A 1,052,655-nucleotide genomic window follows, 5' to 3' on the forward strand; every position below is an offset into this window, starting at 1 on the left:
TGTCGCAAGATATATAAAACCTCTATCGCCCGACACAAGGAATTCCTTAGGGAAGAGGCATGGAGAGAGATTCTTGATCCCTCTATTCTGCAGTGTAGCACTAGATTCTGGGCAGTGATGAGGAAACCTTTCTTGGTCCAGGAGCCGGGTGACCGCTTAGAATGCCATATTCCTAAGGAGGACTGGGAAGCACACTATAAGAAATTGTACTGTTGCTCAACGGATGAGTCCCTTAGTTCTGCCTTCTCTGTCAGTGGTGAACCAATTAGCTTCAATAGAGGTGAAGTTATTGAGGGTATTGTGGGTCTAACAGCTGGTAAAGCACCAGGGCCTGATGGGATCCCTCCGGACTTGTACAAGCCAGAGCCTAACTTCTGGGCACCCATATTAGAGTCTGTTTTTAATGCTGCTGTGAAAGATGGGTGCCCGCAATCATGGGGTGTTTCTACAATTGTCCCGGTTTTTAAGAAGGGGGACAAAGGTAGTCCACATTGTTATAGACCCATCTCACTAATAGACTCTATGGTTAAAATTGTAGGAAGAATTCTATTGCAGCGACTCTCTGACTGGGCAGAGGGAAATAACATCATGTCCATTTCTCAGTATGGATTTTGTAGAGGTCGCTCTACAATAACTCAATGCCTTAACCTCTTTTTAATATTAAGTAAGTACACTGTTGCTCAAAGGGGCACCATCCATCTCGCCTTCATGGATTTGTCCTCAGCTTTCGACTGTGTAAACAGGGGAAAGCTGTGGCAGTCCATGAGGGAGAAGGGGGTAGACAGTGGTGTGGTTGATTTTCTGGCTGATCTACATAACAACACCAGAGCTAACGTGAGACACTCCCAAGATCTGAGTGTAACGAATAACTTAAGTATTAGAAAGGGCGTTCGTCAGGGATGTATCCTGGCCCCCTTCCTTTTTAATTTGCATATTAATGAGCTAGATAGCGTACTACAGAATGTCCCGGCTGACTGTCCTAGAGTCGGTAGGTGGGGAATTCCTATACTTCTGTACGCAGATGATGCAGTTTTAATTTCGAGAACTGAGAAGGGACTTCAATCTCTCCTTGATGCTTTTAAACTGTTCATGACAGATAAAGATCTTTTGGTTAACAATTCCAAATCATTTGTCATGCAAGTAGGTCAGCAACCAAGGAGGACTTTCACATTTAAAATCGATGAAGCTATAATCCCCTTAACAAAAACATTCTCTTACCTTGGGGTCCTCTTTGATACCAAACTTAACTGGGCCCCTCACCTTGCAAAAAAGAAAGGAGAATTTGTGAGGGTTAATGCTTCTATTTTTAATTTTGCTGCCAAATTGGGGAAAAAACCCATTTGTGCCATGTTAAAACTGTATAAAGCAAAGTCAGTGGCAACTGCAATCTATGGTAGTGAAATTTGGGGGTATGTTGGTGGTGAGCAACTGCAGATTGCTGATAATTCTTTTTTGAAGCGTCTTCTATGTGTCCCTGCAAGCACGTCTAACCTTGTCGTACATGAAGAGCTAGGGACGCAGTATTTAAGTGATATGTTCTCTTTACGTCCCTTGACATGTTTGCTTAAATTATGGTTGAATCAGGATATACCCCTAACGCATTTGATCGTGAGGGATTTTCTGGGTCAGGACAAGGTAACGCGTACCCCTTGGACAAAATATCTGAAATCCTTTGCCAGCCTTGGCCGTCCAGAACTGTTTGAATACCCGAGTAAAATTGTAAAAGGGGATCTGGAGCTCATCAAACGGGCCTTCCTTTTGGATAGGAGGACCCGGAGGGAAGGTGTGGAGCTCCAGAAACAAAGTGTGAGGAAATTTGTTATGCTGAAAACCTGTGAAACTATAGAACCGTACCTGACCGGCTCACTGACCCCCCATGAAAAATTCCTGCTGACGAGGTTCAGGTTAAATTTATTCCATCATCTGTTGATCAGACCACAAACAGATATTTTTAATAAAGCGGCAGCACCCTGCGGCTGCGACGGAAAGTCTCCACAGGACATGCTGCATTTTATATTTTTATGTAAGTTTTATGAATTCCCACGCAAGCGTTATTTGGTAACTCTTTTAAAAAAACTTGATTTTACACAAATCAGACCGGCACTAATGTACTTACAACTTCTGCATAGTGACAGTATCCTACAAATGAAGGAATTTTTAAAATTAACTGTTAAATTGAGAAATTGTCTGGACCAGTAATGTTTCACTGTGTATTTTGCACTATCTATGTCCTTATTTTTAGTTTTGACTCTATTTTGTGGAAGAAAGTATAGTTATTCACTTTTGGCACTTTACCTGAAATGTGTTTTTCGTTTTCTTGTGACATGTATTTTGAATTGTATATGCACTTTTATGGTTTGTAAAAGAACCGAAATAAAGTTTCTTATATATATATATGAGAAAGGAACTGCCGGTAGCAAATTGCAGCTACAGCCCTCCTAAAAAGCTAAAAAATCGAAATTAAAAACACTGGGTGGGATGTGCAGGGTAGCAAAGGAGGAGCGAGGATGGTGCTTTAGAAAAAATGAAAGCTACAGAATGGCGGAGAGCAACACAGTGCTGAGGAGCACAAAAACGCAAAAATACAACTTGAGTGGAACAGGACAAGGGCAGCAATGGCAAGCATTGAAACAGAAGGGGTAAATGGGTGAGCAACAGAGGGAGCACTGGGCCGGAGATGTGGAAGGGGAAGCAGCATACAAAAGAGAAAGAGAACACATCTACTCCCATGGAGTGCTGAAAGAAAAGTAGTTCCCTGAATGTCAGCCTCTGAAGGATACACGTCACCCAATCAAAAGGATGGGAAAGAAGCTACACTCAAAGAAACATACAAACACATGCAGAGGAAGGCAGGCCATTGAATAAGAAGCAGAGAAATTAGATCGACAAGAAAGTCTACCAATGATAAGCAACAGTCTAACCTGAAGTCCACTCTAAGTACTGATACTGTACACAATAGGTCTTGGTAGGAAGCTGGCTCTGTATATACTATACCAAAGTAAGGTATAGTGTGCACAGAATGCAGTGGATCCACATACACTTTACAAAGGCTAAAGTAGATAATACTAATGCTCTCTTTTGTGGTAGTGTGGGCGAGCAGTTAGGCTTATCAGTGGGCTGTGTTAAGCATTGTAGACACACAGGCAAGAAATGATTACACGCACTCAAAGACTAAATCCAAGACCAATTGTTTGTAAAAATATTAGTTTTTGTATGTTTATTACTTAGAACCAAAGATGCTTTGTTGTAGTAAACTACGTTTTGCAATATCACAGTTTTTCAGTTTAAAAAGTGGACAGTGAATTTTTGAAACAGTTTAATGTTGACCTATGTAAGGAAAACACTAATGCAATTTCACAAGTACACAACTTACAATCTCAGTCTTTGGATTTTAGGATCAACACTGCACAAAGCTTGGGGGCGTGGCCTAGCTTTGAAGCAAGATGGCCAAGTAAGTCTTCGGCACCGTCAGAACCTCCTCCCCGGCATGTATCCTATAAACTATCCTGACCTTTGACTCTCGATTCTGACTGCTGAGAGTGTGCGGAGTCTGTCCGTGTTTCTCCGAGCTCCGACGCTGGCTGCAAAGTGCTGAAACAGGTCCCGTCATTTTGGGCCCTGGGTGCGTCTCTTAAGCTAGGGCTGTATTGATCCTGCAGGCCGGCACTGTGCGTGGTTGGAGCGGCCGCCTCGGACCGGAAGTCGCCGGTCGGTGGAAGACACTGATGTCGGTGGGCACTGCTGCATCCGGGCGCGGCAGCTCCCGACTGCAGGGAAACGCAGCGCTATGCCTCTTCTTGAACCCCCGCCTGGGCACTTGATTATCGGTGGGTCTGGTGCGGACTCCATCGGGACCCGCCCGTGAGCTGCACTTCCTGCTCGGCTGTGCGTGCCCCGCCGAACCTCCCGGCAATGTCAGCCATCGAGCTGCAGGGCTCCACCGGGGGACTGTGATTGTTTGCGGCGGCTCCCTCTCGTGACGGGCATTGGCGTAAGCCCACTGTTTTGCAGCTGCAGAGGGGGAGCGCATACCTGTTACCATCGGGGCACCCTGTGTCCTCTACTATTGCGGAGCAGTGCTTTAATGATTGTGGACCCAGATGCAGGGGCCCCGTTGACTATATGGGGTGTGAGCAGCGTGTAGCTGATATTGGACGTCTTGTTGGGCCCTGTCTCGGCCGCACTGCTGGTTGTGCGGGTGTATCCTGATCACAAGGGTTTGCACAGCACAGACAACACGCAGCTCAACGCGCTGAGGACCATCCGGGCCTTCAGGCTTGCGGCCAAAGAGGTGACGCAGTAAGGACTTGTTGACCCATCGCCACCCGGGAGTGCGTGCCACACGAGCCCGGTGCATCGAAGGGGCCGATCCTGACCTACTAGGGCTGTGTTCCCACCTGGGAGGGCCGTTGGCAGCGCGGGCGGTCCGTGTGGCCGGGCTGCTGAGCAGTGGAGATTGGACCTCTACTTGACGACGCACTCCTAAAGGGGTCCGATCCGTTAACTCCAGGGGCCACCGCCGATGGTGGGGGGTGCCCTGCTGGTCGGTGAAGTGACCACTCAACATTCACGGTAGGAGGCCTCGGGGGGCCGCGGCTGGTCCCCGGCTGGATTGCGACCCTCGAGACAGCCCTCGGATGCCTAGTGCCCAGAGTGTAGAGCGCTGGAGGACATGCGCCCGGTTGCAACCCAGTCGACTGATAGACTAGGGTGCAGTGAGGGATCCACACACACGCCTCCTGGGCCCGAGTTGCCCCGTGATGGTTTTTCTGGACCTGCTCGCACTGGAAATGGGGAAAGATAGACCCCTTAGAGGAGCACAAGCGAACAAAATTATTCAATATACAGTACCGGGCCCAACGTCAGCGGAGCGCACCAGACCGAACCCTGAGCAGGGACCGCCGCATGGATCGGCGGCACAAGATAAGGCAGATATCCTGGAGGCCATTAGAGACTCGCGGGCGGCGTTGGAGTCCAAGATGGATGGTATGGCCATGGACATTAATCACCTGCGCCTGGACCTATGGAAGGTGGCGGATCGGGTCACTAAAATGGAGGGAGACTTGACCTCATTGCAAGCGGAGGTCTAACACTTGCAAGCGACGGTGTCTGCGTTGAAGGAGCACACCTCTCATCTTGAAGACAGGGCGGAAGACGCGGAGGGGCGCTCGAGGAGAAACAACCTCCGTTTTTTGGGCTTTCCGGAAAAGGTGGAGGGGCCGGCAGCGGACCTATTTCTGGAGGAGTGGATCGGATCCGCCCTCCTGGGTCTTCGACTATCTAAGATGTTTGCGGTGGAAAGAGCCCACCGCTCCCTGGGCCCCTCCCTGAAACCGGGGTCCCCGCCTAGAACTCTGATCGCTCGTTTGTTAAATTTTAGAGAACGGGATGCGATACTACAGTTCATCCACAAGAATGGTCCCCCCTCGGTTTGAGAACCAAGAGATCCATATCTACCCGGACTACACGAAAAAGGTGCAAAACTTGCGAAACGACTATCTGAGGGTCAAGAGGAGGTTGAGAGATCTCAATATAAAATACAGCCTAATGTTTCCAGCCAACTCAGACTACAGTATGCAGACAGGGTCCATTTTTTTAACGATCCACAGGAGGCCACAGACTGGATGGATTCGATGGGCCTGGAGGGGCAGGATCAACATCAAGGATGGCAGGAACGGAAGAGACGGAGCGGTCATGTCTACTGACAAATGGAGGGCGGGAGGGTGTCTTATGCTGTCAGACCTCTACCCTGACTAACGGTTCATAACATACCAAGATGCCGTGGACTCTTTTGAGCTGGGTCCGGGGCAATTCTTGCAATACGCCAAAATAGCGGCAACAGCATGACATCTATGGCCTAAATTCCAGGAAGCCCCGGAACACAGGCATACTCTGATCAAGATGATAGCCATGGCGGGAGGGCAGAAACTTGTCACTCACCTGTACAGGGCGTTACGGGAAGACAGAAAATGTGCACCTCTCAAAATAGAAGGTAGATGGCAGGAAGTGAGCCCACAGGAGTTCACACCATGGGAGTGGGAAAAAATTCACGAGGGTGTATGTAAGGTGGCGGTGTCCAATAGATTTAAGCAGATACAGTACAATATGGTCCACATGACATACCTCCCACCCAAGCGCCTACACACTATTGATAGCTTGAGGGATCCAAGGTGCCCCAGATGCCACTATGCACAGGCAGATTTCCCACACATGGTTTGGTCGTGTCCGTTGATCCAGATATACTGGACAGCTATCCTAGAGGACCTGCACAGAATAACAGGATGGAGAGTTGCCCTGGAGCTACGTACTTGTCTCCTTGGCCTGATTCCCCGGGACCCTAAACGTAAGACCAGCAGGAAGTTCCTGGTGTTGGGACTTGTGATAGCTAGGCGGCGAATAGCAATCCACTGGCTGCAACAGAGTGGGCCGCTGGTTGCGAACTGGAAGACGGCCCTGAAGGAATGGGCATTAGCGGAGGAGGGGCATATGCACAGCACTAGGAGGGATGCCAAACTCCCGGAAGTATTGCAGGCGTGGGGGCTAATAGTCCAGGAGATAGGGAGGAGCTCCCCGATTTCTACACAGACAGTGTTGACAGATGTTAGTCATATGGGGATTGAATCCCCCAGGCAGGGGGAGAGACGGGAGGATACCCCTGAGTGAGATGTTGTTAGATGAACCTCTAGGTGGGTGGGCCCGGCGAGGGGGCATGGGGTGAGGGTGGGAGGGGGGGATGTTCAGTTACAAGTTCATATGATTGTTAATGACAGTGTTCATGTTTATTGCTGGTTCGGTACACACTTCAAAGGCAACCCTAATTGGACTAACTGTTGCTGGATAGAAAATGTGAGGCTTCTAATTCGGAATTTTCTGTAAAATAGTACTGTTTTACTATGTGCTGTGAACCTTATAACCGCAATAAAGAAATTAATAATCAAAAAAAATAATAAATAAATAACACTTCACAAAGCTCAGGTAAGTATAGAGGCTGCACTACCAGAGGCATTAGGGCGTCCGGGTGCAGAGGTCAAATTAGGTCACGGGGGCCCAATGTTAATCAATAGAGACTGTTGGCACTCAAGGGGGTGCCGGTTGAAGGTAGGTAAAATTTCAGTTATTGGTCAATCTACGGGGGTTTAGACCAGCACTGGAAGGGCCACGAGGCAGCACCAAACACACGCCCACAGCGGCAGGGAGGAGGATGGGTGCAGAGTGCCAACACAGTGTCAGGCGCCCGATACAATTCAATGGAGAACGGCAATTTCAAACAAAGGCTGCAGGCTCGGAGCAGGAAGCTGGACGAAGGGAACCGGTGGCTCTGGGGGTAAGTTGGGATGCTGAAGTACTCAGGGACACCATTAATGGATCTTCCCAAGGCCTGGGGGCTGCGGGTGCAGGGGTGTCTTTGGACATCGGGAAAGTCTTACCGGAGGCAGTCACGGTAGGGGGACCCTTTGTGTTGAGGCTGCAGGCGTTGTTGTGGAGACCAGGAGAGGTCATTCTGGGGTGGATTTGATCTCAGGACCGCTGGGGAACCTTCTTGGGACCAATGGGCCACTTTGACTCGGGCCAGAGGCATTGGGTGCAGAAGTGGGTCCGGAAGTCTGGTTGCACAGTTTAGCAGGACACTGGAGTTCTTGTTGTTGGTTTAATGTGGACGGGGCAGCTGTACTCAGGTATTCTTGGTCTTTGTGGAAGTCAAGCAGTTCTCCCAAGGTTTTGGATGTTACTGGATCTGCAGGATGAGTCGCGTTTTGGAGCAGGTTTCTTCGAGGGCTGCAGACAGGCCGGTAGGGGCTGGGGCCATGCCAGTTGTGATCTGGAGTCTTCACTGCTGGTATGGCTCCTCGGTCCTTCTTCATCTTTAGGTCACCAGGAATCCGAGGATTAAGATTCAGGGGTGCCCCTAAATAATCAATTTAGGGGCATTACAGGGGCTGGAAGGCAGTAGCCAATGGGCTACTTACCTTTAGGGTGACTCTGTCAAAGGTGCCAGGCGATCATACCTAGAACTTGCACAGGAACAGAAGACGAAATTTCCCGAATCCCTCCCAGAGATTCTCTGGAGACCGATAACTAATCCAGTCTCCAAATGAACCCCAAGGGGAAAGGGGGAGTGGATAAAATAACAAACAGAAGAGGTTGTCAGGACTTCTGGCTTCCAGATTCTCCCTTCTTTTTCCTGGTCTGTTCAATAGTTTTCAGTTGGAGATAACCTTGGATGCTAAACACGTGACAATTATTACAACCCCTATTCTGCCTCAATTCTATAAATATCTCTCTTAGCTATTTATACAACCTACCCAATTCTTCACAAGTACTAGACTTCTCTTCTGATATTTTCTTAGATGAATTCTTTTTATATTTTGAATGACGCTCTCTCTCTCAAGTATTTGTTATTTAAGAATATCAATTTGAAGTACCTGAGAAAACTAAGCACAAGCCATTACTTCACTTTCTATTCTATCTCTATTCTATACTACTATTAATATTTCTTCTATTAGATATAACCTACCTGTCTTTCTTTCCTTAATTTTTTAATTTGGAGCCTTTTCCTTTTCTTATTATTTGCATAAGCTTCCGCTTAAACTATATATATGTACGTATATGTGTGGACATGGAAAATAACAGTTCAAGAATTAACATATATCTTCTCTTTTCTTCTAGAGCAAGAAAACAAGATTATCATTCAGGTAAGTTCCATAACAATTTTTACAGATTTTCAGTCTTCAGTTCTCTCATTCCTTTTGACTGTTATTATTTGTCACTTAGCTCTGGTATGACTCTTCCTTTCTATAACTTTGGGCTGCCGGGTCAAGACTTCCTTTCTTCTTTCTGTGTAAGCTGACAGGAACGAGCGCATAACTGAATACGCCCACAGACTCATATTTCAGCCAGAGTGCACAGACTCAGTGTTGGAACGCTTGAGGCTGCTCAGCTCCGACGCACGCTCCAAACTCCAACACTAGGGGGAATACCTATACCCGACGGGCAATGGTAAGTAAGGGGAAACCGGACGCAACTACGTGACGCAAGGGGATAGAATCCTAATTTCACGGAGCGACATTACTTGGATGTGCATTCGGAAATTTCTTCAGAGAAGTGCGCCCTACCCAGGTGGCGCGCACATCATCAAGACTCCAAACGGCTCGTGGTGAGTAAACTAGACCGCGAACCGGGTTGAGAGGTCGGCGGCCATCTTAGAGTTCTTTCTTTGCCGTAGCTTGTTCCAGGAGAGGTTTTCATCTCGCCCATCTTTCGTCTTATTAAACCTTTTAAACAGCAAGGTGCAGATTGTCTTCATTGATCGTTCTGGAGGTCTGACAGACTACACCCTTTGTATGTCTACTCCCTCTGGAAGGGAGTATACCCCTATCTCTATTGGCTAAAATCCTCCAAACCAATATGGATGATTTTCAAAGGAGAGGCTCACCTCAGCTCAGAACACCTTAGGGGTGGGTCCTGGCTGAGAGGGGACACACCGCTCCTGTTTACTAATTTTCCCGCCGACCTTGCAGCCAAAAAAGGGACTTGGACAGGAGGGCTGGAATCTCCAATAGCTGGAGCGGCCCTGGCTAGCATAACAAAGGGCAGTGAGCCTTTGAGGCTCACTGCCCTTTAATGCTGTTCCTGTTTGGGGGTAGATGTGAAGTACCTCCACCCAGAGTAGGCTTTGTTTCTGTCTCACGAGAGCAAAAGGCTCTCACCTCAGGGCTTAGAAACATGTCTAGAGGTGGCAGGCTGGTGCAGACCAGTCAGGTTCAAACTGGCAAATTGGTAGGTTTTCAGGGGGTATCTCTGAGGTGCCCTCCGAGTGCATTTATTAATCAATCGAACACTGGCATCAGTGTGGACTCATTAATTTGAGATGTTTATTGCCAAACAGCTTGGGATTCGGTGAAGCCATCATGGAGCTTTGGAACGTGTATTGGCAAGTTCCAGGCCCATGTCCTCAGTATGGCTTTACTATGCACTTATAATGTCGAAGAATGGAGTTAGACACGCTAGGGGCATATCTGCTCATGTAGTTATGCCCTCACAAGAGGTATAGTTCACTCTGCCATACAACTCTAAGGCCTGCTGTAGGGGGTGACTTAGCTATGCCTCTTGCAGGGCTGGCAGGTCTGACACACAGGGATGTGTGCCAGGTTGACTCTTCACTTTTAGACACACCAAAACATATAGGCTGCAGTGGCAGTGTGCATGTGTTTGGTGAGTGGTCTTCTAGGGTGGCATAATACATGTTGCAGCCCTTAGAGACCCTCTCTAGTAACAGTGCCCTTGGTACCACTAGTACCTTTGTGGGCCAGAGGTGTGCCAATTGAGGAAACAAAGGTACAGTTTTGGGAAAGAACACAGGCACTGGGTATCCCATTAGAAGGAATCCAGTGCACATTCAGTCAAAATTGCATTCAGAGTCAGGCAAAAAGTGGGGGAGGCAGCCCTGTCAAAAGGGGTACTCTCCTACAGTCTTTCTACAACAGACAGCTAAATGCTGTCTATAGACTAGACCAATTATGTTTCTACAAGTAGGTCCCATGCAATTCATCTGATGTACTTTCTTGTATTCCCTATCCTGATGCCAATGGCAATGCTATTTATAATTCCGTTGTCCACTGGGTATGCTAAGGTTCTAGTTTGTGCGACTCACCATATCAAACAAGAATACCACTTGCAAGGCTATGACCTCCTTGAATGCCGTGACTCTCTAGGTGCACATTCACAGCATCGTAGCTTGGTGATCCCAGAAGCACCCTCCTTAACTTGGGCTATAGCATGTCTGAGTCCTCATCGGATGAGTACATTGCTCTGGGGCCTTCTTGGAGGAGCACTCGCACACTGGTATTATACAGACAGTGACAGGCTAGGACATCAAACTTCACAAACAAGAACCAGCTAGCCAATTTTTTTTTGCCAAGAATAAATCTTCAATGATTTCTTTTTTTAAATTATTTTTTTATTGGCAATTGGAGTATTGTACAAGTTGACAATCATTACAGTTTCACTTATTGACAAGTTGCAATTGTAGCAGGTTACATGTGAATATTGATCACAAACAATGAGGAAGAAAAAACTTTAGTGGCGCATATTGTACACATATCCACGCAGCACATGATATCATGTGAAAGACACCTAATAAATAATCTTTTGTTTGGTATACTGGATTTGTTTCCTATTCCCTGCAGGGCCATCTAATTCTGCAACCTACTCTTCACCAGGTTGTGGTATGTTCTGCTCCTCGGCCCTCAGCCAGGTTAAAAATGAGCCCCAAATGTCTTTCGGGCGAGAGGCCACAGGCATCAACTCCCACAAAGCAGTGATTTGTTACTAACAGAACGCAACATCAACAATCCAGTCTTCGAGCTTGGGAGGGTGTGGCCTACCTCATTTCATAGCAATCCTACGTTTTGCTAATAATAGCAACATAGCCAAAAGTCTGCGAACCCCCACAGGTATACTCTTTACGTAACCCAATAGGCCCATCGTTGCCCCAGGTGCTATTTGTATCATGAGTATCTCGCTAAAAGTTTGGAAGATCTCCTTCCAATACGCTGCTATTGGGCGAGCAGCTCCAGGCAAAGTGTAAGAAAGTGGCTTGGACTGTACGACATCTCCAGCATTCGGCCTAATGCCCATTCGATACAATTGTATGGGTGTTCGATAATATTGATTTAAAAATTTAAAATGAATTAGCCTGAGCTTATAATTGGGGGACAGTTGTTCTAGCTGCACGCAGCAGAACTTCCATTCCTCCTCTGTCACTTGTGGATGTAGCTCAATGTTCCATTGGTCTCTATGATTTGGCCTGGCCACTGGATAATGTATCTGCATGGAGGAGTAGGGCCTAGTGATAAGTTTTTTTGCTGAGGGATTGGTAACTATGTTTTCCAGAGCATGTTGAATAGGTGGTGTATTTGGAAATGTGTCTTGGGTTTGCCGACAAACTGCTCATATGCGATGGTACAGCAGTATGTCTGAAAATGAAGGGGGAGGTGTATCAGTCGGAGCCAGAGGTTCAAGAAAGCCCCCCTCTCTATACAAGTCAGCGTAGTTTTGAATACCCATCCTCTGAGCTTGCTATAGCTCCCTTGTTCTCCAATGGTGGCATTTGTGGATTTTTAGCCAGTGGTATTGAGGGGGTGTAAAGTATCTGCATGTTGACACGTCGTCTCAAGCCATCCCAGGCCCATCGTAGTGTTTCTATAGTGTCAATTACCTGTCGAGGGCATTTATATGGACTGTATAGTGCAACTGCCAAGGGGGTTGGTGCAGCTATATCACCCTCCACCGCTACGTGGGGCTGAAATAGGATTGGATGTATCCAAAATTGCATATATTGCGACTGAGCGCAGAAACCTGCAGTTGGAAATCTGGTGCGCCCAACCCACCCTGACATTGTGGGAGTGTTAGTGTTTCTCAGGCGACCGTAGCTTGCCCTCCCGCCCACACCAGTGATATCAAAAGTGAGCGTACCCTAGTGAAGAAGGTTTGGGTGAGTATAAGAGGAACATTAAGAAATATGTACTGGAATTTGGGAAGAACAATCGTCTTTGCTATCGCTATTCGTCCTGCCAGGGTCAACGGCAGTGCAGCCCAGAATTTGATTTTCCCCTTCTTTAATTATTCATAAATAATTCATATTAATGGCATAAAAGATTCCCTTAATTGTGTACAACCACTTTTCAAAATTGCATTAAAAATACAATATTTCATCATCTCAATTTAATCAATTTCAGTCAGCCAAACAAAACAAAATTTAACAACAAACCTTAAACCATTCTCACATTCCCCCCAGTATCTGCTTAATGGCACAGAGCGGAGACCACTCTTCAATGTTCCCTTGCTGGGTCTTTAGCCACGGGGTTCAAAAACCAGTCTACACACGTTTCAGTGGACCCCTCCTTCAATATACTTTTTCATATAAGGACATATATGGGGTTTGCTCTAAATATCAAAACGAGATATATATATATATACTTTTTATTATAATCGTGGGTTAATCAATAATACAATAAATTATTTATTTTAAAGGAAAACCAAATATCTTAAAAGATTCGGCATCGTGTGCTGACCTCCTTAGAGTGGAACCTTGTAGTTAAAACATACCATCACCAAGGAGCTCTATGTGTTAAGTATCCAACCATAATACACCCAAATGTACTCTGTGTTTTTCCATCCTTTTGTGGAAAGCCTTTTATAAGAATTAAAACTCACAGGTTATCAAGCACTGTGAATCCTGTATCGGGCATTCGTCATCAGCTACGCGTTGTTTCCAGCTTTCTACACAGAAATAGACAACCCTCCCCGCCATAGAGCGTAATGTGACCTTGTATATACAAATGACATGCAAACAGCAACACCCATCCCTGGAGGCTCTAGTTAGATTATCTATAAGGAGAAATTAAAAAACAGCCACAACATGCTCTTTACAAAAAATATTTACCATATCAAAGCTTAATAACACACACACATCATTGTCCATCCACATCCTTTCCAGCTGCCACCATCAAAGATACGCTGTGTCGATAATGATATGTGGGGTGCTTCAAAATTTAGTACCTAGAAAACAAATTAGGAAAATATATGTCTGTATTACCATCCCAGGCAAATGCAATCCAATACACTATGAAACCTATTTCCCTCTACTGCTCAAATTATCCAACTGAGAGAGATCTAATTTGAACGATGAATTAGACCTTGGTGACGCCGTCCAAACCTACAAGGAAATGCACAGTATTGAAAAACTACCATACCTTCAACCATTTTCTGTATTCGTAATTTAGGGGCCTATGCATCAACAATGCCATTTGCGATTCCTTATTAGCGAAAAATAAGGAATCGCTAATAAGGAATAGCAAAAGGCTATGCATGTAGGAATCGCTATTCAAATAGCGATTCCTTAATATTCCTTATTACCGAATCGGTAATACCGATTCGGTAATAAGGAATACCTACCCATTCATTCCTATGGGCTTGGAGGCCCATAGGAATGAATGTAAAGCCAGTCTGTATTAGCGATTCGGTATTACCGAATCGCTAATAGCGGGAGCACTTTCAAGGGTGCCAGGGTGTCAAAAGGACACCCTGTTGCACCCCTGAAAATGATATGTGCACATATGTTGCACACACACATGCTCTAAGGGCATGTGTGTGCGCAACATGAAACTTTGAAAAATGCACAAAAGTGCATTTTTCAAAGTTTTTGCAAATTACCATGCAGTTCATCTTCATGGTAATTTGCTCCCCCTATTAGCGAAATCGCTAATTTTTTAACTTTGATGCATTGCATTTAAGGAATCTCACTTTGGGATTCCTTAAATGCAATCGCTATTTAAGGAATCGGTATTTAAGGAATCCCTATTTAAAGAATCGCTATTTAAGGATTCCTTAAATAGCGATTTCTGCTTTTGGGTTGATGCATTGGGATTGGGTATTTTTTCCTTAATACCGGGAGCTATTACCGAATCGGTATTTTACCGACTGGATTTTGGGTTGATGCATGAGGCTGTCAATTGGCAGGATATAAACTCCTCGTTCCTTTCTTTCACCTACTACATCGTACAAGCTCAAACCTATTATGAATAGTATTTGGAATCGCTACTAGGAAAACACTCTATCCTGCCACACTGCAAAATACATGTTGTTACATAAACCCCTCTCCTCCAAATATCTTCAAAACGCCAGCCGCGTTTGTAACGATAACCCCCATCCATAGTCACATTGCTCTCATAGGGTGGGAAATCTTAGTGTCCGTATAAAAAGCTCTCCCCGTCCTCCTGAATGAAAGGCAGGTGTATATACATATGACATAATTTCGTTTCCGTATCATGTGGTAACCAGGCCCAACAGGCTCCGCCATTTTGACCTCAGGTTTCCATGCTACATACAAAGAAAGCATCACCGCAGTGAAACCTACCAAATCAAAAACCTTCCTCCCCGTTAGTATAAAACAAACATGTCCGATGTATATGTCTGTGCAATATCAACCATAAAGAGGGCCATGAAAATATGAATATGTACTTGACATTGGTTAATTTATGAATAACATGAACCGAAAAGATCTGCCCTCTTAAACTAGTTCCTTACACCATACTTGTATCATTGTCGGACAAACTCTATTCTATAGCCAGGGAACTTTATCCCAACCAGTGGTAAAGTAAACACACATAACAATGTGTGATAATCCTCACGTATCATAAAGACGTTATTATACACCTTTTCTTACATCACCTCTGTAGTAGCAAAGATACTATAATCAATTTGCTACTCATATGTTTACAAAAATAGTGCAATGTGTAAAGTACAAGGCCTCTAAAACTGAATCTTTATACAACAAAGCTGTACCACCCTTACCAAAAAAAGAAAAAGAGTGCTCACAAATAATAATTAATAAGGATTATCAATAGTTATGAATGATGCATTGTAATTACATAAGCTAAATTCATTGAGGCCCAATCCGTTTGTCCTTAGGGTAAAGAACCAAAACATTTCCCTTTCCTTCCTTTTAATTGTCTCTGACTGGTTGCCATAGGATCTCTCACCTTCTCGAGGATCAACCATTTCAACCGTGATATCCTTTTTCCAGACAGTGTTCTACTAAAGGTGCCTGCTTCTTCTTTGTATGCACAGCCGATTTATGTTCTCCAAATCTGATCTTAAATCCTCTACCTGTCTCCCCCACATATTCCAAGCCACTTGGACATACAGTGAGGGACGCAACATTTTGACTCCAGCAAATAGTCATCTCTTTCAAAACAATCCTATACCCATAGTACTACTATTTGCCTGTGATAATGGCTGCCACACAGGCATGGCAAGTACCACATTGATGATTGCCCTTCACTGGTGTACCTCCTCCAGTGGATCTTCGTGTCATCTCAGTTTTTGCTTCATACAAGTGCGGACTAGCTTATCCTTTAAGTTAGCATTTCTCCGGAATGCACAAAGACTTTTCTCAATGGGATTTTCGCCTTCGTTGGTGTTGCAAATCTTCACATTACAGTCAAATATTTTCCTTATCTTGTTCCAAACATTTGAATGGCTAGTGACACATACCAATCTATTGTCCTTTGCCTTATCCTTAATTTGAAAGAGGGCATCCAGATCCATATTTAGCTCCCTTGAAAGAGTTTCTGACTAACCGTTTGGGGTATCCTCTGATATCATCTTCTTTTCAATTCGTCCCCTTTCCCCAGACTCTGCGGGTTGTGGGTGTGTAGGGGACTGCATTGTGGTAATCGCTATTGTCTTGCCACTAGCACTAACATCCAGTTCGAAGCAGGCTTTGGACCCTCAATAAACTATGAGACAGAAGTCTGGGAGGAAAAAGACAGGGGATACTCAAGAATTTTCCTGCAACCTGTTTTCTTCCTTTCAAGTGCATCAAAGAGGTACATTTCAAACAAAAGGACTAGCCAGACAGGGTTTGACATTGTGGTATCAAAAGAATGCTCACAGCCCCCACCCTGAAGATTCTGTAGAGCTCAGAGGAGTCATCCCTGGCCATTCAGGTCAATCTTTGTGTAGTTCCTGGGAGGAATTTCACAGCTATATCAAACCTCATTCAATTCAATTCAAAAATTCTTTATTTCGGCCAATTTGGCCATAAAAGAGTACAAAGTAAAAGACAAAAGGGAAGAAGGAGGGAAGGGAAGGGAAATAACATTTAAAATTCATTTATATACACATGGCAATATTTTCGTACAGGCAGAAATACCCTCTCATCTGTAAAATATTTAAAAATAAATCAGGTTCCAAACGCTCATTACGTAAACATTAAAGCTAGCAATCAATATCAATTAATTTACGCCGCTTGCGCCACATAGCTAGCAAGAATTTAGAAAGTGCAAAAACAATAGGGCTCGATGTATTGGTTTTCAAAATTCTAAAAGCATTCAAGCAATGTTCAAAACCCAGATTTCTGCACAATGGTATCAACCAGTGTTTTCTTGGTTTGGTATATGCTGGACAGAAGAAGAGAACATGAAGCTCATCCTCTAAGTCACAGCTACCGCCCGGACAAGACTTATTAGAGGAGGCAGTCCACTTACTTGGGACGGCCTTGAGGGGTAAAGTGCCATGGCGCCATTGGATAAAAAGTTTACGCGCTAAAATCGGGAAGACAACATCTATGAAGTCCTCAAAATAGTAAGAATTTTTGAATTCTAAAAAAGAGTTAGTAAGGGAACCTGCATTGGGGGCCGTGATTAAAACTTCCAACTTTTGCCCTTTGTAAATTTTGGTGAGCATCTTTTGTGATATCCGGCTGCATGCCCTATCTGGGTCTTCCCACATGGATTGTAGGCCTAGACTTATAAGTTCACGCTTAATGAACGCAAGCCACGGGATTTTACTTACACAATTAAAACTAAAGATCTGTTTAAGTTCATCCCTGTAGTTTAGAAGATCTGGTGTAGTCCATAGTCTGGGCCAGAACCTTAGGGGTTTTACTGCTAGCTCGTTTGCAATAGGCGTCAATGCCAGGGCTAACCTCAGCGGTGTTAGTGGAGTACTCTGAGGAAGCGATAGTAATCGCCTTACAAATTTGGACTCAACTTTAGTGATTTCAGGGGCAGCACTGTGACCCCAAAGCTCACCCCCATAGAGAGCAGCTGCCCTTGCTTGAGTCTTGTAGACCTCCAGGGCAGGACTCACTGGTCTAAAGCTAGATGAATTGGAAACCTTTGAGATAGCACCCGACAGCTGTGACAGTCTCATGTGGGATTTGGCCTTTTGCGGACCCCATGACAAATTTTCATGAATTGTAACACCCAGACACTGGAAAGTCGTAACCCTTTCCAGACATACATCGCCCAGTGATGAATTTGTGCGAGTATACACTGGCGGGTTGAAAATCATGAATTTGGTCTTGTCGGCGTTGATCTCAAGGCCTCTGCTCCCGCAGAATTCCCCAAAGCCGTTCAATATCCTCTCGATCCCCATGGGAGATTTGGAAAGTAAGAGGGTGTCGTCCGCGAACATGATCGCCGGCACCCTCCTACCAGCCAGCCTTGGTGCGGCGTCATTGTCAGGGACACTGTCCAGATGTGAGATTACCCCATTGACATAAAGACAGAACAGGGTCGGTGCTGAGACACAACCCTGTCTCACCCCTCTGGCAACGGGGAACCTTGGTGACAGCGTCCCATTCTTACCACAACGAACCTGGGCGAAGTTCCCCTCATGCAGTCTCATGAGTAGCACTAAAATCTGATGCGGGAGGCCCAGATCCTGAAGGACAGCCCACAGTTTACCCCTAGGAACTAGGTCAAACGCGGACCGGAGGTCCACGAAGACCATATAGAGGCTGCCACCCTCTACCTTTACCGTCTTCCAGTACAATAGGATCAGTTGGAAAATTTGGTCCATAGTGGACATATTCCTTCTGAATCCCGCCTGGAAGGGGCTCAGTACGTCGTGATCCTCCATCCACGTCAACAAATGGTCCAAGACCAGTCTTGCAAATATTTTTTGTTGAACGTCAATTAAACTGATTGGCCTATAGTTGACTGGGACCAGAGGTGACCCCTTCTTAAATATCGGGACTATCTCTGCCCCCAGCCAAGTACTGGTAATTTCCATGCCTCTCGAGATAGCGTTAAATACGACGTGGAGATAGGGGCACCAGATTTCAGGTTGATTTCTAAAGAGATCCCCCGGTAGTTTATCAAGTCCCGAGGCCTTTCCCACTGAAAGTTTGCCTATTACGCTTATCAACTCCAGGGGCTCCTGCTGATCTTCTTGGACTTGTGAGTCGGGCAAACTACACAACGCGGCTTCCCCCCCATATAAACCTTTAAAATGGGCCTCCCATGCTGATGCCGCAATATTCGGTTCTATGGCAGATTTTGGGTCACCCGAACCATAGTTAACAAGTGACCAAAATCTGTGCGCATCTTTTATGTCCAGGGCTAGCTTTAAATTCAACCACCTTTCCATATCCCATTCTTTTCTTGCATGCCCCATGACCTCTTTGTACTGGAATCTGCAATCTCGAATCGCCATTTTACTGTGCCCTGCCTTAATTGCTATAACAAGATTTCTCTTTGCTCTCCTGCATGCTGAATTATACCAGGATGAGACAGGTTGTCTGGGCCTTCTCGTGGGTGCCTGGGGGTAGAAGACTTCAGCCAAATTATTGGCCAAATCTGAATGGATTACACTAAGTACTCCATTGAAGTCACTGGGAGCATCTTGGGAGATTAAAGTTTCGACCTCCAGGAGTCGTGATAGAACTGTGTTATAGACTTTAGCTAAGTTCTCTTCCGAACCCACTATTCTCCCCCACTTTACCCTACGCCTGTTACTTGTTAAGATCAGACCAGTACCCTCGCCATCTCCTCCTGCATTAAGTAAGTCTGTATCTTGTTGCCCTGGATTCACCAACTCCAGGCATAACGCGTTGTGGTCACTATCAGCCCTCTCAACTACCCTGAAATCAATGAGCATCGACCACATCCGGGTTTCCACCATGATGTAATCGATTCGGGACTCTTGCCCCTTCTTGTTATAGGTGCATACTGACGGGCTATCGGACGCTGAACGGCCATTACAAGCCCTAAGGGAATTATTTAATGCAAGGGCTGTAATCTGAGTAGCCAATGAGGACCACACCTTAGGACGTGGGGACTGACATTGGGGGATCGCCCAGTAATCGTCCTCTCCCATAAGCGCACCTTCGCTACTTCCTAAAAAAGGCTCATATTGGCAATTCACATCCCCTGCCACCAAAAGCCTAGAATCCCCTGGCAATGTATTCAAGAATTGGAATAAATCATCAATTGTGGATGACTCTGACCCTGTCCGAACTGGCCGCGAGTAAACATTCACAACCGCCAGTCCATACCCATTGGGCCATTTTAGCACTAGACACTGCATGTCCTCTGAATGAGTGTGCATATTTTCCAACATGCAACCCAAGTGGAGAGCAATCCATATAGCCAATCCCCCAGAAGGTCTTCCTTTCCCTCCCCACCTTCCAGGTACATGATAAGTTGCAAATCCCACTCTTGAGTGTTCCTTCCTGGCCCAAGTCTCCTGGAACAAACATAAATCCATCTGATCAACCAGGGCACCCCACTCTGTGCAATGTAGCTTATTTGTTAAACCCGCCACGTTCCAAGACAGTATTTTAATTGATGACAGTACCGTGGCTGCTTTGGTTGCTACAGCACTTCCTAGTGTCTCACCTATACTCTGTGCCCCACAATCAGGTTGAGCTTGGTGCTGTAGCACCACATTTTCTTGGGTCACAAGCCCCTCTGCCGTTTTAGGTGCCCGGGTCTGGATAATTGAAAGCGCACTTTCTGGACCACCCTCAAATTCCTCTGCGCTTTCAATAGACTTTTTAGGATCCATAATCTGGGAGTTACCCACCCTCAGCTCCCTATCCGCATGGAGTCAATCCACCATTTCGAGGGAACTAAACCTATTATAGGTCACAGGGTAATTTTGGGTGATTAGGTCTCTGTGACCGCCCCTGTTCACCCTTTGACCCCGCCTTTGCATCACCAGTGACCAATCCGATGCGCAAACTGGCGTTACAGGTCGGGGGTAAAAGAAGGACAGGGGATAGGGTTTGATCCTTGAGGCTGCACTGTCGTGAGTCCAATTGCAAATGTGTTCTACTATGCGCGGGTCCCTAAAGTTAACCAGAACACAATCACCTGGGATGGTTTTTCTACTGCGTCTCACCCAAGATATCCTATGTAGCATCAGTACTTCACTTTTGACATTGTGGGGTAGGGGCCTATTATGATTGAGCCAGTGGGTCACTTTATTTTTTAGGGACATAAATGATTCCTGACATGGATTGCTAATTTCAGGAATACCTGTCAATACCACTACATACGGGCAGGTTTCAGGCGGTAAATCAATTCTTTTCACAACCTGGGATGTAAAATTAGATAGAGACTCTCCCTCCTCTGGTGCTATCGCATCTAAAGTGGACGCACTCAAATTAACTGCCGGTACTACCCCAGCACCGACTCCTGCGGCCGCAGCTGTCATGTTTGCAGCTGTGATAGAAGGCCCGGCAGTAGGAGAATGAACTCGCGACCCCAATGGGCACAGAACTGGTTTGGGCTGTTTCCGCCGACTGCATTCTTTTCTTTCTTTTTACCCCATTCCCAGCCATAGCCTGTTGTAGCTGGGAGAGCTGAGATTCCATGCGAGCTAGTCTCTGATCTAGCGGATCAAGCGCTATCTTTAATAAGGACCCCAGTCTCTCTACGAGGATATCGTCCTCCCCCTTAGCCTCCCCCATGGGCTGAACCTGCTCCAGAGTCGTGGGCCCTTTTGATGCTGGGGGTGACAGGGATAAGTCAGTGTCCGAGCCAATCGAGTCAATCAAGGTAGGACCTCCCTTGGGTTTTAAAGATGTAACACTGCCAGTCCGGCCCTTCACTGTTCTAGTTCTAGTCTTCCTGTGACAAATCACTTTAGTGGCAGCCCGCTTCCTCTTGCATTTTGCCGCTCTTTGATCCCCCCTCGATGGATTTGCTGATGATTTCACGGGCGAGGTAGGCAAAGATGAGACCTCTTGTACCACAGTTGCCACAGTTGCCTCTGGAATTGGGGAACCTATAATTGAAGAGGTGTGGCCATCATCCTGGGGAGCATGTACCAGGGCTGGAACGCAGGTGGTATTAGTATGATTGTTGTGCACAGGTGTCCTAGCATTGGCAAGGTGGCCCAAGGAAGATCGTTTAGCCATTGCTAGGTCCTGAGATACTCTGTGCTCCATCAGAATAATACCCTGGTCAATCACTGAGTTTGCTCTAATGATAAAATTGTCTAAAGTGCCAGTAACCAACCCTCTACTGGCCATTGTATTGCTCCTTGTTCCCCGAGCAGTCATATTAGTGATACCCCCAGCAGTACTTACTGTGGCCGATGTAGTACAGTTCTAGAGCCACAGGCGAAAAGGGGAGTGGCTGCCCTCTCCCCGGGCTGCTCTCACACGCAGCGGAAGTGGTGGTGGAATAAATAGCGTCAGTAGGGGGGGCGTTGCTCTATCCCAGGGGCAGGTATGTACAGCAAAAAAGATTCCTGGGACTTCGAGTCCTTAATTAATTAATTATTTAATTAAATAATGCGCCTCTTTTGTCTCTCGTGCAGCGGGCCCCCAGTGCTCTCCACTCGGCCTCCGTGTTAGGCAGTCGCCTCGACCCCCCCGCAAACGTAATGGGCATATGCACAGGACGCAGCGACACACCACTCGCAGGTCGTAGAGACACAAGCCTCCCAAGCCTCCCACGATCACCTCCACCTCCTTCACCGTGTACACTGGGTGTCGCTACGCAATCCCCGGGGGTTCCGGTTGCCCACCCAATGTAGCGTCAGAGGCCCTCACTAGGATGGCATTTTCGAGCTGGCGGTGTGAGGCGCTGAGCGGGCTCTCGTGGGCGATGCCAGATGCCTTGCACACCTGTCGGGCTGCTTCTACAAGCACCCTCTGCCTCCAGTGGACTACAACAAAGTCTTTCCCATACCAAGCAGACGGCTGTGGTCGGTTATGGGGTCAGGCAGAGCTCAGGGCTCAGGCGAGGTTTTTTTTGGCGGAGTAGTGCAGAGTCAGGGGGGGGGGGGGGCGGTAAGCTCTGCAAGTTTTCCTCGCTTGCCCAGACGGGCACTTCAACTTCTCTCCACCTCTCATCATTCGTATCCATTCTGTCCCGTTCACCCCACTCTGCTCTGCTCGCTCTGTAGTTTTCTGCGGCTCCGCAGCTCCGTAGCCCGCCACCAGCCTGGCTGCTCTCTCGTTCTGCAGCTCCGCAGTTCCGTAGCCCGCCACCAGCCTGGCTGCTCTCTCGCTCCTCTCTCTCGCTCCCGGAACCAGAACCACGTGACCGCTACAGCGAATCACTTCCGCTGTCTGAGTACAAGCAGCACCCTGTTAGTGCCTCTGAAGAAAAGGGCAGGAAGCCTGTGTGATATCGCCTTCGCCAATTGGGACCCTTTCTTTCCTCCTGATAAAAGGAGGCTTCAGGTAGGACCAGGCTAAGGATGGCTGCCGGTGACGCCTTCATTCAAGGCTGAGAACCAGCTGGGAATTGGCAAAGGCTAATTCTAACTATCCTTGTGAAAAGCTCAGACAGGTTAGCAGTAACTTTCTAATATTTAGAAATAATTAAAATGAGACTTCACCATTGAATTATTTTTCTAGCTGGTCCCTTTCCTGGGTTAGCAGTATTAGTATTTTGATCTGCACTCTGGTTTTCTTCATAGGACAACTATGCCTGCCACATTGAAAATAGGTTTTTTGGGCCTTGTCACTGTAGGAACATAGTAATATAAATGTTCTGTCTCACTTTTAAATTCCATGTATTGTGCCTGGTGTACTACAAGGCCTACATAGGGGTGACTTACTAATAACAGACTTTACCCTGCAGCAGTCAGGCTACACAGGGTGGACCTTAAGCCTTGTTTGCACTGATCCAGGGGTAAATGGTATCCTAACCATGTTTAAAGGGGGAGCACAGGCACTTTAATCCTGTTTAGTTGGAGTAAAGTGCACAGAGTTTAACGCCTGCAAAATTATGGTACATAAAAAGGTAAAAACTCCAGGTAAGCATGCAGATAAGGTGGATTTCATACACACTGTATATGAAAACCTATATTTGTACTTGACTGTGCGACTCACACATGATTACTGGTTAGTATTTTTAAAAGGGTGCTGTAGTAAAAACATAAGACAAAAAAGTCTTATTTTCTCTATACAATGCATGTACGAATTAAATAATTAATAGTGTGATGATTCAATGTACCTTTGAGACGTAAAATAGTACTTTTTGTATTGCATTGCAAGCACAGCAATGGAAGCAGAATGGTGCATCAGCCAGCCAGTAGCATTAAGTGAGACTGGATTACTCCTCTCGGTTGAGTAATAGCCCTTCTATGTATACTTCAAGAATTGCTAACAATAAGTCTTTCATATAGCTCACATGTGAAGCCAGACCTAAAAAGTGAGCCAGTGAGTTCAAGTTGTCCGTACCGTAAAAAGAACTCCCCTTCAATAAATCCTTCCTGTGTTTTTCCACATCAACTACATCAATCAACTAAAATGGCAGATGGCAGAGATAGTGCAAAATACCCTTTAAAACATCCCCATACAAAATGTTGCTCTGCCAAGAGCACAATATGGGTGATTTGCGTCATGAGCACAAAGTGGGGGCAATAACTTAGTTCTCTCTGTCTAAAGTAATGCTCACATTCGGCGATAATATTGGATGTAACATGTTATTTCTGCTGCGTCAATTTGTAGCTCTCAAGGTCTCAGAAAACGACACCACCGTTATTATTAACCTTTCTCAAAATAAGTAACCCTGAGAATGTGTGGAGGAGAGGCGGTGTTCCATCTTGATCGATACACTGAAGATTGCGAGAACAATCCAGAGATTTGAGACAATTTGAAGCAATTTGATGTACGTGAACTGTAATGGCTTAAGGACGTTTTCTCCTCATGTGTTTATGCATTATGTTCACGAAGAGAAATGTGTTTGCTTTCATTACAAAACAGCAGGAACTCAGCCAAGGTTTTCCGTTACATTTTGTTATCAAGGCTAGCATCAGATAGGTAAAATCGTAGCTTGTGTTTTCTGAGCATTCTATGCATATTTGATAGAGAGTAAACATCACATGGGCAAGTTAGCACTGGTTTCCCTCTAGTTCACTATATTCTTTTTGACCAATGACATTCTTTTTACCTTTGTGGGTTTTTGTGGCCTCTAAGCCTCACATCGAAGCCTCCTTGTTCGTGTGTTGGATTATTTAGATACACACCATGCATACTATAAACATTCTAGGTGTCTTCATTCTAGTTATGAGCTTAGAAATCCCTCGATCATGAATCTTTCGAATTGGAAATACACATGCTAAGCCGCCTGGGTGCCATACTCTCGAGGTTTATTAACAAAAACCTGATGCAAAGGGCAAAATACATAGTGAACAACTACAGCCCTCAAGAAAGGCAGGTACAGATTCTTATTTGTGGTATGTGTAAACACTCAGGGCCCAATTCACAGAAGTAACCTGAGACAAAATCCTAAACTTACTACTTTTGGTATTCACAGAAGGCATTTAGTAGTAGTAAAGTTAGGATTTTGTCTTAAGACTGTCTTAAGTCTGTCCTAAGTTTGTCTTAAGTTTGTCTTAAGTCTGCCTTAAGTCTGTCTTAAGTCTGTCTTAAGTCTGTCTTCAGACAAAGTCCAAACTTTACTACTACTAAATGCCTTCTGTGAATACCAAAAGTAGTAGGACAGACTTAAGACAGACTTAAGACAGACTTAGGACAGACTTAGGACAGACTTAAGACAGACTTAAGACAGACTTAAGACAGACTTAGGACAGACTTAAGACACACTTAGGACAGACTTAAGACAGACTTAAGACAGACTTAAGACAAACTTAGGACAGACTTAAGACACACTTAGGACAGACTTAAGACAGACTTAAGACAGACTTAAGACAAAATCCTAACTTTACTACTACTAAATGCCTTCTGTGAATACCAAAAGTAGTAAGTTTAGGATTTTGTCTTAAGTTAGTTCTGTGAATCGGGCCCAGGGTGTTTAATTGAAAAGAGTGACTCAGACAAAGTCTATTGAAATATGTGATGATTCAAAGGCAAGAAAGAGTGAATACATTGAGTTCTCAGATGCTACAATAGAGTGCCGTCTTGCTGAATTGATGGATGGATCAGACAAGATGTCTCTCTGTCCAAGTGGAGATCTGGTCAGTGGAGGTGTAAAGCATTAAGATACAGTGAAAAGTTTAGGATTTTTTCTCAGATTAGTTCTGTGAATCGGCCCCTCAGTATGTTCCTCATTCTCTTGGTGCAAGCGGATCACACACTCTAGTGTGGGAACATGTCTGTGTATCAACCCTTTAAGGGTATGGGGAGCTCACCCCACACTAGCGGTCTAGCTCCCAAACGTCACCTATCCCTCTCATGTCCGTCTTTGATCCATCACAGTACTAGCCACTGCCTGTAATACATGCCCAAGAACTGCAAGGCATGGGACAGCGGCTGTGGACCAGATATCTGCTTAAGCAGACAACATTCTGACAACATACATTTTCCTTGTGGGCCCTGGAACTCTTCTAATGGGATGTTCACCATTAGTGGTGCCTTGTAGTTTGAAGAGCGGGGGCAACACTGGCTGGATGGCAGGGTCCAGACCTGTGCTTGTGTGGCCACATATGAGTCCGACTTACACATAGTAAATGAAAGTCTGGTCAGATGTACTACTGCATGTGAATAACACTCCATCAAAAGATTGTTCTTAGGATCTCATCTTGAGTAAACGCAGGAAAAGAAATAGAGTCAGTGCTTTTAAGGAATGGGCGCCTGGCACTCATCCTATCCCATAAAGGTGCTCCCATTTTCACTTTGGAGACCAGTCGATGGGCGGCAGAGGAACAGCAGCGGGCAGGATCTGTTGATCAGGCAGAGGTGTGGTTTGCACAACAAGAGTAAGAAGGGTGGTTAGAGGAAAAAACGAACGGTCCAGAGATCCTGGTTCTGGGTGTGAATCCCTAAAATGCTAGAGGAACTTCGCTCAAGGCTCTGGACCTTTTCAGCCTCGTATTAACAAGTAAGAGTCTATTCTGGTCAGTAGGGTAATCCCTTATTTAGACACAACACAGTAATCCAGGTTGGTTTGAGTGAAGATAGTTCTTTTTTATTTTCATTCACCACTTGGTTAAATCCATTTCACTAATTTTTAACTTTTCACAAAATTATTTGAGAAAGAGAACAGCCTACACGTGTTTCGCCCTATATGGCAAATTGAGCCAGGGCTTTCTCAAGGCTAGTCATTTTGTTCCAGCATCATAGTGTCAGACGGATATTCAGTACATTTCCAATATTTTTAAGGTAACATATTTAAAACATCCAATTAGAAACAAGGGGGGCACACACTCATCGCAGTTTTCTGTGTAAGTGCAGACAGGTTGTTATTGGGTCATTCATCACCAGGTCTTCCTCCTAGTGGATCATTTCCTGGGAGTGGGCAAAAACTTTGCAGACTTGCTCAGCAGAAGACACCAATAAGAAATCAACACACATGCTCTAGCAATACTTCCACTGCTGGGGGACCCCAGATGTCCACTTCAAGAGAATGGCACGAAAAAGTATTTGACCGTGGTCTTCATCATGCTTCTTCAGGGGGGAGGCAGTGTTTTCGACGGCGCTTTTCCAGTAGTATTGTTTAGTTTAGTCTTCTGTCTTCCTTTTGCTTCTGTCAGCGCTGTATTTTCAACCATTTCTTCAACTTTCGGCTCCAGTCAGCTTTGGCATAATAGTTTTTTGTCAGGCCTTGGCATGGCATATGCGGAGGCTTGTCGAGTCTGAAGTACTGCGCACTTCCAGCCTGCCTTGCCCCAGTTCAGCCAAAAGCCCGCCCTCAGCAGTTCCCCAACGGAAATGAAGCCATGTTCCTTGAGTAAGAAGGGCGGCACTGTCACATTCAGGAATAATGTGCCCATGCATGTGTAGGTCTTGGCATTAATCTTCCTACTCATGTTAAACTGGGATTTAATTCTTGGAAGTAAAGTATTTTGAATGATTGGAAACTGGGGACGTTGGCATGTCTCTATTGGAAACAGTAAGCACATGACAGCATAGCCAGCATGAGGAGAGGCTTAGACCTGGTTTAGATTGATCGAGAACTTGCAGAAAAGTATTGAGGTTTAGGGTAGGTAGGAGACACAGGGTCACAGACACTAGCCATGGGCAACAGGAAGGACTGTACCCTCATGACACCCTTGAGGTTGACTGGTAGAGAAAAAAGCTCTTCTGACCGCCAGCAAGATGCCTTTTGACTCTGAGATTCACTTGCAGTGTGAAGTGGTAATCCAGGTGAGCAGTCTTCTGCATTGGATGGCAGTGTTTGTGGTGAACATGATCTGAAATGGACTTTGCCTGCAAAGTTGGAGAGACAGCTTTCATTGATGAATTTTCACATGTATTCAGTCACTGTTTTGTAGATTGCGACAAGCTGTGGCCAGGCTGGAGAATGGAAACTGCTGAGGCAGCGAATACGTTGTTTGAATTGTTCTACAGTCACATCAACAGAGAAATACAAATTCAGTAAAGCTGGAGACACTGGAGGGGTTGAAGGATGAATCATGGGTGCCTCAATTACAATCGCATAAGGATCAAGCTAGTCTTTTGGCTTGCAGTGGTCCTAATTGTCAGGAGTGCCAACGGTAAGGCATCTGGCCACTTCAGTCCAGTTTTCTCACATTATGTGTTCAACTTTACCTGGGGACGCGGGTGGTACGTAGAGTTAAAATGTTGAGTCTCTAGAGCTTTGCACAGTCCCTGAGCTACTGTGGACACTCATGGAGCACACCCTGCTCCTCGAGCTGGAATAAGACAGTTCAAGGTATGTCATGTGTCCTCCTCCGCTACTTCAGAAAGATAATTAATCATTTGGGTAAATAAGTATGAATGAGGCAGTGCTGTAGGGGTATAGGTTGGCACTCTAGCCCTCATATTGATAGTTTGGAATCTCAGTTTTTCTTAGGTGTTAACACTCTTGAGACTCCTGTCAGGGTTTGTAGGCTTCTCAAAACAATTTAGGAGATCTAACCTTGCTTTGGAGTGGGCACTTTCTTAGCCTCCATTAGTCGTTTCTAAAGGTTATTTAAGCATTCATAATAAAAGGAATGTACTTCCAGAAATGGCTTCTTACATGACCATTAATTCATTCATAGAATTCCCTGTTTACCTGCATGTGCTTTTACTACTGATGGTACACAACATGGATGGGAGTTACTTTAGGTGGGCCTTACCTCATTTCGATTCTTGAGATCTCATTTTTCTTTATAACATCCAAATTCACACCCAAGCAAGAAACGTAGGTAGTCTTCCACCTTGTGTCACAATTGATCCCATGGAGGAGGTGGGAAAAGAAGAGAAAAGGGGGACGGGGGGGGGGAGCAGGCTGCCCTTGTCAGCTACCATGGGGGGAGATTGGAAATTACATTCACACTTCTGCGCTGTCCCCTTTGCAATCAAAACCCCTCTGGCCCATCCTATTGAGGACTGCAGAAGGTCCAGGGCAGTTGAGCCAGTATACCCCTTCCACCAAATAGGATCTATAGTGGGACCTAGGCAACCGTTACTATCCAGTCTGAGCTTCCTGCTCTAATACTGTGGATATCAGTCACACTTCTTTCTTCTAGTTCCTGGGACTCCCCCTCGGTTCCTACATATTCATTTAATCCTACTGTCACCTGGCACAGATGAAAAATGGGACATTTTTAGTAATGAAAAATTACCTAATAAGTATTTTGAAATCCTAAAGACTCATATTTCAAGTGTAACTGTTCTAGACTATATTGCCTGATCGACAAGCAAAACACCAGGCCATTCTCCCCGCAGCTTCCCATGGAGGAATCTGTCTTACCTTTGATTCATAGGTTTATCGAGTGGAGGTCCAGTTCAGCTCCAGTTACCCCTCCTTAGCTATTTTCGAGAATGTTGGGTTTAGGTTAAGTCTAAAAGTGTTCTTGACAAAAACCAAAATTATTAGTCAGTGAATTACAAAGTCAATCAACTGGGGTTCCCCTAGAAATATTGGTGAGGTCAAGCCTGCCAGGCTCAGGCAAATACAAATGTATACACTATGATTCAGTTCCCAAAATGAATGCTGGCATCAGCCTAGCTGAGCTCAAAGGAACAAGGAAATGCAACTTCAAAGTTACAAAAATGTAAACAGTTTTTGCATGACCAAGCTTTTCACAGTTTCTTGTCTTGCGTGCCCAAAATGAAGTTTCCCTCATTGTCAGAGTTGAACATATCTTGACGGCAATATTAGCATGAGCAGAAAAGCATGGCTGAAGCAGGTTACAGTTACACTGAAACAATGAAAAACATTATTTTTTTTCCATAGGAGAATGATAAGAAACCGAGACAGGTACAAGTGAGTGGAGTCAGTCAAAGGTGAACCCATCCCAAGGATAGCTTCAACGTTTCAAGAGAGGATGTGCCAAAACAGGAGAAATCAGGAGAGAGGTACAAAATGCAGAGGAACAAGAATCCTGGGAACTCTTCTAATGGAGGAAGGCGGGCAATATAGGAACTGGACACGGAATGTTGGAAGTCAAATACCTAAGCAGTCAAGATGGGAAAGGAGGAACAGGTCGCGTCAACAAGTCACATTATAGACTTAGGAAATTGCAGAGGCACCACCCTTCTGTGGCTGTACTCCTGCCCTTCTTTTTTAGAAGCCTTTCCCTAATTACCAATTGGTGTCAGGTGAGCGGACTAGCTTGGTGAGTGAAAGAGAGGGTGGAGCCCAAACAGAGTGGCCTGCACTACAAAGGCAGAGCTTACTTGCCATTGTGTCAGTGCTTCCTGGGGCCCACTGCTGTGTCGACTGCCACCTGACATGGTGTCCACACCCTCCATGGTGCCCTTCCCCATTGCTGCAGTCTCTTGAAGTCAACTCTTCCGCAGTGACCAGCCTATACATGTGAGTATATATAGGTACTGCCTGCAACTGTGAAAGGGCGTGGTGATAGGAGTGTAAATGTGCTTAGTCCTAAAAATATGTCACAGAGTCTTGCCATTAAATGTTTCTTTCAAGTGCAATGATTTTAGATTTGTGAGATATTTGTCTGTTTTCGGGCTGTAAAGAATACTGCCTTTGACAAGGTTGAAGCCCCCACTCCATGTCATACACCATCAACAAATGCCATCAAGGTCGAAATAGAGGTTCAGATTCACTAATTTTACCACAGTTAGGAGCATATATTGATTCAAGAGTCAACAAGACCCACTGTTATGTCCATACAGAAATAAACATCTCCCACCTGCCCAAGTCATAAAATCTGCTAATAAAAGGGAGTGCTTTAAATTGATCAGGATTACTGTTGTTTGTAGTTTGTAGAATACTTTACCATGCATTATACCTATCAACAGGTGGTACTCCAGTACATTGGCTATGTCAGTGCTTTTGAGGAGCCACTAAATGTCATGCAGTGCTCAACAAAAATACTTCTTAGGCCAACTTAAGCCAACCATGAAAAAGGTCTATAACCAGGCTGCGACCAAAGGGGAAGTGCCGCAATCCATGACAGAAGCAAACATAATAGTCATCCCAAAGGAAGGGAAAGACCACCTATTACCAAAAAACTACAGACCCATATCCCTCATCAATGTGGACTGTAAAATCTACGCCAAGATCTTGGCGGTCAGACCAAATACGGTCCTCCCAAAACTAATAAGTAACTCCCAGGTCGGATTCCTGTGCAACCGTATGTCTAGCGACAATACCCGGCTTCTCTGCCATATAGTGGAACAAGTGTCCGCTAAATAGGAACCGGCGGTAGCTATAGCATTAGATGCCGAGAAGGCCTTTGATAAAGTTTCCTGGGTCTTCCTAGAGCGATGTATGCGGACCTTCAACCTGGGGGAGGCTTTCATACGGATGACTATGGCCCTATATCAGGCACCGTCAGCCCGTATCACAGTAAATGGCTCACTCTCTGACCCCTTCACACTCCAACAAGGAACCAGACAGGATTGCCCACTGTCACCGGCGCTTTTCTTACTGGCCCTTGAACCCCTCATCCAGGACATAAAGCTAAACACCTGCATAAAGGGGGTCGATATCAATGGAGCAGAAGTAAAACTAGCCGCCTACGCAGACGATATACTGATCGTAACAGAACAACCGAAGTCCTCAATAAGGGCACTGATGTCCACAATAGCAGATTATTCCAGACTATCAGGGTATAAACTAAACAAGGATAAATCGGAATGTAAACCTTTAAACATTCAGACGCTCCCATTGTCCTCCAGGCCTAAGCATATTTGGGGTCCTCTCCAGGGATACCTCTTAACACAAAACGCAGAGGGACCAAATGCCTCCCCTCCGAAGCAGGTTGGCTGAACATACAATACCTGAAAGGTTCTGTAAATGTTTAATATTTTGATGCCCCTTGCTTGCCCTTCCGTACTTGAGCCTCCGAGACATGTGCACTATATGCTATTCGAAACAAAATGTTATGAACTGGATGTCAGATGCATCCTTTTAGCTGCCCTATGTATGAATGTGTCATATTATACCTACTTATTTTTTCTCTGCAGTGGCGCCACAAGATCAGGACACTCTTTCCCACTGTACTCGCTGTGCTATGTTCCTTTGTTACCCCTATTGGAATCTGACAGCTCGCTGTTATAACCTTATGGATACCTGTGCTTTGATCTTTCCTTTTTTTCTGAAGCTGTAATATATGGTACATATGATGGAAAATGTTAAATAAAAGTAAAAAAAAAAAAAACCTTTAAACATTCACTGCACGAGAGACATTCTGTGAACCTCGGGTCTGTTCTGGTAGACAGGGTATATCAAATACCTAGGCATACATTTTGGTAGCGACCTAATCAACACTCTACACTACAACGAGAAGACGCTAATAGAAAATTTAAGAAACCTTTGGACTCCTGGTTCCCAAAAATCAAAACCTGGTGGGGAAGAATCGAAACTATCAAAATGATGATCACACCAATAATTAACTACCTGATAAGCATGCTCCCACTCCTACTCACAGACGATTTCCACCGGAAAATCAATATCATGCTCACCAAATTCCTCTGGCGCGGGAAGAAGGCAAGGATATGCATTAGGAAACTGCGATTAGAAAAAACCCAAGGAGGGGTAAACCTTGCAGACTTTAGGCTGTTCCAATTAGCCTTTCTAGCAAAACAGGGAGCATATTGGGTTTCCCCGGCGACCGACTACATACCAGTATGGCTGCAGGTAGAGAAAGCCATCCCGAACAACCTGAGCCCACTGGCCCTCCTAACAGCAAATACATATCCCCACTCATCAAAACCTATCTTTAAAAACACAAAAATCGCGCTTCTAAAAGTAGACAAGAAGATGGATGTTAGCATCAAAGGGTCTAAGACAGAATCACTGTGGGCGAATAGCAAGTTTACGTACAAAGGGAAAAGCCTAACCTTCGATACATGGATAGAGAAAGGTATTTGCTACCCGCACCAACTCGATAATGGGGAATACCCCATCACCTTCTCTGACCTCAAATAAAGACACCACCTAAAAGACATCGAACTCTATAGGTTCCTGAAATTAAGAGCAGCCTTATCAAAGAAGAAACTAACTAGCGCACAGCCCTCAATCTTCCAATATGTATCAAACATAAACAAACTAGGACACCAAGGGCCCCATTAGTATGGCGGGTGGACTCTGTCCGCCCGCCATACCCTCGGGAAATGGGACCGCCCGCTGAGGGTGCGGCGGTCCCGCACTCCCGATTAGTATGCGCCCGCCACACTGGTGGGCGCATGGCGCATCTGCAACATTGCGGCGGGCGGTGCAGAGAGCACCGCCCGCCTCAATGCCACAAAGGCAGGTTGTGCGTTTCAATGCACAATGTGACAGGCACCGCGCGGTACCCCCCATGTGCACCCCCCACCCCCCACCCCCCAGAGTCCCTGGGGGCCCACTATGGGCCCCCAATTGCAAAAACCACCTGCCTTTCTGTGGTGGCAGAAAGGCAACACCCCGCCTGCATAGTAATATGGATGGCGGTGTCTACCAGACACCGCCACCATATCAACTGCTTTTCCGCACAGTAGGCAAGCGGGCGGATTGCCTACTGGTGAAAAACCGGTGGACGGTCTTCCCGCCCGCGGAGATTTTTGGCGGGCGGATCGCCACCGCCATACGGGCGGTGGTGATCTGCCCGTTATCCTAATGAGCCTCCAAGTCTTACAGCTCTACAAACTATTACACCCCAAAGCCAATAAAATTTATGGAAAAACAATAGCCTATTGGGATAAACAGTCCAACACACCACTCAATGAACAGGAATGGGCAAATCTGTGGGCCGCGACCTCGCGTAATAAAATCACCCCAGTTCTAGCACAAACTACATTTTGGCTGCTCCACAAGGCATTTTGGACCCCAGCTCGACTACACTCACTAGGTCCAGGGAAGACTCACTCTGCTGGAACTGTAACAAAGAGAAGGGGGACCTAGCACACCTTATCTTCCAATGCCCAACGCTCAAGGTATTCTGGGGGAAAGTCTTTGAGTTCATCAATAATGTGTTTGAGCGCAAACTAGCGATGGAATTCCCCACCCTCACCTCGGCATTTATGCGCACGAACTTGAGAACTGAGCAGGACAAAGATCTAATGGACCTTTTGCTGACAGCAGCTGGGAAAATGGTACTAACCAACTGGAAAGACACAAGCAAAACTAGCTACAAAGGATGGATCAACTGGGTCACACATCTCAGAGGAGCGGACAACATTGCCCTACAGTGCTCACCCTAGAAAGCATCCTCGAGGGGGATGTGGGAAACTCTGGACTCCTATCTAGACTATTATGAACCTCCATAAACAGATGGTTTGCACAATCATTGTACCAGCCCCAATCTCAAAGAGTGGTTCACCAACATAGCCCGGACGGGCTCGCATGCTGACTAAAGCACCCTGAGAGACTGTCAGATGTAATGCAGTATGTACAGCTGATGCCAATGTAATACCAATGTAATACCAAGCGACTGTATCTCTCTACATGCCTGTCCTATCCCTCTTTTGTTTCACCGCTAACTTTTCTGTCCTTTCCTCCTTACCTATCTTTCACTCTCAAAGCGCAAGCAGTATGGGCTAGTTATATATGTACCAATATAAGAACGACTAATACCATCCTTGGCTAACCCTGCAACAGTGGCTGTGAATGTTTTCTGTATATAAAAATAATAATAATAATAAAAAAAATTAGTTAAATCCAAACTTTTGCTATCTAAAAAAAAAATACATCGAAAAGTTTCACCTAATTTTAATACAATTTTATGAAAACATATAAAGCTAACTTACCATAGAAGAGGAATTCGATCAGTTACTGTATAAGTGAGGCACCACAGATAAAAAAAAGCTTTCTGAAAAAAAGTCATATTCTACTTTTTCATTGAAAGCGTGAATATTTTCACTTGAGTATTTTTGAAGTACGGTCCTCGACTTTGGATGACAAAACTTTAACCTTTAACCTTATTTGTAAGCTGTAAAGTATTCCAAGACCCAATGCAAATACACCATAAAACATAGTATTCAAAGGGCATCAGACTGCAATAGCTGCAGTACATGGATCTGGATCTGTGTGTAAATACCAAGTACTGTATCTGAAACTGCTCATGAATCCAGAAAATTAATACAAATATATTAACTGCGAGTTCCACTTTGTAACACTTGCACACATATCAAGATAAATCTTTAAAAAAAAATATTGAGTCAAAACTTTATTGCTCTAATTCTTTTTAGAAATCTACCTACCCAAAATGTTTTCTACATCCTTCTTTCGACCCAACCCCCGTCTTTGTCCCACCTAGTTCTTTTTCTCCGATAAGCTGGCCTTCTCCATTATTCCTGGTGAGTACTTCCAGTCTCTACTTCACCTTCTGAGGATCTGTTTTCCTGATTTGCAGTGTTTAACATACGAGAAAATAAGCTTATGCAGACTTAAAGCATCCTTTCTCTTTTCTTCCATTTTTGATGTGACATCCTAACATGTCATGTGATCAGTGTTGTGGTTTTCCACTGTGATAAAGAATTGTGGGTTTTACACTGAGAAATCAAGATCTTGCCAGTCACACTGAATACGATATACCTAATAAAGGACAACTTAACTGTTTCAGAGTAAGTAACATACTATGTAACAAGTCATGTTACATGAATAACTAACTTTCTGGGAATGCCTGAGTCTAATGCAGTAGAATTATGAGAGAATCCTAAAATGTATTCTGTAATAAAAGGTTTCTACTTGCTTGATTCCCATTGGTATATATCCAGCGAGCCGTGTACTTGTGTAGTAAATGCATGAAATCCTTTGTCTATAATCCTATAAAAGGACCTGCTTTTTCACCTTTTCACCTTTTTAGGAGGCAAATTTATGCTGGATTTTCTTTGGAACTTTACTGAGTTCTCCATGTATTGCTGATTATATGCTTTCCCTAATTGATTGATGGTCCAACCTATGCATTTCTGTACTTATATTCTTTCAGTAAAGTTTGAACTTTATTCCTTGCCTGTCATTCAGCTTTATTTAAATGTACCTATTAAATTGACATGATGGGTCCATCGGGAAGCACCAAACTCCGTATATGGACTCCATAGTGTCCGGTCCAAGCCGTTGGAGTGCATTAGGCAAATTATTGAGAAACAGATTAGTGCTCTGGTAGATTGTAGTGAAGATCGTTATCTATATATGTACATTGCTAAGTTAGCACAACCGCGTTAGATGTTAGAAAGCTATCTTGCCGCTTTTGCTGCTTTTGCACACGACACTGTAGTCACATGTTATTAAATTGAGAAATGCTTGCTCGACTTTGCTTCACATGAGAACTGTCTGTTGTTCACATCCCAAACAGTGAGCAGCGACCTTGGTCTGTACATAGTGTAAAGAAACAGTCTGGGTCGCTAGACGGTGCATGTTGTTGATCGGCCCACTATTTAGCCATAACACGCACGCAGCTGCAAATACCTGAAAGTCGGGTGCTTTTAATATTGCAGTGTTACATGTTTTCATTACATTCGGAAGAAGAGCTTTCCCAGGAGCAGAGCCTAGCTGATCCTGTGATGTGATCTCACTGAGCTGATCTTTACGGTATGGGGTTCCCCATTCAAGCCTAGAGACCTTTTACTAGTCTAATAATAATAATATTAGTTTGCTAGCGAAAGGAAGGTGGCTGAAAACCACTGTCATTTTAGTATGATTACTCCTTTCATTTTCTATGGTATTGTAACTATGCTGATGGTTTTGATCTTAATCATTTGTCTGCTTATGTTAGCCAAAGTACTGCATCTTAGGACACGAGGTTTATAAAATAAACTCTTTAAACTTTACCATGTCTCTGTTTATTCTGTTGTGGACTGATATGAGAATAATTACGAACAGGTATTTCTGATTCCCACCATTCCTGAGAAATATACTAAGTCGCTTGTTCTGGGTTGTCTATACATTGGGACCGCCGAGCTAAACCTCGGATAACGAATGGGACACTGATGCTGGTCGGATAAGGGGTTCTGGGTTCTGAGGTGAGTTTTTGGTACACCACAATTCACTGAGGTCCTGGTTTCCTATGCATAGTTCTGTGCATAAGCAGAATCCCTGCAACATGGCGCACCTAACGTTTGGTCTATTGATTTGAAACGCCTTAGTAGTGCTTATAGTAGCCCTCAACACCCTCACTCTAGTTTCCGGTTGACGGGAGTGACGGTTTAACCTACCTGTGTTTCGACTAATAGGTTCCTTCAAGCTTGATCATTAAAAAGGTTATTTTTACTGAACCCCAGTGCTACTATTGATTTCGTTGATACTCTTTAGTGTGTCCTAATAGCGGTTGACATAGCCGCGCATAGTCGTGCACCTCTACGCCGTCATTTGACAAAGTATGGGGTGCCAGATGATGGGATGGCTGTAATTTTTGTGGTGAGCGCTGATGCGTCATACCCGTATGAGTTGTTTTACTCATGGGTGACTTTTCCGGAGGTGGATGACGATGATACGTTTCATACCTATACTGCCACACAGCTGCCTGCGGTCTATACCCCGTATAGGACACAAGAAATTCCAATCTCTGCCTGGCAGCATACTATTTGGTTTAATGGCGCCCTTCCCCATGCGGTTGCACCGGTGAGAATGGGCCCGTTGTCTATTGCAGGGGCCACATGGCCGGTGCTGGCCGGCTTTACGCGGTATCCCCGCTATCTCACGGTGGCGGTGGCTGAGTTGCGGGAACTACACACAGCCCTGATTACAGTTCATAGGGCTTTAGTGCAGTACGTGTCACGCAACGTACAGGTGGGGCACCTGCTTTTGCGGGACAACCAACAGACCACCACGCGGTGGTTATTAGTCCTGTTATGGTTAATTCGGTGGTCGGCAAGCGCCCCCTAAATAAGAATGAATTTCCTTATTGGCTTGCTGAGAAATTTGACCAACTGGAGGCGGTTTTTCCGCATACCACTCCTGTGAAGAAACACAGGATCCTCACCATTACTTTGCCGAAAGACCTGGTCCCTGATATGGCCGATTGTGACAACTGGGGCAAGATCTGTGCCGTGACCTATTCGAAGTACTATGGCACTCCGTCTATGTCTGTGCTTCCGTCCGTCATCAAAAAGGTTCAAGAAAATCACGGGGCGGAGGCTGCTTTTGAATTGGGAATGAGGCTTGTCGACAGCTTCGATGTGGTATGCTCCATGGTAATGGGCAACCTCAAAGGAGATGCCATGCAGTTCCAAGTTGGAAATATGATGGACCGCGTGGATGACGCCGACAAGCCCAAGGAGTTCGCTAAAATAATTGCGAAGGCATACAGGACCGTGGGTCGTAGTGCCTTGGGTGTAAAACCGACAGTGATCATTCCTGATATAGTACAGCAAACTAAGGTGAGCTCGTCTACTAAAGACGAACGCCCCAACTTTCCTAAGCAAAGTTGGAGAGCAAAGAAACAGGGGAAGCAGCAACAGAAACAGGGGTCTCATCCTACCTCACCCGTACCGTCGTCTAACGAACGCACATATGATCTGCGCGATCGATCTCGTATTAAGTCACCTGATAAATTTCAGGTTTCTGAACAACGCTCTCCTCGTTCTTCACAGGAAACATCGGCTTCGCAATCCGGTGGCGGAGACCGTGGGAAAGGAAGGGGTGCCCAAGGTCATGAGCAACCCCGCCAGACTGACGGCAAAGGCAAGCAGGACGAGTCTGCGCGTCAACGACCCCCGTTTCAGAAGAAGAAAGTTGCTGCACTAACAGCGAGGTATGCCACAGATGGTATGGAAGCAGCTTCAGAACCTGACATGGGCACTAACGCTGCTCGGCAGCGCGGCGGAAGTTACAGTAGTGCGACGAGCACTGCGTCCATATCTGGTGGCAACAGCAACTGATACATTCGTAAATATTGAAACTGCTGACACTCGAGTGGCTCCCCCTGACAGACTGTATAATATAGCCCTTTTAATTGAAGGTGACATACAACGTACAATTCAAGGGGTTTTTTGGGATAATCTGACCACTTCCTATGATATTCTATTGGCGGAGGCAGAGTGGCCCCCGGCTTTCGTTTTAGATGCTCCTAGAGGGGAGGACATGATCCTCCCGTCCTTTGCGCACACAGTGCCGAAGGTCCAAGCTAAAAAGTAAGCCGAGGAATGGGCTCAGGTGCTCGCACCTGCATTATATCGAAGTCAGGTTGGCTGGGATAAATTGTCTCCCAGCCATGAGATTCCGTTGCGGACTACGCCCCAGCCACAACCCCAATACCCCATGAGTCGCGAAGCAAGACCTCACGTCGCGTCAATCCTTGAACAATTGGAATATCAAGGAGTAATCGAAACATGTGTGTCACCAATGAATAATCCTTTATTCACTGTGACGAAGCCTGACGGGTCGTACCAGCTAGTTTTGGATTACCGGCATCTAAACTCTCATTGCCGGACATGTGCAGTACAAAACACCCACAGTTCGGCTCTCGTCGATAGTCTCGTGAGAAAAAGGTTTAAAACCACACTTGACATTTCCAATGGCTTTTACAGCCATAACCTGTCCTCTCTTAGTAGTGAGTGAACGGCATTCACCTCGGGTGGCAAACAAAAACAATTCAAAAGATTACCGATGGGCTATAAGAAAAGCCCTGGTGTCTTTGCCGCTCGCGTAGTCTCTCTGTTAGAGAGCATAGACCCTGATGCGTACTTGTATGTGGATGATATTTATCTCACAGATGACGAGTTGGAACCGCATCTCCGTCGCGTTGATCGCATTATTGTTTTGTTTGCAGACTTCGGTTACAAATTCAACTTTGCAAAGTCTCACATTGCGGAATATACAGTGTTGTTCTTGGGGTACGAACTCAACAATGAAGGTCGAGGATTGGCTCCGCACTTCCTAGAGAAATGCGCATGCCTACGTGCTCCCACGACACTGAAGAAATTACAATCTCTGCTGGGTTTCCTGAATTTCGGTCGAACCTAAATTCCGGATTATGCCCAGCGTATCAAGCCGCTTTATGCCTTGGTACAACCTACTTTTTCCAAATCTTGTTGGCTGCCAGAGCATTCAGCTATATTGCAGTCATTGCAAGCTGATCTTCTTGCTTCAAAATACTTACTGACGCGTGATAACCACACTAACCTGGTCATAAGAATTGTGCCAGGCGCAGTGGGTTTCACATACTTAACGTTCAATGAGGGCGACACCGTCCCCATTGCCTACAAATCTCACTTGTACACTTCGGCTGAACTGCGATTTTCCGCTGTCGAGAAAGTTCTGACGGCAGTGCAGATGGCGATTCTGAAAGAACGAGCGCTATCTCAAGGTAAACGCATGTTGGTGGTAACACCATATCCTGCCCTTGAGGCGGTGACGAAGGCTAGTGTACCAAATTCTAAGGCTTTGCATCCAAGGTGGATACAATGGGCCACTTCCTTGACATCGCCTGATGTCACATATATCTTTGACGCAGCACTTCAGACTCAGGAGTTTTTGCAGTATGAATTTGTTCATCCTGCTCCTCTGTCTTTGCGCCCGCTCGAGGATTACCATTGTGTCATTTACACTGACGGTTCTGCGCAACCGGCAACTGGATCAAAGCACGCCTATTCAGCGGCCTGCGCAATTGTGGTCGGTACTTTCGTAAATGGTGATTTCCAATCCGATGTCGTGCATACGCAGTCATTGGGTGATTGTACCGCGCAGTTGGCGGAGCTTCGTGCTCTGGTGCTAGCGCTAGAGTTTGCTGATCCCCGAGTCACTACTCTTATAGTGAGTGACTCCTTTTATTGTGTCCAATCATACAACGACAATCTACATTTTTGGTCTCAGAATGACTACCATGATTCCAAAGGTAGCACGATTAAGCATAAAACGCTTTGGGTTCGAGTGGCAGAACTTAAAGAACATCTGCCTCTCGTGAATGTTATTCACACTCTTGGTCACCATCGAGTTGGTGTCCATGCTGTCGGCAACAGCCTGGCTGACGAGGCAGCAAAAACAGCAGTGGCTACATACTAAGTAGCAGCAGTTACAAGATCCAAAAGTAAGATCGATGATGACATCTTGGCAGGTATTGCTGCTACAGAGAAGGGAACTAAATATTCAAGAGGTTTCCCTTCTCGTTACCATTATCGCTTAAGTCCTGATAACGTCCCATTAGTGAGGATTAATGACGTTGGTGACAGATTGATTCCCAACTGCAGACCATCTTTGATATTAGCGGATCACGAGGGCATGACGTCCGCGCATGCCGGCGTTGCAGCTACTGTATCTATGTTACAACAACGTTACTGGTGGTGCGGTTTGTATAAACAAGCCCAAACTTATGTTCTTAATTGTGACATTTGCCAGCAGATAAAACCTTCTACTGCGGCGCGCCCACCACAAACTCACTTGTACATATCTAATAAACCACTAGGTTGTGTTTATTTAGATCATTGCGGTCCATTTACCTCTGATACTGTGTACAAATACATCTTGGTTGCAGTAGATTCGTGCACACGTTTTCTGTGGGTGTGGCCACAAAGGAGTGCTGATTCCCATACTGTCATAAAGGATTTGCGTGTCTTTGTTGGAAGTTTTGCATGTGGTACCTTTCATTCTGATCAGGGCCCTGCATTTGCCTCTAAGGCGTACAAAGAAGCCTTGAGAAATTTGGGGGTCCAAGTCAAATTTTCGTCTCCATACCGACCTGAGGGTAATAGTGTAGTGGAGCGAATGAACCGTGACTTAAAGCAATCTTTGACAGCCAGGGTTTTGGGTACTGGCTGGAACTGGCTAGCCCACTTATATGACGTGCAACGTGCACTTAATAATCTCCCTAGAAGGTCTCTGGGTGGGCGGACCCCATACATGATGCTCTTAGGCATACGAATGTTTGTCCCGGACCTTGATGGTCTAGACATGGCGGCGTCAGCCGCACCCTTTGACGTAGATGATCACTGTGCTGTATTGCAGAATCTTCAAGAAGCCAGAGACAGTCTAGCGAAGGAACACGTACCCTCCTCATCTGATGCTGCGCTTCAGGTTCCGGTAGTCGGCTGGCTACCTCGAGTTGGTGATCTGGTCCGTGAGAAGGTGGAGAACAAGAAGGAATTCGGCCCCTCTTATCGTGCACCAGTTACAGTGCTTCGAGTACAGGGTACACGAACAGTCATTTTACCTCCACTTCCTGGTCGCAAGGATAACAGGTACATTTCTATTGACAATGTCAAGCTACAGCGAGTGGCCGATTCTTCTTAGTATGACTCCGGCAGTTTCTTGCCCTTCGATGCTGAGAAATTCTGTTGTGGCCCAAGCTTCTAACACCATGCCTGATGTTGCCATCGAGATGCATTCAGTTGCTGGTCCTTTATTGCCACTGACACCTGGTGGTCTGCCTGAAGATGTTGAGTATGCTTATCCTGCGGATGTTACATTGCCTGTTTTACAATCCACCACAATTGCTCACTCACAAGACTCTTTTGACTCTAATTCAATGACGTCCAAAGTTTCTATTTTTGTGGCCTGGTTCAAAAGACATTTTTTAATTCCCCCTTGGACTTACATTTGGCTGGTGCTCATATGTATTTTTTTGTTTATGTCCATTGGCTTTGTGGTAGTGTTTTTTAGACTTATCAATGGACACTACGTGAAAGAAAGATCTACAATTCGGCTAATTGATGGAACTTTGGCCCCCCACTCCTCATCACATATTATGAAAAGGGACCAGACTTTTGTGAACATTACTGCCTGGCCTGTACGTGATGGGATCGCTTGGGATGCTGTAAAATTTCAAATTCATGGCCCCACTGAAGTAATTAATGTGCCAAATGTATTTCGTGTTTCTATGGGTGATGTCGTTAAGCAGAACATCCACTCGGATGATTGGGATGTACAAGCAATAGAAGCACTGTTTTCTGATTTTAAATATTATGCTGCATTTGATGCTGAGGATTTGTATTTAGATACTGCTAATTATGATGAGCAATTCTGCTATCAACATTATGGCACGCATTTCCTACACAAAGCAAATACATTTAGAAATTTTGTAAATTATACACAATGGGAACACTGTCCCGCCCCTAGGATGGGCAGCTCTGCCACGTTAGTGGACAAATTCACCTATTTTTCTGATTTTGGTGTGTCAAATCCGGCCTCTTTTTATTTTAAGGTTGCGCCTGAGTCGGCTTCTAAAGTTAGACTGACACACACCAAATTGTTGTATTCCAAGTCCTTTATGGACGAGTTGGCAATTGGAGGATATGATCTGTGGAAAGCTACTGTCGATCTTAAATCGGTTTGGGGTTCTAAACCGTGGCGGTTACAGGGAACAGAAGCTTTGCATCATGCCTGTCTTATCCCGAATCACATGTTATTTTTAAATTCGTCAATTTTTCAGACCACCTGTTTTGGATTGGCTACTTCTAAAAAATGTAATTCACCCTCCATTCCGGGTCTGGGTGCTTATCCTAATTGGGGTAATCATACAGATCTGTCCCTTGCTACGTTGCAGACATACGTTTCCAATACATCCTTCAATATTTCTGAATTGAATCCAGAAGGGTGGTTGGTGTGGCAGACGAGTTCGGATTCCTGTCAACATCGGTTTATGGATTTGGCGCCGGGGTATACACAAGTTCGTGTGGACCCCCGTTTTGAATCTTCTCACACTGTAACTACCTACTCATTAGGGAAGTTATGCCAATCTTGGCTGCAACATTCCACCTTGGCATCTGTTAAACTTCATTTATTACGGTTAAACGACAAAATAGATTTGAATGATTTTGTTAAGGGTCCTGCGGTTGGCAGGTCCAAGAGATGGGTGTATGCTATTTACAACGAAGTTTGGAAGTTAACACAAATTGAGGCTGCGTCTAGATTACGTGCTATTGATCAAGCCAATATGGAAAAGGTATTGGCTGTAATAGATAATAGCATTAACACCCTGTCTTCCAGAATTTATACCTTAGACAATATTGTTTCATCTGTGGTAGACATTGTGCAGGATGATTTGTCTGTAGTGTATCATGGTCAAAATCAATTGCATTCTATTATGCAGTTTGCATGGACGTTGCAAACGTTAAAGGCTGGGAAAGTCCCTTGGGATTACATGAATACCTCATCTTTATTCCTTCCTTTTAATTTAACTGCTAAACAACAGTTCATGTCCATGAAAGATGCTACATACTCCTTGCTGCACATTGAAAAGTTAGAACCTTTACCTTTCTCTGTTGCTGAATTGAATTCCGCTGTGTGGCTTATACATGAGTTGATCACATTACCGTTCCCTCTGTTTAAGTTCAGTTCGTGCATGAAACATTATGCCCTAGGCAGATATGAACAACTTGGTACTGCCTTCCTGCACGAAGTTTGGTCACTCCCATTCACGTATAGATGTGTGAGAGACGGCAAAGAGGTATACTTGAAAGGTGAAGAGTGCACTTCCACTCCGGATCACTCTGTGGTGTGTAGGCACATTCAATTGCATGGTGCATGTAATGTGCACGCTCCTAATTTAGCTTGCGTCCTGAAAGGGATCCCTGTGCCAGTTATAACACCGTCTTTTACGCTGCTTGCTAACGGTAGTTATTTGCTCTTGAATAATGAAGCTTGCTGTGGTATGTTAGTGGGAATTCCCTACATAGTGACTGTATCACAGAGAGTGGTTTGCTGTAATAACGTCCTTTTCCCACTCCCGCATGGACGGCTCGATGTATCCATCTGGCCTTCCATTCCAACCTTGAAAGCAGAGTTCAATAAGATGAGCAGAATAAGGGCTCTATTGTCTCAAAAAGAAGTTGCGTTGACTTCATCCCGGGAAACATTTGTCCTCCACGTAGCAAACACGCGCACTGAGGTGCAAGCGCTCTTGAATACTGATCTCCCACTTCATTTTGGGGCCCTGATTCAGACTATCTTTAATGCCTCGTCAACAAGTGGCCTGGCTCATTTTTTAAAAATTGTGGGCTCCGGCCTCGTGACCTCCTTTCAAACTATTTTTGGTGTGATCCCGGCATTTTTTCATTCTATTTTTTCCAGCGTCTTCGGAGGTCTCCCTTTACTTCTCGCCCTCATAGCTGGAATACTTTTGTTGATCTGCGCACTGGATGCACAACTTGCGTCACACGACAGCATGTCACGGCTGCTCCATCTTCGTAACCGGATGCTTGAATACTATGGCACTTTACCACTGGCGACCTTAAGCATAGCCTATGGATTGTCCTTCCGGTTTCCCTACTTTACTTGTGTGCAGCCCGTCTTTCATTGCCTAGATTGTCCGTTCCAATGGGCTCTGGATTTGTGTCTGTCGAACTCGGTGTCTCCTGCCCCGGATTACGATCGGCTGATGAGCCCCTTAGTGGCTCATGAGTTGGACTGTTCTGGCGTCGGGATTATGGCCTGTGGAGCAGCACATGGAGTCCTTGGGATTTGGGACATCGGAACGGCTGCGACTGACTTCTTAGCGAGAAGTTATCTTGAAGAGCACGCCAGTTGTCCTTGACTCGTGCTGGAGGCTCCGGTGGTCGAAGAGCATGTATGTTCCTTCCCCATGCTGAACTGGATGGCAGATAATTTTGCAGAACGTTCCAATGATTTCCTCTTGGAAGCTGTTGCAACTTATTGTGCTTATACATTGATGGATTGACTTTATTGCACTTTCATTTCGTCATACGTCCTTCAATGATGTTTTTTTTATCCTTTAAATGTTTTTTTTTCAATCCTTTTTAATTTTTTTCTTTGTTTTTTTTCTTCGAACATTTTCACTTACCTTATATGGACTTACAGTTCATGCCCTTGGTTCCGTTCTATCAAACTTGAACTCTGCGTTCTTGCAAGTGCGCCCCTACTGGTTAGTGGTCCGATCAAGGGGGGGTGTAGTGAAGATCGTTATCTATATATGTACATTGCTAAGTTAGCACAACCGCGTTAGATGTTAGAAAGCTATCTTGCCGCTTCTGCTGCTTTTGCACACGACACTGTAGTCACATGTTATTAAATTGAGAAATGCTTGCTCGACTTTGCTTCACATGAGAACTGTCTGTTGTTCACATCCCAAACAGTGAGCAGCGACCTTGGTCTGTACATAGTGTAAAGAAACAGTCTGGGTCGCTAGACGGTGCATGTTGTTGAGTTCAGGTTGATCGGCCCACTATTTAGCCATAACACGCACGCAGCTGCAAATACCTGAAAGTCGGGTGATTTTAATATTGCAGTGTTACATGTTTTCATTACATTCGGAAGAAGAGCTTTCCCAGGAGCAGAGCCTAGCTGATCCTGTGATGTGATCTCACTGAGCTAATCTTTACGGTATGGGGTTCCCCATTCAAGCCTAGAGACCTTTTACTAGTCTAATAATAATAATATTAGTTTGCTAGCGAAAGGAAGGTGGCTGAGATCCACTGTCATTTTAGTATGATTACTCCTTTCATCTTCTATGGTATTGTAACTATGCTGATGGTTTTGATCTTAACCATTTGTCTGCTTATGTTAGCCAAAGTACTGCATCTTGGGACACGAGGTTTATAAAATAAACTCTTTAAACTTTACTGTGTCTCTGTTTATTCTGATGTGGACTGATATGAGAATAATTACGAACAGGTATTTCTGATTCCCACCATTCCTGAGAAATACACTAAGTCGCTTGTTCTGGGTTGTCTATACATTGGGACCGCCGAGCTAAACCTCGGATAACGAATGGGACACTGATGCTGGTCGGATAAGGGGTTCTGGGTTCTCAGGTGAGTTTTTGGTACACCACAATTCACTGAGGTCCTGGTTTCCTATGCATAGTTCTGTGCATAAGCAAAATCCCTGCAACAAGATATAGTAGCAGAGCCGATGGTTCAGACTGGATCCGTCCGGTACTGATTGGACCTACTCGGATGAGGTGAATTGGCCATGGAACCGATTACTACACCTTCATGGTCCAGGCGGTTTTGCCTCGAGATCCAAATTGACCCAGCCAAAACATGATTCTGATTCCCGAGGACAAGGTGGCTGTTGTGGTGACCTGGAAAGAACACTGTGAGTATCAATAGGGATTGATGTGCGAGCGAAGGATAAATGAGAAGTGAGGAGCAAAGCGGTGCATGTTGGGACTCATAGTTGCGATGTTGTGGTGAAATGCAGTGGACGGATTTTAAATTCAACTTTTAACGTGGCATTAGTTCTTGGACTCGTGGTGAAGGCAGTTATTGTGTTCTTGGCTTTGTTTTTCGAACTTTGAAGATGATAGTATATGAATTGTTTCAGCTGGAAGATGCATACGGTATAAAGCTGGAGAGAAGTACTTCAGTTAGGTTCTGTCAAGTAGTTAAAATTGTCTGCTAAGGTGATGTGTACTGTGAGGCGCTATAAGTCAAAACAGGATAGGGACATAACATTCGGTTGCATGAATGTACGAAACGAGCCCATTGGTTGTTCATTCCTCGTGAGTGAGCACGCTGAGTAAGTTAGACTCCCGCAGGTCAAGAGTTTACTACTGTGTAATAGTAGACTGTATTCTTTGTAGCTTAGAGATTTCGATTGATAAAAAGCACACAAACGTAACCGTGAGAAATGTAGGAAGATTTCGGGGGAAAATGGCAGAATACGGGTGCTTACGCCACAATGTGCCGTACAGGGATTATTTGGCAGGTGCTGAAGCCACGTTCTGATTGGCTGATCTTTGACTGAGATGCGCTGGTATTGGCAGATTAATTTTGAACTCTGTAGAGTGGAGAATTTGTGAGATCGGAAAAAAGAGTGATTGAGAATATTGTCAGAATTGGAAATCCCTTTTCAAAAAAAGCATCCAACTAACAGCCACCTAACCCACTAAGAGAGAACTATTTTGGCTGCAAATAATGTTTCCGTAAGAAGGTGTAAAACCCTAAATCCAGTTTCTTTGTTGCCCACCCCAGACAAAGGTAAAGAAAGTGAGTTCAACCATGACTGCCTAAGTGTCACCGAGTTATGCACAAAGTCAAGACCGAACATACTGGCTGTTCCCCTTCTTAAATCTGAGCACACCATGTTTGTCGACAGCTCCTGTTTAAGGGACCGATGCAGCATTTTGAGAGCAGTATATGCAGCCTGTACCCTGAGTGGGGTTGCGAAAGTGTCCTACCTGTGCCATGTAACCTCTGCACAAGTAGCTGAATTAATTGACCTATACCAAGCTTGTTGCAAGTCAGAAGACTCGCGAGTTACCATTTACACTGATAGCCAGTATGGATTCGGCATTGTGCACGACTTTGGCCAATCGTGATCACAGAGAGGATTTATGACCTCTGTCAGATCCTCCAATAGAAATGGATTGAAGGTCTTGAATTTGTTGGACGCCCTTCAATTACCAAAATAAATTGCCATAGTGAAGTGTGCTGCACACAAGACTTGCACAAGGGCAGCTCCTCCTTCGGAGCAGAGGAGTGTCGTCCAACTTAAGTTCTCCCCCAAAGAGGAAAAATAAAATGGTAATACATTGCCATTTTATTTGTCATCCTCCCATTCTGAACCGAGCTTCAGGACAGGCGTGGCGCCACTGCTGAACCAGCAGGGACGAGGGTTGGCTATGTCTACGCTTTTCAAAGTGTGCATGTGCCTTTGGCCGGCTGTGTTCCGATGGCCAGCCAGACATGCACAATTTGAAACCTCTAACTCAGCATTATTAAGACAGTTGAGTCAGAGTAAGTGCAGGGCAGTGCCCTTGGGAGATGTGAGTGAGGCCGTTCCCTCCAATCAGCATGAGAGCAGGACCAGCATCGGTTGCAGCTGATTGAGAAGAGGTCTGGTTGAGAAGAGGTCCAGAGGAGAAAACGTCGGTTCAGGTAAGTTTTATGTTTTGAGAAAATATTCGCACCCATGCGTCCACCCCCCTTCCCGTAGATGCCAGCCGCCACTGGACTTGCAATGATTTTGTCACGAGAGGCTACCGCTATGCACATGAGAGTACTGGATACTGTGCTCTTAAGTCCAGCACCTTTCACATGGATAAGCCGGCAGTGATGAGGGTGAGACAGTATCAAATATGTTACTGAACACTGTACACATTTTCAATAAGTTAGGCGAATTCTAGCGTACCGCTCCAAAGATTGAAAAAGCAAAATGGGAAAGAATGGATGGATGAAGGATGCTGGTGACATCTAAGGTATCCAGAGAAGGAAAGTCTGTGCTTCCAGATTCCATGTTACCGGCTATGGTGAACACATGCATGGCCAACACATGTGGGACGAGATGGGATGGTGATGACACTTGGGCAGTATTGACATAATCCACATTTTCGTGCAATGGCAGAGAAGCTGTGTCAGTACTGTGCGATTTTACAAAAGCAAAATGTGAGTAAAAAGGTTGCAATGACCACAAATCATATAGGGAAGTCTGATGCTCCCTTCAACCATCTCTAGATTGATTTTGTGGTGATGCCCTGGTGAAAGTAGCTGAGGTATATCTTAGGCTTAGTATGCTTATTCTCTCGTTGGGTCGAGGCCTAACCCACCAGGAGATGTGACAGCCTAACAGTTGCCAAACTCCTATTGCAGGAGCAATTTGGGATGCCAGTTCATCTGAATCAGATCAAATAAGTAACTTCAAGAACTAAGTGATACAGTTGCTATGTACCACATTAGGAACAGACCAAAGATTTCTTGTACAGACCAGAAGCTTCAGGCATAGTCATAAGACTAAATTGAAGGATTAAAGCAAAATTGGACAACACTTAGGCGTCAACATCTCTCAAATGGCCCGATGCACTTCCTCTGGTACCGATGAGCATTCAAAGCATGCTGTGCAAGCAAACAGTATTATCTCTTCATGAGGTATTGATGGGGAGAGCTATGAGAATTCCCTCTGTTGCAGCTGCTGCCCTGTGAATACTGCAAGGACTGGCTGATGTGGAACATTCTTTCTCTCTTCAGGTCGGTCCTGCTACTCCATCTGGGTGAGAAACTCCATGTCATGACATTAGCCCTAGCAATTGGGTTCACATGAAGAATCACATTTGCAAGTCATGCTTAGAGGAATATTGGGGAGGCCAATACCAGGTGATCTTGGTCCTCAACATTGCTGTGATGTGTGTTAGGCATGCCTCCCATACCAAGAGGGTGAGACACGAAGAGAAAGAACTGGAGGCAATATCCACTAACTCATGAGTATAAGATGAAATTCTTTACCCCTGTGACTAACACACAGGTTGCTAATCAAAGCATAAATGACCCAAGTTGCAAAATTAGCAAAAGATGAGAGAATTTTCAATGATGGATTGAATGAAAGAATAAGGGAAGATGAAGAAAAGGAGAACAAGAGACTTAAAGTGGAATCAACTAGTGGGAAGGATAAGGAAAATCTAGAGGATCCATCCCCGAGGCTGAGCGTTGATATTACCAAGAAAGAAACCTTATGAATGATAAGAAGATAGGAAGAAAATTAGACTGTCTAAGTAGTTGGTTGGAGCAAATGTGAGCATAGTTATTTAGTTAAAGGAAGAATTTTTTTCGGAATTAGAGATAAGTATTGACAGTATATATTGTGTGTGTGGTACATCAGCTTACTTCCATTTGCCACACAATTGGGCAGGTAGTTGCTATGCAGCTTTAGTTTTCCCAAGAATATATTACAATAATGACGTTGATCGGCAACTTGATCATTATGTAAAAGTGAGCAGGCGGGAAGAGACTTAGCGATATTTTTGGGGTGCCAATACCCTCGGTAGGGGTGGCACTGAATGATGTTAAGATTAGGAAATTGTCAACATTAGTGGAAAGTCTTGCTACTAACATGGCAGGTGCTCTCACAGTTATTACTAAAGAACTGCTTTCAATGAGAGCTATGATAATCCAAAATCGGCTCGGGTTAGACATGCATCTCGCTAGAGAAGGTGGAGTCTATAAGGTCATTCACACTAGAGAATGTTGCGCTTATATTTCCTAAAATAGATAACTAGCTTAACAGTTATGTTGCCAATATCACTAATATAACCATGAACTAAATGAATAGGAAGAAACAGGTGCCTGGGAAGAAATAGGTTCCATATTTGGGTCTATTTGAAAGGGATTTGCCATGGTAGGGGAATGATTAGAGAGCGTGGGTGAAGGAATACTAACATTTCGTTTGACTCCTCTTTTGGTCATACTAATCGCCATTGCATGTGTGCTTTTCTCCCTAAAACCTTGCAAAGGAATTTAATCAAATGGTGGGTTAAAATTTGGAATAAAGAAGTTGTCAGCAATGAGAGGAAGAAAGAGAAAGAGAGTTGATGTAAAGATCAAAGTAATGTAGAACAAACTGAATGATACCATGAAGGAATTGGAAAGATCCAAGCTGAAGAATCCTAAAATGATGGTGACTGTATTGTAATAAATAACTAGATGTGAGTTTTTAGAAATCATCAGTGGGGGTGTGTGGGATCTGTTTTTCTGATTTGTAGTGTTTAACATAAGAGAAATGGATGGGTGGAAGAGCAGTCCTTGTCTGTATTTAGGCTTGGTTTCCTAGATGTTGTTGCACTTCAAATGTGGTTAACCTTATCCTTAATTCAGCGTGTGGCCCGTCCACAGGGTCCTACAATTGACCTTTAACAAATGTAGAAGGCAGAATAGCCAATGTATCCCGTGATTCAACAAATGTTGTGGAGGCGGAACATGACCAAGATAAACTGCAGGAAATGTGGAGGATGAAATTGGAGTGAGGAAAGGGGACCCACACATTGATTTAGAGGGAGGAGACAAAGTTCTGCACTAGCTAGTTGATTGTGAGGCCAAGATTACTATGATGAACTACACATTGTTTTTGGAGAAGTGGAGTGATAGGGAAGTGAAACCATCAGACCACGTCCCAGGGACCTACGAAGGGCATACAATTGAGTTGATGCAGTTCTTTGAGGACATTTTAAAGTTTAAAGGAGGATGCATTCAAGACAAAGTTTATGTGGCGGTCAAGGGACTCAATATTTTTGGACGGTTTCACCAGGGGGTTTTTGACATGGTTTTGAAGCCAGGTGCAAGGAATGTCATTAGAGGTTACAATATGATTGAAGAAGTGATGAATAAGTACCACAAGGTGTTTTCCGAATGGCTTAGGCAAAAACAAATGTTTCAGAGACAAGATCAAAATTAAGGTGCGAGCGATCCCAGTTAAACCTAAATTGAGGGGGAGTCCAATTCAGTATAGAGATGATTTTGAAAGGAAACTAACAACTTAATGTTGGAAGGGCATTATTGAACTAGTAGAGCCATCCTTGTGGCTGTCATAGCTGATAATGGCATGCAAACTCAATGATGAATCGAAGGCTCATGTTGATCTTTATAACCTTGAACAATAGATGTGGATTGAGTCCCACTCCCTGCCAAAGATAACAGTCATTTTGGCAATGTTGGTGCGTGCTACGTAGCTCCCCAAACCCAAACTCAGCCAGGTGGAACTTGACCTTGAATTCAAACACTATGCACCGTTAATATCCACAAGCGATATGTTACAGTATTGTTGGATATCATCCAGGCTAGCTTTTGTGACATCTCTCTTTGAACATATAATGTTCCGCATGCTCAAGAGGGTTAGAGGGGTGGCTGTGTTCCAGGATGATATGCTGATCATTGCAGCTGATCAAGATGAACATGGTCACATCTTGGCTCAAGTTTTATCAATCCAGCATGATCATGGAGTTGTCCTAAAACAAGTAAAATTTCTGAAAGACAAAGTCACATACTTGGACCATGTTATATTTAGAAACGCAATCAACCTCATATGAGGAGTTACACAAGGATCCTTACTCAACCCGACTCTGTACAACCCCTCATTACCCCCCACCAGCATCATCAGTGTCCATGTAATCAACATTATATCTTATGCTGACAACACCCAGTACATATTCTCCCTCACCAACAAGAAGCCAAACACCTGAATCAATTTCTCTTCCTCCATGACTGGGGTCGCCAGATGGATGAAAAACAACTGCCTCAAGCTAAACAAAGACAAGTAGTAATCTTCAGCAAAGACACATCGCTTGTGGACTCCACCTGGTGGCCTGCCGATCTCAGTCCCACACCCCTCCAAGCAAACCACACAAAGAACCTCAGAATAATAATTGGCAACCAACTCACCATGGCTAGCCAAGAGAATGTAGTCTCCGTCTCCTGATTCTGTACATTGAAGATGCTCGAGATCTTCAAATGACTCCCCGCCAACACTCATAGAATCATCATCCAGGCCGTAATCACCAGCAAGCTGGACTACGGCAATGCACTCTGTGCTGGAATCAACCTCATCTAATCACAAGACTTCAGACCATACAAAACTGTGCAGCCAGGCACACCCTCAACCTTCCACTCTGCACTCTCATCACCCCACTCCTCAAAGAGTTCTACTGGCTCCCGAACCACAAATAAGCACTCTTCAAACTCCTCACGTACACATACAAAGCCTCACGCAACACTTGCCCCAAGTTTCTCAACAACTGCATAAACGTTCACAAACCTGCCAGACGCACACACTCCCCATATATGCAGAACCAGATCTAGTGGTCATGACTTCTCCTACCTTGCTCCTAAAGCCTGGAACAGCCTGCTCCTTCACATCAGAGCCTCCTCCTCAGTTTTAAATTCCACAAGAAACTGAAGACCTGGCTCTTCACCTAGCCCCAACCCTGGATCAGACTATACAGCTCCTGCTACAGTGACAGGATACCCTCCCAGATGAGTTGTACGCTATACAAATACACGCAACATAATATACCATAACATAGTTAAGGCTATTGCATCTCAACCTTGTTTGGTCAATGTTTTAGTTGACATACCTATGGGGTTTGAGCACATTTTATTCCTGCTTATTTGAGGATTATGCATCAAAAGTGAAGCCTTTGTCCAACATTTTGAAAAAGAGATACAAGTTTTCAGTGGAACCATGAGTGTCAGGAGGCATTTGGTTATGTCAAAACCCAACTGATTGCCACTAAACCATTGACACCTTTGAACCCATATTGCTGTGCTGCTTCATGGTAGATGCCAGCACTTTTGGGATGGTGACAGTGCTTACCCAGAGAAAGCATGATGATGATTTTACTGTATGTTATGCGTCAAGGGTTTAAAGAATGTCGAACTCCATGACTCGGTAATAGAAAAGTAACTGTTGGCATGTGGTGAGCCATCCAGAAATGTCACTGTTATGTGTGGGGACAGAGATTCTTGATTCAAACTGATCAGAAACCTCTTAGTTATGTAATCACTGGTATGAATGTGAAAGCTTGCACACCAAGAATTGTAGGATTGTCTACAAATTTCTGACAGTACCAGTTTGACATTGTCCATACTGTAGTTGGGAAGACTACCAGAGTAGGTAATCTGTTGCGATTTTTCATTGATGGTGAACTGGTTGGCAATGACGGAGGTTGTGTGCTAGAACACAGCCTCATTGGTGTGGTGGACATTGAGCAGGTTTGTGTATTTTCTAGCCATGTTTGACAAAAGGCATTGTGTGACGATGAAGTGTTGAAGCCTGAGTCATATTTTGTCTCAAATAAGTTACCAATTGCCAATAGAGAGGAATGTTTAGTTAGCATTAGCGTTTTATGAAAGTGCTACTGAACTGTCAACATCTAGGGGAATAGATCAATTTGTTCCACCGGCGAACTTCTGCAGTGCACACGAAGGGCGTTGTTCAATGCCAAATGTAGGATCAGAGCCGCATTTTGGTGGCCTTATGTGGACAAACATATTGACAAAATGGCATAAAGTGTGCAATATGTGCAAGTAGTGAGAAGAAGCTTAAAGCTTCTCCCCTCCGTCCACCCCTCCACCCCCACACCAAGAGAATTACCTTCAGGAGGACCATGGAAGAAGGTGGGAACTGATTTGGTTGATCCCTTCATCTTGGTTACAGTCACTCCAATTTTGCTTTGATTCTTATGGACTATTATAGTAAGTGGCTTGAAATCAGGTTCATACCAGAATCTAATGTCAAGGTGGTGGTGGAATTCCAGAAGGGTGTGTCAAGTTTGTGTGCTCTGATGTGATGGAATTTCTGAAATCCAGTAATGTGAAACATCTCAGGAGCTCGCTGCATCATCCACAGACCAAATGCCAAGTTGAGTTATGAAATGGGTGTTGGATGAATACATAAAATGGGCAATGGCCAATAACTGTGCTGTGTCTAATGCTGTTAGGACTATGGCGTGCTTGTTTCATACCATGCCACATTCAATCATACAAGTGTCTCCTTTTGAGTTGCTTATGGGCAGGAAGCCTCCTACCAAGTTGTGCCAAATCTGCATGTCGAAATTGCTTAATCAATGTCTCGAAATCCAGGAGCTTGATCCTTTAGTCAGCATATGGTCAAGATGCCCATGCTAAACAGAATCAGCTTTTTTATGTATTGAAAAAAGTAAAAGTCATACCATTTAATGTTGGTGATCGTGTGCATACAAATAAACCTGGCCACATTTGGAAGGGTGAAAACAAGTTTGGGGTCCCGGTGCAAGTGGATAAAGTTTGTGAGAATGCAATCAAAGAGTGGCTGTTGTGGTACGTTCTATCTCTCATCAGGTCAATGTCGCTACTCAAGCTGGGCGAGAAACTCCACGTCCTGACCTGAACCCTGGCGATTGTGTTCACTTGAAGAACACGTCTGAGTATTTTATTTTCACACTATGCTCCGCTTTCACCAGAAAGAATGGTTAAAGTGGAACATAGTGTAGATCACTTTACACATTTACATAGTGAGGACGATGCAAATGGTGGAGAGAACTCTGCTCACAGCTCATTCAGATGCAGGTAAATTTACCTCTGTTATGTTCTTACTGCCTGCTTGCCTAAGTCTGTTTTTTACTTTCACTGTTTTCTTTTTCATTTTTTATCCAGTACTGTACTACCTCTTCTGGTTTCAGAACCTTGCACTGTGTGGTTCCAAAGCATGTTGGTTGGTGTTTCATTTCAAATGTTGTGTCGGAAGTTTCAGCTGACTGTCCTCCTGCTTGCATGTGGGTGGTCGCCTCTTCTATTCCCACAAATAAATGTAGCCTAGCAGGTCTCCACTACTGTCTCTGGCTGGATTTTTACGCGTTGTCTTCTTTTTGCTGAGATGGACCCTGATGTTTCCTATCATCACTCTTATATATTAGAATTAGCATAAAATCAATCTGGGTTAGAGGAAAACAGAAACCAGGTAGTAATCTGGACTAGACCTGGGCGGAGTTCGCGAAGTTCCGCGTACAAAAATCACTGCTGCACTATGCGGAGTTCCGCAAGCGGCAGAGTGCATTAGGTTGCACCACTTGTGCTGATTTTTAGCGGCAGGTGTTTGTCCGGCGCTGGATAATCAGCATGAACTACACAATGCGCAGCGCAAGAGGGATCTGCTTTTTTCTGCTGCTGAAGTAGATGTTCTACCCGAACTGCAGCATCCTCAACGCAAATGGGAGGTTTCGCAACGTGAGCGCTCGCGACCATTCTCGCCAACTTAATATTGACGAGCGTGAGCGAGTAAAAATTCCGCTTTGTGGAGTGGAGTTTTTTCAGAACTCTGTGTGCTCCACAGAGTGTGGAAAACTCTGCAAACTCCACGAACGGAGCAGACTTCTCTGCCCAGGCCTAAACTGAATTATTCAGAGGAAAATGCAGAAAAACTGTGCAGGTGACAAAATGTCACATTCGTAGTGGTGCGTATAAGTGTGAAAGCAAGGATGCCTTATGGAAGCACCAAACCCAAGGCTTCCACAGCAAACAACTAACTGATGAAACAGTTGCGACACTCTGAACACTATGATTGAACCCCTTGTATAGCTTTTGTGGAAAATGGCATGAAATGGGATCTAGGATTAACCTGGGATAAAGGATTGCCCACCATATAAAATGCAGGACTGCAATTCCTATTAAAAATGTATGAAGGAGCTTGTGAAAAATGAGTACCTGCTATCCTGCAGCTTGAAACAGTGTTACACTGGGGCAAATGAAGATCGTCAAGGTAAAAACTGGCTGGATCACCTCCCCTTTTGATGGTGAGAGTAAGAAGGAAACAAGCATTTGCAATGCAATAGGTCTGGCAATTGCGAGATTTTGAGCAATTGGCATTGTAAATGACAATGCCTTTTATTTTTCTGTTTAAAGAACCTACAATAATAAAAGGCATTGTCATTTACAATACCGATAGGTCAAAGTTTATATAAAATGCGAGACCTGTTGTATTGCAAATGCTTGTTTTCAAGCGCCCCATAAAGCATTTTCAGCTAATGGAGGCCACGCCCCTTTGTTTGGATGAGGGGTGTCTAAAGAAAGGTCCGCTGCCGCTATTAAAGGAAGGGTCACTGTGATCAAAATAGTTTTCATTTGTGCAAGTTAACTTGTCCTTTGGGGTGCAGGTGTTGGGAAAGTCATAAAGGATTGAGGCCTAGCATAAAAAGAAACAAACAACCAGGCCCTCACACATGATGGAGTTGGAGTCAATAATAGAAGAAGGAAAAAATCTGAAATTGAGAAACAAATAGGTTTTGTGCAGGATGGACACGGAAGATGTCATTTGTGGCACAGTGGATTTCGTGCATGACGTTTATGATTCAGTGTTGGTGACGCTCCTGCCTATCCTAAGTGCAACACTTATTTGAGTTTGACCTTGAGGATTTTGATAAAAGGAGCTTTCCTAATGATTAAGGCTGAGCGAGTTAGAAAATTTAGCGAGAGCACCAAGTCAGAGCCGAGCCACGGATCGAACTTGGATCTAAAAAGGCAAACCATGAGCCAAGCCACCAAAAGATTTGGCATGTACATGACAGGGTATACTTCGTGTCAAAATATGGTAACTGTCAACTTTTACGTTTTTAGCTGAACACGTGTTGTCCATTGGTGCATTAGATGAAAGCACCAATTTGACTTCTATTAAAATGAACTTTATTTAAAAGTGAACTCTACTGCACCCTCAATGCTCTGACGAGTCCACACTGCCTTCGGGTGCCTCGAGGTGCCCGTTTATCATGGGCACTGTTCAGAAGGCCAATATTGTAAGTGTGCGAGGACCTACACGGTCCATTTAACTTTATGTAGGTGAAGCTTTATATACAGACCACATCTAGACCGGACTGAGGGTGCGCTCAGATTAGACACTCAAAGTGAAGCACTGTAAAATAAAGGGCTTTCCATAGGATCACACAATTTGGAGAAAGGGTTGCAGCTTTTGAGTCCAGGTTCATTGGTTACACAGTGCAATTCAGCCACTGGATGAATGCCTCCAGCTCTCTTCCTTTCAGTACCAAATGAAAATTGCTGTGCTCAATTACTGCATTACTAAATAAAGTAGCACGATATTTTCAGTACATATCACTTTTATTCAATCCGACATTTTAGACATATATTAAATGTCTTCGTGAAAAAGTTACAAAATTAAGCGCAAGGGAAGGTAGGAGATCTTACCCCACACGCCCAGCCTCCCCACGAAGAAAACCGATAAAGAGACAGAAGGTTAGCATCCCAATGACAGCAATTACACCAATTAGCAAAACAAAGGAAACAATGACATCCCGCGGAGATTGCTGTCCTATTACAGGGCTGCAGTGATGTGAAGTGCAGCTTAGCTGGGCTGCAGACAGCACAGAGGCATTTAACATGTCATGCGCTCAGCTGTTTATAATTTAGCAGGCTTTTTTGTTTTTTAAAAACCTACATTTGGAAGGTTACAATGGCTATGTCAGTGACATTAGGTCTGCTCTGTTTTGATTTGCATTGCTCCTGGGGAGCGCTCAACCCTGAGCCAGAGCCAGGCTCGAGCCTTGGGTGGCTTGGCCACCCCTGACCCAGAGCGCCAGTGAGTCTGAGGCAGCCCCCGAGAGAGCTCACTGCAGGATCCTTTGTATCAGAGGATTCGGGGTCTCCAGGCGCTGTCCCCTCTTGATTCCGGATATAGGATCCGCATGGAGGTCTTGAATCTACCTATTTGGGTGGGTTTAGATGAGCTGAATTGTTTGCTGCATCTGTTTTCCAGTGGGAGGCACTAGAGGTAGTTTAGCACCACAAGACGAGAGAAGCTACTGAAAGTGAAAATGGTGATTCTTTGAGATTCTTTATTAGGACACGGGGGTCCGAAGCAAGGCCGAGTTATTGGCAAGGCCACTGGAATTATTTATGCAGCAGGGAAGGTTCAAATTATGTAATAGGGTTTACTAAAGTATGCGGTACGAAAAGCCAAATTATTCAGCATAACGTTGCCTATTTTGTGACTCTGCAATCAAGTCAGGCCTATATGACACCAGCGATCAACACTCAACTGTGCACACGTCGTTTTTTGAAACTCTGAAACAATGTACGCCACGTCACCATCAACGATTCAGACCTGTAATAAGGACCCAAGCAAAAAAAAGAAAAATGCAATACAGGAAACCATCCACTTAAAGAAATTTCAGTGAACAATAAAATACAAACACCCCAGGGGCCGGCACAAATCCAGAACGTTTCCACTCCAAGGCAGCTAGAAATTCCAGCCAGCACCATTTTATCAGCCCTGGGGGGGAGCACCCCTGAAGCATGTTTGTGTCAGCAGCAAAACCTCAATAAAGTCCTAATGGGAGCGGATGTCTGGACATCAAAACAAAAGCTTTGCGACCTGTGGCATTTGGGCAGAAAAAAAACCCTCCAAAAGATACCCAGCCGCAGTATTCAACGGCACGCGCACGCACGGCATCTTAAATACTCGGTTAAATGCTGACTGAGTCTTCAATGCCACGAGCTGTCGGAAACATGATCCGCCATTACACGCCCCCTATAGATAAGAAATTCCTTCATGACAGCCGTTAAGCAAACCCTCCAGTCCGGATGGGCCGTCCGAAAAGGAGACAAGGCGGCAACAATCAAGCCTTATTTCCAATCGGAGGCCACCGTTTTTCATAAATGATGACGCCAGCCAATGAAAGTAATGGGCAGGGTTCAAGCCCCCTTCTGAAACCTTCTCTAACACAATATGTCTCGCATAGTGAGCAACGCAAGCGCGCTGCAACGCTAGGTGAGACCTAAAAACAGGACAGCACTGACGAGTGAAGCTGCTACAGAGACAGAGCAGCAAGAGATCCATGCATTTCTCGACATCATCCCTGCACCTGCTAAAGAAGCTGCCCAAGCTCTAGTGCAGTGCCAGAGACAGAGTGAAACATAGGTCTTCAAAGGAGGGCACAGCACAGAAAACATGACTCCTTCCTACAAGGTCCCAGGGAGTTTGACTCCCTATAGCACTCTAGAAAGTGGCTTATATTGCAACACCCCAGGCAGCGAAATGGAAGAGGCACAGATGGAAAGAAGAGACTGCCGCTTTCCAAATATGCGAGTCGCAGAAGCATTCCTGCTCAAGAATTGCAGCAGTCCCTGAGGAGGAATCGGTCTCACTGAATCTCATGACATTCAGTGGGAGGGAGCGCCCACGGGCACAGGCCAACTGTACCAAAGTCCGAGTCACAAACTGCCCTTCTCTTCTGGTAAGTTAGTTATAAAGAGAAAGAGAAAAGGCAGTACAACACTTTACTTTAAGTAAGTTAGTTCTAAAGAGGAAGAGAAAAGGCAGTACAACACTTGAAATCACTCTCCTGTGGGAGAGAAAAGGGGGGCCTCGTCGTACCACTCTCAATGCTGCTTTCCCACCACAGCTCTTCCCTGTATACCCTTTCTCCCAGCAATCATGGGTCTCTTCTTCCTTGTAAGGTTTAATGATGCAATTGGGTATACTTTGCCAAATCCATCCTCACCCCTCCCTTTCGGTGCTTTGCATTGGTGAGGGACAACCCACTGAATTCCATATAGGACAATGCTCACCCCTTCTCACTCCTCACTTATCATAGCAGTATGCTACATTTTCATAATGGTGGACTCGGGGGATGTCTGCTCCTGGCCATCATTTATCTGCCAAACCAGGACACAGATCTCCAGCCTCAAGTATCCCTGCTTTGAATCAGGGAAAATCAATCAATCAAACAGGGGTTTTAAAGCGCACTACTCACCCGTGAGGGTCTCAAGGCGCTACGGGGGTGGGGGGCAGCTCCAGGTCAGTTGAAGAGCCAGGTATTGAGGTCCTTCCTGAACGTGTGCAGGGTTGGGGAGCGTCTGATGTTCATGGGGAGCTCGTTCCACGTCTTGGCTGTGAGATGTAGGAGAAGGCTCTCCCGCCTGTTCCGTTTATTCGGATGCGGGGGACCTCTGCCAGGGCGAGATCGGTGGAGCGGAGGTTCCTCTTGGGTATGTGGAAGGATTATCTCTCATTGAGGTATTTGGGTCCATTGTTGTTGAGGGATTTGTAGGCATGGGTGAGGAGTTTTAAGGTGACCCTCTTCTCGACGGGGAGCCAGTGGAGGTCTCGTAGGTGTTGAATCATGTGTTCGTGGAGCCGAGTCACGAGGACGAGCTTGGCAGCGGCATTCTGGATGATCTGGAGCCTGTGTAGGAGAGTTCTGTTGATTCTGGCGTACAGGGCGTTGCCGTAATCCAGTCTGCTGGCTATGAGCGCGTGGGTGACGGTCTTTCTGCAGTCGGGGGGGGATCCATTTGAAGGGCTTGCAGAGGATGCGCAGGCAGTTGAAGCTGGTGGGTGCGACTGCGTTGATCTGGCGGTTCATGGAGAGGGAGGAGTCAAGGATGATGCAGAGGGTTCGTGCGTGGTCAGTGGGAGTGGGTGGATTCCCGAGGGCAGAGATGTGAGAAGTTGGCCTGATATATGCAGTCCACTAGTTATAGTGGGCACCCTGTATCAGTCCAAACAACCCCTTATGGTGAATAGGTTAAAGACAACCTTTATTGAAAGCTATCCTAGTGGTAGCAATGGAGAGCAGCCTTCAGGCTAAGTCTTGAAGGAATGTAAAGCAGCTTGTTTTACCAGTCTATAATCTCTTGAATGATCAAATGAAAGGACAACCACACCAGGTATATATTTAAAATATATGTATTTAAGATAAAACACACCACTCTAGTCTCTTTATGAGACTGGAGTTCGAAGTACTTAAGTTACAAGTTAGCAATCAACAGTAATAGCACAAATACACGTTTGGGCCCTAGGGGCGTACCAAACCATATACCAATAAAGTGGTATAAGAATCACGACTGAACTATACACAAGGCCTAGAGCCTGTAGAATTGCTGGGACCCCAAGGAACCACCCAAGGTAGTGACACAGGGGACCCACGGGCCGTGTGCAGTGTGTGAACACAGCCGCGGGTTCCCGTTAGCTTCTATGGGTAATGTTGCGGTTGGAAATTTAAAGATTAGGGATACTTAGAAATGAGTCAGGACCAAACCCTTTTGGACTTAGGAAGTTCTAGGGCTAGCACCCATGGGAGCACCGGAGTACTCATGTTACCTCGCCCAGGGAAGCCGGGTGCATAGGTGTCTTCTGGTGTGGGGTCGCGTCGTCGATTTCAGTGGAAGTTGGCGAAAAGGTGCTGCTGCAGTGAAGAGGAGAAGTGTCCGAAGTGATCCAAGCCTGGATCTAGGATGGAAGGAACCTGAAAGCAAAGGGGACAGAGTCTGGGTCACTTACCAGTAGGGCTACCGGTTTTATGGTGTTTATTTTTTTGCCATTTCCGTCTGTATTTATCCATATTTATTTTTTGGGCATTTTTTCTGTATTTATCCACATTTATTTTTGCCAAAAGCAGAAGGCAACGCTGCAGCTAGTATTTTTCCACATTTATTTAAATTGACAATGCACATATGCATTTGGTTGTTCTTGGTCAACACAATACATTAATCTGAAAACTTTGCCATTCGCAGAATGTCCCAAATACGCTTAAAAGTGCTATCACAAGCCATTTGTCTCAGAGCCTTGCAGTTTCTGTCATCTGCAGTGAGTGCTGTATCCTCTCCCCACTGAACACCATACTGTCCCACTGAGATAAACCCATACTCCCTTCAGCTACAACCAAATTGTGCCCTGCTATAAACACCTAGAAGCAACTCTATTCAAACTATGCACTAGACCAGAGTAATTTGCTGCCTGAAAAAAGTAACAACATTCTGGAAAAATCAAACACTCATAGGGAATACAACTTAAAGCTTTTACACTCATTATTCAGAAAGCTAAGGACATGAAAAGAAAAGTAGCGCTAGACTGGCAAACTCTGTAAGGTGGCGCTAATGTGTTTGGGTGTGAATAAAACCAAACTGGCCACTTTGCGACGACTCTGTCTTGTTTTATTTAGTTATGTGTTTATTGTTCGTATTTTAAAACCTTTTTTCTCCTCCTGAGGCCGCGTTTTGGAATAGAAACATGTCAGAAAAAGACTTTTGTAAGACGTGTCCTCTTTTTTTGGATCCATTTCACTGGGGAACGAATGACGGAAAGGAGAGGAAAGAACAGTCATGGTTTTCTACAAGTGAGGAGGAGCATGACAAAGAGAGGGAGGAAGAGGAAAAAAGAGGGGGGGCAGCAGAATTGGACACTGTCCTTGTCTTGTCCAGGCAAGAAGGAAGAGACAGCAATGGCTTTGGGCAATGCAGTCAGGTCACAAACTCTGCAAAGACTCTCTTTCTGAGTCTCACTTACACCCTCTTCCCTGTATGTGTGTCTGACTGAGCCCTGCCTTCCAGCGCAGCCCGGGCTGAAAATACAAGGATCCGGTTTCTTCTCTCCGCTGCCCACTACCCCCTGTCCACCCTAGGTGTGTCTGCGAGAGTGAGAGCTCAGCCCGAGCCAAGGGAGGGGGGCTGAATGCACTGTGTGTGAGAGTGATTCACTTCGCACAGGTGGGGCGCTGAGAACAATGCAGGCCTACTGGCGCTAGCAGCCACAGGTCATCCAGGAGCTCAAGGCACTGATCCTCCTGCCACGACCCCCCATTGTGCAGGCACTTACTGAGTGTGAAAACAATGTAGCAGACATTGTGAGGGTGAGACGCAGGGAGGGGGGCTGCACACAACACAATATGACGAGCTGAACGGGACAAACAGCAGCGCCAGAGTGAAATACTAGTATTTTCCCGTTTTTACATATAAATACAGACAAAAGCAAACTTGTTTTCTGTCTGTATTTATATGTAAAAATCCGTTTAAACGGAAAACCGGGAGCCCTACTTACCAGTGACCAAGGGCACGATTGACCAATGCCCACAGATGTCGGTGCTTCAGGTGAGTTGATGGGTGTCTTGACTCTTCAGCCACGAGGTCCAGGAGGCGCTGATGACAACCAGGACCTGGATTCGAGCTGTCCCACAAATTCTGTCGAGTGCTGCGGTGTCGGCGACCAGATTGGATCCATTGGCAACGGCAAGTCACTTGGAATCAGAGAAAGGACTGCGGTTCAGACCAGCAAGGTCTGGGGGACTCACCCAGCGAGGGTAAGTTGGGGCACATCTGGAGCAACCAGGAAAGCCCAATCAGAAGAGGAGTTGCCTTCATGGGGACCCACTAGCCAACGGGCTAGCTATCACGAAGGAGCCTCAAGCGGTCGCACTGGAAACTGGCCCACGGGTCACTCATGGAGTGGAGTGGAGGCCAGAAATCTTCAGTGCAGGAGGTGCTCAAGGCGGGGGCTACACAGAGCCCAAAGCACAACTTCAAGGAAGACCAGGAAGATGATGGTGCTGCAAAAGTTCACGGTGTCCAGGGGTCACAGTTCCACATCACCCACGATAGCCATGGGCCTCAGCTTTGCTGTGGACTCAGGGTAGCCTTGGGGAAGTCTGAAAATCCAACTCTGGGGATGCAGAGACTTCGGCTTCTGGCGGGAGCTTGAGAATTGCAGACCAGACAGTTGCTTCTTTGGTGCCTGCCAAGCAGGGGAGTCACTCCTTGACTCCAAGGGAGATTTCTTCAGTCTTCTAAGCAAAGTAGAACGTCGAAGGGCCAGGATATATATTGCAGAGTTTCGTCCAGGGTAATCTAAAGTCGCAAGGACTGGGTTCCCATACTTATATGAAGTTTGGGGGTTGGACATACTCTAGGGACCCACCTATGGGAGCGTTTGGAAAGAGGGGTGGTTACACCCATTTCCTTTGTCCAGTTTCGGGCCAGAGCAGGGGCAGGTAGCCCCTGCAACCGGTTTGAACTGGACTATACACAGGGACACCAAGTGTGCCCCCAGTGCAGGACTTCAAAGCACCAGAGAGTGCTCCCGCCCAGCCCCAATACACATCTGCCTGTCTGGGGAGGTGGTTACATCTCCCTGGGACAGGAAACCTATTGTCCTGGCCTCCCCTGCCAGAGTTTCGGTCAGCAGCAGGAGTCCAGACCCGTGTCTGTGGCAGAGGCATCCATTTTGTGATGCCAGGGCTGTAGAAAGTCCTACCGGGTTAGACCAGGGTGAACATGTCTCTCCCTCTAGAAGGGTGGAATGCTACCCCCGCCACCAGAAATGGCGGGGGTAGTATTCCAAAGCGTTTGACACCAACATTTCCGTGCAGCCATCCCAAAGTTAGCATTTGCCGCGAGGTTATAATGCACTTAAGAGTATATGGTCAGGCTGCACCACAAACAGCATCAGAGGAGGTACTCCGAACGCTGTAGAGGGGCTCTGCTCATGCAGGGACACCCTCTCACATAAAAATCAAGCACTCTGCCTTCAGGATTGTTAAGGCCTGCCATAGGAGTGACTTATAGGTTTTATATGTGTGTGCAATGGTAGTGATATAGGTGGCCTATACCACAGTAAGGGGTGCAAGCACCACCTTACCCAGGCTGCAGTAGCAGACCTGTGGTGTCATTTTGGAGTGCTTCCCAGGAGTGGCATAATACATGCTTCAGCCCCTGGTAGGCCTCTGAGGTACCTATTCCCTAGGTACATAGTATACCATATACTAGGGGCTTATAAGGCACTCCAGAATCCTATTAGATATGTACCTAATGTACATGGAAACCATTTTAGAGAGGAAGCAGCTAGGCTGGGGTCCTGATTAGCAGGGCCCTAGCCAGACTAAGGTCGAAAAACAGTGAAACACTAGCAACAAGTGGGGGTACGCATGTGAAGCAGATCCTACTCTCCTACAAGAGGGCCACCAGGTTTTGTCCCAGGCGGAGGTGCAGGGTCTGAGGATGAGGAACTCGGTCTTCTCTGAGGTAAGCTTCAAACAATTGTCTTTCATCCAGGCTGCCACGTTCTTCATTCCTTTCTGGAAGCTGAATCTGGTGTCTTCAGGATTCTTCGTGAGTGAGAGGATGAGCTGGGTGTTGTCGGCGTAGGATACAATGCTGAGCCCATGTTGTTTTACGATGGCAGCGAGGGAGGCCATTTAAATGTTGAAGAGCGTGGGGCTGAGCGATTATCCTTGGGGTACTCCGCAGTTGATATCAGTGGGTTCGGAGAGAAAGGGAGGGAGTCTGATCCTCTGGGTTCTGCCGGAGAGAACGGATCGGATCCACTCAAGTGTGGCTCCTTGTATCCCCGCGTCGTGAAGGCTGGCTGCGAGAGTTGCAATGAGAAACGGTGTTGAATGCTGCGGAGACGTCTAGAAGGATGAGGTGGTTCCGGTTCCGCTCCTACATTTAATATTGACTCAAGGCACACAGGAGGGTGGGCGTGGGAGGCCTTCCAGTTCTGACTAACAATTCTGACCTGAAGTTGGCCATCGCTGATGTTCCGCTTTGGGTCCACACTTCTCATCCTTATGGTTAGCGAAAACCGAGCAGGCGGTCACACCCATGCTCTCCTCTTGTCAGCTCCTTCACCATTGTTATTGCCATTGCAACATTTTTTCAGATAAAAACTGTGTCCTGCTCTTTTCTTGTATGAGAAGCCTATCAGTGCATCTTTGACTCCACTGTGCATTGGAGGCAGTGTGTAAGTGCTAGATTGGAGAACATTTGCCACTGACAGCGAACGTCTGTGTCTATACTGAATATTGACCCCCAGAATATCGTGGTACAAGAATATAGAGGACAGAAAACCAAGGGACAAAATCAGTGGCGAAAGATGACCATCAACAGTGCAGGATCATCGGGCCGAGTACCAAACCCAGTGGCAGGCACTGAAATAAATCAACAATGCCTTTAGGCTTAAATTCCAAAGCTCTCAATCATGGCTCATTTATAGATTTTATAACAGGTCAGGACTGAGAGCTCTGGAATTAAGGCTGAAGGCAATCAGAATTTCTCACAGTGCCTGTCAGTGGGTGAAAAAGGTCACAATATAATGAAAAATGAACTTACCTTTATCGTCTTGATTGCAGTCAGCGTAAGTACTCCTGGAGCCTCAGCAAGCTCCCCTCTCCAAATCCTGATGCTGCTTTCATACTGAAGAATATCAGCATGAAAGCTGTGACATGACTGGCTGAGGCGGGCTGCCTCGACGCTCCAGCAGGCACTGGGGGCCTGTGTCTGCTCTCCACCTCGCTGTCTTAGACAGCTGGGTGAAGAGGTTGCGCAAAACAGCCAGCCAAAGTGACATGCGCAGTGTAAACTGGTGGAGTGAGCACCACTCCCCTGCTGCCAGTCAGCAGCAATGCCCCGCCCCCGAACACTGCTCGGGCTGGGAGCAGTGAATAATAAAACTGTAATTAATTTTATTACCATTTTATTTTTCACTTTTGCTGCACTGGCAGCAGGGGTGGTGAAGCTCCTCCGCCCTAATGGGGGGTATTGGAAGGTAAGTGCATACAGGGAAGTATAGATTTACTATTACTAATTCCACATCTACGTTCCTTGCAGTTGAATGTATCAACAAGGTACATACGTGTGCAGCTAGATGTAGAAGATCCAAATGTACCTGTTGCTATTTTATTTTCGATAGTTTGTCCTCATTATTGTGTGCTGTCATTATTGTGGTGTCTATATTCTGGTTGCACACTGTGTTTGAGGTTTGCGGGGTATTATAGATATATTTGTCATGCACTACATTCACATCACGCCTCTCTGGGGCTCTTTTAGTTTAAAAAAATGTGTAGGCTGTGAGGGTACCATATATCCTCGTTGAGGTTAAATTGTTATTGGAAATGGGAGGGAAAATAAGGTGGTGCATCTTCAGCTGGCACTGGACTACTCCAACCCACAGAGGATTCTCAAATGCAGATTGAGCCTTGAGGCTTCAGATTGAGAAGTGAGGATAGCGGTTCCAAAAAATTAAACAAACTACAATTTGTAAGTGAGTAGTTAAATATCTTGAGCAAATAAATGCTCTATTTGTACAATATAAAATACTGCCAATTTTTGTTGGGGAACGCAGAGAAACTCTATAAGACCACACAAATAAAAAATAAACAGCTGGAAGTAATGAAAGATTATGTACAATTTACAAACAGTCCAAATTCAGAACAAGGCTGAAGATGTATTACAGAAAAAGCAGTGTGAGAGCAGGAGGCCTTGACAGGCAAAGAAGGGAATGCTGTGTTTAAAGAGCTACAAATTGCATTTTTTGTTCTGCGGTTTTTGTATAACCACAGACATACTGCTCAAAGGGGACACCCGTTCTCTGGTTAGAAGACACATTTCCAACTGGTGATGTACATAGGATTCAACAAATTCTTTCCTAGGGGGTGGGGATGGGATTGAATAGAAACCCTCATCTCATACAGATGCTGATCTCTTATTTGTAAACAGTGGCAGAAGGGGAAATGTAAGTTATGTTTCTTGTGGACAAAATGTCTACTAAGAATAACAATCTATCACATGATCCAAAGACATCTTAATTAAAACAAACCATGATGAGTTTGCAGAGGCAGGGGATAAATTGTAGCTGTATAGGGCTTGCGCTAATATATACAACTGATGTAAAATATGCATCATTTCATATCCAAAAAATGGGGAGGAATGAGGACCTATCCAAGGCACGAACCGCTCAGGGATACCAAGGAACCCCTTCACTCACGGTTGCTCCTGGCTTCGGTTCCTCATAGTCGCTCGCTTTCTCGGTTTTTCCCCAGGCCTGGAACATGCTATGCTTCTCTGCCTGGATAGTCTCTCCTCCTGCAGAGACAGGCACACTGCTTCCCTCTGTCAGCTGTCCTCTAAACGTACCCTTTGCTCCTCCAGGAGAAAGTGCAGATTTCTGGCAGACACCAGACCAGGTCACACAGCAGTCCTTAAAGTGCTCTGCTGAGCACTCTCCTTCTTGGTCAAGAAGAACTTGGAAATGGAATAAAGTAGGATTGTTTGAATCCCACTTGATTACCCACTGGGAATCTTTATTAGTCCTAGTCCAAGTGTTTGCCTTCATTGTCCACACATCCTTTAGGTGTGTTCCGCCCTCAAGAAAGGAAGTTACAGTGATTAACACAATATCTAATGTCCCTTCAGCATTACATCACCCTCCCCTCCTCTACTCATAATACATTCCACTTCCTCAGAGGTGGTCTGAAAATGCTAAGCTCTGAAGAGCCTTCAGGGTGGAAGAGGAGGGTAGTAGAAATATAACAGGGAAGACTTGGATTAAGAGTAATGAAGATTACCGGTAAGTAATAAAAAAAATACTCCTTTATGCATCTTCTTCGTCTTATTCCTCACAACTTGAATACTTTAATTTTTACAATGCTAATAGATAAACTAGAAATTAGACAACATTTCTACTCATCAATTAATTTAATGAATTATCTATCATTCATTTAAGCACAAGAACGTAAACCTTCTGATAAGCTACATGAAGAATCAGATAGAACATTCAATCTGTAAAGTATTGTAATCAAACAGTTTCTGTTAGTGAAACTCCTCAGGCCTCTGCCTATGGTGTTGCTACTCATCAATTCGGTTTACCCTGAATATCAAACGGTACAGCTTTACCCAGAAATTCATAGTCAGAAACAATAGCAAATTTAACCTACCTGCTAATCGTACTTGTAGAAGATCTTTCATCCTTCCCAGCAGCCCCAAAAGACACTAACAGTGAATGAGAAAACCTGAAGGGTTCTGTTTTTTTACAGTAGATCCATGAGGCTCTCTTGACCTCTTAACATGCGCAAAGATTCTTCTTTCTCAATGTGAGAACATTGAACAAATTCTAGAAAAACACTTTTTTTCATTCTGAATGAGAACATGAATTAACCTTACGAATAAACTCTGCTCAGGTTCCCAACGTCAGTTTATCAGGGCTCATCCATAACTAAAACTCCTATTTCGCCCTATCTCCCTACCAATATTATTGCCAACGAAAAATAAACTTTGTAAGATAGGAAGGTTAAAAGATGATCTAAGGGCTCAAATGGGGGGTTTGTAGAGCTACAGTTCTAATGGTAAACACAATGATGACAATAGGGTTTGGAATTATAGGACACCTCGATATGAAGATCCTCAAAAGATGGGAAAATAGCTCTTCAATTGACGTCAAAGGATTAGAGTGCTGCATAAAAGATGTTATGCCTGCCCACTGAGCCTTTAACATTGCTACAGTGAGTTTCTTTGAAAAAAACATCAACATCTGACAGGATCACAAGTTTAAGGTTGTAAACCTTTTGAAGAGAAATTCTTCCAGTGTTAAGAATCGGATGCTCTAGTTGCAGGACTGCTACTCTCTTGAATGTCTGCAGACACCCCTCCTAAACCTACCAGATTAACTAATACTAAACACTCAATTTCTGTGTCATTAGAATAAACTGCATTAGCGCCTGATCAGGCAGGAATTGGCACTTCAGAATGTTGTGGCTCACAAGCAGAAGATTATGTGGCTCTGTTAAAAGATGTGGAAACCAATGTCTCATTTGCCAGAAGGGAGCAATTAGAAGACCCTGAGCCTTCTCCTTCTGAGCCTTCTTGAGCACACTGGGGAGAAGGGAACTGAACAGAGCACATAAAACAGGCCTTTCTGTAACTGGATCAGCAATGCATCCAGTGCCCAAGCTTGTACATATGAGGAGCTCCATGGACAAAAAACTGGAACCAACACATTGTCTTCTGATACAAAGAGGTCTATCCAAAACATACCCAATGCCCTTGTTATGCTTCTGGAAAGATGGGGATGGGCTTGCAGATCCACTGGTGAAGGAAACTGATGACTCAGATGATCTACCACTACATTCTCCTCCCTTCGGAGTTTAGACACAGCCGGGGACAACAGTTTATTTTATGCCCACTTGCCAATCTCCTTTGTTTTGTAAGCTAGGTTTATAACGCTTGTCCTGCCTTGCCGATTAATATAAGCGTGTCTACCTGATTGTCTACATATACTAGCACCACCTTGGTTTGAATAATGAAGACACATTTCTTTAATGCTAGAAATGTGGCTGACATTTCCCTTCAGTTCAAAGGCTGCCTCCGTTTCTCTGGAGACCACTTGCCTTGAACTGTCTGTGTTCTCAAAGCCACACCCAGTCACACTGGCATCTCTAGTTATTGCTATAGGATTTGGAGAACCTGAAGGTGTGCCCCTGCTAAAATGATTCTTGATGAACCACCAAGCCATCTTTCTCCTTTGGCCCTATGACAGAGGGATTATAGATGTCATGTGTTGGATGGCTGGATTACAGAAAGCTAACAGATGCTGAACCAATGACTTTAGATGCAGTCGGTCCAGACGTTTATTGATGTTGTTGCTGACATGTATCCCTGAACTCATAGGAGCTGTTCTGCTGTAGAAATTTCCTTGTTTGACAATGTTTGGAGATGACCTTGAAGGGTCATCACCCTTTCCTCTGGAATAAAGACTCAGTAGAGCTGTTCGAAAACAGGCTGCTATGAACAGCGGATCCTGAGCTGACTGTAACTGCAGATTCTTTTGTTTGAGTAAGAATTCAAACTCCCAAAAACATTTGCACATTCTGTTTTTTTGATCAACATCTAAATGTGGGTATATTTGTATATCCTGGATCTCCAAAAAAGCTACAACTGGTGCAATACAGTTAGCACTGCTGACTAGACCAATGATCGATCTGTAAACTGAAAGTGTCCTTCCCTGGTGGTGACCAAAGATATTTCTTGTATGAAGGATGAATAGGTATATAGAAGCAAGAGTCTTGTAAGATGCGAGTTGTTAAGTGTCCTAGAGACACCATCTTAACGGTTCTTGATACCACATAACCATTTACTCACTTAAGGTTTGGAATTAGTCTTGCTTCCCTTGAAGGCACTTCACGTCTTCCTCTTTATATTGTTTGAGCATCTGCATGCTCTTGGGTTCATCCTTTGGCAGAGACGTAGAATGAAACCACAAACCTGGAGGTGTCTGCATTAACTTCATTATTTACCCCTCAAAGCCTACACGTGTTGCCCATTGGTCCTCAAGTTCCTCCTTCCAATATTCTGAGAACCAGAATACATGACCTCCTACTGGAAGAGAAGAGTCTCAGGCATAGTCATGCGTTGGGTGGTTGAGGAGACAAGGTCTTGGTAGAGGATCGGATTTCTTTTCCAGGGAGCCACACACTTGATTACGGGCCCATCAATGAAAGTGAGGCCTCTGGAACTGCTGACTATTTGGAAATGGTAAGGATCTTCTGTTTTTGCACCTGTACCTGTTACATAAAGGGTCGTAACAGCTTCTTTGCCTCTACTGATGGTTTGACTAACTCTGCCAGTTCTGTGCCAAAACGATTTTTCGCATTGAAAGACAGATGGGGAACGAGGTCCTTTTGTACTGCTTCTAATTTGCATGGTCTTAGCCAAATGTTTCTTCTACCAAAAGTATTGGCATCAGATGCGGAACCTGCTCAATTCAACTGTCCGAGGCTATTTCCAACAGAAATCATGTTGCCCATTCCATGGAAGCAAGAAGGTCTGTACAATATCCTCATTTATTTTAGCCCTTTATAGAGGACTGGAAGAGACTGGGAAGTCTTTTGTTTAATTGTTATTTATTTGCTCTTCAATATATCATTACAGACACATAGTATTGCATCCCTCGTATCATGCCGAACAACATTTGTAGGTATAAAGCGAATCATTACATACGCATAGAAAAATGTCTTAGCGTATAGCCATTAACAATAACAAAAGAGTAACAACTTAATTTCCGCCCCCCTAACAACGCGTTATTATAATTTCTGTTAGTGCACAAAATAAACAAAAACATTCCACTACTTTGTGCCAGTGTCACCTGCTTCACATCATATTCGATGCAGCACAGCATTTAGATCACGGTGTTCCATGGATACAGAAAACATAGTCTCACTTGAGCCCAAAAAAGTAAAAGTAAAAAAAGTAAACTTCACCTTATATTCATTTATTATAAAGAATACACTAGAGAATACAAGTGATACTATCCTCTTTGTTGTGTCGTTCAAGCTGGTTTATTATCAGACTTTGCCTCCACTGCCTGTAAAATCATGTCCCATGTTTCTGTGGGTACCGATCTGCCATCCCTTCTGCAAAAATGAGTACGCGTGAACAGCTCAGCTCGAGCCCATTTCGTGATATCATGCAATCATTTCACCATAGCTTCTTTTTGGCAATTATCAATGCCATATCAATAAATCTGCATTATTGTTTGGAATTTTCTCTCTTTGTATTTCGCCCAATAGACATTGTAAGGGATCCAAGGCTATTGATCTGCTTGATATATCTTTTATTGTGTAAAGAACTGAGGTCCAATAATTTTGTCACCATAACATATGATAGAAATATGCGCATCTGTAGGCACCTCAGATAGGAATCTGTTGCCCAGGGTACATCTTGGTTATCTTGTGTGGGGCTAGACATGATGTCAATAGTTAAGCTGTGTAAATTTAAATCTGGGGTTCTGTGTTATCTTTTTGGTGTATTCCAAATTCTCCCCCCAATCTCTATCAAGGCTCACCTTGCTTAGCTTTAGGTCCCATTTATCTTGTGTTTACTATATATTAGTGTAGAAAGAATTGTGCTAATTATGCGCATACTACAGCAATTACTGATGGTTTGACTAACTCTGCCAGTTCTGTGCCAAAACGATTTTTCACATTGAAAGACAGATGGGGAATGAGGTCCTTTTGTGCTGCTTCTAATTTGCATGGTCTTAGCCAAATGTTTCTTCTACCAAAAGTATTGGCATCAGATGCGGAACCTGCTCAATTCAACTGTCCGAGGCTATTTCCAACAGAAATCATGTTGCCCATTCCATGGAAGCAAGAAGGTCTGTACAATATCCTCATTTATTTTAGCCCTTTATAGAGGACTGGAAGAGACTGGGAAGTCTTTTGTTTAATTGTTATTTATTTGCTCTTCAATATATCATTACAGACACATAGTATTGCATCCCTCGTACCATGCCGAACAACATTTGTAGGTATAAAGCGAATCATTACATAGGCATAGAAAACTGTCTTAGCGTATAGCCGTTAACAATAACAAAAGAGTAACAACTTAATTTCCGCCCCCCTAACAACGCGTTATTATAATTTCTGTTAGTGCACAAAATAAACAAAAACATTCCACTACTTTGTGCCAGTGTCACCTGCTTCACATCATATTCGATGCAGCACAGCATTTAGATCACGGTGTTCCATGGATACAGAAAACATAGTCTCACTTGAGCCAAAAAAAGTAAAAGTAAAAAAAGTAAACTTCACCTTATATTCATTTATTATAAAGAATACACTAGAGAAAACAAGTGATACTATCCTCTTTGTTGTGTCGTTCAAGCTGGTTTATTATCAGACTTTGCCTCCACTGCCTGTAAAATCATGTCCCATGTTTCTGTGGGTACCGATCTGCCATCCCTTCTGCAAAAATGAGTACGCGTGAACAGCTCAGCTCGAGCCCATTTCGTGATATCATGCAATCATTTCACCATAGCTTCTTTTTGGCAATTATCAATGCCATATCAATAAATCTGCATTATTGTTTGGAATTTTCTCTCTTTGTATTTCGCCCAATAGACATTGTAAGGGATCCAAGGCTATTGATCTGCTTGATATATCTTTTATTGTGTAAAGAACTGAGGTCCAATAATTTTGTCACCATAATATATGATAGAAATATGCGCATCTGTAGGCACCTCAGATAGGAATCTGTTGCCCAGGGTACATCTTGGTTATCTTGTGTGGGGCTAGACATGATGTCAATAGTTAAGCTGTGTAAATTTAAATCTGGGGTTCTGTGTTATCTTTTTGGTGTATTCCAAATTCTCCCCCAATCTCTATCAAGGCTCACCTTGCTTAGCTTTAGGTCCCATTTATCTTGTGTTTACTATATATTAGTGTAGAAAGAATTGTGCTAATTATGCGCATACTACAGCGATTGCATGTCTGAAGTTCCCTAAAAGTGAGAATGTTTCAGAGTTTGTCCGATTTCCTGGCTTCATTGTCCTCTTCAGTCCCAGTCATTCTAGCTGCTCTGTCCAGTGAGCTTTGTACAATACATTGTCTGGCTACTATCTCAATATCATCACTCATGGATTCAAAAGTGGGGCATACCCCTCCCAAATATAGGTCACTTACCATCAGGAATCCGGCATTCATCCAGAATTTTTTCTCCTAAATGTTCACCAGTTCCCCAAATTGCGGGGGGCACCACAAACGTATTTCTGGGGTGTTTGCAGCATTATTACCCAAGTTTTTAGTGTATCTTTGGCAGCATTTACCAGCAATATCTTGCAGCGTGAAGCGCCCTACGGTATACTTTTGTTAGTTTCTGATTTACTAGGAATCCTTCAATAATAAAGTTGCTACCAATAAGGCTTTTATTTCCTAACACTCCTGATCACTTGGGATTCCCATCCAGCACATTATCCACAAATAGCAGCCAAGTAATGCATTTCTAGATTCTGTGATCCCCAGTCCTCCTACTGTTACAGGTAGCATAGTTTTCTTTATCATCAATCTTTTCCTTTTCCCTGCCCACAATAGGTCTGATAATAAACTTTAAAAAAATAAGTATTTGAGTGCTGGGGGATCGCTATAAAATAATACAACATTCTCATGAGTATTTGCATTTTTACTATCGCTACTTGCCCTGATGGAGAAAGTGAACATTTACAGGCGTGCGTCTTACGCATATAATGAGATAACGTGTGGATACTGTGCTAGGGCTGTCCCTCAATCATACGATCTACTGTGAAAAATACAGACCAATGCCTCCAACGGTGCCCGCAACAATAATGGTGAGAGGAGAAATCCTTGATATGTACCCTATAAATGTGCCCTTCCTCAGAAAATACCTGTCCTGTCCGGACCCTGGATACTGGTTTCATGTACAGTAGTTTAAAGCACTTTAAGTACACGTCTCCCCCACTCTTTACCAAACCATGAACAAGAACTTCCACAGCAGTGTACGGAAAGTGTTTTTGATATCCAAGGAAGCCACTGGAGGTACATTGAGTAGCACTGGTGCCCTGTCCAGCACACAAAAGAGGCATCTAAGATTTATGTGCATGTTGTGTCCAAGGATAAACCCATTCTGATCCGGATAGACAAGATCCTGAATGATGGTAGCCATCTTTTTGCAAGTAATGCCCCAAAATTCTTATATTCAGTACGCAATAGGGATAGTAGTCCATCTGACTTCACATCTAATGGGTCACATCCCATTTTCGGCAATACCATATTTGTGGCTTCACTGGTCATACTCGGGAGCGCTCCTTTTGTTAAAGCGTCATTATACATAAATAACAGTACAGTGTTTCATAGTATGATGGAGAGGCCAAAATCATTTCTTGTTGCCTGTGTACAAGTTCACCGAATGAGTCCTGACGGTACATGTTGTTTTCATATCTCTGTTTATGCCTGTCAGTCAGCTAGAAGGCAACCCACCCGATCTCCTTTGCTAGGTTATCTGGCAACATATTCTCTATAGTGCACCCCCTTAATCTGTCTAGCAGAGTTGCATGCTCTTTTATCATTTCTAGTTTTTTCTTAAGGCAATCTGACTAAATTAAAGATTTTACTTCCAGGTTGTCTAATTCCTTCTCTTTTGCGTGTATCTGGTCGGTGATGGTCAATTTAATGCCATTATTGGTCTTCATGCACAGTCCCCTTAGTGCCACCTCAAATGCATCCAATTCTATTGCTATATCAATTACCATTCCCTTATCCTCTCTGAAATAATGATTACTGTGGTCCCCCACGGTGGAGCGAAATGCAACATCTAATGTTTTCTGTCTGTAATCACCACATGGGTATTGCAGGACGGAATCCTCCCCAAAATAACCATATCATTAGTAGGTTATGATTGAATCCCATGCAGATTAAATGTGGACTGTATTTCCAGCTCGCTATCCAACTGCACAAGAACATGTCAAGCCTCAGTTTAAAAAAATTATATTTTGATTGAGTTTAAAACATCTCACTGTAATTGCAGTGGTTACAAATGAGAAGGAAAAAGAAAACAATGGCCCAGCTAGAGGAAGCAGATGGTATACTGACATGGCAAATACATTACTTCTTGGTGGCATATGGCACAGCTGAGCACAGCCACAACATGCACTGTGTTACAAGCAAAACCCTCCATGATTTCAATCAGCTTTGTTAGACTAATGGGGTTTGGTTGAGCCCTGGTATGGCTAATGGTGTGAGGTGTCATTTGTAGGCCAACTTGGGGGCAAGTTCTAGGAATATGGCAGCCCAGTTGACAATGTCCCTTCCATTCATGTTCTATATTTCAAGCGTCGCCTCACATCACCCTCTTTCTATGCCCACTTGTGTAGTTCTGCCTTCCATGGCACTGTGTATGGAGCCTGGGGGGATTCCATTTAAGTGGCATTGCCCTTTTATCTAACAATAAGACCAGATCTACAAATTTAAAATTAGATTTCCCTGACTTGGACTTGGCCATAAGGCTTAACAGGCACGTTGTAGGGTTGAGCAAGTTACTTTTCTGGGTCCATTTGCTAATCTACTAAGTAATCGACACCCATTATATATGTAGCACTGAACAATGTCATATGGTTGAAGGTGCCACTGGGGCACGTGTATTGTGTTTGGATGAACATACTGTTTAAATGTGCCGGGATCAGGTATGTGTGATGTGCAAAGCTGAATAGGGTCCCTAGCGGCCCTTGCGGGGCAGCACCTGCAGCATGTGCTGCACTTATTCAAGCAGGGCGTTTCACAGTCTGTTGTATGTGTGCCACCTAAATTACGCCACGTTGTATGCCAATGATGTGTTTGGGAATAGTGACGAGAGGACATGATTTTTCCTTTCTAGGTGTACCTAGACACGTCTAACTGTTGTTGCTCGCTTTGTTCTGGTAAATTTGACCTTTTGCAGGTTTTCTGCTGAGATGCTCGCAATTGCGATCTCAGCTTGTCCTCTCACCCACTGGGTTATTTAACACGATTGTCTGCAATTACAAATAAGATAGCTGGGAATTAAATTTTAGCTTGCATTTCACAACTCTACGCTATGGCACTATGACATAGGAAACCATTGTAAATTTTAGATTTTTTTAACCAGTGACATTTTGCATTATGGAACTTGCAGTTTTGCTTTTACTTGTTTCATTATGTGCTCAAGATCCTAGCAAACAAAAGTGCTGTTGGCAAAAATGCCAGAATTGGCCACCAATCGGGTATAGTTTTTAATTTTACAACATCATCTTTCCAGCTGCTTTAAAATTTTACAAAGTCGTCTTGTCAGCGGTCTTAAAATTTGGAAAGTCTACTACTCCTTTTAAAAAAATTCTTGTTTAGCGCGTAAATCCAAAAGTAAAAGATTTATACCGAGCTTCACAACAGATTAAAGGTACCACCGTTATCAGCAGCACAACCTTTTCTAACACAAATAAGTTAAGGACAGGTGGTTGTAGCAGAAGCAACATGCAGTGGCGGCTGGCATGTACAGAGAGTGGTTGGTGAGTGGGACAAAAATAAATAATCAAAATAAATTAAATAGACTTACCTTCCTGGCACGACGCCCTCCTCGCTCGGCGTCTTCTCTAGGTAGACTCCATCGCAGGACCCAGAAAACTGCACTAACAAATCCCGGAGCGTCTCTCATGCTGCATGTAAGACGCATCAAAATTGGAGGAAGCGGCCTCTCTCAGCACTCTTACGAGCACTGGACACCTGCGTTTTCTCTAACCCAGCTGTCTTAGACAGCTAGGTTGGAGAGGTTTAAAATGCACATGCCTGGCTGGTTATCGCCAGACTGCCGGCCAAAGCCACATGTGCATTTTCAACTTAAGCTCACATCTCCTTGCTGCCACTCAGCAGCAATGTCCCCGCCCTGACACTCAGTTCAGGATGGGTTGGTGAAAAATAAAATGGTAATAAATACATTTTATTACCATTTTATTTTTTAGCTCTGGATTTTTTTTGTGGGGCGACCCTTCTTGCTCAAATGGAGGAGCCGCCTTTGATAACATGATCTCTGCACATACAAGACAGGTACAGCACAAGTAGCTAACACACTAAAGAATGAGAGAAAGATGTTAAGCAACTGTTGTACGGTTTCCATAAAAATACAAGAAGGACAAAACTCCTGGAAGAAACAACCAAACAATTAACATACATTCATGTACTCATAGGATGATGAATAGTCATCTACCCAATGTGGTGGTATGTTTCATCAGGGAGGTCCATAGCTTGCACTGGGAACCATTCAAGAACAGTACTGTTCAATGGCTGTAGAGTATCTTAATTATGGGTTTCCTAGTTTGGATGCTGTTATGTCACCTACTTCGACTTTTATGTTCTCCCTTACTTAAACTTTCAGACCTATATTAAAATTGTATGTGGGTAAGCTAAAAATTGTATTTACCGGTGTCTCCCTAACACAAGATAAACAAGCATTGGCATAGCCAATAGGTCTCGCCTTTGGGACCTTATAAGTGTTTAGCCATGCAACAGTTGCATAACTAAATACTTATAAGGTCCCAAAAGTGAGACCTATTGGCTATGTAAAGCGGCCGTGCGGCCGCGAAAGTGAAAGTAATCGAGGTAAAGCGCGGCGCGCGCGCCCGCGCACATGCACTGTAGCTCTAGGCTGGCCTGGTAGCACTTTTTGAAGCCCTTTTTATAAGTCTCGCCAGACCAGCGCATGCGCTGGGTCAGGCGAGACCTAAAAACGGTGGGCTGAGCAACAGACCCTATTTCTCTTTTCCATCAGGCGTCTTCCCCTGGAACATTCGTATCGCACATCAAATATTTAGAAATAGTCCCTTCTTCCTAGTGCATGTTCAGCAGCTTCAGGAGGGAGGTTGGGTAAGGGGGGGAAGTGATGGGCATATTTCCTCAGCCTTCACTGCTTGAAGAGGCCTGCTATTGGCTTGGCGAGCCACATGTGCAGCATGTTTCACAGGGCAAGTCACTCTAATCGTAGCCTGTTCTATGCCCATGCTGCCAAGCTGCACTCACAGCTGACTGGGCATGGGAAGTGGGAGTGAGTAGGTCTTGAGATTGAGAACTACGCTGCCAACACCAAAGCATCTCCTGCTTCTCTACCAGTGGATATATGGCCGTGGTAATAAGGCAGTGAGGGCCGAGTCCCACAATTCTTCGCAGACTTGTCTGTGTTTCATCCTGCCTGGAAAAGCAGCACTTTGGAGGCTGAGGAGAGGAGCTATTTGGTCATCTTGGCCCTCATACCATGCTGAAAGCATCGCTGACTGCCACTTTATTTATAGCTGAGCTTCAAACTTTTGCATACTAAATTTAATTTTTTTGATTGTTTCACCTTAGCACCTTTGACTGCACTCTATTAAAATTAGTGACCCCTACCCTTTTCACTATTACAGTTTTTACTCAAGAGGCAAGTCCGTTGTCTTGCTTCTCCTATATAAGCCTTTATTTTTATAGCTAGAGCAACACCATTGTCTATTAAACCATGCACAAAAGGGATTGTTGTACAATGTGCAATTTGAACTAAAATTATTTGAAGGTGCTCTTAAATACGATGATCATAGAAAAGGAGGCAAATGGAAAGAAGTAATTGCCTAGTGCCACGTTGTTTGGTCACATTTGGAAGCAAGGATTGAAACCAGGTTTCCTGTCTAGACATTACCCAAATTCAAACCTGGATAGGTATCACATAGGTTCGCCCTTCTATCCTGATGACAATTTTATTAGTGACCCGAGATGCAAATCAGTTATCTTGTGCCACTTAATCAAGGCTGTTGTTACAGATGAAGCAGTATTATGGTCTATTAAACCATATAAATACAGTGCGCATTCTGAACTAAATTATGTCATGTGCCCTCAATTGTGATGATCAAATAAAAACAAGCAGAGGGAAACAAGGTAATTGCCCAGAGTCAGAGCTGAGAAGCTCTAACTGACTTATACATACAAAGGGGTATACTGGAAAGATTTATGGGACCAACACATGCATCATACCCCAAATACTATACAAAACACAAAGAGATGCACAGGGTCCATTTGATTAATGAGAGTTATTGGGTATGTGAGTAGCTATTCTCTTTAACTAACATAAAAAAAATATCCTTTTTAGGACGAAGACCCTGACCCACCCTTAGGTGGCATGCTTCATCATTGTGTCCCTCCTCAAACCATGAATGTAAGTACTATAATGTAGGCTACAACTTCCTTTTCACACTATAAAAGAACAAGGGAGGAGCTCTTAGGGGTGTTTTTGGCAGAGGTGGTGTCCCTTTAAGGGCTATGTATGGGTAAGGTGTGCAAAGTGCAGATAGAATGTGCGAAGGAGACAAAACTTCCTCCTGGTGGACTAATAAAAAAACTCTATTAACGGCTCCCTAATGAGCAGATTAAAACTCAGAGGGCAGTGAATACCTTCAACCCAATCAACAATGACCTCGCCCTGCTGTTTTGCAATATTGAGGATCCTGGGAAAATATGGGCATTCCAGTGCCACTGTGAAAGCCATGCAAAAGTATTCATTACTACAGCACTGTGAAAACTAGGACAACAAGAATTATTTGTGTAGTCTTGTGCAAACGAGGCAAAATGGACATTACTGTTTACTTCTGCAAACAAGGCAAATATATGCATTCCTTCAACAATGCAGAAAATGTCTTCAATTGTGCATAGCTGAAGCAGTGGGGACACTGGACGAAACAGCTGCATTACTGTGGCCAATAAGAAACTGGGTAAATAGGCCCCTTAAGTCAGCATTATGGGTTCCAGGAAAATGTCTCCATTACCAGAGCAGTTTTGAGAATTAGGCAAATATGTATTTTTCTGCAGCATTACTGGAATAGGGAAAATGTATTTACTGCTGCAGAGCAATGGAAAGAAGGCCAACAACTGCATTACTGGGGGGTAGCATTGCGGAAACTGTGCAAATTGGTGCATTACGTGTCACTGAGCCAAAGGGTTGTGCATGTTTGCTGGTGCATTGTGGAAACATTGCAAATATGTGCAGGATCGCTACAGCTTCATGATGTTCTTGTGTAGGCTAAGTAATATATGGGCGGGTACAGGGACATTATATTTTGGCAATTGGTCTAGTGTGTTACAGTTTTTTGCAGACTGGGGTGTTATGGCAAAATAGCATTGCGGATATGGCACTAATCATAAAGGTACATGTGGCCATAAACATGATGCACCATGCTCTGGTACACTGTAGTGCACCAAACCACCACAGGACCTGTGTTAGTTAGGCAGGAGCAATGTGCAGGGGGTGGCACTACAGCACAGTGCCTCCGTCTTGGCGCAGAGCAAACCCTGCTTCTTGTGGCCAAAAAGGAAGTGCACCTATGCATGAAAATATGCTATGCTCCAAGTCCTTGCTGGCTCAGAGGATAGATCTGTTGTGTGTTAACTCTTGACTGACATATGTCGCACTTTGCCTCTTCTCACTCACTTCTCAGCCTGAGTGCCAAAGACAAGCGCTTATGCAGAGACTGCCTGAGAGTCTGTGAACTGGTGCACGGCAGGGGGTGGGGAATATTCAGATGACCCCGAAAACAGGGGCCCATTAGCAGTTGTTCTGATATAAACATTACATCATTATAATTTAATTTGAAAACACATTAGTACAATTCATATTAGTAAACAGTTACTAAATAAAATGTAATTATAAAACCTCAAACCTGGTTCCCTATTTCCAAAGTTGGCAGCTCTGGCTGTGACACCACATCCCTCCTCTCCCCCTACCCCCACCCAATGCCATGACTGGGGGAGAAAATTGGGGTTGTCCACTCTAGTCCCACCCGCTCTCCCACACCCTCATAAAAATGTTCACTTGCAGATTTCTCCCCATGAGTGTGGAGAATTCTTTTTTTTGTTCGAATCAGTTTTTGGGGTTTTTATAGGTGAACAAAGCAGACTTTCATAGTACAATTTTCCAACTGTTTCGGTAACACCCATTTTTATTACATATGAATTCAGGTCCTACATGAATTCAAATTGTACATACTGTTTACTTGTTCATATCGAACACTATGCCAGTGCGGTTCAGCCTGTGTGGTTCTTTGAATCCCCATCCTTGTCAGGTGGGAATCAGCTGTGGGTGTGCCTCATCAGTAGTTTGTTCGTGCGTGTGCTACGGGGTGGTCTGTTAACTCGGGAGGTGGATAGTAATGTTGGGGACAAATTACTAGGGCAGTGTTACATTTTCTAAATCGAACTGGAGCGGCTTCTCCCTTTCCCTATTTCAATGGGTGCATATTCGCCTCCCTATTGTAGTCTGCAAGCGCACAGTGCCAGGTCCATGCCTGGTGTTATCTGGCTGCGGGTCTCAACCTTCTACCTCAGGCATGAGTTTGTGGCTCTGCTTCTTGTTGTGTGTTGGTTGTGAGTGCCAGCGTGTCAGCAACTTGTCTTTGTATGTCACTTTAAATCGCGTACCAATGTGTTGCAGTCACCTAGCCTTAAAGGAAGGGTCACAGGCTGAAATATAAAGGTAATACTAGGTGACTGCACCGGAAGTACGACTGTTGATTTCAGAGAGTCGTCTTTTTATGATTAGTAAGTCTATTCCTACCATCTATCTCGTGGGAAATGTCAGTATGTATGGGATGCTAGATCTAGATGCTGTTATGCTATCTCTTTTAGCATCTACACGGTTATCGTGACGGGCAGGTTCCATTTACCGCTGTCTACATGGTATCAAGTGTGCCAATTGAACCCATAATCACCCGTATTTGAGGATTTACGGACTGACCAGGTAGAACTCCCCTATAATTCTTCACATTCTAGGTCCAAGAGGTAATAGTAGGGCCCATCACTAATGAAGGTATATATTTTTCGTTTTTCTTAGAACAGCTGATACTATCATAGTTGGCTCTCTCCAACCTTTACATATCCACTTCATGGCTGGAATTTCGAGCATTACAAACACTGTGCCTTTAACTGTTTCTGAGACCTAGTGGCATATACTATGAATCGTGAGACAGTATGTATATTCGGTACTATGGTCTATTTTGCCCCTTTGTTTCACGCTTTTTTTGTTTTTTTCTTTATTCTCTTTTACAACATCTTTTTTCTTCTTTTATTCAGTCTCTGTTATCTTTCTCTTTATTGGTTTTCTCATACTTTATATCACGAAGCTCATTAGGCCTGGCACATGAAAGGTGATGGCTTTAGATAGATTTGCACTATCTAAGGTCTGGGTTTTTCTTGGATTTCATTAGCTTGCTCCATTATTCAGTTGTTTTGGAATTTAGATATATTGCATTAAATGTATTATTTGTTCCCACAGACTTGTTTTTTTATTATTAGATTGAGCCCTAGTGTATTATGATATATGGACGCAACATATGAATTACAGGTGGCCTTCTGACCACTACATAAAGCATAAATTCAGCGCCCTGATGAAGTGTCTCAGTACATGGTACCTACGAAACACACGTCGGCGCGCTTTCTCTGTGGTGTTTACATATTGTATTTAATGTCTGTATGTTTAGTGTAATTTATTGTAGTATTGTTTCATTAGATGTTTTTGTCGATTCGGTCACGGTGGAGACATGTATGATTTTTTCTGTGTATATTTTGGGGCTCTGTTCTGATTTATGTACGATTTTGCGAATTGTTTTATGTCAGAATATGTAATTTTATAAGGATATATATGTAAAAAATATCTCAACAAAAAATGATGCTATATATATTTTTGATAATAAATGATCTAAACTACTTGCTCTGTGCGACATATTATTCTGGATACTCTACCGATCACAAAAGAAATTTAGAGGGGGATTGTCTGTGTTTATTCTTACTGTAGGCCTTGTCCCATAACTTACAGTTAATAAGTGCAGAGAAATCATTACTAGTAAATCCTGCTCAAGGGCTGGGAAGTGGAATTTCCGAGGTAACATTTGCCTTGGATGTTTTTGACAAATGTCAATAAGGAAAAGAAGAAAAGTAATGGCCTGCAGGTGTCTCTACTGTCTGTAGAGACTCCCGCAGGCCATTACTTTTCTTCTTCTTTCCCGATAGGACCGAGACTAATATAATTTACGATATATGTCTCGAGAAAGCCCTTGGAGGGATAGCCACATTGGCGAAACACGGGTCGACTGTTCACTTCCTGCGACATCCCAATCACTTGTTTTAAAAAAAAAAAAAAAAAATTGTGAAAGTTTGTGTATTATCTCGAGAATCTGGAGAATTTATTCCAGGAACTGAGCTGTCTAATTTTTTACATTTGTCTTCCAATTTTGGTGGACCTCGGGGCGTGACCACCGGACAGAATATCTTGCATTCACATAATGTTTTAGGATCTCGTCTAGTTACACGTGAACCCCATCAGCTGTACACCAGGGCAAAACATTATTTGGATGTTTTTAAGCATCAACAAAAATGTACATTTGTGGGTATTCCCACAATGGTACAGTACACTCAGGTGGAGGCATACATCTCTGCCCATTCTTTTCTGTTTCTTTTCATAAATAAGGCTGTAAGTGCTTATATTTGCATCTGCTATATGCTGATGACATAAGGCAATACCGCAAAGCACTGGGCCTATTATGTACGGATTAGTACAATGTGAACATGTTTGACTTACATGTCTGTCGTTGAGGGAAACTGGCACTGATATTATAGCGATTACTGGATGACTGATGCTGATTGCCTGTCATGAGGTGCTGGTAATTAAATAACCAAGTTCTTGTGATCACTGGCTCTGATTCATAGGCTCAATGTATGGAACATCCTTGTGTGTACCAGCTACAAACATTATGTGTGTAGGAAGCTCAAGGTCCCATATGGGTGCGACTTGAATCTCACCCAATTGTTAATTATGCTTTGGGCCAGAAGCTCTTCAAATGTCACATATGCTATTACTTGAGGGAGGCTCCCTACACAGAGGACAGAGCGGGTGGCAGTGTGTGTTGCCAATGATATTACCTGAATGTGGGCACTAATATCTACAATATTTACACGTTAAATTGTCTTTAAACCCCACCCAGATTTGAATATTACTGGGCCCGTATTTTTTTTAAATACACCTGGTGTTGCAAGTGTTCCTAAAACACACTTAAGAAGAATATGTATTGTCCCGAGCTATTCTGGAAAATTCTTTTGAAATCGTATGCAGTTTTAACCATTGTAAGTGCTTCAATGTTCTCTCTTTATTTCAACATTTTCGTCCAAATTCTTTTGGTACGCGCGCGCGTACAGCCTCGTCTGTGTCCCTTTTTCACAAACAAATATGTTTATAGGCTGACACGTTTTGCTCAGTTACTTATAATTGTGTTTTTATATATGCCATCTCCCGTAAATGTTCTTAAAATGCCTTGGGAAAGTATCGTTTGTGGCCTAATGTGCTTTCAAATAACATTTTGCAGCAAAAGTACTCAAAATGCGTCAATGGGGTTCCGCCGAAAAAGGCATGGCGTGAAAAACTCGCAAAACGTATACATGCCAATAGATCCGATTCAGACGAGAGACTTCCGATTTTTGAAGACAAAAATAGCTCTATTTTGGCTGCCTCCCGCTTGAAATTGCTTCTCCTTCAGTAGAATTCAATTGGAGAAATACATTTCCCCGATTACTTTTCTTAAACCTCCCACTTTCCTATTATAAAATGTTGACATGGGCATCTTTTTTAGTTGCAATATCGTATTTTTATACTCAGCAAATGACTTAGGCAAACAAGCCTCTCACAATGTACTTAACACAACGCAGTGGCTTGTGATGATCAGTGTGTTTGAAGACAAATAAAGTTACAAAATACAACAAGCATTAAAAATGCAATAGGCCTCGCCTTTTATTAAGTTAAAGCCATTTGCTTTGGTATATAATACCATTAGCAAAGCAAATGGCTTTAACTTAATAAAAGGCGAGGCCTATTGCATTTCCAATGCTTGTTGTTCATGTCCCTAAAGTCTCTTGCTTTGTGCTGTGCTCTACCTTTTCATGTAATTAGCGCTTCGGATAAAAGTGCTTAATAAATTCCGTAAAATAATTAAATAGGCAGAGTGCAGTGTCTAAATAAATTCAAATAAAACAATTAAACACACAAGAATAAAAAAGTAAAGAATAAAAATAAAAGAGAAAGGAATAAAATACAAGCCATTGTAAGGAGGCCTGGCCATGCCGGGGAGGAGACTGTCCAATGGCAGCACGACTAGCGTGGCTGTGGGACACACTCCATCATCACCAGCATCCAGGGCTCGTCTCCCTGAACACGCCCACTGTAAAGGCAGGCTGGTCTCACAACAACATACCAATTGAGCACGCCCTCACCGAACAAGTTTTTCCATGTCCTGCATGATGACCACACAACTAATTCTGTCTAAACTCAAGATATTGGCTTTTCTAAAAGTTTTTACTCGCATTGCTAAAAAAAAAAAAAACTTTGATGCTTTAGTATCCCGCATCAAATTTGTTAACTATGCAGTTGCGTTGGGAATGGGACGCATACATCAATGATCTCACCAGCAATAGCACCGCAAATACAAGCCTCAGGGGCGTATGGACGTTGGACGTGCCTAGCAAAACAATCTCACTGCGGGATATTCAGGCAATGCAAATAACGATACTCCTAGCTCATGCACAGCGCCGTCACTCCTGCAACTCACCCAAAATCCCTGGCCTGCACCTTCAGAGCTGCCCGCCTGAGGTGAGTCAGTGCGGTGCCTGAGATCATTAAACCAGACCGCACCATCGAACCAGCCGCCATCTTAGAACAGGAGTCATGTCCGTTACACCAACGCAAAATGTCAAAGCACATAATGCAGGGCAATAAACAAAATATCAGTAAAAACATCGTTTTTAACACATGTATTTTCGTGGAATACTTTACAAAAATGCTACCAATCAGTAGTATGGCTCTGTACTTTCACAATTATACTGCAATAGGTTTCACACTGAACAAAACAAATATACTCAAAATACTGTTTGAAGTTTCGCAGAAATAAATGCGGCTGATATTAAATCGCTTATATGAACTCATTTAAAGATGTCCGCCTTCTTGTGAGTAAAACGGAGCAATGTCTGTGTATCCGGATGTGTGTCATCTTGCAGAGTCCCTCTCCGATGTGCGGCTTAGCCGAGTCTGAATGGGGAGCGTGCGCTGGGCTTTCGGTTGCGGGGCATGGACCCCCGGGCGCGCACAGTGGCTTCTGGCTGCTCGCTGTGTGCAACCAGAAGAGAAGCTACGGATAGGACAATTTGTGTTCACTCGGGATGCAAAAGCCGCCATGGTACACACACTGCCTAGTTCAGTACTTGCTTATAAGTAGCATTGTGCAGTAATGTCATACAAGACGCTGTTCAGTTATGGTGCACAATACACTTTTCGCTTACTGGCGCATAATGAAAATTAAAGCGCACATTAAAGCAAAGGGTGCTCTCAGCTTTTAAGAGAGCGTCTTAGCCACCATACATGCCAACGTTTGGAAACCAAGCACTCGCAATTACGTTGTTTTTCCTCTTTCCTCTTTTAGAGCCGTCCCAGTTGGACTGTCTCGCATGGCTGGTTTCTTATCTTTATGGGGCCATGTGTTTGGCCCCATAAAGATAAAAAAAACTTTTACGCCAGCAGTAAGTCGGGGCAGCCAGTCCAACTGGGACGGCTCTAAAAACGAAAAGTGTACGTCACAAGACGCTCCTTTCCAATGGCTGGCCACCGTTTAGCATAAATGGTGACACCAGCCAATGGAAAGGAGGGGCGGGGCTTAAAGCCCACTAGAGAAATCTAACCTAAAATATTAAATCTCGCCAGCGAGACTGCGCATGTCTGCGCAGTCTTACACTAGGCAAGACCTAAAAATGGCCGGGCCGCTTTCCTGACATACTATACTTTTAAAGTATTTAGACGTTTCTATGTAGTAGCAAAAGCCGCTGTTTTGGGGATCTAATAATAGATTAGAGAATCAATTGCTATGTATGCTAAACGAAGGACACCCCTCAACCATTGCATTTTTTTAAGTGTCACATCGTGCCCTGCGATTCCTAATCTTTCAAATTTTCCATTCACTTTATGGTTTTTCCAAACTCAACGGGTACTGTTTCTTTTGTATGTCTTGTTGCATTCCCCCCCCAAAAAAACAGTGAAAATGTCTCTTCCTTAGCCTATTTAATAAACCTATGGTCCAACTTGGTTGGTGATTTTTTCAGCTGCTGAAAATACCGTTTGAGAGATTGACTTGAGTCACAGCCCACAGCTGCCTTTCACAGTATAAAATGAGTGTGTCCCAGAGCCTCCCCTTGAAATAGAGATATATTATAGGCACCTGTGCTGAGTTTGCACTCTTTCCTCGGGGCTCTGATATCACCCCTTGTGTAATTAATTTCTAGCTTCTTTTGTTGCGCTCATTCTCGAGTACTTTGTTAAAAAGTCTGTAGTTTGTCATGCACATCTTAACAAAATGTTTTTTGCCTCCACATTGATGACAGTTGGGACGGGAATGCCCCGTATATGGTGTACAGGCGTGTTCCCCTGACCCGAGTGCCCAAATTTAATCTGGTGTGTGTGAAGGTCTAGTCCTGTCCCTTGTCATGAGTGAAGTCCTGGACCTGAAGGGGCACACAAAGCAAGCCCTCATTTATTTGATGATGAACTACCATTCATGTAATTCATTTAGCATGTAGAGTGGTAGTGGCAGCGTGCCATGCTTTGTGAATCAGTAGTCGTGACTAGACTGTCAATGGAGTGGAGGTTTACTGGCCCACTCATGTAAAGTTCTGCTGCATACATGCCAACATTTTAGATGAGGAAAGTGGGAGATTTTAAAAGAGTAATCGGGAGAATGTATTTGTCCCATTGATTTCTATCGAAGCCTGAATCGGCTCTGTTGGCCTGTATGGGACTTGCAAGTGTGCTGCTGCAGGATCGGATATGAGAAATTCAAATATACATTTCTTCCTTACCTGTCAGGGGCACGGAGAAAGCGCTATGGCACAGATAGTGTGACAAACATGCCTGCAGGAGCAGGTTACTGGCAGTGCATACTCAGAGTCTCAAAAAAACAGTTCATGTTGGCTGAAGCCCGCAGAGGAATCTGGATTTTGCATGCAGGAATTGGGAGGCGGGAGACTAGCCGTGAAATCTCTAGTCCATGTATGCCGCTAGCAGGCGCTAACTCAGGTCCTAGCGCTAACACACCAGGGCAAGTTTGCCTGTATGTATGTGTGTGGCCTGCACGGTGCATACATTGTGCGTATGAGTGAGCAAGAGTAATGGAGGCCTATGGGTTTCCATTTTGGAAGCCCAGGGCCCATTCATGTGCACAAGATGGGGGGGAGATTGTTTTCCCAGTGTATAGTGTATTATATTGCTGACATTCCTGAAGCTGGAGGAACGATACTCTGGCAATCAAGTGAGGAAAAGGGCATAGGATTCCCGTTATCAATTTGATTAGGTCCTTTTGCTGCAAGGAGCTGCTGATATTTCTTCCTGGCCACTGCCATTTAGTAGATGGTGGGGATGAAGGGTGGGACTGCAGCGTTGGTTGTTTAATGCATTAAGGTTGCTTTGTATCTCTGTTGTGGGAGCTCCAAACTGGAGACACCCTTCTGTGAGGAGCATCTCTCTACTCAAAGGCTTTGTCTGGGATACAACCCAGAAAGGACACATGAAAGAAGAACCAACATTACCTGTACTGAGAGTGCTGACAGACAATCCATGTCCGCTGTCTGCTCTATCTGTATAATAATGAGAGCTGCTCATCAACTTGTTCCAGTTCCAAATTCTCTTAGAACAAGAAGGTGATCATCCACAGAGTACCCAGAGGAATGCTGTGCAACCGTAGCTGATTTCTTACTGACAGCTAGCTTCCCAGAGGTGAAAGGACATAACCTGGACTCTGACCTCCTGGAGGCTGACCTTTCTGAGAAGAAGAGGGAAGGAGAGTGCAAACCCTGTGAGCAGATGCAGATGGCCCCAGTACTAATGCGCCTTCCACCGACAGACACTCGATAGAGAGCGACAGGCATGCTTCAAGACCAGAAAGTCAACTTGCCTGAAGTGGCTGCACCCTGGCACTGTTGAAGTGTGCCCGAGCGACTGTGCATCTGTGACGCTGAAAGCAGCCTGCACTATGGCACAGTACTGTGTAGCCAAAGCGAACTACACCCGAGACCCTGAAAGTGGTCTGTACTAGGGCTCTGTCCTGAAGTGTGCCTGAACAGACTATGCTGCTGTGACCATGAATATTTGTACACCAAAGCAGACCGTGCTGCTGCAAGTTAGGAAGTGTGGCCAAGCAACCTGCCCCTTCATGACAGCTGACCGGAGGCAGGCAGACCCAGCCACAGTCCTATTACTGTTAGTGGTGTCAGAGGTTCACTGCCAGCTTGAGAAGTGCCTTCAGTGGCCTTGTGACCTCTGACCCTTCCTGACTCTTCCTGCACCCCAAGGAGGGCCTGCAGACTACCTGATGCTGATCGTGCCTGCCAGCCAGACTCTGGGTAGCAGCCTCTGCAGCTTCAGCATCCATGGATGGAGCTGGAGTGCTGACACGCTCGCAGATGGTGCGCCTTTCTCCAGGATGGAGGAGGGACCAGTATATGCTGCAAGACACAACAGCGGCCAGCGGGAGAAAAGGACTCACATTGGTGAGATTCACATATTACGACTGAGACGATAACACAGAGTGCACAAACTCTAAACGAGAGGAGTAGAGCTACATCTGACCTGAGACCTGCAGTAGCATCTCTTATTTTGAGGTAGGGGAAGGTGGGGGGAAGTGGACCATAAATCCTGGGTACAGTGGCCGTGCATCATTGGATGTTTGTACCTGCACACTGTAGTGTGTTGTATTTCATTTTTGAGTGCATTAAAAATCTTTTTTTTAATAAAAGAGAAGCACTGGGTTGGGCAATAAAGTATTGTACTGCTGCGTGATTGCTGAGTTCTGAGATTGATGCATCCCAGTACTACCTCCATGAGAAGCCTGTGATTGCTCACCGTCACTACCACTGAGAGTCACATGCTGAAGGGGCTGCACTTGACCCAGTTTGTATATGCACAGTAACCAGACAACAGGACACCAGAGCAAAACAATCCCCTTCTCTGAGTATGAGGCCCAGCAACCCATTTGTTCTGTGGTCCGATGAGCGAGGTATGATAAAAACAAATATAGGTATGATGGGAAAACACAAAAGTGATGGGTGGAGTGCTTGCAAAAGTCTCAGCCGGTGGCGATCACTCTGGGCCACATTCCACTCCATCTTGTTTTGCCTACTTTGCTGCTTCAGACAGAGACCAGCCATGTGAAAATTAACCTTGCCCTGCAGTAATCGGAACAGTCCAGACTGAATCCCCACTGAATGGAAATACATGCAACACCAGACAGATTTCAGTCTAGTTAGGGCTCAGCTTTAAAAAACTGCTTGAGTCCTGTGGCTCTGAGAGCACAGCACCTACATCTGAGCTTACCAGTCAAAGTCAGGATGTTGAACTGAGGAACACACAGAGGCGATGGTTGTGGAATGCTCGCAAAAGGCTCAGCCTCTGGTGATCACTTGCACCGCATTCCAAGCCCTTATGTTTTTTTACCCACTATGCCATTCTAGACAGAAACCTGGCATATGCACAATCAAGCCTGATCCTGCTCCTGTGATTGTGGTCCAACCTGTACTGCTAAATTAGGTCAACTCTGAAAATGTAACCAAAAGAAACTGGATACTAGTTTCAATCTAGGCCCTGTCAATGAGATAGTGTTTTGAGTCCCGTGGCACAGCAATCGTGGCCATCAAATTTTGCCATACCAGTCACATGAAGGGCGTTAGACAGAGGGATACCCAAAGATGATGGATGTAAAGCTTGCAAAAGTCTCAGGGACATATTATCAAGCCCAATATCGATTTGTGTCCCATGCTCACTGTGCCAGATGAATCAAGTGCCACCCACAGATGAGGCCCAAATATGCTCAATGTAGTATAATAGCACTTGCACATTTGATTAAGGAAGCGATCCTTGGGATATCATGCAAGGAAGGCCCTTATGGCGGTGCGGAAAAGTGGACAGGTAACCTCTGCTCCATGTGCAGGATCCTGAAGTTAAGAACATTATCATTCTGTGCCTTTTATTGACACCTAATGAATCACTGTTGTATTTTGGCATATAGAGTGATAATACATGTTGATGTGACTCAGGGCACTGTGTCACACGTATTAAAAATCTGAAGAGTTTTCCTACCTTTTGAAGTGTATGCTTACTAACGCTATATTGTTCAGTGATTTTTACATATATTTTGCAATAGTCAACTTAGAATAAGAGGCACAAATGGAAATGTTACAATATAAGAGAATAAAATAAGATTACAGCTATGTCTTGTATGGTGCATGTATGCAACACTTAACATGCAAGCACCCATGCTCATTCACAGCATATTTCTATGTTAACATTGAAGATGCACAGTAAAACATCTTTAGACATCCACAAATGCAAATAAATCAATATACAAGCAGGCAAAAATACACACAGAACAACAGATATTCAGGAACTCAGGCACGCACAAAGCACACCTTTAGCTCTCCTTCGCACATTCAGGGCCTGACAAAATATGAACACATTACTTCCATTCTGATGGATCTCCACAGGGTCACCTTGCTGGCCTGCACCATCTTCAAATCCAGCAGCATTATTTACGGAGCCATCATAACCAGTCTGCCTTTCTTCCTGACAAGCTCTCCATCTTCTGCAATTCTCAGCATACCCTTAGGGAGGACACCATCATGCATAAGAATTGAAGAGCAAACAAAAGGCAACAGGCCGTCTCCCTCTATGTACCCAGGAACTAGAATAACATCCACCAGGACCACCCCAAACATGCTCCAATATGGGAAAGATCTGAAGATTCATCTCTTGAAAGAACACTATGTCATGATGCAGCAACAGTTGACTTCTGCTCCATGAATTCACCTACCTCTCTAAGCATTTGTTGGCTCTATCGTTGTCATTGACCCAGTACACCACTCAGCTTCCTTTTAATTACAGTTTCGGTCATGTGCTTGACCTCCAAAGACTTGTATCAAGTAAAAATGTATAGAAACTTCACATTTACATGCATGTTCGCATTGCATTCTCCAACAGATGTTTTGGGCGAGAGCTCCGGTTTGTTGAAATTACAATTGTCTCTTGATAATTTGCTGTGCTGCTGACTATTTTTGCATTAAAAGCATGTTAGACTTTTGGCTTCCAGACGTGTTGTATTTTATTTGAACACATGGACATCAGCTCCACTAGCAGTAGACAGGTGAGCACTAGACCAGACTCCAAATGATGACCCCTGGTGCCAGAGGTAAGTAAGATTTCTCTAAGGGAACTAGGGTGGAGGACAGCCCAGGACTGGAGCTGGAAAATTGGCTAAAAGCGGTAGCACCATTGAGCCAAAAACTTTAGGGAAAGTCTAACTGCGCTTATAGTATATTTCTTCGCTTGCTTGCTTTGCATGGCCTCTATTAGTTTATGATTGTGGATGTGTTCTTAAAAAAGGGGTGCACACAATTGTCGCCCAGGGAAAAGATGACAGGGAAAACAAATTGGTTGGGCAGGTGTAATTAGGAGGAGTCAATTGAATAGAAACTGCGTATGAGTATGAATCCATGGCTTAGAGTGATGAGGCTCTAAAATAGTGTGTTAACTAAGAAGATAGGCTGGAACTCCAGAACCCAAAGCACAACCCTTGAAGGATGAATATGTGTGAGAAAGAGGCCTTCTGATCGAGCCCCCCTCAGGTGTTGACTGAAGGTTCATCGAATGAAAGGGGATCTTTAGGTGTGAAGGCATTATACCTCGCCTCTCCACAAGATCCCCATCTTGTTTTCCATCTTATTCCCTACCTACCCCCACAGGATGAGCTGCGGGCATATGCTTGGCAGACCCCTTCCTTGCTACCCAGGTTTGAGTGAGCACTAAGGAGCAGCGATGGGACCAGAGAAATCTAAACATTGCGAGCCCCCATCAAAAGGGATTCCCGCCCATGCTATCTAGCAACAATACGGTAAAGGCACATGAAAGTATTAACAAGAGTGGGTGGGATTCACTAAAATAATGTAAAGAAGTCCTTTTCTGATCAAGGGCTCTTTGATATAGAAAGATTAGAAAAGTTGCAGAGAGAAATGGAAGGATCCAAAAAAAAAATAGATTCCGAGCAATGGCCTTTCTTCCTATAATAGCATAAGGAGGCACACATGCGAAAGCGTGACTCCCAAGACTGAGGTATGAGAAATAACTAGGAGATACTAGCATACCATATCAGTCACCTTAGGGACAGAGTTTGGGCATATGCTCCAAGTGCTCGGCCGCCTTCAGACGTATTTCTCCAGAACCGCAGGAGAAAGAGAGCGATAACTCAAGAGAGGAGGATTTGATGAATGTATTACCCATGCCAGCCAAAGAGGCTGGGGTGCAGACCCTGGTGCACCCACAAATGGAGAAGCACCTGCAGGGCCACCGGCAACTGGAGCACAGGGAGGCAGCACAAGCGAGCCAAGTGATACAACTTACTGATGGTAATGTGCCCAGTAGAGGGGTGTGAGCAGACAGGCATTAGGCAGATTGCACTTCTGTGGATCAGCCCAGGCCCCTTTTGTGGTCCAACCTGGAGAGTAGAGAATAAAGCCATACTATTACCTTCAAAGGTTTGAAGCAGACTGCAGAACGACTGTCTAAGTAGCATTTCCCTTCTCCCTTCTCAAGTGATGCTGATAACGAAGCCCCTTCCTCTGCCACCCTTTTTCCCTTGAGGGACTTCCCAATGGCCAAAGGTAGAATTATGGTCCAGGTGTCTTGTACCCCTTTACATTTAATGAGTATTAAAAAAACAATTCCATAACATCAAAGAACATCCTACTCAGTTCGGAGAGAAACAGCACAGTGTGTTTGAATTATACAGACTTAACAGGGTGGCTGTGAATCAGTTACTGCGATTGGTGGTGCCGAGCAAAGTTTGAGAAAGATTGGTGGAGACGATGAATTGACTAAATATTGCACTTGGTAACAGAGGAGAATACAATTGTTAGTGTGATTGCGGATGTGTGTCTGGTGAAAACGACTGAACTAAGATCTCAAACTCTAAGCAAAATTAGGGTGAAGAACTGGTTGATTAGTTGGATAGACTTAATGATATGTTTGAAAGATAACCCACCCTTCGGTGATGGCTCAGGAATCTGCAGGTGCTGCTTTTGTGCAGGGATTATTACTGAATGTTAGGAGTCAGTTAATGAGCATTTCCATCTGTTGTCGACTAAGAAGTTGGCCGAGTTAGTGGCGGGTGTCAAACATTGAGTAAAATCTGAGGAGAAAATGCAAGAGAATGTAGAATTTGAACTAATGTCACTGAAATTGCAAAATATGCAGAGGACAGTCAAGGGTGTGGAACAGGGAGCCATTCAAAAGGAGGGACAATGGGGTAAGGGAAGTGGAGGAGGGAGAGGTGGGCGAAGTAATGAAAGAGGGAGAGGCTGTGGGAGCGGAGAACCATGTTTTTTTTGTGAACTGTTGAGGCATTGGAAACAGAACTGTCCCAACATTATGACTAATGCACCAGTCCTCTTGGATAAGTCACAGTTTCATTAGATTACTTAAAACTCTTATCCTAAATTTTAGGACAGCAAGAGAAGTTCCGACTGTGCTATGGACACCTTAATGCCAATAGATCAAAAGGGCCCCTATGTAGATTGTGTCAAAAATGAGTAAGCATACTGCTTGTCTCATTAACACGGGCACTAATCGCACACCCCAAAAAATCTCAGAATTACCCAATTTCCCTCTCTCATACATGTCCACAGACCCAGTCAGTATTTCTAATCATTATATTGCTGGCACCGTGTCAATTTCCATGGGAACCATTAGCGATAAGCATTCCTTTTTACAAAGGCCAACTTCGCCACCTAACCTGCTAGGCAGAGACATTCTCTTCAAGCTAAACTGCACTTTACTTTGCACTCTGGAAGGTGTGTTCTTAAATATACCCCCTCAACAAGAAAACAAAGTACTCTCACTATTGTGTGAGCACACAAGTTGCCCAAGTAATGCAAATGAAACCGTCAGGTCTCCCATTTTGACTGAATCATTTTCGCAGGTACCGCTCCAAATTGTGGTCCACTGGGATCAACCATGCTGTGTTCATATAGTCAATGGAGCCAGTGAAGTTGAAGGTCAACCTTCAGAAGAAGCTACCTAGAATACCCCATTACTTATTAAATCCTGAGGCAGAGGAAGGGATCTATCCTCAATTAGGGAGATTTGATAAGAAAAGGGTTTTAGTGACTATTGTTAGTAGATGTAATACCCCAATTCTCCTGATAAGCAAGGTGGGGAAAGCCAACATGTAGAGGTTTGTGCAGGATCTTAGTTCTTTTAATGATGGAGCAGCATAATTTAGGCTTCACCATTTTTACATCACGAATATATATCTATATACTCATATATGACATTTATATTCAACGTGTGATTCCCTTTTCCGTGTTATAGTTAAACAAATTAATAGAGCCTATCCATTGCAACACTAATATATATATCCATGAATGCATTAACCTATTGCTGTAACCATGTTATGCATATTCACATTTAACATTGATTATTGATTTCACTTTGTGTTTGTACTTCAAGTTGTAATTCACATCCACTTTATCTCTGAAAGGCTTAACTTGAGATAAGGCCTTGACTGAAAGTACTTTTTTTAATTTGCCAGTGTGTTAACTCTTTCTTCTGTAGGTGTGTTATCATGATTCTCGTTAGCTGGAGAACGACTTATTGTTTGTTTTAGACAACTTATAGAGAGGCTTGTGGGGAAGATGTTGCAAAGAACTAAGAGAAATAATGATTAGAAAAGGCCGTCTGTTTACCGCGTACCATGAGGATGAGGTGCTCATGGTTGCCAGCTGCGAATGTGGTTTTTTTTTTAAGTTTAAAGATGATTTTATTGAAGAATGAAAAAAGTTGCAGTACAATAATAATATACATATATGATAAAAAATACATTATAAATCAGATCAGAGCAATGGAAGAGGTAGAGATAGAAAGAGAAAGAAGAAAAGAGGGAAAGAAAAGGGGATATCATCAAAAACATATTACAGCAATATATTAAATAAGTGGTAGTATAAGGAACAAATATGATTTCATAATACAGGCAATATTATGTAACAAGAAATAGAGCAAATTGGTAAAGTTACCTATAATAGTACTATCAAAATTATTAACAAGAACAAAAGCATCAAGGAGGTTTAGATACTTCTTCTCTGCAGGGGTTGTGTAAGGGAATGGATTGGGCAGACACATTTAGAAAAGAGGTAACGGGTAGCCATAATAGGTCTCTTTTAATCGCAAGGGAGATAGGGTAGACATATGCTCTATCTAGCCTATGGTTATAACAAACCCCATACCACCATGCTTGATAGGAAATAAGGGAAGTATCTTTCCAAGCTTTCGTGATTTGTTGAAATGCCACAGCAAGAAGGAGGTCAACAATGGAGGTATCAGTGTTGGAGGGGGACCATATTTGTGAGAGACTCCCAAGAAAAATATGAGAAAAAGAAAGGGGGAAATTGGTAGAAAGAATGGAATTAACTTGTCGCCAAACTTTACCCCAAAAAAGGTGAACAGCAGGGCAAGTAAACAACATGTGGTTAAGATCAGCCACTAAAGCCGAACAAGACCAACAGCTGGACGGGATAGAGGGGTCAATGTGGTGTAGTTTGGATGGGGTAATTAAAAGTCGATTGTATATAAAAAATAGCGTTTGGGTTGTGTTCGCCGCTCTAGATGATTTCCTTATTTTGATCCAAATGTTATCCCAAGTAGTAAGAGGAAAACAATCCCCTAAATCTGATTCCCAGGCACATTCCACAGAAGATTTCATTCGATTAGCAGACGTATCTCGTAATTTTTTATAGATTTGAGAAGCCGACGGAGAAGAGTGCAAAGATGGTAAGGAAATGAGAGAGGAATTGTGTTGAATGGAAGTATCCGTAAGGGTATCCAAAGTAGCCTGAGCCGCTGATTTTAATAGAATATATTTAGGGTGAGAAGAAAGAGGGAGAGAGAAACGATCCTGAAGAACAGAAAAGGGGATAAAAGAACCATCATGAAAGAGTTGATGAGTCCATTTGAGACCTAGGGAGAGCCAATCGTTCCAAAAGATAGATCTATTTTTAATCTTGATAAGAGAGTTATACCAAATAGGGGACTGTAAAAAACGAGCACGGTCGTCTAGGTTATGTAAAATAATGGGTTGAAAGGTCTTACAAACATGTTGGAGAATAGGAAGAGAAAATTTCTTTGGAGCTTGTGACAATGAAACAAATTCTTCAAACGTAAAAGGTTGAAAAAAGGAAGACTCAACCTCTACCCATAGAGGACAAGAAGAGGGGTCGGAAGTATGATCAGAAATGAAAAAGGCAGAATGAGCAAGGAAAAAGGAAGTATGATACGACGAAAAATCAGGAAAGTTAACACCACCTAAGTGTTTAGGAGATTTGAGTCTAGAGAAAGACATTCTGGCCGTTTTGTTTTGCCATAAAAATTTAGATAAAATGGAGTAGATATTCTTGTAATAGAACTTAGGAATGTGAACCGGAAGATTTGACAAAAGAAATAGAACTAAAGGAACCAGCATCATCTTAATAGAATCTAGTCTACCCCACCAAGATAGGAACAAAGGATGCCATTGACTCGTAGAGGTAGAGAGAGCAGTAAGTAAATTTTTAAAGTTCAAAGCCACTGTGTCCTTAATAGAAGGTGTAAACCAAAGACCAAGATATTTGATTTTGTTCGGGCTCCAATTAAAGGAAGAAGTTAAAAAATCGGCATGAAAACAAAACTTATTAAGAGGAAGAATTTCGCACTTGTCTACATTAAGCTTATATCCAGACACTGATGCATAGTTCGAGACTTCTGATAAAAATGCTGGAAGAGATGTATGGGGATTCGAGAGAAATAATAAAATATCATCTGCGTATGCGGAAATCTTTAACTGTGTAGAACCATAAGGGAAACCAGAAATATCAGCGTTCATACGAATTTTAGTTAAGAAGGGTTCTAATGCTAATATAAATAAGAGTGGGGACAGCGGGCATCCCTGTCGAACTCCACGGAGAAGCGGAAAGGAAGAGGAAACAAGGCCATTAGCTAGAATGAAGGATGTAGGAGAAGAATAAAGCATTGAGACATAAGAAAGAAATTTAGGACCGAAACCAAACCAGGAAAGGGAGGAAAAAATAAATTGCCAATTGACTCTATCAAAAGCTTTCTCAGCGTCCAATGCAATAGCTGCCAAGGACGACTTATGAGAGTGCGATTTACTTAAAACATTAAAGAAGAGACGGGTATTATCAGATAAGTGACGTCCTTTGATAAAACCACATTGTTCTTTGGCAATTAATTTTGGGAGAATTTTTTCTAAACGAAGGGCAAGGATCTTGGCAAAAATTTTGTAATCTAAATTAATTAAGGAAATGGACCTATAGTTCTTACAAAAGGAGTGATCTTTACCATCCTTGGGGAGAAGACAAATAAGGGCCTCCTGAAAGGTACCTTCTGATCTTTGGGAAGTTATAAAGGATGAGAAAAGTTGGTGAATCCTAGGAAGAAGTAAGGAGGAGAAATGGGAATAGAATTCTATAGTAAACCCATCAGGGCCAGGGGCTTTACCCCTCTTCAGAGTTTGGATAGCCTCCAAAATGTCATTACGAGTAATGTCAGCCTCTAAAGGGGAAAAATCAACTTCTGAGGAGGAAGGTGGGGTAATGGACGATAAATAACGAGTAATTTCGGATGCAGTTGGAGAGGCTTCCGGAGTATATAGACGCTGATAGAAATCCGTAAATTCGGCCAAAATATCTTCATCCTTATGGACCTTAACATTAGCGGAGGTAACAATAGATTCAATTTTAGTGCGTTCCTTCCTGACTTTGAGGTATCTAGCAAGAAGATTACCGGCTTTATTTTGGGCAGTATAATACTTAGCACTAGACTTAAGTAAAAATAGATTGGCAGAATCAGTGGAAATTTTGTTAAAGGAGAGCTTAGCCTTAATAAGGTTATCTAAGTCGGATTGCTTCTTAGAAAGGTAAAAGGAGTGTTCTAATTGTTTAATTTGTGTGTTAAGTGATTGGGCTGATTGAGAGGCTTTACGACGCTTGCGGGCAACAAATGTAATAATGAAGTCTCTAGAGGCGGCTTTAAAAGTGTCCCAAATAAGGGAGGGAGTTAACTGAGGTGAGTCATTTTCTACAAAAAATGAAGAGGCAAAATCCATAAAAGCTGGTGGAAATTGTGGGTCCAGTAAAAGAGAATTATTAAACCTCCATCTCCTAGTGCCTTTCACGGGGGGGAGTAAGTCCAGGCTTAAGGAGACTGGAGCATGATCAGAAATTAGGATAGAACCTATGTCTGAATGAGTAATTAGCTGAGTGAGGGCTTTGGAAATGAAAATATAATCTAACCGGGACTGGGAAGAGTGAGGGGGTGAGTAAAAGGTATACTCTCTAAGAGTAGGATGGCAGAGCCTCCACGAATCAACAAGGGCTCTTTGGAAAATAGTGGATGTAAACAGAGAATGCATGTGGGAAGGGGAGAATCTAGAGTCAGATCTTCTATCCAAAAAGGGATCTACAACCATATTACAGTCCCCACCCAAAATTAGATAATCATCGGTGACTTGCATAAGTAAGGAGAGAATATGGGGCCAAAAGGTTTTGTCAGGAACAGTGGGAGCATAAATATTAATAATAGTCAAAGGAATTTTATTAATCAGCAAAGAAACTGCTACCCACCTACCATCTGTATCGTTATCTTGATTGACAAGCTGAACATCTAACTTCTTATGGCATAGAATGGCAACACCATTGCGCTTCCCAGAACCAGGAGAGGCAAACACATGACCAACCCAATTGCGACGTAGTTTAGGAATTTCAGTATCTTTAACATGAATTTCTTGTAGTAAAACAATATCCCCTTTTAAATTTGCTACATGAGATAAAACTCTTTGGCGTTTAATAGGTGACCCAAGACCTTTAACATTCCAGGATAAAATATTCAAAGTCATTCACCTAGAAGGAGAAAAATGTAAATAAAAGGATAACGGAAAAGTATAAATAGGGAAAAATTGGATAGTAACCTTACATTAGTAAAGGAAGGAAAAACAAAGCATTGCAGAGAGAAGAGATAGTATCAAACACAAGAGAGAAAGGTAGATACATAATATAATGAATACGACCAAGGAACTACCATAAAACACATTATATTGAAAAGGGAAGAAAATCAAAGAATATAGAGATAAAATGAGAATGAAAGAGGTATGAACAAATAAGGAAAAAAGATAAAAGATAGATTGAAGAAATTGAACCCCGAGAAAGAGGGAAGAAGAAAGAGAAAAGCAAGAGGTAAGAGTAAAAGAAAGAAGAATGAAACAATGATACTGAGAAAAGAAAGAAGAAGTAAGAGAGGAAAATAGAAAAAGCAGAAGAAAGCGAGAAAGCATACAAAACCAATTCCATAAACATAAGAACACAATGGCAAAAGACATACCACAGGAGAACAAGAAAGGATGAGGGTGTTGGAACCACATCAGGGAAATGAAACGCCGAACGGGAAACCACAGGGCAACGACGGCAGGGAGGGCGGCATCCAGGAAAATTGAAGAGGATAACAGACAGGGGCCCACGTATCCAAAACTAAGGGGAAAAAAGACCAAATACAAATGTTAACGAAGTGGAACAATAAACCATATACAGTAAAACAACTAACATTCTACACGAGAGAAGAAAAATAATCATAATCTGGAGACATCCATAGACTCATGACGACAGTTATTCAAAAATTGTTGGAGAACAACCGGATCTTCATAAGAGACAGTCTTGTTATTATATGTCACTTTAAAAAGGCATGGATGGAAAAGGCCATATCTCGCATTCAGACTTCGAAGAGCAGGTCTCATTTCCAGGAATTTTTTCCGACGATCTGCAGTCACTTTGGCATAATCTTGAGTAAAAAATAGATTGGAGCCTTGCCAAGAGATCTTTCCTTTTTGTTTGGCAGCTTGAAGTACTTTGAGGAGGTCCGTATATTCCAAAAAATATAGAATAGTACCTCGAGGTCTCGCTGAGGAGGAGGAAGAAGCAGACAACCGGCCCAAACGATGAGCGCGTTGAATGTTCAAAGGAGGAGATTCAGGAAGACCAAGGAGAGACGGTAAAAATGACTGAAAAAATGAAATTGGATTGGAACCTTCAAGGCCTTCAGCTAAACCATAAATACGTAAGTTGTTGCGCCTGTTGCGGTTTTCCAATTGTTCGACTTGTTGTTTGAGTCGATCAACTTCTGTATGTAAGAGGGGTACTTGCTGTAGGGTATCTTCGGACGCGTCAACTCTTTGTTCAAGGACCACAACTCTCTGGACGGTGTGAGACCAGTTGTCTTCAAGGCTTTGTAGGCGCGAATTAGTTTCTTCCATATACGGCTTCAAAGCACGAATTTCCTCAAGGAGAAGATCCATAGAGACTGAAGAGGATGGATTAGTAGGAGAAGGAGGGTTAATTTTTGCCCGTTTGCCAGAGGGCGGAGCTGTGGGTAATTTGGAGAGTTGTTTGGGGCGAGTATCCGCCAAAGAGGAGGATTTATGATCGGAGGACTCTGGAGAAGCTTCATCCATAGTGTCCCGTAGGACATTAAAAGGATTGTTGTCAGCCAGTGGCGAGGAGATAACTTGGTGAGCCCCAGCGCGGGCGCCACTGCGAGCACCGCGCGGCATTGCCATGTAGAAACAGAAGACAAAGTCTCTTTTGATGACGGAAGAGACGGTCCCAAGTAGAGATGATTCGGACAACAATATCTGTCAAAAATTGGAAAAAGTTCGCCACAGAGCGTTGATGAAAGGAGAACAAAAAACTGAAGAAAAAAGATTTTGCGGGAAGTACTCCAATAATTGTCACAAAGAAAACCCGGAAGCTACACCATACACGAAGAAAAAACCTTTGTGCATATATTATAATGTCAGTCTCGTAGTGAATGGTACTGATAAAAGGGTGACGAACGCATCAGTAAACTATCGTCACAAAAAACAAAATGGCGGCCGTTGTTCTGACTGACTGCATTTCTGGAAATAAAATCACCTTAACGGCATGGAAACTCTTCGTTATTCCTCACACCGATAGCTGAGGTATTCCGATGAAGGACATGTCGATTTTGAGACCCAGAACAGAAGAAAAGAAGCCTGGAAGCCCTCTACTGTCTACGTCGCCGCGGAGCTCCCGAAATCAGCGGCCATCACCAACGGCTCCAAAGCCACGCCCCCCTGCGAATGTGGTTTTGAGGAGATGGGAATTGGAAGGAGTATGTCGACTCCTCTCACATTCAGCAATTTAGTTGGTTGTTGGTGCAGAGATGTTTTAAGGCATGGGCAAAGTGGGCTCTCACCCAGGGCCCCAGCCTTTAAGGGGGACACTGATAGAGCCAGCCCTGTTCAGCATTGAGTCTTGCTCTGATGACCTTGACTGACTAATTTTTAAACAGATTTTTTTATCATTTATGTTTAAGGTGTGGAAGTCTCTTAAAGACATTTTTCAGACAAAATGTGTTAATGATTCATGCAACATCTATATAAAAAGTTTCTTTTAGATCTATAAAGAGTCTTGCCGGTGGCAGTGGCAGGCTCTATCCGCTCGCGCTGTGTCTTTTTGGAGCTGTGAGTTCAAAGGCTAACGCTGCTTCACAGCGTGATATTTTAAAATTGTACAAGTCGCTACATTTTAAAATCATTGTGTGTTTTATTTGCAATACCTGTTTCCTGATACTCACCTCACTGTTAACTCCCGCCCCGGTCCGCCGCGTCCATTATGGGCGATTGATGCGGAGGGTGAGGAGGAGCCAGCACTTCCGGCTCGAGCGGCCAGGTTAGCGCTCTAGTAGCATTCTAGGGAAGTGTATATAACTCTCTGTCTCACGCAGTCGCGCTGTGGAGAAGAGTCTTGCCGGTGGCAGTGGCAGGCTCTATCCGCTCGCGCTGTGTCTTTTTGGAGCTGTGAGTTCAAAGGCTAACGCTGCTTCACAGCGTGATATTTAAAAATTGTACAAGTCGCTACATTTTAAAATCATTGTGTGTTTTATTTGCAATACCTGTTTCCTGATACTCACCTCACTGTTAACTCCCGCCCCGGTCCGCCGCGTCCATTATGGGCGATTGATGCGGAGGGTGAGGAGGAGCCAGCACTTCCGGCTCGAGCGGCCAGGTTAGCGCTCTAGTAGCATTCTAGGGAAGTGTATATAACTCTCTGTCTCACGCAGTCGCGCTGTGGAGAAGAGTCTTGCCGGTGGCAGTGGCAGGCTCTATCCGCTCGCGCTGTGTCTTTTTGGAGCTGTGAGTTCAAAGGCTAACGCTGCTTCACAGCGTGATATTTTAAAATTGTACAAGTCGCTACATTTTAAAATCATTGTGTGTTTTATTTGCAATACCTGTTTCCTGATACTCACCTCACTGTTAACTCCCGCCCCGGTCCGCCGCGTCCATTATGGGCGATTGATGCGGAGGGTGAGGAGGAGCCAGCACTTCCGGCTCGAGCGGCCAGGTTAGCGCTCTAGTAGCATTCTAGGGAAGTGTATATAACTCTCTGTCTCACGCAGTCGCGCTGTGGAGAAGAGTCTTGCCGGTGGCAGTGGCAGGCTCTATCCGCTCGCGCTGTGTCTTTTTGGAGCTGTGAGTTCAAAGGCTAACGCTGCTTCACAGCGTGATATTTTAAAATTGTACAAGTCGCTACATTTTAAAATCATTGTGTGTTTTATTTGCAATACCTGTTTCCTGATACTCACCTCACTGTTAACTCCCGCCCCGGTCCGCCGCGTCCATTATGGGCGATTGATGCGGAGGGTGAGGAGGAGCCAGCACTTCCGGCTCGAGCGGCCAGGTTAGCGCTCTAGTAGCATTCTAGGGAAGTGTATATAACTCTCTGTCTCACGCAGTCGCGCTGTGGAGAAGAGTCTTGCCGGTGGCAGTGGCAGGCTCTATCCGCTCGCGCTGTGTCTTTTTGGAGCTGTGAGTTCAAAGGCTAACGCTGCTTCACAGCGTGATATTTTAAAATTGTACAAGTCGCTACATTTTAAAATCATTGTGTGTTTTATTTGCAATACCTGTTTCCTGATACTCACCTCACTGTTAACTCCCGCCCCGGTCCGCCGCGTCCATTATGGGCGATTGATGCGGAGGGTGAGGAGGAGCCAGCACTTCCGGCTCGAGCGGCCAGGTTAGCGCTCTAGTTGCCCCTACTGCCTATAAATGTGTGTGGGTCAGCGACCGCGCAGCGGACGCGTGCAGCGGGCGCGCCGGAAGCGCGCCGAAGTCGAGCCAAAGTCAAGCCCGTCTGCGCCCGTCCGCGGCCGGACGGGGCGCGGGGCCAGATACCCTGGCCTCCACATACAGTATGATCAACAAACTCTGTTGAATCTCCGCCCTACTACACCTTTACCTTGCTTACACTCTATGCAGGCTTTATCACTACATAGCTGCTCCATGTGCCCTTTTACTCCTGAAATGGGCTCCACAATAGTCCCCACAAAAAAATTGATAAAAGCCGCACTGCTTAACTGTAGATCTCTCAGTAAGCACTGCAATCAGATTTACAACCTACTTGAGGATGAGGCATTGGATATACTGCTGCTAACTGAGACCTGGCTTGGCGAATTTTCTGACCCAGACATCATAGAGGCGTTGCCTCCAGGATACTCTCTCGCCAGGCTCGACAGGCAGGAAGGTAGGGGTGGTGGAATAGCTATTGCTGTTAAGGCCCCACTGGAGTGCTCCCTACTCCCCCTAACTATTGACCACTGCGAAGCTGCTTCATTTAGTATTTCACTGGGACCTCAAAATTCCCTTTCTGGTATTCTTATATATCGACCCCCAGGTAGACTATTTGATTTTACAGCTAGTCTAGTAGAGGCGACAGCACATCTCGCCCTGAGGAAATCCAAACTCCTGGTACTGGGCGACATGAACATTCATTTTGATGATGTCCAAGATAAGGACGCCTCCTATATAAAAGATGAACTACTCTCCCTGCAGCTCACTCTTAAGAACCAAGAGCCTACTCACAAACAAGGTCATCTGATCGACCCCATATTTGGTAATTGGAATGGAGTAGAAACGCTTCCTCCAATACCCGTGCCTTGGTCGGACCATCTTGTCATTCCCTTACGAATTTGGCTGTCCGAGCCTGAAACTAGGAGCAATAGCACGCAGCTTTATCAATGTCGTAAGTGGAAAAATTTCAACATAGATACTTTCATCGACATTCTCGCTGCGGCTGAACCTCCTGGAGGGTCAGATTGTGAGGCTGCCTATTCATGCCTGAAGAACCATGTCATAACTGCCCTAGATAAGACGGCTCCTATCCGCAGTTCACTAATCAACGAGCGAACTAGAAAACCTTCCCCGTGGTTTACTTCGGAACTTCAGGTGGCAAAATCCGCCTGCAAAAAACTGGAACGAGAATGGCGCATTAACTTCTGCCCCAAAGCCAAATCTCAATATAAAATAGCGCAAGCAGGATATTACAAACTCATTCGTTCATCTAAAGCACGATATTATAAGACCCGCATTGGAGAGGCTGAGAACTCCTCAAAGGAGCTCTTTAAAATCTTTAGGGAGATCTCGGTAGTATCTGGTGAGAGTAATACCCAGAATGACTCTGTTGAAGCATGTAACGATATTGCGAGATACTTTGCTAGCAAAATTACTAACATCTATGCTAATTTTTCAAAGGATCTGCCCTCGGGCTCTGCGTTCACTGAGAATCTGGAGATCACGCAGGGTATGGCATGCCTCGATCGCTTTACTGTTCCTTGCACTAAAACCTTAATTAACATCTGTACAAGCATTAAGTCAGGGTCCCCTCGTGATCCTGCGCCTCCTAAGATCTTAGCAGCTAGCCTAAAAGTCCTGGAACAACATTTTAGATATATTCTCCAACTCTCCTTTTCTACGGCTTTCCTCCCAATGGAGTGGAAGCAAGCCATTGTGCTTCCTATAAAGAAGAAACCCAACTTAAGGCAGGATACCCTTGAAAACTTACGGCCTATCTCGCTGCTACCGTATCTGGCGAAGGTGGCCGAAAAAATAGCTAACAGCCAACTCATGGCCCATCTAGAGTCGAATAAGGCCTTCCACAGCTCTCAATCTGGGTTCAGGGCAGGTTTTTCCACAGAAACCGCCCTTCTGAGAGCGACCGAAACTTTACGTGCAGGTGCGGACGCGGGCCAGACTATGGCCTTGATTATGCTTGACCTTAGCGCCGCGTTCGACACTGTGGCACATTCCATCTTGCTGCAGTGTCTGAACAAAGCCGGGGTCACCCAGGAAGCGCTGGGCTGGCTTAAAGCCTTTCTCACCAACCGATGCTTCCAGGTTCAGAGAGGCATACATCGCTCCAATAGTATAACACTAGAACAGGGGGTACCTCAGGGCTCTGCCCTGAGCCCCACCCTGTTCAATCTCTATATGGCCCCGCTGGCGGAAGTGGTTGAATCGTACGGCATTGAACTAGTTTCATATGCCGACGATACCCAACTCCTGCTCTCCCTGTCTCAAGCACCCTCCACTGATGCTAACAATTTTAAAACCTGCATGCAGGCTCTGGCAGGCTGGATGACCCAGCACTGCCTAAAGCTTAATGGTTCAAAAACGGAGGTGCTGGTAATTGGGGGAAGGGAGGCGAGCTGGTCCAAGGAGTGGTGGCCATCATGCCTGGGACCGCTGCCTACTCCCTGCAAAGCAGCTAAGAATCTGGGTATCTGGGTTGATCCCAGACTTTCTTATGACAACCACGTACATAAAGTGGTTGGGAAATGCTTTGGGATAATGAAGACCCTGAACCGCACCCTAGATCTTCTCCCCCTTGAAGCCAGGCGCATTATGACCCATGCTTTGGTGACCTCGAGGATAGACTACGGCAATGTGCTCCTGCTTGGAACCTCACAAAAAAATTTTAGGAGACTTCAAGTACTCCAAAATACAGCAGCACGCCTAGTCCTTAGACTTCCGAAAAGGTCAGCCTCTATTCCAGCCCTAGCCACTCTGCACTGGCTACCAATAAAAAAGAGAGTCCTATTTAAAGCGCTTCTAACCTGCTATAGGATTATCTCTCACAAAGCTCCCTCTTATATGACAGATCTGGCTATTCCATACGAGCCTACTAGAATTCTCCGCTCGGGGGGAACTGGTCTGCTTAAAATTCCCCGCGTCAAGAAAGCCAGAATGGGCGGATGTTCCTTTCGCGTTATGGCTGCCAAAGAGTGGAACTCTCTTCCCATGAATATCAGGCAAGCGGATTCAGAGCCCTTATTTAGGAAACTTTTAAAAACCTATCTGTTTTCTTCCTAAACTACTCTTCTTGGCTCTGACCTTTCTCCACAGCGCGGGGACACGCCGAGATGGCGTCACCATGCGCTTTACAAGCTTCTTTAATAATAATAATAATAATAATAATAATAATAATAATATGGGAAATGGGAAGGTGCGACAGAAATTATTTGCATTAATACTGGTGAGCTGCTGATGTTACAATACTGAAAACACACATCAATAGCCCTGAATATTAGATGTAAGCACACTTAGAATATGACCAAAGAGGGAATAAAAGAGCTGAAACTGCGGCATAAAATCAAAGCTGTTCCGAACAGGGGCCCCCAAAATACATCTGGCCCAGGGCCCCCAAAATCCTTAAAATGTCTCTGTGTTGGTGGTGAAAAGAGAGATATGGTTGTTTTTGAAGCTACTGTTATAATTATTGAGGGTTTCCATAGCTAGTTAGGAAGACTCCCCCATCCCCCCCAACAATTTGCTTTATTCTCATTAGAGCTGTTACCATTCCCGTACCTCATATTATTACGGCCCAACTTACTGGCACATTCAGCATGCAAACTATATTGCTGTGTCGTGTGAACGTTTTTTTACTCTGCATACATATATACTGGATGGATTAATATTCTAAAATAAACCCATTTAATCAATGTATTTATTCTTGGTCCTTATTGTGGGGTCACATTGGCTTCACAAATTGGAAATGTATGTCTGATGTTTACTTCCTTACAGCGCTTTAGGTCAACTAATAAAGCTCCATGCGACCAATGAGGAAATATATTTGATGATTTTATGAAAAGATTAAGGTGTAAATACCAGCGGATCATCAACCATGTGGTTATGGTGAGCTTCCCTGTGGTCCTTAACCTTGTCACCATCCTTTCTTGCATCTCTGCAAACACCCAATGGTTTATTAAGGTTGATATTTGTTCAGCTTTCTTTTCCATCCCCATATATTAGGAGAGGCAGTATTTCTTCTTGTTCATATTTGAGCATCTTATCTTTTCTGACCCCGACTTCCTCAAAGATTAATAGAGTCCCCTCCAATCTTTTAACAACCCTGAACAAGGATATAGACTCATTGGTTCCCCCCCTGTGGTCCTACTTTATTTCAATATGTTGTGGACTTGCTGTTGACATCTTTTTCTCTAGATCATTGCATGGAGGATTCCATCTATCTCGTCTCTGAATTGGCTAAGGGCATAAAGCTTCAAAATGAAGAAATTGCGAAAGCGATACCTTAGTAATGAAATCTGTGCTGGCAAGCGCCACCTGTCTTCTGAATGAGATGAAGTTATTCATAAACTGCCCTGCCTTGTAACTGTCTCCCAGGCACATATCTTTTTAGGGATGACTGGATATTGCAGACAGTGGATCCTAGGCTATGCTGAAATAGTGAAGCGTTTGGAAGATTATGTCAGAAAAGACATAGCTTGCAGTGGTCTAGTGCAGTCGAAAATGCATTTGTGAAAATGGCATTGACTTCTGCATTTGCTTTAGGACTCCCTGAATATGGGAAATGTTTTACTTTGTACTGTAATGAACTTAAATGGATTTGTACTTGGAGTGTTGGCGCAGAGTCATGTGTATTCAGAAGCCCATGGTTTATTACTCTTAAATCCTGGACCTTGTTGCTGCTGGGCTCCAACCATGTTTACAGTCTTCTCACACTACCCTGTCCCAGTGTCCAGCCCTGAACCCTTCCTCTTTAATGGCTACCAATGAGGAAATGGGTACCCCATGACTGTATACTGGTCACTTCCCCTTTAACCAAACTCCATGTGAACTTAACTTGTGTGGCTATTTCTTTACTGTGCTAACGTATATTATTGACAGATCTTGTCTCAGAAACAATGATGGTGTCCTGGTTGCTTGCTATGCTATCTGTTCTATGTACCAGATTGTGTAAAATTGCCACTTGCTAAATGTGAGATCTGTTCAGATTGCAGAGCTTAAAGCTCTGACCAAAGCTTGCATTTTGGCTAAGGAAAAGAATATGACCGTATACACGGACTTAAATTAAACATTTGGAGTAATATATGACTTTGGGCTCCTATGGATGCAAAGGCATTTCTCAACATCAGCTGAGCCCCAATAAAAGGGGGACGCTATGTTCAAAACCTTTAAATTAATTACAGTTGCGTAGGTGGTGGTGGTACATTATGCCACACTCCAGCATCCTCACTGTGATGTCTTAAGGGAATAAACCCTAGCTGATTCAGCAGCTCAGAATGCTGCTTTGTCTGAAACCACTGATGTTGCTACGCATGGTTTAACAATTTACTTATTTACAGAAATGTAGAAGAGACAATGAGGAGGTGTGGAGAGATAGCAATGAGTGTGGGGGTCGCACCGAAATTTCTACTCTCCAACTTCACCAGGTTACATCATGGAGAAGCCCATTTTGGTATGGAAGGCATGACATGCGCAACAGCAACCCACTGGTATTGGGCCTTCTTTTCTTCCATAGCCCAAAGTTACTGCCAGTTTTGTGGCATTTGCTTGTCACACAATGCAGGGAAGGGTATTAAGACAACCCTACCTTTCTACCTACAACTTGGGATCCCTTTGTGCACCTTCAGATGGACTTTATCCAGACGCCAAGATGTGCTAACTACTCCTATGTCTTGATTACTGTGTGTGTATTTTCAGGATGGGTGGAGGAGTACCCTTGTGCCCTGTAGGTGCCATTACACTAGCTAGGTGGTTACACAGAGATTTTATCCCTCCGTTCTGAGTACCGGACAGATCAAAAGTGACCACAGAACACACTTTGTGTCAGCAGTATCATAGGCAGTTTGCATGGCATTGGAAATAGACCAGCATCTCCACTGTGCATAACATCCAGAGTCAGCAGGCAAGGTAGAGAGGAGCAATGGTTCTCTTAAGAACAAGATAGCTAATATATGCCCAGAGACTCAACTAAAATGGCCCAAAGTCATGCCGCTAGTATTATGGTCCCTCAGAGCAGTTCTCAAAACGAACCCATATGACATAGTGATGAGCCAATCCACAATTTTGCCTCCAAATCCCCCAGTCTCAGCTGCTAAATTAGACTTACAGTTAAACGATAATGCAGTCTGCAGTATTGCCGAAAACTTAAACAAGGTCCCTGCAGTTTAGTTTCCAATCTGAGGTTCAAGCAACTTTACCTGAGTAAAGTGTACATATGTGTACACCAGAGGCATTTCTGGGTGTACATATGTGTACATCAGAGGCATATCGCACTGAAAACTCGCTGGTGTGAACCCTATCAGGTCCTGCTCATCACCAACACAGCTGTAACTGTTGTGGTCTGGTGACGTTGATCCACTCATGACAGTGATGACAGTATATCCTGCTTCTGGACCTCTACCTGGCCCAGAATCAAAATCCCCTACCAGAACTGTCTTTGCTGCTATTTTTCCACCTGTTTTTTAGACAAGTCCTCTATGTCCACCATCTCTGCCTCCTCCATTACCACACAATTATGTCTCTTCAACCTCTGTCCGAGGTAAGTGGCCCCCTCCGCCTACTCCCAGATACTGGATTCTTCTGTGGGTCTGGCCTCCTATCTCTGCCACTACCTTGTGCGTCCGGTTTGTGGTGGGATAGATACTCGATCCAGAATTAGGAATCATTTTAAAGCCTAATTCTAATGAACCTGTTCTTGCACAGAGTTGCCGCTTGCCTATGGGAACACCTCCTATATGCTGTTGCTGCAAAAGTACAGACAAACAATTAATGTTTCTACTTACTGGGTTTGCACACATTTGCATGTGAATGTAGGGAGTAATATCCCTTTGATTGATGTGACCATGAGTTAAAATGACATTTTCCTTGATCTCTTCTACCACTTCTACCATGGGCACGACTGCCAGTCTGACTGTGTATTCACCACTTCTTGTTAGGACCCTGAAAGTTTAACAGTCCTTTCAACCTGAACATGCCAGACTTGCACTGACTGAGCCAGAATTTATCTATGATCACCATAACACAAAGGTCTGCAGTATTTTTGTTGAAAACAGAAATATGACTTTGTTGTAGAGGACATGCCTTTCAAACTGCCCAATTATGAATTTCGTTTTCTTCATGGACTTTTGTTTCACAAACACCATCAGCAGGGGGGCTTTGCATACTTCATTTGCGGATCCCCAACCTATCCATACCTGACCCTATATTGGACTGGCACTTGTGATCCGGGATATATTATTATTGCTGCTATAAGACACCTTGGTGATCACCCTTTGCAGTGGAGGTGGGGAAGGCAGGTTGTGTCCACTACTTCTAGATTTGATTCTGCCTTAATCCCAACGCACGAAATAACAGTCGCCTTAGATGATGCGAGAAGAAATGAAGAGATTATGGAAGAGATTGCTAACTGCACTGCATTGGACACCAATGCCAATAAGATGGTTCAGAATAGGAAGGTACTGGATACATATTAGCAGAAAAGGGGAGGGTTTGTGCTGCTGTAGGTTCTGATTGTGGCGCCAATCTTCCCAACACCATACGCTAATCTTCCCAACACCATATGCCAATCTTCCCAACACCATACTCAGTAAACATGAGCAAATAGACCACACCAAGATAGTGCTAGGAAGTTTCACAGGTTCCATAATGGGCTAGATTTTAATCTCAGTGGCATCAGGATATGGTTAGGGTGGAATATTTAGACATTGGAGAATTAAAAGATTTAAAACAATCATTGCAATTGTTTTAACTGTGATCAATACAATTAATAATGTGCATCATCTATGCACTTTTACAAATAAAGGCACTGGCAACACCTCTCTACTTGCTACAGTTGGGGATGATGATAACAGTGGTAATGAAGTTGTGAAAGCAGAAGTCTTGAGCCTACCTTCAAATGAAATCTTGTGAAGAAATGTTGCTTCCTGGCAAGAAAGGGGGAGGGTGTGCGAAAACCTACTCTTGTATACCTATTGCGTGAACACCAATGTCCCTTGCATCTGTATATTAAATTATGCACTGATACAAGTGTGGACGTCATTTTTAATTTGATGTACCCTTTACCCTCAATATACTTGTTAGATTTCATGGCTCTAGGAGACTTAGAAGCCATTTTATTTGAGGTAGTAAATTGACACATTTCTTGCAACTCGTAGTAAAGTGTAGCCTCACTTCTGAAAAAACTAATGAAGTCAGCAGTGTGTTCATTAATTGTGTCTCAGTTTCAAGGACGTCTTGCATTTTTTCTGTGAGAAGATCCTGCAATCTGCTCAATAAATATGTTCAGCTGAAAGCAACAATCTTCTGTCACGTTTGTCTTTCATAGTCTTGTATTGCGAAAAAATATATATAAACCGTTGAAACGTAAAAGCATTTTAGCATTATGTGATGCAACTGGTCGTTTTGGGCGGGAGCTCTGCTCAGATCAAATGAAAAGTGTCTCTTGATTATTTGCAGCGCTGCTTGCTATTTTTGCATCAAACACGTTAGACTTTTGGCTTTCCAACCCCCAAAAAAGTTGCATGGTACAACAACTCAGCAAGCAGTTATCTATCTGTGTGTCAGTGGCCCATATCACATCACACATGAGACTTTTGTAGTGATATGTGCGCTTAAGAAATATCCCTTGATTTGATGATGATTTGATTTTGCCGCAAGATACTAGATCACCCTAAAGAGCTTTCCATGTTTGTTTATGCCAGGGGTACTCACAAACATTTCAGTCTAGGGTATCACCGGTGGCTGCACCGATGACCATGGGGGTGTGTGGGTGGGGGCCGGGTGATTTGGGGGTGGGGCTAAAATAAGTGGAATGTAGCATGGTGGGGAGATTGGTGGACAAATTCTACCTGCCCCCACTATTCCAGCCTTCCAAGGAAACTCTAGATGCCCGGTACAGCCAGTTTGGCCTTGTAAGTATGACATAAGTCACAACTCATCCCATACAGGCAGGGGCACGTGACGGATTCCAATCATGAGGCTTGAGAGGAGTTTACATTGAGATGGTTGTAAAATACCAAAGATGCAGGTAAAAGGTCAATGTCCCTCACTGCAGTTGCATCAGTGTCTGTGTGGTGGTGATGGGGAAGGAGACAGCCTTTGCATGGGTTCAGGAACAGGAGTCATATGTTGTGCTCTGCTTGTAGAAAACATGGAGCTCCCTCAGGGGACTATATGATTGTTAATATACTGAGGGAAGATATTGGCTCGTAAAAGGCAAAAGGCAGCATGTGGGATTTTAAGGGAACAAGAAAACGACAGAACCATTTTTAGCGCCAGCTACAAATTGTGACAAAATGTTGGAAAATCTACATCACAGGGCAGTTTTACGAAAAGCAGAAACTCTACTATTAGACCACAATGAACTACGTGCAACTTTGCTTATGCAATAACGACATTGCACATTCCTTAATTTGACACAAATACCTGATGATTAGGAGCAAGGCTATCAATAGTGCAGCAGGGGCAGTGACATCGAGCCTGGGCCGCTAGGTATCCACTTCAACCAGGTTATGGCTTATTATATTATCTAATACCTTGAACAGGGGCTCATCTTCATTGCTTGACGCAGGGCCAATGTCCCCTTGCTACTCCACCCCAGCTGCTGTGGGAAGATATGTTTCCCTGTCCTCTCGCGCCAGTTCATTCAGAGATAATGCATGCTGCGTGTGATGAGCCTAGCTCATGTTTACTTTTGAATGAAATGCCTACAATCTCGCCAGAATCATTTTTCAACCTTTTCTAGGATTGTGACAAACAGTATCATCTCTTCACATCAATGGATGCAGCATAGCTGTGCTGGAAACGAGACTCTCCTGAGGAAGTATGCTGAAAATGTTGATGGAAAAATGTTTTGCGGAGAATGGTGTAGAGTCTACCTTCCAGAGCAGCTGGTGCCATACAGGCCTGTCTAGCAACCAGAGATGGTTTATTCTCCCTTTGAGAAGTGACTTTTATCTTTAACCATGTAAACGGTTCAGCAAATGCACATAGTTTCATGTGCACAATTAATACATATGGACATGCGAAGGGCGCGAGGACTGAAAGATATGCGCTGACCGTACAGCACCACACCTCTAGGCGCCTCCCATCTCCTGGCAAGCGAGTGACGTCACTGAGAAGAAGAGGGAGGGGGCACAGGTGAGCAGACGAGACACTAATTTATTGAGCATGCTCCTTTGATGCTGGATTTTCGTTTTTAGGTCTCGCCTGAGCCAGTGCTTTAGCGCTGCTCTCGCGAGAGCTTTTGTAAATGGGGGATTTGAAAGTGCAAACTAGTGCTTTCAGGCCGCCAACAACAGTGCATGTGCCCCGGGTGCGCGCACCATTTGGCAGCCTGCGTGATCATTTTGCGGCCGCTTTGATGTTCTCAGTGAGCCGCGCGGGCACTGAGAACATCAAAGCAGCCGCAAAAGTGCACACCATTTGCCACCCCCTCCCTTATCCCACGTCCTGCTTGTTTAACTTTAATGAGCGCGGCGCCCGCTTCACGGACACCGCGCTCTGTACAAAGCTTGCTCTGCCGCAGCGGCACATTATTGTGCACGAGAAGTGAATACCTCAAAAGGCAGAGGGTTGCGTATCAGTTCACAGGCATCATTCACACGGTCACTCTTTCACAAATATGGTTTTCATGAGTCAATATGGACTAGAAATGATGAAAGAAGTGCACAGTTGATTGAGGGTAATACACCATCAAAGAAACATTTTGAGTCAACATCTGCTCATTTCCAATTGCTAGTGTTCACTGCAGAGCGCTAGAAAGTAGTCTTCCTTGGCGCTAGTCTGGAGATGTGTAGTAAAGATGCTTTATCTCTGCCTGTCAAGCTGGCTCTGAATATGGTCGGCTTTTGGCTTCCTTGGTGAGTACAACCCACTTCGCCAGGACGGTTTATAGAGCGTGCCATATGGCCACTTTTTATGGACCCTCATGTGAGCATTGATCTTGCTTTCAGTCCTCCTGGGGAAAATACGTAGCCCGGCTTTGTCTTCCCCACACCCCAGCAGACATTCTACCTTTTGCACTTTGAACTCCGCACGTCCCAATACGCCAGTATCAGACGCAGGAGCTCACCCACCCTATAGACTCTAACCTGGGCCTCGCCCTCCCTCCGTCATGAAACTGGACTTATTTAACACCCCTCCCTACAGATCTGAAGTATTCCTGAGTAACAAGTATGAGGTTTTAAATCATAAATAGATACACAAATGCTATATGTCACTCAGCGCTGCTCCTTCGGTCGCTCTTTTCTTCTCTACCTCGCTTTCTCTTCTCCTCTCCTCTTTCCTGATGCGCCCTTTCTCCTCTCATCCTTCTCCCTGTAGTTCCTTCCTCCCACCCCTTGTCTGTCACACAAACCCTGGGAAATTAGTGCTTCACTTGAGCCAGCTCTGCATGAGATGCCCGCCTCTCCAATCGGCTATATTTAAGTGAATTAAAATAATGTGGGGCGCCTGATTCCCGAAGTGTACTTAAGACCGCATTTATTCCATAAGAGCAGTTTCATTTTTATTCTGCCTCAACGGAACATACCAGAGAGCGTGTGCATGTTATCATTTCTTTTCGGAATTCCGACCCACATGAATTATAACTGTTCATAAAATGGTTTTAAAAATCGTAATGAACTCTTAAAAACAGTAAGGAATGGCGTGGTCGGGGGAGCCGCAGTGTCTACGCACTTACCAACAATTTTTAGGTTTTTGCGAGAGTTTACGTTATTGGCATTGTAAATAACAATACCTTTTATTTATCTGTTTTTAAAAACAATACATAAATAAAAGGCATTGTCATGTACAATGCCAATAGCTCACACTCTAATAAATGCGAGACCTATTGCATTGCAAATGCTTGTTTTACTGTGAAAGTGGAACCCGGGTAATGAACAACACAGGCAGAATAATATCTCGCTGACTGTGTTTGCTGTTGTTTTCCACACGGGCCGCATGGAAAGGTGGCCCGCTGGCTGTACTTTGAGTACCTACGCCTACGGTCTATGCTACCAGCAAGCTGACAGCAAGTGAAGGGAGAGATTGTGATTATAGAGAAGTCGCAAAGTGGTCTAGGAAATACTGTCAGACTTGGCCTAAGGAAAGTCTTGCTCCAGATCTCTGGAAGAGTGATGTCTAGATATTTGGAGGTCCTGAGCCCAGTTGGATTTCTATATAAAACTCTCCAGTAGACTGGGTTTGTTTTCCCAGTACTTATCATCTTTGTCTGGAAATGAAAATTAAGGACTAGCAAATACTATTGCAATGTGAAGGAAGAAGAGGGCTTCTGCCTGCAGTGGCCATCATTGGTATGTTGAAAAGTAATCGTTGTAGAACTGATGGCCTAGCACATCGCAGGAAAAAGCAAAGAAGGCAAGAATGTGGAAGAGGGTCAGAAGTGAGTACTCATCAACGTCGGATTGGTAATGCGGGCACTCGGGCAATGCCCGAGGGGCCCGCCTGAGTGCCCGGTTTCCACTTCCAGCTGTGGGCTGCTTTTTTGAGCAGTCGGGGGGGGGGGGCGATTTGGGCGGTTTCTGCGTTGTTCGACGCCGCCAGGGGCCCAGTGGGTACCTGAGGTGGCCTTTCTGGAGGCAGATGAGCGTCCATTACCTCTCATTTATCAACGGGCAGAGGTGTCCCTCTGTTCCTCTCGCTGGGCCGCCCATTAATATATGCATATTGAGCGGGGGCAGGGGGCCTGAGCAAAAGTGGCCTCACTTGTTTTCAGGTGTTTTTCACCAGTGTAAACTAATCCGTGGATTTTTTTTAACCCCACCGCCCCCACTCCTTTTTTAAATAAAAATCGCGGAATCAGTGTTTTGCAGAAAAGCAATATGCAAATGTGGGCCACTTTTTTTTGCGTGCCCGGGTCGATTTGTAATCCCAATCCAACTCTGGTGCTCATGTATCTGCAGTTTCAGTTAACTGCCAAACAAGTCCATCTCCAAAACAACAAACAAGCACTGAACTTAAGTCAAAAAAGTGGACTTAACTTGTAGGTATAACGTCATTCTGAACATAAATGAACATAGAATAAATCATTATATAGAAGTACAACCATATCGCTAGTTGTAGGCACTGAAGGAGAACCATTACAAACCCATGAAGATGCCTGTGCTCCAGATTAATGAGGTAAGATACCTGCTTTTGGTACATAGCAATCTTTAGTGAAGAATAAGGGGTATTTGCAGGGACAGGTCGCCTTCTCACACAAGGTTGAGTTTCTAAAATACAGTTTCAGTGGTTTGCCTGTGCCTGGGTAAATGCAACATACAGGTCTATTTAAAAATGACAGTTTGCAGATCATTGCAACTGTGAGTTGAAACCTTTCCGTTCAAGGGACATGGACTCATCTGTGTGGGTATAACCACCTAACAGTGTGAAACCAACTTCTGTGAACTGCAAACGTTGGCTTGCAATGGTAAATGATATATTTGTGTATGTAAGACAAGCGTATCTCAGCGAATACATTTGTGAAAGAGACCCTGATTGTTAGTTAGAGCCTATAAAAAGAGAACTTTAGAAGCCATTTCCTACAGTTATTCATCTGAACACAATGGGTGAGACAACGATTAGCTAGGAGTCACAGAGAACTTCCGCTTTATATTTCTATTTTCTATATTCGGGTAAATTCTCACACCATCAAATGTCAGCTGCATGTTACACTGTGCTGAGCCATTCCTGGTAGGCAAGGAATTGTTGAGTCCATTCCTGGCTTACACATTCCTGCTCCTGTTTAGCGAAACGGCTTCTGCTCGCAGACTTCACACTTCTTCAACACACGTCCAGTAATGTCCATTTCGATTAAAACACGTTGTCATTTCTCCGATGCCAGTATGCCGAAGTCTTTACCAATTATTACGTCTCAAAAACTATTTTCATGGTGCTGGGTTATTTGGAGAGCTACTTTAACACCTGCTTGGGTTCAATTTTGATGGTAAAGCGCAATGGCCAGTGCTGAATTGGTGCAGGTGGAGAGCACTGGCCCTTATTTTATGCACCAAATATTCCTTTTCATCATTAAACTTCGACCGAGAACAAAACAGAAAGGGCAGTAGAGGGAAAAGGAAGGAAGGGGGGGGGGGGAGAAATATAGCTAAACGGTCGCAAAGGAAGAGAGCAGGAATGAAAAAGTACCTGCATGACAGAGATAAAGAGACAGGAAGAGCAGGATGCTGGCGGAGACACACATGAGACCGAATCAAGTCCTGTCTAGCCAATCTTTTTATTGTGCAACCTCGACGGTTATGAGCAACATTGGTGGGTTCCTAAAAAACTACTCATATTTATTTTGTTCAAATTGAGCACTCTTGAAAATGTATTCAAAAAAAAAAAATCACAAAAGTTCACTCATCCAGGCTTCTCCAACGAGTAGATCGTGAGTTACTGGTAGCTCTCCAGCTACTTGGAAGTAGGTCTCATTCGTGTTCCCCAGCCTACTAAACTGAAACCTTTTGTTCATTTGAATATATATATATATTATTAAGCACTACTCCAATCAGCAGGAAAGACTCCGACACTCCAGCATGCTTGAGTATAAGTTTAATGACAAAAAACGATGCGTTCCGGCTTTACGCCTTGCTCATGGTCATAAACGTACAGTCTCACATTTCCATATTTAAATTCATTTTACAGAAAGTAAAAGAGGACTTCACCCATACACTTGTGATTTCGATAGTGAAATTATATGTATATGCCATAATTGTGTATTAAAAACAAAAAAGTGTGCATTTTAAGAAATCTTAAGCTGAAGTTTAGAGAAAAAGAATGTCTGAATTGCCCAAATATATTTAAAGCTGATTCTTATGTGAAATCGTAGTAGCTCGTGGTGCTTTTAATTGAACATAAGTAGCTCCTATCAAACGAAAGAATGGAGACCGCCGCCAAACTAAACAAGCATTGGCAATGCAATAGGTCTCGCATTTGCGAGATTTTGAGCTATTGCACTTTGTAAATGACAATGCCTTTTATTTATGTTTAAAAAACCTGTAATAATAAAAGATATTGTCATTTGCAATACCAATATGTCAAAGTTTTGAAAATGCGAGACCTATTGCATTGTAAATGCTTGTTTTTCAAAGCGCCAAGGTTTGGCCAAGAATGCTACACTAGAGTGCTTTTCCTTTCCTTGTGGCGTAGTCAGTCTGTGTGAGCCCGAAAATAAAGGGCAGATGAGGTCAAAGGTGGTGCCGAAAATGCATCCTGATGTGACCATTGTATTGGTCACAGTGGCAGCAGGCAGGGGGCCTCCTCACTAAATGAGGTGTAATTCCCACTCTAGCAGCAGGAACACCAAATGTAGCCATTTTCGTGTGCAGATTGATTGCTCCTAGGGTGTTTCTTTGCAGGCCCCGCCCCAGACACAGCGTAATGGGCCTGCAAAGAAACTGCAATTGCAGACGCCTTCCGTAATGTGCAACACACAGGGCTGGACGATCATGCAACATTTTTTAAATTCTGACTATTCCTGCCGTCCTGGGACGCATATCTAAAATAAAGAAGTTGGGGAACGGACTGTGTTAAATTAAAAAAGCAGGGGCACGCCGTGCCATTCCGATCCCGCCCACTTCTACCGCTGCATAGAACGTTATATATTTATATAGAAAATAATAAAGAGATTTGAAGTTGTATTATATAATGTCCCATATGTACATATATGGATAAACAAACTCAGACTTTCAAGAGTTGCTGTACATAAAGCTAATTTCTTAAGGGCTTTTATTTTTTTATTGTATGGTTTTTTAATATATTTATTTGATCTTTTCCCAATATTTCATTAGTAAAGCACTTATAAATACAATTGTTATGATAATATTTACACATTGTGATGGATAAAATAAAAATAAAACGGAGACGCATAAGCATGTAATCAAATAATGTATGATTTATCACATACTGTGATAGATAAAATAAATTAGAGACTCATAAGCATATAATCCTATAATTTATATGTAAGCTATACAGTGACCTAAATGCATGTTAGGCATAAAATAATGTATATATGTTTACAATAAGTAATGTATAAATTTGTTAAGCAGATCTATAAGAATATCTATATATTCTACTTAACTGAATATCCAATGGACATAGAAAAACAAGTAAACCATATATTACAAATTGTGCTATAGTTACCTGGTCAACATCATTAAGATAATTGGGTAAACCTCCAATAAACAGATTGTGCTGTCTGGCACCAAAATAGATACCATACCTGGTACATATACTTTGCATCCTATTTCAGTCATGTTTTTGTTTTGCTAGTTTTTGGCATGGCGTTATTTACAGCATTTGAAATATCTGTGCTCGTTTTTCTCCTGAGCAGGGTATATTTATAGATAAAGTACCAGGTCAATAAGACACGCGCACCCACACTTGGATATAAACATTCATAAATAATCATGCATGGATGGGGAAAGCTGCTTCGTGCACATGGGCAAGATTGGTTGCAGCGCGAACACTGGAAACGAAAGGATGTCACACACAGTGGCCCTAGAATTAGGGTTATGTGGTGGATGCGCAGGTCCCTGAAGGCCTATACTATTGCTTGCAAACACGGACAACTTAAAAGTACGTGTTTGTCGTACCGATTTTATAAATTGCATCGAATATATGGAAACAAAGTTTTATTTATCAGATACAAACAATACATTTAATCCTAAAATGCTTGTCAACATGAGGGGAACACGTCTATATATTGTTAAGATTAAAACGCCATGCTATAAAAAAAAATGGACGGAATGCAGAAAGATACCACAGCTATGGATGGCTATGGGGAGGCCAGCAGAGCCACTGAGGACACGGGCGCGCTGCAAGTTTGACGTCTGTTGCTAGGGAAACCATGCAGCAATGGCGCTGGTAGCCAAAGCTGATAAAATACAGTTCAGCGCTGCTTATCCCGTGACCCACTCACCGCAAGCAAACACGAATGTAGCACCCGCAACCCAGGAGCACCCGTCGTGTAAACTCCTTTGCCTGCCCCTTCCACATAGAATGCGGAAACTGAAAGGTAGGAGGCAATATCCCGTCACTCGGAATACCGGGTCAAACAAACACCAAACAGCTGTCTTGTGGGAAGAGCTCAAATGTGAATGATGTTGCCAACAAACCAATGAAAGGTGCTGCCCAACTGCCCCACTGAATGTATACTGTGCGGAGGCTGGAACAGAATATTGTTTATACTTAAGCGAAGCAATAGCTGATGATCCTGGCTGGCCTAAAGCCCCTCTAGATCATATATGTATTAAACATGTTTTTTTATTATTACAAGACACTGGCTGACAGTTAAAGTAGTCACACCGGACATAAAAAATCCGCCCCAGCTTTCCCACCCGGAAACGTTACAGAAAATGTACAGTTTATGAAGGTCTTCCAGGGGATATGAGAGGCCGATTGTGCATGTATTGCCTGTAAACTGACGTTTAATGAACATTTACAATTGCACTTCAGAGCAAGTAATTCCGGTCACGTCACGGTGCTCCGGCCCGGTCGTCCAAATCTGTTCCCGAGACGGGTTTACAGCTGCTCTGCTAGCACAGCGAGACTGTATGCATATCGTGCCCATAGCTGCCAAGGTTTCAAATTACTTATGTGTGACATTTTCATAATTTCACTGTAATTATGACTGACATTCAACAACTATGAGTGACACTTTCTCACAATCAAAAATCAAGCTATGAAGAACCAGTGGTGCGCGCGCACCATAGAGGAGCGGGGGGAGCGAGCGCGGCAGCGAGGTGAACGCGCGCTGCTGCACGTGCTAGACACGGTCGGGAATGGGCGTTGCCCAATCACGTGCCTTATTAAAAAAAAAAAAACACGCACATGCCAATGCCTGCCGGCGAAAGCCTGATCACACGCACAAGCGTGTGGTCAGCTTTCAAAACCCCATACAAAAGGGCTCTCGCTGCGCGAGCAGTGCTACGCACTGCAACGCAGGTGCAAGTCCTAAAAAGTAGGAAGAAGTTACCCACTGTCGAAAAAGCTTTGTTAGGGCGTTGAAGGTGGAGTGAGTTGAGCTCTGGGAAAGGGGCATCCCACAGAGCTTGGGCACTGGGTTCCTGCTGCTAGATGGAGTTAGTCCATGAAAGAAGACTTTTTATGCAAGGTAAATGTTGATGAGAGGGGTGCACACCTGCACCGTACAGAGTTGTCTTGGGAGGAGGTACCTTCTCAGCAAATGGGAAGAATGGGGCAGACGTACCGATGCTAATACCAGATGGGGACTCACCTTTTGATCTTGAACCAACGCGGAACTGCACCAGGACTCTCCTTGCCCCACCGACGTGAGCCGACGTGAGCACCTCGCCGGACCCGCTGCGCGGGTCCCGCAGCGTCCATCAGGATTTGCGGAACCGGTTTGGAGCAGGACTGAATAGAGCCGGGTGTGCGTCAGCTGACAGGGCTGCGAGCAGCAGGGGACTCCATTGCCCAGGAGCCCCTGCGCGCCCAATTGCTTACACCTGGGCAGCTCTCCCTGGAAGACACGCCCCCAGCTGATCTGCAAGCTAAATCTGCCCTTCCACTTGGAGCCTTTGGGACTCACCTTTTGATCTTGAACCAACGCGGAACTGCACCAGGACTCTCCTTGCCCCACCGACGTGAGCACCTCGCCGGACCCGCTGCGCGGGTCCCGCAGCGTCCATCAGGATTTGCGGAACCGGTTTGGAGCAGGACTGAATAGAGCCGGGTGTGCGTCAGCTGACAGGGCTGCGAGCAGCAGGGGACTCCATTGCCCAGGAGCCCCTGCGCGCCCAATTGCTTACACCTGGGCAGCTCTCCCTGGAAGACACGCCCCCAGCTGATCTGCAAGCTAAATCTGCCCTTCCACTTGAAGCCTTTGGGACTCACCTTTTGATCTTGAACCAACGCGGAACTGCACCAGGACTCTCCTTGCCCCACCGACGTGAGCACCTCGCCGGACCCGCTGCGCGGGTCCCGCAGCGTCCATCAGGATTTGCGGAACCGGTTTGGAGCAGGACTGAATAGAGCCGGGTGTGCGTCAGCTGACAGGGCTGCGAGCAGCAGGGGACTCCATTGCCCAGGAGCCCCTGCGCGCCCAATTACTTACACCTGGGCAGCTCTCCCTGGAAGACACGCCCCCCACGCATCCTATTTTAGTTCTTGTTATCCCGCAGCGCGGCAGTGCGCGGGAGTGCCCGGGGCTAAGCCCGGGCAAAGGGCGGGCCGTCTGAGGCCGTCAGAGTCAGGAGGAGGCTGGGCTGGGCCCACTCTCTAAGATCTGTTTGCCATTTCTCCATTCCCTGAGGTACTACCTGTTTACAAGCGCATGTTAAAGGGGCACACACATATCATCTAACGTAGTTGTTGTTTGCATGCCACCTGATATAAAAGTCACGTATGTCATTTATATTGGTGGTATAATTTTGCCGTGTGTAATCACTGGTTTGGGCCATTTGTGCGTCTCCCACTATGGCTACCTGTACCCCATCACGTAAATTACCCATGTTGGGAGGCTCAGTCAGAGGCACGCTAGACAATTTTATTACAAGAGCTACCTCTGTCCTGGAAAAGGAGATAGCTATGGCAGAGCGACGTCTATCGGCCGAAATCTTACAATCTAAAAGATCTTCTCTTGGCCCTATCCAGCTGGATGTTTCACCGTCGCCGGCCCCACCTATCTCTTGTTTATCGGTCAGCCCCCTTGCTTCTACATCTTCTCTGACCATTCATGTTGACAATCCAACGTCACCTTCCCACTCACACCCAACTTTGTCTGATCCTACCCTCCCTACTAGTCATCCTAGGGGCTTTACACCTCCGACCACATCTGTTCCTGGAGCCATATCCAATTCTAATGCTGTCAGCCCGCAAAAGTTGAGAGGGAGAAGCAACATCATAGCCCCCCCCCTTCCAAAAAAAGAAAAAAAGGAGGGAAAAATCTCAACAAAACGAACCATTTGGGTATTGCTAAACACACTGCGTTGGGAAACATCGCAAAAACTTCTATCCCAGTAGCTAAGCAGCCAGCAGTGCAAGCTACGGAGTCAGATCACTGTAAATTTGATCTTCTATCAAACAATATGATGTCCCAAATCGAGAAAGTTCTTAAATCACTCCTTCTTCCACTAACAGAAAGGATAAAGAACGTGTCCAACCAACTAGGGCTATTAGAGCAAATGATTCAGAAAAACACTGACAAATTAAATGAGCAATTCCCAAAGGCCTTGGTACCATCAAATAACACTCCTGCTGTTAACCTATCTCCAACGCCAGATGATAGGCTAAGCAGATCAGAAATAACTAATATCAAAATTGTCCCACCCCCACCAAATGTACTTAACCTATCATCCTCTCGTAAGACAACTGTTATTTCCCCTTCCTCTAGAGGCATCCTCCCTTCCACAATCAATGCCCTTCCCTCCACTGTTTCAAATAAAAAACACGACGGTAGTCCTGACCATATAGACCTCCCACCAGAGGCAACCCCCTACGTTGTACTTATGACAGGAGTTCCTGCACTAGAGGCAGGCAAGAAGGAAGGTTATTATGACCTAAAAAACAAAGTTTTACACTGGTTGGGAAAGAACAGGCCGTTACCTCTTAATATAAATGGCGAACTTTTGAATGTCCGTAGGCTTGGTTGGGTGGGCCCACGGCCCAAGGACATTGAGGGCGACGTAATCGTTGTCAACTTTAGAGATGTTAGAGCTACTAGACACATTCTGAACTGGTCCCAAGCTCCATACCAGAGCCCCATTAGAACCTTCGATCTAACCTATTTTTATCCGCAGTCACTAATTAGGAATCCTACTTACCCCATCATCCCAACTCGGCCACAGGCAGGACCATCTCTTTTTAATGTACCTACTTTTAATCGTTTCTCCCCACTTACAGGATTAGAGGATATCGATTGACGCCCCCTAGTACATTATACACAGCATCCCCCATATGGCTCAACGAAGGGACACTTACCTAAAAATTATTCCCCCGTACCCCTGACTAATGCTATACCAGATAGTGGGAAGGCCAATTCGGGAACAATCCAAATACTTTCGTGGAATATTGCAGGCCTTAAGAAACACCTGGCCAACCCGGATTGGCTTGACTTTGTCAACCAATACGATATTTGCATGTTCCAGGAGACCTGGAGTTTAGACCCTCTTTATAAGCCTGGTTATTCTACCTTTCATATCCCGGCAGTCCACCAGGGTGTGGGCAGACCTTCGGGAGGCCTACATATTTGGATTAAGGTCGCTCTGAATTTGGACATTAAAATCCATAATGCCAAGTCAGTAGATCTTATTCATATATCCTTCAAACGGCCCCAAAATGGCTCTAGAGTTGACCTCCTCAATGTATACGCTAGAGGAGGCCCTTCCACTCAAAACTCTGCCACCATCTCCATTCTGGAAAACATTTTGTCAGGTATCCCACCACTCTCTAATATCATTATAGGTGGTGATCTGAATTGTACGTACGAACCACTAAGAGATGCTGACCTTTTAGGGCTCACTGAGGAAGACAGTAAAACTTGTATCCCCCCTTTAAATTTGAGTTCTACTATGAGATGGTCAGCAAGGGCACTTCAGATGACCGGTCTCACTCTGGAATTTAACCTCCGTGCCCTAAATGGGAGAACTCTCTCTGATCCACATGGGGCTATGACCTTTAATAGATTACATGGGCCATCGCGTATCGATTACATTATCATAGATGCAAATTCTTGGGACCAGGTGGTTGATATGAAGGTAGAACAGATGCCAGATAGTGACCATAATCCCCTCTGTGCAGTTTTTAAATGGAATTCAAGGCCAAGCTCCTTAAATTTGAATTTGGCCTCCAAAGCAGTAACTCCTACAAACTGCAATAGAAGGTTGAAATGGCACAAGGTATCAGGTCACGAGGACACCCTAACCTCCATAAACCTCCTAGTGGCCTCTAAGGCTGCTGAATTTGCTCACCTCAATGCAGGGTCGCTTGTGACAAACCATGCTAACTTTATTAACACTTATAAAACCCTCATTGAGGACACAGGCTCTCATTTTATAATAAAAGGTCCAAAAGCTGGCATAAATCATCAACCCAAGAGAGGCAACCCATGGTTTACCAACGAATGTAGAACCCTGAGACAGGAGATCATTCTTGCACTTCGGAATAAAGATCCGATAGCTGTCAGGTTGGCTAGGCAAGCTTATAAAAAATCCATAGCAGCTGCTAAACGGGCTTGGGAGGAGGAACATTGGCAAGCACTTAAGTATGCAGCCTTTTCAAAAGATTCTAAAATCTTCTGGACCTTAATAACTCAATTATCCAGAAGAGACTCTGAACCAATCCCCAACAATATAACCAAACAGCAGTGGTCTGTGCATTTTTCAAAATTATATTGTAACGAGGTAGAGCCCGACCACCTCACGTCTGAAAGTCCAGACCTTAACCCAACCTTTTTACAGCCTGATCCAATGGACCTTTTTACTTCTGGGGAGGTCCAGATCGCCATCAAAAGCATAGCTTCCGGGAAGGCGGCAGGCCCTGATGGCCTTCCAGGCGATTTGATTCTCCATGACCCCCTAATATGGGCAGAACTTATCACTAATGTGATGAACTTACTGCTAAGAGGCCATGCTATCCCTGATTCATGGAAGGGTGCCGAGGTAGTCACAATCTATAAGAAGGGGGCGAGAGAGGACCCTGCCAACTACAGGCCAATAAGTTTAATCGATGTCATCCAAAAGGTGGTTGGCAGGGTTCTCAACTCGCGAATGTGGACCTGGCTTGAAGAGGGAAACCTCTTATCACACTTACAAGCAGGGTTTAGGAAGAAAGTGGGCACTATGGACCAGGTGTTCAGATTCCTCGCCACATATTGGAAGACTGTCCTGATTGGCGGGGGTTCTTTATACCTGGCCTTTATTGATCTTAAAACTGCATTTGATCTCGTTCCCCGGGCCAAACTCTGGCAGGTTCTACATGGAATGGGGTTGCCACGATACCTTTTGGAGTTTATCAAAAGACTGCACGAGGACCCATATGCAAGAATTAGATGGGGGAGTGAAGGCCAACTGACTGACCGTATCCCTGTTCAGAGGGGGGTTCGCCAGGGATGTGTGATGGCTCCGACACTGTTCTCCCTCTTTATTAATGGGGTGGTAGACCATTTGAGGGAGGACCCAGCGGATGCCCCCACCCTGGCGGGGGAAAAAACACCCACCCTCCTCTTTGCAGACGATACACTCCTCATGTCTAAGACCCCTATGGGTCTTCAGAAACTGCTTGACAAGTTCTGTATCTTTTGCGACAATCGTGGACTTACCATCAATACTACTAAGACCAAATTGATGGTATTATCTAGAAACAAAAAACTTTAAAAAACCACCGTCTCATTAAATGGCACCCCCTTAGAAGAAGTGGATGCCTTTGATTATTTGGGGGTCAGGATAAACTCTAGAATGAAATGGGATTCGCACATTGCCAAAATGACTTTAAATCTAAAGAGAGTGACAGGAGCAATCCTTAGAGACCACCGTTTATCATCAACTAAGCCTATTAGCCCTGCCTTATTAGTATACGAGGGCAAGGCATTGTCTGCTGCTACTTACGGATCTGAACTGTGGGGATTCGAAACAGTTGCTGATTTAGTCTCTGCAGAACATAAATTTATGAGAGAATTAGTGGGTCTCCCAGTTTCCACTCCTATTAAGCCGTTACTTTATGATTTGGGACGCTGTTCCATTAAAGACATTGTTGGCCTTCGGCCCGTTTTATTTTGGGCCCGGCTCAGGAGAACCCCGGAACTGAGCAATTATGCAGCCGCCCTTGACGAACTTATTGCTTTAAATGGTTTCAGATTAATCCCATGGTTGAAAAATCTGAGGCACTTGGTAATTAAGCTAGGGCTAAAAGAAGAATGGCTCTTGCAGCAGCCCCCGCAAAAAGATATTATTAAGAAACTATATTGGTCAAGCGTCGAGGGAATGGCTTTGACAGACGCAAAGTTGGGTGCTCTAACTGATGCATTCATGACCTGCAAGCCAGCTCCGAAGCTGGAACCTTTTTTAGATTTCATCTCCTCACCAAGGGACAGAGCTTTGTTCCTCAAAATGAGGTTTGGCACACTACCTCTTAATGATTTTACAAATAATTGGAAAAATTCTAAATCCAATCACACAGCTTGCCCGGGATGTTCTAATCCTACTGAGTCACTGGGGCACTTCCTGTTTGCCTGCAAGGCGTACAGGGCACCTAGAAAGCGCTGGTTAACTCCAGTTTGTAGTAATCTGGGTACTAGGCAGTCATCAGTGGCCCTCCGTATTTTAACGACGGACACAACATCCTTGCTGGTAGTTTGTGGGGTAGCCAAATACCTTGGAAAAGCTTGGATATTACGATCTAAGCTGGTTGAAGCAAGCTCTGCTTAGATTGCCATCTTGTCTCTCTTTACCATCTACATCAAACAATTTTTATAGCTGGATATGTATCTCTTGCCTTCATTCTCTTACTCCTCTGTTTTACTTAATCTGCCTTTTTTCTTTTTTTTGTTTTTCTGGATGAAATTTTTAAATGTATATTTTTATATGTTATCATTCCTGTGGTCGTACCTATGTTGATTCGAAATGTAATTACTTTTATGATACCTTGTTATCGAATAAAGTATATAAACAAGCATAATACCAGATGGGCTAAACCAACAAATAGTTGTGCGTACAACACCAAATTGTAAAATCACATGCAGGACAGCAGGGCCTGGCCTTTATGTCGCCCATCAGTAGTTGTTTTGCTATAAAAGCAAATCACATTTCAAGAATCTCAGTCATGAATTTTCACACCTGCAAGTGCTGATGAAATCACACAGATGTACAATCACATTTGCATCATCGAAGGCTGAGGCACACTAGTGAACATGGAAATATAGAAGCCAACAGAGCACAGTAGGGCCAGCAACAATAATTTTGAAGACGAGGTGAGTCAAAGGATGAAAAAGAAGTTCTCTGATGCGAAAAGCAAGTTGGTAGAGGAACGTGTGGCTGAGCATGATAAATTGTTTGGAAAAGGCATCATTACAAGTACCGCAAGTTAAGAAGTGTTTCAAGGACAAGGGGGCCCAAAAGTATATAAGGGACTGTGGGTATGAATGTTTGTGAAGGAACAAGTGGTCCCTTAGTATGAATTTGCACAGAACAATGAACATAGAAGATAAGTTCTATGTCAGAAAATAGTCATTTATTCAATCACTTAACACATTAAAAAACATAATAAAAGTGGAAAGACAAAAAAAACTGAAAAGTTATTTTACAACTCAGACATTTTTACAGTGACTGTAACAATATTGAGCAGATTCTGTCACAATTTTTTCAAGTACCAATGCTATCAACTCATAGACCAACGTTTCGATCCCACTTATTAGTATGGGGATCATCATCAGGACTTTAAATGTATATGCCTGAGACTTAAAAGATGCCTAACATCAATCCCAGTTGGGATGATGATGATAATCAGAGACGGGTGGTGTTTAAGCCAATCAATGAAACCTGTAACTGCCGGGAAAACGACTATCAAAAAAGAGCTGTTGAATACAACCCAGTAGCGTGTTGATGGCACTCCTGCTGTGGGGGAGAGCAGCAATACCTAAATACACAGTGAACAAAGGGCGATCAACACCAACTCATTGCCGTGACCCAAAGGAACGCCATTCATGCTAAGGGACCACTTGTTCCTTTACAAGCAAGTTAAAAAGTGGCAAACAGGGAAGAGGATTTAAACCAGTGGCAATGCATCAGTGAGTACACACGGTCCTGTGAAGTGCTCCTGTAAATTGGATTAATGTGTAAACTTGTGCCAGAATGAAACAAGTGACAAAGGCATGTACATGATCAGGAAAAATACCTACACAGGACCCCCCAACACCACCGGGGTAGATTGTGGAAAGTACCCTGGCATCAGTGGGTGTCCAGGGAGCATATCAGCCTTATTTACTGTTAAGCACCTCTCTGCCCCTTTCCGGGTGCATTGCACCAGTTTGACAAAATAATACATAACAGAGGGAAGCCATGATAAACAACTGTACTTTGCACCTGTAGATAGAGACATATCATAATCATTTGTCAATGGTTATGCCACGACTGGGATGTTTACTGAACAGGTATTCACATACCAGCGCACCAGGGTAAGCATGTCACGGACGCAGTCACTTTTTCGGGCATAAACTGCATATAAACGTTATATTGAAATCAAGGCAAATGGAATTATGCAATTTTGCACCTGTGGCGTTTTCTGCATAATTATGGATTTGCTGCGTTCCACACATAATCCATCCTTTGCTGTACAACCTGCAGATTTTAACAAATTGTACCTCAAACGGATAAAAAGTTACTACAAATGCAGCAAAAGGCTCTTTGCAGAAGTTGACTGGCCATCTTTCTGAAATCATATTGCTATGTTTGGGTTTCAGACTGGTACAAATGAGGTGAAACCTTTACCCAGATAGTGTTAATTTGTGTAAATGTGACAAAATAATGAGGTAATACTATCACAAAATGTGCAGTGTTATGCTTCATAATTTGCCTTTTCTCTCCGCATAATATAGTAAACCATACCACATAATTTTGTTTATAGACACCAATCCAAGCTACACAAACCCGAAATTTGGTCTTTTTGCCCAAAAGAGTTTCACCAGGTTTTTGACAAGACTTGTAATCCCATTTGAGCCCGAAATAGGCTTACCACCTTAGTTCACATTAAGGCTGTAGACTGTAAGTTGATGTTTGTGAAGAAAATTATTGCATTTCAAAACCTGTATGGTAAAGTAGGTATATGAGTGATGCTAAAACCATACTTTGTAATATAGGCATAACCAATCAGACAACTGTCTGAAATTTTAAGTTTGCCATAGCCTGGGCAAAAGCACTTCTGTAAAAAGCTATCAACTCAATCAATTTCCTGTGTACTGCCTGAGTTAGCAAGATTTGGGTACCTTTTATTTTTCCACTATGCCCCATCCTTGAAGATTCATAATCATAACACAAAGCTGAGAATCTATTTTGGAGGGATTGGAGGGAAAAATGAAAAGAATTGAAATGTACAACACTGAAATGAGTCTATGGTAACATGTAGGCCAGGTGACATTCTATTTTCTTAACCACTTTTAACACCCATCTGTTTGCAGATTTTGCATTGCAAGTAGGCAGAAAAAATGAACAAGTTTGCCTTATTTTCCCAAATTATCTTAGGCCAAACTTGCAACAGAGTCAGCCAGACTTAGGGCCTGATTTAGATCTTGGCTGATCAGGTCCTGCCGTCGCATTTCTGGCAGTCATCCAGCCTGTTAACTTGGTGGTCCATCCGCCATATTTAGATATTGGCTGGCTCACAGATGAAAGACCGCCAGAGTTCCGCTGACCCTGACAGGAATTCTCAACTGCATCGATGGCAGTATAGGCAGAAGCGGCTGTCTTTAGGACTCAAGCGCAGATTCCCGCCGTCCTAACTATGATGTACCTTTCCGCTGTGGCAACTGTGGTGGGAATCCCTCCTACTTTGAGTTGGCGGAATCGGAGGAAAATGCTTCCCGTTTCTGTCTTGTCCCCCATTGTCCATGTCCCTCCTTTGCTGCACCGACTCCACCACAATGCCAAACGACTCTGCTGTCACCGAGATCTACGGTAAACTACTTTTACAATTGTTCTATGTATCGTCTATTGACAGTTGCTGTAGCCTTCTGTACTTCTGCATTGCTCTTACATGCAACATTTTTCTTAGGTGTAATTAAGTAGTGTACATTTTCCTACTCATTAAGGTAAAATGAGCACACCTGTATTGACACTTAAAAAATATATTTTTGTTGTGGTACTTGTGAGAGGTGTGCTTGTGGGTGTGCATTCAATAGTGTGTGTATGTTGTTTGTGTGGTATGCAATATGTACCAAAAAGGGGTATAACACATTATCTACATATACATTATGACACCTTCACAACATATATATGAAGTAAGATAATGATGAGTACACTCACTTGTCACCACACCACTATGGCCTCACTTCATCAGAACACCAGCAGAATGGGAACACCTAAATCTACTCGGCGCAAACCCGCTGCCATGATGGCAATGGAGTACTGTTAGCCAGCAGAGATGACTGCGTCAGCAACTGTCTCCTGTCTATTGTCGCAACATCTAAATAAGGGGGGGCGGTCTGCCGACACCTTGATGGAGTATTTGGGGTCGCCGCCACGGCGGGACATCGGTAGTCCGCCAAGATCTTAATCAGCCCCTTTTGGCACACCATGAAAGTATTGGAATATTTTATGAATGCCATTTCCGCGCCTTTGGCTTTCTAACATGTCTATTAAAAAAAAATACTTTACTATGCCATTGGGCGAATTGTTTCAAACTTTTCACAGTGGAGATTTCTCTTATGACAATTGGGCTTACTCACTCACTGTAGTTCAAATGTTTTGAAACCTGCACTTATTTATTTACAAATGAATCACTAACCTGATTAGAGCACTGTGGATGCATGAGTAGTGCAAGTTCCTGGACATCACATCTAAAGGGTATTGTTGAGAAAAATAAATAGGGAGGTTCAGAGGAGAACAGTAGGCACAACATGAGCAGTTGGCCTTCATGCCCTCAAATTTTGAACTTTAGAGCACAGGAGAATGCCTTCTGTGCAACTTGTTTTAGGACAGCAGTAATAATTATGGATGGGGGTTGAGACTACAAAGAGATCAGTAGTAAGTGCAATTTTCACTTGTTTTTATTTTATCGCTCCCATGCTGCAATCCCCCTGCTTCATTTAGAAGGTGATATATGTGAGAGTACATGGCATTGTAGTTTAAAAAGAGGAATAAAATCTGATGCAAGGTACAGTTGTGGAAATGCCCAGTACTAGATTCACTATTTGCATATCTAATTTCGATTCCCTTATGCAAGCAGCTTCTGTTATGAGTGCAAAAAGACTTTTGTAATTCACAAAAGCTTACTTTATTTTCTTATACAGAACACAGGTTTCCATGTGAGTAAATCTCATTTTGTGGGTGGCAATTTGGCAATGTAAGGTAGGAGTCCTTGGAAGTTTGTTTACACCCACAACACACACAGACTCTTCTCCGAGCCCTTAGTGGACCTAGATTGTCACGTGGTCGCTAGGGGCATTGCTGAAATCTTTAAGTTAGCATGAGCCCGGTAGCCATGATGCTGCCTTTGCACGTCTTTATTTTTACAAAGCTCTGTTTATGCCTTTCACATGAGAACTCTCTGATGTGCTTGTTCTCTGCCTATTCCTGGAGATTAGTCTGAACATTGTGAGCAAGGTCGATAAACACTGGCTCTTGTTATTCTGTTCCGGTCAGGCCCAACACATAGACAAAACATACCAATGCAGCTGTTTTTGCTGGAGACTTGTACTTCGATATTATGGGGATGCATGTTTAGGTAACACACACTTGGAGAGGGACATTTTCAAGGAGAAGAGCAACCCGCACCTGTGATGTAGAAATACGATCCATGGCAGAGGTATGGGGTCTGCTGACAAAGCCCAGAGATCTTCTATTATATAATAATACTTCTGCTTACCAAGGGGAGGGTGGTTAGGCCTTATAGTCCTTTATCCACTGTCTTTATAAAATGACATCTCCCTTTATAATATATGGCCTTGCTGCAATGCTAAGTGTATTGATATTATGCATTTTGCTGCTGGTTATGGCATGTATACTGCATTTTAGATCACTCTAGTTAAAATAAATATTTTAAACTATCTTCGTGTCTCTGTCAGATCATATTGTGGACAAGTACGAGTGAGCGAAAAGGTGTATCTTGTTACCGCAATTCCTGAGAGATCCGGAATGTTGTGTTCTGGGATGACTAATCATTGGTTTTTCCGTTTGTGAGTAGGAGAACGAGTGAGACACTATAGCTAGTCGGTCATGGGCTCGTGGGCACTAAGGTGGTAGGAAGGCTTAGCCCTTATACACCGAGGTCCCATAATCCTGCACATAGTTCTGTGTATGTGCAGAATCCCTGCAACATGGCGCTACCAATGTTTGGTCTGGTACTTATTCGCGAGACCCATGAGTAACGCTTGTGCTTGTCCACAAAACCCTTTCACCAATTACTGGAGACGGTCGTTGTGCAAGGGATTTACCTCCTATATTAGAGATTATAGGTTTTTCAAGCTTGGATTTTAAAAGGTTTTGTTTTTCTTCTTTAATACCCAGTGTTGCACTACCCGTTTTACTTCTTTTCCGCTCTATTTTGATAATGGCTATTAATAATAATAATAATAATAATAATAAAGCCACTTTTAGAGCACTTGGTTACACTCAAGACGGTGTGTCCCCGCGCTAAGAAATGCTAATAGCTCCCTGAAAAAGGCCGAGGTCCGGAGCGGAAGATCCTAGGCTACAAGGAACAAAAATTACTTTGGGAAAAGGTAAGTATTTAATTTAAGTCTGAATCTAATTTCGGAAGGCTCCATGCGCAAGTCAAGAGGGAGATTGTTCCAGTGCTTGCTCACTAGAAAGCGAAAGGAGCTACCTCCCATCCTGGCCCTGCGAACACGAGGAAGCTGAAATAGCATCGCTCCAGCAGATCGGAGGTTATGGGTGGGGCGATGGATCGTGAGAAGGTTTCGCAGGTAACCAGGACCTTTACCCTGGGCAATGCGATGGGCAAAACAAAGTGCTTTGAACTTGATGCGTTCCTCAATAGGGAGCCAGTGGAGTTTATGTAATGCCATTATTCCGGATGCCCTGCGTGGAAGGTTAAGTACCAGGCGGGCGGCGGCATTTTGGACGCACTGCAATTGGTGTATGCCTTTCTACTTAGTCCTAGGAGTAGGGCATTGCCGTAGTCCAAATGTGGAGTGACTAGGGCATGAATCAATGTTTTCCTGGCACTGATGGGGAGCAGGTTGAGGACTTTACGAAGTGTTTTTAATATTCCAAAACATTTTCCTGTAATTTTGCTGACCTGCTGCCTAAAAGAAAGCTCCGCATCCAACCATATACCTAGATTTCTAACGGAGTCCGCCGGGAGGGGGATCGCACCTAATTCTGTAGTCCACCAGGCCGGCGACCAGGCAGAGGGGGATTTTCCGACCACTAACAGTTCTGTTTTATCGCCATTAAGGCGTAGGCAGTTGTGGTTCATCCATCCTGCCACAGACCGCATGCAGTTTGCTATTGCTGCTCATAATTGTGCAGCTCTAACTGCTCATTTGACTCAACATGGAGTCCCGGCTACGGGAGCAGACATTATCTTTGTGGTTGAAGTGACCGCTGCTTTTTGCTCCAAGGTTTTTTACTCTTGGGTTCAGTTTCCGGCGGTGGATGGGAATGATCATTTCTTTCATAAATATGAAGATGCCACTGTTCCCCAGGATTATAGACCTTACTGGTTACTTGAAGTTCCGTTGTCAGCTTGGGAGCACACCATCTGGTTTAATAGCGCCCTACCTCACCCTGTTACAGTGGTTCGTTTAGGCCCTTTATCAGTCGACGGAGCCACATAGCCCGTTTTAGTGGGATTTACACCACACCCAAATTATTGTGGTGTCTCACATACAGAGCTGCGTCAGTTGCATGAATCTTCCATTCATATACACAGTAGTGTGATACAATATATGTCTCGTACTGTCCGGGTAGCTCAGGCTGGAGCCCCTCCTCAGCAACCAGGACATGGATAATATGGTAATATGCCCAATCATAATTAATTAATTATTTGATGGGAAAGCATCCTCAAAATAGGGATGATTTACTGTTCTGGTTAGCCGAGCGATTTGAACAACTCAAAGCTGTATTTCCCAATACTACTCCTTTGGATAAACGCAGGATACAATGAGTTTACCAAAAGGTCTTATTCCCAATTTAGCCAACTGCACCACTTGGGGGAAGGTGTTTGCGGTACTGTATTGCTTCTAACAGTTCTTGAGAAAGTTCAGGAGAAACACGGAGCGGAGGCCGCCCTGGAGTTGGGGATGAGACTAGTCGGGGTATTCCCTATAGTCTCTGATATGATACTGGCCAATATGAAGGTAGAAGCAGTTAGTTTGCAAGTGTGTCAGCGACTTGAGGCAGTAGCTGACATTGATAAACAACGCAAATTGCCTAAGATTATAGCTAAAGTGTATAAATCATTAGGGTGTAATAATTTGGGGATTAATACTTTTACTCAACCGCAGAATAAACCCCCTCCTGAAAAAGAGGGGCGTCTATTCTTTCCTAAAAAGAATTGGAACAAAAATAAGCAACAACAACAACAGACACAGCAGAAGCAGGGTTTGCGTGCTAGTTCACCGACATCCGATGTTTTAGAGCGTAGGTATGATTTGCGTGACCGCTCTAAGATTCAGACTCCAGAGAGGTTTCAGGATCCTGATCTTTGCTCTCCTCGTTCATTACAGGACTCGTCGGATCAACAATCTGGTGGAGGTGAGTCCCAAGATCGTAGACAAGGCGAGACCACGCAACAACGTCGTGACTCACCATGCCAGTTTGACGTAAAAGCCAAACCGGAGGGACAACTGCCATACCGTACTCCATTTTAAAAGAAAAAAGTTGCTGCATTAGCAGCAAAGTATGCCTCAGACGGTGAGAACCCTGCTCCTGCATTGGAGATGGGCTGTGACACTCCTGGACAGCACGGCGGAAGTTACCATAGTACGGGAGGTCCTCTGTCCTTGTCTGGAGGCGAGAGCAACTGCCACATTTATTACAGTGGAAACAGCTGATACAAGAGTTGCACCCCCTGATAGACTTTATGAAATAGTTCTCCAAATTGAAGGTGATATACAACGTACAATTAAGGGTATCTTTTGGAATAACCTTACCTCGTCGTACGACATTTTGTTGGCGGGGGCGGATTGGCCTCCTCCATTTGTCTTGGCTTCTTTCCGAGGTGGGGACGTGATACTTCTGAGTTTTTTGCGTTACGTCTCTGAAGAGGTTTAACAAGATTCTGCATCGGAATGGGCTTCAGCCCTAGCGCCGGGAGTGTATCGCAATCAGGTGGGCTGGGATAGAGATTCACCGTCACATGAGATCCCTTTGCGATCAATGCAATTGTCCGAAAAAATTACAAAACTGCTTTAGACATTTCAAATGAATTTTACAGTCACAATTTGGCTCCTGAGAGCCGTTAGTGGACCGCATTTACTGCGGTCGGCAATCAAAAAGGATTTACAAGATTATCCATGGGCGATAAGAATAGCCGTGGTGCGTTTGCTGCGCTGGTTGTGTCGATTTTATACGACATTGATCCGGATGCTTTCTCTTACGTCAATGACATTTATTTGATGGAAGACTAATTAATACCGAATCTGGTGCATGTTGACTGCATCATACTGTCGTTTGCAGATTTTGGGTACAAATTCAATTTTGCTAAGTCTCACATCACCTACTTGGCAGTTCTGTTTTTGGGTTACAAACTCTACAATGAAGGGAGGGGGTTAGCCCCCCCCCCCCCATTTCTGGAGGAATATGCTCAATTGCAGCCTCCTTCTACTCTTAAGAAGTTACAATCTTTGATGGGTCTTTTGAATTTCGGGAGGACATACATTCCTGATTATGCTCAGCATATCATACCACTTTATGCGATGATGGAACCCTCTTTTTCGTCTTCCAGCTGTCTTCCGGAACATACAGAAATTCTTCGGTCTTTGCAGTCTAAATCTGATTGCAACCAACTTGTTAACTCGTGACAACACAACTAATTTGGTCATATGGATTGTACCTGGTTCAGTGGGTTACACTTACCTAACATTCAATGAGGGTGATACAGTCCCCATTGCCTACAAATCGCATTTGTACACATCAGCAGAGATGCGTTTTTTCCCCATTGGGAAAATTCTTATGGCAGTACAGATGGCGATCCTGAAGGGACGCTCTTTGGCTCAGGGGAAACGCATTCTTATGGTATCGCCTGTGCCTACTCTAGAGGCGGTCACAAAGGCAAGGAACCGAATTCTAAAGCCTTACACCCGCGTTGGATTCAATGGGCGAGTTCTTTGTCATCAGCTGATGTCACCTTTATCTTTGACCCATCCTTGCAGACATAGGAGTTTTTACAGTATGAACAGGTACATCCTGCACCATAGTTTTTGCCTACTCTTGACCAATACATATATACCGACGGATCTGCGCAGCCGGCCGTTGGTTCCAAACATGCTTACTCTGCAGCCTGTGCTATTGTAGCGGGCTCTATGGTTGACGGTAAATTTAAGTCTTATTTGGTCCACACACTGTCTCTTGGTGACTGCACAGCTCAATTGGCTGAGCTGTGGGCTTTGGTATTGGCTCTCGAATTAGCTGATCCCAATGTACCTACACTTATAGTGTGCGATTTTTTCTATTGTGTACAGTCCGTTAATGACAATCTGTTCTTTAGGTCTCAGAACGATTATCGTGACTCTAAAGGTAGCGCGATCAAGCATAAGATGCTTTGGGTTCGAGAGGCAGCTCTTAAAGAAAGCTTGCCGCTCACACATGTGATACATACTCTTGGCCATCAGCATGTGGGAGCACATGCTGTTGGTAATTCTTTGTCTGATGAGGCAGTCAAATCTGCAGTTACCACGTGTTCAGTAGCAGCAGTTACAAAGGCCATGGCTAAAATTGATAATGTCATTCTGGCAGCTATAGCTGCTACAAGGGATGGGACAGCGTTCCCACAAGTTTTCCCTTCTAAGTATTCTTATCCTTTATCCCCAGAACAAGTTCCCTTTGCTTCCATTCCATCCGTTGGGGATTGGCAGATTCCCAACGAGGACCGTAGGCTTCCTTAAATAGTAGCCACGCACGAAGGCATTACATCTGCACATGCTGGAGTTTCAGCGACGGTGTCTCTTTTGCAGCAGCGTTATTGGTGGCATGGTCTATACAGACAGACTCGTAATTATGTACTTTCTTGTGACATTTATCATCAGATTAAATCGTCCATGGCTGCACGTCCACCTCACACGCAGCTATACATCTCAAATCAACCATTTGCATGTATTTATCTTGATCACTGCAGTCCTTTAATATCAGACACAGCCCATAAACATATTCTGGTTGCAGTGCATTCGTGCACTAGATTCCTTTGGGTTTAGCCGCAACATAGTGCTTACGCTCGAAACGTCATTAGAGATTTGCGTGTCTTTATCTGAACATTTGCTTGAGGTACCTTCCATTCTGACCAATGTCCTGCATTCGCCTCTAAGGCTTACAAGTATGCGATGAGGTCGCTGGGGGTGCTATTTCTTTTTATGTCTCCATACAGGCCTGAGGGCACTTCTATAGTGGATCGAATGAACCGTGACTTAAAGCAATCTTTGACAGCTAGAGTCTTAGGTACTGGCAAGGGTTGGCTGACTCATTTATATGGAGTTCAACGTGCACTAAACAATCTCCCGAGAAGATCTCTGGGTGGGCGGACCCCATACGAAATGCTCTTTCGCATCAAAATGTTTGTGCGAGACCTTGATGGTCTAGATGTTGTGGCGGCTGCCGCAACATTTGACTTAGACAACCATTGAGCTATGTTACAGGATCTACAAAAGACTTGAGACACTCTTGCTAAAGCGGAGTTGCACTCGTCCGTCCGAAGACACAGCAGTGGGGATCCCAGTCACAGGGTGGCTTCCTAAAGTTGGAGATCTAGTCCTGGAGAAGATAGAGAACAAAAAAGAATTTGGCCCCTCCTACTGTGCACCAGTCCCTGTTCTTGGATTAAAGGGCACCCGAACTGTGATTTTGCCTCCACTATCTGGACGCAAGGAAAATCGCTACATTTCCATTTAACATGTCAAGTTGCACCATTTGGCCGATACTGAATCGCATGCCTAAACCGGTCCCGGGGAGGGATGTTCCACTTCCTGTGAGGTCCTTGCCGGTGACTACCGTACACCGGGAGCGTTAAGTGGAAACCTCAATTGATGTGCTGCCAGTTTTGTCATCAGCGTCAACGACTACACCTCGGAATCATGACTTGCCGTCTATGGAGCTTATTGTGGACATTCCTACAGGTGCTCCAATCATCTTTTAATGCTGACTGACCACCTTTGTATCGACTAGGAACTGTTGGTTATTACATTGACAGAGACAACTTTTCTTTAACTTCGTCGTCTTCTTTATTGAATTCTACTGCGGAGGCACCCCCTAGCTGATTTTTCATTTTCTTTTCCTGGTTTCACAGAACTTATCTGGTTCTTCATTGGTACTTACAATGGTATTTCTCTTTATGTGGATTGGATTTGTGACTGTCTTTTTCCTTTAGATTAATGGTCATTATTTGCCTGAACGCTCTGATGTACATTGGTTGATGGTGTTTTAGCCCCACACACCTAATCTCATGTAATGAAAAGGGATCAATCACATGTTTGGGATAAAGTTCGATACGAAATTTACGGCCAGACAGAGACGATTCGAATGCCTTACGTCTTTCGTGTCTCATTAGGTGACGTCATCACACCTGTGATGCATCCTGACGACTGGGATGTTAATGCCGTACATTCGTTATTTTCAGATTTAAAATATTAGACTGCTTTTGAAACTGAGGATTTGTATTTGAATTCTGCCCATTATGCTGATTTATTCTGTTTTTTACATAAGTCAAACACAGTCTGTAAGAAGGTTAATTATACGCAATGGGAACATTGTCCTGCCCTATTTCAAGGTAGTTCGCGAACACAGAAAAATAAGTTTGTCTGCCTTTCTGGCTATAATCTATCTGACCCGAGATCCTATTATTATAAATTGAGTGCACAACACACACGTAATTCATGCTGACCCATACTAAATTGGTATCTTCTGCGACTTTCATAGCCAATTTATCATTAAAAGGTTATGATTATTGGAAAGACATGATTGATCTGAAATCAATATGGGGTACCACAAATTGGCGGGTACAGGGAACTGAATCATTGCATCGTGCGTATTTGATACCATCACAGCTGTTATTCCAGAATCAGATTGTGCAATAAACTACATGTTTTGGTTTGGCCACTGCTAAAAATTTTAATTCTCCTTCGTTCCCGTAATTAGCAGCTTATAATGACTGGCAGCAGTATACAAATTATTCTTTACAGGATTTATACATTATGGTCCACAATGGTACCTTTAATTCATCCACTATTACTCCCTTTGGATGGTTAATATGGCCGCTCAGTACTAATGCTTGCCAGTTGCATTTTTAAATCCAAATGGGGGTTTATGCTAAGTAAATCTGACCTTGCCTTTCCATAAACACATACAGTTACTACATAATCTGTGGGTAAATTGTGTCAACAGTGGTTGGGACAGTCCTCGTTATCTGTGAAACAACATCTCTCCCATTTAAATGGAGACATTGATATGGCAGATTTCCTTTAGGTCCCAGGTCTCCTAGTAAGAAACGTTTTGCTTATGCAGCACATAATGAAATCTGGAAACAATCCCAAATGGAAGCAGCTTTCAGGATGTGTCAAGTAGATCAAGACAATTTGCGCAAAGTTTTGGTAGATAACGGCATTAATACATTGTCTTCTCGTATTTACACTTTGGGCAATATTGTTTCATCTGTTATTGACATTGTGCAGAATGATGTGTCTGTTTCATGTCATGGTCAAAATCAGTTGCGTTCTGTACTGCAATTTGGCTGGACTTTACAAACATTGAAAAATGGGAAAGTGCCTTGGGATTATTTGAACACAACTGCCCTGTTTTTACCTTTTAATTTAACCAATAAACAAAAGCTTATGACAATGAAAGATTCAACATACACCTTGTTACATATTGAGAAGTTAAAACAACTGCAATTCTCAATAGCAGAGACTGCTTCCTCTGTATGGTTAATCCATGGGGTTATTTCTTTACCTATTCCCCTCTTTCAATTTATTGCATGTATTAAACATTATCGGATAGGGAGATTTGAACCCCTGGGTAGTACTTTCCTCCACAAAATGTGGTCTTTGCCATTTGCTTTTCACTGTCTACCTGATGATAAGGAGGTTTTCCTGACCGGGGAGGACTGTGATCCTACAATAGGACGCGCGTTAGTCTGTACACAAGTTCAGCCTCATGGCGCTTGCAACGTCTCAGCGCCCAATTTGGCCTGTTTTCTAAAAGGAACACTAGTTCCCTCAATAATTCCCACGCTCATAATGCTTTCTAACGGTAGTGATCTTATCCTAAATAATCACAACTGCTGCAGGTTACGGGCAGGCATTCAGTATATAGTAACGGTCTCCAAAAGAGTTGCTTGTTGCAGCAATGTTCTTTTTCCTCCCCGCATGGGATTATAGATAGCTCTCTGTGGCCTTCCATTCCCACTTTGAAAACAGATTTCAATGAACTAAGCAGACTCAAAGCGCTATTGTTTCGAAAAAAAGTCACTCTCACTTCTGCTCGAGAGACCTTCAAATTGCAGGTGGTTAGAATGTCTAGTGAGATTCAGTCACTGCTGAATACGAATCTCCCACTACATTTTGGGAACTGATTCATCAAATCTTTAATGCGTCTGATACTGAAGGCTTTGCACATTTTTTTAAACTTGTAGGTTCAGGCCTTGTTTCATCTTTTCAGACCAATTTTGGAGTAATACTGGCCTTTATACATTCTATTTTTTCCAGCGCCTTCTGTGGTTTTCCACTTAACCTATTATTGTTGTGTGTAGTGCTGGTACTTCTACTCCTGTTACGCAATGGATGCCCATCCTGTAGTTCTGCACAGACCAGACCTATGGTGACTATACCGTGAATGAACGCCGCAACTTTTTGGATGCTTGTCTTTGGCAACACTGAGTGTTAGCTATGGGCTTACCTTTCGCTTCGCTTACTTCATTTGCATGCTACCTGTGTTCCACTGCTGATGGTGCTCTTTCTATTGGGCCGTGGATATCTGCCTCTCCACAACATCATGACCGGATTATGATCTGCTGGTGGGTCCCTTGCTGGCCCTTGACCAGGACTGTTCTGGTGACGCCCGTATGATGCGTGCGGCTGCACTTGGAGTGTTGGCATGTTGGAATATCTATAAGGCTGCACAATGCCTCTTGCAGGAAAGTTTAATTATCACGCAAGTTGCCCTGTTCTGCTGCTGGATGCTCTGGATTACGAGGAACATGAATGTTCATTTGCTCTGCTGAATTGGATGGCATCCCTCTTTTTTGTTAACGACAATGATGCCCTATTGAAACACATTGCATTCCACGGTGCACGCAATCTTTTGGATTTCTCTAAATAAACTATACACACACACACACACATATATATATATATAATTTTTTTTAATTTGTCCTTTTTGATTGACTCTATTTGGGTAGAACAAAATGCGATTTGACTCTGCTTATCACTGACTCCTGTTTGTCTATGCGCTACAATCTGGCCAAGGGGGTGGTGTCACGTGGTCGCTAGGGACATTGTCAACATCTTTGAGTTAGCATGAGCCTGGTAGCCATGATGCTGCTTTTGCGCACGACACTACATGTCTTTATTTTTACAAAGCTCTGTTTATGCCTTTCACATAAGAACTCTCTGCTGTGCTCGTTATCTGCCTGTTCCTGGAGTTTAGTCTGAACATTGTGAGCAAGGTCAATAAACGCTGGCTCTTGTTATTCTGTTCCGGTCAAGCCCTAGCACTTAGACAAAACATACCAATGCAGCTGTTTTTACTGGAGACTCGTACTTTGATATTATGGGGATGCACTTGGAGAGGGACCTTTCCAGGGAGAAGAGCAACCCGCACCTGTGCTGTAGAAATACGATCTATGGCCTGAGGTATGTAGTCTGCTGACATAGCCCAGAGATCGTCTATTAAATAGTAATACTTCTGCTTACCAAGGGGAGGGTGGTTAGGCTTTATAGTACTTTATCCACTGTCTCTATAAAATGACATCTCCATTTATGATATATGGCCTTGTTGTAATGCTAACTGTATTGATATTATGCCTTTTTCTGCTGGTTGTGGCACGTATACTGCATTTTTAGAGCACACAAGTTAACCCCTTCAGCGCGGCGCGGATTTCCGCGCCACGCTGAAGGTTCCGCGCGCGGGCGGGGCCATGACGGAACGGTTCCGTCATGCGCACAGCGCAACCGACGTGCATGACGGAACCGTTCCGTCATGCGCGTCGAAGGGGTTAAAATAAATATTTTAAACTATCTTTGTGTCTCTGTACGAGAAAGTGAGCGAAAAGGTGTGTCTTGTTGCTGTGATTCCTGAGAGATCCAGGAGGGTTGTGTTCTGGAGTGTCTAATCATTGGTTTCTTCGTTTGTGAGTAGGAGAGCGAGTGAGACACTATAGCTAGTCAGTCCTGGGCTCCTGGGCACTACGGTGGTGGGAAGGCTTAGCCTCTTTACACCGAGGTCCCATAATCCTGTGCGCATTCTGTGCATGTGCAGAATCCCTACAACAAGATGTGGTCTGAGATTTATGCTTGACAATAGCAGGAGTAAATACCTTTCCAGGGCAGGAAGGCAGGGAACAGCACCACCACCACCAAAACTGATGTGGGTTAAGGGGTTTATACATGACAAAAACTATTAAAGGGGCACACAATGAAGGAACATAAATTATGACAACTCACATTTATGGTTGACCTATGTCATGATTGTTGTTTGCACCAGTGGGTATCTTTTTAAATTCACACCCATTCGTGTAACGGCATAAGGAGGGAAACAGTACCATGTATGCTTTTGGAGAGCTAGTGCCCCTGACCCTATATTGCCCATTGCACGTTCTATAGGTTTATTTTTAGCCTCTTCAACTCAGTACATATGACAAGCAGGTGTGTACTCTGCAGGTTTAATGTGAAATGGAATGCGATCCCGAGCTGGGGTCTGGAGGCACGCACCATATACACCTCCTTCTTCTAAGGGTGAATACCGTCAGCTCGCCGGTCGTAAAAGAATGACAGGGGTGCTAGTGACGAATAATAGCGGTTAGGCCAGTGGAGTAACGAAACTTGAGGGGTGCCCCTACAAAGTACATGGAGGGGGGCCCCCCACTCTTTGGACCCAGTCAGGAGCTCTTAGGCCAGGCACAGTGCTTGCGGGGACCCCTGGAGCTTGGGCCCCTCCTGCACCGCAGAGGGTGCAGGTGCTAATGTTACGCCACCGGGCTAGGTAGGCCTGTCATCTGTCTAGCAGAGCTGCATACCAGCCTCTTATATGGTTTAAATTGGTCTGCCTACCCCTTAAACTGGGTCCTTCACTCCATCAGTGTGGAACAAGGGTGACAAGTGTATGCGTAACCCACAGGATACAGAAGGCTGTGCATGCAGTGCTACATGAGGCTGTGGCCAGATGGGAATCAATTTGGATTTCCTGCACTGGAGTGGAACTAAGATGGAGGGCTGGAGATGCCACAGAAATCAATGTGAATAACACTGATTCTCCCCAGTAGGGTCTCTCTGTGGAGTAAGAAAACTCCTTGCCTCCTTGCCTCCTTCCGGTCTTTTTTTTTCTCCATATGTATTACCCACCTCATGTTAAATGGTGGTTAAGTGGGAAGGTCTCTCCCATTATTTTGAGCCAGAAGGAATACTCATAACTTAGAAACTGCCTGAACCAGTCGGAGGGGTGTACTTATGGATTACACAAACTTTGCCAGCAAACCTAGTATAAGTATAAGGCAGCCATGGAATCAACCAGTGTGCCAAAATATCTCTACAGAAACCGGGATCACCAGCAGTGGTGACCGAGAAACTTCTGTGCTCAAGGGTTATGGTATTTACTGCCAGCTCTCTTATGTTAGTTTCGGGACCAGAAACTTTGAGTTTTCACAGCACGACTAGAGAAAGCTGCATTGCATCGTGGGCACCGCACTGTGTCCGTATCAAAGTATGTGTTAATCTTAGCTGGAGTGAGGTACGCCCTATGCAGTATTAAAAAATGCACTAATTGGAAACAAGCATTTCTAGAACTTGTTCACGCCCTCTCAACCAATTCAGACCACATCTTCTCTGGAATCTCTTTGCCTAGGTCCTCTTCCCATTTCTGCTGCAGTTCCCATAGCGAAGCCAACATCTCACACGTCATACACCTATACAAACAAGTAATTGCTTTAATAGTCCCCGCCGCCATTACAACATATGGACAAGCCATGGAGGTCCTTGGTTCTGATAATCCCTCCCGCCAGTGTTTTTGAATGGCCCATATCAGAGCCGAATGAATTAGAAAATCCCCACGGGAAATATCATACCTGTCCCACAGTGTATCAAAGGGGAGGAGGGTACTATCCTCATACAAGTCACCTATCATATGAAGACCCTTCTCACCCCAGTCAGCGCTGTCCAATTGCCCCCATATGGAAGAGCAGTACACATGGTCAAAGGGATCTCCGGGGCATAGGGTTGCTCAATCGGTGCCCTTTGTTGACTCCGGTTCCAGCATAGCCGAAACACCCATAGCTCAGTAGGAAGCGTTCGGAGTCGCAATGGCAGTTGCAGTATTATAGACGATAGCACCTGTCCCGGTACCCTCTCCCCATCTCGCTCCGCCGGACCCCGAAATTCCAGCGCCACTGCTTGAGTAAGCCACTGTAGTTGGGCTGTCAAATAGTTATGTCTCAAAGTCAGGGACCGCCAACCCACCATTCTCCTTTGGAGTTTTCAGTGCCACCCGTCTGCTCCAGCTGTTCAAATAAAACCAGTAATCATTAATTGAAGTTGTTTAAAAATCAAGGCGGGTATCCAGACTGGTAAGGTTAGAAAATAATACAACAATCGGGGAAGAGCCACCATTTTAAGAAGGGCCACTTGACCTGCTACTGAGAGGTAAGGTCCCCCAGAACTCCAGGTTACCCCAAAGACTCCTAATAGCTCTACTCACATTGCCGTCTAGGAGGTCAGACGGTGTATGATAAATGCGGGTCCCGTGGTATGACAAGCAGCTATATTCCCATTGCACGCCATCATGTAGGCAAAGGCCCCCCATTCAGTGGGACAACAGGGAACAGGCAAGACTTCGCCCAATTTACCTTGAGACCCGAGACCGCCTCAAGACCCCGAAGGAGATCTTTTGCCCCGGTAAGAGCATCGGTCTTATTTGCCAAAAGCATGAGCAGATCATCAGCATAAAACGCAATGTACTGCATAAAGCCATGCACATTAAGGCCCGGGTAGCGCCGTTCCCTCCGGGCAGTGCCGCTAAGGGCTCTATGGCCAAGGCAAACAGCAGAGGGGAGAGCGGGCATCCCTGCCATGTCCCGCGGCCCACACTGCAAGCATCCGAGATCAGGCCGCCCGTCTTAACCCGGGCAGTGGAAGAGTTATACAGTAACGCCGTCCTAGACACAAAGGCATCACCCAAGCCAAAACTGCGCATGACTTGGAACAAGTACGGCCACTCTAGGCTGTCAAATGCTTTCTCTAGGTCAACCGATAAAACCGCAGCAGAGTCCTTTGAATAGGACTCAGCTTCCAATATGCGTAGTATGCGCCTTACATTGATGGCAGTGTTCCTAGTTGGTATAAATCCTGCCTGATCTCTATGCACCAATTGCACCATGTGAAGGAGCAGGCGAGTCGATAATATCCGACTCAGTATTTAATAATTAGTTGTAAGCATAAACAATGAGCGATAAGCAGTCCTATCGGAAGGAGACTTTCCTGGTTTCAGTAACGGAATGATGATGGCCTCGCGGGTAGAGCCAGGTAGCACACCCGCAACCTTCACCTCATTGTAAAGGTCCATTAATTTAGGAGCCATAAGATCAATATAGGTCAGATAAAATTCGATCGGTAATCCGTCAGCCCCAAGCGTCTTTTTTCGTGCCATATGTTTTATCGCTCCTGAACTTCTCCCAGTGTTATATCCTGCCCCAGGAGATTGGCCTGCGGTTTATCAAGGTGCGGAAGTTCAGCCATGTCTAAAAACTCCCCAAGGGTACCAACATTCAGGGATACCGTACCATGATAAAGATCTGTATAATAGGCAAGAAACTGTTAATTAATCCCCTGCTGGGTATAGATAAGTTCTCCCATCGGATTGCACAATTCTAAAATAACCGTCCCCCGTCAGGCAGGGTTGGCCAACTAAGCCAGCAACGTGCCGGCTTTGTCCCTTTCTGTATGTGCGCGCGTTATATACCTTTTATAATCAAAACAGCGCAACCTTTCAGTTTGCAAAGCGACCGCCTTTCTGGCTGCCAGTAAGTCCTGCTGCCCGCTAGGTTGTTCAGGACGGGCCCGTTCCGCCGCCGCAAGCGCTGATCTGCAGCCTCTATATCCTGCAGTAGTGTCTTACGCACCTCCACCATATTAGCAATACAGAGACCCCTCAGCACAACCTTGAAGGCATCCCATTCCACTGCCGTCGAGGACGCCGTACCCGCATTCTCGAGAAAATACCGTGTAATACCAGCCCCCACCACCTCTCGAAAGGCTTGGTCATCTAACAGCTCCGGCTTTAAACAAGAAAGTTGGGATTGCAGGGTGCTCTTGGAACCAATGCAATCGGAGGAGTAGTGGATTATGATCTGACAATGTTCTGGTGAGGTACTCACTATGTCTAACTACAGCATGTATGTTAGGAGAACATAGTATTGCATCTAATCTAACATGAAGCTTGTGTAGCGCTGAGAAGAAGGAACAATCGCACTCGCCCGTGTGTAGTGCTCGCCAGGTGTCAACCAATCCCCACCGAAGGTGCCAATCCCTTCTGGCCTTAGAGACTTTATGAATAGGTGCATCAGTGAGAAGCGGATGTGATCTATCTAAGGAAGTATCAGGGACAGAATTAAAGTCCCCGCCCATAATCACTGAGCCGGTCAGATAAGACGCCAGCTTTCCAGACAATTGATTAAAGAAGGCCGGTTGTTCTGTATTGGGCGCGTAAATGCTACTCAGCACCACATCTCTACCATTAAGACGGCCCGCAACCTCTACATACCTCCCCTCTGAATCTACCAGTTGGTGGACCGGGTGGAACGGCAACCCCGCCCTGATCCAAATCAGCACTCCCTGCGCAAAAGCAAAGTGCGTTGTGTAGAAAAGGTGTGCCCTCCATCTAGGCTGCAGGGCGAGACCTTCTCTGCGTGTGATGTGTGTTTCTTGGAGGAAAGCGATTTGAAATCCTCTGCGCACTAAGTCGCACCATTGTATGTATGCCCCTGACATTCCACGATAAACATTTTAGCTCAATTAATGACCCCATGATGGAAGCTAGTACAGCCCCCGAATAGGGCTCTCAGAAGGGACACGCCGAGGCCCCTGAACACCCCAAGACAAATAGTAGAAAAACCCCAACTCCCCCACCCCAGAATAGGCACTAAAACACTAGTCCCCATCCAAACTAGCTAAACACACAATACCCTTTAGTAACTACAGAGGATCAAAAAGGGAGGCAGCTGTGAACCGGCGTTATCTTGCTAAGCTATTATCAACAGATCAGCGCCATGCCCCAAATAGAATCCAATGCCCCGCATCCGGGGGCAAACCACATCAGAGACAAAACCAGCCCCACCCCAACAACAGCCGATTAATGCAATACTTGGCAATGCAGCATCAGGGAATCAAAGTAGCAGACAGTCAAAAGAGAAAGGGGGAGCAAAAGTGCGAAACAGAATTAGAACAAGGCAGGAGGACAGTCAGGCAATCTCATCTGCTGTTCCCGGGGTAACATGCGGTAGTGTAATACTGTCAGCATTGGACTCCTCTGAAGCGAAACCATCCGACCCCTTCTCTGACCCAGTGCCCGCTGCCGACGACCTTGAAGGAGGTCCGACACTGCCTGCAATGCTGCCGACCTCTCCTTCTCCGTCTGGGATGCACTAGGCGCCTGCAGGACTGTGCGTCGTCGCCGTGTGCGCTTCGACATTCACAGGCGCCTTACTTCCATGACAGGTTCATTGTGTCGTTCCTCTGGTCCACAGTCAGTTTTGTAGGATTCAATACAGTCCCACGCCTCCTTAGGGTCCTCACAGAAGTGAGTCTTGCCATCCAAATCTATTCGTAGTCGTGCCGGAAACATCAGAGTATTACAGTCCTTCATCACGAAGAGCTCTCTTGATCGCCAGGAAAGACGTGCGGCGGCGCTGGACATCCAATTTGTAATCAGAGAACAACGATACTTTACAATTATCCACCACATAAGGCCCAGAGGTACATACTTTTTGTAATCAGAAGTCCCTGTCCTTATAATGAAGCAGGCGGGCGACCACTGGTCAAGAAGGCCTCCCCGGTGCCGGTGGGCGGGCTGGGACCCTGTGGGCCCTCTCCAGAGTGTAGAACTGAGTCAATCCAGCAGGTGCCACTACAACACGAAGCCAGCCCTCCAGGTAGTCAATCATACTAGTCCCTTCGACTCCCTCTGGCAGGCCTATCACGCGTACGTTATTCCTGCGATTGCGGCCTTCTGCATCCTCAGCGCTTTTCTCCAGTGCCTGAACCCTGTGGGAGATATCCCCTATCTGAGCAGTTAGGGACTGTTGTGCTGGCTCCATACTCTCCAGAGACGCCTCCGTTTGCTTCACCCGGTCAGCCAGCTTAGTATGTTCTGCACGGGGGAGCCCCAGCCCCACCACCACATTCGCAATATCCTGTTGAAGAGTGTCCTTCGTGTCCGCGATCGCCTGTAAGATCTGGGCCAGCTGTTGTTGAACCAGATTCTCCGCCGGGGGCTCAGGAGAATCCTGCCTCATGGGATCCGAGGCCGAATCATCAGGGTCTTGGGGAGCCCCGGCCTGTTTTCCCCTCGGCTTCCCCATAACTCCAGGAACGCAGCATCGCTGGCCCAACCCCGAAGGGCACCAGTGGTTATGTCTGCAGCTCGTGGCACAGAACGAGTGGCTGTGGTGGACTTCGACACATGAGCCACGCTCCACTTTTACCCCTTTTGACTGTCCACGTAGGGTCGGGGGTCCTGGTCCATTCGTTTCACCACCCCCTATAAAACCAATAGCAGATTCACCAGTTCCTGGCAGGACGCGTGATCCAACACGCCCCCCAACAAGTAGTGTGGCATCCCTGCACGTAGAATATTGGAGCCCAGACGTCCCCTCGTTCACTGGCTCTCTCTCCCAACCGGTGCAGCAACACTTCAGGGGCACCCAGGAGCCAGTCGCTTCTCGCTACCGACTATGAGGTCGCAGTGCGGAAACTCCCACCACTGCCGCCCTTAACCTCAGGACATGGCGTAGGGTCCCCAATGGACGCGGGCCCAGGCGTGGGTCACTCACCCCCAGCAGTCACGGAGGTACTTTCTCAGGCCAGTGCCGCACCACTCCTCAATGTTGCGCCCGCCAACAGATGGTCCCCACACCGCTCTCAGGGCCGGGAACAATAGTCCAACAACGCTCCACCAGTCGAACTCCTCGGCGGACGTAAAATGGTGGCGAAACCACCTCCAAATAGTCGCCGGTCTTCTGCGGCCTGAACGCAGGAGTTCAATCAGCATCAGATCCACCGTGGACTACGAATTTAAGATATTCCCAAGTCCACACATCTCTGGAGCCAGTACGGACTTCTGACATAGTCCACCCCTCAGAGGTCCTGGGCGGCAGCAGTGCACCCCGCTGCAGGACCCGACTCCCCCCACCGGTAGAAGTCCAAGTAAGCAGTGCCCTCCCCAGGTGGGTCTCCGTGGCAGTGTCGGTCCAGACGTAGTTCCCTCAGCCTATCCAGGGACCAGACGCAGCTGAGCGCATCCCACGATCACCGCGGCAATCAGTCCGGCATAACGATCGGTGCCATCTTTGGAACCTCGGGCTGGCGCCTCCTCGTCTGTTACACACGGTCCAGACGGCTCCCCAATCGTTCAAACCGGTCCGAAACCAAGAACAGTCACGTCCAGCTCCGGTGGGGCCATGCACATGCCCCTGGATCTACGGCAGTAGTTATTAAATTCAGGATAAAGAGCTGGGCCGGCGCAGAGCTCTAAGCTCACACGTCCGTCGCCATCGGCTCGTTGGCCACGCCTCCCACAGCACCGATCCTAATGACAGAAAAGTATTCTACAAGAGTGAGATACCAGGGGGGGTTGAGGGGATCACTTTTTGGGGACAAAACAACCACATCTTTTGGGAGGCCTGCTGGTGTTCCCCTCCAAACATTAACACAAGATTCCCCAGTAGGGCTAATGCCCGACGTGTACTGAACTACCACTTGACTCCTGTCCTAGAAAAGCCAGCAAAGCTGTGTCCAATTCACAGTATTTGCTACATGAGATATTGGAGTACCAATTGAGGTGGCCTCTGATGATTATGTTCGGTACTGTGTTGTGTCTTAGAAGTAAAATACTTTTTCTTTTAAAAAAAAAAGCACTTGTTGAGCATCGATGTGTTTATTGGTGCTGGTTGTTCCATTCAGTTCTTAGTCTCTAAACCCACACCATTTCCCTGAGTTAAATTTTTAAACTTTTGGCTCGATCAGTCTTAGGCTTAATAATAGGGTAAAGAGCCAGAATACTAGTGGTAAAAAAAAATCTAGGTTACAATGTAAGTCCAGTAACTCCTGTCTGCCCTGGGACTCTCGAAAACAAGTACATGTAGTGTATCCCTAACAAAATTCTTTTGAGGAGTTATATTCCACAAGTGTAGGTTTTACATTACAACAGCTATAGATGAATGTGAAACTGGGCAAATGTTCCCTCATTCTCCCTTATGTGATCTAAGTGTCAACCCAGTTGAGGAACTAAATGTGCCTGTCTTAGTTTAGAGGTTTACTGTAGCCTTTAACACCACTGAGCACACGAGTATTCTGGAGGGACATATCTGTTTTTTCGTTTAAGAGATAATTCATTGGATTGAATAGCATCCTTTCTGTTGTGAGATTATGCTATGTTCAGTTTACTCTTCCAGTTATTAGTTGAAATATGCCATAGGAGTAATTGGCTCTTTTATTATGATGACAACTTCTTAGCCACCAAATGTATCCAGGCCAAATGTGTGCCCTTTCCCCCCACATTTGGGGGAGGCTAAAGTTACCTAGATTTTGTACATTCCCTTGGAAGAAAATGAGAAAATAACCAAAATGTAGCAACATTTTGGAATATTTTTGGAAAATGTGAAAAAAGTGCTCTACAAAAAAGCAAAATGTTATCATTAAAGTTTGTTGTGCTAAAATCATCTTCCCAACTTTCAAGAACAAGCAGAGGTGTAAACAAAATACATTTTTGAACCTCAGTATTTGTATTTCTCCAACTGGTGGCTGATTTTTGTATTTTTTGTGGTGTCTACTTACTTTCAGTATGTGGAGAAATTCGGAAAGCTATACATTTTTGAAAGATAGACCAAATTCCAAATTCAGCTAGGGGTCATTCGTATAGATCACCAATGGTTTTCCCAAAGAAACTAATTGTTGAAATAAAAAATAATGAGGAAAATGAGTCCGAAAAACAGAAATTAGTGACATTTTCATCCTGTCATTTTCTGACCAAATAGCCAATTTACAAACGTGATATACTGTTACATCCGTCAAACCCTTCTGGTCACAGGCATATATTTTGTTTGTTCATGTCCAAAAATACACAATATCTAGAAGAAACAACTGAGCTACAGCTTATAAGGACATATTATGGTGTACCAACCATGCAACAATTTATATGGTAAAGCTCAGAAAATGAAAAATTGTTTGAAGGAAACCTATGCATTTTATTATTATGCCCAATATACTGAATTAGGAATAGTAGGTATTTGTACATTTCTGAATTTTGGGTTGCCCATACTATCATATGATTCAGAGGGCATTTTGCAAAATGTGACCTTGCCTGCAAACTGTCAGGAATTTGAGATGTAGATTTGTCAAAAAGACAAGGGTAAGTAAAGGGCAGAAGACAGCAGAGAAACAAATTCTAGAATGTTTTTTTAGCCGAAGATGGAGACTGGACGTGGCAAGGCTGGAGAAGCAGAACCGGAGGAGAAGTTAGGTCAGAAGGAGGTGACTATTAATAGACTAGCAGAAGCAGGGTCAGCCCATTTGGGTTAGGTTAAGTAGAGACAGTTGGATGGAAGATGTTGCATTGCAATTTCTTTCGTTTAGGGCTACCAGTAGCCAGAAAGTTTGATCATTGTTTGCGTCCCCTTTCGTTGTGCTTCCCTCCCTTTTAGCCTTTCCCTTGTCTTTTTGCTGTGTTTTCAAGTGTCTTTTCCTTATCCTGTAACTGTTTATTCCTCCACATCTGGTTACGTTTGGTACGTATGTCAATTACTGGTGCACACAAGTCTTGGGAGGGTTCCTGGAACTCTCTGGGGTCGTCAACTGACCCGTTATTGGAGTATCATGTAAGCACACATTGTTGCAGAGTAATTTACCAACAAGATCAAATATTAATGGAATTACATGTAGAAGCCAAAAATGGAGAGAAATGCAATTCCATTGGTAACAATAAAGACACTACTATTTTGTATTTCAACACTTCTCCAGATAAAAACTGTAACCCAGTTGTGTGGCTGGATCAATTGCCAGCGATAGGAAAGGACCCAAAATGCAGGTGGAGGCATCAAAATGCTTGCATTGCATATTGACTTACTTTGGCGATGTGTACTGCTGCTATATTTGTGCCTGAGCCCAGCCGACACTAAAGGAAACCTACTAAACAAAGACATTTCTGAATACTGGACAGCCAAGGGAGTCTATTATGCATCCTCCAATGTGTTCTTATCCAGGAAATGCAAATTTCAAACTCTGGCTAAAATCATGATTGTTCCTCATATTTCGGTGAGAGAAAGTTCCAGAATCAATGGAGATTCACAAATACCTACCATCCAGTGCTCAAACACCTCTCTCAATAAAAACAGTGTGGCTGGGACTTTCAAATGTGACACAGTAAGCCCCTAACCAGGGTTCTCCAATGTTGGTTCTGGAGGGTCGGATCCATGCTAGATTTTAAAGATAACTACAGTTATCTACATGTGGATATGATAAAAATCTGGCATGGATCAGACCCTCCAGGACAGATATGGAGAACCCTGCCCTAAACAGAACACAGACATCACATTGTTGCAATGAATACTGGTCATTTTTGTGAAGTGGGTAGTTGTGGTATTTCAGCCAGGGCTCAGCTGCCATCCAGCAAAACCTATTAAATCTAGACATGACTGAAAACTAGACACCCAGGAGAGTTCAAGGTGGTGTATCTTGCATAGATCCCATTAATTATGTTACCCAGAATGCCCTACAAAGCTCGGCTAAGGTCATGCATTTTCCATACATCCTTGTGAGGGAAAATTCTGGAAGGTGCAGTTATTGAGGAAATTCCTACCACCCATTGTTTCCACACTTCAGTTGATCATTTGGTAAAGGCTTCTTCCAGAGTTAGTATGCATGGGCAGTCACCGGAAGAAAGATTTGCATTACAATCCCCGGAAGGCAGGCATTGTTTGCTGAAGAAACATGGAAAAAATTAAATTATGGGTTGATCACCCAATGCGGTTCACTGATGTGCTTGGGTGAAGTAAGCACAAAATGTATATCTGATGTTATGAAGTTTCCCTGAAAACAGAGGATTTAGATACTTGTGGAAAAAGCTGGTTGTGAGTCACAATGCGCTAGGTCAGAAGACTGGGTGGATCCGGCAAACTGCCTCCAACAGGGGAGGAACTACAATCATCTATGAAAAATGGAGGCCAACATATTGCTCTTTAATGATACAAAGGGAGGTGACGGGGAGCAGAAGCAGCTTAGTTAGCAAAGCCTCACAGATCATGAAATTGAAATAATAAAACTGAACAATGAACTATCCAAAGGTGATGACAGAACTCCCAGTGAAACATACAGAGAGGACATGGAGTAAATGCTACAAAGGTTATAAAGGGCAGGAAATAACCTACATTTGCACAGGATAATCCTGATTTGGACGAAAATTTACATTTCCAAAAAGATTTGACAATTTTAGAAATGATGCAAAAAAGATAATGTATCAATGTCAGCAAGAACTGCTAATAAAATATAATATTCCAGATGGGACAAAATCTGAAAAAGATCTAGCTGTCCAATAGGAGGAATTAGAAAGAAACGGGGCAACCCTGTAACCCAGGGACCTGGGCCCGATATTTATTATCGAAAAGGTGGTCCCCATGGGGGAAGTGTAGCCTTGGACTTCCACAGCAACAGTGACGTAAAAAAGATTGAACAGATTTTATTTGAACAGTGCGATAAGTGCATCAGTTTATTAATATTATAGGCCAACATGGCACAACATTCATATTTTTCTTTTTTGCATTTTTTAAAGAATAAATAATAAGGTGCTCCTGTAGATTGTCGACACAGTGAAAGTGAGTAAAGTAACTCAATAGTGCGCTTGTGTTCCATACAAAATATATACCTGTGAGTGATTGTGACAATATGTTGTTTTAAGGGGCACTCGTAGTATGAGTGTCACTCAACACAATCAAAATTCAAAACCACATAGAATATTTGATGATGTTTCGGCTCCTTAGTACAATTATTTAAAATGGGGTCATCATCAGGACAGAATAAGAAGGAGAGAAACCTGAAAGTAAAAAGAACCTTGTATCAGGTTATGAAATTGTGTAAATAGTCCACATCCTCATGTAAGCCTCCAATGACCTTGATGTTATCAAAACAAACAAATAGTACATACTAGCTAGTTAGGGCAAAGAGACCCATGAACATGGATGTAGCACAGGTAATCCATAGGAAATTCTCAGCTAACTGTATTAGATTAACTGCAAGAAAAGGAACTATATTTAGAGACAGCTGTGACCTAATCCTATCTACGAACAAACTTGGGACCAGATGTAGGTAAATTCAATTTTTCGATTTTTACCGAAACGCTATTAAGGACTCGCTAAATTGAATGTAGGTAGGAATCGGTAAAATATTAGCGATTCCTTAAACTTCCTTAATAACGCATCGCAAATTGAGATTCGTTAATAAGGAATACCTACCCATTCAATATTATGGGCTAGGAGGCCCATAGGTATAAATGGGAAGATATTCACTATTTGCGATTCGGTATTAAGGAATCGCAAATAGCGGGAGCTATTTCAAGGGTGCCAGGGTGTCAAAAGGACACCCTGTTGCACCCCTGAAATGTGCATGTGTGCACATGTGGCGCACATACATGCCCTAAGGGCATGAATGTGTGCCACATGGCACTTTAAAAAAAGTGCTTTTTTACAGGAAATCGCTAATTACCACCAACTTGAAGTTGGTGGTAATTAGCGATTCCTTAAGCCAAAAGTTCACTTACTTTTGTGCTACCTACATTGCATTTAAGGAATCGCAATTTGCGATTCCTGAAATGCAAGAGCAAAATAAGGAATCGCAAATTTAGCCATTCCTTATTTTGCTAGTAGGTTTCAACTCACCTACATTGCTCTCAGCCAAATACCGATCGCAAACGCTGAAATTCTGCGAATTTCAACGTTAGCGATCGGTATTTGGGCACCTACATCTGGTCCTAAATGTTTAAGATAAAAGCCTACCAATAGACTGTGCTGATTATCCTTTCCTCACGATTCCCTCTAGTGTACAGTAGGAGGAATAGGTAGGTGTCAGACACTATCTTCAACTGAAAACGGTAATGTAAATCAAGCAGAGAAACCACCAACCTTAAAAAATGGTTCGTAGGGTACTCGAATTCCCCTGGGGTAATGGGAATTGAACTCTCATTGTGCCTGCAAAAGAGAATGAGAGTATGCGACTGAGTTTGATGTAAGCAAACTAGGGGCGTTCTAATCAACCAGATTCTCAGACTTTTGTAGCCAGTGGACAAGTGGGGAGAGGACCCCAGAGGGGCCAGAGTATCAGAGGCCATGTGAGTGGCCGAGTCAACTTCTATTAGGAGCCACACAAGGAACGGCAGACAAGACGTCAACAGTACTCTTGATGGAAGGCGGTACAGATAACCCCCTTACGTTTACCAGTAATAACCCAATGGCAAAAGATATGGCTCTCATTTTTAATCAATCTAAATATAGGCTCTAACCTGATGAATTATCGGTCTTGAGCAGTGGACTCTCTTTTGTCCCCACTGCTCATCCAAATTTCTTTCAGACTAAAGTTGAAATGAAAAGATTTTTTAGAAAAATTAGCATGAACTCCTTCTTTGCTGGAGGCACTGTATGTACTATACAGGATGTGACGTACCTCCGTACACCCTCAACACTTTTACACCCTCCAATACCATGACAAGCGAGATTCTAACGTTTGAAAAAATAGTATTAAAATACATTGATGTACTCAGTAAGGAGAGGAGATTTGTGAAATACAATCTCACTTACAACAAGAGTATAGCCATCAGAGTTCTAAAGAACAACGCAGATGTGGTAATTAAATCCGAGGATAAAGGGGGAGGCATAGTTATCCAGGGCACAGTTGATTATTGGGAGGAGATATCGCCTCAATTAAGTGACATTAGATGTTATAGAAAGATCAGCAGTGACCCTATGGGGGAACTGAGGAACAAGATATCTGAAATAACCAAGAAGGGTTTAGAACAAGGATTCGTGAGTAAAAATGGACGTGCGTTTCTTAATAGGTAACATCCTTGCATACCAGTAGTGTATACGTTACCTAAGATTCACAAACAATTGGACAGGCCCCCGGAAGACCCATTATGTCGGGGTATTGGTCTATCCAGAGCCACTATGCCAATACTTAGATGTATTTCTGAAACATTTTGTATCTCTAACCAATTCCTAGTTTAGGGATAGCATGCATTTTATCAGCATGTATGAAAGGATCACATTCGATACCTCTGAGGACATATTAGTAACTATAGGCATAAAATCCTATTACTTACATACTTCAGACAGATGCAGCAAGGGTAATAACTGACATACTAAATTCACGAGAAAAACCCCTTCAAGTTCCTACCGGTTTTTTATATCCTTGTTGGAAATACCCATGAATAGGAACAACTTTGAGTTTGACAACTGTTTAATTACCAAATCAAGGGAGTTGCCACGGGTGTAAGCTAATTTATTAAAACAATGTATTTTAAAAAAAAGTACACAGTTAAAAACATTTATATCCGAAAATCACAATGAAAAAATTGCATTACATTCAATATAAAAACCAATTCATCCTAATTGAAAATAATTCCAAAACCATAACAAAAGAGTTAAAAAACAGACAGTAAACTTTGTCATAAATCGCCACAATCAAAAATAGAATGTATGCAGCCCTGTAATGAATACAAGACTGCATTAAATTAGGTGTATAAACTATAATTATAATTGAAGACTCCTAAGCAAGGACTCACCCTGGTTGACATGACCACTTGACGGAAAGTCACTAAAGCGAAACACAGAGGGAAACAGTTCATCGTTATGCATAGTGTGCGGCAGCATTCTCCAGTCACTGTCGGCACCTCAAACGAAACTTACTCTAAACGGGGATGCGCTGGCAGCAACAGTCTCCCGTGTAGCGTGCCGCAGGGAAATATGGAATCTCTTTGTAGTCAATGTACAAGTCATAACGTGCAAGTGACCGCATACATCCAGTGATTGCAAGAGCCGGCATATTGAAAAACCGAACGCTTGGCTCAAATGTAGCCTGAAATGTAAACAAGTGAAATGTTTTATTCATAGGAAATTCTCATTAGGAAGATATTGATAAAGCCAGAAAGGGCATGTAAGAAATACTGTGGTCAATAATTGTAATAAGCCCTTTCTTTATGTAAGAGTTAGTGTGTTGTGCGTTCCATTATTTCATGGATGTATGCGGTCCCAAACATGTAACAGGGAGATTTAGAAAAGGAAAAAGCATAAATTATATATTACAACTCTCGCCCTCCAGGATCAGACGAATACTCGCTGGAAAACTGCAGACCAGGTACTTGTGCAAAGGGTGATAGTAAAATCAAGACAATAATTGCATTTAACTCACTGGAAAACTGCAGACCAGGTACTCATGCAAAGTCTGATAGGAAAATCAAGACAATAATTGCATTTAAAGAAGACAGACTTTATCTCCTTTATGATCACATCCTGGTGTTCATATGAAGTTTGATTGTCTCCAATCATCTAGGGTATTGAGACCCAAGATAATAGTTTTGCATTTGTCCATACAAAAAAGTTCTCTTCTGTTCATAACAATTAGCTGTTACGGTGCACATTTCCCCAGAGTGAACCTCCGTCAAGCGATGTCTTTAATTGGGGTGAGTCCATTCTCTAGTCTTTAATAACACTGCTTTCTTGATACCTATTTTAATGCAGTCTTGTCTGCATCACAGGGCACGGGTTTGATACGAAAAGCAAGAATAACTGTTCTCTAACCTTCAATCTTGGAAATAATGGGTATTTATATCTTTTGGCTAATGTTGTAGTTGTAATCATGGGCACCCAAACGCAGTGTCTGCATTCATTTACCACTTTGCCTTCTTTGATGATTTTAACTTTATCCAGTTTGTCTCCTATGCAAGCGAAGAGCGAATCAAGATTTGTAGTCTGCTGCCAGTGATTTATGCCCTAAGAGAGAGCAGACCTTTTCAGTTTTTTGAGTGAGCAAACCACAATTTGGCTAATTTATTATGTGTTGCCCTTCATTCACACAGCACCTGAATAGTTCCATCTCTGTTTCTTCTCATACAGCTATGGTTTCAAAATTTAGCAGTGGCATTTATTTGCCCTGAGAGAGAACAGATCTCTTTCTAATGTGTAAGTAAACCGCATTTGTCCAAACGAGGGGTTTGCTTACATCAAAATCGGTCGCATACTCTCATTCTCTTTTGCAGGCACAATGAGAGTTCGATTCCCATTACCCAAAAGGGTTTTGAGTATCCTACAAACTGTTTTTTGAGTTGGTGGTTTCTCTGCTTGATATACATTACCGTATTCAGCTGAAGATACCTATTCCTCTTTAGCCCTCCTACTGAACACTAGAGGGAACCGTGCTGAAGGGATAATCCGCACAGTCTATTGGTAGGCTCTTATCTGAAACATTTCGTTTGTTCGTAGATACGATTAGGTCACAGCTGTCTCTAAATATAGTTCCTTTTCTTGCAGTACATCTAATAGTCAGCTGAGAATTTCCTTCGGATTACCTGTGATACATCCATATTTACGGGTCTCCTAGCTCTAACTACCCAGTATGTACTATCAATGTGTTTTGATAACATCACGGTCATTGGAGGCTTACATGGGGATGTGGACTATGTACACAATTTCATATTCTGATACAAGGTTCTTTTTACTTTTACTTTCAGGTGTCTCCCAGTCTTACTCTTTGCTGATGATGACCCCGTTTTAAACAATTGTACTAAGGGGTTGAAACGTCAACAAAAATTATATGTGGACTGGTTTTAAATTTTGATTGTGACGTGTGACACTCGTACTACAAGCGCACTATTAGTCACTTAAATCACTTTCACTGCACCGACAAGCTACAGGAGCACCTTATTATTTATTCTTTGAAAAATGCAAAAAAGAGAAATAGGAATGTTGTGCCATTTTGGCCAATAATTTAAATAAACTGATGCACTTATCTTATTGTTGAAATAAAATCTGTTAAAACGTTTTTACATCACTATTGATGTGGAAGTCCAAGGCTACACTTCCCCCGTAGGGACCACCTGTCTAAGAGGAGGAGGCACAGACAGAGGCACCGTCCAACAAGGAGAGGAGGATAGTGCCGTAAAGAGCATTTCTCTGGGCCATCATGAAGTAAAACATGGTTCATACATGATAACAGTTAAGCCAGGAAGCCAGTCCCCTAGCAAACTTTTGATAATTCTGTTTTGCTATTTTCGCATGAGCAGACACACATTCTTATATCTGTTCATGTGAATATGTTCGCTGCGACTGCCAATTCAGTTTCCCCCACACCCCAACCTAATTTACTATCTTGCAAAATGTTTTAGCCCTCCCCTTAACACAAGAAAATGTCCAAACTTTCAAGTTTGGGTACAAATTGGAGAGGAATTTGTGAATACTGTTAAACATTTAAGTTTGTGGGTGAGCACATATTCACATAGCGTTTCAACCCGGGAATTACTTTTTTCGGCATTCTTCTAGCCACTGTATGTATACTTGTAGAAAGATGGCAAAATCAGAGCCTTGCTAAAATCCAAACTCTGATATATGAGTCCTGGCATTATCTTAGAGGCTTTTATCCGAGTTGTGACATAATGAAAACTCTTCCAGAATTTGACACTAAATGCACGTTACCAGAAGTTACAAGTGGATATTTTACAAGACAAGTACATTTTAGAAGAATCCAATTCCTTGGACAGATAGATATTTCATAAAAATCCAATCAAATTCTACACCTGTTATGAACAAGTTGGAAGATCCCATTGATATACTTGTTTATAGATTAATCAAGCACATAATTGTGAATTGTGCTGCTTAACTGGAGACGCTTGCTTGACAGTGTGCACTCATATTTGTAGTGCTTTGTGTGGGAACACTTATAATCACCAATGCGTCTTAACGTAGCTATGTTAGCTTACTATAAATTTGATTTATTTATGCAGACACATCTATCATGTCATGGTTTGTGAAAATTGCTTTTAAATATACAGGTATTTGGAAGAAAATGTTGGTCTGCCATAATACATGATCACTGCTTTAAATCAGCCATAATCTGCAGATGGAGTTGGCATTGGACAAACACTGCTGCAGGTCACGACTGCATGCAAAATGAAAGTTTGTGTGCATGTACAGTGTTTTACACACAATTAACCTTGAATGATAATCTCTCTCAAAATTCTCAGTTTCAGGCACCCAAGTTCTGTTACTTCTTATTGATTGCATCTGCATTCACTTTGTATTGATTCATTCATACACCATCCTTCTGTGCACAATATAAACGTCACTTCTCTTCAGTATCCAAATGCCCAAAGTCTATAGGTGAATATGAATGTGCCTAGGTAACTTCTCTACACTTCTGCCACCACGTCATACTGGTGAAATGTTGCGCTGTCATACCACTGGCAGAAACGTATTGTTTACAAATTCCACTGCGCTCTTAACAGATATCTCAGGTACATTTGTTTTGAATAAACTTGCTTTATAAGGAACAAAGGAATGCCAATTTTCTCTGTATTATTCCAATATAAACACACCACTTAAGGTCATTAATAAATACACTCAGTCAGTATACATATAATGAATTTAACGCACAGAACTCCATAGTGAAGTATTTTAATATCCTGATAGTGATATTTTATTCTTTTTAAATTTGGATATTGAGCTCATGAAACTGGAAGAAAATTTGGATGTGGTTTATCCATAACTTAGACATACTGAAATGGACGTTCGTCACAATACCTAGGAGAAACATTGCAAAGCCATGAAATTTGTTTAGACAAATTTCCCAAATCCTTTAGGCCAGTGTTACCAAACTATGGGTCTCGAGTCAATTACTTGTGGCTCGAGAAAGTCCAACTAATAAAGATGTCTCTGAATTCTGTATTTATCTTGTCATATTTGCTGCACTTCAAGGGCAGAGGTCAAATGCCAGGCTATGTCTTCCCACGAATTAATACATTTTTAACATGTGGATTAGTGTTTACAAACACCTCTCACTTAGTAGTCAGAGTTAGAAAAGTAAAGTGAATTATGTGACAATCTTGATGGGGTACAGGTGTGTAAAATGAAGGGCTGTAGGATGTCATTATTTGTAACGCACAACAAAATGGAAATACCTGCAAAACTGTACAGATAAGGCAGTTAGGACAGCAAAAATTAAGCAACGATTTTAATAGGATCAAAACAAATCAAGGCACTTTACTTGGTGGTGCACAAATGATAAATAAGTACTTAACCCCGTTTTTCGCACATTATCATTTGTGTGCAATATAGTTTTATTAGAAAAACTGTATGTCTGTGCAAATTTCATGGCAAAATGCCCCACCTCATGTCCATTAAAGCTAGGTGGGTCACGAAAATGTGTTGTTCTAAAAATTGGGTGGTAGTTCTAAAAGGTTTTGGAACCACAGTTATAGGCACGCAACCCCAAAAAATTGCATTTAAAGTGAACGCAAAGTTTTTTCCTTTTGGTCATATGAAGCAACATTTTATATATAGGATTATTTAATGGCTTTAATACTTTTCACGTGATACTATTTAGTGATTTTTACAGGCCACTCAACTGAAAATGGCAGTAATCAACATGGATAGGAGTTTCCATGTTTAGATAGAGATCCTCACAATTTAGTGATTCCAAGTGCAGGATACGGTTGCGGATGTCAGCACAAGCAAAAGCCCCACTACGTCAAAATGGCGGCAGTCATGCTGAAATAGGCTTCTACTGTTCTCAGTGGTCATTAGCAGTCCCCTGTTGTACACCAGCTGCACTCAGCTGGTCACTGCCCAGCCTTCACTGCGGCCTCTGTAAAGGAGTGCATTTATTCAGTGACAGCATTCCTTAACCCGTGCAAACAGCGATACTGAATATGGATAAGCCACACAGCTGTAGAAGCACATACCTAAGCCTAGTGCTTGAAATAGAAATATAGAAGTGCACATACTCACTAACCTCAGAGTTCCAGTTTATGACTGAGACTTACTGGTACTCATTCATTAAATGTATTGCACAATTCCTGAGAAGTACAGGTACTCTCTCGTTCAAATAAAAGAAGTGCAGGTACTCAGTATCTAACAGTACCTGCCCATTTAAACCATTGCCTTTGGCTATTGTATGCCATCCACGAAACCCCATTTTATGTGGAACACTTTAAATACAACTTCTCTGAAAGAATGCATCGGTTCTTAACCTGGTGGACAAGGGTCCCTGTAAGACCTCAGTGCCTACAAAGGGGGTCCCCCACAGCTTAGAAAATAATATATTAATAAAGCATGTATAAATAAAGCAGCAAAATGAAAAATGTTCTGTAAATGTATTGGAATTTGAATTGGAGGCTAAAAATTAAGTTGGCATCGTCAGATTCGTGGGAGAAGTACAAATGCATCAAACAGAATATATTATGCGCAATGAGTGGGCTCAACTGCATTTAAAAAAGCTCCAATCTTCCATTAAAATGTTGGCTTTTTCTATTTGTTTATGAATAAAATATTGAATCGTTTGTGAAATTGTTTGAAGAATATTTGTTTCCGTAATTGTGTGTATTGTTTTGTAGTTCAAATCTTCGAAATTAAATAAGCAGGGGACCCTGGATTATAAGAAAGACTCAGTGGGGGTCCTAGCATTCCAATAAGCAGGGGACCCTGCATTATAAGAAAGACTCAGTGGGGGTCCTAGCATTCCAATAATGATCCATAGGAGGTCCTAGACTTCAGTAATGATTAAGTGGGGGTCCACAGAAATCAAAAGGTTAAGAACCACTGACTGAGAAGATGCGTTACCTAACCCTCACAAGTACACAGGAGAAATTAGTATACAGTGCTCATTTGTACTTTACTCAATGCCCCGGCATGGTATATACTCACAATGCCAACTCAAGATGTCCTAATTCATTTAATCATATTGTGACTGATACTACTGAAAAGGAAAGAGGTGTATTTATTGAGGTGCCCATTACTTAGCTGTTGTATGTACCAATTGTGACTATATAAAAAAACACAACGGAATATAACCATTGTCCTAGCCATGGGTGCGCCCGATTACTTCAATAAAACCGTCACTGTTGTACACAGGATGGGTGTGTCACTTGCAGGATGGCTTTTCAAACAGCAAAAAATGCTGGTCAATTTTGAATCTTTATTGTTGTACAGAGAAATCTCGCTCCACTCAAAATTGCCCAAAAGTACACTATTACAGATGGAAACAAAATCATATCATGTAACCCATCATTTTAACTATACGGATTTTCTTTGTCACTGAAAAGTAGCTGTAACCCCTACCACCCAGTCAACGTTTCCGCAGATCTCTGCAGTTCTTCAGGATGGTTCAAATAAATTAATGGACTGAGTTGACAAAGAAGAAAAAACAAGCATTGGCAATTGCAATCGTTATAGCTTTTTGGCTTTGCTGATGCTGTTCACGATATCACGTCTTTTCATACATATATTTTTACACTGTTCAAAGGGTGAGTCTGGTTTAAGCACTTGTTCCGACAATATGTTCCATGCTTTAATTAGTTGCTTTAATTTCAGTCCCTGATATCAGAGTGGTTGACTCAAAGCAGGTTAAAGGCTGTAATTATAATTTTTGGTTCTATGCATAGTGAACAGATGTACGATGCGAGACATATTGTGTGAAAGGGTGCTCAATTTAATCTGCTTAAGGGCAAAAGTGGATCTACAGTCAGAAAAATGAACTTACTTTTTTAACTTTAAATTGATGGTCTTTATTGACCCTGCTATTGAATGATGCTATTGGCATCATCAAACTTCATGGGAAACCATTTTGTTTTTAATTGTGTCAGATGCAACCTCTATTGGTGCTATTGAGTGTTCACTTAAGCTCCCGGTTGATTTTTAGGCCTAACCTGAGAAACAGTTCATGCTCTGTCACTTGCGATGATGTACAGTTTCTATTAAAAAATATATATATTCTAAGAAAGGGCTTTTAGTCCATGCACTATTTACCATTGATTGGTTTCATTTTCGACCTTATTTTCTTCCTTTTCAATTGTGAGCTCATGTCGGCTTCACATGGTCTCTATGCACTTATTTTCTTCTTTGGAGCATGGACCAAGTACTGACTGATTTCTTGATTGATTTACTCCCACACTGCTTGCATTGTGGCACTTAAGTTTTTTGAGGTTTTGCTTGCATGACAACGTGAAGCCATCTGAAATTAAACTTGTGCTTCTCGGTATTTCCAGAAGCTGAAAGCAAACAGCTAACAATAACCTGGACACAAAACAAAACAAAAAACCTGAACACTGAATCATACATTTTGTCTGCCTAACAATTTTGTTGATGAAGCTGCAAACATACGTCATTAATTTAAGAGTGTTGCCAATTGTTTTTGTTTTATCTGTTTATTGCGATTTTTTAGATACATTCACTTTACAGTGTCAGGTCATAATACAATCACAAGGTTGTTGACTGCGTGATTAGCAAAAAAATAAGACATGCTTAGGATCACATCATAAAATGTTAGGAGCATACACCCCATAAAGATATAGATTTAGCTAGTCACGACAGCATTGCACAGTCATCGTACATTTAAATTACAAAAGGAAAGTGGAGAGGGGGAAAACACCCCCAATATGTTCATTTAATGTGTTGCTGCAGTAACCATGGCACTGTATGGTAAGGACATCAAACACATACATAACTAGTCAACAGTGAGCAACCAATCAGCTCAACAGAATTAGGAGAGAGAATTGAGGGGAGGGATCAGAGGAAAAAAGGAATAAGAGGGAAGGGGAAACAGAGGGGGGTCACAGCTTCTCCAAATCAGTCAGCACATAGCACACATCTCAATATATACAGCGAAATAGCACTGGTTGCAATATTATGGGTTGTGTGGGAACGCCTTATTGGCTGTGCTCAGTGGGTCAGCGGAGTCACCTGACTCGGCCTCAAGTCACAATGCAATTTGGAGGTCGGTCAGAATAGTATTCCAATTAGATGAGATGGGGTATTCACAAAGGCCCAAGGTGTCTTCCCTGCAGAGAGGAACTTTCTCCGCCCTAGCCCAAGTGAGGATTAAGTGCAACCAGGCCTCCACTGACAGCAGCTCGCAGGATTTCCAATGCCTCGTGATCAGGCGTTTGGCTACCATGAGACCGAGGTCTAAAAAGTGCGTGTTGGCCCTATGTTTCTTATCTCTTGGCAATAAGCTTGGCAGACAGACCTCCCATGTGCCTGTGAGTTGCCTGCCAGTGCAGGTGAACAGATGGCGTGTAACGTCATCCCAGTAATGCTGCAGTGAGGGGCGTGAACATAATATGTGTAGTATATCAGCGTTTAGCTGGTCACAGCGGGGACAAGCTGTGCCTGCTATGTGTAAATAACGATTAATTTACTTGGGAGTGAGATCTGCCCTTTTCATAATATAGAACTGTATTAATCAGAACCTGGCATTGCAGAGGATGTGAGTGGGACTGTGGTGCACGGGTGAGCCAAATCAACCTCCCAGTACTGTCGTACTGATGTCAATGCCATGGCAACCTGCAGCCGAAGCGCGTCCGCAAACCATCAGGTGAGATGCAGCCTGCACTCCTAACATGAAGATACTGGATTGTGAAGTGAATTTGTGGTTCTTGTGAGATGTCACCTCAGTGACATCGCAGTGTGTCTACCCATGAGGTATGGCTAATAAAGTGTCCCGGGACAGTCCTTCCTGTTGTGTCCGCAATCTCTGTATACGTAAGGCCTACCGCTTGCCACGCTGCAAGCTCCGCCATCACGGTCACCCTGAGACCCCTGAGCATGCCCAGCAGTGGAATTGAAGGGGCATACAGTATAGTATGTTTAGCGAGATACAGCCTGCGGCTGAAGCAACTGTATGCCACCTGTAGAAGCATAGGACTAGGTCAAGGCGTTCTAGGGAAGGGATTAAACAATGGAGAGTTTCCGTCCACAACCTTATCCATGAGGTGTAGCCCTGCCAGCCAGCGAGCAACCCATTGTAGTTGGGATGCCAAATAGTAATGTTCAAGATTAGACACCGCTAGTCTCCCTGGTCAGATGGTAAGTACAATTTTGAAAGTGCCACTCTGCAACGTGATCTGTTCCATATAAGATCACGGAGCATAACCTGAAGGCAGTGGAAAAAGGATGGGGGATCTAAAGCGGCAAATTAGTGAAATAATAAAGGAGACATGGGAGCACCACCATTTTCGAGAGAGCCACTCTCCCCGCGACCAACAGAGCAACCGTCTTCTAAAAAGATATCTGGGACGTCAAGGAAGTGACTTCTCATGTACGGTTACCATCAATTAGGTCTTGATCTGCATGAGAGTGTTGCCATACAGTATGTGTTTTTCTGAATTAACGTTTGCCGCTGTGGACATTTAATTCATCAAGCACGCAGTGATTTCAAAAGGTTTTTGTTTAATCTTTACCTCTACCCACCCCTAAACACTAAAATCACCCTTGCCTCCCTTTACCTCTGCCCACCCCTAAACACTAAGATCACCCTTACCTTCTTTTAACTCTAACCATCGCTGAAACCTAAAACCACCCTTACCTTCCTTGAACTCTACCACCACTAAATCCAAAAACCACTCATACTTACCTCTACCTTTACCCACCCTTACCCACCCTGAAGCTTAAATTCAGCCTTACATCCCTTTACCTCTACCCTCCCCAAACCCTAAAACCCCCCTTACCTCCCTTTACCCCATCCCCTGAATCCCCAAAGTCAATCTTTCCTACATTTACCTGTACACACACCTGAACCCTCAAGTCACTCTTGCCTCACCTCTCTTCACCTCTACCCACTCCTTAACACTCAAGTCCCTTTACCTCTACACACTCCTGAACTCTCAATCACCCTCACCTTCCTTTATCTCTACCCATCCCTGAACCCTAAAATCCCCCTGCCTCACGTTACCTATACCCATCCTGAACACTCAAGTGACCCTCACCTCCCTTTACCTCTATCTACCCTGAACCCTCAAGTCCCCCTCACTTCCCTTTACCTCTACCCACCCCTGAACCCTCAAGTCCCCCTCACCTCCCTTTATTTCTACCCATTCCTGAACCCTGACATTACCCTCACCAGTCACCATCATCTTTCTTTACCATTACCCACACCTGAACCTTCAAGTCACCCTCACCTCCCTTTACCTCTACCAATCTCTGAATCCTAAATTTACCATCTTCATCCTTTACCTGTACCCACCCAAACCCTTGTCGCCGTTGCCTACCATCTCTACTTACCCCTGAACCCTTGTCATCCTCACCTCCCTTTACCTCCAACCTTCCATAACCTTAACGTCATGCTCACCCACCGCGTAACCCTCAAGTCACCGTCACCTCTTTTTCCTCTACTCACCGAGCCTTCAAGTCACCTTCACCTCGCTGTACCTCAACCCATCATCCTCACTCTCTCCCAAACCCTGAACCTTCAAGTCATCCTCACCTCCCTTTATCTCTACGCACCCCCGAACACTTGTCACCCTCACCGCCCTTTACCCACCCGAGCCCGCATGTCACCCTACCCTCCCATTACTTCTCCCTATCAGAGCCCTTAAGTCACCCTCACCTTTCTTTATCTGTACAAATCCCTAAAACCTATAATCCCTTTTTCAAATAATAAAAAAAGTATGTTATTTAAAAAAAATACAAGCATGGTACTTAACTGCATGGTAACGGCTCCTTCCTCTCAGGGTAGGATATATCCTACCCCCTTCCTTAAACACTCTCCTGTCTTCACTCTAGCACCCCTAAATGCTTTGGTTTTTATTTTTTAGCAACTGACTGTGGTTCGCTTGGGAAAGCGATGACCTAATGGAGTCCCGCTATATTGTAAAATTATAACTTATATGCATCAAAAATAAAATAGAAAACATTCTTGAAGCCTAACACAGGGGAAATATGCATCAAGCAACAATCATAAAGCTTCATATGACTTACTGGTCTTATTAATTTGTCCCAACCAATTCTATATTTTGGCCACTCAATTTTTTTCAAACACAAACTCAAGAGTAAACCTTACATATGTGATTTTAAGCAAAACAGACTCCCCTCCTGCATGGTTGCCCTGTATTCCCACCCTCTACCTGCATTGTTTCTTTTCTTATCCACCCTACCCATTGTTGCTTGTCCAGTCCACCCACCATGACCCACTTTCCCCTTCGTTGCCTGCCTCCTGTGCCGCTAGAAAAAAAATGCACTCAAAAGTCACGTCAACAAGTTTCAAGATGCTACAAAGATGCAGACTGAGCTGTGCTCCCTAATCCGCATGGCCTTTTTTCATTATCTTCATGTGGGGCCAACACGGTGAACTTCAGTTTGGTCGTAAGATAAGTAAACAGGGGGCATATGTATGAAGCCCATTTCCCGTTCGCAAAAGGGCCGATTCTCAGAATCGGCCCGTTTGCTAACAGGAAAAAGCCTTTTGGGATGTATCATCCCAAAAGGCCCTCGCAAAATAGGGAATCGCGATTCCTTATTTTGCGAAAGCATTTAAGGAATCGCAAAATGCGATGTAAAAAGCACCCAAGTTGTGCGATTTCGCCTTAAGAAATCGCAAATTACCACCAACTTCAAGTTTTGCATTTTTCAAAGTGCCATGTGGCGCACATACATGCCCTTAGGGCATGTATGTGTGCCACATGTGTACACATGAACATTTCAGGGGTGCAACAGTGTGTCTTTTTGACACCCTGGCACCCTTGAAATTGGTATCTCAATTTGCGATTCTCTAATTGAGAATTGCAAATTGAGAATGTCCTCCCATTCATTCCTATGGGCCTCCTAGCCCATAGGAATGAATGGGAAGGTATTCCTTATTTGCGAATCTCAATTTGCGAATCGCAAATAAGGAATATGTGGGATTCGCAAAATTATTTGCAAATCCCACATACATTGCATTTTGCGATTCTCAAATTGCGATTCCCTAAAAATCGCAATTTGAGAATCGCAAAACGCGTTTTTCATACATATGGCCCCAGATCTTTTTTGTCATGGTGACCGTTAGCCGCAACATTGTGCTTTATTTCATGACTGGAAGACATTGACTTTGCCAATGCTTGGTAAAAGGGCTGTACTCTCATTCCTAAATTAAGGATCGTCATTATAAATGCACGATATAATTTGAAGTATCTTTCCTTTTTAACAACAATGAATGGCTCAAAATGATACCTTTCTTCGATGGTTTCCACCTTCTGTTTTTCAGAACTTGTGACTCACAGTTGCAGATTAAGAAAGCAGAGGCTGCGTTTTCACGAGCAGCAAGTGATGTTCTATAGGTTGCCTGGCAACATAATGGGCTCGATATAAAAATCTATCCGACTGAAGTTATTGGCAGAACTAAAGGCAGACATGGTGTTAGATCATACACCCACAGGCAATATTATGTCTTTAATTTTTCTCTGCTTAATTATTATCTGACCGTGTGAAGGTGATTGGTACTTTAAAAGATGCATGGGTATTTGTATTGAAGAAGTACATGAATATGGTGCAGAATGTACTTTATTTCCTCGAGTGCACAAGCAGGAGTAACACAATCCTCCAGTGCAGCTCCTGTCAGCAACTGCTTATAGAGAACTCCCTGACATTCAGGACCACAGAACACATACAAATAATAACACACCCATAGCCCATATCGCTAGCTTGTGAAAGAACACAAATCAACACGAGCCCTCAACACATCCCCTTCTCTTAAAAACAAAACAGACAAAAGTAAATACAATGCTAATAATACATTAGCACACCACCCTCCCTTTACACAGAAATAAAAACTAAGACATGAAAATTCCTATTTACAACCTCCAAAATCCTTCAACAACGAGGGTGGTTTCTTAACTCTCTTACTAGTTCTACCCTCATCCACATTAGAATGAGACACTTCCATATGCTGAAGTTCGTCAACACACTCTTGTGAGTCATCCATGGCTTCAGCATTGCATAAAAATTCATGGAACTGGAGAGCGCTAGGTGGCGCACCGCAAGATGGCCGCACTTACGTGAGGCTCCCGATGCTCGACCCCTCGCATCCGGACTGATCCGTGCTCCGCTGGCCTGGCGGCGCCCCAGAGGTCCCTATCTGCTGCGGGACTGGGGCACTACACTCGGTGTCATTTTGGGCCGTTTCTTTGCTCCCTGGCCCGAGTTCTGCCGACGGTCGCTGAGCGGCCGCAGGGGACGCAGCTGGCTGTGTCTGCGGCCGGCGCTGGGGACTACGCGAGGCCGCGGCGCCCAAGGGAGGCACGGGCCGTGTGGCTGGCGGCGACCGATCCTACAGTGCGGGACCCGCGGAGGAAGGTCCCGGTCCCACCTGGAGCTGCCGAATCCTGATCCCGGGCTGGAGGGGTGCATGCGGTGCCCGCGGGACACCTGAGACCTGCGGGGACCCAGAGACACTGCTGATCTGCGAAGAAAGGCGCGCACTGGCGCGAGCGGCCTCGTGGGGCCAGGCCTGGATTCCTTCCTTGTGGCGGCCGTGAACTGGCACAGACTGCGCCCAGGCGGAGACCTTGAGGAGGGCCCACGACAGGTACCGGCATAGGTGGTTGGCGGCGGGGCCCATCGCCACACGAGGATCCCTGCGCTCCCTTCCCCCGTCGCCACCTGTGGGAGTCGGCCTCTGCGGGGCGGAGAGGGCCCCTATTTCCTTCCCCCTCCTTGGGGGGGTTTGGCTGAATCTCGTGAGGGGGAGCGCCGCCGGAGTGAGCCTGGGGGCCCGCTGTGGGGGCTTGATTGGACACGGGCCCTGCATCTGAGACACCACCCCTGCCCCTCGAATCCGCACCGGCCGACTGTTGGGACATTGAGACGGTGAACCACGCAGCGCCTGGGTGCCGACTCGCGCGCCCCGAGGGCAGTCATGGGCAAGGACAGGGGTGCCAAGTCGGCAGCCGCGCCCCACCAGACCAGGATTGATCGCTTCACGACCTCTGAGCCCCCGGGGGCTGGAGGGGAGGCGGCGCCGACTCCCGGCACGGACCTTGCCGCCATTTTGCAGGCCATCACCGCCTCCCGCACGTCCTTGGAGGGGATGGTCGGGGAGGTGAAGGTGGACGTGGCGCTCCTCCGACAGGATCTTCGCAATGCCACGGCCCGCATCACCGAGACGGAGTCCCGCATTTCGACCGCGGAGGACGACATCCGGCAGCTCCAGGATCAGGTCCGGGAGCTCACGACCCACTCCAAGGAACTGCATCGGCGGGCAGAGGATGCCGAAAACCGGGCCCGCCGCAACAACCTCCGCCTGGTGGGCTTTCCGGAGGGAGTGGAATCTGGCCGCACCGATGACTTTCTTGAGAAATGGTTTAAGTCCTGGATGCCAGCGGCCAGCCTGTCCACCTGGTTCGTGGTGGAAAGAGCGCACCGGTCGCTGGCCGCCAAGCCTCCGGTGGGGGCCCCACCGCGCCCCTTCATCCTGCGGATCCTCAACTTCAGGGACAGGGATGCTATCCTGAAGGAGGCGCGGGCACAGTCTCCTTTGTCCTTTAATAACCATACCATCATGGTTTTCCCCGACTACACCCGGGAGGTTCAAGAGCAACGCCGATCATACCTGGAGGTGAAACGTAAGATGCGCTCCTTGGGTCTTCGATACCAACTTCAATTCCCGGCCCGCCTCCGTGTGGTCTTCCAGGATAAAACCTTGTTTTTCGATACTCCTCGAGCGGCCTTGACTTGGCTCACTGAGGAGCGACCCCTGCGCCAATCCGGGCGAGCGTCCCCGGCCCGGAGGCCTACGGACCTGGACACAACCAGGCCTCCTCGCCCACGCCGTGGAAGACGCACACAGTCCCGGCGGCCCAGGGGGGGGTTGTCGGCGGGGCATCGGTCCATGAGCGGGTCGGGCAGGATGCCGAGGGACTCGTCTGCCTCATCCGGGACATCTTCTCAGGCGGCTGGGGGCCTCCGGAGCCGGTCGCCGCGCCCGCCGGACCCGTCCCCGACCCCCCTCATCGCGCCTGTGGACCTTTCTGATCTCTCCCGCAGCCCGGTCATTTGACTTGGGGTGGTCTTCTATCTTGGCAGCAGCTCTGGTGGCCCGGTCCCGCGGCTGGGGCCGCCGCCATGGCCCTGGACTCAGCGGACTTCCGCTCATGAATAGTAGTCTGGGCCGGAACACTTGCATCCGTACTTCTGGAGGGGTCCACCACGCTCTTGACACCCGAGCGTTCGCTTGGGGCTTTTGTAATAGTTGTTGAAGTTAGGGCGACAGATGCTTCAGTTCTCGAAGTGTAGGGTGGGGGGTTGGGGGTTATGGGGTGGGTTTTGTTGGCTGTTTTGTTGGATATTCCTCCGAGGGGGGGTGGTCCTTTTCGTTCATGTCTGGTCTTCCCTGGGTGGGCCGCATCGCAGCTTCCCGCAAGCGTTACTGCAAAGCCCCGCGCTTGCCCACACACACGGCCTGTTGCTGCCCGCTCCCGTCCTGGCGCCCCTTGGCTTCCTCCCACGGGCGTCATTGCAGCGCTCCGCGCTGGCTCCTGCCCACGGTCTACTGCCGCTCGCTCCCGGCCGGGCACCCCTGGTTCCCTGTTGCCTGCCCCCAGCCTTCCCCGCGGGTCCTGGGCGATCCTCCTTTCCTCCCTGCGCGTCAATGCGACATGATGTCCTCCCGAGGCCCCTGGGGTGGCTCCGTCCCTGCAGTGTCCCGATGCACCCGTTGTATCCATGGCTGACGTAACCCCTAGGGCACAGCTGCACGTCCTGTCCTGGAATGTGAACGGCCTGCTGGATAGGCTTAAGCGCACGGCGGTCCTTAAGTATGCTCAGCGCGTTGGGGCCGACGTCCTCCTCCTTCAAGAGACCCATCTCCTCGGGGAAAAATGTCCTTTCTTGGCGCGCTATGGCTACGACCGGGTGTGGCACTCGGGGTTCTCCCGTGGTTCCCGCGGGGTGGCGGTCCTGCTGCGCCGTTCCTTCCCCTTTGTCCTTCAGAGGGTGGCCCGCGCGCCCCTGGGTATCGGGATTGCCATTTGTGGTACGCTGGAGGGTCGCCCGGTCAGCTTCCTTTCACTCTATGTGCCTCCCTCGGGACTGTCGCAGGCCTTATCCCACGCCGCCTCGTTGTTAGAATCTCTCCCCGTGGGCGCTGTCGTGCTTGGGGGCGACTTCAATGCGGTCTTGGCCCCACAGCTGGATTCGTCGGGACCGATTTCGGACTCCCGCGCTGCGCGAGCGAGACAGCTGGCGGGTTGGGCGGAGGCCCAGGGCCTTTGCGACGCCTGGAGGCTTTGGCATCCTCACGACCGTCAATACACCCACACTTCAGCCGCTCACCACTCTCACGCTCGTATTGATATGATTTTTGTCCCCCCCACCGAGTGCGGAAGCGTCCAGGATGTCCGCATCCTTCCCAGGGGCATCTCGGACCACTCACCAGTCCTCCTGGGTCTGGGCCCCCCGCCTCACATGGCCAGGCCGGTGTGGAGGTTCCACGCCTGGTTCCTCCAGGACAAGACAGTGCGCGAGGCGGTTGGCACTGAACTCGCTCATTACTATGGTGCCAATGAGGGTTCTGTCTCGTCGGCAGGCACCCTTTGGGAGGCCTGCAAGGCAACCATCAGGGGGGCGGCCAAGGCACAGGTGGTGCGGCACCGCCAGACACAGCTGCAGCAGCTCACTGCTTGCGAGGCCCGGGCGTTGCGGCTGGAGCGGTCGCTCTCCGAGCATGACGACCCGGCGGTGGACCGACAGTTGCGGCTCCTTCGTCAGGAGATTTGTCAGCGGTCCCTTGAGGCGGCCAAGCTTCTTTGGCAGTCCTCGGTGGCGAGGGTGTACGGCTGGGGTGACAAGAGCGGCGCACTGTTGCACCGCCTGGCCACTTACCCCAGGGCATCGCGCATCATTCCGGCGATTGCCGACTCTTCGGGGGTGCTCCAGTCCTCCGCCGTGGCGATGTCAGAGGCATTTGCCCAATTCTATTCCCAGCTCTACCGAGCGCGTGCGCCGGACCTTTCTCTGGACGCCCTGCTCGCGGCCGGGAGCACCTGCCTGGCCAGGCTTCGGCCGGACGAAATGGAGGGCCTGGAGGCGCCCATCTCCGTCGAGGAGATCGGGGAGGCTATCGGGCGTACGTCAACGGGGAAGACGCCGGGACCGGACGGTTTTCCCCAGGAATTCTTTGCGGCCTACAGGGACACCCTGGTCCCGCGGCTGAGAGCTCACTATGCGGAGGCGCTGGAGAAGGGTTCTTTCCCCTTGGAATCCGACCTGGCCACGATTGTGGTTTTGCCCAAATCCACGCCGCCGCCCACTGATAGAGCGGCCTACCGCCCAATTTCACTCATCAACACTGATGTGAAACTCTACGCGGCGGTCCTGGCCCAACGACTTAAGCCCATGTTGTCCACCTTGGTCCACCCGGATCAATGTGGCTTCATGCCCGCTCGGGGCACGCGCCACTGTCTGCGCCGTCTCCATGTGGCTCTGGCCCATCACTATCGACTGACCCCGTACCTCGCTCTACTCCTCGTTGACTTCGAAAAGGCTTTCGATTCGGTGGGGTGGACCTATCTCTTCGACGTCCTGTCCCACATGGGCTTTGGCCCCCGGTTCATGGGGATGGTGCGAGTCCTCTATGCCCGGCCCCGTGCCAGGGTGCTGGTCAATGGTGCGTTGTCAAGGCCCTTCCGGATTGGCCGGGGGACGAGGCAGGGTTGCCCATTGTCGCCCCTTCTCTTCGCTCTGGCGATGGAACCTCTGGCTGCCTTGATTAGATCTGATCCCCTCCTTCGGGGGTGGGAATGGCCCGGCCTGGCAGCCGACAAAATCGCCCTCTATGCGGACGATGTCCTACTCTACCTGGGGGACCCGGCGCGCTCCGGACCACGCGCACTATCCATTCTGCGCCGCTTCGGCCAGGCGTCGGGTCTCTCCCTCAACCCGCGGAAGTCGGTTCTGGTGCCGTTGCACCCCTCCAGGGAATGCTTTGACTGGCAGGAGACCATCCCTCTGCGTCGCTTATCATTTCAGTACCTGGGCATCTGGGTCTCCCTCCTCCCGGAGCTAAGTTGGGCGCTCAACGTCTCCCCCCTGGTCAAGAGAGCCAAGGTCGATCTGGCGCGGTGGCAGCGGCTGCCCCTCAACCCGCTGGGAAGGGTCGCTCTCTACAAAATGATGATCCTTCCCCGGTTTCTGTATGTTTTGCAAAACACCCCCCTCTCCTTTCCGCGCCCGTGGTTCCGCGAGCTCGACGGGATGGTGACGAGATTTCTCTGGGGCGAGGGGAGGCGACGGCTGGCTCTGTCGACGTGCCGCATTCCCACCTTTGACGGGGGCCTGGGCATGTCTGATCTCTACCTCTACTACATGGCCACCCGCCTCCTGGTCATTCACGACTGGTTTGGAGGGGGTTGGTCCGATCCGGCCTACAGGGTGGAACTTAACGGCTTGGGCTTCTCCGACATCCAAGACCGCCTGTACGGCGCCCCCATCCCTGCTTCTTGCCCGGACATCACCAGGGCTGTGTTCCTGTCCTGGAGAGCGGCGCTCCGCCTCACCCGATGGACGGGACGGTTGACACGGGTCACTCCCCTGTGGCACGGGACGTGGCTGCGGGAGGTCACAAAGCTGGAAGGCTTCAAATCATGGGATCTTATCGGCATTTCCCAGCTGGGGGACGTCTGGCGGGGAGGGCGGATGTGTTCCTTTTCGGAGCTGCAAGCGCGTTTTTCCCTTCACTCCTCCCAATTTTACCGGTACCTCCAGCTGCGCCACCCCATACGCACCTACACACCATTGGACGTCCGGCTGCCGGATCACAGCCCTCCGGAGGCTCAGGTCCTGCTGGGCAACCTGGGGAGGGGGGGCATTTCCAGGATCTACCGCTCCCTCATTAACTGCACCCCTACATCCCTCGCGGGTCTTAAGGAGCGCTGGGAGGGATGGGTGGGTCCCCTGGACGAGGCCGACTGGCGGGACGCCCTTATGGCCCCCCGCTTGGTGACGGCCTCCGCTAAGCTACGACTCATCCAAATTTACTATCTCCACGCGGCATACCTCACACCGGCTCGCCTTCACCGTGCGGGCCTCTCCGGGGATGCGGCCTGCTCCCGCTGTGGTTCCGACCCGGCAGACTTCCTGCATATGGTGTGGTCCTGCCCGGCCCTGGAGGGGTTCTGGAGAGGTATTGAGACCGAACTTACGGAGGTCCTGGGGTGGGAGGTGCCACATGATCCGAGACACTCGCTGCTGGGCATCACAGATGGCTTAGATGGCACGCGCTCAGAGCAGCTGTTTCTCATGACGGCCTTGATGGTGGCCAAGCGCGACATTGCTGCGGCGTGGAAGCAGCCGCTGCCGCCAAGTGTGGACAAGTGGGGCGCTGGGGTGGACTGGTGCGCGGCGCAGGAACGGACTCTCTATCGGGCACGAGGATGCCCCAAGAAATACCGAAAGGTTTGGGGGAAATGGCTAGGCAACATACCTTAATGGGGCGGTTCAGGGGCTGGGGGGAGGACTCTGGGGGCGGGGGGGAGCGGGGGGTGCTTCCTAATGTAGTGCTGTGTAGTACTGATTCGGAATACCAGACTGTTTTTGTTATTGTGCTGTTTAAAACAATAAAACTTGTTTATCAAAAAAAAAAATTCATGGAACTGTTTTCAACTCCAAAAGAGGAACTGAAACTGTTGATACCAGCACTCCTAGTCACCCGATGCAGGAGGAATAGTTTTGATCCCAACGGTGCATCCTCTTGAATTTCAACTTCTTCCAAAATGTCATCCATATCATCATCCAAATTTCTAAGGTTAGCCATTCCATCACAACTTGCATCCTTGCTGTACAATGCCACACGCTTGAGATTCCATACCTTGCCATTGCTTGAGCAAACAGCATTGTGCAACCCTTCAACAACCTCTTCAGGTTCATAAAATTTACTTTCTCCTTTTGCTATGAACTCGGGTTCCAGTATGCATACCCAATCACCAATCTTGACATTAACTTGTTTAGTAATGTTCTTGATGTCGTAATAGTTCTTTCTTTTTTGGTGCATATTGGTCATGGTATTTCTAACTAATTCCAAAGACCACGGTTCTACACAAGAGTTAAATAATCAACGAGGTTTGTACTTTGTTCTTGGGTTTCTGCCCCTCATAATCATTAATGGAGATAAACCAGCAGCTTCATTCCTGGTAACTCTGTAGGCCCATATAGCCTTAAGCAATTTACCTTCCTAATCCTTATTACTGGCATAATCAGATTGGATTACCACCTTAATGACAAGGTTGAATCTCACAACCATGCCATTGCCACTTGGGTTATAAAGAGACGTGATTTTTAATGCAACTCCAATCCTGCTTCAATATTGCTTAAATGCACAGGGTTGAAACTCCGATGTCACTCAAAATGGAGGCGGGAATCCCTTCCAGACTAAATACCTTGTCCAAAAACAACAAAACAACCTTGGTGTCTGCTTTCTGCACCACTTTGACTACTGGCTATCTTGAAACATGATCAATTAACACAATGATGTGATGGGCCAATTGGTCCCATAATGTCAATAGCAATGGACTATAATGGATTCTTTAGGAAAGTGCCCTCACTCAATGAAGGTCTTAAAGTCTGTAGGGACTTGTCTGCTTTGGAACAATCTAAACACTCTTTCACCATGCACTCAACTGCAGAATCAAATCCCAGCAACCAAAACAACTTCTTGACCATAGATTTGGTACGCCCAATACCAAAATGACCCTCATGACATAATTACGAAATGTTATTGCGTAACCCCAAAGGAGGAATAATTCTTTCTCCTCTTAACATCCTGATACCATCAACTGAAAGCTCTGACCTAATTTCCCAGAATGGTCTGATACTAACAGATAAGTTCCTTTTATTGGGCCATTGGCTATCAACAAATGAGGCAACCTCTTGAAAAGGGGCATCCTCTTCACACTCTTTTGAGTCCTCCTTCTTCACTGCGAGATAACCCATATCATGAACCAAATCGATCTGGCAATCATTCCACTTCTCATCTTCATATTCCTCTAGTTGCGTAGGCATATGGGATAGACAGTCAGCTACTATATTGACTTTTCCAGGCCTATACATGTTCTTATACCTGATATCCTGCATCTCCATGGAAATACAAGCTATTCTGGCTGATGCATTTACGGTCCCTTTTGTGGTTAGCAATTTGATCAACGGTTTATGATCACAAATAAATGCCAGAAAATGTTCTAGTGCCCATGTGCACGCTATAGTCTCTTTTTCATTTGGGTGATACTTTTCATTGGTGGGAGACAAGGATCAAGAAGCAAAAGCTATTAAGTGTTCCACACCTTGTCTATCCATTTGAGACAGCATTGCACCCAAACCCTTACTGCTTGCATCAGTAGCAATAATACAATCAAGCATAGGGTCAAACGTCTGTAACCTGGTAGCATTAGAAATGGCAACTTAATGTTTTTAAAGTTGTCACACTGTTGTGACCATACAAATTTACACCCTTGTTTCAACAACTGTCAGCTATATTAACATTTCTCTGAAAATTTGGGTATGAATTTGGAACAGTATTCAGCTAACCCAAGAAAAGATCGTACATCATCCTTGGAATAAGGAGTAGCAGCATTCTTAATGGCTTGAACCAAAGAAGGTTTGGGTTTAATTACTGAGTCATCAATTATGTGACCTAAATACGTAACACTTTTTTTTTGCAAATTTCCATTTGCCAAACTCTACAGTAAGCCCGTAATGGCAAGACTAGATCGAGCTTTCATTAACTTGGCATCATGTTCTTCCTTACTCCTTCCGAAGACCAAATTGTAGTCTTGGAAAAACATCATGTTTTTTTTCCTTGCAGAGCAGATTAAACATCAAATGCTGGAACAAAGCTGCAACAGAAGCGAGCCCATAAGGCATCTGCTCATATTGAAATCATCCATCTGGAGTAATGAAAGCAATTTATTTCCAAGAATCAGGAGTCAAAGAAACCTGAGGCAACCGGAGGATAACTTGATGGTAGCCATAGAGCATCCTTGAGTAAAGTTGCCACCTCGTTTTGAAAGTGGAAACTTATCAACAATAATATTTTTCAAATAGCGTATGTCCACACATAATCTAATCTTTCCATTGTTACGTCTAGCAATAACAACTTGAGAAATCCACTCTGTTACTTCTATGAATTCAATCATTCCAGTTTACACCAATCTTTCTAACTCTCTTTAAAGCTTCTCTTGTACTGCAATGGGTACGCTTCTAATTTTGTGACCTTTTGGACAGGCTAATTTCCCCAAGGTTTTGCTAAATACCATTGGGAATTTCTTCCATACTTCATCACACACAGACGTGCCATCATCAACATTAGGACTTGCTCTCTGCTATAAACAATCTGGGGGTGGGGGCACTAGAGAGCCCACGGCAAGATGGCCAAACTTTCTTGAGGCTCTGTCGGTCGGGTGAATTAATCCGTCTTTAATCCTCCCACATGCAACCATAAAGATACTAAAAAGGCAATGGAGTCTTGGTGAAAACAAGATACGGTGACTCGGACACGTATTTTCCAGAGTGGAATGCGACATCTCTGCTGAAATGGTCAGAGTCCTATAAGCGTGAAGACTGGGTTGGGAAGGCTGACTGGCCCGTGAAAAGAACAAACAGTATGCAGCGGTGGAGAGACCAAAGCGGGGGATTGAGCCAGCGGGAAGCGGTGAGAGCTATATAGCAGACCTGAGGGCAGAAGCTGCAGCTCAGCAGCGCCGGTCCTGAGGGCACGAATAGCACTGAGAGCGGGGGGTAAGACCCCACGGCGCTGGCAAAGGACACGGGCCTGCCGAAGGGCGCTGTGGATCTGTGGCACACATTGGGGTCCGGACGGCCGATGTGGAGGGGCTGACCCAGGACCAGGCCGGACCTTGGAGGTGAGACAGCTTCATGGATCGGTGCAGCGGTGAGCAGGGCCAGAAGCTGCAAGTAAATGCGTGCATTATCTCCTTGTGTTTGCTTTGTTCGCCCTAAGTTGGCAGGGTAAGCCCAGACATGGGTTCCTTGCTAACTTTGCCACTGGATTCAAGCTAGCCTGACTGATGAAGGGTGTTACCCAGAAACCAGTCCCAGGATGCTTGTTTCCGGTTCAGGGAAGACCTGGCTTGGCAGTTCGGGCTGGACTGTTCCCATGAGGCACAGGGTCAAGACTGATTTGCATATAGCTGGATCTGAACTGAGGTGGCGAAGTGAGCTAAAGAATAATGATGGATTCAAACCAGATCTGAGACTAGGGGTGAGTGTCTGAAAAGTTTCAGCGCTCCGTCCATCATCTTCTTGTGTTTGCTTTGTTCGCCCTAAGTTGGCAGGGTATGCCCAGACGTGGGTCCCTTGTTCACTTTGCCACTGGATTCAAGCTAGCCTGCCTGATGAAGGGTGCTACCCAGAAACTGGTCCCAGGATGCTTTTCCGGTTCAGGGCAGACCTGGCTTGGCAGTTCGGGCTGGACTGTTCCCATGAGGCACAGGGACAAGACTCATTTTCATATAGCTGGGTCTGAACTGAGGTGGCAAAGTAAGCTAAAGAATAATGATGGATTCATCCCAGATCTGTGACTGAATGTGAGTGTCTGAAAAGTTTAAGCGCTTTGTCCATCTTCTCCTTGGGCTTGGGAACGACTGTGGCAGACCCCGAGTGGAGAATGGCAGATAAATAGTAAATCAGCCCTTCCAAATTAAGATAATGAGAGGGGCGCGGACGAACAAGGAGAATACACACACGGCCTGCCACAGTGATAGAGAGGCCAGTAAGGAGTGGCCATAGTATGCTGAGTCCACAAAGTGCAAATTGGGAGCCGGTCAGACACCGAAGGATGGCTGCCCTGGGATTAGACTGGCCCGTGGAGGGTGGAGGACTGCAAAGATCGGCATACTGACACACGGGGCAGGAGGCTGCAGGTTGTCGCAGGACCAGGCCTGACCGGATTGTCATATCCACAGCAGAACTCGTGAGGAGGACGGCAGGAAGAGAGTAAACCTGCCCACCTAATCAAAGGAATTCAGGTGAACAGTTCCGACCTCAAAGCAGAAGCGGGGGATGGAAGGGGGTATAAAAGTAAAATATCTCTGGTGCTGCTGGTGAAACCCACCATCAGCACTGGAAATAGCGCAAGGGAACACCCATCGCTGAGCTACAAACGAGAGGGAGAGGCCAACATACTTGCCTCTACTGGAAAGGCATACGGTGAACTAACGGTGAATAACTGGGGAAAAGCAAGATAGGCACAAAGCAAGGATTACGGTGCATTACAACACACTGAGGCAAGATCAGGTACACCGAGTAGCACTACAGCAGCGCGGGTTATCATACAGCTGCTATGATAAGCATGCCAAGCTGCGAGAGGCCTGCAGCGGGAGACCTATAACGGCAGAAAGGGATCGAAGGTGGAAAAGACTACAAAGGATAATGGGGAAGGCAGAGAAAAACCAGCTGCGCCTTACATTTGAAACCATAAAAGCAGCCAGGGCACAACAAGAAATGCAAAAGGACCCCGACCACGATGCTGAACCAAGCGGAGAGCAACGGCCCTCGAGAATATGTTGCCAGCAATGCAGCATAGTCTGCAATCTATTGATGGCAAGATCGGTTCTCTGAACCTGAAAATTCACTATAGGGCAGCTTAAATAAATAAACAAACAAACATGTTGAACGAGTTACTTACCTTCGGTAACGATGTATCTGGTAGAGACACAGTCTAGCCACAGATTCCTTAACTTAGAATATAACCCAGGCGTCAGACTGGATCCGTGAAACTTTTTCCTCAGCAGTACCTCTGCACGCCGGGAGATGGCGTCGCCCGGCTCCGTCCTGACGTCGTCCACGGAAGTGACGTCAATGGAGCTATAAAAGGCCCTCCCGGCGTGCTGACGTCAGTTTTCTATAGTGAAACATTTCCGCGCCACAATGCGGAACCATGACAAAAACTGCGATAGTATAGGAACAGTGTGTTAAAAAGAGCAAAAACGTTGAAACAACCATGATAAGAAACATGAGAATGATAAACAAATCATTAGAATGAGAAACAACACCATGTTGAAAGAGTACCCAGCACAAGAAGGATCTGAAGGGAGCGAACAGAGCACCCGCCCCAGCGAAGTTCCATCAAAGCGAAGAGCCGTACCCCTCCCCGAAGAGGCAATGGCAGCGGAAACTAATGGCATGACAAACGAAGGACAATTTGCAACTACAGGATGAAACTGTAAAAACCCACAAGACTGGAACAACATGAGTTACGACAAGTGACCAGAAGTGAACAACCACATAGAACGTTTACCACACCCCTTCCCCAGTGACCTATGAATTGTAGCATAGTCAAAGAGAATCTCAACCAAATCGACTGCAGTATAGACAAGGAGAAACAGACGAGGGCTGAGGAAGGGCAGGAAAACGTAATAAACACCACGCTGGAGGAACCCAGGTGGAGCAGCATTGAGAAGCAGTGAACCGAGCCACCCAAAAACGAGAATGGGTGGAGGGCCAGAGAGCCCAAACCAGAATGACACACCCTGTCCCAGAGGTAGGTCACGCGAGCACCCCTCAGGAAGAAAAAGGCCACCTGTAAGGAGGCGAGGTGGTAGAACCCCACCTGAAAAGGCCTTCGCAGAGCGGGGAGGATGCGCAGGCATTAAGGAATCTGCGGCTAGACTGTGTCTAAACCAGATACATCTTTACCGAAGGTAAGTAACTCGTTCATCTGATAGAGACATCTAGATTTCTTAACTTAGAATAGATACCAAAGCCATACACGGTGGAGGAGGGTCTGCGATTGAAACCCACCAAGTCCCATAAGAACTTCTACGTCAACAACACTGACGAATCACGGTGGGAACAGTAGCGCCAGCGCAGCTGACACCAGACCCATGAAGCCCCGGAAGGGAGCAGAAGCAAGGGAGGCAAAGTCACCACAATCCGTTAGAGGATGGAACGAAATCTCCCTCGTCCAGAAAGGGATGAAAGAAGACACAGAGCCAGAAAGGGCAGTGCAGAACAGAACAAAGTTTAGAAATGTCTGCAAAAAGACGGTACACTGAACACCGGAGTCCATGAACCTGCCAGAAACAGAGGTCCCAGAAAAAGGGACAACAGAGCATGCCAGAGCATACCCACTGAACATACACTACAGAGGATGCCGAAACGTGAAATGTGAGGGGACAGATGTCACCATGCAGAGATACACAGAGTCATGACTACCAGGTGATACAGGCATGTGGATGACCGGATACACACAAGGAGACAAGGTGGACCTTGAGAACTACACCACCGCCCAACAAAACCCAAGGAATGGAATTACCAACAGCCCACATGCGGCGGCCAAGAGAGGTAGGCGCATCACCATGTAGTCAACCAGCCAACCGTACCCAGAGGTACAGACGGCGAAGGAAAACCGGCAAGCCGGGGACACACATAGTGCGCCTTTCCATGAGAGAAAGAGAGCCCGGGGCAAAAAAAAAAACGATACTAGGGCAAGGAAAAACCGAGTAGGCATACTCGCTCACTGTCTGTATAAATCATGACACACATGCCTAAGACAAGAACGTAGATACAGTTATATATAACAAAAATGAAGGAAAAATTAAAAACAAGGGGGAAACTTGCCCTAGAGAAAAGGAAAGTCGCACAATAGGTACCGACGGCACCGGTGTGAAGCATAGCAGGACACAACAGTGTCAAAAACACCGAAAGGCGACAACCTCCCCTCTGAAGGGGAAGGAACCATGGCTCCCCGCGCGACAAGCGGGAACACTGATCACCACACACAAGAGGAAGGAGTCGGAAAAACACAGACAGAGGTCTTTCAGAAAAAGGGGGGTCAGATACAGGCCCATACAGGCACGGTATAAGGACAACGAGTGACTTGAAGAAGAATACCGGCACCGCATCATACACACAAGCAACAGTGCCTTCAGTTATGAATGGCAACTCACAACCAGTGAAACACCTGGAGTAGAACACAGAAGCGTGGAATAAGAGCGACAGCCCTGAACCACTAGAGTGAATCCGAAAACCTCCACAGAGGGCAGGAACGAAAGGACCTCAACCCCTGCGTGTATTAAGCAAAGGGACCAAAGTTCCTGCCAGGAAAGTGCATAAAGAAATTGGTTACCAGGTAACACTCAGCAGAAACGTAGCTGGGTGAAACACCACAGCCCACGGGCAAAAAGCCCCTCAGGACCTGAGCCATGAGAAAAGATGTAAGCACTTCCCCACACCAAGAGCTGAGAATAGAACGCAGCCAAGACACGGGCAGAAGGACACGTCCGGCGCCCTGTGACAGCGACCATAGCTGGTGTGTACACACATAGAGTGTCTCCACAGAGACCGGAAAGAGCTACGGAACAACTGTAGCCCACAACACAAAACCGCCAGGAGAGAACTGCAACAATCCCGCGGGTCTCACTAGAGGGGATGTCCTACAACCGTAGGAAGAGCGTAGACAAAAGAGAAGTAGCCAAAGAAGACTCCGCAGGAGCTGTTGAAACTTCCTGTGCCAGGAAGAGTAGCTTCGCAATAGCCAACAAGTACCCCACACACAGGAGGGAGGAGCCTAGCGCGCAACCAAGATGGCCGCGTAGGCTTACGGCTCTCGAGGGCCCCCGCAACCTCCCACGTCTATCCTGACTTAATCCTGGTTTATTCGATGGGCGTTTGCAGATGAACTTGCGCTGAGGTGCCACCAGTTTTCCGAATCCGGATCGGATGCTGGGAACCGGAATGGTTGCACTCCGAAGTTTGCGGCCTGCTCTTGCCTTGGTCCCGATCTCGAGCTGGTGAAGTGCCCGGGTACGAAGTGAACAACAGCGGCTGGTTGGGCTCGACCTGTCACGGACCCCGCACTTTCACTTTCGTTTTCAAGCTCGTTTTCTGATATCGGCTGAGAGACTTTGGTGTTTCAGAGGGGCGCGGACGGCGGAGTGTCTGGCCCGACTCTCGGACTATACATGGGCTTACTGTCGGCGACGGCTGTGTTCAATTGAATTAGCTACCTGGCCTCTTTCTCCTGGTGCGGGCAGGTGCCAACCTTGGTGGCCTCCGGACGATGGCGGCGAGACTAGACAGAGACAAGTCGAAACCCAAGTCAACTCGGAGGGGTGCCTATACCCAGGTCAATAATATGGATCGATATGCGCAGGCAAAGGGATCCCCTGGTAGCTCGCATAAATCGCCTGAGAGGTCTAAAGAGGTCTCAGACCCATCGTCAGAATTGACTTTGCTGGACGTCATAGGCGCCATTGAGGAGATGAAGACCGCTGTGGGTCAGCAGTTTGATACCTTGGCTCATAAATTGGACGCGGTCCTGATCGATGTGAATTTGGTCAGTGCAGACCTGTCCAAAACTAACGAGCGGGTCGGCTCCTTGAGTATGCTCAGACGTGAGTCCCTTGCTCACTTTGCCACTGGATTCAAGCAAGCCTGGCTGAAGACGGCTGAAATGCCAGAAACCGGTCCTAGGAAGCTTGTTTCCGGTCCAGGGAAGACATGGCTTGGCAGTTCGGGCTGGACTGTTCCCATGAGGCACAGGGTCAGACTGATTTGCATATGGCCATGTCTGAACTGGGGTGGCAGAGTGGGCTAAAGAACGGTGATGGATCAAACCCAGATCTGTGGACTGGGTGTGAGTGTTTGATTGGTTCTGATGCTCCGTCCATCACCACCCCCTTTTGTACCGCTTTGTTCGCCATAAGTTGGCAGGGTATGCTCAGACGTGAGTCCCTTGCTCACTTTGCCACTGGATTCAAGCAAGCCTGGCTGAAGACGGCTGAAATGCCAGAAACCGGTCCTAGGAAGCTTGTTTCCGGTCCAGGGAAGACATGGCTTGGCAGTTCGGGCTGGACTGTTCCCATGAGGCACAGGGTCAGACTGATTTGCATATGGCCATGTCTGAACTGGGGTGGCAGAGTGGGCTAAAGAACGGTGATGGATCAAACCCAGATCTGTGGACTGGGTGTGAGTGTTTGATTGGTTCTGATGCTCCGTCCATCACCACCCCCTTTTGTACCGCTTTGTTCGCCATAAGTTGGCAGGGTATGCTCAGACGTGAGTCCCTTGCTCACTTTGCCACTGGATTCAAGCAAGCCTGGCTGAAGACGGCTGAAATGCCAGAAACCGGTCCTAGGAAGCTTGTTTCCGGTCCAGGGAAGACATGGCTTGGCAGTTCGGGCTGGACTGTTCCCATGAGGCACAGGGTCAGACTGATTTGCATATGGCCATGTCTGAACTGGGGTGGCAGAGTGGGCTAAAGAACGGTGATGGATCAAACCCAGATCTGTGGACTGGGTGTGAGTGTTTGATTGGTTCTGATGCTCCGTCCATCACCACCCCCTTTTGTACCGCTTTGTTCGCCATAAGTTGGCAGGGTATGCTCAGACGTGAGTCCCTTGCTCACTTTGCCACTGGATTCAAGCAAGCCTGGCTGAAGACGGCTGAAATGCCAGAAACCGGTCCTAGGAAGCTTGTTTCCGGTCCAGGGAAGACATGGCTTGGCAGTTCGGGCTGGACTGTTCCCATGAGGCACAGGGTCAGACTGATTTGCATATGGCCATGTCTGAACTGGGGTGGCAGAGTGGGCTAAAGAACGGTGATGGATCAAACCCAGATCTGTGGACTGGGTGTGAGTGTTTGATTGGTTCTGATGCTCCGTCCATCACCACCCCCTTTTGTACCGCTTTGTTCGCCATAAGTTGGCAGGGTATGCTCAGACGTGAGTCCCTTGCTCACTTTGCCACTGGATTCAAGCAAGCCTGGCTGAAGACGGCTGAAATGCCAGAAACCGGTCCTAGGAAGCTTGTTTCCGGTCCAGGGAAGACATGGCTTGGCAGTTCGGGCTGGACTGTTCCCATGAGGCACAGGGTCAGACTGATTTGCATATGGCCATGTCTGAACTGGGGTGGCAGAGTGGGCTAAAGAACGGTGATGGATCAAACCCAGATCTGTGGACTGGGTGTGAGTGTTTGATTGGTTCTGATGCTCCGTCCATCACCACCCCCTTTTGTACCGCTTTGTTCGCCATAAGTTGGCAGGGTATGCTCAGACGTGAGTCCCTTGCTCACTTTGCCACTGGATTCAAGCAAGCCTGGCTGAAGACGGCTGAAATGCCAGAAACCGGTCCTAGGAAGCTTGTTTCCGGTCCAGGGAAGACATGGCTTGGCAGTTCGGGCTGGACTGTTCCCATGAGGCACAGGGTCAGACTGATTTGCATATGGCCATGTCTGAACTGGGGTGGCAGAGTGGGCTAAAGAACGGTGATGGATCAAACCCAGATCTGTGGACTGGGTGTGAGTGTTTGATTGGTTCTGATGCTCCGTCCATCACCACCCCCTTTTGTACGGCTCCTTGAGTCAAGCGGCATCGAGTCTAACTGTTGACGTGGCCGCCCTGCAGACGGAGGTCCGTAGGTTGCGGCTAGCCAGTGATCTGACGGACCGTCGACTTGAGGACTCCGAGAGCAGGGCTAGACGGAACAATGTTCGTATCATTGGAGTGCCGGAAAGGTCGGAGGAATCTGCTGCGGATCTTTTTGTGGAGGATCTGGTGATCAATCGTCTAGCGCCCAAGGGACTGAGCAAGTTCTTTGCGGTGGAGCGGGCCCACAGGATTCCGGGTGGTGTGCCCAAAGTGAGTGCTCCCCCGCGGCCTATAATCGCCCGACTCTTTAAATTTCGGGATAGGGATGCTATTCTTCAGGCGTCGAGGGTGACCGGGCAGCTGAAGTTTGAGAACTCTAATGTTAGCTTTTACCCGGACTTCACGCAAGCGGTCCAAAAACAACGGCTGGGATTTTTGGGCGTCAAACGGCGCCTGAGGGACATGGAGCTGAAGTATGCGATGTTATTCCCGGCTAGGCTGTGGGTTGAGTTCCGGGGTCGCTCACACTTTTTCGACCGTCCGGAGGCGGTTGGAGACTGGTTGGATGCCCTGCCTCGGGGACAGGATCGAGACAGTCGGACGGCGGACAGGATTTGATGGAGCAGGCCTAGAACTTGGTTCCTGGTGATGGACTGGACTGGTGACGTTTTGTACCTTGGCTCAACTGGACCCTAGTTTTGTATAAGCCCTCCAAATGCCTGGGGGTTGTGGGGAGCTTATTGGGGTCCTTTCCTCCTTCTGGGGTTCTTTTTGTGGTATATGTTAGGGCGACAGGCACACTGCGAGTTGGGGGGGCTGTTTGGGCTTAAGCAGGGGTGCAGGGAGGGGGGAGTTGTGGTTTGGGGATTGTGGGGGAGGGGGGTTGTTGGGGATTGTTTGTTTGTTTCGCAAGGCAATGTGAAGTTCTCTGTTGACTTATCCGGTTTGTGCTTTCCGGGATGTGGGTATCATGCACGGGAGTGGGATGGGGGGTAGGGGATTGAGAATCCTTTCGTGGAATGTAAATGGACTGGGGGACAGGATCAAGCGTGGGGTGGTGTTGCAGTTTTTGAAACGGACTTCGCCCGACATTGTTTTCCTGTAGGAGACACATTTGATTGGGAACTCCTTCCATGCCCTAAATAGGAGGGGCTATCGCCTTGCCGCTCACTCTGGTTTCACTTCTGGCTCTAGGGGAGTGGGCATATTGGTTAGGGCCTCTCTCCCATTGGAGGTGGACGAGGTGCTTCACGATGATAGGGGGCGCTATGTGGCACTGGTGGGGAGATGGGAGGGTAGGACTGTTTCGCTCGTTGCTGTGTATGTGCCTCCGGGGTTACAGACGGCTACATTTGCTGATTTGGGGCGTCTGGTCCTGGGACTCCCTGGGGGGGTTCTGGTGTTGGGGGGTGACTTTAATGCTGTTGTCTCCGGGCTGGAGGACCGTCACCCCCCCAGGGATCTCCTTGGGACTTGTAGATTGCTGGAGATTGATGCACCCGGGACAGGCGCAATATACCTTTCACTCGGGGGCCCATGGGAGTCTCTCGAGACTTGATTATATGCTTATGCCGGCGATCCAAGCTGGTATGATTGGGGAGGTGCGTCATTTAGCCCATGGTATTTCTGACCATTCCCCTATATGGTTGCAATTGAAGGCTGCCCCTGGGGCAGAGGGGAGAGTAGCACCCGTTAGCCCTTGGTATATACGTAACCCGAAGATCCGCGTGGAACTGGTCAAGTCCACTGATCACTACTTCAATGATAATGTGGGGTCTGTGTCGTCGGCCGTCTCCCTATGGGAGGCTTATAAAGTGGTGATCAGGGGGCAGGCCTTGTCCCTTTTCTCCCATGCTAAGAGGTGCGAGAGAGCAGAGGTGGTTCGCCTGGAAACTGAAATAGCTGAAATGGAGGAGGACTTGGAACGGGGAGTTACTGATGAGAAATTGCACGTTTACAGCCTCAAACAATCAGATTATAGAGCGCTAGTCACGGAAGCCGCTAAAGGGATGAGTAGAGAGCAGCAAGGACGACTGTATGATGTGGGAGATAAGGCCGGAAAGTTGATTGCTTGGTTGGATAAGAAGGAGAGAGCGAGCAGGGTGGTGCCCGTCGTGGAGAGAATGGATGGAGTGCGTGTGACTGACCCGGTGGAGATCGTTGACTGCTTCGCGGATTATTTCCGTGGGGTATACTCTCCGGTTTCTGTGCGTTCGGAGGAGGATTCTCATCTGTTGCTTAGAGATATTGCATTGCCAACCCTATCGGAGGCTGATGCAGTATTGATGGAGGCGAAGTTGTCGTCAGATGAGATCGCTCTGGCCACTCGCTCGATCGCATCGGGTAAGGCTGTGGGTCCTAATGGTCTTCCCATCGAACTATATAAGTTGCGTCCCGATAAGATAGCGCCGTATCTTCGGGACATGTTTTTCGCGGCACGTGTGGCGGGCTCCCTCCCCCCTGACCAACGCCTCGCCAACATAGTTGTGATCCACAAAGAGGGGAAGCCGCGAGATCGCTGCGCCTCCTATCGGCCCATTTCGCTGTTGAACGCAGAACCCAAAATTCTGGCTAAGGTATTGGCTAATCGACTGGTTCGGGTCGTGGGTGACTTGATTCATCAGGATCAGTCCGGTTTCATACCCCATCAGAATACCGCTCTGAATTTGAGGCGGTTGCACGGCGTGCTTGCTAGAGCGGAGTTTAAACGTGAGCCGGCCATCTTGGCATCTTTAGATGCCACTATGGCGTTTGACACTTTGGAGTGGCCGTATATTTGGGCCGTGTTGGCGAAATTTGGGTTCGGCCCTGTGTTTATTGGTTGGGTAAAATTATTATATGCTGACCCACTGGCTCAGGTGGTGGTGAATGGTAGGGTGTCGGCTCCCTTCGCACTGGGGAGAGGTACACGGCAGGGATGTCCGTTGTCACCCCTTCTCTTTGCACTTTCTTTGGAGCCTCTCGCCGCCTGGTTGCGTTGGGAGCCGTCGCTGCGAGGAATTAGATGGACGCCGGAGTTTGAAGACCGTGTCTCCCTTTACGCGGATGACATCCTTCTGTATCTCACCTCTCCCCGACAGTCGCTAATTGTATTGGTGGACGTACTGAATTCCTTTGGTCGCAACTCTGGCCTGGTCATCAACTGGGCCAAGTCATGTGTTTACGTCCTCTCGGGTGAGGCCCCCCTCCTGCCACGGGATTGCCCCATCCAGATTGCTACACTGGGGTTCAAATATTTGGGAATCTTCATCTCTCTGGATCCCGCGGTCCGCTATGAGCGAAACCTTCTCCCTCCCCTCCAGCGATTAAAGGCCGACGTCGCGAGGTGGCGACAACTTCCGCTCTCGCCGCTCGGACGGGCGGCATTGTTTAAAATGATGTCGCTACCTCGCTTCTTGTATGCTTTGCAAAATACTCTAGATGTCGTGCCGGCCCGTTATTTCCGGGAGGTGGAGGGTCTTCAGCGCCAACTGTTTTGGGACGGGCGGCCGCGGATTGCTCTCGCCAAGTTGACGCTCCCTTGGTACGATGGGGGGGTCGCCCTCCCCGATATTAAACGATACTATTGGGCGTCTCAGTTGGCGGCGGTGAACCACGGGATATACGGTCCTGCCTTGAATCCGGCCTTCGAGATGGATACATTTCTACTCCCGGGTGGGGATTATAATAGGGCGCTGTACTCGTGACCCCGAACACGCGGTTGACAGGACCCACGCAGGTTGCGGTACGTGTGTGGCACGCGGCGAATGCTGCAATGGGGTGGAGGGATCGCTTGACTCGGGCGACGCCGTTGTATGCCTCCGGGCGGCTGGGCTGTTTGTGGAGATCGAAAGGCTTTGAGAAATGGGATATGATTGGTATATGTAAGGTGGGTGATCTTTGGGAGAAGGGGTCTTTCAAAACGTTTGAAATGCTTAAAACTGAATATAAATTAAATGATAGAGAGTACTTCCGGTATGCGCAAGTTTACCATGCGCTGTGTTCGGTTTTTCCGGACGTTGCTGCTATCCCCGAGTATTCCCCACTGGAGGATAGAGTGTTGGATGGCTACATGCCCGACAGCACTATTTCTCTGATTTATAAGAAACTCATTAATGATCGCGTGGACTTGCTGCTCCGTCTGCGGAAGGCATGGACGGGCGATGGCTTGGAACTGGACGATGAGGACTGGGTATCGGCGGTGGCCTCCCCGAAAGAGGTGGCGATCCCGGCCCGCTTACGATTCGTACAGCTGAAGATCCTTCATAGAGTGTATGTCACGGGGCCCGGTTTGCTGCGTATGGGTTACTCGATGGATGGACTGTGTAAGCGTGGATGTGGCCTGCCGGGTACCTTTCTTCATGTCTTATGGGAGTGTTCGGAGGTTGTGCGATTCTGGAATGGTATCCACACCGTAATGGAGGAGGTCACGCACGTCGCTCTGTTGCCAGAGGCTAGGAGGTGTTTGTTGAATGTCTGGGAACCGAATGATTATAATGCGGCACAGGCGCAGTGGGTGACTCTGGGGTACATGGTGGCTAAGCGTAACATTGCACAGCTATGGGGCTCCCCGAGGCCGCCCACGATCGAGGTATGGAAGGAGAATATGGACTGGTGTATGTTTAGGGAAAAGACGGTGTATGTGGCGAGAGGCAAGCCAGGGAAATGGACTAAGGTATGGGGTCCATGGAATTTATATCGTGGACGTATCTGCACCCCGCCTCTGCCATTAGAGGTCGATATTGCTTTGTCCCCCTAGCCACGCATTCTGCGGGATGGTGTGAGGTGTGTTCCATGCTTTGTCTTCCCGTTGCCCCCCATTACCGCTTCCAGACAAGAACTGCTTTGGACACTGTACGTTGCTCCCCGTCCTGGGAAGGGCACGCTGCTATTTCGGACTCTCATTGCCTTGAGTGTGTTTTATATTTAATAGAAAATGAAACTGTCTTTTCCGATTACTCCTGGCCTATGGCCACGGCCTGTTACATGTGCTCACGAACTGCCGGGAGCTTTGCTTCTGGTTCATTTGAATGTGTGGCGTTGCACTGCGAGCCCTCGGGCTCTATAGAGGCCGGCCCTGGTGGTTGTAGGCCCTTGTCTGTATTTTATCGTGTACCAACGGTTTCTAATTAAAAAAAAAAAACAAAAAAAAACAAGTACCCCACATAGGGCACGGCACATCCCATAAAAGCAAGGGACACCTCTTGGAGCCGGGCTCTCAGACAGAGGACTAAAAAGAAACACAGAAACAGCTGGCCAGCTGAAACAAAAGAAGGACAAGGCAGCGAAAAGCCGCACAGTCCGTTCAGGTAACAACGTCTGGAACCCAGAGACGGAGCACCAGAAAAAGCAGTGACAATACTGCAACTAAAAGCCAAAGTCCACAACCAGGACTACAAACCATGGAAATCATGGAAACCCAGACATGAGGCGTTGCACCGCCGAGTCAGCATGTCTGTCGAACAGGGTGACCCCATCAAAGGGCAAATCTCTAAGACGCTCCTGGACGTTGGTAGGGAAATAGCCATCACGCAGCCAGGCATGGCGGCGCAGAGCAAAGGACCGGGCCATAGCTCGACCGACATAATCAGTGGTGTCCATGGCTGACCGAATGGAGAATTGCGCCATTTCTCTGCCATCATGAACCAACCATGCCAGGTCAGTTGGAGGGCCCTCCGGAAGAGAGGGAAGGAGGAGCTCAACCAATTCCCAAAAGGGCAGAAGTAGCCCGGGTAAACACGCAAGACCTGTTCAGGGATCGAAGGCCTGCACTGGTGGACGCAAAAACATGGCGGCCACATGACTCCAACCACTGAGATTCCCAAGTGGGAGGGAGTAACGGAGGAGGGGCAGAAGGCAGTGAGCCTGAAGCCGCCTGAATAACCAGCCCCTGAGCCCTGGGGTGGAAGGACAAACAGACAGGGTCGTCTGGAGCCGGCCGATGTCGATGTGCAATAGCACAATCCACCGGGTCCCTCGAAGAGGGCCTCGCCCTAGTCCCCAGAAGTACGTCGTACGACACGCCACAAGGCAACAAGGGCTCCACTTCCAGAGTGCCCTGGAGGAGTAAATCCAGCAAGGGATCAGAGGGCAGAGAGACTAAGGGAGGCTGCAGGTGTAACATGTCCGTAGTCCTGCAAACTGCCCTCGCAAAAGCCACACTAGCCACTGTGGCCATTCGAGGTGGCAACAACAGGTCATCTGTAGGGGACGGAAAGAGGCTTAGCCTGCCACCAAATGTGGTGGCTCTACAGCCCAAGGACATCCAAGGCCCAGCCAGAGGGACAGCGGAATGACCCCGGGGGTGGCGAACCCACAGGGGCCTCCTCACTCTTGGAGTCCACGTTCTCCACCAACCGATGAACGGCCGGGGATGGCACCGGCATCGAACGGTGCCGAGACAGCGTCGACGCGACCTCGACCGAGTTGGAAACCTACGGAGGGGAAAGGAGTCGACTTGGAGTCAAGGGCGCCACCGCAGCCACAGCCGATGCAGGGAGCCGCACGCGGCTGTGTAAAGACGACATGGAAGGCTTGGACGTGCGAGAAGGATGCCCCTCTGGGCCATGCCCCGACGTCGCAGCGACAGGGTGCTCGACCGGTGCCGAGGGCGAACCTGCTGGCAAAACCCCGAGCAGAGCTCCTACCCCCTCTCTGGGACCCAAAGGTCCACCAGGGAGAGGGGGTGACCCAAAGATGAATAAAAGGGCCCGAGAATAGGCCTCCATCTGGGCCCTAGTTGCCCCAGCACCAGGAAACGGCGGGTAAGTGGGGGTCGACTCTTGAGGAGCCGTGTCCGGTGAAGACCGGGCGCAGCGGGCCCCACCGTCGCATGAGGTCCGCGACCTCCACCACTTCTTTTTCTTGTGATTACCTGTGGCAGGAGTGCAACGTCCGCGGGAATGACTCCGCGACCTGTCCCGACCCGACCCCCCAGCACGAGAAGGAGACTGGCGGCGTGAGGGCTCCAAACGGGACATTCAGGCTTTCAGCAGCTTCATGCAACGTTCCATCCAAGCACCACATACAGATCGAGTGCGGATCCGCCGCCAACATCTGCCGCGTACAGGATTCACACGTCTTGAAGCCCGAAGGCATCACACACTGTTCCCAGATGTCAAAGGCGTCGAGAAGGCTTGAAAAACAAAAAATTGGCCAGAGGTAACCGCTTCTCCGGATCCGCGTTGGGACGCGGAAAAGAAGAAAACTGACGTCAGCACGCCAGGAGGGCCTTTTATGGCTCCATTGACGTCACTTCCATGGACGACGTCAGGATGAAGCCGGGCGACGCCGCCTTCCGGCATGCAGAGGTACTGCTGGGGAAAACGTTTTACGGATCCAGTCTGACGCCTGCGGAATATTCTAAGTTAAGGAATCTGCGGCTAGATGTCTCGATCAGATACAGAGGCTTAGGAAAGAATTTCTACAAGGGAAGACTCACTGCACGCTATAAACGAGAAATGCTCGGGCATGAAGGAAGTTTTACAGGTAATACAAGCAAAGATTGATGACTTGGAGGCACGCTCGATGTGCAACAACCTGCGCATCACTGGTGACCCAGAATCGGCCAAAACAGGGCTTATGGAGCTATACGTGGAACAAATGAAAACTACCCTCTTTGGCCCAGAGAACATGTCTAACTTGCTGGTGGTGGAAAGAGCACACAGGTCTCTGATGGTGAGACTTCCACTGCGAGTAGTTCATGCCTTATAATTGCCAAATTACTCAACTACCGAGATAGGGATATGGTGCTACAATTAGCACGCGAGAAGAAGGAGCTCAAATATCAGGTGAACAAAGTATCTTTTTTTCCAGATTTCACTGCCACGGTGATAGCAGCAAGAAGGGAGTTTCTACCTATAAAGTACCAACTTCAAAAGGCTGGTATACCGTATGACATGCTTAACCTGGCAAGGTTACGCATCGACCATGAAGGGCAACAAAGTATCTGCACAATTCTGAAAGCAGCTAAGGATTACCTGAAAGCAATTACAAAAGAATGACAAACTTCCCAGACTGCGAACTACATAGATGAGAACATGGAATAACGTGCAGGGACTATACTTAGATCTACAAAAGAATTTTACACACTGAAGAGCTCAACCATGTCGGAAGGCTGAGAGCCGGTGCTGACTGGACTCACATGTGAAAACTATCATCAGTTGCAAATGAACTATATTGCTGGCCTGACCACCTCGGTACCATTGGAGGGACACTAGGCCTCTGATAAGTATGCTAAAAATATCAATAATGTTGTCTGTTCTTGATTACTATTGGTTGATAAAGTTCAAGGGACACTATGTCTTTGGCATGATTGGGATGCTCAAGTGGGAAGGAGGTGGGAGGCATCTGTTTTATGTTGTTACGGCCGCAGCATGTCCCTTGGGAACACGGAAAATGCACACAGCAGTAACATTCGGGCAGTTAGCGTTTCCATACCGCGCCGCGATAATTAGGTCAGGGTCCCAGATGGCCAATAAATTTCTCTGGTGACATGGAATGTTAGAGGACTTCATTATCCCTACAAAACACGACTGGTTATGCCTTACTTGGACAGACATCATGTTCAGATCACACTCCCTTCAGGAGACACTGGTGGTACTGATTTTTTTTTTAGGTCTCGCTGGCGTTGCAGCGCGAAGTGCTGCCGCCAACGAGAACTATTGTTGCTGTGATGCCTCTCAAGGGAGACAGACCGGGGCACGTGCAGCGATCGGGGTCTGTGGACGCGCTTCTGAGACGCGCTTGCACAGACGCACACACACAGACACAGACACACGTGTGCGCAAACACCCCGCCCCTGCCGACCCCCCTCACCGCATCCACGGCTGCCTCTTACCTTACAGCTGCCCCTTCCTTCTCTCACACACACATACACACAGCACCAGCCTTCAATCGCAACCCCCAAAGGTCCCCTTAGCTTCTCAACCACACATCCTTACTAAACCAGACTTCAATCCCACTTCAGTAACCCCCAAGCACACCCCAAACCGCTCACCATCGATACCTACGAGCTTCTAACAAACCCATAGAACACTCCTACCTCACTACGCACCCAACTACCCAGCAGCCTGTAACTTCTCCCAGCACACCGTTTAATTGCACAAAATACAAGCACACCTCGCAGCCCTTCACTTCCTCGCACTAACACCACAAAAGACCTTCACTTTTCCTATCATCTCTTACAACACATCCTCTACACAATTACAAAACCTACACTCTCTGACTAAGCCCGGTATCGCGCAGTGTCCCTTGGATCCCACGCTGGTAGTTCACCACCCAGATGTAGAGCCCATGAACAGAGGCAAGCACACAACAGAACCCACAAACCAGGCCTCAAGACATCGCTCTCCTCACAGCCCTGGGGGCCTCACTCTTTCCCACGCGTTAGGGAATCCTGAGGGGGTGTGAATATCCAGTCTCCATCCCAGGGTGCCCCAGGCAGACAAGCCCCTTCAGGCCTCCGCCCACAGACACTTCGCATACAGCAGCACCGCTCTAATAACCCGTAAACATTCCAGTGTTCCCCTCCTTTACCTTCCGGCTTGTTTTCGGCAGCCATTTCCCCTCCGCGCGCCACATCCTCCTCCTCGCGACCGGTACCCCCAAGGCGCGTGCAGGAGCCGCTACACAGCCGCGCGCAGGGCTAGCGTGGGCGTGGTTTCGGAAGAGAAGGCGTCTACACCTTATCGTCCCCACCAACCCGTGTTACAGTTGGCCAGACTGTCTCTGAGATGGACGTCAGGAAAGACCAATCATAATACAGGTTCTTTCGGCTTTAGTGACGTTAAAGTGTTGTTAGAGGGTGAGTATTGCCTGCTCAAGCAAGTCTATTGGGTGGTGGAATTTATTCCTCTCTCTCCTCCCGCCTCCTTTGAAGAGGGTGGGCAAATGTTTGGTTCGCGCCCACTGACTCGTGGATTCCCCGCCCTGCTAACCCCAAACAAATATTCTGAGTGGATGAGGTCTGGGAAGTAACTGTCAAACTGTAGTCCAATCAGAGAAAGAATCATAAGCAGGAGGTAGAAATCTGAGGCACGCATTGGACAACACGGAAATTACTTCCCACGAACCTTCAGCCAATGATTGAAGGCGGTTGGTTTTTACTACGCTTGAGGTGGGTGGTTGGTAGCTATTAATGGCGTCCCGTGTGATGGAAGGGTGCGTTGGTCTTCTTTTCAGCCAGGGCTCCTCTTTCACCGAGCGCTGCTCACCTCTTAAGGGAGAGGATGTGGTGCTGGAAACCAGGGTTCGAGCCTCGGGGTCGCGTCCTACATCTAGTGATTCTGGGCAAATCACTTAATCTCCCCGTGCCTGAATGTGTAATGTTAATACGGTGCTCATGTAAAGCGCTCCAATACCTTCTGGTCGAGTTCGCTCTATATAAACATGCAACAAAAAAAACAAGCATTTGCAATGCAATAGGTTTCGCATTTACACGAGTTTAAGCAATTGGCAATGTAAATGACAATGCCTTTTATTTATGTTAAAAAAACAAAAGTAAAAGGCATTGTCATTTGCAATGTCAATAGCTCAAACTCGCGTAAATGCGAGACCTATTGCATTGCAAATGCTTGTTTTTAAAGTGTCCCATTTACCACTGCACACTCAGTTACAGACAAACAGGGAAGATATGCCATCCTACAAGGTACTCTGTGTTGCACTTTAGTAATTATTGTGAGCATTTATGGGACAAACACAGACAACCCTGAATTTTACACATTTATCTGGAACTTACTGCGCAACTTACCGGCCTCTGAGATAATATGGGTTGGCAAGCTGAACACACATCTAGATCCGCTAAAAGACAGAATGGCTCAAACCGGGGTCAATGCAGGCAATCAGCTTGTGTAATACGGGATGGGATGGAAGAGTTCAATATGGTAGACCTATGGAGAGTAAGAAAGCCAGATAGATATGAAAGCACATACACAACGGTACATACCTCCTGGTCTTGGTTAGACTATTGGCTGACTACCAATGGGGTGCACGTGTGGACGTTTGGGGTGAAACATATGGCGAGAACAAGATCAGATCACAAGCAGGTTACATTGGATATAATGGAGCCCACACATATGCCAAGACAGTTCACATGGTGCTTTAGAGCAGAGGGCCTATTGGATCCAGTATATAAGACTACCATACGACAGGCTATACTGGATTACTTTGAGTTGAATGCAGGATCGGTCAGTGAGGCAGGCACCCTAAGGGATGCCTTCAAGGCTACGATACGAGGTATATGTATGTATAAGCACAAGTGCAGGAATACTGAAAGACATACGTTCGCAATTAGATACATAGAACGCACATTGTAAAACAAGAGAGGGACTATGAGTACAGGCAATGCGCATCCACACTAGCTGAGGTACGGGCACAGGCCATGGAATACAATGATATGGCACAGAGGGAAGTACATTACCTATCGAGTAGACACAATACCAGAGCGTATGGAGAGGGAGGGAGACCGGGTCATACAATAGCCTCTAAGCTGTCCCCACACTGAGAGCAAACCTTAGTGCTACAGATCATGGAGGAAGACGGGACGGATCACTATAGAAACTAAAGTCCATCGCACGTTTTTATACAGTGTTATATGAATTGCACGACCTAGCAACAGAACAGGAGATAGAAACATATCTTTCCAATATAGCGCTACAATGGTTATCGGAGGGGCAGAGAGAATACCTTACACAACAACCCATAAAGAAGGAAGAGGTGAAGGAGGCTATAATACAATCCCTGCATAATGGGAAGGTGCCTGGACAGAATGAACTAACAGGGGACTGTTACAATGAATATGTAGACATACTGACGCCCCATCTTCTAGAGATCTATACAGAGGCATACACCAAGAGGAACCTACCTGACACGCTATGTAAAGCCCTTATTATTGCCTTACTGAAACCTGATAAACAACCGCAATACAGTGGGCCCTACCACCCCCGTTACCTATTAACACGGACACTAAGATATTAGCGAGGATCTTTGCCACACAGCTGCAGCCCCTGCTGCCAAACATGATACTACCAGATCAGTCGGGATTCATACCGACTAGATCCACTATGCATAATCTATGCACATTATTTGCGTTATTGCACCAATTGAGCCACGATCTAAAGGATACAGCAGTCCTTCTGGATGCTGCCAAAGCATTTGATTCAATAGAGTGGCAGTACATGTTCAGCATATAGCGCCAGATGGGGTTTCCTGCCCACTTTCTGAAGTGGATAAGCCTATATACACAGAACCGAGGGCGAGAATACGCAAAAATGAGAACACATCAGAGCCATTCTCCATACATAAAGGAAAAAGGCAGGGGTGCCCCCTCTCATTAATCATATTTACTCTGACACTAGAACCTCTGGCCTGCATTGTTAGGCAGAGACATAGGGAATCGGCGCTGCGGTGCTGGCAAAGGCCCATAAGCATCTCGCTATACACAGACGATATGGTCCTGTATATACATGCTCCGATGAAAAACCTCCCATCAATACTCTGGGAATATGTTCGATTCGAACACCACTCAGGACTCAGTATAAACTGGTCGAAATCGGTGATAATCCCATTGAAAGAATGCCCCCTGGAATGGACCACGGAACCTGTGAAACATCTGGGGGTATGGATACACAGAGACCCAGATTTAGTGATCCGGGGAAACTACGGCAGAGAGAGAGAGAAATTGGAGGTACATGCGACAAGGTGGATAACGATGCCACTTTCCCTGTCGGACAGGATAGTTATCATGAAAATGATAATACTGCCGCAGTTTCTCTACTTATTCACAAGCATACCTATATTGTTACCAAAAACCCTGTTTCGTACTCTTTGTACATTTCCAATTAAACTAACGTGGGCCGGGAAACAGTCCAGCATTAGTCCGGATGTGATGATTATGGCCTACAAACAGGGAGGTTACGGAGCACCTGCCTTGTATTTATACTATTTATGCACACTACTGGTACAGGGCACACATGAACAAGCCCCATCTGGTGTTTGAGGAAGGGGATGCCCATCCCATCCCTCCCCGGTATAAGTTACCAAATAGGTGCATGAATATACCACGTTCCGAGATAAGTACTGTTCATTGCACGACCTCAGCATGGCAAACCTTAGGTGCGAGCGCGAACAAACTGCTTTATGTTCCAGCCATGGGCGTAGGAAGTGTGGGGGACGCGGGGGATATATCCCCCCCAGATTTTGGAGTGGGGGACACACGGGGGACAAGGGTGGGGGGGACGAGGGGACAAAGGAATTTCCCCTCTCACTTCTGTTATCGCAGGGCCATTAGCAGCGAAAGCGCTACCTAATGGCCCTGCACTTGACCTGCCTGGAGTCAGAGGCCCAACGCCCTCTGCCTTTTGTTATGCTGCAGGAAGGTTCAGCCGTTCTGGGAAGGGCAGAGAACGGAGAAAAAATAAACGCTGTCTCTTTTCCTTCATGGCAAGGACCGTGTCCACTACTCTTGATCTGCCTCTGGCGGCTGCCCTCCTCTCTTTATTCCTCCATCTCTTTCTGTCTCTGTCTCGCTCCTGCTTACGTGCTGATTTTAAGAGGCAGCTCTTAAGGTACTCTCTCTTGCCTCTCCTTTTCTTTATTTGTTCCCCTGTGAAATTGATCCAAAAAAGGCTGAACACTTTGGCTGTAAATGTCCTCATTTTCTGACCGTTTTCTATTGAAGAAAAACCTCGGAATGGAGAGAAAAAATAGTTAAATACCTAAATAAAGCAATACAGAGTGGACAACAGACAGGCCAGACTGTTATTTACACCCACACACATTAGAGCCACTTTACAGAGTTTGCCAGTGAAAGCGCTACTTTCTTTTTATCCTCTTTCTTTGAACAACATTGTTTTCCCAGGGTGGGTAAGTGCGCCATTCCTAAAGGGACTGCAATACCTGGTTGATGGGTAGAGTGGAAACGTTTAATATGATCGTTTTCAACTTTTTAATTATTTTAGCTTATAAAATGCGGCTCTGTGTTTGGGGATGTGGTCTTTTTTAAACCAAACTGCATACATTTTGAAAGGATATAAGCAATGGACATTGAAAGGGGTCCCTTCCTGGTCCTGTAGCCATGTCTTGAACTTTTCAGGCAAAATCACTTACTGATTTCTGAATAATGAGTTTAAAACCGTTAAGGTAACCATGTTTTTTTCTGATTACAGTTCACATGCTTTGCTTATTCTTGCATTCCCTATGAGTGTTTGCTTTTTCCAGGGTGTTATTCATTTTTTTCAGGCAGCATTTTACTGTTGTCTAGTGCATAATTTGAATTTAGTCGCAGCACAATTGAGTTGTGCTGAAGGCAGTGTGAGTTTCTCACAGTGGGGCAGTATGGTGTTCAGTGTGGGAGAGAATGTGGCACTCTGGCCAGAGCTGCTGAATTTGGAACTGGAGAACCATGTTCAGACCTTCATGACCAGTTCACCATACCACACTCCTGACAGAGCTTATTCCGATGCTACACCTTAGAAGGCCCGATAGACCTTAGAAGCCCAGGTGTCTTAGCACCCGCAGGTGGACCTGTCCACCACAATCCATACTGCATTTCACTTCCAGTCTTACGGGCAGGCATATGAAGAAGCACATCCTAGATCAACAGTGAATCTGTCACTGAGGTCACAAGACCCTTGAGGCCAGTCCACCTCACCCATTGGTACCTCCATTGGCCTTTTTCCAGCACTAGCAGTGCAACTTGCCAGGGGTTGGCAATGTAGGATTTGCATGCACACCAAACTTAGGGGGTGATTATAATGGCAGTGGGACCGCCACGTCACCCAGTCGGTGGCGGTCCCACCGCCATTGGTGACTGCATCACAGCCCGCCATATTACAATGGCGGGTGGTTACCTGGCGGTCGGAAAGACCAACCACCACGCACCCGACGGGCTTCTTGAGCCCGCCGGTGTGGTGGAGGGGGTCGTGGTTCCTACAATGCTGGTGGTGCCTACCATGCACCGCAGCAGGGATTACGATGTCCCTTACCCGCCAGCTTATCAATGGCGGTTCACCTGCCATGGAAATGCTGGCGAAAGGGACATTGGGGGCCCGTAGCAGGCCCCTTTACCCCTGGCCCCCAGACATGGGTCCTGGGGGGGCTAACATATCACTGCACCATGTGGCAGGCACCGATATATTTAACATGTTCCTTTTTTTTTTACTTTGCGGCGGATGATGCAGCCAGCAGCACCTGCTGCAATGTAAAAGATAGGCACTGGGAACACCGTAGTGGCAGTCGCATTGTAATGCCTATCGTGGGGCCTCCACCTTGAAGGCCAGCGGTCCCATTCCCCGATTCGATGGCGGTGGTACTGAAGTCCGCCTGCCATCGTAGTCAGCCCCTAAGTTTGCATTTTATGAATATGATTCAGCGGGAAATAAATTGATGTTTGCAATTTAATTGACTTTGGTTGGACTCTTATCTATGAGGTTTCCCTGTTGAATGTGCCTTTACATTATACATTTTCGGTTGTATGAATTGATTGCATACTACACTCTCCTACAGGTATTAATTTGAGTGTCATTAGGAGTGTCTGGGACCATTTGTTTTCTTAGGAATTGTTTTCTTTACTAACCTTTGCAAAGGGCCCAAAACTTCACAGCAACACAAGTCACATTTCTTTTAGTAATTTGGGATCCGTTTGAGCTACAAAATTGTTTTGGAGGAAATCGTTAGATTATGCAGCAGATGATGTATTATGTGGCATATATGATACAGCCATAGTTAAGTGGAAAACATTTTTCCACTTAATTTTGCCCCAACATTGTAGTTGATCAATTTGTAAGTTCCCCAGACCCAAAAGTCGAGTTTGGGCACAATTTGCATTTTAAAAGCAGCCTTATAACACAGGGCTACTTTTAAACTGACCTCAGGCTTCAGCAGTGCACACATGCAAGCGCAGAAAGGCCTGCTGGCCTCTAAACTGCCATGCCTTATTATATTCTAGGGACTTAAAAGTAGTTCTAATCCCCCTGCCCTATTATGTACTAGGGCCTTATAGGAGAGGTCATGCCAATCATAGGGGTACCCTAACCCATAGTGCACCCTAGTGTATGTAGGTGTTTTCACTGTATTTTTAAGTGCCTCTTTCAGAATAGCACTGGCTGTTTAGGCAGAGGCCAGGGTCAGTCAGGTACCACCGGTACCAGTCAGCAAAAAGTTGGGAAGTGCCCAGGGCGGCTTTGCAACACTAGCGAAACACAAACTCAGAATGTAAAACATTACACCATGGTTGGGGGGTTCTCTTCAATAATCCGAATTGATTTCTATCCTAATGAACCCATTTTCCAACATTAGGATAGGGAAAGACTGGGGGAAAATCATAACGTTCTAATCTATACATTGAAGTTTTTATGCAGCTCTTTGATGACGGTTAATAGCTCACTGTTCAATGTTAGGATTTTAACTTATAAACTTCAAATACCAAAAGAATATCTCAGACAAAAGCAGTAACTCACTGACCTTTTGAATTAAAACTTTCACTAGACAAGCCTTCGATCTCTCTCAAAAAAAGAACATTAATCACCAAAGTTATCTTCACATTTTTATTGTTACCTGAAAATTGCTGGGGACCAGGAATGCAGCAGCAGGTACTTTTCAAACCATAATGCACTTGCAAACACCACGCCCCCACCCTAAGTCAGCGGCCTTTGTTTGCTTTGTGCATTACGATGCAAGATTCATATATATGTTTTTTTTAAACATTTGGTCTCATTACTATATGAATGTAAATAACAATAAAGCATACATGCAAACTGTGACTACATGCCTGCTTTTCTCAATATTTCACTTCGAAAGTATGCAATTGTATTTGTTTAACGGGCGGTGATTTGTATAGGGTCACTGGAAAGTGCACAAGGTTGTCCCTGTCCCCCCCAGAATTTTAGTGTCTCCTACGCCCCTGGTTCCAGCACTCCCCATGGGTCATCATCCGGCGCTGTCCGTCACGCAGGAACCTGGAGGGCTAGCGGTGCTGCACCTGGCAGGACTAGAGAAGATGGGTGATATATACCTAGAGGAAATTTTCTTGACATTAGATGACCTGCAATATATACAAAACAAAACACCACTCTTTACATTTATATATTATCGACTCAAGGCGGCAATACAAGAACTATATCTAAAGTTCCTAAGCGAACTCCCTACATTAAACGCCCTACAGACGCTGCTTAGCAGCCCTACGCGAAGTCATCTGGATACAAAGCTACACAACACAGCCCTTGAGGAAAGAGACCAGACACCTAAATAAAGCACTGGAAAGATGGAATGTTTCTCTAGACCCTCAACTAACACTGGAGGATTGGGGATACAGCTGCACTTTAACGGTGCTACTCATATCTAACTGTTACCTACGTATAATACACTTCAAATATATACAGCAAATGTACTATTCACTTGCAAGACTGTATTAATACAGACTAAGATATAATGACAATTGTTTCAGAAGTGAGGAAAGGGAAGCGGACTGCGTGCATCTGGCATGGGCATGTCGGCAAGTTCAGGACTTTTGGGCAGCACTGGTGATGGCTCTGCGAACTATGACATCAGAAATTGTGCTTTGCACTCCACATATGTGCCTGTTAGGCTTGCTTCAGAAATTTAAACAGGGGGTGTGCAATTTTGTGGCCATAACGTTACTACTAGCTAAGCCCCGAGTCGCAATGCATTGGGGAAAAGAACGGCACCTAAATATGAGCAATGGCTGAGGGACATGGTGTATTGCAGAACCAATTTGGAACTGTATGCTGAAGATCTTCCACAGGCATCTCATCCTAGAAATATTTGGGGATCACTGGAGGACTATTTGAGGGAGAAGGACAATATGGATCAGGTTTCTGGGAGGGGGAGGAATGATGCCCTGTAAAAGTGAACTCTGTACACTAGGCATGAAGCAGAGGAATGTAGACGATATACAATATGGGTTCTGTAAATGGAGACTGCTGATGTCGAGTTGTTTTATGTAATGAATACAATGGAAAACAATTTTTTTTAAAGATCTGGAAGTATGGTTCGACTTCAAATTGTCTTTTGAGAATCAGATCAGCAGTGTGTCTGGGAAATGTTTGGAACCTTCAAAACTTTGATAAAGACCCTGGACCTACTTCTGACAACATCATGGAATACTATAGTACCTGCCCTGGTAACCTCACAATTAGATTACTGCAATATCCTATACCTTGGAGTAGCCTAAGAGAGTTTAAAAAAACTCCAAAAAGTTCAAAACGCCGCAGCTCGCTTGGTTCTTAATCTTCCCAGAAGGGCATTGGCATCTCCGACCCTCGGTACCCTCCACTGGCTCTCACTGAAGAAAAAAATAACTTTTAAAGCCATGTCTTTTTGCCAGAATTCTCATCAAGAAGGGCCTCAAATATTCATGCACAATGATACAACCATATCTTCCTTCTCGCACTCTGAGATCCACGGTGGCCAACCTAGTGTCGATACCCCGGGTTTGAAGCAGAATCTTCCGAAATGATGTTCCGAAACAGACTCAAAACGTGGCTGTTTAGTTCACCTTAGCTTGCGGAGGTGAACATATCATTTAGATTCGTTTTTCTTTTACAGCAGCTTAGGTAGGGCAGGCCCCAGCGCGGGGGCACACCATATGGTGTAATCTGGCGCTTAAGAAATCTCGTTTGTGATTATTATTATTATTTGGGTCTAAATTAATATGAAGGTCTCTCTGGTTTCGCCAGGCTAATACTGCTGGCCCCCCTTTCCCACGTGAAGTTTAAATTTTAAAATAAATCATAGGAATCCCCAAACTTTTATTTTCTCGCACCCAAAACCTTCTGGGTTGAAGTGAGGTTCTATTAGGTACTCTCCAACCTTATCCAAGAATTTCTATTTACAAAGGTATTACTTATTAAGGTATACGGAGAACCTGAATTCGCATAGATGGTCAAACCCACACCACAAATAGACATCCAACATTCAGGTTTTCCTTTGCAAGACACCTCATTCACATTTAGAATTAACTTCTGCTTGACATTCATTACTATCTCTAATGTGCCCTCATCCAGTTCTTGCTCCACATAGTCACTTTCGTCATGCATGCAGTTTACACACTTCCTCTTTCTGCAAACTTTTGCATAATGGCCCCTAATGCTGCAATTGCTACATTTAAAATTAATAGTGACCTACCCCAGTAATATTCATGAGTTAGGTCATTTGCGAACCACTGGGAATTGCAGAAAGTGTTCAATACACTTTCATACATGCCGTTTTGCGGTTTTTGCGAATCGCAATTAGGGAATCGCAAAACGCGGTCTTCATACATTTAGGCAACAGGATTCTTCCAGTGCCGCGCCAGTCAGCAGCTGCTTACAGAGAATTCCCCAGACATTCAGGAACAAAGAACACATACAAATAATAACACTCCCCAATCCCACAACGCTAGCACACGTTAAAGAACACAAACCAACACGAGCCCACAACAAGGATTATAGGTGTTTGCATTTGGCAAACTTCTGATCAGTCCCTAAGCACTAATTCACTCTGCAAGTAGCATATAAAACAAAACATCTTTGAAAAGTGTCTTACAGTCTACCTGTAAATGTTGTTTTATGAATACCATTCAGATAAAATGTGACTGGTTGTTTGAAGAGGTGAGGACATTATTTACAAAGTTTAAAGGGAATTCGTTTCTTACAAGGCTTGAAAGTTGGCAGAAGAAACCACTGACTGATTGTAGCTTTCTCTTTGAGCTAGTTGAGATTCAGCTAAGACCATATTACATTTCTTGTAAGCAAGAGTTTGTGCATAAGCAACAGCTCACTTTCATGTAAACATAAATACTTTATACCCTCATGAAGTAAAAGTTTTACTTCATACCTTCTAGTATGTTGGGGACACCAAATGAAATTTCACATCTGTTGATAGCAGCTATGCTAAGTGTTAAAAAAGGGAGGTACTTGTTACCATAAGCTGATGTAGTGGACACAGCCCATGTACCTGGATGCACCAAATTAAAGAAGGTGAATGGAAGCTCGCATTGTCTAAATTTAGTTTGTCGAGTCAATAGTTCAATTGTGTTGAGTACGGCCTTTTCCTGAACACGTCTGACCAGGTAAGTTGTTAAAATAACTGCAATGATTTACTTCCAGATATATTTTTCAAAGATATACTTGACCAAGGGATGCTACAAATGTTTTGGCGAATTGCCACTATTATCAGCTGGGGGTTTCCCACCAAAGTGCTATCTACACAGTGTATGTGAACTTTTTCCTACAGGCTGAGGCATTCACCAATTAAAAGCCTGCGGATCTCATTAAAGCATAGGCGAGGGGTGCACTCTTCTCTAGTAATTTTAGATTTAATTTGAAAGAAAATCCTTGGATATGTCTTATGCAGCTACAATAGGTTGTCCCCGAGCCTGCCGGTCCTAACGGCACATGTTTCACAGCACCCTCTAGAGCCAACTCCTTACAAGTCTTGCCATGACTAAAATTAGAATTCTGGCAGCGCTTTATGTGCAGGTAGATAAAAGTTATGCTTTTGTCGCTATGAGCTATTATATGTTCTACAGATTGTACTAAGTGATTGTTGATGCATGAATTAAGTGCTTAGCAGATATGATTTGTATATCATGTTTATACAAGATAATGCATGTTAAGGGACTTCAGCTGATAACCTCTTTAGGTCGCGCCTACGCAGCGCGCATGCGCTCCTTAGGAAAAAGACCTTTAGTAATTGGCACAGCTTTGCGGGCAAAAACGTGCACGCGTTGCATTGCTTTGAATGGCAACGCGTGCACGTTTGGCGATTCCCTTGTGGGAGCGAGCAGCAGCGCCATATGTTAGAAATTATCGCGCCTTGCTGGTCGCTACCGCAAGGGAATCGCGAAGGCCCCCTCCTCTCTTCCCTCCCCCTGCTGCCTCGCACGCTTGTGCTTGTTTCCATTGCACTCATGCAGAATCGGGGGAAGGTGTCACTTTTTGGATGTCATTTCGCTATAATATTGCAGTTTCTTTATATTTCATTATTGCTTTTCTGTGGTTTTTAGTAATTATAAGATTCCTTGTTGACCCGTTTGGGAGGACCCCGGGCGGTAGCGCGCTTTAGGTACATTGAGTATTTCTTCCATTGCACTTACGTAGAGATCACATGATTGGTTAGCGTCAGAAGGAGGCTATCTTTAAACATAGGATACCGCGGGTCCCGCGAAGGTGTTTGCCCGTAGCAACATATCGGTGCCCGTGGAGGAGTGCATTTGGGGTAAGTGATTTTACTCTGCAGAAGGGTACTTAGAATATCCCGGAGGTGTAGTTGGCACTGGTAGACTGAGCAGGCAGATATATGTTTATGTCGCCACAGTGTGATGTAAAGACTTGCTGGTTCACAAATGATTACGACTCATTCAGGAACACTCGTATGCATGCTTTAATAGGATCGAGTGCTCTCTTTCAAGTTGTAAGGTACGTCGGATAGAGTATTTATCCACATATTTGCCGTTCAGTTGAGAATGGTTTTCGATTGAGATTGACGGTTTGTTGCTCTGTCTCCCCTTTAGCGTATGGGTCCAAGTAATATTGAGGACCGCTTTCTTTGTACTACACAGTGAATGTTGAGACCGTGATACAGGCACACACGAGCCCTCTGGGTGAGGCTTCACAAGCGAGTTCTGTAAAAATAAAAATAAAATTATGCATGAGACAGGCGGTGCCCACGAAGTTTGAGGCCCGCAGGGTCACACTCACTAAGGTGGGTGACAGCACTTAATTAATTGTATTCACTTTTGTATCACTGTAACATGATGATGGCATGGAAACAGGGTTTATTGTGATTTTTCTTGGATGATTAGTCTGATCAGTAGGTGTTTTGCAGTTATGCTGCATTCTGGTCGTTTTAGAATCAAGGACTTTGTTTAATAGCAATTTTACTTCACAATATGTTTTGACAATTTCTTTTGAGTTTAGGCTATATGGGCACTTTTGCATGTCCGGGTGATCAGCACATCTTAGAGTATGAACGTAGGTAACTGGAATTGAATTGGAGGCACCTGTGGTTTTGATTTTCTTTATTATGCTTTATGTTGTTCCTTATAACCTTGTCCACATGAGGCCTGAATGAAGTGGCTGAAACGTGTCGACAGTATAAAACAAGCATTGGCATAGCCAATAGGTCTCGCCTTTGGGACCTTATAAGTGTTTAACCGTGCAACAGTTAATGTTGTTGCACCAAGGATATTGTGCTGCATAACTAAATACTTATAAGTTCCGAAAGCGAGACCTATTGGCTATGCCAATGCTTGTTTTTAACAGAGATTGCTATTCGTTTTTCATAAAAGCAGAGCAGCACTATAACAAGCACTTTGCAAAGTTCAGATTTGTCTTCCATGTCCATTAATCAGCCTTTTGCCAGTAACAACAGATCCCCATAACAAACATTTTTCTGCAATGCTAAACATTTGTCTAAACAGAAATCAAACAGTGCTCTTAGGGAGGCTTGGCATTTCACTGATATTCTAATCAAGCTAAAAATGATCCTACATTAAGTATATTTAATAACTATTTATGTGAAGCATTCAACGTTTATCAAAAGAAACCTACGTTCACAATGTAATACCATTTGATTATAGAGCATACAGAACCGCTATACAATTCTAGTCTCTTTACTTTAAGATTAATATTTATTTTTTCTGTAAGACTAAAACAATATCCAGATGTTCCACATTCAACAAGACTAATTTTCCATAAGATGAAACTGATCCGAATGTCCAGCAACATATCAGTGTCCATTCATTTTATCAAAATCATATAATCCGCTTTTCTTCAAATCACAAGTCCTAATCCACTTTTCCACCAGCCAACATGTTTTGTTAAAAATCGCTTTTTCGTGGCTCTATTTCTTGTTTACAATGCCCCAAACACTTTGTATGTCAACAAATAGATTTCCCGACTTCCATAAACCTTTGTGCAGCAATTTCTTTCACTGTATCAACATAATACAGCTCTAAGTGTCTGGTTTAGCTTGCCTTCACATATTTAATAACTACCTTTAGAGTGTACTTGTGTGAAGAACAATCTACTAATTATTTCAGCCAGTAGTATTGTTGCCCTGCGTATTATACGCACTAGCTCTTTGACATGGATTTCAATAGCTACTGCAAAATATCTTGGATGGGCGTGGTCGATCAGACAGAGACTGCTAGTCTCTTGACTATTCTCTGTTATGACATTTTGCCTAAACCTCTAACCTGTATTTTCCTATTTTAACCAATAATTTTTAATCAAGTTGATTTTAAACTTTTTACAATTTTTAACTGTCTAATTGATATAGTTTGTTAGTCTTAAATTAGAACTGTTAATCAAGTTAGAAATTCTAAAAAGTATGTCTTGTATTCTGACATCACATAGTTGTAAAATGTAATTCAATTTTTAAACTGTTGTATGAATTTTAGCGATTATTTTGTTATGTGTATTCTGCTTTTATGATGAAATTTCGAATAAAGCATACTTTGACTTGACTTGACTTGACTTGAATTATTTCAGCAATATTCTAGGGAAGAACGCCAAGACATAATATTTTTCCTTTGGGATTAATTCCATTGAAAACATGCAATATTGTGACTACTTAAGAACAAGACTGTAACAAAATTTGAAGTGACATTCTTGATTTGAAAATATTAACATCTCGTTTGCAGGTACTTATGAGAGTCTTCATATTTAAGCAACAGTTGGAAACGAGGGATTGAGAGCTTTGGCAAAAGCACTGTGAAGTACGCTGGCAGTACACACTTGTAGGCATGGCCTCAGAACGTACTCACTACTTATGTGACAGTAATGAGTAGTATTATAGGCAACCTTTACCATTGCTGCGTCAAACAAATGTGATGTTAACTTAGACACTAAAGGTCTGTTTCTAAATGGGCATATTGGAGCACATACTAAGAAGAGTCACCCCTGGACATCCTGTGCTTGGCTATAATGGATTGGTTGCTTGCCCATTAGTAAATTCCATTGTTGCTGCTGACCAACGTAAGTGAAGCTATATTTTGCTGATCCCCCACCATCAATGGTGCCCTCATCTCGAGTAACAATGATAATCATGTTAGATGAGCTGATCTTTCCAGCTTTACTACATGCTTAAGAACAGAAATCCAAGTGAGAGCGAGAATGTGGTTCAAAAAGCGAAATCTTTACGAACGCCCATCTAACATCCCCGAAGGAGAGTAGGGGAGAAGCAGAACGTTTTGGGAGCACATGGCTCTGATTGCATGAGGCTTCAAACTCCAGAGCACCTGCATTCAAATGTATTTTTAGGTCTGGCTAGAGAAACCTTTTGCTATCAGCCAGATCTTTTGCTACGAACCAAAACAAATACAGAAGAGCAGCTTAGGATCAGAAGTGTGAGTGGCACTAAATTTCTTGGCAGGGGTGTGCGGGGGGAAAAGGGAGTTAGGAGGTTAGTACTTACTCAACCAAAATTCCTATTGGTGTTAGTATTTCAACCAGCAAATCCCTTCAAACATCAAAAATGCATAATCATTATTTAAAATTGTTGAAAATGGGAAACACAATACCAAAATCGTGGTAGCTGGCAAGGCACTGGTGGGGAAATCCCTTACTACATGGATCATAACATCTGTGAATGCATGGGTGAACAAAGCTTAGATTACCTGGATGCTAAGAGCAGTGGAACAATGTTTCTGGTAAGCTCAGATCCCACAACACTAAGAAGACATCGTTAAATGCAGATCACACTTCAGAGTTCTTACAACACTAGGAAACAACTGCTCTGGATCAATGGTAGGTCCTAGGTCCTAAAACAAAGAAACAATATTGGTAAAAGAAAGTGACAGTGCTCGCCCTCTACTTCTGGACACAGCACACACTTCTGAAGCTAATCAGCCACTAGGAATGTACTGACTGAGGATGCTGACATACAGCAGAGAGGAGTCACTGGTGATACACACACCAGAACACCACCAGAGCTATCACTTAGAAGACATTGCCTCATGAAGATAGCTATATATGGGAGCACTGCTGTGGAAATTCATACTGCTGGATCCCTTTAGCACTGAGAAAGTACTGTTGGAGCCCTCCAACACTGAGAACATTGAGAAGATACTGTTGTGGCAAGCTGAAATTAGCCAGGGCCCAAGCATTGCGAGGGGACTGAAAGATGAACTTTCGTCTGCTGGAGTCTTCCAACACTTTGAAGGGACTGCTGGAAGAAGACGGTCTTGACGGGTTTCTTTAGTATTAGAAACGCCTTGCCAGACTCCGCTCTCCCAAATAAGGCACTAGTAAAGCTTTCTAACACAGAGAAATTACTATTCAGGCAAATTGACATTCGCTGAAATCCTGCAGCACAAAGAATTATTAAAGTAAGCTGAAACTGCTGAACGCTATAATATCAAGGGTACTGCTGGAGGAGAGCCACACTAGAGCCCTTTAGAACTAGAAGGCACTGCACTGCTAGAGCCCTCTACCACTGAGAAGCTCCTGTTGAGACATGTTAGCACCCGCTAGAATATCAAAGCACTGAAAATAGATGGAGAAGACCACACTTCTGGGATCTTCTAGTGCAGGGAAGATACTGCGAGACATTCACAGTACTTGTGTCCTCTATCAATGAAACATTCTTGTTTTCAATCTTTAAGCAGCCTTCCATGGCTGAGAACTTTGTTGGTTTACAAGTGTGCTTGTGTTACACCGGTTCAGGCTGGTGATGCTTCTGCTACCTCCCATCCTCAAACTGTTGCATTAATAGTGTGCCTTGCAAACAGGGGACCTGAGGCTGATAAATGTTCTCAGTTGTACTCCTGGGCAAGAGTTCTTTAGTGCAAGCTGAGACCTTTGGAGCAGTTACCCATGCCTAGACTATCCACCAGCACTGCTGACAAACGGCAGGCTTTCGTGAGTTGTCTCTTGATTATTATGCCAAGTAATACCACTTGCCTGCCACATAACATCTATGAAACCTTTCCATGTGTTTCAGGTAGTGGGTTCTGCCATGGCTCAAATAGCTCCTTTCATAAGAGGCGCCTTCATTAGGTGACAAAAAGACAACCATTTTGAAATGTACTTTTCACTTAAGTCCTTTCACACGTCCATCTGGTAGTGGAAGGCTGTTTCCTTGCCCTCTCTCCTGTTAATACTCGGAGACAAGGATACTACACAGTCAATGTAGGTTCTACATTGCCAAAGTATCACTCTTGGCCACAGGGCCATGACTCAACAGTATGTCCTTCTGTTTACTGAAAATCCATTAGGGGGGCGGGAGGTGGTGTGTTTTCGGTTTAGCAACAATTCCCTGGTTGCAGGAATATCAAAGGCCCCACCAACATATTGTGAGGGTGTTCCAGTCATTTTTAGGTATTCACTAGAGACAGCTTTAGCCATCTGGCAAAACCTTGTATAACCATACACCACACCTCACACACATACAAACAAATTCATTAGGGGGCTTTGGTCAGGCCTCTTCAGCCATTGGCTACTATGGTTCAGCTGGCTTTAAGCATTGGATTTAGCGGTTTCCATAAGCATTGTTATCAGTCCACTGCATTTCATGGATGTGAACCACTTAACCCATGCTCGCTCTATGACCCTAATCCCATTCTCTCATGCGTGTCCACCCACACATTCAATAATGCTGCCAGCAGGCTGCCCTTGTATGCCGAGTCGACCAGAAAGCACATTCCTGTCCCCATACGCACACTCTTTCTGATGTTGCTGACTCAGAGGGACACAACAAGCACGTTTTTTGACACCCCCTACACCTGCCCCAGTGTCAACGTTGAGCTGCTCCTATACCCTCAGGCACCTAGCAGGAAACATTCAGCCCCAACACCGGATGCTACCGCTGGGTTGCTCCTATACTATCAAAATGCCCAGCAAGAAATGTTCAGCCCCCAGAGAACCCACCTTGATGCTGCCACTGGACCTTGCCCACTGCTCGTCCTCTCATGCATCCTCCAATGCTGCCACTACGCTGCTCCTGTACACTTAAAGGACCTGCTGATCATATTTCTCCCCCCCCTGCACCCACTCTTATCCTGGTGCCTGGTCGCTCTAATACTCCCAGGGCGCACACAAGCAATTGTCATCCCCTCTCTAGATTCCCTAATGCTGCTGTCTGGCCACCATTGCGCTCTCAGAATGGCCTGTGAGCAATTTTCAGCCCCCTTGCACATCCCTGATGATGTCGACAGACAATGAGGGAAAATTAAATAAAGAATTAATTTACCCTCTTTGTTGTCTATCGAGTCCCCCCGCTCCCCAGCCACACCGTTCTTACCTGCACAGGCTGCTCCTGCCAATGGGTAGCAAATTGTGACCTACCTCATTAAAATTGATAAGGTAGGTAATTTGTGACCCTATTGGGAATCGATTAATGTGTCCGAGACACATTTGTACATCACATTTTGCAAGTTGCTAATTGCGAGTCACAAAAACTGCAATTAGAAATCTGCAAAATGAAATGGTCATACATCTGGCCCTATGTGAATTTAGAAATGCACATCCTTAAATGTGCCCTTCTTGCATCTAGTCAAGTGCATTTCCATGAAAGGCTCTGCCCGCAGAAGCCTTTTCACATGGGAAAAAGAGGAGGGAGAGACAGGGAGCCATCCTTATATTTAGGAGGAGTTTGAAGTTCAGAGCTATCAAATTGTCCATTGGCAGGCATTAGTAGCTCATCCAGTCCATTTGTTTGCATTCTAGTACCTGCAGGCCTACATTTATAATGGAGAAAAATAAAACTACTACCACCAGAAATTTAAAAACAACAGGACAGGGTTAAATTGTTATACCTGGAATGAGGAGAAGGGAGATTAGCATTGCCTCCCTGTAAATTAGTACATTTTCTTGTGCAGTGCACGCTGCAAACTGATTTCCTTCTAGACACTTACATGTGTGGAACATAAAGTAATGGAGGACAGCCAAAAAGTAATTTTCCCAAGAGCACAATATTTGCTAAATTGGAAAAGTCAGACAGCAGTATTGGGGGCCTACTTTCTAAGTTTGCAACTGAGCTGGTAGATTTTATGTCCTCCCAAATGTCCCTGTCAAGGAATTGTTAACATCAACAAATAGCTAGGGGTGTACGTAATTTGATTTCATATTATTATGCAAATTTAAATATAAATTACACAAAATTACATGAAATGCACTTCCAGCGCTTCATGTCACAAAAATGTTGCTGGTGACACATTTCGCCCAAAAATAGCACAAACGGCAGTTCACGTTGTGCAAGGGCAAGGCCAATTTGTGGTATTTCTAGTATTTTGTCCTGAGCTGCGCCCTCAGGGCAGCCTTTTCTCCCAATCAAAATTACTACTTTTTCAACCCTTCCTAAAAATATTTAGGGGAATTTATAACTTTCCCCAAATATTTCTTGATTGTAGTTAGAATAGTAAATAAACCCCCCCTGGAATATTTGGGGGAAAGTTGCTGTTTCCCCAAATATTCTAGGACTGGAGCTAGAATAGTAAACTTGACTTTCTAATGTCCACCACACCCACTCCTTCCCTGAGGGCCCATTTTTTTTTTAAAGAAAAAGATTTTATTGGCATACATTCAGATGCTGACATATTTATTATGTGACATCATTATTTTGGAAATGTATACATGTATAAACAAATCATATACTTAATACAAACATAACTTTACAACAAAATTGTTCCAATGCAATCGTATAAATCAGTTATATATGTGGTAGAGAGATATATGTCGGAATAACACTTGTTCTTCCTTCAGGGTGTATGCAATATACCTGTGCTTCATTGGACCTAATTTCGCAGTCAATAACATCAGTCATCATTGCCGGTCTCGCAGGGTCAGCCCGCGGTAATCCGCCCATCTTTGCCAAATTTTAGGATGTTTTTGTGGTCATCCACGGGCTTGGAAGACTGGAATCTCCAGACCCATGCAAAAATCTATACCATTTTTCCATGCCCTAATAGTAGGGGTGTATCTTGTTTCCATGCTCTGGCGATATCACGTTTGGCGATGGTAAGGACAAGCCAGAGGAGATGCCGCTTGTATTTATTGCCATCTATTGTATCTGTTATGCTTAATAGTGTAAATCAAGGGGATCTAGGTAATTCCCATCCAAGGACTTCGGTCAGGCACGCCAGCACACCGGTCCATAATCTATCCAATGCCGTACATGCCCAAACTGTATGTATAAAAGGTCCCTCATCATTTTGACAACGTAGACATATATAGGATTCAATTAGGCCCGCCCGCGACAATCTGTAACGTGTCTAGTAAGCCCAGTGTAGGTACTCAAACTGAGTAAGTCAAGAAGATATGGCTTCTCCTCGGGGAGACTCTAGAGCTTCATTCCAGTCATCAGTGTCTAACGGACCAACGTCTATTTGCCAGGCCTCTTTAAGTTTCTCAAAAGTAGTGGCACTGTGGGTAATTAACAAATGATTTATCTTGGATATCCTATGTTCTCCCAGATCCCCATGAGAAGTTTGCCCTCCAATGGGTTAAATTCTGGATATGATTTGACTTCATCAATATGAGGTGTAATGGCATGACAAAACTGCAAATATTTATATAATTGGGAGTTATGTAGAGAGAATTCGTCCTTAAGGGCCTGGAAGGATTTGAGGACAGTATCCTGAATGACATCACCGATGGCTGATATGCCTATCTGGTCCCATTCACAGAACCCCTGGAGCCCAGTCAGGTGAGACAACCATTGGTTACGCCAGAGCGGCGTCTCACGGGTAATGCAACCCACCACCACATTCATCGGAGGGCTTGCCGCCAGGACAGAATAACCACTCTACTGGTAGGTAATAATGAGCGGTGATTTGATTTACTATATAAACGGGATGAAAGCGTTGAGTCATTTAATATCCACCGCTCGATTGTGTATGCTGGGTCACAGCTTGATCCATAGCGCCAGTCATTAATCACTTGAAGATGTGAGACTGTGTAGTAGGCCTGCATATCCGCGGCTGCGATACCACCACAATACATGGATTGAAAGCATGTACAGAGCATAACCCGGGATGCACCGCCCCGCCACAAAAATTGCCCCAACATGGAATTAATGAGTTAAAACCAGGAAGATTTAAATCTGATATGGGTGGTTATGGGTGGTGATAGAGTAGTTGCGGTAGAGAAACCATTTTGAAGATGGCAGATCTCCCATATAAAGATAGGGGTAGTCCTGTCCAGAGCTTGATATTGGATTGCACTTTTTCGGTAGTAATGCCCAAGTTTTTATCCCATGAGATCTGAGGAGACGCAGACAGAAAAACACCTAGATATAATATACACTCGTCTGCCAGTTGAAGACTATCAGCCCATTTGTTAGGTCCCAAGGTACCCTTGCAGTGACCACATGGTAGACTGCCGGTATTCAAATATAAGCCTGATGTCTCGCCGAAGATCCTCATAATCTGCAATATTCTGGGGCCGGTTTTATTAGGATAATGGCCAATGCAAAGCGAAGGGGAAATAGAGGGCATCCCTGTCGTGTTCCCCGTCCCACTGAAAAGGGGGCTGAGACACAATTAGCAACGCGAATTCTAGCGGTCAGGTCAGTATATAAGAGTTTGATGTATTTTATAAACAGTGGGCCGAAATTGTAGTGTGGTAGAAGTGTAAATAGGTACATCCAACTAATGGAGTCAAAGGCTTTCCCATACCTGCTATCAATAATGCTGCTGGACTGTTTAACTAATCTATGGCTGCAATCGCATTATGTGCTCTCCGAATGTTATGGCGGGTGGAACGATGGGGCATAAAGCCGGCTTGATCTAGATGAACAATATCTGATATATATGGTAATAATCTATTCGCTAAAATATTTGCAAGGATTTTTGCTTTGGTGTTTAAGAGGGATATTGGGCGATATGAGGAGTGTTGTTCGGGTGGCCTGCCTGGTTTGGGAAAGACTACAATTTCTGCATGCCGCCATTCAGATGGGAGCTGTGTCTTCTTTATCGATTCCTGAATTGTATTTAGGAGATGAGGGCCTAAGTGGGATATGAATGCTTTGTAACACTCGCTCGGGTAACCATTAGGACCAGGGGCTTTGCTCGTCTGCAGCTCGGACACGGCAGTGGTGACTTCCTCAAGTGTAATTAATGGGTGTATCGAGGAAATCTTGGACATCTTCTAGGATGGTACGTGGTGGGATATCGTCAAAAACATTTTCAATCAGTGAAATATGTATCACCTCCTTAGGTTGATACAGGTCACTGTAGAAATGTGCAAAGATGTTAGCGATGTCGGTTGGGTCTGTAAGGGTCGGGCCCTGAGCGTCTTGTTTGGGAGGGAGAGGTATAGATATTGTCATCTGTTTCCATAGCCGATATAGTAATTTGCTAGATATGTCGCCCTACTGATATATTCGGCTTTGGGATGCGAACCAGGCTTGTTTGGCTTCTTCCATTATTATGCTCTGGTATTGTTGTTGGGCAAGTCGTAGGTTCCCCTGTGCAGTAGAGGCATCGCGCCCGTGGCAACGTCTTTCTAGTGTTGTGATTGGAGCCTCTAGTTCACAGGTACTCATAGTACGGCCCGCGGGACCTTGCAGACATCGTACCTGTGCTTCTCTGCAAACACCGCCGGTTGCAGCAGCGCGGAGCTATGGGGGCTGGGCGATTCTTTTAAAGACCATTCACTTGTTAATGAGGCTTTGTTGTATTTCACCTCTTCTTAGCGCCCCTGCATCTCCCCTCTGATTGAGTGGAGATGCGGGGGCGCTAAGAAGAGGTGAAATACAACAAAGCCTCATTAACAAGTGAACGGTCTTTTAAAGACCTGTGAAGTACTCGGGTGCGGCTGTGTGTGTGCCCAGGAAGCAGTCTCAGCCCAGGGTGACACAAGCGGGGTGAGGTGACAGAGGGGGAGGAGGACAGAGGGAGACAGATGGGGACAGACAGAGGGAGACGGAGGGAGGGAGACAGAGGGAGGGAGGGAGACTGAGATAGACGGAGGGAGACAGAGAGAGGGAGGGAGACCGACCGAGGGAGACAGAGTGAGGGAGACAGAGGGCGGGAGACAGAGGAAGGGAGGGAGGGAGAGATGGAGAGAAGGAGGGAGACAGAGCGAGAGATAAATAGAGAGAGAGATGTGTGTATGCCGGGTCTGGTGACTCAGTGGACGAAGGCGTCCACTGCAGGGCCCTGTGTTCAACCTCATGGGCATAGAGTTTTTTTTTGCTCTAGCCCCGCCCCCTCACGCTACTGCCCCCGCCCCAACCGGTGCGGTCCTCGGCCATAAACCACACTGTAAATGTAGCCCCCAAGAGAAAGTTTTGAGAAATCATGCTCTAGTTGAACAAGCTCGCGCGCCCGGTGTTTCCGCTCCGCCGCAGCGTAGCTTATGTCCACACCGCGTATAGTGGGCTTCATGGCTTCCCAGAGTTTCCCTACTGATGGGGCGGTATCTACATTATGCATAAAGTATTCTACCACCACTTTATTAATGTGGTCCCTGTATTTCCGAATTTGTAGATGCCATGGGGATAGTCTCCATCTAAACAGGCATCTATTTGAGCCGAGTGCGAGCATTAGCGTAATTGGGGAATAGCCAGATAAGCCATGGGGTAGGATTATTGCCTTGGTAATTCTCTGGACGTGGTTCCCTGGTACGGGTAGTCTAATCGAGAAGAAGTGTTGTGCATGGCTGAGTGGTATGTAAAACCCTTATCATAGGGATGTAACATCCTCCATGCGTCCACCCGGCCCAACCTATTCACGAGGGAGAGTAGTTTGGAATCCCTAGAATTCTCCCTAACCCTGGGTGGTCACCCCCTATCGGTGAGAGCATACACTACATTGTTCCAATCCCCACCAATAATTGCGAGACATTCGGGAAGAAGAGCCCATACAATGATAAAACAATCTATAAAAGTTTGAGATAGTGGGGGGGAGGGGAGGGGGAATATATGCTGCCCATGACTATGTTTTCGCCGTTGATAGTCCTATGGACAATAATATATCTCCTGTGTATGTCAGCCCATTGGGTGGTACGTATGAATGGCACTCTACGATGTATTCGTAGGGCCACGCCCCTAGAGTCCCAAGTAAATTCTGTGTGATATACTTGATCAAAGCCGTAACGGACTAGGCATGGTGTCTTTGTGCCCATGAGATTTGTCTCATGTAGCATCACTATGTCAGCTCTAAATCGCTTTGCGTGTCGAAGTATTGCACCCCGTTTAACTTTATCAAGTATGCCCCTAACATTACAGCTCATGATACGTAGCTGTCCCTGTGTGGTCTCAACTGCTGTCAACGACAATGACATGCATTAGTTGGTATGTAATATTAAATTGCACAGATGAATATCTATCTCTGGGGGCCCATTCTGCTTTACTTTCAGACTGAGCCTGCCTAGCTTACCGTCGTGTCTCTAGCTCCCTAGGCACCATCTATTACCATGCACTCCATTGTGGGTCACCAGTCCCCTTTGTTCCACTTTTTTCACAGATTTTGTATATTTGTCACTGTTTTCGTAGTTTTCCCTATTGCCCATTCCAGCTTTAGCAGAGGCAGGCACCGCTGCCGTCTGCTAATCCCAAAATCTGTGTAGGAGGCGGTGGCGCGAGAGGACAACAGGTCACAACATTTTCAGCAAGGCAGAGGTGACAGCAGTTTTTTGTGCAGTGTCACCTCCCCCTGATGCTGGCAGCAATCCTGGAAAAGGGTACAGACTAGCGGAGCGCAAGCTACAGTGGGGAAGAGTGGGGTGCACCATGCATCTCCACACAAGGGTCTCCTGCACCCTGCAGAAGGTAATGCAACACTGGGGTCTAACTTGATAGACAGGTAGAAAGACGGACCTGCTTGGCGTAGAAGTGGCATGGCTAGGTTGGTGATGCTCTTTAAAAATTATTTCCAATTTGATATTTATAAATTGTCAGGTGGCAATACATTACTGGTAAGTTTATGTTATAGGCGGCCATCCCCCTACATGCAGCCAACTTCAAACTTCCGACAGCCTCTGGTTGCGCACATGTGGCGTTGACCATGAGGTCTATCCTGTGGCCACAGCCAACCCCATGTTGCACAGGGCCTCCGGTTGTGCGCGGCGGGGGTTGGCCACAGGGCCTGGCTGTAGTCAACCCCCCAAAGGTAGCCAATTTCATGCTGTGCAGGGCCTTTGGCTGTGAGCTGTAGGTGGTTGACTACAGGGCCTAATTAGGCCCCGGGACCCTCCCCCGAGTAATTAATAAAGGGAGGGTGCATGAGGCACCCCCTCCTTGAGACTAATTGGCCCTGGAGACCCCATTCCCGGGGGCCAAAATATAAATAAATGGGGATGGAGCCACAAAGCCTCCCTCCCTGACCCTCTATAAACCCCTGTACCGTGTACTCTAGGGCTGTATCTTTAATAAAACGTGAGGGGGCCATGTGCCGAACATCCCTGAGTCTATTTTGGCCATGGGGACCCCTACCCCCAGGAATGTCTTTGTTTAAAGGGGATGGGGATGGGCCCCCCTCCCCAAGCCTTCTATGCCATGGAGACCCTATGCCTCAGGGCTGGGTTTTTTTTATAAAGGGAAGGGTGATGTGTGGCCCCACTCCCAGAGCCTTATTAGGCCCTGGGAATCCCATCCTGCACGCCGTTTGTTAAAATTAAAGATATGTGGGCCACAGGGCCTCTCTGCTTGAGCCTTTTTCTGGCCACGGGGACTCATTGCATTGCTGAAAGGTGGGTGCCTTGGGCAGGCACCAACCTTTATGTAATGCAATGGGTCACCAGGACCAGAAATGGCTTGTTGGGGGCTGTGGGGGAGCCCCAAGGCCCTGGTTGTTCCTGTCGGCTCCCTGCATGCAGCAGGAACCAGCATTACTCCTGGCCCCAGGGAGCAGCTACTTATGCTGCTCCCTCCGGGTAGGAGCAATATTTTGATCAGTGTGGGCAGGGAAACATATCAAAAGTCTACCCCCAGCATGCAGGAACATTTTTAAAGCTGCCGCTAGTTGGGAGCAAACTTTGTGTTTGCTACCACTTGGCGGGAGATTCAGAAATGCTCCCGCAAAGTGGCAGTAAACACAAGTTCCCCTGCCCGCGCTGGTGTGGGCATGGGAACCGCTATGTCCAGTGGCTGGGCTCCCCAGGACAAAGCAAGTGAGCCGCTCCAGGGCGCTAGGAGCAATTAATGGCTCAGGGAGGGGGGCCCCCTCCATTTTTTTTGTTTCTTTACAGTGTTATAACCCCGGGGGATATATATATATTGTAGGATGAAGTGTAGGACTCAGTATAGACTCCAGGCGGGAAACAGGAGTAGGATAACAGCATTTATTGAAAGAATTTGACATACCATTAGTTGGCCCAAAGAAACACATGCTGCCCTGCTAGCCTACCTCCATTAATGCTGTGCAATGTATATATATATATATATATATATATATATATATATATCCTCCACATGCGGCAAATTACGGTGTGCAGCCCAAGCATCAAGGGTGCGGTCAATCCAGTGCGCCCGCCTCTACGCTAACTATGCCAAATTACCCGTTTTCACTTCACAACAAGACCTCGGCACTCTCAACAGTTAAAGACGAGAATTAATCTTTCATTTGGGGTGTGAGGAAAATCAACGCGTTTCGGTTGTGCTGCAAACTTTTTCACGATTGGGAACAAAGTTGGTGGACACTGCTCGAAGGAGATACCATGTCCGTTGCTGCTGCCCTGCAATAAAAGGAGAAAACTATCGTTGTGTGGGTATCTTCATTTGCGGAGCACATTCGATTGGAGTATTAGGTGGCCGGCTCGGGTCACGAAGATTACCCCACCGCTGCGAGGCGGGTCCGTGTGTTTCAACCGAGACACATCCAAAGGAACAACGTGCCTTGCAGGACCAGCACAAGTAAAGCAGCAGGCCTGGGCTCACCCAGAGAGCAACCCGATGGGGAATACGACATGAGGGGATTTGAAAGTGGCACCCACTATGGATTTGACACTATCTGGAACTACATCAACCAACATGCTTTGCAGCCGACACGCCCAATGGGGCGGTACTGACAATCACCTTAAAACACCTGTGAATATTGAAGCTGCTTTCCAACCCGTCAGAAAACGCCAAGCCATGATTAAGGAAATCTCTTTCTGAAACGCGTAGGCAACTGGTGGACACTGCTCGAAGGAGATACCATGTCCGTTGCTGCTGCCCTGCAATAAAAGGAGAAAACTATCGTTGTGTGGGTATCTTCATTTGCGGAGCACATTCGATTGGAGTATTAGGTGGCCGGCTCGGGTCACGAAGATTACCCCACCGCTGCGAGGCGGGTCCGTGTGTTTCAACCGAGACACATCCAAAGGAACAACGTGCCTTGCAGGACCAGCACAAGTAAAGCAGCAGGCCTGGGCTCACCCAGAGAGCAACCCGATGGGGAATACGACATGAGGGGATTTGAAAGTGGCACCCACTAGGGATTTGACACTATCTGGAACTACATCAACCAACATGCTTTGCAGCCGACACGCCCAATGGGGCGGTACTGACAATCACCTTAAAACACCTGTGAATATTGAAGCTGCTTTCCAACCCGTCACAAAACGCCAAGCCATGATTAAGGAAATCTCTTTCTGAAACGCGTAGGCAACTGGTGGACACTGCTCGAAGGAGATACCATGTCCGTTGCTGCTGCCCTGCAATAAAAGGAGAAAACTATCGTTGTGTGGGTATCTTCATTTGCGGAGCACATTCGATTGGAGTATTAGGTGGCCGGCTCGGGTCACGAAGATTACCCCACCGCTGCGAGGCGGGTCCGTGTGTTTCAACCGAGACACATCCAAAGGAACAACGTGCCTTGCAGGACCAGCACAAGTAAAGCAGCAGGCCTGGGCTCACCCAGAGAGCAACCCGATGGGGAATACGACATGAGGGGATTTGAAAGTGGCACCCACTATGGATTTGACACTATCTGGAACTACATCAACCAACATGCTTTGCAGCCGACACACCCAATGGGGCGGTACTGACAATCACCTTAAAAAACCTGTGAATATTGAAGCTGCTTTCCAACCCGTCACAAAACGCCAAGCCATGATTAAGGAAATCTCTTTCTGAAACGCGTAGGCAACTGGTGGACACTGCTCGAAGGAGATACCATGTCTGTTGCTGCTGCCCTGCAATAAAAGGAGAAAACTATCGTTGTGTGGGTATCTTCATTTGCGGAGCACATTCGATTGGAGTATTAGGTGGCCGGCTCGGGTCACGAAGATTACCCCACCGCTGCGAGGCGGGTCCGTGTGTTTCAACCGAGACACATCCAAAGAAACAACGTGCCTTGCAGGACCAGCACAAGTAAAGCAGCAGGCCTGGGCTCACCCAGAGAGCAACCCGATGGGGAATACGACAAGAGGGGATTTGAAAGTGGCACCCACTATGGATTTGACACTATCTGGATCTACATCAACCAACATGCTTTGCAGCCGACACGCCCAATGGGGCGGTACTGACAATCACCTTAAAACACCTGTGAATATTGAAGCTGCTTTCCAACCCGTCACAAAACGCCAAGCCATGATTAAGGAAATCTCTTTCTGAAACGCGTAGGCAACTGGTGGACACTGCTCGAAGGAGATACCATGTCCGTTGCTGCTGCCCTGCAATAAAAGGAGAAAACTATCGTTGTGTGGGTATCTTCATTTGCGGAGCACATTCGATTGGAATATATATATATATATATATATATATATCCTCCACATGCGGCAAATTACGGTGTGCAGCCCAAGCATCAAGGGTGCGGTCAATCCAGTGCGCCCGCCTCTACGCTAACTATGCCAAATTACCCGTTTTCACTTCACAACAAGACCTCGGCACTCTCAACAGTTAAAGACGAGAATTAATCTTTCATTTGGGGTGTGAGGAAAATCAACGCGTTTCGGTTGTGCTGCAAACTTTTTCACGATTGGGAACAAAGTTGCAGCGCAACCGGAACACGTTGATTTCCTCGCATGCAAAATAAAGATGAATTCTTGTGTTTAACTGCCGAGAGTAATGAGTTCTCGTTGTGAAGTGAAAACAGGACATATATATATATATATATCCTACTGGCGGTTGCCAGTAGGTAGTTATAGTTAGGACCTAGTTTCCATAGGAGACTCATTTTTTGTTTTCGCAATAACTTTGGTGCCGGTTGACGAATCTTCACGAAATGTTCAAAACTTATGGCCCGTTACGGTCAGCTCCTATCGTGAAAGTTTCGGGGTGATTCGGCAAGCGGGGGCTGAAAAAAAAGGGGGGGTCCCAAAACGTGTTTTCTCCATGTTATTTCCCATAGGAAACTTTAGACACGACTACAGCCTGAACTGCTGAACGGAAATATACCAAATTTGGCAAAAAGGTAGCCCTTGGTTCAGAAAGAGACCTTTTTTTAAATGGTGTAAATCCGTTTAGTAGTTCCTGAGAAATTAAAAAAATAGAGGTGAAAAATTCAATCTTCCATAGGAAACTTTAGACACGGTTACAGCCGAAACTGCTGAACGGAATTACACCAAATTTGGCAAAAAGGTAGCCATTGGTTCAGAAAAAAAACCTTTTTTTTATATGGTGTAAATCCGTTCAGCAGTTGCTGAGAGAATCCAAAAATAAAAGTTTTATATTTATGGTCGCGGTGGATCCGCGGACCCTCCCGACCACGACCACAAGCTTTAATCTAATTGGCTGTCAATACTCCAAACCAGGAAGTGTTGGCAGCTATTTTGTGACTGGGTAGAACCGAGTCAGAAGAAATCAGGGAAACAAAGGTGACAAAGAAGAAAAGGGGGCAGGGTAGAAATACCCTGACCCCCTAGGCCTGCTTTGATGCTCTCAAAGAGGAAACCACATAAAATCTTGGATTACAGTTCTTTGTGACATACATAACTTAAAGCAATATTAACTGCGGTCACAATTGATATATCATTGATTTGGTGATTTCTCTCTGTGAATAGGACTTATTGTCCTTTTTAGACTGTCCCTAATTGTATATCTTATGGTGTTGATAAATTGTTAGTGTGGGTATTTTCTACTCAGGTACGATATTGTAATTGCCTCATAATTAGCTTTATAACAATACTGAGTACCCATCCATAGAATTTGTTGTTTTAACTGTGTATCGATTTTTAATGAATTTGTGAATAAATGTTTATGTCATATTTTTTTCTCTCAATTGTTTTGATTATATCTATGCTGTTCATTTCAAACCCGTTAGTGTGAAAGGTGTGTTGATTGTTGTGCATTCTTGACAAGGAGGCTGCTTTCTACTGCTCAGGGGGTCCCACAAGGACCCCTAGGGCCAAAAAAAGCATTAAAAAAAAAATAACACAGTAGAATGCGTGCTGGGTGGCCGGATCCGGACGAAAGATTTTTAAAAAATGAAGCGAGGGCTTCCTCGCTTCGTTACTTTTAACCCCCCGGGTGGGCCAGGTCCCGGGGAGATTTGTACAATGTAAAGCGGGGGACCGCCACCTCCCCGGGGCTCTATTTTTTAAATTAAAAAAAAAAAAATTGTGTGAAGGGCTGCAGCCCCCCCACATCCCCCGGGGATTACCACCTCCCCGGGGCTTTGGAATTGTTGGGAGGGGGGCTGCGCGGCCCTACTCCTGGAGCCAGTGATGGCCCTGGGGACCGCCACCCCACAGGGCCGGCTCCTACAGTGTCCCGGGGTGCCCACCCCGGGATACTGTTGTTTGCTACGGTAGGGTGGGAGCATGGTCTCCCGCCCTATTGTAGCAAACTCTGGTTTGGATTTTAGAAGAGAGAGCAGGGAAACCTGCTTTCTCTTCTAAAATCCAAAGCAGAATTGCTTTTTCACACGGGGAGCTGCATGTCAGCAGCTCCCCAAGTGGGAAAGCAATGCCGGCTCCTGAAGGACGTGGGGAGCCGGCAGGACCGTGGGGGCATTGGGGCTCCCCCCACGGTCTCCAACAAAGTGAATAGGCCCCGGGGGATGGGGTCTCTGGGGCGAATATAAATTACTGGTAGGAGTTGGGGTTTTTTTCGAAAAATTTGGAGTCGTGACCCTAGCGCGACGCTCAGCGCGGCCCCTGGTTTGAACGCGAGGGGTGCGCCACTCCCAGCGCGGCCCCCCGGTGTAAACGCCAGGGGTGCGCGACTCCCAGGAAAAATAGTACGATTTTTTTATGATACATCTAGGTTGTATGTTTGGATCTTGGGTGGCTCTACAAAGATCTCTTGTGTTTATTGTGAGAAGATGGTAGCTACATGTAAGTGCCGATGTAGAGTCTGAAGTTGTTGAGAAGTTGGTCTCTGAGATTGGCTGTTTAAGAACACACTACTTTCAAATATAGGGTGCATTTTACTTTGTTTAGAAAGCATGTTTCTTATTGGTTATTAAGAAAAGTTTGAAAGGTACAGCAGAAAGGATAAGGGCATGCTTTGCAAAGCCAACCGCACCTGCTGTTGGCATTTGCAACATTGTGTGGTGAACTTGTGACCTGGCAGCTAAGTTGAATGTTGCATGACCTATTGCTATGGAAACTGATATTAAGGACAAGGGGTGAAGATGTCAGTTGAAAAGTATTATTCTCTATGACCAATGGAAATTCGTTTTTCAATTTGAAAAACACTGGGAAGCAATGTCATTTGTGGGTTATGTGTATATGTATGGAAAATTAGAGGGAAAGTTTGCCATTACTGGTTATTCATTGGAGAGTGTGCTCATCTACATTCTCTGTGTGAAAAAGAAAACCTGACCGCGTGTGTGAGATTTTTCATTCAACAGATTTATTTAAAAGGTGAGTTATATTTTTAAGAGATTTATGTAATATAGATTTGACATTATTTTTAAACTCTGCTGGTTAAATTAATTTATTAAATGTACAGATATATATTGGGATAATTTCTATTGTATTTGAACTTTGTTTAAAAAATAGTATGTGCACTAATATATATAATTATTAAGTGTCTTGAAAGGTATAGTTGAATGATGCTTCTTATTTATTATTAATTGGTTAAATATGCATGAAGAATGAGTATTTTCAAAAATGTTTATTTAAGGTGCAGTTTATTAGGCATGCATATTTCTTCTCAGTAAAAAGGTATAGTTTAATAAAATGGCATTATTATAGATAGTTTGGTAAAATGAGGTACAACTGTGCTGTTTGCAAGATGATCATATAAGGTGTTAATGATTACAATTCTGTTATTAGTTTGTACAGTTTGTGTGGTTTTAGAAATCCTCATAAAAATGGTGTTGTTGATTACTCTTCTTAATTTAGTCTGTTGAGAGGTACAGTTTGATGATGCATATTTCTAGATTTAATTGGCAATATGTGGTTCAAAAGAAAACGACTACATTTTACACTTTCTGGTATGTAGTAGTTGTCTCCTTAAGTAGATAGTATGTCATGAGTCATGTATTTGTTTAGATTGTATTTATAAGTTGTATCTATATTTACTGAATTAATGAGAGGTACCTGATAGATTACAGGAGTGCAAAGGTAGTGAATATGTGATTTTTTATAAGTGCATGAGAAGTGATTTTGTGGTTCTATAATGTCTAATTTCGTAGTTAGTATGTAGGTAAATGTGCACAATCTATACGGTCCCATAACCCCCTGCAGTCTACTGATTCACTCCTGCAAAAATCCAAGTAGTAGCAATACAGTTCAGTAATCACAGTGTCAGTCTCTGCCTACTGCTATCATCCTGACAGAAGCATATCCTTGTGTAATCTCTGTGCCAAAACAGAAGCACTTAGAAACCCACCCTGCTGTCAACTACCAGCACACTACCCACCCACATGCACTTGTACAATGACTCAGTCATGAAGAGACACTGTGCCACAGTCACATGTGCACAATCTATGCGGTCCCCTAACCCCCTGTAGATTAATGATTCACTCCTGCAATAATCCAGATAGTACTCATGCAGTGCCCCAATCACACTGTCACTCTCTATCCACTCTTGCAATCATCCTCACAGAACCATGTCCTTATCTAATCTCTGTGCCGAAACACAAGCACTTATAAACTCACCCTGCTGTCAACTACCAGCACTCTACCTACCCAGACACTGTCCATGCACTGGTACAATGACTCAGCCATTAAAAGACACAGTGCTACAGTCAAAGATGCACAATCTATGCAGGCCCCTAACCCCGTGTAGACTACTGATTCACTCCTGTAATAATCTAGGTAGTACTCATGCAGTGCCCCAATCACACTGTCACTCTCTGTCCACTCTTGCAATCATCCTGACAGAACCATGGGCCATATGTAGGTAAAAAGGAATTTGCGATTCTGAAATTGCGATTTTCCGTGAATCGCATTTTGAGAATCACAAATTTCGATGTAGGTAAATTATCGCAAAATAATAACAATTCCCAAAAATCTCAGAATTATTTTGCGATTACCAAAATTGCAATTCCTTAATTGCGAGAACGCAATTAAGGAATCGCAAATCCGGGAATCTACAATTCAGGTGCAGAATGATGACATCACAACCAGGAAGTGTGACTGCCCATGCTGCACCTGATTGCCAGAAGCTGAGTGAGAGCCAGAAGCTGAGTGAGAGCCTGTGAGGAGAGTTGGAGATTTGTGCTCAGCTACTGAAAGCAGGATAAATGGAGCCCCAGGGGACAGAGAGGCAGCAGGAAGAACCACCCAGAAAGAGGAAACAAAAATTTAGCGAAAGGGAGCTGGAGGTCCTCACACAGGAAATAGTCAGCAGCCATGACCTCCTGTTTGGCAAAATTCCCTATGTGTGCCAGAGGCACGAATAATGAAAAATATGGAGTGACATCCAGGAAAAAGTAAATGCCACTGGCGTGACACACCGCTCAGTCGAAGACCTCAGAAAAAGGTGGTACGACATGCGTCAAAGGTCAAAGGAGGGGGTGGCTACAAGATTGGCCGAGGCCAAAAAGACCGGTGGTGGGCCGTCCACAGCAATAGACCCAACGCCCCTGGAGGAGCTGGTGGAGGGCACCCTTCAGCCTGAGAGTGTGAGTGGCGTGGCTGACCTGGACAGCTCCGAACACCCAGACACCATACAAGGTAAGATGCATGCCAAAACTCCCTGATACATACCCAACCCACTCACACCCCCCGAAAGGCAACCTGAGTGCAACTCCAGTACATGTCCACCAGCACACCCAGAAAAGCATTATGGGAGATGTAGTCACATGCAAAGATACCTGGGCCAGTGAGACACAGCTAGGTGGAATAGGAATGAGTCCTTCAGGAAATGAGGGAAACAGACAGATAGTACTCATGTGAATTTTAATTTGTAAACTGTAATGCATTACAAATGCGAGACAGGACACAGAATTAATGTGTGCATTTAAATTCACAGCACCACCACCAACACAGGAAATCATGCCAGAAGGGGAGGAAACACCAGAAATGGAGGACGAGGCAGGGCAGGAGGAGCAGGGCAAAGCAAGACCAGCAAACCCTGCACCATGCAGGCGGCGCAACATAGTGTCACCACTGCCACTGTTGGAGGAACAGGCACCAGACAAAGCAGGAGAGGCACACCCGGTGCACAGGCAGCGTGCAGGACAGCAGACAACACAGTCCCCTGAACAATCCAGAGAAGGGAGAGAGTTGAGACGCAGGACACAGCCGTCCACCAGCACTGCTCCTGTCGAAGAAGACACAGTGTTCTCGGGCCTTGAGGGCAGCATGCTGAAACAACAGCGCCTGCAAGTCAAGGGGATAAGATCAATACAGCTCCAACTGGCTGCACACAATCATAACATGACTGAGTTGCGGGCTGGTGTAATGGCCATGACTGGTTCTTTGGAAGGACTTTGCAGGGAGATAAGGAGAGACAGGGCAGCCCAGCGCAGGGAGAGACATCGCCATCACACCCGGCTGGACTTGTGCACAAGAGCAGTCAACCACCACATACCTGTTGGCCCGAAGATGTGTCAGTATGCAGCATGAGATAGCCCACTGCTGCCAGGACGTGGGCAGGGTCCTGGTGCAGGTAACACATGCGGTGGACCAGATGTGCGCAGCTGCCACAGGTGGCATAGGCTCACTTAGTAGAATACATACGGACGAACAGTCCAGCTGGAGCAGCATCACTCTCCCAATTCCACCGGACAGACGCCGGAGTGCGCGCCAGGGGGGAGTGGATGATGACTCCATGGAGGGCAGTGGGCAGACAGAGCAAGGGGCAACAGGACATGCACGTTGGAGGTGAAGGTACACCAGGGACTATTGACCATGTGTGAAGCAACACATTCCATATTCACTTATTAGCTGATGGAAATACTTGCACTGAGGCACAAACATGTGCAAGCATTAACAATAAAGTCACGGTATGTGACAGATGTATTCCTGCACCAAAGGAAATAAACGTCACAGTTAAACACCATTCAGTGGCATTGTGTCCTCATTACTCACTTAGAAGTAGTTCTGTGTGATCTCATCCCGTCTCATGCGCCCGGAAGCCGCCCCGGCCCCTCCTGCTGGTCCGAGATGTGGAGCTGGTCCCTCCTCATCTGATGTGTCGGAGTCTGTCAGATCCACTGGGGTGCCTTTCTTGGTAGCGATGTTGTGTAGCATTGCACAGGCAACCACAATTTTGCAACATGTCTCAGGGCTGTACTGTAGCGCACGTCCACTCTTATGGAGGCATCAGAAACGGCTTTTTAGGATTCCAAAGGTCCTCTCAGTGGCACAGCGTGTGGCTCTGTGTGCGCTGTTGTACCTTCTCTCACCTGCAGTGGCTGGATTCAGGTACGGTGTGAGGATGTAGTCACATACAGCATATGCACTGTCACCTGCAGGGTATAAGTAGATTTATGTTCAATACTGTCCAGCCACTACATAACTTTACTGGTTGTGTGTTTGTAAGCCATGCATTTACCTAGCAGGTAGCCCTCTCCGAATTCGCCATTTGTGAGTCTGCGATGTAATGCACAGTGGCGAAACATGAATGAGTCGTGTGTGCTTCCTGCATATTTGGCCACAATATCAGTGATTATATGTTGGGCGTTGCACACTACCTGGATGTTCAGGGAATGATATGACTTTCTGTTCCTAAAAACATACTTATTCTGTGATGGGGATGAGATTGCGACATGGGTCCCATCTACACAGCCAATGACGTGGGGGAATTGGGCAATTTGGTAGAATTCCTGCTTTAACTGCTCAAGTGCCTGTTGTGTGCTTGGAAATTGTATGTGGTGATGTAGCCTCTGTACCATTGCATCAAGGAAAGCGTGGATGAAGCGCGAACGTGCACTTTGAGAGGCCCCTCCTGGTGTGGTGATCCCCCCTGAAAACCCCCTCATGCCAGGAGGTGCAGTGAGCACAGGACCTGAACATGGGTGGGAATGGTGTGTGCCCTGCGTGTGGGGTGTTCAAGTATGGGTGTCAGCTCCTCTGTTAAATCCAGGATGCTGTCTGGGTGCAGCCTGTAGTTCACATGGATCTCCTCCTCAGTCAGCTGGAAGAGGGTGATGCGTGCTCTGTAGATCCTTTCCTAGCGTCTCCTTCTCTGTGTGACATCTCTGATTCGCAGCCTCCTGGCTATCACATACAGGCCAGCCATGGTGGGAAGTCCCAGTGGCATTGTGGGCCTGTTTAAATAGGTTGCACCTGGTTACCACCTGCTCAGAGTTGGTGGTAATTGAGAAGTGCAAAATTGCGATTATCGTAAAATCGCTAATTGTGATTTTTTCCTACATCTAAATTTGCGAATTCGCATTTACCGAGATCGGTAGTAGCGAATTTCACAGTTGATGTGACGCAGACTGCGATTTCGCAGAATCTGTGTTACGCTAAAATGGTAATCGCTAAATTAGCGATTCCCTTTTTTTGGGCAGCAGAAACCTTTCCCACATAGGAACGGTCTGTTTTCCGATCGCATACACCCTGATTTTTGAGATTCACAGCGTTTGAGATCGCAAAACAGCTTCCTACATATGGCCCCATGTCCTTATCTAATCTCTGTGCCAAAACACAAGAACTTATAAACTCACCCTGCTGTGAACTACCAGCACTCTATCTACCCAGTCACTGTCTATGCACTTGTAGAATGACTCAGGCATGAAGAGACACCGTGCTACAGTCAAATGTGCACAATCTATGCAGGCCCCTAACCCCATGTAGACTACTGATTCAGGGGTGCCGCTCGTAGGCGAGGACTTTGCACAATTTAATATTCCCCTTCTGCCACTCGCTTTGGAGGAGACATCGTGCCACAACTGAAAAGGGTGACTCTGTGACGGGGTGTAATCGCCGACGGGACTGCGAGGACCAGGGTGCTTTGCAGGACTGCTGGATTCCTGGCCGCCGCACCTGGGTCCTCTTCCCGCCTCCACCTACTAGCGTACTTACAGCCTCGCGGCCCCCGCTTCGCGGGCGCCGCTCGTAGGCGAGGACTTTGCACAATTTAATATTCCCCTTCTGCCACTCGCTTTGGAGGAGACATCGTGCCACAACTGAAAAGGGTGACTCTGTGACGGGGTGTAATCGCCGATGGGACTGCGAGGACCAGGGTGCTTTGCAGGACTGCTGGATTCCTGGCCGCCGCACCTGGATCCTCTTCCCGCCTCCACCTTCATTACACGCCCATTTAAGGCACGCCTAGCCACGCGCAGCGGGACGCGTGCGGGACGTAGTCCGGGGCGAAGCCCGGGCAAAGGGCGGGCCCGTTTAAGCCCGTTGAAGCACGGTCAAGACCGGACCGGGCAACCCCTTTGTCAACTATCATCTGGCACATAGTCACCAATATACTTGTGGAGTTCCGTAAGTACTTCCCGCAACCAAGACTGTGCATAATAAAATGGCTGTTTCCCATACTAGAACCAGGGCTGCTCCCAAAAGTGGAAGTCTAACAGGAACTATTGATAGCTTCATTACTAGAGCAAATTCTGTAATTGACCAGGGGATAACGCTAATGGAGCGAAGAGTTTCACAAGATCTAGCCTTTGCTACAAGGTCCTCTATGGGTCATATTGCCATCGCGCGCACACCGGATCCCATTAGGCGGGAAACTATAGTCAATGTCCTTCCAACTGTTGACAATGTACACACTAGACAGGATCTGGCTCAGTCTTCCCAACCTGAACAAGCCCTAGATTCCACCATAGCGTCAACCATGGCAAGCTCCCCTGAGAGACTAAACTTGCGCAAGCTGCGAGGCAAACGTGAGGGGGCGATGCCAAAAAGGAAGAGGAATGTGGATTCCGGGGCAGGGGGCAGAAAAGCTAAACTCGCTAAAGGTCATAATGGCAGTGACATAATAACCAAACAAATAGGAAAAGAACCTTCCAAGGTGGTTTCAGTCCATGCTCCACTAATACCAATTGAAACCCCGATAGGAGCACTTCCACAAGCCCTTGCCCTTAGGAGTAGTGATACTGTATCGGAGACACATGCTACTGTGAGTGCCCTATTAAGCACCATTATCAAGCCCCTGGAAATGAGATTGACCCGTATCGAGCAGCAGCTCCTGCGGATTGAACATGTGACACTGGATATACAGAGCAAATTGAAGCCAGATATGACAAACCCAGGTTCTGCTGATTCTGATACTAGACAGGGGGAGACTGATATAGTTACATCTAATAACCCTTTACTCCCCCCACCAACAGCACCAATTGCAAAGCAGCCTATAACCGGAGTTGCATGCCCTATTTCCCCGAGGGAGGATACTCCCCCATATATTAGCTCGGGTAGCCAGATCCAGACCCCGGGGGACTCCTTAAAAGAACGCAGAATTAATTTGCCACCAGAATGCAGTCCTTATCTGGCAATTTTGGTGGGAGTCCCTGAGCTACCAAGCTACTACAAAGAGTAAGAAAATCTGGCAGGAATTAGTAGATGTCAGCAAAGTGCAAAAGGCAACATTATATCTTAGAAAAAACAATAATTACTACAAAAATGTGTATGTGGAAGAAGAAGAAATACTTTTAGAAGATGATAGTGAAACGTCAAGTGGTCAAATTGAAAAAGTTGACATGCCCAAAAGTGAAGAAATTTATGAACATTATAGTGTACATCCACTTCATTCAAAAGAAGCGATGGGGAATACTATTGAATTATTCCAAATGAAGAAAGCGAAGGGGACTCCCATGAGTGTATAGGAAAAAAGTTTGGAAGCTCGTTGTTTTCCGCAGCTGTTCCCAACTGGAAAAGGTGGTCGATATGACGAACGATCAGTGCAGATTCCTGCATCAGAATATCGGACAACAAGATTGTATGCAGAAGATCCAAGATTTCGACAATGTATCCCATATATATTTCATCTTTTGTTTGAGAGTGACTTGTCTGGACTTTCATATGCAGTCAACCACATATTAAAAACAGGAGTACATCTTCAAAATGTTTCTGCAAAGGAATTTATTGATAAAGTACATCAGAGAGACAATCATTTAGAATCTCAACTGATTCATTTGATGGCATGTCAGCGCGGTACTAATGAGTATTGGTATCGTCGTCATGGAGAAGTTAAATGTCTGCTAAGCAACTTAGGAACTCCTACGTGGTTTGTTACCCTAAGCTGTGCTGAATACGCTTGAGATGATTTACTTGAATTTCTTCAGGAAGCAAATTCAAATATTAAAAATATTGAATACAAGAAACCTGGAGAATTGTGTTCTTTAGATCCTGTAAATGTATGCAGATATTTCAACCATAGGTTTGAAGCTATGATGTCTTTTATCTGCAATAAAAAGAATCCTCCTCTGGGAGAAGTTATTGATTTCTTTTGGAGAAAGGAGTATCAAGCTAGAGGTGCTCCTCATATACATATGCTGTTATGGATCAAGGATGCACCCAAATTTGGAACTGATTCGGATAACACTGTTTTATCTTTTATTGAAGATTATGTTACATGTGCTATACCAAAAAGAACAGAAGAAAACACCTTAAGGCAACAAGTGTTATGATTCCAAAGTCATCGATGTGGCAAATTCTGTTGAAGGAAATACAAGTAGAAGGAAAAGTTTTATACCAAATGTCGTTTTGGATTTCCACGTCCAGTAATATCCAAAGGAAGAGTAAACAGTTTCATGTCAGCAGTGAGACCTACCATCACTAGAAAATCTCCCAAAAATACATACAATTTGAGAAGAAGTGAAGAATGAAAGTATATCAATGATTATAATCCAGTTATTCTCTCAATGTGGAATGCTAATATGGATATCCAGTATGTTGCGGACAATTCCATTGCTGTTGCTCGGTATGTAACATCATACATAACAAAATCAGAAAAGTCGGAGTTGAAAGACATGTGGGAAGAAATTTCCCACGAGAAGAGTCTTAGTAAGAAATTGTACAGTTTTAGTTTGAAGATGTTATCCCATCCAGAAATTGGAGCATACGAATGCTCAGATTGGTTGTCATCGCCGATATCAACGCCCTCCTGAAAAAGCCCAAGGCGGACCCCAAGGACCTCAGGAACTTCCGACCCATCTCCCTGCTCCCGTTCCCGGCGAAGGTCATCGAGAAAATCGTCAACATTCAACTGAGCCGCCACCTCGAAGACAACAACATCCTGGACCTGTCCCAATCCGGATTCAGACGAAACCACAGCACCGAGACAGCCCTCATCGCCGCCACAGACGACATCAGACGCCAACTGGACAACGGCGAAACATCAGCCCTCATCCTCCTGGACCTGTCAGCAGCATTCGACACGGTCTGCCACCGCACCCTAAAGACACGCCTCCAAGAAGCCGGAATCCAAGAGAAGGCCCTTGACTGGACCACGTCCTTCCTCTCCGGCAGAACCCAGAGCATCCGCCTCCCACCCTTCCGGTCAGAAGCCACCAACATCATCTGCGGCGTCCCCCAGGGCTCATCCCTCAGCCCGACGCTGTTCAACATCTACATGGGCCCCTCGCACAAGTGGCCCGCCACCACAACCTCAACATCATCTCCTACGCCGACGACACCCAGCTCATCCTCTCCCTCACCAAGGACCCTCACACCGCCAAAACCAACATCCACGAGGGTATGAAGGCCATCGTCGACTGGATGAGGAGCAGCCATCTGAAACTAAACTCGGACAAGACGGAGGTCCTCATCCTCGGACCCACCCCCTCAGCCTGGGACGACTCTTGGTGGCCGACCGCTCTGAGGACAGCACCGACACCGACCGACCAAGCACGCAACCTAGGATTCATCCTAGACTCCTCCCTCTCCATGTCCAAGCAGGTCAACGCCGTCTCCTCCTCCTGCTACAACGCCCTACGCACGCTCTGCCGGATCCACAAGTGGATCCCGACCGAAACAAGAAGAACAGTGACACAGGCCCTCGTCAGCAGCAGACTGGACTACGGCAACGCACTCTATGCAGGAATCCCAGCCAAACACCAACGACGGCTACAACGCATCCATACGCCTCCGCCCGACTGATCGTCAACGCCCCCCGCCGCAGCCACATCACCCCCCTCCTGAGAGTCCTGCACTGGCTCCCCATCGACAAGAGGATCACCTTCAAGCTCCTCACCCACGCACACAAAACACTCCACAACGCCGGACCAGCCTACCTGAACAGCAGACTCAGCTTCTATGCCCCCACCCGCCAGCTCCGCTCCGGCAGCCTCGCCCTCGCAGCTGTCCCACGCATCCAACGCACGACCGCCGGCAGCAGATCCTTCTCCTACCTCGCCGCCAAGACCTGGAACACGCTCCCAACCCACCTACGACAGACCCAAGACCTACTTGTCTTCAGAAGACTCCTCAAGACCTGGCTCTTCGAGCAGCAGTGCCCCCCCCCCTCAATGCCTCACGGGTAAGTAGCGCGCTTTACAAATACCCTGATTGATTGATTGATTGATCTGCAAGTTTATATTCAAAGTCAAGAGGGATCATTTGAGTGAGTCTAGGTCTTGCTGCAACGCGAAATCGAGTACTTAAACATATACAAGAAATCGAATATTTAGCAGTAAATGAACCGGGAAGTACAGATATTGTCAAAACAAACATGTTGGATACATACTATCCAAATAGAAGTCGTCATCTTGAGAACATATGTCTCTATGAAGTGCTGCAATTTTACAGTTTTAAGAAAAATACTACAGAAAACATAAATGAAGGAAAATATGCAGTGATCGGTTCAGAAGGATGTTTGGTGAAACAAAATAAAGGAAATCTGATTAATCATAGGAAACTGAGTTGTGTATTCCTGATAGAAGAGAATTTTACTATTTAGCACTTTTGCAACTGTTCAAGCCTTGGCGTACGGAATTAGAATGCCTTGGAGATTTTCAGTGCTATGAAGATTCTTTCAATGCATGTAAAGATAGCATTGAATGCCCAGTTTTTGCAAATTATCTCAAAATGTTGAATGAAGAAATTGATCAAGAAGCTACTATTGCCGCTGAGATTGCTAAAGACAGTTCTCAAGATAGTCAAAGTTCTGCTCCCCTGAGTCAAGATCCACTAGGACAACAAATTCTTGAAAATGAAGCAGCAATCGCCATGAATGAATTGGAAACAGCAATGCATCAAGCTCAAGAAGATATAATAGACTTGGAAAACTTGGAAGAACAACTAAATATTGAACAGAAAGAAATATATCAGCAAGTTAGACAACAGATCGACCATGGTTTTATTCATGAAAAGAAGGAATGCACATGCACATCATTTCAACCTATCCAAATGTATATCAGTGGTCAAGCTGGTACAGGAAAAAGTTTCTTGATTAAAGTTTTGACCACTTATCTACAGAAAATTACTGACTCACATTTGTCTTGTGTTGTAACTGCTCCAACTGGATTGGCAGCACACAACATTAAAGGAATAACATTACATCGTTTACTAATGCTACCTGTGGAACATAAAAATAAATTGGAATATCACAAGCTATCTGGAGAAGCTTGTTATGAAGTTTCAAGAGTGCTAAAGAAAATGAAACTTCTGATTATTGATATGGTGAGCATGATCTCAAACTTAATGTTTGCCTTTGTGCATTTAAGAATGCAGCAAATTTTAAAAACAGAATACGATGTCTTATTTGGAGGAAAACAAGTGATAGTTTTTGGTGATCTACTGCAACTTACTCCTGAAAAAGAGCAACCAGTATTTAAAACGCTTATGCACGAAGACACCAGAAAGTCTTTGGAAAGTGTTGGAAAGGTTAACATTTGGTCATATTTTGAGAAAAAAGAACTAATTAAAACTATGCGACAAGCAAGTGATGAAGATTATGGAACCATTCTTCAAGATATACGAATTGGAGTATTGACAGAACATGGCAAATAAGCTTTGCAAAGTCGGCTACTTACCAACTTGTTTCCAAATGAAAATATAGTTCCTGCAAAAATATACAAAAGAATTGCAGAAAACAAATCTATAATCTGCCTCATGCCAACACTGCGAGAGTGTTCTACATTCAATCAAGAACTTTTAAAGCTGGAAAATGAACAAATAATAACAAGCATTGGCATAGCCAATAGGTCTCGCCTTTGGGACCTTATAAGTGTTGAGCCATGCAACTAAATACTTATAAGGTCCCAAAAGCGAGACCTATTGGTTATGCCAAGCGAATGTGAAAGTGATCACAATCGCGATCAAACATCAAAGCAGCCGTGCGGCCGCGAAAGTAATCACGGTAAAAGCGGCGCGCGCGCCCCCACACATGCACTGTAGCTCTAGGCTGGCCTGGTAGCACTTTTTGGAGCCCTCTCAATAAGTCTCGCCAGACCAGCACATGCGCTGGGTCAGGCGAGACCTAAAAATGGAAGCCGTTGATAAAATAGAGCATGAAGGAATTACTATTATTGTGACAGAGAAATTGAAAACAAAATTGGATTCTTTAGAAAAATCTATATCTAAAACTGCTGGTTTAGCAAATAATTTAAATGTATGCGTAAACTGTCGAGTTATTTTACAGCGCAATTTGGGTGTGGAGGTTTAGTAAATGGAGCAATGGGAAAAGTTGTTGATTTTGTTAATTATCAAAAAAAGATGGAATTGAATGTTTGAAAATCAAATTTGATCGGATTCAAGAATTAAAACAAATTGCTCGTTGTTCTGCTCGTTTTTTGCTTGTTAAAGATTTGTATGTTCGTAGAAAACAGTTTCCTCTTTCTTTGGCATATGCGTTGACTATTCATAAATCTCAAGGTTTAAGTGTAGACAGTGCTTTGGTAAATATTGGAAGCACCGTATTTAAAGAGGGTATGGCATATGTTGCTTTGTCCCGAGTCAGAACTTTATCTGGATTGCATTTGATTGATTTTGATGAGAGAAAGATTAGTGCAGATGTAAATTGTGTAAGAGAGTATAATCGGTTAAGGAGACTGTATGCTCCCAATTTAGGTGAATATCCTGTATATGAAAAGCGTGTAGTAGGTCGAAAAACAAGGTATAAGAATATCTGTAGTGAAGTTAAAGAGAAGAAAAAAAATCAAGATAATGTTGAAATTCCAAGCAAAAAGAAAAAGGACACTATTGAAGAGATTGTCAGATATCCGTTAGAAAATAGTTCAGGTATCAACTGCTATGCTAATGTAGAGGTAAATGTTTTTTTTTCTAGGAAATCTGCTACAGCAAATTATGGAGAATCGAGAAAAAAGGTTTTGTTCCTTGTTGCATTCTATTTTTGAAAAATTGAGAACTGATAAAAGTAAAATACAAAGTGTTTCTGATATTCGGAACCTTTTGGATATAAGTTCTGGTTCTATGCAATTTACACAGAATGTCCAACAAGATGCTCAGGAATTTCTAATGTATATACTTTTAGTATTAGAAGAGGAAGGAATATAAATTGAAAATCTGTTTGGACTATAAATGGGAACATGAATGTGAAAATTGTAGGTTTACTCTACCACTAACATAGACACTGAAAGATTTATATATTTAACAATACCAAACTGTAAAACAGTGTATTTCAACAAATTAGTGAAAACAGCAAATTTAAACATGAAGTGTAGCCAATGCAAATCAGAAATGTTTATCAACACTATTTATAGAAAGATTTGGACAGTATATAATTCTAATGATACAACGTTGTACAGCTGATGGAAGAAAATTGGAAACTTTAATTAAAACTTTTGTAGCAAGTCAACTATCAATATCAGGAAGAACCTTTGTACCAGTAGCAATTATTTTCCACGATGGTCCTTCTACAACATCTGGACATTACACTGTCTATTTAAAATGAAAAAACAAATTACAATATTTTGATATCTACTACTGTAAAGGTAAGGTTAAGTAATCCAAAGACTATCCATCCACTATTACATTCATCCAAGCACTATTCATATACACCTTTAAACTTAAACACCTACTCACTGCTTATTAATGTTTGAAATACCTCAGGTACTAACTAAGGGTGGGCGTAGTGGGCGTAGTGGGGCTACGTGAAGCAGCACGTAGTGTGCCCAAATCTACGCACACTACGCGCTTCGCGTAGCCCCACTACGTGCCACCCACCTCCCGCCCGCCCTTCTTTTAAATAATATAAGCAATGAAAAATAAATTAAAGTAAGTCGACTTACCCGTAAGCGCGGCGTCTCCGGGGCTCCCTCTTTCTGTTTCTGATTTCTTCTGGCAAATGCGCATGCGCGGACGCCAGCGCATGCGCATTTCTCGCGAGAAATGCGCATGCGCGGGTGTCCGCGCATGCGCATTTGCCAGAAGAAATCAGAAACAGAAAGAGGGAGCCCCGGAGACGCCGCGCTTACGGGTAAGTCGACTTACTTTAATTTATTTTTCAATGCTTATATTATTAAAAGGAGGGCAGGCGGGAGGTGGGTGGCGGGTGGCAAGCAGCTACGCTTCGCCCTCGGCGTGTGCGTAGCGCTGCCCTGCTTCGCCTACTTCGGAAAGTGCGAAGCAGGCAGCGCTACGTACACTTCGTGGGCGAAGCGTAGTGCTACGCCCGGGGTCAGTACTAACCATACAGTCCACCAATCACTATGTTACTGGTAATGCAGTTTTTCATTCATTTACTACTAGCATGTACTAATTCAATACCTTTGTCAATACCCAAGCAGTTGTGCATTTCCTCAGATGATCTCCTTGCAATACTCTAATCATTCAGTAGAACTATGTCCTTATCTAATCACTGTACCAAAACACAAGCACTTATAAACTCACCCTGCTGTCAACTACCAGCACTCTAACTATGCAGTCTAGTATCCTCCTGTCTATCCCATACACTTCTCCAATCACTTCTCCACCACTATCCACTTATCCTATTACTCTGCCAATACCAGCACTATCTTCTTATCCTATCACTCCGCCAATACCTAAGCACTCATAAATTGACCATGTACTCTATTTGCAGCACTGTAATCATTCCAATTACTAGTAATGTACTTATGGAGTGGCCTAGCCACTAACACACGTACACCTCCAATATTCTGTACAGTATGCACGCAGACCTCCAACCAGGTATATACTATTCATACACTCATGCAAATTCCCACTTACCACCCATGTAGCCTAGCAATCCTCCTGTTACTCCCATGCACTTCCTCAATCACCCATCCAGCACTATCTTCTTATCCTATCAATCCGCCAATAGCTAAGCACTTATAAATTGACCAGGCACTCTCTTTGCAGCACTGTAATCATTCCAATTACTAGTCATGGACTTATGGAGTGGCCTAGTCACTAACACAAGTACACCTACAATATTCTCTGCACAATGCATGCAGACCTCTAACTAGATACATACTATTGGTACACTCCTCTAAATATCCAAGCAGTGCCCATGCAGCCTAGGAATCCTCCTGTCAGTCCTATGCACTTCTCCAATCACCCATCCGGTATTATCTACTTATCCTATCACTCCGCCAATACCTAGCCTATTATAAATTCACCAGGCACTCTGTTTACAGCACTGTCATCATAGTAGTTACTAGTCATGTATTTATAGAATGGCCTAGCCACTAACACAAGTACACCTACAATATTCTGTGCACTATGCATGCAGGCCTCCAACCACATACATACTATTGGAACACTCTTGAAAATACTAAGGTTCTACCCATGCAGCCTAGGATTCCTCCTGTCACTCCCATGCACTTCCTCAACCACCCATCCAACACCATGTACTTATCCTATCACTCTGCCAATATCTAAGCACTTATAAATTGACCATGCACTCTATTTGCAGCACTGTGATAATTCCAATTACTAGTGATGTTCTTATGGAATGGCCTAGGCACTAACACAACTACACCTACAATATTCTGTGCACAATCCCTACAAACATCTAAGCACATACATACTATTGGTACACTCCACTAAATACTAAAGTAGTACTCATACAGCCTAGGATTCCTCCTGTCAGTCTCATGCACTTCCTCAATCACCCATCCAGCACTATGTTCTTATCGTATCACTCCGTCAATACCTAAGCACTTATGGGGCAGATTTACTAGCCCCCTGCGCCACCAGTACATCACTTTTTGTGATGTAGTGGTGGCACTGTGGGCACCTTCATATTTACAAGGAGAGGAAAAGCCACCGTGCATGGCTTTTCCTCTCCTTGTAAATACGGCCCCTTCACACGCAGCACTTTGTGTTGAAGGTGCGTTCCATGGGTGTTGCTGCGTATGTTCCCACACAACACCCATGGAACAAGACACCTCTCAAGATTTACGAGAAATCATAAATCTGGAGATGTGTTGTGAATGCTGCACCACCCTAGAGGTGGCGTAGCAAGGCGCAACGAGGAGAAATGTTTTCATTTCTCCTCATTTTTTCCTCTATCAATATGTGCTGCATTCTACAGCACGCATTGAAGGAGGAAAATGTCTTTAGTGATTGTTTCTGTACAGGAAGGTGTCCCTTCCTGCACAAAATCTCACCATGACGCAGGCATCCTTGCACCATGGTGCAAGGGTGCCTGCGCCAGCGCATGGCTACAGTTTGTGCGCCAGTGCAGAGGGAAGCACAGAGATGCGACATATTCATGTAAATATGTCACATTCCTGTGCTTTGGAAGTACTGCAGCGCGGTGCAGCAAAAGGGCTTGCAGTACCACGCTACAGCACTTCCTCATACATCTGCCCCTATAAATTCACCATACATTACTAATGCATTCTTTCAGTCAATCATACTCTACACATATATTGAACCAAACTTTCAGACATTACCATGCAATTATTTTTCTTTTTTTTTAACCAGATACGGTAGTTCTGACAAGAACTTTTTTCCTTCTTTTTTCTTTTGTATTTTTTTTTGTATTTTTTAAACAATTTTGTATTTTTTTGGTGTTTTTTTTCAAAAACTGAACAAAAAAAGGAACAAAGTAAACAGGTAACTTCTGGAATTAGTTATTCCATAAACAAACAAAAAAGAAATTACCACTGGTGGTTGCGTTGGGCAGCACAAACCGCATCCAGCGACTGCGCGCCATAGCAGATCATTTTTTTGCACTTCACACAGTGCAGCTACAAAAATGCAAATTCTGCCCTTATGTCCATAGGAGGTGTAGGTTGTGACGCTCCTGATGTGCTAGCAACTGCTGGTGCTGGATTTTCCGCAGCTCGCCTCATTTCCTCCCGAGCAAGATTCCGAGGATGTATGGTACGCAAATGGTTGTACATGCTGGCAGTGCCGCATGAATACTTTTTGTTAGTTCCTCTTGAGAGGACCCTCCCGCAAATCTTGCATGTCACTTTAGTTGCATGAACTTTTTTTTCACCTTCATGAAAATGTTAAGAACTTCCAGAACACAGATTCTGGTCTCTTTTTGGGTGGGTCTTCCTCCAACAGTTCTTCTTCTGAAGATAGTTGCACCAGCTGCTGTTCTCCAGATGCCATTTTTGTTCAGAGTTCTCAAAAACACCCAAAAAAAACAAACAGGTTCAAGTTAGAGAAGAGATGTTTCTCTGAAGATGCTCCAAGAATAATGATTAAAATGGGTGGAGTCCTTTAATAGTTACAGTGGGAAATGTTATGAACCAATCAAAGTTTAAGGTCACATGGGAGTCGCGCACCCTGCGCTCACGAAGAACGCACCCGACGCGACTCTGCGAAAATATATTTAAAAATAATATTAGTTTATTACAAGTAGAAATATATTATTTTTACGAATACCTTAGATAATCTCTTGCCCTAATATGTACATTAAACACACATACATATCATTTTAATATATAAAAACTTTTGCGGGAAGCGTGCATTCAGCGCGCCCCACATATGACGTCACGCGGGGCCCGCTACCGCGCAAACGTGGCGTACCGTAATGCGCATCTGTCGCGAATACGCGGGAGCAGGAGTCGCGCAGTGGTCACATACCAATCGCGCACACCACGTAATATACGTATATCACGTAACTGAAAAACACGCACCCGTCGCACACCGTACGCGGGTCCGTCACGACTTTTCCAAAATGGCGGCTTCAATATGTGCACCCGCCGTGTTAGGTACGCTTTGGGTGCGCGACTCCAGAAATAAAAAAAAAAAGAAAGAAAATAATATAAATATATTAAAAGATAAAAAGAAAACAAAATAATTATAGTATATTTCAGTTTTAATTGTTTGTAAAAAATTTTTTTTACAATTTTCAGAAAAGTATATAATATTGTTTAATAAATAATATATTTACAAATAAACAGTTAAAAAAAGTCTAAAAATTCAGTACAACAAACATAGGTATAACTACTATTATACTTAAAAATTAGTATTTAAAAAACCTTTGAAGGGAGCCAAGATGGCGATCGGGACGGCAGCGTAGGCTCCCGGCTCCGTGAACCTCCACATCCCGCACAGATATCCTGCATGAGATCCTTAGCCTGCGCTATATGCCCGTGTTGGTGGCTGAGAGCGGCAACCGATCGTGTGATTCTGAAGTTTCTGGCGGCGGTACCGCCGGAGAAATGTCCATTTGAAGTTTGCGGCCTGTGCAACCCTGGAACCGGGACCTCGGGTGGACAACATGGCCGGGCGGCAGTTCAACAACAGCGGCCATTGGTGACTGGGTGGAGTCGGAGTACCGGAGCGGTGCGAATATTGGCCTGAATTTCGCTGTGGTCATTCCTACCACTGAGCGTAGCGGAACGAGTGCATGCCCGGGGTGGCAATTCCAGGATTCTCCGGTAATTGCCTGAGCCTTCGCCGGTGAGCTGCCCGGACGCTGCCCGTAACGCGTCCCGATTTCCGCGGGCTGCTCCCGGATTTTCGCGGGCGCTGGTCCGTGGTGGGGATGACTGTTACCTGTGGCCACACACTGGATATATATTTTTGTCTGCCCCCGGAACCCTGTTTCCAGTGACATGGAACTTGATGCGCCTGTGCCTGAGTCCCGGTCCCAATCTGGGATGAACCTACCCGGCGGCCATCTTGCTAGGATGGAGCCTATCATCCTGTACACTGGGTCTCAGCAAGATTGGGAGTGTGTGCCTAAGAGGAGCGTAGCGGAGAGGGCGCCGGGAGCTGGGCTGGGGTACGGTGACCTTCTCGAAGCTCTCGGTGCCCTTCATTCCACCCTGGTTCACGGCGCCTCGGTATTGGGGAGGAAGCTTGATAGTGTTGCTTCAGCGTCGGAACAGTTGCGATCTGCCTGTCCCCAGGCACACAGGGACTTGTCACACTTCACACAGGAGGACAGTGTCGTGGCCGCCCCTGTGAATAGGGGAAAGCTGGAAACTTCGGACAATGTGCCAACGTGTGATCGGCTGGCTGTGGGTCCGGTCTGTTCCGGAGGTTTTGGATTTGAGCGGGGGGTGGTGGCTTTGTCCCACGCGCAGCCTCCGGCGACCCAGGCAATATTCCAGCAACAGTCGCCTGCTCTGGCTGATTCCGCCTCCCTGGACCTTGTGTGCAGTACAGATCCTGGGGCAGTACTGGGAAAGATGGTCCTCCATAATGTTGACTGTGTTGGTGTTCAGAGACGTCCACCCTACATGTGTGTGTCACTTCCTGGTCTTTTTTGGAAGCTCCTCTTCCTTGTAACATTGGACATGGCACTGGGTCGATGGGTATGCATGGGTGGATTCGCAAAGAGTGGCCAAGGATAAGGCTGATCCTTCAGAGGTTGTCGTCTAATAGGCGGGCGGGCACAGGGGTTGCGTGCTCTCACGACATAACTAATAGTGTAATAGGTACATAATGCTCCCCATTTTTTCTTTGACATGGTCGATTTTGTGTTTGTTTCCTGTTTGCTTTGGGGAGGAACATATTGTGCGGGAGGGAGAAGCCGGGGGCATGTTTTGAAGGCCCTCCTCCAGTTTATTAATACTCTCTTTACTCCCCCGTCTGGTGGGGTTTCCTTTCTTACTCCATTTTCTCTGTTTCTTCTATATTTCGGGTCTGGTTCCGGGGCGACAGGCACGCTGCTGGGGGGGGGGGGCCGTACTCATCTGCAGAGGTGCAGGGTGGGGGGTTGGGGGAGGGGATTCTTTAGTTTTTTTTTTTTTCTTTGTTTCTATGGCCTCCTTTTTCTTCTCTTATTCTTCTTTGTCTTCTTTTCTGGGGTCAGCACGGTAGGTCTCCTTTGCTGCCAATCACTGCTTTTTTATGTGTGCCTCAATTTCCGTGGTGATTTCTGGGTCTTAGGGCAGGGGACTGCAGGCGCAAATGGCCGTGATATTCCTCCACATCCTGAACCTCCTGTTTTAGCGCCATTGCCTGGATAGATTGCTGTTTATTGTTGGCGTTTACTATTCTGCCTGCCATTTTTTGCTGCTGGGAAATTGTTTGGCACCTGATCCTTCTATCCCTTATTATAAAATGAAAACCTTTTGTATCCTGGTCCCTATTTGGGCTGTTCCGGGGCCAAGAGTATGCTAGCATGGAGAATCTGCTCCCCGAGGTGCTGCCTGTGATTAAACTTTGCTTCTGTTACTCTGATTGCTTAGCGGCCGGCCCCGGGGGTTGTAGGCCCATACTTGTCTTTTGTTGAAATGTCAATAAAGGTTTTTACAAAAAAAAAAAAAAAAAAACCTTTGACGTTCACTGAAAAAACCATAGGTTTCAGGGACGTTATAGTTAGAAACTAGCATTTAAAAAACCTTTGAAATTCACTGAAAAAACCATAGGTTTCAGGGACGTTATAGTTAGAAATTAACATTAAAAAACCTTTGAAATTCACTGAAAAAACCATAGGTTTCAGGCACGTTATAGTTAGAAATTAGCATTTAAAATACCTTAGAAATTCACTAAAAAAAAATAGGTTTTAGGGAAAGTTATAGTTAGTTGGACATTTCACTCATACAAAACCAGAGAAATTGCCCTGTTATAGTTAGTTCAGCTAACTATAACTCGCGCCCCCGTAATGCACTGCTGATGACATCACATATTACATCACTCATGACATGGCCAGTGACATCACTGATGACATCTCAAATGACATCACTGATGACATCATCCATGTGATAATTTGATGCATCTTCTCACACCCTAATATAACCTTTGATACACCCACTCTAAATTACAGACTGCCATTCTCAAAACCATAGACACTCCGACACCAATAACTACATGCCCAGTCACTGATTCTTAGGTTTACACACACATCCACTCACTCACCTGTACAGTCACTCATACTTATGGTCACTCAGTACAGGACTATCATTTGCACTCAAACACCTATATAGACACTCGCACACCGCAACTCATCCATGGAATTACTCACACACCTAGTCAGTCATCAAAGAACCAATCACAGTCCCATTTCCTCACCTTACAGTTATACACACACCAGCTCACTTACTCATACAAATACTAGCACATTCTTACGCTCTTATACAATCACTGATACAAGCACACGCTCATCCATACAGCCACTCTCACAATCACACACTCTCACTTATAGCCATTTATATACTCCAACACACATGTATACTGCCTTTCACATATGTAGTTACTCACACATGTACCACTGAGATATACATTCACTCACTAAAACACCCATACACACACTCACCCACCCAGTCCATCACAGATACACTCTTGAAACCATGCACCCACTCACACATCTATGCACAGAGTCACACACACCCCACCCACACAAACACTCAGGCACCCATACAGATACTCAGACAACCAATCAATAACCCATATAGACACTCATGTAGCTATTCATAAACTCATGCAGCCGCTTACACACCAACAGACAGACGGATACAGACATTCACACCAACAGACATTCACAAAGTTTAGTCACTAACCCATGCATTCAGTAAGATACGTTTAATCACTCACTTATAGAGTCAGTCATGCACCTACTAAATCATCCATTCAGACACTTATACACCCACTCATTCTTCAACACGCCTTTCCCTATATATATTAAACATATTTAAAATTTACAGAAACACACAGTCACTGGATGATGTCATCAGTGATGTCATTTGAGATGTCATCAGTGATGTCACTGACCATGTCATGAGTGATGTAATATATGACGTCATCAGCAGTGCATTGCGGGGGCGCGAGTTATAGTTAGCTGAACTAACAATGACGGGTTAATTTCTCTGGTTTTGTACGAGTCAAATGTCCAACGAACTATAACTTTCCCTAAAACCTATGGTTTTTTCGGTGAATTTCTAAGGTTTTTTAAATGCTAATTTCTAACTATAACGTGCCTATATATATATATTTTAGACAGCATGAATTGAATGTGCCATATTTTTCAATGGCAATAATAAATCCATAATTTGCAGCTATTTTTAATAACATGCCAAGGCAGTGCTGCAAGATGCATTTTTACAATTCAGTGGGATTACAACCTGCCCACAGTATACAATTATATGCTTTTGCTGTCACTCTCATTTGCAATGTTTCGATTGGTTAGCTGCTGTAGGATTCCCTTCATTTCCTGCACTAGCTTCTCCCTAACCTCATCGCCCAATCATCATAGACTCCGAACACTACATCTTCCAAGGAGATCTTAACTTCCACCTCAACGATCCCAGCGACACCAATACAACTGACCACCTGGAAAGCATGAGCAACATCGGCCTCAAGCAACTTACCATTGACCACACTCACATCGCAGGACATGCACTCGATCCATTTTCACATCCAGTGACAGAGTCAAGTACAACCACGTCTCGCAACCCACCTGGACCAACCATTATAGCATCCACTTCACCATCACAACACCAAACCCAGAACAGGTGGCGAAGAATTTCTCCCAGTGGATCACTAAATGCACCAGCACAATTGCCCCCGCCAAGCCAGCCAAATGCAAAGGACCTGCCAGAATAGCCAGCTGGTTCACTGCGGAGCTGAAATCCACCAAGCACAACTGCTGTCAACAAGAGAAGAAGTGGCGCAAAGCAAAGAGACAGGAGACCACACCACTCTCAAAGAAGCACTCAACCAGTATCACCACCTCCTGAGAGAAACAAAGAAGAGCGCCCTAGCAGACTGCATAGAAGCCAGCACAAACACCAGCAAGGAGCTCTTCGCCATTGTGAAGGAGTTCTACAACTCCGTAGCAGCCGGGAACAGCATCACCCCACCCAATTACTGTGTGACACCCTGACGGACTTCTTCCACAAGATCTCCGTCATCTACGAAAACTTCCAACCCCAACCCGCCAACAGCATCGGCCTGCTCACACCCACTAACCATGAACACCTGATCACCTACTGGAAGTCTCACAACTCAAGCAAAAATCCATTATGAGCTCTGTGCACTCTGATGCACCCAAGGACCCTTGTCCCTACCACATCTTCAACCTCGGGAGCAAGACGATCGGCAAAGAGCTCAAGAAAGTCCTGAATATCTTTATCACCACCTTCCCTGAGGACTGGAAACACGTTGAAGTCATGCCTCTCCTGAAGAAACTTTCCGCCGAGCCAGCAAAACCAATATATATATAGGGTGACCTGTATTTCATTCAGCCCATGTATTCTGGTTCCTGGATTTAATTTGTATGGCCCTTTCTGTCCCCTCTCCTGGTTTGCTTCCTCTTCTAGCGACAGATTGTTTTGCCAGGTAAGTTTGTTGCATCTTGATATTGGCAGAGAGAGTGGGTGAGGAGCTCACCTTGCACTGTACTCCGAGGCTGCAAATAAAGACTGCAAGGGGGTACACTGTCTGTTACCAATTATATTAAGTTTGCAAGTACTGCTAGCCTAGGGGAGACCCTAGTGCAAATAATGGGTTTACAGCTAGCTAACAGCCGGCCATGCATGAATTGTGCTGGGATGGCAAACTGCAAAGTCTGGTATAATTCTACAATTATTGCAGCACATCGAAATAGGGCAGGTGGGGGAAGAGCAGGTAGATGACACAGGGTCGCAGGCAATCTCAAAGAATTTAAAATGAGGAAGAGAGAAACCATGATAGTTAATCACCTGCATTTTTCCCTTTCCCTCTTTGATCACAGAGAGTAGCTGACCCTCCCTTGATTCACCACAGCATCCTTCCTTTCAGGTTGAAAATACAGGAACACACACACTCAAAGCATACAGTGTAGTGTTGTGTGCCATTTCAATGTATAATTTCAAGGAAAATGTAGGTGAAATATGGAAAGGGATCGCTGAGAACACAGTTATACAAATCTCTCTTTTCTAGAGAGCAGTGGTGAAAGCAGCATAACCTTCACCACTTCTGTGTTGCTGTGACTGGCTGCTGGCCTACTATAACTGACTTTTTATATAAAGCACACCATGAAATGAAATGTCTCTTGGTTTTAAAATAATGGGTTTTTTCACTATCAAGTGAATTAGTACCCAATGTCTTGAAAGGATGAAAGGCTGAGTTGGCCCAGTCAGAGTCCAGTCACCCGACCTCTAGTTTGCACATAAGCACTTACATGGCTTAGTGATTTTGCAGACTATTTCAATACTTATTCAGACTGCATTGGGCCACCAGTTTTACCCATGGTGAAAGTCTTGCAGTTTGAAGTAAAGTATACCTGTTTGCATGTATTGTTTATTATGCAGCATTCTGAATACTCCATGTGCCCTTCGAATTGCTTCATATTGTGTAATAGATCTAAAGATTTGGGTGGGAAGTTGGCCTTCAAAGTCATAGTCAGTCTCACTTTTCCACTGACTTGGGTCTTTGTTTTTAAATCCTACTCTAGGCAGCCATGCAGAAGGGAGCTAGCTAATCTTTTAGCCCCCGTGAGAGGACAGAAAGGGTGAGATCTTGTAGAATTACTACATTTGTGGATGATCAGAAATTATCCTCATTCAATGAGGTCATGTGTGAGTCGAGACCCTAAAGTTGAGAAAAGGTGAACCTGGAGACCATGTAGAAAAAAAAAGCACAAGGAGATGAAGGACGGAGTGCTGAAACTTTTCAGACACTCACCCCCAGTCACAGATCTGGGTTGAATCCATCATTATTCTTTAGCTTACTTCGCCACCTCAGTTCAGACTCAGCTATATGCAAATCAGTCTTGACCCTGTGCCTCATGGGAACAGTCCAGCCCGAGCTGCCAAGCCAGGTCTTCCCTGAACCAGAAACAAGCATCCTGGGACAGGCTTCTGGGTAACACCCTTCATCAGCCAGATTAGCTTGAATCCAGTGGCAAAGTGATCAAGGGACCCACGTCTGGGCATACCCTGCCAACTTAGGGCAAACAAAGCAAACACAAGGAGATGATGGACGGAGTGCTGAAACTTTTCAGACACTCACCCCCAGTCACAGATCTGGGTTGAATCCATGATCATTCTTTAGCTCACTTCGCCATGTCAGTTTATACCCAGCTATATGCAAATCAGTCTTGACCCTGTGCTTCATTGGAACAGTCCAGCCCGAACTGCCAAGCCAGGTCTTCCCTGAACTGGAAACAAGCATCCTGGGACCGGTTTCTGGGTAACACCCTTCATCAGCCCGGCTAGCTTGAATCCAGTGGCAAAGTGAGCAAGGGTCACACGTCTGGGCAAACCCTGCCAGCATGTTTCCGGTCCAGGGAAGACATGGCTTGGCAGTTCGGGCTGGACTGTTCCCATGAGTCACAGGGTCAAGAATGATTTACATATAGCTGTGTCTGAACTGGGGTGGCGCAGTGAGCTAAAGAACGATGATGGATTCAACCCAGATCTGTGACTGGGGGTGAGTGTCTGAAAAGTTTAAGCGCTCCATCATCTCCTTGTGTTTGCTTTGTTACGTCCTAAGTTGTCAGGGTATGCCCAGACGTGGGTCCCTTACTCACTTTGCCACGGGATTCAAGCTAGCCTGGCTGATGAGGGCTGTTAGCCTGAAACCAGTCCCAGGATGCTTGTTTCCGGTCCAAGGAAGCTATGCTTTGGCAGTTCAGGATGGACTGTTCCAATCAGTGTAAACCGTGTCAAATGACTATCCAGACCAAGAGATTTGTCCACAAACAGAATACCATCGATCTGCTGTCATTCACTAACTGCAACACCAGCAATGTAATCTACTGTATAAGGTGCCCATGCGGACTCATTTATGTGGGTCAAACTCAACAAAAAATCAAAGCACGAATACTGCAACATTGTAGTAGAATAAGATGTGCGGTGCAAGGGGCACCCCTAGTGGACCATTACAGGATGAAAAACCATGGACCTGAGGAATTGGAGTGGGTCGTGCTTGAAAAAGTGACTTTGGGGCCCAGATGGGGCGATATGGGTTTGATTCTAAACATAAGAGAAGGGAAGTGGATGACCCGTCTAGACTCTATTGCTAATGGACTCAACGAACAAGATTCTAGTTTTGCCCAGCTAACCTGCATCACATGAGAGTAGTGTAGTACTGACTTCTAGGTTTTTCCGTAATGTTTTAGAGTCAGCTTTCATTGCATGAGAGCAGTGCGACATTATCTCCCAGTTTTATTCAGATTAAGTCAGGGATAGGTTCATATGACATATTACGTTTCTGAAACATACCTAAATTGCTTCCAATGCCTTGTAACCATGTGATATTCCAAAATCTATCTATGATGATATGTTACCTCTTGTCTGCGTTTCTCAAATATTTCAGGAGATAGGTGTACAAGTATTAGGCTTAAAGCAACGTAGCATTTATATGTTTCACAATTACTATTTATTGTATCTCCATGCCTTAATATGTGTAATGATGAACATTAATATGTGCAATGTTCTGGACATGGCTCTAAATATCCTTTTGTTGCGTATGATACATCCATTTAATGAGGCCATTTAAGACACCACACTTAAGAGTAGGAGGGTTTCTGGTCTGACACTCCATACTCCACAATCCATATCCATTTACTCGTAACCAATGCGGGGCCACTTTTTATATACAATCATACTACAGTGCCCCTTGTATTTAACACACTAAGGGCCATATGTAGGTGGCATACACTTTACCGATTCTTAAATACCGAATTGTACCGATTCGGTATTTAAGAATCGGTAAAGTGTATGTAGGTAATAATTCGGTAAATGTTACCGAATCGGAGTAAGTCGGTAATTACCGAATCGGTATTTACCGATTCGGTAATGAGGCATACCTTCCCATTGATTGAATCAATGGGAAGGTATGCCTCATTACCGAATCGGTAAATACCGATTCGGTAATGGGGGGAGCACATTCAAGGGTGGCAGGGTGTCACATTGACACCCTGTTGCACCCCTGATTCGTCCATGTGTGCACATGTGGCGCACATACATGCCCTAGGGGCATGTATGTCTGCCACATTGCACACTTCACAGTGCACAAAAATGCATTTTCACACATATTCGTCATTTACCACCAACTATTAGTTGATTGTAAATAACAAATCCCCACACCCACCACACAGTCCCCCTACATCTCATTTCTGTATTCGGTATTTACCGAATCGGTAAAATTACCGATTCGGTAATTTTACCGATTCGGTAAATTACCGAATACAGAAATGATCCCCCTACATCTCAAAAGCCTAAATACCGGTCGGTAACGGTATATTTACCGAAAATCGGCAGTTACCGACCGGTATTGGGCTACCTTCATGAGGCCCCTTGTCCATCGTTTATTTTTGTGCCCTTAGTAGCAACGTCACGATGACGCTTTTAACTTGCATCTCTCTTCACTGTGACGCCCATGTGGTGACGTATCTTCCGCACCACTTCATTTACGCACACCGGATCAGTGACCGGTCTCCCGACTGATTCAGAGAAGAGTCAGCTGATTTCCGGTAAGGACTGTAAGAGATAGTTTCTCATTGCGGCAGGTTTTGTAGCAGACCCCAGACAGTTTTACGATTCTAAGACACCGGCTGTTATATGTATCTTTTTCAGGTCCGGTGAATACTAAAGTATTGATTCCCAGATCTACTTCTGACCACCGAGGAGCGGTGAGTTTGTGATTATTTCCTTTTGGCAGCGTGTTACGCTGCAGCTTTTTACATATGGCTACCTTTCTCCCCAGATTGAGCGCCCTCGTGGGACACGCTTGTATTCTCAGGAAGAAATTGGTGTATTGAGATACTTTTGTTGCCTATAAATGAGGTAATTTATTGCCGTTTGTGCAGTTCCTTTTGGTTTGCTCTCGGGCCTCGTGCAATTCTGGTGGCTGTATTTTGACTTTCGTTTATTGGTAGTGTAATATATAAACACTGGCCGCAGCTGATGGTTACGGCTGTTTTTGAATTCTTATAGGCTTGATAGGTGATCTTCACATTTTTTCTGACTAAGTGTAAGTGTACTTTTGCCACTAATCTACCATATTTCTATACGATTTTAAGTGTATTGTTTTTTCAATATGCACAGTAGTTTGTCTTTCACGTTCGTTTATGTATCCAATGTCACTACGCAGTTTGTTTTTAATGTATGTGTATGTATTCACTGTCATTACTCCAGAAAATACCTGGCTATTTTTAGGTATGTCACTGACTACTAATCTCAGACCGAGACTTATGCAATCACTACATCTTTCTCTTGCAGATGCAGTTATTACGCTCTCCCTCTAATGAGCCACAGTGCCTATTTCCGCTTTGATTTGGCCTCCTAGGGTAAATGAAAGGATTTAGTTTTTTGACATTATTTTTAGATTTCTCTGTCTCTCCTGAGACAATTATCCCTAACACTTTTCTAATTATACCTTAGGTGCCCTAATCCCCCCACACAGTCCTGAGGAAGACCCCCCCTGTAAGGTGGACATTTACCTACATATCCTTGGGGTCGCAACGTCGACACTTTATCTTACGACAGCTTCAAACAACGGGCATTCTTGTACTGTGTTTTATCAAACAGTATGGCTATGTGTTAATTATTTGACTCTCCATGTTACAGTGGCTTGGTAAATCAGCCCGTTCTGTATATTGTATTTAAATCTTTGGATTGCACCAATTCTTTTGTCCCCCCTTAACACTCAATTTCCACACAATTCACCTTTATTGCCCTTATCCTTGTATCTCTCCTTTTGGGCACATTGCTAATAATAATTAATGTACTTTTCGATAACATTTGTTGGAAATGAGGATGTGATTAAATAACACTTATCAGTTCATTTTTTGCTTGTACTGTTCTTTGATGTGTTGTTAGTTTTTCTTTGTAGTAATTGTATGTTGAATAGTGCTTACTGGGGCAATTTCCTATTGTACTGTACTTTACCCAGGTCCCAGTACCATTGGGTCCACCCTTTATGTAACGTCTTCAGAGCAAGTGCATACCTGCGAGGTATATTGGTGACTTATTGCACCTTGCAAAAATGGTAGAGAGCAAAACCCTATCCTATACGGAAGAATACATCAACCAGCTATTGCATGACCCTTCAAATCAATTTTTATCTGCCACTGCCCCTAACATTGTTTTCACTCAGATCGATAAAATTGCACGTTTAGAACATCTTGAAAAGAAATTGATAAGTACCCGCCTTCACGGGCACCTCCTCACGAAATACCTGCAAGCAAACATTATTCCACTGGGTTTACAGGTTAAGAATGAACCATCTATATTTATAGATATCCCAAAGTTTAAGAAGGGTTTAGTTTTGTGGCTAACAACTGCTCCCGGCACTGGATAGTGCTGGGAGTAGAAACAGCAGCAGAACAGGTCCAAGTCCTCCTAAGAGAAATTGCGGCATTGAAGTCTGAAATTGCTGGTGACACCTCATTGACTAATGCTAAAGAGGCACTTGAACGCCTTAGTAAAACACTGAAGAATTTTGAGACCACTAGACAGAGTAAAAAACTTGAGAAATTGTCTAAAGAAATTCGGTTCTACGAAAAAAAGAACACCTATCCCTATCTCAACGAGGACTATTATAAACAGGATAACCAGGGTCACTACACGGGACGAGGTAGAGGGGTTACCGAGGCCGGAGAAATTACACGACTTTCTCAGAGTCATCCTATATTTCAGATAGTGAGAACGAACAAGGAGGTCAGAGCACCGATTACGGTTATCCAGTGAACTGGCACCAACCCCAAGGCCCTTTTCTTTTTTTACGGGAAGACCCATGGAGACCGCAGAGGGGCAGAGGCAACTGGCCCAGAGGACCACCACGGGGCCAGCACCAACCCAATGTGAACTGGGAGAGGGGTCGTGGTACAACTCAGAAGCAAGTTCGCTTCCAACCAAAGAGTCACGGAGAAATAGCAACCAGACGCAAGACCTACAGGTGGTGAACGTCCGACAAAGTCCAGTTGTGAATATCTCCTCCTATGTCCTCACAGATGAGGAAGAGAGCATTGTCAATAAAGGTTTGTCATTTATTCCGACAGCCCAGCCCAATCACTTTGCATTAAAGGTTGAGCTATTGAGATTTTTCCGTAAGATTCGTTTACGATATTTTTTCATACAATCCCTGGCACCATTGAGAACATCACAGACAGGCTTACGAATACCCTCTACGTTTGTCCCGATAGCATATTGTATGTCAAACCAGATTTTGGCATATGAACATATGGTGCTCAAAGATGTGTCCAAGACATTGGAGACCCACAAACACACAAACGTCAACGTTACCAGACGTGAAAGTGAGGCTCTTCTGGCCCTGAAGAATAATAAGGACATCGTAATTAAGTCTGCGGATAAGGGTGGCGCTATTGTGGTGCAGCACACCAACAAATACAAACTAGAGATTCTGAGTCAACTGCAGGATGGAGTAAGCTACCTGAAATTGAGAAAGGATCCTTCCAAAGATCTAGCAGTGGAGATTTTGACTCTGACAACAGAAGGCAAAGAACTTGGGTTTCTGAGCGAGCATGAATTTTTGTATTTAAAATCAGAAAGACCCCCGGCTCCCAACTATATATACTTTGCCTAAGATTCATAAAAATGTGACCAACCCTCCAGGGAGGCCCATTGTGTCCGGCTGTGGCTCCATGCTAGAACCCCTCTGTAGATACATTTGATTTTTTCTTGAAACCCATAGTAGAAAATACAGAGACGTACCTGAGGGATACCCTCCAGACGATTAATTTGATTGACCAAATTCCCTTTAACTCGGATCTACAATTGTTGGTAACTTGTGACATTGTATCACTTTACACCAGCATTCCCCAGATGACAGCCCTTGCAGTGATTCGGCAGGCACTTGACCGACGACCAGCACCTATGGTAGTACCTACTGATTTTCTAGGGGTTCTACTCTCCATCGCCATGATGAAGAATGTTTTCTTCTTCCAAGGGAGTTTTTATTTACAGACTAAAGGAGTCGCAATGGGGGCAGCATTCGCCCCAGATTTGGCCATCATCTTTATGGATGAGTTTGAAAGAAGATACGTCCTCAATACCATCAATCCACATTACAACATGATTACATTATGGAAGAGATACATCAACGATGTTCTGATGCTGTGGACAGGCACCAAGGTTGAGCTTGACGCATTCTATACCGGGCTCAATTTACAAAATCTAGACATTCAGTTTACAATGCAGTCTGATTCCAAAAAAAATTGACTTTCTCGACATCACCATCTTTCAGGAAGAGGATAGACTACATACCACCCTTTTCAGGAAACCAGCAGAGCGGAATTCGCTCTTACGCTGCAATAGTCACCACCCTCGTGGCTTAAGGGACAATTTACCGGTAGGACAATTCCTATGGATTCGTAGGAATTGCTCGAGGAAAGATGACTACATGATGGAATCGGAGGACTTGAGCAAACGCCTACTTGAACGAGGCTATCCAAACCGTCTTATAAAAAAAGCCAGAAAGCGGGCATAGTTCAGCCCACGTGAAGATCTACTGACTGTAAAGGATAGAAGTGACACTAGCACACAGAGGATGATCTGTGTAACAACCTATTGCACTCAGAGCAATGCCATTCGGAAAATAATCAACAAACATTGGAATCTGATATCTGATGACATTGAACAAAAGGCTCTTCCTATGCACTCTTTTAAGAAGGCGAAGAGTGTAAAAGATCATGTGGTCCGCTCCTTCCTAGAGAGTCCAGCACCACCCTCTTTATAGACCCTCTGGAACCTACCAATAACATGTGGTCATTTCAAGTGTGGTCAGTGTAAAGCGTGTCAAATGACCATCCAGACCAAGAGATTTGTCCACAAACAGAATACCATTGATCTGCCATCATTCACTAACTGCAACACCAGCAATGTAATCTACTGTATAAGGTGCCCATGCGGACGCATTTATGTGGGTCAAACTCAACAAAAAATCAAAGCACGAATACTGCAACATTGTAGTAGAATAAGATGTGCGGTGCAAGAGGCACCCCTAGTGGACCATTACAGGATGAAAAACCATGAACCTAAGGAATTGATGTGGGTCGTGCTTGAAAAAATTACTTTGGGGTCCAGAGAGCGCAATATGGGTTTGATTCTAAACATAAGAGAAGGGAAAGGATGATCCGTCTAGACTCTATTGCTAATGGACTCAAAGAACAAGATTCTAGTTTTGCCCAGCTAACCTGCATCACATGAGAGTAGTGTAGTACCGACTTCTAGGTTTTTCCGTAATGTATTAGAGTCAGCTTTCATTGCAAGAGAGCAGTGCGACATTATCTCCCAGTTTTATTCAGAATAAGTCAGGGATAGGTTCATGACATATTACGTTTCTGAAACATACCTAAATTGCTTCCAATGCCTTGTATCCATGTGATATTCCAAAATCTATCTATGATGATATGTTACCTCTTGTCTGCGTTTCTCAAATATTTCAGGAGATAGGTGTACAAGTATTAGGCTTAAAGCAACGTAGCATTTATATGTTTCACAATTACTATTTATTGTATCTCCATGCCTTAATATGTGTAATGATGAACACTAATATGTGCAATGTTCTGGACATGGCTCTAAATATCCTTTTGTTCCGTATGTTATATCCATTCAATGAGGCCATTTAAGACACCACACTTAAGAGTGGGAGGGTTTCTGGTCTGACACTCCATACTCTACAATCCATATCCATTTACTCGTAACCAATGCGGGGCCACTTTTTATATACAATCATACTACAGTGCCCCTTGTATTTACCACACTAAGTCCATCGTTTATTTTTGTGCCCTTAGTAGCAACGTCACGATGATGCTTTTAACTTGTATTTCTCTTGACTGTGACACCCACGTGGTGACGTATCTTCCGCACCACTTCATTTATGCACACCGGATCAGTGACCGGTCTCCCTACTGATTCAGAGAAGAGTCAGCTGATTTCCGGTAAGGACTGTTAGAGATAGTCTCTCATTGCGGCAGGTTTTGTAGCGGACCCCAGACAGTTTTACGATTCTAAGACACCGGCTGTTATGTGTATCTTTTCAAGTCCGGTGAATACTAAAGTATTGATTCCCAGATTTACATCTGACCACCGAGGAGCGGTGTTTGTGATTATTTCCTTTTGGCAGTGTGTTACGCTGCAGCTTTTTAGGTCTCGGCTGCGCTTGCGCAGTCTCGCTCCGAGATTTAATGACTTGGAGAAGAGGGGCTTGAACCCGCCCCTCTTCTCCCCTGTTCTCCATTGGCTGGCCTCGTAAATGCTGGCCAGCCACTGGAGAAGAGGTCAGTCACTCCTATTAGGCCCCGTCCTTTTCAGATCGGGGGGCGTGTTTTTTGCGAAAAGTCTCAGGGAGGAGACAACAGCAAAACACGCCCCCGAATCCGAAAAGGACGCTGCCTTTCTCCGAGGCATTTCTGCTCTGCCTCGGAGAAAGGCGGTGGTGTCTTCCGGTGCCCTCGTTTTTTTTAGGACTCGCACTGGTCTTGGCTCTGGTGCGCGGCTTGTTTCGGATCCTCACTTCCTTGGGTAGGGAGGCTGGTGTTTGAAAGTGCAGAACCCGGGCTGCAGCCGCTACGGGATTGTCCAAAGCTGCACTTCCTGTCCGAGACTCCCTCCGCTTCCTCCCTCCCTTTGCCTTCCACACCGTGATCCTTATGAACGGCAACATTTAACATTGCAGTGAAATACAGCCTGTGGCCCAAAAGCGGAAACACCCGAAATATGTGCTCCTTGTACTTCATTAACAGATATAGTAACTTGAATTGTACTGAAACTTTCAGGACTACCTCGGCATGCGCCGCTGATCTCGTGTGTGCAGTGACGACGGTTTGTATCAAACCAGCAGGTTTTAGAACACCCTGTCAGTGACTGAAAAGCTGGGCTCCCGAGAGTGAAAGCGAAAGTAAGAAATAGAGCACTCGGGTGGCATAACACAGGCCCACGCAGCCCTCGCGGTGTGCGGAGGGGGGGGGGCGGGGCAAGCTCTAGCCCTCCCCCCTCAGCACAATACTCTGGTAGGTGAGCTCCTGAATGAGTCCAGAGGGGCCCCTCCAAGTACCTTGCAGGGGGGCCCCCTTAAGTTTCCTTACGCCCTACACTAGGTTACATGGCTAGATACTGTTGAAAAACGTAAGTGACGGTGCACGTGCTGCAGATCGGCGCATACAAATTCTCCCTGCTTCCACGGACAGAGTAAACCTACAGTCACACACACATCATACGCTAGGGCCCATCACACTAAAAATCATTCTGTTACTCTATCCACACTGAATACAGGAGAACCAATCTGCATCTACAATGAGGTCAATGCAACCTGAATGATATTGCCCTGAGTCATGATTTTAAAACATAAGAAATACATTTGGAAATGACTTCAATAAATGACAAGAAATAAACACCCAACAACTTAATTCAATCAATGCTTATTTATCTAAATTAATTCAAAATAGAAATCAATCATTAGATCATTAGCGAAATCATTATTCTCATAGTTACCTATTCTAGCTAAAAGGGTCAGGACAGGTCTCTCAGTAAAGTCTCTCGAGATGCCGTCCTCAGCATAGGTTCAGGAAGAAGTCCAAAACGCGATGAACCACAATGGAACGCAATGGAAGTAATGAGCGCAATGGAACGAACGAACACGGACCCTCTCTAGTCTAACATATTTATAGAGAATGTTACAAACAAAAGTAACAAACAAATATTAGATATCCGTTGAGCCACTGAGCAGAGCCAGCAGGAAAGGAAGTCCCTCGGTTACATTTAGAAAAACCTCCGCTCAGGAAAAATCACAAAAATAAAAAAAACGGAAGAAGGAACTCGAGTTTGCAAATGTATCTTTCGTAAATGTTCTTCCTTGATATCTTAGCAGAGTCACCACAGAGTGGACAATGTTCATTGTACTTTATCCTTGTCCAAGGCCAGCTGGAATCACGCCCGGAGCTGCCATCCTCACGGAAGATTTTCTAACCAGGCAAAAGCTGCGGTCAGGTGACTCTCGACCAAATTCAGCAAGGCCTCCCATCAAAATTCACTCACTCGAGCGCAGGCTGTAAAAGGCAGCCATCTTGGTTTAGGCCAAAACGGACCATCTTAATTAAAAGAAACACAAAACAACGTTACCACAGCATAATGATTAAACAGTGTTAATCCCCACTAATACCTATATGTGTATGTAATTTATCTAGCCTTCTGCAACACAATGAAGCATTAGTACACGTTATTTTAAAAGCGTTTCATGCTTTAAACAAACAGCACTTTGCAACATTCATTTAATTAAAACCGCACATTATTAATAAGCAACATATATGCATTCCCACGTATAGTTTTCTCTCATTAGTAGTGTTGGTAAGTCCGACTTTGACAAAACAAACTATGGATTAATGATTTAAAATTAATAATTTTAGTTAAACCATATAAACGAAACTGGAGCTTAAAACACGATAAATTTTCAACAGAAAACTCTGCTCCAGCAATCCCCCCTTTGGTGATATCTTCTCACCACAAAAAACCAAAAAACCAACCCAAAAAAATAATTTAAGTCCCAATTTTTAGGAGAAATCGAAAATGTCTTTTTCCCAACACAACATTAAACAACATTAAACACCAGACTCCCTCACATCATCCCTCTTTGTCTCCAAGTAAACACTCTCCCTCAACTCCTCTAATTCTATTTCTTGTGGATCTCTCCTTGATCTCTTTTGTTTCTTTTCTGTCTTTTCTCTAATTAATCTCTTTTTCCCTCCCCTGTTTTTACAACACAAACACCCCAATCTTAGTATCAGTAAAGCAACAATTACACATGTCAAAGGAAACAATATTTTACCAATAAAGGTACTACCTATCTTAGCAATAAAATTCTTAACAGCAATTATCTTATTAGCTATTTTAGTCCAGACACTTTCAGCTTCCAGTGGTACTAATTCTTCATGCAAATCAGTAATATTTTTTATATAGACCTTTAGGTCTTTACTTTCGTCAGGAATGTAAGTGCAACAATGTTGAACTTTCAGCATTCCACAAACTCCACACTCTTTGGCCGATAAAATATCAAGGGCAAGTTGATTTTGCATAGACATGGCACGTACGGCAATCATCTCCGTATTCACCAAAAGAAACCCTCCAGCGGTACTTGTCGATAAGCGATCCACCACTGTTGACAGTTTCCGAATCCCATATGCATTTAAAGCAATTCCCACTGCTGGAATTAAAGCACCAAATATATCACCAACTATTTCTGACCAAGTTTCTCTCTTAAAACGTGTTAGTAAATTAATGTGTTCTACTTCTTCTAACCTATCTATATGAAAAATCTTTGGAAAAACCAGGCCCACATAACATGTGCCATACCAATGGTCAGGCAACTTGTAATAAGCCTTGTTCCCACAAACATAATACACTCCTGGGAAAATTGGATCTTCTCCACCTTTAAAACCCCATCCGGTTGCAATGAAGTATGTATCATGACACTCACTAGTCCCAACAAAATATGTATCATATTGAGACTTCTTTCTAGTAATGCATAGTTTACCCTTCTGTGGTGCATCTAAAGCTAAAGTTGGACTAGCTCCATTCTCCAACTCTTTTCCCATTTCAATGTCCCAAATTGTCTCACTCACTTTATATTTCCTTGCCTTTTCATGCATGCTCATTCTCCTTTCCTCTACCATGTTTAGGAAAGCTTTCTCCTCTTCTTTCAAACTACAAGTTAAATTGTTCTTAAAAATGTAATCTAATGTTAATTCTTCTTTCTCAATAAAAATCTCGCCAAAAATGTTAGCTTCTTTAGCTGGATTCAGCTTTTGGTTCATGGGCAATTGCCCAAAAATACTATCTTTGTTAGACATCTCATAATCTATTTTCCCTAACAAATAAAAAACACTACTCAACACACTACATGAAATTCCATACGTAGCTGATAAATGGTGATAAGTAACACCCTCTGAAACGGATGCAGGTAATTGCATACAGACGTAGCAATCCCTAACTTCCATTGTCTTTACGTATTCGTACAATAACTTTGAAAAAACGTTGCTAGAAAAATCATTAATTGACCTATCTTTATGTATGTAAATGTTACTAATTCTAGTTGGAACTACTTTTTGTGAACTTTTCTCTACATTAGTCACATTCTCAGTATGTATTCCAAAATGATCTATTGTAACTCTAAAAGTAACTAGTAAAGCTAGTACACCCCATAATAGCATTAATAATCCAGTACAGCAGCAGCACATTCTACACCATCTTTTTAAGAAGGCACATCTACTTTGATTATTCTCTGTGTTAGCCATTTCACTACTTTGGCAGTGTCTTTTGACTTAGCCTCTTCTACTCCACTACTGAGACTTAGAACACTAGATTATTTCAAACAGCTAATTTTTAAATTTTCTCTTTTCACTTCTTCAAGTGACTCCCTTAGTTCACTCAGTTCGGATTCTCATCACTTTTCACTTCTTCTTCAGCAACATCGAATTGTATCAGATCATCAACAACATCCTGTGCATCTGACTCTTCTCCAATATCAGTCAAGATTACTTTCAGGATTCCAACAGTTTTCTCCTCAACCACTTCTCGTACAGTCCCCTTTGGATTTCTTTGACTTTCTGCCTCTTCACCTTCAGACAGTGCCACATACGTCCATTCCGGTGACCTATACTTCTGGTTGGGTTTTCTGATTCTCTTGATTTCCTCTGGTTCTTTTGTGATCTTTTATTTTTCACCCTTTGCTTGATTCTGACTCGACACTTCGTTCACCTGTTCAGCTTTCGATGAATTTACTCGTGTCAGTCTGTATCTCAGCCTCTTTATCCTGTTATTAGGCCAAAGATCTCCTCTTACAACTCTCTTCGGTCTCACTTCTTTATTATTCCTTTCTCCAATCCAAGTTCTCTTTCTCAGAACTCGACCCTCTGATTTCTCATTTTCACTCTCATCTGATTCTGTTTCATTTGCCTCTTGTTCATCAACAGATTTCTTTTGCTCCACAGTCTTTACCACCACTGATTGAGACTTCCCTAATTCTTTCCATCCTCGGGTCTCCGACACGCAATCTTCTTGCTGTCTACTTGTCCCTTCACCTAGTTCAACAGGAATATTCCCTACACCTCCTCGGGGGTCTTCCGCAATCTGTCCCTCTCTATCTTCTTCTGACCCTGCTTCTTCAGGTATAATCTCAAGTGGAATTTCAACCTCTTCATCTGATTCAGGAGTAGTTTCAGTGGAATTTCTCTTTTCTCTTCTGTTTTCTCCACTGTTTGTTAGAACTTCAGGCACTCTTACAGCGCGAGCACTGTCCTGATTCACTACCCAATCAGAGCGCGGTCTGTATGACGTCAGCAGTCGCTGCAGTCGTTTCTGCTCTGTCTCCTGTCACTCGTCTACCCCTCCTTTACAAAGCCTTTTCAGTAGACTTCGTTTCAAATTCCACAAAATCTATTAGTTACAACATATAAACATCTCCATTGTCTGTCTCGCTAACCACAGAATAGTAAGGAAAATCTTTTTCACAAGAATCCCGCTTCTCTTTAGAACAGCGCTTACCTCTGCTCCATTACGGAATTAATACTCTCGTTGACACAGTAGCACATCCCTCTACTCTGCCCTTCTAACATGCATCCATTAACTGTTTCCTCTAGGACTGCTCCAAAGAGTCTTACAATCAATTAAATGCTCATACATTCACGCACTTTTACACCAGAAAATGTAGCACATGCACACAAAATCCTGCCTTTCTCAAGAACAGAGAACAGTCTGTCCCACTACAGAATTATAACACACGTTAACCAAGCAGCGCTTACCTCTGCCCAGTCCTTCAGACAAGCTCAGAGAATACCTATTACTCCTCCCGCGATAAGCTTTAACGGCAAACCTTACGGATCCCTGGGACTTATGACCAGAGTTTCACAGATAACCTTCGCTACCATACACACTCCTTTTATACCGAAAATATATCTAATAGTAACACACGACGATGTCACTGATTCCGAACCCAGACAATGTGACGCGCAACTTCAATTGTCACACGTTTTTCCTGCATACGTACAGGTAATTCCAACAATCCCGTTTTTCCCGAGAGCAGCACACTCTTCCCACTGCCCTACTACGGAACTGTCACCAGCTCCCAAGTTCCAGAAGCACTACATAAAACTCAATACGACGACTTCAACACATAGTATTAGTACATATACCAACATTAATCAATAATCAATAAATCAAAAGCCAATGTACAAGCAATCTAATCTGATCAAGACAATAATCAAACCATCAAACTGCTACCAGGAAACTGCTGCAGATCGGCGCATACAAATTCTCCCTGCTTCCACGGACAGAGTAAACCTACAGTCACACACACATACACACATCATACGCTAGGGCCCATCACACTAAAATTCATTCTGTTACTCTATCCACACTGAATACAGGAGAACCAATCTGCATCTACAATGAGGTCAATGCAACCTGAATGATATTGCCCTGAGTCATGATGTTAAAACATAAGAAATACATTTGGAAATGACTTCAATAAATGACAAGAAATAAACACCCAACAACTTAATTCAATCAATGCTTATTTATCTAAATTAATTCAAAATAGAAATCAATCATTAGCGAAATCATTATTCTCATAGTTACCTATTCTAGCTAAAAGGGTCAGGACAGGTCTCTCAGTAAAGTCTCTCGAGATGCCGTCCTCAGCATAGGTTCAGGAAGAAGTCCAAAACGCGATGAACCACAATGGAACGCAATGGAAGTAATGAGCGCAATGGAACGAACGAACACGGACCCTCTCTAGTCTAACATATTTATAGAGAATGTTACAAACAAAAGTAACAAACAAATATTAGATATCCGTTGAGCCACTGAGCAGAGCGAGCAGGAAAGGAAGTCCCTCGGTTACATTTAGAAAAACCTCCGCTCAGGAAAAATCACAAAAATAAAAAAAACGGAAGAAGGAACTCGAGTTTGCAAATGTATCTTTCGTAAATGTTCTTCCTTGATATCTTAGCAGAGTCACCACAGACTGGACAATGTTCATTGTACTTTATCCTTGTCCAAGGCCAGCTGGAATCACGCCCGGAGCTGCCATCCTCACGGAAGATTTTCTAACCAGGCAAAAGCTGCGGTCAGGTGACTCTCGACCAAATTCAGCAAGGCCTCCCATCAAAATTCACACACTCGAGCGCAGGCTGTAAAAGGGAGCCATCTTGGTTTAGGCCAAAACGGACCATCTTAGTTAAAAGAAACACAAAACAACGTTACCACAGCATAATGATTAAACAGTGTTAATCCCCACTAATACCCATATGTGTATGTAATTTATCTAGCCTTCTGCAACACAATGAAGCATTAGTACACGTTATTTTAAAAGCGTTTCATGCTTTAAACAAACAGCACTTTGCAACATTCATTTAATTAAAACCGCACATTATTAATAAGCAACATATATGCATTCCCACGTATAGTTTTCTCTCATTAGTAGTGTTGGTAAGTCCGACTTTGACAAAACAAACTATGGATTAATGATTTAAAATTAATAATTTTAGTTAAACCATATAAACGAAACTGGAGCTTAAAACACAATACATTTTCAACAGAAAACTCTGCTCCAGCACACGCACCTGCGTTTTACTTTCATTTTCGTTCTGATTGGACATGTAGTTATTTATATTTATTTGCAATATTTATATAGTGCTGGCTAGACCCGGAGGCATCCGAGCGCTTTACATGAGGATCAGTGATGTGCCCAGGGTGTAGGCCTTGGCCGAGGCTTTTCCACTGAATGTCCACTACATTTCACGCTCCATTTGAGGAATTCAGTGAGACGGAGGCGCTGCACACCACGGCTTTCACACACTTCATTTAAAGATAGTTCGCGCCTGTGTGTCTTCTGTTCCCTTGGAGCGCACGTCGGAGTGAAAGGACTGTGAGTTGCGTGAGACCCGCGGCACGTGAGTTGCGTGTGTTGATGTTTGCATGTTTGACTCGCTCTTCGATACTTTGTACCCCACATGTGATGTTTAGTGTCCACTGGAGACGGGACCACCAACGTAGGTGGGGGAGAGGGGGGAGGGGGTGGGGTGAGTGCCCGGCTCACTCTGCCCTCAAACTGAACTGCTCTCTAACGAGGTCTCCAAATGTTGCGTTTCCGCCATCGACACCCGGCTTCGCAGCTTTCCTGCCGCTGGCAGCCATGACCGCGTGTGACACCGCTTCCCACAGTAGGAACAATTGGTCTTCCAGTGGTTAGAATAACAGCTCGGCCAGAAGAGCACTGCAGCAAAAATACTCTGCGCTTCTGGCTCGTGAGAAGCGTCAAAGCTGACGTGCAGCTATCCCTGGCACATGCCCTGACCACAGGCGGACCAGGGTGACCTGGAAGTGACAGAAAACACAACCATGACTTCAGCCGTAGCTCAGGGCTTTGCTGCACAGCCTGCCCCTCCCCTTTTCGTGCCCCTGGCGCCCATTGTGCTGCGGTGATGCGAGCAGAGCTCCCCACTAAGGGCCGCCACAAAAATACAAATATTCCTCGTTTACTCAGGGGGTCAACAATTGTGTGCCACTAAATGCACGGAATCATTCCAGCCTCAAAGTATGGAAAAATAACCGAGTTGATGGATTGCTGAAGTGTTTTCAAACGAGTTTTACTTGACTACGGCAGAGTGGTGTTTGCGTGTGTTCATACATTTCTTCAGGGCTGCCTTTACATCAGGCCTTTAGATTTTACTAAAATTATATGCATTATAGACCTATGTAGGCTTTTAGCCAGCATTTTTATCCATTGTTCTGGTGATGTTGTTCACATTTTTCTTCATACACTGTCGTCCACTGTTCTGCCCACATAAGTCATTGGTTAATTTCACTGTGAGAGCATTATACTCTAACACCAGGGGCACGTGTGCACAATAATTATTATTTCGGTGGTTGTGGACTACTATGCCATTGTATGCATTTAGAGACCCAAAAATGTTTGCTTGAACCATTTATTATATTGATAGCACAACAGCGTCCCTAACAAAAAGGTTTTAAAAACCATGATAAAACAAAAAATTGATTTAGGAACGCTGCCAATACTAGTTTCAGAGCCAACCTTTGGTACGATAGTGCCCAGGGCGTGAGAGGAGAGAAATGTGGCGTACTTGTGTGGTGAATTAAATGAGTTAGCAGGGGGTCCCTTTTTTGTTTACAGGTCATTACCCTGAGGAGCAAGGACTAGCCCCTGAACACAAACATCCCGGGACCTCCCCCAGCTCGCTTAAATCACCCGAAAGCTTGGGTGTCCCACGCAGATGTTTGGTTTTGTTTACGTGTCAGCAGGGGTCAGAGGGTGAAGGGAGGGCAAGGAAGGGAGCTAAAAGTGGTGTTAATAACATCGCCCGATATATAATAATGAAGGATAAAGCCACTTTAAACTGACAGAAACTAACAGGCAGGGACATGGTTGAAACAAGATGAGAAGGGCGCTGTTGGCATCACTTTAATGCACACAGCTTCTGCGCCCCTCAGAAGATTGGCGACCTGGGCTTGGGCCCAGCTGGCTCATGTTAAAGGCCGGCCCTGGTCTAGTTTTCCCGTGTGGTGGTTAATAGCTCTCCTTCTGCCAGCCGGCGTGCCCTTTTAAGTCCTCCCACTGCTGAGAGATTTCCCCTTGATGCAACGGTCTCGGCATTGTTAAAGTTAGAGCTATTGGAATTGCTCATGACATTATTTTTGTTTATGTTTTTAAAACATGTAAAGAAACGGCATTGTTATTTACAATGTCAATAGCTTAATCTGTGTGTGGGTGCAAATGCAATAGGTCTCGCATTGGAGAGTGATTAAGCTATTGACATTGTAAATAACAATGCCGTTTCTTAAAATGTTTTAAAAACAAAAACATAAACAAAAATAATGTCATGAGCAATGCCAATAGCTCTAACTTTACCAATGCCGAGACCATTGCATTGTAAATGCTTGTTACATATGGCTACCTTTCTCCCCAGATTGAGCGCCCTCGTGGGACACGCTTGTATTCTCAGGAAGGAATTGGTCTACTGAGATACTTTTGTTGCCTATAAATGAGGTAATTTATTGCCGTTTGTGCAGTTCCTTTTGGTTTGCTCTCAGGCCTCGTGCAATTCTGGTGGCTGTATTTTGACTTTAGTTTATTAGTAGTGTAATATATAAACACTGGCCGCAGCTGATGGTTACGGCGGTTTTTGAATTCTTATAGGCTGGATAGGTGATCTTCACATTTTTTCTGACTAAGTGTAAGTGTACTTTTGCCACTAATCTACCATATTGCTATACGATTTTTAGTGTATTGTTTTTTCAATATGCACGGTAGTTTGTCTTTCACGTTCGTTTATGTATTCAATGTCACTACGGCAGTTTGTTTTTACTGTATGTGTATGTATTCACTGTCATTACTCCAGATAATACCTGGCTATTTTTAGGTATGTCACTGACTACTAATCTCAGACCGAGACTTATGCAATCACTACATCTTACTCTTGCAGATGCAGTTATTACGCTCTCTCTCTAATGAGCCACAGTGCCTATTTTCGCTTTGATTTGGCCTCCTAGGGTAAATGAAAGGATTTTGTTATTTGACATTATTTTTAGATTTCTCTGTCTCTCCTTAGACAATTATCCCTAACACTTTACTAATTATACCTTAGGTGCCCTAATCCCCCCACACAGTCCTGAGGAAGACCCCCCTGTAAGGGGGACATTTACCTACATATCCTTGGGGTCGAAACGTCAACACTTTATCTCACGCCAGCTTCAAACAACTGGAATTCTTGTACTGTGTTTTATCAAACAGTATGGCTATGTGTTAATAATGTGGCTCTCCATGTTACAGTGGCTTAGTAAATCAGCCCATTCTGTATATTGTATTTAAATCTTTGGATTGCACCAATTCTTTTGTCCCCCCTTAACACTCAATTTCCACACAATTCACCTTTATCCCCCTTGTCCCTGTATCTCTCCTTCTGGGCACATTGCTAATAATAATTAATGTACTTTTCGATAACATTTGTTGAAAATGAGGATGTGATTAAATAACACTTGTCAGTTCATTTTTTGCTTGTACTGTTCTTTGAAATGTTGTTAGTTTTCTTTGTAGTAATTGTATGTTGAATAGTGCTTACTGGGACCATTTCCTATTGTACTGGACTGTTCCAATGAGGCACACGGTCAAGACTTATTTGCATATAGCTGTGTCTGAACTAGGGTGGCGAATTGAGCTATAGAACGATGATGGGATTCAACCCAGATCTGTGACTGAGGGTGAATGTCTGAGAAGTTTCGGCGCTCCGTCCATCATCTCCTTGTGTTTGCTTAGTGTAGAATAAACAGCTAAGAATGGATTTTGGGACCGGCAGAGTTAGCAATGGTTTTGGGGAACTGAGCGTGAGGCCACAGCCATCTAGACTTGAGAATATGCTGGGATCTTGGAGTATTAAATTGAACGTGCCAGTGCTGGGAACCTAGGAGTGAGAAGGAGCTGATGGGGCTTAAGGACAAGCAGGAGCTTTTGCAATCTGTTGATGAGTAGGAATTTCAGGACCCTAGTGTGTGCTGAGCATCAGGGGAGCTGACATTAAAAAGAAGCCTTAGGGAATCTCATAGTGAAGATGGACTTCACTTTTCCGAGTGTGCGCATGTCTGTGAGCACGGGGAATACTATAGCAGAGGGTGAGCAGGGCTCCAATTTCACCTGGGAGCCTCTGGAGATCTGAGTGTGAGCCGGAGACTCCAAAATTGGAGTCCCTGTAGGAGCCTCTGGGGACCTGAGAGTGGAAATTAGCTTAAGTGTTCTGAGGGATAATGGGTAGACTGGGACCCACTGATGATTAGCAAGAGCCCTGCTGTCTTAGGATAAGCAGGGCACACTGTTCCTTGAGCGTAAATAAAAGCCAGACCTTCAGGTAAGCAAGATCCTCTAAGGACCTGTTGGCAAATGGACAGTGAGAATCCCCATGAATGAGCAGAAGCTTTAGGACCTACTACTGGCAGGGAGTGGACTCCGGGATCCGTGGGTGAGCAAGGCTGAAGGAGATTCATAGACCTAAACATGAACAGGAGACCTATGAACGAGCTGTAGTAGAATAATGTTTCCATACTTGACTAACGTTACTGACCCCGCAAGCTGAAAATTGGTTCGTGTATCACAAACTTTCCCCAAAATTAGCTCACGTACTACCAAATAATACTTTACGAAATGCTGTAAAACGCAAATGCGGCCCACTTTTTAGGTCGAGCCTGTAGCAGCGCGCATGCGCTGCCCTGGCGAGACTTTTTGTAAAGGGCTTTGAAAAGCTCACCACACGCTTGTGCGTGTGGTTTTGTTTTCGTCACAGGCCATTGGCTTTTGCGTGCGTCTTTCTAAGAAAGACAGCACGAAATTGGGCAAAGGTGGGCGCATGTCCCGCCTTTGCTCCGCCCACGGCCTATTGCTTGCGGTTACCCGCACCGGCCACATCTGTTTTCAATTATCGTGCACAGATGCGTGAGCGATAATGTAAAACAGATGTCTCGCTGAGGCGCGCGTACGCACCACTTGTGTCCTTGTTCAGATTTTGTTTCTCCTGTTTTCAGTTTTTTCCTATAAATGCTTCAGTAGCTTTAATTGCTGTTTGTGACTTCATACTGCGGCAAATAAATCCCTTCAATAAGGAGGTATGTCAATATGGGGAGGTGGCAGCATAGACTTTTCTGTGTAATTTATTTTTCTGCTTCATTTTATACTTTTTTTGTGCACTGTTTTGTTTACTCACCAGAGATAACTGAGGATGTGTGGTACGTCCTATGTCAAATGTAACACAGCGATTAACACCAAAAAGTGCAAACAAAATTAGCGCCAGGATACCAACCTTTCTGTTATAGTCAGTCTTCATCGAAAGATTTCTTAAATTGTGATTCTTGAGACTATAAGTTAAATATTAAGGGATGATCATTAGCACTCGCATGTCTTAGTATTTTGTTTATTTCTGATAAAGGACGGACGATTCTGTGAGGATTTTCAAGGGGAATATATATTTTGTGGTGCAGAATACGATTAATGTTGTAATTTAACATTTTTAACTGACCTCGAGGTGGTTTCCATTAATTATTAGGATCGCTATCACCCCTGTTTTTTTTAGAGGACTGCATTGAAGAATACAGGACATTTTTGCTGAGTTGCAAGGCCCCTCCCCTCCAAAGCCAGGCATGTGTATCTCCGGCCGGATGAGATGCTAATAGGGAGCTGGCAACAAACGAGCTCGGAGCCACTGAAAGCTTTATCTGTGATGAAGTGTCCTCGGGGCAGGGTGGTGGCCGCAGCCCGGGAAGGATGGCGGGCAGCCTCCACCAGCGACATGTCACCGCAGTGCGCACTTTAATGGCTGCGCATGTGGTGGTTGGCAGACGGTTTCTGCTTATCTGGCACTTCTTAGGAGTGGTGACAGGAAAGGGGGAGGGGGCTACGCGCTGTGGAGAGGTCTGTCCTGAGAGAACAAGTGCTGCAGGCTTCTAAGCGCTTGAGAGAAACATGATTTGAGTGCTTGTTTTAAATGATTGCAACAGGTAAAGTGCGGCAAAGCAAGTAACCAGGCACGGGGTTCAGCGCTGAATAATTGAAAGAAACACAGGTGAGCAACGCAGTTCAGCCACCAGATCCTTATCTATTTACAGCCTTTTGCATCCATGCACCTTGAAAGTTTTATTGGAAGTTTCAGTTTCTATAGTATTGACTGATCCAAACAATGATTGTATTTCGCTGCAGCTATTGCATATTTCCGAACATGCTACCGAAGTTGTGGTTTTTTAAAATCTGACCTAGGATTAATTTAACTGTAATTTGTTTTTAACATTTTCCACAGCCCTCGCTTCTTGTTAAAAACTGCTTCAAGTTTGACCGTTGGTGGGAGCCCATTACTTTGTGCAGCTCGTTGCACGCCACTTGAGAGGTGCTCTTGACAGACGCGAGTTCTGTTTGCAGCATGTGGGTTAGTGTGGCGAGTTGGGTTCATGCACCAGAAGTATGCCCCTAGGGCAGGGGAGTTAAAGAAAGGGTAAACCCAAAATCACTGGGACCTGGGTATAGAACAGTATAGAGAAACTGGTCCCAGCACAAAAACAAATCATACAAAATAAACATCAGAAAACATTTAGACCAAACAACTGAAAGAAGTTCAAGTGTCATTTAATCACATTGAACTAGGGTAAACATTTACTTAATTGAGCGATTCAGGCACCATCTTTTCAACAAATAATGAAAGTGCCCAGAGAGAAGGAAGGGGGGGGGGAGGGTTGGTGATTGAGTGTGGAATTTGGAGGGAAGTGAAAACAATGATAAATCCACTAGAACACAATCAAATTGGTCGGCATTCATAAATCACTGCCGCATATTATATACAGATCCAATCGTAAAATACAGTATAAACAATTCTGAAGAATGCCATATATACAGAAGATCACAGTGCATGTGATCTTCTGTATATATGGCATTCTTCAGAATTGTTTATACTGTAATTTACGATTGGATCTGTATATAATATGCGGCAGTGATTTATGAATGCCGACCAATTTGATTGTGTTCTAGTGGATTTATCATTGTTTTCACTTCCCTCCAAATTCCACACTCAATCACCAACCCCCCCCCCCTCCTTCTCTCTGGGCACTTTCATAATTTGTTGAAAAGATGTTGCCTGAATCGCTCAATTAAGTAAATGTTTACCCTAGTTCAATGTGATTAAATGGCACTTGAACTTCTTTCAGTTGTTTGGTCTAAATGTTTTCTGATGTTTATTTTGTATGATTTGTTTTTGTGCTGGGACCAGTTTCCCTAGGGCAGGGGAGGCACAGAGCTTACACTTCGGCAGCATGTTAGTCATGTGTGTGTCTGATGGCTGTGCGGGATGAGCTCAAAAACTGGTACTGGTGTGCTAGGTCTGCAATCCCGCGGCTTTAATCATTGCCTTGGAAGTGGCGCTGAAACGAAGTGATTGAAGAGGGCCAGCTGAGGCTGCAAGGTAAATACACCACAAGGCTAATGACGTTTTCACATTCTTTCCGAGCTCCGCTCTGTGCAGGTTGGCTTGGCTATGCTGCTGCTTGCTTTCATTTCTGCACTTATGAATTTGTAATTGTACACTGATTCATGCTGCTTGTATGCACTTAGTTACATTGGGTGCACTAGTGCAATTTAGGTGTCTAGCCACATAAACGCGTTCGATAACAAGAAAAGTATAGTTGTGCATGTAATGTAAATATGAGAGCAACAGCAGCCGCGATAAGAAAGTCCTTTACATTATGGACGTTAATACTGGTCTGCTGTCAGAGTAGCAGCATACGTCGTTCTTTTGCTTTTATGATAAACAACACTGTGATTTTTAGAAAAGTTTCTTGTAGTACCATATCTGAGTAAATAATTCCATGCTAATACTTTAATTTCTTTAACAAGAATGGGCACTTTAGAGATTCACGGGCCCGGCGTGCGAGGATAGCTCTGAACCGTGTACGTTTAAAGTAGTTTTGTATGACGCGTTTTCCGCATACTAAGTGGGCACGAAACCTTATGTTTGGAAAAATTGAGTTTTTGAAATGACCTAATGATGTCAACATTTTTCAAGACTTCTTTTAATCCATGCAAGTGAATCATCGACTTCGTCATGGGGTAGACTAGGTTTGGACCCCACCACAATTTCAGAGGCCCTGCAGGCTCCGTAAAATGCAAGCGAAAACAAGCACTGGCATACCAATAGGTCTCGCCTTTGGGACCTTATAAGTGTTTAGCCATGCAACAGTTGATGTTGTTGCACCAAGGATATTGTACTGCATAACTAAATACTTATAAGGTTCCAAAGGCAAGACCTGTTGGCTATGCCAATGCTTGTTTACGTTGCCTGTACCTATTTTTGGTCCCAATTCAACCCCAAAATGGGTGTGTGTTGAATAATCACGAGGAGATCCACGCAGGGACATATGAAAACACAACAGTGTGACAATATTTTTATTATATGCTCAGTTAATAAAAACTATTGCATAAAAGAGAAAGAAATGACATAATAAAATGATACAGGCAATGTGTGCTTAGCTAAATAAAACAAACAGTGTTATCACATCAATATTTCATTCCTGTAAGATGCTATGGCCGTCTTGCAGTATGCAGAGGTCTTTACACTTTAAAACCATCAGATTGAAATATTAAAACAATAGTTAGCCCTTTCCAGTTAAAACTACTTTTTAAAATATGTATAAAAATAGGCAGGAGGTTATGAATTGCTGTCATTTGGTTCAATGTTATGTTCCTTCTCTGTTGTGAAGTGAGAATCCAAGGAATAACATGCACCAAGTAAGTAAAATGTCTGCACAGGTAATCCTTGTTAGTGATGAAGTTTATTCTTCAAATCTTCATGAATAAAGGAAGTCACTGGAGCACGTCTGTTGTGGCAGCAAACCAACCGAAGAATAGCATTCTTCAGTTTGGAATGCTCTGCCACAACAGAGGCCAGACACGAGCTCCACTTGAAAGAAAACCTTCTTTCAAGAAGCGCGTGTAACAGAACTCAGAATGTACATCAATAAAAGGAATACAAAGTAAATTACAATTGCACAATAACAACTTACGTACTCTACATCATCTCCCTTTCTTTATAAAAAAACAAAGTATTCTAAACAAAACTAAGACAAATAAAAATCCTTAAATTTTGCAGGAAATGAACAGTTCCTCATGGGTCTGACTGATGTAGATGTTGTGGGTGTGGGAGAATCATGAACATCAATATTGGTCTGTAAATCTGAATCTTGAGAAGTAAATTGAGAAGTACAATAATGATCCACTTGTGACGTTTGTACACCTAAATTATCTGATGGAGAACCAATGGGGAAATGTGAACAAAAAGATGAACCAGCAGAATGTTTAGACATCCTAATTATATCTGCTTGTTCAGTGGAAAGTTTAACTATAGCTCTTTTATTCCACCACCCCTTTTTATCCAAAAACACAGAACCCTTAGCAACTTTAAGAACTTGAGTTGGTAAAGAGAATTTTGAAATACCTTTAGTGACTTTACATGGACTTTTAACCATGACCCAATCACCAACCTGGAATGTATGTACAATATGCTTAACAGCACAATCAAAATTTCTCCTTTGTACTTCCTGTTGCCTTGAGACATTACTTCTAAGAATGTGCTTATCCTCACAAGCTAAGCAATTACTGTCTTTACTTGAAAGACTTTTTATCCAAGATGGGCAAATGTTCCCATTTGGATTTCTCCTTTTCAGTAATCTAAAAGGAGAAATGCCAGTAGTTGAATGAGGGGTAACAATATACGACCAAATCTTCTTCCTTAGGAATTCTTCAACATCCACATTGGAGGAAATTGCAGATTGAATCCCCTCTTTAAAAAATCTATTCATTCTTTCAATGAGACCATTGGAAGAAGGAGAGTACAGAGCAACTCTTAGATGCTTGATATCATGTACTTTGAAATACTCTTGCATTAAGGAGGAACAAAAATGTGACCCATTATCCGTCACCATTTCTCTTGGTGATCCTTCAGCTCTAAAAACTCGATTTAAAAATTTAATGACAGCTTGTGAATTTGGAGTTTCACAAAATTCAAAATCAACCCATTTTGAATGATAGTCAATGACAGAGATAATATATTGTTTATGTTGAGGCAAAACAATGAAAGGACCTGCAAAATCCATCGCAAGTTTAGACCAAGGTTCCTCAGGTAAAGGAACACAATGTAAAGGAAGTTGCGAAGTCTTCCAATGTTTATCCGAAACTAAACATGTATTACACTTATTAATCCAATTTGATATGTCCCCATCTAAACCTGGCCACCAAAAGTGTTCCTTTAGCTTCCTAGCAGTGGCACCTATCCCTAAATGTCCTTCGTGAGCTGCTTGAAAGAGTTTTTCTCTAAAAATAGATGGAGGAACACATTGGTCTCCACGAAAAATCACCTCATTGACAATAGATAAATCATTCGAGACTTGTGCGAATGATTTTAAAGAACCAGGAAGGGAACGTTCTTTTGGCCATCCTGATATAATCATATTCTTTACAGCAGAAAGTATTTCATCATCACAATAAGCTTTTATCCAATCTGATTGTTTTATACTGAAAGGAGACAAGACTAAATCCTCAATCGACGAAACAACACATTCTACATCATCACATTTAGAATCACATGAATTTTCTTTTAGAGATAATCTAGAAAGACAATCTGCCCTCAAATTATGTCCTCCTGAAATGTGTTTTATGGTAAAATTGAATTCATGTAACCTTGACAAAATTCTCACTAACCTGGCTGATGCCTTACCAGTGCCATTACCATTAAGAAGGTTCAACAACGGTTTGTGATCACTTAAGAGAATGAAGTGTGAACCCCATATGTAAGTTTTAAATTTCTCTACTGCCCAGGAACAGGCTAACGCTTCTCTCTCAATAGTGCTATAATTTCTTTCAGCACTACTAAGAGATCTTGACGCAAACCCAACAGTATGTTCTCTTGCACCTACCCATTGACAAAGTACTGCGCCCAAACCATGTTGGCTCGCATCAACAGATATGGTACATTTTGATCCTGGGGTAAAAGATGACAAGGCAGGAGCTTCAATTATAACCTTCTTCACTAGATTAAACGCATCTTCAACCTCACTTGACCAAATAAATTTCTCATTTTTCTTGAGAAGGGCACGCAAAGGCTGAACAATTTGGGAGTAACCTTGGATGAATCGCGAATAATACTCCGTTAATCCTAAAAAAGATTTTAGGGAATCTTTATCAGATGGAATAGGCACATTTGATATTGCCTGAGTGAGAGAGAATTTTGGTTTTATACCACTTTCTGACAGTGAGTGTCCTAAATAATCTACTTCTTTTGCAAAAAATTTGCACTTATCCTTCCCTAACGTCACACCAACTTCCTTGAAGCGAGATAGAACTGCCCTCAAAGTGTGTATATGATCCTCTTTGTTTTTTGAAAAAATAAGGACATCATCCTGATATGCTTGTACAAATGGTATATCTCTAAGAAGATCATCCATGAACTTCTGGAAAACACTGGCTGCAGAAGCCAATCCAAAAGGGAGTCTTAAATATTTATATGCTCCAAAAGGAGTGATAAAAGTAGTAAGTTCAGATGAGACTGGTGACAAGGGGATCTGATGATAAGCACTACGCAAATCAAGCAAAGTAAAGAATTTTGACCCTGATATACCAGTGAGTAAATCTTGGATTTTAGGAAGAGGATGGCAATCAATACTTATATTCTGATTTAGTGAGCGAAGGTCAGCACATAAACGAATACTAGAATCCTTTTTCTTAACAATAACTATAGGACTGACCCATTGTGAAGAGGAGGTTGACTCAATTATACCTTCAGAGACCATTCTATCCAATAATTTTCTAAGGTCATCTTTAACATTCAATGGAATTGTCCTTAATTTGTGCATAACGGGTACTGCACCAGGTTTAAGTCTGATCAAATGCTCGTAGTTCTTAATTTTCCCAACAACCTCTTTGAAGACATCTGGAAATTCTGAAATAATGCTACCTGTTAGATCATTTAAATCCTCTGACACTAAAGAAACAGAAATATCATTGATCTGTACAGGTGAATCTGAACCTGGAACTAGCTTTAGTCCCATTTTTGCAAGATCTTGCCAACCCACAATACATTTTCCCTCAATTGCAACATATATTTTCGTAAAAGTGCACCTTCCTAAACATTTCACATCACCCATAAAATAACCCAACATGTCAATGTCTTTACCACCATAACCCTTTGGAACAATGTCCATAGGATGTAATTTCATAGAATGAGATGGCCAATGGAGATGAAATAAAATATCAGAAATTATGGTTACAGGGGCACCAGAGTCTGCCATCATGGTAAAACAAATGTTATTAATCATCACTTCACACGTAGGTTCTTTTGCATGACTATTTTGTGATAACTCCACATCAGTATCAATTGCCAGAATTATCTTTTTCTCCAAAGGTTGTGATGAAATAGTTACGGTGTTGACATTCAAGTTTTGTAGATCCACCTCTACAGAAGCAATATTTGCATCTGGAAATTCTTCCATGGAAGAAACAGCACTGACTTGAACAAATCTCTTTCCCTTACAAACCGTGTAAAAATGTCCAATCTTTTGACAATTTGAACATTTTTTTCCAAGTGCCTGACAAATTGGACTGTTTCCAAGATGCGTTCTTGAACCACATCTATAGCATGAAGACATCATTCTTCTTTGAAATGGTTTTGCAAAGGGTCTTACAAATTTGCTTTTTGCAGCAATGGCATTGACTTGCGACTCATTCTGCAAACTTGTATTGAAGTTCATCTCTTGTGAAATACACTGTGATGACACTATAGAACGTTCAATGCTTTTGGCCATATCTATCACTTCTGATAACGTTGGATCACGACAACTTAGAATTCTTTCTTGAATTTTTTTATGATAACATTTGTAAACAAACTGATCCCTGATAACTATATCAAGATATGCTCCGAAATTGCATTCTGCTGCTAAATTCCTGAGAGCCGATATGAACTCTTCAACCGTCTCATTTGGCTCTTGTTTCCTTCTCATAAAATTGTACCGTTCAAGCATTACGTTTGGCTGCTCCAAAAACTTTTTATTTAATCTCTGGACTGCGTCAGAAAAAACATTCCACCCTTCTCCAGTGCCAGGAGGAGGAATACCAGGGGGAAGGTTGTCAAAGATTTCTCTCCCCGCTTTTCCCAAATGACTGTATAAAATTGCCAACTTTCTTTTAGCTGAATAGTCATCTGCATCAATTGCAACCAAATAGCTTTGGAAACTGCGAAACCAGGTTTTCCATACTTCTTTTGGTTTACCAGGTAACGGAAGGAACTGATCAAGTAATACAATTTGATGATTTGCAGCCATTTTCTATATATTGTATCCCCCTTTTTTTTTAAACTATGTTTTCAATAGACTTGAATTACTAGATAGCGTTATTCATCACATGTATTGTAAATCTATGTAATTTATATATATTCATATACCTTTTCACAAGAAAAATGAATAAATAAATTAATTTCAAAGTACCTCTTTTTTTAAAAAAATAGAATGACACCTTTCTGTCATCAAATGTATCTTTTTCCTCTCATTTCGCTGTTTCTTGCGTGTATATCGGTGAATATGTGCCCTCTTTAAATACTTGTTCAACTTTTTACAAGCAATCTCCTTTCCGTAAGCTCCGTTGTCATGGAGACTGGTTTTTTGTAATCCTAAAATGGCCGCCGGACCGGAGCGTGCGTTACGAAGCGTTGTTTTGTTTTGGATCGTTGCTAAGTAACCACGTTGAAGCGTGTGCCGTCAAGAGAAAGCGTCCAGGAAATCAGTGAATTTGTTAAAATTTCGCCGATTGCTCTCCCGAGCAGCCACTCGTTCGCCGGAAAGCACCACCAATACCACGCGTTGAAGCCAATAAATTTGACTTTTCCTTTAAGCTGAGAAGAGCGTGCAAATATGGTGAAATCTTCCTTTATGAAAAATCGTCGCCAAAATGTGAAGTGAGGATCCAAGGAATAACATGCACCAAGTAAGTAAAATGTCTGCACAGGTAATCCTTGTTAGTGATGAAGTTTATTCTTCAAATCTTCATGAATAAAGGAAGTCACTGGAGCACGTCTGTTGTGGCAGCAAACCAACCGAAGAATAGCATTCTTCAGTTTGGAATGCTCTGCCACAACAGAGGCCAGACACGAGCTCCACTTGAAAGAAAACCTTCTTTCAAGAAGCGCGTGTAACAGAACTCAGAATGTACATCAATAAAAGGAATACAAAGTAAATTACAATTGCACAATAACAACTTACGTACTCTACATCTGTCCCCTTTAGTTTCTTTCCCGCCTGGTCGAAGAAGCATGTACTAGACGGCAGACCAGCCGAATATCCTCTCCTTCGAAGCAGGCCTTGACTGCCTGTTTACAAGTTCTGATACGTAATCTGTTAAAAGCGGGTTTTAATGTGGATCTTCTTTCCCTGGGTGTGCAACATAACGATGTGCGGGATGCGCCCGAGTGCTTGCTTACCAGTGGATGGGAGTAATTCAAGCATCCCTCCATCGCTTTTAGTACACTTTTCTAAAGAGTCAAGCATTGTAAATGGAGAGAATTGCTGTACATTTTACCCATAACAAAAGCGCTCTGGTTGGAATAGCCTTCACGTTGTTCATCACTCTGACCTGTTGCAAGGGGTAGGCTGCTGTCAGAAGAAGCCTCATCAGTTACAGACAAAACAGCCGACCCGGGTTATATTTTGTCCCGTCACTACTATTGCCCGTGTTGTGCCATGGAGCTGTAATAAAACTGCACAAACTGACAGTCTATGATTCGCTGAAAACTCAAACCTGCGACAGGTCCTTCAGAAGTCACTTTTGTAAATGTAGGAAAAGTGCGCCGACTCCCGGATCAGTCAGTAGCACCCAGCCCCTCCTGCGCAACAAGTGCCGCCGAGAACACCTCGAAAAAACTCAACAAAATGGCGATCACGTCAGCGCAGGCGCAGTGACGTGACGCTGCCCCCGGACGCCGACGCGCTCCCAACTCCAGTGCCTGGCCGGGGAGCGGCGCAACCTCGGGAAGCGTCTGTCTGCCACCTCGGGCGGACGTAAGAGTTGCGGTAGGGCCGCGAGGGACTGCCGGACTCTGCCTGAAAAGTTGTGTTTAGGGATGCTGAAGGCCGAGGTGAAGGGGGAGCGCACCCTGCGGAGCGCCTCCCCGCACCGGAGCGCTTATAAGTCGGACTTTCATGCTATCAAATGTTCCTTCGACGGGATGAAAGCGGACAAAGTGCCCCGGCCAACGGGGCCGCCTCCCCGGCTAAGCGCAAACGGGAGTTCGGGCGAGCTCCCCCGGGGCCGGGCGAGCTATGGCAACCGGGTGCACAAGATCAAGAACCTCTTCATGCAGCTGAGCTCTTTGCCAGCTGAGGGTGCCGAGACGAAGTTAGCACGGGCTGAGGTCCCCCCGTCGCCCACCACCCCTGAGCCCCCTGCCGGCCCAGAGGAGCCCGAGCTGGACAAGGCGGCGCTGGCTGAGAAGTTTTCGGAGACGCGTCGGCTGTTTGAGCGGACCAGTAGCCGGCATCAAAGCATTTCGGAGAGCAAGTCCCCCTCCCCGGGTCGGGAGCCCGACTTGAGCCCGGGCACTGCCTTCCCCCGGCTAGCGGGCTCTGAGCCAGCCGCCCCCGAGGAGCCCCGGGCGCGGACAGCTCCCAATGCAGGCCCCATTTCCCGCAGGCTGGAGAGCTTCATGGGGGACAGCGATGGCGAGGAGGGTCGGACCCCGGCCACCGTGACGGGCTCCGCCGTTCGGACCAGCTCTAGTCAACCATCCGAAGGCACTGCTCCGGCCCGCAGCCTTCCCGACAAGAAGCCGAGCACGGAGCAAGAACCCGTTACTGCCCAGCGGAGCCCCCCTCCGCCCCCGGTCGGCCTCCCGCAGCCACAGGTGGCTGTGGTCCGGGCCGAGATGGTGGTGCTGCTCAATGAGACTTCGGAAAGCGATGAGGAGCTGGAAAACGAAGTGTTTGAGCAGCATGAGCGGGCCCTATTAACCGAGAAGCCGTCAGTCAAGGGGGCGGGTGATACCCCCACAACTCCCACGGAGGGGCCCGCGGAGAAGGCGCCCCCCATGGCCGAGGCGGAGGAGAGCGACGAGGACAGCGATGCCGATGAGCCGCGGAGTTACTCCCCGTACTCCGCTGCCGTCGCCTGCGGGATTGAGAATGCAGCTTTCGAAGACTCCGAAAACCAAGGAGTTTACAGGAAAGGGGCCCCCGAGGGCGAGGATGACAGATACGGCAGAGATTATTACGAGGAAGTGCCGGGATTGTCAGAGGAGGAGGATGAACTGGACCCCAAAAGGAAAGTCAAGTTCTCCACCGGTCCCATCAAGGTGAGTTTTTGTTGTTATTGTTGTTGACTTTTGTTACAAGTATTTTTTTTTATGTTGTCCTATTTGTTACAGGTTATCCTAGACCGGTTGTATGTACTACGTGCAATGATGCCTTGATCGTGTTCTTGTAGTGCATTACTTTAACAACATGTAACCAACGGGACGATTTGCATAAAACATGATCTAAACAGCTACAAACACACTGACCTGACTTTCTGCATTCCACACTAACGAGTAGACACGCTGCACCCAGGTTGAATCCGCGGTTATGGGTATTTTGGAGTTTTGCATGCCAGTCAGTCAGTAAAGTGCGTTTAACGTTAATTCGTAAAAGAGTTTGAATCGTCAGCGTATTTCTCAGGTGCCAACGTAAGTTTTACTTTAAGGTACCCTCCTGTACTTTGACGGACGCATTAAATTGGCATCCAATTAATTGAATCTCTCGGATCTGCTGATATGTTTTAATTTTTTTAAATCCAGTTTTGAAGCCTGTTACTGATCCTGCAGCCTATAACATATGCAAATAACGAATGTTTCGTTTAGGTTAATGGAAACCATCTTAGCATAATGCTTCAGACTGCATGTTATTTCTGTATAATATATGGCACTCTTTTTGTGAAGTTAGATGTTTTAGTGTTTTTTTAATTTATTTGGTGTTTTTGGAACACGAGTGGCTTTTTTAAATGGGTAGTGTAATGTGGTTCTTACTAAACGCATTAGCTTTATTACAAAACAGATTTGTCTGCGTTTTGAGCAGCTTGTCCCTCATGCACTTGTTACATATTAATACGTTCTGTCGGTTTATTTTTACCCAAATGCCCTCAGTCCTTTTACAGTTAAGTCCACAGTTCTGTGGGCAGCCTCTTGGAGGCCACCCTTTCGCCTCTTACTCCACCCCAAACCCTGTGCAAAACGCGGAATAATCCAGCACATTCACTTGCCAATATCTGTGGAAAACACCACGTCACCTTAGCACTTTATGTAAAAAAGATCGGTGCGAGTACTTGTATGCATGCGGTATTCCCCCTAGATGCTAGGTTATAACCAGGTCAGGAAAGGCAAGCCATCCAATCACAGGAAGAAGAAACATGGAGATAAAACCACCAAGGTGCATTGAACTCAGACTATGGATCTGCACACCCTGTGGCCTTCATGGTGCCTGGAAACCTTCAAAAGGTTTATTGTGTTCTCCACAGGCCCCACACCCAAGTAAGTACTGGACTGTTAGACTCTCCCTTACCGAGGTCGAGATACGTTCTGGAAATGATCATGTGATCCCAGTGGCATCAGCTCGTGTAAAGTGACTGTATATTACTGAATGTGTATATTACTCATTCTTTATTATTTTTAACTCTTAAAAGACTCCGTAGCGAGGTGACTGCAGAAAAAGATGTCCATGCTAATCTTAGTCTCTCTCCTTATGTTATATGGCTTGAAAACCCTAGTTTGTCTCTAGACTTCTTTAATATTCACTATCATACATCTTTCATTGACATTACCCGCAATTTAACATCTTAAGTATCTCCTATTCCAAAGTCTGAGGACAGAGTTTTTGGCAGGTGTCCTTCTGACCTATCAACACAGCTTACAAATACGAACAAGTTCTCTCGGAAACAAGTATTGGTCTGGAAAAACGCTAACTTGGTTCCTCTCTGACCAACCCAGCATACTTGTCTCCCCTTCAGGTCATCAGTGTGTAAAATGAACACTAGAAAAAGCGGAATCCAAGACATCTCGCACAGAAGTTGCTGACTTGTAATTGTGAGTAAGATTCTCAGCTGCAGTCTCTGGTGGTAATGCATTATAGGGCATGAAGCCCATCTAGTCGTCATTATTCAATTGAAGAAATCCGTCCTTGCAACATGACCTACGTGGATATGTTGGCTTTTTTCATTTAGTTGTGTCCTCTCTAGAAAACAAGATCGCCCCAACTTCACAGCTTTACAATAGCATGGCACGGGAGCATATATCAGTACCTGTTGGATGGGGCAGACTGATTGCAAAATACCATTAACAGTTGGTCATAGCATGGAATTCCTGGCGTAGGGGCTCACAACTCATAGTAGACTTGTTGCCACTCAAGAATAATGGGGTTTGATCGCTTGCTTAAAAAGGTGCAGTTGTAGTCCCATGGATGAATCAGGGATTTGATGCATACTAAATAACAAACTGGAAGGAGGCAGTGAGCTATGCTCTTTGAGATATTGGTGTTGTAATGGTATTGATTCATTTTGGAGGGTGGTACTTGGTGTGTTACTGCTTAGCGGTGTAATGGGTGCGAGAGCAGTAATAAACTGGATTCAGTACGAGACTGAAAGCGTTGCACAGCCCCCACTTTCTCAATGCTTTTTTCTCAGTTGGAATGTGTACTCCTTGCAACAAGCAATGTTTTATGCATTCATGCTAACTGCGTCAGAAGTCTAGAATGCAGTGTTTGGTAAATGTCATCAGCTTGTCCATACCTTTCTTTTTATTGGTGTAAACACACAAGGCAGCACAATCCAACCAGGTGTTGGAACTGTGTGTGTGAATCATTTCGAGGTCCATTGTCCTCCTAGCCGATCATTTGAGCATGCGTGCGTCTCAATTGCTCAAAAGAATTGACTTTAACATAAGGAATTCACGTTGGCATTTAACCATTGTGAGGAATGCAAAAGCTCATATGTTGCAGTTGGACTGTTACCGTTTCAAAGTGACTGGTGTGTTTGAATGGTCATAAGTAAGCCATAGCTAGGCGGTGGCTGTGCCATTTTTCTTGAAGTCCAAGGTATATCTTAGCATTTCAGACATTACTTGGGGTGTTCAGTGGAGTTTGATTACTTTTAGAGATTACTCTTTCCCTCTCCTAAGGTGGCACTTAAAATAAATGCTTCAGTTTTAGGGCTGGTTGGCCAGTCCTTTAGTTTGCAATTTTCTCCACTTATTGTTTTGCTTTAATTTCTATCCCTTATCCTTAAGAGGATACAGCAGCTCTCAAGGCACTTCTAACTGGTCACTTGCCTTTTAGTTCTTGTGCATCCCACATGGCCATGTCTCTAACCCAGGAGACTATTATGGAATGTTGTTGTCCAAAGTGTATCTCTATTTTACCATTCCATTTTAGCCAACATGTTGGTTCTCAATTGGGCGGTCATGATGAACTGTGCACCATACTTCTGCAAGATGGACACTTGCTGCTGTATTTAGTTTCATTATAACCACAATATATCCACCATGTTTGTATGGCAGCATGGTTTTCTACTTCTATTCTTTTCATATGTTTCTGAGTCTGTTATATTGCAGTGTGTCAGAGGGCGAATGCAAGAATGAGTCAGTGGTTGGGTAAATAAACGCATGAGTGCACGTTAGATGACTTATTGAGCACCTAAACCCATCAACGACACAACACTTTCATCCATGAGCCAGGCCTGTTGGAATCGCCAGTGCTTATTTGATACTTTTCCAGCTTAGGCAAAAGCAGCCGCGCTGGCTTTAAAGTGATAAAAACCATTTGGGTAAGCAGCACATTTAAACAGCATTTAATGCCTGTGTGTTTTTTTTTTTTTTTTTTTACAAATTTTGGTACGAAAAAGCCACACCTATTGGCTTGTTAGTATATCCAGTTTAGAATGTACTTAGTTTCTGTGTCCCATGGTCATTATGTGGCTCGATTTAGGTTATGCATTCTATTTAATGTGGTGTAACATATTCTATTTCCGCGGTGAGAATGACTGTTGGTCAATTGTATTTAATTAAATGCAGATTAATTTTTTTATAAATGGAAATTTGTCATTCAAAGTAAAAAAAAATGCTGCATCTTAATAATTGAAAGTTGAAATAATATCAATCTCCATTCCAGGTGTTATATTTGTATGTTTTTTTGCTTCTTTATAATCGTTTGCTAATATATTTACTAAACTAGTAATAGAAAAAGTGACTTCCAAGTTTAAGAAAACGAGTGCATCGAGCTTTTAAATTTAGCAAGGCTGATTTGTGTGGGGAGGGGACTTGTGCGTTTTTATGTGCTTGCTCGATTCGGGGTTTTGAATGGGCACTTCTTCTCTTTCCTTGCATGTGAGCTTGTCTCAATTCCATCTCGCCAGCAACATGCTACAGACATTCCTGGCATTCCCAACGAAGGTATTTAACTCCTGCTAACTGTCAAAAAACAAGCACTCAAGATCTTTTCAGTGCATCCACTCTAACTTAAAAAATTTTCTCGTGCATGTCTATTCTTTTTAGCATAAAAAGTAAAGCGCATACTTTAGGAATGCCTTTTATTTCTAGGCGTGGAAGGTAAGCTCTGCTCTGTCGGCAGTTCGCAGAGTTTACCCGCTCCACCTGCGGCGCAGAGTTCCGGGAAAAACTCCACCAAACACAGGATAGCGGAGTTTTTCTCAAGCATTGCCTGCCAGCGTAAAGTTGGAGAGCGAGAGAATTGAGCATGAGGGCGATTCCCGGTGCAATTTCTCAATGCAGGTGGGCGCTACCGCTAGCATTGAGAAAGCTTCTGCCCAAGTAGAAAATCTACTCCAGCGACGGGAAGAAGCAGCGTTCTCTTTTTAGACCCTCTTAGAAGAGCTTGCATGTTCTGTTTCCAAATTAAACTGTGGAGATATCTGCAATTTTATGATTTGTGACAAGCCAATGATGAGGATATAGATTTGATTGTTAACTTGTGAAATATTATCTGTAGGTAAGGGCTATGGTGTTGGTCACACCCTCTGACACATCCTGGGATAGAGGATTTTCACTTTGATAATCATTGCTACCAGTTTAGGAGGGGGTGTATATTGTTTTACCCAGCACAGTTTTTCAATTTTTCTAATATTGTGACTCTTTAATTGATGGGAGCATTGTGAGTAATGTTATGCTCAATATATCAGATCCAATTCGGTTATTATTAAAGGCTATGGGCCTGATTGGTTAATTTGGGAAAAGTTGTGCAAGATGGTTCAGGTTTTCTCTTTTTATTAAAACCTACCGCAAAGACAGATTTTTTTTTTTAAATTTTTTTTTTTTTATTAATCATAAATTAAAACCAATAGACCTTTTAAGGTTGGATTGTGAATTTACTGTGTTAATGCCTGTAGACGGGTATTGTGTTGCATTGGAGCTCTCGGGTAACTTTAGTAGCCAGGGGTTTGGTTATTCAATTTGACAAACCTTATGATAGAAAATGTTCACAGTGGTAATGTTAGGAAGGACTGACCGGTTTAGTTGTCTGTCAGGCTCTTAAAAGCAAAATACATGAAAAATACATACACATACCAAGAAGACCCTCAGGGCAGCCCTATTCTGCTGTTCGTCTATTAAAATGTGGTTCACTTTCTGCTTCTGCCTGTGGGAGCAAATTGCATGGGGCAATGGGTCAGAATATTTCAGCTGTTGGCTCTGTTGCCCTGTGGAGGTTGCCATTTTGCCTGACCACATGCATATCCATCTGAAAATGAGTGTGCTCAGTACTAAGTTTGGCAGGCCAATCCTTTAATTTTCAGTTTTTTTTTTCTTTAATGGATCCCTTTTCATTTCTTTCTCTCTTCCGTATTCAGTTTTTTTGGGGGAATTTTTTATATTCGACTGCCCCACAGCTCCCAAGATGGTGCTGCCAGGCTGCTTGCTGTTCATTTAATCCGCATTCTGCTATATCAAGTGGCCACCGTTTCTCATCTGGACGCCCAGCTTGGAATGGCATTGTCCATAGTGAATCATTGTTTTATGGCTCTAGGATGTCCATCAAGAAGCGTTTTGTTGGCCCTCTTATATTGATAAGACGACGATGCATCGTGCACAGTACCATTCCAAGATGGTTCGCTGTTTACTGAGGTCCATCTTGGAATGGTATTCAGCATAGTGAATCATTGTTTTACCAATCCAAGATGAGTAACATGATGCTTCTGTACATCGCAGTTATATTGGAACTTTATAACGGTGATACACAATGTACAGTGCCATTGGAAGATGGTGGTCCGCTGCTATGTATAATTTTTTTTTATTGCAAGCCTATGCCTACCTCTCTTAGGCAGTGGCATCTTTTCTTTTTTGCTCTTTTTTATTTATTCAGTTAATGTTGTGTATGCTTTTTGACTTGTCTTTTTTGTGGCTGGGTAAGTGGGTTAATGCAAGAATGAATTAGTGGATGGCTGAATACATAGATGGTTGACAGTGCACTTGTGATTACTTATTGGGTGCTTAACTTCACCTGTGAATAAAGAGACACTCATGTATAAGTTAGACTATTTTGTGGGGCCAGGTCTTGTTTGCAGAAGTCTTCTGCACTATTAGTGGGTTTTAACTTCATGAAGTTGCCATACCCTGCAAACTTTAAAAAATACAATTTTGCAAAGATGCATTGCAAAATTCTTTGCCTGCCCTCACTATATGTTAAGATGAATAGTTCTGCACTCTGCATTGCTAGATGTTTTGACTATTATTACATTTGTTGTATGGCTCTGCAGTGGGACTCCTTGTCCAGGTATCCGGTTCAACCATCTTCATTTTCCTGTGATTGTATTTAGTATATTGTGATTTATGGTTTGAGTTAATCAACAGAATGAGTAGTTTTCTAAATCAATTTGACGCTCTTGCAGCACGTGCAATGTAATGATCAAGGTAGGCCATCCCCTTGGGGACTAGGTCAAATTCGGAAAGCAAACATATCTCAATCGGGGTGCTCTCACATGATATGCCAAACGCACGCTCTGATTTAATTATCTATATAAGCACACAGTCATTAAAAAATATGCTACATTTTGTGCCTAAAGCCAAAATGTACTCCGTATTAGATGTTTTTCTATCACAGATGGTGATAGTGTGCTTGGAGAAAAAGCTATCTGTTACTAAGTCACTATGCAGAGTCGGTGACAAAACTGAAATAAAAAAACACACTGCATTCTCCCACCAACCATGTGATAACAAATAATATTGTCAGCGTGGTGGTATTTACAGTGTATACAATATTTCACATGTTTTATGCAGAATGTGGGCATCAGTTGACGGTGATTTCAAGAGGAGTTCATTGGGATGAAAAAATATGTTAGTCACCATAAGTTGGTCACCACGTAGTCCTTGAGATCTTTGTTAGGTACTGAAAACAACATCGCGTAAAATGATTGCTTCCTTTGTCTAGCCATCCATAGGGGAGGAAGATCTTCATGTTCACCGCAAGCCTGTGTGGTCTGTGCATTGACCCTGAAGTTTTCCAGAAACTTCATCTTGAGGTAAAATGAGTTGGATGTGTTGAATGCACAGAAGAAACAAAGAAGCAAAACCACCCACCTTCAAATATCTGTTTAAGGCAAAGTGTTGGCCACGGAGAACAATGACTAACTTAGCCGCCTTCATAGGAAGGGACAGAGGTAACCATTCCATTAGGCCAGCCGTTACAAATGGCCTTTTAATACCATTTGGTGAGGCCAGTAACTGCAGTTACTAGACCTTTTGGGATTACAAGTCCTACAGGAACACCATGGATTGAGTGTGTTTGATAGCAGGTAAGCAATCTTTGTGAAAATCCTAATTGAAAATCTGGAGTAACATGCAGAAATCAATGCAAACTTGGATTTCTGTGTCGTGTGATTTGAGGTAATATAGTTTTACTCCCTTACCTAACCCTCCCGCCTCCTGACAATTACAAGTCTACTCAGTACTGTAATTCCAGGAGTGAGGAGGATTCATGCAGATTGCTGACCCACTTGTAAGGGGCTTTTAAGTTGGCTAATGGTGATGTGTAGGAAGAAGATGCAGTTGCTTGAGTGCTGTTCTGTTGCAACTACCCAAGTCAAAATTTGGACACTGGAGGAGAGACCTATGCTCTAAAATAACTTTTTGGAAACCTCCTGAAAACTAGTCTATCATATTGCAAGACTTTCAAAATTCATTGTTCACCTTCATAAAATGTATCTGGTAAATCTGTGATTCATAGGAAAAGTCTTAAGTCGACGCTCTGTCTGGAGATTGAAGTTATTCAAGTAACTGTATTTAAGTTGCCTTCCTTTGCCGGTAAGAACGTACCCATCGTGCATGGGTATTATTAGCTGCAAGTCCTTCTTTGGCTTTGTAAATTTTTATGACATTTTGAGAGAGTTTGAGACTCTGAATCATGGAATCAGGACTCTTTATCAAAAAAACCTTGTCACCAAGCCTTCTGCCCCACAGGCCTCAGGAAGAAGGTTCTCTGTTTTTAATTGCAATTTTCCATTGCGATTCAATTTCAATCTTTTGTAGTGCTCCACATTACTGTGTAGCCCTATTGTTTCATCTCCCTAGTCCCCCTGACTTTAAAGTACAACACGACTTCCATTATCAGGTGTATGGTAATGACCATAACAAACAGTACTTATTTGTTACTAGATAGTATTTGATGGATTTATTTTTCATTGATACTTTGTTAACCTCAGCAAAAACAATTTTGCAAAGGTTAAGATTTTAATAACCATTGTTGGTAGAAAAATTGAAGCTGTAAGTTCAGTGTAACTGAGCGGGGTCGCAAAATGAATGAGTGTCTTGTAAAGTTTTTCATTTTTGCGTGTAATTGCGAAAAGTAAGGACTGACTGCTAATGTGTTTTCAGATCATTTGTTCATCACTGTCTCTACATATTTTACCTTCCATTTTAGAGTGTGCGTGCCATTTTTTTTAAAAGAGATATGTGAGGAAAATATGCATGCATTTAGCAAGTCAACAGTGTTGGCTTTGTTGTCAATATTGGTCCTGAAGAGAGTCCCCGGTGAAGGGATTCGAAACGCGTAGACCTATTTAGACCTATCTTCGCCCTTGGCCAATCATCTGTCAAAACAACTAAAAATAAATGTTTAGAAGTACTGCAAGTGTTAGTTGTTGATGGCCTTATGTATCTTGTACATACAATTGTAAATTGTTTGTTTTACAGTGTTCAGTGAGCATTCTTTTGTTCATATTTGTGGATTTTTGAGTGTTGTTGTTGTCTGAGTGATTGAGGTACGCTAGTGGTGTTGTCATTTATATGTGTTAATGTAATGTACACATTTGTAATCTGTTTTTTTGATTATTTAATGCTTTAATCACTTCTATATAACCGTGCAAAATAATAAGAAAATTTGCAAAAATATTTTTGATTAAAATCAACCAAAAAAATGGGCAGTAATGGACGTGTTTAATTCAGTTCATGTTTAAAAACTTTTTTGAAATTTCAGTGCAGCATTGGCACTCTCTTTGTTTTGTTGTCAAGACAGCACGGAAAGGGGCATTTACCAGACTATGATTAAGTTGAAGTGTGCTCTATTGAAGCTAATATTGCTGCAGGATTAATCTAATATGGACACTGTCAATGGTGAGGAATTGTCTCCCTCAGTGGTTCAAATGAGATGGGTTTTTCTCAGAAATGGCAAGCTCATCAAACCTGTGTGTTGGAGATAGTTGACCAAAATGGAACACACTGCTTCTTAGTGATGTGTACACCCGATGTACAGATGTATGCTCCTCATTAGAAGTCCTTATCTGTGATATGCACCTTGTCTGCAATAGCATATGCTAGACAAACAACATTTTACAGTAATTGTCATTATTGTATTTTATTTATTTTTATTTATAAAGTTTTATATAGCGCGAACAAGATCCCAAAGGATAGCCGAGCGATTTACAATCGAACTAGAAGGACAATAATGTAAACCACAACAAGTTAAAAACACGAATGATCATAAGGTACATGAAAATTCCAAATGGAAGTTATGTTAAACAATTGAACAGGGTAACGAAAGAGGGACACAGTATGTCAAAAAAGTGTAGTAGTAAATGTTGGAACAGTGGAAGTAGGAACAATGTCAGCGGGCCAGAGAGCCTAGCCCAATTACTAAAGGAGTTTATTCATCAGGAATCTTTTGACTTCCAATTTGAACACCGTTGTTCTGGAGATTCTGCGTATTTCTGGTGGGAGAGAGTTCCATATCTTTGGAGCCGCGCCAGAGAAGGCTCTGTGACAAGTTCTCTTTTTGTTAAGGATAAGTGGTTTCAAGAGTAAGGTAGTGGCGCTTCTAGAGGCTCTTACACCGCAGGATAGTTCAAGTTTTTGTGGCAGGTACCTGGGCGTATTGAAGTGGATGGCTTTGTGCGTCATAGTGGCAATTTTTAGGTGGATTCGTGCTTCGTAGGGGAGCCAATTTAGAGTTTTTACGACTGGCGATATGCGCTCATTGCGTTTGGTGCCTGTAACCAGTCTAGCAGCAGCATTCAGTGAAGCCCTTAGCGGAGCCAGGGTGTATTTGGGCAGGCCACAGAGGGTAGCACTACCATAATCTAGCCTCGGTAGGACAAGCGCTTGAACCACCTGCTTGAAATCCTTAAGTGGAAGGAAAGGTTTGATATTTCTGAGTGTCCTCATCAAGTGGTTTGCTCCTTTACATGTATTGCTGATATGATCTTTCAGTTTCAGGTTCTTGTCCATGGTGACTCCTAGAGATTTGGCTGAGTCTACGATGAACGTAGTGCAGTTGAAAGCAGTGAGGTGGCTCAGCCAGAGGTCAAGATTGGGGGTGTGATTCTGAAGGGAGACGAGCAGGATTTCTGTTTTTGAGGTGTTGAGCAGGAAATGGTTCTCAGTTAACCAGTTTTGAGTATACGTTGGGGTGGTGAGTGAGATGATGTTTTCCGGGAATGAGATTTTCAAATAGTTGTGTGTCGTCGGCATACATGTGGAAAAGAATATCCATGGAGTTAAGTGAGTTAGCTAATGGTTCCAAGAAAAGGTTGAAGAGGATAGGAGATGAGGCAGATCCTTGGGGGACCCCCATGAGAACAGGAGAGGGCTGGGAGTTAGTGATTTGTCTTGACTCTTTGCGATCTGTGGTGGAGGAAGGACGAGAACCACTGTAGCACCTGATCACCAAAACCCATCCTGTTTTGCAGAATGGATAAGAGGTTGTCATGATTGACCGTGTCAAAAGCAGAGGAAAGGTCAAGGAGGATCAGGAGGCAGGATTCGTTTTGATCGAGAATCTTTAGAATGTCATCCATAACATGAATGAGGGCCGATTCGGTGCTGTACCCCGTCCAAAAGCCGGATTGATGCTGCTCTAAGAGATGGTAATTCTCAATGTGAGCAGAGTTGGGATTGAACGCATTTTTCAAGGAGTTTCGCAAGGGTGGGGTTGTTGGAGATAGGTCGGAAATTATTGAGATCGGTCCTATCAGCGTTAGGTTTTTTTAGTATAGGGGATACTTGAGCTGCTTTTAGGCAATCGGGGATTGTGCCTTGTGATAGAGACGCATTTACAATCCTTGTCCAGGTAGGGATAAGTGCGCTCTTGATTTCCTTGAAAATGGATGGGGGTAACAGGTCACTGAAGTGGTTGGAAAGGTTGATATTCAGGAGAATCTTTTTGATGTCTTGTTCACTGAATGGGGTAATGGTGTCCCAAGCCGCATTGTTCTTAGCGTTCAGGGGGATAGAGTTGAGCTTTTCAAAGAGGTCAGGTGGAGAGGGTGCCCTGGAAGAGAGGAGTACAGCCTTCTTAGCAGCGAGGTCAGAGGATATGAGTTTTGATTTCTCCATGAAGAAAGCAGCAAGTTCGTCACAAGAGGGTGGACTGCCTCCAGGTTCAGATAGGTTTGGACCTACAATTGATTGTTGTTTGCCCAATTCGAAAAGTTTCTTGGGACGGTTTGCTGCTTGATCTAATTGGCGTCTGAAATAGTTAGACTTGGCGTTCCTGATTTGTTTGTAGTAGAGGCTCCTAGCGTCTCTTAGGAGTTTAAGTTGGTGCGCGGAGGGATTTGATCTCCAGGAGCGTTCAACTGCCCTAAGGTTGCGGCGTTCCGTGTTTAGGTTATCATTATACCACGGTTTGGATATTTTTGTTGAAGCATTTTTAAGTTTGATTGGCGCAATGTCACTCATGATGTTGGAGATGGTCCAATTGTAGGAGTCAGTGAGTATCTGCACCTCAGTCAGGTCCGCTTGAGAGGAGAGGGCAGATGTACAGTGGGCGGCTAGCTCAACAGAGTTTATTAGTCTGAGGTCCCTTTTCCATATCTTTGATTTCTTTGGTTGAGCCTTCCACAACTGTACCTCCTTGTTGATATAAAAAAAGGATGCAGTGGTGGTCTGACCAGTCACATGGGGTAATAGAATCCAAGGTGACGGTCTGCCCTATGGAAATAATGAGGTCTCGAATTTTTCCTTTATTATGAGTTGGTTGGTCACAGTGCTGGGTCAGATCCTGATCAATTAGAAAGGCTTTAAGGCTTGAAACTGCAGGGTCTTTGGGGTTAGCCCAGTGAAGATTAAAGTCACCAAGGAAGATTTGGGACACAGCTGAGTCAAACATTGCTAGAAATGATTTCAAATAATTGCCCAATGAAGGAGAGATTGTCTCCCGGGGGGTGGTAGGTGTGAAGTTTGCAGACCGGCAGGTTCTTACTTGAGATGTTGAGACAGAAATATTCACAAGAGGAGGGCGCAGAGGACTCAACAGGAGAGATCGAAAGTATGTTTCTATGAATACAAGCTAAGCCCCCGCCCAGTTTCCCGGCTCTGTCTAACCTAATTATATCATGAGTGGGAGGTACTAGGATGTCTAAAATCGGAGTGGAAGCGGGATTTAACAAAGTTTCAGTGAGGATGATAATGTCTAAGTCCATGTGTTGTATGAGGTCGAAGATATCAGTGGTGTGTTTTCTTGCTGATCTTCAGTTTAGGAGTACACATTTAATTCGTAGTCTTTGTGGTGGGAGGAGTCTGGGTGATATTCACATGAGTGAGGTTGATCTTATTGCTGCCTCTGGGATTGCTAGGCGGTACTCTATTTGGGTTGGAAAGGATGGTTTGTATTTGTCTCGGCGGGCTCATGTTGGGGTTGGACCAATTAAGGTAAGAGTTGAGCAGGTCCTGTAGATCTGTGGACGCAAGGTAGGTCCCATATCTTCTAGGGCGAGAGGTGTCGTTAGGTAGGGGAATGGCTTTCAAGATGGAGGAAGGTAAAGGCTTGACCATTGGATATCTATCGCTAGAGGGAGCATTGGAAAGCTTTGCAACGGTGAGGAAAGATCTGAGCATGGGGAAAAGGTCATTCGAGAGGGCTTTCAAGCCATGTAGCTCAGACGTTAGAAGGTGCAACTGAAGAGAGATCTCATCTAGGCGAACAGCCAAGTCTGGGTGTTGAGCGAGAGGAGGAGGGTGTGAAAGGGAATCGCTCAGTGAGGGGAGGTCTCGGTGTCTACCTACAGGGTCCGAGGTGGTGAGAGGGAGATCCTGTTTAGGAAGATGGTCATTAGAGTCTAGCTGAGATCCAAGTGCTTTTGAAAGTGAGGTAGGTGTCTTAGGGCCTCATGTAGGTAAATAAATTTTACCGGTTCTTAAATACCGAGCCGTACCGAATCGGTAAATTAGAATCGGTAAGTTATATGTAGGTAAAAATTCGGTAACAGTTACCGATTCGGTAACATTCGGTAATCACGAATCGGAATTCACCGATTCGGAAAATACAGAGGTGGTATTTACCGATTCGGAAAATACAGAGGTGGTATTTACCGATTCGGAAAATACCGAGGTGGTATTTACCGAATCGGAAAATACCGAATCGGTATGTACGGATTCGGTAAATAAAATCACATGACTTGACGGAACAGCTAATCCTGTGCAACGACAGCCCACCCAACCAGGAAGTGGCCACACCCAGGCAGGTGTACATAATTAGCCGACCCTGGAGAGGCTTTGAGTGCAGGGAGCCGTTGCCTGTGCGAGCGGGAAAACGAACAGCATGTCCAGCCAGAGAACACAGAGAGACGGAGGGGAAAGGAGGAGGAAGCTGAAATTTAGCCCCAAGGAACTCCAGGTGCTGGTGGAGGAGGTGGTGAAGCAGCACCAGAAGCTGTTTGGAAGGCAGTCCCTGCAAGTGCCTGAGGCTGAAAAGCGCAACATATGGCTGGCCATCCAGGCGCAGGTCAATGCTGTGGGAGTGACCCACAGGGACACTGAGGTCCTCAAAAAGCGCTGGTATGACCTGAGGATTGTAACCAAGAGGAAGATGGGCGACATCCAGAAGGAGGCCAGCCAGACCGGAGGTGGAACCAACAGGGCACCTGCCCTCACCGAACTGGAGGAGCTGGTGGCGGCCACAATCGAGCAAGAGAGCGTCGTGGGCCTCGGGGACGCCGACAGCTCTGCCAGAGCCGCAACACACCAAGGTAAGACGAAAGCACAGCAATGTAGCCCCCCCACCCCTATCCCACATCCCCCATTGTGAAACGAGAATCACACTGCAGTCCACACGTGTCAGTGCAGACAGGCAATGCATTCCGGGAGATGTAGTCAGGGTAACACTAACCATGACGTAAATGTTACAGGGCAACAAGGCATGTCACGCACTCGAGGCACAAGGAGACAGAGGACATTTTGGAATGTGAAATGATTTATTGTGACGCTTGCAATGCAGCCCTTCGGGGACACTGAGCCAATGTTGTATTTCTGTCCACAGATGTGACATCATGCAGGACAGGGCATGCTGCAGGAGAGACGGCACACCGGCCACAAATATCACCTCTAGCCAGCACAAGTTCAGACCAGGGAGCAGGCCCACTGGCAGCCGCACCACCAACACAGCCAGCCTCGCCGCACCCAGAGCCAGCATCACCTCACCGAGAGCCAGCATCACCTCAACCAGAGCCAGCATCGCCACTCATGTTCGAATCACCGGCCACATCTCCGCTTGCAGGTGTGAGAATGAGGAGGCGTCCAGCAGCCAGGCTACGAGCCTTAGACACCTCGTCAGACGACAGCATGGGCCCAGAAGACCGCACCAGGCCCCAGGAAGGGAGCCATGCCACTGTGCCCCACACCTCACAGGCAGCACAGACGGGAGCAAGAGGGCGCCGCAGGTCACGTGTCCAGAGTCCACCAGCACCCATTGACGGCCATGGTGTCTTCTTGGGTCTCGAGGGCCAAATGTTGAAGCAACAGCGCCTGCAATCAAAGGCAGTCATGTCAGTCCAGAGGCACATGCGGGTGATGAAGACAACATTAGTCAACATGGACAATAACATTAGCGGCATGGCTGCGGGCATTCGGGACATGTCCCAGTCAATCCAGCAGTTGTGCAGCAAATTAGATGCTGACATCGAAGCACGGCGCCGGGAACGCCAGAGAAGGGACACTACCAGCAGGGCACTCAACCGTCTGGCAACTGCGACTTCTCTACTGTGCCGGCGCTCTGTGACGATGCAGGAGGGCCTAACACAGTGCTGCAGCGACCTGTCTCGGGGGATGGTGCAGGTGACAAGTGCACTAGGGGTGCTATTGACTAGTCAGGCGTCGACAACTGCTGCAGGGGATGCTGCGGAGAGCATCGACACCAGCAGCAGGAGCAGCATCACACCCCCCCGTCCCAGAAGCACGCAGGAGCAGCAGGCGGCTTGGGGTTGGCTCTAGTGAGGATGCACAGGCCGTGCAATCCACCACTGCAGCGCGTATGCGCAAACATTGATGTAGCCCTGCTTAGCCACTTCCCATTGGGTGACGTAACCCTGGACTTACTCCTTGTATAGATGTGATATTGCCAGATTGGCTTGTTCATGTGTTCATGGCGTGGTGCCACATTAAAACTACGTCATGACTTCTCACAACTCGCTGTGTCCCCTCACTTACTCAGAAATAGTTGCATGTGATCTCTGCCCGTCTCTCTCTCCCATCGATTGCAGTTGGCACTCTAGCTGCGTTGCCCTCTGGCTGGCCTGACTCATCCTCGTTGTCCTCAAAATATGTTAGTTCCACATCTGTACCTTTTTTCGTGGCAAGGTTGTGCAGCATTGCACAAGTGGCAATAATCTTGCAGCAGGTGATGGGTTTGTACTGGCGTGCGCCTCCGCTCTTGTGCAGGCAGCGGAACCTGCTCTTCAGTAGTCCAAACGTGCGCTCCACCACATTGCGTGTTGTTTTGTGTGCCACGTTGTATCGTCTCTCACTCTGGGTTGCTGGGTGTAGGTAGGGAGTGAGGATGAATGACCGGCATGCATATGCACTGTCGCCTAGATGAGTGAAAGGGAACCATCAGTAACATGCCTCTATACACTATGATTTGCAGGTTTCAAGGGGCGTCACTGTTACTCACCTAGCAGGTATCCCTCTCCAAATTCTCCGGCACTCAGTCGTGTGTAGATCCCACTATTCTGGAAGATGTAAGAGTCGTGGGTGCTCCCAGGAAACTTTGCAACAATATCTGTGATGATGTTCCCTGCATCACAGATCACCTGCACATTGATGGAGTGGGTGGACTTCCTGTTCCTGTAGATGTGCTCTGTGTCAGCTGGTGGACAGATTGGGATGTGTGTACCATCAATACAGCCGATGACATGGGGGAACTGTGCCATGTGATAAAAGTCTGTTTTTGTTTTCTGCAGTGCAGCCTGTGTGTTTGGGAAGCTTATGTAGTGGTGCATTCTCTGCATCATGGCATCCAGGAACTTCATGAAGAAACGTGACAGGCAACTCTGGGATACCCCACCCACCGCAGCTGTCACCACCTGATAACTGCCGGATGCCAGCAGATGTAGGCTGCAGAGCACCTGCACATGTGGGGGTATGGCGTGCGCCCTTCTTATTGGCTGGTCCAGGAGTGGGTGAAGGTCCCTGATTAAGTCCATGATGGTTTCGGGGTGTAGCCTGTACCTCTCATGTATCTCTGCATCAGTCAGCTGGAATAGTGTGATGCGCTGTCTGTAGATGCGTTCCTCCCGTCGCCAAACCCTCAGTCCTGCTGCCTGTAGACGTAGGCGCCTTGCAATGACGTACATAGCGGCCATGTTGTCCACGCTGTTGCATTTTGGGATTGCTTATCTGCACTGTTGATGGTTACCACCTGCTTTCAATCCGTGTTAATTACCGACTCTTATTTACCGATTTTCTTGGATTTCTTAATTACCGAGTGCTCCTACATGTCATTTTAATTTTTACCACTTCATATTTACCACTTCATATTTACCGATTCGTTAATTGTGTATTCGGTAACTCTGATTCGGTATTTTGGAATTCGGTAAATATGAATCGGTATTTACCGCCTCATATTTACCGAAAAGTGGTTTTTGGACTCCTACATCTCACTTGTCTGAATACCGGTCGGTAACGGCATATTTACCGAAAATCGGCCGTTACCGACCGGTATTTGGCTACCTACATGAGTCCCCTAGTGAGGGGGGAGTGATCATTAGGCTGAGGGTTAGGACCAGGACTCATCAGATTGAATGACGTTGACCGATCAAGATCGGTGGTGGGCATTTGCTTGGATTCCAGCCTCATATGAGACACCTGGAGAGGGCTGGGGGAAGATGACTCCATCATTGGGGACAAAGTAAGTTGGACATCATGGGTACTCTCTAGTCGGGGAACAGATAGGCTCGGACTGGCTAGATGCACGTCGGGTGTGACTGAGAAGTCTCTCAATATCAGATTCGGGGGTCTAGATAGTTGGGGCGCAGCAACCTGGGATGGGTCCCCTCTGTGATGATCAGGTGGTGAGGAGTGATTTAGAAGGAGATGGGGAAATGGCCTTCCTAACGTAGCGGGGAATGGACTCGACGGGTCCTGAGAGATGTGAGGGTGAGTCTGGGTGACATTGGGTTTCGAGAAAGCTGCGTTTTTGAGTAACGGGAAGATGTTGGTTATCTTGAATAGATTGACATTGGACGCTTGGATTAGGATGATACCATTGTTATATAGGGTGATGGTGGTATTGGCGTTGAGTGAGGACGAAGGAGCTGTTGTGAGCTTGATACATGAGGTGTTTTCCTAGAACTTGTTATTCGGAGCGTAGAGTAGAAGATTTTTCGGCAGCAAGCTCTTTTCCTGGTGTAGAAAATAAGGTCATTAACTCTGGTACCGTTGATAGTGGAAAAGTAGACATCAGAGATTAAGGTTTCGGGCCAGGCTCTGAGAAAGTGATGCTTGTATTTCTTGGCCGCATTGTATGCACTTTGAAAGCACTGAATTATTAGTGTTGTGGTTGTTAATACTGATATGTATCTTATTCAACTGGGCCAAGAAAAGTATATGAGACTATTTAATTTCATTCAAGGCTTCCTTATTTGTTTTGTTGAATATATTCTCAAATCTCGGTTTTATAATTGTCCATGTAGAAATGAACATTCTAAGAGTGCATATTATTGCACACATTGGTAAAAAAAAGTGCTATTTAAAATGGCAACCGCTGTGTACCTCAGAGTCAGGTTTATGTTAATTATTCCAGTGTGACACCTACTATAGGAGTTTGCCTAGATTAGGAATGTGGAAGTATTTACATCACCAGTATCCTCACTAATAGGAACTCCAGTAATACACTCAAAATGATTGAGAGTTAGTGTTTGCTTAGTGTAGTGGCATTCGGTGGAGCAAAGCTCAGTAGTGAATGGAAGAAATCACTGTTGATTGCAGCTCAGGAATGCAAAAGCTAATGGAACCCAACTACTGTCAAAGTCCTTTATTTGAATAAATCATTGCAGCTTTTCAGTAAATCATTATGTATTTGAGACGGAAAGGTTGGTTGAAGAATTTGAGGCTGCCTCATGGCACCGTTTCGTAGGTCGGCATAAATTGACTTCTGTGTAACCAGTCTGTTAAGGAGAAGATCCATAATGGCAGTTTCAAGTTGGTATTTTTATTTAGCGCGATCTGTAATTAGAGCATTTTGCGTTTGTTTATGCAGACATTTCTAAAGCTAATTATTCATTATAGTGGGCCATTATATTTATGTAAGAGCTTGCCGAGCTACAGTTGAAGACCTGTACTATGTTCAAATTACTACTCGATTAAATTTTAAATTGGCTGTGAAAATTGAACAATGTTTATTTTGAATCATTGCAGAAGAAAATGTATATATTCTGTATTGTGGTATTTGCAAGGTGATAACATTCTGAAGTGGTGAAGGATCGTAAGGTGTTTTATAAAATTTGGATTGAAAAGGCTAGTCATGCATGGTTGGTCATTCTCCTAGGTGTAGAACCAAGTATGTAGGTTGTGTAGTTGCAACAATGAAAAATGCAGTCTTAAATTTGGCACTGTCCTTGATATGGATGGAGCCTGTAAGGATGTTAAAAATAGGTTTCAAGAACTGGGATTAACTAGTCTTTTTGAAAACCCGAGTAGTAATATACACTGTAAGGCCCAGGTCACGGAAAAGTTCTTAATAAATTAAGAGGATGCTAGAATCATGAATGCACTAGATATGGTAACCATTCAATCATACGCCCCACTTTCAATCACCCTAGACATGGAGCCATACTTAACATGGATAAAGGCATCAGAATTTAGATTTTATTTTGCACGGTTAAGAGTGAATACAACTCATTACCTTGTGGCCTTCCCTGTTGCTGGCACCTGGTGTGCGTCACTACCATGTTGCCCATGTGATTGGGGGGGGAGGGGTCATTTCAGTCAGCTCAGCCCCTAATGCAATTTTGCTCCTTGTATACCTCTTTTAGAAAACGGTTCCTTCGCCCTATACTCAGCGGAGGATCTTTTAATACTCGTCCTAAGGGTTTGCACTATCTACAGTCTTGTGTCTCCTGTGATAGGCTTTGCAGTTCTGAATTTTATCACACAAGCATTGAGATTAAGGAAGAAATATGCATTGTGATCTCTTTTTTTTACTTAGATGCAGGTTCCTCTTGATTGCTTAATGTACATTTGACTGGCATTAAAGGGTTCCTATAGGCACTGTGAAATCTGGGTATAATTACCTCTGTAGGGCCATGTGTTGTAATTGAATTTATTATTTTAAGGAGGACACATATTTTAGCTAAAATTTGATATTTTATTACGATTTTTTTGAAGTGTGGCATCTGTGTGATTATACTGCGCTTTCATGGTCAATATTGACCGAGGATATTTGATGATGAACAATGTGTTTATTTTGAATTGCTGCAGAAGAAAACGTATATGTTCAGTATTGTAGTGATTTTTGCAAGGTGATAAAATGCTGAAGTGGTGAAGGATCGTAAGGCTTTTTCTGAAATGTAGATTTTTTTTTTTGTCATGGTTCTTTTTATTGTATTTTTTCGCCCAACATATAAAAAGTACATCTGAAACATGAGGACCATCATTACATCATGCTAGTTCTAGAAACCGTTTCATACATGGTTGCAACGGTCCCATTTTGCATATTGATTAATGTTGTATCCTTTTAAAAACCCTCCCTTCCTTGTTCAACATACCCCCCCCCAAACAAGAAAGTAAAAATAATCAAACAGGTCAAGGTACTCAATCGGGACGTCTGAGGCTTGATAGTGCTAACAGGAGTTGTGCGTATGCGGGGGGGGGAAGGGGAAGCATTGAATTCAGGGGCAACTTCGGGGTGTTTCAGATGTCGTCCGAGAGGGCATTTACAATTGAAAGAGGTGTAGCCCTCATGTTCTTGATGAGCTCTTCAAGAGGTAACTAGTTAGGGACCCCCAAGTGTATTTGAAGTTTTTGAAACTGTCCCTAAAAATGTCGCTCATCCGTTCCATAGTAATTGCATGCCAGGGGCGTGCATGCCATTGGGTGACGGATGGAGCCTCTGATTTCTTCCGGGCTGCACCCACAGCCATTTTCGAAGCCCCAGACATAGCCACATTATACCTTTATCTGCCTTTGTTTGGTGTTTCATGGATGTTATGAGCCCCAACAGAGTGAAGGAAAAGGTGTCTGGTATAGGGTATCCTAGGACTACCTTTATTTGGGCCAGTATTTCTGACCAGAACGAGCGAATGTTTGGGCAGTCCAACCAGATGTGGCGAAAGTCACCTAGCAACCTGCAGCCCCTCCAGCATAAGTTTGATGTATTTGGATAACATTTTTTGAGTTTCGTGGGGTATAAATACCAATCGTACAGTATTTTGTAGTGTGCATCATTCATGGAGACTTAGTGAGTGGTTGGGTTTGTATATATCCCTCCAGAGTGATTGCCAGTCCCTTCTTTGAGATATCATAGCCCAGGACTCGTTCCCAAAAAGCCATATGACAAGGTGGTTGTGCAGGTGTTGTGCGTAATAAAGCATATAAGAAGGAGATAATGCCCTTAGTGCCTTGAGTCTTCTTCACAAAACCTTCTAGTAGGGTGAGTTCCAGCGTGATTGCTTTTCTACTCTCTGGTTGTAGTGCCCAGTGACGAAATTGTTGGTAGTGAAAGGCTTCCTCTTTTGCCAAGTTGAAATCTGGTCGGCAGTGTTCGAAGGTAAGTATGTCTGTGTTATGGAATAGGTGTTGTAAAGTCAAACAGCCTCCCTCTCTCCAGGTGTCAAATGGTCCTGGTTGCATTCCTGGGGGAACGCTGGGTTGTAGTGAATTGGAGTAAAAGGTTGCCATTTTGACTTCTTAAGAACCTCGTCCCAAACCTTCACAACCGTTCTAGTTGGAGTACTAAGATAAGCATTGGTAGGGCGATCTATTTTGGGTTTCCATAGCAAGTCCCCTGTGACCCTGCCTGCTATTGCCCTGTCCATATGTAGCCGGTGATTGTCTGACTCCCTTTGTGATCACTCTACTGTGACCCTAAGCTTTACCGCCTTGTAGTATAGGGTAAAGTTTGGGAGACCCAATCCTCCCTAAGTCGTCAGAGAAGCTTGAAGGGGAGTCGAGCCCGCTTATTTTGCCAGATAAATTTGTTGGGGATGTTCTTAAGTTTTTCCAGATAATCTGATTCAAGTTCAATGGGCAGGTTTTAAAAAAGATGGAGGAATCGATCTGACTTCAGAGTTTGTAATAATGGTGGGTAGTTAGCCTGGAATAGGTGTGAGAGCTTTGGTGTCAACTTAATACCTAAGTAGGTTAGGTTTTTCGTGGCCCATTGGAAGGGTATGGTGTGAGTGAGAGTCTCCATATCACCTTCGGGAAGGATTGGATTTAAAAGGAAGGATTTGGAGAGATTAATAGGGAAGCCTGCCACTCTTTCAAAAAGTCTGTTAGTTTTGGAGGGCCGTCAAATTGTGTGGGTCTGTCAGGGGAGCAATATATTGTCTGCAAATGGGGAAATTTAATGTTCTTCCACCCCAAATGTAATCCCTTTGACTGCTCATTCGGCCCTTATCGTTGCTGCTAGGGGTTTGATGCTCAAGGCAAAGAGAAGGGATGAAAGTAGGCACCCCTGTCTCGTTCCTCTTTCTCAGCAGAATGGGTTCGTGCTCATGCCATTTACTAGGACTTTTGAGCTTGGCGAAGCATAGTGATTAAAGGCTTCGCTAAAACCAAAGCGTCTGAGGGTCGCAAATAGCATTTCTATCTGGTCAAACGCTTTCTCAGTGTCCAGACCAAGCAGAACCGCAGGGATTCCCTTTTTAGTTGCTTTTTCAATGAGGTGGAGAACGCGTCTGACATAATGTTTGTCGCTCCTTAATGAACCCTGATTGGTCTGGATGGATTAGCTCTGGCATTAGGTCTTCCAGTCTTGTTGCTAATATTTTTGAGTAAAGCTTGGCATCTAGGTTGAGGAGGGCAATGGGGTGGTAGGAGCTGCATAGCTTTGCGTCTTTTCTGACTTTGGGGATTACTGTCGTCGGTGCTTCGCTCATTGATGGTGTGACTTTCCCAACTTTAGGGATATAGTTAAACAATATCAGGTGGGGTGTTAGTTCAGCGCTATATGCTTTATAAAAGCGTGCCGTCAGCCCGTCTGGTCCTGGGGATTTAAAGAGTTTTTGGGAGCTGATTCCTAGCCATACCTCTTCCTCGCGCATGGGTTCTATTAACCTCTTGTTTTGTTCGAATGTTAATTTGGGCAGGTCTACTTTGTCAAGATATTTTGCCTGTGTGTTTGGGTCTACATGTTCTGCCATGTATAGGGATTTGTAGAATTTTCCAAAAATGTCTGCTTTACGTTTCTCTGTTGTTTCTAGAGTACCTGTTGCACTAAATACAATGTATTCTTTGTCCCTCCTTACTCTGAGCTGGCGTGCCAAGTTCGTCTCACTTTGTTACCCTGTGTATATGATATTTGTTTCAATCTCGGTGTCAGTTCCGCCCTGTTTGCTTAGATTGCATTTTAATTGTCCTTAGCTGCGGTGACTTAGCGTTGGAGGCTTAGATTGGGAGCTGTCTTGTGCGCCTGTTTGAGAGCGTGGAGCTCTGTCTCTAGGGTTCGACGTTTCAGGGCCCGTTGCCTATTTAGGTCTGCCTTTGCTGCAATACAGTGGCCCCTCGGGGCTGCTTTAAAGGCATCCCAATTATTAGAGGGCGTCATGTCTTGGGGATTGTTTATTTGAAAGTATTCATTTATGGTTTTGCGAAGGTCATCCCTCGCAAGTATGTCGCGTAGTAACGCCTGGGGAAAGAACCAGCATGCAAACTTGGGTGTAAGGTCTCTCCACTCGAGGGACCTAATTACCGGTGCATGGTCTGAGATGATAATCGATTGAATGTCGGCAGAGCGTACTTCGTTCTCTAGTGTTTGACTCCTAAAAATGTAGTCGAGCCTCGAGTATGTACGGTGAATGTGTGAAAATAATGTGTAGTCTCTATCTGTCGGGTGGAGCTCTCTTCATATGGCAATGAGTCCCAGCTCTTTTATTGCATTTTTGACCGCTTTCGAGAAACTACATGTCAGGGCTCTGTGCTGTCAGTCACCGAGTGCCAAGTGAGTTTGAGGTCCCCCATGGGAAGTATCTCCCCCCTTCTGCAAAACCTCCCATTATTGTCAGTGTCTTCATAATGAAAGGCAGTTGATAAGTATTTGGGGCATAAATCAATGCCACTGTGCACATTTTCCCTCTTATGTGCCCCTTCACCAACACTTCTCTGCCCTCTTTGTCAGTCTTGTAACCTTCCAGTTGGAATTTCAATGTCGAGTGGAACAGTAGTGCAACCCCATTGTGCTTGGTGAGACTGGATGGTTGATATATTAGGGTATAACTTTTATATCATAGCCTATGATCCTCTGACCTTTTGAGGTGCGTTTCTTCTAGGGTGACTATATCGTAGTGGTCATCTAATAGATACTTTCCAAATTCTGTGGTGTTTAGCCGGAGCATTGAACCCCCTCACATTCCACGTTAAAGCTTGGACTACCATTTCCCTGATGGGCTGAGCCTCCTCTATTCTATACCAATGGTTAATTGTCATTGCATCTGTCTGGTGATAGCGGAGTCTTTCTGCCCGTTGAGTACCGAAAGGATAAAAAAAAATGAAAAATGACCAGTTTATCAGGAACTGGTTCAAACTGTTGTCAGCGTGCTAATGTAGCTGGTGAGATGTTTTGGAATAGGGTACAGGAAGATCCTTGGAACGTCACTTTGTCGATTTTTCCTTGCTGCTTGTAAGATGGCCTCTTTCACTTTAAAGGAGTGCAGCTTGGCTAATATGTCTCGCAGCCTCTGATTAGCCCCCGAAAGGTGGCTTCCCTTCTCTGTGCACTCGGTCTATCTTGACTTTCATTGCATTGGGGCCCAAGACTATGTTGAATAGGCCTATCAAGAATGTATCTAGGTCTGCACCTTCTTACAAATTCCGGATATGAATGTTGTCACTTCCGGACCTATTTTCCACATCTTCAATTTTGTTTATGGCCGATTGAAACTGTTTTTAGAGTTTGAGTGTGCTCTCCGGCTGTTCCGAGTCTTGCTCTAACTCCTGCACTTTATTTTCCAAGTCTATAAGCCTGCTCCCTACGGAGTTTACATCTTGCCTAAGAGTAATCAGTTTTTCGTTAAGGTCTGTTGTGAGAGTTTCCAAGGATGTAGACAGATCTGTTTTTAATTCTCCACGCAGAGCTGCTGCGTTTTGAAGCAATTGAAGTTTATTCAAAAGCCCTTCCCGCATATTTAAATACAGGCTATTACAATAGTCCAGTTTTGAAAGCGCAAGTGCTGATACCATTGTTCTTAAACTCTCTTTGGGAAGAAGGGGCAACATTTTTTGCAGGATTTTAAAGTAAATGAGGTGGCCGAGACAACCGCATTGACTTGATCTTTGTGGGATAGCTGATTATCTATCATTATCCCTAGATTTTTAACTTTCCTGCTAGGTGTCAGAAGTGGCCCCATTGAGTCTGGCCACCATTCTGGAGTCCAAAAATTTAAGTCATTCCCAAAGAGGACCACCTCAGTTTTACTAGAGTTCAAACTTGAGGCAGTTTTGAGCCATCCATTTGCCAATCTCTGTCATGCAGTCCTTGAACCCAGAGGTAGTGTTCTGCTGACCTCCCGGTTGCAGGGACACCACAATCTGGGTATCATCGGCATAGGAGGTAAGAGAGAATCCGAAGGATTCTACCAAAGGGGCTAGCTGTTTTACGTATACATTAAAGAGAGTTGGGCTGATGGACGAGCCCTGCGGGACTCCACAGGGGAAGGAGAAAGGTTTGGCTGAGAAATCTCCCAGAGTGACCGTTTGCACTCTATTTTCCAGAAAGGAATTAATCAAATTCCAAGCCATACCACGGACACCGTTCTCCTCTAGTCGGTCCATCAGCAGCCCGTGATGGACCGAATCAAAGGCTGCTGATAGATCCAACATGATCAGTGCCGCTTTTCCTCCTTTATCGAGGGTGGCCCTGATCTCTTCCGTCGATTTTAAGGAGTGCCGTTTCTGTGCTGTGACCCGCTCGAAAGCCATATTGAGTAGGATCCAGCAGCTGACCTGTCTCCAAAAAGTTGCTGAGTTGGGTATTCATAATTTTTTCAACGATTTTATCCTCAATCCAAGTATTTAATCGATTTAAAAATATGCCTATCAAAAATTTTCTGTAAAATATCTATTAAACTAATGGGGCAATAGTTTGCAGGATCATAACAATTGCCTTTTTACATTTTTTTTTTAAATAATTTTGGCCCCTTTCCAAGTTTTGGGAATTGGAGCACCCGAAGCTATTGCATTACTTAAATGATTTATATATATGGTCCCCAGACGCTAATGCTTCAATAGATCACCCGGGATTTTGTCAGGTCGGGGAGCTTTCCCTGATTTAACTGCACTAATTGCCATTATTGTTTCATCCAAGCTAAAAACTAAATTTGAATCCTTCAGGTTAAAAACTAAATTTGAATCCTTTAAGTAAGGTACCAAGCCATCAATAAATAGGGATTGCCTACTTCCCGATACAGCATACAAACTAGTAAAATGATCTACCAAGTATTTCCATCTAAATAGGTCTTTAACGTCCTTTCCCGTCTTATTCCCTTTGGCTACAAGCCTCCAAAAACCTAGCTGGTCCTTGGACTTGGCTGCGTTAAGTAAGTCTGTCCAAATACCATCGTCCCATGTTTTTTTTGCTTTGTCAAGCGTTTTCTTATATTTAATCCTAGTCTCCCTTATACTAGTTATATTGCTATTTTTTATTGCCATTAATAGTTCAGCCGTGGCTTCACGACAAACCTTATCAAACTAGGGATTTACTTCTTTATTTTGGCCTTTGATTCCTCCTTTCTCCTTCCTTGGGATATTGGTCACAATCTGCATCAATGCTGCCAGAAGATCTTTGTGTAGATCTAACAAATAGTCTTTCTCTATTGGTAGATCTATATGAGGTGCAAAAATATCTGCAAATGTATTATATTTGTCAGAGACTCACTATTCCCTAAGATATAAGGCCACTTCAGGGATCGGCGGTTGTTACTTACTAGAAGGTCGTCTAAAAAAGTATTACTGTCCTCAATACACGGCGGAGAAAAAGAGAAGAGCTGATCAGATAACGTCAGTTGGAGAGGACTATGATCGCTCTGTTCTTGGGTCTATTTTTAAATCGATTACATAAGACCAGAGCTCCATCGATACCATTATGTTATCTGTTACTCCAAGAGTTGCCTCTGCAGAATGTATGCACTTTTGGTCTATCTGATGGGAAACGTCCGTTACAGGTTCTTAATCCGTGCCCAGCTGCTAATTTCATTATTTGTGCTACTGCCACAGTGCATGGTACTGTGCTAGTGCTTTCTAACGCAGGAATATTATTAGCCATATCTTCATCCTCAAATATATTACAAAGACCCATCACAGGTTCATGGTTACAATTTAAGTCTCCACCTATTAGTACCCTTGCCTCAGTCTCTAAGGAATTTAAAAAAAGGAGTCCAAATATTCTATAACCAGTGACTCTTTTGAGGCTGGGCTGGGTCTATTATAGATATTAATTAAATATAATATCCTTCCATCTTGGGTAGTGATTTTCACACCAACCAGATCTTGTGATGTTATTCTCAGTTGGGTTATTCCTATTTCAAGGGTAACTCGTATCCATATTACAAGGCGCCCTGATGGCCTACCTCTTACCGATGGAGTTGCATCCACACTAAATGTCTTGTATCCTACTCTGTGTGGTGTTTTTAAAGCCCATGTCTCTTGTAAAAGACAGATGTCACTCTGTTCAATATACTCATGCCAGTCTGCATCTCTAAGATTCCTATTACACCCTGCTACATTCTACGAAGTGAGGCATATTTTTAGGTGGTTTATTGATTGTGCTGACAATAAGTGACCCAACGACCGTGTTGCAGATCACTTCCACTTCTAGCGCCATCTAAGGGTCCTAATACAATGGATAAAGGGATAGGTGTGACACCCCCTTTCTCGTGGTTATTATACTCTTGTGTTCCTCCTTCTTGTAACCCTGCATCGTGTAGCCGGCTCTGTCATTCCTCTAGTCCCTTTTTATTTGGAATAGTCTCCTTACTCGTATTTGCTTTTTGCTTCATTACAACATGTGCATTATTCCCATAAAATACTGCTTTTTGTTGTCAATCAACAGTTTATAAAGCTGATAATCCCTGATACCTGTTCAAGATTGTAAGAGGGACAGTAATTTCATTTACAATCCTCCTGATTGGTGGTCTGTAAAAATACCCCAACGGGAGAGCACAAATGAAAGTGCTCTGGAAGGGCATCTCCTCTTGAATGTTTAATAGACTTCGGACCATACGTGGCCGTCGAAAGTTTATAACTATGCAATCTCCCGTCATATTCTTTGGGGATTTGCCTACCTACCCTACCCTACGAACCATCAAAATTTCATCCATGTTTTGTGGATTATATTTTTTTAATTTAGTTAACCAATCTACAGTTTTGTTCCTGAGATTAGACCAAGAGTCTTTCTGTTCTCTTTTGAGAGTAGGGACCCCTGCTAAAATTAAAACATAAGGACATGAAGCTGGCAATAAATGTAAAGTATCTGTATTAGGAATTAAATCCGTTCCTTTGGGGCTATGTATTACCTCTGGGCCTCTACCCATTTCTGGAGGATTTGGGGACACATATACATGACATCCATCATCAAATCCTTCTTCACTTGCATGCAATACCTGTGGCCAACCCCTTGTATTGCCACCCCCGTTAAATCCATCAGTCGAGGGTGTTGTCGTGGTTATCTCACTTCTCATAACCTTCGGTCTACTTTGGTTATGGATGGGCAGGGCAACTACCGGAGTTATTTGTTGAACCCCTTCCGTGATCGTCGTTTTAACATCCTTACTTAAAATGTCCAATTGATCTATAACAGAATTAAACTGCTCCAATTTTGCATCCATAGAACTAAGGTTCGTGCTCATGCGTTCATCAATCTGGGACAACATACAACCAAATAGAGCCTCAAGGACTGAAGTAACCATGCGTTCTACATGCTCAGTACTCACACCCGTTGTAACAGAAAGTGAGGCAGAGTCTACCTCAGTTTGTGTGGCGACAGATTTGCTTAGAATTTCTGCTTGCTCATATGTGTTGGTGGTTTCCTTAGGCAAATTAACTGCCCCTCCTATTTTTTTTAAAGTGGGTTTCTTGCAACCATTTTTGCTGTTCTTCTTTAGCTGTTTAGCTTTCACCTTTGATGCTCCTATTCGCCTCGGTACACGTAGCCTAGATGATATACCAGGCCTACTTGAATCATCTAAATTGGTATTAATGGGAAGATCTGGTGTTGTTAATAAAGCGGAAACCGTTGACTTACTATGGGCGGTTACTATTGGACTGGTCAGGATTGGTTGCGACGTGTCGGTAGAGATTGTCAGGCTAGTTTATAAGTGGGTGGTCTAGCAGGATCAAGTGACAAGCTTCTCTCTGCTAACTCGATTTCAAGTGTTAGGAGTGATTCTGCTCTAATGATAAAGGCATCTAAAGTGCCAGCGGCACCCTTTCGCCTGCTCATATTTCCAATTATTTTGATAGCCCAATATATAAACCCAAGAAACCAGCGTTAAAACAGTTACTATGTAGCAATGAATCAATATTAAGACTTCAGCAGAAACAAAAGCTTACCACTTGTCTAAATCTTATAGCATTTTACAGAGGGGTGGCCCATTCCAGCCACGATCAGTCGCGGACGGGCGCTGCGGGGGCCTGCGTCCGCTTATGAAGCGCCTCCTGGCGCTTCCTGGTTGCGTGGTGGCTGAGCGCCACAGAAGGAATGCGGGGAAATGTAGTCCTCCTCAATCCCGGTGCCACTGTCAGCAGTGCGGCGGGGGACCAGGAGCAGGCGTTGTGGTCCCCTCAGACCGGTGTTGGGTAAGTGGCAGTTTGCGAAGCACTAGCGGGATTGAGAAATTAGTAACAACAAAAATCTGTTAGCTGTTATTGCCACGAGAGTCAACCGGGTAAATTATCTCTCTACGAATTACATTTGTATGCTTTTCGGTGTACTTAAGTTTCATCATGTAGTGCAGTAGTGATAGGGCTGGATCATGTCTGATATTTGCAAATTCATGGCACAGAATTTACCGTTCCTCGGCTTAAGATACCTTTCAGATGGAGCACTGATAGATTACGGACTGTCCCAGCCTGGCTAGCATTTCATAGGTATCTCTGATATCTTGTTTATTGTGACCAACTTTATTAAACTTTTTCAGTCACAGGTGACTGTATCTGAACCAGCCCTGCAAGTCTTTCAGAAGAAAATCTATCAAATTGGCTTAATGCAGCTGATCTTGGCATATGACTGACTACATTCTGCAAGTCTACCAGTTTCAGAGCTACATTTCATAGAATCGGCTTAGTTTGCATGCCTTTCAAAGATGATCATGCGCCTTCAAATTATCTTAAGTCCTATGTGATATTTTGCCCCTCTTCAGGCTTTTCAGCCAGCATGAGATTGCCTTCTGACACATATACTTCGCTTTTTTCCTTTTTAATCTTGAGCTCCCATGCTTCGCAATGTAAAGTGCCTATTGATTAGCCAGAACTGGCTGTGGTTTTTGCACATGACATTAAACCCAAAAGGAGGAATGTGCCCAAAGGCATATAAAATATTTGCAAGCGTGACATTGTTCTAGAAATGCAATTTGAACAGGACAGGCGCTGAACGCAAGGAACCCACTTAACCACCCTGAATTCAGAGTAGAAAAGGGTCAGCCAGAGGGTCCAGATGGAGGCATGGAAGGCCAAAAAGAAAAAGAAAAAAGGTGACTCATCGTCTTTAGACTCTGGCTTCTTTCATATTTAAAAAGAAAAGGATACTGCATCCCAGGACATAGTAGATCTCCATTTTGGATTGGGTAAGTAGTCGTACTATACTGATGGCTGCCATTTTGAATTGAGAAAGGATATAGAAAACACCACACCTACATTTTCTGTTCAAACATGCCAACAATGGCGTGGAACACGGCATGTTTAGCAAAGCCACATGCCTTACCATAGTGTAATACTTTATGCCCTCTTTCATGTGTCTCAGTAATCCATTGCTGAAGCATTCTTTTGGTGCTTGTTTCCACAAAAGACAGTCGGCCCATGTCCGTTAATTTGGCAACCGCCCAGTAGTTAAATCAAACATGGCTATGTCTCCATAGGTAGAAATCAGTGAAGTCTGGTATATTGAGGACCACTTACAAAGACTCTAAAATAGTGGTAAAAATATTTTTCTCCCCATTTTTGTCTGGCTCAGTAAGCTGGGCTAAGGTTGATCATACCACAGCAAATCTTTTGTTGGTGCTTAAACTCTCAAGCCCTTTTCACATTGTCCTTACTTCGTTATTTTTCAGACCTTTTGCCATACTTTGTCTATATTCTCTGATACTTTGGGTTGCTTTGTTATCTTTAAAATCCTTAACTTGGGGCAAAAAAGAACACAGATCTGGGCTGGAAATATTTTGAGGATAAAACTTGGAAAAAAAGGTTTAACCGTGATCTGCTCCAGCTGTCCAAAATGTGTTGGTATTGTAGGAGATGGTGTGCGGGTGGGGCTTGGGGGGGGGGGGTTAAAAGATTAGCAGCCAGAATTGTAATGCAACATAATAAAACAAAAATCTGAGTTCAATACCGGTGGTGTTGTGTAGTTCATATAGTATCCCTGCAGGACCTGTGCGTTTGGATAACATAAACTGTGGAATTGTTGGTAGACTGGTTCCATGCACCCCCACTGAGAATGTTAGCCTGTTTGCTTTAGCTAGCTCACAGTGCCACTATTATCTCCTTATCGGAGAGAGAATAGTTTCTCTTGGAACATGACAACTGTGATCCCGCGAAATCGTGGAAACAATGTACGACTTTTCGCTTAGTCACTTGTGCTCACTTAATTTGTTTCAGAGATGCACAGAATAAACAGTCTGGCCTTTCAATAAGGATTTATTGAACAGTTGTTGTTCTCGTGTAGAATATATGAGCTGCATAAACCATTAGACAGTAGCAGAGATATGATTAGCAGTATAGTGAATATAAAAGGATTGTACAGTGCTACCATCTTGCAATAAGCATGAATAAATACATGAATATAAAATGCAGGATAAAAGTGCGCGTACTCCTACCATGCCTATCTAGATGTACCTAGCATATGAGTAGGTGTGAAGCCAAGAATCCCTCTAGGATTTAGTCGAACCACATTACCTGAAGTGTGAGAATGTAGGAGCCCGTCCTGGTCTCAAATTGGACAACTGTCAGCTGGAGCGTCTGCATGCAGGAGCCCCAGAGTCTCTGGTCTGTGTGTCGGCCTGGAACTCTCGGTTCTCTCTCGCTAATACTACCAAGAGGTGCTGTATTTATACAGAAAGTATCTAGGGTTCCTTTTTCTCTTGTTTCTTGTGTTAGCCATTGTTGGATCTGAGGATGACGTACGAGATGAACTGTGTACATATATATGGGGACTAAGGTGGTGTAGCCCCAGCCTGGTTTCCGAGAACCCTTATCAATATTCAGTCATACTCAATAATTTGTAAAGCGCACTACATACCCACAAGGGTCTCAGAGGCTGGGGGGGCGCTACTGATCGAACAGCCAGGTCTTGAGTATCCTCCTGAAGGTCAGCATGTCTTGGGTCTGTCGTAGGCTCAGTGTTCCATGTCTTGGCGGCGAGGTGGGAGAAGGATCTCCTGCCGGTGGTTGTTCTTCGGATGCACGGGACGGTGGCGAGTGAGAGATCGGCGGAGCGTAGTTGGCGGTTGGGGATGTAGAAGGAGAGCCGTCTGTTGAGGTAGGCTGGGCCGGTCTTGTGGCGTGCTTTGTCTGCGTGGATGAGGCGCTTGAAGGATATCCTCTTGTTGACGGGGAGCCAGTGTGAGTCTATTGATGGCGTTATATGACTCTATTGTTTAGGAGAAACCCTCTTCTGCACCCTTGACTAGAACTAGGTAAAGGTTCAATCCTAAAAGGCTTGTTACAGTGTAGTGTAGGGGAGGGAATGTAGGTGAAGGGGTATGATGTTACCCGGGCCTATATTAGGGTACCTATATGAAACATAACACCCACTCCTCTTCCGAACAGTCAACAAGGATAAAAATGCTAGTGAACTATTCTCTTTACTAGATAGTAGTCCATAAAACATTTATCAATGAGCTTTGTAAAACCCTTGTTTTAAAATAATTTTGAAAACAGTCTAAAAAGGGAAGAGATTATTATTTTTTTTTTTTAACTACGAAAGTCAGTTGTTTGGAATTGTCACTTAAGCCACAGTCCTAATTCAGTTCGTTTATTGAAGTTGAATTTCTACAAGCATCAAAGAGGCCATGCTTTCCAGCCAGAAAGTGTCAATTTTTAGGAAATGTTCCAAATTTAGTTCCGTTTAGAAGCACACAATGAGCCAATTATAGATTAAATGTCCTGGCTGGGAGGCTCAACATCATTGTTGCTTGCTGCTGTAGAGGACGTTCCTTGTAACACCTTGCAGAGTACGTCAATGGAGCACAGATGATATTCAGTACTGCCAATAGCTGGTGTAGAGGGAACCGTTGCTGTAGTAGATACCCGAGTGCTAGTGGTGGAGCTGAAGCTCACCCCAGTTGTAAAAGGCACCTGCGAACTCTCGAGGAATGCAGCCATCAATATAGGAATACGCTGGGAACATTGCCGAGCATGAGCTCTCAAGGGTTCCAGCTTGGTATTCAAGTTCGCAGGCGTGTTCGTTGCAAGTGACAGACAAAGGTCCAACGTGCATTTGCCACTGCAAAACAGGTAAGATGCAGTCCATCCATACTGGTCAAAACGATAGGAACCAAGAGGCGCTCCGTTCCCGTAGGCGAGGTGTGCCCAGATGCTGTACCATGCGTTCACGGTATTTCCACTCCAGGAGTGCTTTTACCATCTCATTGGTGATTGGGCCATCCATTGCGTAGCAGATAAACAACAATCAGGATTCCCGCTATTGACAGCAGGATCAGAGGTAGACCTCCAAAAATGCTTCTAAATACGGAGTGTATAAAGTTTGGAATAACTCGGAGGATTGTCTGAAAGGTGCTCCGAAATCCTGACCCTATGGTCTTAAATAGGTGTACAATACCACTCCTATCAGACACATTAAAGATACAACCCACCATTTCTGAGAAATGAATAGGGCAGTTTGTACGTTTAAGCACCTGTATCTCAGTCGAGGTCCTTATGATTTGAAGATCAAAGGTCTCTCGAGCGGAAGTTAAGGGTACAGTTTGCTGTAAAAGCATGGCTTTCAGTCTGCTCAAAGTATCAAATTGTATAAAGGAAACATTCAACGAAGGCCATAACGGTGCCTCTCTGACTGTACTTGTTGGGGGAAACAATACTTGCATACAGCAAGTAACCCTGGAGTTCACATTGCCCAGATAGGCAATGCCCGGAAGCATCCCACAGCAAACTTGATCGTTCAGCATCAAGTAACTACCATTGGAGAGCAGCTCGAATACTGGTGTAATCACGGCAGCTGAAGTCCCTTTATTTCGGCAGGACACGTTTGCTACCAACCTATTACAAGTTCCCTGCAATGAAATGTCCTGGCACATGAGTGAACCGCTTAAAGCATCCTTGCAGTTTGTACCACTTAAACACTTCTCGATCCCCACTCCGGCATTGAAATCTATATGGTAAATCCCAGGATTCCTTAATGCATTCCTTGCCCATCTTTTCATATTTGCCTGCCTGCCTCTTTTCAAGGCAATATTGAAACTGAAAACTAGTGACCGGTGAAGTTAGGTGGCAATGGATACGCCACTCCGTAGACTGAGCTTCCCCTACTGTAAATGGTAGTCGTCCAGTTTTTCAATACGCAGCATTGTATATTTAGCTCCACTTTGTGCCATGTTTATCTGTTAGATTATATTCAGAAAACAGAGACGTACTGTTTATAAAACACCAAGGCACATAGCCTGCACGCACAGATTGCAGAGTCCAGCTCAATAACATAATAGAACGTAACTGAGCTTGCCCTGTTGTAATATGGCCAAATCTTGTTCTAGTACGTCTATCGCAGAAGACTCAATGTTTCCTAAAGAATATATCCTGGAGATCAAAGTTGTTTACCCATTGTCTGTCTACCACAGCTAATGACTTTTCTAAGTTAATACGGTCTATTTCCCGTACTCTCTCTGCGGCCTCTTGTGGTGATATCTTCCAAATTTCATTATAGGCAGCATAAATGCCAGCATATATGAAGCGTTTCTGACGGTGTTTCCTGGGACCTAAAATAATCCCTAAGATCCATGTCTTGTGAGAGTAAAGATGTGTTGTTTCACACCTGTGAGTGTTCAGGATTCTAGCCAATCAAGGCACAACTTCCCAACACTGTAGGATGTCACTACTCCTGGGTGTTCTCTTTGTACATAACGTGGATATGGCCTATGGTACTAAATCCTTCGGTGGTATCCCAGAATCTTTTCTGACATCTGTTTGTGTCTAAGGGCCAAACCAACCATTCTTTCCAATTGGGGTCTGATCTATTGTACTGTAAAATGTCATCTATTGTTGCCCCCTCTTGTGAAGTTGAATTTTGCCACCCCTCCATCTGTGATGATGTTGGAAATCGAGGTGTGTCCAGGTCCTTGTTCTTGGCTCATCCATGACCGGATATCTGTTGCACAGTTTCGTTTAGAAATATAATCTGCTGTGGAATGAGGCATGCTCTAAATAGCGCTTCTGTTCCCTGGACTTGCCAGTCTCTAGAACCCCAGAGTGTTAAGACAATTGGGCAATAAAGGAAGCAGAGTAAATCTGTTAGGTGTTTGTCAACATAATTTTCAGTGCTGATGTTGGTGTAACCATATAATATGAGGTCGGGTCACTGGTGTTAACTCCTAAAAAATATGAAAATTTCTGTGGAAATGTGTGTGAACTACTTTTTGGTGGTGTAGGGCAATGTTCCCACTGATGGTACTCAAAAACATTTCTAGGTGAAATAGATTTGTGCAGAAAATAATGACCATAATGTTGGTAACAGTACAAAGTGTCATAGTTTGCCTTCTAACATTTCAGTGTTTGGAAATGCCGCAGTTTTTTCTAAATCAGACATGTTATTAACAGTTTCAGCATCAGATAATGTACTGGAGGTAATGATATCACTTAATGAAATTTTAAATACATGAGAGAGATTTTAAACTTCAGTAACACCGAATGTTTCGAAATCAACCTTGTCCCAAACTATACCATCCGGTATAGGAACCGCTGTGATGTTAACTGATGACAAGTCTCTTTGTTCACAATAAGACGATTGATGTGGTTTTAAAATCAAATTAACTTTCTGGGCTGTAGAGCTTTGTTGAAGGCATCGTCCAATAAAAAGCATGCTAAAGCACTCTCAGATTTGACATAAGGATAGTAAAGGGCATCTCACACCCATACCAACTAGAAAAAAAGCAACACCAATTACATTCTCTGAACGGAAGGCATCCCACCAGCTAGAAGACCTAGATCTGTACAGATTTCTAAAGATAAAGACAGCCCTAACAAAAAGTAGCAGACACCGTGCCCTCGATGTTCCGATACGTTGCAAACATAAATAAATTAGGCCACCAAGCATCAAAACACTACGACCCCTTAACCCCTTCGCTGCTGCGGACATTCCGCTGCAGCGCTGGGGGGGCAGGGGGGCAGCGCGGCGGGCCTGTGCTCATGACGGAGCCGCTCCGTCATGAGCCACAGTTGAGCTGTGCTCATGACGGAACGGTTCCGTCATGACTCCGCCCATTTGCGTTGTCGCCCCGCACAGGCGGGGAAACAGCGCCGCGCAGGCGGAGCGGCCGCCAACAGGATTGTCATGACGGAACGGTTCCGTCATGAGCACACGGCAACCGTGGCTCATGACGGAACGGTTCCGTCATGAGCAGGGAAGGGGTTAAGTCCAAACTCAACAATAAAATAAAGGGGTACTGGGATAAACTTGTACACCCCCGCTAAACGAACAGGAGTGGGAAAGGATGTGGGCCTCAGCCACCCGAAATAAAATCACCCCAGTCCTGGCTCAAACCAAACAATGGCTGCTACACAAAACATTCTGGACCCCAGCCCGCCTACACACACTAGGCCTCAGAGATAGCCCACTTTGCTGGAGCTGCAGCATGGGGAAGGGGAAGCTGGAACACCTGGTCTTCCAATGCCCAACACTCAAGAACTTTTGGGATAGGGTGTTTGACTTCATAGACAATGTCTTTAAGTGCAAGATTACAAGAAACTTTGCCTCACTCACCACGGCGTTCATTCGAACAGACATCCTCGGAGAGAGAGAGAACTATTGGACCTACTCTTGACAGCAGCGGTCAAACTGGTGCTAACGAACTGGAAAGACACCTCCAAAAACCTCCTACAAGGGCTGGCTCAACTGGGTCATCCACCTCAGGGGAGCAGATAACCTGGCGGTGCAATACTCCCCATGGAAAGCGTCATCCAGAGGTCTATGGGAAGTTCTGGACAAAGCCCTGGTCCCGTACGAGCAACCATAAGAAACCACTCTGATCAAGAGACCTGTCAAGGACTAGAACAAAACTACGACCAATCCAAGCGGGTATATACAGTTGTATCTCTGTCCTATCCTCCTCCTCCTCGACTTATTCCAATCTGTCCTGTACTTTCCTACCTTACGACCTATTTCTTCATAAAAATATAGCCAGCAATGGGGGACCCGATCGAAAAGGTACTCTATACTATTTTTAGGTCTCGTCTGAGACAGCGCTTTAGCGCTGCTCTGGCGAGACTTATAGTAAGCGAGTTTTGGAAGTGCAAACAGTGCTTTGCAGGCCTCCAAATACAGTGCATGTGCCCTGGGCGCGCGCACCATTTGGCAGCCTGAAAAGCACTGCCTGGTCACTTGCTTTGATGTCCTCAGTGAGCCGCTGGGCCACTGAGGACATCAAAGTGCACACCATTTGCCACCCCCTTGTTTTTTCCTTTGATCCCTATCTTTCCCTTCCTCAATCTCACCCTCTCCCTGCCTTTTACAACTGCGGCCCGCACCACTGCGCCCGCCCCCACTCCCCCCTCCCACTCCCTCCTCGTCAGCTTCAGTGCGCTCTTGTTCTGTGCCACTCGTTTTTCCTCGTTTTTTGTGCCTTTCTGCCCTGTTCCACTCGTTTTCCCTCTTTTTTTTTTTTTTTTTTTTTTTTGTGCCTTTCTGCCCTCTGTTCCACTCGTTTTTTGTGCCCTTCTGCCCTCTGTGCCACTCGTTTTTTGTGCCTTTCTGCCCTCTGTTCCTTTCGTTTTTCTGTACCGGCCTGTGTGGAAACGCATATAATTGGGTGAGTATCTGTGCTTTTATCTGTGTATGCTTATTTTGCTTGCATACCACTTGGTGAATATCTGAGAGTGTGGGTTTGTGTGCCTTTTTGAGCTAACCAGGGACATTTCCACCTTAAAGATCAGGGAAAATATTTTAATCAAGAAATATTTCCATGGTTTGTCAAATGTCCTGGGCATACGCTGGTATTCAGTGAATATAAAAATGTGTGTGCATTGCAATGTTTGTGCAATTATATGCATTTAACAACAAATACATAGACAAAAAGAATGCTCTACAAATAGCAGAACTGTTGCTGCGTAATTGTGCACCGTTTCACACCAAGAACATATCAAATTAACTGCTTGTCTCCAAGCCACGCCCTTAGCTTCGCCCCTTCTGTTACATTTAGTTAGTGCCTGCATTTATTTTTTTTTCCATTTAAAGCACTGATGCTTCCAAGTACATAATTCTCCATTAGTCTGTACACGTTTGCCTAGATCTCTGAATAATAATAGGTTCAATAACTCGAAAGAGAAAAATATACAAGAACAGTATTTCTTACGAAACGTCCCTAAACCTATAAAAATTAGCAGAAAAGAAGTTGGTCATTTAAAGAAGCAGCGAGTGCTTTCCTAAGAAGAGCTCTTCAGGAACCAGCCAGCGCCACGTTGACTGCAAGGTGACATGTTTACGTAGGACCACGTTCCCAGAACAGATGGCTGGCTTGTCTTTACCCACGCAGAGGAAAGGAAATTAGGGCTGCACACAGAACAAGCATTTGCAATGCAATAGGTCTCGCATTTGCAAAAGTTTAAGCTATTGGCATTGTTCATGACAATGCCTTTTTTAATCTATTTTATAAAACAAACACATAATGGCATTTATTTATCATTTACAAAGCCAATAGCTAGTGTTGCATTATTATTAGCAATGCCAGCTGCTCACACTTTTATAATGCGAGACCTATTGCATTGCAAATGCTTGTTATACCATGTTAGTCCAACAGCGGCGAACCCGGATAACAAATGTATGTATGTATGGATAAAAACTTATAAAAAATAAAATAAAAAGCATGCTAAAAGTTATAACTAAACCTAGCCAGAAAAGATGGTATCCCAGTAATTACCCATAGTTCTAACCAAGGCTATGCCATGTAAGTTTTTTTGAGAAAGTTCACAAAGTTTAACTTGCTGCTTGAGTGATTTTTGGGCTGGCGTCGTTTCAGGTTCACTTGGATCCGAAGAAAACATATCCAAGTTCATGAAATAGCCAGAAGCAGTTCGATCAATTGTTGGAATTGCATCAGCATTTGTTGAAATCTTCTTTTGTTCTCGTCGAGGCATGTTGATGTAGACGTTTGTATTTTGTCTAATTGCAACTTGAATGTTCTTTTGAGTTGCATTATGACGATGAACTTCGGGTTCAAGGTGAACGAGTTCCATAGCATGTTGCTTATTCCTTCATTCCGCACAGGAGGCTCTTCAAACGTGATGAGTCTTTCTGTTTGAACTTCTTGGATTGTAGCTAGAGGAGGGCGTCTGCTACTTTTGAGTCCACGGGGCCTACTGTTCAGTATCAGCCACATAGTGTGGTTTGATTAAGTCAATTGAGACAAATCGTTTCTCCTTTTTCCCGGCAAGAGGCGGCAAAAGTACAGTTCTTGTTCCTTGTACCGCTAGGACCAGTACAGGCTTTCGGTAGGATGGCCCGACTTCTTTCTTGTCTGCTATTTTCTTTCTGACCAGATCTCCAACTTTTGGGATCCAGACAGGTCTTGCTGTTATTGCCTTGACTTCCGCAGTGGTGATCTGTTTTATGTGGACATTACTTTGTCTTGTCCTGGATTCCTTTAGATCCTGTAAAACAGCCAAACGATCATGGATATCAAATGGTTTCTCATCCACCACTATGCCTTCACAGTCAAGATCAGGTACCCACATTCTCATCCCAAATAGGGCCTCATATGGAGTGACACCCCCTAGAGAAGTTCTTGGCTGGTTATTGAGGACTTTCTGTACCCCATATAAGTGGTTGACCCAACTACCGCCCTTGCCTAATACCCTAGCTCAGGGCTCGAAAAATGTACTCGACCGCTCGCATTTGCGAGTCAGATTAATTCAGGACGAGCTAATTTTAGGTCCTTCTCGCCCTTACTGGCGAGTAGGAATACAAACTGACACTTGACCTCTGCCTCTGAAAACAGGGGAAATGTGACAAGATAGCAAGATTTAAAGGCATCTTTATTGCTCACAAAGTAAATGAGCAATAAAAATGCTTTTAAATCTTGTCAACATGCCACATTTGCTCAGCTTTCAGATTAGAGGTCAAGTGCATTTCAGTTGGGTCCAGGAGATTTTGTAGGTTACTAGACCTGCAGGTCTAGTGCATTTTCTATGATTTTTCGAGCCCTGTAGCTGTTAAAGTTTGCTTTAAGTCCCGGTTTTTCCTCTCCACTACCGAATTTCCCTCAGGAAAGTACGGAGAGGAGTACCGTAATGCTACGCATATACTTTCCATGGCCTCTTTGTAAGCCCGAGAGCTAAACGCCGGGCCATGGTCAGAATGTAACTTGCCAACTGCGTATGTCCCTATAAAGACTCGCAGAGCTTTGATAATAGTTCGAGCATCAGCCAAGTGCTGAGGCCAGACCCATTGAAATTTGGAGCATGAATCCACTGCCACCAATATATACTTGTAAGCGCCATCAGATTGTAGGGGGGCGCAGTGGTCAGGATACACACAAGCGAGAGTTTTGTCAGATTTTAATAATGGTGTCTGTGCCGGGCGTGTTATTGTTGAGCCTTTCATCTGCTGCCAGATGTCACATTTCAAGACGTAGTCTTTAGTTTGTTTTGTTAGTCCCGGCCACCAATAGCGCTGTTTCAATAAAGAAATAGTCGCTGTAACGCCGGTGTGCAGAGCCCAAACCATTTTGTGCTGCTAGTAATAAACCTTGCCTACGATCCATATTTGGTATTACTCTATCCCCCACTCCAGGAATCTGAGCATCTGGAATGTTGTTCGCATCTAACTTGTAGGAACCCTTGAGTGGAAATTTGTTAGGTACTGCTGAGCTGCCTCTGCGTGAAGCAATGATAGCCACCATTATCTCGCCGTCTATTCTCGTTTTAGAACGAGTGATTGCAGCTACGGAAGCCGTGCGCACAGCCCCCTTTGCGGCTTCATCAGCCAATGAATTCCCTTCAACGTGAACACCCAACACGTTGATGACTCAGTGTGTGTATCACGTGAGCCCGTGGTAGTTAGTTTTTCTTTTCAGCTACCTGTTCCCATAGCTTTTTATGCTTAATTGTGTCACCTTTTGCATCTTTGAACCCGTTTTGTTCCCAATGATGTAAATATTCATTGTATGACTGCACACGTAAAAGGAATCTCACACAATTAGTGTGGGGAATTCGTGATCCGTATTTACTAGTGCCAGTTATTGGTGCTTTTAACTCTGCCAACTGTGCCGTGCAGTCTCCTAGAGATTGCGTTTTCGTGCAACTCTGATTGATCTTTCCGTCCCGCATGCTACCTTTAATGATAGCACACCCTGGGCTGTATTGTTGTTTACTCCCAATGGCCTGTTGAGCAGATCAGTCTGTGTAAATAATATATTCATACTGTTCTAGAGGCAATATTTCATTAGTTAGAGGATATTCTTGTTCGTATTGCAGAAATGCTTGTTTTAGACTTTGATCAAATCTGTATTCAACGTTCGTTGCAATAGGAGAATTAGCCCATTGTTTCCATCTCTGATTTAAAGCTTTTGCATTTGGGATGATTGCCATCGTAACAGCTTCTAAAGCTAGTACTGGGGTGACGACGATTATGCATTTTCCATGAGCCAGTGTTCTTTCTCTTGCTACAGCCGTCTAAACTGCACTCAGAACTTTTTCTGTTGAAGTGAAAAGCATTTCTGCAGGTGTGATTTGTATGCGATTGGTACTGTTTCGCCTTCATTGAAGGTTAAGTAAGTGTACCTGCATTGACCCGCTATTACACGGATCACTAAGTTTCGTACATCTACGCGTGACTAAGTGTTTGGAAACTATCATGTCTTCTTGTAATGAACGTAGGATGTTTGTGTTCCTGTGTCCAATGTGTAACTGAAAAGTCAGGTTTTATCAGGTCGTAGAAAGGTTTTACTCTTTCTGCGTAATCCAAAATGTATGTTCTGCCGAAATGTAGGAATCCCAGTATGGATTGTAAGTTTTTTAAAAATGTTTTTGGAGGTTGGAGCAGCGCACATTTTTCTAAAAAGTTAGGTGCCAGGCTTTTTCCTTCACTTGAAAGCTAGCATCCTAAAAATAGGACACTGAGGTAGGCAATTTTTGATTTTTTTTTTTTTTTTCTTTTTTTAAAATTAAATTTCTAGCCCTCAGAAGTGAATCCCACAATTATGGTCAAGTGCCTCTTTAAGTCATTGTCTGTCAGATAAATATCCACATAGGAAAATGCTTCCTCATCAAAATTTTGGAGTAACTCAGTGACCCTTGCTGAAAATACCCCAAGGCTGTTCTTATACCCTGGGGGAGAAGACAAAATTGTCGCTGAAACCCCAACACTGAGAATGCAGTCAAATACCTGCTTTCAGGTGCTATATCTTGGCAGAAAATTCCATTCGAGATATCCAGTGTTGTTTTGTATTTTTTCCGCACAATGTTATTCATTAATACTTCACTGTGGAGAGGAGGAGCCAAGATGGCGACCGGAGCAGACGCTTGAGCGCCCGGCTCCGTCGGCCCTTGGCCTCGGACTATCATCCTGATTCCTATCCTTGCCGATTTTCGAGGTGCAACGTGTGCGACGACGCGCTGACCGCGCCGCCGCTTTCCCGGAGTCTTAGCCCGCCCGGATGCCGGAGTTTTTGGTGCCTTTGTTCCCCGCACTGGACCCCTGCTCTACTGTGGCCTCGGCCGGCCCCCTGGAAGCGTCGCAGTCACCGGACCCGCTGGTGCAAATCTGAGCCCCGCGGTCCCGATCCCGCCTCACGCCACGGACTGTCGCCAGAAGAGCCGGGGGAGAGACGCCCGGACACCTCCTGCACCCTGCACCTGACGGGCTGGAGCTAGAGGGTAAGCCCCGGCGTGGCGGGTCTCCTACCCCGCTCTGTGGACCGCGCTGTGGAAGGCTGCAGACCCCCTTCTTCTATGGCCTAGTCGGCTGCAAAGAGAGCCCGAGGGAGGGGAAGCGACTGTTGGCTTTCACCTGTTGCGGCGCAGACCTGTTGGGAATTGCCTCCTTGTCACGACCCCCCCCCTGGCCACGGTACCGTTCAGCGGTAAAACATGGCACTGATTGCCTGCTCGCTGCTGGGGGGTGATGCTCCGGTCTCGCCCGCTGCCCGCTTCGCCCTCCCTCTACCAGACTCCAGCTCCCCAGTGCCGCCCCGGATTGTTGCCGCTGTGGGGGCGTAGCTTCCGCTGACATACGGCTCTATTCTGGCTGCCCTGCGGGACTTTCGTCTGCAATTGTGTGTCGGCTTGCAAACGCTAAGTGAGCGGTTCGACTCTATACTGTCTGCTGCGGGTCGTGAGCGCCCCGTTTGTGATCAACAAGACGTGAGTCTGCCAGTGCTTTGGTCCTCCTGCGGGGACGCAACGACTGGGTATAATGGTGCTACACTGGTGTCTGCATTTGGCTTTCCCGGCACCCAGGATCAATCGCTCTCCTGCTCAATGGCGGATACTTTGTTTCCCCGGTCATTGCTGCCTGCTTTGTTGTTGCCTGCCTCACCGTGCCCGCAGGAGTATCCAGCTGAGCTACACCTGACGTCCTCGAGGAACCGTTCACGGTGGCCTACGGCTCCTTTTAGGTGGAACTCCTGTACTTTACAGGCCAGGTCTGGATTTTATATGGTGTGCAAGGGGACCTCAATAGATGATCGGCGGCCATTTTGTGACTCTACTTCTCCATCTTCTTCCAAGCGGCCATATTGTCTTTGTCTGTTTGGGATGCGGGGCCTTCACGAGGGGGCGGGTCTAATCTTAAGCCCGCGATCGGGCCAGGGCTAGATTACTTTATATCATCATGGTTTCACGGACGGGCTGGACTGGGACTGGAATTGTTTGCATATGTTGTGCGCACTCGTCGCGATCTGTCTGCCTTCATTTCCTTGTCGTTACATGCTATCTTCACACGACCGCCTTTGGGTGTAGTGGGGTTTCAGTGTGTGGAGGCTTGGTTGGCCGGTGGTGTCGGGCGCTCCGAGGTTACGTGGGCTCCTCCCCGCCTTCTTTCTTCTTTCTTCTCTTAGTTACTTTACTCTATTCTTACTTTCTCTCTCGTCTATATTTCGGGTTCATTGGGCGACAGGCACTATGCTGGGGGGGGGGCAGGCCGTAGCCTCCGCATTGGTGTAGGGTGGGGGGGTAATTTACTGTTTCTTTTTAGTTCTATGGGCCTCTTTCTTTCATGTCTCTGCGCTATACTTGTTTCGATTCGGGGTCCGGGTGTGGGGTGGATTGAGTGGGGGCGGCTTTTAGGGGGTGCGTATTTACTAATGTGATGATCCTGTTCTCTAACTGCATCGCCTTACTGTATGAGATTTTCTATGGCTGTTTTAATGATGTTGCTGCTCTCCCGTGTATGAAGCCATCTCGCGGACTCGAATCTCCTTGTTTCTATCCTTTACTGACTTTTTTCTCGATAAAATTATTTTGAAAACCTTAAAATTAACCTTCACTTCTCCGATCCCTCCAGTGTATGAATCCTGAATCGTTGCTAATCTTGACCATTGATGCACAGGGGATGTACTGTTTGTCTCTGTGCTCAACCGTATTGTGGCCGGCCTGATGGTGGTAGGCCCGTATTTGTTCTTTTACTATGCACAAATAAAGGTTTAAAAAAAAAAAAAAAAAAAAAAAAATACTTCACTGTGCGCGTTTTGGACAGCGAATGTCTTTGTGCAAGTGTTTAAATGTCTAATCTAAAACTAGACGGTATGAGTTGTCTGGTTTTGATACGGGAAACAAAGGATTGTTCATTGGTGAGGTGCATGATTCAATGACCCCTTGAATCCTCATCCCACCCGGCATGATTTTTATACAATGCTGGATCTAGGGCTACTGCCCACTCATATGCATGTTTAAGATGTATGGGAACGAGGTCGGAGAATTCTGGAATTTCTTTATCTTGCCCCCTAGGGCACTCCATAACGAATGCTTGCGGCCAATCTCTGCTAATAGATGTCATACCCGGCCGGATGACCGATTTTCCCAAAAGATATCTAACTTTCCTGCGCTTGTCCCTCTCCATTTGTAGTGGTGTTTTGTGTAACTTATGTGGGAAGCTCACCGTTGTCTGGTGTTTCCACCGTGATGTAATCAAGTCTGTCACCCGAAACTCCATCAGGTTCTGGCGAGCTATTGTTACTTCTGCCGCACTGTCTAGCATCATCGGAGCCCATTCCCCGTTCAGAAGCTGCGCCCTCAGAATTCTGGGCATTTCTGATCTTCAGACCTGCAACTTTCTTTTTCTTAAATCGAGGTTTTGATTTTGGCTTGACTTCTTTTTTTGGAAGTATAGTCTTGAGCGCGCTACTTGTCTCTGGACTTTGTACGCTCTTCTTTGTGTTCTGACCGTCCTTCTCTCTCCCTGAGTTTTCCATCGAGCCCTGAAAGGAACGAGAGGAATGTGCATCAGTATCCTGATACCCGTCAGGTTTCCTAATGTAATCCCGATTCCTAAGATTATACCTCTATTCAGAGGGCTCCTCTGGAGGAGATCTACCTCAGGATTGAGATCTCATTTCTGTAAAGTTGTGTTGCTTTTTTATCATCCCACTTCTTTTTAGAAGAGACAGGTGTCTGCTTTGAAGTGTCCTTTTCAGGACTGCCCATCAGTTGTGGTTTTAAAGCTTTCCCATCCAAACTGTCTGCCTAATTCTGCATATGCAGTTTCAATTATTTTGGGCAGTTTGTGTTGTTGATCCAACGGACTGAACTCCTTTAGGCTTTGGCGGATTGTCACTAAAGCTGCTTCCCCTTTAATATTAGCTAGTATTATGGCTGATACCCGGTCAGTTATTTAATAACTTCATCCCTAAGTTCAGAGCAGGCTCTGCTCCGTACTTATTCTGTATTTGTCTTAATACATCCGGTATCGCTGCTGATGAAGAAATAACATGTGTCCTGGTATGTATGGCAGCAAAAACTGTACCCCAAGAGCTGTAATCTTCTAATTGTGGTGTTATACCCATGGGCAAGCAGATTGTTAGCATTCTGTGTTTTTCAAGCGGGGTAGTATTTGGGAATGCTGCCTCAAGCGGAGTTATTTTCTGAGCTACCCAGAATGGCATTTGTTCACGTTTCGTGGGCATTTTGCCCATTAGCGCGTGCAACGTTTGTGGAGTTATTTTAGTTGCTGTACCCTGAGATTGAATTCCATTTGTTGCAACTATTGTTGATTGGACTGTGAAAGTCCGCATGACGAATTGCGTCAGGTTTCTGTAGATTCTAATCGAATCTTTGTGTTGTATGAGTAAGTCTGGCTGTGGCTTTGTATCAATGTCAGGATGTGGTGTGTAGGCCGCTAATATTGGCCATGTTGCCCCGTCTCCTCCGAGCGGGCCTAATCTTACTCTGTGTCTTATGTGGGATAGGGTGCCTTTAAACCAGTATAAATGTTCCTGGTGCGTGAGTGAAACCTCTATGTCCTCGCATGGACCATATTCCACTGGTGAATCTCCTTCTGAATAGTTGTGAAATGTCTGTGTTCTAGCATCTGCTTCTGGGAATGTAACCCACGAATAGAATACCTTTTTGATTTGTGTGCCTCAATCACAAAAGCTACTAAGCCACCCCTAGGTGTTAAAATATATTCTAGTAGTTTCAGGGTGATAGTGCGTCTGAATTTAGGTGCATTGAGAATTCCAGTCAAATCTTCTTCTCCACTATGGGGTTATTTTCGCCCACTGTCATTTTGAAACAAAGAAGTTTGTTAAAGGGAACTAAGATCAGGTTTTAGTGCACAATTTTAGGAACACTATGTCCTTCAAGCTTGATTAACCAGCAGCTAATAAATAGGATTTTCGCCTACTCAGCCGTGGCGGAGTTTATGCCCACCCACTCCCGACGTCTCCAGTGTTTTGTGAGTCAGGGTCTCTGAGAATAGCACGATTGAACTACTCAGATTCTACTGTTAAGTACCCAACCAATATTGGTGGTGCCATGTTGTGTAGTTCCTATAGTACCTCTACAGGACCTGCGTGTTTGGATAACATAAACTGTGGGATTGGTGGCAGACACCCCCACTGTGAATGTTAGCCTGTTTGCTTTAGCTAGCTCACAGTGCCACTATTATCTCCTCTTATCAGGGAGAGAATAGTTTCTGGCAACCTTAGAACATGACAACCCTGATCCCTCGCGGAAACAATGTACTACTTTTTGCTCTGTCACTCGTGCTCACTTAGTTTGTCTAGGAGATGCACAGAATAAACAGTCTGGGCGTTTCAATAAGGAATTATTGAACGGTTATTCTCATGTAGAATATGAGCTGCAACAACCATTAGACGGTAGCAGAGATATATGATTAGCAGTACAGTGAATATAAAAGGATAGTACAGTTCTACCATCTTGCAATAAGCATGAATAAATACATGAATACATAATGCAGGATAAAAGATCGCATACTCCTACGATGCCTATCTAGATGTACCTAAGTGTACTCAGCATATGAGTAGGTGTGAAGCCAAGAATTCCTTTAGGATTTAGTCGAACTGAAGTGTGAGAATGTAGGAGCACGTCCTGGTCTCAAGTTGAACACCCCGCGACGGATGTTCAGACTACTGCTGGAGCGTCTGCATGCTGGAGCCTCAGCGTCTCTGGTCAGTGTGTCGGCCTGGAAGTCTCTGTTCCCTCTCGCTAATACTACCAAGAGGTGCTGTATTTATACAGAAAGTATCTAGGGTTCCTTTGTCCCTTGTTTCTTGTGTTAGCCATTGTTGGATCTGAGGATGATGTATGGGATGAACCATGTACGTAGATATGGGGAGGAAGGTGGTGTAGCCCTAGCCTGGTTTCCAAGAACCCTTATCAATATTCATTCATACTGTGTGAGTCTATTGATGGAGTTATAGGACTCTATTGTTTAGGAGAAACCCTCCTTCTGCACCCAGGACTAGAACTAGGTAAAGGATAAATCCTAAAAGGCTCGGTACAGTGTAGTGTAGGGGAGGTAATGTAGGTGAAGGGGTATTTATCACAAATAAAGGTATATTGAAGTTTGAACTAAAGCACAGTTTTGGTGTCAGATAAAGCAGTACCACAGTTCCTAGCATGTATGGGTTAGTGTCTGCTTTGAGAAAGTACATTAAAGAAAATAAGTAAAATTAGGTTTTGGTTGTAGGTGGAAGTGAAAAAATGTTCTGTAACAGATCAGAGGTTTTAGGATACATGTGGGTTCCAGAGTATTTTCTCTCTTCTTTATCAAGAAATAGCCAATATGCTGAGAACAGACCATAAATAGGTTCAGAGAGCAGGAATATAAAGAAAGCTAACCAAAGTAAAAATCAAATTTTTCAGAGCTGAATACTTGCTAGTCAGAAGCAATCTTGCTGTTATCTTTTAAGAAACCCAGAAAGATGGAAATAAGGCTTGATGGTGGAGCACCATAATATAAAAAAGGAAGCAAGATGTAATTTAAGGGAAGCACTTAAAAGTGATTAGAGTGCAAAGTCATCCTGTTTAAATATTGAATACAGTACCCAATGGCCAAAATGCTATGTTTGTGTATCGTGAATATAAAATCCAAATAATGGGCACACACATTGTAGTACAAAAAATATAATTTACTTGTATTCAGTGTAAATCAGAGTTGGAAGTGTCAGGACAGCCACCGTTTTTCGTCTCCACATGAGACTTCATCAGGGATCATATTCAGAACATCAAATTCATGTATTGTCCTCAAATCACTTTTTTTCATGTATTCATTGTGTCCATGCATAGTGTCGCCATCAAATTTGTCAGTCTAGCCTATGAATATATGAAAAGGGGCATTAGAGCGTATTTGGGAACGGAATGTCTGAGTGAGTGAGGATTAAATTCCATATTGCTTAATACTTAATGGTTTCACCATTTAGAATTACTTTAAAGGAGAATGGAGAAGGTTGTACCTTGGGTGACATATGGGGACAACCCATGAGTGAACATTTTGTGTCCAGCAGTAGAGAAAGCGAATCCATTGGGAAGGTTGCAGTATATGTTCCATGAAAGAGAAGCCACTTAGACTGATTACACAATTCTTAACACCTGTTGATGTTGCGCCTGAAGAGCTTTAAACACTGCACTATGTTTGAGGTTGGCGCTGAATAACAGATGTTTATTATTACCCATCTCAGTGGTAGTCATTTTTTCGACCACAGAAGGGTGAAAGGCTGAGAGGACCCACCAGGATTTGAACCTGTGACCATGAGGGCGAACACAGGACCCTTAAATGGAAGCATTAATCCACTAAGCCACCAGACCCGGCCATGAGAATTGACGAGCAAGGAGGTTTAAAAGTAAAATGAGGAATTTTAGTAAAGAGCCTTAAACAGATTGTCAAAAAAAGGTTTTATAAGTGCTTTTTTTATCATCAGAGTGTGTTTATATCTTTGAAACCTGTCAGGCGTTTAGGAACGAGTGTACATTAACTGGTTAAATGTAGAAATATACACATTTCAGTTATTTTTCTCTCATAAAAACCTAAAATAAATATGGATAAATGCAGATTAAATGAGCGAAAAATAAATATTGATAAATACTGACAAATGTAGAAAAAGAATACCATAAAACTGGAAGCCATAATTATATTTCTAAATGGATGAAGCACAAGGTTGTGACAACTATAAAAACCTACAGTATGCTGATACCCTTTAGTGAAATAATCATGAAAGGTTACGTAAGACAATCTTCTTTCACTACATTGTGCCTTTTTCTATGTATGTAAATGTGAATCATGCCTCACACCACATCAATGTCCCACAGAATAATGGATTAGTGTAAAGTGGTAACAATGATAAACATGACAGAAGAAATTAGCATTGAAAAATATAGTAGAGGGAAATAGTTTGTGTTAATTGTATGGCAAGCTAATTCAGTTAAAGGGGTTTCACTATTAGCAGTTCCGAGGGAGAAAAACAGTATCTAAAGCTATGCCAGTAAGGATGGACAAGGCTAGATTGGTGAATATAGAATTATAATCTATGACGAGGAAAACTAAGCATTTGCAGCGAAAACATGAAGATCAAGGGAATGCCAGAAAAGCAGTGTTATATGAGACAGGGAGAATGACAGTTACGTCGTCCTCTGCAGAAGCAAAAGGGAGAAAGTGTTGGGTTGAATGAAGTAAGGAAACAAGGAAGACAGTGTACCAGTTTAGGCGCAATAAAAATAAGGAGGATACAGTACCGGAGCTTATGCAGATGAAAAAAAGTTCTTACACTATAGAATACATGGAGGTAGTGACATAGATTAATGACTATGAGCAAGGAAAATGGATGGATTGGAACAGTACAGCCGGAAAAGAATATTTGATCTAGACATACAAGCTTGCACCCGAAACACACCTATAAGAAAGCATGCTCATCCGTCATTGCTAGAAGAAACATATATATATATATATATATATATATATATATATATATGTATATGTGTGTGTGTATATATGTGTGTGTGTGTGTGTGTAATATATATATATATATATATATATATATATATATATATATATATATATATATATATATATATATATATATATTCCTGAATTCCCCAGTAGGAAAAGGGAACTGCAAACAGGTAAGGACCTCTTCACCACGCACAATGCTGACGTCCAAAGTAAAAACAGCAAACGATTCCAGATTTTTCAATTCTGACGTTTTATTACATTGTCAGACAAGTGTCCGCCTCAGACGCGTTTCGGTCGCCAGTAGGTAGTTCTAGTTAGGACCCTCTTACCATAGGAAATCCGCAACATTCTATTTGGAATAACTTTGGCGCTGGTCGACGAATCCTCGCGAAATTTTCAAAATAGGTGGGGCGCTACGCTCCGCTCCTACCCTGAAAGTCTCGGGGGGGATTCGTCAAGCGGGGGCTGAGAAAAAAGGGGAGGTCCCAAAACGCATTTTTCCATAGGACCTTTAGACACAGCTACAGCCCGAACGGCTGAACAGAGTTACATGAAATTTGGCAGAGAGGTAGTCCTCAGGTCAAGGAAGTGCCTTTTGTAGGTCTGGTATAAATCTGTTCAGTAGTTCCTGAGAAAATAGCATTTAAATCAATATATATATCTGAGCCAGCTTACGGTGCGCTTACGGTAAGCTTACCGTACGCGTACGGTGCCGTGCGCGAGCGCGATACTGATTGGCTGTTAGATCTTAGTAAACATTCGAATCGTTCGAAACCAATAAGCGGCGGCCGCCATTTTCTCTCTCGCACTCTGAGGGAGGGAGGAAAAACAAAGGCAAAAAACATGTAAAGGGACTGTTTAGACAGCTCCTAACCACCTAGCCTTGATGAATGTGTCCCCAAAGAACCCCAAAGGCCAAAAATTCATTTTTAATTTTTTGGGAAAAATCGCCGATTACGCTTACCGTACGCGTACGGTAAAAATTATTAAAAAAAAAAATAATAATCCACACTCTCCCCACCCCGTGTGCAAATGGTGCCCCAAGGGCACCATTTGTGCATTGCATATCATTATTCAGAAAATTCAAAAGCTTACCTTTCACAACGAAGCGCATAATATGTCCTCCATGTGCGCACGGTGCGCGAAGCGCATCGTGCGTACATGGCCCATCCAGCGTAACGTGGGCACGCGGTGCGCGGAACGAACTGCGTTAAGTGGGCGCGCACGCCACGAATGGCGTAAAGTAACTTAGCATTTAAAAAACCGTACAAATTCACTGAAAAAACCATAGGTTTCACACACGTTATAGTTAGGAATTAGCATTTAAAAAACCTTGCAAATTCAGTGAAAAAACCATAGGTTTCACACATGTTATAGTTAGCTGGACATTTTACTGATAAAAAACCAATGAAATTCCCCCGTTATAGTTAGTGCAGGCAACTATAACTCACGCGACCGCAATCCTCTGCTGATGCTAATACTGTATTTAGACACTTATTTGCCCATGTCTTCTTCCATTAAATTTTAGCTATACATATATTACAAATATTTTATTTTCATAAAGACACATATGTCATCAGCAGAGGATTGCGGTCGCGTGAGTTATAGTTGCCTGCACTAACTATAACGGGGGAATTTCATTGGTTTTTTATGAGTAAAATCTCCAGGTAACTATAGCATGTGTGAAACCTATGGTTTTTTCACTGAATTTGCAAGGTTTTTTAAATGCTAATTCCTAACTATAACCTATGGGTTTTTCAGTGAATATATATATATATATATATATATATGTATGTATATGTGTATATATATATATATATGTGTGTATATATATATATATATGTATGTGTGTATGTATGTATGTATATATATATATATATATATATATATATATATATATATGTATATATAATATAATTTTTTTTTTTCTGGTTTGACCTGACCTCTTACGCAGACGATACACAAATTGGGGTTTCTCTACAAGCACATGAATGGTGAAATACGGCAATTAGTTTCAGGGACTGTATGAGCGCTGTTGGAAATTGGATGGCCTGAAATTGAACTCTAACAAAACTGAGGTGGTTTGCTTTGGCAATGCCCCTACGTTCTGGACCCCTGAGTGGTGGCCTGACACTATGGGCCCGCTCCCCACTAATAGTAAAAATGTAAAAAATCTTGGAGTTTGGGTGGATCACAAGCTTAGTTTTAGTGATCAAGTGAATTCAGTGTCTTCTGCCACATCTTTTGCCTTAAGGTCCTGCAAGAAAGTTCTTCCGCTCCTTCCTATAGAGTGTCATCAAACAGTAGTCTCTGCACTCACTATGTCTAGTCTGGATTACTGCAATAGCCTATATTTTAACATGCAGGAAGGAATAATGAACAGACTGCAATTATTGCAGAACACCGCCGCTAGACTGATATCAGGCATCCCTAAATATGCTTCAGTCTCCAAGGAGATACGGAGGCTTCACTGGCTTCCAATTAGAAAAACTCAGCCAGTTTAAGGCCTTGTGTCTTGTGTACAAGGCGATTCACGGAACAGGTTCAGCGTATCTAAAAGAGCGGCTAGTATGGTATTCTCCTGCCCGAACACTCCGGTCTGCGGCAGTGAAACAAGTTTGTGTACCTCGGGTAAAAAAAAACCTTGGGGTGGCAGAAGTTTTGTAGTGAACGCAGCTAAAGCATGGAATAAGCTCCCATTACATCTAAGAGAGCTGACTAATCTTCTGGCTTTTCGTAAAGCCTTAGAAAACGTGGTTGTTTTCGGAATAATTTTTCATGTTTGTTGCTGAGTTCCTTTTGGTAGTTTCACACAGTGCCAGGACACCCTTGGGTAACAGCAGCGCTCTACAAATGTTATAAATAAATAAAAAATGTGTGTGTGTGTATATATATGTATATATATGTATATATATAATATCTACACTGAAAAAAACCATAGGTTTCTGGGGCGTTATAGTTAGCTGGACATTTCCCTCGTATAAAACCCTAGAAATTCCCCCGTTATAGTTAGTTCAGCTAACTATAATTCGCGCCCCCGCAATGCACTGCTGATGACGTCACATATTACATCACTCATGACATGGTCAGTGACATCACTGATGACATCACTGATGACATCACTGATGATGTCATCCATGTGATAAATTATTGCATCTTCTCACACCCTAATATAAGCTTTGATACACCGACTCAAAATTTCAGACGGCCATTTTGAAAACCATAGATACTCCAATACCAATAACTACATACCCACTCATTGACTCTTGGGTCTACATACATCTCCACTCACTCACCTGTACAGTCACTCATACTTACAGTCACTCCGTACAGGACTATCATGCATTTATACACCTATATAGACACTCAACTCCCCACCAATCATCAATTGAGGTACTGACACACCTAGTCAGCCATGCAAATAATTAATCACAGTCCAATTTACTCACCTATACAGTTAAACACACTCAAGTTCACTTACTCATAAAAATACTAACAAATTCTGACGCTCTTATACAATTACTGATACAAGCACACACTCCTCCATACAGCCACTCCCGCAATCACACACTCTCACATATAACCACTTATATACTCTTACACACATATACACAGCGTTTCACATATGTAGTTACTGACACATGTACAACTGAGATATACATTCAATCACTAACGCACCCATACATACACTCACCCAACCATACAGTCCATCACAGTTGCACTCTTAAAACCATGCACCCATAGAAGCACCCACTCACACATCTATGCACAGTCACACACACCCTTCCCACACAAACTCAGGCACCCATACATATACTCAGACAACCAATCAATAACCCATATAGACACTCGTATAGCTATTCACAAAACCATGCAGCCACTTATACACCAACACAAAGACACATAGACATTCACACAGTTTAGTCACCAGTCTGCAGTAAGATACATTTAATGACTCACTTAGTCAGTTATTCACCTAGAAAATCATCCATTCACACACTTGTACACCCACTCATTCTTCAACAGGCCTTTCCCTATATATGTTAAACATATTAAAACTTTACTGAAATACAGACTCACTGGATGACGGCATCAGTGCCGTCACCGGTGCCGTCACCGGTGACGTCATGAGGATGTAATATGTGACGTCATCAGCAGTGCATTGCGGGGGCGCGAGTTATAGTTGGCTGAACTAACTATAACGGGGGAATTTCTAGGGTTTTGTACGAGGGAAATGTCCAGATAACTATAATGCCCGTGAAACCTATGGTTTTTTCACTGAATTTCAAAGGTTTTTTAAATGCTAATTCCTAACTATATCAGTCCTGAAACCTATGTTTTCTTCAGTGAATTTCAAAGGTTTTGAAAATGACAATTTTTAATGTATTAATTGTTATACTGTCTTTTTTGATACTGATTTACTACATTTTTAAAACTATTTAATTTTAGATATATATATTTTTTAATTACATTATAATTACATTATACATTACAATACAAAATATACTTTCTCAGAATGAATTACTTTAGTTTAAATACTTGGCAAGTAGGCAGCAGACTTTTAAGTACAGTAGTTACAGTTGTTGCAATGGGCAACACAATTTCAAACACAAAGCAACATTGAGCTCAATGTGAATTTCTAACTAAATGCAATTAGTTAATTTATGGATTACTTTTCTAACCACAGGACTGGATCCTAGATTAAGTCCTTGGACATCTCCTGTAAACAGTTGAGTAAAAGCGCTTTGGTTACAGTAGTAATTTTTAAGGAATATTATTGTATTTTAAAAGTTGACACTTAGAAACTTTTTCCCATAGAATCACCAGTGTTATCCTATGGCAGCAAATTTAATTAGCAGGTAAGTAGTGTTATTGTTACTTTTTCTTACTCAGTGGTGGATCCTGGATCCAGCACAGGCCAACCTCCTGTAAACAGTTGAAAGAATGTGTTAAGTCATACAGACTATTTTTTATGAATATTTTTAGTTTGTGAAAATAGAAACTTTTCTGGTGAAAACCACACAATGGATTCCTATGGAAGGAAATACAAGTTACTGGTAAGTACGCTTAGAATTACTTTTCAGGGTCAGTGCTGGGCTAAAAGATGCAGCCCTGGGTTCTCTCCTGATTACAGGTGAGTAAATCGGAATTCGTAGTTCCGCTGACTTTAGACGAATATTTGTACGTTTCATAAATGGACACTTAGAATTTTCTGATGAAAACCACACAATGGATTCCTATGGAAGGAAATACAAGTTACTGGTAAGTACGCTTAGAATTACTTTTCAGGGTCAGTGCCTGGCTAAAAGATGCAGCCCAGGGTTCTCTCCTAATTACAGGTGAGTAAATAGGAATTGGTAGTTCGGCTGATTTTAGAGGAATATTTGTACAATGGTGAAGGAAGGGGGCGGGGCCTGAGGTGACGTGTGCAAACACGCCCTGTGGTGCGTTTTAAGTTGGGGAATTAATTCCTCTTCAATCCTGAGGTCTCCTGGGGGCTAATTAGCCCACCAGGTACCTCCAGTATACGCCAGGGGGCTGCATTGCAGAGAGGTGTTCAGAGGCCACGCCCCTTTTTACAACACTCTGCAACGCAGCTCCGTGGCACTTATTGGAGGTTATCTGGTGTGCTAGATGGTCCCCAGGGACTTTCTGGATTGAAGAGGAATGAATTCCCCAACTTAAAACGCGCCACAGGGCGTGTTTGCACAGTATCACCTCAGGCCCCGCCCCCTACCTTTACCACTGTGCAAACGCGTCCCGTGGCGCGTTTTAAGTTGGGAGATTAAGTCCCCTTGAATCCTGAGGTCCCCTGGTGGCCAACTAGCCCACCAGGTACCTCCAGTAAGTGCTACGGAGCTGCGCTGCAGAGAGGTGTAAAAAGGGGCGTGGCCTCATTACACCTATGCAAAGCAGCCCCCTGGCGCATCCTGGAGGTTCCTGGTGGGCTAGTTGGCCCCCAGGGACCCCCAGTATTGAAGGGGAATTCGTTCCCCCTCTGCAAACGCGCCAGGGGGCGCGTTTGCAGAGTGATGAAAGGAGGGGGCGTGGCCTCCTCCCGATCCCGTTTTTTTCCTTCTTTTTAAGAAGGGGAGCTGTGTAGCTCCCCTTCTTTTTCTTATTTTTTGGCCCTGGGGACCCCATCCCCCAGGGCCTGCCCCCTATTTCTGTAAAAAAAAATTTAAACTGTGGAGGGGGGGGGGGGGGGACACGTGGCCCCCCTCCCGAGGCCTTAATTTGCCCCGTGGACCCCATCCCCGGGGCACGGCCCTTTTTTGTTTTGTTTCTTTTGGAGGGGGCTGCCTTGCCCCCCTCCTGTGGCCGTTTTAAATTTTTTAAAATTGATTTTGTGGAGGGGGGCCGTGTGGCCCCCCCACCCCTCCTGGTCCACTACTTTCCCCAGGGACCCCATCCCCCGGGGCCTGGCCTCCGTTGGGGACCGTGGGGGGGTCCCCAATTCCCCACGACCCGCCGTCTCCCCGCCTCCTGTGGGAGCCGGCATTGCTTTTCCACATGGGGAGCAACTAACATGCTGCTCCCCATGTGGAAAAGCAATCTGCTTTGCTATTTGGAAGAGAGCAGGTTTCCCTGCTCTCTCTTCCAAATAGCAAAGCAGTTTGCATTGGCAAGGTGGGAGACGCGAGGCTCCCGCCCTGCCATTGCAAACAGCAGTGTCCCGGGGGTGGGCACCCCGGGTCTCTGCAGGAGCCGGCCCTGGGGGGTGGCGGTCCCCAGGGCCACGACAAGGCTCCAGGAGGGGGGCCGCGCGGCCCACCTCCCACTTAAGTTAAAGCCCTGGGGGTGTTGGTCCCCGGGGATTGGGGGTCTGTAACGGACCCCCTACTTTAAATATGTAGTGCCCCGGGGCGGTGGCCGTCCCCGGGGCGTGTGGGGGTGCTCGAGCCCCCCCCCCAGGGTTTTTTTTTTTAAAACAAGCTCCGGGGGTGGCGGTCCCCGGGGCTGGGGTCCCCTCTGGGCCCCCCATGACAACCTACCCGTCCAGCGGTACCGGCAGTACCGCTGGACGGGTAGGTTTCCGGTTCCGTGAGGCCATATCAGAACTTCACATCGCGGTACATCCGACGGAGCCCTTCTCAGACCATGGGAGGGCTGTGAACAAGGACATTAGTATAAGAACGGGTCCTTATAATTATTATCGTTATATACCTTAACTAGGTTTACCTAGGGATACAGGGTGTCTTTTCCTGATTCCTGGTTTCATTCTCCAACTGGTCCTGATGAAGCGCTTTAGGATCCTTTAGGGACCAATCTGTAGCGCGAAACATGTCGACCCCCTTTTAAAAACCGCACCTTATCACACAATACTCGGGTTGAGAGAAGTGGGAACTTATTTGGTTTTGTTTCCCCTCTCGTAACGGCACAAACGTGCATCTCCATCCCCGTTGACTTTTATTTTGGAGCAGGGGTCCTACGAATAAAATTTACAGGGCCTCCTGTCCCATTTTAACTCACACTCACTGACACTTCCTTCCCACATACCCGCACTCACCACTGTGGCTAACTCCTAAAAGATCTCCGCCAGAGAGCCCCTAGGGGCCCGTGAGGGACTGCAGCGCCACCCCCACGAGGAGCAACCTTGCCCGATGATGATGCTATACACTCGAAAGGGTGTGTGAGGGCACTACGTACCAAACTAAGGAGTACCTTCCTCTTTCTTTGCACACTCACCTATCCCAGGAGACTACCCTTCTTCTTTATGACACCACGTAATTAGTGGCTGTGTCCCCCTTAACCCATAGGAACTGAAACCATCCATTGTGATTACAAGTAATGATTTTGGGAGCATTGGTTCAGGACCTTTCTCTGAATAGCTCCTAGTCCCCCCTCTCCATTTTTTATATGAAAAATTGCCCCCAGGACTTGGCCCCCCGTGGGCTAATTGTAAACGAAGCGCGGGAGCCTGCGCTTCATTTTTTTTTCTTGTGGGACCCCCTGAGCAGGCCTAGGGGGTCAGGGTGTTTCTACCCTGCCCCCTTTTTGCGTTTTGCGATTTTTTTTTTTAATTTTTTTTTTTAGTTTTTTTGGTCTTCTTGTGCCTCGGTTCTACTGAGGCACAAGATGGCTGCCAACACTTCCTGATCTGTAGTGTTGACGGCCAATTAGCATTCAGCTCGTGCACGGCAGGGTGCGCGCTGGGTGCGTGGAGGGTGCGCGGATCCTCCTCGGCCATAGATATCACTAACTTTTTTACCCTAATGTTCTCAGGAACTACTGAACAGATTTACACCATTCAAGCAAAAGGCACCAGTCTGAACTGAGGACTACCGCTTTGCCAAATTTGGTGTAATTCCGTTCAGCAGTTCGGGCTGTAGCTGCGACAACAGGTCCTATGGGAAATTGCAGGGGGAAAACGCGTTTTGAGACCCCCCCCCCCCTTTTTTTCTCGGCCCCCGCTTGACGAATCACCGCGAAACTTTCAGGGTAGGAGCGGAGTTGGCCAAAAGTTTGGAAAATTTCGCGAATCGGCGCCAGACTTATTGGGAATAGAATGTTTCGATTTCCTATGGAAAATAGGTCCTAACTAACTATCCACTGGCGACTGCCAGTAGATAATGTGTGTATATTTATCTGTATGTGTGTGTGCACATCAGTGTCTGTTTCCCTGCCTGCTCTCAAGCGAGCAGGGAAACAGGCGCATTATTTTGGGATCCAGGGAGCTGCATGTCCCCCCACCCACCCACCTGCGGTCCCCAACGAAGTGGCCAGACCTCCCTTGGTAAAGGGGTCCCGGGGCTGATATTGGCCCCAGGAGGAAGCTGCGAGGCCCTCTTCCCTTTTTTATTTGATAAATAACTAGCCCGGGGGACGCCCCACCCCCTCCTGTTTTATATAATTAAAATGTAAAAAAAAAAAAAAATGGGGCAGGCCCCGGGAGATTGGGTTCCTGGGGCCCAAAAGGATCAAGGGAGGGGGGGGGGGGGGAGGGAGGGAGGGACACCCCAAGAAAAATAATAATAATAATAATGGGCCCAGGAATAAAGTGAACTTCATACCCAGTGCGTCAGGAGGTGCATTTTGCAGAGTGGTGGAGAAAGGGGGGGGGGGGGGGAGGGGGTGGCCTCTGACCAACTCAACAATCCAGCTGTGTAGGACTTGCTGGAGGTAACCGTAAGGGTAATTGGCCCCCAGGGACCCTCAGTAGCCAAGGGGACTTAATGCTTCTACTAGTAGTGTGTCTGGAGGTGCGTTTGCAGTGTGCTGGAGAAAGGGGGCGTGGCCTGCTATCCATAAGGCAGCTGCACCACCAGCGTTTAGGATGCGCTTGCAGGGAACCGCAAAAATGCTTTTGGTCACGGCTTGCGTGCCAAAGGTATAATGACGAAAGGAGCGAGATTTCTCGACCTGAGGACAGTTGCGTACAGAGCTGGGGCCAGACAAGGCAGCTGCCTTATGGTGATGCGCGATATAAAAACAACTTGCCACGACAGAATTTTAATTGTTGGTTTCATCTGCAGCAACTTGAACTGAAAGCCAGGTTTTGACTATATGCGTAATTTTGCACAAATGAACTTTAAAATACACTTGCACTTCATGCCATAGAAAGATTTAAAGGGACACTAGTCTGAGATAATTTACAAGACTATTGAAATGACTATTGAAGTGCTGGGTGAAGGAGTATTTCCACTATGGCAGTTATCACGTGCACAAGTAATTTGAATAAATTCAAACCGGCATTTCCGAAGGTTGACAAAGGCCGCACAGAACGGCTGAAACATGTTCCATGAGCAGGTTGCTGATGATGTACAATAAAATCGATGACGCCTTGCGCCCCGAGTGCAGACTCCTTTTTGATGTAAAGAGGAACCAGTTTCAAATAAATATATATATATACACCGTGGAAGCCGACAATTGTTGGTGAGATGCAGGCATGCATATACGCGGCGCCCCCCCAACCTGAATCACGTCTAGGTACTGGGGAGAGAGAAGTTGATTTACCGCTGAGAGGGTCGCTTATTAGCAGGGCAGACCGCCACTATTCCTGCCTGGGAGATGAACGGGCACTCCATGGACGACGTAGTCGTAGCGCAATTAAACGCTGAGGCAAGGTACTTACCGTAACCTACAAATGTGAACTGCACGGGATTTTCAAAAGGCAGGATGAACACAATGGGACACTACGGAGGCGAGAGAGGGATAGTACTTACTTTGGAACTCTCCTTGTCCTCTTTCTATGATGACAGCGCTGCTCCAATGAGAAGCCTCCTTGAAAGAATGAAAAACCCCCGCGAAATTTTAAACATTATTAGTCACGCACAGCACTGGCAAGATGAAGGCAATCGCCGAAACGCGTTCCAGGTGCAGGACTCTTTAAAGATTTGCTGAATTATTGTGTTTTAAGGCGGAAATAAAGCCCTGTGAAACTACGATCCCAGCTGTGTCAGGCCCGTTTCTTCAAAAGAAAGCAGGAGTGGTGTGTGTATGTATGTGTGTGTGTGTGTGTGTATATATATATATATATATATATATATATATATATATATATATATATATATATATATATATATATATATATATATATATACACACACACTGAAAAAAACATAGGTTTCAGGGGTGTTCTAGTTAGCTGGACATTTCACGCATACAAAACCATTGAAATTCCTCCGTTATAGTTAGTTCTACTAACTATAACTCGCGCACCCGCAATCCACTGCTGTTGACGTCACATGTTACCTCTACTAGATGTCATCAGTGATGTCACGGACCATGTCATGAATGATTTAATATGTGACATCAGGAGTGGATTGCGGGCGCGCGAGTTATAGTTAGTAGAACTAACTATAACGGAGGAATTTCAATGGTTTTCTATGCGTGAAATGTCCAGCTAACTAGAACACCCCTGAAACCTATGTTTTTTTCAGTGAATTTCTAAGGTTTTTTTAATGCTAATTCCCAACTATAACATGTCTGAAACCTATGTTTTTTTCAGTGAATTTCAAAGATTTCTTAAATGACCATTTTTATATGTAATAATAGTTATATTTATTTTTTTGATACTTATTTTCTAAATTTTTTAACTATTTGTTTACATATTTTATAAATTTCATTATATATTTTTAATATAAATGGAACTTTTTTCTTCAAACAGTGAAACTAATGTTTTTCTTAGTTTTTTTTATATATATTTTTAAATATATTTATATTTTCTATTTTTTTTTTTTTGATAGTTGCGCACTCAAAGCTTACCTTTCCCGATCGCTGAGCGCGCGACTCCTAATTTGCCCGTTAAAAAAAAAAAATCACTAATTTCTATTCTCCCTGGGGACCCCATCCCCCGGGGCCTATATACAACCTTGGGGACCGTTTTGCACACTTCTGTCGTTGGGCTACATCTGGGTGATATTTGTGCTGCATTTGGGCTCTTTTGTCTCTGGTGGCCATATTGGGAGATTTATTTGTTATGAAGTTTCCTAATTTACTCATTTACTGCAGTCTCATCAGTAGGAAATGCTTCAGTTTTTTACTTTGATTCCAGCAAGAAGGTATTCAGACACACATTTGCCATAAATTCAGAATGTTAGCACTCTAGTTGCTCGTTAGATCACTGTAGTAAAGCTACTGCTCACCAGGGAAGTCTGCTGCTGGTATTAAAAGTGCATGTTTCAGTCTGCATGTCAGAATTTTTTTAATGAAAAAGAAAAGGATTTGAGAAGTCACTCAAAATGTGCCCTAAGTTTTCTTTCAGCAGCACTAATCATACTTTCTATGGCAAAATGAGCCCCCTCATTTTGTTCCTTTTTAAACTAATTGTTTTAGAGTTACCACTTTATTCCAATCAAGATGGCTTCAGGTGTGCAATAAGTTTGTCATAAGTAGGACTGTTAGCGCTCTAGTTGTTCATTAGAACACTCTGGCAAGCTGCAGTAGAACACAAAGGAATCAACTGACCGTCTCTGCCCTTGTTGGATGTACATGTTTTACTGAGAATGTCAGACTTCATTCTCACATGACTGAGAAAGATAATGTGAATTTACAGAAAATATGCTCTCAGTTTAGCTTATAGATCACCTTCCAAACCTCTGTGGGAAAAGCATGAGAAAATAGTTTTCTCTCAAACATGATTCATGATATCCCAGCAGAAGGCTTTTTCACATGGTAAAATCACCTTAGAACACACCACAATTCCTTCAACAAATGATTTCTAATGACTAAAGTGTTAAAACCTTCTATTAACTGCAATGCTTTTAAATGAGGTACTATCATGTTTCTCCAGTATTGAATCTTTCATAGATTCACATGCTTGTATCTTCCCCGTCGTCATGGTGGGAGTCTCGCGGTAACAGAATGACCACAGCAGTATAAGAAAAACTGCATAGCAAAATCCCATAGGAAATCATCTTATTTGGTAACCAAATCTCATCATTCTGTGGTCCAAGACTCAGCCAATCGGCTGCTAGCCCTGCCCTCACACTCCCCAGCAGAGCCTTCCTGCCTCAGATTTCCAACCGCCTTCGTGTGAGGAGGAGTCTCCCTGAGCCTTGCTCAGTTTTGTTCCTGTGTGAACTTTTGACCTCTGGTTCATCTAAAATTACCTTCTTGTGGCTGGTTTAAGGTATTGTGCTTCACCTTTTCTTGTTCAGTATGGCTGAAAGCTCTAAGAAGAGGCTTTTCAGGCCCTGCAGATCCTGTGGAAAGCCTAGATTGTTCTCTGAGGACCCACATAAGGACTGCTTATATTGCTTGCACCCAAAACATGTGCCTAAGGACTGTAAACATTGCAGAACCTTTTCTGCGAAGACCCTACGTGACAGGGAGGCACGTCTTCTGCTGTGGCTTCAGAAAAAGGTCACTTCAGATTCTGACTCTGAGGAGGATTCTAAGTCTTCAAAGAAGAGCACATCTTCAACTTCGGAAGATATTTCAGAGCTGAAAAAACAAAAGACAAAGGGGCCCTTGCGTCTTCATTACCTCATACTCCTCTTAAAAAATCTAAAGAGTCAAGAGAAGTTTCCTCAGCCCCGTCGACGAAAATTAGGGCGTCGCCGGCGATTATTGCTTTGAAACAGTCGACGACGACTCTGTCGACGACCACCATATCGACGACGACGACGGTGGCATCGACGGCGACTAAAACCTCGTCGTCTAAGAAAAGCCTGTTGACGATTCCGTCGACGGCCACATTACCTTCGTCGACGAAGACTTCGTCGTCGTAGTTGTCGACGATAATACAGCTTACTCCGTCGACGAGATCTCCTTCGACGACAGTACCGTCGACGGGAACTTTTAAATCTCCTAAGGTAAAGAAAATAACATTGAAGTCTATGGCGTCGTCGATGGGCTCGTCGACGAAGCAGACTAAGTCTACGGATTTTACAACATGGACAAAAGTTTCTCTGCTTCCGCCTTCAAATTTACTAGACTTACAGTCCGATGATGAGTCTTCAGGAGTGGCTTATAGTCCTTCCCAACTTCGCATTAAGAGTCAGGAAACAGATGAGGAAGAATTTCATGAGGTTCAAGAAGTTTTCTCATTTCAGGATCGTCCTCCGAGAGATTCACGGAGATATGAATCTTTTCAGGAGTCTTATGCCTACGAGGAAGAGGAAGAGTCTCGGCATACTTCTAGAGAGGACTCTATTTCCATGCCGGTGTCCTTGGTGACTGACTTACGCCTGATGATCAACGATTACTATCGGCGTTTCCCGGATGCAAACTCTCAAGCGCCACAGACGGTGGAGAAGCCGACGCAGGTACGACCACCTCACTCTTCTCCCAAAACTTCCACTCAGAAGATCCGATCTCCACCGATTATGACAATCAGAGATGACTTAGAAGACAGTGACGCTGATCAACTGGAAGAAGGAGAACTCCTTCAAGATAAGCAGGTTGACGATGAATGGGATCAATATATTCTCCCAACTACGCCGTCGCCATCTCCAACACCTGCGAACTCTCCGCCGCAAGATATAGGAGGATTCCATGACATCATGGAGAAAGCATCAAAGTGCTTTGATCTTCCCATTCCAGTTCAGGAAGCCGAATGTTTTCTTTATGACTTTAAAGAGGAGTCACGCAAGTCTATGCGATCCATTCCAATAATCGACCATATTTGGGAGGAAGGCTTGAAGATTATGAAGAACCCGGCTTCAGTGGCTGCTTCAGTTCCTTGAATAGACAAAAAATATAGAGCTCCGGAAATCGTCTCCGGCCTGTTTGATTGGTCATCCTCGACAAGACTCTGTGGTGACGCAGGCTGCCCAACGATACTCAAAAAATCCGGTTTCAACAACAATGGTTCCCCCGGACAAAGACGGAAGACGAATGGACGGCGCAGGGAAGCGCTTTGCAGTGATGGCAGCGTCTTCCATAAAGGCTTCTAATGCATTAGCCCTCATCAGCAGATTCAACCGGCAGATGTGGTGCGATCTAGCTCCCTTGCTCTCCCATCTTCCAGACGATAAAATAGAAGGGTTGCTATTCTACAGGATGGGGCTAGGGCAGCATCTGAATCCATCGACATCGCTATGGATTTGTCCTCAGTGCCTTTTCGGCAAATGGCAGGTGCAGTAGCCCTGCGCAGACAAGGATGGTTGAAGGCCACCTCGTTCAGACTTGAGGTACAGGCCAAAATAGTGGACATGCCATTTGATGGAGAGAACCTGTTCGGAAAGCATGTCGATGAGGCCCTCCAAAGTATCCAAACGGACATAGATACAGCGCGGGCGCTGGGATCTCTGCAACAGGGCAGGTTTCAGTCCTTTCGGAGGAGAGGATCCCGATGACCATTTACACAACGATCCTCGTTCCAATCGAACAGATATCAGCCGTACCAGCAGCAGGGATCTCGCCAGTACTCGAGCATTCAACAATTTCGATCTTCCAATAACTATCAACAACAGTCCAGAGGAAGATCATCTACGAGAGGGAAGTCGCAGCAGTCCAATCGACGACAATGACTTCTCCAACACATCCGACACTTGTCCGAGAAGCAGCACCCATTACCTGACTTCATTTTACCTAGCTTGGCTGTCAATAACAACGGACAGATGGGTTTTAGATGTAATACAACATGGCCATACTCTGGAATTCGTAGACAAGCCTCCAATTCAGCCTCCTATACACAGGAGGCAAGAACATCTATCAGCCCTCAAGGCAGAAGTGATAGCGTTATTACAAAAGGCGGCGATAGAAGAAGTTCCGCATCTTCAACGCGGGAAAGGCTATTACTCGCATTTCTTTCTCATCAAAAAGAAGGGCACATCAAAATGGAGGCAGGTAATGGACCTCAGAGGTCTCAACAAATTCATTCAAAAGAAATCATTCCGAATGTTATCCCTGCAGGAAATTCTTCTCCTAATTGGCAGAGGAGATTATTTGGCATCCCTGGACCTCTTAGATACTTCTTTTCACGTCCCAATCCACGTAAAACACAGAATTTCTACGCTTCATGGTGGAGGGGCGTCATTACCAATTCAAGGTCTTACCTTTCGGACTAAAGTCGGCACCGAGAGTCTTTACAAAGTGTATGGCGCCAATTGCGGCCCACCTACGACTCCAAGGTCACCAGATTTTCCCGTATCTGGACCATTGGCTTATCAAAGGAAGTTCGTTCAGAGACATCCTCTGCTCCCTTCACGTTTGCATGGAGCTTTTCGATCAGCTAGGTCTCAGAGTCAACCTAGAGAAGTCCCATCTCAGACCAGCGCAGTCCATTCAATTTCTGGGTGCTCTAATCTGCACGGAGGAGGCCAAGGCTTACCCGTCAGAGGAGCGTATTCGAAAGATCATACGGTTGTCAACACAATTGCAAACAAAAAAGTCTGTTTCAGTAAGGATCTACAAGTCCTTGTTGGGAATGATGTCCTCTTGTATTCCCCTACTCCCAAATTGCAGGTTCCGCATGAGGCCTATACAAGAACTGCTAGACGAGCAATGGCTTCAGTCGCAGGGATCCTTCGAGGATCGGATAGTAATCACTCCTCAGATCAGGGACGCCCTGTCATGGTGGAAGATCAGGGATCATTTAGCGGAAGGACTGACTTTCGAATCACAGGTCTACAATTTCGTGATGATGATGGATGCTTCTCTTCAGGGTTGGGGAGCGCATCTCCAGGAGCTCGAAATTCAGGGCCACTGGTCAAAGGCCGAAACGCAGCTCCACATCAACTTGCTAGAGCTGAGGGCCGTGTTCTTGGGACTCAAGGCTTTTCTACCCAGAATTTGCGGATCTACGGTTCTGGTGAAAACGGACAGCTCCACGTCTGTTTTACCTGCTAAAACAAGGGGGCACAAGGTCGAAACTTCTGTCAAAGGAAGCACAAGACATTTGGAAATGGCTTCTAGCTCACATCTCGCTGCAGGTGCAACATGTTGCAGGAGTGGACAACACAAGAGCGGATATTCTGAGCAGATCTCCAGAAATCTCACGAGTGGGAACTACATCGGAAACACCTTTCCAGAGTTTTCAAGGTATGGGGCACGCCAAGGCTAGACTTATTCGCGGACCGCCACAATTCGAAATGCAAAAACTTTGCAAGCAGGTTTCCGCAGAAGGGATCGTGGGGCAATGCGCTACAGATGTGCTGGACAGGAATGTTTGCGTATGCCTTTCCCCCCTTTCCTCTCATACTGAAAGTCTTAAGGAAAATGAAATCAGAGCCGTGCCATCTGATTCTGATTGCACCAGCGTGGCCGAGACAAGCGTGGTTCTCCGAACTGCTCAGCCTCTCAATGACGCCCAGGATACAGTTCCCATTAGTGCAGGATCTGATAACGATGAACAACGGACAGATACTGCATCCAAATTTGAAATCGCTCAGCTTGTCAGCATGGAACCTCACGAGCATGAATTCCACCTGTTAAAGATCCCTCAGGACTGCAGAGACATTCTATCACGATCCCGGTCAGTCTCCACAAACAAAACATATGCGGCAAAATGGAAAAGGTTCTGTCAGTGGTGTGCATCTAACAACTTGCATCCATTTCGGGTCTCTTCTGATCAGATTCTCCCATATCTACTGACATTGGCAAAATCTGGACTCTCTCATATGTCCATAAAAGTACACCTAGCTGCGATTTCAAGGTACACAAGAATGCCTGATCAGCCCTCTCTTTGGTCCCAGAGAGTTATTAAGGAATTCCTCAGAGGGCTCTTCAGAATGTTCCCTCCGGTTCAAAGACCAGTTGTTCCTTGGCAGCTGAATACAGTTCTTACACAGTTGATGAAACCGCCCTTCGAGCCAATCCATAAGGCGGAATTACAATTTGTCTCATGGAAGACAGCGTTATTGTTAGCGCTCACATCGGCAAGAAGGGTCAGCGAGATTCAAGCGTTCTTGATTGCAGAACCATTTCTACAATTCAGGCAGGACAGAGTGATTCTCAGGACGAATCCCAAATTTATCCCTAAAGTCCCTTCCAGTTTTCATCTGAATGAACCAATAGTTTTGCCTACATTCTTTAAAGACCCGTCAACAGCGGCAGAAAGAGCATTGCACTCTTTAGACATTAAACGATGTCTCAAATTCTATATCGACAAGACCCAATCTTTCAGAAAGACAAATAAGCTTTTCGTAGCCTTTACTGGCCCCAGGAAAGGGGTGGCACTTTCTAGATCTAGTATCTCGAGGTGGATATCGTCAGCAATATCCTTGTCATGTCAAAGCTGGAAAACCTTTGCAAACCAAAGTACGTGCGCACTCCACAAGGAAGATGGCAACTTCTACGGCCCTATTTGCAGGGGTGCCATTGCCAGACATTTGTAGAGCTGCAACATGGAAGAATGCGCACACCTTTACTAGACCTTATTGTCTGGACGCAGCGTGGGGAAAGGATGCAGCAGTGGGACAAGCAGTTCTACGGCACCTATTTCATTAAGGTATTTATCATGGATTATAACGATGTATGTATGTACAGATATATGTATATTTACGCAAATTTTTCAAATACTGCAATGTATGTTAACATTCTATCCAAAAGAGCAGAGCCCACGTTTATTAGGGGTTCTAGCCTGGAAATGCAGTTTGGGATAAGTACTGCTTACTATTCTGATACAAGCATGTGACTCTATGAAAGATTCAATACTGGAGAAAAAACGAGTTACTTACCTGTACACTATGGTTCTCCAGTATTATCTTTCATAGATTCACATGCGGCCCGCCCACCTCCCCATTTCTCAGGCAGAACCTTATTGTCTCTAAGTGTATTGTAGTCTCGCACTCGGGGCTGGAAATCTGAGGCAGGAAGGCTCTGCTGGGGAGTGTGAGGGCAGGGCTAGCAGCCGATTGGCTGAGTCTTGGACCACATAATGATGAGATTTGGTTACCAAATAAGATGATTCCCTATGGGATTTTGCTATGCAGTTTTTCTTATACTGCTGTGGTCATTCTGTTACCGTAAGACTCCCACCATGACGACGGGGAAGATACAAGCATGTGAATCTATGAAAGATAATACTGGAGAACCATAGTGTACAGGTAAGTAACGTTTTATATTGGTCCCAAGATGGCTGCCAACACTTCTTGGATGAAGTGCTGACAGCCAATCAGATCTCACGATGAGATGTGTGGTTAGACTCCGCCCAGATATATATGTGATTTTGCTTTTGATTTTCTCAGGAACTACTGAACGGATTTACACCATTTAACCAAAAGGCACGTGTGTGAACCAAGGGCTACCTCTTTGCCAAATTTGGTGTAATTCCGTTCAGCAGTTCGGGCTGTAGCTGCGATTAAAGGTTCCTATGGAAAATTGCATAGGGAAAACACGTTTTGGGACCCCCCTTTTTTCTCGGCCCCCGCTTGACGAATCACCTTGAGACTTTTAGGTTAGGAGCGGACTGGAGCGCCCCACCAGTTTTGAAATTTTCACTAAGATTTGTCAACCGGCGCCACAGTTATTCCAAATAGAATGTTGCGGATTTCCTATCTAAAATAGGTCCTAACTATAACTACCTACTGGCGACCGCCAGTAGGTAATATATATCTATATCTAGTGAAAGAACTTTACTGTCCCTTTCTTTACAAGAAGCAATTTATTGTATTTTTTATGGCTCCGCAGCAGCTCTGTATGTCCCCTGTGTCGCACTTTCTTTAGTGATCTGTTATTAGAATTTTGTGGCTAACTGTTGAAGGTGTCTTCTGCAAGTAGACCTATTGAAACTGGTCCGCCTTGTCAGTCTTTAATATGCCAGTAAATAATGTTGTTCACTGCCATATTTGGGATATGTTGATGGAGATAATATTGCTCGCCATGACATAGTGAAAAAAGTTGCCACTGTTTTGAAAATCCTCCATCTGCTTTGATATTGGGTTTGTGGTTGACATTTACTATTTTGTCTTTAGCTAGGTACTGAGCAGCAGCAAATTGAGTGCCTGCTTGAAGGTTTTAGCTTACCACTGAAGTAGTGCATTGAGGACTGCTGAAGTTTTTAAGTTTTACCTGCTCGTTATGCCAGGAACACCTTGTTCTCTTGTAACTGGACATGTGCTCGGCGCAGGCTCATGCCTACTTAGTACTGCCTTCCCCTCTGGGTATCTCAAATGTTGTGATGGTTGGTCCCAAAGTATAGGTGTTTTGTTAATTCGATAAAGGGAATTTTAATCTGTTGAAAGTTACAATTGTGTATCATTTAAAACTCCGTTGTATCTGAAACAGCGGATGCAAGTTTAAAACTTCATTGTTTTTTAGTTTTACTTTCGACTACCTTGTTATGAGCATGAAAAATACCTATTTAATAATTATATTTGGATATTCCATATGAAGTACTTAAGTGGTTTCTTAATGTGTCTACAATATAATTTGCTGTATTCCATGGACCAGCCCAGCCAGTGTAAAGGACAAACTGTGATTTCAAAGTGAGAGACATGGTTAAGTCAAATTATCAACTGGATGTAACCAATAAAGATTGAAATAGGAGTATCTGTAAATCAGTGACTCACACACACTTCTTGATGTTACTTTTGTTTTTCTTATTTTTTTGGGAGGGGGATCAGTTTAAAATAAAAATGAACATTTTTTAGGCATACACCACTTTAGACTGGTGGCACACAACTTGAATAATAGTAAACAAATATAGGCATTTTCCATGGGAAAGCAAGCTAGACTGCTGATTCAGGCCTTTTCCAACTACCTACTGTAGCCCTGCATTTCAAAACAAAAATCCACTCTTCTCGAAGTACAACAAAAAAGTAGTAGTAATCCCTCCACCAGCCTATGCACTTTCACCAGCTTTTGAGAAGAATCTCTCCACCTGTATTTTCAGCATGACCACTTGCTGACTGAACAGCACGTATCCACAGTACAACTGGCACTCTGACTCCCTCAGGCCTGAGAATTCAAGAGGTTTTCCCAAATTCACCAGATTGTGCTGCCTCCCGACTTTGCTGGTCATTTATTGGTGACACTTGGACATGTGCAGAGATGTGTGGCTGACACCTGAGAGGAGATGATCTCCCTTACATGTATTTTGTGACTGTAGTCCCCGCCATTGCTGCGGACTGGCGCCAGCAGTCAGAAAAGCCACTAACGTGTTACTGTGGGAGGCAGCTGATGCTTGTTACTTACCAGGGCGGTTGACTCTTGATGTATGATTGACCGCTCACCCTATCCTCTGTGAAATAATCTTTCCTGTGATTTGGATAGAGGGCCTACTGAACATACACATTATCATTCACATGCTGTATATCTTATGGTCGCCTCTCTTTTGAACATACAAAGAGGATACCTCATAAATTCAGAAGAGAGGGACTGATGCAAAAGTTCATATGTCACATCTTTCCTTTCATATACATGCTTCACCAGACCGCTCTCTGAACCGCAGGATAATTTGGTCTTTGTCAATGCCTGGGTTTTAAAGGAAGGTCCTGGTAAGATCAAACCTCTTGTATTTGTAAGTGCTTGTTTATGTTCTTCCTCCGGTGGGCAGATTAGTCGAAATGTTCTCAATCTTTCCTTGTCACACCTCAGATATCACCCCAGTTAGTACTATATTTTTTGTAAAGCAGGAAACCTATTGCACTATTCAAAAAAATGACCTTTACTGGGCAATGCTTTGCAGATTCGATTTGGATTTTGAATGTGTGGCTTTTCTTGCGCCAAGAGACCATGTGGGCATAACACTGCCGCAAGGAAAACGTTTGGCTAAGACTGTGCTGCTATTTATCATAGACCCACAAATCTTTCCTTTTTGTTGGAGGCAAATATTGTTCTTATCGAGTCTTGTGATTGAATGACTGTTTCACTAGTACGTTTTATTTGGGAAATATGGTGTCCAGCGGAGGCAGCAGGACGCAAGTGCGTCTACGTAGCTGCTGGATTGGATGATAGAACTACGAGATGGAGTGTGGCAAGGAGATGTGAACCAAAAATAATTCATCTTTGCTTTTTTTGTCCAAAACCTATGTATGTCTCCTGACACGCTACTGCGGATTCTAATAGGTTCAAATGCTAGGGAGTGGTAGAGATTCTTTCTGGCGTGTTTCCTGCTGGGGACTGAGAGGGCAGAGTAGCACAGTCTGCAGACGCGGCAGGGCTCTGTCTAGAGTGGACGAGTACCCGGGGAGTAAGCAGCCGGTTTGGATTTCGGGCCTGATTGCTCTGTCTTTTTTCAGCCATGGAGAGTGGAGAAGCGTGAATTAAAACAGAGGGTATTAGCGAGAAGTACTCTTTGGAACAGGGAGACGACCACAGTAATCGGGACCTGTAATGAGGCTGCCTGCGGTGCATGCAGTGGGCCCCTAAGACGGTGGCACCCTTAAGAAGGCATCCCCCTTAGTGCCACATTATGCACCTCCCCGTGACCTGGTGCAGGGACCTCGTTCTCTGGGAGTCTCTTCTACATTCAGCGCCTCTGTTACGTCATTTCCGGGGTGCAGTGGGCTGAGGGACAGGTACTTATACCTGTCCCCACCCACTGAACACGCTCTTTGTTCCCCGCTGGACACACTGTCCAGTCGTGCCAGGGTCGTTGTGGTCCTCGTCGTAGTGGTCTCGGTCCGTCGGGGCTTTTACTGGTTTTGAGTCTCTGCTCAGCTCCTTTGATCCTTGGCGTGTCACTGGCCTCAGAGACTGTGATTAGCAGAGGCTGAAAGTTTTGGTTTGGGAGGTAAGCGGACTAGTCGGGACTTGGTTTTGTTGTCGGTTTGCGTCTTTTGTGGGGGCCCGCCCATCTGTTTGGGCACCGTCTGTGTCACGCTGTCCTGGTGGTGCAGGCAGCGTTGGCGTTTTAGGAGGTGAGTCCGTGGCCCAGAGGGGCAATTTCTTTAGCCTCTTGACGCCCGTCCCAACCCCTTTTGGGACGCACAGCTTCTGCCTCTGGGCTTTTTGGGGCACGTTTGGCCCTGCGCCATCGGGGGGAACAATTCAGCTATTCCAATCAGGTCTCTGTGGGTGGCATTGCACAGGATGGCTTCTCGCCTTATTTCTGACAGTGGAGCAGAGGCAAGGGTCTCTGCATTTGGTGTTACGGTTTTTTTAAACATGGTCAACAAGTCTAGAAACAAATTGACATTCGTAGCTGCCTTGGGTTATTCATGCGGACTGGTGGGGAGAATTGTTGTCGCCCAGCACCCCACTCCTAAATTATAATAATGATTGGGGGGGGGGGGGGGGTCAAGCAGATTGTTCGTTGCTGCTGCACTTGCGGGCAGTGCCCCTGCTGTGCGGGCATATCCTGGTTGCTGCCAGAGAGAGGGTGGCGGGAGGGCCTGGGTTGTCCTGTGGGAGTGAGTTGGGCCAGAGTTCAAGGGCCGAGCCGACGGATGCAAGGCCCACTGGCAGTAGTCTCAAACCGTCGCGTAGTAGAGCCCACTCGGGGCAGATACCAGGCATGGCCCCAGATTGGGATACTGTGCAGCCGTGACGGCGTGGTTTCATGGCAGTCGGCCTGCTTGAGGCTGTGATCCTAGCGTGAGGGCGCATTTCGGGACGTTTGTGCGAACAGGTTTCCTCCTTCTCTGCTCCTCACAATTTTACACTGCCCTCCGTTTGGTGACCTGCACAGTGGACGTGCTCAGTTGCCAAGTGACAGGGTGTTGGTCTCGGGTTCTGCGCTATCTGGCCTTGGTCTTGATGTGTGCTGTTTGGCCTCACCATGAAGCAGCTGATACCCCCCCCCCCCTTTCATATTTGATTTAGACGGTTTAGGGAGCCCATACTGGATTTGGTGTGTGTGCGCTAGTCTGGGTGGCCCTGTGCAACTGGCGTTGCAGGTGGTGCACTTGCCTGGTGAGTCTGCTGATATGCCCTGAGGGGGTTGCTTTATTTGTGGCGGTCTGAGCTTGCCTGCTGCCTTGTCTCTCCGGGGGAGCCAGCTTTGCGGTGCAGGTAGCGCCTGCTGGGCGCGAAGTAGCATGAAGTGAAGAGGGCAGCATGTAGGGACTGAGATGCGGCCTTCAAGGTGGTATGTTGCATTGTGTTAGCGGTGAGTGCGGTGCCCTTTGGTGGCCATGGCTCTTGCACCCTGGGTGGCCTCCTGCCGGGCCGGCTGCCTCTTTTTCCAGACTGAGTGTGGCGCAACTCTGACCTTGGCCACCACATACTGCACGGTTTGTCATGGGGTGGGAGGGGGGACCAACGGCAACCAATTTGTTTTTTTAGTCCAGGATTTACTTAATGCGATTTTATATGGCGCACACTTTACACGAAAGTGTCAGAGCGCTTTTCAAAAGGACCAGTTGCATTACATAGACACTTCAGAGTACATGAGTTACATCTAAGATACAGGTAGAAAAGCTCCAAATTCACTTAAGAATGGTAGAAGCACATAAAGTTTAATACAGATACTAGTGTACATACCTACACATTGCAAATTAACTCAAGGAGAAGATACTAACATGGTATGTGCATGTATTCACTCTGAAAGGGCATCTAGGCGAGTGTAAAACGTTACTAAGTTTAGCTAGTAGAGTTTGTTTAAATCAACTAATTATTTAATACCTCCTCTTCACCTGCTGTGCTAGAATATATCCAGCGTTCCTACCAACTAATGACCCAGAGGCAAAGCCACAGAAAACCCCACAAAATGGTAGCTCTGATTGGGTTGGCCACAGTGCAGTTTGGCTCATCAGGCGGGCAGGGCAGGGCAGCTTAGGTTAGTCACTGCTGCCTGCCCTTGGATCGGCCCTAAGTTAACCCACCCAGTTGGCATACTCCTTGTATGTAATAAACCTGCAGCAAACAGTTTTCCAACAAAAGTTTGTGTGGACTGTGTGTTTTGTGCGGCGTAACTATTGCTAAGCGGGGAGGTGGTTGCCGATCTCTTCACTAAGCTAATAGGTGCAGTTTGCAGTTTGGGGGTGTGCGCACAATGGAACTAGGGGAATTGCATGCATCTAACAAGTTGGAGCCAGGAGGGTCCAACAGGAAAAAACAGGAGGGCAGAAATGAGGTTTGTGCAGGGTCCAAGCGGCACAAGGACATTAGTAGTGCATTGGGCTGTAGAGACCAGCAAGCACAAATGGTCTTCCACAAGGTAACTCAATCTCTTAGGTCTTTCTTTAAGGCAAAGATTGAGCACAGGGTGGAAGGAAAGGGCATGAGGGAACGTAGGATATAGCTGGGCTTACCAAGGGGGGTGGGGAAGCATTCAGAAGATGCTGCTAAGTCTCAGAAATTAGAAGGGGTTTTGATATCTCAGATTCATCAAAAATGAATTAAAAGTACTTGTGCCGGGCTGGAGGAAAAAACTGGATGGTTTAGCTGTATGTACTGGGGAACTAGAAGAACACTTGGAGAAACTGAGCACATACATAGAATCGAATAGCTCGGAAATCCAGTTGCTGAAGCAAAGAAATAGAGACTCCTTGGGTAGGGTGGAAAGATTATAGAATAATGCTAGAGGGAACAATCTCAGGATACTGAAAGATCCGGAAGGGGCAGAAGGGAATGATCTTAAAGGTTTCATAGTTAATCTGTTGAGGGAAGCAGTGATTCTTGCTGATGATCTGGTGAATTTGGAGCAGGAGATTTATGACCCTTTTAAGGCAGTTCCAGGGCGTAACACGGCCAGAAACGTTTGTTGAATTTTCAAACATATGCTGTAAAAGAGCAGATCCTGGGGGTTACCCTGAAACAAAACTTGTTGCAGGTGAGGCATTTCTTTTGGTATTTTGTCGTATCTCTCGAGGGCAACTATTGACGGGCAATGGGAGCTGAATAGATGAGCTGATAGAGTTGGGGACTAAAACCCAGTTATATACCCTGCTCTTCTTAAAGCTGTATTTAATAGCGAATGAATAAATTTAGGGAGCCTTTAGAGGTGGATCAGTTCATCCGGAAACTGAAGTCAAAGGAAAATAAATGATAAAATCACGAAACAAAGTTATCACTGCGGAGTAAGACGAGTACGTCTCCCTAGACCAGCTCAAATATGACATTTGAATAATGTCAAATGGACTAGAGGGGAGGGTTCCCCGGGAAAGGGGGGTGGGGAGCATTTATTGGTGGGGTGGGGGGGAATGTACAAGTTTTTTGTTTTTTTTTGGTGTATTTTGGTTCACTGCGTTTCGGAAATTAGTTTAACTAGGAACGGTTAGAGTAGCCGATGGAGGAGATAAAGCCATATCTTTGCTGACCTGGTTTTGAATGGTCGGTCTTAAGATGAAGAGAAAGCAACACCTAGTCACTCTAGTATCTAAAGGATCAGAATATTTCAGGGATTATTTAGCAAGAAACTCACCTCACCAGATCAGTGTGTGTAGCACTATTTATGGACCAGAGTTGGATAAGGTAAGTGGTTCCCACGATGCAATCATGTTGCATAAAGTGGAAGCCGGCTCTGAGGCTTAAGCTGGGATTGGATGTTTTGGAGGCCAGATCAGATGACGAGGGGAGGTGGGTGGTATTGAAGATCAGGGCTTGTCTAAGGGACGTTACATGCCCTAATGTTGATTACCCAAGTCCCTCTGCAGGATTGTTTTCCCATAGTGCGGATTTTAATGGTCCAATTATTATATGGGGAGATTTCAAAGTCTTGTTAGGTCCTCAAGACATAAGCAGGTGCGGAATCCCAAATCACTGGCATACCTTGCATTTTCTGAAGAGAGTTAGGTCTTAGTGATGTCTGGAGACTGAGAGCTGGGAGAACAAGAGGGTAAACCCATCATTGCATGAAGTACAGGCATTATTCCAGATTTGATTTTTCTTTTTAGTGGATAGTAAAGAACTAGTTAGTGTTAGGTGTATCAAGCATCAAGCACTGCCCAATACAGATCCGATCATGCAGTGGTTACTTGTAACTTGCTTCTAGAGAGATACAAGAAAGTGAATTAAGATGGGCTCTAGTTAGAAGAATTCTTTCAGAGGAAGATGTAATTCAAAATCTTAGGGTGGATACAGAAGACTTTTGAGTTTAGTCTGGAAACCAGGGATATACATATAGTCTGGGACACATATATAAGGATTTTCTTAGAGGACTGGTAAGGGGGGCTGTTTCTCACCTTAATATAACAAGCATTTGCTATGCATTAGGCCTTGCATTTACAAAACTCTCGTAAATGCGATACCCATTGCATTTCAAGTGCTTGTTTGTAAAAGTGCCCCATTCAGCACTTTCACTTTAATGTTGGCCGAGCCCCTTTCCTTAGACTAACCGCGTCTAAGGAAAGGGACACGGCCGCCATTAAAGGGAAAGCGTGGCATGGGGCAGTTTTAAATAAAATTTAAAAAAAATCATAAATGGTAAAAAATAAACATGGGGTCGCGTTCGGCGCCGCAAATAAAACATAGGCTCAGCCGCCACGTGTGATGGGGAAAAAAATAGTAAAGCGTTGAGTGTGTCCTGTCATTGAACAAATAGTGCTCAGAGGCTGTAATTAAAGCCTACAGAGTAACAACTCATGTAACAGGGGGTGTCGCCATGGGAGGTTACAAAAGGAGACAAGGCGGTACTAAGGAGGGACTACTAAGCATATTGACAAACGAAAAGCCACCGTTTCCAAAGGACAGTGACACAAGCCAATGAAAAATATGGGCGGAGCTTCAAGTCCATACATGAATACAGCATGCCTCCCAGAGCAGCGCATGCGCTTCCCAGGCTCGACCTTAAAAGGAGAGGATACACCAAGATTGGAGAAGGAAACTGAGCGACTTAAATAAAATCTGAATGTAGTAGACCTGGGAGAGAGAGAAACGGCAATCAGCGCAAGATCTTCGTGCTGCGCGAGAGGCTTGCATAACCTCTGAGGAAGCCTAAATCTCGAAGAGATGGGAGGTCAGTAAGGTACAAATAACGAACCCACTGCCAGCTAGTCTTAGTCCTTTAAAAAAAAAAAAACTCCGTTTTTTTTTTTTAATAAAGGACCAAGACTGAATTGTTGAGTTAGTCGTGGGTTAGTTCTTTGTGTTTTGAAATAATTAGCACAGGGAAGACCGAAGATCTTCCCCATCTCTCTCTCTTGCATGTTTCACAGGCCAGTAAGGTAGCCAATTTTGAATATGGCGAAGTACGGAAGCTGTTGGCCTGCAAAGCAAGCTCTGAACGGAGCAGGAAGTATATAAAGGAGGTTAAAGGTGGTAACACTAATATTAACGTTAATACCAGTCCCTTTTTGGGAGAACTTGTATAGAGATAAATCTGCCCCTGACGTTCCTAAGTTAAGGAAGAATAACCTAAATAAGTTAAACACTGAACAGCAAGAGGTGCTTGGCCAGGAAATTGCCGATCTTGATGTTAGGGAGACCATTAACAAGAATATGATTGAGAAAGCCCAAGGCCCCAATGGCATCCATATGGAGCTTTATGCTAAACTAGTGGGAAAGATAGTTCCTGTGTGGAAGATGTTGTTTAATAAGATCCTGGTAGTTGTCACCGAATGTCCACTTTCATGGCAGGAAGCAGTCCTCTCTTTAATCCTGAAACCAGGTAAATCCCATGACTAAGGTGATTCATACAGGCCAGGATTCCTATCAAACTTCAACTATTAAATCTTTGCGGCAATTCGAGCTAAGCAGTTAGGCGAATATGCAAAATTGTTACTTCATGTTTAAAAGGAAAGGGTTTGTCCCGAGGCCCTGTTTGCATGAGTTGACATACACTCTGATAGGGTCTGTAGATTTAGCTTCTGCTTCATTAGCAGTGATACCGATTGACTCATATAACGCCTTTGACCAGGTACATTGGGTTTATTGGGAGAGGTATTGAATGTCATGGGATTATAGACTGTCTTTTGTTATGTGATCAAGGCAATCTACACGACCCAAAAGGCAAGGATTCTGGTAAATCGCAATCCGACAGAGCAAATTAGAATGATGAGAGAGACCAGACAAGGGTACCTCTCTCCCTCTCTGTTTAATTTGTATATGGAGCCTTTTGTAGAAAGTCTAAAGTTGAATCAAAGGAATGTTCCTTTTGAGTTCAAGGGCTTTAGTAAGAAGTTGGCCCTGTATGCAGATGATCTCATCTACACTGTAAATGTGGATGGCACTCTGTCCCAGCTGCATCAGGAAATTGCAAAATGTGGGCAACTCTCTAGCTATCAAGTTAACTGTGCTAAAATAATGAGATGGAATCTGGATTTGGAAGTGGTGGAGGGGAAAGAGATTACATATTTAAGGATATTGGTGGGAAGAACTTTGAGAAAATTCCGGCGGTAAACCTAAAAGGGGCAAAAAGAGAAATTAAAGCATTATTTGGGAAGTGGGCGAACTTGCCCCTGAAATTGTGTAGTCAGGCTAACTTGGTCAAAGTGGTAATTTTGCCATAAGCTAACATTGACAATATCCCCTTGAGCTTCGATAAGACCACATTATGGAAGCTACAGGGAAACATTGGTAGCTTCATTTGGACCTCTTAATGTTAGGGTGTCAATGAAGAAGTTAAGGAGAAAACTAGCTAAGGGAAGTTTGGGTCTACCAGATGTACAGCTATATTGCTGGGCTTTCCTATCATAAAAACTGTAGGATGCTATTGAGAGCTCCGGACTTGCGTCCGATTGGCAAAGTCTAAAAAAAAGTATGGTGGAAGATATAGCTAGTATGGGCTTTATGTACAAGTTTGGGTCACCTAAGTTTTTTTTAAGAAGGTCAAACTGAAAATTTTGCATGTATCCACTAGGATGCAAATTCAACCCTACCATCCCCTTTGGGGTAATGGCATATAGAGTCAAAATAGCCAACTGTCTGGACAGGGCACAGTCCTCATGTCACTGAAGACTTTTGTTGCTTGCAAATTGTATTTCGCACACCCAAATTCGACAAGTGTGAGTTAGGCTCGCAGCACTGATTACTAAAAGCGAAGTTTAGAGCAGCTGAGAGCTGTAAATCGAGTTAAAGCGCTGGAGAATTCTGTACATGCAGGTCTGGCCTGCATGATTTGGGCGCCCTATGAGAGATGGCTGTGCGTAACAGAAACAACAAATATGGTCCAATGATTGTCTGAACTCCTGTATGTGAGTTCTTCTTTGGGCACCACAAGAATGCAGGTAATGAATGTGGCGGCATGCTACTTGTGGGATAAGAACCTCTTGCAATCTGAAGAGGATTGTTACTGTATCCTATGGTGTTGGTGCCACTTTCAGAGCTATGAGGAGCAAACAAAAACTAGTATGTTTTGCTTATCTCCCATGTCCGAGTCTGGCCTGGGAGCCCCCGACAAAGAATTTAGGGAACAATCACATGCATATGAGGAGGGTTGTGTCGAGTGTTCTTTAAGGTTTGCTTGGTATCAGTCTAATTACTTCAGCTTTTTGGGTGAGGATAGCAACCCATGTAACTTTGTGTAGCTTTCTATAGATTTTAAAAGCAAACAAATCGAACCATTCTTCTATTTCTAAAACCCGCAAATCTCGTTGCATTTAGCCCAGAGTCACGTTTGTTAACACAGTTAACCGCAATGAGGCAAACATTAAAAAAAAGAGATATTCTGTAAATACATATTACAAAGATGTTTTGTTCAATTGTGTTATTCCATCTTCTGTCTCTACAATTTAAAGTAGACCATTTAAAAAGGCTTGTGGGCAGTACGTTTGGAATGGTTTGTTTGTCCTCCTAAGTGTACAGCGAAATTCTTCTTGTATTCCTAAAATGCTAATTCTTTCCTGATATACATGCTTACTACTTTTTAGTGTTATTATTGTTCGAAATTGTGTGTTTAGATCAATGGCACATGCTCATGATACATCCTGGCTATTGGTTTGGCACAAAGATAGTCCTATGTTTTAACTTATCCATTCTTTAACTGTTACATGCGACAACGCAAGCGTTCTTGCTCGTGATAGACAGTGCATACAACAAGGGGCTTGCAGTCCACCTATTGCTTAGCATTTGTTAGCTTCATTTTCACTCTTATTTCTTGCCGTCTATTTAGTGAGCGTGTGCTAGCTTTACTACTTCTACTTTCAGCTGGAGCATGGACCATGTACTGATTGCTTCAGCTTGATTGCTGTCCTTCCATTGATCACGCTGTGATTGAGGCACTACTTTTATCTTTTCTGTCATCCTTGTTGAACCTCTTGCTATTTGTAACTATGGTTTACTGTGCCATATGCACTTCAAAGAAACCCTCTTCTCCTTTGAAATTGATTTTTGTTTTTGGGGGGAGTAGCAGATGTGTGATTTTACTGAACAACAGAGGTTATATGCTAATGTAGTCTCACTAAAACCTGGACACAGATGCAATTGCTTTCCTTGTCATTGGATTTTTTTTGCCTTATGTTGTGTTTTTTTTTCACCCATTTACTCAGAATGACAGAAGTGTTATGCCAAGATCTAGTAAACATTGGCAAAGCCAATAGGTCTCCCCTTTAAGACTATTGGCTCTCCCATTGCATCTTGTTCATGCTGGCCAGCATGGGTATTGCCGAACTTGGCAAGGATTTGTAGCCACGCTGTATAGAAGCATAGCTGCTGTGCAACATGGCTAAAAAATAAAATAAAATGGATTGTGATGCACCCTGCGCTAATGAGCGTAAAAACAAAAGTGGATTAGCGTGTCAGTGCTTTTTAAAACTGCTTTTGGCCACACTTCATGCATCTTCGCTTGTGAACAGCGTTACAAAACATTGCCAAAGCCAATATCTCTCATAGGCATGAACTATTGGCTTTGTCGATGCTTGATCAAATCGCTTTTGAATTGGTGCTGATATACAACCACTGTAAGGTGATGAGAGGGATCGACACAACAGGGGAGCTTCAATGGTTACAATTCAAGTTCCACTATCTCGCTTAACATCCAAAATTAGGTATACTGGTAACCTGGGTGTTAAAGATAATGTTATGCCCTGGATCGCAGGCAGTTGAAATTCTCCCTCACCCATTTCTAAATTCTGTATTGTCTAAGATACAATACTTTGTAGGCATATAAATCAGTTTACTGTAAAAGCTGATTTGAAGGGATTTGTAATTGCTTCCTTTTCCACTTACACAACTTCATAAAAATGTCCAATATGATCAACCACGAGAACATGATTAAATGGCACATCACTATAAACCAAACAATTTGTGCTTTCCCTAAAACTCGATGGGAGGCATATAAATATCCCCAAAATATTTACAGAGAGGGCGATCTGCTGTTCTAACTTCAGTAATCTAATATTTGCGGTGAGTGTTTGCGAGAAGTGCAGTCGCAGTAAGTGCGCATGCATGAAATGCTCTTGCATTGTGCTCCAAAGACTGAGGGGCATAGGCAAATGAGGAGCGTAAACCGAAGGAACACCAGTATTATTCACAGTAATTGGAAGTAAGAATCACCTGAGCTTAAAAAAATAGAAGCGGGGGAAGCGTTAGTGGCATTAAACAGGAAGACATTTGTTGTTGTATTGAGGCAGAGATTCCTATTCCCTGCTGACCCCTTCTGACCCTCCACCGTCATGAACCGTGAGTGCCCCACCCTGCCCGTGGTATCAAAGATTGAGCAATGCCTGACCGCCACCCTCCCAACACAGACACCGGAGCTCTCATCTCTCTATAGCATCTGCTTCCACCACCTCTTTCCATGCAACCTGTGAGTTGCAATGTGCCATTGAATTGCCTGGTATTTAATGTTGCTAGCATGTGACATACTACGTCGGAAAATTCTGTTGTGTTCAACTTCTCCATGAAGTTGGATGAAGAATAGAATTGTCATTCAAGGTTAAACTTGAATCTTCTTCCTATTACATTATGTCTGGGTGTCTTTCATCAACCACATCTCATGCATTGATTCTGTCCCAGTTTGCAATTACCATAAATCATACCAATAATTAAAAAGAGAAAATCATGTGCGCATCACTACAGAGGGGTTTTGCCCCGTCCACATGTTGTGAGCCAGGAGTACATGTTTTGATTGGGCAGAAGAGGTGTGCTTCCACAAAAAAGTGCTTGCCCTCCGCACAACTGTGATAATTTTATTTATTTATCCAGCTGATTCAACTTTCAGGGACACACACTTAGCACTGTAATGCTTTTAAAGTGTATTGGATAACGTGATAATTTAAGGTCTTTTTCTTTGGCAGCACACAGATGGGAGGGAGACAGTCCATAACCTACATGGTTTTTGAGATCTGTCTTTAGAGTGCAGCTGTCACCTGACCTTTTAACGTAGACCAATATTTTCTGCAGTACTTTTCTTCCACACAAATCCATTCCCATGCTGTCTACTAGTAATGCTTCACATTATCATACAACATTCCGTTAAAGCCAGACCTATTGACGTTGCCAATGCTTGTCGTGGTTGTCTGCTCCGATTGTAAACTGGATTTATGTATAAATGTCTGTCAAATATTATAGAGGGACCATTCGTTCCCATTTAGGTTGCGTCATAGATTTCATTTATCGTTTTTTAATTTTGGATCCTGGGACCAGATTGACACTAGCATTGCAACTTTAAAGCCAGCTATGAAGATATTTGCTGATTTTGGTGCAGATTGCCACTTCTTCAGTAAAGTGGGGGAATGGGAGTTGCTCAGGGTGTGCCCTAGAATGGTCATTCAAGGACTAGTATTGTTTTTGTCTTTCAAAGCAAAATCGCGGCTGAATGACAATTTACCAAATTAGACGGGGACCTTGAGATTTCCTCCGGGGGTAGGTGGTAAACTATCACCCCGCTATTGTGTAGTGTAGCTGTCTAGTGCGCATGCGCCAATTATTATTCATAATAATGCAGAAAGTAATGAAGCATTGACAGTAAATTGTTTACACGTTTGTATAATGAACAGGTGTTTATATAATTACAGTAGCGCATAGCACAGGCACAGCATGGGCAGCAGCAGCGCATGCTTAACTAACAAATGTTTCACAGGACAGATGGCAGTGCATGATGTATGTATATATGCCACAAACGGGTTGGGTATAACCGACTCAGTAGAACCTATATATGGCGCCCTTGGATGCCTAAGAGGGGCCAGTGAGTGGTGTTGGTTGGTGGGGTGGGTTGGGGCAGCACATAAACAGATTGGAATCTATGTGCGCCTGAGAGAGACAGGGTGAATAAATAGATGGTGAATAACGCTTCCGTGACTGCTTGAGCTGGCGCCGCCGCTGTGGGGAACTGAGGTGCGCACTGATCCCGTGGGCCGTGAAACAATTGGCAATGAGAAGTGGTGGGGGAATCCCAAAGTACGAAAAAAACTGGATCGCCTTATCCCCCTGGAGTGCCTACCTATCCCCTGATTGGACCATAAATGACTGCACGGACAGAGAGCATGCACTGCGTGGCTGGTGTCTCCGCTGGACGCAACATGGATTCGGAAGGGAGAACCTAGCCCGATGGAAAGAAGATTAAATGGCGGAGGCAGTCATAAGTCACTAGACAAGCACACCACTGCCTTTCTCCGAGGTGAAGCAGAAATGCCTCGGAGAAACGCAGTGGCGTTTTCGGATTCGGGGGCGTGCTTTTCTTTTTCTCTCCTCTTGCCATTGGCTGGAGGAGAGAAAAACACGCCCAGCGACAAGTAACGAAAAAACACGCCCCCGAATCCGAAAAGGACGGGGCTTGTGTTGCGAGACGAGCCTCTTCTCCAATGGCTGGCCAGCATTTAAGAGGCCAGCCGATAGAGAAGAGAAGAGGGGCGGGTTCAAGCCCCTCTTCTCTAAGTCATTAAATCTCGCGAGCGAGACTGCGCAAGCGCAGCCTTCGCTAGCCGAGACCTAAAAGGGCAGTGAAAACTCACTGGGTCTTAAAATAATAGAAGAGGTGGTCACTCAGTATGAAGTTCAGTTCATTTTGTTGTCATGTTCGCTGTTTTCCTTTACATGGCTGATTCACCTTTACTTTATAATTTGGCTTTCCCTTCAGTCATTTGTAGGGTTACTGTGAGCTCACCCTTTTTAAGCCTTTTTTGTTGACTTGCATTTTTGCCCTCTTCTTGTATGTTTTTAGCCCTCCTACTGCATTCTAATGCTGTTGAGCTTTAGCTAGGCAGAGTTTATTTTTTTGCTTGCAGCGTTTTGCTGTTTTAAAGGTAAAAATCTTGCGGATGACTGGAAATGGTTGAAATGCTTCAAAGAATGAGTTGTTTGGTGAGGACCCTCACTGGTGGTTTCATAGTCTGTGGCCATTGTATGATCCAGCCACTTTACCATAAGACCACCCACAGATGTAGAGTATATTATCAAGTCGGATCTGTTCATTAAGTAAGTGCAAATTAGACCTAAATTATTACACGCCGTTGAACTCTGATCGAAGAAGTGAACTGCGTTGATCAATTAAACATCCTTTATCTTGGCCTATTTTGTAAGCAACTTGATGGGCTCAAACTCATTTCAACATAGGAGACAGAAATTAAATTTAGGTTGCATGCTGGCAAACGTATGCCTCTGGCCTTGCGTGCTATAGGCCGGGTCATAGTTAATGATCAGCAGATGAAGGTATTACTAAGTGGACCAAGTTCTAGCAGCTGCCACATGTTTGACAGCTTTCTGTTTGATCTTAATAATGGATCAGTTTTGATTGAGACTTTAAAACTGTTTGTATTGCTCATAGAGATCATTGTAAAACAAAATGTAGTAGCGATGATAAAATATTCATTCGGGTGACAAGAGACAGACATAAATTATAACAAATGAAAAAAATAATGGCATTTTTATGCTTTATAGTCTTATTCCAAAATATACCAAACAATATATAAAAGTTTTTTTAATCACATTTCATTCTTTTTTATTACAACGTTGTCAATGAGGCATTCCTGCAACAATGCTTTGAGCCTCCGTCTAGACAGTAGTCCTGTTTTAATAATGAAAGCAACACTGTTGATAGCAGAAAATAAGAGACCCAAATAAGTCCCCCCCCACCCCCCCCCCCCCAACCCCCTTTAATTATTCACAAAAGCAACTGAACTCTCCGGCACTCAGCTCTCTGCCCTTACACTCTGCCAATATGCCATGCTAATCTACAGTGCACCACTGCACTGTCATTTCACTCTACACCTCTCTACACCACTCCACGCCATTTCACTCTACTCTACTATGCACCACTCTACTCTACACCAATGCACTCTATTCCAATGTACTCTACACCACTAAACTCCACTCTACAAGACTGCACTCTATGCCACTGCACAACTTCACGACCCTGCACTCTACGCCACTCCACTCCACTCTACGTCACTCCACTCTGTCACTGCAATTTACTCTGCACTACTCTACTTAACTGCCCTCTACGCCAATGGACTCTAGACTACGTTACTGAAAACCAATGCACTCTATGCCAATTTACTCTGTACCACTGTACTTTACGCCACTTCACTGTAGTCCACCCTGCATCACTCCACGAAACTAAGCTGCATGATACTCCACTCTGACTCCCTACTCCATTAAACTGTATTCCACTCTACAACACTCTGCTCCACTCTGTGGAACTCCCTCTACGCTACTCTAAGCCACTTTACTCCATTCTATTCTACGACCCTGTACTCCACTCTGTGCCACTCCACTCGACAACTCTAATCTGATATTACACTCTTCTACACTGCTCCACTCTGCCACTCCACTCAGATAATCTACTCCGCTCTAAGGCACAGTACACAACACCCTCTGGTCCACTTTTCTCTGCGCCACTCCTCTCAATTGTGCTCCCTCCATGAGCTCCACAACACTACACCACCATGTGCCACTCCACGACTATGCCACTCCATAACACTCCTCTCTACTTTACTTTGACATTGTGTTCGACTCTCCTTTATCCCACTAACTTTTAGCCATAGTGAACAGCAGCTACGCTGGCGTACAACATGCAAAGCCAATAACTCTTGCATAGCGACTTATTGGCTTTGCCAATGCTCGTTTGTGATTTCTGGTACAGGAAGGTCAGTTAATTTACACACTTGTGTGCATTCGGTAGATACAAACAATCTTGGTTTGTGTATTTGTTGAGTACAGAGATTGTTAAAGTGCAATGCTAGCTGGTGCTGGATCAGCCGTTTCTTTTTGTGCTGTCGGCTCCATTTGAATTACAACCATACTTATTCTAGCCGCAAGGCAGCTTTGGATTTCTGCCACACAAACAGAATGATTTGTCAGTATTACGTTTAATATGGATTTCTTGTTGATTGCTTACACAACACAGCCAGTTTTTCTTTTTTCTTTTTTCTTCAGGTGTGCATGCTTTATTCGTACGAGCATGTGGCATTTTAGAGGGAGATCTTCGAGACTTGGCTGGTCATTCAGATTAGTATGAATATACGTCGAACCTTCAATTAGCTGTGGTAAAATCCTTTGATGCCAGTTCCGTCACAATTTCTCTCTCAAAATGATTTCACCACAGATCGGCTTCACTGATGGAACTGCATCTTTTTGGCAAAGCTTTTTCAAAAATCCTATTAATACACTGTCTCTAGTCCTGGATTTAGTATTGTGCATTAGGTTAATGCTTCTGGAGAACGAAGTGTCAAGCAAAAGTGACTTAGCCTAACACAATTTAAAACTAAGTTCTCAACATTCTTTGCCCTTATTTATTACTCAAAGCTGCATAAAACTGGCCCAACAGACTGTTCAAAATAGAATGCCCACCTTTTATAAATATTGTACCTACATTGCTTTAAAACTCATTTTTAAATATGCAATTTTGGATAAAAATGCCTACCTCTCACTTTTTGTTTTAGCGCAGACTTAAAAAGGGCCTTTTCAAGAGTATTATTGTCTGTTTGCAATTTCAAATGCTGTAGGCAGATAATAATCAATGTGCTTTTTGTGGAACATTTACCTTTTTTCTGCTATAAATTGGGTGTTGGACCTAAAGTCCTAGGGTAGCTTGGCTCAAGTGGAAAGGCCTCATGCCAGCGTATCATGTCGCGCTTGCATCACACTCATTTCACAATCCAACGTATCACCACCAAAAATGACGCTACACCAAATAATTAAAAAAGGTAGAAAAGCTTTCTTTCCTTTTATCTTGTTCTTTCCTTCTTACAAATAAAATTCAATAATTTCTCATCTGCAATTCATTATGGTCAAATCCTAACACTGTGACTAAATGGGCAGTACTATTCTACTTTAGACCTGGTAGGAAATAAAACGCGTCACTTGATGATTCAATCCAACACAGTAAAGTCAATAGCACATTAAAGTCCCTAAACGTAGCGCTTCACATAGCATTTACAATGCGCTGGGAAATCAGGACATTACATAAAGCGCTGCACATAGCATTCTCCATGTATTTGAAATCTGGTTATTAATCTTAGCGCTGTTCCCAGGATTCCTTAAGCGTTTGGATTTTAGTTACTAAGCATAGCACCTTTCACATCACTAATTGCAGGTATTAAACTCCGCGCAGTTCACATCCAATCTTTATGCGCTTATTCCCCCAAATTGCAGGTATTAAACTCAGCGCAGTTCACATCAAATCTTTATGCGCTTATTCCCCCAAATTGCAGGTATTAAACTCAGTGCAGTTCACATCAAATCTTTATGCGCTTATTCCTGGCATTATGGGGATACATGAATCGTTGCCTTTACATAAGCTCGAGGTGAGACTTCCCCGGGGGAGGGGCGAATCCAGGGCCACTCCGGCCTTCCGCCCTCCTCCCCTGGGATCTCCTTACTTGTGGGCCGCCTTGAAGTCGTCGGGACCGGTGGAGGGCTCGCTCCTCAAAGAGCTCCTCCTGCCGGCGGTCACCACTCTCTCTGGTGACTGGGGGGTAAAGTTGGAATCCGGCCGTGGGGTCGTCCCCGGCCTTAGCAGCTGACAGGAGGCGCACCCGCGGCCGTCTGACACGACGCGGCCTGCGGGGGCGCGGCCTCCACAGCCAATTGAACAACAGCGGGGGCGGTGTTCCGCAGCCCGCCCCCGGCACGTGATCAGGGAGATGCGGGCTTCAAGGCCAAACGCGGCCTTCCTTTATCCTCTGACAGCTCCCTCAGCACTCCGGTCCGCACCGCCAACAACTTCAGTCACAGCGGGGCCCCGATCTCCTCAGCGGGCCCCGCAGAGGTATGGCGCTACACTTCTCGGCCCCACTGGGATCAGGCGCTACACTCCTCTGCCCCACTGGGATCAAGCGCTACACTTCTTGGCCCCACAGAAATCAGGCGGGCCGGCTAAGAGGTGGCAGGCCACACGCCAGTGGCGTCAAAGGGTGGAGGAGTCCCAGGCAAAGTCAGGAAAGCCAGTAATAATCAGTCTAATCCCTTGTCCTCTTCAGGAGTCCTGGCTAGATGGGGAGCTCCCGAGCTTGATGTGATACCAGGGTTAGTGGCTGAGGCAGGGTCAGGTCAAGAGGCAGGGGCGTGGTGTGCACTTAGATCTGTCAGTTTCCCTCTCTAGCGCACCCACCTCTCCCACTCAGGTGCCTTACTCCTAACTACCTCACGTCACCTTCCAACACAAATTGGCCGACCACCTCACCTCTATTTATAGCCTGGGCCCTGACTGGCCAGAGTGGCCCAGAAAGTTCTGGAACCTCTCATGTCAGTCTGTGGCCCAGGTTCTGAGGTGACAGGCCACCATTTTGTGTAAGAGCTCTCTCCCTCCCTCCATTTTAGAGAAGCACCTTGCGCCTCACCCTCAATCAGTGAAAATGGGGCGCACAGGGCCTCTACGTCAACACCAAAAAGAAGCTAGTGGACAGAAAAATGAGAGGGTAAAGGGAAAAAAAATGAGGAGGGAACAGCCTAAGGGCTGGCAGGTCTAACATTGGGAAAATGTTCAGTTGGTTGGTAGTTGTCCTGCTGATTATGGACTCCAGATTATAGACTACCCCTTGAATCACCATGGTAAATATATGTAAAATACAGATTTACTCTCCTTCTTGATATATAAATAAACTCTAGAAGAAAGGGACACAAACAGATGGACTCACCAAAGAGCAAAATATATTTCCTATGCAATGTTTCGGCTTCTGCCTTCCTCAGGTAGTACAAGATTATTTGCGTAGCGGTTGCACAGCTGACACTGCTTGGTTTTCAAAAAGCAGCATGAGTGCTGATTCCGTTTGGAATGTGCAAGCAGTGCAGTCCTGAGATGTCTTCGGACATGCAGCAATCATGTGATATTGTCAGGGATGTTCAATCAATCTGGATACAATGGTTTTAAATGGTGCATCCAGACGTTTTCTCTGGAGTCTTGTAGTCCCCTTTTAAGACCTCTTCATATCTGATAGCAAATGGTCCACAAGGTTAAAATGATTGGCTATAGGCTGGTCAAGTTTCTTCTTATTGTTTGATTGGGATTCCTGAATCATGTACAAAGTTCATACACTGTTCAACATGTAAATACTGTCTTTTGCCATAGGTTTTTTTTTTTTTTTTAAACTTTGTTTATTGAAAGTTTTATGTCATTACAATACATACATACAAAATCAAAAAGACATCCATAGGCGGGGTCAGGTGACAGTGTAAGTCTCATATCGCATTAGCGTCAGATCCATTGTATTCGCAGGGAACAATTGAGCAATCGTGTACCATAGAGTAAGTTTTGACAATTTGTATACAGAGCAAATATTAGGAACACCTGGCAGGGGCGTAAGGATCCCTGCAAGCAGAGTTAAGCCACGCGTTACACCACTCCCGCAGTATGCACTCGGTCAAACGGGTTCGTATAACATACACACACAGACAGTACTCGCGCCCTGGAGCATCTTGACGGAGAGGTCCAGAGGGCCAGCCAGAGCCCCAACCCACCTCCCACATGTCCACAGTAGCACACAGCCTCCCCTATGTAGGATTGCCATCAGCGAGGGTAGGGTCCGGGCCAGCATCGGTCTGGGAAGGGGCGTCTGTTGTCAGAGCTTCCGGATACTGCAATAAGTAATTTTGTAGTGGTCCCCAGATATCAGCGGGGCGGGACCGGTCAGGGAGCAGTTCGGAGTATGTCAGTACTTGCTCCTGGCAGTACACCAGGTCCTTGAGCCATTCCTTAAATTTCGGAGCCCGTCCCCGTCCCCACCGACAAGCTACGCGTCGCTTCGCCAGCAGTAACGCCGTCGTAACGAATTTGCGACACGCCCGTGGGATAGGCTTGGTGTATCCCAATAGCGCCTGTATGGGGTCCGGTGCAAAGGGCAGCTCTATCATTTGCGAAATGGCGGAGCACACCTGTGTCCAGTAGTTCTGAATAGTGGGGCACATCCAGGCCAGATGTAGGAAGTCTGCCTGGGGGGCATGGCATCTCTCACAGTTGTCCGAGTCCTGGAGCTGAAATCTGTATTTGGTGGCCGGGGTGCAGTAGAGACGGTTCAGGAATTTAAAATGTATAATGCGGTGTCTACTGCTCGCAGAGATCTGTGCCGTCTGCAAACAGCAGTAGGTCCACCTGTCGTCACCGAGGTCCAGCCCCAGCTCTCGCTCCCATTCCCCACGTGCCCGGGATACCTCAGGTGTAGCATCAGAGCGGACTGCATGATATAGTATCGAAACTAAATGAGAGGGCGAAGTGGCCTGAAGCACCCCGTGCAAGGGAGCCATGGTGTCAGGCTCAGACGGGAAAGCTGGCAAGATGGCCTTCATGCCGTGCCGCAGTCTAAGGTAGGTGAAAAGCTCCAGGGGAGTTGGCGTGTGACCATCAAAGAAGCAACCCTGGTCGCGAAAGATCCCGTCCGAAAATAGATCTCCCCATCTATGGAATCCCAGCTTGTGAAGCAGATCCTGGAACAGTTTCTCTTGGAGAAGGGGAAGCTGTGAGTGATAAGAAAGCGGGAGAAGAGGGGAGTACAGGAGCGGACTGCCCACTCGCTTCGACAGCTCCAGCCAAGCCCTTACCGTGCCCTGCAGAGCGTTATAGTCGGCAGTGGAGTACGGGAGCACACTGTGCAGTAGGCCAGACAGGGGCAGAGGCGCTGCTAGCCAGTCCTCCGCTGCGAGCTGGGGCATGAAAGCGATCGGATGGAACCAGTAGTAGGCATAATGCGCTTGAGCGCAGAGATAGTACAGTTCCAGGTCCGGTATATCGAATCCGCCGCACGAGTATGGAGAGGTCATCATAGCCCACTTCAAGCGGGGCCTCTTCCCACCCCATACCAAACGTATCAATTCAGATCTCAAGCGGGTAAAGAAGTGCCTGCTCGGGGGAAAAGGAATATTCATAAACAGGTATAAGAGCCGAGGAAGCACCACCATCTTAATCAGGGCTGCTCGACCAGCCATCGACAGGGGGAGCGCAATCCAGCGGTCGACACAAGATGAGATGTGCAGCAACGTCGTGCCGTAGTTCATCCGCATAAGCTCCTCCCTGTCTCGGGAGACCCTAATGCCTAGGTACTTGACATCGGACTCACTCCATTCTATGGGGTAGTCGAGCTGGAAGGTCTGGGAGCCATCAGTAAGATGGAAAATCTGAGACTTCGACCAATTTATTTGTACTCCCGACATTTCCCCATATCTCAAGAATTCCCGGAGGAGAGGGTTCAAGTTATTTTGTGGGTCCCGCACATACAGAGTGATATCGTCTGCGTACATCGACAGCAATATCTGTCTCTGCTCACAGAACAGCGCGCGGTCTTGATGGTGCTGTCGGAGTCGCGAGGCTAGCGGCTCGAGCGCCAGTGCGAATAAGAGTGGGGAGAGTGGACACCCCTGTCTGGTCCCTCGTGCAATGCCGAAGGGTGCGGACACCCTGCCATTGACCAGGACCCTGGCGCACGGGCCGCCATAGAGAATAGCTATCCAGCCCAGGAACACCAGGGGGAAACCCATGTGAGTCAGTACAGCCACCAGATAGTCCCACTCCAAGGAGTCGAACGCTTTCGTAGCATCCAAGAATACCGCCACCATCTGTAGGCTGGGATCAACATTCTGCAAAGTCGCAAACAGTGTACGCAAGTTATGCGACGTCGCCCTTCCGGGTATGAAGCCCGATTGGTCCGGGAGCACCAGTCCCGCCATGAGTAGCGACAAGCGATTAGCCAGGGTCTTAGCAAGGATCTTTGCATCGCAGTTAAGGAGGGACAAGGGCCGATACGAGTCTGGGGACGTCGCCGGCTTGCCTGGCTTCAAGAGGGAGGTAATCAGCGCCTCTCTCATGGAGGGGGGGAGCTTCCCCAGAGTGTGAGCCTCGTCAAAAACTTCTTTCAAGACCGGGGCAAGGATATCGATGTAGGACTTGTAGAACTCTATCGGGAGGCCATCAAGGCCCGGGGCCTTCCCCGAGGCCATCTGCATTATGGCCTCCCGAATTTCGTCCACTCCCAGAGGAGCCATGAGGAACCGGCGCTGCCTTTCAGAAAGCCATCCTAGTGTGATGTCTTCAAAATATCTGTCCAGGTCCGGCTTGTGCGCATGGGTAGAGGAGTACAATGCAGTGTAGTGGGCAACAAACGTTTGTAATATAGACTGGGTGTCCCTGTGGAGCGCCCCCGAAGACCCATGGATCTCCAGTACGTGGTTGTTGAAGCGGGGCGGTCGTATCGCCCACGCCAGGAATTTACCCGGCCGTTCTCCCTCACCATACCGACGCGCTTGGAAGTGTTTCCCCCTAAACCGAACCTCCCTATCCGCAGTGGCTTTATAGTCAGACAGGAGATCACGGAACCTGGCTTGCGCCTCCGCATCAGTGGGAAACCCAGGGGCGGTCTCCAAGGCCCGGAGAGCGATCTCCAGTTTGCTAAGGCTCTTACGGAGGTCCCTGAGGACTCCCACCCCCTTCGAAATGCACAGTCCTCTGATGGTAGCCTTAAAGGCCTCCCAGACTACAGCGACACTATCCACCGTCCCACCATTGCGCTGAAAGAAGCTCTCGGTCTCCTGTGCGATCTCCGAGCGAAAAACCTCATCCAGCAGGGCAGTAGGTTGCAATCTCCAGGACATCGGAGAGCCAGCAAGGTCAACCAGTTCCATACCCGTCAGTACCGGGGCATGGTCGGAATACGTGCGCGCCAGGTGTTCCGCCCTACAGACCGTGGGAGCAAGGCCCGGGGAGATCAAGAAATAATCCAATCTTGCCCATGTGGCGTGTGCGGCCGACCAGTGCGTTCCCTCCATCGTCGCCGGGTGCCGAGAACGCCATGCGTCCAGCAAATGGCGCTCCGTAATAAGGTCGTGAACATAGGCCTGTGAGCGAGAGTAGTGTTGAGGGCTGGGGTTTGCCCTGTCCCTCGTGGGGTCAATAGCAACATTGAGGTCTCCTCCCCATATCAGATGAGTGGAGCCTATGTCCAGGATCTCCCCCCAGAGCGCCCGAAGGCACTGCGGATCATCCGAGTTGGGGCCATAATAACACGCCAGTGTGAGCGTGTCCATACCAATGCGACCCCAGATAATACAATACCTGCCCTCCCTATCAGTACGTTCACCCAGGCAAACAAAGGGGGTGTGTTTCTTAAGAAGGATTGCGACTCCCCGTGAGTAGGTGGAATAAGAGGAGAAGGAGCGGTGCATGGCCCACCTAGATGCAAACAGTGACGGCCTGGACGGATCCAGGTGCGTCTCCTGAAGGAAGGCCACATTAATGTGATGTCTATCTAGGTACGCCAGGATCTGCCTACGCTTTCTAGGGTCCCCCAACCCCCGCACATTCCAGGTCAGAAAATTAAGTTGCCCAGTAAAGTCCCTGCGTGCCTGTGGATCACCCATAAGGATTAACAGTGCCCAGAAACAGCAAGCCAATGTCATCACCGCCCCTAAAAGGATGCAGAAGAAATAATGCAAACATTTCAACACCCCAATTAACACTAACAGACCGTAAAGAAAATTTCCCACCCCCCCCTCCACCCTCCACCCACAGCAGCATCCCAATCATGCCATCTGGACAATCCCCATCCTCCCCACCCCAAAACCGAACCTTCCCATGGTCAACGCCATTAGGGATTAACATTCGAACAGAAAAAAAACCAATGGGGTAATACCCTTCGGAGGTCAATCTAGGTGGATACACCGTGTCTCCGCGATCCACAGGACTGCGCCCGGTCAGGGACCGAACCCACTCCAGGGACAGGGAGCGCCCAGCGAGGTGACATGTCCCGAGAGTCAGGTGCGCGGCAAAAGGAGGTAGGGCCCCGGTGACATCCCCCCACCCGCAGCACGGCCAGGTCCTTAAGTCCCCAGATCGTGGTCCGTGGCAGCATACATCAGCATCAGCTTACCAACTGTCAATCATCCGCCACAGAGGCATCAGGTCAGCGATCCTGCGTTGTCACTCCGCGGCCGGCGAGGCCGGGCCATCCATATCTCGTCTCTTGACCCGCTTCAAAAATTCCTCAGCTTGTTGGGGTTTAGTGCAGAAAATTTGCTTCCCCTGGTGGGTGATGCGTAGGCGAGCAGGGTAGAGCAACGCATAATCAATCTGAGCAGCTCGCAATTTGTGTTTAACCTGGATGAATTTTTTCCGCTCCTCCTGGACCACTGGAGTGAAGTCTGGGAATATAGTAAAGGTAACGCCGTCATACGAGAGGGGTTTCTTCTCCCTCGCCACTCGGAGCGCCGCATCCCGGTCCCGGAAATTTAACAAACGGGCGATGATAGGGCGGGGGGGGGCGCCCGGCGGCGGCCTTGGAGCCAGCGATCTGTGCGCCCTTTCAACAATAAACTGCTGGGAGAGGGAGTCAGTCCCCACCACCGCGCGCAGTAGACCCTCCACATAGTCTTCCATCTTGCCTGTATGGGTCTACTCCGGTATGCCAAGTAGGCGAACATTGTTCCTCCTGCTGCGCGCCTCCAATTCCTCATTCTTGGCCGCTATCACGAGAAGGACTTTGTCCATGCGCGCCACGGTGTCCGATAGTTGTGTCGTGCGGTCTTCGGTATCCGAGATACGCCGCTCCGTTTCTGTGATTCGCTCTCCATGACTGTCCACCTTGTGCACTATTGAGTCCATACGGGACTGCATGGAGTCCATTTTGTCCACAAGGGTCGCCAGGCTCTGCCGCATATCCAGCAGGATAGATTTGACGTCGTCGCCCGCCTGGGCGTCCGTTGGCGCCGGGCCCCCCGCGCCGGTCTCCGGCTGGGACCGGGTGGTCTTCTTCGACTCAAAGGTGAGGCGAGGTTGGCGGCTGTCCGGCTTCCCCATGCCGACACCGACGGACAGATCCCAGTAAAGGCAAGGATATAGTCGAGATGGCCGGGTCACAAGGGGACCAAGGGGGGGCAACGCAGCCCCGCAGGGGCAGAAGCGACCCAGCTATCCGGGCTCACGCGCCTGTCAACCCCCACCAACGGGGGTGAGCCCACGCGTCGAGTGTCCAGTGCTGACCCGATCACCCGGGGCCACAACTCCCTCCGACAGTAAGCAGCAGGATCTCCTTCACTCCGGGCCACCAATCGTCTCGAGCCAGACAGGGGGGGGCAGAGGGGCCCGAGCCGGGACACCCAGGTACTCACTCGTGGCAACCGCAGCTCCCCAAGGGAATCCAGATCGATGAGGGAAGCAGGTCCAGCGCCCCCAGGCCAATGGCGGGCTCCGCAGGTTCGCCGCCGCCTCGGCGCGCACCCAGATGTAGGCCTCCCGGCTTGGAACTCCGGTCTCGCCGGGCCCCAAACTTCCGCTGTCCCCGCCGTCCGTCACCTCTCGTCCAGCGGGGGAGTAGAGGGGTCACAGCAGGGGTGGATGGGTCCCCACAGCTTCCAGGCAGGCTGTGCCGCGCCGCGCCCAGGAGCGGCCGGGGGAGGCGATCGCCGTGGTCTCCGCGGTCGTCTGCAGCACACCCCGTCAAGGCATGCGCCTCCTGCCAGCCCCCAGCGCAGCCGCCGCCGCGGTAGGCGAGTCAGCCCCGGGCGAAGACAGCAGCAGGTCCCCCGCAGCTGTAGTGTAGGGAGGCCCTCCGACCGCGTGCGCAGCACCGCCCTCGCGTGGCGGCCGTCCCCCAGTCACTGCACCAGGCGAAAGCGCACGCCAGCCGGCGCGGTCGGCAGTAGCTCTTCAGTCCGGTCTCGCCGCGGTTCTCAGGGCGAGGCAAATCCCCGGCAGCGGCAGCGGAGTGCGGGACCCCACCAGGGCTCGTTCAGGCAGTGATTCGGCACTCTCAGGCAGGATTTTTAAAGGATTTTGCCGCTGGGCTGCGGGAGCTTCACCCACAGGCAGCCATTCCGCTGTGCGCCACCTAGCGCCCCCCCCTGCCATAGGTTATTCTTGTAATAGAACTGATTACTGATGTGGTTTGTAAAATGTATTGACCTGTTGTACACCTTTTTAGAATCGCAGCAATCGATCCCTGCATTTGTTACAGCTTGCTTGAGTTCAGCTTTCAAAATAAGAGCTCCTAAATTGAGAACGCTGCAGTAGGCAATGACTGGCAGTTTTGGAAAAACCTTATGTAAGCTTTCACAGGTGGCTAATAAGACAAATGTTTATTGCTTTATTTTTTGTAGTTGGGAGATGAGGAATGATAGTCCGCCTCAAATGAGATCTGTCACTTTTGTTTCTGCTGTTGGTATTCTAAATAAGTGCTCCCCTGGGGTACTGCAAAGGCTTGTCAGTTTGTTGCTGTATTATGTGCAGCGATAGCCTCATATTTGAAATAATCTAGCAAGCTTCCAGAGATGTTCTTTACAAGTGTCCTCATTGCTGCAGATGTACCTTATTCTGAGTACCTGGCTGTAGATGATGCTGAGTTTAATGTGATATGGGCAACAAGAAGTCCAGTTTTGATACAAATTAGCATCTGTAAGCTTACTGTAAAGAGCAGTTCCATTGTTTCTGTTCATAAAGGGTGAGTAGCACCTCCGGAAAAGGGAGCTTATGCTTCTTTTTTTTTGCTTATGCATTTGATGGTAGATTGGATACTGTTGACATAAGCTATAAATTCTTCCAATGTTCTGCTTCCTGCTTTCCATTCTATAAAGGCCATTAATGTATCTTAGCCATATCCGTGGTTTGATGCTAGAAGTAGCAAACATTTGGTTCTCTAGTTTGCGCATGAAGATATCCAACAGGATGGAGCCATCCGAGTCCAGTGCCTATGGAAATCCCTTGTATCTGCAGATAGTGTTTACCCTTGAAGGTAAAATTGTTGGGTTTTAGGATATCTCTTGCAAAGTTGGTAATCACTTTGGTTGTTGGCTTTTTCACAGTTCTTTTAATTGGAGCTTTGGATAATGCCGCAAGACCACCCCCGTGAGGTAAATTGGTGTATAATGATGTGACATCAAATGTAGCCAGTAGTGTCATCATCAAATGTGTAAGTGTAGTTGAATTTTTCAATAATCTGAAAGAAGTGACTGGTATACTTAACATATGATGGAAGCTTCTGTACAATGGGTTGGTGGTGCAAGTCAACAAATAAAGATACTCTCTCAGTGGTTGTATCATTGCTAGAGATGATGGGACGGCCAGGCTTGTTCATTTTGTGAATTTTGGAAGTATATGAAATTTCCCTGCTCTCGTTTTAGAATGAACAGGTAAAGTTACTGTTTTACCAATGGAATTTAAGTTCCTGTACTTTACGCCCATATTCTTAGTTTGTTTGTTCAAGTCTTCTGTGGTATGTCAGTCTGTTGTATCCATTAGTTGTCTCATTTTCTCCTTAACATAATCACTTACATTAATGACAACCACTCCACCACCTTTTTAATGACTTGCATTCTTTGTTGTAAGTGGTGGAGCACTTTTCTTTCTTCTCTAGCAATGTAGTAAAAAATTATTTTAGGTGTTGATTCCTTGATGGATAAAATGTATGTATCAAGAACAGTATTCCTACCACATTGGGGAATCCATGATAGGGAATGGTGGAACCTCTTAAATGGATCTTGAAGGTGGATTGTCAGATCAACATCAGGATGATTGATATTCTGCAGGTATGCATCGTCTCTCAAAGGTTTTTAGGTCTCACCATATTGGCTGTATTATGGTCCTTAAGTACAGTACAGAAATAGAGGCCTTTGCTCAAGAGGTTTATTTCACCTGGTGATAGGAGCCCTCCAGTTAAGTCAATAAATACTGTCGGATATCTGGGATGGTTATAGCTGACTGAAGCTATGCAGTCTCTTTTGTCTTATAAATCCTCTGTTCTTTGTATGCTGTTTACTCACAAGACTTAAATTGACTGGCAAATCCTCAAAATTGGAGTGATTTATGAAGTGGTGAGGTGGAAGAGGAGGTATATTAAATCTTAACATGTTTCTTTTAGTTTTGCAGATTTCATTTTTAAAGAATTCCCGAGTCATCTTTTTACTTCTGCAATCCACTGTAGTATGTATGGCATTTCTTTTATTTATTTTTTTATTTTTATTTCTTTATTGATTATTTCTATCATCAGACAGCCAAGACAGAGACAATAAATACAAACAAAATGATTATATCCTCAATCGGGTAGATACATACATAACACATGAAATCAATGAATTAGCAAGACAAAAAAAAAATTCCGTTCATAGCCAGTTAAAAAGTGGATTCCATAGTTTCAAACCAGTTAACCTTCTTTTCTTACCCTTTGTTTTATAGACAGCCATTTCAAAATGATAAACGGACAGTAGTCTGGCTTGCCAATTGCTAAAGACAGGTGGTTCAATATCAAGCCATTGCGTTGTAATACAGCACCGGAAGATTGACATACATATAAATACAAATCTATCCTCCAAATCTGTTCTAGTGCGGTCACTGCTATTTTGAGCGCCCAAAATAATTAATTCTGCAGAAATTTGTGTTTGTACACCTAGATGAATAGACAAAAAATACTCTACATCTCTAATGAATAGACTTAATTTTGGGCACAAAAAAAACATATGTATAGTATCTGCGGCTATAAGTCCACATCGATTACATTTATTCACTCTATCATGTACCCATCTGGCAAGTTTAGCAGGTGTATAATACAAGTCATAAATGGACATGAAGTGTTGACTTATTAGTGATCCATTATACAACGTTTTGATTGATATATCTATAACTCTATGCATATCGATTCCTTCCACATCAAATTTCTCTTGCCATTTATCTTCCAGCGCTGATGAGTCGTCCTGATGTTTTACCAACATTAATTGATAAATATAACCAATTCTCGATCTTTTCCGAAGTACTTCAATAATTTTAACTTTTTGAAACAAAATTTGATTATCTGCACATTTTTTTATCTAAGATGCTACGAACCTGTAAACTTAAAGAATTCTGTCCGAGAGAGATCATATTTTTGTTGTAGGGATACAAAAGAAGATATCTGTTGGCCATCCATTAGATCCCCCAATTGCCGTATACCAGCCCGATACCATCTGAACATAATTGAATCTTTAAAAATATCCGGTAACAAAGGGCAATTAATTAAAGGAGTATAATAATTTAAATTAGAGCCAAGTCCAATTATTTTTTTAAATTTTCCTCCAGATTTCAAAAGCAGTAATAATAATTTTGAATTTGTTTTTTTTATAATAACTCGGCTCAATAATGCGAACTAGACATTGTCGTGCCTCTTCTCCTAGTACCATCTCGTATATTGATGGTCTAACTGATTCATCCAAACATGTTTCATTAACCAATAAAACGCCCATATTCTGCAGGAAGATAGACCAAAAGTATAACTGAAAATTAGGAATTGCCCAACCGCCTCTATCTCTTGGTAGAGTACACTTTTTCAAAGCTCTTCTAGATCTATGGTAACTTCAGAGAAACCTGGAGGACATTCTTTCGATTCGATTAAATATAGAGGTAGAAAAAAATAGAGGAATGGTTCGGAATAAGTACAAAAATTTAGGGAAAATAAGCATTTTCAGCACATTACTGCGGCCATATAGCGACAAGTGAAGATTATCGAGTCTTTCTAAAGTTTTATTAGCAGAGGCAATTACTGGATCAGTATTTAAGCGAACGATTTTATCTATGTCAGCTGATATTCTTATACCTAAATTTATAGCCTCCTCCTCAAAAGGCATATCCTGTGGGCGACCAGAGTCTGAATGAAGTAATTGAGTCTTAGAAACATTAAGCTTGTATCCAGAATACCTGCCGAATTCTTCCGACGCTGCTATTAGATTGGGTAAAGCCATCTTAATATCCGTTGTGACTATAGCAATATCGTCTGCATATGCAAACACCGTATAAGCTATATCATGTATCAAAACCGGTTTAATTCCAGTATTATTATCCAGACTATTTAAAAAGGGCTCAATATATAAAGCAAATAACAGAGGCGAAGTGGGACATCCTTGTCTTGTCCCCCTAGTAATTGTAATATTGCCGGAAAGCCGTCCTGCAATACGCAGCACCGCTTTTGGATTTTTATATAAAGCCTGAATAGCTTTGATAAATTCAGCAGGAAAGCCCTTCCAAACTAAAGTTGACCATAAGAACTTCCAACAAACCCGGTCAAATGCTTTTTCTGTGTCTAACAAAGCCACGGAAACCGAAGAATCCGTGGCCTGTGCCCAATCTAATAAAGAGATAATCCTTTTAATGTGATCTGTCGTATCACGCCACAAAATAAATCCATGTTGTCTCTTAGATATAAAGGCATACGATTATTTAGCCTATTCGCAATAATTTTGGAATAAATTTTACTGTCCGCATTAAGAAGAGATATGGGTCTATAAGATCCCATATCTACTTCTTTCTTCCCTTTTTTAAAGAAAATTACTATGGTGGCTTCTGACCATGAATCTGGAGGGCGATCCAAAAAGGATTGTTGGCATCCTTCCAGTAATTCATTTTTCAACATATTTCCAAAAGTACGATAAAACTCCAAGGGAATCTGGTCCGGGCCCATTGCTTTACCCAAGGCTAATGCTAATATAGCTTTTTCAACTTCTTCCCACGTTATTGGAGCAGATAAATGTATTTTCTGCAGCTCGGTAAGTCCTGTAGTTACAACTCCCGTCAGATACTCACTCCCATCATTATCAGGTATCTCACTGAGCGGAGCACTATAGAGAAATTGATAAAAGTTTTGAAAAGCCTCCAAAACCCCCTCCCTTGTTTCTTGAATAACCCCATTAGCATCCATAATTTTGACTATATCATTATAAGCAGTTTTTTGCCTTAGTCTTTTAGCCAATACTTTTCCAGTTTTCTCACCAAATTCATATACTTGCTCCTTAAGGAGCATGTATGGCATTTCTAAGTCACTTTTTGTGTGCTTTAAAAGCTCCAGTTCTTTTTGCAGCTTGGTTTTAAGCATCTGCATTTTTATAATGCTTACTTTAACAGATGCTCATAGTAGTACCATTGAGGAGTTATGCAATAAAATATTCCACGAAGCAGACCATTCTCAGTTAGTTCAAATGGTGGTTTAGATTTAATCTTCAACTCAATGGGATAGACCTACGTTTAAAAAAAAAAAAGTTTTTTAGTTGTAAATATGCTATTGTATATCGGCACTTAACGGATTTTCTCCTGGATGAGCAGTGCATATCTGGATGTAGATTTCTTTTTGACCTGGTAGTTGATTGTGGATTGAGTGTCTGATCCAAAGAGGATACAGTTTGTAATCCCAGAAACAGTACACTTGAAATGTAAGGATCACAAGAAAACAGCCAGCCATGGCAAAAATCTGAATCCTCAAATATACGATCCATAAAGAAATGTATTATCCCAAAAAGTAGTGACTTTAACAGATGAATTCACCAAAGAACAAAACCATAATTCCACTACAACGTTCAAGCTTCTGCCTTCCTTTAGTACAAAATTGTTTGCTCAGTGACTGCACAGCATATTTCTTTATTTAGTTCTTGGAACCCTGTACCTCCTGGCCGGTTGATTTTGCTTTTTCTTAGCTCTTCTCCCAGTAACTTTCTACTGGCTCTGTCATTCTCTAGTTCTTCCACTACTTGAAACATGTTCCTGAGGGTGACTGAGTATTCACTCTGTCTGTGCATTTTTAAGGAAGGGTGGTGTTATATTGCTAGTGACGGTTTATTGGTTCCATCTATGCTTTTATTCAGCTTTAGCTTCAGCCTAGCCACAATAAGATGGTCTGAGGCCACGTCCACTCCTCATCTCTCTCACATCTTGCAGGGACCACTCTTACTTCTTGGCAATGCAGACATGGTCAATCTGATTCTCTGTTGAATGGTCTGGTGAACCCCACGTTGCCTTGTGTATTTTTTTGTGTGGGAATACACTGCCGCCTATCCCCAGACTGCCCAGGTGCAGAGATCTACGGGCCTTTCAACGTTCCCGTTCATATCACCGAAGCCATGGTAGCCTGTGACTACTTCTTATCAGGTGTTATTGTCTCTGTTGGCATGGAGTTCCCCCATCTGTATAGTGTTGTCTCTCTCTGGGCATTTCTCCCGGGTGGATTCAGAGTCTGCTGTAAAACTGTTCTTTTTCATCTTCTTCGCTGTAATTTATAGGTGCATAGCACAGAAAGCATTCATGTTAATACTGTTTTCCTTTGTGTGGAAGGTCACTGATGATTCTGAGACCATGGACTTCTCTTCCAATCAGAGCTCTGTTAACTGCTGGTGATAGCATCAGTACTACTACCTTAGAGTGTGGGGTGTTCTCTACCTCATGTCCAAAATACATTTGCATTCCTCCTGGAGCCAGTCTTTTGTCTGTACTGTGTCCATCTGGTCTTGCTGATTCAAAGCAGGTCAAGGTTGTAGTTTTTAATCTCTGCTGCCACCGAGGCTGTCTTGGCTGTCTTGGCTGTCTTGCCTGTCTTGCGCATGGTCCTCACGGTCTATGTCCTGTTGGTCATGGTCTTGGTCTAAAGCGGGCAGATAACTTTATGGCTTCCCGGGTTCTCGGGCATTCACCACATAGTGTCATAAATATCTGACATTTACTAAAAGGAATTGAATATAATGGGAAACCCAATCTACCCTTGAGGGCTTGGGCAAATCAAATGAACGGGTAAAAGGCGCCTTCAAGGGATTTATTTGGAATACTCTGTTCTATTGCTTTTGATATATATTTTTAACTGCAAGAATTATTGATAAACTCGCCAGAATTATTGATAAACTCGCCAGAGATATTATTCAAATGTATTTTATCTGAGAAACATTTTTGTTCCTTGTGAGGTCATAAGAACCAATGAACCAATCACAAAACAATAAATATTCAAAACACGGGTATATATATAAAAAGGTTTGATCTTTTGAAATTTATCAAGGGTACTACAGTTATACAAACAATGTAACAAGAGGAAAATAAATAAAATTGTATAATCCTTCAATGTCACTATTGTAAACACTTCTTCTCATTGTACATTATTTTCCAGAAGAGAGTGTGAATGTCGACGTTTCAGTCTCTATGCATTTGTCCATAAGACCATCTTCAGGACTATCATAAATTTAACAGTTGACCCCTGAATGGTGTTTCCAAAGATTCAAGAATTATAGAATACAATTGATACGTATATGTCAAATCGATTGTTATTCTGTAGCTTTTGTTTAAGGTGAATAATAGTCAAAAGATACAGGTAAGTGAACTGTGTTGCTTTTTGGACGGTGTAATTCAATTTCCAGTCCCCAGCAACTGAGAAGTTCACAAGGAACAAAATTATTTTTTAGATAAAATACATTTGAATAATATCTCTCTTGTAATATTTAATTTGTATCCAGAGATTGAGCCAAATTGAGCTGCTAAAATCTCCAATACAGGAAAAGATGCAGTAATATTATTTGTTAACACTACTATATCGTCAGCATATGCCAGTGTTTTGTACTCAGTGCCATGAACGATAATCGGAGAAATGTTTTGTGCTCGTTCTATCAGGGATAGAAAAGGATCAATATATAAAGCAAAAAGGAGAGGGGAACAAGGGCACCCTTGTCTGGTGCCATGAGTAATAGGAAAATAACTCGATTCCTCTCCTGAAATACGAATTTTAGCGATTGGGGAGCTGTATAATGTTTGCAAGGCAAGAATGAATTCAGGTGGTATCCCTTTCCAACGAAGAACAGCCCAGAGATAGCCCCAGGAGACCCTGTCGAACGCCTTCTCGGCGTCCAACAGGATCACACCCAGGGGAGATTTTGTAGTCTGAGCCCAATCTAAAAGTGCAATAACACGCTTGATATGATCAGTGGTATCTCTACCCTGAATAAAACCATGTTGACGAATGGAAACTAATGGAGAAATAATTTGGACGAGACGAAATGCTAAAACCCTGGAATAGATTTTACTGTCAGTGTTAATTAGTGCTATAGGCCTATAAGATGCTGGATTTAGTTCATCCTTTCCTTTCTTTTTGAATAGTACAATGGTCGATTGTCGCCAAGTCTCAGGGATGACCCCCTTCTGAGCAAGCTGAAAAACTTCGAGCATCTGTTGTTTAAATAGATGTGAGAAAGTTTTATAAAATTCAAGATGAATGAGATCAGGTCCTGCGGCCTTGCCAGAGGACAAAGATTTTATGGCGGCTTCGATTTCTTCCCAACTTATAGGTTCGACGAAGATTAAATTCTGTTCGGAAGCGGTCTTCCGGGTTTCAAAAGATTTTAAAAAATGATCCAGTTGACTTTGTTGTTGCTGAAAAATATTTGGTTCCTCAGTATATAAGGTAGAATAAAAATCCACAAAGGTGTTTAAAACACCATTGGGTGAGTCTTGTAGAGTACCAAATCGATCTTTAACCTTTATTATATGACTAGCTATTGCCCTTTGTTGCACTCTTTTTGCCAGAACCTTGCCTGATGCTTCACCAAACTCATACATTGATGTACGAAATTGAAAGTACTTAATAGCTATATCAGCGTATAAAGGATCAAGAAAATTAGCCTTGGCAAGAGCGACCGCTTTATGACAAGTGGTTAGATCGCCACCGATGCTAGTGCTTAGGTCTAGCTCAGCTTGTTGAAGTGCTAAAGCCCTATTTTTAAGATTTTGCTGCTCGGTTTGCCACCGATAAGACGCAATTCTCTTAGTTTCCCCACGCAGGGCAGCTTTAAAGGTGTCCCAGACCAGGCCTACAGATGCTGAATTACTATTGATTAAAAAAAAGTCTGGAATCCAAACTGACATCCGTTCATGATAAAGTTTATCCAACAACAGCTTCCTGTCGAAAGTCCAAGATCTAATATGGTGCGGAGGTCGATTCCAAGAAAAACTAAAAATTATGGGATTATGATCAGATATAGTCCGTGGATCGAGCCATACCTTAATAGATTTCAAAACTTCAACAGAGGCAAAGACGTAATCTATACGAACCAATTTTTGATGGGGTATTGAATAAAAAGTAAACCCGTTAAGGGCTGGATTACTAACATGCCATATATCTACTAGACCATGCTCACATATTAATATACGAAGTGCTTTATACACCTGAGGTTTCCTACCGATATAATTAATCGATTTAGTGATATCTAGCCCACTAGGAATATTAATATTGAAATCACCACAGAAGATTAACGGGTGCGACCAATTAGCTAATTCTACGTTTAAATCCATTAAAATCTGTGGATCATCCAGATTAGAGGCATATATTGAACAGATCGAAAGTACAGAGTTATTGATGAGCAATTCAGCGATTAACCATCTACCTGTATTATCTTGTTTAGTTCTCTTGAGTTGGGCAACCCCAGCTTTTGAAATGATAGCAACGCCCCTAATAGTGGAGGTTTGTCTGGTGGTAACCACTAAATCATAGCCCAAAAACTTAAGATAGTGCCTGTTGGCCCAAGAAATATGAGTTTCTTGCAAGCAGATCAAATCCACTTGCATGACCTGCATCAGCTTATAAAAAATCCTACGCTTCTTAGGATCATTTAACCCACAAATATTCCAGGTTGCACAGGTCAATTTACGATTTGCCATTGAGCCTAATAAAGAAAGAGAACATCATATATATAAACGTATATACACTTTGAAAGAGATTATATAGAATATACCACCAACATATCAAAAAAGAACACATAATTAACATTTTAGAAGAGATTAAAGTCACCCTGCCATGCATCTTACTTATATGGCCAATCACCTCCAGTATCCACCACGATATCGCCCAGTGACCCTCCCACCCCCCCCTACCCACCTTCCAACCCCCCCTCCCACCCCATTGCCCCCCCCTACCCTTTAACCAAAAACGGGAGCTCAGGACCAGGGTCCTTGTGATGGTTGAGTAAGCGTCACACCACGCTCCGCTGGGCCAACAACAATATACTTGATATATATTATAAGAGAGTCGGTCCTATCTAAATCATGTTAAAGTGGTACAGAAAAAAAAAGAAAAAAGAGTCTGTTAACTTCCTTTTAACACATTGAGACAATAAACGAGAAGAGCAATGCAGCAAAAAAAAAAAAAAGATTTTTTTTTTTTTTAGATTATATGTCAGCCCCCAATAGATGACCCCTATTCTAAACATTGATTTTGTTTTTTCTTTTTATACCACCCTTACCACTCCCTTTTCCCTACATTGTGTCCAGATAGTCTCTTGCAGTTATTTCAGAAAGAAAAAATTTTGTTTCTGATTTATATATTATTTTCAATTTTGCAGGGAAGAGCAAAAAAGCTTGGGCACCTTTCGCTTGAAAAAGAGGGATCTGCTGACGGAGATGCCAACGGCGTTCTACTGTCTCTGCTGCAAGATCGGGCCGAGCAAAAAACTGGCAGCCCTTGGCAGATCTTTTTTTATTGGGTCGAGCTAGATCAAATACACACTCGCGAGCAAGAAAAGTGTTGAAACAAACCAGAATAGCACGTGGGTAAGAACTGTTGGTGTTGGTAGAGGATGTTTTCTTTCTTTTTGATAGCGGGAAGCGATGTGCTCTCTGAATTTCTTGATTCCATTTCCATTGGGTAACCTCTGGGAACGCTTCGGTGAAAAGCTCAACTATGAATTGCCGAGCATCGCCTCCTTCAATATCCTCGTCAACTCCCAAAATGCGGAGATTATTCCTTCTTGAGCGATTCTCAAGGTCCGATAACTTCCATATTATGTCTTTTCGCTGTTCCTTAACCTCGGTAACCAAGTCTTTTTGGACAGCTGCAGCATCTTCGAGTGCTGAGATCCTCTCTTCAGCTTCAGTAACTCTCGTGTTAATCTCCGCTGTTGATTTGATTACACGTCGAAGGGAGTTTTGCAATTTACGACACACTGACTGAGTGCGTAAATTCTCTTGCTTTGTTGCCTCTCTATGTTGGATGATTGTATGATATATTGTTGACAGAGAAACCTCCTCTGGCACATCAGGGGCTCCAACCTTGGAATTTAATGATGTCTGAAGGTCAATTTGAGATTGATCTCCTGGAGGCTTGATACCAGGGGCCTTACGGACTGTGTCAGTAGCCAGGGCTACTGTAGTCACACTGGGTCGCCAATCACCAGCTTCGCTGTCGTAATCTGACCATTCTAAATCGAGATCACCCTCCTCCTCGTCAGACAGCGAGTGATCTGAAACAGAATAGAACTTTTCCGTTGAATCACTGATCGCACCTGTGACACGACCCTCCTCCAAGGCTCCCGAGCCAACAGTTTCCTGATGGACTGTGGAGACCGCATCATCCATAGTGCACTGAGGTGATGCAGAGCCAGATGCGGACAACAAGGGAACAGAGAGGAGCGGGACTATCAATGAAGAGGGGTACACCGTAGATTGAGACATGTCGAGTGTTTCAGGGGTAGCCACTGAAGGGATCAGATGGTTGGAGTTGGTCGCAGCATGAAGAGGATGAGCATGGATATCTGTCAAGGAGGAACGTTGCTCTGCGAGAGGCAAGATAGTGGAGGTAGAAACAACTGTTGCCGGTACCGATGTAGCGGATGGAGCAGTGGAAACAGATGTAGACGTTTTTTCCTTTGCTCCCAATTTGGCAAAGATATCCGACAGGGTCTGGACCTTGCCCGGTATCAAGGATGAGGTTGAGGCTACAGTCATGACAGCTGACGACCCCTGAGCAGAAGTTTTATCCGACATTGGAGCTCTGCCCCTCCGAGTGGCCCGTGCGATGTTGGCTTCAGCGTCTGGAGGGTGACTGCGAGTAGGATTGCGAGGCTTCACCGGCTTAGGAGCTGTCTTCAAAGCTTTTGGTGGCATTACCGGTAGAGCAGAAAAATCCGAGAAGAACCTGGAAGGAGGCCGAGAAACCGCAGAGAGGATAAACTTTCTGTTAGTCGTCGTATAACATATGTTGGAATTCAGACTCTGAGCAGCTCGCCATCGCCAGCACCGTCTTGATGAGAGGGCAGGTCTTAGGATATCCAGGCAGAATGCTAGTGCCATACGTAATACGGTAGCTTTTTAGCCTTTAACTTTTTAGGAAGGAAACAGTTTCAGTATTTCAGTATTCAAAGAGATGAAGCCGCAACTGGTAAATTTCTGATTAATTAGAGAGATATACGAATTTAAGTCCCCAGGGCTTAAAAGAGAGTAGCAAACTCTCCTCTCCTCTCCGCTGTGTTAAATGTCCGAATCCAAACAGCAACCGGCTCTGGATTTAGCAGTTACACCGTAGATTGAGACATGTCGAGTGTTTCAAAACTCAAATTTTGCAATCGTCAGCTATGCCAATAACAACTGTTCCTATTGTTTCACAAGCGACGTATTTAGGTATTCAGATATCGGCGGACGTAGGCCAAATTTCAGATTTAAATTATTCTCCCATCATCGATCAGCTTCATAATAAACTAGAACGGCTGAACCACCTCCATCTCTCCCTATTTGGGCGCTGTAACGTTCTTAAAATGTTGGTACTTCCAAAATTCTTGTATTTATTCCGGTCTATCCCGCTATTAGTTTCTAACCTCACTTTAATAAAGGCACAAAGAATCTGTCAGAGGTTCTTATGGGCATATCGTAAGCCACGACGAGCTGCCAAATGGACTTATCTCCCGCAAGAACGCGGGGGCTGGTCAGTTCCAAATCTTACTTACTATTATTGGGCGGCGATGATTCAACACTTTGCCTTTCCACTATTTGGTAAGAAGGTGGTATTACAGCCATTTTTGGCTCCTTCAATCTATTCAATTTCATTAGGTAATGCTACACAAGGGATACTAACACGTATTTTAGAACCAAGTTATTTTAAAAAAACGAGGTTTAAGGTAGCTTGGGCCTTGTTCACGATCTGGCAAAAAATTCGTCGACTATTCTCTAACTATAAAATCAACTTTTATACTCCATTGAATGCGTCCGGGCTTCCTCCAGTGATATTTCAAGATTCAATAACTGCTGTCTGGGCTTTGCAAGGCCTTACTGACATAGGCGACCTAGCTGATTCTGGCATGCTAGCATCTTTTTCTTTTTTACAACATAAATTTGAATTGCATTCTAACCAATTTTTTTAAATATCTACAAATTAGAAGTTTTCTTGAGAAAAAATTTTCAGAAAATCCAGCATTGTTTGACAAGATTTTGATATTTGAACTGGTTAAAAAACAAGCCAAAATTGGCATATTGTATCAAACTCTGCTGTCCCGACTATCAGACGATCTCTCGAATTTCAATAATAAATGGGCAGTTAAATTTGGGGTACCTACTATAGATTTAAAGGTACCACTTATGCTAGCCAAGACGGTTTTTGTTTCCGGTACTCTCCGCACTCAAAGTTATATGGCTATGTTTAATCTTTATTATACCCCAGCTAAATTAGCAAGATGGGGGATCGCCTCGGGGGCCATAAGTTCGTCATGTCCAAGATGCAAATTTCCATCTGCGGATTCTCTTCACATGTTTTTTGACTGCCCTGAACTATCACTCTTCACTAATCAAATTGAAATATTCCTCACACAGATAACTCAATCTTCAATTAAAATTTCTGCTGAAATGGTGATTACAGGTTATCAATATGCCATGGATACTACTAGATCAAGATATCTTCATTCCTTTCTGTTCATTGCAATGGCAATGTTTAGACTCTGTATTACCTCTATTTGGATAAATCCTCAACCTCCTACTTTCCTTCATTGGCAGGCCAGGATGTTGGCTTGGTTTAAGCTAGAAACTGCTGTACGTAAGTTTCAGGGAAGGAGAAGACGTTTAATTGCTGCTAAAAACTGGGCCCCATTTCAGGATTGGTTAGCAAATTAATAAGTTGTTTTCTATAATCAACTGTCATGTATTTCTTTCTCTTTTGCTGTTGTTTATTTTTAATCTATTGTATATATTTCTGTATTTCTTTTTATGAAGTTTAAATCGCCAATACCTTTTCCACCACTGTAAAAAATGTAAAATAAAATAAAAAAAATAAAATAAAAAATGAATAATATCTCTCTGGCGAGTTTATCAATAATTCTTGAAGTTAAAAATGTATATCAAAAGCAATAGAGCAGAGTATTCCAAATAAATCCCTTGAAGGCGCCTTTTACCCGTTCATTTACTAAAAGGGGCCGCTTTTAAATAGGAACTTAAAAATATTCCTCCCCACCACATGGCTACAATGCCATTAGAGTATTAAGAGACAAGTTATTAGTCACCCTATATATATATGATGTGCAGATTCTCACATGGAGCAATAGTATTGTCTATTTAAATCAGAATGAAGGGAGGTGTTGTATAGCACACCTTGAACTCCGGTATTTCAAAGTTCTCTCAAATGCAATGTTTGGCAACAAAGGTAGCACGGTGAAACAAAATAATTGCCTAGGATCACTCAATTTGGTCAAGCGGGGAAGTCGATATATCCCAGGTTTTCTGGTGTTAAAGTTGGACCATTTAGTCACTGCGTGGATATCTTTCTGTCTCCTTATATACATCAGAGGATAGTGATTTTTGTTTAATTCTTGGAACGTTAGGATAGAGTGTAGGAGACTAGCAGACTCCATGTGACTGCTCGGCTTTTTGGGGATTAGAGGCTCTAAGAGGAATTCGAGCCCAAAAATAAAAGGCGTGCGGAAAAAAAAAAGAGGGCTGGGGGGGGGGGGGGGGGAACCCTCTTCAAAACATGTAAACAGATTATGGCCCATCATAGTGGTTCTGTGGTGGATTCAACGCCTTTACTAGTTAGCTCTGTTTTTTTTCTTTGTTTTTTAAAGCCAACGGCTTTGCATGCCCAGATTTTAATTCAATGCTCACAGAAAGACAAAACAAGTCCCAGAACACAAGCTGCTGTTCCTGAGATATCTAGAACTGGCTGAAGGTGTTTTACGTGGCATGTTGCTTCTCGGCATCTCTATGGGGTGTAGGTTTCGTTTCGTATGCAAAATAAGTTGTCCATTTTGACTGGATTACCTTGTAAAATTTAAAAATGTTTTTGTTATCGGTTTGCTTTTTTTTAGGTCTGGTATTAGCCAAGACATTTAGTTTTTCAAAAAAATTATTTCACAGTACTATTATGTGTGTATATGTTTGCCATTAGCTAGTTGTAGTTGGGACCTTTTTCTATAGGCAAAGCGTTTTTTCAGACGTATACAAATAAACACCTTTCCTAAACTGTATATATTGTGTACATTTAAGAAATGGATTGGGTTCCTTCATACCCATTTGCATTCATTATGCTTCACCATATGAATTGCTGTATAGCGGGTACAAAAAGAAAAAATCCATTATAAAGTGCCCCTCAGTTGTTGGATCCGGGTGTCTAATTCTTTTGGAGAACCTTCAAACCCTACATATAAACAAGAAGGGTCTGTCTGATGTAACATTATATTGCTTTGATAAATCCGCCATTGTGACTTAAAATTACAAATGAAAACGTCACAAGAGGCTTAGTTTTCTCCTATTATTTTGTATTTCAACTATTAATTTCTTCAGGAAAATCTTGAGGGATCTACACAAATGACCCCTTACTGAATTCCGAATTTTGTCTACTTTTGAGCAATGTATAGCTTTCCAATATCACCCTCGAATATCACACTTGTTTCCAACGTAAACTGCAAGTATGTTGAAAACACAAAAAATAGCATACCTCTTCTGGAAAAAAAAACAATGCCAATATGTTTTTGATACAGTTCTGCTTGTTCCTGAGAGTTACTAAAAGCTGGGAAGATGGTGAGAACAGCCCAGAAACCATTATGTTAATGCCATTTGAATAATAAAAACCTACACTTTCTTGCACCGCACTATTTTCCCTTAAAAAAGAATCTATATTTTGGTTATGTTCTTGGTACCCTCCAGGCAAATCTACAAACACAGGGTTGGGTTCGGTTTTAGATTCGGTTTATCCTTTTGTGAAAAATTGAGATTTAAGCACAAACTACCCCCAAGTATCCAAAAAAAGATGGAATTTGGGATTGAATTAGCAGCCAAGAGGCTAATGCACCTGCCATTGGGCTTTGTGGTTACCTTGAAGAGAATGGCCTTCTGAACGTACGGGACAAACTACGTTCCAAGATGGCTACTATTACCTTTAGCCGTTAGTGCAACCTTTGAAAGAGAAGAGGGACTAAGTGTGTCTGGTGTCCACTGTGTGTGAGCAGACTCTGAAAGCATCTTTAAATCTGTGTCTTCTTATTATAGAGGCTTTTTGATCAATGCCACTCTGCCCTCCGTCATTCACACACAGCGAGGCTCACAGTTAGTGCCCTGCTTTCGTGCACTTAGTGACCAGGTTTGCAGGAGTCTCCTGTGCCAAGGGGCTCTTTCGTTGGTGCTGGACAATAGGATGCAGCTGTCAGTGCACATGTTTATCTCCCGGCAAGTCACTGGTTTCTCTAAATAATTCTCTGAATACTGTCCAGCGAGCAGAAAGATGAGCCAAATTTTAAGGTAGGAAAGCACAAACAAAAGTTATATACATGGGTGGGAGGCGCTGGAATAATTTCTGAGGCTAAAAGTTTGCTTGACCAGTAAAGGTCATCGAACAATCTCCTCCCGGAACATGATGCATGATTTTGATGCGCTGTTCCTGTAAAATAATTAATTTGTATTGAATTTACCATGTTTCTTGGGAAGCTACTCAAAGTAAAAATAGTGTCATAGTTTTAAAAGTGTTTTTTTCTGCTTGGCTACCAACTACTGTACATTTATCAAAGTCTAAGAATTTAATAGTGCCTCACAATGGAGAAATATACATAATTTCAGTTGGGGCACGACGTGTGCGCCTGATGATGTGGCAGGTTATATTAGGGTCATTTTGTAAGGCAGAGCTGTGGCAAGTGGACCGTGCAAGGGCTTGGGGGTAGAAAGTAATGTATGGTATGGAGCCAGAGTACAAAATCGATGCACTGTACGATAAAACATGATTAATGCATTATCTTTGTGTATTCTTCTAGTATTGAGCGGACATGCTCTTGTCACTACTCTAATGTGTAGGATCTGCGTTTCCTTGTGAAACTTGGTAAAGGTTCTAGAGAAAGGTGCGGCTGAATTGTGACGAGTGGATCCGTTGATCTTGGGCATTTTTAAAGCCCTTATCTGCATAGCCAATCAGCTATACGATAAAGGTAAATCATAGCTTAGTTAACAGCACCTTGCACATTGTTTAAGTTGTGCGTGATCCAATCCACCGAGTCTTAGCTTATTTCTTTATTTGAGTTGCTAATATTACTGATACCTGGTAATGTGGGATATGAAAGTTCTGACTGGATGGACACATGGATGGACACATAGTAACTACATTGTCAAACTTGATATCAAGCATTCATTACGTATGCCATCAGCTCTCCTTTACTGCTCTGAAAATGGATTTGTCAAAGGTTGCCCTATTGCAGCACTGTCGTCAGGAAATAGATTGATAAATAAGCCATCAGTCAGTCATGCAAGTACTGAAAGGCTCAAAGAGACTGGCAGCCAAACTGGTATAGAATAATCTCACGCACTATCAATAAATACACAAACCTATGTATGTGCGCGTGCCTGTGTGTGCATGGACACCTTTATGTGCTGTGTGTGTGCTAGTCGATGTTGTACGTGCATAATTACACATGTGGTGTGGAAAACCGATTGGCTTTGTCAAAGCTGTTTTTTATTTAAGAGGAGTCCAAGTAGGTGATACGGTGGAAGACATAACTTTTAAATAAAGATGTTCGCGCCAAGGTTCTTAAAGGCAAGCACATTGTCACCTAAAACAATGAGCATCCTAAAATGCCATACTGCCCAGCACAGTGAGAACCGCCGTGGAGGTTGAATAAGCTGAGCTAACGGAGCAAGGAAAGGCAGGCAGACACACAGTTGTTTGGTCCCTCGAATGCCAGGTGCTCTCACCTCCGTGATGAGTTTGCCGAGACTGAGTGTTTGAAGGCACTGCTGTGTCTGTCTGCATTTGCATCGATTCGATGTGGCTCACCTTTACCATCTGTGACATGCAGGTGCAGCACAGCTTGCAGGTGCTGCATCGCGCGGGTCCACATCAGTAGAATATGATAAAGGAGCGCCTTTTTCTTTCTGATGCAAGTTGATTGAACGTTTAGAGCTACACGAAATGCAAAATTATGATCAAATATGAAAAGCAGTTCCAACCAACCATTGTAAGGCACGTTCGCCATCTAGTGGATGCACGGTGCAGAAATGTGATGCAGGCAGCTTAAAAAAATGTCACTGAATGAAGACCGCTGTGAACACAGAGATATTAAACAGCAGTTCAGATGATGACCAGGCGAGGTGAACTGAAAGTTTCAAAACACACGTCGAAAGTAAGCGCATCTGTCTGCAATGGAAAGTACACGATTAACCACAACACTCCCGAAAAAGGTGCACGTATGTAGAATCTTCCCAGTCTGGGTACCCGCCAATGACTACGCCACACACGGAGCTTAGATTACACGTCTTTATTCTGCTGCTTGTAACTGCAACCACAAACATTTTAAAACAAGCTTCTATGACATTTTGCTCTGATGCCTACATCACAGCTCTAAGTAGTCCGATAGGAACCAAAAGGGTTCTGTCATGAAACCCGCAAGACTTCTACATCTCCCCCTTTGTTAAAGTATTTTTCTTTTTTACAAATCAGCAAATATTCTCTCACTCACTCTCCCTCCCCCCCCTTTCTTGGCTCTTTAATTATTCAACCAGATTTAGTTGCTGGGAAATGTTCTTTTCACTGTCGGAGTTTTCGAAGAAGTAGCAGTAGTCACTTAGTTTTCTGCTTCAGTCTTTATTTCACTATCTTGATCAGAATACCGATGAATCAAATACCGAAAGTGGGAAGAAAAGACTCTCTAATAACAGACTCCCCATGATGCTGAGCGCTAACCATATGCCCCTTGGGGGACACCATCATATAGAGCATCAGATTTTTCCTTCGCAGTTGTTGGGCGACCATTAGATCTCCTGTCATAAACTCAATGTTCTTTGCATGTCACCTCTTGTCGGCATAGGCTTTCACCTTTTCCTTATTCACCAAGTTCGTCATCTGAGTTGTATTCTCACTTCCTTCTTTTTGTTGGTCCATTGAGGTAACTTGGTTGTCATTGCTCTCCCGAACATCAAAGTCACAGGGTTTTTGCCTGTGGTCGACTGAGTTGTTAAACGATAGGCTTGTAGGGTGGAATTCAAAACCGTTTATTAACTGATCCTCTTAATAGGTACATGCTGTGCTGCTTCCTTTAGCATACTCCTAAAACGCTCAACAAGTCTGTTGGCCTGCGACCTCAAAGGTGTACTCTTCTGATGCTTATTGTTCAGATGCTTTAGAAAATCATTGAATTCTCCATTGTTGAACGGCAGGCCACTCACACTTCAAAATGGCTGAAAATGCCCCGTGTTGCAAAAATGTTGCGGAGTCTCTGAATTACTCCTTCATGGGTTGTGGATGAGAGATACTCTATTGATGGAAAACGGGAGTGCTCATCCACAATTACCATCAGATGTCCATTATTGGATGGACCAAAGAAATAGATGACTTTTCTCTCCCATGCATGCTTAGGGAGTTCTGTCATGGTAAGAGTATGTTGAGTACTGTTTGAAAGGCAGCTACGTAGATGAGCGGCCTGGATTTCCTTTTCAACCCTCTCCTCTAAATATGGAAACCAAAGTCTATCTCGGAAAAGTTCTGCAGCTGAAGATGCTCCAAAACTGAGTCTCTCTTATCCAAACAGGTTGACATGTAGAAAAGGTTGTAATATACCTGCAATGTTCTTCGAGTTCCAACTGATGATAACCTTTATTTAAATCAAGGCTAGAGAAGACCTTTGCACCATTTAATTGTGTTATGTGACCAATGTGTGGACCTGGATGTCCTTGTTCAACTGTCTTGTATGCTTGGTGCATATCAATACATGCGTACAGCTCCTTCAGTGGCCTTTTCGGGCACTGCCACTATAGGAGAAGCCCATGGTGTCAGACTAGTTGAACACTCAATGTCATGCTTAAGTAACGATTAAAATTCTTTTTCAACAGCTTCTTGTTAATGAAAAGCACCTCTTCTATGTCGGTCAGCAATAGGATGGTCATCGTCATTAATTTGCAACTTTACTTTCGTACTCTTAAGCTTTCCAAAACCATGAAACTATGAAGGAAAATGACTTACTATTTTGTGGTGAACATTCATATTGTAATTCACAAAAATCAGTCCCATATCAGCAATGGTACTGAAACTGAGCAGACAGCCACTTGCTGCTGTACCTTGAAGCACACGGATGTGTGCTTGTACCTTTGTTTACTTGTGTTTGTGTCGCTACAAATGAACCTGGACTTTTTATGGGCATCGATGTAGCCCAGGTGTACACTTTTGTTTTCGTAGGCATTAGTCGAGGCAATGGAGATAATTCATTGTATTTCTTTTAAAACACTGTTTATTGATGCACCCCTATTGATGATGAAAGGTAGCGAGCAATCATTTCTTTTCAAGTAATTTTCAGACAATGTATGACTTTGGTGCTTTCGCATGTCAACTTCTTTTTGACATTTTTTAGGTCTCGCCTAGCCGCGCGCATGCGCTGCACTGCGAGACTTATTGTAAGGGGCTTTCAAAAGCTCACCCACACGGGTAACTGCAAGCAATAGGCCACACACGCACAAGTGTGGCCTATTGCTTGCGGTTACCCGCATGGGCGCCATATGTTTTGAATTACCGTGCCCAGACACGGGTGCGATAATTCAAAACATATGGCCTCACGAAGCGCCCCCCACGTGCACATCATGACGGCTGGGCCCACAGCAACACTTGGGGGGGGGCCCCACGGCATCTGAAAGACCATATTTAAAAAAGTATTTACAATAAAATACCCCACGGCATCGCCCGGTGGGGCCCCCACGGCATCGCTCGGGGGGGGGGGGGCCCCCACGGCATCGCTCGGGGGGGGGGGATCCCCACGGCATCGCTCGGGGGGGGGGGGCCCCCACGGCATCGCTCGGGGGGCGGGGGCCACCCGCGGCATCGCTCGGGGGGGGCCCCCACGGCATCGCTCGGGGGGGGGGCCCCCACGGCATCGCTCGGGGGGGGGGGCCCCACGGCATCGCTCGGGGGGGGGGGCCCATGGCATTGCTCGGGGGGGGGGCCCCCACGGCATCGCTCGGGGGGGGGGCCCCCACGGCATCGCTCGGGGGGGGGCCCCCACGGCATCGCTCGGGGGGGGGGCCCCACGGCATCGCTCGGGGGGGGGGGCCCATGGCATTGCTCGGGGGGGGGGGCCCCCACGGCATCGCTCGGGGGGGGGGGGGGGCCTGCATCGCTCGGAGGGGGGGGGGGGCACGGCATCGCTCGGCACCAACCATTGGAATAGGCAGAAACTAGTTGCCAGCATTGCAAGAACAAAAGAAAACAGATTTTTTTTATTGTAAATACTTTTTTAAATATGGTCGTTCAGTTGTACATAATGCCTTCTTGGTCATATATAAGGTAACAAAAATGCTTCTGACACTTTTTTATTAACTTTTCAGCATGCTGCACAACAGCCACACTTCTCTACAGCACAGCATAAAGACATTGGCAAAGTCAATAGCTCTGGCTAAACACTTATAAGGCCCCATAGGGGCAACCTATTGGCCATGCCAATGCTTGTCCTCACATGCTACCAGTTCGAAAAGCGCCCGTTGCTCCGAGGTAAGTATCGACCTGGCACAACCATCTTCCTCACTGTCACTTGATTTTGAGGCAGACAAACTTACGATGACATAGATAATAATTGACTTCGTTCAGTGGCAATTTTCCTCAGTTGATGTCGCCGCTTGGCGTCAAACGTTGCCTCTGGAATGTTCTGATGGCCATTTTGTCTTCGCACCGTGACACACGCAGTTTTTCCTTTGCTTTACAAACGTCACAAAATGGTTTTCTTTCCCTCAGCCTTTACATATCTACTTAATGGCGGAACGTTTCCCTTTGTGTGAAAACGAAAATCCACATCTAAAACATAACTTTTTATGAGTAGACATCACTTTGTGTCCATCAGTCTTTTGCTTACGTTTCATACTCATGATTGATTCACACTGGGCACTCTAACTCCATGTCAGTAGCTAGTCTTTAAGCATGCTCCTCAGCTCTGGTAGCCATCAACACTCGCTCCATACTAAGAGTTTCTCTCCGCATTCGTTATCTAAATGAATCTGACAAGCATCCATCAATAACTCTAAGTCGCATAGCTTCCTCATCATTAAACTTAGTATTTGAGCGTGTCCTGTTTCTCCACAAATTCATCAGTGGTTTCACCAACTTTTTGGGGTTTCTGACTGAAAATGTATCTTTCGTAATCCGCGTTTGGCACTGGATTGAATTTGAGATTCTGAGTTTCTCTAATCTGACGATATGTCATTTATATGGCAGTTTACAGCATTTTCTTTATGACTTCTTAAACGCCATCACCAGAAAGATTTTTGAGATACTTGATGATCTATTTTTATCCTTTTCAAGTGCATCAGTGAAATCATAAGTCTTTAACCAGGCAGTCCCTATATAGCCAATATTTAGCTGTTTGGCGCTATTGAAAGGTGGTGATGGTCTCAGGAATGCACCAGCTTTGTAGTGAATGTGGAACTTAATGACACCGTGGTTGGATCCCTGTAACTTGGTGTGAGCAACTCATCTGTGAGACCTTGCGACGTGCTGGCTTCTGACACTTCTTAATGATAGCTGGAAAAGAGTTTTTTCGCAGCCATCTAAAAAATTTCAATATTCAGAGAGTCGATCTTGGCTCCTTATTTTTCAAAGACCTGTGAAGTTGTTCTGAGCCCCCCTCTGCAACTTTGTGAAAGAACCGCTTTAGAGATGGACGACTCAGTAAGCACAACACAAACACTTCTCCTTGAACCAGCTTCCCTGAGTGCTGTAGTATAACTCTCTTTAGGGTATTTAGTAAGTTATTATTTTTTATTTTTTTTAGTCTAAATGTAATTTTGCATTTTCTATCGCCTGGTTGATCTCCATCTGGCAGCGCTTCTGTTTGCAGCGTTATTTTGCAAGTTATGGTAATCAACTTAGGCACTTCGTGATTGGGGTGTGGCTTGACTGGGGACGATGGCCGACACATGAGCGAAGAGCTCCGCACAGGCTGCCCTATTATCCTGTTGCCTGAGCTCATTGGGTCGGTACCGATCCACCCTGCTGCTACCGTAACACTGGGGTGAACGATGGGTACGGCGGAGCTGATCGCGGCAATCCCTGGTGCCATGATTCAAGAGCGGTGCTTCCCGTAGTGGCCTTCGTGGGAGGAGACTGCCTTCCTGGATGCCTGCGGCGGCCCGGACACTATGCGATGCCCCGGCTTGGAGCTGCATGCAGGCCACAGGCTGAACCGCTGACCCCAATTATATTTAACGCTGAGACTTTCGCCGAGCGGTCTGCAGAAGCGTCCTGCCGAATAGTGATCGGAGGTCCTGGAAAGAGGTGGCAGCACAAAGTATTCTGGAGGAGGAGATCGGGGTGCTGAGACCCGTGCCGACCAGAGGTTAGGCTCGTGCGTATGTGGTCCTATTCGGAAAAGCCCGTCGTCCGCTTCTGAGGTAACCGCGGCCCTCTGAGTGAGGCAGACGGTGACAGAAGGGCATTCTCTTGGGCTTTGGAGAGCTTTGCGTATTTGGGAACTGGCTGAAAGTGTAACGCGGCTTGGCCGGCTTTTCGGGATCGGGCACTGAGGGGCTGGAGAGAGGTGCCTACTTCTCTCTCCTCTGCAGCATCTACCATTGGACACCGCCCTGGTTCGGCCCGATCGCTGCTGCATACTTCAGGGGGGCGCACTGACTCTTTAACTTCATATTTTTACCTGTGGCACGGGCTATTGCTTGGAAGGGCCCCGTACCGCATGACTGTTGACGCTGCTGGCAGCTCGTGAGGGGGGCTCTACCTATCCTGGGTGGGCCCCTAGTACCGGTGGTCCTGCCGACTGCCTCCACGCGGGAGACGGAATCTGAAGGTGTTTTGGAGCTAGTTTGCGCGCACCTGCTTGGGGATCGAAGCTTCCCCCCGCTGCGGACAGCACTCCAAACATGGATAAGCCCAGGAATAAAGTCGCTGGGGCTCCGCAGGAACATGAGGACCATGCGACCTGATCCAGCAACAATTGAAACAAATCCTTAACGCCATCACTGACACAAAGACCAACCCTTTACCAGGATATGAGCACTGTGGCGATAGGCCTGGGTCTTTTACGCGAAGAACATAGGAAACTGTCAGAACGGGCCAAACATAACAAGACTGCTGTGGCAGAACTCTTGCCGGCACAGAAAGCGATGGACTACCAGTTGAGTGCCCTCACAGACAGACTCAGTGCCCTGGAACGTAGGGCTGAGGATGTGCAAGGCCGCAATCTACGAAACAACGTCAGTGGTTGGGTTACCGGAGGGAGCGGAAGGGAGTGATATGGTGTCCTATCTCGACAACTGGTTCAATACGGTAGTGGCACCCAAGGGACTGACCTCCTTTTATACTCTGGAACAAGCACATAGAGTGCCTGCTAAACCATTGGCTCTGGGGAGGCCTCTGAGACCAATAGTGGCCCGCTTGCTTCATTTTAGGGACAGACATACTGCTGCAGAGAGCAAGGTCGGAGGGTCCCTTTCAGGTGGACAGTAGTAGGGTCACTTTGTTCCCGGATTATACTCTGGAAGTACAGCGGAAACGGGCTTCCTATCTGGAGGTCAAGACAGCCTTGAGAGAAGGGCTGCAGTACTTCCTAATGTTCCCGGCCCGGTTGCGCATTGCGCTTGACAACACCACTCGCTATGTTGATTCTCCCTCTGAAGCGTGGGACTGGCTAGAAGTCTACAAAGGTGGTCTGACGGGAGATGCGAATCGTGAAGGGACGTGCTCACAGATCAGAATGCCCAGGTCACCTGGGCTACGAAGATCAAGGAGGAGAGCCCAGGTGAAGCCCAGCGTAATACAAACTACAAAGGAGCGGGCCGCGGCATTACAAGCTGTGGTGTCACTATCCCACAGTCGGACAATGACTCGGACACGTCGAATGGTAGCAGTATGAAACTGCCTGTGGTAACACCCCAAAGTGTAGATGATATTGTATGAGAATGCTATTAGTTCCTGGCTGCTGTTTTCAATTTCACCTCATTACTGTTACATTATGTATAGAGTCCCTGAGCGTGCTTGGATTCATTGCAGCTGGTGCCTCGCGAGCTAGGTATGCGTCCCTGGTCAGTTGCTTCCACTACTGCCTCTGAATTAGTTGGAGGTTTCTTTAGTCTTAGTTTATTAAAGGGTTGGATGGGAGCTCGTTTAATAGTTACTGTCCTTGGGAGGGGGAGTTGGGATTATGGGCATGTTCTATGGAGACCCAGGCGTGGCACTGCTCAAATTATGTACGACTGTTAGGCACAGATATCACCGTGGGATCGTTGGCGGACTTAAAATGCATATCATGGAATGTTGGGGGGCCTACACTCAATGGGCCGCCGCTATAAGATACATGCTTATTTAGTGCACAGGGGAATTCAAATCTCTTTTCTACAAGAAACACATTACGGGCCAAGAGGGTTTTGCATTGCAGCGTAGATGGAGAGACCAAATTTTTCATACTGCTTATTCTGCTTTTGCGCGTGGTGTTTTAATATGGGTTAGAGCTGGGGTCCCTTTCCAGCTTGTACAACAGATTACAGGGTAGATCGGTGATGGCGATGGGTAGCGTCTATGGGCCGAATATTGATCAAATTACTTTTTTCACTCAACTCTCTAAGAAACTAGCGCCTTATTTGACCGGCGCTGTAATAATAGGTGGGGATTTTAATTCAGTCGCTGATGTCCAGCTAGATAGATCTCATCCACCCCTATCTACTGCCCCTACACATAAGATAGCTAGAGCTAGGAGGAACTGGCAGACACACTGGGGACTGGTGGACACATGGAGGGTGCATTATCCGACTGATTGAGACTATTCCTTTTTCCTCGGATCTTCACGAACTTCATGTTAGGATTGATGCTGTACTTTGCTCCCCAGAACTACACACTATGATCGCGCATAGCAAATATCTTACCAGGACACTTTCAGATCATAACCCATTGTTGGTTAGGGTTCAGTGGTCTCAGGTGTGCCCTGCAATCCAAACTGGCGCTTAAACCCGGAGCTCTTGGAAGATTTAGTATTCCGGGAGGCAGTGGGAACTGGGGTGACTCAATATTTCCTGGAGAATGAAGGTACAGCCTCTTCGCTCGCAGTAGAATGGGACGCCTTTAAATAGTGGTGAGGTGTCTGTGCATTTCCAATGTGGCTGGGGTCCGGAAGAATCTACTCCAGGACAAATACTGCAGATCCTAAAAAATTTGAGGTGGTTATTACCTGTTAAAATGTACTGTATTAGCTGTGTTTGCACATCCAGAAGTGTTTTTATGCCTGCTTGCTACTGAATGTATCTTTTTATCTCCATTTATTGATGTTGAATTTTATCTGATGTTCTGTTTTTTCGCACATGCTTTTATTGGTGTTTCTTCTTAAATCCGAAAAAAGCTAACTTTGATTTGACAGCTCTAAATCACAATATCAGAACACTAGGGCTATTTCTGGACAACTTTGGCGGGAGCTTACGGGCGTGGGCTTGGTCGATGAATGATGCTATTTGCACCCGGATGCCCGATACAACCCCTTTTATTCTCATGTTCACCGGTTCTGCTCTCTCATTGATCACATATTTCTTATGCACTTCTTCCTAAGGGGCTTTGATGTGGCCAAGAGCTCAGATATCTCGATCTCGGATCACACCCATGTCTAACTCGTTTGGACTCAGCGCAAGGTTTCAGGAAAGGGCAATCACCCCTCCCAGCGCCTGTACCCCCCAACTCATGCGTGAACCTGCAGCTATTGCTTCTGTAAAGGATGCCATCACTAAATATTTTGAACTGAACACCTTATCTGATATGATGCCCCCCCCTGCCCACCATGCTTTAGGACTGCTTCAAAGCGACCGGGGGGAGAAAGAGTGTCCTGTCCTTTATATCTGTAGCCATAATGCGGGAGGCTCACCTGTTTGAAGTCGACCTTTCTGCAAAGTTCCGCTCTCTGGAGCACTCTGATAAGCAGCATCCTACAGCCCGTGTTAAACAGCAACTGGCAATACTGAGAGGCCAACTGAAAGAGCATCAGGTCAATAAGGCAGAGAGGTCCTTATTATCATGCAAGTAAAAATACTACGAGCGGGGCAACAAGGTGGACACCATCTTGGCCCACAGGCTCCAACTGCTACACACCTGCTCTTATATCTCTAAATTGCAGACTGGGAGCTCCACATGGGCTATTAAAGAGCCAAATAAACAATAGACATTTTATGCCTTTGATCAAAGCCTCTGCACCAGTGAAGGGTACGATCTGGTGCCAATTGTTGCTTACCTCTGTGATTGCCCCTGGCCCCCATTAGATCCGCGGATTGCTCGGGACCGTGAAGCCCTATTCACAGCTGCACACCTGAGTTGCGCCCTTAATGGGCTGCCAGTGGGGAAGATCCCTGGCCCGGTGGCCTACCGGTCCTATTTTACAAACTCTTCCTCCCCTCACTTGAAAAAGCACCTGGTTGGGCTCTAAAACTTCTTCAGAGGCAGTACCGGCCTTACACCAGCGATGCCTGTGGTTAATATTACACTTCTCCCTAAACCGGGTAAGGACTCCACTCTGTGCTCCTCCAATCAGTCGATTAATCTACTGAATGTGGATGCCAAGATTAACGCCAAAATGCTGACTAACTGCCTGAATCTGTTACCGGGGCTTATAAATGCTGACCAGTTCGGCTTTATCAAGCACAGACAGGGCGCATACATCATCAGGCGCCTTGCTCACCTGGTGTAGAAGGTTTGGGTTCATAACATCTGTCTGCCTTCTTTGCCTCAATGCAGAGAAGGTCTTTGACCGAACCAGTTAGGCCTTCCTATATGCAGTACTTCATGAGATCGGTTTGGGCCCAGTATGATTAGTAAAACGATGGCCTCCTATAGTGGTCCGGCCACTCAACCCTTCGCCGGGGTATTCGCCAGTGGTGTCCCTTCTCTCCCTGCTTTTTGCTCTTGTAGTGGAACCCCTGGCCATCCCCCTTAGGCACGACCAGACTAACCGGTATAACCTTTGGAGGACCGCAACAGAAGGCCCCATTGTTTGCAGACGATATGCTGCTGGCAATAACAGAGCCAGCAACCTCCCTTTCGACAGTGGTCCAGAGTCTGCGGGTATTCAAAACGGTCTCTAGATATATGATTAACATGACTAAATCTCACATACTTAACTTGACTATCCTGCTGGAGCAGGTCCCACACCTGGCAGACCTTGTCCCCTTTCAGTGGGCGCCCCGGTCTTTAAAATACCCTGGCCTCACTATCCTTCTCCTTTTCTGTAGACTTGCTCCCAAACTAAATGGCTGCCACTTCGCAGAGCAGTTTTGGAGGACCTTTTAGATATTGAGGCCATCTGTCTCCTGGTTGGGTCATGTGAACGTGGTGAAAATGAATTTCCTCACATGGTTGCTCTACCTCTTCTAGTCACTCCCTACACCTATCCCAGCCAACGACCTCACATCTATGCATAAAGATCTCTGACCCTTTATCTGGAAGGGGATATATCCCTGCATCTCAAGATCTTCGCTGATGTTGACACGGAACCACGGGGGCCTTGCGTGCCCCAATCTCTTAGGGCTGCACACATGTTACATTTCCATGTGTGTAGTCAAGGAAAGTGGAAAGCACTGGCTACATATGGACCAGGCGGTAGCCTGTGGGCCCTTACCTGTGACACCAACCTCGCAGTTCATACCTGGCACCCCGGGCCCCGCAGTGCATACCTGGCGACCCCGACCCACACAGTCTTGGAGATCTGGCTCAGGCTAGCGATTGGGAAAGACGTTGCCTTCTTTCCCTCCCTGAATATCCCACAACCCAGACTTTACACCTGCCCTCAACCCAGTCTTTTTTCTGGAAAGGGGTGATTATAGGGCCTTACAGTAACTCTTCCACAGGTGTCCCATCAACCCTTTTGAACAGTGTGAACTCTAATTCGCCGTTCTGGTAAATCTCACCATCAGTATTTCCAGCTTTGTCACTGGGCACTATTGTGCCCCCCCCCCCTCCTCCCCCCCTCCCCCCCTCCCCCCCCACCTGCTGGTGCCACCCGAGCTCTTACCCCCTTTGAAACACTGGTGCATGGCTTTGAGGGATCGAAGGGTCTTTTTTTTTTTTTCAGAGTTTTATATAGCGCAAACTTGCCCCGAATCCAATCAGGTATCAGAGCGCTTTACATAGCACCAATTACGTTACATGAGGGGACACATTAATTTTTTTTTGTTAGGCACAGGGAGATTAAGTGATTTGCCCATAACCACAGGATGTTCAGCGTCGTTATCGAGACTCAAACTCAGTTCCCCAGGTTCGAGGTTGAGTGCCCGAGCCTAAAACACTCAGTGTTTTTCAGCTGTTTTGAAAACATTCTTGCCATCCTTATCAGACTAAATTGGGAGCAAGATAGCACCTTGAGCATCTCTCAGAAGCAATGGGACCTTTTGTTGCGGGACATTCCCAAAACACACAGGAGTATTTCCCAGCTAGAACCAGTCTACGATTTAATGATACAATGGTACTAGACCCCTGTGCGCTTACGCACCATGTTCCCCGCAGCTGCAGACACCTGCTGCAGGTTGGGGCCTTTCAGTACATATGGTAGTCACTATAGTATGGAAGGAAATACTGGGGCACATTAGAACACACTGGGAATTTCCATACCAGCAAACTACTACAGTCATTCTTGGGGTGTGGCCGGTCACACTTGAGGCGGTGACTCATGCAGACTGTTATCAGGTGCGCCACATGACTGGAGCAGCAAAGCAACTCAGTGTTGGGGTGAAAACCCTGTCTGCTCCTTCAGTGGTGGTGGCTTGGTTCACGCGGCTGTGGCATATTAGCCATGGAGCAAATGGCGCATAAGATCATGTACTCTGACGAGAATTTAGCTAACCTCTGGCAACCCCTTATTTATTAAATGACCCTCTCCTCCCCTTCATGGGCTCCCCCCTTTTATTCATGCTCCCCCCCCCCCCCCTCCCCCCAATGATTCCTTCCCCTGTACATTTTTTGCATGATCACTGGGGCTGTGTTAAGGGAGGATCCCCATACCTTTTTGTCTTGATTCCTGGTTTCTCCCAACCTCCCACCATCCTGTCTGGGCATAGCTAAGTAGCACCTGCATAGCTTATTTTCAGGCAAGCCCTTACTGTTAACATGCTAACGGCCGATGGTCTTTTAGGGTGGGGGCTATACTTCCTCATGGACATTTGCATCCTACACACACTAGTGCTTCCCCCTCTGTCCGTTTGTAGACTTAGCAAAGTTTTCTGCCTTTTCCTCCAACTATGTCAACCCCCCCCCCCCCCCCCCCCCATTGGACCCCCTTGACTGACGCTGGCTCAGACTATAAACATATAGGTTCGGGGAGTGGGGGGGTGGGGGATATTGTCGGTTGTTAATGTGATGCAAATGTTTAATCAGAGCTTGTATATGCAATGGCATTGTCGTACAAATTTTTGCCAAGTTAATGAAAACGTAGTGTTTGTCAAACCTAATTAATGGATTCTGAGTAAATGCCCAATTTTAGAATTTAATGGTATCTTGTTTACTTTTCTTGTATGTTACCCAGTGATTGGTTTTGGCATTTGAGGTTTTCAGAAACCGCTCTAGAATTTATCGTTTTAACGATTACTCATGCGTTTATTTATTTGAAAAGGTATGTGTCAAATGGGAAAAGACTAGATGTTAATTCTTTGTGTTTAAATTTATTTTTTACGCCCTTTCTTAAAGGTGTTCACCACTTACTCAAATGAAGACTACGACAGACGTAATGATGAGGTCGATCCTGTGGCTGCCTCTGCTGAGTATGAGCTGGAGAAAAGAGTCGAAAAAATGGACGTCTTTACTGTGGAAATTGAAAAAGGTAAAAAAAAAAAAAAAGCGGTATCTGTCAATTAACATATTGGTATTGAGAAGCTACCAAAATAAGATTAGCATTAGTGTTCATTTTAAGAAAAATAATCCTGCTCTTGTTGGAAAAGGATAGCCAGTTTTAACAAAAACTGGATAGAACTTCTGATGACGGCGGACATTGACTGCTACCATTCATTATCTTTTGAATTGTTTTTAATGCTTTAAAGATCAGGTTCATGATTTCATAGGTGATATTTGCTGCATTTGTTTTTTTTATGGTTTAAAATACTGTCACTTGAATCTTTATTTGCGTATGGCGATTTTGTTGGCTGTTTTTTAAAAAAAAACACGTTTTCTCATTCCTTGCTGCCATTGGAGAGTGCTTCGGCACGCTCTCCTCTAGCACACCCACTTTAACACCAAGAGCACAATAATGCTCATAGTTTGGGGAACGATAGTTTTCACTTGAATCTTCAACTAATTTACTTTTTCCGAGAGAGGAGCGCCATTTTTACTCAGTCTCTCGTGCCTTGTAGAAACGCCATATTGAGTCAGCGCTCTAGCGGTTGGGCTCGCTAGGTCCCTATCAATTAAAGAGAGACCATTCTGCAGAACCATGACGCAGACACGCCAAAGGCAAGCCCGTCTGCGCCCAGAACGTGGTCAGTGCCATCCACGCTGCTCAATCTTCCACCCCTCAAGTCTGTTTGTTTTCTAGAGATTTTCATCTTGCCTTAAATGTCAATCCATGTCGCCCTCAGATTGACTTTCAGTCTTGTGAGACTCAGAGAATTTACTCTTGCGAGTTCTGCAGCATAAGTTTAAGAAATAATGGAATTGTTGAGACGGAGTAGAACACCCATGAGGAGTATGCCCCCTTACCGCCTTTGAGTAGGGTTATTGACTAATCACAATCCCCAGTGGGTTTTAAGGTATGTCTCATTAACTGTAGATCGCTACCCCAACATAAGTTACATTTTCTTTCCTCCTTTTGGCTGACAACACTTAGGATTTTTTATTCCTAAATGAAATGTGTTTGAAGGATAATTCCAACCTGGACTTAGTTGTGGCGATTTCACCAGGTTATTGTATTCTGTCCGCCAACTGATGTTGGGGATAAGGCGGGTGGTGGGGTGGCGGTTATTTTTGGGGATACATTTGAAGCATTCTCCTCACCTTTTAGCCAGTGTGGAACTATATAAAGTCTTATCTTCAGTATTAAACTGACCTGCTACTTCTCTTTATCTGGCCTCTTCTTGGTATAAAGGCCTCCAGTCTGCCCCAGCAGTGGTTATGCTGCACTGTTTGACAGCATTGCACTGCTTTCCCTGCAATGCACTAATTTTTCAGTTTTGGGAGATTTTAATGTTCATGCAGGTGACCCTTATTATGCCTAAGCCACCCACCTTATTCAAATGCTGGCTGGTTTGAATCTTATCCAACATGTCCGGTCCCCTGCTCCGAGCCAGACACATGCTGGATTTGTATTTTTCCTATATTACCACTATGCAGGTTAATCTCCCAGAGCGTCTGGTCTGGTCACGATGGGATCTCTTTCACATTTCCGGGAGCATGTCCTTCAAATAGGACCCCCCCAAAAGAAAATGGCAGAATCTTGCAGAGGAATCCTTTGCTCAGTACCTCCGCTCCTCTTCCTCCGATTCTTATAGCGGCAGTTGACTCTGATATCCCTTTGCTTAATGATTGGATCGCTAACTCTTTAGACTCCTTAATCCTTTTAAAATAGCATGTGGCGAAAAGATCTAGGCCTTCAACCACTTTGTTTTTCCCATATCTTAAGGGCTGAGAATAGCTTCAGCATTAGGGTTATACACTTCCCTCCAATTACGCTCATGTTTCTTGCAAAGACCCTTTATAAAGCGGCACTTAGCAGTTTTCACAAGAATTGGTGCAACTCAATGAGAGAGTACATTGCGCTTCGCATTGAGATGGCTTCAATTCTTCTAGGTAAGTGTCCAAAATTGAAAAGTCTTCTGTCTCCCTTGAAGCAGCTAGAACTGCCATGCAGCTAGAACTGCCATTATCCCTTCCGTCAAACTCTGTGATAAACTGTCTTCTTTTGTAATAAAATTCAGAATATTTATGCCACCTTCCTGGCAGCATCTAAAGGGGACAGGGCTCTCATCCCATTATTCAATGGGGATATGCTGTGGTAGCAAGCATGTTGGCTATGGGTAAAGGTGCCCGAGAGTAACCGGTTGCACTCCGCTTAGTAGCTATGGACATCTGGGAAAGGTACCCAGATACTCTGAAGCTCATTCATCCTAACAGAATGGGATTTCTGCAGGCAGTTGGTATCAATGGGATGAAAGTACCTGCCCTGATGGATACTGGTGCCTTTTAGCACTGTGGTTGAGAGAAAGTACCTTAATTCAGAAAAGATACTCCTTGGAACAAAAAAAGACAAGATTTGTAGCTAGTAGATAGGGTATGGAGTATCCACTTGCCAGGGTTGAGAGTGAGCTCAATGCCAAGACAGACATTTTTGTTATTTAAATATTTTTATTGGGCTTTTACCATTGCAGTAATTACAACAAACATTTAAAGGTAATGATAGTACACGGTGAAGGAAAAAATCACACATTGCATGTTTAGAAATACACATTTGTCATTAATACAATATGAAGGAGTTCTATTCAGTTGTAGCACGTCGCGTAGCAGTATAGTCGAGCACAACTCAGTATTGGAATATGTCCATTAATCACTAACCAAGATGGCCATTTTTGAAGTTGTGTAAGGAAAAACCTAGCAACTGGATGTCTTTCGGGCAGTGATTTGATTGCCCCTGGCTTGGTGCAAGGACCAGAAGCCGTTCTGGTGGGGACAACGTCAGCTTTAACCAGTGTTCAGGCTGCACATCAGTCTTCGAGTAAGGCTTTGGATCATCTCCGATGTCCAGGGACCAGGACAAGGTAGGTTGCGTTAAAGGGCGGACTCCGGAAAGGCAGGGACTGTAGAGGTCATTGCTTCTGCTCCAGAGGGAGAGGGAAGGATGAAGCTCCCGAAGGGGATCATATGTTGGAGTCTGGGTCGCTTCCAGAGCTGCAGGGTTTGTTAGCTGCTTGAGGCCCATTCATGAAGTTTTCTGTAAGGCACAGGAGGAGTGACCTATGCTTGGGAGACTTAAGAAGGAACAGGTCAGCAAAGGAGTTATTGGAAACTATGTTGGCTGGGAGGATGGTCTGCTTTATAGTGAACCAATACATTCTGATCCAGGAACTAGCAAGAGGCTAGCTGTTCCATTAGTGCACAGGAACTTCCTGATGACACTAGCCCACAAATTACTCTTAATAGGGCACTTTGCGATTAGAAAGCCCAGGATAGATTGGACTCTGTTCTACTGGCCGGGGATGTGCAGAAACAGATATTTTGTAGAACGTGTTCCACTTGCCATTTGTGTGGTAAGACAGGAGTGGGGACTAAAGCACCGTTCATGCCTCTACCAGTTGTAGGTGTTCCATTTGCGGTAGCAGTAGACTTAGTTGGTCTAAGGATCAATCTAGAAAAGTCGCACCTCATGCCATCTCAGTTCCTTCAATTTCTGGTAGCTATGCTTCGCACAAAGGAAGCAAAATCTTATCCCTCAGAGGAGCGTGTTCAAAAAATCGTAAGCCTTGCGTCGCATATACAAATAAAGTGCGTTTCAGTGAGAATCTACAAATCCTTGCTGGGGATGATGTCTTCTTGTATCCCCTCACTTCCCAATTGCAGACTACACCAGAGGCCTCTTCAAGAGCTCCTAGACAAACAATGGATTCAGTCTCAAGGGTCCTTCGAAGATCGGATTGTTATCACTCCTCAGACCCAAAAGGCCCTGTCATGGTGGAAGATCTGGGAGCATTTGACAGAAGGTCTGCTTTTCGAACCGCAGAATCGGAGTTATGTTATGATGACAGATGAATCGCTACAAGGTTGGGGAGCGCATCTCCAAGACCTCGAAATTCAGGGTCACTGGTCAAACCACGAAGCTCAACTTCACATCAACCTGCTACAGCTAAAAGCTGTCTTCTTAGGATTACAGGCGTTTCTCCCCAGAATTCGTGATTCAACAGTACTAGTCACGACAGACAGCACATCATCGATGTTTTACCTTTTAAAACAAAGGGGTACAAAATCAAAACTCCTTGTCGAAACAAGCGCAGGAAATTTGGAGGTGGTTACTGCTTCACAACATATCATTTCAGGTCCAGCACGTTCCAGGAGTGAACAACACAAGAGCAGATGTTCTGAGCAGATCGTCCAGTGTTTCTCACGAGTGGGAATTGGACCAAAGCCAGCTTCTCAGAGTATTTCATCTATGGGGCACCCCATCGCTGGATCTGTTAGCGAACCACCACAACTCAAAATGCAAACACTTTGCAAGCAGGTTCCCACAAAAAGGTTTGTGGGGCAATGCTCTACAGATGCGCTGGACGGGGATGTTCGCGTATGCATTCCCTCCATTTCCTCTGATATCGAAAGTGTTGCGAAAGATGAAATCGGAACCGTGCCATTTGATTCTTGTAGCCCCGGCATGGCCGAGACAAGCTTGGTTCTCCGAACTTCTCAAATTATCAGTGGCACCCAGGATACAGTTTCCATTAGTGCAGAATCTGATCACTATGAACGAAGGTCAAATTCTCCCTCCAAATTTGAAATCTCTGAACTTGTCAGCATGGAACCTCACGAACATGAATTCCAATCTTTGAATATTTCTCAGGAATGCCGAGATATTCTTTCACGATCTTGGGCTATCTCTACGAATAAAACATATTCGGCTAAATGGAAGAGACTTTGTCAATGGTGCGCATCTAAAAATCTACATCCATTTCATGCCTCCTCAGAGCAAATTCTTCCATATCTTTTAAATTTGGCTAAATCAGGACTTTGACATATGTCTATAAAAGTGCATTTGGCCGCTATCAAGATATACGAGAGTTCCTGACCGTCCATCTCTTTGGTCTCAAAGAGTGATAAAAGAATTTCTCAAAGGACTCTTCAGGATGTTTCCCCCGGTGCAACGCCCAATAGTCTCTTGGCAGCTTAATACGGTTCTTATACAGCTCATGAAACCCCCGTTTGAACCAGTACATTAAGCGGATTTACAGTTCATTTCATGGAAAACAGCTTTACTATTAGCTCTCACGTCAGCAAGAAGGGTCAGTGAAATTCAAGCCTTCTCAATTGCAGAACCTTTTCTCCAATTCCGACCGGATAGAGTTATCCTTAGAACGAATCCAAAGTTAATTCCTACGGTCCCATCCAACTTTCATCTGAATGAGCCTGTAGTGTTACCTACATTCTTTAAAGATCCATCGTCATCTGCGGAAAGAGCCCTACACTCTTTAGACATTAAACAGTGTTTAAAATTCTACATTGATAAAACAAAATCTTTCAGAAAAACAAACTAACTTTTTGTGGCTTTCTCTGGTCCCAGAAGAGGTTTGGCGCTGTCCAGATCTAGTATTTCGAGGTGGATAACTTCAGCCATTCCTTTGTGTCATGTCAAGGCTGGAAAACCTCTACACTCCAAGGTGCACGCGCATTCTACGAGAAAGATGACAACTTCTACTGCTCTGTTTGCAGGAGTGTCATTGCCAGATGTCTGCAGAGCAGCGACGTGGAAAAATGTGCACACCTTCACTAGACACTATTGTCTAGATGCAGCATGGAAAAAGGATGCCACAGTCCTCTATTTCAATAAGTTATTTATCAAGATATATAAATGTTCTGGTATACATATTGCAAATGTATCTATGTCTATCTAACTATTTATTTTCTTGAATGTTTTGAATACTATCTTGGTATTAGTATACTTTTATGATTGTTAATATTCTAGAAAGAAGAGCAGAGCCCACGGACAATTTGGGGTTCTATCCTGGAAATGCAGTTTGGTATAAGTACTGCTCGCTATTCTGATACAAGCATGTGAATCTATGAAAGATTGAATACTGGAGAAGAAACTAGTTACTTACCTGTACACTATGGTTCTTCAGTATTATCTTTCATAGATTCACATGCGGCCCGCCGGCCTCCCCGTTTCTCAGGTAGAACCTTTTTATCTCTAGATATATCCTTGTCTCTCACTTGGGGCTGGAAATCTGAGGTATGATGGCTCTGCTGGGGGAGTGTGATGTCAGGGCTGGCAGCTGATTGGCAGAGTGTTGGACCAAATAATAATGAGGTTTGGTTACCAAATAATAATTCCTTATGGGATTTTTCTATGCAGTTTTTTCTAGTACTGCTACGGTCATTCTGTTACCGTGAGACTCCCACCATGACGGGGAAGAGACAAGCATGTGAATCTATGAAAGATAATACTGGAGAACCATAGTGTACAGGTAAGTAACTACTTTTTTGTGGACTATGTGATTAGCCTCAGGAAGTTGATGGAGCAGTACATGAGTCAGGCAAAGGAAAACCTTGAGGGCAGCCAAGCGCTGATGAAGAAATGGTGCGACCAGAAATATGCGCTGGGTACCGGGAAGAAAAGGAGGTATTGGTACAAAAGCCTATTTGTACAAGGCTTTTGGAAGATAAATGGTGTGGGCCATACAAAGTAGTTCAGAAGATGTCTGAGGTAAACTACTTTAGAACAGGTGCCACAAGGGATTCCAAGAGGGTGTTCCATATGAACGAACTGAAGCCTTGCCTCCAGAGTAAATGTCATGGTAGAGGAAGTTGAGGAAGACAGAGAGCCTCTTCATGACCTGCTGCATACTAACATGAATGATTCCACTATGGAAGGGTATAGTTAGCCCCTGAGTTAATGCCTGAGCAGCAGAGTAGGGAAGTTTTGGGATGGCTTGCCAACCACTTCTCAAGGGTTGACTCCTGTCTGTGTGCATGGCAGTTATGGGTTACAGTCCTCCAGTGAATGTCAGAATGTACAGAATGTCTGACCAGAAGCAGGGATAAACCTCACAAGAGTTAGAGTTGTGTGGCCTACTTGGATGTGTTGCTGTGTTCAGCAGTTCATGGGAGGAGTATGTGGGGCACTTTATGCAGGGGTTGTCAGGAAAATATGAAGTGAAACTGACCAACAAGGTCTAGGGGGTAGGTTGCTTACTCTGCCCCTTACCTTTTTGCACATTTTTGTTCATGTTGCAACCAGCCAATCAGCACTCTGTCTGGCTCAAGAGAGAGTGTGCGTGTCCCTCCTTACCCCCCCCCCCCCTCCCCATGTGGGTGTCTGGAGAGAGCCGTACCCTTTAGTAATTTTTTTTACTACAGTTTTTTTTGTCTTTTTGTTGACTTCTCTCTCCGAGTCGTTCGACTCCTGGTGCACGGAGGGGTATCACATCGACAGACTGGCTTCAAACCTTGTGACTCCTGGTACAAGTTGATGTCGGTTACGGACATGCACGTCGTGTGCCTCTGGTGTCTGTAGCGCGACCACAACCAGAAGTCGTGCTTTGACTGTCAGGCCATTAACCCGAAGTCTTTGCGGGAGCGGTCCCGAAAGTTTCTTGAGGCCCGACAGTCAGCTCTGCGCCGCTCGAGGTCCCGGTTGACAGGGAGGTCGCGGGACCGGTCGCAGTGTCACCACCATCACTCCTCATCGAAGTTTTCGGGTAAGTCAAAGCACAAGATGAAGGCGAAGAAGCACCGTCACTCTTTGCCTTCTCCCCGTCCGTCAGCCGACAGGATGCGGAAGGTCGTTGTCCTTTGGCTCCGCTCGCGGAGCCTGTTGGGTTGGCTCCTAGCTTCCCTCTGTGGTAAATATTTCGTTACCGGTACTATTTTTTATGCGGTAAAGTCTATTAAGAATAACTCAGTAAATATAAGAGGCAGAATCCGTGGTATTAGAGGTTTTAAAAGGCTTTATTCCTATACAAAGGAATACAATTCGAATTGTAGGCATTCTATTCCATCACCACGAAAGTTCAGGAAGGAAGGGCATATATTATTGACAGATAGACAGTTTTATAGAAAATACATTACAGTGAAACAGATGCAAGAGGCGTAACAGCTGATAGTATAGATAAACTGTGCATACGTAGCTAATAGAGGCGTATACATGGGCGTAATTTAATAAACGTCATCATACATGATGTCACAAGTGGGTGGATCCATAAGAGAATCCTGCAATGTCAGCAGAAATATTTGGCAGAGATGCGCGCGCAGCCGCATGACGTGTGATTGACGTGCAACTAGAGGGTGAAGGGGACTTGACATTTAGCTCTACATGTGGAGACAGAAGTCTGGGGGTCGTGTCAACCTAATCCCAAATCATATCTAATATCCTATGTTTAAAGAACTGTGTTATCCAAAAGGAGAGGCCTCTAGGATAGAATCTTATTCTATACTGACTGTTAGTGCGTGTACAAGCGTCTAAGTGTCTACACTAGATGCGAGGGGGTAGGAATATTCCATGGCAACGGGGCTATGAATTACTTGCATGAGGGCAGCGAGGCATGGCCCTGTGCACGGTAGCTGGAGGAATGTTTACCTAAACTACTAGACAGGAATGCATCGGATGAGGAACGAAGGAGATAATCTTGAAGGTGAAATACAGTTTTTGGCAGGCGACTGGCTGGATCAGGCACCGTTAGCCGCGCAGGGAGTAGGACAAAGTTCATGGACACAGATGCAGGCTCAGACTGGAGCTTTCAGAGGCAGAAGGCAGGAAAAGGCTTGATGACAGAATTCGGGCCTACTCGCCTGAATCTGTAAAATGTGGAAAGTGAACCACATAAAGTCGGTGGCCTTTCATACTTAGGAATGGAATATCTGACCCATTCATGGTGGTTCTGAAAGAGGACATGTTGACGGTGGACGCACATATATTTGCGTCTTCAAAACTGAAGCAGGAGGGAACATACATGTACTTATAGCATGCACATGGAGCCGTTGGGGTCTACGATAGGGGACATAACTGATCACAAAATTCATATTTCCTCATTCCCTCCTTGTCCCCTACGGACCCTCAGGAGATATCGATCTTCATCAATCCATCGATCTGTTCATATAGCATCATTTGTTCTTCTTTCTTCTTCCGGGATCTCGAACGAAAACTTGGATGTGGGATACACGAGGTGGCACACAGACCACAAATCGCTGGCCCACATTGTAGACATAAGCAGCAACTGAATAGTATGAGAAAGCCAATACCTAGGAAGGATAGGATTCTCCATCCCCAGGCTGACAACACGCCCCAGAACCAACCGGACCAAGTCCAGGTGCCTGGACTCTGGTGTATCTGGCTTACAATCTTATGAAGGCGAGTTATGGCTTTATATACTGACGGTGAATTTTCTGGTATGAAAATGCAGCAACTTGATCCGATGACCCTACAAGCTCCGCCCCTATCGGCCAGGATGACGTCAAGGACAAGACGATTTTGAAGCACAACAATCCGCATAGCAGACTGCTCTTCTGTTAAATTGCCTAAGGCGGAAATAGTTTCGTTCACTACTGCTTCAAGGGTTCTGGTTAATCTACGTATCAGCTTACTATTAGTGACTGTACCTATATAGGGAAAGAAACCTTTATTGAAATCTGTGTATTTTTCCCATGCTGTTTCAGTGTAATCGACAATTGGGAGATCTCTCTGCTGTCTATTGTGTACTAAATGGGTATTCCTATGATAATCAGGAGGAGCTAGGAAAACAGGTGGCAGAAGGAATGCTATGTAACAGGTACCATCCCAATCTAGAGGTAGACATATATATGCGGTCTGGCCACATATAAAGTAGGAATGACGGGAAGCTCTAAATGTAGACTTGCCTTGATCACTGAATTTTATTACAGTGGTGCATTTACTATGGCCCATGTGTATGGAACCATTCTTTCTTACACATAATTCCCCTTTTACTGGGAATACTGACATGGCGGGCAAGATTGGTGTAGCTTCAGATTCAACGTTCAGGATCATGAGGTTAAGTGTAAAATTACCTAATCCATATACTTCATTTTCTAGATCAGTTCCTGTTCTTTTGGGAAGTCCCTCCTTGTTAGGGTAGCAGACTTTAAGCAAAACTAAGTTCAGGTTTCCCCATACCCAGTTGTCTTGATAAACTGCGGAATTTGAATCGAGGGAATTAATCAAACTAAACCATGCTCCACAGGAGCCATTGTGTGTGAACGGATAGGGAAAGAGGGGCAAAACTCCCTTATAGTTCTGATAGGGAGGGAGTCGGCCACATATCCAACAATTTGTGGCATTGCTGGTTTGATGGGAATGATGTAACATACTAATGAATGTGTTGTTGCGCAGCGCAAATCTATAGGACAATTCATGCGGAGGTAATTCGCTAAAAGAATGTTCTGCAGTTACATTGTAAGCACGTTTAAGAATAGGGTAATACATGTGTAATAGTATGCTGACAATGATGATCAGAAGACTTAGAAAAAACAAAATTAATAATGTTACTGTGCAGTGACTACGAAATGATTTACAATACGCATGCTTTTTGAGCTGCATCTGATGATTTCTTTCTCTATTCCGGTCTAGAGGATACATGTCAGAGACAAATTCAACCGATTCACCTTGGAGAGGACTTAAACAATCAAATTGTCTGACTTACTAGACCTCAATTTTAGTTTGTAAAGTTCTGGTTTGGTTAATTCAGCCAAGGGGAGCTTTGAGTCTATCTGTGAGGGAATACAGGGTTGAGTCTCTATACTGGGTGGTAGTCCATAAAATTTCTTGATATGACTCTAGTGCAACCACCCTTTCCGTCCCTCGATTTTCACGGCTGTCCTTGTGGTGAGTAGAACCAACTTCGGTGACTTCCACCTAGGATCCAGTTGGGTCTTCCGGTCAAAATTCCTGACCAGCACCAGGTCCCCAGGAACCACGTCATGGGGCTTCACCTCAGTATTGTCGGGAAAAGCTGCGGATACCTGTGAACGACAAGATTGTAGTGCAGACATCAAGGAAGCCAGGTAATCTGTCAGCATATTACAGTCAACATCAGTGATTTTGCGAGGTATAGGCGTCCCCCACATATTTGGTGGTCTACCGAAGATCACCTCGTACGGGGATAGCCCTGTTCGAGAATGTGCTACCATTCTCATGTAAAAGAGCGCAACTGGTAAGGCTACTATCCAATCGACTCCTTTTTCTCTACATATTTTGGACAATCTAATTTTCAGAGTTTGATTATGACGTTCCACGAGACCTGCCGCCTCGGGATGTCGGACACAGTGGAATTTCCATTGGTAGCCTAATAAAAGGGAAACGTGTTTCATTAGTTCGGATGAGAACGGCTGGCCGTTATCTGAGTAGACAACACGTGGTAAACCGTACCGTGGGAAGAATTCTCGAACTAACTGTTTGGCAGTAGTCGGGGCAGTGTAATCTGAAACCGGGTATGCTTCTGTCCAACGGGAAAGAGCACAGACAACTACGAGAACATATTTGAATCCTCGACATCGTTCCATCTGGATATAATCCATCTGGAGGACTTCAAAAGCATGATCGGGAGTTTGAAATCCACCCTGTTCTACGGGGATGCTTTTACCTGGATTAAACTGACAACATATCATACAGGTACGAACTTTTTGTTTAGCTGCGGCTCGTAAATGTTTGTTGAACCAAATGTGCTGAATGCTGTCTAGCATAGCTTTTTCTCCTAGGTGCGCTGGACTATGTATAGTGTTAATGATGACTTGGACCATTGAGTCGGGAAGAAACCATATAGATTTTTCCTTCGTCATCCATCCTTGATCTGTTTGGATCCCTCCTAATTCAGTCCATTTCTTTATTTCTTCTGGTGTAGCATGTGTCTGTATGTCAATTACATCAAGGGCGGGATCCTTAACTGTCATGCAATGTGTTGGTGTCGGAACTATTGTCTTTGTCATGTCAGTTGTGTTAAGTCTGATTCTGAGCAGTCTGTTTAGCCGTTCTGTCAGCTAGGTCATTACCCTGAGAAATGATATCGGTAACTTTTGTGTGGGCTTTGCATTTCATAATCGATATTGCAGTGGGTAGATGAATCGCGTCTAATAGGGCTTGAATGAGGGGTCCGTGTTGGATGTGGGCACCGTGAGAAGTTAAGTAACCTCTCTCTCGCCACAGTACGCCGAAGTCATGGACGACTCCGAATGCATAACGTGAATCTGTGTATATGTTGACTTTCTTATTTTTGGCTTGAATACAGGCTTGTGTTAGAGCGATGAGCTCTGCTGCTTGGGCTGACAAAGTGTTAATACAATTTGTTTCAATGACTTCAGTGTCTGTTGTGACTGCGTAAGCGGCCACTAACTCTCCTGTACTTGTTCTCATACATGACCCATCTACATACAATGTCAAGTCTGGATCTGACAAAGGGATATCTGTCAAGTCTTGTCTGGGTTTCGTCGTGATAGTAATGACTTCGACACAATCATGTGCCAATGGATCTGTTCCGCCTACTGGTAACAGTGTGGCAGGATTTAACGTATTACAACGTCTGATTTCTATGTGTGGCTGAAACAATGTCAGTTCGTAACCGGTGAGTCTCGCTATAGTCAAGTGTTGTGTTTGTGTGCGGTTCAAGAGAACCTCTACTGCGTGTGGTACTTGTACTGTCAATTGATGTCCTAGCACTATGGCATCGCTTTGTCTGATTGCTAAAGCTGTCGCTGCCACCGATTTCAGGCACGCTGGAAGTGCCTGAGCTACTGGATCTAATGTACTAGAGAAATAAGCACATGGTTTGTGTGATCCTGCTTGTTCCTGAGTGAGTACTGACAAGGCAGTACCTTCGCGTTCTGTAACAAAGAGTGTAAACTGTTTACTGTAACATGGTGTTGCTAGGACAGGTGCTTGGCATAAAGCTTTCTTTAAGCTTTCAAAGGCGTGTGTATGTTCTTGAGTCCAAGGGAGGACAGTCGATGTGGCTGCCTCCTGTGTTGTCAACTGGATGAGTGGTTTTGCTAGAAATGCATATTGAGGGATCCACTGCCTACAGTATGAAGTGAGGCCTATAAAAGCCCGCACCTCCTTTTGTGTCTTGGGTGCTGGCATGTTAGCAATTAACTGGATGCGGTCTGGTGTAAGCTGCCTTCCCTCCTTGGACAGCGAGTGCCCAAGGTAAACAACTCGCTGGACACAGAATTGCAGCTTAGAAGGGGACACCTTGTGCCCCTTGTCAGCCAGAAATTTCAAAACCGTCAGTGACGCTGTCTCACATTCAGGTTCGCTTCGGGCGGTGATCAGCAGATCATCGACATATTGAAGCAAGGCAGTGTTAACTGGCATGTGGATACTGTCAAGTTCTCGTTTCAGTGCTTGGCTATAGATGCTGGGGCTTTCTGTAAATCCTTGAGGTGCGCGTGTGAATTTAAAGCTTCGTCCATTTAAACTAAAACCGAACAAATATTGACTTTCCGGATCGATTGGGACACTAAAGAAAGCATTCTTGAGATCAATTACAGTGAAAAACGTTGCTTCTGAGTCAATAGCTGTGAGTAATGAAGAGATATCTGGGACCACAGGGTATTGTGGTACAATACATTTATTTAATTCGCGCAGATCAATAACTAATCGATATACCGGTGGTGCTTTTGGATCCGTTCTTTTAAGAATCGGAATTATCGGGGAATTACATACATTGGAGTCGGTTTCGACAACCACTCCTTGTGCAATGAGCTCGTCAATGATTTGCAGTAAAGCCACTACAGCATCTGGTGGTAACTTGTATTGTCGCATTCGTGGTAGTACTATTCCTGTTTTCAGTGTAACTCGATATGGTGTAATGTTCATGCAACCAACATCAGTGGGGCCTTGTGCCCATAAATGTGTAGGTAAATTCTGCAGTCGGTGATCCATGTCTCTGGACACGTAGTGACCTTTAAAGTCACGTAAAAATAGTCGTACTCCTTCCGGAGAACAACATATTATGGCTCCTAGAGCTTTCAATGTTTTTATGCCTAACAAGTTTTCTGGACATGATTTAGTAAGCAATAAATCTGTAGTACGTGTCAATGGACCGACTGTAAGTGGAAGAGGTTGTGTTACGTCATTGATTATAGGTTTTCCTGAGAATCCAAGGGAAATATTCTGTGAGCCTGAGAGGGGTGCCCCTGGAACTTCACTGCGTCTTATAGTTGTTCTGCTTGCCCCTGTATCAAGTAAAAACTTTCTGTCTTCCCCTAATAGTTCACTATGTACATAAGGTCCCTCTTGGTCTACAGGAACCTCAATAAGGGGTAAGCCAACTTCCCTCTCTAGGCTATCTCATGAGTATCGCTGATAATCGGGATAATCTGTTTGTGCGTACTGATACATTTGTTGTGTCGTTGCTTGTGTTGCGGCAATAGGCTGCGCTTGTGGTGGTGCTACGATCTGTTGTGGAGCTGCCTGTTGCGGAGCTAGTTGTTGCGGAGCTAACCTAGGTTGTGCATTCTGAGGGATTTGTTGTTGATTCTGATCCTGTCTAGGTGGATGTGGTCTCTCATGCGTTCTACCTGTGGCTATATTATGTTTCAGGACCGGACAATCGTGTATATAATGACCTGGTTGTTTACAATAGTTGCATGTCCCTTTCGCAGGACTTGCGGAATCACCCTTTTGATGACTATCGGCTGGAACTGACTGTGCAACAAGCATTTTCATTTTTGTATCTTTCATACGTCTTTGTTTGTGTTCTTGTTCTTCTCTAATTCTATTGTGGTGATATTGTAACATCTGTGATGGGGTATTACTTTGCCAGGTACTTTCGAACTTCAATACTCTATTCTTAACTTGCAGCAGAGAATTTTCAACTAATTTTGTCACAAACAGATGTGGATACGACTCACTACTGGCTTTTATGCCACTATTTATACTGAAACATTTTTCAAATCGGGAATAGAAATCACTAGTGTCTTCATCTGGTTTTTGTTTACAGGCTGAGATTGCACCCCAGTCTTCCTTTTTCGTGGTTAATAAACGTGGCAGTACCTGTATTAGTAATCCTGCTAGTGCTGTAGTCTTTTCCCCAAGCCCTGCTCCTGCAGCTCGGGCCTTTTCTTCGTTTTCTGATGCTGTCCAATCTATCTTTTGGTCTCCCACCTCCCATTCCTTTTCTTTGAGTTTCTCATAAACACCGGCGGGTAATAGGACTTTTAATATTTTCATAATATCGGGGTAGGTATACTCTCCCATGAGTAACATGTCTTTTATCTCACGGTGGAAACCTGCTGGGTCCTTGTCATGGCTGGGTACTACTTTCTTCATTTCTAATAATTCCAGTTTAGTTATAGGCGTGTACACAAACACACGTGTAAAATTATCGCCGGCACCTCTGATTGGGTGCACTTCGCGTAACGGGTTCTGTCTATCTATGTGATACATTTTTCTTCCCATAATGGGAACTGGAACGTGTTCTGGGCATACGAAATTTAAATAATGGTTTCGGGATTCTAGAATTTCCTTAATCAAATCAGTACCTGACCCTCTCCATATGTTCGTGAGTAGTTCTGTCAATATGTCAGGTAAGGGTCCTGGATCGGAGTGTTGGCTTTTATATAATATAAGGAGGTGTTGAATCATGTATATACTAGCTAAACGCTGTTCATATGGATCTAGATTCAGAAACGTGTGTGCAAGTACATCATCATTGTATTCGCCGGGACTGTCAGCCCATTGTACTGCTGACCTGGCTAATTCTTGTTCGTCCATGGAATCGAGCATGTGGTACCCCCTTCGATCTCGGAGTAATTTATCAGCGGCTTGGAATAGGTGTTCAGGGGATTTCGTATTTAGCATAGGGTTTGGAAAATGTCTATTATATTCTGGACGTATTGGGCGTATCGGGTCATTAAAACCTCTGGTATTATTATGGGGTCTTCCTCTACCTACATAAGCTATTGTTTCTAATTGCTCTGATTCTTGCTCCTCCTCTTCTTCTGATTCTACTCTGTCGGTTTCTCGTCTTTCTTTATGTATTCGTTCTACTTCCTTGCGGATCTTTCGACACATGGCGATTATACACGCCTGTCTATCATGTTTCTCCTCTGATATGTTCTGACCCCATTTGGCAAGTCTTTGCATGGTTTCGTGATCTGCCCCAGGCCTGTCTTGATTCCTGATTACACAATTTATGAAAAAACGTAGTAGTTGTCTTTGGACTTTCTGGTATTCCATAGCTTCGTTAATACTTTCTGGACCTTGCCCTGTTTGGACAAAGCGATATATATTGTCTAGGTGTTCACCCATTCCTGGTATTGTCATTAAATATAATGTAGCTCGTCTTATACGTAGTGATGATATGAGCAATTTATCCTGTCTTCCTGGTACTGGGTCGTATCTACAATCCACAAGCTGTTCTTTAAACATGTCGGATGTCGCCAGTTGGGGTGTACGTTGGAGTGCTAAATCTCTAAGGGTCTGTTTATTTCGCGGCGGGGTGGCAAACATGTCTGTCGTACCTCCTGTAGCACCATCTGAGGTGCTAGGCACGAAAGGATTCGTTGGGCGTAGGATAGAGATTGTAGATGCGGGAAAAACTGTAGAAACGGACGGGCCTGTTTGAACTTGTGTAGGAGTTTGTAGTTGCGAGGATACAGACGGATGCTCTTGGTGTTGAACACCATCGGCAAGCGGTGTGGGTGGTATGGCATTAGCATACTCGGGAGCTGCGTCATCTAAATAGGAGAAAAGGAAAACGTCCTTTGCTGCTTTGGGATGTGTTTTGGGATGTGCTTTTATCGGGAGTAATGGAGGAGTTAAGTCTTTTGGTATTTCCGGAGTAGCCTTAGGTAACCCTTCGGCCAGAAGAGGATACATACCATTCATAAGACCGTTTCTTTGTCTATCTACTTGTTCTGATTTTACTCGGGTACCTTCCTCAAGTAATAGATTTTCTCGGGTTTTGTTTGAATTCTCTTTACCTTTCTCTTCCTGTCTGAGTGCTTTTTCCGTACGTCTATATGATTCTTTACGCCATAATTCAATGGCATCTTTCTGTGACTGTCTGGCTTTCTTTTTCCATAATTCTTCTTCTACTCTCATGATGCAATCTGCATCCCAGGTCCCCGCTGCGGGCCATCTCTGACTCTCTGGTATTTCTTTAATGTAGTCCACCCATAAATCAAGAAATAATACGGCATCTAGGCCATGCTTATGATACATAAAGTACCCTGGAGTGTCCCTAGGTGGGATGGGAACAGCTTCTTCGAGTACACCTTTTCTAGTTTTGATCTGTCTTAGTTTCGAAAAGAGCAGCATTTTTTAGACCTTATTACTAGAACACACTTTATACAAAAAACACAATAATGAACAGTCATTCACACCACAGTATATAGAACGTATTTTTAAAACATTTAACACTTAACAGTTTTACGAACAATGATAACTAATAGAAAACTAGTTACTGACATAATACTGACACTAGATAGTACTTATTTATATGCAAGACATACTATATATACTGCTAAACAGTACAGATACACTGCTGAAACAGTGCAGACCGGATTTGTGTACCCAAACCCGTCTTGACCGGCACAGACTATGTGCATGTTAAATGCCTCCCCGGTAATGGTACTCACCGGGTAGCTCGGAACGGAAGGCCTCGGAACGGAACTGAAACTGGACCGGACTGGACTCGACTCGACTCGGAACTTCGGAACCTGGCGGGTCTCTGTATACCTCGGATCTTGCTCTCTCAGCTAGGCTCTGGTCGGGATACTTCGCACTTCTCACCGCCTCGTCTGGGTGTTGATCGCAGCCTCAGTCGTCCCCGCTTGGCCGGAGGGAGATACAGGAAATCCTGCAGGTACGCGTTTTTGTCCGTTCAGCTGTGGCAGGAGACCGGGCCTGCAACGCACCGCCGGCGCGTGAGATGAGAAAGTGTCCCTGTTCGGGCGCCAATTTATGTGGTAAATATTTCGTTACCGGTACTATTTTTTATGCGGTAAAGTCTATTAAGAATAACTCAGTAAATATAAGAGGCAGAATCCGTGGTATTAGAGGTTTTAAAAGGCTTTATTCCTATACAAAGGAATACAATTCGAATTGTAGGCATTCTATTCCATCACCACGAAAGTTCAGGAAGGAAGGGCATATATTATTGACAGACAGTTTTATAGAAAATACATTACAGTGAAACAGATGCAAGAGGCGTAACAGCTGATAGTATAGATAAACTGTGCATACGTAGCTAATAGAGGCGTATACATGGGCGTAATTTAATAAACGTCATCATACATGATGTCACAAGTGGGTGGATCCATAAGAGAATCCTGCAATGTCAGCAGAAATATTTGGCAGAGATGCGCGCGCAGCCGCATGACGTGTGATTGACGTGCAACTAGAGGGTGAAGGGGACTTGACATTTAGCTCTACATGTGGAGACAGAAGTCTGGGGGTCGTGTCAACCTAATCCCAAATCATATCTAATATCCTATGTTTAAAGAACTGTGTTATCCAAAAGGAGAGGCCTCTAGGATAGAATCTTATTCTATACTGACTGTTAGTGCGTGTACAAGTGTCTAAGTGTCTACACTAGATGCGAGGGGGTAGGAATATTCCATGGCAACGGGGCTATGAATTACTTGCATGAGGGCAGCGAGGCATGGCCCTGTGCACGGTAGCTGGAGGAATGTTTACCTAAACTACTAGACAGGAATGCATCGGATGAGGAACGAAGGAGATAATCTTGAAGGTGAAATACAGTTTTTGGCAGGCGACTGGCTGGATCAGGCACCGTTAGCCGCGCAGGGAGTAGGACAAAGTTCATGGACACAGATGCAGGCTCAGACTGGAGCTTTCAGAGGCAGAAGGCAGGAAAAGGCTTGATGACAGAATTCGGGCCTACTCGCCTGAATCTGTAAAATGTGGAAAGTGAACCACATAAAGTCGGTGGCCTTTCATACTTGGGAATGGAATATCTGACCCATTCATGGTGGTTCTGAAAGAGGACATGTTGACGGTGGACGCACATATATTTGCGTCTTCAAAACTGAAGCAGGAGGGAACATACATGTACTTATGGCATGCACATGGAGCCGTTGGGGTCTACGATAGGGGACATAACTGATCACAAAATTCATATTTCGGTTACGGACATGCACGTCGTGTGCCTCTGGTGTCTGTAGCGCGACCACAACCAGAAGTCGTGCTTTGACTGTCAGGCCATTAACCCGAAGTCTTTGCGGGAGCGGTCCCGAAAGTTTCTTGAGGCCCGACAGTCCGCTCTGCGCCGCTCGAGGTCCCGGTTGACAGGGAGGTCGCGGGACCGGTCGCAGTGTCACCACCATCACTCCTCATCGAAGTTTTCGGGTAAGTCAAAGCACAAGATGAAGGCGAAGAAGCACCGTCACTCTCTGCCTTCTCCCCGTCCGTCAGCCGACAGGATGCGGAAGGTCGTTGTCCTTTGGCTCCGCTCGCGGAGCCTGTTGGGTTGGCTCCTAGCTTCCCTCCCTTCCCAGGAGCTGGAGCGACCCCTGCACAACTTTGTACCTTTCACGGAGCCCTCCACTCCATATCTGAGCAGCCCGACTTCGCTGGCATGCCTTCGGGCCCCGCAGACTCAGCTGGGGGTTCTAGGCCTTCGATGCCAGCTGCTCCGGCGCCGCAGGGCACGAGGGATCCAGGCCTGGATCTGGATTGGCGCCGGTCACCCTTATAACATCTCTGGTGCCGATTCCATTGACGACACCTCTGCCCCCTCCGATGCTGGTTGTGTCCCCAGCCGGTGTCGACCCCCGCCTCCCCCTCAACTTGGACATGGAGCCGGACCAGCGTTGACCGATGCCCTACTGGCGCCGACTGGTGCTTTTGTACCACTGTTCTATCCTGGCGTTCCTTATCGTCCTGAGTGGGAGCCAGAAGAGGGTGAGGAGGACCAGAAGGGGTCTATTGATCCTCTGGCAGACCAGCTTGAGGAGCCAGACTGGAGAGACTAACTGGGTGAGGCCAGTGGTCTGGATACATCCCTGACCTTGGTATGCCGTCTCCCCCTACCGTGGCTATGGAGGAGGTAGCCTCCTATGCTGTGGTGTTGCAGGGTGGCTGAAGCCTTGTGCTACCTCCGGTGGCAGTCTGGACCAACCTCCTGACTGAGGTGCTTCAACCAGCAGCAGCCTCTTCGGAGCCCCTGCTGCTGTTCAATGAGGCCCTCACAGACATCCTTCTTTGTATGTATTTGGTCCATTTCCAGCACAAGGGGCTCCGGTGGATAGGATGATTGCCGGACTCCACCGCCCAGCCCAGGTGACCCCATTTTCCTCTCCCAACACTCTACCCCTGAGAGCTTGGTGGTCCAAGCTTCAACATCCAAAGGCGCGTTCCCTACTTCTTCCCCAGATAGGGATTCCAAGAAACTGGATCATCTTGGGAAGATGTTTTCTTCTGCCAGCTTAGGACTGCGGTCGGTGAACACTGCATGTCTCTTGGGCTGTTACACCCACTCTGTCTGGGACACAGTTGTGTAGGTGATGCCACAGTGCCTGGAGAAGTCCCGGGCTGTACTCTCCTGTGCGGTCGCAGAGTGGAGAGATGCAGCAAAGTTTGCCATCCGCTGTGGGCTGGACACCGCCGAATACCATAGGCAGGACAATTTCAACGTCTGTAGGCCTGAGACGCTACAACTGGCTGAGGTCCACTGGCTTCTCCGGCGATGTCCAATCAACCCTTTTGGACATGCCTTTTGATGGCCGGCGCTTGTTTGGTGACAAGGCGGAGAGCGCGCTCGAGTGCTTCAAGGATTCTAGAGCTATGGCCAGATCCTTAGGCCTCGCTATCGCCTCTCGCAGTCTGCTTTTTGCCCCTTTCGTGGCTACGGAAGGGTGTCCCACCACTTTCCACCCAGAGCCACAGACATTGGCAAGCTGCCCAGCCTTTGCGCGGTAGGGGACGTGGGACCCAGAGCAGTGGTTCTAGGGGCCAGCGGGCGGGCCAGTCCACCAGTGTCCCCTCAGCAGCAGCCTCCAAACCTTCCTAGTCTGACCTTTCGGTTCCACCAGTTGCCAGTGGGCGGCAGGATCCGCCATCACCTCCCCCACTGGCAAAACGTGACTTCGGACAGGTGGGTTTTGCAGATAGTCCGAAGGGGCTACTCCCTCCCCTTCGAGACTACTCCTCCAGCCATGCCACCAACATTCTATTGCATGTCGGAGTATCACTTGGCCCTTCTCCGCCAGGAAGTTACAGCATTTTTGGCCAAGGGGGCTATCGAAAGAGTTCCTCTGCCAGAAGTCGTGGTTGCTACTCCCACTACTTCATGGTACCCAAGAGGGACAAAAACCTGCGTCCTATCTTGGAACTCAGGGACGTCAACCGCTTCCTCTGGAAGGAAAGGTTCAAAATATAAACTTTGGCTCAGGTTCTGTCTGCTCGTAACCCTGGAGACTGGAGGGTAGCATTGGACTTACAGGATGCCTATTTCCACATCCACGACCTGCCGGCCAACAGGCGTTGCCTACGGTTCATGGTAGGCCACGAGCATTTTCAGTTTACTGTGCTTCCCTTTGGCCTTACGAGTGCCCCTCGGGTGTTCACGAAAGTGATGGCAGTGGTCGCAGCTCATCTGGGCAGATCAGGGTTTCCAGTCTTCCCCCTATCTCGACGACTGGCTGTTGAAACCGACCTCTTCCCAGGCTGTCGTCTCCCACCTTCAGACTACGGCAGATATCCTGCATTCACTGGGGTTCACAATCAACGCGACGTAGGCGCACCAGATTCCCCTTCAGAAGCTCCTTTTCATCGGAGCGGAGTTTCAGGCTTATCCTCCCGAGCAGCGAGTCCAGGATATTCGGGCTATGAATCCGACGTTTCAGCCTCCATCCCGGGTTTCAGTGAGGCTGTTGGACCTCATGGCCTCCTGCATCCTGCTGGTGGATTGTGCCAGGTGGCATATGCAGGCTGGCAATGGGGCCTAAAGTTCTAGTGGGAACAGCATCAGGGGAATCTTTCTGATTGCGCCCACATCTCGGAGGGCACTGGACACCAATTGCAGTGGTTGCTAACAAACCAGGATTGGGTCAACGGCAGATCCCTCTCCCTTCTCCAACCCTTCCCCAACCAGAGTTCACAGTGGTGATGGATGCGTCACTTCTGGGATGGGGCGCCCACATGTGAGAGGCGGAGATCAGAGGCCTGTGGTCTCCGGTGGAGTCCGAGTTCCACATCAACCTTCTGGAGCTCCGGCCGATTCGTCTTGCACTGAAGGCATTCCTTACCTCTGTACAGGCAAGAGTGGTGCAGGTGTTCACGGATAGCACCCCTGCCATGTGGTATTGCAACAAACAGGGGTGGGGCCGTGGACCCTATGTCAAGAGGCTCTTCGTCTTTGGACGTGGCTGGAACATCCGGTTATGTCCCTGGTGGTTCAACACCTGGCAGGTTCCCTGAAAGCCATGGCGGATGAACTCAGACGCAGGTGCATGATGGAGCACGAATGACGTCTTCACTCGGAGGTGGTGCAAGATCTCTTTCAGGAGTGGGGAGAGCCTTGGTTAGATCTGTTCGCCGCCAAAGAGAACGCGCAATGTCAGCAGTTCTGCGCGTTGGAATTTCCAAGATGTCACTCACTCGGTGACGCTTTTCGTCACAAGTGGAGTTGCAGTCTTCTATACACCTTTCCGCCTATACCACTTCTACCCAGAGTGCTGAAGAAGCTCAAGCGCGACTGGGCCCAAGTCATTCTTATGGCTCTGAACTGGGCATGAAGAGTCTGGTATCCATCGATCCTCCGATCAAACTGCTTTTTTGGGAGGATCTTCTGTCGCAGCAACAGGGGATGGTCTTCCACCCGAACCTGTCCAGCCTCCACCTCCTTGTGTGGAGTTTGAGCGGTGACCGTTTTCGACCTTTCTCCAAAGTCTAATGTTATCTTGGCTCCCCTCCACTAAAGCAGTATAGGCCTGTAGATGGAACAAATTTGTGGCATGGTGCACAGTGAAGGCTGTGGATCCCACTTCTGCCCCTCTTTCATAAGTTTTACTCTTAATTCTTTCTTTGGCCCAGCAGGGCTCTGCTCTTGGCACCCTCAAAGGCCATCCTCAAGCCATTTCGGCCTTTCTTCTCCTTCGTGATAAACCTTCTGTTTTTAAGTCCCCTAGTGTAAACCGATTTCTTAAGGGCATTACTCGCCTCTTTCCTCCTATTCCTTTCGTAATGTCCCAGTGGTAATTGAATCTGGTCTTAACTTACCTTATGTGTGCTCCTTTCGAGCCGCTACATAATTGTTCTCTCAGGCTCTTGACCTTAAAGACTGCTTTCCTCGTTGCCATCACCTCTGCTCACATGATGAGTGAGCTTCAGGCTTTTTCTTCAAAACCTCCTTTCCTTGCTGTCCATCCGGACAAGGTTGTCCTTCCAACTATGCCTTCTTTTCAAAGTGGTTACCTCTTTCCACATAGGACAGACCATCACTTTTACCACCTTCTTCCTGCCCCCGCAACCTTTTAAGGAGAAGAGTCTCCATCGTCTGGATCCAGAATGTGTGTTATGCTTCTATTTGGATCGAACAAACTATTCCGGGTGGACGATCAACTCTTTGTTGGCTATGTGAGCACCAAGAAGGGTCGGGCCATGCAAAAATGGACATCTCTAGATGGGTCGTCCTTTGCATTAAAATCTGTTATTCCTTGCGAAAAAGGAGCCACCAGGGTTACGGCAGCCACTACTGCTTTGGGACTTGGAGTCCCCCTTAGTGACATCTGCCAGGCAGTCACTTGGGCGTCTTTGCGCACCTTCACTAAACATTATTGCCTGGATACTCAAGTCCGGAGAGACGGCTTATTTGGCCGTTCTGTTCTCCAGGACTTTCTGGTGTGAACTTAGTTCGCAGACCCACCTCCGGGGTTTGTATTGCTGGTGTGTCTATTCTAAGGTAAGGAATCTATAACTAATAGGCTCTTTCAGATGAACAAGTTACTTACCTTCGGTAACACTATATCTGTAAAAGACATATTAGTTATAGATTCCTAACCACCTTACCCATCCTCCCCATTCGTCGAACTGACTTCTAGAGTTAGCAACTCCCTTTCAGGGCCCTAGTTTTGTGCACCAGTGGTCAGTATCTTGCATGGCTCTGCACTTCTGGTGTGGAATGTCGTGTAAAAGAACTGATGTCAGCGCGCAGAGGCGGGGTTTTAGTAGATACCACAACGTCAACCCAGTGATCACGCCGACAACGAGCACGGAGTCGACCGACGCCACCTACCGACGTGCATGGGTACGGCTATGAAACGATTTCTCTGGATCTAGTCTGACGCCTGGGGGTAATTCTAAAGTAAGGAATCTTCAACTAATATGTCTCTTACAGATGTATGGTTACTGAAGGTAACTAACTTGTTCTTTACTCTGACCCCATGGTTGAGAAATGGGGGTATTAGTGACAGAAGTTGTATGTCCAACATTGTTTTTATTAATTGCGCGCAATATTCAAGCCATCTCTGCGACTGCCAGTGCGGCCCCCTTGTACCATCACTGGGACATCGCGAATATCGCAACGTCCTATTGTATATTGGTGAAAATATAAAATATCAATGAAGCATTAATATGCATTGTTATAGATGTATTGAGATATTGATAAATGTTTTTATAGAGTTGTTTATATAGTGAGTTATCTACTGTGATGGTGGGAGTTAATTATATAGTTATAATTTTTTTATGTGGTGGTGGCTATTTAATTCCTCCTTCTGCTTTCTGCTTCCACAATGACACCGATGGGAAGACAATTACCAACGACATTGCGATCTCCAGCCTCACTGCGAAAACGTAAAATAGGTTTTAGAGATCGTTGTTCTAGACATACACTAGAAAAACCTAAGTTTGAAGTGTACAATAATAAACCCCTAGTGTGTAAAATACTGTAATGTGTACATATGTGTTTTCACTTTATGGGAAAGGCGGGATCTTTGCGGGTAACAACGTCACAGCGACGTCCCGAATAACCGCGAAAATGAAAAAAAAGGTCTGAAAGATGGTTTATAAAGAAAGTTGGTACCAAAATATGAGTTTAAGCATTCTTTGAAAGAAGTATGTATATAGTAATGTGTAGGGCAATGTTCAGAATTGAATTTTTTACGTATTATTTTTTGATGCATGTATTGTAATTGCATTGATATAGCGCTTACTAACCCTGACGAGGCGTCAAAGTGCTTTTTCGGCGAGTAGCACGCTACTCCGGGACCCATAAAGGATTAGTGTTTAATTAGTATAGTGAAACATGCAAGTAAATTTTAAATGTTGGATAGGTTAGTCAGTTATTTGGATTCGGAAAGATAGCAGTAGGATAGAGGGAAATAAAAGGTTTGTATTTATATAGGGCTTGTTACCCCTGATGGGTGTTTAAGCACGCTACTCTGGAAGCCCATTAAGGATTGGTGCTGAATTAGTATGGTGAAATATGAAAGTAATTTGAGTGGTGGATATAAGTTATTTGGATTGAGAAGGGTAGCGTAGGGATAAAAGGGAAGAAAGGTTTGCATTCATGTAGCACCTGTGACCCCTGATGGGTGTTGAAGCGCTTTTCTGGCGAGTAGGACGCTACTCCGGAACCCATAAAGGATTAGTGTTGAAAACTAGTATAGTGAATTATGAAGTAATTTGAGTGGTGGATATGTTATTCAGTTATTTGGATAGAGAACGGTAGGTTGCGGGATAGAAGAGGGAAAGAGGTTTGTATTTATATAGCGCTTGCTACCCCTTGATGGGGTTTTGAAGCGCTTTATTGGCGAGTAGCATGCTACTCTGCAACCCAGAAGGATTACTGTTGAATTAGTATGGCGAAACATGAAAGTAATTAGAGTAGTTGATATGTTAGTCAGTTATTTGGATTGAGAAGAGTTGGGGAGGGGTAGAAAAGGGAAAAAGGTTTGCATTTATATAGTGCTGGTAACCCTGATGGGGTGTTGAAACCCTTCATTGGCGAGTAGCGCGCTACTCTGGAACCCATAAAGGATTAGTGGTGAATTAGTATAGTGGAATATGGAAATTGAGAAGTGAACAGGTTAGTCTGTTATTTTGATTGAAAAGTATAGTGGTTGGACAGAAGAGGGATTTTTGTTTTCTTTTTGAGGTCATAGCAGTAGGAGGAGGCTTTTGGATGAGTAAAAAGGGGTTTTTGAGGGGAAGTCAGAGGGGAGAGTTTATAAATGTTTGGTTTGGGTGATCGGTATAGTAAAAAGAGGTGTCAGATGATGCAAGGAGGGGTAGAGTAGGAGAGAGTCTAGAAAGGGTTATTTTGGGATCTTAGTAGTGGTACGGGGTTTGGGATGAATGAGAGAGTGGATGTAGAGGATATATTGATAGATGTATAGGGTGAAAGATAGGGTAGTGCATTGGAAAGAGTAGTAGAAAGAAGTTTGAGAAGAGTCAGAAGGTTGCGCCAGAGGATATATTGAGAGAAGTATAGGCTTAGAAATAGGGTAGTGCATTTGAAATGCTAAATTAGAAGGTGATAAATATATAGATCCATAAGTACATTGAAAGTATTTGGATGCATAAAGGAGGTAAGTATATATAGATTAAAGATATTGATAGAGGTACAGGATGAGAAATCGGGTAGTGCATTGGATATACTTTTTCAGGAGAAAGGTAACCGAGACAGATCCAAGTAAATGGAAAGTACATAGATGCACAATGGAAGTAAGTACATGTAGACCAAAGATGATTTTTTATTAATTTACAACAACATAATTATTCTACATGTTTATGCAAAGAAATACACAAAGATTGGTACATATCTATAGTGAAAATAAATGCTTATATACAGAGGAATATGCTGTAAATTTCTGTTTCCGTATGGTGCTTATGTGGGGAAGAGCCAACACTTGAGTAGTTTTCTGAAGATAAGGTGGTTGTCGGTGGATCTTATGTTGGGGGGGGTAAATAGTTCCATTGTTTGGCTGCTTGAACAGAGAAGGATGTGCCACCCATGTTTTTTTTTTCTTGTATCTTGTGATTTTGAGGCGAGATGCCCCTTTAGAGCGTATGTTCCTTTGTTGAATGTGCTTGGAGATTTTATTCCTGATGAAGAGTGGTCCCATCCCATGTATTGCTTCGTGGGTGATACAAAGTAGCTTGAACGTGGATCTTCTGGCAACCGGTAACCAATGTATGGCTTTCAAGGCAGGTGAGATGTGGTCTTGCGGTTTGATATGCAAGAGTAGTCTGGCAGCCGAGTTCTGAATTCGTTGTAGTCTTTTCATGGTCGTTAAAGGTGATCCGTGGTAGAGGCTATTGGCGCAATCGAGTTTGGATAGAACAAGGGAGATGGTAGCTTAGACCTTGTGTGGAAATCCAAATGAGGGAAAATTTGTTGCAGCATTTTTATAGTGACAAAGCAAGATTTTGCTAGTTTGTCCTCTTGGGCATTCATCAACATCTTGGAGTTCATATTTATTACTAAGTTCGATAATTTAGGTGGTGATCCCAGTTCATCAAGCCAGGCGGCAAGTGGCTCGTAATGTTTCCATTCACCACACGTGAGTATTTCCGTTTTTGAAGCATTCAATTTGAGATGGTCCAAGTCATCCACTGATCCACGGCTCTGAGACAACTGAACATTGGGCATTTTTCAATGTCTTTGGGGCATTCCAGTTGAAGGAGTATTTGCGTGTCATCTGCATAGTTGTAGCACGTGAGATGAAATTGATTGATCAGTACCGGTAGTGACTTCATGTAGATGTTGAAAAGCATGGGCGAGATGATAGTACCTTGAGGGACCCCTGCTTTTGTAGAGTATGGTTTGACTCGAAAGGTGGGGTATGGATGACATTAATTCTGTTTTGAAGGTAGGACACGATCCAGTCTAGAGCAGTTCCCTCTATGCCGGCTTCATAGAGTCTTTGTTTGAGTGTCATGGTCAACCGTGTCAAAGGCAGCCGAGAGGTTCAAGAGGAGGTAATTGAAAGTCTACTTTTGTTTTCTGTTACTCGTGGGGCTCGCGATTACCGACGTCATCAGTCTCAGGAGTCACCACAAAAAGATAAAATGTTTAAGGGTTGGTTTTTATAGAAACTCTGTACTAAAACATGGCTTTAGAGAATACTGTAAGAAACCCTCAGTGTGTAAAATACTGTAGTATGTGCGGATATGTATTTTACATTTTGTGGAAAAGGCCCGATCGTCATGGTTAATGACGCCATTGCAACTTCCCGAATAACCCCAAAAATGGAAAATAGGTCTGAAAGATGGGTTTTGAAGAAACTTAGCACAAAAACATGAGTTTAAACATGTTTTTTAAAGAAGTATGTATATAGTAATATGTTTAGGTTCATGTTTAGAATGGATTTTTTTAACATATTATTTTTGGATGTGTTGGTGGTCATTGAATGTTTGCTTTTGTTTTCTGTTTTCGCGACATCACCGCGCGTATCGCGAGCTCATCGTGAATATAAAAAATGTGAAGAAAAAAAGCTGCTTATTAATCCACTGAAGAAAATACAAGCTTGTAAAAATACCTCTTATAGAGCCATTTTAGATGGGGAAATACAATTTAAAAAACATCAAAATTCAATAAAAAAAAATCATAGCTGGAAAATAGAATTGAAAAACCTTACAAATTGACTAAAAACCAAAGGTTACAGAGACATTATAGTTAGGCTGACATTTCACTCATACAAAACCAGAGAAATTCAGCGGTTATAGTTAGCTGGGCTAACTATAACTCGCGCCCCCCCCCCCCCAATGCACTGCTTATGGCCTCACGTATTACATCACTCATGACCTGGTGAGTGACATCACTGATGACATCCACAGAATCACTGACGCACCCACTCACACCCACATGTAACCTTTCATACACCTAATCCAACTTCCAAACTACCATTCCCGAAACCATTGCCACACCCATACCAGTACTTGCACTCCCACTCACTGATTCATAGGGCTACACACACATCCTCTTTCACCCATGCAGCCACTCCTACACCAACTCGCTCACTAATACAGCCACTGATATATCCAGTAATACACTCATACAGCCTCACTCACCTAAAAAGTCACTCACACAGACATTTACTCACCTTTACTGTTATACACACTCAGTCACTTATTTATATAGATACTAACACATACTCGCTCACCTATACAGTCACTGATGCAAGCACACAATCGCCCATACAGCCACTGTCACAATCCCTCACTCATAGTCACTCATATACTCCAGCACTCACCTTTACTGCCTTTCACATATCCAGTTACTCCCCCATATATGACTGAAACATTCATTCACTCACCGACCCACCCTTACTCACACTGTCGCCTATACAGCCCCTCACTTACACACTCACTAACCTGTACAGCCACTGACTCACCCACTCATCCATGCAGGCAGTCACACACCCTCTCACCCAGCCACACACACACATGCACCCATACAGGTACTCAGACACCCAGTCAATTACCCGTATACCCACTCATGTACCCATTCAGCAACGTATACAGCCACTTAAATACCATCTGATATGCATATACGTATATATGTATGCGTATATGTATGCATATACGTGTATATGTATATACATATAAACGTGTATATGTATATACGTGTGTGTATATGTATGTGTGTGTGTGTATATATATATATGTGTGTGTATATATATGTGTATATATGTATATATATGTATATATGTGTATATATCAAGTCCAATCCCCTATTTTTCCAAGAAAAACCGGGGCCTTCACATGCTCAGCGTTGTCAGAAGCTTTTTATTTTCAAATTCAAGCGCTCCAGATACATAAATGAAACGCTAGGCAGACGCGTTTCAGCCTGTCGGCTTTCCTCAGTGCCAATGTTCCATCAAATGATTGTTCTTTCACCTGGGGGCCAGTTAAAAATGGAGAATGGTTAACTCTGATTGGTGTAGTGTATCCAACCAGCCTCCTCATAGCGCTGCTCCCACCTAGTCCATGTCGGGTTTTGATACACTCCGTAGCGAGTGAAAAAATACAGTGAATTTTCACTCAAATGTGTGTGTGATGGGTTGCACTCTGGCTCCCGCAGAGGCTGTAAGCCTTCGTAGGTACGGGCGGCATTTTCAGTCCGTGATGGTGTGTGGCAGCTGAACCATCAGCTCCTGCCTGACGCGTTTCAAAGATTTGTCTTCTTCTTCAGAGGCTCTGCTGACGGAGGAGATAACGTGCTACCGGTCTTCGTCCCTTTTTATTGGTGCATACTGTCACGCCCCCTGATGGGCTGGCATTGTGGGTTTTGAAGTCCCGGAAAGCCTTAGATGGCGGCACTGATTTCTGCCGAAAAGATGTTTACTAGCCCATGGATGGGCCTCAGGGACGACAGCTGCCCTAATCCTGTAGCGGGTGCCTCCAACGGTCCGGTTAATTGTCTGTCTCTGTCTGTCTGTCTGTCTGTGTATATATATATATATGTATACATACATACATACATACATACATGTTGTGTTTGTGTGTATATATGTATGTCCACAGCAAAGGATCGCTTAGCCAGAGCCTCCTTTTCCATGGTGAGTTTGCGGCGGGGTAGTAAACCCCTACAGCCCTATCAACAGTACTTCGCTCAATAAACAACAAAATACACCGCGACTCAAATGCTCTCTCAATCTTGATTTAATTTAGATGCAACAACATACTCAACTCGTTTCGGAGCCCTCTGCTCCTTGTTCACGAGTGAAGTATCGACCCATTTTTTTGGTTTCAAAATACACCGCGTGGTTTTACAATAGACCTAAACTAAATAAAAACAGTTTGTATGGGTTTAACCACAGAGTTGTTATACACTTAAATTCATTTACTGCATAGCTAAATGCAAAGAATTAGAACAGATACCCTACCCAAGAAGGGAATGGGTGTCTCCTGCCTACAGAATAAATTGAGCACAAAGCGTCTCTCGATAGCTGAACAAATCTTAAGCGGGAAACAGGGCCAGAAATGGTGCAGCCACCTGATTATAGCAAGAAAATAGCCAAAACATGTATACCGTGTACAATAATATATTGTATTCAAGTTAGAGTAATTAATAAATATTCTAAAGAATTTTTGTAATATTTTAACTGTATAATGGAACACATCAAATGGCATGATCATGTATATTTTCTTTTCAAACTTGCACCCACAAGAACAGTGATATAATTCATTGGATGTCCTCCAATCCAAGTGAATCACGGCAAAGAAACAACTAAAAAAATCCTCATATCAATTGTGCAAACAAGATTCTTTCATTCAGTCATACCATACTAGCATCAATACATCTATCATATTAACAAAGCTGAACAATAAAAAATGCATGTATAGATCAGAGCCTCACAAGAACAAGCACTGGCATAGCCAATAGGTCTCGCCTTTGGGACTTTATACGTATTTAGCCATGCAGCACATTATCCTGGGTGCTATAACATCTGCTGTTCATCACTGCTGCAAGGGTAACTAAGTTAATATTGCGTACAGGGGCGAGGCATTTTAAACTCTAGTATAACCGAGTTGGTTCGTTGACTGACTTTATTGTTGGGGGTAACTAAGATAAAAGCAACACTCAATCAAAATGAAAATAAATGTACTTGAACATTTAATTAAATTCTGCTTGCATGCCAAAAAAATTTCGTCAAAAGGGTGAAAAGATGTTAAAGAACTTTATAAAAGTGAATGAGTGAAATACACCCGAAGCAACAGAACATACTCCATGCCTAAGAAACAGCTTAAGTAAGTCTTATCGAAATAAAACGAATCATGTAAGTGAAATGCACCTCAAATCTCTAAATGTTCTGTGTGCCACAAACAACTTTTGGCAGGTCCAACCCGTATCTACACCATCTTCTCTTGTTAACCAACAAAATCAAAGCACAAAATTTACTCACCGAGGTCGCATAAACCGAAACTCGTAACTCTATTGCTGAAAATCAATTAGATCAAAACAAATGTGACATGCACTTTTATAAAGTGCTGGTTAGTCACTCTAAAACGTGATTTGTCCCCCATATGTGATGAAAATAATCAAAATAATTCGGAAACATTATACAGGCTACGACACAAATATTGACAAAGCATAAATACACCATATGTTTTAAATGATGCTTGCAAGGAATGATCATCTCAATAAAATATACAACTCACACAAATTTAATATGAATTGATAAAACAATTAATACAATTATAACAAAAATGAATGTTAATTTTAAATGAACCTGCACGTATCATAATGTCAGCCAAATGGTTTATTGTGCAAAACAACTTAAAACAGTAAATCTTAATTTTCTGAATAGTCAAGTCTCAGCTTGTCATTCTCAGTTTGTTAAGCCATAAAAAAGGGACCTTCCTCTGCTAACGCATTGTGCTTTTTCAACATGTTTTCACTCTAACATCTTTTAACTGAGGGTGCAAACTAACCCAGGGGACTGAATAAGTGTAACAGCATCGGAAGATGGTAGGATACACTCCCATTTTACTCCAAAACCTTCTTCAGTATTAATTGTGCTCACATGTAAGGGTTACATTTAATGACATTCCCTTGTTTCTCATAGAACTTAACAGTCCCACTTGCATGCAGTACGTAGGTTTCTACACGTAAACAGGGACTTGTGAGAGGAATGGTGAACAGCATTGCCACAGCCCGTGTGTACTTGCACTACAGCTGCACATGTAAGAGTCTCTTCCTTCGCAAGCCAGGTTATTGCTGCCGGTCTGGGTTGCTACGCATCTCCGACACCACGTGGGCGGTGAGGGAAAAGGGGGGCAGCTGACTGCATATGGCAGCCAGGAGAGTAAGGCACTGGAATGGACAGCGTGCACTGCAACCAGAGGCTAAGCAGCCCCTGAAGGGAATGTGACCAGCTGCACTGTCTGGCGATGCACTGCCAACATCAGGCTAAGGGTCTGCTGGTGTGTGGGGCTGCACCGAGGCGGGCACTGACCATGGCAGGTAAGTTCACCCTCTGTCTTGTAGAGCTAGCTTGAATACACGGCTAGTGAGCTCTGCCGCATCAGTTATTCCCCATGTGTCCTCTTCCGAGCTCCTGGCTACGCAGCTCCAGTGTTCACACTGCCTGCGAGTTTCAGAGTTGGCAATATGTTGTGCTGAAATGGGGCACTGGAAGCGTCATAACCGGCATCTCCTTTTCTAATCAGAAATTGGCAACATTCACCTTTAAATTGTTGGCAATTTGCATAGTAAGACGCTTGGAAATAAAACGTTTTTGGCTGTTGGAAAATGAAACTTACGAAAACAGAGGGGGAGGAGGGAGGGGAGGAGTGCGAGCAGAGGAGCCTGAATGAAGCTTACGAGAAGAGAGGGGGTAGTGCAAACAGAGGAGCATGAATGAAGCTGACCAGGAGAGAGGGGGAGGAGGGAGGGGGTAGTGCAAGCAGAAGAGCCTGAATGAAGCTGACGAGAAGGTAGGGGGTAGTGCAAGCAGAGGAGCCTGAATGAAGCTGATGAGAAGGGAGGGGGTAGTGCAAACAGAGGAGGCATTACAGACACCCAGATGGCAGCTGTGAACGCTCGCGTGAATGCAAGCGTTTGGCCAGCAAAAGCCGCTGGGTAGCACTTTAAAAACCCACTTACTAAAAGTCTCGCCAGAGCAGCGCATGCGCTGGCTCTGGGGAGACCTAAAAATAAGGATATCATGCACAACCCAGTGTCTGGGTAGGACCTGTGATGCTGTATAGAGTTATACAGCCAAGAGTTAACCTCTTCAGTGCCCATGACGAGATAGTCTCGTCATGGAGCACGGTCGCGCTGTGCCCATGACGAGACTATCTTGTCATGAACCCCACCCACTAATACAACGCCCGGCACAGGAGGGGGAAAGGGCGTGGCACAGAAGGGGTTAAAGTGCTGCAAAGATTTAAATGAATGAGCTAGTACCCACAGATAACAATGTACATTTTCGTTGGATCAGTAAGATTAGTTCATTAAGCATTACTTTCATTTGTCCATCGAGAGATGGACATATGAAAGGACTCCTTTAATAAAAATGCCCCGGTTGTGGTGCTATGTTCCTACACACGGACTTGCACGAGGTTTGTAACCTCTGCCTATCCCCGGAGCATGAAGACGAGAACTACGAGGCCTGTTCATCTTTCAGGTGGAAGAAAACCATCCGTGATCGTTTGTCTCGATGTCACGAAATGTCTCCCTGAAGCAGCTCGATTCTGGATATCTTCGGAGCAGATCCCAATGTCCAGCCGGAGCAACAAGGTGATGAAGACATCTCCATCTCCGTAGCAGACGACTCCGAGACAAAATAGTCCCCCCGGCATAGCGGTCCGCGAGTACCGAAACCCCTCTCCCAACCAAACCTAAGGCTCCGGTAACACCCTCGCCCTCTGGTCGACACCGGCAACATGTCTGACGCCCCCCCCTCGGGCCTGGCTATGAAACCTAAAGATAAGCCTTCCAGCTGGGGCTCGAGCCAACCGCCTTAAAGTCACCTTCGGCATCGTAGCACAGGACCAATGATGTGCCACACCCTTCTTCGTCGACATCAAAGACAGCCTCGACGCCGAAGCCCTCTGTGTTGAAACATACCAAAGACAAACATTCGTACCCGGAAAAATCTTCGTAGCCGAAAACTAATTCGGAGCTGAAAAAATCATTTGAGCCGAAAAAAGTCTTGATGTGTCAAACTCCTAGAACAAAACCTAAAGAGTCCAAGACCCCACAGAAAGCCTCAGGGACTCAGTCCAAAGAACATTTTGACCCAAAATCTTCGGCCCCGAAAAAATAAATTTTACCTACGCAACCTGTACCTGATTTTTCGGATCCAAAATAAAAAACTCTTTCTATTGATAAAGAGACTGGCAAAGTCGTCGCAAAGCCTCCAAAAAAGAGGAAACCTGACACTTCAGATGAATCTGAAATACCCTTGAAAAGTAAGGAGATGAGTACTAACACCTTCCCACCTCCTTCTCCAGCTGATCCAAATCTTCTAATTTCTCCACCACACTCCCCACAACATATTGTTTCACCTCAAACATCAGATACTGAGGATGATCATACCGATGGGGGTGGGAATATAGATCCACATGGGGATGATGATGCACATACCATCCCACACGACGTGGACCCATGGGATGACTACAACACAGATCCCGACCCACATAATGACCCAGACCTCTATCCATATAGGCCATCACCACCCGATGACAATATTGGGTTTGCGTAACTTATCAATAGGGCTGCCCAGTACCACGGGGTACAGTTACATTCTTATCCCTTAGAGGAAGATTTTTTACTTGAAACCTTTTCACCCTCGGAAAAGTTCATGCATACCCTGCCAATGTTAAAAGGCATGCTCAAACATGCCCCAGAAGTTTTTAAGGACCCTGTCAGAGCCAGGATTCTAAACACCAGGATAGATAAAAAGTATAAGGCAGCTCCCAATGACCTAATTTACATTAAAGGTCAGGTCCCTTTGGATTCTCTTGCAGTGTCTAATGCGCGCAAGAGGGCAAATTCGCAGAGTACAGGTGACACCTCCCCTCCTGATAAGGAATCCAAACTAATAGACGCATCTGGTAAATGTATTGCGTCCCAGGCTGCAAATCATTGGCTAATTGCCAATACCCAAGCTTTATTGGCCAGGTACGACAGGGCTCACTATGACGCGCTTGAAAAGTTCATGGAACACCTTCCTGACCAGTACAAACAAAAGGCAAACGACCTTATACAAGAGGGGAAATTGATCACAAACACCTCAATTAAATATGCGCTCGACGCGGCTGATACCGAATCTCTCGCCATTAATTCTAGCATTTTGTTGCACAGACACGCTTGGCTCCGACTCTCCGGATTCAAACAGGAGGTACAATCTGAAAGAAACATGGTAGTTAGATTCCTCACCTTAGAATATCCCCAGGCGTCAGGCTGGATCCGGAAGATTTTTCGTCAGCAATACCCTTGCGCGTCGCTAGGCGTCGTCTGCGGCTCTGCATCAGTCGTCGTGAGCCGGGATGACGTCGTCGGAGTACTTAGACGCCGCTCTCGCGCGCTGACGTCAGTTCTTTTTTCCGCGCCAGACAGCGCCGATCCGGGAAGAGGCATACCCTTAAGTCATTTTTTTGACTAAACTTTTTTGACTCTTTTGGTCACTCTGTCGACTCGACTCTGGTGCCGGTAGGATGCCTGGTTTCAAACCCTGTGACTCCTGTCACCGACTGATGTCGGTTACGGACCACCACCGCCGGTGCCTCTACTGCCTTGGGGCCGACTACGATTCAGAGTCGTGCTTCGACTTCCGGGCCCTGACTTCGAAGGCTAGGCGGGAGCGGTCCCGCAAGCTACTGGAGTTCTGGCAGTCGGCTCCGGTGGAGGTCGAGGGACCAGTCGCGGAGCCGCAGTCGCCACCACCACTCGTCTGGTTCGAAGTCTTCGGGTAAGTCGAAGCACAGTAAGAAGTCCAAGAGGCAACATCGCTCTTCGGACTCCCCTCGCCGGTTGCGCAACTCGGCTGAGGGTTCGGGTGGTGCCACCCGCGCGGCTCCATCGGAGCCGCAGGAGTCGCGTCCTTCCCCATACCCGCCGGTCCCTGGGACCGACGCGACTCCGGTGGAGATGATTGCTTTCCGCTCGGCCATGAGGGGCCTGGCTCCGCCGTCGACGCCTGTCGGCGCGCCTTTGGGCCCCACGGGCGCGAATGGGGGGCCTAGCAAGCTGGCGGCTCCGGCCCCGGCGCTGACTCCGGTCCCGACGCCGCAGGTCCCCGCGGGATCCAGGCCTAGATCTGTCGGTGCCGGTCGACCTCACGACCCCTCCGCTGGCGCAGATTCCGGTATCACCTCCGGCGCCACCTTCGGAATCTGCCGTTCCCCGGTTGAGTCCCGTTCCGGGCCCGGCGCCGCGTCAGACGCCGATGGGTGGCAATTTCATCTTCCGCCCGGCTCCGATCATCCCACCTGTATACCAGGAATCTGATGACGGTGACGACTGGGAGGGGTCTGAAGACCCTCTGGTCCAGCAGGGCCAGTTATCACAGGACTGGGCGGATGAGTTGGGGGATGCCAGTGGTCTTGATACCTCCCCTGACACTGGCTTCATCTCTCCTCCGACCGTGGCTTCGGAGGAAGGTGCTGCTTTTTCTGTGGTGCTGCGCAAGGCAGCCGAAGCCCTTGGGCTAGAGCTGCCTGCGGTGGCTGTGAGGACTAACCTCCTCACCGAGGTGCTCCAACCGTCAGCAAGCTCCTCGGAGCCTCTGATGCAGTTTAATGAAGCACTATTGGACGTTCTCACGGCCACCTGGTCCAAGCCCTCCACAGTACCTCATGTGGACTGGAACGTAGCCCGGCGCCACCACCCTGCACCGGGCGACCCCAGCTTTTTGTCCCTCCACCCCACGCCTGAGAGTCTGGTTATCCAGGCCTTGACTTCTCAGTCCTCCTTCCCGTCCGCTCCCCCGGATCGGGAATCCAAGAGACTTGAGCAGTTTGGTAAGAGCTGTTCTCCTCCCTTAGTTTGGGACTGCGGTCTGTTAACACCGCTTGTCTCTTGGACCGTTACTCCCACTCCCTGTGGGATACGGTGGAAGACGTGCTGCCCCTGTGTCCGGAGGAGGCTCGGACACGTCTCGCCCAGGCTCTCGCCGAGGGGCGGGATGCAGCGCGGCACGCTCTCAGATGTGGACTAGACACTACGGACTCGCTAGGTAGGGCAATGTCGACCACAGTGGCGCTCCGCCGCCACGCCTGGCTGCGGTCCACGAGTTTTTCGGGGGATGTCCAGAGCACCCTCATGGACATGCCCTTCGGTGGCAGTCGCCTTTTTGGCAACAAAGCGGATAGTGCGCTGGTGCGCTTTAAGGACTCCCGGGCTACGGCCAAGTCCTTGGGCCTCTCGGCCCCGTGCCCGCAAACTTCCGCTTTTCACCCCTTTCGTGGCCAAGGAAGGGGTGCCCCCTCACGTCGGTCTAGCCACGACCTGCTGACTCACCCTCCACGCGGTCGCAGAGGTGGATTCTGCCGAGGCGGTACAGGGGGACAACGTGCCGGTCAGTCCACATCTACCCCGGCATCATCCACCTCAAAGCCCTCCTAGTCCGTGCTTTCAGGCCCATTCAACGCCAGTGGGGGGCAGAGTTTGCCATCACCTGTTCCACTGGCGTTCCATCACATCGGACAAGTGGGTGCTGCAAATCGTCCGAAGGGGCTACTTCCTCCCCTTCGAGGCACCCCCTCCAGCCATGCCACCGCAGTACCACCGCATGTCGAGGGATCACTTGAAACTTCTACAGAAGGAAGTTACGGCCCTCTTGGCCAAGGGGACCATCGAGCGCGTTCCTGGTCCAGAAGTAGGTTGTGGTTGTTATTCCCACTACTTTCTGGTTCCCAAGAAGGGCATAGGGGGCCTATGCCCTATCTTGGTCCTCAGGAGCGTAAACGCCTTCCTCCGGAAGGAAAAGTTCAAGATGCTCACCTTAGCTCAGGTTCTGGCTTCCCTAGACCCTGGAGACTGGATGGTAGCGTTGGACTTGCAGGACGCTTATTTCCACATCTCCGTCCTGCCGGCCCACTGGCGTTACCTGTGGTTCACGGTGGGCCAGGAGCATTTTCAGTTTACCGTGCCCCCCTTCGGCCTCACCAATGCCCCTCGTGTGTGCACGAAAGTGATGGCGGTGGTCGCAGCTCATCTGCGCAGATTGGGGTTTCCAGTCTTCCCCTATCTCAATGACTAGTTGTTGAAGGCGGGCTTGCCCCAAGCAGTCGTCTCCCACCTCCAGACTTCGGCCGACCTCCTGCATTTGCTGGGGTTTTCCATCAATGTGCCGAAGTCGCATGTGTGTCCCACCCAGAAGCTCCTCTTTATCGGAGCGGTTCTGGACTCGGCGCAGTTCCGGGCCTATCCTCTGGAACAGCGGGTCCGGGATATTCAGGCTCTGATTCCCATCTTTCGGCCTCTATCCCGGGTTTCGGTCAGGTTGGTGCTGCGGCTTCTGGGTCTAATGGCCTCCTGCATCCTGCTGGTGCATCACGCCAGATGGCGAATGCGGGCTCAGCAGTGGGACCTGAAGTTTTAGTGGGCCCAGGATCGGGGCAACCTGTCCGACCACGTCCTGATCTCGGAGGGCACTGCGAGAGAGTTGCAGTGGTGGCTCACGGACCGCGATTGGGTCTGCGGCAGATCCCTCTCCCTACCCCAACCGGAGCACGTAGTGGTTACGAATGTGTCCCTCCTGGGATGGGGGGTCACGTGGGAGAGGCGGAGATCAGAGGCCTCTGGTCTCCGGCGGAGTCCCGGCTCCATATCAACCTTCTGGAGCGGAGGGCGATCCGACTTGCACTGAAGGCATTCCTTCCCTCTGTCCGGGGAAGTGTGGTGCAGGTGTTCACGGACCACACCACCGCCATGTGGTACTGCAACAAACAGGGTGGGGTGGGGTCGTGGACCCTTTGTCAGGAGGCTCTGCGCCTCTGGTCATGGCTGGAACATCAGGGCATCACCCTGGTGGTTCAACATCGGGCGGGCTCTCTGAACACCAGAGCAGACTAACTCAGCCGCCAATGCATAATGGATCACGAATGGCGTCTACACTCGGACGTGGCGCAAGGCCTCTTTTGGCAGTGGGGAGAGCCTTTGTTAGATCTATTCGCCACCGAAGAGAACGCGCAATGTCAGCAGTTCTGCGCGTTAATGTTTCCAAGTCGGCACTCGCTCAGGGATGCCTTTCGTCGCGAGTGTAGTTTCTGCCCCGAGTGCTGAAGATCAGGCGCGACCGGGCCCAAGTCATCTTAGTGGCTCCGGATTGGGCACGAAGGTACTGGTATCCCGAGCTACTCAGTCTGTCAATCGATCCCCTGATACGACTGCCTCTTCAGGAGGACCTTCTGTCGCAGCAACAGAGGACGGTCCTCCACCCGAACCTGTCCAGTCTCCACCTCCATGTGTGGAGATTGAGCGGCGACAGTTGAGGCCATTTGACTTGCCTCCTGAAGTCTGTGATGTGATTCTGGCAGCCAGGCGTCCCTCCACAAAAACGGTTTACGCCTGCAGGTGGAACAAATGTGTGGCATGGTGCACAGCAAAGGCTGTGGATCCCCTTTCCGCCCCTCTTGCTGAGGTTCTCCTCTTTCTTCTTTCTTTGGCCCAGCAGGGCTCTGCTCTGGGCACCCTAAAAGGTTATCTCTCTGCTATTTCTGCTTTCTTACGGCTTCCTGATCAGCCTTCTCTCTTCAAATCCCCTGTTGTTTCTCGCTTCTTGAAGGGCATTACTCGCATGTTTCCTCCTGTCCCTTTCGTAATGCCTCAGCGGGATTTGAATGGTCTTGACGTTTCTGATGTGCGCTCCCTTTGAGCCACTTCATAATTGGCTCCTTCGTCTCTTGACGCTTAAGACTGCTTTCCTGGTTGCCATCACCTCTGCTAGAAGGGCGAGTGAGCTCCAGGCTGTCTTCTCAGCCTCCTTTTCTTTCTGTCCATCCGGACAAAGTTGTTCTCAGAACTCGCCGTTCCTTTCTCCCTAAGGTGGTAACTGACTTCCACATCGGGCAGTCTGTTACGTTGCCCACCTTCTTTCCGCCTCCGCACCCTTCGAAAGAGGAAGAGAGGCTCCACCGTCTGGACCCAAAACGGGCGCTGTCCTTTTATTTGGACCGCACCAAGCAGTTCCGGGTGGACGACCAACTCTTTGTTGGCTAGGTGGGCGCTAAGAAGGGACGGGGCGGTACACAAGCAGACCATCTCTCGGTGGTTCGTTTTGTGTATCAGTCTGTTACTCCTTGGCTAAAAAGGAGCCTCCTGTAGGTCTGTGGGCCCATTCCACTCTGGCCAATGCGGCGACTACTGCCCTGGGCCGGGGAGTTCCCTTGCAGGACATCTGTCAGGCGGCAACGTGGGCCTCACTGCACACGTTTGCTAAACCTTATTGCCTAGACAGCCAAGTCCGGAGAGACGGCTTCTTTGGCTGTTCTTTTCTCCAGGACTTTCTGGTGTGATCTTGGTTCGCAGACCCACCACCGGGGTTGGTATTGCTGGGGTATCTATTCTAAGGTGAGGAATCTAACTAATGTGTTTCTTTCAGATGAACAAGTTACTTACCTTCGGTAACGATATATCTGTAAGAAACATTAGTTAGTTAGATTCCTCACCGACCAAAAACATGCCATAGAACCAGTCCCCTTGCCTCACCAAGGCACAGGGGTTGTTTACTCCCTCTATTTCCTAATTCCAATAAAGGTCTGATCTCTCAGGCCCATATTGGACCTCCGACCACTAAATCTGTACATTCAGTCGGATCACTTCCACATGGCTAATGTCCAACAGATGCTTCCACTACTTCAACAAGGTGACTTTCTCTCCACTCTCGATTTAAAGTACGCCTCCTTTCATATTCCCATTCACCCTGCTCACAGGAAATATCTCAGGTTCGTGGTAGATGGTCAACACGACCAATTCAAGGTCCCCCAATTCGGGGTGACTACAGCATCCATAGTCTTCACCAAGTGGCTTGCAGTAGTTGCGGCCCACTTAAGAAGACAGCACATTCATGTCTTCTCATATCTAGATGTCTGGCTCATAAAAGCCAAGTCACACAGCAGCTGTGTGCAACACACAAAACAATCCAACTGCTTCACAACTTGGGATTCACAGTAAACCTCACCAAATCCCATCTCCAACCGTCCAGCATACAACAGTATCTAGGGGCTGCAATAGACACTTCAAAAGCTCTAGCATACCCCAACCCAGTCAGGATAAGCACCATACAAGCTCGAATAGCAAAATGTCAGCCTTAACACTCACTACCAACGCAAGTGTTCATACATCTAATCGGGATGAGGGCCTCTTGCATTCTCATCATCCCGTATGCACAACTCCAAATGCGTCCCTTACAGGAGTGTTTGGCACGTCAGTGGAACCAGGCTCAAGGTCAGCTAACAGTTCTGGTGTTGGTAGATGACCGCACCCATCGCTCTCTACAGTGGTGGAACACACAACCTTTCTAAAGGGCGGCCTTTCCTCGACCCGATTCTATGGATAGGGCTAACGGCAGACTCATCGCTCACCGGCTGGGGAGCTCATCTTCAAACCCATAACATTCAGGGCTTATGGCACCCTCAACAAAAACAATTCCAATTAAATTACCTGGAATTGTTGGCGATCTTCCTAGCGTTGACCTCTTTTCAACTCCACCTCGCAAACAAAGCTGTCCTAGTCCGTACAGACAACATGACAGCAATGTATTGCATAAAAAAACAGGGGGGGGGGGAAGGGGAGGAGACACTCGCTGCAGCTTTCATACCTAGCCCAAAGCATATGCAGATGGGCCATTCCTCAAAACCTATATCTCCTTGAACACCTCCCAGGAGTACACAATCAAATTGCGGATCTATTCAGTCGCCAAACACAGCAAATCCACGAATGAGAACTTCATCCTTAAGTTCTGCTTCCAAATGTGGAGCCACACAGAAATAGACCTGTTCGCCACACACAAACGCAAAATGCCCAAGCTTCGCATCCAGGTATCCACACCCATTGTCCAAAGGCAATGCGCTATGGATGAACTGGTGAGGCAAATTTGCTTACGCTTTTCCGCCTCTCCCACTCATTCTGCTAGTGGTTTGGAAACTCAAATAAAATTCCCTCACAATGATCCTGATTGCTCCAACATGGGCCCGACAACCATGGTTCACAACCCTCTTAGAACTGTCAGTAGTTCCTCATCAAAAGCTACGCCTCTCACCAAAGCTTCTCACTCAGAACCATGGAGCGATAAGGCATCCAGATCCTAGTCAACTCAACCTTGCGATCTGGCACCTGAAGTCTTACAGTTTGGCTACCTTAATCTCCCGCCAGACTGCATGAACATCATTAAAGAGGCTAGACGTCCTACCACTAGAGCATGCTATATCGCGAAGTGAAAAAGATTTGTAATTTACTGTACAAATAACAAAATCGACCCACTAGATGCTTCTTTTCAAGACATCATCTGTTACCTTTTGTATCTACAACAATGTACCCTAGCGTATACATCCATTAGACTACATCTTGCAGCGATAGCCACCGATCTTCAAAACAGACAACACTTGTCTTTGTTTAGGGTACCAGCTATCAAGGCATTTATGGAATTACTTAAAAGAATAATTCCACCTAGTGTTCCACCCTCTCCAGTATGGAACCTAAATGTGGTACTTACCAGGCTCATGGGTCCCCCATTTGAACCTATGCATAAATGCGAATTACAATTTCTCACATGGAAAGTAGCTTTCCTGGTTGCGATCACCTCTCTCAGAAGAGTCCGTGAACTCCAGGCATTAACCATACAAGAACCATTTCTACAAATCCAACATAACCAAGTGGTTCTTAGGACTAAGCCAAAATTTCTACGTAAAGTCGTCTCTGCTTTCCACCTTAACCAGTCTGTAAAACTCTGTATTTTTCCCTCTACCAGGCTCAGTAGCAGAATGGGCTGTTCACACGCCAGACGTAAAAAGAGTGATACTTTACTACATAAAAAGGAAAACATCCTTTAGAAAGACTAAACAACTTTTTGTGACTTTCTCCCCACCTCATAAAGGCAATCCTATCTCAAAAACATTGATTGCAAGGTGGATTGTTAAATGCATTCAAATATTCTATGGTAAAGCCAAACGCACCTTAACTATTTCCCTAGATGACCTCTGCAAAGCAGCAACTTGGGCTACACCACACACGTTCACAAAACACTATTGTGTAAACGTGCAAGCAAAACAACAAGCTAGTGTGGGCCAGGCTGTATTAAGAACACTTTTTCAAACCACTGCAACAGATACAGGTAGCCACCGCTAAGGAGGTAACTGCTGTAAAGTCTATGCACAAGTATACGATCTACAGCTCGTATGCCTCGAACGGAAAATGCTACTTACCAGTATGCACCTGTTTACAGCATGTAGAGCTGTAGATTCGTATATGCCCACCCGCCTCCCCAGCTACCTCTATCTGTTCCAGTACTATCTTACTTAGATATATTACACATGGACATCCTTTTTAGGTCTCGCCTGAGCCAGCGCATGCCCTGCTCTGGCGAGACATTTAGTGTTTGGATTTTAAAAAGCCGACCACAGCTTTTTGGCTGGCATAGAGCGTGCAGTTACGCCCACAGTGACGAGCAGAGGCGCCATGTGGCTTTTCTCTCTCGTCATGGTGGGCACACATCGCACACCACTCACCAGCCTGCTTTCACTTTTGCCGTCGCGTCCTTTTTATTTTCTTTTAGCGCGCACACAACTCCCGCTTGTTTTATTACTTGAGTCTGTTATATACACATCATGCACAATTCTCTGCAGAAGCTACATCAACCCACTGAACTATCTCAATCCTATAATTGCTGTAACAGTGCTATGTTCACTGTAATACAATCACCTCACATGTGTTAACTGTGCTAGTTTGTTTGGCCTTCATACAGCTATGTTTCAGAGATGTAACTCTGCTAGTTTCATCTTTTGTGGGCAGTATTGTGACCCTGGCATTCATTCACTGTGTATTTGCTAACATGTTAAAACCACTTCCCGACCCTCACTTACACGTTCCCGGCTATCCTTCGCTTGGTGTATACTTCTGGAGCTCTCTTGGGTCACATGAGTTCTGTTCACCCGAGTCGTGGGGTGTATCCAGGGTCCAACCCCCTCTCCTGCCAAATTGATTCTTGAACACCAACGTGTATTCTATTTTTAAGCGCCTTTTCTTGAGCTGCTTTTAAGTGCGCTATTTCTGAAGCGCTTTCGCCAATGTACACCACTTATTACCGCTACTTGCTGTACTTAAGCACAGAAGCACTTGCTGCACGGTTTCTAGCTGCACTCTTCCTGTAGAGTTGGTAATGGTGCTTAAAAATGCAACAAGAAAATAGTCACTTTGAACTAACGACAGGGAGGAGGGAAAAACGCCCTCTTCCAAACTGATTGTTTTCATTTTCATTTAAAAACATTTGGAAGTTTAACAGGTCTTGCCACTTAATGAGTCCTCCACTGCATTCACTCTCATTCAGTTAGGCTTTCAGCATCTATTTAGGTATATTGGTCACGGTCACCATTGGCAGGAGTATTCTGCTAACACGTGTTTTGTAATCATTTCTGATCATCAACTGGGTTTAAATTTATTTTTAACTCCCAATTTAAATTTACATTTTAATTCCAGTTGGCCTGGGAAACGTCAGCCTCGCTGGTGATCCCAAATAGGAATTTCATAGAAAATAAATGTCACCTTTTAATTGCCAAAGTCACCTCACCCTGAAACTAAGGTCCTCTCCAGGGTGATTGTTATGGAAAAGAATTACATTATTTGCATAGATTGTGGAATTGATTCAATGCTACTTCTTCCTGAGAGTGTTCCTTGGGGCCCTTCAACATTTCCCATACGCAAAGATTTCTCTACGATTGTTGGAGTCTCAAGACCATTGATACAAACTTGCATGAAAAGGCTGAAGATAGGCATTGAGTTGTATCTGTTGCTCACATATATGTTTACCTTGTGCATTCTGTGGTGGAACCTTCCTTTTCTGTTTACTTTACTTCTTCAAATTAATTTGCAGATAATTTTTGATAAAATGATTCGCTCCTCTAAACCGAAAGTTGCACAAAACAATCATTTTAGCTGATCTTGAAAGAGATTGCTTGTCATGTGCATGAGCCGCGACATATGTGATATTTCCGGAACGGGAGTGTCTGCCACCAGGTATCATGGCTACATGGAGTATGTTTCTCATTACTTACAGCAGCGAATCGCCCGTGTAAAAAATACTGACAAAATATTTATCTGAGGGATAGCGAAAAGCAAGTTTAAATTATCCAAAGAAGGATGAGGCAGTAGGTTTAATGGGGGGAAAAAAACAAAAGATCACTTAATTATGAGAAGTGGAGATTAAGTTAATAGCGATATTCTCTCTCCCTCCCAAATGCTAAACTGAATAGTCTTAGAAAGTTTACAGGTAAAGCATAGACTGACTGGGACGCTGTTGATTGTAAATTCATCTTTAGTGCTCCTCTCCTGAACCCCTTCCTCATATAACAAGCATTGGCATTGCCAATAGGTCTCGCCTTTGGGACCTTATAAGTGTTTATCCATGCAATTTTGTTGCACCAAGGATATTGTGCTGCATAACTAAATAATTATAAGGTCCTAAAAGCGAGCCCTATTGGCTATGCCAACGCTTGTTCTACTTCTTACTAACTCCATCATAACCCTCCATGGCAAAACAATCTGGAGATGGAGTCGATGCCCATGCACACTATCGTCCTAAGGAGAAGTCACCTACCTCATGACTACAAAGACTTCTTCCAGGAAAAAACAAAAGTGCAAACATTCGAACCGAACACCAGATGGCTATCTATGCTCAAGTATAGAAAGCTGCAGCTCTACATGCCAAGAACAGATGCATACTGGTAAGAAGCATTTTCCTTTTCCCCAGTGGGCCTATTAACTTTTACAACTCTCTTAAGTGAATATATATGTGTGTACGTGTTTATATGTGTGTGTGTATGTGGGAATGTATGTAGGAATGAATGTATATATGTGTGAATGTATGCATGTGTGTGTGTGTGTATATACAGATCAAAGGTTACAGAGACGTTATAGTTAGGCTCAGGTTTCACTCGTATAAAACCAGAGAAATTCAGCCGTTTGTTAGCTGTGCTAACAACTCGTACCCCTACAACGCACTGTTTATGACCTCACCTATTACATCACTCATGACATGGTCAGTGACATCCAAATAGGTACCTAGATATATCCATCTGTATATCCCTACTAGTGAGATGGCAATATAGAAGACCATATCACACATGGTTAGTTTGAAAGAAACCTTTTTCTTCAAAGTGCAGGTAACAATGGGAACTCGTTGAAATCGGGCTGCTTACATTTTGTTTGCTTTAATCAAAAAAATTATGGAAAAATAGACAATGGAGAGCTCATTGAATTTATACAATTCTGTACCTGAAGTACTTGAGGCATAATTATGGACATACTGCATTTGCCATATCATTTTCAGATGTTACCAGAAAATATTGTTTTTGTGGTATATGCAGCTGTAGACATATATGCTGTCCATACTCCTATCTAGTGGTGGGCTCGGACATGTACAACTTGTTTTTCACGAGGTATAATAACTCCACCTATTGCTGGTAATGTGTATGGGCATTGATTCCATTGTTAGATTAAAAAACAATTCTGCCGTCTGGATCAGAGATGTTTCACAGAACTCTGTGTCAAAGTTCCACAGCCATCGTCTTTGAGCATCCTCGGTTCCTCTACACCTGCTGGTAAAACAATTGCTGTGTCTTCTACTGTCTCAGTGGTGGTGCACTGCCTTTCTGTTTTGACATATGGGAACTCTTCGATGCCCCGTTCAAGGCCTCACCTCTTTGGGACATACTCCATTGTGTTTAGTGCAGAAAATGCTCCATCCGTTATGGAAAAGACTCCATTTCAATTCTGCTTTCCGTGTAGAGCCAAATACCCCTTGACAGACCATCACCAGGGATTTAACCTCTCTCCTTCCGTTTCACAATGAGGCTTCTTGTTCTGCCTGCCTCAGTGCAGGTCCAAATATATAAAACTTCAGGCATAAGTACAACACCTCATCCTCCCCACCACTTAACGGAGGCCGATCACCACTCTCAATAGGGTTGGGAATCAAATCATGAACCCCAGGGGTGTTGCTAGCGGTCAAGCTTGATGGCCGCTGCCTAGAGAGGCTCCGTGCTCACTGCGACATCCCTAACGATCCGTGCACTAATCCGCCCCAGCAACCGTAATAAGTAGCCCGGATTCCAAAGTCTGATGGCATGGGGCACCCACAGAGCCCTTGTTGAGGTCCGGGAAGTGCACCGCGGGGACCCTGCTTCGTGCTTTGTAGACATGGCCTGGTTCAGCGTGTGCGTCCGGGACCTCGAGTAAACTTGAGAGCCGGTGCTGGAAGGAGCAGGGTATAGGCGCCGGCGAAGCAGTGGAGGAGCGCTCATGCACTCAATGACTTTGCAGGGTGGACGAGGCTGACGAGATTGGAGCGCTGTGGCGTGGCATCAACTGATTACAACCCCCAGGATCCGTGGGGATGGAAGGGGGCCTGTGGAGGGCAGCGGCGCTGGGCACGCGCCTTGCCTGATCCTATCCCAGTGCTTTAAGCATCAGCGGTGGGGCTCATGCTCTTTGAGGGCGACGGGGACATGCGCTCCCACCGCGGACAATGTGAGGTGCCGTCCTGCCCGCTGCTGCGCACGAACAAAGACTCTACTTTGCAGAAAGCTCTGGGAGTGTGCCCAGCCACACGTTGACTGCGCTGGGCCTGGCATGACTGGAAAACGCCTCCAGCCCTAGAGATACCCCCAAAACACTGGTGCGCACCGATCCCACACAAATCAAAACGACACTTGCACTTCAAAGGGCCAGAGACCAACAAGGTGTATAAGAGCGTGCTGCATGGACAGTTACACACACGGCTGGTGCCCACAGTAGCTGAGCTGTACTACTCCCTACAAGCCTGGCTGCATAGTGCCCCCACCTGAACATTGCCAAGCAACTCATTCCACCTGTGACCCACTTGGGCCCAATCTCAGAGGAAGCCTCGCCCTTTCACACAGCAGAGATCAACGGCAGGAAACACGAAAGGCCGCGCGTGACCAACAGTCACAAGGCAAGCAGCGGCAACTACTGCCCCCTAACTCCCTCACCCACTAGGACTCCCCTGCGGACTGACTACAATGGGGGACCGGGGCCAGCGCGCAACACAGTAATTCAAGCTTGATAAATATGCCTACGCTAAAGATCCGCCAGACTTGAAAGAAAGAAACGCCGTGCAAGAAAAGAATCCAGCACCCAAGGCCCAAGCAGAGGTCACGCTACAAGACGTAATGTCCGCCCTTGGTAAGGTACAAGCTACTGTGGGGTCGATTTCCATGGACGTCTCATTTTTAAGGGCTGACTTCCAGAAAATGGCTGCGAGAGAGACGGAAGTCAAAACCATTACAACAACTCTCTCCGTTGACGACGCAGCTGTCCTACGACAAGTGCGCAAACTTGAAACGGACAAGAAGATAATGGCAGACAAACTCTATCAGGAAGGCCGCTCCCGACAGTGTCCGCATTATAGGCATGTCGGAGGGTAAAGGGGGACCTAACCTAGATTTATTTGTTGAAGACCATAACACGACTGGAAGCCACGAAGCGGAACATATGCAGGCTCAGCATTGCAATGACGCATGTCCGATGCTGCTGTCCTGACGTGTTGCGCTCCTGATTGCAGCCCTGATGGGCATCGTCGTATTCAAACATCTTTCGAAGAAGACGGTGTTGAACACTCGATGCGGTTATGGAAGGGCGGATGTCTCTGGGAAATTGTTGGACTACTCTCCCCCTTCACACAAGTACAAGTTAATGGGACTTAAGCACACTGTGAAGTTTAGGTAGTGGGTAGTTTTATGTCCGTCTTGCAGGGAGGCAGGGTGGGGGAGGGGAATTGTTAAAGTTTATGTTCACTTTCTTCACACAGGTACAGCAACTACTGACTCAGTCCACACACGGTCTCTACATGCCCACTCAGTTGCATTGCTCTCCACGCACTGACGTCAAGAGGGTACTCAATGACGGGGAGGAATGTTCTGACCAACTTTATGCACACACAACCCGAGACTCCTCATAGATTGGGCCCCCCTTTGGCAATTATATCGTGGAATGTAAATGGTCTCAGTGACCAGATAAAGAGGGTGCTGGTATTGCAATATCTTAAGCGACAAGCCCCAGCAGTAGCCTTGATCCAAGAGTCACCCTTAGTAGGTTCTCCCTGTAAGGCCTTGGACAGATGGGGATTGAAAATGGTGGCACATTCTGAATTTGCATCGGGCTCGAGGGGAGTGGGCATTCTCGGTTGCAGAAACTTTCCATTGATTATAACTGGGTCCTGGACAGACTATCAGACGGTTTGCGGCCATCTCATGTCAATGGGAAGGGTGGGTATACAATCTGGTCTCTGTGTACGTCCCACTTGCTCTACATAAACTCGCCTTCCTGGCCCTTGGTAAATTTCTGCTTGCGCTCCCACAAGGTGAACTAATTATAGGGTGCGACTTTAACACCACACTGGACGACACACTTGATAGACATCCACCTAGGGAACGGTGCGGGATCCGCCTACGCCTGGCTGAATTTCTAGACACCTTCGGACTAAGATGTTTGGCGTTTGCGGTCCCCCCAGGAACGCCAATACACCTTCCACTTGGGTGCACACGGCAGTCTTTCCAGGATAGACTATGTTCTTACGCCCTCATCCAGTTTAGAGAGTCTGAGGTTCTCCACCTCCCTAGAGGCATCTCAGATGATTCGCCGGTTAAGATACAATATACATCCCACCTTACGGGGAGGCGACGTATATATCCCATATATCCTGGCTTTTTAAACAACCCCAGTATTTGGAAAAGTCTACGCAATACCACGAAACATTACTTTATAGAAAACGCAGTCAGTCAGTAGCTTCCCTGACAACACTGTGGGAAGCCTATAAGACAGTTCTGCGTGGCCAGGCGATATCCTCAATTACCTCACACAAACGTGACACACTACTCCAAGTGCAAACTCTTGAACAGGCGGTAAGTCATGCCGAAGCTGGGCACTCCTCGGATCCGAACGGAACTACAGCCCATAAACTTGACCATGAAAAACAAGAATACAGGGCCTACACATGGGAGGAAGCTAGGGCCAAGGTCACTAAGACACAACACACTATTGACAAAGTTGGCGACAAGGCTAGCAAGCTTCTAGCTTGGCTGGACAGAATTGAGCGTACAGCCTGCTGGGTGGCACAACTCCACTTAGCCGATGAGGCCACACCTACAGACCCGCAGGACATAGTAAATGCGTTCGCACAGCACTACGAAACAATATACGCTCCCAAAGCTACGGCTACACTGGCGGAGAACCTCGCATTTCTCCATGACATACATATGCCTACACTTGCACCTCATGAAGCTCAGGCTCTAGATGGGGACCTGACTCCTGACGAACTAACCCGAGCCATAAGTGGACTCCATTCAGGGAAAGCTCTGGGCCCGAATGGCATTCCCATTGAGCTCTGCAAAATGGCAGCATTTAAACTTGCGGCACACCTCCTCAAAATGTATGAAGCTAGCATAGAGACGGGTACACTCCCCAGAGATCAGCGCACGGCGACATTAGTAGCGATTCCGAAACCCGGCATGCCCCCCTGAACTGTTCCTCCTACAGACCAATTTCACTGCACAATGCAGAGGCCAAAATATTAACAAAGGCGCTGGCCACTCTGCTCCAACCATATCGCACAACCCTAGTGCACCCGGACCAATCCGGTTTTATGCCCGGCCGCAATACAGCGCTCAATCTGAGCCGACTGCATAGTGTCATAGCTCGCATGCCCACTATCCAAGAAGAGGCTGTCCTACTCTCCTTGGACGCTCGTATGGCCTTCGATCTAGTTGAATGGCCCTTTCTTTTTGCGGTGCTGCAGCACCTCGGATTTGGACCCAAACTTTACGTGGTGGTGAATGGGCGAGTCTCCACCGACTTACCCCATGCTCGCAGAACGCGACAAGGCTGTCCACTGTCTACCCTTCTGTTTTTCTTAGTATTGGAATCCTTAGCAGCCTAGATAAGAGGGGACCCAATGATACGAGTACTTAAATGGACAGAGGGATGGGAAGATCGCATCTCCCTCTATGCCAATGACATCCTGTTATATATGGCGTCCCCACGACGATCGATAATTGCATTTTTGGACATCTGTGCATCATACGGAAGGGTCACGGATACACCATTAACTGGGATAAATCAGTTCTCAATGGGCTCAGCGGCTCGTCTCCACAGCTCCCACCAGACTGATACAAGTTGCAGACGGGGATTTAAATACCTTGGCATATATATCACTCCTTTACCCACATACTTCATCGAACACAACCTCATGGAGCCCCTGAAAAGACTCTGCTGGGACGTCAAGCACTGACACTCCTCACCGCTAACTCTCCTGGGTCGAGCTGCTCTCTTTAAGATGATGGCACTCCCTAGGTTCCTACATGCCCTGCAGAACACTCCCTTCCCAGTTCCCCACTCATATTTTAAAGCGATTGAAGCAGAAGTAAGTAATCTTCTCTGGGGGGGGGGAGGGAACCTGCTCGAATAGCCCAGCATAAATTAGTACAGAGCTGGTCCGACGGCGGCATCACCTCCCCCAATATTAAAACCTACTAATGGGCCTTGCAGCTCATTGTGGTAAACCACTGGATGCATGCGCCGCAGGATGACCCGGCATTTCGCCTAGATAGGCACTCTCGGGACGCGGGTGTTTTGGGTGCACTGTCCGATAAATCCTGCAAACCTACACTATTGGGACCCACTGCACACACAGTCCATATCTGGTACACGACGCTCCACGCGCTTGGCTGGGAGGGAGCCTTAACGCAACACTCACTCTCTGGGATCCCCGACGTTTAGGTAACCTCCGTAACAGCAAGGGCTTAGAAAAGTGGGACTTATAGGTATATCGAGGGTCGGGGACCTATGGATAAAAGGTGAGATACTTTCATTCTCCTGGCTGCAAGAAACCTACGAGATGGCCCCGACTGAACACTACTGTTACATGCAGATCAGACACACGCTCATGAAAGCCATTACACCATGCACCGATCTCCCGGAGTCCTCACCACTTGAGGATAGATTACTGACATATTACCTGACTTAAAAGGCCATCTCCTTGACCTACTGTAAAATCATAAATAACTGGCAGGATCCCACGACAGACCTCCGCGACAAATGGCAAGCCGAACTTGGGGACTTGGACGATACGGATTGGCAGGAGGCCCTGGCATCTTCACGTGAGGTAGGCATATCCTCCAAGCTCCGACTCGTACAGCTTAAAATTCTGCACCGCACATATTACACAAGACACACATTACACAGGATGGGAAGAATTGACAACCTGGTGTGTCTGAGAGGTTGCGGGTCACTGGCTACTTTTTACCATACCTTGTGGGACAGTCCTAAAATTATGCAATACTATAGGGCTGTCATAGACACAATCACGCAGGCCCCACCAGACCCCAAGAGATGTCTCCTTAATATCTGGGAGCCGACGGATCTAAATCACGCGGCCCAGGACTGGGCGACACTGGGTATGATGCTGGCTAAGCGCAGGATAGCTCAGCACTGGGGAGCGCGGACAATCCCAACGCTTGGACAGTGGTGTGGGGACATGGATAGAGCAATGGTGGCTGATAAGGTGGTTTTCATTCATAGAAGGTGCCCTGGGAAGTGGACATGGGTGTGGGGGAGGTGGAATGCCTTCAGAGGCCATATCTGTAACCCACCGCTCGAAGAATCAGACCCGGACCCGAGTGATTAATGGTCATCACTACAGTCAATGTAACCTACTAGATAACTGTATTTGTTGTGTGTATTAAGGGGGCGTGTGCGGGGTGGAAGCAGCGCAGATTCAAGACAAAATTATTGCCATGTTGGCAAGGCTGTTCAAGATGTGGACAATATACCTTCAGCTTCTTTGCAACCTGTACCGTTCTACTTGAAATTACAATAAAATGTTTCACAAAAATAATAATCTTGAAGCCCAGCGCCAGGCTTTGTCTGCCATTGGTTGAGCCCCATTGTCTGCAGGGAAAACATGATTTGGATCCGGCACCCAGCCATCTCTTGGTGGCAAAGCAGATCTTGAACACTCGGCATAAACACCGCCTTCGGATCCAGTATCGAAAATACCCTAAAGGCCATCCTTGGCTCTGAAGCCTTCTTCAGCGCCAAAATCCACCTCGGTTGCAGCTGTTCCGAGGCCCCCTACGGCGCCAAAATAGGCCTCAGTGCCAGGGAGGCAAAAACTTTCTTTGCCATCAAAAAGCCTGGTGTCCATAGCTCTAGCATCGGTTACCTTCGGTGAACAATATCAGCCGATCCTGCAACAGCTCAGAGGAGCACACAAAATGCCATGCAGAAGCACCTCACGATCCACCCACAAACTGGAAGGATCTTGATTCAACCAAAACAATGGGTCACTGTTACTAAGAGAAGACAGAGGTGTTGTTTTAGAAAAATGGGAAGGAAAGTGAAATTGACTTTTACTTGCTGCCCTCGCACATCCCAAGGGATGTCCTGCTTCATCCTGGGGCGGTGGTACTCATCAGGCCAGTGCTGCAATGCTCAACACAATTACACAATTTCTTTCACACACTTGTATATCATAGCTACTTAGGGTCATCATAACCCTTCAGCAGCCGTAACCTGTTTGTTTTTTATTTATGACAGAGGAACCTTTTCCTTAAGTTTGACTAGCATAGATATCCTGTAGCCATTTTTAAACTCGCTTACTAGCTCGCACTCATCATTCGGCGTACAAACAAAAGATCACCGCTAAAGTGACCCTTCGGGAGACCCGTTGGTGACTGCAGCGTCGGCCTGACGAGGAGCACCGCCCTATAATGAAGAATGACATCCCTTTGGATGTGTGAGGGCACCAAGTAAAAGTCACTTTGACTTGCCTTGCCATTTCTCTAAAACTACACCTCTTGTCTTCTCTCAGGAACAATGACCCATTGTTTTAGTTTATTCATTACTTGGGAGCACGGGCACTGGACCTTCATTTAGCTCCTTGTCCCACACCTCCTTTACTTAGAGTAGGATCTTGATTCAGCCAGCTCCAGGGCCTCAAAATCCAATGGCTCTTAAAACAAAGTTTATTTTTGAGGAAGCCCTCGATTTGGCATGTAAACCACCCGTTAAAGTCAAGAGGCAACATGACCAAGGCACTAGTCCCCTTCCTCTTCAGTGGCTGCCATCACTACCTACCCTTTGATCTCCCTCCCCCCCCATCCCTTTTCTTCCTCTCCACCTCCTCCTCACCCCTGCTACCTGCTGCTCCTTCGTTAGGGTCACCCCCCCTCAATCCCCCAGGGACCCTGTTCCCAACCTGTATCTAGCAAATACCACCCTATATCCCTAGGTTTTGCAGAGGGGCAGCCACTTGCCTCAAGATGGAAATGCACAAAACACAGGAGGATGAAGATTTTCTTGTAGGGATGCTATCCTCCACCCATCTCTCCATGCTATTTCTCCCAGTGTTAAAGAAGATGTTAAAGACCCCTCCTTAAGTCTTCGAGAAGCTAGTTAAGGCCAGGCTGATCACCCCACTGGTGGTCAAATACAAAGCTTCACCCTCAAACCCTGCATGCATTAGGGAAAACTCCCACCAGATTCACTGGTAGTACATACAGTCTGTAAGCACGTTCATGCTCAAGGCACTGGAGATACACCACCTCCTGACAAAGATCAAAAACATAGATGCAACTGGTAAGTACGTCCCAGCTCAATCAGCATCACCCTGGCGCATCACCAACTCTGTCAGTTTGCGAAAGAAAGGAACGGTTGCATTGGGACAAAATGGAGGCGTGCATCCAGCATCTCTTAAAGCAGCACTGGAAAAGAAACAAAGACATTATTACAAAGGGCAAAATAACATTGAGCACAACTATAAGGGGGTCCCTCAATGCTGCAGACACTGCAGTACGAGGCATAAATTTCAAGTGTCCTGCTCTGCTGTCAAGACTGGCTATGTATTCATGCTTTAAACGTAAAGTACAGCAGCATCTGTTTCAGCTACCATTTAGTGGGGAGTACTTCAGTCAAACAACCTTGTGGTGGACTGCCTGCTGCACTTCACTGCAAGACCCAGTAGTGGGTCAGACTCTGGCCAAGAGCCTCTACCGACATCCAGTACCTGTGCCCATGTTCATCTTTCTGCTGAATAGACATGTGCTGCAGGTACCTATGAGCTGCTGAAAGAAAACAAACTTTCTTTTGGATATACAAAGACTACTTTCTACAAGGGGCAGGGCTTGCATACACATCTCCTGCAGTTCATATTTCAACAGATATCTCTGTGGTAGTGTGGCGGGCACATAAGACCCTCTCGCCAAGCATACATTGGGCTCCCCAATAGGAAATGCTCCGAACTCACAGCTGGTTACACTAGTTCTGAAAGCCTTCCTACCGGGGATTAAGAAATCTGGTCAGAAACGAAAGCATAATCCTATTATTTTAAATTTGGTAACAATATAGGGAAGCAATTCAAAATAAATCACAGAAGCTGTGTGTGGCAATAGAAGATATAACACAACACCAGGACAGTGAGCCACCTGCTAGTACCACACAATAGCTGGACAGATGCCTGGAGCATGCAGGCACATTTTGGTATCCAGGAACACAGATGAATGGCACTTTTGATTCCTTGGTTTGAAATATTTTTTCAAATCTTTCTTCTCACTCCCTGGACCCTCTGAGTTCTGCGCAAAACGAGCAATAAATCATGCAAGATCATCCTCAAAGCTTCTGCTTTGGCTGGACAGCTGGTTTATGGATGTTTTTGATATATCAGACAATCCCAATCTAGTTCAAATCTAATGCTTCTCTCCCAGCCTTAAAGTAGAGCTGAGTGCTATATAACCTTGCTTTTGTTCGCTTAAAAGCATGGATACAAGTTACATTTTTGGATATCCAGAACGTCTGTCAGAAGGCTGTGGATCATAAAATGCACCTATTGATTTTTTTTTTTTTGCAACCTTGAACTTTAGCTGAGCTGTCTCTGCACTCTTTAGATCTTAACCGTTACTTAAATTTGTGTATCATGAGAGCATCCGTCTAGCTTGTTTGCTTCTGCAATTCCAATAAAGGGCAGCGCACTCACTTATCCTCAGGGATGGTCGTGACAGCAGCTATTTTTACTGTCCTACCGCTTAGATATTTGTAAATGATCTACATTGTTGTCATATTTTTTTTCAGAGGAGAAAAAAGTTACTTTCCTGTATTTACAGATCTCCAGCATTATCTTCTATGGATCTAACTTCAACAGCCCCTTCCCCCATTCTATGAGGATAAAACACACAGCCACTTGTTACAAGAGCTATACTATCTAATAAGGTGGAGAAGCTTGGCTTATCAATCAATCAGGATTTATAAAGCACAGCTAATCACCTGTTAGGGTATCCTGGCGCTTGTAGGCCCCGGAGGTTTAATTGAACAGCCAGGTATTGAGGATCGTCCGGATTTCTGGAAGTGAGGTGATCTGTTCCAGCTGTGATGTGAGTGAAGGAATGTTCTCCACTTCTGCTTCAGTAGACGCAGGGAGTATGGGAAGTGAAAGGGAGGCAGAGCATAGTCTTATCGATGGTTGGTGGAAGTTCAGACCTTGGTTAATGTAGGTGGGTCCTTGGTTGTGTAGAGTCTGGTGTGCATGGGTCTGCAGCTTGAATTGGCATCTCTTCTGTATGCGAGCCAGTGCCAGTTTCCTGAGGTGGGGTGTGATGTGGATTCGTTGGGGGAAGGATGAGTCTGGCTGCGGCGATACCTACATAGGGGGTAATTGTCGTAGTCCAGTTGGCTGGTGATGAGGGCTTGTGTCACGATGCGTCTTGAGTGTAGCATTAGCCACTTGAAGATCTTGCGCAGAGTTAGAAAGCAGGCGGCGGTGACGGCGTTGATCTGTAATTTCATTGTGAGCTTGTTGTCAATGATGATTCTGAGGTTTCTGGTGTGGCTGGATGAAGTGGGTGTGGGTGCTAGGTCTGATGGTCACCAGGAGTCGTTCCATGTGGTGCGAAAGATCAACACTTCCGTCTTGCCTATGTTCAGCTGCAGGCAGTTGTGTCATTCAGTCGGCGACGCTTATCCTGCATCTGTAGAAATTGGTTCTGGTGATGGTGGGGTTGTCAATGAGGATGAGTTGGGTGTCGTCTGCATAGTAAATTATGTTGAGACCGTGGGATCTGACAATGTTGGCCAGTAGGGTAATCTAAGCGTTGAAGAGCTTGGGGCTGAGGGATGAGCCCCTGGGGACACAGCAGGCGATCTCCTTGGGTTACAGTTGGAGCCTCAGGGTTCTTCTGTTGAGGAAGTAGGTGATTCATCTGAGCACGTCCCCTTGGATGCCGATGTGGTGGAGTCTTTCGATCAGTGTGTGGTGGGATACGATGTCAAAGGCTGCCGATAGTTCGAGGAGGATCAAAGCTGCCGTTTCTCCTCGGTTGAGGCGGGGTTGGATGTCTTCAGTGGCTGTATTGAGGGTGGTTTCGGTGCTGTGATTGCTGTGGAAGCCGGATTGGGAAGCGTTGAGTAGCTGGTGCTGCTCCATGTGTCATTTATTGAATTTTTTTTCCAGTACCTTCGCTAGGAATAGGAGGAGGGTGTTGGGTAGTTTTTGAGTTCGTTGTGGTAGGGGTAGGGTTTTTAGGTCTTGTGACGTAAGCAGCGCATGCGCTGCTCTCGTCTTACGAGGCTTCTTGGAATCGATACGATTCCAGAAGCCTCGTCCCAGCTCCGCCTTCAGTTTTGATTCGTGCGAGTCATTTGGCATCACCAATTATGCCGCCCTGTCTCCTTTTAGCCACGGGGATTTGATCTTTTACCGGCGGCGTGACACTCTCTCCTTTATTACTCCCGGCACACTTTTTTGTTTGCATTCCGCTTTGGCAAAGTCAGCTGCGTGTTTACTTTCGCATCGCGCTTTCACTTAAAGTCTAATCGCGATGCGAAAATAAACACGTGGCTGCCTTTGCCAAAACCGAAAGCTTGTGTAATTAGTAATGGAGATGATGAGTGCCAGAGAGCAGGTACCAGGGCTGGGGGGCAGAGGGGGGGAGCTGAGGTGTGGGAAAAGGTTGACGTGCCAGTTTTCCATATTAAGGCCTACAATCGCTGCTAGTTCTTGCTTCAAAGCACGAAGGGAGGCCCAGCCCGTCTGCTCCCATGTCACTGGAGGAGGCACCTGCAGCGGGAGGGCGCCAGCAGGCAAAACCCTTACATAACGTTACTTTTCTCCAACTGCTGTCTCGTCCCTCCTCTGGACAGAACTAGGCCAGCACATGGGATGACTAACTCTCGCCGTCTCGGTCAGCTCAATCAATGGTGACATCTGCAGGATCACCCGGTCCTGTAATCCGAATTGTGCAGCGACAAAAACCAGCTGCCACAAGCTGAAACCCCTGTATCGCCAGAGCAGCAGGCAATAGGCGCTTCTACATTCACCTACCATTCCTAGCCCATAACAAACCCCATTTTTTACGCATCTACATGCGGAATTATCCCCCTGTTCGCCTCCTACAAATCACGATTAACTGCAAGTTTTCCCAGTTATAAACCTACTGCTCATACGCATAACCCTCTGATGGGCGCCTTGAGTTGGATAACTTCAGGGCAGGCGCTAGGCATGGGAGGTTGCCCAGGGCTCGGCACCGGTAGGCCACAGCCAGGACACGGTACACCGGCCCTCTGGCTCATATAATCGAGAGCAAAGCGTTACGTTGCAGTTGTGCCCACAGGAGGGCCCCAACCCCCATCTTCCCCTGTGCCTCGATGCTGTGGTGTAGCCAGGCGAGACTAGGGTCGCCCCCTACCCCCCCCCCCCCCCTCCCCTCCTATGGTTTCAGTTGAATGAGACTCATTCTACAGGTTTCTCTCCTGCAGTCAGATCTCCTACACTGCGGTCCAGGCGCTGCAGGACGCCCAGTGTCTCGCAGTTTAGAGGCCCCAGCAGTTGGAACCCTGCTCAGCCTACAAGCAAACCTCACACTTTCAGCCCTTTATGCGATGAAACAGAGGTGCTTATGGGGGGCTGGGAAGGAGGTACTGCATAAAGCAGCTTCAGGAGCAGGGTCATCCATAGAGATGCAAACAGCCCTGAATGGGTCAGACTGCATGCAAATTAGAGAGACCTCGCACAATCCCTTTCTGCCAGGGCCACAAATGCTAGAACCGCCCCTTTCCTCTGAAGTGAAGCACTCAGTTGCCCCTCATTCCCAGAGTTATTTAATTGATTTTTGCCGCACGGTCCACTTCGGCCGCTCTTGCTTATTTACTGAGTTGCACAAGTGCGGTCCGCTTCGGCCGCGCTTGTGACATTGTGACTTGTTTATTTAATTGATTTTTGCCGTGGGGGCCACTTTCAAAATATTACAAACGGTTCTGTCGGGTAAACAGTATTGCTTCAAGAAAAATCATCATTTTTATGCATATATGAACACACATGGAGACCATAAATAATTTTTCAAAAAGGCTTTATGAATTGCATCATTCATAAATAACTAATGGCAATGGCTGTCAAATGTAAAACATAGTTGTGACAAAGTGGCATGAAGTGACATAAAGTGCTCAGTGCTCTGGTGAAAAGTGCGTAATATATACAGTGTGATTTTTGCAGGATACGAATAATTTGCAAAGGTCAGTCTGAGCGAATGATCAAAACAAACTGCAAGTCGATTGAATCAGTCTTTTATGCAGAGTATTTCAACTGATCCTTCAATAAGTGTCGACGTTTCAACCCAAGATAGCGTGATTCGCTAGTCAAAGCGGGTCTTCATCAGGACAGGGATAGACAGCCTATGAAATAGTAATAAATATGGTCAGGTGTGTTCGAAAGACTGAATGGCGTCTATAATTGCGCATGCAGGGTGAGGACTCACCAAATTAAGCAAACCAAATGTTGCTTGAGGGGCGATGTGAAATGGAGAGGCAAAAGCAGTAGTATCCTGTTCTCCCTGATTGAAAATTAAATATAAATTGGGATAAGTAGCCCTGTCGTGGCTAATTGAAAGATCAAATGAGTATGGAGATATGGAAAGACTTACTTTGAAAATGCGTGAGTTCCGTTCAAATTTGGAACGAATCCGCGTAGGGGAATGATCGTCCTTTGCGGGAGCATAGACGAGATTCTGGTATTCAGACGGACGATTTACTGTCAAAACAAATTAAATTATACTCAGTCAGGAGTTCGAGTCAAAACGGGCAGGCGGCTGACTCATGGAGGGGGAGGAGAGAGGAGATAGCGCACACTCACCATCTAGTTTCTGCAATTAATTTGTGATCAGAAGCGCGCAGGCAAGCGTCCTGTCATTCGCGATGTCTGTCAGCAAATGTGACAAGCGCTGTCAATTAAATGAGCGAGGAAATGCACCGGATTTGGCGCGTGCGGCCGCGTCATCTGTCGGTTGCTTGGAAACGCTCGTGACTCGGATCTCAGAGTCCTGATTGGATATAGTGGCGGATCATCATTGGCTAGAATGAACGTTGTTAGGGTAACGTCAAACTTGGTTACTAGGTGCGTCGTGTGTCGATTACATGGAAACACTCGTGACTCTGATCTCTGAGTCATGATGTGGTAGCGGATCTAGATTGGCTAGAATGGACGTTGCTAAGTGATAACGTCAAACTAGGAGCCCCGGTGTGTGTAATCAGAAGGGGGCGACGTCAAAGACGTGACTCGAAATAATTAAATAATTAAAAGGAGAGGAGAGAGCGCTGTGAATTGGAGCGCGAACGGTGATGTGATGACCCTCATAGTGAATAAAGAGGCAATCAATGGATAAATTGTGCATTAGAAATGTAAATAAAACAAAATTGAAAACAAGCAAAACATGCAGGCACAATGAGGATTTTGCTGTAAGTATTCAAAATGTATACATACATTTGGTGTTTAGGAGGCATTGGTGGAGATGATACAATAAATAGATTTTTACACACCAATGGCTATTAGGCTAACATTTGATTCATGTGAGCGTTTGGCAATGTTGGGATTATGTACATATAAAAGGTTCAACAAAAATACAGGTGGTTATGACACATCTGACTGGTGTTTATGAACGGATTAAAATTAAATTAAGATTCTTGTCTAAAGGCGTGCCAACCGTCTCAAGCGTTTTGGATGTGGTTCAATAAAGCTTTTAACTTAGGAATTCAAAACATAAGAGGCTAAGCAAAGTGTAGAGACATATCTGAATGCCTTAATACAACCTGGTCTGTGTCCTGTGTGACCAAAGCGGCACATGGGGGTATGTACGAGGGATTCATGTTGCAGTGTTACCCATAGTACTGAAGATATAGACTACAGTTGCCCCATCTGTTTTGCCGTCTCCTCAATTTCGTTCAACCCGGTCTGAACAGAGTTGAGCAAATGGATCCACCTACATTCTTTGTAGTTTAGGGTCCCAGAAATCGCACCACCCCTAACATTGGGGCTGACTTTTTCTAGGATCCACCATTTGATGCTGTCAGGAGGGTGATTGTGTGTCACAAAATGCTCAACCAAAGGCGCCCCTTGTACTTTGCACCTAATTCTGCTTGTATGTTGGAGGATTCTGGCTTTAGCTTTCTGAATTGTTTGACCTACATAGATAAGGCCGCAGGGACAAATGATGGCATAGATAACTTGCGAACTGTTACAGTTGGTGAATTGGGGCAATTTGTACGTTTTATTTCCATAACTAAAGACGTTCCCCTCCTGGCAGAGGTCGCATGCTTTGCATTGCCCACATTTGTGGTGTCCCGACACTGGTGGCAGTCCAAAATAGTTCCTCAGGTCTGGTTGTTTGGGTGGTTCAAGGAAGGCTCGTACTAGTGAGTCTTTAATGTTTTTGCCCCGCTTGAATGCAAAGATAGGGTCTTGCTGGATCATCAATTCACTCGCTACCAGGTTCCAGTACTTTTTTACGATTTTTTTGATGTCATTGCTCCTTGTGTTAAATGTTGTGACGCAAACGATGTTGTTGTTTATGGTGTTTTTAGTTTTGACCTCTAACAGCTGTTCTCTTGGACAGTACCAAGCACGTTTCTTCGCTCTTTTAAGCAGACCCATGGGGTAGCCTCTCTCCCTCAATCGGTTAGTGAGGACATCTGATTCTTTAAAGTAGTCCACTCTACGGGTACAGTTTCTTCTTAGTCTCAGGTACTGTCCGTAGGGCAAGTTGTCTCTCAGATTGCGGGGGTGATGCGAGTTGTATCTTAATAGTGTGTTTCGCTCCAAGGGTTTGCGGTAGAGATCACAATAGAGGAGTCCTTCCTCCACTCGAAAGGTGAGATCCAGGAAATCGATTGACTCGTTGTTGCTAGTCATAGTGAATTGTATATCATTTGACCTGGCATTGAGCCACTCATGGAAGTTATTAAGCTCCATTCTGTCCCCGGACCATACCATGATGACATCGTCAATGTAACGTTTCCAAATAGTAATCTGGTTGAGAAATGGGTTTTGGAGACTGTACAGATGTTCCTCCTCGTAGTTGTCCATAAAGATATTCGCCAGGCTCGGCGCATATGTGGCTCCCATCGCCACTCCTTTGCACTGGTAGTAGAAATGTTTCTGAAAAATAAAATAATTCTTTTTCATTGCGATCTCTAAGAGTATAATCAAGAAATCGGTCGGGATCCAATGGGGTCTCTCTCGTTCATCCAGGATGGTTCTGATAACTTCCAAGGCTTTGTCTTGGGGGATTGAGGTATATAGTGAGGAGACATCCAATGTGACAAGCAGTTGTGCTTGTGGATCAAATTCCTGCCCCTCCAACAGTTGGATAATGTGCATAGTGTCTCTTACATAAGATTTCGTTTTGGGTACCAATGGTTGCAAGAAATAATCGATAAATTTGTTCAGTGGTTCCAAAATTGAGCCACAACCAGAAACAATCGGTCTGCCTGGTGGTTTCAATAGTCGTTTGTGCACCTTGGGTAGCGTATAAATTGTAGGTATACGGGGTTCTTTGTTGTTTAAGAAATCATGTTCATGTTTGCTCAGGAAGCCGCAGTCCAGTCCATGTTTGGTCACCTGTTGAATCATTGATTGTATAGTTGGTGTTGGATCTTTTCTTATTAATTGGTAACTTTCTGGATCACCCAGTTGTTGTTCAATTTCATCCACATAGTCTTGAATGTTCTGTAGGACCACAGCTCCACCCTTATCAGCTGCTTTTATGATGATTGAGTCGTTGCTGCTCAGGGAACGTAATGCCTGCTTTTCTTCCTTGCCAATGTTAAATTGGATGTATTTCCTTTCATCCAAAATTTGCATTGTTTCATGAAGGACAATCTTTTCAAATGCTAGAATTTTCTCACTCATTTGGTAAGCATTTGGGGTGAAAGTTGAAACTGGCCTGAAATTTGTCGCTGATGGTGCTGGGTTGAAAGAATTTTTACTGAAGTAATATTTCAGCCTGATTTTGCGAAAGAATTGCTGGAGCTCTAGTTTCACTTGAAAAGAATCAGGTATGACAGTAGGCACAAAAGATAGTCCTTTAATGAGAACATTTCTCTCAGCATCGGTCAAGTTATGTGTGGACAAATTAATTATTGGTTCTCTCTGATCCGTTACAATGAGATTATTTGAAACCTCGATCTGATCTGTTACTCCAATATTGTCAGGTAAAGCTCTAGGTGGTGCTGTGGTATCTTCTGTGTCAGAATTGTTAGCTGCAGCTGTCTCATATAATCCACTATCAATGCTCTGTTCAGTGGCTATACTTATCATATTCTGATATGTCCCATCAATCAGTGTTCTAAGATTGGTATTATTAGAGTTCGGTAGCAATGCTTCGCTGTTCATGTTAACAGTGTTACTCTGTGTCTGAGTGTTGGCACTATTTCTCTGGTTTTCAGTGATGGTTGGAGTACTGTATATCTGGATAGTGGTTGTAGTATTCTGTGTAAGGATGTCTACCCTCGGGCTACAACTGTTTACCACCTGTATGTTTGTCTCCGGGTAGATATTTCCCCGTGTGTTTCTGGTTGGTAGAAGCGTACACGTGATGTCCCTTGTTGTGTATTCCTGCCTCTGTTCCAACCCCTTGGTCTTTCCCAATTCTGTGCTCTGCCACCGCCCCTGCTGGTTTGGCGGTAGCCTTCCCCTAAAAAATTGGGGCCTTGATTGACTTGGTTACCTTGATAGCTGGTGGAAGGTCTATCAATATCAGTATCAGAGCCACTACCAAAGGAGGAATCTGAGAAGGTTTTAAATCTCCTAGGGCCCTGTCTGCTTTTGTTTGAGAAGAAGCCTTGACTGTCTTGCTGATAATAATCGTCAGATAGGTAAGGATATGTGTTGTTCTTATCGTAACCTCTTATATCCTTTGCTAATTTGTCCAACTTCCTATTTAGTGTGACTGTGTTAAATTCTGCCAATGTTTTCTCAGCCCGCTCTAGAGCTTCTCTAGCATTAGTAAGAGCTCTGTCCTCAAGAATCTCCTTCTTAAGGTCAGCGATTTCTTGTGTAAGTTTTTTGACGTACTCAATAGCTGTCTCAACACCGAGAACCATCCAGTGTCTGGAGCAGTTATTGGCCACGTAGCTGAATCCTTCCCTAAACTTGGGGATATCTATGAAGATTGCTGGTTCGTTGCGTACTTGCAATCCCTTGGGAATTATATTTGAGGACAAATACTTGGTTAGGACATGCCCATGAAGGCGGGCTCTGATTAGTTTCTTTTCAAGTCTTTCAATTTTGGCTAGTTTTTCGTTGAGACCTGAATCAGCTGACACTCTATCAGAGCCTAGAAGAAAGCTAGAAGCACCTTGATCTTGTATCAGTTTAGCTATATAATCTTCCGTATACGATAGAGTTTCTTTTTCAGACATACTAAAGAATTCGAAATGGTAAACAATACAAAAAATAAAAATAAATAACACACAGTACAATAAGCAAATTACAAAACAACGAATGAGAGTTAGAAACCCTCGCAGGTATGTACCTGCACTCAACTTGATAATATCAAAATGGGGTAACCCAGTATCCCTCAGAACCTGGGCGGGTAATCAAAATATTACAAACGGTTCTGTCGGGTAAACAGTATTGCTTCAAGAAAAATCATCATTTTTATGCATATATGAACACACATGGAGACCATAAATAATTTTTCAAAAAGGCTTTATGAATTGCATCATTCATAAATAACTAATGGCAATGGCTGTCAAATGTAAAACATAGTTGTGACAAAGTGGCATGAAGTGACATAAAGTGCTCAGTGCTCTGGTGAAAAGTGCGTAATATATACAGTGTGATTTTTGCAGGATACGAATAATTTGCAAAGGTCAGTCTGAGCGAATGATCAAAACAAACTGCAAGTCGATTGAATCAGTCTTTTATGCAGAGTATTTCAACTGATCCTTCAATAAGTGTCGACGTTTCAACCCAAGATAGCGTGATTCGCTAGTCAAAGCGGGTCTTCATCAGGACAGGGATAGACAGCCTATGAAATAGTAATAAATATGGTCAGGTGTGTTCGAAAGACGCCCCTCAAGCAACATTTGGTTTGCTTAATTTGGTGAGTCCTCACCCTGCATGCGCAATTATAGACGCCATTCAGTCTTTCGAACACACCTGACCATATTTATTACTATTTCATAGGCTGTCTATCCCTGTCCTGATGAAGACCCGCTTTGACTAGCGAATCACGCTATCTTGGGTTGAAACGTCGACACTTATTGAAGGATCAGTTGAAATACTCTGCATAAAAGACTGATTCAATCGACTTGCAGTTTGTTTTGATCATTCGCTCAGACTGACCTTTGCAAATTATTCGTATCCTGCAAAAATCACACTGTATATATTACGCACTTTTCACCAGAGCACTGAGCACTTTATGTCACTTCATGCCACTTTGTCACAACTATGTTTTACATTTGACAGCCATTGCCATTAGTTATTTATGAATGATGCAATTCATAAAGCCTTTTTGAAAAATTATTTATGGTCTCCATGTGTGTTCATATATGCATAAAAATGATGATTTTTCTTGAAGCAATACTGTTTACCCGACAGAACCGTTTGTAATATTTTGATTACCCGCCCAGGTTCTGAGGGATACTGGGTTACCCCATTTTGATATTATCAAGTTGAGTGCAGGTACATACCTGCGAGGGTTTCTAACTCTCATTCGTTGTTTTGTAATTTGCTTATTGTACTGTGTGTTATTTATTTTTATTTTTTGTATTGTTTACCATTTCGAATTCTTTAGTATGTCTGAAAAAGAAACTCTATCGTATACGGAAGATTATATAGCTAAACTGATACAAGATCAAGGTGCTTCTAGCTTTCTTCTAGGCTCTGATAGAGTGTCAGCTGATTCAGGTCTCAACGAAAAACTAGCCAAAATTGAAAGACTTGAAAAGAAACTAATCAGAGCCCGCCTTCATGGGCATGTCCTAACCAAGTATTTGTCCTCAAATATAATTCCCAAGGGATTGCAAGTACGCAACGAACCAGCAATCTTCATAGATATCCCCAAGTTTAGGGAAGGATTCAGCTACGTGGCCAATAACTGCTCCAGACACTGGATGGTTCTCGGTGTTGAGACAGCTATTGAGTACGTCAAAAAACTTACACAAGAAATCGCTGACCTTAAGAAGGAGATTCTTGAGGACAGAGCTCTTACTAATGCTAGAGAAGCTCTAGAGCGGGCTGAGAAAACATTGGCAGAATTTAACACAGTCACACTAAATAGGAAGTTGGACAAATTAGCAAAGGATATATTAGAGGTTACGATAAGAACAACACATATCCTTACCTATCTGACGATTATTATCAGCAAGACAGTAAAGGCTTCTTCTCAAACAAAAGCAGACAGGGCCCTAGGAGATTTAAAACCTTCTCAGATTCCTCCTTTGGTAGTGGCTCTGATACTGATATTGATAGACCTTCCACCAGCTATCAAGGTAACCAAGTCAATCAAGGCCCCAATTTTTTAGGGGAAGGCTACCGCCAAACCAGCAGGGGCGGTGGCAGAGCACAGAATTGGGAAAGACCAAGGGGTTGGAACAGAGGCAGGAATACACAACAAGGGACATCACGTGTACGCTTCTACCAACCAGAAACACACGGGGAAATATCTACCCGGAGACAAACATACAGGTGGTAAACAGTTGTAGCCCGAGGGTAGACATCCTTACACAGAATACTACAACCACTATCCAGATATACAGTACTCCAACCATCACTGAAAACCAGAGAAATAGTGCCAACACTCAGACACAGAGTAACACTGTTAACATGAACAGCGAAGCATTGCTACCGAACTCTAATAATACCAATCTTAGAACACTGATTGATGGGACATATCAGAATATGATAAGTATAGCCACTGAACAGAGCATTGATAGTGGATTATATGAGACAGCTGCAGCTAACAATTCTGACACAGAAGATACCACAGCACCACCTAGAGCTTTACCTGACAATATTGGAGTAACAGATCAGATCGAGGTTTCAAATAATCTCATTGTAACGGATCAGAGAGAACCAATAATTAATTTGTCCACACATAACTTGACCGATGCTGAGAGAAATGTTCTCATTAAAGGACTATCTTTTGTGCCTACTGTCATACCTGATTCTTTTCAAGTGAAACTAGAGCTCCAGCAATTCTTTCGCAAAATCAGGCTGAAATATTACTTCAGTAAAAATTCTTTCAACCCAGCACCATCAGCGACAAATTTCAGGCCAGTTTCAACTTTCACCCCAAATGCTTACCAAATGAGTGAGAAAATTCTAGCATTTGAAAAGATTGTCCTTCATGAAACAATGCAAATTTTGGATGAAAGGAAATACATCCAATTTAACATTGGCAAGGAAGAAAAGCAGGCATTACGTTCCCTGAGCAGCAACGACTCAATCATCATAAAAGCAGCTGATAAGGGTGGAGCTGTGGTCCTACAGAACATTCAAGACTATGTGGATGAAATTGAACAACAACTGGGTGATCCAGAAAGTTACCAATTAATAAGAAAAGATCCAACACCAACTATACAATCAATGATTCAACAGGTGACCAAACATGGACTGGACTGCGGCTTCCTGAGCAAACATGAACATGATTTCTTAAACAACAAAGAACCCCGTATACCTACAATTTATACGCTACCCAAGGTGCACAAACGACTATTGAAACCACCAGGCAGACCGATTGTTTCTGGTTGTGGCTCAATTTTGGAACCACTGAACAAATTTATCGATTATTTCTTGCAACCATTGGTACCCAAAACGAAATCTTATGTAAGAGACACTATGCACATTATCCAACTGTTGGAGGGGCAGGAATTTGATCCACAAGCACAACTGCTTGTCACATTGGATGTCTCCTCACTATATACCTCAATCCCCCAAGACAAAGCCTTGGAAGTTATCAGAACCATCCTGGATGAACGAGAGAGACCCCATTGGATCCCGACCGATTTCTTGATTATACTCTTAGAGATCGCAATGAAAAAGAATTATTTTATTTTTCAGAAACATTTCTACTACCAGTGCAAAGGAGTGGCGATGGGAGCCACATATGCGCCGAGCCTGGCGAATATCTTTATGGACAACTACGAGGAGGAACATCTGTACAGTCTCCAAAACCCATTTCTCAACCAGATTACTATTTGGAAACGTTACATTGACGATGTCATCATGGTATGGTCCGGGGACAGAATGGAGCTTAACTTCCATGAGTGGCTCAATGCCAGGTCAAATGATATACAATTCACTATGACTAGCAACAACGAGTCAATCGATTTCCTGGATCTCACCTTTCGAGTGGAGGAAGGACTCCTCTATTGTGATCTCTACCGCAAACCCTTGGAGCGAAACACACTATTAAGATACAACTCGCATCACCCCCGCAATCTGAGAGACAACTTGCCCTACGGACAGTACCTGAGACTAAGAAGAAACTGTACCCGTAGAGTGGACTACTTTAAAGAATCAGATGTCCTCACTAACCGATTGAGGGAGAGAGGCTACCCCATGGGTCTGCTTAAAAGAGCGAAGAAACGTGCTTGGTACTGTCCAAGAGAACAGCTGTTAGAGGTCAAAACTAAAAACACCATAAACAACAACATCGTTTGCGTCACAACATTTAACACAAGGAGCAATGACATCAAAAAAATCGTAAAAAAGTACTGGAACCTGGTAGCGAGTGAATTGATGATCCAGCAAGACCCTATCTTTGCATTCAAGCGGGGCAAAAACATTAAAGACTCACTAGTACGAGCCTTCCTTGAACCACCCAAACAACCAGACCTGAGGAACTATTTTGGACTGCCACCAGTGTCGGGACACCACAAATGTGGGCAATGCAAAGCATGCGACCTCTGCCAGGAGGGGAACGTCTTTAGTTATGGAAATAAAACGTACAAATTGCCCCAATTCACCAACTGTAACAGTTCGCAAGTTATCTATGCCATCATTTGTCCCTGCGGCCTTATCTATGTAGGTCAAACAATTCAGAAAGCTAAAGCCAGAATCCTCCAACATACAAGCAGAATTAGGTGCAAAGTACAAGGGGCGCCTTTGGTTGAGCATTTTGTGACACACAATCACCCTCCTGACAGCATCAAATGGTGGATCCTAGAAAAAGTCAGCCCCAATGTTAGGGGTGGTGCGATTTCTGGGACCCTAAACTACAAAGAATGTAGGTGGATCCATTTGCTCAACTCTGTTCAGACCGGGTTGAACGAAATTGAGGAGACGGCAAAACAGATGGGGCAACTGTAGTCTATATCTTCAGTACTATGGGTAACACTGCAACATGAATCCCTCGTACATACCCCCATGTGCCGCTTTGGTCACACAGGACACAGACCAGGTTGTATTAAGGCATTCAGATATGTCTCTACACTTTGCTTAGCCTCTTATGTTTTGAATTCCTAAGTTAAAAGCTTTATTGAACCACATCCAAAACGCTTGAGACGGTTGGCACGCCTTTAGACAAGAATCTTAATTTAATTTTAATCCGTTCATAAACACCAGTCAGATGTGTCATAACCACCTGTATTTTTGTTGAACCTTTTATATGTACATAATCCCAACATTGCCAAACGCTCACATGAATCAAATGTTAGCCTAATAGCCATTGGTGTGTAAAAATCTATTTATTGTATCATCTCCACCAATGCCTCCTAAACACCAAATGTATGTATACATTTTGAATACTTACAGCAAAATCCTCATTGTGCCTGCATGTTTTGCTTGTTTTCAATTTTGTTTTATTTACATTTCTAATGCACAATTTATCCATTGATTGCCTCTTTATTCACTATGAGGGTCATCACATCACCGTTCGCGCTCCAATTCACAGCGCTCTCTCCTCTCCTTTTAATTATTTAATTATTTCGAGTCACGTCTTTGACGTCGCCCCCTTCTGATTACACACACCGGGGCTCCTAGTTTGACGTTATCACTTAGCAACGTCCATTCTAGCCAATCTAGATCCGCTACCACATCATGACTCAGAGATCAGAGTCACGAGTGTTTCCATGTAATCGACACACGACGCACCTAGTAACCAAGTTTGACGTTACCCTAACAACGTTCATTCTAGCCAATGATGATCCGCCACTATATCCAATCAGGACTCTGAGATCCGAGTCACGAGCGTTTCCAAGCAACCGACAGATGACGCGGCCGCACGCGCCAAATCCGGTGCATTTCCTCGCTCATTTAATTGACAGCGCTTGTCACATTTGCTGACAGACATCGCGAATGACAGGACGCTTGCCTGCGCGCTTCTGATCACACATTAATTGCAGAAACTAGATGGTGAGTGTGCGCTATCTCCTCTCTCCTCCCCCTCCATGAGTCAGCCGCCTGCCCGTTTTGACTCGAACTCCTGACTGAGTAGAATTTAATTTGTTTTGACAGTAAATCGTCCGTCTGAATACCAGAATCTCGTCTATGCTCCCGCAAAGGACGATCATTCCCCTACGCGGATTCGTTCCAAATTTGAACGGAACTCACGCATTTTCAAAGTAAGTCTTTCCATATCTCCATACTCATTTGATCTTTCAATTAGCCACGACAGGGCTACTTATCCCAATTTATATTTAATTTTCAATCAGGGAGAACAGGATACTACTGCTTTTGCCTCTCCATTTCACATCGCCCCTCAAGCAACATTTGGTTTGCTTAATTTGGTGAGTCCTCACCCTGCATGCGCAATTATAGACGCCATTCAGTCTTTCGAACACACCTGACCATATTTATTACTATTTCATAGGCTGTCTATCCCTGTCCTGATGAAGACCCGCTTTGACTAGCGAATCACGCTATCTTGGGTTGAAACGTCGACACTTATTGAAGGATCAGTTGAAATACTCTGCATAAAAGACTGATTCAATCGACTTGCAGTTTGTTTTGATCATTCGCTCAGACTGACCTTTGCAAATTATTCGTATCCTGCAAAAATCACACTGTATATATTACGCACTTTTCACCAGAGCACTGAGCACTTTATGTCACTTCATGCCACTTTGTCACAACTATGTTTTACATTTGACAGCCATTGCCATTAGTTATTTATGAATGATGCAATTCATAAAGCCTTTTTGAAAAATTATTTATGGTCTCCATGTGTGTTCATATATGCATAAAAATGATGATTTTTCTTGAAGCAATACTGTTTACCCGACAGAACCGTTTGTAATATTTTGATTACCCGCCCAGGTTCTGAGGGATACTGGGTTACCCCATTTTGATATTATCAAGTGGGGGCCACTTTCATCACGCTTGTTATAAATGCTTAGGAGCCCAGATTCCCCTTTCTTCCCACCCCTTCCCGTCACCCTGAACCTCCTTTCTTTTCTGGCGTGCGGTGCTGAAGTGCTCCTCGCACGAGGAGAGGGGGTGAACGGGGGGCTTTTGATTTCGATTCATGCCCGCACCTTCAGCTCCCAGATCCTTGCGTCACTGCTTTCTCTTGGATGCCTTCACTTGCGCATCTCTGGGCTTGGTTCGGTGTCGTGCGGCTAGTGGGGTGTACTTGGTGTTTATGAGTACGGAATGAAAGCACAGCTCCACCAGGGTTCCAACCTTACAACACACCCATTAATAAACAACTGAGCTCCCCATATACTCACTCCGCCTGCTGTTCACCACCATTCACACAGAGCCCTGGCTTCAGCCTGTGAGGATTGCAGAGAGCACGCCGTAGAAGTAGCAGTACCCCTAGGTCGGTAGCTCCCTTACAGTACACTGCAGTGTACACTAAGAGCAGGAGGCTGGCGCGTCACTGGGCTGTCAGTGCGTCTGTTCATTAGCTGAGTAAGTTACAGCTGCTCCATCACGGCTTTGCCTCAACCATGATCGTGGACTCCTGCTGTTTTGTCTTTTCTGGATGTGTGTGTGTGTGTGTGTGTGCGTGCGTGCGACAGCATCTCTGTTTCATCTGTTACCTTGTTTGCAGTGCAACACTGCACTCCCTGGTTCTGTCCCCCCCTGTTGCTTCCTAGGTAGGACTCTCGGCAGAACCAGGGCAGCAGGCAGCCTGTGCCCGGTGCCGATGCCTGTGTCTGCAGTGGGTGCAGTAGAAACAATCCAGCCAATGCTACTTAGTGCTGCAGAAGAGCACCGGGGCTTGAATGTCTCATGTGGTCAGAGTGGAACAGCACTGGCAGAACTGGGGACTGCCGGTGGTCTGAAAAAGCGGGCCCCCAGCTGTAGGAAATCACTGACATATGAGAATCAAAAGCGTTAAACACGTGCCAGAAATCACATTTGTGAGACTGGTGAAATAGGAAAAACAGGGAGCGCCTGATATCGAATCCTGGGTACAGAAATTAACATTTGTTAAAAATACAAAAGCTTCCAACAGTTAGGAGAGTAAAACGTGGATTGGACGGGCATGTATTTTGTAATAGGAAGTAATTACCAAATACATTGTTGAGGGACGAGTTATTATTTTAACACTTCTACCACAACCCTAAGCAAGCATTGAAAATGCAATAGGTCTCGCCTTTGATTAAGAGAAGGCCATTTGCTTTGCTAATGGTATTATACAGCAAAGCAAATGGCTTTAACTTAATGAAAGGCGCGAGACCTATTGCATTTTTAATGCTTGTTTGAGTAGTGGTCTGACTTTGGCTTGTTTTCAGGCCTCGAAACGCTGCGGTGGTGATAGAGGCTTATGAAATATTAAATGAGTGTATTTTAACTCTGCTGTTTGAAATTTTACATTTGAGGATTTCCGTATTGACAACGGGAATAATTCAAGCCTATTTAATATATCCATGGTACCAAAGCTGGCGAGCTGTAAATTAGAGGTAACTAACATTTTTCCTCTGATAAGTAACTCACTTGAGGAACAAAACTCAAGCTGCTTCACCAGCGAAGCTGAATATTCACACTGTGGTGTGACATGGTGGAATGCCCGCTCAATGGTCCGGGTTTACAATTAACTGTTGACTCCCTGCATATTTGATAGTCAAGTGTGCATTTATATTCTCTATTCAATGATTGAAAATCAACCTGTGGATAAAGAATTTCTATTTAGAGTACTGTGGTAAGAACACATTTGGTGTTAAATGCCGGTCGAATCTGGAACTTTTAAATAACCTAGAATAATGCAGAAGAAACTGAAAGGAGCCAGTGAGTTAATGGCTGAAGCGCCATAATTGACGAAAGGCCAACACCCTCGCTCCTATCTAACCCAACTTTGAGCAGAGATCCCCAATTAAAAATATTGAACCATGCTACAGTCACAAAGGAAACGTAAGGCTGGATATGAGGAACTAGAGTCACTCTTTCGGCCATAAGCTTGAGGTATTCTCAGACCATGTAAAAAAAAAAATACTCTTGGACGAATATGGCAAATTTGTTTTTGCGTTCGTGGACTGTTGCACCAGTTTTGTTTTACTGATATATTGTGGGACAGTTGGTTGTGCGTGCCACACCACTGTATCATTATATAAAACCTACCAGCTGCCCTGCAAGAAAGAGCAGCTAGAGGGCTGTGTTACATAGTTAAACTGTAAGAGGACAATTATGTACAAGCGGAACTTCCTGACTAATTTGATGCAAATTCTGTTGCTTTTTCTGTTGCATTTTTTAGTAAAAACATTTACTATTCCCTCTGTCCCCCACCCCCTCGTTCCATGTGTACTTTCTGTTTATGGCACTCATGGAACATTAAGGTAATGCTTAGCATCTGTGCATTTACTGATTTGTATATTTTTAGCTGTCCCTTTTGTAGTCCCAGGAACATAACCAAAATGTTTATGAATGCAAAAAACAAAGAAGCAAAACGTAGAAGAGGTAGTGCTTCATGTTAATTCCTATTACGCTTACGGTGCTTTCGTTTATTTTAACAAATATTTATATATGCTCTTCATTAACTATTAATGCTCCTAACGATTTGGTTTTTAAACTTTTTAATTGTGTACCACTTTATTGCTCTTTGGGCATCACTCACCGTAGCACCTCCCTTACAGCTTGACAGACTTTCTTCTCCCCGGTCCACCACAGCTCTACTGTGCTGTTTTTGTTTTGAGCGAGGGAAGACTGTTTCCTTTTACTCGGCAGCCATTTCTTTGCACATAGGGAGGTTGGCGGTCTAGTTGCTGGGCTCTTCTGGGCTCTTACACCTCCTTCCGGGTTTAGTGCACCATGGCGCTGCGATTGTGCCAAAGCCAAGCCCATCTGCGCCCGTCCGCCGCCGGATCGCTCCTAGCGCCAGGACCCCTGCTCCTCGTACCAGGTATGGGGCAATCTGTATTTTGCTTTTCCATCATGGAACTAGGTGCCATTAATAAGCGCGATAAGTCATTTCAGCATGTTTGTGCGCGCTTAAATCTAGCAAACCGCCCAGAGAGGGCCAAAGTACTTTGCTCCACCTGTGGGTTTGTACTGGAGGCCCAAGACTGGGCACAGTCAAAATTGATAGAGACTGTGACTAGTAATGTTCATTCACAAAAGTATAGGGAAAACGATAAGGTTCACTCGGCCTTCATTAATGCACGCTCTCTCGCAAAGCACAAATATGAAATAGCAGAGTTTCTGGATAATTATCCTCTTGATCTCTTATTTATTACGGAAACGCGGGCTGACCCTTCAGCTGGCCTAGACATTTGTATTGCCACCCCTGCCGGCTTCTCTGTACACAGATGTGATAGACCAAAGAAAGGGAGGGGGGGGGGGGAGGAGGACAATCGTATACCGAAATGCCTCAATAGTAAAGATGGATATGGTCCCCTCTACGGTATGTGAGGCACTCAATTTTAACATAACGCTTTCCAATCATCAATCTTTTAAGGGGATCCTCCTTTACCGCCCACCGGGTCCCAGGGGAGACTTCTTATCACTGGTAGGAAACCTACTGGAACCAGCCGCAGGTCAATCTAGCTTTACAATTTATGGGGACTTTAATTTTCATCTGGAAGCCACTGATGATGAGGACTCTATCACTTACCTCCACGCTAGATTCTATAGGACTCTATCAAAGTGTCAGCGGTGCTACCCATTCGGCCGGTTACACGCTTGATGGCCTATTCACTAATAACGAGCAGATCTCAGTAAAGGAGATCCTTCCTCTGATGTGGTCTGATCACCATGCAGTTCTATTCGATATCTGTACTCTGCATCCCACTTCCCCATACACTAGGTCAGACCCCCCCTAAACAGTTTGTCTTGGAGTGGTATAGACCAGGCTCTTCTTAAACAGCATTTATCTAATACTCAGCCAGAAGCTATTCTAGGTCCAGAACTGGCCTCTATAAACTATACGGATTGGCTCCAAAACACCTTCGCTAAACTAGTTCTGTATAAAACAGCTTCCAAAAACAGGACTACTCCCTCAGCCCCGTGGTTCTCTGAGGCTGGAAAAACAACGGTGCAGGAAACAAGAGAGGCGCTGGCGCCTACAGTATGACCGCCAGGAGAAATCTCTTTATGAACTGGCAACGGCTAACAAGAAACGCCTCTTACAAAAAGAAAAAAGTAGTTACTATACAAGGGAAATGGAAACTTCACAAGATACCACCAAACACCATCCCAGGCTTTTTGTTTCTCTTTAGCACTCAGTTGCCAGGATACGGTGGGGCAAATCTACTTTAATGCCTCTGTCGAGGTTACGGGTCAGCTGGATTTAAACAGCAAGGGACTAGACATCTTTGCCTTCAGGGAATTTGGGCCAGTTTCTGCAGAACCGATAACCGATCTAGTGAGTACGGCTAAATCTGGCTCACCGTCTGATCATTGTGATCCCTCGGTTCTGAAACTGATTCCAGACCTTATAGGTACTAACTTTGCTAATATTTTCAACTCTGTTTAGCTCGAGCATCTATCCTTCCCAATGGAAAAAGGCTTCTATATTCCCATTGCTAAAAAAAAACAAAAAAAAAACTAATTTGGACCTGGGGGATACTAACAATTATCGACCAATTGCGCGTCTCCTTTTGCCTGCTAACCTTGCTGAGCTATAAATTGGCCCAATACATTTATGAGAATAAACTGTTGGCTGAAACACAGTTCGACTTTAGGAAAGGCCACAGTACAGAGACCGCACTCATGAAACATACTGATGAGATAAGGTTTGTGTTAAACAAAGGAGGTGCAGCTGTACTTGTGCTACTGGACTTCTCAGCAGCATTTGACACGGTTGATCATGCCTTGCTGATCAACCGTATCTCTTCACTAGGCATTGGGAACAAGGCCAAATCCCTTTTGAGCTAGTTTTTATCGAAACTTACCTATCTAATTAGCCTGGACGATTTAGACTCTCCAGTTTTATCACTTCCATGCGGATCCTCTATGTCCGACGCTGTTCAACATTTACATCACCGACTTTGCACGGGTGATCAAATCTTCTGGATAAGCTCTCACTTCATATGCAGATGACACCCAATTAGTGCTCGCCATTCATAAGAACGGGGGCACTGTATCGGCTAGCTTCCATGATGGCATGTTGGCCATCAGTGCCTGGATGTCAAGACACTGTCTTAAATTAAATTCATCCAAGACAGAGGTAATGGTCTTTGGAAATGTATCTCCTGTGTGGTCTTTGGGCTGGTGGCCGGATAAATTAAGATCGCCCCAATTCCGGTCACTAAATCTAAGAACCTGGGTGTCATTCTTGACGACAAGCTGTCTTTTAAATATCATGCTAACGCAGTGGTCTCCTCATCTTTTTATGTCCCAAAAATAGTGAAGAAACTGCTTCCTATTTATTAATGCACAGGAAATGGTTCTTCGTAAGCTGCAGTTAGTGCAGAATGCGGCTGCTAGGATACTGTCGGGCACGCCAAAATTGAAATCTATCTCTAAAGTGGTTAGACAGCTTCACTGGCTGCCTATTAGAAGCCGAACAAAATTCAAAGCACTCTGCATTGCGTATAAGGCCATTCACAACATAGGGCCAGATTTTTTGAAGAATTCTGTTTGAGGCATATGAGCTGCATATTACACACTTTTGCATAGATCGCCATCTGGTGTTGGGCCCGGATGTTTGCAGTTGTTTTTCCTCTTGGGAAGTCTTTGCAAGTCACGAGGTCGGTGACTCCTCCTTTGGATCGTATTGCGCATGGGCTTCGGCTCCATCCTCAGATTGTTTTTTTCCGCCATCGGGCTCGGATGTGATCTTCGCGCTCCGGTTCGACGATTGACGCGCAATCCTCACCCCAACTCGCGGTATTGTTTTCGATCGCTATCTCCCCACTTGACGCGCCTCTCATCGGCAAAAACCTTCGATTCCGGTCGTCTACGACGGCCTTCGGGCCTACCCAAGCTCCGGTCCTGGCTAATGGAAAGGACTCCCTTCAAGAAGTGCCTGGACGACATCTTCGGGGAAGGCGTCGACGCTCCAGAAGAACACCACACCGACTAGGGACTACGAAGCCGATGTAGAGGACATCACTCTGGCTCAGAGGGTCGTGAGTACTAATCTACCCCTCCCCCCCCCCCCCCCCACCCCCCCCTTCCTCCCACACACACCCTCGCCGGCACCGAAAAAGGCTTCGGTCACACCTTCGCCTCCGGGCCTAAGCAAGACTAAAGACACTGCTTCCCACACCGCACCTTCGGGCCCGGTAAAGAAGCCGATTAAGCCTTCCGGCGGCTCGGGCTCGAGCCAGCCCACCGTCGTTGCCGATAAACACTCTTCGACACCGAAAAAGAAAATTGCCTCCGCTTTGACACCGAGGCCCGCTCCGAAACACTCGGTGTCGAGAACCAGCTCCAGCTCCTCTGTGCCGAAGATGTCACAAAAAAAAGCACACAAGGCCACCGGCACCGACACTTCGAAGCTGAAATCTATCTCGGCGCTGACCAAACAATCAAACTTTTCCAAGCATAGTTCCAAACAATGAACCAGCACGGATAAAGCCAAAAAACTAACGTCCCCGATGCCTTCGGCGCCGACGGGCCAACCAACATCACCAGAACTCTTTACACCGGATCCATTACAAAAAACACTAACCAAGGATCCTAAAACCGGACATTTGATGCTCTCCATCAAAAAGACAGCTGGAAAAACCTGCTCCGCCTCCACCTCCAAAGAGGAAGGACTCTGCTACCTCTCCTTTCAGAATACCTTCTCCACCTCCACCGCCCCCTCCACCTTCCCCTCCTCCACCGTCTCCGCCCTCACCTCATCATTCCCCAACACCCTCTCCGGATGATGATGATCAGGGGGACCCATATGATGACATAGGAGACTTGCCCCAAGATTTACCTACAGGGGACCCCACTCCCACATGCTCCCCAGACCCATGGGACGATTATAATATCCCTGACATCCCTAACGTCCCACAGGATGATCTCTACCCTTCCAGACCTTCCCCACCTGAAGACTCACTGGGGTTCAACCATCTATTACAAAGAGCAGCACACTATCACGGGGTAGATCTCCATACCAACCCCGTGCAGGAGGATTTCCTCCTAGATACGTGTGACACCACACATAGGACTACCTCAATATTGCCTATGCCTATGCTCAAGGGGGTTATAAAACATGCGCCAGAGGTCTTTAAAGATCCAGTCAGAGCCAGGGTCATTAACCCGCGCATTGAAAAGAAATATAAATCAGCCCCTACAGATCCCTCCTACATCAGAGGGCCAGCACCACTAGATTCTCCTGGTATTATCCACAGCACGTAAAAGGGCCAACTCCCAAGCGTCAGGCGAAGCACCACCACCTGACAAAGAGTCTAAACTCTTGGACGCATCAGGCAAGCGTACTGCATCCCGAGCTGCCAACATATGGCATATCGCTAATACACCAGCGCTACTAGCCAGGTATGACAGGGCCCATTATAATGAATTAGAAGCCATAATGCAACATCTCCCTGATAAATACAAACCTTGGGCCAACGAGCTAATTCAGGAGGGCAAAACTATTACTAATACCTCCATACATTGTGCCCTAGATGCAGCAGACACAGCCTCCAGGGCCATCAATACTAGTGTCCTCCTCCGTCGCCATGCCTGGCTAAGGATCTCCGGCTTTAAACCGGAGGTACAGGCCTCCATCCTCAACCATCCCTTTGACCAGGAACATCTGTTTGGCCCAAAAGTGGATGAGGCCCTAGAAAAGATGAAAAAGGACACAGACACTGCAAAATCCATGGGAGCTTTACAATCACACCCTCCCAGGCGCTCCTTTCGCCGCTCTTCCTTTCGGAGCACATCCTGAGGCTACTCCTCCGACACCGCTTACACTTCATATTAGGCCCCTACCCAGTCCACCTTTACAAGGGGCTACCAAAGAGGCGGCTACAGGGGCAACAATAACAAAGGGAGCGGCAAAACAAACACCGCCCGCTCTGCCACCGCACCTACCCAATGACTTCCCTCTACTCCCCCAGACCATCCCACTCCGGTCGGGGTCAGACTCCAAAATTTCCTTCCTGTCTGGGCCACCATCACCTCAGACAAAGGGTTAACACAAATAATTTGGTCAGGCTACTGCCTAGAACTAATATCTACCTCCCCCAACATTCCACCCAGACAACGCCCAATGTCACAAGAACATCTAACACTACTAAAGCAGGAGGTAATCTCCCTCCTACAGAAAAGGGCGATGGAACACGTTCCTACCAACCAACGAAATATGGGGGTCTACTCCCTATATTTTCTCATACCAAAAAGGGACGAGACTCTGCGGCCCATCCTAGACCTCAGGTCCCTAAACAAATACATACACTCAGACCATTTTCACATGGTAACGCTTCAGCAGGTACTTCCACTGCTTTCCCAAAACGACTTCCTGACCACTTTAGACCTAAAAGACGCTTATTTCCACATTCCAGTGCACAACGCTCACAGGAAGTTCCTCTGATTCGTAGTGGACAGCCAACAATACCAATTCAAAGTACTCCCGTTCGGAGTCACAACAGCACCACGTGTATTCACCAAGTGCCTAGCAGTAGTGGCAGCACACCTCAGGAGACAACACATCCATGTCTTCCCATACCTAGACGACTGGCTAATAAAAGCCAGTTCATTCAGCCAGTGTGTACAATACACGCATGCCACTATCCAGCTACTTCACCAACTGGGCTTCACAGTAAACCACGCAAAGTCCCATCTACAACCATTCCACATAAAACAATACCTCGGTGCCACCATAGACACCTCAGAAGCGCTAGCCTACCCCAATCCTGCCAGGATTACAAGCATTCAGGCTCTACGCGCAAAATTAATGGCACAACACTACCTTCCAGCTCGAGTGTTTATGCAACTAATAGGGATGATGGCCTCTTGCATTTTCATAGTACCTCACGCAAGACTCCAGATGCGTCCTCTCCAAGAGTGCTTAGCGTGCCAATGGAACCAGGCCCAAGGTCAATTAACAGATCTGGTGTTGGTACACGGTCACACCCATCGCTCTCTGCAGTGGTGGACCACCACAAACCTTTCCAAAGGTCGACCGTTCCTGGACCCGGTTCCCCAGATAGTACTAACAGACACATCGCTCTCCGGCTGGGGAGCTCATGTATTACAACTCACAGTGCAGGGCACATGGACACCTCAACAAAAGTTACTCCATATCAACCATCTGGAGTTTACTAGCGATCTTCTTAGCCCTAAAATTTTTCCAAACTCAGATTTCAGGCAAGGCAGTCCTAATCCGCACAGACAACATGACAGCCATCTACTATATTCAAAAACAAGGCGGCACACACTCTCCACAGCTCTCTCAGCTAGCACAGAGCATATGGAGATGGGCCATACCCCAGAAAATCTTTCTCCTAGGTCAGCATGTCCCAGGAGTCCAAAACACTATGGCAGATCTGCTCAGCAGACAAACACAACAAATCCACGAGTGGGAACTCCACCCACAAGTTCTACACCTGTACTTTCAGATGTGGGGGAATCAACAGATCGACTTCTTCGCCACCCACGAAAACACCAAATGCCCAAGCTTCGCCGCCAGATATCCACATCCATTGACCAAAGGAAATGCGATATGGATGAACTGGTCAGGCAGATTTGCGTACGCTTTTCCGCCTCTCCCACTCATTCCACTAGCGGTGCGCAAACTACAGCAACACACCCTCACACTAATCCTAGTAGCTCCAACTTGGGCCAGACAACCGTGGTACACCACACTGCTGGAACTATCTGTAGTACCTCACCAAAAATTACGCCTCTCTCCACACCTCTAAACCCAGAACCATGGAGAGATCAGACACCCGGACCCAGCTCAGCTTAACCTTGCGATCTGGCTCCTGAAATCCTAGAATTCGGTTATCTAAATCTTTCCCCTGACTGTATGAACGTCATCAAGGAAGCTAGGCGACCCACCACTAGAGCGTCTATTGTCACAACAACACCATCAATCCCCTAGACGTCTCCATTCAACACATCATAGGCTACTTACTCCACCTTCAAAGGTGTAATCTAGCCTATACGTCCATTCGCCTGCACCTCGCAGCTATAGCAGCTTTACCTACAAAACATTACAACAAACAAATGATGGACGGAATGCTGACAATGCAAACATTCTCCCCCAGTCAAGAGATCTGGGTTAAATCCATCGTTCTTTTACCCACTACACCACCCCAGTTCAGACATGGCCATATGCAAATCAGTCTTGACCCTGTGCCTCATGGGAACAGTCCAGCCCGAACTGCCAAGCCATGTCTTCCCTGGACCGGAATCAAGCATCCTAGGACCGGTTTCTGGCTATCAGCCGTCATCAGCCAGGATAGCTTGACTCCAGTGGCGTAGTGAGCACGGGTCCCACGTCTGGGAATACCCATCCCACTTCGGGCGAAAAGCGTTACAACAAACAAATGATGGACGGAATGCTGACAATGCAAACATTCTCCCCCAGTCAAGAGATCTGGGTTAAATCCATCGTTCTTTTGCCCACTACACCACCCCAGATGAGGGCTGAAAGCCCGAAACCGGTCCTAGGATGCTTGTTTCCAGTCCAGGGAGGACCTGGCTTGGCAGTTCGGGCTGGACTGTTCCCATGGGGCACAGGGTCAAGACTGATTTGCATATGGCTGGGTTCAAACTGGAATGGCATGGTGAGCAAAAAAACGATGGATTTAGGCCCAGATCTCTGTACTGGGGTGAATGTATGACCTTGTTCTGCATTCTGTCCATCAATTGTTATTTTTGCATTTGTCACCCCGAGTGGGAAGGGTATGCTCAGACGTGAGTCCCTTGCTCTCCATGCCACTGGAATCAGGCTATCCTGGCTGATGAGGGCTGAAAGCCCGAAACCGGTCCTAGGATGCTTGTTTCCAGTCCAGGGAGGACCTGGCTTGGCAGTTCGGGCTGGACTGTTCCCATGGGGCACAGGGTCAAGACTGATTTGCATATGGCTGGGTTCAAACTGGAATGGCATGGTGAGCAAAAAAACGATGGATTTAGGCCCAGATCTCTGTACTGGGGTGAATGTATGACATTGTTCTGCATTCTGTCCATCAATTGTTATTTTTGCATTTACCTACAAAACAGGCAACATCTATCACTCTTTAGAGTACCTGCCATTAAAGCCTTCATGGAAGGCCTTAAAAGAATAATTCCCCCCAGAGTGCCACCCTCACCTGTGTGGAACCTAAATATTGTTCTCACCAGACTAATGGGGCCTCCCTTTGAACCACTGCACAAATGTGAACTCCAATTTTTAACATGGAAAACCGCTTTTCTCATAGCAATCACTTCCCTCCGAAGGGTCAGTGAGATACAAGCATTTACTATTCAAGAACCTTTTCTACAAATGCACCATAACAAAGTTGTTCTCCGTACCAACCCAAAATTCCTCCCTAAAGTCATTTCTCCCTTTCACCTAAACCAATCTGTAGAATTACCAGTGTTCTTCTCGCAACCACAAACAGTTGCAGAAAGCTCTCCACACTCTAGATGTCAAACGAACCTTACTCTACTACATCGAGAGAACACAACCTTTCCGTAAGACCAAACAACTGTTTGTCTCTTTCTCTCCACCACACAAGGGCAACCCCATCTCCAAGTCGGGGATAGCTAGGTGGATTGTCAAATGCATTCAGATTTGCTACCACAAAGCAAAACGAACGCTATCCATTCCCCCCTAAAGCCCATTCTACACGTAAAATAGGGGCTTCAATGGCTTTTCTAGGAAACATCCCATTAGATGATATCTGCAAAGCAGCTACATGGTCAACACCGCACACTTTCACTAAACACTATTGTGTAGATGTGCAAACTAAGCAACAGGCTAGTGTGGGCCAGGCTGTACTCAAAACATTATTTCAAACCACTGCAACAGATACGGGTGGTCGCCGCTAAGGGTGGGTACTGCTATACAATCTATGCACAAGTGTGTAATCTGCAGCTCATATGCCTCGAACGGAATATGCTACTTACCAGTATGCATCTGTTCTTGGCATGTAGAGCTGCAGATCTACACACCCGCCTCCCCGGCTACCTTTATCTGTCCCAGTTTATCTTATTTAGATACAACACACATGGGCATCTTCACTGTTATACCTACGCTCCATCTTTCCCTGCTGGCGAAAAACAATCTGAGGATGGAGCCGAAGCCCATGCGCAATACGATCCAAAGGAGGAGTCACCGACCTCGTGACTTCCAAAGACTTTCCAAGAGGAAAAACAACTGCAAACATGCGGGCCCAACACCAGATGGCGATCTATGCACAAGTGTGTAGATCTGCAGCTCTACATACCAAGAACAGATGCATACTGGTAAGTAGCATATTCCTTCCAGTTATACACTCACATCAGATCCCTGCGTTCAGCCGGTGCTAACATTTTTGGCGTCCCAAGAACCTACAGGTCCAATTGGGGCGACAGAAGTTTCGTAGTTGCCACGTCTAAGCTGTGGAACTCTCTTCCCTCGCAGATTAAAGCCAGTCCTACTCTGTTGTCATTTGGGAAACAAATAAAAACATGGCTCTTCAATTAATAGGTTTTTTCATCCAGGCTATACCTTCTGTAGCACTTAGCGCCGAGACACCTATGGGTATTTGCGAGCTTTATAGGTTGTTTTAACATAACACATTAGGGTCACCTTTATTTGCCTTGCTTTTACGTGTAGGCACAACATTCTATTATCCTCTTTCTTCACAAAGGGGGTTTTAACAATTGTTTTTGGTTTACAAATTTGTAATTTACTATTTATTTTAACCATTGTTCTAATGTCTTAATGAATATGAACCTTAACATTTCCAAATGCGTACATTTTTAAGGGACGTGACAAATGAAAATGTGGCTATTTGCGCATAACCCAAAATTTCAGTTGATTCTTAAGTGTCTGTGCGCGTGTACGTATATAATATTAATATATCTAGCCATCTATCTATCTATCGGCGGTCGCCAGTAGATAGTTATAGTTAGGACCACACTTCCACAGGAAAAGCATTTTTTCATGTGCTTATAACTTTGGCGTCGTTTGACGAATCTTTGTGAAATTTCCAGCTCCTATCTTGGAAGTTTGCGGGTGATTGGTGGGGGAGGGGGGGGTGTTGAAAAAGGGGGGGGGGGTCCCAAAACGTGTTTTCTCAATGCATTTTCCTTAGGAAACTTTAGACAAGGTCACAGGTCAAACTGCTGAACCGAATTACGCCAAATTTGGCAGGGAGAAAGGTCTTGGTCCAGAAAGCATGCTTTTGTTTAAATAGTGTAAATCCGTTCAGTAGTTTTTGAAAAATATCAAATTTGACAGGTATTGATATTTGGAAATTCTGACATCTGTTTGGCTGAGGGGTTACGAGCACGAGCTTGCGGCTGATTGGCTGTGAACCATTGAAACTAGGAAGTGTTGGCAGCCATTTTGTGATTCAGTCCGTCAGCTCGCATCTCTCTGTCTACAAGCCATCGGGTCCGTAGTTCTACATCTGCGAGGCAACACTGAAAATATACCTCAGCTCTGTCTGTGCGAAATACCCCTTTCACGGTCCCTCCCCCCACATCACCGGCTCGCTCCCGACATCACAGGAAACCAGGACCTCAGTATGTTGTGGTGTACAAAAAACATGCCTCAGTGCACAGAAACCCCTATCCTGCTAGCTATAGTATCTTATTCGTTCTCTGTACTTCAGCGGAGCTACGAATGATTAGATATCCTAGAACAATGATACTCCGGTCCTCTCAGAATTCGTGGGAACAAGACACTCTTTTGCTTAGACAATCATACCTGTTCAAAATGTTAGTAACCAGAGACTTTGTATAGTTTAAAATGTTTATTTCAACTAACGACCTGTAATGTAGTACACGTGCTAAGGTGAGGACAGAAATGCATGTAAACAATACAATCAGCATAGTTCCAATTGCATAAAGTACGAATGGGGAAAGTATATTATAATGTCAGTGGATTAAATCATATAGTGATTACCACCCTCCCCATGCTACGAGTTTAATATATCAGTGGAAGACCTCTTGGCTTGGACAGCGAAACCCCCTACCTCAAGTCTTATATGATAGGATTTACATCTCCGGACAAGCACAGCTCTTCCTCGGGAAAGATTGTTCTCCAAGTGTGTGTAAATTGCATCCTGTGCAATATTAAAAGCACTCGAAAGTTCAGAAACGGAGGTCTGTTCCATGTTCTGTCTATATGTGCGTGGGACGGGCCAGAGTTGAATAACCTGCAATGTTGTTTTTTGCTCTTTAACACGGCGTACAGACGAGAACTCCGTGCACAGCAGAAATAGTGAAAGGCAGACAGTTCCCATGCGAAGCAGCGAAAAGAGAAGTGTTTATGAGAACCAATGCATTTAGAGTCGTGTGGAAAAAGCGTCTAAAATGGCTGTGATGCAAGGTGCAAACTCATGCTAACTTAGCAACTTTCGTTGGCACCTTCTAACCCCTAAGACACCCTCCCCTTTGGGAGGTCCTACGCACAGTGAGCAAAGTAGAACACAGAGTTCAAAAAGTCTGAGCAAAGAAGAGCAGATATCCAATATAGGAAAATGAAGTAGGCGAAGAATGTCAACAGGGTTGAAAAGAGAAAAATGTAATAATACCATGGTGAGAGAGAAAAAAAAAAAAACATGTGGCACTGCCAAATTAATCCATCAGTGTGTAAGAGCAGTAAGTTGAAACAGCTTCCAACAGGAAACGATTATTTTAGTCTGAAAAAGTAGACGCCATCCAATTCAGCAATTCGAAGGAGCAAACGTGCTCATTAATTATTGGTGCTTCCAGCACCATAGTGGGGCAACTTGCGTGGTACTCACTGTAACTCCGTTGCAGGAAATCAATTGCAGCCGTACGTACATCCCATTGAGCTAGCACACCAAGTGCAGTAGCACATGCCATGAAACCAATACCGGAACTTTCACGTTCATGATTCACCAAAGCGTTCATCAGGAAAGGAAAATCTGGGTCAGGTGACGCTATGTTTGTGAGGCATAGAGCCAACGCCCATTGGAAGGGACAGGACACGCATGAGAACACTGGTTGGATGCAAGTATATCAGGGATAGCGGAAAGACAAATTGTAAGGCACGCTGAGAGTGGCCAGCGGCAAGGTACCATAACAGTCAAGAATGCGGTTGCAAAGTAGCTGTAGTACGGCTGGGTTGTGAACGAGCACAGGTGGAGCAGCCATTTCTGAGCATGTAAATCAAGAGGAAAAGTCCAGCAGCCAAAGCTAGTCGAAGTGGCAACGCGCCGAAAACACTAGAGAAAATAGAATGAATGAAAGCAGGGATCACACCAAAAAATAGTTTGAAAAGACGTTACAAGGCCGGATCCCACAAGCTTAAAAAAATGCGCCAGCCCTGTTGTATGCAAAGCATTGAAAATAGAATGAATTAGCTCACCAAAATGTTGTGGGAGATCAGTAATTAAAAGATTATGAACTTCTGTTCTCGTGTTGGCCACCTGCAGGACATAAGTCTCACGGGCAGAAGTGAGAGAAACTTCTTTCTGGGACAATAAGGCTCTTATTCGTCTCAGCTTGTCGAACTCTGCCATCAAGGTCGGAATGGAAGGCCAAATCGAGGTATCGAAACTCTCCTATGAGGGAGGAAACAGCATGTTTTTACAGCAAACTACACGTTGTGACACAGTCACAATGTACAGAATATCTTTTAAGATGCTGCAGCATTTTTCATTCTTCACGAAAAAATAACTGCCATTACACAACATTGTTTTGTCTGTTGTTGATATTGTACAGGATGATGTATCTGTGTTATATCATGGTCAGCACCAATTGCGGCTATGCCTTTAGAAACCAGTCCATCGGTTCGCAGCTCTGCGCCAGCGAGCCATCGGGCCCACAGCTCTACCTCTGTGAGCCAGCCCGTTAGCTCGTAGCTGTGTCTCTGCTAGCAGGCCCGTTCGCCCGTTGCTCTTCCTCTGTGAGTCAGCCCATCGGCTCGCAGCTCGGGCCAGCAGCTCTACCTCTGCGAGCCAGCCAGTTAGCTCGTAGCTGTGTCTCTGCTAGCAGGCCCGTCGCGCTCTCTCTGCGAGCCAGACCACAGCTGTCCCTTGCGAGCCAGTACGCTGCGTAGCTCTCCCTCTACGAGCCGATATGTATATATTCACTGAAAAAAACATAGGGTTTTAAAGACGTTATAGTTAGAAATCAGCATTTAAAAAACCATTGACATTCACTGAAAAAACCATAGGTTGCAGGGGCATTATAGTTAGCTGGACATTTCACTTACAAAACCAGAGAAATTCCACCGTTCTAGTTAGTTCAGCTAACTATAACTCGCGCCTCCGCAATGCACTGCTCATGACATCACATATTACATCATTCATGGCATGGTCAGTGACATCACTGATGACATCACTGATGACCTCATCCACGTGAAAATCTGATGCACCTCTTCACAGTCTAATATAACCTTTGATATAGGAATTTGCCAATTCTATTTCACTCGAAAAAGGCTTAACGCCGCAACGCATCGTCTTGCTTTTTGTGTACAATAAAACTTTGTACATTCTCCTGGTGTGCCGTTCCTCTGCTTTATCACCTTCGGTGGAAGGGCGCTTGAAGCTATCCTTGGTATATATTTCGGTTGCTGTAACCGCTGAATCGGCACCAACATCGTGGGACTGGTGAGCCGCTAAGCACAGCAGTTTTGGACAGACATATATATCTATATCTATATCTATATCTATATCTATATCTATATCTATATCTATATATCCCCTACTGGCGGTCGCCAGTAGGTAGTTATAGTTAGGACCCTCTTACCATAGGAAATCCGCAACATTCTATTTTGAATAACTTTGGCGCCGGTCGACGAATCCTCGCCAAATTTTCAAAATAGGTGGGGCGCTGCGCTCCGCTCCTACCCTGAAAGTCTCGGGGGGATTCGTCAAGCGGGGGCTGAGATAAAAGGGGCGTCCCAAAACGCGTTTTTCCCATGCATTTTTCCATAGGACCTTTAGACAGGGCTACAGCCCGAACGGCTGAACAGAGTTAAATGAAATTTGGCAGAGAGGTAGTCCTCAGGTCAAGGAAGTGCCTTTTGTAGGTTTGGTGTAAATCTGTTCAGTAGATTCTGAGAAAATAGCCTTTAAATCAATATATATATCTGAGCCAGCTTACGGTGCGCTTACGGTGCGCTTACCGTACGCGTACCGTGACTTGCGCGAGCGCGATTCTGATTGGCTGTTAGATCTTAGTAAACATTCGAATCGGTCGAAACCAGGAAGCGGCAGCCGCCATTTTCTCTCTCGCACTCTGAGTGGGGATTAAAAAACAAAGGACAAAAACATGTAAAGGGGCTGTTTAGACAGCTCCTAAGCACCTAGCCATGTTGGGGGAGTCCCCAAAGATCCTCCAAGGCCAAAAACTGAATTTTAATTTTTTCGATAATTTCGCCGATTACGCTTACCGTACGCGTACGGTAAAAAGTTAAAAAAAAAAAAAAAACAATTTATCCATACTCTCCCCACCCCATGTGCAAATGGTGCCCGAAGGGCACCATTTGAGCATGGCATATCACAGCTGTGAAAAATTAAAATATTACCTTTCACAACGAAGCGCATCATATGTCCTCCATGTGCGCACGGTGCGCGAAGCGCATCATGCGTACATGGCCCATCTAGCGTAAGCTACGCGCACCGCGTGCCCACCGTGCGTGCACGGCACTAACTGCGTAAAGTGGGCGTGCGGTGCGCGAAGCGCACCGCGTGCTCACTGTGCGCGCACGGAGCGCGAAGCGCACCGTGCGCGCACAAGACGAACTGCGTTAAGTGGGCGCGCACGCCACGAATGGCGTAAAGTAACTTAGCATTTAAAAAACCGTACAAATTCACTGAAAAAACCATAGGTTTCACACACGTTATAGTTAGGAATTAGCATTTAAAAAACCTTGGAAATTCACTGAAAAAACCATAGGTTTCACACATGTTATAGTTAGCGGAAATTTTACTGATAAAAAACCAATGAAATTCCCCCGTTATAGTTAGTGCAGGCAACTATAACTCACGCGACCGCAATCTTCTGCTGATGACATATGTGTCTTTATGAAAAAAAAATATTTGTAATATATGTATAGCTAAAAATTTATGGAAGAAGACATGGGCAAATAAGTGTCTAAATACAGTATTAGCATCAGCAGAGGATTGCGGTCGCGTGAGTTATAGTTGCCTGCACTAACTATAACGGGGGAATTTCATTGGTTTTTTATCAGTAAAATTTCCGCTAACTATAACATGTGTGAAACCTATGGTTTTTTCAGTGAATTTGTACGGTTTTTTAAATGCTAAGTTACTTTACACCATTCGAGGCGTGCGCGCCCACTTAACGCAGTTCGTTCCGTGCACGGTTTTTATCAACTTTAATAAGCCCTGTACATTTGGTGGCCTTCGGCCACCAAAAGCACAGGGGGTGGGGTCAATGTGGATAGTGTTTTTTTTATTTCGATTTTATAATTTCATGTTGCCAAAATTTAGTTTTTTTACCTATTAATAATCCCTGTACATTTGGTGGCCTACGGCCACCAAAAGCACAGGGGGTGGGGTAAGTGTGGATAGTGTTTTTTTTTTTTTTTGTTTTTTTTTTTACCGTACGCTTACGGTAAGCGTACTCGGCGAAATTGCCGAAAAAAAAATAAAACCGTTTTTGCTCTTGGGGGATGTTTGGGGACTCCCTCAACATGACTATGTGGGAGGGAGTTGTCAAAACAGCCCCGTAACATGTTTTTGGCCATCTTGTTTGATAAACAACACTCAGTGCGAGAGACAAAATGGCGGCCGCCGCTTCCTGGTTTCGGCTGATTCGAATGTTTACTAAGATCTAAGAGCCAATCAGAATCGCGCTCGCGCACGCCACCGTACGCTTACGGTAAGCGTACGGTAAGCGTACCGTAAGCGGGCTCAGATATATATATTGATTTAAAGGCTATTTTCTCAGAATCTACTGAACAGATTTACACCAAACCTACAAAAGGCACTTCCTTGACCTAGGGACTACCTCTCTGCCAAATTTCTAGTAATTCTGTTCAGCCGTTCGGGCTGTAGCTCGTTCTAAAGGTCCTATGGAAAAATGCATGGGAAAAACGCGTTTTGGGACCCCCCTTTTATCTCAGCCCCCGCTTGACGAATCCCCCCGAGACTTTCAGGGTAGGAGCGGAGCGTAGCGCCCCACCTATTTTGAGAAATTCGCGAGGATTCATCGACCGGCGCCAAAGTTATTCAAAATAGAATGTTGCGGATTTCCTATGGAAAAGGGGTCCTAACTATAACTACCTACTGGCGACCGCCAGTAGGTAATATATATATATATATATATATGTTTATATATATATTTTCACTTAAAAAACCATAGGTTTCAGGCACGTTATAGTTAGGAATTAGCATTTAAAAAACCTTAATTCACAGAAAAAAACATAGGTTTCAGGGGTGTTATAGTTAGCTGGACATTTCACTCATACAAAACCATAGAAATTCCCCTGTTATAGTTAGTTCAGCTAACTATAACTCGTGCCCCTGCAATACACTGCTGATGACGTCACATATTACATCACTCATGACATGGTCATTTCAAAGGTTTTTTTAAATGCTAATTTCTAACTATGCCTACAGAGATAGGACATGTGAAGAAAGAAGAAAAAACACACAGAGAAGAAAAAGATATGCAGAAAGAAGCTACAGAAGTCCTCAAAGGCAAAGAAAAGTGCTGGAAGAAGAAAGACGTGCAGAAAGAACAAACAGAAGAGGAGAAAGAGGCTTTGTTGCAAAATCATCCTGTACCCTCCACTTTTTCAGATGGGTACTGGTGGAAACTGACTCTGACTAACCAGTCCTAGAGCCAGCGCTATGCTAAAAGACACTTGGAATACAGTTAAAACACCTACATACACTAGGGAACACTATGCGTTGTAAGCCCCTAGTATATAATAGGGCAGGGGGATTAAAACTACCTCTTAAAACGTGTTTGCACACTGGTGAAGGGGGGGGGGGGGCTGAGCTGACGTGTGCAAACACGCTCTATGGCTGTTTTAATTTGGGGATAAATAAAGTCCCCTTAAATCCTGAGTGTCCCTTCGGTACAACTAGCCCATCAGGTATCTCTAGTTAGCACCACGGAGCTGCCTTGCAGAGAAAATGAGCACGACCTGGACCACCTCTCTGCAACGCAGCACAGTGCTGCTTACTGGAAGCACCTGGTGTACTAGTTGGCCCCCATGGGCCCTCAGGATTGAAGGGGAATTATTTCCCCAACTTAAAATGCGCCACAGGGCGTGTTTGCACACGTCACCTCAGGCCCCGTCCCCTCCCTTTACCACTGTGTAAGCCCTGTGGCTGTTCTAAGTTGAGAGATTAAGTCCCCTTGAATCCTAAGGGTCCCTAGGGTCAAACTACCCCACTAGGTACCTCCAGTAAGCGCCACAGAGCTGCGTTCCAGAGAGGTGTCAAAAGGGGCGTGGCCTCTGAACACCTGTCTGCAACGCAGCTCCCTGGCGCCCACTGGAGATACCTGTTGGGCTAGTTGGCTCTCAGGGACCCTCAGTATTAAGAGTTAATCCCCCAATTTAAAATGCACCACGGACACGTTTGCACAGTGGTGAAGGAAGGAGGCGTGGCCTGAAGTGACATGTCTGCAAACACACCCTGTGGCGCGGTTTAAGTTGGGGAATTAATTCCTCAATCCTGAGGGTCCCTGGGGGCCAATTAGCCCACCAAGTACCTCCAGTATGTGCCAGAGAGGTGTTCAGAGGCCACACCCCTTTTTACAATACTCTGCAAAGCAGCTCCGTGGCACTTACTGGAGGTACCTGATACGCTAGTTTGCCCCCAGGGACCCTCCAGATTAAAGAGGAATCAATTCCTGAACTTAAAACGCGCCACAGGGCGTGTTTGCATACATCACCTCAAGCCCCGCCCCCTCCCTTCACCACTGTGCAAATGCGCCCCGCCGCGCGTTTTAAGTTGGGGGATTACCCCCCCTTGAATCCTGAGGGTCCCTGGGGTGCAACTACCTCACCAACTACCTCCATTAAGCGCCACAGAGCTGCGTTGCAGAGAGGTGTAAAAAGGGGCGTGGCCTCAGAACACCTCTGCAACGCAGCCCCCTGTCGCATACTGGAGGTTCCTGTTGGACTATTTGGCCCCCAGGGACCCCCAGTATTCAAGGGGAATTTGTTCCCCATACGCAAACGCACTAGGAGTGCGTGTGCAGAGTGCTGAAAGGAGGGGGCGTGGCCTCCGGCGCAATGCCGGTATTTTTTTTTTTTTTTAAAGGGGGCTGCATTTTCTTATTTTTTGACCCTGGAGACCCCATCCCTCAGGGCATGGCCTTTTAAAAAAAGAAAAAAAATTGCGGGGGGGCTGCATTGCCCCCCCCCCCTCCCCCCCCTCCTCTGGCCACTAAAGGCCCCTGGGACCCCAACCCCCGGGGCCTGCCTTTCTAATTTACTTTTTTTTTGCCCCCCCCCCGGGCCACTAATAGCCCCGGGGACCCTATCCGCCGGGGCTGGCCCTCTCTGTGGGGGGGTTCCCCAATCCCCCCACAGTTCCGCCGGCTCCCCGCCTCCTGCGGGAGCCGGCATTGCTTTTCCACATGGGGAGCTGCTAACATGCAGCTCCCCGTGTGGAAAACCAATTTGGTTTTAATTTTGAAAGAAAGAGCAGGTTTCCCTGCTCTCTTTCAAAATTCAAACCAAGTTTGCTATGGCAGGGCGTGAACCAATCTTTTTTTTTTATTTTAAAGAGTCGCAGCAAAAGAACTCAGCTTCTTGCCTACATCCACAGCTGGCAGAGCGTACATCTGGTCAAGTTACACAACTGTATGCCCGGAGGCCGGCAGCGTTAGAGTAGGCATGCCAATGCGTAGTAGACAATGACTCCTTAATTTTACGATCAAAAATACAAATGAAAGAACACACCCAGACTAAAAACTGCCCTCACCCTCCCCCACCCAGTTTCCGCACCAGTCTGTCCTCCCCGTTCAATCCCCCCCCCCCCCCCCCGCACCTGGTCTCAAGGAATTTGCGATAGACGTCCTCAATTAGCTGATATAGTGGTTTGTGAGGTGCCCTGTGGCAGTAGAGTAAGAATTTGTAGGTATTTAGGGCACACGATCTTAGTTCTTTGGATAGCAGATGTAGAAAAGGAACCCATAGTTCACCATAAACCTCCCCTTTCTGATCTACTACTAGGGACAATCGTTCCATAGCGAGGATTTGCCGGAGTCAATGTAGCCATGCATTAAATTCTGGGACAGTGGCTATTCCCCACTGGGCCAGAGTGACTTGTCTCGCTGCTAATAAGGCTAGTTTGATTTGTCTACCTTTCAAGTAACGTAGAATATAAGTATGGGGATGCGACAACCCTAGAATGGTATATTCTGGAAGTCTGGGTATAGAAGTGTCAAAAGCCTCGTCCATGTTATTAAGGACCTCCGTCCAATTGCACTGCAGTTCGGGACAGTGCCATAACAAATGCACTTAAGTTCCTGGTATCCCACAACCCCTCCAGCATAGCTCAGATTTGCCTTTATCCCAGCTATGGATTCGCGCTGGCGTATAGTACCAGTAAGAAAAAAACCTTAAAGCGGATTCTGCCCCTGCAGTGTTGTGTGCTGTGTGGTGCGTGCTGTAGAGAATGTTATCCCATTCTTTGGCAGTTAGTGGCCTCTCCAATGAATTTGAGCCCTAGTGCGTTGCCCTGCCTGCTTTGCAGTGAGCTTAGAGTAAAGTTTGGAGATAAGCTGTCGGTCATCTTTTTTATATACTAGCCATTTCTTGAATGTTGTGAGAGGTCGGGACACCCTGCTATAGTTTGAGGACGCTGTAACCCAATGATACACCTAGCGGTATGCAAACTCATTGGTCTCTAAGAGACCATAGTCCCGCTTTAGCTGGTCGAACGGAGCTAGCCCTTCAGTGTCTAAAAGAGATCAGAGTCTCTTGCATCCTTCTTCTCTCCATCGTTGGAACACTGTTGAGGCTTGACCCGGTAGGAAGTCCGAGTTGTCCACTATCATCGGTGAGGGAAAAGTGGACCAGCCATTTTTGGCAGCCACCGAATCCCATGTGTCCTTAATGTTAGGGAGGTAACTGGTGAAGAGTAAAGCCCCCAGGCCCTATGTTTGCGAGGCAACCAATTCTCCCGCCAGATATTGATTCCAGCCTCCGCCTTGTCCATGAAGTTCCAATGCTTACCAGACAGTGGTCTGTTCCACTCCACAATGTTTCGAAGGCACGATGCTTGATAGTACCTTTTAATGAAAGGAAGCCCAACTCCCCCCCCCCCCCCCCCTCTTTTTTCAGGAGGACCATTTGGGATAGCGAGATGCAAGGTTTCTCCCCACCCCCCGCCCCCAACACAAATTTGTTGATTAGGGACTGTAGTTGGGCTAGCACCTTCGGTGGCATGGCCATAAGGATCTTTAAAATAGGTAAACAATGCGGGGAGGAACTGTCATTTTGATGGCCCCGATTCTCCCAAACCATTCGTAGGTGCGCCCAAGTGTCCAACGCCTTAGCTGTGTGCTCAGGCAAGGATGCATAGTTTAGTGCCACAGTACATGTAATGGTTGGCGCGAGTCGAATGCCTAAGTAATCTGTCTTGCTGGGTCCATTGGAACGGGTATTGGTGCTGTAGGCCGTCTGCCATCTCTTGAGGGGATCGACCAGTTTAGGATATGCGATTTGGTCAAATTGACTTTAATTCTGTGAGAAGAGCAGGCAGGGTGGTTTGAGGATTGGTGAGGGAGAGAATCCCGTCATCAGCGAACCAGCTGACCTTGTGCATATCGGCACCGAATTTCAGGCCATCAGTTTGTGGGTTGGCCCTCAAGCGTTGAGCCATCTGCTCCATATGAAGGGCAAATAAAAGGGGGGACAGAGGGCAACCGTGCCGTGTCACCCGTGAGATCGGGAAAGTAGCTGACCTAGTCCTATTGACTCTCACGAAAACCCTAGGGTCTTTATAGATGCATTTAATCCATTTGATGTAGTTCTCCCCAAACCGCAAACTTTGCAGGGTATCAAACAGGTAAGTCCAGCTTACTCTGTTGAATGTCTTTTCGGCGTCGATTGATTAAAAGAATGCAAGCCTGCGTGATCTCTGCACGCTATCCATGAGGTGAAAGAGGAGTTTCATATTGTCACCCCCATTCCCCCTGGTGAGAATAAAACCCGCCTGGTCGGGTGGATTAAGTCTGCCATGAAGGGATTTAGACGCGCTGCTAGGGTGCTTGCGAAGAGTTTACGCATCGATGTTTAATAAAGAAATGGGCCTGTAGGACCCACATTCCTTGGGGTCTTTTGGAGGGCTTCAGAATTACAGAGATAGCTGCCTCCGACACGGAGTCCATCACCGCCCCTGTCTCCAAGAAGGAATTAAATAATTTGGGTAAAAAGGGCTCTAGCTCCTGGCAGAAGGATTTATAGAACAGGGCTGAATGACCTCCTCGATGCGAATGAGTCCAGCTGCTCCAGTGTAGCTTTTTGGCAGAGGAGAGATCGCACAGTTCTCTAAGTAAAGGAGAGGGTCTAGTACTGGAGGATCTTCCCCAGCATAGAGTGTGGTGAAACAATCTGAAGGCCTCCACTATTTGCGCATCGGCGCTAATCTCCTTCCCTTCTGGCTCTTTGATCGCCTGGGTCATCAACGCCTGTGTTTTAGCCCTCAGTCGCTGAGCTAGGAGCTTGCCACATTTGTCGCTACTAAGATGACATTTATGGCGGAGTCGAAGAAGTGCATGCTCCGCTTTATCAAGATCCAGGCGCTTCAAAAGGCGCCAATGTTTCTCTAGCTCCCTCCATACCCTTGGTGCCCCTGTTCTTCTATGGATGACTTCCATCTCCGCTACCCCCTTTTCTAGTTCTCGTCGCTTCTCTTTCCTAGCCATGTTCTCTGCCGCAGAGATTGAGATAAATTTGCCGTGTATTACCATTTTTGGGGCTTCACAGACCGCTAGTGATCCTGCGGACCCCACATCATTAATCTGCAGATATTCAAATAATTTTTGCTTAATACCATTCGCTCTCTGGAGAATGCAGGAGACCCTCCCACAAGCGCCAACCCCAGGGGGGTTGCTTGGTCAGATAAAGCTCGGGGCTCAATGATAGCGCCTATTAACCGGCGAGCTAAGGAGGTGGAAGCAAGAAAGTGGTAAATTTGCGCATACGATTTGTGGGCTGCAGAATAATAGGTGTAATCCCTCACCCCGGGGTGATAAGCATGCCATATGTCCTGTAATCCGTTGTCTGCCAGCCAATCTAATACCCGGGAGGAGAATGCTCCAGCCTGCGTCGACCTCTGTCCTGATCCATCTAAGTCTGCGTCCATCACCAAGTTGAAGTCCCCTCCAATCAGTATCGCTGTGGCTTGTGATGTGATTACCTCTGTTAGAGCTTTGATGATAAACGACTCTTGCTGTGTGCATAAAGAGAAGATAATATAATGCATTTACCCCCCCATTGTATCCGAATCGCCAGCAGACGCCCCTTTATTTCTGCAGAAGTAGCTATCACTTTGCCAGGGAAGTGTGCTCTGATTAATAGCGCCACCCCATTTTTCTTGGACTGGCCTGAGGACCAAAATAGTTGTTGGAAGCGTCTAGAGCGCATGCGTGCAGTGTCTCTAGAAAGGAGGTGAGTCTCCTGAAGAAGACAAATATCTCCCTCCGAATTTTCCAGCAAAGAAATGATGGCCGTTCTCTTCACCAGGTTATTTAATCCCCGCACATTAAGGCGAACGATCTTAAGACTCTTCCCCATAGAGGGCAGTTGGGGAGGCTATGCCCTGAAGCACACTAATCATACTGTCCGGCCCTTTAGTACTCTGAGAGCAGCTGTGGACCGGTGAGGAGAAATCAGCTGAGTATCGACTGGTGCGGAAACCCCAAAAAAGAAAAACTACAACATTCAAAGAAAATGAAAAACCCTTGTGTAACCCAACCCCTGAAAACAACAATAGACCAAAGTTAGTCTGTGGAGGAAAACTCAGGGGGGTCATGACTCTGGCGACGAGTTGTGTGATGGAGTACCTGGTCTGCATTGTGCAGCAAGATAACGTTATGCTAGCAGGGGTCAAACGTCCTCACGTGCCCCTCCGCCCCCTCCCCCCAGCATCTCTCCAAGATGCCCATTCCAGAACAGACGGATTATCTAAATCAGGGGGAGATCGGGTGCTCCAGGGGCTGCGACAGGTAAGTGAGCACCACCTTTCGTTCTTTGTCCATTGTCTCTGGGTCCGGCTTTAGTGTGGATGCAGGTCTACTGACCAACTGCCAGCGTGAGGATCTCCAGGCAGTGCGCACTCTAGGTCCCTCCTTCTGCTCCGCTGCTGCCGGGCTCTCCAAGCCCAGCACTTAGAGCGCCTCGACGAGAGAGCGAATCTGCCTCAGTTTCCCTTGGTGCTTAAAGATGATGCGGAAGGGATGGCCCCATGAGTACAGAATCCCTGTTTTATGAAGGTGTGAGATGGCCACCCTGAACTCTTGCCTCTTGAGCAAAGTAGACGCTGCCAGGTCTTGGAAGAGTGCAGGGGTATGACCCCGAAAGTGGACAGGTTGAGATTCCTGGGCTTTGCGTATTAACTGTTCTTTGAGCTGAAAATCATGGACACAAGCTAGAATGTCTGGTGGTGGAGCTTTATCCCGTCTAGGCAGGCTCACCCTATGGACCCGGTCCATTTGTATGACTTTAGCGTCCTCATCGCCCAGCACATGTTGAAAGAGGGCCAAGACGTAAGACCAGAGATCGTCTCATTCCGCTCGCCAAGGCACACCTCGGATCCGTACGTTCTTTCTCAGAGCGATTCTCGATCTTCGGTGTGTGCCTGCAGGTGGATCAGATCTTGTTGCATTTGGTGAAGCTCCTCCTCCCGGCTTCCAGGGTGGCCCCTCATTCTCCCACCTACTCTGTCGCACCTGACCTCTTTTAGGTCAGCGGAAAGTTGACCCTTCAGGTCTTGGATGTCTTCCTTGATTGCAGAGAACAGTTCCATGATAAAGGCTTAGTGACCAGGCTGTGGCCCCCCTCCAGAGCCTCCGCCGGTCTCTCATCTACAGGCGCGGTGCTTATTGAGCTGAAGGCCCCAGGCTGTTTCAGGAGCATCTCTTTCCGGGTTCTATCTTTCTTTGCGCGGGCTGCCGCCATGGTGCCCACTCAGTCCAGGGGATGCTCCTTCCCTTACTAGGCAATGATGAAACCCTGGCGGTGCCCTAGGACCGTCTCGGTTGTCACCCCATCCGTTCTTCCTAGGGTTCTTCAGGAAGAGACCAGATGCTTCTGACCCACTTTTGCAGGTTCTTAAATTACGACTTCACCAGTGGCTGCAGCCACCCCTGAGATCCAATGTATGAGCAGTTTCGCTGAACAGAGGCTTCCTTCTTCGCTGGTCCGGTGCTGCCTCGTCATGAGGCTCTAATGCGCTGGGGCTTGCTACCAGGAATGTGGTCTCCAAAACCCTCTACTGGATTCGTATGAACGCCGCAGCTAAGGCCTGATCCTTATCTGTGTTAACGTGCTTCAGGGCAGCCGTGGGCTGATTGCCCTACGCGCTGCATGTGGAGCGGCCTATATGCTTCGGGCCAGTCTCTCGTCCCCCTCGGTTAGTTCTTCAAGCGCGGCTGGCCGCTGCGAGGGAGGGCCTATATCTTCTAGCTGTGGCTGCTGCCAGCGGCGCTCCCGGTCGCCCCGGGATTAAACGTGCCTCTGTGTGCCAGTCTAGTAAGGGGCACGCTCCAGTCTACCCCACGCCTTGATCGCTTCCTCTGGCACCCATTCCGCCAGTTGGCCTCGGGCCTAAAGGAGTCCGCCAGTGCAGCCTTGCACCAAGCAGTTAGGCCTCACTGCCTTACTCACGCTCGCCGGTTCTTTCTGCAAGTCTCCTGCCCCATTAATGAGGTCGATAATAACTTAAAAGAAATGCAGGCTGATGCTCCGAGGGTGGACGGTCATCCGATACCCATACTGTTATATGCGGACTACGCAGTACTATTGGCACGGACCCCAGTAGGTCTCCAAAGATTGATGGATGGTTTTTCGGATTTCATGAAACAAAGAGGATGGTAATTAATAAACTGAAAACATTCACCATGATCTGTGGGGCCAAACAGAAATCCTGTAAAACCTTCTTTATTGATAGAACCCAAAAATATACAGTAAACTCCTTCTGCTACTTTGGTATCCTATTCACAGGAAATGGTTTATGGACCCAACACATTGCAAATAGAAGAGTTAAAATAAGTAAGGTTAACCAAGGGATTTTTAAATTTCCTGCTAAATTAGTTAATCGACCTATCAAGGAGATGGTAACTGTTTATAAAGCTAAAGGAGTAAATACTGCCATATATGGGGCGGGTCTTTGGGGCTGCATCAATAGTATGGCCCTGGAAATGGAAGAAAAAAGCTTTTTAAAACGCCTATTGTTTTTACTCTCCTCTGTATTAAATACCTTCGTACATCACGAGGTGGGGTTGGAATTTTTGGGGGAAACCTTGATGGCAGGGCCACTGTTATTATGGGCATCAATATGGAGACGGGAAGAGACGGTTTTTACTAGGTTCATTATTTTAGACTGTTTAAATTTGGATGGCCCTCTGAAAATTCCTTGGCTGTTTTACATCAATGCTACATTTAGGAATTTGTTTAATGTCTGTATGGTTGGATCCTGGAAAAATATTGACCATTATAAAGAAAGAGATCAAAGATTCCTTCTTGCTACAAAAACAGAATATCAGAGTAAAATCGAATCTAAACAAAGACTGTGGTTTTATACAAATCCTTTGTCTGAAGAGGGAGTAAATAGCTATTTGCCAAACTGACTTATGCACATCATCTTGCGTTTTACTGAGACTGAGAAGTGGTATTGCACACTATTTTGTCGCATTTCCTTAAATTAAATCATGTCCCCCAGATTCAATTCCATGTCCGTTTGACAGTAAGAGCAAACAAAGCACGCTGCGCTTTCTATTATTCTGTACATTTTATTGTAATCTTAGATGTGTCTATCATAAGCCCTTGTTTGTTACCCATAATATCAGGTCCCACAAAATTGCAATGAAATTTCTAGTTACTCTAGAGGATCCACCAACATGCTATAATGCTGTGGTGTATATTCTGAAATTGATTAATGCAAGGAAAAGCATTGTGCTATAAACTAGTAATGAACTCTTTTAACTAATTGGTATTTAAAAATGTGTAAACATTTTAAATGTACTGCATTATGTGTACTTTTATGGCTGTTTATTTTAATAGCCGAATAACCTTTTTGAATCGAATCGTATGCACTATTAATGGCATAAAACTTTAAACGTAAGGATCTCTCTATCACCACCTGTAAATAATTTTTCTTTTTTATAAAATAAAATGGAAAAGGGAAAAGTAAAGAAAATGTTCTGCCCACGGAGGAACACCCCCTCAATGATAGGATGGGTAAATAAGTATTCGGAGCGGAGAAGAAATGCTGATTAACATTAACAATGTAATAAAATATACAAATAAAGCATTGTAAGCCCGGGTTAAAAAAGATGTCTCTGTTTAAAGCCTAGATTTATGTTATTTGTTAAAACCAGTTGTACAGTAAGTCACATCAATTTGATTTTTCTAGGAGACTGTGGCCTTGGAATAAGTATCATTGGAATGGGTGTTGGTGCAGATCAAGGATTGGAGAAGCTGGGGATATTTGTGAAAACTATAACTGATGGTGGAGCAGCTCAAAGAGATGGACGGTAATACCAGTCAAATGCCTGCCCTTGTTTGTGTTCACCATAATGTAGTGGTTCAAAAACAGTCACTTTGATGATTGAAGGGAAAGGTGTTTGCTAAAAAAAGTTGTTAACATAATAGTGTGTAAAACGTGCTTTCGTACGCTTCTTCAGAAGTCCCACATTTTAGAATTTTACATAGTCCGAATTAGTTGTTTGGTGTTACTTGTTTTAATTGCTGCTTTTCCTCAAGGAAGGGCAGGAGGTTCTCAGGAACCTGAGATAAAAGTGGCTACTTTTGACTACTTTTTTTGCCTGGGGTTTTTAGCTTAAGATAGGCAAAGCAAATTTGTGAGGGGTTAGCTTTATGGTAAACATTGGTCACAGCTTAATTACTGAAGGTTTTGTGAAATTGGGATTAGTTCAGTCTTAATGCAGCCCATCCAGCATGATGTTGCAATTAAATGGAAAGAAATGTCACTCAGTGGTGTAGGCATCCAACCGAATTGAAGTGTTTAGCAGGTTGCAATGCAATAATTCTATTCCTCTGATTAGAGATACAGGAAAAATTTCACAATGTATCATAGAGATGGCATGAATTTGGCTTTAATCACATCAAGCAGTAGTTTCAAGAAAGGCCAGAAAGAGTGTTAGAAAGTTTTAACAATGCATGTGCAAGTTTGCTTGCTTTAGCTTCCAGCTCTTCGCTTTGCTTTGTAAATGATCGTTAATGACAGAGGCCCAGTAATTTATATGTTTGCCGGCACACTTGTTTGGTTATTTATAAACCATCCACTCATTTAGATTTTCCAGCTCCCAAAGTGTAGTAAGTTTAATTTGTCCTAGTTTATGGTTAAGTGGTTCTTGGCACAGTACATTTCAAAACATATCAATGTATTTTGAAGACCAAAACTTGTTTGATAGGAAATTACCCTGTTGTCTGCATATATTAATAACTGGGTTATACTACCCCTAATTATTTTGGGTGGAGGGCCATGTTCTTAGATTATACAAGTTAGTTGTGATGTCGGTAACATAAAGGATAAAAGCATTTGTAATAAAACGCAGCCTTGTTCGAGGCACCTGGTATTAAAGATAGATTTTGACCAGGGATTTGCCATTACCCCATTTCACTTTGACCCAAGTGTTCGTGTATAAGGCCTAAATGGCCTTTAACAAATTGGGGTCTACTCCCCACCCATTTAATTTTCTTCAAAGTATATTCAAGTTGAATGCATTGAATGCCATGTTTAGGTAAAAAAAACAGGCAAAGAGAACTGACGTCGATGGCATTAGGCGTTTCCTTGCAAGTGTTGACTATGTCATGACATAAGCTTCTCTAAAGCCTGTTTGATGTCATGAAATCAGTACATGTTCCTCCGTTCTTATCTTTAAATCATTCAAAATTAGGCTAGCAAATTGTTTGTCCTCCACATCCAACAATGCTATCATACATTGGCGGGAATATACTGTGGCGAGGACAGAGGATGGCACCCCGCCAATATGGCAGATTCAGCCCTGTAAAATAGCTGACATCATATAGTCGATATGGCCAAGATAGCTTGTTAAGTAGTGTATGAACCTTTTTTTTTTATTAAAAAATTGTATTCGTCAAATAGCGCATAGAGAGCAGGGCTCTGAAACCGATAGAATTCTGCATAATAAGCGTACAACATTATGATCTTGACTTTTCCATATTGAAATCAAGGAAAAATGAAGTGCGATACAGATGTAAGAAACCATATGGGAACAAGTAGTGTACCATTTTAACCGGTTTGCCCTAAGGCAGTTTGGTCCAGGAGTCCCATCAGCTCTAATTATCTTTGATAGTAACAAACACAACTGTTCTAGTACGCCATGGCTGTTGCACAAATGTCCTTCTTAGAACTATTAATACTATGTTCATCTGCCACCTTGTCTTTTGACTCCTAACATAATTATATAGTATGCTCCTCCCTTATGCTACATGGAACAACAAGATCGCGGACATACACAACAGCTTCACCACTCAACCGACTCACGCCACGACCGAACCACCGCCCCCCCACCACCACCCTCCGCGCCTGGACCCCGATCAGCACCGAAGACACCGTCCGCACAATGAACTCCATCCACTCCGGATCTCCCACCGACCCCTGCCCTCACCACGTCTTCAACAAGGCCGACGCTGTCATCGCACCCCACCTGTGGGACATCATCAACACCTCCTTCGACACCGCTACCTTCCCGGAGAGCTGGAAGCATGCCGAACTCAGCGCTCTACTAAAGAATCCATCAGCCAACCCCACCGACCTCAAGAACTACCGCCCCATCTCGATGCTCCCGTTTCCTGCAAAAGTCATCGAGAAGACCGTCAACAAGCAGCTGGCCGCCTTCCGAGACGAACGGTTCCCTCGACCTCTCGCAGTCTGGCTTCCGGGCCAACCACAGCCCTGAGACCGCCCTGATCGCAGCCACCGATGACATCCAAGCACTGCTTGACAACGGAGAAACAGCAGCCCTCATCCTCCTAGACCTCTCCGCGGCCTTCGACACTGTCTGCCACCGTACACTAGTGCAGCGACTCAGCAACGTCGGAATCCAGGAGAAGGCACTGGAGTGGATCATCTCCTTCCTCGCCGGAAGGACACAGAGTCCGCCTCCCCCCGTTCAGATCTGAAGCCACCGAAGTCATCTGCGGCGTTCCTCAAGGCTCCTCGCTCAGTCCAACCCTCTTCAACGTCTACATGAGCCCCCTCGCAGACATCGCACGCCAGCACAACCTCAACATCATCTCCTACGCCGACGACACCCAGCTGATTCTCTCCCTCACCAACGACACCGCCACCGCCAGAGCCAACCTTCACGAAGGGATGAAAGAGGTAGCCGAATGGATGAAGAACAGCCGCCTGAAACTGAACTCGGACAAGACTGAAGTCCTCATCCTGGGATCCTCACCCTCCGCCTGGGACGACTCCTGGTGGCCCCCCACCCTAGGCAGCGCACCCAAACCAACAGACCACGCACGCAACCTGGGCTTCATCCTGGACTCTTCCCTCTCCATGACCAGACAAGTCAACGCCGTCTCCTCGTCGTGCTTCAACATCCTGCGCATGCTACGTAAGATCTTCCGGTGGATCCCCACCGAGACCAGGAAGACGGTCACCCAGGCCCTCGTCACCAGCTGTCTGGACTACGGCAACTCCCTCTACGCCGGAACCACCGCCAAACTCCAGAAGAGACTCCAGCGGATCCAGAACGCCTCAGCACGACTCATCCTGGACATCCCCCGTCGCAGCCACATCTCCGGACACCTGAGAGACCTGTACTGGCTCCCGGTCAACAAGAGAATCGCCTTCCGACTCCTCACCCACGCACACAAAGCCCTACACAACCAAGGCCCAGGATACCTCAACAGCCGCCTCAACTTCTACGCTCCCAAACGCCAGCTTCAATCGACCGGCCACGCCCTTGCCGCCGTCCCCCGCATCCGAAAAGCCACCACAGGGGGACGGTCCTTCTCCTACCTCGCCGCCAAGACATGGAACTCCCTACCGACCCACCTCCGCCTGACCCAGGACCACCTCGCCTTCAGGAAGCAACTCAAGACCTGGCTGTTCGAGCAGTAGCGGGACCCCCCTCTCCCAGCGCCTTGAGACCCTCTGGGTGAGTAGTGCGCTATATAAATGCTTTGATTGATTGATTGATTTCCTATCTTATTTGTGCTTGTGAGGTCTATTAAGTTTATAAACATCGAAACATTTCTCAACTCTTTGGCTTCACTTATTGACAATGTTTACACCTTCTTTCTCTTTGTGTAGTCGGTTAGTCTCACAGGCATCTTGTAGGCTTTTTTCCAAACTTTGTAAGATTTCATTTTTCTCACCTACAGATTACAGTCCTTCTTGGTCTGCCAAAGCTTGTTAATTCTCTTTTCTTCAGCTTGGTCGAGAACCACAAATTTGCATTTATCAGCCTTTCCCAGAGGCCTTTAACCATTTATTATGATTGTGCTCAATATTTCCTCATTCCATAAAGACACATGAATCCCTAATCTTTCTTTATGTATTGCTACCACACCCTTGTTGAATACTGAAGTCATGCTGTTGAGCCATTTCTTTATTTGGAAGTCCTTTCCCCATTCTTCTTTTATGTTTGAACATATAATTGCTCACTTTATCTGTTTTAGTTTCTGTAAGAATGTAAATTCATCTAAATTTAGATCGCTATTGTGGAGCTTTGTCAAAGGTCAGTTAAATACTTGGCACAAGGTGGTCACTAGCAAACGTTTCCCCTCTTAAAGTTCTTCATGTATTTGAGGGCTTCTGAACTTACAAAAGTGTGATCGATTGTTTTTGCACTGTGTTCTGTTATTCTCGTGGGGTTGGCAGGTGTTTCTGAAAGATCTGCCATTTAAACAGCAAATGCCTATTTTATGTAAAAATGTCACAACATTCTTGCTTTGTTTTGTGTTTTTTGATTTGAGAATACGTACTCAGATATGCTAAATATTGAGTCTTGAGCATCAGGTTCATCATCACATGGACTGTCATCCAGTAGATTCATATTAAATTTCCCAGTTATTATTCATTCAACTCCTGTTTATAACTCCATATGTTTTTTCAGCTGTACTTAGATTTCAGATTTTGCTTGCTTAAGTTCTAGACCTGGATTAACAAAAATATTTATCATGACCACTGATGCCTGCTTTTTCTCTTCTGCCTTGGCGCAGCTTGCGCTGCTCCGGGTTCTGTCCCGCTCAGTATCTGATGGTGCTTCTACCCTTCTTCTGCAGGGATTGCCCGTCGTACGTTGCCCTTGTTCCTGCGGGATGTCTGCTTCTGTGCGTTGTACCTTCCCTCTTTAGCTGCTGGGTCGACAGCCTGACTTTTGTCGTACCGTCTACGATGTTGTGTCTTGGTGTCTCCACGTTATTTTCCGACGTTTCGGCCTGGTCCTCTGCCTTGTGTTCCAGGGTAGCTAGGTTTTGTTTCCTAGTGTTCTCCTGTGTTCTGGTTCTTCTCCTCTGTATCTCCTGGTCGGCCCCACTTCTCTTCGTGGGCCGGGTTGTACCTTTGGGACGGTCCTTTTCTGGGGCTTGTTCTGGGGTTCCCTTGCCTCGGTCTACGTCTGGCGCTGGGCTGTTCTGGGCACACTACTTCATAGTATTTACCAGTGACCTGCTGCGCACGCCTGGCCGTTATGGTCCACCTCCGTGGGCCCCGGTGTGTACTCATGTGCTCCTGTCCCTTGCTTTGCTGGAGCTTTGTGCAACTGTCTTCCTTCTCACGTATGCGCTTATTGGCTGCGGAGCCGTTCCTGCCTTGTCCCTGCCTTGGGACTGATGCCTGTTAGTCTGTTCCCGTGTGTATGTGTGTGTGTGTGTGTGTGTGTGTGTGTGTGTGTGTTCGTTCTCCTGAGGCGGGCTCTGCCTCCGTTCCACCTCTTCTCCTTGGATGTTGCGGGTGGTTCTTTTCTTCCTCCTTGTGGTATCCGGGCCTTCCCTTCTCCTTCCTTGTTTGCTTGCTTCTGCTTGGTGGGGGCTGGGCTGTCCTTCCTGTCCCCATGACATATCCCCTGTTGGGGCTCTGTGTTCTTCCAAGCTGGTGAGGTTCTGTAGTAGGGGATCTCTGTGTATAGTCATAATCTAGTGAATAGTCCCGCCCATGTGCGTGGACCCCGGAGCAATAAAAATAATCTCTTAAGTTGTCAAGCGATGCAGACCTGCATCTACACTTAAGAGAGAATTCAAAGACAGATAATGCAGCCTATATCCACAGGCTACACTGTCCAGTACTTCAACTAGAAAATTCCACCAACATCCACAAACCGCACTGCCTGCCCAGCTTTTTCCACAAAGAAAAACCTGCCTCGACCAGCAAAAGCCTCTGGAATGATAGAGAGGGAGGAATGGACAGACAAGCCCCATAGGCTGCCATTATGCCGCTCAGAACAGGATACTGTGCCTTTAAGAAAACTTTCCAGAACTTTTCCAGTATCCCAGAATGCACAGCAGGTCCCTTTTACTTTCAGTTCTTTTTTCCGGCTCCTGCTAGCAGGACCCTGGAGCATTGAGCTCTCCCTTTTCAAGGGTTTATTTGGATTCGTTCACTTTCCAAGTGCTATATTAAGTACCTTGTTGCCTTCCTTCTTGTGTGTGCTCTGTGTGGTCAACATGCCTGGCTTGTTTGACAGATGCCCAGAGTGCGAGAGAAAGAAGGCCAAGTCGGACCCACACAGGGTGTGCATCGTCTGCCTTCCCCAGTCCCATGTCCCAGAGGAGTGTGACATTTGCCAATCTTTCTCAGCCACGACCCTGAAGGAAAGGATGAAGATCAGGCTCCTAGGCCTCGAGGACAGAAGGCTGAGGGCACAAGGTGGGTCAGGACGGGCTGATTCTGCCCATGCTGAGGCCCCTGGGCTCCCCAGGGGCAGGAAGCCCAGCAAACGTCCCCAGACTCCGTCGATGTCGACTACGGCGTCGAGGGGGATGGCTGCAGTCTGCTCACCGTCTCCCCAGGGCTCTGGGGAGAAATGGCGTTGACGCCCGACGTCGAGGGAGCTGAGCAGCCCGCCGTCGATGACATCAGCATCTTCGTCGACGCCGTCGACTTCTCCGTCGAGTCATCGGCGTCGAACAGTCCCGGCGTAGGCGCTCGCCGTCGAGGCGAGGTCGCCGTTCGCCGTCGGCGAAGAGGAGACTGTCACCGTCGAGGGGATCCCCGACGTCGAGGACCTGTCCCCGGCGTTTGCCGTCGAGGAGGCGTTTGCCGTCGAGGAGGCGTTTGCCGTCGAGGAGGCGTTTGCCGTCGAGGAGGCGTTTGCCGTCGAGGAGGCGTTTGCCGTCGAGGAGGCGTTTGCCGTCGAGGAGGCGTTTGCCGTCGAGGAGGCGTTTGCCGTCGAGGAGGCGTTCATCGACACAGAAGCAGCGCAAGAGGAGTCCTGACGCCAGGAGTTCCTCGGGGTCACGAAGGAAGAGAACGGAGTCACCGGGCTCGGTGTACTCAGTGGTGTATACACCTCCTAAGCCGCGGTCGCCACCCTTTCCTCCTTTGCCAAGGGAGCCTTCATCGCGGACCCCTACACCACCACCGCCTCCTCCTCCGTCGGGCCCACCTGTGGCCCCGCCACGGTCGTTGTCGTTGCCTAGGTATCCGCCGCCGCCGAAGAGAACTCCGAAACAGCCGAAGCCGAGCAGATCGCGCTCCCGCTCCGGACGGAGAGGGAGGTACGGAGTCGTAGACAGGCATCATCGACATCTGGGCGACGCCGCAGGAGGCGCAGCGCCAGATCCCGCACCCAATAGTCTGCCAGGGACTACTCGCCGACTCTGTCGGACTCGCCAAGGACGGGAGTTTCGCCTGTCGACGATTTAGTCTTCTTCCAGGAGGTGCTACTGAGGGGTGCGACCAAGCTAGGGATCACGGTGACGGTGCCAACACCTACGGCGTCCGTGATCTTCAAGACGCTGCACAAGAAGCACCTGTCTCGCCCCCTGCTGCCACTAGTGCCGGGATTGTTGGAGCCCACTACGGAGTTGTTCCTCACTCCGGCGGTGACGAAACCAGCCCCCTCTAGGCTCCTGAAGATGTATCGGGTGCCGGAATCGGACCCGACCTTTCTGAGGATGGACCCGAAACCGGACTCAGTCATTGTGACGGCGGCAAGGAAGCAGCATGCTACCGCTCCTTCCTCGACAGTGCCGCCTCATAAGGATAGCCGTTGGCTAGACTCGGCGGGCAGAAAGGTCTGTGGGACAGCTTCTACCACCATGAAGGCGGCAAGTGCCGGGGCTCTGTTGGGGCGCTACGACCGGGCCCTGTGGGAGTCTCTCCAGCAGTACGCGGAGCTGCTGCCTCGCGACAAGAAGGAGGACTTTCTAGAGACTTTGCGTGAGCGGATGCTGGTGTCGAATCAGATTATCAGCGCGGCGGCGGATGTGTCTCTGTTAGCGGCACATGGATATTGTCATGGCATCAACCAACGGCGTCACGCTTGGCTTCGCCTTACCTCACTCAAACCGGAGGCACAACAAAGAGTGGCCAACCTGCCTTTCTCGGGGGAGACCCTGTTCGGCAAGCATGCGGACGACGAAATGGCCCGCATGAAGACTGAGGCAGAGACCCTGACAGCTGTCGGGTTAGAGAAGCCTGAGAGAAAAAAGCACCCGTTCCAGAGACGGTTCGGGGCTGCAGGCAGAGGGCGTGGGCAGGCCTCGGGACAGCAGCAGCAACAGCAGCAGCAGTTCCGGAAACCCTTCCAGAAGCGCCAGAAGGGTAGAGGAGGCCAGCAGTCCGCTACAGCGACCAAGGGCCCGGCTGGGTCTCGGCCCTGAGCGATTACTTCCCCTGCAACCGTTACCCACTCCAGTGGGAGGGAAGCATTACATTTTTTCTGGCAGAGTGGAGAAAAATTACTCAGGACAAGTGGGTGCTGAATATTGTTTGCAATGGATACAGTCTTCGGTTCATCAGCCCGCCTCCAGCGATTCCGCCGGTAAGCTCACAGTATCAACTGCAAGAGCTCCAGGCGGAGGCAGACATCCTGTTGAGGAAAAAGGCGGTGGAAGACGTACCTCTGTCTCAAAGGGGAAGAGGTCTGTACTCTCGGTTCTTCCTGGTTCGCAAGAAGGACAAGAATGAGTTCAGGCCCATTCGGGATTTGCAGCAAGCAAACAAATGGATTCGCAGAGAGAAATTCCGCATGCTATCGTTGCATCAGATTTACCCTCAACTGCAACGGGGAGACTGGCTCTGTGCCATAGACCTACAGGATGCGTACTTCCATGTGCCCATTGCACAGAAGCACAGGAAGTTCCTGCGATTCCAAGTCTGCGCCAATCATCAATACACAGTACTGCCATTTGGGCTAAAGTCTGCGCCCAGGACCTTCTCGAAGTGCATGGCGGTGGTAGCTGCACACCTGCGGAGGGACAAGGTGTTTGTATACCCGTACCTGGAAGATTGGTTGATCAAGGCCGGCTCCTTCTCGGAAGCACAAGCGCACTTCCAGAAGACGTGCGTTCTCTTGAACAAGCTGGGGTTGCACGTCAACATGTCCAAGTCTGTCCCAACTCCGGTCCAGTTCATAGAGTACTTGGGGGGCCTCCATCAATACGCTGTCAGCAAGCGTGTCTCCTTCGGAGGAGAGACGGTTATCACTCCTTCGGAAGGCTCAGGCTCTTATGACCGCCCCATCGACGACAGTGAGGAAGGTGTCTTCGCTGCTGGCCTCATGTATCTTCCTCACGCACGGCTGCACATGAGACCACTGCAGGAGTGCTTGGAGGATCAGTGGGATCAGAGGACAGGTTCTTGGGACGACAAGATACGGCTGTCTCTGCATGCTCTTAAGTCGCTGAAGTGGTGGTGTTCGGCGGAAAATCTCCTCAGGGGGGTTCCCTTCCACAAGGACATTCCCACGAAGAGGATCGTGACGGATGCGTCTCTCCAAGGCTGGGGAGCGCATTCCGGAGACTTACAGATACAAGGAAAGTGGTCCCCGTTGGAGTCGACGTACCACATCAATTTCCTGGAACTCAGAGCAGTTTACTTGGCATTGAAGGCCTTCCATCCGTCCTTCCAGACCAACTCGCTGCTGGTACAGACAGACAATACAACCACGATGTATTACCTCAACAAGCAGGGGGGGTCGAGATCACACACTCTGTCGCAGGAGGCGCAGTCGATCTGGCACTGGCTTCTGGTCCGAGGACTGACGATTACGGCCACGCATCTGCCAGGTGTGCAGAATGTTCAGGCGGGCGCACTGAGCAGACTGATTCAGGAAAACCACGAATGGGTCATAAACGACAAAGTACTAGGGGACGTCTTCGCAAGGTGGGGGACTCCAGACGTAGATCTGTTCGCCACCGCCGGAAACAGCAAATGCCGAGACTTCGCATCCAGGTACTACCAGCGGGGGAGGCTGGGGAATGCACTATGTATCGTATGCTCGAACAGCTTTCTGTACGCTTTTCCACCCATTCCCCTGATTCCGGCGGTGCTCATCAAGCTGTCCCAGTCTGGGGCGCCGATGATCCTGATTGCCCCGGAATGGCCCAGACAGTGGTGGTTCACGGACCTGCTTCACCGGTCTCTCCTTCCTCACATACGGCTGCCGTGCAGGCCGGACCTTCTCTCGAAGTTCGGGGGGCAGTTGGTGCACCCCAACCTCTAGTCTTTGAGTTTGGCGGCATGGCTCCTGAGAGAGTGCAATGTGGCCATTTGAATCTACCGGCAGATTGTATGGATATACTGAAGGAGGCTACGCGACCTTCCACTAGGACGTCCCATGCTTACGAGTGGAAGAGATTCTGCATCTGGTGCAAGTCCAAGATCTTTGACCCGACGACATGTAAGGAAGATGTCATCCTTCCGTACCTTTTGCATTTGGCGCAGTCTGGCCTTAATTTCCATTCCATTAAGGTTCATCTCGCTGCTTTGACTGCTTACAGGAAATGCCCTTCACAGACTTCCTTTTTTCAGATCCCTGTGATCAAGCATTTTTTGGAATGCTTGAAGAAAGTGTTCCCTCCTGTCAGACTTCCCTCGCCTTCATGGGAATTGAATGTGGTGCTGTCCAGATTGATGAAGGAGCCTTTTGAGCCTATTCACAAGGCTTCGTTACAGCACCTGTCTTGGAAGGCGGCGTTCCTAGTGGCCATTACATCGGCCCGCAGGGTGAGTGAACTTCAGGCGTTGTGTTGCCAAGAACCTTATACGGTATTTCATGCTGCTAAGGTTGTTATGCGTACTCGCCCTAAATTTCTTCCTAAGGTTATATCTGATTTTCATGTCAACCAGACCGTAACTTTACCTACGTTTTTTCAGAATCCCTCTTCTCCAGCGGAAAGGTCTCTACATTCCCTGGACGTTAGGAGGGTGTTTAAGTTTTATCTTGATAAGACCAAAGATATTCGTAGGTCAGACCAATTGTTTATCAATTATGGATCAGTCAGGACCGGTCTTGCTACCTCCAAACAGTCCATCTCTCGGTGGATTGTGTCCTGTATACAATTGTGTTACCAAAAGGCTAATAAGACCTTAGGGGGTAAACCTAAGGCTCATTCCACCAGGGGCAAATCTGCCACGACTGCTTTGCTGCGTAATGTTCCGATTGCAGAAATTTGCAAGGCGGCCACTTGGAGGTCGGTCCATACCTTTGCTGAGCATTACTGTCTGGACACGGATGCCAGGGCAGATGCTCAGGTTGGGCAGGCTTCGCTGCGAAATTTGTTCGCACAGTAGTGGCATTATTTTGTAGTCTCCTCCACCGCCGTTTTGGTGTGGGGATGGGCTTGCCATTCTATTCACTAGATTATGACTATACATAGAGATCCCCTACTACAGAAGGAGTAGTTTCTTTTCTGTAACTCCAGTTCTGTAGTAGGGGTATCTCTGTTATAGTCATAAGCGCCCGCCCTCCTCCCCGGTGGAGAGATAAATGTTAATGTAAGGAATGCTACAGGTCTGGCATGCTACGCCTTCAAAAAGAACTGAAAGTAAAAGGGACCTGCTGTGCATTCTGGGATACTGGAAAAGTTCTGGAAAGTTTTCTTAAAGGCACAGTATCCTGTTCTGAGCCACATAATGGCAGCCTATGGGGCTTGTCTGTCCATTCCTCCCTCTCTATCATTCCAGAGGCTTTTGCTGGTAGAGGCAGGTATTTCTTTGTGGAAAAAGCTGGGCAGGCAGTGCTGTTTGTGGATGTTGGTGGAATTTTCTAGTTGAAGTACTGGACAGTGTAGCCTGTGGATATAGGCTGCATTATCTGTCTTTGAATTCTCTCTTAAGTGTAGATGCAGGTCTGCATGGCTTGACAATTTAAGAGATTATTTTTATTGCTCCGGGGTCCTCGCACATGGGTGGGACTATTCACTAGATTATGACTATAACAGAGATACCCCTACTACAGAACTGGAGTTACAGAAAAGAAACTACTCCTTCTCTCGCAGACCCTCCTCCCCTCTGGGTATGGCTAGGGTATCTATTCTACGTTAAGGAATCTGCGGCTAGTAGTATATATCAGATGTACAAGTTTCTTACCTTCGGTAACGATGTATCTGGTAGCCGCAGATTCCATCACGACCCACCCTTCCTCCCCGTTCTGCGAGGACCTTTTAGCTGGTCTTCGGCACTCGCCCCCCTCCGGGTGACTTTTTTTCTTCTGCGCGTGCCATTTTTCACTTTCTCCCTGGCAGAATGCTTAGTTCTGTTTATTGGTTCGACTCCTTTCTTTCTGGTGATTGGATGGTAGGTTCATGTGTACTTCTGCATCCCTACACCCTGGTTTTCCAGTGTGAGGCCTCCTTCTAATCATCTCCCTTTTTCATTGCTTGGTGTTGGACTCCTCCGCAGTCCTCTGGGTTGGGGTGCCTTTCGTTCTTTACAGGGTACACGACACTCCTTGATGGTGTTGTCTTGGGATAAATTGTCGTTCCTCCTCTGTTCTGGACTTGTTGCCCTTCACTGTTATAGATTGGGGTTGCAAAATTCTGTCTGCCTGACATTTTTCACATGTTTTTCTGTCTCCAGGGGGGATATCGCCTTCGCTGTGCGGGGTTGCTCCTCAGAGCGGTGCTATGTTCTTTCCTTTCCATGACTTCCGTAACGCAGTGCTTGGCACTGTCCCTAATGGTGCTGTTCCTCACCATTCGCTTCTTCCCTTTCTGTTTCACTAACTTTTTTGCACACTGTTCCCATACCCACAGCTTTGTTTGTGATGGCTCCGCATTGTGGTGTGGAAAAGTTATCCGAAGAAAACTGACGTCAGCTCGCCGGGGTGGGACTTATCTGACCTCGCTGACGTCACGTCCGCGGACGACATCAGGGCGGAGTCACGAGGTGACGCCCCCGGCGCGCAGAGATGCTGTGGGAGAAAAAAAATTCCAGATCCAGTCTCACGCCTGGGGATAATTCTACGTAAAGTAATCTGCGGCTAGAATCGGCTTTACCTGGTACATAGTTACCGAAGGTAAGTAACTTGTACTTCAGATTATTTGGGTCATAGTTTCCTGTGGGGATGTTTCATACATTTCTTTTGCTTCCACACTATTTTCGGTTTCTTAAAGTTCTTGGGTATCCTTTCCCAATTCCTCTGAGGACAAAGCCAGGGGAAGACGGTAGGTTGAACTCGCCGCTGAGAGAGCCTCCTCCTCGTTCTCTTGCTCCACCTGATGTCTGTTGCACAGTTCTGCAGTGCTCAGCTGAATTGAACTCCTCCCACGATTACTGGACGGTCTACTGATCTGAGCCGGAGGCTCCTGCGGCATACGTGGCAAATCTTTGTGGGGGCAACGCGGTTTTCTGGATTTTGTGCTAATAAGAAACGTTGCTGTTCTCTATCCTGTTTTCAGCGGGGGCTGGCCCACGAGACCCATTGGAATGGTGCCGCTGCGAACAAGCACCTACCGTAGCTGGTTGGGGGGGGGGGGGGGTGCAACTCGTCCAAGGCTTGGGATAAGCATAACAATGACTGCTCAGAAGGGGCGTCTCAGCAGCGCACGGATATTGAAAAATACTTGGTTGGGTACCCTATCCTAAAACTGCTCAAGTCTAGCTCTGCAACCTCCATTTTGCAGTCCTTCGGGATGAGTCTTTGCTTGCTGAAATGTTAATGGCTGCTGTCCCGACAAGGGCCATGTACTTGTAAAGAATTCCCATAGAGGGCAACACTGTTGCAGGAGTCTAGGAGGAGGTGTCATCGATGATACTGTTGCCGTTCTCCGGTATAGGCTGCATACGTTTCTACACATCAGAGCCCTGTGAGACTGTTGCCTGCCAGGTCTGCAGGCCAAATTAGGAGTACTGAGGGTGATAATTGTTCAGTTGATGTAGTGTTTGGAACGGATGTGACTAGCTGCAATATGGGGGAAATCTTTGAGTTCTGAGTGAAATTATGAGAAGAATAAAATTAAGTTTAATGAGTTAAGCCTGCCACTGTGTGATGGGGTGTAGCCCTGACCCCTGTGTATGAACTGCCTATGTGAGGACAAGGAAAAATCCGAACCTGCACAGCAAGTGTCCCTAGGGTTTCAATTATTTTATCTTTTTTCGAATTTCATAATAAAGAATTTTTTACAAAAGCGAGTTTCAAAATAAATTTCTATTTCATACTAGAGTGTCACAAGGTAATTGAAACAAATAAATTGTTTAACAAACACAATCAGTACAATCCTTATACTTGAGTCCATGAAACAACTTCATTATGCTCAAAATTTAAAACAAATAACAGCCCAATGCATTTCGGGTTTGAAAAAACCCTTCCTCAGGGGTCTGTAAAACAAAGTAACGAGTAATGCAATACAATTGATGAGCAACAGATAGCTTCCTCTGTTCGGAACTACAAGGGTAAGATAAAAAGACCATTATTGATGACGCGTATTGTCAGTGAGGAGCAAAATAAAGTAGAATTTGCACACACAATATCCCATGCATAACGAGTAGAGTGTAAATTAACAATAGAGGCGAAAGTAGAACATGACAAAATAAAGGAAAGAAAATAGGCATTGTGATGGCCGGTGTCTTACAAACTGAACCAGTGAAAGCAACATAATCCTAGTAGCGCCACTTCCCAACAAGTATAGTAACGTGTGCAGTGTCTGAAAGTCGAGAATACATGAACGTGTGTGCGCATGAACCAAGTGCGAAATTATACCTTTAATCTGTTCGGGTACAAGTAACCCAATGCACAGCCTCAAGGAACGTCAAGAAGCTAATGCACTTGCAAATGTGCCCGTATCCAGGGGTTCCGGTTCCATGGTACCCACGAGGGCTACGGGTCTCAGCTTTGCTGGGGACTCAGGCCAGCCTCTGGGAAGTCTGGAAACCCACCTCATGTGTTGCAAATACTTAGGAGTCCTGCGGGAGCGTTGGAGATGCAAACCGGGCAGATGCGTCTTTGGTGCCTGCCAAGCAGGTGAGTAACTCCTTTACTCCAAGGGAGATTCTTCAGTCATCTAGTCGTGTAGATCGTCGAAGTTCCGGGATTTCTGTATCAGAGTTTCGTCCAGGTGTAATCTAAAGTCCTGTAGCCAGGGGTTCCTTTCTTATACCCAATGAAGGGGTTGGACATACTCTGGGGACCCACCTATGGGAGGGTCAGGAAAGAGTGGTGGCTACACCCATTTCCTTTGTCGAGTTTTGCGCCCGAGTAGGGGCTGGTAGCCCCTGCAACCGGTTTGAGCTGGACTATGCACAGGGACACCAAATGTGCCCCCAGTGCAGACTTCAAAGCGCTCCTGGAGTGCACCCACCGAGCCCTAATCCATTAAGGCCTGTCTGGGAGGTGATAACACCTCCCTGTGACAGGAAACCTATTGCCCAGGTCTCCCACACCAGTTACTGGTGTAGGGGTATGATTCCAAGGTGTTTGACACCGAACACGACATGTTTCCGTGCAGCCATCCCAAAGTTAGCATTTACAGCGAGATTATAATGCATTTAAGAGTATATGGTCAGGCTGCATCACAGACCACCCCAGAGAATAGAATCTGAAGGCTGCAGAGGGGCTCTGCTCATGCATGGGCACCCTCTCACATAAAACCAAGTACCCTGCCATCGGGGTGACTGTGCAGCAATAGGGTGAGATATAGTGAACCTATATCTCTGGAAGGGGTGCATGCACCACCTTACTCAGGCTGGAGTAGCAGAACTGTGGTGTCATTTTGGAGGGCTTCCCAGGGGTGGCATAATACATGCTGCAGCCCCTGGTATGCCTCTGGGGGACCTATACCCTGGGTACATAGTATACCATATACTAGGGACTTATAAGGGCACCCCAGAATCCAATCTGTGGTGTACCTAAGGTACATGGAATCAATTTAGAGAGGAAGCAGCTAGGCTGGGGTCCTGAATAGCAGGGCTTCAGCCAGACTATAGTGGAAAAACAGTGAAACATCAGCAAAAAGTGGGGGTAACCATAAGAAGCAGATCCTACTCTCCTACACTGCCCGTCATCTATGGCTGGTTTCTCTCACCAGGGAGGCCACAAACAAATTGCCTCAAGGTCGTGACTCAGGCAGGAAACGATCACACCAGGTTACCAGCCTCCTCCCAACCTGTGGGTGCGAAGATTTCCAGCTGTCTCCACCAGTGGCGTGCAATGACAACACCGGTCACACTCTAGAATTCATTCAGCGCCCGCCAACTAAACCACCCAAGGCCCCCCCCCTCCTCATTTTCATTTATGGAAAGAGGCTTTGGTTATGTCGCCAAAGGAGCGATTGAAGAAGTCTCATTTCTTCCTAATAAAAAAGAAATCGGGGGAATGGAGGCAGATACTGGACCTGGGTCATCTCAACAAGTTCCTCAAGAAACCAATGTTCAGAATGGCGATGCTTTCCGATATCCTAGGTCGCTTGAACGAAGGGCACTTCATGACGTCGCTCGACATGGAAGATGCCTATTTTTATATCCCAATCAATCAAACACCGGAAATTCTTAAAATTCACGGTGGCTGGTACCCACTCCCAATAAAAAGTACTTCAGTTTAGCCTCAAATCAGTGCCAAGGATCTTCACCAAGTGCTTAGCATCCGTAGCAGCAGCACTGTGATCTCAAGGACTTCCAAGTATTCCCGTATCTTGACGACTGGCTACTAAAAGCACCAACAGTACAGAAGGCCAGTCAAGCTACAAGCATCTGCCTTCAGATGTTCAGGACTTTGGGACTCACTGTAAACAAACAGAAGTCTTCGCTCCATCCCAAGTCAAGTCATATCCTTCCTGGGAGCGTCCATAGATGCCATCCAGTGCAAAGCTTTTCTACCTCAGAAAGATAGATACGTTTGCTAAGACTTGCGAAAAGTATATCAAGAAAAGGTCAGTTTCTGTGCGAATGTACAAGTCGCCCCTGGGGATGTGTTCTCCAGCAATAGATCTGGTGTCACTAGCCAGACTGAGAATGAGGCCTCTTCAAGAGAAGTTACAAAAACAATGGCAACAGGCTTTGGGATACTTCGAGGATGTAGTTCAGATCACAGCACGGATAGTAGAGGCTCTGCAATGGTGGTTTCATACTCCAAATCTGGTAAAATTACTTTCTTTCCTCCAGACTGTCCCAGACTTCATACTGGCAACAGACTCCTCCATGGGGAGCTGGGGAGGTCACCTGCAAGAGTTACAAATTCAGGGCAAATGGTCCTCTGCGTAGAAATATCAGCACATCAACAGGCTGGAGCTCAAAGCCATCTTATCTCTCCAGGCATTCTTGCCGAGAATAGCGTGCTCCTCTGTGCTGGTCCGTACAGACAATACGACCAGCATGTATTATGTCAACAAACACGGGGAACCATATCCATTACGCTATCTTAGGAAGTGCAAGAGCTATGGGATTGGACAACACAACAGGGAATCTCATTAAGCGCCGAGCATGTCAGAGGTCTGCATAATCCTCTGGGGTACACGTGAAGCAGAACACGGGTCACTTGCCATGAGTTGGAGCAGTCCCAACTCAACAAGGTGTTTTGAAGGTGGTGGAGAAAAACAGCTTGAGACCTCTTCGCAACAACGGAGAACACCAAATGCCAGTATTATTCCAGTAGATTCCCTCTACCAGGGTCGAGGGGGGATGCCCTTCTAATGCAATCCCCATCCTGTTAATTCCCAGGGCATTAACCAGGATGGAGACAGAGGGCTGTCGTCTGATTCAGATAGCGCCAAGATGGCCCAGGCAGTACTGATCTCCAGAGCTACTCCTGATGTCGTAGTCGAAGGTCATATGCCTGTAGCCATTCCCATCCCTGCTGACGGGAGTAGAGGACCAAGTGAATCATCCAGACCCGCAGTCTCTTCATTTGCACGGATGGCTCCTGAGTTCCGAGAATTCAAGGACTTGGATATCTCACAGGAGTTCAGGGAAAGTATTGCCAAACCTCGAGAGGATAGCACTAATAAGACACACCTCCTAAAATGGAAGCAATTCTGTTCCTGGTGCCAGCAAAATTACCTACACCCGCTTCAAGCGCCTCCTGAAAAGATTTTACCAGATCTCCTCTCTTTGGCCAGAATTCTAATAGTATATGCACGATTGGCTAGGTTCCAACATTTGGTTATTTTTTTTAAAAGGACGTAGATGGGCTACCATTTACTTGGCTTATAGCCTAAGAAGCTTTTAAAGCACTGCATTAATTTTTTACCGTGGGACTCCCATCTCGATGACGGGGAATGAATCAGGCATGGGAATCTATGAAAGATACCAATACTGGATAACCGCAGTTACAGGTTAGTAACTTATTTTCTTTCACATCTATCTACTGCTCCGTTGGGATCTCAGAACCCTGGCAAGATGGACAAGCCAAGGTCTGCTGAGCCAATTTCTTCAATTTCTAACAGCCTAGAAAGCTCTGCTCCCTCAGAGTCCATCCTCTACTCACTAGGTGACGCCTTTCCCAGCTATTCTTCATTAGCAGCTTTATCGGACCCGTTCTCTGGGCACAATGAGCAGGAACCATCGCTGCTGGCTACACTGCAGTTGTTGCAGGCACAGCCGGCAGAAGCACAACAACATTATGTACAAGTTCGAGCGAATAATGCAACAATTCAGCTCTCTGGTCGAAGTTACCAGCAAAGTGTCCGCTCTTTCTACAGATGTGTCTGAACTTCAGCAGCATGTCTCGGACGTTGAAGACACGGAATCAGCAGCTAAAAGGTTTTTATTGAGGGTCATGAACGACACTTTGACTTAATACAATTTAAAATTGAGGATTTTTTAAAAATGACAGACGTAGCAACCTCCGTGTATTTGGCATACCTGAAGGGAAAGAAGATGAGGATCCTCACCAGTTTATGGCGCACAGCTGTTTGGAAAAGTATTTCCAGAACTGTCTGACTGGGACTTGGACTCAAAACCAGAGGGTACATGGGCTTCATATTAACTGCTCCAGCAAACTGAATGCTTCTAACACTAGCAATAGGGCAGCGAAACATTGTCCTAGCTTGATTTTTATTGGCAATTTTCTGCTAAGGCCGGCAATCTCTATTAAAGCTCGCACCCCGCAGTTCCGGTGATGGTTGTCAATATCAGTCTGTTCAGATCTTTCTAGATCAGGGGTCTCCAACCTTTTCTGTAGTGAGAGCTACTTCTGCTCAAGGAAAGTCTTCCCGAGCTACTAGCAAATTTTAGACCTATAAAATAGTGACTACACTAAGCCCAAAGCAAGATTTTCAGCAGTTACCACCCAAGTATACCAAGTGGGGTTACCAGCAGAAATGCTGGGAAAAAGTTCTTCAATATTAAATGCCTCCCCTTGACTTATGAAGTAACATTCAAATCTTGACATGCCCAGTGGCACAAAGGACATAACCTCAGCAGTACGTCTCCCCAGCTCAGCTTGAATTATCATTCACCAGTTTCTGAAAATGCACATTTTTCTATCTAATACTACTTTCCACTGTGGGCAAACAACCTCAATTTTCCAGAAGAAACCCCATTTCTGAAAACTAAAACTGCCTGTAAAATATCCGTTTTCAGTTTATGAGAAATGCACAGTCTCAAAACATCAGCTTGTCATTATCATCATGTAGTCCCATGTACAAATGCCTCATATGGACAGACTACTTTGAATTCCTAGGTATTACAGTCATATGCCATGGATGCTCACCATTGGTATAGGAAACAATGGTCCTAGACTTCTTTAAAGCTACAATTCAGTTATGAAAAACATTCATTAGTCAAAGGGCATCCGGTGCCACAGGACGGGGGGAGGGGAGGCAACCTAGGGTGAGGTACAGTCAGGATAAAGCCCCTGAGGAAGACACGCCTGCAGGGGATAGAAATTACCCACATTCCACCATGGTCGAAACGTCGACACTCTCCCCCAGTGGGTCTGTACCTAATATCATCCCAGCCACCCTTTTCAAAGATGAATGTTCTCTGTGCATTATCAGAAAATCATGAAATTAATATTTGTAAATCCATAAGGGACAGGCCTATCTGTAAAACTGGTGCCTCTATGAACCACGACCAGTTTTACTAAGGATACCAGAATGTGTAATTGATAGGTTATTGAATTTGCCTTTTGGATTCCCCTCCTTTATATCTGTCCTACCTCACGAGCACTTTACTTTTTCACACTCCCCTTGGAGCAACCTCTTACTCTATTTGGAGCATTGAATATGGTGATCTGTTATAAAAGTAACTAAATAATAAACAGTCACTATTGGAGCGATATTTTGTGCCTTTGTGTCTTTTGAGGATATACTTGTTTGTATTGTAAGGAAAATGGTGGTACATTAATGATACAATGCTAATTCTATATGTACCGGATGCCCTTTGGCTAATGAATGTTTTTCATAACTGAATTGTAGCTTTAAAGAAGTCTAGGACCGTTGTTTCCTATACCAATCGTTACCCAGGTCTATGGACAATTGTGGGTTACCCCATTATATCATAACGGATGCTCACCATAGCACCATGGATGCCTGGAATATGCCAGTAATGCCCCCCATTATACTAGGGCCACAGTTGTGCCAAGGCTGGAAACCAGAAGGATCAGGGATAAGACCACATATGAGTAATGACCATTAATATGCCAGGAATAGGTACATATAGGCCAGTCATGCTCAGAGGTGAGCTATGGTGGCTGCCAGCATACCACAACTAGACCAAAAATACTAAAATAGTCAAGGATGACCATTATTATGCCACTGGCACTATTATGTCAGGAATGGACACAATTATGCCAAAGACAACACTCTTATGATGGGGGCTAGCATATATATATTTGGCGGTTCTTGGCACCAGGTACAGTTTCAGGAAGCAATAGTGTTTATTATGGGCACACACATAAATGTTGATGAATCTCTGAATTGTCTCTGGTCTGGATCATACCCTGTTTTCCTCAGGTCTTGAGCTGATCATGCATCTAACTGATACATTTTCACTCTGACTCCTACAGTCCCACACTTTGGTGGGTCAGCACTGATTACAGCTCAGGCTACAGCTGCCATACCTTTTTGATGGTGCACTGTTCACACACATGTTGTGACTGATAAAGGAGGGACTACAACATGGTCAATCTCCTTGCGGCTTAATTATATTGAGATTGGATACAGACTGTCATGTAGCAGGTCCTATAAGCCGGCACAGTGTGTGTTCGAGTGTTAGTATGAGTTACTGTGATAAATTTGGCTAGCTGTCACTCTTAGGGTCTTGAGATGATCAGTGCTGCCTTCTTTAATAGGCACCTACTCTCTGAAATTGATACTGGGTTTGACTTCACCTCAGAGAGCTACTTTGAAGGTACTGGTGAGCTACCAGTAGCTCCCGAGCTACTGGTTGGAGACCCCTGTTCTAGATCTATGATGGATAAACGTTGGAAAATTTTGTCAATTTATTGATCCACTAAAGGCTGCTGGGGCTCAAGTTTTCTTGCAAGAACCTGCTAGGCTCGGGGTCATCAAAGCTGTTCAAATGTGATTATGCTTTACAGAACAGGATGCTGCACAGATCCTTTGTACAATGATGGGGTTAATCTTTTACAGCACTTGTTTTGCTCTTCTCTTTTTCTCTTATATTGATATGTATACTTATTTTTTCTCCTATATGGGCGATGAGGGGAGGCAAGCTGAGTTTATTGGTTCTTGATTTCTTTTCTTTCAGTTCTTGACCTCCTCTTCCTCCAGTCTTGCTCGGGTGGCTGCAGAGAGCACAGGGGGAGGGGGTAGGTTCTCTTGGGATGTCATGTACATTGACCGCTTCGGGTTTAGGAATTATTCTCTCAGCCAGAGTCCGGGGGGGGAAATGGGTGGTTGGGTTTGTTAGTTTGCTGCGGAGGTAGTGTGGTGGGCTCTTTTGGAGGATAAAATAAGTCAAACTGGTCAAATGCTAATATGCGATTTGGTATTTTCTTCTGTCAAACTGTGAGGTGAGGGGGCTCTTTGGCTTCAGGATGGCTTTTTCAAATGGTTGAAACTGTTGGGTCTTTTTAATGGGTACCTTTAAATGTCTGTTGGAATGTTTCTGGTTTAAATGTATCCAGTAAATGCCAATTAGTCCATGAGGAAATTAAAATGTATCAGCGTCATTTAGTATCGCTAACGGAGACACACTTAACATATAAGGACAGATCACTACTTAAGCATCTTGGATACAATATAATTGGTTGTACATCCAGTCTGTCTCTATCCGTGGGGGTAGCCATTTTGGCTGACAAAAATTTGAATACAATGTATTTAAAACTGGTGTGGATCCCAGGGGTCTGAGTGATAGTGCTGCTTATATTATATGGTACAAAATATGGGTTTTACAGTTTATGGGCCTACGGTGTATGAGCCGGATATGGTAGATGGGCTATCTCTTGAATTACTGGAATGGTCTTGTGATTTTTATCATGGGTGACTTTTAATTGCATTTTGCACTACAGTACTGACTCCACTAATCATCGGGCCTCTCCTGAATGGTGAAAACTAGGACCTCTATTTTTTTTTAACTGACTCGCTTACATTAATTGAGTGCTGTATGGATGGCACTACACTCATCAGTGCCAGGATACCCCTATTTGATCCTACATAAACACTATTCCAGGATTCACGTGTTTTTTGTCAGTGGTAGCTTATTGCAAGGAGCAAACCTAGAAGTATGTACCAGAGTTACCTCAGATCATAATCCTATATTGTTACTCTGCCACTAACAGGCAGCAAGAAACCAAAGGCGCCCGTTTCCTTTCCTCGTCATTTAGTTTCAGATACAGAATATATCCTATCCACTTCAAAAACCTTTTCTGGGTTTGTTCAAATTAATCCTGGTACGGCATCTGCACCGGTTGTCTGGGATGCAGTGAAGGCTTTTATTAGGTGTATTACACAGCAGTTAATTCCCGTTAAAACAGGGATAAACTAATCAAGGTGCAGGCACTTTGCCAGTCAGTTACACGATTGGAACATTCACATGGTAGTGAAATTGTAAAGAGGGGTACCGATAAACAGAAATTATATTATGCTTCGATTGAAAATCGATCAGAATTGAGGAGGGCATTGAAAGAGAAAGTTGTTGCCAGTTACAGTAGGCATCGGTCCCTTCAGTATAAGCATGGAAAGCAGGTTGGGCGTATGCTGGCACACCAAATTGCAGATAGAAAATCCAAGAGCCTCAACCATTCCTTCGAAGGCGATGGTGGTCTGCTACACTCGCATGCAATTGTGGAGTAATTCTCAGTTTTTTGCCAGGGTCTTTATGGTCCGCCTGATATATTTGAGACGGCGTTTGGGCGATATTTTCAGGGCTGCAGTTTGCCTATACTTGGTGAGATGCGAAGATATTACCCTTAATGAAAATATGGCTTTATCTGCGTTGTCCTCTGGTAAAGCATCGGCAGACAATGCAATACCACTGGAATGTTATAAAACCTTCAAGTATATTATCACTCCTCTTCTGAATAAAGTTATTCAATATGTTGGGACAAGTGGGGAAGTGCCCTGCTCTTGGAATATGACTAATCTAGTCATTTTTATAAAGAAAGGCAAGCCACCAGAAGAGCGTGGTTTGTACCACCCAATATCTCCTATCCACGCCAATGCCTAAATATTTGCAAAGATTTTAGCAGCCCAGCTTCACTCCCCTAATTACTGGGCTAGTGTCTTACCAGTAGCATGACTTTATTTCAGGGGGATGTGGCAGAGAAATCCTGTTTTAACATGGGAATTATACTATTAGACCCTGAGAGAGGGTTTGACCGGGTGGTCTGGGAGTGTCTCTGGGCACTGATGGCTGCCTCCAGCCTGCAAGGGTGCTTGTTCAAATGAGTACAGACTTTATATAAAAGTCCTAGTGAACAATTGGCTTATGCAGGGATATTATCCACACCTTTTAGGATATATCGTGGCACCCGGCAGGTTTGCCCACTCTCCCTTTATTATTTGCTTTATATATGGAGCAATATTTATGTTCTCTGCATCTGAATTATTCTATTCAGCCTATTCTGTCCTGGCGTTGTGATCTTAAAATGACTGTCTACGCTGATGACATGGCAATCTAGTCTTCTAATCCCTCAGCTGCCCTCACCTCTTTTAAGGATGAAGCCAATACATTTGGTACATATTCTGGCTGTAAATAACCTTGGCTAAAACACAAGTTCTTAACTTTCGGGCAGAAATTTTGATACCTGGTGTTGGCTCGTTAGCTACATACTTAGGTGTTCAGTTTACATCACAGGTGGAACAAATAGTTAAGTTCAATTATGACTCTTTTACAATCTGTCATAAAGAATTTAAACTGTGGGAATAAGTTACCTATCAGCATTATTGGTCTGTTATACTATTAAAAGGAATGTTTTACCCAAAATATTATATTATATATACTTATTTACTTACGTGTCCCAAATTCTTTTTTTTAAACAATTAGAAGGCGCCATCTGCAGTTTTATCTGGGATTATAGACTGGCTCGGCGGGCAATGCGTTTTTAAGTTTCCTTATAAACAAGGGAAGGCTTCAGCTCCTTGATTTCAGGCTTTACTTTTGGGCTGCTTTTTCTCTTTACAATTGTCAATATGGACTCTACCTTATTTCTGTTACCGCTTTGCACTTGGATCAGATAGCAGATTGTTTTTATACAGACTCTGGGATCCCACTATTTCAAGCGGGTAAGATTTAAGTTTATTAAGGATATCGTATATGTATGGCGTGCGATTTCCTCCAGATATTCTCTACCACTCATGCATTCGGATATGCCTTTATGGGATAACCCAATACTACAGGCTATATTTCATGACTCTACTTGTAGAGCTTGGTCATGCTGGTTGAGCAATTAGGACATTTATATGACCTAAATGGGTTTTGCACATTTGAAGGGTTGCAACTTTAGATTATCTTCCTCATCCTTTTTTCTTAAAGTATTTACAGATTAGGGATTATATTTGGGTGGGCTGTAGGATTATAACACTATCTGCAAGTCCATACCGACTTACATGCCTTCACAGGGCATCTAAAAAGTCACTAATTAGCACCACCTATCAAAACATTTGTCATATAGGGCCAATGATAGTCTTAAACTTGCTGTAAAATGGATTAATGTTCGTTCTGACGAAATAGTTCCCTTTGAAATTCTCGCTGCATTAGAGGTGATAGGGGGTTCGGTACATTCTGTTAATTTAAAATTGCATCAATTTAAAACTATTTGTATGCTCTATTATACTCCTGATAGAATCACTAGGTGGGCCCAGGAACAATAATGAGGATAAGACCAAGTGTTCCAAATATGCTATGTGGCTGCAAATATTTTACATATGTTTGCTACCTGCCCCAAATTGGGAGAGTTCCGGGGAGATGTGAATCGGCTCTCTCAATTATGCATTTGTTAGGACACATAGTTTACATATAAAGAGATTGTTAGGTTATAGAGTGGAAGCAGACCTCTGATTAAAACAAATATTATTGATCATTATTGTTTCGGCCAGACTCTGCATTGCCAGAGCATGGATTTTCTCATCGCCTCCTTGGGTAGCTGAGTGGTGGCCAATTATGAAGATCTATGAGCTGGAACTTGCATTGGCTAAATCGAGGGGGCCTCGCTCTATTGAAAAATGTGATCACATCTGGGCTAAGTTTAGCTGGGATCCACACAGTAATATAAATTCTGTTAATTCAATTAATCTGCGTGAACAATTGGTGTAACAACATGCGATTGTTTGCGATTATTGTAAGGCTCTGGATTTGCCTTCCTGGGATACCCATTATATTGCTATTTTTAAATAACGTACTGTTCTGTGCCCAGGTGATTTTCTAATCATTTGTTTTTCTTTACTCACCTCCCTGAACAATGAAAATGTAATTATAATGTGCTTCTAAAGTTGGGAGGTAAACCTCTACTTAAAGAATTCATTTATTAATTGGATTACGATTATTCATGATCATGTTTGACTTCATATGTCAAACAGATTTTTTTTTTTAATTAAAAAAGTCAAACTAATTCCTATCTTTTATTGGACAAAGTTTCTTTTTATAAATTCTGCGTTCTGAGCAGGCTATCCTTGTAAAAGAACCTTCTTGATTGATTTACTCTACATTTTTTCTTATTCTTCTTTAGAAGCTGCATTAAAGTACAAATTGTGACTGTATAACACTATACTAACTGGTGGTGTCTTCGGGCTTCATTTATTTTCTGAGGTACAAACTGAAATTGTGTGTTTGTGTTGGTTCATTTGGTATGGTCTTATTTATAGTGGTCTCACTTGGCTAATTCACAATTTTGTTTGTTGAACTTTCTAAAGATTACCTTTTGTTCTTTTTAAATCACCAGTTCAAATCTGGTAAGATTTGGTGCCCTTTGGCTGTTCTGTACAGTTTTGGCTAGATGGGCTTCAGTCATAGATGCGGACTGGGAGGCAACAGATGTTGTAACTGGATCATCAAGCTGCAGAGCAGTCCCAGTGGATTCATCTAATATAAAAGCAGAGTTCATTGAATTTGGAGTATATTTTTCTGAACTATTCTTCACTCTTCGGTGGAGAATGTGGGTTCAGTTTTACCATTGTTGTCACAGACTTCTTTGTCATCCTGTTTGGTGCTGTCCCCAACATTTCTGCCCCCACCACTCTCAGGATTAGGTTGGGGGATAAATAAATGTAATGCTTCTTATAATTTGTCTATTAATGATTGCATCACGTTTAGTAGAGATTAGAGTTTGACCAGTTTAGGAGAGTAAAAGCCTTTCCAAGTTGCCTGAACCGCAAACCATTGTTAATACTACGCAAAAATGTGCTACAGTACCCTCTTCGGTGTGCTGCAGAAGTTCCATTTGTCTATAAGGAGGGGCACAGGATCGACTAGAACATCTACGATTGGACATCCCAGTACACTAAAAAGGATAGTATTTAATACATGATCTATTAATGCACATACTATCAACACAAGTAAAATTATTAAAATCTTAATTTCAATTTGAATAGACTAGCTCTACCAAAATCATCTAAGCTGGTAATCAATGCTGAGCTGCTACAAACATTCTCAATGTATATTAAAAACTGACTGCGGACACCGTTGGCAGCTCATTATTGTAGAAAGATTGAATGTGTGCAAGCATGGGGTACATGCCAGCAAAATATTAGCACCCTGTCAGTACCCCCAAAATAAATTTAAGTAAATGTACAACAAAGATAGTAAATGGTCTGTCTCCAGATTTTCCTGCCATTAAATCCGACCGAGTCACCTTTATCCTTGTCCATTCAGTGAAATAAACAAGTGTATTTATTTGGTGTCAGTCAGTATCCCTAATTTATTTTAATAGTCTTAACCAACGAACGTCATGGTAAGCACAAAAACGAACGTCCTAGTAAGCACAAAGATGTGCAACTAGAATGAATGAAGGCTGCAAATGCTGTATGAATAGAGAAAAACAGAATCTCACTCTTGGAACATAGATGGCTATGGCAGAAAATACATAGAAATAAAAAATGCACAACCCTGAGAGTACACTATGTAGTTTCGGCAAATTTAGAGACACTAGTTTGATGCTTGTTAGTTTGTATTTGGATGTATGGTTATCAAAAGAATATTTTGTTTGCAAGCTATGTCAAATGCTCCTTCTGGCCAGGTAGGCATACAGCCAGGCCCTCCCTTTTTCTAAAAGTGGTAAGCCAGTATATGGAAGATAACACTCCATCTGCCTCATGACCTAGTGAAATTCAACACTCCACAGCTCACAAATCCTCCCCCTGGCAAATTCCAGATTGTTTGGTCTCTGGTTTTAAACCAGGTCTTCCATTCTTTTTAAATGTGAGAACTTGAAACAGAAAGCTGTCCCTTATGCCAGCATCCATGCTGGCAATATTACAACCAGCAACAGGTATACTTTCTTTTCTCTGTCTTCTTGGCATCACCCCATCAGGGGTGAAATGGGTTAACTTTTCATTCTGCAAGTTTGAGGCATAGAGGGGTGTTTAAAGTTAATATTGTTCCTCCATCCAGCTTAGATTCCTAATCTCCCTACGTCTACTCCTCATTTGAGCCACAGTTCAAAATCTGCACTGCTGTAGATTTCAGAAATCAGTGATGATGTATGTGTGATCATAAGGACTGCATCACAGCTGTGTAAGTTCTTCTTATGTGAGATCAAAAAGGACTGGCCTATTTGTGAATTTACATAGACTCAAGACTGTAAGGCAGGGTACAAACCATTTTGTTTGTTCATGAAGCCCCCACCCACCAACCTAGTTGGTGGCATGCTTCATCATCGGGCCCACCCAGTGACACAGAGTGTGTCCCGGGTGTGCTTCGACGCCTGGATACAGCGGAGCAGGTATGTATCTGAGTGTGCAGTGTAGTGACGTGAAGGTGACAATTTAAAAGCTATGCAGGGATCCCAGTACCCGAGGGTAAATTATATTTGAATAACTGGGTCACTGCTAGCATTAAAAAAGGCTGTTGGATGTTATAGGAATGTTAATTAGGGTTTCCTACATCCAGGTGTGGTCTACATGTTTCAGCCAGGCCTTTATGATTAAAACTGGCTTTCCTCAGGACCAAAGTGTGTAGGTGCAAATTACTTAGATTTAAGTGATTGTGCAATTTTGAGAAATGTGTAGCACTCGCTAAGGTGCTTTACATGTGAGAGGGGGATTCCCTCTTACAGCATTACTGGACATACAACAAGTATGACAGGACACACATACAGGGGAGAGTCTCAGTATGGTTACATATTCACAAGACAGTTTGATTGCCGATATCTATTGCGCTGTGTAGACGATAAATAAGCGGCAAATGGTGTAGCCATATTGGTGATATGGCTAAGGTGAGAGTTATCATATGTACACAAAGTTTTGTGGTGGGCTAAGCATCGTAAGCGCATCAATACACAAAGAAACGGTGGAAAGTGCATGAAAGGAAGATTATCCTCACGTTGGCTTGTTCCCAAACATGCCCCATGGAGAAGTCCGGCAGAGGAATGGACCCTGGGAAGATAAAGGGTCCTTAGGGGGTTAGGGACCTGTGGAAAAAGAGCTTGTAGCTGAAGCACTTTGTTTACTCACGATACTTTCGGTCAGTGTCTGCGTTGAGCCTCCAGTCATCTCTGCGGCCTCCGATGGGCTGTCCTCGGCCAGGTTTGTGCTTTAAATGCAGGCTGCATCATTCTGAACACCTGTGCGGGGAAGGACAGAGAAGACAGACTGTGCGAGGACACGCTGAGTCATGGCTGTACTGCACATGGGCGGGAGAGCAGTGTATCCTGTTGTGAGCATGCCCAGAAGAGTATCCTGCTGCGAGCATGCCCATGTGCGGGGGAATAGTGTGCTCTGCTGTGAGCATGTGCGGTGCCGAATGTCGGCGCCTGCGCATTGGGATGGCTGGGTGAGCTGTACCCAGTGTACACAGATTAGTGTACAGTTGTAAAACAAGAGCGCTAACTGGGGAAAGAGAACTTAAAGAGCGCTGCGGGGTGCCAGGTGTGTTATAACTGGCCAATACAACAGGTGGACGTTTAACACGGAGGGGAATCAAGAGTAAGAAATTCATGTTTTTAGTGAGCTCCAGGGTATGGAGTCATCCAGGCCCGGTTGCTGCGTGGAGAGGCGATGGATCCATCTCTGTTATTTGGTATGAAGGATCCGGTCATTGTCTGTTTGGTGAATGTCAAATTGTTCAATGACAGTCCAGGACATGTCATTGGGGGTGTGGTGTGCACTGAGGTAGTGATCTGTCAGTCTGCTGATGTTTTTGTCACACTTCTGTGACAACCACTCTGGTCCTGATTTTGCGGGTCGTCATGCCCACGTTACGGAGCCCACAGAGGCATGTTATGAGGTACACAAGGTTACTGGAGTTGCAGTTGGTGTGTTGGTGTTGTGTCCAGATTTTGCCAGGTTCAAGGTTGAGAGTTTTCGTTGGTTTGGTGAGATGGCACACACTGCAGTTGTTGCATGGATAATGTCCAGTGACTTTGGGAAGGCCCCAACAGTTAAGGACTGTGTTGTTCATAGATTTGAGACTGGCACGTGGTCTTGTTGACACTAGTTTGTCTTTAACCCCTTCGATGCTCATGACGGAACGGTTCCGTCATGAGCATCGGTTGAGCTGTGCTCATGACGGAACCGTTCCGTCATGACCACGCCCGCGCTAGAACCCTTCAGCACCGCGGGGGAATCCGCGCAGCGCTGAAGGGGTTAAGGTTGTTGGCACGTTTGAATGCAAAGCGCGGGATATCCCATTTTCTGGTGCCTAAATTGATTATCTTCCAGTGTTTGCGGTTGATGCTGGAAACTTGATTTGACGCTGTATTATAGGTGGTCACACAGGTCATGGGTGGTGGATCTTGGTCTTTTGTTACGGTTTCCAATAGTGATCCTCTGTTTATATTGCGTACCCTTTTGCTGGTTTTTGTAATAATGGCATTGGGATATCCACGTTCCTATAGTTTGTGTGATAAGGTGCGGGATTGTCTTTGTAGTCCTCTAGGTGGCTGCAGTTTCTGCGGATCCGCAGGAATTGCCCAAATGGTAGATTTTCCCTTAATGGTCTGGGGCGGAAGCTGTCAAATCGCAACAGTGAGTTCCTAGCTGTTGGTTTGTAGTGGGAGGTGGTGCGCAGAGTCCCTTGTTCTGCTCGAGTGTTAAGATCCAGGACGGCCAGCTCGGTGGCACTGGAGGTGCACGTGAATCGTAGGTAAGGGTCACGCTCATTAAGCCAAGTGAGAAAAACGTTTAGTACATCCTGTGTTCCTTCCCAAATCGGGAAGATGTCATCTATATACCTGTGCCAAGTCTTTAAATTTTTTGAGTATGGGTTGGTCATTGACATGACGTGTTCCTGCTCGAAATGGTGAACATACAGTCCTGCCACACTAGGAGCAAAAACACTGCCCATCGAGGTTCCGTTAGTTTGCAGGTAGTAAGTGCCATCATAGTCTAAGTAGTTTTCCTTGAGGGCTAGTGCTGCATTTTAAACTGGCACATTTCAGTGCTTTTTTGGATTTCAAATGGTAGTGCTTTTTAGTGAATTTCTGTTTTAAAAAAATTATAAGTCAAAATCAAACTACCTTTTCACATTGAACTCCACTTTAATCTTATTACGATACATCTACAGCCAGCCCCCTACTGTGTGCAGCTTTCAGCTGTGTGCAGCGGGAGGTTGGCCCCTAGGGCCTGGCCTCTAGCTCGGCCTTGCGCCCAGCTCTTCATAAGACAGCCAAGCCCTTGTGCATGGCTGGCCAGAAGGTGTGGCATACGGCCTGGCCCTGCGCCAAATCACCTATGGGAGGTCAACCCCCTGCTGAGCGTGGTCTTTGACGTAGGTGCTCAAGTAACTATTATTGGGCCACCACCCACGGATGCCCATCTTACATTTATTTATGTATTTATTTTAAAATATTCCATGGGTTGCACTGGCTCCTGTGTGGGCCAGACCATGGCTTTGACCAAGAGGTTATCCAGTAAGTCCGCTTTAAATGGAGGGAGAGGTTCAGGTCAGGTCTCCATCAATACGTTCCTTTTGATCTCCATTGAAGGGAGCTGCAAGTTAAGAAACTCTGCATTGTCCCTCACGACCATCTCAAAAGAAGCACCTTTGTTGAATCTGATGAAAAGAGCTGATGTAAGTATGTGCAGTAATGCCTGGTAAAGGCAAGGTAATAGAGTTTAAAGGATTGTTTATAGGCTGCACCCCTTTAGGATCAAAGCACTACCTCAGAGTCGAAGCCATCTTGGAGTCAGTGCCCCCTATAGGTTTCGAAAACGTGTAATGGACAACCCAATATACCCTTGAGGGCTTGGGCAAATATAAGTGAATGGGTAAGAAGGTGCCTTCAAGGGATTTATTCAATGCAAATAAAAAGCTTTTGGATATTAATCAATGGTAGGTTAGTAGTATCCCTACAGTCTTAATCGCTGTTATTTATATGATTTTAGATCAACTTAATTTCTCAGAATGTTCATTAGATAAATGAGAGCATATCAATACAAATTGGTCTTAACTAGGCTACGGAGGAGAGAGGACATAAACAAAATAATCAAAAGAAAAGGTGTGTATTAAAAGTTAAATTTTATAATCATAATTCAAAAGGGTACTTTACATAGCAGCAATTGTTTATGAAGTGAAAGAAAATAATTGAATAATTCAAGTCTTCACATTGATAATTGGTCAAACACTTTTTCACAAAATCATAGACAGTTGGTTCATTGGAAAACAGTGTGAAGTCGACGTTTCGGTCTTTACAGTTTCTTTGATAAGACCATCCTCAGGACTAAATGATTTAAAATGTTGACCCCTGGTAACAAAACAATAATGGAATAAAGTCACAAATAGGTTTCACACTTCCCCCGTTATAGTTAGTGCAGGCAACTATAACTCACGCGACCGCAATCCTCTGCTGATAACATATGTGTCTTTATGAAAAAAAAATATTTGTAATATATGTATAGCTAAAATTTAATGGAAGAAGACATGGGCAAATAAGTGTCTAAATACAGTATTAGCATCAGCAGAGGATTGCGGTCGCGTGAGTTATAGTTGCCTGCACTAACTATAACGGGGGAATTTCATTGGTTTTTTATGAGTAAAATCTCCAGCTAACTATAGCATGTGTGAAACCTATGGTTTTTTCACTGAATTTGCAAGGTTTTTTAAATGCTAATTCCTAACTATAACGTGTGTGAAACCTATGGTTTTTTCAGTGAATATATATATGCCCCAGTTCTAGGTCTGTAGATCTATAGCCGTAAATTCTTCCAACATTGCATTCCAGTCTAGCGAAATGGGTATCTTTCGCAACCCCCTCTGCTCCTCCCGCTTAAGCTCCGCTTTACCCCCATCTGATCATCTAGTTATACCAGTCTAAGACTGAGGACGATCTGGCAGCCTTCCACCTCATAGTTATGTTTCTTTTAGCTAAAATCAATGCCAGATTAACATATTTGCGGACAGAGCTGCCCTTCTTTCTCTTAGGTCCTAATCCCAAGAGGCAATATTCCAGTGTCCTATTGTTCTGTGCCGGGGCTACACCATTCCCCATTTCTTGCACTGATGACCAGTAATGGTTCAGCCTTGGGCAGTCCCATAACACATGCAATAAACTGGCATTTGAGGAGTGGCAGCAGGGGCAGCTATCCATTACCTCTGGGAACATTAAGCTTAGTTTGTGCAGTGTCAAATATGCCCGGTGAACAATCATAAGTTTTATAAACTTACATTTTGGATTCCTGGACACCTTTCACGGGTGTTCCAGTAGTGTCTCCCATTCCCTATCTGTGAGCGCACAGCCAATATCTGTGTCCCACTTGTCACTGGTTGTCTGAAGTGCTAATAGTGTGAGTACGAACACCCCGGTATAGCCATTTCATCAGGTGACTACCGTTTCCCATCAAATATTGCATGCGTGTCAGTGCATGTGTTGACGGCTCCTCTCCTTCTGGGGGCCATACTGTTCAGACATAACTAGAGATGTGTGCATCGAACAGAAATAATCTATTCGGCACTCCCATTTCTCTCGCAAATGCATCATAATTCATTAAAATACCTTTGGTAAAGAACGTGCCTAATGTGGTCACCACCGTTCTCACCCATGCCGCTATATGTCTAAGAGTTACTGTCCCCGATGGTAGAGGGAGTCCCAGTAGGGGTATATTGGGAGAGTAAGGCGCCAATGTCTTTGTGTATCGCGTTGCCTTCTTCTAATACACCAAGGCCGTCCGCAAGACGGCGCAGTCAAAGGAAAGCAGCAGTATGTGTAGGTCTCCTCGTTCCCATGCCTGGGTAGTCGTAGTGATTTCTCGTAAGTTGTGGCCTGCATTCCACTACGCTAACCATTGCAGTTGGCCTGCGTAGCAATAAGCTTGCAGGTCTGGATCTCCCAGTCCCCCTTGTTTCGTAGCCAGCTGTAATTTAGGAAGGCCTATGCGCCTACGTCCCGAAACTCATATCAGTTCAATGAGAAGAGTTTCCAGTAATTGAAACGTCTGAAGTGGATTTATGATAGGCAGATTGACGAAGTAATATAACAGCCTCGGGAGCATCACCATTTTAGCAATGGTTGCACGCCCCGGTACCGATAGAGGTAATGACGTCCAGAACCTTATTTGCTTTCTAAGCATTGTTATAGCTCGAGTCAGATTCCCATCTAATATATCTTCCACCTCTCTATATCTGGACACCCAAATATTTAAAGGTAACGGTTGCAGTCTGAAACGTCCAGCGTCCAAAGCGAAGTGGTCCGGCCCTGGTTTCGTCATTAAAGTATACATTTGATTTATTTTCATTAATGGAAAGCCCTGAAAGCCGTTGGAATGCATTAAAAAGAGTGGGGATTGGGGTCATATTCTTAATCCAAATTTTTTAAATATAAGATGAGGTAGTCTGCATACGCTGAAACGACATGCACCTCTGTTTATTCGTATTCCTCTATGTCCTGCCAAGGTACAGAGCTTAAGTAAGAGTGGCTCCAATGCTCAAATAAATAGTAATGGTGAGAGCGGGCAACCCTGCCTAGTACCCCGCGCTATCTGGTATTGTTGTGCGATGTGGGCCCCCGTACATGCACGCGCCGTATCCTTCAGAAGCAGGTACATCTAATGCCTGAGCGCTCAATTACAACGTAAGGGAGGTGTATCGGAAATTTCATGATGGTCACACTCTCCTAAATAGCCACCAATCGCCAGTTGTCTCTCTTATAGTTTTGTTGTGCCATTTGTAAATCCAGTTTTCTCTAAAATAACATGCCTTGGAGAGACATACAGTTCTTTAGCCTAGGTCCCATTTCCTTTTCTAGTTAGCCTTTATGAAACTACAAGAATTAATTCGCATCTGGCCCTGGTTTTATTATTCGATTATTTATTTAAATACAGCTTTTCAAAGCAATTAAAAATAAAAATGTGTTGCTGGGGAAGAGGATGAAGTGAATAGGAATAGCCTGCCCCCCTAAATCTGTGCAGAACTTTTACAATTACACACAGCTCCTACAGATCCGATTTTGATTATTTCCCATACTGATACAGCACACTTCAGTTTATACTTTTTATATCATGTAATCATTCCCATACTGAAGTGCGTACAAAATATTGAACTTTAATTTCCTCTGGTTAAACTCACAAAGTTAAAATAACCGGGAATGTAACTTACGGTATCTTCTGACATGTTTCTGCGCACAGTTAAGCCATCAGAGTCCGATGCGTCCCTCGGGACACATATGCTATACCCACCTATGCTTACCTTCTAGATGAAAGGTAGCTTTAAAAGAAGCACTCACAGATTTATTTGATAATTACCATGTCAGTTTTTACCTCATAATATTAATTGTGATATTTCCATATGGAGTTTTCTTCCACAAATAAAAAAAGAAGAGAAGTATAGGAGTAATAAAATTGCCCTTTTGTGGGGACTCCTTTATAGAGAATCCTACACTTTAGACCCATCCCCTTAACAATGGTTAATCATCTGTTAACGACAAACTCCTTATAAGGAACAGAAATAAATCTCTCTGAATATGAGACATTCTAGCTTCAGAGAGCAGGATATTGTGTTGTACTTGTTTGACACATCTGTAATTTAAGTGCTGAATTGTTTTTGGACTTGTGCCAGCTTCCACTATTCGGCAATTGAAGATAGTTTAGGACTGGAAGCATCAAAATTGTTGCAAAGTACATTTTCTGTGCTTTATAATTAAGTAGGTATGTTTTATTTATGTAGTTAACACTTTCCCTTTGTCCTCCCTCCTTGAGTCGCTGGTAGATGGAAAACTATCTTCATAAACATTTTGCTACTTAGGAGGAGCCTTGTGGATTGGCAATGTAGGAACTAATGTGTTTATCATCTGAATGTGCTGGTTGGTAATTATCAAGCTTTCCCATTGTCAAAATGCCTATTTCCAATCTCTTTTACAGGATTCAAGTTAATGACCAGATAGTTGAAGTCGATGGAACAAGTTTAGTTGGAGTAACTCAACTTTTTGCAGCCACGGTGCTTAAAAATACGAAAGGTACAGTCAGGTGGGTGAGAAATTTGGTATTCTTTAGAAAGAACTGGCTTTTCATAAAAAATTGCACTGTCAAAATGTTTGTCTGAGTAGGTGAATGGCCTCTCTGACCCTAGCATTAGAACTAAAACAAGCAATGTGTTCCTTTGCACTAGGATTCTAATTTCTTGATGCTGTACTGGAATGGAACGGTTATGTTGCAATGTCGATATATTTTCATTGTCACTAGGCTAGCTTCTAACAATTTTTTGTGCGCAAGTCTACGTTTTTGTCTTTGCCACACTGACATATTATACAAATATTGTCCATCTTATCCAAGGCCGAGGCCTAATCCTCTGCTATAAGAAAAATATTAAGGTTATTGTTTCATAACAACCATACAAAGATTGTCTGTATTTGTGAGAAGTTGGCCTGATATGTAGTGCTCACTATTCTAGTGATCACTGTGTGTCATTCCAAACGACCCTTATTGATGATTGGTTGTAAGTCAACCTTATAGACCAGCTGTCCTAGTAGCGTTTACAAGAGCAGTCTTCAGGCTAAACTCTAGAGGGCGTGTTAAGCCAGCTGTTTACCATCACATATACCCCTTGACCGCCAAGTGAAAGGACACCACACAAGTTATGAAAATAAAGGATATTTATTTATAACAAGACTACCCTGGCTCGTTATGAGTCAGGGAGCTAAGCACAATACAAAACTCTTAGGAAAATACTTCTGGTTGCACAATTTACACAAATGCCCGAAGGGCACGAAACCATTTACACTGCAAGTGGAATGGGAGAGGTTAGACAGTTTAAAGTTACTGATTCCGGAGGGATCCGATCAGTGGGACTAAACGAAAAAGGAACTGGACACTTGTAGAGTGAACCTACGATGGAGCACCGAGATGCTCGAGTTACCTAGCCCAGAGGCTGCGGCTGCGTGGGGTTCAGCAAGATGTCGGGACTCCTCGTGGTAGTCTCAGGAGCCTGAAAGAAGAAGTTGCTGGCAGGCGACCAGTGTCGATGTTCAGCGAGATCCAAGCCTGGATCGGTGATGAAGGAAACCTGAAAGCAGAGGGGACTCAGTTCTCAACCGCTAGCCAGCGATCGTGTGGGTACCAGGAAGGTACCGGATGAAGTCACCTCGACCAGGTGAGTGGATGACGTCGGACTCTGCTGTTCCTCGGACCAGGAGGTACGGCGGCGACCAGGATGGAGGGCGAGCTGTCCCACGAAGGTGTCTGCTGTCGATGATGCTGGGCCCAGGAGTGGGGCAGCAGGTCTTGGCAGTGGCAAACCCACGCGGGGGAGTCAAGATGGCGTCCGGAGTGGACCAGGAGGGTCCGAGGTACTCCTCTGTTGAAGGGGAGCAAGAGCCAGTCTGGAGCCACCAGACCAGTGATGAAAGACTGTCGTGGTGCGTCGTGAAGAGGGCCACAAGCCGGTCGGCGAGTGGTCGGACAACGCGGTGAGCAGCAAGGAGCAGAAGGGCCCCCACGCAGATCTCGTGGATGCTGGGGAGGCAGACTTCGGTGCTGGAGCCGCTCAGGGTTAGGGCTTCTCAAACCCTAGGTGCACTCACTCGAGGGTCCCTCGGTGGGCGTGCTAGATAAGCGTCGTGCAGGCTCTGAAGATGGCCGGTCCCGCAGGTCTCGTCACACCTACGAATCTCAGCTGGGCTGACGATGTAGGTAGAGGTCAGAGATGGCAGGGAACCCGGGTCTCGTCGAGCTGGGCAGTCTTGATCCGTGGGAGAGACTTACAGCAAACCGCAAGCGCTTAGGTGGTGCCTGCTGGTGCAGGGTGGCTACTCCTTAGCCACAAGGGAGAGTCTTCAGAAATAGTCAAGAGTTCCTTTCGTGGAAAGTAGTTCAAGATTCAGAATTATCCAATTTGGGAAGGGGACTCGCTCCTACCTTTATTCTAGGAAAAGGGGCTGGCCCGTGAATAGGTCCTACCTATGGGTGGGGCCAGGAGGGGGGTGGTTACACCCCTATCCTTTGTCCGGCTTCGCCCCAGCTCAGGGGCAGGGTTGCCCCCGAAACTGGTTTGAGCCGGGCTATGCACAGTGAGCACCGGGGTGCCACTTGCAATCACCTTCCTTTCAGCCCTGCCTACCTGGGATACACAAACCCTGTCTGGGATGGTGCTAACACCGCCCTCGACAGGAAACCCTTTGTCCAAGCTCCCCTCGCTGGAAGGTCTCCCAGCAGCAGGAGGTCAGACTTGTGTATGGTGGCAGCATCCATTTTGTGATGCTGAGGCTTGAGTCAACTTTAACCGGGGTTCAAGGTTACTTCCATGTCGTGCCCCTCTAAAAGGGGGGAATGCTAACCCCGTCGCCAGAATTGGCGAGGGGTTCGTATTCCAATTCGTATGACACCTTACTCGACGTGTGGGTGATGCGATGCCAGAGTTAGCAAATAACCGCGAGGATTATAATGCATTTTAAGGCAGTTGGCCCGCGTCACCATGGAACGGCTATTAGGATTTGGTTCCGCAAGCCGTCGACGGGCTCAGCTCGCGCCAGAGCACCATCCCACATGATTCCCCGCACTCTGCCTTCAGGATTGATAAGGCCTGCCATAGGAGTGACTGATAGGAATCCATGTGTCCATTCTAGGGTTAGGTATAGGAATACTACACCTACAGCAACGGGTGATTACACCACCTTGCCCCAGCTGTCGTGCAGCCAGTTGTGTCAGATTTGGGCGGCCATCCAGGGGTGGCATAATACATGCTGCAGCCCCTGGTAGGCCCTGGGTACACCGATGCCCTGGATACCTGTGGTATGCTGATACAGGGACTGATAAGGCGGCCCAGTTCCAATTAGTGGATGCACCTAATGTACATGTGTGTTAATTTCGAGAGAGAACAGCTAGGCTGTGGGTCTGATTGGCAGGCCCACGGCCAGGGAAAGTCGTAAACCAATCAAGCAAAAAGCAAAAAATCTGGGTGATCATAGGATTGCAGACCCTACTCTCCTACAGTATTCTCTTCATTCTTTAGTTAGTTTTTCTTTTGTTATTAGGCATCTTAAATAGTCGTGATGAGTAAAGTGAGGAATACCGGCTCCCCTGCCAGTCACACACGCTTAGTAATTAATGGAACTCTCCTGCTAACCACCACACATACCGACTCTTCCTGGCTAGGCGCTATGGGGGGGGGACACTGGGGGGGGGGGGGAGGACCGAGGGAGGGATTGCAAGTCCAAACTTAATGGAAGAAGAATGCGAGATCCATGAGAATCTTGGGGGTGAGGGGGGTTAACTTTAAAAGCAGGCAGCGGATTTCCCCACTAGACGACCGTACTTGTAAGAAATGTAAAGATGTAACATATGGCTAAGTGGCGCCGGCCGGCCTCCGGGATGTGGGCAGTACGGCTGTGTGTACCGCACGGATGTATGACTAAGGAGGTGAGAAATCTGCGTTAATGACATTTATCCTGAGTGTTATACAGTATATTGGGACCTGCAATAAAAATGGTTTGACAAAAAAAATGAGTAAAGTGAGGAACACCACTGTTGTATGCACGGATTGTTACAATTTACCTTTCCTGCCATTCAAGTTAAATTGGTTTATTCAATGGCATTTTTATTTACCTTAATTGTAAAGCTTAGCAGTGAGATTAAATCATGAAACCAAATCCTTAAATCTAGTTTTTCTAACCATTTATAGTCGGAATATACTTTCATGCCTCTCTATTCACTGTTTCCATATCCTTTATAACAAGGTCCTGATAGGGGCTTGACTTAGTCACCAACCCAACGTAACCCCTAAAGAAAACATCTAGTTAGACTTTACAACCAACCATATATCTGTTAGAGTGGTGTTTCTAACCAGTAATAATCGCTCCCAAACCTGGATTTTTTTTAAGGTACATACAAAGCATCTATTAGTCTAGGCCATGCCTTGACATGATGGTGGCCAGCTAGCAGAGAAATTTGCTAAGATGTTCTAAAGTTCTTTTGAAATATGTTAAGCAATTATATAATGGGCATTGTAATTACATCTGTTGACAACTGATCGACTGAAACCCTCTATTTGGAAATTCCCAATAAATTTTTTTTTTGCCAGAAAGCCTAATCTAGGGTTTCTTTCTCTGGCTGTTTGGGGAATTGCTGCTGGTTTCTTGTTTGTCATTTTAAAGAGCATTGATGGTCATTCAGACTTTTCTTTAATAACAGTAAATGCCCGTTGTATAAATTCAGTCTTTAAGAGCCTGTATTTTGGAGAACCTAGGCTCTCTTGAGAAATTTACAGAGCAAAGCAGCAGATGTGGTTCGCTCAAGAAAACTTGGAGTGTGAGAGATAATACACACGTTTATCTCACACCAGATTTAATGGGCATGTGTGTGAATACCACGAGCAGTACCTGTACTGGTAATACACACGTTTATCTCACACCAGATTTAATGGGCATGTGTGTGAATACCACGAGCAGTACCTGTACTGGTTATCACAACTCAGTTGTCCCTGTGAGCTCTGCACAAAATGGAAATTAGATGTAGCGGGAAAGACCAAGAGAACAGATTTCTCCTTAGTAATAAGTGTTATCAATTTAAAAACTTTGGAGAAATTCATAAATGTATATAAAAAATGCTGTAAAGACTTACTAGCAGGGAATGTGAGTGCTGCCCCATTGTGCATCATAGAATCCCCTTTAGAAAATGTCTTGATCGAGGAGTGTGATATGGGGGGATTTTATGCACAACTCCATGTTTTCCATTTTTACGGATTTATTTTTATTGATAAAAACATTTATTTTATTATCTGTATTTATTTTTAAATGTGGATAGAAATGGAATTTGGGTTGCTTTTGAGTTTTTCTAAATACAGTCATGACTACCAGGCCAATAGCTGTGTGGATTGAAAGGTAAGGGGTTAAAACATTTTTTTAGTAAAGAGGCGTAAACAGCAGTAGATATGCACAAGCGTGATACTGAAATGTGCAGATTTTCATATATATGCATTGATTTAACTTCTGGTGTTCATAGCATTGAAACCTGGTAGGCGGTCAAGCATGTATGCATATTAATCCGTTAAATAAATGTGGAAATATACTAATTTCAGCTTCATTTTTGCACAACCACCCCCCCACCCCCCAAACAAAATGGATAAATACAGATAAAAGTACAAAAAATAAATATGGATAAATACAGATGGAAAGGTCCAAAAAATAAATACCATAAAACCAGGATCCCTAATCATATGGTATGGGTGTGTGACCTTATATACACTTCCAAAAAAATTTCTTGTTTCCAGTCAGGTTAATTTGCAAACCTTTGACTCAACCCTGGGTAGCTGTGGCTTCCAGTTGCAAGGCTTAAACAAAGGAACTCGTGTAAAGCATTTAGAAGCACCAAACAACAAAATAAGAAAGTCACGAAACACAAAAGAAATCAAACACCAATTTATTTAAAAAATATATATATATATTTTGTGAATTTTTAGAGTACAAGATTAACAAAATCCACTAGAGGGTCCCGGAGGTATAGATTTTTAAAGTAAATGTAATTCTCAGTACTTTTAGTCACAACTGTAAACAAGCACTGGTGACCATAAATTTTGGAAACTTTTGAAAAGTTTGTAAGAACTGTTTTTGTTCACTCCGATCCGATTATAATGGCCAGATCCAGCAAGAGAAAGGATCAGAGGGGCCACTAAGGAGTATTTGGACAATTGCCTGGTCTCCAAAGCATTCTGTTAATCAACAACTAGGATCTTTTTGGAATATAACTCGCTGTTGGACTGCTCCCAGTCAGCCTTCCGCGCTTCTTACATCACGGAATCTGTGCAAGTAGAGGACGCTGACATCATTATACTCGCGCTAGATATGGGGAATTCAGCTATGTTGGTTCTCCTGGATCCATCAGCCACTTTTGATACCATCTTCGACCCAATTCTAATTCAAAGACTGAAGGATATTGGTGTTGGTGGAAATGGCCCTGGAATGTGCGAAAAAAGTTCAGTCTAATCGAACCCAGACTTTACATATGGACTCTTACTGTTCCAAAGCTATGGCATTAGATAAAGGGGTGCCTCAGGGGTCAATCCTGAGCGCAACTCATTTTAACGTGTATGTAGCTCCTCTTGCCAGACTTATCAGATCATGTGGCTTTGATACAATCTCGTACGCTGTTTACACACAATTGTTCATCTCTATGGATTCAAACCAAGGATCCACTAAAGCTTTTTTTTTTTTTTATTACTTGTTTTTATTAAAACAGCTTCCACTGTTTAGAGGACAAATGACATGCATGTACATTTTAGGATCTTGTAAGCAGTATACAGTCAGTGATATCCACATGTCGTATCGTGTTTACATACAAGCTCACTTTTTCGTGAGCGGTATTACTCGTCCATTATAACAGTGCAAGTTCAGTTTATATTTTTATATTATAGGACCAACATCCTAATTAGCAAATGAACAACAATATTCACAACCAGAAATCAAGGTTCCCTCCCCGAATCCAACTCCTACCCCCCTCCACCACCCTCATGACGGCGACAGACATGTGGCACAACATGCTTAACCTAAGCAGAGAACTGGTGGTGCACTCCTAGCTTGTTCGTGACTCATGCGTTCATGGTGCGAGAGGGCGTGTGTAACAGTGGCGTTTCCGGATGTGTTTGAGTGGGCCTTGTTTCAGTCAACATTTTCCCCCATTCCAGGCGATCACTCTCCGCGTTGTCATCTGTCCGCACTACTCTAAGGCGACATTCCTCAGCTACCCCCCATTCCCTTAAGTCATCCCTCCATTTTTACACGCGGTCGGACTTGAGTGTACTCAGTGGATCGCTATCCATCGTTTCGCCAGGACCAGTCCTAGTAGTGCAAACCTAAAGCGCATCTTCGTCCCTTTCTTGGGTATCGGGAGTACTCCCAGGAGGCAGTGCTTTTTGGAGAAGTCTATTCGCACCGTGGCTGCTGTGCTAAGAGCCAGCACCACTTGGTGCCAGTACCGCTGCAGACGTGGAGAACTCCAGACCATGTGCAGAAATGTGGCTGGATCTATGCCACATCTTGGGCAGAATCTACTAGAGTTAAATTCAAACACTGTAGGTTGGAAATCTCGTCCTGGATGGCCGTCAATTGTTGCAGCTTATCTCCAATAAGACGGAGGTGTTGCAGGGATTCTGCACATACACAGAACTATGCACAGGAAACCAGGACTTTGGTGTATTGTGGTGTACCAAAAACACGCCTCAGTGCCCAGAACCCCTATCCGGCTAGCTATAGTATCCCATTTGTTCTCCTTACTACAGCGGAGCTACGATTGATTGGATACCCTTCCTAGAACATGTGACTCAGGGCCTCTCACAAGACACTCTTTCGCTTTGATACTCATACCTGTTCACAATGTGAGTAACCAGAGACACTGTACAGTTTAAAATGTTTATTTCAACTAACGTGCTCTGTAATGCAGTGCACGGGCTAACATTAGCAAAGAAATGCATAAAAACAATATAATCAGCATAGTTACAATTCCATATAATATGAACGGGGACAGCATATTATAATGGCAGTGGATGAAGCCTTAGTGCGCTTTACCACCCTCCCCGTGCTACAAGCTATGTTTATTGTAGACCTCTGGGCTTGGACAGCAGAACCCCCTACCTCAAGTCTTAGATGATAGGATTTACATCTCCGGACAAGCACAGCTCTTCCTCTGGAAAGGTTTTCTCCCAAGTGTTGTTAACTTGCATCTCGTGCCATATTAAATACACCCGAAAAGTCAGTAGCCCAGCGGTGTTCCATGTTATGTCCATATGTGTGTGGGACGGACCAAAGCCGATTAACCAGTGAAGTTGTTTTTCTGTCCTTGAACATGATATACAGACTAGAACACAGAGCACAACAGAAATAGTGAAAGGCAGACAGTTCCCATGTGAGGCAGCACAAGCAGAGGTGTTTACGGGAACCAAGGCATGTAGTGTCGTGTGCATAAGTGACAAGATGGTGGTGTTGCAGAGCACAAACTAATGCTAAATTAGCAACGTCCGCTGGCACCCATAAACCCTCACGACAGAAGTTCTGCTTTTCAGCAAGGCTCATTTAACATGGTCCAGTGATTGGTGGCCAGTGGAACTTGGGCCACCCCCAACACCCAAAAAATCTGGGTATAATCCTGGATGACAATCTCTAAGTGAACACCTCAAAATTATGGGAATTCCCTGATGGTGGGATAGATTGAAGGTTTATTGTCCAGCCTTCAGGTTGTACAGTACACGGCAGCCCCTCTTGTCTGTAATCGTCCCCTTTAGCGCCTATACTGCTCTCTACACTGGCTCACTATAAGAAAACGTGGTGCGCTCTTCAAACTTCTGTGCCTGGTTTTTAAATCATTACACGGGAAGGGACCATGTTATCTCAAAAATAAATTGCATCTTTATATCCCCACATGCCAGTTCAGATCTAGTGAGCTTCTTCTGTGCCCGAAACGTATTTACAGAACTAGTTTCGGTGGATGGTCCTGTTTATTCTTTGCCCCAAAACACTGGAACCAGTTACCTGTACCCCTTCGCTCCTGTCCAAACCTAACTCCTTTTTAAAAAGCCTTTGAAAACCTGGCTGTTTGATCTTTGATCTTATATGAAACTATATTCTGTGCCGAGAGATCCCCTTGGGGATGATCCATGCGCCTAACTAATATATGTTCGAGGCATGTGGGCTGCTGAATTCATATCTGTGCATAGATCGCCGCCTAGTGTTGGGTCCGGATGTTTGCACGTTGTTGTCCTGGAAGAGTCTTCGAAGTATCCTGGGATAGGTGACTCCTCCCCTGGACTACAGTGCGCATGGGCATCCTCTCCATCCTCAGATTGTTTTTTTCCGCCATTGGGTTCGGATGTGCTTATCTTGACTCAAGTTAGGAAAAACTTTTTCCAGGCCAAAAGGCCTCTAGTTCGCGTCGGTACTGTTCCCGATCGGTATCGATAATATCTTTGTTAGTTTACTAACTTCCAGAACCAACTTTTTCGCATCTTACCCGACCATCGACCCGACATCGACGATGGAATCGAGGACACCATTCAAGCGGTGCCCTGTATGCAATGCGAAATATCCACACATCGACGTCCATCCGGTGTGCAACAAATGCCTTTCACCGGATCACGACGAATCTACATGTATGGCCTGTGCCTGATTTCGATCCAAGAAGACTCTCCGGAATCGACGAGCGGCGAGACTCGAGGCGCAGCAAGCGGCACCGGCCCCGGCCGACATCTTCAGCGCCGAGACCGAAGATGTCGAAGAAGTGGAGAACCTACCCTCCAGTCCCGCTTCCGAACATGACTCCGGATCGGAAGACGTCGACGAAACGCTCTTTCGCAGAGATGAAGACGACACCGAGGTAGGAGACTACAATGAGGCCTTAGGGGCCGAAGAGAGTAGCTCCGATGACGAGCAAGGCCTACCCGTTCAGACTGAGGAAATCCCAGTGCAACAGTCTATGGCTCCGGTCGAGGGATCGCCTTCGGGCCTTACCCAAGACCTATCCCGCAGTTCTTCGGCCCCGCCCTCGGGCCAGGCCTCGGACATTCAGCGGCAGCCATTAATGCCCAAACCGGCTGGTTTCCCTTCTTCGAAACCAAAACCAAAAGCTGGATTGGTTCAACTGAAACCGAAAGTGGCGCTGGTCGGATCGAGGCCCTCTACACCTTCGACGCCAGCAAAACCCGTCGGCACCGAGCGCAACAAACGAGACTTCGGTGCCGAGCTTGAAGCGGCCGACGTCGGAGTCGACATACGGAAAAAGACCTTCGGTGCCACCAAACCTACTCGGCTCCCGGCACCGACGCTATCGGCTCCGACCCCAAAGGTCAAACTGCCTGCCGCGTCTCCCACCGCTTCGACGGCACCACCAAAGCCACACTCATCGAAGACGTCGACGGCCATTCCCGCCCCTCGACTCGATGACTCACCGGCGCCGAAAAAGTCCACGCCCGCCTCCACAGAACTGGTCGGCGCAAAGGAATCAAGGGCGCTCCAGGTGCCACCCGTTGCTGCGCAACGCACCAAAAACAAAACTGTCCTCCAGGACACATCGGGCTCCGAGCCAATAAAAGCTCCAACAGCCTCTTCGGCACCAGCCAACATTACTTTTGGCCTGCCACCATCCACGGCCCCGAAACTGTTCCAAATCAGGACACGGGTCACCCACACCACGATCACGCCTGCCGAACGCTCTGTGGAGACGTCTCCATCGCATCTCATCGACGCAGACACCGGCAGGATGATTATCCACAAAAGGAGAATAACTTCGGAGCCAGCTTTGGACTCCTTCCGGATCCCACTTAAGAGAAAGCTGCCAGTGGCTCCGGAACCAGTTCTTTACGAACCTTTCCATTCACCCTACCAGGATCCACAATCCTTCTCTCCCACACACTCCGACACGGATGCGTTGGAGGACTACATGGGTGACCAAGTCCCCTACCCCGGAGGGATGGACCCTGATGGCCAACAGGACCCTGATCAAGCTTGGGATGACCCTGTAGACCCAGGTGCACCTATGGATGCACAGGACCCGCAACTCTATGGAGCAAAAACATCTCCCACAGAGGACACTGCCGCGTTCAACGCTCTAATTGAACGTGCTGCGGCCAATCATGGGGTGCAACTTCACTCTGACACCATCGAGGACGACTTTCTCATGGATACTTTCGCATCCTCAGAAAGGAATATAAAGACTCTGCCCATGTTAAAGGGGGTCCTCAAACCAGCAAAGGACATCTTCAAGGAACCCACCAGGGCAAGAGTGATGAACCCCAGGATCGACAAGAAATACAGATCAGCGCCTGGGGACCCTACTTACATTAGAGGCCAATTACCTCTGGATTCCATTGTCGTTGCGAATGCTCGCAAGAGGGCACACTCGCAAACAACAGGTGATGCTCCTCCCCCGGACAAAGAGTCCAAGGTGCTAGAGACCTCTGGCAAACGGGTCGCCGCCCAGGCAGCTAACATATGGTGCATTGCCAATACTCAAGCGCTCCTCGCTCGCTACGATCGAGCGCACTACGACACATTAGAGCAACTACTCCAACATCTCCCTGACCAATACAAAGAAGGTGCAGAGATCCTCATCAGGGAGGGACAACTGCTCACAAATGCATCCATTAAGTGTGCACTGGATGCCGCGGATACAGCTGCCAGAGCCATAAACACTAGCGTCATGTTGCGACGACACGCCTGGTTGCGAATCTCCGGATTCAAACCGGAGGTACAAAATAACATCCTCAACCAACCTGTCAACCCCGACTACTTATTCGGGCCGGAGGTTGACACCACCCTAGAGAAAATAAAAAAGGACACGGACACTGCAAAGTCCATGGGGGCCCTACAGACGCAGTCCTTTCGGAGCGGCTCCTTTCGTCGCCCCGGAAATAGAGGAGCAGGTAGAGGACAGGGGTCACAGCAAACCTACAACAAGGGCAACACACAAAACACCTACGATAAAAAAACCCGGGGTGGATATCGTGGCTCCAGCACAAAGGGCAGAGGACGCGGCTACGGCAACACCAGGTCCTCTCCCAAGAACAAGCAGTGACGCCCTCTCCCTTCCTCCCGACCACAACACCTGTCGGGGGGAAGGCTACAAAGGTTCCTGTCCACGTGGAACTCCATCACCACAGACAGGTGGGTCAAAGATATTGTCAAATACGGTTACTGTCTAGAACTAACCTCCACTCCACCCACAATACCTCCAAAAAACCGTCCTATGTTCTCAGAGCACTTAACGCTCTTACAGCAGGAGGTGCAAAGTATGCTTCTAAAAGGCGCAATAGAGGTCGTACCCGTCCACGAGCAAGGTACGGGGGTGTACTCCCTGTACTTTTTAATACCGAAAAAGGACGGGTCACTCAGACCTATATTAGACCTGAGACCCCTGAACCAATACATTCTTTCCGAGCATTTTCACATGCTCACTCTACAGCAAGTCCTCCCGCTGCTCAAGCAGGGAGACTTTCTGGCCACACTGGACCTCAAGGATGCGTATTTCCACATACCCATTCACCCCTCACACAAGAAATACCTCAGGTTCACTGTTCAAGGGCAGCACTACCAATTCAAAGTCCTTCCCTTCGGCGTGACAACAGCACCCAGGGTGTTCACGAAGTGCCTAGCTACTGTGGCGGCACATCTACGGAGGCAGCACATACACGTCTACCCTTACCTGGACGACTGGCTCGTTCAAGCGAAGTCAGCCCAGCAATGTGCCAGCCACATGTCCCGCACCATCCACCTCCTTCACAGTCTGGGGTTCTCACTAAATTACCCAAAATCCCATCTCCAGCCCGCACACGTACAACAGTACCTAGGTGCGACTATAGACACTCTGGCGGCCACAGCTCAGCCAAATTTAGTGAGAATCAACAGCATGCAAATGCTGATTTCCAAGTTCAAACCACAACACTCCCTTCCCGCGCGAGTGTTCATGCAGTTGATAGGCATGATGGCCTCCTGTATCTTCATAGTCCCACACGCGAGACTACATATGCGCCCGCTTCAGGAGTGCTTAGCACGTCAGTGGAATCAGGCTCAAGGATAGTTGAAAGACCTAGTGTTGGTGAGCGGTCGGGCATACAACTCTCTGCATTGGTGGAATCCACAAAACCTTTGCAAGGGCTGACCGTTCCAAGAGCCTGTCCCACAGATAATACTGACGGCGGACGCGTCTCTCCAGGGATGGGGAGCTCATGTACTCCATTACACAGTGCAGGGACTATGGACACAACAACAAAAGAAGATGCACATCAACCTTCTAGAGCTGATGGCAATCTTCCTCGCTATGAAAGCATTCAAAGTACACTTGTGCAACAAAGTCGTGTTGATCCGGACGGACAACATGACTGCCATGTACTACATACAGAAGCAGGGAGGAACACACTCTCCACAGTTGTCTCATCTGGCTCAGAGCATGTGGAAGTGGGCCATTCAGAGGAACATGTTCCTCATGGCAGAATACCTCCCCGGCAAGGACAACCAGATGGCGGATCTGCTCAGCAGACACAGCCACCAGATGCACGAGTGGGAGTTACACCCATCAGTACTCCAACCGTACTTCCAGCAGTGGGGTCATCCAGAGATAGACCTATTCGCGACAAGCAAACGCAAAATGCCAAAGCTTTGCCGCCAGGTTCCCACATCCGCAGTCGCAGGGCAATGCGATATGGATGAACTGGTCCGGCAGATTTGCGTACACTTTTCCCCCAGCACCACTGATACCGCTGGTGGCACGCAAACTCAGACAACACTCACTGACACTCGTCCTGGTTGCTCCAACGTGGGCACGCCAGCCGTGGTACACCACCTTTCTCGAACTTTCCGTGGTGCCGCATCAAAGGCTGCGGGTCAAACCCGAGCATTTGACGCAGAACCATGGAGAGATTCAGCACCCAGATCCGCAACAGCTGAACCTGGCAATCTGGCTCCTGAAGTCCTAGAGTTTGGCTACCTAAACCTGCCACCTGACTGTATGGACATCATTAAGGAGGCCAGGAGACCCACTACCAGAGCTTGCTATGCAGCCAAATGGAAGAGGTTCGTCATTTATTGCAATAATAATGACATTAACCCGCTAGACGCATCCATCCAAAACATTATTTGTTACCTATTACACCTATACCGATGCAATCTGGCGTACACCTCTATACGTGTCCATTTGACCGCAATATCAGCCTATCTACAAACCAGGCAGCACCTCTCTCTATTCAGAGTGCCTGCCATCAAAGCATTCTTGGAAGGACTCAAACGAGTCATTCCACCTAGCCACCCACCAGCCCCAATGTGGAACCTCAACTTGGTCCTCACACGCCTGATGGGTCCACCCTTTGAACCTCTACACTCATGTGAGATTCAATTCCTTACCTGGAAAGTAGCTTTCCTAGTAGCGATAACTTCTTTACGAAGAGTTATTGAACTCCAGGCACTAACCGTCCAAGAGCCATTTATACAGGTTCACGCCGACAGGGTCGTACTACGTACCAACCCCAAATTCATGCCCAAGGTGGTATCGCAGTTCCACATGAATCAAACTATTGAACTGCCTGTTTTCTTTCAAAACCCACAAACTGTCGCAGAAAGGGCACTCCATACACTAGATGTAAAAAGGGCCCTCATGTATTATATCGACAGGACCAAACCCTTTAGGAAAACAAATCAACTTTTCGTTGTCTTTGCCCCACACCACAAAGGTAACGCTATCTCCAAAGCAGGTATAGCCAGATGGATCGTTAAATGTATTCAAATTTGCTATCAAAAGGCTAAACGCACATTAACGATTCCCCCACGAGCCCACTCAACACGTAAGTTAGGGGCCTCCATGGCTTTCCTAGGAAACATTCCTTTGCATGACATATGTAGAGCAGCCACCTGGTCCACTACACATACATTTACCAAACACTATTGTGTAGATGTGCAATCAAAACAGCAGGCAGCTGTAGGACAGGCTGTTCTCAAAACTCTTTTTCAGACCGCTGCAGCTGGCACTGGTAGCCGCCGCTAATAGGAGGTACTGCTATGTATTCTATGCACAGATATGAATTCAGCAGCCCACATGCCTCGAACTGAATATGCTACTTACCAGTATGCATCTGTTCTTGGCATGTAGGGCTGCTGACATTCATATCGCCCTCCCTCTTCCCCGGCGCCTGTAGCAGCTGCAGCTCTCAGAATTACTGTAAAGCATGGTCATCACTTTCTGTATCTACTCCATCACTGCCACAATGGCGAAAAACAATCTGAGGATGGAGAGGATGCCCATGCGCACTGTAGTCCAGGGGAGGAGTCACCTATCCCAGGATACTTCGAAGACTCTTCCAGGACAACAACGTGCAAACATCCGGACCCAACACTAGGCGGCGATCTATGCACAGATATGAATGTCAGCAGCCCTACATGCCAAGAACAGATGCATACTGGTAAGTAGCATATTCAATTTAATTCATTTTCGTTTATTCAAGAGGCATCACCTAGACCTGTATTGCCTTTGGTTCGGCGCCTGTTCCATCCAGCAATGCAAATATTCTTCCCATCATCTTCAAGATAAGCTTCTATCCGGCTGATAAATAATAAAAAGCACCAGCTCAGGACCCTCTTTTCCTTAGAACTGTTCCACCTTCTGAATCTCTCATTGTCTCTGCAAAAGAAATTTCATGTCATTGCACCTTCTTCCATTGTTTTTCCAGATAATTAGAGGAAGCGGATGGATTAAGCAAGGAGGAACATTTGTGGCACATCAACCATAGATAAGAAAACAGCAAGTGCCACAGCTTTGCTTGACCGTTATGATTGAAAACTCTTAAGACTCTTTACAGACTTTTACTGAAACTGCCAAGAGAGCACACACAGGACTTGGATATCCTTCAGGAGGGATTGTTGGTATCCAAGTAAGTTATCAGCATTGCAGCAGATTCCTCTCACTTATCTGCTCATTGATATTGCAACAGGCTTTCTTTGAGGTACAGTGCCTGGTTGAGGCTTACAAGGGTGAAACCAGAAGCCCATCAGAGGATTCTCAACCTTCTGTTCTAAGGCAATTCTGTTTTTGTCCGCATGCAGATGAAGAGATGGCTTGGATGAAGTCAGAAATGGAAACAAACTTAACGGAGTACATTGCTAGAAGAGGATGGAATATAAAAGACTATCTAAACCTTATTATAGGATCTATTTCTGACAGAAGTTCAAGTCCCTCAAAAGCATCTTCTACAACAAAGGCATGCGCTCTGCCATATAAGACTTTCGACAGGCAAAGGAGGCCAGCAGGCATCTGCCTCCCCAAAAATCTGTGGTCTTACTTCCCTCCTTTCCGTTAGTCAGTCTGGTGTTGGAGAGTATCACTAATCATCTGCAAGAGTGACAGAATATAACCCAAAACAAGTGGGTCCTGAATGTTTTTCATAATGGATGTTCTCTCAACTTCAAGACTCCTCTAGCTACTCTAACACTAAAGAAATCTTTCCAACCACATCTGGATTTGCCTCAAAAGGAAGTGAAAACCTTACTTCAAAAGCATGCGGTGGAGGAAGTTCCTTCCTACCGAAAGGAACAGTAACCTATTCCTGTTACTTCCTGGTACAAATGTAAATTGAAATTGACTGAAGTGAGACTTGGGACTCATTGTCAATTTAAGATTAACAAACAAATGGATAAAGAAAGAAAGGTTCATAATATTCTTGTTGCACCAACTTTACTCCCAGTTACATAAAAGGCACAAGGGTGTGTGCAACAAAAAGATCCGAGATGCTTACTTCCTCATTCCAATCAAAAAAAGTTCCTAAGATAGGGAAATATCAGTACCAAATCAAAGTTCTGCCTTTTGGACTGAAGTCTGTACCTTGCACTGTTTCGATGTGCTGCATGTCAGTAATGGCTGCTTATCTACAAAGTTAAAGGTCTTCATTTACTCATAACTACATGATTAATAAAAGTGGGATCTCGGTCCTTGTAATAAAGAATTTCAGACAAGCAGCGGCCATCGTTCAAAGTATGCGGTCAAGAATCCAATTTCAGAAGTCAACAATTGCTCCTGTGCAAAGGATTCATTACTTGATGGCGACGTTTGACACCTAAGCTGCTAACGTGTATCCTTTGGAGGGTAGACTTGTATCAATGCAACAGAAATATCGTAGTCTGAAGTAAACAATCCATCCAGCTGCTCTGCAGATTTTTACTTGGGTTGGTAGTGTAACTCAGAATGTCCGACTCCCTATGATGCCATTACTGCAATGCCTAGAAATACAATGGAACCAAAACGTGTAAAACTGGTAGAGCAGTTAACATTTTCTCAAAGTGCTCCAGTCCTTTCCTTAGTGGTGTCAAGTAGCCAGCGTCTTGAAGGGAATCCTTTTTCATCAAGACATTCCATTGCATAAAATAGTGACAGATAAATCACTTCTAGGATGGTGTGCTGACAAGGACCATAACCAGATACAGCGAAAACCTGGGCAGAGGAGGAAAAATTCTATCATATCAACCTTTTGGAGTTAAAAGCTGTCCATCCACTTCTGACATATTCTTCCCATCGGTAAGGGCGAGTACCCTTCTTGTTTAGATGGACGCTACAACCATAATGTATTATCTAAACAAGCAGTGACAGACACTCTCAAGACCATTGTCCCTGGAAGCTTAAAGCATTTAGAAATAGCTACAGGTGACATATCTGAATTTTACAGCAGTCCACCTGCTGGAAATACAAAATGAACAAGTGGATACTCTGTCGACAAATGCTAAAAAATCACAACTAGATGCTGCTAGGCGTCTTTGAAGACTGCAAGTGGATTTATTTGCGCACAAAAAATGGTGACACGTATCAAAATATTACAAGCCAAGCTTCACGGAAAATGACCTTTTGATCGACTTGTCAGGCAAATATCTCTATGCCTTGCCACCCCCGCCTCACCCAACCCCTGGCTCTCCTTCCCCCAATCCAGCTGATTTCAACAGCACTGATCAAGCTGTGGAATTCCAGAGAAGAATGATTCCTACAGCTCATGAATGGCCAGTCTATGGTGGTTCATAGATCTACTTTACCTTTCAGAGAGACCACACATGAAGTTGCCTTGCAGATCGGATCTTCGCTACAAGCTTGGCGGCCTGATTCTACATCCCAATCTACCATTGTTCGACTTAGCGGGTTGGCTCTTGAATTCTTTAAGTATAAACATTTCGATCTTTCGCAAGACTGTAGTGAGATCTTGAGAGACCTTCCACTAGAGTGAGCTTCTGCATCTGGTGTACACAGAATAACTATAACCCTATTACATGCCCAAGGGAGGTGGTTTATGCATCTTTTTCATTTTGCAAGGTTTGGGCCATTCTTAACATCTACAAATATACACCTTGCAGCGATCACTGCGTAGAGGAAAGCTACTTCTTTAAAATTTTAATAGTAAAGGTTTCTTACAGGGCATCAAGAAGTTTTGTTTTCTCCCATTTGTCTCCCTTCTCCACCATGGGTATTGAATATTGTGCTATCAAATTTGATGGGTCTACCGTTTGAAACTTTACACTGGGAGACTGCAGCATTTATCACGGAGGACAGCTTTTCTGATGGCTGTTACTTCTGCGCCTAACAGCGGAATCCAGACCCTGTGTTCACACTAGCTTTATAAAGTTTTTCATTGAAGCAGTGTGATAATGAGAACCCACCCTAGCTCTCGTTAGAAGGTTGGGTCAGATCCTCGGATGAAGCAAACTGTTCTTGCCAAGCTTTCTTTCCAAACCCTTCCAATCTAACAGAAAGGGCTCTTTACTCATTAGATGTGAAAAGGGTTCTGAAATTCTATCTAGACCAAACAAATGATATCTGATAATCTAGCCTATTTGTAAATTGTAGCCCAGTGAGAACTGGTCTTTCCACGTAAAAGCAGTCAATTTCTAGAAGGATATTAATCCTCCATTAGATTTTGTTAGCGAATAAGTCTCTGCCTGGTAAGCCTCAGGCACACTCAACTGGGGGAGGGGGGGAAGCTCTATTAAGACGTGCCTATTTCAGGGACTAGTAAAGCTATGTGGAGATCCATACATATCTTTACCAGACATTATTGTTTGGATTCAGATAGAAGAGCAGACACCCAAGTCCGCAAAGCCTCTTTGAGGTATCTTTCTGATAGAAACTTCTTGCTGCAGATTCCTCTTCTTTTTAATATTTCCATGCATCAGACTGGATATGGAAACTTTTCAGTAGTACCTTAGTGTGCCGTCAGGTGGCTCTGGACGTCTCTTCACAACTCAGTCTCCACACAGGCGCCACCAGTATGTGCTGACGTCAGTTCCTTTCTTTTCGCTCCACCAGACACAGATCCGGAGCTCCATTTGTGCCTCTCCAAGACATTTACCTCAATGGTTTTTCGGTTTTTCCTGCAGAGTGCTTGCGCTGTGCCAAATCTACTGTATTTAATATAAATCCTAAAAGGGGCTTATATCCCACCCTGTCTTTTTCTTCTTTCATGTGCTTGTCACTTACTTTTCCTCTGTTTCTATTGGTTGTAGTGAACCATTTCCTGCCATTTGTTATGTGTTCTTCTCATCAGTGTCTCATGGCCGAAGTACTCCTGTTCACCCACTTTTGAACTTCTTAGTTATTTTAATTACGAGCGAGCACGCCATTTGCTCTCTCCGCCCTCCCAGTCTCTTCTCTGTGACATTTCCTTCTTTCCCAGAATTTTTCCTCTCTGAAGCCTCAGAGCCGCCCCGTTACTCGCCCGCCCCAACAGTAGTTCACACTCTGCATCGGACTTCCATCCCTTGACAGCTCCGTTCCTCAGCGTGCTTTGTTTTTTTACAGAGAAGGCACTAGGTCTCCTACGACGGACACGGACTCTATGTACTTCAGGCCACCAAATGCATATTTTCAATCATTGGCAAATGGAGGCGGCTGTAGTCATAGCTTCAACCCCCACCAGCGTGGTGTGTGATACGAAGAGCAGGTGCTAGTCTGTCTCACGCACTGTAATTTGCATTCGAAAAGTCCACTGGTTGTTGTCTGAAACAGCAGATGCCAGATCCCCAGGCTTGATCATATGCATCCAATGGGCACTTTGCCCCGACCCCTCCACTTTCCATGGTTGTGCAGCCTTTCTAGGGTCCCACTCCCACATTGTTCGCTGTTCCCCTTCCATACCATTCATTGCCCGTGCCTTGCTCGTTTTTCATTAGCAAGGTTTTCTCAAACAGCAAGCATGGCAGCTGTTTTCCTTCTAGCTCAGTGGTTGAGCTTGTGTGCTCAAGTGCTTATCATCTTTTCACTAAAGGACAAGCGTTACAAGGGCTGAAAAACCTCTGCTCTGCAGCTGCTTTGGTCTGTGCTCTGGCCCTCGGTAATTAGTGTGCGTTTGCCTACATTTAGATGGATAACTGTGCCTTATTCATAAACCTAATCCACCTGAGCATTTTCTTTGTCTCCCCCTTGCGCGGCGCTTCCAATCAAACAGCAATAATGGCAGCTGTTTTTCTTCCAGTGCAGCAGTTGAGCTCTCTCATGTGCACCAACAGACGTGTTTCTTGCTTAAGCAATTGGCTAGAACCCAATGAGATCTCTGATTTGACAAAGAACTGCATATGTGCTGGTCACCTACAGCAGCTGTTTAAGTAGCACGGATCGCGCAGGAACAGTCCGGCCCAGTCTTGAAGGCCGGCTGGCTGCCTTCTGCAGCTTGAGAAGCAGTGTCCACTCTAGTGCAGAATGAGAGAGTTCGTGGGTTGCCAGCCTCCAGCAGTGGTTTGACTTCCATAGTGCTTGAATAAGGAAGTGCTATTTAGTTGCTTAATAGGCACACTTGTTATTTAAAGCTCAAAGACACGATCTGAACGTGCCATGTGCAGTAACTCCATCCCAAGCAAGCAATATTTATGCCATGACGTCTTCTTTTTAACCATCATTGCATTCATGAGTTTATCATTGGATCATTTGAAGTGAATAAGGACTAATATTCCCACAATGCAACGATTGGTCACTAAGCGAATCCCAATTGATGAAACAGGAAGTTATTAATGGTATTAAGCCATCTGGTAACTTTCAAGCTCTGTTGAGCTGCTTTCTTTTTAATGGTTTTGTCAGTTTACTCAAGTTTTTACTTTCATTTGCATATTTGATTTGAAGCCAGTTAAGTGATGTGATTCACAGTGACGCTTGATCTGTGTACATGCCCATAGCTGCACAACTGACACTATGTCTCCAGAAACACAGATTTGCTGGACTGGATGGAGCTTAACTAAAGTCCAGTGGTTGTCTCTGAAATATACCAAAGATACTTTCAAGTTACCTAAAATGAAAATCGAAGCCTTTGAATGTGTTTTTTTTCGTTAAGAATTTTGATGAATGGAAACGGACCACCAGAATGAAACTCCTGTGCTAAACATCTTATCTTTTATGCATGCATTAAACAATGTTTCCAAACAGAGCTTCTACTCAGACCCTGCACGTCTTACTTAAGCTGGAGTTTCCAAAATGTCACTCTGAGACCTGTTTTTCTTTGAGAGGCACTCTGGATTCCTGTATGCCTTACCGCCGATACCACTCTTGGCAATTTTAACAACTATTATTAACTCCATGTTTGGAAAAGGCTATTTCCCTAAAGCTTGGAAATTAGCATCGGTTCTTCCGCTTCTAAAAAAAAAAAACCCACATTTGGATCCTATCGATCCTAACAACCTATCTAGGCTCCCTCTACCTGCAAAAATCGCGGAAAAAATAATGAATACTCAACTTAGTCGTTTTTTGGAAGAAGGTCATGTGCTGGATCCCACACAATATGGTTTCCGGGCGGGACATAGCACCGAATCTGTGCTTCTCAAATCTACTGAGGAAATTAGATCTATATTGGACCAAGGAGGAAAAGCAGCATTGATCATGCTGAATCTATCCGCGGTCTTTGATATGGTCCATCATGGGCTATTAATGGACTGGCTACATGAGATTGGAGTCAAAGGGATAGCCTGGAATCTTATTAAGTCTTTCTTAGATGATAGAGTACAAACTGTTACTCTGGGAGACTTTCCTGCCAAGCCCTTCTCCCTTCCCTGCGGTGTCCCTCAGGGTTCATCCATAGTCCAACACTTTTTAATATCTATGTAAAACAACTGGCCCCTTTGGTAGATTCCTTTGGGTTCTACCTCACCTCCTATGCTGACGATACCCAGATTGTAGTCTCTCTACTCCCTGTGCAACGTCTGAATACAGTATCTGGGTTCAAGGATTGTATGACTGCGGTTGGCAACTGGATGGCTCAGAACTGCCTCAAATTGAATTCCAACAAAACTGAGGTGGTTCTTTTTGAAAATGACTTAAATTTCTGGACCCCAGAATGATGGCCAGACTCACTAGGACCCCTCCCAACTCCCAGTAGAAAAGTAAAAAACCTAGGAATCATTATTGATAATCAGTTGTCCCTCAAAGATCAAGTTAATGCGGTAGTCTCTGCTACTTCATATACATGGAGGTCATGTAAAAAGATCCTGCCTCTACTACCCAAAGAGAGTCAAAGAATAGTTGTCTCAGCCCTGGCCCTATCGAGATTGGACTATTGTAATAGCCTATACCTAAATTTTCAGGAAGGGCTATTAAAAAAAACTCCAACTATTGCAAAATGCAGCTTCCAGACTGATCTCTGGGATTCCAAAATATGCTGCAATCTCGGCTGAGATCAAAAGGCTTCACTGGCTTCCAGTAAAAAAACAAATTCTGTTTAAGGCCATGTGTGTTATGCATAGGTCCCTTCATGGAAATGGACCCACTCATTTGACAAGGCACATTCGATGGTATATTCCCAGAAGAATGTTGCGGTCTTCAGAGGCAAAATTAGTTTCAGTCCCTATGGCAAAAAAAGCTAATTGGGGTGGACGAAGCTTTTTAGTTGGAGCAGCCAAGGCATGGAATACTCTCCCACAACACCTTGGAGACCCCACTAATCACCTGAACTTTAGGAAGGCCCTGAAAACATGGCTATTCACGCTTTAAAGACTTTTACTCCTACCCAGTTCGCTCAAAGGATGGATATCCTATAATAGCGCCAGGACACCTTCGGGTAACAGTCGCGCTCTACTAATTTCAATAACATAACATAACACTCCTGCCCAAAGTTCTCAAGAAGCCCGACCGGGCCCAAGTCATCCTAGTGGCTCTGGATTGGGCATTGAGAGTGTGGTATCCAGAACTCCTGGGCTTGAGCATATATCCTACAATCAGACTGCCCCTCCTTGAGGAGCTGCTGATGCAGTAACAGGGCAGTGTTCTGCACCTGGGCCTTTCCAATCTCCATCCTCTAGCTTGGACATTGAGTGGCGACAGCCGACACCTGAAGGTGGTTGATAGCTTTTCTGCCAGTCATCCCTTGACAAAAACCAAATACGCCTGTCATTGGAACAAGTTGGTGGCACACGTCAAATTGACTCCATCCAGGCCAACAACTGCTTTCCTTTGGGCACAGTTAAGGGTTATCTTTTAGACGTTTTGTCCTATGTACGGTTGCCAGATCAGACCTCCTTGTTTAAGTCACCAGTGGTGATGTGGTTTGTGAAAGAGCGAACACATGTCCCCCCTTCCCATTTTATAATGCCCCAATGGGACCTTAACCAGGTTCTCACTTATTTGATGATCACTCTGTTCGAGCCGCTTCACAGCTGTCCCTTACAGCTCCTCATCATCAAGACCGTGTTCCTAGTCGCCATCATCTCAACATGGCGTGTAAGTCAACTTAAGCATTTGTGTTAATCCACCATACACCATGTTTTTCCCAGAAAAACAGATTCTTTGAACTCTGAAACCAACACCTTGCCGGCTTTCTTTGCTCCTTCTCACCCCTCTAAGGAGGCGAAGAGACTCCATTCTTGGACCCAAAGAGAGTACTGAACTTCTACATAGATCATACCAAGGTACACTGGGTAGAAAATCTGTTATTTGTTCACTGGAACAAAAAAAGCCAAGGCTGCGCAGAAGTTAACTATCTGCTGCATTGTGCTCTGCATTAGATCTGTTATGCATTGGCTAAAAAGCAGCCTCAGGAAGGACAGCGTGCTCCCTGTACCAGGGCCAAAGCTTCTACCAATGCATTATTCCCTGTTGTAGACGTATTGCAGGCAGCTACGTGGGTATCCCTCCATACATTCATAAAGCACTATTGTCTGGACAGTCTGGTTACAGAGAAGGGCATGTTGCTCTTTCGGTCCTGCTGAACTTTCCGGCTTTAGTACATCCTTAGGCCCACCCTCGTATATGCACTGCTTTAGCACCTATTAAAAAGTTGATGAATCTGCTGGCAAAAGTCTCTATATGGGCCGAGATCAAACTTTCTGCCAAATTTGGTGGAATTCCTTTCACTGTTCAATTTTCCTTTGGAAGATTGCATAGGGTAAAACTGTGTTTCGGGAACCTCTTTTTCTTGCTCCCCGCTTGACACATCACCCTGAAACTTTCCAGGAAGGAGCGGAAGTGGACACTTTTTTGGGGGAGGGGAGGGGGGTGGAGTTTTTTGAAGATCCCTCAAGCCGTGCCAAAGTTATTAGAAAACCAATAAAATACTTTTCATATGCTCCCATGAAATTGAGGTCCTAATTATAGCTACTCAGTGGTGACCGCCACTAAATAATATGTATGTGTATGTATATGTGTGTGTGCGTATGTATGTGTACATATATATATACACGAGTGTGTGTGTATTACACAGTGACGGTCACCTCTGGGTAGTTATAGTTAGGGCAGTTATAGTTAGGGCAGCTATTCCTTTGGAAACATGTTTGTGTTCTAATAACTTTGGCCCCATTTGATTTATCTTTGCAAAACTTTCCAAAAGTTAATTTTTTTGGGACTAGTTTGTGCATGGAAAGTTTTGTGATGATCCTTCGAGTGGGGTCGAGAAAAACGGGGAGTGCCAAAAAGGAAATTCCCCTTGCATTTTGCATACACTTTTTAAGAAGGGCTACAGCAAAAACTGCTGAACGGAACAATATCAAATTTGGCAGGAAGCTAGCTCTTAGTCCGTAGACTGTGTTTTGAATTGGCAGTCAGACCAGATTTATTAATTATAGGCTCCAGGGAGCCAACCCCTGGGGCGGTATTCAATAAGGTGAGGGCGGGTCACATGTGTTAGACCATGTCATGAGTGATGTAATATGAGAAGACATAAACAGGCCAGGGCGGCGGGCACCAGTTATAGTTAGTTCTGCTAACTATAACTGGTGAATTTCTGGTTTTTTTTTTTAGTTCAAAACGTTAATATTGTCACTGTGTCACTGACATACTCATTTAACTATAACATTACTTATACATTTGTTTCTTAAGTGAAAATATATTCTGTATATTCACTGAAAAAAACACAGATTTCAGGGACTTTATAGTTAGTTGGACATTTCACTCGTATAAAACCAGAGAAACTGGGCTGTTATAGTTAGTTGAGCTAACTATAACTTGCACCCCCGCAATGCACTGCTGATGATGTCACATTACATCACTCATGGCATGGTCCGTGACATCACTGATGACAAAGTCCCTCCGGAGTAAAGTGGACTTCATCCCCTGACCAGTTCTGTGCCAGGAGGCAAGTTTGCATAGTGGTGGAGAAAGGCGAGCGTGACTTCTTAGCAATCCTACTGTGTGTAACTTACTGGAGGTAACAGGAGGGGTTGTTGGCCCCCAAAGACAACCTTGTGGGCCAACTACCCCTCCTATTACCTCCAGTAAGTCCCGCACAGCAGGATTGGTAACTTCTCCTAGCAGGCCGGGCCCCCTTTGCCCACCACTCTGCAAACGCGCTCCCTGGTGCTGTTGGATGGGGATTAAAGTCTCCGTCACTGCTGAAGATTCCTAGGAGCCAAATAGCCTACCTGATGACTCCAGTATGCCCGCGGTGCTCCCGCCAATAATTAAGAAAAGCCCTGGGGGAGGTTGCGGTCCCCAGGCCTGCGGGGGCCCGCGCTGCCCTCACATATATTTTGCATATTGCCCCCGGGACCTGGCCCACCCGGGGGCTCATTAAAATGAAGCGCGAGACACCGGGCTTTGTTTTTTTTTCTGACTGGATTCGCAAATCCCGCCAAAATCCTTTAAAATAAATAAATAAATAAATAAATGCTTTTTAATTTGGTCCTGGGGGTCCCTGTGGCCAGGCCTAGGGGTAAGGGTGTTTTGTGTTTTGTGTTTTCTACCCTGCCCCCTGTTCTTGGTTTTTTAATCTTTTTTTCTTGTGACTCGGTTGAACCGAGTCACAAGATGGCTGCCAACACTACTTAGTTTGATCGGAATGAAGCTCGTGCTCGGGAGGGTTCGCGGATCCACCTCGGTCACCAGATACATTATTTTTAAATAATTTCTCAGGAACTACAGAACGGATTTACACCATTTAAAGCAAAAAGTGCACTCTGAACCAAGAGCTACCTCTCTGCCAAATTTTGGGTAATTCCGTTCAGCAGTTTGGGCTGTAGATGCAACTAAAGTTTCCTATGGAAATTAACATGGAGAAAATGCGTTTTGGGACCCAGTTTTTTCTCGGCCCCCATTTCACCAATCACCTCGAAACTTTCAAGACAGGAGCAGACCGGAGCGCCCCATTAGTTTTGAAAATTTTGCAATGATTACTCAAACGGCGCCAAAGATATTGGCAATTCAAAAAACGCTTTTCCAATGGTTCTAACTATAGCTACCTACTGGTGACCACCAGTAGGTAATATATCTCTGATAGAGACTTCTATCCATAGATTATCTACCTCAGAATTTCCCTAGACGTCAGACTTGATCTGGAAGATCTTTGGGGAGCAGTACCCATGTGCACTGGTATGTGACATAGCATTTCTGTCATCTGCGCCATCCTCGCTGGAAATGTTGCAGTTCCTATATAGGCGCCACCTGGGTGCGCTTGATGTCAATTATTTTTTTTCCGTGCCAGCCAGCGCTGATTTGGAGAAAAGCTACCTCTGTCTTTTTTTTTTTATTTATTTACAGGCTTTTTCTATGTTTTTATCAGCATTTTATAAGGTTTACCTCCTGGTGTGTCGAGGAATGTCTTTGCGCAAGTTGGTTTTTAGGCCCTGCGGTTCTTGTCACTGACCGATTTTTGTGACGGACCTGCATCTCTTTTGGCTGTGGTGTCTGAGCGCAACCACAACACCAAGGTGTGTTCAGATTGCAGGGCCATGGAACTGAAGGCTTTGAGGGGAGCAGTCCCGGAAGATGCTTGCAGCCTGGCATGCGGAAGTTGAGATCCCGATTGAGGGGAAGGTTCCGAGGTAGTTTGCGGTGCCCGAAGTCACCCTCACCCCATTCTGAATCCTCAGGTAGGAGGCAGAAAAAGAAGAGCAAAAAGTTGAAGCGTTCCTTGACTTCTCCTCGTCTGTTGGCGGACGAGACAAGGGAGCTTTGGTGTTCTAGGCCTTCCTCCCCAGAACCTGGCCAAACTCAGAACCTCCCCGAATTTCTAAAAGCCCGAGTGCCCCTGCCCAATTTAAAGGGTTTTTTGTGGCCGTGCACCTCATATTTGGGCAGCCCGACCCTGTTGACGTGTCTCCAGCCCAATGGGGTCAGAATGGGCCCTATCTGGTTCCGTGTCTGTGGCCTTTCCTGGGCTGCAGGGATCCATCCCTAGATCCAGACTGATGCTGGTCGTGCCTTACCCCTGTGCCAGTCCCGATGCTCCTGCCGGTGCCCCCAAGCAGCGCCATCCCCATTGTCAACCCCAACTCAGACACTGACCTGGACGAGCATTGGACGAGCATTGCCCGACGCTGACTCGGATATCGGCAGGAGCCTTGCCGCCTAGATCGGAGCCTGAGCCTTTTTTTTATTGCAAAAAGAGCAACTCAATCAATCAAAACGTTTGTTAAGCGCGACTACTCACCCGTAAGGTTCTCAAGGCGCTGGGGGTGGCGGGGTGGGGGGTGCAGGTTCCAGTCCATCAAGGAGGGGGTCCGTTGAAGAGCCAGGTCTTGAGATCTCTTACGAAGATGGTGAGCGATGTCTGTCTGAGGTGGAGCGGAAGGGCGTTCCAGGCCTTGGCCGTGAGGAAGAAGGAGCGGCCTCTCGATCTGGTTTTTCGGTTCGAGGGACCACGGCGTAGGAGAGCTGGGCTGATCGGAGGGTCCTTTGGGGTGTGTGCAATTTGAGTTGGCTGTTCAGGTCCGGTGTCGTGGAGGGCCTTGTGTGTGTGGGTGAGCATCTTGAGGGTGACTCTTGCCAGTGGAGTGTGCGCAGGTGCTGGGAGATGTGGCAGTGTTTTGGCAGGTTCAGGACCAGTCTTGCGGCGGTGTTCTTGAAGTTCTGTAGCTTGCGGATGAGGTTTTTGTTCATTCCGGTGTAGAGTGTGTTGTCGTAGTCGAGTCTGCTGGTGACTCGGGCGTGAGTGACGGTCTTTCTGTGTTCAACGGGGATCCATTTGAAGGTCTTACGTAGGAGGCGGAGGGTGTGGAAGCAGGAGGACAAGAATGAGTTGATCTGGCGGTCCATTTAGAGCTCGGAGTCCAGGATGATTCCCAGGTTGTGTGGGTGGTACGTTGGGGTGGGCGGGTTTCCGAGGCTGGGGCCCACCATGTCTCGTTCCAGGCGTCTGGGTTTGGGTCCATGATGAGTACTTCCGTCTTGTTGGTGTTAAGTTGTAGGCAGCTGTTTTTCATCCATTTGGCGACCGCTTCCATGCCTTCTCGAAAGTTGCGTCTGGCTGTGTTTGGTTCATTGGATAGGGAGAGGATGAGTTGTGTGTCGTCTGCGTATGACACAATGAGGAGTCCTTAGGTTTTGCCGATTGGGGGCGAGCAGATCCATGTAGACGTTGAAGAGCGTCGGGCTGAGGGCCCCTGGGGGACTCCGCTGGTGTTTGGCATAGGTTCCGAGAGCCAGGGGGGGAGTCTGACCCTGCGATCTGCCGTAGAGGAAGGAGCTGATGCAGTCTATGGCCTTGTCCTGGATCCCTGTGTCGTGGAGTCTGCGTATTAGGGTGCGTGGGAGACTGTTGAATGCCGCTGAGAGGTCGAGGAGGAGGAGGGCTACTGTTTCTCCTTTGTCCAGTAGGGTGCGGATGTCATCTGTTGCAGCGAGGAGGGCGGTTCCCGTGCTGTGATTTTTCCTGAAGCCGCATTGGGAGGAGACAAGGATGTTGTGCTCTTCGATGAATGTGGCGAGTTGGCTGTTGATGGCTTTAACTTTCACAGGGAACGGGAGCAGGGTGATGGGTCTGTAGTTTTTGAGGTCGGTGGGGTCCGCCGAGGGTTTCTTCAGGAGGGAGTTGGCCTCTGCATGCTTCCAGTCGTCAGGAAACGAGGCGGTCCCCAGGGAGCGGTTGATGGTGTGGCATGAGTATGGGTGCGATGGTGTTGTGTTATGTTATGTTATGTTATTGGTTTTTATATAGCGCGACAATTACCCGGAGGCGTCCTGGCGCTGTCTAGCAGATCCTAAGAAGGCTGAGTCAAAGGCAGATGGAAGAGGAGATCAGGGTTATTCATTACGGAACAGCCACGTCTTAAGTTCCCTTCTAAAAGACAGCAAATCCGTTGCCGACCTAAGGTACAGAGGAAGTTCGTTCCATGCTTTGGCGGCCCCGCAGACAAAACTTCTGCCTCCCCAGCGAGCTTTCCTAATTCGCGGAACCTGCGCCAAATTTGCTTCTTTAGAGCGTAGGTTTCTGCCTGGCACGTACCAGTGTAATCTATTCTTCAATAAATCTGGGCCTAAGCCATGCAGAGCCTTAAAGGTCAGGGTCAAAGCCTTGAACTGAATGCGGCTATTGACTGGTAACCAATGCAGAGTTTTTCTTCCTGCAGACGCCGAGGCGAACCGTGAGGCGCCCGTGAGGAGGCGGACAGCAGCATTCTGTAAAATTTGAAGCTTGTTCAGTGCTCTACTTTGCGCATTTAAATACAAACCGTTACAATAATCCAGCCTGGCAAGTACCAGCCCCCTGACCACTGTGTGTCTACTGTCCGATGGAAGTAGGGGTAGCACTTTCCTCAGCATCCTAATGGTATACATGGTTTTGGACGTTACCTCTTTAATATGAGAGTCAAAGGTTAATTTGTCGTCCAGAATTATGCCAAGGTTTTTTGCTTTGACGACCGGGGGTGGAAGCGTGCCAAGTGAGTCCGGCCAGCAGGCAGGGGTCCAGAAATTGGTGACATTTCCGAACAGAATAACCTCAGTTTTATCTGAATTTAGTTTGAGGCAGTTCTTCGCCATCCAGCTCCCCACTGCTAGCATACAGTCCTGTAGGCGCTTTACCGTGTCTAGCTCGCCCTCAGGTGTCCGAGAGACGACAATTTGGGTGTCATCTGCGTAGGACGTGATTCCAAATCCATACGCGCTGATCACGGGGCCAGAGCACTCACATAAATATTAAAAAGCGTGGGGCTCAGTGAAGACCCCTGAGGGACGCCACAAGGTGTCGCAAAAGGTCTAGAATGGAACTCCCCCAAGGTAACCACTTGTTCTCTGTCTATGAGAAAAGATCTAATGAGGTCCCATGCTTTTCCGACAATTCCGCACGTTTTTTTTTTCTTTTTTCATTTTTTTTTCTTAAACAAAAGGAGCATATGATACACACCGCACGTTTTTAGGCGATTCAGAAGAATAGAGTGGTGGACGGTGTCGAACGCTGCCGACAGGTCAAGCAGAATCCGCGCTGCTTTCCCTCCCTGGTCCACCGCCTCTCTAATTTCTTCCGTTGCTTTGATCAAGGCAGATTCAGTACTATGACCTGGCCTAAATCCGTATTGTGTGTCAGCGGCTCTGTTGAAGATGTGTGGGGCAGGGGTCCGTTGGGGCCCCGGAGTGGATTGACTTCAGTGTCTTCGGTGGTTAGGGCTGTCGATCGATAGGCTTCAGGGTGTTGGGGGTAGTTGGTGGGGGTTCCGAGTGTTGGTTGTCTTCGTCGAAGTTGTTGTAGATGCTCTTGATTTTGTGGTGAAAGAAGGTGCTGAGTTTGTCACAGAGGTCTTGAGGAGGGGATGTCAGTCGACTCGCTGGTGGATTGGGCGTACTCCTTGATGATGTTGAAGAGTTCTTTGCTGTTGTGTGCGTGTGGAGATTCTGTCTTCAATCGCTTTTTTCCTCGTTTTTCTGATGAGTTGGTGGTGGGCGTTGGTAGCGGCTCTTTAGTTGTGAGTTTCTGTGGAGTTGGTGTTCCTCCAGGTCTTTTAGGGGTGGTGGCAGATGTCTAGATTCTCGTCATTTGGTGGTGAGCCACCTGGCTTTCTTGGCGTGGGTGGTGTTTCTCTTGAGGGGGGCTATGGTGTTGGCGCTGTCGGAGATCCATCTGTGCAGGGTTCAGGCTGCTGTGTTGGGGTCGTAGTTTTCCGCGATGGTTGGGGTGGAGATGCTGAGTGAAGAGGTAAGCTGGTCGTCGGTGATTCTGGTCCAGTTTCTTTGTGGGAGCAGGTGCTGGTGTCTGTGGATGATGGGTGTTCTGAAGGTGAAATGGACGCATCGGTGGTCCGTCCATGGGAGCTCGTGGTGTGGCTGAAAGTGATGGAGTTTCCTATTGTGAAGAGGGGGTCGAGGGTGCGTTCTGCTGAGAGCGTGGGTTCTGTCACGATTTTGGTGAGTCTGATGGTGTGGAGGTTGTCCAGGAGGGATGTGGTGTTGGGGTCCAGTTGGTTGTCGATGTGGAAGTTGAGGTCTCCCAGCAGGGTGTAGTTGGTGGATGTGATGGCGTGCGGGGAGATGATGTCCGTGATGGAGTAGGTGAATGGTCCGCAGGGTCCTGGGGGTCTGTAGATGAGGGTTCCTCGGAGGGTGGTGGTAGGGTTGGTCAGTATCTTGAAGTGTAGATGTTCCATCAAGTCTGTGGGTTTGTCGGGGAGTGTGCAATTGATAGACGGAATGCTGACACAATGTCAAACATTCCCCTCAGTACAGAGATCTGAGACTAAATCCATCTTTTTTGCACCCCATGCCTTTCCAGTTTAGACCCAGCCATATGCAAATCAGCCCTGACCCTGCTCCTCATGTCCAGCCCGAACTGCCAGGCCAGGTCCTCCCTGGACCAGAAATAAGCATCCATGGGGAGCAGGGTCAAGAGTAATTGGCATATGGCAGGCTTCAGACTGGGCTGACGAGACGAGCAAAAATAACAACTGATTAAACCCAGATCGGTGACTGTTTGAAAAGTATCTACACTCCGTCCATTTTATTTTGCGATGTTGCGGTTTGTGACCCAAGTGGCTATGGTTATGCCCAGACGGGGGTCCCTTGCTTACTGCTCCACTGGATTCACACTAGCCTGGCAGATGAGGGATAATACCCTGGTCCCAGGATGCTTGTTTTTGTTCCAGGGAGGGCTTGGCTTGAAGTTGAGCCTGATTTACATATGACGGAGTCCAAACAGGGGTGATGTGGCAAGCAAAACAACGATGGAGTGTCTCACGACCAGCTGACGGAGGATCATCTCTCTCTTCTCCGCGAGGTGGTCTCGGCTCTTCTGACCAAGTGAGCCATAGAGATGGCTTATGTGCCAGAAGTAGGCTGTGGTTGTTGTTCCCAATACTTTCTTGTTCCCAAAAAGCACAAGGGTCTTCTCCCTATCCCTGATCTCCGTACTCGGCCTCTTCCTCAAAAAGGAGAAATTCAAAATGCTAATTTTAGCTCAGGTCTTGTCTGCCCTGGACCCAGGAGACTGGATGGTTGCGTTGGACTTGCAGGATGCTTATTTTCATGCTCCTGTCCTGCCTGTCGACCGGGGCTATCTTCGGCTTATGGTAGGCCATGAGCACTTTCATTTCACTGTGCTTCCTTTTGGCCTTACCAGCATGCCTTGGGTGTTCACCAAGGTGATGGTAGTGGTTGCGGCTCATCTACAGATGTCAGGGGTGGCATTCTTCCTTAACTTGATGACTTGCTGCTGAAGGACGCTTCACTCGCCCGCCTTTCACCATTTCAGGATTTGCTCCCGTCCATCGATCAAGTCACCTTTGGACCCACTTGCTTTACTTCTCTCCGAGATTTGATTCCTATGCCCGGCCCCCGGACTTCTAATGTTCCCGGTTGCATACAAGTTTGACGCTGACCCCTGATTGCTTAAAACCTGGACTACGCGCCAATTTATGCCCGCGTTTGTTCCACCTCTACTGGATTCCTTGTACTTACCTGTACTACGCCCAGCACACGCTTAAATTATGACCATTGTCCTGATGATGGCCTGAAATTAATCAGGCTGAAACGCCGTCGACAATCTCCAGCAAAGAACTTTGACTTTTTCTGTGGTCATTTAAAATTTGCTTGAACCAGACTGTATATAATCATTGTCCTTGACCACATTGTTATTATATTATTATTTTTTTCGCCGTTCACACTGTTTTCACCCATTGTGTCACTGCACCGTTCACTATCACGCCGAGTGCTCACTTGTGTGTTTTGGTAATTTGTACCTTTATTGTATTGTAGTGCTGTAATAACTACTTGCATAATATATATCCTTTTTCTATTTTTCTTGTGGTCTCCCCCCTTTTTTCCCCTTCCCTTTGTGATTTTTATCACTGATTTGAAACTTGCTATTTTCAAAATGATATCCAGCTGAGACGTTGTTGTTCTGTTAAAAACTATTGCCCGGTCTCTGCTGGGATAACGGGCTTACTCTTGTTCATTGTTTCCTTGCTGCTGAAGGCAGGCAAGCCCCAGGCAGTAATCTCCCACTTTCGAATTACGTCGAACCTCCTTCACTCACTGGGGTTCACTAACAAAATACAGATGTTACAACTGATGTCTTCTCAGGTGCTCCCTTTCGTCGGAGCTGTTCTGGACACAGTGCAGTTTCAGGCTAATCCTCCCGAGCAGCAAGTCCAGCATCTGTGGGACTGACTTGGAGGCTGCTGGGCCTCATGGCCTTCTGCAAGTGACACATGGCCTCCTGCATCCTGCAAGTGACACATGGCCTACTGCATCCTTTTTTTATTTTTTTTATTTCTTTGAGTTTTGTTATAGTAACAAAATGCTGAAAAAATAAACAATACCACTTAATAAGAATGACATCATAGGTAGAACATTCGATCATCGTGACATGTGATTTAAGTCTGAGGGGAGTCTACCATAGTCCCAAGTGGTCAGTTATCTGGTGCCACGTCCTCTGAGCAGTCCTATACGTAGTGGGCTAAGAGCCACATGGTCTCCTGCATCCTGCTAGTGACACATGCCAGATGGCATATGCAGGCTCTTGAGTGGAACCTGAAGGTTCGATGGGTCCAGCATCAGGGAAGTCTCCGACTTGGTCCAGGTGTCGGAGGGAACTGCAAACTATCTGCAGTGTTTGTTCACGAACTGTGATTGGGTCAGAGATGGACCCCTCTCCCTTCCCCAAGCAGCTCTCATAGTAGTGACTGATTCATCACTACTAGGATGAGTGGCCATCTGGGAGAGGTGTAGATCAGAGAATTCTGGTCTCAGATGGAATCTGGATTCCACATTGACATGCTGGAACTCTGGGCGATCCGACGCATTGAAAGTCTTTCTACCCTCCATCAAGGGAAGGCTGGTACAAGTGTTAACGGACAACACCACCGCCATGTGGTACTGCAACAAGAAAGGTAGGGTTGTGGACCCTTTGTCAAGATACTTGACTGGAACGCCTGTGCATTTCTCTGGTGGTTCAACATCTGGTAGGTTCTCTGAACACCAGGGCGGATAAACTCGGCCAAAGATGCTTAGTAGGTCACGTGTGGCATCTCCATCTGGAGATGGTGCAAGGTCTTTTTCAGCTGTGGGGAGAGCCTCAGAGTATGCACAATGTCAGCAGTTTTGCACGCTGGTCTCTCCAGGGCAGCACTCGTTCGGAGACGCTTTTCGCCTCGAGTGGAGCTCTGGCCTGCTGTACACCTCCCTACCCAGAGTTCTCAGGAAGATCAAGAACAAACTGGCCCAAGTCATCCTTGTGGCTCCGGACTGGGCATGGAGAGTCTGGTGTCCCAGGCTTCTGAGCATGGATGTTGATCCTCCCATTCAGGCTGCCCTTCACTTCTGTCGCAGAATCAGCAGAAGGTTTTCCACCCTAACCTGACAACTCTCTGCCTTCTTGCGTGGAGATTGAGCTGTGACAGTTGACAGCTTTGAACCTTCCCCCTGATGTCAACTTGGCAGCCAGGCGTTATGTCATCTTGGGAGCCAGGTATCTCCATCAAGATGGTGTACACTTGCCGTTGGAAAGCTATTGTGCAGACCCTCCAGGATTTCGCGATTTCGCGGCTTGCCGCGAAATCGGCACTTTTGTAAAAATGCCGCGATTTTTACAAAAGTGCCCGCGAAATCGGCACTTTTGTAAAAATGCCGCAATTTTTACAAAAGTGCCCTAATCCCGTAGTTGATGATGAAAGGTTTCTGGAACGTGGCCACAAAATAGTGTGCCTTTGTCCATCAAAGCATGTGTAACCACAGAGGTTTAAGGGTGCTCAAAATCTTCTTGTTCTGGAAAAACAACTCCGCTGTCCCGTTTTCAGGTATTTCATTATTCAGCAACCATTTATTGGGATGCAATGTGTTAAAGAAATGCAAACGTGGTATTAACATATAAATATTGATCTGAGTCCATTGGGGACAAGCTTGTAACTGTGTTCTCTGCCTCTTGAAGGTCTCAGAGCATCTACAAAGCTAGCTTCTGTGAGAAATGCCTTCTGGGACAGAACAAGTAGTCTAGAGTAGCTTGCAGAGCCACACCCAGCAGCAAGAGTGCTAGGGGGCCATGCTAATGGAAGACCAATGTGCTTTGCAAATGACAAGAACTTGAAATACAAGGCACTTCAACCAGTGAGTTTGCAGTTCAGATCACAGGACTGGACATATTGCTTATTACTTAGTTCTGAGCAAGCATGAGGGAGAGATCTTCAAAATGCACTAGCATCAAGTATCTTCCAGGTAAGGAAAGGTTGGCGGTAATTGCAGTGTTGCGCTGTCGTGGCTTAGGCTTTGGATGCATGGATAACGCGCTACATAACAGCATATTGGCAATGAACTACGATTCCCACCGGGCCATGAACTCTTGTGTAGTCTGGACAGCTGGCCTCCATCTTGGATATCTAGGCATACCTTCGCTTGTGGTTGATGTCATCTTGGCTGGGCAATTGTGCTACAATCCTGATATAGCCGGGAGCTTGCTAGGAGGACCATGGATTTTCTTGACAAGAACCCTTTGATTTCCTATGGATTTGTATTGAAGGACTTTAGAAGATTGAGAGAAGTACTTCAGGAACAATAATAATAATACATTTATAAAGTGCAGTGCTACCCGAATGCGGGTTCCCGTCGCTACCAATAAGGAACAGATGCGCTTTAAAATAAATGGGCAGTGGTAGGATTTCAAAAGGTTTGCATACTAATAAAGTCAGTTATTTTTCTCACAGTGGACCTTCTCGGTCCTGCTCAAAGGGCCATGGCCTGTCCACGAAAGCGGTGTCGAGCCACCCTCAGACCTTAAGGTGAGAAAAGGGTTACGGATGTGCCAAACACCGGTCCCGCAGTGTGTCAAAAGGTGTGATAACTGCTACCAACCTATACTAAAGCAAATGGAGAATTGCATTTCCAAAGGATAACAGGCTTCACCTGTGGGCTGCTTCCTCTGTTCCATATTCCAGGTTGCCTATTCAAAGTGGAATACTCTGCTAAAAGACTTTCCATTGATTTTAAGGCTGAAAATGAATGATTATGAGTAAAATAAAGTGCCGCAAAAATGCCGCTAAATTTCCATATTTGTGCCGCTAAATTTCCATATTTGTGCCGCTAAATTTGCGAATCCATGCCGCTATATCCTGGGGGGTCTGATTGTGGCATGGTATGCAAAAAAAACTCTTGATCCCCTTTTTGCCCTGCTTTGTGAGATTCTGCTTTTCATTCTTGCTCTTGACCAGTTGAACTCTGTTCTGGGCACTTTTAAGGGCTTTCTCTGCACTTTTAAGGGCTATCTCTCAACCATTTCTGCTTTCATCCGGTTGGCTGAACAACCCTCTTTGTTCAAGTCCCCTATTGTACATAGTTTCCACAAGGGTCTTACTCATCTCTTCCCTACTTCACAATTCATTATGCCTCAGTCGGACCTTAAATTGGTGTTCACTTTTTTGATGTGCACTCCTTTTGAGCCTCTACACAATTGTCCCCTCATGCTTCTCACCTTGAAAACTGCCTTCCTGGTGGCAATTATATCTGCCTGCAGAGTAAGTGAGCTCTAGGCCTTTTCATCTAAGCAGTCTTACATCGGACTATCCTGAAAAAGTGCTGCTTCGCACACAGGCCTCCTTTCCGTCACAAATGGTCACCCCTTTTCATGTAGGCCGATCTATCACCTTGCCTACGTTTTATGCTTCTTCATATCCCTCTAAAGAAGAGAAGCAACTCATCTGTCTGGACCCAAAAAGAGATGTGTAGCTCTACCTTGACCACACACGAGAGTTGTGTGGACGACCAACTCTTCATGGGGTAGGTTAGTGCAAAGAAAGGTTAGGCTGTGCAGAAGTGGACCATCTCCAGTTGGGTTGTGCTCTGCATCAAAAACTGCTACGCACTGGCCAAGAAGCAACCTCCCAAAGGTTTGCAGGTTAGTTATACCAGCGCTAAAGCAGCCACCACTGTGTTAGCAGGTGGAGTTCTGATCTTGGCTTTCTGACAGACAGCAACACGAGCTTCCATTCACACATTCACCGACTATTACTGTCTGGACAGTGAGGTCATGCTGGACTTTCTCATTTGAAATTGTTCCGCAGACCCTCTGACAACAGACTGAGCCTATCAACGCCACCCACTGGCGCACAGGGGCACTGCTTACAAAATATCTTCTAGATCCAGTCTGATTCCTGGGGAAATTCTAAGGCAAGGAATCTACTGCTAGATATAGTCTCTACAAGAAAAGGCGTTACCTAAGGTGTGTAACTTGTCCATATGTGTGTATATGTATGTATGTGTGTGTATATATATATATATATATATATATATATATATATATATATATATATATATATATGTAGGAAGACGTCCTCTGTGTATAAACTGCCTCCTCCTCAACGGAAGTCGCTTCGTTACGGGAGGACCCCACAGAAGCGGGTCCTGTTAAATTGCAGTAAATCCTTCTCGATCCTTGGAAGGAAAAACAAAGCCGTGTGTGGTCCTTCAATCTTTTTTCAGCCACTTCTGCCAAACGCGTTTCGAGTGCCACGCACTCTTGTTCACTGACAAATGAAATCAAAGCGAGCGGCCATTTTTACATTGCTAACCACGTGATTAAATTAAACTACAAACAAAGTGCATTGAAAGACAGACTTGTAGTTCTTTGGTCAAACTGTTGCGTGAATGGTTGCAGGCACTCCCTTGTGCAAAAAAGATTGTTCCGAGTGCTTCCCACAAAAGGCAAACCCTTCAGTTTCAGATAATTCGGCCTGCCAGGTCAAGGGACAGCACCACCGCGATATCGCCAGCGGGTCCGTGGCTGTTTATTGGGGCAGCCGAATACGTGAGGAGCAGTTTTGCACCATGAGGAAGTCTCCTGCCACCTGTGACATCTCACTTACCTGCGTGTTTTAAAATATTTTTCCACAAAGAGGGACTACCAGACCCATGATGCTTTATGAGGCGGTGAGTGTGCTGCCGGCCCACAAGGTTGTGACTATGCTAATTAAATAAAGGGAAGCATCTGGTACCATGGCCTACGGATTTTGTAGTTTATGTACTTGAGTGTACATGTCACCTCAAGTACATTGGCAGCACTAAATTGCCTGTTTTCAATCGCATTTTGCCACATCTACGTGCGTTTGTCAACTCGGATTCTCCGTACCCTGTTGCCCAACATTTCAAAGCCATTCATTCCAACAAAATCTGTGACCTCAAATATTATGTCATCGGGGCAGTACCCCCCTCAATTCGTGGGGGTAACAGAGAAAAACAACTACATCAGTTAGAGTCCTCCTTCATTCTATTACTTGATACTAGAATGCCTAATGGAATGAACACGAGTGAAGATCTTCACAACTTTTTGTAAACATTTCTTATTCTGTTCTGTTGATTTTGCAGTATGTTAATAACACACTAACATCCATATCTATCTTTTTCACTGGCAGGCCTACATCACAGCATTAGTAATGCATTTAATTTTGTACGGTTATTTCATTTTTGACTTCACCCTCACCCTTTTCCCTCCCCTTTTTCTTTTGCCCCTCTTTTCTTAATTTCTTTTCTCTTCTCTTTTTTCAATGATATTACATTGTTTTACATTGAATCTTATCAACTTGTTATTTTGGGAGTATCATCAAGTCCATTCATCAGAAGAAATGAATCAATTTAGGATCTATTCTTCAAATCTAGTAACTTTTGTGATCAAATGGCAGTGTTAAAATCATTGGTCTCAAGCTTTTATTGGATATATATTATCTTTAGCATTATGGGGCACTTGCCATGATTTTTTTGCTGTCTTCACTTAATTTTGATCTTCATCAATTATAGGTCTGTTTTGGTTTAATATTTCAAATTCATGAATTTGGATTGAACATAAATGGTTAATTTGTACTTTTCTTATCTTCTATGATGTTATACTCCCTTATTTCAGTATGTTGTTTGTTTATTTTGAGTAACTTTCTGATTGGGTGAATCTGTCTTTTTAATGGGAGGTCCGGCACCAGCGCGTCATGTGATCAAGATCGCGAAGGCGATCGAAACGCGTCTGAGGCGGACACTCGTCTGATGGATTAAAAGGATTGGAAACTTTGAAATCGCTTGTGGTGCATTCTTTGGAAGATAACCTTGACTGTGGTCCGTACCTGTCTTAAAACCCCTCTAAGCACTTTTGGATCCCGCTTGTGAGTGGGACAATTCATTGCTTATTTTGATGAGGATTCCCTTGGAGGAGATCCAGGAGTACAGGATAGAAGCTTTTTCATCCATTCATGCTTAAAGTACAGACTCAAACTAATCCAGTTAGAATATAATTCCATGTTATAGTTTATTCTAACTCCTTAGTTTCATTGTAGCTGATCATAGTTGTTATATGTATCATAGTTAAATGTAAAACACTCCACTGTGGCCATATATGTGGTATAATAAATAATGTAAATGGAAGTACAAATTTCTCCATGTACACCGTATAGCTTTATGCAAGCATAAGGTAATAGTGTTTGAGAAGCAGTTGAAGCAGTACATGGTATTTGCCACTGTATGTCACTCCTTAATTGGATACTTAGCTTGTCTGCTGTCATTTCCTCTTTAGGTTTTTAATTGGAAGAGAAAAACCTGGAACTCAAAGTGAGGTAGCTCGCCTGATTAGTGAGACTTTGGAACAAGAACGATGTCAACAACAGATGTATGAACAACACTGCTCAGAAGGTAGTACAGGACAGGTAAGTGCCAGAATAAGTCTCCTTAGTCCTTAAAAATCGTAGCTTCTCGGGCAAACTGATTTAGCGAACGTGCACATTTCATAAGGAACCAGTTTTTATCATCACTGTGCCCTTCTGGATGTAAATCTTCATAGTTCACGCTTTTTGGATTTCTACATTATTTGAAGCCCATTTTTATTGGTGTTTTGCTAATTTTAATATATGTACATGATCAAAAGCTTTAGCATAGCCTTTTTATTGTTTCATTTCTTGTCTGCTAAAATTGATATGTACTACATTCCTTTGTTAGCAGTTGCTTTTTTGATTTAAATTCCACAAATGGCTTTTTTTCTAATTTGAAAGTGAAATCTTAGCGAATCAGGAGCAGAGAATACTTTCTTTACCCAAGATCTCCATTTCCTCACTAAGTAAGATATTTAACACTGAAAATCAAGAATATTAGAGGAATATTGTGTCACATGCTGAAATTAAAGTCCATCACTCCCTTTGCTTCTTAGTCTGAACTGCCTTCCTAAACTTAGTTTCAATCCCTATTTATGTGTACAGCATGGTTTCTCTAGCGGAGAATAGCCGTGAGACTCATTGGACCAGGCTGTCTTCAGGTTGAGGCCTGCACTTAGTGTTTCTATAGGAACTGATGCTCTGCATGTAGCACAAAGATGCACCAATAGATTACACTCCTAAGGCATTACCTCTGTGTGCCACAAAGATAAGTGAACAACACCTCATACCGTAGATTGCCTTCAGAAGTGAATTAGCCATGTCCGAAGCTAACGCCCATCCCCCAAAAGAGGCCATCTTGAGAACTAGAAGGAAATCTAGAAATGCTAGAGTAAATTGGAATGGAAAGAAATACTCTTTTGACCCTCCAGTCAAGTCACAAATTCCATGAGGCAGACTGGTATTGATGTATTTACTGTTCTGTACTGTTTTAGCTGCAGATTCCTCACCTTAGAACATTCCCCATATGTCAGACTGTATCTGGAAACTTTTAAGCAGACCCTCTGTGAGCCGGTAGGTGGCGCAGTGCCGCCCACATTGATGCTGTTTTGTTTCAGAAATGACGTGCAGCGCCTATATAGGTGTCCAAGGGGGCTTGGTCTCGCTGGCTGCAAGATGGCTTCACCTAGAGTGGGCTTTGTCGGGTGAGCGAACTGTCTGCCATAATCCAGGGTAAGACAACCTCCAGACGACACACCAAGCGTGGCTGTATCGGCTAAATCACTGGGTGTGCCTAGAACCCAGTAAGAGCAGGCTGTGCACCACAATACCAGAGATAACTAGGGACTAGCCAACACTAGTGGAAGCCGTGAGGCAGCTGCGTAGTCCACGAGAGACCCTGCCAAGACTGAGTGCTGTGCTGCCTGAGATATGGCATCTGGGTGGTGGACTACATGCAGTGTCTGGGGCCCACTCTGCATTACTGGCGTGCTGACATGGCCCAGATACAACTCGGGCATCGGCGAAGGCCCAGGACTACGCCCGGCAGAGGCGTGGCTGACGATAGGCCCGGAGTGAGGGCAGACTGATGACTCCAGGCTGCTGCAGATGACGTGCTGATACTGACTACTGGGGACCCGCTGTGAGCATCGGAGTGTGTAGAGGTGTTTCCGGCGCACTGTCATGGAAATAGCACTGCAGACTGCCTAGCCCTGAGCAATGCAAGACTCCCTGTGGGTGCCGCCACTGGGATTAGTAAAGTAAGGAGAAGGGACGGGTGGAAGAAGAGAACAATAGCAACTCAAAGTTTGCACCGCCATACATCGAGACCCTCCACGCCCCGGTCCTATAGGCCATCAGATTAACGCAAAGAGCTGGGCCGACAGGCCCACAAGACATAGAGGCCGTCTGCAGCAGCATTTAAGTCCTTTTGTGCATATAATCGCACTGTGGCGAGACGACTAGTACCGCAAACCCTGCTGCATAAGAGGTACCGATCCAACTGAGGAGATTGGCAAACCAGAGGTGCCCCTCGATACCCATGCCTACCACCAAGCTGATCTGGGTGAAGCAGAATAGAGCAACTGGTGTATTCCGAACTGGTAAGCCCCCACGGACCATAGCAACACTGTGCGAGAAGCCTGTAACCTGAAGGGACAGCACAGCAGAGGCCAACACTGATCAGTAAGGAGACGAGGCAAGTGGGTGTGGGAGGAGGACAGCAACAGCGGAGAGATCCCACCATCACACACCCGAGGGCTCCCCCACCTCCCCCCCCCCCCCCCCCCCCCCCGAACCATCGGTTATCAGATCCTGCGAGTGGTACTGATCCCATGAGACAATGGCTCATTGTGACAGTAACTAAGGCCTCGTTGGATACCTAGCCGGACCGAGCTAGGTCAGTACACCTTGCCGGGTGGCCCCCGCTGCACAAGGAATTAATCAGCCAAACGTAGCGAATTCTGATATGTAAATCATACCAGGCTTTGGGAGTGAAGTAGAAAGGCCCGGATCCTGAATCTCATTCTGCGTATGCAGGGGATGTGTGTGAATAGGAGTCTGGTTGGGCAGAAGTGTCTGCTAGGTATGTGGAAGTTAATGTGATTGGGGTAGATGGGGTCTTTGTTGTGCAAGGCTATGTATGTTTGTGTGAGAAGTTTGAAGAGTGCCCGTTTGTGGTTGGGGAGCTATTGAAGGCCTTTGAGGTGCCGCTGGTAGCTGAATTTTGTATGGTCTGGAGTCTTCTGGTCAGTTGTGCATTGATTGCTATGTAGAGTGCATTGCCGTAGTCCAGCTTGCTGGTGATTTGGACCTTGGTGACTATTTTGAGGGTGTTGAAGGGAAAGCCACTTGAAAATCTTCTTGAGCATTTTCCATGTGTGGAAACGGGATGTATAGACTGCATTCATCTGGACTGTCAGTGAGCTAGTTGTCGACTATTATTCTAGGGTGCTTCACGTGGGTGGTTAGGTTGGGGTGGTTGTGGTTCCGAGATCAGCATGCCAACAGATGGTGTCCCATAGCGAGGTGTCTTTAGAGAAGATGACTACTTCCTTCTGTCTGTGTTGAGCTTGAGACAGTTGGTTTTCATCCATCTGGTGACTTCGAACAAGCAGGTGGAGATGTTGGTTCAGCTGTTTGATATTTTGACTGAGCAGGAGACGATGAGCTGGGTGTCGTCTGCGTAGGATATACAGTTCATTCAGTGGGGTGTGAATGATGCTGGTGAGCGGGGCCATGTAGGCATTGAACATTGAATAGCTTTGGACTGATCAAGAATCCTTGTGGCACTCCGCAGATGAGTTTGGCGGGGCCGAGGTAAGAGGAGTCAGGCTAACTGACTGGGTGCACCCTGTGAGGAAAGAGAAAATCCATTGCAAGCTGGTCTCTGATTGACGGCATTGCGTAGGGGTTGGATGAGGATAGGATGGGAGACTGAAGGTGGTGGATTTAGCCAGAAGGATGAGAACAGCTGTGTCTCCTCTGTTAATGATCAGTCGTATGTCATCCATGGCAGCGATGAAGGCAATTTCAGTGCTGTGGTTGGGTTTGAAGACTGATTTGGTGGTGTCATGAAGGTGGTTGTTGAGTGGACGGCTTAATGTTTGTTCATGATCTTCATTATATCAATCAAGGGGAGGGAAATAGAAGAGGCTGTGATCCATTCGGCTTCCAGCAAATTAGTAATGTTAAAAGGGAATGGATCACTTGTAGCTGGCACCAAGGTTCGGATAGTTGTTTCCGATATTGGTAAAAAACCCTCATTCACGTAAGATAGTTCGTAGGCGGTATATCTTGGTTCTCCGCCTTGATATTTAGATACGTGACCGCATCATCATAGGGTTTTTCCCATGCTTCCTCCAACCCGGAGGGAACCACTGGCCGTTCCAGTAGTGATCAGGGAAAAAAAAGAGGGGAGTACAAAAAAGGGTGAGAAGTGCTCAGGTGTTGTGATTGGTTAAAAAGTTCCTCTAGCTACCTATATTCAATTTTATTCCATTAGGTGCAGGGAAAAAGGATAAAAAACAGCTAGTTGCAGAAAGGACATGTGATGTATCCGCTGCAGTTTTAGTCTGAGTGGTCGGTCGACATGTTTCAGCCCCTAAAGTGCCCAGAAGGGTCGAGGGGCTTTCTTCAGGACCTCAGGTGAAGTGGGATTGGATAGTATCCAATAGCAGGTGGAAGTTCCAATGTTAATTACATGGACTTCTGAAGGGTTAATACCTAGGTATAGGGGGGAAGGAGGAGAGGTAGACAGAAATGTCCTGAGTTAGTATAAGGAGGACGAAGTTGTTAAATGGTCTAGCTGAAATCGCAATACATAAGCAAATATAAATGGCAAATCTTTAGATACATATTGATACACATCTTTAACCAGCAAGTGGAGATTCGAACCGTCTCTATTATAGACAGGTGAGTTACGAGAAAAATAATAAAAATAAAAATAAAATGTGGTTGAAATTAAGATTTAAAAGTTAGCACAGATAGTATTAGGAACGTGGGTGCAAACTCGCTAGAAGCAGATTGTTCTGTTGTGAAATTAGTGATTAATGGGGATTGTTAATTTTTACAATTGATGCCCTTAGGTAATGATCATGTTACACCCAGGTCGTCGTAAAGCGTAAGTTCGTGCAAATGTGGTTGGATAACGAGGGGGAGAGCTGCCTCGGTTGGTTAGAGCTCTTAGTGAATGTTGCACGATGTGAGGCAGGAAGAAATATGTACCCTGGGTCGCGTTAGTCAGAAACATTAAGTTAATGCAGATAGTCAACCACAAATAGATAGCGAGGCACATAAAGAAGTTGCTGCTCATACGCTCCGGTACGTGGCGTACGCAAAGTAAATACCTTGGGGGTTCCGATTCAGAACTCAGTGGCGCGAAACAGGCAGCGATATTACTGTTGGAGAAAGAAAATAAATACAAACAATGTAGAGCATATCATGGTGCTCAGTAACGTTACGTGTCTTCTGTGGCGTTCCTCGTACCGCGGCTCCGGTGCAGTCACGACTTGTGCTGGCACTGATTTTCTGTTTACGTGACGTGCCCGGAAGGCGGGATTTAAGTACCATAGAGGAAAGACTGTTCGTGTGCGGTAGTGTCAAAAAACTTTATTGAACTAGTGGATGTTGGAAACCACGAGTATCAAAAAATTGAGATACTTAAAGCGAGAGTCAATGCCAAAAAGTATATTTAAGTACAGGTGATCGTAGTAGATGTGTGGCTAAATAAGGCAGTATTGATATTGAATAAATGAGCAAGAGTACTCATGTATAATATTCTGACATATTGGTGCCTCGAGATGCAAATAGCTCCTGGTTGGCATATGAAGAAGAGGATATGCATGTTCGTATTCTGACCTCCCGATTCGGGACGTCACGTAAACAGGAAATCAGTGCCAGCACAAGTCGTGACTGCACCGGAGCCGCGGTACGAGGAACGCCACAGAAGACACGTAACGTTACTGAGCACCATGATATGCTCTACATTGTTTGTATTTATTTTCTTTCTCTAACAGTAATATCGCTGCCTGTTTCGCGCAACTGAGTTCTGAATCGGAACCCCCAAGGTATTTACTTTGCGTACGCCACGTACCGGAGCGTATGAGCAGCAACTTCTTTGTGCCTCGCTATCTATTTGTTGTTGACTGTCTGCATTAACTTAATGTTTCTGACTAACGCGACCCAGGGTACATATTTCTTCCTGCCTCACATCGTGCAACATTCACTAAGAGCTCTAACCAACCGAGGCAGCTCTCCCCCTCGACCTCGTTATCCAACCACATTTGCACGAACTTACGCTTTACGACGACCTGGGTGTAACATGATCATTACCTAAGGGCATCAATTGTAAGAATTAACAATCCCCATTAATCACTAATTTCACAACAGAACAATCTGCTTCTAACGAGTTTGCACCCACGTTCCTAATACTATCTGTGCTAACTTTTAAATCTTAATTTCAACCACATTTTATTTTTATTATTATTATTTTTCTCATAACTCACCTGTCTATAATAGAGACGGTTCGAATCTCCACTTGCTGGTTAAAGATGTGTATCAATATGTATCTAAAGATTTGCCATTTATATTTGCTTATGTATTGTGATTTCAGCTAGACCATTTAACAACTTCGTCCTCCTTATACTAACTCAGGACGTTTCTGTCTACCTCTCCTCCTTCCCCCCTATACCTAGGTATTAACCTTTCAGAAGTCCATGTAATTAACATTGGAACTTCCACCTGATATTGGATACTATCCAATCCCACTTCACCTGAGGTCCTGAAGAAAGCCCCCCGACCCTTCTGGGCACTTTAGGGGCTGAAACATGTCGACCGACCACTCAGACTAAAACTGCAGCGGATACATCACATGTCCTTTCTGCAACTAGCTGTTTTTTATCCTTTTTCCCTGCACCTAATGGAATAAAATTGAATATAGGTAGCTAGAGGAACTTTTTAACCAATCACAACACCTGAGCACTTCTCACCCTTTTTTGTACTCCCCTCTTTTTTTTTCCCTGATCACTACTGGAACGGCCAGTGGTTCCCTCCGGGTTGGAGGAAGCATGGGAAAAACCCTATGATGATGCTGTCACGTATCTAAATATCAAGGCGGAGAACCAAGATATAACGCCCACGAACTATCTTACGTGAATGAGGGTTTTTTACCAATATCGGAAACAACTATCCGAACCCTGGTGCCAGCTACAAGTGATCCATTCCCTTTGATTATTACTAATGTTCATGATCTTCTCCATGACTTTTGCCAGAGTGTATGGCGCGCATGGTTGCTGTGGTTTATTGATTGATGGAGGGCCAGGTGGTCAGGGTGGTTGGTGTTGTAAGTCATGGGAAGGACTGCTGCGAGGGTGGAGGGGGAAGAGAGGGTTGTCTTACGGCTCAAGTTGTCTTAGATCCTGGAGATCTTGCTGCTGAAGAGGCATAGCTTGGTGCAGATGTCTTGTGAAGAAGTGATCTTGGTGGAGCGTGCTGCCGAATAAGTGAAATCTTTCACCATGTAAAGGTTTCCTTGGCACAGTGTGTGCTGTTTTTGATGTCTAGTGAAGGTGAATTGTTTGGTGGCACTGATGTGTTTATAGTATCATTTGAGGGCTGATCTGTAGTTGCTCCTGTCTGTGACATCCTGGCTTTGTCTCCATCTTCATTCTAGCTGTTTGCAGTGGAGCATGGTGAGTTTGAACTGTTCTATGTACCAGCTTGTTTGCCGTCTGGCTCTGTCCTTGGTGGTCTTGAGTAGGGCCATGATGTCTGTGTAGGAGGTGATCTAGGTGTTGAAGCTGGAGATTCATAGAGGTCAATAAGGTATTGCAGTCAGTGGTGTGGCTGCTCTGAGGTACAGGATTCTTCTGGGATCTTGGTTCAATCATATTGTGAGTTTTGGTGATGGCATTTCTCCAGTGCAGTGTTTGAATGGATGAGGACATGGTTGGACCATGTGATTGGGCAATGGCCTAGTCCACTGTCAAGTCATTGAAGCTAGCGAAGATGGGGTTTGGTTGCTGGTCCTGGTGGTTGGCTGTGTTTAGGTCAGTGAGGTCCTGTAATGACAAACTTTAGATCTCCCCTGGACCAAGGAATGTACTGTCACTTTCCCAAAGAGAGAATATTAGTTCCAAACTTATGGCATATAACATATACACAGCACTTCCTAAGGTGGGCAAATTTTCAACACTCCCCCAAAGGCAAGAAAACAATAATTTGCGCATCACTTGTTAGGATTAGACCAACTTCCTATAACACAATTACCTGCTAGAAGGGAATTCACCCATCCTTCTACAACAGAATACTTGGCCAAGAAGAGTCCACACCTCCTGCTACAAGGAAAAGACGAATTGGTATATTTGGGATGTATTTATTTGTAAATAGCACCACACAGTAAGCCAAATGCACCTATCATATCAGACTCTAACATATCAATAGTATGATTGAAACCCAATCAAGGCAAATATATATGTAGAAATATATATATGTATGGATATAAGAATCAGAAAATAAGGAGAGAATCAGTAAAGAATCAAGAGACAGTAGCAGAGACACCTCACCTAATGCTCCATCATTTCACCCCACTTTGTTCAAGGGGAGTCCATTGCTTGAACTGGGCGAAAGCTCAGAGGTGACACCACTTTCCGCGACAACACGTCTGCTCCACGGATGAACTTCCACCAAGCCAGTGTAGACTCCCCTTTTTAATACACATTCAAAACACAGCGAAGCTTCTAGCAAACTCCACCCCTAGTTCTCATGAGAGCCCGTACCAGCCTGCTTCAAGGACAGAGCACTGGTTGATCAGGCCCTTCCAATTTTTTTTTTAAACAAATTTTATTAGTTCATTGAACAAAATGCAATCAATCCCCGTCCCCCATAGTCCGCCCCCCAGCCAATTCAGGACATCTTGCAATAACCATCCCAGCACATAAGCTACATCTGTACAGCATTCACCCCAATAATGTCCGTTCTACTAGGTAGTGCATCCACAGGAGTAATCCACCATGAGTGTGCGAGATAGCCAAAATAGCCCCCACCCCATCCCCCAACACCCCCCCCAACCAGCCCCTCCTCCCTACCCACCCACCCAAGCATGTCGCCAGTACCTATCAGAAGTACATGTACATCAAAATCGCAGTCATCACCCGTCGAGTCCGCCTCTCGGGAATCCCAACAGAGAGTACCTCCAGAGCAGAGGGGGGAAGCCCTGCAGAGGGCGCTCAAGGAACCGGGGCCCCGTCATCCCCCACCGGATCTCCCCCATCTCCCACAACCGAACATTTGAACAAGTCCAGGAGAGCCATCCATGCCCGGGCCCATTCATGCGATCTTTCATTGTCACTGCGTCGAGCCAAACATAATCTATAAATCCCCTCACTTCCCGCCCATTTCTCCATTTCCCTAGCCCACCGTAAAAAATTAGGGCCCTGCCGCGCCTTCCAATGAGAAGTAATCTCCCGCTTGGCCAGGACCAGCCCTAGATCAAGAAACCTACTGGTGACCTTAGTCTTTGCTGTATGCGGAAATCCATGTAGCAAGCATACCCCCGGGCCTACCTCCAAGTCCCTCTCAGTCACCGTCAGTAGTACCGCCGCCACTTCCTCCCAAAACCCAGTCACCTGCGGGCAATCCCAGAGCATGTGTAGAAAAGTCGCCCCACTATAACCACATCGGGGATCAGGCCCTTGCTATGACTACAAGTCAAACCATGTACATTCCTCTGATAAGAACCAGTTCTCTCTAGTCAGTAAAATGAGAAAAACAGGAGGAAAGAGCAGACCATGCCCTCCCCACTTTGCAGCTTCGTGCAGGCACAGAAAATGGCTTCAGAGTTAGTTAAGCCATGCACACACAGGCCCAAAGCAGGATGGAATTGAAAAGCAAGATGACCTGAGACCATGTCAAAGGAGCACCTATAATTCTCATCCACACAACTTACAAGTCCCACTGTGCACACAGAAAAGTTTGAAGCAAGGTAAAGTCAGAAGGCAGAATGACATTAGACCACGTCAAAGCCAATAGGTCAAAGTCATAATTCACCTAACCCAAATAACATTATACACTTAATCCCTCAGTATACAACATTGAGCACATGTGTGCACCACCACCCACAGCACTGCACCTCAACATCCCATACCTTCTATTCTTGGAAAGACTATTCCACTAAAAGGCAGAAGAAAAGCAGGCATATGCAAACCCATCCTACATTAAGGCTAAGGTAACATAACACACTTAAGTCAGCACAGAATGGTGGTGGTTGAGGGTCATCATAGGGTGTCAGACCACAAAAGTGGCTGATTCACCACAGGTCCTCCAGGTGAAAGTTGAGGTCGACGAGGAGTGATAGTGGAGGAGAAGTGGCAGGTGGAGCAGGAAAACCTTTGAAGGGACAGCAGCACTGAGGTGCGCGCTCAGGGTGAATAGGGAAGCGGGGCAGTGGCAGTGGTGGACAGGAAGAAAACCTGGCACAGGGTGCGGGTGGGCGCAGACAGATGCTGAAGGGCTTGCATTTGGCTGATCAGCGGTACGTATGTGCTGGGGCAGCCATTAAGTTAGAGGTTGAACTTTGGGGCAGTGGGTGGGACTAATCAAACAGGGAGGGAGCATGGTGCAGGAGAGGAGGCGGAACATCCCACCAGCTGACCAGAAAGGCACAAAGGATAGCACAACAGCTGGAAAAAGGAAGAAGAGGAGGTAAGAGCACTTGAGAGGGCTGAAACTAAATGAGGCCAAAAGGGGGCAAACATTAAAAAAAAAGGCAGAGAGAAATGTTTAAGGATGAAAGGCAACAGCACGGAAGATTGGCAAAGTATGAATAGAAAAGAGTGCTAGATGCAAAGAAAAGCGGCAGAGAGTGAGAGAATGAAAAAAACACCAAAAAATGTCGAAGGTAGAATGAGAAATTCATAAATCAGTGACAAAGAATGAATGAGAAAAGTGCATAGAGAAGCGGCAAGGAACGAATGAGAAAGAACGAGTGTGGCACAGAAAAAGGAAAGTGTAAGAAATCCTCAAAGCAGCAGAGTTTAAAGGAGGAAAAAAATCTGAAAGCTGAAAAGGAGGTCAAAGGCAAAAAGGCAGAGAAAGTGGTGAACCAAGAGAGGGCAAACAAATGAGAGAGAAGCAGACGGTCATGAAGAGAGAGAGGTCGAGGCAGGGAGACTTGTAACTGCACTGGAGCTGGGTTGAAAGGGCTGGCCTGGTCAGAGGACTGGGGCACAGTGGCCAAGCGTCTGAGGGTGTGTAAAGAGTAAAGAAAGAAACTGATGGTGAGCATGGGTGACGCTTACTTGCGGCTCTGTTCTACATTTCCAGGGCAGATGAAGTCTGCACATAACTGCACAGCGCCATCTACCTGCGAGCAGGGGCAGTGCTGGTTAAAATCTTCTTGATACTGTCTGGCGCCTGGGGATATTTTAAAAGTGAGGACTCTTCAGTTAGTCTCCATCAGAGAAAGTGTAACCAAAGGTAGTATGATGTGCTTGAACCAAAAAAACATTTCTTACCTGCTGGGAGATATACTGAAACAGGAAATTATAGAGCTGGTAGGGTAGGTAAACTCGTTAGAATTTAAAGTCCGGGAATAAAATGTGAACTGTAAAGAGATAGAACTATGTCAGCGAGTCAAGACTCGTAGATCAGATCAGCGCTCCACTACCTAAAATTCAAATCTTAACCTTAATACATCAAACACTGCTGCAAGCAATTAGTTTTTTTGAAAAAGTCCCATTAATTGATGAAGTGCATGCTTTCTTAATTCCTATGCAAATCGCTGAGCCACTAAATGCCATTTTGTGGTGTTGTGCCTGTTTCCAGAATGACAGTTTGCGTTTCTGATTTTTATTTTTTTTAACAGTTGTTTTAATATATTTATTAGGATGATGATTTTGATGATGATGAAGATGTTCTTGAAAATGGTGAAAACTTGGTTGAAGTTTTTTATCTTTCTGAAAATGAAGATCTGCAAATGCCACAGGATATGGACTCTGCCCAATTTGCTCTCAAATTTAAAGAGGTAATTTATTTTTTACAAGAACAAATCCACAAGTTGGAGCCTTTGGCAAAAGAACTCTTACCTAAAGATGAGAAAAATAGAAACAAATCATACTTCTCCCTCCCTGGGCCTTCATTCAATTATTTTTTTAATTTATAGTGGTGATATTAACTATTTACAATTTGTGGCTGACAAGCACCACAAGTAATCAACCTCAAAAGCTCATCCCATACTGATGTGGGGTGATTGATTGGTTCAGTGCACACGCCATTTGGTAGCAAAGTGCAAGTGTGTGTTTTGCATAATGGACATTTCCAGGTGGTTTTCTCTGGCAAAACCTATTTATCTCCTTTTTCAGACCTTCACTTAGCACCACCTAAAAAGTTTGACCGAAGGTTGAGAGAAATAGATTGTTTTTCATCCATATGAGCAGCATCCTCGATGTTTATTTAAAAAAAAAAAAAAAACATTTCTCCACTTGCTTTTTTAATTAAATTAGAACATATTTGGAGCTTTAAAATAATCCTATGATACAGTGGTGCTTTATCAAACCAACCAGCTATAGCAGGCTTCGCCAACGAGTAGCTTGTGATCTATGGGTAGCTCTCCAGCTACCTATAAGTAGCTCTCTTTTGTGCAGCCCAGTCTACTAAATTAGAAGCTTTAACTTAGTTGTGTTTAATATATGTATATCAAAGCTGTTAATATATGTATATCAAAACTCTCAATCATGTATTAAAGCAAAAACAATTATTTTCAGAACTGATTTTCAAAATATATAATCTTGCAACATGGTGAGGCATATTGGTCATATTATCAGATTGCTGCCAGGTGCATTGCAACTACAGTTGTCCGTTTCCACAGTATTTCTGGAAATTCTTCCAGAGGCACTGAAGTAATCATGGCTTACAAGCTTACATAGGGTGTACCACTAATGTATTCTGGTCTGATGCTGTCTCCATTACAATATTAGTAACTCTGGATGTTTTTTCATTTACAGAAAAGGTTGGAGATCCTGGTGCTATAGAATGTGTCAGAACAGTGTGCATGTTATGAGTTAATATTAAGAGTACTCCGTTTAAGAAACTTGAAGAGAATTTTGCAGTAACAGTATGGAACAAAGCTCTTTCATTCCCAACGGAATGAGTGAGCCTACTGCAACAAGCAAAGGTGAAAAAATATTTCCCAAAAGATGCTTTCTGTTTGAAGCATTTAAAGGAACCCCAGCCTAAAATGTGTTTGCATTTCAGAATCCTGTCTCCGGCCTTGAGTCACCAAAGGTTCTTGCTCTGTAAACTGATTATGCTGCCCATCACTGGTGTGGCACAAATCAGCTTTCAGCTTGTACTTCCAGTTTTTGGCATTCCCTTTTTTTGCCTACTTTTAGAAACTCTGCCTTATCTTTTTTTGTTTCAGTAGTTGTGCATCTCTTTGGCTTGTACTGTGTATAACTGTTTTCAACAAATACATTTGGTTGATGAATATTCTTTGCCACTCATGTAATTACACATTCTGCATTTTGGCTTCAAGAACCGTTTTCCTCTATGTCCTTGTGCATTCAGTTTCCAAATTTAGCTGATATCTCTGAGGTTCTGACTCCTCTAGTTGTTGAGTAAGAATCTGCCACGAAAGGCAGCCATAGTTTGTTGTGGGACGCTTGCTTACATGTGTGGATGAAAGATGTATTGTGCTGGTCACCTTGCGATCCACAATGCTTGCCAGGGACTTCCCTCCCTCTGTTCATGTGTTTTTGAGGCATATGAGCTGCAGATTGTACACTTTTGCATAGATCGCCATCTAGTGTTGGGCTCGGATGCTTGCACCTTGTTGTCTTGGAAGAAGTCTTTTGTAGTCACGAGATAGGTGACTCCTCCCTTGGACGATAGTGCGCATGGGCATCGACTCCCATCTTCAGATCGTTTTTTTCCGCCATTTGGTTCGGATGTAATTTGCTGCGCTCCGGGTCGACGTTGTTCGATTCCCCTTAGACGCGCAAAAAACTCCCACCGGTATTGTATAGATCGCGAATCCCATTCCACGTGCATCCGGTTTCGAAGACCTTCTCGAGTCCAGTCGTCGACGTGGGCCGATCAACGCCATCAACCAGCATATGAAAAGGACTCAATTAAAAAAATGCAAGTGTGGGGCTAAATTCCCACACACACATCTCCACGCGGTCTGCAACCTGTGTCTTTCGCCAGATCACAAGAGTCAACGCTGCCAGGCCTGTGACTCATTCAGATCCAAAAAGACTATACGTGATCGCTGGGCCCAACGACACAAAATGTCCAGGTCAACCGCTCCGGCGCCGGACAACATCTTCGAGGCAGGCTCCGATGATCCAGACGCGGGAGACGAACAAACATTGATCAAACATGCCCCTGATATTTTCAAAGACCCAGTTAGGGCCAAAGTTATTAACCCTAGAATAGAGAAAAAGTACAAGCCAGCTCCAAGTGACCCAGCTTACATTAAAGGCTCCCTCTAGATTCCTTGGTTGTAGCAAATGCCCGTAAACAGGCAAATTCCCAAACCACAAGTTACTCGATGCATCGGGCAAAGAGTTGCATCTCAAGCTGCAAATTATTGTTGTATTGCCAATTCACAAGCGTTACTAACAAGGTACGACAGGGCCCACTATGGTAAGCTTGAAAAACTCATTCAATACCTGCCAGACGTGCATAAAACCAAGGCAAACAACCTTATACAAGAGGGAAAGTTAATCACGAATACCTCAGTGTGCACTTGAGGCAGCAGATACAGCATCCCGCACAATAAACACGAGTGTGTTACTGCGTAGACGTGCATGGTTACGCATCTCTGGTTTTAAGCAGGAAGTGCAGTCTACCATCCTCAATCGACCCATAGATCAGGAACACTTGTTTGGACCCACTGTGGACACATCTTTGGAAAAGATGAAAAAGGACACAAACAGCCAAATCCATGGGGGCTCTACAGACAACAGCTACTAGAGGGTCCTTTTGTCGCTCCTTCTATGGGGCCCCTCAAAATCCATTGGCACTGACACCGCCTCATCCAATTACAAAAATCCCACCCACACCTCCCCTAATAGAGGTTATTCTAGAAGAAATTAGAGAGGCAATAACAGAGGGAGAGGACGCGGGTCTAACACCCGCAGCTCCCCCACCACAAAACAGTGACTTCCCTCCACTTCCCCCAGACCATTCCATTCCAGTCGGGGGAAGACTATCACAGTTTCTACCTGTGTGGAACTCCATCACCACAGACAGGTGGGTAAGACAGATTATCCAGTATGGTTACTGCCTGGAACTTACTGCTACCCCCAAACATGCCACCCAAACAGTGTCCCATGTCCACGGAACATCTAACGCTTCTCAAACAAGAGGTTCTCTCAATGCTTCAAAAACATGCAATAGAACCAGTTCCCCTACAGCATCAGGAAACAGGGGTGTATTCACTGTACTTTCTAATCCCCAAAAAAGACGGCTCCCTCAGACCAATATTGGACCTCAGGCCCCTAAACTTCTGCATTCAGTCAGATCATTTTCACATGATCACTCTTCAGCAAGTCCTTCCCCTGCTTCAACAAGGCGACTTTCTTGCCATATTAGATCTCAAGGACGCCTACTTCCATATTCCTATACACCCTGCTCACAGAAAATATCTAAGGTTCACAGTGGACGGCCAACACTATCATTTCAAGGTCCTGCCATTTGGAGTAACAGCACCCAGGGTCTTCACAAAGTGTCAGGCGGTAGTAGCCGCGCTCTTGTGAAGACAACACATTCATGTGTTCCCATACCTCGACGACTGGCTAATAAAAGCCAAGTCACACAGGCAGTGTGTACAGCACACCTACCAATAAATTCAGCTGCTCCACAATTTGGGGTTCACAATATACTACACCAAATCCCACCTGCAGCCCTCCTACATTAATCAGTATCTAGGGGCCACAATAAACACTTTCAAAGCTTGGGCATACCCCAATCCAGCCAGAATAGCCAGTATTCAAACCCTCATCAAAACGTTTCAGCCTCAACACTCTCTTCCAGCTCGAGTGTTTATGCAGCTAGCAGGAATGAGGGCCTCTTGCATTTTCATTGTCCCTCACGCAAGACTTCAGATGCGCCCTTTACAAGAGTGCTTAGCACAGCAATGGAACCAGGCTCAAGGTCAACTTACAGATCTTGTGTTGGTGGACAGCCGCACACATCACTCTCTGCAGTGGTGGAACACACAAAACCTATCCAAAGGGCGGCCGTTCCTAGAGCCAATTCCACAGATAGTGCTAACATCAGACCCATCCCTCACCAGCTGGGGAGCCCACCTCCTAAACCACACAGTCCAGGGCAAATGGACCACTCAACAAAGAGTGCTCCACATCAATCACTTAGAATTACTAGCAATATTTCTGGCGCTAAAATCATTCCAACCACATCTCCTCAACAAAACTGTCCTAGTCCGGACGGACAACATGACAGCAATGTATTACATACAGAAACAGGGAAGAACACACTCATTGCAGCTTTCTCAACTAGCGCAACACATGGCGATGGGCCATGCCGCAAAACATACATCTCCTAGCAGAACATCTTCCAGGAGTACACAATCAAATTGCAGATCTGCTCAGTCGGCAGACACACCAATTTCACGAATGGGAACTTCAGCCACAGATTCTTTAACCATTTTTCCAAATGTGGGGCCACCCAGACATAGATCTGTTTGCCACACACAAACGCAAAATGCCCAACCTTCGCCGCCAGGTTTCCACACCCGTCGTCCAAGGGCAATGTGATATGAATGAACTGGTCAGGCAGATTTGCGTACGCTTTTCCGCCACTCTCACTCATTCCCCTAGTAGTACGCAAGCTCAGGCAACAGTTTCTCAAAATGATCCTCGTCGCTCCCGCATGGAGACGGCAACCGTGGTTCACCACACTTCTAGAACTCTCAGTGGTTCCACACCAAAAACTGCGTCTCTCCCTGAAACTACTAACACAGAACCATGGAGCCATAAGACACCCCGATCCAGGTAATCTGAATCTCGCAATCTGGCTCCTGAAGTCCTAGTGTTTGGATACCTTAACCTTCCACAGGACTGTATGAACATCATTAAAGAAGCTAGACGCCCTACTACTGGAGCCTGTTATGCAGCAAAATGGAAAAGATTTGTTATTTACTGTAATCATAATATTGACCCACTGGATGCTTCAATCCAGAACATCATTTGCTATTTGTTGCATTTATAAACATGTAATCTAGCATATTCATCCATAAAATTACATCTAGCAGCTCTTGCCGCTTACTTACGAACCAGACAACACTTGTCCCTGTTTTGAGTACCTGCAATTAAAGCTTTTATGGAAGGCCTTTAAAGCGTAATTCCTCCCAGATTACCACCCTTTCCGGTGTGGAACTTGAACATTGTCCTTACTAGGCTCATGGGTCCACTATTTGAACCTCTACACAAATGTGAATTGCAGTTCCTTACATGGAAAGTAGCTTTCCTAGTGGCAATCGCCTCTCTCAGGAGAGTAAGTGAGATCCAGGCTTTAACCATACAAGAACCATTCTTACAAATACATCGTAACAAGGTGGTTCTTAGAACAAACCCAAAATTCCTTCCCAAAGTAATCTCTGCTTTTCATCTTAACCAATCAGTAGAGTTACCAGTGTTTTTCCAAAACCCAGATTCGGTAGCAGAAAGAGCTCTTCACACACTTGACGCCAAAAGAGCCCTCCTTTATTATATTGGCGGGACTAAAACCTTTAGAAAGACTAAACAGCTGTTTGTAGCTTTCCCACCACCTCATAACGGAAACCCCATCTCCAAAGCTGGGATTGCTAGGTGGATAGTCAAATGCATTCAAATGTTGCCAAAAGGCTAAACGCACATTAACAATTCCCCCTAGAGCGCATTCAACATGCAAACTAGGGGCCTCCATGGCATTCTTACGGAACATTCCCTTAGATGACATCTGTAAAGCAGCAACATGGTCTACACCACACACCTTCACTAAACACTATTGTGTTGATATGCAGGCAAAACAGCAAGCTTCTGTAGGCCAGGCTGTTCTTAAAACACTTTTTCAAACCACTGCAACAGATACAGGTGACCACCGCTAGGGGAGACACTGCTATACAGTCTATGCAAAAGTGTACAATCTGCAGCTCATATGCCTTGAACGGAAAATGCTACTTACCAGTATGCATCTGTTCTTGGCATGTAGAGCTGCAGAGTTGTACATGCCCACCCGCCTCCCCGGGACCTGTATCTGTTCCAGTATTATCTTAATTAGATACACTTACATGGACATCTTCAATTTCTTACTGACTCCATCATTTCCCTTTATGGCGAAAAACAATCTAAAGATGGAGTCGATGCCCATGCGCACTATCGTCCAAGGGAGGAGTTACCTATCTCGTGACTACAAAAGACTTCTTCCAAGCCAACAACAAGGTACAAGCATCCAAGCCCAACACTAGATGGCGATCTATTGAAAAGTGTACAACTCTGCAGCTCTACATGCCCAGAACAGATGCATACTGGAAAGTAGCATTTTCCTTTTGGACCATTTACTACCCATTGATGATCTTCCTTCTAGTGCACATGTTTGCTGGGCCTCTTGGAGCGAAAGTGCTGGGTCACAAGCATTTGTTCCTCAAATCACTGGTCTCCGCTGTATGTGGAATCAAGAATAGTTTTGTGTCACTATAGATTAAGTACCACTTCTGGCTGTTAGAAGTTACAGCCAAGTTTCTCATACCAAAATCCTTTCGCTGTCTTAAACGTTTGTTTGTAATGGTTTCTACAGACACCAGTGGAATGCTTCTTCTGATGGCTCACCAGACCTTGCTGTTTGTCAGAGGCACACACTCATTTTTCTTTCCTTTGATACAACCCGCATTACCAGACGGCTCTGAAAATGGAAGAGTAACTTTAGCGCCTCTTTTATAGTTGTAAACCAGCACCTTATTAAGGCAGGCTTGATCGAAGGAGCAGGTTCCCAATTGAAGTATAGGCCGCTCTGGGTTAGATATTGATTCATTATCTAGCCCAGGAGTATTCTTTCCCTCTGTACCTCAGCCACCAGTTTTTAATTCAAAATGAAAATGTATGTTTTATTCATCCCTAGTAGATATTTTCTCTTTTTCCAGGTTTCATTATATTTATGACACCTATGAAAAAAATATCTTTAAAGTTGCTTTAAAGGGCATTTTTGAGATTGGCTAACAGAGTATTGTAATTGATTTTATTTGTTGTGTTTTATTGCCCCCTTAACTAAATAAAATAATTGTTTGGTTGTAAAATATTTATTGTGTTTATACTCTTGGTTCGTTGGTTGGGAGTGCCTATTAGACTGTAATAAGTAATTTTACACACATTACTCAGAAACCACTAAGATGGACTGTTGAGTTTGAGGTACATTTGGAGAGAATTGCGTTAGCCTATGGATTGGCCAAAAAGTACTGTAGCTGGTTATTCATTTTAGAATCTGATAGAGACAGCTAACCGCAGATTTCTTACCTTTGAACTTCCAGGCGTCAGACTGGATCCAGAAGATTTTTCGTAGCAGTACCTCTGCACACCAGTTTTCTTTCCGCGCCAGCCAGCGCAGATCCGTTGAGACTTTTTTTCGACTCCTTTTAGTGTGTAGGATGTCATCCAAAAAAGCCTCCAGGTTCAAGCCGTGTGGCACCTGTCACTGCATCATGTTGGTCACAAACCCTCACTTAGTGTTTCTTTGGTGTCTGGAGCGCAACCACGACTCAGTCGTGCTCTGACTGCCGGGCCATGGCGCTGAAAGCTTTGAGGTAGCGGTCTCTAAAGCTGCCCGTGGCCCGGTGTCTGGCACCGCGGAGGTCGCCTCGTCAGTCTCGATCTCTGTCAAGAGGAAGGTCCGAACACCGTTCCAGCAAATCAAAGTCCTCTTCATTGAAGTCAGGTAAGAGGCACCACAAAAAGCACAAGAAGTCGAAGATTGCTTTGACTTCACCTCGCCCGTCTCGCGACAGGTTTCGAGGCTCCGCGGAGCGTGTACCTGGGTCGGCTCTGCGTTTCCCTACCTTTCTGGGTCCGGGAGCAACAGTCTTCCATCTTAAAGAGTTTTTCGATACCATGTGCACCGTATTTGGGCGGTTTGACCCTGCTTGCGTGCCTTCGAGCCCTGCAGGCTCAGCTAATGGAGGTGTCCCCATCGGTTCTGCGCCTGCGGCTCCAGCCGTGGTGCCACGGACTCTGACTGGACCCGGTGCCGAGTACGGACCAGCGCCGGTCGCACTTCCACAGCGACCTTCCCCAGCACTGCATCCAGAGTCCAGTCCTCATTGTCACCGGCGCCTCCCCAATCCTCCTACCCGACGACACGAAGCCGTACGGCACCAATGTTGGTCAACCTTACGTTTTCTGAAGGGTTGGGGATGGATGAAGAGAATTGGGGGAGGAGCAGGATCCCTCAGAAATCCAGCTACCACAAGAGATGGACTGGTATGAGGAACTGCGTGATGCCAGTGGTTTGGACACCTCCCCAGACTCTGGCATGGTGTCTCCACCTACCCTGGCTAGGGAGGAGGGGGGCATTATTTGCCATGGTGGCACGGAGGGCTACGGAGGTCCTGGACCTGCAGTTCCCTACGGTGGCAGTCAGTACTAACGTTTTGACAGAGGTCCTGCAGCCTAGGGTCTGTAGCTCGGAAACCCTTGCTGCCTTTTAATGAGACCTTGACGCACGTCATCCTGGGTACCAAGTCCAAACTCAGCTCAAGGGTTCCTGTGAATAGGACGATTGCCTGCCGCCATCGCCCTGCACCGGGCGACCCACTTTTCCTCACTACCCACCCCACAAAGCTTGGTGACCACAGCTTCCACTTCCCGTGGTGCGTTTTCTTCCACACCTCTGGACAAGGAATCCAAAAGTCGGGAGAATTTTGGTAAAAAAAAGAAGTTTTTCTTCCGCCAGTCTTGCATTGCGGTCTGTGAACGCCACATGTCTTTTGGCCCATTTTTCCCATTCTATATGGGACAAGGTTGCACAAGTGCTGCCCAAGGTCTCGGAGGAGGACTGAGCTCTACTCTCCCAAGCTATTTCTGATGGGAGAGACGAAGCAAAGTTCGCCATCAGATGAGACTTGGACATGACACTCGCTGGGCAGAGCGATTTCCACTACAGTGGTCGTCATGCCTGGCTAATAACTTTTGGCTTCTCGGGAGATGTCCAGGCTAACCTCATGGACATGCCCTTGGATGGCTCACGCCTGTTTGGAGACCAGGCAGATGCCGCCCTTGAGCGCTTCAAAGACTTGCGGGCCATGGCCAAGTCCTTGGGACTCACCACAGCTTCCCGGCCGGCATCTACTGTTCGCTCTTTCCGTGGCTACGGAAGGGGCTACGAATCAAGCCTACTCTTTTCCAGCCAGAGGGCCTGCAAGCTCAGCAGCTCTGCAGGGCCGTGGACGCGGTTCACCTTTCCCAGTGGGTTTGGAGGCCAGACGTCGAGTCAGGACACATGTCGAGCCAGGCCACAACCCACTCCTCCATCGCAAAACCTTCATAGTCCGATCCTCCAGGATCATCTGCAGCCAGTTTGTGGCAGAGTACGCCATCATCTCCACCACTCTATAAAAGCTACAATGACTTTAAGTGATTCATATTAATGATTGAAAAAAATTATGAACCAGTACCCATAAATCTTCATCAAAGGATGTTTTCAATATTAGAAAATATTTTTATACTAATACACAACTTGAGTGTTTTTGTGATTCCACAAACGTGTTTTTGTATACAATTTGTTTTTCTTTTGCCATCATTATTACTTTTGTTTACACTAAAGTTTCTTTGCTATTGAAATTTGTCTGTGTAGTTTTAGGAGCACTTTCTTTATTGTGTATTTGTATAAAAATATGTTCGAGGCATATGAGCTGCAGAATTCATACTTTTGTGTAGATCACCATCTGGTGCTGGGCTTGGATGCTTGCATCTTGTTGTTGTCTTGGAAGATGTCTTGTGTAGTCACGAGATAGGTGACTCCTCCCTTGGACGATAGTGCGCATGGGCATCGACTCCATCCTCAGATTGTTTTTTTTCGCCATCTGGTTCATATGTAACTACAGCAGTTCGGTACAGTATCTCCAAACCTTTTTGATGGGCAAACAATCGCAAACTCGACGGTAATGTTTTCGTTTGTGCCTTTCGACGCGATAACTAAATTACTCTATTCCGATCGTCTATGCCGGCTGTTGGGCCTATCGAAGCCATTCGGGCCTACGGCTAATGGAAAGAACTCCATTTAAAAAATGCCCCCAGTGTGGAGCTAAATTCCTACACAGCGACCGACACAAGGTCTGCAACCTTTGTTTCTCACCAGAACACGAAGAAAAAGATTGCCAAGCCTGGGCCTCCTTCTGTTCGAAGAAGATTATACGTGATCACTGGGCTCGACGACACGTTATGGCGCAACAAGTTGCACCGGTGCCAGAAGACCTCTTCGATGAAGGCCTGACATTCCAGAGGCAGAGGATTCGGAAGATCTCGGCAAAGTCTCCGAAGCAGATGACGCCGACTCGGATGACCACATCACTCCAAGTCAATGAGTGAGTACAACTGCCCTTACCCCAACCACCACCCGAAAAACAAAAGGCTCCAGTCAAGACTTCGCCTGAAGGCCTTAGTCGTGACCGAAAAAACTTCTGAAGCCCTGCCCCCGGGCCTGGCTCCGAAGACAAAGGAGAAGCCTTCCCATGGCTTGAAACCGAGCAAGCCACACCTCAGTGTCCAAAAAACAGTGTGCCGGAAACGGGAACTGATCCAAGCAAATCTTGAAAACCTTTCGGATCCGAAAAAGGTTTACGACTCGAAGCCGAAGGACCCAAACACCCCTTCTAAGGCTCCAGAGCAGAAATCCAAGTCTCGTTTGGAACCGAAAAAGTCAGCACCAAAAGCAGACGCCAACGAGGAAGAACTGTTTCGACCAGATTCTATCGATTCGAAACAAGACATTGCATGTGGACCCTAAAACAGACCGTATTGTTAGTCTCCCAGCTAAGAAGAGGAAATTAAACACCCCACACAGTCCTGAGGTGTCTGTGAAGAAAAGAGACTTTGCAACTTCACCACTACGACCCTCTTCTTCCTACTAAGCCTTCTTCTACTATAAAGTCTCCCATACTTCCTCCATACTTCCTGCAAACTCACCACCACCACAGGATGATGACTTGGGGGATGGGGACCCGCATAATGACCCTTTTATTAATCCTGATGACACTAGCATACCACAGGACACATGGGATGATTACGATACCCCTGTAGATCCTCCAGACCTTCCAGATCCAGATGCATACTCCACAAGGCCATCTCCCCCAGATTACAACATTGGGTTTAGTCGGCTCATTGATGGGGCTGCCCAGCATCATTGTGTCCAAATGCATTCTGACCCCACTGAGGAAGACTTCCTTGTAGATACCTTTGCACAGTCAGAAAAGACAGTACAAACACTACCCATGCTCAAAGGTGTCATTAAACATGCACCGGACGTCTTCAAAGACACTGTCAGGACCAGGATTCTCAATCATTGGATTGATAAATATAAACCCGCCCTCAATGATCCCGCCTACATTAAAGGTCAACTCCCTTTAGATTCACAGGTAGTCACCAATGCACGGAAGCGTGCCAACTCTCAGACCTCCGGTGATGCTCCACCTCCAGATAAGGAGTCTAAATTACTAGACGCCTCAGGCAAACCAGTTGCCTCTCAGGCAGCTAATCACTGGAGAATAGCTAATGCACAAGCACTGCTTGCCAGGTATGATAGGGCTCACTACGACCAGCTTGAAGACCTAATGCAGCATTTGCCTGACCAATATAAAACCAAAGCCAATGATTTGATTCAGGAGGGCAAGTTAATTACAAATGCATCCATTAAATGGGCCCTCGATGCAGCAGACTCCGCATCTAGATCTATCAACTAGTGTGTTATTACGCAGACATGCATGCTTGCGCATTTCTGGTTTCAAACAAGAAGTGCAAACTACTGTACTGAATCAACCGTTCAATCAAGAACAATTTTTTGGCCCAGCTGTAGACACCGCTTTAGAGAAAATAAAAAAAAGATACTTAGACTGCAAAATCTATGGGAGCTTTACAGTTTCCTTCAACACAAGGCTCCTTTCGTTGCTCCTTTTATAGGGGCGCCTCCAAAAACATAAGCAACACTGCTTCCTCCTATAAATCCCCACGCAAGCATCCGCCAGCAAGGGATATTTCAGAGGTGGGTACAGAGGAAATGACAACAAAGGGAGAGGCCGAGGTAACATCACTCGCACCTCCCCCACTAACAAACCGTGACTTCCCTCCAGACCATTCCACTCTGGTCGGAGCAAGACTCTCACAGTTCCTACCTGTCTGGAAAGCCATCACTGTAGACAAGTGGGTAAGACAAATTATCCAGTATGGTTACTGCCTGGAACTTACTGCAACTCCCCCCCAACATACCGCCAAGACAGTGCCCAATGTCCACAGAACATCTAACGCTCCTCAAACAGGAAGTTCTCTCACTGCTTCAAAAGCATGCAATAGAACCAATTCCCTTACAGCATCAATGGACAGGGGTTTACTTCCTATATTTCCTAATCCCCAAGAAGGATGGTACTCTCGGACCATTACTGGACCTCAGACCTCTCAATTTCTACATTGTCAGATAATTTTCACATGATCACTCTTCAACAAGTCCTGCCACTGCTTCAACAAGGCGACTTCCTTGCCACATTAGATCTCAAGGACGCCTACTTCTATGTTCTCATACACCCTGCTCACAGGAAATATCGAAGGTTTACAGTGGACGGACAAAACTGAGTTCAAAGTCCTCCCATTCGGAGTGACCACAGCACCCAGGGTCTTCACAAAGTGTCTTGCAGTAGTAGCCGCACACCTGCGAAGACAGCAGATTCATGTGTTTCCATACCTGGACGACTGGCTGATAAAAGCAAAGTCATACAACCAGTGTGTTCACCACACTTATCAAACGATTCAGCTGCTACACGACTTTGGGTTCACAATAAACCACACCAAGTCGCATCCACAGCCCTCCTACCTACAACAGTATCTAGGGGCCACAATAGACACTTCCAAAGCTCTTGCATACCCCAATCCAGCCAGGATAACCAGTATGCAAACCCTCATCAAAAAATTTCAACCCCAACACTCCCTCCCAGCTCGAGTGTTTATGCAGCTCCTAGAAATGTTGGCCTCTTGCATTTTTATTGTACCTCACGCAAGACTTCGGATGTGCCCTTTACAGGAATGCTTAGCACGTCAGTGGAACCAGGCTCACGGTCAACTTACAGATCTGGTGTTGGTGGACAGCTGCACACATCGCTCTCTGCAGAAGTGGAACACACAAAACCTTTCCAGAGGGCTGCCGTACTAGAGCCAGTTCCACAGATAGTGCTAAAAACCGACACATCGCTCACAGGCTGGGTTGCCCATCTCCTAAATCACACAATTCAGGGCAGGTGGACCACTCAACAGAAAGTGTTCCACATCAATCACCTAGAATTACTAGCAATATTTCTAGCACTAAAATCATTCAAAACACATCTCCTCAACAAGACTGTCCTGGCCACATGGTCAACCATGGTTCACAACACTCCTCGAACTCTCAGTACTTCCACAGCAAAAACTACGTCTCTCCCCAAAGCTGCTGCACAGAACCTTGGAGAGATACAGCACCCAGATCCAGCACAACTGAATCTAGCAATCTTCCTCCTGAAGTCCTAGTTTGGTTACCTTAACCTCCCACCAGACTGTATGAACATTGTCAAAGAAGCCAGACGTCCTCCTAGAGCTTGCTATTCAGCCAAATGGAAACTATTTGTCATTTACTGCAATAACAACAAAATTGACCCACTAGATTCTTCCATTCAGAACATTTGCTGCAGCTACAAAGATGTAATCTAGCATACTCATCCATAAGATTACATCTGGCTGCTCCTGCTGCCTACCTGCTAAACAGACATTTGTCATTGTTCAGGGTACCTGCTATCAAAGCCTTTATGGAAGGCCTGAAAAGGATAATTCCTCCCCGACTAACACGCTCTCCTGTTTGGAACCTAAACATTGTCCTTATTAGGCACATGGTTCCCCCATTTGAGCCTTTACACAAATGTGAACTGCAGTTTCATACATGGAAAGTAGCTTTCCTTGTCGCAATCACCTCTCTCCGGAGAGTAAGTGAGATCCAGGCTTTAACCATACAAGAACCATTCTTACAAATACATCGTAACAAGGTGGTTCTTAGAACAAATCCAAAATTCCTTACCAAAGTAATCTCTGCTTTTCATCTTAATCAATCGGTAGAATTACCAGTGTTTTTTCAAAACCCAGTTTCCGTAGCAGAAAGAGCCGTTCACACACTTGACGTCAAAAGAGCTATACTTTATTACATTGACAGGACTAAACATTTTAGAAAGACAAACCAAATGTTTGTACCTTTCTCTCCCCCGCATAATGGAAACCCCATCTCCAAAGCTGGGATTGCCAGGTGGATAGTTAAATGCATTCACATATGCTACCAGAAAGCAAAACGCACATTAACAATTCCCACTAGAGCGCACTCAAAACGCAAACTAGGGGCTTCCATGGCATTCTTAGGAAACATTCCCCTAGAAGATATTTGTAAAGCAGCAACATGGTCTTCTACACACACCTTCACCAAACACTATTGTGTAGACGTGCAGGCGAAGCAACAGGCTTCTGTAGGCCAGGCTGTTCTTAAGACTCTGTTTCCAAACCACTGCAACAGATACAGGTGACTACCGCTAGGGGAGACACTGCTATACAGTCTAAGCAAAAGTATGAATTCTGCAGCTCATATGCCTCGAACGGAAAATGCTACCTACCAGTATGCATCTGTTCTTGGCATGTAGAGCTGCAGAATATCATATGCCCACCCGCCTCCCCGAAACCTGTATCTGTTCCAGTATTATCTTACTTAGATACATTAACATGGACATCTTTTCTGTTTCTTACAAACTCCATCATTTCCCATCATGGCGAAAATCTGAGGATGAAGTCGATGCCCATGCGCACTGTCATCTGATGGAGGAGTCACCTATCTCGTGACTACAAATGACTTCTTCCAAGACAACAAGGTGCAAGCATCCGAGCCCAAACCCAGATGGCGATCTATGCAAAAGTATGATATTCTGCAGCTCTACATGCCAAGAACAGATGCATACTTTCCTTTCTAATTTTGAAAACATTCTTTGATTAAAAAAAAAAAATATGGGTACTGTTTCATCATTTTTTTATTTTTTTTTATCATTATGAATCCATTTAAAGTCATTAATGTTTTTTATGTAACTAAGAATCCGAACCATTGTAGCTTCTATATTGTTCATAAGCCCCAGGTTTGGGTGACAGGGCTCCACCACTGGCAGGATATCTTGTTGGATAGGTGGGTGTTGCAAATAGTCCGAATGGGTTATTCAATTTCCTTCGAGACGACCCCTCCATCCATGCCTCCAGTATACAATTGGCTGACTGAGTATCACCTTGCCCTACCCCGCGAGGAAGTGAACACTCTCTGGGCCAAACGGGCTATAGAGAGGGTTCCCGTGCCAGAAGTGGGCTGTGGTGGTTGTTCCTGCTAATTTCTGTTCCCAAAGAAGAATGAAGACGATCATCCTATCCTAGATCTCAGAGGCCTCCACTACTTCCTCAAAAAGGAGAAATTCAAGATGCTCACCCTAGCCCAGATCCTGTCTGCTTTGGACACAGGAGACTGGATGGTAGTGTTGGACTTGCAAGACTCCTATTTTCATATTCTCGTCCTGCCTGCCCTTCATTGCTACCTGCGGTTTACGGTGGGCCAAGAGCATTTTCAATTTGCAGTGCTCTCCTTCTGCCTCACCAGCGTCCCTCTGGTGTTCATAAGGGTGATGGCAGTGGTCTCAGCCCATCTGCGGAGATCAGGGGTTCCAGTCTTCACCTATCTTGATGACTGGTTGTTGTAGGTGGGCTCGCCCCAAACAGTTCTCCCACCTCCAGACTAGGACAAACCTCCTACATTCGCAGAGTTCACTATCAACGTGCCAAAGTCACACCTGACCCTCCTCTCAGATGCTCCGTTTCATTAGAGCGGTTCTGGACACGTGCAGTTTCGGGCCTAGATCAGGGGTTCCAGTCTTCACCTATCTCGACGACTGGTTGTTGTAGGTGGGCTCGCCCCAAACAGTTCTCTCAGCTCCAGACTACAACGAACCTCCTGCATTTGCAGGGGTTCACTATCTACGTGCCAAAGTCACACCTGACCCGCCTCTCAGATGCTCCCTTTCATTAGCGTGGTTCTGGACACGGTGCAGTTTCGCGACTATCCTCCAGAACGGCGAGTCCAGGATATGTAGGCTGTGATACCGATGTTTTACCCTTTATCCTGGATTTCGGTGAAAATGACTGAGTCCGTTGTGCCTCATGGCCTCCTGCATCCTGCTAGTAACCCATGCACGGTGGCACATGCGGGCTCTGCAAGGCTGGACGGTTAGCGGTGGGCTCGGCTGACACTTGCTTATTTCCTTGTTCTGAACCTCTGCTCATTCTTGTTTTAATTCCACTTTTGCGCCTGCTTTTGAATCATTTAAATCATTGTATCTGTAGGTGAATTATCTTACTGCCAATTTAATTTGAATATGTGCCTGATTCTTACTGAAAACAGAAACTGCACCTAAATTGACACTGACCTGGGTTGTAGGTAGACACGCACCACTTCTGCCTGGTTGAAGGGAGCAGTTGGGGTTTCCTAGTCAGCCGACACAAGAAGCTGGTATACAGCGGCCATGTTTCTACTTGGGACAGCTAGAGCGGCCATTTCTGAGAGTGCGCTCTCTAGCTTCCCGACTCTCCCACATGCACTTAAACAGGGTCTCTGCGCGGCGTGCCGATGCAGCGCTGAAGACCAGTCCATCTGTGCTAGTCAGTGTCCCGGAAGCATCCAGCGCCAGCCACTATGCCAAGCCAGCTCTAACAGTATGCACGTCTTTTCTACAGCTCTACGCAACTCCATGATCTGGCACCTGCCCTTAGATGTGTAACTTTTAGCCCATATACTCTAGGCCCCCATGCTGAAATATTAAGGTCAAGTATAGTGCGCAATCCTCCTCACATCATTCTGAGCTGCACCCCCTTTTTAAGGCAGCCTTGATTAATGCCCGCTCCCTCCCAAAACATGCTAATAACATACATAATTTACTATGTGATGAATGATTTGATGCGTTGTTTGTAACGGAGATGTGGCTTACTGGTTCCTCGGGTCCTGACATTTGGTCAGCAGTTCGAAAGGGGTTTAAAATTGTAAGGAAAGACCGATACGGGCAGAGGGGGACGGCTTGCCATTATCTTTAAGGATTGTTATATTCTACTTTTACCCAGTTGCCCCTTATGGAATTGGAGGGGGCGGAGATATTAGGGTTCACGCCCGGGCCCTTATATACAGACTTCCTGGCGTGTTCGTATCTGCTCTACGTGAAGTATTCTCTCCTCTGACCCTCAGATATACGCATTGTGTCCTGCTGGGGGACTTTAACTTGCGTATGGATTGCGATCATGTAAAAGAAAGCCAAAAACTTCTGGAGAACTTAGCAGCTATGGCCCTTACGCAAACCATCCTTTCCCCTACTCACTGAGCCGGTCACAAGCTAGACCAAATCTTCAATTGAATACCTCTCAAAGCTTACTCTCCTATTTCTCTGGTTTATATGCTCAGGTTTAGATGGGCAAATCTTGGTAATGTCCCTCCTAAGGAATGCAACTTACCCCACACGGTAAGAGCTTTTCGCAAAATTAAACCGGAATTATTAAACCGGCTCGATGCTGCTAAGCCCTCTCTCACTGGCAATATCATGGAAGATGTAGGCCAGATTGATAATTGGATTGAGTCTGCCTGCCGAGCCCTTGCACCAGAGAGTAGCACCCAACGTCGTCGCTCGAAAGTGCCCAGCCCTTAGTTCACCCCCTCGCTCAAAAAAACAAAACTAGCCTGCAAATGTAAAGCGAGGCTATGGAGGGTAAACTACTGCCAAGAATCCTAAGTGGACTATAAAGCAGAATTAGGGAAGTATTATAAAGAAATTAAATTAGCCAAAATAGCCTACTTTGAGTCTAAAATTCTAAAGGCGGGAAACCACTTCAGAGAGATCTTTAAAATTGTTAAATCCTTTTCCTCTCCCGGAGTAGGCTCTTATCAGAAATCTCTGTCAGTGGAATGGTGCGAGACACTCTCCTTGTTCCTTCGTGAAAAAATAGATACCTTTCAGGCAAGCCTCCCTCCTCCCAGTGCGGGAAATGATATTTGGAATTTGTCAAGGACGCTGCCGCTCTAAATGCGATAGGAAATCAGAAAGAGCCTGGCCATGACCCAATCATCAATGATGAAGTGCGTTTTCTGAACTCTTTCTCTCCTATCCCCTTGGATGATTCCCTGCGTGCCTTAAAATGTCTCATCAGGTTCCCCACTGGACCTGGCCCCCTCCTTTATTCTTGCCATGGGGGCAGAGGCTATTAACCCGCTTATGAATCCGATACAGAATACCTCTCTCTCGTCGGCCACCGTACCTTCCAAATGGAATCAGGCGAATGCTATGCCGCTGCTCAAAAAAACCCGGGCAGACCCCTCTGACCCATCCAACTAAAGACCAAATTCCTTCCTTCCCGCCTTCTCGAAAGTTCTAGAGAAACATGTGAACCAGCAGTTATCATACCTTGAAAGGACCTGCCTATTACATGCCATTCAGTCTGGCTTTCGCCCTAATTACAGTAACAAAACAGACATGTTGGAGGTAGTTGACTCTATCCAACTTGGTCTGGAAGTGGCTGACTGGGCGCTGCTCGTCCTGTTAGACCTATCGGCCGCTTTCGATGTGATCTCGCACCATATTCTCCTGACCCGTCTCCACTCGATTGGCATTGGGGGACGGGCCTGGAAATGGCTGGCATCTTTCCTCGCGGTGAGGGGACAGGAGTTATGGTGCCAGCCCTACTCTGCCACCTCCCACAAGCTGAATGTGGGTGTTCCTCAGGGTTCTGCCCTGAGCCCGACTTAGTTCAATATCTACCTCACGCCTCTGGCTACTTTGACGGAATCCTTAGGATCAAACATTGTGCCTTATGCAGATGACACCCAGCTGCTGTTCACATGGAAGAACGAGCCTTGCCAAGGCAAGCTAATTAGTACTTGTCGCTCAGCTGTATTTGGGTGGATGTCCTTGAGCCAACTTAAATTGAATGCGAGAAAGATGGAGCTGCTTTTCTTTGGTTCAGATGCGGTGACACCCTTGCAGTCCTTCTGGCCATCGGATGCGCCACCCTCTTATCAAAAGTCAGGTGGTGAAAAACTTGAGTTTTAAATTTGATAGTCAACTGCTATTCCATACCCAAGTAAACTCAGTAGTGGGGACTTGCTTTGCCTCCTGTGACTTCTTCGCATGTTTTTGTTCCTATTGTCCTTGGCGGCCGGACAACAAGTGATTCAAGCCCTAATCATATCACCTCTTGACTATGGGAACGGCCTTTACTTAGGCATGCCTAAGTACCTGATGGATAGGCTTCCGCTGGTCCAGAATGCAGCCGCCCAAACAATTTTCGAGCTCCCCCGTGATGCTCACATGTCAAGCCTTTTTAGGAGTCTTCATTGGCTGCCAGTGAGGAAAAGTATTACCTTTAAGACACTGCTTGTGTCTCAGAAAGCCTTATATGGAATGGACCCTTGCTATCTAAAACACAGGATCTCGTTCTATGCCCCACATAGGAATCTCCGCTCCACGAATCTTTTCCTAGCCAGTACCCCACGTATCAAAAAGGCAAGGTCAGGGAGAAGGGCCTCTCCTTCCTGGGCCCGTCCCTTTGGAACAGAGTGCCTGTGACCCTTAGAAGCTTCAAGTTAGCACCCGTGTTTCGGAAGAAGCTGGAAACGTGGCTTTTTTTCTAGCCCATAACTCCACCTTGCCCCCGCGGCCACTTTTCGGCAACCAGCGGGAGGGCACTCCTTGGAGTAGTAGCCGCGCTTTATAAATAGCCCTACATAGACAGTGGGACCTGAAGTTTCAGTGGGCACAGCATTGAGGAAATCCATCTACCTGGTTCAGATTTCAAAGGGCACTGCGAGAGACTTGCTGTGGTGGCTGACAGAACTCGATTGGTTCAAGGGCATACCCCTATTTCTTCCCCACCCAGATCTCACTGTAGTGACAGATGCGTTCCTTCTGGGACGGGGCTGCCATCTGGGGGAGGTGAGGACTATGGTCTCAGGCAGAAGCCAAGCTCCATATCAATCTGCTGGAGCTTCGGGCAATCCAACTGGCACTGAAAGCCTTTTTGCCGTCAAAGGGAAGACTCGTACAGGTTATCACGGATGACAATTCCACCATGTGGTACTGCAACAAACAAGGTGGGGTTGTGGACCCTTTGTCAAGAGGCCCTGCGTATCTTGACTTGGCAGTAAAAGGACATTTCCCCGGTGGTTCAACACCTGGCTGGTTCTCTGAACGCCAGGGTGGACGAGCTCAGCCAAAGCTTCCTCGCGGATCACGAATGGCGTCTCCATCCGGAGGTGGCACAAGGTCTCTTTCAGCAGTGGGGAGAGCCTTGGTTAGATCTGTTCGCCTCCGAAGAGAACAAGCAATGTCAGCATTTTTGTGTTAGTTTCTTAGGCGGCTCTTGCTCGGCCTCCTTTACAACTTTCTGCCCATACCACTCCTGCACAGAGTATTCAAAAAGATCAGGAGCGACCAGGCACAATTTATTCTTGTGGCTCCGGACTGGACGCAGAGAGTTTGGTGTCCCAAGCTTCTAGACAGGAGCCTTGATCCTCCGATCAGGTTGCCCCTTCGGGAGTATCTTCTGTTGCAGCAACAGGGGAGGGTTCTCTATCCCAACCTGTCCACTCTCCGCCTCCCTGCATGGAGATTGAGCGGCAATAGTTGACCGCTTTTGACCTCCCTCCTGAAGTCTGTGAGATTATTTTGGCAGCCAGGCTTCCCTCCACAAAATCGGTATACGCCTGCCGATAGAAAAATGTTTGCAAATATCCAACAGACCGGTCTATTGATGCCCTATCTGCTCCTTTATCTGAAGTCCTTCTGTTTATACTTTCCTTGGTGCAGCAGGGCTCTGCTCTGGGCAGATTGAAGGGCTGTCTTTCGGCCCTTTCCTCTTTTCTTCGACTGCCTGATCAGCCCTCTCTTCAAATCACCTCTGGTGCAGAGATTCCTGAAGGGGATAACCCACTTCTTTCCTCCTTCACCTTTAATTATGCCACAGTGGGACTTTTTAATTTGATTCTCACCTTTTTGATGTGTGCACAGTTTGAGCCGCTGCACAACTGCTATCTGCAGTTGCTCACCATCAAAACAGCTTTTTTGGTGGCAATAACCTCTGCCAGGAGAGTAAGTGAACTGCAGTCACTGCCTTCACAGCCGCCTTACCTGGCAGTCTTTCCAGACAAAGTGGTGCTCCTCACAAGGCCATTTTTTCTGCCTAAGGTGGTAGCACCCTTTCATATGGGCAGATAGTTACTCTACCCACATTCTATGCACCTTTGCACCCTTCCAAGGAAGAGGAGCGCCTCCATCGTCTAGACCCAAAAAGAGCATTATCATTCTACCTTGATTGAACCAGAGAGTTCCGGGTGGATGACCAACTCTTTATAGGGTACGTGGGTGCAAAGAAAGGGCGTGCTGTCCAAAAGAGGACCCTATCCCACTGGGTTATACTCTGTATAAAAATCAGTTACGCCTTAGCGAAGAAAAAGCCCCCTGAAGGGCTTAGAGTCCATTCCACCTAGGTAAAAACGGCCACCACTGCTTTTCAGCGTGGTGTTCCCGTTTCTGATATCTGGCAAGCAGCCACTTGGGCATCGCGGCACACGTTCGCCAGACACTACTGCCTGGACTCCCAGGTTCGCAGATCAGGCCTGTTGGGTCTCTCTGTTTTGTAGGATTCTCTGGTCTAAACCTGTCTGCAATCCTACCTCCTGGGATGGTATTGCTTTGTTATCTATTCAAAGGTAAGGAATCTGTGGCTAGATGTCTCAGATAACACAAGTTACTTACCTTTGGTAACGCCTTATCTGGTAGAGACATGATCTAGCCACAGATTCGTTTCGCACCCACCCTCCCACCCCGCGGGAGTGTTTAGAAGTGTCAGGGATGTTCCGCTTCTGGGCCCTAGCTGTTCATTTTTTAACACACCATGGTCCATCACTTCATGGCTTCTCACTTCTGGCGTGGGAAGTTGTGAAAAGTACTGACAGCGCGTCGGAGTGGAAGTTATATTGATGACGTGGACGTCCCGACGACGAACATGACACCAACGATGTCACGCGGAGTTGACCGACGCCACCCATCGGCACGCAGGGGTACTGCTAAGAAAAAATCTTCCGGATCCAGCCTGACACCTGGAGTTCAAAGGTAAGTAATCTGAGGATAGATCATGTCTCTACTAGATAAGACATTACCGAAGCTAAGTAACTTGTTCATCTATATCATAGAGAACTGATTCTTTGATATGAATATTTATATGTAAAGACAGCTTTTTGATTACATGTTCTTTATTTTTAGCTTCAGCTTAAGCATGCTGTAACCGTTGCAGAAGTGAACCAGTTGAAGGAGAGAGTAAGTTCTGATTTGTAATGTTCGTAATGTTTGTTATATCAGGTTTGGATGGTTTAACTTAAATCATGAGTATACTTGTATAGAAGGGGCAGATGCGTCTTCCATGTTGAAAGTTGCTTCAAAAAACGTTGATAGAGCTTCATTTTAATCAACATTGGATCTCTAATAGCTACATGAATGGGATCTAACCTGGATTTAGGGGCATGAATTGAATTCTAATCTATTACCAAAGTGGTGTATATGTATTGTTAGCTTTTGTTATTAGGGAACTTTTATATATAAAGCTATCAAAGATACTTATCTGTTGATGTTACCTGTGACGTTCAGCTTGAAGCATATTCTTTTAATTAAAGTTGAGGCCTTTGTTTAGCTTCCCCAAATCCTACTTCTGCTTTTTTTTGTCTTGGATTCTAGCTGCCTCAGTAGGTTGGATATGTGTAGTTTGCGTGTGCATGTGTTCTAAGCTGATTTAGTATTTAAAGAACTGCAGAAGTCAAACCAGCTGTCAGTATCCTGTACCATCACCCATTTCAAGGGCAGGATTGTCTTTTGGATTGTGAGATGTTTGTAAATGTCATGGTTGTACTAAACACACTTTAAGTGTGAGGCCAATAGCATATTCTACACACAAGCTACCATGGGTTATGTGGGAAATATTCTCTTCACTGACATTTTTAAAGCCCCTCTACAGGGTCATCAAGTGAAGACTGTGCTTAATTTGTAAAAGAAAAAGTGCTGAGGCCCAATGTTTAACTCAGAATCCAAAGCTATGGAATGTCAGAGATGGCGAATACCGAGTAGTCTGAATTCCATCTCAAGCCCTTTCCTTCCACCACCAGACGCTGCCTGCCCCTTTATTTTAGTCTTTCAGGATTTTTTAATCCCTGCTTTTTTTGCACCTTTTCTCCTCCTTCTTTCCCATTCTTGTTTTTCTCACACTTGGTCCCAGTATGTAGAGTAAAAATAAGTGTCAGTCCACAAAATTGACTGCTTGTCTGCCCCAACTGCAACAACCAGCTCAAATTAAGCACCGAGTGTATACCTTCTCAAAACATTGTTGCTATCCATGCAAGAAAGGAAGCTCAATTGGGTTAGATTGTGTGAGAAAGGTTATTTACTGCCCCCAATACTACTTTCTGTAACCCATAGTCTTAGAGCTGGAAGATGCTTCTTTACAGTCTGTGCGTTTCATGTGCTCTACGGCAAGTCATGCAAACTATAAATTATGACCTGTAGCACTCTGTTTGGTGCTTGTGGTGTTGACGATTCATATGTGGACAATCCCACTCTACCATTGATTGAAAAGAAGTAGTGGGAGTTTAACACACTACCATTGTCACACACAAACCAAGATCATATGTCATTCTACATACTCTGGGGGGAAAAAAGACTTTGAAGGAAAACAAACTGGTATTCCAAACCTACCACTTGATGGAAGAACGCACAGCATTTGATCTCCCACATTACAAACTGCAAAACCTTTTTATCATAGATAATGGTTTAATTACTGGACTATTTTTGTAATACAAAGTTTCAAATTATAGACATACTTGAGTAGGTAATAGCAGGATAATTCCTTTACAAATATTCAAAAATGTTATAACTGTCAAACATTTCCTTTGTTAAACCACAGTGGTATGAAGGATACAAGAGACTGAGTTTCTTATCCGTTTGACTTCCCTTCCTATGGAACGAAGTGTGTTGCTTGTGTTCTGAGATGATTTACTCCTCTTTTGCTTGACAGCTTCTGGCACACACTCTCCCTTGATGTTTTTTCATTGCTCTCAACACTGTTTAAACATCCTTCCTCTATCATGAATTCAAAGTTTGAAAGGCTTGCATTGATTGGTTTTATTTCCCACCAGCAGCATAACTAGACTTTTAATCCCCTCTTTGTACACATTCGCTTGGTGCCCAACAAAGGATCTCCATTGTCACCCCTATGATTTTAACATCCAAGTTAATCCTCTTGTAGTTTTCTACAGTAACATTCCCACTTGTAGGGTGAGGACTTGCAAATTGGCCTTCCTTTCTCGCATACCTCTGGCAGCCTTTTTGCTGTTGTGCAAGTCTTGGCTTTGAGGCATTAAAACGCATTAGAATATCAGAAGGAACTAATGCTGAATATGAATTTTTAAAAAAGTCTGATTTTTGGATGTTCCTTTCCTTTAACTGCAAGTTTAACCTTTTACTCTGCTTCCTCTCCCACCCCAACACTTACCAGGTAACTCCTTTGTTTCAGTAAAAGAGACCTAAATCTAAGACATTATGTCCAATGTATATCTTCTGAGTTTATCGATGTGCTCAAATCAACTCTTGTTCGAATGAGATTTCTTTATTTGATACTTAAGATAAATGCAAATAGTGACTTTCCAGTAAATTGTGCCTTAGTTGAGCACCTATTGGACCATCTAGAAATCTTCCTACTAGCATCATACAGTTCCTGATCTTTCCCAGATTCTAGGCATATGTTGGTTAATATCTCCAATACGAAAGGGCAACAATAATTTGTGATTCATGCTTGCAAATTGAAGCCTAAAGATTTGTTTTGGAATGTTGACGTGTGCTACCATATTCAGGCACTATCCGAAATCTGTGTTTCTGAAAACTGTAACTGAAAGTCTTTTTAAATGTACATGGATGCAGGGAGAAAAGAACATATGGGGAAGAGTACGCTGGGTAGATAACTTGGAAGTCTGCCTTATACCATTTTACCAGCATGGTTCATGAACTAGTAGTAATGGCAGTTGATAAAATATTTATAAATCCATACATCAGTGCAACAATATAGTGTTTTTTTTCCTCCTTTTTTCAGTTAAAGGCTACTGAGTCTGAAAAAATGAACTGGGAGTCAAACAGGTTACAGCTTCTACAAGCAGTTGAAGAGAACAAAGACAAAATTGGAAAATTAGAGACTTATTGGCTGGAGGCACAAAGCCTATGCAAAACTGTAAATGAACATTTAAAAGAAACCCAGGAGCAATATGATGCACTTGAAAAGAAGTACAACAAGGCAAAGAAATTGCTTAAAGATTTTCAGCAAAAGTAAGATTTGTTATTTTATAGTTAGTATACTCTTCAGTTGATTCTAATTTGTTTACATTGTGGTACAAGAGCTCTTTATTTGAAGTATGTTCTATATTGGCCGCATTTTCAATTGTTGAGTTTTCATAACCTGTTGTATTTCACCTTCACATCCCCAATAGGTATAATGACAATGAGGTAGCAAACTCAACTTTGAAAGCTTTAACATTGTTGTGGGAAGGACATCTTTGCATGTGCACCAATTCCAAATAGCCCCTCTCAGTGCTCTAATAGGTATTAGAAGTACATCACCCTGGAAACCTATTTCCCCTTCCTCACCCATTGAGAAAGTACTACTTTACTTGATGTATATCAGAATAATTAGAATTCATAAATTGCTTGTGGTGGCAGCAAGGACACCCATATGCTTACAGCTAATTTTTAGTAAAGAGGACTGCTTGACAAATGGGTTACAACACTCACCCAACAATTCACATCCTTCCTAATGTACAGAAATCCCAGGTAGAGCCGATGCGTCTTTTGAGTTTCCTAGAGGCTGTGCTTGAATCTCTCCAATTCATGAGTGTGTAATAATTTGTAAAGGTGCTTCCCCTTCATCAGACGTCTCTTCCTCTGACACTAAGGAAGGTACTAAAGGTGTTGGGAATGATATGTTGCTTTATTACCAAATGCATACTCACAAATGAGCTTACTACAGGAATTTCCAGCTTGACAATGGTCCTAGGTGGCTGTGGCATGGAAAGAGCTAATGTTGGTCATGCCCATGATTAAGCATAAATTGTAATGGTGGAATAGCACAGACCTATTTATAGGCAGATTATTTTTAGGTGCACTGTCTCAGGTGATATTTACAACAGATGTGTCGCTCACACAGCACACAAATGCCAGACCTAACCATACAAGGTCCGCGGAAACAGAGGCAGTGTTGCATCATTGTACTAGCGTAATAAGTGGTTCAGTTAGCCCTACAAATGTTTACAAAAATTATATACCAATATAGCACTGAGTAGAGCAGACAATATGACCACCGCTTACTATATTCAAAAGCAGATTGCTCAACATTCCCCATAGCTTTTAAATTTAACACCTATCAAGTCCACGTTCTGGCAGAGTACCTTCTAGGGCTGGACAGCAACTCTGCAAATCTTCCGAGCAGACATCAGAAGTTGAGGAATGGGAATGAACACTCACGTTCATAGTTCCCTATAATATGCGCGCGTTTGAAAAGAGACGGAAGAGCAGCTGTTACAGACACGTTAGATATGCTGCGCATTAGAGAGCTTGCAGCTTCTGCTTGCTTTGTTAATGTCAGGGGGCTGTTTACATCTGCTGAGATGGTGTGGAGTAATAGCAGTGCTCCGGTCTTTGGAACAGGGGAGCCAAGTTCGAGTCCAGGCTTGCATCAATTTTATTTTTTATGCTCACCCCCCTCAGAAAAGCTTCTGAAATACCTTTATAATCACGAAAGACAATGTTAGCCTCCAAGGAAAAATGTTGCCGAAGTGTGCACCCAGGCAAATCACTTAATCACCCTCCCCCATATTAAAAAAATGAATGTCTTTGTGTAATGTAACTGGTGCTCACATAAAACACTGACTTTACGTTATATAAAACTTTACAAACTATCAGCAGCAGCATTTGGGGGCACAAAGCAGGAATTAATGTTTTGTACACAACATTTATTTATTGCAGTTTACATTTCATCCACAGTACTCAGTCGCTCCTGTTATGTGACTGACTGGTTCTCAGTACCTGTTTTTAACTACTTTTAATTAATACTTGCTATTGTGTATGCTTCTTCAATTTACCGTGGTGAGATAAAGGTAAAGAAACAGCCTTTTCATGCTGTTCTGAACCCTGCTAAGGCGGAAGAGCGTCACCCCACTCCAGTAAAAGAAAGGAAAATCAAAATGATAATAATGCAATGTTCTTATCATTTTATTCTTCCCTGCTGCAGCAGCATGAGGGCGGGGTGTGGCTGCTTTGCTGATAGAGCAGGGGTGGAGTGGGGGGCACACTAAAGTGTGCATGGTGCTTTGACTGGCCCTCTCGGGCTGGACAAACAGTCATGCGCACTTTAGCATGTTCTCCATGCAGGCTGCATTACAGTCTGCATGGCGAACATGCCCAGACCTCCAGTCCCCAAGTGCCGAAGACGACGCTCAGATCAATTACAAAGCTGGATTGCAGCAATGTGACTAGTTTAGGGAGCCAATCACAACACAGTATTGTAGCGTTGGGATTGGCTCAGTGGTGCCTGGCTGCTTCCTGTTCGGTGGAGGAGAAACAAAGTGGGACAAAGCGGCAAAGAGGTAAGTGAACTTTTCTTTTTTTACAATTATACCTCCTTACACCCTCACCTCCCCGCCACCTCAGATCCATGCTGCCTGAGCCAAAGCAGATGCCATATTACGGTCATGTCGTGAACTTCAAAAAGGCCATGTTATAAAAATGTGTCGCCACAGTATTCAGTGCCCCCTCAAGGTAATGTCATTAATGGGAAATGTCATCCTTGATAATCAACTGTTCACTGTCTTAAATTAGGAAATTATTCTATACAGTAGTTAAGGTTTGAGAAAATAACACCACAGGATGTACTGCAAGGATGCATCAGTTTCTGCAATGAAGAGTAGGCCTTCATCTGGATTGTTCAAAATAGGGTAGGCCATAACCAGTTCCTTGAATTAGTGAAAGGCTCATCTTGTATCACATCCCATTTGAAGGGTTCCTCTTTCCTGGACCACTTTATCATATGTAAACTTGTTATGTCCTAACATGTTTTGTTGAATGTTTTGCATTCCAAATATTTTGAAGCCTCAGGTCGTACAAATAAGAGTGCAACCGTTTCCAAGTCATACCATTTACATATGATGTTGTTAAAACTTGGGGAGGTAGAGGAATGGATGGCTGTTAGGCTTTTCTCCTGTGGGTGCTGATCTTAGAGCAGCATGCACCTATTTTGCCAATTAACCATGAACTCACTACAAAGACCTCATAGATGTGTCAATCTATAAATTGGTGGACCAGGCTTGACAACAGAAAGGGAGTACAGTCAAGAGAAACAGAGTCATGAAAATCAGTCTCACTGTCAACTTATACCTTTACTTTTTTTCAAACTTTGCAGCAGTGAAATTGGCAAAAACGACAAATAAGACAGTAAATCTGTTCTTGCTAAACTGATTACAGAAGCTGAATTTTAAAATATCTTATGGTGTTAAGACACCTTCTGCAGAGATATTTGGGTGCTTTGAAAATCTCAGGGGGTAATAGTAACGGTAGGAGAACTCCAGTGGATAATGCAGTTGCTGGAGGGATCTGTGTTTTGTATAATTATATTGTTTTGATGCATAATGCTGCATAGAGCGTTAATACATCTCCTGTAAAGCACACTATGTGACATGAAAATCACAAATTTCATTGTAGTTTGGCAAGTGGATTTTTGCTTTTGACACATATCCTTTAATACTTGCAGTTCATAAATTGCAACCCATATAATATAGCACAATAAGCTATGAACCAGCATAAACAAACTGCTTGCAAACTGACAGGCATAGGTTTGGAACCTTATGGTTTTCTTTATCAATTTGTCTTATAATGCTGCTAAAAATGGTTCCATTGCATAGTAGTAATGTCTTATAAATACAGAAATAGCCCCAGCACTTTTACAATTTGAATCCAGACTTTTTCTTTCTCCCACTCTTAACATATGCCTACCTTCTTACAGTACCTGCCTACAGTCCATATACAAGGGGTAAACAAAGTCAAAAACCTGCCTCAAATGTTTCTCTTAAGTACTTGACTTGTAAAGTGATAAGTTATGTACCTTTGTTTCTCCACCATTGCTTTGTGTATGTGTATTAGGCTCCCGGTTACCCCCAGCCAGGCTTATATTTTAATAAAAGAAGGGCTGATTGCCCTTTGAATGAGGCTTTTGTTTTGGGCCAACTTAAATTGTAAATAAGAAAACCCATTCACAGTCTGCATATTCCGGTTAGTAACAATAAAGCAGACAACCTGAGGGCGCTGCTCAATGTGCCTTGGTGTCGGCAATTTATACTAGGAAAAATGTCAGCATATTTCACTGACATGACCAGCATGGATCTCGGTTCAAACTCAATAATAGCTTCTTCTAACTGCTTGCATCAACCCTGCTGTTCAGAAAAATATTATAATGGGTCAACCTTCTATGTTCAGTCCTTTTCTAAACCTAGGGTGTAGGTGATACAGGAGTGAACAATTCATGTCACAAAGGTATTTATGTACGTTACAAAACTGTCTCAGGACCCTATTATAAAGAGCTATATATGTGTAATGCACCTGTTTACGCTCTCGTTCCAAACATAAGTTTGGAGTGGTAATTGCCATAGATTTATTTTGCTGAGCGCCGCACAAGCTTGCATGTCCATTTGTTAGGCGCACATAGCCTTGGTTCCAGCGCACAGTGACCTTGCACTGCTGCACACAGAGGAAAAAAATTTGAGGGAACATTGCTCACATTATACAGCGTTACTTCAGGAGTCAGTCTATATGTGGATTTGTTTGCAACTCAACAAGAAATGCCAAACATATGACACCAGATATCTACAATCGCAGTCCCTAGAGATAACCCTGTGGTTCGACTGGAAAGTGGTCTTGTATGTATTTTCCCCTCAGGTTCCTTTGCCTTGCTTTCTGCACCACGTATGGCAAGTGTCAATGATAAATATCCCCATTGCTCAGACTCTACTAGAAATGTCAATTCATCCATTTCAAAACCTTATCTGCCAGACCTATCTCAGCAAAATAACAGGTTTGAGGCATGTGAGCTGTAGATCACATGCTTTGCATACTCCTGCCATCTAGTGTAGGGTCCAGATGTTTGAAAGTTTTTTTTTTTTCTTATTCGCCATTAATCTCACTTCAAATTGCGCTCAGGGTGTCTGTACTTACTCTCAGAAACTGAGGGACTTAGGCTGTTAGAAGTGGACGCCCGCCTACTAGTATCAGAAGCACCATAGAGGTCAACATGAAAGCCGCTGAGATCTCTCCTCCCAAGCTCTTAGAGCAAGATGACACTCGCCAAAAAGGCCACCACAAAACCTGGTGGTACGTGGCTTTAGCTAGAAGAGTTTTAAAATGGCATAATCATTGGTTTATTTGTTCGAAGAAGTCTTTCCAGTCACTAGGTAGATGACTCCTCCTTTCGGTGATCGAGCGCATGGGCATCAACTCTATTGTTAGATTGTTTTTTTCAGCCATCTGGTTCGGACAGTATTGCTGCGCTCCGCTTCGGAATCGATCCTCTGGTTCCCCTCGGTGCGTACTCTTTCTACCTCGACGGTATTGTTTTTGTATGCGTTTTCTCATCCCGTGGTTCGAATTTCAAGAAACTTTGTCATTTCGCCTGGCAGACCTGCGGGCGACCCTCAGTCCCATCCGTGTCCGTTCGGCTCCTTGACTCCATTTACATTTTTTCCCCTTTGCCATGCGCATCCAGTGTGTAATTTGTGCTTGTTCCCTGAGCACAAGGAGCAAGACTGCGACGCGTGCCGCTCCTTCACCTCAAAGAAAACTCTGTGGTAGTCTGGCTCGATGTCAAGAGATGCAGCGGTTGGATCTCACACCGGACCTCTTCGGCGAAGACTCTGAACAAGAAGAGGTATCAGCAGCAGAGGAGGAGATGGCTTCAGCTGCTTCTGACTCCAGATCAGACTTACAGATCGACCTCTAGGACGATGATGTGCCGCAGGGACAAGGGGAAGTGTGTACCGAAGACACCTTCTCCCCCCTACCCCTACCCTCTTCCTCCCACTGTCCCTAAGAAATCTAAGACTTCGGCACCACCTCTGCCTCAAGGCCAAGGTCGGTACCAAGAAGAGGTTTTCAACGTTCCGCCTCATGGCTCGGCACTGAAACTCTCTGAAAAGCCTTCCAGCCCGGGACCAAGTCGGCCAAAGCCCACTTCCAAGCCAAAATCTTCCAGCTTGAAATCCAAGATGGCTTCCGAACTGAAACCTTCGACACTGAAAATCAAGATACCTCCCTCGGAGTCAAAACCCTCCGCACCGAGAGGACATTCCGGCTCGACTCTGAAAGCAAAGACTTGCCTGCAACTCAAATGGATCCAAACATAGACACTGTACCTCCTAAACTGGATCCAAAACAGAAAAAGCTGTATATTCACCCTGACACGGCATATCCATGCTAAAACACCATCCAAGCACAAGCTTTCTGAGGATGATAGCCCATGCAAAAATTCCGCTCAAGAAAAAAAGTGTAGGCACTAGTCCGTTCCATACACTTCCATCTCCTCCTCCTCCCTCTCCACCACAGCTTGATCCTTTACATATTACACAGTCTCCTCTACCTCATTTTAGCACAGGTGACACTGACGCTGCCAGGCCATCTCCAACTGATGGCAATCTGTCTTACCGACCGCTTATTGCTAGAGCAGCCGAATACCATGGGTGTGGAGCTACATAAAGTGTCTTTAGAGGAAGATTGTCTCTTTTACACTCTAGGATCCCATAAGTCCAGTCAGACACTACCTATGCATGATGGGTATGTTAAGGCACACAGACGATATTGCAAAGATCCTGTTTTTGCCAGAATCCTTACTCCTAGAGTAGATAAGAAATATAAATGTTCCCCACAGATCCTATATTTATTAAGGTTCAGTTACCACTTGGCTCTTTAGTGGTATCAAATGCTAGTAAGAGGGCTAACTCTCGAGCATCTGGGGGATGCCCCTCCCCCAGATAAAGAATCAAAGCTTATTGATGCTTCGGGTGAACGGGTGACTACGCAAGCAGCTAACCAATGGTGTATCGCTAATACTCAGGGCTTACTAGCAAGATACGATAGAGCCCACTGGGAAAAAATGGAATAATTACTTCAGTTTCTCCCAGAGGAACATAAGGCAAAGGCTCAGGATATAATCCAGGAAGGCAAATTATTTTCTAATGCCTCTATCAGATGTGCTGTAGATGCAGCTGACACCACAGCTATATAGTAAATACTAGCATCTTACTAAGACACGCATGGTTGCGCATATCAGGGTTCAAACCAGAAGTCCAATTATCCATCCTGGCTATACCCTTTGATAAAAAACATCTTTTTGGCCTTGTAGTCAATCTAGCGCTCGAAAAAATGAAAAAGGACACCGATGTAGCAAAATCGTTGGGAGCTCTTCAATCTCCCTCAAATAGAGGTTCCTTTCGGCACTCTTTTTATATGGGAGGGTTCAAGTCCACAGGCACTGACCAGATATTTCCTCCTACAAAGGCAATTCTCAATCCTCTTTTACAAGAGGATTTTTCAGAGGAGATTATAGGGAAAACAGTCCCAGGGCAGAGGTAAAAACAACACACCTTGCACTTCCCCTTCCTCAAGCAAACAGTGACTTCCCAACACTTCCCTCTGACTATTCCCTACCTGTCGGAGGAAGACTTCAAGACTTTCTCCCCATTTGGGAATCAATAACCGACAGATGGGTGCTTGGAATTATCCAACATGGTTATTGCTTGGAGCTTATCAACAATCCTGCAAACATTCCGCGTCGATCTCACAAAATATCACCAGACCACTAGCAATTGCTTCAACAAGAAGTGCAATCTTTATTTCTCAAAGGGGCTATATATCCAGTCCCACTTCAGTACTTTTACTTTGTCATTCCCAAAAAAGGATGGCTCCTTAAGACCTATTCTAGATCTCCGAGTTTTAAACAAATACATATTTTCAGAGAACTTTTACATGGTAACTCTTCAAGTGCTACCTCTCTTGCAGCAAGGCAACTTAATGTCTACTTTAGATCTAAAGGACGCCTACTTTCATATTCCAATTCTTCCCGCTCATCGCAAATACCTCCGGTTTGTGATAGCAGGCAAACATTACCATTTCATGGTACTTCCATTTGGCGTCACCACAGCCCCCAGAGTGTTCACCAAATGTCTCGCTGTAGTAGCTGCTCATCTCAGAAGACAATATATACATGTCTTCCCTTACCAGGGTGACTGGCTTGTCAAAGCAGGCACTTACTAGAACGGTTTACTACACACTCAGACATCAGTGCACCTACTTCACCAGTTAGGTTTTACAATACATGCACAAAAATAGTCTCACCTGTGTACGGCACAGGTGCAATCTTATCTGGGAGCCTTCCTCAACACAATCAAAGCTCAAGCCACTCCTAATGTAGCCAGAATTCACTATATTCGGGCCACACTATTACAATTCCAACCCAACCAATCATTACCAGCCAGAGTCTTCATGCAACTGCTGGGAATGATGGCATTCTGCATTGCAATCATACCTCATGCAAGGCTTCACATGCGTCCTCTGCAAGAATGTCTAGCGGTTCAGGAGAATCAGTCACAGGGTCTATTAACCAGTCTAATGTTGGTAGACAGCCGCACTCGTCGCTCTCTGCAGTGGTGAAATCCTCAAAAACTTGTAAAAGGGCGGTCTTTCATAGACCCGATCCCCCAGACTATACTGACAACATCTTTAACAGGGTGGAGTGCCCATCTTCAACATTACACAGTACAGGGACTGTGGTCGGACAATCACAAACGTCTCCACATCCACTACCTGGAACTTCTAGCAGTGTTCCCAGTACTCAAAGCTTTTCTCACCCAACTTGTAGGCAAGACTGTCTTAGTTCGCACAGACATACACAGGCACAGAAACAGGGAGGAACTCACCCTCTCGAACAGTCGCGCCTTGCACAAAGCATTTGAAATCGGGCAATTCACCACAAAATCTATCTTCTAGCAGAACACCTTTCAGGATTAGACAATCAGATTGCAGACCTGCTCAGCAGACACGGGCAGCAAGTACACAAGTAGGAACTTCATCCCCCAAGTTCTTCTTTCCTACTTTCAAAAATTGGGTTTTCTACAGATAGATCTGTTTGCCACAGTACACAATGCAAAATGCCCAAGCTTCGCTTTCAGGTTCCCACACCCAGCATCCAAGGGCAATGTTCTCTTGATGAATTGGTCAGGGATATTTGCTTACGCTTTCTCACCTCTCCCACTAATTCTATTACTGGTTTGGAAGCTCAGACAAACGTCCCTCACATGCGCTTGTCAACCTTGGTACACCACCCTGTTAGAACTCTCAGTGGCTCCACATCAAAAGCTACATCTCACATGCTGTCTCCTCACTTAGAGCCATGGAGAAATCAGACATCCAAATCCCAGAGAACTCAACTTAGCGATTTGGCTCCTGAAGTCATAGTTTGGTTTTTTACAACTGCCACCAGACTGTATGAATATTCTCAGAGGCTAGAAAGCCTACTACTAGAGCATGTTATGCAGCAAAATGGAAATTGTTTGTTGTCTATTGTAACAACATCAATCCACTTGATGCTTCCATACAGAAAATCATTTGTTACCTGTTGCATTTACAGCAATGTGGACTAGCTTACACATCCATTCTTTTACATCTATTAGCCGTAGCTGTATACTTGCAAAATAGACAACACTTATCTCAGTTCAAAGTGCCAGTGATTAAAGCCTTCATGGAAGGATTAAAAAGGGTGATACCACCAAGAATTCCCCCTGCTCCAGAGTGAAACTTAAACATAGTCCTTACAAGGCCAATGGTTCCACCTTTTGAACCGATGCACAAATGTCGATTACAATTCCTATCATGGAAAGTTGCTTTCCTCATAGCGATAACCTAACTAAGGAGAGTTGGTGAAGTTCAGACATTAACTATACAAGAGGCTTTCTTTCAACTTTACAAATATAGAGCGGTTCTTTGCACCAATCCTAAATTTCTCCCTAAAGTAGTTTCTGCTTTTCATATCAATCACTTGAGTTAATGGTGTTCTTTCCTCAACCTGATTCTGTAGCAGAACAAGCCCTACACACACTTGATTTTAGACGTGCTATACTTTACTACATAGAAAGAATCAAAGATTTTAGGAAAACAAAGCAACTATTTGTTGCTTTTTCTCCCCCTCACAAGGGCAATCCTATATGGATTGTAAAGTGTATCCAAACATGTTATGTTAAAGCAAAGAGAACATTGTTAGTACCCCCCTAGAGCGCACTCTGCTCGCAAAATAGGGGCTACTATGGCCTTCTCTGGAAATATTCCTTTAGCTGATATTTGTAAGGCAGCAACATGGTCTACACCGCACACATTCACCAAACACTGTTGTGTAGATGTGTTAGCAAGACAATAGGCAAATGTAGGCCAAGCAGTACTTAAAACTCGATTTCAACCAACTACAACCGCTACATGTTAGCCACCGCTTTGGGTGTTAACTGCTATACAGTCTATGAAAAGCATGTGATCTACAGCTCACATGCATCAAACAGATGTTACTTACCCAGTAAGCATCTGTTCTTGGCAGTTAGAGCTGTAGATTCACATGTGCCTATCTACCCCTATTCAAAAAGCGGGCTACTTCGAACTCCACAAACAAATTCCCAAACAATGAGACTAATTCTGGAGTTCTGCTGAGACTGGTAATAGGTCCAGCGGTATGCTCACGCCATTATTGGGGTATTTAGTCTCATTGTTTGGGAATTTGTTTGCGGAGTTCGGTGTAGCCTGTTTTTTTTAATTAAACCCTTTTTGGGGAGTCATTGTACCTTGAGAGGTTATGCCCCTTGGTGCCATACCTATGAATGAATGAAGTATGAGTGTAACCAGTGACAGGTCCTAGAAAATGTTCTTTGATCTAATGGTGGGAGTGATCGAGGGTCTCGAGAGGGTGTGCACCGTTTGAGGATGTTGCTGTGGGCTTTTCAATCAAATCAGTTCAAAAAGGTTCTTCTATATATGTGTGTGTGTGTGTGTGTGTGTGTGTGTGTGTGTGTGTGTGTGTGTATATATGTATGTATGTATATATATAATTCAGTGAAAAAACCATAGGTTTCACACATGTTCTAGTTAGCTGGACATTTTACTGATAAAAAACCAATGAAATTCCCCCGTTATAGTTAGTGCAGGCAACTATAACTCGCGCGACCGCAATCCTCTGCTGATGCTAATACTGTATTTAGACACTTATTTGCCCATGTCTTCTTCCATTAAATTTTAGCTATACATATATTGCAAATATTTTTTTTTCATAAAGACACATATGTCATCAGCAGAGGATTGCGGTCGCGTGAGTTATAGTTGCCTGCACTAACTATAACGGGGGAATTTCATTGGTTTTTTTATCAGTAAAATGTCCAGCTAACTATAACATGTGTGAAACCTATGTTTTTTTCACTGAATTTGCAAGGTTTTTTAAATGCTAATTCCTAACTATAACGTGTGTGAAACCTATGGTTTTTTCAGTGAATTTGTACGGTTTTTTAAATGCTAAGTTACTTTACGCCATTCGTGGCGTGCGCGCCCACTTAACGCAGTTCATTCCGTGCGCGCACCTTGCGCGCACAGTGAGCACGCGGTGCGCTTCGCGCACCGCGCGCCCACTTTACGCAGTTAGTGGCGTGCATGCACGGTGGGCACGCGGTGCGCTACGCGCACCGCGTGCCCACGTTACGCTGGATGGGCCATGTACGCACGATGCGCTTCGCGCACCGTGCGCACATGGAGGAAATATTATGCGCTTCGTGGTGAAAGGTGAGCTTTGACATTTTATTTTTTAAAGCTTATATATGCCATGCACAATGGGTGCTCTACGGGCACCATTTGCACACGGGGTGGTGAGATTATGGATAATTTATTTTTTTTAATAATTTTTACCGTACGCGTACGGTAGGCGTAATCGGCGATTTTTCCGAAAAAATTAAAAATGAATTTTTGGCCTTGGGGGTTCTTGGGGGACACATTCACCAAGGCTAGGTGGTTAGGACTTGTCTAACCGCTCTCTTTACATGTTTTTTTCCTTTGTTTTTACTCCCCCCCCCCCCCCCCCCCCCCTTTAGAGTGCGAGAGAGAAAATGGCGGTCGCCTCTTCCTGGTTTCGAACGATTCGAATGTTTACTAAGATCTAACAGCCAATCAGAATCGCGCTCGCGCGCGGTAAGCGCACCGTAAGCTGGCTCAGATATATATATTGATTTAAATGCTATTTTCCCAGGAACTACTGAACAGATTTACACCAGACCTACAAAAGGCACTTCCTTGACCTGAGGACTACCTCTCTGCCAAATTTCGGTTGCCAGTAGATAGTTATAGTTAGGACCCTGTTTCCATAGGAAATCCGCAACATTCTATTTGGAATAACTTTGGCGCCGGTCGACTAATCCTCGCGAAATTTTCAAAACTAATGGGGCGCTACGCTCCGCTCCTACCCTGAAAGTCTCGGGGGGGATTCGTCAAGCGGGGGCTGAGAAAAAACGGGGTCCCAAAACGCGTTTTCCCCATGCATTTTCCCATAGGACCTTTAGTCCGAGCTACAGCCCGAACGGCCGAACAGAATTACTTGAAATTTGGCAGAGAGGTAGTCCTCAGGTCAAGGATGTGCCTTTTGTAGGTCTGGTGTAAATCTGTTCAGTAGTTCCTGAGAAAATAGCATTTAAATCAATTTATATATATCTGAGCCAGTGAGAACATGAAAATCTAATTCTCACCATTAAAAACTGGTAGTGCTTACTAGCTTGACGTAACTTTATTAAATGCTGTAAGCTCCCACGATTAAAAATGGTTTCAATCAAACCATAGTCAATTCTATAGTGCCAACATGTTTTGTTGCCGAACCATCACACAACTTCTTCAGGGCTATTGGGGTTCCAAATCAACTTCACATGCGATTCACCTAAAACCTCTGATGGTATAATAAAGACACAAGGAATGCCAGTTAAAAAAATCCATCTGACTGTCACGATGAACTCATAGACTTAACAAATTTGTTCTGAGAGAGTATACTTAATTCCATCTTTACCAAGAGGTTGCAAAGTCTTCTCATACCAGCAACCGTCTTCGGGATGGAACACGTGTCCTCTGATCACGTGCCCCTGGGGTGACTACCAAATGTCTCGTCCCCTATAAATGTGTAAGACAAGGAGTGCTTATCTCATAACTTATCTTTTTCGTCTTTTTTACTGCTGTAATTTTCTTACAAACCATAATCTTTCCAGAGCATTAGTCTGACACTCGTAAAACATAGCTTCTCCATAAACGAGTAGGACATATCACATCAAGCCCCCTTTCCGTCAGCGAATCGTTGCAACCATGATTTTACATGAAGGAACCAGTATTCAATTTGTACTCAATACTGGTCTTTCATTGCCTTTTCTATTTTGGTGTACCTCAATCAGATCTCTCAAATTCACGAAATCACCAATCAAAAGCTGCACAGCAATCAGCTATTCCCCCATATATCGCAACATTTAACTTCAAATTCCAGAAATCCACAGCTTGTTAAAACCACCGCTTATTAAAACCAAGGGCAGTGCCAATACATCCAGCAATTTCCCTCAATTACACATCTCACCCGTGCCGCGTGCCACCGGCGTGTGTGCAGCTCCCTCATTGAGCTCACAAAACGCTCGGCTTAAGGACGTGACAGACCACGCCCCACTTCCGACGCGTCATCAAGAAGGGATGTATATCAATGCCATCCCAATTGGCGGCCATCTTAGAGTGGAGGAAGTACCGGAACACAAAGCAGATCCGTGTACACCTTCACAAGAATTCTCCTAAGCAGAGTCCATTACCATCAAGTATTTTGAAAATGTTTCACCAAAAACACATGTATATCGAATTGGCCAAACATGCATTAGCGCCGGACCATCTAAAGTCGATATTCGTCGATACTCGTCGATACATTCATAATTGGCGGCCATCTTAAAGTGGAGACAGCGCCAAGGCATGAAGCAAGCCAGTGGGAATTTCCACAAACTTTCTAAAATTAATTTATTATCATCCAATGTTATGAAAATTAAAGCTTTTATAGGGAGGATGTATATACTCAAAAGGCATATATCCAATTTACCAGCCATGCCTTAGTCATCGCTTCATATTTAACACAACACACCCAGCTCCAGACCAATTCTAACATTCTCCCTTAGTCATTGTAACACTAGTTCAATGGTTCAATAGTCCAATACTTATCTGTATTATCAAATATTGATTGTCAATAAAAGAATTTCCATCATTGCCTCTTCTATTGCGCCCCTGATAGTAATCAAAGCAACAACACGATGCTTGCATCAGCCTGGCAACATCAGTCCTAAGAGACAATAATATGAGACAGAGTCAAATGAATTTTTTTTTAACATGGTGACTTCTAGGTGGAAGGCGCTGATATCTATAATCCTCACATAGACAAGACGTTTTATTCTTCAGCGTCTACTGATTTTGTTCCACTCAATTGAGTCATTCAATCCAATCTGATCGGCCTTCTCTGAGAAAATCCATTTTGCCTCTTTTCTCGCCAAAATGGAGTTTCACCCAGCACTCTCTCGAGTACAGTCCATCTCAAATCCCTCGGGTCATGATGTTTCTCGTTAAAATGTTGCACCAGTCGGGTTGTCAACTTCTTGGCCCTAAGAGTGCTCAAATGTTCTTGTATTCATACTTTCACCTTCCACGATGTTAAACCGATGTAATGCAACCCACAACTACAGGACGACCTATAGATGACATTAACTGTGTTGCAATTACTAAACTTGTTCAAAAACCAAGTTTTACCATCTTGCAAAATTACACTTCTATTGACCTGATTGAGGTTCCAGACTGAACAACCCCCACATGGGTAATGGCCCGATGGAAGATTGACTACTTGTGTTGTCATGGGTGTGCGGGTGTGGACAAGTTTATCCTTTAAATTGGGTGCTCTTTTGAATGCGAACCGTGGAGGTTGTATCTTACAGGAAGTTTTTCTGTTTCTCATTCCTCTCCAGTAAGATATCACGTGGAGTGTTTAAAGCACGTTTCCTGGCTTGCTTAATGGTTTTAAACGGGTAATCCCTTTCTTTCAACTTGGTCACCAATTGTTCTGATCGTTCTATAAATTTGCAAGTTGTGGAGCAATTGCGACAATATCGCAAGAACTGGCCCACTGGGAGATTATCCCTCAAAGCTCTAGGATGAAAAGAACGATAATGGAGTAGGAAATTCCTGTCTGTGGGTTTATGGTGAACACTGGTGGCTAACCTCTGTTCTGTAGCTGTAATATCTACATCTAAAAAAACAGCAGATGTATTACTGAATGACCAGGTAAACCGTAAACACTCACCAGTCTGGTTTAACCATGTTAGAAATGCCAATAGGTGGTCCTCTGTACCTGACCAGATACAGAGGACATCGTCAATATAATACCTCCAAAGGGAAATATTCCCTCTGAAAGGATTGGAGGCATGATATACAACATTCTCCTCGAACTGGCCTACATAAATGCAGGCCGGACTAGGGGCAATGTGGCCCCCATTGAAGTCCCAGATACCTGGAGGTATAGTTGATTTTTATATTCCCAATTTTTTTTTCTGAGTGCCAATTCAGTACACTGCAAAACGAACGATTGGGGAGTATCATAAAACCATTCGAGAGCCCCCAAAGCCCGCGCTGCTGCCACCATTGTGGCGTCCTGGGGTATGCTGGTATACAGTGATTCAATATCAATGGTAACCAGCAATTGACTCTCTTAGGACTGATGTTGCCAGGCTGATGCAAGCATCGTGTTGCTGTTGCTTTGATTACTATCAGGGGCGCAATAGAAGAGGCATTGATGGAAATTCTTTTATTGACAATCAATATTTGATAATACAGGTAAGTATTGGACTATTGAACTAGTGTTGCAATGACTAAGGGATAATGTTAGAATTGGTCTGGAGCTGGGTGTGTTGTGTTAAATATGAAGCGATGACTAAGGCATGGCTGGTAAGTTGTATATATGCATTTTGAGTATATACATCCTCCCTATAAAAGCTTTGATTTTCACAACATTTGATGATGATAAATTAATTTTAGAAAGTTTCTTGTGGAAATTCCCACGGGCTTGCTTCATGCCTTGGCGCTGTCGCCACTTTAAGATGGCCACCAATTATGAATGTATCGACGAATATCGACTTTAGATGGTCCGGCGCTAATGCATGTTTGGCCAATTCGATATACATGTGTTTTTGGTGAAACATTTTCGTAATACTTGATGGTAATGGACTCTGCTTAGGAGTATTCTTGTGAAGGTGTACACGGATCTGCTTTGTGTTCCGGTACTTCCACTACTCTAAGATGGCCGCCAATTGGGATAGCATTGATATACATCCCTTCTTGATAATGCGTCGGAAGTGGGGCGTGGTCTGTCACGTCCTTAAGCCTAGCGTTTTGTGAGCTCAATGAGGGAGCTGCACACACGCCGGTGGGACGCGGCACGGGTGAGACGTGTAATTGAGGGAAATTGCTGGATGTATTGGCACTGCCCTTGGTTTTAATAAGCGGTGGTTTTAATAACCTGTGGATTTCTGGAATTTTAAGTTAAATGTTGCGATATATGGGGGAATAGCTGACTGCTGTGCAGCTTTTGATTGGTGATTTTGTGAATTTGAGAGATCTGATTGAGGTACACCAAAATAGAAAAGTCAATGAAAAACCAGTGTTGAGTACAAATTGAATACTGGTTCCTTCATGTAAAATCATGGTTGCAACGATTCGCTGACGGAAAGGGGGCTTGATGTGATATGTCCTACTCGTATATGGAGAAACTATGTTTTACGAGTGTTAGACTAATGCTCTGGAAAGATTATGGTTTGTAAGAAATTACAACAGTAAAAAAGACAAGTTACGAGATAAGGACTCCTTGTCTTACACATTTATAGGGGACGAGACATTTGGTAGTCACCCCAGGGGCACGTGATCAGAGGACACGTGTTCCATCCCGAAGACGGTTGCTGGTATGAGAAGACTTTGCAACCTCTTGGTAAAGATGGAATTAAGTATACTCTCTCAGAACAAATTTGTTAAGTCTATGAGTTCATCGTGACAGTCAGATGGCTTTTTTAACTGGCATTCCTTGTGTCTTTATTATACCATCAGAGGTTTAAGGTAAATCGCATGTGAAGTTGATTTGGAACCCCAATAGCCCTGAAGAAGTTGTGTGATGGTTCGGCAACAAAACATGTTGGCACTATAGAATTGACTATGGTTTGATTGAAACCATTTTTAATCGTGGGAGCTTACAGCATTTAATAAAGTTACGTCAAGCTAGTAAGCACTACCAGTTTTTAATGGTGAGTATTAGATTTTCATGTTCTCACTGGGGTCCATAGGGCACGTATAAAAGCACCAGGAACTGCTAATTTTTTTCACCACCTCACTTCACTGGGATTATGTATCAAAACATTAAAATTTTTGTTTCTCACATTGAGTAAGAGCAATCTATGATGATAAGTGGGAGGCCGGTGAGTACCAACCAGCAACCCCCCTTGTTACTACCGTGAGGTGCTCTTTCTCTTCCTTCACCTTTTTTCTAGCCAACTTTTGGTAGAAGCGGTGCTTTGATGGTCTCTTTGACACTTTTAATTTGATACACCACGACCTTGTGAGTAGTGATAGGGAACACACTCTAGGGAATCAGAGAGGATTGGAAACCCTGTTAGTGTCAGCATTATAGGATTAGGTGTATTGCAGGGCAGGCCACTTGTTGGTATAATGTATTGAGTGGGGGGCGGCCGTGCTCGTGTTTTTCCCCCCTGTGGCTCCTATTGTGTTAGTGCATTTTAGGATGACCCTAATGGAAAGGTTTGCTTCATTTTACTGTGAGCATTAACAGATAATAGACAATTCTTCCTCTCTGAGGGAATAATCTGTGTCCTTTTATAAATTACACATTATTACAAGGGAAGATTACTCATTGTTAAAACCTGTTTCACATACTGAAAATAGGCAATGTGCAGTAAGTGTTTGACATTTTGGCATATGAGTTAACATTGCAAATCTTTTTAGAGAAATAGAGTTTATGAAGAAGGAAGAAGAACAAAAAGTGATGCTTGAAGCAAAGGACCAGATGCACACAGAGCAACTTAAGATATTGCAAGCCAAAGTAAGCCTCTTTATTTTTTTTATATGTGTTTTCAGGAATTTGTATGCTTTTTTTATAATTATTTTCCTATTTGCAGATTGAAGAACTCGAGAACATACTACAGTTACAGTTGCAAATTAAAGAGGCTCAAGGAATTTCACTTTCTCTTCAAGATATGCAAAGGAACGGCAAGCAGTGTGTACAACACGAGAAATTAGACGAATTGCAAGAAGTAGAAAGCCTGACTAAGTTATCAGAGCAGGCAGATAGTCTGTGTGGTAAAGTATCAGTTATTTGTGTTAAACAAGTGTGACCAGTCCCCAAGCAAATGTTAGTTTGCAGATATGTTTGTTCTCAACTGTCTTTATCTCGTTCTGCATATGGCAATTCAGAAATGTGATGCATAGAGTGCAGCAGGTTCCTGTAACTTTCCTAAAGTATTTCAGTAAATTGATGCATTGACCCTTAGACGACCTGTATTTACAATTCAGTCAAGAAAGGCAGGTAAACTAATGGAATTAATGCTATACTCTACATCTTCAGCCCCTTCATATGTATACCTGGTATTTTTTCCATCACTGGGTTACTTGCAATTGCCAGGGAGCTTTCTCAACTGTAATTATGTCGATTCCCTGAATCGGGTATCCCTACTATCACGCATTAGCATATGATGTCCATGTTAGGCAAAAGTCATGTTACTCCTAGATGTCCCTAGGAGATGCAGCTTTTCCACATACATTTCAAATAGTGTCGCCCACTTCAAACCAGCAGTTAATCGGGGTCAAACATGTCTGCCTTGAGTGGGGGATTTCTCCAAGGGAGGTGCGAGATTGGGGCCAGTTGTAAGCCTTTCTCCTCTCCAGAGACAGTCAGAAAATGTAGTGGCTTATCTTCTATAAGCCGACCAGACCACCAGATGAGGCGGCCCTCCCAGAGTTTGAGCATCAGATGCGACTGTTGTTGGTGGTGGGTAGCTTGTCTGCTCTCGAAAGCAAGCGGGCACACACCGAGCCACTCACTTGTAGGTGTAGCGAAACGCCCACTGCAAACACTCAGCAGCAGGAGCTTGGGAGGCAGTGGCTACAAGGAGAGAAGCTTCTGGAGACTGTTTGGCACAATGGCCCCAAGAACATGGGAGTTTTAAAGACTCGTAATGGAACCGCTCTCATCTCTGGCCGGGCCAGGACGAGGAAAGCCCTGCCTGACTCAGCGTCTCTGCGAGCACCAAGGGAGAGAAGACGGAACCAGTGAATGCGGCTAGAACTTAATTTCAGAGCTGCTAAGAAAGTCCAAAAGCAATCAGGAGCCCTTAGCAGCTCGGCAAGTGGACCCACTCCAGCAAACGGACGCCCTCTTTATGACCGATGGACAGTCTGGAATTTGATTCTAATTGCACGAACAGAACACAACCCAAGAGGGGGGGGGGGGGGAGAATTTCAGGAGATGCTGAGCAGGCACTGCCCAGTTAAAAGATTATATCGGCTGTAGTGTTGACAGCCGCAAGTTGAAAAAACACACTGCTGGTCTTCATGAAGGAGCTACAAATGGGCAACCCTACCAAACCACCCACCCCACTGGTACAAGACTTGTCTTTCTTCATTAATAATACAGGACAACAGGTCAGCAAAGGTGTCACAAAAGTTTTTGGGGTGGCTGAGGAGGGAGCCTAAGGGGGACAAGTGCTTGAGGCTGGCGCCTGCTGCTGTGAACGTGATCAGTCAAGGGGAGGAGGATTTCTTGTGCAAGGGGGAGGGGGCCTGGCTTTGAGGTCACCTGTTGGGGCAAATCTGTTAAATGCAATCGCAAGAAGGAAGGTATCACTGCTCCTAAGACTGGATCATATTCTGAGGCCAAGGAATGTTTATTCTCAATGTCAGATGGGTGAGGTGATGACTCCGACCTCTCAGAAAGTGACTCTGCAGGCATTTTATCGAGCAAGGAGAGCAATTCTCCCCCAGGAGGTATTGTGGACAATAGCACTTGCTCGACAGTTCGAAAAGTCCCAGGAATCATGGCACGAAGGGCCAGTGCTGGGGTGACTTAAAATGGGATTATTCTACAACACAGCATGCATATGAAAGCTTGGTTGAGTCTCGATCATCTCACCCAGGAGTTATTAGTGACTGCCGAGGCATCAACCCTTGAAACCATCCACCAAGGGCTAATTTCACAGAGGGAAGACATCTGCTCAGGCAGCCGAATAGCCTGGGTAGCGACCAGAGAGTTACAAGGGGCACTATGTAGGATCGCAAAAATATTTTCAGAGCTCTGAGTATGTAATCATTAGAGAGCCGGGCCACAGTGTTTGAGAGTGATCTTGCCTCAATCAATCAGGGGGATAGTAAGGGGGGGGGGGCAGCAGTTCCATATCAGTCGATAAGCCAGGTCTTCAGAGTCTTCCTGTAGATGTTCAGGGAAGGGGCGCGTCTGATGTCGGCCGGGTGCTCGTTCCAGGTCTTGGCCGTGATGTGGGAGAAGGATCTTCCTCCTGTTCTGGTTCAGGGCATGCGCGGGGTTTGGGCGAGGTGGAGGTTGGCAGAACAGGTTTCTTTTGGGTACATGTAGGGTGACACTGTCGTTTAGGTATTGGGGTCAGGTGTTGTGTAGGCATTTGTAGGCGTGGATGAGTATCTTTCAAGTGACTCTTTTCTCGAGGGGGAGCCAGTGGAGCCTGTGCAGGTGTTGGCTGATGTGTTCGTGTCAGGGGATACCGAGGACGAGTCTGGTGGCAGTGTTCTGTATCGTCTGGAGCTTGCGAAGTAGAGACTTGTTGATGCCGGTGTAAAGGACATTTCCGTTATCCAGCCTGCTGGTGATGAGTGCGTGGGTGTCTTACTTGCCTCCGGGTGGATCCATTTAAAGGTCCTGCGGAGGCTGTTGAAACAGCTGAGGAGTCAAGAATGATTCCGAGGTTCCGGGGGTTGTTCCATGCCGATGGGGTGGTTCCCAGTGAGAGGACTTCTGTCTTTTCTGATTTGAGCTTCAGGCAGCTGTTGCTCTTCCAGGCTGTGACATCTTACATTCCTTCCTGGAAGTTGTCTGGTGGTGGGGTCCTCGGTGAGGGAGAGGATGAGCTGGGTGTCGTCGGCGTAGGAGACTATGCTGAGGCCATGTTGTCGGGAGATGGCTGTGAGGGGAGCCATGTAAATGTTGAAGAGGGTGGGGCTGAGTGATGATCCCTGTGGGACTCCGCAGTTGATTTCCGTGGGTTCAGAGAGGAAGGGAGGCAACCTGATCCTTTGGCTTCTGCCTGCGAGGAACGATCAGATCCAGTCGAGGGTGGTGCCGTGTATGCCGGCGTCGTGTAGTCTGGCTGCGAGTGTGCGGTGGGAGATGGTGTCGAATGATGCTGACAGGTCGAGTAGAATCAGGTCTGCGGTGCGGATGACGTCAGTGGCAGCAATTAGGGCGGTCTCGGTGCTGTGGTTGCTTCGGAAGCCGGATTGTGAGGGGTCGAGGATGGTGTCTTCTACTAACCTTTTCAGTTCTGCGTTGACTGTCTTTTGTGACTTTCGCCGCAAAAGGAAGGAGCGAGATGGGTCTGTAGTTCTTGAGGTCCGCTGAGGGCTTCTTGAACAGTGGCCTGACCTTTGCTCGTTTCCAGGCATCGGGGAAGGAGTCGGTCTTGAAGGTGCGATGGCGGCTTTGTAGTATATGTGGCGTGGGGGCCCCGGAGTGGATGCCTTTCATGGTCAGGACTATCTCTTTGGTTGTGATCGGTGTCCAGGTGGAGATGGTGGGCTGGCCGGTGTTGCTGGGAGGTAGGCGGACTGTGAGGTCAGGTGTAGGTCGTTGAAATTGTCGTAGGGCCAGTCAGCAGCACATGAGGCACAGTTGGACACTTAATGGAAATTTAAAAAATGTAAGAACCGGCAATGCCTAATAATCTTAAAGATCTTGGCTGTAGAGGAGGGTGCAGAGAGGGACAATGTAAGGAGGTTCGTTGTTAATCTATTCCAGAGTGCATATCCAGAGCTGGAAGGATGGAACTAGGATCATGAAGTTTAATGGCACATAGATTTTCACTTATGATGAAACAGTTGGGTCATGGAGACATGAATCCTAGGGTAATTTGTTTTTTGGGGGGGGGGGGGATTTTCTTCCTCACAGGCAGTGTTTGAAATGGCACATCCAAACTCTTAAGCGTTGTGCTGATGGGTGCCCTTTTTTTTTTTTAGACCAGACTTTTGCCAGAGATCATAGTTGAGGAATATTTTGAGCAGTATGGCGTAGTCCAGTTGCACAAGCTGCAGGCGATTGTCCCCATCCTCCTCCTCCTGACAAGGAGAGTAAAAACCTGGACGCAGCTGGCAAGAGGGTGGGAGTACAATCAACATTGTTGATTCAGTTGGCCTCCTCTGTCGATACGGCAGGACTTCCTGAAGAGTGTAGGCAGCAGGAGCCAGTAGCGGAATAAGACCATATCTAATGCCACTGTTCAGTGTAAGCTCAACGCAGCAGACACCCACGGCCAGAAGTGTCAACACCAGTAATCTGGTCAGCCATAGGTACAGCAGCATCTATTAAATCTACTATTCGATGGTGAACATCTCATCAGACTGCAGGTTGACCAGATGCTGGATAAACTTTAAAAAAAATATATACAGTCAGGGCCATGGGTGCCCTACAGACATCAATTCTGAGTGGGTCCTTTCGGGGATGACACCACAGGGACCCGCCCACCTCCTTCCAAAGTCAACAACCATGCCACCAGCAGTCATTACGGAGGTATTTTAGAGGGTTTTACTAAGGCAACAACACCAAGGGAAGGGGCAAAGAAGGCTCGGAAGCGCCTCCTCCAAGCAGTGATTCCCTCTATCCCCCCTTGATTACATGACACCTGTTGGGGGGTAGACTTCAGGGAGTTCTTCCTCGTTGGGAAAAGATCACCTCTGACCACTGGGTTTTCTACATTATAAAACATGGCTTACGCCCAGAGCACACCTCAGTCAATCAATCAAACAAATCATTTGTAAAGCGCGCTACTTACCCGTGAGGGTTTCAAGACGCTGAGAGGGGGGGGGGGATTAGGGGGGAGAGGGGAGGGGTGCTGCTGCTACTGGTCGAAGAGCCAGGTCTTGAGTCTTCTTCTGAAGGTCAGCAGGTCTTGGGTTTGTCGTAGGTTGAGGGGGAGGGTGTTCCAGGTCTTGGCGGCGCGGTGGGAGAAGGACCTGCCTCCAGATGTGGTTCTGCGGATGCGCGGGACCGTTGCCACGACGTGGCCAGTGGAGCGGAGTTCCCTGTTGGGTACATAGAGTCGATTGTTGAGCTAGGCTGGGCCAGTTTTGTGGAGGGACTTGTGTGCGTGGACCAGGAGCTTGAAGGAGATTCTTCTGTCGACGGGGAGCCAGTGCAGGTTCCTCAGGTGGAGGGTGATGTGGTTGCGGCGCGGGACGTCGAGGATTAGGCGTGCAGATGCGTTCTGGTTTCTTTGCAGTCTGTTGATGAGCTTGGACGAGGCTCCGGCGTAGAGGGCGTTTCCGTAGTCTAGTCTGCTGCTGACTAGGGCCTGGGTGACTGTTTTCCTCGTATTTGTCGGGATCCATCTGTAGATCTGGCGGAGCATGCGGAGGGTGTTGAAGCAGGTGGAGGAGACTGCATTGACTTGTTTGGTCATGGTGAGTTTTGAGTCGAGGATGACTCCCAGGTTGCGTGCGTGGTTGGTAGGGGCCGGGGGTGTCCCCAGTGATGCCGGCCACCAGGAGTCGTCCCATGCTGAGTGGTTGGGCCCGAGAATCTCCGTCGTGCCTGAGTTCAGCTTAAGACGGCTTTCCTTCATCCAGTCGGCGACGACCTTCATTCCCTGGTGGAGGTTGGATTTGGCAGTGAGAGGGTCCTTGGTGAGGGAGAGGATCAGCTGCGTGTCGTCGGCGTAGGAGATTATGTTGAGGTCGTGCTGTCGGGCGATGCGTGCTAGTGGTGCCATGCAGACGTTGAACAGCGCTGGGCTGAGGGAGGATTCCTGTGGGACGCCGCAGATTATCTCGGAGGCTTCGGATCGGAACGGGGGAGGCGGACTTTCTGAGTTCTGCCAGTGAGGAAGGTGGTGGTCCAGTCCAAGGCCTTGTCACGGATTCCTGCGTCGTGGAGTCGCGTGCGGTGGCAGACGGTGTCGAAGGCGGCGGAGAGATCCAGGAGGATGAGGGCCGCCGTCTCGCCGTTGTCTTGCAGGATCCTGATGTCGTCTGTGGCAGCGATGAGGGCAGTCACGGTGCTGTGGTTGCTGCGGAATCCTGATTGGGAGGGGTCCAGGATGTTGTTGTCTTCGAGGTGACGGGAGAGCTGGATGTTAACTATCTTCTGGATGACCTTTGCTGGGAACGGAAGCAGGGAGATGGGCCGGAAGTTCTTGAGGTCGCTCGGATCCGCCTTGGGTTTCTTCAGTAGGCCATTTATCTCTGCGTGCTTCCAGCTCTCAGGGAAGGTAGCGGTCTCGAAGGAGAGGTTGATGTTGCGCAGGTGGGGTGCGATGGACCTGCCGGCTTTGTTGAAGATGTGGTGTGGGAGAGGGTCGGTCGGGGATCCGGAGTTGATTGTGCCCATGGTCTTGATTGTGTCCTCTATGCTCACATTGGCCCAGGTTGTCAGGGAGTCGTGGTTGGTGGGGTGCGGTGGGTCTGGCGTGTCGAGGCCTGTAGGGGTCATCCGGGGGTTGAAGCTGTCATGGATGTCGGTGATCTTGCGGTGAAAGGTGGTGGCAAGGGAGTCGCACAGGGCTTGCGATGGCGGGATGTCGGCGCTGGAGCTGGGGTTGGAGATTTCCTTCACGATGTTTAAGAGCTCCTTGCTGTTGTGTGCGTTGTTGTCAAGGCGGTCTGAGAAGGAGGTCCTTTTGGCGTTCCTGATGAGGTGGTGGTGGTTGCGGATGGTGTCTTTGTGGGCCGCGCGACTGTCTGGCATCTTGTCGCTGTGCCATATGTTCTCCAATTTCCGGCAGGTGCTCTTTGAAGCAAGGAGTTCCGGGGTGAACCAGCTGGTTCTTTTGCTGGTGTCTCTGTTGGTGGGCTTTTTCAGTGGGGCTAGGGTGTTGGCACAGTCGTTCATCCAGCGTCCGAGGGTGAGTGCACCTTCGTCGGGGTTGGTGGGGTTGGTCGGTGGGTTGAGTGCGAGGCTTGTCTGTAGTTGTTCTTCAGTGACTTTGCCCAAGCAGCGGCGGGGGATCTGTAGGGTGCGGTGGTGTGTGAGGGGTTTTCGGAAGGAGAAGTGGATGCAGTGGTGGTCTGTCCAGGTGAGTTCGGAGGCGTGGCTGAAGGCGACGTGGGGGCTTGAGGAGAAGATGGCATCAAGCGTGTGACCGGCGATGTGGGTCGGTGTTGTCACAAGCTGTTTTAGTCCGAGGTTGGCCATCAGGGTGGATGAGTTGTAGTCGTTGTTGTTCTCCAGATGATAGTTCAGGTCTCCGAGGAGGATGTAGTCGGTGGAGGTCAGCGAGTGCGTGCTGATGAGGTTGGCGATGGAGTCGCAGAATTGTGGCCGGGGTCCTGGCGGTCTGTAGACGAGGGTGCCTCTTAGGGTGGTCTTGGGGTCCGTGTGGATCTGGAAGTGCATGTGTTCGGCGGTGCTGAGTGTCGTAGGTGTTTGTTGAGACTCTGATGGTGTTTTTGTGGACAATGGCGATTCCTCCTCCGGCTCCGTTGGTGTGGTCTCTGCGGTTGATCTTGTACCCGTCGGGGATGGCTATGGCGATGTCTGGAGAGGAGGCTTCATTCATCCAGGTCTCGGTCAGGAAGGCGACGTCCGGGGATGCGGTGTAGAGTAGGTCCCAGAGCTCGACGGCGTGTTTGCGTGCGGAGCGGGTGTTGATCAGGATGCATCTGAGCTGGTTGGGACACCTCCCATGTTGCCTCCCTTCAAACACCCTCGCCTGAAACACCTGCGCCTCTTTAAGAGGAGATTCAGGTGCTCATCCTCAAAGGGTCATTAGAACAGGTGCCGCTGCAGCATCCCTTCAAAGGAGTGTACTCCCTCTCTTTTCTAATCCTCAAAAAGTATGAATCCCTAAGGCTTATACTGGACCTCCGACCCCTCAATGAGTACATCCTCTCAGCACATTTCCATATGGTCATTCTGCAGGATGTCATCCTGCTGCTGTAGTGTTGCGAATAAATGACTGCACTCGATCGAAAGGATGATTACTTCCATATACTCATTCATCCCTCTCATCACCACTACCTGCGCTTTGTGTTAAGTGGTCAACATCAGTTCAAGGTATTGCCAGTTGGTGTCACCACTACTCCCAGAGTAGTAAGCTATGATAGCTTCCCATCTAAGAAAGGTGGTGTGGATGGAACTTGTATGTTCCCCTACTTTGATGATTGGCTGATAAGAGTGCAAACAAGGAAGTGTCTCGCTTATACCGAAGCCACTATATCTCTCCTCTACTATTTGCGGTTCACCATAACACAGTGAAGTCCCACCTATAAGCCATTTAGATCCAGCCTTTCTTAGGGGCCATTCTCAATGCAGTTACCGGCAAGGCTTTGCCAAGCCAAGGTGCTTGGTTTCTAGTAGATACTGCCTCTTTCAGCCAGATGGTCAAGTTAGTCTAAAATGTCATGTGCCTGCCAGGGATGATTGCCTCGTGCTTTGGCATAGTCTCTGCTTTAGCAGTTCCTTTTAGCATAATGATCAGAAACAGAGGGTCACTGGGAAAGTCTAGTGTTAATGCAGGGCAACACTCCACTCTCTTTGCAATGGCACACCTACAATCTGTTACAAGTATGGCCCTTCGTGGGCCCTCTTCTGCAGGGGAGAATCACCATAGATGCTGAACTCTCAGGATGGGGATCATATCTTCGTCATCATAACTGTTCAGGGCCACAAAAGGGTCTCACATCAACTGCCTCAAGCTAGTGTCCATACAGTTAGCTCTCTTGGTCTTCTTTCAACAAGTTCAACACAATGTAGTCATCATGAAGACAGACAACATGACCACCTTGTATTATCTTAAAAAGCAGGACAGAACACGCTTGCCGCAATTGTCAGCAGTAGTGCAGAGCATTTGGTAATGGGCACTCCATTGCATACGCCTACTGGTGGAGTACCTCATGATTATAATAAATTAGAGAGAGACCCCTTGTAAATCAAGGGAATAGGATACTTGTGCAAGTGTCTACTAGCAGTCCCTTGACTGTGTCTACAATTTATAATGATCAGATGTTTGTAAAATTCACACAAGTATATTATGAAAAACAATTGTAATTTATTGTATATAAAGCATATTATACATCACCGTTAAAAACACAATCTATTCTAGTCCCTACTTAACATAAATTTCAATAGAGAATTCAATCAAAATACATATTGACTTTAAAAACATACAAATGCGACAAAGTTAAAATTTCATTTCATAAGACAAAAAGCCAATGATCAAAATACACAGAAAAAAGTACCTCATGAGACTGGACAGACTTGCAGACCAGCTCCGCAGAAGACAGGAATAGGTCCACAAGTGGGAACTCCAGCCACAAGTCCTTCTCCCATACTTCCTCAGCTCGGGAGTCCCCAAGGTAGACCTCTTGGGCACCGCTCATAACACAAAATGCCAAAATTTTGCCTCCAGGCTCCACAGTCCATGGTCAATGCTCTATGGATGAATTGATCAGGAATTTGTGCCTACACTTTTCTTCCTCACCCAGTCCTTCCATATTTGGTTTGAGAGCTTTGGCAGACATTCTTTAGTCTAATCCTGGTGGACTCCAAATAGGCCAGACTGCTCTGGGTTCCCATCCCTCCTCAAAAGTCCATTGTTGCCCTTGAGAAGCACACTCTGAACCAAGGGAGCATTGGGCACCCCAACCCCAGGTAGCTCAGTCTAGCAATTTGGCTCCTGTGGACCTAGAGTCGGTTATCTTGGTCTTCCTCAAGAATGCATGGACCTATAGCGTAAGCCTTTTATGGAGCCAAGTGGTAAATGATTGTCCATTACTGTCTATCTTAGTACCTGGACCCTCTGAAACCTACAGTCCAAGAGATTATCTTCTGCACTTAAGAAATCAGGCCTGGCTTACACGTTTATTAGTCTGCACTTGACCACTATTGTAGCCCACATGAAGAACAGGGAACACTTGTCTTCATTCAAAATCCCATTTATCAAAGCTTTCAGGAAAGAATTCACATGTGTTATTGCACCCAGAGTCCGACACATCTCCTGTCTTAAACCTTAATGTTGTCCATCCCAGATTAAGAGTCCTCCTTTTGAACCAGTACCTTCAGGCCTCTTAAAGTTCCTCTCCTGGAAGGTCTCCTTCCTTGTCGCTGTTACATCCTTGAGACATCTTAGCGAGCTGCAGACCCTCACTTTACAGGAGCTTTCCTTCTAAGTTAATAACAATGGGTTGTGCTCAGGATTAACCCCAAGTTCCTTCTTAAAGTGGTATTCCCTCTTTCACCTCAACCAGACCATAGAGCTCCTTGTCTTTTTCCCTCAGCCACAATCAGTACCCAAAAAGGCTATTCACACCCTAGATGTCAAGTGTGGCCTTGTGTATTGCATTGACAGAGCCCAGTCCTTTCGCTATATTCAGCAACGTTTTTTGGCTTTTGCCAAACTGCACAAATAGCCACGCTCCAGGTCAGGCGTAGCCAGATGGATTGTCAAGTGTGTCCAAACTGGCTACATTAAGGCTAAAAACAACTTGCCTTCCCCATCCCAGGCTGCATTCCACAGAAAAAAGAGGAGCCACTTTCCATTTCCATGGAAATATCCCATAGCTGACATTTGTAAGCCGGCTACTTTGTCCACGCCACACATGTTTACAAAGCATTACTGAGTGGATCTAGAGCTAGAGTTGGTCAAGCTGTTTTAACAACCTTGTTTCAATCTTCTGCAAATCCTCAGGCTAACCATTGCTTAGCGGAGTACTGCTTTACAGGCAATGCAGAACATCTGTTTCTACCGCCAAAAATGCTACGTTTCGAATGTTACTTACCCTGTAAGCATCTGTTCATAGTGTGTAGTGCTGTCGATTCACGTGCTCATCCACTTCCCTGCAAGCCTTTGGCTGTTAGAGATTCCGTTCTTTACTTACATACTTATACTCTTTATGTATACATTCTTGTCTCATCACCAAACTGCCCTATCGACTGCTCCATCTATACACTCACCGGCTGTGTGGAAAACAATCGTAAAAATTGAGTAGGTGTCCATGCACATTACCAACTAAGGGAGTTGCGTCATCAGTTGGAAGACCTGTTTGAAGAAAAAGAAGTTGCAAACATCCAAAGCTAGATGGCATGAGTATGCAGAGCATTTGAATCTACAGCACTTCACACTACAAACAAATGCTTACAAGGTCACACATTCCTTTCTTTGTGTTGTATTAAATGTAGTTGTAGAGATGGCTTTCATGCAATAGGCATAATTCTGACTTAACACAATGCAATGTTTTAAACTTCTGAATAATGTGATCTTTAAATAAATTGCACAGTGTTCTGGTTATTCTGTATGTGCTACTACTAACGGCATTTTAAACATTTTTTCCTTTATTTTTATCTCCAGATTTTGATACATCTGTAGGGGAAACTGAACGGTTAGATACCAGTGCTCATAAAGCAAAAGCTCAACTTGCCCTTAAAGTAAAACGTCAGCGACCCTCTCGAGTGAAACGAAAAGAATCCCTTGGAAGTGAAGAACATATTTTAAATAAAGAGGTATGACTAATGTAAACATGGAATACATCTTTATGATTAAATATTGGGTATGACATTTCTACTTGTTCCTGGCATAGGGAACTCAACCATGCAGTATTGTATTTAGTTAGCAGTGTGAGCTTGTGGAAAACGTTTATAATCTGTTACCATAAGGTGTAAATCTTTAGCCAAAGCCCATGCTATCTGCATCATCTCTTGTTGATGTTGCATAGCTTGTTCTGAACCTTGCAGAACACATTCTTCCTCAGGTTGCACAAAAGATTGGTAGATGTGTTCCCCTTTATTCAAAGAGAATATCCTATGTTCATACTCCTCATTCTCTTCGTCAGAGGTGTGATATTTAATATTTAACTGAGTTGAGCTATAAGCTGGACCATAAGAACCTTCTATATCTGACTCTTCATTGTCTAAAAGGAGCTGTGGTAGATAAGGGGACACCTTGTTAGGGGAAGCTTTTTTTGGTCTTAAAGTACCTGAGATACCTGCATCAGAAATCCATGTTGTTCTGGAACCTTTTTGGAGTAGACAGTATTTTCTGTTTCATTTGTTATTGTCTTTGTTGTTGGTGTTGTGACAGTAAACTCTGTGCTGGTCATGGTCATGCAATATGTATTGAAGATATGGTATCTGCAGCCATTGTTATTGGTATTTTGCTTAATGGTATTTAGGACTAAGACGCTAATGTTATCTGGGTCAACAATGTTCACGTTGATGTCTTTGTCGTCACCGTCGACCTCTTTGGAGATAATACCGTCAACGATATCTCCACCAATTACCTCATAGATGGCGTCGTCTTTGATTCAGTTGTCTGATGCTCCTGTCAACTTAGATTTTATCATGAATGATGGCTTTTTCATGGATCATGTCATTGAAGCTGCTTTCACAGACAACAATGTTGTTGACAGTGATAAAGATTCAGTCTTTGACGCTGGCAATGATGATTGCTTTGTTGGTCGGTGGTTCCATAATCGGCTTCCTTTTCGTAGGATATTGAGGTTCAGCTGATATTTTTAGCCGGCTGTCTGACAGGATTATTTGAGTCTTGGCTGTGAATTCTGAGGAAGTAGGCTCCTCCTTGAAGATTTTTTTATGCATTTTTCTGTGAAGTTCTCCCTCAGATTGTTCCTTTGAAGAGTTGGTAATAAGTTCTTTTGAAAGATTTTGCTGAGGTTTCCTCCTCTTTCTCGGAGGTATAGATATCTTCAGATTTCAACTTTGCATCCACAATAACAATGTTGCCTCTCAATCACTCAATTTTTATGTAGAAAATGTTCTGCAATTCTTAGGTTCTTTGGCTTTGAGCCAGATGAAGACAATATATGCACTCTTTATGAAGCCCTTCAAAGTGCAGTATCTTTACCTCAAACTCCCACGCGCCTATTAGGCTTTTCTTGGTCACCTCAAACTTAGTCTGATCCGTAGATGTTATCGAATCTTTAATGAAAATTTAATTCATATAATATTCATTTTTCTGATAGAGCAAGCAGTGCTCAAATAAACTCACTTCACACACTACATGCGGTAGAGATCTTCAGTTACAGGTAAGTAACTTTTTTCTTCTGTAAGTACTTTTGTCTCCAAAGAGATGGTGCATAGCATGGAGCAAACTCTATGCAGCTAAAATTAGGCTGTCTCCCATTGGTGTTTTTTTTTTTTTTTTCACTTCCTTACTGTTGTAGCCAGTTGGCATTTTTCAGAAACGGGAAAGCTAAAAAGAAAATGCTCACATCATAACCTTTTTCTCTAGTGTTCTCTATCCGTAGATCTAGTTCTGTCTGTAGATCTATCATCGTTTGAACAAATGGTTGACATTTTCCACTGCTGAGTCCACCCGTATTGGCCTATATAATCCACGGAAAGTTGAGGTATTACCAGTAGCCAATGAGGAAAGCAAAAAGGTTATGAGTTGAGTGCTTGAATTTCTCTGCCGCTGGCATTTACTCTGTGCTGCCCTGCATTTCAGTGTTTGGGGATTTGTTCTCCTGTTTGGTACTGGCCAGTCTTTCCCTGGCAGTCCGAACAGGAGAAAAGTACCAAATCCCCAATATCAGCTGTGATGTCAGTCAAGGTTTTCCACCAGCAGAGTTGTTGGAGGCTCTGCCTGAAAGAAAATGGACATTCATGACTAAAGAGTGCAGGGGAACAGTCAATTTGGCAAACTGGGGTCTTTTCCACTAAACTCCTCCATATGAGACCCATTGTTATGCACATTATCATCATGACCTCCAAACAGTAGATGGTAAAATACTGCCTTGCATGTGAATCCAGGAGAGTTTAAATTTGTGAAGCTGTTACATGTCAATAACTAGTTTCTAATACTGTCCCCTGAAAGGTTAGAAACTTTAACCCACCTAGTCCACTATAGGTGCTTTATTGGGCAGGACATTCTGTGGCAGGAAATAGTGGCTGGAATTCTCCAAGGTACAAACTGCACAGTGTTGTTGTGGACAGTGTGGGCTGTGTAGGGGGTTTCAGCATGGTAAAATCAAGGAAACGACCTTGGGACTTCTGGATAGGCAGGAAGAATGAAGGGGCAGGTGTGATGGAGTGAGGACTTGGGACTGGTCTGAAAACTGGCAGACCACATGCTGCTTTGATTGACAATGGAAATTACTAACTTAACAAGCTTCCCACATTGCGAATGTGAGAAATTGCCCTTTTTCTGCATGATTGCCCCCACTTTCCTGAGCTGCTGATGTGCTTTGACAGTGTGCGCCCTGGGCTCTTGCTAATCAGGTACCCAGGGCCTATGTTTTTTCTCTAAAACTTAATTGAAGCCTCAACCTAATTGGCATCCCTGGCCACAGGTAGGCCTCTGGTAAATGGTACCACAGGTACCCAGGGCACTGTGACCAGGGAAGACCTCTAAGGGCTGCTGCACTTATTGTGCCACCCTTAGAGGCCCTGTACCTTTATATATACATACATATACATATATATACATACATATACATATATATACACGCACATGCACCTCCCCTCCTCTCTTGCAGGCTGCTTGTCGTGGTGCAGAACAAAGTGAAGAGTCGACATGGCACACATCCCTGTGTGTATTGCCTACACCCTACTGCCCTGCATAGATCAGTCACCCTTTTAGCTGGCTATACTATACCAGTGGTGAGGGTACAGTTGCATGAGCCCTGTACCCCTACAGTGTCTAAGTCCATTCTTAGACATTGTAAGTGCAGTGCTGCCATTAAGAGTATATGGTACTGGGAGTTTGTCATTGCGAACTCCACAGCACCATAATGGATACACTGAAAACTGAGAATTGGTTATCAAACTTATCAGAACCTTAAACCCACATCGATGCCAGGTAAAGGGCTGGGACCAATGGGTCCCTTCCCTGGGGTGGGTACCCCCCCTATCATGCCACCCTCCTGTGGGAGGGGGGCAGGAGCCTGTCCCTGGTTGGCTGGCTCCCCCCATCCTCAAGAAGACGGGGACTCGGAGTTGTGCTTCACCTCGCCTCCCCCACCTGAGGGGTGGAGTTGGCAGAGGTGGCCACACCTCTTTCTCTCACTTGCTTTTCCCGCCGGTACTCCTGCCCAAAGTGGGGGGTAGAACCAGTGGGGACCAGTTGCTGAAATCAGCAAATGGTCTGGGGAGCCTCACAGAGGCGGCATGCCTTTGAAGCTTCCCCTTCGTGAACCCTGCCCATCCTGGGGGAGGAGGCTTGGCATATCGTCCCAGGATGTGCATTGTTTCAGGACCCAGAGAGCTGCAGGCTCTCGACCCAGAGGTACAGAAACATGTCTGTTGATGGCAGGCTAAGCAGCCACTCAGTTGGGAAACTAGAAGTTGGTCGAGTTTCAGGGGGCATCTCTAAGATGCCCTCTGTTGTGCATTTTACATTAAATCCCACACTGGCATTAGTGTGGGTTTAATGTGCTGAGAAGTTTGATACCAAACTTCCCAGTTTTCAGTGTAGCCATTATGGTGTTGTGGAGTTGCTAATGACAAACTCCCAGCACCATATACTCTTAATGGCAGCACAGCACTTACAATGCCTAAGAATCAACTGTAGGGGTACACGGCTCATGCACCTGTACCCTCACCACTATCATAGTGCACCCAGATGGAGGGGTCGCGGATCCAGGCCAGAGCAGTGGGTTGCAGACATGGCACACAGGGATGTGTGCCATGTCAACTCTTCACTTTTGTTCTGCACCAAGACACACAGCCTGCAAAGGCAGTGTGTGAGTGAAAAGGTGCAGGGCATCTAAGGGTGGCACAATAAGTGCTGCAGCCCTTGGGGGCCTTCCCTGGTCACGGGGCCCTGGGTACCTGTGGTACCATTTACCAGGGGCCTACCTGTGACCAGGGATGCCAATTGGGTTTAGGTTTCAATGCAATTTTATTGAAGGAACATTGGCCCTGGGTACCTGAATAGCAGGAGCCCAGGGCACACTCAGTCAAAGAACATCAGCAATTCAGCAAAAAGTAGGGGCATACCATGCAGAAAGACTGCACTTTCTCACTGTTACCTGTTAACCGATAACACTATTTTCCTCCATAGGATAACATTGACTGTTTTTCCATGAAAAGTTTTTAAGTGTGGAGTAAGTAACAACAACACTTTTACTCACCTGTTTACAGGAAATGTCCCAGTGCAGTATCCAGGTATACTGTACTGTGTAAGTAAAGTAATCTGCAAAGTAATCTACTGGTCATTTTACTAAAAAGCCTATACAGAGTATATGTACTGTATTTGCAAAGCATTGCATTTTCAGTAACAATACTGTAAACAAAACAAAGTGCATATACAATTGCAATCCAAACTGTGTTACAACTGCATTACTACTGTAAAGAATTTATTGCTTACCTGTGCCAGGCTGTCATGGTTCCTGAAAATAAAATAACTAAGAATATTTTTATACGGAAACAAATAATCTGAAGTTGTCTTAGAGTGTGTGAATTCATTTGCTGACTGAGTGTTTACAACAAATGATTAACACTGTCCTCTGATAAAGCCTTACTACTCGACCACACTACCACAAATAGAGAGTGAGGTGCTATCTACTTCACCTCTGCCCACCTTTTGGGTTCCACTGGACTCTACACACTATACCTCACTTTGATATATAGTATATACAGCAAAGGTAAAAAAAAAAAAGTTGCAAGTCGGTTGACTTCAAGACGTAAGACACCTACTTTCACCATGAGCAGCTGCAGTCATGCACTGCCCAAGGCCCTCTTCCTCCTCTTCTGTGACTGCATTTCCTCCATTTGTGATGTACCCCAAGGAGCGTGACCTGCCTGCTTCTATAGCCCGTTTTGCCTTTTGCTGCTGCTCTTTACTGCAACCTTTGCTTCATGCCCCCCCTTGTTACCACACCATTACCCTCCCCATTTTTGGGTACCACTGTGGACTCCCTGTATGCAGCCGTTCTGGACCACAAGAGTTCAAGTTCATTGGAATACTCGAACTTGAGGCCTTGCCTCATCTGCCCCTCCTGTTGCACAGCACCACACCTGAGTGTCAGTTTAGCAACATGACCTTGAGTGCTGCAGCTGTGCAGTCTGTTAGGAAAAGTGACAACATGCCGGCATGTGCTGGTAAACGAATGAAAACTAGTCAGCTAACCCATTTGACTTGGTGCACAAGCAAAAAAACATGAAAATATTTAGGAAGCCTCTTACCTTGTTTTACTTGTACCAGGGGCATGTCACTGATTCCTTGCAAACAAAGGTATTTAAATTGGTCTTACTTCCTTTGCAGTTGAGTCAACAAAGAATGTTGAAGAGAAATATCCTTAAAAAAACAATTGACCTGAATACATTTTATTTCCTTTTACAAAAGGATATGACTTAACAATATTTTTCATTGCACCTGATTTTACTGACTCAACCTAAGATTCTATACCACACCAACCTTCAAGAGTAAGTTGAGGCTATTCAGCCTTGCTACACCTTTAAAGTCAAAGCCCAAAACGGGATAAACTTGCCACTTCAGTAAGGTTGCAGTGGTATCTGCTTTCTCTTGCTGTCAGGACAATCAGCAATACTTGCCACAGCCCGGAGAACTCTGCCATCATGTCTTGTGTAAGGTTTGTATGCCATTGAATTTTTTAAACCGCAGTTTAGTACCAACCTAATATGCATTAGATGGCACTGCTTGTAATATTCAACTCATTTTAATAAATTTCTGAAATTCTAGATTGTTTTGTTACTTTTCCTTTAATGGCATCCTTGTGTTTCTTAATATATTCTCCTTACAAGCTATTCTGTATTGTCTCCAATAGTTAGCTGTCATCTTTTCGTACTCTAAAATCTGTGAAAATGTGTGTTTGAGGCATATGAGCTGCAGATTACACACTATGCATAGATCGCCATCTGGTGTTGGGCCCGGATGTTTGCACTTGTTTTTGTCCTGGAAAGTCTTTGGAAGTCCTGAGGTAGGTGACTCCTCCTTAGGATCATAGTGCGCATGGGAATCGGCTCCATCCTCAGATTGTTTTTTTCCGCCATCGGGCTTGGATGTGTTTCTCGCACTCCCGTTCGGAACCGTTACAGATTCCTGTTTCAATGCGCAATCCTTCACCCTTTCAACGGTATTGTCTCGATCGCGAACCCTAATCGGCACGCATCTCTACAAGTCTTCGATTCTGGTCGTCGAAGAAGGCCTTCAGGCCGACGTGAGCCTTGGCATCTGGCTTATGGAAAGGACGCCTTTCAAAAAGTGTCCCCGATGTGGGTCGAAATTTCCCCACTCCAATCTGCATGAGGTGTGTAACCTCTGCCTCTCTCCTGAGCACGAGGCCAGAGACTGCCTAGCTTGTGCCTCTTTCCGCTCGAAGAAGACCATCCGGGATCGACTAGCTCGAAGGACCATGGCTCGCTCGTCGAGTTCGATCCCCAACATCTTCCAAGAGGGCGTCAATGTACCAGAGGAGCGGGTCGAAGAAGGCATCATCAGCGCCTCCGAAGCCGATGACTCCGTCGAAGAAGTGACTCCAGCTCAACAGGTCGTAAGTAGAGACCTCGACCCTGACCCACTCCCTACAACAAAGGCTTCGGTCACACCTTCACCTTCGGGCTCAGGTGCACACCGACACACTGCTTACCATGCCCCGCCCTCCGGCCCGGCAAAGAAGCCTACCAAGCCTTCCGGCGACTCTGGCTCGAGTCTGCCTGTCACCGGCACAGAAACCCAATCATCGGCATCAAAAAAGAAGCCGCACCCATCCTCCGGGCTGACCGTTACTTCCACCCCGAAGCCCTCGGCACCGAAGACACCAAGCAGTGACTCCCTGGCACCAAAAAGACACTCTGAGCCGACGAAGAAGCCACACCCCAAAAGTTCGGACTCTCACTCTTCGGAGCCGAAAAAACCATCGACACCGAAGAAGCACACACAGACTGGTAAACCACACGGCACGAAGCCGAAAACCACTCCGGAGCCAGTGGCAAAAAAGCCCTCTGCCGACACACTCTGCGCCAAACACCCAACCTTCTTCAGAAGAGCTTTTTCGACCAGACCCTTAACAAAAAACTCTTAACTAAAGACCCTAAAACTGGTCAATTGACTCGGAGTTCCAGAAAAAGACCACTGGACATGCCTGCACCAGCTCCACCACCTAAAAAGAGGGACATAGCCACATCACCTTTTAGGGTCCTTTCTCCATCTCCACCTCCCCACTACCTCGTTCTCCTACGCCATCCCCTACACCAGTAGACAATGACGACACAGATGATGACACAGGGGACGGTGACAACGACCTGCCACTAGGGGACCCCAGTCCACCAGGTTCCCCTGACCCCTGGGATGACTATAATATGCTTGATGTCCCTAATGTCCCGCAAGATGACATCTACCCCTCTAGGCCTTCCCCACCAGAAGACACCATGGGTTTTAATCAGCTGATACACCGGGCTGCCCAGTACCATGGGGTCGACCTACATACAGAACTGGTCGAGGAGGATTTAATGGACACTTTTGACACCACCCAAAGTCCCACATCCACTTTACCCATGTTCAAAGGGGTTATTAAACACTCTACAGAAGTATTTAAGGACCCTGTCAGGGCTAGAGTCATCAATCCTAGAATTGAGAAAAAATACAAAGCTGCCCCTACAGACCCAGCTTACATTAAGGGCCCTGTTCCATTATACTCCATGGTGGTCTCAAATGCTAGAAAAAGGGCTAATTCGCAGACCGGTGATGCAGCTCTGCCCGACAAAGAGTCTAAACACCTTGACGCCTCTGGCAAAAGAACAGCGTCACAGGCAGCTAACATTTGGCGCATCGCAAACACTCAGGCCTTGTTAGCCAGATACAATAGGGCTCACTATGATGAGTTGGAGTCCCTACTCCAACACCTCCCAGACAAATACAAACATAAGGCCAACGACCTCATACAGGAGGGTAAAATTATCACCAACACCTCCATCCGGTGCGCTCTCGATGTGGCAGATACGGCAGTAAACACAAGCGTCCTTCTCCGTAGGCACGTGTGGCTACGCATTTCTGGTTTTAAACCTGAGGTGCAAAGCTCTATCCTCAAGCAACCATTCGACCAACAACACCGTTTTGGCCCTAATGTTGATGCATCCATTGAGAAGATGAAAAAGGACACAGAAACAGCCAAATCAATGGGAGCCTTGCAATCGCAAGCTCCCAGACGTTCTTTTCGTCGCTCATCCTACAAGGGCAACTCCAGGGGATACTCATCTGATACCCAATCCACCTCTAACAAGGCTCCCACCCAGTCCACCTTCACCAGAGGTTATCAGAGAGGAGGATACAGAGGCAACAATAACAAGGGCAGAGGCAAGACTAACAACACCCGCTCTGCCTCCACCCCTGCCCAATGACTTTCCTCTGCTTCCCCTGGACCATTCCACTCCTGCTGGGGGCAGACTACAACAGTTCCTTCCTGTCTGGACCAACATCACCACAGACAGGTGGGTGCGACAAATAGTGCAATCAGGTTATTGTCTCGAACTTACCTCTACCCCCCCAAACCTTCCACCCAAACAGCGTCCAATGTCAGCAGAACATTTGTCACTCCTGAAACAAGAGATAATTTCCTTACTACAAAAAAGTGCAATAGAACTAGTTCCCCTGCATCAACAAAACACGGGAGTTTACTCCCTGTATTTTCTCATACCAAAGAAAGACGGCTCTCTGAGACCTATTCTAGACCTCAGGCCACTAAACCTATACATACAATCAGACCATTTCCACATGGTCACATTTCAGTAAGTCATCCCTCTACTTTCACAGGGTGACTTCCTAGCTACCTTAGATCTCAAGGACGCCCATTTCCATATTCCCATTCACGCAGCTCCCAGAAAAAATATAATCGGTTTGTAGTGGACGGGCAGCACTATCAATTCAAAGTACTCCCTTTCGGAGTCACAATAGCACCACGGGTATTCACAAAGTGCCTAGCAGTAGTCGCAGCCCATCTAAGGAGACCACACTTTCACGTCTTCCCATACCTCAACGACTGGCTCATAAAAGCCAGCTCGTACAACCAGTGTGTTCATCACACTCACGCGACTATCCAATTACTCCACGACATGGGGTTCACAATAAACCACACCAAGTCTCATCTGCAACCCTCTCACATGCAACAGTACCTCGGCGCCACAATAGACTCCTCAAATGGCGCTAGCCTATCCCAGTCCAGCCAGGATAGCAAGCATTCTCGCTCTCCTACCCAAATTTTAGCCGCATCACTCTCTTCCAGTTCGAGTGTTCATGCAGCTCATAGGGATGATGGACTCCAAGACTCCAGATGCGTCCCATACAAGAGTGCTTAGCACGCCAATGGAACCAGGCTCAAGGTCGGCTAACAGATCTGGTGTTGGTAGACGGTCGCACTCATTGCTCTCTGCAGTGGTGGAACACCAAAAACCTTTCAAAAGGGCTACCGTTCCTAGAGCCAGTTCCTCAAATTGTCATGACAGCGAACGCATCGCTGTCCGGCTGGGGAGCTCACCTATTACATCACACCATGCAGGGCAGGTGGACACTTCAACAAAAGTTATTCCACATCAATCACCTGGAATTACTGGCCATATTCCTACCCGTAAACATTTCAAAAACAAATATCAGGCAAGACTGTCCTAGTCCGCACAGATAACATGACAGCCATTTACTACATACAGAAAAAAGGCGGGACACACTCTCTGCAGCTCTCTCAGCTAGCACAGAACATATGGAGATGGGCTATAACTCAGAACATTTTTCTCCTAGCCCAACATGTCCCAGGAGTCCAAAACACCATAGCCGATCTGTTAAGTCGTCAAACGCAACAGATCCACGAGTGGGAACTCCATCCACAAGTTCTTCAACCATTCTTTCAAATGTGGGGGCAACCACAGATAGACCTCTTCGCCACCCACGAAAATGCCAAATGCCCAAGCTTCGCCGCCAGATACCCACACCCAATGTCCAAAGGCAATGCGATATGGATGAACTGGTCAGGCAGATTTGCGTACGCCTTTCCGACTCTCCCACTCACTTGTGGTGCGCAAACTACGGCAACACTCACTATCATTCTAGTTGCTCCAACTTGGGCCAGACAACCGTGGTACACCACATTGCTAGAACTGTCAGTAGTTCCGCACCAAAGATTACACCTTTCACCACACCTCTTAGCCCAGAACCGTGGAGAGATCAGACCCCCGGACCCAGCTCAGCTCAACCTGGCAATCTGGCTCCTGAAATCTTAGAACTCGGTTACCTTAACCTTCCCCCTGACTGTATGAACTTCATTAAGGAAGCTAGACGCCCTACCACTAGAGCCTGCTACGCAGCCAAGTGGAAACTATTTGTGATATATTGTCATAACAATAACATCAATCCCCTAGATGTGTCTATCCAACACGTCATAAGCTACCTACTACACCTACAAAGGTCATAGCAGCATATCTACAAAATAGACAACATTTATCACTATTCAGGGTACCTGCCATGAAAGCCTTTATGGAAGGACTCAAAAGGATAATTCCTCCCAGAGTACCACCCTCACCTGTGTGGAATTTAAATATCGTTCTCACAAGACTAATGGGACCTCCCTTTGAACCTCTACATAAATGTGAGCTACAATTCTTAACATGGAAGGTTGCTTTCCTAGTGGCCATAACTTCTCTTAGAAGAGCTAGTGAGCTACAAGCACTAACTATTCAGGAACCATTCTTACAAATCCACCACAATAAGGTTGTTCTCCGAACTAATCCTAAATTTCTCCCTAAAGTCATTTCTCCCTTCCACCTTAATCTGTGGAGTTGCCCGTATTCTTCTCGCAAACACACACAGTCGCAGAAAGAGTTCTTCATACTTTAGATGTTAAGAGCATTGCTCTATTAGATTGAGAGAACACAACCTTTTCGAAAAACTAAACACATTTTCATTTTTCTCATCACCACACAAAGGGAATCCCATATTGAAGTCTGGGATAGCGAGATGGATTTTTAAATTCATACAAATTTGCACCACAAAGCAAAACTTACTTTAACTGTCCTTCCTAGAGCCCACTCTACAAGAAAAATAGGGGCTTCTATGGCATTTTTAGGGAACATTCCAATAGATGAAATCTGCAAAGCACCTACATGGTCTACACCACCCACGTTCACAAAGCACTATTGTGTAGATGTGCAATCAAATCAACAAGCTAGTGTGGGCCAAGCTGTACTTGAACCCCTATTTCAGACTACTGCAACAGATACTGGTGGCCACTGCTAAGGAATGGGACTGCTATACAATCTATACATAGTGTGTAATCTGCAGCTCATATGCCTCGAACGGAATATGCTACTTACCAGTATGCTTCTGTTCTTGGCATGTAGATCTGCAGATCTACATGCGCCCACCCGCCTCCCCGGCTTCTTTTATCTGTTCCAGTATTATCTTATTTAGATTCAGCTTACAAGGGCATCTTCCTGTCTCTTACAAAGCACCATCATTTCCCTGCTGGTGAAAAACAATCTGAGGATGAAGCCGATGCCCATGTGCACTATGATCCAAAGGAGGAGTCACCTACCTCGTGACTTACAAAGACTTTCCAGGACAAAAACAAGTGCAAACATCCGGGCCCAACACCAGATGGCGATCTATGCATAGTGTGTAGATCTGCAGCTCTACATGCCAAGAACAGATGCATACTGGTAAGTAGCATATTCCTTTACTGTCCTTGACTGGCTTTTTAGGCTAGGATTTGGACAGCTCTGTGAGCATACTGTTAGAGTTGAAGTTTTATTGACAATGCTCACAATTAAAGGAAGTTATTCTTCAACCAGTCGTTATTGGAGAGTCTGCATGAGAATACAATGAAATAATTAAGGGAAATAGCATACCTAGCAGTATTAGTAATCCAAAATAAATTTCTTTTTACAGGATGAATTGGCTGATGATACTGCACAAAAGGTTGACCTCTGCACGTCTTATGAAGTGCAGACACTAGAGGCATCAGAAGATCCTTGTGACTCTACCTTCCATGAGGCAGATAATCAAAGCATTGAAATGACTGAACCCTCTGGAAGCTTGGGAAGCTTGTTGGATTCAAGTCCTTCTGCTTCTGTTCATTCATCTCCTATTCACAAATCTGAGGTTGAAAACAGCACAAGTGCAGTTCACTCTCCGAGTGTACCCATAGGCTTTCCTGTCAAATCTACAAATATCAAACCGAGCGAATCAAAAGGCAAAGTAAAAGAAAAACATGGTTAGTGCTGCTCATATTTGATTCTTTGTGTCTTGCATTAAAAAAATAATTTAAAACTTAGTTGAAACAAAAAAAGCAACTTTGTTTAGTATCTCCTTCCCTAATGGTTTTGTTGCAGAGAACAAAGGTAGGCTTGTTATTTTAACTCGTACTCCTTTTTATTACCAACTTGTGGAAATGCCATAGTCTTGTAGCTAGCAGTGAAACCAAACAGAGAATTCTCTGCCATAACACCCATTGTTTCACTTTATTTTCTTATTCACTTAGTTGACTCCACTATCTCAGTGTGTGTTTTTATTGTCTGGATTGACAGTGCAACTGTCGCCTGAGAATTACATGCTCATCACCAGAGAGGGGCTTTGGCTATGCCGACATGTTGGGAGACAAGATTACATGTTATGATTTGGCAGAGGTTTTGTACTACCACAAAAAAGTGCTCCTACTCCACACACAGCTGTGGTCTTTTTATTTTTCTAGCTACCAGAGTTTGAGCTTTCAAGGGCGCATACATGACATTGGGATGCTATTAAAGTGTCTTGGGTAACAAGATAATTTGTTGTGATCCCTCTTGACTTCTGTATCCTGAGTGCCTGTGCCCTAATTGTACATTTTGTGCCCTGTTTTTGCCCCCTTTTCTTCTGTAACCCTCGTTCTTCGCCTCTTCTCCCCTCGCCACCTGTTTTCCCGCCGCTGCGTCCCGGTGGCCCCGCCCCCTTGCATCCCATTGGCCGCCGCGCTCCCACCTCCCAGCTGCTCCTCCCTCCCTCGCCCCCTCATATGGAAGCCGCGCAGCGGATGCGCGCAGCGGAATTGCCGCCGGCGCGCCGAGGGCGAGCCACAGGCAAGCCCGTCGGCGCCCGTCCGCGCCTGTCCCGCTCACAGCGCCAGTACCCCTGGCCCCCGCCAGAGCCAACAACGGACCTACGACAACGCCACCCTCATCGCACTCAAACCCAACCAGCACCCTGCCTGCTACCAAGTCACCCTGAAACGCACCCACGGACCCTTCACCTGCCAAGCCTGCAAGTTCACCTGCCTCCAGACCTACTCTGCACACGCAAAGCCCAACACCAGCAGCAACCACCTCAAGTGCATCCTGCTCAACACCCGCTCCGTCCAGACACGCCATCGAGCTATGGAACATGCTCGACACAACATCACCAGACGTCTCCTTCCTCACGGAAACCTGGATGAATGCCTCCTCAGCGCCCGCCATCGCCATCCCGGGCGGATACAAGATCACCCGGAGGAACCGCGTCAACCAGACTGGAGGAGGCATCACCATCGTACACAAGAACACCATCCGCATCACAACCAGCTCCAACGACACTTTCCCCGCCGCCGAACACCTCCACTTCCAGATACACACCGACCCCAAGACCACCCTCAGAGGCACCCTCATCTACAGACCCCCGGGATCACGCACACTATTCAGCGAAGACATCGCTGACTTCGTCAGTCCGCACGCCCTCCCCTCCGCCGACTACATCCTCCTAGGGGACCTCAACTTCCACCTGGAGAACAAGGACAGCAACACCACCACCCTGCTGGACAACCTCGCCAACCTCGGGCTCAAGCAACTGGTGAACACCCCCACCCACTACGCCGGCCACACGCTTGACCCAGTCTTCTCCTCCAGCAAGCACATCTCCTTCAGCCACTCCACCGGACTTCATTGGACTGACCACAGCTGCGTCCACTTCAGCTTCAGAAAACCCACGACCCACCACCACCCGCATCAGGTTCCCCGCAGGAACTGGAACAAGATCACCGCCGACCAGCTCACCACCTCCCGCATCTAGAACCCTCCCGCCAGCACAACGGACCGCAACGAAGCAGCCAGCAACCTCACCCAGTGGATCACCAACTGCGCAAACGTCCTCGCACCACTGAAGATCCCCCCCAGCAGACACGGCAGCAAAATAGCCTCCTGGTTCACCGACGAACTGAAGAACTCCAAGAAGAACTGCCACACCCTCGAGAAAGCCTGGTGCCTCGACCAGACCACTGACAACATGAATGCGCTCAAACACGCCACCCGCGAACACCACCAGCTGATTCGCACCACCAAGAAGACAGAATTCAAACAACGACTGGACAACAACGCCCACAACAGCAAAGAACTCTTCAGCATCGTCAAAGAGCTCTCCAACCCCATCGCCGGAAACAACGACATCACTCCCTCGCAAGACCTCTGCGACTCACTCGCCTCGTTCTTCCACAGCAAGATTGCCGAAATACACAACCGCTTCGGCGCACCAACCACGCACCCAGCCACCGAACCTGCACCCCCCACCACCACCCTCTGCGCCTGGACCCAGGTCAGCCCCGAAGACACCACCCGCACGATGAACACCATCCACTCCGGATCCCCAACCGACCCCTGCCCCCACCACGTCTTCAACAAAGCCGACTCCATCATCGTACCCCAACTCCGGGACATCATCAACGCCTCCTTCAACACCGCCACCTTCCCGGAGAGTTGGAAGCACGCCGAGCTCAGCGCCCTCCTGAAGAAACCAACAGCGGACCCCACCGACCTCAAGAACTTCCGCCCCATCTCGCTTCTCCCTTTTCCTGCCAAAGTCATCGAGAAGACCGCCAACAGACAGCTTTTCGCCTTCCTTGAGACGACCGGATCCCTCGACCACTCGCAGTCCGGCTTCTGAGCCAACCACAGCACTGAGACCGCCCTCATCGCAGCCACCGACGACATCAGATCCCTGCTCGACAACGGGGAAACAGCGGCCCTCATCCTCCTGGACCCCTCCGCAGCATTCGACACCGTCTGCCACCGCACCCTAATACAGCGCCTCAGCAACATCGGAATCCAAGAGAAGGCACTGGGGTGGATCATCTCGTTCCTCGCCGGAAGAACCCAGAGAGTCCGCCTCCCCCCGTTCAGATCCAAGGCCACCGAAGTCATCTGTGGCGTACCACAAGGAACATCACTAAGCCCGACCCTCTTCAATGTCTACATGAGCCCCCTCGCAGCCATCGCACGCCAACACCACCTCAACATCCTCAGCTACGCCGACGACACCCAGCTGATCCTCTCCCTCACCAACGACCCTGCCACCGCCAGAACCAGCCTACACGAAGGGATGAAAGACGTCGCCGAGTGGATGAAGAACAGCCGCCTGAAACTGAACTCAGACAAGACGGAAGTCCTCATCCTCGGACCTTCTACCTCCGCCTGGGACGACTCCTGGTGGCCCCCTGCCCAGGGCAGCGCACCCAAATCAACGGACCACGCACGCAACCTGGGCTTCATCCTGGACTCCTCACTCACGATGACCAAGCAAGTGAACGCCGTCTCATCATCGTGCTTCAACACCCTGCGTACGCTCCGTAAGATCTTCCGTTGGATCCCCACCAAAACCAGGAAGACGGTCACCCAGGCCCTCGTCACCAGCCGCCTGGACTACGGGAACACCCTCTACGCCGGACCCACTGCCAAACTTCAGAAAAGACTCCAGCGCATTCAGAACGCCTCAGCACGACTCATCCTAGACATCCCGCGCTGAAGCCAAATCTCCGGCCACCTGAAAGACCTGCACTGGCTCCCCGTCAACAAAAGGATCACGTTCAGACTCCTCACCCACGCACACAAGGCTCTCCACGACACAGGCCCGAAGTACCTCAACAGCCGCCTCACATTCTACACACCCACCCGCCAGCTCCGTTCCGCCAGCCTCGTTCTCGCCTCCGTCCCACGATTTCGGAAATCCACCATCGGAGGAAGATCCTTCTCCTACCTGGCAGCCAAGACATGGAACTCCCTTCCCACCCACCTTCGGCAGACCCAGGACCATCTCTCCTTCAGGAAACAACTCAAGACCTGGCTATTCGAGCAGTAGCTTCCCCCCCCCCCCCCCCCCACCTCCCCCTCAGCACCTTGAGACCCTTACGGGTGAGTAGCGCGCTATACAAATGCCGATGATTGATTGATTGATTGTTATGGGGCAGCACTACACTTTGGAGAAGGGAAGTCATTAACCTACATGGATTTTTAGGTCTGGCTTGACAGTTTAACTGTCGCCTGACCTTTTAACTTGTACCAACGTTATTCTATAGTTCCTCACATATACATATCAATTCCCATGCAACTTACTTCTAATCCTTCTCATTGCCATACAACATTCCTTTAAAGCCATACCTTTGGGTATTACCAATACTTGTTAGCTTCATCTTAGTTAAAAGGTAAGGGGAATGGATGAAGTTTGCCTTTACTGTGTATTTTTTTTCATATGTTTTGGGCTTAAGTGTGTGTGTTTGCGCTTCAAACTCCTTATGCCTATACCTCGTGCAGTATGGATCCTGCAGTAATGTCAAATCGCTCTGCGAAGGCCCAGGCTAATATTTGTAATTGCTTTACGTAGGACAGCCATGGCAATATGCTTCCCCTTCACTCTGATATTTTGTCTGAACTCTGCCTAACTGTAATGCTCCTAACACATAAACTGGTCCACATGTAGGGTACACATGACCCCTGACTTGCCTCTTAGTTCACTTACAGCATTGTCATCGGAGCAGGAATATATCTCAGTTCATATTTAAAACTCTCAAATTTTTCTAATTTTATTACTATAGCATGACATGTGTTAGTGCACTGTCATTTTACATGGCTACAAAATTGTTGAGATATGCTGTTTTACTGATAAAAAGTATGCAGCATACCAACGATACTGTCTGCAAATCGGGTTTCAGCAAATATTTATCATTTGTGCATCACCAAGTAAGATCTTATTACAATCTTTGTTTCCACCACACTTCAAAATTACAAGAACATTGTGCTTTACTAACTGCTGATATATTTCTAAATGTTTGTACAGTTCATTTTCAGGCTATTTAAATGTTACAAAAGTCTGACATCCTACGCCTTTCATTTAACACTCCTTATACAGCACAATTGTCAGACAGTTCACTTTACAAAGTGAGAAAGAAAAGTAAACCCGAATCTACATAATAAAATAAGCAGCAATTTGTAAGAAGACTTACGCTGACATTTGACCTCTTTGAATGATAGCAATTGTGGCAAATGAGAACAAGATTTAAAGGCCTTTTAATTGCTCATTCACTTTCTGAACAAACAGACCGCCTGTTATTTGCCATCTCAAGCGCTCTAGCCAGAATGGGCAAGTATGCCCACAAATCAGCTCATCCTGATAAAATCTAACTCACCATAATGAATGGGCGAGTAGATTTTCGAGACCAAGGAGACCGCCTTTGCTGCTGATTAAATCTATTGTTAGACCATCTATGTGATGGAGCCATTCAATGCAGGTGAATGTTGTTATATTTATACAGTATGTAATATCCCCCATACCCATGTTGATTGTTTTATGTATTTGCTTTATACTGCTTTGGAAATATTTTTGTCTCCATTACCAAGCCACTTGTTTTTCATTGGCTAGGTAACTGTTGAATTGCTTCTTTTTAGTTTGCCATGGGCCAGATAAGTCAAAGGCTATGTATCTAAAAGGGTCTAGTAGTCCTGGGTTTGGGAGTTCAGTGGATAGAGAAGAATGTAGACTGTGAAGCTTATCATTCCCTTGTTTTAAGGGGTGAGGAAGTGGAAAACAAATAAATGATCTGACCAGGGGCTTGACATTTTGGAGTGTTTGTTTGGCTGTGGTCCAATACCAATTTTAATAGACATTTTCAGTAATGGGGTTCTTATTACATGCCTACTTCTGCTCTCCACTTTTCATTTTCACAGTTGATCCAGGTATTCATCCAGGTATTGAAGTCTATCCTAAGAATTTTGTATGGGATAGTAAGATTCCAAGTCCAATAATTCTCGTACGCATCCTTCTTTTAAGGTGGTGTAAAAATTGCAGTGCTTTCCTAGTAACTCAAATATACATAAATCCTTTAAACTGTTTATGATTTTTGCTATGGTTGAAACCCTTTCTTCCTCTGCTGATCATTTCTCATACAAATTGTTTGGTATGAATGCATCACAACTTGATTTTAGGAAAATCTTCAGTAAAACACTTCTGTTGTGGCATTCTGCAGTGCATAACTGCCATAAGAGCATCTACAACGCCACTCTGGAAGATTGCATGGGAATTTATTTTCGTGCTGTTTGCCTTTGGAATACGGTACGCTGATTTCACGGGTGGTTTATATTCCGCTGTGTTGAGAAATGTGTTCTAGGGCCCAACGTCTACTAGACCTCTTTTACTTTGTGAGATAGGATTGTGCTAACAGCCTATGGCATGCTAGCCCCCAAGGTTCTGGAGAGCTGTTGTGCTTTGTCATGTGGATAGATAGTGATCTCCGGTAGTTGTACCAGCTGTGCCTAGGAAGAAGGATTTAGGGTATTCTTTTAGACCGATGTTAAGAGTACCTGGGATATTGTTAGGATTGCACTATTATGCCTCACAAACATAGTTAATTGGTTATTGTCAGTGTTTGGTGGGTGTGCACACTTGGTGTTAATTATTTCATGGACATCACTCTACTCTCTAAATGTACGAAGTGTTTCCCCATGCTGTATGATAGAATACTATTTCAAGTCTTTGTGAAAATCGATGTGGTCAAATGTTGGCTTTCCCTCCATAATCCAGGTAATCTATCGGAGGGCGCAGAGATTACTGGGGTGTGTGGTGGGTGCTAGAACGCTGCCCCATAATGCCTATGGCATTTGTGAGCAGGTCAACTATATAAAACCTTGCTATGCGGTGGAATTTAAGCTTCTTGTACACTTCTATTCCGGAGCACCAATCAGACACCCATATGCATGAAAAGTAGTCCTTTTCAAATGCCCTATTTCAGACCGCTAGGCACTGAAGCATTTCATGCCTATAGTCTGAATCTGAACATCTCGATTATTGTCTAGCCATTTATTTTTTAACTGACAGGCAGTACTCTGTTTAAAAGATCTCTAAAGAAATTGGAAAATATTTGCCTTAGTATTTACATCAACAGTTAACCTATGTCTAATTTGATAGTGAAAGGCTTATGTAGTCCTTCCTAGAAAAGTAGATATGTGAGCTGTATCATCTAACCACCTGATAATTTCTTCAATGTTTTGTAACGCTATGAAACAGAAAACTTGCTCTCTCAGACATATTGTCCTTTCTCTTCAGAGGACTCCTGAACCCATTGGTGTTGATATCATTCTGTAATCTGAAGAAGTAGGTTCATTGTTAGTGCCCTTCCTGGGTTCAGGTGACTCCAATGCCTTGGAGGGTTTTTGCTTCAATGTTACAGAAGAAAACTGGTTCTTTTAAAAGTGAGATTAACTCAGTCATTCACACTTTTCTGTAGTGTTGAAAGCTTAAACTGAATTTTGTTCTTCACCACCAATCCATGTGCCACCAGTTTAGTTCACTGCAAACCTGCCTATATGACCTGTAGCGCTTGGAATTCACAGGGGTCTCGCTGGTAGTCAGTTGGTTGTCACAGGAAACACTTCAGTATTAAGACAGCCCCCGACCAACCAGAACCTGTTGCAGTGTAATTTGTATACATAATCCCCAACTTTGATTGTGAGAAGTAAAACATAGTAGAATTAAATAGAAGTATTTACTTTGGTAAGCTTGCTTTGGTATTAAGAATGGCAGTCAATTCGGATAACAAGTGAATTATTGGCAAAGGTAAATAGTTGCAAATGTATTGAGGAAATCCCTAGCATTTTATTGTCTGTAGGTCGGCAAAATGCTTACTGCTGATCTCTAGAAGAGTGCAACAGCTGCATGTATGATGCTTACCTTTTGGCTAGCTCAACGTACCCTTTGTGTAGAAGTTAGTCCAAAATCTCGTGCAAGGTGTTTTTCAGTTTGTAATAGCCCCCTGGATTCAAATGACTCCCTTTCTAGCCACTAAAACCCGTGTTTTTGTAAGCAAGCTGCTACACTAGAAAACAAAAAGTAGGTTTCAGCTCCTAAAGCTGATCAGGAGATGTGGAAGAGGGAATAGGAAATTTAAGTGTGTCTTTTTAAGCCAGAAAGTAAGCCAGTACAGATCATTTCTAAATGACTACAATTCAATGATAAACATTAACAGTTAATTTTAAATATACATGCCATCCGTTAAAGACTTTAATAACATTAATTCAGTGCATAAATTAGTGATTGTAAACCATATCTTATTACCCTATTCTAATGTAAGTATCTAAGGTCATTGGTTATGAATTTTAAGGATGAGAAATCCATTACTAGGAGAAGGGAATTTAGTGCATGCAGGCTCTGCCTGCTGAGATTTAAGACTCATGTAAATTTCTCACTTTTCTTTTTAATTAAACTTGATTTATAGATTTTCAAAAGAGAATACAAAGAATGAGAGCACATCAAAGTTGGACATTCCTACATCAGTTTGGTGTTCAAGGCCAAAATGAGCACAATGATGATACAACCATCAAATTCTACAATCAAAGCATATCATTCAACGGCGGAGCATACATATGGGCAGCACTGTAATAACCAGTGGAACAGTTATGATCCTTCAGCCTAATAGGAATTGAATGTGGGTATAGTTGGGTAGGATTAGTTGGGAGTCGGTATCAGTTGTTAATTAATATTCCCTAAGGGGTTGCCAAATATCCTTTGTTTGTGAGGTAGAGGGTAGCAGTGTTGCATATATTTCACTGGTAAAATCACAATAAACCAGACTATTAAGCCGTGCCTTAGTTGTGGGATGAATCCTCCTTCCCCAGTGCGATATTACTTCACTTTTGGCCAAAAGCAGTGTAATGGCTGTATATCTATAAATCGATTGTTATTTCTGCAATGTAGCCAATAAGCACCAAAAGGGAGTCTGGGTGCAGTGTAAATTTTTATAGTTAGTGAGAGACTCTCAAATACTGCACTTCAGTAAGCCCCAATGTGTGCAAAATCAGCTTCGGATGCATTGCACTTTGGGTAGTTGGAAGATCTAGTGGGATCTATATTGGCAAATGTGCTAGGGGTGATTTATGCCCCGTGTCAAAAATTAAATTGGTGCAATTTGTGGCAATGGTTAGGAAAAACAAGTTGAATCTGCTTACAGCAGTAGTGCCATTCTTTGTCTGTCAGTACACGGCCCAAGTTATTCTCCCACTGTCCTCATATATTTTTGTCTTGGGTGGGCTTCAGTGACATACAGGCTTTGTAAAGTTTGGAAACCAGTCTACCCCACTTCTGATGCCAAAATCAAGAGTCAAAGGTGAGAAGTCATCAGGGGCTATGGGGTAAGATAAAATACCTGCATGAATAGCGGCATGAAACCTCTTTCCATAGAAAGAGGTTCTTGTGTGTGGCCACGGAGAATCTGACATTGTCAGTATGTGAGAGGGCATGGCGATTTGGGAAGAAATCTCGCATTGTATGTAAGTCATATTTGCTAAGTGTGTGTTGCACCACTCTTTCCTGAGAAGGCAGGATTCAAGGGTTGTTAGTTATTGGAAGTTGGGGCGAATATAGTGGGCCAGTCCCAAGCAGGCAGTTAAGCTTCCTCCATGCCCACATGTGGGGGATGGCATTTGGATATTGACAGGATCTAGCTTGATACCCATCAGTAGGATTGCTAATAGTGGAACGTCCTCTGCTTGGTCTCTCTCCGGGATGGAGTAGGAGAGCCTGGCGTCTGGGTGGACCAATGCAATGCAAATTGCCTCTGTGCCACTAAATAATAGATTTGGAAGTCAGGAATTCTGAAACTGCTTCTGCCGTAAGTATGCTACACTGTGTATCCCATCGAATTCTGGGTTGCCAACCCGCCCAAATAAGGCTGCGCAGCAGACTCCGGATTGCAGGAAAAATTACATGGATAGTGGTAATGGAGTATCAGCCATTTTAATAATGGCTGGCCAGTCATGGAGGGCGGAAGCCTTATCCATCGTTCGATTTAGATCACGAGTCTGAGTGGTGGGGCCATAATTCAGAGGAATGACCTGTTCCTTATCTCTGTGGATTATAATATCAATGTATTTGGTAGTCATCGCACCACTGTAGCGGGTATTAACCTGGCAACGACAATGTAGCGTCAGTCAGAGGGAATACTTCTGACTTTGCCCAATTAATTGAGAGGCCTGAAAATCCCCCAAACCAGAATTTCCCGAATAACAGGAGCGAGGTTGTAAACGGGCTGCCTGAGGAACAATAAAATATCAACATACATGTAAATGAGTAAAGAGCCCGGTCGAAAACTAAGAATGTGGTGCATGTATTTGTCTTGCAAGTGATGTACCAGTGGGTCCATCGCAATAATAAAAAAGAACGATGACCAGGGAAACCCTTGTATACCCCTAGTGATCGTAAACTTGCCTAGTGATGGATCCGGTCACTCAACCGGTTTGTCAGTCAGATGGAAGGTATGTAAAAAAAAAAAACGCCCCCCCACCAAATAGGGCAACCCGGGCAGAGGCTCGTATATAAGACCCAGTACACCAGAGGAGTCAGCACAGAAGAGCTGAATTAGCGTTGGAGAACATCACCTGTGGTCACATAATGCGAAGTGGTCAGCAAACTCGAAGAGGGTCAGTTCCGGCAACCTATATTTGGAAGTGATTCATTGGGGTAGACTATATGCCCTTAATATGGTTGCCGAGGCCTGAATAATTCATATGCTCCCACCAAGTTGGACGCACTCATCGGAGTCACCAGGTTCACTCGTCCGCACAAACAGCTGAAACAGGCTTCTCAGGCAGCGTCAGGATTGTGGTGCTGTAAAGGCTAAAAAGCAGCATTGGCTCCAGGCCTGGCCTCCGTCACCTTCAGGCCATGCACACCATCACGCTCACCGGGTCCCCCTCCTATATTTGGTGGCTTGCAGACGTGGCAAAGTGCCTCAGATAATGCGAGCTGTGGTCTCAGGTAACATCAAGGGAGGGTCCAGTTGAAAGCCAAGCAGGGCTCTACAGACTGATCCTCCGGCTTGCCTGTGGCCCGTGTCGCCACGGGCCTCCGAGGTGGGCCAGGCCTATTCCGTACACCCAGTGGTTCGCCGCCACCTCTCGCATCGCAGTCCGAAACACCAGTTTCAGGTGCAGCTTTGAGGGCCAGTGGATTGTAGTACTACTGATGTGTAGGGATAGGATGTCAGCATGTAACTATATTTGTTGGGCTAACGTGGCTGGAGCTTCAGGGTTGTACTTTCATCTTGGACTCCGGCATGGCCCCACACACCTAATTTCTCAGTTTAGTTGTTGTCTTTTCACAACTCAGCATGCTCCGGTTACTTTACAAGTCCACTTTCCGTATTACCTTTTCCATAATTATTTTTCAAATTTTTGGTTCCTGTTGAAATATGTTTATCAAAGGAGTATTCAAAATTGTAAGAGAGCAGCTTTGGTGAAATATTATTCTGTCAATTTTTTAAGCTGTGGCATTTGTTTTGAAATGCTAACTTACCAATGTTAGTGGGAAACTCCAACTCGAAGTTCTTTCTCAAAACAAGTACCTTTTAAGTTTCATCAGTATGGTTTCTTCTACTGGAGACAGTGCAGCCACACATCACCCACTGTTGGTTCAAGGACATAGGTGGATGTACAGTCCTTTGTCCGTTTTTCACAATTTCATCCATCTTTTCTCCCACTTTGCTTCCTTTACCTTGTTTCATAATTGCAGCCATGGCATGCTGATGTGCTGGTTGTAAATGTGCCAAACCTTAAAATGGCCTCCTTCATATGAACCCTCTGGGCCCTCTCTCCATTTTTCCATACCACCCAGTATTATTTTCCGGTTGTGGTATGTTTGCACATTCCCATCTGTCTCTGCATTCTCCTTTTTGGCAGAATTTCCCCTTTTTAATCCACCCACCTTGCAGGCCATCTGATAAGCACTTCTGTCTGGTGCCTCTGTACACCTTGCAACAAGGCATGGCTGAGAAGAAGCTGCACCCTGCAACTTTTAGCAGCGGCCTATGTGTACCAGCAGGATTATCTGAAAGAAACACGTTAGTTAGATTCCTCACCTTAGAATATCCCCAGGCGTCAGGCTGGATCCGGAAAGATTTTTGTAGCAATACCCCTTGTGCGTCGCTAGCCGTCGTCTGCGGCTCCGCGTCCGTCGTTGGCGTCGTGCGCCGGAATGATGTCGTCGGAGTACTTAGACGCCGCCCTCGCGCGCTGACGTCAGTTCTTCTTTTTTCCGCGCCAGTAAGCGCCGATCCGGGAAGAGCTTACCCCTAGTCACTTTTTGACTAACTTGTTGACCTCTTTTGGTTACTCGACTCGACATCTGGTGCCGGTAGGATGCCTGGATTTAAGCATTGTGACGCCTGTCACCGACTGATGTCGGTAACGGATCACCATCGCCGGTGCCTGTACTGCCTGGGGGCCGACCATGACGCGGAGTCATGCCCCGACTGTCAGGCATTGACGTAGAAGGCTAGGCGGGAGTGGTCCCATAAGCTGTTCGAGCTTAGACACTCTGCTCCGCAGCAATCGACATCGCTCGTCGGGATCTTCGGGTAAGTCCCGTCACTCCAAACATTCTAAGAAGTCCAAGCGGCTTCCTCGCTCTTCGGACTCCCCTCGCCGGTCGCGCGACCCGGCTGAGGGTCCGGGTGGTTCTACCCCCGCGGCTCCGTCGGAGCCGCAGGAGCCGCGCTCGTCCCCATACCCTCCGGTCCCTGGGACTGACGCGATTCCGGCGGAGGTCAGTGCCTTCCTCTCGGCCATGAGGAATCTGGCTCCGCTGTCGACGCCTGCTGGTGTGCCTTTGGGCCCCGCAGGGTTGACTGGGCGACCTCGCGTGCCGGCGGCTCCGGCCCCGGCGCCGTCGAGGTCTCCGACGCCGCAGGTCCCCGAGGGATCCAGGCCTGGATCTCTGCCAGTGACGGTCAACCTCACGACGCCTCCTCCGCCGGCGCCAACACCGGTTCCGCCCCCGACGCCGTCCCCGCACGGCGTCGAGCCTCAGTTTAGCCCTATACTGGACCCGGTACGGTGCCGTCCGACGCCGATGGGTGACCGCTTCATCCACTGTCCGGCTCCGATCATTCCTCCTGTCTACCAGGAATCGGATGATGAGGGTGACTGGGAGGGGTCTCAGGACCCTCTGGCCGAACAGGCCCAATTGTCTTAGGACTGGGCAGAGGAATTGGGGGACGCCAGCGGTTTGGATAACTCTCCAGATGCTGGATTAATCTCTCCTCAGACTGTGGCCTCGGAGGAAGGTGCAGCCTTTTCTGTGGTGCTGCGCAAGGCGGCCGAAGCCCTAGGGCTCGAGTTGCCTGCTGTGGCTGTGAGGACTAACGTCCTCACCGAGGTCCTTCAACCGACAGCAAGCTCCACTGAGCCTCTGCTGCAGTTTAATGAGGCCCTCATTGACGTTCTCCAGGGCACTTGGTCCAAGCCCTCCACAGTCCCTCCTGTGGACAGGAACGTTGCCCGGTGCCACCGCCATGCTCCGAGCGACCCCACATTCCTCTCCCACCACCCCACCCCCGAGAGCCTGGTTATCCAGGCCTCAACCTCCCAATCCTCCTTCCCGTCCTCTCCTCCGGATAGGGAATCCAAGAGGTTGGAGCAGTTTGGCAAGAAACTGTTCTCGTCCCTGAGTTTGGGACTGCGGTCTTTAAATACCGCTTGCCTTTTGGACCGTTATTCCCACTCGCTGTGGGATACGGTGGAGGACGTGCTGCCCTTGTGCCCGGAGGAGGCCCGAGAGCGACTCACCCAAGCACTTGCTAACGGGCGAGATGCAGCGCGGCACGCCATTAGATGTGGACTAGACACCACGGACTCGCTGGGTCGGGCGATTTCCACCACGGTGGCGCTTCGGCGTCACGCCTGGCTGAGGTCCACGTCGTTTTCAGGGGATGTCCAAAGCTCCCTCATGAACATGCCCTTCGATGGCACTCGCCTTTTTGGCGAGAAGGCGGACAGTGTCCTGGCCCGGTTCAAGGACTCCCAGGCCACGGCCAAGTCCTTGGGTCTTTCGGCCCCGCGGCCGCAAACTTCCGCCTTTCGTGGCCAAGGAACGGGCGCCTCCTCACGTCCGCCCAGCCACCAGCCGCAGAATCAACCTGCACGCGGACGTGGATTCCGCTGAGGCGGTTCTGGAGGACAACGTGCCGGTCAGTCCACATCCACCCCGGCAGCATCCGCCTCAAAGCCCTCCTAGTCCGAGCTTTCAGGCCCATTCAACGCCAGTGGGGGGCAGAGTTCGCCATCACCTGCTCCACTGGCGCTCCATCACTTCGGACAGGTGGGTGTTGCAAATCGTCCGAAGGGGCTACTCCCTCCCCTTCGAGACGACCCCTCCAGCCATGCCACCGCAGACCCACCGTATGTCGGGGGATCATTTGCATCTTCTCCGGGAGGAGGTTTCGGCCCTCTTGGCCAAAGAGGCCGTCGAGCACGTTCCTGGTCCAGAAGTAGGTCGTGGTTTCTATTCCCACTACTTTCTGGTTCCCAAGAAGGGCAAAGGGGGCCTACACCTGATCTTTGATCTCAGAAGCGTGAACGCCTTCCTCCGGAAGGAACGGTTCAAGATGCTAACTTTAGCTTAGGTTCTTGCTGCCCTAGACCCTGGAGACTGGATGGTAGCGTTGGACTTGCAGGTCGCTTATTTCCACATCCCCGTCCTGCCGGCCCACCGGCGTTACCTGCGTTTCACGGTGGGTCAGGAGCACTTTCAGTTCACCGTGCTCCCCTTCGGCCTCACCAGTGCCCCTCGGGTGTTCACGAAAGTGCTGGCGGTGGTCGCAGCTCATCTGTGCAGATCAGGGGTCCCAGTCTTCCCCTATCTCGACGACTGGCTGTTAAAGGCGGGCTCGCCCCAGCAAGTAGTCTCCCACCTCCAGACTACGGCAGACCTCCTGCATTCGCTGGGGTTCTCCATCAATGTGCCGAAGTCGCATCTGAGTCTCTCCCAAAAGCTCCTTTTCATAGGGGCGGTTCTCGATTCGGCGCAGTTCCGGGTCTATCTGCCGGAACAGCGGGTCCTGGACATTCGAGCCCTGTTTCCCATCTTCCGGCCTCTGTCCTGGATTTCGGTCAGGTTGGTACTGTGGCTTCTGGGGCTGATGGCCTCCTGCATCCTGTTAGTAACTCACGCCAGATGGCGGATGCGGGCTCTGCAGTGGGACCTGAAGTTTCAGTGGGCCCAGCATTGAGGCAACCTGTCCGACCACGTCTTGATCTCGGAGGGCACTGCAAAACAGCTGCAGTGGTGGCTCACGAATCGCGATTGGGTCAGCGGCAGATCCCTCTCCCTTCCCCAACCGGAGCACGTGGTAGTGACGGATGCGTCCCTCCTGGGATGGGGGGGCCATATGGGAGAGGCGGAGATCAGAGGACTCTGGTCTCCGGCGGAGACTCGGCTCCATATCAATCTTTTGGAGCTGAGGGCGATCCGACTTGCACTGAAAGCCTTCCTTCCCTCTGTCCGGGGAAGTGTCGTGCAGGTGTTCACAGACAACACCACCGCCATGTGGTATTGCAACAAACAGGGCGGGGTGGGGTCGTGGACCCTTTGTCAGGAGGCCCTGCGCCTCTGGACATGGCTGGAACACCATGGCATCACCCTAGTGGTTCAACATCTGGCGGGCTCTCCGAACGCCAGAGCGGACGAACTCAGCCGCCGGTGCATGATGGATCACGAATGGTGTCTGATCTCGGACGTGGTGCAAGGTCTCTTTCTGCAGTGTGGAGAGCCTTGGTTAGATCTATTCGCCACCGAAGAGAACGCGCAATGTCAGCAGTTCTGCGCGTTGGAGTTTCCAAGGCAGCACTCGCTCGGAGACTCTTTTCGTCGCGAGTGGAGTTGTGGTCTGTTGTACGCCTTTCCGCCTATACCACTTCTGCCCAGAGTGCTGAAGAAGATCAGGCGCGACCGGGCCCAAGTCATCTTGGTGGTTCCGGATTGGGCACGAAGGTACTGGTATCCCGAGCTACTCAGTATGTCCATCGATTTCCCCGATACGACTGCCTCTTCAGGAGGATCTTCTGTCGCAGCAGCAGGGGACGGTCCTCCACCCGAACCTGTCCAGCCTCCACCTACATGTGTGGAGATTGAGAGGCGGCAGTTGATGCCATTTGACTTGCCTCCTGAAGTCTGTGATGTCATTCTGGCAGCCAGGCGTCCCTCCACAAAGACGGTATACGCCTGCCGGTGGTACAAATTTGTGGCATGGTGCACAGCAAAGGCTGTGGATCCCCTTTCTGCCCCTCTTTCTGAGGTTCTCCTTTCTTCTTTCTTTGGCCTAGCAGGGCTCTGCTCTGGGCACCTTGAAAGGTTATCTTGCTGCTATCTCTGCCTTCCTACGGCTTCCTGATCAGCCTTCTCTTTTCAAGTCCCCTGTTTCACGCTTTCTCAAGGGCATTACTCATATGTACCCTCCTGTTCCTTTCGTAATGCCTCAGTGGGTCTTGAACCTTGTTCTCACTCTTCTGATGTGCGCTCCCTTTGAGCCCCTTCATAACTGTCCCATCCGTCTTTTGACTTTGAAAACTGCTTTCTTGGTAGCAACCACCTCCGCTAGGCGGGTGGGTGAGCTCCAGGCTTTATCTAAGCCTCCCTTCCTTTCAGTTCATCCGGACACAGTTGTCCTCCGGACACGTCCTTCTTTCCTGCCTAAAGTCGTGACTCCCTTTCACATCGGGCAATCTGTCACGCTGCCCAGCTTCTTTCCGCCTCCGCATCCTTCAAAAGATGATAGGCTCCACCGTCTGGACCCAAAACGTGCGCTATCCTTTTATTTGGACAGCACCAGACAGTTCCGGGTGGACGACCAACTTTTTGTTGGATACGTAGGGGCTAAGAAGGGTAAAGCTGTACACAAGCGGACCATCTCGCGATGGGTTGTGTTGTGTATTAAGACCTGCTGTTCTTTGGCGAAAAAGGTTCCTCCTGTTGGGCTACGGGCCCATTCTACTCGGGCCACAGCGGCCACGACTGCACTGGGACGGGGAGTCCCCTTGCAAGACATCTGTCAGGCGGCGACGTGGGCTTCGCTGCACACGTTTGCGAGACATTACTGCCTGGACAGCCAAGTCCGGAGGGATGGCCACTTTGGCCGTTCTGTTCTCCAGGACTTTCTGGTGTGATCTTGGTTTGCAGACCCACCACCGGGGTTGGTATTGCTGGGGTATCTATTCTAAGGTGAGGAATCTAACTAACGTGTTTCTTTCAGATGAACAAGTTACTTACCTTTGGTAACGATGTATCTGTAAGAAACATTAGTTAGTTAGATTCCTCACCGACCCACCCAGCCTCCCCGTTCTGCGAACCGACATCTAGGGTTAAGGTTCTCCCTTTCAGGGCCCTAGATTTTTTGGCACCAGTGTCGGTCTCTTGCATGGCTCAGCGTCCCTGGCGCGGAAAGCTATGTACAAGAACTGACGTCAGCGCGCGAGGCCGGCGTCTAAGTACTCTGACGTCATTCCGGCGCACGACGCCAACGACGGACGCAGAGCCGCAGACGACGCCTAGCGACGCGCAAGGGATATTGCTACTAAAATCTTTCTGGATCCAGCCTGACACCTGGGGATATTCTAAGGTGAGGAATCTAACTAACTAATGTTTCTTACAGATACATCGTTACCAAAGGTAAGTAACTTGTTCATCTGGCACAGAAGCCTGGGAGGCTGCTTCTTTTTGGTCCAGCTTAGCTGTTCCCAATTTGTCAGCTGCTGCTTGCTGTTGTTTTAACATAATGTAAAGGGTTTTTTGCTGGTTGAACCGTTGCAGTAAGTTGTTGTAAAGGTGTTATCATTGCAAAGATTGCTAGTATGGTTTAAGCCATTAGAAATAACGGTATACATTTAGAGATGCATCTAATCACTTTTATTGTTAACTGATTACAAATGTCATTGAATGACTAGCTTTAAATTGTTTACATTTCTTAGACAAGCCATGTTTAATCAATTCACAATTAACTTTATTTTTCTCAGATGAAAAAAGTAATGAAGAAAAACCTTTGGAAACAATTGAAACATCGGGAAAGCACAAAAGACGATTTCCTGATTTTGGGTAAGATCTTTTTGGTTAAAAAAACTTCAATACAACGATCTATGAATTTGAAAAAAGTATAAATGTCATGATTTCAGTATGCAGTTCAATAGGTGAAAAGCATAATCATTTAATCTCTACAGTGCTTGGGGAAACACCAACTTTTTTTTATACACTGTCCTTTGTGATGGGAATGTCTTTTGCATGATAAAGGGGCATTCATACCTGCCCTAATAGACCTCACTACATGTTAAACTGATGTCCTGACATTTTGTTGGCCCAGTTTCTAAGGGTGTTTCCAAGATCCAAAACCTCTCTGTGACGTGGAACACAGTGTGTACTCTTTTTATTTAATTTAAGACTACTATCCATGTCCTGGATCGTTGTCAGGAAGCACAGGCGACAGAATACCAATGTTCAATGGCATTTGTAGCTTTAGAGACACATGCTCTGCATACTCCTGCCATCTAGTGTTGGGTCCGGAGCTATGCAAGTTGTTTTTTCTTCTATTAAGTCTTTTGAGTTATGAGGTTGAGTGACTCCTTCTCTCGGATAGTGCACATGGGCATCGACTCCATTCTTAGATTGTTTTTACCTGCGCCGTCTGGGTTGGAAGTGTGTAACTCCGCTCCGTGTTTCACCTCCATTTCGGTTTGATTCTCTGGTTCTTTTCTCTATCTTTGATGGTATTGTTATTGTTCACGCTTCTCCATCTATGACTCCTACAAAAACCCTGCCAGTTCTACTCCGTTCGACCAAAGCCCTTTTGGGGCTTAACTTCCCCATTGTTCTAATTCTTCCCACACATGCACACACTTTTGGTTCTGCCCACGTTGTCACGCAAATTATCCCCGCACAAATTAACACTGTGTGCAACTTGCGCTTATCCCTCGAGTACAACGAAGCGGTTTGCGCAGCGTGCAAGTCACTCAACTACAAAAAGGCCCTTCGGGATTGTAGAGCTGGTCGCCTCGAGATGTCCTACAGAGCCACTGACGACATTCCCGACCTAATCGGATAGGAGCATGCCTATGAGGAGCCATTGGTTGGCGAGGAGGGGGGGGGGGGCTTCTCTGTCACTGAAAGTTCCAGCTTTGAGGTTGAGGGTGACTTTGAAATAGACACACCAGCTCAATAACCTGTGAGTACGGCTCCCCCTGCACATGTCCACCAGCCCAAAAACATTTGCCAATTCTGGTCTCAGAATCCCAGGTCCCTTGTCCGCCACTGCTGCCTAGCCATGGTTGGCAGCAAAAAACTGCTATGGATGCCCGACTTAAAGTTCAACCGTAAAAGAACATGTTAAGCTGAAACCATCAGCTTCGGCTTCCTTGGACCGAGACAACCAACGGGCATGGAGTTGATCTTCGGTGCTGAGCTGACGGGCGCCATCATCCAACTCGGCAGAGAGCGCTCAGTCCACATCAAAGCCGACAGCTTCATAGCCGAAGCAATCCAAGCCAACCACTAAGCTCGGTCCTGAAACATAGGTGAAACCAGTCCTACATAAGTTACAGGAGAAGTTGGACACACGCCAGAAGAAAATTCATAACCAGGCGCATACCTGACGTATCCTGGCCACAGCTTCTTCTCCTCCACCACCTAAAAGGAAGCTTACCTTTGAAGAGGCTTCGGACAAGCCAGTCCCTCCTAAGAGAGACTATGTACAAGGCTACTAGCCCTCCACCCCTTTCCAGAGACATTTTAAGGTGTGGCCAAAGTAGGCTCTGGCTCAGGGCCCCAGCCTTTAAGGGGGCCCCTTGACAGAGCCAGCTCTGTTCTGCAGAGAGTCTTGCCCTAATGACCTTGAATAATTCTTAAGTAGTGTTTTAAATACAGTTATTCCCTTAATTTATTTTTAATGTGGGTGCTGTATGAGTGTATTACAGATATTTTGCAGAGAAATGTTTGTTTCATGCAACATCCATAAAAAAAGTTTCTTTTCGATCAAAGCATGACCTTGCGTATGAGAAATGGGAGTGTCACGGAGATTATTTGCAATAATATTAGTGAGCTGCTGCTGTTTCAGCTTTTTCATGCCTTCTTTGGCCGGGTCAATGACAGGCACACTTGTCAAAAGTCTAAATGTGTTTACATTTAATATTTAGGGATAGTGAGGCGTGTTTTTAACATTGTTTTTCCTCTGTAGGTTAACACTGAACTGTTTGAAAATGCAGTGTCCACTTTTTATTCTTTAAAATCTGTGATTTTACAAAATTTAATTTTACTGCAACAAAGTATCTTTGGTTCTAAGTAATAAACAAACAAAACATATTTTTACAAACAATTGGTCTTAAGTCAGTTAGTTTTTGTAATCAGTTCTTGCCTGAGTTTGCACAACAAATGCACAACACAGCCCTTTGATAAGCCTGACTGCTTGATCGCACTACTACAAAAGAGAGCATTTGGCATTATCTACCTTAGCCTCTGTGGATCCCCTGGACTCTGTGCACACTATACCTTACTTTGGTATAGTGTATCCTACAATGATGGCTTCGTCCATTGCCATAGTTCCCCATGGAAGATTACAAATGCGTCCATTACAGGAACGTCTGGCTCGTCAGTGGTCTCAGTCACAGCGTCAGTTGGCAGATCTAGTTTTGATAGACCGCCAGACTCCCTGTTCTCTGCAATGGTTTAACACCACCAACCTGTTGAAGGGGTGGTCTTTTCTCGACCCTGTTTCCCACATTACTCTCATGACCAAGATATCACAGACGAGATGGGTTGGTTACCTACAAGACCTCACAGTGCAGTACCTATGGGATGCCAAGCACTAGTCTCCACATCAACTACCTAAAGCTACAAGCTGTTCACCTAGCATTGAAAGCATTCTGACCTCACCTGACTCACAAGGTTGTCCTAGTCCGGACGAACAATATGACAGCCATGTATTATCTTCAAAAACAGGGGGGGGGGCACAGTGTATTCACCTGTTGGCGGAATACCTTCTGGGAATAGATAATTACTTTGCAGACCTGCCGGCAGGATGCAGCAACAAGTCAACGAATGAGAACTCCACCCACAAGTCCTCCAACCCTACTTCCAAAAGAGGAGTTTCCCTCAAACCTTTTCGCCACAGCAGAAATCGCAAAATGGCCAAATATCGCCTCATGTACCCACACCCACTATCCATGGGTGATGCACTATGGGTGAATTGGTCAAAGATATATGCCTACTATTTTCCACCTCTCAGTCTCCTATTTCTGGTTCAACAGCTCAGGCCGACTTCTCTAACAATGATCCTATTAGCTCCCACCTTGGCTTGTCAGCCTTGGTTCACAATATTACTAGACCTTTCAAAAGTTTTGCACGGGAACTCCCCAACAGGCTGGACCTTCTCAATCCAAATCAACCAGATCCCAATATTCTCAACCTAGCAATCCAGTTCCTGAGCTCATAGAATTTGGTTATTTTATCTTGCTCTAATTACAAAACGGTTAAATACCGGAGGGTCAAAGGGAACAAGTTTAAAGACCGCGCAGGATTGGATCCCCAAACAAAGTACTAAAGACACTGAAAATCCTGAGGTCTAAAATGGCAAGGAGAAAAGGTGGTGTGTGAAATGAGGAACAAAAGTCTAATGTACGTGGTGTAATGCCAAAACCTTGGAAACGTGGTGGTTCACTCACCCAGGGTAACGAACCCCATCACATGGGATTCTCATCCCAAAGAAAAATCTCGAACTCTCAGGGGGCAGCAAGCCCCTCAACGAGAGATAAGAGCTTTTGTTTTGCTGTTTGTGTTGTGCACCTAAAGGTGGAGTAAATCCACATATAAACTGGGTATGAGTGGGGGGTGCAGTGCTGATGAAATAGTAGTGCAATAGGAGTGTGTTTAAAACTAGTTACGGGACGGCCAGGAGGACTCTCTTGGACACTGCCGTGCCGATGCTAGATTAAAAGAAGTGAAAGCCCCACTAATTCGATGTAATCAATGGAGCAATGTACAAGATGGTGGTCAACATGTTTCAGCCGTGGCGCCTAGGTTGGCTCGGCTTTCATCAGGACCTTATAAGCTACTGCAAGAATGAAAAATGACGTAACAAAGGATACAGAGGGCACCCTCAAAATTGCTTGTAGGGTGTGCGTCTCCTCAACGATACAAACATCACCTAGACAAAAAAAGGGCTCAGTGTATGAAAGTGGGTCATAATTGCTCAGTAATGACAGGTAAGAATGTATAAACTAAAAGCAATTACCACTCACCCGTGTAAACTGGGTGGAACATGGACCTCCACCTGGCAACCGCTCAGGAAGGAACACCGCTCTGAAAAAGAGATGTAAGACTGCTGAAGGAAGGAGAGCTTACATATCATGAGCGAGTGTGAATGAAATTGAGTGCGTCCTCCAACAACGAGGGAGACTGACAGAAACAGCGTATGCACGAAATGCTGTTGGGTGCAAGGATGGTTGCTTATCAACCGGAAAGGCCAGTCAGGGAGACATGACCCCTCCTGTATGATCGTGAAATGAATAGGACTTGTCAAGACAAGTGTAAAAGAATGTCGCGATCTCAGCCCAAACTTATCGCTAGAAGGTGAGGGGTTGGTCGCCTTCATAGAACAGGACTATTAGTGTAGAGAGCAAAAATAGTCAGTAGTGTGGCATCAGCCTGAAAGTGTGCGTGTGTGTGTAGTAACGATGAGTTACTAGAATGCTTGATGGAAAATGCCCATGGAAGGGGTGTAAAGCATGGGTCAGCTGGTGAGATCAAGCCATATGTGTTACAAAGATAGCCAAGGAATATCGTCGTTCAGTCCTTGAACGTGTGTCTTCAACTTATACACCCACCTGCTTTACAGGGATTCTGTGCTCTGGCACGCACACTTTCAGGCTGATGCCACACTACCGACTATTTTTGCTCTCTACACTAATAGTCCTGTTCTATCCTGCCCTACTTATCGCCAGCTTCACCTTCTTTTTTACTTCCCGGTGAACTGAATGCCATTCCAACCAGCGTCGACCGCGCTGCTGAAACTGATGTCTCACATCAGTTCAGACCCTTTTCATTGTATTGTTAACCATTGAGCGACTCGCGCTCCAAGAGCCAGCGCTGTTTTATCTCATGTGCCTCCGCGTGGATTATGCAGCATTTGTTTATTTCTTTGTTGCCTTTCCAGTTTCTCCACGCCTCTGCTTCCTTTTGTCTATCTATTTACCTTGTTAAGGAGCCCCCTACCGCTTCGCTAATTAGTCGCGGCGGACAAACCTTTGATTTTCTGACAGCGTCTTCCGTAACCTGTCAGCTGTATTACAGTCTCCTTGGTTACTGCCATACGAGTGGACTAACACTTCTGATTGGTTCTCCCCCTCGACGGCATGAGTAACCTTTCCCCTGATTGGTCCGCAACTGCTGACATTTCTTTTCTTAATCCGCCTCCGCCCAACCCCGCGGGACCTTCGGCTGCAGGCTCATTCCAGCCCGGTTCCCCGACAGAGGTGAGATTTTTTTGACGCTGGACACAGACTGTCCCTCCTTTCAGTTCTTTTTCTATTTAATTTATTGTTCTATGAAGGCGACCAACCCCTCACCTTCTAGCGATAAGTTTGGGCTGAGATCGCGACATCCTTTTACACTTGTCTTGACAAGTCCTATTCATTTCACGATCATACAGGAGGGGTCATGTCTCCCTGACTGGCCTTTCCTGTTGATAAGCAACCATCCTTGCACCCAACAGCATTTCGTGCATACGCTGTTTCTGTCAGTCTCCCTCGTTGTTGGAGGACGCACTCAATTTCATTCACACTCGCTCATGATATGTAAGCTCTCCTTCCTTCAGCAGTCTTACATCTCTTTTTCAGAGCGGTGTTCCTTCCTGAGCGGTTGCCAGGTGGAGGTCCATGTTCCACCCAGTTTACATGGGTGAGTGGTAATTGCTTTTAGTTTATACATTCTTACCTGTCATTACTGAGCAATTATGACCCACTTTCATACACTGAGCCCTTTTTTTGTCTAGGTGATGTTTGTATCGTTGAGGAGACGCACACCCTACAAGCAATTTTGAGGGTGCCCTCTGTATCCTTTGTTACGTCATTTTTCATTCTTGCAGTAGCTTATAAGGTCCTGATGAAAGCCGAGCCAACCTAGGCGCCACGGCTGAAACATGTTGACCACCATCTTGTACATTGCTCCATTGATTACATCGAATTAGTGGGGCTTTCACTTCTTTTAATCTAGCATCGGCACGGCAGTGTCCAAGAGAGTCCTCCTGGCCGTCCCGTAACTAGTTTTAAACACACTCCTATTGCACTACTATTTCATCAGCACTGCACCCCCCACTCATACCCAGTTTATATGTGGATTTACTCCACCTTTAGGTGCACAACACAAACAGCAAAACAAAAGCTCTTATCTCTCGTTGAGGGGCTTGCTGCCCCCTGAGAGTTCGAGATTTTTCTTTGGGATGAGAATCCCATGTGATTGGGTTCGTTACCCTGGGTGAGTGAACCACCACGTTTCCAAGGTTTTGGCATTACACCACGTACATTAGACTTTTGTTCCTCATTTCACACACCACCTTTTCTCCTTGCCATTTTAGACCTCAGGATTTTCAGTGTCTTTAGTACTTTGTTTGGGGATCCAATCCTGCGCGGTCTTTAAACTTGTTCCCTTTGACCCTCCGGTATTTAACCGTTTTGTAATTAGAGTTCATGTACAGCTTTCTGGCTGTGGGTCTGAAACACGGCACATAGGTAGTGCCTTAACTGTTTTGCAAAATTAGTCTTTTTGCAGGTTGATTCTTTCTCCCATTGTGCACAGTTTGCACACACTTTTTTGTATATCTTCTTGTGAGTTCTTTCCTTCTATTTCCTTGGTTGAGATTGACTTTACTTTGTTTGCACCAAATAGCCATTCTTACAAACATGGCAGAACGCCTTGGTTTAACTTTTGACGACACTATAGCTCAAGCTATCCTAGACACACCAAGTATCATGGACACTTTTCAAGGTCCCTTAGTTAGCGTCGAGGTTGATTGGACTAAGGTTTTAACCTTAAAAAAATCACACTCCCGAGTATACATCCACGGAGCAATTATGACCGAATATTTGAGAGCCAACTGTGCCCCTACAGGACTCATTGTGACAAATGCTCCTAGATTGTTCTTGGATGACAAAGTTTTTCTCAATGATTGGTCTCTAATAGCTTGGAAGTGCTCCAGAGATTGGTTAATTCTTATTATAAGCACTGCCAAACGAGTTGCTGATGCCGTGTTAGTTGAGATCCAGGCATTAGAATCACAAATTAAAGTGACACTCACTGGCGCACTCTTCAAGAAACAACAAGAGGAATCCAATAAACACAACAAAGAATTCAAGGATTCGGTACTGATGACTAAGATTACCAAATTTAAAAAAGATTTAGCACGTTTTTCACTAGAGAAAGTGTACCCATACACTAGTGCTGATTACGTGCCTCCTCAACTCAATCGACAGGGCCGCAGATATGGGTCCGACTACTCCACATCAGGCAGTGATGACTGGTCAAGTGGGTCAGATACTGCCTCGGGTGAAGATTCCTTGCCGAGAGGAACTAAAAGGAGAGGTAGAGGCAATAGGAGAAACCTGAGAGGCGCACCTAATCCCATGTATCCCTCTCAATGGTGGCCCCCTGCCGCTTACAACTACCCCCCCTTTCCTCCATTTGGACAACCCCCTCCCTTCGGACAACCCTGTCCCTACCCCCCTCCTCCACAAATGTATACCAACCAGCCTTTTTTAGGGTTTGGCCGAGGACGGTCAAGGGGAAGGAGACGGAACCAAGTCCATTGGTCAGATCAACAACAAGGAACTCCAACATCGAGCTCGAGGGACACTCCAGCAGTCCCGAGCACGAGCTCGAGCACGACTTAGTCATCAATTTATCCAGCAGAGTTCTCACACAGGATGAAAAGTCTCTCCTGAATAAAGGACTGGGGTTTGTTCCCTCCTTTAAAGGAGACATGTTCTCCATAAATCAGGAGCTCGCTCATTTTTTCAGAAAGATTTGCTTGAATTTCTTTTTTCGCACAGAACACAGTACCTCTGTAAATGACAATGACTTGAACACGGGCTTACGCAACAAATCCACCTTTAATCCTTTGCCCAGTCAAGTACCACCACAGGTACTTACCTTTGAAAAAGCAGTGACCTCACAGATATCCTCCTCCTGTGTCTCCCAAAACCGCCAATTCCAAAACCTCACCAAATCAGAGCGCTTAGCTTTGCGCTCCCTTACCTCTGATGACTCCATAATGATCAAGCCAGCTGACAAGGGTGGTGCCACCGTCATCATGGACACCACCGCTTATCGCTCTGAATGCTTGAGACAGTTGGGGAACACCAACTTCTATCAACCTCTTGCTCAAGACCCTACCACACGCTTACTCACGACCATTCAGATCCTAGTGAATGAAGCCAGCACTAATGGTTGGATCACCTCGAATGAAGCTCAATATTTGGTCAACACCACTTCTATTGTACCTTATTTCTACATTCTACCCAAGGTACATAAGAATGTGAATCCTCCTCCTGGCCGCCCAATAATATCGGGACTAGGGTCCCTTTTGGAACCTCTGTCGGCTTTTGCAGACCACTTCCTACGCCCTTTTGTGGCCAAAATGCCAACGTATCTCAAGGACACTAAGGACATTCTGATCCTACTTGAAGACTTGTCTTTTGATTGTGCAACAGAATTCTTAGTTTCATTCGATGTAGAGTCATTGTACACTTGCATCCCGCAGGATGAGACTCTAGAAGTCATCGAATCTCTCCTGTTGGCTAATCCACCAGACTCCATCACTCCTGTTGCATTTATCATGTCGTGTGCGAAGCTCGCCATGAAAGAGAACTTCTTTCAATTTGAAGAACAGTTGTTTTTGCAAGTGTCAGGCACTTCAATGGGGAGTATTTTTGCTCCCAGCCTGGCAAATCTGTATGTTCATGTCTTTGAGGAACAACATGTACTGAGTACCAACAATCCATACAGTAATCATATCAAGATTTGGAAGAGGTACATAGACGACGTGTTCGTACTTTGGCAGGGACCTCTTTCCTCACTTTTGGCTTTCAAAAATTGGCTTAACAACTGTGACCCCTTTCTTAACTTCACCTGTGAGTACTCTAAGACTCAGCTACCATTCCTTGACATCTTGATAACCCCGCTTGAGGGTCGCTTGAGTACTGAGCTATACAAGAAACCCATGGCGGTGAACGCTCTCTTGAAGTATGATAGCTTCCACCCACGGGCTTTGCGAGATAATCTGCCCTTTGGCCAGTTTCTGCGCCTCAAAAGGAACTGTTCCTCAACTGACCAGTACAAGGAACACGCCAGTAATCTATCCAGACAACTAGCGGCCAGAGACTATCCCAAACACCTGATCCGCAGAGCGTCCAAACGCGCTGCGAACAATAACCGTGAGGCTCTGTTGGCACCTAAGATCCCCAAGACACCAGAGAACAGACTTACTTGTGTGCACACCTATTGTCAATTTTCCAACCAATTCAAAAAAATCATTCTATCCAATTGGAAGATTCTTAACATAGGTGATGCAGGGCTGCCCAAACCTCTTTTCGCGTTTAAACGCAGCAGTAACATCAGAGACCAGTTGGTACACACTCGTCCACGCACTAACCCCACCTGCACCCAACAAACTTTGTGGGGTCTCCCTCCGGTTGTGGGCCATTATCCATGTGGTTCTTGTGCGGCATGCAGCCACACATCTGTGACCAAAGAAATTGACATTGGCACTGGCAGACCTTGGACTCTTATAAGCCACAGTAATTGTAACAGTTCAAATCTGATTTATCTGATAACCTGCCCTTGCGGGCTAAGATATATTGGCATGACCACTCGCCGTATTAAAACTCGCATTTTGGAACACAAAAGCAATATACGATGTGGTCGTTCCTCTACCAAACTTACGAACCACTTTTTAGAGGTCAATCATGCTCCCAATGCTCTACACTGGACAGTCCTTGACAAACCCTACATACCACCACATCTTACAGATGTCTCTTCTTTTTTATTCAAACGTGAGCAGAGGTGGGTGTATAAGTTGAAGACACACGTTCAAGGACTGAACGACGATATTCCTTGGCTATCTTTGTAACACATATGGCTTGATCTCACCAGCTGACCCATGCTTTACACCCCTTCCATGGGCATTTTCCATCAAGCATTCTTGTAACTCATCGTTACTACACACATCCCTAGCATGTGCTTTACAGGGATTCTGTGCTCTGGCACGCACACTTTCAGGCTGATGCCACACTACCGACTATTTTTGCTCTCTACACTAATAGTCCTGTTCTATCCTGCCCTACTTATCGCCAGCTTCGCCTTCTTTTTTACTTCCCGGTGAACCGAATGCCATTCCAACCAGCGTCGACCGCGCTGCTGAAACTGATGTCTCACATCAGTTCAGACCCTTTTCATTGTATTGTTAACCATTGAGCGACTCGCGCTCCAAGAGCCAGCGCTGTTTTATCTCATGTGCCTCCGCGTGGATTATGCAGCATTTGTTTATTTCTTTGTTGCCTTTCCAGTTTCTCCACGCCTCTGCTTCCTTTTGTCTATCTATTTACCTTGTTAAGGAGCCCCCTACCGCTTCGCTAATTAGTCGCGGCGGACAAACCTTTGATTTTCTGACAGCGTCTTCCGTAACCTGTCAGCTGTATTACAGTCTCCTTGGTTACTGCCATACGAGTGGACTAACACTTCTGATTGGTTCTCCCCCTCGACGGCATGAGTAACCTTTCCCCTGATTGGTCCCCAACTGCTGACATTTCTTTTCTTAATCCGCCTCCGCCCAACCCCGCGGGACCTTCGGCTGCAGGCTCATTCCAGCCCGGTTCCCCGGCGGAGAGGTGAGATTTTTTTGACGCTGGACACAGACTGTCCCTCCTTTCAGTTCTTTTTCTATTTAATTTATTGTTCTATGAAGGCGACCAACCCCTCACCTTCTAGCGATAAGTTTGGGCTGAGATCGCGACATCCTTTTACACTTGTCTTGACAAGTCCTATTCATTTCACGATCATACAGGAGGGGTCATGTCTCCCTGACTGGCCTTTCCTGTTGATAAGCAACCATCCTTGCACCCAACAGCATTTCGTGCATACGCTGTTTCTGTCAGTCTCCCTCGTTGTTGGAGGACGCACTCAATTTCATTCACACTCGCTCATGATATGTAAGCTCTCCTTCCTTCAGCAGTCTTACATCTCTTTTTCAGAGCGGTGTTCCTTCCTGAGCGGTTGCCAGGTAGAGGTCCATGTTCCACCCAGTTTACACGGGTGAGTGGTAATTGCTTTTAGTTTATACATTCTTACCTGTCATTACTGAGCAATTATGACCCACTTTCATACACTGAGCCCTTTTTTTGTCTAGGTGATGTTTGTATCGTTGAGGAGACGCACACCCTACAAGCAATTTTGAGGGTGCCCTCTGTATCCTTTGTTACGTCATTTTACATTCTTGCAGTAGCTTATAAGGTCCTGATGAAAGCCGAGCCAACCTAGGCGCCACGGCTGAAACATGTTGACCACCATCTTGTACATTGCTCCATTGATTACATCGAATTAGTGGGGCTTTCACTTCTTTTAATCTAGCATCGGCACGGCAGTGTCCAAGAGTCCTCCTGGCCGTCCCGTAACTAGTTTTAAACACACTCCTATTGCACTACTATTTCATCAGCACTGCACCCCCCACTCATACCCAGTTTATATGTGGATTTACTCCACCTTTAGGTGCACAACACAAACAGCAAAACAAAAGCTCTTATCTCTCGTTGAGGGGCTTGCTGCCCCCTGAGAGTTCGAGATTTTTCTTTGGGATGAGAATCCCATGTGATGGGGTTCGTTACCCTGGGTGAGTGAACCACCACGTTTCCAAGGTTTTGGCATTACACCACGTACATTAGACTTTTGTTCCTCATTTCACACACCACCTTTTCTCCTTGCCATTTTAGACCTCAGGATTTTCAGTGTCTTTAGTATTTTATCTTGCTAGCAGATTGTATGGACAGTCTTAAAGAAGCACGTAGACCTACCACTAGGGCCTGCTATGCAGCAAAAGGGAAACGTTTTGTTTGCTACTGCCACTCAAAACAAATTGACCGGTTTTTTACAGCTACAGAACAAAACCTTATCTTTTATCTACTTCACTTCCAAAAGGCCGGTTTAGCATTCACTCCTATATGCTTACACCTCACTGCTATGACTGCCAATCTGTTAAATGGACAACACCTTTCGCTCTTCAAAATCCCAGTAGTTAAAGCCTTCATGGAAGGGCTTAAATGCGTTATTCCAGTCAGGATTCCTTCTGCACGTTATTAGAACCTTAATATATTACTCACAAGACTCGGGACCCCCTTTTGAGCCCCTACACTCATGCCGTCTTCAATTCCTATCTTGGAAGGTGGCATATTTAGTCACCATAACTTCACTCAGACATGTTAGCGAGCTGCAGCGCTAACCTTAGAATAACCATTCTTCCAAATACTCTTCGCACCAACCCTAAATTCCTACCTAAGGTAGTCTGTTTCACCTCAATCTATTGAGTTGCCAATATTTTTTACCTCAACCTAATTGTGTTGCGTAAAGAGTTCTTTATTCATTAGATGTGAAAACAGCACTTATGTTCTACATTGATGGAACTAAAACTTTCAGAATGTCTAAGCAACTTTTTGTTACTTTTTCACCACCACACAAAGGCAACCCTCTTTCCAAATCAGGCATAGCCTAATGGATAGTAAAGTGCATTCAGACTTACTATGCTAAGTCCAAGACCGTTACCTGTTCCTCCTAGAACACACGCTAGCAACCATGGTGTTTTTAGGAAATATTCCCCTAGCTGACCTATGTAAAGCAGCTACATGGTTCAGTCCACATACTGTCACTAAACATTGTGTGGATGCTCTTGCACACCAACAAGTCAGTGTAGGGTAGGCAGTGCTATGTACCTTTTTTCAAACGACTGCATCACCCACAGGTTAGCTGCCGCTTATAAGGAGGGACTACTTTACAGCCACACATGCCATCAATTGGAATATGTTACTTACCCTGTGAGCATCTGTTCATGGCATGTAGTGCTGTAGATTCACATGCGCCCACTCTCCTCCCTGTGGCCACTGCAGTTCTTTAAATGTACTAGTTTTCACTATACTTTTAGCATGGGTTTCGAATTACTTGCACATACTTTACACTCCTTTCTCACCCGCCCGAGGGAAAACAATATAACAATGGAGTCAAAGCCTATGTGCATTACCGCCGAGGAGACATGGGTGTAACGTAGGCCCCCGCGTTGCAGGGGGGCACCCGAACTCCAGGGGTCCCCGCAGCACAAAGTGCAGTCATTGACAGACAGCAGGGTCCACTGGGACGTAGTTTTAAAGTTATTTTCCAGTTTGCGCCATGCACGTGGCACGCAGCTTAGTGGTCTTCAGCTAGGGTGGGGCAGGGCTGGGCTGGAATTGTCATTCGCAGTGTAAGCTACACGTGAGGCGTCCGGGGCACTGAGACTGTGAAGCCATAATTAAAATTACTAGCCGCCGTCTTCTGCCGCTCGCATGTGCCTTCTGCCACCGAACCTGCAGGTGACTATTAAGTACGTGGTTGCACATTGTCTTCTTTGTCGCCCCAGGTGACTTTTTGTGTAGTATTTAAACAGATTGTTACACTGATTTCTCCCCCCCCCCCCCCCCCCCCCCTTTCAACGTGTGTGTCCCATTTGTGTGCGGTGAGCTGAGCTGGATCCACTCACAGCATCACAGCCTGCCCCTCCACTCTTTACCCGCCTCACCTTTTTTACTCTGTCTCACTGAAAAATCAGGCCTTCGGACTGTGACATCAAGAAACCAGCATTGGCATAGCCAATAAGTCTCGCCTTTGGGACCTTATAAGTGTGTAGCTAGACAGCAGATTATCCTCTGTGGAACAACAAGCAGGTGGATTTACTTAAATTCCCGCACTGAAACCTGCTCCCACTTATAAAGTGGCTGTATTAGCCTTTTAACGTGTGACAGGAGGATTGGGCACCAATAGAACCCTGGCCCAGTGCATGCTGAGGGTATCATTTGGAGGGTTAGTGCAACCAGCACTTGTAAGAGTACTACGAGGGCCCCGAATATAGAATAAATAGCATCACAAGACACTGGCGATTTCTGAGGTTCCAGGAGAAAATTGGAACAAGACTGTATGAATATATGTGTATGTACCTGACTGAGCTTATATCTCGCTAAGGGACGTGGGGCTCAAAATATGAACTCTAACCCCTGTATTAACCCTACCGGTACTATTTTTGTGAAGATGGAGATTACGTGCTTTTTTGGAAAATGAGCAAGTAATAGTTTTTTTTAATAATAAACACCACAACTAACCGCCTGAGGAGTATCGCTGCCCTTGTGTTACTGACAGATGAACCATAGCTGTGCACGAACATCTAGCGTGCCCATGCTGTAGCTGTCAGTCTGTCTCGCGGCTCTCTTGGGGCTAAGACGGGAAGCCGCTGGAGTTCTAGTAAGTTCAGAGCTTTGGAATGTACCACAAGCATGTACTTGCTATCGCAGTCAGGGCAGGACTGACACCGAAAGCTGCCTTGGGATCTGCTGTAAAATAACATCTATCATTCGTGATACACTAAGCAAGCATAGCGAGTGAGCAGAGCTTGCCTTTGCCCAGAGAGCGCCCTGGACGAAACCATATTTGGCGCCCCTCCCATTCGCCCTCTTCAAATGTCTGTGGTGAAAATAACGAGGTGACCCCTGCAAGTCCCTGCGTAGTGGTATCACCCCGTGGCGTGTCAGCAAAGGTCATAAATAAAGTTGGGTCGGCGAAGCAATTCAGTTTCACACACCCATGTTAACAAGCAACAAAAGTGCGTTGCTTTTCCTTGGGGTCCCGGGGCGGCCAGCCATAAGACATGACAGCCGCTGACTTCCGGTATTTTATTTTCCGCTGAGCTTGATAGCATTTTGAGGCTGTTGTACAACTGAACGTTTCCGTCCCTGGCCTCATTTTATATTTCATGTATATTGCCATGGCAGCGATTGGAGCAGTGCGTGGGGCTACGTATTCCACACAGAGCGATGTGGAAAGTAGAGGTGTAAAAGTGTGGGAGCAAATAGAACATCTGACTGCAAGGCCCCTTAATCGTCAAACCCTGTTGAAAAGAACGCAGAGACAAACAAGCCAGCGAGTGGTGCGCGTGCGCTGCATCCCCTTCTGTGTTATCGACTGCATGAGAAAACGAGTGATGCGCGCGCTGCTCGGAGGCCGGACACGGCAAAACTACACAGGGGGCGAGGGATGAGAGGGAAAGAGACAGGCAAATGTAAACAAACGTGGCCAACATGCACGGCCACGCTAATTACAAACAGATGGCCCTTGCGTGCCGCTGCTCGCTCCCGCAAGGTGGTTGCCGCCACACGCACGAGTGTGAGGAAGAGTGCAGACCGATTTCTAAAGGTCATCTCCTAGAGCAGTGCATGCGCTGCCCTAGGCTCGACCTAAAAATGGATTCCCAGGGCTGAAACCAAAATACTTTCCCGCCCTCACACACGCCTTTCACCAGCACATGAATGCGCCTTGTGGCCTAATCTGATGCATCTACATCTCTGGGCCGCCCCTTTGTGCCCCTCTCCATGCCATTCCCCAGTGGATGTAACAGCCCTGTCGAAGAGAAGAGCAAGAACGCAAGCACCCACCTGGATGCTCTTTAGCAACAGAGGCAAGTCACTCTTACACTTGGTTGGTTTGCAGTGTAGTTTAAACTTTATTTAGCGCCTCGCCACAGGTTGGTTGTAAGCACTAATCTCCTCAGTCTCTATTTCTCTGCGGTGGAGGCAGCTTTAATTCAGGTCCCCAGGGCAGGCCTGCATGTGCTGTGACTCGAGCCATAACACCGTACGTTACCTTGCCATGCAATACTGGGAATGTACTGCGAGCCTGCATGCAGCCCTGCAAGGGCATTGGATTGATTTTTTGATTTTTTTTTTTTTTTTTGTTGATTTTTTTAATGGGTCCTGTGACTCTAGTCACTGCAAGGGAGGGAGAGGGTAGGGCGGGATTCCTATGGGGGTTGTGATGATACTGCATTTTTTATTTTTTTTTAACTCTGCTGTATATTGTGCATCCGAAGATGTTTTGACCTGCAGTAAATTGTTTAATTATTCACATTGTGATTTCCAAAAAGGCAGGGCATTTACTCCAATATAAGAATCAGTCTAAGGAAGTAAATGTACTCCTTTTTTTCTTAAAGAAATGTAAGGTGGTGAAGTACTTAAAAGAATGCTTATTATCTTACTGCAATAGCCAATACAAGAGGCATGATTTAAGCTTAACACGATGAAATAGCAGGGAGTTCTAAAATTACAGTCCAATGAAGATCGAAAATAAAAAGAATCACATTTTAATAGATATCAAGTTTACATGTTTTGTACATACAAAGACACAAGTGTTTTTTTATTTTATAGGTGGTGATGAAGCTTTGCATCTCACAAGTTAGGAACGGGGTCACTTAACTTTGTATTACCCAGAATGCACTGAGTTGCAGAATGAAAGCCCAACATATGTTTGACCTGTAGGACAAGCTCTTCTATTGGGTGCAAATTGTCACTGTACTGAGTAAGGGGGGAGGACTGTGTTTTTAAATATCTTGTGGGTCTAAAGGCACCTGTTTCAGAGTTTGTGTCTCCAGCAATTTTTAGGCAACAATAAAGATGTGAAGATATCTTTGGTGATTAATGTACCTACTGGAGAGATATTGAAGTTTTGTCTTGTGGCACTTTTGACTCATTAAGTAGCACAGAGGCAGCCACTGCCCATCTTTACGGGTCGAAGGGCCATGCTCCCCCACCTTCTTTTCTTGTTAACAAAAAAGTGTCAGGCTGAGCAGAGGTCAGCCTGACAGACACTCTTCTTGTTCAGGTCAGCCAGTCAGGAGTTAAACATGCGCTAAATGCCCAGGCTCCTGGCTGCCTGAGCTAAACTTTGCCAGGCTGAAGATGTCACAGCTCCTGTGGGCGTGACCTTTTCAGCCTGGCAAAGCACCTCAATGCTCTACCCTTGTAATGAGGGGTGTGCTTCATTGGTAGCCTCAGACCTGGGTGCTTCAGTTTTAAGCCCTGAAGTACCCAGGGTTGGTTGTCTATCACTGCACCTTGTCACAGAGTAGGGTGGGGTTAGCAACAGTCACGAGCTCTATCATAATCCATTTGCATGCTGCAAAGCATGTGTGCCATGTAGATCATTGAATTGCTTTTCATGAAGTTAGCTCAATGGGTTACTCAATGGGTTACTGCATCCTTCAGAGACATTCTTTTGTTACTTGCAGTTCCTGAACTACAATCCTAATATAGCACTGTGAGCTATGTACTATCATCAAATAGCTGAACAAAGCAATCACAAGTAGATGATGGATGGAGAGCTGAAACTTTTCAGACACTCACCCCAGTCATAGATCTTCTTGGTTGAATCCATCATTGTTTTTTTAGCTCACTTTGCCACCCCAGTTCAGACCCAGCCATATGCAAATCAGTCTTGACCCTGTTCCTCATGGGAACAGTACAGCCCGAACTGCCAAGCCAGGTCTTCCCTGGACCGGAAACAAGCATCCTGGGACTGGTTTCGGAGTAACACCCCATATCAGCCAGGCTAGCTTGAATCCAGTGGCAAAGTGAGCAAGGGACCCACGTCTGGGCATACCCTGCCAACCATGGGCGAACAAAGCAAACTCAAGTAGATGATGGCTGGAGAGCTGAAACTTTTCAGACACTCACAGCCAGTCACAGATCTGGGTTGAATCAATCATCGTTTTTTAGCTCCCTTCGCCACCACAGTTCAGACCGAGCCATATGCAAATCAGTCTTGACCCTGTTCCTCATGGGAACAGTTCAGCCTGAACTGTCAAGCCAGGTCTTCCTTGGACCGGAAACAAGCATCCTGGGGCTGGTTTGGGGGTAACACCCCCCCCCATCAGCCAGGCTAGCTTAAATCCAGTGGCAAAGTGGGCACAGGGTCAAGACGGATTTGCATATGGCTGGGTTCAAAATGGAATGGCTTGGGGAGCAAACAAATGATGGAGTTAGGCCCCGATCTCTGTACTGGGGTGAATGTAGGACCTTGTTCTGTATTTTGTCCATCAATTGTTGTTTTTGCATTTGTCCCTCGAGTGAGACGGGTAAACCCAAACGTGGGTCCTGTGCTCCCCAGGCCACTGGAGTCAAGCAATCCTGGCTGATGAGGGGTGAAACCCCGAAACCAGTCCTAGGATGCTTGTTTCTAGTTCAGGGAGGGCATGGCCTGGTAGTTCGGGCTGTACTGTTCCCATTGGGCACAGGGTCAAGACTGATTTGCATATGGCGGAGTTCAAACTGGAATGGCATGGGGAGCAAAAAAACGATGGATTTAGGCTCAGATCTCTGTACTGTGCTGAATATGACATTGTTCTGCATTCTGTCCATCAATTGTTCTTTTTTGCATTTATCAAATAGCTGAAGGCATACTGCAACCTATAAGTTTGAAATGTTTGTTGTTTGTTATCCTAATGTCCTGAGTTTCTCCTTCTCCAGGCCAAGCACTCTTAAAATATACTGCCTACCAGTATGGATGACACATGACTCCTCACCTTGTAGTCCTCTTTGTCATATTTAACATTCCCTATACATTGATTTACACACTTGTATGATTCCTTGTCGCTGTATAATGTATATGTGGTGAAAAGTTCTCTGACACCCCACAATGGTATGAGTAGTGCTATAAAACAAATGAAATCTGTGAAAGGAGGGCTACAGAGAGTTGAAGGGAACTGTTGAGCAGGAACAGACTGGCCCACCCAGCACCTGGTATTTCGGTGGGCTGGCAGGGTAGGATCCAGTTTCACTGAACGTGGGCAGCTGTTTTGTTGCTGAGGACATGCCAGCCATGTTCCAACTTGCAACACTTCTACATAAACAATGCAAAAACAAATGGTTTTAAAGTAAGTGATAAACACACTTTAAAACCACTTGCTTTTGCATTATTTATAAGCGCTGCAAGTAAAAATGTGTCCGGCAGGTCCCTAGCAACAAAAATGGTCCCCATGGCAGTAAAAAAGGACACCACCGTGCCAGCCCTCCGAAATGCCCTGTACCCAATGTGGGAGGGAGGTAGTGAGTGAATCCGTGGAGAGGGAGGACATTGGGGGGCACCTACAAAGATAGTCACACCTGTTGCCAACAGCACTAAAGCCAGCCCTGCGTGATATGTATTGGTTATCGGTGCCTCAAGGTTATATTTTTATCCTATGTGCATTTTATTGGGTACAATAAAAGCAGATACTCTAATTTAGGCCCATGTACATGACTTACTTGGATAGTGAGATATTTTCGAGGATGCCTTTTCACTCCATGTAGATATTTGTAACCTTGACTTTTCTTCTCTTAGAATGCAGTACATTTTTCAAAGGGAGTGAGAAATCCTTCCCCTCTGATCATACTCTGAGGGTGTAGCCCAGCAGTCATACTTATACTCTAGGCTCTATGTTCCAGTATGAATTATTATTTTGCCATCCTCGTTTGCACACTTTCTCTCTTTCCTTTATCAGCACGGGGTCGCTAGTCCAAGTGGCTGACTCATGCTAAATCGAATATAGTGGCTAAGATTTCTGCAACGCCTTCATAGGTAACACCACTTTGAATTCTGGGATATGAAATCTCACTGTTCACAATACAGGTGTAAGTTCAGCACCTACACTCGCTAAAAAGACCAAACTCGCTGAAGGTGTCACACATTACACAGGCAGCTAAGTTTAGATTCGTACATTTATGTACAACTATATGTCAATAGTACGGAGTGTGCCCTGTGCGTACACTGAAAAAGATAAAAAGAACCTCCTTTCAAAGAGGAACAGCTGATGATGAGTTGCCCACAGTGGCATAAAGAAAGCCCCTGTGATGCGCTGGGGGCAAGCGTCAGGGGCCCACTTGGCCCTGGCAGGTCCCTGACCTGAGAGATCCGGACTGGGTCCAGAGCGTGGGGGGCCCCCGGCATATACTTTGCAGGGGGCCCCCCTCAAGTATCGTTACGCCACTGCGAGGAGAGGAGTCACTTGACCTGTGACTCGAAAGACTTCTTTGAAGAAAAACAACTTGCTCAACTCCAGCCCCAACACTAGATGGCAGGAGTATGCAGATCTGTATCTACACCTACAAATGCCATCGAACATTGGAATTCTGTCACCTGTGCTTCATGGCAACAGCACTACATGCCACAAACAGAGGCTTACATGGTAAGTAACATATTCATTTTGTAGATTGATTAGATTGAACAGACTTTTTGACTAGTTCCAGTGGAGTTGGCGACTTCATGGCCCTATTTGTGTTAAATTCCACAAGAATATAACACCCAAACCCTAGCTTTAACATCCCATGTGCATATTGTGTGTAAGAGAAATGAATGTTGGCATAGCGTTGTGTTGTGGTGAGAGTATGATGCTGCAGCTGGTTCCATTTTGATTGCCCCAGATTTTATGTGGCTCAGTTAAAGGATGGAAAAGAGCTTCCCCAGATAATTGAAGTGTAACACCTGCATTCCTGGAGCTAAAGGGCAGAGCAGGAGACACTGAACTGAGGGGGGAAATTGAGACCGGGTCTACCTTAGAACTTTTATGAGCACCTTGTAGCAAGAATTGCTGTTCTTCCTGCACACTGTCATTTGATAAATCGTAGAACAATGAGGATGTCAGCAGTCCCTTTTGTTAAAACTAAAGAAGTGTTGAGGCTGGGCCTGCACTTTGCCTTTCCTTGAACGTTACTTCATAGAGGCTGATGACAGCATGGCCCAGAGTTTTCACTCTTCATTCTGCTAATGTTTTAGGGAACTCCTAGTTGGATCCTGGAGCATCACTACCTGCTGTGATAGTCATCACCTTGATCAAAGACTGTCTGCACTGAGACCAGAGTGGAACAAAAGTATAAAGGTTTTTGCCACGTCTTTGGTCTAAAAACAGCTAGTAAACTATAGTAAAAGTACATATATTTCTGGGGTTAGCTGGTTCGTCTAGTTTAAGAGGAGACTTGATATGATTACCACAGCCCGAAAAGTGCAAAATTCATGTAGTGGCAGGCAAATTAAAGTGCAGAGTACACATAGCAAACGGTCCTGGTGCCAGTAGCAGATCTGCATTTTGTCTAGCTGGCATACACAGTATATGGGCTGAGGAGTTTATGCTCCTGGGTCGATAGGACCTTCCTCCTGATGAGCTACATCCTTCCTAGAAATTTTGCGGTAGCACAGGTAAGTTGGTAGCTAGGATCAGACCTTGCTATGCACAGAACAGTAGCATGATTTTGTGTTCCGAACAGACTGCAGATTGGTTTGATCCACTGAATGCATGAGCGCGCATATGCTGCGCAAGCGAAGATTACATATGCTACAGTTTCCTTTTTGGCTTATGGAGGTTGATGGATTTGCAGTCCATTTGCCTGACAATGCATTAAGTTGGAGTGAGTGTATCCTAAACTGGATATAAAGTTTTCTATCCAAAGGAACCAGAATAAAAAAATAGGTAAGGCTCCAGTGAACTAACTTGTTTAAAATCCAGAAAAGCGTTAGAGCCTCTGGATGTTGCATTAAAGTCTATCTGAGCTTCCCAGTAGCATGCCTTCACTTGATCTTCAGTAGGAAGGGATTCTAGGGAAGTACCTTCCTATGCCTCTTGCTTACCCAAGGATGTTGACATCTTTCTTGCACTGCTTATCCATGCTTTTTTTCTTGAAACTATTAGGGTATGACATCCTGGAGGGCAACAGCATAGGATTACAACTCAGGCATAGTCTTAATTCTCCTCCATAACAGAAAAGAGCACAGGCTGTCTATATCTTGAATCGATTTTTTACCCTTATTAAATTTCAAGGGGGAGAGCGGTGTGCTCGGGGGTAAGAGGACTATGTTCCTCACAAACTTATGGTCGCTCTAGACAGATCAACTAAATTGGCAAAACCCCAGAGTTTAGCCATAGAGAGAGCTGAGCTCACCACTTTCGAATCATATGTTTGGAGTGCTGCTGCAACAGGTTTACTTTTGGATGCTTTTTTTTTTTTTTATTAAAATTTTCCAAATGCGAACAGCAAGAATACATATCCATCCTTGATCACATAATATAGAATACATAGCAGCCTTCTAGGAGAATTGCATTAGATACAATTACAATATAGTCCAGCATAACAAAGTTGCACGGCATACATCAGTGTCAGGTGGCCATTAATCTACATCATGTCGCAGGCAGGCGGGTCAACACATAGGCAGTAAAAGGACCCCAGATGTCTCGAGGCCTAGTGGCTTGTGGCAACTCTTTTGGTCACGACAGTAGGCAACGTCTTTAAGCCATTGTGTCATCTGCGGTGCAGGCCTTCCATCCCAATGAATTGACACCCGCGCTTCGCCAACAACAGCCCCAGCGCCACCAGTTTAAGATTACAGGATTTAAGCTTAAGCACATTTCCCAGGAGGCATAGGGTCATATCGCGGGCCACATTCTCATCTATCATTTCCCCCAGAGCCTTCATGACTTTTTCCCAGAAATCAACCACTTTTGGACAGCTCCAGGCAAGGTGACAGAAGTCAGCCTCATCCGCCCCACAGCGCCGACAGCAGGAGGAGTCCCAGAGCCCATATTTATGAAGCTGCACCGGCGTATAATACATTTGCTGAAGATACCTATAATGTATTAATCGAAAGTTTCCATTTGCAGAATAGTGACCCGTGAGCCTACAACAGGACCCCCACTCCTCCTCTGTCAAAGGGTGTGCCAAGTCCTCATTCCACTGCCCCATTGACCCCCGAGCAATCAATTTCTCATCAGTCTGTCAGGCAGCATACAACCGAGTAATTAATTTAATCCGACTCTTCGCAGTGTAAAGGAGTTGCAACGCAGCCAGAGTGGGAAGCTCGTCGGGATACACGGATACCACGCCCGAACCGCAGCTCTCAATCGACTGTATACAAACGTCGCCATGGCAGGCCTGGACTCATACCCTACAAATGTCTGAAGGTCAATAAATTTGCCCTCAGGGTAAACATCACCCATAGTGCAGACTCCCCCCCCCCCCCCTTACGCAAAACGGAGAGTGAGCCCGGTTCACTAGATACCGATATTCCCTCATGATACTGAAGTGGCATGGATGGTGCATACAATGGGAATCTCGTAGCCCGCTTCCCAAGTTCCTGCCAAGCATGCGCGTTACAGGATCTATTTCGCCTTTCTCAAACACCGTAGTACTGTTCACTATCATCGCCTTTATAGGTACTGGGCGCACCGCTCCAGCCTCAACTGCTACATGTGGCGTATACGGCGGTGCAGCCTGCCAGTAAAAAGCGTACTGCGCTTGGGCACATAGGTAATATAAATGCATATCCGGCACACGGAAGCCTCCCTGTTCATAAGGCCGTGTCAGGACCTCCCATCTAACACGTGGCTTCTTCCCTCCCCATACTAGCGTAATCAATAAGCCGCGGAGTGTGGCAAAGAAATGCGATTTCAAGATAATGGGTATGGTGGTGAATAAATATACAAATTTAGGTAAAACTATAATTTTAATTAGGGCCACCCGATCTACAAACGTCAGCAGAAGATGTATCCAGCGAGCGACCTGTGCCTCGAGTCTGGTGATCGCCGTGCCATAATTTTCACGAAGGACGCATTACGGATCCCTGTGCACCCACTGTCCCAAATATTTAACAGGATCATCACTCCACAGCAAAGTAAAGCCCAACTCGAACAGCCTGGTAGAGGCCGTCAGAGAGAGCACCACTGATTTATTTCAGTTTATTCCTAGACCGGAGTGCCATTCGAACCACACATATTCCCTTATGAGCTGCTCCAGATATACCGCCGACTCGCACACATAAGAAAACCATGTCATCAGCGTACATGGAAACTGGTAATGGTCTTTGATGAAAACTCAGTGCTGCTTTAGCATGACGCTGCCGTATTATACAGGCCAAGGGCTCCAGTACTAGCGCAAAAAGAATGGGCGATAGCGGACAACCCTGCCGAGTTCCACGCCGAATCGGAAATTGCTCAGAGGTCCTGTCATTCACTCGCACCCGTGCCAGATGATTTTCATATAATAACTTGCCCCAGTTCGTATAAGTATATGGCACGCCCATACGATGTAAGACCGCTATCATATACCACCATGAGACGGAGTCGAATGCCTTCGCGGCGTCCAAAAGGCCCGCTGCAGCAAGCAATGTGGGCTCCAGCAGGTGTAAAACCGCAAATAATGTACGCAAATTATGAGCTGTGGAGCGCACTGGGACAAACCCCGATTGGTCCGGCAGCACCATGACAGGCAGCAATAGCTGCAACCTTGTGGCTAGTACCTTTGCAAGTATTTTAACATCTGTGTTCATTAATGACAGCGGCCTATAGGACTCACACCTGTCAGCGTCCTTCCCCGGTTTCAATAAAGTTACAATCAGCGCTTCGCGTAGTTTGTCAGGCAGGATTTTCTGCTCATAGGCATCCGCAAACACAGCTTGTAAGTGCGGCACTAGCAGATTCATGTATTCCTTATAGAACTCCGCGGGGAGCCCATCTGTGCCTGTAGCTTTTCCATTAGGCAAAGCACGAATCGCATTGCGAATCTCGTCAGGCGTTATCGGATGCATTAAAAAGTCTTGCTGCTGCCTCGAGGTATTGTGCTATTTCATCCTCGTCTGCTGTCTGCCTAGCTCGATACATATCAGTGTAATACTGTACAAAGACATGGAGGATACCTTCACTGTCACAGTACCTCGCGCCCCCATCATCAATGGCCTGGACCATACTACTTTTTGCCCTCGCGCCTGTGAGCTTAGCTGCTAGAGCCCTACCCGGCCGGCTGCCTTCACCATAATACCGGGCCTCCCACCGACGTGACACGTGCTTAACCTCCGACTCCGCTAGGTCATTATATTCCGTTACTTTAGCACGTATGGTCGCCAATAGCTGACAGTCAAACGTTGCCTCGTACTGACTTTCTAGTGCTACCAGATCGCGTTCTAAGCGGGTCATTGATCCCCGCAGTGATATAAGTACCCCTGCGTGCAATCCGATACACACTCCTCTGATAGTCACTTTAAACGCTTCCCAGACTGTACTGAACCTGTCAACCGAGCCGACATTGACAGCAAAGTACTGCACAATGGCTTCCCTTACCCCCTCCCGGAACACCTGATCCTGCAACCCTGTGGCATGTAACCGCCATTGAAACTGCGCTGGCGTGCCTGAGGGAAGCAGCAGCTGAAATAAGGATGGGGAGTGGTCCGAGAGTGTTCTGGGCAAATGTTGTACAGTAGTGATCAGCGAGCTTACCTAATCTGTGACTAACCAATAATCGAGACGCGACCAAGATTGACGTGCATAAGAATGACAGGTGCCCTCCCTCCGCCCAGGATGCCTGAGCCTCCAGACATCTATGAGCGAGAGATCTTGCATGCCATCCCGAACTGCCTGTGCAGCTCTCTTAAACCCAGACCCCACCATGGAATGACGGTCCAAGTGCGGGTCCAAAACCACATTCAAGTCTCCCCCCACAAATAATAGGGGCAGGCTGCAACCTATGTAGTTTATTCCAGATCTCAGCAAAGAACTCAGGGTCATCGACATTGGGACCATATACATTAAGCAGAGTCAACATCATGCCGCACAACCTCCCCTGGACAATGATGTATCTACCATTAGGATCGATGTCCACATGCCGCGACGAAAAGGGATAGCCCCTGCGTATCAAAATCATGACCCCCCTCGCATAGGAGGAGTAGGATGATGCCCATTTTGCCTCCGCCCATTTCGTGGCTACCTTGTCTGCCGCTTGCGTAGTCAAATGTGTTTCTTGCAGAAACGCCACCTGCACATGATGCCTATCCAGGTAGGCCAGCACCTGCCTAGTCTTCCTCGGATTGTTGAGGCCCCTGATGTTCCACGTAAGTTTGCTTACCTCAACCACCATCTATTACAATCATAGTGGGTGCAGCACAGTGTCACATTATACCAGCTGTACTTCATGTTTCGACTCTTACCATGTATTCTCAGTCGCAGATCATTACAGAGAAACAAGCCCCCACCCACCCCCTCCACCCACACAGGCATCCCAATCATGCCCAGCAGCCCCAGTAGAAGAAACTTTCCCCTCCAAACAAACCCCCCCTCCTCCCACCGCAAGCAGAAAACCTGATCATACCCTGGTAATAAACTTAAAACCATTTGGGGTGTACCCTTGTGGAGGTCGCCGGCAGCCCAGATACCCCCTCGGTGGAATGAAGGGGGGCCAGGGCCATACCCATGTGTCCTCCTCAGCTGTACAGACCATACCCTGGTGCCTCAAGACTAGTGTACACAGAGAGACATAGGAGCTCAGAACTTGCAGGCAACCCCCAAGACAGGCAGCATTAAGTACCCCCGACACCTAGTGATGTCCAGTCTGATGCATTACATCCCCCATCCCAGCACATATCACATCCAACCCTAGGCAGTCTTATACCATATGCATCAATATGAGAGTAGCAGTTCGTATGTCCAAGGATTAACTGCACATGGATTAACACAACATTACTTCAACAAAAGCCATACTCTGGGAATGAAAGCTCCGTTGCGTTCAGATATCAGCGGCCCCAGCAGAGCTAGTGCAATAGCATTCAGCAACGACCATTCAGTAATGGCCTCAAATAAAGCAAGCACACACCATAGGCCCAACAGCTAGTGAGTGCTACAGAATGCAAAGATACATTGCAGCCATTGAGAAAAGGAAAAAAGAAGGGATGATGAGGAATCAGTACAAAAGCATAACTGCAGAGCATTGCGTGCATGAGACATGCCAAATCTTACTCCATTGCACTGCGAACCACAGCAACAGTCAGTCCACCAAAGCGCCGTTGCCGCTTCAACCTTCACTGTCCGCTGCATCGCCCTCCACCCTCGATGCAGCCATGCGCTCCAGCTCTTTGACAAAGAGCATAGCGTCCTTTGGAGTAGTAAAGATTCTGTGCTTGCTGCCATGTTGAATCTTGAGCCGAGCCGGATAGAGCATTGCATACTGGACCTTCAGCACCTGTAATTTCTTTTTTATCAGCTGGAACTCACGCCTGGATTGCTGGACCGACACGGTGAAGTCTGGGAAGAGCTGCACTTCTGTGTCCTGGTATGTCGTGGTGCCCCTTTCCCTCGCCAGCTGGAGCGCCACATCCCGGTCTCTAATTAAGAAGTTTGGCGATAATCGGTCGCGGAGGAGTCCCGGGGACCGGACGAGGCGCCAAGGAGCGGTGTGCCCTCTCGACCACTAGCATGTTGGAAAAGCTCTCCGTACCAGACAATGAACGAAGCATGTCCTCTATGTACAGCTCCATTTTCACGATATTGGTGGATTCAGGCACTCCAATAATGCGCAAATTGTTGCGCCTAGACCTAGCTTCTAAGTCCTCCTTCTTTGCATTGATCACCGAGAGCAGCTTTTCCATCTGCGTACATGACTTGGAAAGATGTTCAATCTTGTCTTCGGTGTTAGAAATGCGTTGTTCTGCTTCTGTTAGGCGCGACCCATGTTTATCTAATTTGGCGGCCATGTTATCCATACGAAGGTTGAGGGTGTCTCTTTTACTATCAATAGTGTGTAGACTTTGCTGCATTACAGACATCATCTGCTCGAGCTTACCCAAGCCAGTGACCTCACCTTCAGTCTCTGTATCCGACATGGCCGGCGCAGTGGATTTGTTAGATCGCCGTGAGTCAAACGACAGCTTGGATTGCACCTGCCTGTCCTGCTTGCCCCTGCTGACACAGGGGTGCCTCTCAGGTAGCCGACGATGAGCAGGGATCACTTCAGTGCGCTATATGTGGGCCCTCGCCGAGCTAGCCCAACCAGCGCACAGGAGACGGTAGATTCAAAGGGCCATCCAAGTCCTACACACACAGACAACACGTCGTGATCATCAGCTGCCAATAGGAAAGCGCCAAGACAGGCCCCAAAACAGTACCTCCAGGCGGTCTGTTCACTGCGTTCTAATATGCCCTCTAGAGCCAGTGGCAGGCCAGCACATCAGTAGCAATAACGCTGAGGAGGCCGAGACAGATCACCTCCAAGCCAACCCTGAAGTAGACGATGACAGTCCTGGCAGGTAGTAGGCCACCCTCGCAGGATGAGGCTTCAAATCGGCGGCCGCTCGATACTGTAGCGCAGGGCTAGAGCGAGAGATCCACCGCTCTCCCCAGCAGAGGCTCCACAGCCCTTGAATGCACAGCGCGGGGGAGGCCGACAGCAGGCAGCGCCAGAGACACCCCAGGAGGCCGCCCGAGGCTCCGCACCACAACCGGGACCACCGCAGCAGCGCCGCACCCAGCACCGGCAGCCACTGCAGGAGACCCGGCAGCGGAGCCGCGACGACGTCCACTCACCCGGAAGGCAGGCCCCAGCGGCAGCGTCCGCGTCGTCCACCGTCCCCCACACACCGGTCTCTAATCCTGCTCCTCCGCGCCCTGCAGTGAACTCAGGCAGCTCCGCTCCGGCAGAGTTCAATCCAGCAGCCCACAGCCACAGCGAGCGGGAGCAACGATCAAAGGGCGCACGCCGCCGTTTCCTCGCCGGGGACACAGCCGCAAGGTCCTCACGTAATCCTCAGACGACAAGAGCCATCCGAGGCGCTCAGCCCCACAATCAGTCGCCTGCAGTCAGGGAAATCGGGTATGCTGCTGTTAACTATCAAATTCCATCGAGGAACACCGGATTTTGGACGGATTTCTGCCCTGGCCAGCAGAGCAGCACTGGTGTGTGGCCATTTTGCTGCGGGCTCACTAGCGCCCCCTACTTTTGGATGCTTGATGTTCTTTCAGCAGGACACCTATCATTTGCCTATGCTCCATTGCCAGTTTTTCCAAATGTGGTTTCCAAGGCATACTTGCTGAAAGTTTTATGCCCAAGTACTCGAAAGTGTGTACCGTTTTCTAGTGCAACCTCCCCCTAGAGTAGGTTTCCCTCTGTCTATTTTGTGTGGATTAATCACCATAAATTTGATCTTGAATGTGTTTATCTCAAGCCCTCGCATCGAGCAGAATGCCTCAAATCGATTTAATAGGTTCTGGAGACCTCCTAGGGGCTTTAGAGACCAATAAGGTGTCATCGGCAAAGAGAAGTATAGAGCTTTTTGCCGCACTTAGGGGGTTGTAAAGAAAGGAATTGGACTGCGTTGTTCAAGTGTGAAGAAAAAGTTGGCGCTAGCACGGATCTCTGACAAACCATTGTTTACATGAATAGGCTCGGTCATCTCCCCATGATCACCCCAGCGAACTCTGCTATAATTGTCCTCATGGAGGCGGATGATTAAAGATAAAATGCCCAATATCCTGCCCATGTCATTGAGTACATTTCTCAGAAATTGTGTTTTGGGACCAGGTCAAATGCTGACTAAGTCGACAAAGGCGACGTAAAGAATACCCTTGCTGATTACTACAATTTTTCAAAACAAAAGGAGGAAACGAAAAACCTGATCGATAGTTCTAGTTTTTTTGTCTGAAGCCGGTCTGATAGGGTGTTTGAATGTCGTTGGCGTTAATCCAGTCCTATATCTTCCCTAGCGCAGCACGATAGAATATTTTCTCAATTGAGTCAATGAGACAGATAGGTCTATAGTTGAGGGGTGAGTGCCTGTCTCCCTTCTTGAATATTGGTATCACCTCAGCGCCTTTCCAGGACTATGTTATTGGGGCGCCGCATGTAATTGCATTAGACAGAAGCAAGATGTATTTTGACCAGTTGTTCCTCGTGTAAAAAGATGTCACCTTGTAAGATGACAGGGCCAGGGTCTTTGGCTAGTACAGTGGCATCAGTGGTTCGATGTTGCCTAAATCAAACAAGTTGCCAAATTATATCTTGGCATTTACTGTGAGGGCTTCCTGAGATTGTGTCTTGGCTAATTCTATGTAGAGAGCGTTGAAGTGGTTATACCAGGCGGTTGTTGCAGAGATATATATTTCGGATTGGGGGGCAGTCCTGGTGCCACCCCAGGTGACCAGGGCCCAAAACCTTTTTGGATCTTAATTTTCATATACATCCTTAATATGCCGCCATCCTTTCTCATGGTAATCATTTTTGGCTTTAAATTGGGCCTGCTTATAGACCCTTCTGAGAGTGCTAAGTGAGGCGGAGTCTTTAGCTTTTATGGCCAATGCCTGTTGGTTTCTGAGCTGCCTACACTCCTTGTTATACCAAGAGTGACATTTTCTTTGCATTCTCCTGGGTTTGGGTATGGGTGCTATAAAGTGCAATGTTAGCTGATCAAAGGGGCAATCCGTAGTTTGCACGCCCTCCAATGCTGATGTACTTTTTAATAGATCAAAGTGAATTAGTTCTAGGGTATCCAACTGCACAGCTAAATGTTGCCACTTAAGTCACCGTTGGTCATTGGATAGAATGACTTCCTGGGTCAGCTGGTACAAACGTGAAGAATTAGGCTCGCTGCTCCACAGGGGCAGCAAAGTGAGACATAAAGGATTGTGGTCACTCTCTGTTTCCCTGATTACCATGTGTTCAACGTTGCGCAAGAGCCTCAGATCTATCAAAATGTAGTCAATATGACTTGCTGTTCTGATTAATGTGGGTGCTTCCTTGTTGGATTTCGTTTGCCGTTACCTGCCCTTTGCCTAAACTCGAGGGTCAGAGCCTTCAGCTGGAGTGTGACTTGAGTCCACTTTTTATCTGGTGCTAGATCCAGACATGGAATTGCCCACTGGTCATAGTCTTCATTTGCGATGCCCACATCCTCTTTTCCAGGGGTTCAAAGGTGACATTGAAGTCACCTGCCAGGATCAAATGTTCCTTTTTACTAGATGTTCCTTGAGTAGCTGCAAGGTTTCCGATTGTTTACCTCCTTTGGTGCCTCTTGCATAAATGTTGGAAACATCTACGAAAATGCTCAACCGTCCCTTGATTCGGAGTCCTAAGATGCCCAGGCAAAGGATGGACAGCTGGCTGATTGTACAATTAAGGGAATTTTTTTTCACCCAGATCCGTACCGCCAGCAAGGCGACCCTTCCAATTGGAGGTAGCAGACACACTGAAACTAACTATGCATAGACTTGGTGCTCCAGGTTTCTTGGAATATACAGCTGTCAAATCTTCAATAGACTCATTCCAATATGTCAGGGAAAGTTTTCATTTTAAACCAGCCACATTCCATGATGCAACTAGAATGTTAGATGGTGCTTCAGGTAGGGGGTAACAGTGGCACACAAGTTTCCTGAAATTGGGGACGAGGGGCATTCAGCATCACACTGAGAGACTGCAAGATCTGTAATGAGGGCAGAAAATTTAATTTGAAAAGGAATCATCTTGAACTGTTTCCAGGACTTTGGATCATCCCTGGTCTGGAAAACCGATATGTAGGTGGGACCCGAACTGCCCTACGTTGTTCCAGTCCCACGTTCTTCTTGCCCAAGGCAGGGAGTGTTTCACAGAGAGAGCTGCTATGGATCCAGGAGTGATGTCAGCCTGACAGCCAGTCTCACGCAGCTGAGGGGACATCACCTGAAGTCTGCACAACTTACTGGTGAGCCGAAGGTCTTTCTAGCATCTGGAAGACTGAGTGTCTGCTCTAGGGAGAAGGAGAGAGCCTGATTGTGCAGTAGGAGAGACTTTCCAGGAGTAAAATCTCAGCTGTGCTTCCGATGTGTAGAGCACCAATAAGAGCAGACGTGTTGGGAGTGTGGCCAGCGCCGACCTGAGCTGTGAGCAATGTCTTGGCCTCCCTGTGTGGTTCATATGACAAACTGTGTGAAGCAACAATAACCACCTGAGTGACCGTATCCATCTAGCATCCCTGCAGAAGCCCAAGGGACACTTTCTGCTGCTGCATTGACATACTCTGGACAAGATTGCCAGCACCAATTCTTTTTTTCCCCACAGTTGAGTCTGGGTACTTTGTTGAAGGCTCTACCAACAGGAGTAAGAAAAATGGTTGTGAGATGTTCATGAGAAGCTCGCTGAAAGATTGGGTGAAGTTCAGAGAACATCAAGGAAGAGGTACCGGCCGAGACTCCTAGAGTAAGGGAGATGATTTCCTCGACATTGTCGAATGCCCAGCCAGGGGGCTTCATAATCAGTGTAATAGGGAAAACTCCATTCCAGCTCTGCCCGGATTGTCACCATTATCACAGACCATCACCCAGTCTGCAAACTGCTTGTCGATCAATCACTGAAGCGACAATTGCAGTGCCTGTGTTGGGTTCCAATTAAAGAACGCTGAGAGCTAAAGAGGAGCAGAGGCATGCACACTACACCATGCAGGGACAGAAACCAACATCCCATCCATGAGAGACCTGGCTCTGTCTAGCAACAAGGAGTAAAAAGTTGCCAAGAGTCCAGAGGGAGAAACATCGGACGTCAAGAGATTCGTCAATGTAGAAGCCCAAGCGACCAAGAAAGACAAGAGACTGTAGGTAAGATACATCTACCCTGAAAAAATTGCCTGAGGCTCTTAAAACACTCAATTGTCGAAGGGAGCTTTTTCGTTGAAACATTTGCGAGCCGAAGGCAGTCTCTGAGACAAATATTCCCTCAAAAGGGCCTCTGCAGGAGGAAAGTCTCCAGTAAAACACACTAGTAGAAAGACTAATGAGGAAAAACGCTTCAACGTCAAAGAAAGAGGTCTCGCTATGAAGCTCGGCGACCGATATGTCGTCGAAGGAATCTTCAAAGATGAAATCTATGTTGTAGGAAGCTGGCTCTGTATATACTATACCAAAATGAGGTATAGTGTGCACAGTCCAGTGGAACCCCAAAGGTAGGCAGAGGTAAAAGTAGATAGCACCTTACACTCGATTTGTGGTAGTGTGGGCGAGCAGTAAGGCTTTATCAGGGTAGTATTAAGCATTTATTGTACAAACTCAGGCAAGAAATGTCACACACTCAAAGATTGAACTCAGATCAATTTGTATGTATAAAATATTTAGTTATTTCATTTCTAGAACCAAGCCAGGCCTGGTGCAGGTAAGTGAAATAATATTTAGCAATGCAATACTTTTGCAATTAATTACAGTTGAATGCAGGTTCAAATGCAGGTTCAAATGCAGTTGCTTTATTTACAGGTAAGTCATTCAGAATTACTTTTCAGCTACTTTGTAGATTACACTATTTGTTACTTCTTGGATTACTTTTTAAGTTACTTTTGCTAATCCGTTTGATATGCCTAGATATCACACTGAGACATTTTCGTAGACAAAAGGTAAGTAATTCACTTTTGGTAAATTTGCAGTTTTTCAAGTTTTCATACAAACCAACTCCAATTTTCAAAGAAAAGCAGTCAATGCAATCCTATGGGAAGAAATTAAGTTATCTGTTTACAGGTAAGTATTTGTTTGTGGGAGTTGGTATTCTGGGGTTAGAACCAGGGTTCCTCCAGAGTCGAGGATGCACTCTCAGAACACAGTCAGTGGTCCTAGGGTGGCCAGGTGCAGAGTGCCGAGGCCCAGTTTTATCCAATGTGGGATAGGGGGACTCTCATTAGCGGCTGCTCACGTGCAGGCCACAAGGTTATGGGAGCAAAGCTCCTGGACTTAAGCTCAGGGCAAAGGGGATCCAGTTTAGCACACATGGTGCACACACAGCAGCACCGGGGTGGCCGATTGCAGGGTGCTGTTTTTGCGTCCGGTGCCCTGTTTTCAATTGGACTAGCCAGTTTTAGAATTTGGCTGCAGGCTCTGTCCAGGAAGACTTCCGGGTGGAACCAACAGCTGGGCCGGTAAGTTGGAGGGCTCGGGACATAGGTGCACCTCGGGTTCTTTTCTCCAGGGCGCAGGGCTGGTGGATGCAGGGGTGTTTTTTTAGGTTGGATTTCACCTTACCGGGCTGGTTAGGGCGCGGTGTTCTCCATGCAGAGGCTGCAGGTGACGTCTGGGAGTCCTGGAGGGGTCAACCCATGGTGGACTCAGACTCTGGAGCTCTGAGAGACCTCGCTGGGACCCGTGGGCCACCCGGATTCGGGCCGTAAGCGTCTGGTGCCGTGGTGGTTCCAGGCGTCTGGTTTCTTTGTCCAGGCGCGGAGTCTTGTTCTGGAGAATCTTTTGAACAGAGCTTTTGTTCACAGGAGATCTGGTCTTTGTTGAAGGCAGTCAGTCCTCTCCGGGTTTCTGGAGGTCGCTGGCTGCAGGACAAGGCGACTTTTGGCGCAGGATCTCTGAAAACTGCAGACTGGTCAAGTCGGGCTGGGGCCAAGTCAGTTCTTCTCTGCAGTCTCCTCTGCTGGGCGTCCTCTTTAGTCCTTCGTAGTTTGCTGGAATCTCCCCTCTTGGTTCTGGGCTGCCCCCTAAAAACTGTATTTAGGGGGCGCCTTAGGGGTCTCGAGGTCGGTTAGAAATGGGCTACTGACTTTAGGGTGACTACACCCTTGGTGTGCTCACCCCAAGTGGTGGAGTGGGCACAATCCCTAATCCTGATTTGGAGAGTGCCTGCCATCTGCTAAATGGCGGCACTGAAGAGTGGGCTTCACCTCACCTCCCCACCTGAGGGGTGGGATTGGCAAAGGTGGGCACATCTTCTGGGCTGCTCTAATTTTTCCTTCCTGTCTCTTTGTCGAAAAGGAGAGGAGACAGGAAGGGGGCCTTCTCCTGATAGCAGGAAAGGCTAGGGGTTGTGTTACAAAGGCGGCAAGGCCTTTGAAGCTTCCCTACCACAAATGGCTCTTCCTGTCCTTGGGGAGGTGTGAACTCCTCCGCCCAGGAAAGCCTGTTTCCGGGCTCAGGGAGCGAAGGCTCCCACCACAGGAGTCCAGAAACTTGTCTCTTGGTGGCAGGCTGGTGTTTACCAGTCAGGGAACCCACCAGAGGCTGATTGTTTTTATGGGGGGCATTTCTAAGATGCCCTCTGAGTGCATTTTTCATTAAATCCCTCACTGGCATCAGTGTGGGTTTAATGTGCTGAGATGAGAAGTTTGATACTAAACTTCCCAGTTTTCAGTTAAGCCATTATGGTGCTGTGTAATTCGTAATGACAAACTCCCAGCACCATATACTCTTAATGGCATTACTGCACATACAATGTCTAAGGATTGGTCTAGACACTGTAGAGTACAGGACTCGTGCACCTGTACCCTCACCACTGGTATATTGCATCCAGCTAGATGTGTGGCCAGGGCAGTGGGTTGTAGGCATGGCACACAGGGATGTGTGCCAAGTCGACTTCACTTTGCTCTGCATCAAAACACGCAGCCTGCAGTGTGTGTGTGTACATGTGACCAGAGAGGTGCCAGTTGGGGGTACAAGTTAGTTTTTGGGAAATAGCACAGGTCCTGGGAACCAGATTTGCAGGGATCCAGGGCACAACAAGTCAAAGTGTGTCAGTAGTCTGGCAAAAAGTGTGTGTGTGTGAGGGGGGGGGGGGTTTACTGCTACAAAAACCCAGATTCCTACATAGGTCGACCCTTGACCCAGAGTAAAACTCAGCGAAGATCGAGAAAAAGAAGAGACTCCTTGAGGTCAAAATGTCAGTTTTGCTATAGAAGAAGAAAGACTTTGATGCAACATTGAAAGAATTTTGAATTAACTTTCACGCCGAAAGACCAGGGCAAGAAGGAAGTTGAAGAAATCTAAGCTCCTTTAACACCTGAACCACAGGAGGAGGAAGAGGAGCTCTCCTATGAGGAAGAAGAGGAACAAGGACTGGCCTTGTTTCAGGGCTCGGAAGAGTCCAAGTACATTGATTCTCAGTAGCAGGAGCTGGAGGCTGACTCCCTAGAGGAGAAAGTTAACGGTTATCCGTAGAGGCCTTTGCATCACATTGGCATGTAACACCAGGTCATCAAAAAGGCTGCTGATTAATATTGAGTTCAGCTTGAGGAGGAAAAAATAGTATTTTTTTCCTAATGGAAACTTTGTTGCCATCCCAAGCCAGGAATCAGTTGCTACTGAAGCTACCTAGTGTCCTGGACCAAGGAAGGCATTTAAGGAGCCCGCCGTGTGTCAAGCAGTGATTCCAAGGGCGGATACACAAATATAAAAGTATTCCTCCAAAGACCCATCTTACATCAAGGGTATAGTACCGGCTGATTCAATTATCACCTCTACAGCACGGAAGAGACCAAATGTACCTTCAACTTCAGTTCACCTCCTGACCAGGAGAGCTGAAGGATGAACCTCATGGGAAGAAAATGTGAACGTAGCTCAGCCAGTCAGTGGGCCATTACAAATACCAGTGCCCTCCTGGACAGATATGCCTATCAGCATTTGGGGGAGATGGCGAAGCAGATGACGCTCTTGCCAGAATAATACAAAAAGGGGGCTGCACACCTGGTGGAGAATATCTAGGTTCAAACCGCAGGTACAGCAAATATCTTACAACCCGTTCAATGGAGAACTGTTGTTCTGGAGCATGGTTGGCTGCACCCTAAAGCAACTTAAGAACGACGAGACAGCCAAGTCCATGAGGGTGCTACAATATAGAGGAAATTTGCACATAGTTACAGCACCAACCTGCAGACTTACAGCTTCCAAATTGGCACATCACACCAATCCTTCCTGGGAAGCAGCCAATCTTCACCCCAGCAGCACTGGCAGTACCAGCAGCATGGACAGCAGTACTTTCGAGGATGAAACACTGGGAAGGGGTCAGCCTCATAAAGGAAGTTGAACCCCCACAAGCAAGTGACTTCCCAAACACACACATCCTCGCTCACACAACACCAGCGGGAGGCATAATACAAGACTTCCTTCAGGAGTGGAGAAAGATAACAGATAAATGGATCTTGAATGAGTTTGGCTTATTGAATAGAATTGGACAAAATACCTCCAGCAAGGGGACCAAAAAAGATGGTCCACTCGAAGAATAAAACGGCACGTAGGTAGAGGAATTGCTGGAGATAAAAGCAATTGAGAAGGTGTCCAAAGCCGAGATCAACAGAGGTAACTACTCAGTATACTTCTTAATACCAAAGGTAGAGAGGTCTCTACACCCAATTCTAGACCTCAGATTTATAAATAAACCACTTTATCAAAACATAGATTCAAAATCAGCTTTATAGGAAGTTATCCCACAATTGCAAAAGGGGATTTCATGGCAACTGTAGATCTAAAGGACACCTACTTGCACATCCCAATGAAGGCAAAACACAAATACCTTAGATTTGCGGTAAAAAATATTCAATATCAATTCACAGTACTGGCATTTGGGAAAGAAAAAAGTGGCAAGAGTCTTTGCAGTGTGTCTAGCAGCTCACTTAAGAAGACAAGGCATACATGTCTATCCTTACCTGAACGATTGGTTAGTAAGAGCAACCTCCCACAACAAGTGTAAAGCTCATATAGAGGAGGTAATAAGGGCACTGTTCCATTAGGCTTCTATGAACATAGAGAAATCGTCATTAACATTAGAGAAAGAAAAGAGGTTTCTTAGAGCAAGGGTGAACTCAATCCAGGCGAAAGTATATCCCAGCCAAATGAGGATTCAGTCAATATTGTAGGAAACTCATCTTTAGGAGAAGAGGCAAGCTCTGACAGCGAGAACAGTGCAGAAATTGTTTGGGAAAATGGCATCATGCATCCCCTTAATTCCATATGCGATATTACACATGATACCAATTCATGAATAGCTACAAGACCAATGGCCACATCAGCAGGGAGTTGGGAAGATCTAGTGGTTGTCACGCAGAGACTACAGGAGAAAATGGCATGATGGAACAGAGCGCATATAACAAATGGAAGGAAATTTGCACAACTAACTCCAACAGTAACCTCTCCGCAGATGCCTCTCATATGGGCTGGGAATTTCACACGGCTCACTCAAATTACGAGGAGCTTGGAAGGAACAAGATGCAGTACACCATATCAGTATCTTGGAACTGAAAAAAGTATTCCTAGCCTTAAAAGCCTTTCACAGAGAGCCACCAATCCCTTAGGAATGCACTATAGATAGACTGGGCAGGGACATTTGCATAAGCTTCCCCACACTGCCCCCACCCCATTCCAATGTTGCACAAGGTGATCAGCAAAATGACTCTAATACTAATTGCCCCACAGTGGGCAAGTCAGACATGAACTAATAGAAATAGCACAAGGGAACATTCTGAAATTACCAATGGAAAATGGAAGGGTACTTCACCTAGAACCAGAGTCTTTGAGCCCAGCAGCATAGCTCCTGAAGACTTAACATGTGGCCATCTAAAGCTACCAGAGAACACAATGGCTGTTCTAAGAGAAGCAAGAAAGCCAACAACAAGGAAGTGATATGTTGAAAAATGGAAGAGATACTCTCTATGGTATCTTGAAAAAAGATTATTAAGGAAAAGCACAAAAGAATATCTAACACACCTAATTGGCTGTAAACTACCATACTCCTCTTAAAAGTACTATACAAGAGGTCACATAGGAAGAAGTTTCTTCACAGCTGCAGTAATAAAAGGGTTATTTAAAGGGCCAAAAGGAATTACCCCACCAAGGAAAGTGCCCTCAGCCACATGGAATCTAAATTGGTTCTCACACAACTAACAAAGGCACCCTTTGAACCGTGGCACAAGGCCAAATGAAAAATGCTTACCCTAGAAATAGCATTTCCGGTGGCCCTAACATCTCTACGCAGGGTGAGTGAAATTCAAGCACTCTTGATTCAAGAGCCATACTTTCAGGTTCACCAGGACATAATAGTCATGAGGACAGACCCACAGTTCTTACCTAAAGTAGTCTCACATTTCGAAATAAACCAAACAAAACACATTCTTAAAACCTAAGAATCACGCAGAGAGCATTTGCACTCATTGGACCCATGACGCATCATGATGTACAACATTGAAAAGGCAAATATTTGTCTTCTATGCAAATAACAATTTGGGGAAACCTGTAAATACGGGCACAGTTTTTATTTTTTTAACAGTTTTATATAGCGCGAACTTGACCCGAATCGGAAATCAGAGCGCTTCACATAGCACCAGTTGCATTACCGGAGGACACATTAATTTTTATTAGGCATGGGGAGATTAAGTGATTTGCCTAGAATCACAGGATGTTCAGCGTCATTGCCGAGACTCTATCCCAGTTCCCCAGATTCAACGTCGACCGCCCTAGCCATTAGGCCAACTCCTCTCCCCAAAGTTGCCAAATGGATCTCACAAACTATTCAACTTTGGCAGGCAAATGCTGGAGAGAAAGTAATCTCAGTCCGGAAGGCACATTCTACAAGGAAAAAAGGAGCACCCATTATTTTTTTGTAAATAAACCCTTACAGGAGATATGTATGACCGCAAAATGGTCATCTATTCAAACGTTCACAAAAAATTTCTGCATAGACATTCAAATAAACAAGAAAGCACAAGTGAGATAGAAAGACTTGCATCTGTTTACAAATCTGAACTTATCTTCAACCCAATGGCTCCAAAGCTAACAAAACCACTACAAAATATATGCACAGCTTGCAAAAAGATTTGCACTGAAAAATGTATAGTTTCTTACTTGTAGTTTTGCAGCTTGAAGAATTTTCTGGATTCACAATCGATCCACCCACCTCCACCAAGAAGATGAGAGAGAAGAAAAAAAAAAAAATCTGAAGATGGCGACCAGCGGTGGGAGCTTCCAGCGGAGCGCGCACGACGTCACAGGTAGCACCAAATGTGGGGGATAAGTCAACATCCAAAAACAACAAAAAATAGGACCAAATAATGTGGAGTGTTCTGGCCCCCACCACTAGATGGCAGAATAATGCACAGCATGGGAATCTAGAAAATTCTTCAAGCTGTAAAACTACACCTACAGGTATGAAACTATACTTTCGTTCACACCCTGGTGTTGCCATGATTGTGCTAGATGAAAATATGAGGACCCGAAGCCAAGTACGAACGCCTCCTGTCGGTCATGTTGCCAGGCCACACCCCCACACTGACCAATACCTTATTGGAGCCGTGGGACAAACCCTGTTCTTGTAATGACATGGCATGACCACTCACCTGAAATCTCAGGATGTCTGCAGGGGCGATGAACGATTTATGCTTCCAATACCTTTAGGAACACCTCTCAGTGCTGTGATAAAACACAATCTACTGGCAGGGCTTCCCAAAGCGAAGTGGACGAAAAGTAAGAGAAGAGAAAAACACTGCTTCACGCAACCTAGTCCAACCGGGTACCACGTCTTGGGTCTCTGCTGAATCTACAGCGTTTATCGTGCGTCACTCTGGCAAAGAAACAATGGGAATGAGTACTGATGCACTTCTTCGCACACAAACGTGCACAAAATGACATAAATATATAAAGATCAATAAAACATCCTCACCTATTGCAGGGATAATTGCAAGCCCTTAATATCTTTGTCCACGGAATTTGAGTTCACTATGCACACTTGAGAAAGAACACTTAGTGCTAACTCAAATTATACTGATTCACTGGTGAAACATAATGCTTGCGTTCTGTTTCCACTGTCTAATGTTCAGGAACAATACAGTTTTGAAGAGAAACAAACAAAATAAAGTAACTCAAGACACTTACCAGTTATCCGTGCACTCAAAAAACAAGACACAATAATATCAATGACACTTTGTGTCAGAGTTGCCAAAATCCAAATGCGTACCATCATACTATATATAAATACTAAAGAGTTCAGTTTAACAAGTCAATAATAAAAGCACAATGAAATATCCAAGCTTCTTAGTTTTTAGTTTTTTAAAGTCTTGTGAGCAAAACAAACTAAGGAAAATAGTCTCCTGAAGCTCTGTTTCTCTCTTTTTAAATATGTCAGATTAATAGTTAAATCCAAGCTCCTAAAGAAACTTCAAGGGTGAATTCAAAATGTCAGAGAAATGAAAACATGAAGAAATGCAGGGCACTTAGCTTGTCCAAAGCTCTGCAGCTGACCCATCCCTCTGCAGCTAAAGAGAGGAATCTCCTTGCTGGCCGATGACAATTGGTGGAACAGAAACCTCTTGGAATGCTGAAAGTAACCCAAGCACCGCATGTGCAAGGCTCGTCTATTTATAGGCAAAGGAACAGGTGTTTGCAAACACAGGCAGACCCCGCCCCTCCACATGCTCGAACACTAGGCTTGTCACAGGGAAAGGGCAATTCTGAAAACAACAAACATTGCTACCTACAATAAACAAGCACTGCTAAAATCAAGGACATTTAGGCTGTGCATAAACACTATTCCTGCAGGTGAATGAAGAAGCATTTATGGGGCGGGGAAATACACATGGGTAGCCAAGGAGCCTAACGGGTGGGTAAAAATAAAGCATGGTGGAGTCTGGGACCGGCGTAGTTCCCTGACAGTTCTGGCCCTCCAGTCAATAGACACATTGTCCGGTGCAGTCACGTTGCTCAATGTGACCCTACGTTTCTCCTGCAGGACACTTCCACTGAAAGTCTAGTAGTGCAAGCCTGCACAAGCCGGTCTTACCCCAACACTTACCCTACCACTCCAACCCAACAGAGAATCTAAACGAGTGGAGACATTTGGAAAACAGCTGTTTTCCAATACCAGCCTGGCACTCTGATCGGTTAACACAAGCTGCTTGTTAGCCCGTTTGGGGACTAAGTGGCCTCTCTGGTGTGCTCGAAGATCTCACACTATTTCTTGATAAGGCAATTCAAGACGGTCGTGATTCAGCCAAGTTCACAATTTGTTGTCTTGGACACCACCATCAGATGGACAATCAGTATTGCTATACGCCGCCGTGCATGGCGGCGATCAGCTGGGGTCTACTGCGATGTCCAGTCCTTCCTAATGAACATGCCCTTTTACAGGAGTCTGTTTAGGGAGAAGGCTGATTTTACTCTAGAGCATTTTAAAGAGAGCAGAGCTACCTCTCACTCTCAAAGACTGTCTGTCCCACCACACCAGCTGCAACAGTTCAACTGCTCTTTTTAAATCTTTGGTAGAGGTGCCCCATCCTGCCAACCTTCACAGGTAACCTAGGAATTTTGTGGTCGATGCCGTGGTGCCCACCGCTGAGGTCAGTGGGCCACTTGTTCCAACTAATCCTCCCCTGCAGCCCCACCTGCCAAACCTCTTTAGCGTGCCCTTACAGAGCACAGCTACCCAGTTGGAGGCAGAATCTACAGATTTTTACCAAGTTTGCGGGCATAATATCAGATAGGTGGGTCTTGCAGATCATTTGCAGGGACTTGTCCATACCCTTTCTTTCTTCCCTGTCGCTCCTTCCTCTGTAACTGACAGCGGACCATCTCCCCATTTTGTGTCAGGCAGTAAAAGCCCTTTTGGCCAAAGATGCCATTGAGAGGGTGCCAGTGCAACAAGTAGGACATGGTTGTTACTCCTGTTATTTTCTGGTACCCAAGCAGGATGGAGGCTTTCATACAATTCTAGACCTATAACCCTCTCAATGCCTTCCTACAGAAGGAGAAATTCCAGATTGTCATCCTTTCCCAGGTTTTGTCTGCCCTGAACCCTGGAGACTGGATGGTGGTGCTGGACCTGCAGGACACGCACTTCCATATACCCGTCCTGCCAGCCCTCTGATGCTGCCTGTGGTGGGAAAGGAGCATTTTCAGTTCCCTGTGCTCCCTTTTGGGCTCACCAGCACCCCTCGGGCATTCATGTAAGTGATGGCAGTTGTCACAACACACCTTTGGAGTCAGGGTTGTCATTTTTCCCCCTCCCTCGACACCTGAATGTTAAAGGCGGGCTTGTCCCAGGCAGCAATCCGCCACCTCCAGATGAAGTCAACTGAGGCTGCTGCTACTGATGGCCTCTTAACTCATGCCGGTTGAGCACGCTAGGTGAAATACGCAAAGCTCTGTAGTGGGACCTGAAGTCTCAGCGGGCCCAACATTAAGAGGACCTCCTCAACCAAGTTCAGATTTTAGAGGAAAAGACCAACTATGGTGGTTACTGGACTGTGATCGGGTCAGCGGCAGACCCCTCTCCTTTCCCCACCCAGAGCTGACAGTGGTGACTGTTGCGTCACTTCTGGGTTTAGGGCGGCCTTCCATGAGAGGTGGAGATCAAAGAACTTTGGTCTCCAGCAGAGTCTCCGCTCCATAACAGCCTTCTTGAGTTGAGGGGCCATACGCTTGCTATTGAAAGCCTGCCTTTCTTTCTTCCATCCATCAAAGAGAGGCTCGTACAGGTGCTCACTGACAACACCATCGCCATATGGTACTGCAACAATTCGGGCAGGTTTGGGTCACGGACCCTGTGCCAAGAAACCCTGCCCCTATAGGCATGGCTGGACCGCCATGGGATCTTCTTGATAGTGAACCACCTGGCAGGCTCTTTGACTGCCACGGCGGATGGACTCAGTTGTAGATGCTTAGTGCATCAAGAGTGGCAGGGAACCTGGAGGTGGAGTATGTTCTCTTCCGTGAATTGTGAAAATCTTGGCTCAATCTGTTCGCCACCTCCAACAGCTCCATGTCAACACTTCTGCACATTGGAATGTCCCAACCATCTTTTGCTCTGAGACGTGTTCCACCTCGAGTAGAACTCAGGGCCTCTGTACATATTTCCGACTATACCAATTCTGCCCCGAGTTCTGAAGATCAGGGCCGACTGGACCCAGGTCATCCTAGTGGCTCTACATTGGACACAGAGTGTATGATATTCAGAACACTTGGGCTTGAGCTTATGTCCTCCGATCAGGCTGCCCCTTCAGAAGGACCTGCTGTCACAGCAACAGGACAGGGTTCTACACCCGTGCCTTTGGAGTCTCCACCTTCATGTTTGGAGATATAGCAGCGAAATCTGTATACCTTAGACCTTCCTCTGTATGTAGTTGATGTCATCTTGACAGCTAGGCATCTTTTGACAAAAACTGTATACCCCAGTTGTTTGGACATATTTATGGTTTGGTGCTTCACACATCAGATTGACCCCATCCCGGCTAAGTTATCTGATGATCTGTTGTTTTCGGTAAGGCTTTGCTTTGGGCACAGTTAAGGGTTATCTTTCTACCTCCTTTTGATGCCATTTTTGAAAGGGCTACGATATGTTTACCCCTAATTTCTTTGTCATGTCCCAATAGAACACTAATGTTGTCCTCCCTTATTTAATGTGCACTCCATTCAAGACGCTTGACAGCTGCCCCTTTGGGATCCCTACTATCAAGAAAGTGTTCCTTGTCATCATCAACTTGGCACGGTGTGAGTAAGTTTCAGGATCTTTGTGTCAATTTACCACCTTCTTCCCAAACAAACTGGTTCTGTGGATGCGGCCATCGTTTCTACCAAAAGTTGTGACTTAAGTCAAAATATCACCCTACTGCCGTTCAATGCTCCACATCACCCCTCTAGGGTGGAGGAGAGTCTCCATCGCTTGGACCCTGAATAATCTCCCGGCCTTGACATTGTTCTTACCAAGAATCACCGAATGGACAATCAGCTCTCTGTGGGATTCTCTGGAGCGAAGAAAGGCAATACTGTGCAGAATAGAACCATATCCCGTTAGATAGTGCTCGGCATTAAGATCTGCTACACACTAAGAACTGCGTGCTCATTGTACCAGAAACAAAGCTGCTACCAGTGCTTTAACATGTGGAATTCCTGTCCTAGACATATGCCAGTCAGCTGTGTGGCTGTCTCGCCATACATTCATGAAACGCTATTGTCTGGATGGTCCGATTCACAGAGGGGGGCATTTTGCCCGCTCGGTCTTGCTGGACTTTTCTGGTTTGAGTCCATTCAAAAACACTCCTCCAATAGTTAATGCTTTGGTATCTATTCAAAAAGTGTGGAATCAGTGGCTAGAACTCCGTCAGAGGAACTACTTTCTTACCTTTGGTAATGCTCTTTCTGATAGAGAGACTATCTGACCACAGATTCCTCACCGACCCCCCCCCACCCCCCCCCCCCCCCCATCGTCCCGGGTCTGTGATTGTATTAGGAATCTGCACACTGGTTACAACCAATTTGCTCTTGGGGCTCTGCTCTGGGGTCACGGACTGCCTCCAAAGCAACTGATGTCAGTGTGCAGGGGGGCTACCTATATAGGCTCTGCATGTCATTTCCAGAGCGTAACAACATCAATGCAGAGCTACACTGCACTACCTGACAGCATGCCGAGGTACTGCTGAAATGTTTCCAGATCCAGCCTGACACCTGGGGAATATTCAGAGGGAATCTGCTGATAGTTTCTAACAGAAAGAGCGTTGGCCTCAGTCACCAATGTCTCCTCTCTCAGGCCCTTTGCTCTGGTTCCCTACAAGGAGGCCAACTGTAGAACATTAAATGTGATGAGGTCATATACATTGCAAAGTTCACAACGCTGAGGCTGAAGCTTCCTTTGAGACTATCACACATCTTTCGCCTGACAACCACAGTAACCAACCATCCCTAGAAGAACATGACTCCAAACTTAATGCAATCAAATATATAGAAAGGAAATGTTAACAATATCTTCATACCTAAACAAGTAGTTCCCAAACTTTTTCGACCTGTGGCTCCCTTGACCTAACGGGCAGTTGGCCGTGGCTCCCCATTATGTAACTTTTTTTAAAAAAATTTTTTAAATTTAAATCGCTGGGGAGAGGTAAGCCCGACCTCGGGAGTACTTCTCGTTTTCTCCCTGAAATTAATTGGGTTGGAGCTGATGAAGGTATTCTAATCATATTTGTAACAAAATTAAAATATAACAGTAATTTAATAAGAACTTTAATTGTTTAAGTGAGAAAGTATACAATATAATTACCAAATAGCTTTCAATGACAACCTTTTTTAACCACCAATTAGGAAGCTTGCATTCGGTTTATGGTCAGTTAATGATGAGACTTTCAGTTATGAAAAAGCTAAAGCGTCTTCTATTCCCTCATGCTTTTCGTTTCTACACCTCTTGTCGAAGACTTTCCTCTTCAGACATGCTTTTTCTCCCCTCTCTCTGCCTTTATGTCCTGCTTTCCTGCTCTTCTTCTTTGAATCTTTCACACAGTTTTACCCCGTGTATTCCATCTTCCACCTAGGGGGCTTGCCCTTGTTTTCTCAGACTGAAAGTCTTGGTGTCACTTTTAGTTTTTTGTATTTCTCTCATCCCTCTGTCGCACTCCTCTTCCCATAAATAAAACATAGGAGGCCCAGTCTAGGGTGAATTAACAGCCTCTCAGACGCCCAGGTTGCTGCAGTCTGAGCTAAACGTGCATATCAGCGCTATGATGTCTTGGCCGAGGTAGTAAGCACTATATCCATGCAATTACAATACAATTAGAGAGGCCTTATTTGGCCCAAGAGGAAAGTAACATGCATGTTTGAGGCTGTTCACCTTTTTAGCAGCGACAATGTCTGAATGAACATAATTATTGTAACAGTAACTTGCTGTACCCTTGTATCATGCTACTTTGGTAAAGCGCTCTGATACCTACGGGCCATGTCCGCACTATATGCAGAGCCACAGCTTCAACTCAAAACAGCTGGGGCGATCTGAGAGCACAATTATAGTTAATAGATTTTTAACAGCTGTTCCCTCGAATTTTTTTTTAACGTAAAATGTTCCTAGAAATCAATAAATTTGACCTATTAACAATGCAAGCTGGTCTTTTAGTCGGCTGTGCTTCTTCAGATATTAGCATTGTTCGATCTGAAATATTTGGCATCATTGATTAAAATGTAAACATATGAATTTCAAAAGCGGTTGAAGCTTTTATATCCCATACACATTTTTTTGTATGTGTATGAAGCGGAGAATGGAATGATTGAATAATTAATAGGTGAATATGCATGGAGGGGTAAACGTGCTTGAAGAAACGCCTGTTTTTCTCTACAGAGGTGACCTGCCATTTATTATATATCGGACTAAAAGCTGCAAGCCCAGGGTTACCAACTCTGGCCGTTAGCACCAGCTCAATTATCTGGCATTACGGAGTTTTGGGCCACAATGGGGAATAAAGTCAGTTTCATAATCACCAGGATATTTAACTCAAGCAATCCTTGAAGTCCAGGTACTTCTCTGTTTATATTTCCCACTTGCTTTCAGCAAGTGAAAAATGTGAGCAGAAATACCCTTTGTTTCATTGTTTTTTTAACTCGACAATCGTGTAAAGATGGTAATTGTGCAGCGATAATTAACCAAAAAATAAAGCAGAAATAACCATGCCAGACCACTGGCTTGTAAATTCCGGTGCAGCGTTTCTTCAAACGAAAGAAGTGCAGTAATAGCAGCCTGCATATAAATAATACACAGGCTTGAGGGTCACGAGTTTGTCATGTTCCCCTTCTTTACATTTAAACTTAAAGCAAGGAGTATTCTAGTGTGCAACCAACCTGTTACCTACATTTTACTTGTGAAGAGGGTCCCCGGAGGCGCAGCAGAACACCAGCACCAATAACGCTCAACAGACATGGCTGCGTATGGCGGCCATATGCGGAGGCTACATGAAAGTAGGCACGCTCGTATGGCGGCCGTGGACTCTTTGGCCAAACGATGATTCTGGATTATACAGGTGGCATTTGTAACTTCCCTGTGTGTTGCGCTGCGGCTGGGTGTCATTTAAATAAGCTTCACTTGCTACCTTCAGGCAAACAACGCATCATTTTTTAATTGTTCAGATGCATTCTCTCAATATGATTACAGGCTTTTTCCCCCAACGTGTGCGGCGCCCCTGGCTACTCCTTACGGCGCACTGGGGTAAACCTATACTAAAATGTGTTACATTAAAAATAATAGTAGAAAGGTTCGTATTTTAGCAGCACCGAAAGGTGTGTGCGGAGAGAGCCATCCTTGCACACAATCACATTGTAAATCATAAGGGAGGATGGCAGTTGTCACTATTACTCTTCCCTTACTTGTTGACCACATCTCTGACACATTCTCTTGTTAGAGGACACTCCACAGCTTTGGACCCCTTCTGAGATCCAACACCACCAGAACGATTCTCCCTTGAACTATGACCTCCATTGTTTCTTCTTCCCATTGTTTATTCCTCCACCAACACTACCAGAATAAAACTCTCTTGAACCACACTTTGCCACCAAGGCATTGAATATATTGATATGCTGCTGTGACTCATGGGATGCAATATTTAAGGCAATGTCTCCAATTTTAACAATGGCACTTTTGAGGGATTTGTTTTTATGAGCAAACCACAATTTCTATTTTTTTTTTCAACCTTTGGAATTCCTTCTCTCTCAACTTCACATTTGTGTTTTGTCCTACATGGGAGAACAAGTGGGGATCCAGAGTTGGGTTTCCTACCTCTGAAAAGTCCAAATTGTACCTTTCCTGTTGTAACGTGGTACAAGTCTGTATATCCCTAGTGCATTGCATCTTTCTACACTTGGTTACATGTTTCAGCCATGTCATTTGTTTTTAGGTGGAATAAAGCACATTTTTACTGCTTTATGTCCCTTTTCTGAAGAAATTCTTAAATCTCTGCTGGCATAAGTTGAACCCCATTGTCTGTGAGACTTGTTGGAAGTTAACTTCACTGCTAAAACCCATCAAAAACTGTTACATGTTTTGTTTCTATCCCTCTTGTGATGCATCTTTCTAGCCACCTCTTGAACATATCAATCAACTCTGTAACCTAGTGTTGACTATTCTCGTTTCTCAAAATGCCCAGAGCCACATCTTCTTACTTGAGAGCCTCCTAATCACCATGGGTTGCACCCTGAGCTTAAAACTTTTTTCACTGCACAAACGCTCTGTACAGTCTTTCACTGTGCCCTCTGTTTGGATTTCCAAGCGAGGCCACAATAATATTGCTTTATTTTCTCTTTTGTCTGAGGTTATACTAAAGACAGCTCTGCAGCTTCATGGCCTCGTAGTTTTGTGCATTCTGCTCGTCAGTTACCCCAGGGGGTACATGTGAGCCCAGAAGTAGAACCTGGCCTAGCTTCAAGGTCTCCTTTCCAACGTCATCCAGGTCTCGTCCGAAACATTCCACAATCTGCAGTGGTGGCTGAGTGGTCAAAATGTGTCCTTTCGCAGGCCACTCTCCCTGGTCCACCCAGAGCTCACAGTGGGGTAAACTCATCATTGTTTGGTTTCGGGGGTCATCTGAGGTAAATGGAGATCAGAGGCCTATGATGAAGGGTCGGCTTCACATCAGATTGTTGGAGCCACGGACCATTTATCTGGAAGTGAAGGCCTTCCCGCTGTTGGTCAAAGGGTGTCTCATGCAGGTTCTCACAGACAACACAGCTGCTGTGTGGTAACACAAACTGTATGGTGTGGGGTCCTGGGTACTGTGCCAAGAGTAGTTTCATCCCTGGAGGTGGCTAGAGTAGTGACATCTTACTGGTCGTCAACTACCTGGCAAAGTCTGTGAATGTCAGAGCAGACTTAGCAGATCTCGTCGGGGAGATCACGAGTGCTGTCTACATTACAAGGTGGTGCAGGCGTCTTCGACCAACGGGGAGAATCTTGGTAATAAATTTTTGCCACCATCGAACAGGTATGGTGAGAAATTGTGTGTTGGAGTTTCCGCAAGAAAGCTTGTTTCAAGACGTTCTGGCTGGAATGGGGCAAGGGACTCCTGTATGCCTTCCTGCCACTATCTCTACTGCCTTGAGGTTAAAGTAGATCAAGAATGACCAGGCAAGTCATCCTGGTGCTTCTGGGTTTGTCTTGGAGAGTGTGGTATCCAAACTACTTAATAGGAGCAACTATCCTCTGATGAAACTACTGCATTGGGAGAACCACCTATGTTAGCAGCTGGACAGAGCTCTCCATTCAAATCTCTGCAACTTACACCTCCATGCTTGGAGATTGAGTGGCAGCAATTGACTGCATTAGATTTGCCACGTGAAGTGATGGATATCATCCTCGCCATCAGATTGCCCTCCACGAAATCCATTTAGTCAGAGCACTGGAACGGATTTGTTGTCTAGTGTGGTGCCTGAAGCACTAACCCATTACATGCAGAGCTGTTGGATGTCCTTTTGTTTACTTTGTCCTTAGCCCAGGAAAGCCTTCCAATGGGCACAGTAGAAGGTTATTTGGCTGCCCTTTCAGCCTTTCAATATTTGCAGGACCAACCACCTTTATTTATATAACTATTGTGATTAGATGTATTAAAGTTTTGACACACACTTACTCCCATATAGTATGTGAGGCAACAGTGGGACCTTAACTTGGTCTTGACATTCCTCATGTGAATGCCTTTTGAGCTTATGCATAGCTGCTCGCTTCATCACTTGACCTTGAAGACTGTTATCATTGCAGGTACGCTAGCTCTTTGCACGAGTGAACTTCATGCAGTTATAGTGCAGCCACCCTACACAAGACTTTTTCTTGATAACTTGGTGCTGATAACTTGGGCAGCCTTCTTACTGAAAGTCGTGACTTCTTTGCTCATTGCACAATCAATCACTCTGCCTAGACACCAAAATGGCCTTGATTTTACAATGATGGTACCAAGGATAATCAAGTAGACAAATCGGATTTCTGTCAGAGTAGGGGAAGGCTGTGCAGAAGAGGACCTAGCAGAAGTGGATAGTTCTTTTCATTAAGATACAGCTAAGTACTGGCGAAAAAGCTACCCACAGAAGGTCGGAGTGCCTATCCTGCCAAGGCAGCTACCAGTGTGTTGGCTTGAGGGGTTTGTGTCCTTGACATCTGCCAGGCTCAGAAATGGGCATTGGTGCTTGCGTTCACAAAGCACTACTGCCTAGATAGCCAGATCCAGCTTGAACATTTTGCCCATTTGGTTCTTTGAGCCTTTTCGGTCTGAGCCAACTGCACAGACCTGACCTGCACCTTGGAGGTACTGATTTGGTATCTATTCTAAAGTGAGGAGTCTGTGGTTAAAAGAATAATCAGAAGAACATGTTACTTACCTTTGGTAACACTGTCCGTAGCATGTGTTGCTGTAGATACGCATACTCCTACCATCTGAAAGAAACACGTTAGTTAGATTCCTCACCTTAGAATATCCCCAGGCGTCAGACTGGATCCGGAAGATTTTTCGTCAGCAATACCCCTTGCGCGTCGCTAGGCGTCATCTGCGGCTCCGCGTCCGTCGTCGGCGTCGTGCGCCGGGATGACGTCGTCGGAGTACTTAGACGCCGCCCTCGCGCGCTGACGTCAGTTCTTCTTTTTTCCGCGCCAGTAAGCGCAGATCCGGGAGAGCTACCCCTTTTAGTCTTTTTTGACTAAATCTTTTTTGATCATTTTTGATCCTTGTCTGTCGACATCTGGTGCCGGTAGGATGCCTGGGTTCAAGGCTTGCGAGGATTGCCATCGACTGATGTCGGTGACCGATCACCACCGCCGGTGCCTTTACTGTTTAGGCCCCGACCACGACGCGGAGTCGTGCTCCGATTGCCAGGCCCTGACTTCGAAGGCTAGGCGGGAGCGGTCCCGCAAGCTTCTCGAGCTTCGCCACTCGGCTCCGCGTCGTGCGCGATCCCGGTCCAGGAGGAGGTCCAAGGATCGCTCGCGGAGCCCTAGCCGACGCCACCACCGATCATCCGGCTCCAAGTCGTCGGGTAAGTCCAAACATTCTAAGAAGTCCAAGAGGCGACATCGCTCTTCGGACTCCCCTCGCCGGTCGCGCGACTCGGCCGAGGGTCAGGGTGGTTCCACCCCCGCGGCTCCAGCGGAGCCGCAGGCGCCGCGTTCGTCCCCACACCCTCCGGTCCCTGGGACTAACGCGACGTCGGCGGAGATCAGTGCCTACCTCTCGGCCATGAGGAGACTGACCCCGCCGTCGACGCCCGCTGGCGCGCCTTCGGGCCCCGCGGGCTCGACTGGGCGACCTTGCCTGCCGGAGGCTCCGGCCCCGGCGCCGTCGACGACTCCGGTCTCGACGCCGCAGGTCCCCGCGGGGCCCATGCCTGGGCCCCCGTCGACGCCGGTTAACCTAATCACTCCTCCACCGGCGCCGACGAATGAGCCGCCGACGCCTTCGCCGCCGCCGACGCCTTCGGCGCCGACTCCGGACGGCGTCCAACCCCAGTTTAGCCCTATTCCGGACCCGACGCCGCAACGGCGTCGACCGACGCCGCGGCCGGCGCCGCTTGAGACCTATCATCTCTACAGTCCGGCTCCGATCATTCCTCCTGTCTATCAGGAATCGGAAGACGGGGGCGACTGGGAGGGGTTCGAGGACCCTATGGCTGTTCAGTCACAGCTTTCACAGGACTGGGCAGATGAACTGGGGGAGGCCAGTGGGCTGGACACCTCGCCAGACACTGGATTCACTTCTCCTCCGACTGTGGCTTCGGAGGAGGGTGCAGCATTTTCTGTGGTGCTGCGCAAGGCAGCCACAGCCCTTGGGCTCGAGCTGCCTGCCGTGGCTGTGAGGACTAACATCCTCACTGAGGTGCTTCAATCCGCAGCAAGCTCCACTGAGCCTCTGCTGCCGTTCAATGAGGCCCTCACTGACGTTCTGCAGGGCACCTGGTCCAAGCCCTCCACAGTTCCTCCTGTGGATAGGAACGTCGCCAGGCGCCACCGCCCTGCTCCGGGCGACCCCAGTTTCCTGTCCCAACACCCCACCCCCGAGAGTCTGGTTATCCAGGCCTCTACCTCCCAATCCTCCTTCCCACCGCTCCGCCGGACCGGGATTCCAAGAGACTCGAGCAGTTTGGCAAGAAACTGTTCTCGTCCCTTAGTTTGGGCCTGCGGTCTTTGAACACCGCCTGTCTCTTGGACCGTTATTCCCATTCTCTGTGGGATACGGTGGAGGACGTGCTGCCCCTGTGTCCGGAGGAGGCCCGGACATGCCTTACCCAGGCTTTGGCCGATGGGAGGGATGCAGCACGGCACGCCATGCGCTGTGGGCTTGACACCACGGACTCGCTGGGTCGGGCGATTTCCACCACGGTGGCGCTCCGCCGCCACGCCTGGATGCGGTCCACGTCATTTTCCGGGGATGTCCAGTCCACCCTCATGGACATGCCCTTTGATGGCACTCACCTGTTTGGTGAGAAGGCGGACAGTGCGCTGAACCGCTTCAAGGACTCCCGGGCTACGGCCAAGTCCTTGGGCCTCTCGGCTCCGCGGGCGCACACCTCCGCTTTTCGCCCCTTTCGTGGCCAAGGAAGGGGCGCCTCCTCGCGTCCGCAAAGCCACCAGCCGCAGAACCAACCTGCGCGCGGTCGCGGACGTGGTTTCCGCCGTGGCGGAAATGGAGGACGACGTGGTCAGCCCACCTCCACCCCGGCAGCATCCGCCTCAAAGCCCTTCTAGTCCGAGCTTTCAGGCCCATACCACGCCAGTGGGCGGCAGAGTTCGCCATCACCTGCTCCACTGGCGGTCCATAACATCGGACAGGTGGGTGCTGCAAATCGTCCGAAGGGGCTACTCCCTCCCCTTCGAGACGACCCCTCCAGCCATGCCACCGCAGCACCACCGTATCTCGGGGGATCATTTGAATCTTCTCCGCGAGGAAGTTTCGGCTCTCTTGGCCAAGGGGGCCGTCGAGCGCGTTCCGAGTCCAGAAGTAGGTCGTGGTTGTTATTCCCACTACTTTCTGGTTCCCAAGAAGGGCAAGGGGGGCCTACGCCCTATCTTGGACCTCCGGAATGTCAATGCCTTCCTCCGAAAGGAAAGGTTCAAGATGCTAACGTTGGCTCAGGTTTTAGCTGCCCTAGACCCTGGAGACTGGATGGTAGCGTTGGACTTGCAGGACGCATATTTCCATATCCCCGTCCTGCCGGCCCACCGGCGTTACCTGCGGTTCACGGTGGGCCAAGAGCACTTTCAGTTTACCGTGCTCCCCTTCGGCCTCACCAGTGCCCCTCGGGTGTTCACGAAAGTGATGGCGGTGGTCGCAGCTCATCTGCGCAGATCAGGGGTTCCAGTCTTCCCCTATCTCGACGACTGGTTGTTGAAGGCGGGCTCGCCCCAGGCAGTCGTCTCCCACCTCCAGACTACGGCGGATCTCCTGCATTTGCTGGGGTTTTCCATCAACGTGCCGAAGTCACACCTGAGTCCCTCTCAGAAGCTCCTCTTCATCGGAGCGGTTCTCGATTCGGCGCAGTTCCGGGTCCATCCACCGGAACAGCGGGTCCGGGATATACAGGCCCTGATTCCCATCTTTCGGCCTCTATCCCGGGTTTCGGTCAGGCTAGTGTTGCGGCTTCTGGGGCTGATGGCCTCCTGCATCCTACTAGTGCATCACGCCAGGCGGCGCATGCGGGCTCTGCAGTGGGACCTGAAGTTTCAGTGGGCCCAGCATCACGGCAACCTGTCCGACTATGTCTTGATCTCGGAGGGCACTGCACAACAGTTGCAGTGGTGGCTCACGGACCGCGAGTGGGTCAAGGGCAAGAGCCTCTCCCTTCCCCAACCGGAGCATGTCGTAGTGACGGATGCGTCCCTCCTGGGATGGGGTGGCCATATGGGAGAGGCGGAGATCAGAGGCCTCTGGTCTCCGGCGGAGTCTCGTCTCCACATCAACCTGTTGGAGTTGAGAGCGATCCGGCTTGCACTGAAAGCCTTCCTTCCCTCTGTCAGGGGAAGTGTCGTGCAGGTGTTCACGGACAACACCACCGCCATGTGGTATTGCAACAAACAAGGCGGGGTGGGGTCGTGGACCCTTTGTCAGGAGGCTCTGCGCCTCTGGACATGGCTGGAACACCAGGGCGTCACCCTGGTGGTTCAACATCTGGCGGGCTCTCTGAACGCCAGAGCAGACGAACTCAGCCGCCGGTGCATGATGGATCACGAATGGCGTCTGAACTCCGAAGTGGAGCAATGTCTCTTTCAGCAGTGGGGAGAGCCTTGGTTAGATCTATTCGCCACCGAAGAGAACGCGCAATGTCAGCAGTTCTGCGCGTTGGAATTTCCAAGGCGGCACTCGCTCGGCGACGCTTTTCGTCACGAGTGGAGTTGCGGTCTGTTGTACGCCTTTCCGCCTATACCACTTCTGCCCAGAGTGCTGAAGAAGATCAGGCACGACCGGGCCCAAGTCATCTTGGTGGCTCCGGATTGGGCACGAAGATACTGGTATCCCGAGCTACTCAGTATGTTGACCGATCCCCCGATTCGTCTGCCCCTTCGGGAGGATCTTCTGTCGCAGCAGCAGGGGACGGTCCTCCACCCGAACCTGTCCAGCCTCCACCTCCATGCGTGGAGATTGAGCGGCGGCAGTTGATGCCATTTGATTTGCCTCCTGAAGTCTGTGATATCATTCTGGCAGCCAGGCGTCCCTCCACAAAGTCGGTATACGCCTGCCGGTGGAACAAATTTGTGGCATGGTGCACAGCAAAGGCTGTGGATCCCCTTTCCGCCCCTCTTTCTGAGGTTCTCCTCTTTCTTCTTTCTCTGGCCCGGCAGGGCTCTGCCCTGGGCACCCTGAAAGGTTATCTTGCTGCCATCTCCGCCTTCTTGCGGCTTCCTATCAGCCTTCTCTTTTCAAGTCCCCTGTGGTTACACGCTTTCTCAAAGGCATTACACACACGTTCCCTCCGGTCCCTTTTGTAATGCCTCAGTGGGACTTGAATCTGGTCTTGACATTCTTGATGTGCGCTCCCTTCGAGCCTCTTCACAATTGCCCTCTTCGTCTTCTGACTCTTAAGACTGCTTTTCTGGTAGCCATCACCTCGGCTAGACGGGTGAGTGAGCTCCAGGCTTTATCTTCAAAGCCTCCTTTTCTGTCTGTTCATCCGGACAAGGTTGTCCTTCGGCCTCGTCCCTCCTTTCTTCCTAAAGTGGTGACTCCATTTCACCTTGGGCAGTCTGTCACCTTGCCCACCTTCTTTCCGCCTCCGCATCCTTCCAAAGAGGAAGAGAGGCTCCACCGTCTGGACCCAAAACGTGCGCTCTCCTTTTATCTGGACCACACAAAACAGTTCCGGGTGGACGACCAGCTTTTTGTTGGGTACGTGGGCGCTAAGAAGGGGAAAGCTGTGCACAAACGGACCATCTCTCGGTGGGTCGTTTTGTGTATAAAAATTTGCTATTCCTTGGCTAAAAAGGACCCTCCTGCTGGGCTGCGCGCCCATTCTACTCGGGCCACGGCGGCTACTACTGCCTTGGGACGGGGAGTCCCTTTGCAGGACATCTGTCAGGCGGCGACGTGGGCTTCGCTACACACGTTTGCCAGGCATTATTGCCTTGACAGCCAAGTCCGGAGGGATGGCTTCTTTGGCCGTTCTGTCCTCCAGGACTTTCTGGTGTGATCTTGGTTCGCAGACCCACCACCGGGGATGGTATTGCTTGGGTATCTATTCTAAGGTGAGGAATCTAACTAACGTGTTTCTTTCAGATGAACAAGTTACTTACCTTCGGTATCGATGTATCTGTAAGAAACATTAGTTAGTTAGATTCCTCACCGACCCACCCATCCTCCCCGTTCTGCGAACTGACATCTAGGGTTAAGGTTGTCCTTTCAGGCCCCTAGATTTTATTTTTGGCACCAGTGTCGGTCTTTGCATGGCTCTGCGTTCCTGGCGCGGAAGGCTATGTACAAGAACTGACGTCAGCGCGCGAGGGCGGCGTCTAAGTACTCCGACGTCATCCCGGCGCACGACGCCGACGACGGACGCGGAGCCGCAGACGACGCCTAGCGACGCGCAAGGGGTATTGCTGACGAAAAATCTTCCGGATCCAGTCTGACGCCTGGGGATATTCTAAGGTGAGGAATCTAACTAACTAATGTTTCTTACAGATACATCGTTACCGAAGGTAAGTAACTTGTTCATCTAGTGTTGGGCTGGGACGTTTGCAAGTCGTTTTTCTTCAAAGAAGTCTTTTGAGTGACTCACCCTTGGCTGCTTATGCACAGGGGCATCAACTCCATGCTAGATTATTTTTTGTCATTCGTGCACAGCCGAGGATCCAAGTTTGATGCGGTTCTTTTCTTTCGTCGTGGGCCCGGCTGGTCTATCCCCAGACTTTGATATTTGGAAACTACTTTTGTTGCCTTTTCTCCAATTGTCATCTTCCAGAGACCAATCTGCATCAAATCCTACATTGTAGGGACTTGGGACTTTTCAGGGGCCTCAAACACCTAGGCTTTGACCGTGTTTAACCTCTCTCTGGTGAGAATTGTGTACACATACAAGGTGATCTAACTGGCACCGTTTAAAAACTGTCCTCCGTGTCACCAAAAATTCCCCTAAAGAGGCTAGCCTCTCTGGTGTTACATTCCCCCTATTCCGAGGCCATCTTCTCCTCTGACTCTGAGCACAAAGACTAGCAAGCTCCCAGTGACTTCCACGCTTTCTGCAATCTAGTAAAGACCTTGGCTCAGAACGCGAGTATTGGTGAAGATGAGGCACACACCAGGTCTTCCAAAGATCTTGAGTCGAGCCAAAACACCTCCCGAGGTAGTCTGGCTTTGAACCCATTGGCAAAGACTCAGCCCTCTGGGGCCCCACTAACACTTGCCACAGATGGACGACGACCCTCGGAAGCGACAACACCTCTGTCTGTGAGCAATACCCCGTCAATGCAAAAGGTGAACCAAAGGCCAAATATCATCTTGACACTGGCCTCGAAGCCGCTGTCAACACTGAAGATACCATTGTTGTCCAAAGCACGTTCTGATCCAAAAAGCCACTTGGTGTCTAACCATCGGTCACAAAGACACTGTTTGGGAGGACCTCATCAGCATCCAAACTGTCCGCACCAAAGACGCCCTCTGTGGAGGGCACAGACAACTTTTCTTTCAACACATTCAGGAGGAACTGAAAGTGATACAAAAATGTCTCTTAATCCATCTCAACACAGGCAAGATTTCCACAAGATTGCTTCGAAGCTGGTTGAAACTGCCTCTAGAGTGAAAGCCCATCTTTGAGGAGGAACTTCCCATAGAGCCTCCTGTGGTTTCCAAACACACAAAATTACAAGGGCACTAGGCCTACCCCATTTGTGCCTTCACTTTCTTCACCACCTCACACTTCAATACTCACGAGAGGTTTCCCCTTACTTTTCTATGGACAGGGCAGCCCCCTTAGCCTTGATGACTCCGACCCACCTTCCCCTACCTAGATGATTGACTGATCTAGAGCTCTAGCAAGCTCCAGTGCTTATCGCATACCCAGGCTACCATCTCTCTCCTCCACAGCCTCTTGTTCACCCTCATTACCACCAAATCCCACTTGCAATCCTTCCTAGAGTCAACACTAAGGGGTTAACGGGGATGTTCCACTTCAAGAGCGTTAGGGCTTTGCCCCTTGTATGTTTTTAACCCCACTGACTACTGTATTAAATAAATGTTAATTTTTCTCTCCTGCAGAAGTGCTTTTAGGTGTGCAGCCAGGTCTCTTGTCTTACTGCATATGTGCTGGGGGGAGGGGGGGGGGCTTCCTTTATTAACAGGCTTCCTGGGCCTGAAATGCGCATGTCCGAATGGATGAATTGATGTCTTCTTGCGACCAGCCCGATATGCACACTTGAGGCTACTTCTACCTGTGCGATGTTTGGAACTAGGGGGATCGCAGCTGCATCCCAGCGGTCTCCTAAGAAGTCCTAGATTCACCTGTCCGAACCAATTTTGGTGCTGCACACATGATATTTGCTAATATAAGCATCGGGAGAGCAGCGTCTGGATTGGCTAGTGCCGACTGCGGCACACATGTTGAACTGTGGTGGAGGGTGGAACAGAACATGGCCAATCACTGTATGGCTTTATTTTGAAGACATGCAGTGATTGGCCATTTTTTGTCCATTAAAGTCTTCCCTTTGTGCCCAGGCCGGTAACTGCATTGTGCACAAGAGAAGTTAACTGAGAAGTAAAGAATCCACATGTTGCCTGGGTGCGGAGGTCTGGCCTTGCATGCTTACATCGCTCCGGACTGCCAGCAGGTAGAGAGGAACTCCAGAAGTAAATAAACCACCCCACCAACATTTTGCTATAATCCTTTTTTATGGTGTTCTCACCTACTGACTCCGCCCCAACACACACGCACACACACACCCCCCTTATGTCCGACTCGCTCGCGACGTAACACTCATCCACAACTTTTATACCCACCACTTTCAAATGTCACCAGCCGCCACATGGGGGTTACTAGTCAAGACAGACAACATGACCGCCATGTACTACCTTCAAAAACAGGGTGGCGCACACTCTCTGCCCCTCTTCTTGTTAGTTCAGAACGTTTGGCATTGAGCACTCAGTAACCGCATTCAACTCATGGCAGAGTACCATCCATGGGCAGACAACAATCTTGTGCACTTGCTCAGCACGACGCACCAACAAATCTACGAGTTGGGATGCCATCCGCAACTCCTCATCAGCTACTTCCAGCGCTAGGACATCCCACAAATAGATGTCTTTTCCACCCCTGAAAATATAAAATGGCCAAGCTTCACATTCCGGTAACCACACACGCAGCCCATAGGTAATGCACTATGGATAAACTGATCAGGGATATTTGCTTATGCTTTTCTGCCCCTCCCACTCCTTCCATTTGTGGTGCAGAAAATATGACAGACATCTCTCACTCATCCTCGAAGCACGTGCCTGGGCAGACAGCCCTGGTATTCAGCACTCTTCAAAGCATCAGTAAGTCCACACAGGAAGCTCCCCAACAGACCAGACCTCACCAGGAACAAAGGCCAGATCAGGCATTCAGACCCAAAGCAACTCAATGTAGCAATCTGGTGCATGAGGTCCTAGTTTGGTTACCTAGGTGTCCCACAAGAATGCATCAACATCTAGCGCGAGTCCCGTACAGCATTTACACTGGCATGTTACCCAGCCAAGCGGAAGCGATTTGTTTGCTGCTGCATTCCTAAACATCTAACCCCCCAACATCTGCTGTTTGTCTACAGAAATTTGGCTTATCCTATGCTTCTATATGACTATAAGTAGCTGCCATACCAGCTTACATACTAATTAGTGAACACTCTTCCCTCTTCTGCATACTTGTGGTTAATACTTTCATTGAGGGCCTAAAAAGGCCCATTCTCCTCCCCAGGATTCTCCTGCCCAAAAGGGGAATCTCAACATAGTCCTCACCAGACACATGAGGCCTGCTTTCATAACCCTCCACTCTTGTCCTCTTCAGAACCTCTTCTGGAAAGTGACTTTTCTTGATGCTGTGACTTCTCTCGGATCGATTAGTGAATAGCAAGCACTCGTATTACAGGAACCTTTCATTCAAGTTCATAATGATATGGTAGTACTGAGAACCAGCCCTAATTTGCTTCCTTAGGTGGTTTTGTTATATTTAAAAAGTCAATGTCCATATGTATAACGATACATTCATGTATAAAACGGAAATTGCATATTTATTGACAATTTCGCCTGTGGTGAACTCTATTTCAATCCGGACTCAGCAATACCTAGTTAGGCAGTCCCTGAGACCCAGGTCCAAGGTCAGTGATTGACAGCTCACAGGTGGGGTGGCACGTAACCAGCAGACAAACATGCAAACAGGAAATCCCAGATCAATCCCAAAAATAGGCGCAGCAATGGTCGGAGTTCATGCGTTCCCACAACATCATAGTCGGATGTCCCATAAAGTAAGGAATACGTAGGCAATCAAGACACAGCGCACACAGTACACACATTGATCAAGCGCTCTCCATGCCGGACATCTGGACACATTACCCATTGGCCCCATTGTGTCAATGCAATGCCGAGGCCCACCTGGATTCTTCATCTGATACATTAATTTATGGCTCCAAGACAGAGGTTCACATTCCTTACCAAAAAGGATCGTAAGAACTATTTAATTGCATTCGATGAACTGTATAAAGACCTATGTTCGACTGATTGTAAATTATGACGGTCCTCAGATCCTATGACTTTGCTCCCTGACGCATTGTTTAATTAAACTGTTCCTGTTTTGCCAAACGCCTCTTGTTTTTTTCCCCAAGGTATTTCATGTTCAAGAAACAGTTTCCCTATTCGATCTTAACCAGACAATCCAACTCCAAGTCTTTTTCCCCCAACCATACACGTAGAAGAGAGTCCAACACACTCTAGATATTAAACTAGATTTCATGTCTTGCAGTGACAGGCCTAAGCTCTTCGATAGATGAGACCAACTCTTTGTAGCCTTGACGAAGCCTCTCAAAGGTCTGCCATATCCACAGCAGGTATCGCTATATGTATAGTTAGACGCATACAGACATGCAATTACATAGCCAGAAGATCCATCCATATTACACCAAAGGAACACTACACGGAAGAAGGCAGCAACTATGACTTTCCTAGGGAACATTCCCCTGGCTGACCTACGTAAAGCAGTCTCTTGGTCAACTCCACATACTTTCACCGAACACTACTGTGTGGACATCTTTGGCAGACAAGAGTCAATGGTTTGCCAGATGGTCTTAAGGACTTTTTACAGATATCTGCATCATCTACACACTAGCCACCACTTGTAGTAGGGTAGTGTTTTACCATCTTTGCAGAGCATGTGGATCTACAGCAACACATCCTACAAACTCAAAATTTTACTTACACTGTAAGCATCAGTCTGTACCATGTAGTGCTATAAGTTCATATATTCCCACCCTCCTCTCCAGAAGCATGTAGCTATGATCACTGATGTCTTCTCTTTACTAGTTAAGCTCTTTTTACAGTACACATGCACTTACTCTGTCTACTCACCACTCACGTTGCCAGCTAAGGGAGGAGTCACCTTGTGACTTTAAATTCTTCTTAGAAGCAAGTGTCTGAGCACAACACTAGACAGGATTGTGCAGAGCATGTGAATCTACAGCTCTACACTCTACGAACCGATGCCTACAGGGTAAGTAACATTTTCTCTCTGGTGGATACTCTTACTGCAGATTACACATATATAAATATGAAATATATATATATATATTCACTGAAAAAACCATAGGTTTCACACATGTTATAGTTAGTGGAAATTTTACTGATAAAAAACCAATGAAATTGCCCCGTTATAGTTAGCGCAGGCAACTATAACTCACGCGACCACAATCCTCTGCTGATGCTAATACTGTATTTAGACACTTATTTGCCCATGTCTTCTTCCATACATTTTTAGCTATACATATATTACAAATATTTTTTTTTCATAAAGACACATATGTCATCAGCAGAGGATTGCGGTCGCGTGAGTTATAGTTGCCTGCGCTAACTATAACGGGGCAATTTCATTGGTTTTTTATCAGTAAAATTTCCACTAACTATAACATGTGTGAAACCTATGGTTTTTTCAGTGAATTTGCAAGGTTTTTTAAATGCTAATTCCTAACTATAACGTGTGTGAAACCTATGGTTTTTTCAGTGAATTAGTACGGTTTTTTAAATGCTAAGTTTTTTTCCCTTATAATAAGCCCTGTACATTTGGTGGCCTACGGCCACCAAAAGCACAGGGGGTGGGGTAAGTGTGGATAGTGTTTTTTTCCATTGTAATAAGCCCAGCACATTTGGTGGCCTTCGGCCACCAAAAGCACAGGGGGTGGGGTAAGTGTGGATAGTGTTTTTTTTATTTTTATTTTTTTACCGTACGCTTACCGTAAGCGTACGGTAAGCGTACCCCGCGAAATTGCCGAAAAAAAAATAAAACCGTTTTTGCACTTGGGGGATGTTTGGGGACTCCCTCAACATGACTATGTGGGAGGGAGTTGTCAAAACAGCCCCTTTACATGTTTTTGGGCTTCCGATTTTAAAAATCTCTCTCAGTGCGAGAGACAAAATGGCGGCCGCCGCTTCCTGGTTTCGGCCGATTCGAATGTTTACTAAGATCTAAGAGCCAATCAGAATCGCGCTCGCGCACGCCACCGTACGCTTACCGTAAGCGTACGGTAAGCGTACCGTAAGCTGGCTCAGATATATATATTGATTTAAAGGCTATTTTCTCAGAATCTACTGAACAGATTTACACCAAACCTACAAAAGGCACTTCCTTGACCTAGGGACTACCTCTCTGCCAAATTTTGAGTAATTCTGTTCAGCCATTCGGGCTGTAGCTCGTTCTAAAGGTCCTATGGAAAAATGCATGGGAAAAACGCGTTTTGGGACCCCCCTTTTATCTCAGCCCCCGCTTGACGAATCCCCCCGAGACTTTCAGGGTAGGAGCGGAGCGTAGCGCCCCACCTATTTTGAGAAATTCGCGAGGATTCGTCGACCGGCGCCAAAGTTATTCAAAATAGAATGTTGAGGTTTTCCTATGGAAACGTGGTCCTAACTATAACTACCTACTGGCTATCGCCAGTAGGTAATATATATATAACAAACGACCACAAGCAGGACTGGCACACGCACACACATATATATATATATATATATATATATATATATATATATATATATATATATATATATATATATATATATATATTCACTGAAAAAACCATAGGTTTCACACACGTTATAGTTAGGAATTAGCATTTAAAAAACCTTGCTAATTCACTGAAAAAACCATAGGTTTCACACATGTTATAGTTAGCTGGACATTTTACTGATAAAAAACCAATGAAATTCCCCCGTTATAGTTACTGTAGGCAACTATAACTCACGCGACCGCAATCCTCTGCTGATGCTAATACTGTATTTAGACACTTATTTGCCCATGTCTTCTTCCATTAAATTTTAGCTATACATATATTACAAATTTTTTTTTCATAAAGACACATATGTCATCAGCAGAGGATTACGGTCGCGTGAGTTATAGTTGCCTACAGTAACTATAACGGGGGAATTTCATTGGTTTTTTATCAGTAAAATGTCCAGCTAACTATAACATGTGTGAAACCTATGGTTTTTTCAGTGAATTAGCAAGGTTTTTTAAATGCTAATTCCTAACTATAACGTGTGTGAAACCTATGGTTTTTTCAGTGAATTTGTACGGTTTTTTAAATGCTAATTTATTTATGTATTATTTTTTATATATTTATTTTACAATAAACTACGTATTAAAAATTATTATTATTTTTTTTTTTGGTTTTCAGCCTGCGAATTATTTTTTTTTTTTTTGCAAAAAAAAAAATTTTTTTTTTGTGTTTTTCAGGGTGCGCGCACTGTGCGCGCACCCCCGCGATTTAAAAAAAAAAATTTCTTTTTTTTTGCCTTCGGGGTCCTTCAGGGACCCCCTGACAAAGGCTAGGGGGTCAGGAACTCTCTACCCTGCCCCCTTTTCACGTTCGCCACCTTCCTTTTTCACTCTCGCACTGAAAACAAACAAAATGGCGGCCGACACTTCCTGATTTCGACCGATTCGAACGTTGACTAACATGTAACCACCAATCAGAATTACGCTCGCGCACGTTAGGGTGCTCGCACGGTGCTCGCACGGTGTGCGCACCCTGCGCGCATATATATATATATATATGCTTTTAAATGCTATTTTCTCCGGAAATACTGAACAGATTTACACCAGACCTACAAAAGGCACTTCCTTGACCTAGGGACTACCTCTCTGCCAAATTTTGAGTAATTCTGTTCAGCCGTTCGGGCTGTAGCTCGTTCTAAAGGTCCTATGGAAAAATGCATGGGAAAAACGCGTTTTGGGACCCCCCTTTTATCTCAGCCCCCGCTTGACGGATCCCCCCGAGACTTTCAGGGTAGGAGCGGAGCGTAGCGCCCCACCTATTTTGAGAAATTCGCGAGGATTCGTCGACCGGCGCCAAAGTTATTCAAAATAGAATGTTGAGGTTTTCCTATGGAAACGTGGTCCTAACTATAACTACCTACTGGCGACCGCCAGTAGGTAATATATATATATATATATATATATATATATATATATATATATATATATATATATATATATATATATATATATATATATATATATATATATATATGCCCATCAATGTGTTCCCACTTCAAAGACGCACTCCACAGCAAATCTAGTAAAAGCAAAAGGCATTTTCAGTTCAGAGTTCTTTGTTTGCCTTATGCTTATCGAGCATAGCTCCTTGATCACAGGCAGCCAGGGTGCACACAGACATACTCAAAGGCAAAACTTCTCAGCACATTTCAATTGACCTTTAGTAGGTTTCACAGGTGAGATAACTTGTGTTCATGCTGGGATATGTAGTCCCTTTCAGACAGTGTTCTATCGCTTGTAGACTCTGCGCTGCAACACTGAATATGCATTTTAAAATTACCCTCCAGTGGGACTCCAAATTATAAATGCTCCTTAATTTGTGCTGATCTACTGTCTCAACCAGCTCCGTATTTCCAGGCTTTCATGGCCCCAACATGGGGTGGTGCAGTCTTCATGGCCGGACTGCCGTTCTGTTACATGTGTCACAATCTTTGATGGTGACACAGTGTCAACCAGCAAATCACTGAGCTGCGGGGTGCCACAAGGTTCCTCTCTGAGCCCTGCGTTGTTCAACATATATATGAAACCACTGGCTGGGGTCGTCCAACCGTTCGGTCTCAAGATCATATCATACGCAGATGATACCCAGCTAGTGGTGTCTCTGGCGCAGGAGAGTAACAGGCACATAACAACAGGCCTTATGAAATGCCTACAGAATGTTAAGGAATGGATGACAGCCTCCTCCTTAAAGCTCAACGGAGACAAAACGGAGCTTATGCTCTTGGGCCCATCTTCACCAGTGCCATTCATCTCCCTCTGGCGGTCCTGTCTAGGTCCTCCACCAACCCCGAAGGAAAGTGTAAAAAGCTTGGGAGTCTGGTTAGACAAAAATCTCTCGTTCACCACCCAAGCCACCAAGCTGTCTGCCACGTGCTTTGGCTTACTTAGAACAGTGAGGAAAGTCTTGCCCCTCCTGCCGATGGAAGCGAAACAAGTAGCAATACAGGGTCTGATTCAATCCCGGTTAGACTTCAATAACGCCCTTTACCTGGGTTCCCCCGAATCTATCTTGCGGAAGCTTCAACTGGTACAGAACTGTGCAGCTAGAACCCTGCTACAGACCCCACGCAGACAGCCAATCAGGCTCGGATTAAAAAGACTGCATTGGCTCCCGGTGAAACAGAGTTGCATTTAAGGCATTATGCATCTCCCACCAAGTCTTCTGGAACAAGAGCCCAGCAATTAGCGACAGTCTAGTTACCCATTACCACCCTAGCAGGAATCTCCGATCTACGGAGGCCTTCTTGGCCTCAATGCCCAAAGTTAAAAGAGCCAGAACCGGAGGAAGGATGTTCTCCCTAAATGCCTCCAAGCTATGGAATTCCCTCCTTCTGCAACTTCGCTCTGACCCTGACCTGCTATCATTTCGTAAACAACTGAAGACCTTATTGTTCACACAGTCTCCCTGATCCTGACCACCTCCTCAACGATCACATCTGTACACCTAGCGCTTGGACGCCCCTGGGGCAGCAATCGCGCTTTACAAATCCACATTCAATTCAATTCAATGTGTCCCCACTTCAAAGACGCACTCCAACGCAGATCTAGTAAAAGCAAAAGGCATTTTTAATTCAGATTTCTTTGTTTGCCTTACACGTGTTGGAGCACAGCTCCTTGATCACAGGCTGCCAGGGTGCACGCAGACATTCTCAAAGGCACAACTTCTCAGCACATTTCAATTGACCTTTAGTAGGTTTCACAGGTGAGTTAACTTGTGTTCATGCTGGGATATGTAGTCCCTTTCAGACAGTGTTCTATCGCTTGTAGACTCTGCGCTGCAACACTGAATATGCATTTTAAAATTACCCTCCAGTGGGACTCCAAATTATAAATGCTCCTTAATTTGTGCTGATCTACTGTCTCAACCAGCTCCAGATTTCCAGGCTTTCATGGCCCCAACTTGGAGTGGTGCAGTCTTCACGCCCGGACTGCCGTTCTGTTACATGTCCATCAATGTGTCCCCACTTCAAAGACGCACTCCACAGCAGATCTAGTAAACGCAAAAGGCATTTTTAATTCAGAGGTCTTTGTTTGCCTTCATGTTTCGGAGCACAGCTCCTTGATCACAGGCTGCCAGGTTGCACGCAGACATACTTTTCAGTTGTCTGCATGCACCCTGGCAGCCTGTGATCAAGGAGCTGTGCTCCAAAATGCGTAAGGCAAACAAAGAAAAAACAAATCTGGCCATGCCCTGTTTTTTTTATTTTCTCCATTTTTTAAATAAAAAGCAGTTAGGCCCTGGGGGATGGGGTCCCCAGGGCCCCAAAAATCCTAAAAGAAGCGGGGCCACACAGCCCCCATCTAAAAAAAAAATATTTTCAAAAAAAGCTGGCATCTCGCCGGAGGCCCCACCCCCTCCCTGCAACGCCTGTTTTTTTCAGTGAATATAGATATATACATATATATGCGTGTGTCCTGCTTGTGGTAGTTTGTTTTATATATTTTTGTGTGTGTGTGTGTATATATATATATATATATATATATATATATATATATATATATATATATATATATATATCCTACTGGCGGTCGCCAGTAGGTAGTTATAGTTAGGACCCTGTTTCCATAGGAAAACCGCAACATTCTATTTTGAATAACTTTGGCGCCGGTCGACGAATCCTCGCGAAATTTTCAAAATAGGTGGGGCGCTACGCTCCGCTCCTACCCTGAAAGTCTCGGGGGGATTCGTCAAGCGGGGGCTGAGATAAAAGGGGGGTCCCAAAACACGGTTTTCCCATGCATTTTTCCATAGGACCTTTAGACACAGCTACAGCCCGAACGGCTGAACAGAGTTCCTTGAAATTTGGCAGAGAGGTAGTCTACAGGTCAAGGAAGTGCCTTTTGTAGGTTTGGTGTAAATCTGTTCAGTAGATTCTGAGAAAATAGCCTTTAAATCAATATATATATCTGAGCCAGCTTACGGTGCGCTTACCGTACGCGTACGGTGACGTGCGCGAGCGCGATTCTGATTGGCTGTTCGATCTAAGTAAACATTCGAATCGGTCGAAACCAGGAAGCGGCGGCCGCCATTTTCTCTCTCGCACTCTGAGGGGGGCAGCAAAAACAAAGACAAAAAACATCTAAAGGGGCAGTATATTCAGTTCTTAACCACCCAGCATTGATATAGGTGTCCCCAAACAACCCCCAAGGCCAAAAAAACAATTTTATTTTTTTCGAAAAATCGCCGATTACGCTTACCGTACGCGTACGGTTAAAATTATTTAAAAAAAAAAAAAATTATCCACACTATCCCCACCCCGTGTACAAATGGTGCCTGAAGGGCACCATTTGTGCATGGCATATCACTAAATGAAAAGTACAAATGAATACCTTTCACAACGATGCGCATAATATGTCCCCCATGTGCGCACGGTGCGCGAAGCGCATCGTGCGTACATGGCCCATCCCGCGTAACGTGGGCACGCGGTGCGCGCAGCGCACCGCGTGACCACTGTGCGTGCACGGCACTAACTGCGTAAAGTGGGCGCGCGGTGCGCGAAGCGCACCGCGTGCTCACTGTGCGCGCACGGTGCGCGAAGCGCTCCGTGCGCGCACGGAACAAACTGCGTTAACAGGGCGCGCACGCCACGAATGGCGTAAAGTAACTTAGCATTTAAAAAACCGTACAAATTCACTGAAAAAACCATAGGTTTCACACATGTTATAGTTAGGAATTAGCATTTAAAAAACCTTGCAAATTCACTGAAAAAACCATAGGTTTCACACAAGTTATAGTTAGCTGTACATTTCACTCGTAAAAAACCAATGAAATTCCCCCGTTATAGTTAGTGCAGGCACTTATAACTCACGCGACCGCAATCCTCTGCTGATGACATATGTGTCTTTATGAAAAAAAAATATTTGTAATATATGTATAGCTAAAATTTAATGGAAGAAGACATGGGCAAATAAGTGTCTAAATACAGTATTAGCATCAGCAGAGGATTGCGGTCGCGTGAGTTATAGTTGCCTGCACTAACTATAACGGGGGAATTTCATTGGTTTTTTACGAGTGAAATGTACAGCTAACTATAACTTGTGTGAAACCTATGGTTTTTTCAGTGAATTTTATGTATGTGTGTATATATATATATATATATATATATATATATATATATATATATATACACTTCATAATTGCGGCCACGGCTCCAGTGTTGTTTTCTGCTTGATCGGCGTGTTACGCATTGGATTCAGTGTGGATATATGGGGGTGGCTACCCTGGCCATGTGCCTGCCGTAGAAGTGGCTTGGGCTCAGCCAAACTAAACGGTGGATATATAAATATATATATATATGTATATATTCACTTAAAAAACCATAGGTTTCACACACGTTATAGTTAGGAATTAGCATTTAAAAAAACCTTGCAAATTCACTTAAAAAAACCATAGGTTTCACACATGTTATGCCCTCCAACTTCAGTGTTTTGTGAACCGGCCTCTTTTTAACACCTTGAAAGGTCTGCACACTGTTACCAACAACTGCTTACGCTCTTCGTCTGAAGGTTTGGAAAGGAAAGGATTATGTACACTATAATACAAATCATTGTCCGTTTCTCATATCTTCTTGTCTGCCCTCTTCCTGAATATTATAACCAAAAAGTGGTTGCATGGTCAGTTCTATTTACATTCCACTGGGAGGTAAACACCAGGTAAAATACTTTCTAGGGCAAACAGTCCCCATATTTTCTCCTTGTGATGGTACTAGTCAAACTGTATTATGCTTTTTTTGGACTCCTCCATTTCTAGGGTCCCAATGATTTTTTTATAGTGTACAGACTTTTTGTATTTATATTGAATGATGATTTCCTCTCTGTATAGTGCAAATCTCATGTTGCTTTAATCTCTACACCTTAGATCTTCCAAAAAGTTATGGAATGGTAATAGATACACAAAATGGCTTGCGTTATTAGTTGATAAAGGTATCTTTGAGTCAAATCTCGGTGTAAATTATTTGTGGCATGCGTTCTTATAAATTTGTCCCTACGGTATGCCAAACGCTCGATTGTGAGTATAATAGGTGCTTAACATGTGAATCCAGACATGATTAATGCATCAAAACAAAGTAACTTACCTGTATGAGTGTTCAGCTTGAAGACTTTTCTGGTTTTACATGTGACCTCATAGAAGTGTGAATAAGCAAAGAGTCAAGTTAGTGTACCACCGAGAGTACTTTAATCCAGCGAAATGAGATGTCACCAAAAGTTAAAAAGGATGTAAAAATTGTGTCCACACAAAGGGATGTCAAAGGTGTACGTCTGACATATGGGATGGACATGGTCACCAAATAGTTTGACGCTAGAAGAAAAAAGAGGGGAAAAAAACAGTACAGGGACCAACCTTTAGATGGCAGAACAATGCACAGCATGTGAATTCAGAAAAGTTTTCAGGTTAAGTTAATCTTTTGTTTTACTGCGTTTTAGCATTGTACAGAGGGATGAGTAGAGAATGGGATATAGTGACTTGTGACTTTAATGGCTATAAATCTGAACCATCAATGTGTTTCACTACAAAGAGAGGTTTATATGTAGTATTTGGATGTCGGTCTCTCCCAACTCCTGGATGAGAAAGAAAAGAAATTCCCACCAAGAGTCACAAGAACTTTCAGGTTTGCTTTTCATGCCAAAGATTAGGAGAATGATCAAGAAGGGATTATGCTGGTTTATACTCTGGAACCGGGAGAAAGAAAGGACGTACAAAACATGGTGTGTACTGAAGCTTGGAAGGTAGCGAAATAGCCAAACCATGGTGGCTACATTGTACTTAAATATCAATGTGCAGGGTAAGGTCTGAAAGTGAGTCCATCTAATAGGTTCAGTGTAAGGGCCAACTTTTGATAGATCCTTTATAGAAAAAAGTAGAAGTTACATATTTCCAAACCATGTGATCGATGAAGTTCATGATTGTCATTTTGCATTATACATTTTGAGAAATTCACTATATTTGTGTCTGAATCCTTCGTCTTTTCAATATTGTTGTACATCCTGGCTTTATCTGGTGCCTTCTGACTTTCAGGTGGCACGAAACAAGGATTGTTGAGGCAGGTCCTTGCCAGGCCTGTAGAAAGGACCATTTTGAGAATTTGATTTATGTCCAAACATATCAGAGTAAAATGTCTTCAGTGTGGTACTAAACTTCACAGGCAGTTTCTTCCACTTCACGTCTTCAGCATTTAGTCCCAGTAAAAAAAAAAACAATAACAGATATATTTTTACACAAGTTATGTCACGTCATTTTCGGTTCTAGGTCTTTGCATATTTGGTAATGTTTTAAATTCTTTTAACTGTTGTATCGTTCCTTGTTGTTTTCTCCCACTGGTTCAAATATAAAATTTCTTATGGAAACTGTGAAACTGATGTGTGCTATGGTGACCTTTTTTGCTCCATTGAGGTCCTTGCTGGTATCTTGGAGCATTTTTGTCTTTGAGTTGTGCCTTCACCTACAGTATTCACACAAGCCACCAGTTTGGTGCCTTCTATAACAATGACTAAGAAAGGCAGGTTGAGGGGGTAAAAAGAAGGTTTAGAAGTCATACTCCATGACAGTACTTCATGTCCGTACTAGCTAGTTCCAGTATCTTTCACTTCCCTTGTCTTGGCTTCTGAGCTAAATACAGCTTAATATCTTGCCGCTTCCTGGTTGTCGTAGGCAGAATCTCCCCTCTCTGCAATACAGAAGGGCAAATAATCATGTATCCCATGAGTCTGTGACCTCCCCCAACAGATAGTGATATATAAGAGAATGTTCAGAGCCCCCATGGCTCCCATCGGCTTATGAAAGGTTTTGTCACCTCTTTATGTATATGGCAACTTTGATGGAATAATTTAGGTTTGTATTGGCCATAAGCTCTATCCCCTTTGTAATGTGACCACTACTGCTGCATAAGATGTTGAAGTTTGAAGAAAACTTGGTAGCCACCTCAGCTGCCATGAATTCAAACCACCTCATGAATGCCTCCACTTCAGGCGGGTGCTTGGCATGCAGTGAATTGCAGACTCCGTAGACCTCCCAAGAACACTACCATCCCAACTGTAGAAGTCCCCAGTGTGGGAACATCATCCAGGAAACCCTCTGGTGGTACTTACACTGTTTCTATGGCATCAGTTTTCTTGGAGATGCTTACCTTTTAGCGCTCTGCCTTTTGGCAGTTACATACCCTGCTTGTCAGCACCTCTTGCATATAAGTTAATGCTAATTTTGCTGTAGCCTCGCTGTTAACAATTTCCCAAAGCAGTGGTGTGCAACAGGTGGATGAAAGCTTTTCCTTGTGTGAGTACTGCCCTTCTCTAATGGGACCAAAATAAGTGGCCAGATGCATTGGTCATCATAGAGGTAATTTTTGCAGAAATGACTGAGTGCTCCCCTTATCCAGACCATTGCTTTGCTTCCCATCAGCCTCTCGATTCTCTGGTCCGTTATTTTGATTCTGCCTGTCTCATATATGGAAAATTTGAATTCGACCAATATATCCCTCAGACATTGTAGAAGATCAGCTGTCAATAACACATTACTATCATTGCACATTGCCAGAATCTTCTGCTTAGAACGAAAACTGTGAGGTTTCCTCAGCATCCAGTGGAGCGTGTTTCATCTCTTTGCCAGGATGTTCACTAGATTTATTAATGTTAATTGTTAGGGTAACTTTAGCCATGACATCTATATTACCTTAGTTCTGTCTCATGAAAAAAGTGGTCTTCCATTTCCCACACACTATACATGCTGCTGAGTTGGTGTGAAAAATCTTGTGTAAAAGGCCTGTCCTCAGAACTCATAAGTGAGTTGGCCTACAGTGCTCTTTTAATTAAATATCTTAAGAGCTTGCAGAGGACAATTCCAGTATGAACCACTTCTAACTTCCAGTAGAATTTACACGTATGTTTCGAACACTTTCTAAGAGAAATTGCTTTACCTGTATGTATGATGAATATTTTATGGATTTCTGTATAACTACCTTAAGGTGAAGAAAATACAACTCTATAGCATCACAAATAGTCCTCTTAAATACTTTGTTCAGAAACAAAATTAATCTACTCCAAATATAAATGGTGCCTTCTGTTCAAATATAGTGGGTAGAAAAGTTCAAATAAGAATGCTGAAGAAAAGTAAATCGTTGGGTAGAGCTGGGGGAGCAAGTAAAAGATGGAGATTGAGAGAAGACAGAAAAATCTGCTAAGGGTTAACTAATAATGCCAGTTGATATTAACTTTGGCGTGGGCAAGATCAGTGACTTGAACTTAACACATTTGGGTCCAGGGATCTATTTCTACAGAAGGCAATCTCTGGTTGGCATTATTGGGCCTCCTGGATATCTAGCAGGTAACTCACCCAGCTGAGACTGACTACACCTTTCTTCAGCATTTCACATAGTGTACATAAAGCTCAGCCATTTGCTGAATAGTCACTTAAGGCATAGGGAGGGTTCCACTGTTACCCAGCATTGGATCTTTCAGATATTCACAAGAATTAAATCATTCCCCATTATCAGGCTGGCAGTCCCTGCTAAATGTAAACAGTAAATAGTGTTAAAATCTCAATGGGCCTCAACAACTGTTTAGAAGCACATCCACCTCACTCGAAACAACCCAAAATATTGGCAATTATGTGGAACTGCTGTGCTCTCGGGCTCCCTCTAGAGGCCACCATTGCTCAGATTTCAAACAAAAGCATGAGAAGAGTATATAATAAAACCAAGCATCTGACTAGGGAGAAAGGAGAATTGTGTGAATATATGAAAGCTATCCATTCTGAAGAATTGGAGTTACAGGTAAGCAACCTATTTCTTCTCAAGCATTGGATCTTTCATATATGCACATGCTTGAATCCGAACAGCAAGCACTATATAGCATAATAAAGCTGGAAGCAGGGATCATCTTTAATTAAACTAGTTGTGGTGGACTGCCTGTCCCATCTCTTCTGTTAGCTGCCTGCTTTTCCATGTGGCTGCATGGCAGATATTTTGCAGAAGTAGGCTGACATAGATTGCAGCTGTCAGTGCCATGTTTCTGGTGAAATTTTGCCTAATTCTGCCATGAAGTAGATGCTTCTCCATGGTGTAATGGTGATGCAGTCTGACAGCCAATGTACTAACCCCTGTTTGGACCTCTTCCCTGATGGCTAAAGGACACAAAGCTTGCAACACCCTTTGGTGATCGAAGGGCAAACAAAAGTGGTATTTTCCAGAAATGGAACTTTTAAATGAGCTTTATGGATTGGCTCAAATGGAGGCAGCATATCCAGCTCCCAAAACACTTGAGAGGACGCATGGAGGGTAACCTCAAAATATCTGTTTCATAAACTATTTTACAATCCTCTCAGAAAAAGGATGCTGAACTGTTAACTTTATCACTCTTATGAATGTTGACATATTCCCTAAATTGACTATTTTTGAAGAGTTGTTAAAGCCACTATTGCATTAGTGCAGTAGTTATAACGGGATTTGATAGGGCTGAATGGAGACTGGGTGGGAGCCATTTTAGGTCTCTGTGGCTGATGGTGCAAATGCCGGTGCCAGCAAGTTTCTGCAATCAGGTGGAATATCCACGTGGACAAGCTCTAGGTGATCAGGAACAAAGCGGTCAGGCTGAGAGACCTTAGATTTTGGTGGAAATGGGTCACCTGCATCAAAGCAATGTAGATGGCCGAAATACGAATGTCAATATTTTCGATGCAGTTTAGGACTATTCTGCTCTTCTCCCTCCAACATTTTACTCCCTCCACTGGAGTGATGTTACGCCAGATCACTGGAGGGCTTCCTACTCGAAAGTCATGAAGGCTAAATGTCTGTCTTTTGTTTATCGTTGTCGTCTGGCAAGGATCATGGACAATTGAAGAAAGACATGGAATACTAAGCCAAGTGGGTGGCAAGAGTTTCTATTTTTATTTTGCTTTATCTTCAGTCTTTGTTTTTAATCTATACTCTTTCACAACACCAGCATATGTTTCCATTTGTGATCCAATTAGCATTTCAGTATTTTTAACTGGAACTGGAGGCCCATGGCTTGCAGACCACTGCTATTATGCCCATTTAAATTTTATGTTGGTAGTTATGTTGGTCATCTTAGAACTTGTCTGTGTACTGGATGATTTGAACGCCATGAATCATGATGTGCTCTTATGAAGCTTTTCTATACCTTTTAAGCACAGGCTCGTTTGGTAATGTAAGTGGATTCTACTTGGCATGCTGTTCTGCATGGCACTTGCACTCTATACTCCACAACAGGACTGTTAGTCTTGTGTTGGTACTAAGCTTTTGTAATGAAACTAGGTCCTAGATAAATATGTTGAGGCAGTCTAGTTTGTGGACGTTATGACTTGAAGGTTTACATGAACAGTGTGCTGTTCAGGTGCTACTTGACTAACACATAGTTGAATTCAGATTTCAACTAGCTTTCATTCGGCCTTTTAGACTGTGGACTTGAATTTTCCTGCATGTACCTTGGTATTTGCGCTATTTGCATGTATATTGTCTGATGGATGAAAGATTGCTGGATCCTGAATTTCTACATGCATTGCACTGCTGTGATAGGTTCTGGAAAAAAGTGGGTCTACCTTAGTAAGCTTCTCACATGAGGCAATGAGGAGTTTGATCTTGATCCTCAACTAAAATGGGCTTCAGCGTATCACCTTCAGAGTGGGTTTAAGTAGAAAAAGTCAAATTTCTTAAAGCCACAACTTTGGTAATTAGCTAGTTCCCATTTCTTAAAAAGCCTGTACTGTTCCATACATGATATTTAGTACTTTATCCAGATTATATTGGGAGTCTTAAAATTGTATTTATATTCATAAAAATCTGTGTTTTCTATTCTAGTGGTTTGCGGAAATCCGGTGGTAAAGGCAAGAAACAAGAAAAAGAAAACCACAGGGGATCCTTCGAAAGCAGGTAATGTGTTCCTGTTAAAAATTCATTACATAGTTACCATTACGAACCCTATTTTTGTGTAAAAGGAAAACTTATTGTTTCACTGAGCAGTGAATGCCATGACTTGGAAAAATAGCTCAATTAATAATTTTATTGAGCTATATCAAATATTTTTCTACTCTTAAATCCATTCAAAAATAGAATAGTGTCTCACAGAACCAACTCCTCAGTTGAACAGCTTAAATATGATTTTTTCAAAGTGAGCTTTCTTGCAACTTCTATGCATTGTATCAGTCATCCTTCTGGACTGGCACAGCTGTTCTGTGTGCTCTTTAGTTCCAAATTGCGACACTCCACTGCCATAGGTGTCCTTGTCCCAGACTCCAAACTTCACCTATTTCAGAAGTTCATAACTCATCATTGTCCTTTTTACTGTGGAGTAGCTCTGCAAGGGAAACGTTGGCACCATATACATAATTAGTGAGGAATGAGGTCCTGTTTTTAATTAGGATGTTAATATCGTCATTTTGGCAGTATCTCCTGCATCTCACTCCTGTTGGTTTGGAAAACCCCATCATTTAGACACTTGATTCTAAAGAGAATGTGTCCAGCTATTTAATAACTCAGAGGGTGTTTTGCCTTGGCATCCTGGAATACACCACATAAGGTTAAGGGTTGGCTTCTTTTACTTATCTTTTGACTCTTTTTTTCTACCATGCATTTACGTTATTTTATTTATTTATTTATTTATTTGGAGTTGTATATAGCGCTGGCCAGACCCGAAGGTACCGGAGCACTTTACAACATTTTTCAAATGACTGTCGAGTATACATAGAGTTGTAACAGTAAACACAGTGCTTCGAGACGGGTCCTTGATCAGCATATGTCACGTAGCATTCGAATGCAAAGTGGTAGTATTAGTCGTAGTAGTAAGGGGGGGTGGTTGTGGGGGGGCCCCAGAGGAATAGGCTGTAGGAAGTTGCTCAAAGTGATTAAATCCTCAGTAGGGTGTGGTTCCGTTTTGTGGGTCTGTTGTCACTTTGTGAGCGCTCGATTAAGGAAGAGCACTTTGAGCTGGCTTTTGAATGTTTTGAAGGAAGGGTTAGTCCTGATGTGTACTGGGATGGCATTCCAAATTCTGGGTGCATTTCCAGAGATAAAGCGAGAAGGTTTTTTGTTTGCGGGTTATTCGGGAGTATAAGTTGAAGAGTGTTGGTGCTCCTGAGATTTCTTGTCTGCCCTGCTTTGAGTTTTGCGGCTAGATGGGAGGGTTTGCCCGTGTGCAGAGCTTTGTGGAAGAGAGGCAGTTCTGAAGTTAGCGCACATTTCTATTCGGTCCAAATTTAGCTCTTTGAGAGCGGGGGAGATGTGTTTGAATTTCTTTACTCCGGTCACCATTCTGGCTGCTGCATTTATGGTTGATCTGAGAGGAGCAAGATGTGATTTTGCCATGCCTGTGAGAGTGGCGTTCCCGTAGTCTAATCTGGATAGAACGAGGGATTGCGTGGCTTGCTAGAGGTCTTTTGGAGGGATGAAGGGTTTGTTTTTTTAAGTAGTTTTAAAATGAAGAAAGCACATCTTGCGGTGTTTTTGATGTGTTTGACCATGTCGAGGTTAGGGTCCAGGATGATTCCCAGTGATTTCACAGAATGCTGGGATGAGAATGCAGTTAAGAGCATCAATAGACTATCCATTCCATGATTCGGGGGGGTCTGCTCTTTGTTGGCTATGAGGAGGATTTCTGTTTTGTCTTGGTTGAGTTTCAGATGGTTTCGGGACAGCCATTTTTGGACTTCTATTAGGGTGTCATTGAGTCTTTGTATGTAAGCTATGGTTGAGGTTTCAAGGTAGATCTTGCAGTCATCTGCATAAAGGTGGAAGGGTATGTTGGCTTTTTTGAGGATGGTGGTGAGTGTCGCCATGTAAATGTTGAACAGTGCGGGAGAGAGAGCTGATCCTTGGGGAACACATCTGTTTATGGGGTGTAGGTCAGACGTGAAGTTTCAGATTTTTATTCTTTGGTAGCGACTTTGCAGGAAGGAGGTGAACCATTGTAGGACCACCCCTTCTGCTCCTACCCTTTCTCGGAGTACGTTGATGAGTAGTTTGTGGTCAACCGTGGCAAAGGCTGCCGAAAGATCCAAGAGTATGAGTAGGCAGCAGCGGTCCTTGTCAAGTGATTTGTGGACGTCATCAATGACATTCAGGATGGCTGTCTCTGTGCTGCATCCTTTTCTAAGGCCCGATTGGTGAGGGTCGAGGAGGTCGTTGTTGTCCATTTGATGGGTGAGTTGACGGAGAACACATTTTTCTAGTATTTTGGCTAAGCATGGTAGATTGGAGACAGGCCTGAAGCTGTTGAGTCCGTTTGGGTCAGCGCCTGCTTTTTTCAGTAAGGGTGTTACTTGACCGATTTTGATTCCAGTTTTCAGGGAGCTGTTTATAACCTTTGACCAGAGTGGGGCTAGGGAGAGTTTGAGCTTTTTAGCCAGTTGGGCAGGGATGGGGTCTTCAACGTGTAGAGAGGGTTTGGATCCGGTGGTTAATTCAAGAATTTCAGCTTCGGTGATGGGTTTGAAGGCTTTTCAGTTGATTGCGGATTGACTGAGTGGGTTCATGCCTTCTCTATAGAGGGGCAGACCTTCATTGGAGGGTTGGAGGCGATCCTCTAGAGAGAGCTCAATCTTTAATATTTTTTCATCAAAGAAATTGGCATTTGTCACATAGGTCTTTGAAGGTCGGAATTGCAGAGGGTGGTGGTTTGGATGTTTGCTGCCTAATGATATTGAAGAGTTCTTTGGGGCGATTTTTAGCATTATTTAGAACACCGCAGAAGAAGGTGGATTTTTCATTTTTGATGTGCTGTTCATAGTTACGACGTTCCTTTTGGAGTTGATCAAGGTGGGTTGTCGAAGGGTTGTTTCGCCAAAGTCTTTCTGTGGCTCTTAGTTTTCTTCTTTCCGAGTTTAGGTCAGTGTTGAACCACGATCTCGATGGAATGTTGTTGATTTTTTTTGTTTCAAGGGAGTTACTTGTTCCAGCATGGCGGTCATAGACACATTGTACTGTGAGATAAGTTCTGTAGTGGACCTGTTGCATGCGATGGAGGTGAGTGTACTTAACCTTTCTTCTAGTTCTTCGAGGGGGATCTGGCTCAGGTTTCTCGTCCAGTAAAAGTGTTCATTTGTGTGAGGCGGTTGCTGGGTCTTTTGATTAATATGGAAAAAAATGATATGGTGGTCTGACCAGTCAACAGGGAGGGTATAGTCGATGGTGATCGAGTCTTCGTGAGCTATGATGGTGTCTAGGATTGAGCCTTGTTTGTGTGTTTGTTCGTTGCAGTGTTGGGTCAGATTGTTATTGTGAAGCAGCTCATTTAAAGTTTGTATCAGTGGGTTGTTTACCTCATTCCAGTGAAGGTTTAGGTCTCCTAGTATTGGGTTGTTCGCGTCTGAGAGTGAGCTATGTTTTATTAGGTCGGCAAGTTGTTCTCCAAATGCGGGGGGTTTGCCTGGTGGATGGTAGGGGAGGTGGAAGTGAAGCGTTTTGTTGTCTGATGTCTTGATGGTGGCGGTTAGGTATTCCAATGAGTTGTTTTTGAAGGAGTCTGTTTCTGTTTTAGAAATGTTACTTTTATGTATGATTGCGGTCCCCCCACCTCGCTGGTTCTTTCTGTCTTTATTAATGATTGAGAATCCTGGGGGGACAAGCATATCGAAGATGGGGGGTGAGGATTTGTTCAACCAGGTTTCTGTGATGAACGTGATTTCTATGTTGTGGGTTAGGAGGGTTTTTCTGCCAGTTCTGTTGCGTGTTTGTTTGCAGATCTGCAGTTAATGAGTGTCAGCAAACACACCCACCTCTGGAGGATGTGAGCGTCTGATCCACAGGAGCGACGAGAATTTTCCCACACTCCCTAAACCTGTCCACTATAGAGTGAATGAACAACACCCTCAAAATAGAAAGGCAAAGGGAGATGTGGGGACTCAAAATGGGGAAGGACAAGCTTCAAGTCCCCCAGCTGGTTTCCGTCAATGGCAGGCATAAGGAAGAACCTAAGAGGAGCCAAAGAGGACGGTAGTAAACCCAACCTGTCTTCTGACTCCGTATACTACTCTTAAACTACATAAGTTGGTGTACTGCAAGTCTCTCCTCTCTCTTACCAGCTGGACATCTCACGAGGGCTTTGAATAACTCAAAGGCAGCAGGGCAGTGACTTCAGGCGGGTACTACGGAATGACACTCCAAGAGGAATAGAAGGTGACGTTCTCCTAAAATGGGGGGAAGGCAATTCTAAACGGGGCGGGGAAAGCAAGAGGAGAACCCTTCTATGAGGACCCAAACCACAAGGAACTATGCAGCCCCCAAATCTCTAGTCTAAACACTATAAATGGCACAGGTTTGCTCAAGATGCTGCTTACACAATATATGCCCAGGGGACTAAGTTTGCCGTTTCCAACTCTGCAGCGCACACAGCGCGTTAACAAAGACTGCAGCACAAACAAGGGGCTACTAGGTATCGCCACTAACGTGCACTGCGCGTTCACTCCTGCGACACAAACAAGGGACAACAAAGGATTGCCGCTACCACCAACGCGCACCGCACGTTTATAATGCCGGGGTCCAAATTAAAGGTAGGTATGCCACTTGCACTACAGATACGCGCACCGCGCGTCTATTAGCATTTAAATTTCCCACTAAAGAAACACACGTAATCGTGTGACTAACTGTCCGGCAACTGAAAATCTCCGGGAAACTAAGATGGCGGTGAGGGGGTTACCAAACCTGCCACAAACACTACAAGGTCCTGAGGGCACCACAAAGGGAGAAAAGGAGGGAGGCAAACCCAGGAAAGGTAGCGGGAAGCTTCCTAATGCATGAGCGACCACAGCGGTAGTAACAATGCTTACCGTGCAATTACGGGAACAAAACAGGAGTGAAGTCAGAAGCGGAGCAATCCTCTCGCTAGACGACACGAACCAACTTCACTCGACCTTCTACAGGGAAACAACAAGCACAACATGCGAGGGTAATAAGGAATACAGAGGGAGTAGACAAGCCAGGAAACAGGATCCAAGGAACTGAAAGCCAAGCACTGGCTCCTTGGCAACGCCCCTTATTAAAAGGAGGGAGTGTATACAAAGTCCGCCTCTATTCCTCAAGCAGGGAGCGTCTGCAAAGAGCATGCCCGCGTGTATTGAACTTTATTGTTCCTAAGCAGCCAAGAGGTCAGACACGAAGCTCGATGTGTAACAATGAGCATGCAGTTAGTCGTCCTCTTGTTGTTGAGTTTCTCATTAGGGGTAGCCATGGGAATATTGGTGAGGTGAGCTGGAGGTCTCACCGTTCGTGGGGCAGTATGGTCTCTACCAAATCCAGTAATTACTTGGATCAAGGAGCTGGGGTGCGACGGGGGGCGTGGCTAAGCCAGCAATGAACAAGGATGTGTTCTTGTAGAGCTCCGCTGAGGGCTCCCTGTCCTGGCCTCATTTCTCCGTAAAAACTGAATTGTGGAGGCGGAGGCTTGCCAGCGCAACAATCCGGCATCTCCTGAAGCGCCAAGGCGAGTTTGAGTGAAATCGGAGAGTGTACCCTGCAGCGCGATTTCTGGACCCCTGCGCCGCCGGAGAAGGCCTGCAGCGTACCGCGGACACAGCCTATGTGAGCCCGGAGTCTAGCCCCGCCCACAGGGCCGCAGCATGCGGGGCACCAGCATCGGCGAGGCACTGCGGCCGTGAGTACACTGTCTGGGCACTGCGCTTCGATCCAGCGCTATTAATAATCCCTGGTCACAGAGCACCGGAGGGCTGGTGCTGCTGAGCGTCAAATTGGCGGCGGGTGTGCGGAATCAGATTCACCCCTAGTCCACAGTCCTGAAGCGCCATTGCACTAACTTGTCGGACAGCTGAATGTGTGAACATCTCGCTCCATGCTGCATGGTCTGCTTTACCGGAGGGCAGAGTTACGCTCTACCGGACTGGAGAAGCCTTTCTGGCTCAGTCGCTGCCAGGCCCTATCCTCTGGACTGCGGTAATCGCTGCTCCTTGAGTGGAGTGAGGCATGGGTGATGGACAGAGGTACTCCCCATCGGGGGAGATGGTGCATTGGACTGCGAGTTGCTGACTCAGGAGTGATTGGACTAGGTCGCAGCCCTCATTTCCAACATATAGAATTACGCCCTGTTGTCCGAAACGGCGCTGCCGGGCCTGGAGACGACGAGCCTCATCTGGCTATCCCTTCTTTTGCAATTAGCACAGCTGAGGGCGGTCTCGGTGTAGCGTGCCAGCCCCTTCTGGATAGCGCCTGAACATTACGTGCTGCCGGAGGTGGGCGGGGATCTGGGCACTGCTCCACATACAGCAGCAGTGTGGTGCATCCAGTCTGGTGCATCCAGTCTGGTGCTTGCCGCTAATAGCTCCATGTCGCGTGGGGGTCGTGTGAAGACTGGCACGGGGGGGCGTCGGGCCCTCACCCGCAGACTCGGGCACAATCTGACAAGAGGATGGAGGCGGAGACAGCAAATCCTATGTCACACAAGCTGGATGCGGTGCTGGCAGCGGTGGAGAAGCTCGGGGAGACGATGAACCAGATACGCACCTCTCTGGAAGGCAAAATAGATAAGGTGGCACTTGATTTAACATTACTACATGCTGACCACCGGAAGCTTGTGGATCGTACTACTGCTGTTGAAGGGGAAATTGTTGAGGTTTCGCCATGGTCGGCCACGGCTGAAAAGAACATACGTGATCTGCTCAATCGCGTCGAATCCCTAGAGGACAGGGTGGAAGATGCCGAAGGTAGGGCCCGCCGCAACAACGTACGCGTCGTGAGCCTTCCAGAGGGAATAGAGGAGAGGAACGCAGTAGGTTATGCAGAGGACTGGCTGCGGTCGATACTTCCTGGAGAGTCCCTGTCCCCACACTTCGTAGTCGAAAGAGCACACAGGGTCCCTGCCAAGCCCTTACCTCTGGGCTCGAATCCAAGACCATTTTTAATTCGTCTGTTGATCTACAGGTACAGGGATGCAATTCTGCAAGAAACTCGAAAATTACAGGACATACAAGTCGATAACCACAAAGTTATGATCTTCCCTGATTACACGTTTCAAGTCCAGAAACAACGTCACTCCTATTTAGCGGTGAAAAGGCACTTGAGACAATGTGATCTTAAATATTCGTTTTTGTTCCCTGCGAAGCTGAGGGTCATGGCAAATGGGAGACTCATTTCTTCTCCACACCGGAGAATGCGGAGGAGTGGCTTGACTCTTTCAACCCATCGCACTCCGTGCATGGAGAGCAATCGCTGGAGACTAAAATGTGGTGCCGTAGGCGGCGTAGGAGTAGACCACGGCCTTCCGCCACCCAGACATCTGGCCTGACGCCGAAATTGATACTGAATGGACAGCTCGAGGCGGTGGTGGCGAGTATCGGCAGAGTCCTGGAGGGAGATTCCGTTTCTGACTCGGATCATCAAGAGCCGAACAGTGAAGAGGAGCTATCGGAATCTTTCCCTGTTTCTCAAGGCTCCTGCGACCTTCCGCACGTCACCCCACAGACCTGTGATACAATCTCTTGAATGTATATTTGTTTTTTGTGAGCACATCTGAACTCCCTCCATTCTGGGCGCCTTACGAAGTCTATGGACACGCAAGTATACAAAAGCCTATTACACAGTATCCGCATTGTAATGATTGTATTTGTCTGTGTTTGAGTCCCTGAATGGTGGGCGCGAGATCTTTCACCACTCCCTCTTCGCTAACTTTGATATATATGGGAATATTACACATAAAACGCAGGCAGCGGTTTCGCCTAGACACGTGTCTGGCCAGAGACTGGGCTCAGCTATACATGACGAGGTCCCCTTTGTAGATCCTCTTTTTACAACTTTTCAGTTGCTGCGCATAATAGCCCTCCCAGGCATTAGTTGTGTGCTATTGCATTCTCAGTTTGGGCGATTGCCTGTTGCAAGATTGCTCTCATGGTATTCTTAATTGTCAATTGTTATTGTGTTTTTTCTGCCACCACTCTTAGACACAGGTATGCTTACAACACAGTTAGACTTTGCACGGAAGTACTCACTGTGCTGGCCCATATACGCACGCCACCACCCCCACCCATTCCACAGTTGAGTAAGCCCGACTACGCCCCTGACGTTTACTGGCTATGGCACTCATTAAGATGGGCACATGGAATGTGCGTGGCATTCATAGCCCGGAGAGACGCTATCTTATATATTCCTATTTGAAGCGCCACTGTGTACAAATTGCGCTACTTCAGGAGACACATTTAGCTCGAGCGAAGGTTGCACGACTTCAACGACGATGGAGGAGCAGCTGTATGCGACGGGGCACTCTGCCTACGCATGGGGAGTCCTAGTGTGGGTAAGGCCGGGTACCCCATTTAAAGTCATAGATGCATTAATAGACGGGGAGGGCAGATACGTTGTAGTGAAGGGGGTGCTTGATGGGAAGCCGGTAATCTTGGCATCGCTTTATGTGCCTAATACGGGGCAGGCTGCTTTTTTAGATCCTTTATCGCAAAAACGGTCTGTGGCCTGATCTTCCTATGATTCTGGGTGGTGACTAGAACTGTGTGCTGGACGTCTCCTTGGACCAGTCCTTTCCGCCACTGCCTGGTACCGTCACATGTACGGCTGCTAAAGCATTGGGACACTGGGCATCACAGTGGCGCCTCTCCGATGTGTGGCGGCACAGATGTCCATTAGATAGGGTGTACTCCTATTACTCCGGGGCCCATAGGTTACACGTGCGCTTGGATCGATTCATGGTGTCAGATGATCTCTTGCAGTGTGTCACAGATTCTACCTATATGGGACGTACACACTCCAATCATAACCCGCACATCATGGAGCTACAGTGGGAGGATGAGTTGCCGCCGATACCAATTTAGCGCCTTCAACCGGATTCTCTCCTGGACGCGTCTTTCCGAGACTTATTGGCATCTACAGTGGAACACTATTTTGAGGATAATGCGGGGACGGCCGCGTCGACATTGGTGGAGTGGGATGCCCTTAAGGTGGTTGTTAGGGGACACTGTTTGGGGACACAGGCAGGCATGCGCGCACAGCTGGAGCGGGACCTCACCGTTATGGAGCGCAGGCTAACTGCCGCAGAACAGGCAGACCTAGATGGCACTCAGTTACGGCATAGCTCCCTCATGGAGGAACATGCGCGGTTGCTTGAGCGACTACGATGTCTTAATTATGCTGCGCACTCGGCGAGAAAACACCGTATAGGCGACAAGGCAGGTAAATTGCTCTCATGGCTCATCCGTCAGAATGAATCGGCTGCACCCATAGCGTCGGTAAAAACGAAGACAGGGGCAATAGCATACACGCAGCGTGATAATCATAATGCGTTTATGATACATTACCGTGACTTATATAAATCACGCGTGCGAGCCACGACTCTGGAGATAGTCGTATCTGGATGGATTTGACTTGCCGCACCCAACGCGCACACAAAGCGAGGATCTTAATGCTCCTATTCAGTCAGAGGAGATTTGAGACAGCATCTTTTCTCTGTCTAATGGGCGGTCGCCTGGACCAGATGGTCTGCCGACTGAATTCAATAAAGCCTATCCACATATTTTGGTACCACAACTGCTTAAGGTATATGAAACGGGTGCTCGGCGAATCCTCCCTCACTGCTACGCAGAACGAAGCTTTGCTGGTCACTCTTCTCAAGCCAGATAAAAATCCCGACCCATTAGGCTCCTATCGTCCATTGGTGCTCCTTAACACGGACTATAACATTTTTGCTTCATTGTTAGCCAGGCGTATTTCACCGCTAGCTAAAACCCTGGTTCACCCTGATCAGAACGGATTTGTCCCGTCATGTTGTACCTCCCTCAATATACGTAGAATTTTTTAGGGTACAGCAGTACGCCACACAGGTTTGGCCCCGTTTGGGCTGCTTGGTGCTCGATCTGGAGAAAGCCTTTGATTTGTTGGAGTGGCCGTATCTGGCATCTGTGTTGGGTAAATACGAACTAGGAGTCTATTATTTAAACATGGTGCGCTTATTGTATCAGCGCCCCACTGTCCGGGTCCGCACAGGCACGTTAATTTCTGATAATATCAGTGAGGCGGGGGACACACCAGGGATGCCCACTATCTCCGTTGTTTTCCCTGGCTATGGAACCTTTAGCCATGTTACTGCGGAGGGATGGGGGATACGACTGGGAGACGGGCTACATGTCGTTTCTCTATACGCTGATGATCTATTGCTGTACCTCCGGGATATTACTGCAATCCCGACATCCATAGCGGATATACTTGCATCCTTTGAGGGGAAGTCGGGACTCCGGGTAAACTGGGCCAAGTCGGGGGTTTACTCATTCTGCGCTCACACTACAGTGGTGGATGTCTCTTTAAACGGTACGCCCCTCACGTGGTATTCTGCCACGTTCAGATATCTTGGTGTATTCATCTACCGCTCGCCTGACGACCTAATGGAAGGCAACTTGACGAGAGAGATTTCGGCCATACGCGCTCAGACGCATTTTTTTAGGACGCTTCCTCTGAATGTGATGAGTCGCATCACCCTGTTGAAAATGATCGTACTCCCCAAACTACTCAATTATTTTTCTAACCTTCCGCTGTATATTCCTCCTAAGACATTCCAAGAACTGGAGTGATTATCCCAGGATTTAATATGGAATACGGGAAGACCACGTATTGCGTTATGGAAAATGTATGCCCCCACTGGTCAGGGGGGGCTATCGGTCCCAAATATGGAACTGTACTATTTGGCTGCACAGCTTCAATGGGCAACGAAGTGGTTGAATGGCAAGTGTCTGGAAGAAACGGCGACCACACATCAGCCCTGGTCCCATTCCAAAATCTGGCACCTGTTCCACCCTATCGCTAAACTCCCACGGCCATCACAGATACATTTTGGACTAGCCCTTCAATGCTATTAAAGATGCTTATACCTCACTCGTATGACGCTTCTGTATGCCCCAATCCTACCACTACTGAGTACACCACGAGAGATGCTGGGTACCACAAGGGCGGCTCTCACGGCTTGGCATGAGGCAGGGCTCAAGACACTGGGCGACTTATATAGTGATGGAGCACTACTAACATTTGAGATGCTGGTTGCAGATAATGAACTCCCAGCGGGTCAGTTCCTAACACCTCCCTCCTGAAAGCCCTGTCCACTGCCTGGGGGGACATAGCTAGTGAGCCATCGACGCACCTGCTGGTGCAATATTTACATGCAATGGGTGCAGGGTCGCATGTGGTACACTGGCTGGTAGAAGCGCTCCTCGCACACACACTGAAGCCGATGATATGGCTCAAAGTCAGATGGCAAGCTGATAGAGGCCATCCCTGGACGGACAAGGAATGGGATGTCATACTGGAGAGTGCTAGGCACGTACCCAGAAATTCGAGTTTCAAGCTCATTCAAACGTACGTTGTACACAGGGCGTATCTTTCGCCTGACATGATTAATAGGTATTTTCACATCACCACTTCCGCATGTCCCCGTTGTCAGCATGTGAATGCTGATCTACTCCATATGCTATGGGGGCCTGTGCATCACTTCAGCATTGCTGGCATGTGGTAGTGACAACCCTGGCTTCATGCACAAACACAGATATGCTACTATCATGGGAGGTGTGCCTCTTGACACTGTATGTCAGATCTAAGAAACATAGTTACCTCAAAATTTCGAGACCTTGCCTCATTACTGCAAAGCATCTTATAACAAAAAGATGGAATGCTGCATCCCCCCTGGAGGTAGCTAGCTGGAGGCGTTCACACAGTGTGTGCTCAGGCTGAATGCGCAGCATTGCATAGACCGGAGATAGCTGGTCTTCGTAAATTCCCTATTGCACAAGACTGGGGACGAGTTGCTAGTTGCCTTCCAAACTGCTAATCCGACAGCACCAAGTGTCACTCTGTTGGCCACTCCCTGACTGCCTTACCTAGCCCCCCACTACTCCGCAGTAGGGAGCTGCACGCCTCTGAGCCTATGACGTAGACTTATATTGTTTCTTCTACTCTGCCACGGATAACTCCCCATATGCCTTCCCATATGCCCCCCTAAGTCCCCAGACATGCGGACACAACTTGTCAGTGATGCGTCAGTCCTGTTATGAGTATTGGGTTTACTATTGACTGAGTGTACGGATGCGTGGAAGTGCATTGATAATGCATACTAATGTACGGTCCTGCGTGGTTAGGGCCAAATAAGGTCAGTGGGTGGCAGATGTTCCTTTAGATGTTTTAAGTTTATGTTTCGGTTATTTGAGGGGAAAATATGCTTTGTTGGAAATCACTAGTGACCGATGTGTGTTTTATAATCATTTAAGGTCTTCTTCCTATTAAATGATTTGCCGGTGCGATCCAACCGGTTACGCACTGGATGTACCTGGTGCACGCATGTACGCTCCTGTTAAGACTGTATTACTATGATGTGCTTCTGGTAGATGCAGCAAAATACAATGACATTAATTGGTGTTCTATGATGTAGCTCGATAATGGGCGATAGCACATAGAGGTACTCCTGCGTATGCACCAATATGATCTGCATGCCAGCGCTCAGGAATATCATAAATGTGTTATATCTAAATTGTTGTGATTGCTAATACTATTTGGCACCTGAGATTTGCATTTATAATATTCACAGCAGAACATAACAAATAGCTTCTTTTTTCTTGTATAGATTCAAATTGTCAGTCATGATTAATAAGTAAAATACCAATAAAGATAATTAAACAAAAAGGAGGTGGGGGCGACAGTAGGAGTTGCTTTATAGGATTCTGCGAGATCCCGTGCCTGTTTCATAGACATTACCGCGCTAGTTCTTTTGGGTCTGTGCCGCTGGTTCTTGAGGGGGGTTGTGTTCCAACTGAGTCATTGGGCCTTGGGATGGTATGTGTGTTTTTTTAGGGTGCCTGTGTGTGTGAAGGGTGGGTGTTGAGTATTGTGAGTGGAACAGTTAGATAAGATGTTTTTAATGCCCTATATTACTATTTCTAGCTGGTATTCCAGTCGTGCCAAACTATGGGCTGTATTCATGGCGAAAGGTGTAGGGGAGTTAGTTATCGGTGTGTCCAGAGCATGGCCATCTATGGATGGGGGGCACTTGACTGTTCCGGGATGGGGTGATCTTATCTGTGTGGGTGTGGCTCTTTGTGCTTCTGATATGTGTGGTTCTTAGGGGAGGTCGTGGGGGTGAGTTGTCGCAGATTGTTTCGGGAATTGTGTGTCGACTTCAATGGGTTTAGTGCAGGTAGGGAGTTCGGAGCTGTTGTCTGTGGGACGCTTTCCTTGGTTACTAGCTTAGAGTAGTGTTGAGTGGGGGTGTGGGGAGGCTGGAAGAGGACTGAAGTGTATCATCTTGGACAAGCCTTGTGTTTGATGTGGCTAATAGGGATGAATTGTGCGGGTTGGGGGCGGAGTTGGAGGGGATGGTGGGGCTGGGGGGGGGGGGGGATCGGTTGGTGGGTTGGGTTTGGATCGAAGAATTGTTTTGATAATTTACTAGGGATGGTTGTCTCGAGGATAGGGTTATGTTCGAGTGGGAGTGAAGTAAGTGAGTGAAGGCGATGCGCAGAGTGGGGAAGAGGGAGTCAAATGCCTCCAGGTTGTCATTGTTGGATTCGATCAGGATAGTGCCATTGCTGTATATGGTCACAAAGGTGTTGCCATTGCGTGTCAGGAGGCTTGATATTAGGAACGTTAGTTTGCAGCTGAGCGGAGTGCTGGTAGTTTTAGAGATGTGGAGGTGGGATCTGAGAACGGAGTTCCATCCCGCCGGATTTTGAGTGTGGAAAATAAGATCCATTTTCTGCATGCCTTTTAAGGCGCAGTGGTATGTGTCCGCAAATAGTGTTTCTTGGTTCTGTCTTATCAGCCTGTGTTTAAAATTTCTTTAAGCGTTATGTGAGAGGTTGGGAGGGTAGATGATGGAAAAGGAGTTCGGGCCATGGGGTTTTAAGCCATATGCTGAGTAGGCTCGGAGGAGGGGATTAGACTGTCCTGTGTCCTTTTTGTTCTGTTATGTGGGTGCATTGTTGTGCTATTGAGGACTAGGAGTCAAGGGAATAGTAGGTGCCTTCTGCGATAGATATTAATTTTTGGGAGACATTGGTGGAGGTCTGTCTAGAGTTCTTGCAGTTGGGTTATACTTAAAGGTGTGCTGCATTAGGTGGCAGACCCTTTCTAGACAGCATTTTGTCTGTTACCAGATGTAGCTTGCGCTCGTTTCGTCGAGGTTGGCATAAGGGTTAATTGAACAGCTCCATTTGCAACCTTGACGGTCGCCAACTGAGATTGAGGCAGTAAGAATTTTCCCGTTTGCAGGTCCTCAGTGCTTCAATTTTGTTTGCTTGGGTTTCTTTTTTTATTTTTAGATATTTAGGTCGTTAGTTCTTTCTATTTGCATCTCAGTGTCCTGGCATGCAATGGTGCCTGAGGTGGCCGATGGCTGTGCTAGATTGATTAATTAGGCTGCCCCCCTCATAGGAAAAGGACTTTATCAGTGTGCCTGGACTCAGGGATCCACCATTTTGTGGTCAGGCATCCTGGAAGTCAATGTTGGAGCTAAAGTTCATTCTGGAGCGTTAATTCCTTTTTGTTAGCCTCACTGCCTATTGGTGAATGCTGGGGTTTGGATATAGCCGCTCCTTACATTTGGCAGAGCCGGCTTGGTTTTACTGCTCGGTCGGACATGGTTTTCGGTATGCCTGGCTTTGTGTGGCTGCCATTTTGGGGTCAGGCTTCCGGGATGCTAAAGTTGTATGGCTCGGTGGTAAGGCATCATATTCATTTGGCAGGATTTATGAAAGTAAACTAAAACATTTTTTATTGTATGCCTGGTGACTGCGTCTCGTGCTGGGCACATCAGGACGGGGGGTGTTCTTGTCGCCGGTATGCCTGGACCGGCTGCGCCACCATTTTAGTGTCTGGCACCCTGTAGCGTTTAACCGAAGCCTCGTCGCCCTCTTCCTCCCCCCTCGGCCCTCCCGGGCCGTGCGTCGTGTGGTTGAGTCAGTCTTGGGGAACCCGCGTTGCAGTCCCACGTCTCTCGCCTCCCCAGCACTCACCGGTGTCAATGAAGTGCGCTTGCTGGTGGCAGGAGATCGTAGGTCCGCATCAGTAGTCTCGGGTTTTGGTAGACCCGTCATCAGTGGAGGAGCCTCTCGCGGGTCGGCGAGCTTCTTCGCTGCTCGTGGAGGCGGCATCAGTGGAGGAGCCTCTCGTGGGTCGGCGAGCTTCTTGGAGGCAGCATCACCTAGTAGGGGGCATTCATCGTTCTTTCCTGATGGCTGCCATTCTCCTGATCGCGGATCACTCCCTGGTCATCAGTCGTTCTCCGGGGCTCCCGTGGCGGTTCGAAACCATAGTGTAATTCGCTGGTCGTTTCCTTCGGGGTGCCTCTTTGCGACCTGGAGGTAACGAGGTGTGGATCTTCGGGCACTGCTGACCCTGCAGTGCACACACTGATCAGATCGTCCCTCTGGCTGCTGACTTTGTAGTTTTTCTTTTTTGCCAATAGGTACCGTTTGTTGTTCTGCTCTTTTTCGTTGTTCTTATGTGGGGGGGCATGAGGATTTCCACTGGTTTGTGATCCTGGCGTCTGGATCTTCAGAACAGAGCTCTTTCCCCATCTCCAACCAGCAATGTGAATTTACAGAGACTAGTGACCTGATCACACTTCACTTCAAATCCTGTAGTTGTTTCAATATTAAGGAGTACTGCACCACTGCACCCACCCACTTCTTCCTGGCAAGCAACACAGGCCCACCTGTGTTGCACCCTGATGTTTTGGGTTATGTTCCTCTGTTTTCTTTTTCTCCATCATCTGTGCTTTTATTGTTAATGTCACCCATCATTGAACCTCCCGCATTTGTTTTTCTATTGTGTGCTCGAACTACAAACTTCTTCTCCTTGAAATGTGTTCTCATTTCTCCTCTGAATTATGCTCCTATGATCCATTGATGCGTTGTTCTGCAATTGTCTTCCTGGAAACCCACTTTGCATTTTTCTGAAATTAGTTTGTAGCATGTGGTACTGTACATACACATGCTCTGTATACTCCTGCCATCTAGCGTTGGGCTCGGACATTTGCAAGTTGATTTTCGTCAGACGTTTTTCGAGTCACAAGATATATAGTGACTCCTTTCTTAGTCAGGAACACACCTGAGCACTGACGTTATGTTAGTTTGTTTTTCTCCACCATCAGGCTCAAGCGTGTAACGACTATGATCGGCAACTTAGTTTGCTTTCCTTACTAAGTGAAAAAATGACCTAGTTCTCTGGATGGTACTCCAGACATTGATGTCCAGTCGTCACATAACTGCTAGGACCTTGGGCATTAGACGGGGCTGCACACCCCTGACCTCTACGACTCGTTTCTGGAGAATGCGCATAGAACAATGGACTCTCCTCAAGTACTGTCCCCGCTGCCATATGAAGTCACTGTAAACTAACCACCACCAGGTTTCCAATAATTACCTGTTCGAGGCATATGAACTGTAGATCGTATACTTGTGCACAGATCGCCATCTAGTATTGGGGTTAGAACGTTTGCACTTTGTTTTTGTGTTTGAAGAAGTCTTTGTAGTCACGAGTTAGATGATGACTCCTTAGGGCGATAGTGCTCATGGGCATCGACTCCATCTCCAGATAGTTTTTCTTCCGCCATCACGATGAGCGCTGCCTTACCTTATGGTTGAAGAAGACTCTTTGTTTTCGTCACAAACAAAGGTGGGCACATCAGAGAATGCTAGAGTCCGGCGATACCCCTGACCTCTTCAGAGAATGCGACGTCTAGGAAGGTGAAGAACACCAGCCTTTCATGGGATTAGCCCTTCCAGTGACCTTGCACTCTGGAGGCGGTCTACTCTTCCAAATCTCAGGGGGAAGAACATGAGGCCTCCTGCGCCTCCCAGCCATGTAAACCATGAGTATGGTCAGCACTGACATACCTCTCGGGCCTCGGAGAAGTCCTCGAGGGGGTCGGGCATTGAACCATTCCACTAAGAATCAGCCCTTCGGGCCCTCACCACCTTGGGATTCTAGTGGGCACCAACAAAAAGCTTTGTAGTCCACGTTTCCTCAAGCAGTCACTGATCAATCTAGTCTATCGAGCCTGAAGATATTGCATAAGCCTTGGGCTCCTTGGGCACCAAAGGTGATACAATCGCCAAAGCCACTCCCAACATTGAGGACTCCTTTGGCTCCAAGAATGCATTCGGCGTCTACCACAGCCAGCTGTGAGGAACGCGAGCTACCCATCCTCCAGCGCCTACAGAAGAAATTGAAAGTCAAGCAAAAGTGTTTGTATGTTCATCCACAAACAGGCAACATTTTAACTATAGTGCCTTCTACCGTAACAATTGCATTGCCTCGGAAGAGGGAGCTTACTTTCTAGGAGGAACTTGTTAAGGAGCCCCCTTTTAGCATAAATTAGAGGGGCAACAGCCCTCTATCAACTGCACCCCTCCTGTTCCTCCCTCTCCACCACCTCTCCTTTCACCACACACATATATTTTGCTTATTTGCCACAGGTACCCCTTTCTCTTTTTACGGGGAAAGCAGCCCCCACCACAACCTGCCAACCCCTATGACACACACCGTTCTACCTGGTGCCCTCTGTTGATCACCTAGGATTATTACGTTGTCGATCCCCAGGCTGATTCTGTCCCAGGTGCCTAACCAGCTAGACCATCACCCTTAGATGAATCCACAACGTAACATGAAGCCATGCAGAGGGCAGACATTTTTCGTAAAATGGGCATGCACTTCCTCCATGAAGGTGATTACTTCTTTGTGATAGTAGCAGTGCTAGTGGAAATCCGCCAACTCTGTTGACCTGCTATTCCATTACAATAGGGTGCATTGGGATGAAATGGAGCAGCTAATCTAGTATCTCCCAGACGAACCTGGGCACAGAAGGAGTTGGTAGCAGGGGCTAAGGACATTTCTAATGCCACCATTCACTGCATCCTGGATGCGACTATCACTGCTGCTCAAGGGGACAGTGAATGAATGAATTTGAGATAGTGCATAGTTACTCCTATAAGGAGTGTCCCAGCACTAAGAGGTCAGTACCAATATTCTGGTGAAATGTCACGTCTAGTTCCATGTCTCAGGTTTTAAACGTCGTCCTGCAGTATCTGCTTTCCCTGCCCTTCAATGGTGACCGCCTCTTTGGCCCGCAGGTTGATCATATAGTGTAAAAAAAAAAAATAAGCAAATGGACACTGCCAAGGCAATTGGTGCCCCTAAAACATCTGTACCTAGGGGCTCCTTTTGGGGGCACCAATACAGGGCAGGCTCCAAGACCACATCCTCCTCCTCCCTCAGGCCAGAGGCAGCAGCAAGTCTACCACCAGCAGTCGCCAGATGGGTACTCTAGGGGGTGTTTACAGAGGCAACAGCAGGAGCAAAGGAAGTTTTGGCAAGGGAGCCTCCACCTACAAACACTCACTCTTCTTGCCACCTCCCAGCCCCGTGCTCCCAGCCTATCTCCTTGACCACACAACACCTGTCGGGGGCAGGCTTCAAGATTTCCTCCTTCGCTGGCAGTGAATCACAACAGACAAGTTGAAGTGGACCTTAGGAGGGCTACTTCTCGTCTACCGTCTGAACTTGTCCCACTATCATCCAACATCCTACCGCGCAGACAAACACTCAGTATAGAGCCTCTCGGTTTTCTAGAGAAGAGTTACAAGCACCAGGAAGCCGGTGCCCAGTAATCGCCATGGCAAGTGAGTTTACTGCCTTCACTTCCTCATTACAAAAAAGGATTGCTCCCTAAAGCCCAGCAAAAGATTCTTCTTCTCCAAACATTTTCTCATTGTGACGCTGCAGAATGTGATCCCCGTGCTCCAACACGGAAATTACATAGCTGTGTTTGACCTAAGCTACTCAGTCTTTGACATCCGGATTCATCCTGTCCACCAGTGCTACCAGTTATTTGTGATTAGTGGCTGTCATTACCGGTTTAATATACTTCCCTTCGGTGTCATCACTGCCCCGGGATTCTTCACCAAGTGGCAGTGGTCACCACTCACGGAGGAGGGGCGTCCATGTCTACCCTACCTCGATAACTGCATGATTGACAGAGCAACCGGGCAAGAGTGCGTAGACCACCCATGTACCCATCTTCCTTCTCCACAACATTAGGATTAACCATAAACGTGGCCAAATCCCATCTACAGCATCTCCAAATTCAGCCCTTGTTCATGCAGTGTTAAACCCTGTTACAGGCAAAGCCTACCCCAAACCCCTTAAGAGTCCCAGCCTTACAACAGCTTGTACCTCTTATTCAGCCACATCGTCATCTCACAGAACAGTGATGCGCTTGCTGAGAATGATTGCTATGTGCAACGCAGTTGTGGCCCATACCTGGTTACACGTAGTTGCAACAGTGCCTTGCTGCACAGTGCTCAGAAGCAGAGGATCTAGTGTTGCTAAAGACCATTGTGCATCACTCAGCAGTGGTGAAACAGCAACAACCTGGTGCGAAGCAGGCCTTTTCCGCACCCCATTCCACAAGTTACCATTACCACAGATGCTTCCCAAAGCAGAAGGGGTGGAGGGGGCTCTTCTCAATCACATCACAGTACAGGGTGTGTGGACTCCCCTGCAGCAGAGCAACCACTTCAATCACCTTGAGCTTCTGGTCATCTGCTTCACTCTCAAAGCCTTCTTTCCATTCATCTAGGGCAAAGTCATCCTAGTCAGGACAAACAACAAAACAACCTTGTACTACCAACTAAAGCAGGGGTCACTTGTTCTCCCTTTCGTTGCTGGCACAGACCATTTAGCATTGGCATGCACCTGTTCAAGGAATAACTTCTGGGGGTGGACAGCAACTTGGCGGACCTGCTCATCAGAACGAGTTCACTTGTCCACGAATGGGAACTACATCCACAGGTTCTTCACCACTGTTTCTGGGGCTGAGGCACAGCAGACTTGGATCTCTTCGCCACATCTGAGAATGCAAAATGCCAAAACTTTGCTTCCAAGTACCCACACCCCCAGTTCATGGTCAATGCACTATGGATGAACTTGCCATGGATCTTTGGTTCCGCCACTATTGTATCAAAAGCTAGCCCATCCAAAACCTGTAATCCAGGATATCATTTGCTACCTGCTTCGGCCTACCATACACCTCCACACGGCTCCATCTAGCAACCATAACACCCCACATGCAAAATTGAAAACACTCCTCCCTCTTCCGCATACATGTGGTAAAAGCAGTCATGGAAGGTCTTAATAGGGTCATTTCTTCTAGAGTTCCACTGCCACCTTTATGGAAACTAAAGATCGTACTCAACCAACTCATGCATCCCCCATTTCAGCCCTTGTACTTCCTTCCTCTCCAGTATCTCTGTTGGAAAGGGGCCTTATTATTTGCAATAACTTCCCTACACCGCATTAGTGATATGCAACCCTCACATTGCAGAGGCCTATTACTCAGGTCCAGAAAGACAGAGCAGAGCTCTGAACAAATCCTAAGTACCTCCCTAATAAGCTCCGGTCTTTTTCTGCCAACCAGTCCCTGTAGCAAAGAGAGCACTCCGCACCCAAGATGTCAAAACCACGTTCATGTATTACATAGATGGAAGCACGTCTTTTTTCAATGCAGACATGCTTTTTGTAGTCTTTGCTGAACCCCACATGTGCCAGCTTATACCCAAGGCAGGCATTACTAGGCAGATAGTCAAGTGTATCTAAACTTGCTATCTTAAAGCCAAGAGGACCCTCTATGTCACACCCAGGGTGCACTCAACCCGGAAGAAGGCCAGAACTATGGCCTTTCTGGGGAATATCCCCCTAGCTGAAATATTTAAAGTGGCTATGTGGTCAATCTCATACATGTTTACTAAACACCATCATGCGGATATTCTAGCCAGGCAAATGGTTATTGTAGGACATAGTCTTAAGGACCTTATTTCAGACATCTGCATAGTCAACATGCTAGTCACTTCGTCTAGCGACTCCGCATCGAAGGATACTGCACCAGTTCCAATTGGCATAAAGTCATCACTGCAGCGATTTTGTTTTCCCTTTTAAGAAAACCACCGCAGAACCCATTTTCAAAGCCCAGGACTGTATTGGCACGCAGGACTCGCAGTTGGCAGAGTCACATGGACAGAGCCATGGGACTCCAGACACTGCCCGGACAATGCTAGAGTGTCGGCCTTAGGAGGGCTGTGTTTGTTTTTGTGGGTCATATTTCACTTTGTGTTCATATATAAATGCTGGTTTTGTCATAAAAGTGCGCTTCTGGCTGGATATTCAATTTTAGGGTTCGGTGAATGTATTTTTTTTGTCTTGAGCTTGTATTCACCTTGCCCCAACATCCCTTACTAGAATCCTTGGACTGCTCGACCCGTGCTACCACTGAGCGTTAAGTGTAACGGCCTCTACCCCCACTGTATGGCCCAGTAGTTCTGCCTGGCCACACAGCCCTCAAAACAGGATTCTGACACTGTTGTTTCTGATGAATACTTCGACCTGCAGATTCCATAATTTTGAACATTCCAGGGGCCAGTCTGGATCCGGAAAACGTCTTACATAACTCTTTGTCAGGAGGTGGCGTCACTCTGGTGTTCACCAAGGGTGGTGGTGGTAGTTGTAGCTCATCTGCGGAAATCGGGGGTGCCAGTCTTGGTCCTATCTCGATGACCAGCTGTTTAAGGCGGACTCGCCCAGGCTGTCGCATCCAAACTACAGCGGACCTCTTTTATTTACTGGGGTTCGCTATCAATGTGCTGAAGTCGCACTTGACTCGCTCACAGGTGCTCCATTTCATCAGAGCTGTTCTGGACTCGGTGCAGTTTCTGGCCTATCCTCCCGAACGGTGAGTCCAGGACATTCAGGCTTTGATACCGATGTTTCAGCCTCTATCCTGGATTTCGGTGAGACTAACTCTGAGGCTGCTGGGCCTCATGGCATCTTGCTTGTGACACCTACCCTCTGGCATATGGCTCTGCAGTGAGACCTGAAGTTCCAGTGGGCGCAGCATCAGGGAAATCTCTTGGACATGGTTCAGATCTCGGAGGGAACTGCACATGTACTGGTGGTTAACGAACCGGGATTGGGTCAGCGGCAGACCCCTCTCCATTCCCTAACCAGATCTGACAGTAGTGACAGATGCCACTCCTGGGATGGGTCGGCCATCTGGGAGAGGTGCAGATTAGAAGATTAGAGGCCACTGGCGAAATCCGGACTCCACATCAACCTGTTGGAGCTCCAGGCGTGCCGGGTGGCATTGAAAGCCTTTCTGCCCTCCATCAAGAGAGGGTTAGTTTACGCGACGTCACAGACAACACCACAGCCATATGGTGCTGCGACAAACGGGGTGGGGTGGGGTTGGGTTGTGGACCACTAGACAGGGAATAAAAAACTTTGAGGGTGGAGGGAAGAAAACATTTTCCAGTCAGTTTGGCGCTGCATACCTGGCTTATTTATTGGGGTGTTGCTCCCACATCCCTTGGGATATGGCAGCAATGGGAGACTCCAACTTACCACAGGGTCTCAGGGGCTATGCAGCGGTGGTCTGTGATGGGCCACACTAATTGCCACTATATAATTAGGGTGCATCTGTATACGGCAGACTGCATTTTTCTGTGGTGCTTAAGGTGGCATGCCTGGCTGCAGTCAACAGGTTTCTCAGCAGATGTTCAGAACATACTCCCGAACATGCACTTTGATGGCAAGTGCCTCTTTGGTCCGAAAGCAGACGCAGCACTGGAGCACTAAAAAGAAGGCAAAAGCACTGCAAAATTGTTAGGGCTGCAGTCATCGGTGAAAGACTTTCCTTTCTTTCATAGCCAATGCCTTCGGCAGAGGCCTTCAGTTCAGGCATCTGATTCAGACAGCACATGCAAAACTCCTTGTTTGGCAATATAGGGGCAGGAGAAAGACCTGCCTCCACCAGGTTCCGCCTTCCTTCCTTCTCCACACCACCTCGGAAGTTGCAGTAGTTCATCTGTGAAAAAGCATGTGATGACGATGGGAGGAGAAGTATCCTCTTCAGAAGCCTTAACTTCAGTAAAGTAGGTCCCGCAGATTGTGGAAAAGGGGTATTACCCAACCCCACTTCCCCAAAATATTCCTCCTCGGTATTCCCTTTAAGCTGAAGACCATCTACCAATCCTGCTGCAGGAGGGAGCAGTGGAATTTGTGTCAGAGTAGCAAATTGGGTAAGGGTGCTAGTTTTGGTACTTGGTTACCACGGATGACTACATTCTGCATCCGATGCAAGACCTCATGCTCATGGAGGTTACCTGTCAAAAGGTTCAGATTGCTATCCCTAGATTCGTTTCTACTGGCATTGGATGCAGCAGACTGGAAGTTGTCCCTCGACTTGTAGAATGTTGATTTTTTTTAAACTGATCCTGGATTGCACAGGTAGTACCTGCATTTGTGACTGTGTGTGCTCACTACTAATTCAAGGTTCTTCCTTTTGGATTAACTTTGGCATCTCTGGTCTTAAACCTGTGTGATCGTGTTGGTCGCAGCCCATCTCAGAAGGTCAAAAGTCCCGGTGTTCCAGTACCTGGACGACTGGCTGTTCAAAGCTGGTTTGTTACAGATAGTGGTTTTCCACATGTAGACATCACCATCACTGCTGTTCGATTTGAGAACCCCAAGTAGTGTACTAAGTTTCACTAGCACCTTTTGTTCACACGGGTGGGATGGGATACGACCTTCCTGTGGGCTTTTGTTCCTCCATAGAGGTTCCGGAAAATTCAGGATCGGATTTTGAAGTTTCGGGTGGGAGGTCTGAATGAAGTCCAGTTCTGCACCTGCTCGTTCTGTTGTCGTCTTCCATCCTCTTGGTCACAGATGCATGCTGGAACATGAAGGCCTTCCAGTGGTGTCACCGCAGGCAGTGGTTTCAGCATCAGGGATATCTGGCAGATTCCATTGCGATCTCCAGGGATGCTGCAGTGGAATGAAGCTGGTGGGGAACAAAGGAGTACCTGTTTTGGGAGGTCCTTCTGTCCCCTTCCCGTTGGGACCATGGTGGTGAAGAACGCAATGATGCACACATCTGTAGGAAATGGAGAACAGAGGCATCTTGTTGCCTGAAGAGAAGAAATTGCTAATCAACTGGCTTGAACTCAGGGCAATCTGGCTGGTCTTGAAGGCCTTCCTTCCGTCACTTCACAGTCAGCCATCCACATCTTGACGGACAATATGACTGCAATGTGGTACATCAACAAGCAGGGGGGATCGGGGGACTCACCTGTCTGTTGAGAAACACTGAAAATCTGGAATTGGGCTTGGCAACATGGGCTGTGTCTGGTAGCCAACCCTGTTGATGCACTCCTTGTCAGGGCAAACACCTCAGTACGCTGTACTAGTCTGATTACGAGTGACGTCTTCACCTGGAGGTGGTTCAGCCTGTCTTTGCCCTGTTGGGCACGTCTCATTTGGACCTTTTAGCTACTTCCACCAAAGCCAGTGTTCTGTGCCTCCGACTCCCTTGGTGACGAGACTTAGTGGGGCAGATTTCATTTGAAGTGGAAAAGTGTATGTTTTCTCTCCACTATGCATTTCTTCTAATATCCTAGATTTCTCTGGTTCTAAGGAAGAGTTGCCATGACTGGGCCCAAACCATCCTAATTGCCCTACACTGGCTGACAAGGGTGTGGTACACAGACCACCTGCAGCTTTCCCTGTGTGCTCTTCTTTGTCTCCTGCCTAAAGTGAAACTTTTCTCCCAATCCGAGGGCAAGGGCCTGCGCCGCTGTCTCCCAGGACTGCACCTTCATGAGTGAAGATTGGGTAGGGTCATCTTAGTTCTTTTCTGCTTTCAACAGAAGCTGCCTCTGTGATCCTTGTCAGTACGTTGTCTCCTAAACACTGTCTATTCAGGATAAAACAAGTTTGTTACATGATATTTAGGCAGACTGACTGACTGATCTTTTGAAAGCGTCCTTGGCCAACATTCTTCAGTTAGCATTGTTCTCAACCCAGCAAAGCTGTGTAGGTGGTATGATTAAAGGATCTACTGCAGCTTTGTTGGCCTTTTTATGTGTGCCATAGCAACCTTCCTTGTTCAAGCCATCAGTGGTAGCAAGAATTGTAAATGGTTTGACAAACATGTTTCCACCACTTCCATTTGTTATGCCATAATGGATTTTGAGTTTAGTTTTGACATTTTTTATTTTTATTTTATTTTTTATTAATTTCAAACATCACAAAGCATTCATCTGCACAATTGTCATACTTAGCATAATACCATGGCATAGTAAAAAAATAATAGTCAATTGGTTTAACAATCCAAATATCTGATTAGTACGCCCTGACATGTCAATTACGACCATTGGGGATACACATAGCCTCTGTTTTCCACCCTCCCCAATTTTTATCCCACTTTTTAGGGCACCCTCTAGATTTAAGAAAAACAAAAGGAGGGAGTAGAGAGGTACCACTCAGCCTGAGTGGTGGAGGTGAATACGTCCTCCCAAGATTCAATCAATGAACATAGTGATCCACCCACAGGTATATGTGTATGTCAGAATTTCCCCGACCAAGGTGTAGATCCCCACAATGGTGGAGAGTACACACTAGTTGTTAAAATACCCCTCACACACCAAAAGGGCCCTTGGTGTCATGCTTCATCATAGGGGTCTTCCCGCCCCTCTACGGGACGGGCTACAACCAACGTATACGTGGGAGCACTGTTATGTTGCAACTATGTGTATTTGTAGGGGTGTGAGAGGAAGGGTCTGGAGTGAATGGAAAAAGTGAGATTAAAAAATACCTGGCTCATCGGTCTAGAAGATTTTAATATACCTATGAGCTGGTATTAATAAAAGGTGGGGGGAGGAGGTGTATATGCCTCAATTAGCTGTGCTTCCTATGTCTGTCGACATGTTTCGAAGCTCCCCAGGCTTCTTCTTCAGGACCATAAAGATCCCTCCCTAAACTCACAGTGACGTGTGATAACGTGAAAAATTAATAGTGACAAAAAATTTACGTGCGAAAGGAAAACTGTTCCTGAAAATGTTAAGTATATGGTGCCTCAATGGGTCTTTCTGGCCAAAATACCTGTAAAAAACGCAAAAGGGGGAGTAAAGACATATATTCTCTGCTAGATGTACAATCCATCGTGAGCACTCAGTGACCTGAAAAAAAGGTGATAAAGTTGTCTGCTTTTATCATTAATCAGATTACGTGACGTGTCTAGGTGCGACGTAGGGCAGACGAGAGTACACTGACAAAAAACAAAACACACATAAAGCACACACTCTAAAAAATAAAACAGTACACCACTAATTATTCATGTCCAATATCTATATGCTGGCCATTATTTGGTGGTAGGGCAAACAAAGGTAAACATACTTGATTCCTGTAATTTACAAAGCGTCATGAGCCTGATGCACGGATGGTTGGAGTGCCTGATAGGCTATCTATAGGAAGACAAAATAAAGTACATCCCACAATGGTTGGTCACAAATGGCAACAAGGTCCTCCTGAATAAAAACGGGAGGTTTTCCTATTTTGGCTGTGCCGTACTTACGACTCCCGGGATCACTGCCCTCCTGAATACAACCTCCCCGTGTGGCTCGGTAGGACAACTGAGTCCGTGGTGGAGGTCGGTTTATATACCGGAATCGACCGGTATTGTTAAATGGTTCTGGCGCGAAACAAATAAGCGGAGCATACAGGTAAGGCTCCGCTAGCTCCACCATGAGTGAACTGGAACCGGAAGTATCCGGGTCCGCGAGAGTAAACAAACAGATACAACCCATTACGAGAAGGCGCACTCATCTGTACGGCTTTAAGAGAAAGGAAATGAAATCAGTACGGCTGCTAATATTGCCGTCATGAGCCCCAAGACCGGGAACGCTCCGGTTTATTATCTTGTGCGATCGGGATATGTAATCTGAAAAGGGGGGAATTCAGATTGGCAAAAAACGTAGAGGATGAATATCCTGAGGATGAAGCAGAAGCCTAAGTTACATCAAAATAAAAATGAAAATAAAGATGAGTTCGTTCATTATATGGTCCAGCCCATATGGGGAGGAGAAAGGCTTTTTCAAAAGCGCTAGAGTCATATAATAATCATTGTATATTTTTTATGTCTGGCCCCATGTACGGGATCAAATAAACCCGAGGTTGGCCGTTTCTTCGTATTGAGGGCAAAAGAAACAATAACTTGCTCTCGATTTTATGGGAGTCATAGTGTTGCCTGGGAGTGCAAAAATATACTAACATGGTTAGTCTTTATCAGGTACTAAGTACCTATATTCCCTAAGCTATGATCTGGGGATAGTTCAACCCTGGAGGAATCAATTTTGGACAAATGAACCCAAAAAACTCATTAGTCACACAGGAGGTCATACATTGGCTGAATGAGACTCTCAATTCTTTGGGGTTGATGGTGTTCCCAAGATGTGCCAGACTTGCTTATGTGGGTGGTGACCGGTACACACACTCAGGTACAGTCTGTGGATACTTCAACACTGGGGGCATCAATTGGAACGTATGAACCCATATCTTCACCATTCACACAGGTGGTCCGCCCTCTACACAACATAGATGTCCAGCTGAATGAAGTTGTATCAATTTTGCAACTCAAGTTTCTTATTCATCGGCTGAACTGGTTCCATGGGATCTCGTCGTTAAGTCCCTGGATGTGTTCCCAGACGGAACACCCAACGTTGTTCCTTCTCAAAAAGGCCGTTTTCTCCTTCCAGTCGCTCTATTACTGTCCATTGCAGGTCTTCCACTCCGTGTTTTGTCGTTAGATAATGGTTGGACATCTTGGGGCTCATGACGGCAATATTAGCAGCCGTACTGATTTTATTTCCTTTCTCTTAAAGCCGTACAGATGAGTGCGCCTTCTCGTAATGGGTTGTATCTGTTTGTTTACTCTCGCGGACCCGGATACTTCCGGTTCCGGTTCACTCATGGTGGAGCTAGCGGAGCCTTACCTGTATGCTCCGCTTATTTGTTTCGCGCCAGAACCATTTAACAATACCGGTCGATTCCGGTATATAAACCGACCTCCACCACGGACTCAGTTGTCCTACGGAGCCACACGGGGAGGTTGTATTCAGGAGGGCAGTGATCCCGGGAGTCGCAAGTACGGCACAGCCGAAATAGGAAAACCTCCCGTTTTTATTCAGGAGGACCTTGTTGCCATTTGTGACCAACCATTGTGGGATGTACTTTATTTTGTCTTCCTATAGATTGCCTATCAGGCATTCCAACCACCCGTGGATCAGGCTCATGACGCTTTGTAAATTACAGGAATCAAGTATGTTTACCTTTGTTTGCCCTACCACCAAATAATGGCCAGCATATAGATATTGGACATGAATAATTAGTGGTGTACTGTTTTATTTTTTAGAGTGTGTGCTTTGTTTTATGTGTGTTTTGTTTTTTGTCAGTGTACTCTCGACTGCCCTACGTCGCACCTAGACACGTCACGTAATCGGATTAATGATAAAAGCAGACAACTTTATCACCTTTTTTTCAGGTCACTGAGTGCTCACGATGGATTGTACATCTAGCAGAGAATATATGTCTTTACTCCCCCTTTGTGTTTTTTACAGGTATTTTGGCCAGAAAGACCCATTGAGGCACCATATACTTAACATTTTCAGGAACAGTTTTCCTTTCGCACGTACATTTTTTGTCACTATTAATTTTTCACGTTATCACACGTCACTGGGAGTTTAGGGAGGGATCTTTATGGTCCTGAAGAAGAAGCCTGGGGAGCTTCGACACATGTCGACAGACATAGGAGGCACAGCTCATTGAGGCATATACACCTCCTCCCCCCACCTTTTATTAATACCAGCTCATAGGTATATTAAAATCTTCTAGACCGACGAGCCAGGTATTTTTTATCTCACTTTTTCCATTCACTCCAGACCCTTCCTCTCACACCCCTACAATACACATAGTTGTCACATAACAACAGTGCTCCCACGTATACGTAGGTTGTAGCACGCCCCGTCCCGTAGAGGGGCGGGAAGACCCCTATGATGCAGCATGACACCAAGGGCCCTTTTGGTGTGTGAGGGGTATTTTAACAACTAGTGTGTACTCTCCACCATTGTGGGGATCTACACCTTGGTCGGGGAAATTCTGACATACACATATACCTGTGGGTGGATCACCCTCTAGATTTATACACTTCTTTTTCGGCAACCATACATTTGTCCATTTCTGCTGCCCAGTGCCCGATCGACGGTCGCTCCGCTGCTTCTCACGTCATTGCTATCGCTCTTTTGACCAGTGTGTATCCTAGCATGGCTAATTGCTGTTCTATTTCTGTAAGGTCAGTAGCATCCCAGATATTAAAAAGCCCCAGTGATGGTGTGAGTGCAATTTGTTTCCCTATGCCGTCTTGCAATTGTATTGTCACCCCTTCCCATATGAGACGCAGGAGGGGACAATCCCATATAGTGTGAAAAAAGGTTGCCTCTTGATGACCGCCATGTAGACTGAGGCATTCTGTCTGGTTCTCATTTTTACTAGGGTCCCTCCCGTGAGATGTGCTCTATGGAGGACTTTTAGCTGGATCAAGCGAAACCGGAGAGTGATAGCTGCTTCCCTTGGTGACATCAGTGCTGTCTGCCAGTCCTCATCTTCAAGTTGGCCTACGTCTCCCTGCAACCTGTCCCGCAAAGCCTGAAAGGGATCCGAGAGATTGTTACAAAGTTTTCGATATGTTCGTGATACTGCTTTGTTTGGCATGGGGTCAGAGAGCAGCCGGTCCTCCAGGGGGGACGATTCCTTCAAGGTGTTTAGGACCGGAAGTGCTGTTATGAGTGAATGGCGAATTTGTAGGTAGCGGAATAATTCCCCTCAGGCCAATTCATATTACTGTTGTAGTTCATTAAACGTGAGGCTTTTGCCCTTCTTCACTAGATGCCCAATGTTAGATATACCAATTGTGTCCCATTTATCAAAGCCCTGTTGAAAACACAGGAGGCCGAGTTTCTGAGTAGACCATAAGGGCGTGGCCTTGGTCAACACTCCGGTCCAACCTAGGCGTTTATTTGCCAGATGGCGACCGTCTGCAGGGTAGGGCCCACGTATCTTCCTCTCTGGACCTTGGTATATAGAGCTCCAAGACACCCTTCCCTTTCCATTTGATATCTATCCAGCATATACGCAGGGTCTACCGGGGAGCGGTATAGCCAATGGTTTACGGCCACTAGCTGCGAGGCCCAGTAATAGTCTGACGTCTGGGAGAGCAATCCCTCCATCATACCACCCTTTAGTCAATTTGTGGAGCACTATATGGGGATTTTTGACATTCTTGATGGGTCCTCTGTCTGAGCCCCTTTGTGGTTGTCAGTTAGGACTAGTAAGTTCTAAGGCTCTTTTTGGTTTCAGTGACTTGGGCTCATCGCATTAGCGAGCTTTAGGCTCTGCTGGTTCAGGCACCTTTTACATTGTTTATTCCCAGATAAGCGGGCCTTATGTATTAAACAGCTTTCCTTCCCAAGGTGGTGTCCTGGTTTCATTTGGGGCAATCTGTCACCTTGCTCACCTATTGCCACCACCTCCAAACAAAAAAAGAGGTGCGGTTGGATGGGCTGGGCCCCAGGTGTGCGATTAGCTTTAACATTAGCCTCTCATAGGTGATAAGGTCTGAGAGCAGGTAAATGAGTATGCAGGCTGTCATTGAATGATCTGGGGCAAGTCTTCAGGACCAAAGAGAAGGGTAATATAATCTGCACAATACTGGGAACCATAAGTGTAGAGCGTGATCCAAGCAGTAGGGTGTTCCTGATAATACACCATAAAACCTGATTAGGATGGACTCTGGAGAACAGGATAGGTCACCGTGAGATTGTCACCAGGACAATTCCACTGACATACAGCATGCCTCTCTAGGTGCCCTTGAGGAGGCATACACGTAATCCTAATTGGGTCAGCCTCATGAGGTTCCAAAGTCCTGCCTAATCAGGTGCTTATGATGTATTATCAGGAACACCCTACTGCTTGGATCACTCCCTCTGCAGTTATGGTTCCAAGCATTGTGTAGATTAAATTACCCTTCTCTTTGGTCCTGAAGAATTATCCCAGTTGATTCATTGGCAACCTTAGGCAAGAAACATGTCGACCAATGCGACTATTAAACCACCAGCGATCATTGCCTCCATTGGTGGCACAAGTTTTTTAACCGGACAGGGGGACTCCCTGAATAAATAGTCTTTAGTCCTGAGATTTGCCTGATCTCTCTTAAGTCACTAGCACTCACTATCCCAACACTCACTTTTCACTCATCCTCCCCTAGGGCCATACACAGGCACTTCACATATAACTTTGGAAAACGATCTCCGACAAAGAGCCCCCTAGAGGGTGCCCGTCGAGCATTGCAGCTCTAGCTCGACGAGGAGCAAAGCCCTATGATGTAGCATGACACTAATTCCAAAAAGGAACTACCCTTCTGGTTCCACCATACCTGGCTTGTTAGAACTTCAGATATATTCTCTGCTTTCTCCCACCTCTATAGGAACTGCATACTCCTTTACCTATTAGCAATCATTTGAAGCATATATGCTGGACCCTTCTGCGCTCTTGGTCCCCCTTTGTTGTAATTGATATGGTCTGACAACCAGCTGTTTATCGGGTACACTGGCAAAAAAGGCAAGGCTTTTTAAAAGAGCGGTTATTCAATTTTGCTGTGCATCAAGATTTGTTAAACACTGGTGAATAAAGAACCGCTTGAGGGGATGCAAGCCTATTTCCCCAGGGCAAAGTCTTCCAAAGCGGCTTGGATAGAGGTGTGTCGATGGTAGACAAATGTAAAGTGACGTGGGTTTCCCCTCCGCACCTTTGTCAAGCACTATTATTTGGATTCTGAGGTGAGGAGAGATGGGCACTTCCCTCGCTTGGTCCTACAGGATTTCCCAGCTTGAATAGCTTTTCGAGCAGTACTACCTTCTAGGAGTTGAGCCAGAAGGAAATTTAAAGGTGAGGAATCTGCAGGAAGAAGTATCCATCAGAAGAAAATATTACTTGCCTTTTGTAACAATCTGTCTGCTAGATACACCACCTACCTGCAGATTCCTTACAGGATCCACCCTCCTCCCTTTCCTAAAGGAAATTCATAGGCCTTATAACAAGAAGCCAATTTAGCTTTTTGTACTGCTGCATCTGTTTCATTCGATGTTAAAAACAGATAACCAGTTTTGACGTGCGGTGGTGGGTGCTATAGGCTCTGTCACAACTACTCCACTTCTGGCATTCAGATAGAGCCAAAGTCCCCTACCAGCATCTGAGAGTTACATCAAACGTTTTCTAGATCCAAACTGGCAGCAGATGTATTCAAAAATGGGAAATCCTCAGAACATCCACAGAAAGTGTCACCGAAGGTAAATATAATCTTTCATTTTTTTCACTATCTGCCACAAAAAACATGTATATGAACTACTCTGAAATAGCTCAAATAGTAATTCAGTGCTGGTTGACCTGCAGTTTAGTAAGTAGTGATGCTTTCTCCAAATCGAATTGTATCAGTGAGTTACTCTTTATTTCAGAGGTTCACGAGAGATGTTGGATGAGTCTGGAAACAACCCCTCTCTGTCCGACTCTGATTCTCCAGTACCTACTTGCATGCCATTCTCATGGTTTGGTGATAGTCACAAAGAATATCCAGTAAGCAACACAAGCCCGAATCAGAGTGGACATGACATTTCATTTGAACACGGTCAAGAAAAGAACAGAAATCAGGTACATTTTCAGAGCTGTAAAATGTATTTTGTTTAAAAAGAAATTGTGCACATCAATTTACATATTTAAAAAATGCATGCTACAAACCATCCAATGCAAAAAAAAAAAACATTTTAGGCAAGACAGGATGTTTGAAGGTATTTCATTAGTAAAAAAAAGCTGCAAAGACAAAAGGTTCTATGGGGCATACAACTTTGTGTGGCACCATGGAGAGGTGGTGTGAAGTAGGGTGCTTCAGGGTTCCAATGGGTGCACAGGTGAGAGCATATGTTAAATCTCTTGGGAGTAAGGCAACACAGTATGTTCATTATTTTCATTCAGATTTGTCAGGTGTGATAGCACTTGCTCTTCAGCTGCACAATCAGTACAGACAAATAGAAGGATGGTATTCATGATTGCCAGAATGAAGGACTCTTGTGCAAAAAATGTTTTATATTAATCTGCAAACTAAGTAAAACTGAAGTTTGGAAGGGGTTGGCTGAGAATGTGTCTTGATTATGCTAGTGAAAAATATTTATCTTGGAATTCAAGGCAAATTCATTCCTTTACCTACAATTTTTCATTTAGGCAAAGGGAACGGAGTGGATGATAAAATAAATATATATTGGTGTGAAAGATAGGGAATTGATAGTCTGTAAATGGTCTATCAAAATTACTTTCATTTAGAATTGTTGAGCTTCTGTTTGCTATCCCCTATCTACTCATCCAGTGTATTCAGGCCTTTGATCATACTGAAAACGTGCCCCAAATTATCCTGGTCTCACCCTCTGGTAGCTTGGCACAGACCAATCAGGCTTAACTTAAGGGGCAATGTGTAAAGTATTTGTGCAACACTTCAAACGGTAACACAGTGAAAACACAACAAAAAGGCTCCAGTCAGATCATAAAAATAGAGAATATTTAAAAAATGAGAAGACCCAAAGATCCAACAAATAATGATCAAGATATACATTTTTAAAGAATTAATGTAAAATAGCACTTAAAAGGGATATCTGGCTACACTGGACCAGGCCAACTGCAATTGAGCGGCCACGCACAGAGACCCACTTGGGCCCCGCTAAACCAAAGTACCTTTATCCGGGATGCGTTGTCGACGAAGATGTGAGGTGCAGCCGAAGTGATGCGTCAGTGTCGAGCCTCACAGTGGGTGAGATGCGTCTATTTAATCCACGCAACTGTGGCAAGACGTCAGTTCTGAGTGTGAGGTGCTGGTTCTGAATGCGATCCACGGCTGCTGCTCCCGCAGTAGGCGATTTGTTGATTCTGAAGGCGATGCGCTGGTTCTGAAGGCAATATGCTAGATCCGCTCCACGCAAAGACAAGGATGCGCTGATTCCGACTCATGCATAGGCGGAGCTGCACTGGTTCCGATGAAGATGCATAGATTGTGGTTGTAACCACACTTTATACCCACTTCCATGGGCCCAGGATCGGGTTGGTACCACTTGGCAGGGCAAGACTTGCAGCAAGCAAAGTCCAGGTACTGTAGCAAGTTAAGTTGAAGTCCCTTGATGTTGTTGAGGCTTAGAACATGAGGCAAGCCTTTGGAGTCACTCTGGGTTCAAGTGATGCAGGTCCTGCTGTTCTCACCCAAGCATGAGAACAGCAGGGCAACTTAGCAAGGCAAGAGTCTATCAACGCAACAGTCCAGCAGAGTGGCAGTTCTTCTTCCTGTCAATCTTCACAGTTCCAGAAGTGTACTAAAATCATGGTGTCGAGGGTCCAATAGAAATACCCAGTTGTGCATTTGAAGTTCGGGATACATCAAAGAAAGCTTTAAAGTTCAGGAAGCTCCTTCCTTTTCTGGCTCCAGACTCCCTACAATGGGGGTATGTAGCCCTTTGTGTACAGGACACAACCTGTTCAGGTGTAAGTTTGGGCTGTGCCCAGCTCCTCCCTCCCGTCACCCAGGGTGGCCCATCAGACACCAACATTTACTTTGTGTGTGGCTGTCTAGAGGGAATACACACAGCACAGCTTTAGCCCATCCCTGACTTAACAGGCAGGCAGCAGGCACCAAATGGCTGAAGTAAGTAAATGGTTGCTTTCTAAAAGTTTACAAAATGAAAGTTCCTAGAGGCTTTATTTCTGCTCAACTTAATCTTTATGCTGATCAAACAAATGATCCAATAACATCAGCACAATATTCATGTATAAAAGCCAGTGACGTAATGATAAAGACATATATATATTTGAAAATTACTTAGAACATTGTATCCGTTATACATGATTGCTGTCCAAATAAAGTTTTTTGATACAGCAGTACATCAATAAACCCACACTGACGCCACCTTATGATCCTTGTGTATATATTAATTACAATTTGAGGATCTAAGGAAGCACAAGGATACTCCTAACTATATAGGTCAAAGACACACCAGTCCTTGAGATATAAATCATCACATTTCAATTTTGAATGAAGGACTCAGAGCACCATGCGATGTGATAAATGTTGTTAGAGAGGGCAAATTGTTGACATTTCGGTCTCATAAGGCACATCAGGCCAGCAAGACCAATCTCAGGACCCAGTGTTGCAAAGGAATGAAGCCTATCAGTACTGCCTCAAAATCTAAAGAAGAAACTTCAATAAAACAAACCAGTATTAAGTCATGGTATGCATCACTTGCCCACAATTCATCACCAAAGTAACAGGATTCAGAAACCATCTACTATTGACCCCGTGTAATAAAGATTCTCCACCTGGAACCAAGTGCAATACAACACCCAACCCCTTGCGAAGAACATTAACAAGCATTTACAATGCAATAGGTCTCGCACTGAAATTATTTTGAGCTATTGACATTGTAAATGACATTGTTTTTTCTTTTTTTTCTTTTGTAAAACATAACACGCATTGTAATTTAATACGGCAATTGCTAAAAAAAAAGTTTAAATGCGAAACCTGTTGCATTTACACTAGTGTACTCAGTGCTTTGTCTGCCATAACCCCATGGGAGGTGAAATAGCTCAGTGGGTTACTGCGTCTGCTGCAGCAGCCTAGCAGTCCGCAGTTGTAAATCTAGGCCTTGGATGACCCGCTTTCAGGGACATGTTGGCGGAAGTGACTGGGTTAAATATGATGTATCCGAATTGTGCCTGATTTAGAAAGTATTTATAAGCTGGTCTGCGTGCTTTTATGTGACTCTTTCGGTGCTTTTCTATTGGATTACTTTGTGACTGTTTCTCTGATTTTACATTGGATTCTTTCTGTTTGTGCCCGTTTCTCTTAACCAGCTCTTATTATTTCATTGTTTTGCGTTTGTTTCTCTGTTCATAAGATATTTTTTCTGATTGTGTGTTTATCTCTGGCCCGTGAGATTTTTATATGGATGTTTCTTGATAATTTGACGTCGTGTTATTTTTTTTTTTTTCTCTGATTGTGTGAATGTGCATTTTTCGGTGATTTTTGTCTCATGATTGTCGGAGGCGGTAGCCAGCACTGCTGATCAGCTAACAAATCTGAAAGATAACAGTTCGGGGGGTAGTGGGTGGGATCAAATGCAGAGACACACCAGGAAACAGACAAACGCTTACACACGCGGAGGCACACGGAAACATACAAACACAAGCATGTGCTTACACACACACACACACCGAAACATGCATATATATATGAACGTGTGCATCCACACAGGTTTATATACAGATTGGCACACGCAAGCATGCAGACATACACATATGTACGTGCACACATTCACAGTTCATAAAAACACACGCAGACACGTGTACACGCACTCGCATGACCCCCTCTCCTACACACACACACACACCTGGAATGGCACGTTGGTCACCACCCCCTCTCGCCTGCTGAGTCTTTAATTAACGAGCGTTACTCCCCAGGTCCGGCCGCGGACATGCTCTGCGGCTTCCTTTCATCCATCAGCTGGCCGTACCATGGTCTCCAGTGTCACAGCAATCTCTAACCACCACTCATTAGCAAAGCCCCAAAGGTCAGCTGCAAGATTTTTTGGAAACCAACAAGCACTGCACAATCCCAACCCAGACTGTGGGCCCGGAGCATCCTCCACCTTCACTGAGGTACCAGGGCTCAATGTGGCGTTACAGGATGGGGGCATGGGAGTACGGGGGTGGGGGCATTCCTGAAATGAGATATAACTGCTTGTACCTAGAATTACTGTCTGATTTTCCGAGCAGATTTTCACCATGTTGGTGGAAATCAAAATGCTGACATGGTCTACTGTCTGCTGGTGATGGTGTGGGGGTGTCTAGTGGGGTGCAGGGATGATGGTCCCTCTTGTGCCTGTGGTCGGGGCATTCACTGGTCGCCCGCCAGACTGTAGCACATAATGGGTAACAGGGTTCAAGGCTTCAGCCCCGGCGCCTCTGAGTGGTCGCCGTGTCTCTTGGATGGATCATCAGGCCTGAAGATTTCACACCCGAAAGTTCCAGGCACTAAAACACTTGTAAGTGCGGAGTGCGTTACTTCACCCAGAGCTACCACAGCGGGAGAAACACGGCAACTTGTATCGAGGAACGTACGAAGTCAACAAATCGCCACCAGTCCAGGAGAGACCTGTAAATGGTCCCGCTTGCTGGGTATTGCACTCACCATCTGCAAGGCGATCTGTGCAAAGGGTTTCACTCTTTCCTTGTTTCCACTCAGCATAACGAACTGTTTAAACTTCCCTTCCATCTACTAGTATCATCTAAACCCCCCCCCCGCACTTTTCTGTCCTTTCTTCTCTTTGCTTCCAATCCTCACAGCGCTCAGAAGTCGCCGCTTGGTGGCATGTAAGCGCATTACAAACGTCCTTCAATAAATAAGTAAATTGAGTGCGTTAGCCTCCACACTGCAAAAGGGACCCACCTTGAGGTGAATTGGTGAGACACGGTTCGTGTTTGGTGATGGGTGACTTTCGGGCTCGGAGTAAGGACCCCCCATGGAGTTACATGTTTGTAATACATGTTTGTAATAGTTTGCATTCTTGTGGTTACAAACTAAACAAGCAGGGGGAAGCAGCATTCAGGTGGAGCCTGAGGAGAGGGTGTGAAAGGCAATAACAGGGGAGCTCAAACCCGCAAGAGCAGCGGGAGGAGACCCGGCTTCTGTGAAACGGCGAGGGCCGTGCTGAGCCAGGAAAAATCTTGTACGAACGCCGAATAGGGAGATAAGTGTGCGGCTTCCATGAATACAAAGCTTGGCGTGCCGCACTTTATAAATATATATACATTTAAAAAGTAAAGCGTTAAAGGCCAGCTCCGGGAATATGAACCGATCGGACCTTCTCATTCTGTGCCCTAGAACACGGACTCACACTGGCACCACCACAGCTGAACGGGTCGCTCCTTGGTGCCCAGCGAGGAAGCACCATGTCTGCTCCTTCCGCCGCCTTCTGTGTGTGCTGGAGGCAGGGCGCTTGTTCACAGGTCAAGAAAACCAAAACACATCCTGAGCTAAGGCGGGAAAGGGGTGTAGATCTGAAAGGAACGATGTTAAGAAGCGGAACGAGAGGGTGAGCGAGGAGCGGCGCGAGCACACACTGAGCCGGGGGAGCGGTGCAAGCATACACGGACCGGGAGAAGAGGTGCAAGCACACACGGGGCCGGCAGGAGAGGCGCAAGCACACACGGGGCCGGAGGAGAAGCGCAAGCACACACGGGGCCGGAGGAGAAGCGCAAGCACACACGGGTCAAAGGAGCAGTTCGACATTCACACGAGGACCGCGCTGCAGCCTGAGCATGTGGATCTCTTGTCTTTATGGGGCCATGTATTTGAAACACATGGCCCCATAAAGATAAGAATCCTTTTACAACGCAAGGAAGGCAGACGAGCCCGTCCAAATGGTACAGCTCAAAAAGCCAAACTAAAACGTCACAAACAGCTCTTTTCCAATGGCAGGCCACCATTTAGCATAAACGGTGACGCCAGCCAATGGAAAAGAGGGGCGGGGTTTAATGCCCTTTACAGAAAATACCCCAAATCATTAAATCTCGCCAGCGAGACTGCAAATGTGCGCAGCCCACGCCAGGCGAGACCTAAAAAGGTATACAAATGTGGGATTATTTTGAAGCCCATTTCACAGCCAAAGAGGTGCAACATCATGCAATGCTTGAAGAAGGATATCTTTATTTAAACACTGTACCAAAGAATACTTTGCTGACAAATCAGGTCCACATACGAATGAAGGGTTCCACAGAACCCTATTCATCACAACGTTTCAGCTAAATATGAATGTAATTCAATTAGAAATGGTGCTCCATAAGAACGTACCTGAAAGTCAGTGGATGGTGGAAACAAAAAGTATCTCGCCCATACATGGCTTACGGAATTGAGGAACTTTCATCTAAAAACATAACAAGTCCATCAGAAATACCTTCCAAGACTCTACAAACGCACATTGACTGGAGTCTGCCCCGAACCAAAAGCTTACATGCTTGTATCACTGGCTTATCGGGTCAAACACAGCTGATCCCGTAATGCGTCCACACTCTGGAACGAACATGGTACATTTGAATGTAAAAGCCCGGTCACGTGATTGCGCCACGCAGTCAAAGTTAAACTAATCCAAAGTTCAGCAGCCATCTTGTAATAGCCACAGGAGCTATATTTACAAAAGGAAACTCCTAATTAACTGAGCAACCCACAGACTGTGGGATGTAAAAACATGTCAGACTTCATTGCCTTAAGAAAAGCATGGGTATTATAGAGTAGCACCATAATACACCCTCCGTGTATACCGTGCTAGGACTTTTTTGATTGACCTATTTACCGCACTAGAATATCAGTGTGTTCACAGTGACACTGTTCAAAAATAAAACACTCATTCAATGTGCTTAAGTCCCGAACTATCAGATCCTAAAGGTAGCAAGAAAGTCTATTCCTAAACTATCTAGTAATCCAATGTACAATGCAGCGCCATCTTAGGAGTATTGTGTGAACCCCCATCTCCAAAGTACGCACCATCAATCCAGCAAAGAAGAATATCTCACTATGCCAATCTTCAACACCAGGGAGCAATCATCGAATAGTCAACAAAGGACAGTCTAACCGGGAGGCATATTTCCCACAAGTGAACAGTTTCAGAGTGTTAGAAATGGGGTCGCTAATTGGCAATGGTTTGCACCGTTATCCAAGTAGGCAACCTTCTTCTTAGTCAGGGTAAGGGGGATACCCTGCTAAAATAACCCCTGCTCACACCCTTGGTAGCTTGGCACCAGCAGACAGGCTTAACTCCAGGGATCTGTGTAAAGCGTTTGTGCACGCATACAGTAATACAGTGAAAACACTACAAATGGACACCACACCAGTTTTGAAAAATAAGTAATCTTTCCCTAAACCAAATAAGACCAAAACGACAAATCCACAATGCAGTGATCAAAATGTACTACTTGGAAGGTAAAAACAGTTCTGTTCATAGCAAACTATAGATACGAAAATTTCAACACAAAGTACCTTGGATGCGTCAAAATCATAAACAAAAAAACAGTTGCAGGGAAGGTGATGCATCGGTTCCTTACTCCAGGGGAGGTGATGTGTCTGTTCCTTACCTCCACGCAGGGGAGGTGTAGCGTCGGTTCCTTACTGAAGGGGAGGCAATGCTTCGCTTTCTTACCGTGCGGGAAGGTGATGCGTCTGTTTCTTACTGCGCCCCCAGTGTTCTTGTAGACTTGGCGCCCCGGTGCGATGCTTGGGGATCGGGGATACGTCTTTTCTCGATGCAGCAACGGCGCTTCATTGATCTCTCCAGCCGCGGTCCCACGATGCGTTGGTTCTTACAGCCTCACAGCAGGGTCTGCGTCAGAATCTGTGCGGTGATCTCAGACTTTGTAGATTGGTGCACTCGATGTGGCGATTACTCCAGCCGCTGGCAGGAGCTGCATCGGTTTCTCCAGCGATGCATCAGAAAGCTGTGTGGATGCATCACGCTTCTCGTAGTTGCAGCTCTTTTCCAGCTCCCAACAGCAGGAACAACCTCAAGAGGCCCAATTCAACAACTGGCATCTCCTGGCAGGTCAAAACTCCCAGCAACGAAGTTCAGGGGAGCTGGTGGTTAAGGCTTGGTGTCCCTGAGACTTCAGAACAGGAGGCAAGCCCTACTTCTAGCGCTTGGGGATCTTCCTCAAGCAAGGGACACAGCACACTGCAAAGTCCTTGTCCTTTCCTTGGCAGAAAAAGCCACTGCAGGCCAACCGCAGATAGCACACAGCAAAGGGGCAGTACTTCTCCTTCAGTTTCCCCAGCTCTTCTCCTCGGCAAAGGTTTCCCTCGAATTCCGGAAGTTATCTATAGTTCAGGGGTCTGTCCCCAACATTTATAGTCCATTTCTCTGTATTCTCTGGTGCCAGGGAAGCTCTGTGCTCAGTCCACACCAGTTCTGTCCTCTCTGGTGCAGCTTCCCGGCAAGAAGTGAAGACCGCATTGCGTAAGGCAGACCCAGCCTACTTAGGTGAAAGGAAATCTCCTCCCCCTACTTTAAGTGCAGATCTAATCAGCCCAGCCCTTACTGATCCAGGAAAGGCAGGACACACCTCAATCCTCCCCCCACCCCCCGTGGCTGTCTACAGTGAATATAGATCCCCAGCCCCTGCTGCTCCAAAGCCAGACAGTCAATACACAAACCAGCAGAGGCACACAGGATGGCTAAGCAAGAAAATACCTACTTTTTAAAAGTGGTATTTTCAAACCCAGAATGTGAAAATCCTCCTTACTAAAAGATGCATCTTTATATTCTGAGTTCAGGCATACTAAACTTTTCCTTCTTATCTTGTCTCAATGGGAAGTTATATTTATAAGATGTTATAAATAGACTCATTCTATCCTACGGGATGGATAGCCTTTCAATAGTGAAAAACTAAATTTCCTGTAGTTCACCATCAGGACATTTTACACACTCCAAAACATGTCCTACCTTTCACGGACACCGCACCCTTCCCACAGGGGTACATTGGGCCTACCTTAGGAGTGACTCACATGTAATAAAAAGGAAGGTTTGGGCCTATCAAGTGGGTGCACTTGCCAGGTCGACATGGCAGTACCAAAACTGCGCACAGAAACTGCAATGGCAGGTCTGAGAAGCTTTTGCAAGGCTGCTTGTGTGGGTGGCATAATCAGTGCTGCAGGCCCACTAGCAGCATTTGACTTACAGTCCCTGGGCACACACAGCGCACCGTACTGGGGACTTGTAGTAAGTCAAACAAGCCAAGCATGAAATACCAATCCATTGTCACAATTTACAGAGGGAGCACTTGCACTTTAGCACTGATCAGCAGTGGCAAAGTGCCCAAAGCATCTAGACCAGCAAAAATGGAGTCCAAAACACAGCAAAAACACAGGAGGCAGAGGCAAAAATTCAGGGGAAAACCACACCAGTGATGGCAGGTCTAACACAGAAGACAGTAGAAAGTCCCTAACCACGTAAATCACTGTTAGGAAGCACAAGCAGGTCACATGACACTTCTAAAGATGGAAAATAATGTAAAGCGTCGCCAAAGTCTGCCATGCCACGTGGTAGTTCAGACCCCTATGCACAGTGTAAGCCATTCAGATCCATCTGTTTTCTTTGATTTTGAACAAGCGATCCACATCATGGTTACATTTTGTATTCTTCACCACTTCAAAAACGAGTGGTTGGGTGCAGTGGTTAATTTGTAAAATAAAAAATGCCGGGGCTCTCCTCAGGAGGCAGCGCTAACAGGAAAAAAGTGTTGGTGCAAACTGCCTCCTGACTAGAGCCCCTGCACTTATTATTCTGGAGAGTACTTGGCCTAAGGGCTAGAGCTGCCGATTTCAGAGCTGGAGAACCGGGTTTGAGTCTCTGCGCGGCTCAACATCCTGTGATTCTGGGGAAAATAACGTGCCTTCCAAATGAGGGTGTCCTTAATTGGTGCTATAGGCACCGGTGCTGAGGATTAGGTGCCGGTGCTGAGCACCGGAAAGCACCGGCTCAAATTAAGCACTGGTTGGGTGTTGTATTGCACTTGGTTCCAGGTGGAAAATCTTTATTACGTGGGGTCAATAGAAGGTGGTTTCGGAATCCTGTTATTTTGGTGATGGATTTTGTGCAAGCGATGTACACCATGACTTAATACTAGTTTGTTTTATTAAAGTGTATTTTTTGGTTTTTGTGGCAGTACCGATCGGATTAATTATTTCACATCACTGGGTCCTGAGGATGGTCTTGTGGACCTGATGTGCCGTATGAGACCGAAACGTCAACAATTTGTCTTCTCGAACAACATTTATAACACCGCATGGTGCTATGAGTTCTTCATTCAAAATTAAAATGCGGTGATTTATATCTCATGGACTGGGATGTCTGGAACCTTTATAGTTTGGAGCATCCTTGCGCTTCCTTAGATCCTCAAGTTACATCAATGTGTATATAAGGATCATTAGCTGGTGTCAGTGTGGGTTTGTTGATGTACCACTGTATCAAAAAATGGTATTTGGACGACATTCATGTATAATGGATACAATGTTCTTTTAATGTAAATGTAAAAATTATATATTAGTGTTTTCATCATAACTTCACTGGTTTTTATTCTTTAATGTTGGATCAGTTTGATCAGCGTAAAGATTAAATTGAGTGGAAATATATCTTCCAGAAACATATTGGTTTGGAAGATTACAGTACCCAGTTCCTTGGGGTGGTGTACTGCATTGCCCTGTCCTAATAGATCACTTTCTAAAGTGGCATTTGCTAAATTGTAAGAAACTCCAACACCATAAGTTGTGATTTTACATTGCGAGCCCAGTGACGCCAATTAAAAAAAAAAAAAGTCCATCTGTTCAGAGGTAATAAAGGAATACCAATGTTCTCTTGTGGGAGGGATAGGCCTTGCAGTAGTGAAAAAACGAAATTGAGTTTTTCACTACCAAGACAAGTAAAACTCAAAAGTACCTGTGCTGCCTTTTAAATATATTGCACCCTGCCCTGTTGATCATACAGGGCCAACTTTAGGGTTGACCTATATGTATAAAAAGGGAAGATTTAGGCCTGGCAAGAGGTTTATTTTGCCAGGTCGAAGTGGCCGTGTGAACTGCACATACAGCCTCTGCAATGGCAAACCTGAGCCATGGCTAGAGGGCAACTTAAGTGGGTGGCACAATGACTGCTGCTGGCCCACTAGTAGCATTCCATTTACAGGCCCAAGGCACATGTAGTGCACTTTACTAGTGACTTATAAGTAAATTAAATATGCCAAATGGGGTTATGCCAATTTTACCATGTTTAGGTGATAGAGTACAAGCACTTTAGCACTGGTCAGCAGTGATAGAGTGCAGAGTCCTAAAACCAGCAAAAACGAGATTAAAAAAATGGAGGTAGGCAGGCAAAATGTGGGGAGGAAGACCACCCGAAGGCTGTCCGGTCTAACAGCCACTCTAGGCCGCATTCTCTTACATCATTTATTTTGCTGCCTCTGCCACTCCAGATAAGTACTGCCATCCTACTACTCAGAATTGGTCCTCCAATAGACACAGCCTGTCTTGAAATGCTGGGTAATATCCCCTGTGAACGGCAAACAACCCCAGATTGGTTTTGACCTATTTGGGCCTCCTCTGCGAGGTGCACCTTAATTCCTGTGGCACAGTGTGTGGGGTCCACATCATGGCACACCTGTCATGCTTAGGGCGCTGTACTGAAGAAAAGCAAAGGTTATTGTTGGAATGTTTGAAATTTATCTCAGCCACTGGCAACTACACAATGGGCTGCATTCAAGTTCATTCTTTGGCCACAATCTGTCTGGCTGTGACAAATAAATTACAGTCTCAAACTTCCAGACTGTCCTCTTAGAGCAACCGAAGAGGAAACTTTCTTACAGTTCTAACAGGAAATCTCCTTTCCTGCTGCAATCTTGACCTGTTTAACTGAATCAAGTAGCATGTGGAAATATTGTGCACCTTTGGTGTGACTGTTAAAAGAAAAGTCTTGCATTTCAGTTTCTTTGCTGTCCAACAGAAGTCAAACTATTTTGCCTTTTTTAAAACACCACTACCCCCAAAATATTCAGAATGTAGGATCTCTGTGTGTTCTTAAAATACTGAAGCTTGTTGAAAAGTCTAGTGTTAGTCCTCAGGCTCATTGTTTTCTCTGTCAAATTTGTCAGTGCAGAAAATAAGGTATCTTATAGAGTGCATAGTTACTTCATTTGAAGTGTCCCAGTGCTAAGGTTTCGATCCAAAGATCTAGATTGGGAGAACCGTAAAAGATGAATTAAATACATCTAAAGAGCTATTTTCCTGCCTAAGCAAAGGGGGGAGAGAACTCCACATCTTTGCGCCCAGGAAGCCAAAGGCGCATCGTATAATACAACCTCTTTTAATGATGGGGATAACCGCCAGAGAGGCCCCAGCTGACTTCAGATTTCTTCTTGGGGAGTAGGATGCGACCAAAGGGAGGAGATATCGTGTGCCCTGGTTATTTAAAAAAATATTTAACAATAGCACATAGCTTTAAAGGAAACACTTTCATTCAGAGGTATCCAGAGCAATTTCCCCAAGGCAGGTGCTGTGGGGCGCTTCTTGGAAGGTTTAGCAGCAGCAAGAGCTGCTACTTTTTGCACCTGCTGGAGTCTCATCAGTCATGACATAGCAATAGTTCTGTCTGGACATAACCAAAGACTGGGCAACTGTCTGTCTTCATAGCTGCTTTTTAGCAAAGCTCTGAGAATCTTTTTTGAAGGCTTTTGAGATCTCAAAACATTGTCCCGCTAGACTTGTGATTTGTCTATCGAATTAAAGCTTTAAGTCAAACCAGGTGCCAAGATTTGTGGCTTAGGTACTGGTAGAGGTCCAAGCGACTCAGGCCAAAAGGATGAGGACTAAATCGAAGGCTGCTTGCCAAGGATAAGGACCTCAGTCTTCCCAACGTTTAGCTTGAGACAACTGGGGTTCATCCAGCTACTTTCGACAGGCAAGATCTAATCGAAGCAGAACCTCCGAATTGGCATCATCCTTGGATAGAATAATTTTCAAATGCCTATCATCGGCCTACGACACAATTTTAAAGCTGTAATACTTGATGATATCAGCCAGGGGGTGATGTACAGATCAAAAAGTGTAGGGTTGAACGAAAAGCCCTGAGGCACCCACCCCCTGCTGCAGTGAGAAAACCTGAAGGAAAAGGCTTTTTTGCAACGAAGAAGCAAACCACAGTAAAGCCTTGACACCAAATCCGCTGCTCCAGTCGTTTAAGTAGAAGGCTGTGGGACTATTTCAAAGATTGTGCTGAGGTCCAAAAAAAAGCAAGGCTGTAGGGTCCCCTCTGTCACCAGCCTGGCGAATGGATTCATAGGCAAGCAGTAATGCAGACTATGTACGTACATGGGGCCAAAAGCCAGACTGGGTCTTATGAAGGTCTCTTGCTTCAATAAAGGTTGAGAGTTGTTGATTAATATATTTTTCTGTCACCTTAGAGATGAAAGGGAGCAACGAGATGGGCCTGAAATTCTCTGGCTTCATAGGATCCAGTAGCATTTTTAAGAGGAGCTCTATGATGGCATGTTTCCAAGCCTGAGGAACCTGTGCTAATCTGAGAGAGCTATTAAAAAGGTTGCAAAACAGTGGAGCAATAGCATTAGATCTTCGCTCAAGGATAGGCTGAGAGGCAGGGTCAGAGGTAGACCCTGATTTAACAGGTGGCATTAGCAAAAGTAGTACCTCTGAAGTGATAGATTTGAAAGTACACAGACCATCTCTATCCACTGGAGAGTCGCATTATGTGCCATATCTCCTTCTCCTCGAGGCAATGCGCTGTTTTAACAGCTCCTATATTTTACCCACCATCAGGCTCGGGTGGACTGCTTCAGAGTTCTGTAGGCCCATGTGGCCTAAGGACGCCCAAAAGCTACAACATATCACGAATCGACAATGAAAACATACATACGGATCCTGCGACCGTTAGAACCATATAGTATTCAATCGGAAGCAGTCGACTTGGACACCATCACTCTCCACAATCCTTTTGAGAATGTTAGTCTCCAGGTAATGGAGGCTAAACTGGACAGTCTTTTTAGAAAGTGCCCTCACGGCGGGACGATATATGCCTACTCCTACACCCATGACTTCTGCAACCTGTGTATTGCCAGAGCACAAATAACAGGACAGCACAGTGTGAAACTTTTTTAGAAAATAATAAGCCACTGAGAGGCAGACTGAATAGTAGAATGGCTCAAAACATGGAGATGACAGTGGAGACAGAGTTCTCCACAGAAGAGGCCCACCAGCGAGGGTGAGCTAGACGCCAATGTCACAACAGCAAAGGGGTACGTCCTTGCCCGCCCTCACTATGTCACCTCCAATAAGTCCAGTGGGGGAAAGGAGTCTGATGTGGAGGTCAAGGACACTGCGCACCAGGCTCCGCTGCCAGGGTCAGTCCCAGAATGAAGTCACCAAAAGATGTGAATACATTTGACCCACCCCATTTAAAGAAAGTCCTACATAAACCTCCCTTTCAACCCCATGGTGCACCGCAGCCCACGGACTCTGGTCGACACCGAGAGTGAGCCTCGGAGCTGAGACACGAAGAGAATGTTCTTGATCAGGCGTCGAGGCCTAAGGAAAGGCATGGAGCTGACATCGATGGTGAACACCCATTGACCTCTGCAGACACATCGGCATGGACAAAACACCCACTTCTGATGGATACTTCTGCCTGTGGATTCCTCACCTTTTGAATACCCTCTGCGCCAGCATTCCGCAAAAATTTCTTTCCTAGCTCTCCCACGTCGACTAGGACGTCATAATGGCATGGCTCCGCTCGCGACTCCATATGACTTCATCGGAGCCATAAGAGGACCTCGTCGGCGTGCTGACGTCCGTTCCCTTTTTTCCGCGCCATCGATGCGTATGTTTTTCTAGGGACTCTCCATTTTCTATGGTGAATACTTTGTTTCCTTGAAGATTTCAGATGGCTACTTCTGAGAAGTCTGGATTTAAGCCCTGCAGGGAGTGTGGCGGTCACATGTCGATCACTGATCCCCATGATGATTGCCTTTGGTGCTTATCTTCCGATCACGACATCGATGGGTGTCGAAGCTGCAGAAAGATGAATCCGAAAGCCCCTAAAGAACGTGAGGCTAAACTCTATATGGCCAAAGCTAAAAAGGAGAATAGGGGTCGAAAGCGTGCAAAGTCGTCGTCTTTTCATACTCCGAGGTCGAGAAAACACAAGAAGTCAAAGAAGAGGTATTGTTCTCGGCGCCGTTCGTCGAAGAACAAGGCTTCAAGGTTGCCTTCTCCAGCTAAGCGGCTTCGAAGGAAAGACTTTGTGTTTCCATCGCCTACTCCTTCACCACGGGCGACGCCAGTTCAATCTCCGGCTCCAATGTTGCCGGCGTAAAGGCGGTCTTCGACTCCTAAAGGTTCTCCGGCTCCCAGTATGTCTCCGACGGCCAGGGAGTCGTCTCCAGTTCATGTGGCTTCACCTGTGCGGGTGCCATCTTCATCGGCTCCGAAAGTTCCAGATCAGGATCAGGTGATACCTGTTCAGGAAGGTCCGGATCCATATCCTCCTTATCATGGTCCTGGAACGGACCCAACACATTTTTTAAATGCGATGTTTGGAATGTTTGCCAGGGCCTCTATTCCATCTGGTGCGCCTTCGGGCCCCGTGGGTCCTTTGGCCTTTAATTTGGGTGTACCTCACCAGTATGCCCAGGCGCCATTCTTGCTGACGAATCCGGCTTGGCATTTTCAGGCGCCGAGGTCTTCCACTCCGGTTCCTCGGACTACTTACGCTGTCGAGTCGGCGCAGCCTCGGATTCGATCGGCGCTGAGGTTTGAAGCTGAAGGTCCTCCATCGACGCCTATGCCGTCGTCATCGGCGCCGCGTCTGGCACCGCAACGCCGTTTCTGAAGCAGCGTTCTAGGAGGGATGCGCAGAGGCTGCTTGAAGAGGAGGAATATAGACTGGAACAGGAGGAAGGAGAAATTGTCGAATCTGTGGAAGAGTTTGAAGGCTTACAGGAGGCCAGTGGATTGGATACTTCCCCCGAGTATGATCTTTCATCTCCGAAGGCTGGGGTATTACATGATGTTGCTCCTTATGTTGTGATGACAAAAGCAGCTGAGTTACTTGATCTGCAGTTACCTTCAGCTGAGGTAAAATCTAACATCCTGACTGAGGTTCTAAATACATCTTCTGCAGTTTCTGAGCCTTTTCTGCCCTTTAATGAGGCCTTAATAGTCTATTTTGGAAGTCTGGCAAACACCTTTGACTGCTCCAGCAGTTTCCAGGTCCATTGCAAGAAGGTACAGGCCAGCTCCTGGGGATCCAGCGTTTCTTTATTAACATCCGTCACCTGAAAACTTGGTGGTCCAGGCTTCTTGCTCAAAACAATCTTCTGGTTTATTCCCTACCATACTAGGTAATAGGGATTCTAAAAAACATGGAGCAAGCGGCAAAGAAGGTATTTTCTTCTGCGAGTATGGCATTAAAGTCCACTAATGCTACCCGTCTACTTGGGAGGTATATCCATGCTCTGATGGACTCTGTCAAGCAGCTAGCTCCAAAGTTGTGTCTAGGATGACGGGAATATTTTCCTGGAGGCTTTTTCTGACTCTCAGGCTGCGCCCCATCAAGTTATACAATCCGGTCTGGAGACGGCTGACTCTGTGGCTCGTGTAATGGGGTCTTCTGTAGCAACAAGAAGACAAGCTTGTCTGAGGTCATCCAGATTTTCTCCTGGTGTTCAGGCAACCCTGCTGGATTTGCCCTTTGATGGATCGAGACTGTTTGGCACTAAAGCTGACTCTGCCTTAACAACGCTTTAGGGATAGCTGAGCGACTGCAAGATCTCTGGGCTTTCGAACGCAGTCTAGAGGATACGGCTACAAGCGGTATCGTGGATTTGCAAGGGCTGCTTCCTTTTCGTGGCCCTCAACAGAACCAGCAGCAGAATCCTTTGTACAAATCGTACAGGAGTAAAAGTAGGGGCAGTTTTAGGGGAGCAGATCGGCAGCAGTCCTCCCCTACCCTCCCCGCCACCTTTGGTGCCTCAGGAAAGCAGTTCTAGATCCCCCATCTTAGAACATGTTGGTCGGGTGTCGCACTTTCTACAAGATTGAAAATCGATTACTTCAGACCATTGGGTTATAAATCTTGTAGAGAATGGGTACACCCTCCCTTTTTTAGAGTTGCCTCCTCCTTACCATCCTCGCCAGGATTGGTGTTCAGAAGACCACTCACTGCTTTTGCAGCAGGAGGTTCTTACCTTGTTACAAAAAGGTGCGATAGAGGTGGTTCCAGAGCAGGAAAGGGGTCTGGGGTGCTACTTCCGGTATTTCCTGATCCCCAAAAAGGACAGTCGATTGAGGCCGATCTTGGACCTCAGGATTTTGAATCTTTACCTCTGGCAGGAAAAGTTCAAAATGTTGCCCTTGGCTCAGGTTCTTCTTGTGCTGCAACAGGAAGACTGGATGGTGTCCATCGATCTGCAGGATGCGTATTTTCATCTTCCCATCCTGAAGTCGCATCGGAAGTATCTCCGGTTCACGGTGGGATCGCAACACTGTCAGTTTGCGGTTCTTCCGTTTGGTCTGACTTCCGCACCTCGGGTCTTTACAAAGGTGATGGTGGTGTGATAGCGGCACATCTCAGAAGGTATGGGGTTCCTGTTTTCCCCTATCTGGAAGATTGGCTGTTGAAAGCGTATTCTCCGGAGTTGGTGTCGCGCCACTTGCAAGTGACAACGCAACTGTTTTTTAATTGGGTTTCTCGATAAATGTACCCAAATCTCACCTGGTGCCTTCTCAGCACAGCCTGTTCATAGGGGCAATACTGGACACTACTGTGTGTTGGGCATACCCGCCTCCGCAGAGGATTCTGGACATACAGGAGATGATTCCTTTATTTCACGATGGAGCGGTTGTTCCAGTCCTGAACGTTCTACGTCTGCTTGGTCTGTTCGCTTCCTGTATACTGTTAGTCAGTCATGCACGCTGGCACATGAGGGCACTTCAGTGGTGCCTCCGCAGGCAGTGGTATCAACACAACGGAGATCTCGGGGAGAAGGTCAGAATCTCCAGAGGCACTGCAGCGGAGCTGACTTGGTGGAGTGTGCAGGGCAACCTGTCTCAAGGAAAGCCCTTTCAGCCTCCTCCGCCGGTGGCCGCAGTGATCACGGATGCCTCCACTCCTGGGTGGGGTGCTCATCTGGGGGATCTGTAGGTCAAAGGTGTTCGAGGAATGTGGGCTGCTGAATTCATATCTGTGCATAGATCGCCGCCTAGTGTTGGGTCCGGATGTTTGCACGTTGTTGTCCTGGAAGAGTCTTCGAAGTATCCTGAGATAGGTGACTCCTCCCCTGGACCACAGTGCGCATGGGCATCCTCTCCATCCTCAGATTGTTTTTTTCCGCCATTGGGTTCGGATGTGCTTATCTTGACTCAAGTTAGGAAAATTTAGTTTTCAGGCCAAAAGGCCTCTAGTTTTCGTCGGTATAGTTCCCGATCGGTATCGACAGTTTACAGGCTAGTTTAGTGATTTTAACAACTTTTCGGATCCATTAAATCCGACCATCGACCGAACTTCGACGATGGAATCGAGGACCCCATTCAAGCGGTGTCCTGTTTGCCACGCCAAATACCCACATATCGACGTCCACCCGGTGTGCAACAAATGCCTCTCACCGGATCATGACGAATCAAAATGCATGGCCTGTGCCCGATTCAGATCCAAGAAGACTCTCAGAAATCGACGAGCCGCGCGACTGGAAGCGCAGCAAGCGGCACCGGCCCGACCAACATCTTCAGCACCGAGGACGAAGATGTCGAAAGCGTGGAAAATATACCCTCCAGCCCCGCTTCCGAACACGGTTCCAGATCGGAAGACGTAGATGAAGAGCTTTTTCACAGGGAAGAAGACGACGATGAGGTAGGAGACTACGATGAGGCCTTAGGGGCCGAAGAAGGTAGCTCTGGTGAAGAGCAGGGCCTACCCGTCCAAATGGAGGATATCCCAGTGCGTCAGTCGACGGCTCCGGTCGAGGGATCGCCTTCGGGCCTTACCCAAGACCAATCCAGCAGTTCTTAGGCCCCGCCCTCTGGCCCGGCCACAGACATACAGCGAGAGCCATTATTACCTAAAAAGACTGGTTTCCCTTCCACGAAACCGAAACCAATCGTCGCACCGGTTCAACAGAAACCGAAAGTGAAACTGACACTGGTCGGCTCGAGGCCCACCACACCTTCGACGCCAGCCAAACCCGTCGGCTCCGACCGCACCAAAAGGGACTTCGGTACCGAACTCGCTGCAGCCGATGTCGGCGCCGACCCGAAAAGAAAAGCCATCGGCACCGCCAAAGCGCCTCGGCCCCCAGCACCGAAGCAGTCGGCACCGGCCACCAAGGTGAAAATGGCCACTGCATCGCTATCCACCTCGTAAGCAGCGACTACGGTCCATTCATCGACGCAGTCGACGGCTACTACCTCTCCTCGGCTCGATGACCCGGTGACTTCGAAGAAGTCCACACCTGCCTCTACGGAACCACTCGGCGCCAAAGATCCGTCGGCGTTCCAGGTGCAACAAGTGGCAGCGTCCTTGCAACGCATCAGGGAAAAGGCATCCCTCCAGACCTCGTCGGGCTCCGAACCGAAAAAGGCACAGAAGGCACCTTCGGCACCGGCCAATATCACCTTTGGTTTGCCGCCACCCACGGCGCCGAAAATGTTCGAGATCAGAACACGGGTTACCCAGACAAGGTCCCCATCTACCGAACACTCTCCTACTGGGACATCACCGTCCCACTTCATCGACGCCGACACCGGCAGGCTCATGCTCCGAAAGCGGAAGATCACTTCCGGACAGGCTTTGGACTCCTATAGGATCCCGCTAAAGCAAAAGATGCCGGCGGAATCGGAACCAGTTCTCTACGAACAAATCCACACCTCTTACACAGATCCACAGTCGTTCTCCCCGACGCACTCCGACACAGATGCAGTGGAGGACTACATGGGTGACGACACCACTTACCTCGGGGACATGGACCCTGAGGGCCAGCAAGACCCTGATCAAGTCTGGGATGACTCTGTAGACCCAGGTGCCGCTCTGGATACACAGGACACGCAACTTTATGGCGCAAAAACGTCCCCCACAGAGGACACTGCTGCATTCAACGCCCTCATCGAACGTGCCGCAGCCAATCATGGAGTGCAACTCCACTCCGACATTATCGAGGACGATTTCTTGGTGGACACTTTCGCATCCTCCGAGAGGACTGTAAAGACTCTGCCCATGTTGAAAGGTGTCCTCAAACCAGCAAAGGACATTTTCAAAGAAACCACCAGGGCAAGGGTAATAAACCCCAGGATCGAGAAAAAGTATAAACCCGCACCTGGGGACCCCACGTACATTAGAAGCCAGTTGCCTCTGGACTCCATCGTAGTTGCCAATGCTCGCAAACGGGCACACTCGCAGACGACTGGTGATGCTCCTCCCCCGGACAAAGAGTCCAAGGTCCTAGAGACCTCTGGCAAAAGGATTGCAGCCCAGGCAGCAAACATATGGCGCATTGCCAATACACAGGCGCTCCTAGCTCGCTACGACCACTCACACTATGACACGTTAGAGACCCTACTCCAACACCTACCAGACGAATATAAAGAGGCAGCGGAGCTCCTCATCAGGGAGGGACAACTTCTCACAAACGCCTCCATCAAGTGTGCACTAGATGCCGCAGACACTGCTGCAAGGGCAATAAACACCAGCGTCCTGCTACGACGACACGCCTGGTTACGGATCTCCGGATTCAAACCTGAGGTCCAAAATAACATCCTCAATCAGCCGGTCAACCCCGACTACTTATTTGGACCGGAGGTTGACACCACCTTAGAAAAGATAAAAAAGACACGGACACTGCGAAGTCAATGGGGGCTCTGCAAACGCAGACATTTCGTAGTGGCTCCTTTCGTCGCCCCGGAAATAGAGGTGCAGGTAGAGGACAGGGGGCACAGCAAACCTACAATAAAGGGGGCACACAAAGTTCCTACGATAAAAACACCCGAGGTGGATATCGTGGCTCCAGCACCAAAGGCAGAGGACGTAGTTACGGCAATACCAGGTCCTCCCCCAAAAACAAACAGTGACGCCCTCTCCCTTCCCCCCGACCACATAACACCTGTCGGGGGAAGGCTCCAGCGGTTCCTGTCCACGTGGAATACCATCACCACGGACAGGTGGGTCAAAGATGTTATCCAACACGGTTACTGACTCGAATTAACCTCCACTCCACCCACCATACCGCCAAAGCAACGTCCTATGTCCTCAGAGCACTTAACGTTATTACAGCAGGAAGTGCTAAGTATGCTGCAAAAAGGCGCAATAGAGGTCGTGCCCGTCAACCAACAGGGAACAGGGGTGTACTCTCTGTACTTCTTAATACCAAAAAAGGACGGGTCACTCAGACCTATCCTAGACCTCAGACCCCTCAACCACTACATTCTCTCAGAGCATTTCCATATGCTCACCCTACAGCAGGTTCTTCCGCTGCTCAAACAGGGAGACTTCCTAGCCACACTAGACCTCAAAGATGCGTATTTCTACATACCCATACACCCGTCACACCGAAAATATCTCAGGTTCACTATTCAGGGGCAGCACTACCAATTCAAAGTCCTCCCCTTCGGTGTGACAACAGCACCCAGAGTTTTCACCAAGTGCCTAGCTACAGTAGCTGCACATCTACGGAGACAACACATCCACGTCTACCCTTACCTGGACGACTGGCTTGTTCAAGCTACGTCAGCCCAGCAATGTGCCAGCCACATGTCCCGCACCATTCACCTTCTTCACAGTCTGGGATTCTCACTAAATTACCCAAAATCACATCTCCAACCCGCACACGTACAACAGTACCTAGGTGCGACCATAGACACTCTGGCAGCCACAGCTCAGCCAAATTTAGTGAGGATCAACAGCATGCAACTGCTGATCTCAAAGTTCAAACCTCAACACTCCCTTCCTGCGCGAGTGTTCATGCAGTTGATAGGCATGATGGCCTCCTGCATTTTCATAGTCCCGCACGCGAGACTACATATGCGCCCGCTCCAGGAGTGCTTAGCACGTCAATGGAATCAGGCTCACGGGCAACTAAAAGACCTAGTGTTGGTGAGCGGTCGGGCATACAACTCTCTGCATTGGTGGAATCCACAAAACCTTTGCAAGGGCCGACCGTTCCAAGAGCCTGTTCCACAAATAATACTGACGGCGGACGCGTCTCTCCAGGGATGGGGAGCTCATGTACTCAATTACACAGTGCAGGGACTATGGACAACACCGCAAAAGAAGATGCACATCAACCTTCTAGAACTGATGGCAATCTTCCTGGCAATGAAAGCATTCAAAGTACACCTGTGCAACAAGGTCGTGTTGATCCGGACGGACAACATGACCGCCATGTACTACATACAGAAGCAGGGAGGAACACACTCTCCACAGTTGTCTCATCTGGCTCAGAGTATGTGGAAGTGGGCCATTCAGAGGAACATATTCCTCATGGCAGAACACCTCCCGGGCAAGGACAACCAGATGGCGGATCTGCTCAGCAGACACAGCCACCAGATGCACGAGTGGGAGCTACATCCATCAGTACTCCAACCGTACTTCCAAAAGTGGGGTCATCCAGAGATAGACCTATTCGCCACAAGCGAAAAAGCAAAATGCCAAAGCTTTGCCGCCAGGTTCCCACATCCACAGTCGCAGGGCAATGCGATATGGATGAACTGGTCCGGCAGATTTGCGTACGCTTTTCCACCAGCGCCATTGATACCGCTGGTCGCACGCAAACTGCGACAGCACTCACTGACACTCATCCTAGTTGCTCCATCATGGGCGCGCCAGCCATGGTACACCGCCTTTCTGGAACTTTCCGTGGTGCCGCATCAAAGGCTGCGGATCAAACCTGCGCTTTTGACACAGAACCATGGAGAAATTCAGCACCCAGATCCGCAACAGCTGAACCTGGCAATCTGGCTCCTGAAGTCTTAGAGTTTGGCTACCTAAACCTGCCACCTGACTGTATGGAGATCATTAAGGAAGCCAGGAGACCCACTACCAGAGCTTGCTATGCAGCTAAATGGAAGAGGTTTGTCATTTACTGTAACAACAATGACATTAACCCGCTAGACGCATCCATTCAAAATATAATCTGTTACCTCTTACACCTCTACCGATGCAATCTGGCATACACCTCAATACGTATCCATTTGACCGCAATAGCAGCCTATCTCCAGAACAGGCAGCACCTCTCTTTATTCAGAGTGCCTGCCATCAAAGCTTTCTTGGAGGGACTTAAACGAGTAATTCCCCCAAGACACCCACCGGCACCAGTGTGGAACCTCAACTTGGTCCTCACCCGACTGATGGGCCCACCCTTCGAACCTCTACACTCATGTGAGATTCAACTCCTCACCTGGAAAGTAGCTTTTCTAGTGGCAATCACTTCGTTAAGAAGAGTTAGTGAACTCCAGGCACTAACCATTCAGGAGCCATTCATACAGGTTCACGCAAACAGGGTCGTACTACGTACCAACCCCAAATTCATGCCTAAAGTTATATCGCAGTTCCACATGAATCAAACTATTGAACTGCCTGTTTTCTTTCAGGATCCACAAAATGTCGCTGAAAGAATGCTCCATACACTAGATGTCAAAAGAGCCCTCATGTACTATATAGACAGGACTAAACACTTTAGGAAGACAAAACAACTTTTCGTTGCCTTTTCTCCACAACACAAAGGCAACGCCATCTCCAAAGCAGGTATAGCCAGATGGATCGTTAAATGTATTCAAATTTGCTATCAAAAGGCTAAACGCACATTAACGATTCCCCCACGAGCCCACTCAACACGTAAGTTAGGGGTATCCATGGCTTTCCTGGGAAACATTCCTTTACAAGATATATGTAGAGCAGCCACATGGTCCACTATACATACATTTACCAAACACTATTGTGTAGATGTACACTCAAAACAGCAGGCAGCTGTAGGACAGGCTGTTCTCAAAACTCTTTTTCAGACCTCTGCAGCTGGCACTGGTAGCCGCCGCTAATAGGAGGTACTGCTATGTATTCTATGCACAGATATGAATTCAGCAGCCCACATGCCTCGAACTGAATATGCTACTTACCAGTATGCATCTGTTCTTGGCATGTAGGGCTGCTGACATTCATATCGCCCACCCTCCTCCCCGGCGCCTGTAGCAGCTGCAGCTCTCAGAATTACTGTATAGCATGGTCATCACTTTCTGTATCTACTCCATCACTGCCACAATGGCGAAAAACAATCTGAGGATGGAGAGGATGCCCATGCGCACTGTGGTCCAGGGGAGGAGTCACCTATCTCAGGATACTTCGAAGACTCTTCCAGGACAACAACGTGCAAACATCCGGACCCAACACTAGGCGGCGATCTATGCACAGATATGAATGTCAGCAGCCCTACATGCCAAGAACAGATGCATACTGGTAAGTAGCATATTCACTTTGGTCTCCAGAGGAAAGGTTGCTTCATATCAACTTTCTGGAATTGTGGGCGATAAGTTTGGCGCTAAAGGCTTTCCTTCATTCCCTGCGCGGTCAGTCAGTTCAGGTCCTGACTGACAACACTACCGCGATGTGGTACATCAACAAACAAGGAGGTGTAGAGTCGTATCCCCTCTGTCAAGAGGCTCTGCGACTCTGGACCTGGGCTCAGGGCCATCAGATTTGTGTGTTTGGAAATCATCTAGCTGGTGTGCTGAATATTCGTGCGGACAGTCTGTCGGCGTTACTCGGCCGATCACGAGTGGCAGCTTCATCCGGAGGTGGTCTGTCGCATCTTCGAGATGTGGAGGTTTCCTCAGCTAGACCTATTTGCCACTCACGATAACGCGCACTGCCCGTTGTTCTGCAGTCTCCAGTATCCGATGCAGAGGGCGCTGTGGGACGCGTTTCAAGTGGATTGGACCTGGCAACTCCTTTACGCGTTTCCTCCCATACACTTGATTCCTCGGATTGGCCAAGAAGGGCGTGGTACACAGATCTTCTTCACCTCTCATCGCACCCTCCGTCTCCCTCTCAGGGCAGACCTCATCCCGCAGTCGCAGGGGCAGGTTCTACACCCCCCACCTCCAGAGCCTACACCTTCATGCCTCGAGACCAAACTGAGTTCCTTCGGATGTGGTGGATGTTATTTATTGTCCAGGCGACACTCCACTAGGTCTATTTATTCCTCCAAATGGTCTATATTGGTCAAATGGTGTGGAAAGAGGTCCATTGATCCTTTGAAGGCTCACTTGTCGGATGTTCTTCAGTTTTCGCTTTTCTTTGCCCAGCAGGGTTGTGCTGTGGCCACTGTTAAGGGCTATTTGTCGGCTTTTCTATGTTTGCCGGACCAGCTGTCTTTATTTAAGTCCCCCGTTGTTATGAGGTTCATTAAGGGACTTATTAATAGGTTTACTCCCACTCCTTTCATTATGCCTCAGTAGGATTTAAATCTTGTTCTTACCTTTTTAATGGGTTCTCCTTTTGAGCCTCTTCGTAGTTGCCCGTTGAGGCTTCTCTCTTTTAAGACGGTTTTCTTGATTGCCATTACCTCAGCTAGGAGGGTAAGTGAACTTCCGGCTTTTGTTCTAAACCTCCTTTCTTGACCATTCATGCAGTTAAGTTGGTTCTTAGGACCAGGGCTGCTTTCCTTCCTATGGTAGTTACTCCTTTCCATTTGGGACAGTCCATTACCTTACTTACCTTCTATCCTCCCCCCTCACCCTTCCAAGGAGGAGAGGCTTCGTTTGGACCCTAAGAGAGCTGTCCGCTTTTATTTGGACAGAAAAAGAGATCCGAGACTGGACAATCAGCTCTTTGTGGGCTACGCTGGGCGAATGAAAGGCAAGGCTGTGCACAAGCGGACTCTCCAGGTGGATCATCTTGTGCATCAAGATTTGCTACGCCTTGGCCAAGAAGGACCCTCCTGAAGGTATTGGAGCTCATTCCACCAGAGCGAAGTCCTCTTCTTCTGCTATGGCTAGAGGTGTCTGTTGTTGATATTTGTAACGCAGCAACTTGGGCCTCCCTCCATACTTTTGTAAAGCATTACTGCTTGGATTCGGAGGTTAGGAGGGATGGTCATTTTGCTCGTTCTATTTTGCAAGATTTTTTGGTCTAGTCAGGTAGACACCCTCCTCCGGGAGAGGTACGGCTTTGGGATTCTATTCAAAAGGTGGGAAATCCACAGGCAGAGGTATCCATCAAAAGAACAAGTTACTTACCTTCGGTAACGCTTTTTCCCGGTGGATACAGTATCTGCCTGTGGATTCCTCACTGTCCCACCCGCCTCCCCGTTGTCCACCTGTTTCTACCAAAAAATGCTTTAACTGTTTGACATGAATGTTTTTTTTAATGTCTTAAGCATGCTTATGTTTTAATAGTGGGAAATGCTTGGTCTGTTGCTCCTTTTCCATGCTTTTATTGGTTATGCATTGTGTGTGTGTGTGTGTGTGTGTGTGTGTGTGTGTGTGTGTGTGTGTGTGTGTGTGTGTGTGTGTGTGTGTGTGTGTGTGTGTGTGTGTGTGTGTGTATGTAGAAAAGCGATGATTTCTCTGCACCTCCACAGCAATGGCGAACAGAGACGCGAACCCAGCGAAATGAGGTTAAATGGAGTTCTTGATTTTTCTGAACCTCGAACCCGACGCGTTTCGGGCTTCGGAAGCCCTTGCTCACAAGTCAGTTTGAAACACGTTCGTCATCATTTTTAAATACTTCACAGTGATTAAAGTGCTGACACCACATGGTGCATAGACTTGGAAAATAGATGAAACACTGCAAAAAGTTAATGTTGCGATAGGTCTGTTTTCTCAACATGTGGTTACTCATAACTGCTTAAATGCTTATAAGGTGACCGATTCATTCCATGTTACGACCAAACAGTGCTAATAATACATAAAATTGTCCTAAAAGCCTATAAATATATTAATAAATAGAATTTTTATAAAATTTATATAAAAAAACGTTTTTTAATTATTGTATACATGGTTAACTAAGCAAAAGATTTTTTGAAATAAAAATCAATGCAAAGATTCAATTGGTCAGAGATATATTACTCTTATGATCGTACACCCGTCCAAACATGTTTCCTATATCAGCCTAAATGCTGTTTTTTTACTGCTCATCCGAATCTTATATTGACAGACAAAACTATGCAGTGTTTCACACCTGAATAAACGTGCTAACTATCTGATCCTTACTTGGATCGCCATAAAGTGCTAGTGCAATAAGGAAATATATAATAAATAATAAATTATATGCATATACACAGCTAAAAACATCAAGGTAAAAGACGGTTAAAACCCTTATTCAACGAAGTTAAAATTCGGGCTGAAACCGGACTAAAACCATCTGATGTTTCTATGTGTGTATGGGAAGTGGAAGAGAAATCACATTTGCCTATACTAAAAGATCAAAAAGCTATATACCGACACTTCAAAAAAATAACTAACAGTTGTTCCCAAGACATCCTGTAACGTGAGTAAGACCAAATGTGTGTTATTATGTTATTTACAGAAAATGATACATCTCATCTGTGTTATTTAAACCATTAGGGGTCTTACTATCTAATTCTACAATCATTTTGGATTCCAGTTGTCTTAATCTTTTTTCCCTATTCCCCCCCACGTCGTAATTTGGGTACATTCGCCACTACAAAATATTTTAAACTATTCAGGTCATTGTTATGCATAAACTTAAAGGGGTGTGTGTGTGTGTGTGTGTGTGTGTGTGTGTGTGTGTGTGTGTCCCAAAACAAAATACCAGCACTCACGGGAACAGTGTCCTCACTTTATTAAAGGACAAACCTCACGACAAAACGCGTTTCGGCTGCCGCCTTTGTCAATTGTGATCGGCGTGCGCGTTAGGTAAACATAAATACTTTACACATCATTGAAATGAACATAGGACTTCCATCAGTCATAGAATGGCAGCCATTGTTAAACATGCAAAGTCTACCGCTCACCCGTTATCCCCCTCCGCTGTGGAGTACCGCAGGGCTCATCCAGAAGATTATTGTGTCTATAGGCAGGACCGTACCTCAGCGCGCAAAGGTGGAGGGATAGCAATACTACATCATAACAGCCTCCGCATTAAAGCCATTGATTTAAAACACACGAGCTGTGAGGCACTTGCATTTACCGTGACACTCACTACCAACCAAACACTCACAGGTGCCCTTCTATATCGACCCCCAGGCTCCCGTACAACATTCCTCTCACAACTTCATCAACTCAGTGAACTAGCTGTGGAGCACAAATATTTCACCATATTGGGTGATTTCAATTTTTATCTAGAATCCCACACCGACAAAGACACTGATCAGCTCATCAATGATCTTTATACTGTGGAACTGAAACAATTGATAACGGTTCCAACACACAAAGCGGGACACACACTTGATGGTATTTTTACCAATAACCCATACATCACCATTAACCAAATATTGCCTTTAACATGGTCTGATCACTTTGCCATTTTATTTGATATTAAAACCACAACACCGGCTACTAAAAGAACAGCCCTGAATTCCCACCTAACCACTAGAGACTGGAAAAGTTTGGATTACATTCAGCTTGAACAGACTCTCACTGAGGCCTTTTTGGATATAGACACAGAAACTGATCCCAACTTGGCAGCCACGAGATATACCTCCACGCTTGACAAGGCTTTCTCTACACTAGTTCCATCTAGAACAGTCAAGCACATCAGGAAGACCCCTTCGGCCCCTTGGTTCACCGAACAACTTAGACTACAGCGACAATATTGCCGTAATCTTGAGCGCCATTGGCGCAAACACTATAACGCTTCAGATAAAACCACATACACAGCAGCACTCCATAACTATAAGCAGAACATAGCTACAGAGAAAAACACTTATTATACTACCCAAATAAATCAAGCCAATTGTAGCATGAAGAAACTGTTCGAAGTCGTGAACCATCTTGCTGAACCATCTAATCCACCCACTGAAACATCTCAAACTTTCTGCAACACTTTGGCTGACTTCTTCTCTGAAAAGGTCACTTCCATATTTAAGGACTTCTCCCCAAACCTGAACCTAACTGAATCATCCAACACTCAACTGAACGTGAACCCCATAGCACTCACGGAATTCACCAAAATACAGTCGCACAATATCCATAAACTAATTCTGTCAATCAAATCGGGTTCCCCACTGGACCCATGTCATCCTTCTATATTCAATACTATTCCAGACACTATCACAACTCCACTGACACACATCTGTAACATTATGTTTTCAACAGGTCTATACCCATCCATTTGGAAAAACACCATAATCAAACCACTTGTAAAAAAACCATCACTTGACCCTTCATTACCATCTAGCTATCGCCCTATTGCATCTCTGCCGTTTCCAGCCAAAATCATTGAATCAGTCATGAACAAACAACTGTCTGACTACATCCAAAATAACAACTTATTGGATGATACTCAGTTTGGATTCCGACAAGGACATGGAACAGAAACTGCCTTGATTAAGGCTGCAGATGAAATAAGAACCGCTATGGATAGTGGAGGACAGGCTGTCTTGATTTTGCTAGATCTATCGGCGGCCTTCGACACGGTCGATCACTCTACTTTGATCGGCCGGGTCGAGGCCATCGGTATTAAACACAAAGCCAGAGATCTCATCACTTCATTCCTGGCGGACCGCAAGCAGGCAGTTAAGTTAGGCACTTTTACCTCCCCCTCTTTTAGCCACCCTTGTGGAGTTCCGCAGGGTTCCTCGCTAAGTCCGACTCTTTTCAACATCTATGTTTCGGACTTAGCGAGGGTAATAAAAGCCTACAACATCAACTTAACAACTTATGCCGACGACACCCAGCTGGTACTATCCATACACAAAAACGGTTCTCAGATAGCAGCAAACTTCAAGGATGGCATGCGGGCTATCAGCAGTTGGATGGCCTCCAACTGTTTAAAACTTAATTCATCTAAGACGGAGGTCATGCTTTTCGGTAAGATTGAGCCTCTGTGGTCTCCTTTATGGTGGCCGGAAGAACTGGGGACCCCACCCCAACCAGTCAGTAAAGTAAGAAACTTGGGAGTAACATTTGATGACAAACTTTCTTTTCATCACCATGTGAACACCATAGCCTCATCATCATTTAACATACTAAGGAAAATAAAGAAACTTCTCCCATATCTTCCCACATCCACAGGAAAAACATTAATCTCCACACTGGTGTTTTCACGCATCGACTATTGCAACGCCCTCTTCCTCAATGCAAATAAAAAAATCATTTCCAAATTACAAACAATACAAAACGCCTCAGCCAGAGTTCTACTAGGCATTCCAAAATTTAGTTCTGTCTCTAGATACTTGGACGAGTTGCATTGGCTTCCGGTCAGGAGTCGGACGAAATTTAAGGCCCTTTGTATCGTCTACAAGGCAGTAAACAACACGGGACCTAAATTTCTTAGGACGTCACTCAAGCCTTTATCAACCTCCAGAACGCTTCGCTCCAACACTGCTCATCTGCTCCATATACCCAGAACAAGGAAAGTCAACTGGGGAGACAGATGCTTTACTGTTGCAGCTGCAAGACTGTGGAACTCCCTTCCTCTTAACATAAAATCCAGTCCTACGTTGATTACCTTTAGAAAGCAGATAAAAACATGGCTGTTTTCCCAAAGTAAAGACTGTTCCTAAACCATTCTAAAACTGCCCAAACTCTCACATTGGTTACATTTATAGCTCCCAGCGCCGAGACACCCACGGGTAATTGTAGCGCTTTAAAAATCGCAAAAATAAATAAATAAATAAATAAATAAATCTTTGAGCCCTACGTTATTTAACGTTTACATGGCCCCACTGGATAAACTGGTTAACCCGTTCGGCGTATCAATAATCAACTACGCGGACAATACCCAGCTGGTGGTTACCCTCTCACACCCCCACCATGCCCCCTCGGACCTTCATAGCTGTCTCACTGAAGTCCACCGCTGGATGAACCTCTCATCACTAAAATTAAACGGCTCAAAGACCGAGATACTGATGCTCGGCCACAAAGGACCCTCCCTGCCGCCTCACCTCTGGCCCGACTGCCTGGGCAATCCCCCCACCGCTAAGGAAGATGTAAAAAGCCTAGGCGTTTGGATCGATAACGACCTAAGCTTTAGAACGCAGGCAACAAAAACTGCAGGAACATGCTTCGGACTCCTTAGAGCCTGCAGAAAGGTCTTCCCGTTGCTCCCAGCGAACGCCAAGAAACTTCTCATTCAGGGCCTCATTCTGGCGAGACTAGACTACTGCAATGCTATTTACTTGGGAGCTCCCGAAGCCACGCTCAACACCTTGCAGAAAGTCCAAAATGCCGCCGCGCGCCTTCTGACTGGTACACCAGCAAGATCATCTGCTAAACCAGCCCTCGAGTCTCTCCATTGGCTCCCAGTCAGAGAAAGAGTGGCCTTTAAGGCTCTCTGTCTGGCCCACAAAACCCTGAACAACAATGGCCCTCCCCTCCTCAAGGAATTCATTATCCCTTACAAAGCAGAAAGGGCCCTCCGGTCCAGTGGAGAAAATCTCATCACAGTCCCCAGAGTCAAAAAAGCCAGGACCGGTGGCCGCCGCTTCTCGGTCCACACGGCCAAACGCTGGAACAACCTCCCAAAACTATTGAGATTAGAACCCAATCTTCTTCAGTTTAGAAAATCACTGAAGACCCTCCTCTTTCCTCATCCATAAAACTCCCCCACTGGTGATATCCTCGGAATTTCAGGTTTAGCGCTGGGATGCTCTAGGGTTACTACGCGCTCTACAAAACCTTTAAATAAATAAATGTATACATGTGAAAATGTGTTGGTCTGCTAGTTTGCCTTGGTGGAACTGACGTCAGCACGCCAACGAGGTCCTCTTATGGCTCCGATGACGTCATACAGAGTCGCAAGCGGAGCCGTGGGAGAGCTAGGAAAGAATTTCCACGGAATACTGGCACGGGGGTATTCAAAAGGTGAGGAATCCACAGACAGATACTGTATCCACCAGAAAAAGCGTTACCAAAGGTAAGTAACTTGTTCTTCATGCACACTCCTCAACTCTGACAGAGAAAAAGGAACATGGTCACTCTTCCACGCAAAAGAAAACTTTGATTCAGACACCACCAAAGACAATAACCCCTTCCTCGACAACAAGTGCCAGAGAAACAGGCAAACACACCGCAAAAAACAATACTGCAGGAGGAGGGGAAAAAACAATGTTTTTGAAGGCCTTCATGAATTAATGCAGAAGCTGCGTCATAAGGAGACTTCCAAAAGACAGTCATAATTTGGATGTTCCACCTCCACTAACAAAAAGACTGGCCATAAGGCCACAAGCCGAATGCCATTAAGTAGACCACTTTCGCTACACACAAGGTCAACCTCACCCACTAAGGAAGTGGAGGGAGGAGAAGGCTCTGAGCATCAGACTTAATACTCTGGCTCTGAGGGAGACACACAACATAGCCCAGACACGTGGGATGACTGATTTGGTCTTTCCAGACACTGACATAGAACCGCCTATCCCAGCTATAGCATCTCCATCTGATACCTACTCGTAGTGTGATACAAAGGGCAGCAGAATATCACAAATTGCCAATGTAAACAGGTTTTCAGTAGAAACATTATCCAGAACGGAACTCTCAGTTCAGTATGTACCAATGATGGGCGCAATGCTGAAAATATCTAAAGAAATTTTTTAAGACCATGCAAATTAATGGTATTTACACCCAGAATTGAAAGAAAGCACTGGCCTTCAACTTCTGACCATCAATGCATCAGAGGACTCCCTACTTCAGTCTCCTTAGTTGTGACTACAGCGCGTAAAAAAAGCAGCATCACAAAGCACTGGCGGTGCCCCCACCTCCTGACAAGGAGAGTAAGCGCATTTACGCTGCAGGAAAAAAGGTTGCGACAGGACATGCCAATTACTGGTGAAGTGTAAATTCCTCTGGCCTCCTGTCATGCTATGATAGAGCTGCATGGGATGAAATGTGGGAACTATTACAGCGTCTCCCTGAGCATTTTAAGAAAAAAGGGCATGATCTGGTTGCAGAAGGAAGGCAAATATCGAATGCAACAATACGATGTGCTCTACATAGTGCAGACACAGCTGCAAAAGGCATTAATTCCTCGGTGATGCTATTTCAGCATGTATGACTTCACATATCAGAGTTTAAACCAGAAGTGCAATAAAACATTATAAACACACCATTAGATGGTGAGCATCTGTGTGGTCCAGAAGTTGGCAAGCAACTTAAAAAAATAAAAAATTACACAGTGACAGCTCAATCAATGGGAGCCTTGCAGTCCACTATGCAAAAACACCAGCCCTTTCTGAGGTACCAAGGAAGAGGGGCCGACCCCAAGTTACCAATGATGGCAGCTACAATATCACCAGCCATCAGGGAAAGGATATTACTGGGGTGGTTTTAAATCAAGAGGCAAAGGTAGAGGAGCACCCACAAAGGGAGATTGGTTCTACCTCGAAAGTGTGACTTCCCAAACTCCCCCAGCCGTGCTAATCAAGAGTTCCAGCAAACCGAAATGTCCACATGTCACCTACACCACTATCACCCACATAGATTGCGATTTACAATAACTGCAACAAAATCCCATTTACTCATTCTCTGAATACAACATTATCTGGGAGCCTTACTTCGATCACAGGAAAAGCTTATCCCAGTCCACAGAAGGTGTTCAATCTCCAGAACAACTGGCTCTTTTTCAGCCATATTGTTGCCTCACAGTGAAAATAGGACAGTCTTCTAGGTGTGATGGCTTCTTGCATAGCAATAATTCCACATGCAGAACTACAAATGCGACCCCTACAGGACTGCTTAGCATCACAGTGGTCACAAGCAGGGGGCAGTAAAGCGGATCTAGTGTTGATTTCATCCAAGGCCCATTAGGCACTAAAATGGCAGAATATACAACACACACAAGGGAAGAGCCTTCAAAGATCCAATCCCGCAAGTGACAAATACTACAGATGCATCACTCCTGGATCAGGTTGCTCACATGGAGGACATTACAGTACAGGGTCACTGGCCTGCACAACAGACAATTCACATCTTTGTTTTAGAACTACTAGATATACAAATGGCTGTCAAACCATTTCTACCCAACATTAAGGGGAAATGTTTTTCTGTGCATAGACCATATTACTGCGATGTACTACATCCAGGAACAGTGGGAGACCCATTCTTTGCAGCTGTCTCAACTAGCACAACTCATATGGAAATGGGCCGTCCGGTTCAAAATCCACCTCCTGGCACAATACATAAAAGGGGTGGACAACTCGCTAGCAGATCTTCTAAGCAGGAAGCAACAAGTCCATGAATGGGAAGTTCACACTCAAGTCCTACAAGCATACCTCCAATGGTGGGGACACCATCAATAGATCTCTTTTGCCACTGCAGAAAACACAAAATCCAAGCTTTGCATACAGGCACCCACATCAGTGATTCAAAGGTAATGCTCTATAGATGAACTGGTAAGGGATATTTGCATACGCTTTTGCACCTCTCCTACTCATTCCTTATCTGGTCAGGAAACTCAGACCGACATCACTAAAAATGATGCTCATAACTCTGTGTGCATATCAACCATGGTACACAACACTACCGGATTTATCCCAAGTACATCACAAGAAGCTTCCCAACATTCCAGATCTTCTCACTCGCAGCAAGGGCAGAGTTAGGCACCCGAATGTACAACAACTCAACCTTGCAATCTGGCTTTTGAGATCGTAGAATTTGGGTTCTTACAATTGCCACTAAAATGTATGGACATTTTAAAAAAAGGCAGGAGACCAACCACCAGGGCATGTTATGTAGCAGTATGGAAACACTTTGTTCAATATTGTGCTGCAAACAATATAAACCCTTGCTCTCCATCTGAACTGCAACTGGTATGTTACCTGTTACATCTTCAAAAATCACATCTAGCATACAATTCTATAAGACTGCATTTAGCAGCAGTCGCTGCATGTTTGCAAAGCAGAAGACATCAATCTTTTTTTTTCTTTTTTGCTTATTAGTAATAAAAGCATTTACAGAGAGACAAAAGAGTAATTACACCACATATTCCTCCTGTACTATCATGGAACATAAACTTTGTGTTAACACAGTTGATGTCCACACCATTTGAACATATGCATAAATGCAAATTTCAGTTTCTAACATGGAAAGTGGCTTTCCTTGTTGCAATTACATCCCTAAGAAGTTAGTAAAATACATGCACTAACTATTGAAGAACCGTATGTTCGATGGCATGTGTGGCTGTAGATACACATGATCTGCGTACTCCTGCCATCTATTATTGGGTTCAGAGTTGTGCAACTTGTTTTTCTTCTAAGAAGTATTTCGAGTCGTGAGGTAGTGACTCCTACTCTGTTTCTCTCCACCGTCCGATTTGAATGTGTGTGCCTCTCCTCCGTGTAAGAGTCTTCGGTCCTAGCCTGCCTTCGACAGTATAGTGCATCTCTATTGTGTTTTTGTAATCCGCTGCTGCTCGATAATAGTCGTCTGGTCTAACATCGGCCGATCGCCTTTCGGGGCGCCTACTCTTCCACATGCATCGTCCTTACGGATGATGTGTTCCTGATAGAATTAACACCTTTTTGATATTGCCTACAGTGTCACACAATATCCACACACCTGTCAAGACCAGGTGTTGAACCTCTGCCTGCCACCAGACGACCGAGAGGCTTACTGCGACACCTGAAAGTCTTTCTGATCCAAGAAGACTCTTCGCGATCAAAAGGCACTTTAACTGTAAATGTTTCGCCATACCGGAAACGACACACCGGACATTTTCTGTGAGGCGCACGCCCATGAAGAGCCAGTGGATGAGGGGCGGAAGGGCGGTTCTCTATCAATGATTTCTGGCTCAGATGTGGAGGAAGAACTCAAATACACCCTGCTTCTCAGGCAGGGCATGAGTACTGTTGCCCCAGACACTGCTCCAACTAAAGAGTTTCAAACACTTGCCCCTTCCACTTCTAGAGGTAGTCCGACTGCCACTGCCATCTGGCCATGGTTAGATTCTAAAAGATATTTCGGATGCCGTGCCTTTGGGCCCAGCACCGAAAACCTCAGTTAAAGCTAAGCCTATGGCTTCGGCACCAACCTCCTCGGATCTAGCGCATTCTTCAGTCTCTGCTAAGCCTTCGGGACCGACATGGCAGCTGCCTTAATCTCTTTCAGTACGAGGAAAATCGTCCAAAGCCTCGATTCTGCAACCAACCGAAGCCCTCAAAGCATTCTTCGGTCTCTTTGTCCCAAGTAAAGCCAGTTCTTTAAAAGATGGACATTAAACAGAGAAAATCCAAATTCAATGGAGACACAGGGCGAATAATAACCTCTCTTCCTCCTGAGAGGCAGGTAACACTTCAAGAAGGCTTGGGCATTCCTGTACCTTCATAAAATTAGACAAAAGACAAGGCTACCAGCCCTGCACATCATCCTCAACCACCTCCTCTGCCACCATTTTCTCCTTCTTCCCATCAGGACCCTCTAGATAATACACCTCCAATTTCACCCACGGGGATTTAGGAGAACCATTGGGGGACCCAGATCCTTAATGACACAGACCCCGTCACTCATAACCCAAATCTTTACCCCACACGACCTTCCCCACCTGAAGATGCCAGTGCTTACCAATAAGCAGTTGCCAGTGCAGCTACCTATCATGGGGAACAACTTCATAGAGTCTCTAGAACAGAACTTCCTCTTTGACACGCTTTCATCGACTGATAGGGACTCAGTTGCTGTCCATGCTTCCAGGCATGTGACGGCACATGGAGGACATAAATATATATTAATGTATTTATTGGCATTTTAAAACAATGCTACAAACATTACAAACAGCAAGCCAGTTGCTAATCGGTACATAGTTAAATCGACATTTGCCTTCCTTATCAATTACAAATGTCATTTCATGCATGCTCGATCCTCTGCTCAGTACATGAAAGAAAGTAAATACATCCTATCATAAAAAACAGCTACTGCCAGGATCTAAAGGACAGTTTAAGAACCCTCTAGGTTGTGCACAAGTAATTAGACACAGCGGCAGATAACTGCATAGTTCTTCCCAAGAAACAGCCGTCCCCCAGTCTCCGACCTCCCCCAGGCTGCTTGTGTTTGCTCATAAAGACCCAGAGTCCATCGTCGTATCTCCAGCAGCCTCCCGACGCTCTGTGGCCCACACAACAAAAGGTTCCCAAATGTCCCTGGGCCTGGATGATGAAGGCAATCCAGTCGTTTTTATAGGGAATCCCTTTTCGCCCCCAGTGCATGGCTACCTGGCGCTTAGCAACTAGAAGTAAAGTGTGTGCATGGGGTTGGGATCCCCGAGCGTACCAATTATCTGGTGAATCGCAGTAAATATGTTGGACCCGTATAATGCCAGCCGTGGGCAACTCCATGCTATATGTAAAAAAGTAGCGGGAGCAAAACAGCATCTCCAGCAGCTTTCGTTATCTTTCAGTCCCATGCGATGCAAACTGGAGGGTGGCCTATAAAATCTATGCAAGAACTTAACGTGAATTAGGCGAAGTTTATAGTTGGGGGACAATGCCGTGAGTTGGCAGCAGCAATTCCACTGTTCCTACGTGAGTGGAGGTTGAATGTTCTTCATTCCTTGCCTGGAACGCTCGTGGCTGTGTCAAGGGGGCAGACGTTTGCATGTGATTATATATCCGGGTAAAGAGTCTGCGAGGTGAATCTGATTGGAGCACGTTTTCCAACGCATTCCGGATTGGCGGGGAGTACTGGAAAGTGGCATGTAGAGACTGCCACGCAGCTCGGAGTTTGTAGTATAAGAAGAGTTCAGAAAAAGACAAAGTCTGGCCCTCCAATGAGGCCGTCGGTGGCTGAAACGTCTCCGCTGGATAGAGGCCTGCAAAAGTACGGAGGCACATTTTTTTATGCTAAGTCCTTGCTGATACCCTCGCCCATATTGGGCAGCATAGGTTTGTGTGCCAGGGGTATGGACTGGGCATAGAGAATAGGGCTGCCAGCTCTCCTTCGTAACTCATTCCACGCCCACCGCAAGGTCTCTACTGTGTCAATGCCATCTCTAGGATGCCTGTAAGTCTGGTATAAAGCGACCTGCAGGGGGACCGGTGCCGCAGCATCCGTCTCCACAGCCACATAGGGTTGAAAAGGGGTCGGATGTACCCAGTGGTGTAGAAACTGAGCCTGAGCGCTCCATGCATACAATTGCATATCTGGGGCTCCCAATTCACCCTGACGCAGAGGGATGTCAATAGGTCCCTTGAGACTCGTGCCTACCCTCCTGCCCAGACCAATGAGATCAGAAGGGATCCGAGACATTTCAAAAAGGCCTGCATAAGGGGAATCGGAATGTTGACAAAAGAAATTTCAGCAGAACCATCATCTTGACCAATGCTATTTTCCCGGCTAGGGAAAGCGGAAGCTTAGCCCACGCAGTGACTTTCACTTCCAACCATGTTAAATGCGAGCCCGTAGTTCATGTCCCATATGTCTTGCATATTTCTACTGAGCCATATTCCCAGATATTTCACTGGCTCGTCCGCCTGTGTAGTGGAGGTTGTTAAAAGAAAAATAACTGATTTGGCCCAGTTAATTGAGATGCTAGAAAGGCCACCAAATCTAATAAATTCCCAAAGTAATGGATCAAGGTTCGACGCCGTGTCAGTCACGTACAGTGTGACATCATCAGCATACAGTGAAATTAAAAGGCTCCGAGCATTAAACCCAATCCCTTTGGCGGTGTGATGCTGCCTAATGCGTGCTGCGAACAGCTCTATCGCTATCGCGAATAGTAGAGGAGATAATGGGCGTCCCTGCCTTGTACCTCGCGAGATACCAAACGGTAGTGACAGAAGCCCGTTCACCCTGATCCAGGCCGTTGGCTGAGTGTATAGCAGCCGTATCAGATGAATAAACCGCGGACTGATCCGCATATGACTCAGAATTACAAATAAATACTTCCACTCAAACGTATCAAACGCCTTTGTAGCGTCTAGGAATACTGCAGCAGCTTGCACATCTGGGTGTAAATAGTGCAGTACTGAATATAGGGTTCTGAGGTTGAGTGGTAGATCTCCCCGGGTTGAATCCAGATTGATCTGGGCAAGCGATCAGTGGAAGTAGAGGCTGCAGCCGATTTGCAATCAGCTTCGTCAATATTTTCACATCCACGTTTATTAATGACAGCGGTCTATAGGAGTCAAATTCAACAGGCCCTCTGGATTAGATTCTTGTGTAGTAGTGTATAGTTCAGAATAAAAACGGGAAAACTCGTCTAGGATGTCTCTCTGGCCTCTAACGACAGACTGTTGTGCACCTTTGAGCTCAGTTACGTAAGCTGTGAACCTTGGAGCGCGATTCATCGCCACCAGAGTTCTCCCCAGCCTGTCCCCCTCCCCATATCTTCTAGCCTGGGCAGGTTTCCCCAAAAATGTAACTTCGCGGTTCGCCGCCTCCTCAAATTGAAGTAATTTCTCCTTCGAAAGGGGTAGCATCTGGGGATCATTAGAGGAATAAAACCGTGTTTCCAGTTCCTTGATCTGATTTTCTTGGGTTGCAGGCGTTCCTTGAATGGCCTTCAACACCCCAGCCTTTCGGACGATGTAATTACCCCTTTTTACAATCTTAAAAGCTTCACATAAAGAAACCACAGTATCAACCGATCCAGTGTTAAGGGTAAAGTAGTCAGTTATATCCCCCCTAATTTCTTCCTTAAAAGCCTCGTCTAAGAGGGGATCCTGTGGTAACCGCCACATAAACATCAGTGGAACAAAATTGGGAAGTACTAGGCACAGAAGGCATGGCGCGTGGTCTGATAGGGATCAGGGAAGATGAGACCTCACTGGTCCATGTAGCCACATCCTGTGACACCAACCAGAAGTCTTGTCTTGACCACGCTTTATGATACTCAGATATACACGTCCCCTCCTTAGTGTGTGGGTGATTACGTCTCAAAATGTCCACCAGGTCCCCGCCTAACAGGGTGGCATTCAATGCAGCACTAGCTAATGGGTGTAGCGTTCGAGAGAGTTCCCTTTCCGATCTAGTTCGTCATTTAGGATTGCATTGAAGTCCCCGCCCCAGATAATGGTTTCACAGTTGGTCGCCCTCACTCTGGCCCATATATTTTGAAAAAAATAGGGGAGTCAACATTGGGGCCATATACTGCAACCAACACAACTGGAATCCCACAAAGGGTGCCTATTATTATGACGTATCTACCCCCTGAATCAGTTTGTAGTTCACCTTCCTTCCATTCAAGACCTCGTCTGATCAACACGACCACTCCCCTGGAGTAATTTGAGTAAATGGATTAATATACTGAGCCCCATCTACTGTGCTTCAGTCTGGGAGAGGGTGCAACATTGAGATGCGTTTCCTGTAATATGCATATGTCTATGTGATGTTGTAGCAAATATGAATGGATGAGCCTTAATTTCCTGCCGTTGTTTAACCCACGGATGTTCCATGTTAACAAATTTAAACTGGTCATAGGATGTCTACCACAATAGAATATAACATTCCAGTAGGAGCGAAGCACAATATCATGAGTGGTGGCACCCAGTGGCGGTAAGCCGAACTGTATAGCAATGATCTGGCCAACATCATAACACCAAACCCCGCCCCTCCACCCACTCCAACACCCCAATCAGGTTGTAGAGGACCGTCTCAAACATCTTAAAGAAGAAAACAAGAGGGAGCTCTCCCATGGGGGCGCAGTACGACTAGCGTACACCCCTGTCAACACAGGGTGGCCAAGAAAACAAGCAGTGTAAAGAATCACAATACATCATAGCTAGCAGTTCGGGAACGTATTCAGGCTGTGTAGCCCAGAGCAGTAAGTGTCCTACAGGTCTCAGCCCACTGTGTAACCAGCCAAACCCGGCCCATAAACATTGTAAGTGAGATCCAAACCCCCGCAGTAGAGAGACCTGGCACACAAAACTGGGGGGGGGGTGGGGGGGTGGGGGGGGGGGACCCTCCCAACCCAATAAGTGTCTTACGGGCCCCAACCCATCTCAGAGCATAACTGCTCCAGCGCGGGAAGTATCTGGGCTGTAGCCTCTTCAATCATTGTCACTCAGCCGGTCCTCAGCGGAATTCACAGATTGGGAGTGTTGTTTGGACTTCATCCCTCCAATGGGCTTAGCATACTTGAGGGCGGACTTTGCATCCGTGAAGAAATGTGCGGAACCATCGTGAGTGACCTTGAGCTTGGCGGGGTATAGTAGCGAGTATGGGATCTGGGTCTGCATCAGGATTTGTTTAGCAGGGAGAAACTCACGTCTCGCTGACTGCCCTGAAGGTGTGAAATCTCGATAAAATTAGATAGTGGTACCTTTGTGTGTGATAGTCCCCTTCCCTCGGGCCAGGCGCAAGATAAGATCTCGGTCCCCTGGTAACAGACATGTATGGACCCTTCTAGCTGGGGGACGGATGGGGCTTAACATGGCAGGAATGCGTTTTATGTCCACCTGCAACACATAAAAAAAATCATGTGAAGCAAAATTTCAGGAACTTTGGTGAGTTTCACGAGATTTTGCATGCGTGACTGAAATTTCACATAGGCCAGAGTTATGTCCATTGATATATGAAACCTTCCATGCATTCTACCTTCAGTCGAGAGCTGGCCCGCGCATTCTTAATATAGGAATGACTGCCGGCGAATGACCTTCAGGAACCGTAGGGTGGGGGGGGATCACTTTACAAAACAGCAGGCCCGGCTGCACAAACACTGCGAAACAAAACTAAAACGATCAGGGGAGAGGGTAATTGCGTGACAGCAACAAATTGAATTTCAAAAGGAACAAAAGAAAACAAAACTCCAGCGGCATGGCGTCATCTGTTTAGGTCCGTGGATTCATATGCTAATATCTGCCGATGTAGCCACTCTAATTGTAAACAGATGGCCCCTGCGTGTCATTAGAAAAAAAATAGATGGCCCCTGCATGCGCCGCTGCTCGAACAAGCAGGAAAGTGAAAGCTCATTAGAAAACATATGGCCTCTTAGCGCACCTCTGCTCGCTCCCGCATGGTGAATTCCGCCACATGCACGAGTGTGTAGAAAAGAGCAGACCAATTTCTAAAGGTCATCTCCTAGGGTAGCGCATGCACGCTGCCTAGGCGAGACCTAAAAGGTGAGCCTCTATGGCCTTCTTGGGAAATATCCCGCTAACAGATATTTGTAAAGCGGCAACATGGGCAAACCCACACACTTTTACCAAACACCAATCTGTGTATGTGTATGGCAGACAACAAGCTCTAGTGGGTCAAACAGTTCCAAGCACATTATTGCAAGCAAATACACCATCTGATGCCTAAAACCACCGCGAGACGAGTACTGCCTTACAGTCTATGCATAGTATGTGTCTCTGTAGGCAACACATGCTGTAAATGGTGTATGTTACTGACCTGTAAGCATCTATTCGTAGCATGTAGTGCTGCAGATTCACATGCACCCTCCCTGGCAGGTATTAGATGGTGTCAAATATACACAAAAATGTAAACATGTTCAACAGCAAACGCCTACTTAGCAAACTATATCCTCGCTTCCCCTATGGCAGGAAAAAAGCATTACAGTCTAACAAAGGAGCTGGTAAATGTGCACATTGCCCCGAGAAGTAGGAGATACGAATCTTTACGTCGACCATAAAAGACTTTGAAAAAACAAATAGAGTCCGGGCCCAACACTAGATGGCAGGAGTGTGCATAGCATGCGAATCTGCAACTCTACACTCTACGAATAGATGCTTACAGGGTAAGTAACATACTACAGAGTTTTCCCTACCTTGGAAAGGGCATACATTGTGTAGCATAACATCTAGTGCGTTTCAAAATGCACATAACTTAGAATGCATAGATATTACTGTTAGTGTTTGCACATGGAGCCATTTGTACCTGTTCATCAACCATTTTCTTTACTTTGTATTTTTGTGCACAGAGCTTTCTTACCTGGCCATCTTTATTCAGGCATTCTTTGACATTGGTATGTTATACCATTCTTTTATCAATTAATTAATAGACTTTAATTAGACTCCTCCCTTGCAATTGTACCTTATGATCAGCTAACCTTAAAAAAAATTGTGTAGCTAAACATACCCTAATATTAGTATATTTGTAATCAATGTTGCCGTAGAATCCTTTGATTGTCCCCATTGATGGAAAAATTGACAAATGATTATATATTTAGACCTTTATAAATGCAGTGCATTTCTTAGGTCCGGGTAGGCTCAGAATGAGAGCTACTTAAAAACCTGATGCTTCATGTGGAGATTCAGAATTAATGATCCGAAACGTATTCACTGCTTTTATATTTTTACATTCTATTCACGTGATGCATCTTTGACTATGTGTGCATTTTTCTCTCATTTCATTTCTTTCTGCCACTCTGGATGCTTTTCAACGTCTTTATAGTCTACAACTTTTTCAGCAATTGAAGGGCTTTGTTTCATGCTCCGTCTTAGAGCTGTCTGACCTGCATTGCGTTTCCAGCCATTGAAAAGTTGATATCTGCTTGCTTTTTGACATAAAGTATCCTGGCAGGTTTAGAAAAGCAAGCAAAAGGTGATAAGGCAGCATCTACTTTCCATAGCCTCCCTCAAACAGTGTGCCATTCCCTAATCTTCATTTTCACAGAATTGTTCAACTCTTTTAGAGACTCTGGCACTATTATGGTGACTGAACTATAAACAATGGTAATTGTGCCAACATAGGGCCTGATTATGAACTAGGGCGTTTTTTATCGCCCCTGATAAATAATATCACTATATACGTTATTTATTGGGTGAGATAAATGCCAATTAAGGGTTCTGAAGGAATAACATGCAGATTTTGCCGTTTCATGCACCAAAAGCCACATGATAGAGTAAATACAGTATGTTTTCCCCTCTTAAATTTATGAAGGTTTAACCTGCCGAAATTGACTGAATGTTGTTATTTAACACATCCGATAACTATTGGATGTTTTAAATACCTTTTAAGCATGTAATTCCGACCCATGTGTAAACAGGGGTTGACAGATATATTGCTAGGAACTAGTAATCTGGCCCTATATCATTTAAGGATCCAATGCTCTGTGTCCTTTAGAGATCATTTATGTCACTTAATATAGAAACAAAAATGTTCACTAAGGTCGTTGCTACTCGGAGATGTTGTTTTTCAGTGCACTCACCATCAGTAGTAATTCAAACGGGACTTGTTGACTAGTGCGCACAGAATCTTTCAAACAAACCCTAATTGGATAGCTGAGTGAACATGGGTGTTACCATTCGGCGCTTTTAAGTGGTTTGAAGGCAGAAGGGTGCCCAGCAGAAACAGTAGTGCTTGTACATATTTCTGGAAGATTTGTAGTTCCTCGTCAAATGTATGTTTTTTTCTAGAGAGCGTAGTGTGTATGATTCGCCTGGCTCACCGTGGCTATATATTTTTTAGAAGAGTGGAATTCAGGAGACTACTATAAAAAAGCAGGCTATGAGGTGGGGCCGACAGGGAATGTTGCTGGTGCTGCAACTCAAGTGCTCCCATTTAACCTCCAGTGTTGTGTTGTTAACGCTTGCAGGGGGAAGGTAAGGCTCTGTGCTGTCCTGCTGCAGTCGTCACAGAGCAGGCCGTATAAACAGGGGCCTGAGTTAATAAAGTCCCGGGCACATGCAGCAACACAAGTAGGCACTGCACATCAAAGAAGTAGCAGTACTGATTCTGGTATGTGGCAGAGAATACATGCATTCTGCAGACAATCAAAAGTACTCTGTTCAGTCCAGGCAGGAGAATGAAATTGAAGGGTGATTACACAGGTGGCCAGACACCTAACTATGGCTCTCTGTCCGGGCCTTGCTATTGTCAGCGGGCAGTACAAAAGGGGCCTTGTACAGACACAGGCCAGGGACCTTGTGACAAAATGTGGAGTCTGGACTTCTAGGGTCACCCCTCCTTGCCCCTGGAATATTGCTTCTGATGGGTTTTGTGGAAATCTGTATGAAGTCTTCTGACATGACCTGCACCCGACTTCCTCCTTAGACCCTAAATGGATTTTGAGACACCCGCAAAAGGCAGGGCTAAACACTGACTCCACCCGATTTTGAGCCATTGTCCAGATAAACAGGAAGTGACACTAATCCAAGATTTAGTACAATGTGGCTTACAGAGACTGCGATGAGATATGGGCACTAAATCAAGCTCAAGACAGAACACGTGGACTGGACCAGAGGGTGTAATCTCACCCTGATAGAGCGCCACGCCCAGTTAGTGCATGATGTCGAACAAAAGAAGCAAATTATCTCTCTATGAAGGACCTGCTGGCACAAAAGCAGGCTAAAAAGGTGAAGGGAGGCCATAGCTTGGCGACACCTGATTCACCTCCCTGCAAGTCCACTCTGAGAGACTTTTTTGCTATCACAAAATATTTCTTGCAGCAACACTTGCCAGATAGCAAGTTGTAAGTAGGCACGTTGTGGATAGACGTTAAGACCTGCTTCAAGGAGTTGAAAGGAGATCTGTTGTCCCTCTGAGTAGACCAAATTATGAATACTGTTGAAGGATTTGAGAAACACCAGTTGATGTGGAGAGTCCTTAATGAGCTTTTAAATCAGAATATTTATCCTCAAATGAATATAAAGGACATGGAAAACTGTTGCGAAGGAATAACGTTCATAATCAAGGATCATCATGCAACATAGAGGGAAGAAACTGGCAAAGCTTTCTTGGGGCAAAGATCTGGCTTCCACAGTGTTGCAACAAAGGTCTTTTAAACTGGGTATTCAATTGATTGCCTACACAGGAAATAAACATCAATGGTGGTACCTGTTCGCCTTCAATTTTCACTGGCTACGCAAAGAACAATTCTAAGATCACTCAGAGCTAAACAGCTCCTAGGTATTATTGACGACACACTTGTTGAAGAATCTGTCAGATGCAGGGACTGCAATAAAGGTATAAATAGGCTCGAGTGGCAGAGGGTGCTCACCTGCAGACAAATTGACAACCCATCTTGGACGATATGGCTGCTGAGCGAGATGTCCTGAACCATCTGAGGGCGGTCAGCTGGCGTAAGACCACAGGAAACTGAAGGATCCGACCCTGACTCTTGATCAGAACCTCAATGTACCCCTTTCCAGGGTAGACTTAATGTGCTTCTTGATAATCACGTGGCATGAGGTTTCTTAAGGAGTAGTACTGGGGAGTCACAGGAGGTCAGAAAACTGAACTTTTCGATTATGAGGCTCATACATATGGGGTAATGTGGACTCATAGGTAGCGATCTCCTTTTTGAGCTCCTTTGACCCCAGACAGTTGGTGATGCATATGGCCATTCATATCAAAGAAGTTGTCCTTCATGCCAGGGTCTGCGCAGTGGAATGAAGGAGGAGTCAAACAAACAGTTGTTTCTCGACCAAGCAGTGGTCAGATTTCCTATCTGGGAGGCCATGTGGCTGCATAGAGGCCAGCGGGGAATAGGACTATACTCCTCATCATTGTCAAGTCTACAGTGGTGGTCCAAGACAAAGTATCAATTAGACTGTGACTCTGCTTTTCTGTTACCAACTTCCCCAGTACATGGTAATCCAATTCACTTGGAAAAGATGTTATGTCCTTTACTTGTGGGACACCCCCGCGCCGCACGGCCACCAGCTGCTGCGTGTGCCCCTTGCCCTGCTGCCTCGCTGCCGCTGCCGCTGACCACGCCCCCCCCCCCCCCGGCGTGCTCCGTGATCGGCTGCCGGCTCTCCTGCTACTGCTGCCAAGTGTTGTTTTTTTCCCTGTTTTTTGCCCCCATTTGTGCCTGTTTTTAAATATTTTGCTGTTCCTGTGTTTACGTCTTCCTTCCTGGTTGTCCGCCTACCTCGCCGCCCTCCGCTCTCCCTTCCCGCCACCTGTCCCCGCCCCTTTTTTCTCTTCTGTAACCCTCCCCGCTCCCGCCTCCCAGCTGCTCCGCCCACCCGCGCACTTCGCCTTAAATGGCGACCGTGCGAACGCGCAGCGGTCACGCGCAGCGGTCACGCGCAGCGGGCGCGCCGATTGTGCGCCGAAGGCGCGCCAAAGGTAAGCCCGTCTGCGACCGTCCGCGACCGGATCGCGACCAGCGCCAGGACCCCTGGCCCCCGAAGACCCCGACCGACCCGCCTGACGTACTCCGCCGCCACCCTCATCGCACTCAACACCGGCCGGCTCCCAGAATGCCATCAAGCCACACCACGACGCACCCACGGACCCTTCAGCTGCCACGCCTGCAAGTTCACCTGCATCCGGACCTGCCTCGCTCCAGCACCCGCCAAGTCGAACACCAGCAGCACCCACCTCAAGTGCATCCTGCTCAACACCCGCTCCGTCCACAGACACGCCATCGAACTCTGGAACCTTCTAGACGCCACAGCCCCTGACGTGGCCTTCCTCACGGAGACCTGGATGAACGCCTCTTCAGCTCCCGACATCGACATCGCCATCGCTATCCCAGAGGGCTACAAGATCATCCGGAGGGATCGCAACGCCAACCAGATGGGAGGAGGCATCGCCATCATCCACAGGAACACCATCCGTCTCACGACCAACACCGACAACACCCTGACCAGCGCCGAACACCTGCATTTCCAGATCCACACCAACCCGAACACCACCCTCAGAGGCACCCTGATCTACCGACCCCCTGGACCACGCACACAATTCAGCGAGGACATCGCCGACTTCGTCAGCCCGCATGCCCTCCCCTCCGCTGACTACATCCTCCTGGGGGACCTCAATTTCCACCTGGAGAACAACAACGACCGCAACACCAGCACCCTGCTCGACAACCTCGCCAATCTTGGACTCAAACAACTGGTGTCCACCCCCACCCACCTCGCCGGACACACACTCGACGCAGTCTTCTCTTCCAGCACAGACATCGCCTTCAGCCACGCCACAGAGCTTCAATGGACGGACCACAGCTGCGTCCACTTCACCTTCAAGAGAACGACGACCCACCACCACCAGCAACAGGCCGCCCGCAGAAGCTGGAACAAGATCACAGCAGACCAGCTCGCCACCTCCCTGAGCCAGCACCCTCCTGCCAGCTCAGCGAACCCCAGCCAGGCCGCCGACAACCTCTCGAAGTGGATCAGCAACTGCGCGGACGAACTCGCCCCTCTGAGGACCCCGCCCAGCAGACCCGGCAGCAAGAAAGTCCCGTGGTTCACCGACGAACTCAAGAGCTCCAAGAAGAACTGCCGAGCCCTCGAGAAAGTCTGGAGAAGGGAGCCTACACCGGACAACAGGACCTCCTTCAAGCTTGCCACCCGGAAGCACCACCAGCTGATCCGCGCCGCCAAGAAAACAGCATTCAAGGACCGGTTGGACAACAACGCACACAACTGCAAGGAACTCTTCAACATCGTGAAAGAGCTTTCCAACCCCAGCACAGGAAACAACGACATCACCCCATCGCAAGACCTCTGTAACTCCCTCGCTTCATACTTCCACAACAAGATCACGGACATACACAACAGCTTCAACAACCAACCAACGCACACCATGACCGAACAACCACCCCCCACCACCACCCTCCACGCCTGGACCCCGATCAGCACCGAAGACACCATCCGCACGATGAACTCCATCCACTCCGGATCACCGACCGACCGACCCCTGCCCTCACCACGTCTTCAACAAGGCCGACGCTGTCATCGCACCCCACCTGCGAGACATCATCAACACATCCTTCGACACCGCCACCTTCCCCGAGAGCTGGAAACACGCCGAACTCACCGCCCTGCTCAAGAAACCAACAGCGGACCCCACCGAACTCAAGAACTACCGCCCCATCTCGCTCCTCCCGTTCCCTGCGAAAGTCATCGAGAAGACCGTCAACAAGCAGATGGCCGCCTTCCTCGAGACGAACGGATCCCTCGACCCCTCACAGTCCGGCTTCCGAGCCAATCACAGCACCGAGACCGCCCTCATCGCCGCCACCGATGACATCCGAGCCCTGATGGACAATGGAGAAACAGCGGCCCTCATACTCCTAGACCTCTCCGCGGCATTCGACACGGTCTGCCACCGCACCCTAGTACAGCGCCTCAGCAACATCGGAATCCAGGACAAGGCGCTGGAATGGATCATCTCCTTCCTCGACGGAAAAACACAGAGAGTCCGCCTACCACCGTACAAGTCAGAGGCCTCCGAAGTCATCTGCGGCGTCCCTCAAGGATCATCTCTGAGCCCCACCCTCTTCAACGTCTACATGAGCCCCCTCGCGGCCATCGTACGCAAACACAACCTCAGCATAATCTCCTACGCCGACGACACCCAGCTGATCCTCTCCCTGACCAACGACCCCGCCTCCGCCAGAGCCAACCTGCACGAAGGGATGAAAGAGGTAGCCGAGTGGATGGCGACCAGCCGCCTGAAACTGAACTCTGACAAGACGGAGGTCCTCATCCTGGGCTCTTCACCCTCCGCCTGGGACGACTCCTGGTGGCCTCCCGCCCTGGGCGCCGCACCCAAACCGACAGACCATGCACGCAACCTGGGCTTCATCCTGGACTCCTCCCTCTCCATGACCAGGCAAGTCAACAACGTCTCCTCGGCGTGCTTCAACATCCTACGCATGCTACGGAAGATCTTCTGGTGGATCCCCACCGAGACCAGGAAGACAGTCACCCAGGCCCTCGTCACCAGCCGACTGGACTACGGCAACGCCCTCTACGCCGGTACCACCGCCAAGATCCAGAAGAGACTCCAGCGGATCCAGAATGCCTCAGCCAGACTCATCCTAGACATCCCACGAACCAGCCACATCACCGGACACCTGAGAGACCTTCACTGGCTCCCCGTCAACAAAAGAATCACCTTCCGCCTCCTCACCCACGCACACAAAGCCCTACACGACCAAGGCCCGAGCTACCTCAACAGCCGGATCAACTTCTACGCTCCCAAACGCCACCTCCGATCAGCCAACCACGCCCTCGCCGCCGTCCCCCGCATCCGAAGAGCGACTACAGGAGGAAGGTCCTTCTCCTACCTGGCCGCCAAGACCTGGAACTCCCTCCCGACCGACCTGCGCCTGACTCAAGACCACCTCTCCTTCAGGAAGAAGCTGAAGACCTGGCTGTTCGAGCAGTTGCGGCACCCCCCCCCCCCCCCCCCAGCGCCTTGAGACCCTACGGGTATGTAGCGCGCTCTATAAGTGTCATTGTTTGATTGATTGATTGATGTGAAAGTTCAAGGGGTGTGTTAGGGTAGTAGAACTGTTTAATAAAGATGCCATAAGATCAATTGAGAAACTAAAAGCAATTTGTCTTAACAAGATTTTTGAATACTGACGGATATAACATTGAGTGATGCAACCATCAATTAAACTTCTGGTCTATCGAGATCTTACCATATTTGAAAAAAGGTTGTATCCGAAAAGTCATGATAGGAAACTCATTTTTGATGGAGACTTCTAGCCGCAGATTCCTCACCTTTTGAATATTCCCCAGATGACAGACTGGATTTGTAAACATTTCAGCAATACCTCTGCGCCATAAGATGGTGCCTTGCCGCTTCAGAAATCATATGCAGGGCCTATATAAATGTCACTCCCACGCACTGACATCAGTTCCTTTCTTCCTGCACCTCCAGACATGGATTCAGAGTTTCTTCTCGCCTCTCAGAGACACTATACCTAGATGTTTCTCCAAATTCTACTACAGTGTGCAAATAAGGTCATCCCCTAAAATGACCAGTTTCAGGCCCTGTAGGGACTGTCGCTAAATATCTGTGACTGATCCCCATCAGGTGAGCCTGTGGGGGTCTGAGATCGAGCCATGACACCAAAACCTGTGCAGACGCTACATCGATGAACTAGGCCTCGGGGAACAAAAGGTAGAATTTTGTAGGTAAACATCAAACCCAGTCGACGGAGCTGTTCCAATGGCTGATCTGTCACACTCCAATTCTTCAGGAAAGCACAAATTGAAGCAGAGTTCCACCTCTTCGCCCCACTCGCACTCCCCTGTGTAAGCGTGTGACTGGTGCCAGTGGTCTCAGTCCCAGTCTTGAAGTCGGATAATTCCGCAGCTGTTTCCAGCACAACACAAATTACGCAAATTTCGGGTGCCTTCCATCACGCCAACTCAGAGTTCCTGCTCTTGAGTTTTGCAGAGTGAATCTTTTCTGGATTCACATGGTGTGCATTATTCCGCCATCTAGTGGTTGGGTCTGGAATTCCCCATACAAAACTTTGTCCTACTTTTTTTTGTTGGTGGCGTGGACGGACGTCCATTTGTTGTCCCTGTGACGCTGTTGTGCTTGCTTCCTCCGTAAGTTATCACCTTTGGTCCCCATCTTCAGATTTTTTTTCTCAATTAGAAGGAAAGTCTTTCCTGAAAATCAAGTAAAAATCCCTGAAAATAGTCCGAAGAGAAGATATCTGAAGAAGGTACCAGAGAAGTTTCATGAGAAGAACAAGGTATCCTCAGCAACAGGTCCGGAAAATGCATGTGCAGCGGACTTCCTGTACATGGTAATGGAGAAGATACTTAGTTTTGCAAAAACTGTCACCATAAGTTTACTTAATAGGACCAACACCTGGTCTTCAATGTATGCCTGCCGGTAGATCACCAAAGTGAGGATTGCAATAGCCGCATCAGCGTCTAATCACTTGACGACCGCAAGCATGACCACAGAGAAAACTACCCTTGGAACCTTCGAAAAGGACACCACCGCGATAAAGACCCTAAAAAATCCATGACTTCTAAGGACGGTCGAGGCTAAGACACATCAATGTCGAAAGAGGAGCAGTCAAGAGCACGTTGTCTTCTAAGGAATGTTTGTCGTCGAAGAGAAAGACTGACAATCTCAATGCCCAAAAACAAATGCCCGAGATATAGAAAAAGAAGAGACGGCTCGATGCCAAAATGTCCGTTCTTCTTGAAAAGAAGAAAGACTTTGACAGTCTAAAACAATTCCATATCCCAAAGTCTTCGGCATCGAAGGATCAAGGGTACAAATGTCTTGACGAAATAGAGCCACCTTTAACTCCTGAGGAGTTAAAGGTGGTTCTGTTTCCTCAATACATTTGGGAAGAAAGGAAGAAATCTTCCATGAAGAGGAGCGAATCTACCAGCGTTCTGAGGCTTCAGATCATCAAGAAACACAATGGCTGGATCTCGAAACCGATTCACCTGTGGAAAGTGTAGATGCTGATCCTTCAAGGCCATCACCTGAATATATTGGGATTTACAACCAAATAATAAAAAAGGCAGCAGATAGATATGGGGTGCAGTTAGAGGAAGAAAAACAACAATTCTGTTTTCTATTAGAAACCTTCCTGTCCACACAATCAAGGACCTAATTTTGGTCTATGCTCCTAAATGTATTGGATCAAGAAAAGGAGGCATTTAAAGAACCTTCAACATGTAAAGCCGTTACTCCTAGGGCCGAGAAGTATAAACACTCCAAAGATCCAAGCTATATAAAAGGAACAGTTTCAGCAGATGCCATAATAACTTCAACTCCTAGAAAGAGAACTAACGTCCCAAGCACAACAGGACCTCCTCTAGACAAGGAGAGTAAAAGGATGGGCCTCATGGGTTAGAAGGTTGGAAGAAGTGCTGCAAATCAGTGGGATATTGCAATTTCCAATGCTCTACTCAATCATCACGCCTACCAATATTGGTATAAAATGTGAGAACTGTTGAAACTCCTCCCAGGGCAGTACCAAAAAAGGGAAGTACACCATGTAGAGGGTGCAAAAACATTGTCAAAACGTGTTAAATCTGCACAGGATGCAGCCAAAACGTCAAGCAGACAAATGATGGGCATTACAGAACAACGTCAAAAAGAGTGGGGTGGGGGTCTTGGGAGCCGTTATTTAAACAGGTCCTGCACACGAGGCTCCTAGTTACCTGAGCTACAAATGGGTTTGCAGTTCCTAAAGGGGACAAGGGAAGGGGGAAGGACGGGTCTTTCTTCGTGATGCCCTCACACACCCCGAAGGATTTCATGCTTCATCATTGGGCTCTGATCCTCGTCGGGCAGGCGCTGCAATGCCCGATGGGCTCCTGTAAATGGGGCTTTTTGATGGAGATCTTTTGAATAAGCTGTGGGGTGCGTGCGGATAAGAGGGCAAGGATAGTGTAGTGCACAGGTAGTGGGTATTAAAATAAGTCAGTCCTGTTCAGAAATAATTTTAATAGTTCAGGTAGTTCCAGCTTAGTGAAAAAAAAATATGTGGACGCCCTAGGTGGATGCAATGTTCCTAGAGGGCTATTGCTATGTGATGGGTCGACCTGTTTCGTGCCCTTATTGCTCCTAACGAGTCGTGTGGCACTTCATCAGGACCTAAGTGAGTGGATGGTGCACTACTAGAGGTCTGGTTCCCTAAGTGTAGTATGATAACCAGACACAATAGAGTGGAGCCCTAGTAGACCTATACTGGGCAATTGGAGACCTGTAGGGGGAGGCAAGGGGAGAAACAAACCACAACAATGGAGGTTAAAACCTAAATGAACAGGGGGTATCTCTTTTGAGTAGAAGACCTAGCAACTGGCTAAGTAGTGGTGGGTCCTAAGCATGCACGGATAGTGGTACTTGATAGCATACGAGTACTTGTATAGTGGAGGCATAGTTGCATTGTGCCGCTCACAAACACCAATGGTTACAGTGATAATGCTCCTAGTGGTGAACAGTGCTGGCCACTTAGATTGTATGTTGTGTAGTTTGGGTGCATAATCTGGCGGTCAGGATATAGAACCCTAGAGACGCATGCTCAGTTAGAGGCTCGTGAGTTATTTGATGTTTTAAATTGGTGCATAATTGAGCAGTGGAACCCACTACAGACAACGTGCGATTCGTAGTTTGATTCATGTACATGCCATGCCGCAGACCGAGCAAATGAAGGCGGTCCCACGCACTCGGTTAGAAAACCATTGGTAGTGTGCTAGCCAGAGAGTCCTGGATCGCCGAGTTTCACACGCTTAAAAACGCTGCACACCTACTAGGACAGACATGTGTGGCATACTGAGGAAGCTCAGGAAGTGCCAGTTCGACATAATGCTCATAAGCACTCTAATTGTCAATCGTTGTGGAAACCGAACGCGACAATGATATACGTTCGGTTAGCAACACATACTCGTGACCTAGAGGTGATGCTAGGGAAGCCATAGTAAGTCAATGAGCTCAATTGTATACTAAGTAGCGATACTTGTGAGTACAGGATTTGGTACACAGGAGGCATACAATCGGTTAAAAATACACATTTCATAGCAACGCCATGCCTGGTTAAGAATTTTAGGTTTCAAACCTGAGGTACAAACCGACACAAAATTCACCATTCAGTGGGGAACAACTGCTCGGGAGTGCCGTTGACTAGACTCTGAATCAGTTGAAAAAGGGTAACCAAACAGCAAAGTCTACGGGGACTCTACAGTTCCGAGGCAATACGCATAAAAGAACAGTAGCCTCACGACTAAGAAGTGGGAAGGATATGCCCTGTGCTCGCTACGCCACCGGTTTTAAGCTAACCAGACTAATGAGGGGTGATGGCCTGAAACCAGTCCCAGGATGCTTTTTTTGCGGTCCAGGGAGGACCTGGCCTGGCAGTTCGGGCTGGACTGTTCCCAAGGGGAACAGGGTGAAGGCTGATTTGCATATGGCTGGGTCCAAACTGTAATGGCATAGCGAGTAAAATTATGGATTTACCCCAGATCTGTGACTGGGGTGAATGTTTGACAATGTTGAACATTCCGTTGATCTTTTTGTGTTTCATACAAAACCAGTGGTCACAGGCAACAAGAGTTGGAAAGATCTAGTGGCTGTCACACAAAGGATGGAGGAGGAGAAAGCTGGTGGAACAGGTCACACATAGTATACAGGGAAGAAAATTTACCCAACCAACTCCAACTGTGATCATATTAATAGACGCCTCACAAAGGGCATGGTGAGCGCACACAAACAATCTTAAAGTAAGAGGAGTCTGGAAATACCAGGATTCAGTACAACACCAACATCCTGGAACTAAAGACAGTGTTCCTAGCCTTAAAAGCCTTTCAAAAAGAGCTGTGGAGAAAAACAATATTGATCCAAATGGAAAATACAACCACTATGTTTTACATAAACAGGGTGGGACAGTCGCGACCACTGTCTAGATTAGCACAAGAAATGTGGAATTGGGCTATTCAAAGGAAGATGGATATCTTAGCAGTCCATCTACCAAGGAAGGACACTATTAAGGCAGACCGAATGAGCGGACAAGCAGTACTCACAAGAATCTTTAAGAAATGGGGACTACCAGAAATAAATCTGTTTGCAACACCACAGAATGTTAACTGCCAACTCTTTGCCTCCAGACATTGTCACCAGTCTATGGGGAATTCTCTGTGGATAGATTGGTTAGGGTAATTTGCGTACTCTTTTACCCCCATATTTCTACTTCAGAGTGATCAGCAATTGCAGTGGCGGCAGCATGACCATGATACTAATTGTGCCACAGTGGGTGAGACACATGGTTCTTAGAACTAAAAAAACTATCCCAGGGCAATATGAACAAATTACCAATTAGGCAAGATCTTTTGTCAATGCAAGAAGGAAGGGTGCTTCAACCAGAGGCTTTAGGTGTGGAAGCATGGCTCCTGAAGACTTATAATTTTGACACCTAAACTTACCAGAGAATACAAAAACCAACAACTAGAAAGTGTTGTATAGCCAAATTGAAAAGATCCACACTTTGGTGTCTTAAGGAAGAATTATTAAAGAATACTAAATATGAAACAGTGCTAACGTACTTAACACACCTTCTAGACTTTAGTGGTGTAAACAAAGGATCACAGTGAAAGAGGTGTTTGAGGCATGTGTGCTGTAGATAAACATGCTTTGGATACCCCTGCCATCTAGTGTCGGGTCCAGATGTTGGCACGTTGTTTTTCTTCAAAGAAGTCTTTCCAGTCACGAGGTAAGGTGATTTTCGGTCATAGTGTGCATGGGCATTGACTCCATTGTCAGATTGGTTTTTTTCCGCCATCGGGTTCAGACGTGTATTGCTGCACTCCAGTTCGAAACTGTTCTTAGTGTTCCCCTCGGTGCGCAATCCCCTCTACCCTCAACAGTATTGTTCTCGTATTGTTTTCCCTCTTCGGTTATCGAATATATTGGGCAACAGTCCATCTTCAGTCGGGAACATCGGGGCGGCCCTCGGTCCTAGCATCGTCGGTCCACCCTTCCGCCGATGGAACAAACTCCGTTCCAGTTCTGTCCTTGGTGGCGCGCCAAGTACCCTTGCATCGACCTACATCAAGTTTGGAACTTGTGGCACTCTCTGGAGCACAAGGAGGAAGAAGAGGCGCTGGTAAATCGTTTTGGTCCAAGAACAAACTACGCGATTGAAGAATCCGAGCAGGAAGAGGTCGAAGCGTTGGCAGCAGAAGAGGCCTTCTCCGTTCCAGAGTCGGATTTTGAACTAGAGATCGATTCGGAGTCCAAAGACGTACCTCCGGGACAGGGTGCCGTGAGTACCAAAGACCCCTTGCCCCCGAAACCTTTTCCAAAAAGCATAAGGCTACGGCAACACCTCTGCCTTTTGGCAAAGGTCTGTACCGAGACCATGTTTCCAAAACCCAGCCGCATGGCTCAACTCTTAAACAAATCGCCAAGCCTTCCAGCTCAGGACCGACTCAGCCGAAATCCTCTTCGGATCCGAAACCCTCCAGTTCCAAGGACTAATCTGGTTCTGAGCAGAAACCCTCCGCTCCAAAACAAAAATATGCTTCTGAACTGAAACTTTCTACTCCCATAAGCAAATCTATCTCAGCGCCGAAATCGAAGGGCAGCCTTTCCGAGCCTCCCGAAACAATTTTAGACTTTCTTAAAGCCAAATTGGATCCTAAACAAAAGATTTATATCACGCCTGATACAGGACATATTGCTGCTAAAACACCATCCAAACGCAAACTTCCTTCAGAGGAACCTGCATATAAGATTCCTTTGAAGAAGAAAAAGGACAAGGCTTGCCAGCCTTGCTTAATCTTCCCTTCAATCCCTTCCACCTCCAGAATCTTCTCCACATTTACCAATTCAAGATCCTTTACACATAACACCTCAGGGACCTCCACATACACAGCCTGGAGGGGATGTAATTGATGAAGACACTCATTTGTCTGTAGACCCATAGAATTATAACACCATTGACCCTCCATTAGATACTGACCCAGACCTTTTCCCTGCAAAGCCATCACCACCAGACGATAAAGTGCCTTAACAACTTATTGCTAGAGCAGCAGAGTATCACGGGGTAGCCTTACATAAAGACTCCTTAGAAGAAGACTTTTTATTGGGTCCACACACAGGTCTAGACAAGCACTCTCTATGCTAAAAGGCATGATGAGGCATGCATATCACCACTTCAAAGACCCTGAAAGCACGTATTTTAACTACGAGTCGATAAAAAATATAAACCTTCACCACCTGATCCAGTTAATCAAAGGAAATTACCTCTCGACTCCCTAGTGGTGTCCAACGCTCGCAAAAAGATCATTTGCAAACCTCTGGTGATGCACCTCCCCCAGACAAAGAACCCAAGCTTATAGATACCTTGGGGAAACTAGTAGCTCCTCAAGCCGCAAACAACTGTCGCATCGCAAACACACCGGGCCTACTAGCTAGGTTCGACAGGGCACACTGGGATGAGATGGAGCAACTGCTCCAATATCTCGCGGATGAATACAAAGTCAAGGCACAAGACTTAGTTCAAGAGGGGAAACTCATTTCTAACTCTTCAATCAGTTCTCCTCTAGATGCTGCTGACACCGCAGCGTTGGTGATCAAGACCAGCATTCTCTTTAGAAGGTATGCATGGCTTAGGACACTGAAGTGGCAACGTCCATGGGAGCGCTCCTGTCCCCATCAAATGGAGGCTCCTTTTGCTGCTCCTTAAACTACATCTTCCAACCCAAATGCTTCCTCTTATAAAGGCTACACCCAATCCTCTCCCTCTAGGGTTTTTTTTGAGGGGGGTATAGAGGAAACAATTCCAAGGCTAGGGGTAAAGGTGCCACAGCGCGTAACTCCTTCCCCTAACAGTGATACAGGACACCGAGAAGACTGACAGTGAGAAACCCTCAACCGTCTGAAACCAAGGGCCATGAAAAGAAGGAACAAAATGCAGCCCAGCTGTTGAAGTAAACTATGACAGAGGGTCAGCCGCGACCAAAAGAACCCCACAGATCCCACCCCGGGGATACCAACAAGGGAAGATTGTCCAAATTGACAAAGGCAAGCGCCGAACGAGGGGCCACAAAGGGAAAGACCACAGCCTCAGAGCCTGAAACCACCACATCCAAGAAGAGGATCTACCCAGCCTCAAACGCCGAAAGGGCCCTCAAGGTGTGGAAAAAAGTGACGTCGAAGCGGAAATGGCGGCACTCCTTCAATTGAAGGAGTTTGACGACGCGCTGAAGGAAATCCGATTTCCCACGAAGCCTGCCAGCTACGCCGAAGAGGAAGATCTCCTCAAAGCTCCAGCAACGCACAAAGAGAATGTCGGAGAGTAGCTTGATGCTCCAGAAGAGAAGGAAGCCTCAGGGACTTTCGAGTAAGAATGGAACGATCTCAACACAGAAAGATCAGAAGAAGAGGTCTGTAGCTATCCTTCGAAGGCTTCTTCGCGAGACGACCTAGCCTTCTAAAACAGCTTCATCAAGATGATAGCTGTTACCTTCGGGGTACCTTAGAGGAGGAAAAAGGAGACTCCTGCTCCCTCTTAGACTATGGCACCATCTGTGTACTTTCAACTAATTTTCATTTGAGGCTCTGCATCTGGGGCGCACACAGTCTCAAAAGCAACTAACATCAGTGCATAGGAGTGCTGCTTTTAGGACCCACATGTCATTTCTGGAGCAGACTGGTGTCAGTGCGGAAAAGCAAGGTGGCACCTTCTCTCATGCAGAGGTACTGCTGAAAAGCTTCTGGATAAAGTCTGACGTCTGGGGAAAAACTAAGTGTGGAACCTTCGGCTAGATGGTCTCAACCAGAAAAGTGTTATTGAAGGTAAGTAACTTGTTCTTTTGAGTTATGGAGAATGTTGGAAACATCAAACTAGATATGATTCCCTGGGCAGAAAGGATGAGCAGCAGAGCTTTGTAGACAGTGTTTGATGAAAAATGGGCACTATTTGTCCGAGCATATAACGCTAGACACACCTATGCAGTGGTAAGTCATGCTGCACTGGTACTTACACTGACAAAACTTCATAGATGAAACACACATAGGTGATGCAAGTGTTGGAGTTGCTATGGTGGCTTCAGGATGCTAGTTCACGTCCTCAGGTACTTAAATATACTTCTCATACTCCACATGTTTTGCATAAAAAGGTTGACACATGTTTCTGTGGCTCAAGACAACATATATAGCCACCTTCCTCAGGATCCCACCCCAACTAATCTTTAAATCTTCAGGGGTCTTTACTAATCCCAAAAGAATGTAGAAATGGAATACATTGTCATAAGTGCAATCGCTGATTTTTCAAAAAATCATGTACAACTGGGCTTATTTCTTTATACTTTTACAATTGCATATACTATGTCAAACAGGGTGTTTATAGCTGAAGGAATCATGAGGCAAGAAGGATCTGCAGCTTTCTTCAAAACCTAAATGCATGCAATTTGTATGTCTAAAATTGCACAGTACTGTTTAACATCCTAACTCAAAACCTCACACCTCAAAAACAACCCAATTGAAGAGATCTTTGTGACATTGTCACTTGCCCGTAAGACAACCCCAAACCTCTATTTAGTCCAATGACTTGGCAGAAAAAGTGAATTTGGGCTCATGTATTAACTCATTATTTGTGAGTTTTCTTTTCATCTGTCTTCCATATGTCATCTTTTTACAACTTGCATTTCTGTCAACATGTAATCATCCTTCTCCCATTCTATAGTGAGGACCATCAAATTCTGCATGGGTAAGGCGCTAGGTGGCGCACAGCGGAATGGCTGCCTGTGGGTGAAGCTCCCGCAGCCCAGCGACAAAATCCTACATAAATCCTTCCTGAGCGTCGCGATTCACTGAAAAAACGGACCCTGGTGAATTCCCGTACACCGCTGCTGCTGCCCAGGCTCTGCATTGCCCTGGGGGACTCGGCGGGGCCGGACCGAGAGGCTGCTGCTGACCGCGCCGGCTGGCGTGAGAACTCGTCTGGAGCAGTGGTACTACCGCTACGCGGGAGCGGCGCTGCACACGTGGACGGAGGGCCTCGCCTCCGGCGCCTGAGCTGCGGGCGGCTGCCCTGCATTACAGCCGCGGTGGGCCTCGTGTGCCCCGACTGGTGCCCTCGCCCTGTGCTGATCCTACTGCCGCGGCGGCGGCTGCATCGAGAGCTTGCTGGGGGCACGCATATTGACGAGGTGAGCTGCCGGCGGCCGCGACGACCGTGGCTGTCACCTCCCCGGCCTTCTCCCGGACACTGCGGCGACGCGACGCTGCCTCACCTGCCTCGCGCTGTGGGGACCCATCCGCCCCCGCTGTGGCCTGTCTCCTTACCCGCTGGGTGTGGTGCGACGATCGGCGGATTCAGCAGGCTTTTGAGACCCGGGGGACTTGCTTGCTGGAGGCGGAGGCCTATGGCCTGTCCTGCATCGCTTTCTGCTTTGTGAGGCCTGCGCCTGGGATCGCACTGAGGCTGCGGCGGAGCTGCGGAGGTCGCTGTGGGCCTGGAGGCGCTGGAGGACGGGGCCTGCCTCTTTCCTCAGACTGGATCCTTGCTGGAGGGCTACGGCTGCTGTGAGTACTTGGGGGACCCAGTTTGGGCCCCTCTGCCCCCCCCCTGGCTGGTTCGTAGCGATTGGTGGCCCGGAGAGAGGGCGCTCCTGCTGCCCTGGTAGTGAGCGGCCTGTTGTGGAGGAGTGTGGCGGCCCCGGGTGATCGAGAGCGGCTCCTGGCGCTGGGACCTGTCCCTGGCGTGCTTATCTGCCGCTGGTGGAGGGGATTGGCTGGCGCTCTCGTAGGGATTGAGGTGTGCCTGCGCCCAGATTGGTAGATCGCCTCTGCCCCTGCGGAGCTGCGTTCCCCCTTGGTCCCTCTTACACCTCGTGGACTACCTTACGATCCGGTCTTTCCGGCCATATCCTTGCTCCTGCTGTGGTCTGCCTGACGGGGTCGTCATGGGGAAGCCGGACAGCCGTCAGCCTCGCCTCGCCTTCGAGACAAAAAAGACCACCAGGTCCCAGCCGGAGGCCGGTGCGGGGGGACCGGCACCGGTGGACGCCCAGGCGGGCGATGACGTCAAATCCATACTGCTGGATATGCGGCAAAGTCTGGCGACCATAGTGGATAAAATGGACTCCATGCAGTCACGTATGGACTCGATTGTGCACAAGGTGGACAGTCATGGAGAACGCATCTCAGAGGCGGAGCGGCGTATCTCTGATTCCGAGGATCGCACATCACAATTGTCAGACGCTGTGGCGCGCATGGACAAAGTCCTTCACGTGATAGCGGCCAAGAATGAGGAATTGGAGGCGCGTAGTAGGAGGAATAATGTTCGCCTACTTGGCATACCAGAGTCGACCCACGTAGGCAAGATGGAGGACTATGTAGAGGGTCTACTGCGCGCGGTGGTGGGGGCTGACTCCCTATCCCCGCAGTTCATCGTTGAGAGGGCACACAGATCACTGGCTCCGAGGCCGCCGCCGGGGGCCCCCCCCCGCCCTATCATCGCCCGTTTGCTGAACTTCCGGGACCGGGATGCGGCACTTCGAGTGGCGAGGGAGAAGAAGACCCTATCTTACGACGGCATTGCCTTTACCATATTTCCTGACTTCACTCCAGTGGTCCAGGAGGAGCGGAAGAAATTCGTACAGGTCAAACAAAAGTTGCGGGCTGCTCAAATTGACTATGCGCTACTGTACCCAGCTCGCTTACGCATCACCCACCAGGGGAAACAAATCTTCTGCACTAAACCCCAACAAGCAGAGGAATTTCTGCATCGGGTCAAGAGGCGCGAACTGGACAGCCCATCCTCGCCGGCCTCGGTATGACGGCGCTGGGTCGTCGACCTGGCGCTTCCGGGGCAGATGTTCGACAGTTGGTAAGCGGATGCAGATGTATGCTGCCACGGACCATGTTATGGGGACTTGAAGGCCTGGCTGCGCTGTGGGTGGGGGGGATGTAACCAGAGCCCTACCTCCATTTAACGCGCACCTGACTCTCAGGACATCTCACTTCGCTGGGCGCTCTTTGTCCCTGGAGGGGGCTCGGTCCATGGCCGGGCGCACTCCCATGGGTCGAGGGGACACGGTGTCTCCACCTAGACTGACCTCCAAAGGGTATTACCCCATTGTCTTTCAGTTTAAATGTTAATCCCTTGTGGCGCTGGCTATAGAAGGGTTTGGTTCTGGGGTGGGGAGGAAGGGGACTATCCAGATGGCATGATTGGGATGCTGCTGTGGGTGGGGGGTGGAGTGGGGAATTTTCTTTTTTGTCTGTTAGTGTTAATTGGTATGTTGTGGTGATTGCATCGTCTGTTTCGCATCATTTTAGTGGCGGCGGTGGCATTGCGTTACTATATCTGAGAATTGTTGATCCCCATGGGTGATCCGCGGGCAAGCAGGGACTTTACTGGGCAGCTTAATTTCCTGACCTGGAATGTGAGGGGTTTGGGAGACCCTAGAAAGCGTAGACAGATCCTGGCGTATCTGGATAGACATCACATCAGCGTGGCTTTCCTTCAAGAGACGCACCTGGACCCATCCAGGCCATCGCTGTTTGCATCCAGGTGGGCCATACACCGTTCCTTTTCCTCCTACTCCACTTACTCACGAGGAGTTGCAATCCTCATTAAGAAACACACCCCCTTTGTGCACCTGGGTGAACGGACAGATAGGGAGGGCAGGTATTGTATTGTCTGGGGACGCATGGGTGCGGACACGCTCACTCTGGCGTGTTACTATGGCCCCAACTCTGATGATCCGAAATGCCTTCAGGCGCTCTGGGGGGAGATTTTGAGCATAGGCTCCACTTACTTAGTGTGGGGAGGTGATTTTAATGTAGCTATTGATCCCACGAAAGATAGGGCAAATCCCGGCCCTCGACACTACTCTCGCTCGCAGGCATATGTTCGCGACCTCCTTACTGAGCGTCATCTGCTGGACGCGTGGCGCTCTAGGCACCCGGCGACCTTGAAGGGCACGCATTGGTCGGCTGCACACGCCACGTGGGCAAGATTGGACTATTTCTTGGTCTCCCCGGGACTCGCTCCCACGATATGCTGGGTACAACACCTTGCGCGCACGTACTCCGATCATGCCCCGGTCCTGATGGGTGTGGAACTGGTTGACCTTGCTGGCTCTCCGATGTCCTGGAGATTGCAGCCTTCTGCCCTGTTGGATGAGGTCTTTCGATCGGAAATTGCACAGGAGACCGAGGGCTTCTTTCAGCGAAATGGTGGAACGGTGGACAGTGTTGCTGTAGTCTGGGAGGCCTTTAAGGCTACCATCAGGGGGCTGTGCATTTCGAAAGGGGTGGGAGTCCTCAGGGACCTACGTAACAGCCTTAGTAAACTGGAGGCCTACCTTAAGGCCCTGGAGACCGCCCCCACGTTTTCCACTGATGCAGAGGTGCAGGCCAGGTTCCGAGACCTATTGTCTGACTATAAAGCCACCGCGGATAGAGAGGTTCGGTTTAGGGGGAAACACTTCCAAGCTCGCAGGTACGGGGAGGGAGAACGGCTGGGTAAATTCCTGGCATGGGCAATACGTCCGCCCCGTTTCAACAACCATGTCCTTGAGATCCAAGGATCTTCGGGGGCACTCCACAGGGATACCCAGTCTATAATGCAAACGTTTGTTGCCCACTACACTGAACTGTACTCCTCTACTCATGCACACGCGCCGGAGCTGGACCGATATTTGGGGGAAATTACATTGGGATGGCTTTCTGACAGACCGCTCCGGTTCTTAATGGCTCCTCTGGGGATTGACGAAATTCGGGAGGCCATAATGCAGATGGCCTCGGGGAAGGCCCCGGGCCTTTATGGTCTCCCGATAGAATTCTATAAATCCTACATTGATATCCTTGCCCCGATTTTAAAAGAGGTATTCGACGAGGCCCACACTCTGGGGAAGCTTCCCCCTTCCATGAGAGAGGCACTGATTACCTCCCTCTTGAAGCCAGGTAAACCGGCAACTTCCCCGGACTCATATCGGCCCTTGTCCCTCCTTAACTGTGATGCAAAGATCCTTGCTAAAACTCTGGCTAATCGTTTGACGCTCCTCATGGAGGGACTGGTACTCCCGGACCAATCGGGTTTTATACCCTGAAGGGCGACGTCGCACAACTTGCGCACGCTATTTGCAATCTTGCAGAATGTGGATCCCAGCCTACAGATGGTGGCGGTTTTTTTGGATGCTACGAAAGCGTTCGACTCCTTGGAGTGGGATTATCTGGTGGCTGTGCTGACTCACATGGGTTTTCCTCTGGTGTTCCTGGGATGGATAGCTATTCTTTATGGCAGTCTGTGTGCCAGGGTCTTAATCAATGGCAGGACGTCCGAACCCTTCGGAATTGCCCGAGGGACCAGGCAGGGGTGCCCACTTTCCCCACTCTTATTTGCACTGGCGCTTGAGCCTCTCGCCTCGCGGCTCCGACAACGCCACCAAAACCGAGCGCTGTTCTGTGAGCAGCGACAGATATTGCTGTCGCTGTATGCAGATGACATTACTCTGTATGTGCGGGACCCTCAAAATAACCTGAACCCACTCCTCCGGGAATTCTTGACATATGGGAGATGTCGGGCGTACGAATCAACTGGTCAAAGTCCCAGATCTTCCATCTAACTGATGGCTCACAGACCTTTTCGCTCGACTATCCCATAGAATGGAGTGAGTCCGAAGTCAAGTACCTAGGCATTAAGATCTCTCGAGATAGGGAGGAGCTCATGCGGTTAAACTATGGCACGACATTGCTGCAGGTCTCCTCTTGTGTCGACCGCTGGATTGCGCTCCCTCTGTCGATGGCTGGGCGCGCAGCCCGATTAAGATGGTGGTGCTTCCCCGGCTTCTATACTTGTTTATGAACATTCCCTTCCCCCCGAGCAGGCACTTCTTCACTCGTTTGCGATCCGAATTGATACGGTTGGTGTGGGGGGGGAAGAGACCTAGATTGAAGTGGGCTACGATGACCTCTCCATATTCGCGCAGAGGCTTCGATATACCGGATCTGGAACTGTACTATCATTGCGCCCAAGCGCACTATGCGTACTACTGGTTCCACCCGATCGCTTTTATGCCCCAGCTCGCTGCGGAGGACTGGCTGGCGGCGCCCCTGCCCCTGCCTGGCCTACTGCACAGTGTGCTCCCACATACCACTACCAGCTATAACGCCTTGCAGGGCACGGTGAGGGCTTGGCTGGAGCTGTCGAGGCGAGTGGGAAGTCCGTTCCTGTACTCCCCTCTTCTCCCAATTGCTTATCATCCGCAGCTTCCTCTTCTCCAAGAGAGACTGTTTCAAGATTTGATTCGCAAGCTGGGACTCCATAGATGGGGAGATCTGTTCTCCGGCGGGACCTTTTGCGACCGGGAACGCTTCTTTGAAGGGTACACGCCTACCCCCCTGGAGCTCTTTACCTACCTTAGACTGAGGCATGGCATGAAGGCCATATTGCCGACTTTCCCGACTGAGCCTGACACCATGGCTCCATTACATAGGATCCTCCAGGCCACCTCACCCTCACATTTGGTCTCGATACTGTATCATGCAGTCCGCTCTGACGCTACACTCGACGTTTCCCGGGCACGTGGGGAGTGGGAGCGGGAGTTGGGGCTAGAGCTAGGTGATGACAGGTGGACATACTGTTTGCAGACGGAACAGATTTCAGCAAGTAGTAGACACCGTATCATACATTTTAAATTCTTGAACCGTCTCTACTGCACTCCGGTCACCAAGTACAGATTTCAGCTGCAGGACTCGGATAATTGCGAGAGATGCCATGCCCCCCAGGCGGGCTTCTTGCATTTGTCCTGGACATGCCCCACTATCCAGAGCTATTGGACACATGTGTGTTCTGCCATTTCGCAAATGATAGAGCTGCCCTTCGCACCTGATCCTGTACAGGCGTTACTGGGATACACCAAACCTATTCCGCGTGCGAGTCGCAAATTTGTTACGACGGCGCTCCTATTGGCGAAACGGTGCATAGCTTGCCGGTGGGGACGGGGACGGGCTCCGAAATTTAAGGAGTGGCTCAAGGACCTGGTCTACTGCCAGGAGCAGGTACTGACATACTCCGAATTGCTCCCTGCCCAGTCCCGCCCTGCCGTATATCTGGGGACCATTACAAAGTTACTTACTGCAGTATCCGGAGGCTCTGACAGCAGACGCCCCTCCCCTGACCGTTGCCGATCCAGATCCCGCCGTCCATGACGTACATCCTGCATAGGAGGGACGGTGAGCTGCTATGGACGTATGGGGGTGGATGCGGTGTTTTCTTTTCTTCTTCCTCCACCTTCCTCTCTGGGCAGCCCCTTTGGGTCTCTCCTCTACGATATTCCAGGGCGCGAGGATTGTTTGTATGTACTCGTTATACGAGATTTTTGGGCTGAGACTGCGCTATGGGTGATGTGCAGCGCGTGGGTGAACTTTGTCTGAGGGGCCCCCACGCCTCTACCAGGTGATTATAATGTGTTTTGACCTTTTGCCCGATGTCCCTACCCTGTATACAAGCGATCAACACTCATATTCTACTGTACACGACTGTTCACTTGGCCCCTGCGATCACACTGGATCGGATGCTAATGCGACCTGAGCTCTGCACTGCCACTTGCCTCTGCTTATGGTTTTCTTTTTGCTTTTGTATGTATGTAATGACATGTCGTAAAATTTCAATAAACAAAGTTTAAAAAAAAAAAAAATCTGCATGGGTACATAAGCATACTAAATGTCTTTGTCAGTCAGAATAACATATTTCTTATACTGTGCAGGTAACTACTAAAGAAAACAGATAACCTAGATGTTAGTGCACCCATGTGTGTCTGACTCCTGTAGGTTAAAATTAGTCACCCCCTACATTGCTGTAAGTCTGCCTGTAAACACAGACCATGTGCTCATATGCCATGTAGCTCCTAGAACCCAATGGATTATTAGCCACTCATTCTAGCCACCCTGCATTGTTTTACTTTGTATAATTATAGCCAGATACGTATTCAGTATCCTGCTGACCCTAGTACAGCAACAGTCTTGATGACCCTAGTATAGCAACAGCCTCCCCAAAGTATTCAAGGATTTCAGTAATTTGACACCTCCCATGCCCACTCCCTGGCCCCCCTCAAACGCAGCAATACAACAAGATCAAGACCCCAGGCCGGTTGGTACACAGAGGGTCTCAGACTGCTGAAACGCCACTGCAAATAACTGGAGCGCAATGGAGAATGAGCCAGGACAATGGAGACAGGAGCATGTTCAAATCCAGCCTAAGATGCTACCCTGAAATGTTCTGGACCACCAAATGTGCCACTCTGGGAGACCGCATCATGGCTAGCATCAACAGAAGCTAAGAAATATTAACTATTGTGAAAGATTTCCCCTCCCCATTGGCCACCTCCTACTTGATCGCCCCCTCGCAGGACATCTGCAACAATCTCTCTCAATCCTTCAGCAACAAAATCTGTCATTTACAGCAACGTTAGGACACAACCAGTCCAGAAAGACCTTGCCTAACACCTCTTGATCTTATCCAAAGAACTGATGCGAACCACATGGCCGATTACCACTCCAGAAGAAATCGCCACCCCAATGATATTCATCTACCCCCTGCCCCCCACACCTACTCTAGAGTACTGCAATCCAACAGCTTCGTGCTCCCACCCATTCTGAATGCCTCCCCCTCTTCTACAAAATTCTCAGATGCTGGGAAACATGCAACTCTCCTCCCAGTACTTAAACTCTCTGCGGACCCTTCAACACCAGCCAACTACAGACCGACCTCCCTGCTAGCAATCCCAGCTAAGGTCTTAGAGAAAATCCTTAACAAGCTCCTCACTGAATACCTCAGCGACCACCAACTCCTCAACACCACTGTCTGGTTTCATATTTTTTTTTTTTTACTATTTTTATTGAATTTTCATAAATACACAAACAATACAGTCATGGCTTTCAGTCTAAGGTACAATTACACTAGTTATTGCTTCTCATATGCAAAGACATATTCAATAACATTAAGAAAAGGTAACGTTTTTAACATAGCAGCTATTTAATCCATTTCTCCACAGGAGCCCATATCTTAGAAGCAAGCTCCCACCTCCGCCTACCCTTTATTGAATAGACTGAGGATTCAAGTTTATGGAAAGCAAGCAGTCTAGTTCTCCAGTTAATAAATGTCGGGGCTTCGGGAGAAAGCCATTGTGAAGTTATACATAAACAAATCATAGACATGGCAATGAACAAAAACGCAGACTTATGCCATGAATTGCCCAAAGATACTACCCCATCATAACCCATTATCACCATCTCAGGTGTCAAGGTACATTGAATCTTTAACATAGAATTGATAAAACGTTCTATATCTGATATAAATTCAGTCAGTTTGGGACAAGAGAAAAACATATGGCTTGCATTTGCTGCGTATAACCCACACCTTGAGCAATGGTTCCCTTTTCTACTACCCCATTTTGCAATTCTTGCAGGTGTATAATAAAGATCGAACATTGACATATAACTTTGAGTCCGAAGACTACCAGAGACCAAGACTTTACTAGCGAACTCCAAAGCCGGGTTTAAATCCATACCAGTCTTCCCTAATTTATCTGCCCACCTTGACCCTTGTGCACATAGATCATCCGGTAGGCTAGATAGTAAATGCGGATATATCATACCTATTTTGGCGTTCTTCCGAATGAGTTCAAAAATCTAAATTTTATCGAATAGTGAGGGATTTCCTACAAGCTGTACAAACAAAACACTTCTAATCTGAAGGTATTTAAAAAAATCATTGAGGATAGAGCTGATATTTATCCTTCAAGCCTAAAAAAGATAGCAGTTGCCCATCCCCCACCAAATCGCCGATAACCTGCACTCCTTGTACTTGCCATCTAGACATTACCTGATCTTGAAAAATGGAGGGTGAGAAAAGTCGGGATGCTTTAAAAGGGGTATATACGTTAAACTGGTGAATAGACAATTTCCGCCTATTCGCTGCCAGATTAGGAACATGGCATTAATTACCTTGAATCTAGTTTTTTTTGAAGTAACTCTGTTCTAGAATTTTAAACAGGATGCCCTCGGCCGCAGTGCCTAAACCAATCTCAAAAATAGTAGGATGATTACATAACGAAGCTTTGAATCTATTGCCTAGAAGCGGCACTCCCAAAGTCTGTACTATTACAGACCAATAATATAGCACCAGATTAGGTAATGCCCAACCGCCTCGATTCAAAGGAAGACACATCCACTTGGCAGCCCTGCGAGAGCACTTATACCCCCACAGAAACCTATAGCAGATCCTGTCTGCCTTAGCCAGACTGCTTTGAGATATTACTAAAGGAATTGTCCTAAAGAGATATAAGAACTTTGGCAATATAAGCATTTTAAGAACACTGCATCGGCCGTAAAGAGACAAATGTAAATGATCCAATCGTTCAAGTTTAGTATTTACTGTGTCTATTACCGGAAGAATATTTAAATCCGGAATAGTGTCAACTGCCGCTGAAATTCTTACCCCAAGGTACATTGCTTCCCTGACTATTAAAGTCCCAGAATATAACATATCTGGTGTTTGAACAACCTGGGTCTTAGCCACATTTAACTTATACCCAGACACTGAGCCAAATTGTACTGCAGACATGTTAAGTACCTGGAGTGCAGAGAAGACATCCGATGTTAACACAACAATATCGTCTGCATAGGCAAGGGCACGATACTCTTTGGTGCCAACTCTTATAGGTACTATACTCCTATCCCCTTCAATTTTACTTAGAAACGGATCAATGTATAGGGCAAACAGTAAGGGGGAACACGGACACCCCTGTCGAGTGCCCCTGCTAATGTTGAAATAATCGGTCATCTGGCCCGAAATACGGAGTGCTGCCTCTGGAGAGATGAACAATGCCTGAACAGCTTGGATCAATTCAGTACTAAAGCCCTTCAACCTGAGCACGGCCCACAAGAACCCCCAGGAGACTTTCGAACGCTTTCTCAGCGTCCAACAGGATCACCCCGAGGGGAGAAGCCGTGGCCTGAGCCCAATCCAATATGCAATGACACGCCGAACATGGTCTGCTGTGTCACGGCCAGGGATAAATCCATGTTGGCGCAGGGATACTAATGGGACTATTACCTCGACTAGTCTAGAGGCTAATATTTTTGAAAATATTTTGGAATCGCTGTTAATAAGAGAAATTGGCCGAAAAGATGATGGGCTCAACTCTGGCTTACCTTTTTTTTTTTAAACAAGACAATCGTAGTCTGCCGCCATGAGTCAGGGACCATTCCTTTCTGGGCAGCCCTAAAGTCAGCAAGGAGATCGTGCCGAATCTCTGCTAAAAAAATCTTATAGACCTCGAGAGGCACCGCGTCTCGGCCTGTGGCCTTGCCATTGGCCAATGCTTTGACCGTTAGTACCACCTCCTCCCATGAGATGGGGGCAGATAATAATTCGTTCTGTTCAGGTGATATCTTAGAAGTGTTTTGGCTCGATAAAAAGTCCCCAATCTCTGATTCTACCTGGCTGCTCTCAATGTCCTCGGTGTAAAGCTCTGCATAGAATTTTAAAAATACTCCATTTACTCCTTCTGGAGTATCCTTAACCATACCATTTTCATCCTGAATACGCGTGACACGACTCTGTACGCTTTTCTGATGGAGCCTCTTCGCTAATACCCTACCGGAATTTTCACCAAATTCGAACATCATGGTACGATATTGTAAATGCTTAGTAGCTAAGTCCACGCCGAAAGACTCCAAAAATTTAGATTTTAATATAGCTACAGCTTGCTGGGCGTGTTCTACATCACAGGCATTTTTAATTTTAGAAGCTAGTTCTAGTTCTGCTAATCTAAGCTCCTCCATACGACAATTCAGTTGCTCTTGCTTCCACCGAAATGAAGAGAAACTTTTAGTCTCCCCGCCAACTGCAGCCTTTAAAGCGTCCCATATCACCTGATCAGAGGCTGTACCTCTATTAATATCAAGAAACTCTATTAACCATTTTCTTGTATGTGCCTGGTAGGCCTCATCAAACAGAAGCTTCCTTTCGAAAGACCACTGCCTGGGGGGCTTCCTAATTCGAGGCCAGGAGCACTTGACAATTAATGCATTATGGTCAGATAAAGTCCTAGGAGAGACGTAGATGGAGGATGCTTCGGCAAGCTGCTCTGATACAAGAAAATAGTCAAGCCTGACCAATTTATTATGTGGGGCAGAATAGTATGTATACCCATCATCCGATTTATTATGTCGATTCCATAAATCTGCCAACCCATGCTCTTGTACTAAGGCCTGAAGTGCTTTAAACACCTTGGGCTTCCTACCACTATAGTTGCTATCGACTGCCAAGTTAAAGTCACTAAGTAAATTGATGTTCAAATCCCCACAGATTAAAAGTGGATAGGGCCAAGTAGCTAATTCTACATTTAGGAATTTGAATACATCCGGGTCGTCGCTATTAGACCCTCAGTCTGGTTTCAAATCAAATTACAGCACGCAAGCTGCCCTCATCGCAGCCATGGATGGTCATCTGCATGACTCAGGACAGAGTAGACATTGCGACCCTCATCCTCCTGGACTTCTCTGCAGAATTTGAGTCTCCCATCCTATCCAGTGCCTACATTGTAATCCAAGGATCTTTTTTATTGCATACTTTTATGCATTGTCTCAATGCGAAATAAAGTCAGTTGATGATGAATCCAAGGATACACACTCTGATTGAAAACCCCACTCGGACAGCCTGGCATTGTACACCTTGGATGCCTGCAAGCTCATCTGCGGAGCTCTGCAAGGATACTATGTGACTTGACACACTTCAATGTGTACATAATTCCTCTAGCTAGCATCATCCGTTCTTACAATATCAAAGTCCATTCCTAAGTTGAAAACACGCAACACATTCTCTTTCACAGGACAAGCTCAGTACCCGGATCAAGTTCAATGTCTGAATGACTGAAATCTCCCAACGGATAAAGACCAACTGTCTAAAGCTAAACACAGACAAGACCAAAATCATGATCTTTGGGAAGAGAACATCACCGTGGGACTCCACCTAGTCGCCAAAAGAGCTAGGATCAACACCAAACTTGACATGACTGCCAATATCCATACAGTCACTGCCTCATGCTTCCATACCCTAAAGATGCGGAGGAAGATTTGTAAATGACTGCCAATCAGTACCCGTAAAACTGTCACACACTCCTTGGTCACAAGCAAGCTGGACTACGGGAACACCCTCTATGCCAGATTCAACCTAAAAATCACCAGAAGGCTGCAGACCATTCAGAACTCGGCAGCCAGGATCACTTTCAACCTACTACACCACACTCGCATCTCACCACACCTGAAGGAGCTCCACTGGCTTCTCATTTACAAACCCAATTCAAACTCCTCATCCACACTTTCAAGGCAATACATAACAGTAGAACAGCATACCTCAACATTCGCATCTGCTCTCACAAACCTTCCAGACACCTCTGCTCGTCCAGACTCCTCCTTGCACAAATCCCACGAGTTCAGAAAACTATCTCCGGCAGTCGAGCCTTCTCTTACATCGCTCCTAAAGTGTGGTGTGACCTACAGCTATGCATAAGACCCTTCTCCGCACTTTTTGAATTCAAGAAGAAGCTGAAGACCAGCCTTTTTCGGTAGTCCGGCTAGGCCCTAGGTGTGGCTATTCGCGCACGTGCTGAGCACCAGGATACCCTTCCAGGTGATGGTGTGCTCTACAAATCTGCATAACATAACAAGCTTGGCAGCTCCATCAAATCGAATTGTCTCAATTGGTGGAAGCGATCTTTGGATCAGGGCCTCTTACCCGTACCTCTATCTCAAGAATTACCCAGCCTCTCAAACTGGATGTTACGGCAATGAGCATTTCCTCCCCCACCCTTCAGGTATGTCAGCCTTTCTGTTCCTCTGGGGCAAATAGGAGTGTTGCCCCAATCCCTAAACCCAGTAGACCCCAGGGAAAAAATTTAGAAAAATTGTGTAGTTGGAATGGCCTACCCAGACATCGGGCTAGCCCAGAACGGGCTCATAATTCTTTTTGCCTCCTTAAGATGAACATTGGGGGAGATTAACCCCAATCCTTAAGATGAAGATTGGGTGAGTTTATCCCCAATATGCCCACCTGTGGGTATGACCATTTGCACCAGGAATATATTTTTTGTTGAGGGGGTAATATGGGTTGTGGGCCGGCCACCCTGGCTTCGGGCTTTTCCCTACCACTACAGTGTTCTGCCCACCTGCGACGTAGAGCATCAATATTTCCTTAGCAAGCAAGAGGAAATTTGGAATCTTTTGGGCATAGTTTTACTATATGGACCAGCAGAGTAAGGAAAAAACTAAATTTCCCTTTACTTGCCATGCTCAGTGGCTGAACTCCTTAGACCCATGTCTGACCAACACCCAGGGAGACCTACTAAACCCAGAAATCTCTGAAAACTAGACAACCATGGTAGTGTGACTGCTGTGCATCTCACAACATTTTCATACCAACAATGCCCTACAAACTTTGACAAAAACACTTATTTATTTCTGAGAGAGAAAATTCCAGAATCTGTGGGGCTTCTCAAATGTCTCACTGCCTAGTGTTCCAATACCTTTGCCGATACAAACACGGTACCATTTGTGTGGCCTACCTAGCACCTGCCACACAAAGGGCCCCAAAACGCACATCGTAGACCACGGCAATAAGGCTAGTGTCATATCTGTCGGAATGTGTTGCTGAACAGGCCACCATCAAACGAGGATCGTGACCTACCTGTTGCGGGAGCAGTATGAACCGACTCTCTCATACCCATTCTGCCACCACTGGATAGGATATAAGCAGTGGTGTCAGGATAAGCACAAGGGGAAGGTTTCTGGAACAAACTAAAACAGTTAGCTAAAACAATAAACTGAAACAGATGGGAAAAATAAAGGTTTTCTTGGGGATTTCCCATCAAGTTGCCTCAATTATGTTTGATTCACAGCACATCCCACTGTCAAATGAATAGATGGGTTATCGAGTTTCAAATCACACATATGTGGCAAGACAGCATTGCACTCAAGTCATACGGTGTGTTCTACTACCTTAGCACCAGGTTACTGCATCTGGAACAAAGGGGCCACGTGTTGGTACATCACACTTTCCTTACAATGGGTAGACCCAGTTTGCAGATCATGGAACAGAGAACATACCTATATCATCCACCACACAGGTATGGCGGTGCTAACAGATGAGTAGTCTGTTAGCCCAAACATCACACAATTGACGTATATCACTGGTTAATACAGAAGAACAATCCAAATCACAATGGAATAGCAGCTCTAATCGGAGAGTTGTCACCAAAAGTCTTTTGTGCTCAAACTGAAAAGGCCCTAACAATGATCATAGTTTGTTGGGCAGAAAACTTAGCACTTTACACCCCTCCGGGCCGGCAGCCAAAGAAACTGCTAATTCACACCATCCTGTGGAAAAGCAAAGAGGGCGAGTTCCGCCTGGAAAGCAAAGAAAATCAGCAGCACTTATCGCTGAAGTCCATTAGGCTGATAAGGAATGAAGTCGGGGAAATTCTCAGAACCGCTCCACAGGCTGGACCATCAGCCAGGGATTCTTGAAGCAAAGCATCAAGGGTTTGAGAACCCTGGATATATACAGCTGGGGAATCAAGGATGTCCGCAAAGACTAAGTCTTGCGTGGGTACGGTGGAAGGCCCTCAGTGTGCGCCGAGGGCTCATCATCCCTTCGGATGGCTCCAGGGTTCTGATAGGTGGAGTTAAGTGATAAACCACAGCTCTTCACACAACCAGTTAACAATTCCCTCATACCACGCACACAGGACCACTTCTACCTTGCGTTGGGCGTACACTTATGATCCCTCCTGCCAGTATTACCTCGGAGGGTAGCGTAAAGGGAACCATGAGTGCAGTGCATGACTGTGTCAGTGGGAGGTGTATGGCACTGCCGCCAGAGGGGTGCCAGGAGAACTGGAGACTGGTCATACCATTACTCCCCATCCCACATTAAATCCTTCATTCCCTTCTTGTTGCAGATAATGTGTAGTAAATGTGAAGGCTGTACTATGAAAAAGCAAATCGCTCACAACTTTTAATTTATTAAAAACACACTCTTTATAAAGTTGCTTTAGAAAGCATGGGTAATATGTAGATTGATGCCTGCTCTTCCTGCAATCAACACCAATAAGACCCTGAACACTTTACCTTAAACAGCTAATCTATCTGGCTATTCAGGAAAGACATATTCTAGAATTGTTTAAATGTTTAGGTTTTCTGTTCAGCATCTACCTTTGATGGTGTCTGCTGGCTCTGGGAGACGTCCTTGTGATGTATCAACTCAACTGTGATAACCTATTAAAATATAGCTGTTATGCCATTTTGTTATTGTAAGTGTATGTTATGTCAAAAGCAAACTACCGTTAAAAAGAAAAAATTATACTGCTATACATGGATTGTAAGTTTCAATGTATCATATAATTATCATAATCACAGTTGCATGCATTAAATCCTGGTTTACAAAGCACAGAAAACGTATATAAATGATACAATTCTGACCCATAAGAGTTATTCAAATAGGTAGCTCTTAATCACCATCTTTAACTGAAGGAGTTGTTCAAAATGTATGTATGCACTATTTTATAGCTCAAACCTAGCCAAAAGGTTGTGGAGCAATGTACAGGGTCAAAGACAAGCATAAGGCCACTAAATAGTAGAAGAGGTAGTGGGCTATTGAGGCATTGATATGTAGTTTTGTTTAAAGAGGTTTGTCTTTGCCTCTTTCCTAAATTGGAGCAAGTTTGGGGCAATCCTGATGGATATGGGGATCCACAGATGAAAAAGGCCTGTTCCCTTATTCTTTCCTCGTATGCGTCTTAATCTGCTATCTGATGGTGTCTTGGCTGCAGGTTTTCTGAGAACCACCAGAGATAATGAGCTTGCCTGCAAGATAAGTGGGAGATATTGCTTGTATTGGCTTTGTAAATGGTAAGCTAGTTTTGAAGATGGTGCTTACCAACAAAGGGAGCCAACAGGGTTCTATCAGGATGAGGGTAATATGATGCTGTAAGGTAGCGAGTTCCCCATTGTGCTCACTATAGCCAGAAATTACTTTCTCTTGGTCTTCTAGAAGCTATTTCCCAGTAGAACATGGAGCTGTCTTGAGACAGTAGGTACTACGACCTGGAATATTCCCAGTAAGATTTGAGCATGGATGTAGGCCAATGCTTTATTCTGCAGAGTATGCTGGAAAGCCCTCAACAGTGCAATCTACTTTTTCAAATGTGAAGCTTCCTCTGATTCTTAAAATTCATACCAATTTGCATCATTTGTCACAAAGACATACTTTGTCCTCCATTAATAGAAACAATACAAACATTTAAAGAACACAAATTAGAATAGCTTAGAATTCTCAGAAATGTTATTGTGTACTAATTTACTATCAATTTATACTTTCGCTTTTTTAAATGTAATTTATTGAGTTAATTTAATTTTTAAATGAGAATTTAAATTCAGAATTTAAAAATATTTGTTTTGGCTAAATAACTTGCATATTACTGGTAGTCACTGCCTATGTCGTAAATAAATAGGAATATTTAATGGACATTTGAGATGTAATAACCTAATTTGGACAAATAACTGGTATGTCACAAATGTCTGTTAAGGTAAATTTTAGAAAATAAAACCACTGAAATCTAATACCTTACTTGTTTTGAGCATAGTGTTCAAGTTGCACCATTGTGTAATGGTTTGAGTAATGTTTTATTTAAGGTGCCATTTAATAATCACTCTCCTATATATTATTTCAAGGGGAAAGTATAATCAAACAATATTTTCACTTGTTTTCAGAGTAGAGTTGTCATTGATGATTCTTACCATAACAGCATAAGGTCTGATCTGTCAGGGTTAGTGACTGAGCCTAATCTTTCAGGCCGTTCACACACTTTGACCTTCTCTTCAAATGAGGTGAGTTTCAAAGTGTGGATTTTGTGTTCGTCTTGTCACCCTTCCACCACTCATTTTAACTCCTGATTTAAACCTCTAATTACATGTTCGTATTCATATCATATTTGGGTTTGCTAATTCAATACAATGTTGCTTGAAATGTAAACAGTAGATCGCTTATGCAGCAAATTTACCTTTTCAATGTACATGTTAAATCTATCACTAATGATCGTTCTTTTAAGCCCTTACCAATGCTCCTTTGGTCATGGCTTATATTAATATGTATCTCTTAAATTTGTTCAGGGATTAGAAAAGGAAAAGTATTTTTGACCTTGAATGCTAGTTCTGATTCCCACAGTATATTTCTTGTCTGGTTAAGACACTTCATGTAACAGGGAGATTCGATTGCCACTGCTTTTGGGAATTGATGGGTCCCACTGTACACAGCTGTTCTGCAGCACCTTGGTGGTCATAGTGGCTCCCTTTCACAGGTTTCATCAGCTTTCACTGGGTTCTTTTCTGCTTCTGTTACAGTACAAGTTTCCTGGTGACAGGTATTTGGAGAATCAAAATCAATTAACATAGGCATTATTTCCTGTATTACTGTAATTTTCATTGATCTTAAAACATTAAAGAAAGTACTGTTTTTTCATCCTATTCATGCGGCCAGTCAGGATATTCTCCTGTAAACGTTTAAAAAAATGTAACCGGTCCAAAAAATACTAAGTGACCTTTATTCCTAAATTTACGAACATGTTGCTCTTTCTCAAAACTTAATTTTTAACCCTGTTTGGCATTCTCAATTTTACACCATACTTATGTCACTACTCCAAATCAAGTGATTCACTTCTCAGAAGAGCTTTTATCAAACATCTCACCCAATGGGTTTTACTCACCTCCCTTTTAGTTGAATAAAGGTTTTTGGCATTGCTTTTTGATCTTTAAAAACATAAGAAGCTAATCAACTTGTCTATATTTTTCCTAAGCTTGATAGAACTCACAATACATTATCATGAAATCCTTTTCATTCACACCATACTCGTCACATGACAAAACAACCCACTGAATCACAGAGCGCCTTTGTTATAATTTTGTATGACTATCTCCAAATGTAATATGAATTATGTTAGATGAAATGTTAAGGTTCGATATGAGTGTGATAAGGCAAGAAATGTAATTCGTGGCCTGGACTAATGAGGGCAGTGCTGCAAGTTTTATTAGACCTTTATAAAAACAATTTGCTATTCGGATTCCAACAGCATTTTAATTAGAACAAAATTGAAATTAAACTGCAGAAGAAGTAGTAAAATGAGTCTGAATTTTGGAGCTTGGAAGGGTTGAGAGAAATAAAATCTTAACCCTCTTCCCAAATCCCCATTGACAAATGTAGCACCTTGTGAACTCATCAACATTTGATAGAACCAATCCAGAGACTGGTGAGCTGCAAACTCAGTAATTTTGATTTTTCTATATTCTGCTGCTATCCTATTTCCTTGGACACATTAGAAGTGGGCATCGTAAATAAAAGCTGAATCCTTAAATCATAGCCTCTAGTTCTGTATACATTATCCATGAAGATGCTACCTAAAATTTGTTTGAGTATCATGTTCACTATATTGGGGCAGCACTGGAGGTATTTGATATGGGTGACCCAAACAAAATGTAAAATATTTTACCTTGATTTTTGCAAGTGATGATTAAACAGAACAAGTATAGTGAGTTTGTCAGCAGTTGTTGGTGATTAACTTGCTTTTAATTTTTATTAATGAGGGCCTAACGGTCTCCAGTGTGTTTTTTCAATTTTATTGGATCGGACTACATTTTACAAGGATTTTTATTTTTAACAAATTGTAGAGCACACAATTACGCAGAAGTGTCCTGGTGCTGTGATCTCTGGTGTTGAGTTCACGTAAATTCAGGATTACAAGTCAGAATGACCAGATTAGAACAGCTAGTTTTTTTAGGATTGACAAAAAGGAACACTATAGTTGAGAGCTCAAATATGTTTAGGCAAAGAATTTGAGTGTCTAGAAGCCAGAACTGAAAATGCCTGACTGCCCATGCATGTGGCAAAATGGAGGAATGTTTAACAACCTGGTACAGGAGGAGCAAAGTGCAAGCACAGGACTTTAATGTCTGAATTTAGATTGAAAATAGGTGAAAAGCTCCATTTAGAATGATTTATGTTAATTGAAGATACAGTTTTTAGGATTTCCTAAAGAAAGTAATAAAGAACCTTACTTAGGGCCTGATTTATATCTTGGTGGAAAGGGTACTCTGTCGCAGCGGTGATGGAGTACCCATCCCACCAACATAATGGTCCACCTGCCAAATTTAAAAGTGGATGAACCATAGTTTGATGACATTGGATACTACTCCGACGGAGTGAGGGCTGTCGGAGAATTGGCTGCATGTCCCAATGCCCAGATTAGATGGGCGGACATATAGACATTTTTTACTGTCCGTAGCCAACAGGAAAACCCTGGTGGTAAGGGCTGTAAATACTTCAAATGTCATTGTCATCATTGGCGGAAACTCCCATGGTATTAGTTTTTTTTTATTTTTTTAAATAAATAAAAACAATGTACCTTTTTGGTACATTGATAGGAATCGCCTTGACTTGGCTAACATCCTGCTGTGAAAACAAAGTTATGCTTTAAATAAAGTGCATTTATTTTAATGGCATTGGATAATGAATTAGTCATGAGTGCTAGTCGAATACATGAGGTTTGGATACATCTTTTGCTTTCAAAAACAACAGCAAGTGTTCTTATTACAGCACGTTCTGATGTCATAATGTATTTCTATTAAAAGATGGAGGCACTTGTAATGAATGATTCTAGTGGCATCACAATGAAAGCTAGACTGAATTTATTTCGTGTACAAAGATTGAGATGAGATCCTTCTTTTCTTGTGACCCTGCAGAAAGTGCAGCATGCACTTGTCTATCAGCTGTTGCCTCACAAGCAATTTGAGGCAGGGACTGGGGGTGTTCAAAGTGAAAGCAACCTCTCAGCATCAGTAACTGATGGGGTAGGCCCAGCTGTGGTCTGATACGGGAAGAGCCAAGACATAGCTGCCTTCAGCCCTACATTTTGTCGATTCTTTTAAATGCCATTTCTCGAGGCTGGAGATAGATGTTTGGTATCAGTGTAGATCATGTTATGAATTTCAAGTGAGATCACTTGAGTCTCGGTAACAGGAAGGCATTCAGGTTTTGTGTTTCTCAGTTTGTCATGCTGATGTTCAGTCTGCAGGGGGAATTTGGAACAGAATTAGTATCGGAGTCAGGGGCGGCCTGGTGCCATAGTTGGTGAGATAGGAAGACGAACAGCATCATAGATTTCAGCAAGTCAAATGGTTGGGAAATGGAAGAACCCCACATACACCAAATATTGTGGTACTTGTAATACTTAGTAGCAATATATAATGACTTTGATGTAATCCTGCTCCCTTTTTCCACTAACTATTGATTGCTCTTTAACCTCGGCTCTAGCCTACACATGTTGAGGGACAATTTACCCCCTAGTGTGTATTTCTAGTAGGATGTTGGGGGTCAGTTTGAGAGATTCTCATGTCTACTTGTAGCCAGTGAAGTTTTTTGTGATTAGCAATATTCTTATAATGTATAGTACATTTAATCTTAAATTCTGTATTTAATCTTAAATTCTGTATTTAATCTTAACAAATGTTCTCTGTGTTCATTCTCAGACATGTCCTAGTGGCACTAGGGCCCAGAGAGCAGATTGGTGTTAAATAAAAATATCTGAAAGAAACACGTTAGTTAGATTCCTCACCTTAGAATAATCCCCAGGCGTCAGACTGGATCCGGAAGATTTTTCGTCAGCAATACCCCTTGCGCGTCGCTAGGCGTAGTCTGCGGCTCCGCGTCCGTCGTCGGAGTACTTAGACGCCGCCCTCGCGCGCTGACGTCAGTTCTTGTTCTTCTTTTTTCCGCGCCAGTAAGCGCAGATCCGGGAGAGCTACCCCTTTAGTCAATTTTTGACTAACTTTTTGATCCTTTTTGATCCTGTCAATCGACTCCGGTGCCGGTAGGATGCCTGGTTTTAAAGCCTGTGCTGACTGTAACCGCCTGATGTCGGTTACGGACCATCACCGCCGGTGCCTGTACTGCTTGGGCCTCGACCACGACGCGGAGTCGTGCTCGGACTGTAAGGCCCTGATCTCGAAGGCTAGACGGGAGCGGTCCCGTAAGCTTCTCGAGATTCGCCACGCGGCTCCGCGCGCCTCTCGATCCCGGTCCAGGAGGAGGTCCAAGGATCGGTCGCGGAGCCGCAGCCGACGTCACCATCGGTCGTCGGGATCCAAGTCTTCGGGTAAGTCGAAGCATTCCAAGAAGTCCAAGAGGCGACATCGCTCTTCGGACTCCCCTCGCCGGTCGCGCGACTCGGCCGAGGGTCAGGGTCGTTCCACCCCCGCGGCTCCGGCGGAGCCGCAGGCGCCGCGCACGTCCCCATACCCTCCGGTCCCTGGGACTAACGCGACGCCGGCGGAAGTCAGTGCCTTCCTCTCGGCCATGAGGAACCTGGCTCCGCCGTCGGCGCCCGTTGACGGCTCCGGCCTCAACGCCGCAAGCGCCCGAGGGACCCGTTCTCGAGTCCCCGTCGACGCCGGTCGACCTAGTCATGCCTCCTCCGCCGGCGTCGACACCGGTACCACCGCCGACGTCGACTCCGCTCGACATCGTGCCCCAGTTCAGTCCCGCTCCGGGCCCGGCGCCGGTCCGGCGTCGATGGACGCCGAGATCGACGCCGCTAGAGACACATTTTGTCTACCGCCCGGCTCCGTTACTTTCTCCTCTACACCAGGAGTCGGATGATGGGGACTACTGGGAGGGATCCGAGGATCCTATGGCCGCTCAGGCCCAACTGTCCCAGGACTGGGCAGATGAACTGGGGGAGGCCAGTGGTCTGGATACCTCGCCAGACACTGGATTCATCTCTCCTCCGACTGTGTTATGTTATGGAAGCTTGTTATGTTATGGAAGCTTGTAAAGCGCGCAGCTACCTCCAACGGAAGTGTCCCGGCGCTGAAGACCGCTGGGGAACCCGTCCTGGCTTTCCCTGTGAGATGGTCCCTATCTGGGTATCTCCAAGGTGAAACCAGGCATCCCCGGCGTCTGTGGGGGGCCGTTGTAGAGATGAGGCAAGCTTAATGCCCAGAGTTGCCGAGTGTGTTCATGGTTAGAGTAGGTACCGAGGCGAGAATTATCGAGTCCGTTTTGACCCTGGTCCACGACCCTGCCGCGTCGGGAATTGAACCCTGGTCCCTGGCCGATTCTCTGCATGCGGGTCTGCCGCCTCTAACCAGTGAGCCACACCTCTCTACAGAGGCTTCGGAGGAGGGTGCTGCTTTCTCCGTGGTGCTACGCAAGGCGGCCGCAGCCCTTGGGCTCGAGCTCCCTGCCGTGGCTGTGAGGACGAACGTCCTCACTGAGGTGCTTCAGTCTGCAGCAAGCTCCACTGAGCCTCTGCTGCCGTTCAATGAGGCCCTCACTGACGTTCTACAGGGCACCTGGTCCAAGCCCTCCACAGTTCCTCCTGTGGACAGGAACGTCGCCAGGTGCCACCGCCCTGCTCCGGGCGACCCCAGTTTTCTGTCCCAACACCCTACCCCTGAGAGCCTGGTTATCCAGGCCTCCACCTCCCAATCCTCTTTCCCGACCGCCCCGCCGGACCGGGATTCCAAGAGACTAGAGCAGTTTGGCAAGAAGCTGTTCTCTTCCCTTAGTTTGGGCCTGCGGTCTTTGAACACCGCTTGTCTCTTGGACCGTTATTCCCACTCTCTGTGGGATGCGGTGGAGGACGCGCTGCCCCTGTGTCCGGAGGAGGTCCGGACACGACTTATCCAGGCTCTGGCCGATGGGAGGGATGCCGCGCGACATGCTATAAGATGTGGGCTTGACACCACGGACTCGCTGGGTAGGGCCATTTCTACCTCGGTGGCGCTTCGACGTCACGCCTGGCTGCGGTCCACGTCATTTTCGGGTGATGTCCAGAGCTCTCTCATGGACATGCCCTTTGATGGCACTCGCCTTTTTGGCGAGAAAGCGGACAGTGCGCTGAATCGCTTTAAGGACTCCCGGGCTACGGCCAAGTCCTTGGGCCTCTCGGCCCCGCGGTCGCAAACTTCCGCCTTTCGCCCCTTTCGTGGCCAAGGAAGGGGTGCCTCCTCACGTACGCCTAGCCACCAGCCGCAGAACCAACCTGCGCGCGGACGTGGTTTCCGCCCAGGCGGTTCTGGAGGACGACGAGGTCAGTCCACATCCACCCCGGCAGCATCCGCCTCAAAACCTTCCTAGTCTGAGCTTTCAGGCCCATTCCATGCCAGTGGGCGGCAGAGTTCGCCATCACCTGCTCCACTGGCGGTCCATCACATCGGACAGGTGGGTGCTGCAAATCGTCCGAAGGGGCTACTCCCTCCCCTTCGAGACGACCCCTCCAGCCATGCCACCGCAGCACCCCCGTATCTCGGGGGATCATTTGAATCTTCTCCACGAGGAAGTTTCGGCCCTCTTGGCCAAGGGGGCCGTCGAGCGCGTTCCGAGTCCATGAAGTAGGTCGTGGTTGTTATTCCCACTACTTTCTGGTTCCCAAGAAGGGCAAAGGGGGCCTACGCCCTATCTTGGACCTCCGGAACGTCAATGCCTTCCTCCGGAAGGAAAGGTTCAAGATGTTGACTTTGGCTCAGGTTCTAGCTGCCCTAGACCCCGGAGACTGGATGGTAGCGTTGGACTTGCAGGACGCATATTTCCACATCCCCGTCCTGCCGGCCCACCGGCGTTACCTGCGGTTCACGGTGGGCCAAGAGCACTTTCAGTTTACCGTGCTCCCCTTCGGCCTCACCAGTGCCCCTCGGGTGTTCACGAAAGTGATGGCGGTGGTCGCAGCTCATCTGCGCAGATCAGGGGTTCCAGTCTTCCCCTATCTCGACGACTGGTTGTTGAAGGCAGGCTCGCCCCAGGCAGTCGTCTCCCACCTCCAGACTACGGCGGATCTCCTGCATTTGCTGGGGTTTTCCATCAACGTGCCGAAGTCACACCTGAGTCCCTCTCAGAAGCTCCTCTTCATCGGAGCGGTTCTCGATTCGGCGCAGTTCCGGGTCTATCCACCGGAACAGCGGGTCTGGGATATACAGGCCCTGATTCCCATCTTTCGGCCTCTATCCTGGGTTTCGGTCAGGCTAGTGTTGCGGCTTCTGGGGCTGATGGCCTCCTGCATCCTACTAGTGCATCACGCCAGGCGGCGCATGCGGGCTCTGCAGTGGGACCTGAAGTTTCAGTGGGCCCAGCATCACGGCAACCTGTCCGACCATGTCTTGATCTCGGAGGGCACTGCACGGCAGTTGCAGTGGTGGCTCACGGACCGCGATTGGGTCATGGGCAGAAGCCTCTCCCTTCCCCAACCGGAGCATGTCGTAGTGACTGATGCGTCCCTCCTGGGATGGGGTGGCCATATGGGAGAGGCGGTGATCAGAGGCCTCTGGTCTCCGGCGGAGTCTCGTCTCCACATCAACCTGTTGGAGTTGAGAGCGATCCGGCTTGCACTGAAAGCCTTCCTTCCCTCTGTCCGGGGAAGTGTCGTGCAGGTGTTCACGGACAACACCACCGCCATGTGGTATTGCAACAAACAGGGCGGGGTGGGGTCGTGGACCCTTTGTCAGGAGGCTCTGCGCCTCTGGACATGGCTGGAACACCAGGGCGTCACCCTAGTGGTTCAACATCTGGCGGGCTCTCTGAACGCCAGAGCAGACGAACTCAGCCGCCGGTGCATGATGGATCACGAATGGCGTCTGAACTCCGAAGTGGCGCAAGGTCTCTTTCAGCAGTGGGGAGAGCCTTGGTTAGATCTATTCGCCACCGAAGAGAACGCGCAATGTCAGCAGTTCTGCGCGTTGGAATTTCCAAGGCGGCACTCGCTCGGCGACGCTTTTCATCACGAGTGGAGTTGCGGTCTGTTGTACGCCTTTCCGCCTATACCACTTCTGCCCAGAGTGCTGAAGAAGATCAGGCACGACCGGGCCCAAGTCATCTTGGTGGCTCCGGATTGGGCACGAAGGTACTGGTATCCCGAGCTACTCAGTATGTTGACCGATCCTCCGATACGTCTGCCCCTTCGGGAGGATCTTCTGTCGCAGCAGCAGGGGACGGTCCTCCACCCGAACCTGTCCAGCCTCCACCTCCATGCGTGGAGATTGAGCGGCGGCAGTTGATGCCATTTGACTTGCCTCCTGAAGTCTGTGATATCATTCTGGCAGCCAGGCGTCCCTCCACAAAGACGGTATACGCCTGCCGGTGGAACAAATTTGTGGCATGGTGCACAGCAAAGGCTGTGGATCCCCTTTCCGCCCCTCTTTCTGAGGTTCTCCTCTTTCTTCTTTCTTTGGCCCGGCAGGGCTCTGCCCTGGGCACCTTGAAAGGTTATCTTGCTGCCATCTCTGCCTTCTTGCGGCTTCCTGATCAGCCTTCTCTTTTCAAGTCCCCTGTGGTTACACGCTTTCTAAAAGGCATTACTCACACGTTCCCTCCTGTCCCTTTTGTAATGCCTCAGTGGGACTTGAATCTTGTTCTCACATTTCTAATGTGCGCTCCCTTTGAGCCTCTTCATAATTGTCCTCTTCGTCTGCTGACGCTTAAGACTGCTTTTCTGGTAGCCATCGCCTCGGCTAGACGGGTGAGTGAGCTCCAGGCTTTATCTTCAAAGCCTCCTTTTCTGTCTGTTCATCCGGACAAGGTTGTCCTTCGGCCTCGTCCCTCCTTTCTTCCGAAAGTGGTGACTCCATTTCATCTTGGGCAGTCTGTCACCTTGCCCACCTTCTTTCCGCCTCCGCATCATTCCAAAGAGGAAGAGAGGCTCCACCGTCTGGACCCAAAACGTGTGCTCTCCTTTTATTTGGACCGCACAAAGCAGTTCCGGGTGGACGACCAACTTTTTGTTGGATACGTGGGTGCTAAGAAGGGGAAAGCGGTGCACAAACGGACCATCTCTCGGTGGGTCGTTTTGTGCATCAAAATTTGCTACTCCTTGGCAAAAAAGGACCCTCCTGTTGGGCTGCGCGCCCACTCCACTCGGGCCACAGCGGCTACTACTGCTTTGGGACGGGGTGTCCCTTTGCAGGACATCTGTCAGGCGGCGACGTGGGTTTCGCTACACACGTTTGCCAGGCATTATTGCCTTGACAGCCAAGTCCGGAGGGATGGCTTCTTTGGCCGTTCTGTCCTCCAGGACTTTCTGGTGTGATCTTGGTTCGCAGACCCACCACCGGGGATGGTATTGCTTGGGTATCTATTCTAAGGTGAGGAATCTAACTAACGTGTTTCTTTCAGATGAACAAGTTACTTACCTTCGGTAACGATGTATCTGTAAGAAACATTAGTTAGTTAGATTCTTCACCGACCCACCCATCCTCCCCGTTCTGCGAACCGACATCTAGGGTTAAGGATATCCTTTTCAGGCCCCTAGATTTTCTTTTTGGCACCAGTGTCAGTCTTTGCATGGCTCTGCGTTCCTGGCGCGGAAAGCTATGTACAAGAACTGACGTCAGCGCGCGAGGGCGGCGTCTAAGTACTCCGACGACGTCATTCCGGCGCACGACGCCGACGACGGACGCGGAGCCGCAGACGACGCCTAGCGACGCGCAAGGGGCATTGCTGACGAAAAATCTTCCGGATCCAGTCTGACGCCTGGGGATTATTCTAAGGTGAGGAATCTAACTAACTAATGTTTCTTACAGATACATCGTTACCGAAGGTAAGTAACTTGTTCGTTAATGGTTTGCATAATCAGATTATGTTGTAAATAATCCCCCATGATGGTTCACCTTTATTTGAAGCCATTCTTTCTGTACTTCAGTGAGATGTCAGAGTAAGTTCATTGTAAATTGGTCTGAAAAGGAAACTTTCTGGGTTTAAATATGTTTTTGTTCACATTTTGTTTCAAGCAATGATACAGCCTCCTTCTCTATTCACCCCCCTCCCCCCCAACCTGTAACCTTGAACTCCCTTCCTTGACCTCCTTCTCACCTGGCTCACCCATTTCCCCTACACTGTCACTCTCTATTTTCCTTTACTGTACGTAGATGCTATCAAAGAGTTTTACTTTTCAGTTCTGTTGTACTGTTTAATGGAGATATATATAGTATATGCCCAGATTTTAATAATCCAGTATAATGTAATGAGTCTCTTAGGACATAACAATTCATTAAAGTCCTCCTTGAAGTAAAGGGTATTTTAGGAATGCTGGTCTTATGCATGTAGTAAGAAGTTGAGTAGATTTTTCCGAATTTTTCAGCACATTGCTTTTGAAACTTTCCAGTAAGCCCGTTGGACAAAGCAAAACATTTTATAAATTGTTTTATACCTTCATTTCTTGATTTCAGGCACTAGAGGACGACTTTGTTACTTCAGGGAAACAGAATCAGTGGCATAACAGGCCTATTTCCGATTGGTCAACTCAGCAGGTATGCCACTGGTTAATAGGAATGAACATGGAGCAGTATATTGCAGAGTTTACAGCCAAGAATATTGATGGACAACAACTGATGCTGCTAGATAGCGATAAACTGAAGGTCTGTACATTTCAGAAACGTTTTTATTAAATTGTCACATTATAGCCGACACAGCTTTAAATGTGTAACATATTGTTTCATCATTGCTATACTCTTTTAGTTTCAGACTGTAAAGTCTGATCCTGAATGATAAAGCGGCAACAATTATCAATGTGGCTAACCAATTAGAACTCCTGTGTATGATACTGTAAGACCTGCTTTAACAGCCTTCATTTTTAGAAATTTGCTGGCAAACCAGTAGCTACTACAAACATATGCTAGAAAGTAACAAATAAAGTGCAACTATCCTTTTCACAAAGTAGTACATTTCCCTATTACATTGTGTGGAAGTCTGTCATCGTCTACCCCTCACCTCGAGTAAGACTCTTGGTAAGAATCTTCAGATTCATTGAATGCATTATAATTATCCTGCATTAAAAACTTTACTTTGGCATATCTGCATCAGAAAGGGCATTTCCTTTCCAGTTTTCTAATCAGAACTTCCCTCTTCTGAGCTAAGAAAATATTTTGACCATGGCTATTGAAATGTTATCCCCTCACAGATCTGTCTACCTTTCCATCATTGTTAGGAGACAAATGTAGGTAAATTGTCCACAAAGCTTTTATTACAGGGTAATACCATATTCCTACTCTCTTCTCTAATGTACACAATCAGAGGATCGGTAAATACTTTGCAGGACCTAAGGTTTAATTGTAGTTGTTTTATTGGTATGTGCTTATTATTGCTATTTAGAGGGCAACTATATGTGGAATGTGAAACATTAAAGGTTTCAGCAGACTTGTCATTTTTCGTTAACTGACCTTCAGTTGGATCATTTTGTTCTTATTTTCCCACAACGCGCTTTCCCCATTCATTTTCTCATAGGAACTTTAGACACAGCTACAGCCTAAAGCGCTAAACGTTTTTACACCATATTTGGCAGAAAGTTCGATTTTGGTAAAGAAAAAGCTTTTGTGTTTTGGTGTAAATCCGTTCAGTCGTTTTTGAGAAATTAATGCTCAAAACTTTGTATATCTAAGTATGCGGAGCCTTTGTGGATCCCGACAGATCTCAGGCTAAGATCTGATTGGCTGCCACCACCTCAACCTGGAATTGGTGGTAGCCATCTTAGAACTCTGGATTCTGTTCTGAGACCTGACAAAAAGCTTTTTTCTTTTAAATAATATTGGGCAAGTTAGGCATACTCTGACCCTCTAGGCCTGGTGGCATGGTCCTAGAGGACACTGGCTGAGGCCAAAACTTTTTTTTAAATTTTGCCTCAAACTTAAGGAGATTTTTTTTTTATTATTTCAAGTGTGGCCTTTTGCACTTGTTTTTGAGAATCGTAGGTGAGGGCCCGTGGTGGGGAAAGAGGGTTTACTTTTTGGCAGGGGGTGCGCATGTGGCTCGCCATCACCAAGCTGGTTGTGATCCCCGGGGCTGAAATCAAAGGGGCCTGGTATGATTTTCTGGGGGTGGGGCATGCAGCTTCCTCCGGCGGCTGATTTTGGCCCCAGTGTGATTTTCAGTGGAAGGGAGCACATGCCTCCTCTCCCCCCTTCTTCCCCCCCCCCCCCCAAACCCTTTCAGCCCAGGGGCCCAGTGTATTTTATTTTAATCGAGGGGGACTCCACATCCCCACTCACCCATCCAATTAATTGCCCCAGGGACCCATCCCCCGGGGCCAGCTCACAAACTATGTCCCAGAGGGCCCACCCCGGAACATAAAACCTGTGTTTGCTGTTGCTTGGCGGGAGCATTTTCAAAGCTTCCGCCTGCTGGGAGCAGACTATTGATCTGTTACCCTGCCCGCGCTGTAGCGAGGGAAACCTCAAAATATTGCTCTCCCCTGCCCCCCAGGTGCGAGAAGCATTTGTAGCTACCTCCGGGTGGGGGCAATGGTAGCTCCTGCTGCATGTGCGGAGCTGGCGAGGGCATTGGGGTTCCCCCTGCAGCCCCCAGCATGAGTATGGCAGGTCACCAACCCATTAAGTGCGAGAGCCCCGGGACATGGGATCCAGGGGCAGATAGCAGCTTGGGGAGGGGTGCTGCGTTGTCCTCCTCCCCTTCATTTAAAGGAGTGGCCCTGGGGGGGGGGGGGGGGGGGATAGGGTTCCCAGGGCCTAACAAGGCTCAGGGAGGGGGCACATGAGCTCTCTCCCCATTTAAGGAAAAACAGCCCTGTGGGATGGGGACCCCAGGGCCTAATAAGGCTGGAGATGGCAGCCACAGAGCCTCTTAACCCCACCCCCTTAATAAAAAAATAGGAAAAGTCCCTGGGCAATGGGGTCTCCAGGGCCAATCTCTGTAGCTAACCCACCCCCTCCCCCTCCCGACACGTATTGCCACAAGCCCCGCGCAGTGTGGGGTTGGCTGCCTTTACAGGGCCTGGCTTCCTTTACAGGGCCTGGCCACAGTGTGGGAGTTTGGCCACGGGGCCGTAGTTTGTGCACGGCAGGGCTTGGATTTACATATGGTAATTAAATATTACTCTACATTATGAAACCCTAGAAATTCACACACAAAAAACAAAGGTTAAAGTAACGTTCTTGTTAGGTGACAACGTAATGTTTTAAACTCTAAAAGCACAGAAATGTTACCAGTTATATTTATCTCAAGTAACTATAACTCACGCCCTCGCCGTGCACTGCTAATTACCCCACATATTACATCACTCACAACATCTTCTGTGACATTGATACTATCACTGCAACATTTTCAGTGAAATTATTGATGAGAAAACTACATGGGGGGGTGGAAGTTATAGTTACGTTAGAGCACAAGTTCGCTATTTGAGAACTATAACTGGTGAATTTGTTTTTTTAGAGTTTAAAAGTTACGTCGTTACTGAACATTTCACCCAACTGATATATATATCTCATAAACATAAATAAATCTTGGCTGTCCACTAGGACTGATATTGTAATAAGATGCTTGGGTGCTATGTTTGATTTCATGCAGCTGTATATTTACTCAGCACTTAGTGTAGTACAAACCAAGCCCATAGAATAAAGAAAAACGCAGATCTTGAATAACAAAACAGCACTGTTAAAGGTGAATTGTGCTTTAGAATCAGGTGATAAGGTTCTATCGTTTATGGCGTAACCTGTACAGGAATTATTTTTAAGAACCACTGGCTTTTCAGTTTAGTTCTTTTCATGGCCCAACTAAGTAAAGTGATCATTCACCCAAATGAAGACACCTGTTTAAATAAATATCATGCCTTTTAATTTGAATATAGACAAAAATAGGGACCCTTTAGAGTGAAGAAACTTAATTAAAAGACTTTATAAAGGTGGACAGATTAGATTCTGGTGCAGTGCAAACCAAACCCGTAGAATAAAGAAAACCGCAGATTTTGAATAACAAAAACAGCACTGTTAAAGGTGAATTGTGCTTTATAATCGGGTGATAAGGTTCTGTCGTTATTTATGGCGTAACCTGTACAGGAATAATTTTTAAGGACCATTAGCGTTTCATTTTAGTTATTTTCATGGCCCAACTAAGTAAAGTGATCATTTACTGAAATGACACCTGTTTAAATATATATCATGCCTTTTCATTTGAATATAGACAAAAAGAAGGGACCCTTTAGAGTGAAGAAACATCATAAAAGACCTTTCTGTTTAGTCTGACGTGCGTAAACTCAAGTGTCAGATAAGGTTGGCTGATATGTTGGTAGAGGCGGCCTTCAGTCCAGTCATTCTCTCCAACATCACATTCTTTTTACACACCAGTGCTCTATGTATTTTTTGGGGGTTGCATTTAGCTTTTTTTTCTTAGCACCAGGATACCTTGTAGGTTACAGTGCACTCTAACTTCTGATGGATACATCTGCCAGTGGATTTCTCACCTTGTGAATATCCCCTGCGCCAGCAACATTTGGAAACTTTTGTAGCAGTCCACGCCGATGAGGTCGAAGACGTCACAGAGACATGGCTCCGCTCGCGACTCCACTGACGTCACCGGCTCTATAAGAAGACCTCGTCGGAGTGATGACATCAGTTCCCTTTTTTCCGCGCCGTCGACGCCAACGGATTTCTGGAATCTCTATCTGTAGCTTCACTGTGACTTTGTGTTTCTACTGGATTTCTCTGTTCCTTTTTTCGAAAAAATGTCGACAAACAAATCGGGCTTCAAGCCCTGTCGTGAATGTGGAAAACATATGTCGATCACGGATCCACATGACGACTGTGTATGGTGTTTATCATCTGATCATGATATGGATGGATGCTCTTGCTGTCGCAAGATGAGCTCCAAGGCTCTCAAGCAAAGGGAGGTGAAACTCTTCATTGCAAGGATGAAAAAGGAGAAGAGAGGAAGGAGGAAGTCGAGAACGAGGTCGGCATCGAAGTCAACTTCAGGGCATGCTTCAAGATCCAAGAAGCACAAAAAGAAGGGGAGATATTCTTCTCGACGTCACTCTGACAAGAGTTCGGCTCCGACGTCGAAGTCACCTGCTCGACGCCGTAAGGACTCTGTGTCTCCTTCACCCATTCCGGATTCGCCTGCAGGTGCTCCTTCTCCAGTGGCTTCACCGGCTCCGGCTATATCTCCGACGCCGGTTCCATCTCCAGCCCCGGGTTCATCTCCGGCTCCGGTGGAGGAGCTTCAAGCACCGGGTGAGCCTGTGACGCCTCTTGGATTTGTCTCCCGAGTGGGAAATTACTCCACCTTCCGATGAACCCTCGAAGGATGTGGCTCCATATCATGCAGTCATTAGGAAGGCAGCTGAACTGTTAGATCTGCAGTTGCCTACTACTGAATTTAAATCAAATATTCTGACAGAAGTACTGCATTCTCCTACTAAAGTTTCAGAGCCATTATTGCCTTTTAATGAGGCCATCACAGACCCTGTGTTGGAGGTGTGGCGTAAGCCTTTTTCTGCTCCCGCAGTCTCTAAGACGGTTGCTAGGAGGTATAGGGCAGCTCCAGGGGACCCTGAGTTCTTAACATCACATCCATTGCCTGAGAGCCCAGTGGTTCAGGCTGCTTGTTCAGGAAAACCCTCAGGTTCCAGGGGACAGAGAGGCTAAAAAGCTGGACCAGTCGGCCAAAAAGGTCTTCATCGGCCAGCATGGCACTAAAATCAACAAATGCCACTTGCCTTTTGGAACGCTATATTCATGCGCTCATGGACTCTGCTAAGAAACTGGCACCAAAACTATCTGAGGAGGATAGGGTTGGTTTTAATGAGGTCTTGACGGATGCCCAGGCAGCAGCACGTCAGGTGAACCAAAGTGGGCTGGACACGGCGGATTCAGTGGCAAGAGTCATGGGGTCTTCTGTTGCCACTAGGAGGTGTGCGTGGCTGAAGTCTTCTGAGTTTTCCCCGGATGTACAGTCAACACTGTTGGACTTGCCATTTGATGGCTCTGGTTTATTTGGCAAAAAGGCAGATGCTGCTCTTGAACGTTTTAAGGAAAGCAAGGCTACAGCTAAGTTGTTGGGCCTTCAATCCCAGTCAAGGGGATCGTTTAAAAGATATAGGGGTTTCGGAAGGGCAACCTTTCGTTCCTACAGGCAGACCCAACAGCAACAGCAGCAAGGCTCTCTGTATAAGGGATACAGAGGCAGAATCAGGGGTCGCACACGTGGCCGTCAGCTCTCCTTTTCCTCAGCCCCTCCCACCACCGCAAAGCAGCCCTAGATCCACCATTCTGGATCATGCTGGTCCTGTGGGGGGCCGGCTTACCCATTTTCTACAAGATTGTGACTCTGTTACTACAGATCTTTGGGTTCTAGATCTTGTAGAAAATGGGTACGCCCTTCCCTTTCGGGAATTCCCTCCAAATGACCCTCCTTGTCAAGGGGCTTGCTCAGAGAACCACTGTCTTCTCCTACAGGATGAAGTCTTGAAGTTACTACAAAAAGGTGTGATAGAGGTGGTTCCAGAGCAGGAGAGGGGTCAGGGATGCTACTCCCGGTATTTCCTGATTCCGAAAAAGGACGGCAGATTGCGTCCGATATTGGACCTCAGGATCTTGAATCTTTATCTGAAGCAAGAGAAGTTCAAGATGCTCACCCTTGCGCAGGTTCTTCAAGCGCTGAATCGGGAGGACTGGATGGTGTTGATCGACTTGCAGGATGCGTATTTCCACATCCCCATCCTGAAGTCGCACAGGAAGTATCTCCGGTTTAAGGTAGGATCGCAACATTATCAGTTTGCGGTCCTTCCATTTGGTCTTACTACTGCACCCCGAGTCTTCACGAAGGTGGTGTCAGCCCATCTCAGAAGGTCGGGGATTTCCGTTTTGCCCTATCTGGACGACTGGCTGATCAAAGCGGAGTCGCCAGAGAAGGTGCTACATCATCTGCAGGATACAACTCTGCTTTTGTTCAAATTGGGATTCTCGATAAACGTGCCCAAATCTCACCTGGTGGCCTCTCCGCGCAACCTGTTCTGGAGCATTCCCTCCTCCTCAAAGGATTCTCGACCTACAGGAAATGATTCCTTTATTTTGCAATGGAGCGGTCGTTCCAGTCCTGAAGGTCCTTCGCCTGCTCGGTCTGTTTGCTTCCTGCATTCTGTTGGTCAACCATGCACTCTGGCACATGAGGGCGCTCCTGTGATGCCTCCGCAGGCAGTGGTATCAGCACAAGGGAGATCTCAGGGAGTCTGTGAGGATCTCCGGAGAAGCTGCGGCAGATCTGTCTTGGTGGAGCGTGGAGGGCAATCTGTCTCAGGGAAAGCCCTTCCATCTACCTCCATCGGTGGCCACAGTGATAACGGATGCATCCACTTTAGGGTGGGGTGCGCATCTGGGGGATCTGGAGATCAAAGGACTTTGGTCTCCAGAGGAAAGGTTGCTTCACATCAACCTTCTGGAATTGCGGGCGATTCGTTTGGCACTCAAGGCCTTCCTCCCTTTTCTTCGCGGTCAGTCTGTTCAAGTCCTGACGGACAACACTACCGCGATGTGGTATGTCAACAAGCAGGGAGGAGTGGGGTCAATTTGTCTCTGCAGAGAGGCTCTGCATCTATGGTCCTGGGCTCAGGACCATCAGATTTGTCTGATGGCAAATCATCTGGCTGGGGTGCTGAACGTGCGTGCGGACAGTCTCAGTCGGCAGTTCTCCGCCGACCACGAGTGGAGGCTCCATCCGGAGGTGGTTCGTCACGTTTTTGGGACGTGGGGGATTCCTCGGATAGATCTATTCGCCACCCGCGAGAACGCGCACTGCCCGTCATTCTGCAGTCTCCAGTTTCCGATGCAGGGGGTGTTGGGGGACGCGTTTCAGTTGAGTTGGGGCTCACGACTCCTTTACGCATTTCCTCCCATACCCTTGATTCCTCTGGTTCTGAGGAAGATTCGACAAAACCGGGCCCAAGTTATATTGATTCCCCCGGATTGGCCAAGAAGGGTGTGGTACACAGATCTTCTCCACCTCTCCTCATGCCCTCCGCTCCGTCTCCCTCTCAGGGCAGACCTCCTCTCGCAATCGGAGGGGCAGGTTCTACACCCCCACCTCCAGAGCTTACACCTTCATGCCTGGAGATTGAACGGGGCAAGCTGAATTCTTTTTCTCTCCCGCCTGATGTGGTAGATGTAATTTTGTCTGCCAGACGTCATTCCACCAAATATATCTATTCCTATAGGTGGTCTCAATTTGTACTCTGGTGTGGAGGGAAGTCAATTGATCCTTTGAAGGCTTGTTTATCTGACATTCTGCAGTTTGCCCTTTCTCTTGCTCAGCAAGGCTTTGCTGTGGCCACTGTAAAGGGATACTTATCGGCTTTGTCGGCTTTCCTCTGTTTGCCGAATCAGCCGTCATTATTCAAATCACCTATTGTTCTACGATTTCTCAAGGGCCTCACAAACAGGTTTCCTTTATTGTGCCTCAATGGAACTTAAACCTTGTCTTGACATATCTTATGGGTTCTCCCTTCGAGCCCTTACACAAGTGTCCCTTGAGATTGTGGTCTTTCCAGACGGTTTTTCTCATTGCAATCACCTCGGCAAGGAGGGTAAGTGAGCTTCAAGCTCTAAGTTCAAAACCCCCGTTTTTGACCATTCATGCTGAAAGAATGGTACTCAGGACCAGGGCTGCATTTCTGCCTAATGTGGTAACTCCCTTCCATCTGGGGCAGTCCATTACCCTTCCTACTTTCTATCCTCACCCTTCCAAGGAGGAGGAGAGACTTCACCGCTTGGACCCTAAGAGGGCGGTGAGCTTCTACCTGGACAGGACAAAAGACTTCAGAGTTGATGACCAGCTCTTCGTGGGCTTTGTTGGCTGCAGGAAAGGCAGAGCAGTGCACAAGCGCACCCTTTCCAGATGGATTGTCTTGTGCATCAAGATATGCTACTCTTTGGCTGGTAAGGAACCTCCAGAGGGTTTAAGGGCCCATTCCACTAGAGCCAAGTCTTCCACTTCTGCTTTGTCTAGGGGTGTTCCTGTGGAGGACATTTGTAGGGCGGCAACTTGGGCCTCCCTCCACACTTTCGCAAAACATTATTGCTTAGACACTGAGGTGAGGAGGGACGGACACTTTGCTTGTTCCGTCCTTCAGGACTTTCTGGTATAGAAGGGTGGACACCCTCCTCTGGGAGTGGGACTGCTGTGGGAATCTATTCACAAGGTGAGGAATCCACTGGCAGATGTATCCATCAGAAGAACAAGTTACTTACCTTCGGTAACGCTTTTTCTGGTGGATACAGTATCTGCCTGTGGATTCCTCACTGACCCACCCGCCTCCCCGCTGTCCACCCTTGTATACCTTAAGTATATGATGGTGTTTCAAAATGTATTTGTTACTATCAAAGGCAGTGTGTTTTCTCTTTTGCCTTTCTGTTTATTTTTCCACACTGTGTGTTGCTAGTATATTATGCACTGTGTATACTGTGTATATATTGCTGTCAGTCCGTCCGTGTGCCACGAAGGCACGGAAAAAAGGGCGGAACTGACGTCATCACGCCGACTAGGTCTTCTTATGGAGCCGGTGATGTCAGCGGAGTCGCGAGCGGAGCCGTCTCTCTGTGACGTCGTCTTAGACCTCATCAGTGTGGACTGCTACAAACGTTTCCGAATTTTGCTGGCGCAGGGGATATTCACAAGGTAAGGAATCCACAGGCAGATACTGTATCCACCAGAAAAAGCGTTACCGAAGGTAAGTAACTTGTTCATCTCTATAGCCTAGTGCCTTTGGATATGCAGTCATCTTCTATACCTCGCATGCAGTAAAGATTTCTATATATGGCCAGCTTATATCATGCCTGATTGTGCTATGAAGAGGGATGCTAATAGCGGGAAGACCATACGGGAATATATTGTGATTGCTTCTTTCGCCATGTAACCCAGTTTCTAGTCGCCTGACTGAAAATTATACTACTGCAGCTTCACTTGAGGATTAGTAATCCACATTTGCGCTGCAACATGTTTTCCAAGCACTAGTCCCTGGTAATAGGTGGTGGGTGGCTTGGTTTATTATCTATTTTCAACTAATGAGCTTTTTTCTAGATATCGTAAAATCTGGCTGTTTACAGTACAAGTAGGCAGATAATAAAATAATTTGGCAAGACAATACCAGTTATAATAAAGTATGTTAGATTATTTCTACTTTTTATTATACCTTTATCCCTCCCAGATTGTTTTCAAATTGTGCTCCTGCTCTCCCTTTGGGTTTATCTTGGCTGTTCCAGTCACTCCAGCGATAAGTATATATTTGTAAAAGTAGGGTTTTTTTGCACAGGTAGTATCCGATTCAAAATGGGAATTCATTGCTTTTGGTGAAGGCTGTTACACTTGGAATGTGTTGGTAGCACGTAAAATGCCTACTAGCCTTCAGTGGGAGAAGCACACTGAAAAACACGGACATCAAAACATGAGACTCTATATGCAGGTAGAAAATGCTGAACAGGGTAAAGTTTTTCATATTTGTCATATGTACCACTAAACTGAACTATTGTGAGCACTAATCAGTACTTAAAACCTGCAGATTTACAGCAAAATAATATTCCCAAATTAGACCCTTGCCTATAATTGTTAAATATTCTAAATTCCAAAAAGAGGAACAGTTTGTGTAGTACTCCTGTACCACAAACCGTATTAGTGTTTTTGCAAAGAACGTACTGAGATTACCATCAGATACAAAGTAGCATTAAGTTTCTGACACTTATTTTGTAAGTATATTTAGAGTTAATGCATGGAGTGTATAGTCTAGAGAACCGATTCGTCACGCGGAAGAAGTCCAAAGAAGAAATGGAAAAGATTTGTTTTTAGTCATTTTCTAAACAGGAGGATGGGCTTTGTTCTTATGACAAGCAAGGAGCTGCAAGTGTTAATTGTTGTACCAGTAAAATAATAAACTTGTAGATATTCTACATTTAGGTAGGCACGTTTTGTTGTTCGTAACATGTGAAAGCTGTAAAGTAGTTGATTACAGGTGTTTAATTACTTGCTAATCTATATTTTTATGGAGCCTGCTATAAACATTTGTGGTGTAGTGCATGGTAGACGATACATTTAAGATATTTGTGCTTGAACTGACTCATTAAATTTCTTTTTAAGGCTTTGGGTGTTTCCAACCAAAATGACCGTTCCACAATTAAGAAAAAAATTAAAGAAATTAAAAAATCACAGGAAAAACTGGAAAAGCGAGTTCAAAAGAAAGAAAAGGACGTCCAACGGAGGAGTGGCAAAGTCATAGTCACTGTAGAATCAAACTGTTAAATGTATTTAGTGATATTTTTATTTGTCTTCAGCTTTTAGGGGTATAAACGAATTGTATGTGTATATAATTGTACAATGAAATCAAACATCTTATCTTGTTTTTATTTGTCGATTTCTTCATTTGTTAGAATGAAATAATTTGGTTTTAGTTTTGTTCATATTTGTGTATTAATAATATTGTGTATTTATTAATTCTTCTCCTTCAGCCTTCAGTTTGTTGTGGTCTCAAGACTGTAAAAACACTACGTCTATTCAAGACTCTAATGTGTTAAAGTGAGACTTAACATTAAATGCCTTGTGTTGAAGCAGTAGCTGTTACTTCATCTATTGTTAGATTTAATACGGTACAGAAATGGTAGCTTATACTACCTAATTTGAAACACTATCCCTGGTACGTATTTTGACACTAATACATGTGCACAATAGATATATTTGAAATGTACATTAGACAGCTTAACGCAATCCCGTTTTAATGATTAACATGTTTTAATGTAGTGGAACTTTATTAAATATATAGTTGTCTTATTCCCTGGGTAACTTACAGTTGTATTGCAAACTCATTTTCTAGAACTTTCTATGCTGTAGCAAATAATTATTGTGGTTTATAACTTTTGCTGAGCAAAAAGCACTACATTGTTTCTGTAAGCTACACTCTACATAGGATCTCAGAACATGAGTTAAATATATAAATATATAATTTTAGTTTTATACATATTTTGCCTGAGAATACTTTTTATACAATTATTTTCTACTGATGAAAAAAACAATTTTTTGGAAACCAAAATATTTTTTTACTAGTTTTGTAATTAGTTTGTCTGGACTGATCATTATCTCTGATGGGGATGTATGGGAGTGTCACTAAAGCACTGGTTTGGCACATTGTATTTTGTTCTTGTTTCTGAACTAATCCTTATAAAAAAAGTACTTAATTTTTAATTGGGTTTTTATAATATCTTGCCATGCTGCAAAAATAGTGATGAAATGCTGGGAAGAATAGTGATGACTGTCTACAATAAAATCTTACATTTTAGTACTTCCTGATGGAGTCCTTTTAGTCTTAAAACTCTAGTTTTCATCGTACCACTTTACTAATTGGACCAACCTATTTTAAGTATATGGTGTAACAAAGATTTGTTTTTTGATTAAACGAGTGATTGTTTCAACAATGACATGTCAAAAGAGTGAATTATTTTTATAATAAGTCTGAGTACTGCTTTTTTGATTACTTGTCTTTAGATCAACTTCTCTTTCTGGTATATCTTACATAACATGATATTTGTAATAAACATGGTCAGTGTTTTATACTTGGAGAAGTCTTAACAAAATTTGACTTCAGATTCCACATTTTTTTGCTAAGTCAATCTAAATCGTATTTTATCATCCACTTTGAAGATACGTTTGCTTAAGGAATTTGGGGCAAGAATTGAGGAAGGCAAAATGGTGCCTCTGTGAGCTGCAGCTCTTTTAGCTCTAAAAAATAATTAAGGTCTTTGTCAATCGTTTCGCCCCTTTGTACTCACCATTTCCCTCTCATAACTCCTCTTCTGTTGCCTTTTGGGTACTGTATTTCGTGCAGGGTGCTGTGCTTCTGCTCCCAGGTTGTGTGCTACATCACCAGGCAGGCCCTCTGCATGGTCAGTTGCTGCTTTCTGCCGAAACATACAGCATTGCAGGTTCAGGGGTTGAGGTATTGTGTTAAATGTACTGAATAATGAGCACCAATAAGTCCACCCCAGGATTGCAAGGCAGGCTCACACTGCATGCCTGGGAGAAAGAGTTCTCTGAGAACGTCAACATTTTAGCCAGAGGGGAAGCAAGGGCATATTTAGGCACTGCCAGGTGATTTTGGATTCAAGGGTAGTTTGAGCCAAGCTACAGCTAGCTTATTTTGCTCAAATCCAGTATCTCAAACAAACTCTGGTGGTAGCATTATTTTTTAGCAATCTGAATTGCATTGCTTCAGATGTTTACTAGGGGCAGTCTATTTTCGAGCTCACTGTCTCCGAGGCAATTCCTCCAAAAATGGTGCTTATGCTTCTTTAAATTATGAGTTTGCTTTTGCAGTTTTATTCTTTCCTATAAATTAAAAATGAATGGATCAAAGCATACTAGCTGACTTTAGACAAGGAAGAAGCCATTAAAGAGGAATGCATTCACCGTTCCCATTTTTGTCCTGCTACAAACACCGCTACATCCCGTGCTGCATTAACTGCAGGGATAACTACCCGAAGTTATGTAAAAAATGCTAGAGGTGCGGCTCGAACAGTTCAGGCCTCCTCTTCATCTAGAAAAAGTGCAACTCTATGAAACCTCTCTATAGAGCCGCCCTAAACGGGGAACAAAATAGGCAAGCAGCAGGTAGAGTAAAACAAGGTAGAACAAGTACATATGAAACCTGCAGAAACCGCAGGCAATATGCCAGAAATTCTGCCCAGAGGAGCAGGCGCTAGCAGGCAGTGTGTAAAGGCAGTTGATGTTAGATGATCTCTTGAAAAAATCTTTCATGTAGACCAGAAAAATTACCTTTATATATATAAATACCTAAAAGGTGTCAAATTAGAAAAAGGGAAAAGTGACAGTGAAATTTTAATATTTTTAAATAAAGGAAACTTTAAGAAAGCAGTCTTGTAAGGAAATGCCTCTTTTTGCATTACCACCCCCAGCGTTTTGGACTGATACTGCTGGTTTATCAACTCCGAGTGCACTGAGGCCTGTTAGCCAGACCTCAGTGCCAGTGTTCTAACCCATTACAAAATTTCTGTTGAATTGTATACCCCCAATTGGCATAAGCTGACATACAAGTCCTTAAATCTGATAGAGACTACTAGCCGCAGATTCCTTCACGTAGAATTATCACCAGGCGTGAGACTGGATCCGGATTTTTTTTTGCCACAGCATCACTGCGCGCCGGGGCGACATCACGTGACTCCGCCCAGGCGTCGTCCGCGTACGGGACGTCAGCGAGGTCACATAAGACCCGCCCCGGCGCGCCCACATCAGTTTTTCCTTTTCCGTGTGCAACGCGGATCCGTTCCTTGCTGCGGGCCTGTTTAATGCCCCCTTTCTTCCATTCTTTTTTGGTGGAACAGTGTGCGAATGCCTTCGGGCTTTAAAACTTGCACGTTTTGTTGGCGTCTTATGTCGGCGACGGACCCTCACCTCATTTGCTTGTGGTGTTTGGGGGAGGATCACGGCACCTCAGATTATGCAGCATGCCAAAAGTTGAAGTCGCGGCGCGAGCGCCGAATGAAACTTCTCTCTGCGCGTCTCTCCAGGTCGACGTCCTCCCCTCGGTCTGCTTCGGCGGAAGGCTTCAGGTCCGGCCGTGGTCGTCGTCCTCGCCTTTCTCCGATGTCACGTGAGCGTCGCTCCCCGGTGGGTAAGTGTCGCAGTTCGTCCCCGGGGACTGGTTTCCGGCCTACCGGGGGCGTGGACTCTCAGCGGGTGATGCGGCCCCACATGTCGTCCTATCCACCGTTTCCCGGTGTTGGGGCATCGAGAGTCCAGATGGGGACTTGCGCGGCGGCTTTGCAGGCCTTGCTGGCGTCTCCTCCTCCTTCCCCTCCTAGGGTGTCGGCGGATCCCTCGCCTTGCGCGGTGCCACCGGTGGCTCCAGCCCGGGCGCCGACTGGATCGGATCCAGGCTTGGAGGATGTGGTGCTGTTGGGGTGCGGCTCCTCTAGGGCACCTCCTTCAGGCCACAGCGTCTCTGCCTCGCCGCAAACCCCCCTGGAGGTCCCTGTGGTGTCGCGGGAGGATGCCGGGGCTCGGGTCACATCCCCGAGCCCCTCTCGGTCCCTTGGCAGGGTGGTCCTGTCTAAGGCTGAGGTGATGCTGCTACGGCGCCGGCAGCAGCTGGACCGTGCGGAGCCACGAGGGTCAGTGGCACCTCTCGTACCTCCTCACAGGCGACTGCCTCGTTGGAGGGCGAGTCGGAGGTTGTATCATCCCTGGCACTGCCACAGGGGTTGCCGGGCGACCTTCGCCTCCTTCTGGGCCGCAGTCGGCCGAGGGCTTCGGGCCCATCCCGTTCCCCCACGCAGGTGGTTGCCTCAGCGGGGGGGGTCCTGGCGCCGCTCCGGGGCCGGTGCGTCTCCAGCTCTACTGCGGTCTCCGGTGCAGGGTGACTTGGAGGTCCCTTGCCCGGCGACGCCGGATGATGCCGGTGTCCTGCCTCAAGCAGCAGACTCCACGGCTCCACCCAGGGGTCGTACCGTAGATTCGTCTACGGACGCTCCTTCTCCGGAGGCAGGCTGCATATTGGAGTCGTCCTCCCCGGAGACTGGTCGACGTGTGGTGTCCTTTTCACCGGTGTCGAAGGGTGACTCCTTGCCCTTCCTGAGGCAGTGGTGTTAGTCGGAAGAGCGGCAGGTCCCTCATCCCTCGGCTGCTCCTGACTTCCAGGTCTGGCCCTTGTTCGCCCCGCTTGGCCTCGGGGACGGCCGTCTTAGTTTGCAGCCGTCGCCCACAGAGGAGCTGCTTTCTCCACCGCGGGGCCCTACGGATGCGGCCTGGGCTTGCGCGGTGTCCACGGCTGTGGGCATCCTAATCATGGGTGACCCGGTGGCTCACTTTTCGGCGGACCATCTGTTGGAGGTCCTCCACCAGGGCTCTGGTAGGAGGGAAGTCTTGCTTCCCTTTGAAGGTTTGCTCCTTTCTGCCTTGACAGGGGCTTGGAGGCGTCCCGGCTCCGTGGACCCGGTGCCTCCGCATCTTCCGCATCGGCACCTTCCGACGCCGCGTGACCCGACATGCCTGTTCTTTCACCCCTCAGCCACCAGTCCCATTCTGCGCACTGCTTTTCCCTCCCTGCCGACCCTGTTGGCTCTGCCGTCCAGAGAGGCCCGCTGGCTGGACACTTGGGGACGCAACATTGTCCTCTGCTGCGGAAGTTCTTCCATATATTGGGACTTTACGTGCCCTATGTGGGATTATGGTAGCTGTCATATGGCTTGTGCTCTGCTGGAGGGTTCTGGTTGCCTTCGGGTACCTGTTATCCATGGTGTTTACGTAGGTTGCTTGGCTTCCTGAGGTCGTGTGCGCGGCCACTCGTGGTGGTGGCCCGGGCCTTTCCTCCTCTCCCTGCTCCCGTTCTGTGGTCTGGAATGTCCCTGTGTTCTCCCTTGCCAGGCGTTGCCTACTTGGTCTTCCTGTGGCCTCGGGATGTTCTTGCTTCTGGCCTTGACTACCTGCATTGTTCTGGCTGGCAGGCTGCTCCATCTGGAATGGGCACGCCTTCTTCTCCTTGGTTTCCTTGGGCCCTCTAGGCGGCTGCTTCTTATTCCGTCTTCCTCTCTTGGCATTCCGCGGAAGCTATGTTGCCTTGTGGGGGGGTAGGGTGCTTCAGCCTCTCCGTCCTTGCCCTTGGTTCCTCTGCTGTTATGTTAGCTGGGTTTATAAAGCGCGCAGCTGCCTCAGCAAAAAGACATCCCGGCGCTAACAGTAGTGAAGCAGCAACAAAAGGAGGGCTCAAGCAGGAAAAAGAGAAAAAGAAAGTCAGGAGAAAACAGGATTACACCACAGGAAAAAGAAAGGTGTTGATAGCTTTGCGAAAAGTCAGCAGGCCATCTATACTACGAATGTGAAGAGGCAGAAAGTTCCATAGTTTAGCTGCCAGGCAGCGAAAAGACCGCCTCCCAATCCGGAGACGCTTCACACGGGGAATCACCACTAAGTGTTGCCCCAGGGAGCGAAGATGGTGACCAGGCACATAAGGTGTCAACAAATTGGCCAAAAGGCCAGGAGACGCGAATTTAAGAATTTTGAAAGACAGGCAAAGAGCCTTGAATTTGATTCGCATAGCTATAGGCAGCCAGTGTAATTGACAGATAGCAGTAGCTGACGTGCACCTACGCGGAAGCCCCAGCAGAACTCTGGCAGCAGCATCTTGAACTCGCTGTAGGCGAACCACCTCAGCCTGGTTAGCTCCAAGGAGGAGCGAGCTGGCGTAGTCAAGTCTTGACAGGATCGCCACCTGGACAATAAGCTGACGGGTGGGTGGGTCGAAGAACCCCAACATGGGTGTAAGACCCCGAAGAAGACCAAAACAGGTCCCAGCTCTCTTCTTGGTGTGGTCTAGAAAGCTGAGGGAGGAGTCCATCCAGACTCCCAAGTTTCTAACCACCGTCTTGGGGATAGGCATACTGCCGAGAGTTGGTGGCCACCATCGCTCATTCTTCCCCACCAACAACACCTCGGTTTTATTAGCATTGAGCAGGAGGCAGTTAGAATTCATCCACTCCGCGACTGCCGCAATGCCGTCTCTAAACGTAGAAGCGTCCTGTATAGAATCGTCGGAGAGGGCCACCACCAGCTGTGTCGTTGGCGTAGGAGACCATAGAAAGACCTTTGTCCCAAGCCACCATCGCAAGGGGTTGCACGTACAGATTGAAAAGTACTGGACTCAGAGCAGAACCCTGAGGCACCCCCTGCCCAATTCCCTGGACACAGGAAAGAAAAGGCGGGGTTGACACTTGGAAGGTTCTCCCTGACAGGAAGGATCTAAACCATTCCAAGGCTAAGCCAACACCTGCTTCCTCCAGACGGCGCAAGAGAATGCTGTGGGAGACTGTGTCAAATGCGGCACTGAGATCTAATAATATCAGTGCTGCCGTATGCCCTGTATTCATAATGGTATGCAGATGTTCGGACACAGCCAAGAGAGCAGTCTAAGTGCTGTGGCCAGGGCGGAACCCATTCTGGGAGGGATCCAGGGTGCCATTACTATTAATCACTGAGTGTACGAGCCTCTTCAGCCTTACTTCCCTCCTACGTCCCCTTGGGGTCGGTGGGGTTCTGCTTGTGGGGGTTCACTTGGCCTGGCAGGGGCAATGTTCTACCTTGTTCACAGATTTGGTCCCCTGTGGGGCCCTCTGTTCTGCTTTGGCTGGTGGGGTCCTTTTGCAGACCCTCCTTCCCAGGGGGTATTGCTAGGGTATCTATTCTACGTGAAGGAATCTGCGGCTGGTAGTCTCTATCAGATGTACGAGTTACTTACCTTCGGTAACGATGTATCTGGTAGAGACGATTCTAGCCGCAGATTCCTTCACGGCCTGCCCTTCCTCCCCTGCTCTGTGAGGACCCTTGAGTTGGTCTTCGGTACTCGCCTCCCGGTGGGAGGCTGTCTCTCCTGTGAGTGCCTTCCTTGTTCTTGACGGGTGGCTCCGTCTGGGGGCAGTTCATTCCTCCCTTGGTTCATTGGTGGATGAGGTTTCAGTGCGCTGGTGCCCTGCTGCTCTGGCTACTCCAGGTTTTGGGGGGGGGGGGGGAGATTGCTTCTATCCTTGTCCTCCCTCCCCTCCCTCCTTCCATTGCTGTCCTCTGGTTTGAGGGTCCTCTGGCCATGTCTTGCCCTTGTCCTTGTGGGTGGTTGACCTCTAGGTTGGGGTGGCTTGTTGTCCATCTGTCTGTCTTGGGACTGGTCCCCTTCCTTGCTCAGGATGAAGGGGGTGGGCTTCCTACGTGTGCCATGACTTTTATGCCTGTTCTTCCCTTCGGGGCACAGGGATGGTAGGTTGTCTATGTGCGGGCAGGGTGGCTGCGCAGGTTTCTGCTTGTTCTTCTTTCCCTGCCCTTGGGGTCTGCGGTGTTGGCATTACCCTGGTGGTGGTGTTAGTCACCGTTTCTTTCCAATTTTTCTGCTCTTCCACACTGTTCACATGCTCCCACAGTTTTTTGTCTGGTGGTTCCGCGTTGTGGTGCGGAAAAGTTCTCCGAAGAAAACTGACGTGGGCCAGCCGGGGCGGGGTCGCGTGATGACGCTCCGCCCCCGGGATGCTGTGGCAAAAAGTTTCCGGATCCAGTCTCACGCCTGGGGATAATTCTACGTGAAGGAATCTGCGGCTAGAATCGTCTCTACCAGATACATCGTTACCGAAGGTAAGTAACTCGTACTTTAGGGAACCAAGAGTACCCAGGACATGTAAGTTTGTTTCCACCCGGGGCTGCAGCACAGATTGTGCCACCCTGCGTGACAAAGTAGAATATATGTCAGCCTGCCACTGCAGCCTGGAAGAGCAGTTTAAAACTGCTAGTTGGACTTTGCCTTTTAAACCAATGGCAACACCCCCACTAATCTTAGCAATATATATGAACCTCGCCTAAGGAAGGCGTATCAAGCCCTAAGACAGGGAGCTATATATTAACTGAAACATGTATCTTAATATGTCCTAGCAGCGAAACCCTCAAATTGTCGTTTTTGCTGTGGAAAAGTTAGTAGCCGCTTTGGCTAGTACTGAGTTACCAGCTGCCCTCTGTTTGGCTAACTTCTGAGTGGGACAATTAAATTGGATACTTCAAGGTATCAAAGTAATCGTGGCATTAAACCCGACTTGATGGCCAAGTTGAATTTAATGTCACTTTTGGTGTAAGGTAACTTATAGAAAGTTGCCACTCTGTTGCCCAGTTTATCCGGTGGCCTTCACAGTTGCTGCCCACCAGACAGCCTTCTGCGCTCTTGGGAGTAATGTCGGCGACTTCCATGCTCAGTGACAATAGAGGCCTGCTACAGAGTTGAGTGTTACCTTCCTGTTGCAGTAAGCCAATTAGGTTGTTGGCCCTAATGGCGAGCTTCAACGGAGAAGCAGACTTTGGTGGGCAGATGGCGATCACACTCCTGTAGAGCTGTCCCTTTGTTCAGGTAATCTAATAGACATCTAGCCTCATATCCCTTACCTTAGAATATCCCAGGCATCAGGCGTTGGTTGAAGAACATGTTGTTAGCGTTTGATGCGTCGGAAGTGACATCCGCTTCACTCATATAGGTGCCACCTCGGCACGCTGACCGTTCTTTTCTTTCCGCGCCAGCTCGTGCAGATCCATGAAAAGAGCTACCCTCTTTTGCTTTTTGACAGGCTTTTTTCGACGTTTTGCTGATGATTTTTGGTGTGTAGTTTTACCCTCCATTTTGAAAAAGACTTGTGCCTGCCACTGCTCCATTCCAGTGACAGAGCCACACTTAATTTGTCTCTGGTGCTTGGAGCACAACCACGACTCAATGTTGCAGGGCCATGGCTCCAAAGGCTTTGAGGAAGCGGTCCGTAAAGCTGCTTGTGACCTGGCGTTAGCCTCCTCAACACTCGTCCTGGAGGTTTCATTCCCGGTGGAGAGGAAGGTCCGTGTGCTGCTCCTATAGTCCTAAGGACTTGTCCCCTTGCTCGAAGTCATCGAGTTAGTCAGGTAAGAGGCGTAGGAAACGCAAAAAGATGTAGCATGCTGCTTCTTCTCCTCGGCCCACGCAACAGAAGAGCCTCAATGCTCTAGACCTTGTTCTGCGGAACCTGCGTCTGGGTCACCTCCGCACTTCCCTATATTTCTAGGAGGGTGTGACTCCCACCCAACGATTTCTATGAAGCCATGTGCCTCATTTGAGCGACCTGACCCTCCTGGTACGCCTTAGGGCCCCGGAGGCTCAGTAGGAGCTCCATTGAGTTCTGCGTCGGCAGCCTTCAGTGGATCTGGTGGTGGATCTATATCGGCATACCCTTATGACCTTCCACAACAGCGGCCCCTGCACAAGACTCCCAACGCCACCGGTGGCATCAGTCCCATCCTTATCCCTGACAACACCAGTCCCATCCCGGACTACCCGGAGCCTGATCAGCGCCTTTTGACACCGATTCTGGCGCAAACAGTTCTAGGTTTGTGCCTCAGCCTTATTTTGAGGGCCTAGGAATGGAAGAGTATTAGTACCGGTCACTGGACCCTTTACAAGACCAGCCTGAGCATGACATTGACTGGTATGAAGAAGAGGTCAGTGGGCTGAATACCTCCCTGGATACTGGCCTGCTTCCTCCCCCAACAGTGGTTACGGAGGAGGGAGCTTCATATGCTATGGTGGTGGGAAGGGCAGCCAAGTTCCTGGTCCTTGAGCTCCCTTTGGTGGATGTCGAGATGAGTATCTTGACGGAGGTCTTGCAGACGGGTGTCTCCTCACAACCCCTCCTGTCTTTCAACGAGGCCTTAACTGATGTCCTTCTGAGCACCTGGTCCAACCGCAGCACAGGGGCTCCTGTGTAAAGGATCATAGCCCTCTGCTGTCGCCCTGCACCGGGTGACCCGAAATTCCTCACCAATAACCCTACCCCCCGAGAGCTTGGTGGTCCAAGCCTCCACCTCACAAGATGCTTTCCCTTCCGCACCCCCGGGTAGGGAATCTAAGAGACTGGATAGTTGGGGCAAGAATTTTTTTTCTTCGGCCTGACTTGCATTATGATCCGTGAAAACTGCATTCCTCTTGGGCCCTTACACCCTCTCTTTTTGGGAAACTATTGCGCAGCGGCTGACACAGGTTCCGGAGGAGATCTGGGCCTTTCTCTCCCAAGCCGTATCAGACTGGCAAGATGCTTCCAATTTCACCATTCGTTGTGGGCTTGACATCACTGACTCGCTGGGCAGAGCAATGTCGTCAACTGTGGCTATTCAATGCCATAGCTGTCCAGGCTTCCCTTGTGGACTTGCCCTTTGATGGCACCTGTCTCTTCAGAGACCAGGCAGACATGGCCCTGGAATGCTTTAAGGACTCGCAGGCTACGGCCAATGGCCACCTGTTCCCCCCCACCTGCTTTCTGTCCCTTTTGTGGCCAAGGAAGAGGCTTTCAGCCGTGCTAGCCATATCGCAGACATAACATCAAACTCTACGCGGCTCCTTTCGACCTACTGGATCAGGTGGCCAGGGGTCCAATTAGTCCACCTGCCCTGCCTCTAAACCTTCCTAGCCCGGTCCTTCAGGATCCTAAGCGGCCAGTGGTTGGCAGGATCAGCCATCATCTGTACAACTGGGCAAACCATCACATTGGACAAGTGGGTTCTTCAGATAGTCCAGAAGAGCTACTCCCTACCTTACCAGACTATCCCTCCTCCCTCTATGCCTCCAAATTACAGTCAGCTGACGCAGGACCATCTGACCTTTCTTCAGGAGGAAGTCTGGCATCTCTTGGCCAAGGGAGCCATAGAGAGGGTTCCAATTTCAGAAGTAGGCTGTAGTTGCAATTCCCGCTACTTCCTGGTCCCGAAAAAGAACAAGGGCCTTCATCCTATCTTAGATCTACGAGCCCTCAACTACTTCTTCCAAAAGGAAAAGTTCCAGGTGCTCACTCTGGCTCAGGTCTTATCATCCCTATACCTCAGAGACTGAATGGTAGCGTTGGACTTGCAGGACGCCAGTTTTCACATTCCTGACCCGCCTGCTCATCTGCATTACCTGCGTTTTGCAGTAGGCCATGAGCTCTTTCAGTTTACAGTGCTACCTTTTGGCCTTACCTGGGCCCCTTGGGTGTTCACCAAGGTGATAGCAGTCGTCACGGCTCATCTGCACAAATCAGGGGTGACATTCTTCCCATATCTCGGCGACTGGCTGTACGACGACTTTGCCCCTGGCTGTCGTATCCCACCTCCAGACTACGGCGATCTCCTTATTTCCTTGGGGTTCACTATCAATGTGCCGAAGTCACACCTGACTCCCTCTCAGACGCTCCCTTTCATTGGTTCTGTTCTGGACACTGTGCAGTGTTTGGCCTATCCTCCCGAGCGACGAGTCCAGGATGTTAAGTCTAAGATACTGATGTTTCTGCCTCTATCTTGCATTTCGGTGATACTGACACTGAGGCTGCTGGGCCTCATGGCCGCCTACTTCCAGCTAGTGATACATACCAGATGGCATATGCAGGCTCTACAGTGGGACCTTAAGTTCCAGTGGCCGCAGCATCAGGTGAATCTCTCCAACATGGTCCAGATCTTAGAGAGAACTGCACAGGACCAACCGCAATGGGGTCAGAGGCAGACCCCTCTCCCTTCCCCTACCAGATCACACAATAATGACAGATGCGTCTCTTCTGGGATGGGGTGGCCATCTGGGAGAGGTGGTGATCAGAGGACTCTGGTTTCCAGCAGAGTCCGGACTCCATATTAACTTGCTGGAGCTCCAAGCAATTTGCTTTGCATTGAAAGCTTCTTTTCCTTCTGCCAAGGGAAAGCTGGTTCAGGTGCTTGCGGACAACACCACCGCCATGTGGTACTGCAACCAACATGGCGGGTGTGGACATGCACCCTTTCTCAGGAGGTCCTGCGCCTCTGGACATGGATCAAACATCAGAGCATAACACCTGGTGGTTCGAAACCTGGCAGGTTCCCTGACCTCTAGGGTGGACAAACTCAGCCGTCGATGCTTAGCAGATCACAAATGGCCTCTCCATCCGGAAATGGTGCATGGTCTCTTTCAGAAATTGTTAGAGCCTTGGTTAGATCGGTTGGCCTCTGCTGAGAATGACTGCAGTTTTGTATGCTAGAGTTTCCAAGACTGTGAACAAGAAGGGGTCCCTTGGACTTAATTGTATATAACAGAATTATACAGTGTATGGGTGCTACAGTTCATTTGAAAACTACAAAAAACAGGAACACTGTATTGGATGTAGTGGTCTTAGTGATTTAATTCACCTTCAATTTTTACTTTGCTTCTATGAAAAAAAGTCATGGACATTTCAAACATGTTGTACATGAAAGAACACCGGTTCAAGGCATATATAAAACCTACATAATCACAAGAATGAATACAAAATGAAAAACATGTAAATACACGAACATAATAATTGATGGGCAGACCTAGCTGGGTCAACTCGTTTTGAAGCCCTTGAAATCTTTTCGGGTTCCCCTCAGGACCAGGACTAGGTCAAACGCTACAAAAAGAATTCTAACACAAAACAATGTTTTAATTCTTTGCGCAAAATTATTCCAATTGCCCTACAAAACCATTTTTTGGGGGTGGGTTCTACCCTTACCATTAGTGATCAGTGCTGGAACACTCTTGGATGTCCACTGTAAGCTTTTTATCTTGCTTACGATTCTTCTGTATTTAATGTAATCGGTTCTGAAACAAGGAATGAGGGACATTTGTGAATTAAGTGATTTAAATGCAAGGTTTTGTAGGGCAAAAGGAATAATTTTGCACAAAGAGCTCAAAAATTGTTTTTTGCAACAATTTTGTTTGTAGTGTTGGACCTAGTTCTGGTCCAGAGGAGAACCCGGAAAGATTTCATGGGTTTCAAAATGCGTTGACCCAGCTAGTTGGATAAGACATTAAGTTGTATAGACTACAAGCAGCCAATAAACATGGCACTCAGCCTGTTGTTTCATTCGCTCCCAACTAGCTTGTAATGGCAGGATTCACATTTTGACTAGTGTATACAGTTGTTGACCGCCATGCTTTTTAACTAGAAATAAAGCATAGGTCTGCCTATCAATTGTTTATTCGCGTTTTTTATTTTGTATTCATTCTTGTGATTGTTTTATATGTGCCTTGAACTAGTGTTCTTTCATGTACGACATGTTTGAAATGTCTGACTCTTTATTTCAAAGAAGAAAAGTAAAATTTGAAGGTGAATTAAATCACTAAGACCACTAAATCCAATACGGTGGTCCTGTGTTTTGTAGTTTTCAAATGAACTGTGGCACCCATACACTGTATAGTTCTGTTATATAGAGTATCCAAGACGGCACTTGCTCTGTGATGCTTTTCATCTCAAATGGAGCTCAGGCCACCTGTACGCCTTTTCCCCTATACCACTACTGTCCAGAGTTCTCAAGAAGATCAGGAGTGACCGGGCCCAAGTCATTCTTGTGGCTCCAGTCTAGGCACGAAGAGTCTGGTATCCCAAGCTTCTCCAACTGAGAATCAATCCTGTCCTCTGATCAGGCTGCCCATTCGGTAGGAGCTTCTGCTGCAGGGCAGGGTCCTACACCCAAATTTATTAACTCTACATCTTCTTGCGTGGAGATTAAGCGACCGCAGTTAATAGCATTCGACCTTCGTTCCGAAGTCTGAAATGTTATGTTGGCAGCCAGGAGTCCCTCTATCAAGACTATGTATGCCTGACGGTGGCAAAAATATTCAAAATATTGTTCAGATTCTCTTTCTGTTTCCTTCAATCAAATCTTTCTCTTTCTTTGACCCTTGCAGGGCTCTGCTCTGGGCACTCTTAAAGGGTATCCTACAGCTCTGTGTGCCTTCTTGAGGCTGCCAGGCCAACCCTCTTTATTTAAATCCCCTATTGTAATAGATTTCTTAAAGGGCTTCTATGTATGTTCCCACCTGGCCTATTCATCATGCCTCAGTGGGACCTTAATTTGGTTCTCATCTTTCTCATGTGTGCTCCATTCGAACCTCTGCACAACTCTCCCCCCTCTGGCTGCTTACCATTGGAACAGCCTTTTTGGAGGCAATACCTTCTGCTAGGAGGGTGAGCAAATTGCAGGCTCTGTCATCCAGGCTTCCTTACCTGACCCTCTTCCTTCATAAGTTGGTGTTTCACACTAGGGCCTCTTTCTTACCGAAAATAGTAACACCATTCTACATGAGTCAATCCATCACCTTGATCACTTTCTATGCTCCTCTGCACCACTCTAAGGAGGAGGCGCGACTCCACTGCCTGGACCCAAAAAGAGCTTGTAGTTCGACCTTGACCGAACTAAACGGTTTCTTGTGAACAACCAACTCTTTGTGGGGTACGTTGGATCAGAGAAAGGTCGTGTGGTGCAGAAGAGGACTATCTCATAATGGGTTGTCCTATGCATCAAAATTTGCTGCTCTCTGGCTTCTTTAGGAAGTGCCTACCACTCCTCCCTCAGCTCTAAACAGCCCCGTCCCGTCCCTAAAATTTGCTGCTCTCTGGCCAAAAAACAGCCTCCTGAAGGCTTATGAGCTCTCTGTCCTGGTCTAAACATATCCACAGTTCCTCCCCTGGGATGGTTTTGCTGGGGTATCTATTCTAAGGTAGAATCTGCGGCTGGATGTATCCATCAGATGGACAGTTTACTTACCTTTGGTAACGCCTTATCTGGTAGAGACCTAAGCAAGCCACTGATTACTTACCAACCCACCCATTCTTTCTGCACTGCGAACAGGTGTTTAGGGTCAAGGCTGATCCCTTTCAGGGTACTAGATATCTAATGCACACCATTGTGAGTACACTTCATGGCTCCGCGCTCCTGACGTGGAAAACCATGAAAAATATCCGATGTCCGTCCGCCGCGGTGACGCCTATATCGGTGTTGTGGATATCACTTTGAGCACGGACGACGCCATCTACATCAGGCGGTGCCAAACAAACCCACCTACCAGCGCGCAAGGGTATTGCTTGAGCAAAAGTTTCCCAATCCAGCCTGACACTTGGGATATTCTAATGTAAGAAATCTGCGGCTAGATTGTCTCTCCCAGAGAAGGCATTACAGAAGGTAAGTAACTTGTCCGACAGGTTGGCGGCGGGAACTGAGTGGAAACCATTGGCCAAATTGGTATTCCCATGGGTTTGTAGCCCACAGGTAGCCACACCTCTAGGGTGCGCTACCAAGCTGCTAACATCCAAGGAAGGGTTCACATCTTGAGAGTGGGCAGAGTAGTGCCCCCTGGGATTGCTAGATGTCACACATACCTGGAAGTCAGCACAGGGCGAAAGGGATCCTGGTAGCCCATTGGCTAGTGAACAAATCATCCCCCAGGGTACTTTCTGGGCATAAATAAGGCAGTCTGAAACTCAGATCACATCTGGACTGGAGATAGGACCAGTAGCGGTTGCTACCAAACTCGGGTAGGGGGAGAAGTGGAGGGAATTAAAAAAATATATATATATTAAAAACACCTGCATACGGCACCTCTCCTTTGTCCTTTTCTCTTCTCCTGGGCAGCAGGAAGCACAGAGACTCCCCAGACCAATCACAACGCTGCCTTACAACAGCGTTGTGATTGGTATGAGCGCTGTGGTTCGGCACTCAGACGGGATGGGAGGCTGTGCATGTTCACCACCCAGGCTGTAATGCAGCCTGGGTGGAGAACATGCAGAGTGCATATTTAGGAAGTGCCTACCACTCCTCCCTCAGCTCTAAACAGCCCCGTCCCGATCGCACAGCACACAGAGCATTTCTGCACATTTTTCATCCCCCAGCATCAGGACTACTCCATTGAAGTTTATGGCGGTCTTGATGTAAAGTGTGGAACTGGACTTTAGACTGCTTTGGTGATCAGGTAACTGTCTAAGTACTTCTTATTGGCCCCCTAACCTTCTTCCTGTTGGAACTGGCTGTCAAACTCGGGCCAAAGTAGCCAAACACAACTCTTTCAAAGTTTGTAAACTTTACTGTTACCACTGTTTGTTTGTGCTCTAGTCTCAAACAACGGAGATTTACATTTTACTTAAAAATCTTTATCTCTGGAACCCTTCGGTGGCTTTTGCTCATCTTGGTGTCTAAAAATACTTAACAATATAATACATTTTTATACATTGATGTTTGATTTCTTTTGTGTTGTGTGGCTTTATTTCGTTGCTTGGTGCTTCTAAATGCTTTATGCTAGTTCCTTTGTTTAAACCTTGCTGCTCAAAGCCACAGCTACCCAGGGTTGAGCTAGAGGTTTTACAAATAAGCCTGAATGGATTCAAGGTGGTGAGTGTATTACAAGGTAGGGTCGCACAACTATACCATAATACACCACAATCTTCCGAAGTCTGTTTAGTGAAGTAGAAATATGACTGAGTGGACTGATTTATTTGAGGCTATTAAATCTAAAAACTCTTAACTATTTTGGAATCATCCAAAAGAATGGGAATATTTTACTCTGGACCGGACTATTTTGTTTCTTTCACTTTGCTGAATTTGAGCTAATCTTTACACAAGAGCTATTGCACAGTATTTTCCGGGGGGGGGGGGGGGGGGGCTTTGTCCCCCACAGCATCTGGGCCCGATGGAGTCCCAGTGGACGCTGCCAGATGGAGAGACTATTTTAAAATGTCTTGACATTGGGGCGTGGTCAGGCTGAGCTCCTAGATGGCTGCTCGTTCGTGAAGCTCCGGAGCTGCTGCAATCCAAAGCCTTTCCCCAGCTCACCGTGGTCCCAGCGATGGTTTTCGAGTTGGAATATGACTCCCAACTCGCAGAGGACCCTAGGGGGATTGGGGGGGCTAGCGGTGGACGGGGCACACTTACGGAGACGTGGCAGCCTGTGCGATTGATGGCCTTGCGCGGCCTTGGAGGTCCCGCAACAACAGGGGCCGCGGGTGAGCTTGAGGGCGAGGCTGCAGGCGTGCAGTGCTAATGCGCTGCACTTGGTCGGTGCTGTTCTGCGGCCCCACAACAAGGTGACGCAAGACCCGCACTATTTACAGTTCTGCTGTTAAAAACAGGCTGCGGCGGTGAGTGCTATTCCTCTCCCTGCCTATCGCTGAATTGGTTACCCGGTTGACGGATCGCAGACTTTTATTGTGTTCTCATGCTGTATAAGGTTGCGCCATGTACCATTTTTCTTTAATTATCTCAATACATTTGGTGGTATTTTTTCCTCAAACCCATGAATGCTTTCTGGCGGTCTCCTTTGAGTGTTGCCTCCACCCTAGGAGATCACCTACTGTTTGATGGTAAAATGTTGGGATTCACTGGATACTGGTTGGGTTGTTATTCGATGTGGGTGGAGTGTAATGGGTGGTTACATGTTTGATTATTATTCTTCACAAGGCATTGATTATGCTACAGGTCATCTTAAGGCCCTTCTCTACAAGGTTATATATTCATACATATAGCCATGGTTTTGATGACATTGCCAGCTAAGAGTCCTGAGGCAGTAGGGTTGAAATGTATGTCATTGAATGTGCAAGGACTTTCCAACCCTCTGAAGGGACGACATGTGCTATCCTACCTTACCTGGCACGCTGTCCAAGTGGCTTTTTTATTTTTATTTTATTTTTTACAAGAGACTCACTATGCCCTGAACTATACTGATCAGTTTGCATCCTATTGGGGTGGCAACCGTTACTTCTCGAACTATAGTACTTGTTCAAGGGTGTGCAACCTAGTCCACAAAGCAGTGCCATTCAAAGTGCGTAAAGTAGTTGTGGACCCCGAAGGCAGATACCTTCTAGTGGCCAGTACTCTAGGGGCGGGAACTGTGCTCCTAGTGAACATTTACGCCCCCAATGTAAACATGCCAGACTTTTTCCTGAGTATATCTACACACATCTCCGAACTGGCCATTGACACTATTTTAATGGGTGGGGACTTCAATCTTACATTAAATCCAACTTTGAACACAACGGGCTCTGGACTGGTCGCCAAGCCCCACTCTGCAGGCACTCACTGCCCTTTTACAATCCTTTCTCCTCTCGGATGTATGGTGCACCTACAATTCCCTAGGTAAAGGATTCTCTTTTTATTCAGCCCCACACGGGACCTGGTCACGTATAGATCATTGGTATCTTTCTCCTAACTCACTGTCCTCTCTTTTAAGCATCTGCCCGTACCTTTTTGGACCATTCGACGGTGCTTATGACTCTTTCCATTCCTAATGCAGCACGTGAACCCTGGCGTTTCCCGGCAGAAGGTTGGCACAACAGCGTATTCAGAACTGAGATCAGGGACTCCATAGTGGAATACCTTTAACTAAACACTTACTCTCTGTCCAGCTATGCCACTCGATGGGAGGCATTTAAAGTTTGTATCCAAGAAACTTTTATCGCGAAACAGTTTGGGGTGCTTCGTTCTATACGCCGGCACCTTGAGATTACTGAGAAAGCATTGAAAGACCTTGACATGCAGACCTCGAGAGAAGACCCCCGCCTCCATTACACCGCAGGGTGAAGCTTCTTGCAGAGTTCCAAGAACTCACTGCTCGTGAGGCCAATTATCTTGGTAAATAAGCACGGGCGCGGATATATAGTTAGGGTGAGAGACTGGACTGAATATAGCCAGACTATTACTGCCCAATATCAATCATCATTTATTACACACTCGACTAGAAGACGGTACATCAATTACAAGTAGCGCTGACATTGCCACAACTTTTTTCTCCTATTACTCTAGTTTATATACCACCCGCTCTCCCCCCGCTGACAAAGTCCTTGCCGATTATTTGTCTGGAGTGGCCTTGGTCTGGCTTGAATACTGTCAACCGCAATTTTTGGCCTCACCCATTACAGTGGTCGAGGTCCCTCAGGCCATAATGAGCTCATTGGGACCCGTGCCCCTGGTACCGATGGGCTATCCGGGATATTTTATAAAACATATCAACCATTGCTAATCCCCCATCTGTTATGCAGAATCTCTAGAGAGCGGATCGCTCCCTCTTATGATGCGAGAGGCCGTCGTCTCTGCTCCTTAAGCAGGTCAAACCTCCTTACTGCTGTGCTTCTTATAGACCCTTCTCTTTGCTAACTCAACATTATAAAATCTTAGCTAAGATCCTGGTGACCCGTATCTCTCTCCTGGTGGACAAATTAAAATCTCTATTTCAAACTGGGTTTATCCCAAATCACTCTATCTGTAATTCTTTGCACGCTCTTCGCAATTATTATTCAAATTGCTCCTGAACTTCTGGCCTCAGCGATATTGCTCGACTCTGAAAAAGAGTTTGAGTCCCTGAAATGGTCCTTCCTATATCCCACATTATGCAAATTGGGAATCCCCACAAATTTCTCTGATTTTATTTGCCTCCTATATACGAATCCAGTTGCTTGGCTCCATGTAAATGGCACACTCACTGATCAATTCTTGCTATTGCGGGAAACCAGACAGAGCTGTTTATCATCGCAATTGACCCCCTCGTATGTCATCTGCTGGATCGTCATTTACAACGTTAGCTCAGATTTCACCGAGGCCCCCTATTGGCTTCACTATACGCAGACGTCCTGCTATTTGTCAGGGACCCCAAAACTAATCTCCCTCCCCTCCTCCACGAAACTGTACAATTTGGGGTTTTTCTGGACAGGTCATCATTTGGGCCAAATCTGAAATATTCCCGCAACCAAATGCTACAGCCCCTTTTACTCTTGATTTCCCCTTGTGCTGGTGTGATGACCTTCCCCAGATACCTGGGCATATTTTTTGCACGGCAATGCAGAGGAGGTTATTTGGCTTAATTATGGACCTGCAATTGATCGATTATTGACTAATTGCCCGGTGGTTCACTCTCCCCCCTATCAATAGTCAGAAGAATTGCCATCATAAAAATGATGGTACTTCCCCACTTTTAATATCTTTTTCTCACCATTCCAATTCCACTTCTAAATTCTTTGACACGCTGTGGGGTATGCTTCGTAGACTAACCTGGCAAAGTGGGCAGCCACGCATTAGTTGGCAGACATTGACAATGCCTTATCAGCGTGGAGGGTTTGGCATCCAGGACTTTTATTTATATTATTTAGTTGCGCAGGCGCAGTTTGCGTACTATTGGTATCACCCGGACACAAGACTGTAATATCTAAAACCGAAGAGGTCCCAGGCTCGTCCTGATTCTCTCTCTCTCTCTCAGCTATTATACCTCATGGACTACCTAGCACGCCCACTGAAATACAGACTCTTCAGACAACATACTGGTCTTGGACTAAACTACGTAATTACCTGCATGCTGACCTCCTCTACTCCCTGCACATACCACTCTTAGACAACCCATGGCTATCCCCAGACCATGGAAACATTAACCAAAAGAACCCTAACCCGATGCATGTTGCATAGTTAAGGTGACCTATTCCGTAACATCCAACTGCGATCCGTTACAGATCTCACAGAAGGCCATGATGTGTCCCAGATGACAGGTTTCTTCTACACAGGACACGCGCCTCTATGACTGCCGCACTTCAATCATCTACAGCGGAACTGGAGGATTTTCCCCCACTCTCCCTTATTACATCTGCTAATAGTGCCCACCTGGTTTCCCGACTCTCATTTAGCCCTTACACTCCGGCCTCAAGTGGGTATGGGGGCGCATGTGGCATGGGAAAGAGATCTTGAATACTCCTTGCCAGATATGATATGTATAGGAAGCTGGCTCTGTATATACTATACCAAAATTAGGTATAGTGTGCACAGAGTCCAGTGGAACCCCAAAGGTAGGCAGAGGTTAAAGTAGATAGCACCTTACTCTCTATTTATGGTAGTGTGGGGGAGCAGTAAGGCTTTATCAGAGGGTAGTGTTAAGCGTTTGTTGTACTCACTCAGCAAATGATGTCGCACACTCAAAGACTGAACTCAGACTAATTTGTTTTGTATAAAATTGTTATTTTATTTCTAGAGCCAAGCCTAGCACAGGTAAGTGAAATAAATGCTTTGAAAAATATTATGCAGTGTTTTACAATTGAATGCAGGTTCAAATGCAGTTGATTGAAATACAGGTAAGTTAAAATGTTGTTACTTTTTCTACTCAGTGTGATATGCCTAGATATCACACTGGGACATTTCCTAGAGAAAAGGTAATTAAAATCAGTTTTGCCCAGTTGTAGTTTTTCAGGTTTTCATACAAATCAACTCCACACTTTAATTTTTTTTTAAGGGAAAACACTCAATGTATTCCAATAGAACGAAATTAAGTTATCGGTTAACAAGTAAGTACTCGATCTTTGGGATTAACTTTCTGGGGTTAGAACAAGGGTTCACCCAGGGTCAAGGATGCACTCATAAAGCACCCTCAGCTGCACTAGGGCCGCCGGGGGCAGAGTGCTGAGGCCCAATGTTATCCAATGAGGAATAACGGGCCTCCGGTTGGTGGATGCTCACGGGCAGGCCACAGGGTTGTGGGAGCAAAGCTCCTGGTGTTAGGCTCAGGGCAACGGGGAATCAGAGTTTGCACCCAAAGTACACCCGCAGCGGCGGCTTGGTGCAGGTTACTGCTTTGGCGTCTGGTGCCCTGTTGGTTTCAATGAGGATTTTCCGATTTTGACAAAGACTGCAGGCTCGTGGACGAAGATCTTCTGGAGGTGACCACCGGTTGGAGAGGTAAGTTGGGATGCCTGGGGTTGCTGGAACACCGTTGGTTGGGCCACCCAAGGCTGTGGGACTTAGACTGCAGAGGTGACTTTAGGCGTCGGGTTTTTTTACCAGCTCCGGTCGCGTTCGGGGGATTCTCCAGAAAGAGACTGCCAGCGTCGTGGAGAGGGTCGAGGCAGGTCAGAGATCACCAGATCTCAAGTCAGAATCACCTGGGATACCTCCTCTTGGTGTTGGGCCACTCTAACTTGGGCCGGGGGCGTCTGGTGCAGAGTGGTGCAGACCTACGAATTTGTCCGGAGCCAGAGTCTGTGGTTGAGCAAATCTAGTGCTCACTGGAGATAGTCTTTTCTGTGGAAGGCAGGGCAGGACCTAAGGGTTCTTGAGGTTGCTGGCTGCAGGACACACTGGGATTTCGCTTCTACAGGTTCGAGGTGTGGACAGGCTGGTGTGGCTGGGGTCAAGTCAGTGGGCGTCCTCTTAGCTTCTGCACGGCTCTTCGTTCCTTCTTCTTTTCTTCTTGGTCGGTTCTTGTCTGATGTGGCAACGTTCAGGGGTGCCCCTAAGTACTAGATTGAGGGGCATCACAAGTAAGTAAAGGTTGGGGCCAATGGGTCCCTTCCTTGGGGTGGGTACACCCCCTATGATGCCACCCTGCAGTGGGAGGGGGGCATATGCCTCTCTATGATTGGCTGGGTTCCCCCATCTGCATGATGGCGGAGACAGAGTTGTGCTTCACCTCGCCTCCCTCGGGGCACACCTCCCTTCCTCATTTGGTTTTCCCGCCGATTCTCCCACCCAACGTGGGGGTCAGAACCGTTGGGGGCCAGTTGCTGGAAGCAGCAAAAGGCCTGGGGAAGCTCACAAAGGTGGCAAGCATTTGAACCTTCCCCTTTGTCGGCCCTGCCCATCCTGGGGGAGGAGGCTTGGCACTTCGTCCCAGGATGTGCATTGTTTCAGACCCCCGAGAGCAGCAGGCTCTCGACCCAGGGGTTCAGAAACATGTCTGGTGGTGGCAGCTGTTGAGCAGCCACTCAGCCTGGACACTAGTGTTAGGTTGATTTTCAGGGGGCATCTTTAAGATGCTGTCTGTGTGCATTTTTTATTAAATCTCACACTGGCATTAGTGTGGGTTTAATGTGCTGAGAAATTTGATACCAATCTTCCCAGTTATCAGTAAAGCCATTATGGTACTGTGGAGTTTGTAATGACAAACTCCCAGCTCCATATACTCTTAACGGCATTACTCTACTTACAATGTCTAAGAATTGGATTAGACACTGTAGGGGTACAGGGCTCATGCACCTGTACCCTCACCACTGATATAGTGCACCCAGCTAGAGGGGTGGCTGATCTGTGCCAGGGTATTGTGTTGTATGCATGGCACACAGGGTTGTGTGCCATGTAGTCTTTTCACTTTGTTCTGCACCAAAACACGCAGCCTGCAAAGACAGTGTGTGGGTGTAAAGGTACAGGGCCTCTAAGGGTGGTACAATAAGTGCTGCCACCCTTAGAGGCCCTCCTAGGTCACAGTACCATTGGTACCTGTGGCCAGAGTGCCACTTGGGTTTTATTTTTAGTGCAGTTTTAGGGAAAGAATATAGGCCCTTGTTACCTGTTTGGCAGGAGCCCTGGGTACACTCAGTCAAAGTACATCAGCAGTTTAGCAAACAGTGAGGGCAACCATGCAAAAAGAGGGCACTTTCTTACAACATCGGCCTATTGCTGCAAACAAATCCGACTATTCTCTTGGAACCATTGAAACACGCTCTTACATCTATACATAGAGCGTTTAGTACACCTAGGTTGCTGCCAAGGATGGAGCCCACTAAATCCCATGGTTGCCCTAGATGTGCGACGGAATCTGCAGACTTTCCTCATTTAGCGTGGAACTGCGCGCCAATATTAGCATATTTGGGAGAAGTCTTTCATCATCTCACCTTGATTGATACGGAGCTGATCCCTTCCCCATTAATGGCTTTGTTAGGCTACGTTAAAACACTGGATGCTGGAGTTTGTCGATTTTCTACTATAGCTTTGCCAAACAACAAGTTTCTAAACACTGGGGCAGCCCCGCAAACTCCCAAGATTTAAGGCCTGGATGAGAGATTTAAATATTGTGACGTTACTAGTGGCATTTATGCTACCCTGCAACCAACCACCTTCAGGCCTGAAAACATCTGGCAGCCACTTCACTTCTACTTATTCCCTCACCCTGAGGAAACAGAGTGAATATATGCTTATTAATATGCTGTCCTGGATGCATACAGATTAATGGTAATGATGTGATGCTCTTATTATTTTCCAACTGTGAAGAAAAAAGTTTATAATGCATGATATGACGATCTTGAGCCATTCTTATTGATATGCCCTCACCTCTTGACCGTAATCGAACAGACCTTATACTGACCATGCTCAGATTTGTACTCAAAATGATGCTACTACTGTCGCTTCAATGTGTAATTCTGGATATCCCTGTGTGTTTTTTTCCCTGTTTTTCCTCTTTTTCTTTTGTTAATTTCTGACCTGTTATTTATTGAAAAATGCAATAAATAAAATACAAAATAAAAAAATATCTTGACATTGGGCCCTAAATGCTCAATATTGCACCCCATCCCTAAAGGAGGGACCACAAATCTAATAATTACTGTACTACTTGATCCAGAAAACAAGCTGTTTACATGCATGTTAACCAGAAGAGAGCAGAGGGCAGCTGAAAAAAGTGACCTTTATTAAAGCAGGTTTACGTAAATACTGGTCCTCTGACGAAAATCTTAACTCTTTCCTTCCTTACTCCTAAAGCTTAAGAGAGAACAGGTAATAACTATTAGATACAGTCTAGTCTATGGCAGTGGTTCTTAACCCTTTAACTTCTGCGGACCCTCTCTTAATCATAACCGAAACCAGGGGACCCCACTGAATCATTATTGGAATCTGGGTGCCCTCACTTTGTCATTACTGGAATCCCGGTACTCCAACCTAAGCATTTATGATGGTTTGAACAACAAAACAATACACAAAAAATCCAGACACATGCCTTCATCAAACAGATACATAGATGTTGAAATATTTAATTTAATTCATCAACAAATATAAAAAATATCACACTTTTAATGGGAAGATTGGAGCCCTTCTAAATTCAGTTGAGGCAACTTATGGTCTAAACTATATTTTGTTTGCACTTTCACTGCTCCCACACATCACTCGGAGGATAACTCCGTTTTTAGGCTACCTTTTCAAATTCCTTCAAATTTACAGAATATTGAAAAATATTAAATTCTACATTTTCCTTCTTTATTATACACACTATCAATCTGTTAAAATTTAATTTTCAAAGCATTTGCGGACCCCATGAGTAGGTACCCAGACTACTGGTCTATGACGTTTGATGGCGTCAAATGCCGCATACTGTGGAGGAAACCGGTAGCTGCCAAAGTATCATGATGGTGTCATTAAATGGAAGAAAGGACTCTGTTGCTGCTGGCTCAGGCTGCAAAAGTTCTGTCAAAACATTTGTCTTGGTCTCAGTGGAGGGCAGTGGTACATCAAGTATGTCATGTTATTTTATAGAAATTTATTGAGCGCAAACCAAGGTGCTAGCTTGTGTGAGTAAAAGATGGGAGCCCTAGTCATTCAGTTTGTCAGAGGTATACCCTTATGAAAAGAGGTAGTACCTAGTACTTTTAGTTGGCAAACAGCCAGGTTTTTAGTGCTTTCCTGAACATGAGCAGGTTTGAGATATTCCGGATTTTGTGGGGGTTGGTGGTGGTGGTAGTAGTAGATTCCATTCATTATCTGTAGTATTAACAAACCCTCTACCTCCCCAATTAGTATGTTTGAACCTTCGGGGCTCCAGTTTCCAGGCGGGTGAGGACCTCCAGTTTCTCCCTGGATTATACCATCTGAAGGATTGTTTCAAGAACTCTGGACCTGCTCAAAGAAGAGCCTTATGAGCAAGGCAGAGACCTTTCAACTTAATTTGCTGCCTAACTGGCAGCCAGTAAAGATGTTTAATAGCCTGTGCGACTCATTTGTGATTGAGAATCCCTGTCAACAGTCTCGCAGGCACAGTTTGTAGGACCTGAAGTTTGTTTAGGTGTTGATGCTGCTTATTAAGGTACATGGCATTACAATTGTCTATTTTGGCCATGACTAATGCCAGGATAACTGTCTTTTGGGAGTTGGCTGGGATGAAAGGAAAGATCTTTCCATGTATCCTGAGAGTGTAAAGAAGCGGAGAGGGTAACTGCTTTGGCCTGCAGCCCAAAGGTCAATTTACTAGGCATTACCACCATGCCCAGGTTCCTGACTTTAGTCGCTGGGATGGGGGGAGCCCCCAATTCCATTGACCACCAAGATGGAGCCCAAAGGGAAAGCTTGTTTCCAAAAGAAATTACCTGTCTTCCCTCAATTAAGCTTGAAACAGTTTAGGTTCATCAATTTGCCAATTGTTGCCATACAACTATAGAAATTGGCACCTGCTGAGTTATTGGGAGAGGTCATTGCAACCACAATTTGGGTGTCATCGGCATATAAGATAAAAGCCAGCCCAAATGATCCTATCAATGTGGCGTGAGATTTTATATAGACATTAAACAGGGTTGGACTGAGTGCGGATCCCTTCGGAACCCCACATGGCAGACTAAAAGGTTTTGACAAATAAGGATCCATGCCACTAATTTTTTTCTACAGAAAGAAAGGATTGTAACCATTTATGGGCTGCCCGTTTGAAACTGACCAACTGGAGACGGCAGACCAAGATCTTATGGTCAACTGTATCAAAGTCTACCGATAGGTCGAGGAGTACAAGCGCCATGCTACCACTCCTCAACTATTCCTCTGATCTCTTCAGTAGATTTGATCAGGGCTGTTTCGGTACTATGACCACTTCTGAACCCAAATTGTGGTTGTCAGATAGATATTGGGATATTTGCTCATTCATCGCCTTTTCTATTGCCTTAGCAATGAGGGGGTCGATGCAAAATGGTTCAATAGTTGTTTGAGTCTTTTGGATTTAGGTTAGACTTTTTCAGTAGGGGACGATATATGCTTCCTTCCAAAGGATGGAAAAGTGATCTGATTCCAGCATGGAATTGAAACTGGTGGTCAGGCCAATCGCCACAGTATCAGTGGCCAAACGAGCAATTATTGGAGGACAAGGGTCCATAGATGAGCCTGATTTGGTGGCTGCAATAATGGTAGAGACTTGCTAAACAGAGAGGAGACACATTGGTAAATTTGGGGCAGTCCTCAGGTAGAGTTTTTGGGGGTACCGCACTCAAATAGTTAGCCACCTTTTGGTTAAACTTGTTAAAGATCTGGGCAACTTTGTTCAAGAAACAGTTAGCCAAAGTGTCACAGAAGGCTTGACTATTATTTATTTTTATTGTACCTGGGGCAGAGACCAGATGGCAAAGTACTTGAAATAACTCGTTTGGTGAGTTTTTAGCTGCTATTTTATGAGCATAATAGGTGCTCTTTTCCCTAATCATAAATGCTTTATATTCGTTCAAACAGACCTTGTATTTCTCTTTTTCCATTTTATTGCCATTTGTTGTCCATCGTTTCTTGCCTTCTGCAAGCTTGCTTTTGGAGCTTTAGATTTTCAGTGAACCAAGGGGCTAAAGGCTTTCCTCTTCAACTTTAGACTTTTAAGAGGCGCAGAGATTGATATGTCTGAATGGATCCATTCAGTATATCTGACAGAAGAGTCGTCCAGGTTTTCAGAGAAAGGGGGCATTGTGTCTATCAGGGTTTTATTACGAACATCTGTGTATTTTATTCCAGGCCCTCCCTTTAACAACTTGATTTTGAGTTTTATCAAGGGTGGATTTCTGTTTCAGCTTAATATCAAACATTACCACATGATGAGCGGTCCATGTTAGAGCTAGTGAGTCATCCATAACTTCTTGACGGTTATTGGAGAACATCCCATCAATAGTGGGTCCTGCAATGTGGGTGGGATTTTTTTTAACTAATTATGCCAGGCCAAAGCCCTACAGAGTCTCAATAAGTGCCAGTGAAATCATTATATTCAATGTGTTTTAGGTGGAAATTAAAATCACTAAGCATGGTGATGTCCCCCTGTCCTCCTAGCCACCACTGCAAATGAGGCCCATTCTTCCTTTGGTGGCCCATGTAATGAGTCAAACTTAGTTTCAGACGAGGTTTCATGCCCACTAGCGTTTTGTAAATCATTGCATAAGGCCTCATCAGTATAATGTGGTAAGAGCAAGCACCATCAGTATCCTATGGTGCACCTTATTCTACCTCCGGATCAGAACCAAAAAGAAAATGGAGTCTCAGCTGATAGTTGCCTTACAGTAGAGGCACTGGATTAGAGTTCAGCTTTTTGGAAAATGACTGCAGTTGCAATTTTATAGCATGATAATGATCCTGCTTGGGCGGACATCAGTTCAGGGTTTGACGTGTTCGTCCTCACTGGCTCATCAGTCAGCACTGTGGAGTCCATATTGACTTCTGGGCCTGGTGTGTGTTTTGAGATAAGAGTGGACATCTATAACTGAGTTGGTACGGGCGAAGTAACTGCTCGAGGTAATGTGACTAGAGGCCTGTGTGGTTTCATGGGTCCCGAAGGCATGCCAGAGGGAGACTGAAGCACCCTAAATATTTAAGGAGTGACATCATTGAAGTCCTCGATCTGCTATGGGATCGTCAACTGCTCAGGAAACTCTAGAATTGGGCTTAGAGGATATTTTGCCAGCAGTGCTTCTTCGATTCATTTTGCCATAGCAGCAGGAGGGAACTTGACCAGAGGCCACGTTGGCATAGCTTTGGCCCCTGATAAGTTCAAGCCAATGACTCTGGACTGCATCAGAAAAATAAGTGGTATGACAGTTATTCCATCACTGGACACTGCATAATGAAATATAGGAGCCGCTTGGGCAAGGAAAGTGCATTATTAACTCAAAGAAATTCCACAATACCATATTATTCTTTGGTATGCTAAAATCGTCAGTATTGATGAGTGGCGATTCTTATTTTTATCAAATCAAGGAATCATTAACTTCTATTGTCAAAAAAATTATCTTGAGATTATCTACGTTTTAGTTTCTGAATCTTTCTGCTACTGCTTATTTAAGTACGTACCTTGGCCATTGTGGATAGTATGGGGATCTTAAGAGATTCTGTTAGGTGGTGTTGTGCTGCTCAGTCAGGTCTGTCCTGCCCCATAGGCGACATTGAGGCCACAATATAACAACCCCACACCCCCTACATGTAAGTCGATGTCCATTCCTTTCCGTGCCTTCTGGCTTGGATTCGGAGCTCACTCTCAATCTATCACCTGACAGATTTAATTTCTCATACCAGTGTTCAAGGGACAGATTTTAAACCCTGCAATGATTGCCACAAGCAGATGTCAGCGGCAGACCCTCACAAGGTCTATGTCTGGGCTCCTTGCAAGTCTTGAACTTGGGCATCGACTATGTTCAGATGAAGGCCACACTGGACCGCGAGGCCAAGCTTTGTCGCCAAGCATCGTAGGAAGGCTTCAAAGGCCCAGTCAAAGTCATGAACATGTTGCCATTCCCGAGAGACATTGTCCTCAGGTAAGCCGAAGAAAAGAAGAACACGAAGACCAAACATGGCTCTCCTTCTTCCTGCCACTCTCACCAGGGGAAGTCATGCAGACGTGAGGGTACCTCGAGGTCGCAGTCTTTTTCACACCTTGAAACTGATCCAAGGCCTAGTCTCGGTCCAGGTGTATTTCCAGGTCCCTCTGCGACATCGTAGCCGATTCAGTCCTTCATAGAGGCCATGCCATATATATTATATAGCTTACCAGTCCCTCTGTAACTCATACCGACCCCATAGATCCACTGAGGCCTCCAGTTGGGTGACCGCCAGCAGATGCATCCCAGATTTGACTGTGCCTCTCGACCCACTTCGGGGCCCACCCTGATTGGGACACAATCTCCCAGACTTCCCTGTGACGACAGAGGAAGAGCCCGTAGTAGTTTCAGACTCTGAAACAAAGCACATGTGACTTCAAAGTTGTGTCCACCTTGATCCCTCCCACAACTTTAATCTGATTCAAACATACTTCCCTTGAATCATAGATACTTTGACCCAGACCCACAAGACAGGGGTCTGGGTCAAACCCCTGTCCCATATATTTTATATATGTTATATAAAATATATATAACAGATATACCAGCTCTGGGGCATCCATCTGTCCTCGTGCAGCACACAACACCTGAGAGCCTTGTAATTCAGGACTCTACCAGCCAAGTGAATTCCAAAGCATTTCTGACACCCTGCCAGGCGAGGTCAAAACCACTTTGGAAAACGCATGTTCTCGTCTGCTACTAACCCTCCTGGGGCATTATTCACATGCATTATTGGACATGGTGGGCAACATCTTACCAGCGGTCCCGGATGACATTTGGGCCAATCTGTAGCCGATCATTCAAGATGGCCAGAAGGCAGAAAAATAGCTTATCAAATCTGGCCTGGATACCACTGACCGGGTACAGCAGTTGTTACAAGCATAGAGCTTCATTGGCACACATGGATACATTCAACAGGCTTCTCGAGTGACATCCAACAGTCACTCATGGACATGCCCTTTGAAACTTCCAGCATCTTCGGAGAATAGGAAGACTGGAGGTTGGAGTGCTTCAAAGAAAGCAAGGCAACAGTTCTCTCGCTCAGCCTGTCACCACCAGCACTGCAGTTTTACCAGCATTATTGTCCCTATGAGGCTTTGGAAGGGGCTTCCAACTGAGGTCACCTCACCAACAAGCGGTCTCCCAAGCCTTTCGAGGCAGAAGTTAAGGATCTGGCCGCAGGGTAAATGAAGTAACCAATCCCCCACTACCACGCATACCCCCACCTCCCCCTCGAAACCCCTTTAGTTTTGCCTTCGACTAATCACTGCTACTCAGTTGGCAAGATAAGTTGTCTCCATGAGTGTCAAGGCATCACGTTGGAGAGATGTGTGCTGCAGATTATCCCTCATGTCTACACCCTACCCTTCCTCTCTACACCTCCAAACATGCCACCTGTACCACAACAGTTTTTGGAGGACCACTTGTCCTTTCACCAAAAAGAAGTTTAAGCTCTCTTGGACAAGGGAGTTATAGCGAGGGTGCTGACATCAGAAGTGGTGCTGGCATCAGAAGTCTGGGCTGGTTCTTACTCCCATTATTTCCAGTTTCCAAAGAAGGAAAGAGGACTTTGTCCTATTTTAGATCTCTGCCACTGAATTTCTTTCTCAGGAAGGACATGTTCAAGATGTTCACTGTGGCACAAGTTCTATATGCCCTGGATTCAGGACACTGGATGATGGCATTGGACCTACTAGACCTCTATTTCCAAATCCCTTTCATGAGGTCCCACATATGCTATGTGCGGTTCCAAGAAGGCCATGAGCACTTTCAGTTCTCTAAGTGCTTCCCTTTGACCTTACCTTGAACCCCTCAGGTGTTCGTGAAAGTGATGGTGGTTGTCTACCCATCTCCGGAGGTTCGAAATAAGAGTATTTCCATACCTTCACGACTGGTTGCTGAAAGTGGCCCGCCTCAAACATTTGTCGACCACCTCACACCAAAATCACACCTGACTCCTTCGCAGAGGCTTCCTTTAATTTGAGCCATCCTGGGCACAGTCCTATTTTGAGCCTTCCCTCTGCGAGTCTAGGACATATGAGTTACGATCCCAATGCTTCAGCCCCTAACCCGGGTCTTGGTGAGGGTGGGTCTAAGGCTTCTTGGCCTCCTGTATTCTGCTGGTGGACCACACCAGGTTGCACATTTGGGCTCTGAAGTCTCAGTGGGCTCAGCACCAAGGTAACCGCTGCGATTTTATCCAGGTGTCGGGAGACTGAGAAAGATCTGCAGTGGTGGTTACTGGACCACAATTTGACCCGCAGCAGTCACTTTTGCTGCTTGACCCAGACCTAACTTTTGTGATGGATGCATCATACCAGGTTGGGGATGCCATCTGCAACAGGTGGAAATCAGAGTACTCTGATCTCTGGTGGAAACCTCTCTCCACATCAACCTGTTAAAGTTTTGTGCAATTCGCTTTGCATTTAAGGCTTTCCTCCTTTCCATCAAGACTGATTGGTTCTTAAGGACAACAGCACTGCCATGTGGAACTGCAACAAGCAGCTTGGTCTGGTGTTGTGTGTCCTATTCCAAGAAGCTCTACACCTGTGGATTTGGCTGAGTCGTCATGGCATCTCCCTGGTAGTACAACATCTGGCAAGATCTTTAAATGCCGGGTGGGTGAACTCAGTGAGCTTTGCCTAGCAGATCACCATTAGCAGTTACATTCAGAGGTGGCACAGGGCATCTTCCAACAGTAGGGAGAATCCTGTATCTTTCTTTTTGCCACCACTGAAAACGTGCAGTGTCCAAACTTGCACATTCTCCCTCTGAGATGCCCTTCGGTTGGACAGTAACTTGGGACTTCTGTATGTCTTTCCGCTTCTACCTCTTTCGCCCGATTTTCTAAAGACAATCGGGAACAACTGGCCTAAAGTAGTCCTGTTGGCACAGGATTGGGCCAGACAAGTGTGCTACCCAGAACTACTTGTCATGAGCATCTATCATCCGTTCCGGCTGCCTCTTTTGGTTTGTCTTCTGTTACAGCAGCAGGGCAGGGTCCTGCACCTGAGCATGCACAACTTACATCTACATGCTTGGAGAGTGAGTGGTTACAGCTGACTGCTTTTGACGTCCCTCACAAGGTATTAAATGTCATTCTGGCGGTCATGCAGTCTTCCACCAAATGTATCTATGTTGAACATTGGGAGAAGTGTGTTGTGCTTTTAGGCATATCCAGTCCCTACAAGACCATTTATCTGACATCCTCCTTTTTTCCCTTTTGTAGGTCCAGCAACGTCTTGCTGTGGCAACAGTTAAAAGTTATTTGTCATCCTTTCTGGGGTTACCTAATCAGCCATCTCAGTTTAAATAATCTATTGCAATGCATTTCTTTAAAGGACTGACCAACATGTTACCACCGAAACGTTTAGTTATGCCCCAATGGAATCTGAATTCAGTTCTCACATTTCTGTTGTGCGCCCCATTTGAAGTGATGCTCAGTTGCCTTCTAAGATGATTAAACTTGAAGATAATGTTCCTTATAATAATCATTTCAGCAAGCAGCTGTATGCCACCTTTCTGAACAAGCAAGTTGTTGTGTAGTTCCTGTAAATCTATGTAGGATATGTGCGTTTAGACAACATAGACTGTGGGATTGGTGTCCAGACTGATTCCAGATCCCCCACCTGGTATGTTTGCCTGTATACCAGCTAGCTCACAGTGCCACTGTAAACTCCTCTTACCAACGAGAGAATAGTTCTTGGCAACTATTAAACATGACCACTATGTCCCATCAGGGATCATGGAAACAGTACAGTGCTTTTCGCTCAGTCACTCGTGCTCACTTTGACTCACAGAGATGCACAGAATAAAGGGTGGGTACGTTTTCAATAAGCATTTATTGAACCAGCGTCATTCTAGTGTATAATAGGTGTACTGAAACAACCATAAGACAGAAATCGATATAAATGATTATAAGCACCACTAGAGTAGAAGAATGTTAGATTCCTACCATAGTGCTAAAACAATGAATACAGGCAGGTATAAAAAGACATGACCGCAATAATGCGTACTCCTATGATGCAAACCTAACTTAGACGCACCTAAGTGTACCTAGCATGTATGTAGGTGTAGACTCAAGAATCCCTCTAGAATAAAGTCAACCCCGTTACCTGAAGTGAGAGACTGTGGGACCCTGTTTTGGTCTCGAGATGGACCCCCTGTGAGGGATGTCAAACCACTGCGAGTTGGAGTGTCTGCATGCAGGAACCTCAGCGTCTTGCGTCAGTATGTCAGCATGGATGTCCTTTTTCTCCACTCTGCCTCAGCAAAGATATGGTGTTTATATACCCAAAGTGGTGCCCTCTGGGGATCTACCTTGCTGTGTCTTGTCGGGCACAGGATGACAGAAGGAATGACCCTTGTACCTAGTTATGCAGGAGATGGTAGTCCTGCTGAGATTCCAAGAAGCCTCATGCATAATGAATGAGGCTAGTTTTCAGGGAAAACCCCCAAGTGCTGTAAGCAGCACCGTAACTAGGTAAAAGGTCAGTCCCAAGAACCGTTACGTAGTGTAATGGCAGGGGAAATATAGGTGAAAGGTTTGGTTGCCACCTGAGCCTATATTGGGGTACCTATATGAAACATAGCAAAGTGCTTTGGGCTAAGACTGCATTCCTTCTGAGAGTTGTCACACCCTTCCTCATTGGGCAGTTTATCACCTTGCTAGCATTGTTTTCCTTCCCTCCTCATCCATCCAAGGAGGAAGGACTATCGCTTCGACCATTGGTTAGACCCTAAGGCAGCTCTGCTGCTACCCTAGAACAAAGAACCAAAAAGCATTACAAAAATGTGCCATCTCCTGATGAATTGTCCTTTGTAGTGAGATCTGCAATAGATTGGCTAACATACAGCCTCTAGAAGGTCTGTGGGCTCATTCCACCAGAGCCAAAGCTGCCACCACTTTGCTGATGCTCAGTGAGCCTCTTTTAAACATCTGCCAGGCTGCACAGTAGGAGTCAGTTCACAAGTTCATGAAGCACTATTGCCTTGATAGCCAGGTCTAGAAGAAAAGGCACTTTTCCCGTTAAGTCCTGCAGGATTTCTTAGCCTGAGCCATTCCACAGACCCACCACCGGGAGTTAGCGCTTCGGTATTGTTTCGCAAAGTAAAAAATCTGCTGTTAGAAATGTCCATCAGCAGAAGAACAAGCTACCTACAGTAAGTCTTTTCCTGCTGGATAATCTAACTGCAGATTTCTCGCCACCTCACCCTCCTCCCAGTTGCTGCTGAATGGGTGCCTTTTGAGCCTACTACAAAAAATTCTAGTTACATATCTGCAAACTGGCACAATCTGTTCATGGACGGCTCTGCATTTGATGGTGTGGACAGATATCAGAAAGAAATTAATGTTGACGTACAGAGGCGGATGTTCTTTTGAGGCACTGACATCACTTATGGGGCAGGATGGAGCCACACAATGCCACCATGCAGCACATGAGGGAATTGCTTAGAAATTCTGCAGATCCAGTCTGGTGGCTAGAGATATTCACAAGGTGAAGAATCTTCAGTTAGATAGCTGGACTGATTTTGATGTTGGTGGTCCTGGGACCACTGTATTGTCAATCAATCAAACAATGTTTATTTAAACCCTGGCCTTTAAACAACAAATACATATATAATAATAATTTCCATATAATAAACCATAAATAAGTTGTTCAGCTAAAACCTATATTTCAATAAAATCTGTATACAGTTCTTAAAAATACACCACACTTCTTGTTTTCGATAAACACTGCATTAACTGCCCTCATAAATCTACCAATAGTGTATGCTATATCTAGGAAACGCATCTCAGTTAAACATTCTGTGGCATGCCCTCGAGTCATAATTCCATATTTTGAAAATATTGGGCATAGCCATTGTCTCCGCTGTTGTCTGAGTTTTAAGCAATCCAACAGAATATGCAATATATCACATTTGGCGTTCAACCCACAAACACAATTACCTCATTTTTGTTTTTGCTATATTACTTATCTTACAGGGATTTAGACCAATTCTGACTCTCAGCACTTCGTTTCTTAACAACCGACTTGGTAGAGTATTTACATATGGGTAACTCACTTTATTACGCCACGCATTTAACATAAAATCTACAGATTTTTTCTCTCCAAGGTATTGGTAGTAATTTTTATAGGACAACTGTTTGCCTAACGCTTTTAGCTCACTCTAGGACTGTGGAAGCTACTGAACTTCCATAGCAGTGCAGACGGTTAGCCCTAACCCTTTTTGCCAATTTTAATTCACTGTGCACAATTTCATTCGTGCACCACTGAGAAATTTTTTGTCCATCTTCCCCCATTCAGTTTCCCCCAGATTCTTATTAGGGCTTTTGCGGCCAACATATTCCATGAAATCATGTCAGTTTTCAATCTTATTTCTTGAAACATGGCAGAACTGGGGAGCGACAGTAAATTCTTCAGACATTTTCCCTCCTCAACATCCCACCTGTCTTTTCCACTAATACATAGCAATTCATCTCCATATTGGAGTTGCGGGGGATCATTGCTTCATAAGCTTTTAGTACCGGTCTGCATGACCTATCTCCAAAGGACTTATTAATCTTTTTCAGCCCGCTCACCGATGCAATAGCCCTAGTACTTCTAGGTGGATATTCCATTTCAGAGACCACTCGAACCAAATTCCAAGGTACTTATATTCAGTAACTACTTCCAATCTCTCAGATCCTAAGTGCCAGTTAAATTTGCTTTTAGTTTTCCCAAAGTAAAGCACTCAGGTTTTTTCCATATTCACCACTAATTCTTTCCACCTGCAGTAGTCCTCAAATTTCTCTAATTTCATTTGTAGGCCTATTTCAGTCTGGTCTAAAATAACAAGATCGTCTGCATACAGGAGGCAGGCCACATGTTTACCATTCATGTTAGGGCTATATCCATTTGCGGCGGCTAGAGTCTCTGGCAGATCAGCAGCAAATAAAGAAAAGAGTAAAGGGGCTATTACAAATCCCTGTCTTAACCCATTGTTTACTTGTATTTTTTGAGTTAGGGTCCCCGTGGTTTCCAGAATAACCTGGGCCCAATTGCTCCTTTGCAGCTCATGAATTAGCCTAGAGGTCTTTGGGGATATCTAATTTTATCAATGCCTTCCATTGGCGGATTCTGTCAACATGGTCAAAGGCTGCACTGAAGTCTACAAAGCAACAAAATAGGCTCCCCCGCTGCTCCACAGACTTGCATGCGATGGACCAGAGTGCAAAACAGTGGTCGACAGTCTAGTGCCGTTCCTTAAATCCCCCCTGTTTGAGTGGTACTATACATTTATGTCGGCCCAATCTTTTAACATTCCCAGGATTATTTTAGCAAATACCTTTTCACCCACGTCTAGAAGGTTGATCAGCCTATAATTTTTGGGGCTTTTTATCGCACCATTTTTATGGATCGGCCTGATGGTTGCCTGTGCAATAACTCTGCGCACCAATCCGGGCGATTCTTTTATTATTATTATCGCGGACATATTATCAGGACCGCTGCACGGGTAAGGTTTAGTCTTGCAGTGGTATTACTAATGTTCCTTAGTGCAAACATATCTCTGGGTCCTCACCTACTCTCTCCCAAGGTGTTGCCTGTTCCTCCACCATCTCCCCTCCTTTACCATATATCTCCTCCAGACGGTCCACCCAAACTTGCTCCTCTACTACACAGACCATTTGTCCCTGTATTTTTCCCGACCCCTCTTGTACTAATTTCCTAAAGTCTTTTATGTTTTTGGTTTCAATAGCCTCCATCATAAGTCTCCAACACTTTTGTTTTAGTTCTCTTTTCTGATCTCTGATTAAGTTTTTATAACTGCGCCTTCGCCTCATCAGTTCATTATGGCTTTATACTATCATACTTTAATTTAAGGTTTCCCTTTTTCTTATTTTCGCCTTAAGGATCTTACATTACTTGGTATACCAATTATTTCTATTGTTTTGGTTGTTTGAGGCTACTACATTTTTTATCCTTTCCCATTTAAAGCTACTCTTAAACACTGTACAACCTGCCCAATGATCTTCTCATACCCTTCCGGGTGGGGCTCTAAGCCATCACCCATTGGCTGGTTTTGCTGATAAGTTGACAATTTTTCCATATACTCCTCTATCAGTCTTGTGGACAGTCTTTTCGGGTATTCCAACTGTATTGGGATCACCTTTTCCCTTTGAACTACATTCCCTCATTTCAGTTTTAGCTTCAGAGGATGGTGATCACTTCCTTCCTCAGAGCCCACTTTAAAATCCCTTATTTTATCAAAATTCCAGGCATGCATGTAAATATAATCAATTGGGCATAATTGTTGGCTGATCTTAAAGGTCTGATGTGCTGGTCGATCCTCACCTACCTGCCCATTTAAACAAACTAGGCCTTTCGAGCCCAGATAGTTTCCCAGCGCTATATCCCATTTAGATCCTTTAGTTAATGGGAAGGTTGCCGCCTTCATATTAAAGGATTTTAGCATTTCTTTGGACCATTTATCCATTTTATTTCGGTTCAATCTGTGATTGATATACCCCGTTAATAGGAGGATGTCTTTCGGATAGCTTTCACACAACATATCAATGTCCTCTTTCATCCTTTTCATTTCTAGCCTATATTTCTCAGACCGCCCCCCTGTATATATACATTAACTGTTATCAGATTTTCCTTCATAGGGTATGGGTCCCGGGGCTCCACCTTGCATGCTACTAACCATTTGCAGCTGACTGATAAGGGAATTACCTTTCTAACTATTCTGGTTGCTATTAGGGTATAGATTCCTCCTGTGGTTTGCACTCGCTGCCCCTTTATTGCGGGCTTATAGACCGGTACAAATCCTTTTTTTTTTTTTCTCCAGATTTTTTAAAAATTGATTTAATACAAGAAGATTACAGAACAATTCTTAGCAGCATTAATCAGACATGGTAGAATAAAATAGAAGCAATAGCATCTTCCCACAGGTGAGTACACAATATGCAGTACAGTTTGATGAAATGTGAATTTGGTACATCATACGGGCGTACTTGCTGCTCTTTACATATCAAGTTAAGGCACGTGCTTGGCAGAGAAAACACAAGTCACTGGGCTAGTTACAGAAACTCACAAGGGACAATGACAGCAGAGTCCGCAACATAATCACAAATGGATTGTGGAATATAAAGCACACCACAGTAAAATCATTATAACAATAATGCACATATCAAGTATTAAATTTGGCATGAGTGTCTAGCATGTAACACAGTTCTGAAAGGTGAGGCCCTTCACTGCGCCAGTGCCTCCGGCATGTCAGACGGGGATTCTGTCGAGCGTGCGAGAAGGTAGCCCTGTAGGGGACTCCATATATTTCTTGGCTTCGAGGCACGGGGCAACGTTTCATCATACAGAGTCAATTGTTCTTGGCAATATATCAAGTCATCAAGCCACTCCTTGAACTTTGGCGCCCGCCCCCACCCCATCTGCAAGCCACTCTACGCTTAGCTAACAATAATGCAATGGCGAGATATTTGCGACATGACTTGGGAATAAGTTTAGTGTAGCCTAACAATGCTATTAAAGGTGTGCGCTCTAAAGTAATGGGAACGATCTGGTCTAATGCATCGAAAACTTGGGCCCAGTATTCACTCAATCATGGGCAATCCCAGGCCAGGTGTAAAAAGTCAGCCCCTGGACTGCCATATTTCGCACAACTGTCTGTAGTTCTCAAATTAAATCGGAACATTTTAACAGGGGCATAATATAGGCGTTGCAGGAATTTATAGTGTGTAAAGCGTAGCCTAGCACTGGTGGATATTTGTTCTGTTTGAAGGCAGCAGTATGTCCATTGGTCGTCTGTTATGTCCTACCCTAGTTCCAGATTCTACTTTGCACGAGAAGAGCTGGGAGGCTCCACCTGTTGGGTGCGTATAGTGTGGTAAAGCATGGAGACCAGGTGCCCCGGCGATGCAGTGCGTAGCAGCATATGTAAGGGAGCCAAGGTGGGGGGTTACTGAGGAAACTCTGGGGTGATCGATTGTATGCCTTGACGGAGCTGGACATAAAGAAATACATCCAGCGAGGAGGGTTGAAGCCCTTAAAAGAGATGTTCAGAGGTTCGAAATTTCCCATTTTGGTAGCGATCTCCCCATGTGGTGATTTTGGTGCCCTCACAGAGTTTGAGGAACCCTGTTTCTTGTAGTAGTGGCATGCGTGGATGACAGGAGAGTGGGAGGAGCGGTGAGTATAACATTGGACATTGAAGGAGAGTCAGAATGCGACGCCAGGCGTCTACTGTACATGTGATCATGGTAGGCACAGTGTCACGCGTGCGGGGGTGTGCGCTCAGCATGCCATCCAAGGGGATATGGGACAGCGCATATGTGTAGTACAGCTCGAAATCCGGTACATCAAAGCCCCCCTGGGCATATGGCTGTGTAAGCACTTTCCATTGTAGTCATGGTTGTTTGCCCCCCCCCCATATCAGCCTTATCATTTCTGACCACCGGAGTTTCTGGAAAAAATGTCGACCGGGGTGATTTGGGATATTTTAAAAAAGGTATAGTATTTGTGGAAGAACCACCATTTTAATCAATGCTGCTGGCTCTGCCAAGGACAGCGGCAGGGAGATCCAACGAGTGACATTTTCTGCAATACGATGTATGGCAGTACCATAGTTAAGTCGCATCAGCTCATCCCTATCTCTAGATATTTCAATCCTGAGATGGCATAAGTCCGAGTCACACCATTCCAGTGGGAAGTCCAAGGGGAATCGAGAGGCTGCGGGTGTTAAGGGAAATAGTTGCGACTTCCCCCAATTTATTTAAACTCCAGAGAGTTTCCCGAAAACTATAAATTCTCGCAGGAGTGGGTTTAAGTTATCCTGTCGATTTCTTACATAGAGGGTGATGTCATCCACATATAAAGATATGAGGATTTGTCGTAGGTTGCATCGCAGAGCTTTGTCTTGGTGATTTAGACCCATTTCAAATTGGAGCTTTAGAGGGAAGAAATGCCAAGCTGCCCTCCACTCAAAATCTAATAACAACAAAAAATAGCTTGGCATCAAGAGGATTCAAAATAATCGTTCAAAGGCCAACCACTGGTGGCAGGAGCAACTGTGTTCCAACCACTGGCAATATGTCAATAAATTTTTGACTGGCCCTACACCTCTTTAATTGTTAATTTAAGATCATCTGCAATGCAACCCTTCATGAACTCACAGAAAGTGTATCACCCCAGCTCTCACAAGAAATGATGTGATTCGTGAAAAGAGTGTGAAAAATGAGAAGGCACCTCACGTACGCACCACCAGGTAGGCTGCCAACTGGTACTCGCTGGTATGCCCACGTTTTGTCATCATCGGTTGCCAACTCAAAAAGAAAGAAAATAATGTCCAGTAAAAAGAAAGAGAACAGAGATAGTTTTGACAGAAACACTTTGCTGTCCCCATAAACAAAGAGTGAAAATAAAGAAACCCAGTGATTTGCTGAGAACAGATTGTTCAGAGCAACAATAAAATTGAGATGCAAACTCACTCAAAAGGACAAACTCTTTATTCACAACCAGTGAGTCCACTCAAAGTAAAAGCACTAAATGTCGCTAACCTTTATAAGGAAGGCCAACATGTTTCATTGCCACTAGTTTTTTGGCAATTTCATCAGGGCATAGGGTTTTTTTGCACCCGTTTAACTGGACATCCACTTTCCTGTTTTATGGAAGGGCTGTGTAAAAAGCAGACAGGAAGACAAATAGAATGACTGTTTTCTATTCATACTTCAAATAAAAGTTGGACCAACCATTCATCCATGACACCAAACTGTTAGTTCCCATACATATATTTACCATGTAAAGGCCGAGGACGCTCATACCAGCCTTCACAATACCAATCGGAATTTCTTTTCCTTTTTCCGATTCCTTAAAAAGCGCTGTAACTAGCGCGTGTTCAACCTGTGGAAAAGGGTTTTTCTACATTCATCAACGGGTCAGAATACACAGCTTAAGAAAGCGAGACTGGTGGTTCTTTCCCCCTCGCAACACCCTTCGTCTTATTTTGTCTCAAAAGCCACCTGTACTATACTCTGGTCAGAGGTGAATAACACGAATTCATGCCACCCCGTTCCACTATGAACAGAAAGGATTGCGAATCATCATGGCGAGTTAGTATCTGCCTCGTAAATCACCATAACTTTCATTTCAAATGGCTACGAAGCTGAATGGTCACAATTCCTAGCTCGGCAACCAATACCCAGTCTTTTCCTCTTCCGCGACTTAACGCTAGCCCGCTTACGATTAGCTGTAAATCAAACGAGGCCATAGGAGTCAGCGTAGGGCAAACCTTACCCTACCCATGGCATCCCCCTACCTTTAGACCAGGAAGCCAAAGTCTCACCGTAACCACAAACGGAGCAATCCTTGTCTCGTCACCGCCTCAACTCCAAATCAGTACCCAGCCTCAGATGTAGTGCTGTCTAGCCACACCCCCTCGTCCGCATCACATGTTGCGCGAGGTGAAGCGCGAGCCACTAAGATCTTGTAACTAACGTGGCGGCCATCTTAGAACAGTGTGCCTCGCAAGCATATATAACACAATCTTCACAGAGGCCATTCTGTCGTGGACTAGGACAATTCACTCCCGATACTATGTGTGTGCATCTTAGAACATTTAGGCCACACTCCAAGGGGGCTCAAAGTAACAGACATTTATATGGTTTGCCAGGGCTGAATTCAAGAACACTAGGATCTTGTAACTAACGTGGCGGCCATCTTGGAACAGTGTGCCTCGCAAACATATATAACACAATCTTCACAGAGGCCATTACGTCGTAGACTGGGACAATTCACTCCCGATACTATGTGTGTGCATCTTGGAACATTTAGGCCACACTCCAAGGGGGCTCAAAGTAACAGACATTTATATGGTTTGCCAGGGCTGAATTCAATCGTTATTTTGATAGCGCCCAAAACATGACCTTTGTATTCCTCAGAGACACTGACATATATAAAATCAGAGTTGAAGCGGCCCTGTGCGGGAAACTACGAAAGAAAATTGATCTTACTACTCTCCGTGCACAGCTCGTGGAGCTCCTCAACCATGAAGCACGGGTATTCAGTTACTAGTTACTCACTCATTGGACATATATTCTCAGATCCCCACTCCGTGGGTGGTTTATAGTTCGGAAAGCCTTGTATTTCCAAGACATCAGTGGTGATGTATGACTAGTCATAAGTACATAGTGTGTTGCTAGATACTCACTTTATTCCACTCAATGTGGTCATTCAAGCCTGTCACATCCACCTTCTCAGTATAAATCCAACGAGCCTCCCTGGTAGCCAAAATTTTATCTATGGTGTCATTGCTAGCTGTCACTCTTTCCAGGACAACCCATCTTAAAGCTTGCATGTCATGTTTGGATTCACCAAAATGCTGTACCAACCGAGTGGTGAGTTTTCCAGCTTTAATGGTACTTAAGTGCTCCTGAATTCGTACCTTAATTTTGCGAGTGGTGAGGCCTATATATTGTATCCCGCATTCACAGGTCAATCTATAGATTACATTGGTCGTGTTACAATTTGAAAACAAATTCAAATGCCATTTTCTACCATTGGAAAGGTTGACAAAGTTTGTTTTTTCCGTTAATTTGCAAACTGAGCAACCCCCACATGGGTAATGTCCAGCCGGCAATGATGTGTTTTTTTGTTTAACTTGTGGTCGTGTGTGTACCAGCTTGTCCTTAAGATTTGTAGCGCGCTTAAATGCAAATCTAGGTTGTGGCATTCTGAAGTCTGCAGTTGATAACAATGACCAATGCTTTCTCATTAGTTGTCTAATTTTAGAGGCCAAAGGATCGTAGGTCATGACCACTGTGAGGCAATCATCAGTATCCCTTCTGTTTCTTTCCAAGAGTGCCTCCCGAGGTGTGTTACGAGCCCTTTTACACGCTCTCTTAATAACAGTTTTGGGATATGCTCTTTGAGTCAATTTGTTAGAGAGCTCATCAGCTTGTTGGACACATCATTGCCGGCTGGACATTACCCATGTGGGGGTTGCTCAGTTTGCAAATTAACGGAAAAAACAAACTTTGTCAACCTTTCCAATGGTAGAAAATGGCATTTGAATTCGTTTTCAAATTGTAACACGACCAATGTAATCTATAGATTGACCTGTGAATGCGGGTTACAATATATAGGCCTCACCACTCGCAAAATTAAGGTACGAATTCAGGAGCACTTAAGTACCATTAAAGCTGGAAAACTCACCACTCGGTTGGTACAGCATTTTGGTGAATCCAAACATGACATGCAAGCTTTAAGATGGGTTGTCCTGGAAAGAGTGACAGCTAGCAATGACACCATAGATAAAATTTTGGCTACCAGGGAGGCTCGTTGGATTTATACTGAGAAGGTGGATGTGACAGGCTTGAATGACCACATTGAGTGGAATAAAGTGAGTATCTAGCAACACACTATGTACTTATGACTAGTCATACATCACCACTGATGTCTTGGAAATACAAGGCTTTCCGAACTATAAACCACCCACGGAGTGGGGATCTGAGAATATATGTCCAATGAGTGAGTAACTAGTAACTGAATACCCGTGCTTCATGGTTGAGGAGCTCCACGAGCTGTGCACGGAGAGTAGTAAGATCAATTTTCTTTCGTAGTTTCCCGCACAGGGCCGCTTCAACTCTGATTTTATATATGTCAGTGTCTGAGGAATACAAAGGTCATGTTTTGGGCGCTATCAAAATAACGATTGAATTCAGCCCTGGCAAACCATATAAATGTCTGTTACTTTGAGCCCCCTTGGAGTGTGGCCTAAATGTTCCAAGATGCACACACATAGTATCGGGAGTGAATTGTCCCAGTCTACGATGTAATGGCCTCTGTGAAGATTGTGTTATATATGTTTGCGAGGCACACTGTTCCAAGATGGCCGCCACGTTAGTTACAAGATCCTAGTGTTCTTGAATTCAGCCCTGGCAAACCATATAAATGTCTGTTACTTTGAGCCCCCTTGGAGTGTGGCCTAAATGTTCTAAGATGCACACACATAGTATCGGGAGTGAATTGTCCTAGTCCACGACAGAATGGCCTCTGTGAAGATTGTGTTATATATGCTTGCGAGGCACACTGTTCTAAGATGGCCGCCACGTTAGTTACAAGATCTTAGTGGCTCGCGCTTCACCTCGCGCAACATGTGATGCGGACGAGGGGGTGTGGCTAGACAGCACTACATCTGAGGCTGGGTACTGATTTGGAGTTGAGGCGGTGACGAGACAAGGATTGCTCCGTTTGTGGTTACGGTGAGACTTTGGCTTCCTGGTCTAAAGGTAGGGGGATGCCATGGGTAGGGTAAGGTTTGCCCTACGCTGACTCCTATGGCCTCGTTTGATTTACAGCTAATCGTAAGCGGGCTAGCGTTAAGTCGCGGAAGAGGAAAAGACTGGGTATTGGTTGCCGAGCTAGGAATTGTGACCATTCAGCTTCGTAGCCATTTGAAATGAAAGTTATGGTGATTTACAAGGCAGATACTAACTCGCCATGATGATTCGCAATCCTTTCTGTTCATAGTGGAACGGGGTGGCATGAATTCGTGTTATTCACCTCTGACCAGAGTATAGTACAGGTGGCTTTTGAGACAAAATAAGACGAAGGGTGTTGCGAGGGGGAAAGAACCACCAGTCTCGCTTTCTTAAGCTGTGTATTCTGACCCGTTGATGAATGTAGAAAAACCCTTTTCCACAGGTTGAACACGCGCTAGTTACAGCGCTTTTTAAGGAATCGGAAAAAGGAAAAGAAATTCCGATTGGTATTGTGAAGGCTGGTATGAGCGTCCTCGGCCTTTACATGGTAAATATATGTATGGGAACTAACAGTTTGGTGTCATGGATGAATGGTTGGTCCAACTTTTATTTGAAGTATGAATAGAAAACAGTCATTCTATTTGTCTTCCTGTCTGCTTTTTACACAGCCCTTCCATAAAACAGGAAAGTGGATGTCCAGTTAAACGGGTGCAAAAAAACCCTATGCCCTGATGAAATTGCCAAAAAACTAGTGGCAATGAAACATGTTGGCCTTCCTTATAAAGGTTAGCGACATTTAGTGCTTTTACTTTGAGTGGACTCACTGGTTGTGAATAAAGAGTTTGTCCTTTTGAGTGAGTTTGCATCTCAATTTTATTGTTGCTCTGAACAATCTGTTCTCAGCAAATCACTGGGTTTCTTTATTTTCACTCTTTGTTTATGGGGACAGCAAAGTGTTTCTGTCAAAACTATCTCTGTTCTCTTTCTTTTTACTGGACATTATTTTCTTTCTTTTTGAGTTGGCAACCGATGATGACAAAACGTGGGCATACCAGCGAGTACCAGTTGGCAGCCTACCTGGTGGTGCGTACGTGAGGTGCCTTCTCATTTTTCACACTCTTTTCACGAATCACATCATTTCTTGTTAGAGCTGGGGTGATACACTTTCTGTGAGTTCATGAAGGGTTGCATTGCAGATGATCTTAAATTAACAATTAAAGAGGTGTAGGGCCAGTCAAAAATGTATTGACATATTGCCAGTGGTTGGAACACAGTTGCTCCTGCCACCAGTGGTTGGCCTTTGAACGATTATTTTGAATCCTCTTGATGCCAAGCTATTTTTTGTTGTTATTGGTGATTTAGACGCCAAGGGTTTGATTGCGAGCGCAAAGAGTAGGGGTGAGAGTGGGCACCCTTGTCGCGTGCCTCTAGATATGGGGAACGCATCCGACAGATGACCATTGATTAAGACTCTCGCCGTCGGGGGCTGATATAGCAGTCTTATCCAGGACAGGAATAAAGTAGGAAACCCCATACGCTGTAGCACCCAGAGTAGATAATCCTATTCAACAGAGTCGAACGCTTAAGTGGCGTCCAAAGAAACCGCCGCCAGCGGCAGTTCAGGAGCAACATTCTGTAAAATGGAGAATAGGGTACGGAGATTGTGTGTCGTCGCTCTGCCCGGGATAAAACCCGCCTGATCAGGGAGCACTAACTTTTCCATCAATAGGGCTAGGCGATTTGCAATAACCTTTGCCACGATTTTAGTATCGCAGTTAATGAGGGATAACGGCCGATAGGAATCGCAGTGATAAGGTGATTTTCCGGGTTTGAGCAGAGATGTGATAAGTGCCTCTCTCATGGAAGGGGGAAGTGTGCCAGTCTCGAACGATTCTTCATATATCTCCTTTAAGATCGGGGCCATCAGGTCTATATAAGTTTTATAGAATTCAGCAGGCAGTCCGTCAAGACCAGGGGCCTTCCCGGACTTAATCTGCATGATGGCCTCTCGGATTTAATCCAGTTCGAAGGGGGCGCATAGAAACTCCCTCTGCGAATCACCCAACCACCCAAGGGCTATGTCCCCTAGAAAGCTGTCTGGCTCAAAATGATCCCTCCGCTGTGAAGTATAAAGTGCTGAATAGTGGGTGGTGAATGTAGTAAGTATATCAGCAGTGTGGCGTTGCAATATCTCTCCAGGACCAGATATCTCCAGTATACAATTGGAGAAGCGTGATTGGCGTATGGTTTTGGCTAGGGCCTTTCCAGGTCTCTCCCCCTCGCCGTATCGCCGGGCCACCCAATATTTCCCTTTCAATTTCGTTTCCCGATCTGCTGTCGTAGTGTATTCCGATAGTTTTTCCCGGAATTCATTTTTTTTGTTTAAATATCTTTATTGGTCTTTTCATATTTTTCCATTTTCTCAAGGTACATGACATAACAGAGTGTAAAAAAAAAAACACATTTTCAATTACATATTACATTTTCGCAACAGTACTGTTGTGGATTAACTACTTATGTTACAACAGATCGTATTTCGATGCGTTACAACGCATCAACTTAACATCAAGGCTGTCTCTCATAGCGTCTTCGTGATCCTCTGACCTGCATTCCTCTCCACATTACTTAATCGCCTGTGGTGAAAGAGGTGTGCAACCAGAAATAAAAAGGAGAGAGAAAAAAAGGTGCCCAATACCACAAGATGACATCGCCTATAACATTAAAGCCACCCAGATCTGATCGCCCTGAGATTAGCAACTGTTGAAAACAGTCCTATGTGGCCAGTGCGATAGGCTGACAGTGGTATTGCTCCAAAGGAAAAAGGAGGATAAAAGCAAATACACCAATAAAATACACATTTACATTATAATAACTGTCAACATAATTAAAGGGCTGCCATCCAGAAACCATTATGAAAGCCATTACATTACAGAGCCTGGGACTATAGCGTGTGGGAGGTACGACAGGACAGCACACTGGGGTGACAGTCAAACTTGTGTCAGTGCCAGGAGCTAGCCTCATGAGTGCAGGCAGCGGGACAAGAGGGAGTGAAGACCACGCTACACCAAGCGTACTCTGCGAGGCGACATCCGGTGGGGTGTAAGTGTGTGCCGCCATGTTCCCGCCCCCAGGATCTTCGGCATGTATCCTATGGAATAGCTGGCTAGGTGTCATTATCCTCCCCGGTATCCGCAATGTTAAAAGCCGACCGTATGGCGTCCCCTTGTAACGCTATGGGATATTTACGGAGCCCCGCCGTCTCTTCTCTGTGAAGTGCGGTGCTTTCTTCCTGTGCCCATATCTTTAGTAAGTTTGTCCAGCTGATCGTCTCTGGGGGGGTCTGCCTTTTTCCACTGTTTCGTAATTAAGCGCTTGGCAGCTATTAGTCCTAAATCTCTGAATCGTGATGTTACACTATTCTTCTTGGACCTAACATAGACTCCTAATATGCAGAGTTCCCACGTGGGCGGCAGGGAGGTGCCAGTGCAGAGTGCCAACGCTGCAGCAACGCTCCGCCAATAAAGTCGAAGGGAGGGACAGGACCACAACATGTGGAGTATATCCACATCAAGCTGATGACAACGTGGACATTCAGATGTAGCAATGTTAAATATCTGTTAATGTTGTCAGGAGAGAGATACGCCCTCTGTATAGTGTATGTATGTATTAACTTAAATTTAGAACTCCGTGGTATATATGTAGCACCAGCCAGGATAGTGGTCCATTCCTTGTCTGTCCAGGGCTGGCCTCTGTTAGCCTCCCAGCGGGCGCGAAGCGTCAGCATTGGCCTCAGTGTGTGCGTGAGTAAGGCGGTCACCAGCCAGTGCACTATGTGGGAGCCTGCCCCCATGATGTGTAGATATTGCAACAGGTGTGTCGTTGGTTCGGACGTTAAGTCCCCTAGAAGGGTCGAAAGGGCTCTTATGAGAGAGGTATGTAGAAGAAATTGGCCAGCAGGTAAGTCAGTATCCTCTGCTAGCTCCTCAAATGTTAAGAGTATGCCATCTCTGTAAAAGTCACCTAGAGTGTCTATTCCCGCTGTGTGCCAATGCCGGAGGGCAGCTTCAGAGGTACCCATTTCCCCTCTAGGCGTCCCCAAGAGCACGGGTAAGGTATAAGCCCCTTTTATAGCATCGATGGGTGAGGCCCAGATGGAATTGGAGCGGACGTGGGGTCCGGGCAGCCGGATGGAATAAGTGATATATTTGAGTGTGAGTCCACGGTTGCTGCAAAGTCGCTGTGTCCTCCAGATTAGTGTAATTGAGCCACTTCGTTACCCACTGCAGCTGAGCCGCTATGTAACACAACCCCAGGTTGGGAACAGCCAGCCCTTCCTGAGAGGGGGGGGGGCGTATAGTTTCCACAACGCGACTCTGGGCCTGCCTTTGTTCCATATGAGGTCTCGGGACATACGCTCCAATTCACGGAAGGTCTTAGTTGGGACATAAACCGGGAGGTTTGAAAAATAATACAATAGTTTGGGAAGAACTATCATTTTCAGCAAGGTAACGCGACTCATGACGTTCAACAGGAGTGCAATCCAGAAGTGCGCCTGTGCTCGTACCGCCGAAATTGCCCTCGTCAAATTACCCTCCAATAAATCATCTGGGGTTGGATATATATGGATCCCTAAGTATTGAAAGGTGGCGGGATACCATGGGAGCCGCAACCGTTAATGAACACATCAGTTTCTGTTGTGGCCGGACTGAAGGGATACACTCCAGACTTGGCCCAATTGACCCGAGTCCTGACAAACCTCCTCAGCACATCTGCTATGGACGCGGGTATGTCAGTGAGATCACGCACATACAGTAGTAGGTCGTCAGCATACAGAGACACCGCATGCGTCCCATCCCCAAGTTGTATGCCCCACTCCTCACCTTAGTTTTTCCTGGAATTCATGCTGAATGTCCATACCTCCTCCCATACTCAATTGTGTCTCTAGGTCCTTATGTTTTGCTTCTAATCGTCTAAGTGTACCCTGTGTGTCCTTGAGTACTCACGAGCCTTTGGAGATACAAAATCCCCGGACTGTCACCTTAAAGGCTTCCCAGATAGTTTCCACAGTATCTCCAGAACCTCTATTTCTTTGGAAGAAGTCTTGAATTTCGTCTCCCAATTCGCTGTGAAATACCGCATCTAGCAGCGTTAAGGGTTGTAACCTCCAAGTGCGGCATGGTTTGTTATACCCAGGTGGGGCAATTGTAAGTTTAACCAGGGAGTGGTCGGAATATGTTCTGGCCAGGTGTGTGACATCTTTTATCGAGGGCCCTAGTCCACGAGACAATAAACAATAATCTAAACGTGCCCAGGAGGCAGCTTGCGTTGTAAAGTGTGTGCCCTCCCATGTGAGTGGGTGAAAGTGACGCCAGGCGTCCAGTAAACCAGTTTCTGTCTTGATTCCCTGCAGGCCGTGGTATTACCTATTATAATGATGTGGTGCGGGATTCGATCTGTCTTCACCTGGGTTAAGAGCCACATTAAAATCCCCGCCCCATATTATATGGCTAGAGCCTATGTCCAAAATTTTCTCCCATAGCACAGTGAAAAACTCAAGCGTGTCAACATTCGAGCCATAACAACTCACCAGGGTGATGGAGTCCGTGCCCAGTCGTCCCCATGCAATAGAGTAACTCCCATTGTAATCAAGTAATATACCAGCTAAGGCAAACGGAGTCTGTTTTTTAATAAGTATAGCCGTGCCTCTGGCGTAGGAGGAGTACGAGGAGAATAGTCGGTGGTCTGCCCACTTATTAGCAAATGCAGTGGGATGTAATGGATTAATATGTGTTTCTTGGAGTAGCGCGATATGTATTTGTTGCCTATTTAAGTACGCCAATAGCTGGCGATGCTTTTGCACATTCCAAGTGATGATCTGTAAGCTCTGATGAGCCGTCAAGTCAGCCAAAGGTGCCAAAGGTGTGCGATAAGTGGCAGCGTGTCCCCTGTGAACTGTGTGTAAGAAGCAATGTAATACCATACGTCTGTCTGTCGTGCTGCAGCAAAATAGTTAACAATGGACATGGAAGCAAGCCCTCTCCCCCCCCCCCACTCCACCCACAACAGCACCTCAATTGTGCCGGAAAACATTTCCCGCCCTGAGCCCAACAATACTCAAACTGATCAAACCAGGTCAAACAAGGCCAACTTAGAAGAGAGTCTTGTGGGGGATCACCCATATGAGGGAGACCACTGGTGGGCCACAGGTACCTCCCATCTCCCAATGCCCACAAACAGCTGCGTTAGCAGCAGGGGGACACAGGGAGAAACAGTGGGAAACAGTGGGAGGGTACTCAGCACTATGCCATGGAGAAAAAGTACAAGTGTCAAAGTCATATAAGTAGCCCACTGTATAACAAGAAGATGCACCAAGGGTGCTAGGTACACTTAGCTGACGTCCTCTAATAGAATGTAGATCAAGGTGCCAATGGGAGTAAGGAATCGTCCCGCTGCATATGGGATGAGGAGACGTAGGGTAGCAGTGACAGCCTAGTTTATAAAGGACTGTGGACTTCGGAATGTTCCGGCTGTTTCCACTGTTACGAGGGGCCATCGGCCTCAGGAGAATGTGGAGTGGAGGAGCGTTCATCGGAATTCGGCAAGGTGAATGTCAGTTGATGCGTTTGAGGAACTCTTCAACTTGCTGTGGAATCACAAATATGCTTTTCTTGCCTTGATGGGTGACCCTTAGGCGCACCAGATACAGGAGTGCAAAGTCAATTTGCGCCTTACGGAGCTTTTGTTTCACTGTGAGGAACTTGCGGCGAGCCTCCTGTACAGCTACAGTGAAGTCTGGATAGATGGTAAATTCCATGCCTTCATATGTCAATGTCTTCTTCACGCGTGCCAACTGGAGTGCTGTATCCCGGTCTCGGTAGTTAAGGAGCCAAGCAACAATAGGATGTTGGATGCCGCCCGGAGGAGGGCGAGGGCCGAGAGACTGGTGTGCACGCGCCACAGTCAGGTGAGGGGAGAAGGCACCTGCTCCAAAGGTTTCGCGCAGGAGGCGTTCGATGAAGTCTTCCATACGACCAGTGTTTGTGGTTTCCAAAATGCCTATGACGCGTATGTTATTCCTGCGACTTCTAGCTTCAAGGTCTTCATTTTTGGAGGTGATTACTTTCAGGAGCTTGTCCATTTGCGTCATTTGCTGATGCATTTGGGACGTAGTGTCTTCCGTGTCTGAGATCCTCCGTTCTGCCTCCTTGATTTGCTCATCATGCTTATCCACCTTCAGCACCAGGAAGTCTAAACGACTGTTCATCATGTCCGTCTTGCCTGCCAAGGCCGTGAGACTGTGCTGCATCGCCAGCAGCAATGTTTTTACCTCATCGTCCGAGGTGGAAGATTGTGCTTGGGATGAGTCCTCAGCAGTTTGTGCTTGTTCCTCCTTACATGAACGAGTGACCGTCTTCTTCGCATCAAAAACAAGCTTGGATTGCCGGCCCTCCAGCTTCCCCATGTTGGCAAGGTGAGGTTGATTGGGCCTTAAGTCCTAAAATGTCATCGGTACTCCATCCGAGCCAGGCCATACAGTAATCAGTAAAGAGAGCCCCAGGAACGGATCCGGATAAGGCGCCACCCAAACCTCATGGAGGATAGAAGTAGTAGGAGGCAGCTGGTTTGTTATGTCGAGACTTTAGCAGAGAGGGCCTGACTAAGGCAGGTATAGCGTCGCAGCGTGAGTGGGAGCAAAAGTCTATACATTAGACAAAACGGTCAGGGAGGGGTGGAGAGGCGGCGAGGACTTGGTGTAGCAGCTCCCCACAACAGATATAGGTGGCAGGCGGTAGTCACTCACAGCGCTGCACAGGACTCAGCCGAGACTGGAGCAGTAGCGTGTCCGCTTCTCCCTATAATGTTTGGTAGGGAGTGGCACTCTAGTTCGGGTGGGCAGTGAAGTGCAGATAATGGTGAGCGCCCAAGTCCACGGCTAGGCCGTCATATGCAAATGTGGTCGTCGCATGCACCCACCGTGTACGTCTGGGCCAGGTCAGATGTACAGCCGTCTCCACCTCCTCCACGATGTAGCTGCCGAAATAATATGGAGCTGGAGGTGTGGGGCTCAACACGGTGAGACGTGGGTCCATTGAAGGGCAAGGAGTAAGCAGATCCTGTGCAATGGTGCTAGCCAACAATCCGGGGCCGTGGCCCAGTGCCACGTGTGAGGCAGGGGGCTTGCGCAGCGGCAGCAGCAGCCGTTAAGGGCACCAGGCAGCTTCGCTCCCAACCCCCGCTGCAGCCAAGAGTCCGCTCGATGGAGGACACCGCGGGTCCGGGGAGGCTGAAATTGACACCGGAGCTGGAGGGCACCCTGTTTCGTTAGCGGCAGACGTTGTGGGCAGTTTTCTCCTGGTATGAAGAGGAGAAATGCAGGGTTATGAGGCCGAGCTACCGGAGCCTCACACAGGAGCAGCCATTACGGTTGTGCACCACCTAGCACCCCCCCCGACTGGTACAAATCCGTCTATTGAAGGGGGTTTCATCACACAGCCAGGTTTCTTGCAAGCACACATCTCATTAATATTTGTAATTTATTTTTAAGTATCTGATTTTGAAATTTTACTGAAGCCATTTATGTTCCAGGAAAGAACCCCAAGGCTGTGCGATGACCCTGTATCCTAATCTGTTTCACTTAGCCACCCCACTCTGAGTTAGCGTACAGCGGTTTGGGTGTGTATCTCCCCCAATTCTGTTACTATAGCTCTTATCTATCCTACCCCCCTGATACTGTAATTTACATACCTTCCTTTCCATCCAGCTCCTGGCCAATCAGCTTTATTTGTCTTTGCCCCAGGCCTGCATGATGGCACAAAAAGACTAATCTTGGGTTATCCGTTGGGGTAAGTTCTAATTCTGGAACTATCCTTATTCCTTCCCTCTGCATCTCTTTTTCTGCTTTTAGTATTGTATGCGTTACTAAGCCAGAGTACATTAGGACTTTGGTTACCTCCTTTCCATTTTTGTTTTGTATAAACCCTACTTGTCGTAGGTCATTCGTCCCTGACTGCTTTAAGCTGCCACATTTGGAGAAGGTTATTAATAGCCGAGATCTATTCGGGGGATGCAATTTCCTTAACCTTTTTCCCCCCATCCTTAAATTGTGATACTTCCAGATGCAGCCATGGATTTCTCCCCTCCCTCTTCTTTCATTATTTCCACATTTTTACTTTTCACTTCCCTACCCCTCGCAGTTAAGCTCACACTAATCAATATCTGCACCATCACATTATATTTTCTGACTGGTGGCCTACTTGGACCAGTATTCTCCTTCCCCCTCCTTTCACCTTTTTTCGGTCTTAATTGTATTTTTCTCCTCTTTTTTTATTTTCATCCTTCGTTCCCAGCTTTTCTCTTTCCGCGTTTTCCTGGGATTCTTTTTTAGATGCAGCATTTCCAACTCTTTACTTTTACTGACCTTTGTGCTGACAATGTTCTTTTTTCCCCCAGTAACCTCTCCCTCCCTTTTAAGTTCTTGATCACTCTTCTTGATCACTCTTCTTGATCTTGGTATGCATTGTGTGTAGCTAGGTGCTTCTCCAGAACTCATTACAAGCATTGGGCATCTAGAGACATATACACTGACCCCCTGCTGTATACCACTGTATTGGTGGATGCCGGTCCCACTGATGCCATCGCTTGAGGCTTCCTGCCCGATCACGGTGGTGGTGGTGTGACCGCCAAAAGACTGCTACCGCCTCCAGGGTCCTGTGGGGAGGGGTCAGGGGGAGGCAGGTGGGAATGGTGGCGGTTCTGATGCCAGCACCAACAAGCATATTCTGATCTGCCTATCCTCCAACTAGGTGCTGTCACAGTGACTGGATTCTTTTTAGACTCTTCTTTGAGCCAAACATTCCTGCGCCCCCCCCCCCCCCCCCGGATTACTGTTGTAATCTGGCGGGTGGGACTGCAGATGGCTTGGTGGCCTTCTTTGGACCACCACGGCTGCAGTCCAGCAATAACACCGCCAACATCAAAATCCGGCCCAGAGTATCAACTAAAAAGAGCACTAACAAAGGTAGGTTACATGTTCATCACTTGGCAAGTTGAAAGAAAAGTCAGTATACCCTGGTTGACGTGTCTAAATGGTTGCTATCTTTACTGGTGATTATTAAAGTTCTGTCTAAGAATTCTTGCTAAGCTCTCTGAATTTAACTTTAGTGTTGAGAAACCATTACTGGGATGTTTCCAAAGACCGGAAAGAGTTCATATCTTTCTAATGAGTTTGTGGTCATGTCTGTGTTTGATGCCATTCAATCTATGCTAGAATGCATTACAGAAGGGGACGGGTGGACCGCGATGCACAGTGACATATATAAGGGCTCAAAAATGTTTTGAAGGAATGGCTAAGAGAAGGATCAGTGTCCAATGTGCTTCAAGTTGGACATGAGTTGGCCATGAGGCTGAAGGTTGTCAAAATAGTTCATGAAGGTCCTACATAGGAAACAAATACAAAAGATTGGTCAGGATAACTTGATGGTGGCCATACATGGTTGAGATGATTAGTAGCTTTGTGAAGGTGTGTAAAACGTGCATGTTTTGTATTGAAAAAAATCAAAGTCTGCTTCTAAATGATTCTCTGGAAACTCTTTTGGTGACAAATGTCCCAAAGATCTCCCCTAACACAAGACATTGTCCCTTTTCATATAGTAATTTGAACAAAATAAGCATTATTGCATAAGGTGCAGGGTGGTTGGTGGAAGCCAAGGGGCCGTGAGACAAATACGCCCTTTGGTTTTTGAGTGGATTTAATTTCCCCCTCAGTAGGTGGCAGTGGGAACTGTTCCTCCTGCATGGTAGATGCCTGAATCTTCTTGGAGGAAGCTGCATCAGTTGAGGTGCAGCCCCTCGCATTGGCTGAAAGAGAAACGGTCCCACTGTCAGCATCTTTGAACTCCGAGTCTATGGTTCTGGGCTGAGGAAAGCAGCAGAGCAAACTGCACACGTTTGCAGTGCAAAGATGCCAAGGTGCCCAGGATGTGACTGTAGAGGGGAGGTGGAATAAAGAGAAACTGAACCCTTGTTAACTGATATTGTGAAAGCAATCTGAGGCATAAAACGTTCTCTTGAGCCCAAAATAGACTCAATGACAATAGAGGTTAACCTCTTGTGGGCATACATTAGAAAATGGCTGAGTGTTGTGGATGCTGAGAAGTCGCTATCCATTCTAAAAAAGGATACAAAGTGCTTGAGGTGCTTAGTGGAGAATATTTGAAAAGAAAACAAGCCCATTCAAGCAAACATGGAAGATTAAGAAGGGAGCTCAAGGAAGATTAATATCAGTGTGGTGGGTGTACCAGAGCGAGTGAAGGGACCAAGTGCTGAACTCTCCTTAGAGGACTTTATTCTCCATACACACCCTGAAGGATCTCTCAATAGAAATAGCGCATAGAGCCCCCCTCCCCCTCCCCCTCCCCCTCCCCCTCCCCCACCCCCACCACCTCCACCGCTATTGTTTGCATCACCCAGATCAATGATTGTGAAGATCTTCAACTACTGTGATAGGGACACAACTCTCCAGGCCGCAAGACAGGCCTATCACCTACAACAGGAAAATTCGACAGTCTGAATCTTTCCGGACTTCGTGCTTCAGAGAAAGGTATAGCCTTAATGAGGGTCCACCATACAAAAGATATCAAATGAATGATTATGTTTCCCGGAAAATAGTAGGTAATAGCAGAAGAAAAGACACAGCATTTCAGCGCTGCCAGTAAAGCACGGGACTAGTTTGATGGATGGAGAATGGTCCTAAACTGCTGTGTAAAGCCAGAAATAACGGGTGTAACACTGGGGGAAACGGGGAGCCTACATGGAAGCCCCCATAGATTGAGGGAGTCCAATTGCAATGGAGAAGGAAATGGTGCTCTCAGACTATCCGGGGTCTTCAAGAGGAGGACATAGAGGAGATGACCCCGTAAACTGCAAATCCTTGGTCTTAGGAGGAATATTATGGGGCAATGGGCAAGATCCGGCCTAGAGAGACTGAGAAGTCTTAACATAGCACAAAGACCTACAACCTGAAAGTCTCTGTACGGGGATAGGTTTTGGTGGTAAGACACACCAGTTGAACTGGCATTTCAGATGCACCACAGTTAAGTCAACAGGCACTCTGCAAGTTGGGGAGGCACGCAGTTTCAGACCTGCAGTGAAGAGCAGCATGGAGGTAGTAACAGGGGTTGTAACAGAATTGTTAGTTTTTTTTGTTCAGCTTTATTCAATGCTGTTAATACCTTCTTGATAATTGTGTCCTGGAATTTGAACAGTCTGGGCATCAAAATTAAGGGAGTAATAGGTTCACAGTACCTTATGCGACATGGTCCAGATGTAGTAATGTTACAAGAGACTCATTTAAAAGGCAACAACTGCAAAGCGCTTGAATGGTGTGGCTATAAATTTCTTGCTCAATCCGTTTGCACCTCCTAATCAAGAGGAGTGAGGATCCTAGTGAAGAGGGCCACACCATATTTCCATTGGACCCTATTGACGGACACTCAGGGAAGATGTATAGTACACACTGGGTGCGTGGAGAACACTTCAACCATGCTCACTTTATGCCTACCAGACTACAGTCCACAGTGTCGAGGGAACAAACGTCCCTGCTGTTACAATTCCTGGACAGAATGTTAATACTGGAGATGACCTCAATGAGGAGATGGATATTATTATTAGTCCAGAATTTGTAACCCGAGGGGTTTCCTGGCACAAGGCAATGGTAGGGAGAGAAAGAGGGAAAACATGAGGAGATTGATTAGAACAACCGGGTCTTTAAACCCTTGCGGAAAGCGAGGAGAGAAGTCTTATCTCTCAAGGATGCTGGTAGGGGATTCCATAAAGTCGGCCCAAGATAGGAGAAAGAATGGTCTTTCATGAGGGCCAATCTGTTTTTAGGAACCCCAAACCGGATCTGTTGAGTGGAACACAAGGGGTGGGATGGGTGGAATAGCTGGCACAGATCCTTCAAGTATGTAGGGGTCGATCCTGATTTAATTTTGAACATATAATACAGAGCTTTGAACTTATATAATACAGAGCTTTGAACAGCATCGCCATGCACTGGCGAACCCCCACCGGCCCTCCACTGGCAGCTTGGGTGGGAGCGACACATAAATGGGCGGCAGCAGAGGAGGAGACATTGCGGGAGGAGGAGGTGAGAGGGGTCCGCAAGAACCCTATATCTATGGAATGGGCCATGTTGTTATATCGATTCAAGCAGTGGACCCCTGGTGAGGACCCTACAGACAACACACCCACACCATTGGCCCCGATAGAGAAGTCTCAAACAGCCTGATAGTACATACAATTACGGTTGCCGGTCAACCCTAAGAGGAGATCCAAGCACAATTCATTGAGGCTCTACACCCACACGACAGCCCGTGCACTCGGTTACGAGGTCCGGAGGTGAACTTCCATGCCCTTCCCCTAGTTTACACCTGTGTTACACCCCAGTTCAAGTGACATATTATCCATCCGAACCCCTAGGGTACACAAATTGTCTCGTACTTGATCACATCATCTTTCTACCGATTCTACGGCAGGGTCTACAGCTGATGTGTGATACCGCATACTGTACTTTATGCCATAATTATTGGACGGACTTGAATGATGTACGGTATTAAAAATTTGAAAATGTCAATAAAAATATGTTACAAAAAAAAAAAAAAATAATACAGAGCTTTGAACTTAACCCGATTCGACACAACCAGTGTGAGTCTCATGGAGTCCCTGAGACAGAGGCAGACTTAGGTAGGTGATTAAGGAGCCTTGCTGCTGTGTTTTGCACCATGTACAGCCTCTGGATGGTCGATTTATCAGCTGCCAGATACAGGGTGTTACCGTAATCCAGTATTGAGATTACAAGAGCCTAGATCACTGTTCTTTGTACTGGGGGGTGGGGGGAATCAGCCATAGAATCTTCTTTAACCTTTTCAGGATTGCAACGCAGGTAGATGACACCTTTCTACTTGTTGTCTCATTGACAGAGATTCAGCCACAATGAATCCCAGATTCTTAATGCTGTTCATAGAAGAATGTGTATGTGCAGTAAGGTCCCCCTTCATGCACATGTACAATTCTTAACTCAAATCAGACACCCCCCTGCTCAATGGTGCATGTGTGCCGCCATTGGTGGTGGCCTGCAAACTTTAGTCCCAGAGCTGTCTGGTTCACGGGCTCTATCATATTGTTGTCAATGAGATGCAGCCCTGGGTAGCCAATTTGTATGAGCGTGGTGTTGAGGCAAGGAGGCCAATGCAACACTATGCCACCTCTCCGGTTAATATGCCCCTTAGCTTCTTCATGAGATGCAGCCTTGTGTTCCTAAAGTGACTAAGCATGTAGTGAGTCTTAATACCATAAACACATGCATTGCCACAACATAGTGAATATGCACCCTTGTGTCTAAAAGGTGAATATTCCACAATGCCCAAATTTAGCATATTGGAGGGATAATGTGATGCTCAACTATGAGCAGACGGGATATGCTACAGTAAGTACAGTGTAAGGACACTGCATATCAGGAATGTGTCCCATAAAAGCGACATGTCTCATCTGTGTGCCTTGCTCACAGAATCATACAGTCCCTGTCACAGTGCATGTCAAGTGAAGTATCACACTGAGCAAGAATAACAATGTAGCATCAATGCATATCAAATTGCTACATGTCGCCTTCACCCTATACGTCAAAATGCACTCACCCACATCAAAGTCTCCACATGTGCCATACAGATAACAGTAGTCTGCAGTAATCACGGTCCTGGTGCTGAGATGGCCATTACACATTGACATGCATGGAAACCAGTCCTTGGGGAAAGTCAACAGTGGCAGTGAACAAATACGCAGTCATGTCTGTAAACATCCTTACACAAACAAAGGCATACAATCACCATGGGCAGAACAGCATGTATCATACATGTGTCCATCAGAGGGGCACATTCCCAAGCACACATCCCCATGCCATTCTCACTTGATGTGACATTGGGGTGGTGATAGGTTCTTAGCACCACCAAGAAGCCAGTGTAAATCCACAACCATGTAATCTAGGACGATTTACACACCTTACGTGGTGTGAAAGGTGAGGGTAATGGATGTTGTTTTGACTGTTTGCCTCCAACACCCATAGAGATACACGCTGCCCTATACTCACAACAGTGAAGCCAATACGAGGCCAGTAAGCAATGTATGCAAGGAAAACCATGACCCCTAACATGCAACAACTAAGCAAATTCTCAATTGCCAACGCCTCTGTCACTGAAGTGGATGAGTGCGGAGTCAACCCTGTAAGGAGAAGGCCTCACTCTGTCACTTCATTGTATCCATACACCCCTTGATGTAAGAAAGATGTCTGCAGTCCTAAAATGCACGTGTCCAAACCTTGACCAAGAGACATATTTCCTCTAGCTTGCAACATCTCACCATTGTAAATGCAAATAAGCGCAAGGGTCACTGGGTGAAAGGAAGAAGGGTCAGTAAAACAGGAGCAGTACCATATCTTAATATCAACATGCATCAATAAGAATGTCATTTTACATTGTGATTTGGAAACATTAAAATTAATCTACACTATTTGGGTCATGGTAAATCAAGCATATCTACCTGCCCATATCATGTGGCACATCACATCAACCCTGATCTTAACACCATGATAACTATACTCATGCCACAATAACAATCATGTGGCATTGCTAATAGCAAAGGTGTGGTAGCATGCAATAAACACCTCCAAAACTAGACCATCTTAAAAAAAGTTTCTATTGTAATAAGTAGGGGTGACTCTGCCACAATGCAGTGTATAGACACATAAATCCAAACCAATCTGCATTGACAACAATGTGGTACAACCTGCACCAATGTCACTACTGAACAAAGGACACAACTGGTGCAGCATGTGTTTAGAAATTGGCCAGTCACTTTTGGCATACTTGTAAACTCCAAGAAAAGAATTCACAATTCTGTCACATCACTGATGTGGTACATTGATTCACTAACCTGCATGTAATAGGTATCTCCTCTAAAACATTTTGAATGGACATTGTCATGGAGTCTGCTTGTAAACTGAGCAAATGTATGATCATACTTGGGATACACATACAACAGAATCTCACCTTTACATTGCAGAGAGAGGAACTTCACCTCCTGTTCAGCAGCCTGTCCCACTCTTCAAAGATAAAAACATCTTAACCATCGACCAGGACACCCTCCAAGAGCTGCTCAACTCCATTGCCATCCCTTCTCCGGAAGCAGGGACATCCAGCAGCGTCGTGGTACCTCCACCCCTGCACAAAACACCCAGCAGCAAGCACCTACCACCACATCTGCCTCCCCGGACCTTGATGACCCACTTCTAAGATTTCAACGCCATGCGGTAGAGGCTGGTCAGGTTCGGGTGGGGTTCAACAGCCTGGTGGCCAAACTAGATGGGGTCCATGGGTGTCTCAGTCCCATTAAGGACCATCTAGAGTTCATCACAGGCATCCACAGTCCGCTCCATGTTCTCCAGCATTCCATGGCTGACATCGCTGGGGTACTGACACAGAGACAAGAACTCAAAGCTCCAGCGATGTCACCAAGGAGTTGCGTACAATGAGAAAGATCATGGAGAACATGGAGCGGATGTAGGTCTCACACTTGTCAGCCATGGTTGCATACCACAGAGACGTTGCTGGAGTCTTGCAACCCCTGCTGCTAATCATCACTGCCTCAACATTTGGCACAGATGAATGCTGCTGCACATTCAACATCTCACCCCCCTGAAGTGTCACAGTGCTCCAGCGAACCTTTCATAATGCGCACGGGATGCACATGACACATCAGAGGAGGCAGATGTGGATGAATCAATAATCGTGCGAGAAGTCAACGGTAGCATTCATCACTATCAAATGGACTGTTTCTGCTTGGAACTGTGCCTACCATCATGCTCCGTAACATCAGCTTCCACTGTCACATGAATGACTCTGCTACACTCACCTTGGACTTTGATATGGATTGCCAATTTTTGTGTTGTTCCCAATGACACTGCATTCAGCCTGCTTACTGAACTTTGCCTCTTCTTCAACACATCTTTGTACATGTTTCCCCCTGGACTCTGTCTGCCCCCTCCTGGGCATTCACACAATGGGGTATTGTTGCACAAAGAACTGGGCCAGTCTACTACCTCAGTTACTGCACATGTAAATAAAATTGAGTCACTAAGATGTGTGTTGCCTGTGACCAATTATGTTTAAATATGCCAACAATGCATGTTCACGGTAGCCATTATTACTAATCAAGGAACATTTGTCAAAGGGAATATGATTAATCAGTATCCATGATAGGCATTGTGAGGGCCTGACACGTGTGACTTAAATAATGCTCTGATCTGTAAGACAACACTGTCTCTGAAACACAAAATTACTCCATGCCCATGATGTGCTCCTGACTTGGAACAATACTCAAGGCAGTGTGAAGCCACTTCAAGTGTCTACAAGTAATATGTAATAAATATATACCCGTAGAGCAGCTCCTGATGGGCCTGGGACAGCTGATCTTTTCCTTTGTGTTGGCCGAGGAATTCCTGATGGTCCAGGGACTTGCTGGGACTTGTTCTGTTGTGTTGTTGATGCCGGCAGGATTGTGTGTTTTTCTCAGCTTTCTTTGTACTCTCTGTGATGGACTTCCACCTACCAGAAGCCCTTTCCTCACTGTACCTCTTAGCCGTTGCATTGTACCCCTTAGCCAGACGCCTGATGTGCTGGTAACGTTCCGCTGGAGGAACAGACGCTGCTCCTCCGGGGACATGTTACATGTCATGTTTTCTGAGTCCAAGAACATGATGGCATGATGCATATTTGCTACACCTGTTAATAATGAGCCATGGGTTATGTAAACATCATCAAAAACAACATGCAACTAGACACATAACCTGATATATCATGAACACATCATAGTCAGAATGAGATGTTTATGACAACATGGTTATTCCTGTGTTTGGACAAGGCCGGGACAGAGTTCAGTGACAACAGTTGTCGGATTTCTGTTTGCAATTTGGCCGTGCAAAAGAAAAACAATCCAGGCCAACAGGGGGAGTACAGTAGGTATGAAATATAACAGGACCATAGCAGACCCTGCCATTCTAACAACGCAAAGACAGTAGGCTGCACAGTCTACAATAAAGTCAGATGACTAGTCACAACAGTGTTTGTCATGTAGTGCATTTGGGAAAGCGAAAATCATCGTATGAGTGAGCCCTTGGAGCTGTCAACACGGCTACGAAACCAGATTGGATCATGTAGACAAAAACTTGCCAATTATTTGAACAATGCATACATTTTGACATCCATACAAGGAAAGAGGGCATATGTGGCATGAAGCTTTGTGTACAAGTATCAACCAGCTCTGCACATTTCTGTGCAAAGCTGCTGCATGTGAACCACACATTTGCCTGCACTGCTTTTAAAATAGTAGCAGTGTGAACACATTTATGGTAGTGCAAAGGAAAGCACCCTTGCCCAAAAGTGCTATGTTGCCTCATTTGAGCACATGTTAGTCAATGTTACGCAAGGATCACCATCATGCACCTGATCCATTGGTGAACTATTGTGTGATACATTCAGATGAACAACTAGTAACATGAATTGGCAGAACTGTTGAGCATGTCACCGTAAATAGCATATGTTAGACATAATTTACACATAGTCGAAACATCAAAACCTCCATGATTTTTAAGGTGGCTCTGTGGGATGGGTTCTGTGTGATGATGAGTGGGCTTAGCAGTGTAATAATGTCAAACACTCATCAACTAAATGCAGTGTGAAAGGATGTCTGATGCATGATTTGAGATTGTCCTACGCTGATTTTCTCATGCATGCTTAGGCACTGAGTCTGCAATAGTCTGTACAAGACTATGTTGTAACTACAAAAATCCCTAGGGCTACAGAGGCTTGCGTATTTGCATCTGCATGGAAATGATTCACAGGATTCCTCATCCAATACACTAGCATTTGATGTGAGAGATATATGTATCAACAATCTATGTCACATTGTAAGAGTGTTCCTGAGAAACTTGTTGATGTTTCATCTAGTCATTCAGCCCTCTGTAACACGTAATCATGATGTTATTGTGGTAATGTGACATGCTCTCTGTACAACTAACTGTCAATGTCAACTGGAACTGCTTTTAGACAGGATCATTACCAACATGCTGTGTATCAACGTGTACCAGGTCTGTTCATACACATTTTCACCATTACTCCAATGTATCTTGTATACTCTGGGATGTACCTACAATGGCTGGAGTGATGAACAACGTTTGTATTGATGGGCTCTTAAATTAGTTGCTCACTATCTACCATATTCATCAGTGAAACAGTTCCCCACAAAGGGACATTATTACACATGTTGTAGCAGTGGGCATGCAACATGCACACAGGCTGACCTGTACACATGACACCATGTGAAGGAGCCAGGATCATTGTGAGTTTTTGATCAGATCATGCCCAATACATCACATTTGTGTCAAACCATTGTTACTAAATTACATATTAAATTGAATGTGTCGTGAGTACACACAGACACAGCTTGGGTAAAATCACTGGGGGATATGTACAAGGAAGTGACGGAGAGAGGCTTTAAGACATCCGCACAAAGCAACACACATGGAAAAAGCAAAAATGATGAGAAATAATGCATTTCTCCTCGTTTAGCCAACTTCAGGCCAGGTTGTGCCAGGTCTTGATTTTGGCCCAGCCTCATGTGTATGCCGCACTTGTACATAGGGGGCAGTGTCAAAATGAATGGGTGTTGCGGTGGAACGCCCACCGCAACACCCACTGCCCTCCCCTTTCACGCACACCACAGCATGAAAGGGGGCCTTATTTACAAGGCAGCTTTAATCCACGTTAAGTAGCTTAACGCTGCCTTGTAAATAAGGCGCAGCCCCCATTGCCATCACAAAGTCAATAAAAGTGACATTGTGGGGGCCATAGGGGCTTGTACATATGCCCCACTGTTTTGCAGTGACACAGTTGATGCCATGGGGGCAAATATCATATGATGATGGTAGTACATTCTAGTTAGTTTACAATAAGATCGTATGTGGGGTTTTGTCATTTGTTCCTGTCTGAATGCCACATCACTTTGCATAATGACAATCGACAACAGATGTGACATGTTCCGTGGAACAAACTTATCATCATATAAAACAGTCTCCAATTGAAATTGGCTGCTGCAGATCTGGAACACTTGCACAATCATGTCAGGGCACATAGATGTTAATGCTGCTGTTTGATTGGCTATATGACATGGCTATGACATCACACACGTAATGGACTCTGTGCTGGACTTAGGGTGTTGTGAATCATATGAGGCGTTGCAACATCAAGTCACAAATGGCAATTCTGCCCTCCAGCACAACATGATGCTGATGTACATTAATGCAATAAAGGATGAGCCTGCACACCAGATTGAGAGGAAATGATCAAGCTGTGTAGTTAAGTTGTTGAGTAGTAAGATGTCTGTGAAGCGTGCTGTCATGTACTGGGGTTTTAGCCCTAACCCCTTTGTAAACAATGATCAAGTGAAGAGGAATGGGGTGACCCAAACCTGCATGACGCACTGCTGGGAACTATGAAAGTTTCAAACATAATTTAATATTCATCTAAATTGTTTGAACACAAAATTACATAACAAATTAACTTTTCCTGTTATTAAGAATAAATACCAATATAACAATTGGTTAAACAAGAACATATAGAATTGAGATTTTACAAAAACATTCTGTCCTTAAAGTCCTATTAATGCACAAGCGACATGTGTGAAACTGAACAATATAATCTTCATTGCAAAGCAAAGTCCCAATGCATTTCGGGTTTTTAAACCCTTCTTCAGGGGCTACACATGATCGGAGGGAAGTCAATTTTCAAAAGGTCCACCGTAATGAAAGCTACAACAGAACAGAAAATCACATTGTATGTTACATTGAAAGATTCTAAGTAGGATTTGCACTCTGAGATGAAATTCAGTGAGTAGGTGAATAGAAGACAGACTAGGTGAATTCTAAAAGTGAGATACATGCTCTCGCTACCGTGATCGACGAGTGCAGTGCATAGCGTTATGCATGTGAAGTGATTAAACAAGAATATAAGGAGTAAGTGCCCCGATACTGTGTGAATGATGAAGGAAACGTGCTAATTAATCAGTGCTCAGCGGTACCAAGTGAAAAGCGGGAAGACGCGTGACGTAAAAGAAAGTGAACGTGAGCTGCAAAGCGAAAAAATCGGCATGTAAACAAGGTTATACTCACAACAGAGTTTATCGCAATGCTTAGAATAGCGAGAAGAAATAAAACAGCTTTCCGATGCAGTCTGGCATCTACGTAAGCGAAAAATAGAAAGTGAATGTACTACCCAGGTTATGGCGACAAAATTGGTTGACCCCTTGTATAAGCACCCTTGTGTTCTATGTAAAATCTTACCCGAGAGACTCAAGATATAACCCGCACGTTAGGTAGAGTAAGCTAAAAAGTAAAAGGGAAAAAAGTTTATGCACATATCCCGAGAGGACCATGGAAGATTCCAAGTTCATCAGGGCGTGAAGATTCCGAGCGCTTACCGGCAAGTCGGAGAGAGCTTCGGCGTTGTGCGTGTTCCATCAAGAGTAGAAAGCGTGCGTGTAGACGTATGCGTTCTCATTGCGTTTTAAAGGGGCCGAGATGTCAGTAAAGCAGTGGTGATTGAAAAGCTTTATTGAAAGCGTCTAAGAATGCCAGAAAAAAGTTACAGATTGGCATTGGGTGAAACGACAACGTTAACGCGAAGGGTGATGGATGGTAGATGAGAAAGATATGAAAAACAGTCTGGCGAAATAATGATAAGAGACAGAAATGAAATGAAAAGAGTGCAAATCCTTTACAGGAGGCGAGCGTGTGACTACAGACATGAGCATGCCCTGTACAAAGCTATTTATACAAGGCAATATTGGTGAAGAACATCATTTATAGAAAACACAACAGTTCCACATGGTCATTGAGCCCGCCTGGAATCAGCGTGCCAAGCTTTTTTATCCAGAAAGTCTCTTTACGTGCTAGAATAGTGTTAAAGTCTGTGCCTGTGGTTGATTGAATTTTTTCCAAAATAGTGAAACGTAATTGGGGTATGGTATGCGAGGTGTTAATCCAGTGTGTTGCTAAACATGATTTGAGATTTTTATTGCGTATAGTGCTTTTATGTTCCACTATTCTCGTTTTGATTTTTCTGGAAGTTCTACCTACATAGACTAGTCCACAGGGGCATTGAATCGCATAAACAACTCCCTCTGTGTTACAATCTGAGGAATGTCTCAATGTGATTTTTTCACCTGACTGGGGATGTGAGAATGTGTTTCCATGAATAACGTTGCCACATTGACCACAATTATGGCATTTACGCATTCCTTTGTAGGTTTGTCTGGTGGAAAGGAGTTTTGGATTAACGTAGTTCTCTGATGTTCTTGGATCTAGTATGTGCGAATAGAGGTGGACCTCTATACAAATCAGTAAAGTCGGTTTCTTGTGCAATGATCTCCCAGCGTTTATGGATAACTTTCTTGATTTGTGAAGCTTGTGTTGAATATTTTAAACCAAATACCACATGTTGATCCGTTTGTTTGCGTGATGGGAGTAAGAGCTCTTCACGTTTTTTAAGGGCCACTGTCCTTTCAGCTTCTAAGAGCACAGCCTCAGGGTATCCTCGTTCCATGTATCTCGTTTTTTGTTCTTCTATGAGTTTAATACATTGAGTTTTGTCAGATGTGATCCTTTTGAGAGAATACGGATGTGCGCTGTTAAAGTGCAGCGCATTATTAACATCAGTAGGTTTTTTGTAAACTGCTGTTTGGAGACCCGTAGGTGTTTTTAGAATTTCAATATCTAAGAAGTGAATTTTGTGAGTTTGAATGTTAAAGGTGAACTGAATCCTGGGATTGCACAGGTTAAGATCAAGGATACAGGATTCCAATGTGTGTTGTGAGCCTTTTCAGATGACAAGAATGTCGTCTATGTACCGTAGAAAAAGAATTACATGCTCTTGCCATATAGGGTTATGAAGAATATGTAGGTGTTCAAAGTATGCCATGAAGGTAGTGGCATATGCTGGTGCCCCGGGAAATCCCATGGACGTTCCTGTTTTTTGTAGATAGAAGTGCTCTTTCCAGTGAAAGTAACTGTGATAGAGCGAAAAATGTAAAAGCTCCAATAGGAACACGCTAATGTCTGGTTCAAAGAAAGATTCTAAAAGTCGCCATTCCACCGCTTCGAGACCTTCATTATGAGCTATGGATGTGTATAGACCCACCACATCTATAGTACAAAGTAAAATGTCCTCCTCAAAATGGTGTTGTATGGTTTCCAGTTTCAGTAAGCAATCAGTAGTGTCTTTAACATAGGTCTCCCATGATTGTACCAGAGGTTGTAAATGAAAGTCTAAGAATTGTCCAATTGGTTCGTGTATTGATCCACATCCTGCTACAATTGGACGAAAAGGTGGATTAGTAACACTCTTGTGCACTTTAGGAAGCATATATATGTGAGGTGTTTTGGGAGTGTCAACAAGTAGAAATTTCCTAGTGTTCTCGGTGATCAAGCCGTTATCCATAGCTTTTTTTAGTAAGGATCCTAACAGTTTTTTAAATTCTCTAGTGGGGTCACTGTCCAGATGAATGTAAGTGTCTTCATCATTAACATGCGTGCCATCGCTATGTTCATAAAATTCCGTGTCGAGAATGACTAGGGCACCTCCTTTGTCTGCCGGTTGAAAAGTTATATCCGTGTCTTGGTGAAGTGCATTGAGTATCCTTAGTTCCTTCTAGGATAGGTTAGCATGTTGGGGTTTGGAATATTTGATGTGTTCCAAATCTTTTTTCACCAAAAGTTCAAAATTGTCTAAGGGCAGGGAGGAGCCTAGCGCGGGACCAAGATGGCTGCGTGAGCACAGAGCTCCCGCGACCCTCGTTCCCTCCGGCAACTATCCTGAAAAAATCCTGTGTCAAATATCCGGAATATTGGAGATGAACCATTGCTGAGGCGAGCGTCATTGTCCGGACTGAAATCGTACACCGGAGACCGAAGTTGTGACAAGTGGAAGTTCGCGGCCTATCCCCGGGAGGTGCCCGGGTCTCGCGTTGGCATGGGCCCGGACACTAATTGAACAACAGCGGCAGTGTGTGGTGCAGACCATCGGATGGGGGGCTGTTTTCACTTTCACTTTCGTTTTCTTCTACAACTGCGTGCCTCGGCCCGTGAGTGTCTTGGACAACAGTCGCCTGTAGCTCGGCCTGCACATGCATGGGCTTGAATCGGGGTCCCGGATCCAGCAGACCTCGTGCCAATTGTGTGGCTGAGCGGCCTGTCTCTGACGCAGACTGTTCCGGCATTGAGGATGTCGGGCAAATCGGAAGCTGACAAACAGAAGCCCAAGAATACTAGGCAGGGGGGCTACACTCAAACTAACAATATGGATCGCTATGCCCAGCAAAAGGGATCGCCAAGCGGACCGGGAAAGCCACAGGAATTACCAAGAGACGGCTCGGTCCTCGCACCGGAATTGACACTGCAAGACATCATGGGCTCCATTGAGGAGATGAAGTCCTCTATTGGGCAACAGTTCGAGACCCTGGCACACAATGTGGACGCTATCTCAGTTGACGTTAATTTGCTTCGCGCTGACCTGGGGAAAACTAATGAGAGAGTTAAATCATTGGACCAAAAAACCTCTAGCCTCACGGGGGACGTCTCTGATCTGCAAATAGAGGTCCGCACGCTGAGGACTACCAATGACCTCTTTGCCCGCAAGATGGAGGATTTTGAAGGCTGGGTGAGGCGCAATAACGTGCGCATTGTTGGCGTTCCGGAGAAATCGGAGGAGCAATCAGCGGACTTGTTTGTCGAGGACTTGGTGGTTAATCATTTGGCGCCTAAGGGCCTCAGCAAGTTCTTTGCGGTCGAGCGGGCCCACCGTGTCCCGGGTGGGAGGCCCAAGGTGGGAGCCCCCCCGAGACCGATCATCGCCAGGATCTTCAATTTCAGGGACCGCGATGCCATTTTGCAGGCGTCACGAGTGTCCGGACCAGTGACTTTCCAGAACACTGCAGTGAGTTTTTATCCTGACTTCACCCAGGCGGTGCAGAAGCAACGGCAGAGTTTCCTGGGGGTTAAGAGGAGGCTACGTGAGATGGGCCTGAAGTATGCCATGCTCTTCCCAGCCAAGTTGCGCGTCGAGTACGAAGAGCGAACCTTTTTCTTTGACTTGCCAGACGAGGTTGGGGAATGGCTCGACACATTGCCTCAGCGGCGGACTAGCGGGGATCATGCTGGCGGAGCGAAAGGTGGTCATGTCGTAAAAGAGTGAGGACTCCGGTGATTGAACATTCCGGCTAAGCTCAGGACAGTGGTTCGCTGCTTTGTTTTCATTGCTAGCTATTGTCCGGGGGTGGCGAGGGTACAATGGGATCTCTTTCCTCCTACGGGGTTTCTTCTTGTAGATTAGCTTCTGCTAGGGTGACAGGCACACTGCAAGTTGGGGGGGCTTTTTAGGCTTATGCAGGGGTGCAGGGTGGGGGGTGGTATGGGTTTGTTGGAGTGTTTGTTGTTGTTTTTCATTTTGCAAGGTATCGCAATGCAAGTCTCGTGTGCTGTTCTCTGGGGGGGCGGGGGTCTCTTGCCATTTTGAGATGGGGGTAGGGGTTTGAATATACTTAGTTGGAATGTTAATGGCTTGGGGGATCGTATTAAGCGGGGGATTGTTTTGCAATTTCTGAAGAGGTGCTCTCCTGACATAGTTTTGCTGCAGGAGACACACCTGATAGGCAACACGTGTCATGCTCTCAATAGAAAGGGTTACAAATTTGTTGCGCACTCTGGGTTTTCCTCGGGATCTCGTGGGGCTGGAATACTCGTTAGGACCTCGCTGCCGTTTGAGATTGATTCTACTACTGTCGATGAGAGGGGGCGCTTTGTGGCTGTTGCGGGGAGGTGGGAGGGCAGGACACTGGTTTTGGTTTCTGTTTATGTCCCTCCTGGCCTGCAGACCGCCACATTTGCTGACTTGGGGAGGGCTATGCTGGCTCTCCCCGAGGGCGTGTTGGTGGTGGGTGGTGACTTTAATGCAGTTGGTTCCAGATTACTAGACAGACATCCGCCGAGGGACCCCGGGGGGGCGCAGAGATGGCTCCCAGATTTTATTGATACACTAGGTCTGGTTGACTGCTGGAGGCTGCTGCACCCCGTTCAGCAGCAGTACACTTTTCACTCTGGGGCGCACGGCAGTCTCTCTAGAATAGATTATGTTCTCACCTTGGCTGCCCAAGCTTCCTTGGTGTCCGAGGCTAGGCACATGGCTAGGGGCATCTCCGATCATTCGCCGGTGTGGATTTGTATGGATTTTGGCCGTGGAGCGGCAGGTAGGGTGGCTCCGACTAACCCCTGGTATTTCCGTGACCCTAGGACTCGTAGCGCGTTGCTGAAAGCGGTCGATCTCTACTTCTCGGAGAATCTTGGCTCGGTTACCTCCGCGGTGTCTTTGTGGGAAGCGTTTAAAACAGTATTGAGAGGGGAGGCCCTCTCCTTGATAGCGGATGTCAAACGTCGGAGAGATGCGGAGGTGGCGCAGATCGAGGCTGAGATAGTGGTATTAGAGTCAGTCCTGGAAGACGAGGTTACGGCGGAAACACTGCATAAGTTGAGATTAAAACAGTCTGAATATAAAGCACTGGTGACAAACGCGGCTAAGGTCCTTAGCAGGGAACAACAAGGACGATTGTATGATGTAGGTGATAAGGCTGGGAAATTAATAGCGTGGTTGGACAGAAAAGAACGAGTGAATAGAGTTGTGCCAGAAATAGTGACGGTTGGCGGGGATATTGTCACAGAACCCGACGGGATAGTCCAGTGTTTCGCGGACCACTTCCGCAGGGTCTATACGTCCGTGTCGGACAAGCCGGAGGAAGACTCGCATGAACTGCTGCGAGATATTGCCCTGCCTTGCCTCTCCGACTTAGACAGGGAAGACCTTGATGGTAACATCACCGCGGACGAGGTTGCAGTGGCTATCCGCTCGCTACACCCGGGCAAGGCCTCGGGTCCGAATGACTTGCCGATCGAATTGTATAAACTCAGGCCGGATAAGATTGCTCCGCATTTGCGAGATATGTTTGTAGAGGCGCGGGAGCACAGGTGTCTCCCATTTGACCAACGTCTGGCGACAATAGTGGTTATACACAAAGATGGCAAGCCCCGGAACAGATGTGGATCGTATAGGCCGATCTCCCTACTCAACGCTGAGCCCAAAATCCTCGCCAAACTGTTGGCTAACCGTTTGGTCAGGGTCATTGGGGGACTTGATCCACCCGGACCAATCCGGGTTTATCCCACACCGTAACACTGCGTTGAACCTCAGGCGACTCCATGGCGTGCTCGCGAGGGTTGGAACGCTGCGGGAGTCGGCCATCTTGGCGTCACTTGATGCCACGATGGCTTTCGACACTGTGGAATGGCCGTATCTATGGGCAGCGCTCACTAAATTTGGCTTCGGACCGGGTTTTATAGGCTGGATTAGGCTACTCTATGAGGAACCATTGGCTAAAATCGCGGTGAACGGTAGGGCGTCATCTCCGTTCGAGCTGGGGAGGGGCACCCGGCAGGGTTGTCCTCTGTCGCCACTATTGTTCGCCCTTGCCCTTGAGCCGCTGGCGGCATGGATTAGATGGCAGCCAGATATAAAAGGGATCCGATGGTCGCCAGACCACGAGGACCGCATTTCATTGTATGCGGACGACATTTTGTTATACTTGACCTCACCTAGGAAATCCCTCATAGTGGTCTGTGACGTCTTGAATTCTTTTGGTAGAAACTCGGGTCTCGCCATTAATTGGGGAAAGTCGCATCTCTATGTTCTCAGTGGAGACACCCCTATCGTCCCGCCGAATTGCTCCATCCAGATCGCCCGGCAGGGCTTTCTGTACTTGGGGATATATATTTCCACCGATCCCTCTGTCCGATACGAGAAGAACCTACTCCCTCCGTTGTCACGTTTGAGACGGGACGTTGCGGGTTGGAGGCGGCTGTCGCTCTCCCTCCTAGGCCGCGCTGTTTAAAATGATGTCTCTTCCCCGATTTCTCTATGCCCTACAGAACACCCTGGAGTTAGTCCCGGCCTGTTATTTTCGTGAGGTGGAGAGCCTCCAGCGCTCGCTGCTATGGGACGGTCGACAGCGTATAGCTATTGCAAAGTTGACCCTTCCATGGTATGACGGGGGGATTGCACTCCCTGACATCAGAAGATATTATTGGGCTACCCAATTGGGAGCGATTAACCACGGTGTTTATGGTCCGGCGTTGAACCCTGGGTTTGCTATGGATTGGTGGTTGTTGCGCGGGGGTAATTATCTTAGGGCGCTGTATTCCAAATCACTGGATGGGTCCCTCACGGGACCAACCAAGACGGCAGTGCATGTGTGGAAGGCGGTTACAAACTCGTTGGGCTGGAAGGACAGACTTACCCAGGCTACTCCGCTTTTCGAATCCGATATATTGGGGAAATTATGGCACACGAAAGGGTTCGAGAAGTGGGACATAATTGGGATTTCTAGAGTTGGGGATTTGCTAACTAAGGGTAAGGTGAAATCGTTTGAGATGTTGCAGACGGAGTACGAATTAGGGGGTACTGAATACTTTCGATATGCCCAGGTGCGTCACGCTCAGCTATCTGTCTGTGCCGAGGGGGAGGTCGCACCTGAGTCTTCTCCTTTGGAGGATCGGATTCTGGATGGTCATATGCCGGAGAGTACAATCTCCTTGATTTACAAGAAGCTTGTAAATGTTCGGACCGACCTCCTCCTTGATGTGCGAGAACAATGGACTAGGGATGGTCTCGAGCTGGACGATGAGGACTGGCAATATGCCATCTCCTCTCCGAAGGAGGTTGCGATCCCGGCTAGGCTGCGGCTGGTGCAGCTTAAGATACTTCACAGGGTTTATGTCACGGGGCCCCGCCTGATTCATATGGGTTTCTCTGAGGATGGCTTATGCAAGAGAGGCTGTGGGATGTTGGGCACCTTTCTACACATTATTTGGGAGTGTGGGGAGATCGTAGAGTTCTGGAAACAAATTCATGACGTGATGGAAGAGGTCACGGGTATCGCACTCTTCCCGGAGGCAAGACGATGTCTATTGAATGTCTGGGGTCCTACCGACTATGATGCCGCTCAGACCCAATGGGTGACCCTGGGGAATATGGTGGCGAACCGAGATATTGCGCAGCTGTGGGGATCCCAGAGACCTCCCATCTTGGCAACATGAATGGAAAATATGGACTGGGGCATGTTTCGGGAGAAAACGGTGTACAGTGCCCGAGGTCGCCCTAAGAAATGGCATAAGATATGGGGGCAATGGAACCATTATAGGGGAGATATTTGTGTGCCCCCGGCTACTGAGATGCTCGATGTGCAATTTTCCCCCTAGCTCTACTCCCAACTTTGGACGTAAAACTGTTCATGACCTGGAGTCCGTACCTCTGCTTCCCCTCACTTCTTTGGCGTGGTGTACTGCTCCGCTGATGGGAGTGGGACCTCGCCCCGGCTGGGAACTAGCGCATGCTTATTATATGCTCTGCCTTGCTTGTGTTTTCATTTTTTTTGTTATTTTTTTTTACATTTTTTTTTGGTTTACATTAAAACTAAACCTTTGTTACTCCTGATGCATAGCTATGGACCTTCCTACGTATTGTTCTCATCGTGCTGCCGGACCTCCGGGATGTCGGCTGAATAGCTGTGTACCATGTTGACGTAAATAAAGGTTTTAAAAAAAAAAAAAATACAAAAAAAAATAAATTGTCTAAGGGTTTATGTGAGAATGGAGCCATGAATTTACTCTTTGGTCGGAAACGTTCTTGTGGTCTCTCTTTTTCCTCTAGAACGTTATTGGAAAAGAACCATCTCAGTCTGAGCTTTCGCATGAATTTAAAAGGGGATATTTCCATCTCCAGTGGATTAGATGTATAGGTGGGAACAAAAGATGTTCCTTTATTGAGTACCCTTAATTGTTCTATACTCAAGCTCTTTTTAGAAATGTTCATCACAAGAGAGTTGTTTTTTTCAAATTTCTCTGTGGTCTGCCTGTTTCTTTTTGTTGTTTTGTCCCCTGCGGATGCGGTGTCTGGTAGTTGAATGTTTCTGTCTGGAGGTAGATTGGATGAGTGCCCCTCGGCTAAAAAAGACGGCTTCAACCCAGATGTAGAAGCTGTTTCCTTATTCAATATGTCCGTCTGTTCGGTGCTCTGTTTTGCCGGTGGTCTTCGTGCAGATAATTCATGATCATCAACTACACTCTCTTCCGACGAGGTGTTGCCTGGTTTCCGAAAGAAACGTTTTTGAGCATAAGTTTCAGCCCACATGTACACTTCATCTAATTTATAGTCGATGGTGTCCCGCCTGAATTTTCGAATCTTACGTTCACGAACTTCTCTAGCGTAAATATCCAGTCTAACATTGATCTCTTCTAGAACCTTAGACCAATTTTCTTGTTCCATCTGTTCTTGAATCTCATCTTTGAGTTTATTGATGTCTTGCGCAAGTTCGGTGAGTATAGCTGATATCTCTTCTATAATTAATAAAATGAGGTCCAAAGAACATTTGTTCAATATGGCGTACCATCTTGCCATGAATGTTTTATTAAATTTGAACAGCATCGGTTTCAAAGCAATCCTCAATCCCCTAGGAATTCGTTTAACTTTGTGGTACTCGATGAGAGTGGTGGCGTGGAGACGTTGGTTAATTTCTTTCTTCATGGTATATTCCAATTGTTTGAGTAGTTGAGTTGTAGTTCCATTACCCTTGACTTCATGCAGCATCATCACACCAGAGGTGAGTTTCATGTGATGCCCATCCGCACTATGTACTACAACATACAGGGCCAGTGGCATTGCTGGCATATGTCAGCTCATAATCCAAAGTTATGGGCGATACACTCACCTGTGGAGTGTGGGTCCATGAATGCATCCACATCTCCTTGTGTGATCATAGGTCTTCCTGCTGTAGAAAAATTGTGGAAAGTACAATTAATGTCATTGACATCATATTTAGCAAAACTCACATACATCATTGTTGGTTTGATAATACAATTTCAGTCATTTGAATAGTCGTGTGTTGCCACGTTACATACATTTTGCAATCTGCTGAGCCTGTCTTACCCACAACACATGTCAATTTAACACTGGTGGCCTAATGGAAATCCATGCCACGGTCTGAGTGACATAACATACTACGACCTGTCCCACAGCTTCATGAAAGTAAAATCTGCTATCACACCTCAATATATGTGACGTTTGAGAGTCAAATCAGTTTTTCAACTACGTACTGGTATTTCACGGGCTTTGACATGTTCGTGACCCACATTGTGCATCTCACAGATATTGTCAGCCAGTTGATCATGTGAAGTGTACAAAAAAACTGATGTAGGGTTGGCACAGTATGTAATGACAGGCAAGCTAAGTTGCCAAATGGCAATTTCCATGATGTGTGTGTATATATTGTGCTCAACATAATTGGTGTCCTGTGCATTCATCCACTGATGTGGTACAATGTTGGCCATGCACTCACCACCTTGCATCCCAATGCTGATTCCAAGGTGATCCATTAGGTCTCCCTCACGGCCAACACAGTCCTGCCACCGGTGCTTCCACTGCTGGACAGTCCTGACTACACCAAACCTGTTGAGCATATTCTCCCGGATGTGCTCACATCTCACTTTCCGGACTTTGACAACGTACCCCTGTAGGACGCATCCCCCAGCCTCTACCATCCTGGGCAGGTAAAATTTAACTAGCCAGAGGAAGACCCCCAAGGCCCCCCCCATCCTGCCTTCCCTACCCTGACCCAACATCCCCAAATGCAGAATTTCCCCCAGGCAAAACAAAAAAAACACAGTCAACCCCTATTAACTACCTAACTATACAAAGATACCCCAGAGACATACACCTGACAAAACAGACAGACAGTCGCAATTAACATGTAGGGACAGTAATACAGAACTTAACAAGGATAGCACACAGAACTCTCTCAAACACACCAAGACCAGCAGACACCTTCCAAAACCTCCACAACTTACAAAAGACAGTAACAATGTGGCTGAAAGTGAAAGTGTACTGTACTCTTCTGTGTGCCAGGATGCAGACTGACATCATTTCCTGTCAGTTTGCAGCACGTTTTCATGTTTTGCGACGAAATTTCACACGCCTAGGGCTGAGTGGGAAGATATCATGTGTATATATGTATTTAGCGAGTATCTTTCAGCCCGGAAAAAGAAAATATTTTGCCGTAAACGTGGATTTGCGTAATTTTTTGTATTGCTTATTGATACATGATCAATGTATGTACCATTTCATGAGATTTACAGCACACTATGTATTTGTGATATGATCTGTGTGTTGTACTTTTGTGTGGTGTATCTGTACTGTACTTGTATGAGTGGTCCTGAGCCATTAGAAGGCATTATTTACTCACATTGGTGTCTGTTCATGGCTGGACATGTGTGTACATAGACCCATGCCAGAGTGTCACACATTAGGGATGGCATTGGTGGTATGTATCACTACATGAGAGCCTCTAACATCACACATTGCTGTGATGTTTGTGCAAGTATGATGGTCTTGCTACACAAATGTACTTGACCAACAGGCAGTCACTACTTGTCTATGATATTTGCAAAGCAGAATGCAATGCCCAGCTATGGCTGGACATTCACATTTGAGTGTATAAATAGCTTAAGACACAGAGGGGGGCATTGATGACATTCTGTGCAATGGCACTCATGGCTTCATGTTAACAAGATATGTCTATGCATTTAATGCAGTGCTTTGCATTACATGGTCTCTGGTCAGTGTGCAATGAACATCTCCATTGTCAACATTACCTAAAATGGTAGGCAAGACGTTACATGGTGTGAGTATGCTCTTGTGCACGTAACATCACAAAAAAAGTCCTGCACGTCAGCAATTAGCTAATATTATCTTGTATGTTGACATATGTTTTGAATGGGACAGATACCATTGAAAGTTAGTTTTGGTGTTGTGTCTACACATATTATTAGTACACTATGGACTACAATATGCAGACACAGCTCAGATAATGCATACTTAAATGTGTGTAACAGATGACATAATGGAACCGAAACCTCAGGTTAATGCATAGATTTACATGCCACACTGAGCCATGTACAAGCATGTTGAAGACACAGCTTCACATGTGACCATTTTATTGTTACTTTTGAATGACAAGGCTGCACTTTGCATGTCACAGTCCTTGCAAAAGTAACAATGCCTGTTAGCACAAGATGTCCACATGGCCTGAGGAGCATGCTGTGCCTTTGTGTGAGACCCTGGTCTCTACACACAGATACTGCTGAGTCACAGCAGAGTGACAGGGATAACAATGCCTGCGTTGTGTGTGATATGGTGGTCCCATTTTCTTGAACTTCTTGCATGAACAATGAACATTACCTGATGGCAAGTCTTGTCATGTTATTGTTTTAACATCAGTGACATGCGAAGTATGCATGTTGCAACTTGTGCCCCATAATTGAAGGCTGCTACTGGTAATGCACAAATGTTATTGTGCATTAGAGGACATACACCATGAGTACACTGATGTTACAGGGTAGACATCCTATCTCTTTGAATGTCCTATCAACTTATTTAAGCAAGAGTATGTTGCACAGCCCTTCACTGTCGAGGATGGGGCACATCTGCTCTAAAAGACCTGTGATGCAGGGCACATGTGATTAGGTAAATTAGAGTGTCCACTTGCGTCCCCTGCATCAGTATTTTTAATTGCATAGTTTGCATTCCATGCTGTACCCTGTATTTTATTAGCTGTGCTCACCAAGGATTATGCTTGCTGAGTCAGTGAGTCAGAGAGAGTGTTGTATATTGACACCTGTTGTAGTATTGAGTTGTTAGTAATGACTGTGAGAGAATGAGAGGAGGATCAGGGGTTGTATTGGCAGAATATTCTGGGGAAAAACTGCTGTACCTAACAGTTCTACATGGACGATATGAGACATGTGATCTGCTTGCAAATGTCGCCATTCAAGAGGCAAATGTGTTGCATCCTATCATCCACACATGTTAATTAACACTTTTTTGTAGTTGTATTTACGTGGATGATTGATGTTCTGTCCACTGCTATCTGTGACAGCTGTGTGGCACATTTTCTTATTACCTTTCACTTGACAGATGTATGAACATGTGACGTAATAAACAAGCTTACAGGACTTTTGTGTAGCTATTTTCCCATCACATAAGACAACTATCAGACAATTAACTTCTGTTTTTAGTTGCACCACTAAGAATTTTTAATCATATCCTGAGCCGCCATTATTAAAAATAGAACGGCAAGGATACTCAGAGATATTTTTAAACCCACATCACATCACACTACCGCACCACACCAGCTCCGCTGTAAACAGGCGTCGTAGCACAACCAGGGGGCATTCGGCCACCCGGTTGGGACCCCAATGATGAAGCATGACACCAACCAGGTTGGTGTGTGAGGGGTCTTTTAACTAACCCAGTGGGTCCCCAAACACTGCTTATCAGTGACTGTACCTCACATACTTGTGTTCGTCCTTCATTGTTGATTCGTTATATTTTCTTTGACAAAGTGAGAAATTTATTTTTTCGGTTAATAATATACATGTGATGGGATATTTTGTTCCTGCGATTATGTAAAAATATTACAGATTATTTGCTCTCTTTTTTGCTGTTCCAGCTGCAGAAGGTGTGTTGTATCTAGCATCTGCCTCTTCATCATGGCCATCCGCTGGATTGTCCTGCTCATCCTGGCCTTTATCCAATGGCGTGTTTGTGCATACACAAATATTGTGCAGAATGCAACAGGCCATTATGATCTTGCAAACAAGTTCAGGACTGTACAGGAGTCTGCCCCTGATACATCAAGGCACAGGAACCTGCATTTGAGGACTCCAAATGTTTGTTCAACTATGGCCCTTGTGCGTCCCAGTGCAACGTTGTAGTCTCTCTTGGCTTGTGTGTGTGTCACTCTGAGTGGCGTCATCAGCCATGGCGTAAGTGCATATCCTTGATCACCTGAAACAGAATAAAGAGATATGTGTCCAGTACTATTTGTGCCTGCTGTGTTTGCAGTGTGCTTTTTTAGGTGTGTGTGCATTGTGCTACTTTGTACTTTCGGGATTGTCATGTTGAATTTAAACCATTTTTCCAGCATCTGTGAAATTAATTTGCCTATACTTGACAGAATACACATCACCATGTTGTCATTGTCCGGGTCCTGTGTATTGCCTCCATGTTGTGACTGTCAGGCTATATGGGTCAATGATGATGTACATAGTAGTTTTTTTACAGGCCTGTTGCACAAACAGAGCGCCTCATGTGCACATATTGTGGAGGTTGCACCATTGGCAGATGTGCCTGATTGGGCATCCACCTTGACTATTTGATGAATACTATGTTGGGACATCATCTGTGGACCTCATTGGTTGTCATTGTGCTGAGGGTAACTGAGAGTTAAAATCCTTGTCTGCTACATGTTGGACTCATTGTGGTCTCTATACATCCACCTTTCCACAAAGGTGGGTCAGTGTCTAGGTGACAGTGGCACTTCTACCTGGTGCACTTGACTTAATGGGACATGTGAAGACAACATACATATGCATTGTTGTCCTTGTGCATGAGTTGAATTAGACTGCATGTATGCATGTTGGGGTAATACACATCAATTTTGCCCTGTGTGTATCTGTTCACAATCAACACATATTATAATTTCTGATTGCTAAACCTCATCAGGGGAGACATGTGGATGCACGACATTTGGCGAGACTGTGATTTGGATTGTTTGTATGCTCATCCTATCCATGCTCCATTCTGCAACAACACAGACTGATGTTTAAACAAACTTGGTGATTATTTGTGTGAAGCTCCCTTCATGCAGCACTACTTGCAGACCCATGATGCAGGTACACCCTCTGAAAGGTGCATTGCTGACTGTGTTTTTGCATCTTAGCTAATTGTGCTCCATCACAAGTGAGAGCAGGGTGATCTGTCATCTTGTTGTACATATGGTACATGTGTTGATTTCAAGATGTATATAGCACAGCAGAAGCATATATTCTGAGTCATGTACTGCATTGATTATTTAAATTTTTGTCTGAGGAGTTCTGCAGAATCTATATTCCAAGGGTGCCATAGTGGTTTGCGTGAGATTTTCATGGTTCTTCCCTTGTTGGGCTATCTTCCAAATGTCTTGATTTATTTGCATTGTGTGGTTGTGTATATTGTTTGGGCCTGTTTCAAGGTATGTCGTATTACATTGGGTACTTGTGTGAATTGTGTCATATTTGAGCTACATGCTTGTGTACTTGAGGTTTGTGGTGTGTTCAGTTTGTACTTACTAACGAGCGGTCCAATTCCATATGTGCCATTCTCAAACCGCTGGTTGATGATCGATTGGCAAAACATGTATGAGTCATGCACACTCACAGGGAACTTAGCCACAACATAAATGAACAGGCCCAGGTGGTCCACAATTGCCTTAACGTTCATTGAGTGTGTGTGCGCTTCCTGTTCCTGTATATATGTGCAGAGTCCACAGGAGGCACAAGTAGAACATGGGTGCAGTCAGTTGACCCCAACACATGCGGAAACCCAGCAATGTCATAGAAGCCTTGTTTGTTGTCAAGTTGTTACTGTGCAGTGTTGGGGAAGTGTGAGTGCTGTGGCGTCAGGCTGATGATGGTGTCCAGGACTTTGGGGAGGAAGCTGGAGAAGGATGACTGTGAGACTCCACCCAGTCTGCCAGTGGTTGGTTGAAAGGTACCAGAGGCCAACATGTGCAGCACTGCAAGTAGCTTTGTCTGCAGAGGGATGTTTGTGCTGCGCTGTGATGGTGCCTGTAACCTTGGTGCTATCTGTGTGAGTGAGTATGCGTAAGATGGAGGTCCTTTTCAACCTGTAGTGGGCTATCACATCCTCTGGCCAGAGGTCTGTCAGGGTGATTTGTTGACGGTACATCCGCTCTCTTCTTTGGAGCTGCCTCTTGGTGGTCCTGGTGGCAGTGGTGGTGGTTGTTGTGGTCTTCTTGGAGCTCCAAGCTGCAAGAGTAGTACCTCCAAGCCATCATTAGGTGAGCAAATGGGGGTCTGGTATTGTCTGCCTTATGTACAGGTGTGTTTGCACCATTTTTTAGACCAGCTTTTTTCTGGTCTTTAAAATCCAGCCGCTAACTGGGCTTAGCGTGAGTTTTTTTAAAGTATCGCCAGACCGATAAATCCTTGTAAATATCGCAAAGTGGGCTTTGCGGGAATTTCTACACGGGAACGCCCACCTTGTATCTCATTTTCGTTAAGTCCCACTAACAGAAGTGGCGACCCAAAAAATGAAAGTTTACGAAAGAAAACTGCTGTTAACTGCGGTTAGCGGCAACTTGTAAATATGGCGATAAGCTGCCGTAGCATTAAAAAACTGACGCTACGGTGGCGTTAACTCCTTGTACATATGCCCCATAGTCTGCACATAAGACGCTTCATGAGTGCCAGGCAGATGATGTGGGGAATATAGGACCTCTTCCCCTTATGGATTGAACTAAAGAGTAAAGATGCCTCGACCAGGGGTGGATGGTTTATAGACCCCCGGTATATGAAATACAGACCGATAAGCAGTAACTTGCGAGTACTTCACTGAAAATCTGGGCACATTAGATTTGGGGGTGACTCTCGGGGAGGCTTACAAAATGGTGGTGAGAGGGCAGGTAATTTCTTCAGCGGCAGGTGCTCATAAAATGAAAGGGGAGAATTTGGATGTCATTGAGTCCAATATCCTTGAGTTGGAAAACACTGCCCTCTGGCAGAGACAAGGCGATAGTCCATAGTCTAAGTCTGAAACAGCTAAAATGCCTGTCTAGCAGAAGAGGGTGTGTTTGCTGCTTTCCTTGCATCTCAGCGTAGATTGTATGGTGTCAGCAATTAATCCGGTTGTCTGCTGACATGGTTTAGGCAAAAGGGGCATAACAGAGGCTGGGTGCCTAAATTGCAGACTCTTCAGAAGCAGGTGGTAAAGAATGACAGAGAAATGGCAGAAATATTCACTGACTACTATAAGCATATCTATACAACCACTGAGATGGCAAAGGAGGACATCAAGGATTACCTCAATGACATTTGGCACCCCAGACTGGCGGCGAAGTCCTGCAAGAGCCTGGAAACTGAAATATAGACTGATGAGATGGCTGCCATCAGGGAATTACATTAGAGCAAGGCTGCTGGTCCAAATGGTATTCCAATAGAATGATATGAGCATGATTAGTCCCAATCTCAGCGCCAAAGCCACATCACATTTCGAAAACGCAAGTAGTAGTCAGACAAACATCAGGGATGAAAGCTCCATTGTTCCAATGCAGAAGGCAGGAGGACACCTGAACCTCTGACCTTGGTCCAGAACATGCCTGGAACAACCTGACTCATCCACACCCCACACACAGAAGCCCTTGCCTTTGGTACCCCCGCATGGGATGCCCTTGACACTCACGGAAACAGCAACCCACTCTCCCCAACGTTTCCCACACATTTGAATCATTGCTTAGAGATGTGGCATATCCTCCACACAACTGCCACAGTTCAGAAGAGTGCCGGTTCCACGAGACGCACCAACGCAAAGGTAGGCCATACCGGGCACATGCACAACCCCATCACGTGGAACAGTACCGTGCACGTATGCTGCATGTACTGGGCGCAGTGCCACTGGCAGTGCTGCGGATCAGTTACCGGCTCAGCTTCTGCATTGCCTACATCACCTGCGTCCAGCCCTGGTTCCACTGCTGAACATGCACATTCGAGTGTCCCATGGATGTCTGCCTATCCAACACAACTGTTGATGAATTGGATTAAGACTTGTGTCTGTGCCCCCTGTTGGATCACGAACAGGAGTGTAACCGTGACAGCCGTGCATGGGATGCATTGACATACTGCATATGTATTGGCAGGTGTGCATGGGAGATTGCACAATTCCTCGTGTGCAGTGACCACATCGAGGCGCTCCCCTATTGGGATGTGTTGTGGATTGGTGAAACTGCGTGGGCTGAGCACACCTGCCCGGGCCACTCAATGGATTGGCTCGGCTGGGATTCCTTGAACACGACAACGACGTACTATTGGAACACATTGCACATGAAGCTGCACGGGCATTCATGGACGAGTAACTACGTTCCTGCAGCCACATCCGATTGTCACCCACAGCACATGTCCCAACAACTTGTTGCATCGTGGGGATTGCTCACACATCCCACCACAACAGAGGACATGTCTGCCTTCGTCCGAGCTCTGGATGCATGTGCGTGGAACAACGCGTGTGTACACACACCTGTGCAAGGTGATGCAGGTCCATGCTCGGTGCAATACAGTGTTGCTTGGCAACATTGCCAATTCGGACACACTGCTGGGGGAGAGCACACACATGGCAATGTAGAATGACATGTGAACCTGTCGGACCCTCACACCTGATCACTGTCAGCAGAGCAGACAATTGGCGCACTCCGGAGGCAGAGCACTATGCAGATCCCATGGGCAGTGAGTCGTGCCCCCTCACACGGGGCAATGGGCAGACGCCAAACAACACATGACTCATCCAGCAAGCAAGGTGGGATGAGAGCGTTGCCATCGTGCTGAATGTTGCCCATTTTAGCCCCAACATTTTCTGAACCTCGACATGTGCCCATGCTGCGTGTAAGAGTCTTAAGCATCTCCCTGCCTGTTGTGGCCGTTGCCTCGTCCATACTGATATGCACATGCCAATAAAGTCTATGCAACTCCACTGGTGTCTAACTGTGAGGTGTGTTGTTTGGATTGTCCACTCGTGTGCCACAATGAGCATCGTCCCTACACAGGGAGGAACTGACTGACGTATGTGCAATGGGGTGTGTCCCTTTGGCAAGGTCCACCTCTGTGAGCCAGACATTGTTTTTGGATAGGTGCTGAATGCCATGTGCACTTACATGACTTCAGCAATGTGAGTATGGTGTCCAACCTCTGACCATGTGGAGCAATGTCATATATCACAACAGAATGTGTCCACACAGATGTGTGTGAGTAGGTAAGCCACGTGAACTTCTGGTGTCACATGTGCTGTAGGACACCACTCCTGGCCTGCTTTCGTTTGGGTCAGTCCTACACACAGCCCTATTCAATACATGGACGTGTGCCTACGTTGGGGATTGTGAGATTGTTGTTGATGTGCAATGGGGACACAGCTAGTACTCACCTTCACAGTCATCCAATTGGCCATGTGTCTCAGGGATACACATGCGCATAGATGTCAGTTACCAGGGTGTACCTTCATGTGCAATCATTGTACCTACATCCAGCCATACCTCCATACGTGAGTGAACATTGTGATGACACATCTGTGTGATTTAGAATGTTTTATTCACATTCAGGTGATTGACGGAGCTGGGGTTGTACATGGCCATCCAAGCCCACATCACATGGAAGCCCAGTGGTGTGCCAACCAGAGTCCTTTGGGGATTGCACAGTGATTGGGAAGAGGGAGAGTGCAGTCTGCAGCAGGATAGCTGTACAATTGGCCAGCGGTGAAGAAATGGCAGTCCGTGTCGTGGTCCAGGTGAAAGTCGCAGAGTGTTCTGGGGGTCACTTTGAGGTGTTTCCCAGGCCATGATGCATAAGTCATAACCAGGCAGGGACAAGCCATATGACGGTGATGGCTGCTACTGCCTCCTTCCTCACACAGTAGTTCACATCCCCTTCTTACTCCCCTGATACGGATTCTGTGTCCGGTGTGTCTGGTGTGTGTGGCGGGATGATGGCTGCATCACTGTGTACCACTGACACATCAGACTGCGAAGGTGATGGGGCAGCATCACTGTGTGCCACGGACACATCAGGGGTCGGAGCTGTGTGTGTCGATGTTCCCGCTGCAGTCATCTGGGAATGGCTCAGTGGCAGCAGTGGCAAGTGGAAGTCATGGCTGGTGCCTGTCTGCCCACAAAGTTCTTTTGTACGATTCATGGCACCAGCGAGGTCAGCCAAGGTCTGTGGCTGAGCATGGTGCGGACAGGGGGTGTCCGTAAGGGACTGTACGTGGTCCCTGATGGGACTCAGACACCCACGTATGGCATCGAGTTTGGCTGCCATGAGCTGGAAACCCACCCGCAACTGTTCAGCCAACTCCACCTGGGAAGACCACACACGTTGTATGTGCTCCATGTATTGGTCGGGGGTGTTCTGGGAGACAGCCGTGATGGTGTGTGTTTCCTGCTGTGTGGTCTGTGCAGGTGGCGGGGTCACCTCAAGGCAGCCCGCCTGCCCTGCTCCTGGGGATGGGGTGCGGAGGCTGTCCATTATCCGTTGCAGGGTGTCTTGACATATATGCAGGTTGTCCTCTTCATCATCAATGATGGGAAGTGTGGTGTGCTCTGCAGGAGGTGTTATTTGTCCCTCTGCAATGTAAAGGGGAGATGCAAGTTAACAGAGTTACACATGTACATAGATTTGCAGATGTTTACATTCAGACTGCATGCCAAAGTACATTGTGACTGTTTTGGGGGAGCTGGCTATTTGATGGCAGTCAGTGTGTTTTCCGAATACATGACGGATGTGTGGTAGTACCCGTTCCTTATCATCACACTGTGTCAGGCAATGCCAGATGTGAGTGGACAGTTACTACGCACGAGCGGAACCTGTTGTGAGCCCTGTCCTGTGGTGTTGGTGTTGCACATTGTACCACATCGTTGCTGATGTCCTGTGATTGCTATGTGTGTGTGCTGCATTGTGGGGGAGTTGCCCCTGCAGCTCTGATTTCGTGTGGCCTTCTCCCTGTGAGGCGGAGTACCTTTGAATTGTGTGCTTTTCGGGGCCTGATTTGCTTTTGACTTGGGTCATGTGTGCTCTTGGACAGATTTTGTGGCCTGGTGCATTGTTTGTGTGCTGCGTGTATTGTACGGCATGGGTTGTGGGTGCACGTGGACATGTCAGAGTGTGACCTGCTCCTTTACGGATGTGATCCGCACTGGGCTACCTCCATGTCGATTCATGGGCCATGTCATTTTTTTTGGCTGCTGCCATGCTATCGGACATGCAGTGTTACTTGCATAGTCAGTGTGGGTCACCGAGCCGCTGCTTTGCTGGATTCAGCACATGTGCATGGTTTGGTTGTGATATTGGTGATAGGGGGGTCCCCTCTGTGCACATTGTGGATGGGGGCCTACTTGGCGTTTCTATGTGTGCTGCAGTGTGTCAAGGCAATCAGGGGCATGTTCCACAGTCATTGTGGGTGTGCAGTGTGCTACGTATTCTTGTGCATGTGTGCCATTGTGCCCATCTCCCCCCGTCCCTGGTCGTTACTCAACCTGTTGCTGTTGGGTCAGGTCGTATCATGCTGTAACCAGGCCCCACAATCCTGCCACTGTCTCCTCACTGCTGAATGTGGCCACCATTTACTCCAGCTCATCCAGATCCTCCTGTGTCACAGGAGGCCCACCTCCAGTCGCCGTTGCAGCCTCTCTGTTGGCGGCGAGCTTATGTTGGGGCTGCCTTTTCCGATAATGCCAGTGCCTCTTGACCTCCTCCAGTGACCTCCTCGACACTCCGACTGCATTGACGTTGGTAATAATGGCCTGCCATATTTTGGTTTGGGTTGCCAGTGCCGCAGTGGAGGTGCAGAACAGTTGTTGTTGGTGTTCGGTCACCTCCGTGACGAGGATCGGTCTTCCTGCGGACTGAACCCCGTCTTCCTCTTCCTCTTGTCCTTGCCCTTCCACGAACGCGGCGTTCCTGGCTGGTCCTCCGTGGGGCTTGTGGGGTTCGGCTTGTCCTCTGCACTCGGTCTGGGTGCATCCATGTTGCTACGCAGTTTGAATTGTTTTTTTGGCTTTTTTTTCTTGCTTTTATGGTGCTTTTTCCTGCCAGACACGTGGGATTTGCAGGCCTGTGGCTGGTCTTTGCTGATTTGTGTACCGCGATTGGCCTCATCACATGATTTTTCGCGTTCGCATTTTTGCAGCGTGGCGTTGATTTTGATGTTGACATTTGACGCGTTATCTGGTGGCTATTGCATGGTACCGCCGTGTTGAGAATTCCACGTTGACACGGGGTTATTTTCCCGCGAAGGGCTGCGATATAGAAAGTTGCGTTACGCTACTCTTGCGGTAGTTATCAAACTTTCTTGTGAATATACCCCTTGGTGTTCCCTGTCCGAGGCCTACATAACCACATGACAATGTTGAGCCCTTTCCAGTTAGGCAGGGTTGCCCCATGAATTTCATGCTAGCACTTGAATCCCCATAGTGACGTGAGTAAGGGTGGACCCCCTTGTTAGAGGGCTGAGTTGGGACGATTTTGGGGAGGAACAAATCTCCTTGTTTGAAGATAATGTGCTATTATATATTATTTATCTTGAACACACCCTTACCAGACTGTTACATGTGTTTGAAATCTTCAGGAAGTATACTCTGGGTATAAAATATATTGTGGAAAGTTGCACATTTATACATTACTTTGATATCTAAATATCTACAGACAGAGAAGTCTTACTTAACAAACGTCTCTATGCCCTATTGGAAGGGTTCAGGTTCCATACAGGCAACGATATCTAGTGGTGTTGCCCCCCCCCCCCCCACTGGCAGACGGCGGTGATGGTATGGAAAGAAACAACAAGATTTCTGCAGTGGAAGGGGATGCCACCCCCTCTGGGACAGTGATATCCTATCAGAACTTGGTGACCTTGAAGGATTTAAGGGATGGGACAAAATAGGCATGAGTGTCTGGTGATGGTCTGGATAGATTACTGTGTATCTGTCAATCAAATGTCTATCACTGGAACACTCTGGATAAGGAAAGATGTAGTGGTGGCCTTAGCTCTGAAATAATGAGCCCAAAGGCCCTAAGGAGGATCCTTTTTGCCCAAGGCATACCAGATTTTTTATCATTATTAGGAAGTCAGTATTAAGGGTCATTAACATTTAAGAATAGATGTTCATAAGCTTGAAAGGCATGCACCTTAAGAAGGCAAGAACCAAATTAAGCTCACTGTGAGGCATAACAAATGGTACGGGACACATATATGTAAGCCCTTTCAAAAAACACATCACAACAGGCGACACAAACAGAGACAACTGATCTGGCAAATTTAGAAAGGTCCAAAGGGCCAATAAATAAACTTTCACAGTGTCCAGAGCAAGACCTTAGGAGGCCAAAGCCAGGAAAAACAGGAGAACATCTGAATGTTTATACGGTGGGATTTGGTGCTCACCTCTGGCCACAAATTTTGCCCAACGTCCAGACTAGATTGACTTCATGGATGGGCAGTGAGTAGCCAGGACTAAATCTACTACTTACTTGGGCAGATCAAATCTATTCAGCTAGATCCCCTCAATCACCGTGCATGGAGGTGTAGGTTGGGCGGGGGGACAGGTGCTCATACCTATCAGACCCTTTCAAGCTCAATCCAGGGCTATTCTAATGAGCTGAGTCTAGGAATGCAAAAAGGAAACCAGAGTCCCACAGAATAGGAAACATGCCTCCAAGGGCACCTTGAGGCAGAAAACAGTGAAAAAAATCTTGATAATGAATGTTTTAGGAGGTGTTGGAACCATCTACCTCAGGCACAACCCACTTTGGGAATACCCCTGCACACTTCTGGATGCAGCAAGATGGCAACTGCTGAGCTCATTTGGTCTGGCATTCAAGGACCATACCAGATGGCTGATAGTAAAGGAAATCCTGTGATGGGCAGTCAGCACCTCCCGGCACAACTGTGTATGACTCCACTCCACCTTATTTATTGCAGTACCACATTGTCTGATACATAAATATTATCTTAGTGACTCTCCCAGTGTTGAGTCCGTTGAAGACTGAGGTTCCACTGCAGAGCCTGGATGAGCCAGCGGGCTTGGGGCAAAAGCAGAATACACAAGGCCAGGTAACCAAGAAGTCTCAGAACTACCCTGACTGGAACACAGGACTAGACCCAAAACATCAAGATGATGTCTCGTTCTCATTACAAGGTGGCAAATGCTACGGACAGCACTATTTCCAGGATCAGCCCTATAAAGGGAATCCCCTGCATTGACCGCAAATGGGATTTTGGCTCATTGATGGAGAACCTAGAGAAGACAGAAGCAATATGCTCATCAATATGAAATAACTATGTCAAGCTCAACTTCAACAGCTGATCGCTGAGGTCCAGGAAAATGTGCACTCCTGACCTGTAAAGATGGGCTGCAACCATGGCTTTCACCTTCATAAACAGCCTGTGGGCTGAGATGGTGGCTAAGAGCAGGACAAACTGAAAATGTTCCTTTCTTCCCACAAAGCAGAGGAACCGCCTATAGGGCTGCAGGACAGGTACGTGAATGAATGTGTTCCAGAGGTTCAAGAACAACATTCAAACTGCAATATCTAAGATAGAGATGACCTGGACCAGAGAAAGCAACTTTATTTTCTCCCTTGTAAGGAAGGTGTTCAAGATCCAAAGGTCCATAATTGGTCTGCGCCCACGTTCCTTTTTTGGCACCCAGAAGTAATGGGAGGAGTAAACGCTGCTTCTCTCCTTTTCAGGGACTCTCTAAATTGTTTCTTTGTCTCACAGTGACTGAACCTCTTTAGGACCAAGGCATGTTCTGCAAGGTCTGAGCAAATACAGGAGACACTGTAGGAAGGGAAAGACGTAAAAACGACTGACAAACTGCAAGAACCATTGGTCAGAGGTAAAAGCAAACCTATTGGCAGGTAAAAACATATTCTGACTACCACTAGTGAATCCTAAAGGGGGAATTAGAATGGTTTGGCTGCAGCGGCTGTAGGAGAAGAGGAAGGTGAGGACTGACCCTGTGGATGGTAGCCTTGTCCTTTGTCCCACCATGCACCCAAGGGCTGGTCGGCCTGCTACCCGGGGTAAAATTACTATTTCTGGTTTTAAAATATGCCCTGTGAGCAAACCCTGAACTTCTGGTATTGTTGAGGAAAGTAGTGGACCGGAGAGAGCAAGTCCAAGGATTGGGCCCTGGGGGAGCCATCTTTAACTTTCACTAATGCAGAATCTGTCTTGTTACCAAATAACATGGAGGCATATCAGCAACGAGGCGATAGAAAATTATCGCCGCTTTTGCGGGTGTTTTCGGCCCGAAATCGGCGATAATTTTATCGCCTAATTAGCAATGTCACGCTAACGCGTGAAACCTTGCTTTAGCGCACGAAATCTTAACGCCCAGCTTTGCATCTCTAATGAGATGCAAAGTGGGCGTTCCTGACCTAACATTACAGCGACATTTCTCCTATCATCAAGCCCCACGCTATGAAGCATAGCGGCAAGAAAAGTAGCGATAACCCCTGTTATCGCTACTTTCCTTACGCCTGCTTCAGGACTGACTTAGCCATGATATGGAGGGTGGATATCATGGCTAAGTTTGTGAGGCCCTATCAACAAGCTAACGCCACATTTCGTGAGATTATCGCTGGGTTTCCAGCGATAATCTCACGTTAGGCAGTTAGCGCCAGGATTTTTATCGCTTTTGAGATAAGCGTTGCTAATAGCACGCTATCTCAGCGATAAAAATCCACGCTAGCCTGCGATAATTATCCTAGTGCTAAGTGCGCTTAGCGATAATTATCTCCGGTTGTTGTTGATATGCCCCATGGAGCCTTCAAGGGGCTTATCAATGAAGGATGCCTGCACATTCCTGGAAAAACTTGTGATACGCATCCAGGCTTGGCAATAAATCAAACACACCAGTGCCCATAGCCCGTCATAGACACTCTGTGGTATCCAGCCCAGCTTGCAAAATGTATTTGGCCACGTCTTGGCCCTCATGGACTGTATGTGCAAACAAGTTCTAAAACTCCTCAGACAGGGCCAGCAAGATCTTCCTTGCTATATACAAAAGTGCATTATGAAACCAGATCTGTCTTCAACACTGTAAAAAGAGCTGAAATTATCCTGCATTATCACTTTACAAGACTGCACTGTTTCAGGGTTTAATAAAGATGGTGGAATGGAAGAGCGAGAGATGGTGCGGTCGAGTACTAGATGTAGTGAAATAAAAAATAAACAGACAAAGGTACAATGGTTTAAAAGAAGAACTAAAAGCCCAGAAAGGTAAAAGCAGGCTATGAAGAATCACTACGAGGGGTAAGTCCAATTGAACCTTGCACTGGGTATAAATACATGCAGAGGACAGGTTGACAAGTGTCGAGACGGAAATTGTCCCCTAAATGCTATATAGTCATTTTCCCCTGCCCTTAGTCACCGGCTGTGTGGATCTAGTATCATCACACTAATTTAGTACATGTGCACAGAGGTCAAGGCCTGTTCCTTGACACTGGGGTCACTAACCTGTCCTGTGACTTTATGGGGTGCACCAAGCAGGACCTCATTGTACTGTCCCTGTCATGGGTTTTAGTACATAGAGTGGTGGTGGCAGCTTACATGTTTTTATGAATCCATAGTTGTGGCCAGACTTTTTTTTATCTGTATCACTGGAGTGGGGGCCTGCTGGTCCACTCTCATAAAGTTCTGCTTCTATGCACTAAACACATCCCAGCACTAACATCCCAAGTGTCCGTTGTGCATGTCTGAGGCCTACATGATACATGGATTGTGTGTAAGAGTGAACCAGAGGAATGGAGGCCTGTGTGATCCATCTCGATGCCTCTGACCTATTCTTATGTACAGGATGGAGATGAGGTTTTCCCAAATTGTGGAAGTTTATTGCTGAGATTCCTGAAGATGGAGGGAGAAGACCAAGACAGTGGAGCGGGGAGAGAGGGCGGTGAACGCTTGTTCAATAATCCTATTAGGCTTTTTTAGCCGAGAGGTCTGCTGATTAGTATTCCTGTAGCACTGTCATTTGGCAGATGTTTGGGATGAAGCGTGGGTGTGGAGTCTGTGTTGCTGAAAGTGAAAGGAACCCCTTAGATGAGGCCAGCCTTTTGTATTTCCCCAGATCAATTTTCACCGTGGCTGATAACAGGTTCTTCTGTTGTTGGGGGTCCCAGGTTAAAGTCTACCATCACTTTACACAAAAGCTGTGTCTGGAAAGGAGTCTGAGGAAGACACTTGAAAGGAGAACCACCCCAAACTGGTTCTGTGGATCCACAGCTCTTATCAGCTTTGTCTAAATAAAATTGGCAACCCCTAACAAAAGTTCTCCATGGTCGAAGAAAAGAGTTCTCTGAGGACCGCTGTACAACAGGAACTGGTGTCTATGACAGCCAGATTCCCACAGGTGAAGGGACTCACCTGACGCCTTGTTGGAAGAAGGATGGAGGAAGGCGATCACGTGCGTGGCAGTGGTGCCAGTGACAGACGTACTCTCCTTTCTCTGTTCCAGGTGAGAGCCATGGGATCACAGCAGCCGGGTATCACTGTCATGAGGATTATGACCGCGGTTGAGCCTGCATGTGCCGCTGGGACCTCATAGCTAGGCCTGCGGCTCATCTTGTGCCCGACAACTCATCAGAAGACTGAAGCCTGCTAGTGCGCCGCTAGGCTTGAAGAGACTGAGGCCCGGCCCAAGCCACTCTAGCGCTAGAATCTGAAAGAAACATGTTACTAGTTAGATTCCTCACCTTAGAATATCCCCAGGCGTCATGCTGAATCCAAAAAGATTTTTCGTCAGCAATACCCATTGCGCGTCGCTAGGCGTCGTCTGCGGATCCGCATCCGTCGTCGGCGTCGTGCGCCGGAATGAAGTCGTCGGAGTACTTAGACGCCGCCCTCGCGCGCTGACTTTTTCCCGCGCCAGACAGTGCCGATCCAGGAAGAGCTTACCCCTTTAGTCACTTTTTGACTAAAATCTTTTGGACTCTTTTGTCTACTCGACTCGAACTGGTGCCGGTAGGATGCCTGGGTTTAAAGCCTGTGACTCCTGTCACCGACTGATGTCGGTGACGGACCACCACCGCCGGTGCCTTTACTGCCTGGGAGCCGACCACGATGCGGAGTCGTGCCTCGACTGCCAGGCCTTGACCTCGAAGGCTAGGCGGGAGCGGTCCCGCAAGCTTCTCGAGCTCCAACACTCGGCTCAGCGCCGTTCACGGTCCCGGTCCAGGAGGAGGTCGAAGGACCGGTCGCGGAGCCGCAGCCACCATCACCGCTCGTCGGGTTCCAAGTCTTCGGGTAAGTCGAAGCATGGTAAGAAGTCCAAGAGACGACACCGCTCTTTGGACTCCCCTCGCCGGTCGCGCAACTCGGTCAAGGGTCCGGGTGGTACCACCCCCACGGCTCCACCGGAACCGCAGGAGCCGCGTCCGTCCCCATACCCACCGGTCCCTGGGACTGACGCGACTCCGGCAGAGATCAGTGCCTTCCTCTCGGCCATGAGGGGCCTGGCTCTGCCGTCGACGCCTGCCGGCGCGCCTTCGTGCCCCGCGGGCTCGACAGGGTGACCTAGTGAACCGGCGGCTCCGGCCCCGGCGCCGTCGTTGACTTCGGTCCCGATGCCGCAGGTCCCCGTGGGATCCAGGCCTGGATCTCAGTCGGTGCCGGTCGACCTCACGACGCCTCCTCCGCCGGCGCCGCCACCGGTTCCACCCCCGGCACCGTCTCCGGACGACGCTGTTCCCCAGTTCAGCCCTGGTCCGGGCCCGCAGTCGACGCAGATGGATGACAATTTCATCTACCGTCCGGCTCCGATTATTCCCCCTGTTTATCAGGAATCGGATGACGGGGGCGACTGGGAGGGGTCTGAGGACCCTCTGGCCATGCAGGCCAACTTATCTCAGGACTGGGCAGATTAGCTGGGGGATGCCAGTGGTCTGGACACCTACCCGGACACTGGTTTCATCTCTCCTCCGACTGTGGCCTCGGAGGAAGGTGCTGCATTTTCCGTGGTGCTGCGCAAGGCGGCCGAAGCCCTTGGGCTGGAGCTGCCTGCTGTGGCCGTGAGGACTAACCTCCTCACTGAATTGCTTCAACTGTCAGCAAGCTCCTCGGAGCCTCTGCTGCAGTTCAATGAGGCACTAGTGGACGTTCTGAAGGGCACCTGGTCCAAGCCCTCCACAGCACTTCCTGTGGATCGGAACGTGGCCCGGCGCCACCGCCCTGCTCCGGGCAACCCCAGTTTTCTGTCCCAACACCCCACGCCCGAGAGCCTGGTTATCCAGGCCTCTACTTCCCAATCCTCCTTCCTGTCCGCTCCCCCGGATCGGGAATCCAAGAGGCTGGAACAGTTCGGCAAGAAGCTGTTCTCTTCCCTTAGTTTGGGACTGCGGTGCTTGAATACCGCTTGCCTCTTGGACCGGTATTCTCACTCTCTGTGGGATACGGTGGAGGACGTGCTGCCCCAGTGTCTGTAGGAGGCCCGGACGCGGCACGCCCAGGCTCTCGCCGACGGGCGGGATGCAGCAAGACATGCTATTCGATGTGGACTAGACACTACGGACTCGCTGGGTAGGGCGATGTCAACCACGGTGGCGCTCCGCCACCATGCCTGGCTGCGGTCCACGTCTTTCTCAGGGGATGTCCAGAGCACCCTCATGGATATGCCCTTTGATGGCACTCGCCTTTTTGGCGAAAAGGCGGATAGTGCGCTGGTGCGCTTCAAGGACTCCCGGGCTACGGCCAAGTCCTTGGGCCTCTCGGGGCCGCGACCGCAACCTTCCACCTTTCGTCCCTTTCGTGGCCAAGGAAGGGGCACCCCCTCACGTCCGCCTAGCCACCGGCCGCAGAACCAACCTGCACGCGGTCGCGGATGTGGATTCCGCCGAGGCGGTACCGGGGGTCAACGTGCCGGTCAGTCCACATCAACCCAGGCAGCACCTGCCTCAAAGCCCTCCTAGTCCGTGCTTTCAGGCCCATTCCACGCCAGTGGGAGGCAGAGTTCGCCATCACCTGCTCCACTGGCGTTCCATCACGTCGGACAGGTGGGTGCTGCAAATCGTCCGAAGGGGCTACTCCCTCCCCTTCGAGACGACCCCTCCAGCCATGCCACCGCAGTGCCACCGCATGTCGGGGGATCACTTGAATCTTCTATGGCAGGAAGTTGCAGCCCCCTTGGCCAAGGGGGCCGTCGAGCGCGTTCCTGGTCCAGAAGTAGGTCGTGGTTGCTATTCCCACTACTTTCTGGTTCCCAAGAAGGGCAAAGGGGGCCTACGCCCTATCTTGGACCTCAGGAGCGTCAACGCCTTCCTCTGGAAGGAGAGGTTCAAGATGCTTACCCTAGCTCAGGTTCTGGCTGCCCTGGATCCAGGAGACTGGATGGTAGCGTTGTACTTGCAGGACGCTTATTTTCACATTCCCGTCCTGCCGGCCCACCAACGTTACCTGCGGTTCACGGTGGGTCAGGAGCATTTTCAGTTCACGGTGCTCCCCTTCGGCCTCACCAGTGCCCCTCGGGTGTTCACGAAAGTGATGGCGGTGGTCGCAGCTCATCTGCGCAGATCAGGGGTTCCAGTCTTCCCCTATCTCGACGACTGGCTGTTGAAGGCGGGCTCACCCCAGCAAGTCGTCTCCCAACTCCAGACCACGGCTGACCTCCTGCATTTGCTGGGGTTCTCCATCAACGTGCCGAAGTCACATCTGAGTCCCTCAGAAGCTCCTTTTCATCGGGACGGTTCTGGACTCGGCGCAGTTTCGGGCTTATCCTCCAGAGCAGCGGGTCCGGGATATTCAGGCTCTGATTCCCATCTTTCAGCCTCTATTCCGGGTTTCGGTCAGGTTGGTGCTGCGGCTTCTGGGTCTCATGGCCTCCTGCATCCTGTTAGTGCATCCCGCCAGGTGGCGAATGCGGGCTCTGCAGTGGGACCTGAAGTTTCAGAGGGCCCAGCATCGGGGCAAACTGTCTGACCATGTCTTGATCTCGGAGGGCACTGCCAAACAGTTGCAGTGGTGGCTCACGAACCGCGATTGGGTCAGCAGCAGATCCCTCTCCCTACCCCACCCGGAGCACGTAGTGGTGACGGATGCGTCCCTCCTGGGATAGGGGGGGCACATGGGGGAGGTGGTGATCAGAGGACTCTGGTCTCCGGCAGAGTCTCGGCTCCATATCAACCTTTTGGAGCTGAGAGCGATCTGACTTGCACTGAAGGCATTCCTTCCCGTTGTCTGGAGAAGTGTGGTGCAGGTGTTCATGGACAACACCACCGCCATGTGGTATTGCAACAAACAGGGCGGGGTGCGGTCGTGGACCCTTTGTCAGGAGGCTCTGCGCCTCTGGACATGGCTGGAACATCAGGGCATCACCCTGGTGGTTCAACATCTGGCGGGCTCTCTGAACGCCAGAGCAGACAAACTCAGCCGCCGGTGCATGATGGATCACGAATGGCATCTCAACTCGGACGTGGCGCAAGGCCTCTTTCGGCAGTGGGGAGAGCCTTGGTTAGATCTATTCGCCACCGAAGAGAACGCGCAATGTCAGCAGTTCTGCTCGTTGGAGTTTCCAAGGCGGTACTCGCTCGGAGACGCTTTTCGTCGCGAGTGGAGTTGCGGTCTGTTGTACGCCTTTCCGCCTAAACCACTTCTGCCCAGAGTGCTGAAGAAGATCAGGCACGACCGGGCCCAAGTCATCTTGGTGGCTCCGGATTGGGCACGAAGGTACTGGTATCCCGAGCTACTCAGTCTGTCAATCGATTCCCCGATACGACTGCCTCTTCGGGAGGACCTTCTGTCGCAGCAGCAGGGGACGGTCCTCCACCCAAACCTGTCCAGTCTCCACCTTCAGGGGTGGAGATTGAGCGGCGGCAGTTGATGCCATTTGACTTGCCTCCTGAAGTCTGCGATGTGATTCTGGCAGCCAGGCGTCCCTCCACTAAAACAGTACACCCCTGAAGGTGGAACAAATTTGTGGCATGGTGCACAGCAAAGGCTGTGGATCCCCTTTCCACCCCTCTTTCTGAGGTTCTCCTCTTCCTTCTTTCTTTGGCCCAGCAGGGCTCTGCTCTGGGCACTCTTAAAGGTTATCTTTCTGCTATCTCTACCTTCCTTCAGCTTCCTGATCAGCCTTCTCTCTTCAAATCCCCTGTTGTTTCTCGATTCCTTAAGGGCATTACTCACATGTTTCCACCTGTCCCTTTCGTAATGCCTCAGTGGGATTTGAATCTTGTTTTGACATATCTGATGTGCGCTCCCTTTGATCCACTTCATAATTGTCCTCTTCGTCTGTTGACGCTTAAGACTGCTTTCCTGGTAGCCATCACCTCTGCTAGAAGGGTGAGTGAGCTCCAGGATCTCTCTTATAAGCCTCCTTTCCTTTCTATCCATCCGGACAAGGTTGTGCTCCGCACTCGCCCTTCCTTCCTTCCTAAGGTTGTGACTGCCTTTCACATCGGGCAGTCTGTTACGCTGCCCACCTTATTTCCGCCTCCGCATCCCTCGAAAGAGGAAGAGAAGCTCCACCGTCTGGACCCAAAACGTGTGCTCTCCTTCTATCTGGACCGCACGAAACAGTTCCGGGTGGATGACCAACTCTTCGTTGGCTACGTGGGCGCTAAGAAGGGGCGGGCGGTGCACAAGCGGACCATCTCTCGGTGGGTCGTTTTGTGCATCAAGCTTGTTACTCCTTAGCTAAAAAGGAACCTCCTGTTGGGCTGAGGGCCCATTCCACTTGGGCCACAGCGGCGACAACTGCCCTGGGCCGGGGAGTCCCCTTGCAGGACATCTGTAAGGCAGCAACGTGGGCCTTGCTGCACACATTTGCCAAACATTATTGCCTGGACAGCCAAGTCCCGAGAGACGGCTTCTTTGGCCGTTCTGTTCTCCAGGACTTTCTGGTGTGATCTTGGTTCGCAGACCCACCACCGGGGTTGGTATTGCTGGGGTATCTATTCTAAGGTGAGGAATCTAACTAACGTGTTTCTTTCAGATGAACAAGTTACTTACCTTCGGTAACGATGTATCTGTAAGAAACATTAGTTAGTTAGATTCCTCACCGACCCACCCATCCTCCCCGTGCTGCGAACCGACATCTAGGGTTAAGGTTATCCTTTTCAGGGCCCTAGACTTTTTTGGCACCAGTGTCGGTCTCTTGCATGGCTCCGCGTTCCTGGTGCTGAAAGCTATGTACAAGAACTGACGTCAGCGCGTGAGGGCAGCGTCTAAGTACTCCGACGACGTCATTCCGGCGCACGACGCCGACAACGGACGCAGAGCCGCAGACGACGCCTAGCGACGCGCAAGGGGTATTGCTGACGAAAAATCTTTCCGGATCCAGCCTCACGCCTGGGGATATTCTAAGGTCAGGAATCTAACTAACTAATGTTTCTTACAGATACATCGTTACCGAAGGTAAGTAACTTGTTCGCCTAGTGCCCAGAAGTGAGGCCGGTGTGGAGCGCAGTACCTGGAAGTTGCTTGAATGTGGCTAAGATGAAAGCCACCTATGTGGGGCCACAGTGACTCCAAGCCACCTGCTTTGGAGACTTCAATTGCAGTCTGTCATCAGCATCTACCACCATCCTTCAGGCACGCCCTCACTGCACTGGAGGGAGTCGCATCGGAACTGAAAGCCCAAAAGGGCTGTGCACAGTCGACTGACGGTCGAACGGCTTCCGGAAGTAACTGTGGTAAGAGAAGGAGCATGAACCCTGAGAACTGAATTCACGCTGTCACTACTATTCCTGCAAGGAAGGGATGTGCCAAGACCAGAAGGGAGGGGAACGCAGAGGTCAGAAATAGAATTGACGATTGAGGCACAGCTAAGCTAGCCCCAGCGCCCAGCTCACTAACCTGTACCTGAACATTACTTTTCCTTTGAAGATGGGTGTGAACTTTCCTTCAGTAGACATCCAAACATAGGGCAAGAATGTGTACTTGTAGAAACAGTCACTGATACACATATTCCATTTCTGTTTCTACAAGTGGAAATACAAAGGAAACTTGCAGTGCGCAGAAAAATGTATTAGTGCCGAACTCAAAGCTTGGAGTCATGTAATTGCAGAAAACACGTACACGGAAGCCTGCCTTCACCATACAACCCCTGGGACCCAGATATTGGGCGTTTATAGGGCTGCAGGAGGCCCATGATCAGAGAGAAGAGCCTGGCTGCAGGAGTATCAAATACCAAATAACTGGACACTATCTCCAGTCCTGAACTTTTCACCTATGACTTACTGATTTCAGGTGTAATTAGTTCAATGAAGCAAAACAAAACTACAACACCCAGAATGCATTATGCTATCAGACACAATTCCAGGACAGGCAACAGTATTGGTAATGATCTGGGGAGAGGAGGGCACCCTAGTCATGATCATAATCAATATCAACCTGATTTTTCCCCATTTGCGATACTAGTTTCAGGTGACAATCCCGATTCTTCGTAAACACCAGTGCTGTTTCGGAAACTAGGCATCTTCGGTCCCCATGGACTATTGGGTCACCCAGTCAGACTTCTGATGGAAGGTCATGCCAAGAATCGACTGACTTCTTTTGAGATCTTGTTTGGCTCCTCACTAACACCGGACAGCAGCTCCACTTGTCTGCTGAAGGGCATGCCTGTTCTGGTCAGGCGAGCGCTGGTCACAGCTCCATTGGCCAGGGTTGCAGATTCAGAGACGAGTTTAGCTAGATCTAATCCAATGTCTCATGAAAGGATAAAGGAGCAACCAGGGGTGTTTAAGACTCTTCGGCAGTGCATCTGCATCAATATCATAAATATTATCAATGCCCTGAGACCTTATTTGTCTCACACACAGATCCTACACAAAACTGGGATGATGAGGAATAGGAGGAGGCTTTACTTCAACCTCAGTACACTGATGGTGGATTATATTTACATCTCCAAAATGCCAGTCGTCTGGACACATAATCAACAAGCATTTGCAATGCAATAGGTCTCGCATTTATAGGAGTTTGAGCTATTGGCATTGTAAATGACAATGCTTTTTATTTCAGTTTGTTTTTTTTAAAACATAAATAAAAGGCACAGTCATTTATAATGCCAATAGCTCAAACTCGTATAACTGCGAGACCTATTGCATTGCAAATGCTTGTTTAAATTGCCCCATGCCACTCTTACACTTTAATGGTGGCTGCATCCCTTTCCTTAAATGAGCCAAGTCTAAGGAAAGGGGCATTGTCTCCATTAAAGTGAAAGCGCGGCATGGGGCGCTTTTATTTAAAAAAACCATTTGTTGTCAACTCGACAAACAAATGCTTTTTTTTGTAAAAGCGCCCCATACCCCACTTTCACTTTAACAGCAGCCACGCCCCATTCTTTAGACATGGCTCGTCTAAAGAAAGGAGCACGGTCGAAATTAAAGTTAATCGCATCAGCATTTTATAAACAATCATTTACAATGCAATAGGTGTCGCATCTACAAGACTCTCGTAAATGCGAGACCTATTGCATTGCAAATGCTTGTTAAGATATGTGTATAACCACATGGTGAGTGATACCTCACTGTCAATCTCCAGTGAGAGGTCAGACCATGAAAAGGAATCCTGCCTTTCAAGCCCTGAGACCGACCGAAATGGTATTATGTGGAGTGTAAATATATAGGGTGGTGTTGATTTATGTTTTGGTGAATTGTGTGGTGTTAAATTGTGTGGTATTGGGTGTTATCCACATCCAAGTATGCCATATGGTATCCAGGCGAGCAGAGGAAAAAATAAATCATACTAGACCTCCTGTTATATTTTTGAAGTGTAATTTTATCCAAAAATTGAAATAGTTTGAGTAAAAAACGTTAATCACAAAGGAGCACACTTCTTATGAGCGCGGTGAGCTATAGCAGAATTAAGCACTAGAGAGTATGCAGATATTATAATTTTATGTTGATGCATTCAGCAATGTTCACCAGGATGGGCCTTACATTGTTTAATTCTGATCAGCATTCACACAATCATTTTCACATAAACCCACTGAACTGCTCCTGAGTTCCTGCTCTGGCACAGATTGCAATCTCTATAAAAGTGTTTCTGTGCCTTCTTTCTCTGAACACAGCAGGGGAGGGTTTGCGTTCCGTTTAGATAAGAGTGGTTGGACACCGGTTGTATTAATGATGCAATAAAGCTCGTTTGTTGAGAAGCTTCTAACAGTCTTCCAAGGAAGGAAGCAAATGTGAGTGCACAGGCATGCCAGCCAACATAATGAAAGTACTAGAAAACCTGAACGTACTCAACTTTTATTATTACCCCTTGAATGAAAACTACATTTAACACTCATTTGTAACATTACACTTTGAAAAAGTCTGTCAGCTCTAAATTGGAGGGGCTACTGCCACTTATCTTTGTACATTCTATACTGCTGATGTTAAATCTATTTTGGCAACAGATAATATAATAATATCCACATTTGTAAAGCGCAAACACTCACCCTTAAGGGTCTCTAGGCGCTGTGGGCCGTCGGGAAGATTAAGCAAGCTATTGCCCAGAGTCACATGGTGCTGGGCTAATCTGCTGCCGGCGCCGGGTATCGAACAGATACATTAGTCCACTTGGTTAATTTTCGATATATAAATATTAAAAGAGAGCAGGCATGTTTCAGTGTGTGCAAAGGGGACTTCCCTGGAAGCAAGTCATCACTGTTGCTTTAAGGCACGCTCAAGGGACAGAAAGCTTAAGTTTGAGGCCTCAGCCTGCAGTGCAGGTACTAGTGCCAGCGCGTTTCCAACAGACAGAAGAAGAAGGGGCACTAACCTCCAATCTACTGCCACAGTGCTGTGTCCCATTTCCGGGCCAGCAATGCCCCTTTTGCCATACCCAGGAAGAGACTTTCGCAGTGTCAGACCCTCTGGAGATGGGGATGAGCGGACAGCTAAAATATCTCGGCAGGACCAGACAGGCCGTAGCGGGCATCGGGGGTTTCCCCGGGAGGCTGGAATGGTGGTTTGAAGCCACGGGGCCCTGTTTTGTTACTGGTGCCGGTTTTGCGGCAGTGCTGCTCTATCTGCCCCTGTAACAAAAGCAGTAGTGTTAGGGGCCGGTTTAGTTAAGCAATATTCTTCACACCTGCATCCTTCCCTGACCCCTTCCCCCAAGGGCCCAAATGGGCTAGGGTAATTTGTGTTCTCAGTTCGGCCATAACTGTAGGTTGGTTAGTCGATTTAAGTAGAACTATGAAAAATAGGCAACACATTCTGGTGTTGTCCCTGCTTTATTTGGGCGTGGCTTTTATTTGCTCCCAGGGTGAAGCAGACTGGCCTTGCTGCTGCTGGTGTCTCTGAAAGCCACGAGACCTATGGAAGACTCCATCGTGTCAGGTCGGTGCCCTTGAATGTTCAAAAACTGCAGCAGAGTCAGCCACATGTCAGATCGCTGTCTCTAACAGCCATCTAGGGCGTCTACTCATGTAAATAACACACACCGAAAATGTAGTAAAAAAAGAACCAAAAGGCAAAGAGAGCCTTGAACCTGTTACTTATAAGTACAAACAGCAGCAATCTGCGCATCCTACGAGCTCAAACCCGACGTGGTGTTGCTCTCTGGAGAATAAAACCACAATCCTACATCCAATTGGAAGCAGCTACTGTTGCCTCAATTTGCCGGAAAGATGAGCTGCGGGTATTAATCATGACAGGATATATCGATGTGAGTGTGAACACGAAAAGTGTTGGCTCAGACAGGAAAGAAAGAACACAGACGGAGGCCCCACGAGAAAGGGACTGAAGGCTGGCCTTTAGCACAAGCAGTAAATGGTACAGGGTCCTCTCCATCACCCCCAAAGATCGGCATCTTCGGTTACCCTTGGCAGCCATTTAAATAAACAAGTGATTGTAAATATAGCAAAGGGTTGTTTCAGTGAAGCAGCTAGCATGAGGAGCCGGTAGGCGGTACTTCAGCAGATCGCAAATTCCATTACTACGCTGCTATGCCCAGATCGGGTGGACGGGCCAGGTGTGCTCGAGGCTTCACATACCGGAGTCCTTGCAGTGCCGTAAGTGCCATCTGTGACATTGTGCGTTTCTTTGAATTGCCAATCCCTGACTGTTGGTTTTACTGTGTTGTGCACTGTTATTTTCACGACGGATCCTGGCACGAGTCCCGTCCAGTCAAGTGATTGTAAATAGAGCAGAGGGTTGTTTACATGAAGCAGCCCGCTGGAAGAGCCGGGAGGCGGGGCTTCGGCGGGATGTGAATTCCACAAGTAGGCTGCGAAGGCCAGACCTGGAGGAGGCACCATCAAGAGCTGTGCTTGAGGCTTCTCATTGAGTGCCGATGACCAGCTGTGGGGCACGGTGCTGAGCAGATAAAAGGTGCACGATTAATAAATCATGACAGTGCAACATTTACAGCCCTGTTTTCACTCACACTCAACATGGAAAAGCAGGGAGAGCAGCTGTGCTGTAAAGAGAGCCTTCCCATGCATCCGTGAAAATGAGAAGAAGAAACAAGAAGGGCTGGGCGAGAAGGGAGAGGGGAATGCCAGCAACAGAGGAGCCCGCGAAAGTGAAAGTGATCACGATCCCTACGGAGGAAAGACACATGGCGCTGCGCGCGTGCACGTTCACGTGCACTGTAGCTTTAGGCCACGGCAGCAATTTGAAAAGCCCAGATATAAAATGTCTCTTCGAGCCTTTGGCTCGCGAGACCTAAAAACAGAATTGGACTCCCCATTTGGGTCTCCTACTGAGGAAAGTGCTTCTTTTGCTGTGTAGTGCCTAGTTGCCAACAATAGAAACCAAGGCTAACCTTCTTACTGACGTTTTTCAATCTAGCACTTCAACTTCAGAACCCTTAGTGCTTTCCAGTGAGGCTCTGATAGGCACCTTGACTGTGGCATGTTTGAAGCCTAGATTGGGTTTGCCAGTAAGCCGCTGTGTCACTTGGCACTATAGGCCTGCTCTCTGTGCTTGGCCAGCGGGCTTTCTCTTCGCCAGTTTTTAGGTCTCGCTGAGTCATCGTATGCGCTGCTCTGCGAGACATTTTGTAGTGTGCTTTTAAAACGGCTTCCCCAGGCTTCTGCTGGCCTAGCGCTTGCGGTCACGTGCGCGTGCATGCGGGCAGCCGCCAGCTTGCTCCATGTTACTCTCTCCGTTAGTTTGCTCCCCTTCCCCCTACGCATTCCCTGCCCTCTGATGCTTCCGCCGCTCTCCTATTGCTCCCCTCTCCCGTGGCGTTTGTAATCCTGCCCCCTGCGTTGCCCCCTCGCCCTCCACAGTGCTCGCATCTTTTTTTAGGTCTCGCCTGAGACAGCGCTTTAGCGCTGCTCTGGCGAGACTTATAGGAAGTGAGTTTTGGAAGTGCAAACAGTGGCTTTTCAGGCCTCCAAATACAGTGCATGTGCGCCGTCCGGGCGCGCGCACCATTTGGAGAATTGAAAGCACTCGTTTGCTTTCACTTTCGCAGGCCACACGACCGCTTTGAAGTGTGATCGCGATCACTCACATTTCGCGGGCGCCATCTGTCTTTCCTCCGTCTGGCCGTCATGGCTCATGAAGCACAGCGCTCTCCCAAGCGCCTCGCTCTGCCCCTCCCCCACCTCGTCGTCGGCTTCTTATTACAAGCTTCCCGTGTCACGCGGCCAATACTTGTTTTATCTAACGGTAGCACTCCATCTCCCAAAGTTACAACCTCACCGATCTAACAAAGACAATACCATTTCTTCCGGAATTTCAGTCCCTCAGCCCTGTGCTCGCTCTTCAGAGTGCAGAATGTAAAAGATATTTTAACAACGCGTAGGATTTTATATTAAAAAATGTCACTCAACACCACAAAGCCCACCTTGATCACCCTGCTTTAAGATGGTAACCTGAGAGGCAATGCAGGCAACGGGCCAGAATAAAGAGACCCTTCTTCGGGCTGTTAATTAAGTAAGGGCAGGCGGGAAGGTCACAGTTGTTATTATACCTTTATTATGACCCAACAAACGTCGAAAAACTGCGCAGATTGCTTTTTTTCATGAGCAAAAATCCATTACATTCACATGCCCCTAAAAAACATAAAACTCGTTGCGGAAAATCTCAGCTTTTTTTACATTTACTTATCCTCTGCAAATTTGTAATTCTGAAAGCAGTTTGGCGTAGAACTTAATGTCAAACGTTCTGTTCTTAAACCGCCACAAAATGTTGCATTGAATTAAAGGCGACACCCAGGTCTTCATAAAGCTCCCTCCTAATTAAATAAATAAAATGTCAACTGTCGGAGACATTTTGTGCAAATCCCCCGTGTATGCAAGACTTTCCATGAAAAAAGCTGTGTGACAATGGCTGTGCATTCCCATGGCAGGCAGTAAATGTGTGCACTCACAAGTATCCTCTAAGCGTTAGCCACCCTTTGAGGGTGCCTCAGGCAGACGCAGTGACTCGGTGTTTAGTGTACTTCGCTCAAGCACTAGAACAGCCCCTCTCTGATAGTCGTTGTTTTCTCTGTTAAGTTGTTTGTTGTCTTGCTGCCTCTCATTCTCGTGTGCACTGGATAGTATTTAATGTTCTTTGCGGCTCTTGTTCTGTGAGATTTCATGCAGCTGAAAGCAGCCCCGTCCTGTACATTTTTTCTAGGTGTCAGAAGCAGACCTGCTGGCTGAGACCCTCTTGGTTACTCAGCGAGTCTGTTTCATTTTTGAAACATTTCTTCCGCCAGCCTGTTAATTTGTAAATGCATGAAGACAGGGGGAAGGTAAGATTCTTTCTGTTTCTCTTGTAAGCCATGGGCCGGACATTGGAGGAGGGGGGAGGGTTAGAGCCGGCCACGGTATTAGAAACAAGAAGAATCTTACCTCCCCCCTTGTCTTCATGCATTTACGAATTAATTAACAGGCTGAAAGACAAAATGTTGCAAAAATTAAACAGACTCGCTAAGTAACCAAGAGTGTCTCAGTAAGCAGGTCTGCTTCTGACGCCTCTGGAAACTTTCAAGGCAGCTCTAATCACTGTGCCTCCTGCAGAGCCCGGAACTTGCACAGTAATTATCTACCGAGTGCGGGAAGCACGAGTCACCTACAAAGCATTGTGAGGGAAGCCGTTAACAACAAGCATTTGCAATGCAATAGGTCTCGCAGTTACACGAGTTAAAGCTATTGGCATTGTAAATGACAATGCCAATAGGCATTGTTATTTGCAATGTCAATAGCTCAAACTCTCGTAAATGCGAGACCTAATGCATTGCAAATGCTTGTTTTTTCTTTTCATGTGCTTGTTCTTATTTCGTAGTGTTGTTCGGAATTGATTGAAGATGGATTTAACACTGTTCTCACATTCATTGGAGAGAACAAGGTATTGCTACTCAGGTCAGTAGGCCCTTCTCAGATATTCGTGACACGATTCATGTTTTCATCAGTAAAATGCATAAAGGCGGATTAAATGACCGTCCTTTTCTTATCCTTGAGTTTAGTGAAGTCCAATATATTTATTGTACTACGGTAACGGATATGTATACATTTGTTTCAGCTGTTATTTGTGTAACCTTAAGCAACGAACAGTGTTCATTTGATTATCGTACACAAGGTTAAAGTATTACACTGAATTTCAATCCTTCCATCCTGATTTTTGCAAAACCTGTGCAGGTAAACAAATCAGTTCTTACTGGAAGTTGTCGCAAAGATTTTCAGAAACTTATACAAAGTTAGAACCATTGTGAGTAGCACTTTAAGAATTGTTTTGTAGTCCCATTGTTTCTGCTTGAGTTGCCCTTTGTGTACTTATTTTACTGTAAATACCCTGAGGCAAAACTGAAAAGGTAAGACTGACCGTTAATGGCTTTGATAAAAAATCTGTCAACTTTAACAGCCAATTAAAATGCTGTCGCAGTTTGAGACACATGTCCTGTTTTACGTTTACACTCAGATGACCTTCATGACAGTTGAAGCAGAGTGCATTCCAACATTGTTTCGCCAGCTAACCAAACAATATTTCTGTTTTTCTGCTGTACCCCCGTTTTCCTCGGGTTATTAGTTCAGCGTTTCGCGCTGAAAGATCAGGTTTTCGGCATTAGCCAAGCACACCTGATGGAGCCGAACTGTGGACAGCTGCTTCTGTAGTGACGAGACCGGCAGCTAACATGTAAGACATACCTTTTATTAGAGAGCAAGCTGGGGCACAGCCTCCACCCCACCCCAGTCCCCTAGCTTCTAACATTCTAGAACTACATCTGTGGTAACCTGCTACCCTGGATACCACACATCCTCTCTTCTTACAGTTCACATTAGAAATAAACCACAAAAGCATATAATATTGACCTTAAAAGGACTAAGGAAAAAACACAAAATATTATGTGCAAACCGAGATCATAATTAGACAAGTAACAAGATGCAAATAAGGCACACAACAATATACACTATCCCCTTTTTAGCATGCTATAACTTAATGAAATTGAAACATACAGTACAAAAGTGTTTTTAAGATATCACCCCATTACATTACAAAATCGTGAAACTGTTTTGGTAAAGCAGTCCATCTCGCCACCCGAGTGTAAACTCCTGATTTAGCAGAAACGTCACCAACATCACCGCTACCATTCATTCTCTCATCTCTTAAACGAGCGAACTCTGGCAATGAATTATCAGCATTCCCAGTACTTCCTCTCGCAGTGTTCGAATTAGCATTCTGCATTCTCAGTATTTCCGTGCGCATTGTTCAATACCTCTTCCTCTCTGTCAGTTCCAGCAATCTTGGGCAATTGGGATCACATTCATTATCATTCCAAATCCCCTCAGTAAGTTCCACACCCCTCACCCCTGTCATGACTTTGCTTCTCAGCTTTCCAAGTCAGAACTTTATCACGTCTAGACTTTCTCCCACAATGCCAAATCTTTCAATTATTTAACAGTGCTGACCTAGAATAAAGTTCTATCACTTGAAAAGGCCACGACAACCTTTCTTGGTTCTAAACCCCAGTTTGACTTTTACTCAGTTATCTGGCTTCAAGTACACATCTTTCACACCATGCTTCTTGTTGTAATATTCTTTAAACACTTCTTGCACTCTTAACAAATTACTTTTGACCACAGAGGGAGATCATTTGCTACATAGCTTCATCTTCATCTACGGAGTATTGTCCTTGGTAAATGGTTCTCTACCTCTTAAAATCCTAAATGTACTGTTACCCATTACTGTAGGAGTGATTCTGTAGGCCCATACCATGCTCCCCAACTCCTTCTCCCAGTCAAGCCCAGCATTAATGGCGGCCCGCACACATTCCATAATCACTGTATTGGACCATTCTACAGCTCCATTTCCCACTGGACGATATATCTGGGTACACCTTCCTCTAATACCATACCTAGACAAAAATTTCAACAACTTGTCAGCAGTAATTTGTTTTCCATTGTCACTTAACGAGGATGTGGAAATCCCCTTCCTCAAAAATATTTTCCCTCAGGAGGATACCACTGTATTTGCATCCGCATTGTCACAAACTTCAACTTCTGGCCATTTGGAGTATTAGCCTATAAGAACAATTACATACTTTGGTCTACCCCACAAGTCTAAGATGGGTCCCAAAACGTCCACACTCAACTCCTCCCATGGATTCTTGGTCATTTGGTATCTCCACCACCACCACCACCACGTCCACCGCCACCACGTCCACCACAACCACGTCCACCACAACCACGTCCACCACCACCATGTCCGCCACCACCACGTCCACCACCACCACTATGTCCACCACGTCCACCACCACCACGTCCACCACCACCACATCCACCACCACTAAGTCCACCACGTCCACCACCACCACTACGTCCACCACTACGTCCACCACCACGTCCACCACCACCACCACCACCACATCCACCACGACCACCACCATGTCCACCACCACGTCCACCACCACGTCCATGTCCACCACCACCACTGCCACCACCACGTCCACCACGTCCACCACCACCACGTCCACCACCACCACGTCCATGTCCACCACCACGTCCACCACCGCCACGTCCACCACCCCCACCATGTCCACCACCCCACCACATCCACCACCACGTCCACCTCCACCACATCCACCACCTCCACCACCACCTCCATGTCCACCACCACCACTTCCACCACCACGTCTACCACGTCCACCACCACCACGTCCACCACCACCACGTCCAACACCACATCCACCACTACGTCCACCACATCCACCACCACTACGTCCACCACCACTACGTCCACCACCACCACTACGTCCACCACCACCACTACGTCCACCACCACTACGTCCACCACCACCACGTCCACCACCACCACCACGTCCACCACCATAATTTCCACCACCACCACCATGTCCACCATCACCACCACCCATGACGGGTACAGTGTCACTGGAGGGCAGGGGTAATAGGAGTGTCAAGCCCGGCTGTACATGGGACATTTAAGGATGCATTGGGTGCGAGAAGACGGGAATAGGGTCTAGAAGTATTACACCAGACCCAAGATACATTTTGAAGAGGTTCAATGTCACAGGGGCTCCTGTAAAAGCACTCGCAGCATGTCTACCTCACAGTGGCATACCTGCACGAGCCACTCACTCAGAACAAGCATTGGCATAGCCAATAGGTCTCGCCTTTGGGACCTCTTAAGTGTTTAGCCATGCAACACTTGATGTTGTTGCACCAAGGATATTGTGCTGGATAACTAAACACTTATAAGGTCCCAAAGGCGAGACCTATTGGCTATGCCAATGCTTGTTCATTGTGTTGCTGTCCGCCTTTTTGACAGATGCATTGAAGCACTGAGGATTATGGCAATCTTCCATTCTGAGGAGTTACGGAACTCTTTGCATAAATAGTCCATGACAGGAAGGACACCCAAAATGTATTTTTTCAGGCTGGGCACAGTGGATTCTTTTAGAAGTCGGGCTATGGGCAATGGTGTGTTGCTCCGCCTGATAGAGATTCAGAGCACATTGATGCTGTTAGCAAAAGAACGTTCTCCTCTGCCAGTTTGGCATTGTTTTCTCTGAAGGCGGTCTGCCTTCTAGGAAGACACATTCATGGCCAAATCACTGATATAATCAAACATCCATTTTTTATGCACTATACATAGGCACTGTGCCACATGTGCCAAAGTTTACATTCTTTAAGGTAAGATTTAAAGAGACGTGTACAGACAATTTTCTCTCAAGCTGTTGTACTTCAGGTTCACAAAAAATCTGTAAATGCCATTCCAAAAAACCTAACCAAGGGAATGGGGATTCCGCTGAATGTGCGAAAAAACAAGACCCCTGTCCAAAGAAAAGAAAATTCTTTCCTTGAGTCCCCTCACTCACCCAGGGTTGCCCCTAGGTGACATGCTTCATTATTGGGGCCATCCCAAACAGCAGCTGCTGCTTGGGGCGTGCTGCGACTTGCAGAACTACGTAGGAGCACTTTTTTGTGAAGAAATGTGTAGTGCAGTGTTCGTGGAGTGGTGAAAGTGATGTTAAAAATACCTAGCTAGTGAGCTAATATTTTATTCTCGCTCCTAGTTGATATGGATAAAAAGGGGGCTAAATAGTAGGGAAAAGATATAACTTTTATGTGTATACAGTCCCTAATATTCAGTCGACATGTTTCGAGGTATCACCTAAACCACACAGGACCACACAGGGACCAGCCCCATGCGTGCCACTCCTTGTGAAAACCTATAATAAAGTGCGGATGCACACCTAATGTGTGAGCACCCGATTCAAAATACATACGGTTTAGTCTTTGACTCGTAGTATTTATGCTATGGCAATACTATGCCTCATGGTCTGCCGGAGTAGAGGGGCTTGTAATCATACCTTTGTCAAAGCACACCTCCGTCTAATAACACCTACTGGCACCCAGGCTACGAGTCAAAGACTAAACCGTATGTATTTTGAATCGGGTGCTCACACATTAGGGGATACCTCGAAACCGGTCGACCGAATATTAGGGACAATATACACATAATAGTTATATCTTTTCCCTACTATTTTACCCCCTTTACAGGGAAGTTATAGTAAGAAAAGAAAATAAAAAAACCTTAGTAATTCACTGGAACAAACAAAAGTTACAGGGACGTTATAGTTAAGCTCATATATCACTTGTAGAAAACCAGCAAAATGCAGCTGTTATAGTTACCTGAGCTAACTATAACTTATGCTTCCACAATACACTGCTTATGACCTCAAAAATAAAATGAGAAAAAAAGGTTCCCATATATATTAATTTTAGGTCTAGGAATAGTGGGAAATAGACAAGCACAATAAAAGTTCAAAATCCCACGTGACCTGTCTATCTTCTGTGTTGGCTCTAAGTGCTCAGTGACCAGACCAAAACTATTTATGGGCATGTAACTCCTTTTATATGTTTATTTTCTTTTTTATTCATTTAAACCATAGTGGATGTGTCCTTCCATGCTTTCCAATTTACATGTTCAAAACATTATTTACAATTGTAGCCATATATATTTTAGTATTGTTACTTATCAAAGACACATTTGTCCAAAACAAGAAAAAAGATTACTTCATATATTTAACCGACAACTCACATAAAAACACTATACTGTATACATATCAATTGTATTAAAAAATATAACTGTTTTCCACCCCCATATCACAATCCACTCTTGCATTCATGCACAAAACAGGCCAATTTTCTCATGTACACCACTCATTCCAGCCCCAGCCACATATAACATACACTACTGGTTACAACGGGGAAAGATCTCCAATTTCTGCCGTTGTGGTGTTGTGGACTGGGATCTCTCAACCAGGGCAGCACTTAGATACCGCCTGTTGTGTTGCTTCTTAGGGGATGCCAAACACCATTGCTGGCTCCCACTGTGTTTTTGTCTTAACATATGTGTTCTGAGAGGCTGTGTGACTGCATCAGTGTGTGAGTGGGTGCATGAGTGGTAGTACAGCTACGCAAACAATAGGCAAACAATAGGCATCTGAGTAGCTGCATGCGTGTGTGTAGCTGTGTGGGTATGTGAGTGGTTGTATAGTTGTGTGAGTGGGTGTGTGAGTGGGTGTATGGGTGAGTTAGTGGTGGTATGAGTGGGTGAGTGGGTGTGTGAGTGAGTGTATGGGTAAGGAGTGGGTGTCTAAATGGCTGTGAGTGAGTGACAGTGTGTAAGTGGTTGTATGGGTAAGTGAGTGGCTCAGCAAGTGTTTGGTTAAGTGAGTTGGTGTGTGAGTGGCTGTATTGGAGAGTGAGTGTCAGTGTGAATGGCTGTAATTTGAGGGAGCAGATGTGGGAGTGTTTGTTTGGATGTGTGAATATGTATGTAAGTGGTTGTGTGGGTGTTTGAGTGTGTCAGTGCTAGTATGGTTGAGTGAGTGGGTGTGTGAGTGGCTTTTATAGGTGAATAAGTGTGTGTGTGAGTCACTGTATAGGTGACTGAATGGTTGTGTGAGTGGCTGTATCAGTAAGTGGGTGTGCGATGGCTGTGTGAGTAATTGTATGGGTCTGTGAATGGGTATGTGAGTGGTTGTGTGAGTGTATGAGAGGTTGTATAGGAGTGTGAGTGGGTTGCGAGTGGTGCTGGGGATGATGTCATTTAAAATCTCATCAGTGATGTCATGGACTATGTCCCTGTAACCGTTGTTTTTTTAGTGAATTTCTGTTTTTTAATGTTATTTCTTAACCATAATGTCACTGCAACCTTTGTTTTTTTTCAGTGAATTTCAAAGGTTTTTAAACCTTTTATTTCCTAACTGTAACCAGTAACCTTTGACAGTGAGTGTGTGCATAAGTGTCTTAGTGGGTTTGTGAGTGGGTGTGAGAGTGTCTGAGTGGATCTGGGAGTGTCTGCACAACTGTCTCATTGAGTGTGTGAGTGGGAACATGAATGTTTGAATGGCTCTGTAAGTGTAAGTGTAAGTCCCTGAGTGAATGAGTGCATGAGTCTCTGATTGGGTCTGTGAGCGGGTGCTCGAGTGTCTAAGTGGGTCTGTGAGTGGGTGAATGAGTCTCTGGGTCTGTGAGTGAGTGCACGAGTCTCTGAATGGGTCTGTGAGTGAGTGCATGAGTCTCTGAGTGGGTCTGTGAGTGGGTGCAGGAGTCTCTGGGTCTGTGTGTGAGTGCGTGAGCCTCTCAGTGGGTCTGTGAGAGTCTCTGAGTGGGTCTGTGAGTGGGTGCGTGAGTCTGAGTGGGTCTGTGAGTAGGTGCATGAGTCTCTGAGTGTGTCTGTGAGGGGGTGCATAGCTGTCTAAGTGGGTCTGAGTGGGAGTGGGAGTATATGAGTAGGTCTGTGAGTGGCTGCATGAGTCTCTGAGTGGGTTTATGAGTGGGTATATGAGTGTCTTAGTGGGCCTGTGAATGGGTGCGTGGGTCTGTAAGTAGGTGTGTGTGTGTCTCAGTGCCCCCGGTTTTGCCTGTTCTGCCCTCTGTCTTCCCTTTCCTGCTAGTTTTTCTGCCTCTGTTTTGCTGTTCCTGCTCGTTTTTCTGCCCTCTGTTTTGACATTTCTGCTTGATTTTCTGCCCTCCATTTTCCCTTTTCTTCAAATTTTTCTGCCCTTTATTTTGCCCTTTTCTGCTCTGTCTTGCCTTGTCTGCTCATTTTTCTTCCGTATTTTTCCACTCTTCTGCAAAGGAGAGGGGAGCTGCATGACCCCCATCCCCCAAGACCAAACCAAAACATATTGGTGGAGGGGGCTGCGCGACCTCCCTCCCGGGGACCCCAGGGTAGGGCCACAATTCAATATGGTAGTGGGCCACGCAACCCCCTCACCCCAGCTTATTTCCAACCCAAGGCCCCCATTCCCCAGGGCCTGGTCTCAACTGAAAGGGGGAAGGGAGCCGTGTGCCCCCGGGCCGATTTTGGCCCCGGACCCCATCCCCCAGGGCACAGCCATGTGTCCCTGGGTGCCCTGGTCTCAACCAGGGCACCCAGTGTGCAGGATGGGGACCGCAGGGGGATCTTCAAGGCCCCTGCAGTCCCAGCTAGGTCCCTGCCTCCTACGAAAGAAAGCATTGCTCTTGCATGCAGTGAGCTGCTGGAAATGCAGCTCCCTGTGTGTGAGAGCTTCCAGCAAGTGGGAGTACTTTGACAGCTTCCGCTTGCTGGAAGAGTAGTGATTGCTTTTGCTTCATAGGAGCAATCAGCTCGAACCAAGCAAAAGCAAACAGCTATGTCCCAAGGGTGGGCACCCCAGGACATAGCAGGAGCCGGCCCTGGGGAGTGCGGTCCACAGGGCTGTATATATATATATACAGGGTTAATACTTACCTATAATATGAAATAAGTTTAATACTTAACTATTTTATATATATATATATATATTTATATAGATATATACACATACATATATATGTATGTGGTTATTTGGACAAAACATCGAGTCATAAATATCGAGTGACGCCAATATCGAGTTTTTTATATTGTGTCAGAAATATTGTGATGAGGAAATATCGTTGACAAACGTATCTTTTTTTAAGGTAATTATTATTGTTTGCAAGCATATCGTTATTATCATTTACAATAATATTGTTGTAAAAAAAAAAAATAATAACCTTTATGCGTTTTAAATAATATTGTAATTTGATGTTATATATTGTTTGTATAATTGTTGTTAATGGTGTTCAAATACAGTTTGTAATTTTAAATTAGTTATAATTTTTTATTTAATTGTTAATAGCAATGTATAGTCCTAGCAGATTGTGAGTTTTATAGGGGTACAAAGTAGGAAGTTAAGTATCATTAATTAATAATAAATTTTCGTTAATATTAAAAATTGAATTGAAAAATATGTAAATTGTGTAAATAATACTTTTTTAAAGTTATATTTTATGTGCGGGTTGTTGGGTTTGTGAGGGTATAGGGTAAGAAGTTAATTAAGCAATAATTAATTCGTTATTTATTATTTAATGTAATCTAATATATGCGGGGATGACATCACAGAAGATTAAAATAAAGATCATGGAACACAGAAGTAACATCAGTTATGGGAGGACCATGACACGGTTTACCACGCATTATGATGAAATTAAACATACTGTGGATGATCTGTACTGGGCAGTACTAGACAAGCCCTACATTTCGACTACCACGAGAGATCCCAAGAGGATTTCATTTCTGAGAGAACAGAAATTGTTGTACAGACTTCGGAGCAATGTGATTGGCCTAAATAATGACATAGCTTGGACCACCCTGGGCAGGACATAGGGGGGTTAACACTTCATCAGATGAGGACTGAATGCCGGACATGGTCTGAAGAGGCTCCTACCTAAACCAGTGCAGGTTACTGACTCTTCCAATACAGGCACTGGGAAGTCAGTTAACTACCTATAGGGTGAATGTACACTAAGGAACACTATGCAATAATACCATAGAAGAGGTGTGCGGTACACTCTGAGACATAGGGGTTTTGCCATCAATTGGTGTTTCTGCCACTGATAATTAATATTATTGGTACTGATTACGTGGGTGGCTCCCTATAAAGGCACTAAGGATTATCATCCTACTATCGGGATAGGGCACCTAGTGGTTTGCTTTTCAATTTGACTGGATTTGACCTTCCTACCACTATAGAATATTTTAATATACGCACACCTAGACTCTGAGTGTGCAATATAGGCGGACTTGGGAACAATTAAAAACGATTTTTCCTCGAATTAGAGGTTATGAGCCTTTACAAGCTGGTAGAACAACGACGAAGTGGTGAAGTGTCAGAGACAGTCCGATTCCTTTGAGCATGCGCAAGAGCAGAGGGAGGCTGACTGATTCAGCATTCCAGCTTTTTCACTCTGGGTGACGCTCCGGCTAGGTGACGTGCAAAGCCCCCGCAGTCACGAGATGGGAAGCAGTGCTTCATTAACACAACCCCAATGACTGCCTCCCAGCAGAGGCGCAACTAGAGCCAAATTTCGGGGGAGGGGGGGAGGGTATGGGGGGGGGGCTAAGAAAAAATTTCGGGGGGGGGGGCTGAATCTTTTAAGCCATAATGCAGAGGGGAAATGCATGGGCTCTTAGAAGGGGTGAAACAACAGCGAGGCCTCATTAACATGCAAATGGTCTTTGGGTGAGGCTGTGTGTGCGCCGGGAAGCTGTCTCATCCCGGGCTGCCACACACGACGGGGGGGGCTGAAGCCCTGTGAGTCCAATGGGTGTTGCGCGCCTGCCTCCCAGTACCTACACGGCACCAGGGAGGACATTATTCCAGAAGCGCACCACCCTTATTTTTTATTTTTGTTTTTTTTATTTATTTTATGCGTTTTTATATAGCGCTGACTTTACCCAAAGGTTTCAGAGCGCTTCACAATAGGAACAGTAATGATACATGAGGAGCAAATTACAAGTGAGCATGTTACAAAAGCAAACGTTACATTACATGAGGCAATAGTGACAATTGTGCATGTCTCAAGAGCAAACAAAATACAAGAGGTAGCAAACGATACGTTACAAGAGGAAAAAGTGACATGTGTGCATGTTACAAAAGCGTCAAAAGTAGAGGTAAAATACTGCAATAAATGGCAGATACTCAGAACACAAGAGCAAATGTTACGTTACATGAGGCAATGGTGGTAATTGTTACTTAGAGAATTTTGATCCGCACTCAAGTACAAAACACAAGTCCATCCAATTTGTACATACCTTTTGGTGCAACATGACGACAGAGTGACAGCTTTCTCGAGACTGATTTTACGACTATTGAACTAGCCATGACCTAAGGCTATCAAAAGGTGTTTTTACACATAAGACATGCCCCTACCTGAACTTACATGACCAGAAACTTCAGAACAATGATAAAGAAAGAACAACAAGGTAGAGAGAATAAGAAGAGATCAAATATTCGCATGAGAGTCAACTGTTGAGCCCTGAAGAAGTCCTCAAGAAGGACGAAACCCGTTGGCTACTAGGAAGAAAGAATATAAGAATAAAGGACAATATAAAACCATACAAATTGGATGGACTTGTGTTTTTTTTATTTGAGTGCGGATCAAAATTCTCTAAGTAACTGTATATAGTGGAAGTTTCTTTCACTTGTTTGGGAAGCGAAGGGGTCTTGCTTCTCTGATCCTTGCACCATAGAACTGATACCATTCCCGAGATAGGGATAAGTGCTGTAATGAAATCTAATGGTGGTAATTTTGCATGTATCACAAGCAAACAAAATACAGGAGGTAGCAGACGATACGTTACAAGAGGAAAAGTGACGTGTGCATGTTACAAAAGAGTACAAAATACAAGTAGAAGTATAATATTGCAATAAATGGCAGACACTCAAACCACAAGAACACACTGGGAAGGCACTTCTATAGTCATGGAGAACAGAATTTCCTATAATGGAAGGACTTCCTTCAGATAATAGAGCGGGCGTGAATTAAATTTGGAAGTGTCTTGAAGGAGGAGAACTTTGAGGTCAGTTTTGAAGGCCTGGGAAGAGGTGGTGGTCTGGAGCTGAGGCGGAAGTGAGGTCCAGATTCTCACCGCGTTGCCTGAAAAGGATTGGGCCATCGATCTTTCCTTCTTGAAAGTGGGAGGTTCAAGCAATACATTTTCCGCATTACGTGATGGTCTAGAGCCTCCAGAGAGTTTCAGTTTATTTGCCATGTAGCGAGGAGAGGAGGAGTGCAAGGCTTTTTGGGTGATACAGGCAGTCTTGTAGATAGATCTTGCCTCGATGGGAAGCCAACGGAGGGTGGATAGAATGGGTGTTATGTGGTCGCTTCTTTTGGCCCCATATATGAAACGCGCTGCTGAATGGAGAACAGATTTAAGGGGGGAAAGGTGGGATTTGGGGAGGCCAGTAAGAAGAGAATTGCAGTAGTCCAGTCTGGAGAGAACCAGCGATTGGACCAGGGTTTTAAGGTCTTGCTCCATGAAGAAGTGACGAATCCCCCCTAGAATGAGCAGTTGGAATCGGGCAGACTTTGCAATGGAATTGATGTGGGAGAGTAGATTGAGTTTTTTGTCGAGTATGACACCAAGGGATTTTGCGCTGTCGACAATGATGGGTTTATTGTTAAGTAGATTCATCTGATCCATCCATGATTGAACCGGGGGAGGAGAAAGTGAGGAGGAGAGGAGGAGGAATTCAGTTTTGGAGGGATTCATAATCAGTTGATGAGTTAACATCCAGTTTTGAATGGAGTCGAGAGTAGAGCTTAGGATGAAGAGATCGTGAGTGGAGGCCACCTTAAGGTAGATTTGGGTGTTGTCCGCATAGAGATGATAGTGGATCCCGGATTTACTTAGGAGATTTCTCAATGGTTCTAAATAGAGATTGAACAATGTGGGTGCAAGGATAGAGCCTTGAGGAACACCTTGACCTACCGCCAAAGGAGATGAAAGACTGTTCACTATTTTGATCATTTGGGATCTATCAGAGAGGAAGGAAGCAAACCATTTAAGCACAGTGCCCTCCATGCCCATTCTCTGTTGAAGAGTGTTAAGGAGAGTGTTGTGATTGACAGTGTCAAAGGCTGCAGAAAGGTCAAGGAGAATTAGAAGACAAGACTCCCCCGAATCGAGTATCCGCAGCGGGTCATCAATCACTTGCAGCAGGGCTGTTTCAGTGCTGCAGTTTTGAATGAAGCCAGACTGGAAATTGTCAAGAAGATCATTGTCCTTGATATGACGAGAGAGTTGTTTCGCTACACATCTTTCTGTGATTTTCGCAAGAAAAGGTAGGTTAGTGATGGGGCGGAAGTTGTTGAGGTCGTTCGCATCAGCGGTGGGTTTTTTAAGCAGAGGGGTGACCTGCCCAGTTTTGAAGGAAACAGGAAGGGAGCCTTGACAGAGGGAGAAGTTAACCAGAGTGGTCCAGTAGGAAAGAGAATGGGTATAGAAGTCAATGGCAATGGCACTAGGGATGGGGTCAAGAGAATGGTTGGAGGATGCATTTGAGGAGGGCATCTTCAGAGATGGGGTCAAAGTTCTGCCAAATGGCTAAGGATTTGTGCTCCTCTGGAGGGGTAGGATGAATGACCTGATCCACAAGTGATTACACTTTTTCGTCAAAGAATATAGCGAATTCCGCTGCTTTCTTTGTAGAATCCTCCAACTTGGAGGTTGGGGGAGAGCAGTTTCGATTCTTGATGAGATCGAATAGTTTTTTGGGTCTATTTTTGGCTGAGTCGAGGAGGGTTCTGAAGTGCGACGCTTTTCAAAGGAAGATGTGCTTGTGGTACTTGGATCTTGCTGAACGAAGCGTGGCCAAATTATCGGTGGAGGGCACTTGTCTCCATTGATTCTCCAGGACTCTTAGGTACTTCCGTTCTTCATAGAGGGTTTTGTTGAACCAAGGTGCTGAGGGATTAGGCCTTTTCTTTTTGTTTTGGAGAGGAGCGACATTATTGATTTCGACTGCAAGGACTGTGAGGCATTGGGAGGTGAGTTCGTTAACATCTAGGTTCGGGTTAGCAAAGCTGATTTACAGAGAGTACCGAGGTCAATATTTTTAGTGTCACGGAACCAGGAGGTAGCCCACTTAGGTTGGCCGAGAGTTATAGAGTGTGATAGGTGAAGAGAGAATGGGATGAGGAGGTGGTCAGACCAGTCTACATGAATAGGGGTAGCGATAATAAGCATGCCTGCTTTAGAAATAACAAGGTCCAGGATTAGAGTGTGTTGTTTCTGTGCAGTGTTGGATGAGATCATTTGCAGAGAGGAAGGTGGCCAGCAAATTCGCAGAAGAGTCTTGAGGCGAGCCCCAGTGGAGATTGAAGTCACCCACGAAGATCTGATTGTCACTTTGCGAGTATTGGTCGCTGATGAAGTCAGTGAATTCCTCCATAAACGAAGGGCCACTACCAGGCGGGCGGTAAATGACATGGAATCTGAGGGGTGAGCGGTGGTGCAATTGAAGCTCAAGAGATAGGCATTCCAAAGTGCTGAAGGAGCTGTTAGGAAAAGCCTTAAGTTGAAGGGAGTTTCTAAAGATGACTGCAACACCTCCCCCAACTTTGTCATTTCTAAATATAGAATAGCCTGTGGGTAATAGGAGATCAAACATAGAGTGAGAGGTATCGTTGAACCAGGTCTCTGTGAGGAAAAGTATGTCAATATTGTGAAGGATGATGGTATCGGAGATTGTGTTTTATTGCAGATCTGCAGTTTTGGAGCAAACAGCGCAGCTCTGTCAAGACTGTTTTGGTGACGGGGGCACTTGGGCTAAGAGGGGTGATAGGGATATTGTACTTATACGAGGGTGCTCGGGAGGGTTTAGGTGGATGAGTGGTTCTGACAGAGGAGATGGTCGGAATAGTGTAGATAGTAGGGTTACTTGGAGATGAAAGTGGAAGAAGGGTGGCGTTCGAGGGCTTGTGTGAGTTTGCAATGTTTGCAGACGACAGGTTATGCTTGGCTATTGTGGGGTGTTGGGGCGAGGTGCATCTCGTGGGAAGGTGAGTGTTTTCCAAAGGAATTGAGGTGTATGGAAAAGTGGAAATCTTGGAGCTTAAAAGTGAAATGGTAGCTTCAAGTTGGGAGATGGAGGTGATAAGAGAGCCTAGCATATTTTCCAGAGACAGTAGGGCAGAGCACGGCATGTTGGGTGGCTCTATGGAAACAGGAGGGGGTGCAATTGGCGGTGGAAGGCAGGGAGAGGTGGGGGAACGGGAAGGGAGTTGGGGTACAGGGTTCAGAGGTGGGGAAAGGTGGTGGTTGAGAGCGGGCGTTGGTGCATCAGAGGTGAAAGGAGAGTTGTCTTTGTTGGCGTTGCAAGAAGGATAGGAATTAAGGACATAATTAGGGGGAGATAGGTGAGGAGTGAGGCGGTGGGGCGGAAGGAGAGGGGAGGAATGTGTGGAGACATAGGAATGAAGGAGGTTTGGGAAGAAAGGAGGGGGTTGGAGAGGTCCTGTTAGCTAGGTGAGGTGGCTGTGAGGGAAAGGGCATCTGGCAGAGTGAGGGGAGTTGGGAGATAGGGAAGTTGAAGAAAGGAAGTGGTTCTGCTAGGCCCGAGGGAGGGAAAGGGAAAGGGTTACCGAGGGGGGAAAGGGGGTAGCACAGCATTGCTGGAGGAGTGGGGGGAAGGAGAGAGATGTAATGGGTTTGTGGAGAAATCGGGGTGCATAGCGAGAGAAGGAGGGGTAGAGAAGAGGAGGGAATAAGGGGAACGTAAGGAAAGTTAACTAGGGGAGAAGGTTGGAGGAGAGGTGGACTAAAAAGAGGGGTGGCAGGTAGGGATAGGGGGGAGGAGATGAGATTGGAGTACTGGGACGGTGCAGATTGGACGAGGAGCGTATTAGTTAGGTAAGGCTGAAGTGATTAAGGGGGGGCATACTGTGAGGGGGGAGAATGGGAGAGGAGGGCACAGGGGAGGGGGAGGGAAGAGGGTCGACCTGAGCCTCCCGAGGGTGCAGCCTATTGGAGTGGAGGGGGGTCAGGGGAGGAGAAAGGGAGTAATGGGTGGAGATAGATGAAGAGTCAAGGGATAACCCGGTCGCAGGGGAGGGGAGTAGGGAAGGGAAGGGAAGGGTTGGTCAAAGAGAGAGAGACAGGTGTATTTGGCTTGGATCATGACAGTACCGTTGTTATAGAGTGAGATAGTGAGGGAGCCGTTGAAACACGCAGAGGGGGAAAATTTTAGCTGTTTCCCATGAGGGATAGAGGAGGAGGAGGTGATGTTAAGGGAATTATATAAGCTGGTGGACCAAGAGGGGATGTCGTGAGTGGAAAAAATGAAATCGTTTTTGAGCCTCCCATAACGACCATTGTAAAATTGATCAACAAAAATGGAACCAGGGAAACATTCAATGGTGTTATGCTTGAATCGTTTTGCTGAAGCTTTAGTCAGGTTAGGAGGATAAACGATTTTGTAGCAATTAATTCCAGACTTAACTCGAGTGGTGGCCATGTTGGGAGAATGAGGAGGAGGAGGGTGGTGGGGATATGAGAAGGGTGTTACTAGGAAAGCGGTGGTGAGGAAAAGTATAAGGACAAAAAGGGGGCACATATTCCAGACGCTGGGTGGAGATATCTGAACTAATGTGCAGTCCGAGAAGTGAGGCGATTAGGGACAGGTTGTTACATCAGAGCAGGAGAAGATGGGGGCACAGATTCCAGTGGTCGAGAAAGCTTTGCTGCTTGGGAGTCTCTATGATTCCGCTGGTATTTGATGGGCCATGCACCTAGGTAATCACATAATATACATGGTGCCACCTGGCACTAGATCATATTTACAAGGGAATTGTTTACACATGACAGGGCCAACTGGACCACTGTCAGAACCATCACAAAGCGAACTTAGTAAAAGTAAAACAGATCATAAACGTACAACCAGTAACCACTGGAAATCACTGTACTTAGCATCAGCCTGTAACATAAACCACATTATGCACAGCATCACATTAGGTGCCAAACGCATTGTACGCCCAAAATCTCAACAGTCTAATATTAGACCCTAACCTCCTAAGTATCACTAACATTAGGGGCATAAAGCACAGACTAATATTAGACCCTAACCTCATTAGTATCACTAACATTAGGGGCATAAAGCACAGGGTGGAACATAATCTCACTAGCATAAACCATAATATGCAAGACAACCTCATAAGCATAAACATAAAAACCACACTTAGAGGTAACCACAACAAGGTGCGAAAATCATACTACATGAAATACATTTCCTAGCACCACATAATCACATTAGGGCCTGGCGCCCAACAAACCTCCCAGTCCCCCTGGCCAACTGGCCATCTCAAAGGGGCTCAAATGCCCTGTGTCCAGAATGTCAGGGCTGCTGCCAATGCAGCGAAAGTCCAGACCCATGACGAAGTAAGGAGGGGACTTGGCGATCTGAAGTAGGGGTGTTTTTGAACAAAGCTAATATTGATTGTGAGAGGTAATGCTCCATGGTACGTGATGGAGATCGGGATGTCGAATCCATTACAGACTTGAATGTGAACTATTTTAGCATGGTCACTCTTATAACAAATATATGTCATTGCCATTTACGTCTAAGTATGTTGCAGGTTACATGTGGAACTGAAAGCGTACGATCAGTAACTTTGAAAGTGTCACAATCTAACTTTGCATACATTACCCCTATTCTCCTAACTAGTGTGTGACTACAGGGGGTCGCCCTCATTACTCGTGCCAATTCTAGCAGTATCCTAAGTGAAACTCGGTAAGATGTACAGAGTTTGATGACTCATTACCCGAGCCTTGCAAGCAAGGGTATATGCATGCAGCTTTCACACGCTTGATTTCTTATGTGACATTGATAGGTGTGTTCATACTATTTTTAACCAGTTGAAGTTTTTAATATAAAAACATGAAATTCAGGGTTTACTAAGGGCACTGTCCCCCACGAGCGGTGATTTAAAATAATTGATAAACAGGCAGTATCGCCCCTAATGGGTTGAGAAAGGACAAAGGTAGCAATATTTTTATCACATAAAACACACAAGGTATTCACATCTGTCATAAATACCAGTATTCTTTTCACTTGCATATTTTATTTCTTTACTTACAGATCCAATTTGGAGAATGATTACAGCACCTACTTAAACTCACAACTAACAGGTGTAGTAATCACATATACAAACTAAAGTATACTAGAAAGGGAGTAAGACTAGGCATCGAACAGTCCTGATGAAAGCTGGGAGGGACACGAAATCCGGCAGAAACATATCGACTTAATTGCAGAACGGAGGGGTGATTGGTGCTTAAATCACTTACTTCACCACCATCCTTTGGTAGGGAGATACCTTTTAGCCCTAACAGGGGAATCCAGCAATAAAATAGTTATTAGGATATCACTTAGTTAGTTTTAAACTTATTATCTGCACTAATTTTTCATTGGATCCTTTCTTTTTCTTTTTCTTTGTGTTTGTATTGTCTTACCCACCATATTGCTCCACCTCAAGCATTGGTCTGCGCAGAGGTGTCGTAGCAGACTTATGATGAAGCATGCCACAACTTGTTGTGGGTGAGGGCAGTTAAAGCATTGCACTTTGCTACTCTTTGCACTTAATTTTCTCATAAAAAACAATCCACATGTCCTTACTTCTCTGTGTGTGTTAAGGTTTACCTAGAGGAGGGCGAAATAAGGTCATTTCCTCCCCCCCCCTTTGCTTGTGTGAAGCCTTCAAGATCATGGGCAGCCAGTTGGTGGCAGGGTCTGCCATCACCTCCACCGCTGGCTCGATGTCACATCGGACAGGTGGGCCTTCCAGATAGTCCAAAGGGGTTACTCCCACCCATTTGAGACTACTCCTCCTTCCATGCCTCCATCTTGCAACCGGTGCCAGAAGTAGGCTGTGGTTGCCATTTCCTCTACATTCTGGTCCCGAAAAAGGACAAAGGCCGTCATTCTATCCTAGATCTACAAGCCCTCGAGCCTCAACTATTTCCCAAAAAAGGAAAAGTGCAAGATGCTCACATTGGCTCAGGTCCTGTCTGCCCAGGAGACTGGGTATTGGCGTTGGACACGCAGGAGGCCTATTACGATATTCCTGTTCACCCTTCTCATCTACGCTACCTGCGGTTTACGGTAGGCCACGAGCATTTTCAATTCATTTGTGCTTCCCTTTGGCCTTACCAGCGCCCCACAGGTGTTCACCAAGGTGTTGGTGGTGGTCACAGCTCATCTACACTGATCTGGGGTGTGAGTTTCCCCTATCTCGACTACTGGTTGTTTAAAGGTAGTTCGCCCCAGGCTGTCGTCTCCCACCTCCAGACTATACCGAAGTGTCTGCATTTGCTGGGGTTTACTATTAACATGCCGAAGTCACACCGGCTCCCTCTTAGACGTTCCCTTTCATCGGAGCGGTTTTGAACACAGTACAGTTTCTGGCCTATCCTCCCGAGCGGCGAGTCCATGATATTCAGGTTATGATACCAATGTTTCAGTCTCTATCCTGAATTTCGGTAAGAATTGCTCCGAGGCTGCTGGGTCTCATGGCCTCCTTGATCCTGATAGTGACACAATACCTAAAGGTATATGCGGGCTCTGCAGTGGGACCTGAAGTTTTAGTGGACTAAGCATCGAGGGAACCTCTCCGACATGGTTCAGATCTCAGAGGGAACGGCACAGGATTTGTAGTGGTGGCTGACGCACACAAATGGGTCACAAACAGACCCCTCTCCCTTCCCCAACCAGATCTCACAGTAGTGACACATCATCATTTCAGGGATGGTGTGGCTACCTGGAAGATTTGGAAATCCGAGAACTCTAGTCTCCGTCAGACTCCGGACTCCACATCAATCTGCTGGAGCTCCGAGCAATTCATTTGGCAATTTTTAAGCCTTTCTTCTTTTCCTCAAGGGGAGGCTAGTACAAGTGTTCACAGACAACACCACCGCCATGTGCTACTGCAACAAACAGGGCGGGTTGGGGTTGTGGACCCTCTGGCAAGAGGCTCTGCATCTCTGGACTTGGCTGGAGCACCAGGAAATATCCTTGGAGGTTAAACACCTGGCAGGTTCACTAAAAGCCAGAGCTGACAAACTCAGCCATTGGTGCTCAGCGGATCACAAATGGTGTCTCCTTCCCAAAGTGACAAAAGGTCTTGTTCAACAGTTGCGAGAGCCTTGGTTAGATCTGTTCGCCTCTGCCAGGAACGCGCAATGTCAGCAGTTTGTGCGTCCTGGAGTTTCCAGGGCAGCTCTCTCGCTGAGATGCTTTCATCTCCAGGGAAGCTCAGGTCTCCTGAATGTCTTTTTGACCTTCCACTCCTGTCCAGAGTTCTCAAGAAGATCAGGACTGACCGGGCCCAAGTCAGCCTTGTGGTCCCAGACTGGGCACGGAGAATCCTGGTATTCTGAGCATCTCCAACTGAGCATCAATCCTCCGATCAGGTTGCCCCTTAGGGAGGATCTTCTGTCTCAGCAACAGGGGAGGGTTCTCCAGTTGAACCTGTCAACTCTACACCTTCTTGCGTGGAAATTGAGCAGCGACAGTTGACAGCATTTGACCTTCCTCCTGAAGTCTGTAATATTATTTTGGCAGCCAGGCTTCCCTTTACCAAGTCAGTGCACATCTGCAGATGGAACAAGTGTGTAATATACTGTACAGAGAAGTCTATTCTTTCTGCTTCCCTAGCTGATATTTTACTTTTTATTTTTAACCGTTGCCCAGCAGAACTTTGCCATGGGCACTCTAAAAGGGTACCTTTCAGCCCTGTCTGCCTTTCTGTGACAGCCAGACCAACCCACTTTATTTTAAATCTGCCACTGTAAATAGATTTCTCAAAGGCCTTGTACTTACTTTCCCACCTTCCTCTTTCATCATTCCTTAGTGGACCTTCATTTGTTTCTCACCTTTCTAATATGCGCTCCATTTGAGCCTCTGCACAACTGCCCCCTCTGGCTGCTTACCATCAAGACCTGCCAGGAGGATAAGTGAATAGTAGGCTTTGTCATCCAAGCCTCCTTACCTGACAATATTCCCTGACAAGTTGGTGCTTCGCACTAAGGCCCCTTTCCTACCAAAAGTGGTAACACCCTTCCGTGTGGGGCAATCTGTCAACTTGCTCCTCTACATTCCGCTAAAGAAGAGGAGCGACTCCGCCATCTAGATCCAAAAAGAGCATTGTTGTTCTACCTTGACCGCACTAAAGAATTTCGGGTGGATGACCAACTTTTAGTGGGGCATGTTGGAGCTAAGAAAGGTTGTGCTATGCATATGAGGACTCCGTCATGATGGGTCATCCTCTGCATCAAGATTTGATACACTCTGGCTAAAAAGCAGCCTCCTATAGGCCTAAGAGCTCATTCCACCAGAGCTAAAACTGCTACCACTGCATTGCAACATGGAGTTCCAGTCCTTGACATTTGTCAGGGAGAAACATGGGCATCCCTGCACACATTCACCAAGCACTACTTCCTGGACACTGAAGTCCGCAGGGACAGCCTTTTTGGCTGCTCTGTCCTGTAGGACTTCCTGGTCTAAACTTGTCTGCATACCCTCCTCTGGGGATGGTATTGCTGAGGTATATATTCAAAGGTAAACAATCTGCGGCTAGATGTCTCTATCGGATGGACAAGTTACCTTTGGTAACGCATTATCTGGTACAGACATGATCTGGCCACCGATTCTCCCTGCACTAAGGATAGGTTTTTAGGGTCATGGTTGATCCTTTTCAGGGCACTAGTTGTTCATAACACCCCAATGTCAGTACACTTAATGGCTCTTTGTTTCTAGTGTGGAAAGCCGTGATAAGTAATTGACATCAGCACGCCAAGGTGATGCCTAAAAGGTGACGCGGACATCACTACGGTGCAGACAACGGCGACAATGTCAAGCGGGGCCGACCGACACCACATACCGGTGTGCAGGGGTATTGCTTAAAGAAAAATCTTCTGGATCCAGTCTGATGCCTAGGAAATTCAAAGGTAGATGAGGCTTGATCATGTCTCTACCAGATAAAGCATGATCAAAGGTAAGTAACCTGTCCATCAGTGTAACGTGCTGAAAGTGTTAAGTGCCTGATATTGCATCAGTTACTTTTTTGCTGCAGTGGGTGATATGCCTCAGTTGGGTATGTTTTGCCCAGAGGTTATATGGTACTGTAGATGGCTTGCAATTGTAGTAAGCCCTAGGCTACTTGTTCTAAGGGGAACAGCAGAAGAGATGCAACTTTGCAAAGGCACAAAGAACAATGTAAAATTTCCTAGTTTTGTGTCTGAATGTCTTAATTCTATTTGGGATACAGAAGCACGCAATATGCTTTTTTCTCTCCCCACTGTTTTAGTCAGAAGCTGTATACCAAGTTACAAAAAAGTACAAAACCCATGAGTGACACTAACACAGAAAAAACTACAAGTCACATGGTATTCAATAGCCCATCAGACATAAAGTCCTCCTGCTTACCCCCTTTCTTTGATACAATGAATGAAGATATTGCCTTCCTCATCTACCTTTGATACTACTTCAAATAATTTCCTAAAGAAAAAATGAAGGATAACTTTTTAAAACCAGTTGTAATACCTTCTCAATATGCAATTATCTGGTCAGACAAAATGAGGGACCTAAAAGGGAGGCCATTCATAGTCAAATCCAAGAATGAATCTTTAACAAATCATGCAACGAACATTATACAGTCTGTGATATAAAAAAAGGGTGAGATAATCCATGCCTTTGTCCTTAGTAGATTTAAACTTTCAGAAGCAAAGGTTAAGACTTTTACATTCCCAGGCTGGACCAGGGGTGAAGATTAGGCTGGTTTAAATATTAGATACCATGTGTAAATCAAGCAATTAAAGTAGAATTTTATTAAATGTTTATTGATTTTAATAATCATCGCCCATGATTACATCTAAACTTACTCTATCAGTTCTGACTTTGATGCCACTGGTCCCCTGCAAAATCCCCTGCAAGCATCACATTTATACACTACAAGCCATTATTAAGTCTACCCAACGTGCTATTGAAGCACTGGACAATGGACTAAAAAGCTTTACAAAAGAAACAATTAGTTGATTTGCACCTATATGACTGAACACTCCCAGACTATATTCGTTCTCCTTGAGGCAGTGAACTACCCAGAGTTTAGGATTGTCTTGGAAGAGCAGGTACAATATAGATCTAATGCTAGTCTCAATTTGTCTAGCTGTTACAAATAAGACAACAGACATAATGTTGCCAATTGTGCTGATAATTGTGTCTTTGAAAGATGTTCATTAGAAGGCCATGAGTCTAAAAAAATCTAAGAACTGCTCGGCATATTTATGAGAGGCCTGCACGCCATTGCTTCGCAAATTTTGACGCGACGGCAGTGCAGGCAGTACTCCATACCTACAAGTTGACATATGAAACCAAATGCATCAGTTCTCGTAGGCCTGCGTACAAAAATACCTTGCCAGAATCAGCTGCTTCAAGTATGAGAATAAAATATGCAGGGTAGGAGTTCCCCATACCTTCCTTTGTAAAATGAACACAGTGATATTTCAATTTGTGACTCATCGTTGATAAGCATTGTACAGAGCATGTAATGCATCATAATTCCTGCGCATCAGCTGCCCAGGCATAGAAAATGATGTAGTGGCTGTGGAACATAAAGACAAGACACACAAAACAGTTTGGCAAGCTATTATACACCTTGGAAGTGCTCATTCTGCAGCTGAGAGTTTCATGGAGACCCCAACCCACACAACATAGGCAGCACAGGAGAAGGGAATGTGTATTTCGCCAGTGGATAACCCTCATCGGCCTCTGGAGGGGTGAGGTCATCAGATACTACAGACTCAGGAGGGAGTCCATAATAGAACTGCTGAACCAGATTGCGCCATGGCTCCAGCCACCAACTGCCAAGCCTACCAAAATCTCCCAGCAGGTCAAGCTGATGGCAGTCTTCCACATGCTGGCATCTGGTTCATTCCAGATCACAACAGCCAGAGTGATAGGAATATCACAGCCATCCTTTTCCGCCTTCCTACCCTCTGTTCTGGATGCCATCATTCGCCTCACACCCCAGTACCTCCTCTTTCCCCATAACACAGCAGCTGGAGACCAAGCAAGGTATCTATGCCATTGTGGGTTTTCCACATGTGCTAGGTGCCGTGGATTGCACACATGTGCATCTCGTTCCCCCGGCTGAAACATCACGTCCCTACAGTAACCGGGAGCACACCTACTCAATCAATATTCAGGCCATCTGGGGATGTTCACCAATGTGCTGGCAAAATACCAAGAGAGTGTGCATGATGCCTACATCTCAGGCACTGCATCATCAATGAGTAATATGAGAATGACCTACTTTTTGGTAAGCAAATCTGAAGTACATAACCCACCTAGTAACACTTAAAAATGTATGACATAATACCCATCTGTGTGTCTGTCGAGGGAGGTAGGTGCATATGTATGAGGGGTGTGCCACTTTCAGGCACCCTGCATCATGGTACACGTGTAATGCGAAATCCCCAAGTCACACAGGTTAAGACATGCAAAGCCACTTTGTGTGCCTTTGAATGGCCTAAATATACAGAGCAAGGCAATTCTGCGCAAAATGCAGTGTAGCCTCACTGTGTGCAAGGGTGGGGTTTAATGGGCATTGTGGGGGTGACTCCATGCAACTTCAATGGTTAATGAGGCACATCATGTATCCCACACCGGTTGAACTTAGAAATGTGACAAATCAATTGTTCTCCCCAGGTGATGTGCAACAAGGAAATAACAACTTAGGTCATCCAATTCTGTCCCGCTTCCTATGTGTGCATCATTCTTTGGCACATATACATAGACGATCAGGCCTATGAGGGTGCATTATGTGCAGAAAGGTGTTCTCTCCTTAGAAACACAATCCTGCATGCAATGCAGGCACATGAGCACCATGGTACAAGTGTTCCTGTGTTTGTTCTAGGCATCACATTGGGTACCAGTATAGGGTGAAAGCCTAGGACTATGCTATATGGCCTAAGCACTGTGCACAACTGCTGTTTCTAAGTGACACAATGCAGTCAAGACAGGTGACTTGCTGCACTGCACAGTGCCACTTTCCGTAATATCTGAGCGATAGTGTCATGCGCACATAGTGAGAAACAATGCAATTCAACATGTAGACAATTATGTACCACATTGACATGCACATACGAACCTGTCAAAGGCAGTAGCAATAGAATGCCAGTGAGTAGCAATGCCTCCTTTCACTCTGTGTGGGTGGATGGAACCACAGCAACAGCACTGTGTAACGATTCACCAATTAAACCATGTGGCATGATGGACAAGCAAATATTAGTACAAAGGCAACACAAGATATAAGTGTGAAATGAGTTTATCCTCAATGGTGTACCTATTCTTTGTATCAGTCAAAGGTCAGCTAGGTCAGTGCTGTGAAAACAAGTATTCCGGAAACGAGCAAGTGTGCCATACATGGCAGTATACTTGTATGTTGTCCAAAGTTTAAGAGCAATACATGAAGAAGTATGTGGAAAGTCCATGTGTGGCATGCTCTGTCAGTGTAGGCCCCAGACATGTGAAAATGTCATTACTGAATACCATTGTGACACCAACACTACTAAACATACATAGGTCTTAGCAATTCTGACAGTCTACGTACACACATACACGTAGGTTGACAGCCGCAATGACTGATGTAACCAATGTTATGGCTCACCTGTCCTGTGGAGTAAATATCCCAAATGAAAAGCATATGAATCCAGAAATGTGAAACTCACAAAGTCAAACACAATGCTCGCAAACATGTCATACATTAGTCATCCATATAAATTAAAGTCCAACCTGGACAAGGCACCCAAGTGTACTCAGAATACCTATCTCCACATTCAGGTGCCACAGCAATGAGTAAAAAGATCAAGGTATAGAAGTACACAATCCCCTACAAATTAGAGTCATACAGTTACATGTGAACAACCAATGTATTGTCTCTACTTTTGTAGTAGACAGCTATTTGTAAATAGATCAGTGTATTCCACTTAAAACTGGCCCACTTTCCAATACACAATTGCCAATTAAAGGGAGGATCAATTAGCTTAAGATCTGATCTATAATCGGTCACTTCACACATGTAGTGGGTGCACATAACATAGAGTGATCTGAAACATCTCTAAATACCGCTGAGAGTAAGCTACTGGATAACATGAAAGTCAAAATGTAGAACTGTTTAATGTACCAGGCCCTGGTAATCATTTCCTATTACACACAGAACTGGAACAGACATATGTAAACCTATAGCCAACATAGTAACACATATTGTGAAATAAAATAAGGAACATGTATGAGTAAATAAGTAGACATAACATACATGCACAGGAAGCAAAATCATCTGTGTACGACTTACTTGGGGGTCACTTCCTGAAGCATAGGGCCTTGACACGCAGCATTAGGTTACATTGGAAAAGTGGGGGCACAGAACCGAGAGCATTGGCGGGGTGCAGATATGTTGCGCTATCAGCAGGAAGAATTAAAACAGTATCCTGCCTCCACAAGGCAGTGCGTAAGGATAAGCAACAGCCATTACAGCAATTGAGGCTGCAATGGGAGGAAGATCTAGGCAAGCAGATACCATAGGGAGAGTGGGAGAAAATCCAAGAAGGCACCCCAAAAGCGTCCAGGAACGCATGTTTTAAACTAATTAACTACTATGTGCTACACAGAGCATATCTGACGCCAGCCCGCATTAGGAAATACTTTGGTACGGAGTCAGTGGCCTGTCCGAGATGTGGGGAAAGAGAGGCACACATACTCCATATGTTCTGGGACTGCCCGCTGTTGTGGACCTTCTGGGGGGACATACGGCAGGTAATAGGCGACTTGATTGACAAAGAGCTGCCACAAACACAAGAACACTTCTTCTTGGGGTGGTTTCCTCACACAGCCAAGAACAAGGTGACGGGGAAGTTTCAAAACCTTGCCTATGTCCTAGCCAAGAGGGAGATAGCCAGGAACTGGAAGGCCCCAAGAGGTCTGCAGATTATCACCTGGAAAAGGGAACTAGAGAGGCACGCGGGAGCAGAAAGCAGGTTATTATTCCGAGAGGCCAGCCGGGGAATAGGCAAGATGGAAAGAGCTAGAACCTGGGAAACCCTAGTAGGTGAGATAATAACAGCTGGACAGGAGGATATTAGTGAGGCGGGTACTCCTAGAGAGGTAGAAGCAGACCCAGACAATGATCAGGAGGGCCACCAGGCCTAAAACGGCCATAATTTTGGCGTTGCACCACCTGACCTTTGCGACCCACATGCACAGACAGCTGCTGGCAAGCAGACAATGCATTCGAACTATTAAAACGCAACTCAAGGGGGGAGGGGGGATTGTTTTGTTTTGTTTATGGGATTGGTTGTCTATCTCAATCCACAAATGTTAGAAGATTAATAATCATATCTGTTACGAAGCTCTTCAGATTGCAACAATGTGTGTATCAACACTGATCAAATACCAATAAAATGTGGTTAAAAAAAAACAGAGCAAAATCATTGACAGTTGTAACTTCTTTGTAAGTTTTAGCTGACCGATGATGTGGTCTCCAGCCCTGGGTCATGACCCCAATTGTACATCCACACACTGAGCCAGAACGACAGTACAACAGTACAATCAGGCATTGGTCAAGACCAGGAACATTGCAGAGAGAACCCTTGGTGATTGCTATACTCTACCCCTATGGTCCGCAAGATCATCCTTGTATATGACATTTTCCACAACATCTGTGTACAGACAAATGCCCCGTGGGACATGGACAATGATAAGCAGGACCCAATGGAGGAGGAGGAGGAGGATGCAGGAGAGAACACAGAGTTGCTGGTAGTCGGTGACATAAGCACATTGCACAAAATGTATTTGCTTAAAATACATGTACTTTGATGGACAGAATGTCAGAATGTAAGAGAAAGGTGCAACATCGAAATAAATGTTTGGATCCCTTAATTGTGTTGGCTTCTATGTCACGGTCCCAGTAAACATTAACTCACCCACATCTTGTCAACTAGAACTAGGCCTCAAATTGTAATCATGTCATTAGACCTATTGAGCAACATGGAGCCATGCCTCTCATCTATCAAATCCACATATACAGAAATGCAATGTAAAGCAGTGTACTGCATAAAAGGGACAGCACAGGCATCCCACAATTCCAATTCTGAATAGATTATTACTTACCCATGGCACTTTAGCAGTGCAGAGCTGCACAGCAAGCAGTCTTGCTGTGTTGTGTTGCAGCAAAGTTTATAATATATGGAACTGAGTGAAGTATGGAACACAAACCACCACCTATCATCCCTGAGATAAACGTCACATTGTAGTGTGTCTCACAAATGAGTTACCATGCAGAATGAATTCATTTTGCTGGAACTAATGTTGTTGCAGAGACTATCATAGATAATGAGTGACACTAGTCTTTGGCAAAGGCCTAGAGTCATGCGGACATGTACGAGCTGTCAAATGTAAAGTATGCATGCGTGGATGTGTGGCTTTCCACCAAACACAGCACATGTGATCTATGTCCTGGCTATAATGTCACATATACCACATCATGCTACAGTACATATAAGACATGTATTCCACCGCACTGCAATGAGGAACAAAGGTTTTGTAAAAATACAATATAAGCAGATGACATTGTGCAGTGAGTACATAGCCAGAGAAGTATGACAGTGGATATGTGACATGTAAACATCTGAACACCTGAAGAATACTGAGATGTCAAGAGTGTGATTTCTTTTGTAACAAAATCTGTAAAAACTGTACATGCATACACACTAACTAATTGCACAAGGTCAGATGGAGGGTTTTTGATATGAACCTACCTTTGCATGACAAGAGTTGTTTACCTCTGACCTGAGTGTACAAGTGCATAGTTGAGCATCTCACAAATCTTGTATCATCCAAAATAATAAATGTACATTGAGTTTTTTCCATTACATATTCCTGTGTCAGGGAATGCTGTATCCTCGGACCAGGAGGTACACATAAAGGCCTGTGCGCAGAATAGATGTACTACTACTAACATTGACAAGAGTAAAAGATCATTTGTGAATGGCAGCATTATGTTACATGAACATCGCCTGTTAAAATGAATATTTGACTATGTTGCACTGCAGTGATGCATAATGGTACACTCACCTATACCAAAGGTCTGTTGCTGTGCGACACACTCATTCCACACCTACATAATGTTTTCAGAAATATGTCCATGATAACAATGTGCAGAACACGTGTGCCTGTGCAAGACATACACAAACTAAAGTTTTTTAAGGTGAGCAGATGCTGAGATTGTGTGTGCTGCTACAGTGTATTCAGCTACAGACCCTCTGCCACATTCCAAAGGGAGTTTAGTATCAAACATTGCGCGATGACGGAGTATTTCCTGCACTTAATGATGTTTGTTACCATCCAACATAACTGGATCACGGTATACTCTACATAATCTCCTGTGAGTGCAAACAGAGGGGCATATAATGAACATGGCCACACAGTGCAGGATATATGGTCTCCCTACACCACAGTTATCTTTGCAAGCACACTGCAAGAAATTGATTTTGACACTGCCTCCTATTTACAAGGGCAGCGTAAATAGGCGGTAGCGCCAAAATAAAGACCAGGGAATACCTGGTCTTAAACTGGCGAAACAAGGAGAAATGCTTTATTTTTCCTTGTTTATGCGTTGTCTATGTGTGCTGCCTTGTGCAGCACACATGGAAAAAGCAAAACGCCTTGGATTGTTTATTTACAGGAAGGTCCTCCTTCCTGCACATAAACAATCTTTTTTTTAAATTGACAATTGTGTCTTCCATGTGTGCTGCATGAAGCAGCACACAGAGGTGACAAAATGGCATTTAAAGATTGTTTATGTACAGGAACTCTTTCCCCTGCATGCAGACACCCTTGCACTATGGTGAAAGGGTGCCTGCGTTGGCGCTACACTGCTAAGTGTTGCACCAGCATAGGGGAAAATACAAGGCTGCACCATACGCTTTTAAATTTGGTGCAACCTTGCGTTTCTGAAGTGGCGGAGTGAGGCGTTAAGCCATGACGGCTAACGCCTCACTCCACCACTTCAGTTGTAAATATCCCCCATTGTTTGACACATAAATGTTAGATTGCAGATGTGTCTGGACCACAACATTACATGGTTGAAGTTGCCTGGTTTAGAGTGCCAATTAATGTCTGCTTGTCAATCACGGTGTCATATAGAGCTACACCATACCTATCATATCTATCCAGTTAGTCAGTAAGCTGGATGCCACACACACTGTACACTGATTGAATCAGCCATTCCCTGTGCTTCCCTGAATGTGTATTGCATCCTTCACACATCTTATACCAGGATTCCAGACTGATGGTGAAAATGTAGATATTGTGCATAATAGGTAATACAATAGTGTTGCTCGTAGGCATAGTAACACTAGATATTAAGCCCAAAATATGACTATTCTGCAGCTGCCCATGTTCACCCACCTATACTACAAACTGGTAAAGGAAGTACAAATTGGGAATGTCTCTACATATCACAATAATAATGTGTTTTTGAAATAAATATATTGTCACTCAATATGTCATCATTGAGAAGGCAAAAACACACACATAGGCACAATACAACTACTGAAATATCACACTTCTGAAAATATTAAACCTGTCCGGTACGAAAGAGAGTAGCAAGGAAAGTGAGCCTAATGTTTTTTTTTCGTGCATTGCACTATTCACTACAGTATATCCCATACAATAGGCCAGTTGTGTGACCCATTAGCGTGTCGCACTGCACCCGTTGCGAGCATCGACACCAATGAGTTGAAACAATGCCTTGTGGCCAATGCATTGTGCATTAATCACACATCGGCTATTTCAGTACAGATGTGTCAAAAACCTGACGCACTTGAAAAATAAAATGGGCGTAATACATCCAGGAAGTGACGCAATGGGTGTGGCAGGCTCCAACCTAGGAAGTGTGAAGTTACTTTCACTTTTCTTACTCTCTGTTAGTCTGTTCTTGGTGTTGGAGGTGTTTGGATAGTGTGTGATAGTTATTTGAGCGTTGTGGTTTTCTGTGTGTGTGTTGTGACCATATTTTGTCTCCATCTAATACTTAATTGGTCCTGTCTCATTTTTGAAATTGTACTGCTGGGTGTAAGTCATTTTGGGGTTTGTCTGGAGCAGGTGCACTGGCACCATGAGCAAACATTCATGATAGCCCCAACAACCCAACAGATGAGGCACCAATGGGCAGACGTTATGTCACGGAAGGTCGATTCATCAACTTCCTTGGACTTGAGATTTGTGGTCCCGCCTGTATGTATGTATGTTCCGGCTGCATTTTGTGAGGTACCTTCATCAGTAATGCAGAACAAACATGGATTTTAATTATTTTGTGATTGTATTCAACATTGCAACATGTAAGATGAATATCTGGATAATGAAAGTTAAGAAATTGATGTAAAGTAAGGGAACGGAGGGCCTCATTTATGGGGATTTTCCATAGGGCCGTGCAGCAAGTCACCTTACTGTCCTGCCCTACACCAAAGTGTAAGGGCAGGAATGCACCGTATTGTTCCAAAATTGTACATTCCTGTCCTTTTACCCTGCGCTGGAGCAGTGTAGGCAGCCTAGCCCCAACACAGGCACTCTTGCTCCATGGTGCAAGGGTGCCTGTGATGTCAGGAGTGTTGTGTTAGTGCTGGAAGAGGCACCTTCCTGCACAAAAACATTCCTGGTAGCCTTTTACCTCTTGTCTAAGTCTGCTGCAATATGTAGCACACATGGAAACGATGAGGAGAAATAAAGTTATTAATCCTCGTAGCACCTCCCCTGAGGAGCCATAAGGTCTAGGAGCATCACCAGGTATACATGTTTTTGTACATCTGGGGCAGCGTCAGAATCCATGTGTGTTGCATGGGAACAACCACCGCAAGACCCATGGAATGGTTCCCTATCGCCGAGTAAGGCAACTTACCAATTTGCACTGCCTTGCATTACTCCACAATTCAAAGTCACGCAAAGTGGCTTTGCAGTACCTCATTAATATGATTGTGCAATATGCGGCGCTGGACATCACAAAATTTGGCCGCGCAAGGGGCTCATGACTATGTCCCTTAGTTACTCCTGGGGTAAATCATGTCACCCATGTGTCATGATACACTGGAATATGCAAATATGCTGCTGAGCATTACTCAATCCATCACATCCTTCAGCTTCAGGCATGCCATGAGGGCTACATCTGAAGTTCATCATGCAGCCAGGTAAGGCCTGCAAGGAGACTAGATGCGTGCAATAAGCTGGGCATATTGCCATATTTTGGTTTAGGCAGTTGTGTACTTCTGATATACTAGGATCTCATATTTTGGATTTAATAAATGTACACGAGTGAAAGCAATAATTACAAAGATATTTCTACCTTCGTGTATCCTAGATGGACATTCTCCATTTACAAGGGAAGAGGTGGAATCCTTCCAGGTCCCCAATGCCACCAGTAATTGTTAGAAGTACATTTATGTACAAATTTAGATGTCAGTGTGTGATCTATGTGGAATGTTCAATTGTGATGTGGGGTGGGAGGTAACACTCAGCTAACATCAATGATCTGTCAGTCTGTGAAACAGAACCTGCAGACAGATTATTTAGGACTGATAACGGAGTAAAATCTTTGAGACTGTAAGGTGTATGTAAGCAGGTCCACCGGTAGTAAATATCTTTGCATAAGTTCTTATAGCTGAACATCTATATCCATGTTGCTTTGGGCACAGTGAGCATCATCTGGCACACACACTGCATATGTTCCACAGAAACACATTATCCCGTACAACAAATGGCACAGACACCAAAATCTGTAGTCAACGTATGTTGCAGCATAGTGATTTCTGTGTTGCTAGGCAAGTGTGGGTAGGGATTAGTGTAAATCTCCGATTTTGTGCATGACGCAGGGGCAGAAAATGAGCAAGATATAAACTCAGGCACTATTACCAAGCATGGACAGGATAGGTATCATGGAATCTGATTAACACACACTGTGTGATTATACAACATGTGTTCCATCGCAATACAGCATGATAGGTGCAGACATGCTGCATGCTCGAGCGCTCGCCAGATGTGAAATGTTAGTTTCACTGCAAACAAACATGCCTGCTGTGTTGGACATGTTATGTTTGTAGAAAACAGCACTTATCCTGTAGCAGTAGTCCAAAATGTAAGCAGAATTATGTAAACGTATGTTAGTTGCATCTGGGTTTCCATCACAATCTAAACACATTTTAATATGATAGTTGCAGCATGTGTTTGATGATGGACCTACATCTCCATAAGGAATGTATTAGGGCCACGACAGAAAACAAATGACATGCCTAATGTGTGTCTGTTCATTATTGGATAGACACATAGATGTTCGATATGGTAGCCTACCACAAGGTCGGTCTGTTGTAACGTTGCCACAATGTTACTTGAGCCTCCCTCAGAGTTATGTTTCAAGGCTCCATGCATCATATAAAATACATTTTAAGGCCAGATGAGTAGTCTGACAAGCATACACACACTACTTTCATACTTTTTTCAATGTGTGATGTATGGCTCCAAAAGCAGCCTTGGTATGATCTGTGTACATAAGCATGGTTAAGTGTGACTCCTCCTGAGGCAGGAGATTATGCTTACATTTCCGTACAATTGCCTGACGATAAATGTTACTTAGGTTCCCCAATCATAGCCTACAGGAGGTACATGACAACCCCCTATCCATTTATTGGCAAACTGGCACAGACTAAGTGAGAAATGCACAACAAAGGACCTGTCTCTGGCGTCAAACTGGATTTCTACTTTTCTAAGCGCGAAGACTGATAGATGTTTTCTATTCTACTTGTAAGCTATAGGTACAGTACGATATCCTGTAGCTAATAATACTAAAAATAGTAATGTAAACAATTCTATGGTCTCGAGCTCAGCCAATACTTGTGGACTAAGTGACTTTAATAAAGGTACCCCTAGAAGCCTATGTGGCCCCCCCTATATATGTAGAGAAGGAAGGAAAGGCGGAACAAGAGAAAGCTTAAACAATAAGACCTTCCACCCCCAATGCTTGTTATCTATTTCGATGCCACAGAGGAGAAATATAGATAAAGTGAAAAAAAGTGAAAAAAATGAGGGCGGCAATACCTCACGGACGTAACCCCCACGAGGTGTAAGCGGACAGGTACTCGTCCGTTACCTCACTTTATCATCATTGGTTACTGCCGTCCCCAGTGAAAAACACAAAAGTGACACAACAGGTATGGCGTTTGTCTCTAATGCCTATTGTGGAAAAAACTAATAACTTAACTATGTGAGTGTGCAACCAAAAACAATGAGTGTCGACCCTAAGACTAGGGAAGGTGAGTCTGATCAGGACCCAACTATTCCCAATTTAAAACCGGGTAGCCCACACTGGCTAACGATACTTTTTATTCAAGCTGTGTGGCTATCCCCTTAAAAAACCAACATGTTTCGTTGCCTGTATGGATTGGCGGCAACTTCATCAGGGCTAGGGTCGACTAGCCTCTTAACTTTGTTAATGCTGGCCAATATGGTTTGTCAGCACCGTAAGGGTGTCCCTCTTACTGCGTACCTCACCCCCACTGATTTCAGTGGTCAGCGTTATCTCAGACACGTCTGGATAGCATAACCGCAACCTGCGGATTCTTATCTCTCGTCAGGGTTGCGTTGCGTCTTAAAATCAGCCTTCATGATGAAGCTTGAATAAAAAGTATCGTTAGCCAGTGTGGGCTACCCGGTTTTAAATTGGGAATAGTTGGGTCCTGATCAGACTCACCTTCCCTAGTCTTAGGGTCGACACTCATTGTTTTTGGTTGCACACTCACATAGTTAAGTTATTAGTTTTTTCCACAATAGGCATTAGAGACAAACGCCATACCTGTTGTGTCACTTTTGTGTTTTTCACTGGGGACGGCAGTAACCAATGATGATAAAGTGAGGTAACGGACGAGTACCTGTCCGCTTACACCTCGTGGGGGTTACGTCCGTGAGGTATTGCCGCCCTCATTTTTTTCACTTTTTTTCACTTTATCTATATTTCTCCTCTGTGGCATCGAAATAGATAACAAGCATTGGGGGTGGAAGGTCTTATTGTTTAAGCTTTCTCTTGTTCCGCCTTTCCTTCCTTCTCTACATATATAGGGGGGGCCACATAGGCTTCTAGGGGTACCTTTATTAAAGTCACTTAGTCCACAAGTATTGGCTGAGCTCGAGACCATAGAATTGTTTACATTACTATTTTTAGTATTATTAGCTACAGGATATCGTACTGTACCTATAGCTTACAAGTAGAATAGAAAACATCTATCAGTCTTCGCGCTTAGAAAAGTAGAAATCCAGTTTGACGCCAGAGACAGGTCCTTTGTTGTGCATTTGTTATTGAGTGGGGGGCGACCTGTCTCTGAGACCCCCTTAGCTCCTTTGTGTAAATGACAGACTAAGTGAGGGCAGCAACATGTGTAGGCATTGTGACACCCCAGATGGGGTACGCAAAGCCAAGCCACAATGCCGGTACTGTATCACTTTATCTACCTACATTTATGTTGATTGTCAATGATCAGCACATTTGCATGACGCAACTCATAATCCCAAATTAGGGTAAGCAGGCCCATGTGTCCAATATTAGTTCAGGACATCTTCAGGAGTGTGAACCTTTGTCCTGTATGATATGGTATCTGTCATATTGTGACTACTGACACATTTTGTGCACTCACACAGATGGCACGGACTCCGTTTTCCTGGTTCAAGTAGGGGATGTCTATGTAGTTACAACATACTGTCCATATATTCATCTCGAATGCTGGTATTGGTCTGGTTAGGGACATATGATTGTGTTACAATGTCAGACTATTTATCACAGACACCACTTACATGCACTGCATATGCTATTTTTTCCATTATTACCTTAGACAACATGACAACTGATGAGACACGTACTTATGAGATGCTTCATGATCATTACCGCCATGTGAGGAATATCTGCAAGGCATATTGAAAGATGCACAAGTACCTGCGTTGGCACCATGGTGCAAGGGTATCTGCATTGGCACAAGGCTGCCAAACCGTTGCAAGGGCAGGGGGAAAGGACAGGAATGCAACTTATTGGATAAATACAGTGCGTTCCTACCCTTTAACTTTGGCATAGGGCAGTGCAGAAAGGTGACTTCCTACACTGCCCTTTGCTAAATCTCGAATAATGGGGGTCTCATGTTCTACACTCCACTACAAGTCCCAGAATAAAAAGGATAGCAAGGACTGGTGGTTCACATCACACATAGATTGGACATACTTGATGGAGGTGGACTGGGCTGTACAACATGTGATTGTGCAGTATGACTTACAGTTATGCAATGTATGAATTAACAAGTGCACAGTGCAGTGCAGGAAGTTAGGTAGCAGTGCTGCACAGCATAACATTTTTCCCATATTATCCAGAGTAGCCACTTATCGTGTAGATCTCCCTGGTCCTCTAACACAGCACTATTCGGTCCGGCAACTCCTGCCACCAACTCTGCTGGTATGACAGACTCCTCCAAGGGGTCCAGCTCCGCCTGCTCTTCAGGTCCTCCTCCTCCGGTGTGCATGGCTGGCTTCAGGGTGTTGGCCATTTTCTCCTAGGTCCTGAGGTTATAGTCATGCCAGTGCTTCTTGCACTCTGGCACTGTCCTTTAAGTTTGCTCTACATCGTTAATCTTCTCCACTATGGACTGCCTAATGCCTTCTTTCTTCCCTAATGGCAATTTTGAGGTGACAAAGAGCCGATGTTCATGCATCGTCACCTCTGTTACTAAAATGTAATTCTCCTCACTAAAATTACTCTTCCCTTGAGGTTCTGGTTGGACAGCCTGACTGGTGTTAGGGGTTACCCTGACTGCTGCTTCCTGCTTTATGTCACCTTTGTGAGGTTTTGGAAATCTTTTTGCCCAATGCGTCACTTTTTAAGGTGCTTTGGACGCATGGCGCACTCCAATGTGGCGCAAAGCTGGTTTGCGATACATAAGAGCTGCTTTACGACCCGCAAAGCAGCCTAGCAAGACTTTGGCTGCACATGCATCACTTTTCCCTGCGGCATCCGTACCACTATGCATCACATTTTTGAACGCACCATAGGCCCTGAGGACATAAATATGCCGCACCCATGACGTTTAGAACTGTTGCACCACAGCGCCAAGTATTCTGATGCACTGCTGCCTCGCAGTGGTGATGTGTCAGTGCTCATAAATGAGGGCCTTGTTTACATCCAAGAAATATGATGGAGTGAAATTGAAGGCATTGCCATTTACACACACTTCATGAGCTTGGGCATCAAAGAATGTTCACTTAAAGGCTTATTCCCAATTGGTTGATGACCAGTGCAAATAACAGATCTGTACAAGTTGACAGTCTTATTAGCCAGACTTAATCTACCCAGTTCTGCCAGAAAGTCTCCCATGTGCACTATATCAGTTCCCACAGGATCAAAACCCTGTTCAGCGCACAAACCAGACCAACTGTTCCAAGCTGATTGACATCTCTTTCTGGTAGCAAAAGCCCATCTATGGTGGATCTAGAAAGAAGTTTCTGTTTAAAATCGTAGGTGCGCCCATTGTTGCTAGATGTTTTCCAAAGCATCAAATAAAGTTTTTTTTGACAGAGTTAATTCATTACCTTGTTCCCGTGAGTTCTACAGTAAGTGAGGAAGAGAGGAAATCTGGACCAGAAGAGCTTCTACAGTAATTGAGGAAGAGCTATTGGCCGAATACACAATACTGGAAACCAAACTTGTGCACGTCATGTAGGTGTGATCAAGGGACGGTCTGCTAGTTGCCTCTTGACCTGTGAAGCGACTCAAATAATCATTAAAAATGAGGCAAATGCATACTGCAGATTGCCTGATCCTGAAGAAATGCATCTGAACTAGGCTTCTGGGTCCCGATGACAGCTGCTGAACATTGGTAGCTGAATATTCAACCTGGATACAAATAGGTTTATCTTTCATGGTCGTAAGGCTCTGAAAGGTCTTTGGGTTCAGTCTTCAGAGCCTGGGGTGCGCCGGAAATCTGGAGTTCTACTTGGCCACTAGTTTCTCCTTCCCCAGAAAGCATTCTGCTATCTTCCTGTCGAGGCAGTAGTTGCAAAGGTATTTGACAAACTGTATTAACAGTTTGGAACATGTACTTCCCAGCCTGTTTATGTACATGGCTGCCAGAATATTGCCTGTCTTTAAGTGGACACAGCTGTTCCTATTCTACTTGGTCATGCATCTGACTGTGCACAACCGTTAACAACTCTAGATGGTTGACGTTGAAAGTTCATTTAATCTTCAAACCATTTCCCTTCGGTGGAGAGGCATAAAGCTCCATAGCCTGATTTGCTGACATCCGATTCTATGATCAGATTTGGGAAAGCTCTGAAAATTGACTTGTCATTCCAGTGGGTTAATCACTAGAAGAATTTCTGTTTGGCATCCATATACAGGGTACCAGGTTTGCATATGACAGACCTCTCCTGAGGTGCAACATTTTCAGTTGCTGGAAGGCTCTCTAATGCAGAGATCTTGCTCCATTGCTGATACAGGTCTATGACTCGAACAAGTATCCATAGGCAAATATAGTTCTGAGACCCAGTCTTTCACAGTTCTCACTGATACACTTCACTTTTACCACTGGCACTTGGAGGGATGTTGAAACAGTCTATTTTCTCAAGCTCACTGTTAGAAGGTGACCTCAGAGGAGCCCGGAGGGGGCCCTGACTATTCTGAGACCAACCCTCGAGGTATCGTCGCCGGGCACTGGCGGGAGACTCCTCAGGGGAGGAATCTCGTATCTAGGATCGTACACTCGGCACCACAAGACAAAGAGACACCACACCGGGAGTTCTTAAGAATAAATCTTTATCAGATCGGAGGTGTAGGATCTTTATGATCATCAAGGCAAATATATACAAGAGGAGCGCGGGCTCACAGAGTCTTCGAGGGGGGGTAGGAGGTAGCGGGACAGTCTTTGGGGGATATGGATCAAATGCAGGAGCGTACCCGGCGCACAGCTCACAATCCTCGAGCTGGGGGATACGCTTGTCGTCGTGGGGTCCGGCGGGACCAAGAGAGTCTGTGGGAGCCGCGAGTCACTCAGCAGGGCTCAAGTACAAGTTCGGAGGTCTTACGATCTTCAGGGAGCCGTGAGTCACTCAGCAGGGCTCAAGCACAAGTTCGGAGGTCTTACGATCTTCAGGGAGCCGCGAGTCACTCAGCAGGGCTCAAGCACAAGTTCGGAGGTCTTACGATCTTCAGGGAGCCGCGAGTCACTCAGCAGGGCTCAAGCACAAGTTCGGAGGTCTTACGATCTTCAGGGAGCCGCGAGTCACTCAGCAGGGCTCAGGTGTTTCCAAAGGCGAATCTGCCGGACAGTCCCAAAGCACCCCTTGTTATAGGGCGACCCCTCTTTGATGTCCGGAGTCTGTGTAGGCAGGGGTCTTGTCACCTGGGGGTTGCTTGTCGGGGTTTTCCTGCCATTGCCTTTTGATCCTTTCAGGGCCGGATTGGGAGGAGTCCCAGACACCCAGCAGGCGTGGAGCCAGCCCTCGGGGAGGCCAGCGGGCCGATCGAAACCCACCTTCCCAGGGAAGCGCAGAGGTGTGATAGAAACTGTTCCTCCCTCTTTCATCCCAAGGGGAGCGCAATGTCCTCCAGCCGGAGTGGCGCCGCTAGGCCAGGGTCGCGCTGGGGCCGGGCGGCCATCTTGGTGCATGAAGTGGGCACGCGGGCCCGGTGTGGCCGAAAGGAGGAAGGCCACGGACGGGAAAGTCTGGGTCGGGTGTGTGTGTTCTGGTGGGAAGGATCGGCTAGGTCGTGGGTTCGGGGGCTGTGTGAGGTGCAGGGGTCAGGTATGGCTATGTCACGAGGGCCGGGTCTAACACGCGTCCCCCCCAGCTGAAAGCCGGAGAGAACTACCCATCCTCTTGGGGGTTCTCTTCGCTGAAGCGGAAGAACCGGGAGAGGCCATCGGCGTTGGCGTGGTCAGACCCAGGGCGATGTTCCACGGTGAAATCCATCCCCTGGAGGGAGATTGACCACCGCAGTAGCTTGGGGTTTTCTCCTCGCATCTGCATGAGCCATCGCAAGGGGCGATGGTCGGTTTGGACCTTGAAATGGGTGCCGAACAGGTAAGGGCGTAACTTCTTGAGGGCCCAGACTACGGCGAACGCCTCGCGCTCGATGGTGCTCCATTTTTGTTCTCTGGGCAACAGCCTTCGGCTGAGGAAGGCCACGGGCTGGTCTAGGCCTTGGTCATTCACCTGGGACAGGACGGCCCCAATTCCATGCTCGGAGGCGTCCGTTTGGACCACAAACTCCTTGGAGTAGTCGGGGGCCTGGAGGACGGGGGCAGTGCACATGGCCGCTTTCAGGGCCTCGAACGCCTCTTGGCAGGCAGGGGTCCACTGCACTTTCTTGGGCTGTTTCTTAGACGTGAGTCCCGTGAGGGGACCGACCAGGCTGCCGTAATTCCGGATGAATCTCCGATAGTAGCCCGTGAGGCCCAGAAAGGCTCGGACCTCCGTTTGGGTAGTGGGGGGTTCCCAGGCTAGGATGGCGTCGATTTTGGGCTGTAGAGGGGCGACCCGACCGCTTCCGACCTGGTGCCCCAGGTCGGTTACCAACCCTTGCCCAATCTGGCACTTGCTGGCTTTCACGGTGAGGCCTGCCTGGAGGTTAGCACCCTCCGGAGGTGCTGGAGGTGCTCACTCCATTCGGAACTAAAAACTGCAATATCGTCGAGATATGCAGCGCTGAATTTTTCCAGCCCGGCCAGGACTCTATTTACCAGTCGCTGGAAGGTGGCCGGGGCATTTTTCATCCCGAAGGGCATCACGCGAAAGCGATAGTGCCCATCCGGGGTGGAGAAGGCGGTCCGCTCCTTGGCTCCTTCTGAGCGCAATTTGCCAGTAGCCGCAGGTGAGATCGAAGGTGCTGAGGAACCGAGCAGCCCGAGTCGGTCAATGAGCTCGTCGGCTATGGGAATGGGGTGGGCATCGGCTCGGGTGACTTCATTGAGTCCTCGGTAGTCCACGCAGAAGCGGAGCTCTGGGGCGATACCGGGGGCAGCTGCTTTCGGAACCAGGACCACGGGGCTGGCCCAGGGACTGTCTGAGGGCTCGATCACTCCCAAGGTCAACCTCTTCGAGACCTCGGCCTGAATGCAGGACCGGACTCGATCAGGGACTCTGTAGGCTCGGTGTTTCACCGGTGGGCTGTCTCCGGTGTCCACATCATGGACACACCAGTCGGTGACTTTGGGGACCAGGGAGAAGAGATCGGAAAACTGCCCTAGGAGCTGGCGGCAATCCTCACGTTGCTGGGAAGTGAGGGATGGGGAGAGGTTCACTCCCTCTACGGAGCCGTCCTTCTCTTTGGTGCACAGGAGATCCGGGAGAGGATCCGACTCCTCCTCGGACCCGTCATCAGTGGCCAGTAGGAGGCTCAGCTCCGTCCGCACAAAGTGGGGCTTGAGGCGGTTCACGTGGAGGACCCGGAGGGGGTCCCGTGGTGACTGGACGTCCACCAAGTACGTGACCTGGCTCTTCCGCTCAACCACTTTGAAGGGCCCGGTCCATTTATCCTGGAGGGCGCAGGGTTTCACGGGGGCCATGACCCATACCTGTTGGCCCGGCTGAAACCCGACCAGAGTGGCATTCTGGTCGTACCAGCGCTTCATCTCCTCCTGGCTCGCCTCCAGGTTGGCCTCGGCCATCTCTCTGAACTTCCTAGTCTGGTTTCGGAGGGTCAGGACGTATCGGAACACATCTCGGGGGGGGCCTCAGGGCGCCGCCTCCCACCCTTCCTTGACCAGGCTGAGGGGCCCCCTGACGGGGTTCCCGTAGAGCAACTCAAAAGGGCTGAACCCCAAGGATTTCTGGGGAACTTCTCGGTAGGCGAATAGGAAGCAGGGGAGCAGGACGTCCCACTTACGCCGGAGGGGCTCTTCCAAGCCCGCGATCATCCCCTTCAGAGTCCGGTTAAACCGCTCTACCAGGCCGTTCCCTTGGGGGTGGTACGGGGTGGTGAATTTATAGGACACCCTGCATTGTTGCCACAAGGACGTCATGTATCTGGAGATGAAGTTGGTACCGCGATCGCTCACGACCTCGCGGGGAAAACCCATGGCTTCAGGGTATCGGGTGGCATGATCCACCAGGACGAGGATAAAACGGTGTCCTTGGGAGGTTGGGGGGTCCAGCGGCCCCACGATGTCGATCCCGACCCGCTCAAAAGGGGTACTGACGACAGGGAAGGGTTGGAGGGGAGCCTTGCGCTTTGCTCCGCTCTTCCCACTGGCCTGGCACGTGGGACAGGACTTGCAGTGGGCTTCTACATCGGCTTTCATTCTGGGCCAGTAGAAGTGAGTCACGAGGCGACTGTAGGTTTTATCCTGGCCCAAGTGGCCTGCGAGGGGAACGTCGTGGGCCAAGCCCAGGAGGAGGTTTCGGAAGCGTAGGGGTACCACCAGCACCCGGCCGGATCCTAGCTCCACCGACTTCTGCTCGCTGTACAAAAGGTTATCCTCCCAGTACACCCGGTGCGTCCCAGTCTGGTCGCCCGCGGCCTGGGCCTCTGCCTGTTGCCGGGGCCCGACCAGGGAAGGACAGGTAGCCTGCTCACGGCAGAACTCCTCTCGGGAGGGGCCCCCCTCGTGGCGCCACTGGGCCAGTTCGGGCAGATCGCTTAACTCGGTGACCTGGGCGGAGTCGGAAAGTGGGGGTTCGTCACTGGCGATCGACCCTTCTTGTGGAGGGATGTGGGGACCCTCGGCGGGGACCATCCTATCTTCCGTGGTCGGGGCGTCGTCGACTTCCCCCAGAGGGGTCAGTCGGGCCGCCATGGATCGGGTGGTGGCGCACACCCACTCCGGGAGGCCCATCATCCCTAGGTGGGTCTTGCGCTTGACTTGTTTCCAGGGGGAACTTTCCAGGTCGTTCCCCAGGAGACAGTCGACTGGCTGGGAGGTCCTCACTTTGACTTTCAGTTTACCGACCACCCCTCCCCACTCAAAAGGCACCAGGGCTACTTTACACAGACTTTCCGTGTTGTCTGCTGAAACGACCGGGCAAAAGACGTTGGGGAGGATCTGGTCTTCGTGGACTAAATGACGGAGGACACCGGTGATGCTGGCCCCGGTGTCACGGAGGGCCTCTACTTGGTGGCCATTGATCGTTACGAGCTGCCCATATTTCTTCGTGTTGGAGGGCAGGAGGCTTCCAGGGACCATTTCTCTATCTCCTAAGGATACTAGGGCCATGGCTGCGGGTTTCCACTCTACGGTCTCCTCAACCTCCTCCCCCAGTGCTACATTGGCTATCTGTCTAGCGGGGGTGCTGCCTGGGTGGTGTGTGGGGCCATGGGGCATTCAGGGTCGTTGGCGAAAGGCCCGGGCTTCTGACAACGGAAACAAGTGATGGTCACCCGGTGCCCCCGTCTCAGGGGGGGGCCGGATACAGCTGGTGGGGGTGCCGGGAAAGGCGGAGGTTGGGTCTTCGGGGGACTAGACGGGGACTCTCTCTGCCCTCCCTGGTTTCCCCCCCCTCTCTGGCGGGGGGGTCCCTGACTGGCTCGGGGGTACTCTCCTACAGGGCCCCGGGAGACCCGGGTGTTGGTCCAGCGATCCGCCTCGACAGCCAGCTTTCTCGGATCCGTGAGCTTGCTGTCGAGCAGATGCTGGCGTAGTTCCACAAAGCAGTTCGCAGCCAGGTGTTCCCACAACATAAGGTCTGTTAGTTCTTCCAGGGTGGTTACCTTGCTGCCCTTGATCCACCCATCGAACGCACGGCTAAAAAAGTTCACATATTCCACCCAGGTGGTACCCGGGATCTTCCTGCAGTCCCGGAACCGCTGGCGGTACATCTCCGGGGTGAGGCCGTACCTTGTGAGGAGGGCCTCCTTCATGTGGTCATAGGAGGTCTGCATGGAGGTTGGTAGGTCGAGCAGGGTGTCTCTCCCTTCGCTCAGGAATCGTCCCCACAACCCGGCCCCCCAATCCTTCTGCGGGACCCGATGGGAGGCCATGGCGACCTCGTAGGCCCGGAACCACTGTTGAATGTCATCGTTTTTGTAATATTCTTTGACCACATCCTTGGGGATGTGGACCTTCTGCTCCGCCGGGGAGGCCGCCTCTCGGTTCCCCGGGGGCCGCGCTTCTTCGCTTTTTGCTTTTAGTTCCAGTTCCTTCAAGCTGCGTTCATGTTCCAGTTGAAGTCTCCTTCCTTCGTGTTCCCGTTGGAGTTTCTTCTCTTCAAGTTCTCCTTGCACCCGCATCTGTTCCACTGCTAGCTTTTTCTCGGCTAATTTCAACTCGCCCTCAATTTTGAGTTTGGCTAATTCGAGTTCGTGATGGCGACTTCTTTCTCTGTCTGCGAGTTCCTCCGGGGATAGGACCCGTCTGGTACGAAGCTTCGCGCCTGGTTGCTGCTGCGTTCTCCTTGGGAGGGTCCAGCTTCGTCGTGGAACTCCACCGCTCCTTCTGGGCGGGGGGCTCCAGAATCCACCCAAGCTTTCAGTGCCTTTTGCATATCTTCTTTGGTGTTGAGACCAGTGGTAGCGATTTTGAGTTCCTTGCAGAATTGCTTCAATTCTCTGTGTGTGTACTCTTCCAGTTGTTCCGCCTGGAACACGGTACTGGTGTCGTTTTCTGTGAGAACCACGGCGTTTCCTTCTGCCATCTTTGTCGGTAGTGCGTCAGCCGTTCACGGTACGATCTCTAGATAATGGGCCCGAATCCCGTCGCTTGACACCAATGTTAGAAGGTGACCTCAGAGGAGCCCGGAGGGGGCCCTGACTATTCTGAGACCAACCCTTGAGGTATCGTCGCCGGGCACTGGCGGGAGACTCCTCAGGGGAGGAATCTCGTATCTCGGATCGTACACTCGGCACCACACGACAAAGAGACACCACACCGGGAGTTCTTAAGAATAAATCTTTATCAGATCGGAGGTGTAGGATCTTTATGATCAGCAAGGCAAATATATACAAGAGGAGCGCGGGCTCACAGAGTCTTCGAGGGGGGGTAGGAGGTAGCGGGACAGTCTTTGGGGGATATGGATCAAATGCAAGAGCGTACCCGGCGCACAGCTCACAATCCTCGAGCTGGGGGATACGCTTGTCGTCGTGGGGTCCGGCGGGACCAAGAGAGTCTGTGGGAGCCGCGAGTCACTCAGCAGGGCTCAAGTACAAGTTCGGAGGTCTTACGATCTTCAGGGAGCCGCGCGTCACTCAGCAGGACTCAAGCACAAGTTCGGAGGTCTTACGATCTTCTGGGAGCCGCGAGTCACTCAGCAGGGCTCAAGCACAAGTTCGGAGGTCTTACGATCTTCAGGGAGCCGCGAGTCACTCAGCAGGGCTCAGGTGTTTCCAAAGGCGAATCTGCCGGACAGTCCCAAAGCACCCCTTGTTATAGGGCGACCCCTCTTTGATGTCCGGAGTCTGTGTAGGCAGGGGTCTTGTCACCTGGGGGTTGCTTGTCGGGGTTTTCCTGCCATTGCCTTTTGATCCTTTCAGGGCCGGGTTGGGAGGAGTCCCAGACACCCAGCAGGCGTGGAGCCAGCCCTCGGGGAGGCCAGCGGGCCGATCGAAACCCACCTTCCCAGGGAAGCGCAGAGGTGTGATAGAAACTGTTCCTCCCTCTTTCATCCCAAGGGGAGCGCGATGTCCTCCAGCCGGAGTGGCGCCGCTAGGCCAGGGTCGCGCTGGGGCCGGGCGGCCATCTTGGTGCATGAAGTGGGCACGTGGGCCCGGTGTGGCCGAAAGGAGGAAGGCCACGGACGGGAAAGTCTGGGTCGGGTGTGTGTGTTCTGGTGGGAAGGATCGGCTAGGTCGTGGGTTCGGGGGCTGTGTGAGGTGCAGGGGTCAGGTATGGCTATGTCACGAGGGCCGGGTCTAACACTCACCATTTCTACCTCTGTCATTGCGATTAGTTACTACTTCAGTCCACTGATGAGAAATAGTAGGTTCACTGCCAGACTATATTGCTGGAGGAGTGTAGAATGATCTTGTGTTATCAGAAATATGTTGTGCAGATGTTTTATAAATCTCACTTCCAGAGATCTTAGATACTCCAGGGCCAGCCTCTTAAGCTTTGTGGAATACTGTTAAGCAAAAGAGAGACTGAGGGAAGCAGAAGAGGGCCCGAAGGGCTGCAAACTCGAAATTGTGAGTTTGAGTTTATAAGGACTGTAATTACCTTAGGTTGTCCTGGTGCTAATCACAGGCAAAAGGGTCACAGAGCGATCTAGAGTTGAAAAATAAGTGTTTTCAGAGCTTTGTGAAAAAGCTTGGGGTTTGACTCTGCATGGAAAGCAAACAACAGATTGTTCCAAAGCTGAGCTGTAACAACTGAAAAAGCTTGTCTTCCAGTACGAGTTCTATGAAACCTCTGTCTAATAACCACTAACACAGAACTGGAATGCAACTGTCTAGTGGGGTTGTATCTATTGAACAAGTCAGTTGTGTATTTGGGTGGGCCTACCTCATGCACCGCTTTGTGGCAATAGCCCAGGGCTTTGAAAATGAAGTGATTTCCAACAGGAAGCCATTGCAAATCTATCAGATGGCAAGAGGTACTGGCTGATCTAGGAAGACCTAGAATAAGTCTCGCTGATGCATTCTGAATCAGTTGAAGTCGCTGTATCAAAAAAAAAAAAAAAGAGGAAGACCAAGAAACCGAGTACCACAATAGTCCAGTCAACTTGTAATCAATGCTTATGTTTTCGGGAAAGAGCTCGGCACCAAGGAATTTTTTTCTAAGAATCTTTATCATGCCAAAACGTGGCTGTAAGTTTAATAATGTGAGACTCAAAAGATAGCTTTGTGTCAAAGATCACTCCAAGATTACCTGCACCAATGCTTGGTTTCGAGGAGCCACCAAACATCGAGGCCACCAAATGGATGACCAGATTGAGGGGTTAAGACCTTCATCTCGTCTGCATTTAAATTCTGGGAATTGGCATCCACCCAATGGGCTACAGATGTGAAACAGTTTTTAAATTGGTCTTACATGATTGTGTGATCCACTCACGCCACATAATAATCTGTTTGTCATCGACATATGAGCAGAATTGAAAACCAAATGAGTCAATGAGATTGGCCAATGGCATCACGTATATATATTGAAAATGTAGGGCTTGACAATGAACCTTGGAAAACCCTGCAGCACAGCTGTTGATAGGCTGACTGAAAGAGCCGCAGAGGGACAGCTTGTTACCTCATGCTCCAGAAAGATCCAAACTAGCCTAACTCCTTATCTTGCAGAATATCAACATGGTGTTTTGCCTAGAATGGTCTTATGAGATTCTCTATTGAAGGCCGCTGACAGATTAAGGAGAATAGGAGTCGTAGAGTATCTATTGTCCAGTAAAATGCATCAGTTAATGTAGGTGGTGGTCAACGTAGTCTCAGTGCTGCAGAAAGGCGAAAGACAGACTGAAGTCTGTTGAGCACAACCTTATCCTCAATATAAAATGACAATTGGCAGTTGGTATGGCCTACCATGATTTTGGCCTTTGCAGGCAAGAGGGAAACCGGTTGATAGCTGGCCAGACTATCAGGATCTAACAATCGTTTCTTAAGTAATAGAATGATAGTCACAATTTTACAGAAGTCAGGAAGTGAGCCCATTCCAGATAAACTCGAGGAATCTCCGGTGAAGAGGAAATATTGTGACTGTCAAGTATACTTTTTTAAGGAACATTCCAGACCTTTTGACATAAAACAGCTATCAGAAGGTAGATCCCTCCCATCTTGAAGAGTCTGTAAAGAATAAAATAATTGAGGTCCCTCACTGTAATCACCAAGTGGAACCCTGTCTCCTTCTACCTAACCAGTGAGACATAGCTGAAACACCCATTGGGCTGGGCTGGGATGGATCTTGGGTAATGGCACTTTTGAGGAGAAATTGTTTAGCCTCTGTGTCAAACGGTGTGTGGTTCTAACTGGAAAACCCTATAGGTCTACAAGGTAAGCTTCAGCTGGAAAAAAATAAATCTACAGATGAAAGCCTAGCACTGCCTGGAGCACGCATGCATCTGAGGTTAGGGATAGCCAATTTTGAAAAAAATCTCTTTTCCTGTCCATGAGAAAAGTATAATGTTTACCTTAGAATCCGACTTGTAACGTTCAGTCTCCCCTGGATGATGGAAACAACAAGGCAAATTGGAATTGGTCTCAGTGGTTTCTGCGTTTTTATTGCTTTTGGGCACCTTGCAGTACATAGAGGTCGGCCGAGCATCCTCAGCCATGACCAGTCCGTCCAAAAAAACACAACTTAAACATCTTCTTGAGAACAACGGTGTCTTATTTATGGTAGAAATGGTCACCAAATCTACTCAATTCCTTGATAAATGGACTGGCAAAGAACAGACCTCATACCACTCACCCTCCATGGATGCCGGGTCACCCCCATATGAAAAAGGCCTATACATGTTGGCAGAGATGACACAGTTGGTACTGCCTAGCAGCAAGCAGAGTGTTTGCTGGGTCCAAGTGGCAAAAATGTTCTCATCCACAGAAGATGTTCTGTTTTTTTTTAATTTATTTTTTTAGATTTCAACGGTAGGTCCTGTTTTTTTTGTCAATGGTCTGAGAGGGCCAAACATGTGTCCTAGAATGAATGCCAGGCCCTGCCTAAACCATTTTTGGGTTCTCTTGAGATTTTTCTATGGAAAGTAGATCTGTAAGTATCTACTTCTTGAGTGCAATCAACTTTCTTTCCCAAGGAGGTCCATGTGCACTCTGCATGCATGCGTTTCTAACATTCCTTTTGGTATGTTCAGGGCATTAGCTGCCATCATGGGTGATGGTGTCCAGTCTGAGGACCTCAGGTGCAT

At 45.9% G+C, this 1,052,655-nt stretch overlaps 1 protein-coding gene across 4 annotated transcripts; it reads left to right on the forward strand.

Moving 5' to 3' along the window:
- Positions 1–287,819: 287,819 nt before the first annotated feature.
- On the forward strand, positions 287,820–899,220 carry LOC146861186 (neurabin-1-like). Of its 4 annotated transcripts, XM_085645289.1 has the most exons (19): positions 287,820–289,199; positions 416,706–416,838; positions 518,636–518,756; positions 554,512–554,616; positions 594,233–594,362; positions 605,686–605,823; positions 628,387–628,440; positions 631,256–631,485; positions 649,321–649,417; positions 649,494–649,674; positions 660,897–661,048; positions 673,398–673,722; positions 691,553–691,631; positions 766,968–767,039; positions 799,538–799,730; positions 842,672–842,716; positions 876,715–876,831; positions 887,209–887,397; positions 897,890–899,220. In XM_085645289.1, exons 1-19 carry the CDS (start codon positions 287,973–287,975, stop codon positions 898,049–898,051), a joined length of 3,750 nt encoding a protein of 1,249 aa, XP_085501415.1. In that variant the 5' UTR covers positions 287,820–287,972; the 3' UTR covers positions 898,052–899,220. The 4 variants fall into 4 exon arrangements, with proteins under 4 accessions (XP_085501415.1, XP_085501412.1, XP_085501411.1 ...); XM_085645286.1 differs by lacking the exon at positions 876,715–876,831 and having other exon boundaries at positions 287,821–289,199; XM_085645285.1 differs by lacking the exon at positions 842,672–842,716 and having other exon boundaries at positions 287,821–289,199.
- The last annotated feature ends 153,435 nt before the right edge of the window (positions 899,221–1,052,655 follow it).

The sequence above is a fragment of the Triturus cristatus genome, chromosome 3_1 (genome assembly GCF_964204655.1).
Source record: "Triturus cristatus chromosome 3_1, aTriCri1.1, whole genome shotgun sequence".
NCBI lineage: Eukaryota > Metazoa > Chordata > Amphibia > Caudata > Salamandridae > Triturus > Triturus cristatus.

Coding starts and splice junctions, on each gene's coding strand:
- LOC146861186 (XM_085645289.1), top strand. CDS start 287,973: ATGCTGAAGGCCGAGGTGAAGGGGGAGCGCACCCTGCGGAGCGCCTCC. Junction 416,839..518,635: donor TACTGTGGAAATTGAAAAAG/GTAAAAAAAAAA, acceptor TGATTTTTCTAG/GAGACTGTGGCCTTGGAATA. Junction 691,632..766,967: donor AGACGATTTCCTGATTTTGG/GTAAGATCTTTT, acceptor TTTCTATTCTAG/TGGTTTGCGGAAATCCGGTG.